This window comes from Chelonia mydas, chromosome 3, assembly GCF_015237465.2.
Source record: "Chelonia mydas isolate rCheMyd1 chromosome 3, rCheMyd1.pri.v2, whole genome shotgun sequence".
NCBI lineage: Eukaryota > Metazoa > Chordata > Testudines > Cheloniidae > Chelonia > Chelonia mydas.
Genome location: NC_057851.1, coordinates 153,413,917 through 154,466,666, shown reverse-complemented (window position 1 = coordinate 154,466,666; position 1,052,750 = coordinate 153,413,917). Strand labels below are relative to the sequence as shown.

Below are 1,052,750 nucleotides of genomic sequence, written 5' to 3'. Positions count from 1 at the left end.
TAGGTGTATGCACATCTGTAGGCGAGTGTGTAAATACACACACACGTGTATATATACACACATACTTAGATATATAGATGATACACACACACACACACACACACACACATACAAAGATAGATGGATAGATGACACACACACACCCCAACATCAAATGTGCTAAAAGAACATTATTAAGGTTGCCAAGTGATCACGCAAAAGTTAAATGCCAGAGTTAAAGTGAAACCCTAATTTGGCCCCCTTGTGCCTTTGTATTAGGAAATCATCTTTAATTACATGATCCCATAGTATTTTTTCCACAGAAGCCTACTGCAGTCAGTGCATAGTATAGACAGTTCTCACTTAATGAGCAACTAATCAATATTTTGTTTTCTCCTCATTGTTTAATAACATACTAGTCAAACCCTGCTCTCAATGCAGAATTATTAATTTTTCATGAACTTTATCATAGTGTTCACAAACCTCTATGAATTTATTTTCACAACATCCCTGTGAGGTGAGAGGATATTATTATCCCCATTTTACAGATGGGCTCCCGAGACACAGAGATAAAAGTAAAAAGTTCCCAGTAAGTTTGGATGCCAAACAGATACCTAGGATATAATTTTGCAGAGTACATATCATTACATAGCATTTTATGTGTTCAAAGCACAGTTCCATTAACTTCAATTGTAGCTGTGATTGCTCAGCAGTTTTGCAAATCTGGTCCCAGGATCTCAAATTGAGCACACCCAGAAAATGAGGAGTATAAGAGTAGTGACCACATCTGAAAAAATTAGTTTCAAGTGACTTGTCTAGCAACACATAGGAACTCATTGCAGAGGCAGGGATGGACTCCAATTCTCCAGGGTGCATTCAGCTGCCATAACCACAATACTGTCCTTTCTGCAATCACCTATCTCATCCACTCCATATCTATCACAAGCACATTTTCATGTGCAGGTGGTGGAATCCCCTTGGTGTGGCAGAGGATGTCCTGGCTGGTACCAGCAGACTTAGAGATCTCCTGGACTATGATCAAAGGGACTGGGTAGACCTGCGGCACTTGATCAGCACATGAGGCTGCCCATCCTGCATGTCTCCTGTTGTGTGCTCCAGGAGGTGAGGGCAGCCTTGCCTCCTGCTTCTCCCACTTTCCTTGAGCAGGTGCTGCAGGAGGGTGCTCCCTGACTATTCCTCACGCTGGCCCTCTGGATCTTGTCATCCTGCCTTGTGAGCCTCCCTGCTGTCCCTGACATGCCACCTGAGCTGGCTGCACAGCATCCAACTGATCCACCGCTGAACCATGCCTGGAAAAGATCTGTATGCACTCACCCTTCATACTATACACTTCCTCACCCCCGTGTTCCACACCGACACCAGGTGGCGGGACCTGCTGCCACTGGAAGAGGGCAAGGAACCCTGGTGGGCCAGTCTGTGCTCCACTCTGGTTCCACTTCCCACCAGGGATATTAGTTGGTGGCTCCTCTGAGCCATGAGCACAGGCATGTACCTGACGTGGTTCATGCACTCCTCTGATACATATCCTTCCTGTGATGAGAGGGAGACACTAGTACACATCTATGTAGGGTATATCAGGTGGCAGCCCTTCTTCTGGCTCCTCCAGAACCTCTTACTAAGGTTATAGCTGCATTTTCCCCTGCTTTTCCTGATCTGTGCACACCTCCTCGTCCATCTTCTCCTGGCTTTGGCAAAGATGGCCATCCATCACACCAGAAGAAGGAAGTTGGATGGGGGGTACTCTGTGACTGAGGAGTCTATTTCCATTCCCTTTTTCAATCATATCTGGGTAGAGTTCCTACCCAGGTGGTGTCTACAAATTCCTTAGACACCTTTGAGGAGTGGTGGGCACTGTCCGGGGTTCTCTGCTCTGTGTCCCCCTCTGGCTGCCTTATTTTTAACCTTTGACTTAATAACTTTAACCCTTAACCTGTTCCTGTTTTCTCTTTCGTTGTCCCAAGTGCTCAACTGTGACTCGGGCTTAGTGGTTCCTCCCACTTAGTTGAGGGGGTGGGCCTTAACTTTTGGGCAGGCCTAGATCTGCCTGTCCCAGTGCTAATACATCTGTCAGAGGCACATCTTCATATGTAGGTGGTGGAGTACACCTTGGTGTGATTGAAGATAGTCCTGGGTAGTACCACCAGAATCAGAGACCCCTGGACTACAATTAGAGGGATTGAGTGGACCCCGTGGTGCTTGGCCAGTGCATGAGCTTGACTACCCTGTGCATCCACCATTTTGTGCTCCAGAAGAGGAAGGCTTTTGTCACCTATCTTGAGTGGTCCTGTGTGACATTATTCACATAAACTGTGACTGTATAGATCATCATTGCAACCACTGTTACATATTTGCAGCAAATATTGTACAAAGGTTGTCATGTGAGGTGTCTATAAAAAGGTTATGATTTGCTGGTTGTGATTATGCTATCTGTATTCATGTATCAGTTTTGTAGTTGAAGTTATAAATATTGGCTATGTACTTGTATCTCAATGTGTTTGATTCCAAGTAGCCTCATTTAAGCAGTTGGTCAGCTTCTTGAGAAAGGACTATTCTCAGTAAGTGCCCAATCAAGAAACACTTAACTGACAATGGACTTTGGGAGATGCCAATCCACATCTGAGCTTTCCTGGGAACATTCAAACTAACATGTAAACAATGGTGTCGGCCTGAGTCATGCATGGACATGTGACTTGCCCATGACTCCAAACTCCATCTTGCTGCTGTGAATTCCACAGTAAGAACAAAGGGGTATCCTTCCACCTGGCAGAGAATATAAAAGGCCCTGGAAACCCATCCATTTTGTCTTCAGTCCTGCTTCTTACTTCTGAAGGAACCTTGCTACAAACTGAAGCTCTGAACAAAGGACTGAATGACCCATCCCAGCTGTGGATGTACTCCAGAAACTTGATTTGAATCTGCAGTTTATCCCATCACTACTACAAGCCTAAATCAAGAACTTTGCCATTATTGTATGTAATTGATTCCATTTAACCAGTTTTAGCTCTCATCTGTGTTTCTTTCTTTTTATGAATAAACCTTTAGATTTTAGATTCTAAAGGATTGGCAACAGTGTGATTTGTGGGTAAGATCTGACTTGTATATTGACCTGGGTCTGGGGCTTGGTCCTTTGGGATCAGGAGAACCTCTTTTTTCTTTTACTGGGGAATTGATTTTCATAACCATTCGTCCCTATAACAAGTGGCACTGGTGGTAATACTGGGAAACTGGAGTGTCTAAGGGAATTGCTTGTATGACTTATGGTTAGCCAGTGGGGTGAAACCAAAGTCCTCTCTGTTTGGCTGGTGTGGTGTGCCTTAGAGGTGGAAAACCACCAGTTTGGGGCTGACTGCCCTGCTCTAAGCAATTTGTCCTGAATTGATACTCTCAGTTGTGTCCCACCAGAGGCAGCATCGTTACATCCTGCTGGAGGGCACTTCCTGCCAACTCCTCAACCTCAGCCCTCCAGCTCTCATCATCAGGCCTCTGCCCTGTGATTTCCTCTCTCCCCCACCCTGGATACCTCTAATGCACCACCTAAGCTGGCTGAGCACCATCCAGCAGGCCCTTCTCCAAACCATGCCCCAAGAACATCTCTACATGCATGGGCTTCATACCATCCACTTCCTTGCCCTCATGTCCCACCCCAACACTAAAGTGGTGGGACCTGCTGTCACTTGCGGAGGGTGGAGAGCCCCAGTACACCATCCAGACCCACGATCCACTGGGGATCTCAGTTGGCAGCTCCTTCACGGACACATGAACATGGGCATATGGTTGGCACAGTTTATAGAGTCCCCTGACACCTGCCCTTTATGTGGCAAGAGGGAGACTCTGACACACATCTACATAGAAAGTGTAAGCTGCTTCCCCTCTTTCAGGTACTCCAGAACCTCCTGATGAGACCCACTCATCTCAGTACCTTCAATAGGTTTAAGAGGGCACTGGGTCCATGTGACATGGTATAGCAGACCCTCTGAGGCCCCCTGCTGGAGATCTTGTGGCCCTGCCACACCCTGCCCCAAAAAAGGGCAGTGGAGAGGGTCCTCCAAGCTGCCTAGAGTGGCTGTGTGGGACACAGCCAATCAGGCCCAGCAGCCTAGCATAACAAAAGCTGCAGGGCCAGAGGGGGGTGTTCAGTGCCTTGCTGCAGCTGTAGGAGTGTGTTCTGATCAAGCAGTGCTGCCAGAAACCAGGGAGAGTGAGAAAGAGTCCTGAGCTGGTTGCTGGGACTCCAGTAGGACAAGGCCCTGAGGTAAGGGTGAAGATGGTTTGGGGCCATGGAGGAGTGGCCCTGGGAATTTGAGAAGCCATGTGATATAGTTAAAGGTACATAGCAGATGGCTGTGATCTACAGGGTCCCTGGGCTGGGACCTGGAGTAGTGGGCTGGCCTGGGCCACCCCAGCCCACATTAGTGACTGGGGGGAAGTGGCCTGGATATTGAGGCTCCCCAAAGGGGGAACTGAACTCCAGTGGCACAGCTGGAGAGCTATAGCCAAGAAGCCCCAAGAGAGCGAAGACACTGTCTCCAGGGAGGGAGCCTGGGGGCACTGCTCTATCCCAGAGTAGGGACAATCTGAGAGGGTGTGCAGAAGAAGTGAGTGCACCCTATTACAGTCCAATGCATCTGAACTGATTGCCTGCTGCCCCCTTGGGCTTAAGGAAAGGTACCTGGGCCTTATAAAGGGGGAAGACAGCTGCATTTGGTTGTTGACAGATGCTGTGGGGAATAAGAAGATTTCTGCAAGGCTGTAAGTTACAGAGAAGGCTGAACTTCAAGCAAGAAGTGTTGGGAGAGCAGGAAGACAGACCCTCAGGGAGGAGGGTCTCTGCCCAACTTGAGACTATGTAAAGGTAATGAATGTGAAGAGGACAGACCTTTAGTGAGGAGGGACTGGGCCCAGCTGAAATTTGGATGAAGAGTTTGAAAGTTTGAGTTTTTTATTTTAAAAATCTTTTCCAGGGCTTAATAAATTGGATCCCAGAAAGGAAAAGTTTTGAATGTCTAAAATGTGGCCTTTTTAAGTGTCCTGGGTGGGGTGGATGGAAAGAGGCAGTTTTCAGCAGAGCCATGGACACTGCAAGATAGGTGTGCCCTTTGACATCTTCCTACTTCTGGAACAAATGATGGCTACAGGTGATGGTCTCCTTTACTACACAGTGCTGATTCATTCCCAAAGCAGTTCCAGCCTGTTCACTGAATGAACCAGGTGTTCTGTAGAAAAAACAGAATGTGATCATGTAATTAAAACTGTATCTTAGTGCATATGCACCAAAGGACCGAATTAATGTTGCATGGACAACCTTAAGTCCTCAATTTCTTAACTTTTGAGTGCTTGACTTTGCAATCTTAATGTTCTTAACATGGTTATTTTGTATGTAACTTTCAAAAAAGAAAACTTTAAAAAAATCCATTATGGGTCATCAGTGGGGTTGGGACTTCTAAATCTACTGCAGACATCTGCCACTTCAGCTAATGGACAACTGATAGCAGTGGTAGGTTGTTATCCTCTGTCAGTGATGGACAACCTGTGGCCCGTGGGCCACATGTAGCCTGTCAGGGTAATCCGCTAGTGGGCTGCGAGACAGCTTGTTTACATTGACCGTCCACAGGCACGGCCGCCTGCAGCTCCTAGTGATTGCAGTTTGCCGTTCCCGGCCAATGGGAGCTGCGGGAAGCAGTGTGGGCCACAGGGATGTCTAGAGACTTGCTAGAAATGCAATATTTTTTCAAAGGTTTATAACTTGGCCACACTTGGGTGGATTTTCACAGAAATACAAGAGACATATCCTTGACACAAAGGCCATCGCCACCCTGCTAAACTTAAGTTCTGCTCCAAAACATAGGGGAACTATAGCATCTCAGAGAAAAGGTTGCTAGTGTGTGTGTTAAACTGGCAAACCAATGTGTTTTTTACTAGCCTTGTTCTCAGAAATGGCAAAAATGTCAGCATGAGGCAAACCCCTGCCATGGTAAATTTCAGCCTAAACAGTTCAGCTTTGGTAAAATGATAAGCAATTGAAAACAGGGTCTTATAATGGCAAGTATTGGGCAATCTTCATAGGCTGTGCAACCAATCCTACCTGTAATGTATGTTTCTGTGCATTGGTATATAAGTAGTGTATATAAATACATATTAAATATAGACTATATATTGTATATAAATTGTGTGTGCATGCACACATATATCTTTATATTACACAGATATTACAGGAGTTGGCCATAGTCTGAATAAAAGCTGTATGGCAGGAATCCTTGCACCCATGCAGAGCTGTATTGACTTTCAGTAGGGCTCTGCACGTATGCAAGATTGAGTTACACCCAGAGGCTCCAAACCTGAAATCAGATCAGCGTATCTCTCTCTGTTCTCCACTGCCTCATATCACTTGTGCGGAGTATAATTCACTGATCAGAATTCTCCACTTGCTTACACCAGTCAGCATTTTAAATCGACATTACACAGGTGAAAATCACACAAGACAGTAGAGAATCAGGATTGACTTTTGTAAGTCTTCTAAAATTGATATGCTTAGTCAGATTCCTGAGGCACATCAAATTTCAAAGGAGGGTGCATGGTGGGGATAGTGACCCAAATTTTGGGTCATTTGAGACTTTTTTTTTTTAAAACTGAGATAGAGATCAAAGTATTGCTGTGATGCAGGTGAAAATGGACTCAGTCAATTTTTACCAAGGTAGTACCTGCCATTCTCTTAATCTTGGGGGGGACCCAAATTGTGAACGGGTCACTTGAATAGACATGCAGTCTGGATGGATTACAGTGTACACTGCCAATAAAGAATAAATCTGAAAGGGTTCCTGTGCAGCCACTTTATGCATGCTGGGGTAGTTCGAGGGAATGTGCCGATGCCATTGCCCCCGGTGAACACCCTGCCACTAGTTCAAACCTCTGTACACCTGTGCAATAAAAATTGAATAACTCATGTTGCTTACTACAATTGCCTCTTATGTTAATGTGTTTTGTTTTTTATTCAGAGGTTCACTGTGAACACAGAACAGTCAGCAGCTGGTCTAAACAAAATTTTTTTATTCTATTAGGTGGGAAGGAGCTGGAGCCAGAGGACTTTGTGTGGTTGGTGGGTGGGAGGGAGGGGGACAAGTAAGAGGGTCAGATAGGGATTGTGGCTGTGGAGGGGGCAAGAAATAAGGGTAGGTGGTAGGCAAGACTTAGATTGGCTGTTTGAGGGGAAAATCTGTGTATTTTGCTAGACCTTGGGGAACAGAAGGTGGCAAATGGCTATTTCCTGATCTCCGAGCAGATTAATGTGGTGGTTTCTAAGACTTGTATTGTAGAGGCTTGTAACTGACTGCACAGGGACCCCTTTCCACTGAAGGAAAAGACATTGGCAGCCCTGGAGTGCACATGTGTGGATTTTGGGAGATTGCTGGATCGCTAGGTTGTAGAAGTTTGCAGGAGAGCAAGGAATACACCATGACGTGGGGATTGCTGACTATATAGGCTCATTTGGATGGAGAGATGACCTGCCTTGGCATCATGTTTTGCCCACTCTGCAATGTCTAATGAGTGACTCAAGAGTTTGTGATCTACTGGACATTGTGGTGATTCACTTGGGGAGAAATTATCTGGGCCTTATTCCTGGTGCTGGGCCATAAGCACAGACTGGTGGGATCAAGTCGTCATGCAGACATGGGATGAGCAGCAGTGGCTCCAGAGCTTTCACAAGAAGAAGCAGATGTTCCTGGAGATTTGTGAGCAGCTTGCCTCAACCCTCTAGCATCAGGATATACACCTGAGGGAGGCCAGGCTGCTACAGAAGCAGGCTGCTAGAGCTATCTGGAAGCTGGCTTATGCCAGACTGTCACAGGTCCATAGAGAAGCAGTTTGGTGTTGGGATCGTGATGGTGGAAGTTTGTGAGGCAATCGGGACTGATGTACCCAAAGGCAGTGAGCATAAACAATGTCCTGAAATAACATCTGGCTTTGCAAAAATAGGCTTTCCAAACTGTGCTGGGGCCATTGGTGGACTCCTGTGCCCTCAATTTGTCCACCACAAGGAGCATGTGAGTACATAAGGAGTAGAATCCTTTTTGGTTTATGCAGGCCCTAGTTGACCCTCATTATGCAGGCTCATCAACCATGAGAGGTAGGTTCATAGACACTAATGTGGGATGTAGTGGCAAGGTGCATGATGCCAGGGTGTTCTGGAGATTGGAACTTTGCCCTCATGGACAAGCTGGGGTGTTTTCACCCAGTGACATTGTTATAAATGTAGTCACTGCCCCACTATTATTCTGGGGCACCCTGCTTATCCCCTCTTGCCATGGCTTATGAAACCTTCTCCTGATCTCAGAGGACCTGTCATGGAACAAAATACTCAAACAGACTCTGGTTCAGCTGCAACAGCAGCACAGCACCTAGTGGGTGAAGAGCCAGGCAGCCAGTGCATTGAGCAGACACAGACTGGCACTCCCTGAGTTCTTATGGTTGGTCTGAGTGGCCTCCAGTGGGCAACGACTAATGAGGGGTAAGCTATACTAAGTCTATTGCAAGACATAGACTGCATGAGTTCCTTACAGAACATGGCAAAAGAAGTTTCAGCTACACACTTGGTACCTGTAGGGTGATGGTTGAATGTGCATTTGGCAGATTGAAGTCCTGGTGTCAATGGCATCCAAACAGTTCTGTAAGCAATGGCAGTCTGCACTGTTGTTGCCTGCTTTGTCCTCCCAGATGTTGTGCAGAGCACAAGTGAGCTCTTGCCCCAGAAATGGGCTCAATACACTGTTAGACTTCTAGACAGGTGCACTTTCTGGCTGTGTGTACTGGTCATTACAGGGACAGAATTCATATGTGCAACAAAAATCGGGGATGCTTTGTGCACCCACTTAATGGGCTTGCCTCTTCCAATGGGTGAGGGGAATGATGTAATAGGAAATTAAACAGTATTTGTAATGTGTGTTACAGTCAGCCTGTAGGTGTAGGCCAGATCCAGAGGAGGGTTTTATGAACTTACATGATGCATTATGTATAATCCCATCATGTTCCTCATCACAGTTTGATTTACTATGAGGGTATGTATGAAAAATGTTATCCACGTCATAAAAACTGGCCACATTCTTTAGACACACATCTTAATTGTGTGATGCTTTGAAATTAAAGGGGTGGTTTATGCATGTTTAAACATGCACGTCAAAGCCCAGTTTATAGATTACTGTGAGGAAGTTCCTCTGAAGTACATGTAATACACCATGATAATGATTCCTTCCCTATGGAACACTTTATTTGTAAACTGTCATGTAATAGAAACTCTCCATGTTAAAAACCTGATGGGGCAGACCAGCTGCCAGCAAAACTAACAATAGAACAAAAAGTGCAAAACCCAGTGAATATTAGTCGTGAGGAAATGCAATGCACAACAGTGCAAAACACTCATGCTCTATTCAGTGCCTCTCAATAACTATATAATTATATCTGGGAGTCCACTCTCTCTCTGTTCTTTGGCCATTCTAGTGTGTGTGTGTTGGAATGTGGGCCACTGCAGGAGGTACATTTGGTGAGTCCAACTACTTTGGCTGGGTGGTCTGTGTCACAAGTGTGCATGAGCTATAGGACATGCTAGCGTTGAGGGGATTCAGGGCATGAGCATGAGTTGCAGCTGGCGGCTGCAATCTTGCTGCCATGAGCACAGGCATTCTTTCAAAGTCTTTTTCTGCTGCATTCTATCTTCTTCCCTCAGCCTGCATTCTTGCTCCAAAACCTGTGCTGCCAAACTCTTTTCTTTCTTTTCTCTGGAATTCCAGCTGAGGGTTGGCCTTCCGCAGGATCTTAGCTGTTACTTCATTTTGGACCTATTTCCTCCATGCCCCACTGCACCAAAGCTGGCATCCAAAGGCTCCTGGCTGCTTATATGCGTCATGCAGAAGTTGAAGAGCCAGCCAAGGCAAGTGAAAACACAGTATTACATAGCATCTACAGCACAGGGAGGGGCTACAGCAACTCATGGGCAAAATATGCTACTTTTGTGTAGAACACGCATAGAACCCAACAAAAAAATTTTCTTTGCTCAGACAGTCCTGTGAGCTTCAAACAGCAGCAAGACTCCAGACATCATTGGAAGATGCACTTTACAAATTGAATTTAAATTATTTATAAATCTCCACCATTTTATCCTGGAGTTGCATGGGGCATAAGGGTATGAGGTTCACTATGCTTTACTACTTGTGGTTTTACTGTCCTTAGCCAGGGCAACAACTGGAGAACATTAGAGTTCTGGAGATTCTTGACTGGTAGTATGACTTTCTGCTCCCAGTTAGCAGAGGCTGGCCATTCATCTATGCTAAAGAGCTTTCTAGGCATTTGGTGACTGACCAGCATGCTTCTGAATGGAGAGGGCTTGTGAGCTACAGAGGTGGTCCTAATAAGTATGCCCTGTCCTGTGAGAAGTACACAACCATAACCAGCCAAGAATGGGTTATAATCCATAGGTCAATGAACAAAATGATGCTTTAGGTTGGAGACATAAGGGCATGAGTTTCACCAGTAACAGAAATGTGCTACAATCCCTGGGTTATAATAATAATTTTCATTGGTCAGAAACCAGAAATTTCTCCTATTTGTATATTAATAACCAATATGGAGGCAAAACATACCTGCCTCTGATGCTACTTTTGCCTCCTGTGCTTCTGCTGCTGGTTGCTCTTGGGGAGGCAACCCAAACAGCTCCTCCAGGTATGGTCCCAGGATGTGCTGTAGCTGCTCTGGTGGCATGAAAACTAGGCTCACGTCCCAGGTTTCAGCCGATGGCGGCTGGCTCTCTGGTGGCTCTGGTAACTCAGTGTTATTAGGGTGCCATGCCTGCTTAGCAGACTGTCATATTAAATAGTATTTGTAATGTGGCTGCTGAATCTCCCTGAATCTGGTCAAACTGCTTGTACACGAGGGAGGCAGAAAACTGCACATCTGGAAATGCATCACTGTTCCTCACATTGCACTAGTCAGTTTTAAGCCACTTTACTCGCTCCTCACTGATGGCAGTCTGGTGGATCCCTAGTGCTACAAACTTCAAGATTCCTTTGTACACATGATCTCTTGCACTCCTACTGAAGTTGAAGCTCTTGGTTGCTTTTCACCAGAGACTTACCAGAATTTGACTCTGTTCCTCTGGCCAGCAAGCAGTGCACTTGTTGTGGGTTTTCTTCCCATCAGTGGCCATAGCTAACAAAGGAGACTGTTAAATGAGTTTCCAGATGAGTGGTCAGCATTGAGTGGTAGAGCAACTATACTAGAACCAGGTGGGAGTTGCTTCCAGTTCCTGAGAATTAAGTTTTAGGTTAGAAGGGATGAGAAACAGGATTGTAGGAGTAGCACTGGTGGAATCCCCTGACAAGTCTGGGACTCCAAGCTTGAGCTGCATCCACACTGCAAAATGACAGGGCTTGGACCTGAGTCCCTGAATGTCTTGGGCTCAGGCCCACTCCCCCGGGTGGGCCCCGAGGGTTAGCTGACAAATCAGAAAGGTGTATGTGGATGGTGTGGGGAGTTGGGCTCAAACCTGAGTCTGCACCTGGGTTTTACAATGCACAGTAGACATACTCCTAGGAGGCCTTTGCTCCAGGGTCTGCATGTGAGTTGGGTTATAGGAATAGGGGGTGGGTGGGGAGGTATCAGCAATAGAAATGTTTGTATAGCAGGGAGTGAGGACTTCAGGGAAATGCTTGCAGTGGAGCAGGGCTGGGTACAGTAGTGGGGAGTGGGCCAGGGTGAAGGGGAATCTAGTGAATGTGTCCAGGGCATACCTGAGGAGCTGTGCCTAAGCAGGGATGGTGTGGCCCACCTAGTGGCAGTGTGGAAGGGACAGGCTGGCTGGCTCAGTAATCAAACTGCAGGACGTCCTACGTACAACTGCTTAAGCAACTTAGGCTTGTTAAGGTGATCAACGAATTGCAGGAGGAATCACAGCCTAAATCCCCAGTCTGTGGGGAGAGAGCGGAACACGGGTTCCCACCAAAGAAAGGTGATGGCCAGATCCCTAAGTATTGTGTGGTGCCATCAAGGGGAGGACCCAAAAGTGCAGTTTTCTCAGTAACTGGGATGATAAGAACCAGGTGTGTGTGGGGAGGGGGTTGTTTTTGTTTTAGGGGGCTTGATCAAGTGATCCCAAATTTGGACAACTAACACTATCCTGCACCCCCAAAGAGACATAGCAAATTTCAAGACAATCCCAGTGAGTACGTAGGCTTTTTTTTTTTTTGAGCACTTAGGAGAGTAGACCTTTAAACAGAAAGCACTGCTCAACCTTAACTATAGTGGAGCTGGCACTTTGCTGTAATATAGACGCATACACTCAGACTTCTCAAACCAGAAGTAATATTTTGAAGAACAAATGCACCAGATTTCTGTCCAAAAGATAATTGACAAAGTTATAAACAGCTGAAAATGGAGTTCCAAGGAAGAGTGCTGGGTAACATTAAGAGCTATCACAACAGCTCTAGCTATGATAGATGTACAAACAGAATACATGATTGTGTGGAATAAATATTTTTATCAGCACTGGTGGCATCTCAGCTAGTCAACTATTCTATATAGTCACATAGTTCATAGACAAATATTTTAGAAATGCAAGATGAAACTAATTTCTATGCTCCTCCACTGTTAATGGTAAGTGAAGAGCATTAAGGCTTTTCAGACTGAGGAGAGGAAAAGTAAAACAATACACCTAAGACACCAGTAAAAAAACCCACCTAAAATAGAATACTTTAGAGTTTTGACATTTTCATGTTTAAAAGCGCTATCTTGAGCACTTGTAACTAGCCCTGTAATGTCCCTTGTCCAGCTGGAAAACTGAATCCCCCCCCTCTTTTTTTTTTTTTTTTCTTCCCAAAAGTGTACAGCTCTCACTTGTAGACCTGCAAGGCCAAAAAATATCCATCCTTCTTGTCACCTGTGCAGGGCTGAATATTGCCAGTCTGGGCCTGTAAATCCTTTTGCGTGTTTGTGTTTTTTGTTGTGGGATTCTACATTTGAGGGGTGGTGTTGTTGTTGTTGTTGTTTTTGTAAATGGTGACTGACTGACAAGCTGCTCAGGGGTTTGGAATGTTAGAATAAGTCCTAGTGAGATGGATTAGTGAGCAGAGTGCAAGTGAAGTGATCAAACATGCATGATAAATTAAGTTTGTGTGTGTGCATGCGTGCTTTTCTTTGCCACCCATAGCTCATAGGAAGCAAACAAAAACCAAGGTGATTGAAAAGAAAGGAGTATCAGAATGATGGCATTTTCCAGATTCTAAGCATTCATTTACTTGGCAAAGATATATTTGTAGTTTCCAAAAGATGAAACATGGACTGAGAGCAAACACCACTTTTAAGAGGTTTGTCGTCTTCCAAAAAGCAGCCTTCAAGCAGACTGTGTTTGTGTGATTCCCAGCCCTTGTCATAAGCTAAGAGTACTTTAGACTCTCAGTATATGCCATGCCTGCATCTGTCATTGATGTAATGCTTCAGGGGAGTCAAAGAGGGCGTCTCCCTTTTGGATGAGACATCAAATTGTGGTCTTGACCACTTTTCAGTAAAGATCCTATGATGCTTCTTACAAAAACAGGGGTGTTTGAACTTGGCCAGGACACTATAAAAATTAATTTTGGGTAATTACATTCCATCTACACTCTATCTAAATAACCTCTATAATTTCAATGGGATACAGTATTCTCCTCCACTTCCTGCCATTAACATTGTGTAATGCTGCCCTGTGGTGATAAAAAGCCATCGGATTTCATCCTGCAGATGATTCTACTTGAGAGTGTAGGATGTCATTGAGTGCTATGGTATACTGCTCCTATTTAAGATATATTAGGATGCTAGGTGTATTACAAGTGTAGAGGCAAGCAAGGTAGGTGTTCCAAATGGTAGGACAGCATACTGTTGAGCCCCTGGTGGGTTCCCAGCACTCACACTAAGTAAAATGCTGTCGGAAAGGAGAAGATGCAAATATCCTCAGTACAAAGGATTGGGTGGTTAAAGACAAACAGTTCTTCCTAGCTGGGGGGGAGTCCAATAGAGTGGTACAAAGGTAACTGTTCATTCCTAGTTGGGGGCAGGGGGAAATGGTCAGCTTTGTCCTTTTATTATCCGGCTGCAGCAAATGCCTCACATTTACTACTTGTAGGCAGTAAACCTGGCCTTTCCTTAGCAGCCATCTCCCAGGCTGCTGCTCACAGCTACCAGCCTCTTATGTCTCTCCTTGAGCTTGATTATCACTTTTTTTTTTTTTTTTTTTTTTTTTCCTGGTCACTTGGGGTGACTCTGGGCCCTCTGTTGCCCAGATGTTGAATTGAGTCCCTGCCCCTCCAACAATGACGTGAACTTCTTTATCTCCAGTTATTCTAGACCAGGGGTCGGCAATCTTTCAGAACTGGTGTGCCAAGTCTTCATTTATTCACTCTAATTTAAGGTTTCGTGTGCCAGTAATACATTTTAATGTTTTTAGAAGGTCTCTTTCTATAAGTCTATAATATATAACTAAACTATTGTATGTAAAGTAAATAAGATTTTTAAAATGTTTAAGAAGCTTCATTTAAAATTTAATTAAAATGCAGATCTTATCAGTTTAGTGTGATCCTTGCCCTTGCTTTTCCTTGCTGAGTTTTCCAATGTCTGGCATGTATTTGGATACTTTAAGCTGCACACAGGCTTCTGAGTGATCAGTTGTTAACCGGCTCCAAGAGGGACAGATTTCATGTGTGAAAATACCTGTTCACACAGGTATGTGGATCCAAATGCTGAAAGCATTGCAAAAGCAATTTTCTTCAAACAGTTAAATTTCACTGGCAGGGACGTCCAGCAGGTCAGAATAGAGGCCCCATGATCTTCCTTGGTAGCGCTCTGCAGATCTCCAAACTTTGCCCACAATTCTGAGCTTTTTAACTGAATGAGTGCATTTCAAAATCTTCAACACCCATCCACTGGAATACAGACAAATCCAAGTCACTTTTGTTGAACTTTTCAGGTTTAATTAGAAAAGAAAACATTTTGCCAAATCACTTGAAATCTGTCAGAAAATTCTGATTCCCCTTCTTGCATGTACATTCTAATCTCAACATCAAACACAGTGCGCTGTTCCACGTGGTGTGATAGTGATGTAAGCAGCAAATCAGGACTTAAAAATTGTTCCAGCACCACTGTACTGGAATATTTTTAAGGCGGGAGTGCTGAGCTGCACCCCCTTACTGCCCCTGTCTTCACACCTTGCTGCCCCAGGCTGGGGCCGGCGGCAGCCGGGACCCGGGCAGTGTGGGTGCCACTGAAAATCAGCTCGTGTCCTGTTTTCTATGGTTTGTCTCCTCTAGTCCTGAGACAAAACTGGACATGGTTTTTGTCCAGTATTGCCTGGGGGATGCCATTTTGAAGAGCACACTACTCTGCACCTGCAGCTCATGCAGGCAGGGGCGGGCCCACACTGTTCTTCGAAGTACCAGAATGTCAGGTATTTCAAGGATTCATGAGTGGCCACCCTAAACACTTTACAGTAGGTAGATGTGTTTATGAGCCACACTGCTTCCCACATCCTCAATGTCCCTCTTGGCTGAGCTGCTTTGGAAGGAATATTTTTCTAAATTCAGCTACATCCAAGATGGCAGGAGAACAAGCCCAGGAAAAGACACTGGCAAAACAACTGCTGTGAGCCTACACTACCCAGGACTTAGAAACTTAGACTGAAGCCCCTTATATCAAAGCATCACAACCATGAACTCTTTGTGTCTGTGTGTGTGTCTAAAACACACACACACCCCACAGCATGAAACTGCTTTTATTTTCACTACTTTTACTTTCATTTCTCTCCTTCCTCCCCCGTATTCCTACACCCCAATAGTTACTTGGAAAACTGAAGTTAATTTTGTAGACTGATTTTTTTTTTTTTCACCCATTTTTAAATTTTGTACTAAACACTGAAATTTTAAACAAAATAAAAACCAGAACTGGAGGGCTTTAAAGGTTATCCAGCTATGAACTGGCAGGGTAGGGACTGGAGAGAAGTGACCTTATGAAAACCTAGATCTGTATATTGTAATTAATTTATTAGGGTTTGGTCCTGCAAACACTGTTCATGGCAGGGGAGAAAAGGTCAGGTGCTTGTGTGTCACCTTATTACATAGTGTCAGAAGTTAATTAAAATCTCCGCAAAAATGCAACAAATGAAGCTGCCTTAATCTGGAAAGGCACTCAGCAGACAACTATTGAAGGTGGCTGCAGTGCTTTCAAACTTTCCTGGAAGCAAGCAATATTGGAAAAGTTATCCTCCACACTGTTACACGTGGATGCATGTGAGCGATCAGAGTACTACTGTGCAGTTCAGCAGGAACCCGAAGGGGACTATGAAGTATTAAATAAAGTCATTCAAGAATAGTTTTAAATCTCTCAAGAATGTCACTTGTAAAAGGCCCAATGGCCTATAAGAAGCCAGCTGCCACAACAAACCGTTGACCATTATTTTATAGATCTGCATAATAAAGCTAAATTGTGAGAATGTGAACAGCTAGCAGCTGGACTAAGTAGATACCAAATTATCTGAGATAACTAATACTCAGAGTAACATTATTGTGAAAAATGCACTAGACTTTGCAAACAATGGGTATTTGCAGAGCTAGTGAAAACTGCGATTCCTAACTAAAGTGTTTAGCAAGAAATGAAAGCAATCAAGTACATATAATTAAATGCTTAAGCCAGCATTAAAACAAACTACACTGGCAAACAAATGGCAAAGAGTGGACTTATTTGTAGTCAAGGTGGAGGCAATCGGAGCATGTGGCAAAGGTGTCCAGCACAAGGATGCAGTGTCATTCATGCAACCATTGTGCATCCTTAGAAGAAATTGAAAAGGAATACAAAAGCAAACTTCATTCAGTAATTCATAGCTAAAGGACGAAGCTCTGCTACAGAAACGGAGTTTTTCAGTGGGTCCCTTGGACCTGGTCTAAATAGTTTTTGTACAATTTTTAAATTTCAGTTAGCAGGTGATTTGATACCTAAATAGATAAATTGGTACTGGTGTGGTCATGTGAAGGTGCTTACATCAATTTACCTTATTCCCATACATATATGGGGATAAATTCTGCCAGTACAACTGCACCCACATGAGGGTGTTTTACTGCTTTAACTATAGCCATACAAAAACTGTATAGACCTATACATTAGAAAGGTTAAAGAGCAAGGGTTTACAACAGATTTGGCTGGCAGTGGGGATAAATGAACAGAATGTAAATTTCAAAATAGATACTGATGAGGGCAACACAACCACACCAACAGTATTCAAAAAGATTAGTGATTGCCCAATTTTAAAAATGTAACAACTATTTTTAATTGGCATACACAATATGAACCTATGATCACATACTGGCATGTTGGAATAAGGGCAGGCAAGTTTGAAATAGTAGAGCAAGAAATCCTATTCATGCTAAAATTTAAGTAGTCCTCAAAGGCAGATAATCAAATGGGTATATACCTGGTATACTGAACAAAATATATTCTTAAATAATCTGAGCTGTTTAACACAATGGACTGCATTAAGAATATAATACATCACATTAATATAGCTCTACTGTGCCAGCAAAGTACATGCACCACAGTCTCATTAGCATTGAGTAATACATTAAAAGATGACTTAGACAGGATGGTAAAATTAGATGTTGTATGAATTCAGACATTAATGTACTGGGTTAACAGTATAGTCACAGTAAACCCCAAACTAGTTAAGAACTTGTATAGGTCCAAAAAATTTGGTTAAGGCCATCAAACAAAAGAGTGTCTCATGAGATCAGTTGAAGTAGTGCTGTCTGGATTTCAATAGGCAAGATTACTTTTAGTTTTGGATGTAAGTCAAGGTTTCTGACAGATCCAAGCTGATAGCGAAAGTGCAAAACTCAGCATATTGGTCTTCCCTTTTAGTAAACATATCTAAGTGACTTTCCTTTCAGAATGCCTTAAGGGACTGAGGTGTACCAAAACATCATGTCACAGAACTATAAGGGGATGGTGTGGACGTAATTGTTGATCTGCTAGTGCAGGGTGAAAAATTATCAACAACACAACAAGGCTCTGTTATGGGCCTATATCATGTCAGTATGGATACTGATCCCTGCCCTGTAGCTATAACCGTTTATAACCCTGACCACAATTTATATTACAGAAGCACTTGGAGGCTCCAATTAAGATCCAGATCCTATTGTATTAGGCCCTGTACAGACACATAGTAAGAGACAAACATTTTACAATATAAACCGAACTGCACAGAAAGGAAGCTATTATCCCCATTTTGGGGAATTGAGACACTGAGATTAGTTATTTGATGTGGCGATTATTTCTTTAAAGTACATGAGTAGTCCCATTTGAATTCAGCGATTACTCAAATGCTAAAGTGCTTTCCTGAATTAAGTTTTGTGTGATCTGCCCAAGGTCACCCAGGCTGTGGCAGAAGTAGGAATTGCACTCTGATCTCTTCTGTGCCAATTGAGTATATTAGCCACAAGATCATCCTTCTTTTCTGGGACCAGAAGTTTCTTAACAGTACCTCAGTGCATAGATCCTAAAGGTCCCTCATTTTAGTTCAAAATTTACCTACATTCCACACAATCTTGATGTCTCTCCAGCTTTCATTGCTGAAAATTATTTACATCAAAAATAAAAAATCATGAGGTCATAACAAGAGCTAGCTACACTAAAGAAAGGAATCCCACAGCATTTTCAGTTTCTTACATGTGTAATTTTTGTGTCCTTCCTTAGTCTTCACCCATTGTGCCCCACACTGAGGCCTTGGCAGATTGAGAGAGACGCTTCTGTCTTGCACATTTATCTGCCCACCTTCTTTATCCCCTTTAACAGCATCTTTTTGTAATTCTCCCTTTCTCCTCTCTTCTGTCTCACCCATGGTCCCTCTTTCTGTTCCCATCCACTTGACACCATTTCTCTGACTCTCACTTTGTCTGTCTCTACTTTTGTTAGTCTCTGCTCCATTTCCTGTGATATTTACCCCCCCGCCCCGGCCATGTTTCCTGCCCTCTTCTCTCTATTTGAAATATCAGGATGGTAAAGGAAGTGTCTGTGTGCTAACATTTGAAAGCAAACAAACAGCTAAGAGTTCTAGTGCTTATGACCAAAGTAATATACATTATTGAAAACTAGAAAGAAATTTGTCGCATATATATATAGACATATACACACACACTTATGTGATACCTTGCCCCTTTGACCATCTCATCCGCGGTCCGCCCTCTTATCCATCAATCCTGGAACTACTTCTACCTCTCAGCAGCTTTGGAATTGCTGTTTTTTTAAAAAAAATTTTAAAACTACCTGTCGTAAAAATATTTCTTCCTCCATCCCCAAATCGAAGCCCTCTCCAAATTTACTCTGGCCTAAGGCACAGGATGGGAAATATGGAGTCATGGTGCAATAATTTTAAGGTCTGATCACTCAAGCTGTCAGGGAAATGGCACTTATGCTGCTGGGAATCTGGGATCATCCTTTCCAGTAGAATACAGTTCCCTCTGTAGCCTGGGAAGCCATGAGAAATTGGACCTTTTTATCATAACCTTCCGACTTACAGAAAAGCTAATTTAGAGCCTTTCCACATGTTCCCTACTCTTAAATAACTCCCTTTTTCTTCTTCTTCCACCCATACAGTTGGACTCTTGGTACTAAGACCAACCTGATTTTTACCAAGAGAAGACTTAGAAATATTAGAATTTTTAAATGTGTTTTTAAGTTCTGTAAAGCCTGTGGCATACACACAAGGAGTGGTATGACATGGAGGTGTTATTAGCACTTGTTTGGGATGAGTTGCATAACTCATTTGAGTCTTTGCCTCGCATGAGTAATGTAGTCATCTCAAATATATGCTAATGAAACCTTTATACTATTGTCTCTGAAAAAAGAACACAGGGAGGATACATGACACCATGGTATGGTATGAAGGCTTTATTGACGTGAATTTGGGATGGCCATATTACTCATGCATAATGTGAGTAATCAGACACAGAGAGAGAGAGAGAGACAATATATTGCCAGTCCTCTTGCTAACATATATTGATAGGTAACACTATATATGTGCAGATGACAATAGAAATCACTATGCTCCAAGTATTGTTTCTCTAGAAATACCTAAATTTGGCTACAGTTTTCTTTAAATATTAACACTTTACCTTAGAGTTTTAACAAATAGAAATGCTGTTTCTATGAAAAAGAAGTGTGGGCTAGTGGTTAGGGCATGGAATTGGAGGCAGACCCTCATGAGTAGGAAATATTCCAAGGAAAAACACCAGCTTTGTTAAATTGGAATTAAGGTCTTGATCTTACAGATACTTAAGCACATGTATAATTTTGCTCCTGAAAAATACCATTGACTAAATGCAGGATTGGGAACCTAAAATTATAAATATGTATTGCAACAAGTCTGTCACCTGGAATATCATGGTTGTTGCTATGCTGACCATAGCCACTCAAAACTTTTCAGTAGTATCTGGAAGAGAAACAAATCTTTTCTAAAAGCACAGCCCCCTGTCACTTGAGCTAAGAGAATCTCCATTAGCTGTTAGAAGTCTGGGGCCTATGACACAGTTGAACAGTTCTGATTCCATTTTGCAAGGTGTAATGGTACACATACATGCTAGGCAATTTGATACTGCTTGACTACGGTAGTGTCACAGTGGCATAAATCTGCTGTAATGGAGTGGAGGATCAGGCCCTATATCAACATTGTCAGATGAAAAATCCTTGTTCTAAAAACACAAGTGTCTGAAAAATAGGAAATCACTGTGAATCATTAACACCAGACAAATATTGGAAATGAAATACACCCATCATCACATTCTTTGTAAGGTGCCAATCACCCTCTGACTACTGAATCTGAATTTATGGGGTGCAGTTGCCATGAATGTAATACATTCAGGTGAGTCCTGATTCCCAGCAGAACTGCTCTCTTGCCCTAGTTTTGAAACAAGTTATCTCTAAACCTACAACCAGGCACTATCCCCACATTCCATAGATGGATATAGCTCTGTCTGTCAGCACAAAGGAAAGACTTAATCTGTTAATGGAACCTCCCATCTGCAATCAGACCTGCTGAATGGTAGTTTTAGGCCTCTGCAGTCCTTAAGCAACAGAACTACCCAGTGATCCAAAAAGGAGGATATCCAGGGTCCAGTCAGTACAAACACATTGAAGTCAGTGTAAGGCCCACAAACCATTAGTCAGTGGAATTCAGTTTTTATTGATCTTTGCTTTCTTGATCATTGAGTATAACAGATGGATCAAATCTTTCTTTCCATACTTGGCTCTGATCAGAGTTGGGATATTCAGTCCTTACTCTTATTGACCAGTGAGGTGGACTTTCACTTAGAAAGATCAGATTAGAAATATTTCACTGATTTTCTTAGACCTTTTCAGAGGCAGGAAAGAATGACTCATCATTTTGAGTGACACTTGCGTGCAGATAAATAGCGCTGAAACTTGTAGGAGTGTTAATTAGAGCCAAGTATAACCTGTCCTGAACTTGCCTTATTTTCATACTTGTGTCTGAGTTGGAAAGTCCATGGAATCATAGGGCCTAATCCTGAAATCTTTATGGGAATTTTGCCTGTGAAAAACTGAGTGTAAACAGAATAGGGTTCTCTGGATATGGTCCACAGTGATTGCCCAAAATGATCCTCTTTTTAGCGTTAGCCATTGTAGTAGCTTTAGGTATACCATATATTGGGCACGATTATCCTCTTACCTATACTGGCTTGACATTGGTTGAACTCCTGATTCTGATCTCACACTGATTTTATATCTGTGTAACTCCACTAAATTCAGTGTAGTTACTCCTGAATCCCACTGGTGTGAGATCAGAACCAGGTCCATTGAAACAACTGAACATCTACCTGAAGGCAGGAGTTAAGGGGCAATGTAGTAAAAAGACATATGGAAAAGTGTGCTTGCTACTAGAGAATTGTCACTGTATTGGGCTTGATTCTGTAACTCTACTGACACTAAGGGATTTACACCAATGTAAATAAGAGGAGAATCTGGCCCACTGATTTAGCTTGATTGGGATCCTATGTTAGAGAAGCAGGTGTTTCACCACTTGCTTAAATTTTATAGATAGTATAAGGATCAAATTACTCCATGGATCTGTGAGAAGAAGAGATACCTTACACTTGGCATAGAGGCTTAAACATAATAGGTTTACAGGAGCAATAAATCAGCTTGATTAACCAAGTTGTATTCAAAGAGAATATGTTACACAAATGCTGCACATCAATATTGTCTGACATGTATGGATGTAGATAGCGCAGGTCATGTTTGGGGTCACATACACTATATTTTTGTTCATTTTTTAATTTCCCAAGGACATAATTTCTCATGAAGACTTGTGGGAGTTTGGTTCCTTCTTCAGTCCCTCACTGACACACCATGGGGTGGCTTCTGATCTTATACTGGGTTAATACTGTTCTGTTATTTGTATTCCAATAGCACCTAAAGGCTCTTGCCCTGCCCCTGCCCCACCCCTTCTCTGAGGCCCTGCTCACTGCATCACCCTTCCCTCTGTTGCTCGCTCGCTCTCCCTGACCCTCACTCATTTGCTCATTTTCACTGGGCTGGGGCAGGGGGTTGGGGTGCGGGATGGGGTGAGGGCTCTGGCTGGGGTTGCAGGCTCTGGGGTGGGTCCAGGGATGAGGGGTTTGGGGTGCAGAAGAGGGTTGCGGTATGGGGGCGGGAGTGAGGGCTCCAGCTGGGGATGTGGGTTCTGGACTGGGGCTGGCAATGAGGGGTTTAGGATACAGGAGGGGGCTCTGGGCTGGGGCCAAGGAGTTCAGAGTGTGGAAGGGAGGTCCGAGCTGGGGCAGGGGGTTGGGGTGCGGGAGGAAGTTTCAGGTGCGGGCTCCAGGAGAGAGTTTGGGTGCAGGAGGGGGGCTCAGGGCTAGGGCAAGGGATTAGGGTGCAGGCTCTGGGCTCCGAGAGGGAGTTCAGGGCTAAGGCAGGGGGTTGTGGGAGGCAGTGGGGGTGTGAGCTCCAGGCGGTGCTTACCTCAGGTGTCTCCCCGGAAGTGGCAACATGTCCCTTGGTTCCTGGAGGAGGGGAATCTCATTGTTCCCAAGGGCTGAATTCATTTGGAATTTCACTCCCAGCTCATGTGGCTAGGCCTAGGAGGGGATTGCATGAGATCTAATGTCCTAGATAGGGGGTGTACGATGTGTGTACCCCCATACAGGCCCTGAAAAGGCTAATGTGAGCCTGAGAAGCAAGTTATGTTATCTGGCTGCACCTCGAGGGAGAGCCAGGCTTAACTGTTCATGAAACCCAGCTGGGCAGGAACAGGCTGCTTCGTATACACAGAGGATGTTTGTAGCAGAGGGGGGCTGCAAGCTCTGCTACTGGCATGTGGTGCAATGATAACACCAGTATGTGTGCTGCAAATAGCTGCTGCAGAAGCACCGATACATCTGAGGAAGAAACTATTGGAGCTAACCTTTCGGCCAAAGGTAAAAGGGAATAATGAAAATAGAAGTGCACAACAGATTTATGAGGACATGGGGAGCTTAGTAGACAAAATGATGTGGATTGCCACAGACTTCCTCATGCTATTGGGTCAAAATAGATAAAGGGGATATGTAAAAAGGAAAAATTGGGAGAAATAAAAATGTTTAGTCATGGGAAGTCAAATTACAGCTGGACAGTTATTCCCCCATTTGTGGATTTGGAATTGTATGAAAAAATGAGAGAATATGACCAATGAAATTTCTGAATTTACTTATGGAAAATGGGGCCAGCTTTGCCAACTCTATACAGACGGATCAAGAGATGACAGCATGGATTGAGTGGGAACAGCCTTCTGTGTTCCTAGTCATGGAATCCAGAAATCTAAAAGGCTATAGAATTATGTAACCATTCTGACAGATGAACTAATAGGGATAATGTTGGCACTAGCCAAGTAAAAGATGGGCAACCAGCTGCAGCTGTAATTTTATCTTATTCCTTGTCAGGCATTATGACAATCAGAACAGGATTACAGAATGCAGACATGACGTAATAAGTGAAATAATATTCCTAACTATGGAAATAATGCAAGCTGGTGCCTGTGTAACAATAGCATGGATTCTGGCACATATCGGAATACCTGGAAATGAGATGGTTGACAAAGCAGTAAAACAAGTTCTAAAAAATGAGGAGGCAGATATTAAGATACCCTTAAACAGACAAGAATTTAAAATTGTGGTCAAGAAGGAGCTTGTGAAGGAAGAACTATGGACTAATGAAACAAAAGGACAAAAGTTTCATGATGTATGCTCAAAAATCAAAGATAATACTACACTCTACAGTTATGATAGAAAAAGCGTTGTAGTCATGCTATAAATAGGTTAAACTTATTAAAAAGAAATAAAGATGGACTGTGTAATGTGTGCAAAACCAAAGAAACTGTTGATCACATACTATGGCATTGTGGGCAAAATTCTATGGAAAGAAAGTTTCTTTATAAAAAAAGTAAGTTTGCTTGGAATCAAAGGATTTCTCCCTAAAGGGACTTGTGAGAATGTCATGAAAATGCAACACTGCAAAAGAAGCCTTGCTGTATTTCTTAAGGATACTAGCCTGAGTGAAAGGAGTTATAAAGTGGCTAAAAATGAATGAAGAAAGTGATGGTCACAGCTTTGTATGTTGAGGCTGCTGCACCAATCAACAAAGAGAGACTAAGACAAAGGGGGCTGCAGGGAGAGAGTCTGCAGTCACTGTCTGGGCACTAGAATGTGGAGATACCTGGAAGACACAGGATTGGAGCAAGCTCCTATGACTGACCCAACCCAAAGGTAGGAACCTATAGCCTCTAAGGCAGGGTTGGACAACCTGAGCCTGAGAAGGAGCCAGAAGTTACCAATGTACATTGCCAAAGAGCCACAGTAATGATTTTGTGTGTGTGTGTGTGTGTGTGTGTGTATTTATATATATATATATATATATAATTTGATAATATGTATTTATTATGCATTTATAATGTATAGTTAATAGGGCTGTCGATTAATCACAGTTAACTCACATGATTAACTCAAAAAATTAATCGCTGGGATTAAAAAAATTGCAATTAATCGCACTGTTAAACAAGAGAATACTCATTGAAATTTATTAAATATTTGGATTTTTTTCTACATTTTCAAATACATTGATTTCTATTACAACACAGAATACAAAGTGTACAGTGCTCACTTTATATTTATTACAAATATTTGCACTGTAAAAAATGATAAAAGAAATAGTATTTTTCAATTCGCCTCATACAAGTACTGTAGTACAATCTCTTTATTGTGAAAGTGTAACTTACAAATGTAGAGTTTTGTATGTAACTGCACTCAAAAACAAAACAATGGAAAACTTTAGAGACTACAAGTCCACTTGGTCCTACTTGTTCAGCCAATTGCTAAGACAAACAAGTTTGTTTACATTTACGGGAGATAATGCTGCCTGCTGCTTATTTATAATGTGAGAAAGTGAGAACAGGTGTTCGCATGGCACTTTTGTAGACAGCTTTGCAAGGTATTTACATGCCAGATATGTGAAACATTTGTATGCCCCTTCATCCTTCGGCCACCATTCCAGAGGACATGCAGTTAATGCTTGTTAAAAAAAATAATTAATTAAATTTGTGACTGAACTCCTTTGGGGAGAATTGTATGTCCCCTGCTCTGTTTTACCCTCATTCTGCCATATATTTCATGTTATAGCAGTCTTGAATGATGACCCAGCACGTTTGTTTTAAGAACACCTTCACTGCAGATTTGACAAAACACAAAGAAGGTACCAATGTGAGATTTCTAAAAATAGCTACAGTACTCAACCCAAGGTTTAAGAATCTGAAGTGTGGTCCAAAATCTGAGAGGGACGAGGTGTGGAGCATGCTTTCAGAAGTCTTAAAAGAGCAACATTCCAATGCCGAAACTACAGAACCCGAACCACCAAAAAAGGAAATCAACCTTCTGCTGGTGGCATCTGACTCAGACAATGAAAACGAACATGTCAGTCCGCTCTGCTTTGGATCGTTATTGAGCAGAACCCATCATGAGCATGGACGTATGTCCTCTGGAATGGTGACTGAAGCATGAAGGGACATATGAGCGCATCTGGCACACAAATATCTTGCGATGCCGGCTACAACAGTGCCATGCGAACGCCTGTTCTCCCTTTCAGGTGACATGGTAAACAAGAAGCAGGCAGCATTATCTCCTGCAAATTGTAACCAAACTTGTTTTGTCTGAGCGATTGGCTGAAGTAGGACTGACAGGACTTGTAGGTTCTAAAGTTTTACATTGTTTTATTTTTGAATGCAGTTATTTTTGGTACATAAACTTACAAATGTAGAATTAACTTTCATGATAAAGACATTGCACTACAGTACTTGTATTGGTGAATTGAAAAATACTATTTTTTACAGTGCAAATATTTAAAATAAAAATAATAAGTGAACATCGTACACTTTTTTATTCTGTGTTGTAATTTAAATCAATATATTTGAAAATGTAGAAAACATCCAAAATATTTAAATAAACGTATTCTGTTATTGTTTAACAGTGCGATTAATCACAATTAATTTTTTTAATTGCTTGACGGCCCTAATAGTTAACGACAATAATGACAACTTGTCTTAACTTTTTACTTAGTGGGACTTCTGGTAATCTTAGCTTTCAACAATTCCCATGAAGTTTGGTTTGTGTTCAGTTGTGCTCACACGCAGCAGTTCTCTTAAGTGGCTGTCTGTCAAAATCTATCACTGATTGGATTCCCCATGTTTGAATGTCAAGAGAACAGATTTACAAAGATAGGTTGAGGTAAACATCAAGATTTATTTTAGGGCTGCACCTCCAATGTTGGGGTATTTGGTCCAGTTTTCCGGAAAGTAAGGGTCCCTCTGTCTTCTGAACAGATTTCAATCTGTCATCTTCCAAAAGTTCTATTTCCACCTGGGATGTTGCTTCGTCAGTGACTAAAGGGGGCTTCAGGCAATTGGCTTTAGCACTAAAAGGGTCAATTAGAAACAGCAGCAAGGAGTGGCACTGTGCAGACCCTAGCGGCTGGTTATACAGTCCCTGGGCTGGAACCCAGTGTACAGGGGGGACCTGGGTTCCCATATCCGCTCCTGGCAAGGTGGCATGAGTCTGGATAAAGGGACAAGGACATTGGAAAGCCCTGAGGCAAGGGTGTGAGGACCAGGGGTGCAGAGTTAGGCCCAAAGACAGTCTTGTGGGGACACTGGATTCTTTTATGTTGGACTTTCGGTTACTCTGGAAGGGGAGGGCTAAATCTGCCCAGAGGGCTGAGTTACGGGAAGAGAGACCACTGTAGTGACAGAGCAGTCATAGTCAGAGGGTGCTATACAGGGAGAGAGACAGTATGCCATGCCTGGCCACAAGGAGGCACTCCTGCAGTGAGTGAACCCCTTCACATGAGGTCTCAGAGCGGTTGTTTCATACACAAATCCTGTCGCACTGGCTGTTGATGTTCTACCTATTGATTTCAGAGGAATCACTCCTGATTCTCACTAGTGTAAGTTTCAGAGTAACAGCCATGTTAGTCTATATTTGCAAAAAGAAAAGGAGTACTTGTGGCACCTTAGAGACTAACCAATTTATTTGAGCATAAGCTTTCGTGAGCTAAAGATGCATCCGATGAAGTGAGCTGTAGCTCACGAAAGCTTATGCTCAAATAAATTGGTTAGTCTCTAAGGTGCCACAAGTACTCCTTTTCTTTTTACTAGTGTAAGTGAGATCAGATTCAGACCCTTTCTTAACAACTGCACCTACTGTGTTAATGATCATAGCTTGTATTATAAGTGGTCTACTCTAGAAAATTATGGAGGCACTGTACAGAGGGGAGGGCAAGGGGGACCAGCAACATAGTGAATGAAAGAACAGCTTTCAAATTGCAAGCTACATTCTGGTAATCTCCGCTATTTTTGCTAATAGGATTTTGAGCATAGGAGACTTGGAAATTATAATGCCAGAAGAGATTGTTGTGATCATCTAGTCTGACCTCATGTATAATACAGGCCACAGAACTTCCTTGAATTAATTCCTGTTTGAACAGGAGCATATTTTTTAGGAAAACATCCAATCTTGATTTAAAAATTGCCAGGGATGGAGAATCCACCATGACTCTTAGTACATTGTTCCCATGGTTGATTCCCCTCACTATTAAAATTTTCACTTTATTTCTAGCCTAAACCTGTCCAGTTTCAAATTGCAGCCCCTGGATCTTGTTATACCTTTTGTCTGATAGATTGAAGAGCCCTCTTATCAAATTTCTTTCCAGATGTAGGCACTTACAGATTGTGATCAAGTCACCCCTTAACCTTGTCTTTGTTAAGCTAAATAGATTGAGCTCCTTCAGTCTCTCACTATAAGTCATGTCTTCCAATCCATTAATCATTCTCATGGCTTTTGTTTGAACCCTCTCCAATTTTTCAGCATCACTCTTGAATTGTGAACATGAGGTATTCCAGTCATATTTGCACCAGTGCTAAATACAGAAGTAATGTACCCTCTCTACTCCTACTCAATATGCCATGTTAATACATCCAAGAATTGCATTAGCCCTTTTGGCCACAGTGTCACATGGGGGGGCTCATGCTCTGCTGATTATCCACCAGGACCCCCAAATCTTTTTCAGAGTAATAGCTTCTCAGGATAGAGTCCTCCATCCTATAAGTGTGGCCTGTAATCTTTGTACTTATGACTTTACACTTGGCTATACTGAAATGCGTATTGTTTGCTTGTGCCCAGCTTACCAAGCAGTCCAGATCACTCTGTGTCAGTGATCTGTCCTCTTCATTATTCACCGCTCCCCCAGTCTCTGTTTCATCAGCAAACGTTTTCAGTGATGATTCTGTGTTCTCTTCCAGGTAATTGATAAAATGTTAAATAGCATAGGGCCAAGAATTGATCCTTGCTGGACTCCACTAGAAACACACACCCTCGATGATGATTCCCCGTTTGCAATTAAACATGGAAGAACAGCTGAATTATTCATTGTGAATAACTTTATCTGCAAAGTGAGTGGAGATCCATCAGTGATGGAACTGTCTTAATGTGTATAGAAAGAAATAAGGATATCTGAATAAATAAAATATGTAAATACAGCAGACTAAACTTCATAGTACTTTCTCAAACAGAAGTTCTTATTTACTAACACAAAGCCAAATTCTGCCCTCAGATAAATGTGCCTAACTCTCACTGATCTAAAAGGAGCTGAGCACAAGCATCTGAAGGCAGAATTTAGCCAACACATTGTTTTGCATTGGCAGGTATTGGCCGTGTATGAGGCTAGTGTTCACGATTCTGTTCAGAGGCACCTTTCTAGTTGGGATAATTTCCTTCAGCACAATCACACAATGAACACCTGGGGTTTTGGGATGGAGAAGTAAGGAAATGCATATTGGAAAACACCAGAGGGCCCCTAGGGCTGGAATAAGGCACTTTGGGTCCCTAAACATACTACTTGGGATGGAGAGTTTTGTTGCCAAGCGTATGCATCTCTCATGATACTCAAGCATTTGGCAGCCCCATCACACCTGCCTGCAGGTTAGCCTGAATCTCCTGCATCTGGCTGAGCTGTAGTCGGGAGCTGTACTTCCCGTGCCAACCATTACATGCTTCTGTGGAGCCTGGCCTTAGGAAGCCCCAGTGTATGTCTGCCTCCCTTCTGGCTGCTCCATCTGCGGGATCAAGAGGTGGGGAGGAAGCGGTGGCAGGAGCAGAAGGCCCAGCTGGTGGGGACAGTAGGTGAGGGGGCTCAGTATTAGATTCAGGCTCCTCTAGACAGCCCTCAGATGCCTGGCTCCCAGTCAAACCCTTAGAACTCCCGCTACCCGTCAGAGACCCTCATCCAGATTCCCAACCCCTAGCGCCCATCCCCAAACTCACCAACAGCACCCCAACCCTAGGCAGCACCCAGCCACCTCAGACACCCACCAGACCGACCCTACCTATCGTATCACAGCAGGATACCCACCCCCTACCTGCCTGAGCCTCAGCTGCCAGGTTTGTGCAGCTCTGTGTCCTATCCCCACAAGTACTTGTTGAAGGGTGTATAGATCCTAAGTTGCAGTCTGTGATTACTTGCAAATGATTTAATAAGCTATTTTATATTGCTGCAAATAATTGGCATACATTGTCACACATGGAGTTGCACACAACTTGGCAGCTAGTGTGTGTACAACAGCAAAGTGTTTACAGCGGCAGCTGGATTGCATATCCTTGTGTGGGTGGGCCAGGCCCAATGCATTCTCCTCCTGGTACAGAGTCCTCTGCTGGGATGATGATGGCAGCTTGCACCACAGCAGTAAGCCTGGGAGCTAATACCCCACTGTGATGCCTGGGGCAGTTCAGATCTCTTAGAGATACTGTTTCAGACTGTCTGCAGACTTGGGCAGCCATTGCTGCACTGGGAACGCTCGTCACATTTTCAATATTTTCTTTGCTACCACGTGGACTAGAAATTTACTTTTAAAGCAACAATTTGAATGAAATCTCAGACTCTGACAATCACATGACTTCAGGAACAGGGGCTGTAGTCCTGGATTTATAGTGCCTATGTCTTAATCTGGCCCATCTCCCCTTCCCCAAACTTTTAAATTCTCTTCTAATTAAACTGTTTTCTTCAAAAATTTAAAGAAATTAAAGAACCTCCTTTCAAAGAATGCTTAAAAAAAGAAGGCCTGTGGGAATTAGTCTCTGAATCCATGAAGCTTAGAATCACCTTATTCCATACCAGCAATGAAAATGGCTTTCCGAGACACAGTTTGAGAAACTCTTACTTGTATGCAAAATTTTTAACACTTTTTCTGTTGAGCATTGGAGGACCGCAGTCCGCATGCTACTTCAACGGTAACTGATATCTCCTTTACTAATCCTACCCTTGCAGAGTTAAGGAATTTATGATCTTATATGATTTTTTCCATCTCTAATGTTTATGTCTTGCTCTAAAATGAAATATAAACTGATGGGAGCTGGGAAAATCTTGCAAGTGCAGAGTATCCTGTTGATAACTCTGACACCTAGTGGTCATTTGCAGAACCATAAGGTAGTACAGCCTTAAAGAACGTTACTTAAAATACTGAGTTTTAATTATTTTAAATTATATTTTTAAGAGTAGGACTCCCTGTATGAGGAATGATTCTATTCAGTGTAAATAAACTTTGTTACTAGGAATGTTGTTAATATTTTACAGGGGTGAACTAAATTAACACTTAACAAATATTCAAAAAATCCTACGTGTCTTCTTGTACTTACTTGTATGTCACAAGCCAACTCAAAGAAATAATTGGAAAAATACTGAAAATTACCTTGCCACTAAGACATGTGGCAGGTCCTTTCATTCCTAATGGTTAGAGATTAGCTCAGAAGCCTGTAAGACTAGGAGGCTTGGGTTCTGTTCCTGGCACTGCCACTCACTGTGTGACTTTGGGCAAGTCCCTTCACCATCTCCTGCCTCAATTTCTGTATGTTGGGGGATGACAATTACCTCACAGGGATGTTGAGAATTAGTTAATATTTGTCAAGTACCTCTGAGAAATTCAGATGGGATGTTCTACAAAAGTGCACAGTGTGATTATTAGTAGCCCAGGAAGCATTCACATCCAACCATGCAAACATCAAGAATGACTGCCTTATATACTGTGTTAATATATATCATACTTACTTTATAACTTATGATAGTATAAAGTATATACCGTGTCCGATTAGTATGTGGCTTTAGAGCACTGGACAGAAGTTTGTCAGTAGCATCATATGCATGTTGATAGTACCCAGTGAATACAGAAATCTAAGCTTATTATTCATATATAACCACATAGGTATGTGTACAATGCTTTACTATAGGTGAACTGTGTTAAACAAAGAGAAGAATCCTTGCCAGATATGCTTTAAATGTAATAGCAGAGAACCAAATGGCATGTGGGTATTATAGCGTGAATCTTCATGACGGATGCTGGTTTTCTGGAGTTTCTTAAAAAGAGAAAGATAGGGAGGTGAACATTAATTGGAAGGCTGTGCTCAGTGTAAGGGGTTATTCAGAAAAAGCATGCAGATGGAAAACAGCAAATGAGATGAAGAAAGTAGTGGAGCATAGACACACACCGCAGACATGAGTCTGATGTCATTGAAGTCTATACTAAAAATCCCAGTGGTGCAGGATCAGCCCCAGGGAGAGGGAGTAGAAGGCAGCCCATGTCTTCTTCTGGACTAGTGAATTCAGTTTCATAAGAGCAACAAGGTATTCCCAACAGGACACTTTGAGGTTATATATTGAATTTCTCAACAGAGTTAAACTCACTTGGGTTTTGAATTTCTGCCAATAACCAAGGAGCATAACAATCCTCAAGAAACACACTCCCTGGGTCTCGATGTTCAATGGGTGGGTTTTTTTTTTAAGAACATGTTACTAATGTTCAGGAGGAAGGTAAACTGTGCTAGTGAATGTGTGCATTTTGGCATGTGTGCATGGAGCAAGACAGGGCCGTGCAGGATCCATTATTCAGTTGACCACCACTGCTCACTCCTTTATATAATTTGGTTGACCCATCCATCCCGTTTATTTAAAAACTAATGTTGAAATCCTGGTCCCATTGAAGTCCATGGCAAAAATCCCATTGGCTTTAATGGGGTTAGGATTTCACCCCAGTATCTTCTTTTACCTAAACAAATGGTGTACGGGGAGGTCAGGAGAGGAAACATATTTAATAAAATAACCCCAGACAATTCTAAAAACAAACTTTGCTTAAAAAAGGGGGCTGGGGGAGGTTGCTGAATGACAAGAGTAACATATTTAATCACTTACAAAATCCATTCCCTTATTAGCAAGGAAATTAATAGTTAAAGACATAACTCTTACACTGCCAACATAATAAGTACATTACTGTATTCTCCTCAAATTCCTTAATGTAATGCCACAACCTTAACTGTGATCCAGAGTAAACTGTATTTCATGAGTAACTTCAAAATATAAACAATCCTTTTGAAACACACAATCCTTTTGAAAAGGTAACATGAACATTGCAAATTTAGACGTTAATGATCCATATTGATCAGCCTCAAATATACACTCACATATATGTATGTTACCATAAACCAACAATGTTTTGCATTTTTTTTGGTTGAATCATATATACAGCATTATTCTCAATTTCAAGTATTTCCCCCCAAAGTTCTATTGTTAGTTGATAAATAACGGATGGTTTAACATTTAACATCACTTAAAAAATTAGCTGCTACAATTAAGATATTTAGATATTAAAATCAAGGTAATAAAATAACTTCCCATGGGTTAGACTTAAAGCTGTGGTGGTGGAATATGCATTTCTTTACACTTGATAAGAATGCGTTTGCTTATTGTGTAGGCAGCATAGGGATTTTGCTGTTATTAACTGTTCATTTTGTTGCTTTTAAATGCTTGGATTTTGTAAATGTTGTCAGAAGAAAGTACATTATCACTTAGCACACTTAACTCCTTTGTTAGACAGTTTTTGTTGTTGTTTTTGAGGTGGGGTGGGGTTTTTTTGTTTGTTTGGTTTTTTTTGGACTACAGATAAGAATACAGACACTTTGGTACAACATTGTTCTACAAAGGTATATATAGTACATAGTACTGTATTGTTATTCATAGGTACATGGTACAATCTTATTCTATACTGATGGGCCCAGAATTATTTGGTGTAGAAATATTACTTTCTGCTTAGCAGTCCTGTGTTACCTATTTTGTATGTAAATGAAAGACTGAATGTTCTAGTACAATATAGTTCTGGCTTATGGTCATAATTGTTTCTCTTTTTTTTTTTTAATGTTTAAAATAGCTCTATTAAATCTAGACTCACACTTGTTTGTGGTTTTTTTTTTTGTTTTTTTTTTAAACATGAGTTTAACAGAGTTTATCTTTGGTCCAACACAGGCTGGACAACTCATGTCAGAAACTGATTTGTCTGCCAATGTGTTTACAACTCATTCGTTAGCCAGCATGAAGAAGGCCTTAGGTGACAGGCAGATCCCAGTCCCAGTGTGGGAGGATTGCTACAATAAATTTCATGGTGTTTGTTTTACTTGTGCTGCTCCACTTCCTGCTCTCTATTCTAGGAGTGTGTTCCCAGCGCTCCAGTACAAAAGCTAAATTTTTGAAGAAAAGTTCTTTTAAAAGACTCTCAGAATGTGTGAACATTTGTATGAGTGTGTGTTTATTGCCTTTGTTGGTACATGTATACCGGTGAGGATAGGTGTATGTGTTCTAGAGGGAGTGTGTCTGACTGATTTAATATGGGTGAGAATGTGCTGGGGGAGGGGAAGGAGTGTGTGTGAGTTCAAGGGATGTGTGTGTCAACATCTACCTGGGGAAGAGTGCATAGGAGAGTGAAGGTTTTAGAGTAGCAGCCGTGTTACTCTGTATGCGCAAAAAGGAGTACTTGTGGCACCTTAGAGACTAACAAATTTATTTGAGCATGAGCTTTCGTGAGCTACAGCTCAGATCAATTTGTTAGTCTCTAAGGTGCCACAAGTACTCCTTTTCTTCTTAGGAGAGTGAAGGAAATCTACATTTTGGAGGAAGATGAGTGTGAGGTGTGGGTACCTGTATGTATACTGTACTGTCTCCTGCAAAGTATCTTGGGCGGTAGTGCCTGGTGTGCAATTACTGAAAATGAATCTGCTTGTCATACTTACTTAGTAATTGCCATACTGGAGAGACCAATGATCCGTGCAACCTTTCTGACAGTGGTCAATGCCAGATGCTTCAGATAAAGATCTCACATAGTGCATGTATTTCTGCGATACTGTATTACTGGTGATTAGCTTGTGCCCTAAGATCTGGTGATTCCTAGTCCTTTTCATTTCCTCCTGGACCCCTCTCCCTTCAAAGACATAAACTGGGCCACCTGTGCTCATGTTAATTTCAATAGTGGATTAAAGAGTCTCTTCACTTCCAAAATTACTGTTGTCCCACCCACTAGAACATCACCCTTCTGAGCGTCAGGGGCTGCTCCTGCAATTACTGGACACTCAAGGCACTCATTGGTTGTGAAATCATTCAGGGGGAAAATAAAGGTGAAAAAGGGGAGCAAATACAAGAAGCAAGGAGAGACTGCCAGCAGCCGCCTCCAGAGCATAGCAACAGGGTGAGCTATATTCCCCTGCAGAGAGACCAGAACAAATGGCTCCACCCTTTTAATCTTCTTCTCACACAACCCTTGGCATGGCTGTATGTGAAACTGTTTAGAAAAGATCTTCCCACAAGAAGAGGCAACAGGAGGCAGACTGTTGATGCACACAACTGTTACAGGAGATAGAAAGGAAAATCCAAACCAGCCTCCAGAGCCAAGGCTACTGTTGCATCAAGTAAACTAACAAATATAACAGAAACAAAAACCAAGCTGATTTATTACCTATATGCAGCATTGAGAGAGAACAGGCCAGATTCATTCTGCATGATATCTTGAGTGTTGAGGGATAAAACTATGCACCTGGAGATACAAAATACCTCTCCTGGAGAGGATGGGGGAGAACCGCTATTGTTGCTGTATCTTCTTTAATGCTGTGCCAGTAACTTAAATATAAATCATACCAACTCCATAGGACGCTGGGCTTCCAAGCCTGCACCTTGAAAATGGTTCTTGAAACCTTAGTATTTAACAAGCACCAGAAACCATGGCCAGTCTAAAGCTGCCTGTAATAGAGACCACACTGTCCCTTTTGATCAGCCTGATAAGGTCATGGATCTGGCTCTTTTTTTTGAATGTGGCAAAACCCCTCCCAGATCCCAGAAATAATGAACATTGAACTCCTCATGTTCATCAGTGAGGCACCATCAAACCACCCCAGAACAGCCAGTGTTGTGTTGTGAAGTTGAGCCCTACCAGTCCTCTTTCAGACTTGAATTTGGATACTTGAAGGATTTTGCCCCAACAAAACCATCTATTGACAAGTTCACTACAATATTTTAATAGCACCAATATGACCGTTTTCATTCTAGCTCCTTCTACAAGGAGATACAAACGTGTCCTGAAAGAGTCTTGCTCACTGGGATATGAATATCAGCACATGCAAAGCTATAGCTGCTAACAAACCAGTTTGAATCAGAATTACACCCAGTGCAGGGATTTCTGAACTGAGGTATGTTAGTCAACAAGAGGAGTGGTTAATTTGCAATCGGAGAGCACAGGAGGTTACAGCTAGAAAACACGAGTACATTTCCTGGACTGACTTGTGGGAAAGCCTGTAAATCAAGAATTGGATTTTTTTAGCCATCTATGACTCAAGAAAAGGTCTTGCTAAATTGATCTACATAGTTCCAGGATGCCAATCACCATGGCGTGTAGGCACCAGATACAAGATTTTAAATACGTCAGTGTCGTCTGTTCAATGGAGATTTTATTCTTTTGGTAATCTGTAGACAAAGATACCAAAGGGAGAAAGAAAACTAACTGATTAGTTTATTGCTTCTTGTGTTAAACAAAGGCCCATGCAAAGAAATGCCATGTCTTGCCTCTTTCAAAGAATAAAGACATGGAGTCATCCTGCTCTCTAGCAATAGGAAATTTTGTAGATGGACACCTTTCATCAAAAATACTTTGCTTGCAATCTCTTGGGGTCTTTAGGTTCTACCATTATACAAATAAGAAGGTATTTGGACCTTGCTTGGTTTTGAAGATGGGGGGCCAGGACCTTAAGCTGGATCCAGTATTGAATGAAGAGCCAGTGTAGCATGCAGAGCTTGCGCGTTATGCTACCTCAGAAGAATGCAGCCTGAGGTGATCCTGCTGAGATTTGAAATTGTAGTTCCAGAGAGATGTCTAGATTTTTGCAAACCAGAGGCTCAGGCCGCTATGCAGCGTCCCTTGGCAATGGACACTTACATTATTTTTCTTTGGTTCTTATTCTATCATGATACAGCTTTTTATATTTTTATCTGCCTCTCCAGGGCTCTGCCCCTTCCATAGACCTGCTGTGGAGTAAAATTCTGGTTTAAATGTGTCCTTTTGTATAGGCTGCCCAATCTGTCTTATTGAGGTGTTTTATACACTTTCACATCTGCAGTGCTTATACATGCTTTTAGTTGACAGCTCAGATGGCAAAAGAAGGGACAGCAGGGGGCACCAAATCTGCATAATTCTACTAAGATGAGATCTGAAAAGAATTTAGGGCCCCATTCATAAAATTACAGCTCTTGTGTATATAGTATAAGTTTCCACATTCAGTTTGGCTCCTGGAATTTCTTCCAAAAGCTGCTTTTTCTATAAAAATAAACTTTATTTCCCAGCAGGTACCATGGCTGGAGTGAGTGGCTATTCTCCACAAAACTACTTGCATTTCAGTCTTTCTCCTTCTTGTAGAGGAAGAGGTAGGTTCCAGAAACCAAACTGGGGAAGATGGTCTTTCCCAGATACAATCCAGCAGGCACTTGTGCAGGTGGTATTGGGTTCATTAATGGTCTGATCCTGCAGCCCTTAAGTGTGCAGATACCAGGGTGGCAAATGAGGAATAAGTAGATGCAGACTGAAAGATACAGGCAAGACTCTAATTAAATCAAACTCAGACGTCACTGAGCACTTTGCCATCATAAGGTATGTATGAACTGTCATGGGCTAGCATATTGTCACGCTTTTACTTAGGCTCTGTTCTTTTGTACAGATTGAAGATTGTGGGTGTTATCTATTTTTGAACAAAAATACCTGCAAAAAGCCCCGAAGTTTTTGTTTTGAATAGCTTCCCCTCCAGCCCCCCCTCAAAAAGTTTCACCTGCTTTTATCTGTGTGAGATTTAGAGACATAAATATGGGTCTTAATCTGGAACCCTTCTTCACATGCGTAGCCTGTACTCATATAACATCTCTGGGAACACTGGTGTGAAGAAGAGCTATTTGTGTAAGGAAGTGCTGCAGGACTGGGTCCTAACTTTGGTAGCGCATGAGCACAAATTAAGGGCTTGTCTACGTGGTGGGATAATGCGTATCATGGGGGCATGATTTCTAAAGTACACTACTGTGCTGAGCATTAATTGGCCCATGCAGACCCTGCTGGTGTATGCTAAAGTTTCCCTTGTGTACAGTGCAGCCCTTTTAAATATTTTGAAATGGTTATTTCCTTCCCACACCACCACCACCACCATTTCAGCTTGCCAGCTAGAGGTTCACTTAGTTGCCCTCCTTACAGCTGTTTAACACTTGAGTGCCTTAGGCCTTGTCTATTCTGGAGAGAGACAGAGTAGCCAAATGGCCTAAATTACAGCTATCAGTGGCCAGCCGCTGATGTAGCTGCATTGGTGCAATCCCCAAGCGTAGACAGGCAAAGCAGCAATTTGCTCTGGTGCAGCCACCCTTCTTTTATGCAGGGGTGAGCACCACTGATGCAAAATGCAGCTTATAAGCAATTTTGTCTGTTTATATGAGGGGTATTGTAATACTCGCTTATAGGAATCAAAGGATTTATTATGACACTGCAAGTAACAACTCCAGCATACACAGGCTGGACTAAAGCTTCCTACAACCACCTCCCTCTGTCAAATACAACATAATATCAAAACAAGACAATAATTTAGCATTATGATAAAGATACAGCACCACCTTTGGCGGAGCTGCTGTTTACACTAATCATTACAACCCCTTCCACCCTCCCTGCACTTGAGTAAGAATTTCAAAGTAGTAACAAAAGTTCCGTTATTGTTGTGACTCCTAGGAATCCATGTAGACTAGCAATTCTCAGAGGTTTTGGTGTTAGTTTAACAGGGTGACTGCCATCTGAGTGCCCCCTTTTACCCAGAAGTCAATCTGCACTGCAGCACCCTGCCTCAATTTTCCTTCTTGGACTCCACATTGCAATCCAAAGGTAATTAAAATACTCCCCTTCTGGAGTCATGACACACATTGGTCCCAGTTCAATGTCTCTCTTTCCCCATAGGTAGGGCATCCCCAGCCCTTCTTCCTGGACCTGGGTTGCACTTTCTTTACTCGCTGTAGACCCAAACTCCCCTGGTGGCAGGGTCTTCTCTGCATGAGCCTTTTTCATGCTGCAGTTTCCTGAGCTTCCCCATCCTGTTTCCTGCTATCCTCTGGCTCCTGAGAGTATGTCTACATAGCAAAGAAAAACGTGCAGCTGGCCCGTGCCAGCCAATTGGGTTTCGGGCTGTGGGGCTGTTTCATTGCTGTGTAGACTTCTGGGTTTGCGCTAGAGCCCAGGTTCTGGGACCCTGTGGGTTGTCCATAGAGCTAAAACTCTCATCCAGGCCCTCCTCATCTCCCATCCCGACCATCTTTCAATCTACTTTTCGGTGGTCTCCCTCTCAACTTCTTCAGCCATCCAAAACACTGCCTCATGCAATGGCATCTTCCCTGCCCGTTGTTCTTATGGTGAAACCCTCCACTAGCTTCTCCTTTTCTACATATTCAAGTTTTGTCCTTCACAGATCTTCCCTTCTCTATCAGTCTACTCTGTGTCTTATCAAGTCCTTTGGTTTTATGTCACATTACTTTATACCTTCCCATTTCCTCCTTCTCCCACTTCAAATAAAACAAAAATACAGAAACATATACTTAACCAACGATCAATTTGGTTAGAGTCGGAGTTTGAAGTAATATGCTTGGATTCTATCACTTTCCAACCTCTTCCTGCCTCCCCCCCCCCACTTAGGGGGACAGGTCTGACTGTATAACTGCTATAATATTTGTTTCACTACATATCTAGCTGTTAAATCATATGATACATTCCTACTTCTGAACAATTTCCTGGTAAATGCATTTAGATGTATTTTTGAATTAGATTCTCCAGCTAGTTAGTAAACCTCCTGGGGGCAAGAACTACATCTTCTTTAGTACTTTGAACAGAGCTAAGCACGCTGTAGGTGTTTCCATGCTATTATTATTTGTTAGAGTTAGGTGAATAGAAAGTAGTGGATCTTAAGTCTTTCAAGACACTGTATATACTCACCCCCACTACATCCTCCATTTCTGAGTCAGTTCAGTGCAGAGTGGTTGCTAAATTGCATTCTTAATTTGCAGTCTACTAAAGTACTGACACACACAACCTAGGTGACTGTCACTTTGATAACAAACTGGGAGTATTTGTAAATCAAGTATGCGTGACAGAAAAAAAAACCTTTAGAAATGAAACCCTGTGGCAGAGACTGCTCCATGGTACCCCCTGTAGGGCAAAGTGTGGTACTGCTGGCCTCCCCTGCCTTAATCTAGACATTTGGCTGCTTGCTTGGCACAGGGTGGCCTGTGACCTAAATTCAGCAACATTTTCTAAACAGTTAAGTAACAAAATAACAAAACTCAGAATTTGGCTGTCTGCATCTTTAAATAAAGAAACAAAATTCAAGGCAAGCACTTAGTTGCGGTACTTGAAAGCCAGGCCCTAGGGTTTGGGCTGGCACAAGGACTTCCTCCTTAATCCCAGCCATAGGTAGGGTTGCCAACTTTCTACTCGCATAAAACCGAACACCCTTACCCCACCCCTTTTCCGAGGCCCCACCCCCACTCACTCCATCCCCCCTCCCTCTGTCACTTGCTCTCCCAACACTCACTCACTCACTCGCTCATTTTCACCAGGCTGGCTCAGGGAACTGGGGTGCGGGAGCGGATGAGGGCTCTGGCTGAGAGTGCGGACTCTGGGGTGGGGCCAGGGATGAGGGGTTTGGAGTGTAGGAGGGTGCTCCAGACTGGGACTGAAGGGTTCAGAGAACAGGAGGGGGCTCCAGGCAGGGGCAGGGGGGTATAAGGGCTCTGGCTGGGGCTGCAGACTCTGTGGTGGGGCTGGGGATGAGGGGTTTGGGGTGCAGGAGGGTGCTTCGGGCTGGGCCTGCAGGGTTTGGAGGGTGAGAGGGAAATCAGGGCTGGGGCAGGCGGTTGGAGGGGGTGAGGGCTCCTGCTGGGGTGTGTGCTCTGGGGTGGGGCTGGGGATGGGTTTGGGGTGCAAGAGGGTGCTCTGGGCTGGGATCGAGGGGTTTAGAGGGTGGGAGAGGGATCAGGTCTGGGGTAGGGAGTTGGGGCCTGGGCGGGGGTCAAGGGTGCAGGCTCCAGGCAGCGCTTACCTCAAGCAGCTCCCAGAAGCCGTGGCATGTCTCCCTTCCGGCTCTTACTCAGAGGGGCGGCCAGGCGGTTCTGCATGCTGCCCTGTCCACAGATGCCGCCCCTGCAGATCCCATTGGCCATGGTTCCCAGCCAATAGGAGCTGCGGGGGTGGGGGCAGAATGCAGAGTGTCCTAGCTGCCCCTATGTGTAGGAGCTGGAGAGGGGACATGCCGGCTGCTTCCCGGGAGCTGCATGGCACAGAAGTTAGCAGGGAGCCTGCCAGCCCCACAGTGCGGTGCTGCCAACCAGACAGTCAACGGCCCGGTCAGTGGTGCTGACCGGAGCCTCCAGGATTCCTTTTTGACTGGGTATTCCGGTCAAAAACCGGACACTTGGTCATGCTAGCCATAGGCGCTGGAACTAGGGGTGCTGAGGATGCTGCCTCACCCCCTGGCTTGAAGTGGTTTCCATCATATACAGGGTTTAAAGTTTGGTTCAATGGCTTTCAGTACCCCCACTATACAAATTGTTCCAGTGGCACTGATCCAGTGCCACTCACCCAGCTCTGCTACTGAGCAGTAGTAGGCAAGCCTTCTTAACTGGCTGGCTCTTGTTTGGGGCCACTTCTGTTTAATATTATGACTCTGTTTTAGTCCTACTAGGATGTTACTCAGCCTTTTTAAATGGTAACTTAAAACTAGCAATACATAATTTTGCTTCATAACTGACCTATCTTTGTGTTTCAATTTGTCTTGTTTGTCTTTTTTTTTTTAATGTCTTGCTGGCTCCTGATTGGTCAGTGTTGGCTCCTGGCCCTTCTAGGTATCTGGAGGACTGTCTTGAAGGTAGCTCAGTCTGACTGTGTTTTCCTTGAGAAGGGGATGTCAGGCTGCCCATACCTCCCAGGGCAGAGTATGCCTGATAAATGCCCTCACCAGGGCCGGCTCCAGGCACCAGCGAAGGAAGCAGGTGCCTGGGGCAGCCAATAGAAAGGGGCGGCATTCTGTGAGTTATTGGGGCGGCACGTCTGGGTCTTTGGCAGCAATTCAGCTATGGGTCCTTCATTCCCTCTCTTCCTCGGCAATTCGGCGGCAGTTCAGTCGGGTTTTTCTTTTTCTTTTTCTTTGCCACTTGGGGCGGCAAAAAAGCTGGAGCCGGCCCTGGCCCTCACAGACCCTTGTTGGCCATGCTTGAGAGGGAAACACATTTTCCTGTCATGTACATACTAGTGATTGAGTGGTACCTTAACACAGAGGTGTGTGACCACAGAAATGCTGATTTAGTAAAACCTACTACAAAGCTGAACCAAAGATTTCATAGGAATGCTCAATAAAAAGGAGCAACAGTGGTGATTAGGTGTTTTTGCAAGGATGCTTTAGGTCCAGGCCCCGTTTTATCTGATCTCTGAGAGTTCAGGGGAGAAGGTTGCTGAGAAATTGTTCTTGTTGGGGGCCACTTCTACTTAATATTATGCACAGAATTCTCATCTTCAGAATGATTTGTAAATTGCACTTGATTGTGCTGCATCTGAAGCAATTTTCATGAAGCTGTTCAGTCATTGACTAGATATGGAGTAAATTAGGGCCTTTTGTATTTGACTTTTTAATGAGATGATGATTAACAATAATGTAGTTTGAGTAATTCATAACCCCAAACAATCCCAAAAAGGGAAAAGTACGGATGAGCCTGAACCATAGTGCAGAGCCGGATCCAAAGACCAGGGGTGTCTAGATGTAGGATTTTGGCTCAGACTCACTGCTAGAAAAGGTTTCTATTTAAAAGGCTTTCCCTCAAAATCCTGAAGGGTAGCAGCTTTATCCATTCACCACCCATTCCTTGTGCTGAAGGTTTCCCATACCTATAATTTAGCCTAAATGAGAGGAGTTAGCCAACGGAGCTGCTATTCCCATTAGGTAAGGAACAAGCGCAGTGAATTTTGTAGGGCACACACCAGCAGAGCACAGCTTAATAGTCCCAAAACAGAAAAGCCTAGAGAGTCATAAACTCCAAGTTCTCATCTGCTCTCTCCCCACCTCCTACACATTTCTGGAGTGGATGGGGTTATGGCTGGGAAAGGGGAGTTTAACCCTTTCCTTGCGAAGTCTTGTGTGAGGTTCATCGACCCTAAAACACGGATGTACTGTCAAAATTAGCAATCTGAGCAAGGTGGCTTAAACAATTTCCAAGTTTTCATCAGAGGACTCTTCATCTGAAACTGTTTCCCAGTAGGAGTTAGGGAGGCCAATAACCTACTTAGTGTTAAGGTAGAGCTTGAGAAATATATGAGTGGGATTGTTGGTTGGGGTTGCTTGTAGTAGTAGGGGGCAGGCAGCTCTGAGGGTCCCTTACAGGATAAAAGGTTTAGAAACCCTGACCTAAGAGGGAAGGTTAAAAAAACTGGGCATGTTTAGTCTTGAGAAAAGAACACTGAGGGGGGACCCACCTGATAAGTCTTCAAATATGTTAGGGGCTGTTACAAAGAGGACAGTGATCAATTGTTCTCCATGGCCACTGAAGGGAGGACAAGAAGTGATGGGTTTAATGTGCAGCAAGGGAGATTTAGATTAGAGATTGGGAAAAACTTTTAACTATAAGGGTAGTTAAGCTCTGGAATAGGCTTCTAATGCAGGTTGTGGAATCCCCATCAAACCACCTCTCAGGGATAGTCTAGGTATAAATTGGTCCTGCCTTGCATTGCACTAGATGGTTGTTTTTACTATCAGGAGAATGAATGCAGAGTTTCTCCTTACAGCCCCCACTTCTGCTCCAAACTTCTTCTGTTTATAACACCACCCAGCACTTCCCCATTTGGATTTCATCATTAATTAGGCCTGGTCTACCCTCCAGGGGCAAGCAGGTGGGCTCTGACTTTCTCTGACTGCCATTAATCTTCGGTCATCTGTCTGGGATAGACACCCTGTGCCAGCGCTCGTGATAATGAAGTTGAAATTTGCTTTCGTCAAATATCCTGAAATATTTGCTTGATATTTGCAGTATGCGTGAATGTTCCTGTCCGTAAACTGGTATGCTAGACTGTCAAGGTTCCTCCCCCACTCTGAACTCTAGGGTACAGATGTGGGGACCTGCATGAAAACCTCCTAAGCTTACTTTTACCAGCTTAGGTTAAAACTTCCCCAAGGTACAAGTTAATTTTACCCTTTGCCTTTGGAATTTCCACTGCCACCACCAAACTTTAACTGGGTTTACTGGGAAACATAGTTTGGACACATCTTTCCCCCCAAAATCCTCCCAAACCTTGCACCCCACTTCCTGGGGAAGGTTTGGTAAAAATCCTCACCAATTTGCATAGGTGACCACAGACCGAAACCCTTGGATCTTAGAACAATGAAAAAGCATTCAGTTTTTTTACAAGAAGACTTTTAATAGAAGTAAAGGAATCAATCACCTCTATAAAATCCAGATGGTAGATACCTTACATGGTAATTAGATTAAAAACATAGAGAATCCTTCTAGGCAAAACCTTAAGTTACAAAAAAGACACACAGACAGGGATAGTCCATTCTATTCAGCACAGTTCTTTTCTCAGCCATTTAAAGAAATCATAATCTAACACATACCTAGCTAGATTACTTACTAAAAGTTCTAAGACTCCATTCCTGTTCTGTCCCTGGCAAAAGCAGCAGCAGACAGACAGACACAGACCCTTTGTTTCTCTCCCTCCTCCCAGCTTTTGAAAGTGTCTTGTCTCCTCATTGGTCATTTTGGTCAGGTGCCAGCAAGGTTACCTTTAGCTTCTTAGCCCTTTACAGGTGAGAGGATTTTTCCTCTGGCCAGGAGGGATTTTAAAGGGGTTTACCCTTCCCTTTATATTTATGACATAGACTATCTGCAGTAAATAGATAGGAAAAGGGAGCAAAGGTATGGTATCTCACTCTGCTGGTGCCTGGGCCACAGCTAGAGGTTGGTGAGCCCTGCTGCAGCCTTGGCTAGCACAGCTGAATCTTTTTGCTCAGACAGTAGAGGTTTGTGCATTTAAATTGAGAAGTCCAAGGTTCAACCCCCACACTGCCAATGACTCAAGAGCATGGCATTACAAGTTGCCACTGAAATTAATTCTGGAAAAAAAAAATCTGGCTAGTCATTGAGATACTATTGCAGCACGTAAAGCTTACAAGGACAGAATCACCCTATGAAAGTATATGTAGCTCTGAGCTGATATTGTTTTGAGGATTGATTTAAAATGCAATTGAGAGCAGTCTCCTCTAATATATGGTATGGGAGATAAGTAGAAACCCACTCCAATCACATGCTCCTTCATACTATTTCATAGCTACTTTGTAGCCCAATAATTCATAGGACCAGGCCCATAATATATATATTGGGATGGATTCTGATCTTACTTACACCTGTCTAAATCAAATAACTCCACTGATGTCATCAGCATTATATCAATGCAAAACTGGTATAAATTAGATAACAATCTGGCTCAATGTTTCCCTTTAAAAGAACTAAATAATATTGTATTGCAAAATAGTGTTTCTTTGTGCAGTTCTCAGTGGAAAAAATATATTTGACGTTCTTGTGAGTCATGGTATTTTGTTATTGACTGTTCAGCTATCTCAATTTGACACGTCATTATTCTCATCCCATGATATGATTAGTTAAGATCACATTTAGCTCTTCCATTTCTCCAGTAATCTCTTGACATTATATTTCATTGATCTCCAGTAAACAATTGCTTCAGAGATCTAAGTGACAAGTATCATGTCTCCAGGAAACGAAGTAAGATGGGTACATTGGGAGAGAAGAGGATGAAACAGAGAGAACAGGATGAAACAGCTGACACTTATTATTGCTGAGCTTCTTGTGTCTCACAAATGAAAGTGGGAACCAGTCTAAAAAAAGCAGATAAATCTTGCCTTTGCCGTTACTGATGAATACCAGGGATAATAGGGATGAAATAGGAATGACACAAGAATGAGAGATGAAAACAATACGGAACAAGGAAAGAAAGCAACAGAACATGTATGAAATACTTTGTATTTTCTTAATAAAAAGCATTATGAAGGGCACATTTTTTTGTTTTGATACATCACAGTCACTGTTTCTATTAGCCTTTCTTTGTGTTTGTGACAATTAGCATCCAGACTCCTGAGAGGGAGAACCAAGGGGCTGAACCCCAAAGAATAAGCAATTGAATCAACTGACTCTATACAATATTTTGTAGTACACAAGTGTGTCAAGTAAGGTCTTTTATGAAACTAATGACACACTGGTGATTAATACCATTGTGCAATGTATGTATTAACACTATATAAGGAGTTATGGATACCTACTAATAGTATGCTTTAAAGTTTGTGATCAAACAAAGGGAGAAACAAGTTTTCTCCTTCTGAGCCTGACCGGGAGGGACCACTGCACTCCTTTTGGTGGTAGGAGCCATGCTGGCTTCGTCCCCTGTGCTGGAAGCAGAGGGGTGGGACAAGAAGTATAAGAGGCGGGCTCTTCAGCTCAGTGAAGTGGGAGCCAGATGTCTCTAGCCTGCTGCAGGATTCTGGGCTTGCTGCCAGCAGTATAGTGCCCTGCCCATGGAGAAGACCGAGTGTGGAGAGAGCTGCTGGCACTGCTCTCTGACGTTTACATGGAAGAGACTGAGGACTCGCAGACTATGGAGCCATGCCAATGGAGGATGGTAGGAGGTAGTCCAGAGGAACAAGACATTAGTCCGGTTGTGCTGCCGGGAAGTGAGTCAGGGTTTTTTGTGGGATTCTTGCTGGACTGGTGGTGAGACCACCCGCCACTGTTAGGGCCCTGATCTAAAAGCTGGTGAAGTAGGGTGGGCCCAGGTCCCCCGCTGACAACCCCAACCTTGGGGTAGTGGCCAGCTCACCCTAGGCTGGAAGAGCTGAGCCTTGTTTGTGGCTTGCCCCAGACACGAGGCAGTGGGCCTTGACTGTGTGTGTTGTCTGCCAGAGCCAGGAGACTAGGCTAAAGACTTCTAGTTACTCAGCCCCACACAGGGCCTATAGACTACTAATTAATGATGATTTGGCTGCCTGACACAGAGAGGCAGAGTGGCCTCCCTCTGAGCCTGACCAGGAGGGACCACTACACTCCCAGTCAGGGAAGAGGGTTTTGACCTGCTGCCTACAGTTCAGCCAGTGGCTGAACCTCTTGCAGTATTGTAAGAGGAAGGTGTGATCCCAGGTGCTCCTCAATGCCAGCTGGCAGAGGTCACCCAAAACTGTAACTCACACCCAGGCCTGACACACTCATTGTCCAACACGCTGTTGTCATACTATATGCCTCAAAGGTGTCATGTAATGTATCCAATGTAAACTGGTAGCACACTGGTCATGAATACTGTGACCAATATGGTGTATTTACAGATAGTATGTAAAGAGTTATGTATGTGTGTTGGAAATATGTTCGTTTTGGGGGACTGACTTGATAAATGAGTTTGGCTTAGACAAAGGAATGGGGATTCGTCTGTCTGGGTCAAGCTTTGTAAGCCAGGGGACAATGAAAGTACTTTTACATATAAGCAAAAAGAAAAGGAGTACTTGTGGCACCTTAGAGACTAACAAATTTATCTGAGCATAAGCTTTCGTGAGCTACAGCTCACTTCATCTGATGCAGTGCGCTGTAGCTCACGAAAGCTTATGCTCAAATAAATTTGTTAGTCTCTAAGGTGCCACAAGTACTCCTTTTCTTTTTGCAGATACAGACTAACACGGCTGCTACTCTGAAACCTTTACATATAAGGTAAACAAAGCCATCAAGTTAAACAAGCAGGGGAGAAGACCATTTAACAATCACTCCTGGGAACAGAATCTGCCTCCCAGAAAGCCTGCCTTCTCTTGCGACAGAGACAATGGACTCTGAGTAATATAAGGAGAGTAAAGAGACCCTTTAGTGATCCACCACTTAGGGGATATAGGGAACAGCATCCTGTGAGCCTGTGAAAGCTGAATCCCCTAATCCCGTGGTTCTCAACAAGGGGTACGTGTACCTCTGCGGGCATGCAGAGGTCTTCCAGGGGTACATCAACTCAGCTATATATTTGCCTAGTTTTACAGTAGGCTACATAAAAAGCACTAGCGAAGTCAGTGCAAACAAAAATTTCATACAGACAATAACTTATTTATATTGCTCTATATACTATACACTGAAATGTAAATACAATATTTATATTCCAACTGATTTATTTTATAATTATAAGGTTAAAAATGAGAAAGTAAGCAATGTTTCAGTAATAGTGTGCTGTGACGCTTTATATCTTTATGTCTGATTTTATAAGCAAGTAGCTTTTAAGTGAGGTGAAACTTGGAGTTACGCAAGACAAATCAGACTCCTGAAAGGGGTACAGTAGTCTGGATAGGTTGAGGGCCACTGCCCTAATCTGAAGAGCTAGGGATCCTGGTAACCTAATGTAAGTAGAAAATTGCTTAGGCAAAGTTTTTAACGTGCTAAAATTAAGTTTTAGTGACTAGATACCATGTTTTGTTTTATTTGTAACCATACCTGTTTCTTTTCATCTTGCTTAGTATCACTTAAATTTCTCTTCTTTATTAATAAACTTATTCTTGTTTTATTACAAAATCATCTCAGTGCTGTATACTAGGTGAAGATTTACTCTTCGCTTCATGCTGATGTGTGCTCTGTCTGGAAGCAACAACCTTAATTTCTGTGACAGGTTTCAGAGTAACAGCCGTGTTAGTCTGTATTCACAAAAAGAAAAGGAGTACTTGTGGCACCTTAGAGACTAACCAATTTATTTGAGCATAAGCTTTCGTGAGCTACAGCTCACTTCATCAGATGCATACTGTGGAAAACACAGAAGATGTTTTTATACACACAAACCATGAAAAAATGGGTGTTTATCACTACAAAAGGTTTTCTCTCCCCCCACCCTACTCTCCTGCTGGTAATAGCTTATCTAAAGTGATCACTCTCCTTACAATGTGTATGATAATCAAGGTGGGCCATTTCCAGCACAAATCCAGGGTTTAACAAGAACGTCTGAGGAACAGTGGGGCGGGGGGAGGAATAAACAAGGGGAAATAGGTTACTTTTTATAATGACTCAACCATTCCCAGTCTCTATTTAAGCCTATTTCCCCTTGTTTATTCCTCCCCCCTCCCGCCCCGCTGTTCCTCAGACCTTCTTGTTAAACCCTGGATTTGTACTGGAAATGGCCCACCTTGATTATCATACACATTGTAAGGAGAGTGATCACTTTAGATAAGCTATTACCAGCAGGAGAGTAGGGTAGGGGGAGAGAGAACCTTTTGTAGTGATAAACACCCATTTTTTCATGGTTTGTATGTATAAAAACATCTTCTGTGTTTTCCACAGTATGCATCCGATGAAGTGAGCTGTAGCTCACGAAAGCTTATGCTCAAATAAATTGGTTAGTCTCTAAGGTGCCACAAGTACTCCTTTTCTTTTTTCTTAATTTCTGTGAGTGTCCAGTGAGAGAGACTGGACACTACAGAGAAATGTCTTTGGGAAATGGGGTTCACTGTTACCTGCAAAGCAAGGTTTAGACTGACAGTCTCGAAGAGTTTGCTGGCAAGGCAGACAGGCTGGAGTGTCAGGGAGCAGACACACAACTTAGCAGTAGCAAAGCTGCTTAGGCAGAGTGGTAATGCAGTGGCTCACAGTTCTGGGTGTCCTGAGCATGTCATCACAGTGTTATATTTTGTTTTTTCTGAGTAGCTGAATATTTATAAAGATCCAGATCCAAACTTCTCCAATGTTTCCATGGTGATGGTTTAGATTTGGTATTGTGGTTCAGGCTCATATTTATCTTTTGTGGGGAGAGTCTTTTGAGGCAACAGACAGAAAAAGAAGAAGCACAAAGAAAGAAAAGAATTTCTTTATTTATATTACAGCAGTGCCTAGAAAATCCAGCAGGGAATGTGACCCCATTGTACTAGGTGCTGCATAAGTACAGAGTAAAATCACAGAAATCATTACAGACCCCAGGGCTGCACCCAGCTCAGAAATATTTTCTATAGTATTATAAAGAGAGTGGCTAGTGTGTCCAAGATCTACATTTAAAATATGAGTTATGTATGGGCATGGCCATTCTCATAAAACTGTATTTTTAAATAAGCAGTAATAGTCCAAAGTGCTGCATCTTACATGATAACAATATTGCAGATATTGCCACTTCCTATTATGGTTTTTAAAAGGGATTTTGGCTGCATTGATTTAGGGCCAAAACTATAGGTGTGGGATTGATTTCTAATCTACAGAGCCAACACCCTAAAATTCAAAGGTGTTCCAATTTGAGATTTTGTCGCTTACTGGTACAAGGAGAATAGTCCATTTCATTAGTCTGTTTGTGTTAATTTGGACAATCTTGAATTAAATGCAGAGTCGCAACCTTATACAGATCCTGTTTTTGGCAGATGACCATCTTAAAACAAAGCTTAGCAACACTGTGTGCATCAAACTGCAAAACACATTTTCTGAATAAACATTTTCATAATTTAAAATATTTATATATACATGTTAGTTTGCTCATTCATGCATGCTAAACACTTCTAACAAATCATTCTTTTAGAATACCCAGGCCAGCCTGGTAGTCACTTCTATTGCTTTATACTATAGCACCAATGATCAGGTTTGATTTACTGCACCAATTTGCTGTTCGTTGGCCAGCCAGGAACTAGGAGTGCAGCTGTGATAACACTCTCCATCTAGGAAAGAGAGGAAGTGCTATTCATTCAAATAGCCTCTTCTCCATCTGATTAGGAGAACTGCTGAAGGACATCATAATCTGCTTTGTTCAGTCATCTGGCTGGAATGGTGGTGTCATGGTTTAGGACACAGGCTTTCAAGGGGGAAGTGGTCCTTAGAGCTCTTAGAGTTGGAAGACAACTTAGAGGGGGAAAAAAAGACAACACAACACCATTAAAATCTGCTGAATTTCTTCTGTGCTGAACTTGGCCCAGAGCCTTCATTTCAAAGCTTAGACAAATGAATATCTTAAGCAAGTTACCTTATTAGTGTGGACGGCACAGCAGGATCTTTAATGACTGTCCGGGGAAAGATTTCTTTTGTGTTACTTATATAGACAGTCCCCACAGAAGGTTAATTGTTTTATTCTTAGCTTCTTTGTGGAATTCAACCACTGATAAGATAAATGCTTATGTTGCTATGCAAAGATTTGCACTCAAAAATTCCATTTAATGTTAACAAGACTTAATAGAGATTAGTGAGAGTTATGTATGTAAAATTCCCATGCATTGATCATAGGCATAGATCTTAGTTCCAACTATAGTTAACATTGCCCAACATTTCCCCTTATAAGACCCTGTTTTCAGTTCCTTATAATTTTGCCAAACTTTAACTGTTTGGACTGAAATTTTCCATGCTGAGTTTCTGCCTTTGGTTGAATGTTTTGGAAAGTTTCAGGAAAGGATCGTTCCACTATTTCCTAAAACAACATTAAGAAATATGTGGTGTTTTGCCCAAATAAAAAAATTCCTGCAGCTGTTTTGTTGAGGTGCTCTAGTGCCTCCGAGCTTTGGAGCAGGTCTTTAAGGCAGAGGGGCTGCCTTGTGCCTTTGCTGTTCCCGTGAAAAACTACTGCAAATTGCCCAAGTTGTAAGTCTTTGGAAAATCTTAATTCACACATGCTCGACAGAGATTTGTTAGAGTTTGACATCTAAATTCTCTGAAGATTCCTGTATTGCTACATGGGCAGGCTGCTGCATTGTACAATATGTGGATCTTTTCCCAAGATTAGAGTTCTTTTGCTCCAAAGTACAGTGCATTGCAGTAATCGAGCTTAGAGCTCATGAAATTGTAAATGGCTGTGGTTAGTCCAAATGACTGAGGATGGGCCGAGTATCCTTGCCAACAGTCAGTGGAATAGGGCATTTTTGCAGCTGGAAGCAGAGATCAAATGATATCATTGACATTGGCTTCGTGAGCTGCCACTTTTTTCAGGGCTGGCACCTTGTGCTTCAGAATCTAAGCTTTCATTTAAAATAAAAAGTCTCTCGGCTTTTTGGTTGCAAAGATAACCTTCCATAAGTAAATTGAACATGAACTGATGCAGAGATTTCTGCTTGAGTCCGCACACAGTCTAAAAGAATAACTCTGAGGTATGAAATGCTTCCATTCATTTGTATGAGTTTTAACACTAATGCCCAATGATGGTGGCAATTTAAATATCAACTGTAACTATTTCAGTGTTATCAATACTCATAAGAAAGAGGGGACAATCCTATTATGAAGATCTGCTCAATCTAATGTGTGTGGCATTTCAATTTGGAATCATGAGTGGTCTGAGTTTGGTTTGTGGACAGAATTTAGGAGCATACCACCACTTACATTTTTCCAAACTGAATCCCGTAGCATTCTGGGCTTGTCTACACTTGAAACACTACAGCACTTCAGTGTAGATGCTACGTATGCTGACAGAAGAACCCATTCTCTCTTCGGCATAGGTAATCCACCCCCCCAAGAGCAGTAGCTTGTCAGAATTCTTCCATCGACCTAGCACTGGACATTAGGTTAGCTTCCGTATGTCTCTCAGGGGTGTGGATTTTTCACACCCCTGAGAGACATAGCTAAACTGCTATAACTTGTCAGCATATTAAAACCAAGTATATATATTACTGGTCTGGACTTTATTCTGCTTACACTTGATAAATGTGATCAAGTCATGATCACTTGTACCTAAGCTACCATTTAATTTTTTTAGAACCACACTGGGAGCCATTGGAGGGACCAGAGTACAGGCTTGATGGGTTCACAGTGGCCTAAACCATGGAGGAGGTGGAAAGCCACATTTTGTACCATCTGAAGCCTTTACATTGTTTTCACATTCAACTTCAGATATAGTGAATTACAGCAGTGCAGTTTGGAGGCAACAAATGAATGGGACCTGGCAACAGGGAGTCAATCTGTGAGAAAGGTATGGAGTGTCCTAGGGAGATGGCGCTAAGGAAGACATTTTTAATAATTCATTCTCCTGTTCGACTTATTGCTGAACTTGGATGAACTGGCCTCCAAATCTTAACACTTTGATGAATGGGGGCTGTATGCCTTCAGTGAAAGGTGGGAAACTGTGCTTGTTTTTCCCCTGGCTGACCAGAATAATTTTGGCCTGTCCTGTCAGAACCCCTTGTGGTTAGCCAATGACTCAGGGCTGGTTCTAGGGGCAGTTGAGCAGGGCAGTCACCCTGGCCACTGACTTCTAGCGGGGACCATACTGCTACACCATTCAGCCTCTCCTGCCCCTTTTTGCCACATGGCCAACTAATGTGCAATATATATTTGAGATGACTATCAGGAAAAATCATGTGCCAGCAATGCCCCTCTGCCATGTACGCCAAACCGGGCAGTCTCTGTGTAAAAGAATAAACGAACACAAATCAGACGTCAAGAATTATAACACTCAGAAACCAGTCGGAGAACACTTCAGTCTCTCTGGTCACTCGATTGCAGATCTAAAAGCGGCAATTCTTCAACAAAAAAACTTCAAAAACAGACTCCAACGAGAGACTGCTGAATTGGAATTAATTTGCAAACTGGACACCATTAACTTAGGCTTGAATAGAGACTGGGAGTGGATGGGTCATTACACAAAGTAAAATTATGCCCCCATGTTTATTTCCCCCACACTCTCCCACACTGTTCCTCACACGTTCTTGTCAACTGCTGGAAATGGCCCACCTTGATTATCACTACAAAAGGTTTTTTTTTGTTTTTGTTTTTTTTTCTTCTCTCCTGCTGATAATAGCTCACCTTACCTGATCACTCTCATTACAGTGTGTATTGTAACACCCATTGTTTCATGTTCTCTGTGTATATAAAATCTCCCCACTATATTATGCACTACATGCATCCGATGAAGTGAGCTGTAGCTCACGAAAGCTTATGCTCAAATAAATTTGTTAGTCTCTAAGGTGCCACAAGTACTCCTTTTCTTTTTGTGGATACAGACAAACACAGCTGCTACTCTGAAACCAGGAAAAACTTTGTTATCACAGGAGGTATTTGACTGTGGAGCAGTCTCCAAAGAGAAGTAGTGGAAACCCTATTTCTTTGGTCATGTGCCCTGAGTGCGTGGCTGGCACACAAATGATGATGGTGGCAATAATAATAAATTTGACAATATACTATACCATATACTGTGGGGAACAATCCTGCAGTAACAGGAAGAAAGCCTGAATGAGATCTAATGTCTTGTATGGTTCTTTACCACAGTAATGTATGTATTTGCAGAATTGCTTCAGAACAAAATGTTTTCCCTAGGCTTGCTATGAGGCATCAGCTGTTCTTTAATCAGTGCTAAAGTGGATGATAAATATTCAGGTGTTGGAGGAACCGTGACACAATACAAAGTATGAGGGTTTTTTTTAAACAAAGACCTATTGTTCTGCAATCTATTTACAGCCTCTTTTCAAAATGTGCTGTTATTAATAAACCCTTTAATTTCTAAAGACAGTGCTACATTTCAGGGGGAAATGGCCTTTAGATACAAAAGGATAAAAAGGTCAAAGTATTGCAATGTAAAATTTTACTGCAGCCGAGCATAACTGTAAAGCCCATTATCATTTGCAGCAACTTGCCCTACTTAATGAAATCATCAAATCACAAGTACTTTACTGAGACTCTATATTATAAAACATTGCTTCTAGCTAGCCATACTAGGCCTGTTTTTTAATTACTGGCGTTGGCACTGGATTCAAGTCAGTTCTGTTTCCATGAGTCAAAAGTGTACATTAGTTAAAAATAAAACCTCTTCATTTTGAAGAAGAAAGGAAATTATATATCTGTAAACACTTGACGAAGAAGAAGAGTCTATATTTGGCTTGGCTTTAATGTAGTTATGCCCTCTGTGCATCAGGGATGAATTTGGCTTCTGCTAAGTGACCCTGGGCAAATTAGTAAACAGCTCTATCACTCAGTTTCCTTTTCTAGAAATGGATGGATGTAGTGTTAGGAGCAGTAGTCCTTTCATGTCTTGTAAAGTGCTTTGGATTTATATAGCATCTTCCAGCCATGGATTTCAAAGTACTGTTAAAACAACCCCTTCTCAGAGGATCCAGAGGATCTTCTCCAGAAACGGTTTTGAAAATACCTGCCATTTTGTATAAATGGATGCATTCCAAAGTGGGGGGAAAAGGAGGAATGCTCTTGAAGCACCTTTGACAGATAAGAAATAACCATGGCAGGGATGGCTTAGTAGTACCCAAAGAGGGGTAAATGCCATCAAAGGCAAATACCTCTCCTTCTTCTTGAACATGGTCTTAAATTTACATAAGGTTCAGAGAAGCAAGGATTGGACCAGATGGATACATTAGAACCTCAGAGTTAGGAACACCAGAGTTATGAACCGACCAGTCAACCACACACCTCGTTTGGAACCAGAAGTATGCAATCAGGTAGCGAGGGGGGGAAGTACAGTACTGTGTTAAAGGTAAAGTATTGAAAAAATAAAGGGAAAGAAGCATTTTTTCTTCTACATAATAAAGTTTCAAAGCTGTATTAAGTCACTGTTCAATTCTAAACTTTTGAAAGAACAACCATAATGTTTTGTTCAGAGTTACGAACATTTCAGAGTTACCAACAGCTCCAGTCCTGAGGTGTTCGTAACTGTGAGGTTCTCCTGTATTTCCCTGACCCCCACAATTGGCTAGGCAGTTAGTAGATAAGAAGTACCCAGCCAGATGGTGGCAATTACGAATTTTGCTTCTTACATTAATAATTTGTTAAATATCCTTTTCAGCTATAGAATGTAGCTAGAGATGGAACTCCTTCCCAATAGCTGTATGCCCAGCTACCACCCTCTCCACATTTATATAGCTCCCCAAAACAACTTCTGTTATCTTGCCTTCAAGAAGTATGTTATTTCTCTTCCCCTCTCTCTGTCAAAAACCTATTTTCCAAAAGTGAGTAATTCTGTGATCTCCTTAATGTCACCTCACTCCATCACCCTTCTCGTTTATTACCCTTACTCATTATATGGGGCTAGGTCCCAGACCCCTGCTTTGTTCCATCCCTATAAAGAAGCTCACTTTGAGTTAGCCTACTGGCTAATTCAGGCTCACATCCTGGTTCAGATTTTGAAACACTGGAAAGTGTTTGAAGTGTAGCATTAATGGCATGGGGGAGAAGGGGAACCCATCTCCACAAGCGGTACACCTAGTCTTAGAACAAAACTTAGACCCAGACCCTGCAAACACTTATGCAGGTGCTCATAAGCATGTGCATTTATGCAGGATGGGGACCTTTACTGTGATCAACATAAGAACAGCCACACTGGGTCAGACCAAAGGTCCATCTAGCCTAGTATTCTGTCTTCCAACACTGGCCAATGCCAGGTGCCCTAGAGGGAATGAACAGAACCGGTAATTATCAAGTGATCCATCCCCTGTTGCCCATCCCCAGCTTCTGGCAAACAGAGGCTAAGGACACCATCCCTGCCCATCCTGGCTAGTAGCAATTGATGGACCTATCCTCCATGAACTTTTCTAGTTCTTTTTCGAATGCTGTTATAGTCTTGGCCTTCACAACATTCTCTGGCAAGGAGTTCTACAGGTTGACTGTGAATTGTGTGAAAAAATACTTCCTTTTGTTTGTTTTAAACCTGCTGCCTATTAATAGGAATGTTCTTATTCTATTTGCATCATAAACTATTCACATCAGCAGTACAGGATGCAGCAGTGACAGAAAATATTGCTTTGTAAGGCAGATGAATCCCCAGCCTTCCATCATCTAAAATGCCCCATGCTCTAATTATCATCATTGGATTCCTTATTCTTCCTTATTTCAGGATCGTCTTTGCAAAGCTCCCTCTTATCCGGGAGGGAGGGGCCCTCAGGGGAATCATTTAAAAGCATTATTTAAAATACCTCCCGCTGAGGGTGGTGGATTTTGCTGTGTATGTTTTAGTGAGACATTTAAAATCTCACTTATGGTCTGGTTTTATTAACATTCCTCCTGCAGATCGCCACAGCCTGAGCTAGCCTGGAAGTGAAGAGACACACAGGGGTCGTGGGGAGAGAAGGGGGAGAGAGGAGAAGCAACGAATCGTGGAAAAATCAGCAGCCTGCAGGACGCACGTGGTTTCCTGGGGATTTATGAAAACTCCAGAGATCTGCACGCGGTGGAGGGGGGGATGCTGGTGGCCGTGCTGAGGGCCCAGGTCCCCGCTGCTGTGGAGTGCGAGGAGCAGGGCTGCGGGGGGAAGGAGGAGAGAAGGGGAGTAGATCCCAGGACTCTCGCATCTCCTTCTCCTCACCCAGCAGCAGGTGGAGAATTTCCTTCAAAGCTGCTGCTGCGGACTGAGCGGGGGGACTCAGAGCGGGGGTCCCCCTGCGCCCCCAGTCTGGGATTGTAACAGGAGAGGCCAGTGGGGGCGCGATTGAGCGTCGGGGGAGCGGAGCCGGAGCGGGACCGAGGGGAACAGAGAAAAGCTGCGGAGCGGGAGGAGAGGGCAGCGGCGGGGGCACCGCTCGCAGTCCGGATCCGGGAGGAGCAGAGAGACCCACCCCAGAGCGCCCACCCGGATCGGCGGCTTCTTCTGTGCGCTGGGGCCCCCTCAGCTCCGGGTTCGCCCTCTGCCTTGGGCCCCCCCCCCCCGGCTGCTTTGGGGGTCCCGTCCCGTCCCCTTAGTTCCGTGGGGTCGCTGAGCGCCGCCTCGCGTTGGGAAGGCCCCGGGACATTGGAGGGGCGGGGAGGGGGAAATCTCCGCTCCCTGCCTGTCCTGGCTCCCGGTCTCCTTTCCCGAGGTCCGATCCCCGCTCTCCCAAGCCGGGCTCCGCCTGGGTGTAGCGGGGCGGAGAGTCTCCCCTCTCTGTTGTTTCCTTGCGGGGGTGAGAACCTTTCCCATCTCTATTTTGGGGGTAGCGGGGTCTCCTGGGCTTGGGGGCGCCCCGGCAGTGAGCGGGGGTCTCCCCCCGGAGGCAGGGAAGAGGCACCCCCTCCTTGAATTTCTGGGGTTGTCTCTCCTCTGCGGCGCCGGGGTCCTCTCTGCCTGATTGGGGGTGGCGGCGGGGGGGTTCTCCCCTCACCATGGCCTTCACCTTCGCTGCCTTTTGCTACATGCTGTCCCTGGTGCTGTGCGCCGCCCTCATCTTCTTCGCCATCTGGCATGTGAGTATCCGACACGCCCTCCCCGCCCTCCAACAGCGCCCAGCCCCCCAAAGCCCGGGACAGGAGCAGCCCCCCCCCACCCCCAGCGCCGCTATCTCCCCCTGGCTGCCGGGCAGGGAGGTCAGACGCCGCCCCGGCCCGGCTCAGCTCCTGGGAGCGCAGGAGACAGCTCAGATCCCCAGCCCCGGTCGCCCCCCGGGGCTGCGACGGGTCAAGGAGCGATAACTAGGAAACGCTGGAAATGCCAGCCTCGGTGGTGGGTGCGTTTAGAAACGATTCCCGACAAAGGGAAGGAAACAACCAATGAGCTGGGGAGAGGGGGAGAGAGGAAGCGGGTGACCAAGGCAGAGGGATAAGTGGGACCCTTGGGCTGAAGAAAACGGGACTTTACAGCACCCCTCCCCCCAGTTTTCCTTCGTGCCTGCGGGACTTGGCTTTGTTGGCCTGGGCGCTGGGGGAGGTTCCGAGGCCCCGGGCTCAGCGCACGTGGCGTGACGGAGCCGTCAGAAGCGGTCGGAGTTTGGGAGGCAGGAAAAAGGAGCAGGGTGGGGGAGAGCGGCGGGTACTTTGCAGAGTAGGAAAGTTAAATCGGGGGCTTGTCCGCGCTCACAGCGCTCCAGCCGCGGCACTGCTGAGAGTGAAGGTCTGCCCAGTGTACAGGGAGAAGTGGGACCCTTTGGCTGAAGATAAGGGTAATTTACAGCGCGCTGTCCGGGATGCTACGCAGCCAGGAGATGAGCGGAGGCAGAGCCAGCCCTTTGTTGGCTGAGCAGTAAAGCCGAAGGCCTGACCCCTTGCTAAAGACCCCCTGGGACTTTTTGCTGGAGGAGGTGTGCGAACCTTTGTTTCCTATCCAAATTCCAACTCGGCTGAAGAGGCAACCTCAGGATAAAGGTGCCCCTAGAGTTGGGTTTGTATAAAACAAGCTTTTAGGAAGCCAAAGACCCGTGAAAAGAGCCTCAGGATTTTTTAAAAATGACAGTAGGAGATCTTTGAAAGGCATGTTCCCTGAATACTGGGCCTGATCCTGTAAAGTGCTGAGCACTCTCCAAGCCCATTGGCTTTTATGGAAATCAAGGGCGCTCAATGGCTCGGTGTCTGGCTTGGGCCCATTGATCATGCTAATCCATGAGAACTGGGCAGTAAAGTGCTAGTCATTTTCATTGTCCAGGAAAGGAGGAATGGGGGGAACATAAAGAAAAGTAAATTAGATTGTTTCCATTTTTTCCATTTTAATAATCTGATGTGCCACTAGCTACATAAATGAGAAAATTTGTGTTAAAATGTGATTTTATTTAACATGAGATTGCCCCCTTTCTCCACCTTCTTTTAATTCTCCTGCAATTATGGATATGGGGTTCTTCATATCCTGTCCTAACTGTGTAGCTGTGTGGTGTTAAACAGGTAGGGGTGGAGGAGGGGGAGATGGAAGGGAGGGTGCGTTTCAGTAATGAGTTATAGTTAACCCTATATATAATTTGTCAATCAATTTAAAATTATTACATGTTTTGGAAACCTTTGGGATGAAGATGTGCTATATTAATAACAATTAATAATTTCTTTAATGACATAAAAGAACTATACTGGGACTAGATAGGTTAAAGCAAAATAACCTGGAAAAGGGAGAAAGCACCATATAGAGCTTATGGAACAGATGTCTGATGGAGCAGGATAGAGGGATTTAGGATTTATTATTAATGAAACATGGGAAGGATAGAGCTGCTAATTTAGGTCTGTTTAAGCATTTCAGGAATATTAAGTGAAAAGATGTCTATATAGTCCAAACAATTTTTGAAACCTAATCATTCTAACCTAATACAGGTGCAGTAACGAGGGGTCTGTGTGTTAATGAAACTGTAAAAGTTTTGTGACAGGCACTACCTCTATAAAAACATAGAGCACCTGCAGCTACTGGGCCAAATTGTTCTGATGAAATGGTGTAAATCAGTAGAACTACTCAGTTTTCTCCAGTGTAATAGAACTGAAATTAGCCAAGTCTCTTCTTGTAGAATGATAACAAATAATATTACTTAAATAAGCGGTTTATGAAAGTAATAGAATAACAGAAGATTAAACCCCCACCAATTTTTAAATGTGCCTTCCATATATATATAAAAAACCTGACAGAGCTTTAATTATTCCCATAATGAGAACAGTAATACTCCAATTTCTTATGAGATTTCACTGGAAGATAAGGGTATATGATGCAATATATTTAGTCTTTTATTCTAAATATATCAGTGCAGAAACCTTCCCATCTTTTCCCCAGAATCTGACTTTGGTTCTTATATATTTATAATTGAGAGTTGATGTATTCCAAATGGATTCTCAAATTCACAACAAAGGATCTTTTTAACCATTAAGATGGCTTGATTGTAAGTCTCTTTAGGCAGTTTGGCTACTATGACTAAACTGAAGATTGACCCAACACCCAAATACTCACTAATGTTTAAAAGGGGTTGGGAGATTCAAAAACTGAACCTGAATCTTAATTTTGGAATTATTTTAAAGAACCAGAACAAAATCCCATATTCAGACTTTGTGGTGGCGTTCAGAGCCAGATCTAAAATTTGAGTCTTCGGGAAGTTTTTAGAATGAATCCATAGTGGTTCAGAATAAAATTAAAGTTCTCATTTTCATCCTGTACCTCATGCTAAACACGTCAAACTGTACTAATGGTTTGTATAATTATTATTAGTGTTACTGTAGTGCCTAGGAACTGTGAAACCAAAATAAAAGCAAAGACTAACAAAGGCTATTGTGTTATTTTTTATTTATTTTTTACTTCCATAGTGCTTTTTATCTGAGATGCTAAAAGTTCTTTAGAAACATTGATACTTGCAGCATCCTAGTGAGGGAGAGCTAATAAAGGTATATAGTATTTAAAGTAAATTATTTGAAGTGTGTGTAAATAAAATCTAGATGCAATGTAGACTTCAGAAACTCTGTTAATTATCTGAAGGGTCAATACTATCTTTCCTACCTAAGGGCTGAGTGCACTGTCCCTGCAATACTCCCAATGTCTGCTTGCATGGAAAGAACTCTCTAGTTAGATGACCCATTGATTCAAACAAATCCTGTGCATGGTTTACACTAGTGATACTGTTGTTATCGCTATTGAAATTTCACAGATGCTAAATTAGTGATGAAAAAGTACTGAAAATTCACACTGTCAATGCACTTCATAATACTAAGACTTAAATCCGGGTCTCCGTGGCATGGCAATCATCACACCTCTCAGATTATTTTTATTTGGAATAACATAGTACTAAAGTCATTCTGTATTATGGACACTCTATCGTGCTCGTGTGTAAAAGTACTAGAGAAGGTGGAAGAGAAGATGACTTCTCTATAAGTTTCTTTTAATCATTTTATAGAATTTAATAGAAAATTATATTCCTGCTATATGATGATTAAAAATAGTCTATGGAAAGGTTAGTATTTTCTCTGAAATTCTGTTGATGTTTAGAGTAAGTTTTACAGACCCCTAGTGGCTTAGAGTCCTTTTCAAATTCTATATGTCTTTTTCATAAGGTTAACGTACCCAGGTCCTAAAGTATTTCCCAGAGCTTGTTCAAGATCTCTTATAGGGCCAGATTGTGAAACACTTGCTTATGTTTTGTTGTACCTTACTCCTTGAATAGTTACTTTGAATTCAGTGGGACTTCACGTGGAGTAAGGTACTACTCAGTGTAAGGAAGGGTAGAGCAATTTGGCCCATAGATAATAAATGTCCGATGTAACAAATATTACAAAAATAATTCTAAATGTTAAAATATGACAAGCTGGGATGTCTACATGGACTCTGTATGGGTATGTCCAGTTAGCTTAATTGTGTTAACATGATTGAAAAATCCTATTAAGATGCAGGCTATCATGTATGAAGCCTTGTTAGTTGGCTGTATTGTTGTCTGGTGGGAGCGTGGCTTCAAATGTGTTAGCCTGCATTTTAATGGGGCTTTTTAGTCATGTTAACCTAATTTGATTGAGATAACTCAACTGAAAAACTCACCTTTGCCCATCAAGATATACTCTATGTGATTGTAAAACATTGCAAAAATGTAACAAACTAGAATATATCCCTCTATTTTGAATTACTAGCTGAAATAGCCTCCGTATGTGTATATTTGGCCAAATTCTGCTCTCAGCTGCACTCTTGCAACTCAGCTGACTTCAGTAGAGTTGCATAGTGTAACTGATAGCTGAATTTGGTCCATTTGCTGTATAGTTCTGTAGATTTTTCTGATTTAGTTATTAACCCAATAGAACAAGATCATCCTCTTCACTAAAGATCAAAGCTAACTCTATCTCCTCCTAAATCTCAGCTCTCATTGCTGCTCCTTTTAAGCAACTTTCCAACTATCCAAATCAGGATTACTCTTTGTCCTTACACTACTACCCTCAGCTAGGATTCCGCTGGCAGGTTAACATTTATCTAAGCTATGTTAAGTCTTTTTGAGTTCCCAACAGGACATAAGGTGCCACACTCATCTCTGGTATAACTCCATTGATTTCAGTGAAGTTACACTTGGATTGAATGTGACCCAAGATGTCTAAATTGATGTTTATTCCCAGCTGCTTGAAATGCGACTCCCTCATACAAAGTCCTACAACTTGGACACTCACTTCAGATTACTGTATTTGAACATCCATAAGTGGGGCCATCCTCTTTCAAATGTTTTAAGATGAAGATGCTTCTGCTTTCAGGTTTGTCACATTAAAGGCTATGTTATCAATGCAGAGAGTGGCTTTTTTCAAAATGTCTTTTTTTAATAGTACAACTTAGTAACAATTTGTAAATACAAAGTACTGTACTATTAACAGTAATTAATTGTATACAATTTTGAGATCACACCACCATGTTTCTTTGGCATTAATGGAGTGTGTCCTGTGAATGCGTAACAGTATTTAGCACTCAGTACTATGTAAGACTATATTAAGAATACAATTTCAATGGACAAAACTCATTTCATAATATGGAATATATATGTAGAGAGCTAGTAGGGTTATTCAATGCTTGCATAAAGAATAACGTAACATCACCTAAGCATACGGGGTATTTTGCTACAATCTTAGGTCCAAACAACCTTAGGTCCAAACAGAGGACTCCATTGGCCTAGTTCTCTGGGATGGCAAAAGTAACAATCTTTCAAATCAATGGGAGTTACTTGTATCCTGGGGCAGGAGAATAAGACCCCAAAGCATGACAATCCACATTCCTTTCCCTTATATATTAATGTCATATTTTTTTAAGAGAGAGGAGGGAGAGGGGAAAAACATTAATCCTTAAAAATTACATTCATATAGTTCTGAGCCTGACTTAAAACCACAAATATACATTTGCAGTTATATTTGTGACAGTGGTGCTGGAACAACTTTTATAGTGGGGGTGCTGAGAGCCAGTGAACTAAACTGTAAACCCTGTATATGATGGAACCCCCTTAAAGCCATTGGGTGTGGCAGCATCCCTAATTCCAGCACTGATTATTTATGATGCATTTCCCCCTCCCCATGTTGTGCCTAGACATTATGGGGGCAGCTTTAATCCTACGTACCTTTGCACAGTGATATGGATTAAAGCTGGCATTTCAGTTTTAATTGAAGATAAGGAGTGATAACAGCAAGGAGGTATGATTCAGGAATCCTCTGTTCTGTGCCTAGCTCTGCTGCTGACTCACTATGTGATTACTGGGCAAGCCATTTATATCTTTCTGTGCCTCAGTTTCCTATCTGTTAAATGTGGATAATAGAACTAAATTCTCAGGGATGCTGCATGTGGTCTTGGTCAATTTATATCTTCAAAATGCTTTGAGATCTTCCAGTGGAAGGTGCTGTGTGTATATATATAATTTTGTTATTAATCATTCTGTATTTTCTTGCTGGTATAGATTTAATTTTATTGGAATTCAATTTTTAGTAGTTCATGCTTGGATTTTCAAAGGCATCTGAGAGAGTTAGGTACTCAACTCCTTGAATTCAATGGCTGTTAGACAGCTAACTCCCTTAAGCTCTGGCTTTCTTTAATTTTTGTCAACCTGCATAAGCTTAACTTTGGAGGTGGATGAAAAGAACAGAAGGGCATGTCTTAAAGTTCTGTGCGATAGGGAAGTCAATAGTTCATTGCAGGTAATCAGTGTACTTTAGTAACCAGCCATATATGAGCAGGTCAGTATTTTTCACATATTATGCCTCACCTATTTCTTTAGCCATGGCATGGAGGGTAGATGTCTTACCTGGAAACTGTTACAGTGATCTGTGAACTAGCTTAACCCTGGGCCTCTCCTATGTAGAAGTTGCCAGTCATCTTGGTTCAAATTATTTGCAATGCATTAGAGTATGTGTTGGAATGAAAGTTATTTCCTTAAGGGCTTGAGGTTAGCCTGGAATTTGCCTCCAATTATATATGGTTAATACCATCCCTTAATGATTGATTAATTTATCTGAGTACACGTTATGATTCTTTGGAGTTAAGGCAAGGGTGGGTCAAGGTTGAGGCACATGGACAGAATAGTTACACTGCCACTGCCTGTTTTGTACCTGTTTGTTGAGGATTTTTCTTCCCTTCCCTTCCCTTTCAGTGGCTGAGCCCATTGATCCCTGCAGGTTTCCTAACCTCTCCCATTTAAGGAATGAGACAGATTGAAAACGGAATGCCACCTTCTCTCAAGGCTCTGAAGAGGCAGAGCACTTCCAGGCTGGGCTGACCATAATACATTTTAATAGTCAGCTAATAACCACCTTTGCAAACATTTGTCATATCAATGCTGACTTTAGCAGCCCTAACAGCATCAATATAATAGACAAATAAATTTTGTACCTTGAAAAAAGAAATAGATTTCAATTTGTTTACTTTGTCTCATTTAAATAAATAAATCAGCTGAAGGATTTATGATTTGTCGCAAAATTAAAAATAGTAAAATGATTTAATGGGGCCAGAAAAAAAAAAGCCAGTGTGTATGTTTGAACTGTGCACATCGAGATTATTCTGGGGAGAGATTCTAAATTGTGAGTGGGTAACCATCTTGAGCTTACAAGTAGCGCCAGATGCTTCCCAAGTCACAGCCACTTCATCATCAATGAGCCATGAATTATTCTGTGGAGACTTATGTGCATTTTTATTGGAGTCACATAGAACTGTTATAATTTGAACACTGGCCAACACTGTATCTGAATTTATGTTGGATTTAGAAGGAAAATCTGCTTATTGCTGGGATTTTTCCTCTTAGTTGGTTTAATATTTTTTTTAAAAGCACAAGCAATATGCTTATTATTACAGTGTTTCCTAATAAGCAGGGCAACACCAGTGCCACGTTTTATTGGGCCATTAACACACCTCTCAGATGGGTTGGGAGGAGTGAAGTTATAGGCACCTGTTGTACAGATTTGCATCTTCAACCACACAAGGTGTATGTTAATTCACCCCTAGAATGTGTTAATTCAATTGTAAAATGGATCCCGTGTTTTACAGTTGATTTTTCTTCTAAATACAAAAGATCTTTTTATCAAATATCTTTCCAGTAAATGGGGACGTCTGCACTGCCATTGTTGTGCCTGTTCAATGGATAAAGAATACTTACCCCTGAAGGAGCATGAGAGTCAGTAGAGAATCTTGATCCTAGCCCTCTAGATATTGGGGCATCCACAAGGATTGTCAACTCCTTGACCTCTCTTCCTTCCCCAGCTTCTTTGACAGCACAGCTCACTTATGAGCGATATTGCCACTGACAACCAGCAGGGTCACCATCTTTTCCAGACTGTCCTTCAGCCAGGTCATTCTCACTGAAGTCTCTATCTTGGCCAGTTTCTAGGAAAGCAAGGAAGTTGTGCTGTCCAGGTTTGCGGGAAAGGGGATATAAGTTGTACATCATCAGGGTTAGAGCTGGTCTGGAATTTTTTTTGACTAAAAGGTGAGAGGGAAAGAAAGGCAGCCACCTGTGATTCACCTGATTTGGAGCAGGGACCTGAAACTGAGTCTCTCACATCCCAGGTGATTTCCCTAACCACCAGCTTATTCGGGGTGGCTCTTTCTCAAGCTCTCCTGTAGGAGCTATTCTACTTTGTATTAATAATTAAATATTCAGTGGCCCAAAGAGATTGATTCTAGAGCCCGGTGGTTATCGCCTACACCTGGGGCGTGGGAGAGTCAGCTTCAAGTCCCTGTTTTGAATCAGGCAGGGCAAGGACTTGAGCTTGGGTCTGCCACATTCCAGAGGAATTCCACCAGGCTATAGAGTCTCTCTCTGTCTCGCTTCTTGAGAAAAATTTCATCCCAGTGAGGAATGGGCAAATGTTTGAAATCTTAAAAATTACTGACAACATGGTATTCCCAAATATCTTTCGGTCTTTTCTGGTGGCCTACATATTGCACAGGAAGGGTGACAGAATCCAACCTTAGGGACTTTGTATGAGAAAATCTTTGGGGTGAGTGAGGAGCTGTCAACACCAACCTTTGACACAACACAGGAAGGAATGGAGCCATCAAACAATAACCTCCTCCAGCCCTGCCAGTTGATACTTCAGCAATTACGTGCCACACATAGTCACAGTGATACTAAAAATGTATGAGCTTTCTCTCTGGCTTCCTTGTGTCCTGTCTCATGTATTTATATTACCACAAAGGCAGTTCCTAATTCAGCACTTTTACAATATTGTTACCCAGACAGGCTAGTTCCATTCTAATATTGTATGATGTACAGTGCCCTTTAATAGAACCTTTATCAATTATATCCCTAAAGTAAAGTTCTGCTTCCTATAGTGCAGTTAAAATGATTTTATACTATTAGAAGTGAAGAACATTATAAACTCTCCTCTGAATTATGCTTTGCTGTTTCACATTTGGATTTTCTATACTAGGGTGACCAGAGAGCAAGGGTGAAAAATCGGGATGGGGGGTGGGGGGTAACAGGCACCTATATAAGACAAAGCCAAATCGGGACATCTGGTCACCCTATTCTATACACATACTGAACCAATGGGCAACAAGGAGGCTCCTTTGTTCTGGTAGAGCAGCATACAGCCCAGGAGATCAGCATCTCCTTCTTTTGCTTTAATCCCTGGTAATTTTGTATTAACTTCTTTTGATGTGGCAATTGGGCATTCTTTAAGGGTTAATTACTAGAAGCAGCAAATACAGAATACAGTAATCATCCCACTGAAAAGAGTTGCATGACACCCCTGCTAAAAACATAATTGTTGAGAATTTAATGATTTTTACTGAATAGGAAAATGGTGGACAGCTAGGAGGCAGTGTTATCTAGTGGTTAGACTGGCAGCCGGGATTCCTGGATTCTGTTCCAAACTCCCCCACTGATTCTACTCTGTCACCTGGGTGAGTCACCTAATCTCTATGTGCCTCAATTTTCCCTTTTTGAATAATGAATATCATACTTACCTGCCTCACACGGGGATGTGATGCTTTCTGAATAATTTGCAGCATTGCCAATCCCAAGCATTCAAAGATAATGACTCAGGCCACCAAAATCATAACTGGATTTAAAAAAAAATGATTTAAAAAAAATAAAGTTAGAGTTATTTGACTTCTGATTTTTGAGGTTTTAGATTGCTCTCTGGTCACATTTTCAAGTTTTATTATGCAACTAGAAGGGCTAGAAACTTACTTTATAAAAAGAAAAAAGAAAGCAAACTGAGACTCTCACCTAATCACTTGAATCCAGGAACTGGAGCTTTAAGAAGAATACCAAATATTGTGACAACTCCGGAAGAAATGGAGACAATTGGCAACACTGTTTGTACAGTCCTTTATGATTCTTTGATGATAGATACTATGTAAATGTCAAGTGTTGTTATATGGGCCAGCTGTTTAGATGCAGTAAAGTTCAATTTCCTAAAAATTTAAATGCCAACCATCTTCATGCTGTGAGTCACTCTTTAAATGTATGAATGTTTAAAGTCAATGTTCTGTCTTGTTATTATGTTTTCAAGTTAAGAGTGCTGGCTAAGTAGTGTAGGTTCATAGCTAACATCTCCATGCATGATTTTTTCCTCCCCTTAATAAAATTTTAAAGAGAACTCATTGCTCACATATTGACAGCCCAGAAGACTAAAGCTCTTTTATACATTCACAGGATGGGTAGAGATAGACAGAAATGGTGAAAATTCTACCAAGATCATTTGGCTACATGCGCTTCAACCGTCACCTGCCATTACTATTACTAACTCAGCGATTACAACATATCCTCAGAGATGCCATTTCTGTTTGGATACAAGTTCAAGGCTAACCTCATTCCTGAACTAGACCATATCCCCTTAATTACACGAATGTGTTTCATGAGAACATAATCGACTGGAGGGATAGAACAGGAAGATGTTTTAAGACCAGCATACTTGCCACTTCTGTGGTTATCTTAACCTCACCTTCCTGCTTTACCACCTAATCTCTTTCTTCTTATTTATGTCTATGCTCATCTTTGATTGCCCTCCTCCCATAACCCAGGTGCAACCACTGCTCGAACAAACATGTGTTTTCCTTCCCTTGGTGATGTCCACACCCAACTCTGCATGCCCTGTGGATGGAGAGGAAAAAATGGAAAGATCTTGAAACCTTTCCCTGAAAGGCCCCAGTCAAGGCTGAATCCCCACTCTGTCACGCCAAGAAAGAAAAGAAAAGAAAGAAAATACATCTGGAATTTAGGCATTTGCTAGATTTTAAAAGAGTAATTCCAAAAATTAAGCACCCAAACTAGCTTTCTTGGGAGTTCAGCTTAAAGGTTACAAGCAAACAAAAGCATCAGAGGTTAACACAGAAGAGATCCACAAGCCAAAATAAGAAATCAACCTGATAGTGTCTAACTAAACATTCCCTATCCAAATTATTTTAGGTATGGAAAATATTTTATCATACCTGGTTCAAACCTTAAACAGCATTTCTGTTTGCAGCATTGCTGCTCCACCTCTGCAGCCCAGAGAACAACAGACAAAGGGAAAGTTTCTTTTCCCATTTTAAAAAATTCTAGCCTTCCCATTGGCTCTTTTGGTCAGATGCCCACTTTTTTTCTTTACCTGGGGGACTTTTAATTCTTTTACAGGTAAAGCAAGTAAAGAACAGCTACCAAGAGGAATTTTATAGCTAACTGGCTGGCTGGGTATCCATCAAAGGGAGTTATCCCCCGGTTTATTGATCACCCTCCCCCCCATCATAGATGGTGCTGGCCAGACTGGTTCAGGTCCGGTCCACACCGGCTGAGATTTCTTCCTGGAGCTTTAGGAAAACAGAGTTAATAAGATACATGCACCTCTAATTTTACTGATAATTACATGATGAACTAAACAGTTATTTTTACATGTCAAGGACTACAATGACTTAGAATGCAGGGACATTTTTACTTGGCTGATTCTGGGAAACCTTCCCGAGAGAGTGCATCAGCCACTTTATTAGAGGCTCCTGAAATGTGTTGTATTTCAAAATCAAAGTCTTGAAGAGCTAAACTTCACCGAAGAAGTTTTTTATTAGTCTCTTTTGTGAAGCCACTTCAGTGCAGCATGGTCAGTCTGTAGGTGGAACCACCATCCTCAGATGTATGGGCGTAGCTTCTCCAGCGCGTACACAATGGCATAGCATTCTTTTTCTGAGACTGACCAGTGGCTTTCCCTCTCAGAAAGGTTTTTGCTGAGGAAAATGACAGGATAGAATTGTTGATCTGGTCCTTCCTGCATTAAAACTGGTCCTACACCACACTCGGACGCATCTGTGGTACAACGAATGGTTGGTTGAAGTCCGGATCCCTCAGTACAGGGTCAGACATAAGGGCCGCCTTAAGCTGTTTAAAGGCTTTCTGACACTTTTCAGTCCACTGAACTGCATTTGGCATTTTTTTCCTGGTCAGGTCTATCAGTGTGGTGGCAATTTGGCTGTAGTGTGGTACAAATCGTCATTAATACCCAGCCAAGCCCAAGAAGGTTTGGACCTGCTTCTTTGACTTAGGGACAGGCCAATTTTGGATAGCATTTACCTTAGCCTGTAGGGGGTTAATAGTACCTTGACCCACCTGGTGTCCAAGGTAAGTTACCCTGTTTAGGCCTATTTGACACTTTTGGCCGTAACGGTTAATCCTGCCTCCCTTATGCGCTGGAAGACAGCTTGGAGGTGTTCCAGGTATTCTGCCCATGAATCTGAGCATATAGCCACATCGTTGAGGTAGGGACTGCAAATTCCCCAAATCCAGCCAGAAGGTTATCTACCAGTCTCTGGAAAGTGGCGGGTGCATTTCGCAGTCCGAAAGGGAGCACATTAAATTCATACAGCCCTACGTGGGTGATGAAGGCTGACCTTTCCATGGTTGGGTCACCTAGCTGCACTTGCCAGTATCCATTAATTAAGTCTAAGGTGGAGATGAACTGGGCACGTCCCAGTTTCTCCAATAGCTCATCTGTGCATGGCATTGGATAGTTTTCTGGGCGAGTTACAGAATTTAGCTTACAGTAGTCCACACAAAAGCAGATTTCCCCATCTGGTTTGGGAACCAGAACCACTAGAAAGGCCCATGCACTCACAGAGGGGCGGATTACACCCATCTGTAACATGTCCTTGATCTCCCTTTCTATTGCAGTTTTGACTTGAGGAGCCATCCGGTAGGGTTGGACTCTAATTGGGCGAGCATCACCTGTGTCAATGGAGTGGTACACCTGGTCTGTCTGTCCTGGGGTGGCTGAAAACATTGGCACAAGGCTGGTGCACAGCTCCTGGATTTGCTGTCGCTGCTTATGCCCAAGAGCCATAGAAAGGCTCGCTTCTTCCACGCCATCATTGCTTGTTCCTTCATAGTAGACTCCTTCAGGTCACTCAGCATCATCTCTCTCCTGGGTTGTAAACTGGAGAACCTTGATTTCTCAGGAATAAAAGAGCTTTAGAGAATTAACGTAGTATACTTTAGGTTTTCGGGTAGGGTCTGGGAATGCTGTGAAATAATTAACAGCTCCCAGGCTCTCTTGGACCATAAATGACCCTTCCCATGAAGCTTCCATCTTATTGGCCTGGAGCACTTTCAGGGCCATGACTTGGTCACCTACTTTGAAGGAACGCTCTCTGGCATGTTTATCATACCAGACCTTTTGCTCTTGCTGAGCATCCTGTAGGTTTTCTCAAGCAAGAGCTAGAGAGTCTTTGAGGGTGTTTCCCAGGTTGGTTACAAAGTCCAAAATGTTAGTTCCTGGAGAAGATGTAACCCCCCCTGCCCCATTGCTGTTTCACCCACTGTAATGGCCCCTTAACTTTGTGGCCATAAATGAGTTCAAAGGAGGAAAATCCCAAACTGGGATGTGGTACAGCCCTATGGGCAAAGAGCAACTGCTGCAACACTAGGTCCCAATTATTGGAGTGCTCATTCACAAATTTATGTATCATGGCCCCCAAAGTCCCATTAAACTTTTCCACTAGGCCATTTGTTTGATGGTGGTAAGGGGTGGCAACCAAGTGGTTTACCCCATGAGCTTCCCAAAGACTTTTCATGATCCCTGCCAGGAAGTTAGTTCCGGATCTGTAAGGATATCAGAGGGCCAGCCTACCTTGGCAAAAATGTCTGTCAATGCCTGGCTCATGGTTTTAGCCCTGGTGTTGCTTAGAGCTACTGCTTCTGGCCATCGGGTGGCAAAATCCATGAAAGTCAGTATGTACAGCTTTCCTCTGGGTGTCTTCTTAGGGAAAGGACCCAGAATATCCAATATCCATGCTGAAATGGAACCTCAATGATGGGGAGTGGCTGGAGAGGGACCACAACCTGATCTTGGGGCTTTCCCACTCTCTGGCATGCCTCACAAGACCGGACATAGGTAGAAACGTCCTGGCCCATACCCTCCCAGTGGAATGACTTGCCCAAACAGTCCTTGGTCCTGTTCACCCCAGCATGGCCACGAGGGTGATCATGGGCTAAGCTTAAGAGCTTTTCCCTATACTTAGTTGGAATTACCAACTGTCTCTGAGGGTGCCAGTCCTCCTTGTGCGTACCAGAAAGAGTCTTCTTGACCTGTTAGAAGAGTTGAGAGTTGCTCCATGCTGCCATCCAAGCTCCCTTGAGTCTCTCATCCACTTCCTGCTCTGCCTGGAACTGCTCCCTTGATGCTGGAGGAGAAAGAAGCACAGATGCTTCAGCACTTCCTTTTGGGGCCCCACAACAGGCTCCTTTCCTCCACCGTGGAAGGACTACAAAGCACCAGAAGGTTGCGTAGGGCGTGGGGAAGAGAGCACCTGGGCAGGAAGGAATCTGGGGATAGAGAGCACGTGGAGGGGAGAAGAAGGAGGTGAGGAGTGTGACAGGGTGACATCTTTCTTCTGCTCTGTCTATACAGACTTGGAGACCTTCATTTGTCAAGCACCCCAGTGCAGTTGTATTTTCATTTGCTCTTCCCACCACCTTACTGAGCCATACCCCATAATTATTTACAACTTTGAGTTTCTCCTCAGTTCTCTGCCAAGGAGAGGAAAGGGAAAAGATCTCTCTACTCAGCAATCCTTCTCAGTTCTGGCTCTGCTAGCCTGCCCCTCTCTCTCTGCCCTGCACTTCCCTCCTGTGCTTCTTATGCTTACTATGTTAATGGGCCAATTTGATCATTACTCCTCCCCCAGCCCATTCTAATCCACTTATTAGGCCCCATCATGTCCACCCTGCAGGGGAATTAATTGGTGTTTAAGTGACCAGGGTGTCAGTCCCAGCACTCAGTCACAAGGAGAAGAGAGAACATGTATGGGCATGAGTGAGTGACAAGGAAAGAAGGAGGGGATAATAAGCATAAAAATTCTTGGTGCTGGCGATAGGAATGGAAGAGGAGAAAAGTGGAGAAGAGGAGGCTGCATGAGTCTGTAAGGTGAAGCTGAATATATGTGTATGTGGACTCTCTTGGGGGAGCCTGTGTAATGAGTCCTGTGTGGTTAGGGTGCAGGAGCCTACATGTATGTGTGAATGGATGTGTGGGGGAGGCAGCCCCCAAAGGTGTGAGTGGAGTCTGGGGGACCTTCAGATGTTTGTGTATTTTGCTGAAATTTGGGGGAAGGTAGTAGTGCATATGTGAGAAAGTGGGAATGGGAGCACAAGACAGAGAAAAAGAGTGGGGAAAGAGCAGGGCCAGCCTCAGGGAAAATGGTACCCTGGGTGAACTTGTATTTTCATGCCACTGGCCTCCGTTGCCTCCCCATCCATCCCCCCATCAACCCTGGTTCCCCTGCCTCTCCCCCATTCCTCTCCCCCAATTGGCCTGAGCTCCCTTCCACGGCGTCACACCCCAGGCCCACCCTGCTCCTTGCCTCTTGACCACTGCTCCCTCCGACCACAATGCCCTCCTGAAAGGACAGCCCTGGGAGAGAGATGAAACCATTGGTGAATGGAGGAAGAGAACTCAGCACAAGAAAACAAGAGGGGAAGGGATGTGTGGGAGGAGAAGGAACAATGTTCACAATATAGAAATAATATTGAGGAGATAATAGACTGGAAAGACAGAGAAGATAATAAGGGAACTAACAAAGTGAAGGAAGAGAAAAGATGAATGTAAGGGAGACAAAGTCACTTTTAAAGTGTTCACTTAATAGGGAATATAAATGCTAAGACAATATAATCAGTAACAAAATATTGGAAGTTTTTAAAAAAGAAAATGGATGGGATTAAATGGGCTGTGAGGGCGAGACTGGAAACTTGCTAAGGGTCAGCACTGACTAGCTGTCCTGCCTCTTTCCCATGATTTTTGTCTTTCTTACGCTGAACAAAATTCCTTCTCCTGGTCTCTCTTCTCCCTCCCGTCTTCACCTGCAAATATTTTCTCTGGTTGCACCTAGGCCAGTAACTTATTCCATCTGTTTATTACCCTTTGCTTGAAGTGATTCTGCAGAAGCTTCCCATTTACTCTTAGCTTTGGGTTATTATGTCCCTTAGCTTTTGAACCCTTATATAGAAAATACTCCATTTCCTTCTAAGAATGTAACTCAGGAGGAAAAGACAGTGTAGATTTTATGCATTTGTTTTCTCCCTTGATGTTCCATGGGGAATAATTGCTATATACTCTATGTGTGATTTAAAAAAAAAGAAACAAAGGAAAGTGGTGGTATTACACGGGAGCATATTGCACAAATAAGCTGCAAATGATCTTAATGGGGAGAGAAAACAAGGGCAGAAGAACATTTCCTTTCATGACTGTAGATGGGCCAGTTACATGGTCCCCAGTCTGGGAACCACATGGCTGATGGTGTGAACTCTTGTAATACGCCCACTTTTTGGAAAATTTATTTCTTGTTAGAGATGGATCTTGTTGGCTGAGAAAACCAGAACACTGGCAAAGCCTGATCTCCACTGACATCAGGCCCACAGAGTGCCCATTTGGACTTTGCTGCAGGCAGAGAAAGCCCTTCACTGCTGCTTACACATATCACAGCCATCAGCTTGCGAGAGGATTGCACACCTCATTGCTTATGTAGGCTGAGCTGTTAGCCCAGCAGGGCCCTTGCCCCACTATGGCCAGCCTTCCTAGCGGGGCCCTTTGCCCCCAGCTCTGGCCAGCCCTGATAACACACAGCTCAGCCTATATAAGCAACACAGTATGCAGTCCTCTAATAATAAACCTGTGATGCACAGATATGTAGGTAATACATTTCAGTTGTTTATTTCCTGGCTGCAGCTTCCTGATCTGGGCCTGGGGTATAAAACAAGGAGTAACAGGGGGATATGTAGCTCCCCTTTTTATACTAAAGCTAAGGGGAGCCCTCCCTTTTCTGCCTGTCTTGTTGTCTTGGATTAACAGCAGTTCCCTGCAGCTCCCTGTACTCCTTAGCTGGGGTGGGGACAGCTACCCCTCCTGGCTCAAGCTAATGGACCCACTGTATGGATGACTGTCAGAATGGTTAATACTGCTGCCACATCACAGGGGTCAATGTTCTTTGATGCCAGTGGCTTCTATTAGCTGCTTGTGCTGCAAAGTTAAAATCCAGATTTTCCCAGAATTTGGGGTTATTGGGATCTGCGTTTCTGGTAAGGGCCATTATAGAAATTAGGGCCAGTTGCAAAGTTTGGATGTGGATTTGAACTTCCCATAATTCAAGTGTTTTTGGGTATGGGTATTTGGTTCAGACCCATCTTTATTATGGGCTTTCCAGGCAGGAGGAGAGAAGAGAAACTGGTTGGAGGACACATTGTTGAATAACACAAGAATGAGTTCCCTGCTCACCTTGCATGAGACAGTCCCTGGGAATTCATCCCATGGTATTTTGTGGCATTCAAACATCAGAGTAAACTAGTTCATAAACAATAAGTCATGGCTTTCCTGATGTGTGCTGTCAATGTGTTGTCACCTGCCCAGTCAATAAAATATTGCCTTAGGTTTTCTGGGTGTAGTTAATAGCTGCCTGTGAACCCTTTAAAAAAAGTTAAGTTACACCAGGGAGGTGTTTCACCCATTGTGTAATGCGACTTTCTACAACAAACTGTTGGCTTCCCTGTACTGCATGTAGTAATAGGAGGCTTCTAAATAATAATAATTAATTAATAATAGAAGAACTGTGACAACAATGTGATGAAGTCCCTCCAATAAAGAAAAACCTGACAGTCTGGGCTTCAGAAATTCCTCCTCAACCTGAAATTTGTTTGAAATGTATTCTGACTGCAGATATAGTAAGTAAAATCATCAGCCTGTTTAGGAACAGGCTCCGTACAACTATATTTGCAATGTCTCTTCCACATAGCTTGCTTGTTTTCATCTCCATAATGAACACCAGTTTATCAGTGCACAGCTGATTTCCCCAGCTGAATTCACTTAGTGTTGCATGAAAGTCCATGAGTGAGTTTAAAACTATGGTGGAGGTATAGAGAATTTCTGAATTTCTCTGGATGGATTTGGTGAATAGCTGGATCCTCTTTCTCCCACTCTCTCGAAGAGAAGGTTGAAATCCTTCAATTTTGACAGCCATCTGGGTAAACAAGGAACATATTTCAGTGGCTGGGGCCGAGGAGGTGGAATGTCATTCCCATATCTGCCAGAGAAACCTCCTCTTTCAATTACCATTGGATAAGATAGTTTTTAAAAGGCCTTTTCACAGCAGTTGCAAAAATCTGTCAATTGTTGCTTGTCAAGTCAGCCATCTGGGAACACCATGTTCTCAACCATCTTATGATGCTGGAAAACTCCCAGTGGCTTGGACACAACCAATAACTACAAGTGAATATGGATTCCTTTCACTTCCAAATTTTTTTTTGCTTTTCCCAGGCATTGCCTGCAGTGTTACAATAATAATATTTAATAACTTACATGGAGACAGGGTCCTTCAAGATAAAAATTGCTATTTTGAAGGATACTATTGCATTCCTTAAAATAAACATCCTTGTACACTTCCAAGACTTGGGTTTTCGTGACAGAATTCTTCATTCTCAGAATAACAGATGGATTCTTTTAACTGACTGGCACATAATTATCCTTAGGAGTTTGCACTGCACTTGTCCACTTGCTTGGAAATCTGACTTTGCGGTAGCTGAGGCTGCTTGCCACGCTTGTATGTCCATACAGTCATGTCTACATGGGAAAATTTTCCACCATACCAATACCACTGTAGTCATACCAGTATAACTTTCTGTGTGGACACTCTTATTCCAGAATACAGGAATGTGTATAATTATGCCATCAAATTTTCTTGAGTAGACAAGCTGTTAAAATCATATTTGCAGGGTCAAGACTGAGCCTGTATTGTGAGTATGTGTCTTTAATTTGACATACTGTAATGCCATGTAAAAGACATAGTAGGTTAGCTTAAATCACTGAGAAAGTAAAATGAGATTTGCATGCCTTTTGAGTTAGCTAAAATACTAGTTAGTGCCTAAGAGGCTAAAAATCATGTTTGGTAGTTGGACTAAACCTGATACTCTTCTTTCCTTAGCACAACCAAACAACAAACCTAGAATTTAATATCAAGGAAAAGATTAAGACCAAGTGGCTGGGTGTGAATTGGTGCAATTCAGATTGGAGCCAACAGAAATTGTGCCTGCTTACACCAGGGCTGAATTTGGCTTTCAGTTCAGAAATATGTTTTTTTAAGTCATGGCAGATGCATTAGGAAGTTCAAATCAGATGGAGCAAGAAAGTGCCGTACAGTTATTGATGTGAAATCTGACAAAAACAGTTTTAAACCACCCAAGGGTGAGAAATTGCTATTTTCAATCTTAGCCCCAAAGGCATTGCCTAAAGCAGACAACTAACAACATGTGTTAGCTACGGGGGTTGCATTTATTACATTTCACATTAGTCCATTACTATTAGCCTCTTCTGTAATGTAGTATTCTGCAGGCACTAATCTGTTTAGGCATAGACATTCTTATTCTTCTAACATTCCTGATTTTCTATGTACTCCCCGGCTCATTCTTTTGTTCCCCCTACCCCCCACAGTAATCTATAGGTTACAGCTTTCTCTCCCTCTCCCATTATTATTCTATGGGTCACTTCTACTCAACACTGAATGCATTAACCAAGTTAGACGTGCACTCCACAAACACATAAAATGTACACAGCTTCAGCTTTTAAGTGGTCCAGTCTAGAGTTGGACCAAAATTGGAACTGTCAATCTCTACTCCTTTGACTTTCTAGATGTGTAGGTTCAGATTCAAATCCCTGGATCTGAAGCTTCTGTAAAATATTGGCCTTTAGTCAAAGCTGGAAGAAAACCTCTGTTGTGTTTGGTTGGGACAAAGACAGAATCTCTAAGTGTTCTGACAAAACTGCAACTCAAGATCACAGAAATTCCACAGGATCAGTGGATCTTGTGAGAAAAGTTTGTGAGATTTCAGTGCCAGCACTACCCACATCTAACTCTTTGTGTATGTCTACACTACGAAATTAGGTCGCATTTTTAGAAATCAGTTTTGTAGAAAGCGGTTTTATACAGTTGATTGTGTGTGTCCCCACACAAGTGCTCTAAGTGCATGTAGTCAGCGGAGTGTGTCCACAGTACCGAGGCAACCGTTGACTTCCGGGGCGTTGCACTGTGGGTGGCTATCCCACAGTTCCCGCAGTCTCCGCAGCCCATCTGAATTCTGGGTAGAAATCCCAGTGCCTGATGGGGCTAAAACATTGTCGCAGGTGGTTCTGGGTACATACCGTCAGGCCCCCGTTCCCTCCCTCCCTCCGTGAAAGCAAGGGCAGACAATCGTTTTGCGCCTTTTTTCTTGAGTTACCTGTGCAGACGCCATACCACGGCAAGCATGGAGCCCGCTCAGCAAACCGTCACCGTATGTCTCCTGGGTGCTGGCAGACGTGGTACGGCATTGCTACACAGCAGCAGTTAATTGCCTTTTGGCAGCAGACAGTGCAGTATGACTGGTAACCGTCATCGACGTAGTCCTGGGTGCTCTTTTAATCGGGCGCCTGGGCAAACATGGGAGTGACTCAGCCAGGTCATTTCCCTTTTAAGTTTCGTCTCGTGGCGATTCAGTCCTACTGGCAGTGCACTGTCTTTTAACCTCCAGCCAGCAGAAGATGATGGCTAGTCGTCATACTGCACCGTCTTCTGCCGAGCACCCAGGAGATGATGACAGCTAGCGGTCGTAGTGCACAGTCTGCTGCCAGCAAGATGTATAAAGATAGATGAAGTGGCTCAAAACAAGAAAGTGGCTCAAAACAAGATTTGTTTTGTATTCATTTTCTCCTCCCTCCCTCCTTCCCTCTGTGAAATCAACGGCCTGCCAGTTTTGAGTTCTGTCCTTGAGGTTTTGAGTTCTATCCTTGAAGGGGCCATTCAGTTTCTCGCAAAGCCACCCCCTTTGTTGATTTTAATTCCCTGTAAGCCGACGCTGTAAGCCATGTCGTGAGTCGCCCCTCCCTCCATCAGGGCAACAGCAGACAATCGTTCCGCGCCTTTTTTCTGTGCAGATGCCATACCACAGCAAGCATTGAGCCCGCTCAGATCACTTTGGCAATTAGGAGCACATTAAACACCACACGCATTATCCAACAGTATATGCAGCACCAGAACCTGGCAAAGCAATACCAGGTGAGTAGGCAACATCAGTGCGGTAACGTGAGTGATGAGGACATGGACACAGACTTCTCTCAAAGCAGGCGCCCTGGCAATGTGGGCATCATGGTGCTAATGGGCCAGGTTCATGCGGTGGAACGCCGATTCTGGGCTCGGGAAACAAGCACAGACTGGTGGGACCGCATAGTGTTGCAGGTCTGGGACGATTCCCAGTGGTTGCGAAACTTTCGCATGCGTAAGGGCACTTTCATGGAACTTTGTGACTTGCTTTCCCCTGCCCTGAGGCGCAAGAATACCAAGATGAGAGCAGCCCTCACAGTTGAGAAGCGAGTGGCAATAGCCCTGTGGAAGCTTGCAACGCCAGACAGCTACCGGTCAGTTGGGAATCAATTTGGAGTGGGCAAATCTACTGTGGGGGTTGCTGTGATGCAAGTAGCCAACGCAATCAAAGATCTGCTGACATCAAGGGTAGTGACCCTGGGAAATGTGCAGGTCATAGTGGATGGCTTTGCTGCAATGGGATTCCCTAACTGTGGTGGGGCCATAGACGGAACCCATATCCCTATCTTGGCACCGGAGCACCAAGCCGCCGAGTACATAAACCGCAAGGGGTACTTTTCAGTAGTGCTGCAAGCACTGGTGGATCACAAGGGACGTTTCACCAACATCAACGTGGGATGGCCGGGAAAGGTTCATGATGCTCGCATCTTCAGGAACTCTGGTCTGTTTCAAAAGCTGCAAGAAGGAACTTTATTCCCAGACCAGAAAATAACCGATGGGGATGTTGAAATGCCTATAGTTATCCTTGGGGACCCAGCCTACCCCTTAATGCCATGGCTCATGAAGCCATACACAGGCAGCCTGGACAGTAGTCAGGAGCTGTTCAACTACAGGCTGAGCAAGGGCAGAATGGTGGTAGAATGTGTATTTGGATGTTTAAAAGTGCGCTGGCGCAGTTTACTGACTCGGTTAGACCTCAGCGAAACCAATATTCCCACTGTTATTACTGCTTGCTGTGCGCTCCATAATATCTGTGAGAGTAAGGGGGAGACGTTTATGGCAGGGTGGGAGGTTGAGGCAAATCGCCTGGCTACTGGTTTCACACAGCCAGACACCAGCGTGGTTAGAAGAGCACAGGAGGGCGCGGTGCGCATCAGAGAAGCTTTGAAAACCAGTTTCATGACTGGACAGGCTACGGTGTGAAAGTTCTGTTTGTTTCTCCATGATGAAACCCACCGCCCCTTGGTTCACTCTACTTTCCTGTAAGCTAGCCACCCTCCCCTCCTCCCTTCGATCACCGCTTGCAGAGGCAATAAAGTCATTGTTGCTTCACATTCATGCATTCTTTATTCATTCATCACACAAATAGGGGGATAACTACCAAGGTAGCCCAGGAGGGGTGGTGGAGGAGAGAAGCACCAGGAGGGGTGGTGGAGGAGGGAAGGACAAGGCCACACAGCACTTTAAAAGTTTAAAACTTTAAAATTTATTGAATGCCAGCCTTCTGTTGCTTGGGCAGTCCTCTGGGGTGGAGTGGCCGGGTGGCCGGAGGCCCCCCACCGCGTTCTTGGGCATCTGGGTGAGGAGGCTATGGAACTTGGGGAGGAGGGCAGTTGGTTACACAGGGGCTGTAGCGGCGGTCTGTGCTCCTGCTGCCTTTCCTGCAGCTCAACCATACGCTGGAGCATACTGGTTTGATCCTCCAGCAGCCTCAGCATTGAATCCTGCCTCCTCTCATCATGCTGCCTCCACATTTGAGCTTCAGCCCTCTCTTCAGCCCGCCACTTACTCTCTTCAGCCTGCCACCTCTCCTCCCAGTCATATTGTGCTTTCCTGCACTCTGATATTGTCTGCCTCCACGCAGTCGTTTGTGCTCTGTCAGTGTGGGAGGACACCATGAGCTCAGAGAACATTTCATCACAAGTGCATTTTTTTCGCCTTCTAATCTTCACTAGCCTCTGGTAAGGAGAAGATCCTGTGATCATTGAAACACATGCAGCTGGTGGAGAAAAAAAAAAGAGGCATTGGTATTTAAAAAGACACATTTTCTATAACAATGGCTACACTCTTTCACGGTAAACCTTGCTGTTAACATTACATACACAGCACATATGCTTTTGTTCCAAGGTCGCATTTTGCCTCCCCCCACCACGTGGCTAACCCCTCCCCCCACCTCCCCCCCCCCCCCGGCTAACAGCGGGGAACATTTCTGTTCAGCCACAGGCAAACAGCCCAGCAGGAACGGGCACCTCTGCATGTCCCCTTAAGAAAAGCACCCTATTTCAACCAGGTAACCATGAATGATATCACTCTCCTGAGGATAACACAGAGAGATAAAGAACGGATGTTGTTTGAATGCCAGCAAACATACACTGCAATGCTTTGTTCTACAATGATTCCCGAGTACATGCTACTGGCCTGGTGTGGTAAAGTGTCCTACCATGGTGGGTGGAATAAGGCTGCCCTCCCCAGAAACCTTTTGCAAAGGCTTTGGGAGTACATCCAGGAGAGCCGCAAATGCCAGGGCAAATTAATCATTAAACATGCTTGCTTTTAAACCATGTATAGTATTTTAAAAGGTACACTCACCAGAGGTCCCTTCTCCGCCTGGCGGGTCTGGGAGGCAGCCTTGGGTGGGTCCGGGGGGTACTGGCTCCAGGTCCAGGGTGAGAAACGGTTCCTGGCTGTCAGGAAAACCGGTTTCTCCGCTTGCTTGCTGTGAGCTATCTACAACTTCATCATCATCATCTTCCTCGTCCCCAAAACCTGCCTCTGTGTTGCCTCCATCTCCATTGAAGGAGTCAAACAACATGGCTGGGGTAGTTGTGGGTGAACCCCCTAAAATGACATGCAGCTCATCATAGAATCGGCATGTTTGGGGCTCTGACCCGGAGCGGCTGTTTGCCTCTCTGGTTTTCTGGTAGGCTTGCCTCAGCTCTTTAAGTTTCACGCGGCATTGCTTCGGGTCCCTGTTATGGCCTCTGTCCTTCATGCCCTGGGAGATTTTGACAAATGTTTTGGCATTTTGAAAACTGGAACAGAGTTCTGATAGCACGGATTCCTCTTCCCATACAGCGATCAGATCCCGTACCTCCCGTTCGGTCCATGCTGGAGCTCTTCTGTGATTCTGGGACTCCATCATGGTCACCTCTGCTGATGACTTCTGCATGGTCACCTCTGCTGATGAGCTCTGGCCAGCGTGGCAAGCTGCAGGTGACCATGCAAACAGGAAACTGAAATTCAAAAGTTCGCGGGCCTTTTCCTGTCTACCTGGTCAGTGCATCTGAGTTGAGAGTGCTGTCCAGAGCAGTCACAATAGAGCACTCTGGGATAGCTCCCGGAGGCCAATACCATCTAATTGCGTCCACAGTACCCCAAATTCGACCCGGCAAGGCTGATTTAAGCGCTCATCCACTTGTCAGAGGTGGATTAAGGAAATCGATTTTAAGAGCCCTTTAAGTTGGAAAAAAGGGCTTCATCGTGTGGACGGGTGCAGGTTTACATCGATTTAACACTGCTAAATTTGACCTAAACTCCTAGTGTGGACCAGGGCTTTGTTTTCACTGCCAAAAAAGGTGTGTTTTTACTGTGGGATAACTAACCCATGTTAGCTATCCCACTGTAAAATCCCAATGAAAGCAGGCATTTGTTTTTACTGGGAGGAAGGTAGGTGAGGTCAGCACTCCACTCCACCCTCCATCCATGCTTGACCTTACCTAGTTTATCTTGTGGTAAAACTATAGTGCTGTGTTTCCACTAGGGTTTTAATGCGCATTAGCATTCCACAGAATTGCAACTTTTTTGGCAGTGAAGATAAACCCTGAATCTGAACCCTGAACTACAGTTTATGCTTGATTCTGAGCTGGACCTGAACACCACCTCCTTGGCCCAAGTACAATTCTGATTAGAGCTAGCTGGCTTTGTTTGAGTTTCAAAAACAAAGGCATTTTGAAATTTTAGTGATTTTTTTCCCCTCCAGCTTTTTGACAATCTCTAGAACTCATCATCAAACTTTATCAAATAAAAATGTTAAATTGAAATATTTGTATTGCTAATTATATTACATTAGTGCCTAGTTTTGCATCATGACCCCCTTGTGCTAGGCACTGTACAAAATGTAATAGAGAGGGCCCCTGCCCCAAACAACGTACAATCTTAAGTATAAGATGAGAGACAACAGGTGGATACAACAAACATAACTGGTCAACATGACAGGCAGCTGTCACTGCATACCTGCTGCCTAACTGGAAAATAAAAATGAAATCTGCTCTAGTTTCGATTAGCATCTTGAACTCTGTGCACACTGGCTTTTCCTTTTAACCCTCCCATGCCAAGAAAAATAAAAATCAGAGCCCCCTTCAGTCATTTGCCAGTGGCATCTCAGCCTTGCACCCAGTCACTTCCAAAGCTATTCAGTGACTCACTAATCTGGACTTGGTTATTTGAACGTCGTGGATCACCCCTCTTGCCATGCAAAAGAAGATTTATTATTACTGTTATCATTAACCCAACCACGAATTAATTATTTAAAATATACTGCTCAGGAAAGTATTTAAGTAGCGGAGCAGAAGGAATGTCTTTGATCTCCTTTTGCCTTCCCACATTTCAGTTGGCTGTAGTGGGTTATTCATCAAAGCAAGCATTTCAGACTTGCTTGCTTGGGGACCCTAGGAGTTACACAAGAGGATATTGCTGAAACCCAAGATTTTTCTTGTTTTTCTTTTTTTAAAAACTTTAAATGTTTTACTAAAAGGATTTTGGAAAGGAATAAAGATAAAGAAATATTTAAGCATGAGGCTCTGTGGCATGTGAGGCAGGCTCCTGAAGATTTTGAATGATCACTCCAGGAAACAGCTGTCTGTCATTTCCTAATGGAGGAGAGAAAAGCTCTTCATAATAACAGGAAGTCAAGAGGGTTTATTTCCAGTGAAATTATACTTGACACTGCAAAGATTACCCCAAATTATTTTGCTTTATGTCCTGTACTTGCTTCAGTGATCATTCACATCCAATTTCCAAAGAGGTCTAAGACTCACTTAAATATTATTGAGATGCAAATACGCCCTGCTACAGTAACTTCAAGCATCAGGCAAGTTGTAGCTGAGATACTAAGGAGAAAAGAAAGGAACTAAACCACTTGAGATTATACTGAGAAATTGGTCAATATACCCATCTGGCAAAAGGGGAAATGCTGTTACAGAAATAAAGGTACCTTCTGGGTTTTAAAGATTAGCAGTTAAAAAGAACCAAAATAGGGAATATTGTCAAAGAAACCTGAAAGATAAAGAGTTGATTCTTTGATGGTCTGATAATATAATGCAACTGGAGTTGGATACTTATATCACCAGAACAAAATACACAGCAAAATCAAATAATTTTTGGCAAGCTTTAAAGTGAATGGTCTAACTTTATCCCTGCAACTTCATCCAATAGAGTTACACTAGGCATGAATTTTGCCAGTCTTCATACATGTTTTGTAATGAATCCATGTGCTATAGAGAGACAGAGTTAATACATGAATCACACACACCCCTGGGTTGCTGAGAGTAGAATGCTAGGTCTCTACTACTTTACCAAAGGAAGTAATAGCCTTGGGGTGCTAGTAATCAGCCCCCTATCTGACACACAAACAAATCCGATACATGATTATACCCATGCCTGCACAAATACCACATAGGGCCTGGATTTGGTCTCTTAGCTTTTGTACTACCATTCCTTTGAATCTGAACTTTGTTCTTAAAACTAGATTTCAGTTTTTGTTTAACTAGAGAAAAGAAATTGTAGGAACCAAACCCCATGCAGTTGTTTCTGTATAATTTTCCATGAATGCAAAGCTTTATGCCATCTCTATATGGTAAATTGAATTTGGGAAGTGAATAGTCACTCCAAAAAATACTTATGACGACACAACAGCCATTCAGAAAATTAAGCCTCACACCTGCCATTTGTAAATTCCAGCAGCATGACTTTGATGTGAGAGAAGAGATTAAAGCTATGTCAAATCTCCCAGCTCAAACAGCCTCTAATCAAACTGGAGCCTTCGGGATTCAGCGAAGTTGGTATCTTACGAGCAGCTTTCTTTATCTCTCTGGCTCCAGCATGGTTCACGCAACTGATTTCCCTGCCTTCTGAAGAGTTTGAAGATGAAATTCCTGCTTTGTTTCCTTGCCAGGGACTCTTCTTATTTTTCAGGACTTAGCAGCAAATGTAGAATTAAGCAAACTCCCTTTGGAGCCAGTCACTGAGTAAGTTATCATCAGCACTATGTGTCCTCCCACCCCCATATGAAGAGAGCCGAGTCTACTGGATTTCCAAGAGAATCCAAAGTATGTAGGCCGAACTTTTCTATCCTGGGAAGCAGTGACTCTGAGAGGCTTAGGGGTCATCCTGGATGATCTGCTGAACTTGAGCGACCAATGCAACTATGTGGTCAAAAGGACTAATGTGATCCTTGGATGCACTAACAGGGAAATCTTGAATAGGAGAAGGGAGGTTATATTATCTCTGTATTTGGCACAGCTGCGATCACTACTGGAATATCGCATCCGGTTCTAGTGTCCACAACTCAAGAAGGATTTTAATAAATTGGAGAGGCTTCAGAGAAGAGCCACAAGAATGATTAGAGGATTAGAAAAGATGACTTATTAGTGGGACACTCAAGGAGTTCATTCTATTTAGTTTTAACAAAGAAAAGGGTAAGGGGTGATTTGATCACAGGCTATAATTACCTCCATGGGGAACAAATATTTGATAATGGCCTCTGCTATCTAGCAGACAAAGGTATGAGAAGATTCACTGGAAGTTGATGCTAGACATGTTAAGACTGGAAATAAAGTGTAATTTTTTAACTATAAGAGTAATTAACCATTGGAATAATTTACCAAGGGTCATGGTGGATTCTCTGTCACTGACAATTTGTAAATCGAGTTTGGATGTTTTTCTAAAAGATATGCTCTAGTTTAAAAATCAATTATTTTGGGAAGTCCTATGGCCTGTGTTTTGCTGGAGATCAGATGAGATGATCACCGTGGTCCTTTCTGGTCTTAGAATCTATGAAATATTTATCTGATTTTCCCCTCTTTTTACTTAAGTAACATTGATTACCATGGTACCACAGCAGTAGTGTCCTTGGTCCTATCATGAGGGCCTTCTCCTCTGTCCCCAAATCCTGGCAGGGTAGGATTAATAATGCTGTGACAGTGCATTGGATTAGTGCAGCAGAATTTGATAGGCAAGTAGGGGAGTTTAAGGTTTGGTTGGTTTTGGTTTTTTAAATGAGGCTGGTTGCTTTTGTTTTTTATTGGTAGGTGTGATGCTGGCAGACATGGTGCCAGCTCACGCCCTGGCCCCAAGCCTCACTAACCACTGACAAATGCATATCTGGAAACCAGTCTGGTTCACCTGTGTGTTAGTATTGTTAAAATAGATATTAGAGTTATAAAAATGTGTATAATGTTTAGACATTTTGGAATGCTTGTAGGATACTGCATGTGTTAATCCTGCTGATAGTATCTTTATCCCATGTCATAAGATAATGTTTAAATGTTTGCTTTGTAACTATAAAAACGTTTTCTAAGACTGTAAATCACGCACAGTCAGGGGAGAAGCTTTATCAAGTGCGAAATGCTAATTTACCTCAAGGTGTTTTCTCCTCCCCAGCAAAAGGTCTACAGACATCAGAGAAGCCACTATGGACAAAAGACTTTGCTGATTGCTTTCTGCACACTCCTGAAGAGGATATGTGCACATGCTCTTGTCCCATCACTAGGGCCCTACCAAATTCTTGGTCCATTTTGGTCAATTTCATGGTCATAGCATTTTAAAAATAGTAAATTTCATGATTTCAACTATTTAAATCTGAAATTTCATGGTGTTATAACAAAAGCTCCAAAAAGGAGTTGTGAGGGGGTCACAAGGTTATTGTAGAGGGGCTTGCGGTACGGCTACCCTTACTTCTGCGCTGCTACTGGCAGAGTTGCTGCCTTCAGAGCTGGGCAGCTGGAGAGCGGCGGCTGCTGGCCGGGAGCCCAGCTCTGAAGGCAGAGCTGCCACCAGCAGCAGCACAGAAGTAAGGATGGCCTGGCATGGTATTACCACCCTTACTTCTGCACTGCTGCCTGCAGAGCTGAGCCCTCAGTCAGCAGCTGCCACTTTCTGGCCACCCAGCTCCAAAGGCAGCAATGCAGAAGTAAGGGTGGCATAGCATGGTATTGCCACCCTTACTTCTACACTGCTGCTGGCAGGTCACTGCCTTCAGAGCTGAGCGCTCAGCCAACAGCCAACACTCTCTGACCACTCAGCTCTGAAGGCAGCGCAGGAGTAAGGGTGGCAATACTGCGACCCCCTGCAACTCCACTTTGGGTCAAGACCCACAATTTGAGAAACGCTGGTTTCCCCCTGTGAAATCTGTATAGTATAGGGTAAAAGCACGCAAAAGACCAGATTTCATTGGGGGAGACCAGATTTCACAGTCCTTGATACGTTTATCATGGCTGTGAATTTCATAGGGCCCTACCCATCACATCTTGAATGTTGGGGGAAGGGAATAAAAATTCCTGTTAAGGAGAAATTTTTATCCCTATGCTGCTTGAACTCTGAGGGGCAAAGATTTCTAAGCATGAGTGATGAGTCTCCAGCTGTTTAGCTTGGGTTAGCCCTGAAGGACATATAGAGCTTGCAACTATCATCTTTCAGAACTTAAGACTGTTTCTCATTTGGGTGTTTATGTTTACCTTCTCCAAACTTGTCAATAACTCTCATTTCTTTTTCCTAGTTAATAAATCTTTAGTTAGTTAGCTAGTTAGTTAGAGGATTGACTACAAGTTTTATCTTTAGAGCCCTGCGTGGATACAAAATTTGCACCCAACCACTTTGGGGTTCATGCTCTGTTTCTTGGCAGTCTGCCCTGAGGTTGGCACCCATGGTCATGAGTGCGGCTGACTCTAGGGCTGCCCGAGCAGCCAAGGGAGGGGGGAAGAAAGAGGGAGGCAGCCTTGGGGACTGCTGGAGTAGCAGCGGTCCTCGGGGCTGCCCCAGAGGCGGCCTGAGCAGTGGCTCTGGGGGCAGCCGGAGGTAGCCAGCCCCCACCGCCAGAGCAGGGGCCAGCCGTCGGCCCCCAGGACCTCCCAGAACAGCAGCGTCCCGGACTCCCCAGAGCAGCAGCACTCTAGGAGCAGCTAAGATTTAGTCAGGGGTATTTATAGTAAAAGTCATGGACAGGTCAGGGGCCATGAATTTCTGTTTATTGTCCATGACCTGTCTGTGACTTTTACTAAAAATACCTGTGACTAAGTCTTAGCCTTAGTCACAAGCCATTTCAGGCAGTGTGACAGTAGGTTTCAGAAGAGAAGTCCCATGGAACCTACCCAGAAACCCGAGAGTTAATTCATTTATAAAATAAAGTTTGAAGTGGAGATGTAGTGCAAGCACTGCGTGGGCCTATTATTAATCCTGACTCTTGTGCAGAGATTTTAATGCACTGGCTTTGTGCGTGTCTGAATGTCGATGTCTTGTGCCTGGCTCACAGAGAGAATGAAGACTCTACTGCTAGTGCTAGCTAAAGGGAGTGTTGTCAAAGGCGGCAACTTGGTGTTCGGGGGCACTGCTGTTGGATGCTGTTGTCGTTTTGTATGAGTCATAAAACTAAAGGCCAGACCCTTGAGGTCATTAAAAAGTCTCTTGGGATGTATGGGTGTTGATCCTGTGTTTTGGTCAAATTGAAACTCTGGTAATTTTACATTCTACCAACCTAAATCCTTCACTCCCTGCAGTTTCAATTGGATAGGCTATTCTTCACTTCCTGCTGTAAACTGTTTACACAGTGTTTCTATTTACTGCTAAACAGCTGCTGTGTTCTACCCCAAAGATTGTGACTATCACTGATCCATACTGTAAAGCACTTTGGGATCCCTACTGAGGTGCAGCTGCATGCAGAATTTGGCACACATTGTGCAGATTTAAAACCATCAGTTTACTACAGTGTGTACTACTCTAATGCCCAGGAAGATAGAAAATCTGGGTAAAAATAGCCCCAAAATGTTATTCTGTTATCCTGGAATGCACCATAACCCAGGGGCTTGAGCACCAGGCTAGAAGTCAGGTGCACCTGTGTTCTAATCCTGGCTCTGGCATAGATTTCTTGTGTACTGTGGGCAAGTCACTGAATTTCCCTGCCTCTGTCTCCCCGCCTGTAAAGTGGTTATCTCACAGAGCTGCTGTGAGGATTAACTAATATCTGTAAAGCACTTTAATTTATAAAGTGCAGTAGCATAGGTAGGTAAAATCAACATCCTCTAATACCAGACTTCCAGTGCATTAGAAAGCTTGATTCTAAGTTTTTTGTACTTAGGATTGTAACCTTTGTAAATGGTTTTCTGCTATTCCAGTAGGTCACAGAATTAGATTTGTGAGGCTGAAAATGGAATTGCTCTGTAGCCTGTAACAAAACAATCCTTAAACCTTATCAGCTCCAGATCCAAAGCTAGATCCCAATAATAAGTGATAGGAATGGGAGTGACTACAACCATGAATGCCCTCCTAGTGTACAGATAAGATAATGGAACCATTTCCTCTTTATGGAGTGACAACTGCCAAATTTAACTTGTCTGATGATTTTCAGAGATGGGCAAACGTTTAGATCTAGACTTAGAATGAAACTTTGTTGTTTGGGCCTCAGTCTGTATATTTTGTGACCCTCTCCAATATTACTCTTTGTTTTTAGGATATTGTTTTTCTTTCTTTTTTTTAAATGTCTCCTAAACAGCAGCAGCTGACTTTGGCCCATGCCCTGGAGAAACCTGATGATTTGAGAATTGATTCTGAGGAGATAGTCTCCTCTGCAGATCTGTCCAGCTCTGGGTATCTGGAGCAGAGAGTCAGCTGATACCCTCCCACCTTTCTTAGCTCATGTGGGCCTGGCTTCACTTCAGGAAATGAATTTTGTGGTTATGTAATTTTTATGATCTTGTTTTCTCTAAACTGCACTTTTAAATTTCTAAGGAATTTCTAAGCGGCTTGTGGGATAGCTGCTATTTTGTGAGGTAATGGGGAAGGGAGGGGGGCTGTGTTTTGGGATAGAAGGATCTGAGTTCTATCACCTAGAAGCTCTGAGTGGCTGCAGCGTGCAGCATAGTGACAACAATGATGTTCTAGAAGGCCACGGATTTGTTACAATGTAGTTAAGCCCCTTCGTTTTCAGTTTAAACCAATTTTTACAGAAAAAAATCCCAGGTTTTACAAAAAGTATTTGTTTTTATATTTTCACCCTACTTTCATTCAAATATTTAAAAATAACTTATTTTATTAGGAAAATACAATACATTGCAGGAGATATATGTATTACGAAAATACATTGATCTGTGTGTATATGCAAAGCTGCCTGATGAAGTAAGGCTATGGAATAGTCTAGAAGATACACACAATAAACAAACAGGCATGCACACAAGCTCTGAAGTGCGTGTGCATCTGAATGTACAGGTGAATCTCATGCCCACTAAATACACATTTCAAGCTGTTAGCCGATAATGGTTGAAAGATCTGACACACTAAAATGGGAAGAAAACAAAAATCTGTATCCGAATACATTTCAGAACACAAGGAAATATTCAAAAGTTTAAAAAAAAAACCCAAAAAACAGGAGAAAAGGATGCACTGCAAATGGTGTGGCCCAATTATTAAATGTAAATATTTATAGGCTAATAGTTCTAAGTCCACAAGAGTAAACTGTTTATTCAAATGAAAAGTTTTATTTGGGGACTATAGACACATTGTTTTCTTAAACTCAGAGGTGGCATTGTGTTTTGAGTTCTGTTTAGTTCTGCAGCAAACCACACTGAATTTCATTAATCAAAGCATTAGTCTACTGAATAGTTTCCCCCCGTCCTTCTGTCCACCAAAATAAACCCTGATATTTACCCAGAAAATTATTAATAGTTTTCCCCACCAATTTTCACCTGTTTTTGTTGTTGTAATAAACACCAATACATTTCCAGGAAAAATTAAATAAAATAAAAACCAAAAATGAAGGGCCCTAAATATAGTTTGAAACAAGAGCTGAAAACTAGTTCTTCCTATACTTACCAGCCAACCCCTGAATTCAGGGTCACTAGACACCAAACGTTTAGCAACATTGCTTAAGATATTAGCAATGTTATCAGGCAGTTGAAGAAGAAACAGTAAACCCTAAACTCAGGCACTGGCGGGCAAAACATTTTTTCAGTTTACATCTCAGCTACACTCCATCTCTTGCCTTCACCTGCAATTAGTTATCAAATTTCAATGGGCCAAACTATGCTCAGATGTACACATGAAGCTCTCATTAGAGATTTATCAGAAGTTGCTAGCATGCAGGGGAGGACAGAGTTTACCTCAGACTTTTTTGCTGTTCCCATTTCAGGCCAGTATCAATATTATGCCATTTTAAAGGATCAATAAATGGCCAAGGCCAGAGCAGAGGAAGCATTCCAAGGCATTAGTAGTTGGATGGGTGGAGAAAAAAAACAGGAGACTGTCCCTTTAAGGGCCTGTAATGTAGCTGGGTAGGGGAGGGGGGGAATGGGCTTCCTTATCTCTCAGCCAATTGGGAGGCGCTTTCTGAAGGAGGACAGTATATATGCTGTCTTCTCTTCTCAGCACAGGGACGATGCTGACAGAAGGAAATCAGAGGTAGAAGGTAGAGCTCCTGCTAGGGAGGGCTAGGAGTGGGCAACTTTGTGAAGAGCTTATTGGGATAGAAGAAGATCTCCCTGTGTGGTAGAACTAAGAGCCAGAGCTGAGTATGAGCTTCTGGGGTGTGGTGATGGACTTTATTTTGAGGACCTTAAGGACTGTTCTATTATTTAACTAGCCCCAGACAGCAGGTGGGGTGTCGGGGTGGGAAGGGTGTTAGCCATGAGAAAGATTGTGGAGATCTTAAGGGCCCTAAAGATGGAAACGAGAGGCAGGCTGCTGCAGAGCCTCTGCTGGCCACGAGGTGGCAACCAGGAGACAACTGCCTTGGTACAAGGTCCCACAATGAAGTTTGACTGGAGCTGGGGTAAAGCCATACATGCAGCTAAAACTCTCATCCAGGCTCTCATCATCTCACATCTCAATTACTGCAACATCCTTTTCTCTGGCCTTGCCAAATGCAATCTTGTCCCACTCATACCCATGCACAGTGCTGCTGCAAATATTATTTTCCTAGCCCTTCACTTTGACACTTTCACTATTGAGATGTCGACTCCTGCCTCTGATTGGCCAATGATACCAGACTCCATCACCCACTTGCAAAGTTTTCAAATGAGTACCTTTATGTTTTCTCTCATCCTGCCCCTCACGCTTGGGAGAAACTCCCCATAAACATCCATGAAGTTATCTCATTGTCCTCCTTCAAATTGCTCCTTAAAACTCTTCTTTACAATGGTGCCTACAAAAAACTGGACATCAGTTAGCCTGCTGGTGTGCTGAGACCACTGCTGTTCTGTGTTTGTTGTTCTCAGACTAGTTCAGCATGGACAGATATTCACCACATTCTTCAGCACTAATTTGGCACCTTTGCTGGCAGTCTGAGCAGGCAAGACACAGTGTGAATGGGCTATGAATGGACGATAAATGTAGTCCCTCCAGCTCAGGCCTGTAGTACGTTTTCATCTCAGTATTTTATTTTTAGATGTTTCTAAGATGTGTATAAATTATAATCTTCAAGCCCAAGAGTTATCAATGCAGCACCTTTTACCAGCAATGAATTCACTTTAAAGAATATTCTCAGCAGATTTCCTACCCAGAAATTACTCGTGGTCAGTTTAATAACAAAAAAAACCAAACACCTGCGCTCAAGCCAAACACGCCCGTAAGGGCTCAGTGGTCAAAAATTAGAATGGCCTCCCTAAAACACAGAGATCTGGATTCCTTCCTGCCACTGCCAGGTGAAATGTTCAGTTAGATCTCTGTGTAAAGAAATAAATGGAGACTGAAAATCAGCCTCAATCTCATGCAAATACTTCTGTATTCAAAGCTGTCATTGTCTGGAGAAGCATGCATGTGGGTGGGGGGGAATTCAGGCACATCTATAAATACCTTCCTAATGGTTGCTGTTCTGAAACAGGTGATGCCAGCACAGAATCTGTAAACTATGCAGCATAAGAATGTCTAAATTGGGGCAAATTCTGTGCTGATTTACACTTGGAGTTAATGGCCTTGCATGGGGAGAAAGTCACCACAGAGTGTGGCCAGTATGTTTATAAATCAAGGGAACTTTTATTCTGTTGTTTTATTAGATGCATAGTGTAGTGCGAGGTCATAAACACAGAGACATGCTTTAAGCAACAGCTAGAGAACCTCCTAACCAGGAAGTTCCTACCTTTATTAAGCTCCTTGCTACAACACATTCTGGTCCTCTCTAGTAACTGTGGAGGACCAGTAACTTTATAACCACTCCATAGGTAGCTCCAATACTTACCTTTTTCTTCCATCCACAGAACAAGTACAGCATAGGCAGTGGCAGTACAAGCTTCCTGCCATGCTGTGCCCAACAAATATTCCTCAACTCAGACCTCGAAGATCTCTTCTAGGAGTCAGAGGATAGTTCAGTCTCCATAGCCCATCCAATCTCATCTTAGTGCAAGGATATTAAATATTGCCAACTGTGATGGTGTTGGGGTTTCGGGTTTTTGTTGTTGTTTTTTTGTGTGATGTGGATACCCGTCCACCAGTAACTAGAACAATCGCTTATGACCTGAGATGAGGTGGGGGAGATAATTCTGGGGATATCACTGGCTCTGTGTATTATGCTTTTAGAGAGACAAGGTGGGTGAGGTAATATCTTTTACTGGACCAAATTCTGTTGGTGAAAAAGACAAACTTTTGTGCTTACAAAGAGCTCTTCTTTAGGTCTGGGGAAGGTACTCAGTGTCACAGCTAAACACAAGGTGGAACAAATCGTTTAGCATAAGGAGTTAACATCATAAGAGACCATTTTAGGTGAAATGGGCAGGTAACACTTTTGCAGTCACGGGACAAAGGAGGCTTAATGGGTTATAGATTGTTGTAATGATCCATAAATCCAGTTTCTTTATTAAGTCCATGATTTTTAGTGTCTAATAAAGTTATGAGTTTAAATTCCCAAGCTTGTGTTTTGAAGGTGTTGTGCAGGTTTCCTTTGAGGACAAGGACTGAGGGTCAAATATGGAGTGATCATTTTGTGAAAAGGGTTTGCTCACGGCTGATAATAGTGTTTTTGTCTTTTATCATTTTTCTGTGTGAGTTCATTTGAGAGCATAGTGATTGCCTCGTTGTTGTGATGCCACATAGTTGTTTATTGGGGCATTTGATGCATTGCATGAGGTGCATCGTATGTTGTAATAGGTGTGTGTAGGACCCATGGATCTTGAAAGATGTGTTGTGGGGGGTATTGATCATCATAGCAATGGAGATATGTCTGAGGTTTTGCCTCTATTATGGCAGGATCTGGTGCCACATGCCTGTCACAACAGGTAGTGTACCTCATTCAGTGCACTAAATGCCCCAATAACAACTACGTGGGTGACATGAGAATCACTACAGTCTCGAATGAACTGACACAAAAAATGATGTAATCTACTCTGGCATCCTTACCTGTCATATGTAACTTAAACTGTATGCTTCTCTGGGCAAGGACTGTCCTTCATTTCTTTGTGCAGCACCTACACATCAGTAAGACTATAACAAACATTTAATAATAATGCTGTGATATGAAGAGTTATCAGCTGAATACATTGCAACCTGTAGTTTGCTATTGAAAATGCCACAATTCTTTAATTTTAAATGCTCTATAACTTGGTAGAGACAGTGTTGTTAGAGCAGGGGACTTGGAGTCTTTGATTTTATTCTCATTTCTGCCACTAGAGTGCTATATGGGCTCTGATCTGGCAAGTCTCAACCTTTCTGCACTTCTGTTTCCATATCTGCAAAATAGAGACAATCATAACTGCTTAACAGGATTGTTTTGAGGCTTACTTGTTCGTAAAGCTAGGCAGTTTACATGCTGTGACCACATGTTTATTTCAGCTGCAGAACAGCTGTCTCATTGGATATGTCTACGCTACAAAAAACTAACAGCAGTGAGTCTCAGAGCCTGGTCAACTAGCTCAGGCTTGTGGGAATCACACTACAGGCTAAAAATAGCAGTGTAGATGTTCCTCCTTGGACTGGAGCTTGGGCTCTGAGACCCTCTCCCCTCACTAGGTTGCAGAGCGCAGGCTTCAGTCCAAGAAGCCATGTCCACATTTCTGCTTTTAGCCCTGTACCACAAGCCCCGGGTTCTGAAATTCATCTCCACAGGTTTGGGGTTTTATTCAGTGTAGACGTACCCACTACCTTTCTGCATTCACCATCTGTTTGTTGTGTCTACCTGTTTTCGACCCTGGGGAGACCACACTGGGAATTGTAGGCCCAATTTTTGCCTCATTTAAACCAATTTTACACCAATGTGTCTGTAGTCACTTAAATGGAGTTACTGGAGATATCCACTACTGTAAGTAGAACAGACTCAGACCCGGTGTGTTCAGGGTACTTAAACACCAGAAAGATACAGACCAAGTAGGTGGAGTTCATAGGAGAACACCAAAAATAATGAAGGGACTTAGGTGACTAATTTATTAGGATAGATTAAAAGAGCTAAATCGATCCAGATTGGCTAAGCAGTGACTAAGGAGATGGTGGAGAGGGATGTCAGAATGACTGAAGAGTGTAAACAGCAAAAGCCAGATCACCCTCCCCAGAAGGAAAAACCTGAGGGGTTGTCATCAGCGAGGAGTTTTCCTTAGAAAGTTCTGTCAAAGGGACAGAATTTGTTCTCCACCTCCCCAGTCCTCTTGCAGAACAAGCAGGGAGTTCAGCCTACATAATCCTCGGACCACCTCTCAGATCGTCATTCGTCTTGGAAGAGCCACTACAGGCAACGGGCCATCCACACCAAGACGCTGCGCCTCCAGACTTTGAGGCTCTGTGGTGGTGGCGGGGAGACAATGCAAGTCCCTCACTTGGTTCTGACCCTTTATGACTGGGTGAGAAGTGAGCCAATCTCTCAGCAAAGTGTGGGCTACACTAGAACTGGGTTTTTTTTTTAGCATATTTTCCCTGAAAAAATCAGGAAACAAAAAGTATTTCTTTCTTTCAAAAATTTTCATGGAATTTTCTGATTTTTTTCAGTGAAGCAAAATGTTTTGTTTCAGTTTTCATCTCCCCCCCCACCCAGTGACAGCTTTCAATTTTTGGCTTTCAGGGGGAATTTTTATATTTGGTTCCTGCCTTTCTCCTTCCAGTGGAAAAGAAAAGGTAGGGGAGAGGAGAAAAAGGTGGGAGAGGAACAAAACTGTAAAATAAAAATAAAAAAAATCTATTTTTGAAAACTAAAACAGTTTTTTTTTATTCAAAATGAAAAAAAAGCTATATAAAAAACTGGAAAATTGTGAACAAAAACAAATTTTTCATTAAAATTTTCCTATTACTTGAAAATCTGTAAGGAAACAAAACAAAGAAAAAGGCTGAAAAAATGTTGACCTGGTCTCGTCTACACTGTATGAAAATTTGAGAATCCTTGCTCTATAGATCAAACTTTTTCTGGTTGGGGGTGAGATGTGGGGGTGTATGATCTAACTGGCACAAATCAGGTCTTTTTCATTTCTAACTTGTCTGATTTTGTGCTTAATCCCCTTAATGTTCAAATAGCGAAATAATCCTCCACCTCCAATTAAATCAAGTTGCCTTCTGACTTTTCCTTATTTTAACACAACACCCTTTTCCAAAACTCTCAATGTTAGGACTATGGTTTATTGCATTTATCTGTAGAGAAATGAATTCATTTTTAGAGTTTTGATCTCTGAAAAATACTATAGAAGCACATATTTATTGGAGGAGTGATTCAACCTGGCAGCGGGTCAATATGTATGTCCTGTTATAGCATGACCTATCAATATTACTTTGTACAGTGATCTTGTGGCTGAAGATAGCTTTGTGAAATGTATATATAGTTCTGTAAAATGATATAAAACATAATTAATTCGTTATATTTGGGATGAATTTCAACCCAAGTTAGTAAGAATAGATCTTAGTAACTACTATAAAGAAAAAGACCTGGATTCACTGAAATTATTGCTGTCATTACAATGTCTGAAAAAATTATTTTGCAGATAATCGCCTTTGATGAGCTAAGGACAGACTTCAAGAGCCCAATAGACCAGTGCAATCCAGTTCATGCAGTGAGTACAGCTTGAGATTTGCCAAACATTAGATATTGAATGGAAGAAGATGTGCTGAACTGTCAATGGAAAATATGCAAATAGATTTAGGAGTCCCTTATGAATGTAGTTGTAGTCTGTAAGAGCAGCTGCTATTTACTCTTGATTTAGCAACCCATCAATCTGATGGTCTCAGGGTGGATTTTTACCCTTTCTTGCTGGAGATGGCTTGAGAGCACTTAGAGATTCAGAAAGAGGAGAAGTTGAAATGTGATTGTAGGGGTTTTGTGCATCTCTTAATTTTGAGGCACACTTTCCCCCTTTAAAATCCCTTTTCTCCTCTGCACCCAAGCAGTGGACTGACCATTTTCTCCATGTTTGCAGTGTTGTTGTAGCTGTATGGGTCCCAGGATATTATACAGACACTGTGGGTGAGGTAATATCTTTTATTGGACCAATTGCTGTTGGTGAGAGCTTGAAAGTTTGTTGACTCTCTCCGGAACACAAGTTGGTCCAATAAAAGATATTACCTCACTCACCTCATCTGCTTCAAGAGTGACCCATTGTCTGTACTGACTACTCAAGGGCTTTGATGAGGGACTCAATCATCACCTTTCTGCCTAGAGGCAGAGGTCAAAATTCTCCCCTACACTAAGGGGGGATAACCCGCTCAAGAAAATGAGGTTCCACCTGCTTACAGTAAAGGGTAATTTGACACGGAGGCTGTAAGTTCTGCTATACTCCAGCAATCTGTCAATTATGTAGGACTGTGGCAGATCGAGCCCTCGCTGCCACTGTGCCTCCTGCTGGTCAGTCTGGGAATTAGCTCTTTTCTAGCCCTGGAGCGCCTCCTGCTGGCTGATGTCTCTCCTGCCTCAGGTCCCTGTGTCCTTCCTGGACCCGGTGCCCTTTTCCCTTGGGGTTCTGCCCACCACAGTACCCCCATGCTCTGGGTCTCCACTCCCAGGGGAGCCCCCAACCCTCTAAGCCCACCTTGCCTCAGTGGCTACTGCCAGTCATCATCTAGCCCTCTTTCTCTGGGGCAGACTGCAGTCTGTAATGGCCACTCATCATTGGCAAGGGGGTTGGACCTGCTGCCTTTCCCTGCAGCCCCAGAACCACCCTAGGCCTTCCTGTCAGGGCTCAGCCTGGGAGGTCGCCAGGCCTGAGCTCCCCAGCTCAGCCTGCCCCTTCCCCAGTACTGCTCTGTCCAAGGCACCCTTCACTCCTTCAGGCAGCTAGGTCCATCTCTCTCCAAAGCTAGAGAGAGACCACCTGCCTTCTGGCCCTGCAGCCCTTTTATGGGGCCCAGCCTGGCCCTGATTGGCTGCCTCTCAGCCTTTTCTGATTGGCTCTCAACCCCAGCCCTCTCCAAGGGCTGGCTTTTAACACTTGCTGAGCCAGAGCGGGGTGACTACCCCACTTACAAGGGGCCTGGGCCAAATTTAACTAAATGTAGACTGGAAGAAAGGGGTGTATCTCCTTTGAAAGTCTGTGGGCCAAATTCTATGGGGACAGAAACCGTTGTATCGATTACATATTGGGTAAGTGGCAAAGATTTGGCATCCGCTGTGTGACTGCAAAACAAGTATAACTTAAAAAATAAGGGCATGTATCAGGAGGTCCAGTCAATGGGTAAGAGACAGCTTTCCCTCTTCCCTTATTTTAACATATTCTTGACCTATTCCCAACATTCCTGGTGTCAAATTCAGTCCTGGTTTAAGCAGGTGCAAATTCTGCTCTCAGGTGAGCCAGTGTTAATCAGAGTGATTCCATTGGCTTCAGTGAAGTTACCCCACATTAATATCAGCAGAACAGAAGGCAGAACTTGGCCCATTGACCTCATTAGGAGTTGCATTTGTTTCTACTATGGGCTGATTTTGGTTCCCACGTAATATCAGATTGGTGTGTTATATACATCTAGCACTGCCACCAAAGGCCAAACAGATTCAAATTACAAGACTTGGCCACTTAAATCCGTTTCATGACTAGTTTATTCCCAAAACGTAACTTATGCCATCTTTTATACCACCCTCGAATATGGCATTGTGAGGATAGTCTTGAACCTGAGTCTCCCAAGAAGCTTTGTACTACAGAATCATCGAGCCAGTCTAAAGTTAATATGTATGTTTATGTGATTAATTGTATCTGTTAATCTACTAAAATAAATCCACCCCTAAAATAGTAACTGAAAATGGAAACTGTAGGGAACAATCTCCACTGAAATATATTACAGCATTTTCTATGAAAGTAATATTTAGGCCTATTTATCAATGTTTCTTAATTCTCCTCATGCATTTTTGTCCTCATCTTGTTATACAGGCACACTTTCTGTGCCTATCTCTGCATCACGTCCCAGTAATTTGTTTTGTTCCTAAACTTGTATAGTGCCCTAGAGAGAGAAACTGCTTTTGTTTTAGAATGCTAATGTAATTGGTTTCCAGGATAAGCAAGTCAATGTCTGTGTGTCCCTGTTCAATTCACGTTAGTGATTTAATTAGTTAATTAATTCATTAATCCCAGAATGTTCAGTAGTTTTCATTTACTCTGAACAAACATTGCACAGAAAATGTCCAATAAAATCCTGCAAGTTATTCTGTATCAGTAGCACCATTTTGACTCTCACCTAGCAAACTTTCTGTAATAGCTCAAACTGTATTCTCATGATACTTTCTCCTGTTCAGTGTGGATGTTAATGGGTGTTATTCTAGCACACTAGGAGAGATTTTTATGAGAGGAGGCATTTCCTCTGGTGTCATTCACCAAATGTTTTTCCTTTTTCCCCTATTGTGTATCAGTTGGTGCCCACATTTCCATCTATTTAATTGTGTGGACTCCAGATCATACTATTTTAATGTCTTGTACTAATCAGTTTATTCTCACAGCACCCCTGCTAGGTAAGGGAGTATTATTATCCCCATTTTACAGAGAGGGAGCTGAGTCACAGAGATATCAGTCTGGAAGACTATGGCAGAGCTGAGACTCAAACTCAGGTCACCTGATTCCCACTGTAGAGTCTAAAGAACTTCCTCTTCAGGAAGACCAGGCATGTTTATCCCAAGACCTGCAATGGGAGCTATGTTGGCAGAACCTTACATCCACATGGACCTCCGATTGAAGCCCGTGGTGTTTTGTGCAACCTTACATCCCACGTGGACCCCATTGCAGGATAGCACCATAGTCTGAGGAGCTTCTTGACATAAAAGGTGCCATGTAAAGGTAAAATATTACTGTTGTACCTTCCACTGTCTCCCCAGACTGAAACCTTTTTTATAGGAGAAATATAATCCTCACAAAATGGAATCAGCTTAAAACAGTTTGAAAAACACAGACAGTTTAGAGAGAATTGGCTTTACACATTGGTTCATCTCATTATTTGTTTCAGAAAGGTGACTGTAAATAGTAGCTTTTGCAATGTCTAGAGACAAACCTAAACAACTCTCAGGAGAATGTACAGTACACACCAAGCCACTTCTCTAATTTATTGTAAGAAGAGGTGTAAAACTTCACTTACTTTTGAATTGCTCACTCCTCTTGGGCACAGTGCAACAGAGTCTGTTCTGTGCTAACCGCAGTAAATGCAGAATAATTCCGTTGAGTGTCATGGCGTTACTCTGGATGTACCCTGATGTAACCAAGAGCAAAATCTTGCCTGGTGGCTCGAGTGATATGTGTAAGCAGAGCAGAACATTGTTGTACTAGTGAATTTCTCACCTATGATCCATTTAACAGAAAGCCTGTTAAAGTTTTTGTTTTGACTTTCCTTGCATCAGCTGAGCCTGCATTGTCCTTAACACTGGAATCCTCAAGTACAGTATCTTTCAGTTCATGTAAATGTCTTCTATTTTAAAAGGCTATTTTTAGCATATTACAAATACACTGTAGTAGCCTGATCAACTATAAAAGTTGCACATTGATAGAGCCTCTTGGCAATTATAGAGGTACTTATATAAACAAATGTTCTCTGTGTGGAATCACTTCTGAAGTTAGTGGGAATCTGAAAGTTTGTGCCTCAGTCTCTCTGGACCAATTCAGCCTTAGTGTAAGAAGACACAAATACTGACTTAAAAGTTGTTGCCCTGCTAACTTGACGGCTCAGTTTCGTCTCTGGTTTGTTTTCTCACATGTTATGGGGAATAATAATTACCTTCCTCACAAGGGTGTTTAGACAACCGAGTGAATCTATTTTAAAGTTATATGTGAGAGATAAATATTACTAGGCCAAATTCATCCCTGGTGTAACTCCATTGATATCTGGATGTAAGCCATGGGTGATTTTGGCCCATTATGTTTGTGATATATTTTCTTCAATTAATTACACAATATAACCTCCCACCACTTTTTTTCCACCTTTCTTTGGCAGCGAGAGAGACTAAGAAACATTGAGCGCATCTGCTTTCTTCTGCGAAAGGTGAGCATAAACCAACACAAGATCTATGACATTGATGAGAATTGAGACCATCAGATGGCTGTTCTCGGTATGTCCATTTGCCCATCCACTGATCCTCCACCATCACTCATGAAATCTGAGATTCCAGTGCGGAAATTGGAATCAGTGTTACCTTTGAAAAACAAAGTGGAGGTAATGAGAAGGGGCTGCCATAAGTTAGGATTTCCTGACAAGGACTGAACATTTCAGAACATTCTCAGGTTCAGATTTAATAACCTGCTTTTTGAAGGTGATGATTGGTTTCTGGAGGTGTAACTTGTGACAGTTATGGCCACATGCCCTGTGCTGCCATCAAGATCTGAGGTTTATAATTATTCTTTGCTGGACAGTCATTTACTAATTATTTGATAAATGGAGCATTTTATTTGCATAAGTTCAACCTTTTGAGTTTCTTACAGGCTGAATGAGAATGTTGAGATTATAGAGGCTGACCCTATGATGGTGCTGAGTAACCTCAGTTTATTTGGGAGTAAAGGGTGCTCTGCTCTTTGCAGGACTCATCCAGTAACGGGTTACAAATTCTACTGTAATTTAAGAATGGAATTTTTAAAAACACTCAAGTGTTGGCCTGACTTTGCTTCCATTAAAGTCCCATTGATTTCACTGGATGCAAAGTTAGACCAACACTGAACATGTCTGGTTTCCTTAGGGTGGGATTTTCAATGTAAACTGTGCTCATCAATGGGAGAATAGCACCAGTGACCATCAGGACCAAAATCACAATGCCCCAGCACGTGCTAAAGAAGCAACACCATTAGCTGGGAGTAAGTACACGGCTCTTAAACTTGAAGCAGGCCAAACACTAGCTGTAGACATGATCACATGCACTTAGCCAGTATATTATGCAAACTGCTTACATCAAGTCTCTTTTAAGCCATTCTGTCTCTGAACAGACCAAGTAAAAAGATCTGACCTTGCAAAAAAGGTTTTAATAAGTGTACCTATGCACTGTATTATAGTATTTAATGCAACATCATGACAATTAGCAAAACATTCCAGCCCTTAGAAGATGTCATTAGAATGTCCAGACTGGAAAGTATTTGTTGCTGCATTGTATCCATCCTGGATGTTTCTGCTACTGTGATCAGCAATGAAATAGCTAACACTATTGACTGCCTGTGGCTATGTTCAGGACAGCTGGAAACTCCGTTTCAAAATGTTGTGATATTGGCAGTGCTAAGTACTGGCTCAGCCTGATCCCGGGGCCTGATTATGTTCTAAACAACTGTATTTGCACTAGGGAGGGACCCTACTTTATAAAACACTTCTGTGGAATAACTTGATTTATACCAGTTTAGACTGATCATGGGAACAATTGTGAGCACACTGCTATCAAGAATCATGTGTAATCACTTGCGCTGGGCATCTGACAAGGAGAGAAAATATTAATCCATACTAGCTAAACAACATAAAAAAGAATCAGTACTTTCCCAGGAACTATTTTGCTGACTCAGCAGTCAGCTAGTTTCCAGCTGTGTCCCAGTTTCTCTGACAGAAAGCAACAGGTGGGTGTCAAATGTATTAATATATGTGAGTCCCCAGGGGAGTCCTTGCCCATAGGAAAGTTTAATTTTTATTGAGCCTGAGCCTCATTGCAAAGATGGTGCTTTCTGGCTAATTACTGATACTGCATTCACCAGGGATCAGACTTCTAACTCACTTAAATTGTTTGTTAATGAAGCTTCTCCTCCCAGGTTCTTTGGGGACACATTTGTTTTAATTGGGAGATGTGCTACAGGAAGAGGAAGAAGGAATAATTACAGAGATGTGCAGTCTTCAAGTCCAATATTTACTAATAATTGCTTTTGTGTACATAGCAGTTCTGGAGCATTCATGGTTAGTGGCAGAGCTTTGGGGAAGCAATTAAAACACTGAGTGTTTTAAGGACATGGGAATATGTAGTATGTAATGAACTCTAAAGACCTTCTGATTACTATAACGTTGCTCTCTGTGTGGCTGTGGGTAACTAACCTCTGTGTGCCTGTTTCCCTTTCTATAAAATGGGGAAATAGTAACATACCTGTTTCCTAGGGTGTTGGGGTTGGCTAACATTTTCAAAGCACTTTACAAACATAAACCCAACAGTCTTACTGTTAATGCCACTAGAACTGATTCTTGATTTTTGGCTATTAACTTCTATTTTAAAGGGATTTATGAGTGGTTTGTAAAAATGTGCCTCATTTCACTGTCCCAGGTTCTACAGGGGGGTCTCTCACAAGTGATCATGCACACAGCACCATACAAGTCACATATAGTGAGCCCCAATGGATGAAGAGACTGGATGGTTTGTCAGAATTATCTTGGAAATCCTTAGTTTTTTTTAATGTAGTGGAGCTTATTTGCAGGGTTTGACAATAGCTTGTGTGTATGTGTTTGATTATACTGGAAGATGTTACATAATTTGACTGAGTTTTCAAGCATGGTGGGGTTGACAAAGGAGGGATCCCACTACAGCACAACCAGAACGTTCACAAACATCACTATCTGATGTGAATTAATTTTGGAAAATGTTTACACACCATGAAAACAATATCTCACTCAGGCAGTATGTAAAGCAGGTGGCATGTATGTAATGTTTTGGCTTTTATGTATGTGTATCGCTGCCCTCTGCTGGATAGACCTAGACCTGCTCAAATTTTCTGCGAGACAATAAAGCTTTGATGAAAAAGAGGCTATGAGCTTTGTTCAGACTTGAGTGATCCCTTGGATTACAATGTAAATGCTTTAAAGATATTATTTCCTGAAGCCAGTTTTAAAACTGGGTTCCCAGTGGGATACTGAAATTCTCCTTTATCTCAGAGGCCTGTTTTTTGGAGCTCTGTAGTATGGTCTTCCAGTCACATGTGGTTTAGCTGGAAATCACACGCTTTTTGTGTGTGTACATGCCCATAGATTTATTACATAAGCTGATTTACTTAAAGTATGTGCTAGTGATGCTGGTAGCCATGCAGGCTGGGTCTACACTAGCTTTTCCCCCTCCTAAAATTTGTTACCAATTTTGCAGCTCTGCTGGTGAGAGCTCTACTCTAGGCAATGTGCCAGTGGTGTTTTAACCATCATTGTTTGCAGTGTTGTTGTAGTCATTTTGGTCACAGGATATTAAAGAGAGTACCTTTCCCAACTCTGGAGAAGAGCTCTGTGTAGCTCAAAAGCTTGTCTCTCTCACCAACAGAAGTGGGTCCAATAAAAGATACTACCTTACATACCATGTCTCTCTTTCAACCATCATGTCATTTAGACCAGCTATGAGCAGAGAAAGGCCTGGTACTTAAAATACTAGTGGCCCACTTGCTGTTGGTACCATGGGTGGTGCTGAACTGGTGTTAGCAACACTGGGAAATTGTAGGGGAAAATGGCTAGTGTAGACACAGCCACAGTGCTAGCAAGAGGTAGAAGAGCTGGGTATTTCCCCTCAGCAATCTGGATGCAGAGCAGTGCTGTGAAGAATGTGTCGGACTTGGAGCAAGCTGTTCTTTTTCTATGTTACCAGGGCATGTCAAGAGCTTAATCCTGCATCATCCCTGGGAAGGTAGAGGAAGGATGAATTGAACTGGCAGGAGACACTGCAGCTTGCTATGCAAAGTAACTGCTGTGAGATTTTGAAAAAACAGTTTATAAAACTTAGCACATACCATCTGTAGTCACAAGACTTTTTCCATAGGTGAGTAGTACTAATGTTCCCATTTTACAGCTGGGGGAACAGAGGTACAGTGGGAAAATGAATAGCCCAAATTCACACATCAAATCTGTGGAAAAGCTGGAAATATGGCTCAGTCCTTCTGATTCCCTTCTGGTACCTGGTCCACTGGACTCTCCTCATGCAGATCATCTAATAGGAATTTTTCTCTTATTTATATGGTTAAATACCATGATATTTTTTAATATTTTACTGTTCGTTATGATGACTGTATTATTACATTATTGGTGCACTGCACAACATTCTCTAGAGAAACTTATTTAATTGACAGATGCCTGATGGAAACTTTTTTTTCTGGTTTTAAGGGCAGTTAGGATTTTCCTATCATTAACACAGTTGGCAACATGATGGAGCGTGAACATTGTAATACTACGACACTGCCCTAGAGGACAAATTTTAAAAATGGCAACTTAATAGCAGGTAGCAATTCAGATGTGACTATGGACTGCATGGGAACAATGACTGAGTTAACCTGTCATTCCCCAACAGTCCTTCCAGGTTAAAGCAGAAAATTGTCTGGAAGGGAAATCTCCCATAATATCCTCTGTCAGCAGATAAGTTCCAGACCCCAGTTTGTTCACACCCATCCTTTCATGAGCAATAAAAATGACTGTACTCGAAAAATGACTGCGGGTTTGTTTTTAAACCTAGTTAACTTCAAGCAAGATAGGGATATGAGAAGCAGAACTGGAATTGGAGTCTGTGTGGAAGGGAACTAAGATTTATAAGGGACAAATCTTTCGCCTTTCCTACAGCTGTAAAGAAAGCATTTGTGCTAAATCAAACATAATATCCCTGGAGCTGCAGGATTAGAGACATGCTGAGTCAGATCTTTATCCTTTTATTTATTGTTTGTAAATTCAGAAAGAGCAACAGGGAACACTGCAAATTTCCAGAGTCAAAGCAACTGTAACCACAAAAAGAAAAGGAGGACTTGTGGCGCCTTAGAGACTAACCAATTTATTTGAGCATAAGCTTTCGTGAGCTAAGCTTATGCTCAAATAAATTGGTTAGTCTCTAAGGTGCCACAAGTCCTCCTTTTCTTTTTGCGAATACAGACTAACACGGCTGTTACTCTGAAACCTGTAACCACAAAGTGACTTTGAGAGGGACATTTGCCCTCAGAGATGTTCCAGATAATTGAAAAAAAAGAAAAGAAAAATAGGGTTTTGGGGAGGGGGTTTACAATTGAAAGATAAACATTGTATCTTTCTTTTTATTTTTGGTGTATTTGTATAAGACAATCCTGGAGACTAAAGTCCTCTTTTGTAATTTACTATCGCTTTTCCACAGAAAAGATAGAGCACGGAAAGCAGTAGTGCTAGGTTCACCACACTGCCCTACCAATGTCCCTGAGCCATAACCTGGATGGAACACTTCTAGGGGTGAGAGGCCCATAATGATAATACATTGCACTTCTTCCAGTGCACTCCATTGGAAGATCTCAAGACACTTTGCAAACATTCATTTCTCACAACAGCCTTGTGAGGTAGGTAATTATCATTAGCCCCATTTTACAGTTGGTAAAACTGAGGCATAGAAATGTTAAATAACTGGTACAAGGAGGTCACCTAGCAACTCACTGGCAGAGCAGAGATTAGAATCCAGAGGTCTTGACTCCCAGAGGTGAAAGATTAGTGCACTAACTCTCTGCCTTGCCTTGTCTGAAGAATAGTTCATGGGGTTAAATGACAGCCAGAAGAGAAAGCTACACTAGCTTTTTTACTCCTAAAATTTCCCAAAATTGCTACCATAGTTCAGCTCCACCAATAGCAGATGTGGTGGCAACGCTAGTGTAAACAAGCTGCTGGTGTTTTAACCATCTTGTGAACTCATCCTGCTCAGTACCAGTCTAGGCAATACAATGATTAATATGCCAGTGCTTGCTGATGCTTTGTCTGTGATAGAGTTCCCACCATTGCTATCATCAATGTAGCTGCCTCAGTGGTGGAAGATGTACTGTAGACAGGGCTTGGGTGGTCAGATATGATTTTACCACCCTATAGGATTTCAACTCTGTCTATACTAAATCCACCAAAGTAGCTACAACTTGTGGAACTGCACCAATTGGGAATTATGGATCTGAAAAATCCCAGTGTAGACACAGCCTAAAATCTAGTGTAAACAAGCCCAACAAATCAGGCTGTGTGTATGGTACATTGGCACAGCTGCAGCTACACCACTATAGTGTAGATGCTTCCTACGTTGATGGTTTTTCCATTGATGTAGTTAATCCACCTCTCCAAGAGGCAGTATCTACCTCTACAGAAGAATTCTTCCATCAACCTAGGTGTGTCTCACCGTGGGTTTGGTCGACGTAACCACGGTACTCGGGGCATGAAATTTTTCACAACCCTGAGCAACGTAGCTAGATAGACCTAATTTTTAAGTACAGAACAGGCCTCAGTTGCAAAGCTGGGAATAGAAACTATACCCCTACCTTTAGTAGCACTATAAATCATTTTCAGCACTGATTAAAAATGAACCAGTTCCTAATTTAGACAGGGATTAATAAGCATAGCCATACTGTAAAGATAGGTCTGCTTTAGAGAGAGAATCTTGCATCGTCTTCACTGCTAGGTTTGTAACACAGCCGGTGCTGTCTCCTGCTCTAATGAATAGTAAAAATTTCCTTCTTGCAGCTTAGGTGCCTTTGTCATCAGAGAGGGAGACTGAATTGTTGGCCAGTGAAAATCAGGTAAATTAAGTCTGTGGCAGTAGCAGAACTTGCTGTGATATTTCATAGAACAATGTAGGATGCATTTTGAGTTTTGATAAATTGTTCCTAGGACAAAAACCATAATGAGAACAGAAAATGGCATTACATGAATCCCTTCCATTGACGGAGATTGTAACAAAGCTGGAGTATATGCACTTTGTCCACTCTTGTTAGAGTCCAAAGACTGCATCCTTGTTAGTGGCTTCTTGATGCCTCCTATATTTCCTGGCATAGCTAATGCGTTTCTCTTTCATACCTCATGAATATCATGACACCGCTGAGTCTGACTCACCAGCTGGGCAGCAGGAAATCCTGCAGGAGGCTCCCCCTGCTGTGTGATTGGTAGCTAAAACTCACATCAAGGGGCAATGTAAATTAGTTATGAAGAATAACCTGGGCTAGTACAAACTGTGCTGGAGCTATCTGGGCAATCATTCAGTTCACATTTTAATAGCTTACGTGTCCTTATAAGACAATACAGATAGAAGCTTCCGCCCTAGCAGACACTGCTGCACATAAAGTGATTTGAATCAGTGTTATAATTTTAAAGTTTTTAAATATTTATCAAAAAGAACAGGAGTACTTGTGGCACCTTAGAGACTAACCAATTTATTTGAGCATAAGCTTTTGTGAGCTACAGCTCACTTCATCGGATGAGCTGTAGCTCACGAAAGCTTATGCTCAAATAAATTGGTTAGTCTCTAAGGTGCCACAAGTACTCCTTTTCTTTTTGCGAATACAGACTAACACGGCTGTTACTCTGAAACCTTAAATATTTATCATCTCATATATTATTTTCTTGGGTATTTAAACCATTTGCTTCTAACTTTGAAGCACAATTGTAAAATGGTTCTAGCTAGAGATGGCCTTGAATCACAAAACATGATCTGAATAGCTGCAGATGTAGGGAAATTTGAGTTCAGATCTCAAGTCCATGCCCAACCACTTTCTCTAATGATGGAGCATACTGACACTCCAGCTGTGAACACCCCAAAACTTCAGGGAAGTTTGAATCCCTCTCTGAACTTGACAGCCTGGACTCATCTGTATTTATTGTGCTGAGTTGAGATAAATGTTGACATTAAAACTCCAAACCACGATGAATGTGCCTGGTTTCAGTTTTTGTTACAAACTTGAAGCTCAGATCTGTTCAGGGATCTTTCCTTCTAGGGTTTTAGTTGAGGCCATAGTTTGAGGGAGGTGTCAGACATAAAATACAGCTGCAGACCCAAACTTTCCCAAAGTTCAGGTTGTGTTTGGATCTGATTTCAGGCTCATCTCTACTTTTAACAAGGGTCGGGCCCTAATAAGGACTGACCAGCTAAACCATTTTCCCTGAAGTGGGTTTATACTATTTTGAACCTTTTCAGGAATCCTGATTCCTTTACAGGTTTGGATTGGTCTTAAATATCTACTCTGTGACTGGGACCATAAAGACTTTCTTAAACTATTTGATTACCTGAAAAAATCTTAATGCAATTGATTAACAAGTGTTTTGTGTGTGTGGTCTTATTCACCGAGGTGCTCACTTGAGCACTTTGTTACTATCTCTTATTTGATTCAAGGAATAACCAGAAACTTTTACCTATCTAGCAGCCTACAAAAATGTTGGGTAAATATACTGTCGGGAACAATTCTGCTTTGGTCAGGGTGTGGATGAATAGCATATGTAAGAACGTTTTCTTTCTAACTTCTGTGTTGCCATTGTTATTATTTACATTTCCCTTTCATTTTTGCTCCCATTATTTATGTAAGTATGGTAGTCCTTGGCAGGCTGAGGTACTGAAATGGATCGTTGGCAGAAGTGTTTAACATGTTTAACATGAAAGCCTAATTCTTATTATTTGTATTACAGGAGTGCCTCAAGATCCTAACAAAGAACAAGGCCCCTTTGAGCTAGGTGCTATACAAACACATAGTAAGAAATTGTATGCTTTTCAGGGCAGGAACTATCTAAATAAACAAGACAGATAAAAGGTGGGAGACGAAACAGCAGTAGGAAGGTAGACAAAGGGACTTAGACACCTAGAAAATCACTGGAACAGCACGGTGACCCACAAAGCCCAAGTTAAGTGCTAGGCTCCCTATGCAATGCCTGGGGAGAGAGAGGCACTTTAGAATGCGATCCACAGAACCCAGCACACTAGGTAGGGAGCCACTTAAGCTAGCCAATGGGAGATGCTGAGGAGAGTGGTGTGTGCAAAGCCCGGCCTCTCTTATGGAGGTAGGCACCTAAGGCCAGCTACAGGGAGGTGCTGAGTTCTGCTAGTGATCAGTGAACAGGGAAAGATGTGTGTTTTTCTGCCTAACGTGGATGCAGGCCCGATCTGGTAGGCTTGCTCAGAGGTTGCCTATCTCCAAACAAAATGAGCCAGGGAAGAGACGCTCCCTTTAGCTTAATAGTTAGGGTACTTGCCCAGGAAGTGGGAGACGTCCTGTTCAAGTCTCTTCTCTGCCCTGAGGGGCAGAAGGGATTTAAACAGGGCTCAGCCACCTGTCAGGTGAGTGCTCTAGCCACTGGACTATGGGATAATCTGATGTGGGGCCTCTCAGCCTCTCATATTGAAATTGTTCCATTTGAATTAAATAATTGAGCCAGAGAGAGAGAGAGAGAGAGACTGACACTATAGCCCAATGATTAGAGCACTCATCTGAGAGGTGGGAGATCCCTGTTGAAATTCCTTCTCACTGGGGTGAGGGGAGCTTGAATTGGGGTCTTCCACATCCTTAACCACTGGGCTAAGGGTTATAAGAGAGGGCTTCCTCCTTCCCACCCTGTCTTGTGTGGACTTAAGCGGCCTCTGAGTACAACTACTGGATCAGGCCTCACACGTAAGTTAGGCAGAGGAACGTTTTGTGGATCACTCTGCAGTTCAGGCAGGTGATACCCATCCAGACCCCTACGGTGAGGCAGCTATGCACATGCTCAGGGGCAGAAACATAGGCACCTAGGGAAGTTTTACTGCAAAAAATTAAGCACAAAGTGAGTTTAGGTGCCTATAGGGTTAGACGGCAGCCAAGCAGGAGTTTTGTGGATCACAGTGGTGCCTAAAACAGAACTTGGGCACCTAAGTAGAGCCAGGCCAAAGTGACTTGTCGAAGATTATACAGCAAAGCCAGGAATAGCAATCAACATCTTCTGAGTGCTAGTTTAGTGCACTACCCACTAAACTCCACTGCCTCTCCACGCCAGCATGAGCCTGCAGTGTGTTGAGTGCCTCCCACAAGGATGCTTCAATAGATATTAAGCATTCAGTATCTTTCACAGGATTGGGTGCTGCCTGGTTTAGTCTCAGGTCTGTCTGCATATGTTGTAAAAAGGCTGTCTCTGGAGAATGCTGCATCCTGAGCTGCTTGTAATACTAGCTAATTAGATCGTGTTCTTCTGGTTCATTAATCACCAGTGTAATTCTATATTGATTTTTAAAATACTCTTGCTTACTTTTGTAAGTTTCTTAATGATAGCCTGGAATCTCTCTGATATGCTTTCTTTTAATTTTCTTAGCTGTTTTTTAAGCTCTCAGTTTAGAGATTTGTCCAAAATAGATCCTGGAAGAATTTGGGGCAAGAACCTTCAGTTTCTGTTCCCCCTGATTATGGTATCAACTTTCTGTTAGCAAGCAGAAAGCTGCATTCCTTTTAGTTTATAAATAATAACTGAAAATGTTTGCTGCTTTCTGGGGAGTTGATGTCTTAGGGATTTGATAATGGCTCATGGGATCTTTCATCTTTAGGACACCCATTCTAATCCAGCCCAGCTCTGTACTGACTTACAATTATTACAGTCTGATTGATGGCTCGTGGGTGTAAAATTACTTGGTGGTTTTCAGTGTTTAGATACTTTGGTGATGTGTGCTGTACAAAACCCCGAGACTATGTTGCTAGAATGGTCTCAGCCCAGGTTTTAGTGGGCAGGAGTCCACAAAACCGCCATCTCCACAATTAGTCCTTTTGCAGACTATCAGCAGAGATTCCAAGGACTGTATATAGGCATAGGGAGTGTAGTATCCTCTTGCCCCTCATGGTGTTGGTCAGCTCTGCAGTAGATCAGCAGGGCCATGTGGAGAAGCTTGCAGTTCCACTATACTTGCTGTGCACGTTCTGTCAATATTGCACTTCTGTCTCCAGGATTGACAATGCAGCCTCTTTTTCCTTACATTGTAAAACCAATGTTTCTCTTGGCCTTAAAGATAGTTCTAATTAGGGTGACCAGATGCCCCGATTTTATAGGGACAGTCCCGATATTTGGGGCTTTTTCTTATATAGGCACCTTTTACCCCCTACCCCCTGTCCCGATTTTTCACACTTGCTATCTGGTCACCCTAGTTCTAATAACATGTTTAAAACACTTCTAATGGGGTGTAACTTTGTTAGTCTTACACCATTGAAAATAAGATTTCAAGTAGGTTAAAAATACATTAGTACAAAATTTTCAGCTAGCTCATGGAAATCATGCCTTATGCATAATTTATTTTTAGACTGTTTCTGTAGAGAGTCTCTTGTTAGTCAGAGAAGAAATGGAACAATTTGCAGTTTATATAAACAGCAGGATTGTCACCAGTTTGCACAACTTGGGGAAAGATGTTTCCAAGATCTGGAGGGAGCATTATCTCCCTGCAGGGGATGTGGGAGGGAACAGGAAAAGCAAATGAGATATTTTGAAAGTGGTTTGGACTCTGCAGGTTTATGCACCTACATGAACTTCATTTCCATTATCGTGCTCCCTCTGCAATCCACATAGCTGGCCAAGTCTTTCTGAGTGGAAGCAGCAATACTGGTATACTCCACAGTGTAAAGTCAGGGTTGATGCAGGGTCTGATGGCCAGACCCAGATCCAAAGACAGTGAGAGGTTTTCAGATACAGGCTTTTGCTTTGGGCCAGTTGCAACACTTGGAATTAAGCTTCATCAAAATTCAGGAAGGATGGGAGAACTTGCTCCAGAACCACTTCTCATACTAATGGGCCAAATCTAGAACTGATATAAGCTGTTGTAACTCCATTGAAGTCAATGGAACTGAGCTTGCTTACACAAAGTCTGATTTTGACTCACAGTTATAGTTTGACACTGGCCTATTTATGTCCTCTTTATTCTATTTCAGATTGTAACTATGTCCTTCACTTGTCACAAGGCTTAGCTATATGGTGAGTTGCTGCGCAGCAAGTGAGGGTGTGAATCAACACTGCACCAGCTTGCCCCACAGTTACGCACTGTGTGGACACAGCTACAGCACAGTGGAAGTCCCAGAATGCAGCTTAGCGTACTATGCTTTCAAGCACCAATATGCTAAGCCTGTACTCTGAGGCTTTACCGCGCTGTAGCAGTGTTCACACGGCGAGTTACTGCACAGCAAACTAGTGCACTGTAGCTTCACACTTTGGCTTGCTGAGCAATAACTCACCATGCTTGTCAAATCGCTGGTCTCTTAGCTTTAAAGTGCCTAAAGCTGTCACTGACTACTGGAGGCAGGCTGTACAGGATGCAGCGCCTAATGACTAGAGTAGATTCATAAACTTTATGGAAGCTGGCATCCGCATTGTTTGATGTTCAGAAACAAATTATTTAAAGAAGCCCTGTCAGCTGAGCTGAAAATGAGCTGAAATTGCAATCACTCTTGTCAACTCTTTCTTGGACTGTGTGCTGGACTTTGTACTGAACAGGATTGGAATGGAAGAAGAGAAGTGAAAAAGACATAAGGATGAGTTGATAAAAAAAGAAAGGGATGAGTGTAAGGGGAGAGCTCTAAGTGATAAATCAGAGATGAGATGCATCCTCTCCAGCCTCCCATTGGATGTGGGAGGTACATCTTTACTACCTTTCCCCACTGCAGAAAGAAAAAGAGAAAAAGGAGACATGGGAGATGAGGAACAAGGAGAATCTTTCTATTTCTCTTAGGTATTTATACAGTCTCATTACCATAGTATCTCTGCAGTTCAGTCTTTAATGTATCTTCCCTCACAACATTCTTGTGAGGTAGGGAGGCACTATTTGTCCCCATTTTGCAGATTGGGACCTGAGGCAAAGATGAACAAAGGAATTGCCATACTGGATCAGTTCTCTGATCAATTTACTTCATAACTTGTCACCAACAGTGGCCAGCGCCAGATGTTTTAGAGGAGGGTGCTAGAAACACCACAGTCGACAGATGTGGGATAATTTGCCCTCCCTGAAGGTCTCATCCTATTCCCTAGTAAAGTGTTTCAGCTCTGGCTGAGCTCCTCCTTGTGGTCAGACACCAGGCTGCTGTATTGGTTACTATGTGCTTTTAAGCCTACTGAATAGTATCCAGACACTGTTTCTTAGTCTAGTGACTCCAGCAGGGAGTAGACCCCTGTCTAGTATCCCTTTTTTCTGGGGATATGGGACTCAATGTTGCAGCTGTCATTAGGGTGACCAGACAGCAAGTGTAAAAAATCAGGACAGAGGGTGGGGGGTAATAGGAGCCTATATAAGAAAAAGCCCCCAAAATCGGGACTGTCCCTATAAAATCGGAGCATCTGGTCACCCTAGCTGTCATAGGCCCCAACACTAGTTCTGACCCCTTCAATTCTCCCCAATAGCTTAAGCACACTCTCTCCAGAGCTTCACCCTTGTGGGTATTCTGGGTTACTGTTATCCATTTGTAACAATTAAAAAAGGGAACATGCAGACTGTGGAAAGGAACTTCTAAACTTTGTCTATGAGTAAAAATACACTTTACTCATAGACAAAGCACAATAGTTGCAGATCTAGGCAAAAATAAAAAACACCTGCTTCCAGTGTTCTCACCACTCCAAGAGCCCTTTGGGTTTTGATTAATGTCCATTCAAAATTCCAGTACTCTTCTGTACCACACTCATCCTTGTCACTCTTCATGTTGTCAGCCAGTGAGACTTGTCCAGCTTGAGAAGATCCAGCCCTTAAATGGAATTCTGGCCTCTACTGTCAGGTGACATCTTGAGCAGCTTCAAAACCCCCATCAGGTTTTATAAGTGTGAAACATTTCTATTTAAAATTAATTTTTCTTGAATAAAAACGAGGATACAATCAAATCTAGGGCACTCAAATGTCCCTGAAAACTAGAAATGTCCAAGCTTTCAGGACCTATCCTTGAGACAAATAATTTGAAATTCTGCTCCCCATTGACTTAAATGGGGACAGGATTTCACTCAGTGTGTTTGTCCATATTTTTTCAAACTCTCTGAAGACTCTTCCTTTTGAAGGAATCTCTGGCCAGCTGAGCTGGTGAAACTGACAGCAGGTTGAGTGAGTACATATGCAATCCAAGAGTGTCTCCATTCAAGTCTATCTCGTGTTGATCCCTGGTTGTCCCTCCAAACCTTCCAAGGAGCTTTCTCCCTCCCCAGCAAATCCCAAAGGTGGCAGGGAAGGAGTGGGAAAGAGATGGGTGTAGAGAAGAAGTAGGAATCCTTTTCTTTCACTTGCTTGTGCACATCTCCTTGATGCCGAACATCACTGGAGGACCTCATGCCACTCCAGCAACATACGTCTTGACTTGGAAAATCTGGTCTCCCTAGTCCAAACCACCTTAGAGAGAATATTTATCATAGCACAACTTTACTCTGATCATCAGTTCATGATGGAGGAAACCACACCCCCTCTATTGCAGGTTCACAAACACCAAGCCACAGTAAATATGCCATGGGTGACAATGTACAGAGAGGCCAGGTAGGGTGAATTCCAGAACCTTTGTGAACCAAACTCTAATGCTATTTAGCAGCTTCCTCTGGAGAACAATAGAATCAGGTGCTGTGGGGCTGTAAACTAGGTACATCCATTTCCCAGAAACACCACGTAACAGAAGCCTAGTGGTCCATAGCTGCTACTACAACCTGGAAGGGACCTGGAGGGGAAGCTGCATGGGAACTTCAGGGTCAGAGGAGGATTTCAGCTCTCCCACCCCTGGTCACACCCCCCCCCCCATGTGAAGCCGATTTACTCAGGGTTGGCACAACATAAGAACATAAGAACAGCCATACTGGATCAGACCAAAGGTCCATCTAGCCCAGTATCCTGTCTTCCGACAGTGGCCAAGGTGCCCCAGAAGGAATGAACAGAACAGATAATCATCAAGTGATCCATCCCCTGTCGCCCATTCCCAGCTTCTGGCAAACAGAGGCTAGGGACACCATCCCTGTCCAACCCTGGCTAATAGCCATTGATGGACCTAGCCTCCTTGAACTTATCTAGTACTTTGTGAACCTGTTATGGTCTTGGCCTTCACAACATCCTCTGGCAAGGAGTTCCACAGGTTGACTGTGCATTGTGTGAAAAAATACTTCCTTTTGTTTGTTTTAAACCTGCTGCCTATTAAACAACTGATGAGGAAGCTCTTGCCCCATCAGAGGACTAGTAATTTATGTATTGCAGGGCATTGATACCATCCCAGAATTTCTTTCTAGGCTCCTGTAAATGGTATCCGTGTGCCTGAGTTAACTGCAAGCAATTCATTTTTGTTTTGAAGCATGTTGAATCATGTTTCATAAAGAGAAAGGGAACAAAATATCTGCCTTATTGTAACATTTATTCCCGGTAAGACAGAAAGAAAGCTAAAGCTAAATGACAAGTCTGTTTAAAGCAGAAGTATCAGAGCTTTGAAGGAAGGTGCTTTTGAGCCTGAGTCTAAGGTTTTTAAATAATAGATAAGAAAACATTATCTTTCATGTTTGGGGTATTTTTCCTTCCCATTAGAAAGAAATCATTGACAGACTGATACCAATGAAGAAATAAATAGGCCAGTTTCATAGTTTTGTATTTTGTCATATAGTGTAGGTCAAATCATGTGGATAAGTGGTCTACTATCTGCTGTGAATTCAGGTTAAAATAGTCGAGTGATCACCTAAGCTTTAAATGAATGGATAGAATGTACCCCTACTTATCTGGAAAAGTGACCTACAAACAGGGTAGAGTTCAAAAGTGCAGAAAGAACATATCGCATCCAGAGAAAGTCCAGCCCTTGTTTGGAGGCAATTCATTCATCATTGAAATTGATTTATGTATGCACCTTGCCAGCACAAATCAAACTATTTTCAGTGAAATTTTGCAAGTTGCTGAGTTCTGCATTTTCCAAAGGTTTAGAAAATAATGGTTTTTATTTTTAGGCATTGTTACCTCAGGGTGTCTGAGTGCTTAACAAAATATAATGAAAAACTACATCCTGCTTGTGCCTGCGTAGGTGAATAAGGAAGGGATAGATCACAAAGGGCTAGGTTGTATGGTAATCACAAGCCTTAATAAGGAGCAGCCCATAGTTGACTCAGAGTCACAGTTCTGCTTCTGCTTGCTCCAGGGACAGGTCTGGCCCACAACATTTTGGCACCTGAGGCAGGGAGCTCAAATGACGCCTCCATGCCCCCTTGCTTAGGCCAAAACTTTGAAAAGTCTCAATTCTGCGTGCTTCCTATTCTACTCCTCTCATGGTACTGCTCTGCTACCTACCCCAATAAAGGAGCCTTGTTCAAAAATTTTAAGTAACACTTTACTATGCAGACAAGAAAAGTTACATTTGCTGTTCAGGCGTCTGAAAGTTAACACTGGCATTTTTATCTGTTTGAATAATCAAAGTGGTGCTTTCTGTGCCTTCTTGGTTGCAAAGATTTGAACTGCTTCCTGACGGTCCACAGTCTGGGCCAGCTCATGCTCTGTTGAGATGGTTGCAAGGCCGACCAGCTTCTCCTGTGTCACTGTGGAGCGTAGATGTGTTTTTATTAACTTCAGCTTGGAGAAGCTGCATTCTCCACTGGCAACTGTTACAGGAAGTGTTAGAAGTATGCACAGAGCAACAAAAGCATTTGGAAAGAGGGTGGTCATCTTATTTGTGCACATATATTCCAGAACAGCCTCTGGAGTTGATCCTGCTGAAATGTATCTTGAAAGGGCTTTCAGTTCATCGCCTAAATCACTTGCATCAATATCGCGCATGTCATCATGTGTCAACACTGTCTCTAGTGCCCTGCATTGCTGGTGTAGGTCTTCTTCAGGTTTGTGAGGAGTTTTGGAATATCATACAATATCCCAAATATACTGCTGTGTTCCTTGAGCTGCATGAAATGTTCTTCAACTGACTGTATTGCACAATCTAGCACCTGGTTAAAGAATTCAACTTCGAATTGTTGTTTGGGGTCTCTTATGGGATTATCAAAATGTTGTCTTATTCGGTGACTCCTGTATTCTTGAACTGGTGGAAAAATAGCTTCAGTATGAAGTTCCTCTGCCAACTTCTGTGCAGTCTTCAGAACATTTTGAAATCCCTCATCTGACCGGTAAGACTGTAGGTATGACTTTGCTTTGTCCAGTTGTTCCATTGCTCCAGATATATCAAAGTCAACACCTTGGAGTCTCTTGCTTACAACATTTATTTCAAACAGTATGTCATGCCACAACACTAAGGGCTTGTCTAGACTTACATTTTATAGCGCTCTAACTTGCTGGCTCAGGGGTGTGAAAAATCACCCCCCTGAGCACAGCAAGTCTGAGCGCTTTAAAGCGCTAGTGTAGACAGGCTCCGAGCGCTGGGACCCCAGTGCTCGGTGCTAAACCCCTCGTCAAGATGGATTATCTGGAGCTTGCGCGCACCACACTTGCACTTCAAAGCGCTGCCGCGGGAGCGTTCCTGCAACAGCGCTTTGAAGTTTCCAGTGTAGCCATGCCCTAAGCCACACAGAAATTTGAAGTTATGTATATTTCTGGTGATTCCACTTCCCTCTGCCACTGTTCTCCCACGAACAGTTCCTGTCATAGCATTATCTTCCATAATGGCAACTATGGCATCATCTATCTTCCCAATTTGGTGTTTGATAGGCTTTATCACCTCCACTCGACTTTCCCATCGTGTGGCACTCTGTGGTTTGTGTCAGAGAGGATGTTCCCAGATGTTGCTTCAAAATTTGCCATCGATGAGTTGATGCAGAGAAAAATACATTGATGCTTTGAATTACATTAAAAAATTCAGCAGCCTCACTGGAAGCTGATGCTGCATCACTGACCACCAAGTTCAATGAATGAGAACTGCATGGGTCAAAAAAAGCTTGAGAGTTTAACTCCTCTGTTCTTTCCTCTCATGTTGGCACCATTATCATAGCCCTGACCTCTCATGTCAGCTATCACAATTCCCGTATCTTCCAGCTTTTTTAAGAAGCACATTTGTCATACCAGCTCCTGTAGTATCATCAATGTCAATAAATTCTAGAAAATGCTCTCTGACAGTCACCATTGCACGGACATTTTCACTAAGTTCTGTTGTTACAAAATGCACCATTAAAGTCATTTGTTCTGTATGGCTGATGTCAGGTGTGCAGTCCAGAATAACAGAGTAATATCTTGCTTACTTCAGATCTGCCACAATCTTCTCTTTGACTTTTGTTGCCAGTAACTGTATGATCACATTTTGAATTGTTTTTCCAAGGTAGTGATGTGTGTACATTTCTTGGGTGGTGACTCTTCTTAGATGTTCCTGGAGTACAGCATCACACTCAGCTATCAGCTCCACAATTATAAGGAAGTTTCCATTGTTTGGCACATACAGCTGATTTGAAGTGCCACACAGTGCTAGGTTTTGGGTAGCAAGCATTCTCACAATGGCAATGAGCCTTTTCAGAACATTTTGCCAGTAAAGAGACTCTGATGCAATCTTCTCTTGATGCTGATCATCTATGGTGGCCTTTAACCCTAGTCTCATCTCAAGCTCTTTCCACCTATGGAATGCTCTCTGGTGATTTGCTGCCTTCTCAGGGCATGCCAGATTTTTCCAGTCCTTTGTTCCTGTAGAACCCAACGTGGCTGGAACATTCGACTGGAAGACTTTGCAACAAAAACAGTATGCAGCATTCTGGGTTTTTGAGTACACAAGCCGTGGCCTCTCCACTTTGTCACCATTGGGGATTTCATGCCAGTAATGTGTTGAATGGAAACTTCTATTTTCATTGTCTTTGGGGAACATGAAGTTTTTCACTTGCTGTGGCCCACGCAGTACAAGGAAGTCCCTCAGGCTATTGCTCAAGTGGGTCCACAGTCCTGGATCATCTAGACTTAAGGAACTAAACTCAGCAGCAGCTTTTTCTTGCGCCTCCACCACACTCTTCTCTGATATACACTTTTCTTCAGGAATGTGCATGGTTACATCCATTTGAGATGGAGATATGGATGCTGCAGTAGCTGCCAGGTCACCTGCACTCTGACTAACTGGAAGATCAGGCATCTCCTCACCACTCACACCCTCACCATGAACATTTGTGTCTTTGTATCTCAGGAGAGCTCCTTCCTGCTTAGATAGAAAAGCTTCCTTTGCTCTCTTTCTTTTTCAGAATGCTGTCCCAGAGGGATGTTTTCTTCTTTCACTCATGACTGCTGTTCTGTGCCAGCTATAGTGGCTCTCAACACTCAGTTGAAGGGGACAAATAAGCAGGCTTGTAGCAGGGCCTGAGTGAGGGAAGATATCAGCGTCTTAAGGGCCTAATTGGCTCCTCCTACTTCAGTTGACTGCCTGTTCTCCGCAAGTGGGTTCAGGGAAGCAGCAGGAAACAGGAAGCTCCCTGAGAAGCTGGTGTTAATCAGTCCAAGCTCCTGGGGGTGCCAGAGAGGTACATAAGAGGCTCCTCCTCCTCTCTCTCCCTGCAGCTCCTGCTGCTTTCTGTTATTCCCTCTCACCTTTTCTCCTGCCTGCCTGTTATGTCTCTTGTGCCCTCCTTCCTCCAGCACAGCACTCCACGATTTCTGTGCATCTAGAGCAGAGAGAATACATACGCACCAGCACACAATTTTCTACACTCTGCGTCCTAATGGCCCCCGCCCTCCCACCGCAGTCTCGCACCTGAGGCGGTCGCCTCAGTTCGCCTCATGGTAAGGCCAGCCCTGTCCAGGGAGGAAGCTGTGCCAGCCATATACCTGGTCCTGCTTACTTCCCCCTTCATGCTGGCACAGCTGTGCTGGTGGGATGGAGATGAAGCCAAGGCTCTGCCTATTCCCTGCCCACTTGTGAAGGAGAGAGAGGGGCAATCCCACAGCTGATGCTCTCACCATGCACACAGATCAGTGCAGATTGAGGAGTCATGGGGAGGGGGACGACAACTTGTGTTTCTTCATTCCTCTTCACAGACACATCAGGCAGTTCACAACGGAGCCTAAAGTCACTGTGGAAACAGCAGTGTGCATGTTGCAGATAATTAAAAAAATGTGAGGTGCTTTGATAACACTTTCCATCTTAGACTCAAGATGCATTTTATAGATACAAATGATTTCAGACTCGTAACAGATTTTGGGGTAGGAGAGAAGTAACTCCATTTTGCAGATGGGAAACTGAGACATAGAGAGGTTTAGTAGTTTGCTCATGATCACACAGGAAGCCAGTTGCTGACGCAGGAATAGAATCCAAATCTCCTGGTCCTGGGTCTTAACCATAAGGCTATCCTTCCTGCCTGTGAGCTGTGAGAGATGAAATCCTTTCATGCCTTATATGGATGGATCCAGTGGCTGGTATGTATTGCTAACATGACAATATGTCCACCATGGCAATGAGAATATCCTTTGGGGAAAGGGAACCTGCTTATTAATAATATTTATCACTTCTGTCAGTATTTAAACATTGTACTGTAAAGATCACTCTCTTAAATGACTCAATATTGCTTTTCTCCATCCTCCTTTTTTAAAATGTTTGTTGCAAGGATTAAGGTGCTAAACAAAATACAGTCCTTTAATAGAGAGTCTGAGACCGTTAATTCCACCCCCACCCAGGTCGGAGGCATCTCCAGGTAGAGGGGTGGGGAGGCAGATAACATTATGGAAAGATCACCAACTAAGATCATAGTGTTTGTCCCTCTTTCCTTGTCAGAAGGATTGAGGTTAATGGTTATTTATTGAGGTTAATAGTTATTTTATTAATAAACACCTATTTTATACCTATGCCTTATAGGCGTAGTAGAGTGAATGTTATACAATGCTAACAAAAACTCATATAGTTAAAGTTGGCAGTCTTTTTCAGTGGAGTCCGGATACCACCCCAGAATCAATGTTCTGATTTTTTTTACAAAACTTAGACACCATTAAAAAAATCTGGGAAGTCTGAAAATAAAGAGTTAAGGGATACAGCTATTTCCACACTGGCATATAATCCTTCCTCATTTGCTGTCACTCCCATTTGTTTACACTGGGCAGTCCACCTTTGGTTTGGTCTCTTGTTAGCTTCTTTAATAGAAATGCAGTTTGGGAGCTTACTTGTGATTTAATATGTTTTTTATCAAGAGCCAAATTCTTTCATCTTTACTCACTGACTAGCATTTTATTCCATGAGTAATCCCATTTTCTTCACTGGGACCACTCACAGGGAGTAGGGTCCTACTCAACTTGAGTTTTTGTCTACGTTGAAAATTGTAAGTGTTTTAAGTTTTACACACACAAAATTTGAAGTGTTTCAACATTTTAACATGGATAAATGGCACTCCCGCTCCCTGTTCCTCACCATACCGCCCCCAGCCACCTGCACCCATGCACGCCCTACCCCAATGCCCTGCACACTAGTACTTAATTTGTGATGAAACAGGTGCTGGGGCTCAAGCAATTATTTTACTTTCATAACTGACACAGCAAGCTTAGAGGTGTCGTGGATCAGCCCTGGCACAAATTAAGCACTGCAACGCACCCATTCCATGTCCTCCATCTCCTGGCCTACCATGTCCCATCAGTGCCTCACCTTGTCATCTGCATCCTTACTCCATGCCTCTGCCATGACTAGAAGGGAGTCCTGGTTTCTGGCCCAAATGTGCAATTCATGTAATGAGCATCCAGACTTAGGGACACTTGCTATCTCTATTGTCATCTGGCACTGTGAAAAGCTTCACTTCTTGGTCCTCTCTTCATGTGTTCAGTGCATATTCTTCAGTTCTAACTCACGACAATGTTAATCACCCCACTGCGAATGTCTGTAGGTCCTTTGAGCTATTGCTCGTGTCTGCTTTCTCCAGTACTCATCACACAGCAAGCCAGAATGGATTCTTTTAAATATGTCTCCTTGCAGTGATAATAGAGCAATATAGGAACAAAGTTGTGACAAAAATAAGTGTTAGCAACCACGCTGCTTCTAATGGCCTCCTGAGAACAGACTCCTAAGCAGCTATCAGGAACATAACTATACAGCTGATTCTCTGATGAGCTGTGTACAAGTTACTGACAAACTTTGAATCACTAACCTGGCAGATTTGTTTGATGTGAAGAAAATAAAAGTTTGCATATTATCCAAACAAAAGATTTAGTTTCTCTTCCCATTGAGTTCAATGGAAGTTTAAGTGGAGTCAGGATCAGACTCTTAATCCCTCAAAGTAGAGGCTCTGTGCAAATAGGTACAATAAATACAATAGGTAAAGTGGACTGAGTTAACACCTCTTCCTGTTAAATAGGTTGGATAGTGTTACAGCTCCTGCTCACTTTCCCATTGGGCTTCTGCCTCCTCAGGTGGACATTGATTGTACTTGAGACCTGTCGGTGTCTTTCTTGTGAGCACGTTACTCGATGTTCATGAAACTGCCAACCTCAGGCAGACCCCAGGGATGTGGCCTGAGAGGCAGATGTCTGAACATCATTTTACTGATCCCTGAGGCCCTTTCATCAATATGAGCTTGTCTGTGAAATGAATGAGATGGTGGTTTCCAAGTTCCTAATGAATGGATGTGGTACTAATTGTCAGTCTTGCTGCCAATCTTGGAAATGGCCAAAGACTGAATCATCCTCTTGCCCCATAACCAGGTCCTGCCTGGTTATGACTGAGGCACCTTGATGAGGCAGTACAAGGAAGCGTGCACCTCTGTTCCCGAGGCATGTATTTATACTGCAGATAATTAGAGGACTTCAGTCTCCAGGGCTGCCAGCCCAGCCTTTGTCACTATTGCCGAATTACTTGAAAACAAAGCTGGTGTTGATGTCACCTGCACTCTCTTGGGGATTCTGCTGGAGGAGGGAATCTTGTCACGGACTCAGTATGGACTTTGTAAGCATGCAACCCAGGGGCCTTGGTCAAACCTGTTCTTAGTGCCAACCACGTTTTGCAGCCTCCCAAAGAAAGTGGTGGAAGCTGTGTTGCTTGGGTAGGGTGACCATATTTTCCCAAAGGAAATTTTCCTACTTCACATGGCTGACCTGAGGCCCCCACCACCACCACCACATGCAGGACCAGGCTGAGGGCTCCACCCACACTGCCTGCTGGCACAGGGCTGGCCCAAGGCTCCCCTCTCAACCCTACACATGGGGCTGGCCCAAGACCCCCTGCTGCCTGCACTGTCGGCCTGGCCCAAGCTGCTTACCTGAGCCTTTTCTCCTGCACGGGGCTGGCGTTGCCACTTGCTCCCCTGCACATTCCTCCATGGCCCCAAGAGGTCGCATCCCACTTTTTTGGCAAAACCATGCATTTGTCAGTTTGCTTTTGCCAACTGATGATCAGTCGACAAGATCAAATGGGACAAACGCCCAGTTTTGCCAAAAATGTTGGGATGCCCGGGACAGGGCTTAAAAAAGGGACTGTCCTGGCCAAAACAGGACATATGGTCACCCTACACTTGCGTCATTTAAAGTGGGTTGGAGAGACACCCAGACAGGTGTGGGTGTGACAAGAGGGGAACTTGCACTTGAATAAAATATTTGAGACCGTTGAAAATGCTAAAACGTAATATGTGTATAGAATGTGGTGTGTTTATACACAGTTCACCAAGCATCTCAGTGCCTGTGACAAAGGGAGCAAACATTTACAGTGTATGCATTCCGGATGTGTGCCCGTTCCAGAGCAACGCACACAATTCCAAAGTGCCACTATTTTTCTGTATAATCCAGTTCATTTTCTTACACTAGTTTGCACTGAATTCTTCCAGCTTGGTCTACAGCTTGCAATTAGCACAATTTAATAGCTGTCAAATAGGGTGATCACTTGTTATTATTCTCACAAAGGCTTTAATCTGGCAGCTGATATTTCTCAATAAACCTTGCTCGCACTGGGTGAGCTCTATTAAGATGGACTCTAAAGTGAAATTAAATTAACTCTCTGCTCTGAAAACCATGGATTCCGCTCCCCCTCCCTTCTTCCACTGGCATGAATGCAGACAAATTCCACCACTCAGCTTTAGTAAGTGATCATGTGGAAAAAATTGCAAACTTCTCAGCACAGACCTCATCAGGGAGGTGCTTCAGACATCTCCAGACTCCCAAAGGAGATGGATTCGGGGGACCTTTAGCACTGGAATGGGTTACCTAGGGAGGTGGTGGAATCTCCTTCCTTAGAGGTTTTTAAGGTCAGGCTTGACAAAGCCCTGGCTGGGATGATTTAGTTGGGGATTGGCCCTGCTTTGAGCAGGGGGTTGGACTAGATGACCTCCTGAGGTCCCTTCCAACCCTGACATTCTATGATTCTATGACCTGGATGTTGTCCATCCACGGACTGTTCCTGCAGCGTGGAGGATAAAAAGAGTTGAAGTTACAGTGGGTGGAAGAAAAAAGAGTCTCTAGGCCAAACACAGACTTGGTATAAACTGATGCAGCATCACTGATGGAGTTGCACCCTATTACATCAGGCCCAGATTTGGGTCTTTGACAGATTTTATGCATATGCATCATTTGCAGTTGCTTGTTGCTGCTATGTGGATGGAAAGGGACTGATCTATTCTTAACGTAAACAGACTTGTTTCCACTTGGCTAGTGAACAATTTTGTGTCACATGAAGGAGACCTAGCTTCCAGTTCAATGTCCTTTCCCCTTTTATTCCTCAGGATGCAGGCTCAGCCTCTAGAGGGAGCAGGAAAGTTTATGTCACTTAACAGCTGGATAAAGAATGGCGTGGATGGGCTTGGAAGGGAATCCCATCTGGCCATTCTCTGAAAGAAGGAATGGTGCCTGGTATGAAGGGCTTTTGAAATTGGAGGTGTAAGACAAGTAATAATGTGGAGAGGGGGAGACTTTCACAGGGATGGAGTGGGTCCTCCTCGAGAAGTGGAAAAATTGTGGGGTTTCCTGTTGCTCTGGGATATTTGGGGGCATTAGCTGTGAGCTAAGGGCTTCTAAGTAGTATCAGATTCTTAGCACTTAAGTGAGTGACTTAGCAATAACTGGTTGAACGGTCTGACTTGGCTGTGACAGGTGATTTTCCAAATAGGTGCAGGATCCATTAGTAACAAGGAAGGTTTTGTAATATTTATTCCGCCACCACTACACTTTTCCAGTTGTAACTACTATAATCTGTCTTCTGTGTCTGTTCAAACATGGCATTATTCAACAGTGGACCAAGTTAGAATATTCATTTCCCATGAAAATGATGTAATGTGCTATAAGTGTGGTCACATACAAGAAAGATCAATTCCAATGCAATAGAATAATGACAAAAGGGCAAATAACTATATAAAAAGCCAGGGATGTTTTGTAAACAGAACAACAACAACATATATACAAAAAACAAGAAGCCCAATGGTTTGGGATTGAAGTACCTGAGACACTGCCTCAGCTCTGAGATAGCTCAACTGCTGCAATTTTGATCCGTGGGGGAGTTCAAGTTGCGAGGAAAATGAGGGTGTTGTCTGTAAGGGAGACTGACTCTGAAAGTCACCTTCCTGTGCCATAGTCCAGCAGAGCCCAGATCTGTAAACTCCTGGAGTTGCTGCAAGGTTCTATTTTCTCTTAGAATTCTGAGGAGGAGAGTACGTACGTACGTACGTACGTGTGTGTGTGTGTGTGTGTATTCATTGTCTGGTGCACTGGGAGATTAGGTATTTATGATGAGATGAGCAATTTTTTTTCTGTCTATATTAAATTGTACATTGTAATTGTTGTAAGGGCACCTGGTACAAATGATGGGTTTTGATTAAGGGATTAGCATCTTTTTCATAAAGTAAACAAATTATATTCAATAGACCAAAACACAAACTTACCCTAAACTACTTAAATAACAGTAGGATATAATGCATTTTCCTTACCTCTGCTTCCATGCATTGTACCAACCTGTGTTTCTGCTCCTGAACTTTGGTCCTGCAAGCTGTTGATCTTCTTCTCAGATTTCCCTTCAAGGTCTTCCCTCTGGTGAATGTCAGCAGGCAGCATTCCTGGGCTACTACATCACCACCGCTGTTCATCAAGCAGCAGGGCCCAGAGCAGCCCAACAGCAGCAGTGTCTTACCAGTTGCTTTACTTTGACAGTTTTCTCCTCCAGTCCCATATCCTAGTACCTATCTCAAAAGATGCCAAAGCTGTGTCCAGCGGTCATCACTTGAGACTAAATTTTATCTACAACCCTGTGGGGTTACATACATGTGACTGAGTGCAGAATTTGGCTGTTGGAATGTTCCAGGGCTACTGTCGCTAAATCTATCATCTTGGTACCTTGAATTTTCCTAGAATTGCATATTGTGGTGTCTGGTCTATATAACAGTCACCATGATTTGAGAAAGAAACACTGAAACACCATTCACTCAGGGACTACATTATTCAAGACCAATTAGTAATGGAATTTGGAGGCTTCCTTTTCTAGGTCACCGGTTCAAATTAAGAGTAGATCAGATGTATCCTAAAGTGGGTACCTTCTGACAGCTGCTGTGTGGTCTGTATGAAATGAGTTAGTGCTCTCAGCCTAATTCCTAATGAACAGGTCACCCACATCAGAAAAACTACCACCAGAATGGACTGTCTTGGCAGAGATGGCAAGGACTGAGTGGGCCTGGATTTTGAACCAACCTTTTCCTTTCTAGGAGCCCAATCCAGTGCCCACTGAAGTCAATTGAAAGTTTACATTAAATTCATTGGGCATTGGCTCAGGCCCTAGGATGATTCCTCCAGCTTAGAGCTAAGGCATAGTCATAGGTGCTGGAACTAGGGGTCTGGGAGTCCTGCCGCGCCCCCTTCCCCGCCCCCACCTTGAAGTGATTTCCATTATATACAGGGTTTACAGTTTGGTTCAATGACTCTCAGTACCACAAATTGTTCCAGCATCCCTGGGCACTGTTATGGTTCAGGACCAGCTGTACCTTTGACCTCTCTCTCCGTTTCTCTCTGGACACCCTGTGAAGTGACAGGTCCTGCACTTTCACTTCTCTCAGGGCGGAGTTCCCTGACTTGCCGTCTCCAGGCTATAGCATCCTATGTACCAAAGATGATTAGTCTGCAGGCCTGACTATGTTTGGCTGCCTACATGGATCCCCTTTGGGAGCTGTGACCAGTAGGGGACCCAGTGACTCAGGTCAGCTTCTTCAAAACAAAATATTCTTGATATACATCTAAAGGAATGCAGCATTTGGAGAAAAGGGTTAAAACAACACGCAGCCTACATGCCTTTGTCTTACCTAAAGGTTACGTCTAACTTATCCAAGACTCCTCAGCCTCAGGGAATGAAGGTCAGTCTGCTCCCCAGCACTCACCGTCTCCTTCTGTGTCCCTCTCAACTTCAGGACTGAGGTTTTTAACCCCTCCACAATTCTTTGTTTCATTTCCCCCAGTTGGAGTTCTTCCTCTTCCCTCCCCCACCCCAGAGTTACCAGCCAGCCTATTGACCAGAGCACCTTGGAGGTAAAAGTTCAAAGGAATTGACACCTGTATTTAAGTACTAGTCAGTGGGTTATCTTCAGCCATTGTCTGCCAGGCTGAGGGTGAGCTCCTTCAGTAGTTAACCTTTTGAAACTGGGTAGCAAACAGCATAACGACAATTAAATATGCAGAGGCACACATAATATTCATTGGTTGCAGAGTAGCAGCTATGTTAGTCTGTATCCGCAAAAAGAACGAGGAGTACTTGTGGCACCTTAGAGACTAACAAATTTCGAAGATAGCTGGGAGTGCTGGTAGCGTAGGGCCTGAGGAGAGAGTCCACATAGCCAGACAATCCTACTGTTAGGGTGCCAATGCCTGAGATGATGGGGCGTCCAGGATTTCCAGGTTTATGGATCTTGGGTAGCAAATAGAATACCCCTGGTCGGGGTTCTAGGCATGTGTCCGTACAGATCTGTTCCTGTGCTTTTTCAGGGAGTTTCTTGAGTAGATGGTGTAGTTTCTTTTGGTAACCCTCAGTGGGATCAGAGAGTAATGGCCTGTAGAATGTGGAGTTAGAGACCTGCCTAGCAGCCTCTTGTTCATATTCCAACTTATCCATGATGACGACAGCACCTCCTTTGTTAGCCTTTTTGATTATGATGTCAGAGTTGTTCCTCAGGCTGTTGATGGCTTTGTGTTCTGCACGGCTGAGGTTATGGGGCAAGTGATGCTGCTTTTCCACAATTTCAGCCCTTGCACGTCAACGGAAGCAATCTATGTAGAAGTCCAGTCTGTTTCAACCTTCAGGAGGAGTCCATGCAGAATCCTTCTTTTCGTAGTGCTGGTAGGAAGGATTCTGTGGGCTAGTATGTTGTTCAGAGGTGTGTTGGAAATATTCCTTGAGTCGGAGATGTTGAAAGTAGGATTCTAGGTCACCACAGAACTGTATCATGTTCATGGGCCTGCAGGGACAAAAGGAGAGGCCCAAATAATACAGATGTCTCCCACATTCTTCACAGACACATTCTCCGAGAAGTGTTGGGGGGAGCTTGCCCTGCTACTGGCCCTGGCAATCCTGATCCCTGTATAAACAGAGGACTTTGGTCTCCAGTGGCCAAATCCTGCCCTGCCTTATGCCCATGTAGCCTCATAGAAGTCAGTGAGGTCAGTTTCCCTCCAGATTTACCAGTTTTGTACATTTTACCGATAGTGGATCACTTAAAAGACTAAAACCATAAAAAGGCTATTAAGAACAGGTATATGGGAATGGATTGCTAAGTAATCCACTTTCAATGCTGGGGTGCTTAGCCAGATATATGTCCACGATTAAGCACTTTGTATCTACAATTTGTGACTGTGATGAATCTCCCTTGCTAGAAAGGTTAGTGTTATACTATAAATCAAATTCTGAAGAAGGGGAAAAAAGCAGCAGTGATAAATTACCTGAGTCTGGAATCAAACTGTATAGTTGGGCCATGATTTGTCATCTGCCTAGGACAGGGGTTCTCAAACTGGGGGTTGTGACCCCTCAGGGGGTCTCAAGGTTATTATATGGCAGGTCGCTTGCTGTCAGCCTCCACCTCCAAACCCTGCGTTACCTCCAGCATTTATAATAATGTTAAATATAAAAAAGTGTGTTTTTAATTTATAAGGGGGGGGGGGGGTCGCACCCATAGGTTTGCTGTGTGAAAGGGGTTGCCAATACTAAAGTTTAAGAATCACTGGCCGAGGAGATAGAGCTTTGAGGGTACTAGAACTGAAGCTACTGGCACAGGATAAGATGTCTCTACATGTGTTAAAAGTTCCAAAGATAAATAAAAGTTCTGTGACTGCGAGATGAAAAGATTCCGAAAAAAGGGAAAGGTTGGGCTCCATTACAGTACCATGATAGAGCTCCAAAGAGGGGTCCCTGTGGCAGCTGAACTAGTACCAACCAAACTCCAGATGCCTTTTGTGGGGCAGCCTGACCTTAGCTGTGGGGGCTCCAAGACACTGCAAGAGATGAAGCCAAGATGCCTACAAAGGTTTCTGCCTGGTGAGAAATGATTGCTGTCGGCAAATGAATCTTTATGGTTGTAAAAAAGAGCACCTGAGAAAATGAGAGAAAAAGACCAACTAAGAAAGGGGAAAAGCAGTAGAGATAGTGACAGGGCTCTATAGTCTTGTCTACAGGAGCCTTTCTTCCTTAAAATTTTATTTCCCTGTTGCTACCTATTCAGTTCCACCAGCGTTGATGGTAGGAGCGTTTCTAATGTCCACCCAGTTTCTCTCTCTGAGAAATGACCCACTTCTTGGATCCAAAGAGCCCTGACACTTGGAGCCATGTTGTTACTAGGGAGAGGCTTTTCAAGGTTCCTTTCTCACAAGAGTTTGGCCTAAACTGCTCTCTAATATCTACATGAGTCTCCCAGTGATTTAATCCTGTTATAGAAAATCGAAATAGTTGAAAACAATCTTCTGGTTTTTTTTCAAGGGCACTTTAAATCCCAAACAAAAGTGAAACTTCAGTACTAGATCTCCACTTTTCTTTTCAAATGGCTCAGTTATAATACTTAGCCTTGGAATAGCTCTTTGTAACCATTCACTCATTTATTCTCAGAACACCCCAGTGAGATAGGCAAATATTATAATCCCCATTTGGCAGACAGGGGAAACTGAAGCAAGAAGAGGATAAGTGACTTATCCAGGGTCTCTCAATAAGTCATTGGAGTGGAGTCAAGATTAGAACTCAGCATTCAATCCTGTGCTCATTTCTTTAGACCATATTGCCTCTCAGTTAAGATGCACTTGGGGGCACATAGACCCATCAGACTTGCAGATATGCTTAGTCTACTGAAAAGCTGTTTTAAACTATAAAAATCACAGAGATGCTTTTCTGATAGACCTGTTCTCTTCTGCCTTTTCTTTTCTTCAGCTCGTGCTGCCTGAGTATTCTATCCATAGCCTTTTCTGCATCATGTTCTTGTGTGCTCAGGAATGGCTAACCCTGGGGCTGAATGTTCCTCTGGTTTTTTATCACTTTTGGAGGTAAGGCTGTCTTCTGTGTACTGGACTATTGTCACCCTCATTTGCCCAATCAACATGCATGTATATGGCACCAGATAATGAAAACACGGCAGTAACACGAAGGATGGATTTCTTTCTCCAATCTCCCTTTCTGTACCATTAGTTGCACAGGTGGATGAAACTCAGTTCTGCTGTGGGTTCATACTTTTAAGATGAAAGGGCCTCAAACTTTAACAGTCAGTCTGGAGAAAGAGGAAAACATGAGACATTCAGGTTCCAGTGAAGAGGATGGCATGGATTTTAAAGTTTCTACAAACCTGAATATTAAAAGAAATATTTTAATGACATTTTTTTGGGGGGGGAAAGGAAAATAAAATAAAAAAATAAAATCTTAGATTAAGTTAATTAACTATTCCTACACAGTGTTGGAACACAAATACTACAGCAGCATAGTTGTGCATGAGAACCAGGAAATGACTAGAATATGAAAGTGAAACTAACCATTGCACTAGGCACTATACAGACACAGGGCTGTCCTGGCCCGAAAGAGCCTGCTATCTAGAGGGATTGAATTCGGGTGTGGAGATGAAACTACCCTCTCAACCCTTCCATCAGGGTTGTGGATCATTGATGGGGGGAGTCTGAGGGATGTTTTCACTTTCACTATCTGTACTTGTGGTTAGGGTTGCCAACTGTCTAATTGCACAAACCCAAACACCCTTTCCCCACCCCTTCCCCAAGGCCCCACCCCATGCTCTGCCCCTTCTTGGAGGCCACTTCCCCTGCTCACTCCAGCCCCCCTCTCTCCATCGCTCACTCTCCCCCACCCTCACTCACTTTCACCGGGCTGGGGCAGGGGGTTGGGGTGCAGGCTCTGGGAGGGAGTTTGGGTGTGGGAGGGAGCTCCAGGCTGATGCTAGGGCAGGGGGTTGAGGTGCAGGAGGGGGTGCCAGGTGGCTCTGCATGCTGCCCCTGCCTGTAGGCACCTCCCCTGCAGGTTCCATTGGCCACGATTTCCCGTTCCTGGCCAATGGGAGCTGCAGAGTCAGCGCTCAGGGTGGCGGCAGCGCGCGGAGACACCCTGGCTGCACCTCCACCTAGGAGCCATGGGGACATGCTGGCTACTTCCGGGAGCAGCGCAGAGCCAGGGAGCCTGCCTTAGCCCTGCTGCACCACCAGACTTTTAGTGGCCTAAAATCTCCTGGATTGGCTTCAGTAGCCTCCAGGAGATCAAGCCCGATTCAGGAGACTCCCAGCCAAAATGGGAGAGTTGGCAACCCTACTTGTGGCCAGATTCTCTGATCTTCTCCAGCCACTTTGTGCTGCTCTGCAGAGTGGCTGGATGCTGGCTGTTGCTGTCTGCAGACAAGTTTTCCATTAGTGTAAAACTGGCAGAGGCAGCCTCCCCCATCCCATCACAGTGGGAGGGAGGGGGCATTGCAGGAGTGGGACGTGGTGGCGTGGAGCTGCTCTATGCCTGATCTTCCACTGGTTAAGGTCACTGAGGGACATTAAGAATTAGTTGCTTAAGGTAAAGCTTCTCTTCAGCAGCTCTAATTTATGCTAGAGCCAGACAATGTAGGATCAGGGAACTGCAGCCAGCCCCCTGGTAGCTAAGCCCCCAATTCACCCTAGCAAAGAATCAGCCTTCCATGTGTCCTTAGGATAAATAAGGGACTTTAATTCCCAGTGCTGTCAGTATAGCACCTTTCAGTAGCACTACGTTCCCATAAAAATTTAAAAAGACGTACATAATTTTTATCTTGTCAGGGACTCTTTATATCAGGAGGGCTAAAGAATGTAGCAGAAACCCACTGCTGTGTAGCAGTGCAAAGAGCAGTGTTATAGTGAAGAAGATAATTAGGAGTATCTTGGTTTCGAACTAAAGAGTGGTAGCTCTCTCGTAGTATTTGCTACAAAAGCTCAGTAGTAATTACAAGTGGAATGGCACAGTGTATTATTCTGAGTTTAGAGTGACAATCTAATTCTCAAAAAGCTTGATGGAGTTGTGAATGTGCTTTCTCTCTGGTGGGGCTGAACACATGAAAGCTAATAGTATTTCCAACACAATTTTCGCAGAGGGGAACACCTCAAGTGTCACAAGAACAGGTGTCTGGCAAGTGTGAAAATTATATTTAATGTGCAAGGCAAAAATGGTGTTTGTGGATGGCGAGTGTTTATAGTCATGCTTTGGGGGGAATATAGTCGATCTTTATCTGCAGAGATGTCTGTGTATGTATGCTATTACTCTTATTATTATGCCTCTAGTAAGGATCAGGGTCCATTATGCCAAGTGCTGTACAAAGACACAGGAAGATGTGGGGTGAAATCATAGCCCCAGTGAAGTCAATGCAGCCAGAATTTCACCTATGGCCCCTTTTAAAGAATCTGCAGTCTATATAAAGATGAGTGAGTGTGACAAATGCTAGAAGGGAAGGAGGGAGAGAGGACATGGTTATCATTAATGAGAAGTTAAACATCTGGTTCCACAGGTTGGCTATGTGCTGGCTCTGCATCCTTTAAAAGAAAGGATGGGTGGATTTTTAAATAAACATGTAAATATAATCAGTTACTATCCTGTATTTTTAACAGTAATAATAATACTTCATCTAAGGATCTCAAAGCATTTAACTAGAATTGATCAGGAAATTATTTTTCCCCACAAAATAATTTAGACAAAATCAATGTATTTTCTTCAACATTTTTCTTCTTTTTTTTTTGAGCTTTCGTTATAAACCCAAACATTTTCAACAAATATGGAAATTTCCCTTGTGCAGAAAAGTCATTTTCCATTAAAAAATTATGCTGGTGGCAAATTTTTCAGCCATATAACAATGCAACTAAGCCATATAATACAGCCCATATGAGTAGGGCCCTACCAAATTCAAGTTCCATGTTGGTCAATTTCATGGTCATAGGATTTTTAAAATAGTAAATTTCATTATATCAGCTATTTAAATCTGAAATTGCACGGTGCTGTAATTGTAAGGGTCCCGACCCAAAAAGGAGTTGTGAGGGGGGTCACAAGGTTATTGTGGGGGTGGGGGGCGGGGTACTGCTACCCTTACTTCTGTGCTGTTGCTGGTGACGGTGCTGCCTTCAGAGCTGAGCAGCTGGAGAGCGGCCACTGCTGGCCGGGAGCCCAGCAATGAAGGCAGAGCAGCTGCCAGCAGCAGCAGCATAGAAGTAAGGATGGCATGGTATGGTTTTGCCACCCTTACTTCTGCGCTGCTGCCTTCAGAGTTGGGTCCTCAATCATCAGCTGCCACTTTCCGGCCACCCAGCTCTGCAGGCAGCAGTACAGAAGTAAGGGTGGCATAGCAAGGTATTGTCACCCTTACTTCTACACTGCTGCTGGCGGGGCGCTGCCTTCAGAGCGGGGTGCCCGGCTCACAGCTGCCACTTTCCGTCCACCCAGCTCTGAAGGCAGCGCAGGAGTAAGGGTGGCAATACTGCGACCCCCTGCAACTCCATTTTGGGTCAGGAACCCCAATTTGAGAAATGCTGGTTTCCCCTGTGAAAACTGTTTAGTAATTGGGTAAAAACACGCAAAAGACCAGATTTCATGGAGGGAGGCCAGATTTCACGATCCATGACGCGTTTTTCATGGCTGTGAATTTGGTAGGGTCCTATATATGAGGTATGCAAGTATTATTATATTCTTTTTACAGATGGATAAACTGAAGTGCTTATTGGTTCAGAGAGAATTACCTGTTGTCATGCAGTTAGTCAATGACGTAGCTGCTATTAGCATTCAGGAATCTTGATTACCTGTTCTGACCACTAGACAACACTGCCACTCATAACATATTAGTATTAGAGAGTAAGTCACAGTCACATAAGGAGGATGGAATGTATTATTCTAAACAGTTAATCGAATATAGGAAGTCCACAAGAATTAATTGCTACAGGGATATATGAGTAATCTATTTAGATTAGTATCAGATTTCAACAATGGCCAATGCCATATGCTTCAGAGGAAGATCTAAAACCTCCACACTGAACCTTACTGTGGATTGCTATATCATGGGAGGAGATGGGATTTCTTCCTGACTCTGGCTAGTGATCTGGGACATGAGGACCTGCAACCTGTAAAAATTTGTTTGAGAATATTAGTGTCGCTCCAGATGTTTTCTCTTGCTCTTTCAGGTATTTCCATTGCCCAGCGGATAGTTCAGAGCTCGCATATGATCCACCTGCAGTCATGAATGCAGACACCTTGAGTTACTGTCAGAAAGAAGCATGGTGTAAACTAGCTTTCTATCTTCTTTCCTTCTTCTACTATCTTTACTGGTAAGCTTGATCATTCCCATGTGGAAGTGGTACAGAGCTGTTTTTTATGTAAAAATTAAGCTTCCGCTACAGACCAACAAGAACAGACAACCTCATTCCCTTTTTCTGGAGTAACCATTTCAGTCCCTGATTCAGGACAAGATCCCTGTTCAGAACAGCACTTAAGCATGCGTTTAAGACCCATTGAGGTCATAGGACTTAAAGTGAAGCATGTACTTACGTGCTTTCCTGAATTGGGCCCCAATGCATCCTCAAGGTTTCCAATACAGTTTCATTCAACCTTCAGTCAAACAGCTATCTCTGCTAGGAAACTAATTTTTTTTTGGTCCTTTGGATAGTCTGTTTAGATGGATGTCACTCTATATTGATATCATAGCAAATAAGTTACATCATCTGTTAATAAGATATAATATTAGGGTCAAATCCTGCCCTATGCTTTGCGAGTTGATTCTTACCTAACACTTAAAAGAGCACTAGAAAGGGCGCTCCATGGCTGCAGGTGCATGCTTTGGTCTGCAGCAGTAAGGTGCGCTTGGCAGTACCTCTCCTGTGGCCTATCCTGAGCCAGCCTACCTTGCATTATAAAGATAGATAAGGCCTCATCTGAATGTCACTGTAGGTCAAGGAAAGTCTCCAGGTCCATGGACAGCTCCACCCCACTCCTCCCCCTTACACTGTCACATTTACTAAGGGCAGAAATGCAAATGGCTGATGCAAGGAATATGCAGGGATCATGTCTAGTTAAGGAGACACCTGCATGATCCTTGCACTTTTGCTGGTAGGAGCCATGTAATTACACTAAAGCAGCTTGACAACACAAATTCATGCTTTTAATTTTAAATGAAGTTATTTCATTTTAGTTTTCCCTCTACTCCTCTCATAGCTGGGATCACGTCCGGTACCCCATCTCCAAGCACCTTTGTGTTGCATAATGCTTTGTAAAGTGGGGCTTGTTCAATCAATACATTGCTGTGGGAGGCTGAATGTCCCTTCCTGATTAGCAATAGTGATAATGTAATATCTGCTCACTTGTCAATTACAGCATTATCCTGAGGTCTAAATGCTGCAGGCTGCATGTTAAAATTTGTGGCAGTTAAATTAAAAAGTAATAACTAAGAGCAAAATTATGTCTGGCCAAATCTGTGTGAGAAGGCACAAGGGTCCCGCCCCCTCTTACCCATCTGCTCCCCTTGGCATGAGTCAGATACTGCTGAGTGGGAAGGACAGGGATTATGCTTTGTTAGCTCTCCTGGCAGTGCTAACTTCATCCATCCCTTCCTTGGTCTGTTTGGAGAAGGCAGAGCCATAGTACCTTTTCCTTCACCCTTTTGTACTGGCCAGCAGACTAGTATCAGCTAGTTACAGTGTTTTCAGAATTCCCTGCGGGGCTCAGCCCCTTCTGAAGCGCTCATTTCTGTCATCCTAAAACATGGCCAGAAACTTACCATTGCAATCTGGCCCTAAGCAATTTAGTGTAAATTACAGAATCACCTATGCCACCCCTACCTATATTATCAGAGATGGAGATACAATGAAGCAGGTCTGTGGTAGTATAATATGATTTCATAGTTATACAGAGTTACACTTAAGATATATGTATCCTATCCAACTGATCTCTTTATTTTTGATGTTTCCTCCATTGCATGAAGATTTTTTCTCTTAAGAAATGAAACAACACCATTTCAGTGGAAACCCTGCTTTCCCTTCTGGGAATGGCTGGCAGAAATTTCAAAGATCAAACACAATACTGGAGTCGTTTTATTTTCTTCACTTTTCAGGCTCAGACATTGTCCATTATTAAGCTCATACACAACTTGTATGGAAAATGGCTAATGAGTTCATAGCATCTTGAGTGATTTCTGATACTAATCTTGAATCCACCGTAATTCAGTTGCTATAGAGAGATGGAAGGAACGTGAGCCAGTATGGCAAAGGAAGGCATAGGCCATTAGAGTCAAAAATTAGGAACAGAGGGTAAAGGTTATAAAAATCAAAGTGCTCTGCATACTTCAAAGGGACGCTTTCATATTGGCTCTTTCTCTTTTGCATTCAGCATGATCTACACTTTAGTGAGCTCTTAACTCAAAAATCATCATTAAAGACTGGGAACAACAAAGGATGGAGAGCAAGGACAAGTCAGCCTACAGTGATGCTTGGTAAAAAGAATAGCAAGGAGAGGAAAGCTTTGAACCTGAGCAGTAATACAGTATATGAAAGACATATACAGTAAGAATAATGGCCAACTGCGGCTCTGGAGTACCATGGAGACTAGGCTGAGTAAACTATGCTTATCTTCTGCTTCTCCGTGTATCCCAGTCTGTGGCTGTAAAAAAAACCAAGCAAAAAATTATTACATGTGGAGGCAAAGTCAAAGAACTATCGGCATCTGATGGGAGATGCTGCTTAGTGAAATTGGTTCATCACAAACTGCTATTTCACAAGGAGCAAAGCTTCTCAATGACTATTTTGTACTGAAGAGTGAAGGGCGAGGATCACCATCCATGGGAATGGTGGCTAAGGATGCTGCTAATACACACGTTAAATACACAGCATTCTGAGCATGAACACTCATTGGAATCAAGGTGGGATTCATGTCAGTTATCCAAGGATGTTCATCTGACTCCAAGGAAAAAGAGTTATTGTATCTGACAATTAAGTGATTTTAATGCTTTTTTCCCCATCCATGACAAAGAAATTAATAACTTGCACTGGTAGTGCAGTGATTTCCAAAAATATACTGTTCCTGTGATTGAATATCCAGTGGTATATATTTTTATATTCCATCTGTGATGCAACAGTTTATGTATGGTACAATTATGTCTAAAATGCATTCAGTTGTGACCTAATTCTGTCAACCATCCAGTAGCATAGTTTTCCTCTTATTGGGGAAAAAAATTGTTAAAAATCACAATATTATGGAATGGTGTAACATGAATATTCTACACACCAGAATGGTGTATACAAGATATTGTACCTGTAAAGGACCAGATTATTTTAGTCTGTAATTTTCTCATGCTGTTTCATGTGTGTTGTCCAGTTTAATCTGAAATTAATGGGCTGTTTAGTGCTTGTTTCCCCACATATTGGACAAGTATTGTGAAGGACGGTCAATCCTTTTTAAAATAATTGAATGCAAAGGTTTTTGATTTCATCTTAGAATACAGGTTGATATGATGGACTGTGTATGCTTATGAATGAATACATATATATGTACACACACACAATCCAGCTATAAATATATATTAAGGTAAAATGTTTGTTTGAAACCTGTGACTAGGGTGCTGGGCTTCTGGAAAGTGTTTTACACACTGGCTATTGTATTGAAAACAAAAGGTAATGTAAACAGTAATTTAACTTCTCATCTCATTGAGAAGTCCAGCCCTATACTTCTTAAATGAAAACTGCAATGTAATACAGAGATATTCAAACTACACAATTCCAAAGAAGAGTAGGTCACTATAAAGATAATTAGTTGCCATAAATATTATTTGGCCAGATCCCATTGGCTTTACTCACACGTAACCCTTATTCTCACAAGTAATCTCCTTGACCTCAGTAGGACTGCAGGATGGGCCATTTGTCTCTACTCAAGGCAAAACTTTCAATCAAGTCAAAGGGTGAATTGTTTGAATATGGGGCCAGATTCTGGCCTTCACTAAATTTGCTTTGAACTACGCCAGAAATGCAAAGCAGATTTAAAGCTGGCCTAAGTAGCTAGCTGAGGATTTCCTTAATGTAAGGGGAAGCCTTGAGTGGCATAGGGCTGGCTACATCAGCCGTACACCACCCTGCTTGTAGCCTTAAGCACAAGAGCTGTGTCTGGTGGAGGGTGTGAGGTCAAAGGGATTTGAGGAAAGATCCCTCACAGCATTGGGCAGGATCAGCCTCCAAAGAAGCAAGAACCACATAGTAGCAAACCAGCCCTGTTTACTAAATGGAGATGCTAAAATAGTGGCAGGCATATCTGAATGCTATATTCTCTTCAAACATATACCAGATCTTTGCAGTTTTCTTGTAAAGGCAAGTTTGATTCCATAGAGTTTATCAAATGGTACAGTAAGTAGAACAGATTGTTTGTTTTGTTTTTAAAGTAAAATAGCTTTGTTTTATGATAAAATGTCTCGTTACTGTAAACAATCCAGAAACTTAATCTGAATTCCTTTGTATTGTGACTGAATGGCCTAGCATCGTAACCAGTATAAGGAGCTGAGGGATGTGTGTCACAAAGGGCAAAGAATAAAAACGTTTGCAAGACTGAAATTATCTTTTTCTATGTCTAGATTTGCCAGCCTTACTTTAAGCGGGGCATCATGAGCGGAGCAAGAGACAAGAGGTCTGGGTTCTGTCCCTAACCCTCCAGTTGACCTGCTGTGTGCCCTTGGTCAAGACACTAGCTAGAATCAAACCTGAGTCAGGGGAGTGTGTGGCAGGGCTCCATTGTCCCAGAACCTGGGCAGAAACTGACTGTGATTCTGAGAGTTACAATCTGGTTCCTGCTTCTCCTTTGCTTCAAGAGGGAAGTACTCTGTGCCAGCCCTTTGCTGGTGCTGCTTATTTCTCTCTCTGTGCTGGCTCAGGTGTGCTGGTTGGTGCATCGTGGGGGGCAGGGCATAAACTCTGCCCACTCTCTGCCCACCTTTACCTCTGTTCACCCTCAGTGGCAGCAGGTTTGTATAATTTTTGGTGGTGCCCAGAATGGGTCCATGTCCTGCCCCCTGCCACACCTGCCTTGTAAGCTGATAAGTATTTTTTTAAATAATGTAAAAATGGACTGGAAACAGTAAGTGTTTAACAGTTTCCCTATATTGCACAATATCACTATCATAAGAAAAAATTATTTAACTAAGAATATCAGCTTTATTAATATTCTTTTGAATACGGAAACAGCCAAGCACTCTAGGATCAATAACCCTCAAAAGCAAATACTTTCTAAAATTAAAACAAAATGTAGCCCCTTCTTTTGCAGTGTTCTTCAGGAGCCAGCAAACAGTGTTTTCAATGGAATTTAAAAAAATAACATGGGGAACATTTTTCTGTCGGTCTTAAGGGTTTGTTTTTATAAAGCTAATTTTTTAGATAAAGTAGAGTTGTCACCGTACTAAGGGCTTGTCCACACTGGAGTTTCATACTGAGATAAACTGTGCCAGCACAAATCAGGGTTAATTGGGCATGGATTGTTACACTAGGGGCTTACACAAATGCAGCTATGCTGGTGTAAAATAACCCCAGTGCAGACAAGGCCTACAAGTCAGACAGTCTAGCACCCACAGCAACGCACACCTAAGAATCACTTATAAAGGACAAAGGAAAGAAATGCCAACTCCAAAGCAAAGAATGGGACCAGGGATGAGGGGTTCACAGTGCAGGAGGGGGCTCAGGGCTGGGGCAGAGGGTTGGCGTGCCGGGGGGGGGGTGAGGGCGCTGGCTGGGGGTGCAGGCTCTGGGGTGGGGCTGGGGATGAGGGGTTTGGGGTATGGGAGGGGCTCAGGGCTAGGGCAGAGGGTTGGGTGCGGGGGGAAGGGCTGCGTGTGGGGAGGGGTTGAGGGGTACATGGTGCAGGAAGGAGCTCAGGGCTGGGGCAGAGGGTTGGGGTCAGGGGGTGAGGGTTCTGGCTGGGGGTGCGGGCTCTGGAGTGGGGCTGGGCCAGGGATGAAGAGTTCAAACTTTGAGGTGCAGCAGGCAGGCTGCCTTGGGGCTGGGGCCAGAGAGGAGGACCCCCCCCCCCCAGCCCTCTCCCCACCGGCAGCAGCAGAGCTCCGGCCGGAGCTCCGGCCGGGGGAGGCCCCCCCTCGGGCATGACACACCCCAACTCCAGGATGCTGCCAGGAGGTCTCGGAGTCGCCTGCAGGGGGCGGGGGAGGCTGCCATGCTGCTGCGCCTCCTCCTCTCCTCCCCTCTGCAGGCGCAGCAGTCAGCCTGCCGCCGCCGGCACCGCTCCCTTAGTCAGCAGCGGCCGGCGAGGGAGTGCAGTGCGGAGCTTCAGGGCGTGCAGCTCCCGCTGCCCAGGGCACAGGTGAGGCAGGGTCCAGGGATGCTCAGGAGTGGCACGCTGAGTCAGCAGGCGGAGCAGAGAGAGAGACCCGGCCCCGAACATTGGTGGAGCCGGGTCCCCAGGGCCCTGAATTTGCTGGAGCACGGGCCCATACAACTTGCTGCCCCTGCTCACCCTCTCTGCCCATCAGTGTGGAAGGTAAATAACAGCTGGGCACCAGCTTCCCTCCCATTGCACAGACTCCGGTGATGCAAGTAGCCCAATCAGGGAAACAAAAAGGTTCCTTATGCCCCCTTATTCCTCTGAATGCGTGTATAGCCCAACACATGACTGAGCCATTAATCTTTCAGTGCCTCTGTGTCCTCACCCATAACATGGGGATAGTGGTACCTACCTTGTGACAGTGCTTAGAGCTCTGGATGAAAGATGTGTTAGAGGCTCAAGGTTTTCATACATAACATGTTCTTTGTTTATGGGAGATGAATATTTCTAAAGGAAGGAGGTAAGAGATGGAAATGAACCAAGTGTGGGGAAAACAAACCTGAAGGAGGTGCCGGTACATGGAATCTACCTAGATAGTTTGGGTTCGTTGAGATCCCCAAAGAGTGGGCTTACTGACATGGCCACACGGTACCCTGGCCTTGTAGCTGCCTTTTCATGCAGTTGGGCTTAGCTGCAAAGGCAGCCCTGGGAAGGAGCTTTCTATTCTCCAGCCTTACGCCATTCTATTTTTAGTCACAATCATTGCAATGACGTTGAATAAACTTGTCACTGTTCTGACTGTTTTGGTCTCAAATACAACAAATTAATGTTGATAGCAAAGTGCTTTGACTACACATAATTAACTGTATTTAGGCTATCATTACTTATGTCTGTTTCATCCATTTCCTTGGGCCCCTAACCCCCTTGTACAAAGCCTACGTAGCTGGAGAAGGAATCCTCCAGGCCCCCAAAGTAACGTAGAAACTACACCAACCCCGAGGCTATTGTAAACCCCCACTGCTATTGGGGAGGGGGATGACTGCTAATGAATCAGCATAGTCGCTAACAAAGCCATTGCTCCTGCTCCCTTCTCCCTCCCCTACACCTTAATGTGCAGGGATGCGAGTCTGGAATCCAGCATGCAGAGATGTGCATTTCCCTTGTGGAGTCCAGAAATCCTGCTTCCACTCTCCAGCAGCAGAACCACTCTGGTTTCTTCACTTCTAGCAACCCTTCACTTTTGCTCAGAAGGCCTAATCCAAAATCCATTGGAGTCAGCGGACGTTCTTCCATTGACTTCAGTGGACTTTGGATCTGGACTATAGATTGCTATAGAAGTGTGGGAGTATTCCCACTGCAAAGCCGTTACTGTGTCCCATCTGTGCAGGACTGAACGTTGCATCAATGATCTGAGTCATATTATTGCTCTGGTGAGTTATTCAGTCACTCGTTACTTGTGAAAATGCTGCTATATATTGTAGGCTGTGTTTCACTGGGATTAACTAAGGCTAAACACCAGGAATATTTTACAACATACATGCAATGAAAGTAGTCGGTTTTTTTACAGTTAAACTGCAGGTGTGTGAGTAATTAACTTTTCTCCATGCAATTACTATACGTATGTAGCCTGATCCTGTGAGCTGCTGAGCATCCTAAACTACCAATGAATTCTTTAGGCAGATGGGGTGCTCAGCATCTTTTAGTATCAGGCCCACCATGTGTAGCTGCTTTAGGAAGGCAGAGGAAGAGACAGAGGGGTCACGGGGTACTGTAGCACTGGAGTGTATTTTCCTTTGCATGGAAATGTGGTCAACTAGTAAGAGATAAAAACTAATCAACTGGTTTAAAAAAACCCAAATATTTAAAGGCATTTTATTTTTCTGCATTGACGCTAATATCAGCATTTATAGTAACACCGTATACATTCTTCAATCAGCTACTTAAACATAGTGGGGGAAAGATAGGGTCAAATTCTGTTATCCAGCACAAGGCCAGAGTTCATGGAGTTTTCTGCAGGAGAGGGGATACTGGCCGCATGGTAGGGGGAACAACAGCCAACTGACTATCCATATGTAGAGTGGTAGCTTTAATCTGGTTAAGTATAAATTTACAAGCATTAATCCACTGATCCTTAAGAGTAACCTCATGACTTTAATACATGGCTCCAACAAAATCCATTATGGTTTTTGGGAACTCTGCTTGAAAAATGTGTCCAGATTATACCATAGAGAGACAGTGGAGTAATTCATACACCAGTGCAAAATGAATGTAAAATGCTACCAAACTGACATTTTCCACTCCTACCTGAAATAAAGTTTTACCACCACTTTTCACAAGTGTAAAAAATCTACACAAAGTGAAAGGCAGAGGATAATCAGGCTGCCAGTGTTGGTTAAAAACTCTGCAGTGAGGATCAGAGAGGAGCATTTTGACCGTAGTTGTTTACTATTGTACAATATCATTTCTGTTTCTCTTGCAGTGTTATTGACAACTCTGCAGGGGATGGGGTGGGGGGGAATATGGAGTTAAAAGTAAATATTCACTTAAAAAATGAAGTTCAGATTTATTGAAATGAGTATTTAAAATCCATCTAGTTACTTTAAAACACACGCTGGATATATTTTCACATAAACCTTAACGGATTCTTTGATTGTGAATTACACAATCCAGCAAATGGAAGAATGGATATTTTAACAAAGCTCCATGGAGCATTATTATGTGAAGATGTTTTCTAATTGTGATTTTTCCATTTGCTGTTTCTGGTCTCCCAGCCTGCCAGAGCCCACCGTATTGATGCCCTTGCCCCGCATATCTATAACAACAGTGCCCCAGCGATATGAGAAAAGACAAGCATGGTTGTGCCTTCCAAGCTGCCAAGTAACATCTTGTCATGTAACCATATTTACTCCTGAACAAATTACATCCGCTTTGTCACTTTGAATCACTTGCCTTTTCAGAGGGTGGGGACTTCATATTCAAGAACTTGTACTAGCCACATGCAGCAGTGATGTTAAATTATCTTGACTTTGTAGTCATCATGTTGAAAAGTACCTTAAGCCAAGGGCAATTTTCACTGACCTATTTGTCCTTGAGTTTCAGCTTTACTGTATTTCTTGGACTGGAAAGGAGATTTATCTCTTAAACTTTATTATCAACCTCAGTACCTTGTGTTTGGAAGTCTCCCTCCCCCTGCCTTTCATAGAGTGAATTTTAGTACACATTAAAGTGACTGATAGCACTAAACACACTTCTCTGAAAATGCTCCTCAATTCTGACCTTCAGCTTCCCTGCAATTTCAGTCCTGAACAGTCTTGGAGGCAGTAAGAGGGGTATAAATGGATGATGAAGTTACATAAAATAACCAATGGAAGAGAGAAGTTAAACTGGGGGCTCTTATTTACCCATTTTCATAATACAAGAACAGGGACCATTCCATGAAATCGAAAGGCAACAACTATGAAACTGATAAGGAAATAGGCATATAATTAACCTGTGGAGCTCATTGCCACAAGAAATTGTTGAGGCCAAGAGTTCAGTATGAGTTCACAAAAGCCAATACCTTTATATAGATAATGAGATAATCTAGTTACATGTGAGGGAATAAAAATGAATGCAAGATATAAACCCTCATGTTGTACTGTAACTGATGGAGTTTAGCAGACAATTTACCCTATGAACAGGTTATTCCATTATGAAGTTTTATACACCTTTCTATGGTATCTAGAAACAGCCACAGTCAGAGACAGGCTAGTAAACTAGATGGGCCATCAGTCTGATCCAGTATGGCAGTGCCTATTGTGATGGGGCAAGGCCAGATGGCTATAGAAAAGTAGTGGGAGATAGATATATTTGCTCCAGGCTAAACAAATCCCAGTAAGACCAGGTTAAGTGAAATGGCAGCTGCTCCAGGTCAGTTAAGACACCTGGGGCCAATTAAGAACTTTCCAGACGGCAGGGAGAATGCTAGGTTGATTGGGACACCTGAAGCCAATCAGGGGCTGGCTGAAACTAGTTAAAAGCCTCCCAGTTAGTCAGGTGGGTGTGCATGTCAGGAGCTGTGGAAGGAAGTTGTGCTGTTGGAGAGGCTGAGTAGTACACACCATATCAGGCACAAGGACGGAGGCCCTGAGGTAAGTGTGAAGTGGAGCTTGAGGAAGTGAAGGCTGCTGTGGGGGAAGTAGCCCAGGGAAATGTACATGTCATGTTTCTAAAAGGTCAGCTGCCATAGCTGATACTATTAGGGTCCCTGGGCTGGAGCCCGGAGTAGAGGGTGGGCCCGGGCTCCCCCCCCTTTGCCCGCTGATTAATCACTGAGACTGGGAGACAACAGAGACTGTGCAAGGAAGGATCACTTCTCCTCACCTCCTTTGCTGGCTTATGATGAAAATGGCTCAGTAGACTGTGACCCTTGTCCCTAGAGAGAGAAGTGTTATGTGGAGGGTCACAGTGAGCCTCTGAGGCTAGCGAAATCCTCCAGGAAACGCGGGACCCATGGTGGCAAGGATAGAGCTTTGTCACGCTATATTCAGAGTCTGTTCTGACACGATTGCAAATCCAAAATAAGTCTGCTGAATGCAAAGTAGCTTTTAAAATTATTTCATTTTCTACACTGAGGGTGACATTTTTTACACTGAGGGTGCCTAAATCCCAATTTCAAGAGACTTGTGTGTTTAGTAGCCTAGGTCTCATGGAAAGTCACTTTTGAAATTTTACCCTGAAATTAGTGTACATATTTATTTAACACCATAAATGTACTTGAATCAACTACTTAAAAATGAAATAAAAATAAGGCAAAATCCTGTTTTCCTGTGCAAAGTTTCTGTAAAGCAAAGAAGCATGGTCATGTGCTTAAGGCAGCAGACTAGCCCTCACGAAATCTGAGTTCAGTTCCTGTCTGTGCACAAGCTTCCTGTCTGACCTTGGTCAAGTCACTTAATACCCCATTTCACAGATGGTGAATTGAGACATTAATACTTTTCTCCTACTTTTCTTTTCCTTGTCAATTTAGATTATAAAGTCTTCTGGGCTGAGATTTTCGCTTACTATGTGTTGGACAAGTGCTTAGCTCGATGGGGCCTAAACTGGGATTGAGTTAGCTGAATGCTATGCAATATTAATAATATTTTTTCCATAAGAGGGAGCAATCTGAATTCAGTGGAGTTAGTCAGGATTTATTCACACCAATGTAACTGAGATCAGACTTTGACCTTTTGGGTTGCTGCTAAATAGAGCCCTAGCAGCAAATTTAAAGGTGACAGAAATGGTGGTGTACTTTACCTATTGAGTGGAGGGAATGTGATGATCTACTGTAGCAGAAAATGCAATTAACACAAAGAATAAGTTAAAATAGAGAGGGGTTATGTTATCCTACATCTTTTTGCACCCTTTTCTTGCCTCTTTTCTTAACCCTTTGTCCACCTGGTCATATAACGTACACTTACTTACACAGACCTTCCAACATTAAATGTAGGGCTGGGCTACGCACCAACTTGCACTGAAATACCTGTTGTAGAGAGATGTTTATGAAAGACTGTGATGTGGAGATGCTCCCTCAGAAGGGACAGCATTGTGAGTGTGGGAATTTGGAGATGTGCCCTTTGAGGTGTAGGTTGGGAACACAGCATGGCTGTGTGCAGCAGCTCTCTCTCCAGAAGTGCTCTGGTTTGTTTTATTCCTTTCTCATTCGCTGGTTTATTATTTGATGAACCCAATGATCGTGATATGGTGTCAGAAGTGCTGAATGAGAAGTAAACTGCTGTCATTTTGAAGTTAACTCCTGTGTTTGCAGCTGAAAGCAGAGACAAAGGGAGGCACCAGAGAAGCGTATGGAGTGGAGCACCAGGCACAGAGGTTTTTCCATGTATTTGGTGAGCAGAGTAGTAGCTTGACTTGCTTAAGGGGATGTGTGCGCCAAAAATGGATGTGTTGCAACCTCCATCAGTCTGCCATTGTCAGGCAATGTTGCAGAGACCTGGAAAAAGTTCAGCCAGAGATTTGATTGTATTTAGCAGCCATAGGGGCAGAGGAGAAAAATAATAAAGTGACATCATCCTGGTTTTTTCTGCATGTTGTTGGGGAGGAAGCATCAGATATTTGTAACAAATTGTTTATGTTGAAGGTGTGGATCACAGCATGGCCCCAAACAATGTGTTGCCTTTGGGAAACTCCGTCATAGATGTGGGAAAAATAATCCCAAATGCAGAAAAGTCAAATGCATTTAGTTAAAGACAATCTGGTTGAGGAGTTTTTCATAGTTGTACTGGGATCTACCAAGCCTGAGGAGAGGGATTGTCTATGACAATGAACGGAACAATTATTCCTCTGAAACTGGGCATAGGAGCTCAGGCTAATATTCTGTCTGAAAAAGATTATGAGAGACTGAAAATAAGACCAAATATAAATGACAAAAATATAAGTACAAATATAAAAGACAAAATAAGTACAATATAAGACAAAAATAAAAGTAATTGGTTATTGTGGAACAAATATACCAATGAGAGGGAGGTGTACTGCTAGCATCAACCATAAAAATGCCTTGTACGGGCTCACATTCATTGTAGTGCCAAAGGAAATGACACCAATTTTAGGCCTTGCTGCATGTGAGAAACTCAATCTGGTAAAACAGGTACTCTCACTGTAAGGTCATACTAAACCTGGCTATGAGGCACTCTTTTGGGAATATAAAGACTTGTTTCAAGGGTTGGATTGTTCGCAGGGTGAACATACAATCTGAATAAACAAACAGGGTCTCTCCAGTTATCCATCCATGTAGAAAGGTGTTATTTGTACTCCGTGATAAACTCAAGGCTGAGCTTGCAAGGATGGAAGCAATGCAAGTAATACAAAAAATTGAGGAGCCAACAGAATGGATGAGCTCCCTAATCATCGTGGAGAAAAGTAAACGTCAGCTATGCATATGCTTAGGTTTCAGAGACCTCATCTAGGCTGTAAAAAGAGAACATTTCAAACTACCAACCAGAGAAGAGATTATGGCTCAATTTGCAAATGCTCAATATTTCAGTAAATTGGATGCATCCTCAGGATTTTGGCAGCTAAAATTAACTGAAGAAAGCTCAAAGCTATGCATATTTAATACCCCATTTGGAAGATACAGTTTTTTATGCTTACCCTTGGCATACCTTCAGCACCAGAAGTGTACCACAAAACCATACTTGTGATCTATAAACATATTAATGGTGTTGACACCTCAATGGATGATATCATCATCTGGGGCTCAACGAAAGAGGAGTATGATCATAGATTTCAGGAAGTCCTGAATGCAACTAGAGCTGCATACCTCAAACTAAATAGGGAGAAATGTGTTTTAGGGTTTACAGAACTGACTTTTTTGTTGGGGACATTATTTCCAATGAAGGTGTAAAAAGTGATAAGAGGAAGATTTGAGCCATTGAAATGCCACATCTCCAGTCAAAGAAAGATGTCCAACGGTTCCTGGGAATGATTAATTATCTTGGAAAATTCATATCTAATCTATCTACCAAAGCAGCAGCTTTGAGAAACTCCTAGAGTATAAAAATGAATGATATTGGGGTGCAGAACAGGAGGAATCATGGGAAGGTTTAAAACAGCAACTGATACAAGAGCCAGCGTTGAAGTTCTGGGCACCAGGAAGGCCTATTAAAATTTCAGCAGATGCTTCACAGTCTGGGTTAGGTGCAGTGATTTTACAGAAGCATGAGGATTGTCGGCAACCAGTGCCGTATGCATCCAAATCACTGACTGAAGCAGAAACCAGATACACACAGATCAAGAAGGAGCTTTTAAGAATATTGTTTGTCTGTGAGAGAGTCCATCAGTATATTTATGGACAGACAGTGGAAGTTGAAAGGGACTACAAGCCCCTGATAGCAGTATTTAGCAAACTACTAAAGCTTATGCCCAAATAAATCTGTTAGTCTTTAAGGTGCTACGACTCCTTGTTGTTTTTGTGGATACAGACTAACACAGCTACCCCCTGATGCTGAATGATTGTACCTTAAGGATTCATATAATTATGATAAACATGCAAAAGTATGGTTTGGGTGTGACCTACATGATCACTGCAGATGCACTTTCCAGAGCAGTGACTCCTATGAAATCAGAGACAGAGATACAAGCCTATACAGATCTGATTGTAAAGTCAATTCGCATAGCTAACAGGAAACTGCAACAAATAAGAGAGGAAATAGAGAAAGAAGAATCATGGGACTCCTTAAAGAAGTGACAATTAAAGGGTGGCCTGAAGAAATAAGCAGTTGCTATCCAAGTATAAGAGACTATTGGAACTGCGGACATGAACTTACTGTGATAGGGTGATTTTCAAGGGCAGTAAGGTTGTAATCATGAGCAGCATGTGAACTGCCGGCTGGGGGAGGCTAGCCACCAGCCCTGCCCCTTCCAACTGAGACCCCCTTCTGTGCCCCTCCCCCCCACTGCAGCCACCAACCCCCGCCCCAGGCTAGTGCCCCCAGCCCCGGAGCGCCCCCAACCCCCCTCCCCGCCCCAGCCCCGGAGCGATGGGAGGGCAGGTGGCACAGGCTGAGCTGGGGCTACCCCACAGGGAGATTGCAGCCATGCTGAGCAGGAATCAGGAAGGGGGATTCTGGGGGCTGAGCATGGGCAGGGCCACGCCTGGCTATTTGGGGAGGCACAGCCTCCCCAGCCTATGATGCCTATTACCCATGGTTGTAATTCCAATGAGCCTCTGAAAAGAAATGCTACAGAAGATTTATGAGGGTCATTTAGCAATTGAGAAATGCAAACTGTCATAAATATAAAGGGAAGGGTAACCACCTTTCTATCCACAGTGCTATAAAATCCCTCTTGGCCAGAGGCAAAACCCTTTCACCTGTAAAGGGTTAACAAGCTAAGATAACTTTGCTGGCACCTGACCAAAATGACCAATGAGGAGACAAGATACTTTCAAAGATGGGGAGGCGGGGGACAAAGAGTCTGTCTGTCTGTGTGATGCTTTTGCCGGGAACAGATCAGGAATGCAGCTCAGAACTCCTGTAAAAAGTTAGTAAGTAATCTAGCTAGAAATGCGTTAGATTTCCTTTGTTTAATGGCTGGTAAAATAGCCATGCTGAATGGAATGTATAATTCCTGGTTTTTTGTCTTCTTGTAACTTAAGGTTTTGCCGAGAGGGATTCTCTATGTTTTGAATCTGAAATCCTGTAAGGTATTTACCATCCTGATTTTACAGAGGTGATTCTTTTACCTTTTCTTTAATTAAAATTCTTCTTTTAAGAACCTGATTGTTTTTTCATTGTTCTTAAGATCCAAGGGGTTGGGTCTGTGTTCACCTGTACAAGTTGGTGAGGATTTTTATCAAGCCTTCCCCAGGAAAGGTGGTGTAGGGCTTGGGGGGATATTTTGGGGGGAAGATGTCTCCAAGTGGGCTCTTTCCCTGTTCTTTGTTTAACACGCTTGGTGGTGGCAGCATAGGGTTCAAGGACAAGGCAAAGTTTGTACCTTGAGAAAGTTTTTAACCTAAGTTGGTAAGAATAAGCTTAGGGGTCTTTCATGCAGGTCCCCACATCTGTACCCTAGAGTTCAGAGTGGGGAAGGAACCTTGACACAAACAATGAGCACGAGAGGTGCTACATTGGCTGCAGATCAATCACAACATTGCTAATATGGTAGGAAACTGCTTTTCCTGCTTGAAATACAAACCATGCCAACAGGCAGAGCCACTGAGACCTCATCCAGTTCCACAAAGGCTTATGAGAAGGTCAGCATTGACTTATTTACCTGGCAATCAAAGGATTATTTAATAGTCACAGATTATTATTCTCTACATCCAGCAATTTTCGCACTTCACAGTACTAATAGTAAGTCAGTGACAGCCAGCATGAAGAGAATCTTCTCCAGACGTGGAATTCCACATAAAGTCTTTAGTGATAATGGGCACAATTTTCCAATGAGGATTTTAGGCAATTTGCCCTAGATTGGGATTTTCACCACAAAACATTAAATCTAAATTACCCCATGTCAAATGGATTTGTGGAAAGGTCGATACAGATGGCAAAGAACCCTGTGAAAAAGACGTTTGACAGTGGGAGTGATTTGTACAAAGCGTTACTGGTTTACCGAAGTGCACCCCTGGAGTATGACTTTTCTCCAGCTCAGTCCTTAATGGGAAGAAGGATCAGATCTAATTTATCAATTACTGGTAGCTTGCTGAAATCTCATAACCATGCAACCATACAGAAGATGAAAGAAAATCAGAAACGGAAGCAGAAATATTATTTTGACAAAAGGGCCCGTGATTTCCCATCTCTTCACCCAGTTGATAGAGCGCGCCTGAGGAATCACACCTCCAATACTTGGAGTCAAAGAAGTACCATTAAAGAACAGCTGCATCCAAGGTCTTGACGTAGTCCAGACAGACCAGGGGGACACATTTTGACATAGTCAAAGGGCTCTACAAGTAATCCCAGAAAGTTTCAACACACTGACAGCTGAGGTGGACTCTGGCATTTCCCATCTGACTGATTCTTTATTGTGAACGCACAAAGGAGAAACTGTCAAGGAACAAGAGAATAACTCAGACTCTAATGAATGGCTGATACTGAGAAGATCAGAGCTGGAGATTAAACATCCTCAAAGACTGATGGAGATTTGCTAACCTGCCTGGACAAGGGGTATTTGAGGAAAGTGAGTGGTAAAGACTCACTCGAGAGTGATGTGCTGGTGGTCTCTCCTCTCCAGGTACTTGACACAATGGGTTTATGGAAATGTACTACATGGATTGAGAATTTAGTATATGTGTTATTAGATACTTGTTAACTGTTTATAAGAGTTAATTTGTTTTTCTTTAAGAGGGAAGATGTAGAGCAGTGGTTCCCAAACTTGTTCCGCCGCTCCCATTGGCCTGGAGCAGTGAACCGTGGCCAGTGGGAGCCGCAATCGGATGAACCTGTGGACGCGGCAGGTAAACAAACCGGCCCGGCCCGGCAGGGGCTTTCCCTGCACAAGCGGCAGAACAAGTTTGGGAACCACTAATGTAGAGATGTTTATGAAAGATTGTGATTTGGAGATGCTCCCTTATAAGGGACAGTGTTGTGAGTGTGGCAATTTGGAGATGTGCCCTGGAGGCAGGAGTTTGGAACACTGCATGGCTGTGTGCAGCAGCTCACTACAGAAGCTCTCCAGTTTGTTTTATTAAAGTTTTATTCCTTTCTCATTCACTGGTTGACCTCAAGATCGTTACACCTGCTTCAATTTTAATTCACAGCTTTTGTTGTTTCAGTGCAAGTCTGTGTGTAGACACTCTTATTTTGGAATAAAAGTGTTCTAGTTTGATTTTTTTTTAATTGTTAAGAGCTAAAACAAAATAAGTCACTTTTACTCTGAAATAAATGTGACCAGATAGACATGCCAAGATATAACAAAAGCTGTGAATTAAGATCTATTTAGTTATTTTAGAGCAAGTCTTCAGATGCCTCAGAGCTGAGCTCTTGTCTATGTATAGAAGTTGCACCAGTTTAACTAAAATAGAAATAAAAGCAGATATAAGCCAATGGTTAAGCAACAGAAGTGTGTCCACACAGGAATTTGCACCAGTTTAAGTAAATCATTTAAAAATCAATTTTTGTTAAAGCAGGTAGAATTTCTGTGTGTGGACTTTGCCTTATGCTACCATTTACATCAGCCTGGGTCCTGGACATTCTCTTCTATTATCTCTGGGTTCAGATTCCAAGGAGGCTGTTTTTGGTGGTGGTGGATTTTTTCTTTTTGAAATATGCATATTTTCCTTTTCCTTAAGAGATTGTATGTTATGAACTGTGAATGGATTTGAATATATCTCTACCTTCTGTAGCCACCCTTATGTATAAAAGCTATATATAGGTAAGACATAGGTATTATAAGACTGTAATGCAAGGACTGTATAACAATTAGCATATTCAAGGCCTAGCTTGACATGAGCAGCTTGGGAATAAGGAACTAACTGTTAAAAAGACCCTAAGTCACAAAATAAGTATAATAGTAAACAATAGTGTTATGTGCTGGGAAAAGGTGAAGTATGGAACCTAGCCTCTTACAGTTGGTATGGGTACTTCCACTTTTTCATGTTCTCTGTACGTATAAATATCTTCTTACTATATGTTCCATTCTGTGCATCCGATGAAGTGTGCTGTAGCCCATGAAAGCTTATGCGCAAATAAATTTGTTAGTCTCTAAGGTGCCACAAGTACTCCTGTTCTTTTTAAATGACTAAGTGATCTGTCGAAGTTACGGACCCTGATATTATTGAGGTATGGAAGTACATATAATGAAAGGAGGTGGAAATCATCACTGGATATGTATAAGGTATGGAGGACATTAGTGTAACCCATTTATAAAAGGAGCTACCCAGCCTGTATGCCAGTGGTGCCCACATTTTTCTGTTCACACCCCCCCCTTTACCAGTAATAGAAACTGTCCGTGCCCCTCCTCCATCACTGCACAGTTGGCTCAGCAGAGGAGTGTGGGCAGAAAGTGGAGCTGGGGGCAGAACTGTGGATGGGGTTGGAAAGGGAATGCGGGGAAAGTTGGCTGGTGTCATAGTAGGGGCCAGAGTGGAGCTGTGGCTGTGGCTGGAGCTGGGTTGGAGGCCAGGAGCGGAGCTGGGAGCCGGGAGCAGAGCCAGGACCAAGCCAGGAGCGGATCCTCAGGCAAGGCCAGGAGCTGAGCCAGGGCTGGAGTGGGGCTGGGTGGCGCTCCCTTCTCACACCCTCTGGGGGCTGGCCCAAGCCCCATCGTGCCTCCCAGAATGTTCTTCCATGCCTCCCTAGCGGGGCATGATCCACAGTTTGGGGACCACTGCTGTAGGCAGTGGGATATGTTGGGACCTGTTGACCTGATGACCACCCACTAATTGCCTCACCTACTCCAGGTTTCTCTGAAAGGGATGATGTGAGTAATACAAGTACTGGACATTCTGTATGGGCTCTATCACCTTTGCTATATTACGTTTTGTTATTCTGTTTGTTTTGCTAATAAACTTTATAATGTAACTAGTCAGAGAACATGAAGTGGATTGTGTGTTGTGTGCTCCTCGAGGTCCTCATTCTAGTGGCAATGCCACCATTAGAATCAATGTAGCTGATTCAGAGGCAGAACCCTCTCAGACCACTGCCTGGTCGATAAAATTAAATATCCCCTGACTGATCAGGCTACACTTCACTGTTAATTTCTGTGCTTTTAAATACTTTGGGGGTTTTTTAAAGTGCAAAATTCCTTGATATGAATATCTGTGTGCACACGCGCACACACACACATACCTAGTAGCCACCTTGAAGTTATAGAAATTTGTTGCCTGTTAATATAATGAATAGATGTCAATGATTCTTCTATCGTCTCTATGCAGCTGCCACTTAAACACAGCAAGCCCCAAGCCATAGAATTATGTATGAAATTACAGTCAGGGAGAAGAAAAACTGGTGGTCATGCACAGCAGTGGCTTTTCTAAGAGGTTCATTTGAAATCTGCTTTTGGGAAGCATCAGTGGAGGGTCGTTATAGAGCTGCTGCTCAGTTATTACCAGCTCCTACCACCTGCTGCTGTTTCAGAGTCTTTTTCCTGGGGAAGCTGAAGGGTCAGCTCTAAAGGGTGCTCATTTTCTGATTGCTTGGCCTTCAAGAGCTAAACCCAGGATAGTGAAATGAAACATTTCATCTGACTATGTTTGATCAATCAGATCTTGCATCCACTGTAATAACCTTAAATCATCCCTGAAAATGCACCCTGGGGGTTTGTGAGGGAGTTTCATGCTCCAGGGTACCTACTTTAATGTGTTTGCCTTACCAGGGAAGCTGAAAGCCCTTTACTGCGGACACTTCCCTTTAATGTAACCTTTTCATATGGTAATAAAGTGTTTCTGAAAATGCAAAATGATTTTTCCAACACCTACTGAGCTTAAACAGCAACAAAATCTCCACTTCAAGCATATTCTTAAGTGGTGCAGGATTTTAATGGGCCTTTTCTCAATTATGGTGGAAAGCCAGTAACAATGATTTTCTAATCTTCAAGGGATTTTTTTCCATTTCAAACTCCCTTTTGGTGCGCATTGACACTTAGCTCAGCCTCAAGAAAACTCAGAATGTCTCCTCAGGGGGTCCTTACTTTTCCTCCTTAGAAGTGAGCTGCTCTTGTTATGCTTAGCACAGTGATCTGATGCATCACATAATTAGACTTCCCAATCTTTTAAGTGTAAATTGAATATTATATATATAAAATTTGAGCAGAATTTCCAAAGAAACCTCTTTGAATCCTGGGAAATGCAGCAAGGTATTATCAGACCATACAAGCCCCATTTTATTGTAGGTCCATGTCTCACAGCCTAGTCAGGGGACTTCACTTTGTATCCCCTTTTCCTCTGTGGTGTGGGTAGCTATGAACCTTTGATTTCTTTACCATTAGCATAGCTTTCATAGTCAGATTTTATTGTCCATAAAATTATTTATCTCTTTTTAAACTTCAGCCTCAGTACTTGACTTTGTGATTTTTCTGCAACCATGGGCCCAGATCTTGGGCTATTTTAAGATAGCTGTGTACGACTCCCTTGATTCAAAGCTGCTCTCAACCCAGCATAACTGGCTCCTGGAATATTCCGACTGCATCAAGGAATCCTCAGGAGGGCAGAGCTCCTATGTTACCATACTGGCCAGAAATTCCTTCAACCCTTGTGATCCCCAGCTGGAGGAATAGCCCCTTGGGGCCACTAACAGCAGACACAATTAAGAGCAACTTTCTTGATACCCCAGGTGATGGGCTGCTCTGTCAGTCCTAGATGTATGGTCTGATGTTCTACCCATGAATCTAGTTCAGAAACATAATTGAACGATCTAGTAGCCTTGGAGATGTGCAAAAAAAATTAGTAGAAGATGTTTAATGGGCATCTGCCAACGTAATAGTAAGAAGAGCAAATGACTGTAGATGCTTTATATCCTGTTAAAGGACACTGAGCTTTTTGTCAAACCAGTCCAAACTATGAACAATTCCGTTAAATCTCAGTCAGTGAAGGCTTAACCTGCAGGCTGCATCTGCTAAAGCATATTTGTCTAGGAAGATGGTAGCAACAAGGAAAATATGCTTCTGCAGCAATACCAGATGCAACCTGTTGATATGTAATGGTAGGATTAAAACCTTTTTTTCCTGCTTCAGCCTGACAAGTGACTATGGTATGGTATGGTTCAGATTCCTTTGCTGCATTCAGAAAATTCTCATAATATGGGGCTATGTAATTCCCTTGATTATGATCAGTGGTCTTCCAGGTCCCTCTCCACGGAGGCACCTGACCCACTAGTTAGAGCCCTATTCCTGATTCCCTAGCTGACTGTGGAATTTCCACTTTTTAATTTAACTGAATAACCACCTGTTCTTGTATTATGAAACAGGCAGAACAGATGTTCCTGATCTTTTTTTGCTACACCATTCATTATTTTATATATTTTTTTCATGTCCTCTCTTATTTGTCTCCTTTCTTAGGCGAACAATCCCATTCTTTACAGTCTCTCTCTATGAGTTTTTCATGCTCTGGATCAATCTCATCTTCCTTCTCTGAAGTCCTTATAGTTCTGCCAATCCTTTTTTGAGCTGGGTACTTCACACAACATAACAAATGAGGACACATAATTAATTTATATAAAGGTGCTTTAATATTCTCCATATCATTCACTATCCTATCTCTTATTTTTGTTTTTGGATCACAGCTGCACATTGAGAAGAGATCTTCATTAGCTGTCTGCAATGACCCCCAGATCCCTCTCTGGAATGGAAATTGAAGTAAGCCACTCGTAAATTGAAATTAGAATCATATAACTGTAGGACTGGAAGGGACCTCAACAGGTCATCTAGTCTAGTTCCCCTACACTGAGGTAGGGCAAGTATTAGACCATCCCTGACAGGTGTTGGTGTAACCTGTTCTTAAAAACCTCCAATGATGGAGATTCCACATTCTCTCTAGGTAATTTGTTCCCAATGCTTAACTACCCTAATGTTTGACCTAAATTACCTGTGCTGCAATCTAAGCCCATTACTTCTTGCCCTGTCCTCAGTGGATAAGGAGAACAATTTATTACCCACCTCTTTATAATAATCTTTTATATATTTAAAGACTGTTATCATGTCTTCCTCCTCATTCTTCTCTTCTCCAGACTAAAAAAACCCAATTTGCTCAGTCTTTCCTCAGAGGTCATATTTTCTAGACCTTTAATCACTTTGGTTTCTCCTCTGGACTTTTTCAGTTTGTCCACATCTTTCCCGAAATGTGGTTCCCAGAACTGGAGACAGTACTTCGGTTGATGCCTCCTCAGTGCTGGGTAGAGTGGAAGAATTACTTCTCATGTCTTGCTCATAACACTCCTGCTAATGACAGGTTTCAGAGTAGCAGCCGTGTTAGTCTGTATTCGCAAAAAGAAAAGGAGGACAAGTGGCACCTTAGAGACTAACCAATTTATTTGAGCATAAATTGGTTAGTCTCTAAGGTGCCACTAGTACTCCTTTTCTTTTTACTCCTGCTAATACATCCCACAATGATGTTTGCTTTTTTTTGCAACTGTATTACATTGTTGATTCATATTTAATTTGTGAGCACCTATAGCCCCCCCAGCTCCTTTTCTGCAGTACTCCTCCATAAGCAGTCATTTCCCATTTTGCATTTGTGCAATTGATTATTCCTGCCTAAGTGTAGCACTTTGCATTTGTCCTCATGGAATTTCATCCAATTTTTTTCAGACCTTTTCTCCAGTTTGTCAAGATCATTTTGAATTCTAATCCTGTCCTCCAAAGCACTTGCAACCACTCCTAGCTTGGTACCATCCACAAACTTTATAAGTGTCTCTTCTATAGGTAGGGCTCTACCAAATTTATGGTCCATTTTGGTCAATTTCATGGTCATAGGATTTCAAAAATTGTAAATTTCATGATTTCAACTATTTAAATCTGAAATTTCACGGTGTTGTAATTGTAGGGATCCTGACCCAAAAAGGAGTTGTGAGGGGTCACAAGATCATTGTGGGGGAGGAGGGGTTGCGGTACTGCTACCCTTACTTCTGCACTGCTGCTGGCAGGGCATCACCTTGAGAGCTGGGCGCCTGGCCAACAACCTCCGCTTTCCAACAACCCAGCTTTGACGGCAGCACAGAAGTAAGGGTGGCAATACTGCAACCCCCTTGCAACTCCCTTTTAGGTCAGGAACCCCCAATTTGAGAAATGTTGGTTTCCCCTGTGTATAGTATAGGGTAAAAGCATACAAAAGGCCAGATTTCACGGTGGGAGACCAGATTTCACGGTCCATGACTTGTTTTTCATGGCCGGGAATTTGGTAGGGCCCTTTCTATAAGAGTGTCCACACGGGGGCTGCACTAGTTTAACTATGTCAATTTAGTAAAACTACTGGTGCAAGTTAGTATGTAGACCAAGCTCTAGGCCTGGTCTGCACACAAAGTTGCACCTGTTCAACTAAAGGAGTGCTTTTTAAACTGTGATAAGGGCTACTCTCCAGGTTTTGATGGCATCACTATGTTGGTCAGGGGTGTGATACGCTCGTAAAACTCTCGTGTAGATGCTTCCCTTCAGGAGTATAGTAGCCTTTGTTATAAATTAATCCTGCTCCAAGGAAGAGCGCGACCACATGAGAGGTTAATGTTTAATTTATGCACGTTGACTTCACACCTCTAATTGATTTGCCTTAACTTTCTTGAGTGTCGCTGTGTAGACCTGTTCTTACTTTTGAATATGCTTCCAAGCCTAGGAGTCACTGCTATTCTCCATTGAAATGAGACTATATGGAGGTGTCAGTGACCTGGACTTGGGAAGTCATGCCTCGTGCCTGGAGCAGGAGTCACACCTAGTGGTTGGACCAGGTGTCAGGGGCCAGATGCCAGAGCCTAGGGTCAGAGCTGGAGTCAGAGGCCAGATGTTAGAGCCAGAGATCACAACTGGGTTACCTGGAGTGAGGCAGAGCTAGGGGTTGTGGGCGAATGCTTTGAGCACCCACTGAACTGCTGCTGCTGCTGGGCTTAAGAGTCAATGAACTAACTCTCCCAACGATCAGGCAGTGTAGCTTGGAAGTGAAAGAGTGAGAAAATTTGTTCTTGTGAGATGACAAATCCATTTCTTTAGATCCAGGAAATCTGAATCATTTGAATAAGAAACAGTGTTTAACTGCTTTTCTGAACTGACCCTACAAATCTTCCGAGATTTACCTTCAGTGTCATTACAATCACTTGAGAGATAAGAGTGCCCTAGCCCTGGTCTACACTAGGACTTTAGGTCGAATTTAGCCACATTAAATCGATGTAAACCTGCACCCGTCCACACGATGAAGCCCTTTATTTCGACTTAAAGGGCTCTTAAAATCGATTTCCTTACTCCACCCCTGACAAGTGGATTAGCGCTTAAATCGGCCTTGCCGGCTCAAATTTGGGGTACTGTGGACACAATTCGACGGTATTGGCCTCCGGGAGCTATCCCAGAGTGCTCCATTTTGACCGCTCTGGACAGCACTCTCAACTCAGATGCACTGGCCAGGTAGACAGGAAAAGAACCGCGAACTTTTGAATCTCATTTCCTGTTTGGCCAGCGTGGCAAGCTGCTGGTGACCATGCAGAGCTCATCAGCAGAGGTGACCATGATGGAGTCCCAGAATCGCAAAAGAGCTCCAGCATGGACCGAACGGGAGGTATGGGATCTGATCGCTGTATGGGGAGAGGAATCCGTGCTATCAGAACTCCGTTCCAGTTTTCGAAATGCCAAAATCTTTGTCAAAATCTCCCAGGGCATGAAGGACAGAGGCCATAACAGGGACCCGAAGCAGTGCCGCGTGAAACTGAAGGAGCTGAGGCAAGCCTACCAGAAAACCAGAGAGGCAAACGGCCACTCCGGGTCAGAGCCCCAAACATGCCGCTTCTATGATGAGCTGCACGCCATTTTAGGGGGTTCAGCCACCACTACCCCAACCGTGTTGTTTGACTCCTTCAATGGAGATGGAGGCAATACGGAAGCAGGTTTTGGGGACAAAGAAGATGATGATGATGATGAGGTTGTAGATAGCTCACAGCAAGCAAGCGGAGAAACCGGTTTTCCCGACAGCCAGGAACTGTTTCTCACCCTGGACCTGGAGCCAGTACCCCCCCGAACCCACCCAAGGCTGCCTCCTGGACCCAGCAGGCGGAGAAGGGACCTCCGGTGAGTGTACCTTTTAAAATACTATACATGGTTTAAAAGCAAGCATGTGAAAGGATTACTTTGTCCTGGCATTCGCGGCTTTCCTGGATATACTCCCAAAGCCTTTGCAACAGGTTTCTGGGGAGGGCAGCCTTATTGCGTCCTTCATGGTAGGACACTTTACCACTCCAGGCCAGTAACACGTCCTCGGGAATCATTGTACAACAAAGCATTGCAGTGTATGTTTGCTGGCGTTCAAACAACATCCGTTCTTTATCTCTCTGTGTTATCCTCAGGAGAGTGAGATATAATTCATGGTCACCTGGTTGAAATAGAGTGCTTTTCTTCAGGGGACACTCAGAGGAGCCCATTCCTGCTGGGCTGTTTGCCTGTGGCTAAACAGAAATGTTCCCCGCTGTTAGCCACAGGGAGCGGGGAGGGTTGAGGGGGTAGCCACGCGGTGGGGGGAGGCAAAATGCGACCTTGTAACGAAAGCACATGTGCTATGTATGTAATGTTAACAGCAAGGTTTACCCTGAAAGAGTGTAGCCACTGTTTTATAAAATGTGTCTTTTTAAATACCGCTGTCCCATTTTTTTTCTCCACCAGCTGCATGTGTTTCAATGATCACAGGATCTTCTCCTTCCCAGAGGCTAGTGAAGATTAGAAAGAAAAAAAAACGCACTCGAGATGAAATGTTCTCCGAGCTCATGCTGTCCTCCCACACTGACAGAGCACAGACGAATGCGTGGAGGCAAATAATGTCAGAGTGCAGGAAAGCACAAAATGACCGGGAGGAGAGGTGGCGGGCTGAAGAGAGTAAGTGGCGGGCTGAAGACAGGGCTGAAGCTCAAATGTGGCGGCAGCGTGATGAGAGGAGGCAGGATTCAATGCTGAGGCTGCTGGAGGACCAAACCAGTATGCTCCAGTGTATGGTTGAGCTGCAGCAAAGGCAGCTGGAGCACAGACTGCCACTACAGCCCCTGTGTAACCAACCGCCCTCCTCCCCAAGTTCCATAGCCTCCACACCCAGACGCCCAAGGACGCAGTGGGGGGGCCACCGGCCAACCAGCCACTCCACCACAGAGGATTGCCCAAAAAAAAGAAGGCTGGCATTCAATAAATTTTAAAGTTGACAACTTTTAAAGTGCTGTGTGGCATTTTCCTTCCCTCCTCCACCACCCCTCCTGGGCTACCTTGGTAGTCATCCCCCTATTTGTGTGATGAATGAATAAAGAATGCATGAATGTGAAGCAACAATGACTTTATTGCCTCTGCAAGTGGTGATCGAAGGGAGGAGGGGAGGGTGGTTAGCTTACAGGGAAGTAGAGTGAACCAAGGGGCGGGGGGTTTCATGAAGGAGAAACAAACAGAACTTTCACACCGTAGCCTGGCCAGTCATGAAACTGGTTTTCAAAGCTTCTCTGATGCGTACCGCGCCCTCCTGCACTCTACTAACTGCCCTGGTGTCTGGCTGCGCGTAACCAGCAGCCAGGCGATTTGCCTCAACCTCCCACCCCGCCATAAACATCTCCCCCTTACTCTCACAGATATTGTGGAGCGCACAGCAAGCAGTAATAACAGTGGGAATATTGGTTTCGCTGAGGTCTAAGCAGGTCAGTAAACTGCGCCAGCGCGCCTTTAAACGTCCAAATGCACATTCTACCACCATTCTGCACTTGCTCAGCCTGTAGTTGAACAGCTCCTGACTACTGTCCAGGCTGCCTGTGTACGGCTTCATTAGCCATGGCATTAAGGGGTAGGCTGGGTCCCCAAGGATACATATAGGCATTTCAACATCCCCAACAGTTATTTTCTGGTCTGGGAATAAAGTCCCTTCCTGCAGCTTTTGAAACAGACCAGAGTTCCTGAAGATGCGAGCGTCATGTACCTTTCCTGGCCTCCCACGTTGATGTTGGTGAAACGTCCCTTGTGATCCACCAGAGCTTGCAGCACTATTGAAAAGTACCCCTTGCGGTTTATGTACTCGGCGGCTTGGTGCTCCGGTGCCAAGATAGGGATATGGGTTCCGTCTATGGCCCCACCACAGTTAGGGAATCCCATTGCAGCAAAGCCATCCACTATGACCTGCACATTTCCCAGGGCCACTACCCTTGATATCAGCAGATCTTTGATTGCGTGGGCTACTTGCATCACAGCAGCCCCCACAGTAGATTTGCCCACTCCAAATTGATTCCCAACTGACCGGTAGCTGTCTGGCGTTGCAAGCTTCCACAGGGCTATCGCCACTCGCTTCTCAACTGTGAGGGCTGCTCTCATCTTGGTATTCATGCGCTTCAGGGCAGGGGAAAGCAAGTCACAAAGTTCCATGAAAGTGCCCTTACGCATGCGAAAGTTTCGCAGCCATTGGGAATCGTCCCAGACCTGCAACACTATGCGGTCCCACCAGTTTGTGCTTGTTTCCCGAGCCCAGAATCGGCGTTCCACAGCATGAACCTGCCCCATTAGCACCATGATGCATGCATTGGCAGGGCCCATGCTTTCAGAGAACTCTGTGTCCATGTCCTGATCACTCACGTGACCGTGCTGACGTCGCCTCCTCGCCCGGTATCGCTTTGCCAGGTTCTGGTGCTGCATTTACTGCTGGATAATGCGTGTGGTGTTTAGTGTGCTCCTAATTGCCAAAGTGAGCTGAGAAGCCTCCATGCTTGCCTTGGTATGGCGTCTGCACAGAAAAAAGGCGTGGAACGATTGTCTGCCGTTGCTCTGATGGAGGGAGGGGCGACTGACGACACAGCTTACAGGGTTGGCTTCAGGGAGCTAAAATCAACAAAGGGGGTGGCTTTACATCAAGGAGTATTTCAGGCAGGACTTCACGGAGGGTTCCAATAAGAAATGGTGCACCTAAGTTATTGTTCTTATTGGAACAAGGAGGTTAGCCTGGCCTCTGATTGATACATGGCTAGATTTACCTCGCTGCACCTTCTCTGTGAGTGACTGCAGTGTGACCTAGAGGAATGAGTCCCCTAGACGGGGGAGGGGGGGAAGCAAATGAGTACAAAACAAATCTGGTCTATTTCTTGTTTTGATTCACTCCATCTATCTTTTACATCTTTGGCTGGCAGCAGACGGTGCAGAAGGACTGCATGCCAGCCACATCTCATGGCTGCTCAGCAGAAGATGGTACAGTACGACTGCTAGCCATCCTCATCTCTTGCCTGCCCGGCAGAAGATGATGCAATAGGACTGCTAGCAATCCGTATCACCTGCCCCCTCACCATAAGACAGTTCAATAGGACTGACTGCAGGACTAAAGAGAATGACCTTGTCAAGTCACTCCAAATTTAGTCCCTGCACCCATGTCTGCCCAGGCGCTCCCGGCCGACTTGGCGAGGAGCACCTCGGACAGGACGAGGACAGCTACCAGTCGTACTGTACTGTCTGCTGCCACAAGGCAATGGGTTGCTGCTACTGTGTAGCAATGCCGTACCACGTCTGCCAGCACCCAGGAGACATACGGTGACGGTTACCTGAGCGGGCTCCATGCTTGCCGTGGTATGGTGTCTGCACAGGTAACTCAGGAAAAAAGGCGCGAAACGATTGTCTGCCCTTGCTTTCACGGAGGGAGGGAGGGAAGGGGGGGCCTGACAATATGCACCCAGAACCACCCGCTACAATGTTTTAGCTCCATCAGAGTGCTCCATTGTGACTGCTCTGGACAGCACTCTCAACTCAGATGCACGATTGTTTGCCGTTGCTCTGATGCAGGGAGGGGCGACTGAGGACACGGCTTACAGGGTTGACTTCAGGGAGCTAAAATCAACAAAGGGGGTGGCTTTACATCAAGGAGTATTTCAGGCAGGACTTCAGGGAGGGTTCCAATAAGAAATGGTGCACCTAAGTTATTGTTCTTATTGGAACAAGGAGGTTAGCCTGGCCTCTGATTGATACATGGCTAGATTTACCTCGCTGCACCTTCTCTGTGAGTGACTGCAGTGTGACCTAGAGGAATGAGTCCCCTAGACGGGGGAGGGGGGGAAGCAAATGAGTACAAAACAAATCTGGTCTATTTCTTGTTTTGATTCACTCCATCTATCTTTTACATCTTTGGCTGGCAGCAGATGGTGCAGAAGGACTGCATGCCATCCACATCTCATGGCTGCTCGGCAGAAGATGGTACAGTACGACTGCTAGCCATCCTCATCTCTTGCCTGCCCGGCAGAAGATGGTACAATAAGATTGCTAGCCATCGTCATCTCTTGCCTGCCCGGCAGAAGATGGTACAGTACGACTGCTAGCAATCCGTATCGCCTGCCTGCTCACCATAAGACGGTTCAATAGGACTGACTGCAGGACTAAAGAGAATGACCTTGTCAAGTCACTCCAAATTTAGTCCCTGCGCTCATGTCTGCCCAGGCGCTCCCAGCCGACGTGGCCAGGAGCACCTCGGACACGACGAGGACGGCTACCAGTCGTATTGTACCGTCTGCTGCCAGAAGGCAATGGGTTGCTGCTACTGTGTAGCTTGCCGTGGTATGGCGTCTGCACAGGTAACTCAGGAAAAAAGGCGCGAAACGATTGTCTGCCCTTGCTTTCACGGAGGGAGGGAGGGAAGGGGGGGCCTGACGATATGTACCCAGAACCACCCGCGACAATGTTTTAGCCCCATCAGGCATTGGGATCTCAACCCGGAATTCCAATGGGCAGCGGAGACTGCGGGAACTGTGGGATAGCTATCCACAGTGCAACACTCCGGAAGTCGACTCTAGCCTCGGTACTGTGGAAGCACTCCGCCGAGTTAATGCACTTAATGCACTTAGAGCATTTTCTGTGGGGACACACACACTCGAATATATAAAACCGATTTCTAAAAAACCGACTTCTATAAATTCCACTTTATTCCGTAGTGTAGACATACCCCTAGAGGCACTCTTGTGTTTTAATCCCCCTTCTGACACTGACTCACTCTATGATCTTGGGCAAATCACCTAACTGCTCTTGCCTCAGTTTTCACATCAGTAAAATGGAGATAATGGTATTTAAATGACTCACAGGAGTGTTGTGCAAGGGGATTTGAAGATATCCAGTGCTACACATTATTACCTACTAAGTGAAACCCTTTTGTATTAAAGGGAGGCAGCATTGTGTAATAGTTAAAGCACATGAGATGTGGGTGTTATTTCTGACTCTCCCATTGACTCACTGTGTGACCGTGGACAAGTCATTTCACCTCTCTGAGTGTTTCAGTTTTCTCTGTTTGTAAAATTGGGATGACAATAACAAGATACCCATTTTTGTAAGGCACTATGAAATTGTCAGATGAAAATTATTATTACAACTCACAAATCCTGGATAGCTTAAAAATAAGGGATTTTTGAAGGGTTAATGTCATAGTATGAAAGTCCTCTTTGCAGCATAAGCCTCTAAAACAGTAGCATGTAATTACTTTGGTTTTAAGGAATTGTAAATTCTTATTTGCATAGAAGGACTCCCTACAAATTCATTTAAACTTATCTGCTGTTTGAAGGAAATCTAATGTGTTTTGTTAGCAATCAGAGCAGTTCATAGACCTAGAGGATCTCACGGACTGTGACATGCTGTGTAGGAGTATTTCAGGTCTGACTGGGTGATAATTATCAGGAATTAGCAGGAGTTGACAGGCAGCTATCGGAATTATTTAGTTTTTTTTTAAATTCAGTGTGAAGAGGAAAAAAAAGCTAAGTTGAGTTAGTCTATAGAATGACAGTGTACCTGTAATTCTCCGATTTAGGCCAACAAAGTTAATACTGTTGAGAATCTATTTGAAGATGAAACCTTGCATAACTAATTTAGTGTTTGACAAGCTATATCACATCTCAAGTACCATAGAGCAATTTGTGTAGGCAAAGTAACACAGTTCTGGCTTACAGGAACAATTTGTAACAGTGGATCAGCAATGCATTCATTTCCATTTGTGGATTCATTAGCAATATTTTGTATTCCAGGCAAGTTGGTAACACAGTGATATATTAATTCTATTAAAGATATCCATCCCCAGAGGTAAGAGTAGAAAGCAAAACCACAAACAAGTTCAGATATTAAAAATTAGCATGAAACCACAGTGATAAAACATTTATTGAGAGTGTCACTTTTTTGGTTTTTAAATATGTCTTATTTAAACACTAAAATCTTGACATACAGGACCTTGCAACGTGAAAAAAGTTATGCGATCCATTTGACTGACGGTGTTTCTGTTTAAACCATATGTTTTGTTTTTCTGCTTCTTTACAGACAAACAGCAAAGAGATACTTTCCATCTGAATTTTTTTTATAGATTAAGAGAACAAGACAAGAAAGAACAGAAGTAAAGTCTTTACAAAACAGTGTATAGTACATTCACTCTGACAGTCTGCTTTGCATGTGAATACAAAATGGCTACCTGTTTCTGTAGCCCATAGAATGCTTAGAGTTAAAAATGCGGTACGTAGAAAATAAAGGAAAACCAATTACATAACTAAGTATATCACACAGTGGTGGCTGGTCATTAGGGACTCGTGGGATAAGCCCCACAAATAGTGTTATAACTGTGTCATTCAACTGTTGTACTGGAGGCTGCAGTATCACATGCTATCAATAGGAAACTCCTTATGGGTTGAGCTGCTCTAGCCCATGGAGGCTACTGTACATCTAGCTGCTGCCAGGTGAAGGGAAAGAGGCTTCTGGCCTTGCATCACATAGATGACAGGCAGCAGATGGAGGAGAGGCAGAATAAGGAATACTGTCTTTGGTAGGGCTAGCCCCACAGGGGCAGAGTATAAGCCTGTCTGCAGCACAGGGAGGAGAAACAGACCAGGAAAGTCAAATGTCTGTAGGGCTGTTTCAGGTCTCATGCAAATACTTCATGCTGCCTCTGCTTTTCCAGAACCAGCAATGGGTGGGGATATTTTATGAGAAGAGGGTACTGAGAGTGGTGGAGAGTGTTGATCAGAAGTGAGAGCTTTGGAGGTTGGGCTTGTGTTCTGAGAAGTGTGAGAGAGTTCAGAGCTGATGGGGGTGGTTCTGAGCTGTGGAGAGATGTAGGAAGGGAATGGGGGGAGTTCAGCCTTGGGAGGGGTTCTGAGCTAGTGGAGGGTGTGTTGAATTGAACAGAGGGGGTCTGGGAAGATTCTGAGCTTGGAGGTGAATGAGTAGTGGGGAATGTAGCCAACTGTGTGTGAGTATTTTTGAGGGGGGAGAAGAAGACAGTGTGGTGAGATGGTAGGGTAGATCAGGTGAGGAGACAGGCTGGATTAGGAGAGAACAGTGAAGGGTGACAGAGAAATATGGTTTTCACCTTCTTCACCATTCGTTGTAAGGTGTCATAAATATAAAGAGAAGGGTAAACCCCTTTAAAATCCCTCCTGGCCAGAGGAAAAATCCTCACCTGTAAAGGGTTAAGAAGCTAGGATAACCTCGCTGGCACCTGATCAAAATGACCAATGAGGAGACAAGATACTTTCAAAAGCTGGGGGGAGGGAAAAACAAAGGGTCTGTCTGTGTGATGCTTTTGCCGGGGACAGAACAGGAATGGAGTCTTAGAATTTAGTAAGTAATCTAGCTAGATATGTGTTAGATTATGATTTCTTTAAATGGCTGAGAAATTAAGCTGTGCTGAATAGAATGGATATTCCTGTCTGTGTGTCTTTTTGTAACTTAAGGTTTTGCCTAGAGGGATTCTCTGTTTTGAATCTAATTACCCTGTAAGGTATTTACCATCCTGATTTTACAGAGGTGATTCTTTTTATTGTTACTACTTCTTTTACTGTTTCTTCTATTAAAATTCTTCTTGTAAGATCTGAATGCTTTTTTGATTGTTCTTAAGATCCAAGGGTTTGGGTCTGTGGTCACCTATGCAAATTGGTGAGGATTTTTATCAAACCTTCCCCAGGAAGTGGGGTGCAAGGGTTGGGAGGATTTGGGGGGGAAAGATGTTTCCAAACAACGCTTTCCTAATAAAATAAACCCAGATAAACGTTTGGTGGTGGCAATGGAAGTCCAAGGGCAAAGGGTAAAATAGTTTGTACTTTGGGGAAGTTTTAACCTAAGCTGGTAAAAGTAAGCTTAGGAGGTTTTCATGCAGGTCCCCACATCTGTACCCTAGAGCTCAGAGTGGGGAAGGAACCTTGACATAAGGGCATTCTGGTTTTCCATTCTGAAAGGCAAGAGAGCTTGAACAGGGTAGAGGGCATCCCTTTTCTTCCTGCTTGGCCATTAAACTCCCTTATCCCCTAGCAAAACACTTCCTTGTGCCTTCCCACAACCACAATGTCCCAGTTTTTCATTTGAAAATATGATCAACATGTAGGGAGAAGACAGCTACTTAAAGTCCCAACTTTTATTTTAGGCACCAGTTGCCCTTGGCTTGCTCATGTGTGGCCAGATTGCAGGCTAAATGCAACCTATAGAATTCTATTGTGTGGCCAGGACTACCCTCATCCTTGATACAAAAGTCTAGTCCTCAGGCCTAGGTCTTCAAAATATTTAGACACCTAACTCCCATTGATTGAGATTTGGGCCTTAGTGACAACAGGTCCCAGCATGCTATGCTCCAGTAGTGAACAAGAGATGATAGACACGGTGGGAATATACAGTAGATTCTGCTTAATAGCAATCCTGATATTAGCAAATTCTGGTTAATGGCAACGTTTCTGGGAACGAATCCCACCCCATTAACATCAGAGTTAATGGAATTCGGATATTGAAAATGGCATGTGGCTAATTAGCAGCTTTTTTTTTTTTTTTTAAGGAAGACCTCACCTGCAGGCAGGTTTGTGAGGCTGCAGCCATGGAACGAAGTATTGTGGGCAGCGGTGTATTATCGCTTAGGCCGAGAAGGCCTAGGCCTAGGGTGGAAAATTTGCAGGGATGGCAAATTTACAACAGCAGCCAGAGGCGCCAACTTCCCCCAGCGCCGGTGGGTGCTCGTGCCCCCTGGCCCTGCCCCAACTCCACCCCTTCCCCACCCCATTTCCTGCCCCCATTCCAACCCCTTCCCCAAAGTCCCTGCCCCAACTCAGCCCCCTCCCTGCCCCTATTGGTCCCCTTCCCCAAATCCCCGCCCCGGCCCTGCCTCCTCCCCCCAAGCACGCGGCATTCCCCTGGCAGGGAGCGGGGAGAAGCAGGACCCGGCGGCGCGCTCAGGGAGGAGGCGAAGTTGGAGTAGAGGTGAGCTGGGGCAGGGAGCAGCCGGTGGGTACTGTGCACCCACCAATTTTTCTTCGTGGGTGCTCCAGCATCCATGGATGCTGCAATTCTACCAATCATAGCGTGTATTGAAACCACCAATGGTGGCGTGAATTTGTAAAAAAACTAAACAAGTTCATATGGGGACGGCAATTATTTCAGGGCCTAGGGGCGGCAAAATCATTAATCCGCCACTGATTGTGGGACATGTGGGGCACCCCCTACAAGCAGGTTTAGAAGGCTGCAGCCAGGGAAAGGAAGTGCTGGGACGTGTCTTCGCTAGCTGCAGCCCAGCAAACCTACCTGCCTGCATGGACTGCATAGGAGGTAAGGGGCTGCAGGCAGGGCTGGGGGGAGCGGGCAACACAGTAGCAGAAAGGAGTGGCTGCAGCCCGGATGTCAGAGCGGCACCATACATCTCCCTCCACTCTCCAGGCTGCACCATGCCAGGGGAGAGCACACAGGGAAGGAAGCGCTGGGATGTGCCTAGCCCTGACACCTGGAGAGTGCAGGGAGAGGTACGATGTAGCCTTACGGGGTCCCTAGCATCCCAGTTCCCTGTAGTAAGCCCTGGCATTCAGGCTACAGCCCCTTCTCCTCTGCTGCCCAGCCTGCAGGCAGGTTTGCAAGGTTGCAGCCAGGGAAGGGCATCCCAGCTCTTCCTTCCGTGGATTCTGCTTTGCAAACCTGCCTTCCGCTCATTAGTAAGTGACAGATAATAGCAACTCTTTGCTGACAGCCAAGGGGTTGTGGAGAAGTGGAATCTATCAAGGGTGCTGAAATTGGCAGTACTGGGGGTGCGGTAGCACCCCATGACTTGAAGCAGTAATAACTAAATACATGGTTTCCGCTTTCAGCACCCCCACTGCAAAAATTGTTCCAGCACCCCTGAAATCTTTTGTACTGTGAAGGGCCTTGAAGGAGAAGGCAAATAACTTATGTTTGATACCATAGAGAAGGGGGAGCTAGTGGAGAGATGAAAAGAGAAGGGTGACTTGGTAAAAGTAATGGACTAGGAAAACTATCTTTACAGCAACATTGTGAATGGATATGAGTGGCACAAGATTGCATTTGTGAAGGCCAGAGAGAAGGATGTTATGGTAATCAAGACATGAGATGATAAGAGTTTTAGCTGTGTGGATGGATAAGAAAGCATCTGTAAAATACAGCCTATGCGGAAGTAATTGCCAAGATTTAGACCTAGCCTAGATGTGAGGACTTAGAGGTCTAAGCTGAAGATGACAAACATGTTATGGACCTGAGTGACAAGCAGGATGGTGGTGTTGTCCATAGTGAAAGGAGGTAGTGGCGATGACTTGAGGGGTGTGGATATTGTTTTAGCTAAGTTGAGCTTGAGATGACAAATAGACATCCATGAGGAGATGTGAGAGAGAGAGGCTGAGATTTTAGTTTGGACAGAAGGAGCCAGGACTGGAGAAGAGAGATAGATTTGTGAGTTGTCAATGTAGAGATGGTAGTTGAATTTGTGTTTGCAGATGACATTTCCCAGAGATATGGTGTAGATTGAGAAAAGAAGGGGACCAAGGATAGAGCCCTTGGGAATCCCCACAGAAAGTTGGAGGGGGGATAAGGAGGAGCCTTGAAGGGACACTCTGTGGAAAAAGTGATTATAGAGGTAGGAGAAGAACCAGGAGAGGACAGAGTCACCAAAGTCAGGGGAGGACAAGATTTTAAGAGGAGGATGGTTGACAGTGTCAAAGTGGCTGACAAGTCAAGGAGGATGAGGATGGAGAACTGATTTTGAGACTTGGCTAGGAAAAGGTCGAGACTTTGGCAAGAGCAGTTTCAGTGGAGTGCCAGAGAGGGAAACCAGATTAAAGAGGGTTAAGGATGGAATTGGAAGAGAGGAACTTCAGACCGTGATTGTAGCCAAGGTGTTCAATGAGCTTAGAGATGAAAGGAGATGGGAGATGGGGTAGTAGTTGGGAGAGGCATATGGAGTAAATTTTGGCGGGGGGTTAAAATGGGAAAGACGAAAGCATTCTTGAATTTTGAGGGGAAAGAGCCAGAGGAAAGTGAGTATCAGGGGGTAGTTGTGTTAGTTTGTATCCACAAAAATGAGGAGTCTGGTGGCACCTTAAAGACTAACAGATTTATTTGGGCATAAGTTTTCATGGGTAAAAAAAATGCATCTGAAGAAGTGGGTTTTTTACTCATGAAAGCTTATGCCCAAATAAATCTGTCAGCCTTTAAGGTCCCACCGCACTCCTTGTTGTTTTAGAGGAGACTGAGAGGTTAAAGAGAAGAGTAAGGGAGGAGATAAGTGAGCATGAGGGACATCAGGAGATGGGATGGGATGGATCAAGTAGAGGTGTTAGAGGAGGAGCATTAATTGATGTATTGGAGGGGTGAAAGGCAGATTGCCCAGCATTAATTTGTTGTGGGAGGATCTCAGTGTTAATGGATTTATTAGAGGAGGCTGCCCAGCACTCATTTGGTGGAGTGAGGATGATCCAGCTTTAATTTAATTTAACCTCCATCCTTAGAGGTTTTTAAGGCCCGGCTTGACAAAGCCTTGGCTGGGATGATTTAGTTGGTGTTGGCCCTGCTTTGAGCAGGGGATTGGAATAGATGACCTCCTGAGGTCTCTTCCAACCCTAATAGTCTATGATTCTATGATCCTAATTGATTTGGTGTTTGTGTTGTGTGGAGGGCAACATTAATTAGCAGCTCATGTGGGAGGTCAGATTCTTTAGGTCCAAGCAGAGGGGGTTACCTGTCCCAACGAGAGACCAGGCAAGAGGGGGCATGTCTTGGATGGTGGCACCAGTGTAGTTTGGCCTGGTGAGTGGGCTTAGTCACTGGGCTAGTAGGTGTGTGGTAAACTTTTTGGCTAGGTGTGTGTTGAGTTTTGTGATTACTGCTGTTGATTGACTAAAAATTGTGCACACAGCTAGTCAGTGCTAGAATGTTCTATTATTTTGGTTAGTGTGTTCTCCTTTCTCCATCTACTTGTTAGCTTTATCCAACTGTTATCTCTTGCCTCTTGGATGATAAGCCCTTTGGTCAGGGACTGCCATTTATTATATTTGTAAATCACGCTGGGCAACCGACAAACCCTCCACGTTAAGTTGTAACACACATTGAGCTGGACCAGCAACATAGAAGTCACCGGGCTGCACACTGGGGTTGTTGGCGATGACAGTGGCGGGATTCATTGAGCTGGTGCTCGTGGAATTCGGCTCTCTGGTTGGATCATTAGCTTCCCTGACTGCTGTCAGGTACTGGCAGGTGGCACAACGAGGATGCTGATCCATTGTCGATGAATGCCTGCTGGCTAGCTTCAGCGGTGGCCTAGAAGAACTGCATCACACCACTGAAGATGCCATTGCTTGGCTAGATGACTACACGCACGCTAAATAAATAATTATATTTGTATAAGGTTTTCATAATGGGACCCTACTGCAGTGTAAATGACAGGGTACAAGTCCTTGCCATTCATATTCAGGTGGGAGTGCAGTGGGAGCGTATCTCAGTTGCAACTGGAATAGAATTGCACTCTAGGATGAGGGAGGCTAACCATTTTGTCAACATCAACAGCATTTCATTATAGAAATTGACTTGTGAAATGTTCATGGCTTGCACTCTGTTTATATAACCTTGAGATATGGAAATAATGATGCAACTCTCTCTTCATTGAAAAGCATTTGACTTTGAAGGAAATAGTGTTAGTGTTTTTCTTTAATTGTAACTGATTTTTTAATTAATTTTTTAATTCTCTAATTTCTATAAACCTTGGATCATTGTGGCACCAATGCTTCCATTCACCTTATATTCTTTTTGGCCAACTTGCCCATTATCTGCAATTGGAGGCAAATTCTGTTCAGTTGTCCTTTTTCTTTACTAGCACAATCAAAGAGGATCCTGTTTTTATGTAATTTTTTTCTCCCCGATCTCTCACAGAGAACCCTCTGGGAGTGTTCAAAATCCTTAGAAAAATTTATTAGGCAGAAAGTTAAGTTGTACTACACATTTCATACAGAGCTGAGTGTGATCTATGGTGATGGTAATAGTCATAGACTGCTGTAATGTGGATTAGTGCTTTCTCAGATGTTTTGAGGAAAGGTTGTTGATGGTCACAGTTAAGTTCTTCTGACTACTGTAGTAGCTTCAGCTCCAGATTTAATACTGACAGTATGGCATTTCCTTTGATTTTACTCTAATACGATACAAAAATCCATTTTGAAGGCTTAGGAGAGATATAATAATGTCTTGGGAAAACAATCATTTTTAAAAAATTCTTTCATAGTGAAGTTTGAGAAATGAACTGTCTAAGATGGCAATTTTTAGGAAGTGAAAATTATTTAGTATTGTCTCAGGAAACTCAAAAAAATGGAAATGCTAGAAAAATTTGCTAATAACAAAAATGTTGATTTGTGTGTTTGCTAATATTTCCAAAGGAAGGCAAAGTTGTATTATACAGGACAGAAATAATCATGTATTAACTCTGTGATTATACCGTGAAAAATGACCATGCATTAATCCACAGGGTCATGCTGTTATTATTGTAAGCAAAGCTTTCTGTTGATTTCAGTGTGTTTTATTGATTTCAGTGGGGAGGTCTGCTTGAAATCTGATAGCACAGTACAGCCTAAACTCATGATCCCATCACATTTTTTTTCTGTAGCTGCTGCAGTATTTGAGTATGGTGCATGGAAAAAGTAATGTGAGGCGAGTATTAAGGAGATATGAAGGTAAATTCACTTGAATAGGATGGATATAGCAGCTTGGCTACATTCTCCCCACTCATTTTGAATGTACCTAACTAGTCTGAAGAGCCCAATAAGCAACTATAAAATTAACATAGGCCAAGCAGATTTAACAAAGGGTCCACTAGGCCCTTAATATGTATTCAAAGCCACTGAAAGAGTGAAATGGCATGTGCCAGAATTGCACTGTGATGGTAAATAGGCCTGACCCTTGTGTTTCTCTTGATATTTGTTTACAGGAAGTTAGTAAAGAAAACTTGGGTGCAAAATGTTTAAGGAAATTTGAGTCAAATCTTTTATCTCAAATAATATATGCACATATGGACACATTGGTACAAAAATTATCTCACAGGAAAGATCATGAAATGAGACAGTTCAAACTTCCAGGGAGATAATGGCCTGATAATGGTCCATAAATAACAGAGACAGAGAGAAAGACAGTATGTTACTGTGGATGACAGACTCCTTGCCTGCTTTCTTTTAGGCTTGGGAAATGAAAGAAACAATGAGCTTATAGTTTAATAAAAATTATTCCCCTTCTCACCAGAATTTGGTAGGATCGTGCTCTTTGAAAGGAAGCCTCTCTAGCTGGAACGTGCAAGAAGTGGAAAGAGAAAGGTGACTGGTGACTCTTCCTTGGAACAACCAAGGAAGTTTCCAAAACCCAGATGGATGTCTCCTTTGGCGTTGGGAAGAAGCCTCATTCGTCAAAAGAGTGAAACAAGAAAAGGGTCTTTATGCACATTTCTTCGAAATGGGGTGTTTGATGGGACTGCAATGTGATAATCTGCAGCATTCAGCGCCTCTCAAATTCCTTTTGTCTTCTGTGGTGAGATGACCTTTTTCTAATATATTGTGCTTTAACTTAGAAATTAGGGTGGAGCAAAACTGCAGACCATTTTTTATAGATTTATAGATTAAATAGCTGAGAAAAATGTTCATCCCTGTTCACACCTCTTCCCCAATCTTGTTTTTCTGAAAAAGTGCCATTCAGAGTTATAATGCTGTAGGTTCTGTCAGCAAGAACAAACATACTTTGTTGAAAGTAAGCCCATTTTAGCTTGAAAGCATCATGAAAATGGGGCTGATTTTGAATTCCCAGAGTGTGGCGGAGAGAGGCATCATCTGAGCACAAGACTGGGAGCCAGAATATCCTGAACTGTAATCTCTTACACAGTCTTTTTGTGGCTTGAGTAGTCACGTGACGTCCTGGTCTCACTTCCCCTATCTCTGAATGAGTACTGTAGTTATTTGTGTCTCAGTAATGCTTAGAGGTCTGAATCAGCCTCACCCCTAACCCCTTATGTTAGGTGCCTTACACCTATATAACAAAAAAGAAAGTCCACCCAAAAGAGCTTACAATCAAATTGTTTGACACTGGAACTCAAATCTGACCTCTGATGTTGGGGTCACTTTGGATCCTGTAGCAGCCATCTTAAAGACCACTCATTCTGAGACACTAGATGTGCAACCAGGTCATCCGAGACAAACTACAAACTGCAAGTATATTTATATAGGGCCAGATTGGCCTTGCACTTTGCATTAGTGGAGGTGGAAGGACACAAAGGGAAGGACACCCTGTGCAAGAGCTAAGGCTAATTGTAGTCCTACACCTGGTGAAGCAGAGGGGCTGCTGCCTCCATGCATCCTGGGTGCATCCTGTTTACAAAGTGGTGAGGAAAGAGACTGAGCCAATATTCCACCAAAGACCTGGCTGGGTGTGGAGAGGGGAGTAGACTGCATTGTCTTGAATGTTCCCCCTTGCCACTGAGGAGTGGGGTTGTATATATCTTTGTTTCACTAAAAGCATGCAATACTATATTTTTCTCATTTTGTTGTGGATCAGACTGTGCAGTTAAAGTACAGATACATATATATATGCATAAGCCTTCTTGACTTGAATATTCAACTGACTATCTAACAGGGATAATAATTGCATGTGCTATCCTACTGGGATGCTGTAAGGGTAATTAGCTTCATTTTGTAAAGTACTTTCAGTATGACTATTTTACCATGACTATTCCTCTTAACACAAGTTTCTTCAATGTTAAAGGAATCCATTCTCCCTCCATTTCAGCTTAAGCCTCAAAGGGGTATCAAGCTTTGTATTTTGACAGCAGCAACAACATAATCACATTTAGATTTTTTTTTTTCCCTATTGGAGGAGTAAAGGTAACGATGTCTTTTGAAACCCTCCATAAAGCCCCATTAACAAGCAGGCAATAAAAGCATAATACCAGTTTTAATCTTTAATACTCCAAGTTGAAACCTGTTTCAGTGCAGTGGACACAAAGGGTGGGATCCACAAAGGAACTTAGGTGTTGCAGTGCTGAGCATCACAGTTCTTAACTTCTAGGAGCCTAGAAAATCACAGGAACAATACCGCAATCCACAACACCAAGTTAGGTGGTTAAGATCCCTATGCAAGAAATGGGGAGACATAGGCACCTTAGAATATGATCTACAAAGCCAACACACTAGGCAGGAAGCTGTCTAAGCTCCCCAATGGGGGATGTGCATGAGAGGGATGTATGCTAAGCCCCACCCCTCTCGGAGATAGTAACCTGAGTGACGACTGTAGGGAGGTACCTAACTTTGCTTGTTAGGTGCTCGTAGCAATCTACGAGCGGGAACCAGCTGCCTGGAATCAGATGGTTTAGGTGCCTTTTGTGGGAATGAGTTAGGTGCCTGCCTTGTTCCACACAAAATAGCTGGTGGAAGAGACACTCATCTAATAACTTCTAGCCTAGTGGTTAAAGTAATTGCTTGGGATGTGGGAGACTTAGGTTCAGTTTTCCCCCTCTCTGCCAGAGGGGAAGAAAGGATTTGAATGGGGGTCTCCTACCTCTCAGGAGGAGTGCACTAACCACCGAGTTATGGAATATTCTGATGTGGGGCCCCTCAGTCTTTCCTGTTAAAGATGGTCCACTGTGGATAAATAATGAAAGAGTGTTTGGAGCAAGGCACTGGACCTTGGGTCTCCCACTTGAGTGTTTAGGGCCAGAATCACCTCCAGTGTCTTTTTGGTGTAGAAGCCAGATTAAAGAGGTTGAGTTTCAATCAGTTTTTAACAGCAGTCACACAGTTAATCTCTTGACTCCTGCTTATGAGAAGAGTCACAGGGCAGAACTGCAAACACCTTGGCTTCAAATGACAGCACTTAATTGATAACCCTCCCAGCCAAAGCAGATCAGAGAACTGGACCTGGACAGGGGGAATCCACAACTTTTACTCAGACAGAATGCATGTTGCTCTAAAACAAAGTGTATGATCATAAAATCAATGTGGTGTTCCACAGGCGTTGGGTGGTGCTTTCTAACATGTAATAATGAGGTGAACTTGGTACCCACGAAAGTGAGAGAGCCTGATAGATGGTGGTGCTGTGTGGGGAAGCTTGCATAACAGCCTATACACGCACCATAATAGTCCAGTTCTGAGCTTTTTCTGAGGTGAGGCTGTCATTCATGTTAAATTATGTTTTTCATCTAGACAAGCAGCCATTGAAATGATCAAATTCACATTCACTTGTAACCTACCCTGAAGCCCAACTGAACATATCTTCAGAAATAAAAGGCTCGTGCCTTATTCCGCTGTGCTAACAGCAATGGGTGTAAATTAAACCCGTAGGGATAAGTTTCTGTTTCAGATCAGTGATATAATGGTTCTCAAAGTGTTGTTCATGGCCCAGTTAAAGGTGGACCCTGGAGCTGCTTTTCTCACAATGATGAAGCCTCAGTAAGACTACAAGTGATAATTAGCTGCCAGCTCTACTCATTCTCACACTTTTTAGTTTCCAGGTGCATTTTTTTATGATTAAAATAAATAATGCAGGCTCTCCTCAGCACTGTGTATAGCAGCTTTATGTCTTTCTTTGTCAAGAGTTTCCTTAGTGTATATTCAACTGGAATCAAACTTCTGCACTCACACAAACTGGAGGGCTAGCAAATGTACAGGATAACAGAAACAAGCTGAAAAATGACCCAGAGAGATGGGAGGAGGGATTTACAAAGACATAAATATCAGTTAGACACCTAACTGCCATTTGTGCCTTCAAAAATCTCCCTGTAGTGCAGCAGGGGTTGAAAAGACAAAAAGGAAAGGTTTAGCATTAATAAAATATGAATTCTATACCCAAAGACAGTATAGCACAAATAAATAGCACAGATTGAAAATAGGAGGACATAACTAAGCAGCCATATCCACCATTTCAAGATTATTTTTATATTGTGTCCTCATTTAAATTATTGCTGTTTCACGTAACCAAGCATGATCATTACTGCCATGAAGTAGTGGGATTGGGAGGTTGGGGGGTGAGGAAAAAGTCTGCCAAAGAATCTCTGCCTTTAGAAGTGAGTCTCAATATGAAAGTGTTTATTTGAGTGGCACTGATAAAAAAGCAAGCTGTATTCTATCCATGAACAAGGAATTTCAATAACCTGGTCAAACATCACAAAAATAAGAACCTGTCCTTTTTGATCTCTTGCATGACATAGGTTTTAGTTTTTCAAAATTGTACGAGTTATAGACTCAGGCAATCATTGTCATGAAGCAAACGCCAGGCTATCACGATAAATAAGAACCACAAATGCAGTTTTGATTTCACATTGTCATCTCTCCTGTGCTTGGCTGCTTCCAAGTAGCTGTCACTAACTTTTGGCTCTATGGAACTGGAGGCAAAGGAGTGTGTCATATGCTGTAATTCTTTGTTGTTCTGTCAAAATCAAGTTTATAATCTGCTTTGGTGTCTTCAGCTACTGTCAGCTTGCAATGTAGGATTAAATAAATCTCGGTGGTGAAACAAATAACTGGCATATTGTTTCCCTTTTGTGAAATGTGGGGCTATTTTTAAAACATATTTTATACTCCACTGCTGATTAAAGGTGGAGGATTGACAGCCCTGGACACTGAAATCTTCTATCTATCCACAGAAAAGATTGTGGCCTCTTAAGCATTCTTGTATGGGTCTTACCATCATACACCACCCCTGAGCTGGATAGACCATCTCCACTCCCATTCAGTCTCTGCTGAAACTGCCAATAAGATAACAGGTAGAGAAGAGAGAACAATTTGTAACCAATAATTTGTTCGTTTTTGCTCTCCCCCCAACTCTAGTTGCTAGTAAAATTTAATCACAGAATAAACTCAGCCAGTAGTTCTTGATTTGCAGATGATTCACAAGCAGTTCATTATATGTAAACAGTTTCTGTTTGGAATCTGAATGGCACTGCTTAGCTTTGCTTGTACGTAGAGGTCATGTAGCATTCTGTTCTCTGATTGTATGACTGTTGTCATAAACAAGTTCAGTACAAATGCTACTATTTTGAACTGCATGTTCCAAACTTGCTTTACATGAATGTTCTCTCAGGGCTTGTCTACACTTGGAAATGTACTGAAATAGCTATTTTGGAATAATTATCTGGAATATCTCCTCATGTGGATGCTCTTATTTTGGAACAAGAGTTTCCATGTGGGGTTTTTACACCAAAATAACTATTCTGGTACAGCTATTATGGTAAATTTCTAAGTGTAGACAAGGCTTTAGAGAACATTCATGGAAGGGGTGAAGGTGTCACAGGAAGTAGATCCATTAGCAACAATTACCCAGATGAAATGAAAAAATAAAATTTAGCCAAAATTCTTCCATGTGTAGGGTTTTTTTTGAAATCCTGGCTAGAAGGACCTTGTTTTAAGATGAGTGCCTTTTGCAAATAAACTTATCACAGGGCTCTGATGTTCACTGCTTCTTATGTATCTAAATAAATAGTACATGGAAACAACAGCTGCATGCTTTAACAAGTGTCAGCTCTGCATTACCACGTTATGATCGGGCACTAATATATATATATATATATATATATATAATCTTTAATTTAATATGTAATATTTATTACTAAGTCCAAGCTTGATACAGATAAGACAGTTCAAGTTTATATTTATGTTCCTATCAAATTATGTTGGGTTTCCAATGATGATATAACTTGCTCTCTAGGCTATTATAATTTGACAAGTTTCTACCTAATTCTTGTTTGGTATTATCATTTCCAAGTGCATTTTTAACCCTTTGAAAATATAAAGGTTTATAAATATTCTCCATAGGAAAATAAAAACATAAGAAGACAGTTTAATTACTACTATGAATGATTTTTGATAAAACGATATTTGAAAATACTTCACCACATCTGTAACTCCTCAGTTTCCATTTTCTCTATGCAATATCTTGGGGGGGAAAGTGCTGGTTTGACTCCACTAATTTGTTAATTGATAACTAGGCTGATGTAGCAGAGGGACAGATTGGCTTCCCTGCTGCTTTTAGTGCTGCTCAGGAACACTCTGCAGTTTATTTCATGCTGAGTCTCCAGCACAGTGTTATTGTATCTGACCTAATTATTGAATTGGAGTGTCTAAATCTTTACACCCTCCCATTGTTCAAAAACAAAACTGTCTGAGGAAAGAGCCATTAAAATGCCATTAGAAATATCAGGCAATAGGTGCTGAGATTTGTGAAACTGCTCTGAGACTGAGAGGGACCGAGAGAGGAGGTGATATTATATATTATTTACTTGAGTTTTCTATTTGATTTTATTAAGAAACTCATGTGTCTACCAACCAAAGTAACAGTGATGCTATCTTGAAAAAATAACTTTTTAAGGGGAAAGGGGTTGAGTAAGGAAAACCTCTTCACTTACATACCCCAGAGATGGGTTCTCTGGTTCAAATGTCCTCAAACTTTGTGGTGGTTTTGAAATCTAGACATAAATTTGACAACTTGATCCTATTTTTTATTTATTTATTCTGATTGATATTATTGTGTGTCAGGTATACAAATTCACTCATTCATTTAATTATTTTTCTATATCAGACATGCTCAGTTCCCTGCAGAACAAAGACCATTTTGCAGGTGGGGTTGGGAGGAATCATGCCATGTTTGGCCAGTATGGCTTACTACAGTTTCAACATAATTGTCAAGATTTTCCTCCTTCCTAAATGTATCTTTATTTGTCTGTGGTCCCTCAGTGGCATTGTTTGGAAGTTCTGTACATTTGCCATTTGTGGAATGTCTGATACTGATTAAAGGTTTAATGTATGTAAATATTTTGCAACCTCAAGCAGCTAGCAAGTGTCACACTCTGGGGGTATGATCTGCTAATTCTTCTTTGTATGGCAAAAGAGGTGACTAGCAAAGTTCAAATAACCAAGTCCAGATCAGTGAACCAGTGGGTAACATTGGGAGTGGCTTCATGTAAGTCTGAGATACCACTGGTAAACAATCGAAATAGGCACTGATTTACAATGTAGTCCATAGTTTGCAGCTGGTGTTCAGTCACATTGTACATCTGCCATACAATGTTCTAAAATGGTTTCATAGAGCCATTGTTTCTGGAGTAGGTTGAAGCCTGGAAGTTTTTTTGTGGGGTCAGCAATCAGGTATTTGGGACACTGGAAAGAATTTTGGAATACTGTTAATGTGCCTCAGAATTGAATAAGGGTGCTTTAAGGGAGTTTCCAGCACACCCTGGGACATACAGTTTGTAAATCCAGGAAATTTCAATTGAATAAAATAATAAAGGTTAAAATTAAAAAAAACAGCATTTGCATAAGGTCAGAGTGGTGCCTCTGACTCTGTTTCTAAAGTATGCATCTCCTGAGTTGTAAATGAATCCCCAGTGCATCTCTCTCAAAGTGCAAGCCTGCAGATAATAAATTTGTCTTTTTTTTTTTCAAGTCAGTAGGTCTAGTGAATAAGGCAGGCAGTCAAGAGACCTGAGTTTTATTTAATCTGTACCATTGACCAGCTGTGTGATCTTCAGTGAGTCGCTTCATATTTTCATGCCTTTGTTCTTCTCCCACCCCCGCATCCCATTGTTTATTTAGAATGTAAGCTCTTTGGGGAAGTGACTCTTTCTTGAGATATTTTTGTGCAGCGTCTAGCACAAGGGGGCCTATCATAGGCTGGTTGATCCTTTGGTTATGTCTACATTGCAATTAGACACCTAGTGCTAGCTGACTTGGGCTCCCAGGGCTCAGGGTTTGGGGCTGTTTAACTGTAGCATAGACTTCTCGGCTTGGGCTGGACCCTGGGCTCTAAGACCCTGTGAGGTGGGAGGGTCCCAGAGCTCAGGCTGCAGCCCAAGCCCAGAAGTCTACACTACAATTAAACAGCTCCATAGCCTGAGCCCTGAGAGCCAGAATGAGCTGACGTGTGTGGGCCACAGGGTTTTAATTGCAGCATAGACATACCCTTAGAGACAAGCTGGGCTTAGCCTTACCTATGGCTTAGCAACTATCCCTCAGCCTCACTGATGAGCTGAGACAACATAAGGCTTAATTAGTGTCCCCAGCTGTGGGTAATGAGGCTTAATTAGACAAACTGACCACTAGCTGTGGTGGTGAAACAGGAAGGCTACTATTTAATTTGGGATGCAAGTAGGTGCCTGTGAAGGAGCCTTGAGCTAGTGCCTCTGAAGATAAGGGAATAAAAAAAGAACAAGGTTAGTGGAGGCTGAGTGCTGCAGAAGTACTATCAGTATAGGACTATGAATTAGACTTTTAGCTACCCTGAAGGGTAGTAAATGGTTGTGTGACTTGGCTGGAGTGCTGAGTCATAGAGGTCCTAGTGAGAGAGTCTGGAGAAGAAACTGATTGGGACTGCCTATTGCAGCTGAGAAAGTGGCCCCCTGGATGTGGTGTGAGGCAAAGTTCCTTACAAGGCTGTGTCTGGGCAGGTGGGGATGCCCTAGAGAGGTAAGGATGTGTGTTTACAGGGCTTCTAGATGCTACTATAATGCAAATAATAATAGTGTGCAATTTGTAGTATGTAATACTCAAACAGTTGTAACTTTAAGGATTTTTTCCCCTAAACTTAGCAAAAGATGCTAGACCACAATAAGGTCTGTGGACTATCCAGCCCATGTTTCAAACTTCAGTTCTATCAAAAAGCATGCTTTTAAATTTCATTTTGAAAATGTATGGGTTGGGTTGAGGAGGCATTTGGTTAAAGATTTACCTTGGGGTGGATACCAAGTATGGGAAGTTAGGAAAAGATCCAATTTTTGAAGTTAAGTATGTGAAAACAAGGTTATAATTGAAACACTTTTCAACTTAAAGATGTATCTGGGAACTGTTATAATTAAAAAATAAGTATCAGAAAATGCCCTGAAATGTTTCTACCTCCACCTTTATCATGCTTTGCCTAAGTCACTTCAGCCCACCCTTTATAAAGTTTAGGAAGGTACATGATGTGATTCCTTCCATGTAGTTGTTGCCTGAGTGAACTATACATATAATTCATGGGCACTAGACTTGCCTTTGGTCTGTAATAGATCACTGAGTGGCTCTTAGACATCTGCAACTGGATATCTTGTGATTATATGCAGCATTCTGCTCTCTTTCCCTCCCCTCCCCCCCCCCCATCTCCCTTCTTAAAAAGAAAGCTGGTACTGTTAAAAGACACCAGATTGATTGGTAACTATGAAAATCACAATTTCAGATGTTTACCTGAACTGAACTAAGCTCCAAACCTTTTTCAAGGCTGATCCTTTGAGAATGGCTACTCCTCCACTAGGGGAGTGCTCTTCACCACTTTCGAAGTGGGGGCCACTTTGGCAAAAAGCCATCAATGTGAGAGCCCCATCAACCCAACACAGACGGTTGAACACGCCAAGTTCTTTGTTGGTGAATACGGTAATATTACCATTATTGGTAATATTGCTTGGGCTCCAGGAGGGGGCTCAGGGCTGGGGCGCAGGAGGGGGTGAGGGGTGCAAGCTTTGGGAGGGAATTTAGGTGCAGGATGGGACTCCAGGCTGGGGCAGATATTTGAGTGCAGGAGGAGGTATGGGGTGCTAGCTCCAGGAGGAAATATGGGATCCAGGAGGGGGTTTGGGGTGTTGGCTCTAGGAGGGGCACATGGGTGGGGCAGGAGCTTGGGGTGCAGTATGGGGAGGCTGCAGGTTGGGTGGTGGAAGAGCTATTCAGAACCTGCCCATTGAAAGGAACGGCACTTTCTTTGGGCAGCTCTGGCCCCACGCTGCCCTTGGAAGGGGCCAACGCACCCCTGGGGGCACAAGTGGCTCTGTGCGCTGCCCCTCTCTGCAGGCATTGCCCTTGCAACTCCCACTGGCCACAGTTCCCCATTCCCAGCCAGTGGGAGATGTGGGGGTGGTGCTTGCAGGCAGGAGCAGCGCATGGAGACTTCTGCTACCCCCTTGGCTTCCATGGGGGCATGCTGGCCACTTCTGGGAGTGGCATGGGGCCAGGGCAGGCAGGGAGCCTGCCTTAGCTGCAGCCCCACTGCCACCGGAGAGTGCAGTCAACAGGGAGCCGCATGTAGGGTCCATGGGAACCGCCACTGGCTCGCAGGCCTTGCAGTGAAGACTGCCTAGTGCAGTGTTTATGTCAGACAAGGGCCTGGTGATCTCACAACTTTCATATGTGACCTTAGGATTTGAACAAAAGTCTGCAGCAATGACAAACTGGAAAATAATCTATTTCACATAGGCCCTGATTAACTTTTAAGAGTTTTAAATAAAGTATTCTTAGTTGAAATTATCCTGAGAGGTTACTGTGTTTGTGTGTGGGAGAAGTAGGGAATTTTTCCAGTACCTCTAGGAAGGAACTGGAAATGGGCCTGGAAATTCTTATTTATTTATCAAAAGTAACCCTTTTGTGTTGATAAGATTTTTCAAAATTTACAAACAGTCTCACAATATTTGTTCCAGATAATGCTCCATATATATTGTAGATGAGGGATCCTCCATTTTTCTGCTGCTTTGCAAAAGTAATGGCTCAGCTGCTTCTGCAGCATTCCCTCTCCCTTCTCTGGATCCTGTGGAGGGATTTTAGGGAAGTTTTGTTACAGTTCTGGGTCAGATCTGATCTTTGTAAGTCAGACTCACCTCTTGGAGGCCTCTTCAGTATAGCCGCTGCTGAATGCTCAAAAATCATAAGTCAGATCCCCGAAATTATGAATCTGACTTAAAAATCATAAAATAAAGAACTTAAGTTTTCGTTATCTGACTTTTGTGGTGTTTGAGCCTTCAGGGTGTGCTTGGATCACATTTTCAACAGTTTCTCTGCAACTAAGAGTTAAAGTTGTTTGTTTGTTTTTTTTTTTTAAATGAAAGCTGAGATTCTTACATATTAACTTTTTCTCTTGAAGCTGAGGCTCTAAATAATCCATCAGCTATGAAGGAGCTTCCCAGGCACAGTGAGGTCCAAATAACTGTTTATACTTAACATGCAAGGCCTAGCTACATATACATACTACTACTCTGGCAGGATTTTGCTGGCTTCTGAAACATAGACAGTGAGGCTGCTAGAAGGCTCTCAAAATAGTTAAGGAAACTACCCATTTCCACAAGCTATAGTTACACTGCCTCTTCCATAATTTATATGATCTCTAATAATAATGCTTTGTGTTTATTTTGTATATTGTTGCAAAAAATCCAAAGCACTTTAAACTTGAATAATAGTAATAAATGTCAGGTTTCAGAGTAGCAGCCGAGTTAGTCTGTATTCGCAAAAAGAAAAGGATTACTTGAGGCATCTTAGAGACTAACAAATTTATTTGAGCATAAGCTTTCGTGAGCTACAGCTCACTTCATTGGATGCATCTGATGAAGCGAGTTGTAGCTCACGAAAGCTTATGCTCAAATAAATTTGTTAGTCTCTAAGGTGCCTCAAGTACTTCCATTGAGCACCTACAATCTGCAGCTGAAGTCAATCAGTGAGAATCTGGCCATTTATTTAAGTGGCTAGATGTGATATGTTCTGTGTCAAACACGCAGTTGGTGTCAGAATAAAGCAGAGTTCTCTTGATTCCCCAGTCCTCTCACTGGTCTAGCCATTAGACCTCTCTCAAATGGTATCAGTCATTTCAGAGATATCCTTTTAAAAAAAATCTGATATTTTTTAAAAATCTGATACTTTATAATGGCTTTCTTTTTAACATTTTATCCTCTAGTAATCACTAAACTTTCTGCATAATAGTTGCTTATTATATGGTAAACTATTGATTGTTACAGTGAGACTTCTTCTAATATGGGTCAGTGGTAAAATATGATGTGAACTTGTTTTTAATTATTTTTTAATCTGTGCTCTTCCTTCCATCATTTGTCACTCTATCAATTTAAACTCTGTTGCCATGAAGTTTAATCCCTATCTCCCTAGGATAGTAAAACCACTTGAAACAATAGTAAAGTGTGGCAGAGCACATGGTGAATACTAATGCAGATTGAATGACTAAACTTCCAGCAGGAGGACTGGAAGAAAACATTTAAATATTGCATGAGCTTGACAGCTTTTATAAACTGCAAATCAAATTAAAGGAAATGTGAGGTTTTTTCTTCACAGAATGTGAGGGGTTGTTTTTTTGAGTAATTAGGAAATGCTCAACAGAAAAAGTTAACTTTAGTTTAGTCTGTTTCTGAGTGCAGCTGTGCATTTTTTCGCAATATGTATAGAAAAAGTGAGCTTCATTCACTTGACTAGAGGCTAGATAGAAACCACTGGAGTCAGCAGTGCCTAGGTACTTGTAAAAAAGGGGTGTGATGCACAGGAATGCTGGTAAGAGACAAATCTTTATTTCCTGGTCCATTGCATGACAGGTCAGTTACAAAAGGCTAGACTGCTGTCACATGGCAGAGGTCAATATCCATTGACTCCAGGGACTACTGTTATACTTCTATGGATCCTATTACTGCAGTATCTGGGCTCTTCACAAAGGCTGAGTTTATATTCACAGTACCACTTTCTGCAGCTCAGTTCTCCAGCTAGCTCAGAGATAAGTGACTTCTTCAAGATCATACAAGAAGCTTGTGGCAGAGCTGGGAATTGGACCCAGTTTTCTTAGTCCTAGTCTATTGCCTTAAATACAAGGCTATGCTGCCCTGGAACAGGGCAAGGCTGTCTTACACTGCCTCACTAGGAAGCAGCATGAGAGGCTATTTTACATCTGGAGATGGGCTCAAGCTATGCATTTTGGATGCAGAATTAGAGATTAATTTTAACTTTTCCCAAAATAGAGGGTTTCAGTTGGGGGCTTCAGAATCAGTATGGATTTAAATATAATTTTGCACTGTTTGCAGCTTAAACTTCTCTTCACTTACGTATGACAAGCAAGTATTAGACTAATACTTTTCTTTGAAAGTTTGTAAAACAATGTACCACATTACTGAAGTACTTTTCCCTCATTTCATTATGACAACTACATCCTAGATAAATGTATCACAGAAAAAGGGTTGTAGACATTGCTGGTTAAGACAATTTACTAGTCTATTCTTGCTTGACATGTACAGGCACTACTCACTATTGTCCTATAAGATGCTGGCTTTTGTTTTCAAGTGCAACACTGTGCTCTGCTTGAACATTGTGAAGCCTCGTGGTGGCACTTCTAGATTGTACATAGATCAAGGGGACAGTTCCCAAAGATCTCAATGAGAATGCTGCTAGTAGAAAACATTACTGTATATAGCTGTCAGGCTTTTAAAAAACAAAGCTCTTCTACTGAACTGAACCAATCTGTTGACTGACTTTCTGTGGGCTTCATGGTAGAAGAGGCTTGAAGGTGGTGGAATTAGGAATAAGTTCAGGGACTGTGTTTCCTGACTAGGAAGTGGCATGGAAGGAAAAGTGAAATCGGCAGTGGGAGAAGCAAACAGATCAGTGGTCAAGGTTGGTGTCATTGGTGGAGTGGATGAGGCAACAGTCATCTGTTCTTGTCTCAAATGAAGTAGGGAGTGGAATTTAAATGATAAATGGAATTTTTTATTTCTTAAGCTGTGTGTGTGTGTTGGTGGCTTGTGTTACCAGAAATGCACTTCTAACTAAATAGGCTAGGACATAACAAGAAATACAGCCTGCAGAGCATGCAATTATTCAGTGTATGGAAGTGAAATAATCATGTCAGGTACACTTCCAATTGCTGGGCCTGCTCGTGTCAACTTCTAATTAGACCTGTTCTGTGGCACAGAATAAATAATTACAAGCACTACAGTACTTTGTTGCTGTCACGACTGAAGTCAGATCATTATGCATCCACTATTCCGTTAAACACGTATATACAACCCAGATTAAAATAACATTATGGCTAAGAAGCTAAACTACAAGAGTAAGGCTGTTTTCCAATTGGTTCTCCTGCATCTTTATCTCAATCCAGTTTTTATTAGGGCAGTGCAGCAGGGTTGGCCCTATCTCATCTGAGAAGTTGAGCAGTATTAGAGTATTTTTAGCTTATTGTCTTTAGAGACAGACTGTTACATTGTAGTAGAACAGGTAGCACTATCCACAAACTTGCCCTGGAAAAAGGGGTAAACCATGAGGTGGCAAAGTTTGCAAAGGATACAAAATTACTCCAATAAGTACAAAATAGACTGCAAGAGTTACAAAAGGATCTCACAAAACTAGGTGACTGGGTGACAAAATGGCAGATGAAATTCAGTGTTGATAAATGCAAAATAATGCATATTGGAAAACATCATCCCAACTATTCACACATAATGATGGGGTCTAAACTAGCTATTACCACTCAAAGATCTTGGAGTCATCATGGATAGTTCTCTGAAAACATCTGCTCAGTGTGCAGTAGCAGTCCAGACCACTTACAGAACGTTAGGTACCACTAGAAATGGGATATAGTGTCATATTTACTGTCTTATCTAAATCCATGGTACGCCCACACCTCAAATACTGCTAGGTTTGCCAGGTATCTGGGTTTCAACTAGAACACCTGGTTGAAAAGGGACCCTGGTGGCTCTGGTTAGCACAGCTGACCAGGCCATTAAAAGTCCAGTTGGCAGAGCAGCAGGGCTAAGGCAGGCTCCCTGCCTGCCCTGGCTTTGTGCAGCTCCCCAGAAGCAGCTGGCATATCTGGCCCCTAGGCGGAGGGGCAATCAGGGAAGCTCCACGTGCTGCTCCCATCGCCAGCTCTGCAGCTCCCAGTGGCATGGCGCAGAGCCGCCTGGCCCCTCCGCCTAGGGGCCAGACATGCTGGCTGCTTCCAGGAGCAGTGCGGTGCTAGGGCAGGCAGGGAGCCTACCTTAGCCCTGCTACGCCGCTGACGAGGAGCTGCCTGAGGTATGCACTGCCTGGCCAGAGCCCATACCCCTGACCTGAGACAGGGTGTTCCTCCTATACCCAAACCCCCTAACTCCCTCCCAGAGCCCCCTCCTGCACTCCAAACCCCTTGGCCCCATCCCACAGCCCCAGCTAGAGCCTGCACCCCCCACTAGCCCTGAGCCCACTCCTGCACCCCAAATCCTCATCCGCAGCCCCACCCTATAGCCTGCACCCCCCAGCTGGAGCCCACTCCTGCATTTGGAACCCCTCATCTCTGGCCCCACCATGGAGTCCACACCCCCAGCTGGAGCCCTCACCCTCTCCTGCGCTTCAACCCCCTGCTCTAGCCCAGTTAAAGTGAATGAGGGAGGGGGGCTGGAGTAAGTGGGGGATGAGGCCTCAGAAGGGGCTGGGGCAAGGGTGTTCAGTTTTGTGCAATTAGAAAGTTAACAACACTAAATACTGCATGCAGTTCTGGTTGGCCCCTCAATAAAGATATATTAGAAATGGAAAAGGTACAGAGAAGGGCAACAAAAATTATTATGGATTTGGGACAGCTTCCATATGAGGAGATACTAAGACTGGAACTGTTCAGCTTGGAAAAGAGATGACGGGGGGGCTCGGGAGGTATGATAGAGATCTATAAAATCATGAATGGTGTAGAGCAAATGAATGGGGAAGTTTACTTCACATAACACAAGAACCAGGGGTCACCCAATGAAATTCTAGGCAGCAGGTTTAAAGCAAACATAAGGAAGTACTACTTCATGCAATACACAGTCAACCTGTGGTACTTGTTGCCAGGGGCTGTTGTGAAGGCCAAAAGTATAAATGGGTTAAAAAAAGAACTAGATAAGTTCATGGAGAATAGGTCCATCAATGGCTATTCGCCAAGTTAGGGATGCAACCCCATGCTCTGGGTGTTCCTAAAGTACTGGCTGCAAGATGCTGGGACTGGATGACAGGGAATGGCTTACCTGATAGTTGCCCTGTTCTGTTCATTTCCTTTGAAGCATCTGGCACTGATTGCTGTCAGAAGACAGGATGCTGGTCTAGATATACCATTGGTCTGACCCAGTATGGCCGTTCTTATCTATTGATGGCCATTGGTCTGTGGACTTTATTGTGTTATATAATGCCCCCCATTACCATAGCTTCCGAGTGCCTAAATGTGTTATGACAATCTTAACTCAGAATGTACTGCTTTTGTGGATCATGTTGCTTTGCTTTAATTTCAATTTTAAGGGCTCAGTGACTTCAATGGAAAACTTACATGTATGAGGATTTCAGAAATTGCCCTAGTTCCATGGAAATACCTACAGAGGGGGCTCTGAGGAAGGAGAGTGCTATGAGGAACCCCCTGTGATGTTACACCCGATAATGCTTTATGGAAATATGCTTATGAATGTACATGCAGGGGAGGGGATAGCTCAATGGTTTGTGCATTGGCCTGCTAAACCCAGGGTTGTGAGTTCAACCCTTGAGGGGGCAATTTAGGGATCTGGGAAAAAATTGGGGATTGGTCCTGCTTTGAGCAAGGGGTTGGACTAGATGACCTCCTGAGGTCCCTTCCAACCCTGATATTCCAGTTACCACAGAATCATAGAATACGTTTTATGCTGCATATGCCATGTAACATATCTCTACAAAGGTTATGATGTACTGAATATATTCATCCTATTTGTATACATGTATCACTTTTTGTATTCAAAGTTTATGAATATTTGCTGTGTACTTATTTAATTAGCCTTAGTAAGGCATTTGGTCAGCTTCTTAAGAAAGGAATTTGGAAGTTAAGCATCCAATCAAGAAACACTTAATGGACAATGGACCTTGGAGACTCCAATCCACATCAGAAGTCTACTTGGGGAGGTTCAAGGTAGCATGTGAACAATGGCTGCTGCCTGTAAAGTTCTGAGTCATGCATGGACATGTGACTTGCCCATGGGACTCCAAAACTCTATCTTGTAGCTGGGTTTCTAGACGGGGGGAGGGAGGTGTGTCCACCCACAAGAGAGGACTTATATAAAGTCCTGGGAGACCCCTCCATTTTGTCTTCAGTCGGCTCAAGAGATACCAGGAAAAAAAACTGGAACAAAGGACAGTAACCACAGGGGTGTGAGTGGTCTCTGGACCCAGACTAGGAGGAGACTAGTCTGTAAAAGAAACTTATTGGAACATCTCTGAGGGTGAGATTTCATCTGTAATCACTTTCTTACTGTATTAGGCTTAGACTTGCGTGTTTTTATTTTATTTTGCTTGGTAATTCACTTTGTTCTGTCCATTATTACTTGGAACCACTTAAATCCTACTCTTTGTATTTAATAAAATCACTTTTTACTTATTAATTTTTACCCGGAGTATGTATTCATACCGGGGGGTGGGGTGGGCAGCAAACAGCTGTGCATATCTCAGTGTTATAGAGGGTGAACAATTTTGAGTTTATCCTGTATAAGCTTTATACAGGGTAAAACGGATTTATTAGGGGTTTGGACCCCATTGGGAGCTGGGCATCTGAGTGTTGGAGAAAGGAACACTTCTTAAGCTGTTTTCAGTTAAGCCTGGAGCTTTTGTGGGATGTTCAGAGCTGGGTCTGTGTTTGTAGCAGGCTAGCATGTCTGTCTCAAACCAGGCAGGGTACTGAAGTCCCAAGCTGCCAGGGAAAACCGGCTCAGAGGTAGTCTTGGCACATCAGGTGGCAGTCCCAAAGGGTGTTCCTGTGATCACAACCTATCACATCCGCAGTGGAATTTTCCCCCAAATCACTTTGTTATGAGGGACAGTTTTCTCCCTGGGTTAGTTTTCACCACCAAGAAGTGGGTGAGCTTTGGCACTGCTCCAATATCTCATGGGATGAAATTTTGGCCCTAATGAAATCAATGGGAGTTTTGCTGTTGACTTCGATGGAGCTGGGATTTCATCCAAGGTTGCTAAGGGGTTCTTCAAAAGAAATAAATAGACATCATAAATTGAGAATAATCAACTTGTGATCGCCATACAGCTGAACTGAATTTACCTTGCCCTTTTACCAGAAAAATAACTCTGTATCCATCAACATCAGAATTGGAATCTACCTCTAAATGTAGGTCAACCTTTGTAGATGGATTTTTACTAATGTTGGACCCAATCCTGCAGCCTCATACTCATGCAGCTGGCCCCCTTGCAGTCAATGGAAAACAGATCATGTGCCCACATTCCATTTATTTCAAAGAGACTTTGCTCTGAGAACACAATGGTTTCCTCATACAAAAGTGGCCTTTAAGCTTGGCACTTGTTGGTGCAATACACAGTAGTGGCTCTGAAGAATTGTACACTTGTGCTAGTGTTCATGTGTTGCTTGGCAGTGAGCTACAGTGAAGTGACTTCTGAGGCAAAGCCATTTTCTGGCTCTCAAACGCAATTTGTGCAGCAGAAATTTAAGAAGTGCACGAAATCCTCTAGTCAATGATTTTTTTAGAAAGGCATGGTATGCAGTGTGCTTGACTTTAGAAGTAGTGCTGCTGATCCATCAGTTTTAACTTGTTTGCAGTTGGTGGCTGAGATCATAGTGCATAGTAATATCAATTTACTATCTGTCTCCTGCATAAGGGTATATGTCCTCCTGGTAAAGATGATTTAGGCAACAATATAGCTGATCTTCATCATCTATAATTATTGTGCTCAAACAGGTTGTAATTCCAGGTGTCATTCTGCATCTTTCTAGCACCCTGTTTTGTCTCCCCAGAGTTCCTTTTAACAGAAGATGCAATGGTGAGTGCACTAGCTTTTCATCCGGTAGAGCCAACTTCAAATTCTGGTCTAAGTCACAAGTGGAATTACAAGTCCTATTTTTTTTTCTCTCCACATAATCAGGAGCTTTTGTTCAAGATAGTTCTAGCTATGAAATATTGGGAGTGTTTGTTGCGCATCAGGTCTGAAGTGGACATACAGAAGTGGGGATGGAAAGCTTGCAAGGTGCTTTCCTGCACTATGGCAGAAATGAGTTAGCACTCAAGAACAATTAACACTAAAAATATCACGGTCCAATAGGAGTTGCTATAATACAATTGTGAGTTTCTTCTCCATACACACTGACGTGCACATTCCCCTTCAGATTACTGTTAGCAGAGCTAAATGACACAAATGGGCAAAATGCTCTTTCTCATCTTAACTGAAACTCCCAGTTAACTGAAGTTTGGTTGTGGCTATACTGAGCTAGCAATCTCTTTCCATATAATCCAGTGCTCCTACATCCCCAATCCCTGAAAGCAACCTCTTCCATCTCCAGTGTTAGAAAGCAAGTTGGCATTCTCTGTTCAGTTTAGCATGCAGCTAGTTCCACCAGACCTAGTCAGTCTGGGTCTGTGCCTAAACAGTCCAGGTAATGAAAGATATGACAAATATTGTGATGCTGAGCCTTTCTGGCTTGTAGGGACAAAAGAGGTGTTTAGGGGGGAAGGGGATGGGAGCAAGGCTCTGATCAGAGTGTGAGATGGTGGTCCAGCAAGGGTCAATTAATTGCTGGGTAAGGGATGGATAGATGTGGAGGTGAGACTGGGGGGTCAAAATCACCTTTCCCAATAAATTTGGGAGAGTGGACAACTAATTGTCTTTTGAGCAAGGAGAGGTCAAAAATCAAGACAGAAAACCACAATTTAGTGTGGGTGGTTTTTTTTTGGTTCGTTTTGTTCTGTTTTTAAATGGGCTGACTCATGATTTTTGATCTCTTGAGGTTGGCAATACTGAGTCAGTAACAACCAAGGATTGTTACCATCATTAAATATTTGGTTGCCTCCATGAAATAAATTAGTAGCCTTAGTCCCTTTCTCAATGGATACTACTTAAAATACTCACCTCTTTTATATAGTGCTTTTCATCAGTAGGTTTCAAAGTGCTGTAAAAGGAGTAGTTATCCCCATTTTACAGTTAAGGAAACTGAGTGGGGAAAGTGGCTTGCCAAAGGTCAAGCAGCAGGGCAGTAACACAGTCAGGAATAGAATCCAGGTCTCCTGAGTCCCAGTTCAGTGCTCTAGTCGGTAGGCAACACTGACTCATCACAAAAATAGCACCAAAACTGGCATCTAATAGCTCTCTTATTGATATCCTCAGCAGAGACTAAGGGTGGAATGACCAAGGAGATTGAACTTGCTTTAATCTTGATTCAGGGGATTCAGACTGGCAGGCAGTAGGTGGGTGGTGGTGGTAGTAAGGTGTGGGCATAGGCTCTACTATGCCACCATTACTCACACTATATCTGTTCTTTTCTGGGTAAAGTTGACTGATCCTGAAGATCACCAGGAACACCCAAGACTCCCCACCAGATTGGAACTTTGCCCAGGACTCCTGGACTCTGAATGCAGATGCATTGGTAGGTGTCTCCCCTTTCAGACTGTGATACCACTGGGACTGTGGGCCCTTGTGTTGAATGTAACCTGTTTTACCACTCTCCTCATCTTTCCCCTGTTTTTTCTCCATTTATCCCTCTGAATAAATATTTCAATTTCCTATATTCATTGTACTATTCCAGTGTGTGTTCGCTCTGGGGGGTATGGAACAAGGTACCCCTAGGATGGAAGAGACCTTCCCCACTGCTTTCCTGTGCATACCTTTTCTCGGTTGGAGCTGCCTGCAGAGCAGACTCTGTTTTGGCCACAAGGTTGCTAAAGTTATATCTGGATAAATGGAGGATTTTAGTCTCTAGTGATGATGATTCATGAGATCTGAATTCACATTAACAACTTTAAAACTAAAATATTACTATTCTTACAACTCATGGGATTAGATTACATGAGAGAGCGGACTGTTTCTATGCAATAAGAAGGATACAGTTCATATGAGCTTGAAGGGTTGATCAAGCACCACTTTTCCCATTGACAGATGGGACTAAAAGTGTCTGAGTGCAAGTGTGTGCATGAGAGAAAGAAAGAGGAAAAGGACTTATTTCAAAATCTTGTCAGAATGCACATTTATGCAAAAGACATCTATAGCATTTCTTTTAGTGGTAAGACCGCTCTCCGTCCAGCTGTTTAAGATAGGGAGTGGGAGAGATGAATATTTTCACTGACAGAGTAACTGCAGGATTCATACTGTGTCTTCTGTATTCAAAGCCTTACTGTGGGTTTACACTGGGAATGCCAGGTGTCCAGATACTAAGGTGATGGAATATGATAAGCTATGAACAGATTTTATTTATATATTTTTAAGGCAAGAAGGGACACTGATCATCTCAACTAAAATTTTCAAATAGCACTGAAGTCCCATTTTCAAGTCACCTGGTGCTGTATTAGTCAGGATATCAGACTGCTTCAAGCTATGACAGACATGCAGGGCATGTATAATTCAAATAGATTCCAAGGTAAAAAAGGACCATATTGATCATCTAATCTCACCTCTTGTATAACATAGGCCATACAATTTCCTCGAAATAATTCTGAAAGCAGAGAAACATCAAACATTAGAAAAACATCCAATCTTGATTTAAAAATGGTTAGTGATGGAGAATCCACCACAACACTTGGTAAATTGTTCCAATGAGTAATTACTCACTGTTTAAAATATACACCTTATTTCCAGTCTGAATTTTCCAGCTTCAACTTCTTGTCACTGATGTTAGACCTTTCTCTGCTAGGTTGAACAGCCCATTATCAAATATTTGTACCTCAGGTAGATGGTGGTGATTTTATGTTCTCTTCCAGGTCACTAATAAAAATTATTAAATAGCATCAGGCCAAGAACTGATCCCTGCAGGACCCCACTAGAAACACCTGCTCGATGATGATTCCTCATTTACAGTTACATTTTTAGACCTGTCAGTCAGCCAGCTTTTAATCCCTTTAATGTCATGTTTTTTTTAATGAAAATGGTGTGCAGTACCAAGTCAAAAATGCTTTATAGAAGCCCATGTATGTTATATCATCACTATTGCCTTTATCAACCAAACTTGTCATTATGTCAAAAAAAAAAATCAAGTTAAATGGGATTTTTTTTCCATAAAACCATACTGATATAAATATTACCTTTAGTTCTTTTATTAATCAAGCACTGGATCAGCTTCTCCATTATCTTGCCTGGGATTGATGTCAGACTGACAGACCTATAATTATCCTGGTCATCCCCTTTTTAAAATATTGGCACAAGATTAGTTTTGTTCTGGAACTTCCCCAATATTCCAAGACTTATTGACGATCAACATTAATGTTTCAGCAAGCTCCTCAGACAGCTCTTCTAAAACTCTTGGATGCAAGTTATCTGGACCTACTGTACAGTGCTATGTAATAATTTTATGAACGCTATGTGACTTGGCTAGCAAGGCGAAATAATTGTATATTGGGGTTATGAGACTTGCCTCTAGGAATGCACTGATCTAGCTTAATAGGAGGCTGTGGGACAAATAAACAGGAAGGCCACACTATGGTCCCAGATGGGCAGTCTCCCAGTAAAGACAGTGGCATGCATCATGGCTCTAGGCTGAAGTGACATAGCTGTTTTGCCAGGCTAGGAGGATAGAGATCAGAAGATCTATAAACAATTAAAAAGTGACTTAACTCCTGCAAAGTTGGGATGAGTGCCCATGTAGATGGTTAAACCCCTGCAAAGCTAGTCAGTTGTGTAGTATTCTTTTATTGGGTTTAAGATGGTTTCTCTTAAATGCTTTTTGTTCTAAATACTTTCCTTTAAGGAGGCTATTTGATTGCTGTATTAACCACTGACATTGTTCTTGGAGGAAACAGAATTGGAAGGTCTGGGCATAAATCCAACCTGCTGAGGTAAATCATGGTTAGTACTAGAAGACTGCAATCCAGGGCCCAGCCTGCAAGTGGGAGAATTGTGAGATTCTATACTAAGAGACACGTGACTGCTTGAAGTCTAAGACCTTAAGGGGTGTATGTTTGGAGACACCAAGCGGGATCAGAGGTACAGCTTGCTTAGGAACTATGACACATGCAATAGAATATTACCAAGATATGAATCTGTCATACAGTACCTATTACTTTATTTAGAAGTATCTTTGGGTTTTTATGCCTATTTCTGCGAATGTTTTCATATATTCAACTATTTATTGATCTGTTAATCCTGATTAAGGATGAAATGTAATTTCATCATCGCCTGACTTCCTCTCACTTACTGGAACTGTGTGTTGAACATTCCAGCCTATCTACGTCTTAGAACACACAAAGAAACACCGCTCTTACTAGGGTAAGAGATGTAAAATGCAGAACCAAATGAGGTGGGTGGCTTTGCTGTAATGTACTGGCTGATAGTCTGACTCCATCAGGCTCAACAGTGCATGAGATCATACTGCCTTCTAATTACTGCTGGTTGCAGAGGCTATTTAAGCCCCAATGTTATACAGCTAGTGGAGGTATTACTTAACCTCCAAGTGGCTGAAGCCTGTGTTTTTGGAGCAAAATGTTTTCAAAGTGAGTATATATGAAATGCAAAGGGGGCTTCATGACAGCTTATTCTTTAAGAACTGTTGATTTAGGCAGAGGACTAAAGACTGGCTGAAAGGAGGTGATGTAATTAACCTGTTGCTAATCTCCGAGAAATCCTCAGTAATTAAGTAGTTTCTGATAATATAGAATTAAAATTACTTTATTGAAACTGCATGTTCATCTTCATCAGTTCTCTTTTTACTGGATGTATGTGTGATGGGTAGACCGTGAGTTCACCACCTTGACCGTGAGTGTCTGGCCGTGGCAGACTTGTACTTGAGCCCTCTGGGTTTAACCCTGTTACATCATTACAAAAAATAACACATCAAGGAAAAATAAATTCCCACATTCCCAGAATTAGAATCCAAGAACAACCTTTAGTGTCTGTAATGACTCAGTCTGCTGGCAGAGTGATGGGGTCCATCATATCCCCATCTGTTTGTTTGTCTGCTAGACCCCATCAGGCACACCCGTATATCCTTCTCCCTGGGTCCCATGGGTGTGACTTGACCCTTTTCTTCAATTCTTTCCCTTTCGTGCATGTATGGCATCTTCAGAGCAACATTTTGTAAACGCAGTTATGGGTCCATAGATCATTTCAAGGCCTCTTCTGTGACATTGTGCATATTATCCAATTCACCTGTGAATCCGTATTTGGGGCACTGTATTATGTGTTCAATGGTTTGGCTGTTCTCACCAGAGTCACACAAAGGGGAGTCTTTGGTTTTTCCACTTGTGCATCAAGTAGCTGCATCTTCCGTGGTTTGTTCAGTGTGATCCGAAGTCTGCTTGGCAGATCAAAACCAGGTGGGTGGCTTGTTGGGTTAGTAGCAGAGTGCTTTTTGGAACAGTAAATGAGGTCCAGACACTTTGCCATTTCCTGGCTGGATCCAGAGACATGCAGTCCATAGTGGTTTTCATGATTTCAGGTGGTGTTGGGTTATGTTATCCATAACCTGCTGGATGGGAATTTCTGTGTAATCTTTGGCACATTTAAATTCTTGTGCTGTGGCTCTAGCTTGATGGATAGCTGGATGTTTGATGTTTGCTAATACAGCAAGCCAATAGAGGTGTTGATTTGAAAGTTCCTGTGATGATTCTCATGGATTGATTCAATTGACTACAAATTGGATACAGCTGCTAGTGCACAGTACTCTGAAACCGAGTACACTAGGGCCAAGGCCAATGCTCATAGCCCTAGGTCAGTTGATTTTTCTCTTCTCTCCTCGCGCCCCCCCCCTTGTTCCCACTAAACTTGACAGTTACTGTTTTTTGTGCAATTCTGTTGCCATGGTGGAAAGTAGAGACGACAGATTTTGCTCAGATTTGAGTTTGCTCTTCAGTTAGGGACCACATCTTGAAAGAAACCTTCCCAAACTCCCTCTTCTGGCCTTGAGCTTGGGAAGGTTGGGAGTTTTTCATCATGAGAAGCAAGCTTCCCCAAAGATCAGGACCCACCAACGTAAAGTGCATCAGACCCTGCCATAACAGATGCAAAACATGCAGACGTATTTCCATTGATACGGCAATAAATAGCCTCCAAACACACCTTTTGAAGATCCATGGGTCCTACACTTGCCTATCACAACATGTGGTGTAGCTCATCCAGGGCACTAAATGCCCTATCATAATACTCTTGAATGAACTAGCACAGAAAAATAAGACAAAAACACCATATCATCCATGGGTGAACACGTTTCACAGAACAATCACTCCATATCTGACCTCTCATCCTCAAAGGAAACCTGGCTCATATTTTGAAAATATTGGACTAGGAGACTAAATTCATAACTTTGCTAGACACTAAAAATCATGGACTTAAACTCTAAATCCAGTGTCTTTATTATTAAAATCTATAACGTGCTAACCCCCTCTTTTTTTTTTTTTTTTTTTTTTGGTCCTATGACTGCAGAGGTGTTAACTGGCCACTTCACTTTGAGTGGTCCTTTGAAATGTGTTTACTGCTTATGCTAAACTATCTGTTCTATCCTTTTTATTTAGCTGTGACACAGCCTCTGAGTACATTTCCCAGACCTGAAGAAGAGCTCTGTGTAGCTTGAAAGTTTCTCTTTCACCAGCAGAAGTTGGTCTAATAAAAGATATTACCTCACCTCTCTGGTCTCTCTACTACAAACACAAAGCATTCTTTTTTTAATATTCCTCATCATCCCCTTTAGGTATGAGTCTTCCAGCCCAAATAGATTCAACCACTGGTAGGCATAAATAATCAACACCACATGCCTTGTCAGCTCATCATTCTTATAATGAAAAAGGAAAACAACCGTCGGCATATAGGTTTGGTTTTTTTTATGGGTGGTGTAGTTTTTAATTGGCATTTATAGGATGTTTCTAGAAAATGAAATGAATGTCTGTACATTAGCTTGAATCCTTTCTCAGCATTACAAGTAATTTATAATTAAGTAATGGTGACAGATGTGGAGGGCATTTCCTGGCAGATAATGACTAGAGGAGCCAAAGGCTATAGCAAAAACATATAGAATAACTAACAGGAAAGCAGCAATACTTCATTGTTACTAAAAGATTTTTTCTTTTAATTGACAATCTCTATATTGGGTCACATTCCATTACAAGTTCCTTTTTACCAAACACATTCTTCTTTCACCAGTCACATTCCTCCAGCTTCTTTATGGGTTTGTTCTTTCCTGATGATCCAAACACCAACTCCTGCAGTATTCTGAAACGAAAGCTGTACACTTTATTCAGGTCTCTTAGACAAGTTTTCTATTTTACTATTAAATCAACAATGGGGGAAACAGAAGCCACCACTGATCCTGGAGTGTAGTCAAGCCATATTAGCTAAAGTGGTTTGAGATCCTTAGATGAAACCTACTATATACGCACAACACATTTATCCTTGGTTGCTTTTGTACTCCAAAAAGATTACTGATGTGAAACCAAAGATGATTGCCTGTACTGTGTTTTTTTTCTCTCTTTATCACATATATGAATTGCATAATACAGTTGTAGAGCTCTACCAAAAGCAACTTTAATGAAGTTAGTGGAATGTTGTGCAAGCTGCACGGGGGGGGGGGACTTTCTTGATTGATTGACTGCCCGATGGGGCTGCTGCTTCTTTTCCTTTTTCCTTTTAGCATTGCAAATTAATACTGCAGGAATCTAGAAATGCAGGCACTGGTTAAATCTGCAAAGCTGGGGCATATCAGTTTGCTGCTAAATCTCTAATGAAACTCCAAAGCTGAAATAATTCCTGTAGATGGCAAGGTCAGCAGTAGCCTTGTCAGTTTGTTTTAGCAGAGTCTGATTTTTTTTTTAACACCCCCCCCCCCTCATTTGGAACTTGGGGCAAAATGTCCTCTTAGATAAGGTGGAAACTTCTCATATAGGAATAAGTGATTGAAAATCATAGGGATCCAGTGTGCCTGGCTGTTTTACTGACAGTTGCCATATTTAGTGATTTTTTTTTTTTTTTTTTTTTTTGCTGTACAGGCTGTATTACATTTAGGCTGTCTTCCAAATTCCAGTAGGAAATGGCCTCTCTGCTGAGCTGCTAACATGGTTAGTGTCTATTCTAGTGGTAATTTTCAGTGATGTGGACACCTGGGAACTGGCCCAAGAGCCAACACATCCATTTCACCCTTGTGAGAACACACTTAGATCAATGAAGTATCACTAAAGCATAATTAAAAGAAATATAATTTCACTTCATTGCCATGGAGAGCTGTGCAAAATAGAACCATTGATGTTTGTTCAGTCACAGATTTCACTTGGAAATGAGTGGAGTTTTAAAAATGCAGTGGTGATTTTTCATTTGAGTGCTCAGTTTTTATATCCGTCATGTAAAAGTGTTTGGTGAATTAAGATACCTGAAATTCTGAGTCGCATTTTATTAGTACTTTGTTTTATGTCTCATAAGATGTTTCAATAGGTCAGCCTATTTTCTTTAACTGTTCTTTTTAAAGTTACGAGCTTTTTCATATGAAGCAAGTTGTGGAATTTTTATATGTGAGATTTGTTTATTGTAAGAGAGCCTTAATATTTAATGTTGCTCTGGTAACATGGCAACTAAATTGGCAGTTGTTAGGAAGAAGGTGAATACCCTTCCCAGATAATTCTGGAATACTAGGGTGAAATTCACCCCGGGGGCTTATGTGGGATGTAAGTGTATTTAGGCCTTCTCCTGGCCCCTCCTGTGCAGAGATGGATTTCACCCTATGCCATCTGGGATATTGAGAAATGACCTGCTCTCTATTTATTCACTCTGTCCCTCCTTTTGTGTGTAGGTGGGATGTGGGGGAATCCCCAGTGGTTGGGATGGAAAAATAACATGCTACAAAGCTGTTGAACAGTCTCCATCCAATTTATAGGTACTGTTCAAAATCAAATATTTTCTACAGTGAAAATGCATTTTTTTCCCCCCTCCAGGGAAAAATAGTTCATAGTTAAAACCCCCACAGTTTTCATTCATTCTTTTTGTTTTGTAAAAATTTATCTAAACCAGCAAAACTTTCTGAAGTGCATACATAGTGCCCTTGATTGCATGAATCTGCCAGGGTGGATTCGTCAGTGGTACGCTCTGTTTCCCTCCTAGATCCCTTCCTCTAGTTGTTGTATATGTTGTGATGCAGTAATGGCATTATGTTTTACAAACATAGGATGATAGGGTTCCTGGATTGAGGCATTGATGATCTAGGGGCCTGATCCTGCAAACCTTTATTCGCAAAAGTAGCTTTATCGACTTGCTTCTGCCAGTAAGAAATACTTGCATGAGTCAGGGTTCAGGGCTGGGTTCTATGCAGTTTTAAGGAGCTGCATTCTACGGCTTTGAACCTTTCAGGAAGTCACCCTGGCCCTGATTGCTCTAGGGCAGTGGTTCTCAGACTTTTGTACTGGTGACCCCTTTCATACAGCATGCCTTTGAGTGCAACCCCCCCCCCCTTATAAATTTAAAAATACTGTTAAAAAAATTATATTTAACACCATTATAAATGCTGAAGCCAAAGCGGGGTTTGGGGTGGAGGCTGACTGCTCATGACCCCCCCCCAATGTAATAATCTCCCAACCCCCTAAGGGGTCCCGACCCCCAGTTTGAGAACCCCTGCTCTAGGGTCATCCCACCCCATACCTACTGTGGTCAAATAGCTTTTTCTGAAGATGGCATTCATAGCTCTAAAATGCTGCACCCAAAAATCATGCTGTAAAATTGTATTTGTTTTCTAAATTTTCTTTTAAAAATGACCAAAAATCTCTAGAGGTTTTTTTATGAATTACATTGCATCAGCTAGTGTCCTAAGGTGCTGCCGTATGTTGTACAATACTAGCACGCTGTTGGTAATATACATATAATAATACAGCATTGTATTCTACATATGCTGTACAAAACTCTGACCCTGACACTTGAATATGTTTCCATAATTGACATTGAGTAGTAATTTCCAACAGCTGATTCAACAACCCCATTCCATGTACACAAGTATCTAAAGAGGAATCTATACAGAGATAAGAACACAAAATGGTAGCAGAGAGATGCTTAACAGGAAGATACACACGCATCCATCAAGTTGAAAATCAGAAAAGTGTGACTAATAATGTGGAGCCGTCTTGGCTTACTGCTGAAGTGGGTGTATGGATAGACCTCAAAGACTTCAGAGGCCTATTAGTGAATGGACATCATTCATTTTACTGGCATAGTGAAATCCCTGTGAGGTAGGTGGAAACCCATCAGATCCATGGAGATATTAAACTAATTCAGGATGATCAGTGTCACTACAATTAACATAAAAGCCATTCAGAATGACTTGATGCGTGGCACAATGCCACACTTACAATGATACAAGAACCATTTGGAAAAAAGCCAGAGAATGACAGTCAAATTGGGGGTATATCATGGCTTTTAAGTCCAGGCTTGTATTTGGGGAATGGACATGTGGGGTGGCCATGCAGCAAAAGGAGGACCCAGAGATATTTTAACTGACTCAATTAGAATAACTTCAGGGGTTCCAGAGGAATGTATATCCAAGCTGGAGCTCTCCCATCCTTTCATGGAGTGCAGTGTGCATTCTCCTTGTCCTTGCTCCATATGCTGGCTTAATTTCATCATCTTGTGAGGAGCAGGTGCTGGGCTATGAGCCCTCCTTCCCTTACCCTTCCTGCCAATAGTAAATCTAATACCAGAGTTGACATTCAGTCTCTCAGCCACTGAGCACCAGAAATACATGGTTCCAGATTGTGCCAGCCCTGATGTTGTTTGTACCTTCCTCTTCTTCACCGCATGCAAATGTACAATCTTGCTGTAAGCTATTTCCATATTTTATTTTAGTTCTTCTGTCATGTCCACTAGGAACTGGAGTGAAGGTGCCAAGGAAAGATGGTCATGTGGCTAATGCACAGAGTCAGAAGATTTAGTTTTTATTCCCAATTCTACTTAAGATATTCTAGGTAACCTTGGCCAACCCACATAACCTCAATGACCTATCTGCAAAACAAGGTTGATGATTCTTGCATGCCTCATAGCAATAATATGAGGATTAATTCAACAATGTTTATACAGTGCTGTGATAGCCCCAGAAGGAAAATTCTTTGTGCAAAGTGTTAACTGGGGAAGCTCAACATAAGTATTGCCTGGGCAAGAAGACTGGAATTGGGAACGGGTGGCGTGACTCCAGAGGGGGAGACTGTGTGATTGGCTAGGCAAGAAGACTTTGATTGGGATGAGAAGCCTTAAGAGTGGAGAGTGGACTGGCTATATGAAGAGAGTGGGACTGGGAAGAGGGGACAGGAGGGGGAAGAGGCAGGACTGGGACAGACAGGTTAGAGAGGATGGGACAGAAGTGGTCAAGCTTGGGGGAAGGGAGGGGAAATGGATAGTCTGTGCCTATGTCAGAAATATAGAGAGAAGGGTAGCATAAAGTCTCTCCTTGGTAGCTGTACTGAATCGCCATACCTGTAAGGGGTTAAGTAGGTCAAATAACCTAGTTGGCACCTGATCAGAAGGACCAATAAGGAAAGAAGATACTTTCAAATCTGGGGGGGAAGGTTTTGTTTGTGCTCTGTCTTTGTTGTTCCCTCTCCAGATGGAGAGAGAAGCCAAGCAGGTACATCTCCTGAAAATATACCTGGGATATACCTGCAGGAGGTCAGACAAGACTATCATAATGGTCCCTTCTGACCTTAAAGTCTGATTCTAGGTTATCTTTTGTTTTAGCTTGTGAATTTTCCTATGCTACAGAGGTAGTTTTATTCCTGTTTTTGTAACTGTGAAGCTGAGCCAGAGGAGAATCCTCTGTATAAACTTTTTTATTTACCCTGTAAAGTCACCTTCCATCCTGATTTTGCAGGTGTGATTTTTACTTTTTCTTTATAAATAAAGTTCTTCTTTTAAGAACCTGATTGATTTTCAGTGTCCTGAAGACAAAGGGTCTGGTCTGTGCTCACATTGTAACCAATTGGTTGGTATGTTGTTCTCAAGCCTCCCCAGGAAAGGGGGTGAAGGGGCTTGGGGGGATATTTTGTGGGGATAGGGATTCCAAATGACCCTTCCCTGAATTTTTGTGTAAATCACTTGGTGCTGGCAGCAATACCATCCAAGGACAAGGAAAGGAATTTGTGCCTTGGGGAAGCTTTTAACCTAAGCTAGTAGAATATAAGCTTGGGGGGGATCCACATGAAAGACCCCCCCCCATCTGTACCCCAGAGTTCAGAGGTGGGGGGGAACCCTGACAGCCTACTATAGCACATTCCATTCCAGAGCCTGGAATGGAACCCAAGTTTTCTGAGTCTCCTCATTCCTTTGCTTTCAGCAAATATCTGTGAAACCCACTAGCAAAGTGTCCCATTCTCTTTTAGTGCTAGACCACATTCTGTAATCTTCTATATAGGTTTTTGTACCATGCTGTGATGTAGTGGTGCCTAGCCGACAGCCCACCTCTAGTCACATGGTACGGCATGTCAATATTTTAGCAGTTTTTTTATTTGTTGTGAATACATAGACCTAGGGAGTAAGAGGAAGCAGTCCTGGAAACTTAGTGTTTGGGAGGAAGTTGGTCACTGTTTCTTTAAGGGCCTGGGACCAGGAGCCTTGCACAGCAGGCGAGTAAGAGCGGAGCCTTGCTCTAACCATTGGGAATGAGCTGGGAGAAGGGACTAGTATATATGCTGCCTCCTCCCTCATAGGAGGGCAGACATCAGCAGGAAAGCCTGCTGAACTCTTCAAGCTGGGACACGAGTTGGGAAAGGGTGCTCGGATGAAGGCAAAGCTGGCTAACATCTTTCAGCTGTTCTAAACCACTACCCCACCTCCACAGAGGAGGGCTGAGTAGGAACTCCTGTTTGAAGGAGGGAAATACTGATTTTTCCCTTAAGCAAGAGGCAGAGAGACAACCTTGGCCCCAGAAGGAGGGCTGAGGGTGAAACTCCCTTCTGGACTAGGAAGATAGTATCTTAAGATGAGACAGAGGGACTGCTTGCAATAATGTCCAGCTGCTGCGGAGTGGCTTTGAGGAAGCACTTCTGTAGCTGACTAAAACTGTGGGGAATCATAGATCCAAGGTGGGGATAGCAGAGTCTGTGCAGATCAAAACCTGCACGGCAAAAGTAGGAACAACTCAGGGAAGTTATTTAAGCTTAGTATCAATGTGGACACAAGAATAAATGGATATCAACTGGCCATCAGGAAGTTTAGACTTGAAATTAGATGAAGGTTTCTAACCATCAGAGGAGTGAAGTTCTGGAACAGCCTTCCAAGGGAAGCAGTGGGGGCAAACTACATATCTGGCTTCAAGACAAATCTTGATAAGTTTATGGAGGAGATGGTATGATGGGATAGCCTAATTTTGGCAATTAATTGATCTTCGACTACTAGCGGTAGATATGTCCAATGGTCTGTGATGGGATGTTAGATGCGGTGGGATCTGAGTTACTACAGAGAATTCTTTCCTGGGTGTCTGGCTGGTGAGTCTTGCCCACACGCTCAGGGTTTAGCTGATCGCCATATTTGGGTTTGGGACGGAATTTTCCCCCAGGGCAGATTGGCAGAGGCCCTGGGGTTTTTCGCCTTCCTCAGCACTGTGGCGCATGGGTCACTTGCTGGAGGATTCTCTGCACCTTGAAGTCTTTAAACCACGATATGAGGACTTCAATAGCTCAGACATAAGTTAGGGGTTTGTTACAGGAGTTGGTGGGTGAGATTCCGTGGCCTGTGTTGTGCAGGAGTTCAGACTAGATCATAATGGTGCCTTCTGACCTTGCAGTCTGATTCTATGAAGTAGTAGAGGGATTGAAGGAACAGTCCTTAGTTGTCTAAAACAGCAGGGTGCTAGAGGAGAGGGTAGGGTCTGGTTCCCTCCCCTCTCTGACAAAGAGGGGAAGTACAGGCATCAAGAGTAAAAGAGGCCAAGAACCACAATGTCCAGACAGATCAAGGGAGGTGTTAAGAGGCCATCAGACTTTTAGACTCTTCTGTTAGAGAATGGACTAAGAGGTGATGTGGTCAGAAGGCTAGGGCATGGAAACAGAGGACCGTTGTGGAACCAAGACAGATAAAGGGAGCACTAGAGTGAAAGAACCCCTCCAACACCACTTCCTGACATGAAGTCACTTTTGAGGTGAGAAGCTCAACTACATATGCTGTATCTGACTGCCTTCCAGTAGTTCATTAAGCAACACTACTACACATGTGTTCTCTGGTTTGTTCTCTCATCCTCTCCCTACAAGGAGAAGTGTCTTGCAGTGGAGTGTCTTGTTTTGGTAGTAGGTTTTGTATGTTTTAAATAAATACACCTGTTGCTGTGTGGGTGTGTTAGAAAAGGTAAGTTCAAAGAAATGCGCCTTGCACTTGGAGCAGAAAGTGGTGAGGTTTGTGATGGTTCTTAGCTTTTTAGGGGGGGACTTCAGACTGCTCCCTGAGCAAGTTCTGTCTCCTGCACAGACTATCTTTACTCTTATTGTTGAGAGTTCTGTTGACCTCAGTCTTTGTTCTGGAGCTTTAGATGGTCTTTTTAGATTTCCTGGACCCAGGTCAATGGAATGCTTTGAAGATAAGAGCCAAGGCTTGAACTGACCCAATTCTATGGGAAGCCAGTGTAGAAGAGTGGATGTCAAATCTGATGTGCCCACTGCTATTGTTGCCAGTCACTCAATTAGCTCAAGTGGCAGAGGACTGTGCAGTGGATCTACACAGTTCTAACACTGTTGATCTGTGATGATGCAACATGCTGGAATTTTTTCTTTTCGGTTTGCTTTTATAAAACCTAAGAAATTACACACACACACAAAGTAATGTTTGTAAGCCCTGCGATTAAAAGCTCCAGAGTAAGAAGAGCTTGCTACTTCATCTATTGATGAAAAGGGAAAAGTGTTGCCATAGAAGTCTTCATTATTATAGACTACCTACCTACGATTCTTTTAGTGACACTTGAGGAATCATCATAACTATACATACAGTTGGATTTGGGGTTGTAGCTGGCTCCCTGAGAGGCTCAAAGAGGGAAAAGAGCTCTTACCTGGTGGCAAAGAGCATATTTCCAGCAGTCAGGACTCCGCTTCAGGATCCTTGCGCTCTTGACTGCATTCCACTGGGAACTTTGCTTGAATGAGGGCACAAGGGAATCCACAGTAAGTGAGGATCCAGACTTAGGACTTTGCTGTGTGAATCATCATGGAAGAACAACTAGCAAGAGATGAGGCAAAGGATAGCAGCAGAGTTGAGTGGACTTTGGGGAGGCCCCGCTGGCCAGCATTTTAATAAAGCTGAATCATTAAGGTAGGTTAAAATAACAAGGAGTCCTTGTGGCACCTTAGAGACTAACAAATTTATTTGGTCATAAGCTTTCGTGGGTTAGAACCCACTTCATCAGATGAATGGAGTGAAAATACAGGAGCAGGTATAAATACATGAAAGGATGGGGGTTGCTTTACCAAGTGTGAGGTCAGTCTAACAAGATAAATCAATTAACAGCAGGATACCCAAGGGAGGAAAATCTTTGTAATGGGCCACATCTCTTACCACTTCAAAGACAGTTGACAAAGTGTGAGCAACAGTGTAGAGAGATTTAGTATTGGGGGTTGGGGGTGGGGAATAAGTTAGGTTTTGTAATGTCCCAACCACTCCCAGTCTCTATTCAAGCCTAATCTGATGGTATCCAGTTTGCAAATAATTCCAGTTCTGCAGCTTCATGCTGGAGTCTGAGTTTTTGTTGTTGAATTGCCACTTTTAGGTCTGAGCGACCAGAGATTGAAGTGTTCTTCTACTAGTTTTTGAATGTTATGATTCTTGATGTCAGATCTGTGTCCATTTAGTCTTTTGTGTAGACTGTCCGGTTTGGCCAATGTACATGGCAGAGGGGCATTGATGGCATATATCACATTGGTGGATGTGCAGATGAACGAGCCCTTGATGGTGTGGCTGATGTGGGACTAGGCAAGCAGCTCCCTTGGAACTGGAGACAGACCTGCATAGAGACACTTGGATTATTGCCACTTGCTGATGCAAACCATGAGTGGGGATAAGTGGATGGGTGAGCAGATACGGTCAAGGGATTACTTGTGGGACATTCTCATTGGCAGGTACAAAGGGAGTTAAATGGACTGTTGCCAAAGTTACTTGAAGGGGGTGACTTTTTACTCTTCATTTGCATATATTCTGTTGTGTTTTCCCAAATCTATGACCCTGTTTCCTTTCTCCTAATTTTTTATTTTCTATAAATTCTGAGTGCTTGCAAGTAAGGAAGCTCAGCCTACTGAGGGCACCCACAGAGAGTACATTTAGTTTGCCCAGGTTTCTGGGTGGGGGCTTGAGGCAGCTTAGTATTTATCAAGAGACCCTAGATATATGGAACCCAGACCTTTTTGTTGGCATTAACCACCTGGCAGAAGGTGACACATTAAAAGTGTGTTAGTAAGGTTGCAAAAGAAAGTACTCAGAAGATAAGAAATGGCAGAATTCAAGTTGCCTGTGCATCCTTCATTTATCCTCCTTGTGTGTATGCAGTATGATAGTCCTTAAAAACATGATATCCTCCTGCCTCATTCATTGCACTGGGTGAGCCTGCTCTGGGGTATGAAGTGGGGTTATGTAGTGTTGTCTGTAGGACCCGTTTCTCTTGTTACATAAGTTGGAAGGTGTGTACTATTTGTAGTACTGGGGTAGGTGGGTCTAGGCCCACCCATAACTAAAGGCTTCCACCCTCAATTAAGGTGGAGGAACCGCTAAGCCCAGGCTACAATTGAATAGTTGGGACAACAAATGCGGGGGGGGGGAAGGGGGAGAACAGGAAGGGGAGTGAGGTCAAAGGTTGAAAATCATGGCTCCAGAGGGGGGCACTTAGCAGAGAACCCCTGATAGCATCCACTGCTCCTCAAAGGCATCTAGGGAGTCAGTGGACTCTGCCCAAAGGAGTTCTGCCTGGAGACCTGATTGGATAAGGGATCAGAAATAGGCCCCACTGTCACAGAGCACTCATTTTCTCCCTTCCCTCCCCCCCCAATCCAGCTTCCTCCTTCTGGTGTGATGGGTGGCTGTCTTGGCCAGCACCAGGAGGATGTTGATGAGGAGGTCCTGTGACTTTGTGGGGCCATGAAAGGAGTGTGCATAGATCAGGAGGTGCAGAGAAAAGTACAGCCTGAATCTCAAAGAGATTCTGGAGGAGTCAGAAGAGGGGCTGTAACCTGAGGCACAATACATAGATGTGTGCTGTGGCCTCTCTCACCACAAAAGGGACAGGTGACGGGGGGGTTCATGAACTGCATGAGGTAAAATACCTGTGCTCACGGCCCGATGGAGGAGCCATCAACAAATATCCCTGGCAGGCAGTGGGGCCAGAGTGGAGTGCAGACTGGCCCACTGGGGTTCCTTGCCCTTGTTAGGTGTCAGATGGTCCTACCACTTGGTGCCCTCATGAGGGCATGGAATTGGATGGTGTGAAGCATGAGTGCATACAGATGTTCTGTGGGTGAGATTCAGAGGTGAACTGGCTGGGTATTGTGCAACTAGCTCAGGTGGCATGTTGGGGATGGCTCAGGAGGCTTGTGGGGCACAGGCCTGTTGACAAGTTCCAGAGGGCTGGGGTGAGGTTGGGGGGGGGGGGGGGAAGCAAACTCTGACAGGATCTGCTCAAAAAAAGCAGGAGGCCAGGCTGCCCTCACCTCCTAGAATTGGAAGGTGGGTATTGAATGAAGCAGGGGACTGCAGGAAGACCGAGGATGGTGAAGGCAGTTCAGTACAATACTGCCCTGGAAAACTGGATTCTATCCCTGTCTGTGCCAGAGTTACTATCCAGTGGTCACTAATTGTGTATTCCTTAGTTTCTTGCTGCCCTTGAGACACTGGGGTCTGATTTGCAGTATTGCTGAATGCTCAGAGGCGCAACTGAAGTCAATGGGAGCTGCTTTTTGAACATATAAAGTGTTTTATAATGCTAAGTACTCTGAAAAATCATGTCCTAGGTGTCTCAAAACTGGCGCCCAAAACTAGTGGATACTTCTGACCTTAATTTCTCTGTGCCTCTCCATCATCTGTATAAAATGGTCAATACGACCACCTCATCTTAATTTGTGAGTGCTTGACTTTGCAACTTAATGTTCTTTAACATAATTTCTCTTTGTTTGTAATAGAGAAATAAATTACAGCAAGCTCAGCTTGGGATGGATATGGTTAAGGTAGATAGCAGTTCTGAAGGGCCAAAAGACTTCCCAAACAAAAGATAAATTCAATCATATTTGTAATAAGTACAAAGAGACTAGTGAATTGAATAAGAGAGGAGAGCTAGTGGGAAGAGACAATGTGCATAAATAAGCGATGGCTGGATCCTACTTCCACCGAAACCAATGGAGCTTTGCACCAGTGACTTGAATGGGAACAAAATTGGGCCCATAAGGAGATAGAGGAGAGTCAATTTTTCTTTTTCTTTGCAAATAATTGTCTTAATGATCTTGGAAAAGATAACTATATGAATGCACTTATTGTGGTAAATACTTTAAACAAAGCAAATATCTATTTCCCAGAAATACAATAACTATATTTTGATTTATTGCTGACTTCAGCAAACACCCACCAAAACTATGCTTTAAAGAAAAATTTCCTGTTACTGTCAATAGTGGAGGGAGGAGGAGAAACCAAAAACATATCTAGTCTTCTCTCTCAAACACACACACTCAAACATTCATGCTGCCACTATCCCCATGTTCAGTATAGTGGCCAACTTGGTTGAAAAATGTGGGTGTAACTAGGGCTAGTTCAAATGGATTTGGGCCTCTGCTAAACTTCTTAATTGGTACTGGGACTTATCTTCTGGCTTCCTTCACTGAATCAGTGCTGCTTGGTTAGTGAGTGACTGGTCACTCTTCCTAGCTCTGTCTATCAGGCACACTCCCAGGTGCAGACCCCCTGTCTGACACCCTTGTTGGGCAGTAGGACTGTCAGTTCGCCTTCGAACCCTAAACCAGCGTCCCAGCTCCTCCAAACCTCCAGTTACTTAAAAATGCTCCCTCAGAGTCCATCTGGCTATGGGAGCTCTGATTTCTTAATTAGCCCCATTCAGGGACAACATGGCAGGAAACAAGCAACCCAGGCTTAGCAAAGGAATTTCTTAAACATGTACAAAGCACACTGGAGAGACAGATATTTGGAAAATAACACATAGTCCTGAAGACAGCCCAAGTCTGATCTCACTCCTCTTGTGAGTCCTGGGTTTGGTCAGTGTCCTTAGGCTAGGCAGCCCTTCCTGCTTTCCCTTTCCTCCAGCCCTTCTGAAATGAGGTCGTGGACACCTCTCCACAGACAGTATTCCCACTTTAAATATAGTTCCTGACCCCTTTGGTCAGGTTGCCTAGCAATGTGCTTCCACTGGGGGACTCCCTGGCTCCAATTTCCCACCTCCTCATCCGTTTCTGTGTAGAGAGGTTCTTGTATAAGGGCTGGTAGTTGAGAGACCAGCAGAGTTGATGGCCCTAGGTCGGTCTGTGCCAGTTTCTCATACTTAGTTGTTCAATTAGGTGTCAGTTCCCCATTACAAAACATATGCTCGCAATGGAGGTTGCAATATGATATGAGGGTCGAGCCCCAACTTGAAGGGTACAATACAAAAGGGGAGGGGAAATAAAACAAAATGCAGTCCATAATATAGCATAGACATATCCTCAATCTGTCACAATACTGACCTCATAAATAATCCTTTCTTCCTTTCTTCCTTTCTTCCTTTCTTCCTTTCTTCCTTTCTTCCTTTCTTCCTTTCTTCCTTTCTTCCTGGTTGCAAACATTTAAGAAAGTAAAGGCTGCTTCCTGTCTGCTGCATTGTGGGATGGTTTTAAAGACATTTTGATATCATTGATCTTGACAGGTAGGTATAAATGTATATTTAAGAAAGGATTGCTAGAGTTTAGAGTTCTATTTCTGAGACTGAAATTCAATAAAATAAAGTGGGTCTATAGTAATTCACGGTCCTTTCTATTAAATTTTGGTTAAGAAAAACACTGCACCAGGTACTTGACTGATTCAGTATTTTCACTGTGGAAACAAGCCCCCTCACATGTGCTATAGGTAGGACAATAAAAATAGTTAGTTTCACCTTTATTATTTAATATAAAGGTATGTACTGATGAAACAGCAAACCACATTTTTTAATGAAATCACTAGTGTGCATGTGTCCAGCTTTTCCTCTATTGGACAGGATGAGAACTTCTGAATGTGTGTCGTAGGACTTCTCTACATTGTGGGTTTATTGCATGCTTTGCTGAAGTACGCTATCTGGTGCACAGTACATAACCCTCAATGATCGTATCTGCTGTACTGTTAGTGGGCAGTAGAGACTCTGTCAGTTCATTTGGTAGGTACCTATGATTCTGAAACAGGAGGTCTGTTCCCAGTACCAACGTGAAGTTCCAAAACATGGTGATAGGCTGCATAGTCCCAACCAATCTATGAAGCTTCTAGGTGGACACAAATTTGCCACAATAATTAGGGACAGGGCTCAGATTGTGCCAGTATGGAGCAGCATGGCATACTGGTACCTCTCAAGTTGTCATGGTGTTCTCCAAAATATTACTTTCATTCAACAAAAAAGTAAATATCTAGCTGTTACGATTGGGAAGAAAATATCAGAATTGTGAACTGAATGTAACTGTTGCAGAGATGTCTGCAGAAAGCATGGAACAATGCTGAGTTGTGACCTACATCATCTAGGTGAGGTGTTCAGTGAAGATAATGTAATTGTTAACATGAACCGCTTCATTTCTCATGTAGGGATGGAGAATCACAACTCTGCACAATTCACTGTAATCTGTGTCATTTTGGTGCCACCAGTGGGTGGCATTTGGGGGATACCACCACTTACTTACTTTACTTTCCCCAGTTAAGGAGACAAACCCAAGTTGCCTAGCAGAGCCCATGGGCACCTTCAAGTCCTATTGAGAGTGAATCAAGCTCAAGGAACCTAGTGGAACTCGGAGAGAGACTCACATTTTGAACACTTGCACAATCTACTGTGAGCCACAGCTCCTTTTGCTGATTTATTGGGTGGAGTTTATTTGGGGGGGAGGAGCTGGGAAGACTCGCACCCCTTTTTTTTCTCCCCAAATTCAACCGGCTGATTAGGGATAAATCCAAACCAAAATCCTGGACAGAAACACCACCAAATTATGCAGCAGTCTTTTATTTTAATATAAGAAATGCTCATTCAGAATGTTTTTTTTATTGTGATATGTATTCTAGGGTTCCAGTGAAAGTGTAATACTTGGAGAGCTGTTTTTGTTCATCTTTTATCACACAAGTGTTTGAATTATGGATTTTTTAAAAATCCATAATCCCTAAAAATAAGGGAACAGGTGGGTTTTAAGGAGTTAGTGCTGTACAATAATTGTTCCTTCCTTTAAAGAATCAGATTTTAAATATGAACATATTTATTACCATAACTTGTCTGTTACATGGCATTTTTAAGGTTATGTTCTAAATTTTTTTTTTCTTTTGGCTACCAAACTCTGAGCTGTTTCTTATGTGGAGTATGTGCCATTATTCAGCACAAAACACATTCAAATAAAGTAATGATCAAGACTTATACCTAAGGGGCATAAAAGCTGATCACCATAGGAGTTGGATTTTTTTCCCTTCTATGTACAGCATTGCACAAACGTGTGGAAAATATTAGGATATAAATGGTATAAAACACACATTGGCTAATTATAATTAATCATCCCAGGTTTTTCTCTCGTGTTGAATTCTGGGTTGTTTAATCTTTAAAAGAGATTTGAGGCTTCTTATAAATGTATGATTTATTAATTTTAATAGTCTGGGGTTTTTAGAAGACAGTATAGCAATCTGCTGCATCCTAGTAAACTGAGTCAGTTTAAATCAGTTTATCCCATATGTCTTATTTTTTAAACTTATTAAATCACTTGAGACATCTGTTTATCACACTGAGTGGCTGTTCTTTCTCTATTCTGAGGTTGGATCATCTTGTCTGTGTATTTCTAATCAAGCTGTTAACTAGCTTTGTGGGTCTTCAGTTCTTTAATGATGTATTTGGGTTGGGTTTGCCTTGAAGATTTTTCACATCACATTGGTGTTTTAACTTATAAATGTTTCACTGATCTTTGATATACCTTTGATACCTTTGTTCATTATCTTTTAAGTACATTATCTTTTCAGTTTTTTCAAGTTCTTTTTAAAATTCTACTTTCAAAAGTGGAAATGGACATTTTCTTGATGCTTTGTGATTATGGTGTCCTAGCAACATAAAGCTGACCTTGTCTTCCCCAGGAAGGGGGTCTGGTCTATTTTAAATCTTACCACCTTTCTATAGTGTATAAGGGCAGGTCTTCAGTTTTTTACCATTTTAACTAAATCATTGTAAGGCCATGTCTACACTACAGAGTTAAGTTGACTTAAATTATGTCAACGATCATAAGCTGCTAAAATTATAACACTTGTGCATATTCATGCACTACTTCTTGTCAGCCGTGCATATCCAAAGTTATTGCTATAGCACCAACAGAGAGCAGTGCACTATGGGTAGCTATCTCACACTGCAAATTGCCACCTTCTCCCACTAGGAGTTCTGGGAATGGATCACTGTGCATCATGGGGGTGGGATCACCACCCATGATGCAATGCAGTTTTCTCCATCCCATAATTCTAAAGGTTTCCAAGTGCGTTTTTGTGCTGTTTTTTGACAGCCCCTATAAACTTTGTGCCTGCCATCTCTGCCTGAAAGCATAGCTCCTGCACCTCTTGCTAGTCTTGTGATAAGCATTATGAACACAACACAACTGAACCTGCAGTATTTCATGAGCTGCAAATCTGAACAGGAATCCATGGTGCTTGCCCTGCTGTGTGCCATGGAAAGAAACCATTCAAGTTTTGATATTGGCATTCATGGAGCAGCTACACATGGTGGACCGTTGCTATTGGGCTTGGGAAACATGCACTCAGTGGTGGGATCAGATTGTGATGCAGGTATGAGGTGATGAACTATGGCTGCGGAACTTTTGTATGCACAAAGCCATCTTCCTTGAAATATGTGCAGAGTTCATCCCCGTCCTGCAGTGCAAGCACACCAAGGTGAGAGCTGCCCTAATGGTGGAAAAGCAAGTGGCGATCGCTGTGTGGAAGGTGGCAACTCCAGACTGCTACCGGTCAGTCATGAATCAGTTTGGACTTGGGAAGTCCACTGTGGAGGTTGCAGTGATGTAAGTGTACAGGGCCATTCATCACCTCCTGCTATGAAGGACTGTGATTCTGGGCATTGTGCAGGAAATAGTGGATGGCTTTGCAGCAATGGGATTCCCTAACTGTGGTGGGGTGATAGATGGCATGCATATCCCAATTTTTGGCCCCAGGCCATCTTTCAATGGAGTATATCAATAGAAAGGGCTACTTCTCTATATGATAGTACAGGCGCTGGTGGATCACCAGGGTCATTTCAATGACAATGTGGGGTGGTCAGGAAAGGGACATGACGCACACATCTTCAGGAACACTGCCCTATATAGAAAGTTGCATGAAGGGACTTTCTTTCCAGACCAGAAGATTCCAGTGGGGGATGTTGAAATGCCCATAGTGATCCTGGGAGACAGTCTACCGCTTACTCCCGTGGCTCAGGCTGCATAAATTCTTCCATAAGAAATAGCAAGGTAATCCAGACCGTAGCTGGAGACCTCCAGTCTTGCAACACAAAACCTCCCCTAGTACTGCTCAAGCAGACGTGAGATTTAAAAAAGGATCAGGCCCAAAGCTTCCTTTATAGTTGAAGCTCATCTGATAAACCTCTTGACAGCAGCTAACAGAGCAGGTATTCCTTGGGTGAAGAATTAGCAATATACATTGTGGCTTTGAAGTAAATTCCTCTTTCCTGTGTATCCACAAGTAATTAGTTGCATTCAGAGTGGTAGCTGTGTTAGTCTGTATAGGCAAAAAGAATGAGGAGTACTTGTGGCACCTTATGCTCAAATAAAATTGTTAGTCTAAGCTTTTGTGGGCTAAAGCTCACTTCATCAGATGCATGCACTGGAAAATATAGTAGGAAGATGTATACAGAGAACATGAATAAATGGGGGTTGCCATACCAACTCTAACAAGACTAATCAATTAAGGTGGGCTATTATCAGCAGGAGGGGAAAAAACTTTTGTATTGATAATCAGGATGGCCCATTTCAAACAGTTGACAAGAAGGTGTGAATAACAGTAGGGGAAAAACTAGCATGGGGAAATAGTTTTTAGTTTGTGTAATGACTCATCAACTCTCAGTCTTTTTCAAGCCTAATTTAATGGTGTTCAGTTTTCAAATTAATTCCAGTTCTGCAGTTTCTCATTGGAGTCTGAAGTTTTTTTTGTTGAATAATTGCAACTTTTAGGTCTGTAATTGAGTGTCCAGGGAGGCTGAAGTGTTCTCTGACTGGTTTTTGAATGTTATAATTCTTGACGTCTGATCTGTGTCCACTTATTCTTTTGCATAGAGACTGTCTGGTTTTGCCAATGTACATGGCAGAGGGGCATTTCTGGCACATGATGGCATATCATGTTGGCAGATGTGCAGGTGAACAAGCCTCTGATAGTGTGGCTGATGTGATTAGGCCCTATGATGGTGTCCCCTGAATAGATATGTAGACGTAGTTTGCAATGGGCTTTGTTGCAAGGATAGGTTCCTGGGTTAGTGTTTTTGTTGTGTGGTTGCTGGTGAGTATTTGTTTCAGGTTTTGGGGGGGGGGGGGGGGGGGGGGGGGGGGGGGGGGGGGCTGTCTGTAAGCGAGGACTGGCCTATCTCCCAAGATCCATGGGAGTGAGGAATCGTCCTTCAAGATAGGTTGTAGATCCTTGATGCGCTGGAGAGGTTTTAGTTGGGGGCTGAAGGTGACAGCTAGTGGAGTTCTGTTACTTTCTTTCTTGGGCCTGTCCTGTAGTAGGTGACTTCTGGGTACTCTTCCAGCTCTGTCAATCTGTTCCTTCATTTCAGCAGGTGGGTATTGTAAGAACGCTTGATAGAGATCTTGTAGGTGTTTGTCTCTGTCTGAGGGGTTGGAGCAAATGCGGTTGTATCGTAGAACTTGGCTGTAGACAATGGATTGTGTGATGTAGTCTGGATGAAAGCTGGAGGCAGGTAGGTAAGGATAGCGGTCAGTAGGCTTCTGGTATAGGGTGGTGTTTGTGACCATCACTTATTAGCACTGTAGTGTCCAGGAAGTGGATCTCTTGTGTGGACTGGTCCAGGCTGAGGTTGATGATGGGATGGATATTGTTGAAATCATGGTGGAATTCCTCAAGGATTATCCATTCATGCAGTTCATACAAAGTTTACTACAAATTTCAAAGAGAAAAAGACAATATTACAGCACACTTCATGTAACTGCTAATATTCCCTTTTGATCTCTGAATCCATAGAATTCAGGAAAAGTGTATCATCTACTAGTTATATCTTGTTAGATGTTAACAACGTAACCAGATTAGGTAAACCATCAAATACAATCAGTATCTTATTCTCTAACAATATACGTTTAGACTTTAAAGCTCTAGTCTAGCTAACATGGCTTTGTTAGCTATGTATAAGGAATGACCCTAATTACCATTTATATACTTTTCTAATATGTCTTTAAGGGTTGAATTTGGGTCATTTAGTCTGCTAGTTGCTTAACTCTGCCTAGCTCAGTGTCACACTCCATGTGACTGGTAGTGTCATCCTGCAGTGAGTAGAGCAGCCTCGTGGCCATTCTGAGGATTAACTTTGCCAGGCCAAAGCCTCTTCCAGCAGCTACACTCTGCCACTCTCTCAGCCTGCAGCTCCTCTCTCACTTCAGTAAATGCAGCATCCTCTTCTGGACTCAGCCCTCTAGCTAGATCACTGTGTGGTTTTTCCCTTCCAGTGATGTGTATCAAAGTCCCTGCTCCCCAGCATTTTCAGGCAGTCCTCTAACTGCCCCAGGTGTCAGGGAAACAAGGGCCCATCCTCTACTCCAGATTCTGGCTTAGGGATGCTCTAAACAGCATCTAAAGTGTGGTTCCCTCCTGTACCTTGCTGCCTTTCCATGAGCCTCTTCCTTACCTCCTGGCCCTCCCCACTTCCTTCTTGCAAGGCGTGAACATGGGCTAGTTATCTCTATAGCACCCTCCTAGGGAGTAACTGCAAACCATTCCTACATCTTCCTCTGCTTTCAATTTCCTGTCTTCATATAAGCCCTGCCTGTAACCCACACAGATGACTAGCTTCCCCTAATTCTCCCAGGCTGCAAACTAATTGGCTGATTGGGCCCACTTGCCCCAATTCAGCTCTTGCAAGGCCGGGGGGGGGGGGGGGAGTATATCCCATTACAGTCCCATTAAGCTGTTTGAGTTTGGCTTCCATGTAGGTTTTGGTAATTTCTACTTCTGTATTCTCATTACTCACCCTGCCCCCAAACTCCTTATTACTCTTATTAAAAACTGAGGCAAAGTATTTGTTGAGCCATACCTAGATTATCTTTAATCTACACCCCATCCTCAGTGTTTAGCAATCCCACTTCTTTTTTTTTTTTTATTTATATGGCTAAAGAACCTTTTTTACTACCCATTTTAATGTCCTCTGCTTGGCTTGTGGCAGTTCTCACTTTTCCCTTACCCTTTCTGACCTCCAGGATAGCTTTCCTTGATGATCCATCCCTTCTGCCATTCTTTATAAGATTTCTCTTAATTTATTTGAAATGCTTGTTCATCCCGTTTGGTCTGCAACCCTTTTGTGATGAAGTGGGGATTTTTCCTTATGTTGTATGAGAGTCTTTACTGTTGAGCCTGAGTTTTACTGTTTTGCATGAATACTGTATGTGCCTCAGTTTTCCTGTGGTTTTCCCTCAGTGGTGGGAATAGGGGTGTGTGACCTTGGCTGGGACCCTCTGGGACAGGTGAGGCTGCTCCAGCTGCCTGTACGTATGCTATGGCCGGTGCCCTTCGTAAGCTGAGACCCAGGAGGGGAATGCAAGCAGGTGACTCTTTGCCCGGGAAGTGAGCCAAAGACAAGGAGGAGGAGCAACAGGGGTGTTTGAGATTGGGTCGCTGGAAGCTGGCAGTCTGCTTGAGCGGACTGGAAGAGGGGGAGTCTAGGGCGTCTGGCCCAGGACTCCCCAAGATGGACTTAGCACAGAAAACAGTGACTTTCAGCCAGCAAGTTCTGTTCTACGCTGTGTTCCTGTCAACTAAGAAACCTTCTGTTTTACTAGCTGGCTGAGAGTCACTGACTGCAGAGTTCGGGTGCAGGGCCCTTTGGCTTCCCCAGGAGCCCCGTCCGGGCAGACTCGCTGTGGGAAGCGCACGGTGAAGAAGGGGATGCTGAATGCTCTGAGGTCAGACTCAGGAAGATTGAAGCTGTGTAAGCTTTTTGCCCTGGTGACAGTATGCTCCGAGAGAGGAGGTATGCTCCCCCAGTGTCCTGACTGGCTTCATATGGAGTAGTTCCAGAGCATTGCCCGGTGACTCTGTGACACCTTTGCTATGATGATTGGGTTATTGCACGTATAAACTTTTATTCTTTAAGATGACTTTCAGAAACAAAGGGACTGTTACAATTTTTATTATATGTTAATAAACATAATTGTCTGTTGGCAATAACCCCTTAAAGTCTCTATCCAGTTTAAGTGCTTTGCTGAGTTGGGATGGAATGGCACTTGTGCTAAAGTTAAGCATGTATTAAGCCCTTTGCTGAATCATGAATTAGATTACTAACTGAGTAGAGTCAACTTGAAAGTCGAGTCTATTTTAAAAGATACTGCAACTTCCCCTTTGTTCTCTTGCCAATTTCTGTTTTTACCATCACATTCTCCAATTAAATATTTTTCCCCCTCTTGTTGCCATGGGAAGGAAACACATGAATAAGAGGGGAACTGTAGAAACAGTGAAATTGACTATCCACACTATATGTAAACCAATAAAATAGGAAAAACTTATTTACCTTCTTATCTCCTACAATTATAGTTAGAGCCCCATGAAATTCTCTGTATTTTGTAAAAAGAAAAGGAGTACTAGTGGCACCTTAGAGACTAACGTGCCACTAGTACTCCTTTTCTTTTTGCAAATACAGACTAACACGGCTGCTACTCTGAAATCTGTATTTTGTATATTTTTGTTGTTGTATTTTTGGGAAACTTTGTGGCTTTTTTTTGTTCTGTCCTGGGTGGTGCGGGGGGAATGGGTTTCGCAGAATGAGATCGCCTCATACTCCCCTCTCAACAGAGGCTCCTGTCCCACAGGGCTGAGCCTGGCTCCCCTCTCCAGGCATTGTGACCTGGTGCACACGGTTGCATTGTAGCTCAGGACTGACCCGCCATCCCTCTGTCGTGATGACAGAGCAGTGGGAGGAGCAAATTTGAGTTAACTATGCTGCAACCCCATTCACCAGGTCACAACACCACTCATTCAAATTTGACCTGGTCACCCCACAGTGTGACTTAAGTTTGGCCCAACCACCACTAAGCCATGCTGCAACCCTGTGTACCAGGTTGCAAACCCTGGAGCAGGGAGCTAGCCCAAGCCCCGTGGGATGGGAGCTACAGTAGTTACCCTACACCAAACTCAGGTAAAGATGGTATTTCAGCAGAGCTCTAAACAAGATGAACCAACTATTTTCCGTAATAGCAAAGCAATAAGATTCCTTCATCAGAATAAGATACTTGACCTTTGGCCTCTTTATCCTTGGGAGGGCCTGAATTATTGTCTGGTAAATTAAGTGTCTGCCACTTAAATATGTCTATAACCCAAATTCTCCGACTCAACACTTTTTTGCCTGTGTGAATGCAATTTCTAAGCGTGTGATTTGGTTATTCCAAGTCACTTTAATTTAAAATGGGACAATACCTCAGTTTTATTCTACTCAAGATTGTTAATATTCACGGAAAAGGACTGTGTGTAGGTGACTCTAAACATTTTCCTACTTCTGTTCCTGCAGTAGCTGGATCACAAAAGTTAAGAGGTTTCTTCTGAGTCCATATCTATTGATTTTATGTGATTCTTGACTTCCCCTTGGGATTTGCAGGTTCTTGACTATGGCAACATGTTTGTAAATCTCAGTTACTGTGTCTTCATACTGACTGCACTAGTAATCTTATTTGCTTAGGAAATATTGCTTCAGAAGGTTAATGGCTGTAATTTCACTCTGTCATTTGGAATCAGTTTCTTACTGATTATACTGTATAATAAATCATTCTTCTGGTCTTGTTTGTTACTGAATTACAGTCTAGTGAGCAAAACTACTTGTCATAACCCACAATGGGAAAATTATCAATATTTACAGAAATATCTTAATGTTTGCTCTCATGAACAATTTAACATCTGCAAAGCCACCTTTTTGTCCTCCTTCAAATCTCTTTGTAAAAGTCTCTCTGCAGTGATACTTACGACACACTAGATAATAGGCTACTTGTGTCCACTGGTTTTTCATGCTGACCATTTTTATCTCCTTGTGCTTTTGCCCCCATCTGTTTGCTTTACTCACCTGTTCTCTCTCATCTTACATTTAGATTTTAAGCTCTTTGGGGCAGGGAGCATCTCTGTGCTTATGCAGCATCATAGGGCCCTGATCCATGACTGGGGCCCCTAGACATTACTGTAAAACAAATAACAATTTAGTAAGAACTGGTAGTGGCCCAAGGTAGACTTAGTGGTTTTTTAATTAAATAGTTATTCCTATTCATTATTTTTATTTTTAAAATTGTATTTATCTAGTGTACTGGATTATAGTGCCCTGGTAGATAGGGAAAGACAGTTCCTGGATCAGTCCAAGTCTCCTCTGTGATTCATGTAGAAACCCTTTACAAGGCAAGTTTCTCATGTATGCTGATGCAAAATTTTGCACAGACATATTCATAACCCAAAATGGAATCTGATCAGGACTGTGGGAGTAATATGCCTGCTGATAAACTAGAGAACTGGGCTATAGAAAACAAAATGAAATTCAACAAAGACAAACGTAAGGTGTACACTTAAGGAAGAAAAACCATATGCACAAATACAGAACGGGGGAAAACTGGCTTGGCAGCACCACTGCTGAGAAGGATCTGGGAGTTGTGGTGGATCAAAACCTCAACATGAGTCGTCAATGCAATGCTGTTGCAAAAAAAGCAAATGCAATTTTGGGTTGCATAAACAGAAGTATATAATGCAAGTCATGGGAGGTGATAATTAGAGCCCAGCAAATCCATGGGTATCCACTTTATATCCATGGACCATTTCTGCAGATACGGTAAGAGCAGGCTGGCATCTGTGAGGAATCCCAGCACAGATTCTCCACCTGCCCTGGGCAGAGGGCCTGAGGGGCACAGCCAGGGGCTGTTAGGATATAGATATTCAGGCCTGTCTGCAAAGGCCTATACTTTAAGAATTTAGGTATATGTTTATCATTTAGCTAGTTATAGAGGTATGAAAGAAAGAAATACAGTCAGTGATTTTGATTCTAAGGCTTTTTCTCACTGAGGCCCTGTTCTTAAGCTAAGGCCTCTGGCTAAGCAGCAGAGGCAGTCATAAGCAGGGAAGTGTATGGGCACATCCTTACATTCCAAACTAGTCACATTGAAATAAGGTGTATTGGGCTGTTAGGAATACAGTCCTGTCCTGATAATGCCTATCACCTCCAGAGAAAGGGAAGAGCCTAGAAGATGTAAAAGGAAACTTAGTTTGATAGGATCCTGTCTGGCAAGAACTCACTTATCTGTAGCTAGGGTATGAAATCCTAATTTCTTTGTTGTTCTATCACTGTTGTCCCCATTTCCCTATTGTTTGTCTGTATAATCTCTCTCTGGTTCTGTGATTTTCTGTCTGCTGTATAATTTTGTTGGGTGTAAACCAATTAAGGTGGTGGGATATAATTGGTTAAATTATTGTAGGGAGAGTGGTCACTTTGGATAAGCTATTACCAGCAGGAGAGTGAGTTTGTGTGTGTGGTTTTTGGAGGGGGGTGAGGGGGTGAGAGAACCTGGATTTGTGCAGGAAATGGCCCGCCTTGATTATCATACACATTGTGAAGAGAGTGGTCACTTTTTGGATGGGCTATTCCCAGCAGGAGAGTGAGTTTGTGTGTGGGGGGGCGGAGGGTGAGAAAACCTGGATTTGTGCTGGAAATGGCCCAACTTGATCACTTTAGATAAGCTATTACCAGCAGGAGAGTGGGGTGGGAGGAGGTATTGTTTCATGGTCTCTGTGTGTATATAATGTCTTCTGCAGCTTCCACAGTATGCATCCGATGAAGTGAGCTGTAGCTCACGAAAACTCATGCTCAAATAAATTGGTTAGTCTCTAAGGTGCCACAAGTACTCCTTTTCATGTTACACTGTTAGGATTGGTAGTTAAATTTCAGTAAAATGATTGGTTAAGGTATAGCTAAGCAGAACTCAAGTTTTACTATATAGTTTGCAGTCAATCAGGAAGTAGGAGGGGAATGGGGGTGGGGGATTGGGAACAGGGATACAGGCAAGGCTCTGCAGTGTCAGAGTGGGGAAGGGATAGCTCAGTGGTTTGAGCATTGGCCTGCTAAACCCAGGGTTGTGAGTTCAATCCTTGAGGGGGCCATTTGCGATCTGGGGCAAAAATTGGGGATTTGCTCTGCTTTGAGCAGGGGGTTGGACTAGATGACCTCCTGAGGTCCCTTCCAACCCTGATATTCTATGATTGATTCTATGAAGGGGGACACTGAGGAAGGAAACTGGAATCATGCTTGCTGGAAGCTCACCCCAATAAACATTGAATTGTTTGCACCTTCAGACTTTGGGTATTGTTGCTCTCTGTTTATGTGAGAAGGACCAGGCGAGTGAAAGAATAAGCCCCTAACAGGGGCTGCTCAGGCCCCATGCCCAGGGCAGGTGGAGGGCCTACCTGGCTTTTATCATGGCCGGGCTACAGCTCCAAGCCACCACCCCTCCCCAGCCAGAGCCGGGGAGAGCTGTACTGGCAGCTGTGGGGAACCTGGGTCCCTCCACCTGCCCTGGGCAGGGGGCTGCTCAGGCCCCCCACCCAGGGCAGGTGGAGGGTCCGCCACAGCTCCCCAAAGCTGCCAGTGTGGCTCTCCCCGAGTGGGATTGGCTGGGGGGGAGGGGGCTTGGAGCCTCAATCCAACCCCCGGTGTAGGGCCCTGAAAATCTACGGATATCTGCACATAATTTTTGCAGATCGGATGCGGATACACATTTTATGTATCGGTGCAGGGCTCTAGTGATAGTATTGCTCTACTCAGCATTGGTTAGGTCTCAGCTGGAGTACCATGCCCAGTTTTGGTCACTGCTATATAGAAAGGATGTAGAGAAACTGGAAAAAGATCCAAGGGTGAGCGACAACCATGATCAAAGGGGTGGAATGCAAGCCATATGAGGGAAAGGCTTAAGGAACTGGATATGTTTAGTTTGGAAAAGAGGAGATTAAGAGGGGCATGATAGCAGTCTTCAAATACTTGAAAGGCTGCCATAAAAAAGATGGAGAAAAATTTGAAAAACTTGCCAGAGGGCAAAGCAAGAGGCAATGGGTTCAAACTACAGCATAACCGTTTTAGATTAAATCTCTGGAAAAACTTCCTACCTGTAAAAACAGAGGACAATGGAACAAACTGCCTAGGGAAGTCATGCAAGTTCTTTCACTTGAGGTTTTCAAAGAGAGACTGGATCGCCATCAGTCTTGGATGATTTAGACACAACAAATCCTACATCTTGGCAGGGGGTTAGACTAGACGACCCTTGTGGTCCCTTCTAACCCTATGGTTCTATGATCCTATGTTGCACAAATGCCCTGGGATGCTGAACACCCTCAGTGTTCAGTGCTTCAGGCTTTTGTCTCATCAAAAAGACAGCAGTCCCAAAATCACAGGCCCATTGATACTATGCTGTGACACTTGTTCAGTACTAATTTGTAGGGCAGCAGTGAGTTACCAACCTCACTTCCTGCTCCAAGATGTTCTTGGTGGTACTGATCTGGCTATCTATCCTGTGTCACAGAAGAAGGTGCTATAGCATCAGGCAGAATGCTTTATTGCAATTGTATTGTTAAGACTTTTTGAGTATGTCTACGCTGTGTTTTAAAACCTGCAGCAGTAAGTCGCAGAGCCCAGGTCTATGGATGTTGGACTCTGCAGCCCAGCCCTCTTCCCTGGGCTTCAGAGCCCAAGTTCCAGACTGAGGCGCAAAGTGAACACAGCTTTTTTTTTAAGCACTGTAGTGGGAGTCCCACAAGCCTGAGTCTGACCCAGACTCTGAGATTTGTTGCTGCAGGTTTTAAAATGCAGTGTGGATGTAGGGACGTAGCTTCTCAGATTTTAGCCCTTTCAGACTGCACACCCAGTATATACATGCACCTTTGTAAGCATTCATTGGCTGGGAACCTGGAAAATGGCAATGTCTAGAAGTTAATAAACAATATGTTTTGGAGTTCATTTCTAGTAGATGAGCATGGATGTTGCTTGACCTATTCATGAATTAGGTGAAGCAGACAGTCACATCATGAGTGTTATGATTCCCCAGCCTTATTGAGTGCTTCCATGCTCACTTCATCTAGTTTAAAGAGGACATATTTTAGAAATGTTCCCTCAGATTCTTTTTTACTTTGGTTGCCTTGTGTGACTTAGACCATGGCAGTTTCAAACTAGCTTTGCACTGTGTTGCATTTACCTTAGTATGAAAGCCACACCATTAACATTTCAATGGAAGAAAAACACATCCATAAATAATATATAACTGTAGTAATATTTAACTAGCAATATGTAAACTTATAATGAAATCCAAAACTACATTTAAATTAATTTAGTTTCAAATTCAAACACAAAAAAACTTATTTTTGGGTCTTGCAAACCTTTACTTAAAACTGCATATTAAAAGTTTTTGTTGCAACCAGATAAGTAGGAATTTTTTAAACTGATTTTTATGTTGGGTTAATAGTGTGTGTGTGTTGGAATCCACATTGATTGACTGCCATGTGGTGGATAATTTGTGTCACATACTAAATGACCCTATATCAGCACAACCAGGAGGGTCTGCCATTACTCTCTGGGAGTATCATCACAAATCTTTCACATTAACTTTACTTAAATCAAATATTAAAACATCCCCAAATACAAATTTAAAGGCATGCAGTTTAGCAGTGGAAAAATAACTATTTCCATGCAACTTAAAATTCTAATGGGGCTATTCTCTTTCAACTGTTTGATGGTAACTCCCAGTAGCTTTAATTGTAGTCTTGTGCACCAATGGGAAAATAGATGTGTATAAAATGATGGGGTCTAAATTGTCAGTGACCACTCAAGAAAGAGATCTTGGTGTCATTGTGGATAGTTCTCTGAAAACATTGACTCAATGTGCAGCGGCAGTCAAAAAAGCAAACAGAATATTGGGAATCATTAAGAAAGGGATAGATAATAAGACAGAAAATATCATATTGCTTCTATATAAATCTATGGTATGCCCACATCTTGAATACTGTGTGCAGACATGGTCGCCCCATCTCAAAAAAGAGATACTGGACTTGGAAAAGGTTTGGAAAAGGGCAACAGAAATGAATGGCTGCTGTCTGAAGAGATATTAATAAGACTGCAACTTTTCACCTTGGAAAAGAGATGACTAAGGGGGGAGATGATAGAGGTCTATAAAATCATGACTGGTATGCAGAAAGTAAACAAGGAAGTGTTATTTACTCCTACTAACTGAAATTAATAGGCAGCAGATTTAAAACAAACAAAGGAAGTATTTTTTTTTCACACAACACAGTCAACCTGTGGAGCTCCTTGCCAGAGGATGTTGTGAGGGTCAAGATTATGACAGGGTTCAAAAAAGAACTAGAAATTCATGGAGAATAGATCTATCAATGGCTATTAGCCAGCATGGGCAGGGATGGAGTCCTTAGCCTCTGTTTGCCAGAAGCTGGGAATGGGTGACGGGATGGATCACTTGATGATCACCTGTTCTGTTTATTCCCTCTGGGGCACCTGGAATTGGCCACTGTCGGAAGACAGGATACTGGGCTAGATGGACCTTTGGTCTGACCCAGTATGGCCATTCTTATGCTCTAATTAACTGAGGTTTTGGATGGCATATCAAGTGAGATCCCACTTCCTTAATGTGACATTTGTTCTCTATTTCATCCAGTCAGACCTGTTTTTTAATATGAATGTCTCTGCAAACTTCATATTTTATTTGGATTTAAGCAGTTCAGATTAACAAATCAAAGATTAGTCACTATTTAAATCTTTGGGATACCCTCATGAGGATAAACCAAGTATGGATTAACCAGATCTGAGCAGACTTATTTTCTTTCAGGTTTTCAGCAGAGTCTGGAAGTTTAGATAAGATACTCTTAAAATATACAGTTTTAGTTCTTTTTTTAATTATGAAAAGTCTACAGTTGATGAGTAACTAGTCAGAGGACATATCTTGGTCACTTCGGTATATAGTTAACTTTTAAGCAGAGTCTGATTTGAACATATTGGTTAGGAAGTCAGTTTTTGAAATATTAAATAGTGTCTTACAATCTCTAAGTCTGACTCATTTTCTGAAACTGTGAAGAACTTTTAAAATGTCATCCTGTGGCAACTAGGTAGAAAGTAATAACAAAGTTGGTTCAAGATGTAGCTATAATTGACCCACTAAGTAAAAATGACTATTATAATTAAATTCAACATCATTGTGGGAGGGATTTTTACCAAAAGTCAGCACTGTCACTAACTTTCTTTTTTAAAAAAAAAAAAAAAAAAAAAAAAAAAGGTAGTTAGTCAAAAAGCCCCTTGTATCTAAAGAGAGAACATCATGCTCTGTATACAGGCTACTTAAGGCACCAATATATACAGCAGGTATAGGTGCCTGCAAAATACAATGTAAGCAGGAAGGCAAGAGAAAATAGTATAGTTAAATAGGAAGGTTCCAGAGATTATTTAAACTAAAAGATACCTGTGAAAAATGGGAAACTGTCCAATTTAATTAATTAGATAGGAACACACAAATAACTATAATAACCCTTTAATTTCCATTTCACATATTTCGAGAGAACTTGAAGTGCAAAAAGCCAAAGCTATAAAAACAAATTATTTAAGAATATCAGAAGCAGAAAGTCTGAGACTACCCTATAGTTAAGAGTGCAATTAAGGATGGTAAGGACAATGCAAAAAAGCTACATGCTCTCCTTTACACCTCTCTTCAACACAGAGACGATGTTGGGGTGGGGGGGGGGGGGGAAGAGAGGGGAAGACATACTTTAGAAGAGCTGATAGTGAAAATAAAGTGCTGTCAGAGCTTAAGATGTCAGAAGAATTGGTGCTGGAACAAACTGATAAATGAAATAACAATAAGGTAGCTGGATCGCTAGTTTTCATTCAAGAGTTCCAGAGAAACTTAAGAACAAAGTGCTGAGCTGCTAACAAAAATAGGTGGCCTTTTAAAAGGCCCCTATTAAACTAGAGGGTACCAAATGTAGTTATCCTTTTCAAAAAGGTACTAGAAGTGATTCGTGGAATTCTACACCCATGAGCCTCAGCGGAGGAAATTGGTAGAAATTATAATGAAAAAACACATATGTTAACATGATAGGGACAAACCACCACAGCTTCTGTAAAGGAAAGTCACCTCTCTCTAGTCTAATGGAATATTTCCTTGTCAGTACAATAGTGGATAAAGGAATACAGGTTTACATGATTTATTTTGACTTACAAAAATCCTTTCTCACTTCACAGTTTTGTCCAAGATTTTAAAAAGTGATTATTGATTTTTCTGGTGCCCAATTTGAGGTGTCTTAAAGAGGTCTGATTTTTTAATAAAAGCCTGAGCGCTCATCTCAAAGTGCACCCCAAAAATCATGAGACATTTGAAAATCTTAGTAATTATTTATTATTTGTATTTCAGATGTGCTAAAGTCCTCACTGAGGGCCCCATAGTGCCAGGTGCTGTATACACTTAAGACAGGGGTGGGCAAACTATGGGCTGGATCTGGCCTGCAAGCTCCCACTGGGGAGAGCAGCCTGGGGCTTGCCCTGCTCCAACACTCCAGCTAGGGCAGGGATGGGGGCTGCAGCATGGCCCTGTTCCAGCTAGCTCCCAGAAGCTGCGGCATGGCCCCATTGCAGCTCCTATGTGCTCCAAAGGCCCCTCCACTGCTTCAGTCGGAGCTGCATGGACGGTGCCTGCGCACGGGGCAGCCCAGAGCCCGCTCCTAAACCCCAAACTCCCCAGCACCACCCCAGTGTGTGTCCCCCCTCCCCTTAACCAGAGGCCTCACCCCCCTTCCTGCACCCTGAACTCCTCATTTCTGGATCCACTGTGGAGCCCTCACCCCTTCCTGCACCCCAGCGCAAATGTTGTGAGCATTCATGGCCCAACCTACAATTTGCATTCACAGATGTGGCCCTCAGGCCAAAAAGTTTGCCCACCCCTGATTTAGGAGAAAACTGCCTGCTACAAGGAGTTTACCGTCTAATCTGGAGCTCTCCGGGAAAAGGAGGTAGTCGAAGAGTGAGAGCTAAGCACTGCTATGGATTGGAAACTGGTTTATAGGCAGAAAACGTGGCACCACGTCCCCTGCGCGGGATGGGGCGATGGAAAGTTTAGGAGACCGTGCTCCCAGAGCCCAAACGGCCAGGAGAGGCAGGAGGCCAGTATGGGTGGGGGCCGCCGCGGAGGCCTCCGGCCCAGCGCCTTTTGGGGTTAGCCTAGGCGCAGCCACGCTGACCCCTGGCGGCCGGCGTGAGACTCGGCAGCGGGCATGCGGGCATGCAGCGCACGCGCCTGACTGACGAGATCGCCGCGTGGGCCGGGCATTCGTTGGGATAACGGACCCACCTGCCGGCCCCGCAGGAGGGAGCCTGAGGGGAACATGGTGAGCCCGTCGGGCGGGGCAGGGAGGAGCCTCTCCAACTCGGGGGAAAAGATCCTCCCGTGGGGTGTGGTGCCTCCTTGAGGTGGGGAATATGCGGGAGGTAAAACCACCCCGCAGGCGAGTTGGAGAGCGGCCACACCCCTGTCCCCGTCCGGCGCCGGGAACGGAGACCCTCTCCACTGGGGGTGGGGACTGAGGGGAGGTGTTCGTGGGAAGAAAGTTTTGTAGTCAGGGGTGGGGGAAGCTGGGCGAGCCTCTCTCTCTCGCGGCGTGGGGCGCAGCGGGAATAGCAGGCGGGCAGCAGGTCTCGGGAGAGGAGGGAGCGGGGAGACCCCGCAGAAATGGCGGGGAGAGCCTCCGTGCGGGTTGCTGCGTGCGGCTGGGGCTCCCGAAGAGAGTCCGCGCTGCCTGTCCTGGCCGGGTCCCCCCGTCGCGGGGCCGTGGGAGACCAGCAGGGCGGCCGTTGCAAAAGAGCGCGGGGACGCGGACTGTAGCCGCGCGTGTCGTGAGCTTGGCGAGATCGCTGGCGTCAGGTGTCCGTGGCAGGGTAAACGTGGCGTCGCTCTGTGCGGTCCCAGAAACCCACCAGAAAAGCTGTGGAATTTTAGAGTTCTAATTTGTTAGTCTAGGGGAGACTTTCCTCTAGTACAATCAGTGAGTCAACTTGGGTCAACTCTTGACTTGTCCAGTTAACCTGGAAGTCCACAGTAGTGTACTTCGCGGTTGTAAAACGGGGGAGGGTGGGGGAGATGGAGACTGGGCTCCTTTAAAACAGTGGTGGCCAAACCTTTTTCAAATTTGTGATTATTTATTGTGGCTATAAAGCACCTTTTACAAATTAATGGTTCTTTACAATTCCTCAAACACTGTAGATGCCTTTTTTTCAGAACAATTGTAATTGTTCAAACAGAATTCTAGTCTCCAGTCATCGAAATTACCCTAGCCATTGGCCTGATCTTCATGCAGTTTTGCTGTGTTTTAATTAAAGGAATAATACTTAAAGGAACTTTGTGAAATTGTAAATTTGTGAACATGCCTATATCTATTTAAAGTTGGTTGAAGTTTGTTTAGCTTGCTTCTCTAACTAAATTGATATACGTCTGAGTTTGAAGGGTCAGGGCCTAAGAATGTCAACATAAAATTTACATTGATTTATCTAAAATGGTGCAAGTCCGTGTGTCGAACATGCATTCACAAATGTTTTCTTTCTTCTTTGAGTGGAAACAATTCATAGACTAACCCCTTCAGAATGTTAGGAGGTAGGCTGAGTTTTGCTTTCCTGGAGGAGCATTTTCTCCAGATGAGTACTTGACCCTCATCTGTTCACTTAGTATAGACCTGATGCTTACCTACTGGAACTCTGTCATGCTGCTAAGAAATAAGAATCTGTAGTTTATAATGTGCACCTGCAAGGGTGGATCAGAGCAAACTGAGAACCGCTCCCAACTGGTGAATGATTTTACTCTCATTTTAAGGAGATACTCACATTACCAAATGCTCAGAGGCTATGTGACTTTTTGAAAGAAAATATTTAGCAAAGCACTTCCACACGTGCTTATGAGACTTAAGCATGTTCTGAAGTGCTCTGCTAAATTGAGACCATATATTCTATCTTTATATTATTATAGGTGACTGGTGTTCTGTACATTCCCACAGAAAGAGTTGGAACTGGGAACTGTTTTTGACATGGTTCTAAACTTAAAGGTTATGCCTAAAATGACCATGCTGTCTGTCTGTAGCTCACTCCTGTTGATTAGCAGGAGGATCCCTTGCACTTCTTATGTGCCTGCCTCCTAGCCTTTCCAATACAGAATGTGTAGAGGTAATTATTTTTTCATGCACAATATAGTTGTTTTGCTATGTTACAGAAAATGCAGTGTATAAAATCCCCAAATTAGGGAAATGCCTCTTATGTGTAAAATGAAACAAGTGGGTCTGGACAGTTCATAGGACTGTTAATAGAGCCATCTATAGATAACTTAACAATAAATCACAGATTTATTGAAGCTGGAACCCCGGTGCTGCAGGGCTGAAGTTGTAGAAATCACATAAAATCACTGAATTTGTGACCGATTCATAGCCTTACCTATCACCAATGCATAGCATTTTAATCCTTTAAAGAGGCATTGTAAATCACTGACATCTGAGGACTTGCCTACACTTAAAAAGCTGCAGTGGCATAGTTGCGCTACTGTAGCGCTACCATAAAGACACTGCCTACCCTGAGAGGCAGTAGCTATGTCGATGGGAGAAGCCCTTCCACTGACATAACGCTGTCTACGCCGGCTGTTAGGTCAGTATAAATGTCGCTCAGGGGAGTGGAAAATCCACACCTGAACGACGTAGCTATACTGACATAAGTTTGTAGTGTAGACCAATGCTGAAGATGAAGGAACTACACACAGTCTGAGACATTTTCCCTCTGATTATGTATCTTCCTCTGGTTTACAAAAATGCCGAATTGGTTGAGGGAGAAGAATATGCTTTTCACTGACCTTTTGGTGTGTAGGTCTTGACACTGCATGGTGGATAGAATTTGCAACTTGAGGATCCATAAACTGACTGTTTATGCAGTGAGTTAGCCATATTGGGCCAAATTCTAATTTTAGTTTTCTAGGTGTTAATCCAGAGTAATTCTATGATGATTTAAACCTAGCCTGGTGTGAATTGTGTAGCCAGTACTGACTCCTATGCTGCAAAACACTGAGCAACTTATGAAGGTGGTGAACACCCACAACTCCCACTGAAATTAGTGGGAGTTGAGGACACTGGACAGCCTCTCCTTAATTAAATAAAAGAAAAAGGCAAGACTTTGTGATTGACTTCTAATTTTTAAGCCCTGGACTCGGATAATACATGCTTTCCTTTTGTATGTAATAGGACAACTCATCATGAGACCACAATAGAGGCATAATCACAGTTTGGTGATTCATATCTGGTAACTGTTTTTCATCGTTAGGACCAAAGATACGTAACCCAGATGGATGAGCAGAGGACATTGCCAAAAACAAAACTGGTGTCTCGCCTCCAGTTGGGACCAGAGAATACAGAAATACCACATATGGTTGAAGGAAGGTATATTATGCGTGAACAAGCTGTCAACATTGAGGAAAACAGAAGTTCACTGGTGAGAAATCAGTGTTTTTCTTTTTTAAAATGAGATAAATGCTTATGTTGTTAATATCTTATTAACTGTAATCACATTAAAGGACTGACTTAAGAATATTTACCCTTAATTTTAAGGAGAATTTTAAGTAGAATTGTTAGCTAACAGCATATAAATCGGGGTGGGCAAACCTTTTGGCCTGAGGGCTACATCAGGGTTCCGAAACTGTATGGAGGGCTGGGTAGGGAAGGCTGTGCCTCCCCAAACAGCCTGGCCCCAGCCCCCTATCCACCCCCTCCCACTTCCTGCCCCATGACTGCCCCCCTCAGAACCCCCGACCCATCCAACCCCCCCATTGCTTGTCCCCTGCCCATCCACTCCTGGGATCCCCTGCCCTAACCACTTCCCCCGGGACCCCATCCCCTATCCAACCCCCCGTCCCCTGACTGCCCTGACCCCTATCCGTCCCCTGACAGGCCCCCTGGGACTCCTATCCACGCCTATCCAACCGCCCTCTGCCCCCTGACTGCCCCCCAGGACCTCTTGCCCCTTATCCAACCCCCCCTTACCGTGCTGCTCAGAGCACCAGGACTGGCAGCACAGTTTTGCACAATATTCTACAATACATTTCAATGCTGTAATCTGAAAAATGATGAGAAATAATGAAAACTCGACTGCATTTGTCAAACAAATTACATTTTATTTTGCATTATTCTGGCCTTCTTTGTTCACTTGCACAGTAATTCATAAATGCCACTCGTTCACAATGGATCACCCAGCCATTAGTGTGAGCCAGTGAGGTTCTACTGTATGATAATATTTGAATCATGGGGCCATATTTTGTCCTCACTTTACTCTCCGTACAACTCTTTGATTTTAATGACTTCACTGGGTTGCCTGTTAACCAAATTTCTTTACAAAATATTTTGTTCTCAGTTCTAAGTTCAAAGACATTTATTCCTGTCTTTGGAGGATGGAAAAGAGGAGGGAGAGAGAACTTTATGTTCTGTATGAAAATAAGGGAACATAAGTGTTGTTAAAAGTATTTGAATGTTTTGTATAAATCTATTTGATTTAATTCAGTCATTCACTGGAATATTCTTTAAAAAAAGTTTTCATACACTAAAACATCTTTTAATCTTACTTCAGAAAAAGTTTTCAATGGAAGCAGAGTTAGGCCATCAATCAGTACTTTTGAAAATCAGCTCTTAAGTGGGTTCCTCGGTTGACTTCAGAAATATTACTTGACCATCAATTCAATATGTATTAAAATTAATGTATTTCTACTTTCTTTTCTTCCTCAGCCATCTTCAGTAGAGAAGTGTCCTCCTGTACTCTGTACAGCAGTTTATAGAACAGGCACGGAAAGGAAACACAAAACAACAGTAAAGGAAGGAAAGATGGGCTTTGAATATGTGTATGTAAAACTTATATTTTTTTCATTCTGTACTTCCTGTTTTTTAATTTAAAATGGTGATGACCCCCAGTAGAACACCAAATCTAAAGCCTTTCTCTCAGATTCTGGAAAGTGTATACTTCCAAATATAAGCTTCACAGCACAGGCCCAACTCTACTATAAAGGGCCAATAATATGTAATTTACAGTGATGTAAATCCAGAGAAACTCCATTGAAGTCAGCAAAGTTATTCTGGATTTACAGTAGTGTAAAAGATCACAGTCTGCCCAAAGAATATCTGGGGAGGCAGAGAAAGAAGAATGCCTGTGGGCATGTCTATGCTGCAAAAAAACCTGTGGCACAAGAATCTCAAATTAGCAGTATAGATGTTCAGGCTCTGGCTGGAGCCCAGGCTTCAAGACTCACCCCTCGTCCAAAAGCTAACACTGCAATTTCTTAGCTCCACGAGCCCAAGTCAGCTGACCCAGGCAAGCCACACCCATGCCGCAGGTCTCTTATTGCAGGTCTCTTAGGCATATCTTGGGAGAATCATAGAATATCAGGGTTGGAAGGGACCTCAGGAGGTCATCCAGTCCAACTCCCTGCTCAAAGCAGGACCGATCCCCAATTAAATCATCCCAGCCAGGGCTTTGTCAAGCCTGACCTTAAAAACCTCCAAGGAAGGAGATTCCACCACCTCCCTAGGTAACGCATTCCAGTGTTTCACCACCCTCCTAGTGAAAAAGTTTTTCCTAATATCCAACCTAAATCTCCCCACTGCAACTTGAGACCATTACTCCATGTTCTGTCATCTGCTACCACTGAGAACAGTCTAGATCCATCCTCTTTGGAACCCCCTTTCAGGTAGTTGAAAGCAGCTATCAAATCCCCCCTCATTCTTCTCTTCCGTAGACTAAACATCCCCAGTTCCCTCAGCCTCTCCTCATAAGTCATGTGTTCCAGTCCCCTAATCATTTTTGTTGCCCTTCGCTGGACTCTTTCCAATTTTTCCACATCCTTCTTGTAGTGTGGGGCCCAAAACTGGACACAGTTCTCCAGATGAGGCCTCACCAATGTCGAATAGAGGGGAATGATCACATCCCTCGATCTGCTGGCAATGCCCCTACTTATACATCCCAAAATGCCATTGGCCTTCTTGGCAACAAGGGCACGCTATTGACTCATATCCAGCTTCTCGTCCACTGTAACCCCTAGGTCCTTTTCTGCAGAACTGCTGCCGAGCCATTCGGTCCCTAGTCTGTAGCGGTGCATTGGATTCTTCCATCCTAAGTGCAGGACTCGTCCTTGTTGAACCTCATCAGGTTTCTTTTGGCCCAATCCTCCAATTTGTCTAGGTCCCTCTGTATCCTATCCCTACCCTCCAGCGTATCTACCTCTCCTCCCAGTTTAGTGTTATCTGCAAACTTGCTGAGGGTGCAATCCACACCATCCTTCAGATCATTTATGGAGATATTGAACAAAACTGGCCTGAGGACCGACCCTTGGGGTACTCCTCTTGATACCGGCTGCCAAGTAGACATGGAGCCATTGATCACTACCCGTTGAGCCCGACAATCTAGCCAGCTTTCTATCCACCTTATAGTCCGTTCATCCAGCCCATACTTCTTTAACTTGCTGGCAAGAATACTGTGGAGAGTGTCAAAAGCTTTGCTAAAGTCAAGGAACAACACGTCCACTGCTTTTCCTTCATCCACAGAACCAGTTATCTCGTCATAGAAGGCAATTAGATTAGTCAGGCATGACTTGCCCTTGGTGAATCCATGCTGACTGTTCCTGATCACTTTCTTCTCCTCTAAGTGCTTCAGAATTGATTCTTTGAGAACCTGCTCCATGATTTTTCCAGGGACTGAGGTGAGGATGATTGGCCTGTAGTTCCCAGGATCCTCCTTCTTCCCTTTCTTAAAGATTGGCACTACATTAGCCTTTTTCCAGTCGTCCGGGACTTTCCCCCGATCGCCATGAGTTTTCAAAGAGAAGGCAGTCCTCCTCACCCAATTCTGAGGACTGTATTTAAAGCCTGGGCTGAGATTTATTTTTGTTACGTTTGTTTTTTGCATATGATGATTTGCTTAGATCTATGGTTAAAATGATTTGCTCCTGATACAAGGAGCTTGCTGTTTACTGCTGTGTCTTATTTCCAATTTCACAGAAAAGGGTAGGAAAACATTTTTCACACCGCTCTTAAAAACAGCTTTACATTTATGCTGGTGTGCAGAAGAATATTTATATCAGTAGTGACAGTTACTTAGTACTAATGTTTCTGGGGCGTTTGGGGATCTACATGTGTATATTTTGAAAAGAGTTTCCCAGATTCTGCACTTCATTAGGGCAGGGTTTTTTGTTTTTTTGCTGTATTGTTGGTGCAAATTGACACAGCCAGGCTTTGTCGGATCATCTGAAGTATAGGTCGATCTGATGACATAGAGTAGGTCCTACACCATCCCTTTTTGTGGGCCAGTGCAGGGGCCGTGGGTTGGAAAAAGGAGCTGTAGTCAGGGCTTCCATGAACCTTGGAAATCTTCAGGTGCTATAACAGGAACTTGAATTTGTTGGCAGCTAGTAATTTTAGAGTAGCTGTCAGGATGTTGTGATTTATGCTGGGACACATGCCTATTGTTAGCTTTTGACTGAAGTGGTTGGCCAGAGTGTGGGACTCTGCAGGTTGTTTCCACTAGGAGGAGAAACTGATGATCAGTTACATCTTTGATGCGACCTGGTTTGTTTACAAAGAATATACCAAGTCGTGTTTCCCAGAACACAGGAGGAATCAAACAGCAGGCAGTTTTTTTGCTCACAGCTTTCAGTCAGACCTAGGGTACACAGAAGCACACTTTAGGCTTTTTCTTAGGGTCACAATCACAGTGCTTGTTCACACTGTGTCTGGAGCTTCCTTGTCTTCTCTGTTTCTCTGGTGTTTCTCCCCCCATCTCCACCAAACAATACCTAGCAAAAACCCTCTGACCACATAGTTCTAAATCCTGAGCCACTTCATGTGTGCCTTTGTTTTGGGTGATGAGGTCTGTTACATTAACTGAGATGCAATATATCGGATATGTTAGCATCTTTGGCCTAGTCACTCCAACATTAAACAGTTTTAACAAGGTTTGAGGTTTAGTATACAAAGACCTCAGCCTACTTAGCACCATGGCAAACGTGTTGTTAAAAATCCTTTTAACCTTTTATTAAAGGTACAGAAAAGAAGAAAAAACAGTCAAAGCATTTGAAATGTAAAGTATTAAATAAGTCTTTCATTTTAACAACATCCTTTCTTCTCATTCCCTTTAGCAGGAGAGAGTCTTTAAAGGAAAAACCTCCTTGTTTGATAGTCTCTTAAATGGGATTAAAGATGGTAATAACTGTTCTTTTGGGGATAAGAGAAGAAGTTAGTTGAGATGGGCTGAAGGTGGGGTTGTTAAATTCAGTCTTAGAAGGAAAAGCCCCCTTGTTTGACAATCTATTAGATGGTATTAAACAGGTAGTAACTGTTTTCCCAAGTTACCGGGGATTCAGCTGGAGCTGGTATGGGTATCATTGTCCTCTAGCTTCCTCTCTCTGGCCCTGTCTTGTCAAGCATCTCTCAGGATCAGGATGATGAAGGTGACCCAGGTGACGGTGATACTGAAGCTCACTCCAGTAGTCTCCATCTGTTGTTTCTAGTGTTCTTCCTTATTTGCTCCCCAGAGTCTTTCTTTAAGGACCCAAAAAGGAAGTGATGAGGGGAGTAGCCCATTCCCTCATTATTTTGTCTACCACTTAGGTCTAACATCTGACAAACCAATTTTGGCTCATAAACTTCTGACTCCGCATCATCTATTTTTAACAAGTGTGATTTTTAACATAGTCCTTGAATTATATCAGCACGTCCTTTTTGTTTAGACTAATTCAATTTCATACCTCTTCTCATCAGCATTTTGTTGGTATAGGTTTGTGTGACATATTACAAACTTTCACTTAAGTCTTACAATTAAACTCATGATTAGGGTAAATTTGTAGGCCCTATTGTTTCTTACATTTATCCCAAATGAAGGGGTGCTGCTACACTCACCAGTTTGTGTTGTTTCACGTACCCCACAATATCATCTCCTGTTTTTTAGCTCTGCCCATCATCCTAATGGGGCCCAAAAGGGTAATACCCTAGGCAACTTACCCCATACAGAAAGGCAAGAAATAGTTTATCAAATTACAGTTGATACTGTCTTAGCTACTTACATATTTATATCGTCTTTCTGTCAGGAAGTTTTCATGTCACCAACCCAAAATGTTTTACTTCCATTGAAATCTATCTTTCTTTATTTAGCTAGCTTCCTTCAGGCAATTGGGAGAGGGCACATACAATGTGCTTTGAAGTGTCTGTTGTTTCTGTGGAATATGCTGGCTGACACAAACTCTGCCCATTTTGTTCTAATAGGAAATCATTACTGTCACAACTTTCCCAGCCTCAACATCCACAGCTAAATTCTCAGTTTTGTGGCTACCACACTGAAATACTGTACTTCTGATACCTCCTTAAATGGTCTTTGTGGGTAACTTTGGGTATAGTCCTGGGAAACAACTGTATCCAATGCATCACTTCGTTTATTTAGATGAGTTCTGTAGTTGATCCCTCTTAAGGTTTATTCAGCTTAGGGCTCCTACCCTTCTTTTTCCTTGGATTGTAAAAGTATACCAGATTCTCTTTTTAAAAATTCCTCATATGATCTTACATGTAAAACCTTTTCATCTTATCAGAGGCTATCCTCAAATTTTCTCTAGCAAAGGTGTGTGTTTTTTCAGTTTTGCATTGTGGGGTTTCTGTGTAGTCCAAAAAGTTCATATTTCTTTGTTCCTCTGCAGGAATGCCATACATGAGATTTGCTCTGGTCTCTAGCTCATGCCCAAATATGAGGAATGCTAGGATAGATTTTGTACTCTCATTGACTATTCTATAAGCTATCAAATCATAGAATATCAGAGTTGGAAGGGACCTTAGGAGGTCATCTAGTCCAACCCCCTGCTCAAAGCAGGACCAATCCCCAATTTTTGGCCCAGATCCAGAAATGGTCCCCTCAGGAATTGAACTCACAACCCTCGGTTTAGCAGACCAATGCTCAAACCACTGAGCTATCCCTCCCTCCAAACAGGGAAGGCCACAATTCGTAGAATATCAGGATTTGAAGGGACCTCAGGAGATCATCTAGTCTAAACCCTTGCTCAAAGCAGGACCAATTCCCAATTTTGGCCCAGATCCCTAAATGTCCCCTCAAGGACTGAACTCACAACCCTGGGTTTAGCAGGCCAAATATGCTGGTTTCAGTCCCTTGGGTGCTGTTCTACAAAGGTAGCCAGCTGAACCACAAAAGTCCTATTGAACTGTTCTGTCATCCCATCAGATTGTGGGTGTGCCCCCCCCCCGAAGACTCTCAAGTTTTTTCATTTAAAAAAAGAGGAAAAGAAGAGGAGGAGGAGGAAAAAAGACATTTTTTCTGCATTCCTCACTGCTAGAGGATTGTAGCCCCCTGCGCAGGGGCATTTCTGGCTCCAAGAGGTGCCTCTCCTGCAAGGAGTCGATTCCTGTAATGGTGAGACACTCACTGTGTCTGGTGCCTGGGAGAGTCCCACAGAAGTGCTTCCCCTGCCACAGCTAAAACTGCAGTCTCGCAGGAAGTGGGAGCTGCAGTTAAAACTCCTCCTTCTGGCAAAGGCACTTCAGTCTCCAGGGGACTCTGATGCTGACCCTGGATCGTCCCCTGAGCCTTTAACTTCAAAGGGGGTAGAGTTGTAGAAAAAAAGCTCAGCAGACTCCCCCTGTAAAGGCTTGTAAAAAGGGCTCCGAGTCGTTGGCCAGCGAGAGGGGTTCCCCAGTGTGGTCACCTCAGTACTGACGGCACTGGAATAACATGGGCTCCGAGTCGTTGGCCAGCCAGGAGAGTTCCCTGATGCAGCCACCTCGGTACTGATGGCACCAACAGCTCTGAAGCATGGTACTCAGAAGGGAGCCTCTGCTATGAGCTCTGCCATACCAGGGGCTCAGGCAGTCAGGCTCTGAGGCAAGGATACTGCCCCCTAAGGAGAGAGACTGGTATTGTACCATCTATAAAAGAGCGGTACAGAGAAAACTTTTGACAAAACTCGCATCTAGGGAGTGCTCTGCATCTTCTCAACCATTCAGACTGACAAAGTACCAAGGACACTGCTCCGTGATACCGAGTGAGCGCAGAGTACCGCATGAGCTGTGGTACCCTGGAGACCTGATGGTTGGGGAAGAACCGCAATCCCCATCACTTGGTATTGGGGCCCTGGTAAACGCTCTTGGCACCGGGCTGTGTACCACCAATATCCCAGTCAGTGCCTTACCCTCCCAATTAATGAGCAATTCTAGATCTTACCAAAGTTGTCTGGCAGACACCAGCCTCCATCGCGTCAACCAGCAAGAGAGTTAAAAAACCAACAACTTCATCCCTCCCAAAGAGGCAGACTTCCTGTTTCAACATCTGCAACCCAACTCCATCATAGTGGATGTGATTAATGCACAAAGTAAGCAACATCATGCCAAGGTGATCCCATACAATCAGGCTTGGCAGGATGGCATATTTGTCGGTGACATTACAGTTTAGAATCGCGAATTACCAAACTGTCATGGCCAAATATGATTTTATTAATTATGGGAAACTCAATGTGTTTATGGAATATTTACTGGAGACACAAAAGGAGCAGTTTCAGGCCATTCTTGGAGAGGGTCAGTTAATTGCCAGACTGATGCTAGAGACAGCACTAGATGTAGCCGATACAGTGGCCTGCCCGCTCTCCATGACAGTGGTACCGAAGTGGGCTTCTTGGCTACACCTTTCTGGGTTTCCCAAAGAACTGCAGAAGACCTCCAATTTGAAGGGCCCAAACTCTTTGTGGAGAAGACAGATTCTTCTCTCTACATCCTGAAGGATTCCCGGGCCACATTACACTCCCTAGGAATCTGTACTGCGAGACAGAAGAGAAGATATACCTCTCAGCCACAGCACAGGTCACAACTTCCTTAATACCCACCATCTCAGCGCTGTTAGGAGCTGCAGCGTAAGGGGACCAGGGCTCAAAACCAGAAGCAGTTCGCACCCCAATCCATGATCTCACAAACTGCCTCCTTAAGCACTTTTGACAGGCTGGTCAAGGGCCCGAACAATTATACCTTGCAACATCAGCTACCATCTACATCTGCCTGTCACGCCCCTTCAGGAATTGCCTGGCCCTTTTTCACAGCCGTTGGGAGAATATCACCTTTGACAGATAGGTCATGGAGATTATTTCAAAGGGTTACACCATTCAATTCATGTCCCTCTCCCATTCCAACCCTCCTTCCCTGTCCCCCTTCAGGGACCCTTCTCACGAGAACCTACTTCATCAAGAAATACATAATTTGTTATGCCTAGGGGCCACAGAACCAGTCTCGGTGCAACTCAGGAGCAAGGGGTTTTACTCCCATTATTTCCTGATCCGCAAGGCGAAGGGAGGTTGGAGGCCCATTCTGGTTCTAAGGGTATTAAAGAAATGCGGGAAGGCGCAGATGTTCAAGATGGTCATTCTAGCAGGCATTATTCCAGCTCTAGAGCAAGGAGATTGATTTCCAGCCCTCCACCTACAAGATGTCTACTTCCATATCTCAATACAGCCATCGTACAGGAGATTCTTATAGTACCGACTGTTCCACCTAGGGTATTCTCCAAGGTTCTCTCCATTGTAACAGTGCACTAGCCCCAGTACAGTTAATGGAATTTATCAGCACCAACCTCGATGCAGTACAAGCAAGAACATTCCTCCTGCTACACAGACTCGCCATCCTGGAATGGATGCCTCACTAACAGGCTTGGGAGTTCACCTACACAACCACAAGGTTCAGGGCAAATGACCTTCTACAGAAGTGACCCTCCATATCACTCTTTTGGAACTAAGGGCTGTCAGGAATGCCTGTGCACACTTTCTGCCTTTCGTTGAGAAAACCCACACAAAGGTCATGATGGACTTAATATGACCTGTATGTTTTACATAAATTGCCAAGGTGGTGCCAGATTTCCCTCCCTCTGCACAGAAGCACTCAAACTTTGGAATTTGTGCATCCATCACAATGTGCTCATCTCAGCAGTGTATTTACTAGAGATACAGAATGTGACAGCTGACAGTCTCAGTTGGAATTTTTCTCACGACCACAAATGGGAACTGAAGTCCGAGATGCTTTGAGATATATTTGTCCTTTGGGGAACCCTGACCACAGATCTCTTCGCTACTTACCGGAACAAGAAATGTCCTCATTACTGCCCCAGGGCTGGCCTAGGGAAAAATTCACTGGGAGACGCCCTCCTCCTCCCATGGGATGGGGACCTTTTGTCTGCTTTTTCCGAGTTTCCTCTTCTATCCAAGGTCCTGCTGAAAATTCAATGAGACAAAGAGTTACAATTGCCCCTCCTGGCTAAGACATGTCTGGTTCCCTTACCTGACAGATGACAATAATCCCTCCGATTCATTTTTGGCCCATTTCTCACCTGCTCTCTCAAAACAATGGGTTCACCCCGACCTGTGGGTCCTCCGCCTCCAGGGTTGGCTCCTTCTTAGTTCCAAGGCTTAGAGGCAGAATGCTCTGACGAGCTGAAAGATGTGTTGCTACACAGCCAAAAGTTGACTACTCGACATACCTACAAAATGGAAACCATTCCAGTTTGTTGTCATTCTAAACACACAGACCCAACCTCCTCTTCCCTTCCTCTGATTTTACACTACATTTTAGACCTCAAGAGGTCAAAAATCTCTCAGCTCCCTTTAGGTACATCTCGTGGTGAAAACAGCTTTTCACCAACACGTAGACAGATACTCAATGTTTGCTCACCCACTGAAGCGTAGATTCCTTAAGGGCATTGGGAATCTCTACCTGCATGTGAGACCACCCACTCCAGCCTGGGATCTTAACCTAGTTCTCAGGACTTTGACTAGACCTCCCTTTGAGTCCATGGCAACTTGCTCTCTCTTTCATCTATCCCCGAAGACAGCATGTCTAATTGCCATTACCTCAGGTAGACACATAGGAGAAATAGCGGCCCTGATGGCACGCTCACCATTTACAGTCTTTTTTTAAAGACCAAGTAATTCTAAGGCCATATCCTAAGTTTCTCCCTAATCAACAGATCCGTCTCCATGTTTTTCCCCCCTAAAACCACATTGTGACAACAGGGAGATGATTCTCCATATGCTAGATGTTAGAAGAACACTAGCATTCTACTTGGACAGGAGTAAGGACTTCAGGAAATCCCTACGCTCTTCCAAAGGCTCTGTGATATTGGCTCAAAGACTACTCAAATGGGTCTCTGGTTGCATTAATCACTTTTATTAAGGGTGCAACCTGCGGCCTCCATCCAGAGTCCATACGAACACCATAAGGTCAGTTTCTACCTCAGTCACATTCCTTAAAGATATTCCTATCTCAGTAATCTGTAGAGCAGTGATTTGAGCCTCTGCCCACAGTTTCGCAGAACATTATGCTATCACTGGAGATTCGGCCTCCGATGCCACCTTCAACTCCACAGTACTCTCCGTAGTAACAGCCTCCACTCCGAAGTCCCAGCCTCCAGTGGTGGATATTTCTTCGGAGTCACCTACAGCGAAGCACCCATAGGGACGCTACTCGAAGAAGAGGATGTTATTCATCTTGTGCAGTAACGATGGTTCTTTGAGATGTGTCTCCCTGTGGGTGCTCCACAACCCACCCTCCTCCCCTCTACTTTGGAGTTCTCCATAGGGCTCTGCAGTAGAGAAGGAGCTTGGGGAGGAGGGGGTTCTCCCACACAGTGCTAAATAGCCTCAAGGCAGACCACGAGGGAGGGGAGAGCACATGTGCGGGCTCAACAGACACTGCTACCAAAAATCTCTCATTAAAGGTGCAGGGGTGCACATACACTTATATTGGAGCACCTGTAGGGGGACACATCTCAAAGAACCATTTTTATTGTGTAAGGGGAGTAACTTCCTCTTTCTTGCCTTTGCCAGCATTTTATCCAATAAGAATTCTCACCTGGCTTGGCTAAGGTTTTTATATTCCTTACCGCTGGTTTTTCCCATCTCCGATACAATATTTATTCTTAAACTCCATGCTTTCTCACTGTTACCAGAGCGCTTTTGTTGTGGGCTGGTGAGGGAATATTCTGTTCTGGGGTGGCTGCGTTTGGGTCACATTATTCTGATATCAGGGTCCCCTCTGGGCAGCTTTTCATTGCTGTAGAATCCACTCTTGCAGCCCCACATTGACTGACTGACTGTCTCAGTGGATGAACCAGGAACATTTTCACTTCTGTGAATTATGGAATGAGAGGCGACTGCCATCTTTTCTTGAATGTACTCATTCCCTTGAGCAACTAATTCCTTGCCCTCCTGCTTAAGGGCAGTGTTTGCAATATGCCCTTCCAACAAGGTGGTTTGTTCAAGGCATCAGCATTACTATGCTTATTCCCAGGCCTGTATGTAACTGTGAAATCACAGCATTGCAGTTTTTCCAGCTACGTGGCAAGTTATCCCTCAAGATTGCTGAATCTAAAGAACCACCGCAGGGAAGTATGGACTGTCCGGATCATAAACTTCCTCCCATAGAGATAGTGATGAGAATGTTCTGTAGATGTAACCATGGCTAGAAGTTCCTTTCAGGAGGTGCAGTAATTTGTCAGGAGATCTAAGGGTATGTCTGTACTACAAATGCTATAGTGGCACAGATGTAGTGATGCTGTTGTAGTGTAGACACTACAGCAATGGAAGAAGAATTCTTTTGTCGACCTAGCAGTGTCTACGTTGGGGATTAGATTGTCTTAAATGTGTGTCTTGGGAGTGAATTTTTCACACCCCTGAGTGATGCAGCTAGATTGACCTAAGTTATAGGTGTAGACCAGGCCTCATTGTTTTTTTCCAAATTGCATATTCCCTTCATAGAGAATTACCTTTTCCACCTCATGCTAGGAGGAGTTGTGCCTTAGCTATAAATGTGAACCATTGCATAAATGTTTTCTCCTAGTCAATTATTCTTTTCTCTTATTTGATTGGATGTTCAAATTATTCATACAGAATAATTTTCTTGTTCAATTCTAGACTCTCAAGAAAACAGAGAGAGAGTCCTGAAATGGCTCAGTGTGAGACGATGATATCCTTAGAGCTAAAGAGTGACACTGGAAAGAAACTTCCCATGATTCCTGTTCACGAAGAAGTCCACCATGTTATTGGCACATCAGCGTCTTCTACCATAGATAGTGAAGGAAAGTATAATAATCATAAACTTAAAATGGCAGAAAGAAAGCAAGAGAAAATCAAATCTGTTTTTTGTATTGGTATAGATGTACTTAGGATAATTCTTATGATGATAAGAAAAAATTGCCTTCTGTGCATTCGTGACAAGAAGGGCACAAATCATGAATACTCCTATTTCAATTACAATCTTATTTTAACTCACTGTGCTCTTAAATATAAACTATTTCTGACTGTGCTGTTAGTGTTTGGCTAATACATTGATTATAAATCACTTGTCCTCTGTAAAAAATAGTGTAGTATTAATGTTTGTTCATTCTGCCTCTGCACAAGATTTTATAATGGAATTGGATTAAGTTTTGCTTGCTTACTAGGAGTGTGATATATCTTGGAATCATTAACAAATGGTGCTCTTTCCTTGAGTGCTTGTGCATGTGTATTCCACTTTAGGGGTGTGTGCACCCAGTGTACTCAAGCGAGAGAATTCTGTGGAGCATGTGTCCTGTACCTCCTGGCGAGTGTTTGAAGGTTGGAGCAGCTCCAGCCCCTCTTTGGTTCCTTCTCACTGTCTGAGACTATAAGCTAGAGCTCCCCTTGTTCTGTCTTGGTCTCTTTCCTTTGTCTCAAAAGTTTTTTTTCCTTTGTAAATAGGTAGTAGTATCATTTTTAGCATTTTGAGGAAGTAAGTAATAGAGCAGGCAATGAGACCATCCTCTGATTCAGGACTGCCTGATATAGTAAGATCTCAAACTAATATTCCTAAAAGTGCCTTCTTCAAGTGCCTTCTTCATTCAGGCTCTCAAAAACATGAGAAAGTGGGATCCATCTGTCATGAGAAAATGGAAGCTCTCCCCTTCTCTGTGCTCTTCTCACAAAGAACCAACATCTGAAACTCACCCTAAACCAAAAAAAGAGCTCTTTGAGTCTTAAAAAGGATCTTGACCACAGACATTCCTCTAAAAACCTTCCACAGGCTCTAATCCATACCAAGGTTGGAGCAATGTCTTTGGCCTGACACTCCCCAGTACCATCTCAGCTCTGGCACTGGCCACCAGGCCTCAGTTGAGTCCGGCACTGTCTGGCCTCTCACAACTCTGTGGCTCCTGGATTATTGGCACTGACTACACCTGAGGCTTATGCTGCAGCTGGAGACGTATGCCTATCAGTACCACAGACTGCTGTGATTCAACCACACTGAATATAATAGTGACATTATCTGTACCGAAGTCAGCACCAGCATCGGTACTGGTTTCACTCTCTGTATTGGCACTGACTCTACTCTCAGCATGACTGTTGACTCACTTAGTGACTGGCACCACTGCAGCTTTTGGTCTTGGTACTGTTTCAAACACCTGATTGGTGCACCTCTAGTGGTTGATACTGAAGCAGATACAACCATCGGTACTGAAGTTGCACCATGCACAGTTCTTGGTGCACAGCGCCATAGCATTGACATTTGGTTCTGTGCTGACTTTGAGGCAGCCCCCTATGCTGTTGTCAGCTAAGCCTCATTTGTTTAAGCTGCAAGCAGAGCAGCATGGTACATTATCTACCCATTGTGGCATGGCTCCTCCAGTGACATGGGACTATATTGTATGTCCTTCTCTGAATCAGATTACGGTAGAGCAGTGGTTCCCAAATGTCTTCATGCTGCAACTCCCTTTGGTGTCACCTCTGTTATGCAAAAAGAAAAGGAGTACTTGAGGCACCTTAGAGACTAACCAATTTATTTGAGCATAAGCTTTCATGAGCTACAGCTGAAGGGATGAAGTGAGCTGTAGCTCACGAAAGCTTATGCTCAAATAAATTGGTTAGTCTCTAAGATGCCACAAGTACTCCTTTTCTTTTTGCGAATACAGACTAACACGGCTGTTACTCTGAAACCTCTGTTATGGTGACCTCTAAGGGTCTGAGCTGAGGGGTGTCATGCTGGAAAACCAGGAGCTAGTTCTTGCCAAGGTTTTAGGCCTCAGACAGACACTGACAAATTCATTGCTGGCAGCCAGTCTGTTTTACCTGTGTGTTAATGTTGTTAAGATGGGTATTGAACATAAAACAATGTGTTTAGTGTTTATGAAATGCGTGTAAGTTGCTGCATGCATTAATCTCACTTGTAATATCTTTATCACATGCTGTAAAGCAAAAACTTAAATATTACCTTATAAGTGTAAAAATGTTTGCCTTGAAACTGTCAACCTGTCAGAAGGGATTGTCTCTTGCCCATCAGGTAGGACTACCAAAACTCAATGGGCTATTGTGGGACATCATAATACAAAGACTTTGCTATTTGCCCCTGCACAGGTTATGTGCAAAAGGGCTCATCCCATTAGCTTGTATTCTGGAAGAAGGAAATAAAGATAGTGAACAACATTTTTCATCTCTTTTGGTGTTTGGACTCTGACAGGGCTGGAGCTATGAATCAGAATCAGAGATTCCCCAGGGTCAAGCTGGGATAGCCCTAAAAGACATTAAGTGCTCACAGATTACTACAACCCCTCACCTTTTGGACCCATAGATTGTAACTCATTTGTGTATATATGTTTGCCTGCTTTAACCTGTAAATAACTTTTTCATTTCTTTTTCCTAGTTAATAAATCCTTAGCTTGGTATAGAATTGGAAACAAGCATTGTCTCTAGTGTGAGATCAAAGGTACCAATTGACCTGGGGTAGGTTACTGGTCTCTTGGGCCTGGAAGCAACCTGAATCTTTTATGATCTCTGGTATATAGCAATCAACTATCACTAAGACCAACTTGCCTGGGTAGCAAAACAGACTGGAATGCCCAAGAGAATGGTCTGTGACTTCATGGTAAAACTGTCAGTGCTTCAGGAGTTCACATTTGTTACTGTGTTGGTGAAATCTAATTATAGAACATACAACCAGTTTGAGATGTCTGCCCTGCTTTTTGACAGTCTGCCTTGAGATTGGAACTCATGGTCATGAACCACTGCGGACAGCATGGGGGTGGGGGGAGGTGCTTGAAAAATTAGAAGCACGAAAAACTGTTTTTGATCATTCTGCTACTCCAAACATGTCATTTTGATCCTAAATTTATATTAAAAGTTATAAAGTCTCAGAATACAGCCAAGCAAGAGCCAACTGTGCATGTCCAGTATTGCAGTAATGTGGACAGGAGAAAGTGTTGGAATGGGGAGTGAAGGGAGCTACTGAGACTTGGGTGTGTGTGTGTGCCCTGTGCACCACTACCCTCTGCTCAGGGGTTCTGTCCCCCTGCCTCCAGCAGTTGGTACATGTGCTCTGAGTCCTGTCCTTCCCCTGCGCTCAGTGTCTTCCCCCAGGTGTTTTCTGCGTACTCCCCAGCAGCTGGCCTGATCTCATGCACCACAGCGGCTGCTTCATCTTCTCCTCTGGTCCTGTTCTTGCATACCAGTCTGTGAGATTGTGGGAGCGACAACGTTGGGACAGAGGGGTGGAAACATGTCTCGCAACCCGCAATAGAGGACCATTACCTAGCAGATCGAGGCGATCTCAGCACTTGTCTTATTTCTCAGGTAAACACATGAGATCTTATCAACATTGGCCTTGTGGGAGATCTCCTTTTGAGTTTCTTACTGGCCACCCATGCTATGAACACACTGGCCTTGTTGGGCTCCCTGGGGAAGCCCTTGGTCCTTGAGTACAGTTTTGCTTATCCATTCGAGACATGGATTTCCTTCACTTTGGCCGACTTTGCAGGCTTCTCAGCCATCTCAGATACTGTTCTTCTTCTGTACCTTGCCAGGACCTATTGAGGAAAAAAGAGTAGGAGTTATAGGCACAGATGGACTCCTGATCCATCTAAGTGCCCTGTGGGTACTAAGCAACTGTTTTGATGGTTTGATTGAGGATGCCAGACCAGTTTTCATGATTCCAGTCTCTCTTCTTTCTTTGTTAACAAACAGTCTATCCCATTTCTTCAGTGCTTGGTCCCAAATTACTTTGGACCAATGGGTCTAATGCACAGTGGAAGTTGGATGCATTCTTTGGTTTGTATCTTCACCCTCCTTCCCATTCTCCTTCCCCATCCCTTTCAGGGACCATTCTCACAAGGAGCTTCTCCTACAGGAGGTTCAATTTCTCATCCAGGTGGGAGTCATAGATGAGATTCCTCAGTGTCAAAGAGGAACGGGATTGTATTTTTTTAATCCCAAAAGCACAGGGAGGTTTCAGGCCAATTTTAGATCTGCATCAACTCAACCAATATCTAAAAAAGAGAGTTTTGCAGGATCATGTTGGCTTTGATTATCCCCTCCCTGGAGACTGGTATGCCACCCTCAACTTAAAGGATACCTATTTCCATGTGGTGATTTATCAAGGCCACAGAAAATATTTCAGATTCCTGTCATCTCATTACCTGTTTGCGGTGCTGCCCTTCAACCAATCAATAGTGCTTTGGATTTTTATAGAATGTATGATGATGGTAGCTGCCTTCCTGAGAAGGTTAGGAATCCAAGTTTATCTCTGCCTGGATGACTGACTTGTGTGAAGCCATTCCAGGATTCAGTTATTGTCCAGTGTAACTCTCATCCAATCAACTTTCAACGCACTGGGTCTGTTGATCAATTCAGAAAACGTCTATCCTCTCGCCAGTTAAGAGGATAGAAGTTATAGGGGCAGTGTTGGACTCTACCCCAGCTAGAGCTTTCCTTCCAGAGTCAAGGTTTCAGACTATTCAATCCATTGTTTTAGATCTCAAGACTTACCCAACCACAGCTGCATGGAATTTAGAGGCTTCTGGGACACATGGCCTCTTGAACATATGCAGTCCAGTATGTCACATTGCATCTCAGGATTCTACAAGATTGACTGGCTTCAGTATTTTTTCTGAGCCATTCCCACTGGAAAACATGTATCTTTCACATTTTAGACACTTTAGGCTGGTAGACAAACCTTGTCAATACTTGTGTAGGAGTTCATTTAGTCCCTCCTCAATCATTGCGAATTATAGTAGAGGATGCATCTGCCCCGGTATGGGGGGGAGGGGTGCTCATCTGTGTTCTCTTCAGTCTCGGGTTATGGTATGCAAAGGACCTAATTCTTTACATAAATGTCAGGGAGTTGATAGCTATCCAGCTGGAATGCCAGGTTTTCCTACCCCATGTCCAGAGAAAAAGTCTGCTCACTCTCACAGACAACATAGCAGCAGTGTTCTGTCTCAGCAAGGAAGGGCACATTCATCCCTGCTTTGCCAAGTGGCAACTTATCTATGGGATTTTTGCATTGCCAAATTGGTCCGTATCAAAGCTGTTTACTTTGTAGGAGTGCAGAATGAACTGGAAGATCAAGTAGACAGGTCATTTGCGAGTCGCCACGAGTGGTTCTTTCATCCCGATGTAGCCAGATCCATTTTCCAGATCTGGGGAACTCCCCAGGTAGGTCTGTTTGTAATGAGATACAACAGGAATGCAAACAGTTTTATTTCTTACAGGATCACAGTCTGGGTTCCCTAATGGATGCTTTCCTATTGCTCAGGATATGTACACTAGTAAGTGTGCAATCACTCAAAGAAGAAAAAATGATTACTAACCATGTGTCCATTCCATGACTTGTCTTCCTAGCTGTCTGCATTGGAGGCTTTCTAGCAGGGAGGAACTGTGGGGGTTGGGAGGCCGCTCAGTGCTTCACACCTACATGCAGTGGTGCGTTGCAGCAGAGGATGCTTGAGCTGCCCCAGTGGATACCTCTGAGGGAAAATGTCCTGATTACTGTGCTTGGGGCATGCGTGCACCAAGAATGAAATGGCCATGTGCAACACATCTCGAAGAAAGCAGATATGAAACAGGTTAATGACTGTTTTTTCTATTCCAAAGTAGGTAACAGCTCAGGTTCCTTCACAGATTCATTCCTCCTTCTCTAAGGTTCAAATCTGACCTATGCTTTTCCTCCCATAACACTCATTTCCAGGGTTATACTCCAGCTGAAGTAAGATGATTCTGCTAGCCTCAGCTTGGCTAAGACAGCACTTGTTCTCAGACTTACACAGACTCTCAGTTCAGTCACCTCTAACGCTTCCTCCAGACAGGGACATATACTGCCTTTTCTCTCCTTTCCAAGTCCTAAAGCTTGACTGTTGAATGGCTGGACTGTACTGCAAAGGACTGGGGTGGTGTGTGGGTGTTTTTTAAAGCTGTCCAGAAGATTCTTTTGAACAGCAGGAAACTATTTAGGAATACTTACCTGTGTAAATGGAAACATTTCTTGTGTTGATCAGAGGTTCATAGCTTCCTCCCCTCATCAGAAAAGATATAGGATATTTTATCTGCTTTGTTGTAGGGAATTGGAACTGTCCATTAACTCTCTAAAAGTACATTTAGCTACTATCTCTGCTCTACGTCCTCCTGTCCCATGATGACTAGTGTTCTCTAACCCTATAGTAGATTCTGCTATCCCTTTTAAAAACATAACCATCTCCTCATCAAACAGACAGTTCCTCCTTGGGACCTGAATCTGGTATTATTAGCTCTAATGGGACCTCCATTTGAGGCTCTTCGGCCCACTTTCAGCCAAAAGTTTCTTTCTTGATGGCTATTACTTCTGCAAGGAGAGTCAGTGAACTGCAGGCTCTGCTGGTGAGGCCCCTGTACACTATATATTTTTTTAAAGACAAAGTGTTTGTGAGGTTCCATCCAAAATGTATTCCAAAGGTGGTGTCTAGTATCCACATTAACCAGACTATCTGTTTATCCACCTTTCCCCCTAAGCCGCATACATGTAAGGATAAGAAAAGGCTTCATACGCAGGATGTCTTTCATGCCCACTCCTTGTATCTAGACAGAACAAAATCCTTTTAGATCATCTCCATGTCTATTTATATTCTGTGCAGGCAGTATGAAAGGACAGGAGGCTTCAGCTCAAAGATGGTCTCATTGGATAACCTCATGTATAACCACAAATTATGAGATAGCAAACACACTACCTCCTTCAAAAGTGTCAGCTTATTCCACAAGGGTACCAGCAACTTTCCTTACCTTCTTGAGAGATTTGCCTGCAGAAGACATCCATAGAGCAGTGATCTGCTCATCGGTGCATACTTTCTCCAAGCACTGTGCTATTAGCATAGCCTCCAGAGCTGACTCAAACTTTGGGAAAGCAGTCCTATAGTCTTTCTTCAGATAGAATCCCAACCCCACCACCATTCCGTATTGCTTGGGAATCACTGAGGTGGCATAGACTTTTGCAGGCACTCAGAGTTTAAAAAAATGGTTACTTACCTATGTAGTAGCTGTTTTTTAAGATGCATGCACATGTTTGTTTCACGATCCATTCTCCTTCTCCTCTGCTTCAGAGTCTGTTCTATCATGATTCCATTGTGAAGGAGCTAAAGGAGGGTTGGGATGGCTCCACCCTTTATAGACTGGCCTGGGGCACTAAGACATGCAGGGTGCATGTTCCAACTGGACAGGTCTGGCTACACAGAACTCTCCAAGTCAAGGTGCACTAGGTATGCACACAGCTGAGTGGAATAGACATGTGCAACACAGCTCAAAGAAAATTTTTTACAATACAGGTAACTTCCCCCCCCTTTATTTGATGAAAACACACCAAGAGAGATGATTCCTATTTTTTTTTCCAGTTCAAAGCATCAGCTACAAAATATATTTATCCAGGTGATAAATTTACCTCCACATATCAAAATTACATGCACGTCTAATTCTAATCTATGTAAAATCTTCTCTAAGTCTGTGTATTCAAGTTGAGAAGATATTTTATGGGGGGTGATCTTGAATTTAGGTTTCTTCCTGAGAGGAGGAGGATGATAAAAGTACAGTTTATAACAGTCTTCCCAAAGGCTGAAAAATACCACCTTCCTCCCTTCAAATATATTTTAAATAAATACAAAATAAAATCATCTCTGGAAAGAATAAAAGCTTCATTAAAATCTATAGAAGAGTTCTGAAAAGAAGTCAATGGCACCTCCTGGTCTTCATGGCTTTCGGTAACTTGTGGTGCTCCCAAGATGTTAAGGTTGATCCTGCATCATTAAAATCAGTGGAAGTTTTGCAGTTAACTTCGGTGGGTGAAAATCAGGCACGTAAGCCCTAAGCCAAAACTCATTTGGAGGTGCGGGGGAGGGGAAGAACATTCTCAGGGACTTCAATTAGCTTTGGACCAGTCCTTAAATGAGGCTGAAAGGAAGGGCTGATGAACCAAGGGACTATAGCAGATATTTTTTTAAGCGAAATTGAGGGTGCTAAGTGACTTGCAGAATTGGGCCCATGGTGATGGCATGCCATGATTCAATGATTGAACAAAGCACTGAAGCACATGTTTTATTTTAAATGTGCTTAAGTCTGATTAAACATGTTTAAGGTCTTTGCTTATTAGGGATACACTTAAGCATATGTTTAAGTGCTTTGCTGAATTGGGCCCCTAAAGAAGTAGGGACTGGGTTCTTTTTCTCTGTAAAAATGAAAAAAGTTAATCTTTAATCTATTAAATTAATCCTTAACTTAATATATTAGTCACAGCTCTCATTGACTGCAAGTAGAATCAAACCCGAAGGAAGGTTAAATGCAAGAGCAAAATATAAAAAGACGAGTAACACTCTTATTTTTTTCAAAAATGTTGAAGGTAAAATACATGTTCAAACTGTACACTTTAATACTGATTGTTCCATTGTAACAGCAAAAGAAGTTTAATGTGGATTTCTAGTGCATTCATTGTGATGAAGAGGAGTACTTATAGTTTTTTAAAAAAACTTTTTTTTTTACTGTGAATATGTTAGATTTTATATATAGTGATATTTTAAAAATACATTTAAATTAGAATGTTATTTGAAAAAATATAAATTGCATAAATGTAAATGAGAATATATATTAACTGTACAATTGTAACTTTTATTCAGAAAACAAGTGAGGCCTCATGATCTACTGTCAGCAGCATAATACTTATATATTTAAACTGTTACAGACGATGATAAAGAAACTGAAATTCAAACAGTTGTTTCAGAACCAAGTTGCCACACGAAGATCTGTAAACAACAGAAAGCTGGAACATCACATAACAAACCTATTAGGGAAAAGGTTTACTCTTATGATAGAACAGGTATGTAAATCTTAGTATCACAGACAAATTATTTTCTCAGTTATGCCATTGAAAAAAATGGAGTTACTCCAGATGCAAACTGACGTAACCCAGAAATATTTGTCGCAATGTCTTTTTGGGGACAGCTATCTACTTTTTGGTTAAAAATTCTGTGGGATAGTTCTAGTTAAGATGGCACTTTAATTCTGAAAGACATGTCAGTGGTTTATAACTTTTTCTGCAAATTACCTTTAGGGTTGACATTTTTCACACTTTGTCTTAGACCAGAAGTGAATTTGCTTGTAGGGTTAAAAATATGTGATTATTTTTGAGTTCTCAGGTTAAAAATGACTGACTAGGTTCTTAGTTGACTTTTAACATTCTGACAATTCAGGTTTAAAACTTCAGTTATGGCATGTACTGGAGTCTCCATTGCAGTGATCTACTCCGGTACCATCTAGATGGATTGAGACGGGATTGGACATCCAGTGTAGGGTACTTGCACCTTTGTCTGAGGTGCCACCATTCAGCCCAAGGGATGAGCCTTCTTCAGACTCTGAGGTCTCAGTTCAGGGCTCCTTTTCAACGCTACACTCACTGAGCCAGCATTTGGATGAAGCCTCTTGGTATGCTACCAGACATTCTAGGATCGGGGTTCTGATTATCCATGGGGAACCTATCCTTATCTGCCCATTTTTAGTGGGCCTTCTGGAATCCTTAAGGACGCTTCGGAGCGCAATTTTACAGGTCTCCAACAACCAAGAAAACCCAACACCCACTAGTACTGCACCATTCTCAGACACCATCTGACCAGCCCCTGATACCGCAGAACTGCCATCTGGTACTTCATGGTCTTCCTTTGCTACCTTATACACCTTCAGCACAGGGAAACAGTCAAAATCGGCAGGATCCTTGCCCTATCAGCTAAGTTTTTTCATCTCCTGATGAAGCAGTGATGTCCCTCTTCCCTCCTCCCCTCCATACTGACAACTTTCGTGGCTTTCAAGACCATGTGGAATGCCTGGCAGAATCCCTCCAGATTCCTTTAGCGGAAGCTTAGGAGACTTAACAGTCTTTGGGGGACATTTTGAATACTGCCCTCTCAATCAGTGAGGCCCTGGTATCAGCTGCTTGTAAAGTCTGCAAACACCTGGCACTATTCAACCCACCTGTAAGTGAGCAGATAAAGAAGTACTGTGTCCCCTCTAAGGATATCGGGAATTTTTTTCATTGCACCCCACTCCCAATTCTTTGGTTTTGGATGTGGCAAATGAAAGGAATAGACATTAGCATTTCATTCTTTCACCTTATGAGAAGGAGTCCAAATGATTAGATCTCCTGGGAAGGAAAAGCTTGTTGTCCCTCCCATTCCTATTGGCAAAGTCTGACTACAACATGTACTCTAAGTTCACTTTCTTTATTTAACATCTGCTACTGGATCAGTGGGAACAATTTCAGGCTCTCATTTCAGAGGGTCAGCTGATAGCCAAGACCCTTCCTCCAAGTTGCCCTAGATACCATGGATACAGTTTCTAGATCCCTAGCCATGACTCTGGTCACACAGAGAGCTTCTGGTCTCCCCAGACAGGTGCAGAATATGTTGAAGACCTTACCTTTGAAGGAACCCAGACTATTCAGTTCTGACACAGATTCCTCCTTCCACTCTTTATGGGACTTGACAGCTACCTAGCAGTCACTGGGAATTTACGTCCCTGAAACAAAAGTGATTTAGTGGGTCTCATACCTCATGGTAATGTAGGCTGTTCCAATACAATCTCCCACAGGCTTTTCCCAGACCCTCTGACTTTCAAAGAAGGAGATCTAGGCCTCAGTCTTCCACAGCAACATCATCTGCACCTCCCTCTAAGAAACAATGCCTCGGTTGAGCGCCTCAAGCTGCCTACCCTTCCAGAACCTGTACTAAGTGATTCCATACAACCCTCCTTTGGGGACTGACTGTCCAGCTTCCTTCCTGTCTGGGAACAGATTACTTCACAGATGGATTTCCAAGGTCATCAGTGTGTGGTAGTCCATACATTTTCACACTGTCCCTCTTCAGAAACTTCTCACAAAAGAACCTCTTCAAACAGGAGGTCCAGTCTATCCTACTCTTGAGGGGCGCTCAAGCAGGTTTCCCCTGAGTTTGTTGGAAGAGGCTTTTATTCCAGCTATTTCCTAGTTTCCAAGAGGCATAGATAATGGCAATCAAAGTTGAGCACCTGCATCCTTTCTCAGCATTTCAGGATGGTAATGTTAGCCACTATAATTCAATCCCTAGATCCGAGAGATTGGTTTGTCACCCTTGACCTCTAGGATACCTACTTTCATGTAGTCATCCATCCATCCTACAGATGTTTTCTATGATTCAGAATAGGTTCAGAATACTACTAGTACTGAGACCTTCCCTTTGAGCTCTCTTCGGAGCACAGGGTCTTTACAAAGTTTCTCTCAGCAGTGGTAGCTCATTTATGTTAATGGGGCATATCAGTATTCCCAAAATCAGATGATTGGCTCCTCAAGGGTCAATCAGCTATAGAGGTCTAGCTTGCAACATCCAAGGCTATAGTCTCTGGGCCTATTTCAGTCTCTGGGCCTTCACATCAGCCAAAAAAAGTCTTTATTGACGCCAATCCAGAGAATAGACTTAATTGAGCCTCTCTAGACTCACTAGCCACCAGAGCCTAACTCCCCAAATTGGATTCTCCACTGTTCAGTCTAATCTCAATGATACAGCACCACCCACAAACAACTGTAAGGTCCTGCCTACAACCCTTAAGGCACATGTTGGCCTCCATATTTGCCATGACTTACATGAGACTGCATCTCAGGTGCCTTCAGACATGGCTAAGATCTATGTATACCTCAAACATACATGGTCTCTCCAAACGTATTACGGTACCTCAAAGTTCTGGACTCTCTGGTAGAAGAGAGGATGGTAGAAGCATCCACTGAAATCTTATGTGGGAACCCCATTCTCTGACCCCATCCTCCATCAAAGATTCTTCAATAGACGCTTCTCTTTTGGGATAGGGAGCCCTCCTCCAAGGGAACACAATCCAGGGCAGTAGTCCACACGAGGTTTTGCTCCATATAAACATTCTGGAGCTGAAAGCAGTGAGAGACACTTGCCAACACTTCCTTCACACCATACAGTGCCACTCCATCAGGGTAATGCTGTACAGCAGGCCAGCAATATGTTGTGTCCACTGATTAGATGGAGCAAGATCCCAGTCCTTATACACAGAGTTGCTAAGGCTGTGGAACTGTGCATTTTCCATCAGACAGAAATGTCAGCAGTCTTCCAGGTCTCCAGAATACAGATGTAGGCTCTCTGAGCAGACACTTCCTCAGGATCACAGAGCTGCCAGACCTGGGGTTCCCCAGAAGCAGACCTCTTTGCCACCCTGAGGAATGTGAAATGCTGCTTTTCTTCTCCGAGAGAATAAGGACATAACTTGTTGGGAGATGCCCTGATAATATACTGCCTCCCTGCCCTACTCTATGCTTACCTATCTCTACCTCTCATCCTTAACACCTTATTCCTACTATAAGAGGAAAGAGCACCATCATAGCCAAGACAAGTGTATTACTCAAACCTCCTTCACCTCTCTGGCAATGCCTCTCTGACTTCTCAGGAGGAATTTCCTGTCACAGAACTCAAGGACCCTGATCCATCCCACCCTCTCCTCCATGAACCTCACAGCATGGTTCCTAGATGGTTCTCGATCATGGAACTAACCTGTTGGGACAGAGTCTAGTCACTTCTCCTGTCTAATGGAAACTTAGTACCCACAAAACTTACCGTGAGAAGTGGAAATTCTTCCGTTCCTGGTGCTCTTTTTCTTCTTGGGCCTTGGAGTTTCCACTTTCGAAGATCCTGGACTACCTGTTGGATTTAAAGAAACCTGATCTCTCAGTGAGCTAGATTAAAGAACCACCTAACCACTGTCACAGCCTTTCACTCACCTAAGGCTTCTCAGTCTTTCCTCACCCTGCTGCACCTAGATTCCTCAAGGGTTTAGCCAACTTTTTCCCCCCATAGAAAAGCTGATCCCCCAGTGGGACCTCAGTTTGGTTCTTGATGCTTTAAGGAAAACTCCCTTTAAACCAATGGCTATCTGCTCACTCTTCCACCTCTCCCTCAAGATGACATTCCTCATAGCTGTCACCTCAGCGAGATGAATGGGAAAGTTCAGTCCCTTATGGCTGACCCACAATATACCACCTTTTATAAAGACAAAATTTAGACTGCCTCCTCCTCCTGAATTCCTCTCAAAGGTCTCTTTGGAATACACTAGAACCTCGGAGTTACGAACACCTTGGGAATGGAGGTTGTTCATAACTCTGAAATGTTCGTAACTCTGAACAAAACGTTGTTGTGGTGTGTGTGTGTTGTTCTTTCAAAAGTTTACTACTGAACATTGACTTAAACTTCACAGTAAAGTTTCAAAGCTGTATTAATTTAAATGAAACAAGCACAGAAACAATTTCCTTAGCTTGTCAAATCTTTTTTTAAATTTTCCCTTTATTTTTTTTAGTAGTTTACATGTAACACAGTACTGTACGGTATTTGCCTTTTTTTGGGATCTCTACTGCTGCTTGATTGTGTACTTCTGGTTCCAAATGAGTTGTGTGGTTGATCGGTCAGTTACTAACTCTGGTGTTCATAACTCCGAGGTTCTACTGTACCATATTTATCAGGAGATCATCTCCTGGTGTTCTACCCCAAACTTTATTCCTCTACAGAGGAGACCAGCCTGCATACACTGCATGTTAGAAGCGCCCTTGCTTTCTACCTTGACAGGACTAAAACCTCCGAGGCCTCTCCTAGGCTATTTGTATAATTTGGAGGAATTATGTAAGAGGAAGAAGCGTCAACCTATTTCTACACAAAGACTTTCAAACTGGATTTTGGGGTGCATCTTAAGCTGTTATGAATCTGCTGGGATGCAGCCCCTTCACAGAGTGACAGCACATTCCACTAGAGCTCAGCCTAGATCTGTAGCTCTATTGAGGAGGTTCCTATAACAGAAATTTGTAGGATTGCAGCTTAGTCTTCTATGTGTACCTTGCCAAGCATTACACCACCTTACCTTCGTCCAGCGGTGATACTACCTTTAGAGGAAGCAGTCCTCTGACCTGTCTTGGACTTTTCTCCCCAGCATCCACCTTCTCGTTGAGTTACTGTTTGGGAGTCTCCAACAGTAGAGTACCCACAGGGTCATGTACTTGGAGGAGGAGGAGAGTAACACAGTAACTTGAGATGTTTTATCCCTATGGGTGCTACACCTCCTGGACTCCTTCCCCTTGGTTATGGAGGCTCTGTTTTGGAGTCAAGAAAGAACTGAATGGCAGTGGGTCTGCGCCTCCTTATATGCCCTGGTTTGTGCTCTGCACGAGCCTGTGGAGCCTCTTTTCATTCTCTGGTCAAGAGCACATAGGTGTGCGCACAGCCTACACTAGACGAGTAATGCATTGGACAATATCATAGTTGGGTGGCCCATGAAACCGGGCCTTAATGCTGGTTGGACAGGGTGAATATCTCAAAGAACTCAAGTTATTGTAATGTAAGTAACTTCTCCTTCCTAAGGGCCTTGTAATTAAGGGCAGGTCATTCAGAGGTAGTGTGCACTGAGACTGACATCTCCAGACAGGAGGTGGGAGACGCTTATCTCCCAGATTGATCATTGTGTATTCCTTATCTTACAAAATAAGTCTATTTGCATGTTGAGTCAATGTTGATGACTAGATCGTGGATGCTGCAGGGGAAAAAATCCAGGGTTAACCTGTTTAAAGTGGGTCAACTTTTGGGGATATAATTGGGGGCATGGAGGTACACTAGGCATGTGTACCTAAATCTTTGAAGACAAGGTGCCAGCAGGCTTGATCTTCTAAAAGGAAAATCCTGGGAAAAGGAGTTGGGGTAAGCTATCCTGTAGGAGATGGGAGTGTCTTGTGAGTTATGATTTTGTTTCATATGTAACCATTTGTTTCCAATATTCTTTCTTACTGTCACTTGAATATCTGTTCTTTGATAAATTTATTCCTTTTTTCACTATAAATATATCTAAGTGTTGCGTGTTAAGCAGAGGGGTGATCCAGAGGTAGATCTCATAAGCTGGTGTGCTGTTCCTTTGGGAGCAGAGAATCTGTGGGTTCTGTGAGTGTTCAATTGATTATGGGCTGGGCACTTAATAGGGACATCTGGAAGGCTTAAGGGTTGGTGTGTGCCTATCACCTGCCTGCTAAAGGACAGTGGAGTCCACACGGTCTGAGAGGGGAGTCCTTTTGCTGCTTGTGGACAGTTTTGTCAGGGAGCAGACTCCTGGAAGGTTCAGAGAAGGCTGTGTCATGCTAAGTTCAGGTGGATAGCCCTGGGAAGCATCACTGTTGTTTTTTCACTTTATTTCCTTCTTAGAATTCTCTGCCCCTGAGGTCAGCGAAAGTAACAGTGATATTGCAGTTTGCCTCTAAGGTTCTTTCCTCTACCAGCTCCTTTTACATGTGTATTTTGTAGGCACTTTCAGCATAAAGATCATCCTCTTTAATGTCAACATCTAGGAGCTCTGAATTAAGTTTTTTCATATTATTGAGAGCACATTTTAAAGTTTTTTGTTATGCTACCATTTTTAGATTGTGAGTTTCCATATGAGCAATCCACCTTGAGAAAATAAGGCATTTCTATTAAAAGTTTGTTGATATTACTTTGTTCTTCTGTATTTTGTTGAAGTTTTTTTAGCTTAGTGGCGATTTCTTTCTGGCTTATGTTCAGAATGCTGTTTATCTCTCCAGTATCTTTAGTTTTTGAGGGATTGTGTGTCTTGTAGTTGGCTTTAAACCCCCTTTTCCATTCCCACTATCTTGATAATTGGAGCAGCCATATATAGTGGTGGTTGTTTCAGGAAAGAGGGTTTTTTTTTATGTTCACCATATATACATTCAATCTGAAAATCAGATTTCAAAAATTCTGCGTGAAATTAAGGGTGAAAAATATGAAGAAGAGGTTTCTGGCCACTGTCTCAAGGACATTATTAACACGGATGTGAAGTAGCTAAGGTAAGTATTACCCTCTTTTTACAGATGCAGAAACCAAGGCACAGAGATCAGGTCACACATGAAAAGAACCTAGATTATCTGACTTCCAGTCCCTTACTTTAATCAGTGGTTTTACAACACTGGATGCAGGGAGGAGCTTTCTGACTATCTGTAACTGTCCCATAACAGTGTTCATACACAAGCAGTTCACGTTTAGATGGATAGTACGCTTTTTGGGTGGCTAAAAGGATTTAGTCTTCCTGTGATGTATTTTTGGCCATTCAAAACATGATATAATTGCTCAGAAATACTTTTCCAGTCATGCTTCACTGCTTAGTTAACAGTACAGAACTATTCTTGCATACAAAAAAACAAATAAATACAAATTAAAAATACAGGCATTCCCATGAAATAAATAGGTTAATCTTCACATGATAAAATTAGCTGTCACAACTGCCTCTCCTTTTTTATGCTTAAAAGCATTAAGATGGTTAAAAGCAGCATTTTTCTTCTGCACAGTAAAGTTTACTTAGTTTAAATTTAAAGCATTGAGCTTTGACATCGTTTACAGATGATAAACCTCTGACCATAAACTTCTGACCATAACTGTGTAATATGCTTATAGTTGTTAGTTTTGGTTGCTAATTTTTTGTGTTTTATCTGTTGATGAAATTTGTCTGTGATCTATCAAAAGAAAAATTAAAATGTTGTTGATATCCTGGCTAGAATAAAATATTTAAGGAAAATATTCCCTAGTCATAATTTATTTAATAAAGTATAGCTCAGTAGAATGGCTCTAGGAAATAGCTATATACAGTATATCTATCTGCTCTCAGTAAACTGGTGTGAATCTGAAGTAACTATCTGCTTACATCGAGTTACAGGAACTCCTCACTTAACGTTGTAGTTAAAGTCGCATTTTTCAGGAACATAAGTGAAATGATGCTAAGCTAATCCAATTTCCCCATAAGACTTAATGTAAATGAGGGGGTTAGGTTCCAGGGAAACTTTTTTCACCAGACAAAAGACTATATAGTTTTTTTTTATATAAAACTCTCTCTCTCGTTTTAAACAAACAATTTAATACTGGTACACACTGATGATTATGAAGCTCTGTTGAGGTGGAGGAATCAGATGGTGGGATATTTCCCAGAGAATGCCTTACTGCTAAATGATGACCTAGCAATTGGCTGAGCCCTCAAGGGTTAACTCTCACACTCTACAAGGCAGCAGGAAAGGAGGGAGGGGAGACAGACACATACCCTGTGTGGTTTGAGAGATACAGATATGCATTTCCCCTTTAAGTATGAAGAGTGGGGTCAGAAGTACACTGCCTTGTTAATTAGAACAGCAAGCTGAGATTGGACTGCAGCTGCTGCCTAAGGCAGCAGCTCCCTCTGTCCGGGTGTCCCCCCTGCTCTATGGAAGATGGGGTAAGCGGGGTGTAGGAGCACAGGGGAGGGGGACACCCTGACATTAGCCCCCCTCCTCTTCCTCTTCCCCCCCCCCCAGAAAGTAGGAGTCTTGGGGAGCAGCTCCAAGGCAGAGGGCAGGAGCAGCACATGGCAGTGGGGGGAGGGACAGCTGAACTGCTGGCAGTTGATAACCTGCTGAGCAGCTGCTGCACAGGGAACTTAGGGGAGTGGAGAGCTGATAGGGGGCTGCCGGTCCACCCTGGTTCCAACCACCCACCAGCTAGCTGCAACTGGCTGCTCTTCCTGCAAGCAGTGGACAAAGCAGGCGGCTGCCAAACGACCTTAAAAGGGAGCATTGCACAACTTTAAACGAGCATGTTCCCTAGTTGATCAGCAATGTAACAACAAAACACCGTTAACCAGGACGACTTTAAGTGAGGAGTTCCTGTACTTCAGATTCACACCAGTTTACTGAGGGCTGTAGTTAGTCGATTTAAGCAAATAGTTTGGATTGACACCAGTTTACTGAAAGCAGATTTTGATGAAACGTCTATAAAGCCACATAGAGAACAAATCTAATTTTTCAAAGTCTAAAATTTATCACAAACCACTTTTTCTGCCCTTTTGCATGAAGACCAGGAGGTCCTTTAGAATTCTTGATGTATCAAAGGAAAAGGCTGAAGAAATAGCTTTTTTTTTTTTAAATATAAAGATATACACACACACTGATTTTTTTTTTTTAAAGAGGCAAGGATACATTATAATCTTGCCAGTTTTCATATCAATAACGTGCATGCCTGCATTTCTAATTATAAGGAAATGTATAGGGGTATGGTCTTTTGCTGCTTTGCCAAAGTTGGGCTGATGCAGGTGACGTGATATTCACTCCTTTCTGAGCATTAGGGAAGTATATCTCTTGCTTAAACCACCTACATGCGCTGAAGTCCTGAACAGGGGTCAGATTAGAATAAAAATTAGTAATAGTACTCTTCAAAACTCTTCACTATCCAAACTCATCCTGGTTGTGATGCTGAAATGAGATGCTTCTAATAGCATACTATGCAGATTGTCATATTGTGAGCATCCCTCTATTTTCTTGCATGTTTTTCTCAACAGATCTTCAAAGTCAACATTTAAATGTTATCTGTAGGTGGAAAAAATTAGCATCTATTGAGATAAAGGGGAGTTACTACAGAGAATTTTTTCCCAGGTATCTGCCTGGCGGGTCTTGCCCACATGCTCAGAGTCTAACTGATTGCCAAATTTGGGGTCAGGAAAATTTTTTCCCCCGGGTTAGATAAGCAGGGACCCTGGGATTTTTTTTGCCTTCCTTTGCAGTATAGGGCATAGGTCACTTGCAGGTTTAAATTAGTGTAAATGGTGAATTCTCTATAACTTGAAATCTTTAAACCATGATTCAGTAACCCAGCCAGAGGTTAGGGGTCTATTTCAGGCATGGGTGAGGTTTTGAGGCCTGTAATGTGCAGAAGGTCAGACTAGATGATCATGATGGTCCCTTCTGACCTTAAAGTCTATGAGCTCATGCTTCTCATTCTTCTGGTGAAGCATTTAAGGGTATAGCTACCCTACAGTGTAAGCGCAGGCTGAGACTCAGGTTTGAGCCCAGCCCCCTCCCACCTATCATCTACACACACATCTGTCTGATTTGGGCCAGTAAGCCCTCAGGACGTGGATCTTAGAACCCAGTGGAGTGTGGGTCCAAGTCTTGTCCAAACTGCTTCATTTTGCTGTGTGGACGCACCATAGGCCTGAGTCCCCAGAAGTGTCATGAGTCTGCCAATGCTATCCCACTATTTCATGGGCCAGTGTTCCTTGGCCTTTCTATCCCAAGACTAGCCAATTGACTCCCAGGAAATGGAAATAGCCTTCCTGGTGCAAGTACCGCGGCTTGGTGTTTAAACCCTTCTATTTTTATTCTGACCATTGAACTGCAATCTCTGGTTTGAGGCAAGCAAGACATTTGACTTTGGTAAGAGTACTAGAACTGACCACATGTACCAAGAAATAATGGACAAGCTGGCAGTGTTAGGGATTAAACAGACTGGTGACCAGGGAGTTGTTAAGTGGTGCAGGAACAGCTACCAGAAAGCCAGGGATGAGAATTGCATCTCTGGGAAGGCCCAGTCATCCTGCCTCTTTTATGAGGACTTTCACCAGGTGCTGGGTTACTGTGCTGAGTACTTAAACCCCAATGGTTCATGATAGCCTGATAAGCTTGGATGGTTCTGACCTCTGAAACTTAGCACTGGAGGGGAGCCAGCTGCCGCTGGATTGTGCTCATCAAGAAGTGATTCTTGTGCTCATGTCAGTTCCCAAGGAAGCTTTGCCACAGGAGCAGGTGGAGCATGTCTTGGGTCTGTAGTTGGAGGAGCTGTTAGACCCACCCCTGGAGGAATAGCCTGCCAAGGATCAGGCAACAGAAATAGTCCTGGAGCCTGGTAAGTGTTTGGTTCCATATCGGTTATTAATATTCGAATGGGAGGCATTTCTGGTTTATTTCTCGGTCATTTTTATCACAAGCCTTGGGTAGCTGCGTGTGTCTGCTGATGGCACAATGAATGCCAGTGCCTTGGCCTTATCCCCACTTCCACCCAGTTCAAAATGGAGATTGGGAAGTGCAAACAGTTAACAAGCATTTAACATTGTTTTTAATAGATATTTTCAAAGATATTTAATAGATACTCTTATAAAGATGTGCGGTGGTGTTAAAAGTAAAACTTATATTGCCTTTAGTACATCACACCATACAAATTGGCGACGCAATAGCATAATGAGCCACCTCTAAACAGTAAATTGTACAGAGGGGAGGAGAAAATGTAGTGCATGGGTTATGTATCACTTATCGAAATATGGTAGGGGGTTTGTATGCAGTCCAGAAATGGGTAGGGGGGGCTTGGCTGTGCAGTTATTTGGAAGTCTGTATTGTCGTGTGTTTGCATATAGTCCATAAGTAGATGTAGTCAGAGCAAGCTGTATCATAAGCTGTAACTGCCCCCACGTAACTGCAGGAATGCAGTATTTTCAGCAGCTTACAGGGAAGCAGCAATCACGTGGACCCTAGTGTAGCATCCTATTGATTCTCCCATTAATTTTGACCCAGTCACTGGTGCTGATAGCTGCCAACTTTTCTTGTAGTAAGAACTCCAGATAGGGAGTCATATTTCAGGGAAGGGTATATTTTTCCAGGCCCTCCTCAGTAGGACAGTCAACTTATAGATGTGTTGCTCAGTTCCCGTAGGCTGGCTTACCACTGGTAGCTTGGAATAGAATACCCCTTTGCCGTTCATTAACTTCCAGGATTGTTGTGTTCTCCAGGATGTGGAATACCTGAAAGGATTGACAGACCGTAGGTAGTAAACCGTGCCCCCTCCCATCCAAGGCTAAAATTGTCTGCAATTTTTAAACATATAGCATTTGTAAATTTTGCCTTACCATTCTGTGTGCAGGCTTTTCACTCTGCTTAACTGTCAGTTGCTCTGAGAATATATTGAAGCTGAGTTTTACAAAGTATCATTTCTTGGCCTTGAGATTCCAAGGATTCTGATGATGTATTGTCTTGAAGTTTGAGACAGTAATGTACTGTTCAGTGTCTGTTTTCAGGCCCTACCATCTCTACAGCCCAGCCTCTGTCAAGCAGGAGTTTGGGATTTGAACTGTCATGACATGATCAAAGAGGGAAGCCTGTCTGTGATGAACTTATGGTGAACATCCTGGTCAGGACCAACATGCAGGTACAATACCAAAGAGAAGAGGATCCTTGGCAACTGGAAATGCACAGGTAGGCTGCAGAGTGCAAGGAGAGAATTGCAGCACAAGGAGAGATTTACAGCATAGTTTCTGGAGCAGGAATGTGACCACCTAAGGAGGAAGATGGAGCACAGTAGAAGGACCCATTTGAGAGGCTGCTTCCACTGATGGTCTTGAGACGTCCTGAGTGCTCTCCAAAGTGCCATGTCCTGCAGACCAGGAATTCGTTGGACAATATAGTTGGGTGGCCCATGAAACCAGGCCTGAATGCTAGTTGGACAGGGCAAATGTACTTTCTGTGGTCCTGCACCCTCTGCAGTCCTCTATTCCCGCGCAACAGCTCCAAGTTGCATGGTAAATGTGGTAGAATGATGGGGAGGAGTAAGGGGACACACAGAAATAAGAGATTTAGTTGTTTGCATTGTTCGATGTTTGTTATGCATTATATTTTATTACTCGTTTGGGCGTTTTAATGGCAACTGATCTGCCTGTTGGGTCTTTAATACTGTTTTTTTTGTAATACAGTGTGTTAAAAATAAAGGCTTTTATTTTATTAAGAAAGTTTATTACCATCACTGCATCACATCATATACAGTAATATATGTATTTCAAGGAATAAAGACATAAGGCACAACTGGGAAATTGTTTCCATGCTTAATTTCTCAATACATCTTTTCAGATCAGTCCATAATGAAAATCCACAGTTTGTGTCTCACAAACCAGAACACTGTTCCGCCCCACTGTATAAGTAGTCATTTCATCCATAATTAAAAAATTGACACTCACATCCAGCCCATTTGTAATGTACAGCAACTAGTTCATTTACTGTTAACTTTTCTGTACAAATACATTAATAAAAGTACTAGTCTCCCGTTTCTGTTGATCCATGCAAATCCATAATGTGAGCGCACAAAGCATTGCTGACTTCTGTTGCATGTGAGCATCCTGCTCCAGCTGTGACAGGTGCAGTTTCTGGCTGAGTATACCGGTTCAGCAATCCATTAGTATCAGAGGTCCACTCAGTGACAAATAGCTCACCTTTGGATTCACAAACTTTGTGAAGAGCACAGCAAGCCACAATAATGCGGACAGCATTGATGACATTGGAATCCGAATGGTTCTGTAAACCGCACCAGCAGGATTTCAGTCACAGAAACGTAGTGTGGAAGGGATCTCAAAAAGGCATCAAGTCAAGCCTTGTGCTTTGAGGCAGACCAAAGTAAACAGAGACCATCCCTGACAGATGTTAGTCCAACCTGTTCTTCAAAATCTCCAGTGATGGGGATTCTTAACCATATCCCCTGTTAGTCATCTCTTTTCCAAGCTGAAAAGTCGCAGTCTTACTAATCTCTCCTCATGTGGAAGCTGTTTCATACCGCTAATCATTTTTGTTGCCCTTTTCTGTACCTTTTCCAATTCCAATAAATCTTTTTTTGAGATGGGGTGACAGATCTGCATGCAATATTCAAGATGTGGGCATACCATAGGTTTATATGAGGCAATATGATATTTTCTGTCTTATTAACTATCCCTTTCCTAATGATTCCCAACATTGTTAGCTTTTTTGACTGCTACTGTACATTGAGTGGATGTTTTCGGAGAACTATCCACAGTAACTCCAAGATCTTTCCTGAGTGGTAACAGCTAATTTAGAGCCCAGCATTTTGTATGTATAGTTGGGATTATGTTTTCCAATATGCATTAATTTGCATTTTTCAACATTGAATTTCATCTGCCATTTTGTTGCCTAGTCACTCAGTTTTGTGAGATCCCTTTGTAACTCTTCACAAACAATGTTTGTCCTTCAGTCCTCTGAACCCTCACCCATTCTCCATGAGTTCTCAAATATAATTAATGGTTGCAAGATTTCTTTAGCTAGTTTCTTAAGTACCCTAGCATGAATTTCATCAGGCCCTGATAACCTAAATATACTTAACTTCTCTAAATAGTCTTTAACCAGCTCTTTCCTTATTGTGGCTTGTGTTTTTTTACTTTGTTGTTGTGTTAATTGTGTTGAGTATCTGGCAACCATTAACCTTGTCAGTGAAAACTCAAGGAAAATAGACATTAAACACTTCAGCCTTCTTGAGATCGTCAGTTATTAGCTCTCTTTCCCCGTTAAGTAGAGGACCTGTGCTTTCTTGTCTTTTTATCCTAGTACGTTTAAAAAAACCTCTTTTTGTGTCCACTTGCTTATGCTGTTTTGTACTCCTCCTTAGCAATTTGTCGGTTTCCACTTTTTGTAAGATTCCTTTTTGATTTTCAGGTCAATTAAAGGGATCCTGTTGGAGCCATACTGGCATCTTTCTATCTTTCCTTGGCATCGGGAGTTGTGCCTTTAATATTGACTCCTTGATAAATTGCCAGCTGTCCTGAATTCCCTTAGGTTTTCTTCTTATGGGACCTCACCTACCAGTTCTCCAAGTTTTTGTTAGTCTGTTTTGAAGTCTGTTATCCTTATTTTGTTTCTCTCCTTCCTTTCCCTAGAATCATGAAATCTATCACCCCATGATCACTTTCACCCAAAATTGTCTCCCACCTTAATATTCACTACCAATTCCTCCCTTTTGGTCAGAATCAAGTCTAAAATCGCTGTCTCCCAGTTTACTTCCTCCACCTTCTGAAACAAAAAGTTGTCCCCACTACATTCCAAATATTTAGTGGAAATGGTCTATTTTGTCATATTACTTGTTCACCAGATATCTGGGTAAAGTCCCCCATTTTTATCAGGTTTTGGGTTTTGGATATTTATTTGTTCTAGAATGTCTCATCCAGTTCCTCTTTTCTGATTTATTGGTCTATAGTAGACCCTTACCATGAAGTCAGCTGTATTTTTTTTTACACCCCTTTTCTTCTGCCAAACACACATTCAACTACCATTCTACATCTGCTGAGAGTGTAACTAAATCTTCTTTTGTCAGAGCCTCCAAGATCAGGATATGGTTTCGTAAACCCAGGCAAAAGAGGTCTCTGGAGGTCCCTTAGAATAACAGTGGGGAAAGTTACTTCATTTATGATAATATCATTTGGTGGGAATAGTGTTCCCGCCTGTCCAGGAAAGTAGAATTTCAATCAGTGGAAAATCTTGGTATCATGAACTTTTCCAGTGCAGCCCATATTGGCACCCATAATTCGGCCTCAGTGGTTGACAAGAACCTGTATAACAATGGAGTAGTGCCTTTTGCGGTTTATGTATTCGTGTCCATAGTTTGCCCTCTTCAAGGAGCACAAGAGTCCCATCAATGTCCATGGTCCAATTAGGGAACCCCATTGTCTCAAAGTCAGCAACTACTTAGCGACATTGTTCATGCTCACCACCTTTGGGTAGATCACATACCTGATTGCTTCGGAAACCTCTGCACCACAGCCCCAGCAGTCGACTTGTCAACACCAAATTGGTAATCAAAGGCTATGTCAGGAGTGGCTAGCTTCCAGATAGCTATAGCAACCCACTTCTGGAGCAGCCTGGCTGCTCTTGTGTGTGTCGTGATGCTGGAGGACTGCTCCACAGAGCTCTAGAAATGTTGCTTTCTTCATGGGAAAGTTCTGGAGCTGTGGTCATCCCAGGTGTGCATGACAATGTGATCCTAACAGTCTGTGCTTGTGGCCCTGCTCCAGAAGCACCAGTTTACCTAGGGGGCATTAGCAGCTATACTGTGAGTTGTGAGCAGCCTCAGGCAGTTGGAGTCTGCTGCATCTGTATTGTCATTGTCCTCCTCTTCCTCCAACAGATGCCTTTGGTAGGTCAGAAAATGCCGCCAATATGTGCACCAGTATCTCTTGGATGCTCTGCCTGTTTCCTGACACAGGAGACAAAATGCAAGTAGGACAAGTTCTTCAAATGGTGACTCCTCTATGTGGCTGGCATTGGTTGCTGGGAGAATGCAGACTCAAAAGTCATCTCAGCTGGATGTGTTTGTGGGCTGTGACAAATTCCTCACAAGTGCCATGGGATGGACAGTCAAGCTTTCTCATAATCCACCACGAACAACGGACTAGAGTGACTACAGCTGAGGTCACTTGGCAGCATAGTATAGGCTGGTTTGGCTCACGTCTGCGTAGTGCAATGTGGACACGGAAGTGTGAGACCCACGTTCAGAAATTCTATCTTAGGGTCAGTATTCAGTGTGGATGCTCAAGCATGAGCTTACAAATACCAAGCCTGTGGCTAGAGTCCCACAGACCTGGCTTTATGTTACAGTGTGGACATACCCTAAGAAACCTCTTATCTGTTCCCATTCCTCTTCCCCACTATTGGATCCTCACCCTACAGCTGAAGCGTCTACTGCTGGGGGCCTGGCAGGGATAACCTTACTGATTTTGGGGCAGCTCCGGCATTTTCACTATGGGAATTAAGAAAACTTGGTGTAGTCTGAATAGGACAATGTGTACTTCAGCAATCCTCCTCTATGTTCCTACTTCTCTCTTCCCACCATTGTTTTGCTTGCATAGGCATTGAACTCTACCACATGGAGCTAAGAATGGCAACTGTTGTCTTGTAGATGGACTTAGGCAAGCCTTAGCTCTGACCCATTTGCCCTCCTAAAAATGCCGAGACTGGGGAGGAGCTGAGGCTGGCTTATCCCAGTGAACAGGAAGGCAGACTAGCTCCCCCCAAAGTGGGCTTATATCCATTGAGAAGAGAGGAATGAGGAGACAGGTTGGTCTTTCTGAAAGTCACCCTGCGCTGCTCAAGTCTCAACTGCCAATTTCCTTTCACTACTCCTGGTAATCTCGGTTGAGCACCATGGTGACAGTAAGCTTAGTGTTTCCCAACCCTCCCCTACAGCAATTGCCTCATCAGGAGAAGGAGCACAGAAATGCCTTATCCTGATTTCAGGACCTTATTCAGCTCTCATGAAGGAGTAAGAGAGAGACATGGTGATCCCCTGTTGGCCCCAGGGAGCATACTTACTTTTAATAGTCCTAGCACTCCATAAACCACAAAGCTCACTAACCTGCCCTGGTGAGTCTCACATTAATATGGAGTAGTGTGTATGGTATTATTAGGGGACTAACTGAGAGATATCCTTTAACTTTTGTTATATGTTATCCTTTTGTTAGTGATGGCTGCAAGATATTGTGAATTTGTGCTTTAATTAGTTCAGTGTTGTGTGTTTCTAATGATAGGTTTATTGTATATAACTAACAGTCCAGAAATGTAGTACATAGATGGATCTGTAAGTATCTGTAAGGTGGGAATAACAGTACTTTCATCTGATATATGCTACCATCAGTTGTTATTCTCATAATGCAAATTAATTTGTGGGTATTCATCCCCCTGGTGAATTTGTTCCTTGATTTTATTTTACTCAGCTATGTACCTTGTTTGGGTATGTCTTACAAATATAAAAAGATTCCTTTAAAAAAATTGATTTCCCCTTTCCCCCCCCCCCCCCCCCCCCCACCAGAACCATTCGATGATGATGTCGTAAAGCATATTTTGAGGCTGAGAGGCAAACTTGGCTGGCAAACAATATTACCACCACATGGATACAAAGCTGAAGAGACGAAGGTGACTAAAATTCAGAAGATTGCACTTAGGGTAATTTTCTTTATTTGTTGAATTTTGCCTTGTAAAAATGAGGATTGAATGTAAATTTAGTTAAAATAGTTCTCCCTTGCCTATTTTTTCCCCTCTGAACATAATTCTGTCCTTAAATCAGAAGAACAGAATGCTCAGCATGAGTAAAGCATTGGTAGGATTGGGGCCTAAACCTTTAAATCACAAGTAATATAGCCTATGCCTTGTAAGAGGCAGAGTCCTTCTGGGGAGTGGAAGGAGAGAGACACCTTGAATAGTGATGCCTGGCAGTGCTATATTTGTCTCCAGTGTCCTGGAGATGGCCTTTAATAAAGCCAGTGTGGCTCCTGTACTGTGAGATATTTAGCCAGATATTTTCTTCACACTCACTGGAGTGCCGACAGCCAAACATATGTCTGGTCCCCTTGTAAGTGTCAGTCAGTGATGGTAAGAGGCCTCCCCTGTGTTCTCTCTTCAATCAAGTGCACCTCTCTTACAGAGCCGGACATAGTTTGGGCCTGTGTATGCAGAACAGCAAATTATGCAAGTCCCTAATGGGGCAAGTATTCTTTGTTAACAACAACAAAACAAAACAGTCTCTTTTCATTAGACATTTTTCCCTAAATAGAACGGTTACTGATGCCAATGCAGCTGCATTGGTGGTAGTTCAGTGGTCAAAATGGTTAAAAAAAAAAAGTTCAGTGCTAGACCAGGAATCTGATGTGCCCGGAATAAGGGGTACCTCTTCATCCATCTGGATCTTTGAATGCTAACATTTATATAACTGGGATCAGCTTCAAAAGGTCAACTACTGTTGCAGGAAGTCAGGAAAATCTGCTTCATAGTACTAGTTATTCACTGATTGATTCTTTCAAATTTGTTACCATTGACCCTTAATTTGTTGGTATTTTGCATTTTTCTTTAAAGTTCTCGCCATTACATCTTCACCAGTAGAAGCTAGAATGGCAGTGCTAGTGTAGACGGGCTGCTGGTGTCTGTTAGCATTATAACCACCAGCCGTAACGATGGTAGTAAAAAATAGGAATATAGACTAAAAGAAAAAAAAAAGCCTTAGTTGCTAGGCTCCTTATTCATAGACATATAGTAACAAAATGAAGGCCATTTGGTGAATGAAATTTTGATTTGGACTGTAGGAGAGGATACAGGAAAACTTATTTGTAGACCTCCTGTGTAAACCACAAGGCTTGACAGGATTTGATTTTAATCAGTAAAGGCTGGTGAACGTCAATTTCAGTGTGTCAGCGGAAATTATCATCCGTCAGTGTGATTGTAGCCTTCCCTCTCTAGCACCTTACACCTGCATGGATCAGATGTCAGCAGCAACTCAGGAAGCCCTGCTGCCATGGACCTGCTCTCTCACTCGCCTGCCAGGACCCACCCACTCGCTCACTCCTGTGCCATCGAAACTGTAGAGGGTTCCCTCTAGGGCTGAGTGCTGCTGACATGGGATCCTGCAGGCACAAGGTTGGGGGTGGGAGGCTGCAGTCCTGGCAGAGCAGGTCAGAGACTCCTGTCTAGGACAGCAAAGGGGAGGAGGAGAATGAGTCCCCGACAGGAGCTATTTAGCAGTGGGATGGCCTCCCCTGTATTGGGGGCTCATCCAGGCCACTGACTCCCTACTGAAACTTAAATTAGATTGAATTAAAATTGATAGAAATAGGAAAAAAAAAGGTTAAAATAGATTTCCATCAAAATTTAAAAAAAAGATATAAAATTCTGCCAAAACTAATAACTTTGTGGTAGAAGAAGCCTTCCAAATGGTTTGATGATTATTTCTTCCTATCATAAGTCGTTAGTGTCTATTATGTGGTTCAAGATATGAAAGACATTTTTATCTATCTATCTATATTATAGAACACTGGTTTTCAACCTTTTTTCATTTGCAGACCCCTTAAAAAATTTCAAATGGAGATGCGGACCCCTTTGGAAATCTTGGACATAGTCTGCAGACCACAGGTTGAAAACCACTGTCATAGAACATCCCACTTGCAGGATATCTGTTAAATTGCCATGTGTGTATAGCTTTTCTAGAGTACCTGGCATTTGGGATGACATAAGCTTTATACTTCTATTACCTGTTTCCCTGTAGGAGTGAAAGTAATTGCATTTCTCTTGTATGGCGCATTTGGTTTTTCAGCATTAATTCTTTCAAAAGTGATGATTATGCATATTGTATATTGATCAAAACTGATGAAGTGATATTGCCTTACAGCAAATTATTTAAGTACTGAACAACACAATACCTGGTTTCTAGAGGAATGAAAATCATACATAAATATCATGGTGTTAATAGCAATTCAAAATGTGTGGAAGGTGTTTTTAGAATCTGGTTTCAAGAATGTAGCACTTATAGCATTGGCAAAGTTTGTTGCATCATAGTAACTGGTTGAGAAGTATAAGGGCTTCCTCCAGTTTAACACACTCTGTGCATCTTGATACAGATAGTAGGGAGCCAGATTTTGAAACATTGACTCCAAAACTGCATACACATTAGGTAATTATAGCATGACTAGCTACCTGGTTTACTTGTGCAAATGAAAATTTTGCACAGGAACCTGCTTCTGCATGCAAATATTCCTGCACATTGTTAGAGGCAGGATCAAAAATATAACGCGCAGTATATTATATTCCTTGAAACTTTTGATTCAAAAGCTTATTTCTTTATGTAATTGTAGTTTTTCTATGTCCCTACAAGAAGCATAATAATTTGATAAAAATGTAGTTCATTCAACTTGTATTTATGCTATATTTTCAAAACTACTAGATAGTAACAGTATTTAGAACTTTAAATAGCACCTTTTTTCTAACATTCACAAAGTGCTTCACAATATTAATTGATTAAACCTAACAGTGCTCCTATAAGGAAGGTATAGAATCATAGAAATGTAGGGCTGGAAGGGACCTCAAGGAGTCATCTAGCCCATTCTCCTGCACTGAAGCAGGAGCCAAGTATACCTAGACTATCCTGACAAGTTTCAGAGTAGCAGCCGTGTTAGTCTCGTATCCTTAAAAAGAAAAGGAGTACTTGTAGCACCTTAGTTAGTCTCTAAGGTGCCACAAGTATTCCTTTTCTTTTTATCCTGACAAGTGTTTGTCTAATCTGTTCTTAAAACCCACCAACAATGGGGATTCCGCAATCTTCCTTGATAACCTAATATTTAACATAAATCTGCCTTGCTGCAGATTAAGCTGATTACTTCTTGTCCTACCCTTGGTGGACTGGGGGAACAATTGTTTGCAGTGTTGTTGTAGTTGTGTTGCTCCCAGGATATGAGAGACACCAGGTGGATGAGGCAATTTCTTTGATTGGACCAACTTCTGTTGGTGGAAGGGACAAGCTTTTGAGTTTCAGTGAGCTCTTCTTCAGGTCTGGGGAAGGTAACTAGGGGCAGGTCTATACTTAAAACGCTGCATCGGTGCACCACTGTAGCACTTTAATGAAGACACTCTATGCTGAGGGAAGAGAGCTCTCTCGTTGGCATAGTTAATCCACCTCCCTGAGAGGCAGTAGCTATGTCTGCGGGAGAAGCTCTCTCCTGACACAGCACTGTCTATACAGTTAGGTCAGTATAACTACGTCGCTCAGAGGTGTAGATTTTTCATATATAGCGAGATAGGTCTGTGGTGTAGACCAGACCTAGAATGTCCAACCTGAGTACAAGGTGGGATAGATTGTTAAGCATACGGGCTTCACAAACGTTCTGGGAGACACTTAAAATGAAGTGGGCAGTTAATATCTCTGCATTCTGAAGGCAAAGCAGAATAGTAGGCAGCATAGTGTATTACAGATTGTTGTAATGAGCCATAAACTAGTATCTCTAAGGGCTTGTCTTCATGTAATGCTTTAGTGAAGACATGTCTACACCGTTGGGAGAGCCTCTCCCTTCCCCATAGTTAATCTCCACCCCCACCCCGAGAGACAATAGGTATGTCGACGGGAGAAGTTCTCCCATCCACATAGTGTTGTCTACACAGGGGTTAGGTTGGTATAATTACGGCACACGGTGTGGATTTTTCACACCCCTGAGTGAAGTAGTTCTACTGATATAGGTCTGTAGTGTAGACTTGTCCTTAGTCTGTAGTTTTTTTTAGTGTCTAGCAGAGTTATGAATTTTAGTTCCTGGGCTCATCTTTTGAAGGTGTTGTGCAGGTTTCCTTTGAGGACGAGGACTGAGAGGTCAGATAGGGAGTGATCATTCTGTGAAAAGTGTTTGCCCATGTGTAATAGGGTGCATTTTGTCTTATCATTTTTCTGAGAGTGTTCATTTGAGATAGTGCTTGTCTGGTTTCACTGACATAGTAGTTGGGGCATTTGATGCACTGGATGAGGTACACTCCATGTTGAGATAGGTATGTGTAGGACCCATGGATTTTTGAAGTGTGTGTTGTATGAGGGATTGTGGCATTCTATGCCTGAAAGCAGCACTGTGGAATTCTCATATTCACCACTGTTGTAAAATAATACGTTTTGTACAAAGTATGCCTTATGAGGTATCACTGTAAAAGTCTTGATCTATTGAACATTAATATCCTGTGCTACTATTGTATGGGCAGTTATGAAATTTTGCTGTGTGTGTTACTGAAATATGTAAAGTTGGAAACACTCACAACAAACCTTTCAGGTACAACAGTGGAGAAGCCAGACAGCGTTGATGGACCGTTATAGGAAATCTACACTACCAAGGACTATTACAGGATCTGTGATACTATACAATGAAGACTTCTCAGAGGGAACAATGGGCACTGCTTGACTCCTATCAAAGGATCTTTGCAGCAAGTTGGAAGAAACTTTAAAAGATGGGAAGTGACATCATCAAATTGCCTCTCTCCCTCCACAACTCAACACCTGGAAACCTGTCTGGAGAACAAAGACTGAACTGCAGAGGTGGTCCCTGGCTGAAAAGAGGAAGCCCAGCTTGTGTATGAAGGAACTTTGCCATCAGGGTGAGACACTGCTTGATTCAAATCCTATCTAGTTTACAGAACACAGATTGTGATTTTACTTTTATTTCTGGGATCCTGATCTGGGGGAATTGGCTGGAGCTTCTATTGTTAGTTCACGAGTGGCTAGGAGAAGCATTCCTGTAACTCAGCTGGGTGTGTCCCTGTCTGTGCATAGCTGTGTAGGTGCAGTACCTGGAATGGATTGTTTGTCACAGCATCATAGTGTGAGAGGGGGCCAAGACAGGTATGCCGGGGGCTCAGTGGTACCCTGGTTCCAGGTTGCACCCCAGGGAACCGGTCACAGGGATATTGATAGTCATAGCTGTGGAGATAAGTCTGCAGGTTTTGCATCTGTTGTTCTGGCAGGGTCTGGTGCCACTTTGAGTTGGTGTATCCTGATCTATGGGGAGCTTGCTTCTGATGATGAGCTTGGTGAGGTTTGGGGAGCAAGGCGGTTCAGGAAAGAATAGTTTTAGAGCATAGTTTCCATCAAGTATGGGTTGTAATTGTTTGATACCCTGTATGGGTTCCAGTGTTTGGTGACAACCAGAGGTATGTGATAAACAGCAGTAGATATCTATAGCCAGGCACTCAGATACCACAAAATGTTTCTCGAGAAGATATTCCAGGATACACACCTTAACACATTTAAAACTGCCTTCGCAAAACAAGGGACACTCACACAGAGAAGGTGATTTTTGTGTCGTGGAACTGGCTATCCAGATATCCCAAGAGAACCTGCTTCAATACAGGGGTTGCAGGAAACCCACTAACCACACAACAGATTAATGTTGGGAATAGGGTTTGATTGCAGGTCTCCTGTGTCCTTAACCCCATATTCCAGCCATAAGACTCTTCACTCATTAAGGAAGAGAATTTTAACCATGAACACAATCAGCAAATGGGAGTTTTGGACGGGAGTTTGGACTGAGGGAATGTGAGAGGCTTTCCTCTTTCCAGATTCAGCATTATGTGTGATAACAAGACGCAAAGATATACCAGTGGTGTGACTTGACTTGCCACTGTTCTTTCTAGCCTGAAGGCAGAAGAGATTCACATGCATAGGTGCGAGTTGGGTGGCTTTGTGTCAGGACAAAGATTCCTGTATTGGAAGGGCAGGTTGAGGACACTGCTGAGAGTCAGAGAAGCGAGGAGTTCCTAAACATCCAGGTTTGGGAAACACTGGTGACCCAGCCACCCCAGGTTCAAGGAAGAATGGAGCTGGCCACCAAAGAATTGGAGAAACAGGAATTCAGGGAGGAGATCTGGTGTCTCATTACTATAAGAGGTTAAGTGGTCACAGCAGCATTCTACATGACTGGACACAGACGAGGATGGACAGGCTGTGGCCACCATAGAAAAGACATTTGAGAAGAATTCCATATAGCTGGAAGCTTCCAATAGATACCAAGTTCTCAGCATGAAAACTATGGAGGATACCAAGATCTCAAGGTCCAGCAGGTCCCACACCTGTAGTTGGCACTGTGACCCAACCTGTAAGAAAAATCAAGCTTACCTACAAAACTGTTCTCCTAGAGTCCAAGGAAGAAAGACAATCCTTGCTGGAGATTCATAACCTCAGAAAAATCAGAAGAACACAATGCCATGGAGAGGCAGAAAACAGGTTCAGTATGCTGCCTTTCCGAAGCCAAGACTCAAGATATTACTCTAAGACTGAATATTATTTCTGAAGTCAAGAAGCAAGGATCCTTGGTATTGGTTCATCTTGACACTAATGACTCTGCATTGAGGTATATCTTGCAGATAGTAGATAACTTCAGGGAATTCAGAAACATGTTGAAGAATAAGAATGTCTAAGTGACCTTTTCTGAGTTCCTTCCTGTCCCATGAGCAAAGGCAGACAGGAGGCAGAAGATTCTGAAAGTGAATCACTGTCTAGATAAGTGATGTAGGGAGTAAGATTTTGATTTTGTGGAGTATTGGTTCACCTTCTAAGAGGAGAGGGGTCTGTATAGTTTGGATGGAAGGGGAACCAATCTCCTTGGGGACAGGCTGGCTAGAATAGTCAGGAGGGGTCTAAACTAATAGCAAAAGGGGAAGGTAAAAAGAGGGAAGATATGAGCATTCGGCACAAAATAGAGAGGTTGAGAACAAAATTACTCAAGGAATCAAAAGACATGGAGAGGAAATGGTTTAATTGCCCATACACCAACGCTAACAGCTTGGGAAACAAGCGAGGAATTGGAATTGTTCATTTATGTGCACAAATTAGATCTAGTTGGTATTACTGAGACCTAGTGGAATGATTGCCATGATTTAGAATGTTCAAATCAATTGCTACAACTATTTAAGAAGGCTTGTATGGACAAAAGGGAAGGGGGAGTGACACTGTGAAAAATGAAATTACCTATTTCTTACTCATGATAACTCAGAAGAAAATCTGAATGGTTGTTGATCAATATCCTAACAGATAACCAGTATTCCATACTGTGATTTATCTGCTATACCACCAAATCACATATCGAACAGGCCTGATTGACTCCTTATGCACTGATCTACAATGTGTAGGGGGGAAAAAGCTACTTGATCATTGTGGACTTCAATTTCAGTGACATACGCTGGAAGTCTCATAATGCCTATACTAAAACATCCTTAGAATTTCTTCATATTCTAGATGATGATTTCCTAACACAGAAAGTGTTGCAGCCAACCTGGGGGAATTCTATATTAGACATGGCTTTAAGAGATAAAGAGGAACTCATCACAGAAATAAAAATTAATGATAGCTTAAGTATAAGTGATCATGACTTGATCACATTTATACTGTGCAAACAGAATAAAGTCCAGACGAGTAATATAGATACTAGGTGACTTAGCACGACATTTGGTTGACGATATTTGGTCATTCGCATTGACTGTCTACCTCCTGATTAAAAGAGAAAACAAAATAAGCCTAATTTTTCAGGGCCAGCATGCTAGGCAGATCAGACCTGGGGTAAAGATCTGCCAGTCGAATGTTGAAGGCCTCTCATGGTCCAAGTGTGACTACCTGGAGAAAAGGTGAATATGACCAACATTGATGTCCTTGCCCTCCAGGAGACCCATCTCGCAAATGAAGAAAAACTGTGTTTCTACAAAATCAAGTGGCTGTAAACTCATACTGAGCAATTACCACTCAAAAATATGAGTTGTTAATTTACAAAACGCAGGATATCAACAAATATGCGGCCAACCTCCTACAGCTCACAAAGAAACAACTACAATTTCTTTGAGCATCGGCAAGCTCACTGTCATTATCATATGTAAACCAGCTGGTGTACCATGGCCTCAACCAGCTCTGCTGAATGTACAGGACCCTGCTATATTTGTGAGTGACTTTAATAGTCACCGCACACAATGGGGCTTATGTAGCAAACTACATGCAGGCGAAGAAACTAACATACTGGTTTCAGAAAAAGATATGCTCCTCCTTTTTTATGCGAAACAGCACATCACTTTCCACTGGGCAAGATGGGGCAGATGATACTGCCCTGCCATAATGTTCATTTCTAAAGAGGATCAAGACACTCTAGTACTCAAATCGTGGCTTGTCCTCGTTGGCTTCACAAGTTGCCATCGCAGGTAAGTACTGACCCATAGTGGCATTCAAATCCCAGTTCTCTACTCAAAACTGGCACTGTGCTGAAACTTCAAAAAAGCAGACTGGACCACTTTCACTATGACTTTGGAGAATACAGTTTCCTGCATTCCCCCAGTGCTGAAGACTTTTGTTGATTATTTTACTGCTCTCATAACTGCTGCCACAAAGAACAACATCCCTTGGGGACACAAGTCATTGTATACTCCTTTCTGGACTGCAGAGAGCTAAGAGCTCCCCCCTAAATATGATGAATGTAGAGACCCAGAAACTGGAATATCCCTCTTGGCATCATGCAGCAAGACAGAAATGGTGGCCTGGATGCATAGAAGGTCTAAACTTTGCACACTGAGCAGATGCACCTGGAACCTGCTAAGACACCCAGACATCACACCTGGGGGATGCAGATCCTACACATACCACTAGGCTGCAGGTGAACACCATCACTGCTAATATTTTGTGGACATCAAAACAGCCAGTGGACAAACAGTATGGCAGACAAGTCCAGCATCAGCTCCAGCAGGTGAAGTCCACATGTGGTCCACCATCCCAATGGTCTGGACTGTTCACAAGTAAAGAGATTGATGCATTGAAATTTATTAGTCCTGCAGCCCAAGCCAGAGTCAGATGACCTGGACCAGTCATGGCCATGGTGCAAGTTGCAGTGTAGACATACCACAAGACTTATTGAAAATCAACATGAATGGTCCAACCAGCTCTGTTTTTTCCCCAAACAGAAATATTATTCAACACTTCTGCCTTTTCTGCATTATTATTGATAATTCTATCCTTTCCATGTAGAAATAGATCTATAACATTATTAGGATTCATTTTTTTCCTAATATATTTTAAAAACACCTTCTTATTGTCCTTAGCTAACTATAGATTTCTCCTTGTATCCCTCCCCTTATCAGTTTTCTACAAAATCTAACTTCTGATTTATATCATTACTGTCAACTTCCCCTTTCTTACATTTGTAATATTTTTTATTTATTTTACACTTTTCCTCTAAACCAGGTCGGTTTTTAACCAATACAGCTTTCTTCCTTGATTGTGGTTTATGGGACATCTTGTAAGGTGTTCTTAAATGATTCTCACTGTAAGCAGGATCTGAATGATCTCTCCCCTGACATTTGGTGATGAACTGAGGGAAAAGACTCCAGGAACCGACTTTGTTTGCATAGACACTGCTACTCTGCATAGGCATGCGTGATTGAGCTGTTTTGCCTAAATGATCAATTTTGGCTGGTGTTGGATTGCAAGTCGCTTTGCTGTTGGGTGCAGGGATGAAAAAAGGTTGTTGTCCTTGTGTGAGTGGGAGCAACAGAACTGTGCTTGGCATGCCCCAGTTGAGAGCAATCACAATCAACTGAACTGCAGTCACTAAGCAGGGGGCAAGGGTGCCAAAGCCCAGTGGAGGGGAGAGTTGGTGGCGACAGGTACTTGTACCAGATGGTGTGGTATTTGTCTAAAGAATCCTGGACACCATTTTACCCTTCCTGTCTCCATTGTTTAATGACAGAGCTGGTTAGACTCAATTGGGAGTCTTTTGTTTTGATATGGATCACTAAAGCTGAAATCAGTGATAACCAAGTCTAAGTGTTAAGCCTTAGAATTTTCCATCTGGCAGGTTATGGACAACATACCGCAGCAACACCTGAAATCGCAAAAATCACCATGGACCACACGTTATCTCCTCCTGTCTCTGGATCTGGTCAAGGAATGGCAGAGAATCTGGATCTCATCTACCATAGGCGCCGATTCCATGGGTGCTCTGAAGCTGGAGCACCCATGGAAAAAAATTAGTGGGTGCTCTGCACCCACTGGCATCCAAGCTCCCTGCCCCCCCCCCTCGCCTCACCTCACCTCCCCTGTGCGTGCCGCGTTTCCACTCCTCCCTCCCTCTCAGGGCTTGCTGCCGCCAAACAGCTGTAGCAAGCTCTGGGAGAAGGGGATAGGAGCGGGAATGTGATCCGCTCAGGGGAGGAGGCGGGACCAGGCCGGGGATTGGGGGAGGAGGCGGGGTTGGGGCAGGAACTTTGGAGGAGGGAGTTTGAATGGGGGCGGGAGGGGGCAGGGCAGGGGTCGAACACCCACTGGCACCAGAAGAAGTCGGTGCCTATGTCATCTACCATTCTAAACAAGCACAACATTATAGACCCAACAAGCCACTTTCCTGGTTTCAACCTATCATGCAAATTTTGAATGCCACTGAATCACACCTGAACAAACCATGGAAGATGTGTCCACTGATGCACAAATGGAAAATCAGACTCCCCTTTGTTCGACTGTGGTGAGACCATCGAACACATCATAACTCGGTGCCCCAAATATAGGTTCAGAGGTGAAATGGATGATATCCACAGTGTTACAGAGGAGGCCTTGAAATGGCTTATGGACCTACAACTGAATTTATAGAATGTTGCTCTGCAGATGCCGTGTGTGTTGTGAGAGAGAGAGCGGTGACTTATAAAAGACTCAAAGTTGAAAACAATTGAGCCAAATCAGCTGGGAGGAAGAATTGAATGTGAGTGATTATTGGTATAACCATTCTGCCAGATGGTGTCAGCAGTGACAAGGGCTGGGTTCAATATCTGGGGGTTCCTTTTAACAATAAAACACAGATTCGGCTTGAGTCCTCACCCCAGCAATGTGGGAAAATTACACACCAACCTTGGATGCCTCTAAGAGGCAATACTTCCCCTCTCACAAGCACAGAGTCTGAATACAGAAAAGAAAACTTAATAAAAAGGGGAAAAGAACCCAGCATTAATTGGGGAAATGCACAAGCATGATTTGCAAGCATATGACCAAACACCCACCCCAGAGTATGTTGGGCAGTGTCCTTTGCCTCACTTTGTGATGCAAAAGTCCAGCAAACACATGTTCCCTTAACGTGCCACGCCCCTCTCCCTCCACTGCACCCCACTCACAGTTGTTGTCCTTGGTCAGCAAAGACCCAGAGTTCAAAAGTGCGTTTGTGTGAGTTCACGTCCCACACCGATGCTGATGGTTGGGAAAGAGGCATCAAGCAGTGCCTCAGCTCACTCTGCATTGCTGCCTGCTGCTGCCATTTCTTTGTCATTCACTCTGCTGCTGGCTGCTGTGTCGTCTGTCACTCTGCTGCTGCGCTGTTGGCCACTGCCTGCATCACTGTTGGCTGCACCTCTGGCTGTTGCATCATCAGTCACTCCCCAGCTTTGCTGCTGGCTGCTGCATCATCATTCACTCCACCTGTACATCACTCTACTGCAACCTCTACTATGTCTTGAGGTCCCACCACCTAACACACCTCTCAGTGATTTCAGCAGTTAGTAGGGGAGCCTCACTAATTGGGCAGTGTCATGGGGTCTACTAAGCGCACGTGGCGTCTTCCTCCTGGCCATCCTGGGATTAGCTCTGCCAGGTGCTGTGCCCTCCTCAGTAGTCTCTCTATCCATCTTCTCTCGGTCTGCAGCTTCTCTCACTCTCTGGTCAAGTCACTAATTTCCTCCCATTCTGGGGAAATTGCAGTCCTTCCAGACCAGCTGTCCGGCTGACTTCTCGAACGCCCTGTGCTACTACTCAGTGACTGGTAGGGGAGCCCAGGACTTCCCTTCCTTCTACACTGGGTTCCAGCCCAGGGACGCTATAATGTGAGGCGAAGGTCTCTGTTGTCCTAGCCTTTCCTGCTGTTTCCCTGGGCTCCTTCCTACATCACTGGTTCCCCTCTCTCTTTGGGTTTGCCAGCCCACTTTGACTCCTCTAAGGGAGTGACTGCGGACTCCTTCCCTGCAGCCCCCATTTGCTACTTGCAGCTTGTGGGCTTTATACAGGCCCCGCCTGTCCTTGCCCAGTTGAGCCTGCTACTAATTAGTGGCCTGCTTATAGCTTACATTTCTCCCCTGCTTGCTGCTTTATTGGTTTATTAGGCCTGCCTGGCCTAATATATCCTATCAGGGCCCGTGTGGGGAATAAACCCCATCACAGGCAGACTGGTCAGACTCTTTCATTGGAGACCCTGCCTCTGGGTGGTCTTTGATGAATTTAAGTTCTTGTGCTGTGGCTATATCTTGATGGATAGCTGGAGGTTTGGTGTTTGCTAATACAGAAAGCCATGGTAGCCGTATTGATTTTAAAAGTTCCCATGAGGATTCACATAGTTTGATTTAGCTGCCTATCCACAGGTTGGGTTATGGCAAGCTTCTCGTTCACACAAGTGCACCGTACTCTGCAACAAGTATGCCAGGGTCAAGGCAAATGTTCGTAGCCCTGGGGCAGTTGATCCCTAGCTTGTTCCTACTATGTTTTGAATAATGTTGGTGCAAGTCTTCACTTTTAGAAGCTACTTTCTTGAGGTGGGCATGGAAGGTCAGTGTGTGGTCAAGAGTGAGACTTGGCTTTGGGTCATAATGCACAGTTTCACCACAAAACTGACAGTGTTTTGTGCAATTCTTTTGTCAAGGTGGAAAGTAGGACTACTGATTAGCTTGGATTTTGTCTCATCTGCCACTTTTGGAAGTAGTCTGCCATGATCTTAATTTCAGATACAAGCGTCACTTCAGTTCTTTAGTTATGAAGCACAAGTTGTGAGTGCCAGATCATCAGCAGTACACAATCATTTCAGGCATAGGCACTATATCTATACATTGAAGATGGTTGCAGTGAGTACAGAGCTTTGTGGTAGCCCATTATTCAAGTGTGTAGCTTTCTGGTTTTGACCTCTGAGGTACGGAGTAGGTGCAAAGCAAACAATATGCCTTTTACATTTAGCTATATTAAATGTAAACATCTAGGTACAAACAGCGTAGGCCATATTTACAGTAGAGGAGACTATCCTGGGAAGCAGTGACTCTGAAAAAGATTTGGGGGTCATGGTGGATAATCTTCTGAACATGAGCTACCATCCTATGATGGTGTGACCAAAAGAGCTAATACAAACCTGGGATACATAAACAGAGGAATCTCAAGTATGAGTAGAGAGGTTATTTTATCTTAGCACTGGTGTGACCACTACTAAAATACTGTGCCCAGTTATGGTTTCCACTATTCAAGAAGGATGTTATTAAATTGGAGAGCGTTCAGAGAAGAGAAACCAAAATGATTAAAGGATTAGAAAACATGTCTTATAGTGATAGACTCACGGAGCTCAATCTGTTTAACTTAACAAAGTAAGAGGTGACTTGAGTACAATCTATAAGTATCTACATGGGGAACAAATATTTGAAAATGGGCTGTTCGATATAGCAGAGAAAGAGCTAACATGATCCAATGGCTGGAAGTTGAAGCTAGACAAATGCAGCCAGGAAATAAGATGTACATTTTTAACAGTGTGAGTAATTACCTATTGGTACAATTTACCAAGAGTTGTGGTGGATTCTTCATCACTGACCATTTTAAAATCAAGATTGGATGTTTTTCTGAAAGGTGTGCTCTAAGGATCATTTTGAGGAAGTTCTGTGGCTTGTGTTATAAAGAAGGTTAGGCTAGATGATCACAGTGGTCACTTCTGGCCTTGGAATCTGTGAACGTTTAAAAACTCTCCTGTCATGGAACAGAAGAATAATTGGATTGATGTTACTTGAAGAGCTGTATGATGTAATAATAGGTAATTTCCCAGCTAATTCTGATGACATTATTCACCATTCTGTTTTTAGTCAGTCTGTTTTAATTTATAATCCACTTATGGTAAAGTACATAATCAGTTTGTAATTATGAAAAATAAGTTGTGCAGTAACTTAATGTATTTATTCTTTTACCAACAGAGACCTTTATTACTGAAAGATAGTGGAGAATATGTATATTGTCTCAGAAGAAGCAGGAACAACCCTAAGGCTCCCTATAATCCATATGATCTTCAAGTTGTCTCTGCAAATACAGCTAGACATAATAAAGAATATTGGACTGTTACCGCTTCGTTTGTGTCCAAGGTATCTATATAATAATTTCAGAATTTATATTCACAGTAGTAATTGTAACTCTGGAGTTATGAAACTTTTTTGTAGAATGTATATACCCCGCCTCCGATTTATGATCTTACAGCATCCCAGTGGAAATTACAGTACTTGCATATTTAAATCATACATTATGACACTTGAACTCCTCTAATACCTGGGCCACACATACAGATTGATGAGTTTGCTACTGGCTATAACTTAACAGAGCTGGGTCATTTTTCTCAGGCAAAAGAGGCTTCTGCTTTTAGACCCAGAGTTCTGGGTTTGATACCTGCTGTCAACAAGCCATTGAGAGGCATCGCATTACACTTATATGAAAAAGTAGTATTGGGAAAGTATTTAGGGTGGATTTTTCAAAATTGATCAGCATTGGCCAACATTTGCTCCCTTGAAGTCCATGGTAAAACTCCCATTGATTTCAGTGGAAGCAGAATTGAGCCAACAGTGAGCATTTTTGAAAATATCACTCAATGTATTTTTATCTGCCTTTTAGTGATTTACAACTGGAAATAAAGAGGGAGAGCCATTGCCGTATGCCTAGTCACCTGTCCACGGACCACAATTTGGATAAGGCTGTCATAAATATAAAGGGAAGAGTAAACCCCTTTAAAATCCCTCCTGGCCAGAGGAAAAATCCTCTCACCTGTAAAGGGTTAAGAAGCTAAAGGTAACCTCGCTGGCACCTGACCAAAATGACCAATGAGGAGACAAGATACTTTCAAAAGCTGGGAGGAGGGAGAAAAACAAAGGGTCTGTGTCTGTCTGTGTGATGCTTTTGCCGAGAACAGAACAGGAATGAAGTCTTAGAACTTAGTAAGTAATCTAGCTAGGTATGTGTTAGATTAGGATTTGTTTAAATGGCTGAGAAAATAGCTGTGCTGAATAGAATGACTATTCCTGTCTGTGTGTCTTTTTTGTAACTTAAAGTTTTGCCTAGAGGGATTCTCTATGTTTTGAATCTAATTACCCTGTAAGGTATTTACCATCCTGATTTTACAGAGATGATTCTTTTTTACTTCTATTAAAAGTCTTCTTGTAAGAAAACTGAATGCTTTTTCATTGTTCTAAGATCCAAGGGTTTGGGTCTGTGGTCACCTATGCAAATTGGTGAGGATTTTTACCAAACCTTCCCCAGGAAGTGGGGTGCAAGGTTTGGGAGGATTTTGGGGGGAAAGACGTGTCCAAACTATGTTTTCTCAGGAACCCAGATAAAGTTTGGTGGTGGCAGTGGAAGTCCAAGGGTAAAATAGTTTGTACCTTGGGGAAGTTTTAAGCTAAGTTGGTAAAAGTAAGCTTAGGAGGTTTTCATGCAGGTCCCCACATCTGTACCCTAGAGTTCAGAGTGGGGAAGGAACCTTGACAAAGGTCTGTTAATAATGCCTTTGCAATAATGCAATAATCTGTACAGTCTATTTCTGTGGTACTGAACTTGATGGGAAACCTAAGTTATTTTCCAGTAGCTTGAAAGGTCTCCTTTAGCACAAATACTAGAAACTTGTAGTTTGGAAAGATAGACTGAATGACCTAATAGGTTATGAGTCACTGTCCCTATGGGTGCTCCACTTCAGATGTGCGCATGTCCATGCGCTTTCAATCAGAGATTCTTGTCAGCAATGCCTGTTGGTCTGTGCCTGTGCCCTACACATTCTCATACTCTGGTACAAGAATATACAGGGAGGGAAGGATCTGCCACCGCCTCCCTCCTGCCTCCACCCCTGGTACTGACACCTATAGCTCCTCTACTGGAGATAGGAGATGATATTGCCTCAGACATTTCCATCGAGGTTTCCACCACTTTCCCATTCAACCTTCCTCCTTTGAAGTATATCCCAAGGACGAGACCACAAAAACCAGTCGATGACTGACTTGTCAACCTTAGCAAGAACATTTTTGGGGACCCACTCCTTTTCCTTATGCCCCCACAGCATTTTTCTTTTTGGACCCCTTGTGCTCCTTATGGTGGCCAAATCTATAAGGTGCCCTCATGCAAGAGGACCTACCAAGATCAACAGCCACTGGCACCTCAGGATTCTCTTCCCAGGAAGAGACACCTTCATCTAACAAATCCCCTTCCTCACCAGATGACACGGTTATGCCCCCACCCTCATTCTCCATGGGTGACTTCAAGGCCTTACAAAAGTTTAGGAAAAGAATCATAGAGGCCTTGTGGATCTGCTTGGAGAAAATAAAAGTACAGTGCTCCCTGGTGGATATTTTGCATATCTCCTCTCAAGAGCAAGATTGCCTTGCCTGTCAGTGATGCTTTACTTACTATCACGAGCCTGTATGATTTGGGAGAAACAGGCAACCATTCGCCCATATGCTGACAAAAAGTATTATGTATTGGCCATGGATTCAGAGTATTTTTCTCCCATTCCACCCCTAACTCTTTGGTAGTTGATGCTGTTAATGAAAGGAATAGGTGGTATTGGTCCAGATCAGCCCCCTCCAACAAAGAACTTAAGTGCCTGGACCGTCTCAGTTGCAAAAGCTATTCTTCAACTGCTCTATGATTTGCCTCAAGACCAAAAGGAATAGTTTCAAACTCTCATTACTGAAGGCCAGATGATTGCCAGATGTTCCTTGTAAACTTTTCTTGATGTGGCAGATGTAGCCTTGTGTTTTATGGGAACTCTGTGGCAGCTCTCCGATCTCTTGTCTCATACACTCCTACAACAAAGAGAAAATATGGAAAGCAGTAGACAGCATAATGGTCTTACCCAGTCTAGTGTCAAACCTCCCGAAGACCAGTGGAAATATCTAGAAAGAGGTCCAGACTCCACAAAAAGGGGCTGTCATTTTAGTGAGATCTCAGACACTATTTTGATTTGTTGGTTGAGGGTCATGAATCACCCCTTATACTGGATCTTGCGCTGCATGCACCAAACCACCCTCCATCCACCCTATGGAGTCTTCCTCTCCCATTTCCTACCTTCCTGAGAGCTAATCACTTCCAAGATCCATCAGTCTGAAGTGATTTCAGTGGGCTATTCATCTAATTCAGTCTTATCCCCCATCTCCCTCCCTCCCCCCCACTTTCCCTATTCAGGGATCTTTCTCACAAGGGTCTCTTGTGACCCAGTCTCTCTAAGGCTGGAGATATAATTTCTCCAATTTTGGGAGTGATTGAACCTGTTCCCCCTACTTCATTGGGAAAGTGTTTTACGCCAGATATTTCTGATCCCTAAGAAAAAAGGGGATGAAGACCAATCCTGGATCTCAGGACTCTGAACATTATCTGTGATTTATCTGTGATTCAGGATGGTAATCCTAGTAGTGATGATTCATCTGTAGAACCAGGGGACCAGTTCATCACCCTTGACCTCCAGGATGCATATTTTCATATAGCTATGCACCAGTCTCACAGGTGCTTCCTATGGTTCATTGTTGGCAAGGACCATTACCAATACTGTGTTTTCCCCTTTGGTTGTTTGACTGCCCTGAGAGTCTTCACAAATATCTTCTGTGTCATCATGGCCCATCTTCGTCAGATGGGAATAATTGCTTTTCCTGTGTGGACAACTGGCTCTTCAGGTGTCATTATTTCCTCCAGGTATCATCAGCAACCAACAGGACCCTAATCCTCTTAGGTTTTGTGGACCCTTTCAATACAGAAAAGTCTGCTGTGACACCTGTACAATTCATAGACTTCATCTGAGCCACTCTATTCTGCAACTGCCAGATCATATGGGCCGTAGTTAAGTTTGCCACTATGTCCAGCCTCATTTTAACATTACACCGGAGCTCTCAAACCAGAGCAAGTTGTTTGCCTTCAACTTTTGGGTCACATGACAGCCTGTTTGTTTGTAACACACCATGGAAGACTGCAGTCTTGATTCAGGACTGTTTAACAAATCGACTGTCCAAATATGTAGCTATACATTACAGAGTCCTCTACATCTTCATCATCATCATCATCATCTGGTGAAAGGTTTATGTAGGAGTTCCATTTTTGTGTCTGCCCCCCACAAAGATCACCACCACGGTTGTCTCCCTAGTGGGTTGGGGTGCCTATCTCCAGGACTTTATAGTTTGTTACGAATTACACCTGGTAGGACACGCACACAAGTGCTACAAATTACACCTGGTAGGACACGCACAGTTCGAATCTAGGCTGAGGCACAGAAATAAAGTCCACAACTGCAGAGTTCCCAAAAGACACTAAGTTTATTACGCTCGAGCGTGGTGCCCCCCTGCTAGCCAGGAGGGTACCCTGAATGCAAATTATACAAAGGTTATGTACCTTTTAGCAAAGCATGTTGCCCTCGTGCATCGGAAACCTTAGCCAATAAACAAACCCTTTTCTTATCTACCACCTATCCCTGCTTGGTGCATTCCTCATGCTATACCAGTATGTTAATTACACAGCATGGTCCTAAAGCCATGCATCAGTAACTTTTATTATCAGGATGGGAGGCCTCACATCAAGGCCAAGAGACAGGGAGTTAGAGACTGACAAAAACCAGATACTGGGAATCAAGGCAGGCTGGAGACAAGGAGGAGGATTTTCACAGGGATTCTGTATCTAAGGATTACTCCCTTGGTGTATGATGTGCTGGCATTTAAACAATGGTGGGCCCCAAACCAAAATGGAGTCACATGTGCTAACTTTTCCTTAACAAGTTCAAGGCAAACAGACTCCCCAGGAATTGTCACTCCACGTCAACTTTCTTGAGCTTAGAGCAGTTCAATATGCTTGTAGTCACTTCCTATCCATCAGGGTCATTTAATCAGAGTAATGATGAACAGCAGAGAGCCCATGTATTATATAAATTGCCAAGGAGCAAGATCTCAGTCGTTATGTGCAGAGTCAATAAAGCTATGGAATTTGTGCACATCCAACCACATAGCCATCTCAATGGCATGTCTGCTGGGACTCCAAAACACCATAGACTCCCTGAGCAGGCATTTCTGTCAAGACCATGAGTGGGAGTTGACCATTTTGGTCTTTCAGGAGATTTGTCTCATCTGGGATTCCCCAGGGAGAGATCCCTTTATGACACCATCCAACATGGAGTGCTGGTGTTTCTGCTTGAGGGAAGGGCATGGTTGCAACTCATGGAGAGATGCCCTCCTTTCCTCTTTCTGATCCTACAGAGGTGTAACTCAAGAGTTAACTGCATTTAAAGTTGTGGAGTTACAATGGTATAAAAGTGGTGTAAGTGACATCAGGCTCACTGTATGTAAGCTTTTAGTTGTGCACAATTTATTTCTTTATTAATTATTGGAACTGAATATTCTCAGTTGGGTACTTGAATGTAGCTCTACAAATTCCTACAAACTTTCAGTGTTTTAATTTGCATTTCTCCTAACCTTTTATCCCTCAAAGCAGTCTTAGATTTATTTTTCTTACCTTTTTCTAATGGGGGATGATGGGGAGAACTAGATTTATTGTTCAAACTGTCAAGTAAAAAAATACCAGTTGTCATAGGGTTAACGCAATGCCCTAATCTAATTCAGAGCTCTGTTTGGGCTTGTCTGATATAGCTGTTCAAGTATCACTTCCTTTCCATGATAGAACTGTATCTAATGTGATCCTTTTGTGCATTTTAGATCAAATTAAGATATATGTAGGAATGTTCTTGCAGTAGTGGCATTGATAATTGTCATGCTTTTATTTGATCTAACTGTCCTGTGTGACTAAATTATTTTCTACAAAATTATAGGAAAGCATCTTTGGGGAGATGCATTTTCACCTAAAATCTGCCTTTGATTCTTGTTGTTGTAACATTAATTTCATCTCTTCTCCAAAGGTAAACTTGGTGAAGTAAACCAATCATTCTTGGTCCATATTTCCAGTGTGAGAATGCTGATGAAAATCCCACAGCATACCTCAGTGTTATAGCTATGAAATTTGCAGCAGAAGGTAGCACATGTGGTTGGTTGACCTGGCATGACACTGTGGATCCTTTCAACTCTAACTATCCTATGGTTCCAAAGCTTTATTAGAATAAAAAAAGCAAGAACATTTACAGGTAAAAGAGCTAATAGTCATCAATTCCAAAGCCCAATTTGGTGCATTTTTAGAACACAATCTGCCTTCTGCTGAAGTTAATGGGGGCCAGTCTGATTGAGTAATTTGAGCCCTGTTGTCCCTGTGGGCTGTAAAACAATATATGCTTCAGTCTTAATTCTGAATTCCCTTGCTTTTTGTTGCTACAGCAAACTTTTCTTGATCTTTTTTTGTCAATTTATCAAATTTAGTATACGCACAATGTTTTTAGTGTAACCTTGTCTGTACTGTGGAGTCCTCTGAGATATTGCCGTTTCTAAAATTTCTTAACTGGGTTTTTTTTTTAATATTGTAGAGACAAGATGGGTGGCTTAATATATTTTATTGGGCCTGCTTCTGTTGATGAGAGAGAGAGAGAAGCTTACACAGAGCTCTTGTTTTTTTTATATTGTACGCATTTAAATTACTTTAAATCAAAATTTTGTTCACTCTAGGCATAAAAGAGTAAAATCCTGATTCTTTTTTTTAAAAAGAAGAAATAAGTACTAGATGACGATGAACTGGAAAATTATATTCTTAAAATATTTGTCCATATATATTACACTGTTAGTTTGCATGTGCCCAGTGTACTTGAGTTCACATTCTTTTGACCAGTACTGTCCATTGGGAGCCATGCCCGTGCCCTGAGTAACTTCCTACTTCCACCTGAGGATATGGGTAGAGGAAGCAACCCCAACTGTCCCTCAGTTTCTTTTTGCCACTGGGGCAGTGTGATGGAACTTGCAGTGTCCATGCCTTATTGCTCACTCTGAAATGTACCCATTGTTTTGTAAATAGGTACTAATAATTAACTAACCGCTGGTTTAGTCTTTTGCCTTCAAGAAGAAATTTGGTTTGTGTTTACCTGACTGTCTTCCCAATATGTGGATTAGTCTTAATTATTGAAGACAAATCCCTAGGCTTTAAAAATTGCCCTTCATGCGAGGTAGTAATACCTCTTTATGATGGACATACCAAATGATTACTGTATCTGGACAAGGGGCACATATATGGCATCTGTCAGTCACTTCCTCAGAGAATCCAAAGAGCTAGGGAGTCTCCCCTGAAAATATTTCTGCTGGGGAGGTCAGTGCATCCCTCCTCAGATCCCAGGATGCCTGGGGCAGAAACTCCTGAACACTCCTCATTCAAAAGTCTTTCTGCTAGCTCCTCTACTTGTGGAGTTGGTATGGCGTCTCCTAAAGAGCCGTCCTCTTTGGTAAAATTTCAAGGGACAGGTAGAGGAAAGAGCACCAAGTCTGCAAAAGGACGAGATCTAGGTCTCTGTCACCAGACCCTTCGTGGAAGAGCCACAAAGCCTCTTGAGCCTTAGTTGAACAAGAAAGCACAAGGCCTCAAAAGGGTCCCTTTGGCACCCCTTCAGGCACCATCACTGTGCCCCTAGACAGGCTACCTTGGCACTACAAATATCTCTTGGTATCAGCCTATCGGCCAAGATTCTTGGAAGAGATATCCTTAGTACCATTTACGCTGGTACCAATGCCACCCTCTTGTCTGTCTTCAGCACTGACGTATTTGGTACCAAAGTCCTATATTATATCAAAAGACCTACTGATCTCTTTGGTATCAGACTACATAGTATTGTCCTGTCATCATTAAATTGGTGGGAAGACCCTTTGAAAATCTGGAAGGGAGTATTCTTCTTTCCAACATTGCCACCAATACACTGGCACACTAGGCTGGGGTACAGTGTAAATTAAACTAGGTAGGGACTGAAAGATTGAGTGCTTGTGAAACCAGATAACAGGGAAAATAAAGAATCTTGGGGGTTCTGGCTGGAAAAGAGAGTGACCTTATTCCGTTTGCTTTAAGATTGCTTCCAGACTTGTAATGCATAGACATTACGGATGGCCCTTCTTATACAGTATTGGTACAAGATGCCTATAATCAGGACTCACCATGAAGAATTCTGTTTCCACCAAATCCTTAAGAGGCCATCGCTAGATGCAGTCGACCTTGCCACCTACTACATGTTGTAGTACTCCCTTTTTGAGGAAGCTAATATGAAAGATAGCGAATAGCTGTCCCAAAGGTGCACCTCTCCACTGGCCATGATCTTAATCTTTCCTAATCAGATATCAGTCCAGGATATGGAACTGAAATGACGCTGATGGACGATCTTCACATTCTCACAGACAAGGAACGATCATCTACTCTCTTAGGGTATGTCTACACTACAAAATTAGGTCAATATTATAGAAGTTGATTTTTAGAAGTTGTTTTTATACAGTCGATTGCGTATATAAACACTAAGTGCATTAAGTTGGCGGCGTGCATCCTCCCTACCGTGGCTAGCATTGACTTATGGAGCTGTGCACTGTGGGTAGCTATCCCACCGTTCCCGCAGTCTCTGCCGCCCATTGGAATTCTGGGTTAAGCTTCCAGTGCCTGATGTGGCAAAAACATTGTCACGGGTGGTTTTGGGTACATGTCGTCAGTCGCCCCTCCCTCCGTGAAAGCAGTGGCAGACAATCATTTTGCCCCTCTTTCCCACGCAGACGCCATACCACGGCAAGCGTGCAGCCCCCTCAGCTCACCAACATCGCCGCTGTTGTGTCCTGGGTGCTAGGACGGCTAACCGTTGTCAAACACTGCTTCTGCTGCAACTCTGCTCTGCTGCTATTGTCTCAATAGCGAATTTCTCCATGTTGTTTGTCAGGGGCTCCTGGGTACGTGTGTTCTTCCTCGGGAAATGTGCGCGGTGCTAACCGTCTTCCTCCACCGCTTCCACTGCAGCTCTGCTCTCCTGAATCCACCTTGCAGGTCCTCTCGTCGTTCTCTAGAAATATCTATTCTCATGGCATCCATCGTCAGCCACCGCTTCCGCTGCAACTCTGCTCTCCTTCAGATGCCATACCACGGCAAGCATGGAGCCCACTCAGATCATCGTGGCAGTTATGAGCATTGTAAACACCTCGCGCATTATCCTGCAGTATTTGCAGGTTCTGGTTCTGCACAAGCAGGCGAGGAGGCGACGGCAGCACAGTGACGAGAGTGATGAGGACATGGACACAGACTTCTCTCAAAGCACGAGCCCCAGCAGTTTGGACATCCTGGTGGCAATGGGGCAGGCTCATGCCGTGGAATGCCGAAACTGGGCCCGGGAAACAAGCATAGACTGGTGGGACCGCATAGTGTTGCAGGTCTGGGACGATTCCCAGTGGCTGCGAAACTTACGCATGCGTAAGGGCACTTTCATGGAACTTTGTGACTTGCTTTCCCCTGCCCTGAAGCGCAAGAATACCAAGATGAGAGCAGCCCTCACAGTTGAGATGCGAGTGGCAATAGCCCTGTGGAAGCTTGCAACGCCAGACAGCTACCAGTCAGTCAGGAATCAATTTGGAGTGGGCAAATCTACTGTGGGGGCTGCTGTGATCCAAGTAGCCAACACGATCACTGAGCTGCTGATATCAAGGGTAGTGACTCTTGGAAATGTGCAGGTCATAGTGGATGGCTTTGCTGCAATGGGATTCCCTAACTGTGGTGGGGCCATAGACGGAACCCATATCCCTATCTTGGGACCGGACCACCTTGGCAGCCAGTACATAAACCGCAAGGGGTACTTTTCAACAGTGCTGCAAGCACTGGTGGATCACAAGGGACGTTTCACCGACATCAATGTGGGATGGCCGGAAAACGTACATGACGCTCGCATCTTCAGGAACTCTGGTCTGTTTGAACAGCTGCAAGAAGGGGCTTACTTCCCAGACCAGAAAATAACTGTTGAGGATGTTGAAATGCCTATTATTATCCTTGGGGACCCAGCCTACCCCTTAATGCCGTGGCCCATGAAGCCATACACAGGCAGCCTGCACAACAGTAAGGAGCTTTTGGTACAAGGTCACATTTTGCCTCTTATATTGAGGGCCTGTCAGTTTTCGTGTGAGAGATCACACACGCAGGGCTGGGCAACAGAATTCGGCTTGCAGGCAGCCATGGTAAAGCCACAGTCTTTTCGGCTTTCTTCACCTTCATACCATGTGGGAATGGTTTCAAACAGCAGCGCCTCCCTTTCCCATACCAGAAACCCATTGGGTTGGCCATTTAAAAGGAGGGGCTGCGGTTTTCAGGTAACGTGCAACACAAACCCAACTAACCCTCCCCCCCACCACCGAATTCTCTGGGATGATCACTCTCCTGAAGATAACACAGAGAGGTAAAGAACGGATCTTGCTTGAATGCAGAAGACACCAGGACCATACGCTGCCATGCTTTGTTATGCAAGGAGTCCAGACTACGGCTCCTGGCCTGGTGTGGTAAAGTGTCCTACCATGGAGGACGGAATAAGGCTGCCCTCCCAGAAACCTTTTTGCAAAGGCTTTGGGAGTACCTCCAGGAGAGCTTTCATGGAGATGTCCCTGAGGATTTCCGCTCCATCCCCAGACCGTTAAGAGACTTTTCTAGAAGCTGTACTGGCCGCAATGCATCCCAAATCTTCAGGGAAAATTAATCATTAAACACGCTTTTAAACCATGTATTATATTTACAAAGGTACATTCACCAGAGGTGCCTTCTGCAGCTTCGTGGTCCGGGAGCCCGCCTTGGGAGAGTTGGGAGGGTATTGGCTCTAGGGTGATAAACAGTTCCTGGCTGTCGGGGAGAACGGTTTCTCCGCTTGCCTGCTGTGCGCTATCCTCCTCCTCCTCATCCCCAAAATCCTCATCACTGTTGCATGAGACTCCCCCCTTGCAGGTGTCCACGGACAGGTGTGGGGTAGTGGTAGGCCCCCCTCCCTCCCCGAATTGTATGCAGCTCATCATGGAAGCGACATGTCTGGGGCTCTGACCTGGAGCAGCCGTTTGCCTCTTTGGTTTTTTGGTAGGCTTGCCTGAGCTCCTTAATTTTCACGTGGCGCTGCTGCGGGTCCCTGTTGTAGCCTCTGTCCATCATGTCTTTGGAGATTTTTGCAAATATTTTGGCACTTAGTCTTTTGGAACGGAGTTCTGTAAGCACAGATTCATCTCCCTATACAGCGATCAGATCCAATACCTCCCATTCAGTCCATGCTGGAGCTCTTCTGCGATCCTGGGACTGCATGGTCAGCTGCGCTGATGAGCTCGCCACGCTGGCCAAACAGGAAATGAAACTCAAAAGTTCCCGGGGCTTTTCCTGTATACCTAGCTAGTGCATCTGAGTTGAAGTGCTGTCCAGACGCGGTCACAATGGAGTACTCTGGGATAGCTCCCGGAGGCCAATACCGTCGATTGCGTCCACAGTACTTCAAATTGCTCAGAGCTCAAATATGAAAACTGCAGAAAAACCTGAGTGTCTCTGGAGTAAGTTTAGAAGTGTGAGCAACAAGGGTAATGTCGTGGTGCGAGTCTGCTATAGACCACCGGACCAGGGGGGATGAAGTGGACGAGGCTTTCTTCCAGCAACTCATGGAAGTTACTAGATCGCAGGCCCTGGTTCTCGTGGGAGACTTCAGTCACCCTGATATCTGCTGGGAGAGCAATACAGCGGTGCATGGACAATCCAAGAAGTTTTTGGAAAGGGTAGGGACAATTTCCTGGTGCAAGTGCTGGAGGAAACCAACTAGGGCAGAGCTCTTCTTGACCTGCTGCTCACAAACCGGGAAGAATTAGTAGGGGAAGCTAAAGTGGATGGGAACCTGGGAGCAGTGCCCATGAGATGGTTGAGTTCGGATCCTGACACAGGGAAGAAAGGAGAGCAGCAGAATACGGACCCTGACTTCAGAAAAGCAGACTTTGACTCCCTCAGGGAACTGATGGGCAGGATCCCCTGGGAGAATAACATGAGGGGGAAAGGAAGTCCAGGAGAGCTGGCTGTATTTTAAAGAATCTTTATTGAAGTTACAGGGACAAACCATCCCAATGTGTAGAAAGAATAGTAAATATGGCAAGGCGACCAGCTTTGGCTTAACAGTGCAATCCTGTGCTGATCTTGAACACAAAAAGAAGCTTACAAGAAGTGGAAGATTGGACAAATGGTCCAGGGAAGAGTATAAAAATATTGCTCAGGGATGCAGGAGGGAAATCAGGAAGTCCAAATCACACCTGGAGTTGCAGCTAGCAGAGATGTTAGAGAGTAACAAGAAGGGTTTCTTCAGGTATGTTAGCAACAAGAAGAAAGTCAGGAAAGTGTGTGCCCCTTACTGATGAGGGATGCAACCTAGTGACAGAGGATGTGGAAAAAGCTAATGTACTCAATGCTTTTTTGCCTCTGTCTTCACGAACAAAGTCAGCTCCCAGACTGCTGCACCTGGGCAGCACAGCATGGGGAGGATGGTGACCAGCCCTCTGTGGAGAAAAAGTGGTTCGGGACTATTTAGAAAAGCTGGACGAGCACAAGTCCATGGAGCCGGATGCGCTGCAATCCGAGAGTGCTAAAGGAGTTGGCGGATGTGATTGGCAGGAGCCATTGGCCATTATATTTGAAAACTCATGGCGATCGGGGGAAAGTCCCGGACGACTGGAAAAAGGCTAATGTAGTGCCCATCTTTAAAAAAGGGAAGGAGGAGGATCCTGGGAACTACAGGCCACCTCCGTCCCTGAAAAATCATGGAGCAGGTCCTCAAGGAATCAATTCTGGAGCACTTAGAGGAGCAGGAAAGTGATCAGGAACAGTCAGCATGGATTCACCAAGGGGCAAGTCCATGCCTGACTAATCTATTTGCCTTCTATGATGAGATAAATGTCTCTGTGTATGAGGGGAAAGTGGTGGACGTGGGTTCCTTGACTTTAGCAAAGCTTTTGACACGGTCTCCCACAGTATTCTTGCAGCAAGTTAAAGAAGTATGGGCTGGATGAATGGACTATAAGGTGGATAGAAAGCTGACTAGATTGTCGGGCTCAACGGGTAGTGATCAATGGCTCCATGTCTAGGTTGGCAGCCGGTATCAAGTGGAGTGCCCCAAGGGTCGGTCCTGGGGCCGGTTTTGTTCAATATCTTCATAAATGATCTGGAGGATGGTGTGGATTGCACCCTCAGCAAGTTTGCAGATGACACTAAACTGGGAGGAGAGGTAGATACGCGGGAGGGTAGGGATAGGATACAGAGGCCCTAGACAAATTAGAGGATTGGGCCAAAAGAAATCTGATGAGGTTCAACAAGGACAAGTTGCAGAGTCCTGCACTTAGGACGAAGAAGACTAGGGACGGAATGGGTCGGCAGCAGTTCTGCAGAAAAGGACCTAGGGGTTACAGTGGATGAGAAGCAAGATATGAGTCAACAGTGTACCCTTGTTGCCAAGAAGGCCAATGGCATTTTGGGATGTATAAGTAGGGGGCATTGCCAGCAGATCGAGGGACGTGATCGTTTCCCCTCTATTCACATTGGTGTGAGGCCTCATCTGGAGTACTGTGTCCAGTGTTGGAGCCCCACACTACAAGAAGGATGTGAAAAATTGGAAAATGTCCAGCGGAGGGCAACAAAATGATTAGGGGGACTGGAACACGCTGACTTATGAGGAGAGGCTGAGGGAACTGGGATTGTTTAGTCTGCGGAAGAGAAGAATGAGGGGGGATTTGATAGCTGCTTCAACTACCTGAAGGGGGTTCCAAAGAGGATGGATCTAGACTGTTCTCAGTGGTAGTAGATGACAGAACAAGGTGTAATGGTCTCAAGTTGCAGTGGGGGAGGTTTAGGTTGGATATTAGGAAAAACTTTTTTCACTAGGAGGTTGGTGAAACACTGGAATGCGTTACCTAGGGGAGGTGGTGTGTCAAGGTTCCTTCCCCACTCTGAACTCTAGGGTCAGATGTGGGGACCTGCATTGAAACCTCCTAAGCTTACTTTTATCAACTTAGGTTAAAAACTTCCCCAAGGTACAATTAATTTTACCCTTTGCCCTTGGATTTCACTGCCACCCCCCAACTTTATCTGGGTTTACTGGGAAACGTAATTTGGACACGGCTTTCCCCCCCAAATCCTCCAATCCTTGCACTCCACTTCCTGGGGAAGGTTGGTAAAAAATCCTCACCAATTTGCATAGGTGACCACAGACCCAAACCCTTGGATCTTAGAACAATGAAAAAGCATTCAGTTTTCTTACAGAAGACTTTTAATAGAAGTAAAGGAATCACCTCTGTAAAATCAGGATGGTAAATACCTTACAGGGTAATTAGATTCAAAACATAGAGAATCCCTCTAGCAAAACTTAAGTTACAAAAAAGACACACAGACAGGAATAGTCATTCTATTCAGCACAGCTCTTTTCTCAGCCATTTAAAGAAATTATAATCTAACACCATACCTAGCTAGATTACTTACTAAAGTTCTAAGGCTCCATGCCTGTCTATCCCCGGCAAAAGCAGCATACAGACAGACACAGACTCTTTGTTTTTCTCCCTCCTCCCAGCTTTTGAAAGTGTCTTGTCTCCTCATTGGTCATTTTGGTCAGGTTGCCAGCCAAGGTTACCTTTAGCTTCTTAACCCTTTACAGGTGAGGAGGATTTTTCCTCTGGCCCAGGAGGGATTCTAAAGGGGTTTACCCTTCCCTTTATATTTATGACATGGTGGAATCTCCTTCCTTAGTATATTTTTAAGGTCAGGTTTGACAAAGTCCTGGCTGGGATGATTTAGTTGGGGATTGGTCCTGCTTTGAGCAGGGGGGTTGGACTAGATGGCCTCCTGAGGTTCCTTCCAACCCTGATATTCTATGATTCTATGAAATTCAACCTGGCAATGTCCGATTTCAGAGCTAATCCCCTCATTGGGGAGGAGTACAGAAATTGATTTTAAAGAGCCCTTTAAGTCGACAAAAGTGGCTTCGTCGTTGTGGATGGGTGCGGGTTAAATTGATCTAAACGCTGCTAAATTCGACCTAAACTCGTAGTGTCGACCAGGGCTTAGATCTCTTGTGTTTGATTCAGTTGATCATAGCATGCTGCTATCTCATCTGAAAGATGGGGTAGAAGTCAAAGGAAACCGTCTTAGTAGTTTGAATCCTTCTTTTGGGGCTTCACTCAAAGGGTGGTGGTGAACAACTGTCGGTTTGCTTATCAGCATCCTTACGTGTGGAGCGTACTGTAAGGCTCACTTCTCTCCCCTCTCCTAGTCAATATTTACATGCAGTCACTAAAATTGACACTCCACTTGCTTAGTTACCAACAAATGTGCAAAAAACAGCTCTGTTTGTCCTTCACCTAGGCCCTGTTTTTAGATAACCATCCCTATAGGGGGGAGGGTGTTTAAAACTCATTGAAGTAAATTGGGTTTAAGGATGAATTCTAGACTTATTTATGGATTCCCCACTGATGCTGAACTCATATACCAGCATTTTAAGACAGTTGTTCAACTCAGCACCTGATATCCAACAAGTGTAAGTGCACAGAGGGTAACTCTCAAAGAAGTAACTGTCATAAGCATAAAGCTAAGGGTAGCCTAGAATTCCTCCTTACCTGTAAGGGGTTAAGAAGCTCAAATAACCTGGTTGACACCTGACCAAAAGGACCAATGGGGAAAGAAGATACTTTCAAATCGGGGGTGGGGGGCAGGCTTTGTTTGGTGCTCTATGTTGTGTGGTTCTCTGGGGAAGCAGAGAAGCATCAGGTCAGAAAACTCCTTCTCCTAAAATCATCCTAAAATGAGTCTCAGTATTGCAAAAAGAATAAGTAAATAAGGCAAGGCGCGTAGATTATCTTTTGTTTTTAGGTTGTGAATTTTCCCTATGCTTAGAGGAGGAGGTTTATCCCTGTTTTTTTTGTAACTTTAAAGTTTTGCCTAGAGGGGAATCCTCTGTGTTTTGAATCTGATTACCCTGTAAAGTTACCTTCCATCCTGATTTTACAGAGATGCTTCTTTTACTTTTTCCCCCTGTTATAATAAAGTTCTGTTTTTTAAGAATCTGGTTGACCTATTTGATTGGTAGATTATTCTCAAGCCTCCCCAGGAAGGGGGGTGAAGGGTCTTGGGGGGATATTTTAGGGAAACAGGAACTGCAAGTGGTCCTTTTCCTGAAACTTTGTCTAACTCACTTGGTGGTGGCAGCAGTACCCATCCAAGGACAAGGAAGGATTTGTGCCTTGGGGAAGTTTTTAACTTAAGCTGGTAGAAATAAGCTTATGGGGTCTTTCATGCGGGTCCCCATATCTGTACCCTAGAGTTCAGAAGTGGGGAGGGAACCCTGACAGCAACAATTATTGATGTCGCCTCTTTCTTAGCAGAGGTTCTCACTGAGATGGTGCTTAGGTCCTCTCTTCTGAGTTGATACAGTTAATTTATAACCCTGTTATGAGTAGCTGAATTGTTCCTTTCACTGTTCATTACTTTGCATGTATCACTATTGAACTCGGTCTGCACTCATGTTGCCCTTTCATCTAATTTGGTTAATCCTTTGAAGTTCCTCACAGTCTTCTGTGGATTTGACTAACCTACATAACTTTATCATCTGCAATTTTTGTTGTGCCACTGCTTGCCCCCCTTTTCCAGATCATTAGTAAATGTATTAAACAACACCAGACCTTGTACACAGCCTTTTGTTGAGGGACTTTGTCAAAGACTTTTTGAAGAGCTAAATAGAGTATGTCATACAGTTCTACTCTGTTAAAGAATTTTATAGATTAGTGCACAATTTCCCTTTGCAGAAACTGTGCTGGTTAGACCTTATCATATCAGGCTCTTCCAGGTGTTTTATTCTATTTTTTATTATTGAGAGTGCATCATTCCTCTAGTGGTCTTACAACACTGCCTCCCCCCTCCCCACCCACTCCCCCCCTCTTTAAACATTGAGTCAAGCTTAAGCTGTTGGTCCTTCAGTATTCTGGGATAGAATACCTAAAAGGTGTCCTTCAAGGACTCGGAGCTTCAGGAAGCTCTACCCTTACATGAAACCTTCAAAATACAGGAAACTCTGTACTTTTACTGTTTGAATAAACTGTAATGCTCAATGTCCCTATAGCGTGACTGTCTAATCTAGTAACATTTCTAAAGGACCTATCACAGTAATGTCTAACTACTGTTTCCGGGTGCAGTTAGCAGAGATTGTTAATCGTTATGAATTGTGTTGTGAAGTTGGCTAGAAAGTGAAATGAGACCATCATACTCACTTTTAACTGTAATCTAATCAGGATTTTGACTGAAGATCTCATAATTAAAAAGTTTGTGCACTGATCCTCTGTGAAATGTTGCCTCACAATCACACAGGCACTGTGAAGCAGGATATTTGACATTACAGAAAAGATTGATTTTTCCAAATCCTCTTCCGTAAATATGATGATGTCATGCCTTTAAACCTTATCACCACGTGGGTCATGAGGTATAAGATGGGTCAGACAGATCCTCTTTCAAGTGTTGAAGTATCAGTTCAGTAAAAACTAATAGCATTTCACACACAGACAGATCCTTATTATAGGATGAAACTTGATTGTCTTATCACTTTTTTTTGTGTAGATAACATTTTGTCCTTGACCTAAAGCCCTGTATCTGTGACTTGATTCAAATTGCAGATAAGCTATTGCTATGTTTTAAAAAGAATATAAGAAGCAATCCAGGAACAGTTAAGTTGCCTGATGTGCAAAACCTATTGGCTTTGTCTGCTACTTTGCATTAATCCTGCAACTGTTTCCTGTGCATGCAGAAGACAAACATAACAAAGCCAGGCTTGAATTAGCCTTGGTTTTTATGATTGCTTTTTAATATTCATGAAAACAATTATGTCTTAGATTTATGTCTTATTTTGGACTGTAAAGAGGAACTTAAGAACCATTCAGATTGTTGTAATTTAAACAAAATGATAATTTTATGTGCTTGTCTGCCAAGAAGCATCTTTTGGATCAATTGTATACTGCGATGCTTGAAAAAAAATATTCTGCATTAAACAGTATGGACACTTTATATAAAAAAGAGCTTGGTTCAAAAATTCTTGTTTGCTAACAACAGCATAACTTAACAGTAATAAATACTGATTCGTTGTATCCCTACATATAACTGATTGCAACAGAAAATATAATTTTATATAACTATACTTTATTTCAGAATTTTCTATTGCTAGCTGAAGCTGTTCGTTATCTGTTTTTTCATACCTACTTAAGTTTATACTGAGATTAAATATGAGGAACAGAAAAACGGAACAGTTAATTGCTACCTCTGAACCTCCTGTACATTTTACTCTTTTTGAGTAGCAAGCATGTGAATGGAGAGTCACAGTGCTAGAAACAGATGGTTAAATATATATTCCAGTCAACAAACAATGAAACATGCTGTGTTCATTTGTATGGGAATGCAGAGAGAGGAGGGATATATGTGTGGAGTTGTAGAAAAAACAAAAACCTTTGAAATGCAAAATTTTGGCTATCTGCAGTCAGCTCTGCTGGTAACATAGTATGTTGCCATGTAGGACTCCTTGGTTAATATCCAGCCTAATTTATTCTCTCACCTCAAACATGCAGGGTCTCAAAACATTCAGAAGTAGTACTCTTAGACACTGAGAAGGGCACATACTCCATAATTTGTGAGCATCCTCTAAGAGCCTGGAAGAAAGGAGCTTCGCAATCCTACACAAGCATAGCAGCTCTTTCAGCTGCTGATTTTCTATTTGCCTACTATTGCCATGCAGCTGCTATTATTAACCAGATTTTGTTTATTAGAGTAGTTAATAAAATGTCAGATTTACTCTGTAGCTAATAAACTATGTATTGCAATGTGGAAACTCCATAATGTCTCAACATCTTGAAGTAATGACTATTTTTTATTTAATTTTTCTAGTTTTCTGTAGTACACAAAGCAGAAGAAATGGAAATAGTTCCTGTAATAGAATGGCTGTGTGAAAGACAACTTTATTACATGATATGTAATTTTAATGTGTTTTCCAATGTCCGGTAAGAGAGAGAATTAATATATAAAAATAATATTAGAAAGTATTATAATCTGATAACTTGACAATGCCTTTCAAAACGCCCACTAATACCATGCCTACAATAATTTGTCAGTTCATAAATTGATATTCTTTCCATAGTTTATGCTATTTAAGGATGACCAACAAAGAAAAAAATATTTGAGAGCGATTCCCTTTTCTTTTCTCCTTTATTTTTTGTGGTGGGGGGGGGGAAGATTTTTGCTTCTTTATTTTAACCTTAGACTATCAGGTTTGCCAAGCCATATCTTTTTGGTTTTTTGTCAGAAGACTTTGCATACTGTACACCTGATTTTGAGAAGTGGTTTAATCCTTTTTTCATGGTAAAGAATGCATGAAATGACTACCAGTACTCAGTCCACATGTAGAATTGCTGCTGAGCAGTCCTTTATGTATTAAAGATAAAGCAAAATCTTTGGTACTAAAATTGTCTGTTCTTCTGATTCGTTATTCTGGCTACATCCATAACAATGCCATAGTTAAAGGTTGAGTTGAACATTTCACTTAAAGCAAGATTTAAAATCCCTCTATTGCACATTTTGTTTATTTGGGCTTCCATTATCAATGTTGTTATCATTATCAGTTCCTAGCTTCTGATTTATATTCATTACTGTCAACTTCCTGTGTCTTCCGTTTGTTTATAACCATATAATTTTTATAGCTGTCTTTACTTCCTCTCTAAATCAGGTCAGTTTTTTAGCCAATACAACCTTCTTCCTTGGCTTTAGCATTTAGGCTTCTAGTAAAGAATTCTTAAACAATTCCCAATAATCATTTGCATTTTTCTGGTTAAATTATTCTTCACAGTTGATTTGGCTCATAATTGTTTTCAGCTTTGTGAAATTGGCCCTTCTAAGTTATCAAATATATATATTACCGGTCTGGACTTATTCTGTTTCACATTTTAAATGTGATCAAGTCATGATCACTTGAACCTTAAGCTATCATTAATTTTTAGTTCTGTGATGAATTCCTCTGTAATCTCTCAAGGCCAAGTCTTATACAGAATCCCCCCATATTGGCTACAACACTTTTTGAGTTGGGAAATTATCTATAATATTAAGAAATTCCATGGATGTTTTAGTACCGGCACCATGAAATCTCCAGCATATGTTGCTCAAATTGAAGTACACAAAGATTTAGTAGTTTTTCCCTCTACAAATTGTAGATAAGTGCACAAGGAATCAATCAGTGCGTTCCCAAATGTGATATGGTGGTCTGTAGCAGGCACCAACTAAAATGCCATCTTGTGCTTTATCTGTTAGGACATTGATCCATAAGCATTCAGGATCATTTCTCTGTGCTATTGGTGATTCAACAGGTAATGTCAGTTTTAACATGGGGTGCCATTCTCCCCTCCCCTTTTGCTTACTCAGTCCTTCCTAAATAGGTAATAGTTGTTGATTTTAACATTCCAATCATATGATTTATTCCACCAGGTCTCAGTAGTACCAACTATATCTAATTTATGCTTATAAATGAACAATTCCAATTCCTCTTGTTTGTTATCCAGCCTCCTAACACTGGTGCATAGTTAATTAAACTATTTCTTCTCTTCATGTCCTTTGGTTCCTTGACTAATTTTGTTCTCGATATCTCTATTCTGTTCTGAGAGCTTATATCTCCCCTCTTTTTACCCTCATGTTTTATTAGTTTAAACCGTTCCTGACTACTCTGTCCAGCCTGTTCCTGAGGCAGTTGGTTCCCCTTCTACTATGGTGGAGGCAATACAGTATATACAGCCCTCTCTCCCCATAGAATGTGAACCAATGTTCTGTAGAACCAAAGTCCTCCACAAATTACCTAGCCAGTGGTTCATTTCCAGAATCTTCTGCCTTCTTTCTTCCTTCACTTGCAGGACAGGCAGGATCTCAGAGAAAACCTTCTTCAGCCCTCTTCTGTGTTCTGTTATCTGTGAGACAGTCTATGACTCAGTGTTGTTAGTGCTGATATGTACCATCACCAGTGGATGCTTGTCCAATGACTTCAGAAGCCTATCCAATCTTAGAGTTGTGTCTTGAGTCGGGAAGACAGCATGCCATCCTCTTGTCTGCTTTTCCCTTACAGAATGTTCTTTTGATTAGTTGAGTAATGAATCCCCAGCAAGGATACTCTGTCTTCCTTGGATGGTTGGAGATTTCTTTGTGGGCAAGCTTGATTTTCTTACAGGGTGGGCCGAGGTGGCATCCACAGGAGTGTCTTGTACATCTCTCTGTTCCCTGGACCAGCTGAATCTTGAGAAGTATTGTCCGTACTTTCCACGCTGAGGATCTGGTGTTGATTGAAAAGTACCAGCTGTGTGGAATTTCTCCCGGTTGTCTTCTCCTTGGTGGCCACAGGCTGCCCATCCTCATCTGTGTCTAGCCATATGGAATGCCATTGTGACCTCTTGCCTCTGATGGCCACAAACTTCTAGGCCTCCTTTGACATCCTCTGTCTTCGACTCCTCAGTGGCCAGCTCCTTTCTTCGTTGAGCCTGGGGTATTGGTATTTTCTGAACCTGGCTGTCTAGGAACTCCTCAACTTCTCTGATTCTTAGTAATGTCTGTACTTACCCTTCCAGTCCAAGAATCTTTCACCAATTTGAAACTTCATTAACAGGAAGTCCCTTCTGGATGCAAGCAGGAAAGAAAATAAGGCCATTGCAGGTCATCAGCACTTTTTTTTTTTTGGTAGCCTTCTTCAAATTGAACATTAATATAGCATTGACTTGGAAGGAAAGCCTCTCTCACTCTCTTTTTCTAAACTAACTCCAAAACTCTCTGGTTAGCTGCCTCTCTTTGTGTCTCTCAAGTTTGCCTAGTAAGTGAATTTGTATACCAAGTCTCCCTGCTTAGCTTAGCTCTGTCCTTCACCACCAGAGACTTCAAACAGCGGGACTGATACAAAAGCTCCAAGGGTCAGAGCCTCCCAGCCCTTACCAAGGCACCAACAAACAGATCCGTCTCAGGTGTTTTATGCCGGGGGCCTTGGACCACACTTGCAACCCTTACACAGAGAACAAACAAACAACCTACAGATAGACCAAATGCACTGCTCACCAAGTCCTGCTACCTCCAAGCACAGAGTCTGGAGGGACACCATTCAAAAGTCTGTTAGCTGGCCTTGTTACAGCTAAACGTTAAACATCCAAAACATTTCAAAATGTAGCCCTCAGTGTCACATTTTTTTGCCTCACTGTAGCTATATAACATGTCACAAACTCCACACTTCTTTATTTTCTTTGCAAGGTGAAAGCCACTTTTTACATTTAAAACTCAACCAAAACAGAGTTATTCGCATTATTTCTTGGCTATGGTTGTCAGAGTTCTGAAGGCAACTCATGACCCTTAGGAGGGTGGGCAGAAGAGCAAGGGAGTCAGTTTCATAGAATAGAATTATATGGCAGAGACCTGATTGTCAGAATTGTTTCCTATCCACCTACAGTGCCAATATAAGCATGATTAATGAGATTTCAGGAGTATAGCCTGATATAATAATAAGTGAGGGTTGTTCCAGTGTGTAACTCTGCCATGTACAAATAGTATTTTCTGTAACTCAGTGTATTGCACAATTCTGATTTTTGTGGGGTATTCCCCTCTTGTTTGCAGTGTCTGGAGTACAGCATGATCTAGTCATGCCCCCTTCCATGGTCTGCTCCCAGATCTTCTGCCTCTGCAGCCGTAGTGAAATGGTTCATTTGCGCCCAACTTTCCTTAGCCAACTTATTAGTTTATCCATTTTTTTCAGGTAGTAGCACCATCCTTTTTTCACAAGTGATGGTTCCTATGTGTGTTCCATTGTGTGTATTCAGGTACTCCATGTGCCTCATACTGGCAATTTAAATAATGTTCCATTGGTCCATGCATGCACCCCTGTTCTCCTCATGCCTCCGTGGTGGAGCGTATAAGGGGCGGAGTGGACTGACCGTCTTTCCAGTTCCTTCTTACAGCCACATGGCTTGAATCAGAACCTCCAGAGTTTCTCCTGTTTCTTCAGCCTTGTCTTCAACCTGTTTATCTTTAATATAGCTAGTGTAAATAGCTTCTAGTAATATAGTTAATATTTAATTAGATTCCCCACCAAGAGGAACTCTCCACCTCCTCCCCCATAACTCCTCAGCTCCCATACTGAGCTCAGCTCAGTATGGGAATTAGTCTACGTTCAGAAGACATGGGTGTAAAAACTCTCTCTCCAATCTGTGCTCCTTCTCAGTAAGCAACGTCCACCAACGCTGCTTTTATTGCTTTGGGGAAGCGCATATCTCTGCCAGGTGCAGTATTTGTTGCTCGTTCCCTAGCTGTACCTAGCTGGTGTGGAAATTTCCACTTAAAAAGCACGTCACAGAAAAGGCTACTAGGCCCTGGTTTGACCCTCTCCGCATACATTGGCAAGAGTCAGCAAGATGTGCACCTCCTACCATGAGGCCTGACCTAGGAGCAAGGGGGATCACAGTCTCATCAGGAGGGCAGGGAACACTTTCATAAATACAAGAGAAGATCCCCCTTTAAGTCTATTCCATAGAGGACTGATTCGATCCTGTCCAAGTTGGAGAAGTCTTCGTGCCCAGCTCCTAAAGACTTAGACTGTCCGAAGTCCCAAGGCCATAATAAAAAGGCTCATAAGAACAGGGCTTCATTGGTACCAGATTGCACTGCCGGTAACCATACCAGTCATATTGCCCAGGTCAGAAGACCAAGGACTGCCAGTACTGATGTAAAGTATCTGTTGGGAACCTCCATCGTCAACAACATATAGACCTGCCAACCCAGAGCATCCCTACTTTGGCTCCATCAGTATGGGCAGAGAGAACTCCACACAATGCAGGGAGAGCAAAGAGACATACCATCCCAAAGGACATCTTTGTTCTTCCAGATCTGCAGTCTCCCCTGTTGTTAGGACCATCCCTCACCAGGGAGAATTTGATACCACCAGGGGATATGGGCTATAGAATAAATCTATCTCCCATCCCCTATCCTAGCCACAGCTTTCTTCCATCGGAACTGTTGGCCCCTCATATTAAACCAGATCTGGCCTTTTTGTCATTAGGAGAATTAGAGCTACCAAAGGAACCATCATCACCACCTCCAAAGGAGATCAGTGCAGGCAGGAGATCAAGAGTCTCCTGGAACCAACCTCCACTCAAACACACCCCTCAAGATTGGTAGTACCCCATGAGGCCCTCCACAACCCACCTTCAGTCGCTCCTGTTGGGGCCCATGGAATCCATTTGCACAATACCCAGGGTCAGAAGAATCTCATAGGAAGTCATTCCACCCCCAGCCCTCCAAGAGAACAACCAAAGCTTTCTTGCGACCCCGTAGAAGAGAACTATTAGTTGGATCTACCATTTCCACTGGTACCAGCACAACTATCTTCCCCATCTCCTATTGTCTCAGCTTCGCCGTCCTTTCTGGATGGCCCAAGCAGTTTTGAGAGCTGCTGTGCAGGATGGTGGAGGAAATTCAAATCTGCCTAGAGGAGGTCCAGGATACAAAACACAAGATCCAAGACATCCTACAACCCACAGGATCCAGCTGTTTATCACTAGCAAGTCTGTGAACCGCCTTGTAAAAGACAGAGGGCAAAAGCCATGATACCCTGTATCTTCCAAGTCAACCACATCAACCCAACCTCACCTCCTGGCAAAAAAGATACTTTTGACCGGAAGCTCTGGAGTTGTGAACCACTGTTGTTGCTGTCTCCACGGAATCTTCCTGTCACTCTTTTCCCACAACTGGAGTGCAATAACAATGGACATGTGGGTGCTAATATCATCCATTTCAGCTAGCTACATCATCCAGTTTCTCTCTGTATCCCCTCAGAAAACCCCTTCCCTCTCTCGTCGTCAGGGACCATTTTCATAAGGAGCTCCTCTGCCAAGAGGTAGAATCTCTCCCCTCCAATGGGGAGCGATAGAGGGGTACTTCTTCAGCATCAAAGAGAAGGGTTCTATTTGAAATATTTCCTGGTTCCCAAAGAGAAGAGAGGGTGGAGGCCAATGGGGAGCGATAGAGGGGTACTTCTTCAGCATCAAAGAGAAGGGTTCTATTTGAAATATTTCCTGGTTCCCAAAGAGAAGGGAGGGTGGAGGCCCATTCTTGATTTCCCCCACCCCCCAATTATAATTCCGTTTGGTTACACTGGCATTGATAATACCTTTCCTGCAAAAGAATACATGGTTCACAGCTCTCAGTATGAAAGATGTGTACTTTCATGTGCATAATCACCCCTGCACAAAAGATTCCTTCGCTTTATGGTGGGTCCTGAGCGCTATCAATTCAAGGTGCTTCCATTCAGTATACCAACCACACCAAGCATCTTCACCAAAGAGTTTCTAGTAGTAATACCATAATTCAGATGAAGCAGCTTCACTGTCTTCCCGTACTTAGATGATTGGCTTCTCATTGGCAGGATATGTCTAGAAGTGCTTGCATCAACCTCATCCCTGCTTCAGCATCTTTCATCCCTAACAGTCTTTGAGAGTTTGGAAAAGTCTGTCCTGTTCCCGATGCAAACTGTAGATTTCATAGGAGCAACTTTAGACTCAGTCAGGGTTCAGGCTTATCTCCCGATGGAAAGATTTCACGTTACATGCAACCTGATAGGCCAGGTTACGTGCAACCCTCAAATGTCAATCTGGATTTGTCTTTCTCTTCTGGACCACTTGGCATCATGCACCTCTGTTGCACTGTTTGTCAGACTCCAGCTCTGTTTGTCAAACTCCAGCTCTGTTACTGCAGATTTGGCCCTGAACAGTATCTGTACTAAGCAAATACAGCATGAATACCATAGTAACAACCTGTACCATGTTGAGGACCTCACTAACTTGATGGAAAGATCCTGAACAAGTTTGTGTGCATGTTCTTTTCCTATCACCTGTACCCAACAGGTAAATAATTGTAGATTCTTCCCTGACAGGCTGGTGAATGCTCATGGACCGTCAGCTCAGGACATTTGGGTGTTCCAAGAGACCACAATGCACATCTGTCTTCTGGAACTCTGGGCAGTCTGAGAGACTTGCAAAACTTTTCTACCTTTCATTCAGGCCACCCGCTTCCCCCCGCGCTCATCCGCCAAAGAAGCTGCAACTCCAACCCAGAAAAGCCTCATCTGGAGACCCAGAGCAGAGTGGGGAGAGATTCCAAGGAGAGAGACTCACAATCCAGGAGGGTATATCCTGGGACAGAATAGGACCGCAAATTAAAAATCCTGTCCTCGATCCCTAGCCCTAAAGTAGGTCTTAAATTCTCTGGGGAGAGAAGCAGCGTTCATACTCTACTTCCCTTCTCCCCAGCTTGAATGAGGGAAATTTCAGTGATAATAGCCCATGTTCCAGGCAGGCGGAGTGGGACTAAAAAGGGGAGGACATTGAGGGAGACATACCCAGAGGGCTCAAGGTTCTGAATAAAGACCATGTCCTGGCTTAAGCCAGGCAGAAATACCTGGAAAGCCAACCTAAAGGGCAAAAAAATCCAAGAAGAGCAAGAAGGAAAATAACAAGGTAAAAAAAACCCCAAAGAGATATTTGCTTACACAGATATCACCTCCTCGACTGAGGAAGGGGAGCTCTCAGATTCAGGCACTGAGCACACATGGAAAAAATGCAACAAACTCCCCCTCCCTACCGCCCAAAAGTTTAAACGTATGTACAAAAAGGTTGCATCCACAATCCAGATCCAGCCTGAATAGGCATTAGAGGATAAGCCTGAAAGCAAATACCTGCTTTCTAAATTCTCGCCTGAGACTGCAATCCTGCTGTAACCATCCTTCAAGGATGTATCAGAGAGAAGTGGGAAACTGCTAATAGGGGAAAAAGCATAAGCAAGAATTTACTTGGATATTACAAGTTGCAAGAGCCAAAAAAATGCCATTATGGATCTACCAAAGATTGATGTTGAGTTGGCATCTCTAGCAAAAGACACAGTAATCTCATCTCAAGTGTATTTCTTTCCTAAAGATCCCACCTGATAGAAAGGTGGAAGCTACCTTTGAGGCTTTGTCAGACACCCTCAGATCATCCCTGATGGCTACATTCTTCACAAGAGTCTGTGTCCTGGCTGGATATCCTTAAGACTGGGAAGGATGGAGGCTTCCGGTCTACACTTCAGGACATTTTCCTGGCAACAGCCTTTATGGCAGATGCCTCCATGGATGCAATGAGATTTTCAGCTGAGTCCATGGCATCCAGGTCAGCAGACGCCTCTAGCACACGTCTCATTTAGCTTTGCCCCAGGAAATTGATGCTCACTGCACACAAATTCTGTGATCCTCTAAATTCACAGGCTCACTTCTCTTTTGGGGGAAAAACTAGATAAAATAATGACAGAAAGTGCTGCCAAACTGGAACAGACCCTCTCTGCCACACTCAGTACTCTAAGGAGGGACCACAAACCCAGCAACAGACAAAACCTTTCCTGTTGCCTATCCTCTTGGCAAAGGTACCAGAGGAAAGAAGACAGGTTTATTGGGGAAAACCCTGGAACTGGGAATCAGGTGGAAAATCTAGAGGTGGATCCATCACCTCTAAGAGCTCATTATGAAAACAAATGAATGTGCCTCCACCCAGACCTGAGTGTAGGAGGCAGAATTTCCCACTTATCAGGAGAAAGGTCTCTATCGACCAGAGACAAGTAGACAAGAAAGGTAGTGAGTTGTGGCTACTCTCTCAAATGGAGGGCCCCACCCATCTCTTCATCCAGTCCCCCTTCTTGAATGACCCCATCAAATGCAAACTGGTGTTAATGAATTCTCACATTTCCTGGACATAGGAGCAATAGAAAGGGTTCCCTCAGAAGAAAGATTCTTAGGTCTACACTCCATTTTTCTTAATTGTCCAGAAGCATGGGCTGGGGTGTGAGGCAGCAGGTCAGAGCCAACCTGGGTCTCAAATAGCTCAACAAATAGATCTGTGGATCTTGCAGATGTATATATCCACATTCCCATTCAACCATGCTACTACAGATTGCTGAGATTTGCTTACATCACTGCCAACTGCCAGTACCAAATGCTTCCTTTTGACTTTTTTGTCAGCTCCCAGGGTCTTTAACAAGATGCTTGTGACAATAATAGCCAGACTGAGGTGCCAGGGCACTCACTTGTATCCCTTCCTAGATGACATCTTCATCAGAACTCCAACCCAAGCAACAGAACACAGTGCCATAGTCCAGTCTTTGGATTTGCTTCAAGCATATGGATTTGTGATAAACACCAAGAGTAGCTGGGAATATAAATAGACTTCTGTGGCAAAGGTCTATCCATTGCCAGACAGATTTCACAAGGTACAGAACGTGATTCCAGTTGGTAAAATGTTCAAGTCTGACCATAGCTCAATGTTTACGACTAATGGGCTGCCTGGTTTCATGTATAGGAGTTACTCCATGGACCATGTCAGGTGTCTCCAGGCCTTTCTTCTGAAAATATGGAACGTTTCAGCATAATGCATGCAAGGTTCTGAATCAGGTGCTAATTTCTCTAAAATGGTGGGCGGTCTCACAGAACATTGCAAAGGTCTTCCCTATATCTTCCAGATGCACAGGTACTCACAATCAATGCTATCCTGAAGGGATGGGGAATGAATCTGGGGCACAGAAAAATGCAAGGTACCTGGAACCCCAGGGGAAATTAATCAAATGGCAGACAGGCTCAGGGGATGCACAGTCAGCAACTCAAAATGATGATTGAATTAGTAAGTCTGCAGTATGATTTTTCAAGAGTTCAGTCTTCTGGCAGTCAACCTGTTAGCCAATCATAAGAACATAAAGTGGCCAAAGTATCTCACAGGGATGCAGATGCCAAATCTCTGGTGATGGATGCTCTTTTGCACAGATGGCTACAAGGCCTGCCATATGCTTTCCCCTCTTTCCATTTCTAGGAAAGGTGATCCTGTAGATGAGTAGAGGCAAAGGCAATAGGGTGCTAACTCCTTGTTAGCTAAGGAGATTGTGGTTCTTCAATCTGTTTGAATTGAAATTGGAGCCACCAGTATAGCTACCAGTGAGTCTAGACGACATTGACCAGGCCCATTCTTCCATACAGACCCAGACAGGCGCCTGCTGTCATCCTGGCTGTTGAGAGGGAAGCTTAGCTATGCTAGGATTATCCTACAAAGTGATTGGAACGCTACTGTCTGGATGAGTCTCAACACTAAAAGCCCCGTCTTCCATTTTATTAGGTTTAACTCATAGGGTCAACACAGCAAGAATCCCAGTGATCCTGGTATCCCAGGTATCCTGTGTTGATCAGTTCTTTTCTGCTACCCAGAATGCATGGGTTCACAGACAGACTCTTGAGCTGAAGAAGTATGTCATTTATTTGGTGCTTCAGTGTGTGATCAGTCCATTGAAACAGGGCACAGCATAGGTTTAAATGCAAGCATGCTCCCTCATTCATGAGCTCGCCTTAAATACATTGTTACAAAGTTATTCACTTATATATTTCTTAAACACTTTTTCTGCCTTAGCACTAAGATTAGTTTGCTAACTCAGTTGTTTACCTGATCAGCTGACCCAGTTATTTACATGATCAGATTGCTGGCTCAGCATTTTACCTGGCTGTTTTCTTTCCTTGCCAGACAAGCATCTTTCCACATGTCCACATCTAAAGTATACGTTCTACATATTACATCATTGACTTTCTTTAGGAAAGAATAAACCAGAAATTTTAGCCTAGGTCCATAGTCTGCCAGGTATCCACTATAAATAATATTCTATTTGCAGGATTGCTTGGTTCCTTGACCGAGACCCCTTAGGTATTCATATTTCTCAGAGTAGTCAGATTGGCTAGAACTGCAGTTAGACCATTTTTTCCCAGTTGGGAGATACCAATCACACATCTTTTTAAGCCGCTGATATCAATATCTCCATTTTACCTGTTCATTATAACCTGTTTTCTGGTCGCCATCGTGTCTGCTAGATGAGTTTTTGAACTGAAAGCTTTATCTGTGCAGGACCCCCAGTGTGTATCATGATCACAGATTGGTGTGAAGAATCCCAGAATCACTCTTGCCTAAGGTGAATTCATCTTTCCATGTTTCACAGAAGACTGTCATCCTTTCATTCTGTCCAAAGCCACAGCGCCCAATAGAAAAGCTGTTAGCACACTTTGGGTGTTGGAGCACTAAAGAGCTGTATCAAGCCTACTGCATCAACAAGAAGATTGGGCTTCTTGTTTGTATTTCACATGAAGTGCCAAGTATCCAAGCTATTGCTAGCTAGGTGGATCAAGCTATGCATCGTTCAGGTATGTAAGTCAACAGGTACTCTTTTTTTCCAGACGTCATCCAGGCATGCACTAGTCTAAAGGACCTATGGCGACTTTGTGGGTGGAAAGAGCTTGTGTTTCCATTGCAGAGGTCTGCAGGGCAGCAACATGGTCCTATATTAACACCTTTATTAGAATACTAAAATCAACTTTCTGTCCCCTGCAGAGGCTTTGGCAGGAGGGTTGTGCAGGTGTGAGTCTAATAATAGCATTACTATTTTGAGTGAGTAAGTTGGAAAGGGGGGACTTCCTAACTCATTCTGTTCTGTGTTGTTTTTTTATCCCTCCCTACTTTGGTTCACTGCTTGCTACTTCCCATATATATCAGAATTGTGGGAAATGCTGAGATGAAGAATGGTAAATTTCTTACCTGATAATTTCCTTTCTGCTAGCAGCATTCTCCCACAATTTTTACCCTCCCTGGTTGGCATCCTAGCCAAGGGCCTGAATTTAATTTCAATATTCATGTTTGAAGGCCACAGCCTACTGTACATAGTTTATTAGCTGGTGTTTACTAACCATATTCTACAAGTTTTTATACAGTTTTTGAGTTAATCATCTGGCAGCAGGCCAGAGATTAGGGGCCTGACTATCCCAGGCTGTGCTACAGCTTTGAACTGCTTCCAGAAACTGCACACAGGAGGGGGATACCCTACACATATCATAATTGTGGGAGATGCTGCTATCAGTAAGGAAATTATTAGGTAAGGAATTTACCGTTTGTTTATTTCTAGAATGAAGACATATTTTTCCACCTGGAAAATCAATGTTCGAAGAGCTAAGATAACCAAGAGCAAGTAAGTTGCCATATGATCTGAATCGGTGTCAGAAGAGGGAACAGAATTCAGGCCTCCTCACACATAGTCCCATGTTCTAACAGCTAAGTCACACTGCCTCTCTATGGCTCCATGCTTCACTATGTAAACTAGAGCTAAAGAAGTGCCCGAGGGGTCAGGACTCACAGAATCATAGGACTGAAAGGACCTCAGGAGGACATCTAGTCTAGTGCCCTGCACTCATGGCAGGACTAAGTATTATCTAGACCATTCCTGACAGTTTGTCTAACCTGCTCTTAAAAATCTCCAATGATGGAGATTCCACAACCTCCCTAGGCAATTTATTCCAGTGCTTAATCACTCTGACAATTAGGAAGTTTTTCCTAATGTCCAACCTAAACCGCCCTTACTGCATTTTAAGTCCATTGCTTCTTGTCCTATTTTCAGAGGTTAAGAAGAACAATTTTTCTCCCTCCTCCTTGTAACAACCTTTTATGTACTTGAAAACTGTTATGTCCCCTCTCAGTCTCATTAAAATTATCATATCATAATAATATCACTGCAAAGAATATGGAGTGCAGTGTCAAAGGTATGTTTAAGCTAATGGGGTAGTCTGAGGAGTCAGCACTGGTTCCAGAGGCTAGGCAGTAGGTCATATGGTCAGAGCTCTGCACCATGAGCATGTGCTTAGAGCAGTGGTTCCCAAACTTGTTCCGCCGTTTGTGCAGGGAAAGCCCCTGCCGGGCCGGGCCGGTTTGTTTACCTGCTGCATCCGCAGGTTCGGCTGATCGCGGCTCCCACTGGTGGCCAATATGTCCTTCGGCCTGTGCCGCTTCCCGCAGCTCCCATTGGCCTGGAGCAGCGAACTGCTGCCAGTGGGAGCCGCGATCGACCGAACATTTGGATGCAGTAGGTAAACAAACCAGCCCCGGCAGGGGCTTTCCCTGCACAAGCGGCGGAATAAGTTTGGGAACCACTGGCTTAGAGGACTGAAGATAGGGACAGTGCATTGGCTCTGTTCAGACTCTGGAGGCTTAAAACACCTGGGGATTCAGCAGTTGGATCCCTGCTCAGTAGTTTGGCGAGGAAGAGCCCTCTCTTTGCCACCTATGTGTGTGTCAGGGTGGAAGTCGGAGAAGGCTACATGTGCTCTGTTCCTTCCTTTGCACATTCATGTGTGACTAAGCACAATCTAACCATAGTTAACATAGTCTGTCTTTACCTTATTTTCAGATACTTAAATGGGAAAGGCATTGGGAAGTCATTACTCAATTTTTAATCTGTATTTAAATTCAGGCATTTTCATTTATGTAAATAGGAGTTATGCATGATTAAAAACTGAATAAGAATTCCAAAATTTTGCTGATTGATTATGGAAGCGAGAACATAATGGTGTCATTTATAATCTGTTAACTTCTGTAAAAGAGAGATAGCGGTAACGTTTTTACAGTAATTATGCTAATTAGATACTGTGAAGAAGGCACTGTCATTATAAGGCCCTCTTTTCCAATGCTAATAGCTAGCTGAAAATTTTACCAGTTGTGATTTTCTATTTTACTGTCAGCAGTTTGCCCAAATGCAATTTTCTTTTGTGTGTGGAAAGTTTATCATAATTATTTTGGGGCACTGTCAGACTATCCAACTATAGGAAAATTGTATCTTTATTTTAAAAAAATCAAATTTACTCTTGAATAACTGAAAAATGAAGTATTTTCAAAATGTATCCTGCAACCATAGTACCTTGTACTTATTATTTGTATTACCATGACATTTAGTACTGCAGTCACCTCGCATCCCACAAGCTAACCCCTATTCCTCAACACACTTAGGCATCTGAGTAACTTTTTTTTGGTGATTAGTTCCACTAAACTCAACAGATGAAGGAAATGGAGGCCCCATTGAAGGCCGCATCGGCGCCAACTCCATGAAGGAAAAATTAGCTGGTGCTTAGCACCCGCTGCCAGCCAAGCTCCCACCTCTCCTGCCCACCCCCCAGCGCCTCTCCCCCGCTGGCAGCCCTGCTGATCACTCCTCCCCCTCCATCCCAGCGTCTCCCGCCTGCCACAAACAGGTGTTTCTTCAGGTGATCACATCCATTCCAATTAGGTGCGCGTGTAGCGCGTGCATGAATGTTGGAAACTTTTTCCCTTAGCAGGTCCCGTTGGGATGGCAGGGGAGCCCCCTAGAGTGGCACCCTTATGGCGGTGTATATGGTACCCTGCTGGCCCAACCCCCCTTCAGTTCCTTCTTACCTTCCGTGGCGGCGTTGGAATGTTCTCTCTCTCTCGCTTGCGAGTGATCCCTTAGCTTTCAGTCTTCTAGTTAGAGTTGTTCTTAGATAGTTATCAGTTAGTTAAATACCATTGTATTCAGGTGTCTGGAAGCTAGTTCCAGCACCAGCTTTGGGGCATGCCGAAAGCCCAGGGTTTCAAAACTTGTGCTACGTGCCGTAAGTCTATGCCTAACAGCAACCCCTCGACTCCTATCTCCAGTGTCCAGGAGAGGCTCATCAGGCAGAGCGCTGCAAAATCTGCAAGGCCTTCAAGCTGTGCACTAAGAAAGAAAGAGACTTTCGCCTTAAGCAGTTGCTCATGAAGGCCGCGTTACAACCACCAGCCCCAGACCCACCAGCACCGGCTTCCTCGGTGTGAAGTGCCCCGGCATCCGTGTGCGATCCGGCACTGCCTAGGCACTGTAAATTGCCGGCACCGAGATGGGACAACCAACCTTGGCACCGGTCAACCTCTCCGGCACTGAATAAGCATCACAAGAAAGGGGAAAGAGGGCACTCTCCCCAAAGAGCCGCTAAGCCACCTAAAGAAGCTTCCAGCCTGCAAAGACAGATTGTGGGCCGTAGCCAAGAACTGGTACCCAGAGAATTTAGTGCCGATGAATGTCTGGAGGAGGTCCTGGAACACCTCTCCATGCTTGACACTTTTGAGGCAGCAAATGACCTCATTGAGCTGTCAGCGCCAGATCCCATCCCATACAGGGAGAAGCCTCCGACACCACCCAAGAAGGTGCCGTCTAGAGGGAAGCCGGCAGTGGTGCGCCTCTCAAGGTGACTGTATCGGCACTGCTCACAGCACTGTTCCAGTTCGAGCTTGGCGTCCCGCTACTCCCCGGCACTCGCGACCTAGCGCAAGGTTACAGCACCAGAGGTGAAACTACCAGCAGTACCCGCGGTGACAACATGCTGGTCCACGACGCCGTCGGTCTCCCATCACTGGAGCTCAGCACCGACAACCTCATCGGCACCGAGTGAGAGGCACTGGTCCTGGTCCCAAGAATCCCGGTACTGTTCGATGTCCTGGTCAGCCAGGCACCGCTCCCTGGCCCGCACCTCACAGCACCCTACAGCCGCTCATTGTTCAGCACCGCCCTGGTCTTCTCTGTTGGCATCCTCCGGCTCCAAGGCTGACTCCGGTCGCTCCAGCTATAGCAGACATCGGACCGTGGCCGGCAGAGAATCTCACTCAGCATGGCAGCCACAGTGACCTCCTCCAGGTCAGTGGCCCTTCTGGACCCCATGGGCCTACCATCAACAGCAGGGCACCATCTCCAGAGCCTCCAGGTCTGGGCACTCCATGTGATGCCATTCCAGGTCGCCACACAGACATGCATCAATGACAAGGGAGGCCACTCTCTCCAGGCCGTCCCCGGACCCCGAAGAGCAACCAGCGATGCCAGGCCCAATGCCCGAGGTGGTGCCAAGCACTGTGACACCTTGAGAGGTGTCAGCCCAGTCTGGCCCTGAAGTGTCCCAAGCCTATGGAGACACACAGAAGGGTCTAGATGAGGGAAACCAGCAGCAAGTCACTTCCTCCTCTTCCCCAGACAAGGTTGTGGTGGGTACATCAGTCTCAGGACCGCCACCAATCGACCACAGGGCTCGCCAGGAGCTGCTCCGCAGGATCACCCTCAATATGGGCCTCCAGGCGGAAGAAACGGTCAAGCAGGAGGATCCAATGGTGGACATCTTGGCTCCTGAGTGTCCCTCTAGAGTTGCGCTCCCTCTCATAAAGACTATACAGACAAATTACAATACTATATGGCAAACCCCGGCCTACATCACACCAACAGCCAGGGGGGTAGAAAGGAAACACTTCATCCCTTCAAAGGGCTACGAGTTCCTGTTCTGCCATCCAACTCCCTGTTCCCTAGTTGTTTCAGCAGTCAATGAGAAGGAACGACAGGGCCAACAAGCCTCAGCCCCAAAAGCCAAGGAGGTCAAACGTTTGGACCTTTTGGTAGGAAGGTCTACTCCGCTGGGGGCCTCCAGCTATGCATAGCCAACCAGCAGGCGATCCTTAATAGACAAAACTTCAACTCTTGGACAGCCATGTCCAAGTTTAAGGGTCGCCTGCCCCAGGACTCTCACTCTGAGTTTGCTGCGTTAATCGAGGAAGGAAAGGCAGTGGCTAAGACTTTGCTACAAGCCTTCCTCGATCCAGGTGACTCTGTGGCCAGAACCATTGCCTTGGGAGTAGTCATGTGATGCTCAGCGTGGCTCCAGGCATCGGGCCTCCCTCCAGAGGTCCAGAACACCCTCCAAGACCTCCCCTTCGAGGGCTCGGGCCTTTTCTTGAGCTGCACGGCCTTAAGGATTCTAGGGCCACCCTGAAGTCGCTAGGGATGCATACGCCAGCAACCCAGAGAAAGTCCTTCAGGCCTTAGCCTCCACAGCAGAGGCAGTATCAACTGCACCCGACAGGAGCCATATCGCAGGCGGAGCAGAAATAACAGGCAGAGACAGCAGAATAACATGCCTAACCAAGGCCAGAATATACCCGAGCCCGGAAACAAGCAAGGGTTTTGAAGGTGCGCTCGAGGACAGTGTACCAACCCAGTACCCAGATCCATCCCCTTGGTTTTTAAACCGGCTATCCCACTTCTACCGTGCATGGTCCCATACAACATTGGACCACTGGGTCCTAGTCACGGTACAAGTGGGATACTCCCTTCAGTTCTCCTCCTTCCCTCCCTCCCACCCACCTTCCCCATCCCTCTTTAGGGACCCCTCTCACGAGCAACTCCTTATGCAGGAGGTTCGTTCGCTGCTCGAGAAAGGGGCGGTGGAGGAGGTTCCACAGGAACTAAGGGGAAAGGAGTTTTACTCCTGTTATTTCCTAATCCCCAAGGCAAAGGGGGGTCTTCGACCCATTTTATACCTTCGCGGACTCAACAAATTTATGTCAAACTCCAGTTCCATGTGGTCTCCCTAAGCACTATCATTCCATAGCTAGATCCAGGAGATTGGAACGCTGCCCTCGACATGAAAGACGCCTACTTCCATATTGCCATTCATCTAGTGCACCGACGCTTCCTCCGGTTTGTCATAAACCAACATCACTACCAGTTCACTGTTCTCCTGTTCGGCCTGTCCACAGCCCCCTGAGTGTTCATGAAATGCATGGCGGTGGTGGCAGCCTTCCTCTGGAAAAGGCAAGTTCGAGTGTACCCATACCTCGACGACTGGCTACTGACAGGTCGTTCCAAGGATGAAGTCCAATCCCACGTGACAATGGTCATGGACACGTTTCACAGACTGCGTACCCAAATCGTCACTCATACCTACCCAAAGAATAGAGTTTATAGGGGCAGTCTGAGACTTGGTACAGGCAAAAGTGAGCCTTCCAGAGCTCAGGTTCCAAGCCATAGAGCAGATGGTCAAAACAATGCTTCAGTAGCCCATCACGACAGTCAGGTGTTGCCTGTAGCTAATAGGGCATATGGCAGCATGCACGTATGTGGTCAAGCATGCCCGACTGAGACTCAGGCCCATACGAGCATGACTCGCACTGTCTTACCGTCCGTATCGAGACCTCTTGGACCTTGTGGTGATGATCCCGGGACAGGTACTAGAATCCCTGCGTTGGTGGCTGGACCGACCAATGGTCTGTGCAGGGGTCCCCTCCTCCAAGCCCCAGCATTAACATCAGAGAAGAACAGACGCATCAGATCTGGGCTGGGGTGCACGTGTAGGGGATCTGAGGACACAAGGTTTGTGGTTGAGGGACGAGATACCTCTCCAGATCAACCTGAAGGAGCTCAAGGCAGTTTGTCTGGCCTGCCAGACTTTTCATGCCAGTTTGCAAGGTTACAGCGTGACAGTCCTGACAGACAACACCACCGCCATGTTCTACATAAACAAACAAGGTGGAGCCCTCTCCTTACCTTTCTGCCGTGAGGCTCTTCTTTTCTGGGACTTCTGTATGGCTTGATCCATTCAGCTGGAAGCATCCTACCTTGCAGGGGTATGGAATGAGCTGGCAGATCACCTCAGCAGGTCATACCACAAGCACAAGTGGTCAATCAGATTGGACATCTTACAATCAGTCTTCCAAAAGTGGCGTTATACTCAAGTAGACCTCTTCGCCGACAAGAGCAACAGGCAGTGCCCTCAGTTCTGATCATTCCAAAACCACAGTCTGGGCTCGATTGCTGACACGTTCCTAATACCATGGGGCAAGGGGCTAAAGTATGTCTTCCCTCCTATCCCGTTCATCCACCGGGTCCTCCTCAAAATTCTCAGGGACAGGGCGATGGTAATAATGATTGCCCCGTCTTGGCCGAGGCAGCATTGGTACACGACCCTCCTAGAGCTGTCTGTAGGCGCCCCGATAGCCCTGTCCCTCTACCTGGATCTGATCCCGCAGGATCATGGGTGCCTCCTCCACCCGAACCTGCAGTCTCTACATCTCATGGCTTGGAAACTCCATGGCTAAATCCCATGGAGAGCCAGCGCTCTCACTCAGTGAGACAGATTCTCCTCAGTAGTAGGAAGCCTTACACTCGGGCTACCTACCTGGCGAAGTGGAAAAGGTTTTCCTGCTGGTGTGAACCCAAGCTCCTTCAACCGCTCCACGTTCCTATTCTGGTTATTTTAGACTACCTTCTACACCTTAAGCAACAGGGTCTGTCCCTTTCCTCTGTCAGAGTGCACCTGGTGGCCATTTCAGCTTTCCATCCAGGGGAGTCTGGGCGCTCGGTGTTTTCAAATTCCATCGTGGGGCAATTTCTCAAAGGGCTGGAGAGGGTGTTCCTGTACTCTCGCCCGCCAGTCCCAACCTGGAACCTGAATTTGGTCCTCTCCAAATTCATGAGCCCACCATTTGAGCCCCTGGCCACTTGTTCCCTCCTCTACCTTTCTTGGAAGGCAGCGTTCCTGGTGGCTGTTACATCTGCAAGGAGGGTGTCCGAGCTGAGAGCTCTCACCTCCAAACCTCCTTACATGGTGTTTCATAATGACAAGGTGCAGCTTAAACCACACCCCAAATTTCTCCCCAAGTTGGTCTCCCAATTCCACATGGGTCAGGATATTTGCTTGCTGGTGTTCTTTCCAAAACCCCACACGAGCCCGAGACACCGCAGCCTGCACACACTGGATGTCCGAAGAGCTTTGGCGTTCTACATAGAGCGCACTAAACCTTTCCGCAAGTCAAACCAATTGTTCATCGCCAGAGCTGATAGAATGAAGGGCCTTCCTGTCTCTGCGCATCACATATCGTCGTGGATCACAGACTGCATTCGCACGTGCTACAAGCTGGCCAAGGTCCCAGCCCTAGTGATTATGGCTCATTCAACTAGAGCGCAGGCAAGTTCGACTGCCTTTCTGGCTCAGGTCCCCATCCAGGAGATCTGCAAAGTGGCCACCTCGTCTTCAGTGCACAAGTTTACAGCCACCTGTGCTGTTAAACAACAGGTCAGAGATGATGCAGCGGTCAGCAGAGCTGTTCTTCAATCAATCGTTCCATGACTCCTGTCCTCCTCCAATGGTAAGCTTGGAAGTCACCTAATTGGAATGGATGTGATCAACCACTCGAAGAAGAAAAGACGGTTACTTACCTCTTGTAACTGTTCTTCGAGATGTGTTGTTCATGTCCATTACAATAACCACCCCCTTCCCCTCTGTCTCAGTCAACGGCAAGAAGGAACCGAAGGGGGGTTGGGCTGGCAGGGTACTATATACACTGCCATAAGGGTGTACGCTAGGGGACTCCCCTGCCGTCCCGACGGAAGCTGCTAATGGAAAAAGTTTCCGACGTCCGTGCACGTGGCGCACGCACACCTAGTTGTAATGGATGGGAACAGCACATCTCGAAGAACAGTTACGAGAGGTAAGTAACCATCTTTTCGCATGGCAGGTCGGCTCCAGGAGGGAGGGGGAGGAGTGGGGATGGGGCATGCTCAGGGGTGGGGGCAGAAAGAGGTGAGGCGGAGCAGGGGCAGGAAGGGCCGGGGGCTTCGGGGACGGGGTGGAGAGGGGGCAGGGCCTGGGCGGGGGGCGGAGGGGATTTGCGCACCCCCCGGGTAGAGGGGAAGTCTGCAACTATGAAAGGAGCTTTGATTATTCATCAGCATAAAGTTACTTTTGGGTATAAGTATTAGCAGGCTCTTGGCCTCTGATGAGTTAGACCATGTTAGTTCTTGGATAGGAAACCTCCAAAGAACATCAGGATGCTTCATTTGGTGGCATTCTTCCCTCATAGTTGGGGTTTGAGATCCTCATGTAATATGGAAGATATTGTAGAAGTTCAAATTGTTCCAGTCGTTATTGATTATAAAAATTGTTTCCTACAACTTTAGGGCCTGATCCAAAGCCCTTTGGAATCAATGGGAGTCTTTCCACTGAATTTTAAAGGGCTTTGCATCAGTCTTTTATGAGGATAACTGGCTTTAACATGTTAGGATATTATGTTCAGAAATAACAATGTTTAGTTTAATCAATAATAGGAAAAGAATTATGTGTATCATAAAGAGAAATTACAACATTTCTGAGTGCAGTTAATGTCTCCAGGTTGAGAATATTAAAGAATTAATAGGGGGAAAACAGCATGGAGTTCCAGTTACAATATATTTCTGTAGTGTCTACTTAACTTTTAATGTTACAAAAAGAGAAGCACTTGCATACATTTTACACCCTGAGATGCTTTTCTTGTTTCCAGAACTATGATGTACAGCCAGCTTTTTTTGGCTGATGAATTATTTCTAAGCTGCTTGCTTTATATCCAAGGACTGTGTGAAGATGCATGTAACATTAATAGCTGCAAACGATCAGAAGATAATGCAATTTATTTGATAAAGGTGAGCAAAGCAACAATATTTTAAAGTGTAAATACACAAAAAATTAATGGCTCCATATATCACACTTCAGTAAATATTAGTGAAGAAGTTAAAAAGATACGTTAAGATATTCTTGCATAATTCTGAAAAAGGGCAACAAAGGCGTTTCAGGCATGGGGAATGTGAGAATCGTAGAATCATAGAATCATAGAATATCAGGGTTGGAAGGGACCCCAGAAGGTCATCTAGTCCAACCCCCTGCTCGAAGCAGGACCAATTCCCAGTTAAATCATCCCAGCCAGGGCTTTGTCAAGCCTGACCTTAAAAACCTCTAAGGAAGGAGATTCTACCACCTCCCTAGGTAACGCATTCCAGTGTTTCACCACCCTCCTAGTGAAAAAGTTTTTCCTAATATCCAATCTAAACCTCCCCCATTGCAACTTGAGACCATTACTCCTCGTTCTGTCATCTGCTACCATTGAGAACAGTCTAGAGCCATCCTCTTTGGAACTCCCTTTCAGGTAGTTGAAAGCAGCTATCAAATCCCCCCTCATTCTTCTCTTCTGCAGACTAAACAATCCCAGCTCCCTCAGCCTCTCCTCATAAGTCATGTGCTCTAGACCCCTAATCATTTTTGTTGCCCTTCGCTGGACTCTCTCCAATTTATCCACATCCTTCTTGTAGTGTGGGGCCCAAAACTGGACACAGTACTCCAGATGAGGCCTCACCAGTGTCGAATAGAGGGGAACGATCACGTCCCTCGATCTGCTTGCTATGCCCCTACTTATACATCCCAAAATGCCATTGGCCTTCTTGGCAACAAGGGCACACTGCTGACTCATATCCAGCTTCTCGTCCACTGTCACCCCTAGGTCCTTTTCCGCAGAACTGCTGCCTAGCCATTCGGTCCCTCGTCTGTAGCGGTGCATTGGATTCTTCCATCCTAAGTGTAGGACCCTGCACTTATCCTTATTGAACCTCATCAGATTTCTTTTGGCCCAAACCTCCAATTTGTCTAGGTCCTTCTGTATCCTATCCCTCCCCTCCAGCGTATCTACCACTCCTCCCAGTTTAGTATCATCCGCAAATTTGCTGAGAGTGCAATCCACACCATCCTCCAGATCATTAATGGAGATATTGAACAAAACGGGCCCCAGGACCGACCCCTGGGGCACTCCACTTGACACCGGCTGCCAACTAGACATGGAGCCATTGATCACTACCCGTTGAGCCCGACAATCTAGCCAGCTTTCTACCCACCTTATAGTGCATTCATCCAGCCCATACTTCCTTAACTTGCTGACAAGAATACTGTGGGAGACAGTGTCAAAAGCTTTGCTAAAGTCAAGAAACAATACATCCACTGCTTTCCCTTCATCCACAGAACCAGTAATCTCATCATAAAAGGCGATTAGATTAGTCAGGCATGACCTTCCCTTGGTGAATCCATGCTGACTGTTCCTGATCACTTTCCTCTCATGTAAGTGCTTCAGGATTGATTCTTTGAGGACCTGCTCCATGATTTTTCCAGGGACTGAGGTGAGGCTGACTGGCCTGTAGTTCCCAGGATCCTCCTCCTTCCCTTTTTTAAAGATTGGCACTACATTAGCCTTTTTCCAGTCATCCGGGACTTCCCCCATTCGCCACGAGTTTTCAAAGATAATGGCCAAGGGCTCTGCAATCACAGCCGCCAATTCCTTCAGCACTCTCGGATGCAACTCGTCCGGCCCCATGGACTTGTGCACGTCCAGCTTTTCTAAATAGTCCCTAACCACCTCTATCTCCACAGAGGGCTGGCCATCTCTTCCCCATTTTGTGATGCCCAGCGCAGCAGTCTGGGAGCTGACCTTGTTAGTGAAAACAGAGGCAAAAAAAGCATTGAGTACATTAGCTTTTTCCACATCCTCTGTCACTAGGTTGCCTCCCTCATTCAGTAAGGGGCCCACACTTTCCTTGGCTTTCTTCTTGTTGCCAGCATACCTGAAGAAACCCTTCTTGTTACTCTTGACATCTCTTGCTAGCTGCAGCTCCAGGTGCGATTTGGCCCTCCTGATATCTTTCCTACATGCCCGAGCAATATTTTTATACTCTTCCCTGGTCATATGTCCAACCTTCCACTTCTTGTAAGCTTCTTTTTTATGTTTAAGATCCGCTAGGATTTCACCATTAAGCCAAGCTGGTCGCCTGAGCACATGACTGGCTGGTGAGCACATGACTGGTTATAGAGTTTTAATTTCCAACAAAACAAGTGAATGGGGAATTGGGTGTCAGCTTGCCAACTGATAATGGGACTGATTTGAAGTATCCGTTTAAGAATTGATGTGCATCATTTAAAGTGTGTGAATTGTACAGTGTATCAACAATACAATGCAGTATGTTATTGTGACATGAAGTCATTTGTACTAAGTCCCAAAAAGCTTAAAATTTATCTCACTGGTGACATTGGGTATGTCACTTCCCTTATCTGTACTTCAGTTATCTCATCTGTAAAATGGGGATAATGATACTAACCTCTTTTTTGTAAAGCACTTTGAGATTTATGGATGAAAAGTACAAAGTAAGAGGTAGGTTTTATCACTGTTGTTCTGATTATTTCATTACATGTGTATTGTGGGGCCCTGATTGGCGCCTCCAGGTGCCATCTACCACAATATAGAAAATAAACTGTGTGAATACTTATGGAATCTGCCATAAAGAAACACGGTGATCTGAAAAAATATTAAGCATTCTTTTTCATTGCCATAGGAAACTAGTATTGTTTTAGACAGTTTTTTCTATATTTGACATTTGTAAACAGCTACATTTTATACATTGTAAATACAATTTTCACAATGATATTTTATTTGTTCACTGGAATCTTCTTAGCTTACTTTTCCTTTTGCCATGGACCCCTACATTCTATACAAAATATCCCTGTTAAACTAATAGTTCTTCACTGAGTGGTTTTCTAGCTGTCTTCCGTTTGTAATATTGCACATCCCTTATCACCAGAGTTTGGAACTTTTTTCTTGCTAGCAGTCCCCCTGTTGGTCCGTGGATGGTCCTGGAATGCTCCCTCCTGTTCCACCACCAAAGGCATAAAGAGACAGGGTTGACCAACTGCCACTCAGTTCTTTCAACAATGGCCTTAGGCTAGAGGCAGAACGTTTTAGCAGTCCCGTATCTCTGTTTTAAACTTGGGCAGTTAGGTGTTGTAAATAGTTTTTGTTTTAGTCAGATAGCTTTAGATAAGTTCTTTGTTAGTATTTTAGTGTTAGCTAGCATTTTAAGATAGTTTTAACGTTTAGTTAGGTACTAGGTGATAGGCAGCTATACGGGCTCCTAAATCTCTTGGTTTTAAAACATGCCTCTCATGTAATGTTGCCTGGTCAGAGACACTGATAAGTGTTTTAGTATGTGAGAGTGACGGATTGTCCTTCAGGATAGGTTGTAGATCCTTAATGCGCTGGAGAGGTTTTAGTTGGGGGCTGTAGTTGACCTATCCTGAAGGATGATCCCTCACTCTCACAGACCTCGGGGAACAGGCCAGTTCTCGCTTACAGACAGCCCCCCAACCTGAAGCAAATACTCACTACACACCACACAACAAAAACACCAACCCAGGAACGAAACCCTGCAACAAAGCCCTATGTCAACTCTGTCCACATATCTATTCAAGGAACACCATCAGAGGATCTAACCACATCAGCCACACCATCAGGGGCTTATTCACCTGTGCATCTGCCAATGTGATATATACCATCATGTGCCAGCAATGCCCCTCTGCCATGTACATTGGCCAAACTGGACAGTCTCTGCACAAAAGAATAAATGGACACAAATCTGACATCAGGAATCATAAGATTCAAAAACTAGTAGGAGAACACTTCAATCTCTCTGGTCACTCAATAACAAACCTAAAAATGGCAATTCTTCAAAAAAAAAAGCTTCAAAAACAGATTCCAACGTGAAACTGCAGAACTGGAATTAATTTGCAAACTGGACACCATCAGATTAATCCTGAATAAAGGCTGGGAGTGGTTGGGTCATTACAAAACCTAAACCTAATTTCCCCTATACTAATTTCCCCCCTACTGTTACTCACACCTTCTTGTCAACTGTCTGAAATGGGCCACTCTCATTACCACTTCAAAAGTTATTTTTCCTCCCTTGGTATCCTGCTGTCAATTGAATTGTCTCATTAGACTAACCTCACACTTGGTAAGGCAATTCACATCTTTTCATGTATTTATACCTGCTCCTGTATCTTCCACTCCACTCCACTCCATGCATCTGATGAAGTGGGTTCTAGCCCATGAAAGCTTATGCCCAAATAAATTTGTTAGTCTCCAAAGAGCCACAAGGACTCCTTGTTTTTGCTGATGCAGACTAACACGGCTACCACTCTGTAAACTGAGGATGTATCTCCTGGACAGATGTAAGACCGGACTCAGATCCTGGTGAGTCCGGATCAGTTAGTCTCCAGTAACCCCTCTACAAGTAGTGTTTCTGTGGCAGTTAAAAATCTTTGGCTGAAAAGGGACACAGTTCTTTCTCCAGCTCCTTTGAAGAAAAAGAAGACAAGATTCAAGCTGCTGTTTTGGAAGGCATAGATAGGTGTTTTCTGAAGCCCTGAAGCATGCCTCTGAGAGACTGGTACTGTTAAAAAGAGTGGCTTCAGTGCCACCTCTGCAGGTAACAGTAGCATCTACTGTATGTACTTCATTGGTACTCAAGGGTTTAATACCAGGTGCACAGATGCCATCTCAGGTCAAGGGTGCTGCTTCCCTGACTACTTTCTTGTTGGTATTGTATACAACTTTACCAACAGGTTATATAGCTCAAGCATTGGTACTGATTACTTCAGCTCCCACATTCGTGGTACCATTAGATTTAGTGGTATGTGACCATTCAGAATCACCAGTGGCTCATACTTTTAATCAGTTATTGGTACCATATATGGGTGAATCATTGGTACTGGCTATTGAACATCTGCCGGCAGGATCTGGCACTCACTTAATGAAGACTCCTCCTTGAGCTAGTTGTCTTTGTTTGAGAGAATGTTCAATGGCTTCTGAGGCAAGTTTGGAGGGATCTCTTTCTTGCCCGCCTGCCTATTGTTCCTGAGATTTGTCCTAAAATCAGACTTCAGAAGTCTTCCCGGAAGGATTATATATTAGATTCCAAGGCCAGAAGGGATCTCCTGTATAACGCAGGACATAGAACTGCCCCAAAATAATTTCGAGGCCATATTTTTTAGAAAAATACTCAATCCTGATTTTAAAATTGCCAGCTACATTTTTAACAGCAAGGATAAGTATGCCTTATTTCCAGTATGAAATAGTCTAGCTTCAAATTCCAGCCATTGGATCATGTTATACCTTTCTCTGCTAGATTGAAAAGACCTATTTTCAAATATTTATATACCCATATAGACTATACTCAAGTCACCCCTTAACCTTCTGTTTGTTAAGCTAGATAGAATGAGCTTCTTGAATCTGTCACTGTAAGGCATATTTTCTAATCCTTTAATCATTCTTTTGGCTCTTCTCTGAACCCTCTCCAATTTTTCAAAATCTTTCTTGAATTGTGGGAACCAGAACTGGATACAGTATTCCAGCAGCAGTCACATCAGTGTCAAATAGAAAGGCAAAATAAACTATTTACTCCTACTTGAGATTCCCCTCTTTATGCATCCAAAGACTGCATTAGCCCTTTTGACCACAGCATCGCATTGGGAGTTTATGTTCAGCTGATTATTCACCACGAGCTCTAAATGTTTATCAGAGTCACTGCTTACGAGGATAGTCTTTTGTCTTGTGTATATATGGCCTACATTCTGTGTTCCTAGACACATGCATTTACATTTAGCAATATTAAAACACATTGTTTGTGCCCAGTTTACCAAGCGGATCAGATTGCTCTGTACCAGTGACCTGTCTTCATTACCACTCCCCCAATTTTTGTGTAATCTGCTAATGTTATCAGTAATTGTTTTATTTTTTTCCAGGTCATTGATAAAAATATAAAATATAGTTGGGTCAAGAACATTCCCCTGTGGGACCCCACTTTTATCTGGAATCAAAAGTTCAAAATGCTGACTCTTGCTGTTATATTCCTGTGAGTGAATCTGCTGGATTGGTTTACAGACCCGGATATGTTGGATGGGTATATTCACATCTCCATCTATCCAGCTTGCAAACAATATTTAGGATTGTTTAAGATCCTCAGCCTGGCAGGATCCAAGTGTGGAGGGGCTTGGTGTGGGGGGGATCCAGTTGTAGGGTTAGAAGGTTCTGTGTGGGGCAGTCTGGGTGTGGGTGGCTCCGTGGGGGGTCCAGGGGTGGAGGGGGAAGTCTGAATGCATAGGAGCTCGGGAGAGTCCGGGGAAGAGGGAATGGGACTCTGAAGGGGGTGGGGTGAAGGTGGTTGGGGCTCAGCAGGAGTGGTCTGGGTGCTGGGAGGGTGAAGATTGGTGTGGTCAAGGTCCAGGTGCAGCTTGTTGGGGCTCAGTGGGATGGGAGTCTGGGTGCAGGGGGCTGGGTGGGGTGGTCCAGGTGCAGGGAGGTGGGGTGGGGGTTCAAATGCAGGGGAACTTAGCAGGGAGTGGTCTGGGTGCAGGCATAGGGGTCCAGATGCAGGGGGGGTAGAGCTCAGCAGGGGTCCGGGTGCAGGAGGGATGGAGCTCGGCGGAGGGGTATAAGCTCTTCCAGTCTCTCTCCTCCATAAAATAAGCCTTCCATTCCCCTGACCATCGTAGTAGTGCTTGTATGTGCCTCTTCCAATTTAAATTAATCATTCTTGAACATGGGTGACCAGAATTGAACAGAGCATTCAAATGAGGTCTTACCAGCGGCTTGTTAATGGGATTAATACTTCTCTTGTCTCTACTGGAAATGCCTCGCCAAGTACATCCTAGGATCACATTTGCCTTTTTCAGAGCTGCAACACATTGGTGCTCATAGTCATCCTGTGATTGACTCTCACAACCAGGTTTCTTTCCTCCTTTGTTGTTTCCAACTGATGAGCCTCAAGCTGGTAACAGAAATTCTGATTATTAGACTGGAAGTGTGTGACCTTGCACTTTGTACTGTTGAATTTCATCCCATTTCTGTCACTCCACTGTTCTAGGCTATCTAGATGGAATCATAGAATATCAGGGTTGGAAGGGACCTCAGGAGATCATCTTGTCCAACCCCCTGCTCAAAGCAGGACCAATCCCCTATTTTTGCCCCAGATCCCTAAATGGCCCCCTCAAGGATTAAGCTCACAACCCTGGGTTTAGCAGGCCAATTCTCAAACCACTGAGCTATTCCTCCCCCCCCCCGCCCCCCCCCCCCCCCCCCCCCAAAATAAAGGGGACGTGTCAAGAGGAGAGGCAGCTGTTACTTATCTCTTTTCTCAATCCAAGGTGGGGAACTGAACCAGCATCTCCAGCACCCCAGGCTAGTACAGATCTTCATGTATAATATTCTGATCCTCCCCTAAATTGATGATGACTCCCAACTTAGTATCATCAGCATATTTCATTAGGACACTCCTACTTTTTTGTGCAATGTCATTAATAAAAATATTGAATGATGCTGGTCTCCAGACTGATCTTGGGAAACTCCACTAGTAACGTCCCTTTAGTCCAGTAATTCACCTTTCAGTACAATTTGTTATCTTCTTCCTGTTAGCTGATTCCACATCCACCTTACAATGCTTGTACTGATCCCCATCTTCCCTAATTTAACTAATGATTTTCCATATGGTACCATGTCAGATGCTTTACTGAAGTCCAGTTCCCTTGTCTAAAAAATCAGTTATTTTAGCAAAGAAGGAAATCAGGTTAGTTTGGCATGATCTATCATTGGTAAACCCTTGTTGCATTACATCACCTTTACCATTAACTTCTGTGAATTTAATTATTCTTTCCTTCATAGTTTATTCTAAAACCTTGCATACTACCTAGGTCAGATTAAAAGGACTATAATTGCCCAGATCACTTTTCCCCCCTTTTTTAAATATTAGTATGATGTTAGCTGTTCTCCAGTCATATGGTACTACCCCCACATAAATAGATTTATTAATACTCCTTGCTACTGGACTAGCAATCACATGTGCCATTTCTTTCAGTATTCTGTGATGTAATTTATTAGGTCCCTTTGATTTGAGTGCATTAAGCTCTTTAGATGTTTCTTCCACCTCAGAGGTGGTACTTTTCTAGACACTCATTTCCATCAGCAGTACTGCCTTCATGCATATGCTCCTTATTATCATCCTTATTGAAAACTGAGGCACAGTATTCATTTAGTTTTTGGCCATACCTACATTATCGTTAATCTTCCCCTCTACATTACATAGCGGTTCATCCTCATCCTTCCTTATTCTCATTTTATTTATGTAAACTAAAAATCCTTTTAGTATTTATTATAATTTCCCTGGTAAGAGCTAATTCAGCTTGACTTTTAGCAATTCTCACTTTATTTCTACATTTTTCTAACTTCCATGATGTAGTTTTCTTTGTTCATCAGCCCCTTTTTTCCATTCCTTCTGGCTCTCTGCTTACTCATAATAATATTTTTGAGGTGGTTGTTGATCCAGCTGGATCCAGAGCCTTTCCCTACAAGTTTTTTTCCCCCTAAGTTTGGGATGCAGATTTCAGATTGCTTTTTGTATAGTTGATTTGCAGAATTTCTAAGCCTCTGTATTTAATCCTTTAAGCTCTTCGGTCCAGTTGACCTCTTCAACCAGCTCCCTTCATTTCTCAGTCTGCCCTTTTGAAATAAAAAATCGTAGTTGATGACTTGGTGTTGATTATCTTTCCATTTAATTTAAACTGAATCAGCTTTTGATCACTTGATCCAAGGTTATTTCCTTTAATCAGCTTGTTACAGTAATGATAGGATAAAGAAAGCAGACCTATCATATCCAGGAATAAGTTGTCCCTATCAATACTAATAGCATTTATTCTCCAATCTATATCCAGGAAGTTAGTCTTCCGTTATGAAACAAATCCCAAAGTATTTTTCTCTAATAATATTAGAGATTATTATCCATATCCAAGATTGACCCAGAAGGTCTATAGCAGACCCCTATTATTATCCCCACAGACCTTCTTTTACAATTCTTTCCCAAGGCGATTTTGACCCAAACAGATTGATATTTTTTTTAATACTGTCACTTCATATTTCATTACAGTTACCGTTTCATTGATGTACAGAGCTATTTCATCACCTTAGTCCTCTCTCTCCTAAACACACATTTCTTTCAAAACCTGTATGTCAGTCATGAACGCTATTCCATCATGTTTCTGTAATCCCTAGAATATCTGGTTTGACCTTCTGCACAAATAGTTCCATTTCTTCCATTTTACTGCCCAGACTCTTTGCATTCATGTAGAAGCATTCCAGTTGTTTCCCTTGGACTTCACCCAGTTTTCTAGCTGGATTGGATATAGTCCTTTCACTAAGTGTAACACCTGCCTGAATACTACTCCAATCAACGTTTCCATTTTTTTCTCCTTCATTTTCATAGTCTTACCTTGTGGTGTTCCATTATCCCTTACTGCATCTTCATTTACTTGATTTTCTTCCTACTGTGGATTGAAGCAAGGCGTGTCGAGATTTCACAAGTTTCTCCCAACCTTCTCCCAGTATCTTCTAGCATAAAGCCCTTCTTATCAATCATTCTAGTCTTGATCCCAAAAGGTTAATACACCAGGTACTCAAGTGGAGTTCATCAGTTAAAGAGTCTCTTTGTGAATTCTTGTCAATGGTCAGTCATCCCAAAACCTTCCTCATAGCACTAATCCTTGACACTGTACAGTCTCTACAGTTCCCCAGTGAGTTCTGATGTCCCTTCATTAATGGTTAGAGCCTTCTCAAGCTTGCAAAGGCCTTCCATTTGTGCTTCCTCAACCAACTCTAACAATGATAATGGATACCAGTTTGGAGGTTATATCCAAACATCATCAGACTCGAGCATTGTGGCCTCAGAAAGAGACTCTTCTACATACATATGGTGTTAGAACTTTGAACAATTCATCTGGTCTGTATAATCTTTCATCTGATTCTGGTGAAAAAGTTTTGGAGATGTTGCTTACCCTCCAATTCCACTAATTCTAAGACCTTTAGTGAAGCTCAAGCAAGCCTCAACTTCCTTAAGTCTCATCGCACCAGTATGTCCCAGACAATACTGGCTTCTGGATGGTTGATACCATCACAGATCACCCCTCTTCTGGTTCCCAACTTGATATCTGAGAACAATTGGACAGTTCTTTACCTGAAAGTGTCATCCCTACATCTGACAGCCTGGAAGCTAGCTTCTTGAATGAGACTTAGAAATTCTCTTCTCAAGCAGTTCAGGACATTTTAATAAATAGCAGAAGCTTTCCACTTGAGCAACTTGGAAAAGATTGGATGATTGGCCTCAGAGTCTTAATATTTCACCTTTTCAGTTTGATATACCTTCCGTTTTAGATTACCTTCTGTCCTTAAAATCTTCTGCATTGTTGATTAGTTCCATTAAAGTGCACCTAGCTTCAGTATGTGCCTATCATCCTAAGAATGATGGTTTTAATATATTTTCTTATCCTACTTCTCAAAGATTTCTTAAGTATTTCCAGCTATAAAGGATCCATATGCTCCATGAATTCTGAACGTTATGTTGTCTAGTTTAATGAAAACCCTGTTTGAACCTTTAGCTACTTGTCCATTAAATCTTCTGTCCATAAAAACCATATTTTTAGTAGCTATTACTTCTGCACGAACAGTGGGTGAAAACGTAGAGTTCTGGTCCTGCCCATATGATTTTTCAGAGGGATAAGGTTTTATTAAGGACTTATCCGAGTTTCTTGCCTCAGACTGTGAATGAATTTCATGTTTAACCAGTCAATTAATGTACCAATATTTTGTCCAAAACCTCACACTAATAGAGTAGAAAGGACCTTAGTTAGAGTCCCAACTTTAGCCTTTTATCTGAACAGAACTAAATCTTTTAGGCTTTCTTTAATTATTTGTGGCATCAATAGAGTTAAAGATTGTTTTTTCTCAGATACTTTCAAATTGGACTTCAAGATGTATTAAATTGTGCTATCAGTTTGCAAGTTGGGATGCCCCGTTGACAGTTAGGGCACATTTTACAAGAGCCCAAGCTACTTCTGTAGCTTTTTAATATTGTCTCAGTTTTAGAAATTTGTAAGGCACATGGGTATCTGTCCATACTTTTGTGAACATGCAGTTGAACAGGCAACTAGAGAAGATGCAGCCTTTGATAAAGTAGTGCTTAGATCTGTCTTTATGTAAAACTTTGATATGCACCTCCATTTGTGAACTGCTTTTCAGTCTCCACAAGTAGGAGACATATAGACAAATGAGGTTACTCACTTTACAATAACTGATGAATTTTTCTATATGTATCCATGACCTGCCCTCCTTCCCCACAATTCAAAGTCCTTACAAGATTTTGGCTGGTGAAGGATCTGAGTGGAAGTTGGTCTGCCCTGTCCCTTTATGCCCTCTGGAAAGGTGGAGGCAGGAGGGGTGCATTCTGTGAGCATGTGTGGAGCGCAGGAGACTGCTAGCAAGAAAAAAACTCTGACCTCTGGCACTAGCGGGTGTGCAATACTATGAGTGCAATATGTATAGACAGCACATCTTAAACAACATCAAATTACTATAAGGTAAGTAACCTGTCTCTTTCTCTTCCACTGCTGTAATCACCGTATGTTTCTGTTTCACACACACATACTCCTTATTTAAGGGAGTGCACTGCACTGGTTCTGCATGACCTGCATTAATATTAAACTCATTTTTCCTCATCTTCCTGCACTGAATTTTAATTCATTGTTCTCACTTTCCAGGCTTTATGTAGCTCCTCCCCTGCCTATATTGCACTTTTGTGTCATCTCAAACTATTCTTCCACTTGGGGGCCTACACTCAGACAGTTGTCCTTCCTCTTGTGTTCACTTTGCATTTTGGGGCCTAGTGCCTGTATGTTGCTACTGTGCAGGAGGATGGGTTGGGATGACACATGAGCTGATGTCTAAATGCTAGGTTTTCTTTCACTACTTGTGGTATTTTTTCCATTTATTCATTTAGGTGGACAGGTCTCGCACATATTCTTTGGATGAGTTTTGTGAGGAGCAATATCAACACAATAAAGAAGCACTTCATCAACTACAGGCTTTCAGGGAGAAAGTAATTCAAGCCATTCAAAGTACTTTTTTAAGGGTAATTATTTAAGATTCTTTGCTATTTTTATTTTTATGGTTTTATCCTGCAAGTTTGTTCCTCTTCAAGTTCTATTAAAAAACTGTTAGGCGTTTGCAATATGAGAAGAGAAGGTAGCTGTACATGCAAACTACAAGAACATTTATTGTATTTTAGTTTTCCATATAATAAGATTTTCCTTTTTGTTCTTTACTCTACTTAATAGAAATACTATATCGTATATAATTTTCTTTTAAGAGCCATGTAGTTTCCGTGAGGTCTACAGTTTAATGATTTTGAAATTCAATCAAATATTTATTTAATATAATACCATGCTTTGAAGTCTACTTCAAGAAGTGGAAACTGACTGTACATGGTAAATAATTGTACCCTAGGTTCTGTCAAATGGATTAAATAAACTGAAAAAAGAGAGAGTTTCTTTTCTAATTTCTTTCAGTTATAATGCTCTTGGGTGTTACTTGTTACAATAGCACATTAAGAATTTTCAGACAGAAGTATGATTTTTTTTAATTGAAGGTGTCAGTATACATATTGTAAAATGGCATCTGGGTGATGCAATCTTTCTAAGACTACATACAGAGGTTTTAACTCCTGTGTATACAATCCTACTGAAGACTGCATAAGAACCTTCTGCTCTGGGGCAAAATAAACTTGCCTATTAATGGTTCTGGTCCTGCAGCCCTTGCTCACATTAGTAGTCCTGTTCATTTGAATGAGACTATGTAGGAGGGTAAGGGTTGTATGATTGTGCTCTTTAAGGCCATAGAAACCTTTCCACTCAAATGTATAGATCTTTAAATTGTGTGGTCTGTTTGAATGAGTCTCTTCAGCCCTGTGCACCTTTGCCTGATACGTATGTGTACAAATGGAGGATGTTCACTTAGATCATGGTTCTTGTGCACCTGAATGGTGGTATCATCTTGCTCATGCACTATTTTGGAGGCTTATGTGCAGTCTTTTTTTCCTGCCTGTAAGGTGTAGGGACATGAAAATATTTATTGAAAATATGTTAACAGTTATCGTTCTCACTGTGCACTTAACTGTGCCTGAAGCAACCGAGGGTATGCTTACATTACAAGAGCTGCAGCAGCACAGCTGTGGCACTGTAGTTATGCAGCTGTGGCACTGTAGTTATGCAGCTGTGGCACTGTAGTGTAGACATGTGCTATGGTTTGTCACAAACAGGACATGAGTGCTCTGGTCTTGTGGGTAGGACCAGGCGTCGTGCCTAGTGGTCAGAGCAGGAGTAGAGCCTGGTGGTTGGAGCGGGGAGCCAAGCTAGGGGTCGGTGTCAGGGATCAGAGCTGTAGGCAGGAATCAAGAGTCAAGCCAAGGATCAGAGGCAGAGTAAAGTGTCAAGCCATGAATCAGAGCTGGAATCCAAAGCAGGGAATGAGATTAGGATAGCAATGGGCCAGGTACTGCTTGGTTGCACAGACAGCTTCCTGGAACTCCCTCCATGCTTAAATAGTGCACCTGGACCAATCTGGGGATGTGTGTGCTCTACTAACTGGGTCTTCAGTGGGTGGCACATCCTTTGGCATTTAGTTCTGCCCACCCTGAGTTTATAGAGCATGTATTGTGGCTCTGCCGTGACTACAGAGTTGCGGCATGTAAGCATTGGTCACCTGGACCTCACTCCTCTAGTCCTCCAGATCCTTACACAGTGATAGAGGGTTTTTTCCCATCATTATATTGAATCCCTCCCAACCCCAAAGAGGCAGTAGCTAAGAATTCTTCTGTCAACCTAGTGATGTCGACATCAGCACTTAGGCTGGCTTAACTGTCTCTCTCTGGGGTGTGAATTTTAGGTGTAGTTCAGGCTTAAGAGTCATCAATCTTTGTCTTCCAAACCTTTGGCTTCCTCTCAGAACTAAAGACAGTGAGGCCAGGTCTATGCTAAAAAGTTTAGGTTGACCCAGCTACATTGTTCAGGGATATGAAAAATCCACTACCCCGCAGAAAGTAGTTAAGCCAACCTAATGCCCAATGTAGACAATGTTAGGTTGCAGGGAGAATTCTTCTGTTGTTCTATCTGCTACCTCTTGGGGAGGTGGATTAACAGCAATGGGAGAACCCCTCCTGTTGCTATGATTGTCTACACTGAAGTGCTACAGCAGCACAGCTACAGTGTTTCTAGTGAAGACATAGCCTGAGAGTCAGTAAGCCCATCACAACAGATCGGACATCTTCTCTGGGGAGGATTAACTAAGCGAAAGTTAAAACATACAATTCCTAGGAAAGGAGAGTGTGAGGATCCACAGGTTTTGAACTTGGATCCATAGAGTGTCAGGCATAAGAATGGCCACAATGGGTCAGACCCATGGTCCATCTAGCCCAGTAACCTGTCTTCTGACAATGACCAATGCCAGGTGCTTTAGAGTGAATGAACAGAACAGGCAGTCATCAAGTGATCCATCCCCATCATCCACTCCAAGCTTCTGGTGAGGAGAGACTAGGGACACTCAGAGCACAGTGTTGCATCCCTGCCCATCCTGACTAATAGTCATTGATAGACTATCCTCCATGAACTTATCTAGTTCTTTTTTGGAAACCTCTTATAGTTTTGGCCTTCACAACATCCTCTGGTAAAGAGTTCCACAGGTTGACTGTGCATTGTGTGAAGAAGTATTTCCTTTTGTTTGCTGCCTATTAATTTCATTGGGTGACCCCTAGTTCCTGTGTTACGTGAAGGAGTAAATAACTTATCCTTATTCACTTTCTCCATACCAGTCAAGACCTTTATAGACCTCTATCATATCGCCCCTTAGTCGTCTCTTTTCCAAGATGAAAAGTCTGTCTTTTTAATCTCTCCTCGTATGGAAGCTGTTCTATACCACTAATAATGTTACTTGCCCTTCTCTATATCATTTCCAATTCCAGTATATCTTTTTTGAGCTGGAGTGTCCAGATCTGCACACAGTATTGAAGATGTGGGTGTACCATGGGTTTATATAGAGGCATTATGATATTTTTCTGTCTTATCTATTCCTTTCCTAATGGTTCCTAACATTCTGTTAGCCTTGACTACTGCAGCACATTGAGCAGATGTTTTCAGAGAACTGTCCACAGTGACTCGCAAGATCTCTTTCTTGACTGGTAACAGCTAATTCAGAGCCCATCATTTTATTTGTATAGTTGGGATTATGTTTTCCAGTGTGCATTACCTCGCATTTATCAAAATTGAATTTCATCTGCCATTTTATTGCCCAGTCACCTAGTTTTGAGAGATCCCTCTGTAAGTCTTTGCAATCTACTTTGGACTTAACTATCTTGAGTAGTTTTGTATCATCTACATATTTTGCCGGCTCACTGTTTACTCCTTTTTCCAGATCATTTTTGGACATCTTGAACTGTACTGGTCACGGAATGGACAGTTGGAGAACACCGCTATTTATGTCTGTCCATTCTGAAAACTTGCCATTTATTCCTACCTTTTGTTTTCTATCTTTTAGCCAGTTACTGATCCATGAGAGGACCTTCCCTCTTATCCCATGACTACATATTTTGCTTAAGAGCATTTGGTGAGGGACCTTGCCAAAGTGTTTCTGAAAGTCTAAGTACACTAAATCTACTGGATCATCCTTGTCCATGTATTTGTTGCCCTCTCAAAGAATTCTAATAGATTGGTGAAGTGTGATTTTCCTTTACAAAAACCATGTTGACTCTTCCCTGTGTTCATCTATGTGTCTGATAATTCTGTTCTTTTCTGTAGTTTCAACCAATTTTCCTGGTACTGAAGTCAGGCTTGCTGCTGTGTAATTGCCAGGATCGCCCCTAGAGCCTTTTTGAAAAATTGGTGTCACATTAGCTATCCTCCAGTCATCTGATAGAGAAGCTGATTTAAATGATAGGTTACAGACCACAGTTAGTATTTCTGCAATTTCCTATTGACGTCCTTCAGAAGTCTTGGATGAATACCATCCTGGTCCTGGTGACTTACTACTGTTAATTTATCAATTTGTTCCAAAACTACTTCCACTGACGCCTCAGTGTGGGACAGTTTCTCAGATTTGTCACCTAAAAAGAATGGCTCAGGTGTGGGAAGCTTTGCTCTTTTTTTTTTCCTCTTCAGATTCTTTTTGGCCTGCTTAATTATACTTTTACACTTCACTTACCAGAGTTTATGCTCCTTTCTATTTTCCTCACTAGGATTTAACTTCCAATTTTTAAATGATGCCTTTTTGCGTCTGACTGCTTCTTTTGCTTTGTTGTTTAACCACAGTGGCACTTTTTTGGTCCTCTTACTATGTTTTTTAATTTGGGGTATACATTTAAATTGAGCCCCTATTATGGTATCTGTATAAAGTTTCTGTGCAGCTTGCAGGGATTTCACTTTTGGGACTGTACCTTTTAATTTCTTTTTAACTAGCTTCCTCATTTTTGTGTAGTTTCCCTTTCTAAAATTAAATGCTGCTGTGGTGGGCTTCTTTGGTGTTAAATTTAATTATGGTCACTATTACCAAGTGGTTCCTCTATATTCACCTCTTGAACCAGATCCTGTGCTCCACTTAAGACTAAATCAAGAATTGCCTCTCTTTTGGGTTGCAGGACTAGGTGCTCCAAGAAACAGTCATTTGTGGTATCAAGAAATTTTATCTCTGCATCCCATCCTGAGGTGACATGTACCCAGTCAATATGGGGATAATTGAAATCCCCCATTATTTTTGAGTTGGTGGCCTTCTCATCATGGCCGCCATCCAGTGGCTTGCTTGTAAGTAGTGCTATGAGTGGCTAATGGAATCCTGGCACCACCAGAGGCACTGTCAACGGTGTCCTGATTAGAGGAGTGCCCAGCCCCATCAGTTGGTCCAGCTGCTGTAGTTAAGCCATAAGGAGGTACAGGAAGTTGTCTGTGCAACTGGGTGAATTCCTGGTTGGTGGCTACATTGGCCCCGGCGTTCTCACCTGACTCTTTAGCCCTGCTTTCCTGACTTGTCCCTGGTTCTTGCCTTGTTCTTGATTCCCTGCCCCCTGTTTCTGACTCCAGCTCCATCCCTTGGGTTGACTGTCTGACCCTTGGCTCAACTCCTCACTCTGACTCTGACCCAGCTCAATACTCTGACCTTTGGCTAGACGCTGATTCCTGCTTCAACCACTAGGGATGACTGCCCAAGTTCCGGTCATGACCGAAAGCTCCAATGCATATAACAAAATTTTCAAACTACAGTTAAGCACTTAGAAACCTTTAATGAGTTGCATGTGGATAGAATTCCCATCCCACTGTCTGGCTACAAGGAATTAAGAGGCAGAGATAAGTGTAGAAAATATAACCTTGAACTAGCTCTAAATAACTTGCCGTGAGACCCAGAAAACTGAGGGTCAAATGGAGCACACTGCCAGTGTTCTCAAGAAATGTACATGAGTTAGACTTCACCCCAAACCATACATTTGTATGCATTGTGAATCAGAGATATATCATTCTATGCGAATAATTGGTCTTGTTCCTCCAATTTCATGTCTCATATCCCATGAAAAGTCTTGAAAAATGTGAAGTGAAAAGTTCTGTATATTATCAAAGAAGGTATGGACTATGTTCACTAGATTTAGAGGAATTATAAGGGATTTTGTGTGCTTTCTCTGATAATCATAGTTTCATCAGAGAAGTGACAGGAATGGTATAACACAAGAAGGAAAAAGGAATGTTGAAATGTATAAGCATCTAACTACGATATAACTTCTTGGAATATTAAAAGAAATCACTTGGAAGGGATACCAAAATTAACAGGGTAAATACTAAAATGCAATCCATGAAATTAATTAGACCCTCCAACTAAAAAGAGCATCAAAATTTTTTTTATACATTGGTGCCTTCACTGGATACTGATGGAAGCAGCAGAAAAACTAAGATCTGAAAGCTGAGAACCATTTGGAATCAGAAGGAATCAGAGGGGTCCCCTCCAACTAGTCCTTAAATCAGTGTATATAAAACTGAGGTCACTGTGCATGACACCCCATGGATGGCCTCTCCCATTGTCCAGGGTCACAGGACCCAGAAGAGATATTGAAGAGTTTTGCTGAAATCTTATGTGGGAAAGACTTGCCCCCGTGTCCGGGGGCACAGGTCTAAGAAGAGTTGTTGAACTCCAGATAAGCTGCAGAATCCAGAAGCATCAGATGTATGGACCAGCCATGTGTAAAAGACTTTCTTATTTCCAGATTAGCAGGGCAGGAAGTGGTGAGATTTCATTTCAAAGATTGTATTTCTCCTGTTCTTTAATATAAATAACTGGAGGTAATTTTGAATTTTAACTACCTAATGTTATATGTGTGCCCTCCTTTATAAATCCAAGCAAATTAGCCTAAGAGAAATTTAAAACAATAACTTCAAGCAATTGCTTTTGATATTGCAAACTTTCCCTTCCACACCAAACCATTCAAATAGCAGGAATCATATTCTTAAAAGTGCCTTTAGTAAAAGGGTATCCTTATTTCTTGGGGAAACACTAGAAGTGTGAAAAACATTTTAGAAATGATTAATGATCATATATAAAAATAAGAAGACATCTTGGCGATTTGTATTGTTCTTCTTTGAGTGTTGTCACTATGATAGTTTCACTCTAGGTGCACTTGTGCCACCTGTACCTTTGATCAGAGATTTCTCATAGCACAGTCTGCTTGGTCTACACATGTGTTACTCAGTCCTGTGCTCCGTGCTGTTGTTATATAGCACTCTGTGGGCAGACTGCCTTCAGTTCCTTCTCTACCACCTCAGCCTGAGACGGAGTCTTTGCAGTTGTTTACGTTGAGTTTTATTTCAGATGTGTCCCCTTAACTCTTTTACTTGTTAGCTTATTATAGTTGTTCTTAGTAGTAGTTTTAGCTTGTAGTAGTTTAAAAAAAACTTGAAATTTTTTTAATACAGTTTTCTTCTAATACCTTTTATATAGTTTCTCTCCTCCCAGGAGTTTTACTTTACTGGGAGGGCATGCCCAGTTCTCCTGGTTTCAAGAACTGCCTGTCATGCCAGGAGGCAATCCTGGTGAGTGATGGACAATCCTCATGCAGCTGTTGCCTCAGGGAATCTCATATTTCCCAAAAGTGCAACTTCTGCCTGGCATTAAAATCTAGAGCCAGAAAAAACAGGGAGATAATGGAGAACTCAGTGCACTCAACCACTGACCCTGGCCAGGGGACCCCCCTCTCTGCCCCCTGTTTGCTGGTCTCCTAGTAAATCCACTGTCACTGTCTGTCTCTGAACTACACTCCATGAGGGCATCTAAGAGGAAGACCCAGGCTTCCTCCCAATGACCATCCCTTGAGTTCTCCAGGTAGGGGATCTGCCTCAAAGAAATACGGTCTCTAATGACTCCAGCTACTTCAGTATCCACTGCTCTCAGACCTGGTACCCATGAGGCTGCTGGTTCCTCAGGTACCAAGGGCACTGTCAAACCTAAAGACTATGAAGACCCAGGCTCCGAGAGGCCATCAACACCATCAATGGAGTGAGGTGACAAGAAGAGCGCTACCTCTTCTCATTTGGAACCGAAGAAGCCTTCTGAAGGTCTTTCTGTACTCCCCTTAGAGTGGTCAAAATTCACAATACCGGCAACTCCCTCAGCCACTGTCACTTCAGCGCAGGCCATGGACAAGGTACGGCGGGAGTTTTGTTTTCCTTGAGACCTTGCTGTGTTCGAGATGCCCAACTCTTCATTTCTAGGCTCTGATATACTCCCAGTACCGAGGACTTCCAGGTTGCTGGACATTGTGCCCAGTTCTGACTGTTTCACCTCATGGTTTTGTCCGGTGATCCACTACTGTGCAATGATTTGGAAGAGAAGGATTCTGATGAAGATTTTTGCCTCAGTCTCCCAAATATATGTGCAAGGCTCTCCTCTGCATTTGTGTAGAGGCTCTTTTCCAAAGGTCTCTGAGGAGATTGGTATCACTTGTGAGAAACGGCCACAACCACCATCTAGCTGGTATGAACACCCAGGGGTGCCCCCACCCATGCCATATGCACCACCTCCTTGGCCATACTGGAACCCTCGAGTGTCCGATCGCCAGCACTTCGCTAGGGCTTTGAGCACCATCAGTCGGATAAATAGCCTTCATCACCCTCCCTCTCTAGAAAACTGGAACCTCAGGAAGAAATCTTTGAGGAATGGGAAGCTAAGGCTGATGAAGACATCTCTCCACTGGCCAATATCTCTTCTTCATTCCTGGATGAGGCGGTTATGCCACCTCCTCCATCCCTGGTTGCAATTTCAAGCAGTTTCAAGACCTTGTCAAGAGAATTGTGGATTATTTGTAAATGCCTCATGAAGAGGTTAAAGAATCATATCATAAGCTGCTTGACATCCTTCATACAGCTTCATCTGCCCGCATTGCCTTGCCTGTTAACTTTTGCAGGGTCTAGAGGGGCCTCGTTATCTGGCACATCCCAGTCACAATTCCACCTACATGCAAGAGAGTGGCTAAAAAATATTATCAGTCTGTCCTGTATAAGGAGAATTTTTATTTTCTCATCCCTCTCCTTACTCTTGGTGGTCGACATGGTTAATGGCTGTGGGAGGAAGCACCACGCTAAATCCAGGCCCTATCATAAGCACCTTTACTTGTTTGGTAGAAACTCGTATTTGTCAGCTACTATACAGTTCAGATTTGCCTACTACCAGGCTTTAATGCCAAAGTATAATCATGCAAATTATACTAAGCTGAATTTGTTTACTGAGCATCTACTAGCAAAACAAAGAGAACACTTCCAGGCAATTTATTGCAGAAGGCCAGCTGCGTGCCAAAATATCTCTGCAGACCTCCTATAATGCTGCTAATACTGCCACCCATTTGATTTCTACAGTGGTAGTTATGAGGAGGGCCTCCTGGCTCCAGCTCTCAGGATTTTCAAAGGAGATGCAAAATACAGTCAAAGACTTTCCTTTTGATGATATCAAACTGTTTGCTGACAACATGGACAAATGTCTGCATTAAAGGACTCGAGAGCTACTTAATATGTTCTCTTGGGATCTATGTACCTGCCCTCAAGAGAAAGTTTAGTAAGCCCCATATAGCACAGATATCCTGTCCTGTCCTGCTCTCAAGCTTCCAGAGATCATACAAACCTCAACACAAGGGACAGAGGTACCATAGAAGAAAACCACTCACTTCTAAATCTTCAACCTCACAGCCTTCAACCTTCACTCACAAATTTTGATGGGGGTGGTCGAGGTTCTGAGTTACCATCCCCATTCTTGCTAACTGCATCTGTTCAGCTACCTTCCTTTCTTTGGCGACTGCCTTTACCACTCTGGTGGGCTTGGGAGTCAGTCACTATAGACAAGTGGGTTTTGAAGATTTCTGCACAGGGTACTCCATCCACATTATTTCTCTGCCACCTGCCAGTCCCCCTTCCCCATCTTTCTATAGGGACCACTCTCATGAGAATCTGCTACAGCAGGAAATGGACTCTTTCCTATTCTTATAAGAACAACTATACTGAGTCAGATCAATGGTCCATCCAGCCCGGTATCCTGTCTTCCGATGGTGGCCAATGCCAGGTGCTGCAGAGAGAATGAATAGAACAGGTAATCATTGAGTGATCCATCCCCTGTTATCCACTCCCACCTTCTGCAAACAAAGGCTAGGGACATTTCAGAGCATGATTTTGTATCCCTGTCCATCCTGGCTAATAGCCATTGATGGATCTATCAATGGTGGACTCTTGGGTGCTATAGAACCGGTTCTCATGCAGCACAGAGGAAAGGGATTTTATTCCTATTTCTTGGTTCCAATAAAGAACAATGGTTGGAGACCCATCCTAGATCTAAGGCAACTCAGCATCTTCGTGAAGGCACAAAAATTCAGTATGGTGACACTTGCAGCAATAATTTCATCACTGGACCAAGGAGACTGGTTCTCAGCCCTTGATCTTCAGGGTGCATATTTCAATATGGTGATCCACCCATCTCTCAAAAAGATTCCTACATTTTACTATTGGTCAGGACCATTTTCAGTACAGGGCGCTCCCTTTCAACCTACCATTTACCTCAAAGGTGTATTGTCAGTAATAGTGGCACACCTCTGCAGAAAAAGACATCTGGTGTTCCCTTACCTAGATGAGTGGCTTCTGAAAGGTTGTTCCTTAATTGTAACTTCACAGGCAACTTGTGAAGCAATAGACCTGCCCCTCAAATTGGGCCTACAGTTGAACTTTCAAAAATTCCCCTTGACTTGTGTGTGAAAGTTAGATTCATTGTAGCTTATATCATTTCAATAGAGGCAAGAGCGTACTTCCCAGTGCACAGATTCGTGGCTGTATCCAACATAGTCAACACAATCCAGATCAGCCCTCAAACCCCGGTTAAAGACTGTCTTCAGCTGTTGGGGCATATGGCAGTTGGTAGTTTTATTATAGACCATATAAGACTGGGAATGTGTTGCCTTCAAGGGTGGCTCAGGACTGTTTTATTCACCAAACAGACACAGTCTAACTACACTACTTTCCATACCTATCTTGGTGGGTGGAAATATCTTCACAATGTTTGTGCAGGAGTCCCTTTCACCCACACTCCCCCAATGATTGTCATAATGATGGATGTGTCCCTATTGGGGTGGGGAGCTCATCTAAACACCCACATAGCTCAGGTCAGGTGGGTGCCTCAAGAAACCACTCTATGCATCAACCTCCTGTTACTTAGGGTGGTCAGATACGATTATCTCCAGTTTCTGCCACTAATCAGGGGCAAACACATAAAGGTCATGATGGATAACATGTCATGCATGTTCTGTACCAGCCAGCAAGGAGGGGAAGATCTCCCTACCTCTGCGCCAAGGCTGTCTAGCTTTGCAATTGGTGCATACATAATCAAATTGTCATCACAGCAGCTTGCCTCCCAGGAGTTCAAAATGGGACCACAAATTAATTCAGTGTGCATGGTCTGTCTCAAGACCATGAGTAAGAGATGGATTCCATCATTCTTCACCACATATTCTGGCAATGGGGCACTCCTCAAATAGACCTGTTCACAATGATGATAAACAAGAAATGTGCCCAGTTCTGCTGCAGAGGCGGGCTGAGTCACCAATTCTTGGGGGATACCTTTCACTTTCAGTGGTTGTCAGGTCTACTGTACGTGTACTCCTGACTCCTCTAATATCCAAATTTCTACATGAAATAAAAATGACAAAGCCAGAGTTATTCTAATATTTCGGACCTAGCCCAAACGAACATGGTTTCCTTACTTGATACAGCTGGCCATTTACTCACTGATCACTCTCCAGGCCTCTTCCAGGAATGAGGGAAGGTCCTTCACCCCAGTCTCAGAGTTCTTCGCCTCAAAGCATGGCTGGTCAATGGTTCAAAGGATTAGAAATGACTTATTCAGAGAGAGTAAATTTTCTGAACTTTCAGCTGCAGAAAAGTCTATGCACTACACTTACTTACAAAAATGGGCAAGATTTGATTGCAGGTGTGACCTCAAACACATTCTGTTAACAACCTTATCTCTGTCAGATATATATTGGACTACATCCTAGAACTAAAAAACTTGGGGCTGTTGCTGATCTCTGTTAGAGTCCACCTGGTAACTATCATGGCATTCCATTCTCCAATAGAAGGTTATTCCGTATTCGCCCACCCAATGACAGAGAGGTTCCTGAAGGGTCTTGAAATCTTTTTCCACCGGTCAAACATCCTACTCTGGTTTGGGACCTCAGTCCGGTTCTTAAATGCCTTATGAGATCACCGTGTGAACTGATGGCTGCCTGCTCACCCCTCCATTTATCAATGAAAACAGTGTTTCTGGTAACCATTACATCAGCTCGACGAGCTGGGGAAATAGGAGCCCTTATAGTATATCCCCCTTTCACAATATTTTTCAAAGACAAGGTCACATTACGACCAGATGCCAAGTTTTTACCAGAAATATCTTCCGAGTTCCGCATTAACTAACCCATTCACCTCCTGATCTTCCATCCTACACCTCACCTAGGCAAAGAAGAGGCACTGTTACACACAGTTGATATCAGGAACCCTAGCCTTCTATCCTGACAGAACTAAACCTTTCAGAAAGGCTCGCAAATTATTTGTCTCGTTCACAGACGGCTGAAAAGGGTCTGCAATCTCTGAACAAAGACTTTCCAAGTGGGTATCCAACTGCATTAGATGTTGCTGCCAATCTTGAAGCACCCTTGGACATGCAAAACTCACTCTACAAGGTCCATTTCCACCTTTACAGCCATTCTCAAAAATGTTCTCATTAAAATATATAGGGCTTCGACTTTGACCTCTGCACATACGTTGCGGAGCACTATGCAATAAGTCATGACTCTGCTTTTGATGCAGCATTCAGCTTGGCTGTGCTTTTCTTGATCATAGAATATCAGGGTTGGAAGGGACCTCAGGAGGTCATCTAGTCCAACCCCCTGCTCAAAGCAGGACCAATCCCCAATTAAATCATCCCAGCCAGGGCTTCGTCAAGCCTGACCTTAAAAACCTCTAAGGAAGGAGATTCCACCATCTCCCTAGGTAACGCATTCCAGTGTTTCACCACCCTCCTAGTGAAAAAGCTTTTTCCTAATATCCAACCTAAACCTCCCCCACTGCAACTTGATACCATTACTCCTTGTTCTGTCATCTGCTACCACTGAGAACAGTCTAGATCCATTCTCTTTGGAACCCCCTTTCAGGTAGTTGAAAGCAGCTATCAAATCCCCCCTCATTCTTCTCTTTCGCAGACTAAACAATCCCAGTTCCTTCAGCCTCTCCTCATAAGTCATGTGTTCCAGTCCCCTAATAATTTTTGTTGCCCTCCACTGGACTCTTTCCAATTTTTCCACATCCTTCTTGTAGTGTGGGGCCCAAAACTGGACACAGTACTCCAGATGAGGCCTCACCAATGTCAAATAGAGGGGAACGATCACGTCCCTCGATCTGCTGGCAATGCCCCTACTTATACATCCCAAAATGCCATTGGCCTTCTTGGCAACAAGGGCACACTGTTGACACGTATCCAGCTTCTCGTCCACTGTAACCCCTAGGTCTTTTTCTGCAGAACTGCTGCAGAGCCATTCGGTCCCTAGTCTGTAGCGGTGCATGGGATTCTTCCGTCCTAAGTGCAGGACTCTGCACTTGTCCTTGTTGAACCTCATCAGATTTCTTTTGATATTGGACTCAACTCCGAAGCTCCCTCCTCCTTAAGGGGAACTGCTCAGTAACCACCTAGAGTGGCACATCCCTAGGGACGCTATTTGAAAAAGATGACATGGTTACTCTCACTGTGCAGTAACTGCGGTACAATCAAGATATGTATCCCTATGTGGTCCACTACCCTCTCTCCTTCCCATCTGCTTCAGAGTTCTTTGCTTCCTGATAGAGAGGAAACTGAAGGTGGTTTGCCCGCCAATACTATATAACAGCATGGAGCATGAGGCTGAGTAATGTGCATGCACGAGTCGAATGGACGCTACTATTATAAATCTCCGATCAAAGGCGAAGGGGTGCAAGCATATCTAGAATGGAGCACCTGTACGGGCACACATCTTGAAGAACCACAGTTGCTGCACCGGTTGAGTGAACGTTTCTTCCTTGGTATAGCTGCTGATCCTCAACCCTCATCTACAATGTTTGCTTTCAAGACTGTATTTATACATTCAGTACATGCCTAGAATATTGGTTGTCTCTTCAATTGATTTGGGAAATGTTGATTTTATACTGATGTGTTTCTGCGTGAATTAATAAATTGTTGATTGGTTAAGAGTAATCAAGTGTCCTGATTAAAAAAAAAAAAAAAAAGGTTTAAGATGAAAATTGATTTGAAAAGAACCTAGCATTAAATTAATAAGCTAATGCTTCCTGGACTCAATAAAAAGGGGTTATCCTAATTAGATTCTGTTCTGATGATGGGTATAACACTTATCACATTGACAAATCTAGCTTGTTGGATACTAGCTATAAAACGTAGTTGGCACGATGGCAAATTCATAAAATTGACCCCCTTTCATGCCTGTATGCCCTCCTTAAAGAACCAGTGTTTAATTCAGCTAAACTGCTGTAGATATGTCCATATATATATATAATGAATGAATGTTCACACCACATGGAAGAATCCTGTATGAAAGCCTTATCTTGTCCAAACCAATGCCACTGGACTCTTTGAGCCAGCCAAATGCAGCTTCAGTCCCCTAGAGGTATCATATGTGCTGTGTAGTAATATCTATATCTGTACTGAGACTACCGCCAACAGGACCCCCAGTCTCCTCTCCCATATATTGGCCAGTCATGGCCTGCCTCCCAGAATTATTTCACAGGCTGATTATGTCCCAACGGACACCAAAAATCACCTCTGCTCTTTCCTGAATTGCACTTCAGTTCTGTGATCCAACAAAATACTTCTGCCAAACCTTGTTTTGGTGACTGAGAACACCTTGGATTAGTGTGCATGCACCATGTTTGTGCAAATGCACTGACATTGAGGAATTAATTTTAAAACTTAGTGATGTATGTATAAACATATATTATAGTAAAAGCTTAAATAAAAGTATGGTAGGCATTAGGCTTTGAGGACGCTCTGGATAGAGCCTTAGTTTATTTTAGTGTTTATTACTAATGTATATTTGTGGTTATTTTGTAATATTTATCTTTATTTATACTCTACTAACAACATATTAAAAAGATAAAGAATTATTTCTTTCAGAAGTATTGTCTTATTTAGCATAGAAAAATTGAATTTCCATGGTGTGTCTATCTCTATGGAACTTAAAAGCATTTCTGAACAATACAGAAAAGTCTGTAATAAAAAGTTGACTGTTACAAAATGTGCTGAATGTGATATATGAGGGATTTAAAGCATACCTGTCTAAATTTATTTTTACTAACACTGTAGGTGGCAGAAATGAAGGGAGCTCAAAAGCTTTTTCAGTCTGTGCCAACTGACAGCAAAGAAAATCCAAACTATGTTGAGATAAGTGAATGGCGTCAGATGATGAAACGCTTTTCAAGGTTTCTTCAGCTAGTTGACAGGATCTTCCAAGAACTGCTCCGTAAACTGGTGCACAATGCTGTCCAGCTGCTGTTGGAGTTATTTAAGGATTCCAGCAACGTGACCAATCCAGATGAAAAGAAGAATGAAAACCTTATAAGGTTATTTCTGGTGCTCTAGGTTGGGAGCACTGGTTTAAAACATTTTAATTTCATTATATTATTTTCTTAAAGTAATCTGATTCTTTTCTATTTTGCTCTGCTTTTATATTGTTTGTGGACCATCAGTTTCTTCTACATTGTTTTCAAGCCCTCTACACACATGATTTCCTTATTGTAAATACTTAGAGATGTGAGATTTGACTCTTAATATTAATGGAGACATCAGTACAGTAAGCGGCAGATCCATGGCTCTTAGACCCAGGGCTGGGGAGGGGCTCAAGGGCAACATTAATGTGCTTTCTTCACTGCTCCAGGTGAAAGGATTGTAGGCTGCCAGATTTTGGGTGTGGGCAGTGTGCCTCTCTTGGATCTAAAGCTCCGTACTTTACCGGTCCGTGGGTTCTTTCCACATTTAGGGCCCAGATCTATAGATCCATTCTTATGTCCTGATCCAAAGTCCACTGAAGTTAATAGGAGTCTTTCCATTGACTTCAGTGGGCTTTGGATTGTACCCTTAGTCTGCAATATAAAGTTGCATTTGTGTAACTTGTCTACAGTAGCATGCATTTGTGATGGAAATACATGACCTGTTGTTTTAGACTAATACTTCCTTATTTGGTCAGTGAACTTTCTTTAAGTGTAATTGAGGCTGGGGAAGTTACACATAATGAATGAGTAGATCCATGAGTAAGGAAACTATGGCATTTACTTGACATTAGTTCAAATGTAACCTACATTTGATGTGAGTATTCATAGTTTGTAGTTTTTCCTCATTGAAGTGCTCTCCTCATTGAAGTATTTCAAATGTTTCTTTTAAGTGAATTTTAGTGCCGTGAAAGAGTGCAGAATTAACGTTCTGGCATCTGAATTTTTTTCTTTATCCACAAAACAGATGTAACACAGCTAGCAACTATCCAGTTATCTCTACACCGCCTAATCAATGTGTCCTCCTCCCAAAGTTCCAGAGATAACCCCTAGAGGTGTCAGAGTAATTTTAATTTCTGTTTCCATGTAGTTCTTCATATTTCTGCTGAGGTTAACAGGCTGCCACATGATATTGGTTTATATAATGTGTGGGATCTGGACTGGGAGCACAACTCCTTTCACAGAGACAAATATATATAGTGTATGACAATATTCCATTACTACTTGTCTGAACCATATTTGAACGCATGGCCTAAAACTGAAGATCTTCATATTTCTTTACCAATTCCCTGAGTCATCCAGTCCCCCACACACTGTAAATTTTTATATTCCTTCTAGATTACATTACAAATACATGTTTGTGTTTTTATTTGGAAAAATGATAGTTCATGCCTGATATATAAAGCCATGATGTGAAATCGTGATGTAGTGAAGTGAATAGTCTGTCTGTCTCTCTATCTCAGTGATAACTCAGACTGAGGCTTGCAAGCTCTTTAAAGTGGTTGTTTAATGTGTCTCCTGCAGCTCCTTATAGCACATAATTAAATTACAGAATGTTTTAATATCAACCAATCTAAGTTATTAAGTTATTTAATATCAACCAATTAAGTTATTATCCAATCAGGATATAGATTATAAAATCATAATACTTGGTCAGTCGTTTTGCTGTGAGAATATATATAAAAATAGTAAATGAAATAATGAATTCACACTACTGTGGCTCTTTTGGGTAATGTTGATTGCTAATTTGGCTCCTTGAAATGCTGAGATCTGAGTATCACTGATCTTACTAATAAGTTTACCTAAAAAATAGAGAGATCTATTGAAAAAATGTTACAAACATTTTTAACGAAGCTGCTTTAGTGTTGAAAGATAGAGGTAATTAGTAATTCTTTTCTGTCTAATTAGTAAGAAACATATAATATCATTTTCTTTGGTTCATTTTGTTAATTCAGTATTTATAAGAACACTCTTGTGAGACAATCTGGCCTGTTGGATGGAGAATACAGTTCAGCAGGAGTATCTGAAGAAGTCATTCAGGATTTTGAGAGAGCATCTCAAGAACCATCTTTCCATTCAAGGGAGGACAAAGTTTTAAAACCTGAAATAATTACTGTAGCTGATATTGACAAGGTAAAGCAGCTGCCAAAATATAGGATTTTTCTTTGAGTGCTTGACATATATATTCCACTGTAAGTGTGTGTGCTTCCCAGTGCACTGGAGCTGGAGGATTCTAGTGATCAATACCCATTGGGGTGGTGCACACTCCCTGAGTGTCCTCATTCCTCCAACTGAGGGCATAAAGGGCAGGATTACCCCGTCCACCTCTCAGTTCCTTCTGACCACCTGTTGCTAAAAGTTGGAGATCCCAGTGACACCTTGTGCTCACTGTTTTTCTGTGCTCATCAATAACTTTTCTTGTGTAAATACTTAGTGTAGTCATTAGTGTATAATATTTCCTTTGTTGTCTTCTAATAGAAGATTTGCTTTTATTTGTTTTGTTCATAAGTTGGTGCTCCAGTATTGACTTGAGTCATGCATAAGTCCCCAGGCTTTAAAAACTGCTTGTCTTGCAAGGTAGTTATGCCTGTTAATGATAGCCATATTAGATGCCTCATCTGTTTAGGTGAAGATCATGTCAGGGACATGTGCTATTTGCAAGTGCTTCTCTAGAGAATACAAAATCCAGAGAAGCCTGTCTGAGAGAATAGCTTATGGAGAGTCATATACTTCCAGTCTGTGATCCTGGCCAGCCTGAAACTGATCAAGTGAAGCACACCACCTCTAGAAGTGCTCCAGCAGCTACAACTTCATATGTTCCATCATTGAGGTCCTTGTCCTCTGATAGATGGAGAAAAATCCTTAAGATGACCAGAGAAAAGAGGCACTGTTCCCATCCCTGGGAACATCATCAAAAACTCCTAGGACTTCAAGCTCTGTATATATCAATGATAGCTCAGGACCCAAAAAGGGCTTCTGGAGCACCTGTGGAGACTGACCCATCATACTCTCAGTGAAAAGGTACCTTATAAGTTGACTGGTACTGAACTGGTACTGTCTACATCAGGTTACTTGGCACTGGTACCAATGATGCCAGTACTGACCACTTGGGTGCCAATGAAGCTGCTACACTCCACCGTTCTTTTGGTAGCAGTAACCCTGAGATCATTACCATTGATGTGTTCAGAGATGAACTAATGATTGCAGCACCAATACTCTCAGTACCATGAAATCCCCAAGTGTCTATGGCAGCCAGAGACTTGCTCCGCATGTCAATTCCAGGTTCTCTCATATGTCAAATGAGGGTCTTGGGGCTGGCTTCAGTACCATTAAAGCCAGTCTGAAGCCTTCAAATATAAGGGCTCCAGGTTACACCTACTGGCACTGCACTGTCCCTACCAAAGGAATATTCTTTTTCCCCATCAGATTTACAGAGCAGCAGAGAGGCTTCCCCTGCTAAATCCCATGCATCCAAATTTCCCCCACCATCCACATCCAGGCAGTATTCTATAAAGTGTTCTTACAAGCATACCTACAGGTCCCTGGCAAGAAGATAACTTCTTGATGTCCTCCTTGTTAGCCACCAGCTCCTTACACTTACTCCCTGTGATATTATTGAGTGCCGGGGAAATCCTGCAAGCAATGAGATCTGTCTCAACTTCAATCCAGACCAATCTTCTAGAAAAGATATTGTGCTCCCTCAAATGGCTCATCCTCTTGCTAGCTTAGCTCCTTTGGATGAGGGCATGCAGGAAGAACAGCAGATTCCAATGCATCTGTCTGTCTTCCTCACCAGAAGAGACCATTATACCAGAATCATCTTCATGGGTCCTGGATGACTACAGATCCTTCCAGGATCCCCTGTAGAGGATTGTCTTGTCTCGCGCTATCCCTGGGGTAGTGGTCCAAGAAAGCCTTCACAGATTGTTGAATATATTATACTGAGCTGTACCCAGGCAGGTATCTTTACATATCAACACCATCAAATCTTTGGACCCTGCTAAATTCCTGAGGCAAACACCAGCTTCTCTGGTGTTGTGACAGTTAGGGTCCAGACACCCCAGGGAGAGAGCAGGGGGTCTGAACCCCAAAGAATAAGCAATTAACTCTACTTATTGTACTATAAACAGTGTCTTGGAAGGTATCATATGAAAAGTGGTGACACACTAGTCATGAATATCATTGCATGAAGTACATATGAATGATGTGTAATGGGTTATGTGTGTGTGCTGGAAATATATTCCTAAAATATTTTTTGAGGGTAGACTTGATGAACACATTTTTCCTGGGCAAAGGAATGTTGTTTAGCCAGTTTACCTGTGCGTCCAGTGTAAATTGAGCAAGGTGATGCCAGATACAGTGGAAGTACATTTGAATTTAAGGTAAACAAAGTAATCAACAGAAAGAGCTAATTCCCAAGAGGATGAGGAAGACTGTGTCTGTTCGTCGGCAGGGGAGAATAACTTTATCTGGGGATACACTTCAAAAGAATACATTTCAAAGGTTTACTGGACTATAAGAAGAAGGTGAGAGAGAAGTGCTTAGTATACATCACTTTAAAGGACAGAAGAGGCCAGCACTCTTGACATCTGTGAAAAGTTGACCCTTCAACCATGGGGGATGAAGAGAATGAGAACTGACTGTAGATGAGAAATTGCCTGAGACCAGGATTGTAAACTTTCTTTAGAGAAAAGAAAGTGTGTTACTTTTGTTTTATTTGTAACCATGCCATTCTCTTTTTCTCTTGCTTATTATCACTTAAATCTATGTTCTTTATTAATAAACTTTATGCTTATTTTTACTACAGACCCCATCTCAGTGCTGTGTATTAAGTTAGGGTGTGTTCTCAGTGAGTGAGGAGGCTGGTGTTTGTTTATTGCCTCTTTGGAGACTTCAGACTTAATTTCTGTAAGTGTCCAATGAGAGGGGCTGGATACTGCAGAGAAACATCTCTGGGGAGGTTGGGATTTGGAGCGCACTGAATGTTACTTATGAGGCAAGGTCTAGACTGGCAGAATCTTGAATAGTTTTCTGGTAAGGCAGACAGACTGATGTGGCAGGGAGCTGTCACACAGTTTAAGCTCCAGCAAGGCTCTTTCTTGCTAAGGCAGAGAGGTAACACAGTGGCTTAAGATTCTAGGTTTCCTGAGGAGACCATCACTAATCTCAAAAAGAGCTGACTTCTACTGTTAGCTGCCATTGCAGGGGTTTGAGAAGCTTTTTATTGACCCTCTGCTGGGTTCTTTGGTGATAATGGTGAAGGGAGAAGGTCAGATGGGCATTTCAAATCTACTCCAAAGGACAAGGGGCCAGAGAGGCTTGATTTGTTTGGAAGGAAAGAAGGCTTATTTTAGTTGTAGTCTCCAAATAACAATTACAAACTACCAGGCACTATTATTGAAATATGATTTTAATAACTGAGTCACTGAACAGATTTACTGACAAATTGCCTCAAAAAGTGAAGGACCAGTTTAAATCTGTTGTGGCTGAGGACCAGCAAATAGCCATGACATTGTTGCAAATGACTCTGGACACAGCAGATACAGCCTTCAGTTTCATAGTGACTGCTGTCACCTTTGGGAGATCTTCCTGGCTTCCCACGTCAGGCATATGTAGGGAAGTTCCAAACTTGACCTTTATGGTACAACCTCTTCAGTGGAAAGATTGACAAGGCTTTATACTCTCTTAAAGGCTCTAGAGTGACACTAATGTCTTTAGAAATGTATACCCCAGGCTCCAAGAAGAGGCAGTGTGGGCCTCAACAGTGCCACTGCCAGTGCTCCTTTCAACATTGGCAGGCTGATTTTCTCCAGAGAGAGACATAAGTTTCTATGAAGAAAATAATGTACATCTGCATCAATGAACTCTACCCATCGACCTCCATCAGCCACAAGGAAGCCAATTTGACTACTTCACTGGGAGCAGAGACCAGTCATTTTGGATCTTCCCAACCAGTCCCCGTCCTCTGGGAACCAGTTATACCATTTCTGCAGTATCTGCAACTTCATAAACACAAATCGTTCTAGGCGCTGTGGAATTGGGATACACCATTCAATTCCACGTTTTGCTGTACGCTGCCAACCTCTTTCCCCATCCCTATTCAGTGACTTATCACAAGGTTGGACTGTTCAAGATGTACAGTCTTTTCTAGGTCTTGGAGCAATAGAGGGAGGTCCCTTTACAGCACAGGGGAAGAGTGTTTTGCTTCTGGTATTTTCTTGTACCCAAAATAAGAGGGCATTTTCGAGCCTGTCCTGGACCGAAGGAAATAGAACATCTATTCAGAAAGCTAAAATTAAGTATGAGTGCCCCTTGCCTTCATTATCCTGTCCTTCGATTCAAACGATTGCTAAGCTGCTATCGACCTCAAGGTTGCCTATGTTCATGTGGTTATCCGCCCAAGGCACAGAAAATACATAAGGTTTTTAGTGGGGGTCGTCACTACCAATATACAGTGCTTCCATTTAGCTTCTCATTAGCTCATTTCAGACCACTTGGGATCCACTTATTCCCATAACTGGACAGTTTAATTCATGGACAAGCCAGCCAACAAGTAACAGATAGCATCTGTCAAATCCACTTGCTGTTTGCAAAACTGGGTCTGAAATAAACAAGGAAAAGTTGATACTATCTTGAGTACAAAGAATTGAGTTTATTGGGGCCATTCTAAACTTTCCTGCAACCATCTACCTGCCTCAGGAAAGGTTTCAGTCCATCTAAACCTATGCACCAATCTGTAGGCTCACCCAAGTACAACAGTGAGGACTTGTCTGAAATTACTAGGATGCCTGAAATGAAATTAAATAAAATCTGCCTCAGATCATCTCATCTTCCCAGAGTGCAGAATGTTCTAGTGGATTGTCTAAGTAGGAAGTTATCAGCAACTATGTATGGACCCTGAAACACAAAATAGTTCAGATTATAGTTAACAAATGGGGTATCCGTGCTTTATACCTGTTCACTACCCGCAGAAAACAAAGTGTAACCGCTTCTGTTCCTGGCCATTCGTAGTCTAGGATCAATAAGACGCATTCTGGCTTCCTTGCATCTCAGAACTTCTATATGCATATCCTTCAATTGCACTGAGTCCTAGATTTATCATAAAATTGAAATAAGATCAGACCAACATTATTTTAATAACTCTAACATGGCTGTTGCAATATTGGTTTTTGGATATTCAGACTCTGTCATGACAGCCTCCTATAACCATGCAATTGTTCCCAGATTTAATCTCTAAGAATCTGAAAAAGTTTCTGCACCAAGATCCTTACAGCCTCTCCCTCACTGCATGGTTGTTGACTGGCTACAGATGCTGGAGGGGATCTGCTCATATAATATACAGAACATCATATTAACAGCAGGAAAAGCTCACCAAGAGCAATTTGCCTAGATAAGTGGGAAAGATTTTATTTGGGCCCACTGTCATCTGCTCTCACCATCCAAAGCGCAGATTCAAGGTATTTTGGAATATCTGTTGGACTTAAAAGAATAGGGTCTTTCTATGAGTACAGTAAAAGTTCACTTTGCGAACACATGTGCTAGTCGCCCTTTGGTCCATGGAAATTCTATTTTCTCCCATCCCATGGAGGGAAGATTTCTGAAAGGCCTGACCTCACAGTAAGGTCCCTCCATGGGACCTTAATTTAGTATTGGTAGCAGTTATGGATCTGCCACTTGAGTTTTTGGACTCATGCTCTCTTCCATTTATCCGTTAAGACAGCTTTTCTCATTTTAATAACGTTGGTAACAAGAATGGGAGTGCTATAAACTTTAATGGTAGGACCCCCATGTACAGTTTTCTACAAAGACAAGGTCTTATTAAGGCCTCCCTCAAAGTTCTTGTCAAAGGAGTTCCACCTAAACCAGGTCATACATCTACCAACATTCTTTCTGAAACTCCATGCTCACTGGGATAAGGAGAGGTTGCGCTCACTGGATTCTTGTAGGGCACTTCCTGTTTAGACAGGACAAAACCATGTAGATTCTCACTGAGACTCTGGGTAGCTTACACAGAGAAAAGAAAAGGAGCACTTGTGGCACCTTAAAGACTGATGAAGTGAGCTGTAGCTCACGAAAGCTTATGCTCAAATAAATTTTGTTAGTCTCTAAGGTGCCACAAGTATTCCTTTTCTTTTTGTGGATACAGACTAATATGGCTGCTACTCTGAAACAGAGAAAAGAGATCATCTAATATCAGCATGAAGCATTTCCAATTGGACCTTTGCCTGCATCAGGTCCTGTTATGACTTCGCAAAGCTTGTACCACCTGAAAAAGTATTGCACAACGTTCCAATCATGGACCTTTATAAAGCAGCAACTTGGTCTTTGATACATAGGTTCACTCCACATTATGCCATTGCTGAAGCATTTATTGCCAGTGTACGCTTTGGAAAGGCAGTTGTGCATTTGCTGTTTAAATAGACTCTGAGTTCCTTCCACAAAAGGAGTACTGCTTGGGCTCACCAACACTAGAATAGATCTGTGTACAAGTACTTGAAGAAGAAGAAATAGTTACTTAACTGTACAATAACTGGTTCTTCAAGATGCGTTATACACATATATATTCCATGACCTAGGTTACATCACATTTACTAGAGTCTAATATCACCAAAATTTGTGTAGTGAAGGAACTGAGAGGGTTGGGGTGGCCCTGCCCTTTATGCCATCAGATAGAGGGCACATGCACAGGGGTGCACATGTGGGAGGAAGAGCATAATGGTTTTCTTTTCCCATGTGAAAGCCAGTCTCTCCCCTGCCTTCCAGTGAATGGCCACAGTTAGTCTTTGTATTCCTCTTTCTGACTACAAGTACCACAGGGAGTTAGTGCTGCTAGTATGGTGTAGCAGCAGGTGTAGTGTCTCACTTTCCAGATCCTTCTGGTGCACTATTAGAGTTCCTGTTTGGAATGGTATGCATCTATTCTGCACCAATGTAGAGTGATACTTTTAAAAACAAAAATGGTCCTTAAGTTTTTTACTAAATCTATTCATTTTAGTGGGAGTTTGCATGAGTTAACTGAGTGAGGATTTCATAATTTTGCCCAAGAAGATTAATGAAAATGATTGAGATTTTGAATCTGTTGTTACTATAGCATATCACACAACAAATGATTTTCAGCTAACAATTGTATACCAATAAATATTAATTGGTTTTATTTAAACCCACCCAAGTAGTAAAATTTGTAATATTATTTGACACTATTAAAGTAGACGAGATATAATAAAACTTAAGGAGGTGTGGAAATATGAAGTATTCTACAAGTTTACTATTAAATCTACTAAAAATAGGCAGCTGAAATGAAAAGGCTTGTAATTCATAAATGCATCTGCATCCATCTGAGATTCAAAAACAGACCCATAAAAGTGGATAAGTACAACTCCCATTTTAGAATTAGGAGAAAATGAAGCACAGAGAGTTTTGTAACTTGTTGAAACCAAGAACGGAATTGGTAATAAAATTCACATCTGACTAGTCCCTATCTGTAATGGTTTAATCATTTCATCCTGTCATCTCCAGATCAGAAGTGCTGGCTCTGTTTTGTATCTGGAATAATTACTTCTAACATTCATACAACTACTTTTTAGTGAACACTTTTATACTGATGATGATCAATAATCTCCCTCAGCTTTTGGTCTTAGGATCAGATGTTTTCATTTTTTTTCACTGTATAGTGTCTTTACACAATTGATACTTGTAATTTATGCTGTTGTATAGTGTGATCTGTACTTTTTATTTCTGTTTTGGGATACAGTTTGTAAGAAAAATGCTATATTAAATATTTTAATGTATCCTTGCAATATAATAATATCTGAATATCAATTTAGGTGCTAGAAGATGTAAAAAAGCAACTGGAAGGAGAGCAAGAATATGCACCAGTATTTGAAGTAAATATAGGTCTAAGAATTCCTTTTGAGAAGTTTAATGATAGGGGCAGCCATCAGGAGGATGAGCTGGAGTCCTGTGACATGCAAGATGATGATTATTTTTCACTGACCTCAGTAGAGTTTCTGAAGCAAAGGTTAAAAGATGATGAAAATTTGAAAAATTGTACCCAGAGTAACAGCAAAAGGGCATATGAGGAGCTGTTGGAAAATACAGAGAAACAAGAGAGATTTAAGGAAAGTCAAGGAAAAACTGATCTTTCTGGTAAGATAAACAGAGTCCTTTAGGAATAAAGAAAAGTATCATACATGAAACTGACTTGTAAACTATTACCGAAATAGGATTTAGAGTATATCCAGTAGCACAGTAGAGATTGAATGATTATGCAAATGCTAGAATTTTTGCAAGTAGCAATAACATCATTTAAAGATTACTGTATTTTCTGACCTTACTAGTGACTAATGAAGTACATTTAATTTCTAAGTATTTTGATATTGTAAAAAATCATTTCCATCGGTTAAGCTGTGTGTGTGTGTGTGAGAGAGAGAGAGAGATACTCTTATCATTTTTCAGTTTTTTTAGTTACTGCTGTAAGCTAGCCCAAATACTTGGTTGTGACTCCGCATACCAGTGATGGAAGCATGGAGAATAATGTTTTTGAGACGGAGACCAGCAGTCCATTGATTAAGCTTAATCTTTATAGTGGCATAGCATCTTCTGGAGATGTTTGTTTCTCTCTGCAGGAAACTTTCCAGAAGCTAAAACTATCCCTTTTCACAAGCTTTCTACCACATTGCTTATGGAAAATATCTGTGGCCAGTCAATAAAATGTGCAGACTGCTTCCAGATATTCCTCATGTACATCTCTCCCTGGAAAGTATTTGCTGTTTTTTTCTGGGTGTCAGGTTTGGGAAGAATTAAGTAATTAGAGAATTTCACAAAGACAGGTACATGCTAATGGTTTTCAAGAGTTCCTCATATACTTCAACCAGCATCTGAAGATGTGGCATTGAGAATCTCTACAGACAGCTGGAATGGCCACTAGATGTTAGTCAGATTCATCTCAAAGTGCTTCATCAGTCAGCATTCATTTTGGTTTGATGCTGAGGGGGGACTCCTCAAGTAGGCCTAATGGCATCCAAACTTCCTGGACAGTGGCAGGAGTCCCTGTCCTGAACCAAGTCGTTGGGAGCTTTCTGCTCTGGAGCAGAACCACCTAGTACCAAGAAGGACTGGACTGAGATTTTGAAGGGCAAAATCATGGCACTTTCCAATACTGGGACTGCTTCTTTGGTACTAAAACCCTCATTGGTACCGGTGGATCCAACATCTTCTGCTTCAATGATCTGAGTTATAGTAATGATTCTAGCTCTCTACTTGGCTCTAGAATACCTTCTACTGCTTCCAGAACCAGAGTTACCTCCCTCTCCAGACCTCAACGCCCGGCACCAGGACTTCAGCTGCTTCTGATATCACTTTGGTACCCATCTCTGTCCCTGTCGTCAAGTAAGGGGTGAGCCCGATTGGCTCTGGTACTGTCAGTGAATAGAGAGGCAGGTCACCCTACCTCCTCTGATACTAAGGGCTCCCCTTCTGGATCTGGGATAAGAATTCTCAGGGTTGGAACAGGACTATGAGAGGGACCCCTTCTGCCTGGGTAGAACATCAGAAGTCTCCAGGGCTTCTCGCCACTCCCATATGAGAGAATATCTCCTCCCCCCCCCTCCTCTGCCACTCACTGGTGCCCTGCTCCCTGTGGACCAGTACAGAGGAATATGAGATCCCGCAGTGGCAATACTGGATCCCAGAAGATCTGTGGGAGTACCACCTTTATACCCATTTCATGGCATAAGGACCCAAGGAGACCTAGGGTTCTCAGAGGGTGGAGGAGGAACTTCCTCAGCCTTCTCAAGAATCACAACTCCAGCAGTATGAGGAAGAATAGAAACAAGAACAGAAGTTGTCTATGCCTGTGACATTTTCTTCTTCCCTGGATGATGTGTCGTTCTAGTTTCGGCACCATGCCCTGATGACTAAGGCCCTCCAGGACTTACTGAAGAGAGTGCAGAATCACTTCATATTCCCCTGAAAGAGGTGTAGGAAGATCCACACAAAGTGCTGGTCATTTTGTATAGATCAGTCCCGAGCAGAGTGGTGCTTTCTATTAATGAGGCCATCCTCAAACCTTCCAGGCCTCTCTGGCAGACACATGTCATGATCCCACGAGTCTACAGTTGGACTGAGAAGAGGTACTTCATACCTGTGAAAGGGTCAGAGTACTTAATTTCTCACCCGCTTCCCAACTCATTGATGGTGTCTGTAGCCATCGAGCATAGCTGACAAAAACGACCCAGTTCTAGGCCGCATGAGAACAAAGTGAAGAGGGTTGACCTCTGTGGTAGGAAGGCATATTTCTCAGCCTCCTTTCAGTTCTGAGTTTCAGACTGTCAAGCTCTGTGACAAGCTGGGTGGCTTCACTGATAAGGTGCCTCTCAGGACTTTAGAGACCAGTTCTGGGCTCTGACTGATGAAAGAAACTGGAAACAAAGATTGGCACTTCAGACTGCCCTAGACGTGGAGGGCCTGGTGGTGAAATCTCTACTCAGTGGTGTGGTAATCAGATGCTCATTGTGGCTCTCCTCTTTGGGAATCCCAAAGGAGGTACAAACAATGGTGGAAGACCTTCCATTTGAGTGCAATGATCTATTATGCAACGCAGTGTATTCCACAGTCCTGGATCTCTGGACTGCTCTCCTCTCTCCGCAGCTCACAGAGATGGATCAGTGTTTTGGTGCTGGATGGTTTCGCCATGCCCCCTCTGCTCCTGCTTGTTGCCAGATTTTTTGCCTCCACAGCAGCAAACAGCGGCAGTTTCTTTTGCTCTTGCCCTTACGCCTTCTATTTTAATTTTTCTGCCCAATTTTCTGGGCAGTGTTCTCCCTCCTTAGCATTCCTCCTCCTCATCCCTGGGTCTGTTAACTTCTCAAGAGTTTAACCTTCCCATAGCCTCTGATGCAGTATTTCCCTGCTGGCTCCTCTGCCCCTTACATGTATGGCAGAGTAGCCAAGAAAGCAACGGGTAAAATCCAAGTGGTGCTCTATATGTGAGACAGCATTCCCAGGCTTGGTTGACAGTGAGTTGTGTCTAGCCTACACCTAGGTTTCCATCTCTAGCTCTGATAGGTCCTGGGGCTACTAGTCAGACAGGCCAGAGGGGTCTCCTGCCCACTGAGATGGCCACAACTCCAATGGGGAAAAAATAGACCAGGAACCCCACAGAGAGTTGTATCCCCCCCCTTTAATCAGCACAATCTGTTGCCTTCTCCCTGTTAGCCAATTTCTTATCCAGCTTACAATGCTTGTATTGATCCCTATCTTCCCTAATTTAAGTAATGATTTTCCATATGGCCATAGCTCCACTCCATGGCTGCAGCTCTGCAGCTGGGGCTGGGAGCGTAGTTACAGCCAGGCTGTGGTGGGGGCCAGCAGCCAGGCCTGCGGCCAGGTGCATCTCCACTCCCACTCCAGCATTGGTCCCTGGCCCCAGACCCACCCCCAGTTGCGATCCAAGCCTCAGCCCCCTTACCCCTGTTCATGCCCCGCAGCCCCGCTCCCGACCCTGGCTGGGGTGCGTGTGTGCAGGCAGGGGCAAAGAGGGTGCAACCCTAAAAACTTTGGGGACCACTGCCTTAGGGATATGTCTTAGCTCCCTCAGCTTACACTTTATGGTATCTCATCCATCATTTGAGCTCCTGGCATCCTGCTGTCTTCTATATCTTTCTCAGAAGATAACTTTTCTGGTCGCTATCAAGTCAGCCAAAAGACTTGGGGAACGAGGGGTGCTTATGGCTTATCCTCCCTGTACAGTTTTTCAGAGGGACAAGGTATTCATAAGACTACATCTGTAGTTTATCTCTTAGGTGTTGCTGGAATTTCACATCAACCAGATTATGTACCTCTGTTTTACTGTAAGCCTTGTTCTATCAGAGAGGAGGTTGCATGGCTTTCACTGGACATAATCAGGGCTCTTGCCTTTTACCTGCAAAGAATAAAATCATTTTGAAAATCCCATAAACTCTTTGTCTCATATGTGGAATTTATGAAAGGAGAGGCTCTTTGCTCCCAGACGCTGTTGAAATGGATCTCAGAGTGCATCTGACTGCTACAAGATAAATGATATTTCCTTTGAGGGCAGCGTGAGAACTCACTTGACTAGAGCTCAGGCAGGATTGGTTGCTTCCCTCAGAGATGTTCCTATTACTGACTTCTGCAGAGCAGCATCTTGGAGTTCTGTACACACCTTCACTAGACAATATACACTGGTGCAAGGAGCTGCTTTTGATGCTTCCCTAGGCAGGGCAGTTCTGCAATTTACTGTGCCATAGGACTCAAGGAACCAGACTCAAGGAACCTTAAAGAGGCATTGCATGTGAATCACCTGAAGTTCACTATAGATAGGGACAATCAGTCAAAGAAGGATGAGTTACTCACCTTGTAGTAATTTGAGTTCTTCAAGATGTGTTGTCCCTGTGTGTAGTACACTACCTGCCTTCCTTCTGCACCACCTGGTTCCACTTACTGGGGACTAGCAGCAGAAAAGTAACTCAAATAGCAGTGGTCCAGCAGCCTCCTTTATTCCTTTAGGGTGGAGTATGAGGGATGGGTGGGGAGGTGCATGCTCAGACCCTCCTGACATTGCTAAAGACAAAGTCTCTGGTTTTGGGCACATGGAGCACATTCGGAATCTGAATGTTCACTACTCATAGGGTCAACACATCTCAAAGAACTCCAGTTACTACAGGGTGTGTAACCCATCTGTTCTCCTCGCGTCTTAATATGCCATTCCACTCAATTTGGGCAGCAATATTGTTGGACCAGGATACTCTTTTACTCTGAATTCCTTGTCTTTTAGGAATTTTAATTGAATTTTTTCTTAGATTTTGTGTTTATTGCACAAGAAGTCTCAAACTGAGGGCATTCAGCCTGCCAGCACCCTTATCTCCTTAAAAAGAGAGTAATGTCACACACACTTGACTTTTTTCCTGTTTCCATCTGTTGGTAGAAGAAGTTACAACCACTGTTTGTAACATATTAAGGGATATAAGACACCAAATTAGGAGGTAAGACATTAGAATTTTGTTCAATACTTGTGCTTTCTTTTCTGTAGCAGGCAAAGCAGAAGGCAACCCTGAATCAGATAATAAAGTGGAATTAAAACATGTATGGTAAGTGTAATCTTAGAAACATATTTAACAACACATTATTCAAAGTATAACAGCTGATAGTAATGGGGTAAAAGTGGGCGTTTTAGTTGAAACCTTTATAATAGTATACAAATACTTTTAAAATATTTTACCAATATTCAGAATCTTGATTATTTTCTTTCCTAGTTCTTCATCATTCTGTACAGATATCTTTTTAATTCCCAATAGAAGACAGTTTTCTAAAAAATTACAAGGAATTGTGGATGGTCTAGAAAATACTACTGGTATGTATGATTGTTGGTGTCACTTCGTAAAGCAAATACTAGCGAATATGTAATAGAACAAAGCACTAAGCAAGAAAAGAGGAGAGGTTAGTAAATGCTATGGAGTGGGCGGAAAAGAGATTTAGGAAAATGAAGAAAGGATGACAGAAGAGAGGAAAAAATAGAAGACAAAAAAGAAAGGGAGACAAATACAACGAATAGAGGGAGAGAAAAGAGGTGTGGGGAGAATAACATTGGTGGTGGTGGTCGAACTCCTTTGTTATTTTTTTTGTTGTTTTTTTTACAAATGTTGATCCACGCATAAATTTTGTATTGAGACTTGTATACACTACTGAAGTTTAGAGTAGGCTATCAAATGTGCGCTTTGGCAGCCCATTGGCCTTCCATACCATAAATCAGCTTATTTCTCATACTGGGTAGTTTCAGGACATTGCTTATTTATAGTATGGTATATAGAACTGATCTGGATGACAGATCAAAAATAATACGAATTTTCTTCTTCTAGAGAGTTCCTATGGGTTGTCAATTCAGCTGCCTGTACACCCCATATACCTTTGATTATATTTCTTGCTAGCAATGTCTGGTTGATCCATAAGTACACCCTAGCTATCCTCATGCCCTGTACCTAGAAGAAAAATCTCTTTTTAAGGAGCCATTGATGAAGAAGATTTTTCCTAAGATTCTTACCAGTGTGTGCCCAGTTCACCCACTTATTCTTATAGGTTTCCTTCTACAGGGATTGTCTCTGAAAGGATTTATTCAATACCTAATTGGGATGAAAATCCACATCATCGCTCTCATATGCCCTGGTACCAATCTCCCTGGGCCCCTCCCTCTCTCGCATATGGGGCATCACAATGGCCTTTTTGGAATATGTGGGAATCTTTTTGGGGATAGATACGCGAAGATGCAAAAACATTCCAATGAGAAGATTCATGGAAGACAACCAGTGTTGTCACAGCCTCTTCCTATTCACTCTGTTCAGAATGAAGACATATGATGTCAGGAAGTGCAACAGCTAGGGGATGAATCACCTCTCTCTCAAAACATCACATCAACCTTGCATGATGAAGATGTTATGCCTTCATCTCCATTTTGTGTGGATGATTTTAAACTGTTTCAAGAACCGATGAGAAGAATTGCTGATGCTTTACAAATTTCTTTAAAGGCAATTCAAGAATCTCAACTCAAATTATTGGGTATACTTCAGTCATCTTCCAATGGGTGGTGCTTCCAATCAACAAAGCTTTATTTGAGCCAGCAAAAACTGTTTGGATGAGTCAGCCATCATTCCAGCTACACGTAAGAGAGTTGATAAGAAATATTAATTATCTCCCAAGGACTCAGTTACTGTTTTCCCTTCCAGTTCAAAACTCTTTTAGTAGTAGATATTGCCAATGAAAGGTCAAAGCATGGTTGTAGGTCAACCCTTCCTGACAAGGACCAAAAATACTTGAATTTATTTGGAAGAAAAAATCATTAGTCTGCCACACTTCAGTTTAGAGTAATGAATTTCCAAGCACTGATGGCAAAGCACAATTATATTAACTATAACAACTTTCATCTTTTATTAAGTTTCTGCCACAAGATCAGAACATTCAGTTTCAGTCCTTGATAGCTGAAGGTCAGACAGTAGCCAGATATTCACTTCAGGCTGCTTTCATGTCGCTGGCAACACACACTGTGGCTGCAGCTATAGTAACACATAGAGCATCATGTCTACAAGGGTCTGGAATTCCTAAAAAGGTCCAGAGCACAGTGGATGAGCTTTATTCAGTGATAAAACAGATGCTTCACTTCATTCAGTGAAGGATTCCAGGGCAACCTTACATTCCCTGGGAATTTACACACCTGTCAATAAGAGAAAATATAAGTGCAGTTTTCGCAAAGTTAGTGTTCTGTGCAAATGTCTTACCAGTAAAGACTGTCTGAACCTCCCAAAAAGAAGGGAAAGTTTCAGAAGAGGCCTTCCTTTGCCAACAATAGAACTGTGCAACCATCCTCATCTGGGAAACAGCAATTTTGCTCAGAAGTTTGAGAGCTGCTAACCACTTGTCGCCTACCCTTCTATTCAGAGGTCACCTTTCTCTTTTCTGGAAAGCTTGGGACTGCATAACATCCAAAAAGCGGATTTTAGAAGTGGTAACCTCTGGATACACAATCCACTTGAAAGTTATCCCTGTCCCATCCCTTTTCAGTGAGCATCTTTTGAGAAAAGATGTGGATTTTCATTGAAGCAAGACCTCTCAGTTACATTGGTAGAGAGGTCTACTCAAGGTACTTCCTAATCTCCCAGAAGAACGGGGGATAGAGACCCATTCTAGACCTAAGGAGATTAAACACCTTCATCCAGCATTCAAAGTTCAAGATGGTCATATGATCCAGGAGACTGGTTTGCGCTTTGCAGCCCCTATTTTAATACAGCCATGAATATGGCTCTCACACATCTGCTATGTTTCAGAATAGATTAAGATTATTACCAGTACAGAGTGTTCCCATTTGGACTTTTATCGGCACCCAGGCACTTCATCTTCGCTCTTGGTTTATTCCCATGGTGGTCACAAATGTGCATATTAATCAGGAAATTCATTTGCTGGAGTTCTATCCTAAGCCTTCTGGGAATTCTGGGGAGGCCAGATTGAATGCATTATATGTGGACAGCTCTCACTTTTTGCCAACAAAGAACTAAACCTTTCTGAGCCTCTCTAAAACGTTGTCTTGTTTGGAGAAAGACTGAAAGGCTGCCCAATTACATCTCAAAGTTTATCTTATCTGATTGATTGTGGCATGTATACAAAGCTGTTACGAAACCTTGAAAATAAAACCGCCTACAAATATTAAAATTCCTTCTACAAGGGTGTAGTCTTCTTCTATGGCCTGGTTAGCGAATGTCCTTATGCTTGATTTTTTAAAACAGCTATGTGGGGCGCTATCCAGTGTTTACTAGACTGCCATTGTTTATTATGCCCTTGTTCAAACTTCTTGAGTTGATGCCTCTCTTGTTTTGGCTGTACTTCAATCTGCTGGAAATAAAAAAGACTCTGAAGCTCCCATCCTCATAAGAGGGTTACTGCTTGGGAGTCACCTGAAGTGGAACACCCATTCGGGACTGTCACTCAGCAAAGAAAGGAAGGTTACTTGCCATGTATGGTAATTGGAATTCTTCAAGATGTGGCCACTACCCACCATCTTTCCCCTCTGCTTCAGAGCCCTTAATATTTGAAGAATTCCACAGTAGCAAATGAAGTGGAGTGGCAGTTGATCCCACACTGCCCTGTATACCCTTAGTAAAGGGCACAAGGACAGCTAGAGCACTTGTGTACCATGTCTACACTGCTAGCAAAAAATCTTCAATTAAAGGTGTCTGTGCACCTCTGAGGTGCATCACCCATAAGAACACACATCTCAAAGTACAGTTTCTTTTGGATACATTGGATCCAGCATCGCAATCTACCAAGAAGCCCATGGCAGTGAGGTCTTCCTATTGGTTTCATCCTTATGCTGTTGTTGTTCTTGTATATTGGCTGGCTTATACCAGTAGCAGTTTTTGCTTGCCTGGTAGGCAGGGTCTGTTGTCGGTTTGACCCAATCACAGGTGAGGTCAAAATTGGATGCGTCCCATGCCTCCAAAATCTGGGGATAATCGTGGACTAGTTAATGTCAGTATTGTTCTTTAGGGAACTGAGATAGCATGTTGTAGTGAAAGCTATGAGCACCTCAGTTCTAATCTTGTCTTTGCCACTAACCAGCTGTGTGGCTTTGGCTAATCACTTAACCTGTCTGTGTCTTAATTTCCCTTTATATAAAATAGCATATGAAATCTATATGCGAGACTTTACCCGTATTGGGCAGCTTCTTATCTTAACAGATGGCATCATGTTCCTAAACATATTAGGCTTGGTTCACCCTATAAATACAATGAGGTAGGGATGCAGTTTGCATCCATCTGCTCCTATAGGAGCATCAAGAGAGTGGTCCACGGGAATAGTGGCAATTTTTACACTATCGTCCCACAGTAGTTCCTCAAGGGGAGAGCAACTTTAATTTCTTACTAGGTTTGCCCTCTTTGGTCGTTCCTCCCCACTTCCTAGGCTCTACCAACTGGCTTCATCTGCTCCATTTGAGTGAGACTTCTGGGCAAATTACGTCTTTGTGATTTTTCCACTGGACAGGCTTCCTGCTAATGAGGCCCAGCAGAATGGGTTATAGAATATCAGAGTTGGAAGGGCTCTCAGGAGGTCATCTAGTCCAACCGCCTGCTCAAAGCAGGACCAATCCCCAATTTTTGCCCCAGATCCCTAAATGGCCCCCTCAAGGATTGAACTCACAACCTTGGGTTTAGCAGGCCAATGCTCAAACCAATATCTTGAGTGTACAATTTTGTGAAATTCTTTTCCTCTTTCATTAGAAAACTATTTCTGTTAAACAACCAATTTTTGGTGGTCATTTGAGTGTTCACCTAAACCAAGTTTCACTATCTACCTGAAAGGGTGTTTTGAGGATTGGTTTGTATATGGTTGTACAGCACTATGAAGATGAAAAGTGCTGAATTTAGCTATAGCAGGTAGCGGCTGATTTGCAAATTTAGTTACGTATATATTAACAATCTTGCATTCTTCATGCCTAACATAGATGGATGTATATGTTCCTGTATGCCTATTGTTCAAAAAAGTGGGGGAACCCTTACCTCTATGTTTGTTGAAATAATAATTACATTTATACTTGCATATATTGAATATTTAGATACCAAAGGCCAAATTCATTCCTGGCATAGTGGGAGCACTTCTATTAACTTCACAAGAGTTGCCGCTACTTATACCAATGATGAATTTAGCCCCATTGTGTATCTTCTTTTTATTTATCATGACACCAAAAATTAGTAAATATATATGTGCAGTTATACTTGCCATGTTAATAGCACTTGTCCCTACCACTGGCACACACTAGCTTTTAGTGACAGTGTCACAGGAGGCACTTACGTGTATGCACATTAATCTTAACTCCAGGGGTTAAAACTGGGGACATAGTAAATGTATCCTGGCCTCAGTTACACTGGAAAAACTGCAGTGGCCTCAGGATTTAACCCCTTGAATTTAGACAGAAATATTTTCCATCACTAGAATATCTTAATAGCTTTTAAAATACTTTACATCACTGTTGTGTGAAGATGAATAAATTCTGCAATATATTTTCCTTATGCTCTGTTATTTCACCTCCTGTGCATAATATGTGGTGCACCAAATCAATATTGTTCTCATTTGTAAGTAACAAATTAATCTTTGTGTTAGCCGATGGCCAGGGATGTTTGGTGAGGTGCCAGCTATGCCCGTTTTATACCATCCGTGACTTTAACCGCTAGGACGCACTGTCCCTTTGCGGCGGGCAGCCCGGGCTAGGCTGACGGATGCCCCAAGGTCCTAACCATCCGTGACTTTAACTGCTAGAGCTCAGAGCTCCTTCGCAGCGGGCAGTCAACACTGACTGACAGGTGCCCCAATGGCAGCACTAAGAACCTCTCCACACCCGTGACTTTAACTGCTAGAGCTCAAAGCTCCTTCGCAGCGGGCAGTCAGGATTGACTGACAGGTGCCCCAAGAGTTTGCCCCGTGGAGGCGGCACAACTCAACGCTAGGCTCTTAGTACTCTCACCTAATGGCCAGGCTTTCTAGCCAAAACGGCTGAGGTTCTTTAATTGTGTTGGCTGCTTTACAGTAAACCAGAGAAACAAGTCAGGCTTATGCACAATGGTTACCAAAATTTATTAAACTAGATTCTAATCATGTGGTTACAAAATTGCTAGTGCCTACTTATTTAAATGTAGAGATGTTACACACACAAACAAGTTACAAAACTGAAGCCACAATCCCAAAGAAAGAAAACAAAGTATAGAGCTCTATTTCAAAAATATGTGTACACTAAAGAGAGGAGATCAAGTGTGGGTGCTTCTTACCCTCCTTGCATCTCTCGATTCCAGCGGTGCCAAGCCAGGATCGGTCACTCAATTCCGCGGAAAGACGAATAAGGGACAAGGCTTAGGGACCCTCTTAGCTGCAGAAGCCTTGGGAGGCTGTCACTTATCTGACCAGCAGATAGATAGTGAAAAGCACTCAAAAATCATGGTGCTGTAGGTCCCCTACTTATACCTCTGTACTCCTTTATTCTCTTTCTCCTTTCTATGCCAAATTGGGGCTGGTCTGTCGGGGTGACGCCAGCTCTCGCAAGAGTAGTTCACACTTGCAAGGGAGAAACAATAAGTTTCGACTACTGGACATTTCTTTTATCAGGGTAAATATTTTCCCACCTAGGATGTTGGTGTGTGTGCATCATGCTGTTTTAGTAGGGGCTAAGAGCCATGTCTGTCACAGCGCCTCTGCCTGCTGTGAGCCTAATCGTTGTATATGTTCCCAGAGGCACATTCTAGCAGCACACCTGTGCTTCTCACAGCTTCAAAGGCTGTGCTGGAATTTATGTTGAGTGCCCTGGTGTTTTGGCTCCCGTGTGTTTCCAGCAATGCTGGTCTGGGGAGGGGGGGGGGCTGGCTGGCTGGCTACACTTTGGAGGCTTGGAATTATTCATACGTAAGTATAATTTGTTAATAGAAAAAAAAGGATTTTAGAGCTCCAAGATTTTGTATGTGAAATGAGACAAAGATTGCCATGAAATAATGATAAATTATAAAATATATAGAAAATAAGCAAGCTATAGAAATCTTAATTTTTAATTCAATATATTCAGTTCGGTGTGGTGATTTCTTCAATATGTATCATTGCTGTAGATTATATGGGGAAGTTCAATATTAGTGTAATATTTGGAGAGTGGAGAATATGCATGCCGTTTATGATCTTTGCTTATGTATTATTGTAAATTTGAGTTCTGAGATTAGTCTCAGAAAATTAATTTGTTTGAATTATCTCTCTTTAGCTCAGGTTATTCCATTTTGTCGTGATACTCGTCTGTCAGTCTTCATCACTCAATCTTTACATAAAATAATGCAGTCACCTGAAAATTGTACAGAATTGTGGGGAAAAGAGTATCCACCACCATGGCCCAATTGGGAGCTACTTCTAGGAACAGATCCATGCTACCAAAACAAAGTGTGTGCTGCAAAGTTAAAAATATGTATATAAGTAACATAACATTTGATTGTAAAAGTATATTTTAAAATAATCTGTTATATGTTGAATGCTAACCCTGTGTTTGGCACTGTATACAACACAAAATAACACACTCCCTGCCCTGAAGAGTTAACATTCTAATAGACACACATAGGATGTGCTGGGAAACCCAGCGCTGGCAATATTTGAAAAAATGTTATCAACTTACTTTCTGTGGGCATCATATTAGAAGTGAGTCTTTAGGAAGGACTCTTGGGAGGTAGTTGTAAACTAAATGTGAATATACCAGTCTGAATTGGTATAGGTTCTGTGTGTTTTTAAAGAAGTTCAATTTATATATTTTGACAATTAGTGTTTTGAAAAATTGTTAATTTACAAAACTGGTCAATAGATATCTAAATTGCTGTTAACAGAGACAATTTAATTAGGCCAGCCTTTTGTCAAAATGAAATTTGTAACTATTCTTACAATATTAAATCTACAGATTTTGACTCTACTGTCTATTCTTAGTAGTTCAATGGAACAAGTTGAATCTTATAGCAGAAACTTTATGCGATACTGTGCTATGGTGGATGAAGCTAAATCTATGAATATGGAAATCTTAACACTACAACGAGAATTATCATCACATGATTTCAGAGGCATCTTAAATAAGTATACAGATGATGTAAACAAGATTATATGTATGACTATTGAAAGACGCATTCGTATGATTAAGGTCAGAAGTGTTAACTATCAAACAAACTGCCTGCCATATTTTGAAAGCCTGCTTAATATAATACGTTCATCATTGTATGCAATAGTTGAAACAAGGAACTCGCATCTCTTAGAAGTAAGTGACTTGATCATTTTTATTGCACACACATTTAGGGTTAATAAATTAAAATGTTATGTAGCATATAGTATGTATCGTATTATTCCACACGTATATTAATCAACATTATCAAGAAATCAAATACTGCTTAGTTGCTATGATGTCATTAAAAGATTATATAATTAAAATGATCATTTTTACGTTTGTGAAGGGAAACCTTAAACTATGGTTCTTTTTAAAAGTTACTCTAAAAAGTCATATAGGGTTCTACATTTTTTTATTTCTCTGTTTACCATAGCAAATTTCCTCAGTTTCCAAGAAGATTATTTTCTAGTTGTCAGATCCATCCATCCCTCTGATCAATCGCCTTTCATTAGTACCGTTCCACATAATCTAAGACATGCCCTGGAAAAGGAGTTTTGCATAGCAAGATCCATATTGGACTTCATAATGTATTGTGCTCTTTACACTTTGCAGACTCTAGGAAGCTATGCTTGGGGGATGTGTCATCTTCAAAATTATTTTTATAAAAAACAATTGCAGTTCTTCAAGTGGTGGTCCACATGTACTGCATTTATGGTGCACAGCATGAGGCCAATATCTTTGAAGATCGGTGCCCCATAGTTTAGGCATAAAGGATGGGGTGGGCAAAACTGCACTCCAGTTCCTTCTTTCCATTTGTGGCTGTGAGACCGAACATCTGCAGTGTCATGCCAATGTGCAACTTAATTCTCATAGTTAGTTAGCTGTAGTTTATATAGTTAGTTTCATTCTTTGTAGCTCATTGGCTGTATATATAAACTGTAAAAACCCAAAAGCTTTTAGCTTTATTGTCAAGTCCATGTACTCTTGGCACCAGACCCTTAGACACAGTGGAGTCCAAGACCTGTCCCTCTTGTGAGGAAGCCATTTCTATCAACAATAGACAATGTAAGAGCCTTTTGTTTGGGGGATGTGCATATACCACACAAGTGCTCTATATGCTGTTCCTTTTCTAAAAAGGACCCAAAAGTCCAGGGTCACCTGAAAACATTCCTCCTTAAGAGCTCCACAATGGCTTTGTTGACTCCTGAGCATGAGAAATATATCTGATCAGACTGTACTGTCTCTGAAAGCACTCCAGTAAGTCAGCGGTTCACTTTGAACTCCAGAACTCATTTTGTTTTGAGGAAGTCCCTCTCTTTTCCAGTGGGGTTGGCCAGTATCTCTTCAGTGTCCTCAGGTCAATTTTCTGAAGAGAGAGGCCTCAAAGAGTGCCAATCCCATGGTCACTGGAGACACAGATGTGCATCTCTGGCACTGAGCAAGTCCAATACAGCAGGCAGTTCAAAGCCTATAACCGTTCCCATTGATGCCTTAACATCAAGCAGTCATCACAACATCTGTGCTCAGTCTCCAGATGCCATGGAGAAGTCTGGTATTAGCAATCGTGGACTGAAGTGCTTGGCACTGAAAGAGTCAGCTCCAAAGAGCTCAGCATGAGAGCTTTGTGCACACAAATGTACTGTTTCTGACTCTGAAAATCCCAGTAACAAAGGACCACACCCAGAAGAATCTACTTATGGCACTGGTGTAGGGTGTGAGCGGTTATTGCTCTTTGGTACTGACTGTACTTCCTCCTGAGACCTTGCTGCCTGAGCCTCTATTTGTGGTACCCACCCAGCTCGAGGTACTGAGACACCTAGTGGTAACTGACCAAGCTGACATTCTGCTACTTTTTTCTGCCAAGAAGTTACCTTCTCTGGCACAAACCTCAGCACCGTTAATGGTTCATGATCTCCCTCCCGGACACCTGAGAGATCTGCTTCATGGATGAAGGTAGCTTATTACTTCTTTGAGTGCTAGTCTCTATTTGTATTCCGTTTTAGGTTGTACATGTGCTCCGTGTGCCTGTGAATGGAAGTTTTTGCTAGCAGTGTCCATTGGTCTGTGCATGTGTCCTACCTATCACCATACCAAGGCTAAAAAGGGCTATGCAGGACCAACTGCCACTATAGTTCCTTCTCACCACCCTTGGTCTGAGACAGAGCACTAGTGTCCATAGCTAGTCTGAGCTTAGCTTCTCTTTGTGGTTGTATATAGTTAGTTATTCAACTAGCAGTGTATATATTGTTAGTTGATTAGATTAGTTGCCCCTCTGTGTGGGCAGGCAGGCTCAGCAAGGCAGGATCCAAGTGTGGAGGGGCTTAAGTAGGGGGAATCCAGGTGTGGTTTAAGAGGGTTCTGTGTGGGGCAGTCTGGGTGCAGGTGGGTCAATTGGGGAGCCAGGTGAGGGGGCGGGGGATTTGGATGTACAGGGGCTTGTTGCGGGGGACCAGGTGAAGGTGATTGGGGCTTAGCAGTGTGGGGGCGGTTAGAGCTTGGTGGGCGGGGTCTGGGTGTGGGGGACTCACTGAGTGTTCCAGATGCTCAGGGAGTGGGGCTTAGTGGGATGGGGATCCAGGTGTGGGGGGCTTGTCAGGGTGGTCTAGGTGCAGCGGGAGTGGGGCTCATCAGGGGGCTTGTGAGTGTGGGGAGGTGAGGCTCGTCTGGAGGGTCTGGATGCATGGGGGTTGGGCAGATAAGGGAGTGGCTCCCTGTAGAGGGATCCCTCCCCCTGCAGCTGAGGCGCAATGGGTGTGGGGAGGGGGATTTTGCAGAGCTTTCTGCAGCCAGGGGAGAAATCTGTGGGTGGGTCTGACCCAGCCCCAGATGCTGTGCAGGGGAAGAGGAAGTCCCATCCTCCCCAGCCCAGCCGGGACTAGCAGCTGAGCCCAATGCAGGGTAGGAGCCACCAGCCAGGTCTCTTCCCCAGTCCCACCTCCTGCCCCACAGTGATTTAGGGCACCCAAAACATACTGCTGGGGAGGGTCGCAGTACACAGTATAGACTTAATGGTCTATAAACAATTGCAATCCCTGTTTTTCTCAGGGAATTTACAGTAATATCAAGTAGCAAAATAGTTCCATTAGTGGTACAATATTCCTTCCCAGTACCATCCACGAATCAAGGTAAGACCCATTCCTCTCTGGAACCAATGGCATCGCCATTGAGAGGTCTCCTGTTCCTTCTCTGAATTCATAGCCAGTGGAAATACATCACCCTCAGTTCAAAGGACGTTAGTTCAGATGGGGTATCTAGGAATGTCTCAGTCTGTGTTCCCTCTAAACTGTGCACACTTGATTAGCAGAGCCATGTACATCTGGCAGTGTGTGTTTAGGTGCCCTCTTCTCCTCACCCCCCGCTTCTTTGCAGCCATGTTGCTCGTGCAGCTACTCCCAGGACCATCCTGCTGGCTGTGCAGAGTGGGGAGGGGAGGGAGGGTGCTGATATCGGGGTGTCCTTCCCCCACCCCTGTACCCCATCTCCACAGAGTAGGGGAGAGGGGACAGGGCTCGGGACTTGGAGCAGGAGCGCTGCTGAGGTCTGAACAAGCTTTCCAGGTTGTGAGTGAGTGCCTTAAAGAGAGAGCGCGCAATCTCTGAGACTTCCCTAGGAGTCAGCACACACAATCTCTCTCACTCACTCGCTCTGTCTCTCCCCTCCCCCCCCGCCCCGCCCATGTACCCCATCTCTGCGGAGCAGGGGAAGGGGGGACAGGGCTCAGGAGCAGGAGAGCTTTCAATGAGTGCCTTAAAGATACAGCACATGGTGTCTCTCAGAAACTTCTCCAGCATCCAGTTCACACAGTCTCTGTGTGTCTCACACACACACTGTGTCTGTGTCTCACTCACCTCCCAACACACTTGGTTACTTCTTGGTACTTCCTGCAATGCACATATATTATGTAATTTTATTCTTTCAAAGTGTTATTTTAGTTTTTTGACTGGTCTATGCATTTCATAATTTTTATTTCTCTCTTACACGTAAATTTAATTATTTGAGTAGTGAGTTCTAAAATGCCTAACCTGTCCCGGCTGGAGTAATTATTCGTATAGTAACTTTTCAAAATATGTATATTATATCTAGGTTTTTTATTTCTACTGGTGGTGCACATCCACACATTACCTCGGTGCATAAAACAAAATTTATTCCAACACATGGATGGAAAAAATTAGAGGGAACATTGGTCTCAGCACTCCCTTGTTAGTGACTGTCAGTCTCATAGGATATGGTATGCTCCCTGCGGGGCTCCTGCTCCCTTCCCCTCTGAAACACCTCAGTGTGCCTATTGAATTTCCTGGGACCGGTATACAAAACATCCCTCTCTGGGACTACGTAGTGAGCATGACATAAGGTGACAGAAGGCCGTTTTAATCCAAGGAGGCTCCTTCTCCGCTTCCTAGACAGGAGAAACAGTCAGATGGAGTCAGTCAGCTGGAACAAGGGGACACCTCAGCTCCACTGGTCCTGTCATTTTCACCCAACGAGGCAATGGTATGAGCTTTGCTTTCAGTTCCTGAAAATTGTCAAAAAGGACTGCTGAAGCCCCTCGAGATACCACTAGAAGTGCAGGAGGCTCCTCAGAAATTATTGGTCATCCATCATAGCTTGATTCCGAATAAGGTTGCCCTCTTTATCAGTGAGGCAGTCTGAGAGCCAGCAAAGACTGTGTCACAGATTCTGGCCACCATTGCCCCTGCACCCGGAAGAGCAGAAAAAATATGTACCAGCTAAAGGGGCAGGTTATCTCTTCTCAGAACCTGGCCCAAACTCTCTCAAGCAGCAAGTAAGAAGAGTAAGCAACAGAAAAGGTCCTCATCAGTTTACAAGGATACTAAACATCTAGACCTCTTTGGGAGGAAAAAACTATTTATCACTGAGTTTTCAGTTTAGCTGTTCGGATAAAAAGAAAGAAAAGAACTTTAGTTTACATTTCCCACCCTGTCTAGGGGGATTCCCCACCTCCCTGCTAGGGGCATTTAGAAGATTCTCTAATTCTTTCAGTTAAAAAAAAGAGGAGGAGGAGGGGGAAATAACTCTCTTCTGCATTCCTCACTGCTAGAGGGTGATAGCCCTCCCTCCCAGAGGCATGCCCAGCTGGGCTTCAAGAGGTGCCTCTCCTTCAAGGAGTCAATTCCTGTAATGGAGAAAACACTGTCACTGTGTTCAGTGCAGAAGTGGTCCCTCTGCCACCAGCTAAAGCCAAGGTCTCACAAAAACCGGGAGCTGAAGACACTTCTGCCTCCAGGGGACTGCCATGTAGACCCTGGATCATCCCCAAAGTCTTCAGTGTCAAAGGAGTAGAGTCACAGAAAAGACCAGCAGATTCACCCTATAAAGGCTTGAGAAAAAGGACTCAAAGCCCCCAAACTGAGTTGTTGGCCAGCCAGAGGGGTTCGCCATTGCAGCCACATTGGTACTTGCGGTACCCAGAAGTATCAGGATGCTTCTGCTGTGAGCTCAGCTGCACTGCCTGGAGGCACCAGGAGTCAGGTTCTGAGGCAGCAGTAGCACCCCCTAAGGACAAAAACAGTTTCTGTACCATCTCTAAAAGAGCTGCACCAAGTAAACCTTTGGTACCAGATGTGACAAAGCTCCCATCTAGAGAATGCTCTGCACCTTCTCAGCCATCAGTACCAGTAATGTACCACAGACACTCAGATAACGAGCCCACGGTACCACAAGAGTTCTGGTACCCTAGAGACCTGATGGTTGGGAAATAACCACAATCCCCATTAGTCGGTACTGGGGCCCTGGTATCGAGCACATCCTGGCACCCGGAATCGCCCTCTGCATCAGGCCATGTCACTAATAGCCTGGTCAGCGCCACTCTTACCCAGTGACAAAGAGAATGGCATTTTCCTGGTCTCTCATTGTGGCCTGCTGTCACAATATGAGGGCACTCCTCAATTCCATCGAGCCAACCCATGATCATGGTATGAGCCCACTGGGGCAACCCCACTACCTAATATCCTTCCCCCCAGTGGCGGTATTGGGATCCTTAGGTGACTTACATATCATGGCCATCCAGTATCTCTCAGAGAGAGTCCACCAGACAGTTTTCTACAGCCTCATTGTCCAGAGCCCCTGAGCCAGGGGAGGAAGAAGCTTTTGCACAAGAGGAAGAAGGGCTTGAAAGGGAAGCCTCCCTCAGCAAACTCCTCCCAGCAAACTTGTCCCCATTTCCACCAGATGAGGCTGTAAAACCTCCCCCCAATCAGTAGGTGATGATTTTAAGAGAGCAGATCAAAAATACTACATCCCTCCCAAAGAGGTAGACTTCCTATTTCAACATCCGCAACCCAACTCCATCATAGTAGATGCGGTTAATGCACGAGGCAAGCAACATCATGGCAGGTTGACCTCATACAAACAGGATTGGAAAAGACTAGATCTCTTTGGAGGGTAGGCATATTAGTCTGCAAAATTGTAATTTAGAGTTGTGAAATACCAAGCTGTGATGGCCAAATATGATTTTATTAATTATAGGAAACTCAGTACGTTTCTGGAACATTTACCGGAGACACAAAAGGAGTTGTTTCTGGCCATTGTCAGACAGGGTCAGTTAGTAGCCAGGACGATGTTACCGACAGCACTGGATGCAGCTGATACAGCGGTGTGCTCAATCTCCACGGTAGTGGTAATGAGGCAGGCTTCTTGGCAACACCTTTCTGGGTTGCCCAAAGAGCTGCAGATGATGATGGAAGATCTCCTGTTTGAAGGGCTCGAGCTCTTCACAGAGAAGACAGACTCTTCTCTCCATACCTTGAAGGATTTCTAGGCCACATCACGCTCCCTAAGAATTTACTATGCGGGAATGGAAGGTACAGAAGGGAAAATGTAGTGCTCAGCGACAGCACAGGTCATGACTTCCTCAATACCCACAGTCTCAGCACTATTATGAGCCACAATGTAAGAGGCCCAGGGTTCAGAAGCAGTCAATACCTCAACGAGTGACCTCTCAGACTGCCTCTTCTAAACACTTTTTTGATGGGTTGATTGAGGGTCTGAACAACTATAACTTGCAACATGAGTTGCCATCTACTCTGTCATGCCCCTTCGGAAGTCGCCTTGCCCTCTTTTGCAGCAGTTGGGTGAAGATCACCTCTGATGGGTGGGTCTTGGAGATTATTTTGAAGGGTTACACCATTCAATTCACATCCCTCCCCCATCCCCCCCACTCCTTCCCTGCCCCTCTTCAGGGACGCTTCTGATGAGAACCTGCTTCACCAGGAAGCAGATCATCTCTTATGCCTAGGGGCCATAGAACCAGTCCCAGCACAACTCATGGGCAAGGGATTTTACTCCCATTATTTCCTGATTCCCAAGGCAAAAGGAGGGTGGAAGCCCATTCTAGATCTAAGGGTATTAAACACACATGTGAAGGTGCAAAAGTTCTAGATGGTCATTCTAGCAGCCATTATTCCAGCTCTAGAGCAAGGAGATTAGTTTTTGGTCCATGACCTACAAGATGCCTATTTCCACATCCTGATACCACTGTCACACAGGAGATTCTTACGGTTTCTCTTCGGGCAGGACCATTATCAGTACAGCGTGCTCCCATTTGGCTTCTCATCTGCGCACAGGATATCCTGCAAGGTTCTCTCCATCGTAGCGGTGCGCCTGCGAACATTCGGCATTGTGATCTATCCATACCTAGGCTACTGCTTCCTCAGGGATCCCTCATTTCAGAATGCCGTACAAGCCACCCAGATGACCATGCACACATTTGTGCAACTGGGTCTACACCTCAGCTCACAGAAATCAACACTGACCCCGGTACAGTGACTGGATTTTATTGGTGCCGGCCTCGATGCAGTACAAACAAGAGCATTCCTCCCACTACACAGACTCATCACCCTTACGAATCTCAAGAGATAGTTCAGTCCAGCCCTCAAACAATGACCAGAAACTGCCTGCAACTGCTAGGTCATATGGCAGCATGCACCTTCAACACCCCAAACACCCGGATGTTCATGAGGCATCTTCAGATGTGGATCACTTCTGTCTATTCCCCAAACAGGAACAGACTAAACAAACTGCTATCACTACCCTCCACAGTAAAGCACTCTTTGGACTGTTGGACAGACCCAGCCAATGTTCAAGCAAGTGTTCCTTTCGTGTAACTGACACTGACTCTAATAATAGATGCCTCCCTAATAGGCTGGGGAACTCACTAATAGGCTGGGGAACTCACCTACATGACTGCGAAGTTCAGGGCAATTGGTCTTCCACAGAAGCAACCCTCCACAGCAATCTTTTGGAGCTAAGGGCCATCAGGAACCTATGTGCACACTTTCTGCCTTTCATCAAGAACACCCACACTAAGGTCATGATGAACAATATGACCTGTAGGTTTTACGTAAATCACTAGTGAGCACCAGATCTCCCTCCGTCTGCATGGAAGCACTCAAACTTTGGAATTGGTGCATCTTTCACAATGTGCTCATCTCAGCTATCTGTCTGCTAGGGATACAGAACATGACAGCCAACAATCTTATTCGGAACTCTTATCATGACCATGAATGGGAACTGAACTCAGAGGTGCTTCAAGACATATTTGCCTTTGCGGAACCCCGACTACAGAGCTCTCCACTACTTACCAGAACAAGAAATGTGCTTGTTACTGCTCTAGTCCCGATGTGGGGAAACATTCATCTGGAGATGCCCGCATCCTTGCATGAGACAGGGACCTCTTGTATGCCTTTCTCCCATTTCCTCGTCTGTCGAAGGTTCTGTTGAAAATTGAGCGAGACAAAATGAGTTATTCTGATTGCCCCCTCCTGGCCAAGGCAAGTCTGGTTCCCTTACCTGACACAGATGGCAATATATCCTCAGGTTCCTCTTAGGCCCATTTCCCACCTGCTGTCTCAAAGTAAGAGGCTGATTCTTCATCCCAACCTGCAGGTCTTCTATGTACAGGCTTGGTTCCTTCTTGGTTCCAAGTTTTAGAGGTAGAATGCTCTGACGAGGTGAAAGATGTGTTGCTGCACAGCCAAAAGCCGACCACTTGATGGACTTACCTACAAAAATGAAAACTATTCCAAATTTGGTGTCATTCTAAGCGCACAGACCCAACCTTGTTTTCTTTCTCTCTGATTTTAGACTACATTTTAGACCACAAAAGGTAAAAACTCTCACTCAGCTCCATTAAGGTACATCTTGTAGTCATAACTGCTTTTCACCATTAGATGGATAGTTGGTGTTCGCTCATCCACCGATATGTAGATTCCTTAAGGGAACTGGGAATCTTTTCCCAAACGTGAGACCACCCACTCCAACCTGGGACCTTAACTTAGACTTCCCTTTGAACCCATGGAAACTTGCTCTCTCTTACATGTGTCCATGAAGATGCCATTTCTAATGGCCATCACCTCACCTCACTTCTTTCTTTCAGCTGGGTGCATAGGAGAAATAATGGCCCTAATGGCATACCCACCATGCATGGTTTCTTTTAAAGACAAAGTAACTCCGAGGCTGCATCCGAAGTTTCTCCCTAAAGTTGCCTCCACTTTCCATATGAATCAACAGACCTAACTCCCTGTTTATCCCCAAAACTACATCATATCAACAGGGAGATGATTCTGCGTGTGCTAGATGTTAGAAGAGCACTAGCATTCTACTTGGACAGAATTAAGGACTTTAGGAAATCTGCTAAGCTCTTTCTTTGGTTCACAGAAAGATCCAAGGACTCTGTGATATCGACTCAAAACTATCCAAATGGGTCGTCCGTTGCCTTAATATTTGTTATGAAGGACCCAACCTACTGCCTCCGTATGGAGTTCATACGCACTCCACAAGGTCAGTTTCTACCTTGGTTGCATTCCTTAAAGATGTCCCTATCTCAGCAATCTGCAGAGCAGTGACTTGGGCCTCTGCCCACACTTTCGCGGAACGTTATGCGATTACTGGAGATTCAGGTTCTGATGCCATCTTCAGCTCCTCAGCACTCTCTGTAGTAACAGACTCCACTTCAAAGTCCCAACCCTCCACGAGGGATACTGCTGTGAAGTCACCTACAGCGAAGAACCCATAGGGTTCTTACTCAAAGAAGAGGTTACCTTATGCAGTAATGATGGTACTTGGAGATGTGTGTCCCTATGGCTGCTCCATAACCCGCTCTCCTCCCCTCTACTTTGGAGTTCTCCCTAATGGGCTCTGCAGTAGAGAAGGAAGTGAGGGGGGTTCGCCTCCGTGCTGCTAGGTAACCTCGAGGCAGACCATGTGTGAGGGAGGGTGCATGTGCTGGCCTCATGGACACTGCTACCAAAGTTCTCCGATCAGAAGTGCAGCGATGCAAGCACACCTACAGTGGAGCACCCATAGGGACACACATCTCAAAGAACCATCGTTACTGCAGAAGGTGAGTTAACTTCCTTTTTGTACTACCTGTCTATGAAGACTGCCTTTTTAGTAGCATTACCTTGACCAGACGAATAGGGGATATTCAGACCCTTATGGTGGGACCTCCCTGCATAGTACTTCACAAAGACAAAGTGGCTGAGACTTTACTCAAGCTTCTTACCTAATGTGGTTTCTGATTTGCATCTTAATCAGATGATTCACCTACCTATCTTCTTCCCCAAGCCTCACACTACTCAGTGGGATGCCAAACTTAATACCTTCGACATTTTCAAGTATCTCTCTATTTAGAGAGAGAATGTAGCTATTCAGGGAATCTTGACTGTCTCTAGCATTTGCTGATAGAATGAAGGGACGACCTATGTCCACTCAGAATGTCAAAATAGGTCTTGAACTATGTTAATGCTATGAGCTGGTCCATTTAGAGCCACCTGAACAAGTTAGGGCTCATTCCATCAGAGCCCAGGCTGCCTCTGCTGCATCTCTTTGACATGTTGCAATTTCAGAGATTGCAAAGCTCATATCTGGAGTTCAGCTCACACCTCCACTCAGCATAACTCCTTGGTAGAAGGTCCCAGACCTGATGCCCACTGTGACAGAGCTTTCCTGTAGTCGTCATCCCTGATTCTGAGCAACCACCTCAGGACACAAGTTATTATTGTGAATCAATAGAAGTGGAATACTTGTGGACGTTCACTTGAAGAGGAAAGAACAGTTACTTAGCCTATAATAAGTAGTAACCGGTTCTTTGATATACTTTCTGTACATCTGTGCCACACCCAACCCTCTTTCCCCACTATTGTAGAGTTCTTGCTAATTGGGAGACTGTGTTAGTGATGGAACTGGGGAGTGGTTACGGATGCCCTGCACTTTAAGCCATTGGCTATGGCGCATTGGAGAATACATAGGGCATAAGCCACAGCCCCCAAAGGACACTACCGCTCAAAAAACTCTTGTCTTATGTACATGGGGCCTGTGCATACCACACGTGGAATACATGGGTACAACACATCTCAAATAATTAGTTAGCTGTAGTGTAAGTAAATGTTCTTTTTAGTGGCAGCATTTTATAAAAAGAAGGGTCCAGCCTTAAAGTATGTCACTTTACACTGAAAAGGTGTGAGAGAGTCTTAAGCTACATCTGCAATATGAACTAGGCCCAGGATTCCCAGCATGTGTACACATGCTCGTGTTAGCTCTCATTGGCACTAGCACACTCAAAATAGTGTATCTGCAGTAGTATGGGCTGTGGCAGCAGTGGCCCGGGTTTGCTGCCCCAAGTACATACCCACGGGGGTTCAGGCAGGTTTGTACTGAGGCAGCTAGCCCATGCTGCTGCTTTCTGTGCTACCATCTGTACGCTACCATTTTGAGTGTGCTAGCTCAGATGAGAGCTAATGGGAGTATGTTTACACAAGCTAGGCATCACACCCTTAGACATAGCCTTAGTGTAAATTAATATCCAGCCATTTATCTCCAGCTCTCTCTCACTTCATTTTGTTTTCTTAACTGCATTGTTCCAGACTCCTCTCCGATTATTTTGATGATAAAACAGAGAAAAATATAACCATATAAATAATTTAAAAGTAAGTGTGTGTGTGTGTGTGTGTGTGTGTGAACAATATAATGATTGATTTTTCATTTATTTTAGGTTATCCATTCAGCACTTAGAAAGCTGGACAAAGATCTCAGAACAGTGGAAGAATTTATTGAGCACTTGACTTTTCTGAGCCAGATTTCCTCAGAGTTGCCAATGCTAGAGACTCAGTATAACACACTTTCCCAATTGTATTCTATTGCAAGAGCCTATGACTTCTTTATTCCAGTTGAACAGTTTGCCTTATATCAGACCCTTACTCGCAGTCTGCATGATCTCAAATCAAGTATCCTTATTTGTGAAAAAGGAAAAAATGACAATATTATAAAATTCAGTGCAGATTTGGATGGCTATTTTGGCAACCTACAGTCTGAACTTAGGAACTTCAAGAACAAAGTAAGTTACTGGTCTGTTAAAACAGCATATTTTCATCTTTAGAGGCAGTCTGGTCTAATGGATTGAAAATGAGTTTAAGAACCAGGAACTCAAGCATTCTGATCCTAACTGTCACTCTGGCTCATATTGTGGCCTTGGGCAAATTGCTTAATGTTATATATCTCATTTTCCCCATGTGTAATGTGTGGGTAATTATACTTTTGTAGCAGACCGAGGTATTAGGATTAATTATGTAATATTCATAAATTCCCCAATTCAATAAAGCACTTATGCATATGCTTAAGTCCCATTTACTATGTTTGTATATTTATTTGTATTGCAGTACCACCCAGAGACCAGTCCCTGTTGTGTTAAATGATGTACAAACAAAAAGACTGTTCTTGGCCAAAAGAACATGTACAATCTGTATTTAAGACAGACGAGATGGACAGTTAGTGGAAGTGCAAGGTGACAATGAGTTAGAATCATGGAACTGGAAGGGATCTCGAGAGGTCATCTAGTCCAGTTCCCTGCACTCAAGGCTGGACTAAGTATTATCTAGACCATCCCTGACAGGTGTTTGTCAAACCTACTCTTAAAAATCCCCAATGATGGAGATTCCACAACCTCCTTAGACAATTTATTCGAGTGCTTAACCACTCTGACAATTAGGAAGTTTTTCCTAATGTCCAACCTAAACCGCCCTTGCTGCAATTTAAGTCCATTGCTTCTTGTCCTATTCTCAGCGGTTAAGAACAATAATTTTTTCCCTCCTCTTTGTAACAACCTTTTATGTACTTTAAAATTGTTATCATGTCCCCTCTCAGTCTTCTCTTCTCTAGACTAAACAAACCCAATTTTTCCAATCTTCCCTCATAGGTCATGTTTTCTAGACTTTTAATCATTTGTGTTGTTCTCTGGACTTTCTCCAGTTTGTCCACATCTTTCCTGAAATGTGATGCCCAGAACTGGACACAATGCTCCAGTAGAGGCCTAATCAGTATGGAGTAGAGTGGAAGAATTACTTCTCATGTCTTGCTTACAATACTCCTGCTAATACATCCTAATATGATGTTTGCTTTTTTTGCAACAGTATTACAGTGTTGATTCATATTTAGCTGGTGATCCACTATGACCCCTAGATCCCTTTCTGCAGTACTACTGCCTAGGCAGTCATTTCCCATTTTGTATGTGTGCAATTGATTGTTCCTTCCTAAGTGGAGTACTTTGCATTTGTCCTTATTGAATTTCATCCTATTTACTTCAGACCGTTTCTCCAGTTTGTCCAAATCACTTTGAATTTTAATCCTATCCTATCCTATCCTTTATGAGCATGTTAAACAGTGGTCACAGCACACTAGGTGCCCAAGAATAGTCAAATGTTTTATAGGCATTGAGGCATAAGTGGATGTTAATGGACCTTTAATGGAGCTTTAACACGTGCTTAAGTGCTTTGCTGAATCAGGTTGGACTTAAAACATGCTTAAAGTTAAGCACATACTTAAGTGCTTTGCTGAATTGGGGTCAAAACATTCTGGAAATATAGAGATATAACTAATGTTTTCAATTATTGTCACCAACTCCATTTTTGGAAAATGGAAACATCTCCTGAAAATAAACAAGTTAATAAATATTCAATATGTAGATGCACACCGTGCATGCACTTAAAGTGATATGGATGTGCACACAAGAAATGTTAATTCAAAATTTGAACCAAATTTATTCAAATGTTTACTGTCTGAACATAACATACTAGTTGAGTTGCCCCTGGGCTAAACACAGCTAGTGCAATACTACTGTACAAAAAAGTCATTAATAATGGTGCCTGGGGGGGGGCCACGCTGAGATTGCTCAATTAGGGCAAACTGCAAAAAATGGGGCATACAATCCCCAAAACTGGTGGGTATTCTAATACTTAAAATCACAAAGCCAGCAACGGAACTGCTTCTACAATACCTTACTGGTTACCCAGAAACCAAAACATAGTTCCCTTAAAGCAACACAGCTTTGGGCTCCCACCCAGACAGCGAAGTCAAATATGATGAGGATTCCTGAAAATCTTGATCATGTAAAAAGTTATACCAATCGCAAAGGATCGGACATATTACCCACCAGATTAATGAATATCTTAGATCTTACCCAAATACACATTTACAGCAATTCTAATTAACTAAACTAAAATATATTTGAAAAGTAGAGAGAGTATTGGTTAAAAGATCATTATGCATACAGATAGAGTAGAGTTCTTTGGCCAGTTTCATAGTAGGGATGGTGAGCTTTAGAGTTGCAAAGAGTTCTTTCAGAATTAGTCCATAGGTTACAGTCCAGTGTTCAATATCAGGGTGATCCAGAAGGGTCTGGAGACCTCAATCTTGTGATTCAAACTTCCCCTGATGAAGCTTATGCAGATCTGAGATGACAGGATCAGGGCTCTAGAGTTCTTTTTATAGTTGTCTAGCAGCCTCTTGACAGCATGCTGTCCTTGGGTGAACAATAGACAATTATCGTAACTTTGAAGTAGACCTTCTATTTCTTAAGCATCACCAGTAATTAACTACATGGATTAACAAAAACTGCCCATCTCCCCTCCCGCCATTTACAGATAGTTTACTACATAGTTCAAAGAGAAATTAAGACAGTGATATTACTACATTCACAGTTCATCTAAATGTTAACACGTCCTTTTGATCTTTGGATTAACAGAATACTGCCATAGACAGAAAATGTTTGCTTATATTGTCAGCCTCTAACAATATGTATGTTAATACACAAAACCACAATTATTTTCTACTTATATGTCTCTAAATGTTGAATTTGGGTCAATTAACCTGCTAGTTGCTTAATCCTTTCTGGTTTAATGTCACAATAATAAAAATAAATTTAAGACTTACATATACCACTTTCTTCCTCTGGTAAGTATAGATTTTTGATAGATTGCATGTGCATGCAGCAGAACAAACTAACAAAATGATGTGGTAAAAGGTAGAAATTCATAAAGAATTCAATGTTTTTTCAGATATTTGACTCTGAACATATTTTAAAAGTTTTATATGAGTACTGTAATTAATTGGTTACTAATAGTAGGCTCTGTACTTTGTCATTCTTAGAACACATTTTGACACATTTTTATGTCACGTAGGTGAGAAATCCAGTTCTCCTCCTTAGCAAAACATTGCCTAAGACAGCTAAAGAGATGATCAAAAGTCTTGTGGAAGAAGCTGCAGTTATTTGTAACAAATCCAGAAGTTATGCAAATTACCAGGATCTCTTTGACAGTTCCATTGCTGACATGAGATCAGTGTCATTGGAAAGGATGTCACAGAAGAGTCAAGTTGGAGATTCAAGTTCTCAGAGAGTGAATAAAGAGCTCTCTGAAGTTGAAAGTGAATTAGCTTTACGAAAACTCTTGTGGGACTCACTAGAGGAATGGGGAAAGCTTTCTTTTAGGTGGAAACATACGCTTTTTGAGAACCTTGATGTAGATTTAATACAAAAGGATGTTAACAGATTTATGCAGACAATACAGATTCTAGAAAAAGGTAAAAATACTAAAATCACTAGTTGAGGCTTGTAGCCATTCATCAATGTCTTGATGGAAACAAAATATTTAGAAATTATGGGCTAGATCCTCAACTGGTGTAAATTAGAATAATTCCAGTTATTTTAATAGGTCTGCACTGATTTTCACCACTGTTTTCTTATTCTACAAAATCAAGTTATGAGATGCAAATACGTTGAATTTGTGGTGCATTCATAATAGCTTTTAAACTTAAAGAATATTCCTGGTTCTTCTCCTTTGTGGGGGATAAAGAGGGGTTTGGACTTCTTTAAATCATAGAACATGAGGTTATTGATGTCCAAATTATTCAAAAAGCCATGACCATTTGAATAAAATTAAATCAAAAAACTAGATATGTTTCATTATTGTATTTTTAGTATGTTCTTATAAATGATGCGAATGGAACAAATTAATATGATAATGGAGCACAGTTAGTAGGATGCTAAAGAAAAATAATAAGAAAAATATTTTGTGTTACAACATTACTATTAAGTATATATATCTGCTTACGCAAACTGAAATAAGTCTGATATATTGCAAACATTTTATATTTTCCAAGGTTTACCGGAAAATAATATTATAATAGGTGTGAAGCAGTCACTAATGGATTTTAAAGAAGGCCTATCTGTGATTGTGTTTTTAAGAAGTCCGTGTCTTCAACCAAGACATTGGGAGGCTATACAGTATATTATTGGGCAATCCATTTCTTGGGATAAAAAGTTTACCTTGGAGGATGTTCTGCAACTCAATGTAAATATATGTTGCATTATTTATACCTGACTCAGGAACTGATTTTAACATTTTTGTTGTAAAATGTGATTATAATTAGTTTATTACAGCTGTATTTAGGGTTAAAGTTTTACAGTTAGCTTTTAAATATATAGTCCCGTCTACTACTGCTACTGCCACTCCACTTCTGCAACTTTAATAGGGATATTGTATATTTTGCAGGAATTTATACTCCAGTTATTTAGTAAAATATCTGTATTATCACTTGTTTATCTATTGTTCAACCCCGCGTAATACAGTTTTCCTCTTTAGTTGTTTCAGTACAAGAAAGAAATAATTGATATATCAGTAACAGCAACCAATGAAACTACCCTTGAAGTAATGCTGAATAAGATAATTAACCTTTGGAATAAAACTAATTTCCATTTATCTCCTCACCGCTCTGAAACGTCAACTGTCATGATTATTTCATCTGCTGAAGATATAATGGCTCAGTTAGAAGAATCTCAAGTAACAATTTCAACAATTAAGGGTTCTTGCTATGTTGGGCCAATTAAGGTAAAGATTACTTGTGACATTTGTGTATGTTTGGAGAATAAAGTCTGTGGAAAACCTGTGCAAGTGGTGTACAACTGAAATAAATAGTATCCTTGTTGTTTACTTTCTTTTTACTTTCAAAACCTGGCAGCAAACCTTTACTAAAGGTGTGCATTCCTGTACGCATGTTGCTGTAAACAGTTGCAGAGCTGCTAGTCAGGAGGGTCTTCGTAGAACTCCTCAGAACTTCTGTCTCCACAAGACCATTAGCAGCATTTGCACTGCAGTTACTGTATACTATATGTGATTTATTTGATTAATTTTTGGCAGTTTTTCTATTCAGCAGCAATTAGTCCTGGTTAGATTTGTTTTTGTTATTAAATAGCTGCTTTTTGGTAGCACTACTGAATATGTGGTCACTTTTCAACCCTGTCAAGGGTAGAAGAGAAGTTAGATCTTTCCACAGCATAGATCAGCAGGAGAAAGATGGGAGCAGAGCATTTAGCTTCTAAAGCATCCAATTCCTTCTTAGCTTTCTGTCCTGACTTCCATGCCTTATATGTGAATTTGTGTAATCACAATGATTTGAAAAGGAAGGCACTATATTTGGATGCATCTAACTTTGTGTGCAACTAGATTGATGCTGGAGGAAGATTGCCACTAATATATGTTTTGGATGGACTGAAGGGATTCAATGTGGATGTTGCAGAGGCTTAAGAAGGAGGTTATAATAATCGATACGCACAATGATGAGGACATGAATGAGTGTTGTAGGTGTCAGGCAGAGAGAAAGGGATTGATTTGTGTGCTGTGAAGAAAGAAACAAAAAGATTTAGACATGGCCTGAATGCATGGGGAGGAGAAAGGAGTTAAAATGACCCCAGGGTTTGAACCTGGGTGATTGGGAGGATGGTGGTGTTGATTACACAACCAAATAAATGGATGGAGAAAAAATTATGACATAGGATAGATTTTAGCCTTGGTAACTTTATGTTGTTACCAAGATCTTCAGGAAGATATGGTGGAGAAATCAGTTGAGGTGTGGGACTAGAGAGAAAAGGGACAGAGGTGTGGAAAAGGAGACTTGTTCATTAGGATAAAAACGCTGAAGCTGTAAGAGTGGATGAGGATGCCCAGGTATAGTGAAAGAAGGAAAAAGGACAAAGAAAAAGCCCCCATGACTTCCATAAAGAAGGGAAGAAAGGAAAGAAGAGTAACTACCAAAGGAGTCTCAAATGCTAAAATAGTGCCGTATGGACACAGTATAGCAGACTACATAAGAATAGCATCCTGAAGTTTTTAACTCAGTCCTGTCTTCAAGTCCATGAGAGTTTGAGTAAGGATTTTGTCCCATAGTATTTTGCAGTGTGCATGAATTATAGAGCTAAAATCTGTATTGTGTGCAGAGTGCTTATCAAATCATGCCTTTACTCTGTAAAGTAATTAATCATGTGTATGAAACAAATTAAGATGAGTATATGCAAATTCAGTTGACATTATGATGTTTTGTAACCTGTGTTTTCACTTTTTCTGCCTTCAAATAGGTCCTCAATAATACAGATTATTTTGGCTCCTTTTAATTATATGAATCTTGATCTTACATATCAAAAATCACAATTTCTAGTCATTTTTAAGGAGTCCAATTGTTTTATATAGCTGGGTATGATTTATAGTTTTGAGTCTCAGCCCGGATTGCAACTGTAAATGGCTTTAATTTATATCTCCTAGAACTGATTGATTATTATTAAAAAGATACGCAGCTGGGTATTGCAGCTGTATCAGTATCTTAAAAGGAAACCAGATATAGTAAGTAGTTCTTCTTAATATCAACTTGCAAAATTTTACTTGCCCTTTGTTTAAAGCAAATATGAACGTGTATTTTTGTAAAAAAGTTTGAAGAAATAGGTTCACAGAAATTTCCTTACTGTTCTATTGGCTTCAGTGAACAGTAACTAACAGTGAGGCTCATTTATGAGCAAGGAAAGCAGGATTCAGCTCCATAATTTATACCACAACAAGTAAAGTTAATTTTTAATTCATGCCAGTGTCCTGAAATGAAAAGATTTCCAACTGAGTGATAGCTATTTTCTTCATACTCTAATGTATTATTGAAACATAATATAAAACAAATTTATGGCATATCTTAGTATGTCTTTTTCAGATACAAGTAATTAGCTCCTAATGAAGCAGGTTTTTTTTTGTCACATTATATAAAAGTGTGGACATTTTGTGTTTAGTACTATGCTATAGTTTGCTTAAAACTCTATCAAAATTTTGTTTGGGAGTCCTTAGGTAACATATATCTTGAAGAAGTAAGAATTTCCACCAAATTTAGTTTTTACTTTATATTCTATTTTATATGGTAGAACCTTGTAGATGCATGGGATCGTAAGTTAAATCTTTTCTATCGCACCCTGGAGGAATGGTTGATTTGCCAAAGGAATTTGATTTACCTGGAACCAATCTTTCATGCTCCAGAAATACAAAGGTATATATGAATGCGTATCACGTTGTCTCAGGGCAAAGTGATCTTAGCAGATCAGAGAATTGAACCTCAAGTATGTTCAAGCATTTAAGAAATAGTGACCAATTTTTAAGAGAGGATACCATGGTGATGCATGAGACAAAAGACACAGATGAGTGGATAGCTAAACTGTAATATGATGAAGTTTGATGTCCTAGGATGGGGCACAATGCTAGAGAGGTACAATAGTACTGTGACACTGAATGTCAAGGAGCTCTATTTTATAAAATCAACCAAGGTATAAATAGCTTGAAAAGAGAAGTTAAAACATTTTCCCTTTTCTGTATTCAGAATTGTATTTAAAAATTTTTTTATTTTTGAACTGATTCAATTAAGCTAGTGCAAACCCTGTGTATTCGTTCTTTTAATTAGCTTAATTGGATATCAAGGTAAACTAAATTGACATAAACCAGGTTTAAATTGAAATCAGAGTGTTCAGACATGGTTTTGCACCAGTTTAACTCAGATTTTAAAACTGCCTTTTATAGACGAGGCTTAAGAAGCTAGATTACGTGACCATTTCAGTAAAACAATACTGCAGTCTATTTTTAATTACAGTAACCTTTATCTTGTTTTTGTATGATTTTTTTTAATTCTTCGCTTGCTTCCAAGTATGGGGATGAGTGAAGCAATCACATGAAGAGGAAAAACTAGGTTACTTCCTGTTTACTAGAGTTTTCTGAATATTTTTTTCGCCCCAGATCCACATTCATCCTTCTCTCCATAGTATCTTATCTTGGTCAGAAATTCAGGGGATATGTTTGATGTGTATCTTATTATAGAGGTTTTGGCAGTGATTAGTGCACATTGAGGCACTCAGATAAGTAACTCCTCACTTAACGTTGTAGGTATGTTCCTGAAAAATGCTACTTTAAGTGAAACGATGTTAAGTGAATCCAGTTTCCCCATAAGAATTAATGTAAATGGAGGGGTTAGGTTCCAGGGAAATTTTTTTGCCAGACAAAAGACTTATATATATATATATATATATATATATATATATATATATATATATATATATATATATACACACACATACATACACATGCACACAGTATACATTTTAAACAAACAATTTAATACTGTACGCAGTAATGATGATTGTGAAGCTTGGTTGAGGTGTAGGAGTCAGAGGGTGGAAGAGGGTGGGATATTTCCCTGGGAATGTCTTACTGCTAAATGTTGAACTAGCACTTGGCTGAGCCCTCAAGGGTTAACACGTTGTTAATGTAGCCTCACACTGTACAAGGCAGCACGAATAGAGGGAGGGGATGGCAGCATGTCAGAGAAAGACAGAGACATACACCCTGTGTGTGGGAGAGAGACGCACATTGCCCCTTTAAGTACGCTGACCCCACTTTAAGTACACTGCCCTTTTAAGTAGATCAGCAAGTTGAGACAGCAGCTGCTGCCAGCAAGCTCCCTCTGCCCTGAGCCCTGTAGTGTCCCCCCCCCCCCGATGCAGATGAGGTAAATAAGTGGGGGGCAGGAGCAGGGGGAAGGGGGACACCCTGACATTAGCACCCTTCTTCCCCCTTTTCCCCCCACACAATGAGCAGGGGGCTCCTGGGAGCAGCTTCAAGGCAGAGGGCAGGAGCAGCACACGGCAGGGGGGAGGGACAGCTGAACTGCCCAACAATTGATAGAGTGCTGGGTGGCTTCCCCACAGGGAACTTAGGGGAGTGGTGAACTGATGGGGGCTGCTGGTCCACCCTGGTTCAAAGCCCCCTCCCCTCCCCCCAGCTAGCTCCAACGAGCTGCTCTTTCTGCAAGCAGTGGACAAAGCAGGTGGTTGCCAAACAACTTTAAACGAGCATTGCACAACTTTAAACGAGCATGTTCTCTAATTGATCATCAATGTAACAACGTTAACTGGGACGACTTTAAGTGAGGAGTTACTGTACTATGGTAAGAGAGACATAAGTGCCTAAATAGATAGATTGACCGACTAACCTGTGATGAGGCATGCTACCCTGACTCTGTTTACCTCAACATGCGATTCTAAAATGTGGGTTTGTAGAAGCAGTATAAAGGATGTAGGTAGGGAAAATAAATGGACAACATTCAGAATTAGGTATATTTGAATGCTGCATTCTATAAATTGATCTCTAATATGATCTGTGATTTAAATAGGCAGCTTCCAGCAGAAGCAAGTATTTTCTCTCAGGTCAATAACAAATGGAAAGAGATAATGGAGCGTACAGACAATGACCCAAATGCTCTTAGGGCAACCACAACTGCAGGAGTCCTTGAGATGCTGCAGACCAGCAATGCACATCTTGAAAAAATACAGAAGTCTCTTGAGGTAAAACCACACCAAAATTCCCACTTTCAGCCATGTTCCCTATCCACTAAACAATGCTGTGAATTAGTGCTTTTTCGTTAGTAAAACTTTGTGATATACTAAACAAATAGTATAAGAATCTGTAATTAATTGTGGGTGTGAGTGAGATATTTGGAAATGACAACCTAAACATACCATGTTCAAAGAACAAACATTTTGAACATATCTTTGGACATGACTCTCTGCAGATACATTTTTAACCCTTCAAAATAAAAGTCTAATGAAGTCATAAATCACTTATGAGAGTTAACTAAGCTTCAGTTTATATCTATACAGTAGTAAAAGGCAAAATCCCTTTAAAAGACTCACTAATAAAGAAGTAAATCCAAATCTTACCGTACACTGAAGTGCTAGATAATGAGGTTCTAATGTTTCACAGATGAGTGGTGCCAACTTCATATGTAAGACTGGGCTGTATTTTACAATTGCAGTAAGAGTTTAACCTCTGTTTTTTGTATGAAAAAGTTTATCTGCTTAAAATTTTTAGCTCATAGTGTTTGAGTAAAGTCTGCATTTTCAGAGAATTTTCAAATAAATCTGTGTATTTGTTTCTGAGTTCTAATCTCTTAAAATTGGCATTAAAAAGTGGACATTTTAAGTCTCATTTTCTGGGCTTCTGTAGCTTAAAAACTAAATACAGTAGGAACGCAGAAACTGATACATAATTTGTGTTTGGGCAGTTTCTCTAGAGTTGCATAATTATTTTGTTGTTAAAGAAAAAAATTAGTGTTACTTGTCGTGACTGAAACCTTTTGTGCAACTGTTAGCTGGCAGAGAAAATGTCCTATGTTGGCTTCTCCCATTGTCTGGTGTGTTATGCAGAAGCCCTTTTGAATGGCTCGGGAAAGGAATACAACACTGGCTCTTGTCCCCAGGTCTACTATCCCTACTGTGGCAGAACAGAAATTGTAGTTTATTGTTTGTTGTATGATGGTTGTTCTAGTAGTGAGGTGTGTAACTCTTCTTGGAAGGGTGAGGGTGTGTAATTTTAGGTGCCCTAACTTTGCATTTCCTCACTTATGTGGTCTTGTGTTAAGGTTGGTGTGTACATAAAATTCCTAACTGTATTTGTGCATCAATGATGAGGCAAATCTGTGCCTTTGCAGTAAAACTTATACAGGTCTGCTTCTTGAGAAACGGTTGGGTTTGACTGTCTGCATGATGGGAAGGCTGGGAGAGGGCAAAGGACAGAGGATCCATCTCAGCACAGATCTCTAGCATGTTGCAGGGACAAATAAGGTAGTCTTCAGCCCAGCACTCAGCCAGGCTAGTTGGCTTGGGTGCTGGCATGAGGCTATGGCCTGATTTGCATGATAGCTACATGTTTTATGTTGGCTCTGTGAATAGGATGAATGATGTAAAGCCATGACATTTTGCCAAGAATGACAGCCATCAAGATTATATAACACCTGAAGGAGGTGGACTTGCAGTTTATAGGAAATAATTTGCAATACAGTGGTAAGTTATGATCCAAGTGCATATGTTTTTTTATTTACATGCAGTGTTTTTTACTAAATGACTAATAATAGAATCATAGGGTTAGAAGGGACCACAAAGGTCATCTATTCTAGCTCCCTGCCAAGATGCAGGATTTGTTGTGTCTAAACCATCCAAGACAGATGGTTATCCAGTCTCCTTTTAAAAACCTCCAGTGAAAAAGCTTCTACAACCTCCTGAGGCAGTCTGTTCCATTATCCTGCTGTGCTTACAGATAAGAAGTTTTTCCTGAGATTTAATCTAAATCTACTATGCTGTAGTTTGAACCCATTGCCTCTTGTTCTGCCTCTGTGGCAAAAGAGAACAACGTTTCTTCATCTTTTTTATGGCAGCCTTTCAAGTATCTGAAGACAACTATCATATCCCCCCTTAATCTCCTCTTTTCCAAACTAAGCATACCCAGTTCATTCAGCCTTTGCTCAAATGGCTTGCATTCCATTTCTTTAATCATCTTTGTCGCTCGCCTCTGAATCCTTTCCAGTTTCTCTACAGCCTTTCTATACATTTGTGACCAAAATTGGACACAGTGCACCAGCTGAGGCTGAACCAGCACCGAGTTAGAGCAGTACTATCACCTCCCTTGCTATGCTGCTGTCAAGGTTCCTCCCCAACTCTGAACTCTAGGGTACAGATATGGGGACCTGCATGAAAACCTCCTAAGCTTACTTTTACCAGCTTAGGTTAAAACTTCCCCAAGGTACAAATTAATTTTATCCTTTGTCCTTGGAATATCCACTGCCACCACCAAACTCTAACTGGTTTTACTGGGAAACGTAGTTTGGACACGTCTTTCCCCCGAAAATCCTCCCAACCCTTGCACCCCACTTCCTGGGGAAGGTTTGATAAAAATCCTCACCAATTTGCATAGGTGACCACAGACCCAAACCCTTGGATCTGAGAACAATGAAAAAGCATTCAGTTTTCTTACAAGAAGACTTTTAATAGAAATAGAAGTAAATAGAAGTAAAGGAATCACCCCTGTAAAATCAGGAGGTAGATACCTTACAGGGTAATTAGATTCAAAACATAGAGAATCCCTCTAGGCAAAACCTTAAGTTACAAAAAAGACACACAGACCGAAATAGTCATTCTCTTCAGTACAGTTCTTTTCTCAGCCATTCAAAGAAATCATAATCTAACGCATACCTAGCTAGATTACTTACTAAAAGTTCTAAGACTCCATTCCTGTTCTATCCCCGGCAAAAGCAGCGTACTGACAGACACAAACCCTTTGTTTCTCTCCCTCCTCCCAGCTTTTGAAAGTATCTTGTCTCCTCATTGGTCATTTTGGTCAGGTGCCAGCGAGGTTACCTTTAGCTTCTTAACCCTTTACAGGTGAGAGGATTTTTCCTCTGGCCAGGAGGGATTTTAAAGGGGTTTACCCTTCCCTTTATATTTATGACAGCCGCTTTTAATGCAACTTAAAATTGTATTTGTTTTTTTTTTTTTGCAACAGCATCACATGGCTGACTTATGTTGAGGTTGTGATCTACCTAGGGTGACCAGACAGCAAATGTGAAAAATTGGGACGGGGGTGAGGGGTAATAGGAGTCTATATAAGAAAAAGACCCAAAAATCGTGAAGGTCCCTATAAAATCGAGACATCTGGTCCCCTAGATCTACCACAACTCCTAGTTCTTCAAGTAGTTTCCCTGTGAGTGCTACACTTTAGGTGGCGGTGCATCCCAGTGCCGTCAATCGGAGATTTATGGTAGCTGTGTTTGTGCATGCAAAGTAGGTGTGTGGTGGTGCTGTTGGTGCCGTGTGTAGCATGCGCACGACATGAGCCCTCCAGTTCCTTCTCAACTGTCCTTGGCTGAAGGCAGAGTGAAGGGGCAGTGTTAGCGCTTTTCCCTAAAACAGTTAAGAAAGAGCTTTTAGATAAATATTTAGATAAGTTGTTATAGAGATAGTTAGAGTTAGTGTCAGTGTTCGAAAAAAAAATTTCTTGTTAGTTCGTTAGACACCCCCCCCTTAAGGGACGGTTACTAGTTAAAATGCTGGGGTCTCCAGGCTTCAAATGATGCAGCTCCTGCCACAAGGCCATGCCTGTTTTAGACAGACACTCTTTATGTGTACACTCCCTGGGTGAGGGGCATATTCCCCAGAAATGTCCCCACTGCTGCAACCTCAAAGCCAGAGCCCGACGTGACAGGGATTTCCAGCTTAAAATGATCTTGATGGAGAAGTCCCTCTAGCCTGAGGTGGACAAGCAAACAGCCTCTCCGGGCACTCCTCAAGATGGAGAAGGAGACCTACCCTCTGAAAAAACAAAAAAGAGGGCTCAAACGTCTCCACAGAGAGGTTCGTGAAAACAGTGGTATTCTCCTGCCATGTCTCTACGCGCAATGCCATCTTACTCTAGAGTGAGCACCTATGACAGTCGAGGACCTCCACCACTGCCGAGGTCAGAACAAAACAAACAGAGCCGAGGCACCAAGAAAAACATGCCTCCTCCATGGCATCGAGCTCACCAGTACAGGACTCGGCACTGAGTGTCTCAGCCACCATACCTCCATCCCCAGCACCGATAACTCAGTCAGCACTGGTAGACACCACTAAATCGGCACCGGCCAAACAACACCACCAGTCGGCACTGACTCCATCAACGAAAGGGAAAGCACCCATGACATCGACTACTCAGAAATCAGGACCGACACAGAGAGACTTAGAAATCTCATCGGCACCACATTCACCAATACTCAGTGCCAAGGGCTCCCCCACAGGCTCCAGAGGAGATCACAGCCCAGAAGACATGGCACAGTTCTCCAATGATGATGAGAAGGAGATGCAGGGACAATACCTCCTATCTCCATGTCACTCCTCACCTAAGGCCCACCAACCAGTGTGGAACCACATGGGTCCAAGACACGAGATGAACAAACCATGGTGTGGACCCCCATGGATGTACCCTCCTATGGCTTTCCTAATGCAATGGGAGCTCATATAGGGTTCAACATTCTAGATCATCTGTAGCGCATAGACGTAAGCTGCGCTCTAACCCAGCATCTCCCACACCACAATCCCTGGAGACACAGGAAGGGACGGAGAGGATTCAGAGACGGGCACAGACCATGACACATCTCCTGTACACAATTCATCTTCCTCCCCAGATGAGGTGATTATGCCCCCACCACCAGCCTTGGCGGGTGACTTTAAACAGCTTCAAGAGCTGTTCAAGAGAGTCATGCAAAGCCAAGACATCCCGCTGGAGGAGGTAAAGACAAACCACCACAAGCTGGTACAAATACTGCAACCTGCATCTACCTCTAAGATTGCCTTTTCCATCAATGAGACCATCTTGGATCCTGCGGAGATAGTCTGGCAGACACCTGCTTCTATTCCACCCACCAGCAAAAGCACAAATAGAAAATATTACGATACCATCCAGGGGGGAGACTTTCTATTTGTGCACCCACTTCCCAACTCCCAAGTTGTCGAGGCAGTAAATCACCCTAACATACAGCCACAATTCAAGGTTACACCCCATGACAAAAAACACAAAAGACTCGACTTGTTCGGATGCAAAGTATATTCTTCCAGCACCTTTCAGTTTTGAGTGCCCAATTATTAAGCACTACTGGCAAAATACGACTATGGCAACTATGGGAAACTTGCCCAGTTCACATCTGAGCTCCCAGATAAAAAACAGACACAATACTAGGCCATTGTCATCGAGGGCCATCTCATATCCACAACAGCCCATCAGGCAGCATTGTACAGAACAGACACTGCAGCCAGAATGATGGCCACAGCCGTAGCAATGTTTCAAGCTTCATGGCTTCAGGTCTCGGGGATACCAAAAGAACTCCAGACAAAATTAGAGGACTTACCTTTCGACCGGGAACAACTCTTCTCTTAGAAGACCGATGAGGTGCTTCATTCAATGAAGGAGACACTGGCCACGCTCTGCACTTTGGGGATTTACACCCCCTCTGCAAAGAGAGGGAGATACCAACCATATCAGAGACCTAGAGACTCCTCAAACAGGCAACAACAACAGCGACCATACGATAACCAATGCCAGCGTCAATTATCACAACACCAGCAAACACCTCAATCTCAGGTGCCAACTTCTCAGTCAGCACCTCCAAAACTGCAATTTTGAAAAGTTGGTCAAGGGTTTGAACGACCTCCCTCACGAAACAGCACTCACACCTGACCCATCCCCAATTTTTGGCCGTCGACTCCGGCCCTTTTACCACATCTGTGCCACCATAACATCATACCAATGGGTGTTAGAATTTATCAAGTCGGGATACACTATCCCCTTAACCTCCTGCCCACCTACCCTACCCTCTTCCCTGTCCCTCTTCAGGAACACTTCTCACAAGTACTGACTAGAATAAGAAGTTGATCATATTCTACAACTAGTTGCCATGGAACAAGCACCACTACAATTCAGAGGGAAGGGACTCCAATTACTCCCTGACCCAGAAGAAGAGCGGGGGATGGAGACCCATCACAGATCTCCGGAAGCTCAACAAGTTTGTCAGATCGCAAAAGTTCAAGATGGTCACACTGGATATGATACTCCCAGTGCTGCAACAGGGTGACTGTTTTCAGCCCTCGACCTCCAAGATGTTTATTTCTATATCACCATTCATCCTGCTCACAGGAAATGTCTCCGATTCACGATAGGACGAGAACACTGCCAGTATAGAATACTACCATTCGGCCTATCCACAGCACCAAGAGTTTTCTCCAAAACTCTAGCGGTGGTAGCGACACAACTACAGAAACAGGGAATAATAATTTCCCCTGACCCGGGCGATTGCCTTACCAAAGGCCCAACTCTACAAGACACAATGGATGCAGTCCAGTCCACTATCACACTATTCTGGGAGCTACAAATAAACGGAAATCAACCATAGACCCAGTCCAACAACTAGACTTTATCGGGGCACACTTTGACGCCATAGGAGTCAAGGCATCATTCATTACCCCTTACCAGATTCACAGACCTCACAAACCTCATCTCAGAGGTACAAGTCAGTCCTCAAGTTCGGGCTCGCACTGTCCTACAATTACTAGGACACATGGTGGCCATGATGTTTGTGGTACGACATGCAAGACTACATATGTGATGCCTACAAGGTTGGCTAAGTATGGTATACATACGAAGCAAACACAGTCTATACAAACGGCTAACAGTTCCACCAAATGTCCTGAATTCATTCCTATGGTGGACAAGACCACAAAATGTCTGTATGGGTATCCCTTTCCAACAGGAATCCCTGACAACAGCGATCACCACAGATGCCTCACTGGTAGGCTAGGGTGCTCACATGTGTCAACACATGATACAGGGCAGATGGTCTCTGGGAAAAACTGAACTGCACATCAGTTTGCTAGAGTTACAAGCAGTCCACAGTGCCTGCAGACATTTCCTACCTCATCTACGGAACAAATCCATTCAAATTATGACCGACAGTATCGCCTGTATGTTCTACATCAACAGGCAAGGAGGAGCTCACTCACATTCTCCATGCACAGAAGCCATGAGACTTCGGAATTGATGCATACAACACAATGTAAACATCTCAGCCTCTCAGCGTGTTACCTGCCAGGCTGTCAGAATGTGACAGCAGACATGCTCAGCAGGTACTTCTCTCAGGAGCATGAATGGGAGATGAATGGAGAGGTCCTGGGTTCAATCTTCAAACAGTGGGGCACTCCCACCATTGATCTGTTCACATCCCTAACGAGTCGCAAATGCATGATGTTCTACTTGAGAGCGGGACTGGGACTACAGTCATTAGAGGGCACCTTCCTCATCAAATGGGAGGCACAACTCACGTATGCATTTCCACTGATACCAATGATATCACGCGCAATACATGAGATACGAGTAGACAGGGCCAAAGTTATCCTTATAGTCCTGACATGGCCCAAACAGACATTTTTATCCTTACCTGTTACGCATGGTGATATGTGCCCGCGAGCTCTCCCTCGCCGGCCCGATCGGCTGTCTCAACACAACAGTTGTACTCTCCACCCGAACCTGGAGATACTCCACTTACAGGCATGGCTCCTGAATGGTTCCACCATGACAAAATAACCTGCTCGGAACAAGTTAAACAGTGTTATTAAATAGCAGGAAACGGACTACGAGAAATACCTACCTTCAAAAATGGAAGAGGTTCTCTGCCTGGTGTCAAGGAATACACTTGATGCGCGATTCAGCACCACTACCATTAATCTTAGAATACCTATTGGAGCTGAAAAGCACTGGCTTAACGATAAGCTCAATCAGAGTCCATCATGTAGCCATTTCAGCATTCCACCAAGAGATCAATGGAACTTTGACATTTTCACACCCAACCACAAAATGCTTCCTGAAGGGTCTCATAAACGTTTACCCAGACATGCGACGACCTACACCAACATGGGACCTCAGCCTGGTACTGAAACGCCTCAATAGACCACCATTCGAACCATTAGCCACCTAGTCATTACTCCACTTATCAATGAAAGTAGCCGTCCTGGTCACCATTACCTCAGCAAGAAGGGTGAGCAAATAGGGTGCTCATGGCAGATCCTCCATACACAACATTCTTCAAGGACAAGGTCACGTTATGTCCACACCCTAAATTCTTACAGAAAGTAACCTCAGCATTTCACATGAACCAATCTATTCACCCACTGACATTCTACCCTAAGCCTCATGGTACTCCAACAGAAGCTGCCCTACACACTCTAGACATTAGAAGGGCACTAGTGTTCTACCTTGAAAGAACCAATCCTTTCAGGAAATCCTCTAGAATTTTCATCTCTACTACCAAGTGCTCAAATGGAAATGCTGTATCCACTCAGAGATTATCCAAATGGATTTCCACATGCATTCAAACGTGCTACCATATCCAGAATACAGAACCACTGGAGCACGTTAGAGTACATTCTACTAGGTCCATTCAACCTTAGTAGCATTCCCCAATAACGTTCCAATACTAGAGATCTGTAAGGCAGCCACTTGGGCCTCCATTCACACATTCGCAAAGCACTATGCAGTCACATAGGACTCCTGGGCTGATATCATAGTGGGCCTCACAGTACTTACCTCAGTGACTCGAACGAACCCGAAGTCCCCCAAGCCCTCAGGTGGCACTGCTCTATAGTCACATAAAGTGGAGCACCCACAGGGACACTACTCGAAGAAGAAGGAAATGTTACTCACCTTGTGCAGTAACTGGAGTTCTTCGAGATGTGCGCCCCTGTGGGTGCTCCACTACCCGCCTTCCTCCCCTCTACTTCGGAGTTCACAGTGAGGACTCTGTGGTAGAGAAGGAATGCACTACACGTGGTACCAACGGTACCGTGAGATGTCTACTGCACACATGCACCCCGCGCGGACACTGCTACCATAAATCTCCGATGGATGGCATTGAATGCACCACCACCTAAAGTGGAGCACCCACGGGGACACACATTTTGAAGAACTCCAGTGACTGCACAAGGTGAGTAAGCTTTCCTTCCTTCTCAGCAGTGCCGCCACCAAGCCAGTTTTCCCCCATTCTGTATCTGTGCATTTGGTTTTACTTCCATAAGTGTGGCGTATTACATTTGTCTTTGTTGAATTTCATTTTGTTGTCTCTAGCCCAGTTCTCCCATTTATCAAGATATCTCTGAATTTTAGCTTTATCCTCCAAAGTATTGGCACCCTCCACTCTGCTTTGTGTCATCTGCAAACTTGATCAGTATGTTTTCTATAGCTACAGCCAGGTCATTAATAAAGATGTTAAACAACACCGGACCCAGAACAGATCCTTCTGGAACCCCACTTGAGACCTCCCTCCAATCTGACATTATTTCTTTAATACTTACTCTTTGCAGTAGTATAACCAACTATGTATCCACTTAATGGTAATTTTGCCAAGCCCGCATTTCTCCAGCTTACTTATCAGAATGTCATGTGGGATTGTGTCAAAAGCCTTGCTGAAGTCCAGGTATATTATGACCACCACATTCCCTCTATCCACCAAGTCAGTTACCTTGTCAAAGAAGGAAATCAAGCTGGTTTGACATGATTTGTTCTTGGTAAATCCACACTGGCTGCTAGTGATTACCCCATCATCCTCCAGGTATTCACAAATTGAATGTTTTATACGTTGCTCTAGTAGCTTCTGAGGTAGCGAAGTCAGGCTGGCAGGTCTACAGTTTCCCGGTTCTTCCTTCTTCCCCTTTTTAAATATGGGCACTACATTAGCCCTTCTCCAGTCTTCTGGGACTTCTCCTGTCATTCATGACTTCGTAAATATGTTGCCAATGGCTCTGAGATTTCTTCAGCTAATTCCTTCAGTACCCTTGGGTGAATAATAACCGGCCCCACTGATTAGAATTCATTCAATTTGGTCAGAAGATCTCTGATGTGTTCTTTACTTATCCCATTCTGCATCCCTTCCCCTATACTGACTACAGTGACTTTGCTAGTCATCTGTTCACATGTTATTTTTGAGAGAAAACAAGCAAGTAGGCACTGAGCTGCTTTGCCTTCCTATCATACTAGTCATCATTATATAAATCCTTGTCAAACAGTTAGTGTAATTTAACCTTTGATTATTGATAGGATTTACCTACAGCAATTTGACTGTAGTAATTTCCTCTAAAAGAGGCTGCCAGCAAAGCAACTCTGTTGCGTGCAACTAATATAGGATGTGGCAGTAAGTGGCTCATTGAGGTGATCAGTTAGGCATGTATTGCACTGACATTGCATTGTTTGCATCAGCTGTCTATTGAGCAGTCAGTAGGCTAGAATATATTTGTAGTGGTAGACTGAAGATGTGTTTTTATATATATGTGTGTTATACATATATATTTAGAGAGAGAGGAATGTTATCCTGTGGAGTTTTAAAATTGTCTTTGTGCTCTGAGCGCTTCAACCAGAGTAAGCCTGATAAAATTATTATTTTATAAATATGCATAGTGGACTACAAAATAAGTAAGATCACACATCACTGCCACAAAGAGTTTCTAGTTGAACACAGACAAAAGCAAACCACAGGACAAGAATTCAGTAACAGGAAGAAGCGGGGACAGTATTGGATTGATTATATGTATGCAAAAAGTGGATTTTCAGGAGAGGTTTGAAGGTGAGGGAAGTGAGGAAGGGTACTTAGCTGATTTGAAAGGAGGCTGGTCCAACTATAGTGGATAGCATAAAAAAAGGCAGAAAACCAAACACGGGAAGGGAAAAGGTAATGAATAAAGAGAGAGGAGTAGGAGCAATGTAAGGTGTGGAGGAAAAGGATGAAGTTAAGAGGGGTGTACGTGGCTGGAATTCAGGGCCGTGAAAGTGAGGATGAGGATTTTGGGATCGTATTTCTGTATTGTAATTTCAATGTATCTGTAAAATTATTTTCTTATTTTTTAATTTTTTTTTGGAACAGGACTATCTTGAGATTAAACGAATGATTTTCCCAAGGTTTTACTTTCTCAGCAATGCTGAACTTCTTGACATTTTAGCTGAAAGCAAAAATCCTGAGTCTGTGCAGGTAACATTTCAATACTGCATGCTAGGAATAGTCTTCTTGTTACACGTAATCTCAGACTGTTCATATTTTATTCTGTTATTTTCTTTTATGTCTGTACCATAGCCTCATCTTGTGAAATGTTTTGCGAATATCAGGAAGTTATATATACACGGACATGACCAGAACTCTCCAGTGGTAGTGATGATCAGTTCTGCTGAAGAAGAGACTCTCGTAGTGCCAAAGTATGGTATACATATATTGCATGATAATTAACACAATGGAAATTTAAGAAATTTCTGCTGATTTTCCGACAGCTCTTTACAATAAAGTACTGTAACTTTGTATGGATTCCTTGGTGTACAGATAGTGTTGGTGTGAGGTCTTTGAAACATGTGACAGGTTGCTTCAGCAGCTTCAAAGCTTCATTACGCCTCATCAGAAACATGCAGATACCATCTAATGATGGATCAGTTTTGAATATTTTGAATGGCTTCAAATATTGTGGTGTGAAGCTCTTCTCGCACTAGACTGTAACACCTTAAGGACCCATTTCAGCCCTGGAGTCAGCACATACAATTTCCACTGATTACAGTGGGAACTTCACATACTCAGAGCTGAATTTGAGTGTGGAGACCACTATAAATACTAGTGGCACCTTAGAGACTAACAAATTTATTTGAGCATAAGCTTTCGTGAGCTACAGCTCCCTTCATTGGATGCATTCAGTGGAAAATACAGGCGGGAGATTTATATACGTAGAGAACATGAAACTATGGGTGTTACCATACACACTGTAACGAGAGTGATCACTTAAGGTAAGCTATTACCAGCAGGAGAGCGGGGGGGAAAAACCTTTTATAGTGATAATCAAGGTGGGCCATTTCCAGCAGTTGACAAGAAAGTATGAGGAACAGTGGGGGGTAAGGGAGGAGGGGAATAAACATGGGGAAATAGTTTTACTTTGTGTAATGACCCATCCACTCCCAGTCTTTATTCAAGCCTAAGTTAATTGTATCCAGTTTGCAAATTAATTCCAATTCAGCAGTCTCTCGTTGGAGTCTGTTTTTGAAGTTTTTTTGTTGAAGAATTGCAACTTTTAGGTCTGTAATCGAGTGATCAAAGAGATTGAAGTGTTCTCCAACTGGTTTTTGAATGTTATAATTCTTGACGTCTGATTTGTGTCCATTTATTCTTTTACGTAGAGACTGTCCAGTTTGGCCAATGTACATGGCAGAGGGGCATTGCTGGCACATGATGGCATATATCACATTGGTAGATGTGCAGGTGAACGAGCCTCTGATAGTGTGGCTGATGTGATTAGGCCCTATGATGGGTACCTGCATGGCCCCACAGTATGCCAACATTTTTATGGCTGACTTAGAACAGCGCTTCCTCAGCTCTCGTCCCCTAATGCCCCTACTCTACTTGCGCTACATTGATGACATCTTCATCATCTGTACCCATGGAAAAGAAGCCCTTGAGGAATTCCACCATGATTTCAACAATTTCTATCCCACCATCAACCTCAGCCTGGACCAGTCCACACAAGAGATCTACTTCCTGGACACTACAGTGCTAATAAGCAATGATCACATAAACACCACCCTATACCGGAAACCTACTGACCGCTATTCCTACCTACATGCCTCCAGTTTTCATCCAGACCACACCACACGATCCATTGTCTACAGCCAAGCTCTACAATACAACCGCATTTGCTCCAACCCCTCAGACAGAGACAAACACCTACAAGATCTCTATCAAGTATTCTTACAACTACAATACCCACCTGCTGAAGTGAAGAAACAGATTGACAGAGCCAGAAGAGTACCCAGATGTTACTTGCTCCAGGACAGGCCCAACAAAGAAAACAACAGAACGCCACTAGCCATCACCTTCAGCCCCCAACTAAAACATCTCCAACGCATCATCAAGGATCTACAACCTATCCTGAAGGACGACCCATCACTCTCACAGATCTTGGGAGACAGGCCAGTCCTTGCTTACAGACAGCCCCCCAACCTGAAGCAAATACTCATTATCAACCACACACCACACAACAGAACCACTAACCCAGGAACCTATCCTTGCAACAAAGCCCGTTGCCAACTGTGTCCACATATCTATTCAGGGGACACCATCATAGGGCCTAATCCCATCAGCCACGCTATCAGAGGCTCGTTCACCTGCACATCTACCAATGTGATATATGCCATCATGTGCCAGCAATGCCCCTCTGCCATGTACACTGGCCAAACTGGACAGTCTCTACATAAAAGAATAAATGGACACAAATCAGACGTCAAGAATTATAACATTCAAAAACCAGTTGGAGAACACTTCAATCTCTTTGATCACTCGATTACAGACCTAAAAGTTGCAATTCTTCAACAAAAAAACTTCAAAAACAGACTCCAACGAGAGACTGCTGAATTGGAATTAATTTGCAAACTGGGTACAATTAACTTAGGCTTGAATAAAGACTGGGAGTGGATGGGTCATTACACAAAGTAAAACTATTTCCCCATGTTTATGCCCCTCCTCCCCCACCCCCCACTGTTCCTCATACGTTCTTGTCAACTGCTGGAAATGGCCCACCTTGATTATCACTACAAAAGGCTTTTTCCCCCCTGCTCTCCTGCTGGTAATAGCTCACCTTAAGTGATCACTCTGGTTACAGTGTGTATGGTAACACCCATTGTTTCATGTTCTCTATGTATATAAATCTCCCCACTGTATTTTCCATTGAATACATCCAATGAAGTGAGCTGTAGCTCACGAAAGCTTATGCTCAAATAAATTTGTTAGTCTCTAAGGTGCAACTAGTACTCCTTTTCTTTTTGCGAATACAGACTAACATGGCTGCCACTCTGAAACCTACTATAAATACTAACGCCAGAGAATACATTGTCTCAGCATTTCTGTTTGTAACATGCACAGTGCCTTATAAATCTAGAAACTGGTCAGATTTGTCGCATAACAACTGGTAAACATTTTGCATTAGAACAAATGCATTCTGCAGCCCAGTGTTTCTCACATTTCTAAGACATATGGGATGTTCTTCAAGTGATTGCACACATCCATTACACTGTAGGTGTTTCTGAGCTCCAGTGCACAGTTATCAAAGAGTTTTTCCCTTAGCGATATCTGTTGAGGCAGCATGCACACCAGCAAGCTCACAGGCATAAGAAAAAAGGCACCTGACCTCCCTCAGTTCCTTCTTACCATTTGTAATGGTTTTTGGAGCTCCCTTTCCTTGCATCTGCAAGTCTTTAGTCAAATTATGTAAATAGTGCTCATTGTAGTTCTGTGTAGTTAGTGTATTTAATACAAATTATTGTTGTTTGTGTGGATCCAGCACCCAGTCTGGGTACTGGCTCTGGTACCGGAGATACGCCGTATTCCCTGGGTTTCAAGTGCTGCCGCCCTTGAGGTAAGGCAGTGCCTAACAGTGACCCTCACCCCAGCTGCCTTAAGTGCTTCGGGGAGGCTCACATGAATAACAAATGTAGTATTTGTAAGGGATTAAAGCCCACTCCAAAAAAGACAGGGCAGCCAGATTGAAAAATCTGCTGCTGAAATTGGTTTTATGTCCTCCATCTGAACTATCTACCTTGGTTTGGGTACCAAGCACCTCTGCTTTAGTCAGTAGTGCACATTCTGCATTACTGGTACCAACAGGCAGATTGTTGTTGCTAGTAACAAAGAAGAATCACTGTAAATTGTACTTGGTACAAGGATCATTGAAGGAAGTGAAGAGGTCTAAAGACTCAGGGTGGTGCTCAAAGAGGATACACTCCCCAGAGCACATCTCTAAGCAGGGGAGTTCATTGACACCAGGGCCCAGTACAGGGCTGTTCTGACCAGCTCCTGAAGCACAATCATTGGGATCACCTCATGCCCCGGTACTGTCTACTTCAGAGGCATTTGAGGCATTTAAATCTCTCAGTGCCACCATCACTGGCAGTTCAGGAGTCTCACCTGGCACTGGTGCCCAAGCTACCAGTAAGCGGTTTCACCACCACACTGGGCAGGTCCAGCTGAATTAGCCATCAGGGTGCTGATTAAGACAATGCTGCCTAAGGGGAAGGCACAGATCTCCCTGACTCTCCTTTCTTCAGAGTCTGAATCTTTCTCACTGGTACTGTTAAGTACAGCCCCACCTTGGTAGCAGCAAGAGGCTTCTTCTTCATCAGACTCTGAAGTGGAATCCTATCTGTCCCAGCATAGCTAATCCCACCATCAAGCATATACTACCTGCCCACCCTGGTTTCATCCTCAGTATCAACCCAAGGGGCTTACTGAAAGGACCCTGGGGCCTTACCAGTGGCCATTTTAGAACTTGTGGGGGTTTTCCCCCTAATCAAGAGCTTCCCCACATCTACCTCAGCCGGCTCCATCTCGTGGCTGTCAGGAGCACTGACACTGCAAACACCCTAGCGTTGGCACCAAGTCTGGCACCAAGTGGACACAGGACCCCTCTCATTAGCATCCACAAGAGGAGTGGGAAGTGGACCAGCCTCCAAGACTGCTGGCATCTTCTTTTTCTGAGGAAATTGTGGCAGAACCTATTCCTCTGCCTCCTGATGATTTTAAGACACATCAAGAGTTGTTGAGGAGGATGACTGTGGTCATGGACATCTACCATCAAGGAGTCCAGGAAAAATCCCACAAGTAGGTGGTACTTCTTGGTATCTCCAGCCCTAGCTAGAATAGCTCTTCCTATTAATGATGCTATTTTAGGGCCTACCAAGGTTCTTTGGCAGACCCCAGCTTCCCTGCCACTGATGGCAAAAAAAGACTGGAGATGAGATAGTATGTCCCCTCTCAGGGGTTCAAGCACCTCTATAATCATGTCCCTCTGGTCTCACTCATAGTGTTAGCAGCCAATGAGAGAGAGAGACAGGGTCACCGGACATCAACCTCCCAAAAATAAGAAGGCCAAAAAGCAGGACTTACTTGGAAGGAAGCTTTATTCCACATATGGGTTACAGCTTCCTATTGCAAACAAGGAAACTTTACTGGGGTGCTACGATTTCACCCTGTGGAATATAGATTCAAAGTTCAAAGACAAGCTCCGGATGATATGAAACAAGAATTCCAGATATTAATTGAGATGGGGAAGTTGGTTGCCAGAATGGCTCTGTAGGTGGGTCCAGGTGCAGGAAATTCTGCAGTTTGGGGCAGGGCCTCTGCCATCACAATGAAATGTTTGTCTTGGTTACAGTCTTCTGGCTGCCTTCCAGGGGTTCAACAAACAGTCTGGTTCATCAAGGCAGGCAGCATCCTCCACAAGCTAATTTTGATGGACGGGTTGAGAGCAGTGTACCAGTTCTAAGGGTGCCATCTTTTTCTTCCCAAGTTTTTCCAAACTGTTTTTTGCAAAAAGTTTTTCCACCTCCATTGTGATTGGGGCCACATCATAACAGGTAGGTGGGTTCTAAGCATGGTGGAAGTGGGATATACACTCCAATTTATTTCTGCTCCCTCCCACCTACCCTTCCTGTCCTCCTTCAGGGATGTGTCTCACGAGGCAGTGGGCCACAGTCGAGGTTCATTAATGGATGCTTTTCTACTGCTGTGGTCAGAGGGTCTCCTGTATACTTTCCTCTATCCCTCTTCTGCCCGTAGTTCTGTGAAAGGTCAAGCAGGATAAGGCCTCTCTTAAACTGATTGGTCCTGCATGGCTCCATCAGCACTGGTTTTCAAACCAGTTAGACCAGTGGTAGGCAATCTGTGGCCTGCAGGCCACATATGGCCCATCAGGGTAATCCTCTGGCGGACCGCCAAACAGTTTTACATTTGCATGGCCGCCTGCAGCTCCCAGTGGCCTCAGTTTGCCATTCCCGGCCAATGGGAGCTGCAGGAAGCAGTGGCCAGCATATCCCTATGGCCCGCACCGCTTCCCGCAGCTCCCATTGGCCAGGAAATGCGAACCGCAGCCACTGGGAGCTGTGGGCAGCCGTGAAAATGTAAGCAAACTGTCTGGTGGCCCGCCAGCAGATTACCCTGACAGGCTGCGTGCGGCCCACGGGCTGCAGGTTGCCCACCACTGAGTTAGACCTATCAATCAGTCCACCACTGTCAGTCTCACTACATACAGACTTGATTTTTCAGAGTCATGATTGCCTCCTCTACTCCAATCTACAGGCTCTTTGCCTGACAGCCTGGAGGCTTTGTGGTTAGCATCAGTGGAGGAGTTCTGTTTTATAGACGTTCAGGATGTGCTGCTAAATAGAAGAAAACCATCAACTAGAACTACTTACCTGGGTAACTGGAAGAGGATTTCCTTCTGGTCCAGACTGAAAGGGGTTTCCCCCTTTCTTGCTTCTATTCAGCACATGCTGGCTATCTTCTGTCCCTGAAACATCAGAGATTGACGATTAGTTCGATCAGAGTACACTCAGCGGCTATATCAGTATTTCACCCAGCTGTGGATAACCACTCTCTCTTTTCCAACCCAATGACTGTAAGATTTTTAAAGGGTTTTGGACAGATTATTTCATCAGGTACAGAACTCTATTTCACCTGAGTCTAGTCTTAACAAAGCTGATGGGTCTCCTCTTTGAGTCTCTAGCAGCTTGCTTTCTGTTGTACTTTTTGATGAAGGTAGCGCTGTGCAGAGAGCGTGGGAGTTGAGGGCGCTAGTATCGGATCCTCCATATACGAGTTTCTGCATTGACAAAATCTATCTTCATCCTCACCCAAGTTTGCTTATAAAAGTGGCTTCCATTTTTCATATTAACCACGAAATTTTCTTACTGACCTTCTTCCCAAAGCCACAGAGTAATAAGGAGCTGGAGATGCTCAGGATATTAGAAGAACTTTAGCATTTTATCTGAAAGGACTAAACCTCAGTTGTTCATTGCATTTGCGGACAGAATGAAGGGCAGTCCTATTTCCGCACACAGGATTTCATCATGGATATCCAATTGTATTTGCCTTTGTTACAAGTAGGCTAACATCAAGCCACCGCATAGAGCGTTGGGTCATATGACTAGGTCCCAAGTGACTTCTGTGGCTTTTCTGGCTAACATGCCCATATTGGACATTTACAAAGGGGCAACTTGGTGATTGTCACACATTTACCTCTCTTTACATTATCTCTCAGCTATGTAGACACTATGCTGAATTTGGATGAGTGGTCCTCCAATCCCTGTTCAAAGAGACTCTCAACCCACCTCCAGTTGGGACTGCTTGTGAGTCACCTACAATGGAATGGACATGTGCTATCACATGTAGAAGAAGAAATGGTTACTAATCTTTCGGAACTGTTCTTTTAGATGTCTTGCAGATGTCCATTCCATAACCTGTCCTCCTTTCCTTTTCTATTGGAGTCTTTCCAGTAGAAAGGAACTGAGGAGGGTCAGAGGAGACTTGACCCTTTATGCCTGCGAGCAGCAGCAGAGGGCTCTCATGCCACCCTAATGGGTAGCACTAAGGGAAAAACTATCCTACAACTGTGCACTGGAACACAACACTTATAGTGGAATGGACATGTGCAACACATCTTTAAGAACAACAATTAAGGTTAGAAACCGTTTTTCCACTCTTCTCTGTTTTCCAGAGGTGGTTCAGTGTCCTATCACAGAGTGTGCTGGCCATGCCCTCTTTTTTGGTTTGCTGCCAGAATTTCTGCATGTAGTGACAGTTTATAGTGCTCCCAAACGTTTCCTTTGCCAGCTTTACTTTAATATATATTTTTAGTCATTAATGAGCAACCTTTACTTTTCTTCCTCCTTCCTCTTAGATTGGGTATTTAGCACCATGGTGGTTTGTAGCCACCCAGATCTGCCCCTGCAGTGCCTCCCTTCTGGGACTACTCCACCATGGCTGAGTTTTCCTGAAAATACTGGACTAAATCAAAGCAGTGGTTCGTATATGAAGAAATGTTTACAGGCTCATCTCAAGGCAAATTATGCCCTGCCTGTTTACAGCCATCTGATTCCCATGCTGCCAGGGTATGGAGCTCAGAGTTGGGTTGGCATGTTGGGGCACTCCTTCCCTAGAGGACTCATGACTCCAGTGCAGAAAAGCCCAATCAGGATCTCCTGAACTTCTTGGGTAGAGGGCCCAAGGATAAGGAGGAGACCATCTTACCAGCTCAGAGGGTAAGCACTGTGACTAACTTGAACCACACACCATTTCCCCCCCTAAATACTGAAGTGGGTTTCATCTCATTGGGGAAAGAAGGAAAGGTCCAACACAGCTCCCCTTCACAACAAAAATCAGGGATCCTATCGTACAGGCAGAGGAACTATGACCGTAAGGGTGAGGACACAGAGAGAAACATACCTAGGGCGCTCAACATTTATGATGTAAAGAGCCACAAGAGACCCTCACCTGGCTACAGCTGGGCAGCAACTTCTGAAAAACAGGCAAAAAGAGCCAGAAAACAAAAAGACAAAGGGAAAGGAAAAAATATAAAAAATGTATATCTGATTCAGTGTCTTTCTTTTTTACTGATGAAGGTGAGCTCTTCAGTTCAGATTTCTGAGCAGGACATTGGAAAATGCATCAAAGGATTTTCCGCCCTGACAGATTTAATACTAGTCAGAGAAAGGTTGCATCTCCCATTTAGATCCACCTAGAGCAGATACCCAATAAGAAGGTCAAAGGCAAATGCCCATCAGCCAAATCAGTGATGAAGACCCCAGTCCTGCTGCACCCTTCCTATGAGGACATGATCAGGGATCAGTAGGAATACTCTTGTCAGGGTAAATGCATTAGCAGGCATGCACTGAGATTCCATAAGATGCAAGAGCCAAAAAATGCCAACACAGAAGTATCAAAAGTAGATCCTGTAGGTGGCGTCTTTAGCTAAAGATTGCATAATCCTATCAGAAAGGGATTTCTTGATAGCAAGATGGAAGTCAAAGAAGGTATTTTGAGGCTTTCTAGGCTGCCTTCAGAGTTCCCTGGCCACTACGTGTTTTGCAAGAACCACAGTATTCTTGCTGAATGACCAACCCTGGATGACAAGGACCAACCTGACTTCAGGTCTAACTTAAAGAAAGTATTCTAGCAACAGACTTCATGGCATATGTGTCTCATTGAATGCAATTTGATTCTCAGCCAGGGCCATGTTATCAGCTCAGCAGCGGGGCACCACATTTGACTATATCCTTGGGTGGCACAGGTGCACACCAAACAAGTGCTGTGCTCATCCAGATTCACAAGCTCTCCACTATTTGGAGATAAATTTAATAAGACAGTGGTATACAGTGCATGCAAACTGTAGCAATCCCTCCCTTTCCCATGTGGTGCCTCAAAAAGGGACGACAAGTGCAGAAATGTTCCTTTCATCCATCCTTTTCATAAAAATACCAAAGGAAAGATAGCAGGTATGTCAAGGGAAAACCTTTAGCCATGGATCAAGTGGCAAAATCAGAGGTGGTAGCAACACCTCTAAGGACTCACCTATGAGTCTGTGCCCCTAACCACATCTGAATCTAGGAGGCAGAGTGTCCCACTCTTCTAATTGATGGCATCTGTCCATCACTGACAAGTGGATGAAAGCGGTAGTAAGTTTTGGTTACTCCCTTGAACTAAGGGCCCCACTGCACCATTCCTTCATCCAGTCACCCATCTCAAGCACTCTTATCAAATGCAAGCTAGTACTGAATGAAATCTGTCGCCTTCTGGACAGAAGAGCAATAGAATTGCTACCCTCAGAAGAAAGGTTCTTAGGGCTATATTCCATATTCTTTATTGTCCAGAAATGTGTAGTATGAGTTAGTCGTCTTGGACCTAACACCGCTCTACAAATGAAGAAAATGAAATGGTGGATGCAAACTTAGCCTCAATGGTAGAATCCCTGTCAAAAGGGGATTTCCTTGTCTCAATGGACCTAGGAGACGCATAACCGCATCCTCGTATGTCCATGTCACTGCTGTTTACTAAAATTTGTGTATGGCACAGCTGACCACCAGTACAAAACACTGCCATCCTTTCTGTCAGCACCCAAAGTTTCTATCAAGATGCTGGTGGAGGTCATAGCCCAACTTTGGTCCCAGGCTTTCATCTGTATCCTTTCCTGGAGGACATTTTGATCAGTGCTCCAACCAAAGAACCAGTACACCGCACCACAAGTTGGACACTTCAAGCATGCTGTTTTGTGATAAACGTGAAAGGAAAGCTCCGATTCCTTTCACAAAGATAGCTCACCTAGAAGTGGATATAGACTCTTCTGTGGCTGTAGTCTGTCCTTTACTGAACAGGTTTGAGAAAATCCAAAAGCTTAGATCTGTGTTTGTAAGGAACACAAGGCCGTCCATATCTCAGTGTCTCCAACTACTGGGCCTTTTGGTTTTGTGTATAGGAACCACCCCCTGGGGAAGATCCCATATCATTTTCTCTAGAAGTTCCTTCTCAAGGTTTGAAACCACTTACTGGAAGCATGCAGTATCAGGTGCTGGTCCCAAACCAGGTTCTGGACTCCCTCAGATGGTGGACAATCCTAGAAAATGTTTCCATATGCCGTACAGACCCACAGGTACTCACAACAGATACCAACCTAATGGGGTGCAGTGCACATCACAGACACAGAATAATGCATGGCACATAGGACTCTAAAGAAAGGAGCCAGAGCAACAAGCTTGTGGAGCTTAGAGTGGTTGAAGTTAACCCTAAGAAAGTTCTAGAGCCACCTCAAGGGCAACAACATTCTGGTCCTGTTCTACATCACTACCATAGTGGCATACTTCAACAACCAAAGGGGAATTTGGACCTTAGCTCTACATTCAGAAGTAATAGAAATAATGGAATGGACGGGGAAAAACCTCTCTTCCATGAGAGCAATACACATAAACTGAAGCATAAGAAAGACTGGCTTGTTCAGCAGATGTCTAGTCAACACAGTGTAGTCAGTTTGAATCTGAAAGTCTTGAACTTGGTCTCTCAGTAATATGCCCTCTTAGCACTTGGTCTGTTTGCTAATTCCAATAACACAAAGCAGCCAGTGTACTTCACCAGGGGAGCATAGCCCATGTCTGTGGGGATGGATGCTCTCCCACACAGATGACCAAAAAGTCTGCTTTGTGCATTTCCACGTCCTCTACATATGGGGAAATAGATCTAGAAGATAAGGAAAGAGGAAGCAAAAGTGATAATTCTGTCACAACAGTGGCTGAGGAGACTATGTTTTCCAGATCTGGTAGGCTTAGTGTTGGAACTCCTGCTGCATCTGCCAGTGAGACTGGACATCCTCTACTACGGTCCCATCCTCCATCCAGACCATTTCCAACTGACAACATAGCTTTTGAAAGTGAAGAATTGATTGCCCTTGGACTGTCCAACCAAGTGATTGGAACTCTACTGTCCTCCACACAGCCTTCAATACGAAAGGCCTACTCCTGCATCTGGTTTAGGTTTAGTTCATGATTTCACAAAAACAACAAAACCTCGCAGGTCTCTAGTATTCCAGCTATTCTGGTTTTTCTGCAGGACAGTGTGTACAGGGGTCTTCAGTCCGACACCATAGCACACCAAGTAGCCATAAGTAGCATCTTACATGAATGGCCCTCAGACTCTTTGGCAGAGAATCCTCAAATCTCAAGATTTTTCAGAGTAGTCAGACTGGCTAGACAGACTTATGATCATACCAGTCTTTCCTAAATAGGTTCTGTTGCTGGAGCTAAGAGACCAGACCATTCACTCTTTTGAACCCCTGACATTGGTCACATGTTCTGTCTATTGATTAAATCCTATTTCCTGGTTGCTGTCACATATGGATGGCATATTTGCCAAGAGACAAATTTTAATTTTTATATATATGGAGGATGGTCCATCAATTGTTGTTAGCCAAGATGGTTTGGATGACGGGGAATAGATCACCTGATAAATTGACCTATTCTGTTTGCTCTTTCTGAAGCATCTGGTACCAGCCACTTTTGGAAGACATGATTCTGGGCTAGATGGACCATTGGTCTGACCCAGTATGGCCATTCTTATGTTCTTATGTACTGTTTGCGGGCCGGTTAGTCTACCATACATAGTTTACTAGTTGATACTGAATTTTTTGTTAATAATCATATTCTGAGAGATTCTACACAAATTTAGAATGATCTTTAGGCTGCAAGCAAGAGAAGAGGGCTTGGCCAGTATGAGCTGTGCTGCAACACTGAACTGCAAACAGGAGGGGGAATAGCTCGTACAGTCTCAGAATTGTGGGAGACATTGCTAGCGGAAAGGAAGTTATGTGGTAATAAATTTCCCATTCTTTGGTAAATGTGTAGTTAAGACACAACTACTGTGAAAGGCGTGATTGCTTATTCACAATTTTAAAGCTAAATAATCTACAAACTAAGGCCCCAACTCTGCAAACATTCATATGTGCGCTGAAATCAGTGGGTTAAAATATTTTTTTCCATAAATGTAAACTATCTTTGACTGTGAGAAGTTTTTTAAAGAATCTAATTTATATTTTGTCTGAATCTCTCCAGCATTACTTACAACAGATCATTTTTTCTATTAGGTGTCTATAAAATAGGGATAATAATCCCACTTTTGTTAAGAATTTTGAAATCTATAGATGGAAAAAAAAGCACTGCATACTGTAAGTGCTAAATATTATATTTTAATTTTTGAAGACTTTCTTAGTTATTTCTCTAATTGTACTTACCCAAAATAGAGATGCACACTAATTCTCTCTTCCACTTGTGTTATTCTCTAGAACAGTTTCGCTTATGTTTTACATGATTAGCACGCCGTTTATGGAGCTATAAAGCATAAATATGGTATTAATCATTTATGAAATGCATACATTGCTACCTCAGTTTTTGAATCTTAAATAAAAAAGTGATAATGAAGCCAGATAACAAAATTGGACAAATTATTAAGAATGTTAATGTCAGAGCAGGGGCTTAAAAAAAGAACAGTGTACTGATTAACAATATAAAAAGGTGCACAGTATGGAAGGGAGCAGCAAAATTGCATTACACAACCTGAAAATTGGAATATGGCTGTTAGGGATTTTCAAACAATATGTTAGAGCTATATTGGAACATTAAAAACAACAGATATTAAGCTTATTAAATCTACTGATTGGTCACAAAATAAATAAATTATAACTTAGATAGATACACATGTAACAAAGAGAGGTCAGATCCTTAGTGAAGATTTGGCCCAAGATGTTTAAGGAGTGACTACTGCTATGGGGAAATAGACTATGAGTGAAGAAGATCTGCCATATAAATGTCAATAATTGGTAACTTATCTTTCATTGGAAAAAGAATGTGTTTCATTGGATTCAGAAATGTACATAAAACCTAAAGGTTTTATTTCCCAAGTGATTGTTCACATGGATTGCACTCTTGGTGCACATATACCCCATGCATGCAAGATTGGATTGTTTTGGCCAGCAGTATCTGTTGGAGAGGGACATTTTTGAACAATGTACCATACATTGTTTCTTCTCTAAGTGGACTGAAAAAGCTAGAGAAGCTCTCCTGAAATTGTTCCTCCTTGAGTGCGCTATGCAATCCTCTTCAGACACCAAAGGAAAGATGCAGCTAGACCTCAGTCCTACAATCAGTCTTGCTCCACGAGTGGCCTGTGAGCTGAGATTCTACCCTGTGTTCTCAGGATCCATTGACCAAGAGACCCCGTCCTCCTCCATTATGGCTTTGATGACCTCTTATGGGTGGGAAAGAGCACCAGTCCAGAATTGAGCTGAGACATAGATCATCCTCTCCAGTGTGTATTTAGTCAAGGCACAAGACTTGTAGTTCACAGCTCAGTGGCGGAAGGGCATCTAATAGCCTGAGAAGAGTCCAGAGAGCACCAGAAGTAGCCGTTAAATCAGAGTACCATGTATCTTCCAGTACCAGTCCTTCAGCACTTGACATCTCATTACCCAACGTTCAGTAGACTGTGCTTCTGTACAGGAGGAAGAAAGTGGTGAGTAATAAAATCTTCCAGGGGAAGAACCAACTTGTGTCTAGTGTCACGACTGCGAACTCATCCTCTACTGACAAGACAGTAAATCCCTGGATTTATTCATTCAACTTCATTCAGCAGTTTACAGGTGTTCCACCAGAGTTTGATCAAGCTCATGGCAGACACTCCGAATATATCTCTGTAAGTGGTTCAAGACAAACTTCACAAACTCCTGGACACTTTGCACCCTTCCATGCCTGGTAGGCTCAGGAGCTCCCTAAATGAGGAACTGTTGTAACCTGTGAAAGATCTGTGGCACACCCCAGAGTCCATTCTGATCACATCGAAGTGAGCTGACAAGAGGTACCAAGTGCCTGCCACAGGATGTGAGTACTTTTATTCCAACCCAGTACCACAGTTGCTTGTGGTAGCTGCTATCCAAAATAGATTGAAGCAGTAGGGGCCTCCCAAATCTATACTGAGGGAGAGAGACCCAAAGATATTGGACCTATTTTCACACACAGTGTTTTCATCTGCCAGCCTCCAGATGTGTGGCTCAATGTCAAGTTCTTCTGTCCAAATAAAAATTATTTGAATTGGGACAAACTGCCACAAAAACACCAACAGGAACTAAAGACCCATCATGTCTGAAGAAGAGCTGATAACCTACACTTTCTTACAGGCTACACACACTGTGTCCGACCCAGTGATGCATGCTATGGCTACATCAGTGGCCATGATGGGAAGACCTTCCTGGCTCCAATCTTTAGGGATTCACAGGGAGGTCCAAACATCAAAGAAGGACCTTCTCTTTAACCTTTTAATTAAAACAAGGGTGAGGATCTCCATTTCTTAAAGGACTGTAGCGCACCTCTGTGTTCTCATGGCTTCTGTGTGTTCTCATGGCTTTCTCTTTTCCAAGGAGAAAACAAGACCACAGACTTCCTTCATGCAGTGTTCCTCCTCTTCTTCTTCTTCTTAGCCTCAAAGGACCTCGGAGCCATCAAGAAAGAAGTTCCACTGACAATCCTCTGCCTCTTCCTCTACTGCTGCACATTCTGCGGTTTCCCCCAGCTAGCAGGTTTGATACCAGTATTGAGAGTCTGATGGATCCTCCAGAGGAACTTCTTCCTTTTACTCTGTTTTATCCATCACCAATTTCACAAAGCCTGAACTTGGATCATGTTATACCCGTGGACCCAGAAAAATTTAAATAAGGGGTATTCTATCCAATTCCACTTCCTTCCTCATGCTTCCCCCTACCCTCCCCATCTCAAGAAATAGACTCTTTCTACAAATGGGAGCTGTGGAAGAAATGCCCTTACAGTTCAGAGGTATTGGGTTTTATTCCCATTATTTTCTTATCCAGGAGAAGAAAGGAGGGAGATTGGTGTTCCATTCAGGACTTTGAAGTTACAATAAATTAATCTGTTATTTCAACTTCAGGATGATGATTCTGGCCTCCTTAATTTCCTCATTAGATCCTCAAGACTGGTTTGTGATGCTCAACCTGCAAGACTTCTACTTTCACATATCCATTCATCTGTCCCACAGGAAATACTTCAGATTCTTAGTAGGAATATCTCACTACAGTACAGGGTCCTGCCCTTTCATCTTTCCATGGCACGGAGGGTGTTCACTAAGGGCTTGGCTCTCATGACAAGTTATCTAAGGAGACAAAGGATCCAGATCAGCCCATACCTCGCCTAACAGGCTGATCCAGATCCCAAATGGTGACCAACTCAGACTTTTGGGACATATGGCCTCATGCCCTATGTGATGCAGTTAGCCAGACTTTCACCTACACTGCATGCAAGAGTGTTTGAAATCAGTGTATATATGAGGAAGACATCCGATGGGCATAGAGGTCATGTCCCAGAAGTTTTCTCCTAGTTAAACTGGTGGGGAAAAGTGTGCAGTGGGGTACCCTTCTCTGCACCTCTGCCTTTCAAGTCTCTGGTGCCAGACCCCTCCATTCAGCGACGGGGAGCTCAGCTAGATCACCTTTAAATCCAGGTCCTGTGTTCCCCTCTGGAAGCTTGTCTCCACCTAATTATCCTACCTCTCAGAGCCATTCACTTGGCATGCCAGGCATTCCTGCTGCTACTCTACAAATGCTGACATATTATACCACAGCTATGCATTATATCAACAGACAAGGGGAAGCAAGAGGCCATTCAGCAATGGAGCTGGCGCTTTCTGAGTCAAATCACACCAGCAGCTCTGCACCTTCCAGGCCTTCAGAACACTTTGACCAGGACAGGCTGGCTAATGATGGACAGACATGTGAGATGGGTTTAAAATTGTTTGCTGCAACATTATTAATTAAACGTTGGGGAGGGACACTATATTGCCCGCCCTAGCTCTCACATACCAAACATTTAATTGGTTCCAGTGCAGTTTACAAAGCTTCTAGCACAAGCCAAAGAACAACTGTTTTGGAAGAAGTGTCAGAAAAGTCAAAACATACTGTAAATTCATGGTTTATAACACTTTGCCTTTCAATAAATGTTGCATTGACCAACTTATAGGGTGATGTGGTCCCACTGGATACCACCTGCCAAAATAATCCAATCTTGGGGCGGGGTACATACGCACCAAGAGTGGAACAGATATGAACAAGTCACAAAGAACTAGAGTTACTTTAAGGTAATTAACCATTCTTTTCTGGATGAGATCCTTCATGCATTATACAAGGGGTCTAAGCCCACAATCCCCATGGAGACTAAATTTCCACTGATTTCTTTGGGAATTATGCACATGAACGAGCTGCAGAATCAGGGCCTGAGGAGTGTGTAACTCCTGGAGAAAGACAGTGATTCCAAAGGAGAGGAAATGTTTTCTCACACACTGGATGAAGCTCAAGTGTGTAGAATTGAGAAATAAGAGGTGCAGTAGAACTCCTTATCCCTACAATTGAAATAAAGTTCTAAGAATATGAAATTAAAATGTTCAGTTGTTTTCAGTAAGTACTGACATTTCAAATTCTACATTACAGGATTATTCGTGTTAGAGGCCCTGTTGAGCAGTGGCTAGGAAATGTAGAGAGCAGCATGTTTGATATGGTAAAAAAGTAAGTATATATTTCCCATTGAATAAAAAATTCTCTATTACAGTCATTTGTGTTATATATTTATTTGTATTTGTGGTAGCATCCAGAGGTTTCAATCATGATTGGGATTCCATTGACCTAGGTGCTGTATAAACACACAGTAGGAGATAGATAGTCTCTGCCCCCAAAGAGCTTACTTGAACAAGAGACTTACAATTATATTTAAAAAAAACCAAGCAAGTGCATACCATAAACACTCTTATCTAGAGCTAAATGAAAACTGACAATGTACAGAATTTCAGGCTTATGTTTGGTAGCATTGGCATGTATCATTTGAGATAACCAGACTAGTCTTCTCAAGACAGCAGAGCATGATTTCACTGCTCTTGGAGCATATTTTATGTGCAATTCCAGTTGAAGATGGGGGATGGTTCTCAGTAGTCTAATCACGTATTAAACAGCAAACAAAATTGTACTAACACTTCTTAAAAAAACAATAGTGCAGATGGTTTAGGTGTGTAATTTTCAATCCCAACAAACCTCATTTCTTTCCACTTCATGTACACTTGAAGCATTATTCTGTCTTGTTTTGATTCTGAATTATCCTCTTCTCCTTATATAAGCTTTATTCTCAGGAGCAATCGGTAGCATGCCCCTCCCCAAACATCTGTCTCTGAACAGACATCGCACCCCTTTGACCTCAGCTCAGGTCTCCCTTAAGAGGCGGAAGACTTTAGAGAATTCAGGGAAAGCTCCAAAGAAGAGGAACGTGGTCTCCCATCATAAGGAGACAGCTTCCAAAAGGCCCCGATCTTCCACTAAATTTCCAGCATTGGAGGCCTCAACCTCTCAACTTGGTACCATGGAAGCAATGAACTCTTCCTCCAGTACCAGCAGAGCCAGAAGATCCTGGAGTGTTTCAGAGAAATATGGCTCCAGCAGGCCCATGTACCATGAAAAACAGGATGCCCAGGACATACACTTCTGTAGAATGGCACTGTATACATCAGACTTACCATCGATGCCTTCTCCCTCTGACAAAATTGAAGCACCAGACACCTGAAGCCTCAGCACCTACCTGCTCCAGATCAACAGTACTATCCACCTCAACTGCTGCATTGGTACTGATCCACTCCATACCACAGGAATACCACTACTCCAGGGACTTATCAGATTTAGATGAGCTGGAGTCCCCACTGTTTTTGGGTACCAAACAACTCTTGGTACCAAGATCCCAGTCTCTGGATTACCATTGCTTCCCAGTATTGCAAGATTCTCTGCCTTTTTTACTGGGGCCCCCGGCTTTGGAGGATATTGAGAAGGATGATGGATATATTCAGTCAGTCTCCTATTATTGGTGCATAGTGGGACAGAACGCCATACTTTGACAGGTCCACAACAGGGACAGTAGAATCACTTCTGGGTGCCCCCTCTCTTCCGTATGGCCTCCCCCTCCCCCCAGAGGCCATACTAGGATCCTTGGCAGCATATCGGCAGCAATTTGCCAAATTCCAGCTCCATTACACCAAAAGGCTAGGGTTATACAGTCTCCCCATCAAACCCCCTTCATGAGAAGATCTATGAAGAACAGGAGAATACAGTGGATAAGGAGGCTGTGACGGGTTCCCCCTAGGTGCCACCCGGAACTGGGGTACCACTGAGCCCCCTGACCCACCAGCCTGGGCTCCCTCTCACACTGTACTGGTGTGACAAGCTACAAAACCCTCCAGCCTGCACTATCACCAGCATACATACAGGTAGGGACACACCCAGCTGCAGTTACAAGCAGCTCTCTGACCAGCCCCTGCATGGGAAAGCTACTCCCAGCTCCTCAGGCACGCACCCCCTCTGGAGTAAAACCCCAGAATTATACCGTCTTGTGCTGCACAGAGAACTGTACAGCATAAGCTCATAAAATTCACCCCCCCTTCAATCTGCCCCTGAGTTATGATTCCCCAGCTGTACAGATACATAATCAATATTCATAACTTCAGATACAAAAATACATTCATACAAATAGGATAACCATATTTGGCAAATCATAACTTTTTCAATGACCTCTTACATGATTTATCTTGCATGAAATACATCATAACTATGTCATAATCATATTATCATAATATCACTATGAAGAATATGGGGTGCAGTGTCACAGAGGCCACCCCTCAAACTCCTATTTCATCCTCATTTCCAGACAAGGCAGTCATGCCTCCACCACCATTGATGACCAACAATTTTTGCCAGTTCCAGGATCTTGTGGAGAGGTTGGTTGACAGCCTTCAGATATCTTTTGCAGAAGCTAAAGACTCACAACACAAGCCCCTGGACCTTCTGTCGTTGGCAACATCCACCTGGGTTGCACTACCCGGGAAGCATCCCTAAGTGCAGCAAAGACTGTGTGGCTAACTTCTGCCACCCCATCTCACCACCTTGCAAACCGGCAGATAAGAAATATCATGTTCCTCCCAGGGACTCAGAATTTTTGTTCTCCCCCAACCCCTACAGACTTAATTCTCTTGTAGTGGATATTGTAAGTGAGAGGGGTAAACAGCTACCAGGTCTGTCTCATATGGTAAGAACCAGAAGAAGTTAGACCTTTTTAGACAAAAGGATTACTCATTCATATTCATCCCATTTTGGATCGTAAACTGTCAGGCGATCATGGGCAAGTATGACTTCATGAATTACAACACTTTCAGACCATCTTTGTGAAGGGTCAATTATTAGCCAGAACATCTCTCCAAGCCTCCTTAGATACTGAAGATGACCATGCCAAATCCCTCTCCACAGCGGTTGTTATGGACAGGGCGTCATATCTCTAGCGTTTGAGGTTCACGAGAGAGTTTCAGAATACTTTTGAGGATCTCCAGTTTGATGGTCGAAAGTTCTTATCTGGAACTACAGATGAGTCCCTAGATAGACTGAAGAAATCCAGGGTCATGTTGAGATCTCTGTTATATACACCCCTATGAACAAAAGGAGATTTAGCAGGTCTCAAACTGCCCGCATCTTTCCCAGTTCTCTTGATTTTACAGAACCACTGAACCCGCTAGAAAGAGACAAAGATTCCAGAGGAAGAGAGCTCATCACCCTCCTTCAGCAAGTACCCACTTGTCCCTGAAACAACCATTAGGATGAGTTGATCGAGGGTTCAATTCCTCCCTCACCTCTAGCTTGCAAGCTACAAACTTTTGCCCATCTTCCCAATTTTGGTGACCACCTTTCCCATTTCCAACAGGCTTGGTGGCATATTGCAACAGACAAGTCGGTCATGGAGGTTATAACATTAGGCTACACTATCCCTTCCCTCCCTACCTCCTGCAGCCCTTCTCCATCCCTCTACAGGGATCCCTCTCATGAGACTATACTGGTTTGAGAAATGCATTCTCTCCTTCAGTTAGGAGCAATAGAAATGGTCCCATTTTCTCACAAGGTGAAAGGGTTTAACTCAAAGTATTTTCTCATGCCAAAGGACAGAGGGTGGTGACTGAGCTTAGATCTGAGACGGCTGAACAAATTTGTAAAATCACAGCAGTCAGGATGGTGATGCTGGGAGCTATAATTCCTTCCTCGATCTACAGGATGCCTATTTCTCTATATATTTCCATTTCCACACACTGGAAATACCTACATTTTACTGTGGGCTGGGAGCCTTTTCAATATTGAATACTTCCCTTCGGTCTCTCTTCAGCTCCAAAGGAATTCTCAAAAGTTCTGGAGGTAGTAGCTGCTTACTTCTGCTGAGAGGCAATTTTAGTTTTCCTGTATCTTGACAACTGGCTGCTCAAGGGCCAATCTTGGAAAGCTGTACTGACAGCCCTTTTTCTCTTCCAGGAATTGGGTCTCCAGCTAAACATAAAAAAAATCCATGTTAATCCCTGTATGGAGAATATAGTTAATGGGGCTGCACTTGAATTATTGTGCAGCCAGGGCCTTTCTTACCATAGACAGATTCAGAACTTTGGCAAATCTGATCAGGATAATTCAATGCAGTTTCCAAACTACAATGAGGAGCTGTTTACAGCTTCTGGGTTGCGTGGCAGCTTGCGCCTTGACCGAGTATGCAAGACTATGCCTGTCATGCTGCAGATCCTTCAGAAGGATCAATTCCTTGATCAGAGACAACTTGGACAAACAGGTCATGGTTCCCTCCAGGTGAAGAACTCTTTAGACTGGTGGAAAAATCAACTCAGTGTCTGTGCAGGCATCCCTTTCATCCACCCAATTCCAACAGTAACTGTGACAATGGACACATCACTGTTAGGGTGAGAAGCACATTTCAGTACCCTCACAACTCAGGGCGGATGGTCACCTCAGGAAAACTGTCTCCATATCAATCTGTTGGAACTCAGGGCAACCTGAAATGACTGCCTTCAATTTTAACCCCTCATCAAGGGCAGATCAGTCAGGATCATGACAGACAATGTAGCTTGCATGTTCTATGTCATGTCAAGAAACAAGGAGGAGCAAGATTCCCCTCCCTGTGTACCAAAGCTATAAAGCTATGGAACTGGTGTTTATAGCTCATCAGATTCAGATCTCAGCTTTTTACCTTCCTGGAGTCCCTGTCACAGCCAATATGTTCAGCAGGCACTTCTCCTAAGACTACAAAATGTGAGTTGGACTCTCAAAGTCTTTATGGGCTAATTCCAAAGGTGGGGACTTCCACAAGTTGACCTATTCGCCACATTCAGCAATGAGAAATGCTCTCAATCTGCTCAAGAGGAGCTCTAGGTTGCCAGTCTTTGGGGGATGCTTTTCTCTTTCCCTGGACAAAGGGACTTTTCTTTGCATACCCTCCAATGACACTAATACTAAGAGTGAGGAACAAGATCAGACAGGACACGGCAAGGATTATCCTTATAGTACTGAACTGGACAAAACAGGCTTGGTATCCTTATCTGCTTCATCTGCATGTCCAACCAATGTTCAAGCTTCTGATCATCCTTCATCTTCTCTCCCAGGATGCCACTTGTGTGCTTCACCCCAACCTCCATCTCCATGGCTGCTAGATGGCTCATTGGATTGGAATCCACCTGCTCGACAGGTATAACTAAACAGTAGAAGAGAGTCAACTCAGATTACTTAACTTCAGAAATGGAAAAGGTTCAATATCTGGTGTCACTGTCAGCATCTTGTGACTGAATCCTCTTCAGCCATCTTGGATTACCTTCTGGACTTAAAGAAGAGGAGGTTACTCACCCTGAGCAGTAACTCTGTTTTTTTGAGATGTATGTTCCTAAGCATACTCCATTACCTGCCCTCCTTCCCCTTTGCTTCGGACTGTTCCTTTTTGGACATTCTGATAGAGAAGAAACTTGAGGGTGGTTCGCCCATGCAGCTCTATATACCCTCAGTGTGCAGCACAAAGTTGTACAGAGTACATATGCAGGCTGAACGGACACTGCTAATGTAAAATTTCTGATCAAGGGCTCAAGAGGCGCATGCATAGCTGAAGACAAGCACCTTCGACACATCTCAGAGAACCACAGTTACTGCGCCAGGTGAGTAATCATAGAATCATAGGGCTAGAAGGCAGAACAAGGGTCATCTAATATTACCCCCTGCCAAGATGCAGGATTTGTTGTGTCTAAACCATCCAAGTCAGATAACTATCCAGCCTCCTTTTGAAAACCTCCAGTGAAGAAGCTTTCACAATGTCCCTAGGCAGTTTCTTCCACTGTCCTACTGTTCTTACAGTTAGGAAGTTTTTCGTCAAGTAATGACCCTATGGGTGCTCAACTGTAGGTGCACTTGTGTCCCTGCGCTGCTGATCGGAGAACTTCGGTAACAGTGTCTGTTAGGCCTGCACATGCGCTGCCTCTCTTTGTGTTGCACCATGAGGTTAGTCAGAGCACGTGGGCTAACCTCCCTCAGATCCTTCTCAACCTTCTCAAGCCATTAGCAGTCCATTAAGACTCATGCTTTATTTTACATACCTATAGTTAGAAAATAACTACAACTGGAACTATAACTAGGAGACTTTCTTATTTTACGCTTAAAAATCAAAAAAAAAAAAAAAGACTTTAATTTCTTTCCTGGTCTTCTATCTCTTTTCCCCCCAGCGGGGTATGCTCAGTGCATCGGTCTTCAAAAAACGCCTCACTTGTAAAGAGGCAATCCCAGTTGTGGATAAGCACTCTCAGTGCATTTTCTGCCTTGGAGAAGGCCAATCCAGTAGAAGTGTGGTCTTTGCCAACAACTCCGGCCAAGATCCCTTAAGGACAGAGAGATCTTCTGGAAGGTCATCTTCATGGAGGTTGCTCTCCAGCCCGAATCACCTGGCAGATGTGAATCTTCCCCAAGCCCTCTACATCTAAGGGCTGTGGGTTGAAGAAACAAGCTGCAGACCCCTTTCATAAATCATCTATGAAGAGAGCAGGACGTCCCCACAGTGAGCTCCGAGATAGCTGTAAGCGATCTCCATTGCACTTGGTATCTTTGGCACCATCAGCACCAAGACAATCTCAGTCTGGCACCCGTGGCTCATGGAGACTGACAGCAAATGGCATGGCTAGCAGGCCCACGGACCCGATAGGCAACAAGCCCTGAGTCATCGGCACCAAAAGACAGGAGTAAGCACTCCTCTTAAAAGATACTCCCGGTATGTGAGTCCACATCAGTTCTGCCAGCTATGGCTGGCCCGGCACTGCCACTGACCCTGGGATGATTGGTACTAGCAGAATCCCACCATTCCAGGGACCTCTGCATGCTAGACGCATCTGGGTCCTCACCTCTTGGGAACTGCACCAAGCATTTACTAAGCACAGGAAGTATCCACACTGTCATGTCATGCCCCTCTCTAGTGAGGCTTCAGCCAGAGAGACAGAGGAGGTAGTGTTGCAGTACTTCTCCCAAGGCCTGTGTGGTACTCACTACCAACAGAGCCCTAGGATATACCCACAGATGGCTCTGCCATCTTCGTACGGCCACTCATGGGCTCCACCACTGGGCTGTATGCCCCCACCACCCAGTAGCCATAATGGGAACCTTGGGTGGCACATTGCCAGCATGCCTCTCAGGCTTCAAGCCTCACCCAAGAGCCATCAAGATACATCTCCTTGCCTGCAGCATCCAGTGCTTCAGAACCTCCACAAGACATAGGGGAACAGGAGGCCAGTACTGAGGAAGAAGTGACACCAAGGACCATGTCTTCCTCCTCTTCAGAAGAAGTCATCATGCCTCCCCAATCATCTTTAGCAGATGAGTTTCACCTCTTCCAGGAGCTGGATAAGAGAGTGGCAGACACTGTCTGGATACCATTGGAGGAAGTCAAGGACACTCACTATCAACTCTTTGACATTTTCCACTTTCCTCCTCCTCCTCCAAGACCCAGCAAAAACTGTGTGGCAAACACCATCACCAGTGGCGCCGACCTGCAAGCGAGTGGACAAAAAGTACTATGTCCCTGCCAAGGAATCTGAGTTTCTGTTCTCCCACCCAACTCCATCATGGTGGATGCTGTTAACTCCCGTGGCTGACAACACCAGTCAAGGGCTATTCCCTGTTATAGGAATTGGAAGCACCTAGATCTTTTCATTAAAAAAGCTTATTCTTTGGCCACTCTCCAATTCTGTATCGCCAACTAATAGGCCCTCATAGCGAATATGATTACATAAATTACTTAAAACTGAATGACTTTATTGAAAAGATGCCAGAATCACATTGTGACCAATTTAAGGCCATTATAAAGGAGGGCCAATTAGGGTAAAGACATCGCTGCAATCTGTCCTAGATATGGAGGACATAGTGGCTATGGTGACGCAACTTGTGCCATGGCTTCATCTGTTGAGCTTCCTGAAAGAGGGGCGGTCCACTGTTGAGGACCTTCCTTTTGATGGCACAAAGCTTTTTGCTGAAAAGACTTATGCCTCCTATCACATCCTGAAGGACTCTAGGGCTACTCTCTGGTCACTGGGTATCTAACACCAGGACAAAAGAGACAATTTAGTCCCCAATCCCAGCATCGACCACACATCTCAGTCTCAATGCCACTATGAGCCACAAAGCAAGAAAGGGAAATTCCCTACGCGCAAACCACCTGGCCCACCATCTTCTTCATCTCAGCCCTCTACATCAAAGCACCATTTTTGATGGGTAGATTGAAGTGCCGTTAAACCACTCCCCCTGAGTGACACAGCCGACCAGTGTTTCACACCCATTTGGCCACCGATTGGTAGCATTCCGCAGTGTCTGGGAACGCATAACGTCGGACCAATGGGTCCTAAAGATTGTTCAAACCAGGTATTTCATCCATTTTGCCTCCCTGCCTCTTCCACAACACCCTTCCCCCTCTCTCTTCAGGGACCCTTCTCACGAGAGTTTACTATGACAAGACGTAGATTGTCTCCTCCAGTTAGGAGCCATAGAACCAGTACCTCAACTTCTATGAGGCAAAGAGTTCTACTCTCATTATTTCCTAATATCCAAAAGGAAGGAAGGTTGGAGACCCATACTAGACATCAGAGCTCTCAACAAGTTTGTCAAGGCTCAACAATTGAAGATGGTAAGTTTAGAAACTATCATTTCAGTGTTGGAACAGAGAGACTAGATTTTGGCCCTCAACCTTCAAGACGCTTATTTCTGTATCTCAGTCCTACTGATTCGCAGATGATTTCTCAGATTCACTCTGGGACATGACCTCTACCAGGACAGAGTGCTACCCTTCAGGCTATCAATGGCCCCAAGAGTATTTTCCAAGGTTCTCTCAGTGGTGGCCACTCACTTAAGTTCCCAAGGGATAATGATTGTCTCCAAGTCACCAAATCTATGATGCACTTGTTTACAGAACTGGGCCTACAGATCAACACCCAGAAGTCAACCCTCACTTCAAGGCAATGCCTGGAATTCATAGGGGCTGACCTTGACTTGTTACAGGCCAGAGCCCTCTTGCATCAACACAGGTTTCTGTGCTTAGTCATGCTCATGGAGACTATTCAGAACAGCCCATAAATATCAGCTAGACTCTGCCTCCACCTCTTGGGTCACAGAAAGAACGGCAGTGGGTCTTCACATGTGATGCCTCCAAATGTAATTTAGTTTGGTCTACAGACCAAACAGGGACAGACTGGACAAATCTCACCAAGATCAAAAACTCCTTAGACTTGTGGAAGGACCCAGCTGACATTTGCAAAGGGATCCTCTTCTTGCAAACCTCGCCATCATTGCTCCTCACCGCCGATGTATCACTCATAGGGTGGGGTGTGCCTCTGAATGGCCTCATGGCACAAGGCAAGTGGTCATCAATGGTGATGTCCCTTCACATCCATCTCCTCAAGCTAAGAGCTGTCAGAAGTGCCTGTGCCCATTTCCTCCCACTGATCACAGGATCACACACAAAGATCCTAACATACAGCATAGCCTGTATGTACTACATCAATTGACAAGCGGGAGCGAGATCGCCCTCCCTATGCGCAGAAGCAATGAGGCTATGGAATTGGTGCATCTCCCACAAAGTTACACTGTCTGCGGCTTACTTCCCGGGCACACAAAACTTGATAGCGGAAAGTCTCAGTCACAAATTTCCATACAACCGCAAGTGGGAGATACATTCAACAATACTTCACGATGGATTCAGATGATGGTGGACATTGTCCACAGACCTGTTGGCCATTCACATGAATAAGAAATATCCATGCTACTGCTCCAGAGTGGGAATGAGTCAATATGCCCTGGGCAATGCTCTCCTCATCCCTGGAACAGGGACCTTCTCTACACCTTTTCACCATTACCTCTACTGTTTAAAGTCCTGCTGAAAATAGACAGAGCTCATGTCATCGTGATTGCTCCTACTTGTCCGAGACAGACCTGGTACCCTTACCTGGGACAGCTCAGCTGTGTCTTCACATGGTTTGGGCCTTTGCCCTCTGGCTTCCTGAAACATGTAACACCAGTCAGCGTTCCTCATGTCTGGGGCAAAGCTTCAAAGGCCAGATATTTTTGGCATAACCAATGTTGGGGAGCTTACATTAACTACAAGGAGAAATTACACAGGAAATTCCTTCAGTAAGCCAGGACCCTGAAAACACATTTAACTCTTACTGTCACAAAAGCCCATCCCTCTCTGGTCCATTTCAATATAATAGTCTTTTGAAGTTTACATATCTCCTAAGTCTCACGTCTGTCACAGTCATTATAGGGAATAGTGATGGCAATTAAAATTTCTTGGAATCCCATTTATTTTATATATCTTTTACTATGGATGCCTTCATTCTCAGAGAAGTGGTTTTATTTGAAAGAGGAGTGGTTTTTCTTTTGTAAAATTAGGTAATGTATTGGTCTGATATGGCATCAGTAAGCAGACACTGAAGCAGCAGTGGGATTTGCTTCTGTAGTCTGAGCTGTGATCATCTGGAGGAGGAATTTTTGAAACTGATGTTAAGCACAGATATTGCAATTTGTTTTATGGACAAAATGCTTGCATATGGCATGGTAGTTCTTTTAGGGTCTGTTCTACAAGATGCAAAGCACTTAATGCAAGGTTCTGAGCACCTCATATGACACTGAAGGTGATGAGGACTTTGCATCATTGGGCCCTTGGTGATCTGCTGTAGCATCCAAAAAATATCCAGAATAGCAAAGCCTGGTTTGTCAAAATACTTGCTATATTAGCTAGTGATTATGAAGTCTGCTACAAAATCTTAGTATATGGCAGCATCAGAGGCGACCCATGCCTGTCAATGTGGGGCGGGAGGGGGGCAGCAAGTGAGGGCAGCAGCTTCAGCAGTGTTACTGAGCATGCTCACTACAAACCAGCAAATCTGGGGAGGGGAGGCATGTGAGCGTGCATGCTCCCCTCCACACATCGCCTCTGGGCAGCATAATAATTAACTAATAGTATTTCTGTGATCACCTAATTTATTTTAATGGTATGACATGTGTTGTAGATTTGTAAATATTGGAGTGGTAGAGTGGAATCAAATGGAATTTAAACAGTGGTTTCTGACTCATCCAGGACAGGTTGTACTTCTTGTGGTAAGTATCATTGCCATGGCCACTTGTATTTTGGATTTCTGTTTTAGTGAGAAACTCTGCCTTTAAATATTTAAATCCTATGCTAATAATGCCATATGAATGCAGATTTCTAAATTTCAGTACAAAATGCTTGACTGCTTGGTTGATAAGATGATTCTTTAACATAAACCTTTTCATTTCTGCAGGTTTAGTCCTGCTTCTGTACTCTGGTTCTCTGATTATCAGAGGTGGTTGGAGCAATTTAAAAGTTGCTTGAGGGTGGGACCATTTTGTATTGCCCAGCAGTCAGGGAAAAAAGAGAAGGGATAGCAGTCTTGACATGAGGGCCTCAAACTTAATAGGGTAAAAATATAGGAATAGTGGGAGGAGGGTAATTTTAAGGGCTGTAACAGAAGCTTACAGAAAAAATAGTTATATGTGAATTACATTTAAATAACATTTATGAATGTGAAAAAATTATTAGTATTTCCAGAGTCAGTTACCTGAAATAAAATACAGAAGAATGTGATCATTTGAGAAGAAGGTTAAGATAAAAAAAATAATCTTTACAGTGTGAAAAGATTATATTATTTTTTCTCTGTGTTCAGAAGGGAAATATCAAATAAGCATGGAGTTCTGCTACCATTGTTCATCAAAAGCAGCACTTATCTTCATTACTCCATTATTTGTGGAGTAAAGTACTGGTCAATGTAAGGATGTCAGAATCTGGCCCCAAATTATTAAACCAATTTGTGTATTTATGCAACATGTACTTTTGAATTCAAAGGAATAGAAATTGTAGTTAATGCTGCTAGAATAATATTTGCCTTTTTTAGAGCCAAATTATGTTTAATAAGGATTGTACAAGAAGTTTCCAGAGTTCTGATCCAAAAATGGCACTGACAGAAATCCAAGATGAACTAGTCCAACATCTAGAGCAGCTTGCAGAGATGGCATCTGACATTCTTCAGTTTCACAAGCAAACCACACTAGAGGCATTGCTTACTCTGTACATCCATTGTAGGGACATACTTTCCAGTATGATAGATAAACAAATCTTCAAAAGGGAGGATTTTGAGTGGACAAGGTACAAAGTTTTTAAATTATTATAGGTGGGGATGATAGCAACACCTAATTACCTCCCATTATTGGACACTGTTTTCAGTTGTTTATAACTTTGCCAAACTTTAAGCATTAGGGCTGAAATTTTCTATGCTGGGTATTTACTTCAGGCTCGGGGGGGAGGGGGGCTGTTTGTTTTGAAAATTTTGGCCAAAAAGACTGGCCGTTTCTGGAAATGAACCTGAGGGAAAATGCTTGTTTTCCTATGTTAAAAAATTCTGGTGACCTTTTCTTTGAGAAGCTGTGTCACTCCATACTTTGCAGCAGAGACTTGAAATTTGGCAGGGGAATAGCCTTTGTGTCAGGGATGTTCCTTTTGCCCACCCAATCAAAAACTGCCTAAATTTGGCCAAATATATATAAAATATAAATTTGGCCTAAATATATGCATTTGAAAAATCACAATTTGCACATGCCCAATAGAGACTTGCTAGAGCCTTTCAACTAAATTCTCCAAATATTCTGTCCATATTGGGCATGTTCCAGTTTGGGGCTTAGCAGGACTTTCCTGACCGTTATAGCTCTGGGTTGCTGCTGGACAGGTTGGGGCCAGGCATCAGAACTGAGAGAGAGAAGCCAGTCACTCTCCTGTGCTGTCAGTGCCCCCTCCCTCCCTCCCTCTCCTTCCTCGCCCACTGGGCCCATGGAGCGTGTAGAAGGAAGCTGCCTGGTTCTAACGCAGAGAGGACAGGAGCTGGATAGGTAGGTGTTGGGGGAGTAGATTGGGACTGGAAGCCAGGGAGGGAAATGGGAAGGGACTGGCTAGAGAGCACATGAGGAGACTGGGCCTGGCTAAGCCAAGAGACTCAGGCAAGGAGCCAGGTGTGGGGACAACACTGAGATTGGATGAAGAGCCCAATGTTTCAAACATCAGTATGTCAAAGTGCACCACAAAACTTTTAGTATGTGATAGCAGGATCCACAAGACCCAATAGTGCCCGGCAAGCTAGTGTGCTGTACATTAAAACCCTGGTCTGCTGTGTATTAGCTGACCATGTAAACAAGTCCTCAGAGTTTGTGGTGTTTTTACTCATATAGTCAGTATTCCATGTCATTATGATAAAGTGATGCTTTATTTTCAGTACGTAAAATAATTAGCTTTGCTTTCTAAATTTTCTCCTATTTATGATTATTATTTTTTTGTTTGACTCTTTCTGCACCTTCAACTCTGTCTAATTTATCCCTGCATTTAAAAAATCCATGTATTTTCCACACAGTGAATAGGTGTGTTGTTAATTCCTTTGTCATTCATTTTACAAGATTCTAATACACAAATATTATTTCAGGCAGTTGCGTTATGAATGGAATGAAATGAACACCACATGTAGGGTAGTTCAAGGTAATGCCTCCTTTATTTATGGCTATGAGTACTTGGGCTGTTCCTCTCGATTGGTTATTACACCGCTTACCGAGCGATGCTGGTTAACCCTTACTGGAGCACTACAGTTGAATCTAGGAGGCTGTCCTGCTGGTCCAGCTGGTACAGGAAAAACTGAGACTGTCAAAGACCTGTCAAAAGTAAGTACCATATGCTGATAGGACAGAATAAATCCAGTGCATTTATGACATTTCCTTTTAGAGAAACTATAACCAGTAGTTTTTCTGCTACACAGCTTCTGTCTGCATTCATCACTAATGGATAACACATCTCACTTGTAGAATTTGAAGGCGATCTAGTGCTGTTTTTGGAGGTTCCAGGGCTCAGGTCAGACCACCATATCTTCTCCCTCCAACAATGTTGGCAGTTTTGTTTCTCCTTACCATTTTGTTGTATAATTTACATTTTTATTTGTTTTCTTGCAGTAGTCACTTGATTTCAGCTTTTAGCTCCTCTCTCACTTTCCTAAGGTGAAGAATTAATGGACTATTGAGACTCCCACTCTTTGCCTTCTCCAGTACAGTACTTCTTGAGTGTGATCCTACCACCCTCTACTCTGTCAGCAGAGAAACCCTGCAGGCATGAGTCAAGTCCAAGAAGTGTTATGGGCAGCCTTTCAGGAACTTTCAAGGGCAAGCTATGCCTTACTCCCACAAATTGCCAATCCCTCGCTCTGCCAGGGAATGGGGCTTTGGGTTAGACAGGTGTGCTGGAGCTTCAGCCCCAGGCTCAGCTCCAAGCAATGAGCCATCATAGAAGGCTTGACCAAGAACAAGACCACAGAGATGAGAACCCCTCACAGCCTGCTAAGGGGTAAATATTGCAAACACTAGAGATTCTCGGTACCAAAAAGACAAAAGCAAATGTGCCCTTAATAAGGCAGCAATTTGTATAGTGAATGAACAAGCAATATAAAAATTGGGGTATAAGCCCTTTTTCCTTTGCTTTCCCACCCTGAGGAAGAGTTTGCTGGAGCTTTTCTCCTCAAAGAGGCTCTCTTACAGTACTCTGTAACAAATCCATTGCTCCTCCTCCACTCTGCAGCATAGAATCATAGAAATATAGGACTCAATAGGGCATCTCATCCAGTCTCTGCATTGAGGCAGAACTAAGTATTACCTAGACCATTCCTGATGGTTGTCTAACCTGTTTTTAAAAACCTCCAATGACAGAGAGATTCCATAGCCTCTAGGTAATTTATTCCAATGCTTAAATAGTTTTACAGTTAGGAAATTTTTCCTAATGTCTAACCAAAATCTCTGTTGTTGCTATTTAAGCCCATTACTACTTGTCCTGTCCTCAGACAATTAGGAGAATAATTTATCACCCTCCACTTTATAACAACCTTTTATGTACTTGAAGACTGTTAACATGTCCCCCTTCACTCATCTCTTCTTCAGACTGAACTCCAGTTTTTTCTATCATTCTTTGTTGGTCATGTTTTCTAGACCTTTAATCTTTTTTTCTCTCTCTCCTTTGGATTTTCTCCAGTTTGTCCACACCTTTCTCGAAGTGTGGTGCCTAAAACTGGACACAATATTCCAGTTGAGGCCTTATCAATGCTGAGTAAAATGGAAGAATTACTTCTCATGTTTTACTTACAGCACTCCTGTGAATACATCTGTAAAGGGGGACAGACTCCAGTCTCTCCTTTGCAGGCTCTATCAGGTCTGTGTTGCTAGCCATCAGCCAATGAGAGCTCCTGGGCAGTACTTCTGCAGAACTGAGAGCAGAGGTCTGCCCTCTTACACTGCCTGTCCCCTTTTGAGCTGCTCTGTTTCCCTTTTGAATGTCTGTCTCCAGTTTGCACAAGCTTTGTAAGTGTGGAAGGGCAGGGCAGGTACCAAGGTTGCTCCTTAACCCCTTGTTCTCTAGTGTGGAGTTTGTATACCACATCCCATACCCTTCCCCTCAAAAAAGGACCTGGGTTCATATCCTCCAGATCCAGGTCCCCACCCTCTCAGGGAAAAAATCTGCATTTTGGTGGGCCTTCCTAGCTCGGTGAAATACCTGAAAACTGTATGGCTTTAAGAAAAGGTACCACTATATAATTCTGGGGTTGGCATACTTTATGCAGTTTAACCAGTGAAGAGGGGCAATGGTCTGTTACTAGTGAGAATGGATTTCCCAACAAATACTGTCTTTAGGGCCTAGTCTGCAGCCCATTTCACAGCTAAAGCTTCCTTTTCTATGACTGAACAAGTCACTTCCTGGGGGAAGTTTTCTGTATATATAGAGGACCAGGTATTCTTCTTTGTCAACTGCCTGGGAAAGGACTACACCCAGTCTTACATCAGAGGAGGTGTCTGTTTGTATTGTGAACTTTTTGGAAAAGTCTGATTGGCTCCTGGCACAGATGATTTTTTAGAGTCCTAAATGTCCTGTCACAGGCCTCTGACCAAATGATTTTCTTAGGACTGGTGTCCTTCATGAGGTCTGTGAGACATGCTGCAATCATGGCAAAGTCTGATATGAATCTTCTGTAATTTCCTGGTAGGCTCAAAAAGTGTTGTATCTGTTTATTTGTCATCGGGATGGGGCAGGTAGCTAAGATCTGTACTTTGCCCATTAGTGGTTGTAACTTGCCCCTCCCCGTGTTATAACTGAGTTATGTAATTTCCTGGTTCGCCATCTTACTGTTGGCTATCTTTGCAGTGAGTCCTGCGCTCTTGAAAGCCCATAAGATAGAAGTGACATGTCATATGTGATTGTCCCAATTATGGCTGTAAATCATGTTATCTATTTAGGCTGCAGCATATTGGCTGTGAAGTCACAGCACTTGGTCCATGAGTTTTTGAAAAATAGATGCTGCCCCTTGGAAGCAGAATGGCATAGTGCGGAATTGGTATTGACTGAATGGGGTGGATATAGCTGTCTTTTCCTGTGATTCCGAGGTCAGAGATCTCTCAGTACCCCTTTGTGAGGTCTAGGGCAGAGATGTATTTGGCAGCTCCCAGTCTTTCTAGTAATTCATCCACCCTGGGCATAGGGTAGGTGTCAAACCTCGTTATTGCATTTACATTTCTAAAATCAATACAGAAGCATGTTGTCCCATCTGATTTTGGTACCAGCACAATGATACTTCTCCACTCACTGCAAAACTGATTCCTCTCTTCAGCAGTGCTGAGATGAACGTGCCTGCATTCTCAGTCTGTGAAGGGGGACACTCACCAACAGTGCTGCCTAGTGTCAGGCAGGGGTGCAGCAAATTGTCTCCCTCCCTGAAGTCCCATCTTTTTAGTTATTGTTCTGTCTTGTGAGGACTCTCCCTTCTTTTGTGGCTCAGCTCCTGGCTAGGTCACACATTCCAATCCACCCCTTTCACGGTATACCAAAAGGAAGTCTGGGTCACAGACAGATCAGGTCTTTCACTGCCCATATGGGCTTCAAGGTGTTCACCTTATTTTGGAGACTTGGAGTCTGGGCCTTTGAACATTCAGTTTCTTCCCCAGCTGGATTCTTCATCAAGGCAAAAATTCCTATTGTTGTCCTGTCTTTGGGAGTTGGTGGGGTACCCAGGCCCACTCTCTCCACGGGGCTCTCATCCAGGGCCCAATAGTGGTCAGCTAAATTCTGCACCTTGCAGTGCTAAGTAGTTGTCTCAGATCACTTCCTACTTAAGTCCCTTTTTTCACCATAATAAATTAAAGAACCACAAATAAAATTTCTGACTTTCATATTCAGTCAGAGTTCTCCCTTCGGAGGCTTTATCAGGTCTGTGTTGCTAGGTGTCAGGCTATGAGTTTCTGGGAAGTACTTCAGAGCTGAGGTCTGCCCTCTTACACTGCCTGCTCCCTTCTGAGCTACTCTGCTTCCTTTTTTAAAGTCCATCTCCAGCGTGTTCAGGCTTTGCAGGCGCAGCAGGGCGAGGCCACCTGGGCTCAGAGCTGCTCCTTAATACCATGTTCTCCAGTGTGGGGTTTGTGTACCCCGTCAGAACATCTCAGAATGATGTTTGCTTTTTTTTTTTCCAACTGTATTACATTGTTGACTCATGATTAGTTTGTGATCCAATATAACTCTCAGATTCTTTTCTTCAGTATTCCTTCCTAGGCATTCATTTCCCATTTTGTATTTATGCAGTTTATTATTCCTTCCTAACTGTAGTACTTTGCAACTGTCCTTATTGAATTTCATCCTATTTAATTGAGACCATTTCTCCAGTTTGTCAAGATCATTTTGAATCCTAATCCTGCCCTCCAAAGCACTTGCAATCCCTCATAGCTTGCTATTGTCTGCAAACTTTACAAGTGTACTCTTTTTGCCATTATCCAAATCATTTACAAAGGAAGACCCAGGACAGGTCACTGCAGGACCAGAATTCAGTATGCCCTTCCACCTTGACTGGGCATGCAGAGAAGCCTGTTACTTCTGTGAAGCCCTGCCTTAGCCTACAGTGTAATGGGAATTGTGCCTATCTGGTTTTTAGCCCTGACCCTTACTCAGAGAAGGATGCTCAGAGTCTGATGGATAGAAAGGGATCTCTCTCTTCCCCTTTTCCATAGGCTGGCTCCATATTAAAGTGTGCAGAGCATTTCTGGCAGTCTGTGAACAGAACAGGTTTACATGAGGACTTTGTTCCCTATCCAGTTGTACCATAATGGGATTACAGGGAAGTAAGTGAGAAATAACTTTCTAGATTTAAAATGACTCCTGTTTTGCTGAATAAAGGCCTGAGAGGTACTAGCTCTCCTTTAAAGTACTCACTTGGGTGCTAGCCAACCTGGGTCAGCAGACAGGCATCCTTTCAGGCTCCAGGGTCCATCAAGCAGGCTATCCCTACAATCAAGCTATTTGGACCAGTACCCCTTCTTAATTAAGGAGTCCTCAAACCAGGATGCACAGGGCACATCTCCCTCCTTTAAACAGGTGAAGTACTGCATGTGCACCATTAATATTTTTATTTTATAAATTTTGTTTGAACTAAAATGTTACATAAAATAATAAAGGAACTTCATGGAACTGAAGATAGGTGCAGCAGTAGCACCTCCCTGTAACATGGTACACTCACCTCTTGTGAGCGCCCCCTTGGCCAAGTGCACACCTGCACACTCTCTCTGACTGTCTCTCTTCTAGGATATAGCAACACCCCAGGGCTCCCTCCCTGGAGACAATGTCTTCACCCAGTTCCCTGCGGCCTTGTGCCATCTTCACCCTTACCTCTGGGCCTTGTCCTGATGGAGTCCCCGCAACCAGCTCAGGGCTCCTTCTCACTGTCCTTGGCTTCTGGAAGCACTGCCTTATCTGAGGCCCTATAGCTCTGTTGGCCAGCCACACACCATCCACGCTCCTACAGCTCCAGCAAAGAATTGAACTCCCTCTGGCCCTGCAGCTCTTCTTATAGTAGGTTGCTGGGCCCTGATTGGCTGTGTCCCACATAGCCACTCTAGGGAGCTTGGAGTACCTTCTCCACTGCCCTTTTTTGGAGCGGGGTGTGGCAGGGCCACGAGGCCTCTAGCAGGGGGCCTCAGAGGGTCTGGTATACCCCATCACATTCTTCCACCCCAGTAAAAACATAAACACACCTTCAGAAGGAGACTTCCTTCTGAAAGATCCCATAGATCATAAAAGCGAGGATACACTCCACAGAAATATCAAAGTCTCAATTATAGCCAGTCAGACCAAAAGTTTTTTGTATACTTCATAGAAAAATCGACTAGGTGGCAAGTCTTTGTGTTCTAGCGCACTGGTATTCTGATCCATCTCTAGGGTTCCTTGGTGCTACAGTAATATAAATAATAATTGACTAGTGGTATGATCGTTGCTGGGAATGAGGTACCTTGGGTTCTATTCTGGTCAAATCCTTGGTGTAACTTATGATAAGAGTTACGACTCCTAACTCAGTGGCTATAAGAAAGCTGTGTTTATACCCATGAGTAGCAATCAGTCATTCTAAGAATAAATCTTGGGCGTCCAAATTTACAGGTGAGGAGGTATTTGGGGAAATGCTAGTGATATTAGTCTCTGAGAATGCGGAAACCTCAGACCTTACTGTCAAAACCAGCATAGCAATAGCTAGCAACACTGGACTATCCAAAAAGTGACTATTACCCTAGCAGAGGGAAAAATCTGGAGTAGAAACTCCCAGCAAAACCTAGATCAGTTTCTTCCTAAACCGACAAAAATCTTTAGCATGACAAAGACAAAAAGAGCATTTGTGTATGAGGGCTTACAATTCCTGTAGAAGACTTCCTTCTTTGAGTGCTTGCTCATGTCCATTCAATTTAGGTATGTGTGCTCGCCACATACACCAGTGCAAGAAGTTTTTTCCCTCAGCAGTATTTGTAGGAGACCAGCTCCAGCACCCCCTGGAGTGGTGCACACATGCTGCAGTATATAGAGCGCCGCCAGCTCCCCCGACCTTCAGTTCCTTCTTGCCACCAGTGACGGCGCTGAAACTGTTCTGCTTCAGCTAGCGCTGTTTCTTTCTTGTTCATATGAACTCTTTAATTCTTGTATTATAGTGTATATATAGTTTTCCGTTAGTGTTAGTAAATCCCTTAGTTAGAGACTTCATAGGTCCCGAATGGGACTTTGCCTCGGGACAGGGCATGCCCCGGTCCTCAGACTTTAAGCCCTGTGATTGCTGCAAGCAGCCCATGCCCATTAGTGATACACACAGCAGCTGTCTGCGTTGCTTGGGCGAAGGGCACATTAGTGAAGAGTGCAATATTTGCAAGTCCTTCAAGCCAAGGACTAAGAAGGAGCACGATATTTGTTTGAGTGCTCCTTATGGCCCTCACCCCGGTACCGGAGCAATGCTCCAACTCAGCGCCGAGCTCCGTGACGGTGCCACGTCGGTCTCCAGTCCCCCACAAGGGAAAGGATAAGCAAGTTCCTGTGCTGGACAACTCTTCACCCCCATCAGGATCTTGGTCCCAAGCTCCGGTTGAGTGTGTAGCCCAGCCCACTCCCTGCCAGCCACCCTGGATAGTGGCAGAGGCTTCTACCAGCTCTGGGTACCGTCCACACCAAAGGCCCTGCAGGCAGCGCAGGAGATCATATCTCTCTGGGTGCCGCCCACACAGGTTCCTGCGGTTCCCTGGTCACGGGGTAAACCCACATTCAGACCACCATGGTCCCCACCTCAGCCGCACCATTCCCCATTGCGGGGGACGTCCCACCAGTGCTTGCCCTCCTAGAGCCGCCATGCCTCTAACTATGAAAGGCATACGCAGCGCAGCCCCATTCAGTCCCCAGACCTTGGGCACAGGCAGAGAGGCTTGAGGCACAGGTCGCCAGCGATCGGGCACGGATCTCTGGAGGCATGTGACCCCTGGCGGGAGTACTGGTCCCAGCACCCAGTATCTCCAAGACCACAGTACCACTCCAGGGACCCATCGACGGATTGATGCTTCCATTCCTTGGACCATCACCGATCCCCTAGGAGGGCATCACCGTGTGCGGGCACTTCCCAGCACTGGGCCCGTTCCAAATCCTGGTCCCGCTTACCTTCCCGGTACAGTTCGTCAAACGCGAGATGTAGGTTACCAGTTCCAGGCCTTTGCGGATCTGTCGAGTGCCACTGGTCCCCAAGATCCCCTTCCAGATCAGACTCCAGGCAGAGTGACTGGCATCGGCCGGGGCAGAGACACCGTTCCATTCTGTCCTGGTTGCCTGGGAGTGATCACTCAAGATCTAGCGCTGGTTCGGGGCAAGGTTCCCTGATGGCGGGACAAGTTCCAGTACCAGCGGTACCAGCTACATTGTCGGCATGGAAACCAGCCCCGTGGGCTCAGGCACAATGGCCGGTGCCATGGTACCCAGGGGAACCCGTGGGGGTTCACTCAGCCCTCCCAGGCCACCCGCTCAGTGTCCGGAGCCTCAGAGAGACAGCTGCCTCTCTCTCCTGCCCTCCTCCAGTGCACAAAGCCTTGGGTGCAAGGACCCACAGATGCAAGAGGGACTAAGGGAGCAAGCCACTGGGCCACCAATGGTTGAGGAGGACCCTACGGTGCCAGCATCTTCCTTGTCATTGCCAGACGAGGCTATAACGGAGGCCCCTCTGCCGAATCCTCCAGATGATGCTAAAGTGCACCAGGAAGTATTGAAGAAGGTTGCTGCCAACCTGGCCTTCAGGCAAAGGAGTTAGAGGAGCCCTCGGGCTCTCTCTTCGATGTCCTCTCATCCACAGCACCGGCCAGGGTGGTTTTGCCTCTTCATGAAGGGGTCTCAAAGATCACCAATGCCCTGTGGCAAACTCGTTCCTCTGTGCCCCCCGTCTCCAAGAGGGCTGAGAGCAAGTACTTTGTGCCATCCAAAGGCCACGAGTACCTGTACACCCACCCTGCTCCCAACTACCTAGTGGTAGAGGTGGTTAACCACAAGGAGCGACAGGGTCAACCTGGGGCTACCCCTAAGAACAAAGATTCCAAGAGGCTAGTCTTGTTTGGGCATAAAGTTTATTCATCCTCTAGTCTCCAGTTGAGGGTGGCCAACCATCAGGCCCTCCTAGGATGTTATGACTTTAACATATGGCAAGCCATGGCCAAGTTCAAGGGCTCCCTTCCTGAGTCTTCTAGGAAGGAGTTCTGGGCAATCATGGAGGAGGGCACCACTGCAGCTAGGGCGACTCTACAGGAGGCATAGGATGTGGCAGACACCGCCACCTGAACCATGGCCTCAGATGTCGCTACACGCCAAGAATGCTGGGTGCTCCTCTCCGGGTTGTCCACGGAGGCTCAGCAGTCGATGCAAGACCTTCCTTCAATGGGCAAACCCTGTTTGCGGAAGAGATGGACAATAAGCTCCATGGCCTCAAGGACTTCTGCATGACCCTTAAAATGTTGGGCCTGTATGTTCCCGGCCCTGTCCGCAAGCAGTTCAAGCCACAGCAGCTTCAGGGCCAGGGGAATCACCCTCACCAGGAACCTCCCCATAAGAAATCCAGAGGCTATAAGTGGTGTCCTAGCCACCAGCCTTCGCAGACTTCTCAGTCGAGCTCAGCTTGCAATAAGCAGGCAGGCAAGCGACCATTTTGAGGCTACGGTCGAGGACTATTCCCAGGATCCTTCCTTCCCTATTTTTGCCAACTGCCTTTCTCCTTTCCTTCCTGCGTGGGCATCTATAATATTGGACTGATGGGTCCTCAGTACAGTGGTGTGGAGTTACACCTTTCAGTTGCTTTCTACCCCTCCTTCCCACCTCCTCGCCCCATCCTTCTCCAGGGACCCTTCTCACGAGAGTTTCCTCTCACAGGAGGAAGAGGGGTTACTGCAGCTAGGTGCGATGGACGTCGTTTCTCCAGAGTACAGGAACAAGGGGTTCTATTCCCTTTACTTTTTAATCCCAAAGGCCAAGGGCGGTCTGTGACCTATCCTGGACCTGCGAGACTTGAACCGTTTCCTAGCGAAGCTGAAGTTCCGCATGGTCTCCCTGTCCTCCATCATACCCTCTCTGGATCTGGGACACTGGTATGCCGTCCTCGATCTGAAAGATGTGTACTTTCACATCACCATCTTTGAGGGACACAGACGCTTCCTCCAGTTTATGGTAGGTCCCAACCACTGTCAGTTTGCCCTCCTAGCATCCTCCTGTTTGGCCTAGCGACAGTTATTTCCCAAGTGCGTGTCGGTGGTGGATGCTTACCATAGAAGTCGGGGTGTCCAGATCTACCTGTACCTTGACGACTGGCTAGTCAAAGGCAGCTCCAGGTCCAAAGAGATGTCACACTACTGATAAGCCACTTGCCATTGCCTCGTCCTGTTGATAAACAACAAAAAAATCCATGTTAGAGTTCATTGGAGCAATGGTCGACTCGACCTGTGCCAGGACGTTCCTGTTGCTGTGGAGATTCAGGGCACTGACGAACCTCATCGTGGAAGTCTCTGCATTTCCTCTGACCACAGCCAGGGTTTGCCTGCACCTCGTAGGTCTCATGCAAGCGTGCACATATGTGGTGTGCCATGCCAGGCTCTGGATGTGACCCCTGCAGCAATGGCTGGCAACGGTCTATTCCCAATCCAGGGACCACCTGGAAAAGGTTGTTACCATCCCCGCAGCGGTACTTACCTCGCTGCGATGATGGACTGACCCCGGGACAGTCCTGGAAGGAGTTCCCTTCATCAGCACTCCTTACGCAGGTGAGTTGGTTTCAGATGCCTCGGACCTTGGCTGGGGGGTGCACCTCTCCAGACCCAAGGGTATGTGGTCCCCAGAGGAAATGATGCTACACATAAACGTCAAATTGCTCAGGGTGGTGCACAGAGTGTGCGTGATCTTCCTACCTCATCTGTCGGGCAGAATGGTCAGAGTCTTGATGGACAACACAGCCTCGATGTTCTACATCAACAGACAAGGGGGAGTGCGATCCTCAGCCCTCTGCCAAGAGGCACCCTGTCTCTGGGACTTCTGCATCAACCACGGAATCCACCTAGAAGTGTGTCACCTTCCGGATGCCAAGAACACGCTAGCAGATCACTTAAGCAGGGACTTCTCCTCTCACCATGAGTGGGTGCTCCTCCCCGAGGTAACCAGCACAATCTTCAAGAGGTGGGGAACTCCCTAAGTGGATTTGTTCACTACCAGGCAGAACAGGAGTTGGCACAGGTTTTGCTCCAGATGGGGTCTGGGCAAGGGCTCCCTCTCCGATGCCTTCCTCCTGCCGTGGGCAGGAAGCCTGATGTATATGTTCCCTCCGATTCCGCTCATCAGCAAGGTCCTAGTGAAAATCAAGCGAGACAAGGCTCAGGTTATCATGATCACCCCGGCGTGGCCTTGCCAGCACTGGTTCAGGATGCTATCGAGCCCGGCAGCAATCCCTCCATGGCCCCTGCTGAACCGATCAGACCTGTTGTCACAAGATCACAGTTGACTCTTGCACCCCAACATCGCGCCCCTCCACCTCACAGCATGGATGTTGCATGGTTGAACCCTGAGAAGCAGGTCTGTTCGGAAGGCATCCAAAAGGTCCTCCTTGAGAATAGGAAGCCCTCGACTAGACAGACTTACCTGGCAAAATGGATGAGGTTCTCCAGCTGGGCGGCTGAATGGGGCATCTCCTCTTTGCATTCTTTGATGCAGTTGATCTTAGACTACCTGCTACATTTGAGGAACCAGGGCCTGGCACGCTCCTCGGTCAAGGTGCATCTGGCAGCCATTTCCGCCTTTCATCCGTCAATCCAGGGGTAGGGTCAGACGGTATTCTCCCATGACATGATCAGGTTCCTCAGAGGTCTTGAGAGACTTTATCCACAAGTTCGGTTCCTGGTCCCTCAGTGGGATCTCAACTTGGTGTGGGATGGTTCCCAAATAAATCTTTAAATTACAAAGCTGTTGTCCTATAGAGAGGGAACTTCAATTAGTGACTATTCGTCTACTCTAAAAATAATTAAAACAGTGCTTAACCTTTGCCACCCTGCTTCTGTGATTCACTGCTCATTACTTCCCATTAGGGATGAATAAGCAGAGAAGGGGTGCAGCAGAATAAGAAATTTCTTACCTGTTGATAATTCAGCCATGCTGGTAGACTGACAAATGAACAGAATACTCGCTGTAACCATTTAAAGTTTTCTCTAAAGGTAAATGACTTCGACATTTAATCACAACATTTTTATATCAGTTTGGTGTCTTAATGCTAATAATTAGTTGCTGGAGTATTTCTACAGTTTTAAAAGAACTTTTCTGGTGGCCTATGCTGCAGGGTAGGCTGTAGTTCTGGAGCCTTCAGCAACGACATTGGACTATTTCCAAATTCTGTAGGTGGGATATTTTACCTATTAATGATGAATTAGTAGAGAAGCTTCTACAATAGAATCTCAGTTATGAATAACAGAGTTACGAACTGACCAGTCAAGCAGACACCTCATTTGGAATTGGAAGTACACAATCTGGGAGCAGCAGAGACGAAAGAAAAAAAGGAAAGCATATACAGTAAAATACTGTCTTAAACGTAAACTACTTAAAAAAGGGGAAGCAACATTTTTCTTCTGCATAGTAACGTTTCAAAGCTGTATTAAGTCAATGTTCAGTTGTAAACTTTTGAAAGAACAACCATCATGTTCTGTTCAGAGTTATGAACATTTCAGAGTTACAAACAGCATCCATTCCCTATGTGTCCATAACTCTGAAGTTCTACTATCATAGAAAATTATCAGTTCAGAAATGTATTATTCCGTATGTGTGTGTGTGCTCGCACGCACGTATGCATAAGTACATATACAGTTATATATTATGGATACACATGCATACATTAACATTACTTGTGGTACAGACAAATAGAATTTGGGCTTGATGCATTAAGTTTGTTAGTGTCTATTACTTTGTGCTATTATTTTAAAAGTGAACATCCTACCATCTATTAATTTCAAGATGGCCATCCTCTTCCCCTGAGCTCCACAATGATATTCTGTCTCCCCTAATTTCTTAATCAGATTGCCAGATTGAACAATTGAATAGCGAGCAAGTTGCATTTTTTCCTTATAGGGAAGGAAAGATTGGGGAGGGGGGAAGGTAAAGAACAAAATTGGGACTCAAAATCTACTAAAGATATAGAAAAGGAAAAAAACAAACAAACAAACAAAAACCAGAATAAACAAAATATGAAAGATGCAGCAGTGTTGCCATCCCGTGGCATGTTCGGATGTAGAGCATGGTTACCAGCAGATCCATCACAAATGAGAGTGGGATACCAACCCCAAAGGGCCACTGAGGTATAAATAGTTTGCGTAGCTTGACTCAACAATTACTGGGGAATGGGGTGTAACTGCGTGTCAGGATATATAATCCCACATTGGGATTGAAGGCTCTTCTGATGACTCACTGTCAACAGGTTAGAACCCTGTATAAATCTGGTGAGAATATTATGTTGACTGATTGTGGCAGGTGGAGCTTTTTAACTGCCCAAGATAGTACAGGCTATTAACTAGGAAGGCTTGACCCTTTGGTTTGAGAGGAGTAGGGATGAAGACAGAGATGAAACCCTTAAGTAAAGCAGGTTGGGGGAGAAATTTTAAGATGAGGTTTATGTTTTTTTATGTTAGAAAGGAAACATGGTCTAGTTGACTGGGTAGTAGAGTAGGAGTCAGAAGACCTGGATTCTATTTCTGGCTCTACGAACTGACTTGGCACGCAAGACTTCATCTTCCTGTGCCTCTGTATCCACTCCGACCTTCTGTTCTTTCTATTTATTTTAGACTATAAACTCTGAGACAGACGCTGTCTCTGAGTATGTGTTTGTACCAGTTCTCTTGTACAATGGATTCCTGATCTTGCTTTGGACTCTAGGAGTTACTGTAATAGAAATAAGTATTATATTATTTGATTTTCCATTAAAGCCAAACCCCAGGAAGGGGTTAAGTGTGCCATTATACAGCTTGTGTAGACATTATTTGTAGTTGGGGAGCAGGGGAAGGAGAGACATGACATAGAGAGGGAGAAGAATGGCCTTGTGATTAAATCACTGGCTTTGTATCACAGAATACCCACGACCAATTCCTGGCTCTGCTACAGATTTTCAGTATGATATTGGGCATAATTTTTCTGATTCAGTTCCTCATCTGTAAAATGGGGATACTTCGCTACCTCTCAGGGGTTTTGTGAGGATAAATTTATTAATATGTGTAAGGTGCTCTGATACTGCAGGGCCATATAAGTATCCAGAGAGAGAGAGAGAAAATATTTGAAAGGTTTAAACACCAAAGAGAGAGAATTTGTTTAGTATAATTAAAGTTGGTACAAGTAGGGTAATGGCACATTTTAAATCTAGGTTGGAGAAGACACTGGTAAATGTACAATAAGAATCAGACCTGCACTGTCAGGGGGATGGACTAGATGACCTACAAGGTCTCTTCCATCTGTAGATTCTGGGTGTGATGGGTTGGGTCACAGAAGCCCCATTGGGACTGCCACCTGATGTGCTGAGACTACCTCTAAGCCCATTTTCCCTTGCAGTTTGGGACTTCAGTACCTTGCCTGGTTGTGCCAGACACGCTAGCCTGCTACAAACACAGACCCAGGTCTGAACCACGTCCCCCAAAAGGTGCAGGCTTAATTGAAAACAACTTAAGAAGTGCTCCTGTCTCCAACACCCAGATACCCAGTTCCCAATGGGATCCAAACCCCAATAAATCCATTTTACTGTGTATAAAGCTTATACAGGGTAAACTCATAAATTGTTCGCCCTCTATAACACTGATAGAGCGGTATGCACAGCTTTTTGCTCACCCAGGAATTAATTACTTGCTCTTGGTTAATTAATGAGTAAAAAGTGGTTTTGTTAAATATAAAAAGTAGGATTTAAGTGGTTCCAAGTAATAACAGATAGAACAAAGTAAATTACCAAGCAAAATGAAACAAAAACTGCAAGTCTAAGCCTAATACAGTAGGAAACTAAATGCAGGTAAATCTCACCCTCAGAGATGTTCCAATAAGCTTCTTTGACAGACTAGACTCCTTCCTAGTCTGGATCCAGCAATCACTCACACCCCAATAGTTACTGTCCTTTGTTCCAGTTTCTTTCAGGAATCCCTTTGGGGTGGAGAGGCTATCTTTTGAGCCAGCTGAAGACAAAATGGAGGGGTTTCCAGGGGCTTATATTGTCTTCGTCTTGTGGGTGGAAACCCCTCTCTTCTCCTGTGCAGAATCACAGCTACAAGATGGAGTTTTGAAGTCACATGGGCAAGTCACATGTCCATGCATGACTCAGTTCTTTACAGGCCGTCACTGTTATTTACATGTTAGTTTGAACGTTCCCAGGAAAGTTCAGATGTGGATTGGCGTCTCTCAAGGTCCATTGTTAGCTAAGTACTCCCAATTACTTGAATAACCCCTTCACATTATGTTGAACAAATCTGCCTTATGTGCTTCCTTCAGCAAACACTTTAAATACAAGCATAGAGTCAATACTCATAACTTCAGATATAAAAATGATACATGCATATGAATAGGATGAATACATTCAGTAGAACATAACATTTGCAAAGATATTTTACATGGCATATCGAGCATAAAACATATTCTAGTTATGTTATATTTACATTCATAAGCATGTTTCTGTAAAGCATTATGGGGTGCAACGTCACACTGGGCCATGACAGTTTGCCTTCCTTACATGAAGAGTTTTATGGAAATCAGTAAACTATTCATTGTGAGTAATTATCCTTATAAGAATTTTAATGAGTATTATATTTTTTGCAAACCGCAGTTGAATATAAAACAAATACTGTAGCTATGAAGAATGTAGTCACTCTTAAGGGAAATGGTTGTTCAGAATAAAACTTCAGCCTTGTTTAAAAGTTGAATCCTAAGAACACATATACATAATGATTTCAGGCCATTCTGAAGATAAATAAAAATATGGGAATAAGTAAATCCCTAATGCAAAACCATTATAGTTGATGGGGTTACAGTGGGGATGGAACTGGCCCATTGCCTTTTATTCTTCCCTGTGTAGCTCTAAAATGTTGCATTATACCTTTAATTTATCATTTCCAAAGTGATTTTGATTGGTACAGAAATGCATCATTAATTAAAGTTTACATCAGAGTAAGAAAGCCAGTGATACTTGGAAGAACTTATGTAATGGAGGTCGCTAACCATTTTTTTAATAATGAAGACCAAAAAGATAGTTAATTGTGTCCATTCATGATAAATGTTAAGGTTTTACTGACCGTCAAATTTATGAAACTCTAATTCAGGGCATATAATTCTATAGTTTGTTGCACTAATAAGATGATACAGTATCAGACTGCTTTATTTTAAGATACATCTTATTGCTTTCAGATCAGCTTTGTGAATAAAATTGGGCCATCAAGTTCATGTCATTTTCTTACAGTTTAGATGTGTTTCCCTCAACTACTGAAACAATTTTAGTTTTTTTAAATTGATCATATTATCATAAATATTTGGAAGTAAGTCAAAGATGCTGTATGGTACATATCTGGGTGTAAGGGATTCAACTATATACATCAGTTCTAGTTTCCTTAATAGCATGCTGGTGAGAATGTTGAGCTTTTTTACCATGAGACCATAGTTTGTCTGTTTTGGAAAGGATTAATTAAATATATTACATAGATGGTGCCAAAAATATTTGTGATGCCAATATTTTCTTTCTTTTAATCTATTTCATTAAATTTGCTGTATTTAATACATACATTTTATTTAGCAAAAACAAATCAGTTATTTTAGCCCTTTGTATAATTTTAATTTCTTGTCCTTTGGTTGAGCCCTGAATTGTTCAGTATTAAAATGCTTAGGAAACATATACTTGGTAGATATGTGTTAAAAACATTGATGTTTACAGCTTCTTTTTGGCCCCTACTTTTTATTAAGAGACGAAACTTACTGCTACTTTTCTTCTTTTAAAACTGTATATTATTAGAGAATATTGGAAGCTTTGCTTCTATGATCTAAAAAGCCTCAGAAAATGTTTACAAACATCACTGGAAAACTGATACGTGAGATGTTGACCTTTATTCATAAAACAGTAATACACCAAGGATGCAATGCTGCAAAGTGTTGAGCACCCTCAACTCCCTTTGAATTGGACTTCAGAATATAGTAGAACCTCTGAGTTACAAACACTTCGGGAATGGAGATTGTTCATAACTCTGAAATGTTCTGAACAAACTCCGAACAAAACATTATGGTTGTTCTTTTAAAAGTTTACAAGTGAACACTGACTTAATACAACTTTGAAATTTTATTATGCAGAAGAAAAATGCTGCTTTTAACCATCTTAACTTAAATGACACAAGCACAGAAACAATTTCCTTGCCTTGTCAAATCTTCGTTTAAACTTTCCCTTTATTTTTTAGCAGTTTACATTTAACACTGTTCTGTATTTGCTTTTTATTTTATTTTTATTTTATTGTCTCTGCTACTGCCTGATTGTATACTTCCGGATACAAATGAGGTGTGTAGTTGACTGGTCAGTTCACAACTCTGGTGTTCATAACTTTGAGATTCTACTGTACTTAATATCTTACCGGAGGTTTTCAGTATCTCACAGCATCAGGTCTTATTTTCTCATATCTATCTTTTTATTCTTCATGTGTATGGTCAACCATTACAGTAGCAGTCTACTGAAATGAAAAAGAAAGAAAGCCCTCTTTTACATGGCAAATTACATGTATACGAGTTATAAAAGAGAGTATATAAGGTAATCAGATGCATTAATTTAAAATAGCTGGATGAATTACATAACGATTTCAGAACAAGTAATTAGTATAGCAAATGGGAAATCTCACAATGCAGATTTTCACATCTGATTTAAAAAATATAGATGGGATTAGCACAGAAACATGTTGGGTGTGCATAGAGATGCCGTGCAGGCAACCCAGGATCAGAACCAAGTGGCCGTTCAGAGAAAGATTTTTTTTTGGTTTCCAAAAGTAAGAATTCATGTCCCCCTGCTGTAAAGCTCTGGGTACCAGCTGAGCCATGTACGTAATTTTCTTTCTTTAGTAAAAGGAAAATGCTGTTGCAGCGTGGCTTTCTAACAATGGAAGTAGTGACTGAGATTATGGAAGATAGAGAATGAGAAAACTGCACTTAATGTGTTCAATTCTAATTTCAAATTGCCCTCCTAATTTTCAAAATGTAACAAGTGTGGTCCATCATTCTCCTTCCTACTAAGCACTTGTTTTGGATGCCACTCTTTTACTTCTGCTCCCTCTGTCTGGAACTCTTCCCTTCACCCGTACCAATTGCTTTGGCATTTTCAGTTTCACCTTAAACAAATAATTTTCTTGAGTTCATAATTGAGTCACTATAAAACACTTTGGGGTATTAGGCCACATTCAGCCCTTGAGTAATTTCATAGGCTTGTGGAGTTGGACCCATTTTTACATGCCGAGATGGGTGGTTTTTCTGAAAGTAGTAGAATTTGTATAGTTTTTCTATAGGTACATAGGCTGAATTTTCCACACTGCATGTAGAATAAAAAACAAACTATAGTGAATATATTGTAATAAATTATTATTCTACAAGGGCTTATATGTGACCATTTCACTTCAGGTGTGTGCATGCCAATGCATTGAAGCCAGAGATATTTTTCCCATAATTGTACCATTAGGGCAGCGCATGCGCCCTCAGCATTCTTGTACTTCCCGCTGAAGTTATAAAGAGGCACAAATACCCCTACCCTCCACGGTTTCTTCTTCCTGCTCATGGTTCGTAATCAGAGCATAAGTCTTTGTCACACTCTTTTCCCTTTCTCTTATCGGAGAATTTTTTTACAAATTATTCTCTGTCTTCCGGAATGGAAGCTGCTTTGCATGCCCCTTAAAATCCAGCTGCTCAGTACATGGCGGTTCAGACTCCACACTGTCCAGGAGCACACCATCAGACTTGACAGTATCCCCTTGCCAGAGGGAGTCGAAGAGAAGATGCCATTATCCTTCTCCGGTGTCAGATTTTACTTTTGGAATCAAAGTGTCAGGACATTCAGGCTATTTTTAAAAATTTCCTCATCTCCAAATTTTCTTATTAAATGTTTATCTTCCACATTTTATTCTGAGTCATTGTGGGGGTGCTTGGATATGTAAATTGGTATGATAAGTCTTCAATTCCCAATGGCTCAGCTGATTATTTTAGGAGATTTTAATGCTCAAATAGGTCCCCCAACAAACACAGTATCAAGGGAAGAAAACACTGAAGAGACTTTAACTCCTGCCCTGTGCTAAGAATTTTCAGTGCTAAAATAATATTGCAGATGCTTTATGGGGCCAAAATCTGGTGTAGAGGCCAAATTTCAGCCTTAGTATTTTTGAGGAGATTTTTAATTCTCCCAGTTTCTACCCCTGCCTCATTTTTACATGCCGAGATGGGTGTTTTTTCTGAAAGTAGTAGAATTTGTATAGATTTTCTTAAGTTTTGGTCTAAGAGCTGTACTCTTCCAAATTATAGATTGGTTTGTATTTGCCTTCAGGAGGTGGAGGAACAACGTGGGTACTCCTTATTTTCATGGTATAAGACCATCCATATTATTATAGTTAGGTTCGGTTTTTCTGTTACTCCTTTGCAATATGTTTTAACCAATGTAATCAACTCAGAATGACAGATATTACCCAAGAAGAAGATACGGCTATGATTCCTGATTTTAACTTTGCCTTTGGGTTTTCTACTTTGAAGATTGCCCATGTTTTTAACTATATTTGAATTATCAAATCCTTATTTATGTAAGATACATACTCTGTTAAGATTCCAGATCATGAAAACTGCTGTCCTTAAAGGCAGATATGAAAAAGTTCCTTCACATCTTCTTTTTTGCTCATCTGGAGCATTGGAAGATCTGCCTCATTATAGAATGATTATAGAATTTTTGGATTGTAGAATTTTCCAGCTGCTGAAAGCAAGAATTTAACCTTTTTTGCTTAATAAAAAATAAAGAATTTTTATCGCCATCTCTAAAGATAATGATTTTAGTATTTTCACAGTCCACAGCAGTAATTAAATCAATGCGAATTTTTGCCCTATTAGCATTGAACCAAAGAAGAGAGTTTTTATTAAGTTCTAATTGGCATTTTAATATATTATACGGATATTGCTGCTGTTTTAGATTGTGTATATTTTTCTTTCTGTATTTGCAAAAGACGTATGTCATATGCAGTCTAGTAAAACTGAAGAGAATGCTGCCCTCAAAGGATGTGAAATTGACAAAAACTTTCCCCGAGGGCTGCCCAGGATGCACTGACTCTGTCTTAGCCTCCCTGCCAGCTCTAGGGTTGTAGAAGAAGAGAACAGGCACTCAGCCTCCCTGCCTCCCCCCAGATCTGGGACCAGAGAGACATCGAGTTGGGAGAGGTGGGGAGGCTGAGCATCCCCTAGTTCTGCAGCTGGAGAAGCTGAGCACTCCAGCTCTCTGTCTCTCCAGCCTGGAACTGGTCTTGGGGGTGAAAGGGAGGCTAAGCACCCCAGTTCTTTGCTTCGGTTCTTTGAGTATTATCCTGATCTTGAATAAGTAATAAATAACGTACAATGTAGTATGTTAACATTTTATTGTAACTTTGCCCTAATAAAAAGTTTTTTTAGAAAGTCTTGTTATGAAATTTTGTCCTGATTCAGGATGAACGTACATACCCACTTCTGTCAAGCAGGTTTGTGCTTGGCACACCTGAACCATGCCACTGCTGCTGGTACCTGTGCTACCACAGCTACATTACTATTTATATTTGCATTAGCTCAATGAGAGCTAGCACAAGTATGTGTGTGCAAACTGGGTCTCACACCCCTAGCTCCTAGTACAGATGTAGCCTAAATGTCAACATTGTTCACTATTTCACTGTTCTTTGAAGCATGTATAAAAGGAGGGGAAGTATCGTACTGTTAAGATTTCCACAATTTATTCCAGTTTCTCAAAGTATAGATTGTACCTGTCCCCTCCCCCACAAGCTGCTGGGGAAGAAGAGGTATGGAAAATGTTTACATTAAAATTATGTCTACGTTGCAAAAGAAAAGGTGTGCAAAGACACGGCAACTCTGCTTTTAGCGCAGTTTTAGCAACTTGAGTGAATGTTTGTAGGGCAGCCTTGGGTTGAACTTCAGCTGCTAAAAGTTGAGTTGCTGCGTCTTCACTGTTATTTTAAACCTGCGTTAGCTAACCTGAGTTAGGAACTCACTGGGGTTTTTTTGTTTGTTTGTTAGTTTTTGCTTTGCACTGTAGGCATAATCTAAGTGAAGGAGGCCTTTAAAAAATGCGGACTGGTTGTAGGGGAATGCAGTTTGTTTAATTTTCCTGAAGGGGGGCTCAGCTTTCAAATGTTTGGGAATACTTCCCTAATTGTAAATGTGAAGAGTGATGATTTAGAAATGTAAAGGGTGAATCAGACCTAAGGTGAGGTTACTTCTCTCCTTTTAGAATCATTTATAAAAATTTGTCCATCAAAAACAATTTTTCAAAAATATGCTTTCAACAACTTTTCTGTCTACAGGGATGACCTTATTCATACACTATTATTTTAATGTTTCAAGAAATGTATCATATCTGCTCTAAAACAGTATTCTTTCCCTTAGGCCATGGGAAAACTCTGTGTGGTTTTTAATTGTTTTGAAGGTTTGGATTATCAGGTAAGGCATGTTATGTTCTTTATCTCAAATAACTTAGCAGGATAGTACTGCAAAACAGAATAAATGTAATTCCCCGTGAAATGACAGTACAATAACAAAGTTCATCCACTACTTACTGCAGGTATAAAGATAAGAGTGCCAGTGCCATTTGCTCTTTTGGGTTTTTAATTCACCAACAGACTGGTGTTATAAATTCCTAAGGAATATATCTAAATAATAATTTAGAACGTCTCTGTCAATATCTGAGCTTTTTAAGACTGTGTCTCACCTATTATAATTTAGCTTTCAAAAGGAAAAATATTTCATGTTTTTCCTGTTAGTTCTATCCTACAACTATAGTACATTTCTGTTTTGAAAACTATGATTATGATAGTAATACAAGGGGTTGTTTTTTTTTAAGGAAAAGTGAATGCAGTTAAATTTAGAGATGGGGTCAGGGAGCTGTGTGCAAATCTAGATCCTGAATATGTTTAGATTAGGGTCAGAGAATACGTTTAATCTACTTTTCTGCTCCCTTGAGTAAATAAGATGATTTCTTTCTCTTTTTTTCTCTCACTCTCTTGTGCTTAAAGGACATTGCAGTTTTTCAAGAATCAGTATTACAAAAATCATCTAAAGCTTCAGCTATTAATACTAATTTCTGTTTGTTTTTTTTCCCTTAAGATGGTAGGAAAATTCTTCTGTGGACTAGTTCAGTCTGGAACATGGTGTTGTTTTGATGAGTTCAATCGCATAGATATAGAAGTTCTGTCTGTAATTGCTTCACAAATTCAGACAATCAAGGCAGCAAAAGATAGTCATGTTATCAGGTATTTGTTTTCATTTCCTTGATTCTTTTGCAAGTAATAGTGCCTTATAGAACTGGCTATTTACTGCTTTAGCTCTAGAAAGGCACTTGAATTTCTTGCACCTGTTCCACACTATGGTTGATCCTGTGCTGATGATAACCAGATTTAAACATTCCTAGCAGGGTTAGGATGGTTTCTCTTAAGCAGTCTGGGCAAGGTTTGTTTTTTTGGTTTGCTAAGAACAATGTTACGATTGTGCCTCAAACTATTGTATAGTTTACCTTGAAGGAGTTAGTTTATATTATGATTGAGTGAGCAGAGAATGGGGCAGAGGGAAATCCTTGTATACCTTGTTCATAGGACAAGTTCTGCTATCAACAAACAGAAAACCTAAATATCTGTTTGGCTTCCCCACACTCCGAAAAAGGAAACAGAAAGCTAAATCATGCCCTCATCCCCTCCATAGGTACATAAAGGCCCTAAATGCACTCGAATCACTTAGGTTCTGCTACATGTGAGTGGGGAAGAGGAAACTGTGGAGGGGTTGCACAAGAGGAGGACGCTGTACCCTCATTATAGCAGTGCTTGGTAGCACTCTCTCTGGAGCAGTGTGGAGGGGGGGATGTTTGAGCCAGGTGGGTAACGGGAGAGTTGTGGTGTGACCAGGTCCTTGACTGTGTAAATCCACTGACCAAAACACTTATTGTATGTATGCATGAATACAGAGGATACAGCCATTACTATAGGTCATAGTCTGCAGTAATTGATGCACTGGCCTTTCCTTCCCTACAATGGAGGATTTTCACGCTCACAGAGATTCTCTGTGAAAGGCCCATTTATTTGTGCTTTGCACTTTGTTCAAGATTTGTCCCAAAGTCATTCATCTTTGTCTTCCCTCTTTCCCTCACAATTTTGCTTTGTTTTTATGCATTTTAGGGCTTCTGTGTCTTTTTAATATTTGTATACACATTATACAGTAGTATTATCCAGTTAAAATTTGCAGAAAACATTTTTCTCCCCCCCCCCTTTTTTTTTTGGGTAAATGACTAATAATGTGCTTTATAACATAGATTTGTGCTGGAAGGAAAAGAAATCCGTATAAATACATCCTGTGGAATCTTTATTACCATGAATCCTGGGTAAGTGAAAATAAAAGATAGATTTGTTTGAGAATGCCGAAGCATGAGCTTCAAAATTCTCCTTTGATGCCTCATACAGATTAAACTCTAGGCTGCTTTTTGACATTAGTTTATCTTCCAGATCAGTTAGAATATTTGGCTGTTTAGTAACTAAAGAGTTACTCTCTTTTTTCAGTAACTTGTTCCAGGACCCAAAAGGAATGATGAGACTGTTTTTCCTAATTTATGGTCATCATCTGTCCCTTAAGGCTCGGCATGTTGCTTTCTAACATATTTGCTCAAAATGAAGAGACCAAATTATTTTTCCTCTTTTTTTCAATATATTTTTTGTACTTTCTATGTCATGAATTCATCATTTCTTTCCTCCCCATTTCCCTCTCCCTCTTTATAGTCATAACATTTGTAACTTTTCCCCTGTCAAATGGGTTTATAGCTATAGAGTAGTATTTGCCTCCTCTGCTCTTCCCCTCTTATCAGGCTGTTGGCAAGTCATGTGATTGTTCCTTTATAAAATCTCTGAAAATCTGTTTTTTCTTCATCATCCTTACACCCTAGTCTGTGCTTTGGTAACCCCTTGTCTCAGCTACTGAAACCCCAGGGATAGTCAGTATGGAGGCTGTGGGCCAAATCTGGACTGCCAGATGCTTTTGAACAGAACCAGAAATATTTTTATTTATTTATCATTATTGTTGTTATTTTTATTATTTTCTCTGGAGTCTGGACCTTGACTATACCTTGACCATAAAAATTGGACCTTGACAAAAACGTAATTGACTTACTCCTGTTTACTCCATGGCCTCCCTGGCTTGTCCCCTTGCATCCCTGCAATCTATTCAAGACACTGCTGCCATAATTATCTTCCTCTCTGGCCACTATTGTTGACACTCCCATGTTTAAATCCCTGCATATTGGGTTCCAGTCACTTATCACCTGAAATCTGAGCTGCTTGTCCTCCATTTCAGCCTTCTGTGTCTGTACTTCTCAAATCTTATTTCTGCTTACCTCTCCTCTTATTGTGTGCTTTTCTCTCAAGTCACCTGCCTAGCTGCTGGTTTGGTATTCTTCTCCAACTTCAATCCTCCTTCCTTATTGTCACAGATCTGGCTGAGTTCCTGCTGTTGGACACTCACTAGACTGCTGTGAGGAAACCTAAATGTTGAATCCAACGTGTCTTTAGCTTGCTGGGGCTGGACAGAGTTTAGTCCCTGTTGTGGCTTTGGGCACACACTCCCGGTGCAGACCTCAGGTCTGACTCACCTTTTGTTTATGGGGACCCTGATGTCCCAGTTCCGTAGGCCCTGAAAATTTAGTGTCCCATTTCCCCCATGTCTCTACAGCAGCTTTTGCAGATTCCCTAGAATGCCAGCAAAGGTGTGAGTCTTCTGGCTTAGTTTTCCTCTCAGGAGTACATGATAGTGAAAGCCAGCCAATAGATAGACTTTGCACAGGATTCTATTACATATTTTCTCTTTACTTAGTAAAATGAGAAATACACAGATCTATATAAAATAGTTAACACACCTGTACACATATCCGTGCCTCAGCATCCTCTTCCGCTGGAGAGTTCTTTGGGCTTGGTTAGAAACCTACTGTCAGTATTTGTGCCATAAGTGCCCCCTTCCCCCCAAAGCACAGCCACGGGTTATTGCCCAAAGGCTAATGCCCAGACACTTAATGGGTCGTTGGACAGGATAGATGACAGGTGCCCCTCACAGGGCCCAGTGGTGGTAAGTCTGTAATGTTAAATGCCCTGCTAAGCCCAAAGCAGTGCAGGAACTTGGGCCCAGTGAAACTTGGAAAGAAGACACAAAGGCTGGTAAACGACAAGGATCAGATGCAATTGTCTGCTACTCCTGTGGACAACAGCAACATAGATTTTGTGACTGCCCATCCATAGAGTGTAACTTTATTCATATGTGGACAAGAGAAAATAGGGCATAGAGAAAAGCCTTGGGAAAACTCACAATTCCAGTAGAGGCAAATGGCCAAAAAACACTGGCTCCTAATACTTGGGGTGTGACCAGAAATTTTTTTGGGAGCGGATAGTGGGAACAGTAGGGAAATTAGTGGCAAGGGGTGGGAATCCCCATTATACATCCATGGAGAATTTTTACAGTAACCCAGCATTACAGTAAAATTGGCTGCTGTTGGGCACCAGGGAGAGATGAAGATATGCGTGACCCCATTAACTCAGTAATATACTTCTTGCACTGTTCAAGACCCTTTTTTGAGCAATGCAAGTTTATTAATTCGTTCACCATTTCATCAACGGAAAGTGGATATACACTAGCCTTTGTACAGCTGAGCAGATTTACCAAGCACTTCAGGCAAACTCACTGGTAAAAGATAGAGTCAAACAATTTATTGACTGCAAAAGATAGATTTTAAATGATTATAAGTGATTATAAGTCAGAGTGGTTACCAAAAACAAAAGAAAATATAAGCATGCAGTCTAAACCTTAACCCTTATCACACTGGACAGTATTTAGATCAAGCAATGTTCTCACCCCACTGGATCTTACAGTCCTTAATACACAGGTTTGTCTCTTAAACCTGGGCCAGTCTCCTCCATTGAAATCTTCTTTCTTCTCAGTGTCCTTGTCGCTTGCAGCATAGGTGGGGGAAGGAGAAAAGGCAAAGCATCGGGCCACTGTGTTCTGTTTTATACCCTTAGTTCATGTGCTTGGAGTCCAGGCATGTCAGGTGGGCATTGTTGAGTCACCAGCCAAGATTGAGCAGTTCCCCAGGTGAGGCCTTGTGCAAGCGAGTCATTGCATTGTAGCTCCCTTGCTGGACAATGACTGTTGATGGTTGTTTGACACCTGCCTGGGCATTGGTTATCCCCCTGGTTATTGTCTTTGGGGAGCTAGGTATCTGGGCACTTACCAAACCTATAGCATATTTTAGTGACAATCATACAACACAATTCTCATAACTTCATATGCATTAATGATATATATATATGTTTAGATGGAACAGTGGGTTTCAGCAGATCATAAACTTTGCCATGATACCTTACATGCTTTGTATGCAATATCACAATTATATGCAAATGATGAATATGGGAATTACTGGGCGCTCCCCTGGGGTGTAGAGTGTCACATTCCCCTTAGCTCAGGACCTCTAGGGAGACACCCCAAAAGAAGTATTAAGGACTTTTTCTCCTTTATGGGCCTCGCGCTACTCACCTCCCAGTTCACAAGGAAATAGACCTGGAAAGAGAAGTGACTAGAAAGGTGAGAGGTGAGTGACAATTCCATCTGGAGGCATAATGGAGACCACAGAGTCTGTAGTCAATCCAGGCAAGGCAGAAGATCCCAAGGAATGTTTTTCCATGAGTCCAGACGAGACACTCACCACTGCAACTGGACTCAGAGAGGCTCAGATTTCTGTGTGGAGCAAAGCAATGACATGAGACTTTAAGTCAGACCTTCGAACAAGTAGCAGTGATCAATAAGGAGAGGATGTGGACCTCTTGAAGGCACAACAGTGCCCCCTCTTTGTCCTCAAGATGGACTGATTCTATCACATAGACCAAGACAAGCAGATGCAGGAGATCCATACACATTTACTAGTACCAGGGTTATATCATTAGCTTCTTCATCTGCAATTCCTTGTGTGGGACACCTGGAGAAAGATAAGACTCAGTCTAGGTATCCTCAAAAAAGTTGGGAATTTTTGTACATCATGTCCCAACTGCCAGTTTATGTCCACTGACGGAGTCCCATGGGATCCAGTAGTATCCCTTCCCTTGATGGAGGCCCCCTTTGAACAAATAGGAGTCAACCAGATAAGCCCCCTAGAGAACAGTGCCTCTGTACAACAATTATATACTTATTATAGACTATGCCACCTGATACTTGGAAGCCATACCACTCTGATCCACAAACACCAAGACTATCGCTAACAAGCTGCAGAAGGTCTTCTCATGGGTAGGCATCCCCAAAGAGATCCCGATAGACTGGGAACTAATTTCATATTCTGGATGATGAGAGAAATCTGCATTGATATATTGAAAGTCAAAGCGCTGTGCACATCTGTGTACTATCCACAGACAGATGGCCTTTGTTAAAATATTTAAACAGACATTAAAGAGAATACTCAAGAAATTCATCATCCAGGACCCTTGACAATGGGACCAACTACTCCCAGTCCTGCTCTTTGTCATCAGGGAAGTACCACAAGCCTCAATAGGATTTTCTGCATTTGAACTGTTGTATGGACAAAAGTCAAGAGGCATACTAGACCTAGTGCAGGAGACATGGGAAAGCCAGGCTCCAAGAGCCAAAATCCTTGTACAATGTGTCTTAAAGTTATGTGAGAGACTGGGAACTGTGGGTCCCTACACTCAAAAAAACCCAAAACAAAAACAAAAAAACCCCACACCTTTGAAGAAGTGCAGGAATGGCAATGACGGTATTATAATAAAGGGGCTCAACCATACACCCTCCAGCTAGGTGACCAAATTCTGGTTCTTCTTCCAAACTCAGAATCAAAGTGGATAGCCAAGTGACAAGGACCTCATTAGGTAATGAAGACGGTAGGAAGCATGGAGTATTTAACAACCGGGGGGCGGGGAAATGTCAGCAAATTTACCATATAAATGTGCAGAAGCCAGGGAAGGCCTCTTTGTCATGCTGTACCCTGAGGACCCAAAATTAGGACCCCAAATTAATTAGTACCTGAAACAAACTTAGTGCCTCTCAGAGAGAACCTAAACTAGGAGCAAAAGGAGCAGACATCTCAACTGGTGGCCACATTTACAAAGGTGTTTTTAGCCCACCCCAGGAATATGTCCATTGCACACTATCTTTATTAATACTGAGCCCAGTAAAGTAATACAGAAGGGGCTCTGACCAGTCCCCAACAAACTGAGAGGAAAAGTTGAGAAAGAGTTCAAGGCCATGTTAGAACTTGGGATAACAGAGGAATCCCAAAGTGACTGGAGGAGTCCAGTTATGCTGGTCCCAAAGCCAGATGGCACTGTGTTTTTGTACAGACCTCAGAAAACTGAGTGCAATTTCAAAATTTGATGCCCAGTTTCATAACGTGATGCCTACCCTATGCTTTGGGTGGATGAACTCTTAGACTGGTTAGGAGAAGCCCAGTGCATCACAACTCTGGATTTGGCAAAGGGGTACTAGTAAATTCCCTTAACACCTGACTTTCAAGAGAAGATGGCTTTTTCCACACTACTCAGCTGATTCCATTTTAAAATGATGTCCTTCAAGTTGCATAGAGCAGTGGCTACTTTTCAACGGTTGATGGAGCGACTACTCCAACCTCATAATCAATATGTGGTGGCATTCCTCAGAAATGTAGTCATTTATAGGAAAGATTGGAATTCCCATCTGGACAAAGTAGCCACTGTCCTTCAAGCACTGCCGGAAGCCAGGTTGATGGCCAACCTTGCCAAGTGCACAGAAAGTAAATGGGAAGTCCATTACTCGGGATACTTGGTCAGTGGCAGGTAAGACTGCCCCTTGTTGGATAAGGTCCATGTGTTACAGGTCTACAAAACTTCCACCATTAAAATGCAAATATGGGCCTTCCTAGAATGCCAATCTGTGAAAGATACTTTCAAGACCTGAAAGACATATCCTGCAGACACCCAGTGTAGTATAGCCTGGACTTGAAGTAATTTGTCTTGAAAATAATTGCCTCCAAAATAGGTCAAGGAGCGGTCTCCATTCCCAGGAGGTACAGGAGAAGAACACCTGGTAGTGTACCTCAGCCAGAAGCTCATTTTTTTGAGAGGTATATTCGGTGATAGAGAAGGAATGTTTGGCTACCAAGTGGTTGATAGAGAACCTATAGTACTACTTCCTGGGGAATGAACTCACGTTGGTTAGCAATCATTCCCTGTTGTGCTGGCTGAATGTAATGAAATAGACCAGTGGTTCTCAAACTGTGGGTCGGGACCCCATTTTAATGGGGTCACCAGGGCTGGCTTAGACTTGCTGTGCCCAGAACCAAAGCCCACGGGTTACAGGCCCCCTGCCCACATACACACACACATACACACTGGGGGCTCGGGCTGGCTCAGGCTTCAACCTCCCTCTTGGGGTCGTGTAGTAATTTTTATTGTCTGAAGGAGTTCACAGTACAATGAAGTTTGAGAACCCCTGAAATAGACAAACCCTAGGATCATGCAATAGTATCTATCGTTGCAACCATATGCCTTTTGGATACAAGCACCAGACAGGAAAATTGCATCACAATACAGATTTTCTGTCAAGAGAAGTAGGCCTTGAGAACTCAGCCTTGAGAGGGAGGATTTGTGATGAGGTTTACAAATCCCATACAGAACATAGGCAGAAGAGAGAAGAAAGCCTTCCCTACTTACAAGCAACTATGCTGATCACACCATTTATGGAGACAAGCACAGCTTGAACCAGTAAAGAAAACAAGCCCAGCTATAAAAGAAGAACAGAGAATAAGGGAGGCAGAAGGGCTTGGATGAGACAGGGTAAACAATCTAACATCAGGCTGCCTCCAGGGAACACCTGAGAAGTAGAGGAAGACTGCAAGCCCTGGAACATAAGAGCTGCGTGATTCATTTTATGTTAAATTGGTGGACTGGACTAATTGGACTTGAATAGAGAAAAGCCAGTTTGGCAAGAGCTGGACCACAAAGGAAAGGAAACTGCATACACAGCAGTTGACGCTGCCCCATTATATGTTTTCATTATGTTCACCTTTAGTTGTATAATTACATACCTTTTTTCCACATGATGCTTGCCTTATTTAGTGTACAAGATAGATGATATTCCAGGGATATTCAATATTTCTTTTTATCCTTATCCTTATCATTCAATGTGTGGTCCCATGCTATGGAAACCATTCAAATCCTGCAGTGACTATAGAATTATTAATCACTGAGGTGTCCAAAATTAATGGAGATTTTAATGGTTTTTTGCCTTAATCTCATTTCATTATTTGTGAAAACCCTCCTAATCTCTCAGAGATGTTGTTGAAGATAAATTCATCAATGTTTATTAGTTCAGATAAGCAATGATGAGAATGATAGAAAAGCCCAAAAAAAGATTAATAATTCTTTATTCATTGCAGGGTTTGGGTGACTTACAGTAAATGAAGAATGGGCCCACCTGTTAAATAATGAGGATAAAAAGAAGTATTGAATATTTGCCTCATTTCCTGAACATTATTCATCTTATGCACTGAATGAAGCAGGGGTCCAGGGGAAAATACTATGTGATAATGTAATAAAAGACTATGTCATAATGCTGTCATTTCTTTTCAGAAGTCTGTTTTTCTTGCTCCATTACAAGCAGTCAGAAGAAATTATACATTTAAGAAGTACTGGTGATAAATGTTATATGTTCCTTGGGTGAAGGGAGAAGCATATGTCTGCGCCTTTGAAACCTGGCTGAGGGGACAGAAAAGGACTGGTAGTGAGAGACAAATGTACTTCTCTCTGCCTCCTATGCAACAGTATTCTTGTTTTAGCTGAGCCAAAAGGAACCTTTTTCAGTCTCTGAATCATTAATTTTTGTGTTACTGAAAGTTAGTCCAGAATTACAGTATGGATTGAGTGAAGGGTTATGAATTAAAGATGGACAGCCATTCTCATCTCAATGTTCTGTCTTCAGAAAACACATTTGCTATTGATCCACATTTTGTTATGTGCATTCATCCCCATGTGTTTTGATGGCACGTGCTAACTCAGATTGGTCAGATTATTGTAGTAACAGCTGGAATAGGTGTTTTGTCCTGTATAGGTTTAATGGGCAGCCTGTTGTTATACTGCAAGTACCATTTCTCTTTACAGCAAGATTCCTTGGTTTTATTGTTAAAGTGTAGGCATAAGAAAAGAAAAAATGTAAATGTTTACCATCTTTTCATGTACAGTGATTATGCTGATCCATAGAATAAAAGTTTAGGGATGTGTCTGCATATGAGATTTTATGAATATAGCTCCTATATGCATTAATAGGAATTTTATATCAAATCCTGAGAGGTACTGAATGCCAGCTGAACACACACAGATCCCAAAGAAGGCAAGAGGAGTTGCAGGTGTCTGAATCTGCATAAGTCTTACACTCTTCTAAAAGAGAATGGAAGCATATCTGTAGATAATTAATTATCTCCTGCCTGTTTTTATACCAAAACTAATGATTGTGCATGCATGCATTTGTATTTATTCAAAACATCTAAACTTAAGGGAAATTGTTATAACCTGGCAATCCTAAAATAAATTATCTGCTGTGGACTAAATAAAATGTGTTGATGTAAGCAATAAAACTTTGCTGTTTAATTCCCTTAGGATAATACCAAAATATTTTATGTAATTAAAATATCTAAGTACTGTACCTATACTATAACTTCTTTTGTGTTTGAGAAATCATTCTTTAGTTTCTTACTATTCTAACTCCCAGATAATTAATACAGATGTAACTTTTGAAGTCTTGAGTCATTTTCTTCTTCTTCACCAGCTACAAAGGCCGTGTAGAACTCCCAGACAATTTAAAATCTCTATTTCGACCTGTCTCAATGATGGTACCAGATTATCAACTCATTGCTGAAGTAATGTTATTTTCAGAAGGTTTCAAATCAGCAAAGTCACTCTCTGGAAAATTGGTCAATCTTTACCACTTGGCTTGTAATCAGCTGTCACAACAGGTAAAATATAATTTTCAGAATTAGAGAGACAAGAGGTAATATCTTTTATTGGACCAGCTTCTGTTGGTTAGAGAGACAAGCTTTTGACTTACACAGAGCTCTTCTTCAGGTCTGGTAAACCTACTCAGAGTGACACAGTTAAATACAAGGTGGAACAGATTGTTTAGCATAAGTAGTCAACACATATTTCAAGGGACCAGTTGATGTGAAGTGGCCCATTAACACCCCTTCAGTCACTGGAGGGGAGGGGGAACGGGAGGTGGAAAGGCAGCTGCGGGGCATTGTTAGTGGGTTATATAGTAAGTATATAGTACCAGGGACAACTTTTGCCTTTGTCTGCATCCAAGCAATCCCACTGAGTTTCTTGTTCTCAAGCGCGTATGTCAATTTATGTCTGATATTATTTAAGAAATTGTTATGTTCTTTTAGCCTTGTTAAGGAAATATATTTAATGTTTTCTAGGATCATTATGATTTTGGTATGAGAGCCATAAAGACAGTGTTATTGAGGGCTGGACAGAAGAAAAAAGAATTAAAAATACAGTGAGTAAGAGTCTAAATCTCTCCCACACTATATTACTAAAATTTAGGTCTTTATTATGGTGTCTTAACAAGCAAAATAACACACAATCTCACAACTAAAATGTTGTAAGCAGAGAATCTTTAACAAGAGTATTGACTTACACACTGACATCACCAGCCCAGTGGATTTTGGGATGTCTCATCACAAGGTGGAAGTTGGAGGACTGAGGAGCTCTGTTATAATCATTACCCTAAACAAACAAAAATGTAAAATTGCTTTAAAAATGTGCAAAAGACTTAATCGATGATAGTTACATTGAAGACTCCAGCTTTAAAAACAAGCAAGATCAATATTAACTCCATTGGTAAAACCTTGATTTGGCATCACATACTGCTTATGAGCGAGCACAGAGGTGCAGTTAGAGGTTTTTATTTTGTATGTTGATACAAAGCCTTGGTAGTGGTGCATCCTACTTTCAAACAGCTAGATTTTAAGTATTAAACTTCCAGAACAGTGAATTGCTGAACACCCTCAACTCCTGTTAGCATCAGCATGTGCTTGGTAGCACCTAGGTGTCCACAATGTCTTGTAGTTTTGGGTTTGTAAAAAGAATGTGGTGCATTTCTGTCCAGGAAGAGATAGCAGACAACCAGAAGCAGACATTATCTGTTGTACTTTACTTACATTCACATGTTCAGAGTTACATCAGGGAGATAAAGAGCCAAATTCTTTCATGATATAACTTCACTGAAGATAATGAGGGTACACCATGGATGAATTTGGTCCAAAGTGTTTAGTAGCTGTTGTTATGCACATGTGGGAATTTACATATGTGTATATATTGTGACAGGGTCGGGCCAGATGGCTACAGGAGAGTAATAGAAGGCAGATATATTAGTCCCAGGCTAAGTAGGTCCCTTTTCCCTGGGTAAGTTAACAGGGAAGGTTCCAGAACAATCAGGAACCTTCTGGAGACAATAAAGACAGGCTGATTAGAACACCTGCAGCCAGTCAAGAAGCTGCTAGAATCAATTAAGGCAGGCTAATCAGGGCACCTGGGTTTTAAAAAGGAGCTCACTTTAGTTTGTGGTGTGCGTGTGAGGAGCTGAGAGCAAGAGGCACTAGGAGCTGAGAGTGAGAACATGGACTGTTGGAGGACTGAGGTGTACAAGCATTATCAGACACCAGGAGGAAGGTCCTATGGTGGGAATAAAGAAGGTGTTGGGAGGAGGCCATGGGGAAATAGTCCAGGGAGTTGTAGCTGTCACACAGCTGTTCCAGGAGGCACTCTAGACAGCTGCATTCCACAGGGCCCTGGGCTGGAATCCGGAGTAGAGGGCAAGCCCGGGTTCCCACCAAATCCTCCCAACTCCTGGTCAGACACAGGAGGAGTCAACCTGGACTGTGGGTTCAGAAAAACGGCCAAGCTGAGGGCTGCCGTGAAGCTCCAAGGCAAGCAAATCTGCCAATAAGCACAAGATCCACCAAGGTAGAGGAGGAACTTTGTCACAATATATAAATAGTATAGACAAACCCATTTCCTGTATGGCTTGTGTTATCACTTAATTTATATAGAAAGTATATTTCCAAACATTTTCTAGGCTTCACTCCCTCTGTTTGCACCTGCTGTTTTCATTCCCTTGTTCAAATAGGCCAATATTTTCCCACTCCCAACTGCTAACTTCTCATCTCTTCCAAAACCCTTGGCTATACCCACTCTTCCAACTGGTGACAGGTTTCAGAGTGGTAGCCATGTTAGTCTGTATCAGCAAAAACAATGAGGAGTCCTTGTGGCACCTTAGAGACCAACAAATTTATTGGGGCATAAGCTTTTGTGGGCTAAAACCCACTTCATCAGATGGATAGAGTGGAAAAGCCAGTAGCAGGTATATATACACAGTACATGAAAAGATGGGACTTGCCTTACCAAGTGGGGGGCAGTGCTAATGAGGCAATTCAATTAACAGTAGAATACCAAAGAAGGAAAAATCACTTTTGTAGTGGTAATGAGGGTGGCCCATTTCAAACAGTTGACAAGAAGGTGTGAGTAACGGGGGGAAATTAGTGTGGGGAAATCAGTTTTTGTAATGACCCATCCGCTCCCAGTCTTTATTCAGGCCTAATTTGATGGTGTCCAGTTTGCAAATTAATTCCAGTTCTGCAGTTTCTCGTTGGAGTCTGTTTTAAAAGTTTTTTTGTTAAAGAGTTGCCACTTTTAAGTCTTTTATTGAGTGACTGGGGAGATTGAAGTGCTCTCCTACTGCTTTTTGAATGTTAAAATTCCTGATGTCAGATTTGTGTCCATTTATTCTTTGTGTAGAGACTGTCCAGTTTGGCCAGTGTACATGGGAGAGGGACATTGCTGGCACATGATGGCATATATCACAGACTTAAAAGGTCCCAATCATTGGAGCGCTCATTCACAAATTTGCATATCTTGACAGAGCCAATCCTCCCTTTTACCATGACCTATGTAAAGTAAATTGCTTAACACTGGGTTTCTTATTTCCCCAAATGAATTTATCCTGGATTACCATTTGATCTAAGAGATTTCCTGGGCCTGAAACTTGAACTGTTTGGAAAAAGAAGTGATTTTGGGATAAGACATTCATTTTAACTACTGCAGTTTTGCCAAACCTGAAATTTCATGTTCTTCTTCAAGTGATGTCCCTATGACTGCGTCACTGTAAGTGCGGCAGTGCCCCGGCGCGTGGGATTGGAGATCTTCATCAGCAGTGCCTGTCGGACCACACATGCGCACCTCCTCCCTTTTGTGCAGTGAGTGGTACATATATATATAGTGCTGTGCAGTCTGACTCCTCCCAGTTCCTTTTCTACCACTTTTAGTCTGAGATGGAATCCAGAGCAGAGCCCGCTTTTTCCTGTTCCCTCAGTAGCTAGTGCCCTACCTGTTAGTTGTAGTGTAGTTAGTATTTTTTTCTTCTCCTTTTCTTCTTAAAAAAATTTTTTTTATTTACTTTATCTTTACAGTTATTTCATAGCTTAGGTTTCATTTTCCCCCTGCTTCCCGCCCATACCCATAGGGAAGCCTCCCCTCTTCCAGTCATTCCCACCATCTTTCAGAATGGTAGCCGAGGAGTCTGGTGGCACCTTAAAAAGCCACCGGACTCCCCACCATATTTGACATCCCACCAGTTTGGTGACCAACTAACTCCGTTTTTTCCATCATGGAAACTCATCACCTTGGACAAGTGGGTTCTAGAGATAATCAAGGAAGGATACTCCATTCCTTTCCTATCTTGCCCCACCATCTCTCCTCCCTGTCCCTCTTCCGGGACCCCTCTCATGAACCCATTCTACAGGGAGAAATAAGTCATCTTCTGCAGCTGGGAGCCATAGAACTGGTTCCTTTCCAAAACAGGGGACAGGGTTTCTACTCCCATTATTTCCTCATCCAGAAGAAATCCAGTGACGGGTGACCCATCCTGGAGCTTCGCAGTCTAAATAAGTTTGTCAAACTGCAACGCTTCAAGATGGTTATCCTCTCCAGTGTTATCCCAGCAATTGAACAGGGGGCCGGGTTCTCAGCCCTCAACGTCCAAGACACACATTTCCATATCACAATACATCCTGCCCACAGATGATTTCTCTGATTCGTCATGGGTGACAATCGCTGTCAGTACACGATACTGTGTTTTGGACTATTGACAGACCCTCAGGTGTTCTCCAAGGTCCTGGTGGTAGTTGCTGCCTGTCTAAGGAAACAAGCATTGTCATCTTTCCATACTTGGACAATTGTCTCCTCAAGGCCCGATCCAAGCAGTCCTGTAACGATGGACCTGTTTATGAAGCTAGGCCTTCTCATAAACCTAGAAAAGTCTACTCTAATTCCGGGTACAACACCTGGAATTCATCAGCACACAATTGGATGCCATACAAGCCAGAGCCTTCCTACCACCTCACAGATTCTCCGCTATACTAGATCTGATATCCAATGTATAGGTCTGCGCCAGACATAGGCGTTGATTCCGTGGCTGCTGCAGGGCTGGAGCACCCATGGGGAAAAATTAGCAGATGCTCTGCCCTCACTGGCAGCCAAGCTCTCCCCACCCCCACTTCTCCTCGCTGCCTCCTCCTTCACCAAGCATACCGTGTCCCCACTCCTCCACCTCCCAGCGCTTCCCGCCCGCTGCCTAACAGCTGTTTGGCGGTGCTTAGGACTTTCCAGGAGGGAGCGGGGGAGGAGCAGGGACGTGGCATGCTCAGGGAAGGAGGAGGAGAAGAGGCAGGGCAGGGGCGGGGACTTGGGGCAAGGGGGTGAAATGGGGGCGGGGCTGGGGTGGGAAAAGGCAGGGTGGGGCGGGGACTTTGGGGAAGGGGTGGAACGGGGGTGGGGCAAGGGCAGTGCAGGGGTGGGAAGAGGCAGGGCAGGGGTGGGACCAGGAGCTCGGGGTCGGGGGGGTCAAGCACCCACCGGGCAGAGGGGAAGTCGGTGTCTATGGCTCCAGATCTCTGCCAGAATGTGCCTGCAACTTCTAGGCCACATGGCAGCTGCCACTTTCGTGATCAGACACAAAAGACTATACATGTGGTGTCTTGAGGCGTGGCTCCATACAGTATCTCTTCCCCACAAACACAGCTTCCACAAACTTTTATCCATGCCGATGAGAGTCAAGGACTCACTACTTTGGTGTACGCAGCCCAACAATGTCTGTGTCTGTGTCGGAGTTCCTTTCCTCTAACCACCACTGACCATGATTCTAACAACTGATGCCTCCCTAATCAGTTGGGGAGCACATCTCCACAATCACATAGTGAGGGCAGTTGGTTGTTAACTGAATCTACTCTACACATCAACCTCCTTGAACTACGAGCGGTGCACAAAGCCTGCCACGTTTCCTCCCTCTCCTCAAACATCACGCCATCAGAGTCATGAAGGACAGTCTCGCCCGCAGAGCAAGATCCCATTCTTTATGTTCGGAGGCACTCAAAATGTGGAACAGGTGTATCCAACATAACATCACCATTTCAGCAGCGTACCTCCCTGGACACCATGAATGCATTGAGCAGGAGATTCTCCCATGATTACGAGTGGGAACTGGACATGCAAGCCTGTCAGCCCATCTTCAACCAATGGGGATGTCTTACATAGATCTGTTTGCTACTCTGCAAAACACTCATTGCTCTCAATTCTGTTCCAGAGCAGGACTGGAACACAGATTATTGGGAGACACATTCCTTATCACATGGTATGTATCACTCCTCTATGCCTTCCTTCCTTTGGCCCTCCTATTCTTTTTACTTTGCAAAATACAGGAGGACTGAGCTCCCATCATTCTTAGAGCTCCAACACGGCCATAACAGGTCTAGTATACTTACCTCCTTCGCATATAGTATGTCAGCCGATCTCTCTCTGTCCAACACCACAGTCCTTCCACAAGACGCATCCTCCGTCCCAATCCACAGATGCTCCACCTCAAGCCCTGGTTCCTACGTGGTTCTGGGATTCGGAAATAAGCTGTTTGTGTGCAGTCAAACAGATACTTTTTAATAGTAGGCATGATATAATTAGATGCACGTACATTTACAAATGGACTAGATTTCAATGCTGGTGTGCCTCCCACCAAGTTGATGCAGCACGTGCTCAGCTACCACTTATCCTGGACTACATGTTATACCTTAAACAATCAGGATTATCTACCAGCTCTGTTCAGGTTAACATGGTGGCAATCACTACTTTTCACTGACACATAGATGGCTATTCCATCTTCACAAACCCGCTCACAAAACGCTTTCTGGAGGGTCTCCAAAATCTTTATTCCCACATACGAGACCTGACCCCTGCCTGAGACCTCGTCCTCATGCTATGTTCTCTGACTAAACCCTCATTTGAACCAATGGCGACCTGTTCTTACCTGCATCTGTCAATGAAAATGTCCTTTCTTGTCGCCATCATTGCTGCCCGATGAGTGGGCAAAATCACGGTCCTTATGGCATATCCACCATACACACTGTTGCACAAAGACAAAGTTACCCTATGCCCACATTCAAGATTACTACCTAAGGTTCCATCATCTTTCCACCTCAAACAACTAATATACCTTCCTTGCTTCTTCCCAAAGTGTCGTCATAACCAACAGAAGGCAGCTCTACGTACCCTAGACGTAAGACGAGCATTAGTGTTTTATTTGGACAGGACTAAACATTTCCAAAAATCACCATGATTATTCTTCTCAACCACCAAAAGATCCAAGACACAGCCATCTCTTAACAATGCCTTTCCAAGTAGATCTCACAGTGTATACATTTATTTTACGAACTCCACCACAGACAACCTCCTACCACAATTACAACACGTTCCACAAGTTCATTTTCCACATTGATAGCTTTTCTGAATAATGTCCGCATTGGTGACATTTGTAAAGCTGCCACATGGGTATCAACAGACAGTTTCACCCAGCACTACTCTATTACGCACATTGCTGCAGCAGACACTCTCCTAGGACATGCTGTCCTATCATAGGCAATACATGTCGCTCCGAAGCCCCAGCTGTCCATTTAGGGGCACTGCTTTCTAGTCGCCAACAGTGGAGCACCCATAGGGACATCACTCGAAGAAGAAGAGAAGGTTACTCACCCTGTGCAGTAACTGAGGTTTTTCAGGATGTGTCCTCCTACAGGTGCTCCACTACCCCCTCTTCCCCTCTGCTTCAGAGCCTAAAACATATGCTCTGTGGCTGAGAAGGAACTGGAGGTGGTCAGACTGCACAGCGCTGTATATAAGTCCCACTCACAGCATGAGAGTGGGGAGATGTGCGTATGTGGTCTAACAGACATGGCTGATGAAGATCTCTGATCCCAGGTGCAGGGGGTGCTGTCCCACCTACAGTGGAGCACCAAGAGTGGGAGTCATCTCGAAGAACTCAGTTACTGCACAAGGTGAGTTAACCTTCTCTTGACCAACTTTCCAGATCTGTTTTGATATTCTTAATCAAATTAGTATAATTAATATTATTTAAGGTGTGTCGTCTTTTAGAAATGTGTATTCCCAAGTATCTTATTGAAGTAGTTACCCATTTGTTTTTTATATTTATCTTTTCTATCTTTCTATAGATCAGAGCCTACACCTACATCCAGAACTTCTGACTTGTCACAATTTATTTTAAATCCTGACACTGTCAAATTTTTAGATTTCCTCTTGCACTTCTTATAGTATGTGAACAGGATTCATAGCAAATACCATGACATTGTCTGCGTATAAGGTTGATTTGCATTCCCTGTTTCCTATTGTAATTCCATTTATATTAGGATTATTGGTGACTGAACAGGCCAATCATTTGCCCAATCAATCAGCAATGTTTGGTAGTCATTGCTAGCGATAGACTACCAATATTGTTGATTGACTGGGCAAATGACTCTGTAGCAGGGTGGTCACCCCGCTCCTGCCCTGAGGGGCTTCAAACAGCCCAGGAGAGGGCTGTGGCTGGGGGCAAGCAGCTCCCAGGCTGATTGGGGAAAGAGGCTCAGCTGTGGCCACGCTCCAATCAGGGCTCAGCTGGCCCTTATAAGAGGGCAGTGGGCCAGGAGCAGACAGAGTCTCCTCTAGCTGTAGAGTGAGATGGGCCTGGCTGCTGGGGAGCATGAGAAGGTACCTGGAGTGGACCCAGAGCTGGGGGAAGGCCAGAGGAGCTGGGGAGCAGCTTGTCCGTCTCTACAAGTATCTGAGATTTTTTTTTTGTTAGCTCATTGAAGATACTGTTAATTGTTATATTAGTTGTGCCCTAAAAAAATTACAGAATTCTGGATGAAATCCACCAGGGCATGGGGATTTACCATTTTTAAGGGACTTAATAACCTCTAGATCTTCCTCTGATTTAATATCTTGCTCCAGGGCTTCTAGATAGATTTGGTATATCAGCTTTAGCTAAATATTCCTCTATCAGCTTATGGTCAACTGACTCCAAGGAGTAAAGTCTCCTATAGAAGTTTGCAAAAGTCTTTTGGGCCAGTTGCCAGTTTATATGGAGCTTTCCAGACTGGAGGTATAATTTTGCTTCCTTTTACATTTTTAGTCTATTAGCTAGTAATTTATCAATTTTTGTTAATCTTTTTGTAATATAGGTGTTTTGTGTATCTAATTGCCAGTTCAGATTTTTCTGTTTGGAGCGAATGTAACTTGCTTCTGACCTCTTGTTTGTTTTCTGCGATTGAGTTTTCTGGTGTAACTTAAATTTTTCAGCCTTGTTGACCAATGTTTGCATTTCCTCTTTTCTAACTTTTCTAACATAGAATTTTTTGTTAATTACAATGCCCCAATAACTGCTTTCAAGATATCCTACAGAGTGCTTTTTTAAATCTAGTCAGCATTGTTTTCCTTAAAATATTGCTTATTTTCCTCTCTGATAGCTTCAGCTCTTTTCTTGTCATCCCATAGAAGTGAGATGTTTAATCTCCATTTTTTCATTTTAGTGTGTCTTTCCACTGTCATATAAGAAGCCAAACTAATGCATGATCTCATCGAGATGCCTCCTTGCAGTGCTGACATTGCTGTACTAAGCAAAGATCTAGAGATCATATATTTTCTATGAGATATTGAAAAGAAGGAGTAGTCTCTTTCCTTTGGGTTAATACACCTCTTGGAGTCACACAAATATGTTTATTCATTAGATAGAAAATCAGGAGCAGAATTAATCTGTCCTTTATTATACTACCTCTCTGATCTATCTAACCAGGGATCTGGATACAATTATAATCATATCCAATAATAATATCTCCTTCTCTAAAATCTTCTAGTGTCCGAGATAACTTTCTGAAAAAAGGCATTTGACCTTGATTAGGGGCATAAATGCTTCCTAACATTAGTATTCTATCACCGATTGTACCTTTAACTAGACATTTGCCTTCATTATCTATATATTTATCATTTATTTCGTAAGGTATATGTTTGGCAATAATGATTTCTACTCCTCTTTTATTGATATTCCTGGAGAAATATAAGGAGTTTGGAACCAGTTACCTTTGATGTGTTTATTATGTTCCTCCGTAAGGTGCATTTCTTGTTTTTTTTTTTAAAAAAAGTCCCATGTATCTGGGGCCTCAGCTTTAATAGCTTGAAAAGCTTCTCTTTCTTTCTGTCTTTCTTTCTTTCTAACTGCTGTTAAGACCATGTTATAGAACTGGATTGTATTAGCCATGATAAGGCCCACATGACATTCTAATAAGCAAACTCGGGAAATGTGGTCTAGATGAAATTACCAAAACATGGTGCACAACTGGTTGAAAAACCGTTCTCAGAGTAATTATTAATGGTTAGCTGTCAAACCGGGACATCTAGTAGGGTCCTGCTCAGATCAGTCCTGGCTTGGGTACTATTCAGTATTTTCATTAATGACTTGACAATAGAGCAGAGAGTATGCTTATAAAGTTTACAGATGGCACCAAGCTAGAAGGCGTTGCAAGTCTTTTAGAGGATTAGAATTCAAACTGACCTTGATTAATTGGAGAACTGGTGTGAAATCAGCAAGATGAAATTCAATAAAAAAAAGTGTAAAGTACTACATTTAGGAAGGAAAAATCAAATCCCCAAGTACAAAATGGGGAATAATAGGCTAGGCTGAAAAGAATCTGGGGGTATGGTGGGTCACAATTTGAATATGAGACAATGTCTTGCAGTTGTAAAAAAGGCAGATATTCTGGGGTGGATTAACTGTAGTGTTATGTGTTAGACATGAGAGGTAATTGTTCTGCTCTGGTTGGTACTGATGAGGCCTCATATGAAGTATTGTTTCCAGTTTTGGATGCCACACTTTCAAGTGTGGGCAAATTCAAGTGTGCCCAGAAGACAGCAACAAAAATGATAAAAGATTTAGAAAACATGACTGATAAGGAAAGGTTAAAAAAAACTAGGGATGTTTAGTTTTGAGAAAAGACTGAGGGGGAGACCTGATATGTGTACAAATATGTTATAACCAGGATGGTGATCAATTGTTGTCCTACTGTCAATGGACACGGAGAAGAAATAATTAGTTTAATTGTAGCAAAGGAGGGTGAGGTTAGATATAAGGAAAATCTTTCTAACTGTAAAGGGTAGTTATATACTGGAATAGGCTTCCAAAGGAGGTTGTGCAATCCCCCTCATAGGAGGCTTTTACAAATAGGTTAGCCAAATACCTGTCAGGGATAGTCTAGGTATACTTCGTCCTACCTCAGCACAGGGAGATGGACTAGATGACCTCTTGAGATCCCGTCCAGCCCTACATTTCTATGATTGTTGTTTTAATATACTATGACTTGAATTCCTGTTTTACTGTATTCATTTGCCTTTTTTCCCTCCTGTTGAATAGATTTTGTATGAATTTTACTACTCATGGGCCTGGATCCAACTTTTATTGAAGTCAGTGAGAATCTTTTATTTTATTTCAGAGTTGGATTGGGTCCCAAATGAGAAAAGTGAGCAAAATTATGTTCCAAAGTGAAATTCAAATTAAATAAAGAAGTTTGATCTCCCCTTGTCCTTCCAAACTCTTTTCAGTACAAAAATGTGATTATTTCCAAAATATCTGCTAAAATATACAGTGTGATGCACAATTATAAATAAATTAGAAACTGAGAATGATATTCTCCCAAGTTGTAAGACAGGTAGAACCATATATTAAATATTACTGAGTTGACATTCTTTTTATAATTTTTCTAGAAATTATGATACTAGTGTTCCTGCAGAAGAAGAAGCTCTCATTATAATCAATTCAGTGAAAGAAGCTAATTTACCCAAGTTTCTGGCAGAAGATGTTCCTCTGTTTGGGAACATTATGGCAGATCTGTTCCCAGGAATTACAGTTCCAAGAAGAAGCACTCTCAAACTAGAGGTAATAAAATGAATAGGGCTTTTCAGGGGTAGTGATTGACACTTAAATGTCACTGTTTTGTTTTAATAAAGAAAGGGATAAAAAATCTTTAATGGTTCAAAAGTTCTTAAATTTTTTATTAAGGGAGAAACCCTGATATGCAGCAAATCAAAGTGATGTGGCTTGATGGAGGAGAGTTCTCCAGTGGCCAGGGAAATAGCATCCTTCCCCTCTCTACCCTAGGCCATGGAGCCACTATGCAACTCCTGAAGACTCAGTCCTGACCCACTTCACACAGATACATTTGAACCAGAGATCTCCAGTCCCAGATCTGCTAATTTATCCTCCATCCTTCACAGCCCCATGGAGACCAGGGAGTGGAGGCCTCCTGTGCAAGTTCCCCTCATCTGTGTTCTGTGCAGTGGAACATGTTCCACTACCTATTGGGCCCTATGTGTCTGCAGATGAAAGGGGAAGCAGGGTTTTCCCTTAACATTTGTTGTCTGTAGTCCAGTTATTTCAGTTGTCTAAAGAAAAAATGTTTTAAAAGTAAGTCAGATTTACTTTTTCGTCTTTTGTGTTAATTTCACATGTTGATATAAAATAGCATGGGATTTCTGTTAAAGGTGGAATTTCTAGTTTGTTTGAGAGAAACCTTTAGAGTTTTTTCCTCTTCATGTGTTGAAATTTGCCCAAAGATCTGAACACTATAGAGTTTTTTCGAGTCTTGGTGGTCATGTGTAGCTGGAATTTGTATGTGTATTGAAGAGAAAATGGCTCTCTGTCCAGCCTTCATGAACGAATATCCCTTGATCATCTTGAGATCTCTTGTGAGACTATTGGGCCTGATTTTTCCACTACTTAAGCAATATGCAAGTCTTTGCAGTTTGAGGACCTAACTTTAAGCAGGCAATGTGTCCAACTGACTTCAGTTAAATTAAGCACTTGCATAAGTCTTTGCAGGATTGAGACCTTACACTGATATATACTGAGAATAATTCTGTTTATGTAAAATCAGTCTGAGATTCCTCAAGCCCATTATTTATAAGGCTTTTACAGAAAAGAGCAAGCCATAACAGTGTCCTAAAGGATTTAAAAGTTCTTCAAGTTCCCTGTGGGTGCTCCACTTAAGGTGTTGGTGTGTCCCGGTACCGCAGTTCGGAGATTTTCGGTAACAGTACCTGGTGGGATGTGCATGCACAGTAGCCGTCTCGCGGTGCTGTTGGCAATTCAACTAATGCTCATGAGTCCCAACCCCCTCAGATCCTTTTCAACCATCCTTGGCTGCAGACAGAGCGCCAACAGCAGTGTCACAGAACCATCTAGAAAAGTGTTAAAAATAGTTATTAGTTAAGTTAGTCCTCAGTAGTTACTCATTGTTGAACTGGGTTTCTCCTTCTTTTTCTAGCCAGTTAAACTTAAAACAAACAAACAAAAAAAACACCCCTCCCTAGGGGTTTTTTTCCCTCTATTTCCTTCAGTTATCCCATGACCAAAATTGGACTCTGAAAATGCTAGCCTCTCTTGGGTTTAAAAGATGTACTTCTTGTAAGGACGCAATACCCACCTCCGACGGACACTCACAATGAATCTGCTGCTTAGGAAAGGAACACGTTCCTCAGAAATGCTCCCACTGCAGTAATCTTAAAGCCAGAGCAAGGAGAGACAGGGATCTCCAACTTAAAATGATTCTTACGGAGAAATCCCTAACACCACCGTCCGCTCCGGCAACAACCCTATTGGGGGATTCGCCAGGCACCTCCTCCCTGGACAGAGCAAGTACTCTCTCCTCCACAAGGCGAGGAAGACATCTCCTGCTGATGGAGAACTGTTGAAGAGAAAATGGTATCTAGCAAGATTGCCACCCATGATGCCGACAGCCAGCAGGGTGAGCATGTTTGATGCACCGAGCACCTCCGGCACTGCCCGTACTGGGACCTCTGCTGGCAGAGATAAGGAGTCAAGTTGCAGGCATAAATCAACTTCCTCCACAGCACCAAGTACTCCAAGGAAGGACACGATGCCGACAATGCCTCAGCTCGCTATGCCACTCCAATGGTGCCGCATACTCCTGAACCGATACCTGACCGTACTAAGTTGGCACCAGCAAAGGCCACACGCAGGCAGATGGGATCAGTATCCCAGGCTTCTACACATAAGAACGTGGCACTGCTGCCCTTGGCACTGTGCTCCCTCACTAAAGTGACCGATATCAGAATCTCATCCACACCGGGATCACCAATACTCAGCACTGATGGTTCTCTGGTGCCAGTGGCACCGGTGCAACCAGAATCACCAAATGCCTCCAGATTCTCAAGTGATGAGGAAGCTGATATGTCTTCTATTCTGGAAATTCTTCCTCATCAGGCACAGAACCACCACCGTCGCACACAAGTGCCAGGGAACGCCTACACAGGGACATGCCTCCATGGCTGACTAACCCATGGATCTGCCCCCCATGCCATTCCCAATGCAATGGGCACAGTGGGACCCATGTGCGGTTTACCAAGCTCAGGCCCTGTACACCACAGAGGTGACAAATACGTCCTGCGACAGATACTGCAAATGAGCCCTTGGAGACACAGGAGGATTCTGTAGAGGAATTGGATGATTCCAACAACCAAGAACAATCAGCAACTCACAACTCATCTTCATCTCCGGATGAAGTGGGCATGCCATCCCAACCCACCATTGCAGATGACTCGAAACAATTTCAAGAGCTATTCAAATGGGTGGCACCCAGCCAGAATATCCAGCTGGAAGAGGTGACTGAAAACCAACGTCAGCTCAAGATACTACACTCAGCATCCTTGACTAAGGTTGCGCTACCGATTTAATAGTGCTCTAATGGAACCAGCAGAATTAGTATGGCAAACACCAGCAACCATACCTTCGACATGCAAAAGGGCAAACAGGAAGTATTAAGTGCCCAACAAGGGTATGGACTTCCTATTTTCACACTCTCAGCCATACTCGTTGGTTCTGGAGGCAGTGAACCAACAGGGGAAACAACCCCATTATAAATCCAGCCCACAGGACAAGGACTCAAAAAGATTGGATTTGTTTGGCTGAAAAGTCTACTCATCAGCAACCCTTCAATTTTGCATGGCCAGCTACACAGCAGTACTAGTGAAATACGACCATGATGATTACCAAAAACTCAGTGGATTCATAGCAGGCATCCCAGAAGACCGAAGGGATCAATTCCAATCCACCATAACCGAAGGGTCAGTTCTTGGCGAGGATTGCTTTACAAGCGTCCCTTGACATTGTGGTCACAGCTGTTTGCACAACAGCTACTGCAGTAGTCATGAGGAGGGCCTTCTGGCTACAATCTTCTAGAATAGCAAAGGACCTCCAGACTAAAGTTGAGGACCTCCCCTTTGACAGGGAAAAAACTATTCTTGGCAAAAACAGATGAAGTCCTACACTCAATGAATGACTCTCGAACTACGCTCCAAACCCTGGGTATCTATATGCCCCTTAACAGATGAGGGAGATACCGACCTTACCAGTGCAATTGAGACACAACCGGACAGAGACAACAGAGGCATTTTGATAATCAAAGACAAAGGCACAAATCACAGAGACGTCGCCCTACCCAGTCTGCTACATCCCAAGCACCTTCAAACAAGATGCAATTTTAAAGCATTGGTCGAGGGTCTGACCGACCTCCCCCGACCACCAGCGCCAATAGAACCAATGACCCAAGTTTTTGGTCGTTGACTCTGACCATTCTACCATATGTGGGCCACCATCTCTATGAACCACTGGATTTTGGAGATCATTCGAGTGGGTTATACCATCCCCTTTACCTTCATACCACCTACTCAGCCCCCTGCCCCTTCCCTCTTCAGGGACCCTTCTCACGAGCACTTATTGAGAGAAGAAGTAGATCACCTGCTACAATTAGGGGCCATGGAACAAATTCCAACACAACACAGAGAGAAAGGGTTTTACTCCCATTATTTCCTGACTCAAAAGGAAAATGGAGGTTGGAGACCTATACTAGTTCTGAGAAAACTCAACAAATTTGTCCACACCCACAGATTCAGAATGGTCAAACTGAACTCAATCATCCCAGCTCTGGAAGAGGGGGACTGATTCTCAGCCCTCGACATACAAAATGCTTACTTTCACATTACATCCATACTGCTCACAGAGAATTCCTATGATTCGCAGTGGGACAAGATCACTTCCAATACAGAGTACTGCCATTCGGACTGTTGACAGCTCCATGGGTCTTTACCAAAACCTTAGCAGTGATAGGTGCTCATCTACGCAGACAGGGAATACTGATATTCCCATACTTAGATGATTGCCCACTAAAAGGTCCTACCAGGATGGAAACACTACACATCACTTGACAAACCATCTCTCTATTTCACTCCCTAGGGCTACAAATCAATGAAAAGAAATCAACCCTAACTCCAGTACAACAACTGGACTTCATAGGCGTGCACCTGGACTCAGTAGAGACCAAAGCATTTGCTACCAATGCCCCGATTCACAGCACTGACCTCCGTCATATCGGTGATCTCAGGGAGCCTGTGGGTGTCTGTATGCACCTGCCAACAACTCCTGGGACATATGGTGGCCACCACTTTCATTGTAAAATGTGCCAGACTACACCTGCGTTGCTTTCACAAAAGCACAGCCTACACAAAAGACTCACACCAACCCCAAAGGGCCTACATTCACTACAATGGTGGACAAACCCAGTAAACAGGTTTCAGAGTAACAGCCGTGTTAGTCTGTATTCTCAAAAAGAAAAGGAGTACTTGTGGCACCTTAGATACTAACCAATTTATTTGAGCATAAGCTTTCGTGAGCTACAGCTCACTTCATCGGATGCAATACTGTGGAAAGTTTAGAAGATCTTATTATATACACACAAAGCATGAAAAAAATACCTCCTCCCACCCCCCTCTCCTGCTGGTAATAGCTTATCTAAAGTGATCACTCTCCTTACAATGTGTATGATAATCAAGTTGGGCCATTTCCAGCACAAATCCAGGTTTTGTGCTGGAAATGGCCCAACTTGATTATCATACACATTGTAAGGAGAGTGATCACTTTAGATAAGCTATTACCAGCAGGAGAGGGGGGTGGGAGGAGGTATTTTTTTCATGCTTTGTGTGTATATAATAAGATCTTCTAAACTTTCCACAGTATTGCATCCGATGAAGTGAGCTGTAGCTCACGAAAGCTTATGCTCAAATAAATTGGTTAGTCTCTAAGGTGCCACAAGTACTCCTTTTCTTTAAACCCAATAAACGTGTGCTCAGGCATCCCGTTTCAGCAGGATCTGCCATCAGTACAAATCACAACAGATGCCTCACTGATTGGATTGAGAGCTCACCTAAACCAATATACAACCTAAGGCAAGTGGTCCCCCACAGAAACACTCTTACACATCAACCTGCTTGAATTACGCGTGGTTTGCAATGCATGCCTACATTTCCTCCCCTTTATATGAGGTAAAACAATAAGGATCCTGACTGATAATGTTGCATATATGTTCTATATAAACCGCCAGGGTGGGGCACATTCCCATTCCTTATGCACAGAGGCCTTAAAACTATGGAACTGGTGCATAAAACACAACATCTCTGTTACTGCAGCATACCTCCCAGGCTGATGGAACATGATGGCTGACATGTTAAGCAGACGGTTTTCCCAAGAGCATGAATGGGAACTGAACAACAAAATAATCCAACACATATTTCACATGTGGGGATCACCACACATAGATCTGTTCGCAACATTAGTAAACAAGAAATGCCCAAAGTTTTGCTCACGAGCAGGACTCGGAGCATGATCCCTGGGGGACGCTTTCTCCATCAAATGGAGAGCTCCTCTCTTATCCACATTTCCATCGATACCTCTGATCTCCAGAGTGATGCACAAAATACAAACAGACAGAGCCAAAATAATACTCATAGTACCGACATGGCCCAGACAGACTTGGTTCCCTTACCTGTCATGCATGGTGATCTGCAAACTGTTCATTTTCCCTCGCCTATGGAATCTTCTCTCTCAGGACGATGGTCAAGTCCTCCATCCGGACCCGAAGAGACTTCACCTGAAGGCCTGGCTCCACCCCAATGAACTAACATGCTCAGAACAGGTAAAACAAGCGTTGTTAAACAGCAGGAAACATAGCACACGCACTAGCTACCTCCGAAAATGGAAGAGATTCTTCCTATGGTGCCAAAACAAACAGCTGCAAGCCGAGCACCACTTCCACTAATCATGGATTATTTATTATCCCTAAAGAACTCAGGGCTTGCTACGAGCTTGCTTAGAGTTCACCTTGCGGCCATCATGGCCTTCCATCAACAAGTAGATGGGACATCAGTATTCACCCACCCGATTACTAAATGATTCCTAACGGGCATACAGAATGTGTGCCAAGCCAGCCGAGACCCCACACCAATGTGGGACTTAAATCTGGTTCTCAAAAGTCTAACCAGAGCCCCTTTCGAATCCTTAGCCACATGCTCATTACTTCACTTATCTGTGAAAGTGGCATTCCTGTTCGCGATTACATCAGCATGAAGAGTTAGTGAAATAGGGGTTCTCATGGCTCAACTCCCATACACAATATTCTTCAAGGATAAAGTCACACTTAGAATACATCCCAAAATATGCCCAAACATGCCAAAAATATCATCTTCAATCTCAACCAACTGGCTCACTTACCTACATTCCACCTAGAACCACACACTAATGCTCAAGAGGCAATCCTGCACACACTGGAAGTGCACCGGGGCTTAGCCTTTTACCTAGACAGAACGAAGCCATTCCGTAAATCTCTTAGACTCTGTGTCAACAACAGAACGATCAAAAGATTCTGCCATATCAACAAAGATTATCCAAATGGATATCCAGCTGTAGCCATACATGCTATTCACTACATAACACTGAAGCCACTCTAGGCATCAGAGCCCACTCGACAAGAGCTTTAGCTACCTCCACAGCATTTCTACACAATTTTCCCATTCTAGACATCTGCAGGGCAGCCACCTGGGCCTCTGAACACACATTCGTGAACCACTGTGCAATCACTCTTGGCTCCAGCTTGGATACATAACTAGGCGTCACTGTACTAGCCTCAGCAATTGACTCCACTCCGAAGTCCCTTCCATCCTCATGAGGGCACTGCTCTACATTCATGTGAAGTGGAGCACCCACAGGGACAACACTCGAAGAAGAGAGGGTTACTCACCTTGTGCAGTAACTGAGGTTCTTCGAGATCTGTGTCCCTCTGGGTGCTCCACTACCCACCCTCCTTGCCTGTACTTCAGAGTTCGCAGTAAGGACTCTACAGTAGAGAAGGAACCGAGGAGTTAGGACACGCGAGTGCTAGTTGAATCACCAACGGTACCATGAGATGGTTACTCCGCACGCACGTCCCAACCAGGCACCGGTATCGAAAATCTCTGATCAGCAGCGCCGGGATGCACGGACACCTGAAGTGGAGCACCCACAGGGACACACATCTGGAAGAACCTCAGTTACTGCACAAGATGAGTAACCCCCTCTTTTCATTTTCCATGATATTATAGTTAACATGTTTCATGTCTTAGCAGTTAAGATGTGTACAGTATTATAATTCAAATAACTGGAAATTCTGAGCATGTGTCTTTGCCCATAGAAAATAAAGGGAACTCTTTTATGAAGATCTGTGACAAGGTCATGACACTGAAGGACTAAGTAAAAGAAAGAAACTACTAGGTTAATAATTTAATCTGTTCCGTTTTATCTGTCAATTTGAGCTGTGCTAAACCGGATACATGTGATATTTAAGCATTATAGTTGGAATTGCAATTCCAATCAGAGATTTCTTTATGATCTCGTTAATTGCATTCTAGCATGCATCAGAAACATACAATACATCAGAAACATACAATCAGAAACATACAATCAGAAACATACATCAGAAACATCAGAAACATACAATAACCTATTTTATTTAAACTTTTTTTAGGAATATCAGCCCCTGGTATTGTGGAAATCACCTACTTTTCTAATTTCTTCAGCTGCTGATACTGCTGCCTTCCTAAAAATGTTTTTGGAAAATGCATGTGCTGCAGAAGCAGTCACTTTACCTTTTAATTTCTTTTAAGTACTATTACTGTGCTAACTGTGTGCTTTTTATTTTATTTTTTTTAAATCTTAGAAAGCAGTAGCTGTTGCAATGCAACAGTTATGTTTGCAGCCTTGGGAATCTCAGATAGAAAAAGTTTTACAGTTTCACAATCAAATTCTGGTAAGTACAGCAGAACTTCTGTTAATATGACAAATGCCTTGAATTTGAGGTACAAGTCCAGAGATTCTTTGAAGATTTGTGACAGTATCCAAAAGATCCTAATATAATCACAAGCCTATTGAGAACTACAAAATTAATATTGTAGTAGAAAGAAAAATTATTTTTCAGAACAAAATCAAATTCATATCAGAATTCTAAAATTGCACACACGCTAAATCATTGAATTTTTTTTCTAATAGTCTATCATTTTAGGAATAAGCTCCAGTGCCACTTAGAAATGAGCTGATCTTTGCAAATGTGTTTTCAGGCTCGGGTTGGTGTGATGTTAGTAGGCCCTACAGGTGGAGGGAAGACAACTGTTAGAACAATTTTAGAAAAAGCCTTGGTAATTTTACCAACTTTACGTTTGGAAAAAATTTCAAAAAATGATGGTGTTTTGCAGGTAAGATATTTGAATATCTGCTCTTACATGTTAGTTTTAAGCTGCTGGGTTTAGTTTAATTTTTAATGTTGAAGGGCATTTATTTTAAAGCCTGGTTCATAATTCTGCATAGATCATAATTTTTCCAGCAAACTAATTTATCAGTAAAGATCCATATTTGTTTCTTTTTTTAAATTGAGTACTTTGGGAAAGTAACACATTAATATCATTAATACCCTGGGGAGAGTATTTTGAAAAGTGCCCAAGAAAGTTTGATGCCTAACTTCAATTGTCAGTAGGAGTTGGATGCCTAAGTCTCTTAGGCACTTTTGAAAATTGCACTCTGAAGTGTGGGGGTGAGAATAGCAAGTTTCAATGCAAGTTTCCTCACTACACTCAATCTTTGAGCCTCAATCCTTGACCTAGGAAGACCATCCCTGTGGCTGAGAAGTAATTTGTTCTTCATGTTTATTCATTCAGACCTTGGCCTGTCTATTGACTGCCACTAGTGCGCTCAAATATATCAGTGATATGGGTAGTTGTCTACTAGAAAGCGGACTGAGACAACTTTTAGTAATTACAGACCTTTGCAAGATTTGAGCCAGTAATAACCTAGTAATGAAACACTTCATGTCTCATTACCAATTCCTTAAGTCATCTAGTCCCTTATTTATCGTTTAGAATTAATTAATCAGACATACACTTTTCAGCTAAGAAAACTGAAAGATCGATTTATATTTCAAAAAGAATACATACTTTATGCTCCCATTTTTATTAAAGAATGTCAATATCTTGCAGTAAAATTTAATTTTTTTAGTTAGCCTTTTAAATGTAAATTATTTTAGATAAGGGGTAACCCAGTAACAATATTGTAATTAAGAATTTATTGCATGATACTGAACCACAAAAAAAAAAAGTCATGTATGGTGCAGCAGGACTTGGCAATGACAAACCTGGAAGTCAGTGCCACAAAAGATTTATGTAAAGAAATCTGAAGCATAAATTACTCTTCTTTTTTTATACAGATATTTTACATTTAACTGCTAGTTCATTAAAATGATCTTATTCTAGTCTTTTGGGTAAGTATACATTTTTTAAATTGGCCAGAAATTTACTACTACTTTGAGTGATTGCTCATGTCCATTTCACTGTAGGTGTGTGCGCTTGCCACACGCACCGGTGCTGGAAGTTTTTCCATCAGTGGTATCTAAAGCAGATGGGCTCTGGCGCCCTCTGGAGTGACGCACATATGTGCCGGTATAAGGACCGCTGCCGCCCCCCTCCTCTTCAGTTCCTTCTTACCGCCAGTGATGGTGCTGGAACATTCCCTTGCCTCGGCAAGTTTTTGACTCTTCCAGTGTTATTTTTTGCTGTATATAATTGTTGAGAGTAGTTTCTAGTGTAGTTCTTATTAGTTCCCTTTGTGTAAGTATAGAATAAGTTAGTCTCCTATGAGACTTAGCCCAGGGACGATGCATGCCCCCGTCCCTGGGCTTCAAGCCTTGTGAGCGCTGTGAAAAACCTATGTCCATCAGCAGTCTCCACCAAAGCTGTCTGAAGTGCTTGAGGGAAACCCACGTAAGCGACAAGTGTCCCATTTGCAGAAGTTAGCTGCGCACTAAAAAGGAGTGGGACATTCAGCTTCGAGTGCTCCTTATGGAGCCAGCCAGATCAGATTCCACTCCAAGCACCTCCGCATCGGTGCGGAGTGTGGCACTGGCCCTGACATCCGAACGGTACCGATCCCCATCTCCAGTACCTGCAAAGAAGCAGAAGAAGCACACCTGGATCGGGCGGTCTCCCATGTCCCATAAAGGGAAGGAGAAAGCCAGAGGTGAGCAAAGACCCACGTGGTGCAGCTCATCCCCTCCAGAGTGCAGCCAGGCTGCAGTATCACCAGCTGATCTGTCGAGCCCCCTCCGGGACCTGCCCAACACCCTGGGAAGCAGTAGAGGCATCCAGCACCTGGCAGTGCTATCCATACCAGAGGACTTTCAGGCTGCTTAAGGACATATTGTCCCTCCCGGTGCTGCCAATGCCTGTGAGAAAAGTTGCCCGCTCGAGAGGCAATCCTGCCCTGGGGCCCTTAAAACGATCACCATCTGCATGGCACTGCTGCCTGGCACCACCACAGGTGGCATCCCGCCAGCAGTCTCCAGAGCTGTGCTGTCGGCCCTCCAACACAAGCCAGCTGGCCTGCCAGAGCTCCCAGCACCACTCCTTGGACTCCAGGCACCAGAGGTGGATTTACAGTAAAACACGGTGCCCTGGCACGGGGCACCCCAACAATAGGGGTCCCCGTGGCCAGGTAGCTGTGGGGGCAGAAGCTTGGTCCTGCAAGCTCCTGGGGTTCCTGCTGCAGGCTCCACACCCACTGGCAGCCAGGCTCCCCCCTTCCCCGCCTCTTCCCTGAGCATGCTGCGTTTCCGACCCTCCCTCTCTCTCCCAGCACTGCCCCTGCTGCCGAACAGCTGTTTGCCGGTGCTCAGGTCGCTCTGGGAGGGAGGGGGGGTAGCGGGGCCGCAGTGCATTTGGGGGAGGAGGCAGGGAAGAGGCGGGGTGGAATTGGGGAAGGATGGAGCAAAGGCGAGGCCCCCGCAATCCCCCTACACATACCCCCCCCGCCGTGAGCCGCTCAGGGCAGGGGACTGGGAGCACCCCCACGACCTCAGCCCACACCCCCACATGCCCACCCTGAGCTCCAAACGGGAGCTCCTGCACACACACCCCATTCCCACTTGCACCCCTTGCACCAAATGGAAGCTGTCCCAAGTAAGCGCTCCACACTCCAATCTCCCACCCCAACCCTGAGCCCCCTCCTGCATCCTAACTTCTGGCCAGACCCTGCACCCCCACCCCCAGCCCGCTGCTGCACCCTAACTCCCTCCCAGACCCTGCACCCCCAGCTGTGACTCCTGCACCCCCTTATACACCCTCAGCCCCCTGCCCTCCCTGACTCCTGCACCCTCCTCACACACACCCAGCCCTGACTCCTGCACCCCTCTCACTCACCCACAGCCACCTGCACTCCCTGACTCCTGCAACCCCTTCACACACTCCCAGCCCTGACTCCTGCACCCCTCTCACACACCCACAGCCACCTGCACTCCAACTCCTGCAACCGCTTCACACACTCCCAGCCCTGACTCCTGCACCCCCTCACACAGCCTCTTGCCCTCCCTGACTCCTGCAACCCCCTCACACACACCGTGCCCTCCCTGACTTGTGCACTCCCTCACACCTCCAGCCTCCTGCCAACCTGAGTCCTGAACCCCCCCACATCCCCAGCTGCACTCCTTGCACCAAATAGGAGCTGCCCCAGGTAAGCGCTCCACACCCCAACCCCCTGCCCCAGCCCTGAGCCCCTTCCCGCACCCTAACACCTGGCTAGATCCTGCACCCGAACCCCCAGCCTGCTTCTGCACCCTAACTTCCTCCCAGATCCTACACCCCCAGCCCTGAGTGGGCCCCTCCCACACTCTGAGTCATGGCCTGACCCTACAACCCAATGTTTTTTTACATTTTTTTATAAAGTGCTCTTATCCAAAGCGCTTTACAATAGTTAGCTAACGGTACAAACAATATTTGGAAAGATCATTAAGTGGTCTGCCGAGACCTTCAGCGATTTTCAAGTGGTCTGTGGAAAAATAAGTTAGACTACAAAAACAATCAAGGTACCTCACTTTATTTTCATTTACTTCCGATTACTTATAGGAGGAGGAGGAAGAAAAAAAGAATGTAAAATGGGGGTGGGGCGGGAGATAAGAGAGAATGTTGTTTTTCTTGGCTGGGTCCCAAGAAGGGGCGACAAAAATGAAGCTGCACACAGCGTCCCACTAACTCTAAATCCGCCACTGCCAGGCACCATTCTCCAGAATCCCAGCGTCGTTTGCTAGCTATCTGGCACAGACCTCCCAAGGCACACCACCAGTCCCCAGTGGCCCAGCACTGGTCTCCTGAGTGTCTGCGTCACTCTCCAGCCTCATGGCACCGATTCCTTGAGTCTCAACGCCAGCCTCTAGATTGACAATACCGGTCTCCAGCAGCCCGACGCCAATCTCTGGAGTCATGATGGAGATCTTCGGGCTCCCGGTCACTGGAGCCCTGGCACCGTTTCCAGAGTGTGAGTCATCTATCACTGGGCAACCATCACTGATCCACTGAGTGCTGTCACCAGAGGACCCAACAAGTTCTGACATGCCAGCACCAGTCCCTGGGGGATGAGCACAGCGACGACCAGCATGGAAAGGGCAAAGAGGCGGTAGTGGTACCACCTTGGTCCCCAAGACAAGTCTCTTCCTCCTCAGACTTGGAAGGTGAGGAGCTCGTAGTGCCCACGGGCCAAGGTCACCTGCCAGTTTCATCAGGATTTCCCCTGGGACTGCCAGCAAGCGCTTGGCCTCAGGGCCAGTGGACGGCTCCATGGCAGTTCTGGAACCCTTGGGGGTTCCCTCAGATATTGGAGCACGTGCAGTGATCAGTCTCAGAGACATCTGAGAAGCGATCGGCGACAGTCTCCTGTCCACCCCAAGACTCAAAAGAGGAGTCAGAGCAGGGTGTCCAGGGGTAGTCAGCCTCAGCCAAGGATCCCCCGGCAGCGGATATGTAGTTGATCGACCCACCTGTGCCCACTTCCTCATCCTCTTCACTTGATAAGGCGTTGGCGGGGCCTTCCTATATGATTCCCCAGGACGATGTCAAAGCTCAGCAGGAGCTACTTAAGAGTTGCGGCAAACCTGGGGCTGCGGGCCAAGGAGTTGTCCGAACCTTCCGACACCCTATTTGACATATTGAGTGTAGCGGCCCCTTCTGTGGTGGTTCTGCCTATCCACGAGGAGGTGGTAAAGTTAATCAAGGTCTTGTGGCAAATTCCCTCCTCCCTGCCTTCTCGCCCCCCCTATCTCCAAGTGGGCAGAGAGGAAATATTATGTCCCAGCTAAAGGCTTCAAATACCTTTACACCAACCCCTCCCTGAGCTCTTTGGTTGTATCCGCTGCCAGTGAGCGTGACAGGCAGGGGCAACCTGGTTTGACCCTTAAGAACAAAGATGCAAAGAGGCTCGATATGTTTGGCAGAAAGATTTATTCGACTGCCAGCTTCCAATTGTGGGTGGCCACCCACCAAGCCCTGCTTGGTGGATACGATTATAACACTTGGCAATCCATGGCCAAGTTTTTGGACTCTTTGCCAGAGGGCTCTAAGCAGGAGTTCCTGGCCATTCTCAAGGAGGGCAAGACACTGGCGAGGGCTGCTCTCCAAGCAGCCTCAGATGCAGCGGTCTCCGCAATCAGGACCATGGGTTTGGTCATGTCCATGAGAAGGGCGTCTTGGCAACAGGGATCCAGGCTCCCAGTGAGGGTTCAGCAATCAATCAAGCACTGTTCTCGGACCAAGCAGACAACAGATTGCATGGTCCAAAAGATTCCCCGGCTACTTTGCGCTTCCTGGGTGTTCACATGCCTGTGCCTGCAAGAAAGCGGTTCAAACCGCAGCAGACCCAGAGTTTCGGGAGCCGGTCCAGGTTGGAGTGCTACCATAAGACGGGCCAGGGCTATAAGTGCCACGAGGGCCAACCGCTGACCTCCTCTGCTCAGTCGGGCTCCACTCACCACCAGCCGGGTAACAAGCAGGCATTTTGAGGGTGCACCCAACAGTAACCTCCCAGTCTGCAATCGGGATCCAATGCCGCTCCTGCAGGTGGGAGCCAAAGAGGATGTTCCCCAGCATCTGAGAGGGAAAGAATTTTACTCCTACTGTTTTTTGATTCCAAAGGCCAAAGGGCGGTGGGGGAGTCTATGTCCCATTCTCAACTTGTGAGACCTCATCAAATATCTCAAGAAGTTGAAGTTATGCGTGGTCTCCCTAGCCTCCATCATCCCTTCCCTGGATCCTGGAGACTGGTATGCCGCCCTTGACCTGAAGGACACTTATTTTCATATTTCAATTTTTCATGGCCAAAGAAGGTTCCTATGGTTTGTAATCGGGCAGACTCATTACCAGTTCAGAGTGCTCCCATTTGGCCTAGCGACAGCACCAAAAGTGTTAACAAAGTGCATGGTAGAGGTCGCAGCCTACCCCAGACATAGGGGTATCCAGATCTACCCATATCTCGACAACTAGCTTATCAAGGGCCAGTTTAGGGAGTATGTCCAATGCAGTGTTGCGGTGCTACAAGACACCTGCCAAGCGCTGCACCTGTTGATAAATGAACAAAAATCAACATTGGTCCTGGTGCGGAAGATAGTTTATCAGACCAGTCTTTGACTCTTCCCAAGCCAGAGCATTCCTGCCAAAAGCCAGGTTTGGGGCAATATCAGATCTGATTGCCCAAGTCACCGCCCACCCGCTCACTACAGCCCAGCTCTGTCTCAGGCTGCTAGGATACATGGTGGCATGCACTTACGTTGTCCAGCATGCAAGACTATGGCTCAGACCCCTCCAGATGTGGCTGGCATCACTTGGCAAGCTCCTCACTATCCCGCCACGGTTACTCACTGCCCTGCAATGGTTGTCCAACCTGGATTTGGTGTTGGAAGGTGTTCCATTTGCAACTCCACAACCTACAGTGTCCCTGGTGTCGGATGCTTTCAACCTCAGTAGGGGAGCCTCAGTACACTCAGAACTCATGGTCTATGGTGCCAAGAGGCGTTGTCGTTGCACATAAACATCAGAGAGTTCAGGGCTATCCTCCTGGCTTGTGTAGTGTTCCTTCCCCATCTGTCTGGTTGTGTAGTGCAGGTATTGACAGACAACACAGCCTCCATGTTCTATGTCAACAGACTTAGGGGAGCTCGATCATCGGCCCTTTGTCAGGAAGGGACTTCTTTATCCAACATGCTATCCACCTGGAAGCCTCGAACTTCCCTGGCGTCTGGGACACACTGGTGGATCGCCTCAGCGGGTCCTTTTTTTCTCTCACCGCGCTTCATCCCTCCACGTGGAGGTCATCAAGGTGCTCTTCCAGAAGTGGGGAGCTCCCCAAGTGGACCTGTTCACCACCAGACAGAACAGAAAATGTCACCAGTTCTGCTCTCTGCAGGGTCTCAACAGTGGCTCGTTATTCAGTGCCTTTCTCCTGTCATGGATGGGCGACCTGATGTATACCTTCTTGCTAATATCACTGATCAGCAAAGTCCTCTTGAAGGTCAAGACAAGACGGGAGTCATTATGATAGCCCCAGGTTGGCTTTGCCAGCATTGGTTCGGCACGCTCATGGACTTAGCGGTAGCAGCCCCGTGGACACTTTCCAACTGCTCGGACCTGCTCTCTCAGGATCATGGACAATTACTGCACCCGAACCTCGCCTCTCTGCACCTCACAGCGTGGATACTGCGTGGCTGAATCTTGAAGAACAAGCCTGCTCTAGTCAGGTCTGGCAGATTCTTTCAGAAAGCAGAAAGGCCTCCACCAGAGTGACTTACCTGGCAAAGTGGAAGCGCTTCTCCTTCAGGGTGTCGGAGCAGAATATCTTTCTGGTCCAGTCGTCTCTACAATCCATCCTGGATTACCTCTTCACTTTAAAGCACCAGGGTCTTGCCTTTTCATCGATCAAGGTGCACTTGACGACCATATCGGCCTTCCGCCCTCGCATCCAGGGTCGATCAGTATTCTGACATGAGATGACAATCAGGTTCCTGAGAGGCCTTAACACTTTTCACGCCGCTTTGGTATCCAGTTCCCCAATGGGATCTCAACCTGGTCCTCTCCAGGCTCATTGGCCTTCCCTTCGAGCCTCTGGCTTCGTGCTCTCTTTCACACTTATTGTGGAAGATCTCATTCCTTGTAGCTATTACATTGGTGAGGCAAGTCTCTGAGATTAAAGCTCTTAGAGCCCCCATACACGGTGTTCTACAAGGAGAAGGTAAAACTGCGTCCCCATTCAGCCTTCCTGCCAAAGGTGGTATCGCAGTTGAATGTCAACCAGGATATCTTCCTCCTGGTATTCTGTCCAAAGCCTCACACGTCCCATGAGGAGAGGCATCTGCACACCCTAGATATCAGGCATGCCCTGGCCTTCTACCTGGAGCTCACCGAGCCCTTCCGCTGATCTACTCAAATCTTCATTGCAGTGGCTGACAGGATGAAGGGCCTCCCAGTGTCTTTTCAGAGGATTTCATCCTGAATCACTACATGCATCCGAACTTGCTAATAGATGGAACAGGCTGTGCCCTCCCAATAATGACAGCTCATTCCACAAGAGCTAAGGCATCATCGGCTGCTTTCCTGTCGCATGTCCCCATCCAGGACATCTGCAGAGCCATGACATGGTCATCGGTATACACCTTCATGATGCACTATGCCATCACCCAGCAGGCCAGATATGATGCTGGCTTTGGCAGAGCTGTGTTGCCGTTGACACTCCATTAACTCTACCCGCCTCCGGAGGTACTACTTGAGAGTCACCTACAATGGAATGGACACGAGCAAGCACTCAAAGAAGAAAAAACTATTACCTTTCATAACTGTTGTTCTTCAATATGTGTTGCTCATGTCCATTCCATGACCCACTCTCCTTCCCCTCTGTTGGAGTTCCAGCAAGAAGGAACTGAAGGGGAGGCCAGCTGTGCCCCTTATACCAGCACATGTGTGTGCCATTCCAGAAAGCACCAGAGCCAGTCCCCTATGGATGCCACTGAGGGAAAAACTTCCAGCACTGGTGGATGTGGTGAACACATACACCTACAATGGAATGGACATGAGCAACACATAGAATATCAGGGTTGGAAGGGACCTCAGGAGGTCATCTAGTCCAACCCCCTGCTCAAAGCATGACCAGTCCCCAACTAAATCATCCCAGCCAGGGCTTTGTCAAGCTGGGCCTTAAAAACCTCTAAGGAAGGAGATTCCACCACCTCCCTAGGTAATGCATTCCAGTGCTTCACCACCCTCCTAGTGAAAGTTTTTCCTAATATCCAACCTAAACCTCCCCCACTGCAACTTGAGACCATTAGTCCTTTTTCTGTCATCTTGTACCAGTGAGAACAGTCTAGATCCATCCTCTTTGGAACCCCCTTTCAGGTAGTTGAAAGCAGCTATCAAATCCTCCCTCATCCTTCTCTTCTGCAGACTAAATAATCCCAGTTCCCTCAGCCTCTCCTCATAAATCATGTGCTCCAGCCCCCTAATCATTTTTGTTGCCCTCCGCTGGACTCTTTTCAATTTTTCCACATCCTTCTTGTAGTGTGGGGCCCAAAACTGGATACAGTACTCCAGATGAGTCCTCACCAATGCCTAATAGAGGGGAATGATCATGTCCCTCAATCTGATGGCAATGCTCCTACTTATACAGCCCAAAATGCCGTTAGCCTTCTTGGCAACAAGGGCACACTGTTGATTCATATCCAGCTTTTGTCCACTGTAACCCCTACATTCTTTTCTGCAGAACTGCTGCCTAGCCACTTGCTCCCTACTCTGTAGCAATGCATGGGATTCTTCTGTCCTAAGTGCAGGACTCTGCACCTGTCCTTGTTGAACCTCATCAGATTTCTTTTGGCCCAATCCTCTGATGTGTCTAGGTCCCTCTGTATCCTATCTCTATCCTCCAGCGTATTTACCACTCCTCCCAGTTTAGTGTCATCTGCAAACTTGCTGAGAGTGCAATCCACGCCATCCTTCAGATCATTAATGGAGATATTGAACAAAACCAGCCCCGGGACTGATCCTGGGGCATGCCGCTTAATACCGGCTTCCAACTAGACATGGAGCCATTGATCACTACCCGTTGAGCCTGATGATCTAGCCAGCTTTCTGTCCACCTTATAGTCCATTCATCCAGCCCATACTACTTTAACTTGCTGGCAAAAATACTGTGGAAGACAATGTTAAAAGCTTTGCTAAAGTCCAGTAATAACATGTCCACTGCTTTCCCCTCATCCACAGAGCCAGTTATCTCATCATAGAAGGCAATTAGATTAGTCAAGCATGACTTGCCCTTGGTGAATCCATGCTGACTGTTCCTGATCACTTTCCTCTCCTCTAAGTGCTTCAAAATCGATTCCTTGAGGACCTGCTCCACGATTTTTCCAGGGACTGAGGTGAGGCTGATTGGCCTGTAGTTCCCCAGATCATCCTCCTTCCCTTTTTTAAAGATGGGCACTACATTAGCCTTTTTCCAGTCATCCAGGACCTCCCCCGATCACCATGAGTTTTCAAATATAATGGCCAATGGCTCTGCAATCACATCCGCCAACTCCTTTAGCACCCTCGGATGCAGTGTATCCAGCCGCACGGACTTGTGCTCATCCAGATTTTCTAAATAGTCCTGAACCACTTCTTTCTCCACAGAGGGCTGGTCACCTCCTCCTCGTACTGTGCTGCCCAGTGCAGTAGTCTGGGAGCTGACCTTGTTCGTGAAGACGGAGGCAAAAAAAGCATTGAGTACATTAGCTTTTTCCACATCCTCTGTCACTAGGTTGCCTCCCCCATTCAGTAAGGAGCCCATACTTTCCTTGACCACCTTCTTGTTGCTAACATACCTGTAGAAACCCTTCTTGTTACTCTTAACATCCCTTGCTAGCTGCAACTCCAGGTGTGATTTAGCCTTCCTGATTTCACTCCTGCATGCCTGAGCAATATTTTTATACTCCTTCCTGGTCATTTGTCCAAACTTCCACTTCTTGTGGAAGCTTCTTTTTTTTGTGTTTAAGATCAGCAAGGATTTCACTGTTAAGCCAAGCTGGTCACCTGCCATATTTACTATTCTTTCTACACATCGGGATGGTTTGTTCCTGCAACCTCAGTAAGGATTCTTTAAAATACAGCCAGCTCTCCTGGACTCCTTTCCCCCTCATGTTGTTCTCCCAGGGGATCTTGCCCATCAGTTCCCTGAGGGAGTCAAAGTCTGCTTTTCTGAAGTCCAGGATCCATATTCTGCTGCTCTCCTTTCTTCCTTGTGTCAGGATCCTGAACTCGACTATCTCATGGTCACTGCCTCCCAGGTTCCCATCCACTTTTACTTCCCCTACTAATTCTTCCTGGTTTGTGAGCAGCAGGTCAAGAAGAGCTCTGCCCCTAGTTGGTTCCTCCAGCACTTGCACCAGGAAATTGTCCCCTAAACTTTCCAAAAACTTCCTGGATTGTCTGTGCACTGCTGTATTGCCCTCCCAGCAGATATCGGGGTGATTGAAGTCCCCCATGAGAACCAGGGCCTGTGATCTAGTAACTTCTGTTAGTTGCCTGAAGAAAGCCTCATCCACCTCATCCCCCTGGTCTGGTGGTCCATAGTAGACTCCCACCACAACATCACACTTGTTGCTCACACTTCTAAACTTAATCCAGAGACTCTCAGGTTTTTCTGCAGTTTCATACTGGAGCTCTGAGCAGTCATACTGCTCTCTTACGTAGAATGCAACTCCCCCACCTTTTCTGCCCCGCCTGTCCTTCCTGTTTATATCCATCCATCACAGTATTCCAGTCATGTGAGTTATCCCACCAAAACATCTCAAAGAACAACAGTTATGAAAGGTGAGTAAGCAAGGCTTTTCTTTATATTCTTCCATTAAAGAACAATTTTTTTCTTTTTAAAATTTCTATGGATGTTTGGTTCTCACAGACCTGACAGACTAATGTATCAGCAGTGGTTGTGCAAGCTTTCCCACATACTTTAATCTAAGTCTGCAACAGGTCTAGCTGTTTCAGTCCTAGACTACTAGAATTGTGTGTTAGTTTTGCAAAGGCAAATGTCAAGTAGGAACTAGGTATAGACCACATATTTATTTTTCACTTATTACATGTAACAAGTTATGAAACCAGGCTTCTAGAGTCTATGGCTAGTTCATTAACCCATTGCACTACCTAGCTCTACTTTTGAATAAGAAAACAAATATAAATTCTAATCACCATACTGAGTGTGAAAATAAATGTCATACTTTGTTGTCCAGTGTTGTGTTATTTTGAAGCTCTGCTATCATGAAGGTAGAATATTTTATGCTCACATTTCCACCATATCAAAATTAAATTAATCCTAAATTAATCTTCAATAGAAAAACTCAGATTGACAATGTGGCTTTTCTAATATCAGACTTACTGTGTTTAGAAACTCAATAAAGCTTCCTTATGCTGTTTGAATGTAAATTAAACACACTTGTGGTGCATTTCAGACCTTGTTGCCGAGGACCCTGAATCCCCTTATGAAGCTAATGGAAGATTTGACTGAGGCCTCGTCTCCACTGAAAAGTTAGGTCAACCCAGCTACATCGCTTAGGGATGTAAAAAAGAAAATCCACATTCCTGAGCAATGTAGTTAAGCCAACCTAACCCACAGTGTAAACAGCGCTAGGTCAAGAATTATTTTTTGGACTTAGCTACCGCTTCTCAGGAGGGTGGATTACCTACACCGACAGGAGAACCCCTATCATTGCTGTAGGGAATATCTACACTGAAGCACTGCAATGGTGCAGTTGCAGTTGTGCAGCTGTGCTGGTGTAGCATTTCAGGTATAGACAAGCCCTGAGTAAGAACTCAGGGTGAAATTCAACAAGCTTTTTATGTGCATGTTTGAGTTAGTCCATTTAAATCAGTGGGACTGCTCAGGTGCTTAAAGTTATACACATGCATAAGTACCTTGCTGAATCAGGGCTTCACTAAGAATTATTAGATTTGACCCTTTGTGGTGTATAAATAGTGTTGCAATCTGTTAGTCATTAAGGTTAAAGGCCTTATAATTGAAGTAGAATTAGGCTAATAGTAGAATACAAATTCTGCAATTAAAAAAAAGTCTTTACCTCAGAATGCACCAAAGAAAGGAAAAGTGGATACTTTTGTTATAAACCCAAAGTGTGTCAGTGTTGGTGAGCTGTATGGACAGACTGATCCTAACACTATGGAGTGGTCTGATGGATTATTGGCATCAGCAGTTCGAACGTTTGCAAAATATTCAACAAAAAAATCTAAAAAAAAGGAGTCAAACACTGATGCAGCTACAAGAATCCAGGACGCTTACACTGTGAGTTCAGTTGTTATTTTAATGATTATAAGGAATATGTTACAGTCTTGCATGACCTAATGTTGATTTCTAAAGTGGGCCAGCTGTAGGGTTTTGAGAGGCTGGCAAGCTATTATTTGGGCTCTCTTCCCCCAAAACCTCTCCTTTTATTGCAATAATCCTCTTCTTTCCCATCAAGGAGGATGCTCTTTTGGCCAAATTTTATTCTGACTGAAATCAGTAAAAGTTTTGCCTTGAATATAATGGGATCAAGATTTGGCCATCAGAGAGCTGCAGATCCTAATCACACATAAAATTTGGGACTGTCCCACAAATTTGGAAGCCTCAAAAAAAAAAATCAATGACCCTGTTTTAGATGCAAATGTTGCTGGTTCCAAAAGTAGCTCTGCTTTTAAATCTTCAAGCTGCTGTGTTTAATTATATTTAATGAATGAAATTTGTGCTGCAGAACTCTCAGCCCAAGGGGAGTGGAGCTAAGGTGGCTTTGTGCTCTGGTGGTCCTGTGCCCCTCTGTTGGAGTGGCCATTGACATAATTTAGGCAGCCCCGGGGGCCTGCCTAAATTATGGCAGCCTTCTGGGGCTTTCCTATGGGCTATTGCACTGCCCAGAATCTTGGCAGTACTCTGTGCTGTGGCCCTGCCCCTGACATGCTCCTACACCAAAGCTTGTTGAGGGGGGTTTTCGAAGGAAACCTTACAGCTTTGTTCCTTAATTCTTGTACTAAAGGAATCTTCTCACAGACTGAATGGGGACTTTTTAAGCCCCTTTAATCTTCTTTGGTCCTTTTACCTTCTGTAGAGAGGGTGGGGTGGGGTTGAAGATCCTACCAAATATACTTATGACCCAATCCTACAGGTAAAATATTTTGTGGCTTATTGCTGTGTTCAGAGAAGTTCCTCTGAAGGGTAGCAAGTCCTGAGCTCAAGCAGCAAATACAATGGAGAAGTCAGAAATGCACTAATATATCTGGTCATATGTGATGTGCATGTTTTCTGCATGTGCTGTGTTTTGCACGAGGCAGTAACCCTTGATATGGAGCTAAACATATGCATAGTGGGCTTGCTTACAGTTAACATTTTTTGGCAGTTGTCATTTCTTGCATTTGGTAAATATTTTTGAAAACCAAACACAATAAATATAAATTAGTAAATCTAAAGGTAGAAATTAAAAAGCTCCCCACCTCACTCCAAAGTTAAAATTTGAAATAGACTACTGCTTCATCAGTGTTGAGATTGAAGCCACTAGTCCTTCAACTGCATATGACTCTAGTTTGCAGGATCTCCAGCTGCCACACATATAACAAGTTATCTCAGTTGGCACAAGAATCACAAATCTAAGAGAATAGCTGGACTCTCGGATTTGTGTATGTTACTTTCCTGAGCTGAGTGCTATTATATATTTGTATATAAATTTATACATGGTAGAAGTACATTTTATCTCCTATCACAAGTAACTGCATAAGGCCAATTCCTCGTGGTCTGAAGGTGAAGTAATTGGTAGGTTTGAGTGGCTGAATAACAGCAAGCCTGGAAATCTAGCCCAAAGAGTATCTATTTATTTATTTATTTGTTTATTTTGCTTTAATCTTCCCACCTCCAACAGATCCCACAGTTCTTCAAGTAGTGTCCCTCTGGGCGCTCCACTTCAGTGGGTGCACTTGTGTCCTTAGCCTTTCATCAGAGATTTTTGGTAGCAGTGCCCATTCTGCACACGTTTGTGCCCACACAACCTCATGCTCTACACTGAAGTTATATGAGGTAAACCACCCTCAGTTCTTTCTCAACTGCCTTTGGCCCAAGACAGAATCAGCACTTCCTTCAAGGCTAGGTGTTCCCCCTCCTCCCCCCCAAAAAGAGAAATTAAGTTTAAACTACTAGAGGTGGAGCAATCTTTACATCCAGCTTTGGATCCAGAAGCAGAGGACCTTCCTATACATAGACTTCCCAATACAACTAGTGCTCTGTCCACATCAACATCTCAGTCACTGGAGACCAGTGGAGAGATAGGCGGTACCGCAGCACCAAGTACATTTACAGTACTGAAGTCCTCATCTATATCTGTCTCTAAGCAGAAGTAGGTAAGGAATAAATCTCAATAAAAATCTGGTCACCATCTTACGAGAAGGCTACAGAGATCTCAGGTCCCAAGGGGAGTTCAGTGCCTGCTTCAAGTGAGACTGGTACTGCAAAGGCAAAGAGTAGTCAGACATCTAAGATAGACTTGGTAATGGGTTTGGATACCTGTACCCAGAGCAACAGAGACAGGGTTGAAAAAACCAGGCCTATCCCTGAACAACACGTGGTACCTATAACAAGAAAATCAACAGTACCAAAGACTGCTCACCTACCTACAGTACTGAGGGCATCCCATTCCAAGCGCTTGGTACCAGCTGCATCAATACCAAAACTGTCCCACAGGTTCCCACTCGACTCAATCTTTGATACCATCAGAACTGCAAGAGTTATGGTACCCTATAGATCTGAAAATATCTTCTGAGCCAGAGTCTCCTCTCTTAACAAGTGAAGGTTTGTCAATGTCAAGACTCTCCCACTCACTGCTCTCTCTGTCACCCAGAGTATCACACTGGCCCTTATCTACTCTGGAAGCCAAACAGCTGTCTCCCCATTTAGAATATGTAGAAAAGGACTCATCAGACTCTCAAATTTTGGTGCAAATTTCTCCTACTGATTCTAGGTCACATCACCGTACCTCCTATACTGATATATTAAAGGAAGATAGACCTCAAGTGACACCCACATGGCAGGTACACAGATAGCTGCTTCCACCTATGACATTTGGGCCTTGCTGGCACCTGTGGGAATTCTACCACCAAAAGTGTATATCAAGGTCCTTGCAACTCCAGAGGGAGCAGAGAAGAGCCCATTCTCCTCAATCCCCTTTACCACCACCTATGCTAGAGGAAGAGATCTTGGAGGAGCAAGAGGAAAGGACTAATAAGGATAATATTTCCTCATCTCCTTACGTAGCTCTCATGCCTCCACTACCTTCTGTGATGGATGACTTAAGGCAGTTTCACGAACTGATGGAGCAGATTGCTGACACTACAGATTCCATTGGAGGAGGTTCAAGAGTCCCACCATAAACTCCTAGATATTTTACGCACTTCAACATCTATGAAGAGTCCTATTTCAGTCACTGAAGCTCTTATGGAGTCTGGTAAGACAGTTTGGCAAACCACTGCTGCCATAGTGCCTACCTGCAAGAGGGCAAATAAAACATATTACGTTCCAGGTATGGAATTGGAATTTCTATTTTCTCTGTACTCCTTCCACTTCACATGCTATTTCCCTGATGAAAATCAGTGGCTAGCATGCTTATGTTGTCTTAACTTTCAGGTATCTCTGGAACCTTAAGCTCCTACCAAGCTGATCATCTGTGGTGGTAGTGGAGGCAGACAATATAATTCAAAGTCCACCCCACTCAGGAAGGACCACAAGAGGCTCAGTCTTTTTGGTCATACTGTGGAACCTCAGAATTACAAACTAATCAGTTAACCACATACCTCATTTGGAACTGAAAGTACACAATTAGGCAGCGGCAGAGAGACACAAAAATTCAGTACAGTACTATGTTAAATGTAAACTACTTTTAAAAAAAAAGGGAAAGTAACATTTTTCTTCTTTATAGTAAAGTTTCAAAGATGTTGTGACAGAGCCAGACCAGTGGGATACAGGAGTCTAGTAGAAGACAAATATACTATCCACTGGATGAATAGTTTTCTGTTCCCTGAGTGACCAGAGCAGGGGCTGCCCTAGAGCAATCAGGAAGGTGCTAGAACCAATTAAGACAGGCAAGCTAATCCAGACACCTGGAGCCAATTAAGAACTTTCTAGAATCAATTGTGGCAGGCAGGCTAATTAGCACACCTGATTTAAAAAGGACCTCCCATCAGTTAGTAGGGGGGCATGTAAGGAGCTGGGAGTGAGAGACCACAGTCCCGAAAGGCAAAAGGAAGCATCACCTTTGCAAAACAGCAATGCGTATTGTTAATGAACAAGTGCAATTAATAACCAGGGGTTAAGCCCCTTCTCCTTTGTGCCTCCCCCTCGAGGGATTGTTTGCTGGAGCTTTTTGCCTAGTGTGACAGGGTCAGGCCAGATGGTTACAGAAGAGTGATAGGAGGCAGATATATTAGACCCAGATTAAGTAGATCCCTGTTCCCTGGGTATGGTAACAGAGGCAGTTCCAGAACAAGCAGGAACTTGCTGGAACCAGTTAAGGCAGGCTGGCTAATTAGGACACCTAGAGCCAATTAAGAAGAAGCTGCTAGAATCAATTAGGACAGGCTGGCTAATCAGGGCACCTGGGTTTAAAAAGGACCTCACTTCAGTTAGGGAGAGGCACGTAAGGAGCTGGGAGTGAGAGGATGTGCTGCTGGAAGACTGAGGAGTACAAGCGTTATCAGACACCAGGAGGAAGGTCCTGTGGTGAGGATAAAGAAGGTGTTGGGAGGAGGCTATGGGGAAGTAGCCCAGGGAGTTGTAGCTGTCACGCAGCTATTACAGGAGGCACTCTAGACAGCTGCAATCCACAGGGCCCTGGGCTGAAACCCGGAGTAGAGGGCGGGCCCGCGTTCCCCCCCAAACCTCCCAACTCCTGATCAGACACAGGAGGAGTTAACCTGGACTGTGGATTCCACCAGAGGGGAGGTCTCTGGGTTGTTCCCCGACCTACATGGTGGATCAGCAGAGATGGCAGGGGTTGTTCTTCTCTTTTTGCCCATGCTCTCCACACTTAAAAAGACTCAAGAGTCATGCTGCAATCCCTAGGGATTTACATTCCTGTAAATAAAAAGGAGATTTAGTAGTTCTCAGATGGTGCAATGAGCATGTCCAGCTCCGTATTCAACATATCGTAGACCCGCTGAACCCCTGGCCAAGAGACCAAAAAAGAAACCTCCTTCAGCTACATATTCTCCTCCAAGTGATAGTTTTGATGGCTTGGTCAAGAGTCTCAACCGTCCAGCTGACAAGGTCTTACCCTCCTCCCTCCTTTTGGATGCCTCCTTTCCCTTTTTCAGGATGCATGGAAGCATATGTTAGCTGACTGAGATGAGGGTGATCTGGCCTAGTGGCCAGTGGCAGCAAGCCTAGTGCCTGGGGTCGGAGCCATAATCAGTCATTGGGAAGCAAAGCCAAGGGTCAAACCGGAAGGCAGGAACTGGGTACCAAAGCCAAGGGTTGAGCCAGACTCCGTAGTCAGGAGCCAGAGTCAAGGGTCATAAACAGAGGTCAGGAACTGGAGCAAGCAAGGTATCAGACAAGGTGGGGTTCAAGGCAGGGGCAAGACAGAGGCAAGGCAGGGGGCAAAGCAGGAACAGAGTAACGCAAGAGCAAGCACAGTGTGCATTGAGAAGCCAGTGAGCTGCTGCTAGCTTAAGAGCCAGACTGCTGGCCTCTGCAGCCAGTCAGGTTGCATGGCTAATCAGGCAGCCTCCTTCAGGCCAGTTGCACTGATGACACTGCCCATAGACTACCTCTGTTGCAGGCTGTGAGTCCTGACAGCATATGGGTTTTGGAAGCCATAATTTCTGGTTATGCTATCCATTTCAAAACTATCTCTACTACTTTTCTCCCCTCCCCTTCCCTTTTCAGGGACCCCTTACCATCAATTGCTAGAGCAAGAGATGACCTCTCTTCTAAGTTTAGGAGCAATAGAACCAGTTCTTGTGGGAAGGAGATTCTATTCAAAGTATTTCCTGATCCCCAAAAGAATGGAGGATGGAGGCCAATTTTAGACCTCAGGTCTCTAAAGAAATATGTAAAGCAACAAAAAAATCAGAATAGTGACTCTTCCAGCAATAATTCCTTCATTAGAAATAGGAGATTTGTAGTTCAGGAGTTGCAAACCAGACATATTTTCATGTCACGATTTTACTTCACAAAAGAGGTTTTTTCGTTTTCTAGTAAACAAGGAACACTACCAATACAGGGTGCTCCCTTTCGGCCTATCTTCAGAGTCAATATTTTCAAAGATTCTGTCAATAGTTGCCGCTCACTCATGTTGTCTGGTTATAATTGTTTTCCCATACCTAGATGATTGGTTGGCAGATTCTATCAGGAATTAAAGATCACATGTTCCCTGTTTCACAGTCTGGGCCTTCAAATGAACATTAAAAAGTCTGTTTGTACTTCACTCCAGCATCAGGATTTCATAGGCACTTCCCTCGATGCAGTGACAGACAGAGCTTACCTACTGTCCAGCAGATTTCTCATACTAGTGAATCTCGTATCAAAGACTTGTATCCCAAAGAGCAGTCCTCAAGTAACAATAAGAGATTGTCTTCAACTGCCGGGACACATCATCTTGCATCTGTGTAGGGCAGCATGCCACATTACATCTCTGAGGTGTGCAGAGGTGGCTTCAAACTGTTTACAAGCCAAGCAAACACAGTCTAGGCAAGTTACTGGCTGTTCCCCAATGGGTACTATAATCACTCAACCGGTGAAAGGACCCAACCAAAACCTGTGCAGATGTTGTGTTCTTGCAGATTCCCCCTACCATGGTGATAACATCAGATGCTTCACTTTTGGGTTGGGAGAGTACATCTGGGACATCACAAGGTACAGGGAAAATGCAGCTTCTCCACATCAATCTTCTGCAATTGAGAGCTGTCAAAAATGCATGGCTACGCTTTTCTGTCTCTAATCAAGTCAAAGTCATTAAAGATAATGACAAATAATGTGGCTGTATTATATAAAATGTCAGGGAGGTGCACATTCCCCATCTCTCTGTGCTGAAGCGATAAAACTCAGAAATTGGTGCATAGCCAACCAAATAGTCATCTCAGATTTTTACCTTCACACTATTCAGACTATTCATGGCAGATGACCTCAGCAGACATTTCTTTCTAAATTACAAATGGGAACTGAACTCCAGTGTCCTCTGCAAGATATTCTTAAGCCTGAGGGTTCCTGGAGGTTGATCTGCTTGCTGCGGTAGCCAACACAAAATGGATCAAGTATTGCTCCAGAGGAGGGCTCAATCCCCATTCATAGGAGTCATGTTCCTCATCTCATGGACTAAAGGACGACTTTATGCTTATCCACCAACATCATTACTGTTAAAGGTTATCAATAAGATTAAGCCACATTCTGTCTATATTGATTGGACCAATGTGGCCAAGACAAGTCTGGTATCCCTATTTGATCCTACTTGCCTCTTGCCCTTCATGGAGGTTTCAATCAGTTCTCACCTACTGACCCAGGATGATTGTTGAACACTTCACCCCAACCTGCAGATTCTGAGGCTCCAAAACATGATTAATTAGTTCTCGGGAATAGAGATATCCCATTTATCAGAGGTACAACATGTTTTATTAAATAATAGAAAAGAGTCAACAATAAATGCTTAGCCTGAGAAATGGAAAGGATATTATTTTTGGTGTAACGGTCGTCAGATTTCGCCAACTCACTCTCCTCTTCCCAGGGCATTGGATTACCTATTGGAACTGAAAATACTGGGTCTTTCTATGAATTCCATTAGGGTTCCTTAAGCAACAGCAATAGCTTTTCACACACCTGTAGGGGGTTTTTCATTCTTTGCTTATCCAGCTTGAACAAGATTCCTAAGAGGTTTATTGAATATCTCCCCACAAATCAGAGATCTTACTCCAAGCTGGAACTTGAAGCTACTACTTAATTGCCTTATGAAACATCATTTTGAGCCACCAGCAATGTGTTCTTTATTAGATTTATCAATTTAGACAGTCTTCATGGTAGCAATTACTTCTGCCCTAAGGGGGGAAGGATTGGGGGTCTTAATGGCAGACCCCTCATTTATGGTATTTACCAGAGAGAAAGTGTCACTACGGGCTCAGCCAAGATTTTTACCCAAGGTGTCCTTAGAATTTCATATTAATCAAACTGTTCAACTGCCAGTTTTTTCCCCCCAGAACCTCACTTGACTACTGAAGAACCCATATTCCATACCAGATCGGGGTAGTCAATTATTTTTTGTCAAGGTGCAAATTTCTTGATCAAGATATAATCATGATCCAGACTCCAGAGAAAGTAATAAAATAATAATGATAATAAGTAAGGAAAAAGATTTCAGGGTCTGTTCAAAAGCATCTGGCGGTCTGCATTTGGCCTGCGGTCTACCTTCTGACTACCCCTGCCATAGATATCAGGAGAGCATTATCCTTCTACCTAGATAGGACCAAACCATTTAGAAGATCTCCTAGACTACATGTATCCATTGAGGACAGAAACAAGGTTCAGTCATTTTTAAACAGCAGTTATCCAAATGGATTTTTGGCTGTATTAAGATTATGACAGAAGTCACATTCAGCCCTCTTTGAGAGTGATAACACGGTCCACAAGAGCACTGTCTATATCTATAGCCTTACTTAAGGATGTACCAATTGCAGGCATCTGTAGAGCGGCAACTTCGTCATCTTTTCGTATTTTTTCTAATAATTATCCTTTGTTACCTTCAGCAAAAGCAGATGCTCTAGGCAATGCAGTTCTCTTCTGTATTGGACTCTGCTCTGAATCTTCCACCTACATAAAGGGGGTACTGTTCAGGAGTCACTTGAAGTGGAGCACCCACAAGAACACTGCTTGAAGAAGGAGAGTTTACTCACCTTGTGCAATAACTGGATTTCTTTGAGATGTGTGTCCCTGTGAGTGCTCCACTACCCGCTCTCCTTCCCCTCTGCTTTGGAGTCTACCTAGTGGGTCTTTGTGGTGGAGAAGGAGCTGAGAACTGTTTGGCCATGAAGCCCAATATAGCTTCAGTGCAGAGCACAAGGATGTGTGGGGTGCAAGCGTGGGCCGATTGGGAATTGCTATAAAAAAATCTCTGATCAAAGGTGCACGGATGCAAGCACACCTGAAGTGGAGCACCCATAGCAATACACATCTCGCAGAACTCCAGTTACTGCACAAGGTGAGTAACCTCTCCTACTAGTTCACAGGCAGTATCAAGCAGGGAGTGACTTGTGCGATTATTTGTGTGACTGTTTAAAGAAAACAAAACATCCAGAATGTTTGACCTTAATCTTTGTTTTGTTAGTAATGTTTGGATACCCTGAATTTTACACACATTTGAGTCAGATAATCACCATAATTCAGTCAGACAAGCTTCTTAATAATAGAATGGAAGGGAAAGACTTGTATTTCTTTTAAATATCCCTCAGTTGTATAACTGGTATGAGTAAGGTTGCAGGTTTGTCGCAGTGGTAAAAACATCATGGATATATGATTTTTCTGTTTGTCCATGACTTTTCTTTGTGATTTTAATAAAGAAATGTTTTCCAAATAGTGGGTTGTGACCCACTAGTGGTTTGCGGGGTAAGGTTCTAGGTGGGTTGCCAGCCAGTGCAGAGGGGAGGCTCTGGAGAGGGAAACAGAGAGGTTGGAGAGCAAGCTCATCCTGCAGTGGTAGCCTTTGTCCCATAGAGCTGGGCCTGGCTCTGGGGTCGCAGCACCACTCACTAAAATTTGGCTCAGCCCTTTCTCCGTGATTATGGAGGGTGATTAGGCCAAACTGGAGCAGTGCTGTGACTCCCAAAGAGGGGAACTTGGCCCAGCCCTGCAGGACGGGAGGGCAGGGCAGACTCACTCTCCAGCAGCCTCCCGGAACCTCTCCTCCTCACCAAGCCTGGATTAGTGTTACTGTGCTGGGGCAGAGGGTGCTGCTGCAGGTGGTTGGTGCCACTTCAGCGGGGCATACAGGAGGCAGAGGAGGGATTTCTGTATATTATATTTAAAGAGGTACCATTGAATTTTCATACCATGACCTTATGCACTATTTTTCCCCAATCCCATGACTTTTACTAAATTTATTGTGAATGCGCTGTGATTTTTTTATTTTTAAAAAGTCCATGACAAATCTTCACCACTAGGCAAGAGAATCTAGCTTTTATATTACCCAGTAACTTACACTGTAAATATTGCCATTTGTTTTAGTTGAACGTAATGGATCTAATGGATGCTGCTGTGACTGCAAAAAACAAAGAAGTAACAGAATCTTCGTACTCTCAAAGTAAGTGCTATGACTGTATAAACGTGGAACAAATGGCAAACATTTAACAAAGAAAACTCCTTTCTCTGAAGTCCATTGCTCTTTCTGCTGCCTCGTAAAGGCTAAAGGCCTTATAATTGAAGTAGAATTAAGCTTATAGTAGAATATAAATTCTGCAGTTAAAAATTTTGTCTTTACCTCAGAATTCACCAAAGAAAAGAAAAATAGACATGCAACTCTTACTCACTTAAGCAGAATTTTCTTAAATATCCCCAGTTAAACAACTGGGACTACTTAGAAGCCAGACTGTGGTAGCCTTACAGTGAGTACTATCTTGCTTTACAAATAGACCTCATTGACTTCAGTAGGATTATTCCTTCTTTAAGGTATTGTTATTCTGGGGGTTGGGTAAAGCCTCAGTGGAGCTGATGAGCATAACAGCCACTTTCCACTGAGGATAAATGAAGGAACAATTAAATGTCCCTTTGTTTAGAGAGAGCTGAAATAATAGGAGCCACCACCTAAAACACAGATAAACCACATGTAAGGCCACTCAGGAATCTGAACTGTAGGTGGAGGGGTTTCATGATGGCCTAAACCTGAACACAAGGGTGGGGTTGGTTTGACTGCTGTTTTGTGCTGTATGTGTGAAATAAGGAACAGAAACACCACATAAGTAAAGAAGGAGCAGAGAAGCCCTGGTAGTGTGATCCTGAGAAAAAGTGGAGAGAGCGAGCTTTTGGGCTCAATACATACTGGCTGGAAAGGGGGTTGCAACTGTGAGCATAGAAACTGTCTCCTGTTTGAAACCTAAAGTGTTCAAGTAAACAGGACTTTGTGTACGTTCTTTGTAAATAAAACAGGATTCCATTAAAGAAATACCTGACTCCATCACCAATTTCTTCCTCTAATGCAAACAACCCACAAGAACGAATTTTGGCTAACCACGTGGTTCAAAGGGGGTAACGGTACTATTCAGCATGAGTAAGGATAGAAGAAACTCATCCACAGTGAATAAAGTTACAGGTATCATGTCAGTGGTTTGTCATTGCTTTTAACATAAACTTTCTCACTATGCCTCATGGCATTTATCTGTCAGTGCTATATTTTTGTATCAAATTCACACATTGTCTTAAAATTTATCCTTAGTTAACTAATGTCCAGGCTCCGTGTAATCTGCAGCCACAAAAGTTGCTACCCATCATTGATGAGTAGATTACCTTAAAATCTTGAGCTGAATTATAAACTAAAACAGTGATATCTGCCTGAATGCTTGTCTTCACTGTAACTGTTAGCTTGCGTTAGTACACTCAAATTACTCCACTGGAGCCTTAATCAAGTGAGAGTGACCACATTTTGAAACAACAAAACTCTGTTACACAGAGTGATTTGATTAGTGGTACAGAGTGACTGGATGAACAGTTGATGAGTTCTTGTTACTCAAGTTGCTGCATCTCCACTTCATTACTAGATTGAGCTTCAGCAGCACTTGGGTTTCAGCCTATACCCCCTGATGTTCCAGTTAGTTCAAGCTAAAAGAGACACCTAGCTGAAGTTAGAGATTTTTTGTGTGTGGACCAGAGGCAGGTTAGGAGTAAAACTCGAGTTACACCTTGAGCTAACAATACAATGAAGACAAGTCTTGAGTGTGTATAGAGCCAGAAACAACAACCCTGAGAGGTATGAATTGCCCGCATTCATCTCAATGCACCATTGATGCTAAATGTAAATGTCCAAAACTAATTATTTCACAGCTAATCATTTGAGCAGAAACAGAATTTATGATGTAATTATGCATCATCAGTGCAAAAAAATCCATGGCATATCAAAAAGTGAAAGTATAGGGACAGTGTAAAATAGATGGAATTTAATGGCAAAATAAGTATTACATGGGTTACTGTACTGATTATATGATTGTTTCATATTTAATTCCATAAAAGCCTCCCTTTTCAATTCAAATGGAGCTGTGGAAGAATTTCCACTCTGCTGCACTGGAGTGCCAAATAACCAGGTGGTTTTAACATAGAATATACGTCAAGTTTGCTGAGAAATTCGCAGAAGTCTTCACTAAGGTTTCTTTTTATTATCATCTTTATTCAGATAGTACTGAAGATATGCATGGTGCTGTACAATGAATAAAATGTGCCAAGCATCTCTTTCTGTTTCACAGATTCTGCCCTCATTCATCACTAATGGGGTAATGCTTCTACCTCTGAAATTCAAAAGCAGTACAGTTTTGTTGCTGGAGGTTCCAGGGCAAAGCCCCACACTTCAGCTAAGGAGACAAGATTCTTTTTCAAGTAGTGTCCCTGTGGGTGCTCCATTTCGTGTTTGCCTGCACCTTTGATTGGAGATTTTTGATAGCAGTGTCTGTTCACCTCAGTCATACACACCACACATCCTTGTACCCTATATTGAGACTATATGGGGATGCGTGGGTGAACTGCCCATAGTTCTCTCAGCTGCCTTTTGCCCAAGATGGGGTATTCTGTGCATGTTCTTGTTAGTATTCAATTTAGCAGTTAGTTAGTATACAGTTAGTTATTTCATAGTGTTGTGGGAAAAGTTGTTTCCTCTTTTTTTCTTTTCCTTTTTCCTTTAAAAAAACTAAAAAGCAATTTTTAGATAAATATAGATATAGATTTTAAAATCTTTTCCCCCTGAAAGGTCAGCTTTTGTTATTTTGCTCGGGAATGCTAGGGTCCCAGGGATTTAGAAGGTGCCTCTCATGCCGCAAGGCTTTCCTGAGCAGTGACAGGCATTCTCAGTGCCTCTGCTGTTTGGGAGATGTGTACATTCCCAGTAAGTGCAAGATCTACACTTCTTTCATGAGTAGATCCCAATGGAGCAAGCCTTAACACTGGCTTTGAGTCCAGGGATGGAGGGCCCCACTGTACATAGATATTACAGCTAGTGCCCTGTCCACCTCAAAATCTGTGCCACGGGAGGTTGCTAGAGACATAGGACATAGCAGTACTGTTTGTGTCTATGGGACTGAAATCCTCAAAAGATAACTTTGATATCTTCCTCTAGGCAGAAAGAGGTAATGAGTAAATCTCCAAGGATGTTTCAGTCACCACTGCATAAAAGGGCTATGGAGACCGCAGGTCCCAAGGAGAATTCCATGCAGGCTGCAAGTGATTCTGGTACTGCAACGGCAGTGAAGACAGTTTCAAAGAGTCATTCATTAAAGACAGAATTGGTACCAAGCTGGAGTACCTGTACCCAGAGCTGCAGACACTCTTCTGAGAAGAATTCTAAACTCATTCCTGAACAACTGTTGGTATCGGCAACACAGAAGACTGGTCAATTACCTATGATACCAATGGAATCAGAGTTGAGACTCTCTCATGCCAAGTGATCAGTACCAGCTACGTTGGAACCAAAGCCATCCTCCACAGCTTCTCGCTCAGAACTGTCTTTGATGCCATCCGTACCACAAAGATTGAGATATTCTTAGGACCTTATAGTATCTCTGGCACTGTAGTCTCCCCTATTAATGGGTATTGAGGATTTATCCATGCAAAGACTTATTCAATCACTGACCTTTCTATCATCTAGTGTAACATACGCACCGTCATCTGCTTTACAAGCTGAACAGTTATCCTACTCCTTGGAGTATGTTGAAGAGGACTCCTCGACTCTCAGATATTGGAACAGAATTCCCCTATTTACTTTAGAACACACTGCTCCCCTTCCTACACTGACATATTGCAGGAAGGTAGACCTCAAACAACACCCTTGTGGCAAAAACACAGATCGATGCCTCCACGTATGCCATATGGGCCCCCTCAATGGCCTTTTTGGGACCCATGGACATTCTGTTGTCAAGAGTTTGCATCAAAGTCTTTGCACCACCAGATGAAGCAGAGAAGGGCCTATTCCCCTCAACCATCTCTACCACCACCTGTGCCAGAGGAGGAGATCTTTGAAGAGCAAGAATCAAGGGCATACAAGGAGATGACATCTCTTTCTAATATTTCCTCATCATCACCCAATGAAGGTGTAATGCCTCTACCACCTCCTATGGTGGATGACTTCAGGCAGCGCCAGGATCTAGAATTGCTGACATGCTTCAGATTCCATTAGAGGAGTTTCAGGAATCCTACCATAAACTCCCAAGATAATTTATATACTTCAACATCCATGAGTATTGCCATTCTGGTCAGTGAAGCTCTCGAGTAACCTATTAAAATTATCTGGCAAAACCCAGCTACCGCATAACTTAATATAAATCAATGTCCAGCCCACACAGTAAGGACCACAAGAAGCTAGATCTTTTTGGTGGCAAATCTTACTCTTCAGTCGCTTGAGTTCAGAATAGCCAATCATCAGGCACTCATGACCAAATATGACTATCTGAATTACAACAAATTTAATTCCTCTACTGATAATCTGCCAAAGGAACATCATGATCAATTTAAAGCCATTATACAAGAGGGTCAGCTCCTGGCAAAAGACATTGCTCCAGGCCTCCTTGGATGCAGCAAATATTGCAGCATAATCTATCTCATGAGAACTGATCATGAGAAGAGCATCTTGTCTACAGTTGTCATGCTTCCCAAGACAAGCCAGGAAGAAGAGGTGAATGAGGCTTTTTTTAAACAACTAACAAAATCATTCAAAGCACAGGACTTGGTGGTGATGGACTTCAACTACTCAGATATCTGTTAGGAAAACAACACAGCAGGGCACAGATTATCCAACAAGTTCTTGGAATGTATTGGAGAGTTTTTTATTTCAGAAGGTGAAGAAAGCTATGAGGGGAGAGGCTGTTCTAGATTTGATTTTGACAAACAGGGAAGAACTGGTTGAAAATTTGAAAGTGTAAGGCAGCTTGGGTGAAAGCGATCATGAAATTATAGAGTTCATGATTCTAAGGACTGGTAGGAGGGAGAACAGCAAAATAAAGACAGTGGATTTCAAGAAGGCCGACTTTAGCAAACTTTTATGTTTAGGGACAATAAAACCAGTTCCCGTGCATCACAGGATTCTATTCAAAGTACTTCCTGATCCCCAAAAGGAATGAAGGGTGGAGCACAATTTTAAACCACAGATCTCTAAACAAATATGTGCAGAAATTCAGGATGTTGACCCTTGCAACGATAATTCCCTCATTAGATTGGTTCATGACTCCCCACTTACAAGATACATGTTTTCATGTCTCTATTTGCCTTTCATGCAAGATGTTTCTTTGTTTTCTATACAACAAGCAACACTACCAATACCAGATGTTTGCTTTCAATCTATCTTCTGTCCTAAGGATATTCTAAGAGATTCCGTTGGTAGTTGCTGCCCACCAATGTCATCTGGGTACAGTCATTTTTCTGTATCTGAACAATTGGTTGATTAGGGTAAATCTTATCAGGAAGTATTGGTGGCTTAAAGGCAATGTGTTCTCTCTTCCACAGCCTGGACCTTCAACTCAACCTCGAGAAGTCTGTTTTGACCCCAGTACAGAGTATAGACTTCATAGGAGAGTCTGTGGATGCAATGACAGGCAGAGTGTACCTGCCTTCTAGAAGATATCTCTCCGTACCGAGTGTCATCTCAAGGATTCAGGACAGTCCTTAAGTAACAGTAATAGATTGCCTTCAACTGCTGCGTCACATGTTATCTTGCATCTTTGTAGTGGAACATGCCAGATTACATCTCCAGGGATGGCTTTGAACAGTTTACAAACCAAACAAGCACAGTCTAGGCAGGTTAATGTCTGTTCTCAGATGAGTTCTGCATTCACTCAGCTAATGGAAGGAGCTGACCTAAACCTGCACAGGTGTTCCATTCTTTCAGAATCCCCCTACCATAGTGATACTTCATTTTGGGTTGGGGGGCACATCTGGGACCTCACAAGGTGTATGGGAAATGGTCACTAAAAGAACAGCTTCTCCACCTCAATCTCCTGGAATGGAGAGTGGTCAGAAATGCTTATGTACACTTTCTATCTCTAATCAGATACAAGTCAATACAAATAATGACAATGTGGCATGCATTTATTATATAATGCATCAGGGAGGAGCCTGTTCCCTATCACTCTGTGCCAAAGTGATAAAACTCTTGAATTAGTGCATAGCCAGTCACAGTGATCTCAGCTTCTTACCTCCCAGTGTTCAGAACAGCATGGCAGACTACCTCAGCAGACATTTCTTCCAAAATTACAAATGGAAACTAGACTCATGAGTCCTCAATACAGTATTCTTAGCTTAGGGATTCCCAGAGGTTGATCTGTTTGCCATAGCAGCCAAAACAAAGTGCCTCAAGTATTGTTCCAGAGGAGGTATCCATTCCCAATGCCTTGGAGATGCTTTTCTTTTATAAGAACACCAACACCATATCCACCAACACCATTGTTGTTGAAGGTTCTCAACAAGATCAAACAAGATCAAGCCAGGGTCATATTGATTGTATCAGTGTGACCGAGACAGGTCTAGTATCTCTATCTAATAAACCTCATGTCTCTCCCTCTATGATGGCTTCTGATCAGTGCTTGTCTGCTTACTCAGGATGCCAATCAAACACTTCATCCAACTTGCAGATTCTGAGGCTCATAAGAATGGCCATACTGGGTCAGACTGAAGGTTCATCTAGCCTAGTATCCTGTCTTCCGACAGTGGCCAATGGCAGGTGCTTCAGAAGAAATGAACAGAACAGATACTCATCAAGTGATCCATCCCCTGTCGCCCATTCCCAGCTTCTGGAAAAGAGAGGCTAGGGACACCACCTCTTCCATCCTGCCTAATAGCCATGGATAGACCTATCCTCCATGAATTTTTCTAGTTCTTTTTTGAACCCTGTTATAATCTTGGCCTTCTGGCAAAGAGTTCCACATGTTGACTGTACATTGTATGACGAAATACTTGCTTTTGTTTGTTTTAAACCTGCTGCCTATAAATTTCATTTGGTGATCCCTTAGTTTTTGTGTTATGACAAAGAGTAAATAACACTTCCTTATTTACTTTCTCCACACCAGGCATGATTTTATAGACCTCTAGCATATCCCCCCCTTAGTAGTCTCTTTTCCAAGCTAAAAAGTTCCAGTCTTATTAATCTCTCCTCATATGGAAGCTGTTCTATATATCTAAATATTTTGTTGCCCTTTTCTGTACCTTTTCCAATTCCAGTATATTGTGACAAAGTTCCTCCTCTGCCTTGGTGGATCCTGTGCTTATTGGCGGATTTGCTCGCCTCAGAGATTCACGGCAGCCCTCAGTTTGGCCCCTTTTGCTGGTGGCTCAAACCTGCTGTTCACTCAGCTAACCTCATCACTGGCCAGCATGGGGAAAAGGAGGAGAACAATCCCCGCAGTCTCTGCTGGCCCATCTACTAGGTTGGGGACAGGCCAGAGACCTTCCCCTCTGGTGGGACCCACAGTCCAGGTCAGCTCCTCTTATATCAAATAGGAAGTTGGGGAAGATGCGGGGAACCCAGACCCACCCTCTACTCCGGATTCCAGCTCAGGACCCTGTGGGTTGCAGCTGTCTACAGTGTCTCCTGTAACAGCTGCGTGACAGCTACAACTCCCTGGGCTACTTCCCCAAGGCCTCACAGCAGGATCTTGCTCCTGAAGCTTGATCACGCTTGTATTCCTCAGTTCTCCAGCAGCAAGCCTTCTCACTCCCTGCTCCTTGCATGCCTTTCACTAACTGATGGGAGGTCCTTTTTAAACCAGGTGTCCTGATTAGTCTGCCTGCCATAATTGATTCTAGTATGTTCTTAATTGGCTCCTGGTGTCTTAATTAGCATGCCTGTCTTAACTGGTTCTAGCAGGTTCCTGATTGCTCTAGTGCAGCCCCTGCTCTGGTCACTCAGGGAACAGAAAACTGTTTATCCAGTGGTCAATATATCTGCCTTCTACTACTCTGCTGTACCCAACTGGCCTGGGTCTATCACAATATCTTTTTTGAGATGGGGCGACCATATCTGCATGCAGTATTCAAGATGTGGGCGTACCATGGATTTATATAGAGGCAATATGATATTTTCTTTCTTATCTATCCCTTTCTTAATGATTTCCAACGCTCTGTTCGCTTTTTTGACTGCCACTGCACATTGAGTGTATGTTTTCAGAGAGCTATCCACAATGACTCCAAGATATATTTCTTGAATGGTAACAGCTAATTTAGACCCCATCATTTTATATGTATAGTTGGGATTATGTTTTCAAGTGTGCACTACTTTGCATTTATCAACACTGATAAATGCTCCAAGCATAGTTCCTCAATGATTCTCCAGACTTACAGACATCCTGCTCATCAGAAGTACAACACATTTTATTAAATAGTAGGAGAAAATCTACAAGAAATACTGACCTCCAAAAATTGAAAGAATATCATCTTTGGTGTAATAATAGTCAGATCTTCCTGACTTGCTCTTCTGTTCCTGTGGTATTGGATTATTTGTTGCAGCTGAAAACATTGGTATTTTCTGTTAATTCCATTAAGATCGACTTAGCTGCAATAACAGCTGTTTACTCAGCCATAGGGTTTTTTAAATCTTTGGTCACCCACCCACGGCAAGATTCCTGTGCGGTCTTTTGAATCTCTCTCCACAAATAAGAGACCCTACTCCAAGCTGGGACATCAACCTAGTTCTGAATTGCCTCATGAAACATCCTTTTGAGCTACTTGCTACATGTTCTTTATTAGATTTATCAATGAAGACCACCTTCCTGGTGGCCATCACTTCTGCCTGAAGGTTTAGAGAATAGGGGGCTTTAATGGTAGTCCTCCCATTTACTACAGAGAAAATATAGCTATGGCCCCATCTGAGGTTTTTACCTACTGTATTTTGTATTCTTCTTCGAGTGCTTGCTCATGTCCATTCTGGCACCGGTGCATGTGGCGGGCACACACACCTAATATGGAATGGACGTGAGCAACACATGTCGACGAACAGCAGTTATGGAAATCAAACTATTCACCGCCTAGGTTTTTTTCCCCCCAAAACCACATCAGACTAGTCAGGAAGCTATATTCCAGACCCTAGATGTCTGGAGAGCATTGGCCTTTTATCTAGAGAAGACCCGACCATGTAGAAGAGCTTCTAGACCATAGTTTCCCAGACTAGAGGTCACAACCACAAATGGGGGTCATCCATCAGCAGATTGGATTGTGGGCTTTTGTAAAGAAAGTTCCTCTGTCTGTTGTGTGGACTTGCTGGGTGATTCACAGAGAACAACTGGCATCTAAAGCTCTGAGTCCAGAGCTATGTGGTGTTTTGCAGCAAGTCTTATCTATTGTGAACTAAATCAAGATTCAGCCTCTTCATGTGCATCTGTTTGCAAAACTGTGTGAAGAAATGGTGTCTGATCATGATGTGTTGTTTCACACTGAAGCTTGTTGGCTCTCAAGAGCAAAAGTACTGGGATAATTTTTTGAATTGATTGGTGAGCTGCGTGCCTATGCAATGAACTGCAAAAAGAGAGAATTCGTTGATTTTCTATGTGACCTAAGGAAGGAATGCCTTCTTGCCTATATTAGAGACATATTTGGGAAATTGAATGAATTAAATACAGGGCTGCAAGGAAGGAACACCCACATCTTTCAGCTGAGTGATTGAATCACAGGATTCATGAACAAAATTATTTTCTGGAAGAATAATCTACTGAAGAAGTTGATATAATATATTGTATCCTTCCCACAGCTTTTCAAGTTCCTGGCTGACAATGAAATTATTCAGCCTCCCACATGGGTGATGGCTGAGCATCTCAGCTGGCTGGAAGAACCATTTGCATCCTTTATACCCAAATTGGACGTGACAAAGTATGATTGGGTGCAAACCCCTTTCAATGCAACCCTTATGCCATAGATTTGCCAGAAGCTAAAAAGGAACTGCTCATCAAAATTTACCGTGCTCCATTCTTGAAAGTTACATATACCCAATTTTCTCTCCCGAAGTTCTGGTTCACTGTTAAGAATGAATATCCTGCACTCTCAACACGTATCTTGTAACTGGTGTTGCCATTCATGAGCACATATTTGTGTGAAGCTTGATTCAGTGCACTTGTGTCCATCAGATCTGTGCGTTGATCTACCATTGATGTCACATCAGAGATTAGATGTGCAATTGCTACTACACTGCCGGACTTTGAGAAGCTGTTTTATAAGCCCATGTGTTATATTAGAGAGCATTAAATAACATCTTCATGTGTAAATTTCTTGGATTCCTTGGTCACTGTTGCTTTGTTGTTTTCTGAAGTTATAGGAAACAGCAAGTCTCAAAATGGGATCATGCAAGCAAAAAGTTGGGAGCCCATATTCTAGAACCTTTTTATCCAGTGCAGATAGAAACAGGGGATCAGTAATTTTGAAACAGACTATCCAAGTGGATCTCGAGATATATTAAGATCTGTTATGACTGGACTCATGTTCTACATCCTTCAAGAGTGATAGCACATTTTAGAGAAGTACAATCTACATCTTACTTAGAGCCTTACTTAAAGATGTTCCAATTGAAGAGATCTTCAGAGTGGCAACTTGGTCCTCTGTACAGACTTTTTCTAACCATAATGCCCTGGTTACTGCTGCAAGATCAGATGCTGCAGCAGGCAATGCAATTCTCTCCTCTGTACTGGACTCTGCTCTGAACCTCCTGCCTCCTTAGAGGGGTATTGTTAGGGAGCCACCTGAAGCAGAGCACCCACAGGGACAGTACTCAAAGAAGAAGGAAAGGTTACTCATCTTGTGCAGTAACTGGAGTTATTCAAGATGTGTGTCCCTGTGGTGCTCTATTACTCATCCTCCTTCTGCTCTGTTTCGGAGTTTCCGTAGTGGGACTTTGTGGTGAAGTAGGAGCTGAGTGCAGTTCCTGCACAGCTCCATATAGCCTTGGTATATAGATATGTGGGGCGCATGCGTAGGCCAAATGGACACTGCTACCAAAAATTTCTGATCAAAGGCACAGGTTGCAGACGCAACTTAAGAGAAGCATCCATAGGGGGACACATCTCAAAGAACTCCAGTTACTGATTAGTAATTTCTTTTTCTGCCTCCGGTGGTGAAGCATGTTGGCAGTTCAGTTTCTGATCATTTTGTTTTATAACTTGAATTTTTTTTTTGCAGTAATCATTTATAATCTTTCTCCTGTTCCTGAATTAGCTATTTGACAGCATGATTTCAGCCATGTAGATCATCCGCTGCAGCCCTTCCTGTTTTGGACTCCTCTATCCCAATTCAGGCATGGCGGCATTGCCCCCCAAACACAGAGCTAAATTTAAGCGATGTTCCCTAAGTGAGGAGCATTTACACTCTCTACAGAGGGTAAATTATACCCTGACTGTTCACAGCCAGCTGACCCTCACTCTGGCAGAGCACAGGGCTCAGAGTCAGACCAGCATGTTGGGTTCCGCCCCTGTTCCAAAGAGCCAGGACTCGAAGGCAGAAAAGTCTGAGCTTTTGAGCAGCTTCTGAGTATTTTGGGAACAGTCTAAGGACAAGGAGGATGCTATCTGGCCAGCTCAGGGGATAAGTCTTGCAACAAACCCAGGCCAGGGAGGGGGAAAAAACAGTGAAAGAATACAGAATCCCCTTTTCCCCCAGATACTAAAGTGAGTCCTCAGCTCCCTGGGGAAAGAAGCAAAGTTTGTACAGAGCACCCCTTCCTCCAACTATGCATTGGGAGCTTCTTATGATGCTCAAGGGTAAGTTCTGCAAACCCCAGAGACCACAGTCCCGAAAGGCAAAAGGAAGCATCACCTTTGCAAAACAGCAATGCGTATTGTTAATGAACAAGTGCAATTAATAACCAGGGGTTAAGCCCCTTCTCCTTTGTGCCTCCCCCTCGAGGGATTGTTTGCTGGAGCTTTTTGCCTAGTGTGACAGGGTCAGGCCAGATGGTTACAGAAGAGTGATAGGAGGCAGATATATTAGACCCAGATTAAGTAGATCCCTGTTCCCTGGGTATGGTAACAGAGGCAGTTCCAGAACAAGCAGGAACTTGCTGGAACCAGTTAAGGCAGGCTGGCTAATTAGGACACCTAGAGCCAATTAAGAAGAAGCTGCTAGAATCAATTAGGACAGGCTGGCTAATCAGGGCACCTGGGTTTAAAAAGGACCTCACTTCAGTTAGGGAGAGGCACGTAAGGAGCTGGGAGTGTGAGGATGTGCTGCTGGAGGACTGAGGAGTACAAGCGTTATCAGACACCAGGAGGAAGGTCCTGTGGTGAGGATAAAGAAGGTGTTGGGAGGAGGCTATGGGGAAGTAGCCCAGGGAGTTGTAGCTGTCACACAGCTGTTACAGGAGGCACTCTAGACAGCTACAGTCCACAAGGCCCTGGGCTGGAACCCAGAGTAGAGGGCGGGCCCGGGTTCCCCCCAAGCCTCCCAACTCCTGATCAGACACAGGAGGAATTGACCTGGACTGTGGGTTCCACCAGAGGGGAAGGTCTCTGGGCTGTTCCCTGACCCACATGGTGGATCAGCAGAGACAGTGGGGGTTGTTGTTCTCCTTTTCCCCATGCTGGCCAGTGATGAGGTTATCTGACTGAACGGCAGATTTGAGCCACGAAAGTGGCCAAACAGGGCTGCTGTGAATCTCTGAGGCGAGCAAATCCTCCAATAAGTGCAGGACCCACCAAGGTAGAGGAGGAACTTTGTCACACTACACAGCACATCTTACAGTGTTCTCTATCAAGCTTGCTGTCCTTCCCCCACTCTGCAGCATGTCTGGGCATGCAGAGAAACCTGTCACTCTTGTGAAACCCTCCCTCAGGCTGCAGTGTAATGGGAATTGTGCCTGTCTGGCTTTCAGCCCATGGACTCTCACTTTGCCAGGAAAAGGGGCTCAGATTTCAGGCAGCAGCAGAATGGGAATTGTGCCTTATAGTCATGAGCCATAAGTGCTTGCATTGCCAAGGAAAGGTGCTCAGAATCTGAAAGGCAGGCAGGGGTCTCATCCCTCCTCCACTCCACAGGCTGGCTCCACATTTAACCATAAGAAGCACTTTCAGGCAGTCTGTGACCCAAACAGAGGCACATGAAGACTACTCCCCACAAAATTGCACCATTGTGGGATTACAGAGGAGGAAGTAAGAAATCTCTTCCCATGTTCAAAATTAGTCCTGATTTATTGAGTAAAGCCCCAAGTGATACTAGTGTGTTCCTGCAGTACTTATTTGGGTGCAAAACAGCCTGGGGGAGCAGGGAGACAGGCAACCTTTCAGACTCCTGTGGACATCTGTAATAGGTTTCAGAGTAGCAGCCGTGTTAGTCTGTATTCGCAAAAAGAAAAGGAGTACTTGTGGCACCTTAGAGACTAACCAATTTATTTGAGCATAAGCTTTCGTGAGCTACAGCTCACATCCGATGAAGTGAGCTGTACCTCACGAAAGCTTATGCTCAAATAAATTGGTTAGTCTCTAAGGTGCCACAAGTACTCCTTTTCTTTTTGTGGACACCTAGCCAGCCAATTCCATAATCAAAGTATTTGTACAAGTACCCCTCCTCTGTTATCCAGTCCCGAGGTCAGAGTGAATATCATGTTATCCTGCCCCTTCAAACACTCTGTCAAAAACCACACACACACACACAAACTAACCAAAAAACCTGCAAGACTTTTCCAGGGTAGGAGGCCAGTGACTTGCTGGGGATTTATTTATGTAAATAAAATATCTTCTTTTTTTCAAGCATTATTAGATATACAGTTTCCAGTAGATGCCTCCTTTGAGGACATCATAAGATGCAAATGAGGACTTCTAATTAAAACCAAACATTAAACCTAAATTATTATGTAACAAAAATTAATAAATTCTTTGTCAAGTGGTCTCGGCATATTCCTATTTATGGAATCTGCCAACTGGATGCAGCTCAGATTGTGGAACTTCGCTAGCAGTGCCTATTGCAGTGCTCACTCACCTCTCCCATCCAACCCATTCTCTCAGTCTTTGCAAACATTTTGAGGACAAGGCTCTGAAAGGGGTGTGGTGCTTTAACCGATGCACTCCTTTACAAAATATTATTCTCTAGAATTGGTATAAAGGTCAGATGCCACCTTTGGTCAAGCAGTACTTCATTTGTTATTGATTAGGATTCCAGATCCCACCATCTGGATTACAGGATTACATTTTGGATTACATTTTGCTTACAGGATTTTGCTAAAATATCCTAAGAGTGGAATATGCAGAGGCCACTCGAAGAAATTAAGGTTACTTACCTGTAACCAGAGTTCTTTGAGATGGGTTCTGCATATTCATACTCCCCACCCACCTTCCCTTCTTCTCAGGAGTTCTAATGATTTTTGGATTTATGGGAAACAGTGGAAGGAATTGAGATGACCAGAGTGCCAAGCTCCTTTTATAGCCTCGCCCTCAGAACATTCATGAACGCTGTAGGGAACATCAAGGCTCCAAGGGGCACCGCTAGCAGATTTCCACTGTTTGAGCTGCACCAGGTCAGCACATCCCATGAGTATGAATGTGCAGAGGACATCTCAAAGAACTGTATTTACAGAGAGCTAACCTTCATTTTTGGGAGCTTAAGTTTGCTGTAACAGTAGCTCCACCGATGAAATGCAATCAGACCTACAGAAGGTAGCTTCCTTTCAAAAGACCCCACAGAACATAAGAGTGAGAACACAGTGCACAGCAATTTCAGAGTGTCAGCATCTCCATTTAGACCAAAGGTTTTTCATACTTAGTAAGAAAAGCCACCTTGGTAGCAAGCAAGTGATTAATCATCTAGGGATATGATCCTTGCTTGGAGCATGACATCTTGGATTCTGTTGTGGTCAAACCCTTGATGTAATTTGTGATAAGAGCAATTACTTCTAACTTGGGGCTATGAGGAAGCCATGTTACACCCAGGAATAATAATTGGTCATCCTAAACAGATATCTAGTGCATCCAAACTTACAGATCAGGAGCTTTTTGAGTAAACATTAACAAATGACAGGTTTCAGAGTGGTAGCTGTGTTAACAAATGAGTAGCTATATGCAGAGAGAGACCTGATCCCTCACTATCAAAGCCAGCATAATAATCCACTGGTCACTCCAATACCATGTATCCAAGAAAGAACTGTTACCCTAGTAGAGGGAAAAATCTGGAGCAGAAGCTTCCAAGGTAACCCAAATAAATTTTCCTCCAAACCAACAAAATCGTAGCATGACAAAGACAAAAAGAGAGTTTGTGTATGACAGCTCACAATTCTTGTACAAAACTCTTCTGAACAGTCCTCCACACTGTGTCTTAAGAAATGACTGGTAATAGTAACAGCAAAGCAGAAGTTGCGAGTTATGCAATTAGAGAATATGCCAATCAGTGCTCTGTCCAGAGAAAAAGACTCATTCATGACTGGACAGTTGCTGGAAAGGATTCGTACCCATCAGTTGTTCAAAATCAAAAAGACCTTTTGAACTCAGCGCAGATAATTGCTCATCTAGGGGTCAAAACAGGGCCCTGGTCATAATTTTACCTACTTGGTAATGAATTGCAAAGGTCCAAAACTTTATTATATCTGTCTTTTCCTGGAGGTGATCATCTCTAACCAGTTATCTCCAGTGGCTTGGATTGCCTGTGGAAATTCCTTCTGAAGACATGGAATCATGCAGCCGATACAATGAAAAGTTAGGTATCATTCTCAGATCACATTGGAATGTTCCTTTGTGGGCAGATAAATATGAACAACATGCTGAAAGCCAACCCACTTTTCACTCTAGACCCTTGAATACTCACTATGAATGCAAGCCTCACAGAAGCATACTTGGAAGACAAATTTCCAAAATCTCAAAGTGTATATCTGAGTTCACTTAGACAGCTGTTTAATGGTACATCAGAACAAGTAAATAAAACCTTCCATAAACAGGACCATGTGTGATTGGAGTGATGGTCTGTAGAGTCCAGTATCATGTCTTTGACCCTAGCCAGTTCCATGGTACCAGCAGCTTCAGAAGAAGATGTAATAAATCACATAGTGAGCAACTATGGTGCTTACAGGGAAATCTTCTCTGACTTCCTGTTAGAGGTTTTCTTTTGGTTGAGGTGTAAGTGTTTTATATACCTTGTCAAACTAAGGGGAAACCAGAGACTGAAGCTTCTCTGGAGTAATGTAGTAATGTCCTGGGCAAAGAAGAATCTATTATCTTTCAAGACAGTTCACATAAAGGGTACTGAAAAGAGGAAAAGGGAGAGTTGAAGTATTTCACTGGCCCAGAAGGCACTTTGGACTTGCTAGATAGCCAGTGAACTCACTTTGCACATGCAAAAATGACCAGACCTCTTGAAGTAGAGATTTCTTCACCTGGACCAGGAACAATTACAGTAAATAACCCGGTCATCAGAATAGAAGGGTAGTTCAGCATGGATTCTCGATTAGCCTCTGATACATTTTGGTATCCAGACTGAAGTCAACCTGAAAATGTCATTCATTGCTCTAGTAAAATTTACATTTTCTGATGAGAAAGGAAGCAGAAAGCTTTTTTGGGCAGGGATTGCCTCTGTCTTTGTACAGTTCCTCAGTCAGTGGGGCCCTGACCTCTAAATGTTACTGTAATACAAATTTTGTAGTCACAAAATTCTGGAGATCTCAGCTACATTAGTGTTTCTCCAGAATGGTTGATTGGAGTTCTAAAAACAAACACCACAGAAACCTAGTGGTGCACAATAGGTTGGAACATCTAACTCCCCATTTGCAAAGCATCAGATGCCAAGATGGATCAGAAAGATAGATTATACAAGCCTGTGGCTGTCTTTTTAGTTGTCATTACCGCTGAAAGACAGGTTTTAAAATTAGCTCCCTTATCAATACAAGTATCGCATTACTGTTTCCGTAAGGAAAGGGTTATTCAGATAGCTCCAGAAATCCTTTTGTTTAAAATAAGTTACCCTTTACACAATTCCTGAGAAATAGTTCTCCCATTAATTTGTTCTAACCCATAGCACTTCTTTAGAAGCTTATGACACATATGTGGATATTTCTAGCATTCTAAAGATATATCTCAAGCATATGGAGTACACATACCAGTTGTGATCAGTTCATCTCATTCTATCAAAAATGCCAAATCCTTAGAGCCACAAAGTTGCTGCAAACAAGATGTTAAAATCCTGTACCAGTTCTCATGGTAGACATCTGGGAAGCTATTCACAGGCATCCAGGAGCATTGGGGAGAAACGTGTATGAGTCTCATCTGAGGAAGATTTGCAAAGTAAAGCCTTGTCTTCAGTGCTAAATAGGTGTATTTTTTACTTCAGGGTAACTTAACGTGCATGAGCTATCCCAAGGTAAAACACAATGAAGAGAAGGTACCTTAATTTTACCACAACTAGCCAAGGTCAGCACTATTCCTCTTGAGTTAAATATAAAGTTGCCTTCACTGTGGTTTTTACTGTGGGATACCTCATGTGTGTTAGTTACCCGAAGGTAAAATATGTATCTTTTTAAGCAATGAAGATAAGGCTTAAGCTGTCATTCCTCTGCAAGAGGCATCCTAATAATTAAAACTCTGCTTATCCCTCCAACTCTGCCACTTCTGTGATTCGCTGTTTGCTATTTTCCATTAGTGATGAATGAGGAGAGGAGTGGTACAACAGAATGAGAAATTTCTAACTAGATAATTTTCTTTATATTAGCGACTTCTCTCTTCATTCAGCCCACGTTGGTAGTCTGGTAAATGAACAGAGTACAAATTGAAGTTTTTCTCCAAAGGGAGACTTAGACATATAATTGTCTTAAGGTTGGATAATACATTATACCAAGTTGTTATCTTACTGTTACTAATCAGTTGCTGGACTGATAATACACAGCTGTGGAAGAACTCTTCTAGCATTCTGAACTGTAAGGTGGAGCTTAGTGCAGGAGTCTCCATTGGGCTGCCTCCAAATTCCATAGGTGGGAGGCATTAACCCATTAGCGATGAATGAGGAGAGACGCAGCTAACAGAAAGAAAATGATGAAGTAAGAAATTTCTCTTTTTCTCTCTCTCAGGAAAGAAAGAATAGAATGAGAGAGGAAGGAAAACAGAATCCTCAGGGCCCACACATGTACAGGAGAGAATTATTAAACAAGTTATGCTTAAAAAGAAAACATGGTTTTCCCAATTCCTCCATAGTTAAAGCCCTGTATGTGTATAGCTTTTCTTTCACATAAATATTTAAATCTCCCATTCCATGAAAGTTCTTTCAAAGAGCCATATTAGTTCTTGAGTTTACTAGAGAGCTGACTGATAAACAGGAATGGTATACATATTTAATATATATCTCTGGAATAATCTAATAATAATAATCTAATATGGCATAAATACTCATGACAATTTTCAGAATTTTCAGAACTATGGATGCCGTTTGGGCATTTAGTATTTATGCCACTCCTTATGGCTGGATCAGTCTGCCATAGTTTGCTGAGCACTATTCCTCTACTTGTAAAACCTTCTAAAGACATGCCTATACAATTTCCAAAATTATTATTCTTCTCTCTTTGGGGAGGCTAGTGCTGCTCTAGGTCCTAGTCTCATGCTAACTGAATACAAGGAATTTGACTGTGTGCTGTCCCGATTAGTAGTTGTTACAATCTGTATCCCTATGTTCACCCTTTTAACAAAACTATTGTGGATTGTGTACAAAGTATGCCTTGTGGTGTTATGTGAAAACTCATAATGTACTGATCATTATTGCCCTGGTAAAATATGTGTGACAACATTGTATGTAAAGATATAAAATTCTATTGTATGACATAGCTGAGACATGTTCCAAGTTTAGAAAAGCGGGCACAAACCAGTTCCTCAGAGACAAAAAGCAAACTGACGCCTCAGCCAGGTGTCAACAAAATCAAATGGACTATCACCTGGTTAAGTGGCAATTCTTTGGCAGAAAAAAGGGTCTGAGTGAGAAATTTACTGCTGGCAGTTCCCATCTCTCGAGACTTTCTGTCTCCTGATCTCCAGCCGGAGATGATTCTCAAAGAAGAGGAAAAGGATAAAAATGAGGAAAAGAGGCCTCAAATCACCTCTCCCCTCATCTCTACTCACAGCATCAACAATACCTTAAGGACATTGAACTGGGGGGAGGGGTCCTGGCTGAAAGGTCTCCAGCCAGTAAGATTGCTAGAGCATATGGTGAGAGAAACTTTTGCTTTGAATTCACTTAGCTTGTTGAGTTAGGTGTTAGTTGTGTTATACCTTTAACCGATTCTGACTTTATGCCTCATTATTTGTAATCACTTAGAATCTATCTTTCTGTACTTAATCAACTTGTTTTATTGTTTTATCCAAACCACTGAGTGTTTGGATTGAAGTGTTTGGGGAACTCCATTTGATATAACAGGATTTGTGCATATCATTTTCTATTAATTAAATGATGGACTTTATATGAGCTTGTATTGTCCAGGAGTGTGCTGGCCAGTACAAGACGCAAATTTCTGGGGGAGAAATATGGGACTGGGATCTTGCTGGCGTTGCCATGCAGTGTAATTCATGGGTAGGTGGCTATAGCACTCAATATAGCTGGGAGTGATTTACATGCTGGAGGCAGTTTGTGGGCAGGCACCTCAGCTTGGAGAATTGAGGGGACACAGCTATCCATCAGTCCAGATTGAACCCTGGGGAATATCATAGTGGTACAGTAGGGTCTTTGTGCCTTCTTCCTCAGCTTTGTTCATGTAAACAAGGTCAGACACAGTCTAGCATTCTGTGTTTGTTCTGTCTTGTCTTACACTATATTGAACCTGCTCCAATTTTAGACTGTAAGCTCTTTGGCTCAAGGACTCTGCTAAATCCATTATACAGCACTGTTTACTCTATAACTAACAAAAATAATACTAATATTAGAAAGAAACAATCATTAATTTAACATGTTAAATGTTTGCAAGTTTTGGATCCAGTAATCTTCTTTTACTGACGGACAGAGATGGTATGAGGCAAAGCTGAGTTGGTTTCTCAGGCACACTCAGATAATTATTGGAGTGACAACTTCCGTTCTATTAACTGTATTGCATTTCAACCACATGTAGTAAGACAAACTTTTATGACCTCTGAACACTCTCGTCAGGTAGAAAATGCAACAGAAGAGCTTCTTTTTATATGTGTAACAATGAGACTATAAAATGAATGCTTATTTGTAGGTAAAACTATTACTGATTGGCAGTGGATAATCTTGGATGGACCAGTAGACACAGTTTGGATAGAAAACTTAAATACTGTGCTAGATGATACCAGAACTCTGTGTCTTGCAAATAGTGAAAGAATCTACTTACCATCAGGAATCAGAATGATATTTGAAACGGACAGTCTCTCTCAGGCCAGTCCTGCTACTGTCAGTCGATGTGCAATGGTTTTTGTGGTAAGTCTGTAAGAAAAATTACAGATTATTTTCTGATAAGAATTTTTTTGCCTTATTGATTTATTTGACTTCAGCTGCAAAAAATGCCAACATAAACTGAGCAAATTAATGTTTAGTACATTGTTAAACCACCAGATTTGTATTATCCTGTCAGTGATTTTAGAGGGAACAATACACATGTGCCAAAGGCTGTATATTTGTATCAGAGTAACAGCCGTGTTAGTCTGTATTCGCAAAAAGAAAGGTGCCACAAGTACTCCTTTTCTTTTTGTATATTTGTAGAGTATTATTTTAAGTAATAGCCTCAATTTTTGTGGTCACAATTTTAAGTACAAATTTTGCACTCACAGCTTATGCTCAGATAAATTTGTTAGTCTCTAAGGTGCCACAAGTACTCCTTTTTTTTTTTTGTGGATACAGACTAACACGGCTGCTACTCTGAAACAGAGCTAGATAGTGACTTTAGGCACAACCATGAGTAAAGGGCAGTGCATAAATTGCACTACCCCAGAAGTAGCACCAGGAGGCACTATGACTCAGGGATACAGCTGTGAATCACAAATTCCTCCCCTGCTTCCTTTTTGCTCTGTAGTGAGGAAGTAATTTTGCTGCTGTGTATGGGCAGCATGTGTTTGCACCCTCAGTGTCAGTCTAGCTACGGTAGCCAGTGAGTAATGTGATTGGAGCCAAGTCTCTGCATGTTACCTGTCCTTTCTATTTGCTCTGTGGTTGGGGGAGTAAGTGGGAATGCAGTGCTTATTAGTAGTTAGGGGTCTGGTTCACTGTTTGTGTCCCATCTTGCTCATTTTGAAGCCAGTGCAAAAATAAGCCTCCAGCTTTATAGTCTATAGCGCAAACACATTTCTCAAGATCTATTGTAAAGACTATACAACTAATTTGATTTAATTAACAGGACCCAACTAATCTGGGATGGGAACCTTATGTAAAGACATGGCTATTAAAAGTTTCCAGAATAATTACACGAAGTGGCTTGGAGTGTCTTGAAAGTTTATTTGAAAAAAGTGTAAAAAAAGGACTACATTTTTTAGAAAAACACAAGAAAATGCAGCCATTTCCCGTGCAGCAGATCGGAATTGTAATGAATCTCTGCAGAATTCTTGGTTCTTTTATTGATATAATGAGCAAAAATGGACTCTTCTTTCACAGTGAGTAAATACATTTTAAAATTAATTTAAAATATTTTTTCCTTTCATAGTAGTTTGATTCTTTGATAGTGAGCATATAATTACCCATCTAATTAGTCTGTATTCACACACTTGTTTCCTCAAGACAGGGCAAAACTAAAATGACTCAGCCACTTATATGTATAGAGTTTAAAAAATACTTTCCACTGTTTGCATTACTCTCTTAAACTGCTTGAAAATAAGTTTTTCTCTAAAGATACCATTTATACCACTCTTGAGTCTTGTGCCTCCAGAATGAGTCATGCAGAAAAATCCCTTAGCTTTTAAGCTTTTTGGCCTTCTGACATGGATGGCTCTCCAGTGAGCCTATCTCCTCACCAAGACATTCTGTGCCATGGGTGATTTAATAAAAGAGGTCATCCTCAGACCTTGGACTACAGTCAAGACTTGCCTTTCCATGTTTGGCCACATGGCCTCATGCATCCACATTACACCATTTGCTAGGCTCCATCTCCATTGCCTACAAACCTGGCTTCAATCTATCTGCTTACCAGAAAAAAGACAAGATCGGTGCCAAAGTAGCAATTCTGACCAAGGTTCTGGCCTCTCTTACTCAAGGATAAAGCCAAAGAAAGTTTGGATGGGAATTCCTTTCCTCACAGCTACGTGCAAGGTGACTAGCTTCACAGATGACTCCATTTTAGGTTAGGGAGCTCATATGGGCAATCGTACTGCGAAAGATGCCTGGACCTTCAGGAGTCCAGGATGCATATTAATCTGCTGGAACTAAAAGAGGTCTGTTGGGCCTGCGATGCTTTCTTTCCATTCATCCAATTCTGACATATCCAGATAATATTGGCAACATGATGACTGTCTTCTACGTAAACAAACAGGAGAACAAGATACCTCCCTCTGCATATAGAGACAGTCAACATGTGGAACTGGTGTATCTGAAATCATATAACTGTTTCAGCAGTATGCCTACCAAATATGCAAAGCTCCCTAGCAGACAGTCTCAGGAGACATTTTTCCTCAGACCATGAATGGGCGAGATTCACAATTCCATTCTCAATGGGAACTCCCTTCTGTTCCATGGACAGACCACCTTAGTGATGCCTGTCCTCCTAAGTCATTGATACCACAGTCCTTTGGAAAATCCATCGTGACAGGGCTTGGGTCATCCTCATCACACCCAGCTGGCTGAGGCAGTTCTGGTTCTCAGACCACCTGAGGATTTCAACCTGCCTGTCCATCAACATCCAACAATTTCCAGATCTGCTAATGCAATACAATGGCACCATCAGACACTCCAACCCAGGGCCACAACAACTCAAGGTCTGGCATTTGGATGGGCATCAGAGGTAGAGCACTCATGTTCCATGGTGGTTCAATCCATCCTCAACCAAAGCAGGAAGAATTCTATCAGGAGATGCTATTCAGCCAAGTGAAAGTGTTTCTCCTCTTGGTCACAACACCAATTATTTCTAGATTCCAGTGAGATCCCTGCTATTCTAGAACATCTATTCACCTTTAAGACATTGGGTGTCTCTGTCAGTTCCCTACAGGTTCACCTGTCAGCAATCGGCGCTTTTCATTCTCCTACCAAAGACCACACTATCTTCATTCATCCTGCGATGACTAGATTCTTGAAGGGACTTATTAGATCCTTTCCACCAGTGGTGAAGGAACTCCACCTCATTCTTTTGACTCTCACCAAACCTCCTTTCGAATCATTAGCCTCATGCTCTATGTCCCATTTCTCGATAAAAGTTGCCAGAAAGGTGATCAAGCTGGGAGCACTCATGGCAAATCCACCACAGATTGCCTTTCATAAAGAGAAGATCTCTCTTCAACTACACCCAAAATTCATCCCTAAAATAATTTCAGAGTTTCAAATCAGTCAAACCATCCACTTACCAACATTTTTTTTCTAGAACCATGCGCCTCTGATGTGGCAAGGAGGCTTCACGCTCTAGACGTCTGATGAGCACTAGCCTTTTATCTACAGAGAACAAAAGCAACTAGAAAGACACTTAGCCTTTTTATTGCCATAGCAGAGAACTCAAGAGGTCAGAGAGACTCTAAATGGATCTTGGGTTGCAACACTGTTTGTTTCCAATTAGCTCTTATTTCCTCCACAGAGGGGGTGAGGGGCCATTCCACCAGAGTGCAAGTAATTTCTACAGTGTCTCTGCAAGACTTGCCTTTACTGGAAATATGTACTGCAGCTATCTGGAGCTCCTTACATACCTTTACAAGACATTACGCTTTGGTGCAGTCTTCTATTGCTGATATAAGTGTAGGGACAGCAATAGTACAGACAGTCATTACATCTGCATCTTCTCATCCACCTCCTGTTTGACTACTGCCTACTAATTTCCCACATGTGGAATTCACATAGTGACCATCACTTGAAGAAGAAGGGGAGATTATTTACTTGTTACTACTGGAGGTTCTTCAAGATATGTGGTCCCTATCTGTATTCCACACCTTCCATCCCCCCCTGCTGCAGATGATAACTAGATTTTCAGTAGAAGGAATTGGAGAGGCGTTGGTCTGCGCTGCCCCTTGTACTCCTGGTTCAGAGCATTAGAAGATCAATTGACGCTGCTTACTAAAAATCTCTGGATTCAGGTGCATGGTGTGCATGAAAACCCATGTGTAGAATACAAATAGGGACCACACATCTCGAAGACCCTCCAGTAGTAACAGGTAAGTAAGCATCCTTAATTTTGTCACTTAAGGCCTGATTCGACCACCTTTGCTCATGTAGAAAAGTATATTATTCTTGAAATAATTACACAGAAATCATTGCAACTATTTGTATAGTGAAGTATCACTCAGAATGAGTACAGAATTGGGACCCTATTTCCACTTTCCTCTGTTTAAAAGTATTTTCTTTCCATACTTATTTCTAATAAGCTGTAAATATTTCACATTGTTCCTTTTTAGTTTGGTTTGGGTGAAGAGTTAAAATATAAATACTTCTAAAATTCTGTTTAGATTAATATATATAAAAACATATGTTGTATTTGAAATGATGTAGACATTTTTTTTTGTTCTATTATCTTTTTGGAAACCAAAGATTAGGTTTTTATATTATTTCAATAATTTAATAAAATTCTAACAGATATGTAATTGGTAAATAATACAAGTTTGGTGCAACATACAATATGTTGGATGTTACAGTCCCTAGGAAATACAGAGAATAATATTAGTATATTTCATAGTTTTATAGAGTTTCAGGCCAGAAGGGACCATCAGATTATCTAGTCAGACCTTCTGTATGTCACAGGCCATCATATTTCACCGAGACACCCGTCTATTAAGACCAAAGACTTCAGTTTCCCTAGGACTGAAATGCTTTGGTCTAAATAAACTTTTGTGTGCCACAGTCAAAGAACAAGGTGCCACCAGTGCCCAAGGTGCCTGCAGTGGCAGGGAAATGATTAGGTGAGACATGCCAAGATAATCCCAGTAGGCAAACCATGCCATGTGCTACAGAGGAAGGTAGAAGAAACCCAAGGCCCTTGCCAATCTGACCTGGGAGAAAATTCCTTCCCAGTCCCATATCTGGTGATCAGTATGCTCATAAGCATTTGATGAAGACACACCAGTAAGGCATTTAGAAAGAGAATTAACTACCATTTCAGAACACTGCTCCACCTCATCCAGTACCCTGTCTTCTGCTGTGGCCAACTTCTGATGACTCAGAAGAAAGTGGGGACAGAATATATCAACTGTGCTTTGGGGGAGGGGGAAGCAGGATTTTCTGCAGATTTTCTTAATCAGAACTGCAAGTATTATGAGCACGTTAAGGGTAGTGCAGGCAATCCCGTTCTCCCCCATAGCCCATGAAAGAACAGAATGAACAGGTTGAGTTATAGCCTCACAGATTTCAAGGCCTCTGAGCCCCTGCACATACAGGTCATAGAATTTCTTGCAGAAGTTGAAATAGAGCATATCTTTTAAAGCATATATTTAAAATATATCTTTTCTTATTTTAAATGCTCCAAGTGATAGTGAATTCACCATCTTGCCTCACATGGCAAGTCTGTATGTGGAACTGGCACCGAGCCCTGCTTTGGTGCATGCAGGGAGTGTGGAGTCCCCCAGTGTCCTCTCTGTAGTTCCGTTGCAATTCTGCTACACTGGGGGCAATTTTTGGCCCTTACTCTCCTATGTGAATTTTACTCATAAAGAAACCTATGTATGCTGTGATTCAGCTTTTTGTCTTCAGTTCATGTTAATCCAAATGAACTCCTATCAGTCTGAGAAAAAGATAATTAAAATAATACAACCAATTGTATGGTAAAGAAAAATCTGATACTAGTTAATGCTATTCTAGTAACTAACACCGCTAAAATTAAAATGGGTAAAGTTCAGCTACCACCTCTGATTTCCTAATGGCCTGACTCTTCACAGTATATTGGCAATCTTCAGAATAACTCATGCCTGGCATTCTGGATTCTGATTTATGAGCTCAGTCATCCCCCTATGTCTTAACCACCTGTTTTCCTACAGAGGAAAAACCAGCTCCACAGTTACTACTTGTAATGCTTCCTAAAAGCAGAAGTAGTTAAGTAGATGAGCTTCTTGTCGCCCATGTTCCATGTCTTCTGATTCTCCATCTTATCTGCCCTTTCTACAAAGGGCAGCATATTCTGTGGGAGTTACTAGTAACCTAGCAGTGCATTCAGACTTATAGGTACAGAGGAAGAACAGAAAGCTGAAAGATTTCATGTGTGTAGAATGTTGTTTATGTTTTATGTGTACATCTGTTAGGTAGAACAATTCTTTTCTATTCCTGTGTTGGTAGAAGCAAAAAGGACTTCTCTACAGTCAGTCATTTGAATTATTTTCTAGAGTAAATTATGACGAAGTCATAAAAAATTCTTTGGTAAAACATAGTTCCAATGTTAATCTAACATTTTCAAAGTAGTTGCCTTTTGACATTCCATAAAATGTGTAATGCAAATGAGAAGTTTCAAAGTTGATTGCCTAGAAAACTAAAATTAGTACAACTGTAGTTTGTGTGATCTTACAAACTTATTTCATACATATGTCAAATGATGTCTTCTGACTTTTTTTTAGGTGTTGAACGTCAAAACTCTGTTGCAGGTACTTCAGAAGTGCCCCAGACCCAGCACCTCAGCTCTCAACTAACAGTTGAAGCCAAAGCACTAATTGCAAAGGCCTCAGTAGAAAAGAAAAGGTCAGCCAATGGGTTTAGATTTGTTAACAATAAGCCATTATTCTTTCAAGAAAAGAGAAACCCCTTGATAAACAGTGTATTAATTCAAATTGGATAATTAGGAGTTGGCAAATAAAATTGGTCTTCCTTGCATCTTAAAGACCAGGCTACCACAAGGTTCTATGTTGGCCCTAACTTTGTTTAATGTCTGCATGTCAAATCTTTTCCAAACTACAACCTCAAAGTGTGTGTATGCTAGTGATATCTGCCTGACTGCACAAACTGAGATGTTGGATGAAACTAACTAGATGATTGTTTACAGTTTTCTTTAATTCAAGAATTTAGAGAGCGATCTGAATTTTGTACCTGAGTCCCAGTAAGGTTGATCTCTGCATATATACTGCATTCCTCCAGTATAATTATTTAGTTCACAACTTGTGATCGTGTTCTATGTCCCTCAACTTATTCATGACCACCAGCCAAACTACCGTACTGTGATAGACCCAGGCCAGTTGGGTACAGCAGAGTAGTAGAAGGCAGATATACTGGCCACTGGATAAGCAGTTTTCTCTTCCCTGACTGACCAGAGCAGGGGCTGCTCCAGGCTAGGGTGGACACATGACTCCAGTTAGCCCGCAAAGAGTCAGTTGAAACCGTTAGGCTAATGAGAACACCTGACTCCAATTAACCTGCAAAGAGTCAGGTGAGACCATTAAGCTAATGTGAACACCTGACTCTAATTAAGGCCCCTCTGATACTATAAAAGGGCTCACTCCAGTCAGGCCGAGGAGAGCCAGGGAGTCAGAGGAGAGGAAGTGCAGCCAAAAGGCTGGGTAATGAAGACACCCTCAAGCCACAGGAAAGGGAGTCCTAAGGTAAGGGTGAAAAAGGCGTTGAGAGAGAAGCGGGAGAGTTGTGTGGAAGTGACCCAGGGATATGTAGCAACTCTGGCGGTGAGAGGTCAGCTGCCAACAGCTGCTGCCATTAGGGTCCCTGGGCCGGAACCCAGAGTAGAGGGTGGGCTTGGGTTCCCCCCAACCTGCCACTACAGAAACACCTCCTGGGAGGGGAAGACAGGCCCCTGTCAGGACAGGAGGTTAAACTGTTCTGGAATAAGTCTGTAGGGACAAAAGAGACTGAGGGAGTTCTCTCACCAACGTCCTTGCTGGCTTATGAGGAAAAGGGCTCAGTAGACTGTAACTCTGGCCCTAGAGAGAGAAGGGATATGTGGAGGGTTGCAGTGAGCCTCTGAGGCTAGCATAAACCGCCTGGAAATGCGGGACCCACGGGGACGAGGTTGGCGCTCTGCCACAGTATCTTGGAATTGTGTTAGCCCACCCTCTACTCCAGGTTCCGGCCCAGGGACCACAGTCTCACACTGAAACAGCACCATTGTATTAGGAAAAGTGGAGTAATGCTCTTAATGTATCGTGCCTTATTGGGGCTTTTTGAGAACCCTTGGCAGCAGTACTACAGAATTATTTACCATCTGGTACATAACAACTGTGTAATATGTTGCACGCCACTTGGCTATTAGTAACCATGCATGTCTTTTGAAAATGTCACCCTACCAGTCCTTATGTTTATAAACCTACTTGTTGCATATTAACAATTTATAACATACAAGTTAATGACTTGCAATGAAGCAGTTGACTACAATAGTAATAGCCTGTTGTAATATTACTGAACCTACTTCTTTTTCATTGATTCCAGGGAAGATCAGAAATGGTTTTTGGAAAAGTATCCTGACAAACTGCCATCATTGTTAGGGAAACTGTATGTCTTTGCATTTACTTGGGTAGTTGGAGGAGTTTTAAGACGAGAGGCTGATTATGAGGAAGAGTCTCTGATTGGCATAGATACCCAAGATGAGTCTCTTGTAACTGTAACACGCAGTTTCAGTAACTTTGTTCGTGATATATTTGAAGGAGAATCACCTATTGGTAAGTTTTGCTATATGTCGTATTCATTAATTTTATGGTGTTTCTATTATAATTAGTTTGGAGGTTTTCATCTTTTAGAACCAAATCTTATAAATAAAAAATATTCATGTTTGGACTTAAAAGCCACATATTATATATATGGTTTTGTACACTTTTTACAATGTATAATACTTAAAAACTAAAAAAGATCAAATTAGCTGAATAATTATCTGTTTTCAAAGTCCCAGATTTTCTCCCAAAAATAATTTGTGTAATTATCATATTCAGACAAAGTCACAGTCATTAATAATACTGTGACTGGGAGAGGTGAAGTTTTCAGGGGAGGCCAGCCATGATTTCCACTTTGGCTGATTGCTGAAAAACTGTTCACAAAGCAGCAGAAAATACGTGTAGTTCCAGAGTTGCTAATCAGTTTGAATTTAGAAGGATCATTTATTTAGAGTGTGTCTACGCTGCAAAGAAATACTTGTGGCAGGGTACATCTCCACTGCAGTTAAACCCCCATGGCTGGTCTGTGCTAGCTGGCTTGGGCTCGGCATAAGGGGTTGTTTAATGGTGGTGTAGACATTTGGGCTCAGGCTGCAGCCCAAGCTCTGGGACCCTCCCACCTCACATGGTGCTAAAGCCTGGGCTCCAGCCCAAGCCCAAATGTCTACACCATCACTAGACCATCAGGCCCCTTGGCCTGAGCCCTGTGAGCATGAATCAGCTGGCATGGGCCAGCCACGGGTTTTTAATTACAGTATAAACATACCATCAGTGCCCCAGTCTGGTGACTTTGTTTTGCAGGACTTGCACTATGGGGCTAAAAATAGCAGTGTAGACATGCCCACTTGGGGTGAAGCCCAGGCTCTGAGACCCACCTCTCTTGCCCAGTTTCAGAGTGCAGGCTGTAGCTTGAGCAAGCACGTCTACACTGGTATTTTAGTCCCATAGCATGAGCCCAGGGCAGTTGACAAGGCTCTGAGACTCACTGCCATGGGTTTTTTTTCAGTGTGGCATACCCTTATTGATAATCAAAATGTATTTTTGACCTTGCAATGAGTGATAAGAAGGAGAGATGTTTAAAGTGTTTTTTAAAAATCTAGAAATATATGTACACATTTCATTTCTTTGAGAAATAAGCTATATTGACTACTGTTCAGTTGTTTAGCTTTACAGCACCACACTTAAAGAGAAAAGGAGTACTTGTGGCACCTTAGAGACTAACCAATTTATTTGAGCATGAGCTTTCGTGAGCTACAGCTCACTTCATCGGATGCATACTGTGGAAATTGCAGAATATCATTATTATATACACAGACACCATGACACAATACCTCCTCCCACCCCACTCTCCTGCTGGTAATAGCTTATCTAAAGTGATTACCAGCAGGAGAGTGGGGTGGGAGGAGGTATTGTTTCATGGTGTCTGTGTATATAATAATGATATTCTGCAATTTCCACAGTATGCATCCGATAAAGTGAGCTGTAGCTCACGAAAGCTCATGCTCAAATAAATTGGTTAGTCTCTAAGGTGCCACAAGTACTCCTTTTCTTTTTGCGAATACAGACTAACATGGCTGTTACTCTGAACACTTAAAGAGGCAGTTGAACAATATGAAATCTCTAATTTCTCTGGGGAAGATCCTCAGCTGGTATAAATTGTCATAACGCTTTGACATCAAATTCTAATGTGCACCAGCTGAGGATTTGTCTATCTGCTTCAGTATCTGATTCCAACTTCACAGGCATTCAGTTCCCAGCTGGAGACAGGGTTATCTTTGAGTATTTTGTGGATTTACAAACTGGTGACTTTGCACCATGGACAGACTTAGTTCCTACCACTCAGTTTCTAATTCAGCAAGGTAAGATTCCTCAGCAAAAATCTTTAGTACTGTATTATCTACTTTATTATGGGAGGATCTTTTTTCCCTTTAAATATAATGCTTACAAAAATGAAAGATTCACACCACTGTAGATTGGAGTCCTCTGTTTATCCTCAGAACAAGTACAGTATTGTGAGTGATGGGATAAACTATCCTCTGGGTGTTCATTGAGCATATCTCAAATTTGACTTGGAGATACCACCTGCATGGATGAGAGGATAGTTCAGTTTTTTGTAATCATCCATTTCTTAATGTCTGTGCTGAGATAGCCAACAGCGTTCTCCTTCAAGTTATGGTCCCTATATGTATTCAGTCAAGGTGCACATGCACTTCATATGCCTGAGACCTGAAGATTGTTCACTAGCAGAGTCCTTTGGTCTGCACCTGTGCCCTTCTACTCCTCATGTTCCAAACCAAGGATATAAAGAGTGGTGCAGACCTACGACTTCTCTATTTCCTTTTTACCACCTGTGGCCTGAGACAGAACTTGTCTAGTATCCACAGCTTTAGCTAGCATTCTTTATCTTAGTGTAAGCAGTTGTAAATAATTTGGCCTGCTCTTTTATATAAGTTTATTCTAGGGTTAGAGATAGGTTTAGGAGCCAGAGATCTGGGATCCCTGCCCTCTCTCTCACTCCCCTGTACAGAGTACCTAGTATGCCCAAGACCCCAGGATTCAAGATCTGTGTAATCTGCCCCCAGACCTTCCTGGTCAGTGACAACCACTTGACTGTATTTCCTTGGGGAAGCTCACATCCCCTCTATGTGTAATATCTGCTGCTCCTTCCTTCACTGAACCGACAAATCCCATAATTTCAGATTTAGAAGATTCCTGATGGATTGCTCAATGAGGCCTTGATCCAACCCATCAGACCCCCTCATACATCAGGCAGAAGTGTCAAGAAGTGCCCCATTGGAGCACGGTTGTCTACAGCTCCAGAACTGCTGAGAGCAAAGTTAAGGACACTAGCAAACAAAGCAAACATGACTAGGGTAAGGGTAAACTCTCTCACAACAATAAATGTGAGAAATCCCTCTCTAAGTCCTCATTTAAGAAAAGGACTTCTTCCCAGACCCCTTCTGATTCAGGTGATACTCTATGCTCTGTTACATGTGTGTCAGGAGCTCACAAGGAGCCAGGGTACCAGTTTCTCAGCTCTGAGAACCAAAAATTCCCTGAGGAATTTCAACCGCTGAAGGAGTGAAACTATTCTCCATACCAGTAAGTGAAAGGAGCAAGTGGATGCCTCCTCCACCAATGGTACCAACTTGCATGGAGGAGGAGTTGTTGATACCAAGAACTGCCGTTCACCCAAAACTGGCACCACCAGCACCGCCAAGGGTTTGTCCTGTTTGTCCCCCAGCAATAAGGGTCAGATACACTATCCCAGAGGACCCTACAATCTGTGCAAACTCAGAGTTGCCAGTATTGTCAGATCTGGTCCTTGCCCACACCATTGGTTCGTCATTCACTAATGCCATCTACTAGCTGAGCCATAATAAGACCACCACCAGTACTGATGGTCCTGCCCATCCACACAGAGGATTTGTACTCTTCTAATGAATCTGGGGTCAGTGGGAAAGCTTCACGGGTTTTATCAAGATGGGAAGTCAGCCCCAACAGAGGCTCTAAGATTTAATGGGCACCTTCCCACTCCCACAGGAGAGGCTACCCAGTTCCTCGGAGGGACCGTTATCTCCTATCATTACCTCTGTGATCCCTCTCAGTGGATTTATTGGAGTTCCTGGGATCCTTATATGAGAGATCCTGAATACAGAACAAGAGTCAAGGCATATATCCCCACCTGGGGAAGAACCCCAACCCACTCAGGAACACTCCAAGGAAGAGAGAGAATCTGACTGCAGAGTTATTATCAACCTCACCAAGTGAATAGGTCTCATCAGCCTCACTGTCACCAGCAGACAACTACAGACAACACTAAGATCATCTTAGAAAAATCACTCTAGATCCCCATGGAAGAAATACAGGATATCATAAATTACTGGATATTCTCCAGAGCTTAGATCGTAGTAAGGTGGCATTGCCAATCTATGAGGCTATCTTAGAACCAGCCAAAATGGTCTGGCATACTCCATCCACGTATGCTCCCACTCCAAAAGGAATGGAGAAGAAGTATTTTGTACTATCTAAGGGCTTGGCTACACTTGTGAGTTAGAGCACATTAAAGCGCCCTAGCTCACTACCTGTCAACACTGGCAAGGCACGTAGAGTGCTCTGACTCCACGGCTAGAGCACTCCTGGTACTCCACCTTGGCGAGAAGATTAACACTTGTTGAGCCTTGGCTGAACACCTGGGCGTCAGTGTGAACGAGGTGTTGCATTATTGCACTCTGATCAGCCTCTGGAAACATCCCATAATCCCCTTAAGTCAAATGGCCACTCTTCTCATTGTTTTGAACTTGCTGTAGGAATGCAGATATGCCCTTTGAAAACTCCATTTCTGACAGCTGGCATGCTTATCTGCTCCAAGACAAACTGGTGACCATTTACAAACTGGTGACTTTGCACCAAGGACAGTAAAGCAACCATTACTGTGGAATTCTGTGTGTGAGAGAGAGAGGCGGGAGGAGAGGGGGGCCTGCTGCTGTCTGAACTTACAAGACAGCATGCTGACATACTCTCAGCCCCACCAAAAACCCACTCTCTCTCCCCCCACATACACACAACACACTCCCTGTCACACTCCACCCCACCCCACCCCACCCCCATTTGAAAACCATGTTGCAGCCACTTGCATGCTGGGATAGCTACCACAATGCACTGCTCTCTGTGGCCATTGCAAGAGCTGCTAATGTGGCCACGCCAGTGTGCTTGTAGCTGTCAGTGTGGACAGATTGCAGCGCTTTCCCTACTGCGCTCTATGAAGGCTGGTTTAACTCAAAGCGCTTTATATCCGCAAGTGTAGCCATGCCCTAAAAGGGCATAATATGGTTTCTCACACCCTGCTCCAGACTCTTTAGTGGTGTAGCCTGTCACCAAAAGGAACAAGCAACACCAACACAGATCTGCACTCACAGATAGGGATACCAAACATCTAGACCTCTTTAGGAAAAAGAACTTCATTTCTGACACTTTACAGTTCTGCACAGTAAATTACCAAGCTTTAATGGTAAAGTATGCTTTTATTAATTATAATAGGGTCTCTGAATTCATCAACTAGCTGCCTCCAGAACATAAACTTCAGTGTCAAATAGTCATTGAAGAGGGTATATTGATAGCCAGGTCTGCCTTCCAGGCTTCAGTAGATGCAGCTGATACAGCCTCGTGCTTGGTGGCAACATCTGTAGTCATGAGACGGGCTTTGTGGCTCTGATCCTCTGGATTTCCCAAAAAGTCCAGTTAACTGTGGAGGTCCTTCAAAGGAAATTCTCTGGGTACCTATCCTCCTGCACCACAGATGAAATGCCCTAAGCCTCAGTCTCACTGACAACAGCAGCTACTTAACCCTTTTACCAGCAGAAAGCTAATGAGCCTCCTAGAAAACACGAAAGAATACAGCACAGTAAACAGAACTTTTCCCCTTTTTTCTCCTTCTGGGCCCAGTCTCTCACTGAGTAAGCCTTTTGATAGCATTGTCAAGAGCTGTAAACCAGTCCGCCTGCCAAATCTACTTGTATCGGATTCCCATACCCCGGGTGACAGCCACCTTATCCTCTGCATGGCACCATAAAACATCAAACAAATGGGTTCTGGAAACTATCACCACTAGTTATACAATAAAGTTCCTGTCCATTCCCCCTTTAAAACCCTCTCCCCTATCCCACTCTAGGGACTCCTCTCACAAGAGATGCTAAGACAGACTCCCTGCTCCATCTGGGAGCCATAGAGCCAGTACTACCCCAACACCAGGGAAAAGAATCTTACTCAAGGTATTTCCGTATCCCCAAGAAGAAGGAGGCTGGAGGCCCATACTAGATTTCAAACAGTTTAATGTCTTCATCCTTCGCCTGAGATTCGGAATGATCACTCTGGCCTCTATAATCCCCTCACTAAACTGGAGTAATTGGTTTACAGCTCTCAATTTAAAAGGATATTTATTTTCACATAGATCTCCACCCTGCACACAGGAAATTCCTGTAGTTTATTATCATTACCAATACAGAGTGCTCCCCTTCCACCTCTTGACAGCTCAGCAAGTCTTCACAAAGGACTTGTCAGTAGTGGCAGCGTCATCGGGACACATCAACGTTCCTATACCTAGAAGACTGACTGGTTGTGAGAAAGTCATGCCAGGAAGTACATGTGGCAACTCTGTCCCTAATCTGATCCCTACAATTGTAGGAGTGAAGGCAGAAAAATAAAAAGTAAAAGCAGAAAAGTCCACTTTAGCTCCCACACAGACTATAGACTTTATTGGAGTGACTTTGGATTCAAACATGGCCAAAGCATTCCTACCTCAGGTCCAGTTCCAAGCAATGAAGGATCTCATCTCTCAACTTGGATTGAGCCCTCAGATAACAGTACGATCCTGTCTTGTTGTCATAGGCCATATGGCTTCATTATATATGTGACTCCTTTTGCGAGATTTTGTCTGTGATGTCTACATACATGGTTGCAGACAATCTATTTGCCAAGCAAGCGCAATCTGGATAAGTTGTTCTTGCTTCTCCACAGGCTTTAGACAGCACTCACCTAGGCGGGAAAACATGAAGATAGTGTGTGTGTAGTGGTTCTCTTCATCATCCACCACCCACAAAAAGGTTAATTACATACTCCTCCCTACTAGGTTGCACAAAGTGCCCAAAGCTTGCAACGGTTCTGTCCATCCATCCCTGCATGTTTAGGTTATGTTGGACAATGTGGCAAACTGTTTATTATATCAACAAACAGGAAGGAGCAAGGTCCACCCTTCTTTACATAAAGGCTGTCAATCTATGGAATTGTTGTATCTCCCCCTAGGCGACCACCTTGGTAGTGCACCTTCTAGAGATGCAGAGCGCTCTGGCAGACAGCCTCAGCAGACATTTCTCCAAAAACAATGAGTGGGAAGTATGTGACTCAGCGGTTTGGAGCATTATTCAGTGAGGACTCCTACCATGAGTTCTCTTTGCATCTCACAAGAGCAAGAAATGCCCAGCCTACTGCTCCTAAGCAGCCTGGGGCCAAAACTCCACTTTTGTGTACATTTCTAGTACAATGGTTGGAACCACTAAAGTACACATTCCTGCCTATACCTCTCTTACTAAGGAAGATCAAGCAAGACAAAGTGTCACTGGCTCCTGTGTGGCCGAGGCACTTCAGGTTCACCAGCATTCTCCAGAAGGCCTTGCATCTGTGCATCTTCATTCAGCTCTTACCAGACCTATTGACCCAGGCCAGAGGCAAGATCACCCCTCCCAATTCAGCATTTCTCCATATAGTGTCTTGGTATTTGGATGGATGACAAATTTAGAGAGGTCATACTCAGAGGTTGTACAATCCATCCTTAAGAATAGTGGAAAAGACTCCATGAGAAAATGCTATAAAGGAAAATGGAAGAAATTCTCCACACAATTAGCATCATAGGCTATCCCCAGACAGTTCTAGATCCCTATTATTCTGGACTACCTCCTCTCCCTGGAAAACAGTGGGGTTGTCTCTCAGCTCCTTGCAAGAGCATGTGGTGGCTATTAGTGTCTTTCATCTTCTGGAGAACCATGAGACTTTGCTCATCTAACTACAGGAAGGTTTCTGAAGGGACTTGTCCGAATCTTTCTTCTGATGCTGAAACCTACCCCAATATGTAACCTCAATTCTCATCCTGTCAGCATTAATGAATTCCCCATTCAAACCTTTAGCCTGATGTTACTTCACTCATCTACCAATGAAAGTTGCTTTTCTGGTTGCAATCACCTCAGCCGAAGAGTAGGTAAGCAGAGCCCCTTATGGCGAACCCTCCCTGTGTGGTGTTTCATAAGGATACGGTTTCCTTCAGGTAACATCCTAAATTCATTCCAAAAGTAATCTTAGGATTCCATCTGAACCAGGTCATCCACTTATCTGTCTTCTGTCAGAAGCCCCATGTATCCAGAGAGAACAGGAAACTCTACTTTCTGGATTATCTGTTGAGCCTTGGCCTTCTACCTACAGAAGTGCAGCAATGCTTAAATACCTTTAAAAATCTGGGCCCTACTGTTCAAATCAGATGCTCAGTTTGGTAGGGCAATGCTTGAATCTACATTTAATTAGGACACGAAGTCCCACCACCCATTGATGGGGTACTACTTTCCAAACTAGCCAAAGAGAGGGAATATGCAGAGAACACTCAAAAAGAGGTGAAGACTTCTTACTTGTGATGAGTTTTTCAGGGTTGACTCTGCATATACGCACTCCCCACCCACCTTTCTCTCTTCCTCCGAGTCCTAATATAATCACTGCAGTGGCAGTGGAAGAAACTCAGGGAATAGCAGATGCTATGCCCCTTTTTATAGCTTTATCCTCAGAACATTCAGGAACTCTAAGGGGAAGAGCAGGAGGGGGCACATGAGCACTCTAATGATATTGCTATGAGAAGTTTTAATCATCTAGGCCAGGGGTCGGCAATCTATGGCGCACATGCCAAAGACGGCACGCCAGCCAATTTTTAATGGCACGTGGCTGCCTGCCGGGTCCCAGCCGCTGGCCCCACTCAGCACCCACTACCAAGCCCAGGCCGGGACCCCGGCAGGCAGCAGTGTGCCATTAAAAATCCTGCCCGCCCTGGCCCACTCTTCTTCCCCCGGCCCCGTGCGGGGGTAGGATGAAGAAGCTTGGTCCTGCCGGCTGCTGCTGCAGGACAGGCAAGCTCCCTGCTCCCCACACCGTTCTGGGTGCCTACCCCTCCTCTCCCTCCCTGCTGCTGATCAGCTGATGGCCCTTGCTAGGGACGGGCAGAAGCGGAGCCACAGCGCGCTCGCTGCTCCAGGGAGGAGGCGGAGAAGACGTGGGGACTGGGCCTTGGGGAAGGGGGGTGGAATCAGGGCATATCCCCTCCAGCCCCCTGCCGTGAGCCGCTCTGGGCAGGTGGCTGGGAGCACCCACATGACCCCAGCCCATACCCCTAGCTCTCTGCCCTGACCCCTGCACCCCCTCACACATACCCAGCCCTCTGCCCTGATCTCTGCACCCCTCATACACCCCAGCCTCCTTCCCTGACCCCTGCAACCCCTCACGACCCCAGCCCTGACTCCAGCACCCCCCACACATGCCCCCAAACCTCTGCCCTGACTCCAGCACCCCCCACACACCCAGCCCTGACTCCAGCACCCCCCACATATACCCAGCCCCCCTGTGCCCTGACTCCTGCATGCTCCTCACACACTACCAGCCCTCTGCCCTGACCCCTGCATCCCTCCATGACCCCAGCCTTGACTCCAGCACCCCCCACACATACCCAGCCCCACCCCCCACACCCCATGCCCTGACTCTTGCACCCCCGACATTCTCACCCCCACCGTGAGCACCAAACGGGAGCTCCTATATCCCCCCCCACATTCCTACCTGCATGTCTCGCACCAAATGGGAGCTGCCCAGCTAAGCACTCCACACCCAAACCTCCTGCCTCAACCCTGAGCCCCCTCCCTCATTCTAGCTCCTGGCCAGACCCTACACCCCAACCCCCAGCCTGCTCCTTCACCCCCAGCCCTGTGCTCAGTGCACTCCCACCCTCAGCTCAGTGCAGAGAGAGAGGAAGACAATGGGCTAGAACCAGGGAGAAGGTAGGTACCCGCTCTACGTGGACAGGGCTGGGATCCCAGACTGGCAGCGGGGTGAGCGGGGCCGGCAGCCAGAACCCTGGCTGGCAGGAGCCGGAGGACAGAACCCCAGAGCGGCAGCGGGCTGAGTGGCAGTGGGCTGAGCTGCTCAGCCCACTGCTGGTCTGGGGTCCCAGCCATCGGCACCGCTCAGCCCGCTGCCGGTCTGGAGTTCTGGCTGCCAGCCCCTTGCCAGCCAGGGTCCCAGCCGCAGGCCCCGCTCAGCCTGCTGCCGGCCTAGGTGAACGGAACCCCAGGCTGGCAGCGGGCTGAGCGGGCCGACGGCGTAAGATCAGCATTTTAATTTAATTTTAAATGAAGCTTCTTAAACATTTTGAAAACCTTGTTTACTTTACATACAACAATAGCTTAGTTATATAATATATAGACTTATAGAGAGAGACCTTCTAAAAAACGTTAAAATGTATTACTGGCACGTGAAACCTTAAATTAAAGTGAATAAATGAAGACTCGGCACACCACTTCTGAAAGGTTGCCTACCCCTGATCTAGGCTGTCCCCACAGAGTATGAATATGCAGTCTGTCTCAAAAAACTGGTTACAAGTAACTTCTGTTTCTCCATTCTTGACCCACTGAGGCAGCTGTTATCCTGTAGAACAACACAACTGACAAAATCCCAGGGACATTCTTGAGTTTTATAGATAAGGTGTTTTTTTATGTGAAAGTGCTTGAACTGTGGAATGACCCATCAAAGGAGATGAGACTAGTTCAAGCCAGACCATTTTCAGAGTGTGCTGCAAGACTTCCGACAATAACTCTGACAATGACAATGAATGACACTCACATGGAACCTGTAGACCTGCTTCCCCAACATGGTGACATGATTACCAGTATTTATATTGTTTAGGATCAGACACACTGACATCCATAGCAAGGGATTTCTTTCAAAGACTAATTCATAGCAAGACACCAACTGGCCAGTCAAGCAGAGCATTAAAAGAAAATGAGGCAAATTCTCTTGTCACTTACATGTATCCTTGAACAGCTGGGCCAACCACATTTCTCACAGGAAGAGCAGAAGGAAGCACAGCAGGCTTCAAGCTCAGCTGCTTCTCTTTCTCCCTCCCAGTTTGTGAAGAGCAGCCCCTCCTCCTCTCTCCTTCTCCTTCTCCTTCTTACCCCCAAAAGTAACCATCAGCTCTTGAGCAGTTCAGCTCCCTCCCTTAGAGGGGGCACAGCTGAGGACCTTTTGGGTGGCAGCAACAATGGACCCCTGCAGAGATGTAGAGCCCAGTGTAAATTAATTCAGTAGCAGGAAGAAGGCAGCATTATCTGAATTGTATTGGGAAGGAGGAATGAAAAGAATGTGTTCAATATGGAGGCAGCATGGGCGGAAAACAACATAATTTTGTGAGTTCCTTAATCAATACAATGATTAAAAAAACAGAAATTATAAGTAAACAATCTATTTTTTAATTCAGAGACTACATCATTTTCTGATTCCCTGAGATCTGGGAGTAATAAAGACGTGAACTCTGGAAGAGGAGATACTCTAAAGCTTATACCCAATATGGATACAATTTGCTATTCTTTTCTAACAAGCCTTCTTTTAATGAATAAACATCCAGTACTTATCACAGGTAATAAAAACTCTTAACTTCTAAAAACAAAGCAAATACTGTAGTTTGTTAAATAAATTATTCATGTCCAAATAGATTTTAAATAAAATACAGACATAGGAATTCCCTTGACTCCCTTTAGCCTAGTGTTCTTTGTTTGATAAGTTTTATTTAATACTTTATTAACCCCTTCTCCACATAGGAAAAGCCGAATATAGTATTAGTTAACATCTAATATATAGCATATGCATAACAAAGGACTGATGGTGCTGAATCTTGCAGTATCCAATTCTGTCGCTCTTATTCATGTCGAGTAGTAACTTACTCCAGAAAATACCCCGTTAGAATCAGTGGGACTACTCACAAAAGGTATTACTCAGTGTCAGTGATGGTAACAGAATCTGTCCCACAGCAAGATGATGGGATTTAAACCGTTCTCCAAAAAAAAAAAAAAGCGTTTAGCAAAATGGTGGATGAATAGCAATCTGAATTGAACGTTCAAACAGCTTTTGATAAATTGACTTCCAGAAAAACTGTGAGGATGAGCCCTAAACTGACTCCTGAATCTGCAGTATCTGCTGTTGCTTTCCCAGCTCCTTTTTCCTTATGTGTAAAGGACAGTATATAATCTAAATCTTCACTTTTATGTAATCTTTGACTTTCAGGTCTTAAATTGTCCATTAAGAGAGAGATGAAAACAGCTGTAGCTTGGGTAGAAGTACTCTCATGCACAGTATGAAAACTTTCCAGCTTGAACATCACAGCTCCCCTGTGGCAGCATTTTCCAAAACATAATATTCTTATCAATTTTTCTCCTTTGTACATTTAAGAAAATATTGAAAAGTATAAAATAAGCAAAGATTTAACATGTGCAATATCAGTAATAGTGTGCAGATTATGAATTCATGTTTTGGCACACAGTTTTGCCATGCATATTACTGAAAATTTGATCTTAAAGTGTCTCAATTCTCTGTGTCTTTGGGGTTTTTTTAGGAGACTCTGGTATTGGGAAGACTGCCATGATTCAAAATATGCTTGAAAGACTTCAGAAACAAGGAGGATTATTTGTAAAATCAGGAACAATTTTAGGAGATGTCATCTTACATAATGAAGTTAAAAAAGCAAGGTTGTAGATGGCTGTCCAGTTTTACATTTTCCATCAGTATTTAATATCATAGGAAGTAATACAATCAAACTTTCCTTAGGATTGATAATGAATAAATAATAGGCATTAATAATAGCATTATACTATACTTATAGTGCGGTTGAGGCAGCAGTTTTATTTTAAATCCCCATTTTCAAGTGCTTTAACTTTCTGGAAAAAAGTAATATTTTAGCTAAAATAACTTATGTTTGTTCTTAGCTCAAAGATGAATTTGTTTGAGTTTTGTGAAATTCCATTAGTTTACATTTTTAAAAAAACCTGTTTTTCATGTAATGAAAAATTTTTCAGATTTTATATGTGGCCAGATTGGAAAATGTGTTAAAATTTAAATTAAACTTTTTTTAAAAAGTAATAATAGTCTTCACTGAGAGCAAACTATTTTCAATACCAAAGGAAGAAGTACCTGAAAAATGTTGACATAGTTCTAACAATGGCGCTGTGAATAACAATGTATAAATTCTCATCCCGTAGAAAAAAGATTTATTTCATTACTCTGATTGTATTATTTCTTCTTGGCACTTAAGTTACAAAAATCTTTTGTGTTTTTTCCTACTTGTGTCTTCCTGATCAGTATGTTAAAGATTTCCAGTTACCTAACAGTTGATACTCTCCGAGGTGCTCAGAAGAGAGTGTGGCCCTCAACTGGAGACTCAGGTATGAGATGGCATTCATTTCTAAAAGGTTTTAGGACCAGATTTTCAGTAAAGCTTTGATTTTATCAGAAAAATTTTGCATCTCTAATTAAACTTTGGAGCAAAATGTTGGGGGCAGTTAATTACACCAACATCTGATCCTGATTAGATGTCTAACCATTTGAACTGTAGGTACAAACTATACCTGCAGAAAAAGAGGCTGAGCTGAAGTCTGTCTGATAATCTGGACTTCACATCTAAAAATGACTGTAAAGTTGTATTAATTAGTAACAAGCATACAAGTATCCTAGTACTATACTTTTTTTTATAAACATTTGAATATTTATGTGACATTGGTAGGAGAACTGAGAATACAGGCATCAAAATTAGCTCAAGAACTCAAATCATGATAAGCTTCTATAAGAGCGACACCAAAATAAACCAAGCTTTTCATCATTATTGTATTTCAATTTGATTGGAAGGACAAAGCTTGTATGTGTGTGTGGTTGTTACATTTTATTGGTGTGAAAATGTGTTTGAAAAATGCAAGTATACTTCAGCAAAGTCTTTTTGATTTTTCATCTAAATGCATCTATAAAGAAATTTCTGGGCACTTATACAAAATTTCTAAGAAATATACAGCACAAAAATGTATTTATTTAAAAATTATTTAAGTATGCAGTAGTAGATTCACCCCCAGGGATAAAATAAAAACATCATTCGTTCAGACAAAAGCCAGGGTAAATAGATCAGCCATGCTCCATCTGAGCTGAAAGTCAACGAGCTTACTTTCTTTAGGACTAACAGAAGAAGTAAAATCTAGCATTGGAATTCTTGCCTCTAGTCCTGTGTTTCTCAAACTTTTGTATTGGCCCCTTTCACACAATGAACCTATGAGTGCGACACCCCTTATAAATTAAAAACACTTTTTTTGTATTTAACACTATTATAAATGCTGGAGGCAAAGCAGGGTTTGGGGATGGAGGCTGACAGCTCACAACCCCCCATATAATAACCTTGTGACTCCCTGAGGGGTCACGACCTCCAGTTTGAGAACCCCTGCTCTAGTCCCTTGGATATTCAAATATATATGGGGAATCACAGAGAGAGCATGCTGGTTGACGTCAGGTGTCATGACATAGCATAGGGAGATAGCTAAGAAATAAATCTTCTAGGGAATTATACATCTTAAATTACATCTACAAGTGAACAAGAACTTAGTGCAGTGTTTGGACAGTTCATGCGGTATTTTTCTAGTGCCGCACATTGCTAAGCACTGCTGCACTAGCTGTAACTTCCAACTGGTCATCAAGCCCATGTAATGCACCGGTTGCTTCTTTTTTTGAGAGAGAGATGTCAAGCTGCATGTCATCTCCAGACTGAGTGCACTACAATGTAAACTGCTTCGCTGTCTCCCCTTATGACTTCACATAAATGTTGAACAGAAGGGATGACAGAAAATAATCCTGAGCAGCCATGCATTAGAAAGCCCTGCAGTTAACTGGGCAATTTCCCAACAACATGTGTTTTTGGACCACTGTGAAGGAACAAAAAAAGAATGGAACCACTTACGTGTAATTTCATCCATCCCAGCACAATTCACAGACAAGTCAATACAACCTTACGGCTAACAATGTCAAATGTTACTGAAAGATCTAAAGAATCTCTATGACTGTTGTCCATTGCTAGAAGGAAATTATCAGCCAGTAAGATTGGTTCATTTTTCATACTGTTCTCTGGACTCAAGGATTATTATTACAGAACAAATAAATCTGAGAACTCCAGATGACACAGGAGGTGCTTCACTACAACTTTCCCAATAACCTTACCTGAAGTGGAAGGTTAGAGACAGTATGGTTATGGAGTTCTGAGGATGTAAAATGCCACCACCTTAAAAGTATGCACCACAAAATGCCGCATTTGGTAAAGTCACTCATGTCCCTCAGTTTTAAGTGATGTTGCAGCACATTTCCTGTAGGGTCCTGGAATGTCTCTTGTACTAAAACTGGTACCTCTTTTGCGATTTCTTTTTGGTCATCAAGTTCTAATTCCAGAAATTTGCATGGCTGCCATCTGAAGGTTGGTGCATACAGGCTAGAATGGATATCAGTTTCAGTGTCCTCTGTCACAATTCAGTAGAGTTGCTATTCACAGCTTTTCATTCTTCATATACAACTGAAATTACAATGTCATCAGTTAGCGTTTCTCAAATTGGGGTCCACGGACGGCTGGGGGTCCCTGAGGATACTCCAGGTGGTCTGTGAGCCCCACTGATCAACTCCTCCCCCTCCCTCCCAGCACCTGCACACCGGGGAACAGCCCAGAGCCCACACCCTGAACCCAAACTTCCTCCCAGAGCCCCCACTCCCTCCCACACCCAACCCGCTGCCCCAGCCCAGAGCCTGCACCCCATACCCAAACTCCCTTCTGTATCCCAACCCCTGGCCTCAGCCCAAAGCCCGCACCCAAACTCCCTCCCAGAGCCCGCACCCCCTCCTGCACCCCAACCCCCTACCCCAGTAGGGTTGCCAACTTTCTAATTGCACAAAACCAAACACCCTAGTGCCGCCCCTAGGCCCCTCCCCCACTCACTACATTCCCCCCCCTCGGTGGCTCACTCTCCACCACCCTCACTCATTTTCACTGGGCTGGGGCAGGGGCTTCGGGTGAGGGCTCCGGCTGTGGGGTCAGGCTCTGGGGTGAGGGGTTTAGGGTGCAGGAGGGGGTTCCAGGCTGGGGGATGGGGCCGAGGGATTCGGAATGCGGGAGGGGGCTGGGGATTGAGTCAGCGGGTTGGGGTGAGGACGGGGTGAGAGCTCAGGGATGAGGGGTTCACAGTGTGGGAGGGGGATCTGGGCTGGGGGTCCAGGGGTTTGGGGTGCAGAGAGGGTGTGGATCTGGGCTGGGGGTCCAGGGGTTTGGGGTATAGGAGGGGGCTCCAGGTTTGCGGGGGCTCAGGGTTGGGGCAGAGGGTTGGGGATTGGGGTTGAGGCGCAGGCTTACCTTGGATGGCTCCCGGTCAGCGGTGCAGCAGGGCTAAGTCAGGCTGCCTGCCTGGCCTTTCACCGCGTTGTACATGCCCTGGAAGCGGCCAGCAGCAGGTCCGGCTCTAGTAGGTTGGGCGGGCAGGAGGTTCCGTGCGCTGCTCTCGCCCGCAGGCACCGCCCCCCAGCTCCCATTGCCCGGTGCTCAGGGTGGGGGCAGAGCCAGACCTGCTGGCTGCTTCTGGGGCGCAGCGTGATGCCAGGACAGGTAAGGACTAGCCTGCCTTAGCGCCACAGCTCTGCCAACTGAACCTTTAATGGCCCAGTCGGTGGTGCTGACCAGAGCCACCAGGGTCCCTTTTCAACCCGGTGTTCCAGTCGAAAACCAGACACCTGGTCACCTTATGTCCCAGCCTGGTGAAAGTGAGTGAGGGTGGGGGAGAGCAATGGAGGGAGGGGGATGGAGTGAGTGGGAGGAGGAAGAGGTGGAGCAGGGGTGGGGTTTTGGGGGAACGGGTGGAGTGGGGGCGGAGCCTGGGGCTGAGTGGGAGGGCTTGGGAAGTCCCCAAAAAATTTTAAATCAAAATGAGGGTCCTTGGTTTGCTGAAGTTTGAGAACCACTGTCATAAGGAATTCTGGTGGAGAATTAGCTGGTTTTTTGGTCGTCTTCCACTGTTAAGAATTTTTTTAAACTTTTTAATGTAATCTCTATATTTGGAAAAACAATTTTTGAATGAATAATGTATATATTTTACACAGTAGCTTAGTAGTAAACTTCCTTTATCTCTTTCAGGAGAAGAAAACATTTTAAACTTATGTTTTAAATATGCTTTTTTAAGATACACAGGCAATGAGATGCTTTGAATTCAAACTATAAAATTACGGTTAAATCATAGAAGTACATTTGAATTGTACCAAAATCCAAACAAGTAAAACAGTGTTCTATTCTCCCATGCTTAAAAACATTGGCAATGCTTAAAATACCACACTAATATGAAAACAGTACGCACTTTGACTTGAATTACATTTTTGGTAGTGATATTAAAAGAAAATATTAGCTGTAATAACAGTATGCAATATTAATAGCGTCTTAGGTCTGGTCTACACCACGAGGTTAGGTCTAATTTAGCCACGTTAAGTTGATTTTATAAGCAATGCAGCTGTACAACCAACCCCATTTCGCTGACCTAAAGGGCTCTTAAAATTGATTGCTGTACTCCTCCCCGATGAGGGGAGTAGTGCTAAAATCGACCTTCCTGGGTCGAATTTGGGGTAGTGCAGATGCAGCATTGTGCAATTTGATGTTATTGGTCTCCAGGAACTATCCCAGAGTGCTCCAACGTGACTGCTCTGGACAGCACTTTCAACTCCGATGCCCTAGCCAGGTACACAGGAAAAGCCCTAGGAACTTTTGAATTTCATTTCCTGTTTGGTCAGCATGATGAGCTCAGCAGAACAGGTGACCATGCAGTCCCAGAATCACAAACAAGCTCCAGCATGGAGCAAATGGGGGACACTGGATCTGATTGCTGAATGGGGAGAAGAATCTGTGCAGGCAGAACTCTGAACCAGCAGAAAACATGCTGATATATATATACCAAAATCGTACAGGGCATGGTGGACAGAGGCTTCACCAGGGACACACAGCAGTGCCATGTGAAAGATAAGGAGCTCAGGCAAGCCTACCAAAAGACAAAGGAGGCAAACAGTCGCTCTGGGTCAGAGCCCTATACATGCTGCTTCTATGATCAGGTGCATGCCATTCTAGGGGGGAACCCTACCACTAACCCACCACTGTCCGTGGACACCTACAAGGGTGGAGTCTCACGCAACACAGAGGAGGATTTTGTAGATGAGGAAGAGGAGGAGAATGCGCAGCAGGCAAGCAGAGAATCTGTTCTCTCTGGCAGCTAGGACCTTTTCCTCACCCTGGAGCCAATACCCTCCCAAGGCGTATTGTTCCCGGACCCTGAAGGCGGAGAAGGCACCTCTGGTGAGTGCACATTTGTAACTACACTACAGGGGTTAAAAGCAATTGTATTTGATGTTTGATTTGCCCTGAAGAATTGGAATGCATTTACGGCCAGTACAGCTACTGGAAAAGTCTGTTAATGTGTCTGGGGATGGAGCGGGAATCCTCCAGGGACATCTCCATGAAGCTCTCCTGCAGGTATTCTGAAAGCCTTTGCAGAAGGTTTCTGGGGAGGGCTGCCTTATTTCGTACTCCACGGTAGGACGCTTTACCACGCCAAGCCAGTAGTCTGGAATCATTGCAGCACGAAGCATGGCAGCAAATGGATCCTGGGTTTTGGTTGCATTCATGCAACATTCGGTCTTTATCTTTCTGTGTCAGCCTCAGGAGAGTGATATCATTCATGGTCATTCGTGGTTGAAATAGGGGAAGTTTTGTAAGGGAACAGTAAAAGGACCGAGTTCATGCTGAGCTGTTTGCACTTGGCTAAAAGGGATCATCCCAGAGAATAGCCACACTAGGGGGGGCGGAAGGGTGTGCTGCACATCCACCCCAAAACCGCAGCCCCTCCTGTTAAATGGCAAACCCAACCAGCATTGCCTGCTATGGGAAAGGAGGATGCTGTAGTTTGAAACCATTCCCCCATGTTATGAACATGGAAGAAGCCAACCCCACGTACCCTTTGATTTACCATGGCTGCCTGGAAACTGAATTCTGTTGCCCAGCCATGTGTGATGTGTCACCATACCGGCAGGCGCTCAATATAAAATGCAAAATTAGACCTTGTACCTAAAACACATGTGCTGGCTGCTGTAAATTGCTTGATTCACTGTGAAAGAGTCTCCCTTTTGTTCTCAGAAATGTATTTTCTTAAATTGTACTCTCCCTTTTTATCCCCCTTGCAGGTGCAAATGTTTCTATGCTCCCCTTACCAACTCCGTCCCTGAGGTTATCGCAGATTAGAAGGTGAAAAAAACGCACTCGCGATGACATGTTTTCAGAGCTCATGCAATCCTCCTGCACTGATAGGGTACAGCTGAATGCATGGAGGCATTCGGTGGCAGAGGCCAGGAAAGCATGCAGTGAGCGTGATCAGAACACGCAGGAGGAGATGCAGAGGCTAATGGGAGAGCAAACGGACATGATGAGGCATCTGGTGGAGCTGCAGGAAAGGCAGCTAGAGTACAGACCTCCACTGCATCCATTGTGTAACTGCCTGCCCTCCTCGCCAAGTTCCATATCCTCCTCACCCAGATGCCCAAGAACGCAGGCTCCAGGCTCCCAGCCACTCAACTCCAGAGGATGGCCCAAGCAACAGAAGGCTGTCATTCAAACAGCTTTGATTTGTAATGTGGCTACAATAAGCAATGCGGCCTTGTCCTTCCCTCCTCCCCCACCCCACCCGGGCTACCTTTTACTAGTCAGTGTAGTCAGTGATCTCAATTTTTTTTAATAAATAAAGAATGAATGGATTCAAAACAATAGGGACTTTATTTCCTTTGCCAGCTGTGGTCAAAGGTGGGAGGGGGATTGGCTTACAGGGAAGTACATTCAACAAAGGGGTGGTTTTGCATCAAGGACAAACACACACAACTGTCACACCATAGCCTGGCCAGTCATGAAACTGTTTTTCAAAGCCTCTCTGATGTGCAGCGCACCTAGCTGTGCTCTTCTAATTGCGCTGGTGTCTGGCTGTTCAAAATTGGCCGCCAGGCAATTTGCCTCAACCTCCCACCCTTCCATAAATGTCTCCCCCTTACTCTCACAGATATTATGGAGCACACAGCAAGCAGCTATAACAATGGAAATATTGGTTGCGCTGAGGTCTAACCTACTCAGCAAACAGCGCCAGCAGGCTTTTAAATGTCCAAAGGCACAGTCTACCACCATTCTGCACTTGCTCAGCCTATAGTTGAACTGCTCCTTACTACTGTCCAGGCTGCCTGTGTACGGCTTCATGAGCCATGGGAGTAAGGGGTAGGCTGGGTCCCCAAGGATAACTATGGGCATTTCAACATCCCCAACCGTAATTTTCTGGTCTGGAAAGAAAGTCCCTTCTTGCAGCTTTTCGAACAGCCCGAAGTTCTGAAAGATGCGAGCATCATGCACCTTTCCCGACCATCCCAGATTGATGTCGGTGAAACGGCCCTTGTGATCCACCAGTGCTTGCAACACCATTGAGAAGTACCCCCTGCAGTTTATGTACTGTTTGGCAAGGTGGCCCGGTGCCACGATAGGGATATGCATTCTGTCTATGGCCCCACCACAGTTAGGGAACCCCATTGCAGCAAAGCCATCCACTTTGACCTGCACATTTCCCAGAGTCACTACCCTTGTTAGCAGAAGATTATTGATTGCCTTGGGTACTTGGATCACAGCAGCCCCCACAGTAGATTTGCCCACTCCAAATTGACTCCCGACTGACTGGTAGCAGTCAGGCCTTGCAAGCTTCCACAGGGCTCTCACCACTCGCTTCTCACCTGTCAGGACAGGTCTCATCTTGGTATTCCTGTGCTTCAGGGCGGGGGAAAGCAACTCACAAAGTTTCATGAAAGTGGCCTTACGCATGCGAAAGTTTCACCACTGGGAATCATCCCATACCTGCAATGCTAGTCCCACCAGTCTGTGCTTGTTTGCCAGGCCCAGAATTGGCTTTCCACTGTATCTGCCTGCCCCAATGCCGCCATGATGTCCCAATTGCCACATCCTGTGCTTTCAGGAACATCTGTGTCCATGTCCTCCTCACAATCGTCCTTGTGCTTGTGACTCCTAGCCAGGCTCTGCACATACTGGAGGATAATGCACGAGGTGTTTAAAATGTTCACAAAAGCAGTGCACAGCTGAGCGGGCTCCATGCTTGCCATGCTGTGGTCTGCACGGATAACCCAGGAAAAAAGGTGCAAAATGATTGTTTGCTGTTGCTTTCAAGGAGGGAAGGAAGGAGGGAGGGAGGGGAGACTGACAACATGTACCCAAAACCACCCGCGAGAATGTTTTTGCCCCATCAGGCATTGGGAGCTTAACCCATAATTCCAGTGGGCAGCGGGGACTGTGGGATAGCTACCCACAGCGCACCACTCTGTGAGTCAATGCTCGCCACAGTATTGAAGGCACACTCCGCCGAACTACTGTGCTTAGTGGGGACATACACGATCAACTATATAAAATTGTTTTCTAAAGATTGACTTCTATAAAATCCACCTAATTTCGTAGTGTAGACATGCCCTTAGAATGGTGAGGAGAGTAGATCCACTGTTAATCAGATACCATTCTGACCCTTAATTTTGTATATGACACAGATATGAAGTCAACAAAGGGGTCGTATTCTGCAAGTGAAACTGATGACATTGTTCCATCATCTGAAAGAATCGAGGGTGTGATAGTTTCCAAAATACAGTGTGGTGCCCACACCAGTGCTGCCCAAATACAGGCATGGATTCGTCAGAAATTAATACTAAAAAGTAAAGATGCTCTTGGTGCACCAAAATCCAAACAGGTAAAACCGTGCTGTACTCTACCAATGCTTAAAAATGCTGGCAATGCTTAAAAGAAACACTGAAAAGATTGACAGAACTATTTGACTTATTTCAAAAGTGTGTCTGTTTAACTACTGTTAAATACAGTGTTGCTGTAGCCTTGTTGGTCTCTCTCAACAACAGAAGTTGGTCCAATAAAAGATATTACCTCATCCCCCTTGTCTCTCTAACTACTGTTGTGTGTATTAGGCTGTTTGGATTATTGTTTGTATCTGTTACTGTTGTGCTTCTTTTCAATTACTAATGTAATATTTCATAAGGAATGGCAGGATTTCAGGGATAAGATGTTCTTAATAAGTAATGTATTGTTAACCTTATTTATTCAGTCCCATTCATTTATGAACCTTATAGTTGCTACAAAAATAAATACAAAGCTTCCTAGATATTTCAGCCAGCTAGCCAGCCTACTAAATTAGCTGACTAAGTCAATGAATCTCTGACAATGAGCTGTTGCTGTTTCCATTGCTGGCTACCACGCTGGCCTCCACTCTGGACACCATTCACAAATCTAATACATTACAATAACTGTTTTAAAAATCCAAATAGGAACTAAGAAAATACATAGTATTAATCTTCTTGCATGTTCTTCCATAGCTGTGAAACCTCTCATTGTTTGTAAAGTCAAATGTAGTTTGCCTGGCCCTGTGCAGTTGTGCAAGGAAGAGTGACTTCCTTTCCCAAAACTGCTTCCTGCAGGTTTTATTGTGGGAGGGAATGATCTCACTCAGTAAGACTATTTATTGAAGCAGCTAGTCCTGGAACTCAAAAGGGAAAAGGCAATTCTTGACTTAGTCCTAAGTGGAGCACAGGATTTGGTCCCAAAGGTGAATATAGCTAAACCACTAGGTAATAGCAACCATAATGTAATTAAATTTAACATCCTTGGGCAGGATATCAAAGAAACCAGCACAATAGTATTTAACTCTTAAAAAAAAGAGAACTCCACAGGAGGCTAGTTAAATTGAAATTAAAAGGAAAGTTACAAGAGTGAAATGCCTGCAAGCTTCATGGAAATTTTAAAAAAACATAATAGAGGCTCAAACTATATGTATACCCCGGATTTAAAAAACAAAACAAAAAACAGAAGACCAAAAAATGCCACCAGGGCTAAACAGAGTAAAAGAGGCGGTTAGAGACAAAAAGATACCTTTTGAAAATTGGAAGCTAAATCTTACTGAGGAAAATAGAAAGGAGCAGAAACTCTGGGAAGTATAAAAGTATAGTTAGGCCAAAAAAGAATTTGAAGAACAACTAGCAAAAGACACAAAAAAAACAGCAATTTTATTTAAATGCGTCAGAAGCAGGAAGCCTGCCAAAGCCTGTCAGTGGGGCTACTGGACAATTGAGGGGCTAAAGGAGCACTCAAAGAAGACAAGGCTGTTGCAGGGAATCTAAATTAATTCTTTGCATTGGTTTTCACTGCAAAGGATATGAGGAGATTCCCATACCCAAGCCATTCTTTTTAGATGACAAATCTGAGGAACTGTCTCAGATTGAGGTGTCAGTAGAGGAAGTTTTGGAACAAATTAATAAATCAAACCGTAATAAGTCACCAAGACCACATGGTATTCACCCAAGAGTTCTGAAGGAACTCGCTTATGAAATTGTAGAACAACTAACTGTGGTATAAAGAAAAGGAGGACTTGTGGCACCTTAGAGACTAACAAATTTATTTGAGCATAAGCTTTCGTGAGCTACAGCTCACTTCATCGGATGCATTCAGTGGAAAATACAGTGGGGAGATTTATATACACAGAGAACATGAAACAATGGGTGTTATCATGCACACTGTAACGAGAGTGATCAGGTAAGGTGAGCTATTACCAGCAGGAGAGCGGGATGGGGGGGAACCTTTTGTAGTGATAATCAAGGTGGGCCATTTCCAGCAGTTGACAAGAACGTCTGAGGAACAGCGGGGAGGGGAGGGAATAAACATGGGGAAATAGTTTTACTTTGTGTAATGACCCATCCACTCCCAGTCTTTATTCGAGCCTAAGTTAGTTGTATCCAGTTTGCAAATTAATTCCAATTCAGCAGTCTCTCGTTGGGGTCAGTTTTTCCAGTTTTTTTGTTGAAGAATTGCAACTTTTAGGTCTGTAATCGAGTGACCAAAGAGATGAAGTGTTCTCTGAATGGTTTTTGAATGTTATAATTCTTGATGTCTGATTTGTGTCCATTTATTCTTTTACGTAGAGATTGTCCAGTTTGGCCCATGTACATGGCAGAGGGGCATTGCTGGCACATGATGGTATATATCACATTGGTAGATGTGCAGGTGAACGAGCCTCTGATAGTGTGGCTGATGTGATTAGGCCCTGTGTTGGTGTCCCCTGAATAGATCTGTGGACACAGTTGGCAATGGGCTTTGTTGCAAGGATAGGTTCCTAGGTTAGTGGTTCTGTTGTGTGGTTGCTGGTGAGTGTTCGCTTCAGGCTGAGGGTCTGTCTGTAAACAAGGACTGGCCTGTCTCCCAAGATCTGTGAGAGTGATGGGTCGTCCTTCAGGATAGGTTGTAGATCCTTGATGATGCATTGGAGCGGTTTTAGTTGGGGGCTGAAGGTGGTCGCTAGTGGTGTTCTGTTGTTTTCTTTTTTGGGTCTGTCCTGTAGTCGGTAACTTCTGGGTACTCTTCTGGCTCTGTCAATCTGTTTCTTCACTTCAGCAGGTGGGTATTGTAGTTGTAAGAATGCTTGATAGAGATCTTGTAGGTGTTTGTCTCTGTCTGAGGGGAAATACTTCACACAACGCACAGTCAACCTGTGAAACTCGTTGCCAGGGGATGTTGTGAAGGTCAAAAGTATAACTGGGTTAAAAGAATGAGGTAAATTCATGGGTGACAGGTCCATCGATGGCTATTAGGAAGATGATCTGGGATGAAATCCTGTCCTTTGGGTGGCCCTAAACCTCTGACAGTCAGAAGCTGGGACTGGACAACAGGGGACAGATCACTTGATAAATTGCCCTTTTCTGTTCATTCCTTCTGAAACATCTGGCACTGTCCACTGTCAAAAGACAGGATACTGCGCTAGATGGACCACTGATCTGATGCAGTATGATCATTCTTATGTTTTTTATGTTTCTTAATATTAAAGCGTTGTCGTTGTTTCCATTTGGATGAGATATAACAGCTTCCTGTACCTTGCAGTTTACATCTGAGCTACTCATATAATGACATATACTAGGTCATTTGTGCAAGTACACTAATTAATGTGTGTTTTAGATAAAGAACAATATAGCTGGTTCATAATTATGTGTGTAAAATAGTCACTTCATGTTAATACTCTGTAATAATAAGTAAAGGTAAGCTTAACATAACTGATATGATTTCTAATGTGGTTATATTTATTCACAGGTGATAGTGTTTATTGATGATCTGAATATGCCATTACCAGAGGAGTATGGTGCCCAGCCACCACTTGAATCAATCAGACAGTTTTTAGATTTAGGAGGTTTTTATGACACTAAGCAACTTGCATGGAAGGTACAGTATGGATTTCTGATTTTTTATCAGTTCTAATAACTTGCTCTTTGCAGAAGATTAAATCTAAGGGCTACTAACCATTTCATATTAATATTATGATCATATTTAATAAATTACTGATAACAATGGAGTATATTTTAAATGAATTTTCCAGGAGGGATGGGGAGAGCCTTAAATGTGTCTTACTGATCTAAAAGACTAGAATTTTTTTTAAATTCTGATTTGAGAAGCAAGAAAATTTTTAAAAGAAGAATATTTTAACTAGAATTTATTTAGAAAATACAGTTTTATTGTAATCTAGTTAAGTAGATCACATTACATTTTATGAAATTAAAAATACATATACAATTTTTTAAAATCTCATACCTTGCTTCAGCTGGATAGAACTCCTCTCCCAGTATCCTTACAGAATGCCTTTTGGCCTGGCCCTTGCTCCTGAGGATCTTTTTCTCTTTTCAGAACCTTGTTTCATCACCACTGCTTTCAGGTCTTATGGTCTCTTCTTTCTGTAGTGTCAGGACATACACTTAGGGTGCCATGCATTAAGCAATAACTAGAGAACTCCCTGACCCAAGAAGTCCTTCTCTTTATTAAGCTCCCGGTGCAACTCATCATGGTCTACTCTGGAACTGTGGAGGACCAGGAACTCCATAACCACTCAACATTTTCCTTTCTTTATAATAAAAGATTGAAACTTAAATTATAAACCAACCTGTCTGTCTCTGTCTGTCTATCTATCGAAGAATTCAAAATAAACATTGAATTCCTTAAAATTATTTGCACTAATATGTCCCTTATCAATTCAGTTTAAATAGTCCTGAGCAATATTCTAAAGGTCAAGTCTTCTAGGGGGCCTGATCAGTCTACCAGCCCTTGTGTGTGAACTTCTCTGTGAAGGTGTGGGCTCAGGTCCCAGATTCCCTGTTGTCCTGGGAAGTATTGAAGGTGAATTCAAGTCCCCCAGGTAAGTCCTTTTGGAGTCTCCACTAGTTAGGATCTGAGTGTTTGTGCTACAATTTGAACAGTTCCAAATGTCTGAGAGCTTTTGAGCCAAACTTTGTTCCCTGGCTTAGTTCAGGTAGTGCTTTTGTTCAGTGCTGAACCTTGAAGTTTTGTTACTGCCAGATTTTTATTTCATCATCCCATTTTCAAAATTCCTTCAAACAATCATAGAAATGTAGGGCTGTAAAAGACCTCAAGAAATCATCGAGTCCAGCCCCCTCCACTAAGGCAGGACTAAGTAAACTAAAACTATCTCTGACAGGTGTTTGTCCAAGGTGTTCTTTGAAACCTCCAATGATACAGACTCCACAATTTCCCTAGGAAGGCTTTTCCAGAGCAAAACTACCACCTAGTCTGTTCTCTGCATTTTGTAGTTGTGCATTTGATTTTTCCTTCCAAAGTGAAGTACTTTGCACTTGTCTTTATTGAATTTCATCTTGTTGATTTCAGACCAATTTTCCAAATTGTCAAGGTCGTTTTGAATTCTAATCTAATCCAAAGTGCTGGCAACCTCGCCCAGTTTCGTGTTGTCTGCAAATTTTATAAGCATATTCTCCATAGTACCAGACCAAGGACTGACCTCTGTTGGACCCCACTAGAATTGCCCTCCCAGTTTGACAACTAACCATTGATAACTATTCTTTGCGCTAAAGATTCATATGTCCCTTCATGCTTCAGCCACCATTCCAGAGGACATACGTCCATGCTGATGGCAGGTTCTGCTCGATAACAATCCAAAGCAGTGCAGACCAGTGCACGTTCATTTTCATCATCTGAGTCAGATGTCACCGGCAGAAGGTTCATTTTCTTTTTTGATTGTTCAGGTTCTGTAGCTTCCACATCCGAGTGTTGCTCTTTTAAGACTTCTGAAAGCATGCTCCACATCCCATCCCTCTCAGATTTTGGAAGGCACTTCAGATTCTTAAATCATGGGTCGAGTGCTGTAGCTATCTTTAGAAATCTCACATTGGTACCTTCTTTGTGTTTTGTCAAATCTGCAGTGAAAGTGTTCTTAAAATGAAGAACATGCTGGGTCATCATCTGAGACTGCTGTAACATGAAATATATGGAAGAATATGGGTAAAACCCAGAGCAGGAGACATACAATTCTCCCCCAAAGAGTTCAGTCACAAATTTAATTAACACGTTATTTTTTAACGCACGTCATCAGTATGTAAGCATGTCCTCTGGAATGATGGCCAAAGCATGAAGGGACATACAAATGTTTAGCATATGTGGCATGAAAATACCTTGCAATGCCGGCTACAAAAGTGCCATGCGAACGACTGTTCTCTCTTTCAGGTGACATAAATAAGAAGCAGGCAGCATTATCGCCCGTAAATGTAAATGAACTTGTTTCTCTTCGTGATTGGCTGCACAAGAAGTAGAACTGAGTGGACTTGTAGACGCTAACATTTTACATTGTTTTGTTTTTGAGTGCAGTTATGTAACAAAAAAATCTACATTTCTAAGTTGCACTTTCACAATAAAGAGATTGCATTAATCGACTTATGTGAGGTGAATTGAAAAATATTATTTCTTTTATCATTTTTACAGTGCAAACACTTGTAATAAAAATAAATATAAAGTGAGCACTGTACACTTTGTATTCTGTGTTGTAATTTAAATTAATATATTTGAAAATGTAGAAAAACATCCAAAATATTTAATACATTTCAATTGGTTTTCTATTATTTAACAGTGTGATTAATTTTTTTTAATCATTATTAATTTTTTTTAGTTAATTGCGTGAGTTAACTGTGATTAATCAACAGCCCTAGTATATATAAATTGTAGCTCTGCCTGCTATCATTGTTCTAGTCACTGGATTTATATATTTATATTGGGGATTAGTTTGGCCCATTTTCTAACTACATTTACATTTGGAGCAAGATGGAGACTTCGAAGTGGAAATCCTTGCAATAGCATTGGAGCTCTAAAATTTTATTTTGTTTTGAAATGCTGATTCAGTTCCTGCCTTTCAAGTTTCTCCCATTCTGTTTCTCACAGAATATCCAGGATGTCTCACTGGTTGCAGACTGTGCCCCTCCAAGTGGTGGAAGAAATGAGATTAGCCCACGTCTTCTCACACATTTTTGCCTGTTGGTTCTGCCTCAACCTTCCTTACAATCCTTACAACGTATTTTTCAGGTAATAGGTCGGATAGTTGGGGAAAATTATATCAGCAAATGGAAGTTCTTAAAATACCTCAAACAATTTTTTCATATTAATCACAAAATTGTATGTAGTATTGTATAAGGAAAGAGGTGGCTTTAGGCATCTAAGAAACCCTCATTTGTGTGGGATTTCAAACCAGGTATGTCCTAAACATAGATTTTAGTTCTCTACTTCAGAAACACTTAAAGTTTTATGATCTTGAGTTCATTGAAACAATGTTTAATAAAGAATTCCTGGTTCTTATGAGAATTCACTGTTGTGAGATTTTTATTAAAATAACCCTTAAAGCACTGAGGAAGATTTTTAGTTTATATGAATAAATTGCATTGGAGGAACAATAAGAGATTGAGCTCATCCTCAGTTTTTCATTGTTCCTTCTCCCACTTCTCCTGCCAAACAGCTGCACCAAAGTCTCCCATCAACTGCTGTACCCTTCTTTCTCCTGATAAAAAAAAGCATCTTGCTGCCGGCTGTTGTTGGGGCTGGGAAATTGAAGCAGTAAGGTGTGTGTCACTTGAAGAAAATAAAACAAGGATTGAGGAGGGTTTCCTATCATTCGAGCAGGAATCTTCATCCAACCTGTTCCATTTCTCAGCTGCTTGGATACCTTTTCTGATCCTTGGAATACAGGATTACCATTTCTGCCCACCTGCGAGCAACCCTCCTTCAAATAGTGCCCTTTGCCTACCAGTCCCCAGTAGTTGTCTAAGGATTAAGATGCACATACTGTATATTTCTGGATTGGAAACACCTGTGATAAGGTAGAAAGGCACTCTATAAGTCCCAGTGTATGAAGTGTTAATGCAGACTCCTCCCTGTAACATGGGTAATCAAAGGTGGGGTATATTAAGTTAACGAGGAAGTGACTGTGGTTGTAGCTACCTAAGAGACGGGTGTGAAAGAAGCTGGAAACATCTCTGACAAGCATTGAGATTCGTTGTTCTGAATGGATTATTTTTATTTTATTTGGAATCCTTTGTTTATAAATCAACAAAAGAAAGCCTTGAGGAAGGGGATTGAAACTACTGCTCGTGAGTGTTATTCATCTTCCCTAATTGTTCCCACTGACTTACATGCCAGTGTGATCCTGCCAATGTATCTGACAAAATACCCAATGATACATGTGTACCAGAAATGTTATCTATCGCTGTACATAACAAATCCATTATGTAAAGTCTATTGTATCCTAATCTAACTGTAGGAAACTTGGATGGATTTGTTTTCTCTCATAGGGTTATACTATATTAGGATCTCATCCTGTTCCTGCAAAAACAGATGGATGCACCCATTTGTAAACATTATGAAACCACTCTCTGTGTAACATGATTGGCATTCTCTGTTCAAGAGTGAAGTACAATGGAAGAGATGTGTTGGGAAGCTTGCATAGCATTTTACTTTCCTAGATTATGCCTGGCTCAAGATACTGTGCATTAATACCTACTTTTCAGGAACACTGAATTCACTCACAGATTACTAAGGGAAAAGTAAAAGAGACAAATCGAGATGCATTATCAAAAGACTCATTTGTGAGTCTGTTCTAACTGCAAACAGTAGATATTGGTTATAATTCATCCTAGTGTTTTCAGGGATTGCCATTTACACATCTCTCCAGGGACAAGGGAAGCAGCTATGCCAGAAATGGGAATTTATCCCTGGGGAAAAAGTAGATACTTGGCACATTGCAGTGACTGATGTCCACGCTATCCTCCTTCTGTCAGTGGTGTGTGTCCTCACCAGGAGTGCTTCCACCAGCTGAAGAGGGGCAGTGTGGAGGGCTCAGAGCCAGAACTCTTAGCCCTGTGAAGCTCCTCACTGGGGGCCCAGCAGCCGCCCAAGTCTCTCGCCTCCCCATTTCCCGCAGGGAGCAGCTGCCTGGACTTCTCGCCTCCCCACTGGGAGTGGGGGCAGCTACCTGGGCTGCTTGGCTCCCTGATCAGGGACTGGAGAGCTGGGTGGGTGCTGCCAGACTCTAGCTGCCTAGCTTTCTTGTCAATTTCAGGGCTCCAGCATGGAGCCGTGAAATTGACAAGACAGCTAACAGTCAATGTAAGTAACTCAGTGTCTGTACAGATACTGTGTCTCCCTAACTACATCAACATAAGCCCTTTGCCTCTTGTGGGGTAGAGTTGTTATGCTGATCTAGTAGGGGACTTAGGGCATGTCTACACTTACCTCCAGAGCAATCAATCAAGCGCGGGTTGATTTATGGCATCTAGTGAAGACGCAATAAATCGACTGCCTAGTGAAGACGCGATAAATTGATTGCCGAGCACTCTCCCATCGACTCCGGTACTCCACCGGAGCGAGAAGCGTAGGTGGAGTTGAAGTGGGAGCAGCAGCAGTCGACCTACCACAGTGAAGACACCCGGTAAGTAGCTCTAAGTACGTTGCCTTCAGCTATGCTGTTTTCGTAGCTGAAGTTGCGTAACTTAGACCAACTTAGTACGCCCTCTCTCCCAGCGTAGACCAGGCCTTACATCAGTGGGACAAGGCTGGAGTGTGTTCACTGACATAATTAGGTCACGTAAGGCACATTATGTCAACCTAACTGCGTGGTGTAGACCAGGCTTAAGAAGACAAAGCATTATCCTTTACCCTTACCTCAGTGGCTGGCTCATTTGAGGATCTTCTCACAAATTCACAGATAATATATAGTACATCCTTCAAATCTTTACTAAGTTGGGTCTCCAGGTAAACAAAGAGAATTCATCCTTAGTACCATCCCAGATAATAGAATTTATAGGAGCACTTCTGGACTCCACAACAGCTTAGGTAGTAGGTTCAAAGTCATGGAAGAGCTTATAAATAATTTACTAATAATTCTCAGACAACAGTAAGAATGTGTCTAAATATACTAGGTCACTTCATGCACATTCATCACTCCTCATGCTATACATCACCTTTGTTTTGTGCAAGGCGGGTTGAAGTCATCTACCTACCAAGCAAACACCATATAGATATGGCAGTGCAGATTCCACAGCAGGTCCTATCATCATTAAACCACTGGAAGTAACCAGTCCAAGTATGCAGAGGTGTTCCATTTTCTCCCCCTCTGCCCACAGTGATGTTAGTAATGGATGCTTCCAACCTCTCATAGGGAGCATACTAGAATCACCCTTAGACCCAGGAACTATGGTCAAGAAACAGATCTCAGCTTCATAAATGCCTTAGAACTGAGAGCAATCTGTATAGCATGTGTGATGTTCCCACCTTTAATTCGAGGCAAAACAATACAAGTGATGATAGATGACGCTATAGTGATGTTCTATATTAACTCCTGAGGAGGAGCTAGATCTTCTCAACTGTACCAAGAACCTGTTCACCTACGGAGCTGGTGCATCAGGTTTCAGATTACCTTGACAGCCATTCATCTACCAGGATCAGTGAACATCTTAGAGGATCAGTTGAGCAGACACTTTTCTTTTGACCATAAATGGTCTATAAAGGACTCAATTATAGACTTGTTTGCCACAAAATCAAACAGAAAATGCTGCATCTTTTGCTTTAGAGGGAGTCTGAGCCCAGGATTCCTATCTGATGTTTTCCTTATCTCATATTCCCAGGTTCAGATGTATACCTATGACCAGTTCCTTTAATTCTGAGAACATTGAGAAAGTTCAGACAGGATGCAGCAAAGTTGCTATTGATAGCACAGTGAGTACCAGGCAGTTTTGATTCAAAGACCTGTTAAGACTCTTGGTACAGCCCCCAAAAACGTGGCCTCTGGATCGGACATAATCTCCCTAAACAATGAGGAAGTCATCCAGTTCCAGAGTCTCTGCACCATACAGCCTGGATGCCAGCAGGCTAACTGATATTGAGAAGTCATGTTCCAAAGACGTCCAAAACATCCTGGTCCATAGCAGGAATGATTCCAGAAGACTCACTTGCAATTCCAAATGGAAGCATTTCACTGTTTAGGTGGAATAGCATTTCTCTCCATTTTAAGCTGACATTCCCTTCATTTTGGATTACTTTATCTCTTACAGTGCTTTGGACTTTCGGTTAGCTCTACAAGAGTACATGTGGTGGCTATATCAGCTTATCATCCTCCAATACATAACCACACTGTATTATTATACCCTACAGTGTCTAGATTCCTCAAAGTGTTGATATACATATGCTGTCCAGTCAGGGAGCCCCCTCCCTGATAGGATCTCAATGTAGTGTTGGCTGGGTTGATTGGACTCCCATTCAGATCAATAGCATCGTGTTCCTTACATCACCTTTTCATGAAAACAGCTTTCTTAGGGGCAATCACCTCTGCACTTAGGATAGGAGAATTGCAAGCTCTGATATCAGGCCCATCTTACACTACTTTTTCAAAAGGATGGTGGTACAGCTTGTGGCTTGAATCCACCTGCAAATAGCAAAACTAGTTATGTGCTCATAGAGGCATATCCAAGTGTTAAAAGGTATCAGATTTTTAACAGGACCACCATTTTCAATTCAAAGTGTTGTCTTTTGAGCTGACATAGGCGCACCATAAATTTGCCAAGAACTTAACAGTAATAAATGTCCATCTCCAGATTGGGAATACATACTGTTCCCTTTGTCTGGAATATTGATTTATCAAGGATAGCATCTTGGAAGGAGTCCAAGGATTTGTTCACGTCCCCACTAAAGTGCTGAAGTCACTAAGTTTCTTCTTTAAATGATTGTCTACACAGATTCCGCTCTTGGAGCACATGGACCCTATGTATGCAAGATGGGATTCTTTTAGCCAGCTGCTCTTTGGAGCTGCTCCTCCAGCTTAGGTGCCATCACATCCCTTCCCTCCCACACCTGGGGAATAAAGGGCAAAGCTGGTCCTAATTTCTCTCAGTTCCTTCTTACCACTCATGGCAGTGACGTGGAAGCCCTGCAGTCTTCACATATTCTGCACACTGTGCAATTTACTTAGCCTTGTATGCAATAGTATAGTGTAATTTGTGTAGTTTCTCTTTTTCATGTTTCCGGGGACAGGAAATTAGATACATTTGAATTAGCCTAGACATCTTTCTTCCTCCCCACCACCTCTACCATGCCCAGCCATACAGAGGTACTAACATTATGGCAGAAGGTAAGTCACCAGGGTTTAATGTCACCCGTATGATGCTTGGATGCCCATTAAGTGTGGACCCTTCCAGTACCTTCTTTTTCTTGAAGAAGTATACATCCACGAGAGGTGTTTTGTCTGTTGCTCTTTCACCAAGTATACTCAGAGAAAGATGGAGGCGCAAATGAAATTTTTCCTCCTAGAGAATTGATCCAAGCCTTCTCAGACTTTGAGAGAAGAGCTACAGCCAGGCTTCAGACAGTGGGGTGGTGAGCTGTGATTCCATTTTGAGCTCTTGAACTACATCCACTCACAAGAACCATTCAGTCACACTTCACTGGCATCAGTGTCTGTTGGGCAGAAAGAAGCACCAATCCAAAAATGAACCTCAGGCACAGGTTGCCGTTCCCAATACCTGGCAAGAAACAGAAGAGTCATCAGCTGCATGACTTCTCTTGGGCTCATTTATCCAACAGCCATAAGCCTGACAAGACCCATGCCAGTGACCCAGTACCGACTTCCAAGACAGCACATGTGGTACTCTCTAAATCAGCAAACTGCTGCCCTCAGTACCAACCCTTTGGTACAGACCATGGTGCTAACTGCATTGGTACTCAGATTCTCATTACAAGTGCCTCTGTGATTGTAGCCCCAGTATCTTCCACCTCAGTACCAACTACATCCATGGTACCCACTATTCCAGTGCTGAGTAACTTATTGGTGGACTCTGTACTGGAGTCCCCTCTCTTCAAAAAAATAAAGAGGAGTGATAGCTAACCCACCAACTTTGTAGCCACTGGCACTGCAGGTTAGAGAGATATCCGTGGTACCGACCTTTCCTATACGGTACACGTGAGAGACCTGTCCCTCTCTTAGAGGAGGTGGTGTAATAATTGGTTCCTAGCAGGCCTACTTTAATTGTTAGCCTAACTGATAAAAAGTGGGTTAAGAGTCATAAATTGTTACAGTAATTTGTTATATAAAACTATTTTTAACAACCTTGTTAAAAAGAATACAAAAACCCTAAATTTAATTTAAACAAAAAGGGTCGACTGTTACCACTCAAGGACTGTGTTAAAATTATGACTGGTAAATAAGAGAAGTAAAAAATCAATAAGTCAATATTGGTGTATCAAAATTAGGCCTAATTGATGGACAAAATAATGAGAGGATAGATTATTCCACTCATCGCCTTTTTTGGGGCCCTTTAAAAGTGACTTTGGGGAAGAAGAGGGAGAACTTTTTACTATCACCACAGCTGCAGCAGAAAAATTGTTGCCTTAGCACCAGACCTTAATACTCCAGTGGGGACATTGGACTAGGTGTAGTAAAAAGAGGTCTGGGCTTCATGGGGGTGTCACCCTATCTGGTACCTCCCAGGTGCCCTCCAACTCAATACTTCTGCCCATTCCAGTCATGGCTTTATTTGGCACCTTCAGATGTACAGCCAGACTTCAAGAAGCCTGCTTCATCCACTCTCTCTGTGGCTAAATCATCCTCCCCAAAGAGACAAATCAGGTAACTCATTACAGCCACAGATACTCGAAAGGCAGGAGAAGAGTGAAGAAGAACATCAGCTACCAGGGGAAAAGCATCCTATCTCTGCTATGATTTCCTCACTGTCCCCTGACAAGGCAGTGAATCCACCTCCCTCAGCTGGTGAGTTTAAGGAATTCCAGGACCTAATGAAACACATGGTAGAAATCTTAGCCATACATCCCTGTCATGTCAAAAAGAGCTGACAGGAGGTACTGAGTTCCTGCTAAATGATCTAAGTATTTCTAGACATTCAAGAGCAAGTTCTCTCATAGTGGTAGCAGTACGAGAGAGATCAAAACATTGGGCCCTCCTAAGTCCACACTGAGCAAAAAGGACCCAGAGAAATTGGAACTCTTTAGCCTTAAGCTTTATTCATCAACTGCGATCCAGAGGTATGGCTAACTGTTAGGCCCTCCTCTCAAAATAAGATTTTTTTTAAATTGAGACAATGTCTCGATTTATAGAAAACTATCCAAAGAGTAGCAAGCGGAGATGAAATATAGAATGGCAGAAGGACATCTGACTTTCTATACTTCTCTATTGTCATAGCTTCAGTCCTCAGGGATCCCCAGGCAACAATCAAGGTCCTCACATTTTAGAATAATGAACTTTTCAACAACAGGACAGAGGAAGCACCCTCTAAACTTTAGAGTCTAAAGGATTCAAGGGCAGCTCTGTATTCTTTGAGACTCTACATCCCAACTCTAAAGAGGAAGCAGCCATGCCAACATACTTTCGACAGCACTCCTCTGTCAAATATTACAATCAGCCACAGAGGACCTAAGAGCCACTGAGGAAGAGACAGAGATTCCAGTGTAAATGACCCTCTACCTCCTTTGCTGCCTCAGGGTTGACTCCAGCATTGAGATCCTGATAGAACCACCTGCGGATCTTTTCTTTTCTACCCTCACACCATCCCTTGGCAACAACCATTTTTGTTTTTGAGAAGTTTGGTCAAGCATTACCTCAGACTAGTGGGTCCTAGAGATCATAAGCAATCCCTTCCCTGTTCTCTTTCAGAGACCCTTCTCACAAGAGACTGTTAAAACAAGTAAACTCCTTTCTATAGCTGGGAACTGTGGAGGAGGAGGTGCCCTTACATTTCAGGGGAAGATGCTTTTATTCACATTATTTTCTGATCCCAAAGAAGAACAAGAGGTTGGTGGCTTATCCTGGACCTTCAGTGCCTCAAAATGTTCATCCATTGTTTCAGATTCAGGATGGTGACTCTAGCCTCCATAAATTCCTGCATTAGATCATCAGGACTGGTTTGGTGCTCTTCGCCTATAAAATGCCTGCTTCCATATATCTATCCACCCAACCCACAGAAATACCTCAATTTCCTTTAGGAACATTCCACTATCAGAATAGGGCTCTGCCCTTTGGTCTATGTACAGCACTAAGAGTTTTCACCAAGTGCCTTGAAGTACAGGCAACTCATCCAGATAAATAAGGAATCCAGATCTATCCTTACCTCGACAACTGACTGATTTGAGGAAGAGTTTCACAACAGGTGACTGACTCAGTTCAAATAACTCTAAAGTTCTTTGCCTTGTTACGTCTCAAAGTTAATAGACAAAAATCCACACTGACTGATGCATAGCACAGAATTCGTAGGAATCCTATTAGACTCCAGATAGTGATAGCTTACGTTCCACAAGAGAGAATCCAGACTATAGCAGGGCTTATCAGTCAACTTCAAGTTCACCCAAGAACATCAGTGAAAGCATGTCTCAGACTTCTAACACACTTGACCTCATATACTTACGTCACCTAGCATGGCAAACTTCACCTACACTCTCTGTAAGAATGGTTGAAATCACTATGTCTACCCAGCAGACACTTTATGGACTAGATGGTTATGATCCCACAAGAAGTCATCATTAAAGTAGTGGAAAGACCCTCCTCCGGTGTGCAGTGCAGTACCCTTCTCTATACCTCTACATACTAAGACTCTAGTGACAGACAACTCCACTCAGGGATGGGGAGGGCTCATCTAGATCACCTTTAAATCAGTAATAGTTGCTGATCTCAGAAGGCTGTATATCCATGTGTTTCCATATCTGGATGACTGGTTAATCGAGGGTCAATCCAGTCAGCAAGTTTTGGACAATATACTTCAAATTCAGTTTTTCTTTGCTCGATTTGACCTGAAAATAAACAATGACTAGTCAGTTCTGTGTCCTGTGTAAAGAATAGAGTGCATTGGGGCCATTCTGGACTTCACAATAGCAGATTGCCTATCGGCCTCCAGAAAAAAATGTCCAGCTATGCTCAACCTATGCAATAATCTGCAGGTTTATCTAAGAACAATTGGAGGATCTTGCCTCAGTTTGCTCAACCACCTGGCCTCACTTACGTGACTCAGCATGCCAGACTTCACCTGTGTTGCATGCAAAGATGGTTGAAGTTTGTGTATCAGCCAAGAAAACATCACATGGACATGTTAGTTCACACTGCATCTTGAGTCCTGGCCTCATTAAGTTGATGGATGGATCCAGTAATGTATGCTGCAAGGTGATCCCTTTCTCTCCTCCAGTTCCATTGAAGATGCTAGTAACAGATACATCCGCTCTGAGCTGGGGAGCACACCTGGATGATGTGCAAACACAAGGCTTGTGGACACCTCAGGAATCAGCTCTTCATTTACACATCCTAAAGCTGGGAGCCATTTATTGAGCTTGCAAAGTCTTCCTACCATTCATCAAGGGTCTCCATCAAGGGTACCATAAAGATTAGAACATACAGTACGGCTTCAATGTTTTACCTGAACTAACAAGGCAGGTCAGAATCCACTCAGTTGAGTCAGGAGGAGGTACGTCTGGAACTTCTACATTCGTCATCGGGTCACTTTCAAGGCATCTGATCTCCCCAGAGTGCAGAATGTTCTGACAGATAACCTCAGCATAAAATTAATCAACAATCACAAATAGACTCTAAAAGATGAGGCGTTTCAAGTGATTTTCAGCAAATATGGTTTTCCCACCATAGATTGGTTTGTTATCAAAGAAAACAAGAAGTGTCATTGTTTCTGTTGCAAAAGAAGACAGAGTTCAGGGTCAATTTCCAATCCATTCCTGATTTCATGGTCTTTGGAACATCTGTAGGTATTTTCTCCAATCCTGCTGATTCCTAGAACCATAAGAAAATTCAAACAGAAAGTAGCCAGTATCATATTAATAGCCCAGGTGTGGCCAACACAATTTTGGTACTTAGACCTTCAAACCTCATCCATTCAACCTTCCAACACCTTACTGTTACTCTGAGGCATAATCTCTGAGTCATGGTCAAGTTTCCTTGCACTCTGCACCTCACAGTATTGAATGGTTGAATGGTTAATTCATCAGAAAGTCTGTCCGGCTATGTACAGAGCATTATCAGTGAAAGTAGGAAAGACTCTACTAGGAATACTTACCTGGCTAAATGGAAGAGATTTTCGATATAGGTTCATCATCATCAATTATCTCCTTCCACAGCTCAGGTCCTAGACATATTAGAATAATTCCTGGAATTCAAAAAACTCAGTCCTGTAAATTAGTTTGATGAAGGTTCACTTAGCAGCCATCTTTGCTATTCACTCTCTCATTCATTAAACATTTGTTTTTTTTCCCACCCTATGGTAGCAAGATTTTTAAAAGGTCTGATGGGGGTTTATCCCCCAGTAGGAAAACCAGTCCCTTCGTGGGAGCTTAATTTAGTCCTGGCAGGTCTCATGATTCCACCTTGGTCTATTTCACTTACCAGCAAAGACAGCATTTTTGTTGGCAATAGCATTAGCAAGGAGATTAGAGGAGTTACTGTACCTGATGGCAGGACATCTGTATAGTGTCTTCCATAAAGATAATGTCTCATTAAAGGTCTGTTCCAAATTCTTACTGAAGGTGGGTTTTGATTTTCATTTGAAATCAGGTCATTCATCTGCTGATGTTTTTTCCTGAAATCCCAAACTCACAAGGGTGACAAGAAACGGCATTCTTTAGAGATCTATAGGGCACTTTCCTTTTACATAGATAGGATGAAACCATTCAGAATGTCTCTCGGGCTCTTTGTTATATATGCAGAGACAGTGAACGGTCAGACTGTTGTGGCTCACAGAATCTATAACTGGATCTCACTGTGCAACAAAATTTGTTACAAACTGGCTAATGCAAGTCCACTCCTTAGGATTACTGCCTGTTCTACTATAGCTCAAGCTGCTCACTCTCTCTAAGGAATGTTCCTACTGTGGACATTGTGGCTAATTCAAGTCCACTCCCTAGGATTACTGCCTGTTCTACTATAGCTCAGGCTGCTCACTCTCTCTAAGGAATGTTCCTACTGTGGACATTGCTTCCACAATGGTGTAATGCTGAGTGAATGTGGGGCTGTATCTAGAGGTGATGTGAACTTTGGGAAAGAAGTTCTATAGTCTTTGTTTTAAAAGACTCCTGGTTCCCACTTCCAACATGTCTACTGCTTGGGTGTCATCAACAGTGGAATATATATGCGGACACGCACTCAAAGAAGAAACAGTTACTTGCCTGTACACACACATTCCACAACATGCCCTACATCCCTGCTACTGTGGAGTCTGTTTTCATAAGGATTTCAGTGATGAAGGAACTGGGGGGCACTTTGAGTGGCCCAGTGTTTTATGCCCTCAGTTGGAGGCATGAGGACCCCCAGGGCACATCCCTCACCCGAACAGGTACTGCTGACCAAAAGTCTCTTGCTCAAATGCACTGGACACATAGACCAGCAGTGGGCAACACATCTTGAAGAACCAAAGTTACTGTACAGGTAAGTAAGGGTGTCTTTTGCTGTTAAAATAATAATGAAAATTGGTGCTTTTTGTCTTATAAATTTTGTTATATTTCAGCAGTTAGCAATATGCTTAAACTTTTCTTAAGAAGTGGTAACTAAATCATATACATTTTTCTTCTTTAGGTTCATCTGGGAACATACCTGTATAACAACAGATTCTTATCTGAGGTTCAGAAATGCAATGACTTTCTAACTTCCTCTTCCATAGCTGTATACCATAATATGTGCCACAGCATGCTCCCAACGCCAGCTAAGTGCCACTATACATTTAATCTACGAGATCTCTTCAAGGTGTGTTATACTGCACTAGACATTTCAGATTGCCATAAAAGTATTCTCAATTTTTGTGCAGAGTGAACAAGCAAGAGCATGTATAATTTTGTCTATTGAATTGAGCCTGGTTCTTGGAGTTAGATTATTAAATTAGTCTTGCCATCTGGAGTCCTATGATAGTTTCAATTTGGTTTATGACAAACAAGGAAAATAAATTTGGAGATTTCCATATAATCCAGTCTTTGCTTTTAGAATTGCCAAGATCACTCAGAAATAATTATTAATAAAAAGAAGAAAACAGAGGGCGGAATGGAATGGTCTCCTTCAGACTACAAATTGTTCGTTTTAAAAATATTTGTTGCTGCCTACCAGAGTGGCCATACCATGAGCACTATATACTAATCTATATCTCACTTACTTGTGCACTGGTATATACTGTTGTATCTTATCTTTATTTCCTTCCATAAAAAGATGTGTTAACATTAGAAACAAATATCTAGGAACTAAATAATTTTGGCCATTTTCAGCCCTGCTACACGTCGGCACAACTCTGTTGACTTCAATTAAGTTGAGCTTCCACTTATACCAGGGCTCAATTAACCCTTTAAGTATATTCATTTACTGAAAAGATTAAAGTTTGAATCAAGGCTGAGCATATACATCAGTCCCTGTTGTGCATGATCTACAAATATAAAAACATTTTCGTGTACTATTAAAAATTTCAATAAATTGTGATTTCAGCAAGTGTGGTATTTCTTATAAAATAAAATACTACAGTATCCTACAGTAATGAAACTCAAACAAGAGATATTTAAGGAATTTTCAGGGCCTCATGCTGCCAGGGAAGATGGGGAAGGGGAAATTATTAGGTCAGGAGTTGCTTCTATTCCTAGTATGTATGGAAAGTTGGATCATGTAAGCTCTGTGTGTCGCAAATTATTCAACATTGCAAAAGGTACCCCAGGCAGCCACTTGCATTGCTTATGCTTATGGCTGACCAAAGATGGGTGGTCATCTGGCTTATACCAACAGCCCTGTGGTAGGGCTTGTGTTGAGCTTTGCCACCCCATTAGGACTCCTGGACCCACTGTGCCTCAAGAGGCACAATATTTTCTATAGTTCCTGATGCCTAGGGAAGATACACCTGCTGCTACATCTTATAGAGGATGCAATGTGCACTTTGTTTCGTGTCCTCCCACCTTCCCTGGATAGCATGATGTTGTAAGCATGGTCATGGGCCAGAAACTGTCATGTTACCATCCTCTGTGTGGGAGGTACAAGGTAGGCTTCTTGTGCCCTCCTGCTCCCTTGAATGCATGTGCAGGAGAAGAAAATACATAGCTTAAGTAAGAGATATTTGAATGCTTTAGTTCTGATTAAAATGTATGATACTACTGTTGATAAAGCTTAATACAATATATGGTAGTTTCAAAATAAATATAACAGGATCTCTTTTAGTAATCCAATTAATTTAAAACTTCATATAAACACTGTATACTAAAATTGCTAACAGGTGCTCCAGGGGTTGTTGCAAGCCCACAGGTCTGTTATTGTCTCAAAAGAAACTGCAGCTCTTCTCTTTGTGCATGAAACAACCCGAGTATTCCATGATCGCCTGATTGAATCTGCTGAAAGAGAGATTTTTTATCAGTTTCTCTCAAATGAACTCAATAACTATTTTAAGGTAAATATGTGTATTTTTCTTTAGACATTTTTAAGAAGAAGAATATTTTGTGCATTTGTTTTAGGCCCTTTTGGAAAACTTCCTTAATTATAAAAAAGAATAGTTATCATAGATGTATAAATTAAGGGCCATGATCTGCTCTCATTCACACCAGTATAAATCCTGTGTGACTAAGAGCAGAATTTGGCCTAAAGTTAAGAAAGTTAGCCTGGTCCTCAATCCCGCATATACAGAACTCCTGCTGATTTCAGAGGGAGTTCCATGTGAAGAGGCTTGCAGGATTGGGCACTTAATTATTAGATGACTGATTCTATCTGACCCTGTGTGCGTAAACAAAGGGAGGGGGGAGAGAGGGCTTTCTCCACCTTTTACCACAGTTGGAGATGAGCAGAAGCAAGCATACTGGAATTTGATAACACGTAAAGCTTTCTGTTGATAAAGAAGAAATATTTCTCTACATCCAGGTGAGAAGATAATTTTCCGCTGAAATTTATCTGGAAAAATAAGGAAATATCTCACCATACTTTGCTTTAGGTGCTAAAAATTAAAAAATGAAGCCAGGAACGACAATAATATACACTCTCCCATTTATGTACTGTATTGTAGTATATTTATATCTGTTTAACTTGCTGTCAGGAAATATGAATTTGAAGCAAAGTATGAATGTTTTCAGTCTGTAGCAATTTAGGAATGTTTAAAATATTGTACAACACATTTTTTGTTGTGAATTTAGTCAAAGAGGAATTATTTTATAAAAAACACCAACACTGCTTCCTATGTCACTCAGTTTTCCATGGTGTACTCTCTTAGGCCACGTCTACACTACCCGCTGGATCGGCGGGTAGTGATCGATCTATCGGTGATCGATCTATCGTGTCTAGTGTAGACACGATAAATTGATCCCCGATCGCCCTGCCGTTGACTCCGGAACTCCACCACGGCAAGAGGTGGAAGCGGAGTCGACGGGGAGCGGCGGCCATCGATCCCGCGCTGCAAGGACGCAAAGTAAATAATTCTAAGTCGATCTAATATACGTTGACTTCAGTTATGCTATTCTCGTAGCTGAAGTTGCATAATTTAGATCGATCCACCCCCCCACCCCCCAGTGTAGACCAGGCCTTACAGATACCAACTTGGCTTACCCCTGCATAGTCTATGAGATTTGACAAGATCATAATCCAAGATGAAATGCTGTATTTTTCAAATAACTTCACAATTTGACCAATTATTAGCACGGTGCTAAATGTAGCCTTCAAAGGCATTAACATGCCTTTAGCATCTGGTGCCAGATTAACATTGGCTGCCTTAAATTGGCGCAGCCCCATTGACCTCGGTAGAGCTACATCAATTTACACCAGCTGAAGAACTGGCCATTGGAGTTTAACTAGCTATCCGATAACAGTTTGCAAGAACAAAAACAACTCCAACTGCAAGACACATTTCACTGTTTTATATTTAACCATGTTCAACATTAGGCAGATTGTCAGCTTCTAAGGTTGTACCATGTTTTGAACGTGGCAAGTTGAAGAAAGCAGTTTTACAGGAAGAATCAAATGTAATTAGTACTATGTAAGTCACCAGGGAATTAATGATATACAACTAATCATTGAAATATTTCTCTTGTAGTTTTTCTCTAATAGACTGCTTGTTATGTTGTGTGTGTGTGTGTGTGTCTGAAAAGTTGCATGCTACAGTATTTTTAAATGTTTTCTTGCATTTGCAAAAGTTAATTGGAAATTGAAATGCACAGAAAACATCTGGAAGATCAGTCATTTTTGATAGGATTATTACCAAGGTAAATCAATTTCATGGCATATCAGGCTTCACCATGTCCCTTCAAATAGGTTGTGATGGATTACAATATGTTTGTTTTTCCCTGGAAGAAGACCGATCTTATGTCTAGAACTTGTGTTAGCTGTACCAAGTAGGTGGGTTACACACAGAACAAAATGTATGCCTACAATTGCATCAGGTTTTGTAAACCAAATACAGGAATGTTTTTATTTTAATATGTATGGTTTGGGAGTTACAAATCTCCTAAAATAGAATAGTGAACATTTTAATAAATACAGTGAACATTTGAAAAAAAATACTGATCAATTGATAGAGATATAAATGCAAAATAGAGTAGTCATCTGTTTGCCATACATCTATAATAAATTGGTATTGATTATTGGTGAGAAGTGATTGTCATTTACAAAGTAAAGATTTAATTTTAAATGCTAGAGAACATACAATACATTGTTGATTTGTATACCCTTTACTTCAAATCCTTTTTTAAAGATGCTAGTAAAAAAAACCATAATGCTCAAGAGAAAAACAGCATTAGAAGTTACAGCCAGCCATGCTAAATTTCTGTATTTTGCTGCAAAATGATAAAGATGCTCTCCTTAGAATACACTATTTCTTGTCAAAGGCACTCTTGAATGACAAAAATACTTTCTTTATTTGAAATGGTCTTAATGGTTGAACACTTATTGAATCTAAACATGAGAGCTGAATGGATTAAACTAGTCCTGTAAGCAGCAAAGAGCAAGTTCTTCTTCAAGCAACTGTCTACACAGATCCCACTGAAGGTGTATGCATCTTGTGCATCTTTTAGTCCGCAGTGTCCATTAGGGGTGTCCATGCACCTTGTACACCCTCATGCCACCTACAGCGAGATTATAAAGGGTGGAGAAGCCCCAACCTGCCACTCAGTTCCTTCTGACCTCCCATGGCAGCAAGTCAGAACTACAGTGTCCTACTGCCGCCTTGCTTAGAATTAGGGTAATAGATAGTTAGAGTCACAGACTTTAAAGCCAAAAGGGACAATCGTGATCATCTAGTCTGATCTCCTGCACATCGTAGGTCACAGAACCTCACCCACCAGCTCCTGTAATAGACCCATAACCTCTGGCTGAGTTACTGAAGTCCTCAAATCATGATTAAGACTTCAAGTTACCATTTACTCTCATTTAAACCAACAAGTGACCCATGACCCATGCTTCAGGGGAAAGAAAACAACTCACCATCCCGGGTCTCTGCCAATCTGCACTGGGGTAAAATTCCCTTCCAATCCCAAATATGGCCATCAGTTAGACCCTGAGCATATCGGCAAGACCCACCGGCCAGACACCTGGGAATGAATTCACTGTAATAACTTAGAGTCCTTCCCATCTAGTGTCCCATTTCCAGCCATTAGGAATATATGCTACTATCAGTCACAGGTGGGCCACATGCCATTGTAGGCAATCTCATCATACCATCCACTCCATAAACATGCCAAGCTCAGTCTTGAACCCATTTAGGTTTTTTGCCCCCACTGCTCCCCTTTGTTCTTGTGCCAACATTGGTGCTTAACTTAAATAACTTCTCTCCCTGCCTTATCCCTCTGATGTATTTGTAGAGAGTAATCATATATCCCCTCGGCCTTCATTTTGTTAGGCTAAACAAAGCTCCTTAAGTCTCCTCTGATCATCCTAGTAGCACTTCTCTGCACCTTTTCCAGTTTGAAATCATCTTTTTCAAACACAGGAGACCAGAATTACACAGTATTCCAGATGAGGTCTCATCGCCAGGTCAGAATATTTCCTCCACAAATGGAAAATCAAAGAATCACCAAATTGGGACTCTGGTGAGGTACAAATCATGTGACATCACAAACAACTGTCCCATTTATGCTTACAGTGGTGGTAGTAGGAGGATCCACCTAGCTTATCCCAGAAACATCAGAATGGCTTTCAAATCTTAAAATTCAATTATAATCCCAGCCTGTTGCTTTTCAAATGTCATACAAAAGAAGAACCAATGACTATATAATGGTAATAACACATCCCTATTGCTACTGGAAATACCTCATCTCATACATCCTAGAATTGCATTAGCCTTTTTCACAGCCAAATCACATTGTGGCTCATAGTCATCCTGTAATCGACCAGTAGAACCAGGTCTTTCTCCTCCTCTGTTGCTTCCAATTGATATGTCCCCAGTTTATAGCAAAAATTCTTAGTCCCTTAGTGCACGACTTTGCACTATTAAATTTCATCCCGTTTCTATTACTCCAGTTTTCAAGGTCCTGCAGATCATCTTATATGATATTCCCATAACCCTATTCCCTGAAGAACTCCCTTAGTAACCTCCCTCAAGCCTAGCAGTTTATCTTTCAGTATGAACTGTTGTAGTCTTTAACCAGTTCCTTACTCACTTTTCAATTCTTGTATTAATCCCCATCTTTCAAGGTTCCTTCGCCACTCTGAACTCTAGGGTACATATGTGGGGACCTGCATGAAAACCCCCTAAGCTTATTTTTATCAGTTTAGGTTAAAACTTCCCCAAGGTACAAACTATTTTCCTTTTTACCTTGGACTTTATTGCTGCCACCACCAAGCGTCTAACTGATATATAACCGGGAAAGAGCCCGCTTGGAAACGTCTTTCCCCCCAAAATCCTCCCCAAACCCTACACTCCCTTTCCTGGGGAAGGCTTGATAAAAATCCTCACCAATTTGCATAGGTGAACACAGACCCAAAGCCTTGGATCTTAAGAACAATGAAAAAGCAATCAGGTTCTTCAAAGAAGAATTTTAATAGAAGAAAAAATAAAAGAATCACCTCTGTAAAATCAGGATGGTAAATACCTTACAGGGTAATCAGATTCAAAACACAGGGAATCCCTCTAGGCAAAACCGTAAGTTACAAAAAGACACAAAAACAGGAATCTACATTCCATTCAGCACAGCTTATTTTCTCAGCCATTTAAACAAAACAGAATCTAACGTATATCTAGCTAGATTACTTACTAAGTTCTAATACTCCATTCCTGTTCTGTCCCCGGCAAAAGCATCACACAGACAGAGAGAACCTTTGTTTCTCCCCCCCTCCAGCTTTGAAAGTATCTTGTCTCCTCATTGGTCATTTTGGTCAGGTGCCAGCGAGGTTATCCTAGCTTCTTAACCCTTTACAGGTGAAAGGGTTTTTCCTCTGGCCAGGAGGGATTTTAAAGGTGTTTACCCTTCCCTTTATATTTATGACACCATCTTTTCAAATTAACTAATAATTTCCCATGTGGAACTGTATGAAATGCCTACTGAAATCCAGGTAGATTAGATCTACTGCATTTTCTTTGTCTAAAAAAAAGAGTTATCAGTTCATTAGTTTGTTGTTAAGTTTCATTTAAGCCCGTTGAGTTTTAAAAAAAAAGGGTGGGGTTGGGAGTCTCTTCTTCTTTCAGTCTTGCCTAAATAACAAGGGTAGGTCTGACGGCAGAATGCAAATCCCTAGGCTTAAAATATGCCCAGGATGCAAGACAGCTGTGCTTGCTAATCATGCACATTCGATATGCCTTCTTATTTCAGAGTAACCCACATACCTAGTAAGTGTACTATTTAAAACTGTTTTTCTAAGCATGTTGAAAAGATATATGATGCCATTTTAAATTATTTTTCATGGAGAAGTCCATGTCTGTATCTTGGACTCTGAGCTCTCTCCTAATAAGCAGTCTTCTTGGTTTCAACTAGTGCTTTGATTATGAGAGACACTACTCCAGGAACTAAAACGTCTTCTGGCTCTGAAAGACCTCAGGCTTCCCTGAAAAAATCTGAGCCTTCCCATCAATCCTGTTCAGATCAGTCACTGACAGCTGCTGCCTGAGGTAGGGGGGAGTAGAGGTCTTCAGATGGGGCTCAGCACTTTTCACCATCTCCAGTACCGGCAAAATAGGCTAAAGGCTTCATAATTCTAACGTGCTGTGTCTGTTTCATTGGTATAGTCTCATTGGTATAGTGAGTTATAGAATCATAGAATATCAGGAATGAAAGGGACCTCAGGAGGTCATCAAGTCCAACCTCCTGCTCAAAGCAACTAAATCATCCCAGCCAGGGCTTTGTCAAGCCGGGCCTTAAAAATCTCTAAGGAAGGAGATTCCACCACCTCCCTAGGTAACGCATTCCAGTGCTTCACCACCTTCCTAGTGAAAAAGTTTTTCCTAATATCCAACCTAAACCTCCCTCACTCCAACTTGAGATCATTACTGTTTGTTCTGTCATCTGCTACCACTGAGAACAGTCTCGATCCATCCTCTTTGGAACCCCCTTTCAAGTAGTTGTAAGCAGCTATCAAATGCCCCCTCATTCTTCTCCTCTGCAGACTAAATAATCCCAGTTCCCTCAGCCTCTCCGCATAAATCATGTGCTCCAGCCCCCTAATTTTGTTGCCCTCCGCTGGACTCTTTCCAATTTTTCCACATCCTTCTTGTAGTGTGGGGTCCAAAACTGGACACAGTACTCCAGATGAGTCCTCACCAATGCCTAATAGAGGGGAATGATCATGTCCCTCAATCTGATGGCAATGCTCCTACTTATACAGCCCCAAATACCGTTAGCCTTCTTGGCAACAAGGGCACACTGCTGACTCATATCCAGCTTCTCATCCACTGTAACCCCTACGTTCTTTTCTGCAGAACTGCTGCCTAGCCGCTCGGTCCCTAGGCTGTAGCAGTGCGTGGGATTCTTCTGTCCTAAGTGCAGGAGTCTGCACTTGTCCTTGTTGAACCTCATCAGATTTCTTTTGGCTCAATCCTCTAATTTGTCTAGGTCCCTCTGTATCCTATCCCTATCCTCCAGCGTATCTACCACCCCTCCCAATTTAGTGTCATCTGCAAACTTGCTGAGGGTGCAATCCACGCCATCCTCCAGATCACTAATGAAGATATTGAACAAAACCACCCCCAGGACCGACCCCTGGGGCACTCTGCTTGATACCAGCTGCTAACTAGACATGGAGCCATTGATCACTACTCATTGAACCTGCATTATGATGCAGTCAGCCTTATTTCTATCATTCCTAACTCTGAGTGCTTAATTTTGCAACCTTATTAATGTTCTTTTAATGTAGTTTTTGTGTCATTTCCTTTGTTTAAAAAAACCTGAAAAAAACAGAAGTTTCGTCATATAGCTTCATAGTGACACCCACATGCTGCATCATCAGGGTTGGAAGCTTCATATCCACTATACAGACCTCTGCCTCTTGAGCTAACTGAGTAACTAATAGCAATAGTAGCTCATCATGCTATATATGGACTAGCTCTAGAAGGGAGTGAGATGCACTTCGTCAGTTGGTTTCACATATATTTGCTGACAGCAAAGGAATGGTGAGAGACTCCAGAATCTTGAGTTCTGTTCAGGGCTGTGGAGTGGAATGTGCTCTAATAGAGAAATTTTTGCCTGTTCCCCTCTTGCTTGATCCTTTCTGCCCCTCTCTTCCAAACTGACCCTCTCACAATCCTATTACTTACCCACCCAAAGCTTTTTCTCCAAGTCCCATTCTCCTTGGCTGCCTGGTCCTACTGTCCACTGCTCAGTCATCTCATCCTAGTCCCAGTATCCTTGCCCAGTTCAGTCCTCTGGGGTCCTCATCTGATCGCTCCCCTCTCCTGAACCAGCGTCCAGTCTTTACTCTGTTCCTCCCCCCACTGGCTCTCAGTCTGCTTCCATGAGGTCCTCATCTAATCTCAGTCTCCCATCCCCCACAGCAACCTGTCCCAGGCCCTTTGCCCAGTCAGCCTCAGTTCTTCTCCCCATAGCCTGGATTCTCATCTGTGTCCCGTCTTCCTACCACCCTTGTTTCACACACCCCCACACACAAACACATACAAAGGCTCCCGGTTTTATTGTCCAGCCAGCCCCCATCTCTCCTCCATTATCTTGTCTGATCCTAGTGCCCTCTTCCCACTGCCAACTGGTTCCCAGTCATCCACCCATATTTTCCTCACCAGCTTCCAATCTCAGTCTCCACCCCAGCTCCTAATCTGCTTGCACAGCCAGTCATAGTTTTCCCTCTCCCCACAAGCTCTTTGTCCCAGTCTTTGTCCAATCAGTTCCAGTCTCAAACTTCCTCACCTGGTTCCCCCAGGGAGTTACGTTCCCTCCTCCCACACCCCCCGCCCAGTCCCAGTCTCACTAGGATCCTTGTCCTAACCTATTTCTTTCCATCTTCCCTGGTCTGACTTTAGTCTCTTCTACAGTCCAGTCAGGCCTCTTCTTTCTCAACACTGCATGGCAGCCAGAAAGGGCCTCATTGAGAGCACACGAGAGACAGTCTTCATGCTCTCAGTTCTGGTGTCTCACCCTATTCTATCACAGAAAAGCTGAGAGAAGCATTTACAGGCATGCTCCTTCACTCTGTGAGGATATCATGTGCACACTCTTGTCAGTGCTAGGAGCTTTGAGGGGCTGGAGCATGTTCACTGAGGATGGAATCTTCAGAGATTTTATCTTCTAAATTCTACTGAGCAAGTGCAACCTGAGATTTTTCAGAGATTTATAACTCTGCCAAATTTGGATGGATTTTTAAAGTAACAGGAAAAGGTAAATCCTTGACACAACACCACCTGCGAAATTTAAAGTTCCTGCTCCAAAGCATGGAGGCGCTAGATCTTTGAGAAGAAAAGGTCACCAATTTAACATGACAAAAATAATGTACTTTCCCTGATTTCATTCACAGAAATGGCTGGACCCTTCTAGCTGAAAATTAAAAAAAAAAATCATCATTAGACAGATATCCAGTATGGACAATTTCAATCCAAACAGTTAAATATGGCAAAGTTATGAGCAACTGAAATGAGGGTCTAATAATGAGAACTGTGGGGAAACAATAATAGGCAGAACTACCATTTGATTTATGAGCAGCAGTGAACATTGCTTTCTAACATATAAAATAGTGAGATTAATAGGTTGAACTGTATTTTTAATAGATCACATGGACCAAAGAAAAATTGATGGAGGAGTCTACCATATTTGTGGATTTTCTGGATATGAACACATCTCTTGGAAGTAAAATCTATCAAAATATCACTAACTATAAAAAACTTGTTTCTGTCTTGGAAGAATTCCAAATGAAAATGAATTCAATGAATACTAAGGTATAGAAAACAGATGGCTTGTTATCTGTAGCTATTAAACTAAAATTCTGAAGAGAACATTTTAGAAATATTTTGAGCATGCCAAAATGCTGTTTTTTCAAGTATAGGCATGTAAGTTGTGATAAAAAAATAATATACCTAGTTTACATTTGTACATGCAATCTGGATAATGATTATAGTACCCAGTTACTTGATTTCTGCGAGCAGTGAGTATTGAAGTACGCAAGTGTGAGTTTTGCAAGCATGGCGGGTGCACAGATGTGTTTTATTTGAAAATGTAGTCCAGGCGAGCTACTTATTGGTGTTTTATTATTTTCATTGGGATCATTGGTTTCAGTTGGTAAGAGTAGAAGGATGATCTTATGGTTAATGCACTGGACTGAGACTCAGGAGATCTGGGTTCTATTTCTAGCTCTGGTACAGACTTCCATGATGACTTTAGACAGATCACTTATTCTCTCTGGTCTCAGTTTCCCTTCTGGAACATGGCACAAGGATTCTGTGCAGATAAATTCATTAAAGTATGGGACACACACAGGTACTATATGATGAGCACCAATATAAGCCTATAAATAAATAGTCTCTCACCAACGAATCTGTTATAGTAACTGTGTTACTGACCCATCATCAAAGGTTTACAACCTATCCTGAAAAATGATCCCTCACTCTCACAGATCTTGGGAGACAGACCAGTCCCCGCTTACAGACAGCCCCCCAACCTGAGGCAAATACTCACCAGCAACCACACAACAAAAACACTAACCCAGGAACCTATCCTTGCCACAAAGCCCGATTCAACTCTGTCCACATATTTATTAAAGTGACACCATCACTAATCACATTAGCCATGCCATCAGGGGCTCGTTCACTGCACATCTACCAATGTGATATGTGCCAGCAATGCCCCTCTGCCATGTACATTGGCCAAACAGAACAGTCTCTACATAAAAGAATAAATGGTCACAAATCTGACATCAGGAATCATAACATTCAAAAACCGGTAGGAGAACACTTCAACCTCTCCGGCCACTCAGTAAAAGATTTAAGGGTGGCAATTTTGCGACAGAAAAGCTTCAGACTAACACAGCTGCTACTCTGAAATGTGTGTTACTGACTATCACTAGACAAAGTTAAACTCTCCCTACTCAAAAAGAATAATATGAAATCCACTAAATCATAGAAGCTATCATAAGAAAAAGTATTCCATTAGTTTAGTCTCCAATTTCAAAGACTACTTACCATATGGCATGTGGTCTTATCCTTCTTTCTACCAACCACTCATTATGAATCAACTCAGTGAGACGAGAAATAATGTCAAAACTAGATTTTAAATTAAAACAGTATTTTTTAAAAAAAATCCCTCCTTTTCCCGAATTGAAAGTTAAACAATGCTAGCCTTTCTTAATTTAACATTTTTAATGTTAAATAAATGTTTAATGTTGCCAAAGGACAACATTATATGAAAAATGCAGGACAACATTTCATTATTTTTGTCACCAGAATAGTTTTACAGTGTCGTAAAGGAGTTATCTTTACTTTCCTATTCTCACTATTAATGAAATGTCTCTTAAAGCCTTAAAATAGGACCTCTTTTCTTATTAATTTAATAAGTAATAATACACTTTAAAAGTGTTACCAGAGAATTTCACAGACTGAATTGTTGCCAATGATCCATAGCACAAAGTCTGCCTTCACATCTCTGTACATGTCAGTGCAGAGTTCCCCAAATTCAGAGGTACACTGATATAGTTACACCATAGTTGGAGTTGATTTGTCAGACTTGTATATGGTGTTCGTGTCTCCTGCATGCTGTAGAGCAGAGCTTCCCACAAGCTCCCAGCATGCTGTTAGGGGAGAAGCAGTGCTGAGGCCATTAAAGAGAGTGGGGTTGGCAGAGTGCCATATAAAAAGAGGAATAGGGAGAAATAAGTGCTGAGATGTAGGGTAGGATGGCAACATGTAGAGTCTTGAAAGTGAGGATAAGGAACTAGAATAAATTGAATGATAGAGACAATTGACATGGACAGCAAGGAAGAATAATTTAGCTGTAGCATATTGAATTTTGATTGGAGAAGGGAAAAGAGCAAGGCTTAGAGCTAGATAGGAGGAGGTTGCTATATTACTTGCAAGAGATAGCCGGGTGTAGACCAGAGTTTTTTAGTGAGAACAGGCAAAGGGGTAAATATCAACTTAATTGACATCAGCTTGCGTTGTGGCTGTTATATGGTATACAGACCAAATTCTGCCTGCAGATATGCTCAAGTTGAAATTAATAGTTGCATACTTACTTGCATACTGGTACGGACAGAAGTATATACAATATATTGAAGTATATATTTTTTCAAAATAATAAACACTATATTAGCATCACATCTCAGCCACAGGCTACTTTTTTAAATTTAAAAATTAATCAGAAGACAAGTTATTTGGCTAATCATCATCACAAGTTTTATTTCTGCCCAAAGAAGTCAGCAGATATGTCTAACTCTGCTATGTGCTCCTATTTTCAGATGTTGCCTCCCTGTTCCCCATAGACCGTTGCTATCCCCACAATAGTTTCAACACATTTTAAAAAAAAAACAAAAACCAAGGAAATTTCCACACAAACATCTTCATTAACTAAAAGTTAAGCAAGTCTATTTTTTGCTTCTGATCAGGCCAGAATTACAGTCTTTCACAAAGTATTTCAGTGAATTTGCTTCCTGTCCCAAGCTCAGGGGTGACATCCTGGCCCCATTTCAGTTAATAGGAATTTTACCGCTGACATCAGTGAGATCAGGATTGTGCCCTGATGCTGCACAAAATTGAAAAATAATGAGGAGAAAAGCTTTACTAAATCATAAAAATTTGGGGCAAAGGTTTGGTGCCTTATATAAACTAGTTAACTATCTCTGCCTAAGATCTTCTGGAGTTCTAACAATTTGTTTTTAGTGACTACCTCACTGGTTCATATAGTGATACTTCCATAAACTTCCCTCCCCACCTCATCTCCCTCCATTTCCCAAAAAGTAATCCCCTCTGCTGACCTCGAAGCTCACTGAGGAGAGTCAAGGAGCAAGAGATTTTTGGTCATTTTGGTTGTCCCCACTGCAGATAGTCCATCTTCTTCTGCACTACTGTAAATCCACTCTGTCCCACATGACACTAAATCCTGCTCTCACATACATGGTTATAATGCTAATTAACTTCATTGGGGCTGCACCACTGTAACAGAGAGCAGATTGTAATTTATAGCACTTGTTTTTGCAAACTGAGTAGGGTATTGTTGGGTAGAATGGACAGAGCGCATTAGTGGCAATATGGGTAGCAGCATGAGGATCTCTGTAAGTGACTTTGAGAGAGGCAGTCAAGAGGATAGGAAGGAAAAGAAATAAATATCTATTATAACTTTTCTAGTTATGGGAATTGAGCTGTCTCTCCCAGTTCTTGTTGGTATGTTTCCCAGGGATAGCCCCTTCCCCTTACTTACCTACTGTAAATATCACTTGCCATGTGCAGCTGCTTTCTTATTAAAGTGAGCTTGTCTTTTTTGCTTCCCCAGACTTCAATGGTGTTCTTTAAGGAAGCTGTAGAACACACTACAAGGGCTGCTAGAGTCTTTCGGCAACCAGGCGGCCACATGATGCTAGTAAGAAAATTCATTTTTTAACATTTACATAATTCTAAATTTAAAAATGTAAGAATCCCAATGGAAGTGGATTTTTATGCAGAATGTCCATTTGCTGTACTTACTAAGAAGATTCACCTAAGCCAGGGATGGGCAAACTTTTTGACCCGAGGGCCACATCGGGATTGCGAAACTGTATGGAGGGCTGGGTAGGGAAGGCTGTGCCTCCCCGAACGGCCTGGCCCCCACCCCCTCTCAACCCCCTCCCACTTCCTGCCTCCTGGCTGCCCCCCTCAGAACCCCTGAGTCATCCAACCCCCCTGCTTCTTGTCCCCTGACTGCCTCCTCTTGGGATCCCCCACCCCAACCAGCCCCCAGAACCCCACCCCCTATTCAACCACCCCCCCCGTCCACTGACTGCCCCAACCCCGTCCACACCCCCGCCCCCTGACAGCCCCCTGGGACTTCCACGCCTATCCAACCTCCGCCCCATCCAACCGCTCCCTGTCCTCTGTCCCCTGGGACTCCCTGCCCCTTATCCAACTCCCCCCCACTCCCCACCTCCTTACCATGCTGCTCTGAGCAGCAGGAGCTCGCAGCCCCACTTGAGCCAGCCACGCCACCTGCGCTGCCCAGGAGGAGCAGCGGGCCAGAGCACTGGCGGCGCGGCAGCAGCGCTGCAGGGGAGGAGCGGGGGATTAGCTTCCCCGGCCGGGAGCTCAGGAGCTGAGCAGGACAGTCCCGTGGGCCAGATGTGGCCCACGGGCTGTAGTTTGCCCACCTCTGACCTAAACCATATTACTTTCTAGCATCTTTCCATGTTCCGCCTGATATAATGTAAGATAAAATCAGAGCTAGCACTTGTATCTTTTGAGGTTACCATCTTTAGGATAATAAGATGATCTTTGTATTATATTTTAAAATAAATTATTCTGGCACCGAATATGTTATCCATCCATCTGTGTTCCCTGTATGACCATATCACCCCAAAAGTCTCCAGGAATCCTTTACCTTGAGAAGTCTTTGCTGGAGGCAGTTGCCTCCTTCTCCTGTAAGCTTCTGGAAGAATCAAGTAGCCATTCCTCCAATCTTATATTATTTCCCCCCACATCTGTAAAGAACTTTGTGGAGGCAGCAGCTGGAAGCTACCAGTCCCCCTACTGGGCGATAGCAGGGCACAAGAGCCTCCCACTTCCTATACAGCACTTTGTACATATGTGGGGGTGTCTGCGGTGTCTTTTAGGCCCCTCTGATGCTTCAGTAAGGCCAGGAACTTTTCCTGCTCTGGTTCTCCCTAACAGGGGCTGGGCAGCCCCAGACCACACAGGCTTTTTCAGGCTTGTGGGACAGCTGATGAAAGATGTGGATATCAAATAAGTATGAGATTAAGAAGTAAGTAGTTATCCAGCCTGAATTGTGAAAAACCTGAAGTTTATTGGGTTTTTTTTTCCAGATTTTAGTTGAATTTCTGTGTCACACTGAAATATTTACATTAATAAAACACATATTAGAATGTTTTTATATTAGAAACTTTACACTCTAAGCCTGGTCTATGAATGCAAATTTCGAATAAAGTTAAAAGTTAAGTGATGTGAACATTAAAAGGTTCTTGTTACATCTATCCTCTTTACTGCTATTATTTACTGCTCCCCGGTTTTTGTGTCATCTGCAAACTTTATCAGTGATGATATATTTTCTTCCAGGTCATTGATAAAAATGTTGATGAGCATAGGTCAAAGAACCAGTTCCTGTGGGAACCCACTAGAAACACACCTGTTTGATGATGATTCCTTGTTTACTGTTACATTTTGAGACCTATCAGTTACTCAGCTCTTAATCCATTTAATGTGTGCTATGTTAATTTTATATTCTAGTTTTTAAATAAATTGTCTAATGCCTTACAGAAGCCTAAGTATATTATATCAACACTATTACCTTTCTCAACCAAACTTGTAATCTCATCAAAAAAAGATATCAAGTTAGTGTCACAGAATCTATTTTCTGCTAACCCATTTTGATTGGCATTCATTGTATTAACCTCCCTTTAATTCTTTATTAATCGAGTCCCATGTCATCCACACCATTCTGTAGCCTGGGATTGATGTATTAATGGCAGGAGAGAGATCACTTATGTTCTTATGTTATGTTCTTATGTAAAACTGACAGGCTTAAAATTACTCAGGTGATCCCATTTGCCCTTATTAAATATTGGCACATTAGCTTTATTCTCATCTTCTGGAACTTTCCCAGTATTCCAAGCCTTATTGGAAATCAACATTAACGGTCCAACAAGCTCCCCAACCAGCTCTTTTAAAACTCTTGGATGCAAGTTATCTGGACCTGCAGATTTAAAAAAAGTCTCTAGTACTTGCTATTAAACATCCTCCTGAGATACTAGTGGAATGGAAAGAGTGTTATCATCATCATATGTTATGACTACATCATCTGTTTTTTCACAAATACAAAACAAATATTTATTGAACACTTCTACCTTTTCTGCATTATTATTGATAATTCTACCCTTTCTATTTAGTAATGGACAAGTACCACTACTAGGATTCTTTTTGTTTCTAGTATAGCTTAAAAACTCCTTGTTGCTGGCCATAGATTTCTCCTGGTGTCCCTCTGCTTCCCTTAGGAATTGTAGAAAATTGATATCTTCTGATTTATATTCATTACTATCAACTTCTCTTATGATGGTCCTTAACGTGAATATATGATGCACACAGGATCTCTTGGACCTGAATCCAGCTTGTCCTTTTCTAAGCTTTGGATCCACTGTCTCTTTCATCCTGTGTGGTATCACACCACAGAAGACTTTCCCTACAACAAAGAGTAGTAGAGTAACTCCTTTCCAGTTGTTACAGTCAGTGAGATCACCCTTTGGGGATATTCTGACAATGACTCCATGTTTCTACTGGTCAGAGTCGTCCCTTTTTTCTCAGAATTCATTAAACAGTTCTGTCAGTTTTGTTAGGTTGATGGTATCAAGTGCTTTTAGCATTTCTGCTGTAATTTGATTGTCTCCTGCCACTTTGTTCTTCAAGTGCTTGCTCATATCGATTCCAATTAGGTGTGCATGCACCGCGTGCATGGCCGTCGGAGAATTTTTACCCTAGCAACGCCCAGTGGGTCGGCTGTGGAGCCCCCTGGAGTGACGCCTTCATGGCACTTGAAATGTACCTCAGCCAACCCAGCACCTCCTCAATTCCTTCTTACTGCCCATGACGATCGTTGGAACTGTGGAGTTCTGCTTCGCTGCTCTCCACTCTCCCTAGCATAGTTTATTGTTAATAGTTTTCAGTTAATAGTTATAGTTCTTGATAGTTATAGTTAGTATTAGTGAGGGTGCGGGGGGTTTCCCCTCCTGCCTGATTTTTCTCTTGGGCTCATGCCCAAGGCTCCAGGATTCAAGCCCTGCGGTTCCTGCTCTAAGCCTAAGCCAACAGGCAACCCCCATGACTCTTGCCTGAAGGGTCTGGGGGAGTCTCATCAAGCAGACAAGTGCAGGAACTGCAAAGGGTTTCATCCCCGGACTAAGAAGGAGTGGGACTTTCATTTAAAACAGCTCCTCATGGAGGCGGCTCTTAGTCCTCAGCCTCCTGTGGCATGCCAAGATCCAGCACCGAGCGCCTTGGTGCGCAGCACCCCAATGGCAGCGGTAGGAGCTGCACCGTGGTTCGACTCTGAACGAGAACCGCGGCACCGACGCTCCTCGGCACCACAACTGACTTCATCGGCCTGGCACTGCTCCCATTCTCCTGGCCAGAAGCGGCACCGGAAGCCGGAAAAGGGCGGCCTGCCTCCTCAGAGACCAGCCTCCCTGGAACCACCCATGGAGACTCATCCCTCAGGGGAACATCTAGGGGCACAGCTTATGGCTTTGGCACTGTTGACACTGGCCCTGAGGGGAGAGCCATTGAGTCCGGTGCCTCTAGACTTCCCGACACGCAGCGTGGTTGAGGTCCAGTTGCTGTGCACCCCGGATACCTTTGTTGCTGCAAGGGATCTTATTGCCATGACAGCATCGGCATCCCCTCAGCCTCATGCCAAGGCACTGGTTCCTGTACGTGCGGCACCGTCCGAGGCAAGCCGCCCCTAATCCACCCGTCAGTTGAGCCATGGCACTGATCCCGTTTTTGGCACCATTCCCACTTCCGCTGCCGCTCGTAGTCCCACCACCGTTCTCATTCGTGGCGCCGGTCGTACTCGTGGCACCGCTCTGACTCCTAGCACCAGTCCCGGTTGTGGCGCCGATCTGCCTGCTGATCGCCATCGAGGAGCAGATCCCGGACCCGACACTGCTCTCGCCGCCGGTCATCATCTCAACCCAGGTCCAGATCCAGGCGCCATTCCAGGTCCTAGTACCGGTCCAGGTCCCAGCACCGCTCCCCAGCATTGCAGCACCGTTCCCCTTCGCTTCACAGATGTGACCCGACGCAGATCCGCTCCGCACCACCGTGGCCCTCACGTTCCACTTCTCGTTCTTCGGGATCGGAAGTGGGGTTGCGTTTCTCCGAAAGCTGCCATTTTGACCATAGCTGCCTGGACTCAGGGGCTGGGCATTGGCAAGCGCAGGAGCAGGGTGCCGTTCAATGGCCCCCTCAGTGGCCGTTCTGGATGCCCTGGGTGTACCACCAGGCCCAGGGTGCTCCGTCTGGGGCTTCTCAATCAGCCCCGTCCAAGCCACGAGTGCCAGAGGCTACTGCCAGTCGGCCCGCCCTGGGAGGCATGGAGACGGTGGCGGCTTCCCTCCCCACTTCAGGACCTCCCCCAACACCTGTTCCTGGTCCAGGCCCTGAGATAGCTGGCACAGGACAGCCGGGCACAGCCCCGCAAGAGGCCCTGGATGACCCTCTTCCCCCTGCGGCCTCCTCCTCCTGCTCCCCTGATGAGGAGGTGGCAGGCACTGCAATCTCAGGTCCCCCTCCGATAGACCTCCATGCCCACCAGGACCTCCTGCACAGGGTGGCGTGGAACATGAACCTGCAGGCGGAGGAGGTGGTATAGGTGGAGGACCCAGTGGTGGATATTCTGTCCGCAGAAGTTCCATCAAGGGTCACTCTACCCCTTATTCAGACCATCCAAACCACCGCCAGAACAATCTGGCAGACACCTGCGTCCATCCCCCTGACTGCTAAGGGAGTGGAGCGAAAATACTTTGTCCCCTACAGGGTTATAACTATGTGTTCACCCAACCACAGCCCTGTTCGCTTGTGGTGGCATCAGTGAACGAGAGAGAACCGGCATGGCCAGCAAGCCCCAGCACCCAAATCGAAGGATGCCAAGCGCCTTGATTTGTTTGGGCACAAAGTTTATTCCTTGGGGCGACTTGTGCTCAGGAACGCTGATCAGCAGGCGCTCCTGAGCCGTTACAATTTTAAATCCTGGAACTCCATGCTGAAATGTAAGGAGTTAGTACCTCCTGAGTCCAGAGAGGAGTTTGGGGCTTTGGCGGAAGAGGGCAAAACAGTGGCACGGACCTCGCTGCAGGCCTCACTGGATGCTGCAGACTCTGCTGCACGTACTTTGTCCTCAGGAGGCGTATCTCCTGGCTGCAAGCATCTTGCCTACCACCAGAACTTCAGCAGACACTGCAGGAGCTCCCCTTTAATGGAGAGGGCTGTTTTCGGAAAAGACAGATTCAAGGCTACAAAGCCTTAGACTCAAGGGCAATAATGAAGTCCCTGGGCATGCACACACCGCCTGCCAGCGGAAACCCTTCAAGCCTCAGCAGCCACAGCGCCCGTATCCTCCTCAGCCAAGGCAGGATTTCTATAGGCAGCAGGGACGTAATGGCAGAGGAAGTCCTCCAGCCCCCCGTCAGGACAAGGCCAGGGCCCAACCAAGCCTTCATCTGGCTCAAAAGAGGCTTTTTGAAGGGACACCCGAGGATGGCATACCAGACCTCATTCAGAATCCTGCCTCCCTTTCTTGAATTGTTTATCCCATTTCCACCTTGCTTGGTCTTGGATGACCCCGGACCGCTGGGTCCTCCACAGGGTGGAAGTGGGATACTCTCTCCAATTCTCTTCCTCCCTGCCCTCCCACCCCTCCTTCCCCGTCCCTCTTCAGAAATCCATCTCATGAGCAACTCCTTATTCAGGAGGTTCAAACGCTCCTCGCCATGGGGTCGATCGAGGAGGTCCCAAGGGAGCTAAGGGGCAGGGGGTTTTACTCCCGATATTTCCTAATCCCCAAGGCAAAGGGCGAGCTTTGCCCCATTCTGGACCTGCATGGACTCAAAAGTTCATGGTAAAGTTGAAGTTCTGCATGGTCTCCTTGGGCACCATTATACCTTCCCTGGAGACTGGTACACCGCCCTTGACATGAAGGACGCGTATTTCCACATAACGATTCATCCGGTGCACAGACACTTCCTCCACTTTGTGGTCAACTGCAAACACTATCAGTTCACGGCCCTTCCCTTCGGTCTATCCACGGTCCCCCGAGTGTTCACCAAATGTATGGCGGTCATGGCGGCCTTCCTTCGTCGAGGGCGTGTGCAGGTATACCCTTACCTTGACGACTGGCTTATCCATGGGCGCACCAGAGAACAGGTGCAGTCCCACTTCTGCTTGGTCACGGACACGTTTCGTTGGTTAGTCCTCCTTTTCAATGTGGGAAAATCGACCCGGAGAATAGAATTCATCGGGGTGGTTCTAGACTCCGTGCAGGCACGAGCCCACCTGCCGGACACTTGTTTCCAGTCTATTGTGGCCCTCATCCGGAGCCTTCAGAGCTTCCCAACCTTGTCATCAAGAAGCTGCTTGAGTCTTCTCGGCCACGTGACTTCCTGCACATAAGTGACCAGGTACGCCAGACTTCGACTCCACCCGTTACAAGCTTGGCTGGCATCAGTCTATCGCCCGGATCGGGACAGCCTGAACTTGGTGGTCACCATCCCGGAGCGGATCCTAGCCTCCCTCCACTGGTGGCTAGATCCCCGGGCTGTATGCATCTTCCAAAGGTGGCAGTTTCCCCAGGTCGACCTGTTTGCCTCCCGCAGCTTCGGAAATACCCAGCTTTCTGCTCCCTCCAAGGCTGCTCTCCGGGCTCTCTCACAGACACCTTCCTACTCCCATGGACGAGTCAACTATTTTACACCTTTCCCCCTTGTGTACAAGGTCTTGTTCAAAGTGCGCAAGGTCAGGGTGCAAGTGATTCTGGTAGCTCCAGCGTGGCCCAGGCAGCACTGGTACACCATGCTGTTGGAGCTCTCTGTAGACGCCCCAGTCCCACTGCCTCCTCTTCCGGACCTGCTCACTCAGGATCACGGTCGCCTCTGCCATTCTGACCTACGATCTCTCCACCTCACGGCATGGATGCTGTGTGGCTAAACCCTTCAGAACTTCTCTGTTCAGAATCTGTGCAGCAAGTACTGATGGGCAGCAGGAAGCCCTCCACTCAGGCCACATATATGGCTAAGTGGAAGCGGTTTTCGTGCTGGTGCACTCAGCACAACACGCCCCTCTCCGGGTGTCCGTGCCTCTCATTTTGGAATATCTCCTGGACCTAAAACAGCAGGGCCTGGCGGCATCCTCCATCAGAGTTCACCTGGCTGCTATCTCGGCTTTTCATCCTGGTACGAATGGCCACTTTGTCTTCGCCAATCCCATGGTTGGCAGGTTCCTCAAGGGCCTGGACCGTCTCTACCCACAAATTCGACAGCCAGTCCCCACATGGGACCTTAACCTGGTCCGCTCCAGACTCATGGGGCCCCCATTCGAGCCGCTGGCCACCTGCTCCCTTCTCTACCTCTCCTGGAAAACAGCTTTCCTGGTCGCTATCACGTCAGCAGCGGGTCTCTGAGCTGAGAGTCCTTACCTCGGAACCACCTTACATGATCTTCCATAAAAATAAGGTGCAGCTTCGTCCTCACGCGGCCTTTCTTCCCAGGGTTATATCGGCCTTCCATATCAGCCAGGACCTTTTTCTTCCGATTCTTGTATCCAAAACCGCACCCCAGTCACCAGGAACAGTGGCTGCACTCCCTCGATGTCCTTAGGGCCCTTGCCTTCTACATTGAGCGTACTAAGCTGTTCAGGCTGACGCTCTGGCGGACCAGATGAAAGGCCTCCTGGTCTCCTCTCAATGGATCTCTTCATGGGTCATGTCCTGCATCCACGCTTGCTATGATCTGACTGGTGTACTGACCCCGCCCCTCACTGCTCACTCCACAAGGGCCCAGGCTTCGGCAGCGGCGTTCCTGACCCAGGTGCCGATCCATGAGATCTGTGGAGCTGCGACTTTGTCCTCAGTACATACTTTCACTTCGCATCAGAGATGACATGGCGTTTGGTAGAGCGGTCCTACAATCCACGTTGTTTCACTCCAACCCCACTGCCTAGGTAAGGCTTGGGAGTCACCTAATTGGAATCTATATGAGCAAGCACTCGAAGAAGAAAAAACGGTTACTCACCTTTGTAACTGTTGTTCTTCAAAATGTGTTGCTCATATCCATTCCAAACCCGCCCCCCTTCCCCTCTGTCAGAGTAGCCGGCAAGAAGGAACTGAGGAGGCGCTGGGTCAGCTGAGGTATATATCAAGCGCCATGGAGACGCCACTCCATGGGGCTCCACAGCTGACCCACTGGGTGTTGCTAGGGTAAAAATTATCCGACGGCCGTGCACATAGCGCACGCACACCTAATTGGAATGGATATGAGCAACACATCTCAAAGAACAACAGTTACAAAGGTGAGTAACCATTTTTTTTTCAGCTTCTTACTTACAGCCTGAACTTCTGAGAATTCTATTGGACCAGTGTTAATGTCAAGTTGATCAGATTTGCTGAAATGGGCACCATCAAATTAGGCCTGAATAAAGACTGGGAGTGGATGGGTCACTACAAAAACTAATTTTCCCCTGCTTATACTCCCACCTTCTTTTCAACTGTTTGAAATGGTCCACCTTGATTACATTGGCCTCATTAGCACTACAAAAGTGATTTTTCCCTCTCCCTTGATATTCACCCCTTCTTGTCAACTGTTGAGAATAGCCCACTTCCACCTTAATTGAATTGGCTCGTTAGCACTGACCCTCCCCTCCCCACAACTTGGTAAGGCAACTCCCATCTTTTCATGTGCTGTGTATTTTCCACTCCATGCATCGGATGTAGTGGGTTTAAGCCCACAAAAGCTTATGCCCAAATAAATTTGTTAGTCTCTAAGGTGCCACAAGGACTCCTCATTGTGTTTTCTTACATTTTTATGTTCATTATTTATTTTTTATAGCTACTGTCACTTCCTCTCTAAACCACATTGGTTTATTAACCAATACACCATTCTACTTCAATTGTGGGAGTGTGGCTTTTTGGGCATCTAGTAAAGTGTTCTTAAACCATTCCCAATTGTCAGTCACATTTTTCTAAATAAATTCGTCCTCCCGGATGATTTCGCTCATAATTGTTTTCAGCTTTGTGAAAGTGGCTCTTTTAAGACACCAGGTATATCTATATTACTGGTTTTGACTTTATTCTGTTTGCATATTATAAATGTGATCAAGTTATAATCATTTGTACTTAAGCTACCAGGAATTTTTAGTTCTGTGATCAGTTCCTTGTTATCTGTGAAGCTGATGTCCAATATAGAATTTCCCTGTGTTGGATGCAATACTTTTTGAGTTAGGAAATTGTCATCTATAATACTAAGAAATTCCAAGGATGTTTTAGTACTGGCAGCACAAGACATCCAGAAAATTGAAGTCCCCCATGATTACACAGCTAGTATTGCCCCACTAGCACTTTCAGCAATGTATGTGGAGGCCCCACAACTGTTTCCTTCTTCCCTAAAGCATAGGGAGAAGAGAAAATATTTGAAGGAGAGGAAAAAGAAAAATTACTCTTGAGACCGGAATTGAGACGCAGAGTCCTTGGCACCATAATTTACAGACCTGACTACTATTTCTGTGTCCCGGTGCAATTTCCAAAGAGACCTTCAAATTCCTATCTTAACACCAACCTCAACTGACTGGTGCTGACGTCTCAGTACACTAGCTTTTGTTTGTACTGTATGTGAGTCAGGTGAAGAACTCACAGTCACTCCCCTACTTTGTGCTTTCAGTTCCAGGGATGGATCAAATAAACTTTGGTGACTTCAGGAATAGACACTGAGGCACTTGCAGATAGTTCTTGGATAATGGGCTTTGGACTCTAGGGACTATTCATCCTCTGCTATTTCCAACATGCCATACACCTGCATAAGGATGTGGCCTTTTTCACGTGGTTTTTGCTCTACTTGTGAAGAACTTTAGATGTCATAGAAAGAGATCTAGTTGTCCAGCCTCATCTCACTCCCACTGTCCTCTCAAGATGTCAAAGGCTCATTCGCTCTCTTTTGTTTGCTGTTCTGTGGATATCCCTATTGTTGAGGCAGCAGCACTAGTATCATCACTGATAGCTAAGATCACTAATAATCTGAGGCCCGTGATGATGATGTTAATATTCAGGATATCTGCTCTCCTCAAGAGAATTTTGTGAGACAGTGTGGACTGTTATTGAGTATCATCAACGAACAACCTAATACAATTCCAAAACATGGTGCACTGGACCGTAGATGCCCTGAACCTGGTATCAATGGCAAGTGAGAAAAAATGTGTTTTGGATGTTATAAAGGCTAAAGATAATGAAAGACCTATGCTGCTTACTATTGTGAGTCTGTAGAGCAGAGGTTTCCAAAGTGTGGGGCGTGCCCCCTGCGGGGCATGGAGGAATGTTCTGAAGTGCAGGATCCCAGCTGCGAGCCGTCCTGGGGTCTAACAGCAGGAACCTCAACTACCAGCTGCCCCAGGACTAACACCAAGAGCCCCAGGCACAAGCCACCCTGGGGTTCACAGCTGTAGCCACCACTACCTTGGAGCTCTCAGCAGGAGCCACCGTTGGCCCAGGGCTCTCAGCAGGAGCCCCTGTGGCTAAGAGTGGAAGCCCCTGAGGCTGAGAGCTGGAGCCCCCCACCGGCCCAGGCAGGGCCGTTCTTAGGATTTATGGGGCCCTATGCAGTATTATTAAACTGATGCCCCTATGCCCAATGGCAGCCCGGGCTAGCATGTGTATTTTAGATAAGGGTGATCTTTTGAAGGATTTATTTAAAAAACTGTATGTCTGAAGATCCAAGCATTTAAGGCTAAAGATGAATACTCAGATTGTGCATTTAAAAATCTATGCAAGGATTTTTTAGAGACACACTAATTAAATGTTTTTAAAGCAAATTTTAAACTAAGGTCCTATAGACTAACATGTTCTGAGTAAATATTACAGTAATACACAACTGTTTTTGTCAGTAAAATCAGAAACTGACAGTATATACCTGGGGGTTGGCAAATGCCTGTTAATGGCTTCATTACCACTTGAATGGCTCTTTAACAGTTTCAGTGTTGTGCTAATAGGTCTGGCAGGCTGGAAGGCTTTTTCACTTTTAAGGACTAGATCCCCTCTGGAGGAAGATTCTTGCTCCACTTGTGGAGGACTTTAGATGTCATAGAAAGAGATCTAGGCATCCAGCCTCATCTCATTCTTTTCACTAGGAGGGTGGTGAAGCACTGGAATGAGTTACCTAAGGAAGGGGTGGACTCTCCATCCTTAGCGGTTTTTAAGGCCCAGCTTGACAAAGCCCTGGCTGGGATGATTTAGTTGGGATTGGTCCTGCTTTGAGCAGGGGGTTAGACTAGATGACCTCCTAAGGTCTCTTCCAACCCTAATCTTCTATGATTCTATGACAACCTCAGAGTGTCGGTTTCGAAAAAATCTCACCACAAATTGATAAACTGTCTGCAAAGGAACAGGCATGCCCTTTACATTAAGTATCTGTGTATTTGAAATTTACAGGTGTAGGGAATTTAATTAAAGTTCTGTTAAGGTCCCTCTTAGGTTTATGAGTGGGCTATCAAGCATACTTTTGCATGTGTCTATTTTTGTCTGGGGGTGGGGGGGGGCAAAAACTGTACCTCAAGGGCGTGGTACTAAACTCAGCTCTAAAAGTTTGAAAACTGCTGTAGAGGCAGCAAGAGACATCTGTCTATCACCTGCGTAAGTGTCTGCAATTTCCAAAAATGAGGACAATCTTTATCAGATTCTTCATGAAGAATTCTTTATGCATCCCCTTGCTAATTCTCTGGTGGTTTCTACTGCCTCAGAAAAATCTACGTCTTCTAGTGCTTCTCAGTCAGCTACATCAGATAAGAAACAAAGAAGATTTATTCCTCTGCTATGTTGGTCATCGGGGCAGTAAACTATGAAGTTAAAATGTCTAGGTATCAGTTCTGTTCATAAGAAAATTTTGGAAGTAAAATTATGGATGAGAGAACAGTGGATTTAGAATTTAGTCCATTTTTAAAAGACTTCTATGTACGCATCTCAGCGTCAGTAGAATATATTTTTAGCACACTTGGATTGGTTTGGCCAAAACTTAGGCTATGTGTTTTATGAGCAATTAAATTGGGAAAAGTGTATCAATATGGAAGGGAAGATATAAAAGACTGGTAAGCCTAAGAACTTAGTAGATTCCTTTTATTGTGTTCTTATGGTTTCCTTACATAATTCCAAGCTTTTGATTCTTCATCAAGTGGTTGTTTACATGTCTTCCGCTCTCGGTATTGTGTGCCTCCTCATACTAGATATCAGAACTTTTTCTTGGTTTGCAATCACCTGTTGGTCTGCATATGATCACTGAATGCCCTTGAATAATGACAGGTTTCAGAGTAACAGCCGTGTTAGTCTGTATTCGCAAAAAGAAAAGGAGTACTTGTGGCACCTTAGAGACTAACCAATTTATTTGAGCATAAGCTTTCGTGAGCCACAGCTCACTTCATCGGATGCATACTGTGGACACTGCAGAAGACATTATATACACACAGAGACCATGAAACAATACCTCCTCCCACCACACTCTCCTGCTGGTAATAGCTTATCTAAAGTGATCACTCTCCTTACAATGTGTGTGAAAATCAAGGTGGGCCATTTCCAGCACAAATCCAGGTTTTCTCACCCCCCCCAAAACACACACACACAAACTCACTCTCTTGCTGGTAATAGCTTATCCAAAGTGACCACTCCCTACAATGTGCATGATAATCAAGGTGGGCCATTTCCAGCATAAATCCAAGTTTAACCAAAACGACTGGGGGGGGGGGGGTTTGGAAAAAACAAGGGGAAATAGGCTACCTTGCATAATGACTTAGCCACTCCCAGTCTCTATTTAAGCCTAAATTAATAGTATCCAATTTGCAAATGAATTCCAATTCAGCAGTTTCTCGCTGGAGTCTGGATTTGAAGTTTTTTTGTTGTAATATAGCGACCTTCATGTCTGTAATTGTGTGACCAGAGAGATTGAAGTGTTCTCCGACTGGTTTATGAATGTTATAATTCTTGACATCTGATTTGTGTCCATTTATTCTTTTACATAGAGACTGTCCAGTTTGACCAATGTACATGGCAGAGGGGCATTGCTGGCACATGATGGCATATATCGCATTGGTGGATGTGCAGGTGAACGAGCCTCTGATAGTGTGGCTGATGTTATTAGGCCCTGTGATGGTGTCCCCTGAATAGATATGTGGGCACAGTTGGCAACGGGCTTTGTTGCAAGGATAGGTTCCTGGGTTAGTGGTTCTGTTGTGTGGTATGTGGTTGCTGGTGAGTATTTGCTTCAGGTTGGTGGGCTGTCTGTAGGCAAGGACTGGCCTGTCTCCCAAGATTTGTGAGAGTGTTGGGTCGTCCTTCAGGATAGGTTGTAGATCCTTAATAATGCGTTGGAGGGGTTTTAGTTGGGGGCTGAAGGTGACGGCTAGTGGCGTTCTGTTATTTTCTTTGTTAGGCCTGTCCTGTAGTAGGTGACTTCTGGGAACTCTTCTGGCTCTATCAATCTGTTTCTTCACTTCCGCAGGTGGGTATTGTAGTTGTAAGAATGCTTGATAGAGATCCCGTAGGTGTTTGTCTCTGTCTGAGGGGTTGGAGCAAATGCGGTTGTATCGCAGAGCTTGGCTGTAGACGATGGATCGTGTGGTGTGGTCAGGGTGAAAGCTGGAGGCATGTAGGTAGGAATAGCGGTCAGTAGGTTTCCGGTATAGGGTGGTGTTTATGTGACCATTGTTTATTAGCACTGTAGTGTCCAGGAAGTGGATCTCTTGTGTGGACTGGACCAGGCTGAGGTTGATGGTGGGATGGAAATTGTTGAAATCATGGTGGAATTCCTCAAGGGCTTCTTTTCCATGGGTCCAGATGATGAAGGTGTCATCAATATAGCGCAAGTAGAGTAGGGGCGTTAGGGGACGAGAGCTGAGGAAGCGTTGTTCTAAATCAGCCATAAAAATGTTGGCATACTGTGGGGCCATGCGGGTACCCATAGCAGTGCCGCTGATCTGAAGGTATACATTGTCCCCAAATGTAAAATAGTTATGGGTAAGGACAAAGTCACAAAGTTCAGCCACCAGGTTAGCTATGACATTATCGGGGATAGTGTTCTTGACGGCTTGTAGTCCATCTTTGTGTGGAATGTTGGTGTAGAGGGCTTCTACATCCATAGTGGCCAGGATGGTATTATCAGGAAGATCACCGATGGATTGTAGTTTCCTCAGGAAGTCAGTGGTGTCTCGAAGGTAGCTGGGAGTGCTGGTAGCGTAGGGCCTGAGGAGGGAATCTACATAGCCAGACAATCCTGCTGTCAGGGTGCCTATGCCTGAGATGATGGGGCGCCCAGGATTTCCAGGTTTATGGATTTGGGTAGTAGATAGAATATCCCAGGTCGGGGTTCCAGGGGTGTGTCTGTGCGGATTTGATCTTGTGCTTTTTCAGGAAGTTTCTTGAGGAAATGCTATAGTTGCTTTTGGTAACTCTCAGTGGGAAGCCATTACCCTATGAGAAAACCTGGATTTGTGCTGGAAATGGCCCACCTTGATTATCATGCACCTTGTAGGGAGAGTGGTCACTTTGGATGAGCTATTACCAGCAGGAGAGTGAGTTTGTGTGTGTGTGTTTGGGTGGGGGCGGGGAGAAAACCTGGATTTGTGCTGGAAATGGCCCACCTTGATTTTCATAAACATTGTAAGGAGAGTGGTCACTTTGGATAAGCTATTACCTGCAGGAGAGTGAGTTTGTGTGTGTGGTTTTTGGAAAGGGTGGCGGGGGGTGAGAAAACCTGGATTTGTGCTGGAAATGGCCCAACTTGATTATCATACACATTGTAAAGAGAGTGGTCACTTTGGATGGGCTATTACCAGCAGGAGAGTGAGTTTGTGTGGGTGGGGGCGGAGGGTGAGAAAACCTGGATTTGTGCTGGAAATGGCCCAACTTGATTATCATACACATTGTAAGGAGAGTGATCACTTTAGATAAGCTATTACCAGCAGGAGAGTGTGGTGGGAGGAGGTATTGTTTCATGGTCTCTGTGTGTATATAATGTCTTCTGCAGTGTCTACAGTATGCATCCGATGAAGTGAGCTGTAGCTCACGAAAGCTTATGCTCAAATAAATTGATTAGTCTCTAAGGTGCCACAAGTACTCCTTTTCTTTTTGTGAATGCCCTTGTGCGCTCCCTCTGGAGGACAAAAAATAGTAGGGTGGACCAACTACCTCTTAGTTCCTTCAACCACAGGCTTAGGGTAGAAACTGAATACTTTAGCAGTCTCTTACCACCGCTTTAAACTCTAGTAGTTTAGTTTGTTGTAAATGTTTTTAGTCAGCTTTAGATTAGTTTTTTATTAGTATTTTAGTGTTAGTATTTCAAGATATTTTTAACATTTAGTTGGGTTCCAGTACTGAGTGATAGGCAACTATGCCAGCTTCTAAATCTCCTGGTTTCAAAACATGCCCCTCAAGTAATGTTGCTACACTGCCCAGAAATACTTACAAAAAGTGTCATTACTGTCTAGGTGAAGGACATATTCCTAATGAATGTGCTAGCTGCAGTTCTTTCAGCAAACTGTCTCAGAACAAAGACATTAAATTCAGAATGTATTTCTAAATACATCCATGAGAACTGACTCAGATCCTGGTTACTCAAGTCAGTCTGTCTCCAATGTTCCCTCTACAAGTTGTGCTTTTTGAGAAAGAATTATCAGTACTTCGATAGATTTCAATACAGTATCCGTATATCTTCCTCATAACCAGATTTGACAACCTAGTGAATATCCTCCTGCATGTACAAAGACATTATGTAATGACTGTCAGAATGTGCCTGAGACTAGGAAGGCACATGGCATCATGTGTGTTTGTCACTCCTCTTGCCAGGCTATGACTTCGTCCTCCATTTATGGTTGAAGACAACAGTTTATCTACATAAAGCATAAATATGATTGTCATTGTTCCTCAAGTTCTGATGTCTCTTCACTAATGATTTAGACCCTTCTCAAGTTTGTGTGGGCTTTCCATTGTGCTTCTTCAGCCATCTGTAACAATGATAATAGATATTTCCAAACTAGGTTAGAGGGTGTCAAGATTCCTTCCCCACTCTGAACTCTAGGGTACAGATGTGGGGACCTGCATGAAAGACCCCCTAAGCTTATTCTTACCAGCTTAGGTTAAAAACTTCCTCAAGGTACAGACTTTGCCTTGTCCTTGAACCCCATGCTGCCACCACCAAGCATGTTAAACAAAGAACAGAGAAAGAGCCCACTTGGAGACGTCTTCCCCCCAAGCCAAACATCCCCTTTCCTGGGGAAGGTTGATAAAAATCCTCACCAATTTGCATAGGTGAACAGAGACCCAAACCCTTGGATCTTAAGAACAATGAAAAAGCAATCAGGATCTTAAAAGAAGAATTTTAATTAAAGAAAAAGTAAAAGAATCACCTCTGTAAAATCAGGATGGTAAATACCTTACAGGGTAATCAGATTCAAAACATAGAGAATCCCTCTAGGCAAAACCTTAAGTTACAAAAAGACACAAAAACAGGAATATACATTCCATTCAGCACAGCTTATTTACCAGCCATTTAAGCAAAAGGAAATGTAACACATTTCTAGCTAGATTACTTACTGACAAGTTCTAATACTCCATTCCTGTTCTGTTCCCGGCAAAAGCATCACACAGACAGTCAGACCCTTTGTTCCCGTCTACCCCCCCCCCCCCCCAGCTTTGAAAGCATCTTGTCTCCTCATTGGTCGTTTTGGTCAGGTGCCAGTGAGGTTATCCTAGCTTGTTAACCCTTTACAGGCGAAAGGGTTTACCTCTGGCCAGGAAGGATTTTATAGTTCTGTATACAGAAAGATGGTTACCCTTCCCTTTATATTTATGACACGCCCCCCAAATCACAGATAGGGTGAAACACTGGCTCTGATTTCTTCCTGGAGCTCTAGGAGAAAACAGAGTTAATAAAACACATGCACCTCTAAATATACTACCAAGTGTATAAAGACTAACAGTATTTTCCACATCTCAAAGATGATTTTAATCAGTTGATTCTGGGAAACTTTCACAGAAGAGTGCATCAGACACTTTGTTAGAAGGTCCTGAGATGTGTTGTATGTCGAAATCAAAATCTTAGAGAGCTAACCTCCACCAAATAAGGTTTTTTTTTTGTTATTTCCCGTGGCGGTATGAAGCCACTGTAGCACAGCATGGTCGGTTTGTAGGTGGAAATGCCATCCCCAAACAAATGGGTGTAGCTTTTCCAGAGCTTAGACAGTGGCGTAACGTTCTTTTTCACTGACTGACCAGTTGCTTTCTCTGTCAGACAGCTTCTTGCTGAGAAACACTACAGGATGTAATTCTTGATCCGGTCCTTCCTGCATTAAAACTGCTCCCACACCATGCTCGGATTCATCTGTGGTTACTAGGAACGGTTTGTCAAAGTCTGGGGCCCTTAGCACAGGGTCAGACATGAGTGTCACTTTAAGCTGGTTAAAGACCTTCTGACACTCTTTGGTCGACTGAACGGCATTTGGCTGTTTCCTTTTGGTTAGGTCTGTCAGTGGGGCGGCAATTTGGCTGTATTGCGATACAGATCGCCTGTAATATCCGGCCAAGCCTAAGAAGGATTGGACCTGTTTCTTTGACTTTGGGACAGGCCACTTTTGGATAGCATCCACTTTGGCCTGTAGGGGGTTGATATTTCCTTGACCCACCTGGTGTCCAAGGCAGGTCACTCTGTTTAGGCCTATTTGACACTTCTTAGCCTTAACAGTTAGTCCTGCCTCCCTTATGCGCTTGATGACTTTTTGTAGATGTTCCAGGTATTCTGCCCAGGAATCTGAAAATATGGCCATATCATCAAGGTAGGTGACTGTGTAGTCTCCCAATCCTGCTAGGAGACCATCTACAAGTCTTTGGAAGGTGGCGGGTGCATTCCGCAGCCCGAAAGGGAGTACATTAAATTCATACAGCCCGACGTGTGGTGAAGGCTGACCTTTCCTTTGTGGATTCATCTAGCGGTACTGCCAGTACCCCTTTGTTAAGTCCAAGGTAGAGATGAACTGGGTCTGTCCCAGTTTCTCCAATAGTTCATCCGTGCGTGGCATTGGATAGTTGTCTGGGCGAGTTACAGCATTTAGGTTTTTGCGTGGACTACCATAAGCTATCTCCCCATCTGGTTTGGGAACTAGAACCACTAGAGATGCCCATGCACTGCCAGAGGGGCGGATTACACCCGTCTGTAACATATCCTGGATCTCCCGTTCTATAGCAGTTTTAGCTTGAGGAGACACCCGGTAAGGTTGGACTTTAATTGGGTGAGCATTACCTGTGTCAATGGAGTGGTATGCCCGTTCAGTCAGTCCTGGGGTGGCTGAGAAGATCGGCATGTAGCTAGCGCACAGCTCCTGGATCTGCTGTCGCTGCATACGCCCAAAGGTCATGGAGAGGTTCACCTCTTCCACACCACCTGCACTTTTTTCTTCATAGTAGACACCTTCAGGCCACTCAGTGTCATCTCCTCCCTGGGCTGTAAACTGACAAACCTTTAATTCTCTGGAATAAAAGGGCTTTAGAGAATTAATATGGTACACTTAGGCTTTCGGTTGGAGGTGGGGAATGCTATGAGATAATTAACAGCTCCCAGGCGCTCCTGGACTGTGAATGACCCTTTCCACGATGCTTCAATTTTATGGGCCTGGAGCACCTTTAAGACCATGACCTGGTCTCCTGCTTTGAAGGAACACTCTCTGGCATGTTTATCATACCAGGCTTTTTGCTCTTTTTGAGCATCCTGTAGGTTTTCTTTAGCAAGGGCTAAAGAGGTTCGGAGGGTGTTTTGTAGGTTGGTTACAAAGTCCAGAATGTTAGCTCCTGGAGAAGGTGTAAATCCCTCCCATTGCTGCTTCACCAACTGTAATGGCCCCTTAACCTCGCAGCCATATACAGGTTCAAATGGTGAAAACCCTAAACTGGGATGTGGTACAGCTCTGTAGGCAAAGAGTAACTGCTGCAACACTAGGTCCCAATCATTGGACTGCTCATTTATGAATTTACGTATCATGGCCCTCAAAGTTCCATTAAACTTCTCCACCATGCCATTTGTTTGATGGTGGTAAGGAGTGGCAACCAAGTGATTTACCCCATGAGCTTCCCAAAGGTTTTCCATAGTTCCTGCCAGGAAATTAGTTCCTGCATCTGTGAGGATGTCGGAGGGCCAACCTACCCTTGCAAAAATGTCTGCTCGTGCCTGGCACACACTTTTAGCCCTGGTGTTTCTTAGAGCTACTGCTTCCGGCCATCGGATGGCAAAATCCATGAAAGTCAGTGTGTACTGCTTTCCTCTGGGTGTCTTTTTCGGAAAAGGACCCAGAATATCCACAGCTACTCACTGAAATGGAACCTCAATGATGGGGAGTGGCTGGAGAGGGGCTTTGACCTGGTCTTGGGGTTTTCCCATTCTTTGGCACACCTCACAGGACCGGACATAGGTAGAAACATCCTTGCCCATTCCCTCCCAGAGGAACGGCTTTCCCAAATGGTCTTTGGTTCTGTTCACCCCGGCATGGCCACTAGGATGATCGTGGGCTAAGCTTAATAGCTTTACCTGGTACTTAGTTGGAACTACCAACTGTCTCTGAGAATGCCAGTCTTCCTGGTGTCCACCAGAAAGAGTTTCCTTGTATAAAAGTCCTCTTTCTACAACAAACCTGGATCGATTAGAAGAGCTGAGAGGTGGTGGGTTGCTCCATGCTGCCGTCCAAGCTCTTTGGAGGCTTTCATCTGCTTCCTGTTCGGTCTAGAACTGTTCCCTTGAGGCTGGAGACATCAGTTCCTCATTGGATTGTGGATTTGGGCTTGGTCCCTCTGGAAGCGATGCAGGGGATGGGGCTGTTTCCGTTGACTGTGAACCGCTCTCCGCTGGTGCACTATGTTGGGGTTCAGGCTCTGGCTGAGCCTCTTGTGTAGGGTTATCTGCTGCTGCCAGTGCAGGTTTGGTGGGACCCGCTGGTGTTGGGGTTGCAAGTACTGGATTCAGTGCTGGCAATGGTTCTGGTGCTGGTTGTTCCACCGGTTCCGATTCTGAGACTGGCTCTGTCTGGGTCTCTGTGACTGGATCCACTACTGCTGTTGCAGACGTTGGCATGGGGTCCGGTTCCATTACCTCTGACCAGGTCCTGGTAGAAGTTTCCGGAACAGAGCTAGGCGTGACGGCATGCTTAGGCTGGCTGTGGATGACCATTCCCACCCTCTTGGCTAGCTTCACATGATTGGCCAAGTCTTCCCCAACAGCATGGGGATAATTGATTTGATAATCATCATAGACTGCGAAAGTCCACGTTCCTGACCAGCCCTTGTACTGGAAAGGCAACTAGGCTGTAAGCAAGTCAAAAGAGTTTGACTTGAAGGGTTGAATCGTCACTTGGGCCTCTGGGTTGCATGGAAGCATGGATAGCTGACACCTGTGCTCCGGTGTCCCTCCACGCAGTGACCTTCTTCTCACCCACACCCACAGTTTCCCTCTGCTCTGAGGGTATCTGGGAGGTATCTGGGCCTGAGGACCTCTGGGTGTGATTCCGGTGCAATGACTTATAATCTGTTGGAGTTCTTGGGGCAGTTGGCCTTTACATGCCCCGGCTCGTTACATTTAAAACATCGTCCAGCTGACGGGTCACTGGAGCATGGTGGGTTGCTGGAGAATGGTGTGGCGGGATGATAAGGTGTCTGGAGTGTTCCTTGGGGTGTAGTTGGGGCCTTGGGCTGCCCCCAGTAGCAGGGTGTGGTCTGAGGTTGTCCCTTCTGGTATCCGCTCCAACTGTGACCAGGGTTGTTTCTCTCTCTTCCCTCCACCCATTTTGTTCCGTTTGCCCCGCCTCTCTGGAGGTCTGGTTCTGCTCATATTGATCAGCATAAGAAGCAAGACTTTCTGCTGAGTCCATTTTTTTATCCCATAAACACTGTTTTATTTCCTCCTTGGACATATTCAGGAATTGCTCCTGAGCCATCAAATCACACATTCCTTCAAAGCTAGTTACACCCCTTCCTGTGATGCATTTATCGAACAGATCCTTTATCTAGTTTAGATAGCCACGTTACTTAGTCCAGGTCCTCTCTTAAGGGCTCTAAATTTTACTCTGTAAGTTTCAGGTGTAACTTGAAATTGCTTTAAAACCAAATCCTTGAATTTATTATAGTCAGAAGCCTCATCGATAGGCATCTTATTGAATATGTCCAGAGCTATTCCAGTCAATTTTGCGACCAATGTGGTCATCTTGTGAGCTTCAGGAATTTGATGGAGTGTGCACAATCTCTCAAAGGTGAGAAAATATTCAGCAATATCACTGGATTCATCATATTGTGGAATAGTGGCTCCCATTTGTGGATTGTTGGGTAAGGATTGTTAGGGTTATCTGGTATATTCTGCTGAGCCTTTGCTTTCTCCATCTCAGTGCATGCTTCCACTCTTTTTCCATTGCCTCCATTTCTCTCCTGTGGGCAGCCTCTTTTTCCTCCTCATCATGCTTCCATTCTTTTTCCTTTACCTCCATTTCTCTCCTGTGGGAAGCCTCTTTGGCTTTTTCTGCCTTGGGTTCTGTCATCTTAGCCTCTCTGTTTTTAACTAACTTTACACCCGAGAGTAAAAAAAAAAACCCAAAAACTGGCTTGTAAATTTTTGTTGTCGCTGTAACCTGATACCTATGTTCTGTGATAGCTATTCTCAGCCTACAGGGGGAAAAAATAGCTAACACCTCTGTCTCCAGGCAAAAAACAGAAAAACGCTCTAGATCTGTGAAAAACTTGTGAATTTCCCTGCAGGGAAGAACTACCCTGCCTTTAGGTAGAGAAAACTCCAGCTCACAAAAGGAAGATCCCTTTGTTATGCCTTCTGCTTTGGTCCGCAGGAAGAGACAGAAAAACTCTAACTGCTTTCAGCTTAAAACCTGCTTCCAGGCAGCTCAAAAGGAAAAAAAATGTCCTTTTAAAATCCTACTGTGCTTCTGGTTCAAAATGATCCCCCCAAAAAATCTCAAAATGATCCCACTGCTCCCACCATGTCAAGGTTCCTTCCTCACTCTGAACTCTAGGGTAAAGATGTGGGGACCTGCATGAAAGACCCCTAAGTTTATTCTTACCAGCTTAGGTTAAAAACTTCCTCAAGGTACAGACTTTGCCTTGTCCTTGAACCCTGTGCTGCCACCACCAAGCATGTTAAACAAAGAACAGGGAAAGAGCCCACTTGGAGACGTCTTCCCCCAAAATATCCCCCCAAGCCTTACAGCCCCTTTCCTGGGGAAGGCTTGATAAAAATCCTCACCAATTTGTACAGGTGAACACAGACCCAAACCGTTGGATCTTAAGAACAATGAAAAGCAATCAGGATCTTAAAAGAAGAATTTTAATTAAAGAAAAAGTAAAAGAATCATCTCTGTAAAATCAGGATGGTAAATACCTTACAGGGTAATCAGATTCAAAACATAGAGAATCCCTCTAGGCAAAACCTTAAGTTACAAAAAGACACAAAAACAGGAATATACATTTCATTCAGCACAGCTTATTTACCAGCCATTTAAACAAAAGGAAATGTAATGCATTTCTAGCTAGATTACTTACTGACAAGTTCTAATACTCCATTCCTGTTCTGTTCCCGGCAAAAGCATCACACAGATAGTCAGACCCTTTGTCCGTCCCCCGCTCCAGCTTTGGAAGCATCTTGTCTCCTCATTGGTCATTTTCGTCAGGTGCCAGTGAGGTTATCCTAGCTTGTGAAAGGGTTTTGCCTCTGTCCAGGAGAGATTTTATAGTTCTGTATACAGAAAGATGGTTACCCTTCCCTTTATATTTATGACAGGGGGCTCACATTCTACATCAGACTCAAGCATTATGATCTCAGAAAGTGATCCTTTTACATATAAACATGTTGGCACTTCAAACAGTTTATCTGGATTATATTCTTTCTTCATCTGATTCAGGGCAAGGTTGTTCAAATCAGGATGGACAATTCCTCTGCCATGTTTTATATAAACAGACAATTGGGGGGAGGAGGAGCCAAGAACATCACCTTTATATCAAGAAATGCTACTTTGAGAATGGTATATACAACATCAGGTATCCCTGAAAGTAGTTCATCTGCCAGGTTTTTGGAACATTCATGCAAACAGTTTGCATGAGACTACAAATGATCTTTGAAGACATCTATTACTCGTTACGATTCTCTGCAAATGGGGTTATATTATGGCTTTGTTTGCCACAGACCTCAATAAAAAGTGTTGGAGATATTGCACAAAGGCAGGAATCAATCCAGGCTCTGTAGCTGACACATTCATGATCTCAGGGTCTATAGGTTTTCATTGTGCTTACCCTCCAGTTCCACTGATTCCAAGCATTTTAATGAAGTTCAAACAAGACTCAGCTTCCATAATTCTCATCACACCAGCGTGGCCCAGACAATACTGTTTTCTGGAACAGGTCAGGATATCAGTGCCATCATCGATCACTGTTCTTCTTCATGTGTGCCCCAATAGGTGATCCACTGGATGTGTACCACCCTGCAATTCAGAATTGCTAATTGCCAGGTGATTCTTGCTAAATACAATACAATTACATTAGCTACACAAAATTCAAATTCTCTATTGAACATCTTCCACGAGAACACAAGGAACAGTTTTAGGCTACCCTTGCTGAGGGCCAACTCCTGAAAAGAATGACTTTACAAGCTTCTCTTACTGCAGCTGACACTGTAGCTTATTCCATCTTGACATTTGCTGTTATGGGCCAAGCTTCATGGCTACAGTCCTCAGTCCTCCCATGTGAGGTCCAAAATATTGTAGAAGACTTCCCTCTGGTGGGCTCAAGTTGTTTAGCGAGTCAAGTGGTGAGTCCCCACATTTCTCTTAAAAACTCCAGGGCAACCCTTTGCTCACTGGTGGTAAACATACCTGCAAACAAAGGGAGAATTAGTTGGTCTTAGACAGCCCAGAGATCCTATGCATCTCCATTCTCTGCCTATCACATATCACCAGAATTACCCAAAAAGAAACACAGAACGTAGAAGGGAAAATTCTGAACTGCTCCACCTATATCAGTGCAACAGCCATCATCAGCCAAGCCTTTGTTTTGATGCCTTGATTGAGAGTCAAGAACATCCCCTCACCCTGGATCTGTTGCTGCATCATCCAACCCAATCTGTCTTCTGACCTTTTGGAAATCATCTCTCCCATTTCCACACCTCTTGGGAGCAGATTACTTCTAACAGATGGGTTTTGGAGGTTATAAAATTGGGCTACTCCATCCATTTCCACTCCATAGTCTCCTTACCCATCCCTTTTCTGGGACATGTCTCCCAAACTTCTCCTGAGGCAAGAGGTTCTGTCCTTCCTCCACATTGCAGCTGTGGAACCAGTTCCCTCTCAGTACAGAGGAAGGGAATTCTATTATAAATACTTCCTGGCTTCCACAAAAGAAGGACAGATGGAGATTGATCCTAGATCTCAGGATGGGGAGTACCTTTGTCAAGGTACAGAAGTTCAAGGTGATGACACTTGCAGCTAACATACCATCTCTAGATTCAGAGGATTGATTCACAACCCTCAGATATATTCATATCGCAATACACCTCTCTCATGAGGTTTCTACACTTTCTTGTTGGTCAGAACCACTATCAATATTGGATCCTGCCATTTGGACTCTGCCACTCCCTGCGTGTTCACAGAATTTATGGCAGTAATTGCCACACCTCTTCGTTGATGGGGAATGATTTTCCTCTATCTTGATGGTTGGCTTCTCAAGGGACATTCCTACATCAAAGTTTGAACTGCTGTAGAGAAAGCTATAACTATTCAATATGCTTGGCCTTCAGCACAACACCAGAAAGTCCTGCCTCTTACCTGTGCAATAAAGAGAGTTCACAGGAACTATTTTTGATGCTACAACATCCAGAGCTTACATATCAGAGGATTCACATTTACTGCTGAGTTGAAATGAGCACTCAGGTAGCTGCCAGGTCATGTCTACAATTCCTTAGTCACATGGCACATGCACCTTTGTCACGTACATACTCACCTAGAGTGACCAGATAGCAAGTGTGAAAAATTGGGAGGGGGGTAATAGGCACTGTGGCAAATTGCCAGCACTACTATGATGGGTCTCATGCTTTCTCTTCTTGGGTGGGTGTTCAGGGCACCGTTTCTTGCCCCTGAACTGGGGTATTAACTGCCCCACTAGTGTCCTAGAGGAGGGGAGTGGAGAGGGAGGGACCCGGGCCCGCCCTCTACTCCAGGACCCAGCCCAGGGGCCCTAGGGATAGCAGTAAACCACTAGAACTAGCGGTTCCTTCCCCTGGGCTACTTCCCTCTCCTTCCCTTCAGCTTGTGGGGCTTCCTGCCCTCCCTCTGCACAAACCAGGTGTCCCTTTACCTAGGCTCTTGGTCTTCTTAGCCCACCGCAGCACTTCTCCAAACTCTCCTCTGCTTCCCTCCAAACTGCTCTCTGCTCCAATACCAGTCCACTCTGCTTCAACTCCTCCTCTTGTTTGATTGAAGCAGGGGTTTTTTATCATGTGACTGGCTTCAGGAGCTCTAATTAATTTATAGCAAACTTTCTTCCCTCTAGAGGGAATAAGGCTCCCATCTAACACTTTTCTGCTGCCCTCTGGCCATGCTGTATCACAGCACTTATATAAGAAAAAGCCCCAAATACTAGGACTGTCCCTATAAAATCAGGACATCTGGTCACCCTACGTTTGCTTACCTATATCTCTACTGCTTCCAGACCTGACTCAGAGCAGTTTATATCCCCAGCAGACACAGTCTAAACAAACTTCTTTCCATTCCATGTCATATGCTACTTTCCCTCGATTGGTGGAAGAATCCAGACAAGATATGCTCAGAAATATCATCAACCATCTCTCTCTCCTTCCCTACTTCCCCCACTGTCACAGTAGTTTTGGACAAATACCTTCTAGAATGGGGAGCTCATCTGCAAGATCATACTATCCAGGGCAGCTGGGCTATTCAGAAGTCCATCCTTCCTGTTGACATTTTGGAGCTCAGGGCCATAACTCCACTCTCATGATGTAGTCAACGTCTCCAAATAATGACAGACATAAGGGCCAGTATGGACGATGTAAATTGTCATAGGCATACAGATACCTGGCATGAACCTTCAGTGCACATGTTCAGAAGCAGAGACATTGCTGATTAGGGAACTCTTACTGCAAAAAAATAGGCATAGAGTGATTTTTAGGTACCTACAGGGTTCAGGGGCAGGTAACCAGTGGTTTGATTCTGTGATTTAGGGACCTGAAGTGGCAGTTAGGCACCTAAGTCCTTTTGTGAATCTAGTTCTAAATACACTTGCCTACTCTGTACTACAATATCTGATGATAATTTAGAAGGCAAGATGGTTTAGTATCAATGGCAAGAACCTGGAAGTTAAAAGATCTAGGTTCTATTTTTGGCTATACCAGTGACTCATTTTATGACCATGGACAGACAGCTTAACCTTTCTGTGCCTCAGTGTTTCTATCTGTAAAATGAAGTTAATAATATTTATCTACTGTTCTAAAGAGTGTTGAAATCCCTTTACAAGGGGTAAATGTTATTAATAATGAATAAAAATTGCCTCAAGTGAATGGAATTGTATAAAGATGTTTAAATATGTCAAGTCCTGCTGCATAGCATTTATGTCATCTCAGTACTCTAACTGAAGCAAGTAAACTGGTGCACAGAAAAAGTGGAAACATCTGCATGCTACCTTCCAAAGCTACACACACAAGTGGCAGAACTGCTGCAGCAACTGTCCGCTGACTTGATAGTTATCTCTGTAGTTGTATGCAGTGTTGTTGTAGCCATATTGGTTCCAGGAGAGAGACCCAGCAGGTGCAGTAATATCTTTTATTGGACCAACTTTTCTCACCAATAAAAGATATTACCTCATCTTCCTTGTCTCTCTAATATCTGTAGTTGTACAGTTATTTCATTTTATATGTTTTCCTCTCAATCTATTGTATAGTGAAGGGATTCTCAAACCATCTGCATATGTGTGTGTGTTTGTGTGTATATATATATATATAAATAAATAAATAAATGGTATCTTTCTGCAGGTTGGCCTGGATGGAAATGGGAAAGTAACCTGTGCAACCCTAGCCTGTTACTTATCAAACTGTAGCCTCTTTAGATTGTCTGTTACCCACAATTACAACTACACAGATTTCAGAGAGGACCTGAAAAAAGTCTATAGACAAACAGGGCTGGAGGGCCAGAACACTGTTTTGCTCATCACTGATTCAGATATAGTTCAGGTAAATGCTTTCTTCCATGATGTTTTTGCTAAAGTTAGAGTACTTGCATGCATGCTTGTTTTAGAGTTGTACCATTGTGCGGGTACAAATACGTTTTGTACAAACAAATGGAGACCATGGGCTGAAAATTGGGCTCTTTAAAAGTTTGGTCCTGCTTTCTTTTAAAGTCAATAGCAAAACTCCCATTGACTTCAGTAGTGCAGTATTGCTATATAGTGAGAAACGTCTTATTTCACACTGATGTGAAAAAATAGGCACCAATTTGAACAGAAAGAAGGAAATGAAACATTTAAAAGCGATCATACATTTCAATAAGTTGATTAGTTAGCAAGATATATTCACAGTTCACCCATAGTTGAGAGAACGAGATATTTGACTTTATGCTACAAAAGGCACTCGTGGCCATGGATTTCATGATGTACCTACATGCATCATTGTCTATATTTTTTGTATTTGTGTATATTATATGTATGTGCCTAATGAAGACAAAAACCTAATATTTGGTGCTATCAGTGATTGGGAATTTTTCAATACTTTGTTCTGGTGCCTGTGCAGAGCAAATCTCTTTGCTCGGACAACTGGACTGGAAACCTGACAAGAGTAGATCTTCATATAAAATTTCAGCATTTTTGTTAATGGGATCAGAAACAATAAGAAAATGGCCTCTTTTGTGGAATTTGTTTTTCCAGTTTTAGCCAAAAAAGCAGGATGAGAAAGCATATGAAAATTAATAGATAATGTAAAGTTAATCAGTTTTTTCACTTAGAGAAGTTTCATGTTTCATTTGAGTTGCAGGGAAAGATTTGGGTTAATTCCTCTTTTTCTAAACTGGTCCATCCATCCTAATTGTAATCCAAATACAGTAATTCTTAGGGCTAGAAATTTGTTACTTCATTTTTTATCAAAAATCACAGAGCAGTCTTGGTAAATTTAGTAAAAGTCGTGTGTTTAGGGGGCAATGGTGTGTAAAGTCCCAGATATGAAAAGTTAGCTATACCTCTTTAAATATAGTTTACATAAATCCTCCACTACTGCCCCCTCCTTCTTGCCCTGCAGAAGGGGCACCGACCACCCACTGCAGCTTCCTCTGCCCCAGCACTGCAAACTTAATCCCAGCCCAGGGCAGAGGGGAGGCCCTAGGGTGGGTTTGGAAAAGCTGGAGTCTGTCCTATACACATCCCACTGTGGTGACTCCTGTCCCATAGGACTGGGCCTGGCTCCCCAGTCCAGGCATTGCAACCTGGCACACACAGTTACAGCGCCAGTCAGGTTTGGCCTGGCCATCCCTCTGTCATGACAGAAATGCGGCTGAGCCAAATCTGAGTGAGTAGTCCTGTGACCCTGACCGGTTTTAATGCCACTCAAACAAATTTGGCCTGGCAGCACTGCAACCCTTTATGCCAGGTCACATTACCTGGAGTGTGGAGCTGGGCCCAGCATATGGAATACTGTGGGTCATATTCACTCTCCAACTCCTCCCCCTCCCTGGCCTCTTCTGCACACCGAGCCAGTGACTCATTTAGAACCTCCCTGCAACCTACTGGTTTGCGATCCACTGTTTGGGAAACTCATCTTTATTAAAATCACAGACACAAAGAAAAGTGACAGATAAACAGAAAAATCACAGTATCTGTGATATTTTTAGGTTTCAGAGTAGCAGCCGTGTTAGTCTGTATCCGCAAAAAGAAAAGGAGTACTTGTGGTACCTTAGAGACTAACAAATTTATTTGAGCATAAGCTTTCATGAGCTTCAGCTCACTTCATCGGATGAAATTTCCACTGAATGCATCCGATGAATTGAGCTGTATTTTTACCACTGTGATAAGCCTTCAGCCCTAAAAAATGCTTTATGTTATAATGTATTAGTTTTAAAAGAAAATAAGTAACAAGTTTTGCAGGGATTACTAATCGTTGTTCTTTACCCTAGGATTCTTTTTTAGAACATTTGAGCTGCATTCTGAATTCTGGAGAAGAGCTTGATTTATTTGATAAGGAAGAGTTGGAAGGTATTGTCGTGAAGCTTACAGCTGTTGCCGAACAGGCTAACTACTCTAACAGCAGAGAAGCTATTCTTTCATTCTTCATGCAGGTACTATTTCAAATACATTAATTTTAGAGAATTTGAAACTTTTTTATCAAAATGTCCAAGGGCTAGACCCTGTTTTAGTTGAACAGTAGTTTTGCCATTGTCATTAGTGTGAGCAGGAGTAGGTAGCTGTATCTAAGGCCATTTCAAAAATGCCTACCTAAGTCAAAAGTTACTGAGGCACTTAAATCACTTTTGAAAATGCAACTTAGTCACGTCAAAGTTTTGAAAATTTTGCCACGTTTATATTATTACATATAATTTTTTAATAATGGTAGTTTTGAATTTTAAAATTTATATTTTGCATCATATTTCACCCTTTGTTTTTACATTCAACCATCTAGGATGCTTACTTAAGTATTTGATTTGCTGAAATGTTTTTTCTTCTTCATAAAAAGAAGACTAAAAAGATGGTATGTGTGACATTCCACAGGGTACAGTCTGCACTGATGGACTGCTGTGTCCCCTTAGCTGTCCAACCTGAAATGCTTTTTACACTGCTTTGCTGGTGAACAACAACCCCTCCTGGCTCTGCTTACTCATAGCCACCAGCATGTAAAGTCACTCCCAGCTGAATACATGAATGCTATGCCCAGCCATTCATGAATTACATAAAGGGCGAAACCCACATATTCCCAGTCCCAGCCTTATGCACCAGAAATGTGTGTTTTATACTGTTCAGTAGCCCTCTGGACAGTACAAGATCAAAGATAGTCCAACATTCCAACACTGGGGAATGTTTATGTACCAGGCTTGTTGACCTAAGTAGAGATTCTCAAGCACTTCAGCCAAAACAAGTTTATTAACTAGCGAAAGATGTTTTTTAAGTGATTACAAGTGATAAGGCTTAAAAATCAGAATTAGTTCAAAAGAAATAAAAAGATAAACACACAAGCTAATACCTAAACTTTATCAAGGGTAATAGATTTAAAAGCAAAAAGAAGTTTTTGTCACCAAAAGCTTACAGCAGTCTGTGCTGGCTTGAAAACCTCCAGGCCAGGACCAGTCCCCCAGTTCAGCGATGCTTCTTTTGTCTTTCAAGCAATGTATTTGCCGTCAGTAGAGATGGAGGGGAAGTGGTGAAGTGGAGGTCACTGTCTCCCATTCTTATATCCCACTCCCCTCTTTGAGGATTTGTACCACTGGAGTACAGACAAACAGTCTCCCATGTATGTGAGGTTTGAAAAGTTTCTGGGAGGAAATGTAAATTCTTTGTCTATACCCTCCCACCCTGCTGGTGAATAACCAATTAAGTAGGTAATGGTGCTTTAGCACTTTGCTGGCATGCCAATGTGTCTTTGTCTCTGAGAAATTGGTTTGTGGGTGTTATCTAGAATTACAACATATTCAGGTAATAATCATACATTAAAATCTCACAGCTGTACACACAGTGTTGTTACACACATCTTAACAGGACAGTGATATTCAGCAGATTATGAGTTTTCAAATGATACATCACAAGGCACACTTCGTACAAAATATATCATAACCATATTAACGTGGTGAAGATGGAATACTGAGTGTCACAGTATGTCAACAAATTTCCATCACAACTGGGGTCTGATTCTAAAGTCCATATGAATGTGTAACTCCCATTTACTCTAAGAGTTAAGGATGGGTAGGGACTGCAAGATCAAGGATATTATGAGATAGCAAATTCGCTAAGTATTTGAGCCGTCTGCCTTTTCTTTTAGGTATTTTAATATTTTGTACTGTGGTTTTTATAGTCTTAAATGCGTGACTTAAAAATGATTAGGTACATTTTTACATTGTTGATCATGTATTAGTACAGTATTGTTGTAACTTAAAAAACAAAGCATTACATTAGTAAAAAATAGTAATCTTAACATAATTTTTTAAATTAAATAATTCCAGCCAGCAAACAGGTTTGGGAAAAGAGATATTTAACTGTAATTCCCCCTGCCAAAATTAAATCTTTATTTCAGAGAGTACGTAGCAAGCTTCATATTGTTTTGGCGACAAGTCCTGCAGGACTTAACTTCCGTCAACTTTGTCGGACATATCCTGCCATTGTTAATTGCTCTACCATTGACTGGTATGACAACTGGCCTGAAGAAGCTCTCCTGCATGTTGCAAAAAGCTACTTTAGCCATGAAGACATTTGTGATGACAATCAGGTAATGTAATAATAGAACTTACCTTTTTTTTAAACTGTAGTTAAACACTTTTTTATTTATTGTGCATTTGATACCAGATTCAGACAACATGGAAATTGCAGAGCCAAATTCAGCAGAGATTTAAATGGTAATGTAGGTCTGGACCTGATTTTTGCACTTGTTACATGAGTGCAAATCAGGAATAATTTCATTGAAGCCAATAGGGTTATACTGGTATAAAACTAGTATAACTGAGAAAAGAATCAGGCCCATAGAATGTATGTCAGAACATTGTTAAAACACCAGTTTGATATAAAGTGAGACCTCCATGCTGAAGTGCAAGAGCAGGGAGCAGTAGAAAAAACAGTTGTCAGGATGGTATAAAATAAAATTATTTCTACATTGCAAAAATGAATACAATTATTTTTCCCACTTCCATGGTGATATACAATTTTTGGCTTGGCTTATGGCGAATTTTACAAAAGCTGTTTTGCTATAGAAACCTGCTTTTCATTAAAGGAAAATTTAACCAAGCTACAATTGATGTGAAGTGAGTTTTCATTTTTTGCAAAAACAGTGACTAGGAAAATTTTGCCATTCTCAGTGCATATGTTTACATATTTTTCCAGGGCCTGATTGTCAGACATGAAGGGTCAGAGTCTTCCCTCATTTACATTGGTGCAAATCTATTGGCTTCGTTTTTACGATTATAACTAAGGCTAAGATTTTGTCACGGATATTTTTAGTAAAAGTCAGGGACAGGTCATAGACAGTAATAAAGAATTCATGGAAGCCCGTGACCTGTCCCTGACTTTTACTAAAAATATCCGTGACAAAATGGGGAGCCTGGGCAGCTGGGGGTGGGCTGGGAGCTCCAGGGGCCCCCACCGCCCATAGGGGCTTGGAGCTCCTTATTCCCCCTCTGCTGGCAGCTCTGAGCTGCAGGGGTCCCCCCCGCATCCCACGGTGGTTGGGAGCTCTGGGGGTCCCTCCTGATGCCCTTGGCCACCAGGAGCTCCGGGGGTCCCTCCTGCTGTCCGTGGCAGCTGGAAGCAGCGAGGGTCTCCCCTGACGGCCGGGAGCGGCGAGGGTCCCCCCTGCCACGTGGGACGGTAGGGAACAGTGGGGGTCCCCCTGCCACCCAAGGCGGTAGAGAGCGGTGGGGGTTCCCCCTGCTGCCTGCAGCATCCGGGAGCAGCGGGGGCACCTCACAGCTCCCTGCCTCCACAGGCAGCAGGGGACCCTGCAGCTCTCATCCGGCGCTGGCTGAAGTCACAAAGGTCTTTGGAAGTCACAGATTCTGTGACTTTGTGACCTCCGTGTCTAAATTGCAGCCTTAATTATAACTTAAGACAGAATTTGACCCTTTGTATTGTTCAGTGTCCTCATCTGTAATAAAACTGTACAGGTTTTCACTTGGCAACAAGAGCTGAAATTCTTATTCAAGTATCCTTTGCATATTCCCACTCATGGGACATGCTAACTGGTGCAGTGTAAATGGTGGAACCTTCTTATAGCAGTGCCCCTGAGGGTAAGTCTGCACTGCAGTCCAAGGTGTGAGAGCAGCATGGATAAACCTTCTCTGGCTTTGCCCACACTACCATGACTAAAAGTATCAGTGTAGATGCAGTGGCACAGGCATCAGTGCAAGCTGTACAAGCACACTGGAGACCCTGGGTGTATATCATGTGGCTAGTCCACCTTGAAGCCCATGCTGCCCCATCTACGCTATTATTTTTAGCTGTGATAGGTATCCATACTGCAGTCACACCTCAGATTGCAGTATACTTGTATCCTTAGACTGCTCAGGCTCTCCTCCAATCCTCTCTCTTCCACTTCCCCAAACAACCCCAAGCAAGCCTGTAAAAAGAAACGCAATGGGACACAAGGAAAAATCCATGGCCAGTAGAGTTAAAGACAGAGGAGGTTTTTTAATAATTAGGAACAAAAAGAATCCTGAGAATGGTATTGGTCCATTATTAGATGGAAATGGTAGAATTATCAATAATAATGCAAAAAGGTAGGAGTATTCAATAAATATTTCTGTTCTGTAGTTGGGGAAAAATTTTATTGTAAATGAGGAATCATCTTTGAGTAGGTGGTGTAGTTCCAGGGGTCCTGAAAGAGTCTGTTCTTTGCCCTACACTGTTCAACACTTATATCGGTGACCTGGAAGAAATCATAAAAATATCTCTGATAGAGATCTCAGATGACACAAGAATTGGGTTGGTGCAAAAATAGACAATCGAGTAATATATTACCTAATCAGCTAGCCAAGGAGGGGTTACAGCTCCCTCCCACTTGAATGGGCCATCGCAGAGACATATTAGTGCTTGGTGACTCACTTTCACTCCAAGGCCATAGGGGCTTAATTTTCAATAAATAGATACATTATTCATTAAATATTACCTGTATGCACATCTTACAATGATTAGGAGTATCAATAAGTTACAAGTATTTGGTAGAAACCTCACCTGTTGCCCTTATGGATAACTACCATGAAAGCAGTGTATTTGGTGTAGTGAGTTCATCAGGTCTGAGGCAGGAGTTGCTCTTAAAGTATAGTGAACCCTTTGCCAGTTGGCACCAATGGGCATCTGTGTCACACTTCCCTAGACTTCATGCTTAAATAAGAGTCAAAGATGTATACTTTTAGACACTAAGAGTGCTTTAGCTCAGGGGGTTCTCAACCAGGAGTCCGGAGTCCCCTGGGGCCCATGAGCAGGTTTCAGGGGGTCTGCCAAGCAGGGCCAGCATTAGCCTTGCTGGGACCAAGGTCAGAAAACTGAAGCCCCACCGCATGGGGCTGAAGCCCGAGGCCTTGAGCCCAACTGGCCGGGGCTGAAGCCAAAGCCTGAGCAGTTTAGCTTCACGGAGGCCCATTTGGCGTGAGGCCCAGGCAATTGCCTTGCTTGCTACCCCCTAATGCTGGCCCTGGCTTTTATATGCAGAAAACCAATTGTGCCACAGGTGGGCCGTGTAGTTTTTATAGCATGTTGAGGGGGCCTCAGAAAGAAAAAGGTTGAGAACCCCTGCTTTAGCTTACTATCTTAATAGGGCTAAGCAATTTTGTAAGTCTCCCAATCTCTTTATTTCATGTTCTGACAACCATAAAGGTCACATTACCTGTTCACAATCATTATCTAGATGGGTTAGACAGTGTATGGAAAAATGTTAAAGATAGCATCCATTCCTCCCCATGATGGGGTTAGGCCATCGTCGGCTATCCCTTGATACGAGGATGATGTCTGCCAGGGGAAAAGTCATTGATGAGACTTAAGATGGCCAAGGAGTCCAATTTGTACTTTACATGTAACAGGTGGTTGCTTGGAAAGAGCACAATTTCTTGCCAGGATGCTGTACCTTTCCTTCCTCCTCTGCCGTTTCTCAGCCTCTTGAGGAAGGCGATTCTCTTCAGAATGGGCTGAGGCTGGATGTATGATGTGACAACATTGCAGTCTATTGCCAGCCAGCCCTTTCCAATTCATGCAATGCCTCCCTTCTTAAAATATACTTTCAGGGTGTCCTTGTAGCTTTTCCTCTGTCCTGCATGGATCCTCTTACCACCACTAAGTTGAGAAAAGAGGACTTACTTCAGAAGATGAGTTTCAGCCATCCACACACAATGACCAGCCCAGTTAAGTTGATGTTTCATAATTAAGGGTTTGATTTAGTCATGGATATTTTTAGTAAACATCATGGACAAGTCATGGGCAATAAACAAAAATTCATGGCCTGTGACCTGTGTGTGACTTGTACTATAAATACCACTAACTAAATCTTAGCTGGGGGGGCTGCTGCTTGGGGAGGGAGGGAAGCGGCACCAGCTGCCAGGGGCCATCAAGTAGCACCTGCCCCCGGAGCAACTGACACACCCATGCGACTACTGCCAGGGGTTGCTCACCTGCTGGTGCTGCTGGGCTGCCCCCGGGACCACTGCTCAGGCTGTCCCCAGGGCCAGCTGGGGGGCCCCAGGGACAGCCACACTGGCCACTGCTCAGGCGGTCCCTGGGGCCAACTGCCTGAGGCCACCTAAGCAGTGGCCAGTGTGGCTGTCCCCGGGGCCGGCTGACCACCTGGCCCTGGGCAGCCTTAGGGTCCGCCACACTGGTAGCTGCAGAAGTCACAGAGGTCGCAGAAAGTTACAGAATCCATGACCTCCGTGACAGACGTGGAACCCTATTCATAATTTCACCTCAACATGGTGATGTTAGCTGCAGAGAGAATGCTGGCATTGATGTGATGGTCTTCCCATCTGATATGGAGAATCTTCCAAAGGCAGCTCTGTTGGTACCACTCCAGATGCTTAAGAAGGCTTCAGTACGTCATTCGTGTCTTGCACTGATAAAGAAGAGAAGGGATGACTACTGTATTGTAGACCAGGATCTTAGTTTCCATTTGCAGATCTCTGTCAGTAAAGACACAACGGAGCAACTTTCCAAAGGACACACTGGCACAATGGATGCTATGTTCAATCTCCACATTGAGATTGGCTGTCTGAGAAAGGTGGCTACCAAGGTAAGGAAATGCTCAACTTTCCAGGGGTTCACCACCGGTGACAATTTGTGGGAGAAGGGGGGCAACTAATGCGGAGGCAGGCTGGTGGAGCACTTTAGTCTTCCCATTCTTGAGGGACAGTCCCAAACTATGATAGGCTCCTGAGAAGAGATCTAGGATGGATTGCAAGTCAACCTCAGTGTGTGCGTGATGGCTTGCCAGATTTCCTCAGAAGATGGGGCGTGGCAAGAGGTTCTGTTACTAGATGCTGAGGAATGCACTCAATGGTGGCACCTGAGACTTCAGATTCACGGTTCAGTAAAGTCTCAAAATGTTCCTTCCAACATTGCTTGAAGGCCATTGCCCGTAAGAAGGGTGGAGTTGTCCTGGGATCGCAGAGGGATTGTGCCATTTGAACGTAGATGGCTCTTGTTGCTTGAAAAAAGCTTCTCATGTCATGTTGATCAGCGAAACTCTGGATCTCCATGGGCTTTGTTTGTCACCACTGATTCTTGATGTCACACAGCTTCCTTTGAACTACAGCTTTAAGACAATGATAAATCTCTGGTATTTGCTGATTAGAGGGTTCATTTTGCCAAGTGCAAAATGCACTTCTCTTCTAGCGAATAAGTGCTATGATTTCCTTATTGTTCTCATCAAAACAATCCTTATGGCAGTGAGTGGACTATCCAATCGATTCAGCACGTGCCTTTGAATAATGGTCTTGAACTCCTCCCAGTGTGTTTAGATGTCATTGATGTTGTCAGGTAAGTCAGAGAGCCTCTCAATGAGGTGTTGCTGAAGAGTCTCACAACTAACTTATTTTTGAAGTCCCTGGTGTTAAATCTCTTTCACATTACTTTTGGTTGTTTATGGTGTTGTGGTGCAAGCTGTATGTTCATGATTGATGTGACTAAGCGATGAATGTAAGACCACTTGGAAACACCCACGTTCCGAACACTGGCATCTTTTTCATTGTCATCGTCAGAGCCTGTGATCGTACCATTGTCCATTTTACACGAGCCATGAGAGGTACAGAAGAGTGCTGGACAGACCATCACTGGGGTTAGGACCAGAGCAATAGGTACTGCTATGGCATGTCTTAGACATGTTCCAGTTGCTGAGATCTGTAAGGCTGGTACAGGGAGCTCTATACATACATTTACAAAACACTGTTCCCTAGATCTACTGTGTAGATCAGACACTCAGTTTGGTAGGGCACTACTTCATTCTCTATTCAGTTAGAACTCCAAGTTCCACCATCCACTCATGGGTACTGCTTGCCAAATTATCCTGTGAGTGGGAATATTCAGAGGACACTCCAAGAAGGAATGGAGTTTAGTAACCTGTAACTCGAGTTCTTTGAGATAGACTCTGCATAGTCACATTCCCTGCACAACTTCCTATCTTCCTTGGAGTCCTAATAAAAACTTGGCTCTAGGGAAGTGGTGGAAGGAGTTGAGGTGGCAGAGGGTGTCATGCTCCCTTTTATAGCTTCACCCTCAGAATATTCAGGAACAGAGGAGAGGGGTAGGAAGAACACAAGATTACTCTAAGAGTCACTGCTACAACAAGGTTTCATTGCCTAAGTTGCATCAGCTAGGACATCCCCTGAGTGGGGATATGCAACATCAATCTTGAAGAATTCTGGTTACAAGTACATAACTTTAATTTTCTATTAACTTTGCATGCCAGTATATGAATCATTATTGTATTAATTTATTTTATTATTACTAATAATATAATAAGCGTTAATTATTAAACATTTTATCTATTTATTTCCTGTGCATTTAACAATGTTACATGAACCAAAATCTAAACAAAAATGAATACTATAATTTCAAAAATATGAAGATTTTACTTTTTCATACTTATTTAAAATCATGTTGTCTTCCAGAACTTAACAAACATGGTTGCCCAGGTATGTGTTGAAATCCACAAAAGTGCATCTAAAACAACTGAGAAATATTTGAAGGAAACTAAAAGGCACTACTACATCACTCCTAATAGCTATTTGCAATTCATAGACACCTTTTCAAGCATATTACAGAGCACAAAAAAGAAAAGTCTGTTTAACAGGTGAGAAATTAATAACATTTCCCATTGTGCTCTGCTACAATGTACAGCCACATAAAATATCCCATTTCAAAGGAGCAAAATATCAAAACCAAACAAAGGGTCAAATTTTCAAAATTGGACTGCTAAAATATCCTTGTAAAATCTATGAGCATGTACGCACTAATATTGTGCAATAGAATACAGATGCATAAGAGAGATTGTGTGCACAGTTACCCATTTAGCATGCATAATTTTATATGTGCAGTTACCTGATATTATTTCTAGGACTGTTGATTAATCGCAGTTAACTCATGCAATTAACTCAAAAAAATTAATCGCAATTAATTGCAGTTTAATCTCACTGTTAAACAATAAAATACCAATTGAAATTTATTAAATATTTTGGATGTTTTTCTACATTTTCATATATATTATATTCTGTGTTGTAATTGAAATCAAAGTGTATATTTTTATTACAAATATTTGCACTGTAAAATGTTAAACAAAAGAAATAGTATTTTTCAATTCACCTCATACATGTACTTTAGTGCAATCTCTTAGTCATAAAAGTGCAACTTACAAAGGTAGATTTGTTTTTGTTACATAACTGCACTCAAAACAATGTAAAGCTTCAGTGTTCTTGTTCAGCCAAGCGCTCAGACAAACAAGTTTGTTTACATTTGCAGGAGATAATACTGCCCACTTCTTATTTACAATGTCACCAGAAAGCGAGAACAGGCATTTGCATGGCACTTTTGTAGTTGGCATTGCAAGGTATTTACGTGACATATGCTAAACATTTGTATTCCCCTTCATACTTTGGCCACCATTCCAGAGGACATGCTTCCATGCTGATGATGCTCATTAAAAAAAAAAATGCATTAATTACATTTTTGACTGAACTCCTTGGGGGAGAGTTGTATGTCCCCTGCTCTGTTTTACCCGCATTCTACCATATATTTCATGTCATAGCAGTCTTGGATGATGACCCAGCACATGTTGTACATTTTAAGAACACTTTCCACTGTAGATGTGACAAAACACAAAGAAGTACCAATGTGAGGTTTCTAAAGATAGTGTGACAGGGCAAGGCCAGATGGCTATAGTAAAGTAGTGGGAGACAGATATATTAGCCCCAGGCTAAACAAATCCCTGTTACCAGGATAAGCAAATGGCAGCAGCTGCAAGTCAATTAAGACACCTGGGGCCAATTAAGATCTTTCCAGAAGGCAGGGAAGACAGCTAGGTTGACTGGGACACCTGAAGCCAATCAGGGGCTGGCTGAAACTAGTTAAAAGCCTCCCAGTTAGTCAGGTGGGCACACATCAGGAGCCGTAGGAGGAAGCCGTGCTGTTGGAGAAACTGAGCAGTACAAACCGTATCAGGCACAAGGAAAGAGGCCCTGAGGTAAGGGTGAAGTAGATATTGAGGAAGTAGGGGTTGCTGTGGGGAAGTGCCCCAGGGAATTGTACACGTCCTATTTCCAGAAAGTCAGCTACGATAGCTGCTACTATTAGGGTCCGTGGGCTGGAGCCCGGAGTAGAGGGTGGACCTGGGCTTCCCCCTCCCCTCCATGATTAATCACTGAGACTGGGAAACAAAAGAGACTGTGCGAGGGAGGGTAGCTTCTCCTCACCTCCCTTGCTGGCTTATGATGAAAATGGCTCAATAGACTGTGACCCTGGCCTCTAGAGAGAGAAGGGCTACGTGGAGGGTCACAGTGAGCCTCTGAGGCTAGTGAAATCCACCAGGAAGCGTGGGACCCACGGAGACAAGGACAGAGCTTTGTCACAATAGCTATAACACTCGACCCAAGGTTTGAGAATCTGAAGTGCCTTCCAGAATCTGAGAGGGTTGAGGAGTGGAGCATGCTTTCAGATGTCTTAATAGAGCAACACTGCAAAGCGGAAACTACAGAACCAGAACCACCAAAAAAGAAAGTCAGCCTTCTGCTGGTGACATGTTACTCAGTTAATGAAATTGAACATGCATCAGTACACACTGCTTTGGATTGTTATCGATCAGAGCCCATCATCAGAATGGACACACATCCCCTGGAATGGTGGTTGAAGCATGAAGGGACATACGAATCTTTAGCACATCTAGCATGTAAATATCTTGTGACACCAGCTACAACAGTGCCATGAGAACGCCTGTTCTTGCTTTCAGGTGATATTGTAAACAAGACGCGGGCAACATTATCTCCTGCAAATGTAAATAAACTTGTTTATCTGAGCAATTGGCTGAACAAGAAGTAGGACTGAGTGGACTTGCAGGCTCTAAAATTTTACATTGTTTTATTTTTGAATGCAGTTTTTTTGTACATAATTCTACATTTGTAAGTTCAACTTTCATGATAAAGAGATTACACCACAGTACTTGTATGAGGTGAACTGAAAAATATGATTTCTTTTGTTTTTTACAGTGCAAATATTTGTAATCAAAAATAAATATAAAGTGAGCTCTGTACACTTTGTATTCTGTGTTGTAATTGAAATCAATATATTTGAAAATGTAGAAAACATCCAAAAATATTTAAATAAATGGTGATCTATTATTGTTTAATAGTGCGATTAATCTTAATCACTTGACAACCCTAATTATTTCTAAAGATCCCAAAGTCAATATATAATAACTTATATTTTACTTAATCTTCACACTGTCCGTATACTAGAGGCTGTTTCAAAATATTAAAAACCACCTAAAATGCATTTGTTAAACTAGAGGCACCCACGCAGGTGGAAGTAGTTGTAAATTATACTTCCCTGGACAAGCTAATCTCTCCCTGGGGCAACAAAATTACCCCCACAATCCTGTGTCTATCCTGCAACACCGTCTGTACAGTTGGGATTGCATAATAACCCTGCCAGGTATGATTCCTCAATGGATGTGGTAAATCAGCTCACCTCTGGATGCCCGTCCCTGACCATCTCTCCAGCTCATACTGCAAATATTTGGGCTGTGTCGGCCTTTTGTGGGCCTTCATTGGAGGGGAGGTTGTAGCAGATTTCCACTGCTACAGGCTATCCCTCCACCCCTGCAGTCAGATTTTCCCAGAGCAGAAGGTAGCAGAGACCATGGAATGAAACTGGACTGTTATCTTTAATGACAAATAAAATAAAAGAACACAACTTAATTTTTATTTTTAGGGCTTGTTTTTACAATGGTCTGACCAAGCTCCTGGAAGCAACATCACTGGTTACAGAAATGCAAGAAGAGTTGCTTGCCCTTGGCCCTCAAATAGAGCAAAAATCAAAGGTATTTACAAATTACTTTCTGAAGTAGGCTTTAAAAATCTTCTGTGACCTCCCATTACACCTCCTCCTCTCCACAAAATTCAGGACCCAAAAACCAACTTGTTATATCACTCTTGACAGTGAGTTATATTATGCCCTTTCTCCTTCAACACTTTCATGGCTGACAGGAGATTCAGACACAGTAAAGACAAGTCAGTTTCCTGATTGGCTCATGAGAAAAAGAAAAAACAATGCATTTCTGAAATGTTTCAACCTTCTCACTATTCAGTCATCTCACCAAGTGTATTTGAAATTCTGCAGTCAAAATATTTTGTAAAGGAAAAAAATTTTTTTCCTGTTAGGAGATAGAAGAACTCGTGGAAAAACTTCAGAGAGACTCACTAGTAGTGGAGCAGGTTCGAACTCTTGTTAAACAGGATGAAGAAATCATGGCTGAGGAAACAAAAGTTGTGGAAGAATATGCTCAGGTACCAAGTCTCTTGTGGTCTCTTACAGATTTTGGTTTCTGTGGGCCTAGTTTTTCAAAGCATTAAAAACACTCTGGGCATTAACAACCTTGAAAGATCCAGTTCTATTTATGGTAAAAATAAGTAGTTCCAAAAAGTGCAGAAATTTTCATATGCCTCCAGCATAGATATTGTTTTTTAGGAATCTTCCCCATATTATAAAATTAGAAGTAGGAAAAACTGATAGATCTCTGTTCTAGTTCTTTCAAGCATGATTCTGCTTAGAAAAGTAACTGTGCATGAATAGCACCTTAGTACTTCACACCATCTTTATGTGTGTCTTACTCGCAAAACATACATTTTCCTACTGTTGGTTACAATATACAGAAAACTGTTTTTGTTCAAGTACATATTGCCAAAAGAAAATGCCAACTCTGACTTTTTTCTGGGGGTTGTGGGGGGTTTTGTTTGGTTGGCTTTTTTTTTTTTTTTTTAACACAATGTAGCAAGCAACTGAAGAGCTAAATGCTGTACTGCCAGCTTTGGAAAAGGCCCTCACTGCCCTAGATGCATTGGACAAAGCTCACATTGCAGAACTCAGGTAGGTCTGTTTTGTTTTAAAATTTTGTCACTGTTCCAACTAATAGCAGTCTTCAGTTTTGCAATAATGATTCTGGCAAATTACACAACAGAGCAAAGGTTTCCACTGGCGTTCCTTCCATCCATAACTAAAGAAAATGATTCTGAAAGTGCAAACAGTGTAATCTTGCCTACATTTCAAGCTAACTCACTCTTTTACTCTTAATTCTTTATGCTTTCATGTGTCAAATTAGTTCCTATGGGTTAGTTTATTCTCTTTCTAAATAGAGACACAGACACACCCACCACCCCTATATTGGGTCAAAAGGGACTTGTCAGAAATTTTCATTTTCTACACAGACCTTTCTCGGGAGAAAAGGGGTGAAGGATGGTGTCATCAGATCTCAGTAGTTTTCCTCTATTATTATAGGTTTGTTTTTATTTTCTTCTCCCTTCTATTCGTATAACAATATAGTATTTTGTAGTATAGTTATATACTAATTAGTAAGAACACATAGAAATTAGTGTTAATTTCGAAATTAACATAATAGCTCAGACTATTGAACCATCTAATCCAGTAGCCTGTCTTTGAGGTGGGCCAATACTGGATGATTTAAATGAAAATATACAGCACCATACTTTCTTTGTAAAAATATTTTGTATGAAACTGTTTATTAATTTTCTCAAATATTTGGTTTTTTTTTTTGTTTTTGTTTTTTTTTACAGAGTATATACTCATCCTCCTCCTCTTGTACTAACTGTTATGAATGCAGTTTGTATTCTTCTGCAAAAGAAACCTAGTTGGGCAACAGCAAAGCTCCTCCTTGCAGATGCAGGATTCCTCAAGAAATTGGTTACCCTGGATAAAGATAATCTACCAGAAAAGGTAAAGTGATGGAATGGTGCCCAATAATTTATCTTCACTTCTTCTAGGATTCTTCAAAGGGTGTTGATTTTGTCTTAATAAAGACTGAATTTTGTATAACAACTTTGGGCCAGATTCAGTCCCGTGTTGCAGCCCCTTTATGCCATTGTGGCAGGTTGAAGGGGCTACAAAGGGGGCAGAGGCAGAAACAACCGCTGCAGAATCCTACTGTCATGGGTAGGCTCTCTCTTCCCAGCATAGACCTGACATAATACCTTTATGCTGGACTCCCTGGCAGCTCCAGAAGTATGGGCCATGTCAGGGGCAGGATGGGAGGGTGAGGAAACAGGAAGTCATGAGCACACTGTGCTGCCTGCCAGTGTAATTGTCCATAGAGGGCTATTACAAACTGGCACAATTTAGATCAGCTCTTGGGCTGCTCTGAGTTGACATGAGGTCTGGGGACAGAAGAGAGGAGGTGCAGAAGTGGTTTAAAGCTTCCTTTCCCCTCAACTCAACTGGTTTAGTGCTTAATGCAGAACTGGAGGAACACAGAATCTTCCCCTTTCTATCAATATGTAGAAAAGAATGAATGAGAGTAATGCTTTTAGAAAAAATTAAACCAGTAGTTTCTTCTATGAGTAATTGTCGAGATATATATATATATATTTCAGTTTTGGCGTGCATGCTCCCCATGTGTTTTTTTGGCCAGCAGCATCTGTTTGGGGCTGCACTACACCCTGAGCGTCCTTGTGGTCTCATATTGAGGGCATCAAAGGCGGAGGTGGTCTACCTGCAACTCATTTCCTTCTCACTGCCTGTGGCTATAAGACAGAGCTTCCTAGTATCCATGACACATCTCTTTTTAGCTTATTATACTAGTTCTTTTGTACATATTAGTGTTAATTTAGGAAAAGATAGGATTAGTTGCCATTTGGCAAATTTTTTATAAGTTTTTGTTGTTTAGGGAGTTTTTAAATCTCACTTCCATCACCAGAATTTTCTTCTTAATATCAAGGTTTAGGGGTGTTGTAATGGTTTGGGGAACCTGCCTACATACAACTTCTGAATTCTGTTTGGTATTTTGAACTCAGTATACATCTGTATCAAATAATAACCCCCATTTTGTTTTCTAAGCACCATTGCGTTTGTGAAAACTGTTCTGTGCCTTCACCTTGTGTGAGGCAAACCCACAACCAGATTACCACAGCTTACTCAGCTGCCGAGATTCAACCCTCCAACAGAGCCTGCAGTGCCTCAGCACTCAGGCATGTTTTAGCAGCCTATCCCTGAGCACGGCCTCGGTCAAATAACCGCAAGGCAAAGGTATTTTACTGATGGCATCGGATGTCAGGTTAGTCTGTGCTACAGCACTGCTCAGCCAGGAACTCTCCCACTGTCTCATAGGTTACAGACTCCCTCTGCGTCCAGCCTGCCCTTGGTGCAGTTCCTGTCCCAGCCTTACCTGAGCCTTGTTCCAGCTTGCTTCAGCCTTGCCCATGCCCTGTCCAATTGTGCTCAAGCCCTGTTACTGACCCATTCCAGCCCTGCATCCACCTCCCGATCCTCTAGACCCTCAGATTGACTCCCACCCAGCTTCAATCTTTGGCCTGAATCGGGACTCCAGCTATAATCCTGATTTGGTTTATCTATGGACTCTGATCTCAGTTCTGACCCACAGCCTCTTCCCAACTCAGCCCAGACCCAACTCTGTGGCGGTCTTCGATCCTTGTACCTGTTCTTGACCACCTCTCCAAACTACCCCGTCTGCCTGCCTCAAACCAGAGCCTGACAATTCGCAGGCTCTGTACCAGGCACTGGTGAGGACTCAGCTAGAATATTGTGTCTGCACTTTCAGAAATATGTGGACAAATTGGAGAGGGTCCAGAAGAGAGCAACAAAAACAATAAGCTTTAGAAAACTTGAACTGAGAGGAAAAGTTAAAAAAACTGGGTATGTTTTGTCTTGAGAAAAGACTGAGGAAGGACCAGATAACTGTCTTCAAATATGCTAAGGGCTGTTATAAAGAGAATTGTGATCTGTTGTTCTCATGTTCACTGAAGATAGGATAAGAAGTAATCGACTTAATTTTCATCAAGGGAGATACAAGGAAAAACTTTTTAACTGTAAGGATAGTTAAGTAGTGGAATAGACTACCAAGGGAGGTTGTGGAATCCCTGTCATTGGATGTTTTTAAGAACTGGTTAGACAGATACCTGTCAGTGATGTCTAGGACTGCAGGGTCCTGCTTTGGCACAGTGGAATGGAGTAGATGACTTAAGGTCCCTTTGAGCTCTATATTTCTATGATACTATTCTATGATATAATTCTGTGTAAATCTAACTGAAGACAGTAAAATTACTATGGATTTACGTCAATGAAAATGATCCTGCCCAAAGTATTTATAGTGGGTTTTTCTCCTCTTCACATAACTAAAAAATATTTTCCGTTGTCTTCTCCTTAAGCAACAAAGAACACTGTAATAACTCTTCAAATCATTGTTCTAATATTTAACCTGTTTGGGTTTTTAGGTGTTTCTGCAATTGAAAAGATACGTAAGTTCACCTGACTTTAGACCATCAAAAGTGGGACTAGTGTCTGTTGCCTGTTGCTCCATGTGTCACTGGATTTTAGCTTTAGATCACTACCATGAAATACAAAAGGTATCTTAATAAAATTATCATTATTTCCAAAAACTCTTTTAATACAAGTTCCTATAAGAATATATTTGGTAGATCTTTTGTTCTTAGAATATGATCTTTCATATACAAATGCATTCAACAATAACTAAAATTAGCTATTTAAATTAGTAGGAACCTTCATGCAAAACAGTTGTTCTACTGGAATATTGATTCAGCCTCTTAGGCAAATACTTACCCATAATAAAGCTCATGGGCCAAGTTCTGTTAGTAATATCTGTGCAATCCATCTAAAAGCAATAATCTCAAAATAGAAATGGTGAAAGTTAGTTTGCAAAACCCATGCTACTTATATTCCAAGAACTCAACTAGATGCCTTAGAGTACATGGAATAAAAAACAGAAATATTAAAATCTGTGCTGACTCAATCTCATTTCCATGTTATGCAAGCTGATAGAAACTGGGCATGATTAAAAAGCCAAATAAATTTTGAGTACCAATTTGTTCTTTACTCTCTCTCATCATATATAAATCTTGCTACATCTGTGATCATCCCTGGTGTCCTTCCCCGGATCTTTTCATTCTTGTCTTGTTGGGAGATCTAAGATTTAATAGCCCAGAAAACCAATCTTCTGTCTTTTTGAGGTTCTCTCTCTGGATCAGGATTGAGACATATTTGGAGGCGCTCACATTGTTCCTGTGATGTGGATAAAGAGAGGTTTAGCCCTTCTTTCCTTCCCTAGGTCCTACCAGACACTTTTCACAACCAGTAAATTCACTTTTAAATACAAAAATGTATTTTAAAAATATTTTATAGAAATTCAATTTTAAGCAAGTTCTAGGTAAAGTAGAAATAGGAATTTAACACTGGTTAAATAAGAGGGGCAAGATTCAGGTCCCAAGTACTTTTAGATCAAACAATGGACTTGTTTTCAGACCAGCTATAGACCCATGCACTTCCCCATGCAGATTGCTTTTTTTTACAGAAGCAGCGTATGAGCAATCTACTAGCAATCTCAGACATATGTTGCAACTTCAGAGGTGATTTTTATTGTTACTTAAATCTAAATAAATAAGCCAAGTAAAAGAGTGCATCTTTCAAAATATAGGGTCCTGACTCCTGGTCCCACCCTAGAATATTGGTCTCCATAGCTCCAGCTGCAGAGGACCTGTGTGGTGTGAACTCTGCAAGATTTTGGGAGTGGGACACAAAAATTACACCTTATGATTCCCTTCAGGCCATTTTTGGGTGTGTGTTGTGTACAGTCTGAGCCTTGAATTTAGCTGTAAGAGTGTTTTGCCCAGTATAGTTATGTTCTTGAATAAAATTCACATGGTATAAACAGTAGACTAGGGTAGTTTAATTTGTTACAGCATGTTTAGTTTGACTAAACTCAATATATATGGTAACATAATCGATAATATTTAGGTCTGTCAAGTGATTAAAAAATTAATTGCAATTAATCGTGCTGTTAAACAGTAGAATACCATTTATATAAATATTTTGGATGTTTTCCACATTTTCAAATATATTGATTTCAGTTACAACACAGAATACAAAGTGTACAGAGTTCACTTTATATTTATTATAAATATTTGCACTGTAAATATAAAAGTAGTATTTTTCAATTCACTTAACTCAAGTACTGTAGTGCAATCTCTTTGTCATGAAAAGAAAGCTCAAATAAATTCGTTAGTCTCTAAGGTGCCACAAGTACTCCTTTTCTTTTTGCGGATACAGATTAACACAGCTGCTACTCTGAAATTTGTCATGAAAGTTGAACTTATAAATGTAGAGTTATGTACAAAAATAATTGTATTAAAAACAAAACAATGTAAAACTTTAGAACCTACAAGTCCACTCAGTCCTACTTCTTGTTTAGCCACTTGCTCAAACAAGTTTGTTTACATTTGCAGAAGATAATGCTGCCTGTTTCTTGTTTACAATATCATCTGAAAGTGAGAACAGGCGTTAGCATGGCACTGTTGTAGCCGGCGTCACAAGATATTTACGTGCCAGATGCGCTAAAGATTCATATGTCCCTTCATGCTTCAGCTACCATTCCAGAAGACATACGTCCGTGCTAATGATGGGTTCTGCTCAATAATGATCCAAATGCATGTTCATTTTCATCATCTGAGTCAGATGTCACCAGCAGAAGGTTCATTTTCTTTTTTGGTTGTTTGGGTTCTGTAGTTTCCACATCAGAGTGTTGCTCTTTTAAGCCTTCTGAAAGCATGCTCCACACCCTGTCCTTCTCAGATTTTGGAAGGCACTTCAGATTCTTAAATCCTAGGTCAACTGCTGTAGCTATCTTTAGGAATCTCACATTGGTACCTTCTTTGCGTTTTGTCATATCTGCAGTGAAAGTGTTCTTAAAACGAACAACATACTGAGTCGTCATCCAAGACTGCTGTAACATGAAATATATGGAAGAATGCGGGTAAAGCAGAGAGCAAGAGACATACAATTCTCCCCCAGAGAGTTCAGTTACAAATTTAATTAGCGCATTATTTTTTTAACGAGCATCATCAGCATGGAAGCATGTCCTCTGGAATGGTGGCCAAAGCATGAAGGGACATACGAATGTTTAGCATATCTGGCATGAAAATAATTTGCAATGCCGGCTACAAATGTGCCATGCAAATGTCTGTTCTCTCTTTCAGGTGACATTGTAAATAAGACATGGGAAGCATTATCTCCCATAAATATAAACAGATTTGTTTCTGTTAGCGATTGGCTGCACAAGAAGTAGGACTGAGTGGACTTGTAGACTCTAATGTTTTATATTGTTTTGTTTTTGAGTGCAGTTATGTAACAAAAAAATCTACATTTCTAAGTTGCACTTTCATGATAAAGAGATTGCATTTTGGTACTTGTATGAGGTGAATTGAAAAATACTATTTCTTTTATCATTTTTACAGTGCAAATATTTGTAATAATAATACAAAGTGAGCACTGTACACTTTGTATTCTGTGTTGTAATTTAAATCTATATATTTGAAAATGTAGAAAATCATCCAAAATATTTAATACATTTCAATCAGTATTCTATTGTTTAACAGTGCAATTAATCGCGATTAATTTTTTTTAGTTAATCACGTGAGTTAACTGCGATTAAATCAACAGGCCTAACAATATTTCCATTATAGAAACAGATACATGGCGTGAAAAGAGTGTGTACAATATATTTATTGGGATTAAACATTTCAACAGTTATCACATAAGCACAGCACAATAATTCTGTGTGTATATTCAGTGTCTGTGTAATACATACATATTCAAATACATACACAGAAGATATAATACAAGCAGTCGGGTCCTGTCTTATCCCTTGAACTGTGTGAGGATCCCCAACCCTATTCTGAAGACAGTTCCATTTCCCATTTCCATTGCACTCCATGGAAGACTGTCCATCCAGAGATCTGCATGGGTGAAGGGGACAGGCAGTTGAGCAGGCCCAGCTCTAGGGAATAATGTGCATTGTCCATAAACCAGGCCTCTGTTAATTTGACAGGAAAAGTAATATAGCCTCTAAATAGGGTCTCAGGGCATCTGCAACCAGGGAAATCCCTGACATTCCAGCTCCATTGGGTGCATTTTCCCAAGAAGCTGAGATGAGGCACAAAGCCTGCCTACTGTCTAGTCCACGCCTGCAGTGAGTTTCAAACCCTGCCTCCCAATGAAACCATGTGAGAAGATCTTCATGAGGGAAAGTTTGTGGAATCTTCCTCTCAAGGCCCCTATTTGTGGAGACGTTAAGTATATGTACATGGAGAATGATAATTTTTTATTCCTTTTTCATTCTTTAATCTCACCACGTATTGGTATGTAGCTAGCGGCTAGAGGCAGGGAAACAGATGGAGCAGGAGGTGAAGTGGAGCATCCAGACCCAAATGGAGATTTAAATAGAGTGAATAGGAATGAGGGAATAGAGCCAGGATATAGGGAGGTTTAGGTAGAATGGTCATGGAGAGTTAGACGGGAGGTGAGGTGATGGTGTGGGAAGGAAGTTATTTGATAGGTATATCCTGGGGGCCAGGAGAAGGGTCAGATGGGGAAGTAAGAGAAGTGTATGGGCAGGTTAGATTAGGGTAATTGGAAGAAAAAGGAGTGGAGTGGGAGCAGCAGTTACCAAGGAATGAAAGTTGGACAAGACTCTAGGATTCACATCAAATCAGGGAGCAAGGGTAGGAGCTAAGCAGAAGAGTTAGGAGTAGAACAGGACAGGTAGAAGTACCTGAGGAGACAGCCACTGACAGGAACACTTAGAGCTCTTTGCTTTCAGATCCTCACTGTGGTGAAGGGGATAACTGCATTATCTTCTGACATTGCTCACAATTCAGAATTTGGCTTTTCATTTGAAATCCTCTTCTCTAAGTGTATGAAGTGCTTTGTCTTTATTTTCTGCCAGAGAATTACACCTTAGATCTTCAAAAGAAGATAAGTTAACTTTGGTCTGGGGGAACCAATGAATAAAATACTTCAAGTTACAGTCACATGACCATGGATTACTGTGCAAGAAGACATCATTTGACGTTTCCTCACACACCAAAAAGGTCACTCAAGTTTGTCTTCACAAAAAACTGCTGTCTTTGATCTCTCCACCATTAAGTTCCCATTCTTTGACCTCATATAATTTATCATTCAACCCCTTGCTCTCCAGTCTTGCCATGTAGACTTCCCCCAAACTTCAATCCATCAATATCGCTGATTTCTCATGAATGGTCAGCCCTGTCTCCTCCCTTTCCAATTTTCAACTCTTTTCAGCTGTAAACTCATCAAGCTCACAATACACAACTGCTGTTTTAAGTTACCTTTCTCCAGTTCCATCTTGGATCTCCTCTTTTGTAGCTTCTGACCTCTTCAGGCTATTGAAACTACTACTCTTAAGGTTTCTAGTGACCTGTTCCTGCCCAAGTCTTGGAAACAATACTCCATCCTCCTAATCTTGGCACGATAATCACTCCCCTCCTGCTAGACATTCTTCCCTCCCTTGGTTTTTCTGATAGTCATCTCTCCAGATGCCACTCATACTATTCCTTCAGCATCTCTTTCAATGGGTCAACCTCATCCCCTTTTACACTCCATATGCACATCCCACAGGGGTCTTTCCTCTGAATTCTCTCCTTGGCTGATCTCGTCCTCTTACATCTTAATCTACCATCTGTTTGCTGATGACACTGAAATCTGCTTGTACATTCTTTGCAGCCTCCCTCCATCTAGACCCATGTCTCTGCAAGTCTGACATCTCCTCCTGGATCTCTTACCGTTAGCTCAACCTTAACATGGCCAAAACTGAAATCCTTATTTTACTAAAAGGTCAGTTCCTCTTTCTGGCCTCTTGATATGTTACCCCCACATTTATTCATCCATCCATTGTACTCCCCCTTCTAATCCACATCAGGCTCAATTCTTGTCTTATCTTTAAGGCCCTATCCTAATTCTCTCTCCTATGACCCATTTCTACCATGATGACTTAGTTGCCAACTCTTATGATTTTATACTGAGTCCCCCAATATTTTGGAGTTTTTCCTTGAGGTGCCAATTCCAGGAGTCATTTAATTACCTGAGAATCTCAATTTTAATTTTTAAAGCATAAGACTCTAGCCCTCATGGTTGCAGAGAAAAGTTTGAAAATATAAACCCTAAAGACTCATAACAGAGAAAGCAAATAAAGAACTCCAAATCTATTTTAAAAATTTCAGAATTTTTAATACAATTGCCTGATTTTTGTTTTCCCGATGCGTGTTTTGAGTATTTGGAGTTTGTATTCTATATATGTAGAAATTTTCATTTATATTCAAAAATAAGTATATCATAGAACTTACATTTGTGTTTATGATTTTATTTTATACATGTCTTAAAATAGTATGAGAAATATGTGAACATTTTAGAGAAACAGTTATGCTTACCTTGAACTATCTGAATTAGAAGCCAAACAGATACTTTGGTTGATCAATAACTTCTAATGTGTTTATTACAAACAATTGACATTTTACAGACTGAAAGAAAATATTAATCTATTCAAGAGCTTTTCCTCAAATGTTCTGCATGTATGAAAACCCCAGAAAGGCAAACAAAACAATCAAATGCAGCCAGTAATAAAACAAATCAAAAGGAGGCATATAGCCATGAAAGAGCGTATGGAGTAATAGCACAGAGTTGCAATGAATATAATATAATTTATGCACAGAATGAAAGATTTGGGCAGTCACTTGTCTGATTTGGACATCCTTTTGATCCACTTTTAATATTGACTTTTCAGTCATGTTAGAAAGTACAGGTTGCCACATTTTCTATGACTTGAGCTAAATATGTCGTTATATAACTATACTATAAGATCCGATGTTTATTTTTCTTGGAGACCTTCTTCAGTAATATGCACCTAGGTTAATAAACATGGCCTTATGATGTCAAGGTAGGTATTTGCTTATGTCTACAAGCTAAACAAAGAGGGTACAGTGAAGAAATGGGAAAATGTAGTTTATATTTGTCTAAGTCTGCATTAGGAAATAAGATGACCAGCAGATAGTTCTTTCATATCAGTACAAACATTAGCAACCAATACCATTACCAACCAACTGATAACCATTAGTATTTCGGTTAGCCTAACTTCGCACGCCCAGTTTTGAAAATCTTTACCGGGGTGACTGCAGGAGAAAGGTGGGTGTTGGAAAAAGTCTTTTAGCTTTCTGAATAAATTCAAAAAAATGTAGGTGGTATTTAACACACTGTATACATTTTCTTCATTCAAAGTGAAGTGTAGCCTGTGATACATCTTTTTATCTAGTTGGTGAAGCCAAAACAAATCCGGGTTACTGAAGCTCAGGAAGTACTAAGACTTGCCCATCAAAAACTGGATGAAAAACAAAGAAGTTTGGCCTTGGTGAGACATTTCTCATTGTTATATGTTATTGCTTCGTTATTGAAGCATGAAAATATTCATATTTTTCTTAGACCCTACTAAAACTTGTACCAGTTATTATTTTAAAAGCTTCAGAAGGGAGAGACACTTCTTAACTAGAGAGTTGGGGCCCAATCCTACAGTCCTAAGACTGTGGAACTCCTGTGTGATGTCTCATTTACTTCAATGGGAGCTTTACCTGCACTAGGACTGCAAGATCAGGCCTTTAATCAAACTTCAGCAAAGCCTAAAAAATAGTGATTTCTTCAGAGAAATAGCTTCCAATGCCTCCTGGTTTGCTTCATTCCTCTCAACCAACTACAGTTCAAATTTGGGACACTGACCTTTACAGTGAGAGGAGGACTTATTAATGCAGGAAGTGTTAAACAAGAGAAAAGTAATCAATAGTAATAAATAACCCCAAAAGAACAATTTCAGTACCAAGGGAAAATGTTGCTCCAAAACGTAGGAAAGGCCCACTTGAAAATGAATAGAAATTTGTGTTGTGCCTATACTTCAGAGAGGGTAAAGACTAGAGGTGACTTAGCCTCAAAATTGCTGTGATCATTTGCCATTCGTGGATTGACATATTGTCAGACAGTGAATAATGAGAAGACTAAGTTTTAGAGCAACGCAATGTGAAACAACTGTCAGTCACTGCAATGTAAGCTCTTACTTTCTTAAAGAAGCTCAAGCCTGTTACATCGGTAGCACATGTAGTAATAGAAGCAATGAAGTAGGTCTCTTAAGTCTGATAAACGGCAGGCAGGCAGGCGCCCCTCAGTCAAAATAAAAAATAAAAACCTTGATCTATTATCTGCCAAATCGATTATTAGATTGAAGAACATGAACAGAATTTAGAGGCAAGCTATCAAGAGAGCATAACCCAGAGAGAAACGCTAGCAACTCGAAAGCAACTGGCAACTCAGCGTCTACAGCGAGTATCGATATTAAGCACAGCTCTGGCGGATGAGATGGTATTGCCTTTCATTTTTTGTATTGTCCACTTTTTGGCCTCGGAGCATTCAAGCATAAAAGCGTCATTTTTACTTCATTTACATTTTTCAGGGGTGGGAAGCTGCCTCCCTTTTTCGCATAGTGCTTCCCCTCTCCCACATTACCGTATGGCTTACCATGCTGTTGTGGCCTTTTGTGCTGGCCTGTCAAGTTTAATAACTAGATCCCGGCCCTGGGCAGAAGAAGAGGAGAAGTGCTTTTCTGAGGATTATTCCTGCCCAATAAAAAACAACCTTCCCACTTTTCAACAGCTGCACCTTAGTTTCCTCCCTCTAGCAGGTATAACAGTATTTCCAATCCCTTGTACTGCAAGGCAGAAAGAGGCCTCCCCTATTTTGACTTGTTCTGCAGGGCAGGAGAAAGTCTTCCCTATCATGACTAGTCGGTATTGAGATGCTGCAGTAATGATTCCTTTCCTTGGTCCAGAGTTGCAACTGTCACTTCAATTACACTCCCAATTCCTATTCCACATAATTGTAAACAGTAAACTTTGATACATTTAAAAACAGTTACATTTTTATTGTAAATGATCTTTCATTTGGATATGTTAGGAGCGATGGAAAGAATCAGTTAATAACCTGGACGAAAGGCTGCAAGGTATTATGGGTGATGCCCTTGTTTCAGCAGCATGCATTATCTACAGCGGCGTGTTATCAGCAGGATGTCGTCAGCAGCTAATAAATGAATGTCTGAGATTGTGTAATGAGAACATCATTCCTGTGTCTCCAAATTATTCCCTAATAACAGCTATGACAGAAAAATATGAGGTAATAACATGAGCAGATGGTGAGGGGCACAGCTGATTTTTTACATCAAAATCAGGACTTCCCCCTTTCAGAACACTTGATTCCAAACCTGATTTACTAAGAGTAAAATTCAGAGGTCCAAGTATTTTACTGAGATTATTTATAATATAGATTGTTGTGTTTTGTTGCATCACATTGTTTATGTCTTTATATTTAGTTAATTGTGAGCATCGTATCCATGCAATAACAAGGATTATCAAAAATGTAAAAATATTGAAAATTGAAACTTTTCTAGGTCAGTAAATGGCAAAATGAAGGTTTGCCTCTCGACCAGTACTCCATTGAGAATGCTATCCTTGTTAAGACTGGACAACGATGGCCTTTACTAATTGATCCACAGAAACAGGCTTACAAATGGATTTGTCAAATGGAAGGTGACAAGCTACGACAAATTCATGCTTCTGATTCCAATTACTTAAGAACTTTGGAAAATGCCATGCGAATTGGAGACTCCATTCTGCTACAGGTAGTGTGGTTTAATTTTGGGGGGGTATCGCGGGGCAGCGACTCACCCACGCAGCACCTCCTGTTGGTTGTCCTGGGAATTAGCTCTTCCGGCCAGGAGCGCCCTCTGCAGGCCAGTGTCTTGCCTGCCGCTGGCCCCTGAATCCCTCCCAGACCCCAGTGCCCTCCTCATCAGGGTTCCACCCCAGCAGTAACCCACAATCCGAGTCTCCCCACCCAGGGGAACCCCTATCCCCCTCCTTGCCTCAGTGGCTACTGCCAGTCACCATCTAGCCCCCTCTCACTGGGCAGACTGCAGTCTGTAAAAGCCACTCATCATTGGCAAGGGAGGTTTGAACCTGCTGCCTGTCTCTGGGCTGCCCCTCTGCAACCCCAGTACCCTTTTATAGGCCTTTCACTAGGCCTGCATCCTGGGGCTTTGCTAGGCTGGAGCTCCCCAGCTCCCTCTGTCCTTGCCCAGCACTGCTCCACTTCAGGTATCCTGCTAGTACTTTTTGTGTGTCCTTAACTAGGCCTGCAGCTTTGCTCAGCTGGAGCGCCCCAGCTCCCTCTGCCCTGCCCCGCCCCGCCCCGCCCCGCCCCGCCCCAGCACAGCTCCACCCTAGCTACCCTTCTTAGCTTCCTAGGCAGCCAGCTCCTCCTCCCTTTAGGAAGCTAGAGAGAGTATCTGTCCTCTTCTGGCCCACAGTCCTCTTATAAGGGCCAGCTGGGCCCTCATTGCACTGGCTACAGCTGTGGCTGCTTTCCCAATCAGCCCAGCTTTTCCCCTGGCACAGCCCTCTCCCAGGGCTGTTTTAAGCCCATCAGGGCCGGAGCAGGGTAACCATCCTACCACAGGGGGGTTCTGAGTAAATAACAAGGAAAAAAATTCCCATCAGAAAACTATACATGTAAGAAGAATAGAGTGCATTTGAATGTTAATTTCCCTTGTCAAAGGTGTAAGAGTAGGAGAGCAGTGGAAGTGATGGAACTACTTCGTAGTTTTATTTATTTAAATTTAATAATAAACATCTGTCTAAAGCTCTAGGAACCTGATTCTCCTCACTGACACTGATGTAAATTAGTAGTAACTCCAGTGATGTCAATGGAGTTGCACTGCGTTAAAACTGGTGTGGAGTACAGGCCATAAGCACTGACAGTTTCTCCATAAAACCACATACATACAAGAAAATCTCAGTCAGCTACATGGACTGCTATGGGATCAGAATGCCAGAGCCATCTGCACTGAGGACTTATGCCTCTGCATTAGCTCTGTGTCCTTGCCATCCCCACGCTTGCATTTCTAGACAGCATGATTCCAATGGAGTCTCACTGACAGGGCGTCTCTAGTACCCACAGTTCCTGGGTCCCTCTTTAAGGGGAGTTCCAGGCTGGGCACAGAGGATATGAATATCCTTCCAGAAATTAAATGTAATGATAAAACCCAAGGTGTATATCTGATTTTGAGCTCACAAAGCTAAATAATTATTTAAGCTTATTAATTAACCATAATGATTGCAATGTAGACAATATATTTATGGGTTTTAGGATCTTGCTGAAACTTTGGATTCAAATTTAAAGCCAATCTTAAGAAAGGAAATCTACAGTAGAGGAGGTAAAGACTTCATCAGGATTGGAGATGCTGAAATTGAATACAACCACAACTTTAGGTAACTGTCCTCATCAGTGACGATTGTTCTAACTACTGTTGTATTAGATTGTACTATATATTAAATTACACTCTCAAAATGTATTTTAAGAACATTATTAAGGTAGCAAAGTAAAGTTAGAAAATGCAAGAATTAAGGTTGCCTGTGGAATCTTAATTCAACTCCCTTGTGTGTATCCATTATGATACTGTATTGATTTATATGATCACATATTATTTTTTCCTCAGGACCCCTGCTTCGTTCAGTAAGAGCATGGATAGTGCTCATTTAACGAGTAGCTATTCAATATTTTGTTTTCTCTTTGTTGTTGAATGTGTGCCACATGCCTTATTTACTGCACAGTATAAACTCCGCTCTGAAGACAAAATTATTAGTTTCTTCATGGTCTTTTCTGTGGTGCTTATCATTACGGTATGCGATGGCGTCACAAACATTAAATAATTCATTTTCACAACACCTCCATGAAAATGAATTGTATTGTCCCCATTTTACAGAAGGGGTATTGAGGCACAGAGACATTAAGGTCAAAAGTATCCACTAATTTTGGGTGCCTAATCTGAGACACCTAGGCCCTGATTTATCAGAATGGTAAACTTAAGACCAGCTTTCTGTTGAAAGCTTGACTCTTAAGTCAGGGGTGGGCAAACTTTTTGGCCTGAGGGCCACATTGGGGTTGCAAAACTATATGGAGGGCCGGGTAGGGAAGGCTGTGCCTCCCTTAACTACAGAACAGCATTAGTGTGAAATGTAATTTCTGAAAAGGAGAGGTGCCCCTGGGGCAGGGAGTCAGTATTTTGTTTACAGAGACAGGGTGATTAAGATAAGAAAGGGATGGTGATTTAGCCTTTAACTTAGTATCATGGTTAAAGTTGCTCCCTCCCCCCCACCCACCGCCAAAATCTGAAATGGTGCCTGTCAAGGTTCTTTCCCCACTCTGAATTCTAGGGTACAGATGTGGGGACCTGCATGAAAGACCCCCTAAGCTTATTCTTACCAGCTTAGGTTAAAAACTTCCTCAGGGTACAAACTTTGCCTTGTCCTTGAACCCTATGCTGCCACCACCAAGCGTGTTAAACAAAGAACAGGGAAAGAGCCCACTTGAGACATCTTCCCCCCAAAATATCCCCCCAAGCCCTACACCCCCTTTCCTGGGGAAGGTTGATAAAAATCCTCCCCAATTTGCATAGGTGAACACAGACCCAAACCCTTTGATCTTAAGAACAGTGAAAAAGCAATCAGGATCTTAAAAGAAGAATTTTAATTAAAGAAAAAGTAAAAGAATCACCTCTGTAAAATCGGGATGGTGAATACCTTACAGGGTAATCAGATTCAAAACATAGCGAATCCCTCTAGGCAAAACCTTAAGTTACAAAAAGACACAAAAACAGGAATATACATTCCATTCAGCACAACCTATTTTACCAGCCATTTAACAAAAGGAAATCTAACACATTTCTAGCTAGATTACTTACTCACTTAACAGATTTCAGAGTAACAGCCATGTTAGTCTGTATTCGCAAAAAGAAAAGGAGTACTTGTGGCACCACAGTTACTCCTTTTCTTTTCACTTAACAGAAGTTCTGAGGAGTTGTGAAGAGCATTCCTGATCTGTTCCCGACAAAAGCATCCCACAGACAGACAGACTGACCCTTTGTTCCCTCCGCCAGCTTTGAAAGTATCTTGTCTCCTCTTTGGTCATTCTGGTCAGGTGCCAGGGAGTTTATCCTAGCTTGTTAACCCTTTACAGGTGAAAGGGTTTTGCCTCTGGCCAGGACGGATTTTACAGTTCTGTATACAGAAAGGTGGTTATCCTTCCCTTCATATTTATGACAGTGCCCCTGGGATTGGAGGAGGGGTGGGACACTGGGAAGGAGGATAGGGGCAGGGACACCTGTCAGCCCCAGATTCTCTCCCATATGTGTGCCACAATCTGGAACCCCCCCAATCCATCTACAGGGGTATGACCCTTTCTCTGCCCCTCCACGTGTGATCCAGCTTCTGGAGGAGGCGTGCCTATTTGGAGAGTGAGATGTTCTGAGCTGCTTTCCCTACCCACCATGTGAGGTGGGATCTTGGGTTCCCTGCCCATGTGTGGGATTTGACCTCCCTTCCATGTCCCCCTCGTGAGCCAGGTTCTGGAGTGGGCTAGTTGTTCTGGAGTTGCTTGAGCCCCATTTCCTATTCCCATCAGGTGATCTGGGATACCTTGTCCTTCTAAGGGGATCTGAGCCTCTCTCCCTAACCCCCACATATGAACCAGAACCTGAGAAAGCCTTGCCTCTGTGAATGGGGAGCTTAAAACAGACATGATGCTCAGAGCATGCCCCCCAAAATACAGTGCTGACACTGGGGTGAGGAACTGAGAACAGTTTGCTTGACACATATCAGAAACTCTCCAGCACTGGGGGGGCAGGAAGGGAACACCCACTGACATTGAGGGGGGATCATACTTCTCAGAGCTATTGTTTTAGGCTGTATTTATCTGCATTGGTAATTCTTTCAACTGAGAATCTCACTTAACATCCCTCTGAGCCTGCTGTAATGCTGATGGATGTGTAGAGCCCCTCTGTTCCATTCTCCCTGTAATTTCATACAATATTATAATGAAGTGCTAGCTCTTCTTCAGCTAAGGTTGGGAAGCCCTTCCTGTGTAAAGGACAACTCTTCTAAATGCTCTAAAACCGCATGTTTACACAGTTTTTCTTGAAATTTGCTACTCTTCATGTCAGTTTAGGGGGTAGGGTTAGCTATGCAAAAGTAGGTCATTTCAGCAAGATACAGCCCCCAGGGAAAAAATAGCATTTCACTAAGTTCACATTCTAGCAACTTTGAAGTTTGAAACCTACCATGAGTAGAAATCTGAGAATGAACAGTAAACATTTGAGAAAAATCTGCCTCAGTCAAAGTGTGGTTTTGATTTGTTTTTTGAGAAGTACAATCTGAATACAGAATATTCAGAAGGCACAGGAACTATTTTTGAAAAGAAAATAAATTACACGTATGAATGCGCACTGGGACTGTAGGTGTGGTTAAGGGGCAAGATAGGTGGTAATTGGGAGGGGCTGTTTGGTTGTGCCATGAAGGATGCAAGTATCCTGGAGAGGAGGATAAATAGGAATGGGTTGTAGGAGAGGGAAGAGAAACTGGGGGGCTCAGGTAAGGGAGAGAGGGTAAGGATTAGAGGGAATGGGAGGGGAAAAAGAGAATTGGAGAATGGGGTTGGGGGAGACTTTCTGCCCTGAATTCTCTCCTTCCTTATGAGTGCTGGGATCTGGATGAGCCCTGCCCCTGTGCAGGGGTCTGAGCCCCTCTCCCTACCTGCTGTGTGATCTGGGGAACACTGCTCCCCTTGGTCTGTTTGAGCTTCTTGACCTGCTCCTCCATGGGAGGTCGGGGGGGAGGAGGAACTGAAGGTAACAGATTTAAACATCTGAAATCCAGAAAATGAATAGTTAAGTTACACATCACTGATATGTGTGAGTGGAGCTGGTGAAAGTGTATGGGAGATGGGCTCAGTTTGGAGAGGGGGCAGACTGGGTGGACCTGAGGCATGGCTGGGGAAGCCTGACTGAAGTAGGTGCAGGAGTCCCATTCGCAGGTGGGCAATGGAAGTGAGGTGCTAGTTGAGTGTGCATCTGTGGCTACATAAGCAAGGTAGTGTGGGGCCCTCCAGTAAAGTGCTGCCTGTGATATTTTTAGTCAGCAGCACAGGGCAGGAGTCAGCAAGGAGCAACTTCTTACATGTTAATGGCTTCTGCCGTGCTGATTAATGGCTTAATGGGAAGGGGAGGGGGAATGGAAATGTTGGCAGAGGGCTATATGTTCCAGGGAATGGTGGGGGATCAAGAGATGGAGAAGGAGAGAGACATACCAGATTTCTCTCTCACGCTTGAAGCTACTGTAACAACCAAGTAATAAAACTATTGAGGGTTTAGCACATAGATATGGGTGAGATTTTTCTCATCAGCTCTGTTAGCAAATACACACTGGCAAAATTTCAAAACATGACCATTAGCCCCATTCCTCTCTAACAAAATGTTAGGATTGGGGAGGAGCACTTAGGAATTACGTACCAATCATGTCGTCTAGTGGAAAAACCACTTGTCTAGGGGACTGTTCCTGGCTCAGCCACTGGCCTGCTGGGTGACTTTGGGCAAGTCACTTCAACTTTCTGTGCCTCAGTTTCCCACCTGTAAAATGGGGTTAATGATGTAAAGTTCTACTGCTGAAAAGCACTGTATAGAAGCTAGGGATTGATCTGTACTTAAAAGTGAGGTTGACATAGCTACATTGATCAGCGGTGTGAAAAAACACACCCCAACATAGCTATGCTGGCCTAACACCCAGTGTAGATGCAGCTGTGTTGACGGAAGAATGCTTTTGTCAACATAGCTAACTTTGTTAGGGGAGGTGGTGTCCCTACACCAACAGAAAAATCCCTTCCATCAATGCAGGCTGCATCTACAACATGCAGTTATGCCAGCATAGCTACAATGATATAGTTATGCCAGTATTGTCTCCATATATCTATCCTATATCTTTTGTTTATTACCTAGCCACAGTAACATATCAACTGCAAACCTAGGTGAGAACTACAAATGCCTAAATGAGCACTAATTCAGGGGTTCTCAAACTTCATTGCACCATGACCCCCTTCTGACAACAAAAATTACTACACGATCCCAGAGGCGGGGATTGAAGCCTGAGCCCGCCACCCAGGGCTGAAGCCTTCAGGCTTCAGCTTCGACCCCAGGCAGTGGGGCTCAGGCTTCGGGCCCCAGCAAGTCTAAGCCTGGTGACCCCATTAAAACGGGGTTGAGACCCACTTTGTGGTCCCAGCCCACAGTTTGAGAACCGCTGCACTAACTCCTACAAACCAACATTTCTCTTCTTCTGTTTAAAAAAGAACTAGGAAGTTAAATGGCAAAAAACTCCAGTAAGGCAGAGTTAAGGTTGCCTGGTGATAGCTTGTGCCCTTCCATAACACTGAGTTCAGCAAAACTCAAACTTTTGAAAACCAGGAATACAGAATTAAGATAAACACCCACACAATCTTAACTCTGCCCTCTTTGAGTGAGACCCCCACAAGACCCATAACTCACATATTTGCACTCTGTCTTTGCATTGTAATGGACAGGAGCAAACTGCGCTTCCCTATGTTCAAACTATGAGCCTACTCCCCCAACAGAATACCATACTTGTAAAATTTAACAATCACTTTATACCCTTTTACAGCCCCTTCACACTTACACACAGGTCACCACCTAAACTTATACTTTCTCCTGCGCATCATGAAATCCAGACTTCTCTCATATCCCCCTCACTATGACAGTACCCATGGCAAGAAGACCCCAGTACTCTCAACTGAGACAGACTACACAATTCTGTACTGAAATGATGCAGACTGGACTATCAAGGTACACATGCATCTCTTTCCTTTGATAACACAAATGGAGGGGGACTCAGAACCAGATCTCCTCATATCACAATCACAGCTCTTTCAAGTTGCTCCAACTTATTCCTCCTCTATTCAGTACAGTTACACCTAACACAGAGAATGCAGCTGGAGTGCATTCGGATAACTGCCAGTAGCTATTGCTAGTTCCACTGAGGGCAGAGTTAAGATTGCGAGGGCATTTATCATAATTCTATATTTCTGTGTTTTCAGAAGTTTTAGTTTTGCTGAACTCAATATTCTGGAAAGGGCACAAGCTATCAACAGGCGACCTTAATTTAATATAGCATTTTATATGTTCAAAGCACAGATTCCTTTGACTTCAGTGGCAGCTGTGAGTGCTCTGCACTTCTACAGATTTGACCATAAGCTCTCAAGTCAGGCACCCATAAAGTGAAGAACACCCAATTAGTGGTTACCTGTGAAAAGTTTCATTTAAGTGAAATGATTAGCATAATATAGGAATTCTGTAGCAGGAGCAGGGACAGCATTCAACTGCCTTAACCATAAGACCATCCTTTCTCTTCCTGAAATCCATAAGGTCATTCACCAGGTAACTTCCTATTACTGCAGCAAATGGGGCAGAGGTCATACAAACAGCAGCATCCTTCACTACACAACCTGTATTCCGTCCCTAGAGCAGGCCCACGTGAGTTATCAATGAGTTTTGACCCTTTAAATCCACTGCATAGACTTCTGCACCTTGAGCTAATGGAATAACTTACAGCAGTAGTAAGTTGTCAGCCTTTATGTGGCCCAGAACAAGAAGAGGAAACTTTTCCAGTAGGATTCACAGATATTTGATGACATCAGAGGAATAGTGAGACTTGGTGTTGTGGGTGTGGGACCCCCTGCATCCTCACCAGTCCACAATTTGTACTGCTTACACAGTCCTTCCCCATTTGAGGCACACACGGGATTTCTACAAACAAAACAAACAAAAAGGTACTTTTTCATCTCCTTCCCCTGGAAGAGACAGCGTCAGAGTGAAAGAAAAAGACAAATGTGGTCAGTCTCTTAGGAGGTCTTTTGGTCACCCCTTTGGGATTCAGTTTATCTGCATGTGTAGTGTCCTTAATCAGGGGGTAGGGTCACACAGGGACAGGTTGCTCGTGTGGCATCTACAGTTCATGCCCCAGTCTGCCATGGGGTGGAGTAAAACAGCTTTATGGTGGCTGATTGCTCATTAGGGAGCACCTGACAATCTGGATACCTTTTCCATTTACCTCAGTCCTGGCTGTGGGACACCTCCCATTCCTACCCCTATTTAACAGGGATAAAGCTGGGGCTAGGGCGGGAGAAGAGAAATTGCTGATTTTCTGGAGAAAAAAAAAATAGAGCAACCCTGAGGCTGTTCTGACTTATAGTGGGAGTCAAACCAACTCCCAGACAGGATCAAGAGGACATAAAAGTGGTGTGTAGCCATCTTTTCTGCCCCCTCACCTCACCTCACTCCACCCCTTTTGGTTCTGCAAAGGTATAACCCAATACCCAATTTATTTTTAAAGTGTTCTTAGTGTTGCTGAAAGATGCCAGATTGAAAGCGCTAGACAAGAAACATTTGATACTCAAATCCTGTTGTGATGGATGCCCTCATAATATATTTCTTTAGATAGATTTTCATTCACAGAACAGGTAAAGCGTGGTCAAAGAAAGCACTGCCTTCTCTCACCTCACCTTGCCAATGTGCTTCATGCCTAACCTGAAGTTCAAATTAAAGGAAAACGTATGAGTAAGATATGTTGATATATGCATTATTACTTATTCCCTTAACACTTAAAATGCTTTGTGGTTTCAGATTATACATAACGACGCAAAAAGCCAACCCCCATTTTCTCCCTGCAGTTTGTAATGTGGTCACAATGATCAACTTCACTGTAACATTCCAAGGTTTGCAGGACCAACTGTTGTCCACTGTAGTAATTCATGAAACACCCAAATTAGAGCAACAACGTTGTAAATTATTGGAGAGTATCTCTGCTGACCAAATCACACTCCGAGAACTGGAACAAAAGTCACTTAAACTGCTCCAGAAAACAGAAGGTAAGCAACAATGTTACAGAAATTGAGGACACACTGTGGATCTGTTTGAGGAAAGTATAGAACAAAATTGCTTAATATGCTATACAGTAATGTGACAGTGAACATGGATAATTTCTTAATGTGCCTTGCAAACAATAAACTTCTGCTTCAGTTTCTTCTGTTAATTCTTGTGTGTGAAATTATCAGGTAACTTTATTTCTGTGAATTTATTTTCATTACAATTTATGTAAAGTATGAAGATAAATATAAATTATACAGCAAGACAATAAATTCCATATAAAAGCAAATAATGTGAAGTACAATACTAACATCAGTTAGGTTTTGTGTGAAACTTTGTTTTTGTTTTTTGGGGTTTTTTTTAAACTAAATTTATTAATACAAATACACTTTATGAAGTAATCTCCATAAAATACAGCATGGCTTATTTTTTAAAAATGTGTTAATTTGTCTGCTGCATTCTAGCTCACAAATTTTAAATTTGAATAAAACCTTTTTTACATTTTAGGACACATATTAGATGACCAGGACCTCATTGACACCTTAAAAAGAACAAAAGTTACTTCAAAAGAGATTTTTGAGCGTGTTGAAGCATCAGCAAAAACAGAGGCCACAATTGAAAAAACACGTAAAAACTATCTCCCTATTGCAACTCGAGGTGCTGTGCTCTACTTTGTAGTGGCAGATCTTATTAAGATAAACTATATGTACCAGTTTTCATTAGAGTGGTTCCATAAGATCTTTGTAGAATCTATGGATTCTGTGAATAAACTGCAAAGTCAAATTTCTCTGTCAGATTCAACTTCTTCTGTATGTGGAACAGTACGAGCCCTTAGCCGGCAGAGAAGAAAGCATTCCACCCAAGAGCACTGGGAAGAATGTGAGAATGAGACGGACAGCTTTAACAGGCATCTTAAAGATATAATTGACATGTTGACGAATAATGTTTATAAGGTGAGGTGTCACCAAAATACAATACAGTTACTTACACATGAATCTTCTTAATTACTATAAGAAGCTTTGTGTCTGAAGTTATGTCTACACTATGAGCTATGGGTGTGATTCTCTTGCTTGTGGATGCATACTGCTAGCATGAGTATAAACAGCAGTGTACCCGCAATAACTTGGGAAGCCGCAGTGGAAGCACGGCTCAATTGTGCTGAGTACAGCCTCCTCTGTATGTACCCATATGTACTCAGCATGGTTCAGCTGTGCCTCCATTGCCTCTACCAGTGCTACTGTGACCACACTGCTATTTATATTTATGCTAGCAGTATTCAAGCAGGAGAATCACAGCCCTAGTTTGTAGAGTAGACGTTGCTTTAAATATCTCCTTTGTGTGTTTTCTAAGTATATTACACTATTAGTATTGACACACACCTTTCCCCCTCTACAGACAGTTTCTTCTGCCCTCTTCACTGAAAACCAACTCTGCTTCTCTTTCCTGCTCTGCACTAAGATCATGCAGAATAACTGTGGTGAAAATCAAGCCCAAGACGAACTTGGATTCCTACCTGAGCATGAGTGGAACTTCTTCTGCTACTCCAGCATGTTGGCAAATATTATGGATACACAATCAGAGTTTGAAAATTATGGTAAATAAAGCTCCTATCCTTCAGTTATACTTATACAACCCCACTGAAATTAAAGGGGCCTCATGAGTGTAACTAAGAGCAGAATTAGATACCTTTAAAGAAACACAGATGAGGTAATAAACATATATATTTAAATGTCTTTCTTGCCTCTGCTGTTAATAATACTTTCTACTCTGTTACAGTGAAGTCACTGGAGTTTCTCTGGTTTTACATCATATAACTGAGAATAGAATTTGACCCTTATAACAGTAGAACTGAAAAGTTTGAAAAATCTCATGAAATGTTCAATAGAGAGCCTGTTATTGTTGTTGTTTGTTTTTCCTTCTTGAACTGGGTTTGACTGTAAATCTTGACTAATCTGCTTATATCCAATTTCACTTTCTGATTCTCATGCACTACGATAATTCTGTTGTGTGATAGATTGCAAATATTTCAGGAAAGTATTTAAATACAAAAAACATACTTGCATTTTTATAAACCATGAAAATATTTAATTAACAGGATTTTTGTAAAATACAAGCCTTTTATTGTTATGTTTAATATAAAACCTAAAATTTGGGCCTGAACTGCATGACACAGTGCCGTTGTAACAACATTTCTTCTTTGAGTAGTGTTCCTATGGGTTCTCCACTTCTGGTGCACATGTGCCCCATATGCCTTTGATCAGAGATCTTCAGTAGTAGTGCCCATTCGGCCTGAGCATGCGCTCCAGACATCCTCATACCAAGATATGAAGATATCTGTAGAGCTGTGTGGACAAACTGTCTTCAGTTCCTTCTCAGTTGCCCTTCAGCCTGAGACAGAGCGTTGAGCATGCCCATTTCAATAGTTAAGTATAGTTATTCTTTTGTTTCTTTAGTTTCATCTAGTTCATAGTATTTAGTTTTCGTAGTTCTGTTGTTTGTTGTTTTCTCCCTTTATTTTTCCCCACTTCAAGGGTTCTTATATATATTGGCATTTTTTTTATATGCCAGGATCCTCAGGTTTTAAACGTTTTCCCTCATGCCGGGAAGCTCTCTTAGTCAGTGATGAATCTCTTTCCACAGATTAAAGAACCCATCACAGTATGGGATTTGAACTTTTTCCTCAATTCCCTTATGAGATGTTTCTTTTGAGCCATTAGCTACATGCTCTTTATTTCACCTATGCATTGAAACAGCATTCTTGGTGGCTGACACTTGTGCCTCCAAGGAACAGAGAAATGAGGGCATTAATGGCAGAGTCTCCCTTTACAGAGTGTTTCAAGGGAAAAGTTTTGTTATGACTACATCCCAAATTTCCATCTCAAGTGTCTTCTGAATTTAATATTAATCATGTCATTCATCTCCCAGTTGTTCTCCAAAAGCCACATCAGACCAGGGAGGAAGCTACCTTCCATACCTTGGATATCAGAAGGGTATTACCTTTCTATCTAGACAGAACAAATCCATTTAGAGAGTCTCCAAGACTGTTTCTATCCAAGACTCTCAAAGTGGACCTCTCAATGATTTATTTCATGTTACAAATCTATCAACATCCAATCTCCTTCTAGGATGCTAGCTCATTCTACAAAGTCTCAGTTTACTTCTGTGGCATTACTGAAAGATGTTCCAGTTGTTGAAATTTGAAAAGCTGCAACTTGGACTTCACTGCATATTTTTTCTAAACACTGTGCTTTGGTTCATGCCTCTAGCTCAGATGCTGCAGTTGGCTGTGCAGTTCTGTCCTTCAGTATTAGACTTAACTCTGAAGCTCCCTCCTCTTTCCAGGGATACTGCTCAGAAGTCACCTGAAGTGGAGTACCCATAGAGACACTACTCAGAGAAGAAGGAGAGGTTACTTTGTGCAGTAAAAGAAATTCTTTGGGATGCGTCTTTCTATAGGTGCTCCACTCCCCAGCCTCCTTACCCTCTGCCTCAGCATTTCCTTTTGCAGAACTTTGTGGTAGAGTAGGAGCAGAGAGTAATTCACCTGCACGGCTCTATGTATCTTTAGTATTGGGCGCAGGGATATCTGGAACAGATCCATGGGCCGAATGGACACTGCTACCAAAAATCTCCAATCAAAGGCAAATGTGGTGCATCTGCACCTGAAATGGAGCACCCATAGGGGAACACATCTCAAAGAACTCCAGATACTGCACAGAGTAAATAACCGCTCATTCGAATTAAACAGCATTAACATTGGTAGAATAGTGTAATGGTAATGTAACAATGCTGTTTTAACATCCAAAAAGCATAAAGAGTGATCTTTCTAGTCTCCTTTATATTATCAGTTTATGATCAAACTTAAGTGAACAGACCATAGTTACTTTTTTTGCATCAATTAATTTTACTTGTATGACATGTGGATGAAAATCTAAGAAGCAAAGGATGAATGTGTTCTAATCCTATAATTCTTGTTCCTTAGGTTCACATATGTTTAATAAAACTCCTAATCTCTGGATTACTGAATCTATGTGGAAGGAATGTCAGTACATAAGCACTCACATGCAACCTTTCAATCTCTTGTGTGACTCCCTTGCATCAAATTCCCAACAGTGGAGTTCTTTCCTAAACAGTGATAACTTATATTATTTACTTAGCACACGTTACAAGCCAACATCATCACAACAAGGTACAAGCTCATAATTTTACTTTATTTTGTTTAAAACTTTAAATAATCTTGGGTAAGGAATCATGTATCCTCAACTGTGCCTAGTAAATCTATATACAGTGTTGTAGCTGTCAGTACCAGGATATTAGAGAAACAAGGTGGGTGAGGGAATATCTTTTGTTGGACCAACTTCTGTTGATGAGAGAGAGAAGCTTTCAATCTTACAAAGAGCTCCCAGACCTGAAGAAAAGCTCTGTATAAGCTCGAAAGCTTGTCTCTTTCACCAACAGAAGTTGGTCTAATAAAAGATATTACCTCACTGAACTTGTCTGTCTCTCTAATATCCTAGTACTGACTTAGCTACAACAACACTGCATATAGATTTGTTAGTCACCTCTACCGCGTAGTAAAGCATGTATGTCAATCAAGAGGTTTATGATGACTTTATAAACCAGGAAAGTAACATTTATAAGGCTCTGATTCAGGAAGATACTTCAGGCTTGTTTACACACACAAATTGTACCACTTTGATTCTACCAATTTAGTTAGTGGTACAACCTTTGACAGGGTTATTGGCCTAGTACAGTGGTCCCCAAACTTTACACGGTCATGCCCCACCCTTACCCCTGTCTGCGCCCCTGCAAGCCGGGGCCAGGAGTGGGGCCACAGCTCCACGGTGGGGGACAGACATTGACAGGAGTAAGGGGGCAAAGGCTAGGGCTTTAGCTGGGGGTGGGGCTGGGAACAAAGTCTCAGCCAGGAAAGGAGCTGCAGCCAGGGCCTGAGGCTGGGCACAGGGCTAGGGCCGGGGCTGTGAGAAGCTGTGGCTGAAGGCCGAGGCTGGGGGTGGGTCTGAGGGCGGGAGCAGAAGCTGCAGCTGGGCCACAGTCAGGGGCTGGGGCTGGGAGCAGAGCGACAGCCAAGAGCCCGGAGCCAGGGCTGCGGCAGAGCTGGGGGCAGAGCAGGGCTGTGTGGCACTCCCTCCCCACTCCCTGTGGGAGCTGGCCTGGGCCCCGCCGCTTCCCCCCAAACATTCTAGTGGGCGTGTCCCACAGTTTGGGGACCACTGGCCTAGTGGATGGGAGGGAAGCTGTAGACATGATATATCTTTATTTTACTAAGGCTTTTGACACAGTTCCACATGACATTCTCATAAGCAAACTAAAGAAATGTTGTCTAGATGACATTACTTATAAGGTGAGTCAAAACTGGTTGAAAGAATATTCTCAAAGAGTAGTTATCAATGGTTCATTGTCAAATTAGAAAGACGTATCTTGTGGGGCTCTGAAGGGGTCTATCCTGGGTCTGATACTATTCAATATTTTCATTAATGATTTGGTTAATCAAGTGGAGAGTATGCTTATAAAATATGCAGATGACACCAAGCGGGGGAAGTAGCAAACAGGTGGAGGGCAGGATTAGAATGCAAAATGACCTTGACAAATTGGAGAATTTGTCTGAACTCAACAAGATGACAGTCAAGAAAGACAGGTGCAAAGTACTACACTTAGGAAGAAAAAAAATCAAATGCACAACTACAAAATAGGGAATAACTGAAGAGGCAGTAGTACTGCTGAACAGGGTGTGGGGGTTATAGTGCATCACACATTGAATATAAGCCAACAATGTGATCCAGTTGCAAAAAAGGCTAATATCGTTTTGGGATTTATTAATAGGAGTGTCCTCTGTATGACATGGGAGGTAATTCTCCCACTCTTTTTAACACTGGTGAGGCCTCAATTGGAGCATTGTGTCCAGTTCTGGGCATCTAGGAAAGATGTGAATAAATTGGAGAGAGTTCAGAAGAAAGCAAAAAAAACTATAAAAGTTTAGAAATCCTGACCTATGAGGAAAGGTTTAAAAAAAACTAGGCATGTGTAGTCTTGAGAAAGGATGACTGAGGAGGGCACCTGATAACAATTTGTAAATATGCTAAAGATTGTTATAGGAAGGACTGTGATCAATTTTCCCCCATGTCCACTGAAAGTAGGACAAGAAGTAGTTGGCTTAATCTGCAGCAAGGAACATTTAGGTTAGATATTAGAAAAATCTTCCTAGCTATCAGGATAGTTAAGCATAAAATAGGCTTCGAAGAGAGGCTGCAGAATTCCCATCATGGGAGGTTTTTAAGAACCGGTGAGACAAACACCTGGCAGGACTGATCCTGCCTCAGCACAGGGGCCTGGACTAGATGACCTCTCAAGGTCCATGATTCTGTGATAACCACCTCCCACCCCACATCAGAAGGGACACAATTATACCACTATAAAGGCACTCTATCCTGATAGAGCTATTCCTGTACGGGAAGAGGAATAAGCTATACTGATGTATGGCATCTTTATACCTGTATAATTGGGTCCACATGAGGGGCTATACCAGAATAACTATATTGGTAAAACTTTCACACAACTCTGTAAATCATCCCAGATACACTTTTGTGATCGTGTTCATATCAACAGACCTGAAGGCTTACTGTGTAAAGTTGGCTGCATATAATGCTATGTACTGTAATGAACTGGTTGCTGTGCATGTATACCACTGCCCTCCACTGGATAGAATCTGAACTGCTCTAGTGTCATAGGCCCTGTACTGCTAATAGCTATTGAGATTCTCCTTTAGCTGAAATGGTAGGGGTTTGTGCTTTTGGAGCAGGATGTCTACATTCTCTACAACGGTAGAGTCCTAGAGGGCCAGGGATTTGTTACAGTATTATTCAGATGGTGCCATTCTTGAAACTGATTCAACTGACAAAAATCTTACGTTTAGCTTTTAAAAAGTAAACAAAAAGCCATCTAAAGTCTTTGATCAATGGCTACTTTTAGTGAGGTACTAACTGGAAAATATAGTTAGGCAGCTAAGTGCTAGTCTTTTTTATTTCTGTTGTATATTTGTAACTCTGGTTTTATGGTTCTATAACAGATACAGACCTGCAATCAGATGCACTGAAAGAAAGAATTGGGCTTGATAGTGCCGTGGTAGACTTTCATTGGGAGAATCTTTCTTCATTTCAAAGAATTATATTGGTAAGAAAAGAAAATGATGAAGGAATATTCTTTTACCAAAAATTTTAGACACTGTTGACCACTTAGTTAGATATAGATTTGAGAGGACTTTATAGCTCCTAAATTCCAAAATATTTGTCAATGATGTAATGTTGAAGACACATAAAATAAGTTTGGCAAAACTCCTATAAGAAAATAAAGGGGGCAGGTTTCACAGAAAGCTATTTATAATGCAATTAAATCATGTTTTTTTCTGAATAAATACATTACTGTTCATTTTGTGAAATAAAAAGAATTATAAGGAGATCCAAATTCTCATCTACATTCAGGTTGCTTTGCACCATACCACAAGTACAAAGGTTTGGTTCAGCCACTTCTCCATCATGACAGAGAGATAGCCACACCAAACTTGAGTGAGAGGTGTTGCAACCTGGTGCACAGGGTTGCAGTACTGCTCAGGTTTGGTGTGGCCATCCCTCCATCTGACAGGAAGGCAGCCAGGCCAAATTTGAGTGAGCGGCATTGTGACCCAGCGCACAGGGTCACAGTGCTGCACAGTTTCTTTTGGTTTTTTGTTTTTCCCGGTTGTCAGCAGCCCCCTAAGATGACGGTCCTGTGCAAGTGAAATGAGTGCACATTGGTTAATCTGGCCCTCTCTCCAATTCCCAGTTTTATTAATTTTATGGATTTCATAGAATCATAGAATCGTAGGACTGGAAAGGACCTCAAGAGGTCATCTAGTCCAGTCCCCTGCACTCATGGCAGGACTAAGTATTATCTAGATCCTCCTGACAGGTATTTTTTTTTAACCTCCTCTTAAAAATCTCCAGTGATGGAGATTTCATAACCTCCAAGGCAATTTATTCCAGTGCTTAACCATCCTGACAGTTATGAAATTTTTCCTAATGTTCAACCTAAATCTCCCTTGCTGCAATTTAAGCCCATTGCTTCTTGTCGTATTCTCACAGGTTAAGGAGAACAATTTTTCTCCCTCCTGCTTGTAACAACTTGTTATGTACTTGAAAACTCTTATCATGTCCCCTCTCAGTCTTCTCTTCTCCAGACTAAGCAAACCCAATTTTTTCAATCTTTCCTCATAGGTCATGTTTTCTAGATCTTTAATAAATGTTGTTGCTCTTTTCTGGACTTTCTCCAATTTGTCCACATCTTCCCTGAAACGTGGTCCTAATCAGCATGGAGTAGAGCAGAAGAATCACTTCTTGTGTCTTGCTTACAACACTCCTGCTAACATATCCCCTTTGCCTGATTTTAAATCCTGCAGCAATACTCCATTCTCTCACACACAAACACACTGCCTCCCTCTTATACCCATGTCAATATACACATACACACACACCCATGCACACAAGAACCAATCATCCAATCTGTTGTTCACTTACTCTCTCCCAAACACACTTATTAAAGCTGTTATGCCCCTTTCCTTCAATAGTCAGTTATCTCTTTTTCCAAGGCTTAAGCTGCTTCCTTTTTTACCAAGACTTTCATAGAACTTTCTTTGTATTTAGGATTCTTCTGAGAGTGATTGTCCACACAGATTCCACTCTAGGTGCATATGTGCCCCATGCATGTGAGATCAGATTCTTTTAGAATAGCAGTGTCCATTGGGGCTGTGCCTGTACACTGGGAGCCCTCATGACTACCATAGCTCAGGGTGCTGTTTAGACAAGCTATCCCAGACAGAACCTCTCCATTTATTGAGGAGGCCTATTCCTTCTCCAGAGCATAGATGGCCTCCTTCGAAGGATTGTGTACATATACATTCCACTGTAAGAAACAAGGTATCTCTGAAATCTGTTCACCTTCCAGGGGTAAGGAACACAATTGTGGATTTCCTTCAAAAGAATTTCATAGACCAGCATAAGTGCCCAATGAGGAAGGGTATTCTTCTCCAGGTCTTCTACTAGTGGAAGGAAGCATCTGATGATAAATTTATTTCTGGCTAATCTGAACAATTGCAAGAGAATTTGCTCCACGGTGAGCCATAGCCCCAGTTCCATTACAGATGCCTTCCTTCTCCTCTAGTCCACACATCTCCTATTTGCATTCCCTCCAGTTCTTCTCATCCCAAAAGTACTCCAGAAACTGAAAAGGCACAAGGCAACATTAATCCTAGTGGCATTGGCTTGGCCAAGCGGTATTGGTTCACACACCTACATCAGCTCTCCATCAAGTCACTGATAACCTTGCCCCGAGTCAAGGATCTCCTCTCTCAGAACCAGGGCAAGTTTCATCTTCCAGCCACCAATCTCTCCACCTCATTGCATGGATGATCTCTGGTTGCATACTCACAAGAGAGTGTGCCCAAGACAGCTTGGTGAGCATCAGAAAAGAATCTACTAGAGCCACATACACAGAAAGTGGAAGAGGTTTTTGATCTGACCGCAATCTCAACAGTTACTGCTCCATCACACAGAGGTAAGACATATACTAGGCTGCCTACTGCATCTGAAATCATCTGGCCTTTCAAACAGTTCTGTTCACTTCGCCAATTCTGCAGTACACCATGTTCTGTTCACCATATCTGCAGTATACCCACCAGTAAGTGGGTTTTCTATTTTCTCTTACTCTTTGGTTTCTAGATCTAGTCAATGTCTTCCTTCCCAGGTCTGATTCAATAACATGAAGGGATCTTAACCTAATCCTTTACAGGCTAATGGGTCCCCCCTTTGCTCTTCTGGCAACAACTTCACTATCTCTGTTATCTATAAAGACTGTGTTTTTGTTGGCAATCACCTCACAAGGAGAATTTCAGAACTTCAAGCTCTCCTAGCTGACCCTCTTTTCAAGGTCTTCTGTAAAGATGCAGTGAAAAGCAGGCTGTGTCCATACTGTGGAGTGTAGCTACATACAGCAAAAAAGGGTTCTGGCAGCAGGGAAAGGCTGCAGTGGGGAAAACTTCCCCCTACCAGAGCCTTTCCCCGCTGCAGTAAAAGACTCCCCACTGCAGAGCCTTTCCCCACTGCCTCCCCCTACCCAGAGCCTTTCCCTGCTGCTGGAGCTGCAGCAGGACATAGACATGGGATGCACTTCTTGGGCATATAGAAAGCCATGAGGTTCTCAGGTGGCTTTACTCACCTAAGCAGTGCCTCACCATTTACACTGCTATTTACACGTGTGCTAGGGAACCATGCAGTGTCTGTATTCCACACACTGCCATAAGTATAGACATAGCCTTATCTACACCCAAAGTTTGCCAAAAATAGTGTCAACTTTCCACCTGAATCAAACTGTCCATCTTCCAGTGTTTTTCCCAAAACCCCACACTTTCAGAGTTGAAAGATTCCACACTGTAGATGTCCCAGTGTTCTGGCATTCTATTTAGACCACACTAGGTCCTTCAGAGCTCTTTCAAGCTTTTTGTAGCCTATGCCAACAGAATCAAGGGCCAACCCATGTCAGATCAGAGAATTTCATGTTGGATTTCTGACTACATTAAACTCTACTATGATATTGCTCAGTTCTCTCCTCCACTGAGAATAACATCTCACACTACCAGAGCTTAGTCCATTTCATCAGCTTTTCTGAGTAACATCCCAATAACGGATATCTGCAAAGCAGCAATGGGGTTGTCTCTGTATACCTTTTCCAGACATTATGCTATCACTCAAGCCTCTCATAACAATGCAAACTTTGTAAGTTGGTGTTACAGTACCTGTTCAGATGATCCTAAGTCCTAGCATCTGTAAGGGAACTGATGATGAGTCATCTGCAGTGGAATATATATGTACACAATCACTCGGAGAGAAAAAAGTTCCTACCTGTACAAAGAAAAGGAGTACTTGTGGCACCTTAGAGACTAACCAGTTTATTTGAGCATGAGCTTTCGTGAGCTACAGCTCACTTCATCGGATGCATAGCATATCGTGGAAACTGCAGAAGACATTATATACACACAGAGACCATGAAACAAAACTTCCTCCCACCCCACTCCCCCGCTGGCAACAGCTTATCTAAAGTGATCATCAAGTGGAGCCATTTCCAGCACAAATCCAGGTTTTCTCACCCTTCCCCCCCCCCCCCCCACACACACACATACAAACTCACTCTCCTGCTGGCAACAGCCCATCCCCCTTTGAAACCCCTCTTTATAATGCGCATGATAATCAAGGTGGGTCACCTCCAGCACTAATCCAGGTTTTCTCACCCCCCCCACACACCCCCTCCAAAAACCACACACACAAACTCATTCTCCTGCTGGCAACAGCTCATCTTACAATGTGCACAGCAATAATCCAAGTTTAACCAGAACGTCTTGGGGGGGGGTTTGCAGGAAAAAAACAAGGGGAGACAGGCTACCTTGCATAATGACTTAGCCACTCCCAGTCTCTATTCAAGCCTAAATTAATAGTATCCAATTTGCAAATGAATTCCAATTCAGCAGTTTCTCGCTGGAGTCTGGATTTGAAGTTTTTTTGCTTTAAGATAGCGACCCTCATGTCTGTGATTGCGTGACCAGAGAGATTGAAGTGTTCTCCGACTGGTTTATGAATGTTATAATTCTTGACATCTGATTTGTGTCCATTTATTCTTTTACGTAGAGACTGTCCAGTTTGACCAATGTACATGGCAGAGGGGCATTGCTGGCACATGATGGCATATATCACATTGGTGGATGTGCAGGTGAACGAGCCTCTGATAGTGTGGCTGATGTTGTTAGGCCCTGTGATGGTGTCCCCTGAATAGATATGTGGGCACAGTTGGCAACGGGCTTTGTTGCAAGGATAGGTTCCTGGGCTAGTGGTTCTGTTGTGTGGTATGTGGTGGTTGGTGAGTATTCGCTTCAGGTTGGGGGGCTGTCTGTAGGCAAGGACTGGCCTTTCTCCCAAGATTTGTGAGAGTGTTGGGTCATCCTTCAGGATAGGTTGTAGATCCTTAATAATGCGTTGGAGGGGTTTTAGTTGGGGGCTGAAGGTGACGGCTAGTGGCGTTCTGTTATTTTCTTTGTTAGGCCTGTCCTGTAGTAGGTGACTTCTGGGAACTCTTCTGGCTCTATCAATCTGTTTCTTCACTTCCGCAGGTGGGTATTGTAGTTGTAAGAATGCTTGATAGAGATCTTGTAGGTGTTTGTCTCTGTCTGAGGGGTTGGAGCAAATGCGGTTGTATCGCAGAGCTTGGCTGTAGACGATGGATCGTGTGGTGTGGTCAGGGTGAAAGCTGGAGGCATGTAGGTAGGAATAGCGGTCAGTAGGTTTCCGGTATAGGGTGGTGTTGATGTGACCATCGTTTATTAGCACTGTAGTGTCCAGGAAGTGGATCTCTTGTGTGGACTGGACCAGGCTGAGGTTGATGGTGGGATGCAAATTGTTGAAATCATGGTGGAATTCCTCAAGGGCTTCTTTTCCATGGGTCCAGATGATGAAGATGTCATCAATATAGCGCAAGTAAAGTAGGGGCGTTAGGGGACGAGAGCTGAGGAAGCGTTGTTCTAAATCAGCCATAAAAATGTTGGCATACTGTGGGGCCATGCGGGTACCCATAGCAGTGCCGCTGATCTGAAGGTATACATTGTCCCCAGATGTAAAATAGTTATGGGTAAGGACAAAGTCACAAAGTTCAGCCACCAGGTTAGCTGTGACATTATCGGGGATAGTGTTCTTGAACTGTTGTTTTTCAAGATGTGTTGGGCACATATATATTCCACAATCTTCCCTCCTTCCCTGCTACTTCAGACACTAGATACACAGCAGTGCAAAGGACCAGAGAGGGAGGCAATAGATACACCCCTTTTATTCCCTTGGCTTGGCACAAGAGGAGAGTAGGGTTGCATGTGCTGCCGAGCGGTACTTCTAACAAAAATCACAGACTCAAGTGTGTTGGGCACCCATATACCTGCAAAGGAATGTATATGTGCACAGCACATCTTGAAGAACACAGCTACTGTTCAGGTATGTAACTGTTTTTTTTCTCACTGGTTCATCTTCACTCCCCACCACTTCCCAGACCACTGGAAATCAAGAAGGACAGAGGGCAGGGACTCACAAAGAATATCCATCTTTGTACCCCCCTGTGCCCTCCACCACAATATGCCTAACAACCTATCAGCCATCGCCTTACTGATCTCTGTGGGATATAAACCTTTATGCTACAAAGCCCAGTTTTACTGTGACTAGATTGAAGTCTCCCTCTCTGAAGAAGCAGATTCAACCTCCTCCAGTTCCTCATCTACTGCAACATCAGATTCTGGAAGATGAGGACATTGAGAACGTAGATGACAACTCCCCAGACCAATAACACCCTCTCCCTCATGGTGTCTTGTTCATTGCTTGAGGAAGCAGTTAATCCACTTTTTTGTGATTAATTTTTCTATTTATTTTCATAAAGAAACAGACAATGAAATGTAAAAAAAGATAAATGACTTATAGCTTGTATATGTTTCTGAATACTGCACGCTTCACGGGATTTGCAACAGATTTATGGAATTACAACTTACTAAAGCTGCAAAACCAGACAATACAAAACCAAGCCATGCTACATAGACATTACATGTTAGGATAGGGGTAATTAATAAAATAGAAGTACATGAGTAGGCAGAGGAGGGAAGGAGGGGACTGGAGTGAGAGGAAAAAAAGAGGAGGAATTAGGTGGAATTAGAGGTCTGGCATTCTTTGAGCTTTCTCAAATGTATTTAGAAATGGGGTCCAGATTTCTTTGAATTAATATCATTTCTGTCTACTGTGATAAGCTATTCTTTCTTTGGCTGCTAACTCAGACAGGTCCAAATACTGCCCAGTGCTGGAAATAAGCCTACTCTTCCATTTATGTAAAATCATGGGCTTGATGATAAGTGCAGCCCTCACAAACCAGTCTTTGTGTCAAATTTAAACCCAGTTTAGCAGGTAAATAACCTAAGATATAATTTTAGGATGAGGTTTGGCTGCTGAGGTCGAGCACTGTTTTAACTCTTGAGTTCACCTTTTTCCAGAGCTGCCTGACCTTTGGATAGTCCCATAGCACATATATCAGGGTTCCTTTTTCTTTGTTATAAAGCACACGCATCAGAAGTTAAGGCCTTTATCTTGTGCAACCTCTTTGGCATCCAGTATATTTTGAGTATAGCCTTTTGTTGTATCAAACATAGCCTGAGATCCACAGAGGCATTTTTAACGTTATGTAATATGCTCTGCCATTGAGATTCTTTTAAGGGCTGTGATAAATCCCCTTCCCTCACTTTCACAAAGAACTCCAGACTAGAACAAAAGAACAAACGAATGTCCATACTGGGTCAGACCAAAGGTCCATCTAGCCCAGTATCCTGTCTTCCGACAGTGGCCAATTCCAGGTGCCTCAGAGGGAATGAATGGAATGGGTAATCATCAAGTGATCCATTCCCTGTCGCCCATTCCCAGCTTCTGACAAACAGAGGCTAGGGACACCATCCCTGCCCATCCTGACTAGTAGCCATTGATGGACCTATCCTCTATGAATTTATCTAGTTCTTTTTTTAACCCTGTTATAGTCTTGGCCTTCAAAATGTTCTCTGGCAAAGAGTTCCACAGGTTGACTGTGCATTGTGTGAAGAAATACTTCCTTTTGTTTGTTTTAAACCTGCTGCCTATTAATTTCATTTGGTGACCCCATGTTCTTGTGTTATGAGATGGAGTAAATAACACTTCCTTATTTACTTTCTCCACGACAGTCATGATTTCATAGACCTCAATCATATCCCCCCATAGTCGTCTCTTTTCCAAACTGAAAAGTCCCAGTCTTATTAATCTCTCTCCTCATACAGATGCCGGTCCAGACCCCTAATACTTTTTGTTGCCCTTTTCCAGTTCCAATATATCTTTTTCGAGATGGGGGCGACCACATCTGCACGCAGTATTCAAGATGTGGGTGTACCATGGATTTGTATAGTGGCAATATGATATTTTCTGTTTTATTATCCATCCCTTTCTTAATGATTCCCAACATTCTTCCCCCAGAACCTTTATGGCTTTCCCAGAAAAAGTTAGAAGGCAACCTATGTCCACAGAGAGGTTATCAAGTGTGTTTCTGTCTATATTTAGTGGCTCTCAGCAACCCCACTACACAAATTGTTCCAGCACTCTGCAAGCCACCCTCCATCCCAGATAATCAGAGTCCTGTTCTCTTGTGAATCTTGTTAGCAAAGGAACTGAGTGGCTGTTGAGGCTATGCTGTCCTTTATGCCCTCAGCTGTGGTGGTTGCAAGTTCTCAGGGTACAGATACAACCCCAAGGGACACTGCTATCCAAAAGAATCCAATCTCACACACGGGACACATGCACAACTTGAATAGAATCCGTGTGGAAAACACATCTCAAAGAACCACAGTTACCATGGGATAAATAACATTTCTTTCACCTTCTTTTTAGCTTCTAGTCCTGATTTTATTTCACTTCTTCCCATATTACTTGATAAGTACTTTACTTTCCCATGTAGATATCTTTTGATTCATGTAAAGTGAGAGGTATACAATGACCTAGTGGTTTTAATATTGGTTAAGTAAAACACAAATGTTGAGATTTTGGAATCTTTTAGAACTGTATAGTACAAAACAACCTGACTTTATTTTTATCACAGGCATAATTATTATGCTAATATTAATTTAAATGACTTGATGAATTTGTTCTCTCATCTTCCATTGTTAGATTAAAATTCTCAGACCAGAAAGTTTAAATAGTGCAATACGAGAGTTTGTTATTGAGAAATTAGGAGCCAGATATCTTCAGACTGGAGGGATTAACTTGAAAGAAGTGTATGAAGACTCCAATGCCAGCACTCCATTAATATTTATTCATTCTCATGGTGAGATACTTATAAACTAAGAAGGGGCACATAAAACCTGGTTTATGAAGCATTACATTTCAGATTCTAGTTTAGCTTTTATGTTCAGTAGGTTTCTCCTGCTTCCTAGAGTGTTACCAACTTTTGCATTCATGTTATCCTTGTCTCCTGTTAAAATGAACAGCAAAGAGTGAAACTGGGAGTAGACAAAAATCACAGGAAAAAGGAGGGTTGTTAGGGATGCTCCACATCAATCCACCAGTACATCTGGCCTTGGAACTCTGCTCCAATCTTCAAATTCCCCTTTAAGACCCAGTTCCAAGGTAGCTGCTGGTAGGGGAAAGCCCTGCTCCTCGTCACCAGAGCTAAGGAGAGTGGTGAGGCAGCACAGAGTTACAAGGCCTGGCTTTAAATGGATTCCCCAAAAATACATAGGCAGAGTTTTTCTCCTTCTAGACTGCCTCACGTGGTTTTTCCGTGGGAGTGAGTGCTCTGGCCTTATATTATCTGTGCAATATTTAAAATAACACTAAATAAATAACTTAACCAAAAACATTGGTTGAACCACTTTGGCATTTTCCTGATAAGCAGTACTTCTGCTGTTCAGTATCATTTGCTGTGATAGTTACCATTTTTAGAAATACTTGAACTAATACAATCAAACCATCATTCTTATTGATCAGTGTCTCAGTGCTTTCTTCTGATAATATAACATTACCCATTTTTCCTCACCCCATGATTCCCTTATAATGAAATGTATAATATTACAAAAATAATAACACAGAGTACTATTCTTACAGGTGAGGTAATTCAAGATGACATATTTTCAAATATGTAACTCTAAAGATAATTTTTGGCTTTGGTAGCCTCATAAATAAATCAATTCCATGTTGTTACACAGGAATAGACCCAGCAGCTCACCTTCTGCGCCTTGCACAGGAAATAAAAGGAAGCACACAGCATGTGAAAATGGTTTCTTTGGGACGTGGTCAGGGAAGCAAAGCTGAAGATTTGATACATAAAGCACAGCTGTTGAGAGGACAATGGGTTTTCCTCCAAAACTGCCATCTTGCTGCATCATTTATGCCCAGGCTTTGTACTATTGTTGATTTGTAAGTGTTTTGTTTATATTCAAAATATAAATTAAGTTATAAACTTAACCCAGCCAAATCTGAAGCAATCAATATAAATGCAAATATCAATCTTTTTAACACAAGAGGTATGAATGAAGTCTCAGAAGAGGAACTGGAAAAAGTTTTCTTCTCCAAGTGTTTATATATTCTACTCTTGGCCAGTAATATCTGTTGGGCAGTTCCTACAACCTGAGTACCCTTATTCTCCTCTCCAGAGGGCGTAAAGAGGAGAGCCATGCCAACCTACTCTTGGTTCCTTCATACCACCCAGGACTGAGCGACATAATTGAGGACAGTATTTGTCTCTTGTCCACTTGTGACTGTTAATACAATCATTTTGTATATAGTTGCTTTTAGTGTGGATATAGTAGTTTATGATAGGTTTCCATTCTGCATAGTTTTTTCTTTGTCTTTTAGTTACCCGGTACCAGGCTTCTGACCTTATGGCTAAGCAAAAATCACCAGGTTTCATGCCAGGTGGCTATACCCTTCAATGACAGGCATAATAGATGCCTATTTTGTCTGAGTGAGTGGTATATTACCAACAAATGGAGCATTTGTTGGTCTTTTTTCCAAAAGAGCTCAAAAGCAAGGGAGGCTTATTTAAAGCTGTACCTCCTTGGCAATCCTATACTTGGTCCTGGACAAAAAAGATCTGCCTGGATCTAAATATTTTTCTACTAGACATACACTGGTGAATGTGAGTGCCACAACTTCCTTCATGGTTCCAGCTCCCAAAAAGTACTTAGCTACTTCCATTTCTAAATCCTCTCTGTCAGAGAGATTCAGGCTGTTACTGAATGTAGCAGACTGCACCAACTTAGTTCTGTTCTTTCCAACAAGAACACCAAAAGATTAGACCACTTCAATAGGAAGAGTTTTATCTCAGCTAATCTACAGTTCTGCATTGTGAATTATCAGACCTCAATTCCAAATATGATTTTATTAATTATAGTAAGTTTTCTAGGTTCAGTTTCTAAACTGCTCCAGGAACCTAAAACACAATTGCAGACCATTGTCTGAGTGAGTGGACAAGCTGATAGCTTGATTGTCCCTCCAAGCTTCAGTAGATGCAGCTGACACAGCTTCCTGTTGCATGGTGACTTTGGTTGCAATGAGATAAGCTTCATGGCTTCAATTCTCTGGGTTCCCCAAGGAAATTCCTACTGTGGAGGATCTCCCCTTTGAGGTTAACAACATGTACAGTGACAAAATGGATGAGTTGCTACAGTCCTTCAGGACTCTCATGCAACCCTGCACTCCCTGAGTATATACACCTCAGCACCTTGGAAAAGGCATTGCAAACCACCTCCTTTTAAGCAAGAGCCTGCTTCTGAGCCCTTTTACTGCCAGAGAGCCTCACGAGCAAGAGTGCGCGAGAGGGTAGGGGTCCTGCCTCATACTGAGAAAGAGGGACGATCAGCGAGTTATCTCAAGTGCCTATATACAAATGCAAGAAGCCTGTGAAACAAGCAGGGAGAACTGGAAGTCCTGGCACAGTCAAGGAATTATGATGTGATTGGAATAACAGAGACTTGGTGGGATAACTCACATGACTGGAGTACTGTCATGGATGGATATAAACTGTTCAGGAAGGACAGGCAGGGCAGAAAAGGTGTGGGAGTTGCACTGTATGTAAGGGAGCAGTATGACTGCTCAGAACTCGAGTATGAAACTGCAGAAAAACCTGAGTGTCTGTGGATTAAGTTTAGAAGTGTGAGCAACAAGGGTGATGTCGTGGTGGGAGTCTGCTATAGACCACCAGACCAGGGGGATGAGGTGGACGAGGCTTTCTTCCGGCAACTCACGGAAGTTACTAGATTGCAGGCGCTGGTTCTCATGGGAGACTTCAATCACCCTGATATCTGCTGGGAGAGCAATACAGCGGTGCACAGACAACCCAGGAAGTTTTTGGAAAGGGTAGGGGACAATTTCCTGGTGCAAGTGCTGGAGGAACCAACTAGGGGCAGAGCTCTTCTTGACCTGCTGCTCACAAACCAGGAAGAATTAGTAGGGGAAGCTAAAGTGGATGGGAACCTGGGAGGCAGTGACCATGAGATGGTCGAGTTCAGGATCCTGACACAGGGAAGAAAGGAGAGCAGCAGAATACGGACCCTGGACTTCAGAAAAGCAGACTGTGACTCCCTCAGGGAACTGATGGGCAGGATCCCCTGGGAGAATAACATTAAGGGGAAAGGAGTCCAGGAGAGGTGGGTGTATTTTAAAGAATCCTTATTGAGGTCACAGGGACAAACAATCCCGATGTGTAGAAAGAATAGTTAATATGGCAGGCGACCAGCTTGGCTTAACAGTGAAATCCTTGCTGATCTTGAACACAAAAAAGAAGCTTACAAGAAGTGGAAGATTGGACAAATGACCAGGGAAGAGTATAAAAATATTGCTCGGGGATGCAGGAGTGAAATCAGGAAGGCCAAATCACACCTGGAGTTGCAGCTAGCAAGAGATGTTAAGAGTAACAAGAAGGGTTTCTTCAGGTATGTTAGCAACAAGAAGAAAGTCAAGGAAAGTGTGGGCCCCTTACTGAATGAGGGAGGCAACCTAGTGACAGAGGATGTAGAAAAAGCTAATGTACTCAATGCTTTTTTTGCCTCTGTCTTCACGAACAAGGTCAGCTCCCAGACTGCTGCACTGGGCAGCACAGCATGGGGAGGAGGTGACCAGCCCTTTGTGGAGAAAGAAGTGGTTCGGGACTATTTAGAAAAGCTGGACGAGCACAAGTCCATGGGGCCGGATGTGCTGCATCCGAGAGTGCTAAAGGAGTTGGCGGATGTGATTGCAGAGCCATTGGCCCATTATCTTTGAAAACTCATGGTGATCCGGGGAAGTCCCGGACGACTGGAAAATGCTAATGTAGTGCCCATCTTTAAAAAAGGGAAGAAGGAGGATCCTGGGAACTACAGGCCAGTCAGCCTCACCTCAGTCCCTGGAAAAATCATGGAGCAGGTCCTCAAGGAATCAATTCTGAAGCACTTAGAGGAGAGGAAAGTGATCAGGAACAGTCAGCATGGATTCACCAAGGGCAAGTCATGCTTGACTAATCTAATTGCCTTCTATGACGAGATAACTGGCTCTGTGGATGAGGGGAAAGTGGTGGACATGTTGTTCCTTGACTTTAGCAAAGCTTTTGACACGGTCTCCCACAGTATTCTTGCCAGCAAGTTAAAGAAGTATGGGCTGGATGAATGGACTATAAGGTGGATAGAAAGCTGGCTAGATTGTCGGACTCAGCGGGTAGTGATCAATGGCTCCATGTCTAGTTGGCAGCCGGTATCAAGTGGAGTGCCCCAAGGGTCGGTCCTGGGGCCGGTTTTGTTCAATATCTTCATAAATGATCTGGAGGATGGTGTGGATTGCACCCTCAGCAAGTTTGCAGATGACACTAAACTGGGAGGAGAGGTAGATACGCTGGAGGGTAGGGATAGGATACAGAGGGCCCTAGACAAATTAGAGGATTGGGCCAAAAGAAATCTGATGAGGTTCAACAAGGACAAGTGCAGAGTCCTGCACTTAGGACGGTAGAATCCCATGCACCGCTACAGACTAGGGACCGAATGGCTCTGCAGCAGTTCTGCAGAAAAGGACCTAGGGGTTACAGTGGACGAGAAGCTGGATATGGAGTCAACAGTGTGCCCTTGTTGCCAAGAAGGCCAGTGGCATTTTGGGATGTATACGTAGGGGCATTGCCAGCAGATCGAGGGACGTGATCGTTCCCCTCTATTCGACATTGGTGAGGCCTCATCTGGAGTACTGTGTCCAGTTTTGGGCCCCACACTACAAGAAGGATGTGAAAAAATTGGAAAGAGTCCAGCGGAGCGCAACAACAATGATTAGGGGACTGGAACACATGACTTATGAGGAGAGGCTGAGGGAACTGGGGATGTTTAGTCTGCGGAAGAGAAGAATGAGGGGGGATTTGATAGTTGCTTTCAACTACCTGAAAGGGGGTTCCAAAGAGGATGGATCTAGACTGTTCTCAGTGGTAGCTGATGACAGAACATAGAGTAATGGTCTCAAGTTGCAGTGGGGGAGCTTTAGGTTGGATATTAGGAAAAACTTTTTCACTAGGAGGGTGGTGAAACACTGGAATGCGTTACCTAGGGAGGTGGTGGAATCTCCTTCCTTAGATATTTTTAAGGTCAGACTTGACAAAGCCCTGGCTGGGATGATTTAGTTGGGGATTGGTCCTGCTTTGAGCAGGGGGTTGGACTAGATGACCTCCTGAGGTCCCTTTCCATCCCTGATATTCTATGATTCTATGAACCTCCCAGGAAGTATCAGAGAGCACAACATAGCAGACAGAATGTCCTTCAATCATTCTCACGCCAGTCTCCGGCCAAAATGTCATCCCCCTCAGACACAAACCAGTCCTTCCATTTACTTGGCATCCACATGCTGTTTGGTGGCCATCTAGGTAATTTCTTATCTCCATGGCATCTTATTACATTGGACTGATGGATTTATGACATCATCGCTGGCTATACAATAGAATTTCTGTCCATCCCTACTACAGAATCTGCATCTCCATCTCTCTTCAGGGACCCTTCTCACATGAGGATTCTTAGACAGGAGGTGTTCTCCCTACTCCAGCTGGGAGTTGTAGAGCCAATCCCTCCTCAGTACCAGGGGAAGGGCTTTTATTCAAGATACCCCCCTCATCCCCAAAAAGAGGGGAAGTTGGAGACCTATTCTAGACTTCAGACAACTGAATATCCTCATACATCATTCAAAATTCAGGATGATCACCCTTGCCTCCATAATCCTCTCTCTAAACAAGGGCAACACGGAGTGCAGCACTCAGTTTGAAGGATGGTTATTTCCACATAGACATTTATCTGCATACAATAGGTCCTTGCACTTTCCAGTGGGCCTAGAACATTATCAGTACAAAGTGCTTCCCTTTGGTCTGTCAGTGGCCACAAGGGTTTTCACAAAGATTTTATCTGTGGTAGCGGCTTACTTGTGTTGCCAGGGCATCCCAGTATTGCCTTACCTCAATGACTGGCTGCTCACAGGTCGGTCATACCAGGTTTTTGAAAGGCCTTGTCAGAATCTTTCCTTCAGTACTGAAGCCAACACCAACTTGGGACCTTAGTCTTGTTACTCCTGGGGGGATTCTGTGCCAAAAAATTAAAAATTCTGCAAAATTCTGCAAATTTTATTTGTCAAAATAATACAATATAATCACACCAGTTTCAATTGTTTTGGTAAGTTATTTAAACTACAGTACAGAAAAAAGTCACATTAACTATTCAGCATTTCCTGAACACTGAAGAATCTGAAGAAGTGAGGTTTTTACCCACAAAAGCTTATGCTCAAATAAATCTGTTAGTCTTTAAGGTGCCACCAGACTCCGTGTTGTTTTTGTGGATACAGACTAACACGGCTACCCCCGATACATGAAAGTTAAGTTCTTCTTCGAGTGTTTGTTCATGTCAATTCCAATCAGGTGTGTGCACATGCACAGTAGCCAGAGAATTTTTCACTTAGCAGCATCTCTGGGTCGGCCTGGGTGCCCCCTGGATTCGCGCCTTCATGGAGCTCAATATAGAGCCCTGCCGACTCGCCACCTCCTCCGTTCCTTTTTACCTCCAGTGACAATAGCTGGAACTTCCCCTTGCTCTTGCTTCAGGGGATCCCGCTCCCAGCACATCGTCTTCGGCGCGAAGTGCTCCGGCACCATCCTTGAAAGATCCGGCATCGAAGAAAGACATGGGCAAGGAAGTTCAGCACTGTTATGGAGCCCCTCGGGGGCACTCCAGCCTTCGGCACAGGTCCCAGTCACCGGCGCAGAAGAAAAAGAGGTCAGAGAGAGGCAGATCCCCCTCAGACAGACCCAGGGACCAGCCACCAGTGGCATCTCAGTTGGGCCATGGCTCAGAGTGGGGCCATGTTGACACCTGCTCAGGCAAGGCGGTTGAATCCGGGCCCATCTCGCTCACCGAACCCATTGGAGCACCTGCCTCTCCCATCCACCCCGGAGGCTTTTGTGGCAGTGCAGGTCCTGCTCAGACTCACAATACCATTCTCACCACCAAGACAGGAAGGTGTGCCGGCGCAGCAGGCTCCATCCTGGCACCCTGGACAGTCTAAAGGAAAACTGGCGATGATGGCACACCGATCCCCATCACCTCAGCACCCCTTCATGCCAGCACCTCCATCAAGGGAGCACAGTCAGTCCCCTGGTTCTCGATGCTTTATGTCGAGAGGAGCTGTGCCACCCTGGTCCTCCTGTTCCGAGTCGGAGTCAGACTCATATTGCTCTGAGTATAGTAGGAGCAGAAGATCCACCTCTCGGCACCATAGGAGGTCCCGCCTGACTCAGTGACCCTTTTGATCTCAGTGGGGCCTTTCATTAAGCCCAGGGTCGGAGCCGTGGGTCCCACTCGGGAACAGTAGCAGTGGCATCCGCGATGTTCATTCCACCATGATCAGTGACAGAGCCATTGCCTCAGTCATTAGTGTCGACAGCTGTGATGCTACTCTCGGTATCGGCACCAGCCTCAACCACACCTTCGGCACCAGAGGCGTCAGTGACACAGATTGTGACTTAAGTGCACAATGTGCCTTTGGCACTGCCGACAGAACCGGTGCTGCCTCCATTATCAGCGCTGGCTGCGATGGCGCCTACAACAACCCCGGTGCACATGCTGCACCAGGCACCAGCGTGAGGCTCGGTGCCAGTACCAGCCCGCACACCTCTCTCAGCACCGGGACCAGGCCAACCTATCGCAGTCCCCCCAGGTTCATGAGATCCCTTGGGTGGGGATGGTAGGGAGCAACCACCTCCCCTAGTGGCCGCCTCCTCCTCCTCACCAGATGAGGCCCTGGCGGGCACTTCAATTGCCCCAGCTCTGAAAGACTCCAGGGTGTTGCGGCAGCTGCTGCACCAGGTCACCCAGGGGTTGGGCATTAAGGTGGAGGAAGTTGTAGATGATGCAGACCCTATGTCAACATCCTGGCCCCTTCTGGCCCTTCCCGTATCGCCTTGCCATTAATCAAAACAATTAATGGACTTGAATAAGACCCTGTGGCAGAACCCAGCCTCACTGCCACCTACTGCAAAGCGTAATGAGTGCTGGTACTTTGTGCCCTCCAAGGGCTACGAACATCTCTATTCCCACCCCCAGCCTGACTCTGGTGGTGGATGCTGCTAATCAGCGGGAGAGGCAAGGCTTCCAAGGCCCTTCCCCCAAGAATAGGGATGCAAAAAAATTAGACTTTTTTGGACGAAAGGTTTACTCCATGGGGGGATTACAACTCTGAATATACAACCAGCAGGCCAGTGTCAGCAGGTACTCCTACAACACCTGTGATGGCTAAATTCACGGAGTTGCTCCCCTCGGACTCCCGTACCGAGTTTTCAGCGTTGGTTGAGGAAGGGAGACTGATCTCAAGGACAGGCAGCATTGACGGTGCAGATGCGGCCACCAGGGTTATGGCCACAGGAGTGGCTCTGAGAAGGGGCTCATGGCTCCAGGTTTTTGGCCTCCCATACGAGGTACAGCAAACCATTCAGGACCTGCCTTTTGAGGGTGAGACTCTTCTTAGAGAAAACTGTCAAAAGACTAAACAGCCTTAAAGACTCCAGAGCCATCCTCAGGTCACTGGGCCTCTATACACCTTCAACGCAGCAGAGGCACTTCCATCCACAGCCTCCTCAGCAGTTCAGTCATCAGAACTGCCAAGATGGTTCCAGAAGGAGAAATCGGAGTGGCAGGAGAAGGCCATGTCAACTCTCTGGCCAGGGCTCGGGACAATCCAAGCCATCTTCAGGGGCCAAACCGGCCTTTGGAAGGTGCAGTCAAGGACGGCACACCGGAGCAAGATCTGGATCCACCCCGCCCTTACCTTTTTGTCCCAACTATCCGCTGGGTGCTCCACATAGTAGAGAGGGGATTCTCCATCCAATTCTGTGCCCTCCCGTCCTTTCACCCGCCTTCCCCGTCCCTCTTTAGGGACCCTCCTCACGAGCAACTCCTTACACAGGAGGTGCACTCACTCCTATCGCTAGGGGCAGTGGAAGAGATTTCTCAGGAGCAGAAGGGCAAGGGCTTTTATTCCCAGTATTTCCTAATACCAAAAGCCCATCTTGAACCTGCAAGAACTCAGCAAGTTCATGAAGAAACTCAAGTTCCGAATGGGCTCTTTGGCCTCCATCATCCCCTCACTGGATCCAGTAGATTGGTATGGCGTCCTTGACTTGAAGGACGCGTATTTTCATATTGCAATCACTCAGCCCCAAGAAAGGACCTCAGGTTTGTGGTGAACAATACCCACTACCAATTCACAGTCCTTCCTTCTCTCACTTTTCCCAGACACAGAGAATCCTTTAGTCTTCAATTATGATTGTTGGGCTTACCATGCTCAGAAAACCACATAGACTTCTGATTTGTCAAAGATATTGGTGTCTGCACTGTTTTACCATATGCTGAGCTCTGGGGAAAGGCTACAGCTCCTTGACTTTAGCTAGCAGCTCCTGACCTGGACCTCAGTGGAGGCTCAGTGGAATACAGCTGTTGCTACTATTGCTGCCCACCAGTACCCTTATCCCTGAAGGCAAGAGAACTGTCCCCCATTACCACCCTAGAGATTAGTCTGACCAGGGAGGGCCCCTCATGGCATGAGCAGATAGGCTGAAGGTGCCTTTCATTATCAGAAGTGAGTGAGGAGTTCACCTACAATATCTGAAAAGGGAAGATCACCATCCAGTATATCTGTGAACAAAAGGTAGGGGCTGTGGGGTTTGCTGCCAGAGATCAGTGAAAGGGGATCCCCCTATGAACCTGTTGAATTCTCTCCTCTACCCCCTGCACCACTCATTTGGAATGCAGCTGAGTCTTTTCTGACCCTGGCAACCCCCAGTACTTATCAATTAGCTACCAGGTAGGAATGACAATTCCCAGTCTTATAGTACATCCTTTTTGGTTCTAATGTGAGTGGATAGCATCACATTAGAACTGGACCATGATGTCAAGGTTCAAATTCTCTTTTGCAAGACCCACTAGCTCTCTTTCAATGCTTAATACTTTGAAGAGTAAGACAAAAGCTGGAGAAATCACATTATTTCTGTCCAGGTTGTTTCATTTAAATTACTTGAGCAAATGGTAATGAAATTTGATTATTAAAAGTTTGCATCTTGTCTTATATATTTGGTAGAATAATAATTATGTTACCAAACTGCCTGTCTTTACAGATTTACCCAGCCAAACATAAACATGGATCCTCAGTTTAGACTATGGTTAAGTTCCACACCTGATCCTTCTTTCCCCCTACCTATCCTGCAGAAAGGTTTTAAGGTAAGGGTATAGGCGGCAAATAATATGGGTTCCACCAATGTTTGGGCTTATATTTTCAGAGACATTCCATCCATAGGACGGACTGGGGCAACTGCCAACTCTCCCCAAGCAACACCAGGAGCGGGCAAGGCGGAGCAGAGAGGGGTAGGCTGGGGCCAGGCCACTCGCTGCTGCCAGCACCAGGCCCCCCACTAACTTCCCAGGCCACTCTGGACCCCGTGTCCCCCTGAAGCATGTGGCCCCCCCCCAAAGCGCAGGACCTGGGGCAGTTGCCCTTGTCTGTCCTATGGATGAGACAGCTCTGCTTGGACCCATTCTGGGCACCACCAAAAATTATACTAACCTGGCGCCCCTGGGTAAGGGTTGATATAATTTGCTAAAACATCACAGTCAGAAAGTTGCTGTGGTTTTGGCTGTGAATACTCAATTTGAATATTTCAAATTTCTCATTCTAATATTAATATTATCTTAACAAGAAACAGAGCCAAACCAAAACTCTGCACTCCACCACCCAACCTTCATGAGGGAACTCAACTCCAGTTCCCCCAGTTTGTGCACCCAAAGCCAGTGGTGAGCTGGAGCTGGTTCCCCCCGGTTCGCTAGAACTGGTTGTTAAATTTAGAAACCCTTTTAGAACCGGTTGTTCCGCGAGGGACAACTGGTTCTAAAATGGCTTCTAAATTTAACTGGCCAAAAGTGGCGCCTTAGGCCACTGGGTGCTCCAGCCCTGGAGCACCCAAGGGGAAAATTTGGTGGGTGCAGAGTACCCACCGGCAGCTTCCCGCGCCCGGCCCCAGCTCACCTCTGCTCCGCCTCCTCCCCTGAATGCACCGCCCCGCTCTACTTCTCCACCCCCGCAGGCTTCCCACAAATCAGCTGTTCGCGTGGGAAGCTGGGGCAGGCTGAGAAGCAGGCCGCGGCATCTGGCTCAGGCCCAGGGAGGCGGAGGTGAGCTGGGGCGGGGGGGCGCGAGGAGGGCCGCCCGCACTGCAGCAGGTAACCCGGGCGGGGGGGGGGCCGCTGGGGAACCGCTCCCCGTCCCAGCTCACCTCCGCCACCCTCGGCCTGAGCAGGAAGCCGCCGCCTGCTTCTCAGCCGTCCCCAGCTTCCTGCCGAACAGCTGATTTGCAGGAAGCCAGGGGAGGGGCGGAGAAACAGAACAGGGCGGCGCATTCAGGGGAGGAGGCGGAGCAGAGGTGAGGTGAGCTGGGGCCGGGCATAGGGCGGGGACCTGGCGGTGAGTCTGCACCCACCAAATTCTCCCTGTGGGTGCTCCAGCCCCGGAGCCTAAGGTGCCACTTTTGATGTGATCAGTGGGGGAGCGGCCTCTCCCCCGGCTCCCACCCTAGCTACGCTCCCCCACCCCTAGGAGCCAGAGGGACCTGCCCGATGCTTCCTGAGAGCTGTCCCAGGTAAGCATCTCCGGGACTCCCCACCTCGCCCCCCGGCAGGTGCCTCTGGCTCTTCGGGGTGGGGTGGGCACCCACTAGGGTGGCCCACGAGATCCTCCTGCCTGGTTCTGGGGGCAGTCAGGGGACAGGGAAGGAGGGTGGATGGGGCTGGGTGGGGCGTCAAGGAACGCGGGGGAGTTGGATGGGGCAGGAGTCCATGGGGGTGGGCAACGACCCCCTTGTGGGGTGAGGAGGGAACCCGTTGTTAAGATTTTGGCAGCTCATCACTGCCTAAAGCCCAATTCTACTCTGAACTAGATGGCCTTGTGTCAAGGTTCCTCCCCCACCCTGAACTCTAGGGTACAGATGTGGGGACCTGCACAAAAACCTCCTAAGCTTACTTTCACCAGCTTAGGTTAAAACTTCCCCAAGGTACAAATTAATTTTATCCTTTGTCCCTGGATCTCCACTGCCACCGCCAAACTCTAACTGGGTTTACTGGGAAACGTAGTTTGGACACGTCTTTCCCCCCAAAATCCTCCCAACCCTTGCACCCCACTTCCTGGGGAAGGTTTGGTAAAAATCCTCACCAATTTGCATAGGTGATCACAGATCCAAACCCTTGGATCTGAGAACAATGAAAAAGCATTCAGTTTTCTTACAAGAAGACTTTTAATAGAAGTAAAGAAATCACCTCTGTAAAATCAGGATGGTAGATACCTTACAGGGTAATTAGATTCAAAACATAGAGAATCCCTCTAGGCAAACCTTAAGTTACAAAAAAGACACACAGACAGGAATAGTCATTCTATTCAGCACAGTTCTTTTCTCAGCCATTTAAAGAAATCATAATCTAACACATACCTAGCTAGATTACTTACTAAAGTTCTAAGACTCCATTCCTGGTCTATCCCTGGCAAAAGCAGCATACAGACAGACACAGACCCTTTGTTTCTCTCCCTCGTCCCAGCTTTTGAAAGTATCTTGTCTCCTCATTGGTCATTTTGGTCAGGTGCCAGCAAGGTTACCTTTAGCTTCTTAACCCTCTACAGGTGAGAGGATTTTTCCTCTGGCCAGGAGGGATTTTAAAGGGACTTACCCTTCCCTTTATATTTATGACACCTTGTTTCTCCATATAAAAAAGGAGACATTTATAAAGACCTGTCTGACTAGTGAATATTTATTCCCTTCCCCTAAGTGAGCTGAATGTTATTCTTGCAGTAACAAGAAAAAGTCAGAATTCAAACATCCTGGATTTGTTTTTTTAATGTATTTTAAGTTCAAGAGTTTGATACAAGTATATGTTGTAGCAATGAAATAAAATGAATGTGCTCTAGGAGAAGATGGCATCACAAATAAAACACTTTCATCTCTTGTTTTCCTTGAAGAAATAAACAGAATTTTTATGGTCACATCTTTTCTTGGTGGATGAGTGCTCCATTTTCCACTCTTTTAATTTGAGTGGTTTTCTGGGAATATGTCATTTTATATATACACATCCTTTAAGGTCATTAGGTTTACTCATTCTTGTGGCTAAGAAGAGCTGGATGGTGCTGTTGGGTCAGCTAGAGGAGGCTATTTGAGAAGAATGCAAGGTGGTCCATCCCCCATAATGCCCTTAGCTCCTGCTCAAAGCAAGAGATTAAGCTTCACACTGCATTCACTTTTCAGAAGACTATCCGCTAAAAAAAATCAGGTCTCAGCACTGCAGATAAATTGATTTGAGTTTCCTGTTAGGGCAACATAACAGCTGTGCTCCTTCTCAAAAGCGGTGGTTGTTCGATGGCAGAGATCCCATCGCAGAAATTTTTATAAAGTGCAGTAGTTCTTCATATATTACTCTGACTCTTTAGACCCAAATTTAACACTTCCATGGTTTATTTCCACCTGCTCAATAGTTCCACTTTACTTCCTAAATTTATGACCACATGACCACCATGATGGCAAAAACAAAATCTCTGCTGAATATTGATACTCAACTTTCAGAAAAAATTTATATATTATATATTTATATTGTTTATATTAAAATATTTCTTCAGAAGCAGTGTAATTGAAAACTAATGAGTTGTTTATTTACATTATATCCTACAGAATATTGTGTAATGTTTTCAGGAAAAATGCCCCGCTTATGCAAAAATGGTGAAAATAGTAGTGTCTAACCCACTGGTTTTCAGAAGGATAGTTGTAATCAGCCATCACTGAAATCTAGATTTCTTCAAGTGGCCTCTCTAGTCCCACTTGTGGGATTCAGTGCCCCTGGCATCATGTTGCAGACTTTTTCTAGTAAATGGCATCCAGGAGAGGGGGAGTGGTCTCAGCTGCCCTTCAGTTCATTTTTAACTGCTGAAGGTGCAGTGACCCTGAATCACATAGTGTGTGTGATGCTTTCCTCATCTTTTTCTTTCTTTTGTTTCTGTCCTTTGTGACTATTTTGTTTTTAATCAGTTAGATTAACAGCACAGGTTTCTTCAGTTCTGGATGACCCGCAGGAGTGGGAGGGCCACCTCAAACTCTCCTACTGACAGGGGAGGCTCCTCAGGCCCAGTTCACTAAGTCTGGCAATGTGTAAATCCAGCATCAATTTTGCCATCCATTAACTTAAAGTGGCTGTGTTCCTGTCTTAAGCCACACCCATCTCCATGGTCTTATCTGGGTGAGCCCCATGCCAAGGTCCTGGTGCCAACCAGCACCAAGGTCCTTGGATCCCTCCTGGTCAATCTAATTCAGTACTGAGGTACCAACACAGCTGACATGCTGCCAAAGTCTCCTGATCCCTCCAGACTGACCTATTCATCACCAAAGTCAGCATCCTTGTCACGGTGTCAAAGTCCCTGTATTCCTCTGGGTCAGTCTAATTCCAGCATCCTTGATATGTTCTAAGGTCCCTTGGATTTCTCAGGGTCGACCTAATTCAATGCTGACATCCCAATACTGTTGATGTAGCATCAAAGCACCTGGATCCCTGTGGGTTGACCTATTAACATTGAGGTTCTGGCACAGTTGATGAAGTGCCTAGGTCCCTGGATTCCCCCAAATCGACCTGAGGTCTCAGTACTGTTGATACATCCATTGCAGGCCTTCTATCTTTTTTGTAGAATTTGCACAGCTGTTGCATGAAGCCCTGTATGTAAATATATTAAAATAGAAATGTCCTTTGCTGAGGTCTGATGTGGGAGAATGAAATTATGATGACTTCCAACATTCTCTTGTATTGCAATCTACAGCTGATGCTCATGTTGGTAGTTTGCAGTCCTTGTTCACGTAGACTTCCTCAGGGGTTATACATCTTTCTAATCTCTCACAAGTGGGAATATATGGAGGCCAGCTGAAGAGGAAAGAGAGGTTACTTACCAATAACTGTTGTTCTTTGAGAGTATTGCTGCTGTATATTCATACTCCCTACTCAGCTTCCCCTCTTCTTTGGAGTCTCAGGTAAAGAATTCCAAAAGTAGCAAAGGAATTGAAGGGTGGTTGGGGCCGCACCCTCTTTTATACCCTTGGAATCCTCCACGGAGGGAGCAGGGGGTAAACGGGTAGCATGACAGGTTTGGCCAGTCAGACCTACGAGTCAGAGTTAGAAGTCAGTAAACCAAGTCAAGGGTCAGAATCAGAGGTGGAAGTCAGAATCAAAGACTGGGGCATGGATCAGGAACAAGGCAGGAAAGCAAGTTCAGAAACACCAGAATCAGGAGCAGGCAGGGAAGCAGGAACCAGGGACAAGTCAGGAAAGCATGGCTCAGGAGTCAGGCAAAAAGGCAGGGTTCAATGTAGCAACTACCCAGTTGCACAGATAACTTTCTTGTCTCCTTCTGGTTTAAATAGCACAGCCAGACCGATAGGTGGGGCCGGGCACTCATCCAATCAGGACTTCGATTGCCAATGCCTTTGTTGGGGCTAGGGTTCCATTAGCCACTGAGCCCACCAGTTACTAGCAAGCCGCCAGATGGTAGCCAAAATGCAAAGGTTGCTCGGGGACCCGAGGAACGTGGTTCAAGACTCGTGGATCCTTATGGGGGTCAGGTGACTGGCACCAATGGATGTTGATCACTAGTAAAATTCCACAGCTCAACACAAGGAGTATTATATCTTACAAGTGTGAGGGACAACACTTTCCAAGAACAACAGTTACTTGTAAGTAATCTCTCTTTCTTTCCAATTGATCATATCCAATTCAATAACTAATCCACTAAAAAAGAGTAAAAGGGTTTTGTTAGATTTGTTTTGCTCTCATCAATCTGCCTGCAGCATATTAGTTAGAAAATATAATAATAGTAATACACTTGCCTTGTTTCCCTCTTTTCTTTTTTTAAAGATGGCAATAGAACCACCTCAGGGTCTGAAGGGAAAATTACTTCAGACATTTGGATACAGTGGCAGCGGAGAGGTAACGGAAATTATCTTCAACAAGCCTGAATGTGGCTTATCATGGAAGAAGCTGGTGTTCAGCTTGTGTTTCTTCAATGCTGTAGTCCATGAAAGAAAAAAATATGGAGCTTTGGGCTGGAATGTCCCATATGAATTTAACTCTTCTGATTTAGAAGTAAGTATTTTTCAAAAAAAAAAAAAACCCTGAAAGAAACAAACAAAAAGTTATCTGGAACTCTAATTCCTAGGATCATGAATGCTTATGCTAGAGATGGGTCTGCACTGGTTTCCCAAGTACACAAATTCAGTGTCTCAGGCCCATGATTAGCTTATGCTGTACTTTGATTCTAAGTTTGCCTCCCAGGAACTATTCAGTTTCTGGGAGACAAAATCCCAATAAGTTTAAAATAAAAAGTAAACATTCCAGGGTCAGACCTGGGAAGAACCCAGTGATCATTAAGTATTTATAGATGTATCTGAAAAAGAGAAGATTATGGAAGACCACCATGTATCATTTTTCCCTACAATACAGGAAGGGTACCCCATATTCCTTCCAATACCACTAGTGGTATGGATCATGAAAACTCTGTGGAGAAACAAAGACTCCATAATTCCTGAAACCAACAGGTAATTGTTCTTCTTTGATCACTGCACATGTGGATCCCACTCATGGTGTGTTGGGCACCCCAGCGCAATAGTTTGCAATATTTTCACTAGCAGTGTGCAGTAGGGCTCGCATTCACACTCTGCGTGCCCTCATGCTCCCCTTCCCAAGGGTATAAAGAGCCTGAGACCCTAACTTCCACTCAGTTCTTTGCAACCACCCTAGGCAGAGCAGATGGAACAACATTAATATCCATTTTATAGTTACTTGTTGCTTAGATAGGATAGTAGTTACTTTTTAGTAATTGGAACTTAGTATTCACTAGTGTTACTGTTACTCTACTTTTTTAAAAGGTACATTTTAATTTTGTTTTTTATTCTCAGGCAGTAGGTTTTTAGTTTAGATACAACAGCGCTGAGCTTTATGGTGATAATTGAACCTACCAATTTACCCTAATTGTGGGCTCAACTGTAAAAAGTATGTGAAAGTTCAAAAGATTTCACAATAACAGATAATAACAAATGTTGATAGGAAACATTACAAAAGGGAGACTGAATTAGTCCAAACTAAATGGAAGTTATGGGGCCTCATCATAAGCAGCTTGATATCCTCCACCTTCAGAGGCCCTTATAGACTTACCTGTTAATGAGGCTCTTTTAGATCCAGCAAAGATTGTTTGGCAAACACTAGCTTCCATTCCCCCTACATGTAAAAGAGCAGACAGGAAGTATTACGTCTCAGCAAAGGACTCAGAGTTTTTATTTTCCCACCTCTCACTTAACTCCCTGATAGTAGATGTGGTGAAGGAATGTGGTGGGCAGCACCATGCTAAATCAGCACCACATGATAAAGATCACAAGTGCCTGGATCTATTAGGAAGAAAGTCTTACTCCTCAGCCTCTCTTCAGTTCAGAATTGCCAATTATCAGGCCTTGATGGCAAAATATTACCACATCTGCTTTACCAAACTCACCTCCTTTGTCAACCACCTATTAGCAGAACACAGGGAGCAGTTTTAAGTGATTGTGGCAGAGGCTTAACTATTGGCCAGAACAATGTTGCAAGCCTCCCTTGATGCTGCTGATGCCACCACTCTTTCAGTTGCCACAGCAATGGTAATGAGAAGAGCCTCCTGGCTCCAGCTCTCTGGTTTCCCTAAGGAGGTTCAAACCATGGTCAAGAACCTTCCTTTCAATGGTTCTAAATGGTTCACAGATTTGATGGATGAGCCTCTGTGAATATTGAAGGATTCCAGAGTGACTTTGCATTCTCTTGGCATTTATACCCCTTCATACAAGAGAAAACTCGGCAAGTCTCAGACAGCACAAAGATCCCGCCCAATCCAATTCCTCCCCCCTCAGAGGGCAAATGAACCACAGGCGCCGAGTTTTCAAAATGTTGGGGGGTGCTCAACCCCAGGCCCTACCCCCACTCCACCCTTCCCCAAAGGCCCCATGCAAGTTCCTCCTCTTCCTGCTCCACCCCTGCCCTGCCTCTTCCCCCCACTCACCCCCCCCTCCACCCCTGTCCTGCCTCCTCCCTCTCCCTCCCAGCCTCCTGCCTGCACGTCGCAAAACAGCTGATTGTGGTGGGCGGGAGGTGTGGGAAAGGAGGGAGGGGGAGGCGCTGATACGACTATGGGGCCCTTGGTGGGGGGGAGAGCTGATAGGGGAGCTGCTGGTGGATGCTCTGCACTCACCATTTTTTCCCCGTGGGTGCTCCTGCCCCAGAGCACCTACAGAGTCAGCACCTGTGATATGAACCACACCTAAGAAGGCAGAGGTTTCAGAGAAGGAAACTATCCACTTCTCAGCCTTCTGCCTCACACCCATCCACTTCCAAACAGCAATTTTGGCATGTCTGTTGAGAGTGTGAACTACCATCCTCATCCTCTCCTGCTGCACCAGTTCACGAGCCTTCCTTCCTTTGGCAAACACCTTCACGACTTTAAGCGAGCCTGGGAGTTTATCACTACAGACAAGTGGGTCTTGGAGATCTTTTCCACAGATTATTCAATACACTTAACTTCACTTCCCCCTTCTCCATCCCTCTTCAGGGACGTCTTTAATGAGAGCGTGCTTCACCAAGAAATAGACACTATCTTATGTTTGGGAGCTCTAGAATCAGTCCCCATGCAGCACAGAGGGAAGGGGGTTTATTCAAGGTACTTCCTGGTATCAAAAAGAGTGGAGGTTGGATACTCATCCTAGATATTAGACTACTCAACACCTATGTGAAGGTGCGGAAATTCAAAATAGTGATGTTTGCAGTGATAATTCCTTCATTAGAGCAAGGGGATTGGTTATCAGCCCTCAACCTTCAAGACACTGTTGGCTTAGTGTGATGGGGTGGACTAGGCTCTGAGGCCCCCTGCTGCAGGCCTTGTGACCCTGTCACACCCCACCCCAGAAAAGGGCAGTAGAGAGGTCCTCCAACCTGCCTAGACCAGCTGTGTGGGAAGCAGCTAATCAGGGCCCAGCACGCTAGTATAAGAAGAGCTGCAGGGCCAGTACAAATTCAGTTCCTTGGTAGAGCTGGAGGGGCATGGATGGTGTGTGGCTGGCTGAGGGAGCTGCACACATGAGGTAGTTCTGCCAGAACCGGGAAGAGCAAGAAGGAGCCTTAAGCTGCTTGCAGGGATTCCATCAAGACAAGGCCCTGAAGTAAGGGTGAAGATGCCACAGGGAAGTGGCCCAGGGAATTAGAGCAGCAGCGCAACTTAGATAAAGGGACACAGCGACAGCTGCTATTTACAGGGTCCCTGGGCTGGGACCCGGACTAGTGGGTGGGCACCTTGGTCCTCCCAACCCCCCATTAGTCACTGAGGGAAGTGGCCTGGACTTAGAGGCACCTCAGAGGGGAAACTGAACTGTAGTGGCCCAGCTGAAGAGCTGGGGCCAGAAAGGCCCTGAGAGGGCAAACACCTTGCCTTCAGGGAAGGAGCCCTGAGGCACCTCTCTATTCCAGAGCAGGGACAAACTGAGAGAGGCATTACAGAGGGCACTGAAAAGGCCCCTGTAGACAGACTGTGTATGATTTGGCCACAGGACTGAGTCACTGAAGACCCACCAAAGAGAGAAAGTGAGTGTGCACTTGGCCATGGGGTGCTCGCGAGACGTGAGTGTGCCCCTGTTAAACTTAGAAATTACAGATTGAAGGCACAAAGACTGCTAGCAACAGTGCATATTTCCACATCACTATGCATCTAGCCATCCATCCCACAAATGGTTCCTCCTCTTTGTTATTGGCCAGGATTACTTTAAAAAATGAGTGCTCCCCTTCAGCCTATTATCTGCCCCAATGGTCTTTTCAAAGATCATATCAGTGGTAGCAGCCCAACTCCACAAGAAAGGCCTCTTCCTCTAATTGGGTCTACAACTGAATATACAAAAATCAACACTGACCCTGGAACAGAACCCAAAATTCATAGAGGCACAATTCAGTGATGGCAAGAGCCTACCTTTCTCAACACAGGTTCGTAGCCCTCACCAACGTAGCAAACATGATTCAACTCGTCCACAAACCATGGTCAGGAACTACATTCAATTACTGAATCACATGTCAGCCACCAACTTCAGTACACCAGACTTTGAATGCACTGCTTCCAAGGATGACTCAGAACTGTTTACTTGCTTGCCAGACACAGTCTACATATGCTCCTTTCCATACCTGCCTTTGTGAAACAATCTCTCAATTGGTGGAAGAACCATCACAATGTGTGCACAGGAGTTCCATTCACAAATCCTTCCCCAATGGTCTTATAACAATGGATGCCTCTCTGTTAGGCTGAGGAGAACATCTAGAAACTCACATGATCCAAAGCAAGGAGATGATGCTACATATCAATCTCCTGGAACTCAGGGCAGTCAGATGCACCGGTCTCTGATTCCTACTGCTAATCAAAGGCAAGCACATAAAAATCATGATGGAAAATGTATCATGCACATTTTACATTAACCTCCGGGGGGAGCAAGTTCCCCATCCCTTTGCACCAAGGCAGTCAGAGTTTGGAATTGGTGCATACAAAACCGTATTACTATCAAGCAGCCTGTCTAGCAGGAATCCAGAATATTACTGTGGATTCACTCAGCAGACACTTCTTCCAAGACCATGAATGGGAAATAAATCCCAACATATTACATCCCATATTCCACCAGTGGGGCACCCTCCAGATAGATCTGTTCACCACAGAAGCAAACAAGAAATGCACCCACGTATGCTCGAGGAGCGGATTGGGTTCCAAGTCCTTAAGGGATGCTTTTCAGCTTCAGTGGTTATCAACCCTACTGTATATGTTCCCTCCAACTCCTCTAATAGGCAAGACATTGCTCAAAACAAAAAAAGAATAGGGCCAAGTCATCCTAATAACCCCCACCTAGCCCAGGCAAATGTGGTTTCCTTACTTCCTACAGCTGGCTGTTTGCTGTCTGATCATTCTTCACAACACTCCCCACCTCCTCTCCTAAGACCGCGGGAGAATTCTTCACCCCAATTTCAAGATGTTTCCTCTCAAACATGATTAAGCAAGGGCTCACTGGGGTAGAGATCACCTGTTCAACAAGTAAAAAGAGTGCTATTACACTCTAGGAAACAATCTACTTGCTACATGTATTGTCAGAAATGGACACATTTTGCCAGTTGGTGTGGCCATAGACAGCATTCACCAATGATTGCATCACTTCCAGATATACTAGATTATACCTTAGCCCTAAAAACTTCCGGTTTATTGATTAGTTCAATAAGAGTCCACCTGGTAGCCATCACAGCCTTTCACACACCCCCATTCAGGGCTGTTCTATCTTTAGCCTCCTAACCACAGGATGGTTCCTAAAAGGGTTTGGAAACCTCTACCCAGTGGTCCAACATCCATCTCCAATATGGGACCTCAATCTGGTCCTTAAATGCCTCCCAAGACTTCCCTTTGAACCTCTGGCTTCTTGTTCACTACTCCATCTGTTGACAAAGACACCATTCCTGATAGCCATCACGTTAGCATGATGGTTTGGTGAGCTAAAGGCCCTGATGGCATATCCCCTTTTCTCATTGTTTTTTAAGGACAAGGTCATGCTTCGACCTCACACCAAATTCTTACCTAAGATCTCTTCTGCATTCCACCTCAGTCAGACAATTCACTTGCCTGTCTTCTACTCCATACTGCATCTGAACCCCCAGGATGCAGTACTGCATACCCTGGATGTCAGAAGAGCTCTGGCCTTCTGTCTAGACAGAACAAAGCCCTTCAGAAAGACCGAAAAGTTATTCATCTTGATAGCAGACAGATCAAAGGGGTTGGCACTCTCTAGCCAAAGACTTTCCAAATGGATTTCACACTGCGTTAACTCCTGCTACCCATCTCATAACACTGAGCCTCCCTCGCTCATATACACCTATTCAACAAGGTTCATCGCTTCCTCCACGGCCTTCCTTAATAACGTACCAATCATCAAAATATGTAAAGCTGCCACTTGGGCTTCTGTGTGTACGTTCTCTGAACACTATGCAATCACCCATGACTCCACTCTGACACGATATTCAGCTCGATTGTACTCTCTGCTGTACTGGATTCAACTCAGAAGCCCCCTCCACCTTAGAGGGTACTGCTCAGTAATCACCTAGAGTGGAGTACCCATAGGGACACACATCTCGAAGAACGACAGTTACTGCACAGGGTGAGTAACCATTTCTTATCCCATCAATAAAAGGATTGCCATCATCTGATTCCTCTTTAGACTTCAGCAGGAGGCCTTCACTGAAGAATAGAGCAAGTCAGCAACAAAAAAACAATAACAGTAAAGGTAATACAAACTAGCCTTATTATGAATATAAAGATTTAAATCCTAATTACTTTCCTTGGTATCCTCCAAGTTGGGTGAATGTGTGTCACCCATAAGATCCTCAGCTGTGGCATATTGACCCCCATGATCACAGTATCTGCAACATTCAGGATGAGTTCCCCACAATACATGGAGCATACATGTAAGTCACTTAATTCAAGTTCTTGAGTGTCACATCATTCTCCTGCTTAGATTGTGGAATCAGAAAATCAACAGAATTATAGTGATAAAGGTTTCCATACCTACTCAACTGGCGATGTGCCAGCCAATCACTCTCCAGCCTGTTCCTCATTTCCTCTCTCAGGACACTAGCTAGGTACACCACCCCAATCTCCAGCTCAAGGCATGGCCCTTTGATGGTTCCAAAGCTTGGAAATGATCTGTTCGGAGTATGTAAAGGTGATACTGTTACATCGCAGGAAGCAAACTACTTTCACATGTATGTTCAAAGGTGGAAGAGATTCTAACTGTGATGACTTGAGACGCAGTACTTCTACATCATCTCCACTACCACTTGTGTGAGATTACATCCTAGAACTAAAGATGTCTGGATTATCTCAAACTCCATAAAGGTGCATCTTGCAGCCATCACTGTCTTCCATCATAAGATAGAAGGTTGTTCTGCTTTTGCTGATCCTTTCACAAGAAGAATTCTCAAGGGAATGAGTAACCTCTTCCCACAAATCAAATGACCTACATCGGTATGGGATCTCAACCTTGTCCTCAGGTGCCTTACAAAGCCTCCCTTTGAACCCATGCCCATCAGCTCTCTTCATGAAAACCACATTCCTAGTATCCATTACTTCTGCTTAGAGAGTGGTAGAGATAGGGGCTCGAATGGCGTAACCTCCCCTCCCCCCCATTTATAATCTTTTTCAGAGACAGGTTACACTATGACCGTACCCCAAGTTCCTACCAAAAATACCTTCAGACTTTCATATAAACCACACTGGGACAAAAGGGAGGCAACATTACACACATGATGTCAGGAGAGCACTAGCCTTCTATTTGGATAGGACTAAGTCCTTCAGGAAAGCTCCCAGACTATTTCTCTCCCTTGCAGACAGAGCTAAGAGATCCTCAATCGGTAAACAAAGACTGTCTAGATGGATATCGGACTGCATTACCTATTGCTATCATTCTCACAACATTCAGCCTCCTCCTAGGGGATGAATGCACTCCATGAGATCTCTCTCCACTTCCACAGACTTCCTCAAAAACATTCCAGTCACAGAAATGTGCAGAGCAGTGACTTGGACATCTGCTCATACATTTGCTGAACATTATGCAGAATCAATGTCCAATGCCATATTTGGTCCACTGTCTCATCCGCAATTCTAGACTCAATTCCTAAGCCCCACCCCTCCATTGCGGCACTGCTGCGGAGTCACCTGCAGTGGAGCACCTGTAGGGACACTACTCGAAGAAGATAAGTTTACTCACCTTGTGCAGTAACTGTGGTTCTTCAAGATGTATGTCCCTGTGCGTGCTCCACTACCTGCCCTCCTCCTGCTTGCTTGGAGTTCTTACCAATAAGCTTTGTGATAGAGAAGGAACTGAGGATGGTTTGCCTGCAAAGCGCTATATAGCCCTGATGCAGGGCATAAGATGGGGAGAAAGCACAGTCAAATGGACACTGCTACATAAAATCTCTAATCTGAGGCACAGAAAGTGCAAATACACCTACAGTGGTGCACCAATATTTTATTTTAATCTGTTTTTTTAGTTAGTATGCAGCTAGGAGGGTGTTCTTGAAGGATTCACCTATATCATGAGGTTCTGATGATGATAACATAACCACAAGAGTCAAGTTAAAGTAACAATACTAATGCTTAACTTCAATCTTTTCCTCCAAAGGTTTCCATACAGATCTTGGGGATGCTTCTGGCAAACAAAGAAGAGATTCCTTGGCAAGCAATGTGTTATCTGACTGGAGAGGTAGCCTATGGAGGTCGTGTGACTGACCACTGGGACCGTCGTTGCTTGCTCAGCATTCTGAACAATTTCTATAACCCTGTTGTATTGCAGGAGGGTTTCGCTTACTCTAGTGATGGGGTAGGAAAAATATTTTATCTCTCACTATTCTCAAGTGTTGTAATAAGTTGTAGCTTTATACTGCATCAAATATTTTCAGCCTTATAAATTACTGAACTTCAGAATATGGGCTTCCAAATCTAAATTTTGAATAGCAATTCATTGTTAAACTTTACTATGGCACAGAAGGCTCTCATCATTCAGATTAAAATTGTATACATGCACCTGTATGTGTTTTTTTGGAAATGGTTGGTGAAATACAGTATACTTAGTTGCATTGATCTGAATTACAGTGGCACACTTTGATTACCATACTTGTATGAATTTTTGTAAATAAAGTAAGAGCTCAAGGTGCATCTCTATGGTCAAAATGCACCACTGTCATTTTATGCGTTTGCATGTGACTGACTTAGTGGCAAACTTCTGGAAATGAGCAACAGAAGGGTTTATTTGCACACTGTTAGCTCCTGGGTCCTGCTTTGCTGTGGTACCAATAACAAAATGACCCCCCACATTTTTAAAAAAAATCATGTGATGTGATGTTTAACTACAAAGGGGTATTGAAAAATGGCACAGTGTGGTAGTGAGATTACAATCACACTTTAAAATACATTATAATGTCTCCATTTAGTAGTCAGATAGATGTACTGGGATATGAAATGGCATCTGATCCTTTTAAGACCCTCTAGCTAAGCAGGGATACAGGCATTTACTCGGAAACAGTTACCCCTGAGGAGCATGGGAATTTATTGTGAGTAGAAATTAAACTAAAGCCTGTTTATAGCAAAACCAATGTAGCATTTTTAAGAAAAAAATTGATTCTTCAAGGGCTTCTGTGAATTCCCATTTAGGAGATCTAGCACCTCTAGCATCGATCTGCAGAATGATAGAAAAGAGTTATGTCCATTATGGAATGCAGGAGCGCTTTTGTGCTAGGATATCATCGGCTCCATTGACATAAGGGAGTGCATCCCCCTGACCATCTCAGTTCCTTAGTTGCCAAGAGCTAAATGGAACTATCTGTTGTGTCATAGTCCTGGTCTACACTAGGAGTTGAGGTCAAAGTTAGCAGCGTTAAATCAATTTAACCCTGCACCCGTCCACACGACGAAGCCCTTTTTTTTGACTTAAAGGGCTCTTAAAATCGATTTCCTTACTCCACCCCCAACAAGGGGATTAGCCCTGAAATCAGCCTTGCCGGGTCGAATTTGGGGTACTGTGGATGCAATTAGACGGTATTGGCCTCCCGGAGCTATCCCAGAGTGCTCCATTGTGACCACTCTGGACAGCACTCTCAACTCAGATGCACTGGCCAGGTAGACAGGAAAAGGCCAGCGAACTTTTGAATTTCATTTCCTGTTTGGCCAGCACGTCAAGCTGCAGGTGAGTGCAGAGCTCATCAGCAGAGGTGACCATGATGGAGTCCCAGAATCGCAAAAGAGCTCCAGCATGGACTGAACGGGAGGTACGGGATCTGATCGCTGTATGGGGAGAGGAATCTGTGCTATCAGAACTACGTTCCAGTTTACGAAATGCCAAAACATTTGTCAAAATCTCCCAGGGCATGAAGGACAGAGGCCATAACAGGGACCCGAGGCAGTGCTGCATGAAACTTAAGGAGCTGAGGCAAGCCTACCAGAAAACCAGAGAGGCAAACGGCCGCTCTGGGTCAGAGCCCAAAACATGCCGCTTCTATGATGAGCTGCATGCCATTTTAGGGGGTTCAGCCACCACTACCCCAACCGTGTTGTTTAACTCCTTCAATGGAGATGGAGGCAACATGGAAAGCAGGTTTTGGGGACGAGGAAGATGATGATGAGGAGGTTGTAGATAGCTCACAGCAAGCAAGCGGAGAAACCAGTTTTCCCAACAGCCAGAAACTGTTTCTCACCCTGGACCTGGAGCCAGTACTCCCCGAACCCACCCAAGGCTGCCTCCTGGACCCGCCAGGTGGAGAAGGGACCTCTGGTGAGTGTACCTTTTAAAATAGTATTCATGGTTTAAAAGCAAGCATGTTTAATGATTAATTTGCCCTGGCATTCACGGCCAGTACAGCGACTGGAAAAGTCTGTTAACGTGTCTGGGGATGGAGCGGAAATCCTCCAGGGACATCTCCATAAAGCTCTCCTGGATGTACTCCCAAAGCCTTTGCAAAAGGTTTCTGGGGAGGGCAGCCTTATTCCATCCGCCATGGTAGGACACTTCACCACTCCAGGCCAATAGCACGTAGTCGGAAATCATTGCAGAGCAAAGCATTGCAGTCTATGTTTGCTGGCGTTCAAACAACATCCGTTCTTTATCTCTCTGTGTTATCCTCAGGAGAGTGATATCATTCATGGTCACCTGGTTGAAATAGGGTGCTTTTCTTATGGGGACATTCAGAGGTGGCCGTTCCTGCTGGGCTGTTTGCCTGTGGCTGAACAGAAATGTTCACCGCTGTTAGCCACGGGGAGGAGGAAGGGGGGAAGGTTTAGCCACGTGGTTGGAGGAGGCAAAATGTGACCTTGGAACGAAAGCACATGTGCTATGTAGGTAATGTTAAGAGCAAAGTTTACCCTGAAAGAGTGTACCGATTGTTCTATAAAATGTGTCTTTTTAAATACCACTGTCCCTTTTTTTTCTCCAGCAGCTGCATGTGTTTCAAGGATCACAGGATCTTCTCCTTCTCAGAGGCTAGCGAAGATTAGAAGGCGAAAAAAACACACTCGTGATGAAATGTTCTCTGAGATCATGCTGTCCTCCCACACTGACAGAGCACAGACGAATGCGTGGAGGCAGACAATGTCAGCGTGCAGGAAAGCACAAAATGACCGGGAGGAGAGGTGGCGGGCTGAAGAGAGGGCTGAAGCTGAAAGGTGGCGGCAGCATGATGAGAGGAGGCAGGATTCAATGTTGAGGCTGCTGGAGGATGAAACTGATATGCTCCAGCATATGGTTGAGCTGCAGGAAAGGCAGCAAGAGCACAGACCTCCGCTACAGCCCCTGTGTAACCAACCGCCCTCCTCCCCAAGTTCCATAGCCTCCTCACCCAGACGCCCAAGAACGCGGTTGGGGGGCCTCCGGCCACCCAGCCACTCCACCCCAGAGGATTGCCCAAGCAACAGAAGGCTGGCATTCAATAAGTTTTAAAGTTTTAAACTTTTAAAGTGCTGTGTGGCCTTTTCCTTCCCTCCTCCACCACCCCTCCCAGTGCTTCCCTCCTCCACCAACCCTCCCGGGCTACCTTGGCAGTTATCCCCCTATTTGTGTGATGAATTAATAAAGAATGCATGCATGTGAAGCAACAATGACTTAATTGCCTCTGCAAGTGGTGATTGAAGGGAGGAGGGGAGGGTGGTTAGCTTGCAGTGAAGTAGAGTGAACCAAGGAGGGGGAGGGGTTTCATCAAGGAGAAACAAACAGAACTTTCACACCGTAGCCTGGCCAGTCATGAAACTGGTTTTCAAAGCTTCTCTGATGCACACCGCTCCCTCCTGTGCTCTTCTAACCGCCCTGGTGTCTGGCTGCGCGTAACCAGCAGCCAGGCGATTTGCCTCAACCTCCCACCCTGCCATAAACGTCTCCCCCTTACTCTCACAGATATTGTGGAGCGCACAGCAAGCAGTAACAACAGTGGGAATATTGGTTTTGCTGAGGTCTAACCGAGTCAGTAAACTGCGCCAGCACGCTTTTAAACATCTAAATGCACATTCTACACCATTCTTCACTTGCTCTGCCTGTAGTTGAACAGCTCCTGACTACTGTCCAGGCTTCCTGTGTATGGCTTCATGAGCCATGGCATTAAGGGGTAGGCTGGGTCCCCAAGGATAACTATAGGCACTTCAACATCCCCAACGGTTATTTTCTGGTCTGGGAATAAAGTCCCTTCTTGCAGCTTTTGAAACAGACCAGAGTTCCTGAAAATGCGAGCTGTACCTTTCCCAGACATCCCATGTTGATGTTGGTGAAACGTCCCTTGTGATCCACCAGTGTTTGCAGCACTGTTGAAAAGTACCCCTTGCGGTTTATGTACTCGCCGGCTTGGTGCTCTGGTGGTAAGATAGGGATATGGGTACCGTCTATGGACCCACCACAGTTAGGGAATCCCATTGCAGCAAAGCCATCCACTATGACCTGCACGTTTCCCAGGGTCACTACCCTTGATATCAGCAGATCTTTGATTGCGTTGGCTACTTGCATCACAGCAGCCCCCACAGTAGATTTGCCCACTCCAAATTGATTCCCGACTGACTGGTAGCTGTCTGGTGTTGCAAGCTTCCACAGGGCTATTGCCACTCGCTTCTCAACTGTGAGGGCTGCTCGCATCTTGGTATTCTTGCGCCTCAGGGCAGGGGAAAGCAAGTCACAAAGTTCCATGGAAGTGCCCTTATGCATGTGAAAGTTTCGCAGCCACTGGGAATCGTCCCAGACCCACAACACAATGCGGTCCCACCAGTCTGTGCTTGTTTCCCGAGCCCAGAATCAGCGTTCCACCGCATGAACCTGCCCCATTAGCACCATGATGCCCACATTGCCAGGGCCCGTGCTTTGAGAGAAGTCTCTGTCCATGTCCTCATCACCGTGCTGATGTCGCCTACTCGCCCGGTTTTGCTTTGCCAGGTTCTGGTGCTGCATATACTGCTGGATAATGCGTGTGGTGTTTAATGTGCTCCTAGTTGCCAAAGTGATCTGAGCAGGCTCCATGCTTGCCGTGGTATGTGATCTGCACAGAAAAAAGTTGCGGAACGATTGTCTGCCGTTGCTCTGACTGAGGGGGGGGCGACTGACGACATGGCTTACAGGGTTGGCTTACAGGGAATTAAAATCAAGAAAGGGGGTGGCTTTACATCAAGGAGAAACAAAAACAACTGTCACACAGAATGGCCCCCTCAAGGATGGAGCTCAAAACCCTGGGTTTAGCAGCTCAACCCACTGAGCTATCCCTGCCCCCTGGTATTTCAGGCAGGACTGAATCTCTATTAAACTTTTCAAGGTGCCCCGACAGACCTCACCGAAACGATTGTTGGCCATTGATTTCACGGAGGGAGGGAGCGGGGAGCAAATGAATACAAAACAAATCTGGTGTATTTCTTGTTTTGATCCACTCCATCTATCTTTTACATCTTTGGCTGGCAGCAGACAGTGCAGTAGGACTGCTAGCCATCCTCATCTCCTGCCTGCTCGGCAGAAGATGGTTTAATAGGACTACTAGCCATCCTCGTCTCCTGCCTGCTTGCCATAAGACGGTACAATAGGACTGCCGGCAGAACTAAAGAGAATGACCTGGTCGAGTCACTCCTAATTTAGTCCCTGCGCCCATGTCTGCCCAGGCACTCCTGACCGACCTTACCAAGGTGGCCAGGAGCACCTCGGACATGACGACGATGGCTATCAGGCCTATTGCACCATCTGCTGCCACAAGGCAATGGGTTGCTGCTATGTAGCAATGCAGTACCGCATCTGCCAGCACCCAGGAGACGTACAGTGACAGTGAGCTGAGCGGGCTCCATGCTTGCCATGGTATGGCGTCTGCACAGGTAACTCAGGAGAAAAAGGCGCAAAACAATTGTCTGCCGTTGCTTTCACAGAGTGAGGGAGGGAGGGAGGGCCTGATGACATATGCCAGAACCACCTGCGACAATGTTTTTGCCCCATTAGGCATTGGGATCTCAGCCCAGAATTCCAATGGGTGGCGGAGACTGCGGGAACTGTGGGATAGCTACCCACAGTGCAACACTCCGGAAGTCGACGCTAGCCTCGGTACTGTGGAAGCACTCCGCCGAGTTAATGCACTTAATGCACTTAGAGCATTTTTTTTGGGGACACACACAATTGACTATATAAAAACAATTTATAAAAAACCGACTTCTATAAATTTGATCTAATTTTGTAGTGTAGACATACCCATAGACTCATAGATATTAAGGTCAGAAGGGACCATTATGATCATCTAGTTTGACCTCCTGCACAATGCAGGCCACAGAATCTCACCCACCCACTTCTGCAATAAACCTCTCACCTATCTCTGAGCTATTGCAGTCCTCAAATCATGGTTTAAAGACTTCAGGGTGCAGAGAATCCTCCAGCAAGTGACCCATGCTACAGAGGAAGGCGAAAAACCCCCAGGGCCTCTTCCAATCTGCCCTGGAGGAAAATTCCTTCCAGACCCCAGATATGTTGATCAGCTGAACCCTGAGCATGTGGGCAAGATTTACCAGCCAGATACCCAGGAAAGAATTCTCTGTAGTAACTCAGATCCCACCCCATCTAACATCCCATCACAGGCCATTGGGCCTATTTATCATGAATAGTTAAAGATCAATTAATTGCCAAAATCATGTTATCCCATCATACCATCTCCTCCATAAACTTATCGAGTTTAATCTTGAAGCCAGATAGGTCTTTTGCCCCCACTGCTTCCCTTGGAAGGCTGTTCCAGAACTTCACTCCTCTGATGGTTAGAAACCTTTGTCTAATTTCAAGTCTAAACTTCCTGATGGCCAGTTTATATCCATTTGTTCTTGTGTCCACATTGGTACTGAGCTTAAATAATTCCTCTCCCTCTCCGGTATTTATCCCTCTGATATATTTATAGAGAGCAATCATATCTCCCCTCAACCTTCTTTTGGTTAGGCTAAACAAGCCAAGCTCCTTGAGTCTCCTTTCATAAGGAGTTTTCCATTCCTCGGATCATTCTAGTAGCCCTTCTCTGTACCTGTTCCAGTTTGAATTCATCCTTCTTAAACATGGGAGACTAGAACTGCACACAGTATTCCAGATGAGGTCTCACCAGTGCCTTGCATAACTTGTATAACACCTCCTTATCTCTACTGGAAATACCTCGCCTGATGCATCCCAAAATCGCATTAGCTTTTTTCATGGTCATATCACATTGGCAGCTTATAGTCATCCTGTGGTCAACCAATACTCCAAGGTCCTTCTCCTCCTCTGTTACTTCTAATTGATGCGTCCCCAGCTTATAACTAAAATTCTTGTTAGTAATCCCAAAATGCATGACCTTACACTTCTCACTATTAAATATCATCCTATTACTATTACTCCAGTTTACATGGTCATCCAGATCCTCCTGTATGATATCCCAGTCCTTCTCTAAATTGGCAATACCTCCCAGCTTTGTATCGTCCGCAAACTTTATTAGCACACTCCCACTTTTTGTGCCGAGGTCAGTAATAAAAAGATTAAATAAGATTGGTCCCAAAACCGATCCCTGAGGAACTCCACTGGTAACCTCCCTCCGGCCTGACAGTTCACCTTTCAGTATGACCCATTGTAGTCTCCCTTTTAACCAATTCCTTATCCACCTTTCAATTTTTATATCCCCGTCTTTTCCAATTTAACTAATAATTCCCCATGTGGCACCGTATCAAATGCCTTACTGAAATCTAGGTAAATTAGATCCACTGCGTTTCCTTTGTCTAAAAAATCTGTTACTTTCTCAAAGAAGGGGATCAGGTTGGTTTGGCACAATCTACCTTTTGTAAAACCATGTTGTGTTTTGTCCCATTTCCCATTGACCTCAATGTCCTTAACTACTTTCTCCTTCAAAATTTTTTCCAAGACCTTGCATACTGCAGATGTCAAACTAACAGGCCTGTAGTTACCAGGATGACTTTTTTTCCCTTTCTTAAAAATAGGAACTATGTGAGCAATTCTCCAGTCATACGGTACAACCCCTGAGTTTACAGATTAATTAAAAATTCTTGCCAATGGGCTTGCAATTTCATGTGCCAATTCCTTTAATATTCTTGGATGAAGATTATCTGGGCACCCCAGTTTAATCCCATTAAGCTGTTCGAGTTTCGCTTCTACCTCAGATATGGTAATATCTACCTCCATATCCTCATTCCCATTTGTCATGCTACCCATCCCTAAGATCCTCTTTAGCCTTATTAAAGACTGAGGCAAAGTATTTGTTTAGATATTGGGCCATGCCTAGTTTATCCTTAACCTCCACTCCATCCTCAGGGTTTAGCATTCTTCTTTCTTTGTTTTCTTCTTATTTATATGGCTATAGAACCTTTTACTATTGGTTTTAATTCCTTTTGCAAGGTCCAACTCTACTTGACTTTTAGCCTTTCTCACTTTATCCCTACATGTTCTAACCTCAGTAAGGTAGCTTTCCGTGCTGATCCCTCCCATCTTCCACTACCTGTATGCTTTCTGCTTTTTTTTAATCACCTCTCTGAGATGCTTGCTCATCCAGCTTGGTCTACAACTCCTGCCTATGAATTTTTTCCCTTTCTTGGGATGCAGGCTTCCGATAGCTTCTGCAGCTTTGACTTGAAGTAATCCCAGGCCTCCTCTGCCTTTAGATCCATAAATTCTTCAGTCCAATCCACTTCCCTAACTAATTTCCTTAATTTTTGAAAGTCAGCCCTTTTGAAGTCAAAAATCCTAGTCGCAGATTTATTTTTGTTTATCCTTCCGTTCAATTTGAACTGAATTAGCTCATGATCGCTTGAACCAAGGTTGTCCCCTACAACCATTTCTTCTATGAGGTCCTCACTACTCACCAAAACCAAATCTAAAATGGCATCCCCTCTAGTCGGTTCAGCAACTACTTGATGAAGGAATCCATCAGCTATCGCATCTAGGAAAATCTGAGCCCTATTATTATTACTAGCAGTAGTCCTCCAGTCTATATCTGGGAAGTTAAAGTCTCCCATGATCACGCAGTTTCCATTAGTATTTACTTCATTAAAAACATTAAAGAGGGCTCTATCCATATCCAAATTAGATCCCAGCAGTCTATAGCACACCCTAAGCACTATCACAGGAGAGGCTCTAGTAGTTTTCTTCCCCAGTGTGATTTTTGCCCAGACGGACTCTGTCTTATCCATTCCATCGCTTCTTATTTCTTTACATTCTACCTCATCATTGATGTACAATGCTACTCCACAACCTTTACCTTTATTTCCGTCTTTCCTAAACAGCACATACCCTTCAATAGCTGTAGTCCAGTCATGACTACTATTCCACCATGTTTCTGTTGTCCCTATAATATCTGGTTTCACTTCCTGCACCGGTAGCTCTAGTTCCTCCACTTTGTTACCTAGGCTTCTCGCATTGGTGTACAAACATCTTAATTTTTGCTGTTTGGCCTCGCTCACATTCTTTACCCAATTAGGCACAGACATTCTACAGCCAGTATGACCTATTAGACTGGTATCCACACTGCCCTTCCTCCTTATGTCCTTTCTCCTACCCACGGCTGTATCCTTTCTTACTTTGTTTTCTTCCCTCTCAATACTAAAATCCGGCATGGAGATTACCTGGACATCTCCCAACCATCTCCCCCAAATTGCTAGTTTAAAGCTCTCTTAATCAGTTGTGCCAGCCTCCATCCTAGAAGTCTATTTCCTTCCCTACTCAGATGAAGTCCATCCCGAGAGAACTGTCCTCTGTCCATGAATGCCTCCCACTGGCCATACATCCCAAAGCTCTCCTTATAGCACCACTGCATGAGCCATCTGTTGATAGTCATAATCTTGTCGCACCTTTGTTGCCCTTCTCCAGGAACAGGCAGAATCCCACTGAAGATCACCTGAGCCTTGATTTCCTTAAGCGTCTTCCCCAGCCTGGCATAGTCTCCCTTGATACGTTCCAGTGAGAATCTACCGGTATCATTTGTTCCCACATGAAGGACAATCAGTGGATTCTTTCCCGTTCCCTTTAAGATCCTTTTCAACTTCAGGTCCACATCCTGTATCTTAGCACCTGGAAGACAGCACACCCTTCTATTCTCTGGATCAGCTCTGGTTACAGGCCTGTCTATTCTTCTCAGTAAGGAGTCCCCGATCACGTAGACCTGCCTTTTCCTGGTGACGGTGCAATTCTCCTGTCTATCCCCTGTTCCCTCTGGCTGCAAGATCTTTCCATTCCTGTTCTCCCTTGTAATCCTCTTTAACCCATCCTGTATCCTCCTGGGGCTCATACTTGGTATAGTCTCCATTGACTCTTCCCCTTTTCCTATAGGACTAGCCGCTCTTCTCTTCTTCCTTGCCCTTCCACCTTCAGTGATCACTTGCTGAGCCCCTTCTTCATTTTCCAACTCTGCAAACCTGTTCTTGAGCTCTATTTCTCCTTCACTAGCCCATCTTTTCCTCTGCCTGGTTCTCTTAGTCACATGCTTCCACTGTCCACTTTCCTCACCCAGCAGTCTCCCCTCAGAGATCTTCGGTCCTGCTTCCATCTGCAAGTCTGAGCTTTTCCCTTCAGCTGCCTCATGTCTTTGCTCCATAATCCACTCGAACCCCCTTCTAAACTCAGCCAGACTTTCCACCTGCATCTCCAGTCCTCGGATCTTTTCTTCCATCAGCTCTATCAGACGACACTTCATGCAGACAAAACTCTTTCCAGGTACCCCCTCCAGGATCATGTACATACTGCAGCTTCCACATCCAGTCATCTTCATTGTGTCTTCCACTACATGGGTCACTCCCACTGCTGCCTCTGTCATGGCCTTCCCACCTAAATCCTGTTAATCTGGGAAACACAAACCGCACCAAAACACCACCACCCACAGCAAAAACAAAACACCACCCAAACAAGCACCACAAGACAAACTCCCACTCCAACTCCCCTGTTTACAGCTCTGTTTGCTGGCTCCTGTGCCGCTGCAGCTCTCTGTGCTGCTGCCTGACTGGCTAGTTAGCCTGTTTTCTTCTCTTATTGGTTATTTAGAGGGTAATTGTTGGGATAATTTGCCTTGGATTGTTCCCAAGACAATGTCAGGTCCCAAACCTGGTAGGGGATTCAAAAGGTATGCAAACTGCTCAGCCCTCATTCCTGAGGCCTGGACTACACTGTGGGGGGATCGATCTAAGTTATGCAACTTCAGCTACGGGAATAATGTAGCTGAAGTCGACGTACTTAGATCTACTTACTGCGGTGCCTTCACTGCAGTAGGTTGATGGCTAACGCTCTCCTGTCGACCCCGCCTGCACCTCTCGCCCTGGTGGAGTACCGGAGTTGACGGGAGAGCACTCGGCAGTCGATTTATCGTGTCTAGACTAGATTTATCGCTGCCTGTCGATCCAGCAGGTTATGTAGACAAACCCTGAGACTGACACACATGTTCAGTGTCTAGTGTTCCAGGGAGAGGCTCATGCAGTGTCACAGTTCATAAAATTTGGCATGCCTTCACTAGTTGGACAAGGAATGACAGATGGTGCAGGTGCCCTTGGCTTTCTTAAGCTTTCAGCCAGACTGTCCTAGCAGTCCTTCAGGAATTTCAAAGTCTGCCTCTTCTGCCGAAGTCTTCCATTAAATATCCCATTGCCTCAGCCTTGGTGCTGCACACAATACTGGGCCTGACATCAATCTCCCCAAGTCATATATCTACTGGGGTTGAGCATCCTGCCCAGCATCTCAGCGCCACAGGCTCTATCAAAACAGACTGCTCCGGCACTGTAGTCTACACTAGTATCAGCATTGGCACCAAAAACTGCCTTGGTGTTCTTAGAATAGACACTGACACTACAAATAAAAGACAAGCTTCCAGATCTCCTCATTGCAGAGAGATGTTTGTTAAAATTTATAATTTAGAGAAGCTCCCTCATAAGTGACAGCATTATGAATATAGGAATTTTGAGACATGCACTGGCGGAAGGAGTGGAGAACACAGGGTATGTGTGTACCATGGACACTTCCAAGTTTTCTACTAAACGTTTATGCCTTTCTCATTCACTGGCCTGTTGTTTAATGATCTCCAAGATCATTATATCATGTCAGAAGTGCCAAATGAGAAAGAGACGGCAGTAATTTTTAGGTTAATTCTGTGTTTGAAACTGATAACAGGAAAGAGGAGCATGTGGAACAACAAACAAAGAACAACAAAGGCTTTTGTACATATTTTAATAGTAATTTGATACATTTAAGAAGGGAAGAAAACCAAAAATGGATATGTTGCAAACTCCATCCAGTCTGCAATTATCAGGCATGTTGCAGAGAACTGGAAAAAATTCTGAAAGAGATTTGAATTGTATAGGGGCAGAGGAGGAAAGTGATGAAGTGAAATCATCTGTCTTTCTGCATATTGTTGGGGAGGAAGGATTGGATATTTGTAACAACTTTAAGTTTGAAGAAGGTGAAAGCATGAACTTAAGTAAAATACTGACCAAATTTGAGGAATATTGCATGCCAAAAAGGAATTAAACCATAGGCGCCGACTCCATGGGTGCTCTGGGGTTGGAGCACCCATGGGGAAAAAATGGTGGGTGCTGAGCATCTACCAACAGCTCCCCTATCAGCTCCTCCCCACCTCCAGTAGCATCTCCTGCTTGCTGGACAGCCCCAAAGATCAGCGCCTCCCCCTCTCTCCCCACTCCTCCTGCCTGCCACAATTGGCATGCAGGAAGCAGGCAGTGGGGGAGGAGCAAGTATGTGTCACACTGGAGGGAGGGGATGCAACTGGGCGGGAAGAGGCGGGGCAGGGGTGGGGCCTTGGGAGAAGAGGTGGAGTGGGAGTGGGTCCTGGGGCAGAGCGGAGGGTCCAGCACCCACTGGCACTTTGGAAAGTTTGTGCCTGTGAATGAGACCTTTGAGAGAGACAATTTTTTACATGCACACAAAAAAACTTAATGATAGTTTAGAGTAATGTGTCACAGAATTAAGGAAGCTCAGTGAGACCTGTGACTTTGATGAGCTGACAGAGATTCTGGTCAAAGATAGCAGTAAAGACAATGTTTTAAGAGAGAGACTGCTCCGTGAACGAGATTTAACTTGAGGAAAAATCTCTCTGTATATGCAAAGCAGCGGAAACTGTGAAAGCACACGCCAAAGAGTTGAATTCCCTAGAAGGGGTTATTCACACACTAAATACAAAAGAATATAGCCAGAAAAGGTCAGCTCAAAAAGTGCAATCACCCACTATGAAAGCAACTGCTGAGGGGAGAGTAAATACAGATTATGTGGAAAGTGGATCACAGCATGGCCCTAAACAGTGTTTTGCCTTGGGAAGCTCTATCATAAATGCTGCAGATTCCAAATGCAGAAAAGTCAAGAGCATATAGTTGAAGACAACCTGGTTGAGGAGTTTTACATAGGTGTGCTGGAATCAAGCAAAACTGATGAGGGGGACTGGATCCCACCAGTGACAGTGAATGAAACCATTATTCTACTCAACCTGGACACAGAAGATCAGGTTAATATTCTGTCTGAACAAGATTATGAGAGACTGAAAATGAGACCAAAACTGGGACCAACAAAAATAAAAGTAACTGGTTATTCTGGAATATACCATTGGAGGAGAAGTGCCTTTTTAGCATCAGATGTGAGAACGCCACATATAGGCTCCCAATCATTGTAGTACCAAAGGATGTGACCAATATCTCTTGGCTTAAAGACACATTCTGAGCATGACTACACAGTGACTTAGTGCCTGGCAAGTCAGCTTGCTGCACGCTAACTTAGCATGTGGACATAGCTACAGTGCACTCCAGGACTTTTACTACTGCCTCTTTAGCTTGTCTAAGATAGGATCCTGTGTAGAGATTTGCAAAGCAGCAACATGGAGTTGGGTTCAAACTTTTACTTAGCACTATTTGTTGGATTTGGCATTGTGTCCCATTGCTTGGTTTGGTAAGGTGGTACTACAGTTCATTTTTGCCTAGAATTCCTCACCTACCATCCTCTGATGGGAGCATTGCTTGCTAATCTCCTGTAAGGGGGAATGCACAGAAGCCCTCAAAGAAGAAAGAAGGGTTGGTTACTTGTAACTGTTGTTCTTCACGTGTTGCCTGAGTTCATTCACACTTCCCACCTGCCTTCCTCTCTGCCTCAGAGTGCTTTATATTCTAGGAGAAAGATCTGAGGTGTCAGGCAGGGGAATATTCTGTTATGAAAAAGCACATCTGCAACCCCCAGCAAACATGGCTTTTTACATAAGTCCCCAGCTCAACACACCCGTAAGTGTGAATGCACAGAGACAACTCTTGAAGCACCACAGTACTAGTAAGTAAAACTTTTGTGTACTGCTAAGTGTAGCCCCCAGAAGGATCTCTTGTACTGCTACCTCTGCTACTCAGAAGTGCTAGGAAAAATTAGGAAAGTTAACTCTGATGCAGAAACAATTGAATTACTAGCTTAGAACTATCTGAACAACACAGTGACAGCATTAATTGAAAATATTTTTCTTACTGAATTTTAAAAATAACTAACATATATATAAAGCAAAAACACCCTGTAAATTGACATAAGTTTACAGCGCTTTTGGGAGGAGGAGAATACTGCATTCTCTCCATGTCTTGTTCCTTTTTTGTTATTTTAAAGGACGGTGAATTGATTTATCTTATATTAATATGTGATATTTTGGCCCATATATAAACTTATGAATAAATTATGCTGTTTATTCCTTTGTGTGTCTGTGTAAATGAATGCATGCGTGCATGCATGCATATACATATAGAGAGAAAGATGGGGGAAGGGATATATACTATTTTTATATAAACAGTAGAGAATGAATCCTCACAAAAGAATCGTACCACCACCAACCCATGTATAAATGCATGTGTTAATCAGGTAACTGGTCAAGCAGAAGGGTATTTGCAATATAATTCCATTCTTCTTCAAAGTGGCTTGTGTATATTCCCACCTGTAAGGAATATCAGGCACCACTGAGTTTCAGGAATCTTTTAGAAAAGCAGTCCCTGTTAGGACCATATAAGCAACCTTGAAAAAAAGTTACTTATGTGTAACCTTTTTTGCACTAACCAGCCTTTCATTAAGTAGGGAAATAAAATATTTGTCATTTATTTTGCAGGTATATCGACCCGTGTCTGCCACAGATAGCTTACAAGACTGTAGAGCCTATTTAGAGTCTCTGCCAGACACTGATTCACCAGAGCTATTTGGAATGCACGCCTGTGCTGGAAGAGCATTCCTGGAATCTCAGGCACAAACCTTTATTGATACCATTGTCAGTATGCAGCCAAGAATCAGCATGGACACCCTGGTCATCAGGTCAGTGTTTTAAAAAGAAACTGTTTTGGTGACAGAACAAAGCAGAATCTATTAGCTAAAAGAGTTAGGAAGTTATTTGTCATGCTTGCCCACAATTTTAAAGCTTATTTGTATATACTTAACTCTAATTTACTGAATGAGTAAAACAAGGGGAGTGAGTTAATATTTTTTTATTGGACCGACTTCTGTTGGTAAGAAAGACAAGCTTTCGAGATCCACAGAACTCTTCTTCAGGTCTGGGAGAGGTACTCAGGACTTGTCTACACTTAAAACGTTGCACTGGCACAGCTATGTCGCCACTGTAGTGCTTCAGTGAAGACACTACCTATGTTAAAGGGAGGGCTTCTCCTCAGGGTATGTCTACACTACGAAATTAGGTCGAATTTATAGAAGTTGGTTTTGAGGAAAGCATTTTTATACAGTCAATTGTGTGCGTCCCCACACAAATGCTCTAAGTGCATGTAGTCGGCAGAGTGCGTCCACAGTACCGAGGCAACCGTCAACTTCCGGAGTGTTGCACTGTGGGTAGCTATCCCACAGTTCCCGCAGTCTCCACTGCCCATTGGAATTCTGGGTAGAAATCCCAGTGCCTGATGGGGCTAAAACATTGTCGCGGGTGGTTTTGGGTACATATCGTCAGGCCCACCGTCCCTCCCTCCTTCCATGAAAGAAAGGGCAGACAATCGTTTTGCACCTTTCTTCATGAGTTACCTGTGCAGACGCCATACCATGGTGTCAAGGTTCCTCCCCCACTCTGAACTCTAGGGTACAGATGTGGGGACCTGCATGAAAACCTCCTAAGCTTACTTTTACCAGCTTAGGTTAAAACTTCCCCAAGGTACAAATTAATTTTATCCTTTGTCCTTGGAATATCCACTGCCACCACCAAACTCTAACTGGGTTTACTGGGAAATGTAGTTTGGACACGTCTTTCCCCCCAAAATCCTCCCAACCCTTGCACCCCACTTCCTGGGGAAGGTTTGGTAAAAATCCTCACCAATTTGCATAGGTGACTACAGACCCAAACCCTTGGATCTGAGAACAATGAAAAAGCATTCAGTTTTCTTACAAGAAGACTTCTAGTAGAAATAGAAGTAAATAGAAGTAAAGGAATCACCCCTGTAAAATCAGGATGGTAGATACCTTACAGGGTAATTAGATTCAAAACATAGAGAATCCCTCTAGGCAAAACCTTAAGTTACAAAAAAGACACACAGACAGAAATAGTCATTCTGTTCAGCACAGTTCTTTTCTCAGCCATTTAAAGAAATCATAATCTAACGCATACCTAGCTAGATTACTTACTAAAAGTTCTAAGACTCCATTCCTGTTCTATCCCCAGCAAAAGCAGCATACCGACAGACACAGACCCTTTGTTTCTCTCCCTCCTCCCAGCTTTTGAAAGTATCTTGTCTCCTCATTGGTCATTTTGGTCAGGTGCCAGCGAGGTTACGTTTAGCTTCTTAACCCTTTACAGGTGAGAGGATTTTTCCTCTGGCCAGGAGGGATTTTAAAGGGGTTTACCCTTCCCTTTATATTTATGACACGCCCCCCAAATCTCAGCTAGGGTGAAACACTGGCTGGGATTTCTTCCTGGAGCTTTAGGAAAAACAGAGTTAATAAGACACATGCATCTCTAAATATACTACCAAGTACATGAAGACTAACAATATTTTCCACATCTCAAGGACGATTTTAACCAGTTGATTCTGGGAAACTTTCACAGGAGAGTGCATCAGCCACTTTGTTAGAAGCTCCTGAGATGTGTTGGATGTCGAAATCAAAATCTTGGAGAGCTAAACTCCACCGAAGAAGTTTTTTGTTATTTTCTTTGATGGTGTGAAGCCACTTCAGTGCAGCATGGTCGGTTTGCAGGTGGAAACGCCGTCCCCAAACATCTGGGCGTAGCTTTTCCAGAGCGTAGACAATGGCGTAACATTCTTTTTCACTGACTGACCAGTTGCTTTCCCTCTCCGACAGTTTTTTGCTGAGAAACACTACAGGGTGGAATTCTTGATCAGATCCTTTCTGCATTAAAACTGCTCCCACACCACGCTCGGACGCATCTGTGGTTACTAGGAACGGTTTGTCAAAGTCTGGGGCCCTTAGTACAGGGTCAGACATGAGTGTCGCTTTAAGCTTGTTAAAGGTCTTCTTACACTTTTCGGTCCACTGAACGGCATTTGGCTGTTTCTTTTTGGTTAGGTCTGTCAGTGGGGCGGCGATTTGGCTGTATTGCGGTACAAATCGTCTGTAATAACTGGCCAAGCCTAAGAAGGATTGAACCTGTTTCTTTGACTTTGGGACAGGCCACTTTTGGATAGCATCCACTTTGGCCTGTAGGGGGCTGATAGTTCCTTGACCCACCTGGTGTCCAAGGTAAGTCACTCCGTTTAGGCCTATTTGACACTTCTTAGCCTTAACAGTTAGTCCTGCCTCCCTTATGAGCTCAAGAACTTTTTGTAGATGTTCCAGGTGGTCTGCCCAGGAATCCAAAAATATGGCCACATCGTCAAGGTAGGTGACTGCATATTCTCCTAATCCCGCTAGGAGACCATCTACAAGTCTTTGGAAGGTGGCGGGTGCATTCCGCAGCCCGAAAGGGAGTACATTAAATTTATACAGCCCGAGATGTGTGGTGAAGGCTGACCTTTCCTTGGCAGATTTATCTAGCGGTACCTGCCAGTACCCCTTGGTTAAGTCCAAGGTAGAGATGAACTGGGCCCGTCCCAGTTTCTCTAATAGTTCATCTGTACATGGCATTGGATAATTGTCTGGGCGAGTTACAGCATTTAGCTTACGGTAGTCCACGCAAAAACGTATCTCCCCATCTGGTTTGGGAACTAGAACCACTGGAGATGCCCATGCACTGCCAGAGGGGTGGATTACACCCATCTGTAGCATGTCCTGGATCTCCCGTTCTATAGCAGTTTTAGCTTGAGGAGACACCCGTTAAGGTTGAACTTTAATTGGGTGAGCATTACCTGTGTCAATGGAGTGGTATGCCCGTTCAGTCAGTCCTGGAGTGGCTGAGAAGGTTGGCGCGTACCTAGTGCACAGCTCCTTGATCTGCTGTCGCTGCATACGCCCAAGGGTCATGGAGAGGTTCACCTCTTCCACACCACCTGCACTTTTCCCTTCGTAGTAGACACCTTCAGGCCACTCAGCGTCATCTCCTCCCTGGGCTGTAAACTGACAAACCTTTAATTCTCTGGAATAAAAGCGCTTTAGAGAATTAATATGGTACACCTTAGGCTTTCAGTTGGAGGTGGGGAATGCTATGAGATAATTAACAGCTCCCAGGTGCTCCTGGACCGTGAATGGCCCTTCCTACGATGCTTCCATTTTATGGGCCTGGAGCACCTTTAAGACCATGACCTGGTCCCCTACTTTGAAGGAACGCTGTCTGGCATGTTTATCATACTAGGCTTTTTGCTCTATTTGAGCATCCTGTAAGTTTTCTCTAGCAAGGGCTAAAGAGGTTCGGAGGGTGTTTTGTAGGTTGGTTACAAAGTCCAGAATGTTAGTTCCTGGAGAAGGTGTAAATCACTCCCATTGCTGCTTCACCAACTGTAATGGCCCCTTAACCTCACGGCCATATACAAGTTCAAATGGGGAAAACCCTAAACTGGGGTGTGGTACAGCTCTGTAGGCAAAGAGCAACTGCTGCAACACTATGTCCCAATCATTGGAGTGCTCATTTACAAATTTACGTATCATGGCCCCCAAAGTTCCATTAAACTTCTCCATCATGCCATTTGTTTGATGGTGGTAAGGAGTGGCAACCAAGTGATTTACCCCATGAGCTTCCCAAAGGTTTTCCATAGTTCCTCCCAGGAAATTGGTCCCTGCATCTGTGAGGATGTCGGAGGGCCAACCTACCCTTGCAAAAATGTCTGCTCGTGCCTGGCACACACTTTTAGCCCTGATGTTGCTTAGAGCTACTGCTTCCGGCCATTGGATGGCAAAATCCATGAAAGTCAGTATGTACTACTTTCCTCTGGGTGTCTTTTTCGGAAAAGGACCCAGAATATCCACAGCTACTCACTGAAATGGAACCTCAATGATGGGGAGTGGCTGGAGACGGGCTTTGACCTGGTCTTGGGGTTTTCCCACTCTTTGGCATACTTCACAAGACCGGACATAGGTAGAAACATCCTTGCCCATTCCCTCCCAGTGGAATGACCCCCCCAAACGGTCTTTGGTCCTGTTCATCCCAGCATGGCCACTAGGATGATCATGGGCTAAGTTCAAGAGCTTGGCCCGGTATTTAGTTGGAACTACCAACTGTCTCTGAGGATGCCAGTCTTCCTGGTGTCCACCAGAAAGAGTTTCCTTGTATAAAAGTCCTCTTTCTACAACAAACCTGGATCGATTAGAAGAGCTGAGAGGCGGGGGGTTGCTCCGTGCTGCCGTCCAAGCTCTCTGGAGGCTTTCATCTGCTTCCTGTTTGGTCTGGAACTGTTCCCTTGATGCTGGAGACATCAGTTCCTCATTGGATTGTGGACCTATGTTTGGTCCCTCTGGAAGTGATGTAGGGGATGGGGCTGTTTCCATTGACTGTGAACCGCTCTCCGCTGGTGCACTAGGTTGGGATTCAGGCTCCGGCTGAGCCTCTTGTGTAGGGTTATCGGCTGCTGCCAGTTCAGGTTCGGTGGGGCCCTCTGGTGTTGAGGGTGCAAGTACTGTATTCAGTGCTGGCAAATGGTCTGGTGCTGGTTGTTCGGCTGGTTCCGGTTCTGGGACTGGTTCCGTCTGGCATGGAGCATGCATGGAGCCCGCTCAGCTAACCGTCACCGTATGTCTCCTGGGTGCTGGCAGACACGGTACTGCATTGCTACACAGCAGCAGTTTATTGCCTTTTGGCAGCAGACAGTGCAGTATGACTGGTAGCCATCGTCGATGTAGTCCTGGGTCCTCTTTTAACCAACCTCGATGAGGTCAGGGGCACCTGGGCAAACATGGAAGTGACTCAGCCAGGTCATTTCCCTTTTAAGTTTTGTCTCATGGCGATTGAGTCCTACCGTCAGTGCACTGTCTTTTAATCAGCAGCCAGCAGAAGATGATGGCCAGCAGCCATACTGCACCATCTTCTGCCGAGCACCCAGGAGATGACGATGGCTAGTGGTCGTACTGCACAGTCTGCTGCCAGCAAGATGTATAAAGATAGATGAAGTGGCTCAAAACAAGAAATAGACCAGATTTGTTTTGTATTCATTTTCTCCTCCCTCCATCCATGAAATCAATGGCCTGCTAAACCGAGTTTTGAGTTTTATCCTTGAGGTTTTGAGTTCTATACTTGAGGGGGCCATTCTGTTTCTCACAAAGCCACCCCCTTTGTTGATTTTAATTCCCTGTAAGCCAACCCTGTAAACCATGTCGTCAGTCGCCCCCCCTCCATCAGAGCAACGGCAGACAATCGTTCCGCAACTTTTTTCTGTGCAGATCACATACCACGGCAAGCATGGAGCCTGCTCAGATCACTTTGGCAATTAGGAGCACATTAAACACCACACGCATTATCCAGCAGTATATGCAGCACCAGAACCTGGCAAAGCAAAACCGGGCGAGTAGGCGACATCAGTGCAGTGACGAGAGTGATGAGGACATGGACAGAGACTTCTCTCAAAGCACGGGCCCTGGCAATCACCTGTGCTAATGGGGCAGGTTCATGCGGTGGAACGCCAATTCTGGGCCCGGGAAACAAGCACAGACTGGTGGGACCGCATTGTGTTGTGGGTCTGGGACGATTCCCAGTGGCTGCGAAACTTTCACATGCATAAGGGCACTTCCATGGAACTTTGTGACTTGCTTTCCCCTGCCTTGAGGTGCAAGAATACCAAGATGCGAGCAGCTCTCACAGTTGAGAAGCGAGTGGCAATAGCCCTGTGGAAGCTTGCAACACCAGACAGCTACCGGACAGTTGGGAATCAATTTGGAGTGGGCAAATCTACTGTGGGGGCTGCTGTGATGCAAGTAGCCAATGCAATCAAAGATTTGCGGATATCAAGAGTAGTGACCCTGGGAAATGTGCAGGTCATAGTGGATGGCTTATCTGCAATAGGATTCACTAACTGTGGTGGGGCCATAGACGGAACCCATATCCCTATCTTACCACCAGAGCACCAAGCCAGCGAGTACATAAACCGCAAGGGGTACTTTTCAACAGTGCTGCAAGCACTGGTGGATCACAAGGGACGTTTCACCAACATCAACGTGGGATGGCTGGGGAAGATACAGCTCGCATCTTCAGGAACTCTGGTCTGTTTCAAAAGCTGCAGGAAGGGACTTTATTCCCAGACCAGAAAATAACCTTTGGGGATGTTGAAGTGCATATAGTTATCCTTGGGGACCCAGCCTACCCCTTAATGCCATGGCTCATGAAGCCATACACAGGAAGCCTGGACAGTAGTCAGGAGCTGTTCAACTACAGGCGGAGCAAGTGAAGAATGGTGGTAGAATGTGCATTTGGACGTTTAAAAGTGCGCTGGCTCAGTTTACTGACTCGGTTAGACCTCAGCAAAACCAATATTCCCACTGTTATTACTGCTTGCTGTGCACTCCACAATATCTGTGAGAGTAAGGGGGAGACGTTTATGGCAGGGTGGGAGGTTGAGGCAAATCGCCTGGCTGCTGGTTACGCGCAGCCAGACACCAGGGCGGTTAGAAGAGCACAGGAGGGAGCGGTGCGCATCAGAGAAGCTTTGCAAACCAGTTTCATGACTGGCCAGGCTATGGTGTGAAAGTTCTGTTTGTTTCTCTTTGATGAAACCCCTCCCCCTCCTTGGTTCACTCTACTTCACTGCAAGCTAACCACCCTCCCCTCCTCCCTTCAATCACCACTTGCAGAGGCAATTAAGACATTGTTGCTTCACATGCATGCATTCTTTATTAATTCATCACACAAATAGGGGGATAACTGCCAAGGTAGCCCGGGAGGGTTGATGGAGGAAGGAAGCACTGGGAGGGGTGGTGGAGGAGGGAAGGAAAAGGCCACACAGCACTTTAAAAGTTTAAAACTTTAAAACTTATTGAATGCCAGCCTTCTGTTGCTTGGGCAATCCTCTGGGGTGGAGTGGCTGGGTGGCTGGAGGCCCCCCAACCGCGTTCTTGGGCGTCTGGGTGAGGAGGCTATGGAACTTGGGGAGGAGGGCGGTTGGTTACACAGGGGCTGTAGCGGTGGTCTGTGCTCTTGCTGCCTTTCCTGCAGCTCAACCATATGCTGGAGCATATCAGTTTCATCCTCCAGCAGTCTCAACATTGAATCCTGCCTCCTCTCATCACGCTGCCGCCACCTTTCAGCTTCAGCCCTCTCTTCAGCCCACCACTTACTCTCTTCAGCCCGCCACCTCTCCTCCCGGTCATTTTGTGCTTTCCTGCACTCTGACATTGTCTGCCTCCACGCATTCGTCTGTGCTCTGTCAGTGTGGGAGGACAGCATGAGCTCAGAGAACATTTCATCACGAGTGTGTTTTTTTCGCCTTCTAATCTTCGCTAGCCTCTGGGAAGGAGAAGATCCTGTGATCCTTGAAACACATGCAGCTGCTGGAGAAAAAAAAGGGACAGTGGTATTTAAAAAGACACATTTTATAGAACAATCGGTACACTCTTTCAGGGTAAACCTTGCTCTTAACATTACCTACATAGCACATGTGCTTTCGTTCCAACGTCGCATTTTGCCTCCTCCAACCACGTGGCTAAACCTTCCCCCCTTCCTCCTCCCCGTGGCTAACAGCGGTGAACATTTCTGTTCAGCCACAGGCAAACAGCCCAGCAGGAACGGCCACCTCTGAATGTCCCCATAAGAAAAGCACCCTATTTCAACCAGGTGACCATGAATGATATCACTCTCCTGAGGGTAACACAGAGAGATAAAGAACGGATGTTGTTTGAACGCCAGCAAACATAGACTGCAATGCTTTGCTCTGCAATGATTTCCGACTACGTGCTATTGGCCTGGAGTGGTGAAGTGTCCTACCATGGCGGATGGAATAAGGCTGCCCTCCCCAGAAACCTTTTGCAAAGGCTTTGGGAGTACATCCAGGAGAGCTACGAATGCCAGGGCAAATTAATCATTAAACATGCTTGCTTTTAAACCATGAATACTATTTTAAAAGGTACACTCACCAGAAGTCCCTTCTCCAACTGGCGGGTCCGGGGAAGCAGCCTTGGGTGGGTTCGGGGAGTACTGGCTCCAGGTCCAGGGTGAGAAACAGTTTCTGGCTGTTGGGAAGACTGGTTTCTCCGCTTACTTGCTGTGAGCTATCTACAACCTCATCATCATCATCTTCCTCGTCCCCAAAACCTGCTTCCGTGTTGCTTCCATCTCCATTGAAGGAGTCAAACAACACAGCTGGGGTAGTGGTGGCTGAAGCCCCTAAAATGGCATGCAGCTCATCATAGAAGCGGCATGTTTTGGGCTCTGACCCAGAGCGGCCGTTTGCCTCTCTGGTTTTCTGGTAGGCTTGCCGTAGCTCCTTAAGTTTCATGCGGCACTGCTTCGAGTCCCTGTTATGGCCTCTGTCCTTCATGCCCTGGGAGATTTTGACAAATGTTTTGGCATTTTGAAAACTGGAATGTAGTTCTGATAGCACAGATTCCTCTCCCCATACAGTAATCAGATCCCGTTCGGTCCATGCTGGAGCTCTTTTGCGATTCTTGGACTCCATCATGGTCACCTCTGCTGATGAGCTCTTCATGGTCACCTCTGCTGATGAGCTCTGCATAGTCACCTGCAGTTTGCCACGCTGGCCAAACAGGAAATTGAAATTCAAAAGTTCGCGGGCCTTTTCCTGTCTACCTGGCCAGTGCATCCGAGTTGAGAGTGCTGTCCAGAGCGGTCACAATGGAGCACTCTGGTATAGCTCCCGGAGGCCAATACCATCTAATTGTGTCCACAGTACCCCAAATTCTACCCAGCAAGGCCGATTTCTGCGCTAATCCCCTTGTTGGGGGTGGAGTAAGGGAATCGATTTTAAGAGCCCTTTAAGTCGAAAAAAAGGGCTTCGTCATGTGGACGGGTGCATGGTTAAATTGATTTAACGCTGCTAAATTCGACCTCAACTCCTAGTGTAGACCAGGGCTCAGTGTAGATAATCCAGCTCCCCAGGAGGCAGTTGCTAGGTCAATGGGAGAATTCTCTTGTCAACCTAGCACTGTCTAAACCGGGAGTTAAGTTGATTTAACTGCCTCGCTCAGGGGTGTGGATTTTTCACACCCCTAAGTGACATAGTTATGCCAACCTAATTTCCTAGTATAGACCAGGTCTTAGGGCATGTCTACACTACAGTCTTAAGTCAACCTATGTTAGGTTGACTTACAGCCACCTCAGTAACTACTGCGGTAGCTGATGTCCACACTGCCCTCCTTTTGTCGGTGGTGCGCGTTCTCACCAGGAGCACTTCCACTGACTGAAAAGGGGCTATGTGGAAGACTGACAGCCAGGGCTCTCAGCTATACGTAGCTACCCGCCAGGAGCCCAGCTGCCCCCTGGGGCTTCTCACCTCTGGCAGGGAGATCTGCATCTAGAGTCTGGTCAGCTGCCATGATTCCAGTGGGGAACTGAGAGCCTGGGGGGCAGCTGGACTCCTGGCAGGAAGATCCACGCCCGGAGTCCGGTTGGCTGCTATGTTCCCAGTGGGGAGCCAAGAACCCAGGGGGGCAGCCAGGCTCCCTGCCAGGAGTCTTGGTGCAGCCGGGCTCCCAGTGGGGAGCAGGGGCAGCAGGGCTCCCAGCCGGGAGCTCGGGTGGCAGCCCAAGCCAGGAGCCTGGGTGGCAACCTGGCTTGAAGTGGAGACCTGCTAGCATCCCAGCTGGAGAGCTGGGCTTTCCTGTCAATTTCACAGCTCTAGTGGAGCCGTGAAATTGACAAGGTAGCCAACACCCGATGTAAGTAACGCAGTATCTACACAGACACTTCATTGCCCTAACTACACCGACATAAGCCCCTCACAATATAAACAGACTTTAGTCTCCTCCGTCTTAAAAACCCACCCTTGATCTCATGTTGCCTGTGCAGTTATTGATTATTCTTTCTTCTCTCCTTCATCTCAAAACTCATTGAATGCCTCATCTTCAACTGCTGTATGGATTTCATCTCCTCCAGTTCCATCCCTAGACCCTCTGCAGTCTGGATTCTGATCTGTACACTTCACTGAAACAGCTATCACCAAACTCTCTAATGACCTATTCGTGGCCAAATCCCAGGGCCTATACATTTAAATATTCTCATCCTCCTTAAATTCTTGGCTGCTTTTAACATAGTCAACTATGCTATTCTTCCTCAAGTCTTTTCCTCCCTTGGCTGTCATGATTCTCTCCTTTCCTGGTTCTCTAATTCTTCCTTCAGTGTTTTATTTGGTGGAGTCTCCTCCCTTCCAACTGTTGTGTTCTCTGCAGGGTTAAGTATTACTGCGTAATTCCAGAGGCCTTGCCACATTAATTAAATCTAATCTGCTGCATAGTAAAAGAGACCTTGCCTAGAAAAGAATATCTGAGTATCTTCCTGGCCGTATTTTAGATTTACAGGCATCATTGTAACCTAAATTCCAACCCTCAGCTGGTTTGTTTGTGTTATATGGGTACAGTATTCTGTTCTTTGTGTATTGTGCAAGTCAAATATATTCTAGCTCCCATAAAACAACCACTAGGAAAATGATCAAATGTCAATGTAACTAACTTGCTTAGTGAACTGGCTATTTATCTGTAATTCCTAGTTTAAAATACTTATACTGCTTTGTCAGGAATCTGCCTTACTGCATAGATCATTGACTCTTCCCCAATGTCATGCTGAAAGGACCATTCTTTTGGAATATCCCCCACAACCTAACTCTTCGAACATATCCACTCATCTAACAACAGAAACCTGCTAGAGATGGTCTAGAAATTTTAGAATTAGAAGTGGGGAGATTAGATCATCTCCTGTTGGACCCCTCCAGCTCTGACAATTCCAGAATTATAAATCTTACCTTTTTTTTTTGCCCCTTCCAGTGGTGGAAAGAGCCAAGATGAATTAGTAATGGAAATAGCTTCTGACATTCTAAGGCAGCTGCCACTCACTGTAGAGGAACAAGATACAGAACTGACGCCTGGAACTGAACATTCTTCCAAAATGAAAACCACACTGGGAAGGTTACTGTCAGGCCCCATTTGGGCTGCTCTTGCAAAAGCTGCTAAAGGTCAGAACAACGGTTTACATAACGTTTAATTAGAAAGAAACTTTTATTTTCTCAAATTAATCTTTTATTTTAATATTCCTTCTCTGTTTTTAACATTCTACTGCACAGTTTCTCTCCTCATTCACAACATGCCCCCCACCTATGGAGCCCTCACCAACCCCAAGTAAGAAACTTAAAACTTCTCCTTGAATCTCATCTACCAAAAGTTGCAACTCAGAGTCCCATTCTGGTGCCCTGGCACAGAAGAGAAAAGTGACACCAAACACTCCTAAGAACAATGCTGCCTCTGGTACGCTGCAGGCACCATATGTTCTAACAGCATCTTCAGCACTGAAAGCTTTGGCACCTCATCCCTGGTACCAGTCACAACCTCCTCATTACCAACAGACATTTTCAGCACCAGATGTTTTGGTGCTGTAAATTCTGGCATTGAAGCTTTCCTGGTACTGCCCAATCTACCTACAGGTTTGGTACCGGAGTCTCTTCTATTGGAGTACTTAAGAGATGTCATCTCCAAGCAGCCTGTTTCTCTGCCTCCATCTAACCTGGCACCTTTGTGTAGACCTGATACCCCAGAGAGGATTGTTCCACCCCTGGAGGAGGTTTGCTATTTTCATTGTCCTCTCCAGATCACAACAGAGACTTCTCTCCTTCCTTCCCCCACTCACCACCCTGGGTGGCACCAAGGAATCCAGCAGAACCTCCAGAAATGACTCCATTAAAGGACATAGAAAGAGGGCAGGTATTCTCAAAGAACCTCCATTTTGTTATCCTCCCAGATATCCCCTTGTTCCCTGATGAAGCATTCAATCCATCTTTCATAGGTTCTCAGGACAAATTCTTTCCTGCTGAGAGGTGACCCGGCCTCAGACAGACACTCTCAGTGTGTCTGGTGCCTAGGGGAGACACACATTCCTCAAAAGTGCTCTCACTGCATTAACCTGAAACCTGGCACCAGAAAAGATAGAGACCTATGTCTCAAACTTCTGTTAATGGAGAAGCCTCTGTGCCCAGCATCTGATCCAGGTCCGCGCACTCCCCCTAACCCCCACCGCCCGGAGAGTGTTCCCCAGCAACTTCATCCAGTTCACAGTGGAAGGCTCACTCCTCCAAAAAGGCAGTGACCAAAAGGGCTTCAACTTCTCCTCTCAAGGCCAAAAAAGATGCAGTCCCCAGTCTGGCTCAGTACTTATGAGGCACTGGGATCATCCGGTGCCATGCGTACCGTGAAAGCCAGTGACGCTAAGGGGGCAGGCTCGGAGTCAGGGGGAAAACAGAAACCTACCTCCTCCTCTACCGCACCGACAGAGCTGCCTCAAGATGCCACACCAAGATGTTCTGCCCAAGTTATGGTGCCACCTCCTGTCCTGACAACATAGAGCACACAGAGGCCAGCACTGACAACCACGACTACAACAGCACTGTTGGCACTGACCACCTTGGTACAACCTAGAAACCATTGGCACCACACTTCTTACCTGCATGTCTCATCAACACCTGAATCATGTCTTTTCTGCACCAGGGTTTCCCTGGCACACGTGGCACTGCGTCAGCTCACTTCACCTCTGGCCCCTCCATTCTCCAGTGAGGAAGAAGATACTGAGGAGGAGGTTGTCTTCTCATCTCAGCACTCCTCTCCTATTCAATCTGTTAGGGGGCTTATTCCTTCACCCACTTACTTCCCTGGTCCTTCTCGCATGAACAGAGAGCAACAATACCCAAAGTCCAAAGGTGCAAACAATTCGATGTTTATTGGGGTGAACTTCCAGCAAGCATGATTCCAGTTTCCTTCCTTAATGTCCCCCTTCCCAGCTCTGACACCACAGAGCCTTACACCTGTGTCCCTGTTCCCATTCCTGCCCTTAGCCAAACATGATTCCAATTTCCTTACCTCCATTCCCTGTTCTCATTTCCCCCTTTAGCCAAAGATGATTCCAATTTCCCCACCCCCATTCCCTGTTCCCATTTCCCCCTTTAGCCAAACATGATTCCAATTTCCCCACCCCCATTCCCTGTTCCCATTCCCTCCCCCCACCCACCGACTCACTTCCTGATTGATTGCAGACTATATAGTAGAACTTGAGTTCTGCTTTGCTATACCTTAACCTATCATTTTCCTGAAATTTAACTAACCAATCCTAACATATTGTAACATGATTATGTAACCAATTATATCCCACCACCTTAATTAGTTTACACCCAGCAACATTAATTATTCAGCAGACAGGAACAATCACAGAACCAGACAGAGATTATACAGACAAACAATAGCAAAGTGGAAACTATAATGACAAAACAATACAGAAGTGAGGATTTCACATCCCAGCTATTGATAAGTGAGTTCTTGCCAGACAGGACGCTATCAAACTAAGTTTCCTTTTACATCTTCTAGGCACTTCCCTTTCTCTGGAGGTGATAGGCATTATCAGGACAGGATTGTATTCCTAACAGCCCAATAGCACCTTCTTTCAGTGTGACTAGTTTGGAATGTGAGGATGTGACCGGTCGCTTCCCAGCTTATGGCTGCCTCTGCTGCTTAGCCAAAGGCCTTAGCCTAAGAACAGGGCCTCAGACTGTCACAGTAAGAGAAGGCCCTTACACCGGCAGACAGTGATTTTGATTCTTTCTTTTATACCTCTATAACTAGCCAAGAGATAAGAATACACCTAAGTTCTTCGAGTACAGGCCTTTACCGACAGGCCTGAATATCTATATCCTAACACAATCTACTACAGTTCTGGGTCCACCTATACAGCCTAAAACCCATCACAGGGCTGACACCCAGGGTATGCCCCCCCCATGGATGTGACTGCTTATGCCATTCCCCATTCAGTGGCCCTACTGGGACCCATGGGGGGCATACAGCCCCTGAACCCATATAGGGAGAGGCTTAGATCTCCTACACCACCCTCAGTTTCTGCACATATTGGGCACGTGTGGACAGCACATCTTGCAAAACCACAGTTAGGGTAAGTAACCATTCTTTCCAAGCTTTGATGAAATGTTAAATCAACTTTCTTGTAACTAAAAAGTTCTACAGAGCCATTAGTTGAATAAGCCTAGGTTATGTGGATCAGCAACTCACTATCACCAGTTATGCTCCTGAACAAATTTTAGGATATTATCTTACTTTGTGCTAATATATAATATAAGGGAGACATCTACCTATGACTCTGTCAATTTTTTCTAGCTTTTGATGTGCAATAGGATGCCAAAAACATGGAGAATTCTTCCCTTTCTTTAATGTTAATCTGGGGAGGACTTTTCTAATCTGTTTTGCTCAAACATTTGGTCAGTGCTTTAACCAAAGGCTGACTCATATCTAGCTCTAGATTCATGTGTGCATGCATGTGAAATCCCAAAAGAAAATACAGATGTAGTGTAAAATACTTGTTGGCATATTTGAGAATCCTATGGGTCCACACTTATGTTTTAGTCCCAAAGTATTTCAAGGTTATTTGAGCTTCACCTCATTGATCTGCTGCAATGATTTGGCTGAAAGAGTCTAACAAAATAGAAAACGGAACAGTAAATAAATTCTAGATCTGTTGCTATATTAATAATTTTATCCATATTTTTTCAACGAGAATAATAATTTTTTAAAAGGCCCAAAACTGAAGTCCATATTTACTCCTTAATGAGGCAAACTTCCCAGTAATTTCAGCTGTAGTATTGTCCAAGTAAAGATTAAGTATTGAGCAAAGATTACAGGATTTGCACTATTAATAGTTAAGAGAAATTCAAAATCTGAAAGAAAACCAAATTCCTATCTAGATATGAGAACTTTGATAAACTTGGAAATTGGCACATTTGACATTCACTTGTTGCTCTAATATGTTGAGCCTGCTGGTCTCAGACAGTGTTGCAGATACTGTGTTCTGTGGAAGCCACATTCACAAAAGTGAATACACGAAGAAAGGAGGTTTTCCTTTTTTGCTGAAAAAGAGAAGTAAATTACCTTGAATTATAATAAAACTTGATCTTCCATTTCCCTGCCTCATTTAAGTGAGGAACACAAAGCATTGAGACAAAAAATGTCTCAGACATTCTGAATGTCATTTATGCATCTTACTTCAAACCTGCGTTTTGCTGATAGAAGACTTTTGATAAAGTTAATGCCCTAAATTCTCTCCCACTACTTCACATGGTGCAAAGTGGCTTGTCCCTAACTCAGCATAGGAGAGAAACTAAGGCAATATTTGCAAACTTGAATGTCATGATAATGAGCAGCTCCTCCTCACTTCTCTATGGGAGGAAAGCTCCATCTGATATTACTCTTTTTTCCTTTACCAGGACATGATCCTTTTATCAATTCAGCTTTGTTAAATGTTCTTCGCCAGGAGATTGACCGATTTAATCATTTATTGTCTATAATAACCATATCATTGCATTCACTTCAACAAGTTATGAAAGGAGAGATTATCTTCACCACAAGGTTAGAAGACCTTTATAACTCAGTTTTGAAGTCCAAGGTGCCTGAGTTCTGGCAGGTAAGATTAAAGCCTCTTTGTTTACATGTGCAGGTATAGATAGATCAATAGATCAATTGATGGATCTTAAGCACTGAGGGACTCTTCCAAACAGGCTTTTAGTAGAGGATGATTCAATTCAGGAAGCGCCCTAGAATGAGGGAGGGAATTTTTAGTCTAAAATTGTGGCCCTTTTTTTAAACCAAAAAATTGTGTGAAATTTTTTCACTTTTTTCTTTTTCCTTTCTACCACTGAATGCAATATAATGACTCATGGCTAAGAAGTCTTTTTATTTTATTTTTGAGTGTTTGCTGTTTGTAAGCGGGGGGAGTGTTGGTTTTGTCTTTGTTTTGTGGTTGGTTGGCTGTTTTTTGGAAAAGTCACAAAGTGACCAAAGAATGAACCTCTCTATCTCTGCCACTGTAACTTTGCAACAATTGGAGAAAGTTTAAAAAGTGACATTTACTAGTTTCATTTTCCCTTTTGTCACTTCATAAGTTTTCCAAAGTTGAGGCAGCTTTGAAAAGGCAGAATGGAGAAAGGATATGGAAAAAGAAAAGTCCAATTAAAAATCTTGATGTCATTCATTTTATTGCACTGACTAGCATAAAGGGAAAAGGGAATGGGGAATTGAAATTTCAAAAATATTTTGCAAAAAAGTTTGAAAACAAATAAATTGTTCCACTTTTAAATCCTGGGAAATGAAAAAAATTCCAATTTTTTTGCAAAGTTGATCTGGTTTTTGAACCTTCAGTGACATAACTGATCTTTTCACATATGTGTGTTGAGCACAAAGAAAGCATGGTGATATAATCACAGTACAAATGCTTAGACAGATTGATCTAATGTGACACTTTGGTTTTTGAGGAAACCCCTATTACAAGTGTGTTTTGGAAAAGCTATGCATTTCTGTTTTTGTTTTCTTTTTGAGCAAGTGTTTTCTGAATTTTAGTATTTTGTCAGATTTTGACTCTTATTTAATTTGACACTTTGGAAAGTCCATAGAGTGACATCCGTTACAGGAGATTAAAGGGCATTTCATAGTGAGCACTATCAAAAGTCTGAGAGTTGTTTCTGAGTGTTCTTTCAAAGGCTTTTAATCTACAATTTGTCCCTTTCTACCTCTCATGCGCTGATTCCCTTCTGCAGACTCACTGATAACAGTTCCAGTTTATAAACTGGCTGTATTTGATATTGTAGTGGTATTTAATGAGATTCTGCTTTTCTGTCATTTGCAACAGCTACATTCCTATATGTCAAATAAGTCTTTGGGATCATGGATTGATGACCTTATTCTACGAGTGAATTTCTTTGCAACCTGGGCAAACCATGTCATCACCTATATACAGTTAAGGTAAAGTGAAACATGAAAAAATAAATAGTAGAGGTAAAGGAGAAAACCGTAATCAAATTAAAATTCTAGCTGGAACTCTAAACCAAATACTTCGGGTGACATGGACCCCCCACCAGCTCTCCTCCTGAGAACCCCCTAGGATAGGAGGCATGACTGGGGATATGAGGAGTGTGTCAGGGTTGGGCCACAGCATGTAGTGCTATGAAGATTCTGGGTAGTGCTGCTGCCATAGGGCAGCTCAGAGAAGCTAACATAATTTAGATAGGCCCCCCCACTCTCTAGAGCTGCCTTGATTCACAAAGGCACAAAAGGTGGTTATGCTGTATTATGAATTATTATTTGTGTTATCGTAGTGCCTAGGAGCTAAAGTCATGGGCCAGAACCCCATTGTGATAGGTACTGTGCAAACACAACAAAAAGACAGTCCATACCCCAAAGAGCATACAGTCTAAGACAAGAGATAACAGATGGATACAGATAAACTGAAGGGGGGAGTACAAGGAAAATATGAGATAATATCGGTCAGCATGATAGGCTGTAGTCTCAGCACAGCTGTTGTCAATTTTTTTGTAGACCTCATGGCAAAGGAGAGTTTTAAGTAGGGTTTAGAAGGATAGAGAATTAGTTTTGCAAATGTTTATGGGAGCTTTTCCCAGGAGTGGGGGGCAGTATGAGAGAAAGCACAAAGGTGCTTGTTTGAAAATTTAACAAGTGGGCAATGGAGGTTGACATTATGGACCTATCACAGGCAGGAATTGACCTTTCGATACTGAATGAGATGATAGGGTGGGGATAGGTTGGGAAGGCCCTTGAAAGTGAAGACAAGTAGCTTATGTTTCATACAACAGAGACGAAGGAGCCAGTAGAGTAGTGGTGGGTAAACTGCAGCCCATGGGCTGCATGCGGCCCATCAGGGTAATCCGCTGGCAGGCCGCAAGACAGTTTGTTTACATTGACTGTCTGCAGCTGCAAGTGGTCGCGGCTAGTATTCCCAACCAATGGGAGCTGCAGGAAACGGCAGCCAGCATGTCCCTGAAGCCTGCACCACTTCCTGCAGCGCCCATTGGCCGGGAACGGCAAACCGCAGCCACTGGGAGCTGCGGGCAGCCTGTCAATGTAAACAAACTGTCTCTCGGCCTGCCAGCAGATTACACTGACAGGCCGCGTGCAGGCCGCAGGTTGCCCACCACTGCCGTAGAGAGATACAAAGAAAGGGGTGACATGCTAAGTGATGGGCTAAGAAAACTGTCTTTGCGGCAACATTCTGAATGGATATGAGCGGGACAAGTTTGTATTTGTCAAGGACAGAGAAAAGTATATTGCAGGTAATTGAGACATGAGATAATGAGAACCTTGATGAGAGTTTTATCTATGTGGATTGATAGAAAAGGCCATATCATAAAGAAGAGGACCAAAGACACACTCTGAGGAACCCCACCAGAAAGCTGATGGGGAGATGAGGAAGCTTGTCTGAAGAACATGCTGAAAGCATAATTAGAGAGGTAGGAGGAGAACCAGAAGAGGACAGAGTCACAGAAGTACAAGATTTTAAGAAGAGCATGGTTGCCTGTGGCGAAGGTGGCTGACAGGCTAAGGAGGTTGAGATTAGAGTATTGGATCTGAGCTTTGCTGAGAAGAGGTCATTAGAAATTTTGGTGAGAGCAGTTTCTGTTGAGTAGAAAGGGGCAGAAACCAGACTGGAGTACTTCTAGAATGGATTGGAGAAGAGTAACTGCAGACAGCAATTGTAAGCATTGTGTTCAGTGAACTTACAGATGAAAGAGAGAGAGGTTGGTAGTTGAAGAACCAAATGGGATTAAAGGTGAAGGTTTTTTAAAGATGGGAGAGACGAAAGCATTTTGAGGGGAAAGACCTAGAGAAGACTGAAAAGTAAAGGAGAACAGGCACCACACATAATCTCATGCAACTTGAGGAAGTGTATTAAAACAAGGAGAGACTCAAATTGTCAAGATGAGTAAAATAGTCCCTATTCAAGCAGAAATCAGACATCAGGAATGGTAACATACAAAATCCAGTAGGAGAATGCTTCAATCTTTCTGGACATTCTATAACAGATTTAAAAGTAGCTGTACTTGAACAAAAAAAACTTCAGAAACAGATTTCAAAGAGAAACAGCAGAACTAAAATTCATTTGCAAATTTAATACCATTAATTTGGGCTTGAATAGGGACTGGGAGTGGCTGGCTCATTACAAAAGCAGGTTTGCCTCTCCTGGAATTGACACCTCCTCATCTATTATTGGGAGTGGACTACACCCACCCTGATCAAATTGGCCCTGTCATCACTGGTTCTCCACTTGTGAAGTAACTCCCTTCTCTTCATGTGTCAGTATATAATGCCTGCATCTGTAATTTTCACTCCATGCATCTGAAGAAGTGGTTTTTTACCCACGAAAGCTTATGCCCAAATAAATCTGTTAGTCTTTAAGGTGCCACCGGACTCCTTGTTATTTTTATAGTGTGATTTATAATTAGGTTAAAAATCTAGGATAACGTAGAAAATATCTAAACAGAATCTATGTGTGTGGAAGTCTTCATACTAAACAACACAGAATGTTTTGAGCATTGTTTACATGTAAAGGTTTTTAAACTTTAGATATATCTTATTCTTTTTTAAAAAAAATTCTTATATGATCCATTTTGCTTGAAGAATGACCCTTACAAACAATTCTCTTTAACATCACAGCCAGTCAATACTTGGTTTGACCATGATTTTTTTTTAATTTTATTGAATGTTCACTGATGTTGAAAGGTGCTGGATTGCCAGCTCCAGAGAGTGAAGTCCTCTGTTTAGCTAGAGAACAGGTTCAGTATAGGCAGCAAAAATGCAAGCTTCTGACCCCCAGCTTTGTCTGCAAAAGTTCAGTCTCCCTTTCTATGCAATACATTGTCCCCCTGCTCAGACAAGTAGCAAGTGGTGGTAAGGATTTTGTGCTCTCTAGACACTTGTCCAGTACTGGACTGAGAGCACCATCTCATTTCATGTAAATAATAAATAGCCATTGCATTGTCATTTTAGACATGGGTAGTTAAATCCTCCTTGACTTTGTCACATGAGCAGCTATTTACCAATGAAATTATTCACATAAATAAGGAGAGCAAATTTTGGCTCCTACCTTATATAATATTTAAGATGAAAGGCTCTGGCGTCACTTTGAGGTAACTAGCTTTCTCTCCCATATGTGAATTGAATAGTGTTGTTTGAATAAAATACATTGTATCAGTCACAAGAGCTCACCAAAGCGCCAAATTTAATTCACAGTTGTCTGCTCCTAAATAGCATTGATTTAATAATATGATTTGCTCTGATCTTACTAGTTGCATTCAGACATTAATTTGCTAATTTTTATGTGTTTTAGCTAAAGATGTTTAGAAAATTTGCTAGGGAATTCATATGCCTTTAAGAATAATGATGAAGAAAGATTTTGTTTTCAAACAAGTGAGCTAGGGTTTGAGGGTTTTTTTGAGGGGGACTGAACATTAAAAAAACCTGCTTAAGCATTTATTACACTCTTTTAAAAAACAGGTATAACAGCTTAATGATGCTTCAGAAACAAGCCAAAACATCTGGGATCTCATTTTCATCACCGACTGGCGATAGGCCCAGCATATCCACCAACAGCATTCAGGGAAATCCCAGTCGCTTCTGGCTTTCAGGGTTTTTTTTCCCACAAGGTACACTAGTAAATAGGCAGTCATCAATAATGAATAGTGATTTGTAATTTTTTCTTCTCAAATCTTCTGCTCTCTCAGTCTTGGAACTGGGGGATGAGGGAGTTTCATGTCTTAGAGGCAGGCAACTGGTTCTTCCTTTTCAGGGCAATCTGTCTTCTGTTTTTGCAGAAAATCATACCAAAACTTGGGCTGTTTCCCAATCTATATTCAGTTAATACTTAGTTTTGATTTAATTTATATCTTCATTTTTGGCTGACCACCTAGTTTCAACGCTGCTCGCTTCATTAATGATTAAATCAGAAGACATTATTATTTTGGAAAAGATTGGCCAGTTGATGCTTCCTTAAATCTGCCTGGATTACACTGTTACTTTTCAGCAAAGATTATTTCAAAGGCAGTCCAAAGGCTGCGTGCATAATATAGATCATAAAAATAAGGCTGCAGATTATATAGCAATATTGGCTATCCCTGCGGATCCCCTTTCTGCATGTACTTTATATTTTTATGCGTCCAAAATGGTATTGCACAGCTTAGCCATATAACCTTTGTCATTTTTCATTTACTGATTAAATGATGACCGCTCATGGTGGCATCCAAAACTGAATTAACTGCCAACAAAAGTCAGGGCTATTTGGTTATTAAACTGTAGTATTATGGCACCAGCACTTTTTCTCACTGCATATTGCACCTGCGCCCCTCACACAAGTTGAAGTTTAAAATGACTGGAAAAAACATTGACTGTGGGAGGAAGGTTTAAGGGGTTGGAATAAATGCCCCTATTGGTTTTAAGAAATTGTTAATACATTATTTCCAAAGGCCTCATTATAAAAATGAACTGAACTTGGAACGGCTCAGTGTTGATACCTGCAATTTTTAGATGGAGTGTCTAGCATTATGTGACGTGTGTGTGTGTTGGGACTCTCGGGGAAAAAAATGCGGTGTGGGTCTTATGAGGATATCACAGTGAATAAACCTCTTAAGTTAAAACATCACGATTTAGTTCTACTCAGCAAATTCATTGTGTAAAAACTTAGGGCTAGATCCAAAAAGGGGGCCTTAGCATCAGCATTACAATGCCTAATGTTTAGGTGTCCTCTGCCACCTAGTGGCAGCTGCATAAGGCAACCAGTCATAAGACTATGAATCTGTCACGGAGCCTGTGACTTTATGAGAGCTCCACGACTTCAGTTCAGCCCTGGGCGGTGGAGCTCCAGCTTCAGCACTGCATGAACAGGACTTAAACAGCTCTGTGTATGCCCACTGGCAGAAATTTAGATGCCAAGAGGACTTTACATGCCTATAGAGTTAGGCAGCAGGTGAACTGGGGTTTTGAGGCGCTAAATATTGATCTTAAAGTGGCAGTTAGGTGCATCTGGTGCATTGTGGCTTTGTCACTAAGTAAAAAGAGCTGATTCCAGATGTGTGCAGCTAAGAAGCTATGGGTTAGCTCCACAAAGGGGTTTAGGTGCCTAACTGCCACTTTAGGCCCTGACATTTAGGCACCACTGAGATGCTCAGAACCACCCCCTCGCCGCGTCTGCACACACACACGCTCAAAGTTTCTGCCAGCAGAGTTCCCAAGGCACCTAAAATTTGTGCTGATGGGCACAATCTGCCAAGCTGTTCATGCCCAAGCCCTGGTGGGATTCTCAAACTAGGCATTCCCCGGGCCCCAACAAACAACAGCTAGGAACAAGAATTTTCCTGTCTGGATGGTTTGTGCATGTCTGTATCCAACTTACTAGAGCACTCACCCACAATGAAATCTCCAATCTGCCTGAATCAGTGTAGCATTGAGAAAGGCACCTAAGCCAGGTCAGCCCTAAATCCAGGTATGGGTTCATGGCTGTGAAGCCCAAGCTGACACTAGGCCCTGCCTAAGTCCCAGTCCTCTCCTCAGTATTTCTTAGTGGCTAGCTTCCCTGTTTTGTATAGAGAGCCTGGATGGCCACCTTGGAGATGATGATTCAACACAGTGGCAGGGTCCTTAAAGATTAGGTATTGTGATGCCTCAAACCCTTTCTGCATTTAACCCAGATTACATTTTTGTTATTTTTTTACTCTTGCAGAGAGCACAGGTCTAGTACTGAGCTGGATTCTTTTCTGGATCATGTATTAACAACAAATTTTAATTGTTTAAAAAAAAAAAAAAAACCAAAAACCTTGACTTTCAAATTCAGGGCGGGGAGCGAAGGGAGCGAGAGACTCTACTTGTCACTACTGCATATTTACGTTACAGAGTAGCTTTAACTTGAAAGTCACTGAGAGATGGCACTCATGGAATGATATGCCAGTTTTCAGAGCATTTTGAGTTTGGGATGGCATAGCAAACGTGGGCCTCAGAGTAAACTCGGCTCTGGTCTTAACTACACTTACACTTTTGATACTAGGTTGGTTTGTATTTTATTCCTGCAGGGTTTCTTACTGCTGTGCTGCAGAACTATGCTCGTCAAAATGGAATCTCAGTGGATTCTCTAACTTTTGCCCATAGACTGCTTCCTACGATCCACGCTGAAGACTGCAACCTCAGAGACGTCAAGAGAAAACAAAATATAATACAAACTGCTTTTAAGGTAAGGGCCGTAACGGCAGCTAGAAGCCAAACTAAATGCAGCAGGGACCAAGGTCAGTTCTAAAACAGGGGTTTTTTAGACAGCCTTGCCTGCAGGCTATTGCTCATGCTCCGCCCCCTCCCCCCATATTTAAGTTGTCCTTGCTTTAAGTTGTTCCTAAACCACTAACATTATACCCATATTCATAAAACTTGAGTCAAACACCATGATGCTTTGAATATGTAGCGAACTAGAAAATACCACCCTGCCCTCTGTCCCATTTTGGTGGTTACAATTCATCAGCAGAAAATCAGAAGTAAAACTTTTTCATTTTTGTTTATTTCCAACTCATCCTTAGAAGATTGACTATTGCTAGTACCTATACAGAGAGGGCTTTCAGCAGGCAGAGTACAAGACTGAAAGGCTCTTAACCTCAGTATATACAGAACATGCCCACGGCTGCTCTGCTAGTAGGTCCCAGCTAGACCCTCACATTGAGGCCAGGCCAGCAATTAGGAGTGCATTTTTGACAGCAGACACCAACAAATTTTTGAGAATGGAAACGCAGCCATGAGAGACAGAAGTCAAGGAAATTAAGTGATAGCACCTCTTTACTGTCTTGGATAGAGGGGGCATAGATATCAGTATTTGGGGTTGTAAGTGGGTAAGGAGCAGTGAGTACTAGAGCAATATACTTTGCAATTTATTGAGAACAAGTCCACTCAAAGGGTTATGGTCTTATTTACTAAACCCTAAATTGGCAGCTCTAACAAGGTATTACCTTGAGGTAGGTAATCGCAGTTAACAGAATTAATCACAATTAATCACAGTTTAAATTGCTCTGTTAAACAATAGAATATCAACTGAAATTTATTAAATATTTTTGGATTTTTTCTACATTTTCAAATATTGATTTCAATTACAACACAGTATACAAAGTAGACAATGCTCACTTTATATTGTTATTTTTTATTACAAATATTTGCACTGTAAAAATGGCAAACAAAAGAAATGGTATTTTTCGATTCCCCTCTACTAGTATTGTAGTGCAATCTCTTTATCATGAAAGTGCAATTTACAAATGTAGATTTTTTTTTTTTGGTTACAGAAATGCACTCAGAAACAAAAGAATGTAGAGCCTCCTACAAGTCCACCAGTCCTACTTCTCATTCAGCAAATCGCTAAGGCAAACAAGTTTGTTTACATTTACGGGAGATAATGCTGCCCACTCTTAATTACGACACCTGAAAGTGAGAACAGGCGTTCGCATGGCACTTTTGTATCCGACATTGCAAGGTGTTTACGTGCCAGTGTGCTAAACATTCATATGCCCTTTCATGCTTCGGCCACCATTCCAGGGGACATATTTCCATGCTTGTTTTAAAAAAAAAATGGATTAATTAAATATGTAACTAATCTTCTGGGGGGAGAATTGTACGTCTCCTGCTCTGTTTTACTCGCATTCTGCCATATATTTCATATTATAGCAGTCTCAGATGATGACCCAGCACATGTTCATTTAAGAACATTTTCACTGAAGATTTGACAAAACACAAAGAAGGTACCAATGTGAGATTTCTAAAGATAGCTACAGCACTCGACCCAAGGTGTAAGAATCTGAAGTGCCTTCAAAATATGAGCGGGACGAGGTGTGGAGCATGCTTTCAGAAGGCTTAAAAGAGCAACACTCTGATTCAGAAAACTACAGAACCCAAACCATCAAAAAAGAAAATCAACCTTCTGCTGGTGGCATCTGACTCAGATGATGAACATGAGTCGGTCTGCACCGCTTTGGATGGTTATCGAGCATAACCAGTTATCAGCATGGACTCCTGTCCTCTTGAATGGTGGTTGAAGCATGAAGGGACGTATGAATCTTTAGTGCATCTGGTACATAAATATCTTGTGACACCGGCTACAATGCCATGCGAAGGCCTGTTCTCACTTTCAGGTGATATTGTGAACGGGCAACATTATCTCATGCAAACTTGTTTGTCTGAGCAATTGGCGCAACAAGTAGGACTGAGTGGACTTGTCGACTCTAAAGTTTTACATTGTTTTATTTGTGAATGGAGGTTTTTTTTGTATATAGTTTAACTTTTATGATAAAGAGATTGATCTACTGTCCTTGTATTAGGTGAATTGAAAAATAACTTTTTTTTTTTTTTTTTTTGGTTTTTTACACTGCAAATATTTGTAATTAAAAATAAATACAAAGTGAGCACTGTACACTTTGCTACATTTTCAAATATATTGACTTCACTTACAACACAGAATACAAACATCCAAAACTATTTAAATAAATGATTTATTGTTTAACAGTGCAATTAATTTTTTTAATCACTTGACAGCTCTACCCTGTAGTAATACCCTGGGGGCCCCCATTGTGATAGCACCGTGAAAACAAAGAGACAGTCCCTTCCCTGAAGACCTTACAGTCCCCATTAAAACAAGAATAAGCAGCTACCAAAACCACTAGTATGCTGTTACATAGAGTTGTTATGATTTGGAACTATCAAGCTGTGCACAAACACCCTGCTCCCCTCTGCTTTCACATAAATTAAAAAAATAACCATGGACTTCTTTCCTGCTTGAACTTGTTTTCCTTCTTCACACTGGACTATACCCACCGTGCCTGGATTTGGCATTCCAACTTCCTTTAATGGTGGGTATATTTTATGTTTAGAGTATGCCATCTTCAGGCTGCCAACCACCACGCAGCTGGAAAATTTTCACTGACTCTAGGTGTACAGGGGCCAGATGTACAAAAAGGGAGGTAAATTCCTTAGCAATAGTGTCTGTTACTTTATCCTTTACAAAAAGTTACTGTGATATGGAGTCTGACCTTTAAAATGAGAGTACTGAAGACTAATTTGTCCCTTTTAGCATGTGATGTCTCATTAAATGACAGGTGCCTGAACATTACCAATAAATGTAAAAACACTTCATGACTGATGTTCTTTAATAAGTCTTTACCAGCATCCTTAAGGATGCTGAAAAACAAAGTCTTGTTCTCTACCTCACGATATATAATCCAAGTATTCGTCTCTCTCTCTCTCTCTCTAATCATAGGGATCTTCCCCACCTGAAAATGGTGTTCTAGTTTTTGGTTTATATATAGATGGTGCACGATGGAGCCCTACAACACATGTGCTGGAAGAACCCTTTCTTCATGACAGATTTTATCCACTCCCTGAAATAGTGTTTTTACCACAGCAGGTGAGAGCTAACTTCAGATGTAGGTTTTGCCATCTGTTAGCATAAAAGTCATATTTGTTTGTAGATGGCATAGCCATCACTTTGGGCTGCCCATGGAAATACCAATGGCCTCTTCCTGTAGTTCTTACTTGGGCAAGATGCACTGTGCTGAGTGGAAATTGTGTATGAATAAGAATTGGAGCTGATCCCTGAGTCAGCTAAGGAAAAGGCAAGATTTAGTTTCTAATGTAGTGAAAATAGGACTAGATCCCCTAACCAAAAATTGTTGGGGTACATTTTCATTTGGTTTAACTATGTACCTGGTATTAAACAATCCTGTTGTGTCTGGATTATTTTTAGATTATCCAAGCAAGGCACACATGTCCAGATGAGGAACAAAGAGAACTAATGCATTATGAATGTCCACTTTATCGGACTCCTCAAAGAGCTGGAATATTGTTATCTACAGGTCTGTCCACTAACTTCATAACAACAGTCAGTCTACCAACCATGAGAACTTCCAGTCACTGGGTTACAAGAGGGGTTGCAATGCTGTGCCAACTGGATGACTGATAAATTGGAAGAAGAGAAAAAAAATACCACCATTTATTGTTCATGAAACCACATCTTATCTGCTGTACAACTAAGACTGGGGAGTGTAGTGGTTTCAAAAGCATTAGGACTAATAGCAGTCAGACAGCTAGTTGCTGTACAAATACTATCAAGATAACGTACCTTCCACACTCCTTGGGTTAAATAAATCTTATTTAAAAATCTGTAGTTTGATGTACAACATATACTTTCCTCCTGCTTTGGTTTTATCCATTCACTTACCTCCCTGGTATCTGATTATTCATCTGAAGTAGTGTGTTTAAATTCTGTAACTACGCACCATCTCTCTATAGGCTTGACAGAAAAGTAGAGCATTCTAAGTAGCACTGTGATTTAAGTTTAAAGAACACAGTTGTTAACCGATCCAATGAGAAGACCTTTTAGATAGTATTAAAACTGCATTCCTCACTTCCATCCATGGTAATTTAATTATTTTACCAAAGTGTGGCAGCTAGCATGGAGTTATCAGAGCCCACTTCAAAATGACAGGGATAATCTTCGTGTTATAACTGATTAGAAACTACTACTTCAGTTGCTCTTGTGCATTCCAGTTTTGCCAGGTTTAAAAAGAGCAGCCAGATTATATTTACCACTGATCTGGTATGAAGATCTTTTTCACTTCAACAAAATGTATATGAATATTAATGTACATTTTAGCCTCTGCACCATCACGAGATAAAGACTGCAAATAGAATTTAGTTACTTATACTGATGATGCACAAAAATTAAAACTTTGTCCCAACATATATTAAGAGTACATGTAAACCTAACACTGCTCCCCACCCCAAAGCACACAGGAGGAGACAGAATTAGGTACCAGATTCTTCTTACCCAACAGCAGGCTGACCAACATTCAAGGGCTGGGCCTCTTGTCTTCTCTTGCAAGGACATCTTACCATTGCAGAGAAAATTAAAGGCACTATTTCATGGACAACCTCCCCATTATGTTAGAAAAATCTCATTCCCACCCCTACATAAAACAGCACAGCATTAGCCGGGGCTGGGTGAGATTAACCAAGCAAACTAATGTGGTAGGTGCCTCTCACAGTGTGAAGATACATTTGTAACAAGTGTGGGTTACTCCTGATTAAACCAAAAATGTGAAGAGGACTGTTTAAATAACTTTGCTTAAAACGTCCAAAAACTTGCTGATAGAGGATAAGTGCTGCCATTAGTGAAGGCCAAGAAAATTTTTGCAAATAAAACATCTCATTTGAAATTTTGTTTCTCTTCAGGAATTATACAAATGAAGATTCAGCTGGTACGGTTTTCTTAAAAATGCAATTAAATAAGTGATCAAAATTTGCACTCTACCACTTTTAAAAACAATTTTATTTCAGTTTACAGGTTGGTTGTTTGTATAAAATTCTACTTAAGAATCAAATTTTACATCAAAAATATGAGCATACAGAACAAATTGCAGTTGATATATACCCATGTCTCTGAGGAACAGCATGCAGACTGTAGAAAGGTTGCTAGTTTATTTTTCAGTAGCATAATTTTAACCTCATTAAAAAGAGTGGTACTTGTAACCACATGTTTTTTCCAAGAATCAAAATATTTGGTGTTAAAATATTCTCTTTCCAACAGCAACCACATGGACCTGCTGAAGCTGTCATGATCATGTTGAACAAGTTATGCTATATTCACTAAAAGGACTCTCAGTGCATTTAAAAAAAAACAAACCCAAAACACTAGCTTTTCAATTATCACTATTTTTAAAACATCCAACTATTCAACATTTTTAAAATTTGTAGTTTGACAGAAACCCTGACTATGGAGTACCTAATTTCCCTCCACAGTGCAATTAAAATTCAAGACCAATGACTAACTAAATTTTAGTATCTGGAAAAAGCTACCAACTGAAAGACAAGCAGGATAAAACTAGTTCCCCAAGGTTCATTAATGCAAAATTACTTCAGCACTCTCTCAGCCTTATTAAAAATTACCCACTTAGTTAATCAAATAAAAATTAAACTTTTGCAGTGGGACAGAATTCCATTCTTGGGATATAAAGAACATAACTGACAGAAGCAGCTAAGAAATATACATGCTAGTTAAAAAAAGTCAAATATATACAAAAATATATTAGAATGTGACAAAGATTCACATAAAAATTGATTTAAATAGAAATATTGAAAAAACTTAGCTATTTGCAACAGTATAAAAGGCAAAACCTACATTTGAGGTAGTAGTAATGCCAGATTCACAAACTTTGGATTGAATATATTTTCTACATTTTCATAGCAAATTTGTCAACAATATTTAAATGAACACTTCAATTAATTTTTGAGACAATCAATACATTACTTTACAAAATTCTTAAGAACATTTTTTTAAAAAAAATACTGGAAATGGTTTTAGTTTCTCCCTATTCCTAAAAAAGCTATTGTATCTCACATTCTCAAACACTGTACAGCAAAAACGTGAAGGTTTTATAATACAGTCAATGGATCCTATGGTACATTAAGAGCTATTTTACAAAATTCAGAGCAAACACACTATAGCTATTTTACTTCAGAGTGTGTACTACACACCACACCTTATAATACCTTCCATTTATCACTGAATGCAGGACTATGGTTTTTAGCTCCTCACCGCTGGGAACCAGCAAGCGATCGAAGAAAAATGAGCTGGATGGAAATCTTATTCCCTTAATATAACAAAAACATACATCACATCACAGTGCTCAATTAAATGAACTTTTTCTAAAAAATATAAACTCAGTAGATTAAAGTTTAACTTGAAAAATTGGGTAATCATGAGTAAAAAGAAACTTACAAAACCTTACAATTTTGATTGGGTAGTAAACCCCAAAACCTTACACCCTACAGTTGTTGTTTTTTGTTTGGGGGGGGGGGGGGGGAAGGGGAGCACATTTTTTCAGGGGTAATACTGAAAGTCAGTTAAGTATGTGAGTTATATGAACTGTCTATTTGCTTATCTTTTACTTATTCATACATCACAAGGTAACTGGTTTATTCTAATTGAACACACTGTGTAGCTTAAAATGACTAGCTGGTAAATATTTGGAGAAATTATGTCTAATAATCATATTTGTTTGTTCACTACATCGTTTGATCACATCTTTAAGAAAAGCCTAAAAATTAAACAAAAAGACCAAGTGCAAAGGTATGGGGCACGTTTTTATTTGCAAAGAATCTAGAACTGCAGACTTAGTTTGCAACCCAAGTTCCTGGAGTACCTTAGTAGATGTAAGGAAATATACGGTATGGTACACGTTGACAGTATCTTTCCCATGCCAGGCCATATTTTTTCTTACACTGATGTTCATCACGAGCTTCTCGATGAATAAGCAAGCAGGTGAAATAAATCATGTAGAAATATGGCAAAATATGATTAAAACCTGTAGAACACAGTTGGAAAGTCATTGTACATATAGCAAAACTCAGAAAAATATGCTGGTATTCAGAGTTAGAGTAAAAACCTTGAAATACAAGTCATGATACAGGTATCGGGTTCCAACCATACGGTCAAACATTATACAAAACACAACATCTTATCTATACCGAACTGTATGGCATGTGCCTGCTCTGGCCTGTGAGCATCTTCAAAGAGATTGCATCTATTTGTACAGCGCTGAACACCTTGTTAGCTAGCGCTCAATAATAGGATATACCAAGACTGCTATGGCATATTTTGCAGGCAGTTTTGTCTATACTACAGACTAACAGTTTGCTTTTGGAGGACAGGTACAAGGAAGAAGGCATGTTTTAGTTTTGTAAACCTGCTCTCTCTGTTTTATGTACACGTGACAAGTTTTACAATGCTTAAAGTGAGTAATTTTGCACTAAAGCTCACAAATGCACACTTCCTGTAGACTAAAGCAAAAGGGAGATTCAGGCAGAAAAATGCATTGGGAGAACATTATAGTATTGTGAGATGCATAAAAAAGCAAGGAAATGCAAAGGTGAAGTATCCTCCCTGCCTAGATCTCCAAATTTAAGATAAGAAAGACTGCTGACAGTGCTCTTTAGGTGAGCTTCACTATAGTCAAAATATTTAAAAGCTGAAATAATTTATATTTGAAGCTAAATGTTGAATTTCCATACTTTCTGAAGTTTGGATTTTTTTTTAACTGAAACATTTTTAATAGTGGAAGATTTGCTCAATTTTAGCTGCATCCTAATTCTAACGCATAACCTTTGGAGTTTAAAAAAATAATGCTCAGCTACAGGAGTTCAACACACAGCCCCCTTCATGTGTGTTTGCTCTCACATCAATTCATTTGGATGTACTCTGTTTTGAGATCCTGCCCGTATCTGGTGATGCCTGTCCCTAAGCAGCGGGAAACACTGCCTACTGAAGAAGTGCTTCCTCTAGCTCCATTTGTAAAAATCATAGCCCAGCTGGCAGCCCCAGGACAAACAAATGAAGAAGGGGCTCACCAGTCAGCCATCCCCAGAAGAGCATAGGGAGAGCAGGAGGAGTCAGAAGTTTATCCAAAAACTAAACTTGGTTCAAAGGGGTTATATAGTGGGACACCAGATGTCAAATCAGGCTTACGCCACTGAATTTAACTTTCTGTTAATTACAGGCAGTCTAGCGTCTTAAATAATCATTGGCAAATTAGAAAATGGAAGTCAGTTGCCAAAACACATGCACAAATTTTTAATACCAAGCACTTTAGTTTCAGGATCTTACCACATGGTAGGGACCAAGCCAGAGCCATGATAATATCACCTAGATAGTTAGGATGACGAACCAAGCCCCACCAGCCTGTGACTAGAAGACTTTTTCCAGCTGCAGTGGGAATACATTTCAAGTCTGCGTACAGAAAGTAGCATATAAAATAACGTTTAAAATGTGCATGTAAAGAGTACATAATTGAGAGATATTGTATGGATAGTAGTAAAAAATTGAACATTAAGTTAGCCAAAAGATACTTACGAGCCAATTTGGGATCGTTTGGATTCCTCCGAAATGCATTTTTCTGTGAGTTTGCACCACGGAAAATGTAATACCCAAAGACTAAAATAAAGAAAATAATTATTTTCATTTCATAATTGCAATAGGTTTCAGTAAACTTTTCTATCATCAAAATATCCTCTTGTGCAATCAGAAGATTTCATTAGGCACGTAGTTATAATTACCCAGCTCTCAAGAATCACTCACTAATGGAACTGAAATATTATAAAGAAAACTTGGGTTTCAAATATTAATATATGTTTCATATTGTATCTGAAGACATATATATAAGTATAGGATTTTGGAGAATCCTTACCAAGAACTTTGCCTTTTTACAAGTTTTATTTTTAAACATGATGCCGGGTTTTACATTTCTATTAAATAACCCACAACAGCAACTGTGTATTCCTCAGCAATACACCTATTTTGGGAAAATACATGCCCAATATACCACTGCAAGTAGATGTACATCCAAAAGGCCACAACATTTCATGGTTGCCTCCTTTTTTATTACTCTCCTCATATATACTACTACTAGTCTTACCATGTTTAATTGCCCACTCTCCCCAGCATCTCCCACAATTCTGATATTTATGGACTATTCCCCTCTTGCCTGCAGTTCAAACTGTTGCCTAGATTGTGCTAGCCACACCCCTTTTTCCAGCCTGCTGCCAGATCTTCTGCCTCCACAGAAGCAAAGTGACAGTTCAGTGTTATGAAGGTTGAAGAAGCCGAAAGACTGTGGCTTATCATGGCTGCCTGCAAGCCGAATTCTGTTGCCCGGCCCTGCGTGTGTGATCTCTCACACCAAACTGGCAGGCCCTCAATATAAGAGGCGAAAGCACACGTGCTAGGTAATAGTAACAGCTTGGTTCAACGTGAAAGAGCCTACCCATTGTTCTCTAAAATATGTCTTTTTAAATACTACTCTCCCTTTTTTCCTCCCGCAGCTGCAAATGTTTCAATGCTCCCCCATCATCTCCATCCCAGAGGCTAGCGCAGATAAGGCGGCGAAAAAAACACACTCGCGATGAAATGTTCTCTGAGCTCATGCAGTATTCCCCCACTGAAAGAGCTCAGCAGAATGCGTGGAGGCAAACAATATCAGAGTCCAGGAAAACAGAAAATGAACACGAGGACAGCAGGGACGAGCGAGATGAGAGGTGGCGGGAGCAAGATGAGAGGTGGCAGGATACAATGCTGAGGCTACTGGAGGATCAAACCGATACGCTCCAGCATCTGGTGGAGCTGCAGGAAAGGCAGCAGGAGCACAGACTACACTGCAGCCCCTGTGTAACCATCTGCCCTCCTCCCCAAGTTCCATAGCCTCCTCACCCAGATGCCCAAGAACGCAGGGAGGAGGCCCCCTCTGGGCACCCAACCACTCCACCCCCAGAGGACTGCCCAAGCAACAGAAGGCTGGCATTCAATAAGTTTTGAAGTGCAGTGTGGCTTTGTCCTTCCCTCCTCCCCTCATCCACCACCCCACCTGGTGCTTCCCTCCTCCCCCAACCCTCCCGGGCTACCTTGGCAGTTATCCCCCTATTTGTGTGATGAATTAATAAAGAATGCATGACTTTGAAACAGTTACTTCATTGCCTCTGCAAGCAGTGATCGCTATCTTTGTCCATCCTCCTCACAAAGGTACCGGGGGAAAACCCTGGAACCAAAGATTGGGTGGAAAATCGAAAGGTGGGTCCACCACCTTTAAGAGCCCACTATGACAACAAACAAATATGCCTACATCCATTTCTGAATCTAGGAAGCAGAACTTCCCAGTTCTTAGAAGTATGATCTCTATCAACTACAGACAGCAGATAAGAGAGGCAGTTACTTCTTCAAACTAAAGGCTCCACCCCATCCCTTGTTCATCCAAACCCCCATCAACCACAAGTTGGTGTTAAAAAACTCACATTTTCTGGCCATAGAAGCAATAGAAAAAATTCCCTCAGAAGAAAGATTCTTAAAGACTATACTTCATTGTTCAGAAGCACACCGGAGGGGACTGTAGCTGTCCCAGAGCTATCCTGGATCTCAAGCAGCTCAACCAAGTGGATGAAAAAGAGATTCTGGATTGAGATCCTAGTGTCAACAGTAGCATCCCTGTCTCAAGGGGACTTCCTTGTTTCTGTGGATCTAGCGGATGTGTATCTCCACATTCCCATATGACCATGCCACCACAGACTGCTGAGATTTCCATACCAGTTCCAAACGCTTCTAATTTTTTAGCTTTTCATCCACCCCCTGGGTCTTTACCAAGATGCTGGTGGTAGTAATAACCAGGCTCCAGTCTCAGGGCTCTCACATGTCCTTATCCCTTCCTAGATGACATCTTGATCAGAGCTCTGATCCAAGCAGCAGCACATAATCCAACAATCCAGACACTAGATCTGCTTTGAGCACATGGATTTGTGTTAAACACCAAGAAGAGCTTCTTGATTCCCTCCCTTCACAAAGACAGTTTACCTGGGAGTGGAAAGATTTCTCTGGCAAAAGGTCTACTCATCACTAGACAGATTTGACTGGATCCAAAACTTGATATACCTTTTAGTAAAGTGTGCAGGCCAACCATAGCTCAATGTCTATAGTTACTGGTCCACCTAGTTTTATGTATAGGAATCACCTAATGAAGAAGGTGCCTTATCAGGTGCCTCCAGGCCTCTGCCCTGAAAGTATGGACCCACTCACCACAATGCATGCAAAATCAGGCACTGGTTCTGAACCAGGTGCTGAACTCTCTAAGATGGTGGACTATCCCATTCAACAGTGGTTCCCAACCACAGGTATGTGTACTTCTGGGGGTATGCAAAGGTCTTCCAGGGGGTACATCAACTCATCTACCTATTTGCCTAATTTTACAACAGCCCACATTAGGTGTCTAAGTCCCCCTTGTGAATCTAACACGAGTCTATTCTTTGCAGTAATTGCTAGCCAAAAAATATCCCCTCTTAAGCAACTCATTAGTTGCCCAGAATATGTTCAGGTTTTTTTAGTGTATGTAAACCTATAATACTTAATATGCCTGCTCAAGAACTATTGTAGTAATGGGGGTCTCACAATTTTTAACTTATGGTGGGGAACTGCTATTACTGTGGTGGGGAACTGAGACAGAGATTAAATGACTTGCCCAAGGCCACATAGGAAGTCTGTAGCAGAGAAGGGAAATGAACTCCGGCCCTCTTACGTGCCCTATCCCCAGGACCATCCTTCCTCTCTCAGCTAAGGAAATAAAGCATATTTTTGTAACTGTAAAAAATTTTCATGACTTACTATTCAGAATAATAATTGCAGAAGCAATAGGCCAGGAAATTTCACTAGGATGATTGACTAAATAGAAGGCTTGTAAACTGTAGACGAATGGAATCCATACCAAATCTCCAAATGCTAGCATGAACCCAAACCCATCGTGGGTAATGTCCATTGTAGTCAAGATAGCTTCCTAGAGAAATTAGGAAGGAAATTTACAATACGTAAAAAAAAGCATGAGTACATTAGTGTGTCACAATTTAACTAGATATGCAAGCAAAAGTTTAACATAGACTGACGGGAATGTTAGTTACCTCATTCCAAAGAGCATCCACCACATACAGAAGTTGGAAACTATTAACCAGGATCATTGACAAAGATGGCTCATTACGATCCTGTACCTTCATCTCAGCCAACAGCATTGCCAAGTTAATAACAACCTAAAAAGAGTCAGATCTCACTACAAATTTTGCACAAATTTAAAGGCACTTATTTCTACCATGTTATAGTTCATTTTTAAAAGCAGACTGTCTGGCAATTTAGACCCAAGATTTAGGTTACATTTATTTAAAAAAAAACCTACAAATTTTACAAAAAGATAACTCATTAGTAGCCATTGTTCAACAAAGTATAGCCTCTGCACAGTCACACTTTTAGAATGCTTAATACAAGCAATAAGAAAAGGAGGACTTGGGGCACCTTAGAGACTAACAAATTTATTTGAGCATAAGCTTTTGTGAGCTACAGCCAATGTGACAGAGCTGTAAAAACTGTTCTCATGAGATCTGTCACGACAGTTTTAATCATGTCTTCTAATACACAGCTGTTTTGCACATTTCCCCCTCTTTCAAACATATATTTCTTTACCACAATTAAAAGTTTTCATATTTAATAAGATCCAAGCAAGTGAAACAAAATGGTTAAAAGTACTCATACTCACCCAGCCAATTAAGCCTGGACGCAACTCACAGAAGTATTTGAGGTCAAAATTTCCAATGCGAGGGTTTAATTCACGTCCAATGAACAAGTCATAAACAAAGTTCCCTGCAAACAAAATGCACATGCTTCCAGTAATGGCTTTCTATCTGTTCCCCACCACCTTCCTCTGACACTTATAAAACAGCTATTACTTTATCTGTGGTTAAAAGTCATGCTGTAATGCTAAAATGTGAATTAAAAAAAGCTATAATGGAATTTTCCCTGAGAGCCCTCATATGGTAAAAACATAAGCTAAGTCTGCCTAATAATTGCTTGAGGAAATTTTTCATCTTTTATTCCTCCTTGAAGTTTGCCTCTTTCATAAATTCTGCTGTCAGGAGCTTGTGAAACTTCATTTTCTGTGGTTTCAGAGTAGCAGCCGTGTTAGTCTGTATTCACAAAAAGAAAAGAAGGGCTTGTGGCACCTTAGAGACTAACAAATTTATTTAAGCATAAGCTTTCGTGAGCTACAGCACCCGATGAACTGAGCTGTAGCTCACAAAAGCTTATGCTCAAATAAATTTGTTAGTCTCTAAGGTGCCACAAGTACTCCTTTTCTTGTTTCATTTTCTGTGACACAGTGACATCACAACCCCCATGCGCAAGTTACATACTAACTAATCTTAGCTGCTCCTACTCTTAAGTTCCCACCCCACCCCTCACTCTGTGCTGGACAGCAGCAATGTACCTTCAGCCAAGTACATGTAGCAGTTTTAATCAAGAAAATGAAACAATACGTAAGTGAATAAAGTGTGACTAATTTTTTTTTGGTGTGTGTGTGGGGGGGCTGGAAGTGGAGAAGAGATAATAGTATATGCATATGATAGAAGGCAGAATTCTTGTTAACTTTTGAAGATGGACAAGAAGGACAGAAATGGCTCAGTTGGCAGGTAGAAAAAAATCTTATATAGAAGAAACACAGAATACCATTTTTAAAAAGTCACCTTTTGAACATTAGAACTATACTTTTAGAAGCACAATTATCGAGACAATTTCTCATATTCCTTCTGTTCACTCCCAAGCACCAGCAAAAAGCCAGTAAGCTCAAGTTTTCAATAATTTTCTTGTTTCACTCATTCATTTTATCCGATAACTCCCCTTGCTAGTCATCATACTGCTATTCCATTAGAAGCAACACTGTCAGTTTAATGTTGTGTTATATACACACATTTCTGCAGTTAACCAGCAAGGTCTGAAGTCCTATCCCACCCATCCTGTTACAAGTAAAAGACAAAATTACTACTACAATAACTGTATGTTTAGGAAAAAAATCTACTTTTATTTGTACATTTGGTAAATTTGTGCATAGTCAATCTTTTCCCCCCAATTTATCACTGATCCTACAAAAACCTGATGCATATGCTTAACTTTGCATAAATGAGTAGTACCATCACTGGAGCCAAACTATCCTTCCAAAAACTAAGTTAAACTACTAGATTTTAAAAAGGATGCAGCCAAGTAAAAAAACAACAACAAAAAAAACAGAGTTAAAATAATACGTTGAAATTCTCCTCTACCCCTACTTCCCACTGCCAATGTTTCTAGTTTTTCAGTCAATCATTTTCTCCCTGCTCCTCCCCACAAGCTGTTGTTGGAAAGCTTTCAACAAACAGGGGAAAATGTAAAAGTGACTATACAGAAGACTACCAAATGCTGAAAATTGAAAAAGAAAAATAAATTTTCCTCTCATCTCTAAGGACAAGGCTACATAAAATACTTCAAATAATGCTTCTGAGTTCATTATGCAAAAAAAGGCAACTAAATTTGAGGTGCTATGCAGCATCTGTATCTTTATTAAAAAACATTCAACTTGCAATATAAATATGAGAACAGTAAAACATCTAATTATTAGCCAGACCATTATGGCAATTATCCTAAAATGTACTTAAGATTTGACTTAGCAAAGACTTGTTCGTACAATGAAAGTGTAATAAAACAGAAGGGAGAAAAGGTTTGAAATATTACTCACACACTTACCAGAATTTCCACCAGGAGACAGTTCTTCCTTAGGTGCTTTCAGGGACCGGGCATAGAGATAAATGCTCAACAACACAGAAAAAATTGCAGCAGAGACTGCAAATTGCAGGAAATGGTCATATAAATAATGAAGCTCAATTTCAAAATATAAAGAATTTCCAACAGCGGCAGCAGTCAGGACAAAAGCATAAAATCCTTTAAAAAAGACAAACAAACAAAAGTTAACAAATAAGCCAAGTCAGAAGACATAACTTTTAGTATAGCAATCATTCATTAAATTTTTGCATGATTTTGTGAAGTTTTGAAAAATAAAATTTAAAGATACCTACAATGACATAATTATCTAATTTTTTAATCATGTGTATAGATGTGCCCCAGTTCAGCTAAGCATTTAGCAGAATCAGGGCTTCCATGTACAGGAGGGGTGGCCAACCTGAGCCTGAGAAGGAGCCACAGTAATACGTCAGCCAAGAGCCACAGTAATACGTCAGCAGCCCACGCATCAGCTCCTGCCCCAGCGCCTCCCGCACACCGGCAGCCCCGCCAATCAGTGCCTCGCTCTCCCTCCCCGCAACTCCCAATCAGCTGTTTTGTGGCGTGCAGGAGGCTCGCGGGTGAGGAGAGCACGCGAGGTCATAGCAGGCTCAGAGGAGGGGTGGAAGAGGTGGAGTGGGGACAGGGCATGTGGCAGAGCCAGGGGTTGAGCAGTGAACACCCCCTCGCACACTGGAAAGTTGGCGCCTGTAGCTCCAGCCCCCAAGTCGGTGCCTTTACAAGGAGCCGCATATTAACTTCTGAAGAGCCGCATGTGCCTCCGGAGCCACAGGTTGACCACCCCTGATGTATAGGCATAGCAACATGCATGTAACAGGCCAAGCAGAGGTCATGCTGGCTGGAAGAAGAAAAGATTTTTTAGGAGTTTTCAGCCACAGTCTCCTCTGGTTGAAGGTCCATACCCACAACTGATCAAGCCAGTGTGCAGTTTAGAACTGACCCTGGATTCCAGGTTTATGCTAAGCTCTCAACATAGCAATGTCTATGAGCAATGAATTCTACCACCTCCAGCTGGCTAGGGTCGCATAATGACTTGGTTTTCAGCAACACACAACAGGACTACAGCAATACACTCTACCTGGCCTACAGTTAATACAAAATGCAGCAGCCCCCCTCCTCAGCAGCATAGGTTTGATGTGCTTGAGGGTAACCTATCTATTCACTTCACTGGCTCACCATAGAATATTGCATCAAGTTCAAGACTTCAGTACTTTTCTTCAAGACAAGTAATAATCTGGGCCTGGATTATCAAACAGGTCACCTAAAGCTCCAGGACAAGGACCACCATCTACAGCTATGATCCTCTGGCAACATATCCACCACAGGGCTAAAAGCTCAGTTGTGTAGGAGATAAAAATCTTTTGGGAGATCCAGGAATGTGCTCTCCCACAGAAACTAAACCAAACCACAGGCTTTGCTGCGTTCCATCCCACATGCGCACACATACCTCTTCAATCTAAACTTCATAATAAAAAGCACACAGATCATCACACACACACACTTGAATGTCTTTTTTTTTTTTATTATTTTCCACTAAGGAAAAATAAAAACAAAAAGATAAGCACCACAGAACAGATGCTAGTTACATGCAGTGTTGTTTTAGCCATGTCAGTCCCAGCATATGTAGCCATGTCGATCCCAAGATATTTGATATTTTTTGTATGTATAAAAATAGCCTGGGATCGACGTGGTTACAACACTAGTTGACATTTACTAGACCTGTCTCAACTTCTTAAAGCAGTACTGAAAGGTGCTCAATACATGATGATGGTGCAGTATAAGAACCTGAACAGAAAAGGTAGAGGTTTGGACATCAGTGTTGTTTTCTCAACAGTAAGAAAAACTTTTTCGTGAGCAACTGTCTTATTGCAGTGTGTTGTGTTGCTCAGCACAAGAGGATCTTCTGAACACTACTCTACGGTGTTAAGGGGACAGAGTGCTGAAGCACGCAGAGCTGCCCAGCAGAAACATGGGAGGGCCCTTTTGAAGCACTTCTTGTCCTTGGAGGGACAGGGGATGTGAAAGCATTGAGGAGAATGGGGCCAGAGTTGGGTTAAGAGATCCTATAGGATGAACTGCTTATTTGAAGTGGAAAGGTGAGTGCAAGAACTTGAGCTCTAAACATTGCATGCCAGGTAAGAAAGCAGGCAGGAACAGACTTGTTACCTGAAGCCCAAGATAGAGGGGAGCCAGAGTCCCTTGTCTGCTGCAACTGCCACAGGCCTTGGTGTAAGAGTCATAGCTGGGCTTGGGGGTGGTAGGACCCTGTGATCATTCACTCTGCTGGATAAGTTTGAATAATGGAAGGGAAACCTTTGGTCCAGAAAGAGTAAATAGCGACAAAGGAGAGAGTGCACAGAATACCTACTCTCCATATGTATTTTTGTATGGCTATTCTATTTTCAAAGTTTTGCTCTATTATTGTCCGAGCTTGTGAGGGCATGCACTCAACTCGATAACATTCCTCTATCTCTTTAAACACATTAACTTTTGAATGCCAAATTGAGTTAATTCTAAAATATCAGGGTATATTCTGGGCATCAGTAGCCAGAACCTTATTGATTTAGGGAAAATTGGAAAACCAAGAGAGGGGGAAAAGGGAGGACACACCTCTATTCTCTGTTTAGCAGACCAACTGCTTCAAGCACCTGTGCAATTATCTGTAGATCAAATAACTGGTTGATAGCACTCAATAATGCTTTCCAGCACAATACTGCTAATTCAGCTATGCCCATCTTCCCAACAGAGTTTAATGTATGACACGCTGAATAACTTCCCTCCAGACAGAAAAATTACAAATAATAATGATGGAAGGACAGAGGGCATGCATACAGCCCCAGCATGAGGGGAGATTAAGGGACTCTGGTATGGGGGAGTAATGGAGCAAACAGAACCTCTGAGCCAGGAGACTGGCAGTCTCCCTGGCATATGGCAGAATGGGGAATGGACAACACACAGCCCCCAGCATTAAGGAAGGGGTAAGGAAGGGCATTGTAGGGAGTTATAGGGAGCGCGTAAGGAGTGCCTGAAATGGAAGGGTATAGATGGGTGGCACACAGGGACCTTGTGGGGGGAATGGAGGGAAGCAATGAGCCCGACTGTGTAATGTGCACATCCTTCAAAAGCTGCAAACTGCACAACTCCATAGTATTTATGAAGGGATCACCAAGAGAAGTTACTTGAGCTACAAACTGCTCAATATACTGAGCATCTTGGAGTTATCGGAACAAAAAAACCAAACACACACACAAAATTTTGTTTCTATGCACAAGGACAGATGCACCAAAAGAGTAGGTCTCCATAGCTATGCAATTACTTAGCAGCCTCCAAAGTATGCTAGGAAGTATAACAGACCAAGAAAGACAGGAGATAACATAGCCTTTCCTGTTTTTAGTTACATTAGGAGTGATTTTAAGGAAAATGTGAGCATGGACATGGAATCACCAAATGTAATAATACAAACTGACTTGAGTTAGCCCAATGATCACTTTATTCATGTTGCACAGCTACAAAAGACATTGGAGAATGTGTGCCCCCAACAAGCCAACATACAAAAGCAACACCACAAAGCAAAAAACATTCACAAAACATCTAACTTTTCCCCACTATTACTACACAATGTGCATTTTAATTAACCTGTGGCACTGAGTTAATTAAAACTGAGTGTCACAGATTAGACAAATTTCAAAGGAGACTATTGAACACACTTACCATTTATTCTGTATTGTAGTCTTCTTCCATTCAAAAGTGGCATTCCTTCTACAACCTTAGAAGAGAAAGGATAAAAGACTAGTTGATTTTTTTTAAAAACTTGATTCAAATAATTTCATTTGCCAAAATGACAGAAGTTCAGTCATGACAGTCAACTAGAGGCATGCCATCAACTTGAAAATCTTACTCCTTTCTAAAATTTTTGTACCTTCTGTAATAACTAGCAACAGCTGATAGATATCATTAAAAAATGAAAGCTAGCAAGTCTATTCTCTCCATCACTTAATTAGTTTACAGAAAGTATTGTCAAATGCAAAGCATAATGTCAGCTTCCCTTCAGTTAGCTTCCCATTTATTTTGTATTTTCCCACACAGAGCAGGGAGGGTCATTTAAAAAAGGGAAAATAAAATAGGAAAATGTGGTTTACAAGGGGAGTCAGGAGCAGGTTCAATACCTGAAACTACTTTTCACTCTTTTTTTTTTTTTTTTTTTAAATAGAGACAAGGTAGGTGAGGTAATTATCTTTTACTGGACCAACTTCTGTTCATGGAGGAGACAAACTTTTGAGCTACACAGAACTCTTCTTCAGGTCTGGGGAAGGTAACCAGAGACAGATTAAAGCATACTTAAGGGTTCACACACACAACCACAGAAATGTTGGGTAGGAAGGGACTGCAAGAAGTCATCAAGTCCCGTGCACACCACTGAGGCAACACTAAAGACTAAGTAAACCTAAAACATCTTTGACAGGTGTTGGTCCAAACAGTTTTTAAAAGCCTCCAAATGATGGGGATTCCACAAGCTCCCTTGGAAGCCTATTCCAGCACTTAACTACCTTTATAGTTAGGAAGTTTTTCCTAATATCTAACCTAAATCTTCCACTGCTGCAGATTAAGATGATTATTTCTTATCCTACCTTCAGTGGCCATGGAGAACAATTGATTACTGTCCTCTTTATAACAGCCCGCAATATATTTGAAGACTTACCAGGTCAACATCTCAGTCTTTTCTCAAGACTAAACATGCCCAGTTTTTTTTAACCTTTCCTTACAGGTTTTCCAAACTTTTAATCATTTTTGTTGATCTCTTCTGGAGTCTCTCCAATTTGTCCACATTTTTCCTAAAGTGTGGCACCCAGAATTGGACACAGTGCTCCAGGTGAGGTCTCACCAGTGCTGAATAGAGTGGGATAATTACCTCCTATGGCTAATATATAACACTACTGTTAATCTACCCCAGAATATTTGCCTTTTTTTGCAACTGCATCACATATTCAATTTGTGATCCACTATATCCCCCAAATCCCTTTTCAGATGTACACCTCTACCCCTTTATAACGCGACTCAATATAACGCGGGTTCGCATACAAAGCGGTAACGCTCCGACACGCTGCTCTGAGCAGCGTGTTAAGGGGGCCGGGCTGGGCAGGTTGGATAAGGGGCAGAGAGTCTCGGGGGCGGTCAGGGGCTCCCCCCCCCCACGGTCTGGGGGGCAGGAGCTGTGGGGCAGGGAGGATCCACTTTTGGAGGCCCTGCAGTCCCAGAGTGGCCCAGGGGACTAGCGGGGGGCTGGGAGCAGACCGCTTTGCTTCCCTCACCCCAACTGTGTTGCTCGGGGGAGGGGGCTTGGGGGAAGGATCCCCCCCACACTCACCGGCAGCGGGGGAAGTAGAGCAGCCCAGCCCCAGCCCGCTCTACTCTGCCAGCTCCCAGCTGTGGCACTCCTCTTCCCACCACAGGTGAGTGCGGGACCTTTCCCCAACCCCCACCCCAGCAACACGGCTGGGGCTGGGGCAAGGAAAGCGGAGTAGGCTGGGGCCGCATCGCTCCACTTCCCGCTGCCAGTGAGTGCAAAGGGTGTCCTTTCCCCAACCTCCCCGCACTCACCGGCGGCGGGAAGCGGTGGAGTGGAGCAGGCTGGGGCCACGTTACTCCGCTGCCTGCGAGCACCTGTCAAGGGGCGGGGGTCTCTGGAGGGGGCGGTCAGGGAACAAGGAATTGGGGGGGCCAAAGCAAGTTTGATATAACGTGGTCTCACCTATAACGCAGTGAGATTTTTTTTGTCTCCCGAGGACCGCATTATATCGGGATAGAGGTGTACTGCCACGTAACCAGTTATTCCCCATTTCGTAGTGATGCAATATTTTTCCCTCCAAAATGAAGTACTTTACATTTGTCTCTAGTGAATTTCATCTTGTTCATTTCAAACCAATTCTCCAATTTGTCGAGGTCCTTTTGAATTCTAAGCCTATCCTCCCAAGTGCTGCAATCCTTCCTGGTGCGGAGTCATCTGAAGATTGTGTAAGCATACTCTACACTCCATTATACATGTCATTAATGAAAATATCGACTAGAACTGGACCCAGGACTGACCCATATGGAACCCCACTAGATATGCCCTTCCAGTTTGGCAGTGAATCATTGATAACTCCTTTTTGAGTATGGTCTTTCAATCACTTGTGCACCCAACCTTAGTGCAATTTCATCAAGACCTCATTTCCCTAGTTTGCTTATGAGAATTACATGGGACTGTGTCAAAAGCCTTACTAAAAATCAAGATATATCATGTCTCTACTTCTCCCCTCAACCCTGCCATCCGTTAGGCCACTAACCGTGTTAAAGAAGAAAATTAAGTTGGCTTGGCATGATTTGTTCTTGACAAATTTATGTTGGCTATTCCTTATAACCATATTATACTCTAGGTACTTACAAAATTGATTTTTTGATAATTTGTTCCAGTATTTTTTCAGATATCAAACTTAGGCTGACTGGTCTATAATTTCCTAGGTCCTCTTTGTTGCCCCTCTGCAGGCCTCTGGGACATCGTGTGATCCCAGGGAGTTCTCAAAGATGACTATGGTTCCAAGATTGCTTCAGTTAGTTCCTCAAGTACTCTAAAATGAATTTCATCAGGCCCTGCTGACTTGAATACATGTAACTTCTCTAATTATTCTTTAACCTGTGCTTTCCCTTTTTTTGGCTTGTATTCCTTCCCTCTTGTTAATATTAATTCTGTTGAGTATCTGGTCACCATTAAAGTTTTTAGTGAGGACTAAAGCAAAATAGGCATTAAACACCTCAGCCATCTTGATATCAGTTATTAGCAATCCTTCCCCACTAAGTAATGGGCCTATACTTTCATTTGTTCTTCCCCTTGCTCCTAATGTATTTAAAGAACTTCTTACTGCCTTTTATGACCCTTGCTAGATGTAATTCATTTTGTGCCTCAGTCCTTCTGATTTTGTTCCTATTGTTTACAATGCTTGTGCTATTCTTTGTACTCCTTAGCAATTTGTCCATGTTTCCACTTTTTGTAAGACTTTTTTGATTTTTAGGTAATTGAAGAGCTCCTGATGAAGCCATACTGGCCTCTTACTATTCTCCCTATCTTTCCTTCACATTGGGATAGTTTAGAGTTGTACCTTTAATATTGTCTTCTTGAGAAAGAGCCGACAATACTAAAATCCTCTTTCCCTTAGTTTTTCTTCCCATGAAACCTTACCTACTAGTTCTCTAAGTTTGTTAAAGTCTGCTTTTTGAAGTCCATTGTTCCTCTCCCGCTCTCACACCTTCCTTTTTATAGAATCATGAAATTTATCATTTCATGATCACTTTTACCCAAAATGCCTTCCACCTTCAGATTTGCTACCAATTTCTCCCTGTTGGTCAGAATCAAGTCTAAAACTGTTGTCCCCCTAGTTATTTCCTACACTTTCTGAAACAAAAATTTATCCCCAACATATTCCAAATACTTATTAGAAATTATGTTTTGCCGTTTTACTTTTCAGACAAATTTCTGGGTAGTTAAAGTCTACAATTACTACCAGGTCTTGTTTTGCATATTTCTGTTGTTCAAGAAATGCTTCATCTCATCCACCTACTCATCCTGATTTGATGGTCTACGGTAGACCCCTGCCACGACGTCACCCTACAGCACATGCTATAGGCCACTTAAAATGAAATGCACAATTAAAAGTTAGCAGGCAGTAAGGTGCATAACCAATTGTAATGAGCCATAAAAGCACTCTCTCTGTTTAGTCTACATTTTTAGTGTCTAGCAGAGTTATAAATTTAAGTTCCCACGCTCATCTTTTGAAGGTGTTTTGCAAGTTTCCTTTGAGGATAAGGACTGAGAGGTCAGATATGGAATTAACGCTTTTTGAAGCGTCCACCCCAGGTAACATGTTTTTGTCTTTTATCATCTTTCTGTGTAAGTTCATTCGAGACTATAGTGATTGTCTGGTTTCACCCACATAGTTGTTTGGGGCATTTGACGAGCTGGATGTGATAGACATGTGTAGGACCCACAAATCTTGAAAGGTGTGTTGTGGTGGGTGTCTGCAAGTTTTGCACCTGTTGTTCTGACAGGGTCTGGTGCTGTTTTGAGTTGGTGTGTCCTAGTCTGTGGGGAGCTTGCTTCTGATGATGAGCTTAGTGAGGATAGGGGATTGTTGGAAGGCCAGAAGAGGGGTTTTTAATTTTTTTATTTGACTAGACCTCAAGTAGACCAAGTCCCTAAAAAGCATTCTTTCAAATATTATTTAGAGGGCAAGGAAAATTAACGGGAAGAGAAAGACAGAAATACAAACATTAGCTATGTTTATAAAAACTTTCAAGGAACTTCTATACGCATGGGTGTCTGAAATCTCAGTGAAATTTATGTCTGAAGAAAGCGGGAGGTGGCAATTTTAACACAAGTGTTACGAAGTCAGAAGCTTCTGTTTCCCAGAGTAGAATCAATGAAGAGTCCAATGACCGATCCTCTCCATTTTAAACAGTCAGACTAAAGGATTGCCGACTTGTATAGAAATTGCCATTCCAAACTAGACCAACAGTTATCTACTTTTGTAGTCTTTCTTCCAGAAGTGGGCAATATCTGATTCTTCAGAGAAAGGGTAAAGAACAATATAATGTAGCTGTCCAATTGTGCGTACGTGTGTAAGAGTGGGATGGTTAGGAATGACTTCCTGAGCTTGCAACTTCCCAAGAATGAAGCTTACATCTTGAAGTAAATACTCTCTTCTATTTGACGTAGTGGTGGAACCAGATAGAAACTCAGTAACAGAAGCTGGTAAAAATGTATATGCTCAAAAGTTGCCATATGTCATTCTTCTACGATTCTATCAGTGCATCAAGTCCATTTTACTACATGATCCCTAAATGATAAATGGTTACTGTATAGTGTATTGAGGGACTGGGATATATGACCAGAAATCAGACTTTTGGCAGCAAGGGTTTTCAAGGTGGCAGTTGTGTAATTTAAACTTTCAACAAATCTGCAGTAGTTATATTCCAATATAGTATTGATAAACAGATAGTTATTGGTTAATTAACAGTATTTCAAATAATGGAATCAAACCTTCTGGAGGGTTTTGTGGGCTGGGTTGATAGAACACATTTACTACTAGAAGTTTACCTTTCCAACTGGCAGTAAGGAAAACAGAGCTTGAAGAAAGAACCACAGAAGAAAGACACCAAACACTCTGGTCTCCCATAAACTATCAAATGCTGGCAAAGGAGGGAAGTTCATAACACTGGGGTCTTCCTGTTTGCACTTCAACAGCAGATAAAATACAGTGGCAGGCAGGAAAAATATCATGCAAAAGGCCCCTGTAAATAAAAACCACACAATAGTAAAAGAAACTTGGAAAATAAAAACATCCCATTAGAACAACAATTCTCCATCTGTAGATTAATAAACCCATACATTATTTCATACCAGGATAAACACTTATTTGATAAAACAAACAATTGCATGTAATGCTATCAAAGATTACCACCATGTGTTTACAATGGCTGTGTTAGCCACAAGTGAAAAAGTCATCCTAAATAAGTGCCAATTAAAAAAATAATAATAATAATACCATGCTACATAGTTTGTTTTTAAAAAAGAGGATTTCTATAAACAAACCACACACTCTAGAGTTACCTTAATACCAGAAAGAGAGTGGTAAAAGAAATTTTATAATGTAAAACCATATATAAATTATCTAAACTGGCATTTCTATAAATTGGTGTTGCTGTTTTAGAGCAAAACTTCCTCTAGAAACAGACTATTATAAACAAAGAATTCCATAACCTTAGATAATATAAATAAATTGCTTTTAAGACAGGGAATCTTAAAACTGCCAACTCAACCAGTTGTGAAGTTGGACAGTGTAATTTTTTTTTTTTTTAATTTAAACTAGGTTCAATGTAATTAGATCAGTGTGATTTTAAGATCACTGTTTTCATCTAGACTCTTTAAGGAGAGCAGCTGAAGGTGCTCTGAAATTTAGAATATTAGATCCAGTGCCAGTGGAGACAGATTATCTTGCTTGCCCTGTGTGACTAATCAAAAGACAAAAAATAAAATCATAGAAAGGCAGGATTGGAGAGGACCTCAATAGGGCATCTAGTCCAAAGATGAGGCAGGACTAAGTATTATCTATAATATCCCTGACAGGTGTTGGCCTTACCTGTTTATAAATACCTCCAATGACAGAGATTCCACAACCTCCCTTGGTAATTCATTCTAATCCTTAACTACCTTTACAATTAGGACATTTGCCTATTGTCTAACCTAAATCTCCTTGCTGCAGTTTATGCCCATTACTTCTTGTCCTGTCCTCAGTGGATAGGGAAAAAAAAACTTATCACCCCTCTTTTTATAACAACCCTTTTACATACTTGAAGACAGTTATGTCCCCCCTCAACCTTCTTTTCTCCAGACTTAACTAACCCAATTTTTTGTGTCTTTCCTTGCAGGTCTTGTTCTCTAGACCTTTAAATATTTATGTTGCTCTCTTCTGGACTGTCTCTGAAGTGTGGTGCCCAGAACTGAACACAGTACTCCAGTGGAGGCCTTATCGCTGCTGAGCAGAATGGAAGAATTACTGCTCATGTTTTAGCCACAAGGTGCCACAAGTACTCCTTTTCTTTTTGCTCATGTTTTGCTTACAACACTCCTGCTAGTACATCGCACAATGTTTGCCTTTTTTCCCCCCCCTCAACAGTATTACAGTGTTGACTCATATTAAGCTTGTGATCCACTATAACCCCCAGATTGTTTTCTACAGTACTCCTACCTACACAGTAATTTCCCATTTTGTATGTGCAAATGTGAGGGGGTGTGCCAACCCTGCACTTGCCCCGCAAGGGTTAACCACGCACTTTGGGGTCAGGAGCCCACGCCCCCACTGGGCATACTCCAGCTGGAAGCAGTATATAAAAGGTGGCAGCTTAGCTCAATCAGGGCTGACTGAGGAGAGCAGATGCATGCTGCAGGCTCCTACCAGGGAGCTGCTAGAACTCCAGCCTGCAGAGCCTGAAAGCACTGAATCCACACCAAGACCCCAGTCAACCACAGAGAATGCAGGAGATGGAAGGCTGCTACCCCTGAAGGAACTACAGGATTCCGGACAAACGGTATGAAGTGGCCCAGGGAACATGTTTATTAAGCAAGGGACCTAAGCCTGAAGCCAGGACTACAGGTTCTGCAGGGCACTGAGTTGGGACCTAGTAGAGTAGGGTGGGCCCAGGTCCCCCTAGCCTAACACTAGGCCCCACAGCCCTGAGGTCAAGGGCAGCCCCATAGACTCTAGCTTCTAGCCCCAACCAAGGGAAGCTCCCTAATCTCTGTCGGCTAGGCCCCGCCACTCTTACTATGAGAAGCCACATTCACCAAAAGGGGGCGTTCTCCCCCAACGGTCTGAAATCCTGTTACAGCGCAATAGATTATTCCTTCCTAAGTGTAGTACTTTGCATTTGTCCTTCTTGAATTTCATCCTGTTTATTTTAGACCATTTCTCCAGTTTGTCAAGATGATTTTTAATTCTAACCCTGACCTCCAAAGCACTTCCAACCCCTCCTAGCTTCCTATCGTCCATATATTTTATGAGCGTTATTCTCTATGCTATTATCCAAATCATCTGAAAAGATATTGAATAGAACCAAACCCAGGACAGATTCCTGCAGGACCCCACTCTATATGCCCTTCCAGCTTGACTGTGAACCATTGATAACTACTCTGAGCCCTGGGCTACATTGCTAGTTTAGGTCGGATTTAGCAGTTTAGATCGGTTTAGCCCTGCACCCGTCCACACTACGAAGCCATTTTTTCCCGACTTTAAGGGCTCTTAAAACCGGTTTCTGTACTCCTCCCCGATGAGTGGATTAGCGCTGAAATCGACCTTGCTGGGTCCAATTTGGGGTAGTGTGGATGCAATTCGATGGTATTGGCCTCCGGGAGCTATCCCAGGGTGCTCCATTGTGACTGCTCTAGACAGCACTCTCAACTCAGATGCACTGGCCAGGTAGACAGGAAAAGCCCTGCAAACTTTTGAATTTCATTTCCTGTTTGGCCAGCGTGGCGAGCTGATCAGCACAGGTGACCATGCAGTCCCAAAATCGCAAAAGAGCTCCAGCATGGACCGAACAGGAGGTAGTGGATCTGACTGCCGTATGGGGAGACAAATCCGTGCTATCAGAACTCCGTTCGAAAAGACAAAATGCCAAAATATTTGAAAAAAATCTCCAAGGGCATGAAGGACAGAGGCTATAACAGGGACCCGCAGCAGTGCCGCGTGAAACTTAAGGCGCTCAGGCAAGCCTACCAAAGAACCAGAGAGGCAAATGGCTGCTCAGGGTCAGAGCCCCAGACATGCCAGTTCTATGATGAGCTGCATGCAGTTCTAGGGGGTGCCCCTACAACTACCCCAGCCCTGTGCGTGGACTCCGTCAATGGACTCTCACGCAACAGGGATGCGGATTTTGGGGGATGAGGAAGATGAGGAGGAGGCTGAAGCACAGCAAGCAAGCGGAGAAACCATTTTCCCCGACAGCCAGGAACTGTTTCTCACCCTGGATCTAGTAACGTCCCAACCCACCGAAGGCAGGCTCCCGGACCTAGAAGGCAGAGAAGAGACCTCTGGTGAGTGTACCTTTGTAAATATAATACACGGTTTAAAAAGCAAGCATGTTTAATGATTAATTTGCTCTGAAGACTTGGGATGCATTCGCGGCCAGTACAGCTACTGGAAAAGTCTGTTAACGGGTATGGGGATGGAGCGGAAATCCTCCAGGGACATCTCCATGAAGCTCTCTGGATGTACTCCCAAAGCCTTTGCAAAAGTTTCTGGCGAGGGCAGCCTTTATTCCGTCCTCCATGGTAGGACACTTTACCACAGCAGGCCAGCAGCACGTAGTCTGGAATCATTGCATAACAAAGCATGGCACCGTTATGGTCCCAGTGTTTGCTGGCATTCAAGCAACATCCGTTCTTTAATCTCTCTGTGTTATCCTCAGGAGAGTGATATCATTCATGGTCACCTGGTTGAAATATGGGAATTTATTAAGGGGACATTCAGAGGTGGCTGTTCCTGCTGGGCTGTTTGCCTGTGGCTGAAATCAACCCGCTGTTAGCCACGCGGCGGGGAAGGAAGGGGTGAAGCGATCAACCCAGAGAATTGGGGGTGTGTGTGGGGAGGGGTGTTAGTTGGGTTTGTGCTGCATGTTGTGAAAGTAGAATGAATTATATTGAAATTATAATTCATTAAAGAAATGCTACTTGAAGGGTTTGTTGAAATATAGTTGTCAGGAAGAGAAACATTAAGGAGTGAGAGACAATGGGTCCTCAAACTAATTAACTTAGAGCTCCTACTGAGCTAGGAGATTGGTAAATGTTACTATGCAAATAAGATATGTATGTATATTTGTCAGTTTCTGCTTTCTTTTGTCTCTTATGTTAAATTGGCTTTGGCTTAGCTGTATAAATAAGTTATCTTGAGCCTCAGAGAGGGGCTCACATCTGGGTGCATTAGCAAAGCGCTTTGCTTATAAACAGAGTGGTCTGACAAATTATGTGAGTCCTGAATCTGACTTTGACAATTTGGAGGTTCCACCGAGATGACAACCGTCTTCACTGGGGCCGTGTGACTCCTGACTGTTCTTAGAACGGGCGTGACAAGCCGGCACCTGGGCATTTGGCCCGAGCAGTCCTCCGCCAGAACAGAAGGGGCATGACACAGAGAAGTCTACGCCATCGAACCTGTTGGTTCCCACTCTGTTCTGGTAGGGATCCCGGGATCTGACATCAGGAATCTGGTCAGGTAATTATTTCTGTGTTTTGTCCGAACTGAGGACTGTCTTGTCTCTGTGTCTATCTGTCCTCCCTGTGGTGTGTTTGAGTCTGGGCGCCGTCTCCGTCCGGGGATCAGCTGACCAAAGGTTCCTGTCCCCATGGTCTGAGTGAGTGAAATCTGCACAATCGCAGCCGCACCGCGTCTTGGGTAAAATCCTTGGTGTGAAAGCAAGGGCGATTGAGGCAGTAGCCTGTGGGCTCCTTTTGTGTGTTGCTCCGGGCATTGCTCTGACGAACCCGACTTTCCTTCTTGTGTGATTGGTGTGTAAAGTCCTCCTGTATGGGTAACCAGATGTCTAAGTCGGGACAGTTCCCTAAAGGAACGCCGGCTCAGTTTATGTATTTTAGGAAGAGTCCGGACTCCTGTAAATTTCTGGAAAAATGGTCTAGGCTAAGGGGGTCGGGTCGAGTGGCTACTACCACCACTACGCTTCTGTCCCCAGAAGCCTTTACAGCTATTCTGAGGGAAAATGGGCCCTTTTCCCACAGAAATGGTCTATAAGGGACTGCTGCAGGCAGCAGACAGAGAGAGAATCCGATCAAAATTGTTTGACTATTGGGTAATGTAATCAAAATCACTAAAGGATGTAAGGGGTTTCTATTGGAACTTAACTTGGCTGCTCCTGGTTGCGTCTAGTTGTACAAGATGGAAGTGTAATCGGGGTACAGTTGTGTAAAAGAGTAATCACAATGCAAGGGATGTTAGGCAAAAGAGAATTGTGTGTGTGTGTATAGTGCTAAAATCTGAAGCTGTGTCTCAGCTATTACCTGAGAATAAACTTATTGCTTGGTACAGCAGAGAAACTATTGCAAACATGGTCTGCTGCACAAGAGGAGAAACTGAGATACACCACCTCATGAATTTCATAAATGACCAGTGAGTGGGGTAATTCACTAGCCTGACTATAGAACAAAATAAGTACAGCCTGGAGGTAATTCTTCTGTTTTTCCTGCAATTAGCAAGGAAATTTGTAAAAGAAAGTGGTATTATTATTAAGCAATAATCTGTCCCCACCAGGGAGGTGGAAATTGTTTCTTTTGTTTTTAGACTCTACAAGCAAGCTGGCGCCAGCGGAAGAATAACTCAGAATACTATGGATCTGTGTTTTGTGTTGTTTGTCTGTGGTGTTTGTCTTGTTGCTAGCACTGTTGTGTTTTAATGAACAGAAAACCTCATGACATGGGTGGGGGATGGCTTCAAAAGGCTGACCTGCGGGGGTGGGGAGACGTGTATGGGAATGCAAAAGGCTAACGCAGGAGAATCCCAAAATTCAGTGGCCACTGTTAGGATCTTGGGACAAAGACAGAGTAGACGTCTTAAAAGACAAACTCAGCCAACCTAAAACTAAACTGGCAAAAAGAGAGGTTGATTGTTTCATGCAGTGGTGGGAAGAGGCAAATCATAGATGGACAGAATCAAAACTTGCCTCTCAAAGATTCTGGCTTCTATCCCACCAGATGCAACTCATTTTACTGTTGTTGATTTGTGCTCTGCTTTCTTTTCTGTCCCGGTTCACCCTGACTCCCAGTTCCTGTTTGCCTTTTCTTACAAGGGGCAACAGTACACATGGACCACACTGCCCCAGGGGTATACTGAAAGCCCGTCATTTTTCCCAAGCATTAGCCCGAGACCTTGCTGACCTTGTTTTCCCGTCCAGGTCCACACTAGTCCAATATGTAGATGATCTAGTCCTCTGTTCCCCTTCATTGTCTGCCTCTGAAACTGACTCTTTAGTGCTCCTTACTGCCCTAGCAAATAAGGGTCACAAAGCTTCTCGCTCTAAACTACAACTCTGTCAAGCTTCTGTCACATACCTTGGCTTTCTCCTCTCCCAGGGTTCCCGCGCACTTTCTCCCACCCGCGTCCAAGCTATCCTTAGCTTTCCCCGACCCCGCTCCCCACGCCAGGTCCAGAAGTTTTTAGGCATGGCTGGATTTTGCAGACAATGGATTCCCCAATATGCCTCCCTTGCAAAACCTCTCCAGGAACTCACTCGATTCTCTGTGCCTGACCCCATGCCATGGCCCCCTGAGGCCAATTCTGCCTTTGTTTCCCTCAAACAGGGTTTGGCTTCTGCCCTGCCTTAGGGCTGCCTGACTATTCTAAGCCTTTTACCCTTTTCTGCCACGAACAATCTGGGTGTGCACTTGGAGTTCTCACTCAGATGCACGGAGAAAAGAACCGCCCAGTGGCTTATTTCTCTGCCACTTTAGACCCTGTTGCCCAAGGCTTACCCCTCTGCCTGCGTGCTCTGGCTGCTGCAGCGCGCCTACTCGAAATGTCTGATTCCCTTGTTCTCCGCTCTCCTCTTACCCTCCTGGTCCCTCACCTCACCTCACCTGCTCCAAGACTCTGCCCCAGAAACCGAGAAGCAACCTTGGGCAACCCAGGATTCTTCTCTACATCCCGATTCCTTTTGGCGCTCGCCTACTGGTGCCTTTGTAGCCCCCTTTTAACTCTACCCATCTCTGGCCACCCTGCTACACGGTGTTTCGCATGTCGTAAAGGAGGGGATGGTCTCTGCTGTAACAAAGACAGGATGGTGCGCCCCCCCATTTTAGCTCTTTTGCAGCCCGCCACTGTGCAGCCTGTACCATTTGCCAAAGCCATAATATTGGTAAACCTGTAAAAGTGGCCCAGGGGTTCCGGGGCCTGCCTCAAGCACCGTTCTTGCACAAATGCCCAAGTGTCAACAATATGAATTTATATTGGTTATGGTATGTTTATTCTCTGGTTGGATTGAAGCCTTTCCTTGTCGCAAGGCTGACTCACTGTCTGTTGCCAAATGTTTGTTAAATCATATTATGCCTGCCAAGGGAATTCCTGCTACTCTGTCCAGTGATTGGGGTACACATTTTACTGGACAACTTGTTCAACACCTGGACCGTATATTGCATATCAAACACCTGTTGAACTGTCCCGACCACCCACAGAGTGCAGGTGCAGTTGAAAGACGAAATGGTGTACTTAAGAATAAGCTTGCTAAAATTTGTGACTCTACAGGATTAAGCTGGCCAGTAGCCTTACCATTGCCCTTATGGACATGAGATCCACTCCATCCCAAAGGCATAAATTAAGTCCCTTTGAAATTGTTATAGGACGTCCTATGCGAGCTATGACAACCATTACTCCCTTTCCAGATTTGAACTTGAGTCACAGTGCGCTCCTTCAGTATTGCAAGGGAATAATGCAAGCTGTAAGTCACTTCCATTCACAGGTTCAAGTCGCCTGGCCCACGGAACCCACCTCCGACGCTTGCCACAACCTCGAGCCAGGTGATTGGATCTACGTACGGCGCCATCATCGAAAGAATGCCTTGGAGCCCCGGTGGAAGGGTCCTCATCAGGTACTGCTTACTACACAGATGGCTGTTAAACTATCTGGCATCGCAGCGTGGATACATGCTTCACAGTGTAAGAAGGCACCACCCCCAGAGAACCAACCACCACCTCAGGACAACGCAGAGTCAATTTTGACTCCAGAAGACGACGTAGAGGAACAGTCTGCAATACTCTACAATCTACGCTCTCGTAAGGGTTGCCAGAAGCAGACGAACCAAAAAAAAAAAAAGCAGTAGTGAACCTAGCGCCTACTGCCTGGTGGGCGTAAAACCGTGACTGCAGTTCCCTCAGTTGAGGTTGTCAGAACCAGAAGAGCCTTGCCTCCAACACGCGCCTCTGCCTGTTCTTGGCTGCTGGTATCTTACGGTCTGGGGAGACCATGATGACAATTCTTATATCCAGTAGCAGGTGTGGATAACTCAGACCCTTAATATTTCTAATTGCTGGGTCTGCAACCACATCCCAGCCCACTCTCAAACTGGTGTTCCTGTCCTCGCTATCCCACTCAAGTCCCCAGACCTCACTGGAGGGCCTTGTCCGTTTAACAAAATATGGAACAGCAATGACACTTGGGAAGCAGTGGGAATAAATGCATCTAAATGGATAAGTGTGGTGGGAGGGAAAGGGTCATTGGTGTTGGGTGTGTAATGGGACAGGGCTGGATCTGGGGAAAAGCCGTTGCCTTCAGCATATTGTGGCCAATAGTGTATGGGATTATTCAAACAAAACTAAAAAGTGGCGGGCCGGGTATGGAGATATGAATTTTTTCTCAACCTGGGATCAAACAGAGAAATCAATCTCATGTTCCCCCTACAGTAACCTTCGTGAAAACAATACAATCTTTCAATGTCATGCAAATAACACCACTCCTCGTAAGGAGAATTACCCTGTACCCTTTGGGGGATACTACTCCTCCTTTGCAAACACCTATATGACAAATGGGTGCAACCAACCCTTCCCGGCCTTAATAGACCATCACTGGGTGTGTGGGACCAGAGCTTATACCGCACTAACAACTAATTGGTCAGGAATCTGTTATCCGACTCTTCCCACAATTCTGAGTGCTAGAAACCTTCCCTCGAGAACGCCTCTGCAATTTCAGGCGAAAAAGAAGGGCCTTAACAGATGCCCAATGGTATGTAAATAACATAAGCCCCTTAACCTGGGAAGAGGCCATTGGCGGTTCCTTAATACCATTAGGGGGAGTAATACACCATGCAAAAAGGCTCCTAAGGTTACAAGCAGTAGTTGAAAAAATGGCAAATGAAACCGGAGAAAGTTTAAGAGCCCTGGCCAAAGAAACAGGGGCAATCCGACAGATGGCCCTCCAAAACCGTCAGGCATTGGACATAGTTCTGGCAGCAAAAGGAGGGACTTGTGCTCTCATTGGAAAAGACTGCTGTGTGTATATACCAGACAACACCAATGAGGTAACAGATCGTGCTAGCCACTTAGAACAAACCGCATATCTTCCCCACGAAGAGCCAAGTTCTTTATGGAAGTGGCTAAGTAAACTTTTCAATTTTTCTGGCATAGGAAACTGGTTGTTTCAGGGAGCCTTAACTCTCCTGTTTGGAATCCTAATAATTTTTGTATGTTTTCAGTTACTTTCCTGTTGTATCCAAAATTGTGTCAGGCATGCTACACAGATAACTGCCCCAAACCAGAGTGCTAATTTGATGATTTTAAATATCACTGATGAACAAAGAGATAAAGAACGATTGATATGTGGAACCCAGTCATTGTTGGTCATTGCGTAGCTTAACCAAAAGGAGGGATTGTGAAAGTAGAATGAATTATATTGAAATTATAATTGATTAAAGATATAGTTGTCAGGAAGAGAAACATTAAGGAGTGAGAGACAATGGGTCCTCAAACTAATTAACTTAGAGCTCCTACTGAGCTAGGAGATTGGTAAACGTTAGTATGCAAATAAGATATGTATGTATATTTGTCAGTTTCTGCTTTCTTTTGTCTCTTATGTTAAATTGGCTTTGGCTTAGCTGTATAAATAAGTTATCTTGAGCCTCAGAGAGGGGCTCACATCTGGGTGCATTAGCAAACCGCTTTGCTAATAAACAGAGTGGTCTGACAAATTATGTGAGTCCTGAATCTGACTTTGACAACGTTAACCTGAAAACCACAGCACCTCCTTTTAAATGGCCAACCCATTTTAAAGGGCCAACCCAACGGGTGCTTGGTATGTGAACTGAGAGTGCTCCTGTTTGAAACCATTCCCACGTGTTAGAAAGGTTAAAGAAGCCAAAAGACTGTGGCTTACCATGTCTGCCTGCAAGCCAAATTCTGCTGCCCGCCGGCCCTGCATGTGTGATCTCTCACACCATACCGGCAGACCCTCAATATAAGAGGCAAAATGCTACCTTGTAAAGAAAGCACACATTCTCTGTAATGTTAACAGCTTGCTTCACTGTGAAAGTCTACCCATTGTTCTCTAAAATGTTTCTTTTTAAAGACTAATCTTTTTTCCCCCTCCCACAGCTGCAAATGTTTCATCGCTCCACGTATCATCTCCGTCCCAGAGGCTATCAAACATTAGAAGCCGGAAAAAAAATCGCACTCGCAATGAAATGTTCTCTGAGCTCATGCAGGCCTCCCACACTGAAAGAGCCCAGCACAGTGCGTTGAGGGAGACAATGTCAGAGTCCAGGAAAGCACAAAATGAACGCAAGGACAGGAGGGAGTGAGAGGAGAGGAGGGATGAGCAAGAAGACAGGAGGGACGAGCGAGAGGAGAGGTGACGTCAGCGTGATGAGAGGAGGCAGGATGCAATGCTGAGGCTACTGGAGGATCAAACTGATATGCTCCGGCATATGGTTGAGATGCAGGAAAGGCAGGAGCACAGACCACCGCTGCAGCCCCTGTGTAACCAACCGCCCTCCTCACCCAGACGCCCAAGAATGCGGTGGGGGGCCTCCGGCCACCCAGCCACTCCACCCCAGAGGACTGCCCAAGCAACTGAAAGATGGCATTCAGTAAGTTCTGAAGTGCAGCGTGGCCTTGTCCTTCCATCCTCCCCCACCCCACCTGGTGCTTCCCTCCTCCCCCACCCCTCCCAGGTTACCTTGGCAGTTATCCCCCCATTTGTGTGACGAATTAATAAGGAATACATGAATTTAAAACAGCAGTGACTTTATTGCCTCTGCAAGCGGTGATCAAAGCGGGGAGGGGAGGGCAGGGCAGGGCAGCTGGCTTACAGGGAAGTAAGAGTGAACCAAAGGGGCGGGTTTTCATCAAGAAACAAACAGAACTTTCATACCATAGCCTGGCCAGTCATGAAACTGGTTTGCAAAGCTTCTCTGATGCGCACCGCTCCCTCCTGTGCTCTTCTAACCGCCCTGGTGTCTGGCTGCACGTAATCAGTGGCCAGGCAATTTGCCTCAACCTCCCACCTTGCCATAAATGTCTCCCCCTTACTTTCACAGATGTTGTGGAGCACAATGCAACCAGTAACAACAGTGGGAATATTGGTTTTGCTGAGGTCTAACCGAGTCAGTAAACTGCGCCAGCGCGCTTTTAAACATCCAAATGCACATTCTACCACCACTCTGCACTTGCTCAGCCTATAGTTGAACAGCTCCTGACTACTGTCCAGGCTACCTGTGTATGGCTTCATGAGCCATGGTATTAAGGGGTAAGCTGGGTCCCCAAGGATAACTATAGGCATTTCAACATCCGCAACGGTTATTTTCTGGTCTGGTCCTGCAGCTTTTGAAACAGACCTGAATATGCGAGCGTCATGTACCTTTCCCGGCCATCCCATGTTGATGTTGGTGAAACGTCCCTTGTGATCCACCAATGCTTGCAGCACTGTTGAAAAGTACCCCTTGCGGCTTATGTACTCGCTGGCTTGGTGCTCCGGTGCCAAGATAGGGATATGGGCTCCGTCTATAGCCCCACCACAGTTAGGGAATCCCACTGCAGCAAAGCCATCCACTATGATCTGCACATTTCCCAGGGTCACTACCCTTGGTATCAGCAGATCTTTGATTGCGTTGGCTACTTGCATCACAGCAGCCCCCACAGATTTGATTCCCGACTGACCGGTAGCTGTCTGGCATTGCAAGCTTCCACAGGGCTATTGCCACTCGCTTCTCAACTGTGAGGGCTGCTCTCATCTGGGTATTCTTGTGCCTCATGGCGGGGGAAAGCAAGTCAAAGTTCCATGAAAGTACCCTTATGCATACAAAAGTTTCGCAGCCATTGGGAATCATCCCAGACCTCCAACACTATGCGGTCCCACCAGTCTGTGCTTGTTTCCCGTGCCCAGAATTGGCATTCCACAGCATGAGCTTGCCCCATTGCCACCAGGATGGCCAAATTGCCGGGGCCCGTTCTTTGAGAGAAATCTGTGTCCATGTCCTCATCACTCTCCTCACAGCGCTGCCGTCGCCTACTCGCCAGCTTTTGCAGGTTCTGGTTCTGCATATACTGCATGATAATGCACGTGGTGTTTAGAGCAGTCACAACTGCCGCGGTGATCTGAGCGGGCTCCATGCTTGCCGTGGTATGGCGTGAGCAGGAGAGCAGAGTGGAAGCGGAAGTGACAGGTGGATGACGATGCTGACAGCAATATGGTGCCCACATGGAAAAAGGCACGAAACAACTGTTGGCTGTTGCTTTCATGGAGGGAGAGAGGGGGGAGCAAGGGGTAGGCTGGCAGCAGATGGTGCTGCTGGCTGGGAGAGCAGCCTGAGGCAGAATAGCCCCCTCAAGGATTGAACTCACAACCCTGGGTTTAGCAGGCCAATGCTCAAACCACTGAGCTATCCCTCTGCCAATATTCCAGGCAAGACTGAATCTCCATTAGATAAAAAACTTAAAGAAGAGAATGACCTGCATCACTCCCATTTATTTGCAGGCACCCCTGACAGACTTTACTGAGGTTTGCCAGGAGCACCCTTGTCTGCCCAGGCGCGCCAACCGACCTGACCGAGGCCAGCCAAGAGTACCCAGGAGACAAGGACGGCTACCAGTCATACTGCACTATTTGCTGCCACAAGGCAATGAGCTGCTGCTGTGTAGCAACGCAGTCCCACGTCTGCCAGCACCCAGGAGACGTACGGTGACGGTGAGCTGAGCAGGCTCCATGCTTGCCATGGTATGGCATCTGCACGAGTAACCCAGGAAAAAAGGCACAAAACGATTGTTTGCCGTTGCTTTCAGGGGGGACCTGAAGACATATACCCAGAACCACTCGCGACAATGTTTTTTTGCCCCATCAGGCACTGGGATCTCAACCCAGAATTCCAATGGCCGGCGGAGACAGCGGGAACTGTGGGATAGCTACCCACAGTGCAACACTCCGGAAGTCCACACTAGCCTCGGTACTGTGAATGTACTCTGCCGACTTAATGGTCTTAAGTGGGGACACACACAATCGACTGAATAAAATCACTTTCAAAAAATCCAACTTCTATAAATTCGACCTAATTTCGTAGTGTAGACATACCCTTAGTATGATTTTCCAACCAGTTGTGCACCCACCTCATAGTGCGTTTGTCTAGGCTAGATTTCCCTAGTTTGCTTATGAGATGGGCACATGAGACAGTATTAAAAGCCTTATTAAAGCTGAGATATCAAATCTACTTCTTCCTCCCATCCACAAGGCTCACTGCCATCAAAGGATATTAGGTTTGTTTGACATGATTTGTTCTTGACAAATCCAAGTTGGCTGTTATTTATCACCTTATCTTCTAGGTGCTCACAAATTGATTATTTGCTCCACTATCCTTCCAAGTACCAAAGTTAAGATGACTGGTTTATAATTCCCTGGGTTGTTCTTATTCCCCCTTTTATTCATAGGTATTATATTTTCCCTCTGATCTCTCCCATTCTCCACAGGTTCTCAATGATAACTGCTGATGGCTCAGAGATCTCTTCAGCCAGTTCCTTAAATATTCTAGGATGTATTTCATCAGTCCCTGCTGACTTAAGCCATCTCACATGTCTAAGTTAGGCCATGTCTACAGTAGCAAGCTTACAGCTGTACCGGTGCAGTTGCGCCACTGTAAAACTGCTTATGTAGCTGCTCTATGCCAACAGAAGAGAGCTTGCCCATCAACATAATAAAACCGCCTCTATAGTAGCTATGTCAACAGGAGACGCTCTCCTGCCAACATAGCACTGTCCACACTGGCACTTCTGTTGATGTAACTTATGTTGCACAGTGCTGTGTTTTTTTCACACCCCTGAGGGACATAGTTATACTGACAAAAGTGGTAGTGTAGACATGGCCTTAGATGTCTATTAGAGAGACAAGGTAGGTGAGGTAGTATCTTTTATTTGACCAACTTCTGTTGGTGAGAGAGACAAGCTTTTGAGCCACACAGAGCTCCTCTTCAGATCTGGGAAAGGCGCTCCCAGCATCACAACAAAGAGCAAGGTGGAACAGTTTGCTTGGCATAAGTAGCACATGCTGATAAAGGACCATTCAAGGCAGAGTGGCCTGTTAACATCTTTGCAGTCATAGGACAAAAAAGGGGGTTAGTGGATTACAGATTGTTTTAATAAGCCATAAATCTGTCGAGTCCATGTTTTTCCATGTCTAGCAGGGTAATAAATTTAAGCTCCCAGGCTCATCTTTTGAAAGTGTTGTATAGGTTTCCTTTAAGGATTAGGACTGATATAGAGTGATCGCTTTTTGAAAAGTGTTCACCCATAGATAGGTGTTTTTGTCTTATTTTCCTGTGAAAGTTCATTCTTAACTTGTTTTTCCCTATTTTAGCCTCAGATCCTACCCAATTTACACTGATGTTCATTATGTTAGTTGTCAGATCACTGCTAATCTTTTTGGTGAAAACTGGAACAAAAAAGGTGTTTAACACTTTTGTCCATTGTTTTCTGTTATTGTCTTTCCCTCCTCATGGAGTAATGGGCCTATCTTGTCCTTGGTCATCTTGCTTCTAATGTATTTGTAAAATGTTTTATTGTTACCCTTTATGTCCCTAGCTAGTTTAATCTTGTTTTGTGCCTTTGGCCTTTCTAATTTTGTCCCTAATGCTTGTGGTACCCCCCCCCACACACACATCTTCCATGATTTGACTTTTTTTCCACTTTTTGGAGGAGTCTGAGCTTCAGGTAATTGAAGACCCCCTGGTTAAGCCAGGGTTGTCTTTTACTGTACTTCCTATCTTTCCTATGCACTGGGATATATCTTTAAAAAGCTGCCAACTCTCCTGAACTCTTTTTTTCCCCCCTTAGACTTGCTTACCTACCAATACCTGCTAATAAAAGCAGTTCACCATATAGCTATAGATATAAAGGGATTTATTCGAGGGTTGTGTCCAACTACAGTAGTATAAATTAATAAATAAGTCACCATATGCAACAGGCAGTGGTGGTTAGCACAGGCACTGTGTGAAAATGTGTGTGCCACATTCGAGGTGTCTGTATTCACAGAACTAAGTGCAAGAATGCTTCTCTCATGGATTTTTTTCTAGTTTTGTCCTCTCTAATTTTAACCCCAAAGGGCTACATCTGTAATAACAAAGAATGTAAGATTGAAAACCCAGTGTCCCAAAGCAATGGTACTCCACTATTTCCCTTTGTAAACTATTCCAGATTTCAATCAACTAATGGTCAGAAATCTTTCACCACCCCTTATTCAGCCAAAATTTTCCTTGTCTTATTTTTACAGCATTAAACCCAGTTATTTTCCAATTGTCTTTTAAAAAAAAATAAACTGATCATACTAATTCCATTGAAGTAAAGTACATTTGCCTTCAGTAGTTCTCCAAAAGGTAGAATATCTGAGTTTGAGACAACTGGCTTTTCAAATTATGAAATTTAAAGATGCTTACTCTAGTAACTTCAAGGAGTATCCCAACATGCAGTAGAAAGATCATGATAATCACTCATCTGCCTCACAACAGGTCACAACAGAACCAAGTGTAAGGTATCAATGTCACCAAATGCAAACAAGATACAGTAGCACCAGATGAATGACCACAATTGGGGGAGAAAGAAGGGAATCTTTGAGAATGGCAACGTGATATCAAGTAAAAATAAATCTGTGACTATCACTATTGTTAACATACATACCAATTCTTCCACCAAACTCGAGCTCCTTTGTTTGTGTTGATACTTTTTCAGTAGTTTTTGCTGTCTCAAAAACTCTCTGTTCCAAAAATATTTCTTCCTTTTTCTTCTGTCTTCTTGGATGTAAGGTATACTGGTCAAGCACATGCCGAATTTCTAGCTCCGATTCAACTTTCTGCTGATAAAGAACAAAAGGTTACAAAAACCAAACAATTACCATGTCTTATTCTACAGAGTGGTGTAATCAAGAGAACATTACTCAGATCTGAGCACTGAAGTACAATGCATTTTTCCCCAGTTAAAAGGTATTCAACTATATTAGCAGTAGAAGAGAAGACAGCCAAAAGGCAAACATTCTGCTTAATAAGCACATCTGCTGTCTCCACTCTTCCCAATTCTACAAGCCCTAGTCCTCCCTTCAGATGAGTGTTAACCTAAATGACCACCTTCCCCTGCTAGAAGAAATTTTAAAAAGCAGCCATGGAATTAGTGAAATGAGTGCTAAACTTCACTACTCAATCTCTTCTTGGCTGTGTGTTGCATTCCAAAGCCCTCCCCTTAATTTATATATTGTCCATTTAGATAGTAAATAATCTCATTAGGACAGAATCTCATCTTCATACCAATCTGTAAAATGCTTAGCACCATACTAATAACAAACACTATTTTCTGGTAACGCTGAAGATTTACTGTGGTCATAAGACATACAGTTCTTAGCTCTCTCACCTGTAATATTTTGTAGGAAGTGTCATTCCTTTCTGTACTATCAGGTTCACCATTGTACCTGCTAGTATTGTTCTCATTCAGTTTCTAGTTAGAAGAAGAAAGTGAATTTTTAAATGCGACCATTGAAGTACATAATGAACAATTAAAAAATATTTACCAACAGTAGTGTTTGTAACAACAGTAGACTACTATAATTAAAAAAAATAGAGAAGGTATTTTGTTATCCCTCCCCATTTGTTTACTTTGAGCACCTGGCAGCCTTTTTTTGAAAAACGAGTAGAGGCAATCTCCACTGTTTGGATGCGTCTTAAAGGAAATAGGGGAGAGAACTCCTTTAAAAGTAGGAAAATAGTAAATCAGGAAAATGAATTGGGGGAATTCAGGGGTAGGTGCAGTTCCCAAATCACTTTTAACTCAGTGAACTGAAATGTCAAGTACAAAAAGTGTGTCCATTTAACCATTTTGTTACACAAGCTAATTCACTCTCCCAAACTTGTTTGTTCTGCAGAGATATACAAAAAAGGAGCAGACCTGCCAAGTCAAAAAGATGCCATTTAACTTTATACCTTTCCACAGTAAAAACAGGAGCCAAATATGTCCTTCAGACAAACCTGAAGTCTGGCTACACAGCTTTTGAAAAATCTAACTGATCAAATAAAATTTTGGTTTTGGTTTCAGTTTCTGCTTCACAGCAGGGAGGCTCAGAAAAACCTGCCTGTAGCTAAGGAGACAGAACAAAATTATGAATTCTTCTGGCGCTAGTCACTCCTACCATGCCAGTGTTCAAAATGTCTGCTCCCTAAGCTTTAAGCAAGTTGAAACTCCACTGTTCTGCATATGAGGACCCTCATGCACAGAAGGAGAATTGCAGGCCACAAGTCAGAAACACAGCATGTGGGCATGTTGTCAACAAGCTATGCCCTGGGCCTTTAAGTCATCTGAAAGCTAGAAAATTAGGTCATTATAAAACAAAATCCAGAGCACAAGCCACAGTATGTTTTTAAGGAGTTATAACTCAGCCAAATGAAAAATAATTTTAATGGATTAGTGAAAGGCACATTTTTAAACTAGAAACTATGTCCCACCCTTATTTCAAGTTCCCATCTCTTCTCACTGAAGCACTTCAAAACAAAGTTCTTATAAAAGCAGACATGTGTCATACCTGCTAATCTTCATTCTCAAAAGCTGCTAGTCCATTTTTAATCAAAATTTTGCAACACAAATTCACTTCCAAGTTAGAACAAATGTGCAAAATTTCAGCTTGAAAGCCAAAAGTTTGACAGCTAAAAGCTATCAGAAAATGATCCTTTATAATGAAAACATTTATGCATCCTCATGCATAGGCAAGGCCCCATATACTCCACAGCAAGTTAGTCCTAAATTCTGCACCAAAATCCCAACTTTCTGCAGCAGCTTCAGATAAATTTTTAATATACAGGTTTTTAATTAATTAAATGTGAAAATAAATATAATCAATTCTGCTGCACCTGCTCATTTTGATACTAAATTTGACTTTATGTTGTCTCCACATTTTCAGTGTGGCACAGATATTCATCTTTAGATTTCAATATTAGCAACAATTAAGATAAGTGGGACAGTTCAAACCTCTTAGAACTAGTGCTTCAAGTTCTGTGCAAACTCAAGGAGGTATTACTGCATCCTCTTTACACTTGGTTTACATTTTCAAGTTTCATAACCATGTAAGCTAGGAAACTTATTTTGTTAAAATGAAAGTGGAGCTTCCTGAGCATAATTCTACAGCCAGGCCCTGACCATAAGCAATACTACGCTTATAATAGCAACTGGGAAGGAAATTTGTTTCAACCTCTATTTACAGTGCTATTAATTTTTTTCTTTAAATCTAGACACATACCCACAGATCCAAATCTTCAAAGTTTTCACTCCTCTAAAAAATGTCATTTTAGACTATACATGTTTATAGAACATAGTACATATCAGTGCAAGTGGACAGATCTCAATCAGAAATGAATCCAATACCAGAAGAGTTAAGTTAGTTTCCCGAACGGTTTTCTTTTTCTCATCTCTAGATTCTCTGCTTTGGGAGGAAGAACGACGTTTGCCTTTTGCTGATCGACCAGGAGAACGAGATCTGGATCTGCTACCACTGCGTCTGGAAGGAGAACTTGAGGAAGAATTGCTTTTTCGAGGTTTAAATGATGACACAGACTGAAAGAAATAGGAAACATTAAATATGATTTGTAAAGTTTTTGCTAAATGAAAGAACAAGTTGAGTTATAAAGATATAATTAGACATAGTAACTTTAGCTGTTATTTCTCAATATATATTTGTACTGCTGAAAACATCTAATACCTATAAAAATGTTTAAATATTTGTAGTAAATTTAGGACTCAAAGGGACTCAATTTTCAGCTCTAGTAATTGAACAGACACAGCGGTAATGCAAAGCTTCCCTACTCAGCTAACATTCCATAAGACCAAGATGGAGGGACAATCTCATTAGTATTTAGCCCCTATTCTTCCATTTCTGGTTAATATCAAAGCAACTGAGGCAAGACAGGCTTGAGTATATGGTTGCTTCAGGTCTCATTAACCCTTGCCAAATTTGGGTGCACACCTGGGTACAGGACAGAGATTTCACTAACAACATTGTAATACATTCTCCTTCTAGCAGCAGTAAAGATCAAGGTCTTCATGTCGGCTGCCTATGATACCACTGACTCTTCTAACAATCCCAGCAGGAATAAACAGGCTGCCTTCTGAGATCTTGTTCCAGATATCAGAAGGGGGGGAGGGACAGCTCAGTGGTTTGAGCATTGGCCTGCTAAACCCAGGGTTGTGAGTCCAATCCTTGAGGGGGCAATTTAGGGATCTGGGGAAAAATTGGGGATTGGTCCTGCTTTGAGCAGGGGGTTGGACTAGATGACCTCCTGAGGTCCCTTCCAACCCTGATATTCTATGATTCTATGATATTGCAGAGAATAGTTTTTGGAAATATTCTGCCATCTGTACTCTCTCATAGAGTTCTGCAGAACTCTAACTTGTTTCCCCTGTTGTTCAGTGTGTACACAGGTCCCTGAGGAAGACTGGAATACAGTATTTTCAGTACGCTAATACCACCCAGCTCTATTTCACGGTCATCGGTCCAACCAGTTCTGTTGAATGGCTTCTCCCTGAGATTGTAGAGATTAGGGGCAGAGATGAGACCTAGCTGTTGCACTTCTGCAAAGATGCTGCTACTACACTAACAGGAGGGATTTTCCCTTCGACAGAAGTACCGCCTCTCACTGAGGTGGATTAACATATTGATAGGAGAAGCCCTCCTCTCAACATAGTGCTGTCTACACCAGAAGTTTGCTTGATATAAATGCACTGCTCAGTGATGTGGATTTTTCACATTCCTCAGTGACGTAGTTATACCCATGTAAGTTTACGTTAGTTTTATTTTAGACTGAGGTCAAGTCTACACTGTAATCTGAGAGAAGCAACTATAAAATGAGATATGACAACAATTATCTTCCCTTTAATGTAAGGTGTGTGCCTACTACTTGTTAAAGTTTGCATTATGACAGTATGGTTGAATTCCCAGCTGCTGCTCAATGATTTATTAGCAGCTGTGATAAGGAAGACTCATCGATATCTGACCAGGAGACTGAAACCACTTCATTCAGATGTGAACTCTGTTACTTCTGCATTTATCACCCCAAGATTAGATTTCTGCAGCGTGTTTTGCACAAGGCAACTCACTTTAAATCAACCTAGAAACAGAGTGCTGTAGAATGTGGCAGCCCATTTAAAAAGCAGTATTTCTCACTAAGAACACGTAACACCAAAGTTTCAGGATCCACACTGGTTTCTGGATGGAGTTTAAGATAGTTTTTCACATATAAAACTGTAAGGGTAAAGTTTTCAAAAGCACATAAGATTGTATCTTCACTAAGAAAAAAGTATGTCTAAGGCTAAGTCTACACTACACAGCTTTTAGCACCATGGCCGTGCCACTACAGCCATGCCGCTAAAAGTCGCGCAGTGTAGCCGCTCTTTGTCGGCTCTCCTGCCAAAAAAAACCTTCCACCCCCAGAGAGCTTACCGCCAGCAAAATGTTTGTCCGGGGGGGGGGGGGGGGGAGGAGGAGGAGAGAGTTTTGTCGTGTAGACATTACCTCACTCAAGTAAGGCTATTAGAGGTCAAATCCTAGTGAAGACAAGGTAATCTGTAGCTTTTGCACAATTTAGCAGGTTAAGTTGGTGGCCAACGCTAACTCAATTTTCTAATTTGCATTAAGAAACGACCGGTCTTTGATAATGATGACAAGGCCACAGTGATTTAGAGGCCTACATCCTACTGACTTTCAGTAAAAATTTAAATGCCTAAGTCATTTGGGAACTATTTGGAAATTTTATCCTCAATGGCTTGGGGACCTGCCTACTTTGAAAGGCACAGCTATTCATTCCTGTGCTATGCTTCTGCAATTATAGTCAAATAGAGGTGCTCAAGCTGGAAGACAGTCAGTATAAAACACTGCTGGTAGGACTTTTAGGGTGAGAGGACCTCACTTTTTAGATTTTTTGATCAATCTACTTAATATTATTTTGCTTCAAATTTGTTAAATCAAAACCCCACCACTTTGGAGCAAAACTCTATTCAGACGCATCCAAGGCCCTCTAACTGATGACTGAGAAAATTCTCACTCAGTTCTGTGGTCATACAAATCATCTATGTTTACACAAGGAAAGTAAGGACCTGTAAATCTCCAATGTGAAGCTCTGTTGTGAGAAACAGATTAAGATGTTAGGTTAACTTAAGCAGTATCCTGTTTGTTACATTTCTTATTCTTACAAACAAGTTGTTTTCAGGGTTCTGTTGCCCGAGGCTCTAACATGCAGCAAACAAATCCTTTTAACAAGTATTAAAATGCACACAAAGAGAGTTAAAACATTTTAAAAATAAGTAAACTTTCATTCTAATAGCCTCCCTTTTTTCCCATTTAAATAGTCTTTTACTGGGGGAAAACCTTTGCTTGGCAGTGACTCAGATAGTATCAAATAGTCTTTTTATAGGAAAGCTAAAGTTTTCAGGTTTTGCTTCTCACGTTCAGTCCTGCTTCTTCATAAGACAACAGGGGAGACAAAAAGATGAATAAAAGATTTTAAAAAATACAGCATTTGATATTTGTTCAATTTCTGGAAAAAATAATCACTTGTACAGTATTTAGCACAAAATTAAGATACCTAATCTGGGGGCAAGACAATTTGACCTATCGCTTTTACTTTGCCCCTGGCGTAGCAAAGTATTGCAAGGGTATATTTGTTGTACTTGGGTAAAACCAAACAAGATTGAAAAGTGATAAAGATTATGGAAAAAACTGACATTAGGAAGGGACCAGTAGTAGAAACCTTAGCTTTTCTTATCAGGACTTGTTCAGGACATAGCCAAGGAGATGTTAATATCTCTGGTCCCTTCTCCTCACCTGATCTGAACATATTTCAGGATCAGGAAAGAGAGGAGTTTTTTTGTCACAAGAGTGGTGGTGAAAGCCATGATGGTAATGCAGATTTTTATTCCCTTCATTATCAAAATTGCTAAATGTTGTTCAGAAAAGCAGTGTTTAGAATAGATAGCAACCCTGCCCCAAACTGAACGGAACCAGCTTTCATTAGTCCTCATTTGCATGCTTCCTATCATTTAAACATATTTTTCTTTCTAAAACAATTCTAACCTCATCAGTAGCCATAAGAAACCCCTAACAAACAGATTCTCATTTGAACAAAAAGAGTTCACATAATTCCTTTGACTCTTTGGTGTTGAACAGCTATTTTAAATAACTTGCTTATAAATTAAAATGACCTTTCCTTCATCTTTCACCCACTTTAGACTATTTAAGACTTCAACAGAGAGTACAATTCAGCATAATTCCACGAGTTACCAATGGTGGAAACTGAAATGTTGAGAGGTTCAGGCATTTTTACCACCATGTCATCTAGAGTTATCTCTGGAGTAAGCACCGGATAACACACCGATGAAATGCCTCATCCAAGTCTACAATACACAACCACAATTACCATCTCTAGTGGAGAATTCAGAGTCCATTTTTCTTGTGCAACACAGCCAACTACAGAAGACAAGATTGCCATCTAAAAATTAGACCTACTATCTGAAGATCTTTTTTAAAAAACACCTTTCAAGCCATTACACAAAAAAAAACAAAAACACACAAAAAAAGGAAGTATACTTCCTTCCATTCTTTTGCAGCTCGCATGTAAGGGTCAAGATTAAGCAGTATTTTAGAGTACCATCCACTTAAAAACTATGTCTAAAAAGGTTGTACCTCCTATCTGTAATATTATAATGGAAATGTCTTCCTCCCTGTGTACTTTATGCATTTGACAGCATTTGGTGTCTATTCAGTTTTAGCATTCTGCTGCTGTCAGTTGACTTCCTGTCTCACGCATTAGCACATAGATATTACATTCAAGGGAAACTCATAGGCAGGTCCCACAGGAAGGCATTCACAAGTAATAGCAACTGAACAAATTTAAGAGGCAAGAAGCAGGCACATGGCATAGAGTAAGGAGGAGAGGGATGGGCCTGAGCCCGTTGCCAACTGTGTCCACATATCTATTCAGGGACACCATCATAGGGCCTAATCACATCAGCCAACACTATCAGAGGCTTGTTCACCTGCACATCTACCAGTGTGATATATGCCTTCATGTGCCAGCAATGCCCCTCTGCCATGTTACATTGGTCAAACTGGACAATCTCTACGTAAAAGAATAAATGGACACAAATCAGAATTCAGAATTATAATATTTCAAAACCAGTCAGAGAACACTTCAATCTCTCTGGTCACTCGATACAGACCTAAGAGTGGCAATTCTTCAACAAAAAAACTCAAAAACAGACTCCAACGAGAGACTGCTGAATTGGAATTGATTTGCAAACTGGATACAATTAACTTAGGCTTGAATAAAGACTGGGAGTGGATAGGTCATTACACAAAGTAAAACTATTTCCATGTTTATTTCCTCGCCTCCCCCACTGTTCCTCAGACGTGCTGGAAATGGCCACCTGATTATCACTACAAAAGGTTTTTTTTCCCCCTCAAATAAATGTGTTAGTCTCTAAGGTGCCACAAGTACTCCTTTTCTTTTAGGATGTTTGGTGTTATTCTCCTCATCCCTAAGAACTCTACTAGTCGTCATTGGAGCAGAATACCCTTACGAAAAGAGTATTTTTTTAATTGCTCTGTACATACTACTTCAAAATCTAAGTTTCTTTTAAAATACCCTTTTATTTTTTAAATTGGCTTACTTAACAAAAATCTAGTTAACATCTAGCTAACAGCTCTGTAGGCAATTCCACAATTGTGTGGTACAGTCCTGTAATGGGAGCTCTATTTGTGGAATACTTGCAGGCCTGGGCCTTCATTTTCAAAATATATCACCAGGTTTTCTAGATAGCAAATGGGATCAAAGTTCTTAAAACTTTTAATATAGTACACATTTTGAACTTAGTCAAGACTTCAGTATGGATTCTAAATATTATTATACAGATGAACACTTACCCTTATATCGCTTTCCCTCAACTCAAGCTCAGTTCCATCTTTGTACTGAACAGTGTAAAAGTGAGTGAGGTCATTATAGCTAGTTATTTGTACTTCATAATAGAGGACACTTCCTGGCCAACGACCCATCACCACCTCACCAACCGCAAATCTTCTGTTTGGCATTTTCCAAAAGAATCCTTAAAAAAAAAAAAAAAAAAAAAAAGTACATCAAAATGACAAATTTAAGCCAGGGCCTTCATTCCCACCCTTTTTTCCCCTAATCTTTCTGTACAGAAGCACAATTGTGATGGTCTATTCCAGAATGCAAAAATAGAGCATTCCAAATCTGTTGAATCTACGTGTGTTATCCATATTATGCACCAAAACAAAAAACCTATTTTAAAAGAACATTATTAAGATTGCCAAGTCAAGCACTCAGAATTTAGGAAATACCAGAATTAAAGTTGCTTGTGCAACTTTAATCCATGTGCCCCCAGAGAATATATTATGATACAGTCCTTAATGACATGATCACAAAACTATTTTTTTCCACAAGATCCCTACCTCATTCAGTGCACAGGATGGGATTGGTACTCACTGAAAGAGCAGCTGTATTATCCTTATTGAATGACATACTGCCTCATGTCTTATTTAATGCACATTATTGGAAACTGCTCTGAAGAGAGAATTATTAAATTTCCTCATGGGTTTTTCTATGTATACATCATGATAATATCTGACTGCTTTGCAACCATTTATTTATGTATTTTCACAATACTTATGAGATATGGAGATATTATCCCCATTTCACAAATGGGGAGTTGAGAGAGAGATTAAGATCAAAAGTAGGGTGACCAGATGTCCTGTTTTTAAAGGGACAGTCCCATATTATAAACCCTCCTGCAGGTGTCCTGACCTTTTCTGCAAAATGGGCAAATTGTCCCGTATCTTCCGTCTCCCCACTCCTCTCCCATCAGTATCAGCAGGTCCTGCTGTTGGCCGGATCCCTGCTTGCCAGCCTCCCACCCACCAGTGGTGAGTGGGAGGATCCAGCGGCTGACGATGGGGGTGTTGTGCGCGAGTCTGGGTAGCGGGAATGAAGATGCAACGCATGGGGCTGGCCACGCCTCCTGCTGGTCCATCAGCACAGCCCCTGCTGCGTGACGGCTCTTAGCCAGCAGGCCCCGCCCATCTGTCCCATTTCTGACCAGCACTGACTGCAGTGGCTGTTGTGTGCGGGCAGATGCCAGGCAGCAGTTGGTTAGGTGTTGCCTCTGCTACCCACCCATCAGCTCCTCCCTCGCTTTTGCCCCTTCAGCTCCCGGAGCCCTACTGCTTCTCCATATCCCCCCAAGTGGAGCGCATCCCACTCCCGCGCTGCACAGAGAACCAGCCCCTGGTCGGAGCGCTGAGCTCACCAACAGCCCGGCCAGCAGGCTCTTTCCTCCCCCCCCCCCCCCCCGCCTCTGGCTGGGCCAATGCCCTGGGAAAGCCCAAAAACCCTCTGGCCTGGGGTGCTGGCCAAGCGGAGCCCAGCCCTGCCTGTGCCAAAGCCCCACGCAGTGCTGGCACAAGGAAGGCTCTCTCTGCTAAGCTCTGGAATGGCGGGGGGAAGGACGAGGAAGCGATTTCCAGCCTGCTCATGTCCTGAACCTGCAGCCTCCAAGCAGCCCACCGGGCAGGGGCTTAGCACCCGTCTTCACCCACCCCCCCTCACCAGAGCTGTACCCTCGGCATATGCAGCTGCGTAGGGCACCATGAAATTTGGGGCACCAAATTGTCCCCAAATTTCATGGTGCCCTACACAGCTGCGTGCTGCATACGCAGCAGCACCAGCTCTGACAGCCAGCTCTATCCCCTAACCACTGCCCACCCCCCCCCCAGGCCGTCTTCAGCCACTGCAAGGTGCAGGGCCGTCCCTACAGGGGGTGTGGGGCCAGGGACAACTCCCTCCTCCCCGCCTCTTAGTCTTCCCCCCTGCTCCGCCCCTATTCCACCTCTTCCCCCGCAAGCCTCTTCCCCAGCAAGGGACGCTGCCTGGAGGATTAGCAGGGGGCCTGCGCCAGCAGCAGGGGTCAGGCCTGACCCTGCACTCACCAGCAGGAAGCGGAGCAACCCAGCCCCAGCCCGCTCCACTCTGCCAAGCTCCCAGCCGAGTTGCTTCACTTCCCACCGATGAGTGCAGGGGTCAGTTCTCCCCCCCCTCAAGCAAACACAGCTGGGGCAGGGCGGGGGAAGCCGAACCAGCTGTCAAGAAGTGGAGTGACCCCGCATTACCTGTGAGTGCGGAGGGGACAGTCCTTTCCCCAACCCCCCCCCCGCACCCAAGCGACACACCTGGGGCGGGGGGAGAGGACTGGGCTGGGTTGCTCACTTCCTGCTGCTGGTGCCAGCCTCCCCATGTGAGGCCCCCCCAAAGCAGCCTCCACAGCTCCTGTCTCCACGGTTCTGCAGCCCTTGAGCATGAACACACACCCCCACACACATACATTAGGGCACCATAATTTATGGGGATGGGGCTTGCCCATCACCCTGGGTCCTGCCCCCAGGGAGCACAGGGCTGCTCTGTCCCCTAAGCACCCTTCCCCTGCTGAGCCACCTCTCTGACCAGTTCCTTGAAGCCCCTGCAATCAGGTTCCCTGGGCCCTGGTGCACAGTCGTTGGAACTTAACCCTTTCTGCCCATGCTGTAGATGGAGGCTACTGGCTTATGTCAGTGGCCAGCAGCAGCCTGGAGGTGTTCGCTGCCTTTGAACACTGTGCCAGCAGGAAGGGACAAGCTCCTTCCAGCCACCGGGGGTGGGGGTAGAGGGGGTGGCCACAGGGAAGAGATGAGCCCTGAAAGACACAGGCCAGGTCATCCCTCCCCACCCACAGCTGGAAGCAGCTCCCATTCCTTCCCTCCTGCACAGTGCCAAAAAGCTTCTGCTGGCCACATTCTGTGTCTTGCCTCGGGAAGACCCGGTGCCAGCTACCAGGAGAGGCGGGTCCATCCCGGGGGCCCAGCCAGGCATGAGGGCACCGAGTGCTGGCGAGGTAGGGTTGGGTTGCTTGGTCAACACCCCTCCCCACCCCTCCAGCGTGAGCAAGAGATACCAGAGCGTGTGTGTGTCAACCCTCCCCCTATGAACCCGAAAGTCTTAAAAGATAAGAAGGTAAATAAAATAAATCCAACTAGGAAGTATTTCTTTTTAACGGGGGCTCAGTCAACTTGATGTTAATTTAAATGTTTGTACTGCATAGTTCTGATTTATTCAAGTGAGTTCAACGGCAATCAGAGTAATTTTACCAGGTGTCCCGTATTCAGCATAGGAAAATACGGTCACCCTAGTCAAAAGTATCCACTATTTTTGGGTGCCCAATTTGAGACCCTCCCCCTGGGCCTGATTTCCCCCTCAAGTACTTCACATTATATAGCATAGGGGTGGCCAAACCGTGGCTCATGAGTTACATGCGTTCTCTTTTTACAGTTAAAGTATGGCTCATGGAGCCACCCCCCCCCCCCCACCGCCTACTTCCCCCATTCTCTGACTACCAGACTGGGTAGAGGGAGGGGAGGTTTCAGGGCTTCTGCCCCTGCAGCAGGCTAGGGGTTTCTGCCAGAGACCACTAGTGCCTACTGAGGGTGGAGGGCACAGTTTAAAGATTCGCCCCCATAACAGTTTGAGTCATGTCCCCCAACCACCAGCAAACCCCCCACTACCCTCAGGGGCCAATCCCTGCAGCTCCCAGGAGTTAGCTCCACTGCAACAGCAAACAGCTGGGAGCTGCAGGAGGGGCTTCTGCTTTAGCTCTGTGCAGAGAGGCAGCAGCAAAAGCCAGCGGCTCTCCCTGCAGCTCTCAGTTCTTTGCCACTGCCTCTCCCTCTCCCAGGTCCGCAGCTCCCTGCTGGCTGGCTCCAGCAGCCTGCCATGCAGGGTGGGGGCCTGAAAGCACCATGGGAACAAGCAGGGCCAGAAAAGCACTGGCAAAAATTGGGGGGGGCGCATGACCCCACAAAGTCACCTCTGGCTTCTGCCCAACAGAGAGGGATTCTCGGGGCTTCAATCCCACGGAGCATGCCTGTCAGGGCTTTAGCAGAAGTGGGGCTGAAGCCCCAAGACAACATCCCCCCCCGGCTGAAGCCCCGAGTCACAGTAGGCACTTGTGCAGCTGAAGCCTGGCCCTAGCAAGTGCACCTTGGCTCTTGAACTTCTGAAGATTGTTGTATGTGGCACAGCGGGCCACCCTTGATATAGCACTTATATGTTCAAAGGACAGTAATCACTGACTTAAGTTGCAGCTGCAAGTGATCAGCAGTTCTGCAAATCAGACTCTCCCCCTTCCTCCCCAAGTTGGGCACCCAGAAAATGAGGAACACATAATTAATTACAACCTCTGAAAGTCTGGTTTAAGTAACCTGAGTAGCATCACATACTCTATGGCAAAGGCAAGGATAGAGTCCTGTTCTCCAGGGTGATATTGAACTGTCTTAACCATGAGACTATCATTCTGCTCCCTGCAATCCCTTGCTTCAATCACAAACACACCTTCCAACTCTGTAACAATGAAGCAGGGGCTTCTAACAAGTCACAAATCTCCTTCACCACACAACCTCCAGAGCAGGTGTACCTTGTGCCCTAAATGAGGCAGGGCTTCTGTGGGAACATATAATATGTGAACATGTAATTAGAGACTGTATCATAATGCATATACTCCTCCCAAAGGGGCCAAATTAAGGTTGTGTGGGCCTTTCTTAATTATTATGTGATATAACCAGATGTTCATTTTGTTTTCTCTCCACTATTCCAACATAGACCATCTGACTGAAGTCCTAGAATGAAAACATCAATTCCAGGACTTTCCTATTCCAGGTAATCTTCATTTTTGTTGAGTTCATGGATGCCACAATCAAAGCAGTTACAGACCTCTACCTTCAGATTCCAGGTATTTGAGCAATAAGTCACGCTAGAGGTATGGACAAGATCACTTCACCGCACTGCTTAGTAAAGCCAGTGGAAAGTGTGGTAAAGAGGTTTATAGGGTTAGGTCACACTGATCATATGCTTCAAGGGAGGTGGACAGAAAATATAAGTTCTACTGGCATTGGCAGAAGGCGCAAAACTACTCTGCTGCATCCCTGAGAAAGACCAATAAAGGTCTGGTAAAACAGCAGAATAAACAAGGCCACCCAAACACATACTGAGGGACCCAGAAGAACAAAATATTCAATACGCTGGATCGCCAGGCTGCCCTAAAAGAATGGTTAAACTAATTCCGATCTGTAAATCCAATTTATTTGAAGGTATTGGATTTGTTTTCTGTCTTATCCCACTCCCAACCTCTTTCTGTGAGAGCTCAGGATCCAATGCTGATAGCCCAAAAGGGGTGAGGATCTTGAGGATGCTTTCAAATTAGAGAGCCATCAGAAGTTTTAGAGCTGGTTCGGAGGTACTGCTACCTCTGCTGCTGACTGACACATGCATAAAGTGAGCTAGAGAGACACATGAATAGTCAGAGACAACACAACAGGGACACATACAGGAGGCCTCCTGCCCTTCTTACTGACCTGATCTTTGGACTAGCTATGGGTAGTCATACCTCATGTCAAGAGAGAAAGAGGCAGGAAAATGCTTTCCAAAAGACCAGGTCCTACCACCAAATGTTACCCTTAAGCAACTTAAGGCCTCCTTGCACTCTTGCTGCTGTGGAGTTCAGAAAGAGCTATAGCCCCTTTGAACCACTGAATGGGCATCCAATAATACTGTCTTCCCTCAGAATTCTTTAGTAGCCCATCTCCCTACCAGGACTGAAGGGAGAAATAAAACTGAAAAACCTTTCCTGTTTGGAAATGTTGGGAGAATGCCAAAGGAACCCACAGCTTTGCCATATTGAGGAGAAACATTGAGGAGGAAATATTGAGGAGAGCTGAACATTTATGCATTATGCTGTGCATACTAGAAGAGAAAGCCAGTTTTCAGAAGACAGAAGGTGAAGAGAGACTCTCCATACTTTGAAGATAAGGAAGAACATGCCAGTAGTCATGTCTAATGGAACAGCAGGTATTCACAAAGGAGAAGTTAGTTTATTCTTACAGAATGTTTGAACACAAAACTAAGACAGATAATTTTAAGACCACGATTTCCACTATTTGTCTGGCTACTTGTCTTGCACATGTAAATGCTGGCATCTACCACCATTTTAAACCATGGTGTAATCTGGACCTGATTAGGTACATGATCTAAGTTAAAAGGAGTACTTGTGGCACCTTAGAGACTAACAAATTTATTTAGCATAAGCTTTCGTGAGCTACAGCTCACTTCATCAGATGTAGCTCACGAAAGCTTATGCTCAAATAAATTCGTTAATCGCTAAGGTGCCACAAGTACTCCTTTTCTTTTTGCGAACACAGACTAACACGGCTGCTACTCTGAAACCTATGATTAAGTTAAAGCATCAGCGGTCAATGGGACCTTGTCCATACTACTGTTCTCACCACTAACAGCAGGGAACATTTTTAATGAAGAGTGGCTGTCTCTATGCTAGGTTATATCATCAGTCCTCCTATGGTCAACATGTTCTCTAGCTGCTCTTCAAATTGCCTTTTGTATTTTACAGTTTCACAGTGCAGGTTCCAGGCCATGGACTGTACAGTACTTAAATAATATTTAATCACCCTTTAGGAAAAGCTCTCCACAATACTCACTAAGGCACGGCCTTCAATGGAAGAAGTTCTCATAGTACATATGTACATTTTTGTACAATTGGGGCCTAGGAGATTATGTTTGCCCACACCATCACTCATGCCACTTTCACATTAAATCAACAAATCTGAACACAAAAACTTCAGGCCTAATCATAATTACATTTACAATCTTAATTATTTGTATAGTGCCAATTTAGAGATTTGATTAGAAAGAATGGAATCAGCAAGCTAACTTTTTAAGAACTAAGAGGACCAAAATACTATCTTAATACTATTTTTAAAAAGTCAGATTATACATTTTTACATGTAATTTAATGCATTTACAAAATCTGGAAAATAAAATGTGTTTGCAAGCAAACTTAAATAGGCTTAGAGCAAAAACAAAACAATACTTTGATCTGACTTTAACTATCCTTATATTACATATACCAAAATAGTATAGTAAAATAGTTGGGTGTCAAGTCAAAACATCAGTTGGTGTATCTAACACAGAAGTATTTTGCATAGTATCTTTCACACCAGCCTTACCAAAAAATTATTACCTAGTTTTTTTGTCAGCGTTAAGGGGCACAGGCAAAGAAGAAAAGACAGCAACACCACTCCATCTCCCCATTTCTATACAGTATTTACATTTTAAATTTAAAAGCAACTGACAAAGACCATCACTGACAACTACCAAATACCCAACTGAAGAGAAAACCTGCCAGCCTTTGTAAGGCGAATCTTGAAGATAGTAGAGAAGGGTGCATTCGTTCCCTTTAAATATACTTTCAACCAGAAGCATTCAAAATGGAGGGAAAACGTCATTATTTAAACTTTTCCCATTTAACTTGACAGAAAAGCTTCAATGATCAATGGCTAGAGCACGACATGGAAATGAAACAACCAGATCTCAAGTTTGCTTTGTGGATCGGGAATCCTCCCCCGGCCGTGCGAGTAAAGAGAGTGGACGGGGACGAGGAAACGACCCGGGGCCATCACTTTCCTCTGCAGCCCCCCCCCCGAAGCCCCGCTTTTGCGCGCGATGTAAAGTCTCGCTCTTGTTTGTTTCGCAGCATCCCGCGCTCCCGCCGGCGCCAGCGTCTCAGCCCGCCTGCGCCTCGCTCGTCAGCTCGGACGAGGCGAGACACCCAGCCGTCGTCCGGCTCTTTGGCAGGGTGTAAGCGGGGGACACAGCCCCGCCCCAGAGGGGAGCCGGCCAGTCTCGCTACAAGCCTGTTTTCATGGACGCTTCAGCTCGCGGGGCTGCCCCGCCACGAGCCTCCCTCCGGTCACTGTCCGCCCCCAGCCGCGTACAAACGGGAGGGGAGGGCGGATAACGGAACCGGTCACCGCCCGCTCGGGGATGCGAACGCCACCAGCGGGTTTGCGAACGAGCGGAACAAACAGGAGCGAGAGAGGCTCGGGGGGGGGGGGGCGGGACAGGAGCAGTTTAACGCCAGCACCCAAGAGTACAGAGCGAAACGTCTCGGCACCGCGAGGCCCCGGACCGTGGGGGAGGGGAAGAGAGGAAGCGACAGGACGGTGCCCTTCCTCCCGGGAAAGCCGCTACGGGGGCGTGTCCTGGTCCCCGCCTGCCCTCGGTCCCGGATCCTTACCTGGGCTGCCGCCCCCACCTGGCCTGGCAGGAATCGCCTCTGCGACACAGCCGGGCCGAGCGCACCGGACCGTCGACGAGCTACGGTAAACCACCACCCTGAGCGACGGTTACAGGGCCGCTGGCGCGCGCGAAGCTTCGGCCGCAGCCCCGCCCCTTCCTGCGAGCTGCTGGGCGCCAACAGTCCCCATTGGCCAGGTCGCCGGGTTTGAATCGCGACCGAGACACGGAATTGGCTACGAGTCGGTGGCGCGTTCCTCCCTTTTGTGCCCCGGTCGGGCCCTCCAAGTGACGGAGCTGCCCCAGCAGGGAGCTGCAGGTCCGAGTTCGTCCCCCCCGCCTCGGGGAAAGGAAACTTCAGACTCGCTCACTGGGACACTCAAGTCCGAGCCCCACCCCCGGGCTCTGCCTCATTGGGGGGTGGAGGAGACAGATTCTCTCAAAGGGCACTAACGCCCCGAGAAAGGGACCCCTTCCTTCTGTCAGAGCTACCCACCTGCTACTAGGGTTGCCAGCCCTCCAAGATTGGCCTGGAGTCTCCAGCAATTAAATATTAATCTTTAATTAAAGATTATGTCATGTGATGAAATCTCGAGGAATACATCCAACCCCCCAGTTGGCAACCCAGGAGGAAGGGAGACTGACGCAGAGAGGGGAGAGGGAACACCTGAACAGCTGAAAATGGTTTCACTGATTGAAAAGCACTTATACAGAAGTGTTTTTTTAATATGTGGACTCTGGTCAGCAAAAAAGCCTCTTCACCATACACGCTGCAGCGGCGCACCTCTATGAATACAGCTGTGCCACTGCATCACTGTATGTATAGACATAGGACATAACTGTTCCTTTTCCCCGGAGACAAAGAGTAGATCAGGCCTTTTTCATGTAAAGAAAAAAACCCCACAAAGACAAATCTGAAATCTTCAGGAGAGAAAGATGGTTTGCTCATCTGCACTAGCATTATTCCAAGTACCGATTTAGGGGGATCAATTGCTGACAATCTTTGACAGCAACAGGTTCATTTCCACAGATAGACAGAGCTTGGCCTATTCTCCACTAATGTTCCAGAACATAAGCTTAACAAGCATTTTACTAATAGGTTTTATCCACATCTGATGATGGACAAGGATGAGGGACAATCTCAGCACATGGGAAAAACTTCACAAACAAAGACATCATGCTAGTTTACGTCAAGTTAAAGCTTGTGGAAGGGTTCAGGGAAAGGAACACAAGGTTTGGGATGGAATACGGTTTTAAGGAAAACTCTGGAATAGTGCTGTGTATGACGCTCATTTTAGCTCCATTCTGTACAGCCTTTGTATTAAACACTTTTCTAAACAGTTAGTACATCCCAGCAGCAGATGGAAGTACATCCAAAATTCTGACTCATAGAACCAAGTTTGAGGACTGTATAGAGGTTATAGGCATTAATTCATCTAGGTTTTTATTTACCACTCAGTCATGTGGTAACTTCCTAGCCCTGGGAGCTCTACTTTTTGGAACCTAGTACCTCATAAAATTGTACACAAGAAGGTATACGCTTCAGGGCTGTATCTAACTGAGGGATGGGCAAACTACGGCCGGGAGCCAGATCCTTGAGCTCCCACTGGGGAGCAGGGTCTGGGGCTTACCCCACTTCGGTGCTCTGGCACCCAGCCGGGAAGCAGGGTTGGAGGCCGCTCCATGTGTCTTCCAGAAACAGTGGCATGTCCCCCCTCCAGCTCCTATGCATAGGCAGTTCCACTCCGCGTACTGCCCCCTCCACAGGCACCACCCCCACAGCTACTATTGCCCGGGAACCAAGGCCAATGGGAGCTGTGGGGGCAGTGCCTGTGGAAGGGGCAGTGCGCAGAGACACCTGGCTGCTCCTCCACATAGGAGCCAGAGGGGGGACATGCTGCTGCTTCCAGGAGCCGCTTGAGGTAAGCGCCACCTGGAGCCTGCACTTCTCCCTGCACCAGCTCTGATCCCCCTCCTGCCCTCCAAACCCAGCCCAGAGCACCCTCCTGCACCCCAAATTCCTCAGCCCCACCCAAGAGCCTGCACCCCCAGCCCCCGCACCCCACCCCTGATCCCCCTCCTGGCCTCTGAACCCCTTAGTCCCACCGTCCTACACCCCAAACTCCTCAGCCCCACCCCAGAGCTCACACCCCCAGTCGGAGCCCTCACCCTCCTCCCTGCACCCCAACCCCAATTTGAGCATTCATGGCCCGCCATACAATTTCTATTCCCAGATGTGGCCCTTGGGCCAAAAAGTTTGCCCACCCATGATCTGATTCTCATTTAATCACATTCCTCTGTGGGCTGCAACCGTAATAAGTTCACCAAGTATCATGAGAATTGGCAATACTGTCTAAAGTTCAGGTGATACTAAAAGCTATATTGAGACAGTGATCAGACACACTTACAATCTTGTCTAAAGATTGCAGTATTAGAAACACCTGAGTCTTATCTGCATCATCTGTAGGCAATCACTCCATATCTGACCTCTCAGTCCTCATCCTCAAAGGATACCTGCACAACACCTCTTAATTCCCAATCTCGTCTTTTGAACCCATAACTCTACTGGACCCTAAAAACCAGACTTAACAAGTACAGGTTTTATGGCCCATTACAACAACTTGTAACACACCCTGCTAACTCCATTGTCCTGTGACTGCACAGGTGTTCATTGCCCACTTCATTTGAAGTGGTCCCCTACAGCATGTGTGAATCCCTTATGCTTAACAATCTGTCCCACTTTGTATTTAGCTTGGACTCTCTAGTTTCCTTCTCCAGACCTGAAGAAGAGCTCTGTGAAGCTCAAAAGCCTGACCCTTCCACCAACAGAAGGTGGTCCAATAAAGATATTACCTTATCCTCCCCCCGTTGTTTAACTACACAGTTTGACAGCCTAAGGGCCAAAGATACAATTTTCTCTCCCTTCATTTCCATCTGCAGGAATTGGATAATTTTTAATTAATATTATTGTAGGTAGGCTAAGCCAAAGAATGTAAATTTTTCTCTAAAGAAGCTGAGGTTTTTAAGTCATGCTGCTTCTCTGCCAGGAGTTCAAGGTTCATGGGCATTTGGTGCAAAGACTCTGTCACCGATGCTCATAATACTCCTCAGGGCATTCTACGCCAAAAAATTAAAAATTTTGCACACATTATTTTAAAATTCTGCAAACTTTATTTGTCAAATATGGAGGCTTCAGCATGGCATTGGGGAGCACATGCCACTGGCTGCACAGAGGTGGGAGATAACTTTGCAGCTCCCCACTCCCGGGACATGGAGTCAGTGGTGAGGCTGCACCCAACCCTGACATAGCACAATGATCAGCCTTGCCCCAGAAACACCCCAAAGCCCTGCCCCTCTGTGCCAGGTGCACCTGGACAGGCAGGCTCAGCAAGGCAGGATCCAAGTGTGGAGGGGCTTAGTGTGGGGGGAATCCAGGTGTGGGTTGAGAGGATTCTGTGTGGGGCAATCTGGGTGTGGACAGTTCAGTGGGGGAGCAGGGTGCAGGGCGGATCTGGATGCACAGGGGCTTGTTGGGGGGTTCTGAGTGTAACGGTAATGAGACTCTGTAGGCGGGTCCAGGTGAAGGTGGTTGGGGCTCAGAAGGGGAAGTCTGAATGTGGGGGGAATAGAGCTCAGCGGGGGGGCTAGTTGTGGGGGGCTCAGTAGGTGGCTCTAGATGCTGAGCAAATGGGGCTTGATAAGGTGGGGATCCAGGTGCAACTGGTTAGGGCTCGGTGGAGGGCGGGATCTGGGTGCAGGTGACTCGTTGGGGTGGTACAGGTGAAGGGAGAGTAGGACTTATCATGGGGGTTCTGGGTGCGGGGAAGGGATGAGGCTCAGTGAGAGGGTGTGGATATGAAGGGGTCTGGACGCACGGGGGTTGGATGGATGGGGGAGCAGCTCCCTCTAAAGGGATCCCTCCCCCGGCAGCTGAGGAGTGATGGGTGCAGGAAGCATGGGGTGGAGGGGGGAGTTTGCAGAGCTTCCTACAGCCGGGGGAGAAATCTGGGGGTGGGTCTGAGGAAGGGCAGTGCAAGAGGAAGTTCCGTCCTCCCCACCCCAGCTGGGACTAGCAGCTGAGCTTGGCGCAGGGTAGGAGCTACCAGCTGTGTCTTCCCCAGTCTCACTCCTGCCCCACAGTGATTTACCTCTCTGCAGGCTGCCCTGGGCACCCAAAACATACTGCCGGGGAGGGTCACATGACTGCTTTCGTGGCTTCCTTTTGCTTCCCAGGAAAAAAGTCATTTTTCTGCGGGGAAACAAATCTGCGGTGAACATAAATTCTACGCATGCGCAGTGGCACACAGTTCCCCCAGGAGTAACATAAGACTGCCTCTTGAGGTTGACAGCTCCATTGTTTCAGGGGAATGTAGCTGCCCTGGGAGATGATGATCTGTGTAAAGTGATAAATTTTGACTTATTTCATGAGTGGTTTTGAATGTCAAAGTCACAACCTTGATTTTGACCCACCATATGACAAGGAGCCAAAGAGGAAGTGTGAATCACACATTATTTCCTGCCTTTTTAAAATACTTCTATCTTTCTTGGGGGGAAGGGGATTGTCATATGTGGGTGTGACAAAGTAAGAATTATAATTATACTAGTTCATATTTTACTTTTTAAGACATCTATTGTTGGATTAGCACCTTTCACCAAGGATCCAGAAGCACTTTATATAATAAGATTTGCAACATGCCTGTGATGTTGAATGGAAATACAGGACCGCTTCACTTAACCACCAGAAAGCAAACATCTCTTGGATTAAATGTAGTAGACCAGGGGTTCTCAAACTTGACCCCTCAGGGGTCGCGAGCTGTCAGCCTCCACCACAAACCCACTCTGCCTCCAGCACTTATAATGGTGTTAATATATTTAAAAGCATTTCTAACTGATGGGGGGTCACACTCTGAGGCTTGCTATGTGAAAGGGGTCACCAGTAAAAAGGTTTGAGAATCACTGCAGTAGATTATAATATTTTTGAATGTCACAAACAAGATATATATATACAGATTATGTATTTAAAATTTATAATAATTGGTGGTATCCCTTTAAGCCAGCCTGACACAAGAAAGTATGTGAGAATGACTGGCATATTTTGAAATCAGGAAACCTATGCAATAATATTTCTTGTTATCTGCACAGAAATATATTGTGAAAAGGCAACATAAATGCACTATATTTATTTCTCAATAAAATTCAATTTAGTTTTTTATTTCCACCAGTAAGGCAAGTGATATATCTATTTTACACGTGCTCATTTAAAATTAATTTAATACTGATGTATGTATTTGGATTAAAAATGTCAAAGTCTTCTCTTCATCCTTAATATACTGAATAGTCAATGGCAATGCAAGCTCCCCTTCACTGTCCTGCCAAAGTTCCTCAACTCTGTCATGGAGAATTGACGACAGGGAGTTTATTTTGTAGCCCAATCAATACTTCACTTATCCATCAAGACCGCCAAAAAGGCTAAAAATAAACATGTTCATTTGCTTTTGTGGTGTAAATAGTATCCATTAAAAGACTGACAACCCCATCCACACAGAAGCCATGAGTTAGGCCCCGAGAAATCATGTGACTATCTTAAAAATCCTGAGATTCTAAAAGTACTCCTTTTCTTTTTGCAAATACAGACTAACACGGCTGCTTCTCTGAAACCTGAGATTCTAAAATTAATACATTGTGCGTTGTTTTTATTTGCTTTCTGATTTTTGAGCCTTTGGAGTTTGTTTTCAAGATTTCCTCTGTAGTTCTGACAGCTAGAAACTTACAGGTTTAAAAATAAATTAACACAGATTCTCACCTAATTAAATCAGTTGGAGCTTTAAGAATAACACTAAATATTGTTGGACTCTTAATACAATTGTGAAAGTTAGGAACACTTCACTATGAACTGAACCGAGACATAATTTGTAACAAACCAACAGTGTGAGTGTAATATCATGTACGTTGGAATATACAATTCAAAAATTTCACTGTGTTGGTAATAAACCATACATATGCCCATAAAGGATGACAAAATACAACATGACTTATGTAACTAATCAATAAAACACAATTTTCAAGTTGCCTATTTCATTGTAATACTCATTTTTTCACTGTCACCTATATATTTAATACCCAGTGTGAACTCTATTATACTTAGAAAACTTGAAATTCACTTTAAGCTCAAGTATTCATCTAAAGTTTGCTTTTCACAGATATTCACATTAGTATATCTCAAAAGCCTTAATATTCACAGAAACCAAATGTGAAAGTGAAATCCACTTTCATATTCAAATGAAGATTTGTAATAAATGTTTTCCACTATATGTTCAGCTCTGCCCTTAACTTTCCAGTTCTGCAAGGCAATGGAAATCTTGGTGCAAATACTAATACCAACCCAGAAAGTATATTTTTTATTCAGCTTTCTTACTAAGAAGAACAAACACCAATTTGTATTTTCTTTATCAAAATCCCCTTTGTATTCATTTTATGTTCCACTACATAGGCTATTAAGAGGCTTCTAAATTAAATCAGGCACACCATTGAACTGGAATCAGTGTCACAAAATCATGTTAGAGTACAGATTTGAAACAATCCAGTTAGTACAAATTTGCTCTTTAATCCTATTAAGACATTTCTTTTTGACTGACTGACATTAGATAGATCTTAGTGCAAGGAGCAGAGCAACTGAAGCACGTTTCTGACCTCAAGTGGACAATTTGTTTGTTTCTGAACTGTAATCCAATATTGCACAGTTCACAGTGATAATCTATTAGGATTTGTTTTCAGGCAGACAGTTTGTATATTTAAACAAAGAAAGATCCAATTCATGCTTACAGTGAGCCAACTTTATTTTACTAGTGATAAAGGCATATAATTAATTGTCTAAATATGTAGGTTTTCAATTGTAATCTCATTTGGAGAATAATATGCTTTCACATTGAAAGAGGGTCTTTTGGAGTTGTTTGTCAAACCTGGATTGGAGATCTTGTAATTTGAACAATTGAGGATTTATTTACAAAATTCAGCCAATGTACTTGCTGGTATGGATGTTAAATTAAGTGGTCATTTCAGATTAGTAATCTAAGATGATCCAATAACATTTTAATAATTAAAACATCACAAACTTGAAATCTAGTAAATTTAAAAAGGCTAAAATACTTTCCCTGAGCCCCCTGCAAATATATATGGCTTTACAATCAATTTTTTCTATTTTCTTTTTATAAATGAAATCTCTCTTTTGTTGCCTAACTCACGCAAATAGGGAGAAGTGGCAGACTATATACAAAGTCACGAAACTTTATGCTCAAATAAATTTGTTAGACTCTAAGGTGCCACAAGTACTCCTTTTCTTTTTGCGAATACAGACTAACATGGCTGCTACTCTGAAACCAGAAAAAGTATTGTTTTTCCTCTAATCACTTTCATTTTAGTGACTGCAGGTATTGATTGTAACAATCGTAGGTAAATATTTTCAGACAGATAGGGGATATTTAAAAGGGCTGTGTCCCTTTAAGAATCTGAAACTACAAGGTAGGAATGTGCTTGAAGCTGCAAACCTGTAGATCTTGGGCAGGGGAATCTCAGCTCCTGCTTCCAAAGCAGTATGGCTCGGATGAAACTTTGCCCATGATTTTCTCCTCTAGCTGTTGCCCCTTAACTACTCCTCATCATTGGGGCAGAATATACTTCAGATAATGTTGAATAAGTGAGGATTAATTGAGACAGGGACTTCCCACAAAGTCAAGGGGATGGTGAGAAAACAATGCTGGTGAGCAGTAGTGTGACTGTCCCACTATCCTTGCCCCCGTGAAGAAGAGTCTGCATATTCAAGGGAAGTGCCTCAGCAGAAGAATGCTTTAAAAGGAAATTGAACAATAGATCCCAAATCTCCCTAGCAGAGGCAGTTTGCAAAAGGCTATGTCTGAGGTTAAAAGGAAATATAAAAGTGATGGACTATAGTAGGAATTTCATGTGGGTAGTTACATCTGTGCTCCATATGTTACACTGTTTTCTTGTTCACTTCCGCGTGTAATTTAAGATGTGCGTTGAAATTTATAAAGCCCTACATCATGCCTGGAGACCTAACTATTTTAGGCCCTAATCCTGCAAACAACTTATTCCCATGCTTAAAATTACATGTGAGTAGTCCCACTGACTTCAATTATGCTGAATATGTGCACAAAATTAAGTATGTGCAGGTTTGAATAACCAGGGCCTTACAGACTGCTTTTCCCCACAGTACGCACCCACCCAAGAGCAGAGTTCAACCCACTCATTCTCAGTTAACAGTCCCAAGATTTAAAACTCAGAGGCTGGCGGCAATATATTTTTGGTGAACAGTCCATAATTCTGGAACTAGCTTCCCTTCCTGCCAGAGCCTGAATTTGATGACCTTCAGGAGCCCCTAATTGTTTATCCATGCCCTTGCCTGAGTAAGGATTTGAATGGGAGGTACTTTTTGTCTAACTGATTTGGCTAGAGACAAAAAGAAAAGAAATAAGAATGGCGGGGAGAAATAGGAGGGCATTGGGGAAGGGGGCACACACAGAGTCCCTGGCATGGGCTGCCCCACCCACCTTTGCCACCCATACACACACAACTCCTGGCATGAGCTAGTTCATTTTTCTTGTTACTGGTTTACTTTTAGCATTTCACTTACTTTGAAAAATGAAACTATTCTAATTAGTTTATGGTAAATTTCTCATCTTGGTTCTTATGCCCTAACGTTAATCAAAATGCTGTAGCATTTGATTTACAGTCCTGACAGAGGAAAGTTTAAATACTTCTTTAAAAAAAAAATCCAAGGCTGGGGAACGCAGGGGGGAAGGGCAAAAACTTACTGAACACTTCTGGAAAATTTTGTAATATTTTGCATCAAAACTACTTGGCATGTCAGTTTAAAGGGAAACTATTAACAGAGTAGAAAAAAAGATTTGTTAGTAAATAGTCTAAAGATTGGTCTTTTTGAACTTTTAAAAAGTTATTATTAATAGGAAAACTGCCAACAAATTAGAATATTCTTTTGGGAGAATCTTGTAGTTAGGATAGAACAAAAAGGCAGGACTCCTACTTTCTATTTCTATCTTTGCCACTAATTTATTTTGTGATGCTGGGCAAGTCATGGGGGTCACATGTTGAAGATACAAAGTAATAAATACATTTTACTTTTTACTCAGGCAAAGCTCCTATTCAGTCACATACCGCACATTGAGCTAACAAGAGCGAGCTACTCATAATTCTCCAAAATTTCCTTTGCTTGGGGCTGTTCCTGCAATATTTATTACTCCTTTTTTCTTACAGCAGAACTCAGCTCTTCAATCCTCATTCAGACCTTTACAACTGAGACTAAATCTAGTTGCATGCACTCTAAGTATCCAATTAACTTTGATTTTCTCTTTTCCACACTCATGCAGTGACATACCTAGCAGCCAGCCTTTGTATCAGTGAACACAATAATACTTTTTGTAACGATATAGTGTAATTTTTCATCTTTTCTTTCAAAAAACAAATTTTCATGACAAGTTTTTATGTTCATCCTTTCTTGTACATTTTCCCATAGTCCTATCCTCTTTTTAAAGATTTCTGTATTAAGATTTTTTTTCTCTCACTTGAAAATGGTAAATAAATGTTATGGAACAGACAAATAGCTTTGCAAAGGTACTCATTAGTCCAGTCAGAGACAGGATACTGGACTAGGTAGACTTCAAGTCTGATCCACTATGGCAATTCCTATGTTCCTATTATTTCTCCTTTTTAAAGATGGGGAAAGTGAGGCAAGAGAGGTTGAATTATTTACCCAAGATCACACAGAGAGCCAATGACAGAGCAAGGAATACAATCCACATATTATAATTCTCAGTCTCATGCCCTGTCCAATGGACTGTATTTCCCCCCACCTCACAATTGGAACTATGCAGGCTGGCCCCCCTGACCACACAGAGCCCCATGGATTTCAGTGGGGCTTCAGGCAGGCACAGGAATTCACCTGCACAAAGCTGACTGCAGGGTCAGCTTTGTGCATATGCCACCTCTATTAACAGCCTATAGGAACTCCAAAAACAACATGTTCAGAGATGAAAACTAGTGAGATTTATTAGAAATTTTAAAATGCAGAGTACACAGAAAACAAAGGTGTCTGTTTTATAGCTACACACACTAAAATGAATACACCTAAACTTCGGGGAAATGCAGATCCAGATCAGAGCTTTGCAATTCAGGTCTCATCTTTGATACACAGCTCAATGTTCAAAATTGTACATCTGATGAACTGAAAAACCATCACACTATGTAGCTTCTGTGGTGCAGATCACACAGCAAGCAGATCACACAGCAAGGAGGCTTTCTGGGCAGCTTATCATTCATGATAATGGGATTTCTCATTTGCATCAGTGCTACTGATGTTTGTTCAGCAATATTTTTATCTAAAAATATCACCTTGAACGGGGAGAAAGGTTATGAATAAGAACAGAGGAAGGAAGAAACTATCATGAAAGGGCAATCTTTGGCTGCTAATAAGGGAACATGAAAGGCAGCCCACTCCATAAAACAATCTAGGTGAAATTCAGCTCCCCCACAAAACCTTGACTGATTGAGCTTTATATGGATGAAGTGCATGGAGGCTGTAAGCAAAATCCCTTAGCAGCCACTCCTCCAGTCTATCTGTTGAAATAACACCTATAGCCCATCTGTGCCAATTGTGTGGGGCTCTGGGGACAATGGGGACTTGTCAGTATTTGGGATTTTACCCATTGGTGACCAGCCATTGATGCAGATTCACCTGTGCAAATCCCTATTGTAGACAGGCTACTCTGCTATAAATCACAATTCATACTGGTGCAGCTACAGCAATGGCTGGGCACAAATGGGTGGAATCCCCAGTGTATGCTGTGGCTTAGCCTGACTATATTGGATATTTGCACAAATGCAGTTGTACTAGTAGCTGGCCACCAATGGCTATAACCAGGGCAAATCCCAGTATCTGAATAATCACAGATTCTCTGACTTTTTCTCTTATCTGTTGCCATTGCTATACATGGGGTCAGCAGAGATCCTCTCTATGATGTACATGCATTATGGAACTCACCTATACAGCTAATTAATTGGTAGATGCTCCCATACTGCCCCATTATTATGCATAAGTAAGGTGGAGGCCTTCCAGGGCATATCCACATTAAGATGTATTTCACCTGTACACTAATCTACTGGTTAAAAAAAGACAGTTCTTTATGCCTTTATTTTATCATAGATATTTCCCAAAACAACTTTTTGTAGTTTTTTTAAAATACTTATTACTCACTCATTCATAATAGGTTTCACCTCAAGCAATTGAACCTACTTCTGGAGGTACTGAGCTCCTTGTGATAAATCAGGAATATATTTTAATGGTAGCAAGGTTTCAGTGAAATACCCATGACAGCTACCTACTGAAAAGCAGAAGTTAATACATGATTACACAGTGAATTCAACAAACATTAAAAAATTCAGTGAAATACTTTTGTAAGCATTGTTTTAAATCCGCATAGCACTGGACGAGGAAGGCAAGGGCCTCCAGGAAAGAAGAGGAGAAAAGAGGGGCCTAAAAGGGAACTGAACTGTATTAGCTCATGCTTTGTCTACTGATGGTTTCTGTAGAGTCCGCGGGCTGGTTTACACTAGAAAGTTAGGCTGACATAACTGTGTCACTCAGGGGTGTGAAAAACCCACAGAGACATAGTTAAGCCAATTTAGGGCTTGTTTACACTGCGAAGTTGTTGACAAAACTTTTGTCTTTCATGGGTACTTAAAAAAGCCCCCCTGCGAAAGACAAAAGATTTGCCAACGCAAGTGGCAGTGTGAACACGGCTTTGTTGGCAGGAGCACTCTCCTGCCAACAAAGCTAATGCTGCTCACGGGGCTGGAAGTATTTTGTCGGCAAAAGTGCCGACAAAGTACCAAAAAAGAGCGTTTACACACGTTGACTTTTAGCGACAAGGCTGAGTCGACACAGCCTTGTCGCTAAAAGCTGCATGGTGTAGACAAGCCCTTAAGCACCAGTGTTGACAGTACTAGGTTGATAGAAAAATTCTTTCATTGACTTAGCTACTATATTTACTGTCTAAACTACAACAGCACATCTGCAGCTGTGCCACTATAGAGGGTGGGGGGAAATTGAGTACATCATTCCTCTCGCTGGAGACATAGGTTGGAAACACAGGTGCCAACTTTTTCTGTTGCCCAGGGGTGCTCAACCCCCGCTCCACCCTTTCCCTAACCCTAACCCTTGCCCCTTCCTGCCCAGTTCCACCCCCTCCCCCGAGCGCACCCTGTCCCTGCTCCTCCCCCTTCCTCTCAGTGCCTCCTGCATTCCACGGAACAGCTGATCACAGTGGGCGGGAGGCGCTGGGATGGAGCGGGAGGAGTTGACTGGTGGGGCTGCTGGCGGGCAGGAGGGGATGGGGGGGAGCTGGCTGCCGATGGGTGCTAAGCACCTGCTAATTTTTTTTCTGCAGTTGCTCAAGCCCTGGAGCACCCACAGAGTTGGTGTCTATGGTTGGAAATACAACTGCAGCTGCTTCATTCTGAAATGCTTTGGCAGGCCTTGGGTCTTGCCTGCCACTTGCTCTCTCTTGTGTTTGAATTCAGTACATTAATATGTTATGCATTAAAAGGTTTCTTTGTTAAATTTGCTCTCTGCTTTTGTAGAAGAAAATTGAATCATGAGACTCTGATTTAACAAGAAAAACAATGTCAGGGAATCCAAACCTGTCTGGTCCAAAAGCTTAAGTCTATACCACTTGAGCTACCACTGTCAGCAGTACAAGGATGTATGACACACAGTTTAGCAGTTCCAGTTCCATCTACTAGGAGACTGATACACCCACACACATCTTTTGGTTAAGGCCATGATCCAGGGATCAGGAGAGAGGGTTTAATTCCCACCTGAATATTGGGCAAGCCATTTAGTCTCTGTGTCTCAGTTCTCCAGCTATAAAATAGGAATATTTCCCTACCTCAGGAAGAAGTTGTGAGGATTAATTAATTAACGTGAAGTGCGCAGACACTATAGGAGTTGTACAGGTGGATATACTAATTTTATTTTTAATTTCTCAGTGATAAAGTGGTGGGGCGGGAGATTGGAAGTCAATGGAAGTTATGTCATTGACTTAATGGGGCCAGGATTTCACCTTTAGAATCTGGAAGATTCCTCATTAGATCTCAATTTAAAATAGGTCAGATGGAGACCTACAATTCCATCTTTTTGGAGAGTACAAAATACTTTCAGACACTACCATTTACCAAGGGTTGTGGTGGATTCTCTATCACAGGCAATTTTAAAATCAAGACTGGATGTTTCTCTAGAAGCTCTGCTCTAGGGATTAGTTTGAGGAAGTTCTATGGCCCGTGCTATACAGGAGGTCAGACTAGATGATCACAACCGTCCCTTCTGGCCTTGGAATCTATGAATCTACAGCTCTCAACAAGTGTGTGTTGGGCACTTGCATTCTGGGAATTTTTCCAAAATGTTATCTTCACAAACAGCTTTAAAAAAAACTGGCCAGAGTTATAAATAGCTTTTACTTTGCTGCATGCTTTTTAGCTTTTGCCCAGGAATACACAGCAAGGAGAAGGGGTACGGTGTTTACAAAGTGTTTTCAAATTCTCTACGCAGGAGAAGTAGAAAAATTACATTCAAACTTTGATCTCTACATGAGTGTAACAAACTTCCTCTTTGTTCTGTAACTACATGAATTTATAAATAAGGCCCATTATTGGCTAAGGGAGGTTCATGCTATTCTCAGAGACCTTGTGATTACAATAAGCCTTCTTGCTGCAGTATCTTCTGGTGAAAAGTTGAACACTCATTGTTGACAATGCGACCCTTACATTGCTCCAATGACAGGTTCTTGGGAAAGGATCATCTCTTTCAGTATGAAGAGTATTAACAAAAGTGTGTATTGCAATAATTGCCCATGAAGTATTTTCCAAAGGTTCATAGATTTTGTGATATATGAGCCAACATTTTTCAGCCATGTCAAAGGCAATTGTACTAACAGAACAAAAGAGTTTGAAATGTTCAAACCAAAGCATTTTTGAATCCTAGGATGGAATACAATATTTAACAAATAAGGTGTAGGCTAAAGGAAAAGCTAGTTTCCTCCATACCAAGTGCCTGTAACTCACAACCAGCTAAATGGAGTTTTTAAATCAGTGACTTCTGGCCTGTTTGCATCAGTGTAGCCATCACAAAGGGGTTGTAAGGCATCCTGACATAGGGGCTTCTCTGCCAGGTGGATGGTCACCTCTGTTAGCTGTGTACCCCACGACCTTGGTGCAAGAGACTCTTCTAGGAGCATGATAAGGATAGGAAGGAGCCTGGGCAGAGGGTAACTATGCTCCATCTATTCTGCTACAGTCAATAGGGGCCATTTCAGAAGGCGTGTAAGTTAGGGCAGTCCATGAGGGCTGAATTGATCCCCAGAATAGGGGAGGCATATTGAATGCTTTCTCAGTTCCCACATCAGGACCTACACTGGATGAGGGGATGAATTTGGGCCTTTGTGCCTCAGTGTCACCGTTTGTAGAGTGTTAATGATGACATATCCCCTATTTCACCGGGGTGTTGTGAGGTTTAATTCATTAATATCTCTAAAGTGCTTTGAGACACTCTAATGGAAAGTCCTGCAACAGTGCAAAGCTGAGGTTCTTCATGCAATCTATTAATTGCAGCATCTGGGGCTTTAAGGGAAAGCACCAAATGCCACAAGACTTGTGATAAATTTGTGAGAGTTGGTAACTTATTTACTGAACAAACTAGAGCAGCTCAATTTCATCCTATCTGAATCATACCTATCCTCCTCCCTCAAATGGCATGAATATGGATGCCCCTGAGGCACTCCAAACAGCATATGTGCTAGTTATGCTGCATTTTTTCTAACCTCATACAGAAGAAGATACCATGCAGACGGAGTACAGGATTGTATTCAGCCTTCCCTACTTCCTGTTCTGAAGGCTAAAATACGTGGTGCTACATGCAAAAATAGCGGCATCCAGGATGCAAGACATATTGTGTTGAAACACGTAACTGTAGCTGTGATGCCAAGTTGCATATTAGTATTTCATTTTTTTTTTTAAGGTAAGTTTCTGGCCCTCATAGCTGAAGAGAAATTTTGAAAAAATGAAGTGAATACAGACTGAAGAATCAGAAATCAGAACACAAATAAAAAGAACCCAAAAATTATTTTAAAGAAACAATGATTTCTATGCCATCATTAATATTCTTGTCTTACCCATGATTTCTTCAATACTTGAGGCTGGCAATACTGCACAATGCCTTGCGGTAGCTGGGATGGTGAGCAGGGAAAGCAAGGGTTAAAGGAGGCTTTGTAGGGGAAGCTGAAGAAAAATGAAAAGGCAGAGAGAAAGCAGTACAAATTAATATACCTTGTAGCATCCCTGAACAACTAGTACTATACCACTAGAACAGATTCATCTACAAGGGATGTCAGCTTTGCCTTTTTGTCCCTCAGCTGAGCATTGACAGAAAGAGGCAGTGCTGAATCTAATTTGCATAAAATGAAGGCAATTGGATCCAGATGAAGCATTGCCCTGGGGACATTAGTCTGGGACCACTCCTCAATATTAAAATAAAAAGAGGAGGAAGGCCACACCTTGCAATTTGGCAACCCCATAAAAATGTGCTCACTTTGCAAGACCTGTTCTCTAACCACTTCAACAGTAGGACACTTTGAAATGCTGGTCTCTCTCCCTATCTCTCTCTGTTTTAAAGCAAAGGTGAAAGCATCAACTAGGGAATAATGCCAGTTTCTTTAATTCCCTGCCTCCTCTCACAACATTAGGAGGCTTCCACATTTAGCATACTTTGCTGAAGTGATGAGGCCAGAAGCAGAGGCAGTAGATCAAGTGGTCAGATTTGGTATATCCCAAAAGATTAGCTCCTATCTAATGGCTTTAGAAATAGGGGTTTGTCTTCAGAGATAATACACTCAAGTTACATTTACTTCAGCTGAGTTATTTCCTACATACACCAGTGGAACAAATTCTGCTAAGGACATTCCCTGAATTAACTCCATGAACTTCAATAATGATTACAGATTTACACCAATGTAAACATAGGTGTTGGAACTAGAGGTGCTGCTGCATTGCCCTGGCTTGAAGTGGTTTCCATCCATGGATGGCAGGTGAAATCCCCCTTCAGGAAGGCTAGCCTCTGGGCCCTGTCCCTTCCATACCCACCCTTACCCAGCAGAGCCCTGAGCCCCCTCCACCGTGGCCAGAGGAGCCTCAACAGAACCGACCCAACCCTCGGGCCGCCAGCCAGGCAGAGCACCCACCTGACCCCCGGCCTTAGCACTGGTCTGAGCCATTGGCTCAAGCTGCCCCAGTCCAAGACAAGCTTCAAGCTCCAGGCCACTGGCTGGAGCTGAGCCCCCACTGGCTTTTGGGGAGAGAGGGGTGAGGAGGACGTGGTGAGCAGCGGAGGGGGGGAGGGGGTCTCGTATGGAAGGGGGGTGAGGAGAGATGCGGCAGGTGTGGGGGACCTTTGGAGAGGGGGGGTGGAGTAGACTTACCAGGCAGCAGCTGCGGTGGATGGTGGGGGCCTTGGGGAAGGGGTGGAGCAGGGAGGGGAAGAGGCAGAAAGCAGGCGGGGCCACCACATCCCAAGCATTTGGCGGCAGGTCAGTGGCAGATGCACCGGGGGAGACTTAGCCTCCCCTTCCCTATTATACCCGTCACTTGTTTCCAGCATATACATGGTTTACAATTTGGTTCAGTGGCTCTCAGCACCCCCCTATACAAATTGTTCCAGCACCCCTGAGTGTAAAGGAGAGCAGACTTTGGCCTCTTGGAGTTACATTGGCATAAAACCACAATGAGAGATCTGATTCAGGCCCAAGTATCATATACGTGTACCTGTAGTCACTAATTTCTCCAAGGTATTTTTCATGCCTAGTTTTATTATTGCTTACTAAAGATTTTGTTTATTTAAAGGAGAATGGAAAAACGTATTGAAGAGATATGACTATCAAAATTGTAAATCACATTGGTGGCATTTGGACTCAGTTCACTCAACAAAATATAGCCTTGTATTTCAACACCTGCTATCATAGCCTTTCTGTACCATTATACTAAATAAAATAATCATGAAGAAGAAGCCTCATTGATATGGCCCTACCAAATTCACAGTCCATTTTGGTCAATTTCATGGTCATAGGATTTTAAAAAAATCATAAATTTCATTATTTCAGCTATTTAAATCTGAAATTCATGCTGTTGTAATTGTAAGAGTGCTGACCCAAAAAGGAGTTGTGTGTGTGTGGTGGTGGTGGTGGGGGGAGTCGCAAGTTTATAATAGTGGAGGGTTGTGGTACTGCTACCCTTATTTCTGCACTGGTGCTGGCAGTGGCACTGCCTTCAGAGCTGGGTGGCCGGAGAGCGGAGGCTGGTGGATGGGAGGTCACCCCTGAAGGCAGAGCCACCGCCAGCAGCAGCAAAGAAGTAAGGGTGGCATGTATGGCACTGCTACCCTTACTTCTGTGCTGCTGCTGGCAGGCCACCGCCTTAAGGGCTGGGCACCTCGCCAACAGCTGCTGCTCTCCAGCCACCCAGCTCTGAAGGCAGCACAGAAGTAAGGGTGGTAATACTGTGACCCACCTAAAATAACCTTGCAACCCCCCTGCAAGTCCCTTTTTGGTCAGGACCCCTAATTTGAGAAACACTGGTCTCCCCTGTGAAATCTGTATAGTATAGGGTAAAAACAAAAGACCAGATTTCATGCGGGTAGACCAGTTTTCACGGTCCCTGATGCGTTTTTCATGGCCATCAGTGTGGTAGGGCCCTACTCGTTGATGTTCAGTTACCACAATAGCTGTCCAAGTGACTATTAGAATAGGGTTTTATTGTAATCTTGTGGTGGTCCTTCCTGGGCATGAAGCAGTTACAAAACAGTTTTGATGGCCTTACATTTTTCATTTTGTTACAAAAACAAACCAAAAATATCCACAAAAACTTACTAGGGAGTGCACTGGATGAACAAGATCAGAACAGGTTTCAGAGTAGCAGCCATGTTAGTCTGTATTCGCAAAAAGAAAAGGAGTACTTGTGACATCTTAGAGACTAACAAATTTATTTGAGCATAAGCTTTCGTGAGCTACAGCTCCAATGAAGTGAGCTGTAGCTCACAAAAGCTTATGCTCAAATAAATTTGTTAGTCTCTAAGGTGCCACAAGTACTCCTTTTCTTTTTAAGATCAGAACAGTTATTCAGAGCAGAATTTTAGCTACATAGGGTTAGGCTCTCCTTCTCCCCCCTAACTTTCAAGGAAGATGAAAGCAACAGTTTTAGCAAATAATGTCATTTTACTCTAGGCCCACTTACAATACAATGGAACTGTCTCAAAGTCATAGCCCCCTCTGGATAATCATTCACACAATAGCTATACATGGCAAACGACTAAACATCTATGGAAAAAATCCCAGTGAGACAACATCTGTGAAACATGATAAAAAGAAAGACACTGATGTACTATACTTCGGAGTCGTCTTCCTCCTCCCCCATTTACAAAGCAGGAAGACCCGGCTTGATTCTGGTTATCCATCTGTGGTTCTGCTCTCAAGTTTGTCTCCTGCTTCTGATCTCCTGGTAACCTGACCCAGCCTGCTTCCTGACTCTTGATTCTCAGTTTGCTCTCTGGCCTGGCTTGTACTCTGACCTCCTAGTATCTGACCTAGCCTGACTCCTGCTTTGACCACTAGGTCAGACTGCTGATGTCCCAGTTGTGACATATATACAAAGATGACTTTAGGTACATCCTTATATATGGGGCATACACTTCCAGGATCCCAAGGTTACACACACATGCCTCAGTTAGAACACCGTTTCCAGTTCTCCAGCTATAAGTACAACTGTAGACTCAGACTGGACTAGTATCACTGTGCTGTGGGAGAGACAAAATTATCTAATAGCTCCCTTCTCTCAGAAAGTTGTACTTTGGCTTTTATAATCATCAGTTTCTTCCATGATGCCTGCAAACTCTAGACCGGGATTTAGGGATACTGTGTGGTGACATTAGGTTTAGTTAGTCTGGGAGCTAGAAAGAAAGGCCCTGTGGGTGGGAGTGCTCTAAGATAGTACAGAGACTCAACCACATGGAGGAACAGTTGCTAAAGAACTAAGAGGCAGAAAGATTCATAGCAATGGATGGCCACAGGATATGGTCTCTGGCATGCAGAAGTGAAGGGACATTTTTACAAGTATGGAGAAAAGCAGATGTGGCCTTGCATATAGTACATTATGCAGATCCACAGAAAACCTAGGGCTGGACCTGATTAGGGGTCTTTTTAGGTTCTATTGCGAATAATTTAAAAGAAACTACAATCTGGCTTCGTAACCCAGGGAAATGCCTATTTGCTTAAAGCTGTTTAAGCCTATGACACAAAGTGAAAGTGCCTCTTGTTTCCAGACACAGCCTTGCATCTGGGACCAACTTATTGTTTCTGAGAGCACAGTTCAATCAATTCATAGAATGTTCCATATTTTTAAGTAACTGGTCTTTAGCAGTTATGTAGAGTTCAGGCTGTCATGGCATGACTGTGTAGAGATTTATTCAGACTAGAATTAGACTGCTGTACACTTTGGACCTGGGATTTCCATGGCCTGTGGAGGGTAGGATCCTGCTTTAAGATGCAGCTTTATTTGGTTCTTTACCCAGATCGCTCTCACTGGCATTTGACAATCACTTCCCTGAACAGCATGAAGCAAGAATCCAGACCTGCGGTCTCCCCACATATCCGTATATGTCATACTTATGATGAAAGGCTGGCTGACCAAGCACACTTAGACATAATCATTATTTAAATCCCCATGGAAGGACACTCTGAGGCAGCCTGACCTAAAAACACCCTCAGAGCCAAACACTCTTGCATGAAAACAAAGATGTTTCCGCCTTATGCTTAATGCCTACCCTCTTGTCAACAGGCATTCTGGCTCAGAGTCTATTTACCTTTATAGGTTGACTATGGCTTGGAGCCAAAGAATAGACCCTTAGTTGTTCATGTAGGCTAGAGGTTTCATAGCACCCTTCATACTCAAGGCATCTTCAAGTACTTTAAAAAGTCAGACAGACTGCTGCTGAATTTTAAGTAGCTGTTGTGGCCTCATCGTAGGGTTAAGCAACATTACATTTTCCCTTTTGTATCTCTGCAATTTTGAGTGGCAGTTAGAACCAAGATACAAAAGTGATGAGCATCTTAGAAATACACAGAACAAACAAACAGTACATTTACATAAATAGCATTTCAGCAATGACACAGGGTATTTTCAAAAAGTATTCTTGTATAATGTTTAAATTTATATAGAGACCCTTTATAGAGCACCAGGCTACACACAGAGCCAATCAAGCAGAAGACCCATGGTTTACATTTGAAAGTGAGTGTTGCTTTCACATTCAGAGCTAGTATTTCCTCTTCCTGTACACAGCTCCAGCAGGCTTTTGAAGTTTCTCAAGTTCTATAGATTTCCTTTGTCAGAAGAGCTGCATTTCTTTGTTTAAAAATATTTGTTTGCCTCTCACTGTTCCGCTCCCACTCCTTAGCTGCTCTACCTAACTCAGGCTTTTTCAAAATTAAACAAAAACTTGATATTTCTGTTTGCCCACTTGCGTCTCTCCACTCCCATTAGCCTTTGTGCTTTTAGCCACCTTGTTGTTTTGTTTTTTCTTACTCTTGGGGCACAAGTGGGATTGAGCAAAGTTACTTTACTGTGAACATGTCAGCTCCACCCCACACAATTTCCTTATTTATGACCAAAAATCCTGAAATTTACTGAGTACCAACAACTTGCACTGACTTTCTTTTGCAGGATGAGGGCCCCACCGTTCTCCAAAGATTTCTTTGAGGGGTAGAATTGAGCTTTAAGGCACAATAAAGTTACTATTTGAGACCTATAGCAGTTGATGCATCAGCCCCTCTTTTCAATTACAAAATGTACCACAAGTCAATATGATTGTTAGACTTTTTTGAGAAGTGCCGGAGCGGAAGGGCAGATGCTACCTCAGGAGTAATAATACACAGTGTTGGGCGGGAATGTGAGAGTGAAACACAAAGGCTATTGTCAGGACAGCAATGGTGTGTAGACCGAGCTGGATGTAAAGGAAATCATCAAGACAGCTTGTGGGGGATGGGGTGAGAAAAGGCTCATTAATGTAATGTTTGATCTTTGTTGCATATTTCTGTTCACAGGTATTCCTCTCACGTTCTGGAGTCCGGTAGCTTGTTACAGCTTGGGAAGAGTTCCTGGCAAACAAGATTTGCTGAGTAAAACACAATGACATAAATGTAACAGCATTTCCCCCACTTTATGTAGCAGGATAAAAAGATCAGTCTCGCTCCTTATGGGAATGCTTAAGTACACTGACAGGCAGAACCAAAAAATGTAACATACTGAAGCCAGAGACCAAACTCTAACTGCAGCATGTATACCCCAAGGCAGAACTCTTGCAGTCCAAAATTCTTAAGAACCTGACTTATGGAGTTTTAGATTTCTGGGTCTTAGAGAGTGACTTTCTTACTATATTTAAAATCTTTTCCTTAATTCAGCCACTTTTCAGCTTTGCTTGTCCTTTTTGCTAATGATGCGAGACATAATTTTTTAAATAAAATTTTCAGCCCAGCTCCTCAGTCCTTCAGAAGCTGTGACATCTTTGCCATTTCTATGGGCACAAATTGTTGCAATTAACACAGGATTACAACTCCACTGCAGAATAGCCAAGTACGTTTGTTACCTATTGAACCAGAAGAGGAGCAGAGCAGGGCTTTGGATCCATGTTCCACTCCTGATAGATCCCACCTCTTGAAATATTGAGATTGAATATGCTTTACTAGTATATAATCAATGCTAAACCTGCATTGCAAAAATGATTGGCTGGCTTCTGAAAGTACAGCCAATCACAAGGAAGATGGAGCATTGCAGCATGGTATTGGGATCAGCACATTAAAATAGACAAACCTGCTTCTAATTTAAGATGTCTAGAGTGGTTGTGACTTGAAACCATTAGTCACTTTGGGCAGATGATATAGTATATTTGGGATCATAACTGTAAAAGTGGAAGGGATGGGAAATCTAAAATCATAAGAGCTGGAGACTGAAGATATGTATCTGGTAAGATTATCTCCCTGTCAATAAAAGGACAATTCTTTACTAGAGATGGGCCCAAGGAAAAACCCTGGCTCCATTTTTATGCCTTGAGCCTACTTCTGTTTTTACACCATAGTGTCATGTGTTAACCTGCTACAAGAACAGGTAGAAAGGGGAATTGGAAGCATTATTCAACCATCTCCAGCAGCAACACAGAGAAAACAGAAAGCAACCAGTAAAATAAACAGCTTTGTGATTTTAATTTAAAAAAATATTTTTTTGTTCCAGTTTGGCCTGGAGTAAAGTTTTTTCATGTAAAGGCCAATCTCATAACTATAGAACCATTTCAGCTTAATCTAACGGGAGAGTTTCTTTTGTGTGTGTGATACTAAATAATTTCAATTAAAAATATGGATGGAAAAATGAACAAAGACATGGCAAGTTAATGAAGACTCGCTTTTATGGGACTGGGGCAAAAGCAATTAGACTTATGATAGGTCATTAAAACATCTGTATGGATCCACCTATTAGCTTTGTGACTTTAGACACAGGAATATTAATAGCGTAGGAGAAAAAGGCTTTAAGGCCTTGTCTGCACTAGGGATTTGCTCCAATTATATCCACCCGTGTAGCTGCACTGGTATAATCCTAAAGCATACAGAGGCAAAGCCGCTATTTACACTACTGAAATTTACTCCTGTTTAAAACCAGTTGAAGCTCCACTAGTGCAAATAGTGGCTCTGTCTGTCTACGCTCGACATTTACACAGATGCAGTTATGTTGGTGGCTGGCTACCAATGGATGTAACTGGGGCAAATCCTCATTATAGACAAGGCCTATGTTTTAGAAGCAAGAAAAATAGTGTCTTCTACAATGGATAGTTTTACAGTGATTCCCTTGCAATTTAAAAAAAAAAGGGAAAAGAAAGACAAACAAGTTATCATCATTTCTCCCCTTTCCTTCATTCTAACCCCTGCCAAATGATACTTTTCATTTATTCTTTTCCATCCTCCTCCCCTGAATCTCTCTGGAAGGTTGTGGTGAAGGGCACATGCACACATGGCTGACACATCCGCACAAGTGCATTTCGGTGCTCCACACAACTGGGCTAGTAGCTTGTAGTCTATAACAATTAAAATGCCTAGATGGTTTTCAGCTGCACGTGTTTACTCCCATTAGATTAGGAATGTCAGATGAGAAATCAGAACTGGCAACTGAATCCAAGACTTCGTGTTCCCTAGGATCAGATTGTCAAATTAATTTATTTCACTAGCTGAAGTGTTGTGTGCCCATCTTGCTTAGAAGACCTGAACTGATTTTTCATTAACTTGTTAATAATGTACCTGGGTGCTTTGGTGGGGCAGAAGGGAAGGCAGAATCTGGCTAGACACCTTTTTGCTGCCTTAGCCAACCCTTTCTCCCTTATATTTCCAAGGTTCTTTGAAGCTATAGGTTTAGATACACAGAACAGTGGTAATATTTTAAAATAGCAGCTGATTTGTCCAAATGTCTCTTTATATTCTAATAATTGTCCTCCTGGGTGCCTAGACAGAAAAAATGGGCTTTTGCCCACCCGGTTGAGGAATTCTTATCTGGTGTTCACACAGATAAATATAGATTTCCTGTAAGGTTAGTTCCCGAAATCCATTACAATTTAAACAGCAGCTTTGCTTAAACTCTGTCCCAGCTTTACTGGATATTACGTTCTTTTGTTTGAAAAGAGAGAGAAGGCTTTTCATTCCAGAATCTTCTGTGCCTCCCCATATGGGCTACCTGGAATACACAGCCCATTTCAGCAGACTGTGCCTTTCAATGACTAATGTATTACAAATTTCGCATTAGACATCAGCCTGAGCTGCAAAATGTGGATGTGTTCAGATTCTGAACTCCCTGTGTGCATGCATATGCACATACACTCCCTGCCCCCACCCCTCAAGCTTGAGAGATTGGATCCAGTGTTTCAGTTTAGGTAGAGAAACAGGCCAGCCTCGAAATTCCAATCTGGATTTTGATGCTTTCTGAAAGTTGAAGACTCTTCATATCAAGGATTTTGGCTCACCGTTGTAAAAGGTCATTTTAGGACCATTCCTAGAGCCCAGAACAGAGAAAAGAGACTATACTGATAATAGGTATCTGCTTAGTGTGTTGATGCTTCATACAGGAAGGTCCAGCCCCACAAAGGGATTTTGGTATTGCAACTCTCTGTGTTGCAATGCCTAACTTTTAGGTGACTAGAAAAATCACTGGTTTCAGAGTAACAGCCGTGTTAGTCTGTATTCGCAAAAAGAAAAGGAGTACTTGTGACATCTTAGAGACTAACAAATTTATTTGAGCATAAGCTTTCATGAGCTACCTCTGATGAAGTGAGCTGTAGCTCACGAAAGCTTATGCTCAAATAAATTGGTTAGTCTCTAAGGTGCCACAAGTACTCCTTTTCTTTTTAGAAAATCATTGGAACAACAAGAGGATTCACAAAGCCTGATTAGGCACATAGGCTCCCTATAAAAAGAATCAGATCCACAAAACCCAGCATGCTATGTGGGGAGCCATCCAAGCTAGCCAATGAAACATACCAAACAAGAGGGGTATGTCCTAAGCCCCTCCTCTCCCATGGAATTAGGCATCTCCCTGCAGCCTAGACATAGCCAGGAACCTCTCCTGGAGGCAGGCAGCTTAGGTACCTAAGCCTTTTCTTGTGAGAATGAGTTAGGTGCCTACTGAACTCCAGCAAAATGGCCAGAGGGTTGGGGGGAACGAGGCCCTCCTTTATAACCTTTAGCCCAGTGGTTAGGGTATTCAGCCAGGCTGTGGGAAACCCTGTTTTGATTCTCTACCCTGACCAAGGAGGAGAAGGCATTTGAACAGGGGTTCCATGTGAGTGCCCTAACCACTGGACTCAAGTGATCCTCTTTCTGTCCCCAAACCAATTTAATTATTGTGAAATGGCTTCAACAAGAAAAAGAGTCCCACATCAGACTGTCCCATAGTCCAGTGGTTAGCCCACTCAGCTGAGAAATGGAAAGCCCCTCTTCAAAGCCCTTCTCCACAGACCAAGGGGGAATTGAACCAGGATCTCCCACATCCCCCTGGAGTACTCTAACCACTCGGCTAGCAGACTTGCTTTCTTTCCTCCAGCCATTTTGTGTGGCATTAGGCATGCTCAGAGCATGGCTACCAGATCAGGCCCCACAGGAAAGATGGAGAAGTGGTTTCAGGTTTGCACTGGGGCTTAGGCATAGAGTTAAAGGCCAGGAGGGACAGCAGGTCATCTAGTCAGACCTCCTGTACACCACAAGACATCATCACCACCTGACAACTGAAATTAGACCAAAATATTACAGCCCTCAGGAGACTAGATCAGTGGTTCTCAAACTGTGGGTTGTGACCCCCTTTGAATGGGGTCACCAGGGCTGACTTTGACTTGCTGGAGCCCAGGGTTGAAGCCCTAGCCTCACTGCCCAGGGCTGAAGCCAAAGCTTCAGCCATGGGAGGCAGGGCTCAGGTTGCAGGCCCCCTGCTTGGGGCTGAAGCCCTCAAGCTTCAGCTTTGGCCCCCCTGCCCAGAGTTAGGTGAGGCTCGGGCTTTGGTCCTTTCTCCTGGGGTTGTGAGGTAATTTTTGTTGTCAGAAGGGGATTGCAATGCAATGAAGTTTGAGAGCCCCTGAACTAGATAGATCCCACAAGCAGAGCATAGGAGGGACTGAGTTGCATCAGTGCCCGAGGACAGGAGTGATGGAAGGTCCCTAAAAGTGAGGGGGCCACCAGCACTCAAACCCTGTCCCCACCCCCTGCCCTGGCCCTTTCCTCGAGACCCTGCCCTCACACCGCCCCTTCTCCCCAAGCCCTCACACTTGTGCCACCCCGTCCCTCAAGACCCCACCCCACACTGCCTCTTCACCCCAAGACACCTCCCCCGCTCACTCTTTTCCGCCCCTCCCCCCCATCACATGCCCTCACAGCCAGTAAAAAGTAGAGAGGCCATGACCCTCTGGCTTCCCCTGTTCCAGTGCCCCTGCCCGAGGACCCTGCAAGAGCAGAGATATGATTAAATGAGATATACCCAGATAATTCTGGCAAGTGACCTGCACCCACACGCTGCAAAGGCAGGCAACTCCCCACCTAAGTTCCCTCTAAGCTGCCTGGCTGCGCAGCTGCCTATTAAGCCCCATGCAGGGACTCTGGGCTGCGGCAGGGAGAGGTGCCGCTGCCCGTTGGCCCCAGTGCGGACCTGCCGCAGCTGGGAGAGAGGCGCCCCTCCCCGCCGGCCCCAGCGCAGACCTGCCACGGTCAGGGAGAGGAGCCCCTCTCTCAGACTGTCCCAGCCCAGCCCCGACGGAGCTGCCACGGCCGGGGAGAGGCGCCTCTCCTCAAGCCCTGAACTGCTGCAGCAAGAGAGGGCTGGGGGGAGTCATCTTGTCCCACCGCAGCCCCAGGGCAGCCTGCACCCCAAACCCCTCATCCCTGGCCCCACCCCAGAGCCCCCCACACCCCAACCCTCTGCCCCAGCCCTGAGCACCCTCCCGCACCCCAAACCCCTCATCCCCAGCCCCACCCCAAAGCCCACACCCCCTGCCAGAGCCCTCATCCCCCCACACCCCAACCCTCTGCCCCAGCCCTGAGCCCCCTCCCACTCTTCGAAACCCTCAGCCCCACCACATGAATTTTGTTATGTGCTCCACTATGGAGGTGTCACATATCCCCTCCACAGTGGTGCACATAACAAAATTAATTCCACACACAGATGTAAAAAATTAGAGGGAACGCTGCCCCGCACCCCCTCAAGGGAGATCGGTGGCCAGATACATAGAGTGAGGTAGCATCTTAGGTGCCTAGGGAGCTTTTACAGTGGAAATTTAGGCTGAGTGAGTTTAGGCACCTATAGGGTTAGGTGGCAGCCAAGCAGGAGTTTTGTGGCGTGCAGTGGTGCCTAAAACTGGGATTTGGGAGACTTAAAATGGGGTTTAGGCATCCTAAGTCTCTCTGTGGATCTGGCCTGAAGTTCTTTGTTTTCTTCAGTCAAATGGATATGCTGGAGCTAATTCAGCATATCACTGTGCTTGCTTTCTTCATAACCAGCTCTTTCAATTACAACAGTCTTTCCTGTATTGATTACATCCATGTGCATCTACAAATATTCAGTAATGGGCTCTTTAGTCTAACAGAGAAAACTAAGACATGATCCAAGTATAACACGGCTGGAAGTTGAAGCTAGACAATTCAGACTAGAAATAAGTTGTACATTTTTACCTGTCAGGGTAATTAACCAGAGTGGTCCCTTCTGGCCTTGTATACCGTGCCCCAAAGAAAACAGCTACTGCCATCAAGATTGTGCATATACTTAAGTTGGGCTCTTTGCCTTCTATTCTTCTGAAGTAAACCACCACAAGTCAGAGTGAAAGGGATTATGATGAATTATGTTGCTGTCTCTGCAAAAATACAAAGTAATGATACACTCAAAACGTCACTCACATGATGCTGCTGGTGGTTTGAGGAGTCCAAGTTTGCCTTAAGCAGAGAACAAACAAGTATTGTTATGGCTTTGGCATTTGCCTCCTGATTTACTGCATTACAAATGAAACACTTTTTGATTTAGGATTTATAATGCCTTGTATACAGAAACTGCTCTATAAACCCTCCAGCTCTATCTTCTAATGAAAAAAGACAAGAAGTTAAAAATAGAGAGTGCTATGTGGGCTAATCAATACACCTTTCCCCTACTCCACCACCCTTCAAGTTATTAAAAAAATTAGATAAATATGTGTGGGATTAGTGTTAATTTCATGAATATCAGAGATGGCAAATGACAAGTCATACATAGTCTACTCCCTTGCCAATGGGGAATTATTCCTGCCCACTATCCCAGGAGCACTTCGTCCAGTTTTAGATGACTGGACTTCTATCACATCCTATTGAGTTCACTCTTAAAGAAATAAGTCTCAGACTGTCCAGCTCTCCCACACTAAAGCAGTGGGTATAGCCATTACACTTGTTAGGTTAAGGAGCAGACAATCGTGAAATTATTATCTGAAACAAGACAGGGATAAAACATCATTCATCCTTTGCTGCTATGGTGTATCCCTTTTCTCCATTAGTCCACTGTCTTGTATGTGTTGAGATTGCAAGTTATTGAAGGAAGGCTTGGACCTGTCTTCCCAATCATTTTTAAGGGCCTAGCCAACTTGGGTGCTGTATAAATACGTCTTGTACAGCTCTATATAGGGCCTAAAGTACAGCAGTTTCCACTATGCAAGTGAACACGGTTGACCTGAATTTATAGTGCTAATTTATTACAGCTCACCAATGATCTGACCAGAAAATACCTAGGTTCTTGTCCCAGATTCAGGCTATAGAATTAGAGAACATAGGGAGTACAATATCTTGTATGGACCCTCGGCATGTGTGGGGACAAAACCAAATTTTCAAGATCTTTATTAAAATCAACAAGAGAGTAACCAAAGTTACAAACCACAGAGCCACAAAAAAGTAATACAGCTCTATAGTCCCTGGTGGTAACATCCCTTTTATAAGAGGCTACTTAAACTAGCATACTTGCGCCCTTCCTTGGAGACCTGGTAGTGGGAGACAGAGGACCAGCCTCGTCTCTGGCCCAATGAGTTTGATGCTCCAGGCTCTTCAATCCCAAACTGGTAGAGATCAGGTTCAAGTGTTGAGTAGCTAAGCTATAGAATCATAGAATATCAGGGTTGGAAGGAACCTCAGGAGGTCATCTATACTGCAGATGCTGAGCTGATAGCTTAACAGAAGATAACTATGAGAAGGAATGACCCCTCCTTATGGTGGTTTGCCCTCTTATAAGGTCCTGACACTGTCCTGAAAATTCACATCAATGCCCAACCTTCCACCCAGATAAATCTTTGGGTACACTTACTGTATAGGCTAGCATATTCATCTATATTAATATCAATTATCTCATCCTCAAAACCATTAGCTTTGGCCTATATCATTACTTCCATGTTCAGCGGTATACAGAACCTCGTGGTTACTGGTATTTTCCAGAATTTTGGTGAACACATTCAGTTTTCTGTTCAGTTCCCCAAAGTCAAAATAGGTAACCACTAGGCCATTAGTCTATGCCAAAGGTTACAAACACTTATGCTAACTTTCTCTAGCTAATCATACAGGATACAGGCCTGTATGTTCCTTGAGTTACAGCCAAGGATAATGAAGAAATGTGTACTGGAATTATTCAGTACAAAACATAATCCAAGAAAATAATAATCAAACCAATAAAGAAAACAGATTATATAATATAGCAAGCTAGCAGGCTAGCCCCATGGGCTACAAAACCCTTCGCATCATGGAGCAGCGCTGTGTAGCAGTTCTCCATACTGGACCATGGGTGTGTTTTGGGAGCAAGGAGGCGGGATCTCTACACACTTATGTTTGCTACCCCTCCTCATGTCCTGTAGTAATAGCTACAGCCATCCTCTGCCCTGGTTAGGATTCCATTTTTCAGCCCTTGCACAACCCATCCACTCCGACTGGGTGCAACTTGGTAGACGTTTGCTCAAACAGCATCAGTTACCTTAAAAAAAAAAGAAAAAAAGAAAAAAAAGATTTTGAGACTGCAATCACCTAGCCATCCTCATCCTGATCCCCCTTCCCAAATCTATTCAAAAATAAATAATTGAAGTCAACATTCTTGACTTACCACTTTGTCCATGCATTTGTTGCCCATTTTGAGGTCTGTGCCTGCTGCTAAAGATATTTTACAGCAAAAAAGTTAAGAGCATCCATGACAAGTACAGAATATTTACTGTAAAATAGCATTTGTGCACAAGCAGGACAATGTTATTATTATAGCTCCACAAACTGAATTTCAGGAATGGAACCATGAGAAAAAGATTTGTTTCTCTCTCTAAAAGTATTTAATTTCAGAGTATGGTGCTAAAAGATTTTATTATTTTTCTCATGATAACTCCAGTCCCATTTTGTCTTTAATTTAGACTATCATAAGATTTATTGTTTATTGGTAGGCAGAGTTCGTAATTCACATGAAGACACTGAATAGCATAGAAAGGATTTATTTTGTGCTTGTGGGATTCGCTCTCAGTTTGGAGTATTGCACAAGACTGAATAGATTGTTTCCCCCTGCAAATCAGAGAAACTGTGCTAACAGGATCCATCCTTTCATCAGGAAGTGGCCTCTCATTATAGTTGCAACACTATATCCTGAGCAAGTGCAAAAGGAAATTCTTCAGCTGGAGAGAGTTCACAGAAATAACAACCTCAAGGGCATTCAGGGAGCAGATTCTTTTGAGATTTGGGTGAAACACACAGATTAGAAGTTATACAGTGTGAAAAACAAGGATGTGCTTTTGATGAAAGAACATTCAAGACTTTAAGGGTCTAACAGGGTTAGTTATTATGCAACTGACACTAAGAGAACAGCAGTGATTAGTGTTTCTAAGGAACAGCCCTAAGAATGCTCTGACCTACCTTGCTCTTATTGTAGATATACTGTATAGAAGCTAACTGATGTAGTGATCGGCTTTTATAGGTTGACAAAATTAATGTGGCATCATTAGCAGTTATGGTTGCCTGTGGAGAAAGAATTATGCAAGTTATGAAATGGCAATTATTGACCTGGCAGTGGCAAGACTGGGATATAGTCAGAGAAGAAAACAGTCTACCACATTGATTCTGTCTCTCTCTATGGACAAGCGTGTATGTATATTTTTTGGAAAAGGGCACTATCTTAATCCAGAGGGAAAAGAAACACATAATTGGACCACTGTTCTAGCATCAGACGGCTGAAAGTATAAACAGGTAAACTGGACATTTGTCAGGGCTTTCTGAAATTCTGCCATATGAAGAGACTTGCTGACCACACTGCATATGGATCTGCAGTTGTTTTCTTAACCTCTTTCTGTTCTTATTACCAATATACAACCTGACATGTCTGTGGCACACTCAGGGTTTTCTAGCTGTAGCAAATGAAAGCTTGATTGCCAGTGCACACTGATAACTGACTCAATGCTGTGGTTTTTGTACTTTAGATCATTCATTTCCTGTTACAAGCTGCAGCCTGTTGATTTCTCTGCATTATTGCTAACGTGCCAGCAGTGCAACAGACATTTTTGTCAAACATGCAAATTGTTTCAGTTCATCCAATTTCTGTAAATCCCCCGTTTGGCATAGAATAGCTGAAATAGCTACTAGAATAAGAGACTAAAAATAAAGTATCATCTAATTTAGATATAAATTAAGCTTCTCTAGATCTTTAGTGTTTTTTTTCCTGGCACCTATCACTGTATTACTGAACATCAACAGAGTAAATATACTAAATCAAGAGTACTGGTGCTGCTGAGTTTCATAACAAAGCCTCAAAAATGCTTACAACCAAATTATGCTCTGAATTAAATCACTGTCAGTGGAGTTAGTCTGGATTTACACTGGTGTAACAGAGCAAAATTGGGCTCTTACAGTACAGTATCATGTACATAGTGCCAAGAGGTGCATAGTAATTTTCAGACAGCTTGATGAAAAGTTTTTTGACCTAAACAGTTTACAATCCAAGTAGCCGTATCTATTGCGTCCATTATATCAGAATCCAAGTTTCATGTTTGAATGGAAGTAATTTCAGAAGGAATGTGGGTATACGTAAAAAAACATTGCATTATACACTGGTAACAGTGCTTTTTTGCTTTACTTTTTTGTCATATTACAGCAAGGTCTATTCCAAGATGATCCTCTAACCACAGATCCTTACTCATTTATTACTGCTACAATTCAAATACAAAGATTTGCTGATAGTTATTTGAAAGACTCTGCTAGAAATGCAGTCAGGGCACAAAGATATTTCATAGTGGCATTAGGTTAAGAGTGATTGGAATACACTGCTTGTGTACTGCAACTAAAAAATAATACCAATATCTCCCAATTTTAAACCTTTATGCAATTTTTCAAGAATTTCTCAAAACATAATGCAGTACACACTAATGCATTTTTTCCTTGGAACAGATACATTTAGACAATGGTCCAAGAGACAATTTGGTTCTTGAAAAAAGTTTAATATCAGACAATGGATTCTGCACAGCATAACAGCAGCAGCGTATAGGAACGGATGGAACACTTCAATAAGAAACACTGGGTTCAGGAGCTTATCACAGAATTGAAATATGAGGAGACTTGTTGGATGAGCCTGTACATCTCTCTCCAGTACCTTTTGTAGAGTTTAGACACAGGATGTAAAAATTAATTTTAGACAGCTGAGTAGTGTCAAATAGGTGTATTTCACTTAAAAATGGCTGGGATCATCTAAAAACAGATTTTACAGGCACTTCCATAATCTATAATAATCTCTTCTTGTATTTAAAAGAAAAAGAGAAAAGAAACAAATTAGTATTTAAAGCTCCATGGGAAGCCCAGGATCAGCACAGCTGAAATGACAGCTCATTTTCATATGAAATAATAAATAAATTCTTCCCAAAGTTTGGACTGTACTTGATTTTTCTAGTGACAATATAGGTATCATGATGCCTGACATAGGCCATATTTTCTGTCCTGCAGCTCTGCACCAATGTCCCTAAAAACAATGAAGTAAATTGCATTAAGGGAATAATATTGGGGAAATGCTTACAAATAAACTGTAAATCACAGAATCATAAAATTGTAGGACAGAAAGGGACCTCAAGACAGGGGTGAAAGTAAGTCAAGTGACTTACTGGTACTCTGGGGCCAGCTCTGGCCCCCGGAAGGGACGGGGCCTATGGTGGAAGGGGCGGGGTTGAGGGAGTCAGAGCCAGCCGCAGCCCACCCTGTAAGGTAAGTGCCCCCCCCCACCAGGGTAGCAGTAGCAGCCTGGGGCTCCGGGGGCTATTTAAAGGGCCCGGGTCTCCCCTCTTCTATCGCCCTGGCCCTTTAAATAGCCACCGGAGCCCTGGGGAAGCGGCGGGTCTCCAGCAGCTATTTAAAGGACCAGGGCGGCAGAGACAGCTGGAGCCCCGACCCTTTAAATAGCCCCTGAAGCCCCCGCAACCCCAGGGCTCCAGCAGCGGGGCTCTCAACCACTGCTGGGAGCCCCAGACCCTTTAAATTGCCCCCTGGGGAAGCCAGGCTGCCCCAGTACGGTGCACTGGCTCTTGCTGGTACGCTGTACCGGGGCATACTGGCTTACTTTCACCTCTGCCTCAAGAGGACATCTAGTCCAGTCCCCTGCACTCGTGGCAGGACTAAGTATTATCTAGACCATCCCTGACAGGTATTTGTTTAACTTGCTCTTAAAAACCTCCAGTGATGCAGATTCCACAACCTCCTTATGCCGTTTATTCCAGTGCTTAAACTCGCTGACAGGAAGTTTTCCCTAATGTCCAACCTAAACCACTTTGCTGCAATTTAAGCCCACTGCTTCTTGTCCTATCCTCAGAAATTAAGAACAATTTTTCTCCCTCCTTCTTGTAGCAACCTTTTATGTACTTGAAAACTGTTATGTCTCCCCTCAGTCTTCTCTTCTTCAGACTAAATAAACCCAATTTTTTCAATCTTCCCTCACAGGTCATGTTTTCTAGACGTGTAATCATTTTTGTTGCTCTTCTCAGGTGCCTTTCATCCACACTGAACTTTCAAGAAAAGGAGTCTATATTATTAACCTCGCTACAACACTGAGAACAACATCTGCAGAGGAGGCATAAGAACCCCTTAACATTAATTTGGAGGAAGCAAATCCTAAAAAGAGTGGATTTACTCTGCTGCATCATTACTTACAGCAAGGATGGGAAAAAAATTATGATGTATTTCTGTTTCCTAGGTCTGACGTTCTGAATGGTTCAACAGAAAATTTCTTTAGCATTTGGGATTCTCAGGCCTTTTGACCTATCAATAAAAATTTAGCATAAATTCTGCAGTTGTAAACCTTGCCACCAGGGGCCACTAACAGTAAATGCAAAAAGAAAAGGAGTACTTGTGGCACCTCAAAGACTAACCAATTTATTTGAGCACGAGATTTCGTGACCTACAGCTCACTTCATCGGATGCATACCGTGGAAACTGCAGAAGACATTATATACACAGAGAGCATGAAACAATACCTCCTCCCACCCCACTCTCCTGCTGGTAATAGCTTATCTAAAGTGATCATCAAGTTGGGCCATTTCCAGCACAAATCCAGAAATGGCCCACCTTGATTGTCATGCACATTGTGGGGAGAGTGGTCAGTTTGGATGAGTTATTGCCAGCAGTACAGTGAGTTTGTGGGGGGGGTGGTGGTGGAGAAAACCTGGATTTGTGCTGGAAATGGCCCACCTTGATTATCATGCACATTGTAGGGAGACTGCTCACTTTGGATGAGCTATTACCAGCAGGAGAGTGAGTTTGTGTGGGGGGGGGGGGGTGAGAAAACCTGGATTTCTGCTGGAAATGGCCCACCTTGATTATCATGCACATTGTAGGGAGAGTGGTCACTTTGGATAAGCTATTACCAGCAGGAGAGTGAGTTTGTGTGTGTGTGTTTTTTTGGGAAAAAGGGGGGGTGGTGAGAAAACCTGTATTTCTGCTGGAAATGGCCCACCTTGATTTTCATGCACGTTGTAAGGAGAGTGGTCACTTTGGATAGGCTATTACCACCAGGAGAGTGAGTTTGTGTGTGTGTGGGGGGGGGGGGGGGGGGGGGCGGAGGGTGAGAAAACCTGGATTTGTGCTGGAAATGGCCCAACTTGATGATCACTTTAGATAAGCTATTACCAGCAGGAGAGTGGGGTGGGAGGAGGTATTGTTTCATGGTCTCTGTGTATATAATGTCTTCTGCAGTTTCCACAGTATGCATCCGATGAAGTGAGCTGTAGCTCACGAAAGCTCATGCGCAAATAAATTGGTTAGTCTCTAAGGTGCCACAAGTACTCCTTTTCTTTTTGCGAATCCAGGTTTTCTCACCTTATAGCTTATCCAAAGTGACCACCCTCCCTACAATGTGCATGATAATCAAGGTGGGCCATTTCCAGCAGAAATCCAGGTTTTCTCACCGCCCCCCCCCCCCCCCCCACAAACTCACTCTCCTGCTGGCAATAGCTCATCCAAACTGACCACTCTCCTTACAATGTGCATGATAATCAAGGTGGGCCATTCCTCAGCTCTTGTCCCCTAACGCCCCTACTCTACTTGCGCTATATTGATGACATCTTCATCATCTGGACCCATGGAAAAGAAGCCCTTGAGGAATTCCACCATGATTTCAACAATTTCCATCCCACCATCAACCTCAGCCTGGTCCAGTCCACACAAGAGATCCACTTCCTGGACACTACAGTGCTAATAAACAATGGTCACATAAACACCACCCTATACTGGAAACCTACTGACCGCTATTCCTACCTACATACCTCCAGCTTTCACCCTGACCACACCACACGATCCATCGTCTACAGCCAAGCTCTGCGATACAACCGCATTTGCTCCAACCCCTCAGACAGAGACAAACACCTACGGGATCTCTATCAAGCATTCTTACAACTACAATACCCACCTGCGGAAGTGAAGAAACAGATTGATAGAGCCAGAAGAGTTCCCAGAAGTCACCTATTACAGGACAGGCCTAACAAAGAAAATAACAGAACGCCACTAGCCGTCACCTTCAGCCCCCAACTAAAACCCCTCCAACACATTATTAAGGATCTACAACCTATCCTGAAGGATGACCCAACACTCTCACAAATCTTGGGAGACAGGCCAGTCCTTGCCTACAGACAGCCCCCCAACCTGAAGCAAATACTCACCAACAACCACATACCACACAACAGAACCACTAACCCAGGAACCTATCCTTGCAACAAAGCCCGTTGCCAACTGTGCCCACATATCTATTCAGGGGACACCATCACAGGGCCTAACAACATCAGCCACACTATCAGAGGCTCGTTCACCTGCACATCCACCAATGTGATATATGCCATCATGTGCCAGCAATGCCCCTCTGCCATGTACATTGGTCAAACTGGACAGTCTCTACGTAAAAGAATAAATGGACACAAATCAGATGTCAAGAATTATAACATTCATAAACCAGTCAGAGAACACTTCAATCTCTCTGGTCACGCAATCACAGACATGAAGGTCGCTATCTTACAGCAAAAAAACTTCAAATCCAGACTCCAGTGAGAAACTGCTGAATTGGAATTCATTTGCAAATTGGATACTATTAATTTAGGCTTAAATAGAGACTGGGAGTGGCTAAGTCATTATGCAAGGTAGCCTATTTCCCCTTGTTTTTTCCTACCCCCCCTCCCCCCAGACGTTCTGGTTAAACTTGGATTTATGCTGGAAATGGCCCACCTTGATTATCATGCACACTGTAAGGAGAGTGGTCAGTTTGGATGAGCTATTGCCAGCAGGAGAGTGAGTTTGTGTGGGGGGGGGGGGTGAGAAAACCTGGATTTGTGCTGGAAATGGCCCACCTTGATTATCATGCACATTGTAGGGAGGGTGGTCACTTTGGATAAGCTATTACCAGCAGGAGAGTGAGTTTGTGTGTGTGGTTTTTAGAGGGGGTGGGGGGGTAAGAAAACCTGGATTTGTGCTGGAAATGGCCCACCTTGATTATCATACACATTGTAAAGAGAGTGGTCACTTTGGATGGGCTATTACCAGCAGGAGAGTGAGTTTGTGTGTGGGGGGCGGAGGGTGAGAAAACCTGGATTTGTGCTGGAAATGGCCCAACTTGATGATCACTTTAGATAAGCTTTTACCAGCAGGAGAGTGGGGTGGGAGGAGATATTGTTTCATGGTCTCTGTGTATATAATGTCTTCTGCAGTTTCCACAGTATGCATCCGATGAAGTGAGCTGTAGCTCACGAAAGCTCATGCTCAAATAAATTGGTTAGTCTCTAAGGTGCCACAAGTACTCCTTTTCTTTTTGCGAATACAGACTAACACGGCTGTTACTCTGAAACCTGTCATTACGTAACAGTAAATGTGCAGTAATGAAAATATTACAAACAAGAAAGAAGAGAGATAACAAAAAGCCATTTTGTGCATCAGGATAGTAGATTGATCTGCCTGGATTTTATTATTTGTTCTGTTATGGTAGCACCTAGAGGCCCTGATCAGAATCAGGGTCCTGCTGTGCTACATGCCACATAGAAGTAGACACGGTTCCTGCTCTGAAGTACTTATTACCTTTGGTTTTCAATCAAATCATTGATAATTGGAACTTAATCTGTATCCCTGACTTTAGTGTCTCATGCTCTCTTGTGTTAAGCACAGCAGTAGGCATACAACATGACAAAGGGAGGCTTTCACTCATTCCAAGCATCAAAATCACATGTGACCAATGTTAGTCATGTCGGAAGGCACTAAGCTACTATGGTGATGAGGGAGGTATAAGAATCTGAATAGAATGGAGTATCAGATCTTCACATTCCGGTTTAAACTCCATGTATAGTTCAGAGATCTAATGGTTCTGTGGGTGGCTGGATGCACACCTGGATCTCTATTCTCTTCCTGCTGGAAGCCAATGGGATTAACTGAGGCCTCTGACATCTCTCTCTCATCTTTTAGCCTGCCTGTCACTAGAGAGTGCACATAAAAACGTGGTATGCTAGTCATATCATTTCCAAAGTAACAGGTTCCTACGTTGGTATACAGTAGGAAGTCCCAAACGTTATTTAATCACAAGCTGCATTGTCAATTTGCCTGGATGTCAAGGGCCACAATTAATTTGCACACCAATTGAAGCAGTCTGTAGTCACCTTCCTCTTCCATACGGAAGTATGGCTCATGCCGGCTACAAGTCCCAGCAGACATTGATTCATTTTGATGTGAGCAGCCCACATAAGTGCTATATTCAGAAGCCACAGGTCTCAGCAATCACAAGGATGGCCACATGGTTGATTGTAGTATCTGTGGGATGCTCTTTGGCCATGTCCGATGTAGACACTTCTGCTTATTCTCTATAATCCAAAAGAGTCCCTAGGAGTTTCCTTCTACCTAAATAGTCCCCCCCCCCAAAAAAAAAAAAAAGAAAAAGAAAAAAGAAAAGAAGAATAAGATAGTGTTTCCAATAAACTAGCCAGACAATACTTTTTTTTCTTGGAGATGTTGGGAGGAAGGTAGAAGAGACCCAGCATTTCTTTTCCTACAGTGGCTAGAGAGACAGTGTAATCAAATAAAAGGACACACCCTGCTGCATAAGCACATCTAACGGTTGCCAATAACAGCTGCCTGAGGAGTCTGATAAGGCACCAGAAGCTTAACATCTGGGATCTTACAACTTATCCAAGGAGTGGCTCACTACCCTGGCAAGAAATGTGACACAACACTGGCCTGCTACAGCTGGCTGAGAATATTTTGTATTCAATTTTGTTGTTAAAAAGGACCCATAAACAGAGATGGAGGAAGGATAAACTCAAGGTAGCATAGTACAAAAAAAGCAAATGACATGGAGTGGGACATTTAAACCACAGAGAATTAGCTAATATAGCAGAACTTCTGAAGACAGTGGGTGAACACACAGAGAAACAAGAAAACACACATAATAGCGTGGTTTGGAATTACCTCCAGGAAACATGAGAACAAGAAAAAACTTAACTCTTAAATCCAGACAACTGCTCAGCACCATTTCAACTCAAGCCAGATAGGTCAGCTCTGTTCTAAAGGACTGGGAGGATACCAAGATGATGTAGGAAACAAGAAAACCACTCTCTCCTCAAGCACCTGGTACAGCAGACTAGATGTGGAAAAATATCACCTAGGCTCTGCGGTTTCTAACAGCTGAGTCATTGTGCTCATGCTATTGATAGCGTGGGGGGTGTCATACCAACCCCTCTGCAAATTTGCAGACTAGACATGTGGGCTTTCTTCATGGCCACTGATGTCCCCATTTTCTTAAACCATCCCAGAGATGTCTATAGAACTATCTGGAGGCTACTAGGGTAATTGCAACCAGTACTAAATAATTGCAGAGATGATCACAAAGCAATCTTTAAGCAAAAGGTGCAGAAACACCCCTCTCCCCCCCACAGATATGGTAATCTCCATGATAACTGCATCTTTGCCCAAAATGTCTGTATCTCAAGGCAACGCCACCAGATGAGAAAGCAAGAAAGTCATATTGTCTGCTTCCTTCTGGCATAGCAGTCCAATTGAAGTGTTAATGGTGCAAAGCTTAGGTATATGTTGAGTGAATCTTTATTTGTATTTCTCTTTTTATTTTCTTCCGCTTGCCCCACTTCCCCTGGATGAGAATCCAGCCCTCTAAGGTGTTAGGGGAGGACTGGCCAGCAGGGGCGAGGTCAGGGCTAAGGGTGATGGTATTGAGGGTCGGGGATACAATGCAGGGGCAGTAAGAGGGGGACAGGGGCAGGCACTAACTGGGCAGAAATGTGGTACCATTAAGGCTAACCTGCCTGCTTCAGAGAACCAAGGCTCTACATTTTGCTCTCTTAGGGACTGACAAATAAAAGTTATTAAGAGTATAAATAAGCTCAGTGCACTATGGATCCACAATACAAGCTTAGAACACTCAGTTCAATGTCCATTCTTGCATCTCTGAATATTTGTACCTCCATGTGCCAGGTATCTGTTCTGAAACTGATGGGACATGTTCATAGGATTATTTAACATTTATATTGTGGTAGCAACCTGAGACTGCAAACAAGTTGTGGTCTCATTGTGTTAGACATTGTGCACAAATATAGTAAATGACAAGAATGGCACAAGTCACAAAGTTTAGGAGGTATCCATGATTTTGGTTTGTACTCATCTTTATGTATCATGTCACAAAACTGAGTCATGTGATTTCCTGAAGGCTAATACTGTGTTACTGAAACCCTGGGAAATTCATAGAATCAGAGGGTTAGAAGGAACCAGAAGGGTCATCTAGTCTAACCCCCTACAAGATGCAGGAATCGTTGTGTCTAAACCATTCAAGACAGATACAGTTCACCTGTATCTTCTCATCTTAGTAACTGGGCTTGAACTCAGCACTCAGAGCAGCCCTCAAGGCTGAAATAAGAAAATACATGCAAAGAGGAAGATTAATTTAAATTAGGGCTGTCGATTCCAAAAACTCCAAAAAACTAACTGTGATTAAAAAAATTAATGGCGATTAACTGCAGTTTTAATCGCACTGTTAAATAATAGAATACAATTGAATTTTATTAAATATTTTGGATATTTAAAATTTTTTTTTTTACATTTTCAAACAAATTGATTTAAATTACAACATGTGATAAATGAAGGGGGGGGGAGCTCCATTATGTGGACACCCAGCTAGCCACTTAGCTATAGAATCCCTCTTGGTAGTTGTTCTCTACTTGCTTAACCTGTACAGGGTTAACAAGTCCACAGGTAAAAGGAAAGAAGTGGGCACCTGACCAAAAGGAAGGCTAGAACTTTTTAAAATTGGGAAAAAAACTTTCCCTTTCTCTTATTGTTGTTCTCCGGAGAGAGAGGAGAGAACAGAGACAGGGCTAAGACTATGCTGTAAAAGCTTTTTGTCAGGTATGAAAATCATCAGATCATACCTAAACCTTCTCATTTAAAACCCCAGATATGTAAGTATATCAGAAAATGTCTAGAAAGATGCGATTAGGTTTATCTCTGTTTATTTCTTATTGGCTTGTGGACTTCTCTGTGCTAATCCAAAATGCTTTTGTTTTGCTTGTAACCTTTAAGCTGGACCTCAAGAAGGTTATTCTTGATGTTTAATTTTTATAAGTGGGTTTTTTAAATCTAGCAAAAGCCTAAGTTCCAGATGTATTTCTTTTTTTTGTTTTTAATAAAATTTACCTTTTTTAAGAACAGGATTGGATTTTTGGTGTCCTAAGAGGTTTGTGCACATGTTTAATTTGCTGGTGGCAACAGCTGATTTTCTTTGTTTTCATTATCAGCTCTTCCCTGGAAGGGAGGTGAAAGGGCTTGAGGGTACCCCACAGAGAGGAATTCCCAAGTGCGCCTTCCTGGGTTCAAAGGGGTTTTTTGCATTTGCGTGGTGGCAGCATCTACCCATCCAAGGTCAGAGAGAAGCTGTAACCTTGGGAGTTTAATACCAGCTTGGAGTAGCCAGTATTAATTTTTTTTAAAAAGGAGTACTTGTGGCACCTTAGAGACTAACAAATTTGTTAGTCTCTAAGGTGCCACAAGTACTCCTTTTCTTTTTGAAAACACAGACTAACATGGCTGCTACTCTGAAACCTATCAATTTTTAGAATCCTTGCTGGCTCCCACTTCCTGCACTCAAAGTGCCAGATTGGGGAATCAGCCTTGACACAGCACAATACAAAGTATACAGTGCTCACTTTATATTATTTTTATTCCAAATATTTGAACTGTAAAAAATGATAAAAGAAATAGTATTTTTCAATTCACCTCATACAAGAACCATAGTGCAATCTCTTTATCGGGAAAGTGCAATTTACAAATGTAGATTTTTTTTTGTTACATAACTGCGCTCAAAAACAAACCAATGTAAAACTTTAGAGTCTACAAGTCCACTCAGTCCTATTTCTTGTGCAGCCAATCACTAAGATAAACAAGTCTGTTTACATTTACGGGAGATAATGCTGCCTGCTTCTCATTTACAGTGTCACCTGAAAGTGAGAACAGACATTCGCATGGCACTTTTGTAGCCAGCATTGCAAAGTATTTATGTGCCAGATACGCTAAACATTCATATGCCCTTTCATGCTTTGGCCACCATTCCAGAGGACGTTTCCATGCTGATGATGCTCGTTAAAAAAATAATGCATTAATTAAATTTCTGACTGAACTCTTTGGGGGAGAATTGTATGTCTCCTGCTCTGTGTTTTACCCACATTCTGCCATATATTTCATGTTATAGCAGTCTTAGATGATGACCCAGAATGTTGTTCATTTTAAGAACATTTTCACTGCAGATTTGACAAAATGCAAAGAAGGTACCAATGTGAGATTTCTAAAGATAGTTACAGCAGTCAACCCATGATTTAAGAATCTGAAGAGCCTTTCAAAATCTGAGAGGGACGGGGTGTGGAGCATGCTTTCAGACGTCTTAAAAGAGCAACACTCTGATGCGGAAACTACAGAACCCGAACCACCAAAAAAGAAAATCAACCTTCTGCTGGTGACATCTGACTTAGATGATGAAAATGAACATGCATTGGTCTGCACTGCTTTGGATTGTAATCGAGCAGTGCCCATTATCAGCATGGATGCATGTCCCGTGGAATGGTGGTTGAAGCATGAAGGGACATATGAATCTTTAGCACATCTGGCACAAATATCTTGCAACACCAGCTACAACAGTGCTAGGCAGTAGGCACAAACTTGTTTGAGTGACTGGCTGAACAAGAATTAGGACTGAGTGGACTTGTAAAGTTCTACATTGTTTTATTTTTGAATGCAGTTATTTTTTGTGCATAGCTTTACATTTGTAAGTTCAACTTTCATGATAAAGAGATTGCACCACAGTACTTGTATTAGGTGAATTGAAAAATACTATTTCTTTTGTTTTAACAAAGTGCAAATATCTATAATAAAAAATAAATGTAAAGTGAGCACTGTACACTTTGTATTCTGTATTGTAATTGAAATCAATATATTTGAAAATGTGGAAAACATCCACAAATATTTATATAAACAAACAGTGTTCTATAATTAACAACGCAATTATTCGTGATTAATTTTTTTAATTGCTTGACAGCCCTAATTTAAATCTCTGAAGTTTGTGCCAGTTTGGGCCCTTAATATTCCTCATGGTCTTGGAGGCAGCTGGATCCATAGATGTTCCCCCATTCAAGGAGAGATAGTTACCCTCTCCAATTGTACTCAGGAGATGATGAAACTAGCTCCTCTTCTACTATAACAGGAGACTGAGCAGGGGTGTGTTCATGTAGACCTGTGGAGAGCCCATCTGTGCGGCCCCAGGCATTGGTAATGGAAAGACTCCCAACTATACAGGGCAGTTTTAAAAATGTCTTTATCAGCACTGCTAGTTATTCATGTGGTTTGTTGTCAGCATCAATGTGCATTGTTTTGCCTGCATCCCACACAGAACCCTTTTGGCCCCACTTCTGCTCGCAGCCCTCCTGCCTCTGACTGTCATATTCTTGCATTAAAGGAATGCAAATGAAAGTTGCCTTTGCTGGGGATTTTCTTTATTTCTAGTGAGAAGTTGGTGAGATTTGCCCCAGAGCAACCTTAACTCTGAGCAAATGCAGTGTTGCATTCTGGCTATAAACTAGCTGTGTCTCTTTGTAGCACATCAGGAAAGAACATAATGCAAACCACAGTAACCAAGATTTCCCTTTTCTTTTCGTTTTCCAATTTTAGCAGGTTGCTTTGTCTCTCAGATCAGATAATTGAAATACAGTGGCCTCAGCATCTCGCCAGGTTTTTCAGTAGCAAGTGGGATGCTTTTTCTGCCCTGGTTGCCCCACTCCCCCCATATTTTTCCAAGAGTTCTTTTTGTAAATTTTAATGAACAGGATTTGTCTGCAAAGGGAGCAAAAGTCCCCCTCCCATATACTTTGCCTCCCTCCGCCCAGGTGCTGTTTAGTGTGGCTGTATAGTAACTATCTCAGGTCTAGAGCATTGTCTATGGCCCGTAACCAAAGGCTCCTCAGCTGTTTCTCTCTTATCCCTTCAATTTTTGCATTTGTGAAAATTTCACCTGAAGATAAGCAGGGTTGAGAGCAATGATCCCTCTAATTTTTAACAGGCCCTATGCGCAAAAAATTTCTTCTGTGCTGCCGCCAAAGCCAAAAAAAAAAAAAAAAGCTTGAGTGCCACTGAAGCCAGAGTGCGCGCGGTGTTTCGCCGTGTGCGCGGTGTTTAATATCTGTGTGCGCGCCCACATGCACAGCTTAGAGGGAACAGTGGTTGAGAGTATCACAGAAATATAGAGCAAATAAGTTCTCTGCAATGACTAAGATTTGCTCTATAAAGTCGCTTAAAAGAATGAATGTAATTAAGTAATAATACCAGCGACTCTCACGAGCTGCACAGTTCATAAAAGAAAATGAAAGCAACAGATGCAGAGTCCTCCACATTCACGATTTGTAATTAGTGGGCCTTTCATGGTTAGCATTTGAAGTGTTCCTCCTGTGATAGAACCTAGTCTTCTGAGAACAGTGAACCTAGCTTTAAGGACCCATGCAGGATAACTTGATCCAGTAGACAGAGGGTAGACTGGCTTTTCTAGTCCCGGCTCCTACGTAGTCTTGTGATTTCAGGTACCTCTCTTTAAAAATGGGGACTATAATTCACTTTTGGGAAGGTCTTGAGGTCTATAGATGAAAAGTACATTCAGTACAAAGTATTTTTATTATTAATTTAAATAAAAAATGCAGACCGATTAGAGGACATCCAAACTTTTAGTTCTTGTGCTCTGACACATGCATTTTTTGACAGAAGCCACTACAAATTATGAATAAAGACTTACAAGTTTTGGGGCCCACCACACACTTGCTGTCCTCAGTCAAGCAGAAATTCCATTGACCTGAATGGGAGTTTTGGCTGAGTGAGAACCTCCTGTGTAAGATAATCACTTTTGTGCTGTGTACAATAACCTGCATCCTATTATGTAGTCTAGTTTTTAACTTGTACGGAATTTAAGCTAAGAGCTGTGGACAAAAATTTCTTCAGGATGTTATTGAGTAATCAGTATTCAGTTTGGTAATGCAGACTATGTTATTGAATCCAGCTGGTGTAGTTCTAAATCATCAGCTATTAATGCACAATCAGACATACATAATGCAGTAGGTTGTGAACTATGACAAGTTTTGGGGGCCTTTCATTGTAAGAATAGTGGCATGCATTGGCAGATTAGCCACTGGGCCAACGGGGTCCATGCCCAAGGGCCCTGGCTAATTGGGGGGCCCTAGAAAAAAGTTATTTAAAAGTTGCAGTAAAACTGAAGATGCATTAAAAAAATTTTTTAAATGCAGTTTAACTTAATTTCAATAATTTGAGCTACATGTGATGAACTATGGCACTTCACAATGAACAACTGTAATAAAATATGAATCAACGACAAATGTGTAAAGGCTTTATTATTTAAATAGCATGTATATAAGATTTTATTTCTATTACAAATTAAGGAAATTCAAATAAACTTATTTAATTTTAGTTAAGGTAGCTTTCTCAATAAATTAACCATAAAAATAGAAAATACAAAATTAAGGATTAAAAAGTTGCAAAGCTAAAAGCACTCTTAAGTTAGAAAATACCAGAATTAACATTGCCCATGCAACCTTAATTGGCTCCTGTGAAGGAGTTGACTCACCACTAGCACCTTCTTGTGGCCAGACATGGTATAGCAGCACTCCCACCCAGATACCTCCTGCTAATGGTCACTCCATGCCTGCAGTGGTCTGCCTCTTCCTGTGACATGGCCCTCCAGTCAGGTCACTTTAAAGTCTCTCCCCTTTTGGGAAAGTCAACAAACAAAACCAGAGGGAATTAACACAAACAAACAGGTTCACAGATAATAGAGGGGATAGATGCCCTCTCTTTCCTCAGGGAGGGGCCTTTAGGAGGTGGGTGCTGAACATCTACCATCAACTGAGCTGGGGCTCTCCCTCTTAAGCTCTTTTCACCAATCCTGACATGTTGCACAGGTGTGACAGGGTGGAGCCAACTGAGCCCACATTGTTCAGTGTGTTGTACCCCACCACAGCCCCCCTTGTATGTATGCATTATGGGTATGAACCTGAGTGTTTAATTACATGATCATATATTATTATTATTATTATTATTATTTTTTTTTTTTTTTTACAGAGGATCCCTGGTTCTCTCTGTGTACAGGACAGATCTGCTCTAGGGATGAATTGGAGTTGTGTTGTCTGCAGGGCCCTGCCACATTTGTTGCAGAACTTGGTAGGTGTCTAGTGAATGGAACAGAGGATTACAGCTAGAGAAAGGACGGTCTCAAGGTTAAGGCAGTTGAATGTTGCCCTGGAGACTTGGAGTCTATCCCTGCCTCTGCCACTGAGTTCCTAGGTGATGCTGGTCAAATCACGTACACCAGACTTTTTAACAGGTAGTTACTTCTGAACGTAAGTAAAGGCTGGATCATAATGCATATGCACAAGGGGGGCAAATTAAGGTTGCATGGGCAATGTTCATTCTGGCATTTCCTAACTTGAGTAATGGATCTTTTAATTGTTAACTTTTTATTTCCTCATTTTTATGGTTTTGTTTATTGATGAAAGCTGTCTTAACTAACAAAAATTTGTGTGTGTTTTATATTATATGCAACATTCCCTACAACCTTACTTTAAAAGAATGTGGTTGGAAACTCAAGCACTCAGAAATTAGGAGCTGGTAATAAGAATTTAGAATCTTTAAATAAACAAGTTGTATTAAGAAAATATCCAAACTCTGTCACAATGGCTCAGCAGAAGCAGTTTTGCCTCTGCTCAGCAGAGGGTGATAATTCCATTCCACCAGTAATTATGTCTCTGAATACAAACAGGTAGTAGATGTGTTGAATAAGATATTGCCATTTATTAAAAATATTCTCATCACAGGATTCCATGCTAACATCTCAAGCTTCTAGCATGAGCCAGATCAACAACTCCTCTAGCCTATCTGTGTGTACACATCTCCTTTGAGGGGAGGAAGGCAGGTGCCTGAAGGCGAATGTTGCTCTTGCTCCCTCCCACTGGTAACATATTGCCAGTGCCTCAGTCCCCATGAACCTTGCAGTCATTCTCTTTGATGTTCCATGCCTCCTTTTACCCTGTCCCCTCCCTCTAGCTCTGCTTTGCCAGTAATCCTTTATTTTTGTCTCTCTATTCTCCCCTCAGCCACTCATGACATAGAGCAGATTACGCTTCCTGGGATTTGCACTACTAATTGCTTTGTTCAGGTTTTATTCTGAGTGAAATTTTCTTGTTCTTTGATAAAATGGACAATGTTGCACTTATTTTGGAGCGATAAGGGATGATCTGGATCATCATCATCAGCCAGCGAGAAGCTATGGCTCAGAGGATTGATAATAGAATATGGACTCTTTCTTCTCTAGTCTGCTGGATCAAATCCGAGCAAGTCAAATGCTCATGCCTTTCACCCCTGAGCAGCAGCCTTTGTGAAATGAGGTGGTAATCTCAGTCCAGTTTTTAGTGGATAAACATCCACAATACAACAACATCACAAGGGGTACCATCATTGGCAGTCTTAGTAGAGAGCCTGAAGATTTAATGGGACTAGAAAGTAAACTATTATCTCATAATTACAGTTTCTGTTTAAGCACATTGAGAGAGACAGAGTAGAGGGGGGGAGAAGAAAACTCATACTACCTGGTCTGCTAAAGACTTCAGGAATGCAGGTTAGTACATGAAAACAGAAGAAAAGATTTAAGAGTTTAATACAAACTAGAACAATCTATCATAAGAAACTGATTGGGCTTCTCACATGGCTAACACCGATAACGACAAACGAACCATTAAATAACATGTCAACATGCTTTCTCTGTTCGACTCTAAACCCCAATCTTATTAGATTAACACCTGAATAAAGAAGATGCAAAATTTTTCCACCAGTGACTGAACTCATGTACTGAGTACAGTTTGGGTCTTCTATCACAGCTGGACAGCATGCATTCAGAGCTGCCCATGCAGTAAACATTGTTCTGAAGCACTAGTGGAAACCGTCAGTTTGCGAACCTTCACTCTTTATGGCATTATCTCTTCAGCACTCTTGTCTCTCTCCCACCTCACCTAAGTAATATTTTAAAGACCATCTGATGCCATATGAAAAAAATTCAATTTAGGGACTAGCCAATTTTGCCTGTGTATTACAGGTTTTGTATTTCCCTTTCCCCCTTTATTACTATAAATATTTGCATTAAAACAGCTTCTTTGTTGCTTATGAGTTCATCTGCTCTTGTCACTTCTCTCTCACCCAGTTATAATCCTTTGTCTCTGACCTCACAAACAGCAGGTGGTAAGTTCCTAAGGATCAACAATTCTATTTTCATGCAAATACCCTTAATATGGCAATAAATATGAAGAACACACATAAAATAAGTGTCAGATGGCAGCAAAATAGTCTCAATAGAATGGATTTCAGGAGGTATGAGCAGTGCTGAGGATTTGGGTCATTTTTATTTCAGTTGAATTTGGGGGTTTCAGAGTTTAAGGTTACGGGGCAAGGAGCACTCGCCTGAGTGAAAACTTTTGCCAGCTCATTATTTGCATCTTTTGGCCTTTATCCACCTAGCTTCAGTATTTTTTTAGAACAGTGGTTTTCAAGACTAGGTCTAAGATTTCTAAAGGGGTCTGTACCTTCATTTTAAAATTTTTAGGGGTCCGCAAATGCAGAGAGTTTGAAAATGACTGCTTTAGTAAACCTCATTAGCAGAAGAAGTTACATGTTGCAGAGGGCAGGGTGATGGGTTACAGTAAAATGTTACATTCATTTCTAGCACTACATCTGTCAGTCTCCTTAGGTGGTCTATTTCAATTAAGTTTAAATTCTTTGTCTAAATTTAATTTCTGAAGGTGATGTTTAGGGGAGTGAGATTTGATTAAACTGTCCAAACAATTTACTTTCATCAGAACAAACAGTATCGTCCAACATGAGAGATCTTGTCATGATAACAACTGTGACACTGCTGTCAGTCACTGTAGTTTAGTGCAAAGAAGTTTAAATAACCTAATTAATGTTTAATCCATCTCTGACACACACAAATAACTCTCAAAGAAGAATGGAGGATATTTTTAATTTGTATTCTCTGGTGGGATTTATGTATTTTATATTAATGGGGAAGAAATATTAGAAAAATTCCTTTTTAACAGTGTACAAGTGCTGTACTTTGGCAGGGGCATCTCTCTTCCTTTTTAGTTTTAATCACCTATTGTACTTTAGCTGAATGCAGTGGAATGGCAAAATTCACCCTATTAGAAATAAGAAAAGGAGTACTTGTGGCACCTTAGAGACTAACAAATTTATCTGAGCATAAGCTTTCGTGAGCTACAGCTCACTTCATCGGATGCATTCAAAAACCCTTCTGGAAAGTACAGCCAGTGGCGAAGGGCGCCAGATGTCACACAGCTTCCCAGCTGCGATGGGCTTTCCACGGGGCTGGGGGAGGGCATTTCCCAGCTCAGGCCCAGAACAGCGCAGGGGGAGGGGGCGGGGAGCTATATTTAAAGTCACCCAGTGTATTTATAAAAGCCCAGATAATTTGCACCCTGCAGGCCAGTTGTGTGTGTGTGACTATCTCAGGGGGGCTTTGTCTGCAGAAAGTGTGATAAGGTTCAGCAAGCCCTCTGGAAAACCTGAGTAACAGAGGTGACCTATAAGAATGTCAGTATCTATATTCTTAACTCTCCACCGCAGGCAAACAGGGTTATTTTCATGCCCTGGGCATGGCAAAATTTAGCAGAATGATAGCTCCAAGCAGACAAGGGTGATGCTGCCAGAGGGTTATTTCGGGATGTTTCTTTCCAGTCTTTTTTTTTCTGTGCATTTCTTTATTTTACTGCACCAGGGAGTGTTTTTCACCTTAATGCATCCGATGAAGTGAGCTGTAGCTCACGAAAGCTTATGCTCAAATAAATTTGTTAGTCTCTAAGGTGCCACAAGAACTCCTTTTCTTTTTGAGAATACAGACTACCACAGCGGCTACTCTGAAACCTATTAGAAATGTGGTTTCAGTTCCCACAGACCCTATTTTTCTTCTTCATTGACCCCATTTATTTTAGATGCTTCATGATGTAACACAATATGATGCACTGTATTGGAGATGAGCCTTCACGCAAACCCATTGTAGCTGCTGTCTCTTGCAGGTTACTTTTAAAATTCTGGTCTTGTTCTGGAGCAGATGCTGTACATTTGGGTGGTTATGTTCCATGGCTTGCTGTGTTTTTTCCTTGTTTAATAACTACAACCATGCTGCTTGAAATGATGCTTTGGGGTTTTCTCCCCTCACTGCCCTTTTATCTAATTATGGACGATCAGTTTTCCTTCCCCCTCACCTTTCTTTTTTTAACTATAGCTTTCACATTCTTGTCATTTAGAAACCGGATCTCACAAAATAACCTGAGGGAGAGTCTAGTACAGCAGAACTTTTGCTGTTGCTGTAGTGAGCCAAAATAGTAGTATTTCTCCTAGTTACTGATGAAATAATGAATTGTGTGATCTGTGGATCTCCTAGACCTGTTGCTTTTAATTTCTATAACCCAGGTCACTCTAGTGCAGGCTTGCAAAACAGACACACACACATACCAGCTCAGAAACACAATCTATTCATCCACCCTTTACTCACCTGGCAAAGAATCCCAATTTTACCTACTGCAGATAAGCAGAATGTCTCCAGGCTGCAGTACAGTGAGATTTTACTTCTCAGTGAGTTTCAATGGTCTAAAAACATTTTAAGTGGTGAATCTAAGTCTGACAGTATACCAGAAATGAGACTATTTAAAAAAACCACTCGTGTTATAGTTGCATCTACAGCAGGGGTGGGCAAACTTTTTGGCCTGAAGGCCACATCTGGGTGGGGAAATTGCATGCAGGGCCATGAATGTAGGGCTGGGGCAGGGGGTTGTGGTGCGGTGTGCAGGAAGGGGCTCAGGGCAAGGGATTGGGGCTGAGGAGGGGTGCAGGGTGTACGAGGGGGCTCAGGGAAGGGGGTTGGGGTGCAGAGTGCGGGAGGGGGCTCAGGGAAGTGATGCAGGGAGGAGTGCGGGAGGGGACTCAGGGCAGGGGGTTGGGGTGCAGGAGGAGTGCGGGGTGCGGCAGGGGGTTGGGGTGTAGGCAGGGGACTCAGGGCAGGGAGTTGGGCTCTGGCCTGGCGCCGCTTACCTCGAGCAGCTCCGGGGTGGCAGCGATGCACACCAGGGCTAGGGCAGGCTCCCTGCCTGCCCTGGCCCTGCGCAACTCCAGGAAGTGGCCAGTACCACATCCCTGCAGCCTGGGGGGGGGGCACAGAGGGCTCCACACACTGCCCTTGCCTGTGGGTACCTCCCCTGATGCTCCCCTTGGCAGTGGTTCCCCGTTCCCAGCCAATGGGAACTTCAGGGGAGGTACCCACAGGTAAGGGAAGCACGCAGAGCCCTCTGAGCCCCTCCCCCAGGGGCCGCAGGGACGTGCTGCTGGCCACTTCCAGGAGCGGCGCAGCGCCTGCGGGGATGGCTGTCCCACATCCAAAGCCCTGAGGGACCAGATCCAGCCCACAGGCCGTAGTTTGCCCACCCCTGATCTACCCCTGATCAGGGTATGACTGACCCCATTGTGTTAAGTGCTATATAAACATATAGTAACAGAGATTCCCTACCCCAAAGAGATGGCAATATAAATAGACAAGACAGATGAAAGGAGAGAAGAAGGAAATATTATCTCCGTTTTACAGATGGGGAACTGAGGTACCAACACACTAAGATCACATAGGAAGCTCTGTGACAGAGAAAGGAATTATACCCAGAGCTCCTGAGTCCCAGTCCGTGCCTTACCCAGAAGGCCGTCCTTTCTTTCTAATTCATAATATATTATGAATTTATAAATAATCAGGTAGAATGTTAATCAGTTGAATCATATGGATATCAAGACATTGGATACTTTGGTAAAATATAAGAGAAGAGGTACTGCAACCATCTATGGAAAAAAATAAACACGAACTTGAGTTGTTTAAAAAGTTTTCAGCTCAGTATTATTTTTAATTCACAAATGATTCCCTTAAATAAGCATCTCTTTCCTAAGACTCAAAGCAGCCACACTTACATTTACTATCTTAAAATTGATCCTCTTTGCTCATTCAAATTGCACTTACCTTTAGCTTCTGCTGTTTCCACTTTAGGACTGATTATAGTTGAACAGACATTGACATAATGTCCTTTGAAACCATAAAAGCCTTACTGACGTGACCAGATTTAAAACCAGATTTTTAAAATTATTTACTTATTTATTTTGCGTGGAGAGAGAAAAAAGTGTTCTGGTTATTCCTGTCTTCACTGAAAGAATCTTACATTCTTTAAGTGGTCAAGAATGTATCCAGTGACTTCTGAGTCCTGAAACTTAAAAGGATTCTAATTATCTGTAGCTCCTTGTGTTTACTTTTCCTAATCTTTTCCTTAGGTTCTTATTAACAATTACTGCCTTTTGTTTATACAGTATACAGATATCCTACCCTCTTTCTTTCCCACCACTTCCCTTTTCTACCTCTCCTTGATAATGTTCTAATTTAGATTCACCTTCTACGTGGGTTAAATTCTTGACACTATTTTCTCTTTGGGACATTACTAGGTCATAATGGGCACTGTAAATTAAACTTTTAAACCATAGGTGTATCACACACATTCTCTCTTACATCCTTAAAATAGGTGGAGCACATAATGAATATGCAGTACGTCCTGGGTTATCTATATTGAAATGATAGATGGGAATTGCTTAAAAAGACCACACGATGCCACTACTATGCCACAGAGACAGAGTTATAAGAGCAACTAAAATACCTGATAAGACAGATTTTAAAAGAGAAACTTAAGAATAAAAGACAGAAAAAACCTAGTATATATCCTTATGAAATTACCCCTCTAGCCTCAAAACCTTGTTTGCCTTTATTGCAATGTATTTAAAGCAGTACAGTATTTCCAGCTCCCATACAGAATTAAATAAAAGATTTGTTGACAAAAAGAGCCATACTGTAACATACTGCCATATGCCATACTGCGAAAATACATAGCTTCCCGTCCAGCAGAAATAATCCAATTCTTACCCCAAACCAAAATACTATTTTACAATGCAACATTTAACAGGAATAAGGATTCTGACATAAAACCCTCAGAAGTCCACATTCACTGATGACATATGCAGGTGCCAGTTCTGTGTGGGTGTAATTTGTCCAGAAAACAGGAAGTGGGAAAGTAGCTCAGATAACATGGTATAAACTGATAAGTACTGTAACTTGTACGGTTTGATATTTGGTAGACGTGTGCAGAACAAATGTCAGCTTTCATACTAAGGAAAAGGCTGGTCTTGTAAAGGCATTGGACTGAGACATAGGAGATCTGGCATCAATTCTCTGCTCTGCTACAGCGTTCCTATGTGATATCTGACAACTCATTTAATCTCTCTGTGCCTTAGTTCCCCCCTCTGTAAAATAGGGATAAGAATTCTCCCACCTTTTGTCTGCTTAGTCCATTGACATCTTTATGCGTTTGTACATTGCCTAAAACAATGGAATCCAAATCTCTCTCACGGCTTCTAAGTGCAACTGTAATACAAATAATCGGGGCCTGAAATGGGAAAAAGCAGGAGGGCGCAATATAAAATAAAATATTTAGTTATAATGGCTTTAAAACTGAAAACTTACTGATGCTCATTCCCCACTCCAGCTTCTTTATGCCAGGTGAAAGAGCCAGAGCAGGGGTAAAGGGGCCCTAAAGCCCAGATGGTGGGATTTTCAAAAGTGCCTAAGGGCTTGTCTACACTGGCACTTTACAGCACTGCAACTTGCTTGCTGAGGAGCGTGAAGACCCCTCCCCACCCCCCGAGCACAGCAAGTTTCAGCACTGTAAAGCGCCAGCATAGACAGTGCCCCAGCGCCGGGAGCCGCGCCCCTCGTGGAGGTGGTTTTATTAGAGCGCAGGGAGAGCTCTTTCCCAGCCCTCTGCCGCGACCACACAAGCCACGCTGAAGCACGGCTGCAGCAGTGCTTTCGCGTTGCCAGGTTACACTAGCCCTAAGTGACTCAGGAGCACAAATCGCATAGAAGCATAAGTCCTAAAATCATTTAGTACTTTTGAAAATCTCACCCAAAGTCAGGGTGGATAAAAATCAAAGATTAAAAAAAAAAATTGGATTTTTTTTTGGTTTAAATCAGATTTTTTTTATAAAATGCTTTTTGAGGAAAAAAACCTATCTAAAGATAGTTTTAATTAAGATACGTTATAGCTCAAAGATATCTCATCATGAAATAGGGATTATAAATTCTAATTCTATAGTATGAGACAATATATTCATGTAATGTTTAAGAAAAGTTTTGTAAATGAGTTCCAATAGTTCATGGATTAGGGACCCAATCTTATGGGGTTCTAGGGGCTTCAGTATTGATTATTTAGGTTAATCTTTCTATCTACCCAATGGGACTCTGTGTTCAGTCTGGAACAGGGGTTTCCAAACTTGGTTCGCGGCTTGTTCAGGGTAAGCCCCTGGCGGGCCGTGAGATGCTTTGTTTACCTGAGCATCCGCAGGTACGGCCATTTGCAGCTCCCAGTGGCTGTGGTTCACTGTTCCTGGCCAATGGGAGCTGCAGGAAGCTGTGGCCCAGCCCGTGGTGTTTCACACAGATCCCATTGGCTGGGAACGGCAAACCACAACCACTGGGAGCTGCGAGCGGCCGTACCTGCGGACACTAAGGTAAACAAAGTGTCTTGCAGCCTGCCAGGGGCTTACCCTGAACAAGCTGTGAACCAAGTTTGGGAACCCCTGTCTAGAAGATACCAGATATTCTTAATTTTACAGTTCTCAAACTGTGGATTTGTGTCTCCAGAGATAACATGCTTGTTAACAGCAAAAATGTTTTTAAATAAATAAATAAATTAAATAAAATAGAGGTGAGAAATAACAGACCTCAACCCTATTGTCCCTCTGCAAATTTGTGTACACAGAGTCAATCCCTTACCTCTCTCTAAAAGTGCAAAGTTTCAAAAAGTTCAACAAATAGAAGATTGTTGGGGGCGGAATAGATCTGGACAAGGAGAAGAACTCTGGAGATAAATGTGAGACGGGAGGGACAGGCAGTAGAAACAAAAGCGAAACTGTTTGAACAGTATATTCAAGAGGTCTTGACGTCTTTCTGAGTGTAGTCTTAATTGATTTGAGAGCTACCATACCATTCTCTCACTAGAAGGGAAAACCTATAATGGCAGCAGGCCACAAAAGAGACCCAGTTTGGGAATATTCTAATGAAGTTCCTCTACCTGTGGGTAAGACAGGCATGCGTGCAAAATGCAAACAATGCAACAAAGAAATGCAAGGCCTGGTTGCCCAAATGAAACAACAACAACATGAGAAGTGTTCCTTCTCAGGAGGAAGCGGAGTTGAAGATGATGAAAGGAACATGTCTGACCATGCAGGATCTTCAGATTGGTAAACTTTTTTATTTCATACTTCTTTCTTCAGGACTGCCTGTCTTCCTTCTGGACTATTCTTGAATTCTCATGTTTGAACAAAAAATATATGGTACTATCTATGGTATTATCATTTTAGATGCAGTTGTGATAAAAAAATAAATAGCTGAAATAGGCAGATCTTCCTTTTACAATTTCACCTTTAAAGTAGTACTGAGTGTCAGTGAATGCAGCAAGTAATACTAAATGAGCAGTATGGCAATAATAATTAAATAACTGCATTGACTTATTTTGTTTAGGAGAATCCATCCTCAATATATAGAATTCTGAAGACTATCCACCTTCAAGATCACCATCATTTTCTATAGTTTCAGAGTTATCTGCCAATGATAGTGTTTCAGTCACATCATTTATGTCACATAGCCACAGTATATCCATAGATAAGTTTGTGATAAGAACCAGCAGATTACAAAAAGAGGTAATTGATGAAAACATTGCCCCGTTTGTTTATGCAACAAACTCTCCTTTCCGTATGATTGAGAACCCACGCTTCATTAACATGGTTCAGTCATTAAGACCAGGATACAGTCCACCCAACAGAGCAGATGTCGCAGGCAAATTGCTGGATAAAGTGTATGAAAGAGAAATTGAGCAGTATGCAAAAAGATCTAGAGGGTGAAATTGTTAACTTGAGTCTTGATGGGTGGAGCAATGTCCAACAACGATCCTGTTGTATGTGCTTGTGTGACAACAGAAGAAGGGAATGTCTTCCTTACAGAAACAATAGATCAGGAAATGCATACACAGCAGAATACATACAAGTAGCAGCAGTAAAATCTATAACAAACCGTGAAAAAAAAATTCAAATGTCTAGTATGCAGCTTGGTCACAGACAATGCTGCAAATGTATCCAAGATTAGAAGAAATTTAGAAGAGAGTCCCAAGCTAACAACACACGATTGCAGTGCTCATTTGATGCACCTTCTAGCCAAGACTTCAGTGTTCCAGAAATAAAGGCTAATGTTGTTGAAATTGCAAAATACTTCTGTAACAACCACTTTGTAGCAGCTGCTCTGAAAAAAGTGGGAGGAACCAAGCTAACTCTCCCACAAGACAGGCGATGGAACTCAAGAGTGGATGGTTTTGAGCGCTAGATCAAGAACTGGCCTAATCGGATGACAGTTTGTGAACAAAATCGTGAAAAAATAGATGGCACCGTCACAGCCAAAGTTCTCAACATTGGGCTTAAGAGAAATGTTGAACACATGCTGAGTACCCTACAGGGAAACAGCTGTTTTATTGCTGACACTGTTGAAACTTGAAAGGAACTGAGTGAGATCTTAAAAAACGAAATATGCAATGACAGAGAGTTAATTTACAAGCATTAAGAAAAAGAATGGGACAAGCACTATTTCCAGCTCTTTTCTTGCAAATATTCTCAGTTCTCGGTACCAGGTTGCCAACTGCTGAAGAGGAGTTGGCTATGATATGGACATCCAGCAATCATCCCTCCATAATGCCAACTATAATAAACTTCAGAGCGAATGGTGAACCATTCAAGAAATATGTTTGCTGATGATGTTTTAAAGAAAGTCACACAAGTGAACTGGTGGAGGTCACTTAAGCACTTGGATTCAGAGACTATTGAAGTGATAATCTCACTTTTAACAGCAGTAGCTTCTGCTGGTGTAGAAAGAATATTTTCTTCCTTTGGACTAATTCATTCCAAACTGAAAAATTGTTTGGGACCTGAAACAACAGGAAAGCTTGTTTTTCTTTTCCAGATTATGAACAAACAGGAAAATGAAGGTGAGGACGACTGAGTTAGCTGCAGAAGCCAATATTTTAAGTTTCTCATGTTGACCTGCTGACATAGTTGATTTAATTTTTGTTTTTTTAATATTTCATTTAACTATTTTAGTTAAAAACAATTTTAACAAAAACAAACCTGATTTTAAAAAACTTGAATGTTGAACTAAATTCAAAAATTCATATACTTATTTTGTTAAAATATATGTTTGCTGTTGAAGAAAAAAAATTGAGAATACATAACATTGTTATTTTAGTTAAATAAAACAATTTAAATGTCTGTCTGGTGATGTTCTCCTCCTAATACAGCATAGCAAGAAAATCCTCCAAATATTAATGATTAATCTGTTGAATTAGAGATAGTTCACCTCCCAATGACTTCATAAATATCTGCTTCAATTACTTTTGGTAAATGAAATAACCAATCATTCATTTTCTGATATAGCTGTAAAACTAATCTGAAAAGTTTTCAAAATAAATCACTTTAAAAATGTATAGTGTGTACCTTCTAAAAATGAAACCAACATACATCTCTGAGTTGTGAAGAATATGTACTAAGGTTAAACAACCAACAAAAATGCACTTTTATGTTGAAATCCATGATTAAATCGAGTCTTCCTGACTAGTGATTTAAATCAAATCCACCTTGCCCAAAGCAACTTGTAAAAAGCAAGGAAATAAAATACTAATTTTAAAGGCAAAGAATGCACTGTATTAAAGCTCATAAACAGTATGGAGAAAGGAATGGTCCCCCTCTAAAATGTATAAACTCATCATAGCGCCACTATCATAGCAGCAGGAACTCTGGCTTGCTAGTGCCTTGCGCTTCACTAAGATTTCTGCGCACACAAGCAGAAAATTATTGTTTCAAAATTAAAATAAGCCCATTTAGAAAGATTGCTTAGATGGCAATTTTCAGAGCCTATTTTAATGCATTGCAGAGTAATCTGACTTTGAAAATATGTAAATAATATTATCCTCCCAGACCCTAACAGTGCAGGGAGAAGGCAGCAAGATATTCAGAGCATTTAAAAACAAGAGCTAGTTTCTGCCAAGGAGCAGCTGTATTTGCTTTGAAAGGAACAGAAGAAAAGACTGAAAATTAACCTTTTAGTGCCATTGAGAATGACTACATAACAATGCTCTTTGCAACTGGGAGAAAGACACAGAACCTAGCTATTGTGAGCTGTGCTTTTGGACTGCTACCTCAGATGAACAGTGGGGGTTTGGTTTTTTTTTGGTATCTGAAGAATTTGTTTATCTTAAAGGTAATCTGCAAAGGGGGGGGAGAGACGGACTGGGCTTGTGCTCTTTTCAGTTGAAAGGTTCTCCTCCAAAATAAAACCCTTCAAAATACTTTTAAAAAACATTTTCAATTTTGGTCCTATCTGATATGATTAGAGAACTAGTAAAACAGTGACATATCAAAGCCAAGAGAGTGAAAGTTAAGCTATTAAGAGGGGAAAGAATTTTTAGGTCTGTCTACACTCAAACTTACATTGGCGTGGCTAAACTGATGTAAACCCCTGTGGCCTTATCTAGACTGATATTTAGGGTATGATGTTGGCATGTGCTAACATGTCCATTAAAAAAAAAAGTCTAGTGTAGGCAAGACACGCTGCCTTTAACACATACTAAGATGGTCAAATTAAAGCAGATTGTAAAAGATGCTCTCTGAGCTCCACTTGGCTCCCTTGTGGTGGGGCTTGACTGGGGGGAGGGGGAAGTAGGTGGTGGTTTCTCTCAAACACTGTCCCTTTGTGATGCCAGATGAGACACAAATCTCCAACCTTCTCTCTGACGTGAGGAATGAAAGAGCTTGCAAAGCTGATATTTAAATGATCACCACCGGGCATCTGAATTAAAACTTCATTCGGATGAATGGGGCAATTCACACTCAGAGCCATTGTTATAAGCTCTCTGCTACCTCAGCCATCTCTGCTTCAGTGACACACAGTTCACATATTTTAAGTTTTCTTTACAACTATATCAACTGAAGGCTTTAAACAAAGCTGAGATTCTGGGGAACATAATAGTAGTTTGAGAGAGGAGCCAGTTCACCATGTACCAGCCCAATTAGATCCCTGTCTTCTAGCATCTCGATAAGGTTAGTGAACTGCATGTTGGAACCCCAGAACAGATGCAACTCTAAAATAGGTTTGCAGAGTTTGTTCATTCATAATTTTGAATGTGTTGGGGATATTTTTGTTGTAATTTGTTTGTAATGGTTATTTTTGTCAATAGATGCATTAGTTATGTTAATCAGAGAAATGGAAGGTGCCTAAGGGCATGGCTACACTTGCAGATGTAGAGCGCCGTGAGTTCAACCCGCCTTCAGAGAGCGCAGTAGGGAAAGTGCTGCAGTCTGTTCACACTGACAGCTGCAAGCGCACGGGCGTGGTCACATTTGCGGCACTTGCAGCAGCACTGGGAGTGGTGCATTATGGGCAGCTATCCCACAGAGCCCCTCTTCCCATTCTGGCGCTGTGTCTTGTGGGAAGGAGGTGTGGTGGGGTGCGGGGCATTCTGGGTCCTGTCCCAACACCCCGTGATGCATCGGTTCACATCCCAGCAATCCCTGTGCTTCCATCCACATTTGGCGCCATCTTTCAACGTTTTTTGTACTGCACGTGCTGTCTTCCCTTTTGGTCTGCGGGAATGGAGTCCAAACTGCTGAGGAGGATGCTGACGAGTCTCACCAGCACATCACGTTTGGCAGTCGAGTTATTCCTTAGGATCCAAAGTGACAGTGAGGGCTCCAACGATATCGACTCGAGTAACGCATATGACACGAGTTTGCTTGTGGCATTCACAGACATGCTCACCACCGTGGAATGCCGCTTTTGGGCTCGGGAAACAAGCACTGAGTGGTCGGATCACATCGTCATGCAAGTCTGGGATGACGAGCAGTGGCTGCAGAACTTTCGGATGAGAAAAGCCACTTTCATGGGACTGTGTGAGGAGCTCGCCCCCACCCTGCGGTGCAAGGACACGAGATTGAGAGCTGCCCTGATGGTGGAAAAGTGGGTGGCTGTTGCAATCTGGAAGCTGGCAACTCCAGACAGCTACCGATTGGTCGCTAACCAGTTTGGAGTGGGGAAGTCAACCACTGGAATCGTGTTGATGCAAGTTTGCAGGGCCATTAATCGCATCCTGCTCAGAAGAACCGTGACTCTGGGTAACACGCAGGACATTGTGGATGGGTTGGCACGAATGGGTTTCCCTAACTGCGGAGAGGCGATAGATGGCACACGTATTTCAAATCTGGCACCAGCCCACCTAGTCTCTGAGTATGTTAATCGGAACGGCTATTTCTCTACGGTTCTCCAGGCACTTGTGGATCACCGTGGGCATTTCACGGACAACGCAGGCTGGCCCAGAAAGGTGCATGATGCACACATCTTTCGGAACATTGGCCTGTTCAGGAAGCTGCAAGCCGGGACTTTTTTTCCCACAGACCAGATCACCGTAGAGGAAGTCGAAATGCCCATTGTGATCCTTGGAGACCCCACTTACCCTTTAATGCCGTGGCTCATGAAACCCTACACAGGGAGCCTTGACAGCAGCAAGGAGCGGTTCAACAACAGGCTGAGCCGGTGCAGAATGAGTGTATGGAGAATGAGTGGAGTGGAGTGTGCTTTTGGCCGTTTAAAGGGCCACTAATGCTCTCTGTATGGGAAGCTGGATCTGGCCGATGACAGCATCCCCACGGTTATATCCGCGTGCTGCACCCTCCATAACATTTGTGAAGGGAAGGGTGAACGATTCACTCAGGCATGGAACTTGGAGGTTCAACACCCGGAGGCTGAATTTGAACAGCCAGAGAGCAGGGCTATGAGAGGGGCCCAGCGCGGGGCTGCAAGGATTAGGGCTGTCTTGAGGGAGCAATTTGAGGCTGAAAGCCACCAGTAATGTCTGGTGCCCTGCACGGGAGCGAAGTGCAGTGGTTCCAATGTTAGTAGGAATCTGTGTTTGCTACGCTGACTTGCAGTGCCTGTTTCTTTCCTGGGATAAGGTATCTTTTACTTTATGCAATAATAAAGAATGTTTTCAAAGCCAAAAAATCCCTTTATTGAAAAGAAAATTCAGTTATTGAAAAGAAACACAACTGCTTGGGAAAAAGAAAGGGCAAGGGGGTGGGGTGGGGAACTGTACAATCACAGATTTGCATATGTCCTGTTTGAAGTACTGTGCAAGGAGTGCTGCACTTCAAGATGGCTATACTGCATGAAATGGGGGTTGAGTGCAGAGGGTAAGGGTCACAGTTTTCAGTGCTGGATGGTGAAGCTACAGGTGTTGGAGGCAGCTGGGGCGGTAAGAACCCGGATGTTGGGGAAAGTGGGTTGGAGGTGACATGAGGGCACAAGGGAAAGAGTTTTGGGACAAGGGCTGCCGGGGGGGGTGGGGGTGGGGCGTAGTGCTCCCCCTGCATGGCTACGAGCGCCTAGATAGTGTCCACTTGGCGCTCCATTATGCTTACCAGTTGATCCATGCTTTGCTGCCGGAGCACCGTGCTTTTGGGCCGGCACTCCTCATTCTGATGACGGATCCTCCTTTCACTCTCCCACCACTCCTGCACTTTTTGATTTTCATTACTTGAATGCTGCATTACTTCATGCAACATGTCTTCCTTGCATCTATGTGGCCTCTTTCTGATTCTTTGGAGTCTTTCGGCCGGTGATAACACGGACGGCTGAGATTTCAAGGATGCATCTGTAAAGGCAAAATGCAACACTTTACAGAGGCAGCATTGTTCACACCAGACAGAGCAATAATTCCCCCATACTTAAGGGCAAGCACAGTCTACACAATAGCATAATTTGCCCATTCCAAAGCAAGAGCACATAACCCACGGGAGCCCCAAAATGGTAAGTAAGCACAGGGTCAAGCGTGACTGATTGTTTCACGGCTGTACTGTCCTCTGGATTTCTGTGCCTTGGGGAGAACCAACAGTAGCAGGGGGCCCCAACACTGAACTGGATGAGACCTTTGAAGAGATCACTGAGGCCTATTACCGCGATATGAGAGAGCACATCATCAACGCCCATTGCACATCTAGGCATACATGCAGCCCCAATCCTCCTCACCCCAAGAGCCCGCACCGAATACCTTTCTTCCCAAAATAAAAGCTGCTTACTGGGATCCTCTTCTGGTGTTTGTCCTTTCCCAAGCACCGGCTGCTGCAACTGGCTACCTACCTCCTGGCTTGAGAACAGCTCCCGGCTGCATGCATCTAGGGATTCCGGGGTGTCTTCCTGCACCTCAGCACCCTCGCTCCCGCTTTGCTCCTCCTCCTCCTGCCTTGTTGCATTGGGCTCTGAAGCGTCCATGGTGGTCCTCTAAGTCGAGGTGGGGTTGCCCCCAAGTATCGACTCCAACTCTCTGTAGAAACGGCAGATCATGGGGGCAGCACCGGAGTGGTTGTTTGCCTTGCGGGCTTTGACGTAGGCATTCCGCAGCTCCTTCACTTTAATCCTGCACTGCACTGCGTCCCAGTCATGGCCCCTTTCCATCATGTCCCTTGATATCTGCCCAAAGGTATCGTAATATCTACGGCTGAAGCGCAGCTGGGACTGGACAGCTTCCTCCCTGCAAACACTGATGAGGTCCAGCACCTCACCATTGCTCCATACTGGGGATCGCCTGATGCGTGGAGACATGGTCACCTGGAAAGATGCACTGAGAGCACTCCACGCCTGGCTGAGCAAACAGGAAGGGGATTTTCAAAATTCCCAGAGAATTTAAAGGGCAGGTCTGACGATTGGTCACCTGAGGGCAGGGCAGTACAGTTCAAAGTGATGACCAGTGTGGGCAGAATGGGCACTGTGGAACACTTCTGGAGGCCAATCAGAGCGCATTAACAGGACAGGTCGTCCACGCTGGTGCCGCAGCGCTCCAGTAGGGATGCGGCAAACGTTATTCCACTCGCTGAGGTGGAGTACCAGGAGCGCTCTAGCCGCGGAGGCAGAGCACTCTATGTGCCTTGCCAGTGTGGATGGGGAGTGAGCTAGTGCGCACGGGGCTCCTTTATTGCGCACTAACTCGCAAGTGTAGCCAAGCCCTAAGAGAGAGACTCCCCTGTAGCCTCAGGGAAAGTGTGATGACCTGATAACAGAGGCTGGAAAGATCACTGCAGACAGAGCTGAAAATAGAACCCAAACAAACCCAAGTCTTATCTACTTTTCTACACTGCCTTTCAGAAGGAATCAATCAAGTATCTGCATGTGTAATTCTAACTAACTGTGGATCACTGTCCCTCTAGTGGCTAGATCATACAGAGTCAGAATTAAAGGCCAGAAGGGATCACTGGATTAGAATTCTTTTAAAATCTAAAAATGTAAATTTAGGTCAAATTCTGTCTTCAGATGTGTAAGTAGAGCAGAGCTCTCATTTAAGCAATGTGAAGTTGCACATCTACACCTCAAGGCAGACTAGCTCCTAATAATTTTGTGCAAATAACCCCTCAGATTGCACATTTGACTTAATGTCATAACATTTTAAATGTTCATGGTACTTGACAGATTCCTAATAAAGCTTCTTAAGGGTATCTTTGGAGTAAAATTAGTGCTTATTTACTGATCTTTCATTAGTCTAAGAAATAAAGCACCAATATTAAAATGACTGTGAGAAAAATTAAATTCATCAGCTTCTGCCTTCACACTGTGTATTATTCTTTAGCTCAAGTGGTAGAAACTCAAGCTTTTAGCTCTAGAGATCCCAGTTTAATCCCTGAAGATGATGCAACCAGGGGCATCATCATGCTTCCCTGTGCTGTCTCTAACTACTAGATCATAGCCCGCTCCCAGACCTAGGAACAGAACCCAGGAATCCCGATGCCCAGCATATTAATGCTAAAACACACACAGTTGTATAACTCAGCCTGTAATAAAGTATGTGTTTATCTCCCTCAATGGTCTGCTCCTTGTAGAGAATAACAGCACACTTTCACCCCTCCCTAATTCCTATAGGTGAAGTGGTAGAGGTCAGTTTATGAGGCCATAGAGGAAAAGTGCATGTAATTTAGCATGAGGACTCTTAATAGTTCATATTATTTTATATTGTAATACATATCTAGAAATTAGTTTGGCCATTGGGCTAATATTTATTTTGTTTTATGCTTAGTGTTTGTAGTTTGGTTAAATTGGAGGTGTCCTTTTAGGAACAGGATAGGGCATATTGTATAGACTTTGTATGAAAAACAGGAGATGTCACTGGTATGCAGAGGTGCAGGAGCTGTGCCAGTGAGAATTCCAAAAAGGTCAGAATTTGATTTAATATACTTCTCTTTCAGACAAGTATCTTTCTTGCAGGGATAACACTATCTTTTATAAGGGGACTGGATGAGGTAGGGCTTTGCTAATGACCTTCAGATTCTTTTGCCTTGAGGTCACTCATATGAATCCAGACCAAATGAATAGGGATTAAAAGTTGTTCCCATCTAATGGATGTCTGAGGGCCTCCAGTTCCAGCTCCAAGATCACAAAGTCCTTACCACACTTTGGACTACTTGGCAGACTCATCAGAGAGGCTACGAAATTTACTGGCCACAAAAACCGAACTACTTATGTTACTGCTAGTAGAAGCTGCCTCATCCCCTGCCACCCCAGATGAAAGCTGAAGCAGGCAAGGCATGTGGGAAACTTGGCCTGCTGTTGCTGTGCAGAAAAACTGAGGGCTCCACATCTGGAACTGCAGAAAACTTGGCAGGGAATAGGACAGGAAACTGTGAGGATTCAGAACATGGGGGCAGGAGATAGACTAAGGGAGTGCAGGGGAATGTGACATTGCAAAGAGGGAGAATGTAATGAGCTGGAGACTGAGGGGAAAGGGAAGGAAATATAGATAGCAGGTGAATGCAGGAGGACTGTTGGGGGACAGGAAATTCAGGGGAGCATGGAGACAAATTGTGAGTGGGGCAATTACCTATCCCCTATATAGGATACATCCTGTCTATATGTACGGAGGGAAGTAAAGAGGCAGCTGTGACTCCTCAGAGGATAGAAGTGAATAAGCAGCCCCTTCTGAGTAGCAGACATGCAGGGGATGCTTTTTTGTGTCTGTATTTAAACTTGAATTTTGAACCTGAAATTATTACACAAAATGGGGATGGGCAGCTTCCCCCCAAAATGGTAAGAAAAAAATCAGAGAGTAGGTTAAAAAACAATTTGTTTAAAAAAATCATGATTTTTAGACACCAGGGTTTGGTAATACTGCTGCACTTGAATGCTAGATATGGGATGGCAGGCAGGGCAGAGTTAAGGTTGGTGGTAGAACTGTAATTTCCTAATTGCTATTTAGCTTTTTTGAACTATGGGGTACAACAGTATTTTCTTCATTTGCAAATACTATTTTTTAAAAAGACAGGAAATTTGAAGTATCTATATACAGCATTAACTCTATTGAATTAGACTTTCAGATTCCTTTGTACAAAATTATACCACTTGGCAAAGAATAAATTATAGGCTTTGGCCATTTTGGGGCTCAGACTCTGGAAGAAAAGCCAAAAGGGGAATAAGGCTTCCTGGGTTATGTGAAAACAGAAAATATTTAGCTCAAGCTACAGCCTGAGAGGGCCAGCATTTCTCCTCAGGGCCTGTTAGGGAATAAGAGAAAAGGATGGGATAGCACATTGTAGGGAAAAAAGAAAATCTGAATTCATCTTGGAAACAAAACTGGGAACTGTTTAAAGGTCTTATCCAAGTAAAAATAATAAAAGGACATATAAAAGAAAGCGCAGTTCGTTCCCTTGTCCACTTGCTAGACAAGAGACTGCAATTAAGCACTATCCCAAAATAAAGAAAAATTAAGTCCATTGGCTTGGAAAAGGGTAGAAAAATGGGATGGCAAAATCTTCATAACATGAAATTGAGCTTTCAATTAGCAGCTATTTTGCTAGAGTGGGCAGCCACTTATTCCACTACTCTGAAAAATCGGTTACCAGAGGAAACTTATCCAAATGGAACCCCAGCCTCCCCACACACACACTCCCTGAGGTAAAGCAGAACTCTTTAAGAGTACTTAACAATAGATTTATTGCTGCTGCTAGGTATAACAGTGCCCTAAGCATAGGACATCCTCATTTAAAAAGCCTATAATAAATCCTTGTGACACCTCCCCCCTCCAAAGCAGGCTGAAAGGTAGGGGTCTGCATAAACAAAAACTAAAACCCAAGGTACTAAGCATAAGCCATGCTTTTCTTTTCCATTTCTATTGACAGGTTTCAGAGTAACAGCCGTGTTATTCTGTATTCGCAAAAAGAAAAGGAGTACTTGTGGCACCTTAGAGACTAACCAATTTATTTGAGCACAAGCTTTCGTGAGCTACAGCTCACTTCATCGGATGCATACTGTGGAAACTGCAGAAGACATTATATACACAGAGACCATGAAACAATACCTCCTCCCACCCCACTCTCCTGCTGGTAATAGCTTATTTAAAGTGATCACTCTCCTTACAATGTGTATGATAATGAAGTTGGGCCATTTCCAGCACAAATCCAGGTTTTCTCACCCTCCGCCCCCCCTCCTCACCCCCCCCACAAACTCACTCTCCTGCTGGTAGCCCATCCAGAGTGACCAATCTCTTTACAATGTGTATGATAATCAAGTTGGGCCATTTCCAGCACAAATCCAGGTTCTCTCACCCCCCCCCCTTTTTTTTTTCCCAAAAAACCACACACACAAACTCACTCTCCTGCTGGTAATAGCTTATCCAAAGTGACCACTCTCCTTACAATGTGTATGAAAATCAAGGTGGGCCATTTCCAGCACAAATCCAGGTTCTCCCACCCTCCCCCCCCCCAAAAAAAACACACACACACAAACTCACTCTCTTGCTTGTAATAGCTTATCCAAAGTGACCACTCTCCCTACAATGTGCATGATAATTAAGGTGGGCCATTTCCAGCACAAATCCAGGTTCTCACCCCCCCCCCCAAACTCACTCTCCTGCTGGTAATAGCTCATCCAAACTGACCACTCTCCTTACAATGTGTATGATAATCAAGGTGGGCCATTTCCAGCATAAATTACCAGCAGGAGAGTGAGTTTGTGTGTGTGGTTTTTTGGAAAAAAAAAAAAAGGGGGGGGGGGGGGCGCGGGGGTGAGAAAACCTGGATTTGTGCTGGAAATGGCCCAACTTGATTATCATACACATTGTAAAGAGAGTGGTCACTTTGGATGGGCTATTACCAGCAGGAGAGTGGGGTGGGAGGAGGTATTGTTTCATGGTCTCTGTGTATATAAGGTCTTCTGCAGTTTCCACAGTATGCATCTGATGAAGTGAGCTGTAGCTCACGAAAGCTTATGCTCAAATAAATTGGTTAGTCCTAAGATGCCACAAGTACTCCTTTTCTTTTTCCATTTCTGTAGAACCTACCATCGCCTGTCTTTTCTTTCATCTCTATTCTATTTTCTCACCCTTTTGTTTTCTTTTCTCTTTCTCCAATTCCTCCCTTCTCCCGGTCCCATCTTTATTTTTCCATCTTATCCAGATAACTGTAAAATCATCTACAGGCATGTCACTAAACTGATGAGGAGGAACGAAATACTGTAAAGATGGTGAATGTTTTAAAAATGTATTTCATAGAAATGGTAACTTTTAAAAACAATGCTCTTTGGCACTTCTAGGGTGCCTCTCTCCACACTGACTGGTTTAGAAATAATCCAAACTAATAATAAAAAATTTAACATTTCTGCTTGAGAAGGTATTTGAGTGTTTCAACTGCAGATAAAATAAGTGTAAGTTCATAGCTAAAGAGGAATATGAACATGAGCTTTTTGGAACCTGAAGGCTGAAAAACAGCTGGAAAATGCTGATGTACAGATTTTGGAGTGGACAGTCCAATCATCCCTTCTGATAGTCTTCAGTCTATACAAAAGCTCTTTGTACAAAAACTATGGTTCTTATCAAATAAAAACTACTTTGATTCTTCCACTGTTCTGCATCAACACATCTTGACATTCTAAATCCCCTTTATAGTGAAAAGCAAATAGTCAAAGGGCTTGACAAGAAAAAACAAGAACTTTAATCATCTTTCCATAACACAGAAAAAACACACAGTTCATTAAATGCTGGAAAAGAATACACATTTTGCATCCATCTTAAATAGTTCAGCATTTATTTAGTAAGGAAAAGTGATAGCAAGAGGTATAGAAATGAAGCATCTAGAAACCAACAAAGCAGAAACGTGTGGGTGTAATGAGGGAAGTGGAAAATAAGAAAAGCAGAGTAGACCTCAGTGATAAAACTGATTAATGCAAACGTATTTTGTTGTATTCAAAATTTACATATCATTAATATCATGCGCACACAAATTAAAATTAGTGGTTACATGAAATCTGCATGCAGTTCATACAATGTCAGACCATTTGTAAGGCACTGTTTTTGTGTGCAGAAAAAAGTACTTATTTCTGGTAAGTCTCTTTGAAGCATTGCGCCTAGAAGCTTTTCTTTCTATTTTGAGAGCATTAGCCTTTGTATCATTGGCACAAGACTAAGAAGTCTCAGCTTACTCATTCTGTTTTTTAAATGATTTTTTATTTTAAAGCAGCTATGAAGTCACTTCTGGGCTATCTGACAGGGTTAATGAGAATTGTTATTTTAAATTGTTACTTCCTTTCCAAACTTAACACTATCAGAATTCAGCAGCAGAACTTTCAGCTTCTGTAAAACAACATTAACATTGTATAATTCTTGCTCTAAATTTCATCATTATTGTAACACTATCAATTTCCTTATTAAAAAACAAGGGTCACCATGCTAATAATATTAAATCATTACTATTTACTTCACATTTAGAATCTATATTTGCATTGGATTACCAGATAACTTATTTTAAAAATGCTGCCATGAAAGAACCTTTAATGTTAATCATAACATTTTTAGAAAAAAGAAAAGGATACAGACTAACACGGCTGCTACTGTAAAATCTAACATTTTTAGAGTTGCTATATTCAATCATAAATATTAATATTTGAAATCAGTAACTAAGATTTAAAATACAGTGTAATGCTGTACAGAAGAAAACATATAAGTGTAGAAGGTATACATGATAATCAATTAAAAAACTATTTTGAACCATTTTATCACACCTTGGAGGGTGTTACAAACACAAGACCCAACAGCCAGTTTCCAAGTGCAATAACCATCCTGAAATTCCAGTTGGATTTATTGCTAATATGAAAAAGAATGTATACATAAAAATAAGAGAAACAGTGGTATTTACTGGATATTACAGACATGACATCACCATTAACAAAAGAGAGAACTGTGATGTCCTGAAACATCGCAAACCATACAAACAGCCTATGGATTTACTATTTGTACTTTTTTTCCAGAGTAGCAGCTGTGTTAGTCTGTATTCCCAAAAAGAAAAGGAGTACTTGTGGCACCCTAGAGGCTAACAAATGTATCTGAGCATAAGCTTTCGTGAGCTACAGCTCACTTCATCGGATGCATTCAGTGGAAAATACAGTGCGGAGATTTATATACATAGAGAATATGAAACAATGGGTGTTACCATACACACTGTAACCAGAGTGATTACCAATAGCTCACCTTAAGTGATCACTCTGGTTACAGTGTGTATGGTAACACCCATTGTTTCATGTTCTCTATGTATATAAATCTCCCCACTGTATTTTCCACTGAATGCATCCGATGAAGTGAGCTGTAGCTCACGAAAGCTTATGCTCAAATACATTTGTTAGCCTCTAGGGTGCCACAAGTACTCCTTTTCTATTTGTACTTTGTTCATTTACCATACTACCCAGGTGGGCTGAATACGCAGAGAAGCTGCTAGTAGAAAGAAAATGATCAGGTAAGAAATTTCTCATCTGTTGCACAGCTTCTCTTTCCCATTCATCACGAATGAGAAGTATCAAGCAGTGAATCAGAGAATTGGGGAAGGATAAGCAGATTTTTAATTATTATAGTAGAATAATAGGCAGGAATGGAAGTTCCTCCCCATATAAAGCAAGAGCTTTGTAAACTAAGGAATTATATGGGAATCAACTCTTCCTACCAAAGGATGTCTTCGTGGAGAAATGCAAGTCTTCCTCAGATAAAGTCTCATATACTTTTCCCACATCGCTTCCCATATGCCTATCATGTGAACCGGTGCAGGGTTCTAACATCTTGTGGCCATAAGACCCAGGCATTTTGGATGGCATGACAGGAACAGGGTAGAATTGGTATCTGTACTCTATATGCTCGAGATACTAGAGTGAAGAATAACCTTTTCCTCACGACAATAGTAATGTGGTTCTTGTACTCTTAGAGGAACTAATTCCAAACGCTGTTTTTCTGAGGTAATGGCAACTAGAAAAGCCAGTCAGCCACAGGGTTGTCATTCTGATTAATCTTGACATCTGATGATTCTTGGATGTAGAGTCTGATGTGCCTTCCTATGGAATGCAAGTAAGGCTGGTACTTATGTTTTTGTGATGCTTTGTTGAAGGACTCCAATTAACAATAATGGAGATACTCTAGTGTAGCTGAAATCACTAGAATCTTATTATATTTGTATTGCACTAGCATCTAAAGGTCAGGACCCTCTGGTGCTGGCACCATACAAAACAAACAGTCTTTGCTCCAAACAGTTTACTGTTTCCCTTTGTACCAGGAATATAATTTGAACAGATTATTGAATGAAATTTGCTGATTAAAGTCTGTCGGGATACCCAACATAGGCTAAAGGAGAATCCCTCCTGAATTGCACTTCACTTCTGATTCCTGGGTTGTTACATAGGTCATCCAGATTTGTATGAAAAAGGAGTTCCTGTTTCATGAGTTATGGTGTTTTCTGCAGGCTAGACAGCTGACGGACCTTCACTGCACAATTCTCAAGTGCCTTCTGGGAGGACTAGGAGGATTTCAATTCTCCCTTTTCCTGTATTCTTTATCTGAACTTTCTTGAAAGGCTGCTGATTCTTTTCTGCTCAGGACTTTATTTTCATTGTTGCAGAGGAGATTTTCTCTCTGTTTACACCCTGGTTTTGGAAAGGATATAAACACTCATGCCTCAAACAAAAGACTACTGTAAACAGGAGGTAGGAAAAAACTTCCCCCGCATGAACCATTGTTGCCTGGTATGTGGCTTCTTGCCTCATCTTCTGAACCAGCTGGTACTAAGCACTATCATAGATAGGAACTACGCTCAGTGAACCACTGGTCTGATCCCATATGGCCTGTTTATATTTTTATTCAGACATGCCACTGATAGAGTGGTTGAGGAGAACTAAAAGGATATGTAGTTTGAGATTTTGGAAATTTGTCTTGCAAGTATGCTTCTGCAAGGCTTGCATCCATAAATGAGTACTGCAAGGGCCTAGACTGAAAACTGGGTTGGCTTTGTATTCGGTGCATGATTCCAAGCCCTGAGAAGAAATTTCTGCAAGTACATTTCAAGAAACCCACTCAGAGGATGAAGCTGATACATACCATTAGCAATCCTAGTCACTGGAGATACTTGGCTAAAGATGATCACTGCCAGGAAACAACTTATGCAATGGAGTTTTGGATCTTTCCAAATGTTTACCATGATGGCACAATTATGGCCAGAGCCCTGTATTGACCCCTGGGTGAACAATACTGTGTAATGGGTTCAAAAGCTCTCAATTTTGGACAACTGGTGGGTATGAATCCTTTTTAGTAGCCATCCAGTTATAAACGGGTCTGTTTTTCTGGATAGTGCTATACATGGATATAGGTGTGAGACTTGTGGCCTGAGTCTTCATTCAACTAGTACCAGCTGTTAAAACTCCAGGTGCAGAGAAGCATCTGGCATTCCCTGTCTGGTCTCCCATCCAAGTACTAACCACATCCAGTTTAGCTTCAGAGATTAGACAAAATCTATGGTGTTCAAGGTGTTATGACTGTAGATATGGATCGGAAGTAAGAGTCTTATGTGGGAACTATGAGTTCTTATACACAAATGCTTGTTTGTTCTTTGTCATGCTAAGAATTTTGTTGCTATACGAAAAAAATGCATCTAGGTTTCCTTGGAGACTTCTGCTCCAGATTTTTCCCTCTGACAGGGTAATAGTCCTTTCTTGGCTACCCTTGGTGTTGGTAATAACCCACCAACACATTGCTACAGTGGCTTTGATAGTGAGGATTGAGGTTTCTCTGCTAGCTCAGTTACTAATATATCTAGTGTTTTCCCAAACAGTAAGTTTCCTGTAAGTTTATGCACAAGATAACTGTTTAGAATGATTGACTGTGTACGGAAGTAACATGGCTTCCTTGTAACCAACTTAGAAGACACTGCTCAACATCAAGGATTTGACAGAGCAGAATGCAAGACATCTTACTTTAAGCAAGGATTATATCCCTAGACAATGAGCTACATCAGGGGTTCTCAAACTGGGGGGTTGGGACCCCTCAGGGGGTCGTGAGGTTATTATGTGGGGGCTCATGAGCTGTCAGTCTCCACCCAAACCCCACTTTGCCTCCAGCATTTATAATGGTGTTATAACCAGATAAAAAAAGTATTTATGGTGGGGGGGCACACTTAGAGGCTTGCTATGTGAAACGCGTCACCAGTACAAACGTTTGAGAATCCCTGAGCTACATGCTTGCCACCAAGTAGGCTTTTCTTAATATATGAAAAATCTTTGGTCTGACTGGCAATAGCTCAGGTTTTGAAATTGCTGAGTAGCATGTCCTTGCTTTTATACTCTGTGGGGTATTTTAGAAGGAAGTCTACTTATGAAAGTGTGAATGTCTCACGGGTGGTGCTACTGTTACACCAAACTTTGGCTCCCATATCCTAGGAACTGTCTTTGTTTTTTATGTGAGAGACAAGATGGATGAGGTAATGTCTTTTAGTGGACCAACTTCTGTTGGTGAGAGAAACAAGCTGCTGAGCTTACATGGAACTCTTCTTTAGGTCTGGGTAGGGTGACCAGACAGCAAGTGTGAAAAATCAGGACGGGGGTAGGGGGTAATAAGCGCCTATACAAGACAAAGCCCCAAATATCGGGACTGGCCCTATAAAATCGGGACATCTGGTCACCCTAGGTCTGGGAAACGTACTCAGAACGTCACAGTTAAATACAAGGTGGAACAGATTGTTCAGCATAAGTAGTTAACACCTATTTCAATGGACTATTCAAGATTAAATGATCCATTAAGACTCCTACAGTCATGGGGGGGCAAGGAAGGCAGCTGGGGGAGGGGGAGACTGTTAGTGGGATTGTGGTAATAAGCCATAAATCCAATGTTCAGTCCATGATTTTGTACCTAGCAATGTTATGAATCTAAGGTCCTAGGCTCATCTTTCGAAAGTGTTGTGTAGGTTTCCTTTGAGAATGAGGACTGACAGGCCTCAGAGTGACTGCTTTGAGACTTTTTAACATTTTAGTTTAACATTTGGTTTTAACCAGTAGTCCTCATTTGGATCTTATGAGTTTGTCAGAGGAGGCAGTATATGGGAAACCACCTAATAAGAGCTGAAAGGAAAGATTTTATTAATATTAATCAGGACATTGCAAGCCACCTGCCTCCTTTCCTGAAAAAGTTCTAACAGTGGTGGTGGTTTGTTTTGTTTGGGGTAATTTTTCTCCTGGATGTTTACAGGGGGAGGGTAGCAGGCTGCTCATCCTGCCTTGGGGAATCTCATCATTGAGGAGGGGTACTGATACTAGTACCTAGACTGTGGAAATAGCTGGCTAGATGGCCCCAGGAGATTAAAAGGTTTCCTGCCTGCTCCCCAGGCTGTTGAACACTCAAGTACTGCAAGAGGGGTAGAGTTACTCAGGGCTTTACTCAGTAAATAAGGAATCATTTTGAACATCGGAAGAGATTTCTCACTTACCCTTCTGTAATCCCCACAACGGTGCAGCTTTGTGGGGAGTGGAGTCTTCATGTGCCTCTGCTCTGGTCACAGACTGGCTGAAGTATGGAGCCAGCCTGTGGAGCGGGGGTGGGGGGGGTGGGGGGGGTGAGACCCCTGCCCGCCGTTCAGACTCTGAGCACCTCTCCTTGGCTGTGCAAGCACTTACGGCTGATGATTAGCAGGCACAACTCCTCCCGTTCTGCTGCTACTGCCTGAAATCTGAGCCCCTTTCCCTGGCAAAGTGAGAGTAAGACAGGCACAATTCCCATTACACTGCAGCCTGAGGGAAGGGTCACAGAGGTGACTAGTTTCTCTGCATGTCCAGACATGCTGCAGGGCGGGGGAGGGGCGGTGAGCTTGATCGAAAACACTGAGAGACCCTCTGTGGAAGCAAAAAGCTCCAGCAAACAATCCCTCGACGGGGGAGGCGCAAGGAGAAGGGGTTTAACCCCTAGCTTGTTATCGCACTTGTTCATTAACAATACTCACTGCTGTCTTGCAAAGGTGACGCTTGCTTTTGCCATTTTGGGACTGGAGTTTACAAGGCTTACCCCTAAGCATCACAAGAAGCTCCCAGTTCATAGTGAGAAGAAAGGGAGCTCTGTAGCAACCCTCCTTCTTTCCTCAGGGAGCTGAGGACCCCCTCAGTACCTGGGGGAAAGGCTGACTTCAGATCCTTTGACAGGTACTTCCCCACTCCAGCCAGAGTCTATTTCAAGACTTATGCCCTGAATTGGCCAGATAGCATCCTCCTTGTCCTTAGACTCTCTTCTGGAAATGCTCAGAAGCTCCTGATGAGGTTTTTCTGATTTGGAGTCATGGCTCTTCGGGATGGGGGGAACCCAACATGCCAGTCTGACTCTGAGCCCCTTGGCCTGGCAACATGAGGGTCAGCTAGCTGTGAACAGTAGTCAGGCATAATTTATCCTCTCCAGAGACTTTAAATGTTGCCTCACATAGGGAACATTGCTTAGATTTAGCCCAGTATTTGCAGTGCAACACTTCTCTGCCCACATACTAGCATGAAGTCCTGAAGAGGACTACTGCTAGTGGCAGATCCAGGTAGTTGAAACAACCATGCTGCCAAATTCCTGATCCAGGAGGAAGAGAAAGATTATATGTTGCTTTTGCACAAAAAAATGAATGAAATTGAAGCTATATACCAAAACGGTCAGAAGAAATTTAACTGCCAACTTATACCACCGTTGGGGGGAGAAAATCTGGTGGCCTGAGCAGAAGGGCAGAGCTTACTCCTGGAGCCTCCAAATTCCATGCGTGGGGGCATTAACCCATTAGCGATGAGTAAGTAGAGCAGCCGTGCAACAGAAATTGAGTGTGCTCCTACTAACTGCTCTGGATGCCTTCCATTTTAATGCTATGCAATGGCTCATAAAGGTGCGACAGTGGGTACAACAACATTAGATTAACAAAATGTAGGACACGAGGTTCTACAAGAAACTGTCTTAGGAAAAGCATTTGTTCACTATGGGGACATCTACACTCCATTTATAAACTCTGAGAGATTAGCTAAGCAGGACAGCTGCTTGACCTTCCGTACCATCATAATGGCTGGCAGCATGAAAAACTTAAATTTACCATTTTTCTTCCAGTGACAGGTGATGTTGGTTGCCAAGCTTAAGCCATGTTACCAAATGAGTTATAACTACACCTGACTAGTTTAAAAGTTTTGTTTAGTGGATCTATCCTGAATTGCAGTCCTTAAAACTTTCATTAGACTACACAATCCGCATTATCTCAAGCAATAACACTATACATTAGATATTACTGATTAGACAATCAAGCTAAATAATTCATTTCCTTTCTGACATTACAATTACATTTCAATAACTTATATTCTTCTCTTTGAGTTAACTCCTCCTTAAGAACTAAGGTGAGATACCATATCAGGAACCCGAATCAGGGAAATGCCTTTTGATTATAAGCACAAATTAGTTGTCTGTAGAAATACAGGCTGATTTTTGTCTTAGATTTTCAAGCAATATATTAGCAATGTAGTACCTTCATCCAAAATCTTCCTTGATTTCCCATGGGATGCAAGTTCATTTAATTCTCAATGTTTCTGTATATAAAACTTTCCCCATTAAAAGAAATAGCTTGAGACACTTTAATTTCTTTTTCAACTGCATCACACTCTTAACTCTAATTGAAACCAGCTCTTTTCCACCTGCCTCCTGTCACAAATAACAGGCTCAACCCCAACAGGATATGTTTAGGAAAGTTCCCAGTCCCTCAAAGGGAAAGATCATGTCAGTCACAGCATGATACATAGATGATTCTGGAAAGCTTTTTTTTTTTTGTTCCCACACCCACCCAATCCTTCCTTCTTCTCCACTGGCCCATGGAAAATGATGAAGATCCTCTTTCTATTTTGTGAGCTTCATATTTGGTTGATAAAATAATCACGCTCAAAAGCAACAGCATTGCATTGCAATTAGCCTTGCATTTATAGTCATATTTCACGTGATTATGCCAAGAGAATGTTACCAATTTTGATAGGTTTCAGAGTAGCAGCCGTGTTAGTCTGTATTCGCGAAAAGGAGTACTTGTGGCATCTTAGAGAATAACAAATTTATTTGAGCATAAGCTTTCGTCAGCTACACAAGTACTCCTTTTCTTTTTACCAATTTTGATATAATTGATTAATTTATTCAGAATTAGACACCTCTGTCTTCCTGTCCGAGCTGTTGTTTATTGTATTTTAACAGCTCTTTGACAACAGTGGATATGATTTCTTGACATTGTTTCAGTACCTAATTGATAATCCTGACACTTGTTGCTAAAGGTTTAATGCATATCTTTAAAAATTGCTTTTGGAGAGCTTCAGATAAAATTGTATAATACAGCCACCACATGCCTATTACATATATCCTGTGCCCTTGCACCTCCCATACCTTGCTGGGAATACTCAGCACCCTCTAAGTATATACACATGATTAAAACTTACACTTCAGCAGTGCAGTCTTGAATTTGCATTTTGTGAGCAGGTGAGCATAGGTTTTTAAAGAAAGACAAGTTAAAGATTAAGTTATTGTGAAGTACTTTTCTACAATATGAGACTTCATGTACACAATTCTTTGTACTTAAAAGGGCCAAATGAAAGTTTTTCATTTAACTTTTTAAAAAATGATTGAGAACATGAGGGTCTTTTCAGTTTTTGCTCCCAAGAGCAAGGGGACATTTAAGTAACCTAGGCCTAGGGCTTGACCCACCTTGAAATTGCTATCTGATAGGAGAAATTTTTTAAACAATAGCATTAATGTACCAATAAAAATCTTAAATAGCCATTGCTAAAAAACTGTCACAGTTAATTCATAAGACATTTGTAGCCTGGTGCTTGAGAGGCAGTCAGCAGAGGGAGCACAGATTCATTAAACCTTTGTTTTCAGGACTGTACAGAAGGTATCAAGGCGGTTTGTGAAAACAAAGCAAGTAAGCAAGAAAGCCTGTATTGCTTTGTGCTCCCATAAGATACAAGAGGTAAGTGGAGGAAAGAAATCAATGTTTCCTAAATGGAATAAAATGGAGAGTAGAGAAATGTTAGTCTCAAGGCTCGAATCCAACAAATAATATTTAAACAGTTACTTGGAGTACATGTTAAACTTGTCAGGCAAGATTTTTTCAGCCTTCTGCACAGCAATGTGAATCTTTAAGGGTGGGGTTTCTTTATTACTAGAGTTTAAATATTTTGTTACATGGGGAAACAGCAGAGAAAAGGTTGGGAAAGTTCAATCTAGATTTTTTTCTTGGACATAAGGGCAATAGCCTGTGCCGAGTCAGACCAATAAAGGGGATCAACAAAGCAAGACTGACAACAACTGTCTTGAATTTATGTACAATAGTTTTTCATTCATAATTTTCCAAACTCCCTTTGATAACATTCTTTGTAGAGCAAGCATTTAAAAAAAAATCCCTTGAAATTTATAAACAGAACAGCAATATGTAAACTATCAAGTGGTAAAATCATAGACTAAAAAGGTATTTTTTGCATTTCAGTAAGACCCATTTGGGAATTACAACAGAATCTTCTAGATTTACCATTTATCAAGCTCCGCAAATGAATGGTGGCAACATATATATATATTGCAATTTTATTTCATTCGCTCAAACAAAACAAAGTTAGCATGTAAGAAATTTAAAATGACACAAATATGGTAAAAATAGCAGAGAATGAACTGAAAAGAACTAAAAAGGAGATAAACCTAAATGCATGAAAATTCAACATTCATTAGTGTTTCATCTTCAGTTTTGATTGACACTTGATGCTTGAAAACTTTTTTAAACAATGAACTTGAAATCATGACAACTATCTGAAGAGATTTCAGCACCAGCACTAAGATTTATACATTCAGTTTGTTTGCAACTGACTTGTTAGCCACTTGTGTATAGCACAGATTTATCACAGATCAGATCACAGTGTTGAGGAAAGCAATACCTTCCTGGAATTAGAAAGGATCTCCTAAACTGTACTCAGTTTCAGACATCCACTGTACAAAAGCACAGAACCATCATAATATGGTTTTTAAAGAACTTAGTTCAACAGTGAGCAAAATAATCTTAGCTTCTGTAGTTCATTTTAGTTACGGAAATCTCTGGCAATGGCATAACTGTCAGTATGACAGCAAGTGGTTACAGTAAGCTTTAATTCAATCAAATTTTCTGGAAAGGACCAATTCAGCAACATGAGATTATGTAAAGTATGTATGTAGAAACAGCCAAAAAAAGACATCTGCTCTTCTTTCTTTTAAACAGAAATCATGTTAATTTTAGACCAAGGCACAAATGTTTAGTGCATAAACCAGGTTTCTTCCTCTCCCCCCTCCCCCGATCTGACAGTTTAATTGTTTATTACTACTTTGGACCACTTATTCCCATTACATTTCTAGCAGGCTACTCTTGAACTTCCTTAACAAACAAAATCAAACATGATTTCTGACAAGAATAAACTTCCTTAATGTTAAAATGTTTGCAAAAACAAAAGGTATCAAAGATGAAAATGCCTCCTTTTATTTTGAGCTTGCTGTAATTTGTTTAATGCCTTCACTAATGCATGAAGAAAGATGATCAGTTTTTGGAAAAATAATTATATACTGATTTAGGTAATATTTCCATTGTAGAACAATTTTACAATTCGAGTCTCTATAGAAACAGGAACATGTTTAAACTGGAGAAAAATTCCTTCATTCAAGCCTTTCAGAAGCAGAAAGTGCTGTTCAGAAGCTGATTTGCTTTGGTTTCCAGCACTTAGGAGCATATGCTATTTAAAACTTTTGTTCTATGAATGGAGCTAAGTAAGCTGTAACACGAACAATGCCTCCAAAACCACAGGTAATTTTTTTTCTAATCAGCAGTATAGAAAAGCAAATATGGCACTATTACAGCTCGGAAAAATTCAAGATGCAATGAAAAAGTGCAGATTTTGATCCACAATATTTTCAAAGCATTACGGATCTGGACTTGCAGGATTTTTATTCCACTGAATTTTATTAGTTTAAAATAGGATTTGCATATATGATTTGCATATATTGCGTGTGTGTGTATTTTAACACATTTTTAAACCATGGGAAAGTGTCATCTCCCCTGAAAAGTTCTCACGTTGTTCACTAAAGCTAATGCTGCCCCACTACTGTTCTTTTGCTTCCCTTTTTCTTTCTGCTGTGACCTTGTGCTCTAATGCTCCATCATAGCCCTTGCCCTTGTTTCCTCAGAGAGTCAAAAAGCAGCCTCAGAGAATACAGGAGCAGGTAATTGTTGTGCATCCTGTACTACCACAGGTGCATCACTGGTAATCGCTGATAAATTTAAATCGACTTGGATTTTGACCAAGTTAAGAAATGAAACAAAAGTGAGATGGGAGTTTTAGAACCATTATTGAATCGGAAATACAAATAACTCAAGAAATGATACCAAAAGGATTAAGTACCTGGTTCTGTTAACATGGTTACTGATAAAAGTCACAAAATTTTCCTCATTATTACACATGCATGTAATATGAGGAAAAATAGTGCAGAAATTAATAAAAATAGTTTTAAACCGAAACTATCGCCTTCCCCTCCCTCTGCCCCAACTCTTTTCCTTGGCATTAATTAAGCCTTAAAAATGAAAAAGGCTACTTAATATTTATGACATGCAATGTTTTTTGTTTCATTAAAAAGCTGATTGTGTTGTGTTAACCTTAGAAAAATGTCCACATGCATAAATCTTTTTTAAAAAAAAAAGCAGCCTGAAAATCTACTGTAAATCTACAACATACTAATGATTTACATTTGACCACTGGTTTCTATTATGTAGAAGTCTTAGATTTGGTAAAGCATTGTAACAATTTAGGAAGGCATCTACATCTCTGCTTGCTTTTTTGTTTACAAAATTGCATGAAGGCTAACTAGAGAGGCTTCCTATCATAAAATTCCAAAAACTTGATATACCCTCGCTTTCTAGGTGATACCGCCCTTTAAAGCATACATTTCTAATTATTTCATATTTTGTGATATGAACTTACATGTCTGCTCTTTGACGTTATTAATGGAAATATCAAATATGACCGGAAGACAAACCTGAGATACATTTGCAGTACAACAGGATAGCTTGCTAAATCCTTCATTAATAAAGAAAACCTCTCTGAAAAGCCTTCCCAAGCTTTTCTCCTTTTTTGTGTTAACAATGAATTCTGAAATATGTGCAATTTTATCTTGACATGAGAACATCTCAATGCACTGTGATCTTGTCTGACAAACGTGGGAATTTCTGCATAATCATTACAGTAACTTTTAAGACTCTTTTCCACCCTGCTGTAAAGGTCAGAAAAAAGCAGCAAACTAGGAAGGAAAAAGCATATCACCAGAGTGATGTGTCTGAAAGTTTTCAGAATGTCGTTTTCCCCTCCTTCCAAGTGTCTGTCTCCATTTTCTTCTAACAGCTCACAAAATGTAGTTGACTTTATACCAAGTGAAAGAGTCACATTGGCTTAGTCCTAGTCTTTCTATGCAGTATTTGACTTGCTCAGTTCTTGCCTGATTGCTGATTAGGGAAGAAAAAAGCATAAATTAACATTATATATCTTTAAAAAAAAATAGACTTGCCTAGACTGACACGTCTGTCCTTTGAACAAAAAGTTCATCCTACCAGAAGCCACCTTGTTAAAAATATAGTATACTGGACCTTAAGATTGTTTGACACCACGAAACAGAATTTAATTCTGACCCCAGATTACATCTTTTTTCTGGCATAAAATATTCTGATATTTGATACTTCAGTTTGTTTCTCTGTCTCCACCCACACTACTACCTTTTTAATGGAATGAACCACAACCAGTACACGTGTCAGGAGGAGGATGTGGGTTCTATACCGACTTCCGCCATATTGTTTAAGTGGTCGCAGTATGTAGCATAGGTGACAAAGCAAGCAAAAACGGGAAGAAAAAAGAGGAGAGGGAACTGCTATATTAATGCATACAATTATTCATCCCAGTATTGAAAAATCAGTGTGGACCATGAGTAATTTCAGGGGCAAGTTAATGATAGAAAGGGAAGAGAGATATCATTTGATTCATAAATATCTATAGAATCATTATTTCAATGGTGTCACCCGCTGCAGCATGAAGGGGGGGAGGGGGAGAAGGAGGAGGTCGTGTCACTGGCCCTTCCCCCACTACTTCCAACCTCTAGTTCCTCTGTTTTTTGGAAATTTTGATAATACAGTGTCATAGGAAACGGATTGCATTGGGTAACATTTAAAAGCCCTTTTCTCCCACAAACACAGTGGTACCAAACATTACAAACTTAGAACAATGATGTAGATACATATTTGAGAAAATGTTTAAAAGTCAACTTTTTTTTAATGCATGCATGTCAAACTTGCAGCCCTCACAAAGTTCAATTGTGGCCTTTGACTGACAGTACTGTGTTATTAGTTAATGCTCAGAACATGATACCTGATTAGTTTTTTTAGTGTTACAGATTACTATAAATGGAAGGAGTGCTTCAAGTTGATTTGCCATCATCTACAAAAAAGAAATGGTTCAGAGGTATTGATGATCAGTTTTGTTTATTATGCCAAAGGAGTTGTAATGAGGCACTGATTGAACATCAGCATCCAGCCAGAAATTACTGGAATCCATCTGCAAATAGTATGTACACATTTGCATATCATACTTTACATCATATAATTAATTACAATCCTTAAGTAATTTATTACAAAATCCTCATTTTTACTTTGGTTTTGATCATTTTAGGCATCAACCAGTAGCTGAATTTGTGGAGAATAATATCACAGAAGACTGGTTAAACACACAATGCTTGGTGGCACTTTACATGCTATAAGAAGTGAACCAATATAATAGAAGATTAGGGTTGGAAAAGACCTCAGGAGATCATCCAGTCTAACTCCACATCTTTACAGTGATATGTGAAACTGGCTCCTTTGTTGATGGCACTGGCATTCCTGAGGCCCCAGGTATTTTGCATAGTGACAATACTGTGAATCAAATTCTTAAAGGGAAAAAGTTGTGATATGCTATAAAAGAACACACCCAAGCACTTGTTGCCCTTAAAAAAATGCTACCTAGATGTCTTCTTTGGAAAGCATAAAGATGTGTTTGAAGTCATTTCCCAAAGGGAACAGGACTTACGAGACCTGTTCCCTGCATCCAGTGTGCATTCCACTCTCAATGACCTATTGTGCACAAAGGAGAGCTTCAATATCACAGAATGGGTCAAGCAAGTTGAAGAAGATGAGTCAGCGACAAAGCCAACTTTCGGGATGGTGCGGTGATACATTAAGATGGTTGAGTCTTTCCTGCTCTTTATTCCATCTGTCAGGACTGCTAATTGGAATTTGCACCTCACAGCACCAGAAGACTTAGTCAAATGCTTTTTTGCTTTAGATTTAGCCACCTATTCAGCGATGATTGCCTGGTATCTCGCTGAAATAAGAGGTGTAGAAAAGTCTGACCCTGATATACGAGATGAATTTCTAAAAGGAAATTGGGTTGTTTAAAGGTTGCCAGTTCCCTTCTGTTCAGTTGGTTCAGACAATGGCCCAGCACATGAAAAAGAGCAATGAAAGTCATTGGGGGAGTTGGTGGGCATAATAGCACCCACATGATCTTGTTTTTCCTGACAGGCCTAGAACTCGTGTTCACAAACTGCACACCCTGCAGGAAAAACACTCCAGCATGCAAAGAATTACTCAAAGAATTTTGTCATTGCATGGTGTAATGAAGCTGCTGCCTTGCATCGTTCTGTGGAGTTTCTTCGTAGTTCCCATGAGGAGGCTGACGCTACCATTATTTTGCATGCTATCAGTGCCACAGAAACAGGTGCTCTGGAGCTCTGGATTTTTGCACAAGACATAGGTGTTGTAGTGCTCTCTGTTTTAGTGCTTGCTGCTGGGGAACAGACTCACCATATATCCCCCAGCAATGTGTTCCTATCACTTGGACCACCAAAAGCCACCGCACTGCCAGGTTTCCATGCCCTTTCAGGATGTAACACTACTGCAAGGCCTTTGGCTGGAAAGACCAAATTATTTTATTGGAAGGCATTCGATTCAGCTAAGGCTCTCTCCCTCACTCTGAAGATGCTCAGCAGGGCTGACACAGTCACTGATGCGATCATAAATGCACTAGAGGAGTCCATATGCCAAATTCACCATTTGAAGACTAACATTGCAACACCTGCAGAGTTACAAAGGGTGGATGCTTTCCAAGAAGCAGACAAATGGAGAAAAACTGCCACTGACAAGAGGTGCATTTACACCTGCTCCTGAATCAATCCTTCAGCTAATCAAATGCTGGTATACAAAGGCCAGATGTTAACTGCCTTGTATAGAGATGTATGAGCGCGGCACAGACAAAGATCAGCCTGACAATGTGTGTAGCTGTTGTGCCCCCGATGGAGACAACACCAACAGTGACTTTGATGAATAAATGTTTTCAGTCCTACATGTCCAGGCTAACTTCCCTAGTATTAGCCAAGATCATTGTCATTTTTATGTAAGCAATGCAACCCTGTGTTAAACTATAATTAAAAAGGTGACTTTTAAACAGTTTCTTAAGCTTGTAGCTACATATGTATTCTAGAAGTGTCATGTTTTGTATCATTGTGTTAGTGGAAAAAGGGCTCTTGAATGATACCTAACTCTGTCCATTCCCAATGACAACGTATTATCAAAATTTCCACCAATCAGAGGACCTGGACCTCGGAGCTGAGGGAAGGGAGTGAGTCTCCCCTGCTATGCTGCAGAGGGTGACACCACTGAAATTATGATGGCAGATTTTATGAATCAAATGATATCTCCTTTATCTTTCTATCACTAACTTCTCCACAGAATGAGGTTTTCCTAAATTATGCTCCCAGACTACATACTATTTTCTCTATAATGTGAAAGTAGGCAACAATCACTCTGCTGAGGGCTGATTAACTTATTACTGGACACTTGGCAAACATACACAGATGCTGTGTAGTTTAAATGAAGCAACATCTATGCACTATGAGCCAGTCACTGACTGGCTTGGATAGAAAAGGGTTAATTTACACCTCTCCTCTCCAGGTCAGTCAGCTATTAGCACCTGCTGCATGGATACTGTTCCATTAACCTCCAGGTGCCTGCCTCCCCAGGACTCTGAGTGGCCCCTCTCCCAGCTGGCTTCCCTGTCCAGCACCTGGATAATGGCAGCAAAGCTCCATCTGGTTCAGGTACTGGCGCAACAGCTAGCCCCATGACAGCCAGGAGGAGGAACAGTGCTAGCTACCCCATTGACCATTAAGGTTTGGCCTCACCACCTCTCCATCATGACAGGGGGGCTGTAGGACTAAATTTAAACAAGCAGCTTTGTGACCTGGTGAATGGGGTCACAGCACCACTCAGGTTGTCTCTCCGTTATAACCCCCTGAATTGGGTCCTAGGTACATGGCTAAATTGCCTATTTCTTAATCAGGTCTTGACTCTGCTACTCTGATAATATTTATCATTAATCATTATAAAATATAGTGTCATCAGTACTGCCAACCCCAAATTTAAAACAAAAACTACGCCATCCTCCAAAAAAATTCTGAGCCTGGTTTTCAAATTATGAGATTAAAACAACAATTTTGGAGTTATCTGTCTTTTGTTTTTTTGAGCCTTTAGGGGTCATGTTTTCAAACTCTCCCAAAATGAAGAGGGTTAGAAATCTACTTATTTTAAAATGAAAGCCGTGATTAATGTAAAATCCCACTTTCTTGAATCACGTGATTAAGAAAAACACCAAATATCAAGAATTATGATAAAATGTTGAAAGCAGTCATTAGTATAAAGTGTCACAGGATAAATACTGACTGTTTTGAAATATGTGCCTCAACTGCTCTGGCTTTTATTTTAAGTGGTACATTATTATATGACAATCTTGCCTTTCCTAAACTAAAGCAAAATCATGAGATGGAAAACATCTGCAAGAAGGATCTTGCTCAATTTCTGCACCATCCATCCATCCACTTATAAAGACAGACATTGCTCAGCATCATTGCTCTATCCAAAAACCCTGCAGATAAGGTATAAAGTACCTGATTGTGCAAGAATCATCAAAACAATTAGGATAAGTTAGTTTTTCTTTTACTATGTGGTAATGAGAAAAGGAGTGGACATTAGAAAGAGCAGTTCTATCAGGAACTTGGCATTCTAGAATCCTCAGAATGTAGACAGAATCTTAAAAATAAGTTTCCATTTCTGATTCTTTTCAGCTTTAAGAAATGCTTATCCATTCCTTAAGACTCGGAAATCCAAAATATGTAGTGAATTAAGTTCATACTCACCATCAATGAGTTCTTCCTTTAATTTTGTTAATTCCTTTCTCATTTCATCTAAAATATCCTATGGTATCAGAATATAAGTAATAATAAATCAGTGTGGTTTAAACTTTCAGGTAAGAAAAAAATGAAAGTAATTCTAATTTTTGTTCATTTTGAAACATCTCAAACTTATATTCCAGTCTGTATCGGTATCTTCAGAATTCACCCTTAAACTCCCTTACTATTAGTAAGTAATAAATATCCTTTTTTAAAAATATGCTGCCAAAATCGTATAATTGATTTCTATGGTACTTATCCCACCTGAGGTGGGAGGTATGTGAGTTACAAAGATTTATCACACAAATTTCGTGTTTTCTCACCACAAGTGGTGGCAATTTATGTAAAACTAGCAAGCATAGCTAGAACTATAATTGCCCTGCAGATAACATGTGAAAATCCAAAAACAAACAAAAAGAGAACCTAGACCAACAAATTATTCTCAGTTACACAGATAAAAAGTAGAATCTGACAGTAGTGCTATCATAATGCCCCCTCATCTCTCTGTCTTCTTTCCTATTGCTGATTTGATATTTTAGATGATTGTCTGAAAATGCATTTAAATCCAGAGTGTGAAGGAATACAATTCTTGTGAAAATGTACTTTTCAACTTAGCATCATCGATAATCATTGAGAACAACAAAGAACCATCCAAAGGACTGCTGTCTTGCTAAAACTTTACCATTCTCCTCAATTGTTATTAAGATGGTACACTTTTTTGTTATAGCTGAAAATATTAAATCAAACACAATAATCATTATCAGTTAAAACAATCTTGAGACTATATTCCTGACTTTGCTATATGTCATTGCAAAATTATAGCTAGTAGAAAGTATTTGACCAGATATAAAAAAAAACTATCCTGGATTTAGGTTTGAAACTAGGCAAAGGTTAAAGTTTGGTATTTAATCAAGAACTGTTGAAAGTCTTTAAAAGTTCTGCTATTACCTATTCTGAAAAGGTTTCTATTGAAGATACTATATACCTGCTTCAATCTGTCATAGTCTAGCCCTTCTGACTGTACTCCATTGGCACTGGTTTGCCCAGATGGTGTAGATTTTGGTCTGTAGAACATAAAAAAGAATCAATGTATTACAGGTCTCTAATTACTGTACTGTATGTAGACTTATTACAAAGCAGACATCCCCCCCCCCCCCAAAAAAAAAATTAATACGTTTTGTTAATAGTTACTGTCTTCCAAGATTGTGATAAAAAAATTAGAATGAAAAGAGGATTTATATAAAGATGTAGGCAGCCCCAGAGACACCAAAGCTGTACATACAGAATGGAAACCACCAGTAAAGGGCATTTTCCTGACATGGAAATATTAACTATTACATTAATATATAATGACAAGGTGGGTGAGGTAATATCTTTTATTGAACCAATTTCTGTTAGCAAAAGTAACAAGCTTTTGAAGTACGCAGAGCTGTTCTTCAGGTTAACAGGTACAACACTGCAAACAAATAATATATAATGAATTATTAGTTCAAAACAGGAACAATTGAAGAAGCAGAACTATTTTTGTCAGTGATATCTTATTTTCTCCTCCTAGAGCACCTGAGAAAGGAAGAGCATCTCCTCTGAATTTATCTTGTAAACCCTTTATATATTTTTCTTTTTTAGTTTAACTTCTTACTCATTAAAAAGGGACTTATGTCACAATGACCTTTCCCCTCTGATTAAAGAAGGCAGTATGCTGACCCTGCTACAATGTAATACATGGTGTGCCTCCAAAAAGAATGCTGGATTGATCTATTCAAAACATGCTTGCAAACTGTGTGAACCAGATGATTTGAACATTTACAGAAATTACTAGTTTGGAAGTTGTAACACATTTCTGATGCATGTAATCTTTTTCCTTTAAATCACCAACAAATTTGTTTGCAGAAGACTATGCCTCATTTTAAAAATGTTCTGCATGCAGAGCTAACATTCTTAAGTAAACAAGCTACACAGGAGGTTTTCAATAAGATCTCCACATTTGTATTTTCTGCCCTCTTCCATCCATGTAGTGTACATTGCTCACACTTGGGAACATAGATACTTGCTGCAGATATCTCCATGTCTCAGGAAATGTTTGCCTGATGGGCTGGTGTGGTACATTCAAGGGATGAAAGTTTTGAAAATAAAATCCAACCACCTTCCTTGAAAATTATGCATTAACTTTCCCTGGATTCCTGGACACTTTTGAGACTTGATAGAAATTCCTGTGTAGTAGCATACCCAGGATCTCAGGCCTTGCAATAAATTGGCTCACATGCGCCTTGATTTAGGTAGGCTACACATGCCTTGGAGAGTTCAGTAGACTCTGTATACGACCCTCAGAGTGGCATGGGAGAGAGGGGTAGATGCCTGAAGCAGCCATCCCCTGCCCTCCTCTCTACCTGTGCTGCTACCCAGAATGGTCCGCTCCTCTTGTCTAGTTTATCTGGTGAGTATTTTAAATAAAATTGTGGCCACTCTGCCAAAGATTCCTGATGTTTGTCTCTCTTCACATTTACCCCACAACATTGAACAACTTAAGCATTCATGTTCAGTTTTGGTGTATTAATTACTTTTGAAATCCTTTTTTCTTCTAACACCTTGCCTCTGCATCATTCTGGGACCATTTTTTTAAACCACAGGCTTCTGTTTGCAGCGTGATTAAGTTTACAGTTGATTTCAAAATTTGTTTTCTTTATGTTAGAATTAACCTGGTATTATGGTAAAGAATCTCTCTAGTGGGGTAGGAGGAAGCAGGTTATCTTTCACTGTCTGTCTGACTGCACTGCTCTGAATAGAAAGGTAGAGCGAGGCTGCAGTTTTTGGCTTTGGAACTTTTACATAAGAGAAACACTTAAAAAAATTGTGTTTCTCCTAGCTTTTGTCATCCCAAGATGAAGCTTTATTTACTGAAACAAGGGACGTCTGTGACTGGGAGCAGAAGCCAGTGTGGGGGGACAGCTCAGCAACGAATGTCCCCTCCCATGCAGTATATATAACATGGCCTCAGTTCTTCCCACAGCTCCATAAACACAAAGCAGAAAATTTAAGAGTCATTAAAAATAAATTGATAAAGAGAAGTGGGGGCTTGTCATATCTCCCTCCTTTTAATGTCTTCTCTTCCTTCCTTCGCCTTACCATCTAGCTAATCCCTTTACATTTAGCCAAACTCAGGAAAGCTGTATCCCTCCCCCCACGCCCGCAACCTCCACAGAAACGAACGGAAAAATATCATGGAACTAATACAATGCTCGCAATCCATCATTATTTTCATGGTGTATCCTTTTTCCTTACAGCCTAAACAGAAAAGGCAGACAAAGGGTAAATTCTCTGGGACATGGACTGTCTATTACACTATGTTTTTACAATGCTTAGAACAGTGGGTCCCATTCCTGGTTAACCTCTAAGTGCTACCTAAGTTGATAGAAATCTCTCTGGAAAATATTTCTAACAGCAGGAGAAAAACTTTGTCACTTCCCACCCCAGCTTTTCAGTTGGACTGGTACTGTACACTCAGCTACCAGATAAGCTTTTTCCGATATTACAGAAACTTTTCTAACTGGTGTGATTCCAGACAGAACATGGGCTTTCCCCTGCACTATATTCTAGGCTTGTGGTATATGCAAAAGGATATTAATTGAAAAACAAATCTGAGATACAAGAGTTAAGATTTTTTTCCAACCAATTTATAAAAGCCTATCTGAAAAACTTGACACCCAAAATACACGTTTATGCCCATAGTATAATCCTGGAGAGGAAACACTTGAAACTAATATGCCTGAGGGTTTGTCTACACTAGAAATGCTACAGCAACACAACTGCAGCTGCATTGTTGTAGCGTCATTACAGTTATGGAAGGGGTTCTTTTGTCACTGTAGTAAATTCACCTCTGCAAGATGTGGTAGCTAGGTTGATGGAAGAATTCTTCCATCGACCTACAGGTGTCTGTACCAGAGCTTAGGTTGGTTTAACTACACTGCACAGGGTATGAAATTTTTCACAGCTCTAAGTGATGTAGTTAAGATGACCTAGCTGCAATGTAGAATAGCCCTGAGGCTGTTCACCTTTTCTAGAAAGCAAAATCCTCACTGCAGATTGAAGAATCCAGTATTTTATTTTAGTAGTTTCATGGGTAATATGAAGGAAAAATACCTTCTCAAATGATCTGAATCAGAGCAAATTGAAATAAAAGTTGATCCAAGGATTTTAAACTAAACTGGGAGCCAATAAGAAGTTAGAATATGTGGAAAGTTAAATAATTGTACAGTGGAAGTAACTGAAAACTACAGTTCACCTTGCACCCCACAGAACTACTACACAGTTTGTGCTAATGCTATGAAGCCAAGTCACAGTTCGAAGTCTGTTGTATAATCTTTAGATACTGAACTCTACTATATTTCCAGATTAAAAAAACTCCTTGTTTGAAACTTACTGTTTCACCACAAATCTGCAAATATTGTTGAAAATGAACACAGAAGCTGGTAACTAAATGTCTGAGGGACACATTTTGCTAACAGAATGTAAGCATTATTTTTGTTTTCACACAGGTAGTTTTCCATATACCAAGAGTTCTTCTATACACGCCATTAATGTCCCGTCAGTCCCTGAGGATTTCCATCAAGTCTCATTTAACTGTTCCCACTCTCAGTGTCTTGATTTATGACTAAAAACCCTGAGTGGGAAAATGGGAGCTACTCTTCCAGAGACCAATAGTGTGGTTGCTGACTAATGACAATAGGAACAAAGTACATACAAACACAGACTGCTTATGGTTTAGAACTTTAAAAAACATTGCCAGTGTTTGCACTCCTATTCACGTTTCCTGTCAACATTACAATCATAATTTGTCTGAGAATTGGATAGGAAAGGGTCTATAGACAAACCTAAATTCTGCTACTCAGGGTGAAGACATATTAAAGAAAGTATTAAAATTATATGCTTTTCCTTCATGGACGCCTTGGTCTCTTGCAATAAAGGAATTTTGTTCTATCAACCCCATCAACTCTAATTTCCTTCGGAATTTGATATTTTTAAAAATTTCAGTCAAATCTAAAGTTTCTGCTTACAGTATTTGGTACTCTTCATTTCTCACAGCTGCACTTGAAGGTGGCTACTGATACTGCCAAGAGAAACTACTATCTAATGAAAACACAGCCTCCAAAACATCTCAACCATGAAGTCCTGAGATTGCTACTGAGCTCTCCCATGTGGCGATTCATAGCATTACCAACCAAGACTGTGAGCCAACTATAATACGCAATAAGAGAACTTGATTTAAACATGCAAGATAAAGATTTGACTCTTGCTAACATGCAAAATACCACCACCAAAGATAATTAGATAATGGGGGAACTTTTCATACAAAAGAATAGGTAGTCACCACAGTGTTTGCTTTCATGAAAAAGACATTAGCAAAAACAATTTTTAAAAAGTTGAGAAGTTTGTCAGTAATTTTCTAGATTGTATCACACTTTTTTTTTTTTTTTTGAGTGCAAACTATTTAAATCCTGTACCATTTTGTCCAGAATTATATTTAGTCTTTTTTAAGTACTTTCTTAAGGCACTTTCTTTAAAAACAATTTAACCCTTTGAACACTGGCATTTTAAAAACTGCTAAATTAGTTGCTTTGGATGCCAGATGCATAGTTTCACCCCCCCCCAAAGGTTTAAAATATGCTCAGAATTACACAATCACAATTCTGCAATTGTCTTTGCAACATAAACATGTTAATATGTTGAATGATCAGGGTATGCATTTAACATGTCCTTTCTTATAAAGAAGGATCTTTTAGACATTTATGTTAGACAAAATCTATTCAGTGAGCAGATCACTGTTACTGTATGATGAACAGCTACTATTCTTTTAGCTGGGGATACCAGTTGTGAAATACAGTTTGGGATGAAATACATTCTCGGGAAGTTAGTAGCTAGATGATTCTATGTGCCAATCTTACTACTTTGAAAAACCGTAGCTTCTCAGGCCTGGTCTACACTAGAGAGGGGGATCGATCTAAGTTACAGAACTTCAGTTACGTGAATAACATAGCTGAAGTCGACGTACTTAGACTTACTCACCATGGTGTCTTCACTGCGGTGAGTCGACTGCTGCTGCTCCCGTCAACTCTGCCTGCGCCTCTCGTGGCGGTGGAGTACAGGAGTCAACGGGAGAGCGCTCGGAGGTCGATTTATCGCATCTAGATTAGATGCGATAAATCGACCCCTGCTGGATCGATCGCTGCCCGCTGTTCCAGCGGGTAGTATAGACATACCCTCGGGGGGGGGGGGGGGGGGGGGGGGGGGGGGGGGGGGGGGGGGGGGGGAGCTCAGAAAGAAAAAGGTTGAGAACCCCTGCTTTATATCATTTGTGTTTGTGGTGATTACCGATCCATGTAGAAAAAGCACAGCCCTGTTCTGTCAAGTTGATTAATTAAAAAAATCTCAAATCCTAACAGGATGATACCTGTTTAATGAATCATAGGACCTGTTTTCAGAAACAATCAGATTTTTCCACGGAGACTCCCGTCTATGAAGGGGGAAAAACACTAACTTAGGCTATATTAGAGCTAGGTTATATGCAGTTTTAGAAAATGAGTTATATTATAGTTTAATTACTATACAAATTAAATCCTGAACACTAAAGGAAAGGATACTTAAGTCGTTTAGAAGCCTAATTTTAAATAGGATAAGTAGGTATTTTATTTATTTTGCACATTTACTATGAATACCAACCTCCCTGTTGAGTCTCCTTGCTTAGTTATTCTGAAAAGAAAAAATCCTGCTTTACTTGTCAATTTTTCAGACATGTCCAACAATCCTCATATGCAACTTGTGTCTTCTCTAAATATATTAGAGGGAGATTTCAGCAGGGCTTAGCCGGAAGGAGACTCCTACTACCTGTAAATTGAGCTTTGGTGACAAAGCATTAAACAGTCTGGACCAAGGTACTCTAAGCAGCCATGCTCACTGACTAACTAGGGACAGAAAGGCCTTTACAAAGACAGTTCTCAGCATACGTCTTTGCTAAGGAACAGACATCAAGCTTTCAGTGGCTTGTAAGGTATGAAAGGACCTTCTTGTGGCAACCTTAACACATATTCTATTGAAGCTTTTCCCCCTCAACTCATGAAGCATCCACGGCCAACGTTGATGGGGGAAGAGGGTCTTGGCCATGGATGCTTCATGGGCTGAGGGGATAAAGTAAGACCTTTATCCGCTTGGATCTGCTGTTACTAGAAAAAATAACTTTTTTGGATACCTTTCCAGGTGACAAATATGGAGTCCTTGTTTGACTGGATGAGTTCTACATAAATACAACTAAAAGGCTCTGACTCATTCAAACTATGTCAAAATCTCTCCTTGGAGGATTTAGAAGATGGGCAAAATCTTGGTGGGGCAGTTTCCTGCTATGAAAGAAGACTCAGACTTGTGAATAAATACTTGGAAACAGCTTTATTCTTACAGAAGGTCATAAAACATTCTTAACAGGAGATGGCAGCTCTCTGGCTCATCTGCCTGAAGTAATCATGATGATAAAGGCTTTTTAAAAAGAAGATGGTGCAAAAGTTATGACTATAGGGGCAGGTGGAAGAGGAGGTTATTTAACTGGAGGTTCTTCTAGATGTGTGGTCCCTATCTGTATTCCACTGAGGGTTTACACATGTACACCATGAGCCTGGAGTCAGAGAATTTAAAAGTAGTAGTGTCTGTTGGTCTGTGCACATGCCCTCAACTTGCCTCATGGTTTCGTCCAAGGTTATAAAGGGAGGAGCGGACTGACTGTGTCTCCAATTCCTTCTCCACTGCAAATCAACAGAACTGCAACAGAGGAGAAGGAGGGAAGAAAGACTACAGATAGGGACCACACACCTCAAAAAACCTCCAGTTACAGATAAGTAACCTCTTCCTCTTTGAGTGATAGTCCCTATTGTATTCCATTGAGGGCAACCAGCAAGCAGTACTTAAGTTGGAAGAGGGCGCAAGTATGTAGATGGGAGAGATGAGTGGAGGACAGCTGCACTGAAAGAGGCATCTGCCACTGAGTCTTGCACCAAGGTAGGGGTAGGCAAAATTTTTGGCCCCAGGGCCACATTGGGTACAGAAATTGTATGGAGGGCCGGGCAGGGAAAGCTGGGGGAGCCTATGCCTCCCCAAACAGCAAGGCGTGGCCTGGCCCCTATCCAGCCTCCCAGAACCCCCACCCTCATCCAACCCCCCCTGCTCCCCACCCCTGACTGCCCACCAGGACTCCCACATCCTATCCAAACACCCCTGCTCTCTGCCCCCTGACCATCCCCCTGGGACGCCCATCCCCTATCCAATCCCCCCTGCTCCCCACCCCCTGACGCCCCCTTAGGCCCCCCGACCCCTATCCAACCCTCCCCCTGCTTTCCCCGCCCCACATTACCTGTGGAGTGGGGGAAAGCGGGGGCTCAGTCCTTTCGCTGTGCATTTCCCCTGCTCCTTTGGCTGCTCTCCCTGGCAGTCGGGCAGGGCTCGGTCCCTGTCTGGACTTGGCTGCTGGGGACAGGGGCCAAGCAAACTTGGGGCTGAGGGGGCCCTGGCTTGCTCTGCCCCTGTTCTCGGCAGCAGGGCCCAGGCCCCTTAACCTCCCCACTGCAACCTCCCCTGCTCAAATTTCCCCCTGTTCCCCACCCCCTAACCGCGCCACCCTGGAGCACCAGGTCTGGTGGTGCTGTAGCCGTACCGCCTGGCCGGAGCTGCAGCCACGCTGCCCAGGCTCTGGGGGAACTGTGACTGCGAGGGAGGGAGGGAAGGGGCCAGAAGCTATCCTCCACCTCACTGCACTGCCGGGGAGTTGGGCTGGCACCTCCTCAAGCCTGTCCTGACCCCGTTCCCTGGCAGGAGCTCTGAGGCCAGAGAATAGGGTCCTGCGAGCCGGATGTGGCCTGTGGGCTGTAGTTTGCCCCCCTCTGCACCAAGGCATAATGAGTAGCGAAGGTGTGAACCAAATTCCATGTGGCCACTCTACATATATCCTGAAGTGGCATGTCATAGAGGGAGGCCATGGTTGCAGCATGGGCTCTTGCTGAGTGGGTCCACACATTGAGGGTGGCTGCTGCCCCTTATCTCTTTCAGTTATTGCAATAAACAGAGCTCTCCTGATCGGTTTTGTCCTGTGTAAGTAGAAAGCTAAGGCCCTACAGACACCTAGGGAGTGGAGTCTGTTACTCTTCCAAAGCAAGCAATTTCGGGAAGAAAACAGGTAAGTGGGTAGGTTGATTAATGTGAAATTGTGAGACTACCACCTTTGACAGAAGTTTGGAATGCAGAGGCGAGGATATTTTTATCAGTACAGAACGTCATGAAAGGAGAGCCTGCCATCATGGCCCCAGGTTCGCCAACTCTTCCTGCTGACATGATAACCACCAAGAAGGCGACTTTCAGGGAAAGGAGAGACGGTGAACAATGCCAGCAGATCAAAGGGTGGTTTTATTAACATAGATAGGATCAAGTTGAGATCCCATTGGGGACCAACGGGTTGTACAGGTGAAAAGATTCTAATGAGGCCCTTCCAAAACAGATGAGTAAAGATGGAATGCCCCTCCACCAGGGAGCAAAAGGCACTAATTGCTGATAGGTGGACTTTGATACAACTAAGGGCAAGACCCCATGCCTTCAAGGACAAGAGGCAGTCTAGGAGGAGGGGAATCCCCACCATTTCTGGGGAAAGTCCTTTGTGTTCTGCCCAGCAGGTGAAGTGTGTCCACTTGGCTTGGTCACCACGCCTAGTGGAGTCCTTCCTGCTGCTGCAAAAGATATTTTGTACTTGTGATGAACACGCCCATTCTAGATAAGATGCCCGTCCAAATACCAAGCTCTGAGGTGAAGTGCTGTGGACCGAGATGGCTGATGCTGCCATTGTATTGTGTCAGTAGATCAGGCAGGGGAATTGGTGGGCATGGATACATGTGAAGGAGGTTGGGAAAACAAAACTGTCTGGACCAGTTCAGGGTGATCAGGATGACCGTCGCTTTGTCCAGTTTTATTTTGGGCAGTACCCACAGTAGGAGCGGGAGAGGAGGGAAGGCGTAATTGAATTGATCAGACTGGGGAGGATGAGGGCATCGCTCTGAGAGTGCTGCCCCAGAACCCTCTTGAGCAATATACACTGCATTTTCTGTTCACTGAGAACACAAAGAGGTCTCTGATCGGAGTTCCCCACCAGTTGAAGATGGCCCATAGTACATCGTCATGGAGTTCACGCTGGTGATCAATCACGAACTGTCTGCTGAGTGAGTCCGCAATCACATTCAGTGTCCCTGGGAGACAGGCTGCAGACAAGATGATCTTGTTGATGCGCCAGTTCCAAAAGGTGACTGCTTCTAAGAGCAGAGCCAGCAACCTCGCACCCCCTTGTTTGTTGATGTAGGAACACCATTGTGGTATTGTCCAGTATGAGGAGACTATGATAGGAATGAATGATGGGGAGAAAGGCCTGGAATGCCTTTCTTGCAGCTCAGAGATTCAGAATGTTGATGTACATTCTGGATTCCCGAGAGGTCCACATTCCCTGAGTCATGTGTCCATCCATATGTGCTCCTCAGGCTAGAAGGGAGGAGTCTGTGATAATAGTCTTTTCCAGGAATGGGGGCAGAAAGGGAACTACTACACAGACCTGACAAGGTTCCTTCCACCTCTGGAGGGATGAGAATACCTTGGGGGGAAATGTGAGCCTGAGGTCCATGGTGTGATGAATTGGCAAGCAAACTTTCTGGAGCCACATTTGGAGGCAACGAAGGTGAAGACGAGCAAAGGTGGTGACGTACATATACAAGGCCATGTGACCCAGCAGGGAGAGGCATGTCCTGGCTGTGACTGACAAACTGTCGGTTACACAAGTTATGAGTTCTTGCACAGTCTGGAATCTTGCCCTGTGGTAGGTAGGCTCAAATCATGACTGAGTTGATGGTGGCCCTATGAAGTCTAGGCATTGTGCAGGTTTAAAGGTGTACTTTTCAGTATTGATACTGACCTCAAGAGAGGAAAGGAGGCCCAGCAACATAGAGGTTGAGGCCCAAGCTTCTTGTCTGGACTGTGCTGCCAGGAGCCAATTGTCGAGATACGGGAATACAAGGACCTCACGTCGTCTTATGTGGACTGCCATCTTGGTGAACACACTGGGAGGCATGGTGAAAACTCTAATGGAAATGTTCTGCATCAACTATAAACCTCAGGAACTGTCTGTGGTTTGGATGAACGTCTATGTGAAAGTAGGTGTCCCGCATATTGAGAACCTTAAACCACATGCCTTTTTCTAATGAAGGGATGACTGCTGCTAATGTAACCATCTGAAACTTTGGTTTTCGAATGAACCGATTGAGAAGACGAAGGTCCAGGATAGGCCTCCATCAGCCCTTTTTCTTGGGTATGCAGAAGTAAGCTGAATATATGTTTCATGATATTCTGGAGGAATAAGCTCTGTTGCTCCACATTGTAGTAAGGAGCATACCTCTTAGGTGATGATGCTGTTGTGAGAGTGGTCAATGGAAAGGGATTGGGATGGGGGCTGTGGATGATGTAGCATGCTGAACTTGATGGTATAGACATGATGAATGATATTTGGCACCAATTTGTCCATTGTTATTGCACTCCAAGCTGGAAAGAAGAGTGCTGGACAACCCCTGAAGGGGATGGAGTGCTCTTATGACAGTAAGCATTATAGTTGGAGTTCTTCTCTAGGAGTTCTTCAGAAATATCATTTCTGTGGTGGTTGTGTCTGGGAGGAGGAAGACTGCGAAGGTGGTCCCGGAGGGGGCAATCTGAGAGCTTTCTGACTCTTGCATGGTGAGGGCCTCTGATGGAAGAGCTGCATGGTCCTTAGTATTGTGGAGGTGGGCAATGGAACTGGCACTTTGGTGCAGGCATGGAAATGCCCAGGGAAGGCAGAGTAGCTCTAGAATCCTTGAGAGTGTGTAGGGAATCATCTGTTTTTTTGGTTAAAAAGATGGGATTCTTCGAAAGGGAGGTCTTCAATGGTATTTTGTTCCTCCCTGGGGAAACCAAAGGTGTTGAGCCATGACATCTGTCGCATAACTATACCCGTGGCCATGGACCATGAAGAAGGATCCACTGCATCCATAGCGGATTGAAGCTAAGTCCTCACCACCAGTTTACCCTCGTCTATGATCACTTGGAAATGGGCCCGATCTGGCTGTGGTAGTTTTTCAGCAAATTCGTCCAGTTCATAGTAGTTTAGGAAATCACATTTGGTGAGCAATGCCTGGTAGTTTGAGATTCTGAACTGAAGACTTGCCGATAAGAATACCTTACAGTCCAATCTCTTTCCCTCCTTATCTGATGGAGTGGAGCATGGATACTTCCTTGGAATACTCCATCACCACTTGGACCACAAGACAGGGAGAGAAGTATGAAAACGGAAACTCAAACCCCTTAGCAGGCACGTAATACCGCTTCTCAGCCCCTTTGTGCGTAGATCTACATGTGGCCTGTGTGCGCCAAATTGTCCTGGCAGGCTCAAGTATAGTCACTGATGGGTAGCACTACTCTACCCAGTGCTGATGAATGAAGGATATGCAGGAGCTGGTGTTGGTTATCCTGTACCTCCTCTGGTAGATTTGAAGCTCCCCTGCAACCCTCTTTAGGAGATCCTGAAACTGGAAGAAGTTATCGGGGGTGAAAGGGATGCCAAAGCAACTGCTGCATTCGGAGAGGAAGACGGAAATCTGCTCTGTCGATACCATTGGAACTGGGCTAAGCGGTTCTTCCTCTCTCACCAGTTCTGAGCATCTGCTGGAAGGTGCATTGGACAGGAAAATTGGAGAGATCTCCCTTGCTGAACATGTGGGTCAGATGGCTGGTATTGTGGCTAAGATCCCCAATATGGCTAGTATGATGGATCCTTAGGGTGTTTTGGAGGATGCCTTGGTGTGGGAAACCAATGGCTCCGAGGCAGCTGCAGCTGAGGATAGTGCCACAGTGCAGATGGCTTCCTGTAGTAGTCCTGGTGGCGGTATGTGATGGATGGACCCTGACCCTCATCTGACTCAACTGAAGATGAGAACTTGGAGACACGTTCCATAGGCGGTGCCACCACAACTGGCAGAAGTGTGTGTACAACTAGAGTGGGAGATGAATGATGACCAAGAAGGAAGGCGGGCAGGAGGCACGGATTTTAAAGCTGGGGATCTGCAGCATAGTCCAGTATCTGCACATGAATATGGTGGGGGGAGGGGGAGTTGGAGACAAAAACAGGCCCCCAAACAAACTATTCTATTCAATATACTAGAAACTACCTAAAGACAACAATAAAAATCTGTAAAAATTAACTATATAAAAGGTTGCTTGAGAAAGTGCATCACAAGCAAATGGACACTAATTGTTCCAACCTGGACCATGCGGCAGTGAGACAGAACTGGAGATGCAGTCGGTCTGCCTCGCCCTTTATCACTTTGGATAAAACCATGAGGCCAGTTCAGGGTGCATGTGCAGACCAACTGACACTTCTATTTTTAAATTCTCTAGCTCTGTATGCACGGTGCGCCAGATGCATGGTGCACATGTGTAAACCCTCAGCGTAATACAGTAGGTACCATCACTCAAAGAACACCAAAGATTTTAAAACCAAGTTTAGATTCTACAGATGGACCACAAGGTTAAACTTGGTTTCAGACAAGATACAGCACTAACAAAACATCTCATATAGAAATGAACTTGTGTTATGAACTTTTCCATTTTCCTTCTGATTGCTCCAAGAATGGAAATTTATCCTTGAAGGATGGTTGGTCATTGGTTATGAAAGCATGTGTCCCAGAGACCATTGTTTAAAATAGCAGTTCCCAAACTGTGGGTCAGGAACCCAAAGTGGGTCACAACACCTTTGAATGTGGTCACCATGGCTGTCTTAGACTTGCTGAAGCCTGAGACCCACTGCCCAGGGCCAAAGCCAAAGCAGGACTCAGGTTGCAGGCCCACTGCCTGCTGAAGCCCTTGATCTTCAGCTTTGTCCCCCCCCACCCAGGGCAGTGGGGCTTGGGTGGGCTCAGGCTTCGGTCCCCCTGCTGAGGTTGTGAAGTCATTTTTGTTGTCAGAAGGGGATCGCGGTGCAATGAAGTTTGAGAGCCCCTGGTTTAAAATATGGTGGAATGCCTTCTGGATTCCAAAATAGAATCCCTCATACAAATAGCATTTTGTGACTAAAATCTCCCGCAACTGCCAGGCTGTCAGTTGTAAGCTGGACAGACCTGGTGAAAAAGAGGTCTCTGTTGCAGCACATACTGCCTGATGTGGAAAGACACAGGCAAATAAGGCAGCCATCTGACCAGGCTAGGTTAGTGTGGCATCATATGGCACAGCACTTAACTTCAGATATTATTTGCATTAGAAGTGACAGAAAACAAAGCACTTGTCCTGTAGTAGGAACAGAGAAGTCAACTGCTAGAGCCTGCCTAGTTCTTGGAAATTAGAAAAAAGATGCTAACAAGCTGATTGTGCTTGGTGCTGCTTTTATTTTCAAGCACAAGATCCATGGGGATGAGAATATTTTTCTAGTGACAGAAATGTGGCATTCAGCGACAGCAGGAGTGGGCAAACTTTTTGGCCCAAGGGCCACATCTGGATGGAGAAATTGCTTGCAGGGACAGGGCAGGGGGTTGGAGTGCGGGGACGGAGTGCGGGAGGGGGTGCAGTGTGCAGGAAGGGGCTCTGGGCAAGGGGTTGGGGCAGAGGAGGGGGCTCAGGGAAGGGGGTTAGGGTGCACGAGTGGTGTGGAGTGCAGGAGGGGGCTCAGATCAGGGGGTTGAGGTGCAGGAGGGGTGCAGGATGCGGCAGGTGGCTCAGGGCAGGAGGTTGGGGTGCAGGAGAGGTGTGGGGTGCGGCAGAGGGCTCAGGGCGGGGAGTTGGGGTGCAGGAGGGGTGCGTGGCGCAGGCAACCGGCTTAGGGAAGGGAGTTGGGGGGCGGGATGCAGGAGGAGTTCAGGCTTGTGTTTCCCTCGTTTGTGGGTACCTCCCCCGAAGGTCCCATTGGCCGTGGTACCTCGTTCCTGGTCAATGGGAGCTTTGGGGGAGGTACCCACAGGCAAGAGCAGCGTGCGGAGCTCTCTGCCCTCCCCACCTCCACAGGCTGCAGGGACATGGTGTGGCCGCTTCCTGGAGCGGCGCGGAGCCTGCGGTGGTGGCAATCCCACGGGCTGGATCCAAAGCCCCGAGGGGCCAGATCCGGCCCGCAGGCCGTAGTTTGCCCACCCCTGAACTAAGGGATGTATGTTTGATTATTTTTTCCCCCCTCTCTGTGTAGTTATCACCCTACTGTCCTTTCAAATTTTAACAACAAGAGTCTCTCATTATATTTGAAAGAGAACATTTTCCTCAGGGTTAAATCGAGAATCTGGCTGTCTTTTTTTTAGATCCTCACAAGGTATTTCTCAAGGGAAAAAAAAATTATGTTAGACTAACTAAGAAATTTCTCAATCAGAGTTCCTCAGCACACTTGTATGCAGGACATACAGGCTCATATATTGAACAATTCCTTGTTTTTTACCTTATGGACAAATATACGCATTTTAGGATCTTTATGGGAGCATTAGTTAACCAATTTATCCCAAAAGGTGGAATGGCTATCCTGGCCATTTCTCTGTCAGCTCTGTTATCTAACTAGGCACTGACGTTCTGTCTGAGGTATTAGCAAAGAATTGGGTAGTGTGCTGAAGGATCTTTCTTTGCTGTATCCCTCAGGATGGTGTTGGCCCAAACACATTGCTTAAGGTTGTCATGAGAATCAATTTGGGTGAGATCATCAGGCTTTTGCCTAAATATCTAGTTGGGTATGTATATTTCAAACCATCATAATACAGAGGGACTAGGCTGTTAGGCAGATTCATCTGCTGTTGAATGCATGAATGAAATCTCTTACCTGCCTTTAGTGAGAGGACAACTCATGTTTAAGGTTATACCGCAATAAGCGAAGTTGTACTTTGGTATTTGTTAATAAGATTCTACTTTGTTTAGCATTTTGCATTCATTCATCAATCCTCCTCAAAACTCAATATGAATATTCCTATACCCATAAAAACATTAGAAATGAAATCTTTTCAGCTGCCTTATTTATGATAGTTAGATGGTATTTATTATTTTTATTCCAATAATTTTTATGCACAATGAGTAATGACAATGCTACACATCTGAAAAAGATAAGTACTGGTTTAAAAAGCAGTGTACCTGGAGATAACAGGAGACTTGCTTCCATTCACTGTATTTGTTCTTTCCCAAGGTTTCCTTGTTAGTTCTTTAGATATATAAATAAAATTGTTAGACACACCAGCTTTCATATTCATTCATCACTCTAACAATGCATATGAAGTAACTTCAGGTAGCTTTGACTTAAGATATTTAACTTTTACCATCTTGCATTCATTATTAAAATTAAACCACCACCTGGAAAATTATTATCTTTTTATTTTTTTTTTTTAAATCAGTAACACTACGTGTAGTGCGGGTAGCACCTAACTGCCTGAATCACAGATAAGGGCCCTACTGCGGCTGGGGCCTCTAAGTGTTACTCTAACAATCACCTCTTTAGATTCATTGTATTCATATTAATGTTGAAAGCTAGCCCATATATATTCAAGTTCTGTGCTCCACCTAGTGGAGTGTGTTTTCAGTTCTATTAGAAATTCTCTAAGAAGTTTTGGCTCACTACCTTGAGTCACCTACAGCAATCTAGAGACAAATACGGGTACATGATCATGGGCAGTGAGATGCACTTCTGTCCAACAGTTCAGGATGACTGCGTAAGTCACTGGCAGGGTACAGCCAAGAATCAGCTATTAGTGATTAACTGCAACAAATAAAAGTCCATTTCTCTGTCTAGAGTCCCGTTGTAGTAGTCATATATCAGAGGAGGAGCCATGCTGCAGAGATATTAGAGGTATACACTTATATTAATAAAGTTTAGAGATATTAGTATACAAGTATACTTTGTCAAGGTACAATAACAACTGCTAATAGTCCAGGTCTGACTAAGGTAGTCTGTTTTTTTTTCCCCATTTGAACTCCTATCCCTGCCAGTGTTCTGTGATTGTTGTCAAGCAATTTGCTTGATAGCCTTCTTCTCTGTTCCCTGCCAGTTGCCTCTTAACTCCCACACACACAACTCAGTGGGTCCCTGCACTAAGCCAGGAGTTCTGGGGCAAGTTCTTTTGGTGTATTTCACCTGCTCTTCCCAGGTGGTATGAGATGTTTGTACTACTACTGGATAGCAACAGAGACTTAGCCATTCAATGGCAGCATACATGAGGTTTTGATTATGGGATAAAAACCATTTGATTATGGGATAAAAACCAGATGGCAAATTTAGTACAGTCTACTTTTACAGCTTTCTCCCCACATATTACTATTATATCAACGACTGCCTATCCTGCAAACACATTGCCATTAACCTTTGTTAATTTTTTAAAACTTTGAATCCAGTTCAAGAGTTTGCAGCTGTACATTTCATGTGAAGTTTTACATTTAGCTGTGTACGGTAAATGCCAGACAACAAACCCATTTAAAAATCGCATGACTTTGTTCACCTCAACTTTGTTCAAAGACTGTACTCTCTATATTAAGGCTATCAGTGGATTTGTGGACAGTAACATAAGAGAAAATAGTTAAGACTAACCATAAATGGGGATAATTTGAGCTTTAGACAAATTATTACCAAAGAATAAAAACAAGATTTATTTTTAACCAACAGGAGAGTGGGTTTGGGGGGGGGGGGGGGGGGGGCGTGGGGAGAAAACCTGGGTTTGTGATGGAAATGGCCCAACTTGATTATCATACACATTGTAAGGAGAGTGATCACTTTAGATAAGCTATTACCAGCAGGAGAGTGGGGTGGGGGAAGAGAAAACCTTTTGTAGTGGTAAACACCCATTTTTTCATGGTTTGTGTGTATAAAAAGATCTTCTGTACTTTCCACAGTATGCATCCGATGAAGTGAGCTGTAGCTCACGAAAGCTTATGCTCAAATAAATTGGTTAGTCTCTAAGATGCCACAAGTACTCCTTTTCTTTTTGCGAATACAGACTAACACGGCTGTTACTCTGAAACCACCCATTTTTAACTACTGATCATACTAAGATTGTTATGTTATTTCATTTTCATTATAAAACACTCAGGATTATGAATTCTGATACCATAACAAAACAGTTTTTAATAAAACTTCAGCACTAACACTTAAAGGGAATTTTGAAAAGTTAAAGTGCACTTCACAGATTTATACTACTTACCAGGTGTGCTTGTTGAAGAAGGCTTGGAAGTTGAAGGCTCTGATTCTTCCTGATTGAAATGAAGAGAAAAAGCTTTAGAATCCTGCAAATCTGGTCAGATTGATGTAAAGTTGTTTAATGGAATTGTTTAAATATTTATAGCTAAATCTTTTTCAGGCAGTTAATGAACTCTGTTCACATAAAATCTCACTAGAAAGTACAGAAGAAATTTGCAAGAACTAAATTGAACGTTTAAGACAACCCCATTGTACTTGTATCCTTTGAAAAAAATGGAGGTTATATTTTCCATTAAGGCAAGCTGTAAATGAGCTGTAATTTGAACCACTAGAATAGCTTTCTTATATGGCCTTATATTAAATAATTCAAAGCACACAAAATAATAATCAATTTACAGTTTTATCCTCTTTCTGCTCTGGTTCTGTTGATCCCTTTTCAGCAATTCTCCTCCTAAAAGACAGAAACGTGAGTTAAGAACGAAAGGTAGATGGCTAAAGTTATCGAAGTTACAGCTACAAAATGGAAAATATTCGTTTAGTATTGTTAAAGGCATACACAACTTGAAATCTAGATCAACTTAAAAACAGTAAAAAGCAGTTTCAAGTATACACTTTCCACTGAGTCTTCTAGCCAACACTTGTGGTTTTGCAACCACATTTTCCTATTTAAAATGTTGGTTTTTGCTCCCACCCTGCTGAGCAAAAGACATACGCAGAGGAAAGTAGCTACTTGACTATTCACGAGTGAAAATAAAATTGACTATACACAAAGTACTATGAAACTCACAAAGGAAAAATATTTCTGTAATTTTTCAGTTGTAGTTTACAATAGTAGGTACATTCTATGACAGAGGTATGATTTTTAAGTTCGCAGTATCCCTTTAAGATTCCTATGAAACCATCATACTATCTACAGCTCTATAAGAATAAAATTATCTGTTTACCTCCTGGCCAGCAGGGCACTCATTTCTTCCATTAATCCACTGCCTCCCAAGGGAAGTGGTCCATTTCCACGAACACTGTCTGTTTTAGATAAAGCTCCTCCACTTGAACTAGAGGACTCTTCACTCTTTATGACAGTACACAAAATAATAATATATTTGAGAACTATTTAATAACTTCATGATTTTATATTCATGCAGAAAAACACTAATGTAACATACTACAAAATCACCTGGGCATAAAATACAGCTTCAATGAATACATCTAACAACACTGCTTTAATTAGTCAAGTTGCTCTTTGGGTAGACCTATTCCTGCTATTCAAGTTATTAATATATGTTAGTAGAAATTATTCCAAAATTACCCTCATAGAATTTAGAAGTGTAAGTCACAGACAAATCCAGATTTACATTTACCCGTGACACTTTCCTAAGTTTGGCTCCAGCGAGTGCAGCTGCTAGTCCAGTTAAAGGGCGACTGTCTTCAGACATAGATCCCATAGAAAATCCAGAGGTAGGGAGAGGAGGGGCAGGAGGTGGAGGAGGAGCAGGAGGAGGAACTTGGGTAGGAAGAGGAGGCGGTGGCGGAGGCCCTGAGGGTGGAAGTGGAGGTGGTGGTGGTGGACCTGGGGGAGGTGGGATTGCTGCTGAAGACTGGGCGGGGCCAGGTGGTAGTGGAGGTGGGGGTGGAGGTGCAGGTGGTCCTTGGATGACACCTATTTGAAACGAAAAACAACATTAAGAATTAAGACTAGCTGGATTTCCATTGAAATAAGGGCTTTTCTTAATACATACTACGAAAAAAAAAAGTCTTCCTAAATTAATTAGAAAAATATTTTGTCTTGTTTAAACACAGGAAAAATAATCCACCTTGGGGGAAAACAAGCTTTTAAAATACATTAATAGTCATTATACTGTACATAATACTGTGGAAGAGAAGAGGTTAGCTAACAGAATCCTTAGACATGCAACACAATGACACTAGTCAGTCTTTTCTCTATAACAGAAAAACTGCTATATAAACAGAAAAGTGGGTAGAATTTTTAAAGAAAACCAATAAGGAACAACACAAGCACTACAAATTATTATAAGAGAAAAACACTCCTTCACCTGATAACTCAGAATGGGTCTTGGCTCAAATGCAAACCTAAAATGGAATGTTACTTTACTAGCAGGCGCTCCCACTCCACCCAAACATTTAAAAAAACCTTTTAAACGTTATTGTTCAACTGAAAGTTCTGAAACTTGACTTCTAGACTTACATAAATACATCTTATCTGTAAATATGGCAGAACTCAACTCTAATTATTAAATACAAAATACATTAGTGAGTTAGAGAATTGTTATTCTTGTAAGATAAAGTTTAGAGGGAGAGCAACTGTTTTTAATTTTATGAAAAAATACATTTCATACGACTCCTTTAATTCTGTAAATTCAGAATTATATACAGTATGTTCTGAGGAAGAGCATTGTTTAAGTATTACTACAAATGCAAAAAGAGTTTATTCCATGAGCACAAACAAGCAACGATATATGAAACTATCTTATTTTTTTTCACTTTTTCTGATTATTATAAAACGGTCTTAATAAATTATTGGAGTGGAAGATCATCATCCAACTTAATAAATTTAAGAGCTTGACTTCACATAAAAGTTGCACCAGTTTAGCTAAAATTAGTATTTAGTTTAACTGGTGCAGACATATACATGGATACTCAAATCTTTTTAATCCTTGTTTATGTCAACTTAAAACCCGTTACTTGTTTACCTGAATTATTTTAAACTAGGTTTATATCAAATTAAGAGCATGCACAAGCTTTTGCATCACTGTAACTAGAATTTAGAACAAATTTTAGCTAAAGTGGTGTGACTATGTGTAGATCTGGTCTAGCACACGAGCGTGTGTATTCACAAATTCACACAGTCCAGATATATCTTGTAGTAATTACATACATATAGCTAAAACTTGAACTACCTCATAAGTATCAGTAAATGGTTCGGATTACTTTTCACTAAGACCAATTCACACATTCAAAGCTCCATCATATGCTCCTTGATTCACACTGCAATTAGGAATTTACTACTACTACCTAGTTTTAGAGAATTCTAAATAAACTAATGATGCAGAATTCATCAAATAATCACGACTCAACTGATTCTTGAAAAATAAGACCCAACAATTCTAGATATGTATTTTATATCTTTCACAGAGCATATTATCCCAACTCTTCTTTTCAGAGCTTTATAATATCCCCGATCATCCCTTCAAAAACTGTATTTTGTTGCAGTATTAAGATCACTGCTATGTTCAAAAGTGTTTTATTAAGTCAAGACACTTAAAGGTTTTGATGTAAATTGGTTTTGGGTCCATTCCTGATTAGTTAATTAGTAGCAATAACAGAAAGCCTTACCCTGCTGGGTCGGAGGTTCAATCAGCTGAGAGGCTGCCTGCAAGACTGGCTCAGAAGCAGAGGAGTCTCCCAGCACAGAGTTTAGAGAGTTCTCAACAGAGGCAGGGGTAGCTGCAGAGGGAGAAGGGAGAACACTAGGCTTGGATGAGGGAGTTGAGGCATTAGGGGAGCTAGGAGAAGGCGAAGTTTGAGGTCCAGAGAGTGAGACAGGTGGAAAGGAAGGCAGTGGTGGTGGAGGTGGTGGCGGCGGCGGCAGCGGCGTTGGACCTGAGGTAGAAGGTGAAGGAACTGAGTAAGTTACAGACTCAGGAAGCCCATTGGGAGGAGGAGGAGACTGGGGCATTTGGGACACAGAACTAGAAGCAGAAATTGGCAGGACAGGTCTTGGACCAGTAGCTTTGCCCGGTGGGCTGCTGATCATTACTGGAGGAGATGGGGGAAGTGGTGCAAAACTGGGAGCAGACCAGACAACGGACTTTGAATTTGGGGGCAAGGAAGTTGGGGCATTCACAGGAGAAGGTGGCCGAGAATTTTTGTTCAGAGGACGAGGAACTGTAGCATAATGGGGAAGAACAGGGTGGAAGGCTGAGCCTAAAGATGTAGCAAAACGTGATGCGGAATGCCTTAGTGGCGGTGTAGGGGGAGTGGAAGTCGGTGGTACAGAGGTCACTACAGCGTAATCCGGAGTGGAATCTGACCCTGGTGCTGATATTGCTTTTGCATATGATGGAGGAGGTGCTGAAGGAGGCTGGCAACTGGAGTATTCAGGAAGTGGTGTGCTAAACAGGGAGTTGTCGAAAGATGAAGCTGGACAGAAGATGGAAAGCAGCAGCAAAGGCAGGATAAAAAAGGAGAGAGAGAAAAAGGGAGCTAATGAAGCAACAAAATCAGCATTCAAACAAAATGTATAAATGTAGACTATAGTTAGTACCAGAGGATTAGGCACAAGTGAAAATACTGTTAGGAAAGTTTTTACATACTATAAAAATCTACTTTTGATTTCATCAACTATTTTTGTGCCAACATTTGAATTTACAAGCACATTCTGGAAATCTAAAGAAATATGGCATAAGGTCTCAAATTCCATTAGTGAAATGGATCAGGCAACACGATTTATTAACTGGTCCTTCCATATCAGCTTTATCTTTGGTTGGTTGCAACTCAAGTGTAGTGATCTTAACATTCATTTAAATTTCACCAATAAAACTAACATATAGGCAGTAAGTAAACCTGATTCTTCCCCTCCCCAGAATAGGGAGATCACTCCACACGAGTAAAAATATTCAAAGCGTAACACAAAAAACCAATACTTTCTTCTCAAGCAATTTGTTTTACATTAGATGGTTTAGTTTCAACAGCAGTTGATTTCTCACATGCACTAAGTTAAGTAATTAATTAAGAAATGCTTAACTATATGTCTTATTACATCAGAAAACAAAGTTAGATCCTGGTTTATTTTTGGATCCTAGCTTGTTGCAGATAGTTTACTACAGGTTATATCTACTGATACATGAAAAACTGATATCTTAATACAATATTAATTGATAAATAAGAAATAAGACTCTTGGTGAGATATCTGCCTTGCAATGTTACCAAGCTGGCTTATGCATGTGCACACTTACAGAGTACAGATTCTCTTAAGCCAATGGTGTCATTATCAGAATACATAAAAACGTATATGGTCTTGCTTAATTGATCAAAGTAGACTAGAAAGTACTTAGAAACTTTAATCTTCAAATGGTCATGTCTTCGGGTGCCAACAAATTCAAAAACCTTTTGTGCAATTAGAAAATACAGTGAACAATAAGCACCATTTACCCATTTTATTTCAGTTATTGGAAATTATGACAATTCTAGAGAAAAGGATGTTCTCCTGAGGTCAGGCATCCAGAATTATTATAGTTAAAAAAAAAAGAAGCTAATCCTAGAAAAATCAAGAAATATGCAATTGAGAAACAGTTTTTTTTGTCTTCACATAAATACTTACTGTCAACTCTGCCCTGTCCCACTCCATTGACCAAACACAAACAATCAAGCCAGTACTTGAATACATTCAGTTTTGAAATTCTTACCAGCATTTGAAATTCTTCTCTCTCTCTCCCACTCCAGTTGTTCCCTTTCTAATTGTTCCTGACGTTCTCTTTCTTGTCTTTCCCGTTCAAGTCGTTCAAGTCTCTCTCGATCTTGCCTCTCCCTTTCTTGTCTCTCCCTTTCTAGGCGTTCTTGCCGCTCCCTTTCTTGCCGCTCTCTCTCCAACTGCTCCTGTTCTAGTCGCTCTCTCTCAAGTCTTTCCCTTTCTAGTCTCTCTCTCTCCAGCCTCTCCCGTTCCATTCTCTCACGATCCAGCCTCTCCCGTTCAAGCTCCTTCTGCCGTTGTTGCTCTTGCAACTGTCTGCAATAGAGAAAACAAGGGAAAGGTTAAACTGGAGAAAAGATGCATGAGTACTATAAAGTAACAAAATATGTGCAAATCTGCTTTGTCATTGAAGTTTTTTGTGAGCTCATTTGCCTAAGGCTCCTGTTGTAAAAGGTCTTGACTAAGATAAAAAGGTGGTTTTTAGAACATGTTGGCTAGCATGTGCTAAATCTATAGTAATACCTGATGTTTTACATATGCTTATGTACAGCTTGTCTTGCCCACATTAGTTTTAGAATGAGAATGAGTGGCAGCTAACACACCTTTTTCCTGGTTAAGACAAGTCCTTAACGACTGCACTCTGTGTTCCATTTTACAATAAATTAACTTTGTTTGCTGGCTAAATTTTTCCGAGCTCTTAGTTAAGTTATGTGTCCATATTTGTTCAGATCCTTGAATGCTGGACCATGTTTTTATAAAACAAAAACAGATTAATGAAAATTTCCTATTAGAATCTAATAAGACAAAAAGCCTTGGATTTCAATCATATATTTAAGAAAGCATTACAATAGCACACTGAGACACACAAATAAGATGACTTATGATGGGACTAAAATTCCACACTATTAAGATTAGAAGGCAGGGATTGCTTGAGGTGCTCCAGACTGAAATTTGATGAAGATGAATCAGCCATGGTGCGGTGATACATTAAGATGGTTGAGTCTTTGCTGTTCTTTATTTGATCAGTCAGGACTGCTAATTGGAATTTGCACCTCGCAGCACTAGAACACTTTCTGAAATACCCTTTTTGCCGTCAATTTAACCAACTATGCTGCAATGACAGCCTGGTACCTCATTGAAATAAGAGGTGTAGAAAAGTCTGACCCTGACATATGGGAGGAATTTCAAAAAGGAAACTAGATTGTTAAAAGCTCCCTTCTGTGCAGTTGGTGCAGATAAAGCCCTAGAACATAAAAACAGAGCAATGAAACTCGGGGGGCGGGGGGGGGTGAGGGGAATGTTGGTGGGCATAACAGCACCTTACTGTTCTTTACAGGTTTTTCCTGACAACCTCAGAACTCCATCGAATTTTGAATGAAACATTAAGCATGTCTAGGATGACTTCTCCAGAAGTAACCAAGCACCATCTAGGCTCATTAGGTGCTGTTAAATGTTAAGAAGGGGCTTACTCTAACTGGCAACCTATTCACGTATGATGGACTGGAACTCATTAATATAAAGACAGAAGCAGTCTTCAGTGACGAGCTAGCTAAAGATGTCAGTCAATGGATACTCTGGGTTATGACTTATATGGCGCCTTCGAACACTACAGAATTATCCAAGGCTCTGTCAATCTATGGGCTCCAATCAAGAAGAACAGACTAAAACTGTACTTGAATGAAAACAAGTCAGAGTGAAAATGGCAAGAACTATTACAGAGCTAGTCTCAGACAGGTCATTTTTTGCTCATCTCCTCGTCACGTCCAGACCTCAGAGTGATGTTGAACTATGAGAGACTTCGGGAGAGTACAAGTGCTTTGTGGCACCACAACTGATGTTTGAATTAAATGGAACAGTTCAAATGTGCCAGGCAAAAAAACAAACAAACAATCTAATGTACATCTTGCATGATCTTCCTACACCAGCATCTACTGGCAACATGACCAGTACCTTATGCCTGCATAAGCCTTTCAGCATAGCAATCACAGATGGTATGGCTGAGGTACAAACTCTTGACAAACCAGAAACTATTAACTCCTGCTGAGATATGGCTGAACAGTTCATGATGAGGCTACAGAGAAAATACTGAATATATGACTAATTCCACCTTGTGTTTGACACATATGCAAAGGAATTGATTAAAAATATTGCCAGAGAGAAGAGACTCATGGTACAGTGGAGTTGCATCTTATGCGGGGGTTAGGTTCTAAAGTTAGCGCGTAAGGCGAAAATTGCATATAGTCAAATTACCCTTGAAAATCCCTTAAATAGCCCATAAAGTACAGTATACTGTACATGGTTTTATGTATACAATCCTGTACAGTAATATGTATAATGTATACAGTAATGTACAGTACATAATAAAGAGCACATATGCAAAATAGAATTTTACAGTACTGTATTTTTAATTACAGGGGGGTAATTACAGGGGGTCATCAGGGCTTGATGTCGATCCAGGAGACGGAGGTGATGGAGAGCTTGGGTGACGGAGAGCGAGTCGTAGACAAAGTGGTTGGCTCTGGTTCAGCTCGAGAAATTGATTGCATAGGCTCATCTGCTGCTGGTTGTTTTTCCTTGAAAAACATAGTGATCGGCAACTGTCGCTGTTGTCTCGAGCTGCTCAAACATTTCTTGATACGGTCTCAAATCATCCGTAATACTAGGTTTGATTTTGAGGCTTTGTTCCATAGAGGGATCGTATTCAGAAATTAAATCATTCAAGTGTTTCGCTGCTTGGAACAATTCAGCAAATTTATGAAGATTCCAACTTGCTGGCTCTTCCTGTTTGTTGTCGTCATCTTCGTCTTCTGTAGACGATTTTATCAGTTCCTCTAACTTTTTGTTAGTTAATGTTTCTCTATGGCTCTCAATTACTTCTTCAATTTCTTCCTCAAGGATGTCAACGAAGCCATCACCACCCACTTGCCTGGCCACCTGAACAATGCGTTTCACTTCTTTGTCAACAGTCAGGAAACCCTTAAAATCATTCACACATACTTTCCATAGGTTTCGCCAACATCCATTGACTGTTTCAGGCTTGACTGCATCCATTGCCTGTTTAATATACGTGATGCAATCAGCAATGTTGAAGGACTTCCAACACTCCATCACATTAAGGCCTGGTCTACACGGGGTGGGGGTGGGGGGTCAATCTAAGATATGCAACTTCAACTACGAGAATAGCGTAGCTGAAGTCAACGTATCTTAGATCGACTTAGAATCACTTACTTTGCGTCCTCGCGGCACGGGATCGACGGTGGCCGCTCCCCCGTTGACTCTGCTTCCGCCTCTCGCCATGGTGGAGTTCCGGAGTCGACGGCAGAGCGATCAGGGATCGATTTATCGTGTCTACACCAGGCGCGATAAATCGATCCCCGATAGATCGATCACTACCTGCCAATCCGGCGGGTAGCGTAGACATGGCCTACGATTGGGATCAGCATCCATAGCGCTATGTATCTGTGAGAAAGTAAGCCTCGTATACGTGGCCTTGAAACAGCGAATCACACCTTGGTCGACAGGCTGGAGGTGGTATGTGGGGGGGACGGACGACTTCAACGTTATTATGCGCAAACTGCAGGGTGGCCAGGAGTATTGTCTATGATCAGCAACCCTTTAAAGTCAACTCCTTTCTCTTTGAGGTACCGCTTGACCTCCAGAATGAAAGACTTGTGGAACCAATCCAGAAATAATGCTGCCGTTACCAAAGCCTTTTTATTTGATTGCCAGAACACAGAAAGGAGATTTTTGTTCTTGCCTTTTAGGGCACGGGGATTTGCAGCCCTGTAGAGCAAGCCCAGCTTTATTAAATGCCCAGCCGCATTGCCACAAAACAACACAGTCACATGGTCTTTAGCTGCTTTGAAGCCAGGGGCTTGTCTTTCTGATTTCGAAGTGTAAGTGCGGTTGGGCTTTCCCCCCCCCCCCAGAAGAGCCCAGTCTCGTCAGCATTAAAAACTTGTTCCAGAAGATATCCCTTTTCTTCTATGATTTTCTTTAATTGTTTGGGGTAGGCTTTTGCTGCCTCTTCATTGGCAGATGCAGCTTCACCAGTAATCTGCACGTTTTTGAGGTTGAAGCAGTTCCTAAAACTGTTAAGCCAACCTTGGCTGGCTTTGAATTCCTTCTCATCAGAAGGCTGTCCCTCTTCGGCAGGAGGTTTGAACAGCGCATAGAGGCTAAGAGCCTTTTATTGCAATGTGTTGCCATCGATAGGCACATGTTTACGGTTCATGTCTTCCAGCCATAAGTTTAATGCCTTTTCAGTCTTCACTAAAGTCTTATCATGCACTTGGCTCGTCACCTTAGCAGTTATTGGAGCACCTGATGCCACGGCTTGATGAACTTCTCTCTCTCGAATCTTGATGGCAAGGATGCTAGATTCGTTGCGGCTATATTTACGCGCCATGCTAGAGACCAACATACCGTCTCTCAGTAAGTCCAACACAGCCAGTTTTTCCTCCAGCGTTCGAACAGATCGCTGTTTCTTTGGTTGAGCACCAGATGAAGTAGTTGGCTTGCGTTTAGGGGCCAAGTTACATGAAAAATATGTACAGTATCTTTAAACACTAGAATCACACTCAGCGTGGCGAGATGCTCACACTATGAGAGGCATGCGGGAACTGAGACCAACTGAGGGAACAGCAGATTCATGTCTCCCATCTCTTGCTCACTCCGGGGCATACGTTCATTGAGTGGAATGGTGGGCGGAATCACTCACACTATTTCCAGTATCTTGTTATTTTTCTTTTTTTGCTGAGCACATATAGTTGAATTTGCGTAAATTAAATGCGCATATGATGTGGCTCACCTGTATTGTACTTGTCCAAACCAAAATAACTGACTCCACAAATATCTCCATACTTGTCTGATACTTGCACAAAGGACAAGTTAACCACATACTTTTCAGGAAAAATGCTTCAACATGCAAAGGGTTATCTGAAGAATTCTGTCATTGCATGGACTAACGAAGCTGCTGCCTTGCACTGTTCAATGGAGTTTCTTCGTAGTACTCATGAGGAAGTGGACACTAAAATTATCTTGCATGCCAATGCCATCAGTGCTAGGGAGATGCTACTGAACTCTGGATTTATGCAGTGCTCTCCGAAAGACTCTATCCAAGATTTCCACAAGATTCTGTTTTTATGCCTGCAGCTGGGTAATAGACTTGCCATATCTCTCTGAGATGTGTTCCTATCACTCAGATCATCAAAAGCCACCGCACTGCCAGGTTTCCATACCTTTTCAAGATGTGATACTACTGGAAGATTGGATGGAAAGACCAAATGATCTTACTGGAAGCCATTTGATTCAGTCTTTGAAGACTCTGTCCCTCAATCTAAAGAGGCCCAGAATGGCTGAGACAGTCACTGATGAAGTCATAAATGCACTAGAGGAGTCCATATGCCAAGTTTACCATTTGAAGACCAACATTACAACACTTGCAGAGTTATACTGGAGGACATTTTCCAGGAAGCTGACAAATGGAAAAAAATTGCCATTGACAAAGAGTGCATTTATACCTGCTAGTGAGAGGGCAAATTATCAAGCAATGGAATGGGTCTGGGATGAGCAAGCACATCCAAAACTACTGTCCTCTATCAGTCTTGGAGGATGGACTGATCACACCAGTTGTGTGTGAAATATTACCTGCTCCAGAATCAATCCTTCAGCTAATCAAATGCTTGTATGCAAAACCACCCTGCAAATGATTGGCCAGCAGCCTGCCTTGTATGGAGATATGTGAGTGCAGCATGGATGAAGATCAGTGTGACAACGTGTCTAGTGGTGGTTCCCTAGCAGAGATGACACTGATAATGACTTTGATGAATAAATGTTTTCAGCCCTACACATCAAGGCTAATTTCCCCATGATTATCCAAGGTGAGTGTCATTTTTATGTAAGCAATGCATCCTATGTTGAAGTATAATTTTTAAAAGTTGCGTTTTAAACATTTTCTCAAATATATATCTACACACTTGGTTTGTCATGTTTGGTATCACTGTTTGTGGGAGAAAGGGCTTTTGAATGATCCCTAGCTTAGCCTATTTCTAACAACACTATTATCAAAATTTCCACCAATCATAGGACCTGGAGCTGGGAGCCACGGGTGGAGGGGGGCAGTGAGTTCCCACCGCCACACTGCAGAGGGTGACACGGCTGAAATTATGATTCTGTTGATTTTTATTAATCAAATGATACCTTCCTTACTTTTCTCTTACTAACCTGCCCATGGAATGAGATTTTACTATATTATGCTCCCAGACTATTTCACCGTTTTCTTTTCTGTGTCTAAGGGACCAGGCCTCAAGTCATACTCTAAAACATATTAGTTTCCCAAGGCCACACAAACTACTGTAACAATTGCTGTTGTTCCTACCTAGTTTCTTTTGACTTGGGGGAAATTCTAATCTACATTTCCAGGGAAGACAGACATGTATTTTTCCCCCTCTGTAATAATTATTAAATCAGACCATTCATGTCACTATTAAATAACTACTTAATAATAATTTAGTTATTCTCTTAGGACATTCTACTCTGGTTGAAATATTACAAAAATGTTAAAACTGTGCCACAAATGCTATATTACAGCCAAAAGTTAATTACAGCATCATTAGGACACAATTATTCTAATTACATTTTAAAATGTGGGTTTACTAGAAAACTAATATCTGATTAGCACTGAAAAGTCAAGATGGTGTACTGGTATCTTGGTGCATCACAAAAGAGATACAAGTTAAACATGTAGATATGTTCTTAGAATCAGAGAAGGTTAGGGTTGGAAGGGACCTCAGGAGGTCATCTAGTCCAACCCCCTGCTTGAAGCAGGACCAATCCCCAATTTTTGCCCCAGATCCCTAAATGGCCCCCTCAAGGATTGAACTCACAACCCTGGGTTTAGCAGGCCAATGCTCAAACCACTGAGCTATCCCTCCCCCCTAGATAGGACTCTTTCCTATCTGCTAGAATGTGTTTGAGGTTTTCAGTTTAGCTTTTTGTTTTGACTAAAATTCACTGGAATAAACAATACCTTCCAGGGGTGGAATGGACCAAATTACTGTCTACTATAGATAAATGACTGGATCTAGACCCTTATTCCCTTTCTATAGTAGCATACACTAACTATCTGATATAGGTCACTTAGAGGAAGTAGTGGAAGGGGCAGTGGAGAGGCCGAAGGATAGAATGCAATACTGTTTGTGGTCCCTGAATACCACAATACACAGGAAATGTCTGTGCAAGGGGTGCATACATGATGATATAAAAATAAGGTCCAGGGAAACAAACCAATCTTCTGGATCCAGAGAGGGAATTATTTCTGTTAGAATTTTAGTATTCTGAACCCCTGAGAGTGGACAGAGGTGTTCACTGACATTAGGCCCAGAATGGGTCTCTACCACCCATTTTCCTTCAGGAACAGGAAGTACCAGGAACAGAACCATTTTCCAATGAAGTCTGGTGGGACAGGATTGATCTCCTCTAGTGTTAGGAGGGATTGCACCTCTTGCCTCAGAAGATCTTTGTGAGAAGTAGGGTGACCATATTTTCCTATGCCCAATACGGGACCCCAGGCAAAATTACTCTTATTCAAGCAAGTTCAACGGCAATCAATCAGAACTATGCAGTACAAACGTACAAATAAACTGACGGAGCCCATTCCAAAGAAATGCCGCCTAGTTAGATTCTTATCTATTTTCCTTCTTATCTTTAGGGTTCACATGGGGAGAGGTGACACGCACACTCCCATACAGCTCTCTCACACAGGGGGTGTGGTGGGGAGTGGTGGTGTTGACTGATCGACCCTCCCCACCCTCCATGCCTGGCTTGGCCTCTGGGACGGACCCACCTCTCCTGGTAGCAGGTGCTGCATCTTCCCAAGGCAACTGCTGGTGGGCAAGCGGCTGGTGAGCAGGGATTTGGCCAGCAGCAGGACCTGACTGTACTGATTGTGGGGGAGACAGAAAATACAGGACAATTTGCCCTTTTTAAAGAAAAAGTAGGGACACCTGCAGGAGGGCTTAAACACGGGACTGTCCATTTAAAAACGGGATGTCTGGTCATCCTAGAAATATGGAAATGAGCATCCTGAAGATCCAGGACCAAGAACCAGTCTCCCTGTTCCAAAGTTGGACTAACTGCTGCTAGAGTGACCATCCTGCATTTTTTATAATTGACGAACTTGAGTGCTCCAAGGTCCAGTATGGGTCTCCAACCCCCCCTTTTTCTTGGGTATTAGGAAGTAAGGAGAGTAAAAATCTTTGCCTCGTACTTGCTGAGGTACGGGTTCTATGAGTCCTACATGGAGGAAGTGATATATCTCTTGTCGCAATAAACTCTTGTGAAAAGAGTCCCTGAAGAGGGACGGGAAGGGTGTTGTGGGGAGGAAGAGAGGTAAAATGAATGATACCCATTACGGATGATTTCTGTCACCCATTTGTTGTTTTAAAACCTTCTGCAGATGACAAAACAGCTTCAAGCACTGCTCTCTAACACTTTGGACCCAAGAACTGAAGCTTGCACGGACAGAAAAATGCCTCAAGGAATGACCTCACTGAAGTAAATAAAGCATTTAGTGGGCAGGTCTACTGCAGACATTTGAATTAAACAATGCACAATGTTTGAAGCCTGACATCCGTCAGTCTTAACAATAGCTCACACAATACAGAGTCAGGTGTTCTGTCCTAGATCTCCATCACTGACGATTTTTAAGACCAGGTTGGACAAACACCTGTCATGGATGGCCTAGATAATACTTAGTCCTGCCTTGAGTGCAAGTGACTGGACTAGATGACCTCGAGAGCCTTTCCAGTTCTATGATTCTGTGAACAAGGAGAAGTACCTGGGATAAACCAGTCAGGAAGTTGAAACAGTGCAAGGTCCCTTTTGGGAATAGACAAAGGTCTAACAGTAAAAATAATAATAACAATCACAGACAAAACTATAATAGTATGAAGAGCATCAGGGACCCCAAGATGGCCCTAATGCCTATTGGCTTATATGGAAACGAAGGACATCCAAGACTCAGAGAAAAAATAAAGGGGGATTCTCAGATTTGTACTCCTCACACCACCCCAATGGTTATTGCTTTTCCAGATTATTCCTTGCATGCACCATTGCAGATCCCTAAAAAAATTATTATATTCCCAGAGGAAAACATAAGTTAAGATGAAGGCTGAGTAACTTAAGGATGAAATGAATTGCCGGCTGTTGCAATAATTCCCCCAATCAAGCATTATAAACTCAGGAAATTCAGAGTTTAAGGTTACACTTAGAATAAATCCAAACATGTTAATAGAGGAAATGCTGTTAAGACACTCAACCTTAACTCCTCCTTAAGTTGTTTATCAGACAAATTTAAAAATGATTTAAAATTTCGTACAGCAACATCAGACAAGAATCCCAGAGAGAATGCTACCATGTCATATTTGAAGATATGTAGTATATGCTACCATGTCATATTTGAAGATATGTAGTATCAACCTTAAATTAAAAACACACCACACAGATTCTGCAATACACCAAAGCAGCAGAAATCAGCCAAAGAGTACTGATGAATCTGGCCCTTAATTTTTAATTGGTTTATCTATTTAAAGGACTATGTTGCACAGACAGGGAAGAGAGCGGAGTTCCAGAGTGTCAGTGCTTTAAGGGCTCCCCCTGCACTCTTCCCTCAATTCCGCAGGTAGTACCGCCTCAATGTGTAGTCTGTTATGACAATATTTCAACATAGGAGATTAAATATAAAAACCATGTTCAACAGCTGTGTAACAAATTTACTTTTGTAATACGTTAGCATTATATGTAACGATTCCATTGTCAATCTGACTGTATTAAACACATATTAAATCCTCAAATTGACATATTTGTTCCATGATATTTCCTTAAAATGTCTTTTTAAAAAAAAAATAGCAGCTCAACTGGGCAGCTTTCAATTTGGTGCCCATATACCATAGTGATGGGTGCACTAGAAATGTGCTTCTTCTGGGTTTCTTGGATTGTGATAACTTGATCACTCTCTTCAACTTAAGTGAACAGGACCAGGTTCTGTAGCATTCTGCCTTGCAGAAATCAAATTACAGAAAACCTCCACAAGTGAAATTTCAAATGATAAAGAACTGATCTAATTTAAAATAATCCAACATCATAACAATCTTATCCGGGACAAATCACTACCAGACGAGACTTCTATATAGGGTTGCCAACGCTCCTGGATTGGCTGGGAGTCTCATGGAATTGGCCTCAATCTCTCAGTAGGTGGTGAAGCGGGGCTAAGGCAGGCTCCCTACCCGTCCTGGCTCCGTGCGCCTCCTGGAAGCGGCCGGAATGTCCGGCTCCTAGGCACAGGGGGTCTCTGCGCGCTGCGCCCACCCCAAGCGCTGACTCTGCAGCTCCCATTAGCCAGGAACCACAGCCAGTGGGAGCTGTGGGGGCAGTGCCTGCAAGCAAGGGCAGCGCGTGGAGCTGCCTGGCAGCCCCTGAGCCTAGGAGCCACAGGGACATTCCGCCGCTTCAGGGCGCTGCCCAAGGTAATCACTCCCCAGCCGGAGCCCGCACCTTCTCCTGCACCCCAAACCCCTGCCCTGAGCCCCCTCCCGCACCCAAACGCCCTCCCAGAGCCTGCACCTCGAACCTCCTCCCATAACCCAACATCCTGCCCCAGCTCAGAGCCCCCACCCCCCAGCCCAGAGGGTGCACCCCAACCCCTTGCCACAGCCTGGTGAAAGTGAGTGAGGGTGGGGGAAGAGTGAGTAACAGGGGGCGGGGGAGATGGAGTGAAGGGGGGGTCCTTGGAGAAGGGGCAGGGCAGGGGCGTGGCCGCGAGAAGAGGTGGAGAAGGGGGTGGGTCAAGCATGTTTGGATTTGTGCGATCAGACAGTTGGCAGCCCTACTTCTATAGCACGTGTAGTGAGGAATGACAGAACCAGTTCCATAAAAGGGCCTAGGAAAATGTAAAGAGAAACAAAATAAAGATAACCATCATCAGATTACAAACTAGCTACTTTGTTTATTTAAAAATCATGAAACCCTATTTAAAGAGATTGCAGTAAGAATAAGATTGCAAACAAGAAACATTGAAAATAATGAAAGCTAAAATACATAAATTCTCAAATCTGCTCTTCAAATAGCAATGTACTTTTTGCTAACTGCAGCAACTGAAGCTACTATTATATAGTAAAACCATATAGTTACGAATACCAGAGTTATGAACTGACCAGTTAACTACACACCTCATTTGGAACCGGAAGCATGCAATCAAGTAGCAGCAGAGGAGGGGGAAAAAAAAAAAATACAGTACAGTACCGTGTTAATTGTAAACTACTAAAAGTTTAAAAAAGATTTGACAAGATAAAGAAATTGTTTCTGTGCTTGTTTTATTTAAATTAAGACAGTTAAAAGTAGCATTTTTCCTTTGCATAGTAAAGTTTCAAAGCTGTATTAAGTCAATGTTCAGTTGTAAATATTTGAAAGAACCATAACACTTTTGTTCACAGTTATGAACATTTCAGAGTTACAAACAACCTCAATTCCTGAGGTGTTCGTAACTCTGAGGCTCTACTATACATTAAAAAAGTTGCAAGTGTAGTCAAGACAAGACTGCCTAATCTTGAAGGGGTAATTCAGTTCTCTCCACCACCTTCTTTTTCCACTTCTAAAGAAAGGAAGACACTATTCAACTAAAATAATGTTTTCCAGTCTATTAAACACGCCCACGTTACCTGACATCTCTATCACATATCATCTGATCAAACTGTGCTTACTAGACCTAAATGAAGACAGTTATTCCATTATATTTTAGGCTACTATTCATTATATTTTGGCTACACTTAAGACATTTTGCCAGCATAGCTATGTTGGTTAAGGGTGTGGAAAAAAAACACAGCCCTAACTGACACAGCTTTGCCAGCCAAAGCCCTAGTGTAGATGGAAGTTATACCAGCAAAAAAGTCCTTTGTGCCAAAATAAACTGCATCTACACTAGGAGGGTTAGCCAGTATAACTTTCTAATGTAGACAAGGTCTTAGAAAGCCAGACATGATAGGAATAACCTCCTTGAAAAAAGCTCTACTATGAAAGGAAAGACAGACCCTTTTCTATAAACAAATGGAAGGAGGAGTTCTTAAACTCATTATGGAGAAAATTTAGGTGTATCATCTCTTACCCATTTTCCTTTCCTACACTCTTCCCTCCTTTTTTTTTTTTGCCCTCTTATTACCCACATAAGTACTCCCCCTTCCACTATGCAGCACAGAGAATCAGGAAAAGCCACAGATGTAACTAGTAACAGGCTGTCTTATAAGGCCATCTCCACAAGCCTTGGCATAAGGGGTGTGATGGGGCAGGGCCGTTGCAGATGCCTCTGTAGTGGTTCTGGGTGATGCAGCTGACCATAAGCATCTCAACTTTGGCTGCCTAAGTTATGCAGTTTTGTCCCCACAGCAGCCCTGCATTAGGAAGGTACAAATGTGGCTTTTAATATCTCCATACCCCCTACGGTTCCCGCAACTGGAGTGGGAGTTTTGTGCTATTTGAATAAGATATGCAGCACAGAAATCGCAATGTTTTATAGCATTCTACTGACCACGTCAAAATGTGAAAAACATGCTAAATAATTTATATAACATCTTAATGCCATTCAAATCTTTTCAGTTATAGAATGAGGTTAGTCATAATTAGGGTTGAATTAAAGAGCTTTCAACAATACTGTTAAGCTTTAAGTTTAAAATAAAATATATCCCTTTCTAAATCTTCCAATCCACCTGAAATAAAAATTATCACCTTCTCGTTACATGAGCCAATCTAGCACCATGAACTAAAAACTCCCAAAACATTAGCAGTGGCATAAATCAAAACCATTCTCTGTATACACACTACTCTGTACAGCAGCGTAATTAGACTTCTGTGTTCTGCCTTTACTTCTGTCAGTAACTTAACCTCATGAAAGTAATAAACAAAAGCTATAACAGAACTTTAAGACATTTAACACTTAAGAAAACATCTAACATACATGCTGTTTCTTCTGAAAACTAATCAGACTCTTGAGTACTCACAACAGGAGCCGGTCAATCCGTGGTCCATTACTTCTTTGAAGGACAATGGGAGGCCTATACACTTTCATTGAACCTACAAGCTATACAGTTATTCTCTTCTCATGTGGTTCTTGTCCTCTTTATAAATACTTGTATGCAGAGGTGATGATTTCCAAGCTATTTATAGACCTTAACTCAATGAGTTCTCCACTGACATGATAGAAGATATTACTCCCAGTGTCTGACTCAGAGGCCTCACAATATATTATTTATCACAGCTAGACTAGGAGGTACAATATTATAAACACAACATGACTAGCATGCAAAGGCATGATATGAACTAATGTTCTGTATTAAAACAGAAGTTATAATGCTTATTTGTTCTTAAGTCATTTAACAAATACAGACACCCATTTGAGAAAATTCATTGAATAACCAAAACCAATCAAATTTACTCAAATGTTTACATTTCTTTCACACATCCTCTATTGTGTTAATCCCTCCCTATACCGACTACCATTCCCCCCATGACAAAATGGGGGGGGGGGGATTCATATTTGATAATCTAACTGTTTTTATCAAAAAATTTGGCTATAATATGTTGGAAAAACTGCAGCACTATATTTCCTTTATTATGCTTTGAGGCCTATCATTAATCCCATATAAATGAACACTTAAGAATAACTGAACACTTTGCCTTCAGTTTTGCTTAGTCATTCTGCCTAATGCTAGGGGGCACATTCTAACTTATGTGCTAATGTTTTAGAAAAACTTCAATAAATAAAATGAAGATAGCACTAGCAAATTGGAAGAGTAAGATGTCAAATGGTCAGAGAAAGTATTTAAATATTGTTTTGAGTGCATGTGTAACTATAGTCTTATAAAAATGACTCGTAAAATGTTTTGGATTACATGTTTGGTGCTAGTGACTTACTTTATTGCACATTTAACGATGTAATAATCTATAATTTCGGTACAGATCAAATAGGTCAGCAGTATCAAGTACACAGTTTAAAGTAAAAGAATTAAAAAGCATTTGAGCCTTATTAAGAGGATGAGATTATAAATCTATTATACACCAAAGAGAAAACATTCAGTATACATATGTAATTAAAATTCTTTAATACATTTTATTTTGTAGCTCATCCAAATGTTTCACATTACTAAAATATGTTCTTTCACCTTGAACAGTTTTAATCTCAGTCACTAATGGCCCAATCTTGCCAGGTGTTTAGCATCCTCAATTCTTGAGCACTAAAATGTATCTGCTAATTCTGTCCTTTCAAATCAATGCAAAGAAAGGCTGAACAGCTGCCTGACTAGAGATAACATCTTCACTAGTTCTGCTTTGGAATTCAATAGGTAAAATGTTGGTTGTTGTAGCCCAGTGTATTATAAAAGCACAAAAAGGAATCTTAATACTCCTAACTGAAGTGAACAGCAGGTATTAAGAAGTACACCTATGATTAATAAATCTGGTTATATAATTTTTTGATTAAAGATTTGCGAGAGAAACCTTCTCTTGTTATTTGTAGACGGGAAGTCAATCTGACACATTTATATAGATCTTGGCTGAAAATTCTTAAATATGCCATTTTTCCTATCCATGGTTGAAAATAACTTAAAGGACTTACGTACGCAGGACGGCTGGGGTCCTGGGCAAGGGGTTGGGGGATAGGCGGCCTCAGGCAGAAGGGTCGGGGCTGGGGCCAGACTCCCCCAGCCAGCCCTTCAGCACTGCCCAGCCATGTGCCCCGGGCTCCAGCAGCGATTTAAAGGCATCCCTCTAACATCAACTGTGTACTGGCCTGTACCAGTGGCCACTTTCTTACCAGTATGCCGTAAAGGCTTACTTTCACCTCTGCCTCTATCTCAAATACATATAATTAACCCACAGTGGAATTCAACTATCTCTGGGGTAAGGAGCAGCAATAGCTCACAGCAGCATTACACAGCAGTTGAAGATCATTTGAATTATACTATAGCAGATTAAAACACAAACTCTAGGGTGAATTTAGGTAGGCAAAGTTTCATTATCCAACTAGGACAGGCCTCTGGGACTAGCACCCTTATTCTTCTGCAAATTTACCATGTGCTCTTTAATGGCCACCTTTGTCATAGAAAACCTTTGGTAAACTGTCCATCCAAATGGTGGACCTGCAGATTGGGAGGGAGGTTTTAGAGAGGCTGGAGGTGCTGGACATTTGTAAGTCTGGTCTACGCCTAAAAGTTTAGGTCAACCTAGCTATGTCACTCAGGGGTGTAAGAAGTCACACCCCTGAGAGATGTAGTTAAGCCAACCTAAGTCCTGGTAAAGAAACTGCTAAGTTCTCTTGAGGGGGTGGATTTACTACAGTGGCAGAAAAACCCCTTCTGTCAGTGTAGCAAGTGTCTATACTACAAGCACTGTAGTGTACATATCTTGATACATTCAAAATGCATGCAGAATAGGGGTTCTCAAACTGGGGGTCGGGACCCCTCAGGGAGTCACAAGGTTATTACATGGGGGGTCGTGAGCTGTCAGTCTCCACCCCAAACCCCGCTTTGCATCCAGTATTTATAATGGTGTTAAATATATTTTTAAAAAGTGTTTTTATCTTAATTTATATGGGGGGTTGCACACAGAGGCTTGCTATGTGAAGGGGATCACCAGTACAAAAGTTTGAGAACTACTGACGTAGAACACCTTTCTTAAATGTTCATTGTTCCCTCAATTATACAAAAGACTTTTCCTGAATATTTTGGTGGCTTTTTATTATGACAAGAAAGTCTGTGGGAATTTAAAAGATGTTAACACAAACAACTGTACACCTCAAGTTTAAAGTTAACAATTATATTCAGTTTAAATAATGTATTTACTAAAGAAAAACTGCAGAAGGATTTAGAATTACACATTCTAGTCAAATATTTCACAAAATTATGAGTTTTCAAAATTATCTTGAAATCATTGAAAAAAGCAAGGGTAGGTATAGTCTTCCGATTCAATAAGTGGACTCTTCTTGGACATAAGTTTTGAGTTGAGGGGGCACTGACCACCCACAGCAGCACCCTCATCTGAGCTCAGTGTGGAGGGAAAGGGCTGGAGAGTGAGCCTGCTGGCATTGCAACCTGGCACACGGGTACACAGCACTACTCGGGTTTGGCCCGGCTGCCCTCTATCATGATCGAGGGGCAGCTGGGCCAAATTTGAGTGAGTGGAATTGGAACCCAGCATAAATGATCGCAGTGCCACTCAGGTCTGGTACCTTTGGTTTCATGATTTCTTTGGATGCAGCTGAATCCCTGAACCCACACTAAAGCTGCCTCTGTGGAAAAGTGACCAAAATGCAATGCTTTTCCAGCCCTTTTTGCTGCAGATAGTAAAGCCATCAGCATATAAGTAAACACACACTGAAAGTTCTTTTAAAAAAAAAAAAAAAGTCCACAAGGCACCAAACTTGAAAATGGAAATAAGTTAGACACAAACAAGAAGAGTACAATAAATAGAACTGAACTCCTCTTCTAGTTTTTTAACTAGAACTCTCTGTTTCTGTTCACTACTTCATACATAAGATGCATGCAAAAAAACAAGACTCGAATTAAATCCGTAAGTGTTAAATTGGTATTTCATTAGTAATTACTTGATATTGAAGATTTAACATTTAACTTTTTTCCTAAATTCCACTGAAAAACACTATTTTGGTTTAAGAAAAAAGTTACACAAGGCATACCCCGAACTGGAAAGGTTAGGAAATATTGTACCCTGTTGTCAATATTTTCCCTGGGAGGGAAAGAGAACAAGTGAGCCCACATGCCTCGCCCACACATCTCCTCTGTCCTTGCAGTCCACTCAAAAGCATCTTTGCGGTCTGCCTATTGACTACCCCTGCCTGAGAGGGATCACAACCAGAAAGGGGGCTATTAACTCCCCATTGCATTTTAATCCTTTACTTCTTTCTATGGAGAAAGTGCCCTCCCTGTCACTCTTTACTGACTGACAGAGAATGTTAATAGGCAGAGATATCTAAAGTTCAAGAATGAAGGTTCAGTATTTAAAAACAGAGACTTGGACTGGAGAATAAATCAATCTGGTTGAAAGTTGTGGTACTGAATTCTCCCAGTATTCCTACTGGTAATCACTACCTTAGTGACTGGCCAATGCCAGGAAGGTCTATGTTGTCCAGACTGGTGGATCCCTGACCAAATATTTATCTGCACTAGGTTTTCACACTGGTATAGCTGCAACAGTGTAAGAAATGATTTGGAAAGGGTAAGCTGTACCACCACCAGTTGCTTGTTTTTCATACCAATGTAGTTGCACTGGTGGGGAAAATGAAATAAAAACACCATAATATAGATAAGCCCTTGAAGGTGGAATTTCCGACATAGCTAATATATTTCCCTTTGTCAACATTATTACATTTCTGTTCTATGCCTCCTTTAACAGATTGGCTCTTGATGACATCGTCAGCAAATGTGCCTGGAAGTTCTCTGATGCCATTTAAGCTGCTGGGTTATTGTGGTACTATTTTAAAAAGTGAATTTATCAAAATGTGAACTTCAATTAAAAAGTCTGTAAGACTAAAGTTACCAGCAGATTATATTAATTAGAAAATGATTTACTTTGTGTAAATAAAAAATTTAAATGGCTGTAAATACTAAAAAAGTTAGATTTAAGAATAGGCTCTTATTTTTATGAATGGTTGAAATTGTACTGCAACGTAAGTACTGGGTACATCAGTGAATTATAATGAAACAATTGAGCATTAGGAGACTTTGAGCATTCATTTTTCTAAAAAGTCTTCTAACTGATATGGGGAATACAGAGCCTTTAAAGAATGTAACCGTGTGTGAAGGAATAAGGGATAACAATCCTCTGGATCAGAATGCCTGGAGCTGGCATGGCTACCTAGTCAGACTACCACCTGCACCCGAGGAAAGAGGTGGAACTTAATTAGCTGACCCTGAGAGAAGAGGGCAGCAGGAATCCAGAAAGGGGACTGCAACGTACTCCACAAAGCTAAATGCCTGGGCTGGTGCTCCCAACGGACTGCCACGGGAGGTACTGGTGAAAGAAATTGTTCCGAAAACTAAATGGACAAGAGGACAGTCCTTGAGGGCTCAGGCTCTGAGGTAGGAGCCAGGAAATCCTGTTACAGTAATTACTGGTGCAAGAGACCAATTGGAGGGAAGGCATTGCTATGTTTGCACAGACTTAGAAGTAAGAGTCTGCAAGGGGTGGGACTGTGTTTATTAAGTAGGCTCAATTAAAGAAACTACCCCAGCTGAAGACAGTTTCCCAGGACTACTTGAGAAGCACAGATGAGGGTTCTCCCACGGGACGAACTGACAGGAGAAAGGAACTACAAGATGGGCCCAGTCTTTTCCCTTATGAAAGAAGCTTCATAAGAAAGAAAGCAATGGGGCACCATTTGGGAGTTAAGACAAAAGAATCAAGTCAAATAACTAATATTATATTTTGATTCAGAGGATTGTAAAGCTTGTTGAAAAATGTTCAGGTAAATTATTTCAAGGAACACACATTTTACTTTTCAATATTAAATCTACATGGTACAGTTAATGCACAATAAATCTAGGTCATTGCTATTACAATGTAAAATTAAGATCTATTGGTATCTCTCTCCATAGCTGAGTATCAAAACCAGGTAAATACGCCATTAATGTACTCTTGTTCGCTAAAAATCTTACCTTCTCTGGATTTCCAACTCTTCTTGTGATGGGCCATTTTGCACTTGTGGGGGGAGTTGTGAATTCTGTCGAGGCAATGTTGGACCTGTGAGTGAAGATTAGAAGTGAATGTAGTTCAACTTTCAAATTACAAAACGGCACAGGAAAGTAGGACAGAGAACACATGGAGTTACCTATTTTTTTTTTCTTTCTAGCAAAAAAAACAAGCTCCATAACACAATATAGCAAATGAAAACTGCAACAAATTATTTTATGTATTCCCAGAACAGATTTATTTGAAATGGATGAAAGTTCAACTGGAATGCAAAAATAAAGTTTTTACATATGATGAGACTTAACACTAAACACATGTATTCAGTAAGCTTTGAATAGGCTCACAAATTTGAGATTCTCTGAGACAATAAACAAACACTGTTGGGAAAAGGGGAAAAGACTCAAAGAATTCAAAAACTCACCTAAAAAGAACACTGGAAACGAAAAACAGGAGAGAAAAAACATCAGAAGCTTATCACCATACTGACAGCATGAAGACAAATATTTGTTCCTCAAGTTGCACTGAAATTTACTTTCCACATTTTAGCTTGTCATCTCAGATCAAATGTAAATTCCTTGGACCGAATGTAAATTTTTTTTACTAATTATGTCTAACACATTTATCTTAAACTCTGAATTTGCAGCCGGAGCTCAGAATTGTCACTTTCAAGGGACACAGACAACTTTAAAAGTACATTAATTTTTCTTAAAACTTATTGTTAAAAGTAACACCTAAGATTACTGTATAAAGTGATTAGTGAAAAAAAGTCAGTTTGCTTTGTACATTTGGCAACACTTCATATCTAGTAATTTTCACTGACTGCTCTGTATAGTCAGTCCATTTCTTCTTTTGTATGTGTGGGTCTCACATAGCAATAGAAGTGATTAGAATTTTTAAAATAGGAAAGTGTCATTGTAAAACCACAAAATTTAGCAATAGGATTCAAAGTACTATCTTAAACCACTCATAACTTTTATTTTTAAAGCTAGATAGTCAGTGTGTCCACTTAAATATAGTGCACTAAATACCTAGTTTTACTCTGTGGTCTCAATTTTTCTAAGTTCTCTATCAGGGACAAAATAATCTATGTAGGAGTTGGTTTTCATTCACATCCTTCCTCAAACCAAGGGAATGTCCTGAAAGACCTGTCTCATAGCTTTCACTGTTTACTCTGTACTTGTTCTTAGGTTAAATTGAGTTTATAAGAGATTAATAAATATTATATAATATGTGGATGTTCACTATAGCTCCCACTTAAGTAGAAATGTAAAATTATGTATTTAATATGTAATGATCTTAGGAATTGCTTGGTATACCTCAAACTGTGTTCCATTATAAATGAGATGACTGACCTATTTATAAAAAAAAGTGTTCCATGTTTTCCCAAATATCCTCAAATATTTCCTATTTTGAGCCAAATACGGAATTGTTTTGATTTTGACTTTTGTATGGCAGTCATACCTAGACACAGTGTGACTCCCAATACCACCATTTAAAAAAAAAAACAAACAAAAAAACCCCACACACACCCAAAAAAGCCTTATTTGCATCATAAGCAGATACACTCTGTGGCTAAAAGTACAAAGAGTACAATATAATTCCTTAGACATGTCTCAAAGGATACAACGTACTGTTTACCAGTTGGATATCCAACTGAGTTTTTGAAATGTGACAGACTAGGTATCATCCAAGAGAAAAAACATTTGATATGAAATATAAAAATAGCAAAGGGGTATTAGACTGTGTGGGTATGCTGTTCTCTAAACTATCAACTAAGCAAGGGAAAACAGATTGCCTAGGGCCCTGGGGAAAAAGAGGCTAACCTAGTTAGAGACAAGAAAAGCTATGTAAATGTTAACAGACCTTATTCAATAGGGAAGAAATACATGTGCATGTTATGGAAGGCAGTAGCAGACACTTAGATGCTGTTTTATTGTATATTCACGCTTTAATGTGAGCAAACATCTTTTGATCTGGTCCATGTCAAAAACATACTGAGGGTCCAGAACTCAATTAAAATTATACATACATTAGTTTAAAAAAAATATAAAAAACATAAAAAGAATTCAGAGTAAAAGCTTACTCAATTGTGTTGTGATTGAGAAAATATGGTTGTCCATATACTGATAGGCGATGACTTCCGGTCTAAAGTGGTAATCAAGGATGTTCACACCTAAACAAAGGGACCTAAAAAGTATAAACAAGAAGGGTACAAGCCAAAGGGGGAGGGAGGGGGGAGGAGGAGACTTTCAGTGACTCAAAGTGTGTGACTGAGCAGGGTTAGTTGACTTGATGCAATACATGCACCTGGCTCTACCACTGGGCTTACATCGCTGGTAGCACTGATGCAACTATAATTCTGCTGGAAAATGGGCATAACACTTTTTAGAATAAAGAAATATTAGCAGATTGAGGAAAGCTTTGGGTGACTATAGTGTAAGAAATTGTGGCCAGGGGGGAAGCTCCAGTCAGAAGGCAATCATTGCATACATCAAGTATGCACTCTAGTGCATGCATAAAATGTATGGGGAAAATAGGGATGGGCTGGAATTAATTTTTTAAATTATTGATTAGGCATTTTTATGGATTTCAATTCTGCAAAATAACTGAACAAGCCAGATTTGCTTATTTCTCCTAAAAACTCAAAAGGCATTTCAAATGTTGAACATCTGTTTTACGTCCTGATCATTTTAAAGGACATAAAAAAAAGCAAAAAGCTTTAAGCACTTACAATCTCTATTTGAAAAATAACCAGTGAAGTGTATGTACAAATTTGGAGTACAATATCTTGTGATAAATATACTGTTTCTCTAAAAGAGGATTTTGTACAATGATATAGAAAAACAGATGCCTCTGAAGAGATTTACCACGACCTTAAAAGAACAGGGCAATTGTTTAGATAGTGTATCAGCACCTAAATAAAGAGGAATAAACACCTGGAATAAAAAGTGTGTAGGACAGGAGAAGATAGCACAGAAAGCCCACGTTGAAAACATACAGTGGACAAATGTTTTCATTCCTTACTCTTACTTTTTAAAAAGTGTAATTTCATATCTAGATTCTGCAAAAACAGTAAGAGAAGGAAAATTTCAATGAGATACATTCACTTTTATATTTTGATATTTAAAAAAAGTCACAAAATTAAACAAAAAAAACCTAGCCAGAAATATTAAAAAACTGTCTGGTTATGTTGAGGCAGCACAACAGGATATTTGCTGAATATCTGGTGCAAACTGAACACTGTTTTGTTTAAAGAATGCATCTGACACCTAGAAGATGGAACGTTTACACAAGAAGGCAGCAGCATTGGTTCTATAAGAGTCAAATGTTTTTCTGGGGTCTGAAAATGTGTTTATTACTACAGTTTTTTAAAAAACATTTTGCTCTAGCCTGAGGTTTTTTAAAAAGTACCTGATGCCAGCTCTACTACTACAGCAGAAAACCCAGTATAGTATTTATAGAGGAGGGTATTCCTGTCCTTCCTGACTTAGTGCCTTATGAATACCATAATAATAAAAAAAAAAAATCTAAGTAACAGCTCAGTACATGAACTAGTGCAACTTTTGAACTGCATCTACAGTTTTCCTGAGAAGATGTCTTTTTTCATTTAACATTCATGTTTCAGGTTGCCCTCCAGGGCATCCTGATGTGAGTTTATTTCTGATATGGGAAATTATTTCCACACAATAATTTAGAATTAATCCATTTGGATTACCTGTACTTGCAATATCTTCATCTCTCCACTCCTAACCTATTAAGACTTCACAATGTTAAAAGCACTTGTTTTTCTGAACAGGTAACAGTCAGCACTAAAGGGATTTGTTTACACTGATAGCAAATATTGGCATCAGGTGAAAATTAACTGGTTCAAGTACTTGAATTCTGTGTCATCTACAAGAAAATCATATCCAACTGTTGTCCAAAAACCCAGTCTCATCCAAATATGTTTTTTGTCTTGACATAAAAATATTGACAGTACATCTAAGGCTTTTTCTTCTCATGCAGCCCTATATTTCCTTCAAGAACTACTCCATGACAACCTTGACTGCATTACAATGCAAAAGACAGCTCATTTCCAAGAGCTAAATGACCTGAATCCAAAGGTGACTGCCTGTCTGACAAAAGTTGCATAAAAACCACAATTCTAAGTGGAACTGTATGCTGTTTTTGCCAGTGTAAACTGGAAAAAAATTGAGGTGAAAAAATACCATACATAAAACATAGGGACTACATAATGCCTTTCCATTTCTCTCCTTGTGATATACATAAATGGTTTCTTCATAGTCAACGTGGATTACATTTCCTGTACACAAACTTCTATCAAGAAAGAAGACCAACCATTTATTTATTAACAAAAAGCTATGTTTAATTACAGGTAACGTTGCATCAGGATCCACTCCACCAACACAAAGCCTTAAAAGCATAGAAAAGAACAGTTACTTACCTTACAGTAAGTGTGGTTCTTTGAGATATGGATCCTATTTTTGTAGGTAGACCCTCCCTCAAAATTCAAAGCCCATGTTAGCTGAGAACTCCAGAAGTGGGAATGGAGTGAGGGTCTTGGGATCCACACTGACTAAACATCTCTGACAATCACAGTTACTGTAGGATAAGTAACTGTCCTCTTTGAGTATGTGTCAGTGTGTATAGCAGTATCCTCTTGAGCAGTGGTTCCCAACTGTGAACCCCTGGGGGTTTGTGAAATATATCAGGGGGTTCTCAGAAAAAAAAAATTCTACAATGGCGGACAGAACTGTCCCTAGGGACCCCAGGCGCGGGGGTCGGCAGTCCGACCCCCGTGACCATGACTTCCTGTCAGAACACATTTAAGCTATGTTGTAGTCATGCGTTGTTTGCCTGGACTGCTCCAGACCCAAATGCTTGTGGGAGGAATTCTTTATTTATTTGAGTTGGCTTCTTAAATATCTTCATGCTGTTTCACGTCTGGTACTCCTTGATGAAACATGTAGAAGGCTTAATCAAAGGGATATGAGCTACAACAGTGAAATCTTGGAAGAGTGTTGCCGTTTTCATAATGTAATAACATTAATAATGTAATAAATAATAATGTAATAATAGTGTGTAATAAGCGTGTGTCAAAAAAAATTAAATTATTTCCAAGATCACTGCTTCTATAATTTACGCTTAAGTAAGGGAGAAAATCCCTGGAAATATTCATTTTTAGGAGGGGGTTCGCGGACCGTTGAAGTTTGGGAACCACTGCTCTTGAGGATGCAGAGCATGAGGAGTATCAGCTGCATTAGTTGATGATAGAATGAAGGTCTCCCAAACCTGGCATCTGACCTTGCAGCCAGGCTCTGTGTATAATGCTTAACAAACATGACTGGACTGCTTCACATAGTAACTTTGCAGATTTCAGATACTGCACATTGCAGAAGCATTACTGGGATGCTGCTTGAGCTCTGGTGGAGTGAGCTTTAACAGCGGGAGAGGTACACCAGGTAGCTGGTAGCACAGAGATACAATGTATTATCCCATTTAGAAAGTCTTTGGGATTAAATTGCATGACCTTTAGACTGGCCAGCACATAAACAGACATGGGGACGGTCTGAAAGATTTGGTCCTGTCAGTACAGTACAGTATCGAAGAACCCTGAATATGGCCAAGGTGTGGAGTTTCTTCTCTGTCTGCATGGAATGTGGCCTTGAGAAGACACAAGGAAGTTGACTGATTCAAATGGAATTCCAGAACCATGTGAGAAGGAATTTTGCATGAGGAAGGATGAAACTACTACTGCACAGTGATACTTTACGGGGGAGTAGATCAACCTGAGCCAGACCTCAGGTCTCAGGCAAAGTGTGGCAAGCAGCATCACATATGGACATATGGCTTAACAACATAAGGCAGGTCCATACTGTCATCAGTGGGTGTGAAGTCACAGTATTTGGTAACAACCAGAGAGTAAGGAATCTTAAAGTAAAAGTATCCCCTTCCTATGATGGAATTTTTCCTGGCGCCTATGAACTCTATTGTCTATGATGGTGAACTAAGAGAAACAGTCTCTCATCCCGGGAGTCCCAGCCAGGTGAACATTAGAAGGGCACAGCTGAAGCCTATCAAAGCTTCCTGATGTGATCTTCCTCCCATCAGCCAATCATTCAGATACGGGTAGCAGTACACACCCTGGTTCCTTAGGTGGGCTGCCCCTATGGGTAGGCATTTTATAAAAACTTTCAGTACCATGGAGAGTCTGAAGGGTGGTATCTTGTACTGATAATGGTTTGGCCCCACTATGAATGTTGAGTATTTCCTGGGGGTTGGGTGGGTGGCGATGTGGAAGTATGTGTTCTATAAGTTGCGAGCCACAAACCAGTCCTGAGCTTGAAGGGACGGAATAATGGAGGAAAGTATTGCCATCCTGAATCTGAGGTGGCATATGTATTTGTTTAGCTTTCTTAGGTCAAGGAGAGGACAAAGAATCCTTTTCTTCTTCAGAATGACTAAGTATCAGGAGTGCAAACCTCTTCCCCTGTACACCTTGAAACCTGTTCTACAGCTCCTAATGAAGTAATGAGGCCACTTCCATTTGCAAAAGACTCATGAGGAGAGTCCCTGAATAGGAATGGGGAAAGAGGGTCAGTAGGAGGCAAGGAATCTAACAGAATGGCATAGCCACGGACAACAATACTCAATACCCATTTGTCAGCTGCAGTGTGCATCCATGCCTGATGAAAAGGGGCAAGCTGGTTTCTGGAGGTCAGCTCCAAGGTGGTTTTGGTGTAGCTCCTGATTGTCTTGTCAAACCTGCTGCTCTTCATAGGGAGGTTAGTGCATGATGGAAGAGATGGTGGCAGGTTCCTATGTGAATAGCAGGGTCAATTTCTGCATGAATACTGAGGCTGCTGACGGAGAGAAAGATGGCATTCTCTGTCTCTGAGGTGGCACTGGAAAAGCTTATGGTATAGTGCTGGGATATACATGGCCAAGGATCTGACTGTCACTCTAGAATTTCTCAGAGAATGTAGTGCATCATCCATTAATGTGATATATAAGTCTACACCTTCAAAGGCCAAGTCCTCAACTGTGGATGTGTATAAAATGTGCTTGAAGGCCTTGGATGGGACCCGGTAGCACTCTTCCACATGCATTGAGGTCAAGGGGAGTAAGGCCAGGGTGTGCCATAAACTCTTTTTTGGGTATAAAATGAAATCACTGATTGGGAGAGCAATTCTTGTGGGTGCAGAGGAACTGACAATAGCCCCTGGAAAGTCCAGAAGTTATCAACAGCCAGGTGTCAGGCCACAGTGATTGCTTCATCTGAGGATGAACAGGATTCTTTAGGCAGGAAATGTTGCAATGTCTTCCTAACTACCTCTGCTGCATCTTCAGGAGGTTTCCTGCTGGTTCTGGTGAGGGTGCTCCAGCCAACACCACCATTGGTGACCATACTTTTCCTCCTTTTTGCCAAGATCTAGAAAGGAGCCCCACTCCAAAATCTGTGGGATGGTGGGCCTCAAAGCCAGTATGGCCATAATGGTAGGTTGTATTGGTGCTGGCCAGACTGTGGGAGACCCATCTATTGCCAGTTCTGCACTGGGGCTCAGTACCAAGTCTTCAGAGTACCAATCTTATCTCTCAGATGATGGCTCCCCGGTCAAGGTGGGGGAGGAAGAGTGGCCCAGTAAGGAGCAGGAGAAAGCTCTCCACAAACTGCAGTTCCAGTGAACATCGTTCCGGCACTGATGTTAGTGGAGCTGGTCTGGTTGTCAGCACTGTTGTCATTGTTAGGTCTAGCGCAGAGAGTAGCCGTGAGGAGCTCTCAAATAGTGTATCTTGTTCCAGGGCTGGAACTCTCATTATATCACATAAAGCCTGAGGCACTCATTACACTACATAATTTGAACATATATTACATCTCAACTGTACTCTCATTACATTGCATAAAGCTTAAGAAAGATCTGCTCCCCTTACTTCCTGCTATGTCTGCCCCTTCTTAAATGCCTCTGTAATCAGTATGGCCTTTCCTAGGACAAAAGGGTTAAAACTTACCCTACCACCCCAGGATGAGGGTTGCACATCCTATCACACATCTTCCCCAGGAATGTAGATAGGAATACACATAGTAGAAGCCCTGCTCCTTACCAACCCAGGGATGGGGTCTACATACCCCATCACATCCTGTTTAAAAGTTACTGAACTACACATACCAAGACCAACCTGCTGTATTTAAAAGTTTGCTCACTTCCTATAACATGCTGCAGCCTCTCATGGACTTAGAAATTGGATGAGGTCAGATATAGCTATGTCAGAAGGCTGTATGACTGAACTCCAGCACCATATCTACCTACTCTGCTCCTTCCCCCTCTTGGTCTCCCATCCCTGCGTGAAGCATGCCTCAATATTCAACACCTGAAACCCAAATGTGATACAAATGACAAAAGGTGAAACTCCTGTACAACATAGTTTAGCCAAAATAATTTAGTGATTACCATAGTTTTTATATTAAAAATGTTTAAAAGATTCTTCTCACTGGTGTGAAACACATGCAGTTATAACATTCTGGAGAGATAAGCAACAGAATTTGAACCCTGAACCCTCAGATCTCCACTTCACACTTTTGTAGCGGAAGCGGGTAGAGGTAACTGATAGACATTTTTGGACCAGTCACTAGAGTAGGGGTGGGCACACTTTTTGGCCTGAGGGCCACATTGGGGAATAGAAATTGTATGGCGAGTCATAAATGCTCACAAAATTGGGGATGGGTGTTGGAGGGGTGAGAGCTCTGGTTGGGGGTGCGGGCTCTGGGGTGGGGCTGGGTATGAGGAGTTTGGGATGTAGGAGGGTGCTCTGGGCTGGGATCAAGGGGTTTGGAGGGCGGGAGGGGGTTCTGGGCTGGGGTAGGGGGGCGGGAAGGGATGCAGGTTCAGGCTGGGGGGTATGGACTCTGGGGTGGGGCTGGGGATGAGAAGTTTGGGGTGCAGGAGGGTGCTCCGTGCTGGGATCGAGGGGCCGAGCCGCGTGGTGCAGCCCCCCACCCAGCACCCCGGCTGGAGCACCAGAGCGGGGCAAGCCCCAGACCCCACTCCCCAGCAGGATCTCGGGGGCCGGCTTGAAACTTGATTAGTATACTCTCTACCCCTACATCCAGGTCATTAATAAAGATGTTAAACAACACCAGGCTCAGAACAGATCCCTGTGGAGCCCCACGTGAGACCTCTCTCCAATCCTACATCATTCCATTAACAGTTACTCTTTATTCACAGTTGTTTAATCAATTATGTATCCACTTAATGGTAGTTCTGCAAAGCCCGCACTTCTCCAGCTTACTTATCAGAATGTCATGTGGGACTGTGTCAAAAGCCTTGCTGAAGTCCAGGTATATTATGCCCACCACATTACCCCATCCACCCAATCAATTACCTACCAAAGAAGGAAATCAAGCTGGTTTGGCATGACTTGTTCCTGGTAAATCCACAGTGGCTGCTAGTCATTACCCCTTAATGCTCTATAAACAAACATTACCTATGAGTAACTGATATTTTCTAAATAGGCACATGAAGAAGAAACATGTAAAGCAAAGTACAGACTGCAGAGTGTTTCAAATTTCTTGCAAATGGCGTCCATAAAAAGGTAAGACACTCCTGTGAGATGAAACCTGTAATATAACCTGAACTATGATATAGCTATGGCTACACCATAATAGGCAAGGTTGGTAGCACTGTTATTAGAGTTGCTGCACATTTCCCATTTAAAACCCTGTTTTCAGTTATTCCTAACGTTGTCAAAAACTTTATGCATTTGGGCTGAAATTTTCCAGAAAGGGATTGTGTGGAAAAAAATAGTTTGTGATCACATAGTTAAAGACAATATTATAATGCATATTAATCGGGGACCAAATTAAGGTTCCAGAGGCAACCTTGATAATGATATATCCTAACTTTTGAGTGTTTGACTTTGCATTAATATTCTTAACTTTTTTTTAGTGTAGTCCAAACCAAACAAATCCTTACATCTGAAAAAGTTCTACACAAACTCCTGTTTCAAGAAGCTTTAAATGACCACCATACAAGATAATTCACAGGTTGAGGTTTTCAAAGCAATCTAGGGGATTTAGACATCTCTTCCATTAAAATTAATGGAAGAGATGGCTAAATCTCCTAGTCTACTTTGAAAATCTCCATCAAATTTAAAATTATTCTAAGATATCCTACCAAGATACCTACAAGAAATTAGCCAATTAATATCCAGACAAACAATAGATACTGATATTTATTTTAAAAGCTAATTTATGTTTTCTACCTCTATCCCATACTTTTTCATAATTGTGAACTCTTCGAGGCAAAGATAGTTTTTATTTAAATGTGTGTGTTTGGACGATACCTCACACAGAGGGCATTACTTTAACTATCAGCTTCTGTATTCTCATGAAAGAAAAGTCAAACATTTATATTTAACTTTGTTCTTTAAATGACTAAGCACAAAAAAAACCCCACGTGTAGGCTTTTGGCTGTTTTAAACAGTTTTATTCTCAACTAAGGGAATCGAAGTACTACTGTACAGCTAGTGAATCTGTTTTTATTGATAAAAACCCTATAGAAAATAAATTATTTTTTAAAAAAACAAGTATCTTTTAAAAATATTTAAAGTGATTGTAGTTTACTAGACTGTGTGATCACACATTCCAAACTCCTTTTTTAATACCTTCTTTTCATATCTGTAGTTGTACATACAAGACTCTAATGGGAAAAATATTCCATGACTTGCAGTGATTACAATGCAGACAACCAGCAGCACATCCAAGTACAGTTTTCTGCCAATTGTGGCATTTTTCCCCATATCTATACTTGGTCCATTGCACTGTCATATGCATACACGTCTCCTAAACTGCCAACAATTAACAGTGTTTTCACATTGCATTTGTTATTAAAAATATATCAGAAGTATTAGAGTGACAGAAAATTATAGAAACTTGACATCATAAATTATTGCACTTCTTCTCTGGACAACTCTCCAGGGCAAACGTGAGCTCTGAATGATCAGTATTTACGGGATGTCAAGTTAGAGGTACAGCATCAGCTATCCAGGACATTGGGCTATGGGTTGGTTCAGTAACACAGAAAGGAGAAATTGTGCACTATCTTAGCGATCTTTAAATCATAACTGTTGAGGGGAGCAGCACAGGTGCCTACTTCATAGCTAGAACACATGTAAAGTAGATGCACCAGAAAAGATACTACAGCAAATAAGGGATTAAATAAAAATTTAGAAAGCAAAGAGTGCTACATAATAAATACAAACTCTTGTAGCACCTTTCAGAGATCTCAAAATGCTGTGGAAACATTAAACTCCAAGCTCCTGCGAGACTGGTGTCAACTGGATAAACTGAAGGTTCAAAGATTAAATGAGTCACCCAAGACATCACATTATCTAACAATATGCATCAAAGTGAGAACTGGAATCCATGAGTCTCTCATCCTAGTCCCTGCACAATACTCCCTCCTCTTCTTAGCAAGAGACATTTGCCATAAGGAGGGCCCTACCAAATTCGTGGCCATGAAAAACGCATCACGGACCATGAAATCTGGTCTCCCCCATGAAATCTGGCTAGTGCAGGTGAGGGGCAGGACTGGGGGCTCCTACCATGCACCGGGTTCCAGCTGCTAGTTCTGGCCGGGAGCGATGGGACTTCCTCTCCCCCTGCAGGAGCTGCTCCCAGAACCAGGTCAGACCCACCTCTGCGAACCTCCCCCTTCTGGAGGAAGCTCCATGGCTGCTGGCTGGAAGCTCAGCTGTGAAAGCAGCACCACTGGCAGAAGTGAGCGTGGAATGCTACGGTATTGTCACGCTTACTTCTGCGCTCCCGCCAGTAGCAATGCAAAAATGAGGGTGGCAATACCATATTATGCCACTCTTACTTCTGCACTGCTGCTGGTGGCAGCCCTGCCTTTAGAGCTGGGCACCTGGCCAGCAGCTGCTGTTCTCCAGCTGTCCAGTTTGAAAGCAGTGTCGCCACCAGCAGCAGCACAGAAGTAAGGGTGGCAATACCATGACCCCCCTACAACAGCCTTGCAGCCCCCGCCTCCACCACAACCACCTTTTGGGTTGGGACACCCACGGTTCCAACACCGTGAAATTTATTATTTTAAAAATCCTCTGGCCGTTAATTTGATGTCCGAGCCATAAAGCAGGAATACCTATGGTACTCTTCAGTCAAATTCTGCTTTCATGTGGCAATTCAAGCATACACCATATGAGTTACAACCAACAAAAAACAGAAGCAGCATAGGAAGAGGTGACCTGGTAAAACAGACAGGCAACATTGCTATGTTATGTCTATGCAATATTATTTTGTAAATATTTAGTAAGCATTATTTGGCTGCACTACAAATTTCAAAGACAAAATTCACGAGGCTGGTATGTTTCCTATAGAATGTTATATTATGACCTTCAAACAATAATCTACCATCCAAAGAGCAAATGCAGTTAGCCATTTGAAATGGGTTCTCTCTGCAAGCTGTGCTATCATCGGGACAAAATGACTACTATTTTTTTTTAAAAGATACATCTGTTCCCAGTAAATTAAGTTTGCTCAATCATTGTGTCACTATTTTGCTCAAACCAACTGAAGAAAGAGGGGCATAAGCAAAATAGTGCCAGGATGACTGATTGACCATAATGACCTGCAGAACACATTGTGGAGTCTGTTCACAAGACCATATTATCTTCACAAGTTTAGTGCAGGAATGATAAATCACTAGATTTGGTAGTTCATTCATTCTGCGAACTCATGTTACTGAAACCAGAAGAAAAAAGTTAAAACGTTCATCCTTTATATTTTAGAATGATCTAAAATGCAAAAAATGTTCTTGTAATTACTATAATTTTCTCAGCAAATATGTATCCATTAGAGACATTTTATAAGGCTCTCTTTTTCACCAAAAGAGTAAGAATTATTAAAAAAAATTCAGTGTTATTGGAAACAGTATAGCTGTAACTCAGTCAACTAGGCAAGATTTATACAGCAATACTTTGGTTCAGGAAAGTGAGCTCTCTGGAAAAAGTGTTTTGAGATAGATGTATAAATATATATAATTCACAGTGCAATCGTTTAATAATTAAAAACTGCTAAGTAGTCACGAACTTAAGTAACACTAACATTAATTTAAACTATCCTCACCCACACTAAAATAGGTTCTGAGGGGTCTGTTATTCAAATCAAAATCTGAAATATAGCTTTTCAAAGGAAGAATGGATTGAAGGTAAATAGCAAGTTGACTGATGGGAAAGTATGAGTTTTAGAATAGCAATAGTGAATTGTTTAGCTATTTCAAGGAAAGTTCACAATCACTTTTTATGAACTGAAAACCTCCCCTCTCTCACATTTTCCTCCACTAAAACAAAATTATTTTCAGGGACAGGAAGTTAGGATTTGCCAGTGAAATCAATTTGATTTTGAGCTAACAGAAGGATCTGAGGACCTGTTATTATAAGAACATCAATCTCATTTTCCCCAAACAAACGAGCTGTTCCAGCTATCTGATTTTATTTGCACAGAAGAGATTATTATATCACCAAGAGGTTTTAGTAAGTGTGACATACAAATAAAAACAAAGCATTATACTCAACACAACAAAATAATATTGATCATTAAAATTCCTCCTGAAGTAAATATTAGAGGGAGTAGCTCAAAAGCATTTATTAAACAAGGAGCATACGCAAGAGTTTCAAAACCACAGTAAACATATATGTTTCAGTTAAGAGCACATAGCTCCGTCCTAGAAACTAGTTATTCCTATTTTCATAAATTAACTGCTTAATATCCATCAAATAAGATACAAGCTACCTGGGGCACAGCCTATCTTTTTGTTCTGGATTTGTACAGCACCTTTCACAACAGGGTCCTACTCCATGATTAGGACTCCCAGGCACTACAGTAATACAAATAGATAACCTGGAGTGCTAGTAAGGATCCATTTCTGACTACGGACTCAAAGATAACAATATTTGCATTTACATAGAGCTTTATGTTTTCAAAGGGCTACTTAAACAAACATCAACATCCTGTGAAGTCATTAAATATATTACTTTTGCACTAGGAAAAACATACAATAGTTAAGTGACTTGTCTCACCACCTAGCCAGAAAAAAAGAAGAAAATGATTGAAACAAACTCAGACCTGTTTGCAACTTTGGAGTTTATGAACCCATGCACAAAACTATTCTGCCTCAAAGATAAGGAAGGCATTAACAGGTGACAAAAACCACCCAATAATCCATTTATCAACCCTACTAGAACTACCAAATCTTCCCTTTATGGCTTCTTCCTGCCTTTAAAAATCCATTTCCTGCTAGTCATTCTCTAATGACTTGGATAATGGAGTGAAGAGTATGTTTATAAAATTTGCTGATGACACCAATTTTGGAGGGGTTGCAAGCACTGTGGAGGGCAGGATTAGAATCAAAGTGTCCTTGATAAACTGGAGAATTGGTCTGAAATTAACAAAGTGCAATTCAATCAAGTCAAGTGCAAAGTACTACACTTCAGAAGAGAAAAAAAACTGCACTATTACAACATGGAAAATAACTGGGTAGGTGGTAGTACGGCTGAAAAGGATCTGGTGGTAATACTGGATCACACACTGCATAAGAATCAACAATGTGATGCAGTGACAGAAAAGGCAAATATACTGGGGTGGGTTAGGAGGAGTGTTGTGTATAAACCACAGGAGGTAATTTCCCCGCTCTACTTGGCACTGATAAGGTCTCAGCTAAACGACAGTGTCCAATTTTGGGCATCACACTTTAAGACAGATGTGGACAAACTGGAGAGGGTCCAGAGGAGAGAGAGAGAAAAAAGGATGAAAGCTTTAGAACACCTGACCTATGAGGAAAAGTTAAAAAATGGGCATGCTTAGTCTTGAGAAAAGAAGACCAAGGTGGGGACCTGCTAACAGTCTTCAATCATGTTAAAGGCTGTTACAAAGAGGACGGTGATCAATTGTTTTCCACGTCCACTGAAGATAGGACAGGTAGTAATTGGCTTAATTTGCATCACGGGAGATTTAGGTTATGTGACAGGGTCGGGTCAAATGGCTATAGGAGAGTAATAGAAGACAGATATATTAGCCCCAGGCTAAGTAGGTCCCTTTTCCCTGGGTAAGGTAAGAGGGAAGGTTCCAGAACAATCAGGAACCTTCTGGAGACAATTAAGACAGGCTGATTAGAACACCTGCAGCCAATCAAGAAGCTGCTAGAATCAATTAAGGCAGGCTAATCAGGGCACCTGGGTTTTAAAAAAGGAGTTCACTTCAGTGTGTGGTGTGAGGAGCTGGGAGCAAGAGGCACTAGGAGCTGAGAGTGAGAATACGGACTGTTGGAGGACTGAGGTGTACAAGCATTATCAGACACCAGGAGGAAGGTCCTATGGTGAGAGTAAAGAAGGTGTTGGGAGGAGGCCATGGGGAAGTAGCCCAGGGAGTTGTAGCTGTCGCACAGCTGTTCCAGGAGGCACTCTAGACAGCTGCATTCCACAGGGCCCTGGGCTGGAACCCGGAGTAGAGGGCGGGCCCTGGTTCCCCCCAAATCCTCCCAACTCCTGCTCAGACACAGGAGGAGTCAACCTGGACTGTGAATTCAGAAAAAAGGCCAAGCTGAGGGCTGCTGTGAAGCTCCAAGGCAAGCAAATCCGCCAGTAAGCACAAAACCCACCAAGGTAGAGCAGGAACTTTGTCACAACTGGTGTCGGAAGTGGGATCTGGTGTCCACAGAGCGGTGGAAGAAGGAGGGTGTTTGGAAGAAAAAAGAAAAAAAAAGGGGGGGGGGGGGAGAAGAGGGTCTTTTTTTATTTTTTTTCACCATAATGGAGGAGTGAGGGCACTGATACAAGCCACGGCTGCCCAGCAAGAGGCTACTCGTGTCCAGGCAGCCGCCCAACAGGAGGCACTGCGGCTGCAGCAAGAGACTAATCGCCTGCTGATGGACCAGGCTATGTTGCGGGAACTGGTAAACCAGGTAAAGGCCCTCACAGAGCTCAACTATGATGGAACAGAAATCATGCGGGCCAGCAATTGGCTGCAGAAAATGACGCGGGAGGATGATGTAGAGACATACCTCCTGGCCTTTGAGAGGACAGCCCTGCGGGAGGCTTGGCCTCGAGAACAGTGGTCTGGCATCCTTGCTCCATTCCTGTGTGGGGAGGCCCAAAAGGCCTACTATGATTTGCCTGAAGAGGCTGTGGCAGACTACCCCCAGCTGAAAGCAGAGATCCTGGCCAGATCTGGGGTAACGACCGCAGTGCGGGCCCAGCGATATCATGAGCGGAGATACTAGGAAAACAAAACCTCGCGGTCCCAATTATATGACCTCATCCATCTCGCATGAAAGTGGTTACGAACTGAGTCCTGGAGTCCGGAAGAGATACTAGAGGTTCTGGTCATCGACCGGTACATGAGAGACCGGGGAACGCCTAGGGCTCCATACAGATGTAATGCCTGTGGGTAGTGGGGACACATAGCTGCACAGTGTCCCAATGCCAAGGAGCCTATGCAGTGTAACCTGAAGAACTGGGCTCCCTAATCCGCCTTGTGGGGATCTACACTAGACCAGTGAAGCTAAATGGGGTAGAGACCACAGCACTGGTTGATTCGGGGAGTGCTATCACGCTTGTCTCAGGGAAGCTCGTGAAGCGTAGTCAGCTGCTCTGGGCTAAGCGTACGGGGATAACATGCATCCATGGGACAGTTGGTTATTACCCCACCATCCCAGTAAAAATCGAGATTCAGGGGAACACTACTGAGATAGCACAGGTGTAGACCCTAAACTCCCTTACCCAGTGCTCACAGGGAAGGACTTCCCAGGGTTTGGAGACTTACTCCCAGTAGGGGAATTGGAGAAAGGGGGAAACCCTGAAAGTAGTGAGGCATCCACAGTAGACTGTCAACCCCCAACCTTCTCTGAAATATCCCCAGATTTGTTCTCCACTCCCAGACAGTGTAGAAAGATGAAAAGGGAAAGAATAGCAGCTAAGGCCTTGGGAACCCGAATACTGGCCCAAAGCCAGAGGGTTGCTCTCGTAGGTAGGCGGACCCGAGCAGCTGAAAAGGAGGCCACCCAGCAGGGAGAAGCACCCGAGTCTGACCCACAGCTTAACGCCTCTGAACCAGTAGAGGCAACAGAGACTGGCCCCCTAGATCTCGCGCAGATTAGCCCCGGGAGAGGAAATTTTGGATGGGACCAGGCTGAAGACCCAAGGTACGACAACATTAGGAAGGAGGTGACCGAAATAGATGGGGTCCCCGTGGAAGGGAAAACCCAGGGACCAGGACCCTACTTCATAATGAAGAAGAATCTCTTATACCAGGTTGCACCAGTACAGGGAAAGAAGGTACAGCAGATCCTAGTACCTCAAAAACACTAGAATGCTGTATTAAGTCTGGCCCATAGTCATCTTTTTGGGGCATTTGGGGGTAGAGAAGACCCTGGCATGGGTCCTGCGACGATTCTTCTGGCCCGGAGTACATAAAGAAGTGCGGAGGTACCGTGCGTCCTGCCCGGAGTGTCAGCTGCACAGTCCCCGTCCCCACTTGAGGGCACCTTTAGTACCCCTTCCCATCAGAGAGGTCCCCTTTGAGCGAATAGCCATGGATCTAGTGAGACCCCTGGAGAAGACAGCCCGGGGCCACCAATATATACCTGTTGTTCTGGATTATGCTACTCGCTACCCAGAAGCCGTACCCCTGCGGAACATTGCCTCTAAAATGATAGCTAAAGAGTTGGTGGGGATCTTTGCCCAAGTGGGGCTACCAAAGGAGATATTAACAGACCAACGTACCCCATTTATGTCGAAGCTAATGAAGGACCTCTGTACGATGCTCCATATACATACCCTGAGAACTTCAGTCTATCATCCACAGACCGATGGGGTGGTTGAAAGGTTTAACCGAACCATCAAGGCAATGATAAAGAAAGTGGTAAGTCGAGATGGGAAGGATTGGGACACCCTACTACCCTACCTTATGTTTGCAATCCGGGAGGTACCTCAGGCCTCAACCGGGTTTTCCCCCTTTGAATTATTATATGGACACCACCCCCATGGCATACTAGATATTGCAAAAGAAATCTGGGAAGAGGAACCCAATGAGGGGAGAAATATAATTGACCATGTGTTGCAGATGCGAGAATGGATAGCCCGGGTCACCCCTATTGTATGGGAACATTTGGAAAAGGCACAGGAGGCCCAGCGAACCCATTACAATCGCCAGGCAAAAGTCCGACAGTTCCAACCAGGGGATCGGGTGATGGTGTTGGTACCCACGGCAGAAAGCAAGCTTCTGGCCCAATGCAGGGGCCCTATGAGGTGGCTGAACCCCGTGGGGGAAGTAACCTACAAGATGAGGCAGCCAGGACGCCGGAAACAAGAACTAATTTATCACATTAACCTCTTAAAGCCTTGGCACTAACGAGAGACGTGTCTAGTGACCCAAGAGACCCCGATCCAGGGAAATAATATGCAGGAGCAGATCAGGATATCCACTGATCTGACACCAAACCAGAAGGAGGAGGTAACTGAGATGATAAGCCGATACCAGGACGTGTTTTCAACCAAACCAGGCCGGACCACCGAAGCATATCACCACATTATCACAGATCCTGGGGCGAAGGTAACTTTAAGGCCCTATCGGGTCCCAGCAGCAAAAAGGGAGGAGATCAAGGCAGAGGTAAAAAAGGATGTTGGAGCTGGGAGTCATCGAAGAGTCCTACAGTCAGTGGTCAAGCCCGACTGTGTTGGTGCCCAAACCTGATGGCACCACTAGGTTTTGTAATGACTTTCGCCGGCTGAATGAGATATCCAATTTCGATGCATACCCCATATCGGTGAGTTAGTTGACCGCCTGGGCAATGCCCGATTTTTGACCACCCTTAATTTAACAAAGGGATACTGGCAGATTCCCCATGCCAAAGATGCGAAAGATGTGGCATTCTCTACACCAGAGGGTCTGTTTCAATATACTGTTGTTCTTTTTGGACTGCATGGGGCACCTGCCACCTTCCAGCATCTTATGGACAAGCCCCTATGGCTCCATACCAGTTATGCAGCGGCATACCTGGATGATGTTATTCACACCCCCGACTGGAAACCCACTTAGAAAAGGTGGAAGCGGTTCTGGACACGCTAAGACAGACTGGCCTCACAGCCAACCCAGCCAAGTGTGCGATAGGGCTAGCTGAGGCTAAATACCATGGCTACATTGTAGGAAGGGGCATGGTCAAGCCCCAACTAAACAAACTAGAGGCTATCCAAAATTGGCCCTGGCCGAATCGGAAAAAGCAATTCCGGGCATTCCTGGGTGTGGTGGGGTACTACCGATGATTTCTTCCCCATTTTGCTACCAGAGCGAGTCCCCTGACAGACCCCGGGGTCCAGACATGGTGAAGTGGACAGATGCCGCAGAGAAAGCATTCATGGATCTACAGACAGCCTTTGCAGTAACCCCGTGCTTATAGCCCCAGACTTCAACAAAGAATCATTTTACAAACAGATGCATCTGAAGTAGGATTGGGAGCTGTCCTATTGCAGATGGTCGGAGATGAACACCCAATCCTCTACCTCCGCAGGAAACTCCTCCCGAGAGAGCAGAAGTATGCCGTGGTTGAAAGAGAGTGCCTAGCTGTGAAATGGGCCATGGAAACACTACGTTATTACCTTCTGGGACAACGGTTTACCCTTGTGACCGACCATGCACCCCTCCAGTAGATGCAGCGAAATAAACAGGAACGCAAGGGTGACCAGATGTTTCCTGTCCCTACAACCTTTCCAATTCACCATAGAACACCAGGCTGGAAGCCACCATGGCAATGAAGATGGCTTGTCACGAGTACACTGCCTGATGTCCCAAGTTGCCCAACTCCGTAGTGTTGAGCCAGGGATATGTGACAGGGTCAGGTCAGATGGCTATAGGAGAGTAATAGAAGGCAGATATATTAGCCCCAGGCTAAGTAGGTCCCTTTTCCCTGGGTAAGGTAAGAGGGAAGGTTCCAGAACAATCAGGAACCTTCTGGAGACAATTAAGACAGGCTGATTAGAACACCTGCAGCCAATCAAGAAGCTGCTAGAATCAATTAAGGCAGGCTAATCAGGGCACCTGGGTTTTAAAAAAAGGAGTTCACTTCAGTTTGTGGTGTACGTGTGAGGAGCTGGGAGCAAGAGGCACTAGGAGCTGAGAGTGAGAACGCGGACTGTTGGAGGACTGAGGTGTACAAGCATTTTCAGACACCAGGAGGAAGGTCCTATGTTGAGGATAAAGGTGTTGGGAGGAGGCCATGGGGAAGTAGCCCAGGGAGTTGTAGCTGTCGCACAGCTGTTCCAGGAGGCACTCTAGACAGCTGCATTCCACAGGGCCCTGGGCTGGAACCTGGAGTAGAGGGTGGGCCCTGGTTCCCCCTAAATCCTCCCAACTCCTGCTCAGACACAGGAGTCATCGAACTGGACTGTGAATTCAGAAACACGGCCAAGCTGAGGCTGCTGTGAAGCTCCAAGGCAAGCAAATCCGCCAATAAGCGCAAGACCCACCAAGGTAGAGCAGGAACTTTGTCACAGTTAGATATTACAAAAAACTTTCTAACTATAAGTATAGTTGAATATAGGAATAGCTTCCAAAGAAGGTTGTGGAATTCCTGTCACTAGAGGTTTTTAAGAACAGGTTAGACAAACACCTGTCAGGGATGGTCTACATAGATTTGGTCCTGTGTCAGTGAGGAGCTGGACTGATGACCTCTCGAGGTCCCTTTCAGCCATACACGTCTATGCATTTATAATCATCCATTTTATCCATACCCTCCAAATCTCTAGTTTTATTTCAGCCATCACTTTGTTCTACCTCTCTTTAGAGACTGACATGGGTGTTCATCTTTTATACTCACAGCACACTTGCTCTACACCAGGGGTGCACAATATCTTATAGCAAATCAAACCTGGGTTTTCAGTTAAGAGTTTGGAAAGGTATAGTGCAACAAGAACCCAACAAACACAATTACTCAAAGAATAATTGGACCAAACACCCCTAAATTTGACTACAGATTGACCTATTATCTATACTAACATCCGAAACAAAAGCTATGCTGGGGTAGAGGAAAAATCTCTCTTCGTAAGTATCAAAGTTAATTGTATCAATACTATGATCAAATTATTGTATTTTACTTTAATTCTATCAGAGTTTTTAAATATGAATGCTATTATCTGCCTAAAAGACCACTGTCTATGTTTACCTACAGTACTAAGAAATGTGACAATGTGTTAAAAATAAAGTTGGCATAACGTCTCCAAGGTTGTGCACAAAATCGTAAATGCAGCACTCTGTTAAAAAAAAAATTGCTTTAAGACAGTTGCGACTTGTATTAGTTTTACTAAAGATCAATACCTAGCATCAACAGAATTAAAATTAAGTAGTTTAACAAAGTTTACATACATTAAACTCTCTTATCCTCAAAATGAAAGATACATCCGTGGTTTCTAAGTTAGGCCAATTGCAGAGTTTTAATGAAATTCTTTGACTCTTACTCCCAGACTTTCACTCAATGCTTTTATGCAATACATTAGTGAAATTTAGGATGCTATACAATCACTTAGTTAATAGTTAGAGGCAAACAGAACCCTGCTAAACACTTAATGATCCCCAAAACTGTAATACAAATAAAGTCAAAGGTAATACTTCTTTCTATGTTATATACAATAGGATTATAAAGGAATAGCAATACACTGTCAGACAAAGACTAATTACAAAGTTCCTGTTATTAAAATACATATTTTAGTTCAGTGTTTTGACACACTGAAAGGGTAATCTTTCCAACGAATCCAAGTTGTTCTGTATTTAAATTTGCTTGTGGAAACTCTGTTTCACTAAAAGATTAACAACAGCTATTACTATAGAATCTAACATTAAAAAATGAAGTCTAACAATCTTATACATTTATCCTCCTTTTTTCCTTTAATCAATTTTACATTTAAACAAGAGAAAAAAAAAACTTACAAGCAAAAATGGAGATATTATCCCATTTCTGACAACACAGATACTGCCACATCCCATTACTATTCTGGCAAGAAGAGAGGACAATGCCCTCCAGAGAACTGTCAGAATGCAAGTAAACCACCATTATTGCAACTCAGCAGGATCAGCTTCCACCACCCCCCCTTACACATTTTATAGATGCATAATGCAATCTGAAGTTTAGAATTCTTGAAGAGCACTTCTGAAGGTTTTCCCCTGTCTGTAGCAGGTTCTTAATTTCATTCTGGTAGCTTACTTGTCACATATTCTAATAAGGCTGTTTGAGTTCTTACTGCAGTTTGCATTCCCGAAGACACTAAATTATTCATTCATGATATGCATAATGCTAACAGCACTCCCCCTACCAGCACTGATTCTGTTAACTCTATCTTTGCTGCTTAAAAACCAAAGAACTATAAATGAACATACATCCTCAGCTTTAAGAGCATTATGTATTTTGTAAGATTTGACTAATAAAAATGAACTATGACTAGTCTGACTTCAAGCCTTAGTTTAGTAATCAGTAGTAACAACAGGTTTCAGAGCAGCAGCTGTGTTAGTCTGCATTCACAAAAAGAAAAGGAGTACTTGTGGCACCTTAGAGACTAACCAATTTATTTGAGCATAAGCTTTCGTGAGCTACAGCTCACTTCATCGGATGCATTCAGTGGAAAATACAGTGGGGAGATTTATATACATAGAGAACATGAAACAATGGGTGTTACCATACACACTGTAACGAGAGTGATCAGGTAAGGTGAGCTATTACCAGCAGGAGAGCCGGGGGGCAGGGGGGGATGGACACGGACCATTTGTAGTCATAATCAAGGTGGGCCATATCCAGCAGTTGACAAGAACGTCTGAGGAACGGGATGGAGGGTGGGAAATAACGTCTGAGTGGGGGGTGGAGGGTGGGAAATAAACATGTGGAAATAGTTTTACTTTGTGTAATGACCCATCCACTCCCAGTCTCTATTCAAGCCTAAGTTAATTGTATCCAGTTTGCAAATTAATTCCAATTCAGCAGTCTCTCGTTGGAGTCTGTTTTTGAAGTTTTTTTTGTTGAAGAATTGCCACTTTTAGGTCTGTAATCGAGTGACCAGAGAGATTGAAGTGTTCTCCAACTGGTTTTTGAATGTTATAATTCTTGACGTCTGATTTGTGTCCATTTATTCTTTTACGTAGAGACTGTCCAGTTTGGCCAATGTACATGGCAGAGGGGCATTGCTGGCACATGATGGCATATATCACATTGGTAGATGTGCAGGTGAACGAGCCTCTGATAGTGTGGCTGATGTGATTAGGCCCTATGATGGTGTCCCCTGAATAGATATGTGGACACAGTTGGCAACGGGCATCAGAATGCATCCGATGAAGTGAGCTGTGGCTCCCGAAAGCTTATGCTCAAATAAATGTGTTAGTCTCTAAGATGCCACAAGTACTCCTTTTCTTTTTGCAGTAGTAATAACGTAATTTCAGAGAAAGATTTAACTTTCAACCTGAAAATTATTTGTTAGTTTCCAGATGAAACTAGTATAGCTTTTTCTTTTTCTGATGTGTATTTGTTGGTTTTTTTCTCTTTTGCAATTTAAGTAAGAGATGCCTAGGATTAACTAAGATTGTTAGGGGAGTTTGGTTCTTTTAAATTGTCCTTATACCAACTTATATCCAGAAAACCATATACTCATTTAAAAAACACAAGAAACAAACTGATGGTTAGAAAAAAAATGATGCCAATCAAACCCAGAGGATTCCTACATAAATTACAATTATTTTGAGATAGAAGCAACTATATGGAACAACCTATGCAACTACTACAGACACCATCCTATAAGCATCTTCTCTCTCTGCCCTCATCTCCTTTCACTACTAACTCAAAGTCCCCTCTGGATGCAAGTCGCACATACAAATGTATTCTTCTCATACTCATTCTTAAACCACTCGCTTGGGCTAGCATTTCTTGAGACCCTAAAATAGATACTCCACAATAGCATTTGTTGTTCCTTCCCAGTTCAGATAATATATTTTCTGAGAGGTCTATCACAGGGGAATAGATTGTGGTCAATACTAGACACCTCATACTATGTTACTGTTGTTTTTTTTAAAACACGAGTATTATATGGGCAACCCTGAAGAAGAAAAAATCAAAGACATGTATGCATATCATTAATTACCTGTGCCTTCCCCTATTTACAGCTATTCTCTTAAAAGACTGAATATTGTAAGTGAAGGCTCTCAAATGATTCTCCTCATAGCTTCGCTCCCTTAACATTTCCCCTGTCATTTCATTCACTTTTTGACTGCCAAATTGAACTTTTCAGGAAGCAGATATCAGGAACTTTCCTTCTGTTACTGTGTGAAACAATTTCCCTTCCTTACATCTACAGTATGCAAACCTTCACAAGAAGTACTATTGTCTTTGCTATAGGTGATTGTTCTTGTACTCACCAATACCAATTTAAAAATACACTCCTGGAAGATTATTAACTTAAAATCAGACATTCCTTTCAACTGAACTCTGGATAACAGTGCTAGATATCTTGTAGCTGTCAAGGTTCCTTCCCCACTCTGAGCTCTAGGGTACAGATGTGGGGACCTGCATGAAAACCTTCTAAGCTTACTTTTACCAGCTTAGGTTAAAACTTCCCCAAGGTACAAACTATTTTACCCTTTGCCCTTGGACTTCCACTGCCACCACCAAATGTTTATCTGGGTTTATTTTATTAGGAAAGCGTTGTTTGGAAAAGTCTTTCCCCCCAAAATCTTCCCAACCCTTGCACCCCACTTCCTGGGGAACTTTTGCTAAAAATCCTCACCAATTTTTGACCACAGACCCAAACCCTTGGCTCTTAAGAACAATGAAAAAAAGCATTCAGTTCTTGGAAAGAAGAATTTTAATAGAAGTAACAGTAAAAAAGAAGTAACAATAAAAAGAATCACCTCTGTAAAATCAGGAGGGTAAATACTTTACAGGGTAATTAGATTCAAAACAGAGAATCCCTCTAGGCAAAACCTTAAGTTATAAAAAGAGACACAGACAGGAATATCCATTCTATTCAGCACAACTTAATTTCTCAGTCACTTAAAGAAATCATAATCTAACGCATATCTACCTAGATTACTTACTAAATTCTAAGACTCCATTCCTGTTCTGTCCCCGGCAAAAGCATCACAGAGACAGACCCTTTGTTTTTCCCTCCCCCCAGCTTTTGAAACTATCTTGTCTCCTCATTGGTCATTTTGGTCAGGTGCCAGTGAGGTTATCCTAGCTTCTTAACCCTTTACAGGTGAGAAGATTTTTCCTCTGGCCAGGAGGGATTTTAAAGGGGTTTACCTTTCCCTTTATATTTATGACAGTAGCTGATTAAGGATCCTGATGCCTTCTGACCCTCTTAGATGTATGATTACCCACTGTTTCATTCAATCTTTCAAAGCTTCCTAATATTAACAACATTAAATACTAAAATATTAAGTATAAAAGTAGTTAAACTTCAAATTGAAGATTTTTTGGGCAAAGTCACATTTTTAACATTTACAATGATCCAGATGACCTCTGAAAAATACCAACATGATTAAGTAATATCACTTCATCAAGTTATGAATAACTCTACAATTTGTCTGAAGAATATGCCAAGTATAACTGTCATGCGAAAAGAAAAAACATTTTAGTGTGTTTTCCACAACGCAAGAATAGTTCACTAACATATGATCAAACCAATTGCAACTACACACTGGCAGTCAAATTTCATTATTTTTCTTCTATATTTTCTTAGTCTGCATAGTAAGCAATTCTTGCAGCAGAACTGGACAGGTATAAATAGGATTCTCCTATTCAATTTGAAGAATCTGAAGAATTTTAATATTGTTACACATAGATCTAGGTAAAGAAACTTTAGAAAGACCATTGCAGGTAAAATATATCCTCTTGAAGATTAATATTTTTAAATATAGATTTCTCAAATTTGTTTCACCTTTCACTATTCCATCTTGGGTTAAATACATTTGTAACTATTTTAATATATAGTAGACAACTCAGAAGGACCAAAAAATTAGATCAACCTACCCAATAAGGAAACTGCTCCTAAACACTAAAATTCCCAGTGTAACATTCTTAAAAATTTGTACATACTTTAAAAAAAGAAAAGCGATTGAGATTTGCTTTTATAAAAAGCTATTTAAGTTTGGGGCAGTTTCAGCACATTTCCTAGCAATAGAAGTGCTGATGACATTTGAGCTGCTGAGCCAGTGATTTGTCCAGGTGAAAAAACTTCCATGATGTAACGAGTAACAGAAAACGGGATAGAGAAAAGCCCTGCACTTTAAAGTTGTTGTTAACTAGTGCAGATAAATATCTTTCACATATGTACATCAAAAGAGGTTTTTGTTTTTTGGTATGGAGAAACAAGGGAAACTTAACTATGAGCTCCATAAAACAAGCTGGATGATGAGACATCCTGGTTTTCATATTAAATTAACAGGTTGGTTAAACGTCCTTGCCTGATGATCAAAAGTCCAGGGCCCTTTCCTTTGCCACAGCTAATTTAAAGTGTATCTTGGACCAAAACATATTCAGAGTTTGGGCACACCAAATAAAGATATTTATTTGGACGAGAGCTAGCTAGCCAAGGCTTAATCCTGACAAGACTGAAGTGATATTGATTAGCAGCTAGAGATGCCAAGAATAATATCTGCCCCTTTAATTGAGGTTGTCTACCTTTAGTTGGGTCAGGTTTATGATGTAAAAATATGGTTGGGCTCTCAGCTGCTACCAGGAAATCAGGCAGCAGCAACAGAAATGTCAGGTTTTTATCATTCACAGATAGCCACAGGGTTGCAACCATTCCTTTCAGATTAGGACCTTGCAACTATCATCCATGCCCTTGTCACTTCAAGATGAGATAAATATAATGACATTTACACAGAGCTGCACCTTAGAAAGCATTCAGAAACCGAAGCAGAGGAAGAATGCAACACTCCGCTTGGTAAGTAGAGTACCTGACCATGATTCTATTCAATCTATGTTTCATGTGCTGCACGGGCTACCTATAGGTTTGTGTGTGATTTTTAAGGCGGTTTTGACCTGTAGAGGTCAAAATGGTTGAGCATCTATGTACTGGAATGCCTTTACCCATGTCATGCCACCACAGCTGAAAGCAGCAGAGATACTAGACGTGAAGCCCCACTAAAGGGACTGCTAGCAGGGCATTCTCTAGGAGAGCTCTATGGCTTTGGAATTTACTCACTTTGTCCAAAGTAGTCCAAATCCAATGACCTACAGGAACACCACAAAAGCTCATCTTTCCACCCTCTCTCTTCTCTCTCTTCCCCCCACCTCAGGCCCCCCCCCCCGCCCCAGCTTTTGGGGAAGTGGTTAGGGAGCAGCAGGAAGGGGAAGATTAATTGAGTTGTTTGGTTTGTTGATAGTGGGTTGCGTTGATTGTACGGCTGTGTTTTAGTTATATTTTGTTATTTTTTCTTGTTTCAACTTTTAAAGTTCTGCCAGGAGTCCCTCGAGAATACAGACAGGCACTCTTTATTTAGACTTGTATGAACTAAAAAAGAAATCAATTGTTCAGAACAGACTAATACAGGATGTATGTGTGCAGCAGACTGCTAGAGCTTCTGCTACTAAAAAAGTAGCAAGAGTGTACTTGTGTGTGACTGGATATACTTTATACTAAATAGTACAAGACCCATCAAATTCAAGTAACCTGCACACATGGACCATTATAAATATTTCGGTTAAATGAAAAACTGGACGTGTTGGCTGTAATTGTTAAGGCATGAGAGCACTGCTGAGTCTCATGCAACCTCATTGCATGTGTCATTTCAAGTCTTTACGGCAGCTCAATTCTGGTGAAGAGGTGATTATTAAAGTGGCATAATGTCATAATAAGGAAAATGACAAAGTGTTCAATGACAGCTAAGAAAGAAAAAAGTGCAAAACTATGACAAATGTGATTCCATTTTACTCTACGGTGGTTCTTATATTATGCCAGGCACTCATACTATGGTGATCGATGCCAGTACAAACCCGTAAGATAGAGGGGTCCAGAATAACACTGCTACCTGAAGCCTGAGCTCGGAGTGGGATACCAAATTCATCTGCTTCCATCAACCCTCAAAACTTATTAACCTCCCCAAAAAGCAGCACAGATTTGAAGAAGATGGATTCTACAAAAAATCCAAACATTTTAAAAAAAGATATCTCAACTAAGAAGAGTGTTAGTGGCTCAGAGTGTGAAGAGACTTCTCAAACTCCAAGTGACAGTCAAATCAGGCAGAAATGCCAATGCTGAAGAAATCAAATGGTTACCAAAGCGGATATTTTGGAGTAGATCTCCGAGTTTAAGGCCATGAAAGGATCTGATGCCCAATCTTCTAGCAGTAATGAAGAAAGCTACTGACGTGAAAAGAGTATGTCACTGTGCCAGAAACTGGCCTAAGAGAAATAAGTGAGACATAGTCATATGGCACTGATGGAACAGAGAGAGAGAGAGAAAGAGAGATGCAGCTTAAACTGGATGATATAGGAAACAGAATGAGAAGGATCATCATCAGAATTAAGGGAATAACTGAAAACACTGATGACTAAAATACAATCTGGTATATAAAAACTTTAATTGCAGAGTTGTTACATCTGAGCTCTCTGGAACAGATGAAGTTCGAGAGAGCACACAGGGTACTGCTTCCCTGGCCTGGACCTCATAATAATGGACCCAGAAATCTAATTGTGAAATTTCACTATCTGAATATGAAAAAGGCCAGAGAGCATTCACTGCTCATACTCAGAGGCCACAAGCTACGATTTTTCCATGACCCCTCTGTCCTAACTTTAAAAAAGAGAAGGGTGCTGGGGGGAAATTACAGCAGCACTCAGGATCGCAGATATCCACTACAGATGTAAATTCCTATTTAAACTCTCATTCAGCTTCCAAAATCAGTATTATACAGTAAGAAACTTTAAACAAGAAAAAGGTCTCGCACATCCAGGATGAGGCACAGGCCCCCTTTGGCCTTCGGAATGAAAAAATACCAGGAGTAAAACCCTTTCCCTCTTTATTCCATGGGAACTTGCTCTATGGCCCCCAGTAGTAGGAGGGCTTGCAGTTCCTGGGTGAGCAATGACGGGGAAAGGGGGTGGGAAGGAGGGACAGAAAGAAATTAGAGGTGTACCTTACTACCACTGTACTGAGAACCCAGTGGTCCGTAGTTATAGCGGTCCAAGCAGGGAGGTAAGGCAACAAACGGTGGGAAAATAAAGGATGAGACAGATCCTGGTTGCAGGCTGGGAGGTCACTCTACCACTAAAGTATATGAAAATAGCAAGAACTGATAACTATCCACTAAGCGTAACTATTTACAAAGAAAAAAGTTCAAAAAACCACTGAATAGGAACCACCTGCTAGAGCAAGGGAAGCGTTCCAGCACCAACACTGGCGTAAGAAGGAACTGAGGGAGGAAGGGGGCCGGCGGCATCCTTATACTGCACATATGGGCGCCACTTCAGAGGGTGCCAGAGCCGGTTCCCTACAGAAACCACTGAGGGTAAAAACTTCTGGCACCGGTGTATGTGGTGAGCACACACACCTACAATGGAATGGACATAAGCAAGCACTTGAAGAATATATGATCATTTGAAGGACTGCAGGAGCAAGTTAAGTTGATCACAAACTTATTCAACTTATTTCAACATCTGAAAAAAATATATTTTCAATGTAATATATAATATGATACTTGTCAAATCAGAATGATTATTTCATCTTCATTTTCTCTAAACAGGAAGTCTAGTTTTAGCTGTATTAGTCTTATAACCTGGAATCATATTTTATTTGCAGATCTTTGTTCAATAGCTATGTAACAGCAAGCAGTATTATGCTTAGACAAATAATTTTTGTTCATGATTTTCACTATACACCAATATTCTCTAGGTTATCCATTCCTAAAACAATTTTAAAATCAGTTATAGTTAAAGTAAAATAATATTAAATTCATAGTGATTCTCCCAGTGCCTGATCTGAAGCCCATTGACGTTAATGGGCTTTGGTACAGGCCCACATGATTTCACATCAAGTATATTCAGTTTGTAAGTTAACTGCTGCCACTGAGAGCTGTGGGGGGCCATGCCTGCAGAGGTCAAAGTAAACAAAATGTCTCAAGGCCCACCTGATGGGCCGCATGCCAAAGGTTGCCAACCCCTGTTCTAGCCTGACAAACTCCAAAGAATTAAGCTGTGTTTTTTTCCACTTACATCACTAGTATCAACAACTTATCCTTGATAGCATACTATCTGTAGTTACAGTAGCATGTTCATAAGGCAGTTGTTTTAAGGGATTTTGCGGCTACCATTCACAATTTAGTAGCAGTATGTAAGTATGCTACCTGTATTCAGAGCTAAGTGCAAACTGACTATTTTTATTTAACTGTTAAAATGTAGTGAAATACTTAGGTCAGAATGAATTTAGACTACTTATTCCTGCTTTCTTATTTTCCTATATTTAAATAGGTCACAATCTGACTTTATATTCAACTAAGCTTAAGGAACAAAAGGTAGGAAGCTAAAGAATACTGTTTACAAAATAAGGAACATGTATACAGGGAAACAGTGTAATAAAAGAAGCAATCTTCTCTTTAGCATTATATTTACTACTCAATTTTTTCATTTTTGTGCTCAAGGTAATCTGATTCTTCTCGGCCTTTCCCTTATATAGATCAAAAGTTCTGTATAACCAAAGTTTCTCTAACAATTTAGTTGATGTATGAAGCAGAACATAGACTTTGAAATGCTAGTAGTAGAAAGAAATTGTTTTGATTGGCTAAATAAGTAAGTGGGTTTCACTTGAAGACACAGGTAATACTTCTTGTTGACAAAACAAATCACTTTTCTGACTAGCAACATCTTACAAAGGGCAAGCATTCCAAAACTGTTCTATTTCAAACTGTTTGCACAGTTTACATGTTGCTGTAATTTCCTTGTCCTTTTCACAAACAAAATATTTGGATTGAAATAAGAGCTCTCTCCTTAATGGCACAAACAAATTCTGACTCACTACAGAATCAAGGGAAAGTTTGGTAGCGAGGAACAACAATTTTATACATGCATGAATATCTGGCAGGGAAAATATAAAAACCCTGGAAAAATAAATTATTACTTGCAGAATTATCATGACAATTTATCATCACCTGCAAAATATCTACTTGCTGATTCTCATAATGATGAGGAAGCAATTTTACTTGCTTACCAAAAAAATTGCCCCAGGAAATTTTGCATACCAGCTATATTTCTTTCACTTTTCCCTCTTGCATTTAGAGCTTTTTCCATTCTCCCATCCTGCCAGCATGCTGCTAATTAAGGTCACATTGTAACTGAAGACATTAAATATCTTCACTCCTCATCCAAATTCCCCCCAATGAAGGTTTGGGCAAGAATTTTATCCTTTATTTTTATTTTTATTAAGGATTCACACAAAAGAATTAGATCAACTATGAAATGTGTACAGACTATACATTGAAGCAATGTAATTTTGATTCACTTAAGTGTCCTACAAACTTCCAGTATCTTTTACAAGTTTATAAACCTGGAACAAAATCCAGGATTTACATTTCACTGTAATTTGGAATTTACTACATAATTTATGTTTATTTGTGTTTATTACATACAATTGTTAATCTAACCAAATGAAATGAAGAATACCGATACTTTTCAATACTATTTCCAACTCTTCTAAATTTGAAATCATCCTTAAAAATTTTAACAATCTGGCAGGAACTGTTCTCTACACTAAGGTTTAAGACAGCAAATCTAGGTTAGGCTTAAATTCTAAAGATTCCTTCAGAAAACCTTGCAGATATAGCTCAAGAAGCCAGGATGTTGTCAATTCTCTGTTACTAGTGGCTTCTTTAAAAGTGAGACAAACTGGAATTAAGACAACAATATGCCTATTAAGCTTACCAACTAAAGCACTGAATCAATGGGGGCTAAACTCCCAGGATAGGGGAAGAGATGTTAGATTTTCTTCATTTGACTTTCCCTTTTAATAATAAATTAAGATATTATATACACAAAACAAAAAAGAAAAATCTGTATAAAATTCACAACATTTTCTCTAGAAAGGAAAATCCTCAAAAACATCTTGAGGAAAGAAAAATTAAGATTTAAAATTTAATTTATTTTCCACATTTCTACAAGTAGTAGATGAACTGCTCTCAAGGATGGTATTTGTGTGAATGATAATCAAAACTGGTAGGAGAGTTTAGGCATATAAATACACAATCAACTGAGGTGTCTGGAGGCCCATCCGTACTAAAGAAATAGTATCTTCTCCACTAAAAAATCCAGTGTGCATTAAGAATCACAAAACTTGGCATTGAAAGGTCAAGAAATTCAGATTTCAGTTTAAATTTTTCATCTAATCTCTATATTCTGAATAATCTGCAGTAAAAAAAAAAGTTTAAAAGTCTTACCAGTTTCCTGTGAATTCAACACTTCTAAGGCATGCATCATGGCACTTGCGAAGACATTGGCATCTTCTTTACTGCCAAAGTTAAGACCATACACCTGTCTAGCATCACGCCACTGGTGGAAGGTCTGCGTAGCTTGATTGTACTTCAATCCTTTTGGAATGGCACAATTTATTACCACCTACAATGACAAAGTAAATACTTGTAAGTAAATTTTAAGTCTCAAATATTTACTGTAATTTTTTCCCCCCCAATACATTTAAGCTTTATTTAATTTCTTTCCTGTAGACATTTTTGATTATTTAACTGTTTCATCCTGTTTTTAATAGATACAACAACACTTAGCTACTCATCAGGAGACCAGGTAAACTTCTCCTTTTAAGCCAAGTCCCAACACTGCCCCAAATCTGGGGGAAAACCTGGGGGCCGTCAATTTCTGCATAATTTTAAGTTTTAATTTTGTACTTCTTTGAAATATATGAACTTTCTGATGTGAGCCAAGACAGCGTTTTCTTCTGGACTTTGAGAAGTATTTACTGTCCCCTTTTCTCTCAGTGGGGTGTTACTTTGCTATTATTAAGCTTCACAGTTCAGTGTCAACATTGACTGTTTTTTCTATGACCATTTCATCAGAAATAACCTTGTAAACTGTGAATGTGTGTGTGCTTGGATATCAGAAGTTGTTTACAACCCACAATCCCAAAGGCTGTCTTTGAGCTTTAACATGTCTGGTGGCTTTCTGTGCATAGCAGGCAGCAAGAAAATTAAAGAGATCTTGGGGGTGCTGAGTAGATAGATATAGGTAGTTCCAACAACGAGATAAGCTTATGGATACTCATTTGGCAGGTAATTGCAAGGTTTAACATGGACTCCACTCTACACAGATAACCACTCTTCGCCTGCCAAGCAATGTTGACAGTTATGCAAGAGTGGCGCTACTTGTGAAAGTCTCTGGAAGTACTACTCAAGAGATTAAGAAAAATAATGGCTAAGGAAGTGGTCTTCTAATGGCCTTCTAATGAGCAGCACTGTACATGAAGTGATCTGTTTTAAGTGTTTCAAATATACTGAGATGGGGGTTGCCTTATATATGGTTCACTACAATGACAAAAAAGTCTGCATTAAAACACAGCAATTATTTACACTAGACAATATCAGTTGGCTTACAAATAAAAGCAGTGACCGTTCTTATTGATCCTCATATCCCTCCCAGGCTCGGGCACTGCACAGAACCTCTCCAGCCACGGATCCAGAACACCCCTCTAGATCAGGACTTGCAAAGGAGCCCTTAGGCAGCAGTCTTATGGCTATCTTCTGTATGGCGGACAGCCAGATATGGGACTTTTAGGGCCCCTACATTGCATAAAGTGGCCAAAGTGGGGATGAAGGTCTGTCTCACCTGAGTATATCAATAAATGTAGAAGTTGCCACAACTGTTAAATGTTTACAAATATAGTCAAAGTCCTTCCCATTTTGAGATATTTTTAAATTAAATGTAAGTATAGTTCAACACTGAAAATGTAAAAATGGCACATTCTTACTCCACAGAACTGATTCCTGTGTGTATGTCCAGAGACATACTGTACTTAAACAAAATATAATATGTTGTACTCCTGTTGGACCTACAGAGCCAATACAGATGAAGAAACCAGAAAAGGATACTGGTGTGTTTGCTAGAACTCAATATTTGATGACAGAATCTTAATTGTTTGTGATGAGTGAGCCAGAAAGAACGAAGCTTAGACATGAACTGTAAATCTCCACAGGGATAAAAGACCTGTGGCACGGCTGCAACTGGCCTGGGTCAGCTGCACTAGGGCTCGGGGCGCTCAGGCTGTGGGGCTAAAGATCACTGTGTAGATGTTTGGGCTTAGGCTGGAGCCCGGGATCTGGGACCCTTCTGTGGCACTGCACCCCATATTCTTCACACTGATATTATTATGAGATATGATTATGACATAACTATATTTTATGCAAGATGGGTCATGTGAGATGTAACTGAAAAGGTTATGATTTACTGAATATGATTATCCTATTTGTATGCATGTATCATTTTTGTATCTGCAGTTATGAATATTGACTATTAGTCTGTATTTCAAATGTAGTTACACCTGGGTAATGCCCACTAGACAAGCTGTTTTCAGTCTAGATAGTGGGTGGGAAAGGGCCTATTCAGGGCAATGGGCCATTAGGCAAAAACAACAGGCCTTAGGAGATGCTTATCTCCCACCTGGTGAGCCATCCAGTGAATGCTCCAAACAGCCTGAGAGTCATGGCTACTATAACTCTACAAACATAGGTAGGCAAACTTTTTAGCCTGAGCGCCATACAATTTCTATTCCCAGATGTGGCGGGCATGAATGCTCACAAAATTGCGGTTGGGGGGCAGGAGGGAGAGTGAGGGCTCCGGCTGGGGGTGCAGGCTCTGGGGTGGGGCTGGGGATGAGGAGTTTGGGGTGTAGGAGGGTGCTCCAGGCTGGGACTGAGGGGTTCAGAGGGCAGGAGGGGGATCAGGCTGGGGCAGGGGCACATGGAGAGGCTCAGGAGTGCAGGCTCCAGGCAGTGCTTACCTCAAGCAGCTCCCGGAAGCAGCAGCATGTCCCCCCTCCAGCTCCTACGTGGAGGCATGATGGCCAGGCAGCGCTGCGCACTGCCCCCGTCCGCAGGCACCACTCCCACAGCTCCCATTGGCTGCAGTTCCTGGCTAATAGGCACTGCAGGGGTGGCACTTTGGGCAGGGGCAACATGTAGAGCAGAGCCCCCTGGCTGCCCCTACGTGTAGGAGCCGGAAGGGGATATGCCACTGCTTCCAGGAGCCACATGGAGAGGCCCTTGACCCTGCTCCCTGGCTGGATCACTGAAGTGGGGCAAGCCCAAGACACTGCTCCCCAGCAGGAGCTCAAGGGCTGGATTAAAACGGCTGGCAGGCCAGATCCAGGCCCTGTGCTGTAGTTTGCCCTCCCTTGCTCTACAAGGATGTGCAATGAGACCACATGTCTCTAGACTCCAACTTGGGATGTCAGTAATTTTCCACTGACTGGTCTGGGAACCAAGCTTTGACGCAAAGGGTTCCTGCCATATACAAAAGCTATATAAGGCATCTAGTGACATCATTTGGGGATCTTTGCTCCCCACAAGATGACTCCTGGAAACACCTGAGGAAAAAAGACTGAACTGGGGGAAGTGCTGGACACAGGCTAAAGGGATTTTTAGCCTGAGAAAGAAACACCTGGGGATTCCAAGCTGTAAAGCAAGTGCTAAGTGCAGCTCCCCCCTTAAAAATCTGCAGCCTGCTTATATCATCTCTTTGGATATGAACAGCTGATTCTCACCTGATCTATTTAGTATAGATTAACTCCTCCCTTAAAGTCGTCCCAGTTAACACTGTCTCATTGTTACATTGCTGATCAATTAGAGAACATGCTCGTTTGAAGTTGTGCAATGCTCCCTTATAACGTTGTTCAGCAGCCACCTGCTTTGTCCACTGCTTGCAGAAAGAACAGCCCGTTGGAGCTAGCTGGCGGGGGCTTGGAACCAGGGTGGATCGGCAGCCCCCCATCAGCTCCCCTAAGTTCCCTGTGCAGCAGCTGCCCAGCAGGCTGTCAACTGCCAGGCAGTTCAGCTGTCCCTCCCCCTACTGCTGTGTGCTGCTCCTGCCCTCTGCCTTGGAGCTGCTCCTGGGAGCTTCCTGCTTGCTCTGTGGGGCTGGTCAGAGAACCTGCTTGTAACTGCAGCTGGGTGTCCCCCTACCTGTATGTATGCTGGTGAAAGTGCAGGTTGGAGGGCTTTGTAGCTTGTCACAGCAGTACAGTGCGAGAGGGAGCTCAGGCTGGTGGGTCAGGGGGCTCAGTGGTACCCCAGTTCCAGGTGGCACCCAGGGGGAACCATCACACCTCCATCCTCACAGGGTCCAGGAGCGCAGGCTCCAGTCCAAGCGTGAACATCAACACAGCGATTTTTCAGCCCTGGAGCCTGAGCCCTGCGAGCCCAAGTCAGCTGACCCAAGACAGCCATGGGTTTTTTATCCCTGTGTAGATATATCCTTAGATTCCACAGTGAGTTTGTGGGGCTGGCAATGTGAAACAAAATCTTTATATGTGAACTGACCGGAGTTGATCTGAAAGCCATTAACACCAAGAATATGTACCTGTGTGATACCAAAGTCATTTTACAGAGTAGAACTGCATTATTAGATAATTTTATGGGCTCAGACCACAAAGTTTCGTATGCAAACATGGTAAGAGATTTCCAGAATAGAAAACTTTAAAAAAAAAATTCTATCTATTCTACCTTTATCTATTTGAGAAAACGTGGACCTCATTCTGCTTCTGTTACATCAGCTTAACATCAGTAGTTATATCTATAGTCACACCAGTTTGAGTAAAACTGCATTTTGTCCATATTTCTTTAATTGAAATTCCACAGTATAAATCTGCATTAATTTACAGGTAAGATAGTTTTACTCAAGTTCTTGCACTTACTTAGTAAGTTTACTGCTGTTAAAGCTAAACCGTGAGAAGTATGGAAGTGATCAGTTAAGGTAACATTTTATTATTGTTGTAGTTTATGCATTTGATTAATATGGACGTGAAAATTCACCAGAAACATTCCCATAACCACATTAGCTCTAATTCACAAAATGTATAGTACCAGTGAATTTTCAATATACGCATCACTACACACTTTTCATGGGACATGATATCCACGGATTAGTAACAAGTACGTTAACAGTTTTCATACATACACCTCTACCTCGATATAACACGAATTTGGATATAACGCGGTACAGCAGCGCTCTGGGGGGTGGGGCTGCGTGCTCTAGCGGATCAGTGCGTCAGTGTGTCTGGCTCCGACATGCTGCTCTGAGTGGCGTGTTAAGGGTGCCAGGCCGGGGCCGAGGGGTTGGATATGGGGCAGAGGGTCTTGGGGGGCTGTCAGGGGACAGAAAGCAGGGCGGTAGGGTAGGGGGGTCTCTGGAGTTGGCAGTCAGGGGACAAGAAGCAGGGGGGCTTAGATAGGGAGTGGGGTCTCTGGAGGGGTGGTTGGGGCGGGGGGTCTCTGGGGGACAGTCAGGGGACAAGGAGGGGGACAAGGAGCAGGGTGGGTACTGCATACACCGTGTTAGTTCTAACAAAAATGATTTGCTGACTATTAAGAATGGAAATGCTCGAGGCCAAAGCAAGTTCGATATAACGTGGTTTCACCTATAACACGGTAAAAAATTTTGGCTCCCGAGGACCGCGTTATATTGGGGTAGAGGTGTACCTTGAGAATCAAACTACGTAATTGGAATGTACAATGTAAATGTTGATGTTAATACTAAGTAAATCATTAACTTTAAGAGCAACAGAATGTTGCCTTAGTTTATCATGTGCATACATTAAAATTCAGTATTTTTTTTGTTTTTGAAACAGTTCCTAGGTATTTTCTATAAAGGTTATACTATTCACTCTAGCAACCTTAGCTAAGTTGACATTTCTATAAATGAAAATTTATAATAGCCAGCACTGCCAAACAAAGAATTTATAATCCAATAGCAGAATTTTTTTCAAGTTACAGGAGACTGAATAAAAGGCACCTGTCAAGATCAGAAACATGACTGACCATTATACCATCAGTAATTGTCACTTTATATTGGAAAGTGGGAATATTTTAAACTCAAAGTAAATTTGTCAAGTATGCCTTAAGATACATTATTTTATCATATATTAAAGTTTGCAAACACATCCATTTATCATCCAGTTTTAGAATGCACACCAAAGACACTATCAATTTTTGCCATAGGTTTATGAGACAATTAATTTGCATGGTCAGTAGTGAAATATCTGAAAAAAGACCCATTCGTTATAAAAAATATTGATATAAAAAATTAGAGATGGAACATGAGAAAAATGACCACCTTTCTAGTACTATTTTTAATATTTCAGTCAAATGCCTTTAGTCAGGACAAACCATTTTAAGTTACAGAGGTTCACAATTAAACCAGTATTGCCTCCACAATATACACATCCAGATAAGTAATCAGGTAACTATACAAAGATCTTTATAAAATATATCAAGATCAATCTAAAACTAAGTTTCAAAACAATACGCATAACAAAAACAGAACCCATCAAGCATTGAATTTCATTAGTGTTTTTTCCTAACAAGGCTCCATGGCTAATATATAGCAACATCTCAGATATTAACATTCTACAAACACATTAGAAGCAAGAGGAAGACCAAGGACAGGGAAGGCCCGTTACTCAATGAGGTGGGAAAATAACAGAAAATGTGGAACTGGCAGAGATGCTTAATGACTTCTTTGTTTAGATTTTCACCAAGAAGGTTGGTGGTGTTTGGACATCTAACATAGTGAATGTCAGTGAAAATGCCCTTTTCCAGATGGGGGTCTGTGGCAAATACAGTGCCAATCTATAAAAAGGGAAATAAGAACAACCTGTGAAATTACAGACCCATCAGCTTAACTTCTATACCCGGAAAGATAATGGAGCAAATAATTAAGCAACCAATTTGCAAATATCTAAAAGATAAGGTGATAAGTGACAGTCAGCATGAACAAATAGTGTCAAACCAACCTGATAGCTTTCTTTGACAGGGTAACAAGCCTTGTGGATATGGGGGAAGTGGTAGACATGGTATAGCTTGACTTTAGTAAAGCTTTCAATACTGTCTTGCATGACCTTCTCATAAACAAACTAGGGAAATGCAACGTAGATGGAGCTTGTCATAAATATAAAGGGAAGGGTAAACCCCTTTAAAATCCCTCCTGGCCAGAGGAAATCTCCTCTCACCTGTAAAGGGTTAAGAAGCTAAAGGTAACCTCGCTGGCACCTGACCAAAATGACCAATGAGGAGACAAGATACTTTCAAAAGCTGGGAGGAGGGAGAGAAACAAAGGGTCTGTGTGTCTGTCTATATTCTGTCTTTGCCGGGGATAGACCAGGAATGAAGCCTTAGAACTTTTAGTAAGTAATCTAGCTAGGTACGTGTTAGATTATGATTTCTTTAAATGGCTGAGAAAAGAATTGTGCTGAATAGAATAACTATTTCTGTCTGTGTATCTTTTTTGTAACTTAAGGTTTTGCCTAGAGGGGTTCTCTATGTTTTGAATCTAATTACCCTATAAGGTATCTACCATCCTGATTTTATAGGGGGGATTTCTTTATCTCTATTTACTTCTATTTTTATTAAAAGTCTTTTTGTAAGAAAACTGAATGCTTTTTCATTGTTCTCAGATCCAAGGGTTTGGGTCTGTGGTCACCTATGCAAATTGGTGAGGCTTTTTATCCAACATTTCCCTGGAAAGGGGGGGTGCAAGTGTTGGGAGGATTGTTCATTGTTCTTAAGATCCAAGGGTCTGGGTCTGTAGTCACCTAGGCAAACTGGTGAGGCTTTCTTACCAAACCTTGTCCAGGAAGTGGGGTGCAAGGTTTTGGGAAGTATTTTGGGGGGAAAGACATGTCCAAACAGCTCTTCCCCAGTAACCAGTATTTGTTTGGTGGTGGTAGCGGCCAATCCAAGGACAAAGGGTAGAATATTTTGTACCTTGGGGAAGTTTTGACCTAAGCTGGTAAAGATAAGCTTAGGAGGTTTTTCATGCAGGTCCCCACATCTATACCCTAGAGTTCAGAGTGGGGGAGGAACCTTGACAGAGCTACTATAAGGTGGGTGCAAAACTGGTTGGAAAACCTTTCCCAGAGAGAAGTTATCAGTGGTTCACAGTCATGGTGGAAAGGCATAAGTGGGGTCCCGCAGGGATCAGTTCTAGGTTTGGTTCTGTTCAATACCTTCATCAATGATTTAGCTCAGCGGTTCTCAAACTGTGGGTTGTGACCCCAAAATGGGTCACAACCCCATTTTAATGGGGTTGCTAGGACTGCTGTTAGACTTTCTGGTGTTCAGAGCTGAAGCCGAAGCCAAAGCCTGAGCCCCACCGCCTAGGACCAAAGTTGAAGCCCGAGGCGCTTCAGCCCTGGGTGGCAGGGCTCAGGTTACAGGCCCCCTACCTGGGGCTGCAGCCCTTGAGCTTCAGCTTTGCCCCCTCCCCCCCCGCCCAGGTCCAGGGTGATGCGGCCTTGGGTGAGCTCAGACTTCAGTCTCCCCTTCTTAGGTCGTGTAGTAATTTTTGTTGTCAGAAGGGCGTCGCGGTGCAATGAAGTTTGAGAACCCCTCATTTAGATAATGGCAAAGAGAGTACACAAAGTTTGCGGATGATACCAAGCTGGGAGGGGTTGCAAGTACTTTGGAGGACAGGATTAAAATTCAAAATGATCTGGACAAACTGGAGAAATGGTCTGAAGTAAATAGGATGAAATTCAATAAGGACAACTGTAAAGCACTCCATTTAGGAAGGAACAATCAGTTGCACACATACAAAATGGGAAATGACTGCCTAGGAAGGAGTACTGCGGAAAGGGATCTGCGGGTCATAGTGGATCACGAGGTAAATATAAGTCAACAGTGTAACTCTGTTGCAAAAAAAGCAAACATCTTTCTGGGAAGTATTAGCAGGAGTGTTGTAAGCAAGACACGAGAAGTAATTCTTCTGCTCTACTCCGCGCTGATTAGGCCTCAGCTGGAGTATTGTGTCCAGTTCTGGGCACCACATTTCTGGAAAGATGTGGACAAACTGGAGAAAGTCCAGAGAAGAGCAACAAAAATGATTAAAGGTCTAGAAAACCTGACCTATGAGGGAAGATTGAAAAAAAACTGGGTTTGTTTAGTCTGGAATAGAGAAGACTGAAAGGGGACATAACAGTTTTCAAGTACATAAAAGATTGTTACAAGAAGGAGGGAGAAAATTGTTAATTTCTGAGGATAGGAGCAATGAGCTTAAATAGCAGTAAGGGAGGTTTAGATTGGACATTAGGAAAAACTTCCTTTCAGGGTGGTTAAGTACTGGAATAAATTGCCTAGGGAGGTTGTGGAATCTCCATCGTTGCAGATTTTTAAGAGCAGATTAACAAATACCTGTCAGGAATGGTCTAGAGATAATACTTAGTCCTGCCATCAGTGCAGGGGACTGGGCTAGATGACCTCTAGAGGTCCCATCCAGTCCTATGATTCTATGATTTAAAAAAAGTTTAGACAGTTAACGGCAATCTCAGAGTCATCTGTAATTCTACCAGTTGAGTTAGATCTACACCAAAGTAATTTCACAAATCACAACATGACAGGAACTAGTGTATCAGCATGCATATTTTGCTTCAAGGACGACTGTCAACCCTAAATACCATATTATTTCACACCTTAAATTTAGTTCAGCTTCAGAGAAAGATAATCCAATTAATATTTCTGTATTTTTTTCTTTTAAATGAAGATTTGTCAAACTTTGACATCAGAAATAAAATGCCTTGCCCTTATAGTGGAATCATTTTAACACTAGAGAGATTAACATCTACTCATTCTTTGTAGAAAAAAACAAACAAAAACAGTGAGTTTTGTCACTTTTGCTTCTCACTACATTCACTCTCATGGACAATTGGATGTTGATGAGATACCCAACACAAGAGTACTACTTTCACATCACCCTCCATAGCATTGGTGTCCAAACTTTTCCTCTCAGCCCCCCATCAGTAATGGAATGTGTCTGCAGCCCCCTGGGCCAAAAGCTGAGCTGCGGCCAGAGTTGGGAACAGAGCTGCGGCCGGGAGCAAAGCTGCAGCTGTGGCCAGGAGCAGCGCCGGAGTGGAGCAGAGAAGGGCTGGGTGGTGTGGGGACTGGCCTCGGCGCCGCAGTACCCCACCTCAATGTTCCTGCACACCCCCATAGGGGGCACGGCCCACAATTTTTGCAACCCGGCATCATTTTCAAAACCACTGATCACTTCTGATCCTGACAGTTACTAATACACAGAGGCTGCTGCACATGTATTTGAGATCATGCACCCAAGTGATGGTTGCTTTGGAGGCTAGCTGTCACACTACCAAGCTGATCTGGCTAAAGGAGAAGGAGGATGTCAAGCTGCTACTTGCGGATGATCTTTTCCTGGGAGCAGCTTCACTTACTGCAGAGCAGTTTCTGGACTTGGGAAATGAGCAGTAACTGGTAGGAGAACAAAGTGATGGAATCCTGGGGATGACCAGCAGAATTTCAGATGACAAAGGCCACTTTCCTAGAGATCTGCAGGGAGCTCACCCCAAATCTACAGCAACAGAACACCAACATAAATGCTCTTCTAAACATGGAGAAATATTTGGGCATTCCCATCTGGAAGCTCAACACCCTGACTGCTTCCAGTCAGTGACTAACCAATTTGGTATGTTAGGTTGACTGTTGGAGCTGTTGTCATATAGGTGTCATACCAAAAAGAAGGTGCTGATTGCGTGGCCAACAATGCTCAGAACCACTAACCACCACACAACAGGACCATCAGAGGCTCGTTCACCTGCACATCTACCAATGTGATATATGCCATCATGTGCCAGCAATGCCCCTCTGCCATGTACATTGGTCAAACTGGACAGTCTCTACATAAAAGAATAAATGGACACAAATCAGACGTCAAGAATTATAACATTCAAAAACCAGTTGGAGAACTCTTCAATCTCTCTGGTCACTCGATTACAGACCTAAAAGTGACAATACTTCAACAAAAAAACTTCAAAAACAGACTCCAACGAGAGACTGCTGAATTGGAATTAATTTGCAAACTGAATACAATTAACTTAGGCTTGAATAGAGACTGGGAGTGGATGGGTCATTACACAAAGTAAAACTATTTCCCTATGTTTATTCCCCACCTCCCCGACTGTTCCTCAGACATTCTTGTCAACTGCTGGAAATGGCCCACCTTGATTATCACTACAAAAGGCCCCCCCCCCCGCTCTCCTGCTGGTAATAGCTCACCTTAAGTGATCACTCTGGTTACAGTGTGTATGGTAACACCCATTGTTTCATGTTCTCTATGTATATAAATCTCTCCACTGTATTTTCCACTGAATGCATCCGATGAAGTGAGCTCTAGCTCACGAAAGCTTATGCTCAAATAAAGTTGTTAGTCTCTAAGGTGCCACAAATACTCCTTTTCTTTTTGCGAATACAGACTAACACGGCTGCTACTCTGAAAAGTGCTCAGGATGTTATTGATTGATTTGCACGCTTGGGATTTCCAAATTGTACCGAGGACATTGACAGAAACCTTTTTTGCCCCCTGCATCAGGCCTCAAGATTTATAAACAAAAAGGGTTATTGCTCCAAGGCCTGTTTGATCATTGTGGCACATTCAACGATATTTATGTGGGGTACTCTGGAAAGGTCCATGATGGAAGGATCTTTTGAAACTCCCATCTGTTTTCCCTAATGAAAAATTGAACTTCTGCTAACAAGATCACTATGGACATTAACGGTGTTGTGAATCCCTGTGTTATTCTGGGAGACCCAGCTTACTCTCTGCTTCCGTGGCTTACCAAGTCTTTTACTGAACTTGGATAGAAGAAAGGACCTATTCTTCTATACCTTGAGTAGCTTCAAGATGACAGCAGAACATACATTTGGAGGGCTGACAGGGAAATGGGGATGTCTAAGAAGACTCGAGGCTCCTGAGCAATATCTGCCCTGTGTTACAACTGCTTGCTGTATTTTGCACATCTATGAGAACGAACAGAGCCCCACTGATATGTGGGAGGTAGAGGTGAAGAGACATTCAGAGTGCTATGAACAGTGAGACAGCCTTCCTCTGCAAACTGCAGCAAATCATCAACAGCCACATTGTCAGGTATGCCTTGTGCTCCCTACTAAGGGCTGAAAATGCTGAAATGATATTTCATTTTGCTTTCTTGCAGGGTTTCATTGCATTGTGTGTCAGCTGTAGTCTTTTGTGGCTCAACTGTTTTATAAAAGCTTTGGGCAATAGTCTATTGAAAGATCATTTGTTATATTTAAGGGATGTGTAATTATTTTTCAGAAAAGCTCAAAGTTTACATTAAAAACTTTAATAAATATCAGATAGTGCAAACAAAACCATTAACTGAACAAGTCTGTGCAAACTTTAACCACAGTCACACAAACCACAAAAATTAAACAGTGTAAACTTTGGAATAATGAAAACATGTGAAACACATCCTTAAAAGTACTGAGTGCACACATTTGTGTTGCACTTTTCACAAACATGATAAGGTGCAGGAATTCTGCCTGTTGTCTTTCCCCAAAGTGTAGAATGACAAGGGAAGATGTCATCACTTGTGGTTGTCCACATGAAGGTGGAGTCCCAGATTTAGCTGTTTTCTCTATCTGCGAGTGGGGAGGGAAGTGCCTCTGACTGGAATTTTGGGAAGCATACTGCTGCTCCCAAATAAGCTCTGTTGCCAAGGACTGCGGAACACGGCTGAGATGTGATTATGGCTGTAGGAGGTAACATTGCATTAACATGTTCTCCAACAAAGCTGTGTGCTTCTGCATCAGTTCAGGGAGCTGTTTCTGCAGGTCCCTGTCTTTTTCTATGGCTTCCCCTTTCAGCTCTGTCTTTCTCCTTCTCCACAAGGAGAACTCCCCTCCAGTCCTATGTCTTCTTGCTCCTCTCATGTGTAGGAGACAAGGGGTCACACATTTCATCCTTGTCTTCCTTTTCTTGACAGAGATTTGCCAGGCTTTCGGTAGTAGACAACATTCCTGTCCTTGGGGGTTTTGGGGCTTCAGGTGCAGAAACTGGGCAACTGAGAAACAGAACAACTAGATACTGTACAAATTCCAGTTTCCATGCCAACAATGATAAAAAAAATTCCCTCAGTTTTGGAAGGCCATTCCTATAGCCTCTTCCTAGACTGGGATGGGCTTGAAAATGGTAAGATGTTTTCCATGTTACTTCCCCTTTGCATAGGGATCCTGTTCTTATTATGGGTTGCTGGTGTGGTGAGTGGCAGGGGTAAAGGGGTAAGTGGCAGGGGTAAAGGGCTTGTTCTTGGGGTGTCCGTGGGTGATGGGGTGCTTGCTTTGGAGGATATTAACCTGATACAAGTCACAGTGCAATGTTCGTGCCAGAACAGAATGGTTTCTTTGCCTTAAATTCTGTTTTTTCTCACCTACAGGCATTTACAAAGTGCATTAAAAAATAAATAGAGTTCAGCAGTAATTGTTGAGAATGGAAGGGGTTAGCAATGCTGGCAGTCTGATTACAGCTAACCAAGTGCCTTATAATTTCTATGCCTTTTAGATGCCTCCTTTTGGGAAGTATACCGCACAAAATGCTATGTATAGCTGAAAGTTCAGGCCATTGTTCAAAGCAAAGTACTTTTTATATTACCTTATTTTTATTACATGTGGTTCTGTAATTTATGCCTCTTTATTTAAACCCATCACAGTGCCAATAGCTTGAATGGGATGGGAGTTGTAGGCCACAGCAGTCAACTGAGAGGACGCGGGAAAAGGGACGAGAAATAGGGGTAGGGAGTGGGTGCCAGCCCTGCTGGGGCTCATGGACTATTAAAATATAGGGGTCAACAATCAGCTATTGAGTCAGACTCTCCCCCCCCCCCCCCAAATTGTGAGGAAATATATGACCTCTTCATGACACCATCAGGATACATGGGGCAAGGCTGCTGTAGCAGTGCTAAAATAATGAGAAAGGTATGTGGCTCCAGGAGTGTGTAATCGCAAATGGGGAGATCCTGGTTGCAACATTTAAATGGGGATGTAACATTTGGTCTGTCTGACTCCAGAGCATTACAGGGTATTCTTGCCAGCAAGTTAAAGAAGTATGGGCTGGATGAATGGACTATAAGGTGGATAGAAAGCTGGCTAGATTGTCAGGCTCAGCGGTAGTGATCAATGGCTCCATGTCTAGTTGGCAGCCGGTAACAAGTGGGGTGCCCCAGGGGTCGGTCCTGGGGCCGGTTTTGTTCAATATCTTCACAAATGATCTGGAGGATGGTGTGGATTGCACCCTCAGCAAGTTTGCAGATGACACTAAACTGGAAGGAGTGGTAGATACGCTGGAGGGTAGGGATAGGATACAGAGGGACCTAGACAAATTGGAGGATTGGGCCAAAAGAAATCTGATGAGATTCAACAAGGACAAGTGCAGAGTCCTGCACTTAGGACGGAAGAATCCAATGCACCACTACAGACTAGGGACCGAATGGCTCGGCAGCAGTTCTGCAGAAAAGGACCTAGGGGTTACAGTGGACGAGAAGCTGGATATGAGTCAACAGCATGCCCTTGTTGCCAAGAAGGCCAATGGCATTTTGGGATGTATAAGTAGGGGCATTGCCAGCAGATCGAGGGACGTGATCGTTCCCCTCTATTCGACATTGGCGAGGCCTCATCTGGAGTACTGTGTTCAGTTTTGGGCTCCACACTACAAGAAGGATGTGGAAAAATTGGAAAGAGTCCAGCAGAGGGCAACAAAAATGATTAGGGGACTGGAACACATGACTTATGAGGAGAGGCTGAGGGAACTGGGGATGTTTAGTCTACGGAAGAGAAGAATGAGGGGGGGATTTGATAGCTGCTTTCAACTACCTGAAAGGGGGTTCCAAAGAGGATGGATCTAGACTGTTCTCAGTGGTAGCAAATGACAGAACAAGGAGTAATGGTCTCAAGTTACAGTGGGGGAGATTTAGGTTGGATATTAGGAAAAACTTTTTCACTATAAGGGTGGTGAAACACTGGAATGTGTTACCTAGTGAGGTGGTGGAATCTCCTTCCCTAGCAGTTTTTAAGGTCAGGCTTGACAAAGCCCTGGCTGGGATGATTTAGTCAGGGATCGGTCCTGCTTTGAGCAGGGGGTTGGACTAGATGACCTCCTGAGGTCCCTTCCAACCCTGATATTCTATGATTCTAGGGCACACAGGCAAACAGAAAGTAGATTCTGGTGTGATGCCTTGTAGTATGGGATAGCAGTCGTACTGTCAACTTAGTTCAAAATACAGATGCATTCACATGAACTTAACACACTAACTCATTCCAAAATTAACTAAATCCACTTTCAAAGTAGGTTATTCAATTTGCAGTTATTGGCTGGTTTATTTGAAAGAATTGCATCATGTGGACCCAGGATATTTTAATTTGAAAAACAAAAGTTAGTGCAAAAAAGCTTCTTGGTGTAGACACGCCCTAAGCGTATGCATGCAAAAAAAAAAAAAAAAAAAATCATAGAATATCAGGGTTGGAAGAGACCTCAGGAGGTCATCTAGTCCAACCCCCTGCTCAAAGCAGGACCATCCCCAATTTTTGCCCCAGATCCCTAAATGGCCCCCTCAAGGATTGAACTCACAACCCTGGGTTTAGCAGGCCAGTGCTCAAACCACTGAGCAAAGTAAGGCACCAAGGCTATTGTAATTAAGTTTTAGTTGTACTTAATACCTATTCTCCTCCAAACTTTTAAATCTTTCTTAGTTGAATAACTGGACTGCTGTCTATATAAAAGTAAATTACATAAAAATCAAATTGAAATGAGGTTCACTTTTAAAGTGAAAGCATCTCTCCCCATTCCCCGACACATATGCCTGGCAATATTGGTATTTTAGATTGCTACACTATGCTATCCACCTCTCAAACACCAATCAAAAGGATGGCAACCCCTCTCAAAGCCAGGCCCCTTTTTGCAATTGAAAAACAGTGTCTAGCAAAGATTGCCCTAGTACACATTCAGTGAGTAAGATATTCCCTTCTATTTTACTTCCACACCCAGATGAATAGCTTCTTTAAAAAAAAAAAAAAAAAAAAAAAAAAAAAAGAAGTCGGAGCAGCAATTTCCAAACTTTATTAAAAAGAATGAGAAGTACTTGTGGCACCTTAGAGGCTAACAAATTTACTTGGACATAAGCTTTCGTGGGCTAAAGCCCACTGTCAGATGCATGCAGTGGAAAATACAGTAGGAAGATGTGAGAGTGTGTGTATACACACACACACACACCCCCCGAACATGAAAAAATGGGTCTTGCCATGCCAACTCTAACTAGATCAAACAATTAAGGTGGGCTATTATCAGCAGGAGAAAAAAAACTTGTAGTGATAATCAGGATGGCCCATTTCAAACAGTTGACAAGAAGGTGTGAGTAACAGTAGGGGAAAAATTAGCATGGGGAAATAGTTTTTACTTTGTGTAATGACTCATCCACTCCCAGTCGTTATTTAAGCCTAATTTAATGATGTCCAGTTTGCAAATTAATTCCAGTTCTGCAGTTTCTCATTGGAGTCTGTTTCTGAAGGGTTTTTTTGGTGAAGAATTGCGACTTTTAGGTTTGTAATTGAGTGACCAGGGAGGTTGAAGTGTTCTGACCGATTTTTGAATGTTATAATTCTTGAAGTCTGATTTGTGTCCATTTATTCTTTTGCATAGAGATTGTCCGGTTTGGCCAATGTACATGGCAGAGGGGCATTGCTGGCACATGATGGCATATATCACACTGGTAGATGTACAAGTGAACGAGCTTCTGATGGTGTGGCTGATGTGATTCGGTCCTATGATGGTGTCCCTTGAATAGATATGTGGACAGAGTTGGCAATGGGCTTTGTTGCAAAGATAGGTTCCTGGGTTAGGTTTTTTGTTGCATGGTGTGTGGTTGCTGGTGAGCATTTGCTTCAGGTTGAGGGGCTGCCTGTAAGCGAGGACTGCCCTGTCTCCCAAGATCTGAGAGACTGAGGGATCGTCCTTCAGGATAGGCTGCAGATCCTTGATGATTCGCTGGAGAGGTTTTAGTTGGGGGCTGAAAGTGCCGGCTAGTGGCATTCTGTTACTTTCTTTCTTGGGCCTTCCCTGTAGTAGGTGACTTCTGGGTATTCTTCTGGCTCTGTCAATCTGTTTCTTCACTTCAGCAGGTGGGTATTGTAGTTTTAAGAACGCTTAATAAAGATCTTTTGGTGTTTGTCTTTGTCTGAGGGATTGGAGCAAATGCGGTTGTATCGTAGAGCGTGGCTGTAGACAATGGTTCGTGTGGTGTGGTCTGAATGAAAGCTGGAGGCATGTAGGTAAGTATAGTGGTCAGTAGGTTTCTGGTATAGAGTTGTGTTGATGTGACCATTGCTTATTAGCACTGTAGTGTCCAGGAAGTGAATCTCTTGTGTGGACTGGTTCAGGCTGAGGTTGATGGTAGTATGAAAATGGTTGAAATCATGGTGGAATTCTTCAAGGGCTTCTTTTCCATAGGTCCAGATGATGAAGATGTCATCAATGTAGTGCAAGTAGAGTAGGGGCATTAGGGGACGAGAGCTGAGGAAGCGTTGTTCTAAGTCAGCCATAAAAATGTTGGCATACTGTGGGGCCATGCGGGTACCCATAGCAGTGCCGCTAACTTGAAGGTATACATTGTCCACAAATGTGAAATAGTTGTAGGTGAGGACAGTCACAAAAAGTTCAGCCACCAGGTTTGCCGTGACATTATCGGGGATACTGTTCCTGACAGCTTGTAGTCCATCTTTGTGTGGAATGTTGGTGTAGAGAGCGTCTACATCCATAGTGGCCAGGATGGTGTTTTCTGGAAGATCACCGATGGATTGTAGTTTCCTCAGGAAGTCAGTGGTGTCTCGAAGATAGCTGGGAGTGCTGGTAGCGTAGGGCCTGAGGAGAGAGTCTACATAGCCAGACAATCCTACTGTCAGGGTACCAACGCCTGAGATGATGGTGCGTCCAGGATTTCCAGGTTTATGGATCTTGGGTAGCAGACAGAATACCCCTTGTCAGGGTTCTAGGGATGTGTCCGTGCAGATTTGTTCCTGTGCTTTTTCAGGGAGTTTCTTGAGCAAATGGTTTCTTTTATGATACAGTTCTGCGGTGATGTGGTATCCTACTTTTGACGTCTCTGACTCAAGGAATATTTTCCACACACCTCTAAACAGCACACTAACCCACAGAAACCTTCCTACCAACACTACAAAAAGAAGGATTCTGCGTGTACCCCTCCTGAAAGTTGAGACAACATACTGGACTTCTACATAGAGTGCTTCCGCCAACGTGCCCAGGCTGAAATTGTGAAAAAGCAGCATCACTTGCCCCATAACCTCAGCCGTGCAGAACACAATGCCATCCACAGCCTCAGGAACAACTCTGACATTATAATCAAAAAGGCTGACAAAGGAGGTGCTGTCGTCATCATGAATAGGTTGGAATATAAACAAGAGGCTGCTAGGCAGCTCTCTAACACCACATTCTACATGCCATTACCCTCTGATCCCACTGCGGGTTACCAAAAGAAACTACACCATTTGCTCAAGAAACAACCTGCACTCTGAGCTGTTTTCAAACTTTTGAAGCTGAGCCCCCCACCTTTGAGTTATAATTTTTGGTTGTGCCTTCCTCCCCAACCCAGACAGGCTGGGTGACCTGCTGAAGTAAGTCAGGGGGTGGAGGTGGCACTCGCTCCCTGAGTACCGCTGGCCCCTGCCCACCCAAAATTGAAGTCAAACTACACCTATGCCTGAGCTACTGGCACCCCAAGCCCACAACCCCAAGTTATGGGGGGGCTCAGAAAGAAAAAGGTTAAGAATCCCTGCTCTAAAGTCATCTGGAAGGGACAAGTGTGAGGGCCCCACTACTGCTCTTCTGGTGAGACGATGATGGCACCACTGGCGGAGGGGCTGGGGCACTCTCCCGCACTGGGGAAGATTCCATTGGTGTCAGCAACTGCTCCTCTGTCCCCATGTCAGAGCCCATGCCTTGTTCTGAACTCTGTGTCAGTGGTGCGGGGGGTAACTTCTCCAAGGCCAGAGAGGAGTGATGCAAATATGGCACTGGTATCATTGGAAGGTCCCACGGATTCCAAAAGGGCTACTGAGTGGCCAGTGGCCCTGCTGCCATGCAGCCGCTGCCGGCGCAGTGTTGTCCTCCAGAACCCAAGGGGATTGCTGTTTATGTGGCGAAGGGCTGAACTCTTGATCCAACTCAGACAAGTCTCCCCTCAGTGACCACCTCATGTGTCCGCAGCTGACATCAGGGACGGAAGACCAGTGCCTAACAGGTAGTAACCAATGACTCTCCAGAGAGCGGTGCTGGGTTAATGGGGACCGGTGATGTGAAGGTTAAGAGTGGTCCCGTGCAGGTGGCAACTGGCATACCAAAGGTCATTTGGGGGAAGGAGACTTGCACGCACCAAGATGTTGGGGGAGGAGGAATGGTACTGGGAATGCGGAGTTCAGTGCCTTGAGGCTGGCAATCCGCGCTGCAATGGTGGGGACCGCAAGCCAGTGACCTGGGGTGTATGGCCACGGACCATGGTTGCAGAGCTGGGGATCAAGGTTGCAGAGTTGAGGAACAGTGCCTCTGCTCTGGAGACCAGCAATACGCCTCTGCCCTTTGAGGAGGGCCCATAGCTAGCTTGCCCTTGGATTGGGGATGCAGCATAGGCAGTGCCAGAAGGGCCAAAAGATCCCCAGGTGTCGAAGGCACTAACAAGGCCTCAGGTGGCGAAGGCACTAACAAGTGCCGAGGTCCCCTGCTGCTCCCAGGAGTCAGAAGTGGATCCCTGGGTGGGCTTAATAGTTCAGTCAGAGAGGTACCCCCTTGCAGCTCTGGGGTGGGCGGACCTGATAACTTTCCCTTCTGTGCTCGGTGTCAGGGAGCAGCTGCGCTGTTTCTTCTGGCTCTTCCTCCTCGCCTCTTCCATTATCTGTGGAGGCATCCGAAGGCTCTGCCCATGGTCAATTGCTCTTCTGAATTTACAACTTGTCATCTGACAATCTCATCAGCTCACAAACTTCCTCTATCATCATTATGCTGAAGACTTTAATGCTCCATTTTTTATGGATAGAAAGAAAGACAGTAATACAAAAAAATGGGGGAGAGGGGGGAAAGAGTTCAGAGAAGAGGGTACTGTTGTAGTTGAGTCTGGATACAATGAGGTTCTGAATGACAGATCTGGCTTTTAGGATGGCTATAAAAGGTTGGAGCTGCCAAGTGGGAAGAAGTGTAGCATTTGATTATGGCATTGATGTGTAGGGCAAAGGAAAGGGAGTGGCAGTCAAAAATAATCCCCCACGATTGCGGGCCTGTAACTGGGAGGATGATGGCGTTGACAGTGAGAGAAGGGAAATCGAGCAGGTCTAGGAAGAAAAATTCTGTTTTAGCAATATTAGAGCTTAAACAGTTTACTGTGAATTAAGTCGGCTTGCACATAAATTGCTTCATGTTGTTCTCCTTCCCTGAACCTGTCCACTTGTTTGTCCTTACAGCAATGACCATACTTTCCTCAAATGTTTGGAAAATGCCCAATATGTCCTGGGCGATATCATAAGCTAAATTTGTATTTTTATTATTTTGGATAGTCCCATTACTTTACTGAACAGAGATTTCTTAAATGGAATAAGTATAATAGTTAAAACTAAGTTCCCATTGAAAATTATTAGAGGTTCACTTACCTGATGATCTTGAATTTTCCTGCCCACTACTCTAAAGGTATTGTTTCCTGTGTGATGATATATATGAACTCTACTGAATCCAGTTGACCCACCAGCTGGTACCCATTTCTTATTGGTATCATCATAGACCATAACTGCAGCTCGTGCTTGGCAGATACTCTGTTCACTATTAAGACAAGAAAACAGATATTTAAGGTTAAAAAGTAAAAACAGAGTTAAGGCAAATGAAAGCGCTACACGTAAACAAAACACACACAAAAATTACTGGGCAAATTAAAGTAACCTGACAGGAATTTTACCTTTCATCAATGTAGAATTGCTAGCACCATAGCACAGCAATTGTTTCACTTACAGTATATCATTCTGAAGTAGAGTTCTGCTCACAAAAGGTATGAACAAAAAGAACCGTATTAATGGTAAAGATGGACCAATATAATTAGCAAAAAAAATATAAAAAGTATAATTTAGTTTAAAAAAAAGGGAAGCATCAGAGAAGGGGGTCAGCTTATGAACGGGTATAGAGAGAGGGAGAGGTAGGACACAGCCTCTCCGCTTCTGGCCAGCCTCCTCTCCCTCCAGCCTCCGAAGCAGCTACAGCTCCGGGGCTGGCAGGCTGCAGCCAGGCCAGAGACATCCTCCCCTGGCCCTCCCCAGATAAGGTGGGAAGGGATGGGGAGAGTGTGGGGGTCCCAGGCTAGGGCTGGGGTCATGGGGGGGGGGGGGGGGGGGGGGGTCACAGGCGTTACTCCCCTGACCTCCAGCTTCTCTCCCCCCCCCCCCAAATTTCCCCACCAGTTGCTGTCCCGGCCCCTCAGGGTAAGCAGCTGGCGCACCAGGACACTTTGTTTACTTAGGTTTACCTCCATGTCTGCGGACACTCAAGGTAAACAAACCATCTCGGCCCGCCAGCGGCTTATCCTGATGGCCTGGGAGCCAAAGTTTGCCAACCCCTGAATTATAGGGTCGGGTTATGAATGGGTCATAAACATTTTCCATTTTTACTTATCCATCTTGGGGGGGGAAAGGGTGTCGGCTTATAAAGGAACCGGTTTATGATCGAGTATATACGGTACTTTCCATGCCTTTCTAGGTTGCCTCCACAGCACAATGTAGTGAGTTTTACTTTACCAGCAAAGTACATACTGGACTGGCACTTACTCAGCCATTTTCCAACAGATGTGGAGTGAGGGGCTGCAAAGGGGCAAAAAAGCTTTAATTTGCTAAAGTGATGAATGCCACCATATTCTAGTAGTTAAAGCCACTGTTTTAATGTTAGGGATCTGCAGTGAAAATTAAACAATCAGTTTCAGCAATTTGAGAAATGTAGGTGTAAGCATTTAAAAGTAAGTATGCATAATTTCTACTAAATACAACCATGTATTGACAGAAAGGTATAAAAATGAAAACCCAGTATTGGCATATCAAGTTATTTTGTTATCAAAAATGGCTGGCACTGGCAATCAACCTGAAAAAGAAATTATTATTCCTCCCACTTCCCAAAAGGTTGAAACTACTCTGTTATACATTCAACTGGAGAGTAGTTACTTATTTTGCTTCATAATTCTGGCTTTCTGACACATACAAGAGCAAGAAAAATATAAGCTCTGTCAGAATTGTTCTTTGATGGTCATGGATTGTTAATGGATATGTTACTGTCTACAAACATGAATGTGAAAGTAACAATAACTGGCCAACTATTTTTAACAAGTAAGCATGCATCAATTGCTATAGTTTGGCTACCCCTGCAGTTAATTAAGTTGCTATAAAATCACCCGAGTCACATCTAGGACATCTGAATAGCACAGCATTTAGAACACTCATTTGTAGCCAATATTTACTACTTACATCGACCAGGTATCAATTACTTTTTTAAAACTTAAATTCTAAAGCCTAGTTGGAACTGGTCTCAATATATTAAGGTCTCCAACCAAAGTGAAATTAAAAAGGAGACTGGGGTACATAGCAGATAAATGCTATTATCAGAGTCATTTCTGGTTTATATGCTTTAGTCTTCATTCTGTTGTGGAATTCAATATAGTCACATCTCTCGGTTAAGCTCAGTTACAGCTTCACTTCTGTGAAGTACATCATACCCTTCCTTTAAAGAATCAGTAGTAAACCAATGCCACAGCATGATGGGAAGCACACTCCCGGGGGAATTCTGTGCCAAAAATTAAAAATTCTGCATGCAATATTTTAAAATTCTGAGTATGTTTCTTGCCAAAATAACACAACGTAACCCCACCAGTTTCAGAGTAGCAACCGTGTTAGTCTGTATCCGCAAAAAGAGGAGTACTTGTGGCACCTTAGAGACTAACAAATGTACCTTAGCGTAAGCTTTCACGAGCTTTTTTTCCACGAAAGCTTATGCTCAAATAAATATGTTAATCTCTAAGGTGCCACAAGTACTCCTTTTCTTTCCACCAGTTTCAATTATTTTGGTAATTTATTTCAAAATACCTGTCAACATGTATGTCTGTAACAAACAAAAAAAGATTCAGGAAATGTTTTTTGACAAAGATTCCTTACTAGTTATATTAATAAAGAATTTTGAGTAATAAAATACAGAAACATATTTCCCTTCAGAAGCAGTACAAAGGCTTGGGGAAGTCAGGGGTAACGGAGGAGCTGAGGGAGAGGCAAGTAATTACTGGGAAGGAGGCTGGGAGCAAACCTGAAGTGTTGTTGGGTGTGGGGGATTGTTAGGGAGCCTCCCCCATGAAGGCCCTGGATGCCTTCTAGCCTCTCCCATTCAGTCAGGAACATCTCCCCCCATGTCCCTCCTCCCTTCATCCCCAAATGTCCCCACTCAGCCACCATTCCTCCCTCATTCCCATGTGTCCCTGAACCGCCACTCCCATTCAGACCCTGGCTTAAAGCTGTCACCCCACTAGCTCTTGTACCTCCCCCCGAGTCTGTTTCCCCACCTACTAGTGCTTCTGAACCACAGTCTATGCGACTCCCCAACAGCCCCGTATGCCGCACTCTGTCCCCCCATCCCATATCCCGGGCCTCCTCACCTGGCCCCATGGGCAGAGAACTGAGGAATGCAGCCATTGCCCCTTCCCTATCCACAGCTGACTGTTCCTCCAGTGAACAAAGCTGAAAAAGTTTAATCAAGGCTCTACCCTCCACTAGGGTTTGCTATGTGAAGTCAATTGTACTTGTTCTTTTATTTAGTTGATTTTGAAAATCCCATCTTTAGGTACCTAAACATGGGCTCAGGCACCAAACTTTAGGCTCCTATTTTGAAAATTGTCTTGTATGTATAAAAAGAATGTTCATAAAATTGTTAAACTACTGAAACTAACTTTCTATTGTCAACACTGAAGAAATACAGTTTTAAAACGACAAATTTTACATCACTGAAAGAAAAGATTAAATACACAATTTTAGCTCTTAGTGCTGGAGACACTTATGTACATGCTTGTTAAGCATGAGTAGTCTCACTGAAGTCAGTAAGTCATTAGGACTATTCATGTGAGTAACGTACCTGTTGACGTGTTTACAGTATCAGGGCCTTAATTTCCATTTTTGTGGTTTTGCCTTTAACAATTTTTACAAAATTCAAAAAAAGTACTCTTCCCAACAGTGGGATTTAAAGACAGCTTTTATAATTTAGTTCATTACAAATTTTAATCTTAACTTGTAACAGCACAAATTTTCAAGTTTAAAACAATTGTTTAAATTGCTCCCGCTCTGGATCTGGTGTTGTGTTGTTGGGTAAGGGAAGCCCTTGAAGAAACAAAGGTGTAACCTATGCCTTAAATTTTAATAAAGAACAATTTCTGGATTCTCTCCCTTTTCCGAGAGCTTGGAAACCCAAATCTGCTCTAGAACCTGCTTAAATCTAAAGTTGCATCTCATCTACGGACCAGTTGTACTGTAAGACCTAAAGCTGAAAGCCTTAAGAGGGAGTTGCATGTCAAAGAAATCCATTCAGTTTTTTGTGTTTCATAATTCGTTCTTTTGTCTGTGGATTAAAAAACAAACCTGATGCAAATAAAATAAGAGCTTGTCCCACTACAGCCCATCTGTTCTTCCTCTGATTTTCCAGTTTTAGTGGCAACCATTTCCACAACAACAGGCAAATATCAAACAGGTGTGAGGTTTCATTGCAGGACAAGCAGAAGAAAGTTTTTACTCAAATACGCATCTTGATGTCAGAGATAACTGACAATTCCATATAATAAAATATTAACCATCATCCTAAAACTTCAGGACTCGATGAAATTGAGCACAGCTGGTCAAAGTATATTTCATACTAAATAAACTCAAATCAAAATGGAATTGTTAATTCACATTTTAGTTTGTGTTCCATTCCCCTTGCTAATATTAACCTTGGTAAGGGTCTAGTCAGCATTGCTTTTTTTTATTGAAGACTGAAGCAAAATAGGCATTAAACCACCTCAGCCTTCTTCGTGTCAGCCATTATTAGCTCTCCTTCCCCACTAAGTAAAGTGACTCCTCACTTAAATCGTCATGGTTAACGTTGTTTGGTTGCAGATCAATTAGAGAACATGCTCGTTTAAAGTTGCGCAATGCTCCCTTGTAACATCGTTTGGCAGCTGCCTGCTTTGTCCACTGCTTGCAGGAAGAGCAGCCTGTTGGAGCTAGCTGGTGGGGGCTTGGAACCAGGGTGGACTGGCAGTCCCCCATTCCCCTAAGTTGCCTGTGCGGCAGCCGCCCAACAGGCTATCAATTGCCAGCAGTTCAGCTGTCCGTCCCCCCACTGCCAAGTACTGTTCCTGCCCTCTGCCTTGGAGCTGCTCCCTGGAGCCTCCTGCTTGCTGTGCAGCAGGGGGAAGAGGGGGCTAATGTGAGAGAGTGTCCCCCTCCCCCCACTTCTGCCCCCCGCTTACCCCATTTCCATGGGGGGAGAGGGGAACATGACAGGGCTCAGGACGGAGGGAACTTCCTGGCAGCAGCTTTTATCTCAACTTGCTGATCTACTTAAAAAGGCAGTGTACTTAGAGTGGGGTCAGCATACTTAAAGGGGCAATGCGCATCTCTCTCTCACACATGGTGTCTCTCTCTGTCTGCCATGCTGCCTCTCCTCCCTCCATTCGTGCTGCCTTATAGAGTGTGAGGCTACATTAACAACAAGGGGTTAACCCTTGAGGGCTCAAGCTGATTGCTAGTTCATCATTTAGCAGTAACAACAAGGAGTCCGGTGGCATCTTAAAGTCTAACAGATTTATTTAGGCATAAGCTTTCGGGGGTAAAAAACCACTTCAGATGCATTGAGCAGTAAGGCGTTCCCTGGGAAATATCCCACCCTCTGACTTCACCACCTCAACCAAGCTTCACAATCACCGTTGTGTACCAGCATTAAATTTTTTATATATATAAAAGACACACCCACACCCACACACATCTTTTGTCTGGTGAAAAAAATTTCCCTGGAACCTAACCCCCACCCCCATTTAAATTAATCCTTATGGGGAAATTGGATTCGCTTAACTTTGTTTCACATAAAGTCGCATTTTTCAGAAACAGAACTACAACATTAAGCAAGGAGTGGACCTACACTTTACTTACTTTCTCTTCTTCCTATTGTATTTATAAGACCTTTCTGATTTTATCCTCTACATGCCCAGGTTGTTCTTTTGTACTCATCCTTAACAAACAGTCCATGTTTCTGCTTTTTGTAGGATTCCTTTTTTTGACTTTCAGGACATTGAGGAAATCCTGATGGATAGGGCCCTACCAAATGCAGGGTCCATTTTAATCAATTTAACAGCCAGAGGGTTTTTTAAATTGGTCAATTTCATGTCTTCAGCTGTTTACATCTGAAATTTCACAGTGTTGTAACCATGGGGGTCCCGACCTAAAATGTACCCGGAAGTGGCTCTGATCGCCCCTCCTCCCTGAGCTGCCATGCAAGGGAAGGACAAGTCATGTCTCTCTCTCCAGCCCAGCAGGGACATTCAGCTAGGAGCTCCCTGACTGGGGCACTTCCAGGAGCAGGGGGATATCAGACCCACCTCCACAAGTCTCCTCCAGCTGCAGGAACCTCCGGTGCTGGACAGGGAGCTTCCTGAAGGAGGGGCAGGCACTCTGAGGTGGGTCAGATCTCCCCGTGAGAGCAAGAGAGACCATACAGGGGTAGGACAAATCCTTTCCCTCCCAAGCCCAGCTGGGACTTGCAGCTACGAGACCCCTGACTGGGGCACTCCCAGCAGCAAGGGGGAGATCAGATTTCAGGGGGAAGGGCTTATTTCAAGGTCCAAGACACATTTTTCACGGCTGTGAAATTAGTAGGGCCCTCCTGATGGAGCCATAGTGACCCCTTAATAGTCTTTCTACCTTTCCTTCATATCAAGGTAAGTTGCTCTTATGCCTTTAATACTGCCCGTTTCAGAAACTGCTCTCCTGAATCCTCTTTTCCCTTAGATTTTCTTCCTATGGGACCTTACCCATGAGATTTCTGAGTTTGTTAAAGTCTGCTTTTTTGACGTTTATGGGTTTTGACTGGACTGAAAAAGCTGTAAGCACCCCTGTTGTTCACAATAATTCACTATCATTATAAAAGACAAAAGCACAAGGCTTGCAATGTACCTTAACATAAGTAACACTGCCACAGTGGCTTAAGAATTACATCTTGTATATTTTTGGCTCATTTATAAATCTCTTCTCTACAGAACATTTACCTGTAATTTCTCATCTAAGATATTTCTCCAGGTTTTAGGGACGGACTGTCTATTCCAAATAACCACCACCATGACCACTCAGAGGTAAAGTTTCAGAGTAACAGCCGTGTTAGTCTGTATTTGCAAAAAGAAAAGGAGTACTTGTGGCACCTTAGAGACTAACCAATTTATTTGAGCATAAGCTTTCGTGAGCTACAGCTCACTTCATCGGATGTAAAGGTGAGTCCAGAGAGGTGAGGAGTTTGAATAGCAATCTGTGTTGCTTGAAGCATTTCACTAGCTATCATGCTAGTGGTCACACACAAAGATTGTTTTCAGTGTACTCAAAGCGGACATCTCTGCACAAACACAGCATTCTCTCCTTTCTGTTTGGAAGCAACATGTTTTGAAATTTCTTACTAAAGCACTACCATGGAATTTTTTTTAAATAAAATAAAGTCTTTGCATTACAAAAAAAAACAACTTTCTCCTGCCTACTCTTTATATACTGGAAATTTATTACAGATAGATCACACAGAGAGCTATGTAATGGGATATTTTAGTTTACATTTTCTCTTCATGTTCCTCCAACAGTCTCATGCCACCTGGATCCAGATTCTCTCTTCTCTAATAATATCCATGTTTTCACTCATTCCTCAAACTTCTCCCTTCAAAGCATCTTCTCTCTTGCTTGTACCAAAACGTTATCCAGAAACTCTGCATTCACTTCATCTGTTTAATTCCTTCATGGGAGACTCAAATCAGTGGCTCTGCAAGCAAAGGTTCTACACAATAAACACACTCTGTTCCTGTGCTTGCTAATTTCATGCAATCGAAGGGAACATTATTATTGCCTGGCTCTTTCATCTCATTGAATACAACTTCTCTCAAGAGGAAAGAGTACTTTCTTGATGGTTCTTGCTTCAGCAACAGTTTGTTAAATATCTCCAGCTAGAGATCAGAATTAAACTGATCTGGAGGAACACAAAAAGGTTTGAAATCCTAATTTACAATTAATGCAGTTTATAGAGTCTGCAAATGAAGACAAAGTTTTATGCCTCTACAGTTATTTTAAAATGTTTGGCTATAAACATATGCTTCTAGGGAAATCTGCTCACCTGTTACTTTCCCTCTTCTGTGCACAATGGTTTTTGCTTATGTTATATTTGAAAAGTTACTACCAATTTAGCACTCACATAGAAGAAAAACTTAGACCTACTATATGTAAATTGATGGAATTACTTATTTTGTTTTTTAATGAAAGCTAGTATTTTAGATTTTGATTTAAAATGTTTACTTTTTCCATTCACTAAGCACATTAATTGAAGTCAGAATCTTTGAATAGTGACTTTCTGAAGTTGTGTAATTTTTGGCAAAGTTTCAAGAAGAATGCAAGACCTTCTCTCTATATATAGCACATCCTGAGGATGAATAAATAATGAGAGCCACAATATACCGTAACTGAAAGGACACCAGTTGAATGTTTTTTAGCAGAAAGTTTTATTGGTTTCAAGAGACATGATCTTGTCAATTTTTAAAACTTGTGAGCTTGACAGCATCATTAGAACCGTTCAGGTACACACTTATGAATACATGATGTTTTCTGCATACTGTTTCTAAGATAACAATGGCTACTTCTTCTTAAGGTTTTTATAAAGGACATTCATCTCTATATTTATATGCAAGAATTTATGCATTTCTCTGAGGGTTTGGGGAGTTTTTTTGCCTGATGACTTAGCATCAGTGTTTTGTTGTATTATGAAATACCTAGTTTGATTTGTTTTTGCTAGAATGATTCCATGGAGTGGGAAATAGTCAGTTAGTGGGAATGGGCATGAAGAACATCTTTTATGCAAAAGACTACAGCCAGTTGTTTAAATGCCTATGGAAGCTCTTTCCAGCAGTTCTGGTTGCACATATCATTCTTTAATTTTGATATTTTCATATTTTTAAAAAAAACCAAGCTAGCTATGAACACTATACTAATGCAATATTAAAATTTCAACTGGTGGCTCTAGAGTTGAGCAATTCCAAGTCAAGCACATTCCGAGAGCAATTTTACTTTTGCTTGAATATACACATTACAACAGGATCTTTCTTTACATATAGATCTAGCACTGCATAATGCGATTTACTGTATGGCAAATAAAGATCTCCAACTTTTCTTGTAGCGTTAGAAGCACATATGTAGTCAGGGTTTATTTATTTAAATGGAAGTGATTTAAATCACCAATTTTTATCATGATTTAAATCAGCAATCTAGACACATTGATTTAAATAATTTTATCTTTGTTTTGGATGTGTTTTTAGTTTATTTAAATAAACGTTGATTCTCATTAGTTGGTAGCTATTAGTTGATTCTCATTAGTTGGTCGTTGCTTTGCAACTAAATACAGTATTTACACTACATTTGGTGCTTCTTTTTGCTAACCAGGAGGATACCATATATCACACTAATTTAAGCCAGGGGTCTCCAAACTACGGCCCGCGGGCCGGATTCGGCCCGGGGCTTCCATTTATCCGGCCTTCCAACCAACAGAGGAGAAGCAGCGAACAGCTGAGTAGGCAGGCCGAGCAGGCAGGGGGAGGGGCCACCAGCAGCAGCTCACGCAGGGCGGCAGCACAGCTGAGCTGTGTGGACGGATGAGTGTGCCTGGGAGCCAGTCCCCCCCCAAAAGGGGAGCCAACTTAGGGGAGAATTGCTGCTGCAGCCGAGCATGTACAGGGAGAAGCAAACAGGCAGTATTTGTATTTGTATGATACAAATATGAGTTTTTAGACATAAAAATTTTTTAAAAAATGTGAAATTATTTTTAATGTACTGACAAATAGTGTGATTTCACAGTAGCTGCATCGATTAACTTTTATACCTGATTTAGAATTTAATGCAACACTGACACAGAGTAGTGTTTTTTTTAAAACCATTTTGCATATATTTAATTTCTTTCACAGTCGCTTCGGCCTGTGAAGCCCCTTCAAAAATCTAATATGGCCCTCATCTCAAAGTTTGGAGACCCCTGATTTAAGCCATTATATAGCTTAACTTGCATTTATTCAGATTCTCAATTTTTACATGTTTTATAATATTAGAAAATTGTGAATGATGCATTACTTATTTACTAGATGATTACACAAATCAAGTCAATTTAAAGCTCTCTTTGGATGGAAGTTGAATTCAATTCAAAGGCACAAATTGGATTTAAAAATTAATTAAAACTATCTCAAATGTGTTGGATACAAAAGAAAAGTTTATATCAAAACACGTTTTGCACTTCAAATTAACTTATTTATTAAACAAAGGAAAAATCTGCGGTTAGTGATTGTTTCTAGCTACCATGGCCTTCAAGTTTTCAAAACCAATAGATCTGATCCTCTCCCAATCTATGGATAGAAACCAGGTGCGAGAGGAGAAAAAGCTTTGCTGCTTTATAAAAACCCGACCGGTTTCTTGACTTTGAATGAACTAGTTGAATAAATTGAAACGAAGAAAATATTCTGTCTACATCTTCAGAAAGAGGCTTTTGCAGTCGAAAGCTAGTTTAGCACTTCAACGAATTCTGAGTCCAGATGATTAGCCAACAGCTTCTGCCAGTTCAGTGGTTTGACTTTCTTTAAAACTCTGGCAGCAAACATGTACTGCCTAATATTTTATTTAAACGAAATGGTTTCATTAGTTTATAGTAAATTTCTGGCTTAACACAGGTTTGTCTATTTCAAATAGATGTATTAATCCCCCTCCCAATATTTAAATAAAAAACCCAATTTAAATAAAAAAATCCAACTTTTTAATTTATTTTTATCCACCCTTTATGTAGTACATGTATGCTACAAGGACATGTAATGGAAAAACCTTATTGTAATTAAGTGTGTAAGTGGACAAAGTTAAAAATCCTATGGGAATATTACAATCTCAATTTTACATAGGAATTAGTGCCGTTTTAGCATTCCATTTAAGAAAGATTATTTGTATATAAAAGATATGGATTAATTTTTCAAGCATCTTATTTCAGCCAAAATAATGTGCTGACTCAACATTTTGTTTGCTTGTTTTGAACTTAAATGATAATTTTTCTAGGGCTGTTGATTAATTACAATTAACTCGTGATTAACTAAAGAATTTAATCACAATTAAAAAATATAATCGCAGTTTTAATCGCATTGTTAAACAATAGAATACCAATTAAAACGTATGAAATATTTTGGATGTTTTTCTACATTTTCAATTATATTTATTTCAATTACAACATAGAATACAAAAAGTGTACACTGCTCACTAGATATTTTTATTACAAATATTTGCACTGTAAAAACAGTATTTTTCAATTCACCTCATACAAGTACTGCAGTGCAATCTTTTTATTGTGAAAGTGCAACTTACAAATGTAGATTTTTGTTTGTTACATAACTACACTCAAAAACAAAACAATGCAAAACTTAAGAGCCTACAAGTCCACACAGTCCTACTTCTTGTTCAGCCAATCGCTAAGACAAACAGGTTTGTTTATATTTGCGGGAGATAACATTGCCCACTTCTTATTTACAATGTCACCAGAAAGTGAGAACGGGCGTTCGCTTGGCACTTTTGTAGCCAGCATCGCAAGGTATTTATGTGCCAGATATGCTAAACTTTCATATGCCTCTTCATGCTTCGGCCACCATTCCAGAGACCATGCTTCCATGCCGATGGCGCTCATTAAAAAAAATGTGTTAATTAAATTTGTGACTGAATTCCTTGGGGGAGAATTGTAGGTCTCCTGCTCTGCGTTTTACCGCATTCTGCCATATATTTCAGGTTATAGTAGTCTTGGATGATTACTCTGGACATATTGCTCATTTTAAGAACACTTTCGCTGCAAATCTGACAAAATGCAAAGAGGGTCCCAATGTGAGATTTCTAAAGATAGTTACAGCACTCGACCCAAAGTTTAAGAATCTGAAGTGCCTTCCAAAACCTGAGAGGGACAAGGTGTGTAGCATGCGTTCAGAAGTCTTAAAAGAGCAACACTCTGATGCGGAAACTACAGAACCCAAACCACCAAAAAAGAAAATCAACCTTCTGCTGGTGGCATCCGAGTCAGATGCCGAAAATGAACATGTGTTGGTCTGCACTGCTTTGAATCATTATCGAGCAGAACACGTCATCAGCATGGACTCATCCTCTGGAATGGAGGTTGAAGCATGAAGGGACATATGAATCTTTAGCACATCTGGCATGTAAATATGACGCCGGCTAAAACAGTGCCATGCAAACACCTGTTCTCACTTTCAGGTGATATTATAAACAAGAAGCGGGTAGCATTATCTCCTGCAAATGTAAACAAACTTGTTTGTCTGAACAAGAAACAGGACTGAGTGGACTTTAAAGTTTTACATTATTTTATTTTTGAATGCAGGGTTTTTTGTGCATAATTCTACATTTGTAAGTTCAACTTTCATGATAGAGATTGCACTGTAGTACTTGTATTAGGTTAATTGAAAAATACTGTTTCTTTTGACAGGTTTCAGAGTAGCAGCCATTTTAGTCTATATCCGCAAAAAGAACAGGAGTACTTGTGACACCTTAGCGACTAACAAATTTATTTGAGGATAAGCTTTCATGGGCTACAGCCCACTTCATCAGATGAAGTACCTCTGTTCTTTTTACTGTTTCTTTTGTTTTTTACAGTGCAAATATCTGTAATAAAAAAAAATATAAAGTGACCAGCATACACTTTATATTCTGTTATAATTGAAATCAATATATTTGAAAATGTGGAAAACATCCAAAAATATTTAAATAAATGGTATTCTATTATTCAACGCTGCGATCAATTGTGATACATTTTTTTTTATCGCTTGATGGCCCTAAATTTTTCCACTCTTAGTTTCAGGTTTCCCAGAGGGGGACACATTGAAGACTGATCTCACAGAAATGTGTATCACTACTACAAGAGAAGGCATTTACTTGCCAATATCCATTTCACAGGAACTGGTTCAATTAGGAAGGGGAACTCATACATCTCTAACTTCAAATTTCAATCAGTCTTTACTTGGGGGGGCTGTAAATAGTAATTAAGAATGTGAAGGCTTTGAAACTCTACAAGGGAAAGAATAAGTTTTATTTTAAAGCTAATTTTTTATGACAAGTCTTTATATTGTAATAGACAATATTAGACTTGAATTGTACAATAAATGCCACGACATTTAAATAAAATTTTAAAGTCTTTTAGGCTTCAAATAGGAGTATTTTTAATTGGCCAAATTATGTAAACAAGGTAAATACTAAAAACTGACAACTGAATAATATTTTGCCCTTTGTAAAGGGCTGAGTATGAAGACTCATTCCTCAATTTCCTGGAAATTGAGGTAGAAAGTCAAGCGATTTGCCCAAGATCACACAAGAAATCCATGACAAAGCTATGAATAGAATCCACATTGTCTTACTGCCAGCGCTGTGCACTGGCAACTTCTCTCTGAAACACATTTTATCATAAGTTTAGACAACTGAGAGAAATGTCAGCATACCTTTTTACTCCAGTGAAACACATGGAAGTGTGACAGTTACATAGAAACTTTTTTTTTTTTTTAAACAGAAGTTAGAAGCTATTTCTCTTCAGTAGTCAGCACTACTAACCAAGCTGTTAAAAGTCCAGTTGGCGGCACAGCGGGGCTAAGACAGCCCTGGGGCCGCACAGCTCCCGGAAGTAGCCAGCATTTCCCTCCGGCTCTGAGGCAGAGGTTCGGCCATGGGGGCTCAGTATGCTGCCCCCACCCTGAGCGCCGGCTCTGCAGCTCCCATTGGCGAGGATCCATGGCCAGTGGGGACTGAGGGGGCCGCACCTGTGGGCGGGGGCAGCACCTGCAGGTGGGGGCAGCGTGCAGAGGCGCATGGCCACGCTTCCACCTAGGAGCTGGAGAGAAATGGTGGCCACTTCCGGAAGCTGCCTGAGGTAAGTGCCGCTGGAGCCTGCACCCCTCATCCCCTCCTGCACCTCAACCACCTACCCCAGTCCTAAGCCCCGTCCCACACCCAAACTCCCAGAGCCCGCATTCCCTCCTGCACTCCGAACCCTTGGGCCCAGCCTGGAGTACCCTCATGCACCCCAAACCCCTTATCCTTGGCCCCACACCAGAGCTCTCACCCCAATCCTGTGCCCCAGCCCTCACCCCTTCCCACACCCGAACCCCCTGCTCAGCCCTGTGAAAATGAGTGAGTGAGCAACGGTGGGGGAGCGTGAGCAAGCGATGGAGGGAGGGGGTTGGAGTGAGCGGGGGGCAGGGCCTCTGAAAAGGGGAAGGGCAGGGGTGTTCAGTTTTCTGCAATCAGAGTGTTGGCAACCCTACAATAAGGACCGCTGGCTTCTATTAAACCTGTCACTATAATATTAGTAAGACTCTTCTATAGCATACACAAGTATCCAACATACCAAACATACGTCCATGTAACTACTGTTTGTTTACAGATCATCCTCTGATGAACAACTTCACTAAAAATGGTCAGGCGGTACTGCTATGCCTACAAATGTTGAAGAGTGAGATGAACATCCTTTCTTATGCTTATTATTAGGACATTAGAAAATTTTGACAGCCATTTGGAAGAACCTAAAGATATTTTAAAAGAATCAGTCCTTTAAAGTCCTATATTTTATAAAATTTAAATAAATCCTATTCCTCTAAATTATCTGAAAAAACATGGCTACCACCATCTACTTTTTTTTTTTTTTTTTTTTTAATAGGCAACTGCATCAAAGCCAAAAGGAGCATCCAATATTTTAATGCTCAATTGCTCTTGTATGCCAGACACTTAAAACCCGCATGGTAAATATCCAGCACGACAGCACACTTTTCACAAATTTTGCACAGAACCCCTAAATGAGAGGCAGGACTAGAAGCTTGAAAGCAATGCCCCAATTTCTAATTAAGTCAGAGAATCACCTGACATGAACATCTGTTTTCCTAAAATAGAACATACTGCAGAAAGCTTAGCCTTGTATTATAATTATTTTCCTTTCCCACCTCAATCCTCTTTAAAAGCAGTACATGAATTTTAGTGCATGCAAGATACAGTCACTCATTTAACTAAACAGCTATAAAACTTATGAAGTCCAGAATTAGATATGAGCACTATAGGCAGTTACAAACTTCATTCTTCAATCTGTTCCTTTCTGATTAAAGATCTATTTCCTAGAGCTGTACAATTACCTTTACTACTTGATATGTCATTTTCTACACTGAGATCAGTTAGACTTGGGGAGTTTCCAACTTTGTAACTGCACAATGGCAACACAATAATCTATTTTTTATATATCAGTTTAAATTGCCTATGAATTAGGAAGCTATTCACTTTTTTTTTTTATATTTTTGCTGAATTGCTGAAAACAGATATTTTTAAGAGGGAGATTCATTTACAAATTTAAGCTAATAGGTTGGAGGAATCTTTCCAATCTAAAAATAAAAGCTGAGTAAACATGTTAATGTTAACAGCTTTACCTCGTTTCAGCACCTATTCAGCACCGCAGCTAAAAGTGAAAATGCCACAAGTGGCCAGTGGCAGTACAGCCAACTTGACAAATTGCATATCTTAACATCCCCAAAAAGGAACCCACTAGGGCAGATAAGCAAGAAGCTCCTAAGGGCTTCTGCTAGGCAATTCTAACCATTTTATACTCTGAACTACTTCAACTTTGGCAAAATGGCTTCATTTCTTGATGTAGATAATCTTGTCAATGTTTGCCTTCTCGTGAGAACCTTCATTTTGAGGAAGATTAGAGAGAACATTATAGTGAGGCAGTTCTGGCAATAACTGGACTCCTAAGATTTCTTGAATCCCATCAATCAATTTTAAGCACACACAACATCCAGAAACTGCAATAGTTATGAGGAGATAATAAAGATAAGAGTGTGCATGTTCATTATTTACATCAAGAACTTTTGATAGAGTTGACCACAAGGTGTTTGTTATCTACTATGGGGATTCCAGCATGGGTACACAGAGTTGCTCTAGGTTGGCTGCATTCCTTTATTTCTACAGTCCCAGATGGTAGTATAGAGCAACTACGCATCTGCCCGGAGGAAGATGCACAGGTATGACCGTATTACCAATGTTCATAAACTGGGGATCATATGTTGGTTCCTTTGTGCTCTTGAACATCAAAGTAGCAGCAACTTGTCCTTTGTTCTTCAATATTTGGTGAAGAAGATAGTGACCAGCTAGGGACCATCTAATTGTGGAGGTGAATGCATGGTTACGAGGGGGTGTCAGAGAGGGCTTTGGATTCTTCGACATTGGGATGTTGTTCCGGGAAGGAGGATTGCTAGGAAGAGATAGGATCCACCTAATGAAGAGAGGGAAAAGCATCTGCACAGGCAGGCTTGCTAACCTAGTGAGGAGAGCTTTAAACTAGGTTCGCCAGGGGATGGTGACCTAAATCCAGAGTTAAGTGGGGGAGTGGGATACTGGGAGGAAACACAAGGAGGAGAGTACAAGATGGGAAGCCTCCTGATTCATACTGAGAAAGTAGGGAAATCGGCTAGTTATCTTAGGTGCATGTACACGAATGTAAGAAGCCTGGGAAACAAGCAGGAAGAATTAGAAGTCCTGGCACAACCAAGGAACTATGATGTAATTGGAACAACAGAAACTTGGTGGGGCAGTTCACATGACTGGAGCACTGTCATGGATGGGTATAAACTGTTCACGAAGGACAGGTACGGGAGGAAAAGTGGAAGAGTTGCATTGCATGTAAAAGAGTGGTATGATTGCTCAGAGCTCCAGTATGAAACTGGAGAAAAGCCTGTTGAGAGTCTTTGGGTTAAGTTTAGAGGAGAGAGAAACAATGGTGATGTTGTGGTGGGCATGTGCTATAGACCACCAGATCAGAAGGATGAGCTAGACTAGGCCTTCTTCGGACAACTAACTGAAATTTCCAAATCACAGGCCCTGGTACTAATGGGGGATTTCAATCACCCTGACATCTGCTGGGAGAGCAATACAGCAATGCACAGACAATCCAGGAAGTTTTTGAAAGTGTTGTACCAGGAAGTTGTCCCCAAGTGCTGGAGCAACCGACTAGGGGGCTGCGCTTCTCTAGACCTGCTGCTTACAAACAGGGAAGAATTGGTAGGGGAAGTAGAAGTGGATGGTAACCTAGGCAGCAGTGACCATAAGATGGTTGAGTTCAGGATCCTCACAAAAGGAAGAAAGGAGAGTAGCAAAATACTTCAAACAGACTCCCTTAGGGAACTGATGGGCACGATCCCTTGGTAACGTAATATGAGGGGGCAAGGAGTCCAGGAGAGCTGGCTGTATTTTAAAGAAGCCTTACTGAGGGTGCAGGAGCAAACCATCCCGAAGTCCAGAAAGAATAGGAAATATGGCAGGCAACCAGCTTGGCTTAACAGTGAAATCTTCGGTGAGCTTAAACTCAAAAAGGAAGCTTACAAGAAGTGGAAATTTGGACAGATGACTAGGGAAGAGTAAAAAAATATTGCTGGAGCATGCAGAGGTGTAATCAGGAAGGCCAAGGCACAATTGGAGTTGCAGCTAGCAAGAGATGTGAAGGGTAACAAGAAGGGTTTCTACAGGTATGTTAGCAACAAGAAGGTGGTCAGGGAAAGTGTGGGACCCTTACTGAATGGGGGAGGCAACACACCGACAGATGATGTGGAAAAAGCTGAAGTAGTTAATGCTTTTTTTGCCTCAGTCTTCACAGACAAGGGCAGCTCCCAAACTGCTGCACTGGGCAACACAGCATGGGGAGTAGGTGAGCAGCCCTCAGTGGTGAAAGAACAGGTTAAGGACAATTTAGAAAAGCTGGACACGCATAAGTCCATGGGTCCAGATCTAATGCACCCAAGGGTGCTGAGGGAGTTGGCAGATGTGATTGCAGAGCCATTGGCCATTATCTTTGAAAATTCATGGTGAGCGGGGGAGATCCCAGACAACTGGAAAAAGGTATATATAGTGCCCATATTTTAAAAAGGGAAAAAAAAGAACCAGGGGAACTACAGACCGGTCAGCCTCACTTCAGTCCCCAGCAAAAATCATGAAGCAGGTCCTCAAGGAATCCATTTTGAAGCACCTGGAGGAGAGGAAGGTGATCAGCAACAGTCAACTTGGATTCATCAAGGGCAAGTCATGCCTGACCAACCAGATTACCTTCTATGATGAGATAATTGGCTCTGTGGATGCGGGGAAAGTGGTGGACATGATATATCTTGACTTTAGCAAAGCTTTTGATACTGTCTCCCACGGTATCCTTGCCAGCAAGTTAAAAAAGTATGGATTGGATGAATGGACTCTAGGGTGGACAGAAAGCTAGCTATATTGTTGGGCTGAATGGGTAGTGATCAATGGCTCGGTGTCTAGTTGGCAGCCGGTATCAAGCGGAGTGCCCCAGGGGTCGGTCCTGGGGCCTGTTTTGTTCAACATCTTTGTCAATGATCTAGATGATGGGATTAATTGCACCCTCAGCAAGTTCGCAGATTACATTAAAATGGGGAGAGAGGTAAATACGCTGGAGGGTAGAGACAGGGTCCAGAGTGACCTAGACAAATTGGAGGATTGGGCCAAAAGAAATCTGATGAGGTTCAACAAGGACAAGTGCAGAGTCCTGAACTTTGGAAGGAAGAATCCCATGCACCGCTACAGGCTAGGGACCAATTGGCTAAGCAACAGTTCTGAAGAAAAGGACCTGGGGATTACAGTGGTCGAGAAGCTGGATATGAGTCAGCAGTGTGCCCTTGTTGCTAAGAAGGCCAACGGCATATTGCGCTGTATTAGTAGGAGCATTGCCAGCAGATCAAGGGAAGTGATTATTCCCCTCTATTTGACACTGGTGAGGCCACACCTGGAGTATTGCCTCCAGTTTTGGTCCCCTCACTACAGAAAGGATGTGGACAAATTGGAGAGAGTCCAGCAGAGGGCAACAAAAATGATTGGGGGCTGGGGCACATGACTTACAAGGAGAGGCTGAGGGAACTGTGGTTAATTAGTCTACAGAAGAGAAGAGTAAGGGGGGATTTGATAGCAGCCTTCAACTACCTGAAGGGGCATTCCAAAGGAGGATGGAGTTGGGCTGTTCTCAGTGGTGGCAGATGACAGAACAAGAAGCAATGGTCTCAAGTTGCAGTAGGGGGAGTGGGCCTAGGTTCGATATTAGGAAACACTATTTCGCTACGAGGGTGGTGAAGCACTGGAATGGGTTACCTAGGGAGGTGGTGGAATCTCCATCCTTAGAGATTTTTAAGGCCCGGCTTGACAAAACCTTAGCTGGGATGATTTAGTTGGTTTTGGTCCTGCTTTGAGCAGGGGATTGGACTAGATGACCTCCTGAGGTCTCTTCCAACCCTAATACTTTACGTCTTTCTTTAGAAGCTGATCTTGACATGTTTTCCAGTGCTTTTGTCACCTTGAGTTTGGACTATTCCAGCATGCTCTGCATCTGAGTGCCATTCCAATAGGGGCAAAACATCATTTAGTAAACACTCTTCCTATTCTTCGTACTAATGTCCACATAGGCATTAAAATGGATTTTCAAAGCTGCATGCTTCCTGGGTGGGTAGCAGAATCATCCTTTACATGTTGACATCCAAAACAAGGTACATTCTATATATAAATATCTCCTCCATCTTCCTCTGAGCACTAAGCATGAAGAAGAGTTCTGCCAAAAGAAAGGAAATGGTATGGGCTAAGAGTGGATGATCAATATGCAGAACTTGGGTGAACTTACGTATCATTCATGTGGCCCTCTACCATATCTCAATTCAGCAGACAAACACTTGAAGACATAATTGTTGGTACTCCTCAGGACTGAACTTTGATGCTTAACTGAAAGAAATTTTGCTTGGATTTACTTATGGAATGAATGCTATGACAGCTGAGAGGACTACCTGTCTGAATTAAGAGTACAATACTATATCTCATTATTAGAGAAACTCCCAATGTCATGTAAAAAATCTCATCTGAGTGGAAATAGAAGCCATTGGGATGTCTTATCTAATGGACAGGAAACATGATACCTCCTGCAGGTGTTCCATCTAGGTAGTCCTGTAAGAAGCAGAATGAGGTTCCAAGGTCATGCTCTGTGACCTTGAAGGCTGGAATCAGGTTGATGTCCTAAAAAAGCATTTAATGTTTCATTTGTACAAAACTACTTCTTCTGGAACATGAGAGAACATCATACTACAGAGATTTGACCTATTTGCTTATACTTTTATACACCCCACAGTAAGACTGTCCTATAGGGAATCAAGGCGGTTTCATTGTTGTTCAGTGATTTTGCCCCAGTCAGTAGAAAGCATTCTATTGGTTGATTTTTCTTTTGGGGTCCATAAGAGCAACCATGACTCCAATTATTTATTCACTGTCTGGTCCTGGAGGGACAATTGGTTTTGCAATATCAGACCTCCTCTGAAAGAGGCATCAGAAAATCCAAAGCTAGATAAACAAGGTTTGAGAGTCATAGCCTCCAGATCCTGAAAGGCATAAACAGTATACTGCCACTCTTATTATATTTTGTACTGTCCTGGTGACTAGTAGAAGGGGTGGAAAGACATAGCAAGGACTTTGCCCAGATTTGCAAGAGGTCGTTTACCACTTTTCCTGTGTCCTGACACAGAGGCCTCAGGCCACTTTATTCACTGTTTCCAGATACAAAAAAGGTCAATCATCAGTCCAGCAAATTGACTTATAATGAGTGAGATATTTCTGAGTGTAGAAGCCACTCTGCTATTCCAACTTGTGCCACATATGATTTGGTGTACTCTGGAGTTGACAGCATCTGCTGTGCCTGGTGCCCTAGGGGAGAGTGGGTGAGCACAGTCGGAAGAGTGCCTGCTGGTACAGGATATAAGGACTCAGGTGAGATCTTCCATTTGATGCATTCATCTTCTGGGCTTCACTCCCCTCATGAAGATGGGGAGCTGCTTGCCTCACCACCTGTTCTTTTGCAATCTGCTAGTCTTCTTTCCCGCCAAGGAAGCAGGGGAACTGAGGCAATTCCGCCCAGCCTGGCCTCTTTCTTGCCCAGCACAGCTGGCCTCTCCAATCCTCATGGCTCCTTCCTTGCCTGAGGAATTAGGGTGGATATAAATCCATATTTTAAAAAAATTAAAATCTGATTTTTTCAGTTTAAATTAGGTATGTTTCTTTTTAACTATAAACCTATTTAAAATTAAATTGGAAATTATGGCTGCCTATACTAAAAACCTAACCTTACTGTAATATATTAAAGTCATTTAAATGAAATAAAAATATTGAAGCAGTACATGTTTGCTGCTGAAGTTTTAAATAAAGTCAACAGTGACCTGGTGGAAGTCACTGGCTAAGCACCTGGAACCAGAGTGTGTTAAAATGTTAAACCAGCTTTTGACAGCAAAAACTTCTCTCTGCAAGTGCAGAGAAAATTTCCCCTTCATTTTGGTTTATTCAAGTAGTTCAGTTTAATGACTAGTTCACACAGTCAAACCAACTGGGAGTTGAAAAAGCAGGAAAGCTTGTTTTTCCTCTTATCTATGAATAAAAATGTGGTGTGAGATCATGAAATTCACTAGTTCTCGAATCCTAAGGATGTGGTGACCAAAAATAAACAGTTCAATTCACTAACTTCAGATAGTGCTACCTTTGTTTAATAAATTAGTTATAATACAAAACGTCTTCTTATAAGTCCAGCACATTTAAGGTAGTTTTATTTAATAAAAAATTTTAAAATGCTGTTTTGTGCATTTTAATGTAATTTCAATTTCCATCCAAATACAGCCTGACAAGTAAAAAAATGAATAATCTAGTTAATAAAAACCCATCATTCACGGTTTTCTAGCCAAAAAACGTAAAAATTAAGAATTCGATAAAATGTATTTTAAGTTATATAATTACTTAAATAAATGTCTATAGATATAGTTTATTCTCTTCATTGGAAGAAAGTACCAAATTTAGTGTAAAGACAATATTTATTTGCAAATCAACATTTTTAATGGTTACCAACAAGAATCAGCTTCTCTTTAGAAAAATAAAAACCAAAAACAAATGAAAAACAAGATGAAAATCAATTTAAATCACGGTTTCCTATTTACTGATTGAAATCATGATTAATATCAGTTTGATTGAAATAAATCCACTTCACAGCAGAAGGGAGCAAGCTGACCCTGTCCATACTGAGCTGTAAGAAAAACTGTTCTCACCCCACAGAGTTCCTTGGCCTCCCCAATAGTCACTCAATAAGGGGGTGAAGCAGGAAACAGATCTTTTTCCATTGCCACTGGCTCTTCTGGGCTTAGTTCTCTCTATGATGCCTGTCAGGGAACCACCCTCTGGCACCCCTCATATGGAGAAGCAGAGCTGAGGGAATAGTTTCCCCCAAAATCAGATGCAACCCTAGGACGTAGCTAGGGAATTACACAAATTGAACCAAATAGCTATATTAAACATTTTAAATAAAATATGGAATTTTCCTCAGAAAAACTCCACCACTGGACTGGCTGAGCTGCTGGGGAGGCAGGGGAAGGAAACCCCCCCCCCCAAAAAAGCAAGCCCCCAAAACAACCCTGTTGGCAAAGAATTCTGCTCCCATTAAGGATCAAAAGGCCTTCAAATCCCATGTTATGCTGAGGTACTCTTTCAATAATTGAATAGTTTCTCTCTCAAGGGAACAATTTTTAACTGAATTAATGGGCAGTCTTCCTGAATCAGCACAAAACTTAAGTCTATACCAGATGCACCAGGCAGGCTAATTAAAGGTGGACTGCAGTCAAGACTCTTCAAAACTAGAGTCCTATATAACTTGTGGTTTGGTTTAAACTGGGTCTCCTACCACTCCAAACTGTCTTATTCTGACCCTTACAGTTTACATTTGTTAGTTATGCTGCTATGGAAGCAAAATTTGCTATAAAACAACAGTAAAAACCTGACAGACCCAAAAATGATTAGCATCTCTTTCTCGATGTAGATACAGAGACTGCCAATCAACTTCTGCCTTGGACCATTCTGGCTTGATCCGAAGTGCTCAGCACATACCCTAGAAACCCCATCATAGTGGGAGCAATATCTATACTATATGTACCTCACAGCTTCAGTCCCGCAGTATTCCTACTTAGTATCACGTGGAAGTGAAAATGAAACATCTAGCTAGACTACAAAGTCCGTGCATAATCTGCACGAGTGACCTCCTTACTATTAATTTAATTTCTGCCATTCTGCTAAGAGATTTACTCTAGTTCCCTAGTCTGTACAATATAACAAGAGGCCAATACAAGCTGCACCTGAATTCACTTCAGCTTGAAGCACCTATACACAGCATGCTTTCCAAAGCTGTTTCAGCAAGCTAGACAGTGCCCAATCACGATCAATAGCTAGCTTCAGTACCAGGTGCAAGTAGAAAAGGTGTCCAGCCAATTTTTGTGCCCCAGCATAGGATGATCAATATTCTAGATTAAAACGTTAAGTCTTTCTGAAATGCATTAATGAACCATCTGCACAATTCTAAAAACCATAAGTACTCTGATACTACCTAAACAGCTCATGAGTGTTTCTCATAATTTCAGAAAGGGAGGAGCCCTTACAATTAAATTTTCTGTGTACCTCCTTTCAGTGCCATTTCTGCTAACCTGCACATGAAGAAACTCAGGAAGACTCTAGCCTTGTGAACTATCAAGGAGCCAAGCCTGAGTCAGAGGATCTGAAGTTGGAATGAAGTGAACGACCTGCATCTTGGGAGAAGAGATGAGGAATGATTTGAAGCTTGATTGCCAGGCACATGGAAAGATGAAGCAGGTAAGGATACCAAGTTGGTCTCAGTCAGGTTGGAGCTACAAGGATAACCCTGGCTTTATCCTGTCTGATCTGGTTCACTACTCTCAGGGCTGGTCTACACTACCAAGTTTAGTTGACAAAACTTATGTCGACACCCAAAAGTCGACAAAACAAAAATTGCCAAAGGGCGTTCACACTTGCTCCATCTGTCAACAGATCATGTCCACATTGGGGACACCATCACTGACAGGGTAAGCAATGCACTGCAAGAAGGAAAAGCTGATCGCTGCACATCTTGGGATTCTCTCCAAGTTCTCCCACAGCCCCCTCAGCGGCCGAAAGCAGCATCATGAGTAGCTCTGTGAGCTCTCCATGTTGAGGAATGGCAAAGCAGCACAGCAGTTTGTCCCCCTCTCCCTGCAGCAGCAGTCTGCCTGCTGCTGTGTTCCCAGTGCAGGGCAGAACAGGAGCCTGCCAATTATTTGCTCTTTGTTTGTTCCCCAAATGGAGCAGCACACGGATATTTCTCGGAGCTTCGAAAGGGGAGGGGTGCATGCCTGCAAGCCAGCAAAGATCAAAACACTGAGCAGAGGAATCAGGGAAGGCATTGTGGGATGCTGGCGGAAGCCAGTTCTGTCGACAAAACAATCAGTAGTGTCTACACTGGCTCTTTGTCAACAATAAAGGGAGGGAAAACGACAAAAGTCTCTTAGGGGTGGACTTTTTTGTCGCCAAAACTGGGCGTTTTTCACAACAAAAGTCCCATTGTAGTGTGTACGCTCTTGCTGTTTTGTTGCCAAAAGGCAGTTTTTGGTGACAAAACTTGACAATGTAGACAAGTCCTCAGTACTAGGAGGTTTGGGGGGGAAAAACACACAGAATAGGCCCTTTGTCCAAGGTAGTAGAAAGCCATTTCCTAGAGAGTGACGGCCGCCCTAGACCTCCTCTTGAACAGAACAGATGACATGTCTGGTTCACAGAGGCAGCAAAAGAGGTCCATCTCTGGAAGTCCCCAATTTTGGAATATACTGTGGATCGTTTGAGAATCCAATTCCTACTTGTAGTCCTGGGAGAAACACCTACTGAGATCATCAGCTATGGTGTTCTGAATGCCAGGGAGGCAGACAGCTGAAATATGAATATGATTGGTTATGCAACAGTACCACAAGTTCACTGCTTAGTCACACAAAAAGGGGGCTCTTGCCCCTCCTTGCATGTTGATATAAAACATGCAGGCCATGTTTTTGTCCATCATGATCCCTGATTGATATGCCTCTGATGAGGGACAAAAAGGCAGGCATTCCTGACTGCCCTGAGCTCTAATGAGTTGATGTGGACATTGGCTTCCTAGGCAACCATTTCCTGGACTTTGAGAGTATTGAGATAGGCCTCCCCCATCCCAAAAGGGATGCATCCGTCGTCACAATGATCACTGGAGTTGGACAAAGGAATGAATGCCTGCATTGACATTGTGCTGATCTTCCCCCAGTCTAGAGAATCTTTAATATGATGGGGAACCAAGACATGTTTGTCTAAAATGTGCTTGTTCAGTGTCATTCTGAGCCAGCCCTGGAAGTAACGAAGGCATAACCTTGCATGATTGGTAACGAAAGTACAAGCTGCCATATGACCCAGGAGTTGTAGACAGTTTCTTACTGAGGTTTAAGGACACTCTTGAATGGTCCTGACTAGATATGATATTATGAATTTGTCCATAGGAAGACAGGTACTGGCTGTCAGTGAATCCAAGGATGCCCCAATGAACTGTATTTTCTGTACAGAAATTAACATGCATTTTTAAACACTGAGTTAAAGACAATTCCAGGAATAGAGAAAGGGCTGTCTGAGTGGATGACACCATTGCTTTGTAAGACAGACCCTTGAGCAGCTAGTCATCGAGGTACAGGAATACTAAAATTGCTCTTGAAGACAAGCAGCCACCACCTCCAGGTCCTTTTAAAACACTCCTGGAGCCCAGGAGAGTCTGAAGGGAAATACCCTGTATTAAAAATGATCCTGGCACAGGTATTTTCTGTGAGAAGGATATACCCCTATCTGGAAACGGGCATCTTTTAGGTAGAGGCTGAAAAACAATCTGCTGCATTTAATAAGGGAATTATAACTGCAGATTCACCATCCTGAACTGCCGAGACTTTACAAATTTGTTTAATAGTCTTAGATCCAAAAATCTGTCTCCACGCTCCATCTTTCTTTGGTATGAGGAAATACCTCAAGTAGAACTCTTTCTCCTTGTGAAGAGCTGGGACTGGCTCTATCACTCCTAATCAAAGAAGGGAGTTTATTTCTTGTCCCAGTAAAAGTTCACGAGAGGGGCTCCTGAAGAGGAATGGGGAAGAAGGCTAGAAAGGAGGGAGGAATGTAAAAAGGGACAGATTAGCCCAGTTTTATTACCCTTATGACTCAATCTATAGTGATCTGCTTCCATGCATGTTGAAATTGGGAAAAATTGGTCTCAAAATGGGGGAAAGTTGGCTAAATGTTGCAGCTGGCGATCTAAAGATCTGAGAGAATTTGGTCCTCGACCAATCTGTCAAAACAGATGTTCTGATGTTGACTGAGTAATCACAGGAGGAGGACGAGCAGCCTTCTTCCTCCTCTGAACTTTACATCCCTTCGGGACCCTGAGAATTGGACCAGACGAGATTTCTGGGCTGAATTTTCTTTTATTCATAGAAGTACAGCCAGACAGAGATCAAAACATAACTCTGGAGTCATTCAAAGTGTGAAGAGACTCATCTGTGGCTTCTGAAAACAACTTCAGACCATTAAAGCGGAGGTACTACACAGTGCTTTGGACCTCTCTGGGAAACCCCGACAGATGAAGCCACGATGCCCTGTGCATAACTACTGCTGTAGAGATGGACCAGGCAGCAGTGTCAACAGCATCTAACGATGCTTGAAGACTGTTCTGGCTAATAACTGTCTCTCAGCCATGATGGCCTGAAATTGTTCTATTTTTTTTTTTTCCTTTTCTGGAAGATGATCAATAAAGATCCACAAATTTACTGTAATTTGTGGAATTGTATTTTGCCATAATTGCTTGATGGTTAGCATTCAAAAATTGCAGGGTCACGGATGAGTACGACTTCCATCCAAAGAGATCCAGGAGCTTCTGATCCATGTCATACAGGGACGACTTGTAGTAGTGTTGCTTTCCCCGCTTGCTCACCACATCTATTAACAAAGAATTAGGTGTGTGTTTTGGTGGGGGTGGGGGAAAGACATAGTTACCTTTTCCGTAACTGGTGTTCTCTGATGTGTTGCTCATGTCCACTCCATATTAGGTGTGTGTGCTCACCACATGCATCAGTGCTGGAAGTTTTCCCCTTAACAGTATCCCTAGGGGACTGGCTCTGCCGCTCTCTGGAGTGCCACCCGCATGGCGTAGTATAAGGTGTGCCGCCGGCTCCTGTCAACCTCAGTTCCTTCTTGCCAGAAACTCCGATAGTGGGGAAGGAGGGCAGGTTGTGGAATGGACATGAGCAACACATCTCATAGACATAACTGTCTTTTCTTCTTTGAATGCTTGCTAATGTCCATTCCATATTAGGTGACCCAAAGCAGTACACCTGGAGATGACTAGGAGTTCACAGATGTGTAGATTGCAACACAGCTCTGCCGAACCCAGCGTTGTCTCTGGCCTGTTGAGTGATGGCATAATGAGAGGACAACATATGAACAGAGGACCACGTTACAGCTCTACAGATGTCCTGGATAAGGATGTGTGCCAGGAAGGCTGCCAAAGACACGTGCACGCTTGTCAAGTGGGCTCTGACAATCGGCAGCAGCAGAACCCCTACCAGGTTGTAACAAGTCCTTATGCACGAGGTAATCCAACTCGAAATCCTCTGTGAGGACACCAGGTGACTGTTCATCCTATCCACTGTAGCGATGAAGAGTTGAGTTGATTTTTGGAAAGGCTTGATACATTCTAAGTAGAAAGCCAGGGCCCTCTCCCCACTGGTCTTGTGTGGTTTGGGACAGAACACCAGGAGGAAGATGTCCTGGTTCTTTTGAAAGGTGGAGAGCACCTTTGGCAGAAAGGTCAGGTGGGGCCACAACTGAACTTTATCTTTGTAGAAGATAGTGTACGGAGGTCCTGAGATCAAGGCTTTAATTTCAGAGACCCGTCTTGCCAATGTCACCGCCACCAGGAACACGACACCTTCCATGACAGTTGGGAAAGGGTGCAGGAACCCAGGAGCTCAAAGGGTGGGCTGGCGAGTCTAGAGAGGGCCAAGTTAAGATCCCACAGTGGGACAGGAGTCCATACCTGCAGGAAGAGTCTCCCAAGGCCTGTCAAGAATCTGACTGTCATGTCAGGAGACATCACCACCTGGCCCTGGATCAGTGGGTGAAAAGCAGAGATGGCCATGAGATGCACTCTAACGGGAGAGTGTGCCAGGCCCTGGTTCCTCAGATCAAGGTCCACTCCTCTGGGTTCAGTCATGCAGCATCCGCGCCAAGAGGTGGAGGGACATGAGGTTGGGGTGCAGGAGCCGACCGTGGTGTGACCCTGTGACAGCAGGTCCGGTTGGCTGGGCAGAGGCCAGGGAGGGGCCGCTGCCAGGTTCATAAGCGTGTCGAACGAGTGCTAGCGAGGCCACGCCGGGGCGATCATGATAACCTGTGCCTTGTCTCTCTTGATCTTTGCCAGGACCTTGCAGATGAGAGGAACCAGAGCGAATGTGTATATCAGGTTCCCTGACAACAGCAGGAAGGCACCGGTGAGGAGTCCTTGCCCAGGCCTTGCCACCAACACACCAGTGGCAGTTCCTGTTTAGCCTGGTGGAAAACAGGTCCACTTGGGGAGTTCCCCTCCTCTGGAAGATCATGCAGGCTACCTCTGGGTGAAGCGAACACTCATGGTGAGAGCAGAAGTCCCTGCTGAGGTGATCCAGTAGCGTGTTCTTGATGGCAGGGAGATACAAGCTTCAAGATGGATTTCGTGGCTGATGCAGAGGTCCCAAAGACGGAGTGCCTCTTGGCAGAGAATGGACAAACGTGCTTCCCTCTGTCAGCTAAAATGGGAGGTCGGGGAGTGGTGCGGCAGGAAAGGTGACCAGTGGGGTGTTGCCGAGATCGGTACTGCTTTGGTGGGGACTGATACCAAGATGGTGGAGAGGAGCGCCAAGCCAGAGATCCTGCCTTTGCTTGAAGTCGGAGACCTTTGAGGGATCAGCGATCTGTGCTGTGGAGTCAGCAACCGCTGCAAAGATGATGGCGGCCAGTACCGGGTGGGTGGACATCAACACTGTGAGTACAGCATTCATGCCAAGAAGCCACAGAGCACGAACACAGAGCCAGCGATCTGGGCCTCCAGCTTAGAAACCGTGACTGCGGGGGGTAGGAGGGAATTGGGGCCACAGAGTAATTGATCAGTGCCATGCCTCCAGGCACCAGCAGCTCCTGAGCACCCATTGTGGCAGGCTCATAGAGGGCTTCCCCTTAGAAAGGGGTGCCTCTGCAGCTGACTGGAGATCCTGAGGTATAGGCGGTACTGGTAGAGCCTCCAGCACTGAAGGCACCATCAGACGCAAAGGTCCCCACTGCTCCCTGGAGTCAGAGGATTCCTAGTTGGGCTAGGAGCCTTTGGTGGAGAGGCTGCCACTTGGTGCTCCAGAGAGGGCAGGTGGCCCGACATGGGTCCTTTGTGTGCCATCCCCTTCCTGTCTTTGCTTGAAGCTGGAGAGCTCCCCTGCTGTTTCTTGTGGGGTTTTCTTGGCACTGGCGCCGATGAGTGGTGCTGGGGTAAAGTCAGTGCCAGTGGAGCACTCTGTACTGATGCAGACATGCTCGGTGCCAAGTCGGAACAGGATGGCTCCGAGGCCAGTCTAAGAGTCACCTTCATTAATAGGGCTTTTAGATAGATGTATTTATCCTTCTGAAGGCACCAATAGCGTAACTCTGCTTGATGGTACTGACCGGGAGTAGTGCTTTTCCTTACCTTCCTTGTCCTATGTAGATGGTAACTAGGCTTAGTCAGAGCCATGTTTGCCTTTAGACAAGCTCCAAGACAGTCCAGTCCCGAAGGAGTCTTTTGCCTCTACGGTACTGAGCCTCTATGGTCATGGCTTCTAAGATGGTCACTCTAGCAGGGGATTGAGGTATTTTGGAAGCACACTCTTACGAAGGGAGTCTGAGAACCCTTCAATAAAGTCTCTAGGGTCTTCCCTTTCCCTGAGGAGACCTGAGCCAAGATCAAAGGTGTGCCAGATCTGCACAGAGACTGGTATCTGAGGGAAAAGGCCTCCTGACCTGCCTCTGAAGCAGGGCAAATGGAATAATCCATCATCTGTAGCCTCAACTTCGATCTCCTGATTCTTCCCTGCCCCAGATTTAAGGGCCAGGCAGAAGTTATACATCTCCCAGGCAGTGGACACACTCAGAGTGGCCATCACTAATCAGGATGGCCTTCCAGCAAGTGAGGTAATGTTTGAACCCTGGGAGAACTAGGCATGCCCTTTCCAAGAAAGATAAGCCTCCCTGGAGGGAGAGGAACAAACTGATATACTATTAAGTAAGCCTAAATCTAACTATTTAAAAATTAAAATAACTACATTATAAAAGAACATTTTATATAAATATAAAACAAGGAGTCCGGTGGCATCTTTTAAACTCTAACAGATTTATTTGGGTATAAGCTTTCATGGGTAAAAAACCACTTCTTCAGATGCATTTAGCAGTAAGGCGTTCCCTGGGAAACATCCCACCCCCTGACTTCACCACCTCAACCAAGCTTCACAATCATCGCTGTGTACCAGTATTAAATTGTTTTTATATAAAAGATATATATAATAGTGAGTGTATATATGTATTTTGTCTGGTGAAAAAAATTTCCCTGGAACCTAACCTCCCCCTCCCCCATTTACGTTAATTCTTATGGGGAAATTGGATTCGCTTAACATCGTTTCACATAAAGTCGCATTTTTCAGAAACAGAACTACAACGTTAAGCGAGGAGTTACTGTAGTGGACCTACACTTTACTTACTTTCTCTTCTTCCTATTGCATTTATAAGACCTTTTTGATTTTATCCTCTACATGCCCAGGTTGTTCTTTTGTACTCATCCTTAAACTGTCCACGTTTCTGCTTTTTGTAGGATTCCTTTTTTTGACTTTCAGGACATTGAGGAAATCCTGATGGATAGGGCCCTACCAAATGCAGGGTCCATTTTAATCAATTTAACAGCCAGAGGGTTTTTTAATTGGTCAATTTCACGTCTTCAGCTGTTTACATCTGAAATTTCACAGTGTTGTAACCATGGGGGTCCCGACCTAAAATGTACCCGGAAGTGGCTCTGATCGCCCCTTCTCCCCGAGCTGCCATGCAAGGGACGGACAAGTCATGTCTCTTTCTCCAGCCCAGCAGGGACATTCAGCTAGGAGCTCCCTGACTGGGGCACTTCCAGGAGCAGGGGGATATCAGACCCACCTCCACAAGTCTCCTCCAGCTGCAGGAACCTCCGGTGCTGCACAGGGAGCTTCCTGAAGAAGGGGCAGGCACTCTGAGGTGGGTCAGATCTCCCCCTGAGAGCAAGAGCAACCATGCAGGAGTAGGACAAATCCTTTCCCTCCCAAGCCCAGCTGGGACTTGCAGCTACGAGACCCCTGACTGAGGCACTCCCAGCAGCAAGAGGGAGATCAGATTTCAGGGGGAAGGGCTTATTTCAAGGTCCAAGACACATTTTTCACAGCTGTGAAATTGGTAGGGCCCTCCTGATGGAGCCATAGTGACCCCTTAATAGTCTTTCTACCTTTCCTTCATATCAAGGTAGGTTGCTCTTATGCCTTTAATATTGTCTGTTTCAGAAACTGTCCGCTCTCCTGAATCCTCTTTTCCCTTAGATTTTCTTCCTATGGGACCTTACCCATGAGATTTCTGAGTTTGTTAAAGTCTGCTTTTTGAGGTTTATGGGTTTGGACTGGACCGAGAAAGTTGTAAGCACCCCTGTTGTTCACAATAATTCACTATCATTATAAAAGACAAAAGGATCTTTCAGAGTAACAGCTGTGTTAGTCTGTATCCTCAAAAAGAAAAAGGAGTACTTGTGGCACTTTAGAGACTAACAAATTTATTTGAGCATGAGCTTTTGTGAGCTACAGCTCACTTTATCGGATGCATTCAGTGGAAAATACAGTGGGGAGATTTTATATACACAGAGAACATGAAACAATGGGTGTTACCATACACACTGTAACGAGAGTGATCAGGTAAGGTGCGCTATTATCAGCAGGAGAGAAAAAAACTTTTGTAGCGATAATCAAGGTGGGCAATTTCCAGCAGTTGACAAGAACATGAGAGGAACGGGGGGGAATAAACATGGGGAAATACTTTTACTTTGTGTAATGACACATCCACTCCCAGTCTTTATTCAAGCCTAATTTAATGGTGTCCAGTTTGCAAATTAATTCCAATTCAGCAGTCTCTCGTTGGAGTCTGTTTTTGAAGTTTTTTTGTTGAAGAATTGCCATTTTTAGGTCTGTAATCGAGTGACCAGAGAGATTGAAGTGTTCTCCAACTGGTTTTTGAATGTTATAATTCTTGATGTCTGATTTGTGTCCATTTATTCTTTTACGTAGAGACTGTCCGGTTTGGCCAATGTACATGGCAGAGGGGTACTGCTGGCACAAGGACTGGTCTGTCTCCTAAGATCTGTGAGAGTGATGGGTCGTCCTTCAGAATAGGTTGTAGATCCTTGATGATGTGTTGGAGACGTTTTAGTTGGGGGCTGAAGGTGATGGCTAGTGGCGTCACTCTCACAGATCTTGGGAGACAGGCCAGTCTTCACTTAAAGACAGCCCCCCAACCTGAAGCAAATACTCACCAGCAACCACACACCACACAACAGAACCACTAACCCAGGAACCTATCCTTGCAACAAAGCCTGTTGCCAGCTGTGTCCACATATCTATTCAGGGGACACCATCATAGGGCCTAATCCCATCAGCCACGCTATCAGAGGCTCGTTCACCTGCACATCTACCAATAGGATATACGCCATCATGTGTCAGCAATGCCCCTCTGCCACGTACAACGCCCCTCTGCCATGTACACCGTTACACAAAGTAATGCCTTTTCTAAAAGCATCTTTCATTTCCTCTCCAGACGCTCCTACCATCTGTACCCACTTTCCTTTCTGCACAGAATCTCTGATTTTTTCAAAGAGAAAAATCAAGATCCAACACAACCTCCCCACCCTTTCCCATCAGCGACAGGAGTCGGAGTTTGTTTTGGGAAGTTTGTCTGCTCACCGTCTAATCTTCCACTTGCCCAAGAAACCCCATCCCATCTTCTGATCTCCCTTGCCCCTTTCTCAACCTCTTACTCTCCTTCTCCTTCAAGATACAAGGGTGCATTAGTCTCTCCACCCTTGATCCTACTTGCCTCTGCAGCTAACCCTGCTCCTTCTACACAGACAATCTCAATCATCCTTCTTCCATTCATCTCCCAAGTTCACTGATTGCACCACCTACAACTGCTATTTGGATTTCCACTACTCTTATTCTATTCTAGAAACTCTTCCAATCCTGCTTCTGACACTTAGACTTCAGTGAGAGCAGTTTCAGTGATGTGCAACGCACAATTCCTAGCCAAATCCAAGCCAGTACTTCATTCTTATCAAGCTTACATGCTTTTCCATGCAACCCCTTGTGTATCTGCAAAATCACCTCATTAGCTTCCTTCCAACCCCTCCTCTGCTGCCTACAAACAACTTGACAATGGTTAGATATCTGATGTGTGGCGATTGCTGCTTATCATACTGACAAGTGTTGTTTCATAGTTACCTTGTGCTCCCCCTGATTTTTATTCTCCAGTTGTCTATTGTCTTATACTAAGATTGTGAACTCTTGAGGGTATATGGGTGGTTCTTCTCTTGTGTTTGTACAGCAACAAGCCAATGGAGCCTTGAGCTATGACTGAGGCCCCAACAAGCTATTGTGATACAAATAATAAATTTAGAAACCCCAGAGGTTTTTGAATGCTGAAATTCCTCTGGTAATCTACTACGAAGTACCAGTATTTGGCTTCCATCTTAAATTTAAATTAATGTGTTCAACTAATGCACTTCTGATCCAATACTGGTAATTTTTTTCTCTTGTTATTTAAAAGTAAGCAAATCGCCAGGGCTTGGCTTACATTACAGACTTATGTCAGTATAACTATGACACTCAGGGATGGGGATTTTCTACACCCCTGAGCAATGCAGTTATACCAACCTAACCCCCAGTGTAGACAGTGCTATACTGACCTCTCAGGGAGGTGAAGTACCTACACCGACGGGAGAAGCTCTCCCATCAGTGTAGATAGCATCTTCACTAAGCACTACAGCTGCATCGGTGCAGCGGCAGTGCTGTTATGTGTAGACAAGCCCAAGAAGGCATAACACAGGGAATTTCTAACGGACAAGCAAGTGGATTGGATAACAAGTTTCTTCCCACCATAAACTTATGATTCTAGGACTTAAGATAATACAACACCTGGATGCTTGTCCTGGCAAATGTATTACTCCCCAGCAGGTTACAAGATAGTTCAGAAAAAACCTACATAGAAAACAGAAATAGGTCAAGGTAACCGCTTTTCCTTGAACTTATTCGGACCTGAAATCACAATTTTGCACCATCGAAGCAAAAAGCACAGCTACACAGGGAGCATAAATGGCAATATTGAGTTGACATAAGGCAAACTCATAAAACCATGTAAACAGAAGCACGTATTGACAGAGAAAGTGCTTCACAGATGTCAGGTAAGTGGCAAAGTTGTTGTTTTAAGGAACCTGAACCAAGACTTGACACATTCACCCCACACAATGTGCTCTTCCTTGTTTTCAGAGCCACCTTTTAGGTTCATTCCCCAACCCTATGCCAGGAGACATAAGCCCACACTTCTCCAATCTATAGCACATAATTGGCAGAAGGACTCCACACTGGCAACATGCAAAGCTACAGTTAGTTTATATTTGCATTTCCTTCCTCCACTTTCTGCCATTTTTCTGAAAGGAATACAACACATTAAAGCCCTGTGCTCCAATTTTTTTTTGCAACAGGTTTGCTAAGACAACCCAACTGAAGCACTGTGATGACTAAAAAGGACTTAAGTGGAGAGTCAGCAAATAGACAATGCTAACACCAGAAAAACTGAGTCTGCCAGATTGACAGGAGACCCAGTATGCTCCCAGAAACAATCCACAATTACAAATTCAATGGCTTATTTGCCATAAGACTAGCAACCATGAAACTGAAGATTTAGATGGTTGCTACAGAGTTACTAAAAGCATGTTCTAAATGCTGGCACAGAGTACTAACAGAGATTCAGAGAACTATGAAAAAATGCACAGAGCAGGTAAGCAAGAGATGAGATGCACCTGTCTTGTCAGTCAGTACAGCTGCGAGATAAGCCACAAGTACTGCTAATTATATCTCAATTAAATTAGTTATAATCCATTCCAAGTTATTACAAGACAAAGACACTTCAATTCAAAAATTCCTCTCAGCGGAAATATTTTGCTCTAAAAAAACAATTACTCGTGTATACTATATTAGAAGAAACAGAATGATTAGCAATTACAAAATCTTGCTTAATGTATTAGACTCTCCATTAAAGTATGAATTTTAATATGTAGATTATTGCTTCTTTAAAAATAGGGTCTACAATCTCATGGTATTTTGTATACCTAATTCTTGGGCGAAATTTCATGAATTTAAAGAATATGGAAGCAGCTCAAATATTTTAAGCTCAATATAAACACGACTATAATCCAGTGTAGTGTGTTCATTAAGGTGTTTTTTACACAATCACATCACAATTTAGCAGATATAATTCCTTTAAGGGTACTGCCTCCCCACCCCCTCCTCCCCCGGCCACAATCCCAGATCTTGTGATGAAGTGTGAGCAGCTTCCAGCTCCCACAAATTCCACTGTGACTCCTGCCATTTACTCAACCTCCTCCAATAATCTCCAGCATTCCAACATCTTTCTAACAGCACTGTATTTAGACTTGCAGCCAGAAAAAACAGGGGAAAGGCCGGAGAATCACTCCATCATCAGGAAAAGGCTACTAAGAAGAACAGATAGGCCTGTCACCAGAGCTGATCCGGAAAACAGAAGGGTGTGCTGTCTGACAGGAGCTCAGATACCGGATGTGGACGTGAGGCTGAAGAGGATCCTAGTGGGAGCAGAAAAGAATCCACTAACTGTCCTTCATGTCGGAACAAATGATTCTTGCTGGAACTTATCAAACAGGACTATGGCATGCTGGGGAAGACGCCTAAGGAAATGGAGGCTCAAGTGATCTTGAGTAGGATTCTGCCTGTCCCTAGAGAAGGGGAAAAGGCGGCGACACAAGATGACTATCAACAGATAGCTCAGGCAGCAGTTGCTGTAAGAAGGGCTTTGAGATGTTTGACCACTGAGGCATTCATGAACAGAGGACTGTTCTCATGGCATGGACTCCACCTAATTAGGGAGGGAAATAGAATTCTGGGATGGAGGCTGGCACAACTGATTAAAAGAGCTTTAAACTCAGGGAGACAGTTGGGAGATGCTCATGTAATCTGCGTGCCTGATTTTAACATTGGGAGGGAGGAAAATCAAGAAATAAAGGATACAGCAATGGAAAGGAACAGAAGTGGGTAGAAGAATGGACATTAAGAGGAAGGACAGTGCGGATACCAGTCAGATAGGTGATACTGGAAGTAGAATGACTGTATACAATCGGGCGAGAAATGTGGGGCGAAAACAAGCAGCAACAATTCAGGTGTTTGTACACCAACACAAGGAGCCTGGGTTACAAAATGGAGGAACTAAAACTACTGGTGCAGGACATGAAATCAGGTATTATAGGGATAATAGAAACATGACAGAATAGTAGTCATGACTAACGCTACGTTTTAGTCACAAGTATTTTTAGTTAAAAAAAAAAGCGGCCATGACTTTTACTATATACCACTAATTAAAACTTGGGCTGGGGGACCGCGGGTGCTCAGGGGGGCAGGCTGGGGGTGTCACAGGTGCTGGGGGGGTGTAGCTGGCTTGGGACCCCTGCTGGTACTGCGGGGGGAGGGGAACGGTGCTTCCTAACTTCCCAAGTAGGCCCCACCTTGGGGTCAGTGGGGATGGATTCTCCAGCACCAGAGTCTGACTATACAGCAGGGGGGGCACACTCCTTGCTGATTCAAGCGGATGTAAGGAAAGTTCCTTGGCCTGGGTCCAATTGGGGTCTCATGGCTTTCTCCATAAGGTATTTGCAGAGACAAAGTGCTCACGCTTCTTGGGTACAGCTGGAGAATGACCAGCAAATACTTCACCGAGCCAAGATGTGAGCTTACCCCAGGCAGCAGAGGCAGCATTGATGGTCTTCGGTAACCAAGGAGGACAGCGGACAAGAGGCACAGAGTTTGAAGTCCAAAGTCCTGGGCATAGTTTGGTACCTGAACAGGCACAGAGGGGGTCCACCATATATAGAGCCCTACCAAATTCACAGCCATGAAAAATGCATCATGGACTGTGAAATCTAGCCTCCCCTGTGAAATCTGGTCTTGTGTGCGCTTTTACCCAATACTATACAGATTTCACAGGGGAGACCTGCACTTCTCAAATTGTGGGTCCTGACCCAAAAAGGACTGCAGAGGGGGCTGCTGGCGGGGAGCCCAACTCTGAAGGCAACTCCCCGCCAGCAGCAGTGCAGAAGTAAGGGGGTGTGGGGTGTACTTCAAGAACCTTGCAAACCCTCTCCACATGCACACACCCTCCTTTCTGGGTCAAGACTCCTATAATTACAACATGAAATTTCAAATTTAAAATAGCTGAAATCATGAAATTTGCTATTTTTAAAATCCTATGGCCGTGAAATTGACCAAAATGGAGCACGAATTTGGTAAGGCCCTAACCATAGGCTAAAATAAATTTAAGTAGTATTCAAACTAATAAAATCTATTGAAAGCTATTAAAAACTACTAAAACTATGAACCATTTACAACTCAAGTGATATTGCAGAACGACATCAAAACTGTGGACGCTAAGGGTTCCAACCCAGACCAAGTGGCAGTGAGAAGGAACTGAAGAGCCCATCAATCCACCCTGTGGGTCACACATGGTGAACATGCATGACCCACAGTGAAATAAAATAGGGACCATCACTCAAAGTAGTAGTTTTGGTTAACTCAGACAGTCCTGTGCTGAGAACCTGCTGAATTTCTGTAGCCTTCTGGTCCCAGCTCTAAATGCATACATAGTATTAATCAAAGCTTGCAAAGACTCATATTAGGCTTCAAAGACTCTTCAGCAATGCCTGAATCTGCCTAGTAGGGCTCTTAGGGATGCAGTCCCTTCTACCTACAGGACACCTGTACCCACTCTCAGATCCTGTCAGCACTTGTGTCTAATGGTGTCATAGGGTAATGTGATCATGCTCTTACAGGGAGACATCGGTCATGGACCACTGCTTTCCACATCTTTGTGTAGGTGGGTGGGTAACATCTAAGAAATCTTATAGAACAAGGATGTCTTGCTGCCCCCTACCACTTACCTTTCCCTGCTCTGGTATCTCTCCTTCCCAGCTCTCATCAGGCGAGGCATACCTTCCCCCAAATCAAGAATTTCCTTCCCTTTATGATATTTATAGCGTAAAGGGGAAAGATGCCCTTTTCTTGCTTTTGTTTTTCCTTCAAGAAGAATCTGAGGTTTGGAATCCACATGGTAGGATCTACTAGGTGTGAGCTGAAGTGTTCCTAGTTCCCAGCAGGATTTCTTTACCTCACTGTGCTACAGAACAAAAAGGGAGGCCGACCTTCTTCTGGGTATGTCTGTGATGGAAAAGGAGCCTCCAGAGGTTGAGCTGTCTCCACCTGCCAGTGGGAGGAACTACAGTCTGGGCACCTGGACTGGTACAGAAGATCAAACAAATTAACCAAGTATGGTGTCTCACATTACTCTGGTATGACAGCCATTAATGTGGAATTTAATTAAAATGCTGCTGAGCTGCAGCCCTTCCATTCCCTTTTGTTCATTTTTAAGTTACCACTGTGTTTGTTACAGAGTATTAATGTGCGAGTCTTAAAAAAAAATTAAGATAACACGAGGGACTCAAGAAGGTAAGGGGAGAGAGAATAAACAAACCAGAAGACTGAGAAAGAAAGGTAAAGAGTTCACAGGTTTTTAAAATTATGTTTGCTGGCAGTTAACAGCTCTTGCTATCTTGATTGGCCATTGTGTTGCCTAGTCACCCAGTTTTGAGAGATCTCTTGTAACTCTGTTTTGGACTTACTATCTTGAATAGTTTCGTATCACCTGCAAATTTTGTCACCTCACTGTTTATCCCTTTTTCCAGATCATTTATGAATATGTTGGACAAACAATTTCACATAAGACACATTGAGATTAATTGTGTCCATAATTTAAAAGTTGTAAAAATTATACTAAACCTGTCATCCTTATGTTTAAATTATTTCTTCCTTCCCTTCATCTATTCTAATTCTCAAAAAAAGAACACAGACTATTTCAACTCAGTTTTTTGTGTAAGAAATTTACTGGAAATTCTTAAAGCTGTAAAGTTTAGCTTTAAACAAAAGAAGAAAAGTTACATTGGTAAGCAATTATTAGAAGCATGGCCAGCCTCGATCTTTTTCCCCAAACAGCTCTGTAAAGCAGGGAGGCAGAGGGAAGAGAAGAGATGCATCTTGGAAGGGGAGAGGCTTTTCAAAGTAATTTCAGTGTTGATATTATAGCAGGGAAGAAGGGTTTTTTAAGCTATTTGGCTGTTGGGGACAGCTATGTTGCGACAGAAGAATGCTGCAGTTTCTTCCAACTCCCTCCCACAAAAAGTTATAGGACTTGTGTTGTGTGTATGTTGCAGAACAAAACAACCTAAGTGTCTCTGGAAGCACTCAATTGATTATGAAGCATAAAACTGAACATACCACAATTAACAAATTGATGTGATTAGGGCTATGAAGTTAGCTACTCCTTTTTGCATATACTTTTCCAAATTTAAAAGGCATTTTAAGTGTAAAATGAGAGAAAGTGTAAGATTAAATAATTTTTAGTCTTGCATAGCTTCATATTGTACATGTTCAATTTCTGCTGCATTTTAATTCAAGTCAACAAGTACAGTACTCATGAGATTGACGAAACAGTTTATGAATGTCTGCTGCAGGTTTAAAACAAGTATGCTACAAATAGATACCTTACACAAAGCAAAGCGTCAAACCATAAGAGCCAGCAAAAGCAACAGTATTTCATATGCTAATGTCAATGTTTAAGTTACTTACAAAATCTAATCTAAAATTAAGTTGGTTTCAAAATCCAGAAGGTAAATTTTCAAGCGTTAACCAAAATTTAGTTCCACAACCCATTGAATTTTCATATACAATTAATAGTGATTAGTGTCTCACAAATAGTTATAAACCTTGGAATACAACTGCATATGCCAATGTGCAGAATCACTTAACATGCATTAACCACAATTTCTCTCACACACACACACACATTCCATTCTGTACTTTTTTTAAAAAAACAGTAGTACAAATTAACAAATACGTATGTGTAAGGGATAGATTTTTGCATGGTAACATATAAACCACTGAAATACACACACCTTGTTTCACATGCATGGCATTCTTCCCAGGCATTTTGAAATGAAGATCAAATCAACAGCCCACTAGTTCTTAAACCTAGACATTTCTTGGGTCTCATCAAGCAGTTTCATCAAGGTAGTAAAACATTCATTGAAATACAAACTCGCACATTAAAACATTGGCTGCAGCAAAGTGTAGTGAAACAGTTATCCTTCAGTGTCTCACTAGTGAATCTGATAATATCTTAAAGAGATGAGACTTATTTTGGAGAGTTTATATTATTTTCTACCACTCTTGTCCCCATACCATGTCCCCGATGGAAGTCAAACTAGGCTACTAAACATTACATTTTCAGTTATCTTTCTTGTCGCTTGTCAATTACTTGTTTGTTTCACAGCCCACACAGGAAGAAAGTAATTTCCCAAACACCATACTACATTTATTCCAGAATCCATCTAGAGACAGTCTCTAGTTTTTTTTTTCTTCTTCTTCTTCTTCTTCTAAGTTTCAAATTCAAATGGTAAGGTTAATTAAAGTCATTAAAAGCCAATGTAAGGTTTTGGCCCAGGATTTCATATGACGCTGAAACGGAATTATTTTGGCTCATATTTATATTTAAATGTTTTCAGAATCCACAAACTACTACTAAACTTCTCCACACAAAAAAGTCTCTCCCTCTTTTGAAATCTTATGACGTTGCTTGGCAATATAACTCCACTGCCAGGAACACAACAAACACCCCTTTTTGTCTGGCTAGAAGTCTGATCATATTGCACAGGTGTCCTTTACATCTGAAAAATAAAAAATGGCTAGGCAAGTACTTACTTGTAACCAGAGTTACAGCAAGCGTCTGAAGAAAAATGTAAATGTATATATCACATTAAGTCTTCCGTAGAAAGCCTGAACTATAACCTCCCCTTGGAGTATGAACATGCAGAGATATGTGCAGAGAATACAAATTTAATATATCCTGTACTAAGTGACATTCTGTTTGTTGCATAGCAACAGGAATCTACTGCAGAAAAACAATATGGAACTTCCTTTCTTGACCTGGAAAGCTACAATTAACCGTATCAGTCTTTCTGAAAAATATGAAGCCCCATAGTACATACAACTGCAAATAATATTACAAATGTAACAAACATGTAAAGTTGCTAGGCCCAATATTTAGCCTATTTTATGTTAGCAGAATCTTTCTACTTGAGAAGCTTTTTAGAAATCAGGTTTCTGTACTAATGAATTTCATTCTTAACATACCCTAGTTCTGGCTTGCAACCTGAAGCATGCTAATTCTACAGAATTTTGTCTTGGCCATTATGGTAATTTTAATAGCTCCTTTAAATATATATCTATATATACACACACACACACACACACACGCACCTATTACATTTTTTATGCCAAATATTGATAACAGAATACCTCCCCCACATCCAAGAAGGAATTAAAATGCTCCAAGAATACTAGGAAAAACTCAAAATATAGCTTAATATTTGTGAATGGTTTTTTTTTTTTTTTTTTAAAAAAAGCTTCATAACAAAATAGTGAAATTAAGCCCAAACTACCTTAAGGTTTTTTCCTTGCCAAGGTGATTTCAAAACTTTAGATGATGTTCAGAGTTTCACAGATGTCAAACTATTCCCATTCCCATACAGCAGAAAATTTCTGAGTACACCTTAATAGGGTTTTTTATATTTGACTGACAGTACCCTAATTCTTGGGGGGGACAGGGACCATACAGACTGTACTCACACTACGCTGGATACATTTTCAACTCAGTTACAACGACCGAATACTACTATGAATAACTACTGCTGTTTTCTGCTTTATTCTTCCTTTTATATCCACTTACTGTATATTGTTGTGGCTATGCAAGCTATATTTTAGTTATATTTATGCTCAAAAGTATTAAAAAGAAGAAAACCCCAAAGTGCTGGGAAATTGATATTTTATATGGGACATGAAAAAGCTGAAACACCAAATTAGACTGACACCAATAGCATCACTGGCCACTTCTCTTGACCTTCTCAAAAAAGGCAAGGTTGAGTTCAAGAGCCAGGATCAAAGTAGTCCAAAGATCAGTCAACAGCTAAGGTCCCCCACTACAGACATTTCTCCATGACAAGAAACTCAAAGTTATATTTCCTGCTTGGTAAGGAAATGATTTTTAAAGAGGTAGGCAGGGTATGGAATTTATGCAAGTGAAGACTGCTCAGTTTACTCCATCACTTAATAAATCAAGACTTGCAACAATAAGGGAAACCAGCTTTATAGCTCCTGTTAGACAAGGAAGTAGTCAGTGATTTGCAGTACTAAGTTTTGCAGGTGTTTAAAATGCTTTACAGTCACACAGGCCTGAAAAAGAAAGTCTGCTTCTCAGTGCAGAAACTGCAGAAAAAGCGACTTGTCAGATTTGTCATTAGTATTTTTAATCTTTTTGCCATTATGGGTGTTTTCCAGCTGCCAATAAAGAAAATGGCAGAACTTCCATCAACTTCACTGAGAGCATGATTTCACTCTGTGTGTCATGAAGAATTACCAACCAAAAAATTTTCTGCCTGAATAGTTTACTACAAGGTAAACCAGATAGCTACAAACCAGTCTTGATTCATTAATGAATCAGTTAATAGGCCACGAACAAGTTTCTTACTCTCTCCTTTTACGAAGGGAAAACCTCAAGAATTCAGACACATCAGACAGCAAGAACAGTTATTTCCTAATGTTTCACATGAAGCTAGCCAAACCACTTTATCATTAATCACTTTGCAGACAGTTGCCTTAACTCTGATTCTTCACTATGGAAGTACTTATCAAGCCAGTCTCATTTATGGTGGTTTTCAGGATAAGTTAAAATTAACTAAAGATAAAGACCTCAATAAACAAGGCAAGTTTTTTTTAAAAAAAATAAGTGTATGCCAAAACTATCTAAGTAATTCCTAATGCACCTATCACCTACACAGGCAGCACGCAGAGGCTAGTATCATACTCTATAATAAAAATAGTGTTATTTCTTAACTTGCCCCAATGAATAGGTGTGTATGATTTTAAGGTTGGATTTTCAAAGTGCTAAACACTGGCCTAACACGGCTCCATTTGAAGTCAAGGGGATTACTACTATGGTCTTCAATGGAAGCAGAGTTAAATCCCTCCAGTAAGTGATGATTTTTTTCCAGTCTTGTTTATAGGTACCATTTTTGTGGGAAGGATTGCTGAAAATTACATCTTGTATCTGAAACTCTACACAGTCATGCTTAGACTCTGTTTGACCTGTGGAATGCATACGAAGAGTTGGGCTCCTTTAACTAAGGATACTCAAGAGCAGACTGATTTAAATCAAGGTGATTTGAAATGGATTTAAATTACCAGGTGGAAAGCCTCAATTTAAATAATCCATTTTAAATCAACTTTCCCATTTGTACTTCAGTTATTTTCTAAAGAAAGGCGCAATCTCACTGGCTGACATGCTGATTTATAACTCAAGAGAGCCCTTGGCACTACATTTGGTACATCTGTTTGCTAGCTAGGAGGGTACACTAACTTTTTATATTTAAGCAGTTATACCGTTTAATATTTTCATATTAATTGTACATTTTCAGTACGTTAGAAAATGGTGATTGATATATTGCTTATTTACTAGTTAATTAACTTTTTGCTTATATTTGTGCTAAGATACTTTAGGATGGTAACTGTAATTTAAACAAAAAAGCATATAAAAATTTTTATTGAAACACCCTTAATTTTTTTGATACATGAACTTATCAAAACATGTTTCACTTTTACAATTAAATGATTTATTAAAGGAACAGAAGGATTAACTGCAGTCAGTGAATTAAACATTGTTTCAGGCCAGCCTGTAAAATTTTTCAAATATGACAAAGTGAAAGTGACTAGAGCTTAAGTTGTTACTTGCTAATTCCCCTGAAAATCAGAGTCTCCTAAGCTATTTAAACTGCTTTTCAGACTTATAAACCCAGTAGATCTCATACCCTCCTTTCTTGTTTTTATTCATAGACTGAAAGAGAAAAAGAATTTCCTAATTTTTCAGCTCCCAATCAATTTCTCAACTTCGAATGAATTAGTTCAAAGAAAATATTCTTTATGCCCGCAAAAGAAGCTACCGCTCTGAAAAGCTGTTTTAGCACTTCAACAAACTCTAGGTCCAGCTGCTTAGCTAGTGACTTCCACAGTTTCAGTGTTCAGAATAGCAGCCGTGTTAGTCTGTATTCGCAAAAAGAAAAGGAGTACTTGTGGCACCTTAGAGACTAACCAATTTATTTGAGCATAAGCTTTTGTGAGCTAAAGCTCACTTTATCAGATGCATTCAGGGGAAAATACAGTGGGGAGATTTATATACAGAGAGAACATGGAACAATGAGTGTTACCATACACAATGTAAGAAGAGAGTGATCACTTAAGGTGAGCTATTACCAGCGGGGGGGGGGGGATGACGGGGGACCATGCACGACACCTTTTGTAGCAATAATCAAGGTGGGCCATTTCCAGGAGTTGACAAGAACCTGTGAGGAACAGTGGAGGAGGGGAGGAGGGGGATAAACATGGGGAAATAGTTTTACTTTGTGTAATGACCCATCCACTCCCAGTCTCTATTCAAGCCTAAGTTAATTTTCAGAGTAACAGCCGTGTTAGTCTGTATTCTCAAAAAGAAAAGGAGTACTTGTGGCATCTTTGAGACTAACCAATTTATTTGAGCATAAAGCTTTCGTGAGCTACAGATCACTTCATCGGATGCATGCAGTGGAAAGTGTAGAAGATCTTTTATATACACAAAGCATGAAAAAATACCTCCCCCCACCCCACTCTCCTCCTGGCAATAGCTTATCTAAAGTGACCGCTCTCCTTACAATGTGTATGATAATCAAGGTGGGCCATTTCCAGCACAAATCCAGGGTTTAACAAGAACGTCGGGGGGGGGGGGGGGGATGTTTAGGAAAAAACAGGGGGAAATAGGTTACCTTGCATAATGACTTAGCCACTCCCAGTCTCTATTCAAGCCTAAGTTAATTGTATCCAATTTGCAAATGAATTCCAATTCAACAGTTTCTCGCTGGAGTCTGGATTTGAAGTTTTGTGTTTTTTGGGCGGGGGGCGAAGAATTGCAACTTTCATGTCTGTAATCGCGTGACCAGAGAGATTGAAGTGTTCTCCGACTGGTTTATGAATGTTATAATTCTTGACATCTGATTTGTGTCCATTTATTCTTTTACGTAGAGACTGTCCAGTTTGACCAATGTACATGGCAGAGGGGCATTGCTGGCACATGATGGCATATATCACATTGGTGGATGCGCAGGTGAACGAGCCTCTGATAGTGTGGCTGATGTGATTAGGCCCTGTGATGGTGTCCCCTGAATAGATATGTGGGCAAAGTTGGCAACGGGCTTTGTTGCAAGGATAGGTTCCTGGGTTAGTGGTTCTGTTGTGTGGTATGTGGTTGCTGGTGAGTATTTGCTTCAGGTTGGTGGGCTGTCTGTAGGCAAGGACTGGCCTATCTCCCAGGATTTGTGAGTGTGTTGGGTCATCCTTCAGGATAGGTTGTAGATCCTTAATAATGCGTTGGAGGAGTTTTAGTTGGGGGCTGAAGGTGACGGCTAGTGGCGTTCTGTTACTTTCTTTGTTAGGTCTGTCCTGTAGGAGGTGACTTCTGGGAACTCTTCTGGCTCTATCAATCTGTTTCTTCACTTCCGCAGGTGGGTATTGTTTTTGTAAGAATGCTTGATAGAGATCCTGTAGGTGTTTGTCTCTGTCTGAGGGGTTGGAGCAAATGCGGTTGTATCGCAGAGCTTGGCTGTAGACGATGGATCGTGTGGTGTGGTCAGGGTGAAAGCTGGAGGCATGTAGGTAGGAATAGCGGTCAGTAGGTTTCCGGTATAGGGTGGTGTTTATGTGACCATCGTTTATTAGCACTGTAGTGTCCAGGAAGTGGATCTCTTGTGTGGACTGGACCAGGCTGAGGTTGATGGAGGGATGGAAATTGTTGAAATCATGGTGGAATTCCTCAAGGGCTTCTTTTCCATGGGTCCAGATGATGAAGATGTCATCAATATAACGCAAGTAGAGTAGGGGCGTTAAGGGACGAGAGCTGAGGAAGCGTTGTTCTAAGTCAGCCATAAAAATGTTGGCATATTGTGGGGCCATGCGGGTACCCATAGCAGTACCACTGATCTGAAGGTATACATTGTCCCCAAATGTAAAATAGTTATGGGTAAGGACAAAGTCACAAAGTTCAGCCACCAGGTTAGCCGTGACATTATCGGGGATAGTGTTCTTGACGACTTTTAGTCCATCTTTGTGTGGAATGTTGGTGTAGAGGGCTTCTATATCCATAGTGGCTAGGGTGGTGTTATCAGGAAGATCACCGATGGATTGTAGTTTCCTCAGGAAGTCAGTGGCGTCTCGAAGGTAGCTGGGAGTGCTGGTAGCGTAGGGCCTGAGAAGGGAGTCTACATAGCCAGACAATCCTGCTGTCAGGGTGCCAATGCCTCAGATGATGGGGCGCCCAGGATTTCCAGGTTTATGGATCTTGGGTAGTAGATAGAATATCCCAGGTCGGGGTTCCAGGGGTGTGTCTGTGTGGATTTGACCTTGTGCTTTTTCAGGGAGTTTCTTGAGCAAATGCTGTAGTTTCTTTTGGTAACCCGCAGTGGGATTAGAGGGTAATGACTTGTAGAAAGCGGTTTGGAGAGCTGCCGAGCAGCCTCTTGTTCATATTCCGACCTATTCATGATGACAACAGCACCTCCTTTGTCAGCATTTTTGATTATGATGTCACAGTTGTTTCTGAGGCTGTGGATGGCATTGTGTTCCGCACGGCTGAGGTTATGGGGCAAGTGATGCTGCTTTTCCACAATTTCAGCCCGTGCACGTCGGCAGAAGCACTCTATGTAGAAGTCCAGTCTGCTGTTTCGACCTTCAGGAGGAGTCCACCTAGAATCCTTCTTTTTGTAGTCTTGGTAGGGAGGTCTCTGGATTAGTATGTTGTTCAGAGGTATGTTGGAAATATTCCTTGAGTCGGAGACGTCGAAAATAGGATTCTAGGTCACCACAGAACTGTATCATGTTCGTGGGGGTGGAGGGGCAGAAGGAGAGGCCCTGAGATAGGACAGCTGCTTCTGCTGGGCTGAGAGTATAGTTGGATAGGTTAACAATATTGCAACTTTCACCCTGACCACACCACACGATCCATCGTCTACAGCCAAGCTCTGCGATACAACCGCATTTGCTCCAACCCCTCAGACAGAGACAAACACCTACAGGATCTCTATCAAGCATTCTTACAACTACAATACCCACCTGCGGAAGTGAAGAAACAGATTGATAGAGCCAGAAGAGTTCCCAGAAGACACCTACTACAGGACAGGCCTAACAAATAACAGAATGCCACTAGCCGTCACCTTCAGCCCCCAACTAAAACCTCTCCAACGCATTATTAAGGATCTACAACCTATCCTGAAGGATGACCCAACACACTCACAAATCCTGGGAGACAGGCCAGTCTTCACTAACAAGGACAGCTCCCAGACTGCTGCGCTGGGCATCACAACATGGGGAGTAGATGGCCAGCCCTCTGTGGAGAAAGAGGTGGTTAGGGACTATTTAGAAAAGCTGGATGTGCACAAGTCTATGGGGCCGGATGAGTTGCATCCGAGAGTGCTAAAGGAATTGGCGGATGTGATTGCAGAGCCATTGGCCATTATCTTTGAAAACTCGTGGCGAACGGGGGAAGTCCCAGATGACTGGAAAAAGGCTAATGTAGTGCCAATCTTTAAAAAAGGGAAGAAGGAGGATCCTGGGAACTACAGGCCAGTCAGCCTCACCTCCGTCCCCGGAAAAATCATGGAGCAGGTCCTCAAGGAATCAACCCTGAAGCACTTACACGAGAGGAAAGTGATCAGGAACAGTCAGCATGGATTCACCAAGGGTAGGTCATGCCTGACTAATCTAATAGCCTTCTATGATGAGATTACTGATTCTGTGGCTGAAGGGAAAGCAGTGGATGTATTGTTTCTTGACTTTAGCAAAGCTTTTGACACGGTCTCCCACAGTATTCTTGTCAGCAAGTTAAAGAAGTATGGGCTGGATGAATGCACTATAAGGTGGGTAGAAAGTTGGCTAGATTGTCGGGCTCAACGGGTAGTGATCAATGGCTCCATGTCTAGTTGGCAGCCAGTGTCAAGTGGAGTGCCCCAGGGGTCGGTCCTGGGGCCGGTTTTGTTCAATATCTTCATAAATGATCTGGAGGATGGTGTGGATTGCACTCTCAGCAAATTTGCGGATGATACTAAACTGGGAGGAGTGGTAGATACGCTGGAGGGCAGGGATAGGATACAGAGGGACCTAGACAAATTGGAGGATTGGGCCAAAAGAAACCTGATGCGGTTCAATAAGGATAAGTGCAGGGTCCTGCACTTAGGACGGAAGAACCCAATGCAGAGCTACAGACTAGGGACCGAATGGCTAGGCAGCAGTTCTGCGGAAAAGGACCTAGGGGTTACAGTGGATGAGAAGCTGGATATGAGTCAGCAGTGTGCCCTTGTTGCCAAGAAGGCCAATGGCATTTTGGGATGTATAAGTAGGGGCATAGCGAGCAGATTGAGGGATGTGATCGTTCCCCTCTATTCGACATTGGTGAGGCCTCATCTGGAGTACTGTGTTCAGTTTTGGGCTCCACACTACAAGAAGGACGTGGATAAATTGGAGAGAGTCCAGCAAAGGGCAACAAAAATGATTAGGGGTCTGGAACACATGACTTATGAGGAGAGGCTGAGGGAACTGGGATTGTTTAGTCTGCGGAAGAGAAGAATGAGGGGGGATTTGATAGCTGCTTTCAACTACCTGAGAGGTGGTTCCAGAGAGGATGGTTCTAGACTATTCTCAGTGGTAGAAGAGGACAGGACAAGGAGTAATGGTCTCAAGTTGCAGTGGGGGAGGTTTAGGTTGGATATTAGGAAAAACTTTTTCACTAAGAGGGTGGTGAAACACTGGAATGCGTTACCTAGGGAGGTGGTAGAATCTCCTTCCTTGGAAGTTTTTAAGGTCAGGCTTGACAAAGCCCTGGCTGGGATGATTTAGTCAGCGATTGGTCCTGCTTTGAGCAGGGGGTTGGACTAGATGACCTCCTGAGGTCCCTTCCAACCCTGATATTCTATGATTCCTTGCCTACAGACAGCCCACCAACCTGAAGCAAATACTCACCAGCAGCCACATACCACACAACAGAACCACTAACCCAGGAACCTATCCTTGCAACAAAGCCCGTTGCCAACTTTGCCCACATATCTATTCAGGGGACACCATCACAGGGCCTAATCACATCAGCCACACTATCAGAGGCTCGTTCACCTGCACATCCACCAATGTGATATATGCCATCATGTGCCAGCAATGCCCCTCTGCCATGTACATTGGTCAAACTGGACAGTCTCTACGTAAAAGAATAAATGGACACAAATCAGATGTCAAGAATTATAACATTCATAAACCAGTCGGAGAACACTTCAATCTCTCTGGTCACGCGATTACAGACATGAAAGTTGCAATTCTTCCAAAAAAAAAAAAAAACCAAAAAAAAAAAAACTTCAAATCCAGACTCCAGCAAGAAACTGTTGAATTGGAATTCATTTGCAAACTGGATACAATTAACTTAGGCTTGAATAGAGACTGGGAGTGGCTAAGTCATTATGCAAGGTAACCTATTTCCCCCTGTTTTTTCCTAAACATCCCCCCCCCCCCCCGACGTTCTTGTTAAACCCTGGATTTGTGCTGGAAATGGCCCACCTTGATTATCATACACATTGTAAGGAGAGCGGTCACTTTAGATAAGCTATTGCCAGGAGGAGAGTGGGGTGGGGGGAGTTATTTTTTCATGCTTTGTGTGTATAAAAGATCTTCTACACTTTCCACAGTATGCATCCGATGAAGTGATCTGTAGCTCACGAAAGCTTATGCTCAAATAAACTGGTTAGTCTCTAAGGTGCCACAAGTACTCCTTTTCTTTTTCCTAAGTTAACTGTATCCAGTTTGCAAATTAATTCCAATTCAGCAGTCTCTCGTTGGAGTCTGTTTTTGAAGTTTTCTTGTTGAAGAATTGCTACTTTTAGGTCTGTAATCGAGTGACCAGAGAGATTGAAGTGTTCTCCAACTGGTTTCAGTGATGTGACTTTCTTTAAAACCATCAAACACATACTGCTTGAATGGTTCACCTGCAGCACTGAAGTTCATTGTAATTGGCATGACTGATTGGATGATTATTAGATGCCCATGTCATAGCAGCAGTATCTTCTTCAGCAGTTAGGCATCTACCCTGATACTTTGTGTTGAGAATACTGGCAAGAAAATGAGTTGGAGTCAGTGCTTCATCGATTGCTTCTTTACTGCCTGCAATTTAATTTTGTTGTTGGTTATTTCTTTCTTCAACACCTCTTCGAAGTTCTTTCCAAGTTTCAGCAGCATGAGCAATACAGCAGCCATCTTTCTGCAGTCTGTCCAAGGCTATGGAAATATGCTGAATATACTGAATCCTATCCTCTACATTTCATTTTAATCCGATGTTGACTATTTTCGCTATGATAGTGCCATCTATTTTGTCAAGGTTTTCTTCACACATTGACAACAAAATAGCCCAGCCCTTAATAAATAAAGATTTAGCTGCAGCACAGCTGGTGGTACCAGCAGAAACTCTGAAGTTGTAGACACTGTAGATGGACGTTCATAATTCCTTATGTCTAAGATAGACCCTAAAAACAAAAAACCAGGGGAAAAAGTCACTCACTATTACTCAGCGCACTGCTTTAAAAAAAGTGAGACTGTAAATGAAAGATTAATAAATCTTAAGGACTTAAATCTACTTAAATCCTTAAGCAACATACTGAACATCTTGAAAGACATGAAATGTTAAAATTCATAAATGTCTAATAAAACTACTTTTAAACAGGAAACATCACCTACAACGTTTGACTATGCTCAGCAATTAAAAATAATTTCAGAAGTCCAGCATTAACAGTAAAAATTTAACTGATACTCACACAAGTAAAAATTCCAATTATATTTTGAACACAAACAGTTTGACATTCATAATTAATCCACACACAAACACAAATTTATGACAATAATCTAAATTTATCATTTACCAGCATAGTAAGACATGGCAGGTAGGTCCATAAGAATGATGCAAAAATAAATTTACTAACCAGTTGATCCAGATTGTTCAGACATGTTCACATCATCTTCAGTCATTGCCTTCTGAGGTATATTTTTCATAGTGCCGTTTCATTCTCACAAACAGGCCTTGCATCTCTTTGTTGCACCGTTTACATTTGGGATGTGTTCCTTTTTTTTTTTTTTAAACCCAGAGGTACAGGAATTTCTTGAAAATATTCCCAAATAGGGTCTTTTTTTTACAACCTGCAGCCATGGCAGGTTTTTTCCCTTCACATCTCCAGTGTTGAAATCAACACTTAGAGGCTATATTCTGAAGAACATTGTCCCTTCTTTCTACTGTGTCCCACTTTGACACTAGTGTTGCTCCTTTCTGGCTGCAAACACTGCACTTCTCCCTTGTTACATAACTCCTCCACTCCATCCCCAGAAAAATAAAAACAAATCCAAGACTTCAGTTCATGTAACACACATGCCTTTTGCAGCTCAGTATTCCATTTGTTTAGAGACAGAAAGGGAGGCAATTGAGAAATTAATGGATTTCTCTTTCTTTCAGAGTAGCAGCCGTATCTGTCTGCATACACAAGAGAGCAAGGCCATCTACCAGAAGTGCCAAGAACCATCCAGAATCAAGGGCAGGGGAGTATTTTTCCATGAGCTAGAGAGTAAATTTCCATGTTGTGTGGGGTAACAAATATTCATAATTCAAGAAGTGTACCACTCAAAGCTCAGGTACAGAGAAACTATAAAACAGGAGTATGAGCCCACACAGGTGGGCTCAGTGCACATAGCAGCAGCCAGACTGGGTTAGACCAAAGGTCCATCTAGCCCAGTATTCTGTCTTCTGACAACGGCCAATGCCAGATGCTTCAGAGGGAACAAACAGAACAAGTAATCACCAAGTGATCCATCCCCTGTCACCCATTCCCAGCTTCTGGCAAACAAAGGCTAGGGCCACCATCCCTGCCCATCCTGGCTAATAGCCATCAATGGACCTATCCTCCATGAACTTATCCAGTTCTTTTTTGAACCGTGTTATAATCTTGGCCTTCATAACATCTTCTTGCAAAGAGTTCCACAGGCTGACTGTGCATTTTGTGAAGAAATACTTGCTTTTGTTTGTTTTAAACCTGCTGCCTATTAATTTAATTTGGTGACCCTTCATTCTTGTGTTATGAGAAGGAGTAAACACTTCCTTATTTACTTTCTCCACACCAGTCATGATTTTATACACCTCTATCATATCCCCCCTTAGTCGTCGTCTATTTCAAGCTGAAAAGTCCCAGTTTTTTTTAACCTCTCCTCATACGGAAGCTGTTCCATACCCCTAATCATTTTTGTTGCCCTCTACTGTACCTTTTCCAATTCCAATATGTCTTTTTTGAGATGGGCCGACCAGATCTGCACCCAATATTCAAGATGTGGGCGCACCATGGATTTATAAAGAGTCAATATAACATTTTCTATCTTATTATCTATCCCTTTCCTAATGATTACCAATATTTTGTTTGCTTTTTTGACTGCCGCTGCACATTGAGCGGATGTTTTCAGAGAACTATCCACAATGATTCCAAGATCTCTTTCTTGAGTGGTAACAGCTAATTTAGACCCCATCATTATATATGTATAGTTGGGGTGATGTTTTCCAATGTGCTTTACTCTACATTTATCAACACTGAATTTCATCTGCCATTTTGTTGTCCAGTCACTCAATTTTGAGAGATCCCTTTGTAACTCTACACAGTCTGTTTTGGACTTAACTATCTTGAGTAGTTTCATATCATCTGCAAATTTTGCCACCTCACTGTTTACCCCTTTTTCCAGATCATTTATGAATATATTGAATAGTACTGGTCCCAGTACAGACCCCTCGGGACCTTTTACCTCTCACCATTCTGAAAACTCACCATTTATTCCTGATCATGACGGTGTCATATGAAAACAGAAGCTTGGTTCCAACAGCTGTGATGACTTTGCCAGTCTCTCACACCCAGTAGCACAGCCCATGGATCCCCCACAGGATCAAGCCCTTAATACAGTACATGACCTATTGTGCCATATTTTTAAAGCCTGATCTCAAAAGTTAGACTTTTTTCTCTGATTCTTTCTTTGTACAGAAAAGCAGCATTTCACTCAAAGGGGAAATTTTTTAGTTTTTTTTATTTTATTTTTTTTTTAAACAGAGGCTCAGTCATGGATTCAGCATATTTATTTTTTATTTAGATGTTTTAAGAGATTATAATAATTTTAGGCCTTAACATTTTGTAGTATAAATTCAGATTTCGCTTTAAACAAATTTCTTTTTTAAAGGAAAAATTTTACCCTAACACACACACACCCCCCACGCATTTCTCCAGTTTTGTTCCCCAGACTGTGCCATGTGGTAAAAGGAAACAGGTGCCTGTATTACTGTGATGAATGTACTTGATTACTGAAGTCTGATCTAAAAATAAATTATACTGACTGAGAACTATTTTCTTTAAATTCACTATTAACAGGTTCAAAAAATAAAGTTTTGTGATGCAGATTTTTTTAATAGTTTTTTAAAAAAATAATTTAAATTTTTTTCAACCAAAAATCTATTTTTATCCACCCGGGACACATTCCTAATGCCCAATACTGTGGGAGAAACATTCAAATGTTTTTAAAGCTAAAACATGAAGTAAAAATGTCTTACTCTTCCTCTGGAAAGTGTGAAAACTCAAAATAGGTAATTTACTTTAGGAGTTTCAATTCCTGATTTATTTTTCCTCACAATCTTCACTTACCTGGTAGACACTGTAATTTCCTAGCAACATAAATGGCTTAAAAAAATTCCCCCTTTTCTGTGCTCCAGAATCTAAGCTTTTATTTTGAATGAATTATGTCTTTCCCCATTATTGTTGCACAGGTGGCCTTCCAAAACATGAACCAAAAACCAGCTCAAGCAGTGATATCTATCTGCATCTGCAGATTGTCTGAAACATCTCTGAGAGAAGTGTGAATTCATCACAACATGGTGTCTCTGAAGCCTCAAGACAACAGTTAAATGTCAACATGGTTAGCTATTCAATTATGGCCCATTTCTGTGCTTATGTACAGTTGCTGGAGATAGTAATATTATTATTAGAGCCACGGGTTGCTCAGGTGGGAATTTACACTATCGTCCACCAGATTTCAAGTTACTACTGTCCTTGTCCAAAACAGGAGAGGAAAGAGAAACACATTTCCTCCTCCCAGTTCTAAATGTTGCCACTACCCCATGGATACCAAAACAAAAACTAAGCCCCACTATCCAGTTGCCAAAATCTCCAGCTTCCCCAATAACTAGAACCCTGCAAGTCTGCGGATACCCACAAAAATGGTCTGCAGATCAGATGCGAATACAAATTTTGTATCCACGCAGGGTTCTAGCAATCTCCACATAGCAATCTGAATGCCGCTGTAACGGATGGGATGGAGGCAAGGCAGATGCTCTGACCCCAAGAGCAGAAGGTATGAGGGGCCCTAGAGGTGGGCAGGTATGGGGTGGGGGGGAGGAGCTCTGACTGCAGCACACATTCACCCAAACGGAGCAGCTGTCATAGGGTTGCCAACTTTCCAATTTCTAGAAACTGAACATCTCTGCTCTGCCTCCTCCCCTTGAGGCCTCACTCTCCGCTCACTCCTCTCTCTCTCCCATACCCTGCGCCCAGCCCAGGGACCGCCACACCCACGTCTTCACTAGATGCGCTACATCAGCGCAGCTGCATCCATGGGCGGTAGCGAAGACAAGTCCAGTCTTATCTCACTAGGGGCCCTTCTCCATGGCCATCTGTTGCTGATGTAATAGCTCCCACACTTCTGCTCACAGACCATTTTCCCTGGGCCAACAATTAGGCTACAAGCCAAACTTTTTATATATATCCTATATCTGCTCTAAGAAAAGAGCGGCCAAGCCTCCTTGGACCTACCACTCAGTCAGATCACACTGTCTCTTTCCCCTAATCTAATGTCTGCCTCTTAGACACCTTGACAGTAACCAATTACTCAATGTAGTTACTGTCCCTTTATGAACTTTGGAGGACTACTACGTCCAAGCTCCCAAGAGCCCTGTTGCTATTTAGCTTTCTGGCTCCAGATCTCCCAGCCTAGTCTCTCCTGGTTTACCACAGGATCTGTATAGATCTGTATCCAACTGCTGATTAAACTCATGTTAGGACCAGCCTGCTCACCCGCTGGGCTCTGGGCATCTTCACCAGCCTCAGATTCCAAGCTGCTTCTTGCTCCTACTGCACTATAGCCAGCTACCTTTCTGAGACAATCTTTTGGCAATATGGTGAGACAATGGGTCTGTCCTACTACCAGTACCTCCATACACACTAGTAGTGAACCTGCTGCTCAGCAGATTCATATTACCTTTGCAAGCTTAACAGCTGTTTATTAATCCAGGAAGATCTCTCATCCTTTACAACCAAAATATGCTCCAATGTTCAGTTCATCCGAGCTGACCCAACGAAGACTGACTCCTGATATTTATAGTTTATCAGCAACGAATGATTAATAATACTGCTTTTATGCTGGTTAACAGTTGAATTTCATATTAACAGCCACTGTTACTACTTTTTCATTAACATGGAATATCTGAATGAAAAATGACTACTAATAAAATTAACAAAAAACAGTTATTTTGTTACTATTTGGCATCCGTTATGCTCAGGAAAGTGGGTTAGCATTCCATCTATGCTTCTTGGAGGATGATGCACAGTAAGGTTAACCTCAAGTCTTGGAAACACCCAAGTTTAGAACTAAGAGTGACACGCCAGGAAAACAAATTTGGAAATAAACCTTTGGGTTCTTTAGGTCTTAGATTATCAGATGTGTATAGAAAGTTAGCAGCCCTCTTCAGCCATTTGCTTCTTGCAGCACAGATAAGATTAGGAGCTCACCAACATGCCTCATGTTCCTCCTTTGACTAGATGTTTTAATAGAGCATGGCACATCTGCAGCTAATATGTGGATATTCTACATACACGCTCCATACAGTATGCACAGCAAATAGATGTTGCCAATCAACCTGTCTCATTCAGACCAGAGTGACCAGATTTTGAGATTAGACTGAGTGATGCATTAATGTACACTGAGCGACTGAAATATATTTCTCTACGTTTACTACAAATTTATGAGCAGCACACTGGTCACACTGTCTATTTTTACGATCACTAACAAAAACAGAAGTTAAAATTGCCATAAGAAGTCAGATTAGAAGTGGTGTTATACTCTAGTTTTCTGAGCCAGTAGTTTATTGAATTGGAAATAGAAATTCAGAAGTATTTTTCAAACTTCTCCCTTTCTGAAAGAATGAATATTGAGCAGGGAACTAACAAAACACAAATCTCCCTTGGTATTAGAAAAAGAAAATAAAAAATTAACTGAATCAATGTCTATACACATTATTTTAAAATCCATATTTTCTAGACAAGTCAACACGTTGATCATCAAAATATCTAGTTTACTAGTAATTAAAATGTTTCTATTAAATTCTAAGTCTGATCAGCAACTAGAGCTACACATGCATTTTCAACCCCTGAAACAGAGCTGAGATTTAAGCATTGTCCAGCCCCTTTTGCAGTCATTCCACAATTCTGATTTATGACCTCTGCCATAATTAAGTTCATCAGGATTTGTTTATTTGTTTGGCCATCAAGCAACTCTGCTGCATTTCAAACATTAGAATATGTTTGCTGTAACACAGCAAAATTAGTTAAGCTTATTTCATAGTAGTTTATTGAAACATTAACTGCACATACCAAATGTTAAAAGCATTGCACAATTAAGTTCTTCACTAGAATTCAGTCATTTCAATTTTTTTAAGTTTAAATTCTCAACTCTTGTTTATAAAAAATTTGCTATTTCATTAACTCATACAAAATAGTATGGACTCGTAAGAGATTTATCACTGGATGAAGGGCCAAATTCTGCTAAAAAGTACATACATTTACTTCCCACTGATTTCAATGACAATTTAACACACAGACAGGGCAGACAATATGGTATTGTGCCCATCTAGGAGTGCATTACATTATGCTGTTTTATTAGCATATGGCTGCACCCATAAGAGGGAAAGAGATTGAAATGGCATATTCTAGAATACCCAGGAAAATGTAAAAAAAAAAAAAGGGAATAGGTTCTTTTAAATGTTTTAAAATTTTACTTGTTTATGTAATGAACTTACAAACAGACTGATACTGAGTAGTGAGCAGATAAAACACCAACATGAAGACTTCACAGTAAGCTTTTTTTTTTTAGTTTACACAGACATTAAAAAACAAGCTACCTAGAGAAAATTATATTCTGTGTATAATACATGAGAAGTTTAATGAAACATTTGCTATCTTATAGAGATTAAATTTAGCATTTGAGAAGCTTCATTTATTAGCTCTAAAAGTAGACAGCTCTCATGCATCTCTACTAAAAAACACTGAAAATTACATTGCAAGGTTCCAGGACAAAATTTTGCTCAGTTTGCAAACCGAAGTGATTTTTCTGTCAATACTTTAAAGTCAACCAATGATCGATATCTCTCTCTCTCTCTCACTAAAAGCTGTTTGGGTGACTTTATAAAAAACCTAGATATTTGTCTACCTCTTCCAAACACAGAGAATAATAAAGATTCTGCAATCAGACTTCCACTGACAGTTTTGTTGAAAATGCACAAGACAGAACAGAAACCAGCTCACTTTTGCATTGGTGTATTGACTCTGTAAGGTTAACATTACTAAAAAATTGTTTGCCAAAGTAAACAAATATGACCCAGATAAAAAGTGAGCAGTTATGTTGAACAAGGGAGTCCCATTTCTGATAGTAACTTTTCGGACAAAACCTCTTAAAACGTCAGTATACTGAATATCTAGGATATCAAAGGAAAAAAAGTGAACAATTTCAAGTATAAAATTCTGACCAGAGGTACAATCCACAGAATTAAACAGCCTATCAATTTTCATTACTAATAAAAATGTCTCATCTCCACTCCAGCACAGCAATAAAAAGTATAAGGAAGTTAAATGAAAGCCATCAAATGTACAAAGATTCTGGAAGAGAATTCAGATTTTAGCAGTAAGTACTAAATCCTAAAAGGGACATTTTGGGAAGTTATTCTATTTACTATTTGAGCACCCAGGGTGCTCCGAACTGCACAAGGCAATGAAAACAGTCCCTACTTTGAGGAACTTACATTCTAAATTTAGTTTTCTGTGTATAGCCACTTCTGTGATATGAGGTTAATGAGAGGAGTGAGGTTTCAAATTTCGGAAGAAAAGTAAAATACCAGAACCTCTGAACAAAAAACAACACACGCCACAAAAAAATACAGCCACTTAACACAGCTTAAAGTAGAATCCTCCCGAATCTGTTCGTGCTGCAAATCAGCTATAAACATAGCAAGTAAGCACTGTTAAATCAACAGATTTGATTTCTGACACCACACAAAAGTGCTACTTTGCTGGACTTGTATCTCACTTCAGGGTGCAATCAATTTCTATTTTTCCTCCCACATGCTACAGTGGATGCAGGCAACTTTCTTGGCCACACTTTCTTAAAAGGAAACTGTGTGTCATTACTGAAAGGATTTACTAATTTTAGACTAAATAGAAATGGCTCTTACTAATGTTTCCTTATGTGCTCCAGCTTGGTCTAGCCACTTTCTAACGTAAATAATTATGAAAGGTAGATTTATTTTCCTTGAGCATGGATCTTAGCTTATGCTTTATTGTCCCCACTTAAATAGAAAGGAAGCAAAAACATAGTAAGTCTCACTTAACTCCACAATTTAGCTCCTGTATTGACTTTAAAATGAATACTTATCAGTAACTGTCAAGATGCAAATCAAAGACAGAAACTTAGGTGGAAAGATTAATCTGAGGAAACATAAGAAATGCACGGCACTGCATAAAAAGTGGAAATAGGGCCTTTCACCCCTTTCTAGAGGCAACTTATTTGTAAATATTTGGTGGAAACCTAGCATGAAATAAAAGTTACAAGAATGAACTAAAATGTCAGTTGTGCAGGGAAGCCAGTGCTAAAAGTAACATTTTCAAAAGCATTAAGGTTATAAAGAAGTAGTGTTTTTGTTTTTTAAGTTCTGTCTCTCTGCTATGGAAATAAGCAGGATCCCACAATTACAAACCTGACTCTAGCCAGGTGGTTTAGATACAATTGGCACATATACTTCTACACTATTGAATAAAGCAGACATGAAGTATCAGGAATGATTTTAGATGAAAGGTCAAAGTTGAGAAAAAACATAACCTGGGTTTAAAAATGGATTTCCCCAGTAGCAGAAGATGCATGCAACTCTGCTTAGTGCTCTGTTCCTACACTAGTTATGCATGAAATGCACAGGGTGCGCAGGGAGCCAAGTTCCATTATGAAGTACTCCCAGTCTGATGCACACGTAAATCTAAGGCAGGGTGGAGAACTCCTGTCACAGATGCTTGTCTACACTACAAATTTTGATCTACATAAGTAAGTAGCCACGTATGTATATGGAATATACTTACGTCAGCACTTAGTATGCTTACTAACAGTGCTTGCGTCAATGCAAAGTGCAGTGCACCACGGGTAGATATCCCAGTGTGCCACATTCCACCTACGCAGCACAATGTCTTTTGGGATATTTTCACAGCTTGTTGTGGGATAGAAATGAGTCATGCAGGGATCTCCAGGCACTAGGCTTCAAGTTTCCAGCATGCAACTTTCTCCATTCCATAATGTAATCCATATCCCATAATTTTCAGGCTTTTTTAAGAAAATGTCCCACAAACCCGCACGACCCTTTTTGCCATCCACCATCTCTGACAAAAGCATGGAACTTGCACTGCTCCTTTCTCACGAATGTTGCAAGTACATGACGTATAGTCCTCCAGTATTTGCAAGGACATAGGACTAACCATAACAAAGGGGGACATGACAATTTCTTCAAGTATGAAGTACTGTTGTAGTCGTGTTGGTCTCACGTTATTTGACAGACAAGGTGGGTGAGGTAATATCTTTTATTGGACCCACTTCTATTGGCAAGGAGACAAGCTTTCGAGCCTACACAAAGCTCTTCAGAAGAGCCAATTTGAACATGTGTCTCTCTCACCAACAGAAGTGGGTCCAAAAAAAGAAAAAAAAAGACATTACCTTACCCACGTTGTCCATTGTCTCTCTGATTTCTTCGAGGTCAGACTGCTACGGGACATAATGAAACAATTAAAGGATGTTGGTGGCATTTCAAAAGCAGCTGCAGATAGTGAAGCACTGGTTCTGGGCCCAAGAAACAAGCAGCAAATGGTGGGATCACAAAGGAATGCAGATTTGGGATGATGAGCAGTAGCTGTAGAACCTTCGGATGTGAAAGGACATGTAATAGGGTGCGGCGGTCTCGGCAGTCTAGTGGTTGGCACATCTGACTTCCAGCTCCTTGCTTCCCTGACAGAGGTGCCTCAGTTCTTAAGGAGATATGGAAGGGGGACCTGGGCTAGAGCCCTGTATGAAGCTACACCAGCAGGATCCTCCCAACAGAAAGTCTAAATCCACTGCCCTGAGCTACTTCCTACCTCTATCTCTTCAGTTTGGTGCATAGCCATTATAGTCCAATCTGTAGTGGCTTAACTCAAATAGCGCCCCCTTTGCGGGCCTTTTGTGGTATCCTGCAATGGCCTAAGGGACCTTTGGGCAGGGCAGATGCAAGATTGGAGGGGCCTAATCCCACAGTCTCTCTCTAGTTCATTAACAATTCACTCACTGCTGGTGCTCTTCCGTCTCCTCAGCCATCTCCCTCGCTCCCTGAAGCGGTTCTTCTTCCCCGGTGGCTGTCTTGGCTATCAGGCTTCTAGCAATGATTCCCTCATGTAAGGAGGCAGCAAGTGCCTGCCTCCTTGCCAGTCAGCTCTGAACTGAGCCAGGTTCTCTCCTTTTCTTCTCCCTCCAGGCCTGGCATTGGTTGCAGATATAGCAAGGCAAAGCTAGCTGGGTTCACAGTCTCTCTCTAACCCTTTTTGTGTTGGTTTGAGGCTTCTCAGCTTCACCACACGCCACATTCCTAGATCTGTGTGCCAAGCTTGCCCAGCCCTCCAGCACAAGGACACCAGAAAGAGATGCACTGACAGCTGAAAAGTGAGTGAGAATAGCACTCTGCAAGCTTGCAGGCACCAGTTGGTTTTGGTCAGTGGGAAATCATTTGGAGTTGGAAAATCCACTATGGGGGCAGTTGTCATGCATGTATGTAGATCCATTAATCATGTCTTGCTATACAGGACTGTAACTCCCGGGAACATGCAGGAAATAGTGGATGGATCTGCAGCAACGGGGCTCCCAAATTTCAGTGGGGGCGAAAGACAGCACACATATCCCTATTTTGGCACCAACCCACCTTGCCATAGAGCAGGGGTGGCCAAACTTACTGACCTGCCAAGCTGTATACGACAATCTTCAGAAATTCGAGAGCTGGGGTGCACCTGCCGGGGCTTGGGATTTAAGCCCCTACTTCTGCTGAAGACCCAAACCCTGGCAGGTGCACTCCACAGGGCTGAAGCCCCAAGAACCACCTCCCTGCTGGACAGAAGCCCCTGCGCCACCATCCCACTGCAATGCCTCACAGATATTATGCAGCACACGACTGGTAGGGGGAGAATTGGGAGAGGGGGCTGTGAGGTGCTCCATGAGGCACACGTTAAATGTAAAAGAGCCACATGCAGCTCGTGAGCAACAGTTTGGCCACCCCTGCCATAGAGGATATCAACAGAAAAAACTACCTTTATATGGTTATGCAAACATTGGTGGATCACTGGGAAAGCTTCACTGAGATCAGTGTGGGCTGGTCAGGCCACTTGCATGATGCTCACATCTTTAAGAACACAGAACTGTTCACAAAGCTGCAAGCAGTGACATTCTTTCCAGACTGGGGATTACCACTAGCGACACTGAACTGCCAGTAGTGATCCTGGGAGACAAAGCCTACTCCCTGCTTCCCTTGCTCATGAAGCTACAGACACCCTGAAAGCAAAAAGGAAAGATTCAACTACCAGCTCAGCAGGTGCAGAATAACATTTGCTAGACTGATAGGGATGCTGTTGGTGTTTACTCACAAGATTGGATCTTGGTAAGAAAGGTTATAGCTGCCTGTTGTGTGCTGCATAATATCTGTGAGGCAAAGGTGGGGGGGGGAGAAGGGGTGTTGCTGTCTGCTAAGTCTGAACAGACAGACAAAAGGGCCATCATAAGAGCTCAAAGTGTACCTATGCAGCTGCAGGATGCTTTGAAAGAGCACTTTAACAGTCAGCCACATTAATGTACTGTGCTGGAGTGTGCTCTGGCCCTGAAAGCTTGGGGGCTGTTAGAATTGATATAGATTTATAAATATTATACTGTGTCTTTTAGTGAATCTATGAATATGCGGTGCTTGCTGTCAATTTACCCATATGACTGGGTGTTTTGTTGAACCTATGAGTTCTGTGGTGCTGTACAATAACAAATAGTGGGTGCTTTGAGTACTACTATGCATTTTGCAGTATGTGTGGTGAACTAATAAAGATGACTATTTCAAAAACAATTCTGAGTGACAAAGTGCAAATAAAGAAGGACAACACAATACAAGCTTTTAACTTAAATTAATGGAACAACTTTAACATTAGAGAGGCAGCAAACATTTCTGTCCATTTCAGCGCACAAATTAGGTCCATTCTGGCTTCACATACACCAACTGTGCCTCTCTCAGATCAGTGTATATGAAGCTACAGAACTGTCTCTTCTCTGAAGTTAAGTGGTAGGAGTAGGGATGTGGCCCATGATGCCATGTGGAATGTTGAAGGTATGGAGAGCAGCCACCATAGAATTCTCCAGAGACTGCAAAAGATGGTAAGTCTGTGATTACTGAACCTGTAAGGTCACCTAGAGACAGCACTATTTGGGCTTGCTGCCTGAGAAGCTCTTTATGTCCCGGTGCATCTCCCTTTCCCTGCTGGGATTCCTAGATCTTTCTCCATTTTCTCCTATCCTCTCTGTCCCTCTCCATGCCATCCGCCATGTTGGCGCTGAACATATCCTCCCTAGTCTTCTTTCTCCTCCTCATTCAGGTCAGCCATTTAACGGGTATGGAGGGGGCACCCCTCAAGGTCGCAACAGCTACAGATAAAACAGATGCATCACTGGTTTTACAGCCACAACAGAACGGGAAAGATAAGTTTCAAAACTCCCTTCTCTTATTCCCAATGGTGCACGCTGAAGTCATCGCGGAGCGGCATGGGAAACTGTCCTACCACAGAGGAAGAAATAAGGCAGCCATCCCTGGAAACCTTGCAGAATATCTTCATGCAATTTCATCAATATCTCTGAGGAAGGTATAAGGGACATCCCTATATACATAAACAAACTGCTCCAGATACCCTTCCCCGCACCTAACCCTACAGGGAACAAAAAGCAGATAACTCTACCTTTGTTGTACTGCTATCTCTCCTTGTACGAAACAAACAATGAAAAGTCAATACCTGTGTCTTGGACACAAATCAGATATTAGGAATGGCAATACACAAAAACCTGTAGGAGAACACTTCAAACACCCTGGACACACAATAGCAGATTTAAAGGTAGCCATCCTGCAGCAAAAAAACTTCAGGACCAGACTTCAAAAGAGAAACTGCTGAGCTTCAGTTCATTTGCAAATTTGACACCATCAGCTCAGGATTAAACAAAGACTGTGAATGGCTAGCCAACTACAAAAGCAGTTTCTCCTCCCTTGGTGTTCACACCTCAACTGCTAGAAAAGGGCCTCATCCTCCGTGATTGAACTAATCTCGTTATCCCTAGCCTGATTCTTGCTTGCATATTTATACCTGCCTCTGGAAATTTCCACTACATGCATCTGACGAAGCAGATATTCATCCGCGAAAGCTTATGCTCCAATACATCTGTTAGTCTATAAAGTGCCACAGGACTCTTTGCCGCTTTTACAGATCCAGACTAACACAGTTACCCCTCTGATACTTGATACCTTTATCTTGCTAACTTGGCGATGGGCTAGGATCCATCTTTATATTTAAACACTAAGGGAAATTATATGCACATACTTACCTACAGTTCCTTCCCCTTCACTGGATTCATCTGTGCTCGGCTTGAGGGACTGGTTAGATAGTGGTAAAGTCACAAATGGACCCTCTCCACATCTCCCCCCACACCTTTCTCCTTACTATTCTTGACAGGAGTCTGTGTCTAAGGCTCCTCCAAGGTATCCACAGTAGTCTTCAGGGTGGTGGGGTCTCTCTCAAATATGGAAGGCAGCTCATGGTAAGAGTGGCAGGTCTGCAGCTCAGCACCATATCAATTGTTGGCCTCTCCGGCCTTGTGGTATGTCTGCCACAGTTTCTTCACTTTCACCTGGCACTGCTGCTGATCCCTGTTATATCTCTTCGCCTGCATCCCCCCATGCAATCTTTTTGTAGATGGCCACATTTCTACAGGTACTCCATAGCTGTGCTTGCATAGCCTCTTCTCCCCACAGGCCCAGATGATCCAATTCCTCCTGTCTACTCCAGGCAGGAGCATGTCTAGTGAGCCAAGCCAGCATGGCTGGCCAGGCAGTTGAACAGAACAGGGAGAACTGCTAGGTGTGCTTGCCAAAGCGGGCAATCAGGAAAAGGCATTTCAAAAACACAGAGAGGGTGGATTCCAGTTTCTGAGACCCCTGGGCAGTGGAATTCACAACTGTGACCAGAGCAGTGACTGCTAGGCATTTTGGAACAGTTGGAGAACCGTTAGGGTTGAAAAAGGTCACACAGTATCTACATTTGCACTACATTGACTTCAGTAGGTTGATCATGGCTCAATGCTTTCAGGAAGATGGTTTTATTGCATGGCCTTAACAGGGTACTTACATCAGCTGAAGACAAATTTGACTATACACACATGCATAAATAGGTCAACACACGTCAACTTATGTCAACCTAACTTTGTAGGATAAACCAGACCCCAGTGTCAGGTAGGCGTTCAGTGAGTAGGTGCTGAATGAACAACTTCTTCCCATTTTTTGGGGAGGTACAGAAAGGACTATCTGGCCCTTCATGCACTACAGTTCAAAGTGGGAAGAGAGAGAAGAGCAAGACAAATTTAACTGACTGCTTAAAAATACAGAGCCTGGCATTAGAATCAGGAGGAAGCAGCCTGCATGCATGCTTCCAGATTGATGCTGAATTTTAGAATGCCTTCCTGGACCCCCACCCCCATATATCATTTTTAATGTTTAGATCTCTGCAATATAAACTTGATAAGATGGCCATAAGTAGCCTTCTATGAAGAATATGCATTTTGGGTGATATACATTTCAATTACTTAAACTTGTGGAATAAAACCTTATAAATCTACTATCAAAATAATTCATTAAACTATCCAGAGACTTTGGTGAGAGCAGTTGTCAGATTCCATGTGAGATATTGGGGGGGGGGGGGGGGGGGGAGGGGGGGGGAGGAAAGTGCAAGAATTACTTGCAACTGCCACAAATGAAGCACTAGCTAACAAAATCTGCAATAATATCAGACAGATGACTCAATGTGTCTGTTAGGCTACATCTATACTAGGAGCTAGAGAGGCAATTTCCAGCTCTCTCACACATACTTGTGCTAGCTTGATGAGAGCTAGCACAAGTATAAATAGTAGTGTAAGCCATGCCAAATATGTACCCACGGGGTTCAAGCGGGTTTGTATTCGGCATGCTGCCTCTGCTACTGCAGCTACATTCCTATTTACACTTGCGCTGGTTCTCACAGAGCTAACACAAGTATGTGTATGCGAGCTGGGAATCACACCCCAAGCTCATTGTGCAGACACAGCCTCAGTCCACTTAGAGCAAGGAAAGTAACCTGAACTGAATTCTTGTGCCCACCTGAAAAGTCTGCCTACACTTCCAATTTTACTCTAGAGAAATGAGCAATTTAGTGTTTGGGAACATGTACAGCAATACAGTTTGATTTAACTGACTGCTATGCACTTTCAATATTTTGTCAAATATTTCAAAGCTAGATTACATTTCTATTCCAAATATGTAATATGTCATGCAGGTAGTAAAAGCTACAACAAAAGCCCAATTATGAAATTTTACCCTATACAGCAAAACATGCTGCAATAAATACCCTTCCTATTCTCTCATTCCTCAGTTACTGGCTCTTTCTGCTTGACCACTATAACAAAATTAATTTAAATTATAATTGTCATGAGTAGTGTCACCTTTTGGCATAACTCTAGGACACACCTGAGACTCCTCAAGAATTCCAAATCCTAATGAAGCTAGCTTTGCTACTACTAGCTTGGAACTACTTTTTCTTCCCATTTCATTAATAGAGTAGTGAATGAAGTCATATCTTAATGAAGCCTTTAAAATGTCAAGAAAACGTACTTACACAGACCCAAAGTCTGCTTGACTGATTTTTGATGATTGATATACATAAAAGTTTTACCCAGAAAGAAATTTACCCAAGGCAAGTAGAATTTTTGGAAGGTTGTTTTAAAGAAATCTAAAATCAAAATAAAAAAGGTTAAATCATGAATGAGGAAACCATATAACTTGCTAAGAAATGGACTGCATTAGAAAGATCAGATCTGCTACTTTTCCTGTTTAGAAATTCAAATGCTATTAAAAATGTAGTATAACCTATAATAAAGGGGGACAGTCAGATCTGGACATTTGTAAACAAAGTAACATATTAGAATGAAATATTAAAAATGAAAATTTTGAACATTTCATTTACTGTTCTTTATGAATTGTAGAAAGATGTCAGTCATCAACCCCTAAGATACAGATATTCAGAGTATTGTTCAATAGAATTCTGTTTAAACAAATGCTGCTATTATATCACAGTAAGAAGTCACACCACCACCAAAACAGAGAAGTTATATCATGCGAGCAGCAAGATATACAATCATTGTAAATTGCATTCTTAAACTAAGATATTTTAACGGCCACTTTTTTCAGCATTCCAATTGGCTATGGAAATCCCTAGTCACGTATACCTATTATTAGATTAGTCCATTCACATAACACACTATATTCAGACCAACACCTAGTCTGCCAGTTACATGTCTGTTGCTCTTTTTGCATTGTAAGAATCAACTGTTTACCTTGGGGGAGAGGGAAGGGGGGGAGAGAAGGAAGAAAGCCTACTGCATAGTTTTGTTTCAGAAACAAAACTTGTTTTGTTACAGGCACTTGTATTTATTCCTGAGCAATTCAAGATTTAAAATTCACCTGAAGTCGGTGTTAAATACCAAAGATCTACATAGCTATTATATAATGTTCAGACAACTACAAACAAGCCACTACAAAATTTAATTGCCACGGTCTGGTATTTACTCTTGACATTTACATATACAACCTATTGTGTTGTCTATTACATTGCATAGAATTTGGTTACAGTTACAGCAAGCTATATTTAATAAAGGAAAAATTGGTAAGCTACTGTATTTCTTAACTTCTGGCCACCTAGCTACCCCAAATATGGCAGCAGCCATTCATAAGTCAGACCAGCGTTACTTCAGAATTGGGATGACAGGAGAATAGTTTTCTGATCACTTTGCCGTATGTGCCTTATCGCATGCCTGAGTGAAGAAAAGTGTACACTGAAGTTATAGTTCAGAGCAATTTTCTCTACCAGTGTACACTGGAAAGATTATGCACATCTAGTCCTTTTATATTTGTCAGAGTGTCAATAGTATACATTCTGTCTGCTTATTATAAATCAAGCTATAAGCTTGTTTTCTACTGAAAAGTGGAAGAGCCTCCATCTCAGAACTACACCTTAGTTTATGATCACTCATATCTAAATGCTTGTCTAGACTATGATAAAATATTTTAAAAAGGGGTTAGCTACCAAGTTTTAATACTTGGCCTGTCTGTGCTAAGTTGTGTTTGATGCTGAAGCATAGGCTCTTCCTGTTGTCATCGTGCCCCCCTCCGAAGGGTTTACCTTAACCAGAAAACATATTTTAAGATATAACCTACTTGTCTATAAGACTGTGTAAATAAAAATTAACTAATGCCTTTAAACTAATATGTTTGAGAAATATACCTTTTAACCTAGTTTACACAAGCCCTAAGAGAACATGAAGTCTTGGCTACACATACATGTTGTACCCATTTAACTAAATGGATTGAGAAACTGATTCAATTTAACGCTGTCCAACACAAGGAGAATACACTGATTTAACTAGTTAATAAACCAATTTAGTTACAATCCGTATGCTTGGGCAAGACTTGGATTACGGAATTCCTGAAGAATTCTTGAGGTTCCTTTAAAATATCAGCAATCATTCACAATGAACATTTAATTTCAGACAATTTCCCGCTTTAATAACAGTTGCCATTTAGTATTTAAAGATAGATGCACAGACTTTTACCATACTTATGAGATGTTTTGCTTATACACATACAGACAGTTTAAAGTTGATTATACAAACACCTATTTAGACAGCCTAAGGGGAGGTCTACATTAGAAACTTTTGCTGGTAATGTTGGTTGGGGCATGATTTTTTGCAACACTTCTAAACTACCAAAAACTCTATTGTGCATACAATTATACCAGCATAAAAGTGTTTTTGCCAGTATAGCTTATTCCACTCACTGAGCCAGTACAAGCTATAATGGCAAAAGAGAGCTGCATCTACAATAGGAGGGCTAGTTGGTATAACTATACCAACAAACCTTTTTTAGTGCAGACACGGCCTAAGTAAAATGATTGTCTCAAAACTGCCTAAACAAATTCACCTCTAAAATATGTAGCAAATTATATATAAAACTAAGCTTTTTAAATTATCAAAATATTCAAAACTACTATGCACAAAATATGCAGTTATGAATTAACTGAGTATTTTTCAAGTGTCAAGAAGCTAGCCACTTTGTGAAAAACTGCTGTACGAATAATAGAAAAAAAGTTATGATTTAAGATTTAAATTACAAAACAGCTTTGAAAAACTCAATTTAAGGCATAAATAACTACAAACAAAATACAATAAAGCCATCCGAGGAACAGAATACAAGAAAGAAAAGAAAAGAAAAAAAGAACTAAGCTCTCCATATGCCAAGCCTGCATGCATATTTGCCCTTGGGAAAACAAAAAACCACAAACCTTAAGAAAAAAAGTTTAAAATAGAAACTTCTTACATTTGTGAAGAATTCCTATGACTTGACACTTTGTCACAGCAAAGGAATGTGCGGATTATATCACGTAAATCTTACTGTTGCGTTCTAAGGACTTGGCAACTGCTGATCATTAATCTTTAACACAAAGAAGATTCAAATCTAACTACAAGACAGACAATATCTTTTGAAGGGCAATTTACACACACACATACACACCCCCAACTGTTTAACCTAATGGGTAGGCCTATACGGATCACAATAACGCATCCCCAAATATACCAGCATTCAGTCTACCAAGTCACATTTCTCACGAAGTCTTGCACCAATCCAAAAAGAGCTTATGGACACAGAACAGGCACGAAACGGCTGGAGGGGGTGGAAAATAATCTCCAAGCAAATACGACCACATAAAGGTTCAGTCTCTTAGACAAATGGACACAGACACACTCCAAAAAAAGCGAATTACTAATGTATGGCTCGATGTTTGCATCTGAATTAACAAATCCTACAAACAATATATTCACGACTGCTGGGGGAGAAGGGGGGGGGGATTTTGCCTCTATTGATTACACAGGGAAAAACCCAGCTGCTGCTGCAATGCAACACACACCGATAAAAGGACAGCGCTTCTCCCTCCCCGCCCTGGACACGGGATCGCGAGCAGCCTCTAGCCCCCCAAAAAAGGACGCTTCAGGAGCTCACGAGCCGGCCCCTCGCGCCACACAAATCACGGGGACTCTCTCTCTATTGACGGACAGCCGCGCCCGGCCCGCTCGCTCGCTCCCCAAGGCGCCGGGCGGGTTGGCCATTATTATCCCTGCGGAGCCAGCCCTGCCTTCCCCGGCCGGGCCGGCGCCCGAACGCCCCTGCCGGGGAACAGACACAACGGCCGAGACACAACGGCCCCCAGGGTGTTTTCACAGAGCAACAAGCCAACGGCGCAAGAGAACCGCCCATGGAACAACGCGCCCCCCCCCCCGCCTTTCTCCTCAGACCCACAGAGCTGCCCCTCTTCTCCCGGCTGCCCCCTCCCCCCCGCCTAGGCCCTCCTCCCACCGGAGATCCCCACAGCGCACCCCCTGCAAACACCCCGGTGCGGGGGTGGGGCGATGAGCCCCGGGGCGGCCGCTCACCTCATGGCGCTGCCCGGGCCGGGGAGCCGCTCTCCCCCAGTCCTCTCGAGCTGGTGCTTCAATGGGCAGCGAGTCCCTGAGTGCGAGCGAACCCTCCGTTCGGCCGCCGGGTCGGGCCAGACCCGACCACAGCGGGGAGCCGCGGGTGAGGGGAAAGAGGAGGAACAAACCAACTCGCGGAGTAGGGGAAAGTGGAAGGGTCGGGAGCGCCTGCTCCAGCGCGCGGGCGTCTCGAGACACCGGCTTGCTTGAGGGAGTTGGAGGGGGGAGGCACGGCCGCACGCAGGGGACGCGGTGGGCGGAGCGGCGACGCCACGCCCACTACTGGTCTGCGTTCCGTGCGGATTCTAAAAGGAGAAAGAGAGGGGACGTGAAGCAATTGCGGGCAAAGCGAACAGGGGTTAATGTGCTTTGGCGACCCCCAGTGGGGAGTACTGGTCCCTCTGCACACTTGTATAGCGTTGGGGGTCTCTGTGCCCACAAGCACACCATGCAGTATTGCTGAATCCTTCAGTGGTCTCTCCGCAAAACAGAAGTTCATGTATTGTATATGACCATTCGGTGCTCTCCCTCTATAGTTGCATTGTATGCTTACTGTTCAAACCCCAGGTGATTTCTCTGCACTACTGCATTGCATATACGGTTGAATCTTCTTACAGCCCTTTCTACACAGCACTGCATTCATTACTGGAGAATACTGTAGTGGTTTCTCTGCATGTGTGTAGTGCATTCATTGATTTCTCTGGTTGTTCCCCTGCCCATCTGCCCTGCAATCCAATGATCAGTGCTCCACTTTTTCTCCTACACACATCACTCCTTCGATCATTATGAATCTGCAGTGTGCATCCACATGATGTTCCCCTGAATACCGCTGAGGTTTTTGCTGGTTTTGGACACATTAGTCCCCCTTGGAGATTTTTCTGTGGCCTCTTTATGCTAGCTCTGCCAACGCAAAGCGCCATAAAGCCCAGTGAATTGGCAATATGGGAAGTTCCTGGATAATATACATCCCGCCAGAGAGTTCTATCTCCTTCTCTTGCACTCCCCCCAGGTAGAGGCATGGTAGGGTCAGAGGACCAACCAGTACCCTCTTAAAAAGAAAAGGAGTACTTGTGGCACCTTAGAGACTAACAGATTTACAGCTGAATATAAATTAGATCAGCCCTCAGGCAATGACTGGATCAGTCCACATGGTTGCTTCCACCTCTCCTGAGGTGCACTCAAGCTCAGCTCAGCCACAACTAAGAAAGGAAATAATTAATTTTAATTCCCTCCTCCCTGAAATCCATGGAATTGTTTCTTGCCTATTGCACTTGGCATAGCATAAGGGTTTAGGGAAAGGGGAGGGCAGTCAATTACATTTACAGAGTCTTCTTTACAGCTAAGGGGGAACAATTAAATGACTGTGCAAAGCCCCCGTAGACTTTGCAGATTTGATTGAACCAGGCTTGCACATGTCACTATTAGGGTTTCCATCCCTACAGGATTGTCCTGGAGTCTCCAGGAATTAAAGATTATGTCATCCGATGAAATTTCCAGGAATATGTCCAACCAAAATTGGTAACCCTAGTCACTATACCCAATTCTTTCCCCAACACTTTCTCCACTTAAGACTTGATTCAGCCACCTTTTCTTATGCTGAGTAATCCCTTACTCCACAAGTTACATAGTCCCATACGCAATATAAGTAAAGTTGTAGAATTGGGCCCTTAATTTTTTAGGAACGTGTACAATCAGGGTAGCCTACTAAATTAACTCTACAGGTTAAATTATTCCATGCTTTTGTAATTCTTCTAATTACCTTTCTATGCTCCCATGAGCATAAGATGCAGGATGTGATTTTAGAAAGCTGGGAATATTATTTCAGCCTCCTGAACATTGGCGGTCACATCTTTTACTAACCACATGTCTGTACTAAAAACAGATTTATATTTTGCTTTTAATTCTCCCACTGGATCAAACACATGGTATACAGAACTTCAGTCAATTCTTGTTCAGCCAATTTCTGTCAATCACTGAATACACATTCTCTCCCCTCTCAGGTAGCTGCAGGCATATTAATACCTTTACTGTTTCTAGCCATAGGGTGTGGGTGTGTGTTTTCTTTTCTT

At 42.9% G+C, this 1,052,750-nt stretch overlaps 4 protein-coding genes across 31 annotated transcripts; 2 read left to right on the top strand and 2 right to left on the bottom strand.

Moving 5' to 3' along the window:
• Positions 1 to 46,514: 46,514 nt before the first annotated feature.
• On the top strand, positions 46,515 to 140,156 carry CNIH3 (cornichon family AMPA receptor auxiliary protein 3). Its single transcript, XM_007071714.4, has 7 exons — positions 46,515 to 46,739; positions 56,974 to 58,122; positions 97,219 to 97,287; positions 101,630 to 101,677; positions 131,524 to 131,636; positions 135,765 to 135,908; positions 137,962 to 140,156. The coding sequence occupies exons 2-7, from the start codon at positions 58,042 to 58,044 to the stop codon at positions 137,987 to 137,989; spliced, it is 483 nt and encodes a 160-aa protein (XP_007071776.1). The 5' UTR covers positions 46,515 to 46,739; positions 56,974 to 58,041; the 3' UTR covers positions 137,990 to 140,156.
• Positions 140,157 to 231,529: 91,373 nt separating this feature from the next.
• On the top strand, positions 231,530 to 746,493 carry DNAH14 (dynein axonemal heavy chain 14). The gene is made up of 87 exons (XM_043543588.1): positions 231,530 to 231,647; positions 234,607 to 234,774; positions 236,058 to 236,170; positions 247,259 to 247,462; positions 256,321 to 256,457; positions 274,066 to 274,199; positions 288,486 to 288,650; positions 307,357 to 307,469; positions 319,480 to 319,542; positions 328,470 to 328,608; positions 340,651 to 340,782; positions 355,605 to 355,861; positions 357,742 to 357,919; positions 365,611 to 365,932; positions 370,836 to 370,893; positions 371,059 to 371,156; positions 378,078 to 378,250; positions 378,756 to 379,103; positions 390,961 to 391,302; positions 394,421 to 394,820; positions 395,400 to 395,590; positions 395,882 to 396,127; positions 398,473 to 398,594; positions 400,764 to 400,935; positions 411,858 to 411,962; positions 412,065 to 412,183; positions 428,818 to 428,892; positions 439,758 to 439,845; positions 440,661 to 440,911; positions 442,233 to 442,464; positions 463,277 to 463,330; positions 463,994 to 464,139; positions 465,189 to 465,257; positions 473,714 to 473,900; positions 474,363 to 474,442; positions 485,077 to 485,248; positions 493,413 to 493,502; positions 493,810 to 493,944; positions 506,651 to 506,866; positions 516,803 to 516,878; positions 536,901 to 537,118; positions 538,032 to 538,284; positions 543,358 to 543,478; positions 545,171 to 545,400; positions 547,131 to 547,247; positions 556,445 to 556,603; positions 557,576 to 557,708; positions 558,319 to 558,401; positions 566,635 to 566,831; positions 570,224 to 570,352; positions 573,365 to 573,505; positions 585,036 to 585,203; positions 586,699 to 586,869; positions 595,600 to 595,767; positions 599,309 to 599,395; positions 626,817 to 627,014; positions 628,942 to 629,103; positions 631,047 to 631,238; positions 637,612 to 637,793; positions 640,922 to 641,030; positions 641,371 to 641,496; positions 641,982 to 642,076; positions 642,781 to 642,940; positions 645,451 to 645,582; positions 652,353 to 652,448; positions 653,303 to 653,443; positions 654,035 to 654,250; positions 654,525 to 654,755; positions 656,282 to 656,403; positions 663,657 to 663,901; positions 664,407 to 664,852; positions 665,295 to 665,493; positions 667,882 to 668,088; positions 670,987 to 671,090; positions 679,700 to 679,856; positions 680,737 to 680,947; positions 690,183 to 690,285; positions 695,989 to 696,216; positions 704,337 to 704,534; positions 719,275 to 719,474; positions 730,464 to 730,651; positions 734,945 to 735,141; positions 736,363 to 736,475; positions 740,022 to 740,170; positions 742,586 to 742,743; positions 745,795 to 745,941; positions 746,281 to 746,493. The coding sequence occupies exons 1-87, from the start codon at positions 231,645 to 231,647 to the stop codon at positions 746,491 to 746,493; spliced, it is 14,373 nt and encodes a 4,790-aa protein (XP_043399523.1). The 5' UTR covers positions 231,530 to 231,644.
• Positions 746,494 to 747,846: 1,353 nt separating this feature from the next.
• LBR (lamin B receptor) lies at positions 747,847 to 799,622 on the bottom strand. 6 transcript variants are annotated; one of them, XM_043543592.1, is made up of 15 exons: positions 799,484 to 799,590; positions 791,220 to 791,398; positions 785,672 to 785,860; positions 783,674 to 783,757; positions 782,951 to 783,122; positions 766,844 to 767,037; positions 761,428 to 761,482; positions 757,663 to 757,857; positions 755,648 to 755,751; positions 755,022 to 755,147; positions 754,732 to 754,900; positions 751,444 to 751,524; positions 751,198 to 751,320; positions 749,738 to 749,899; positions 747,847 to 749,185 (listed from the first exon to the last, which is right to left on the bottom strand). In XM_043543592.1, exons 2-14 carry the CDS (start codon positions 791,382 to 791,384, stop codon positions 749,739 to 749,741), a joined length of 1,818 nt encoding a protein of 605 aa, XP_043399527.1. In that variant the 5' UTR covers positions 791,385 to 791,398; positions 799,484 to 799,590; the 3' UTR covers positions 747,847 to 749,185; position 749,738. The 6 variants fall into 6 exon arrangements, with proteins under 6 accessions (XP_043399527.1, XP_007071775.2, XP_043399525.1 ...); XM_007071713.4 differs by having other exon boundaries at positions 782,951 to 783,125; positions 799,484 to 799,581; XM_043543590.1 differs by lacking the exon at positions 799,484 to 799,590 and adding an exon at positions 798,428 to 798,450 and having other exon boundaries at positions 782,951 to 783,125.
• A 79,299-nt stretch (positions 799,623 to 878,921) lies between these two features.
• ENAH (ENAH actin regulator) lies at positions 878,922 to 1,051,016 on the bottom strand. 23 transcript variants are annotated; one of them, XM_043543573.1, is made up of 18 exons: positions 1,050,640 to 1,050,913; positions 980,258 to 980,423; positions 959,969 to 960,146; positions 929,585 to 929,674; positions 927,923 to 927,934; positions 927,468 to 927,552; positions 908,747 to 909,066; positions 906,675 to 907,481; positions 904,682 to 904,980; positions 904,268 to 904,392; positions 903,720 to 903,774; positions 903,328 to 903,376; positions 901,274 to 901,340; positions 891,809 to 891,838; positions 891,540 to 891,602; positions 886,080 to 886,158; positions 885,062 to 885,119; positions 878,922 to 880,289 (listed from the first exon to the last, which is right to left on the bottom strand). In XM_043543573.1, the coding sequence occupies exons 1-18, from the start codon at positions 1,050,642 to 1,050,644 to the stop codon at positions 880,252 to 880,254; spliced, it is 2,526 nt and encodes an 841-aa protein (XP_043399508.1). In that variant the 5' UTR covers positions 1,050,645 to 1,050,913; the 3' UTR covers positions 878,922 to 880,251. The 23 variants fall into 23 exon arrangements, with proteins under 23 accessions (XP_043399508.1, XP_043399509.1, XP_043399517.1 ...); XM_043543574.1 differs by lacking the exon at positions 891,809 to 891,838; XM_043543582.1 differs by lacking the exon at positions 891,809 to 891,838 and having other exon boundaries at positions 906,675 to 906,785; positions 1,050,640 to 1,050,910.
• Positions 1,051,017 to 1,052,750: the final 1,734 nt, after the last annotated feature.

Bases quoted from the DNA above. Each gene is read 5' to 3' on its own strand.
- ENAH (XM_043543573.1), bottom strand. The intron at 904,393-904,681 runs GTAAATGTAAAT...ACTGTCATAAAG, and splicing joins AACTTAGGAAAGTGTCACGG to AGTGAAGAGTCCTCTAGTTC. The intron at 903,775-904,267 runs GTAAACAGATAA...TCTGTCTTTTAG, and splicing joins AGTGCCCTGCTGGCCAGGAG to GAGGAGAATTGCTGAAAAGG.
- CNIH3 (XM_007071714.4), top strand. From the start codon at position 58,042: ATGGCCTTCACCTTCGCTGCCTTTTGCTACATGCTGTCCCTGGTGCTG. The intron at 131,637-135,764 runs GTAAGGCTGTCT...TTGCTCTTTCAG, and splicing joins GTTTTTTATCACTTTTGGAG to GTATTTCCATTGCCCAGCGG. The intron at 135,909-137,961 runs GTAAGCTTGATC...TTTTGCATTCAG, and splicing joins TTCTTCTACTATCTTTACTG to CATGATCTACACTTTAGTGA.
- LBR (XM_043543589.1), bottom strand. From the start codon at position 791,384: ATGCCAAACAGAAGATTTGCGGTTGGTGAGGTGGTGATGGGTCGTTGG. The intron at 755,148-755,647 runs GTGAGTATGAGT...GACTCTTTTTAG, and splicing joins GTCCAGGCTTAATTGGCTGG to GTTGTTATTAACTTGGCAAT. The intron at 749,900-751,197 runs GTAAGATCCTGA...TGTGTTCTACAG, and splicing joins GGCTTGGTCCCTACCATGTG to GTTTTAATCATATTTTGCCA.
- DNAH14 (XM_043543588.1), top strand. The intron at 474,443-485,076 runs GTGAGTAAGAGT...TAATTTTTCTAG, and splicing joins AAAAAAGAATTAAAAATACA to AAATTATGATACTAGTGTTC. The intron at 566,832-570,223 runs GTAAAACCGTGC...ATTTATTCACAG, and splicing joins GTGCACCAAAATCCAAACAG to GTGATAGTGTTTATTGATGA.